The sequence below is a fragment of the Copidosoma floridanum genome, unplaced genomic scaffold, assembly GCF_036245765.1.
Source record: "Copidosoma floridanum isolate Cflo_tuat_1 unplaced genomic scaffold, Cflo_Japanese_pri ptg000012l, whole genome shotgun sequence".
Classification (NCBI taxonomy): Eukaryota; Metazoa; Arthropoda; class Insecta; order Hymenoptera; family Encyrtidae; genus Copidosoma; species Copidosoma floridanum.
This window is the reverse complement of record NW_028321889.1, coordinates 561,101-1,703,791: the sequence shown is the minus strand read 5'-3', so window position 1 is coordinate 1,703,791 and position 1,142,691 is coordinate 561,101. Positions and strand designations below refer to the sequence as shown.

The window sequence follows — 1,142,691 nt, the reverse complement described above, 5'->3', positions numbered from 1 at the left end:
AGTAATCCTACATATGTTATGACAGTTTTTTCTTTAGTGTCTACAATATATTAGTCATACCTTACAGGGAAAATTGTAGTCTTTACTAACTGCATAATTTTAACATCTAATTCTTATTCTCCTAATGCTTAAAAAAATTTTGTGATTTTGTGCATATTAAAACAATTTTTTCAGCTGTAAAAACAAACACATTTCAACTAATGAATTCATGTTTCCTTACAGAACTTGTAAAAAGGGTTGACACCTACACTAAGATTTACCACGGTGAAAAAGTGTTCGGCTACACTTGTACCAAGTGCAGTAAATTCAACAAAATGTGGTGTAACTATTTGAAGCACAAATGCGAGGCGCCAGAATTTAAGTGTCCACACTGCCCTTACGTCGCTTTCAAGTCATCCATACTGTTTGCTCATCGCAATGAACATCATACAAGACTTTTTTAAAAGCTAGATTTTCAATCACTTTCATTAATTTAACGCATGCATCGTTTGTTTTAATTGTTCCACGTAAGCTTCATATGATGTACGTTTTTCATAAAAATACAATAAATTCCACAATGCCCTCCATAATTTTCACGGCTAATTACCTTATTGCTTTGTGTCATCAGTAGTGATCAGATGGATCAAATGTTGCATACAACAAAAATCAGTCAATAAAATATGTCTAATTATTCTGATTACTTGTGTTCCAGAGAATTTGAAGGAGCCCATGACGGCCTTTGCCTGTCGGAATTGCCAAAAAGTATATTTAAAAAAGAATTCACTTTACCGCCATCAAACCGTGTGCTCAAAAAAACTAGTTTACAAGTGTCCGTTCTGTTCGATTCACTCCACATACAAGGACAGCTGGAGTCGTCACGTCAAGCAGCAGCATCCCCAAGAATATGAGAAGAACTTTTCCAATGTTACAATTGAAAACGTTTTAAGCAAAAGATTTCCGATTAAAAAATTTAAAAAAGACATAAATTAAAATAAAGAATGTTTTTTTTTTTTCTTCCACGTATTTTCATCCGTCAAAGGAACTGTTTTTTTAATGAATGTGATTCTCTTTATTTGAACTCGATGCGAAATTATTTATGAATGTTTAAGCTTAATACGCTATTTTTTTAAAAGCAGTAGTTTGTATATTTCGATTTTTAACAATGTATGAGTCAACTTCAATGTTCATATGAAAATATAATAAAATAATATATAGCATTGTAAACAGAAACAACAATGGATAACGTATTTGTTCTTCACCTTAAAAGCTTACAAACCTAATGTGATTCATAATATTTGTAAATAATTAATTTTTTTTTTTATTTTATCCTACTTAACCAAAGAAAATCCTCAATCTAATAAAGAATATTTCCATTTTCTAGGCCAGATACTATCGTCATGTCAGGCGTTAAAGTGTCCTAACTGAGGAAAAATTTATCTACAATAATCTTGCAGTTTATATAAATAAAATTTTTCTCCACCATTAACCTACGATTATTTCCTATAATTCATACGAAAATAGTGTAAGATAAACAGGTAAATTATTTAGTTACGCCAACACGATTATTTAACATCTTACACTTGCACACAGACGCATTGTAATAAAGAAAGCATGAGCGGCTATTAAATGTCATCAGAGCGCAAAGCAATTTTTTTCACTTTGACGGTCGATTAGAAAAACTAAAATCCTTTCAAAGATTTCTATCCTTCATGCATTGTACGAATTTAAAAAAAAATTGTTTTTTTTCAGGAAAACAGTTATCGTGTCCAATTTGTGGCAGGTTCTACTCGCGAAGGGACAACTTACAGCGTCACATGAGAGTTGTTTGCGGTGGCCAATTACCGAAATATCTTTGCCGTACCTGTAAACGCGCCTTCAAACAAAAATCCAACTACCAGCGCCACTTGATTAATGTTCATGGCTATTCTTAATTCGCAGGATATAATTTATGTCGTTGTCCAGTTGAGTGCACACATGTGAAAAATCAAAAGTATTATTGTTTTTTTTAGGAATTTTTTTTACACATTTAATAAAACCTGTTCATTTCAGCCCCAGAGAGGATGAAATTTTTGTTCGTTTGAATGTAAAAAAGTGATGTAAATGGTACTTTATTTCGTGATAAAAAAATTTGTATATCTGTACAATAAATCATTATTTTTTTTCTTTGTATACCCATGACTAATGTTTTCCCAACCATCCACAAACCTGCACTCTCAGAGATTCTTCTGATTATATTAATCCTAACCATGACTTTTGATTCCTGCTAATAATGTTTCAGAACCGTTTAATTATTTCTCATAAAAGCATGAATATGTACAACGAAAAAGTTGACTCGTGATTCGTATTGTTACAAAATAAGTTTATATATTCGACAAATGTTTGTGGTTCCAATTACTTTTTTTACAATGGTGCAAGAATCAAGGCTTTCTATAAGATATCATGTATTAAATCATGAAAAATGATTCTGATCATTAAAGAAATTTTTTTCCATCTTATCCGATGCATTTTTTAGTTAGAAAATTCTAAATCGTAGTATAAATATAAAAATCTGTACTTTTATTGTCTAAAATCAACTTGGGCTATCAAAGTGAAAGAAATAAATGTGTGCGATAAAACGAAAAAGGAAATTAAAAAAAAAAAATTTTTTTCACTCGAACATTGAATATTTACTTTATTTTTATTTGCAGGTAATTTTTTTTTTTCAAATTTTTTCCAGTATACCTTTTACATTCATGTTTCATTTCGTTTACAAAATGTAGTTGGTACATTATTTTCATAAAACACGCATCTTTATGTTACTGTACTCTTCACAATCATTCTTATTAACAAAATATAAGTCATTTTATAAATTTTTGTTTTGTAAGTCATTTTCATTTTGTCTACATTTCAACACTTGCCTTATTCGCATAAAAATATATAAATAAATACTATGCTTAAAAATCACAAAAATATTCTACTGAATTAAACATTTTTTTTCAAATGCATGTGACCCCTTGGCTTTGGATCCCAAGCCAGCAGCAAAAAATCAAGTTTTTAAATGTGCCTGTGGAAAATATCATAACATTCGATTTTTCACGAAAACCATCTGAATTGGAAAAAAAACTAAGAAGTAAACAGTCATATAAAAAATTGTTTGAAAAAAAAAAAAAAAAAAACTGCAGTCATGAATGAGAATAAAACAATGTATCCTGATCCCAAGTATACGAAATAAAAATAGTGAAACATCAAAACAGCTTTCAGTACAGTTCTTACATGTAAACATCAAAAAAATAAACAAATCCATCGAACGCTAGATAAAATTTCACAGCCACACTCACGCGTAATCATCGTAACCCACATATGTCACCGCCATCCCTAAACTAACCCATGATATCTCCTCTGTGCTTTCAGCGATCCAATGGTCGCCATCGTCCTCCTCGTCGTCATCCGTCAATTGCTATCCCGCGTCAACGACGACTATCGTTAAAACCTCGAGCGGTGTCTTTCTGTGCCAACGTTGCGGACGACACTACTCGCACAAGGGAAATTTGATGCGCCACCTGCGACTCGAAGTAAATTTAATACCTATTTTAATACTCAAAACATACAGATGATTATATTTTTAAAACGATTGATTTAACAAAAAAATGATTTGATTCGAGTGCGGTATTCAACCGCGCTACCAGTGCACGCGCTGCGGCAAGAGGTTCAAGCACCGCCATCACTTGCAAGAGCACGAGAAGACCCACGTCTACGACGACCCGATGGTCTAGTTACTCCAACAAGGAAATTAATACGTGGAAGAAAAGCTTTGTTGTGTTACATATAATATACGTAACTTCTATCAGGGGAGAAAGAGCTTGAACTTCGATTTGCGACTAAACTGGAAACTTCACGGACTTTCTTCGTGGTACTTATACGTATATATGGCTTGTATCATGCGTTTTTTAAACGAATTTAATTTATGTACAGACTTGGTCATGGATACTTTTTTTTTTTTTTCTTCACCTTAAACAGTACTTTATATTCGGAAGATAAAAGTAAAATAAACAGCAAGTTTAATAAAAATAATAATGCATCACATTATCGGGAAAAAAATGTATTCAAGTACTTAAGGAGGCTCCGGCAAAAAGTAAAAAATGCTAGATAACACTGAAAAAAATCACGAAGTGATGATAAAAAGTTTTTTTTCAATATTTTTTTCCAGATGTATTTCTGAAAAAAAAAAATTATTTAATTAAAATAATTTAACATTGATTCTTACGGGAATAGGTAAAAAAATGTAATTAAACTACTATTCAAATAAATCAAAACTTTTTTAGAAAAATCTCTCCGAGTTAAAAATAAATTAATTAACAATAAAGTGTCTTTTAAAAAATATTGAAAAAATTCAATTCATTTTTTTTTCAGTATTACCTAATTTTGTTTTTGTTACTTTTTGCCGGAACCTCCTTAATAATTGTTATTATGCCCAAGTATGTTTATGCGTCAGTACTGTATGGTTGTAAAAACGATTGTGGTGAACTTCGAACTCATTGAATATTTATCGATAACTATAGGTATACTTAATATTATTACAATACCCATGATTAATTTACCAATTTACCATGTCGTTCAAAAATAAAATATGCATGTGCTCACTTTGGCACGATTTACTTCAGTGAGATTTTGCGACGACACTAGGGCATTTTCGTGTATTCAATGTCCGATGAATCAATAATAATTATGAATTGTCTATTGTAACTTCCATGAAGAAAATATGTGTGTATATATATAGATAATATATACATAAACATCTTGTGATGATTATCTCTATGTGTGTAATAGGTCTATGAGTTTGAAAAATATACATTGATTTCAAATTGTAAAAGTGGCGTGCTATTTTTTTCTGACACCAAATACGATGATTCATCATTATCCTTGTAGGAAAAAAAAAAAAAAAAAAAAAAAAAAAAAAAAAAAAATTATCATACACAACGATCATAATAATACTAATGATGACAATCCAATCATACCACGCTTTTTTTCTGTACATGCACGTAGATCCTCGAAACATGAAAATTCGGCCGACTGATGGTAGATTTTCCTCTTTCAGACACAAGAATACAATTTGTGGAGGTGCAAGATATATTGGCCAGGGGGAGCGTGTTGAAACCCCAGCCTAAGCGGGGACGCGCCCGAATGGGCCACCGAGGGCGCCCGCGCCGGCAGATGGTCGATAGGTGCCGTTTTCTCTGTCCAAGATGTCCGAGCAGTTTTTCATACCTGCGTGGCTTGCAACAGCACATCAAGTACGCGTGTCGCAAATCACCGCGCTTTCAGTGTCCTTATTGCGGCCAACGGGCCAAGTATCGCTACGCTGCTTACAACCACGTTCGCCAGATGCACAAGGAGGAGGAGGTGTACTGCATCGACACACTGGCCGAGGCGTCGCAAAGTTAAATCAGAAGTCGAGGGATTACTTTTCATTTTGTAGTGTTAGTACATTTTTAATTTGACGAAAAAAAAAAAAAAAAAGAAAGAAAAATGTTATTTAAAAACTAATGACAACATCGCTGTTTTATATTTTATTATACGGCAAACGCCGCAGAAACAATTTTTCTACAGTATAAAATAAGTTCTTAAGTTTTAATGTCTTTTTTTACCGAATCAATGGAAAAATCTATATTGTTAACATTTTTTTGTCAAGGAATTTTTGATGCAATCTTTTTTAAACAGATCATTGGATGAAAACACAATGAGATATTCAATTTCATGGGATCAACTAGTACTGTGTACGCGTGGACATAGATACAATAATGTTTAGAAAAATGTGAATGACTCGTTGAATACGTTTATTTAAGGTTCACGTGAATTTTACGTGAATTGGCCAAAGATCCTTACTTAACGGTATTTTTTTGTAACATAAAAATGAGCTAAGTTTTATGTGGAAAAATTATATAACACTCGGTGCACATTAGAAAAATTTTACCACGATGAATCATTTCTCAGTGTTTATTTGCTTTATAATTACTGTAAAAAATTCCCGCATATATTATGTAAATGCACGTGATGATTATTAAAAATAAAATAAAACACCGAGTAGCAAGTTTATAAATGTTTATCTTGTTTGGGGCATAAAAGTTTTACTTGAATTAAAATAATTATTGATAGTTCAAGCAATTCAATAAATTAAAATATTCCTTAAAAATAATAGTTGTGTATCATTAGTTATAAGTTTAATAAGTAAGTTTTGCGTAACAGACTGTATTTCAAACACCAAAAACAAAGTTGATATGGAAAAATAAAAAAGTTATTAAGGAATGTGAACGTACGATAGAAAACATTATAAAATAATAAAACGTTTGTAAACATGAGAATTATGTTGTTTCAAAATTATACTATCCCTTTTTTAACATGCTTGCAGTTACTCATGAATTCTAATTTCAGTTTTATAACTGTTTTAACTTAATAATTGTTTGTGCGCCACTAACATCGCATTTAAAAACACATGCTGCGTACTTGAGCCTCAATTTTTATTGTATTTTTAAACATGTTTGTGCTATTTTAAAAAATTTTGTATCTATTTCTTTTAGATTACTGGAAGAATATTTATGAACGAGGCGGAGGAGCAGGAGGTGGGGGACCCAATACTTGCTTCAAGTGCGGCAAGACCTACGTTCATTTTTACACTCTAAAACGTCATTTGGACTACGAATGCCAAGTGATACCAAAATTTCGTTGCTCGTACTGTTCGAGGCGTTCAAAGCACAAAAGCGATATGAAGGATCACATCACGAGGATTCATAAAAATAAGCCAATAACGTTTTATGAGCTTCTGGATAACGATGTTGAGACTCGATTGGAACTGTAAACAAAAAAAATTGATTAAGTCTAGTGTCGTTTTTTTGTTACCGATAAAATAATTTTTTTCATCTTTACCAAAGTTTTTTCATGATAAGGGGTAAGTCAATTTTTATCTGATAAGAACTTTAATATATTCTCCATACGTTTGTGAATAACGTTATGAAGTTTGTTTTAAAAAATTACAGTTTAGTTAAATATTCTATAATTTAATATTAAAATTGTTAATATACGTAAATGTTGTACAGATATGCATAAATAAATGGAAAATTCAACAATTCGAAAGACTGTTGTTTTTTAAAAAGTCCGTACTTTTTAATTTTTTACTATTATCGTACACAATGCTTCACTCTACATCTAACTATTTGTAAGATCCATAGTTAATTTTGTAAATTAATAATATGAATATTGTCTTTCTTGTGAAAAAACTTTCATCAATTACATCAAAAATGAAAAACCTTATGTTGCAGTCATCTACTACGATCAAATCTACGTAGACGATCCTTTAGCTTTGCCGGGGCCGTCGCAACAGCCGTATCCTCTTTGGTTCCCGAATCGCTACAGCCACGTCTGCAACGTCTGTTACAGGTATTTCCATCACTAACAAAATATTTGTACGGTTTTTTTTATCTCTGTCTTTCGTTTTTTCACATATATTTTTCTATCCTATTTGACTTTTTAAATATATGTTACAGATCATACAAGCACTACACGACATTAATTCGACATAAAAAATACGAGTGTCAAAAAGTAGCGAGTCTGAAGTGCCAGTTTTGCCCGCATCGATTCAAACGTACGGATCATTTAAAAGCTCATACTCTGAATTGCAAGCTCAAAAAAGGTTACGAGCTTGCAAAAAAGAAATCGCCGTGAAAAGGATTGATTAAAATGAAATGAAAAATAAAAAAATTGTCGCAGTCGAATAGAAATAAATAATTGAAAATAAATTTATTTTTATTCTCTAGCAAAATTTGTTTGGAATTACAAGTAGTGACAATTTTACAAAATTTAAGGTATTTTTCATGAATGATGTATAATTTACCGTCACCCAGCAGTTTCAAAACCTGCCGAGGTACGTTTTTTTTTTTTATTTATCATCCCAAAATTTCACGTAATTTAAAGAAGTAGTTTCTTATCTCGAAAGTTAAATGATCGATTTAAAAAAAAAAATTTTAACGCTCAAAAAAGAGTTAGTTTTTAGTAAATAATATACAAACTTACAGAAAACAAAATAATGTTGTACTAATTATTTGTTCCTTAATTTTTGTATCATATTTTTTTCTATAAGATTCTGATTAATTATAATTTATTTTTTATTTATGAAAAACGATTTTTTATACTCTATTATTCGCATCCTTCTTACACTAAATTTCATAGGAAAATAATTTTGAACGAAGCTCTTCATCTTTTTACAAAACGTTATTAAAACTTCCATATGATTTAACTATCATTGGTTTGGACAAAAAATAAAATTTAAAATAAAAATGACAGTAATAAGTCTATTATGTAAAGGTTATAAGTATGTTACACTTTTTTTTTAACAAAATGAAAACAGACGCACTACAAAATGCAAAAAATTTAATGATCTAACAATACTACTAATGTCGTATGGTATACAAAATTTCTCAAACGCTCTCACGTGACTAGGTAAAACTATTTTTGAAAAAATTAATTTTAATAAAAAGCAACAGAGAATATTATTTTTCGACCAACATTTTGTTTTTTAATATAATAATACAGCAGTTAAATAGTAATAATTTAATGTAGCAATTATTATAATTTATTAATTATGTGTATAAAAGGATGTATCAAAATTAGATAACTAAAATTATGTTTAATTAAAAAAAGAAAACTTCCATGTTTAATTTATTTCTGTAAGCTTTTTTATTGGTTACCTTAAACTAAGACTTTTTTAGACTCAAACGCTTCTTTCATAAATTATTAACCTCGATTAATGAAATACTTGCGTCATTAACTATTGTACAGAACGATTGTAGTTTAATTAATTTGTTAAGTCAATTATTTGACAAATTTGGGTGAAAAATAACGCAATTCATCGTTTTTTCACCTTGCACCAAATTCATTGATAAAATATTTTGTAAAAAGTAAAATAAAAAAAAAAATTTTTCTAAGATATAGCACTGTAATGTCTCAACTTTATTTAATTTACGAACCTTTGTAAAAAAACTGTTCAATTTACCAGAATCATTAATTGATATTCAACTTAGCACAGCATCAATGCTGCAACAAGAGTTACAATTATTAATTTAATTTTTTTATTTAATCAATGCATGTAGCTGTAAACACCAACTATCACATTTCGGAATTTTAAAAGGTATCATCTCCCACTTGAAATAGTGTTGCTCCGTGAATAGTTTGTTGTTCGATATAGATGTTTAATGTGGCCTACTCAATTAACACTTTATACCAAAGTTTTCCAACTTAATCCAAAAAGTGGTAACCACAAATAACAGTTAGGGCTAACTCACTGTTCTCAGTTGTTCTCAACGATGTGAAACAGTATTAGAAGGTATACATAGGTGCGCAGGCGAGACACCTCTGTCTAAACAGAAGAATATTTATTTCTTATAAATTGGCTTCTTTTCATCAATGTCAAGGGTAGATTTTAGGCCATGCACTATAGCAAGAATTTTAAAAATATCTGGTTACAAAATAGTTGAACATCAACAATTGTGTTTATTTCAATTTTTTCTGTCCCAAGTTTACATCGAATTTTATCTTACTTTCTTTTTAACTAGTTATTCGAATGCATAATATTTTTCGCCCACTGTTTCCTAATATTTTCATGTAACGATTTTACGATTATTTGGATACGTTGTTCGATTTATTTTTGTAAACTATGCGTAGTTTAAAGAGGGATTTTTCTATTAAGATTTTTCAACAATCCAAAAGAATTTGTACATACATTAATGCATGCATTTATTTATTTATTCATTAAATTTAAACTTGCGACAATGTTCATTTATTTAAAAAACGTATGCTTAAAGACAAAAGATTTTGTTTTTTTGCAAAATGAAAAAATAAACGGAAATTGCTACACAATGTTATAAAATGAAAATTCATAGCTAATAGTTGAAGGAGTTAGTAAAAATTATTGGATGTAAACATACGATTATTTTTATACAAAAAACAAAAATATACATGTGTATATATATATATATATATATATATATATATATATATATACATCTAAAGTAAATAATTGCTGCATTTTTCACCAGAGTACAGTTATAATACTTATACGTACATGGTGCAGCTCATTTCTTACAATAATTTTATAATTATCTTGAAATGTTAGAAAATACATGCCTTATTTTTAACTTGTTTAATAAACGTTTTTTTCGAAATAGTAAACTTTTTAAAACTGTAGTTCTGATTTTTGATAATCGATTGATATTAGCTAAGAAAAATACAGTGAACAAAAATAAAACATCCACAATGTATTATTTTGAAATTTGAAATTTTTATAGTCGCAATTTCAATGTCATAAGAAAGAAACCGCTTATTTGACTATTTTTTAATGTTTTTGCATATCGATGATACATGTTCTAAATGCATTAAACTTTGAATTCTGGACAAAAGTGTGTGAGGTACCAAAAAAAATATGTATTTTTAGGAAATCCACAACTTTTTTTATAGTTAATTATAAGCCCAAAGTGTACCGTGTAAAAAACAATAGCGGAAAATCTAATTTATTTATATTTTTCAAAGTTTTTTTTTTTTAAAATAGGTAAAAAAAAAAACAAATGAAAATAGGGAAAAATGTATTTTTTTTTGGGATTTACACCGTTGTTGTAAAGCGTTAGCTTATTTTACTGTAATGCACAAAAAACCGTATTTTTTCCTATTTTTTAAAACTTTTATTTTACCACTATAAGAATCAGATGTGTAACGTGTCACCTCGCATCAAAGTTATTGATTGACAAATATTTTGTAAAAAACAAAATTATAAAAAAATAAAATATATCATATTTACAACGACTAAACGCCTCGAAATGACTCATTTTATGATTCCCAGTAAAATGTTTACCTAAAACCAACTAACTTTATTTTTGTGTGAAAAAAATATAACAACGTAAGGTCAGCATGGCAAATGAGGATTAAAAAATGTTTTCCTATTTGTCAAATGAATCCTCGGAGTGTGCGACCGCTAGTAATTTTTCTAAATCATCCAAGCATTTTCCTCATCGCTTAACAACAATCCCATCGCCGCACGAATCTCTTTCTCTCTAATCGATCCTATCTCTCTTAGTTCCAGGTCGTCATCTGCGCTCTCGCGTTCGCCAGCAACAATTCCAACACAACCAGCTCCGACGGCATCACCAATACCACCACCACCAGCAGCACCGCTTCAAAATCGTGAATGTAGAAAGTTTGGCTAACGAGAGCAACGATTACCCGCAAGCCGTGACCACGAATTACGGCAAGCACAACATGTGCCAGCGTTGCGGAAAGAAATACGTGCGCTTGCAACATCTCAAGCGCCATTTGAAATTTGAGTGCCAAAAAGCGGCGCGTTTCTGTTGTGCTTACTGCTCCCAACGCTGTAAACTCAAGGACAACCTCAAGAAACACGTACTCAAGATACACGGGGACGTGAACTTTCGCTACTTTATCGATGACACGGTCAAATAGTGACTGATCCAACCAAGTTTCTCTTCCCCCTTCCCTTCCCTCTCACTATATCTTATTTATTACTTTTCTTCGTAGTCTGGTATACGGTGTATATTTTTACTCGAGTCACCGCAAATTTTCCAAATTGACATCCTCGGGATGTAACGGATTAATTGTGAGTTATTATATTTTACATTACTCGAGGGTGATTGAATTAAACATAAGTTTGGTATTTTCCATCCAAATATGTATCATGTTTTTACACGTAAAATTATTCAAAAATGCGAATTTAATTGGTGGTTTTTTTTTTTTTTTTTTAAATCGTCACAGATTTTACAGTTTTCGCGCGGAGAAACGTCTGATGTGACGAACTATGGGTGAGCATGTGTCCGAAAAATTTCCAATCGATCGAGTTGGATTACCTTCGGCGAATCACTCGGCGCAATATCCCCGAGCGCTATATAGCGGAATATTTATAAATATACTATGTGGGGCACAGTGGAAACGATCCGATGGTGCTTTTTTTTTTTAATTGACGAGAAAATTTACTTGAAAATATCGTGTATAGCATATCATGCTGATGCCTACAGGCACAGAAAATCACCTCTACCTCTAATTTTTATTTGACAATTTTTCGTGACGAAAGAAATCACTCTCTGAAATAACTCATTATATTGATTAAAATCGTATTTCACGATTTTTTTTTTCTTGCTTTTAATGATAATTGTCCTTGTACCTATATCATTGGTGTGACAAATCAGTTGCTTCACAAATGTATCTAATTTGTGGCGATAAAAACATGAATAGAGGTAGCATTAGTTTTCGAAGCCTGTAAGTAATAAATATACCTTTATGATTAAACAGGCTGCGAAATTTATACGAAAAAATTAAACTTTTGCACCCAAGGCACGACCGCCACTTTTCTTATCTGAGCAAAAAGTATACCACAGTCGTATGAGTTTAAAAAAAGGTTTTTAATTAATCAATATCAGCACTATTACATCAGTTTTTTTTTTTTTTTAATTATTGTTTGGATTATAATGATTACGTTTTAGATGTAAACGTGTATCTAAGAAATGTAGAACAAGATCTATAATTTACCCCGGTCATACATTAATCTTTAATGTATCAGCAAAAAAACTAATTTTTCCATATTTCAATATTTTCTTCAATTTGGAGATCATAAAACAAATGAAAAAAAAAAAAATAATAAATATGGGAAATTAATATTTTAAAAAAATCTACAACCGGTGTATTCACAACTTTGTGGTAGAATGTCAGCTTTAAACTCTAATCAGCAAAAACCTATTTTTTAAATTATTTTAAAATGCTTATTGCCTTGACCATCAGGATTGTAATTTAACAGAAGTGTAAAGTGTAAATTTTAATGAAATCTACATTTTTTTCAACTATTCACATACCTTAAATGAAAGCTACAATAGATGTAACAAAAAAAAAATAATTTTTTTCATATATTTCAATATTATCTTCATTTTTTAAATATAACGTTGGTTTTGCGAAAATAATTTAAAATGATAACTACAGCTTCTTCTTTGACACCGAATGCGCAAGTCTTTGAGTGATTAAGATCCAAAAACTTATTTTTTTAAACTACTTTGTAGCTTTTGACTGTATAAAGGCACAAAAATACCTTGTTTTGGGTTTATACGAGTGATCAAAAGTATTGTGTTTTTTTCAGATCTACTCCGAAGATCTCGACTGTGTATGAACAAAAAAAATCACTTTGAAAGTGGTCGTTACATTTTTTGCTCCAGTGAAAATATATGGCACTTCTGTGAAGCAGTTGTGCCTAAAAATAGCTCAAAAAAACTGTATTTTGACCCCTCTTGAGTACATTACAATGATACCAAGTAGTATGAACGTATAAGTTTACCAAATATCTTGACAACGCAATACAACATGTTTGTAATATTAGCCAAATTGTGTAAAATGTTACATAGTAAATGGATCGTAAATATAGCGCTAAAAGATATTTGCTATGAGTTGAAAACATATTTATGTTGAAAACGATGTGAAATAGTATGTAAAAAAACAGTAGTTTTTCAAAAGCCACGTAAATAAAGATAATTTCAAAAGATTGTCAATTAAAAAGAATTATTCTGTGAAATTTTTTCCCAGAGGCAAAATATAATTATCCTGATGTGCGTACGCGAGTGAGAAAGGCACCACGAATGGGAATTAAAAATTCAGGTGTGCAAAATTTCACATACATACGTACACACACGCGCGCGCGTACAAACACCAAAAACTTTCATTTCCAAATAGAGAAGGTGAGTGAACGGGAACTCGTAGTCGTCGTCGTCGTCGTCGTTTCTTTTTCGTAAAATTTTTCACCATCGAAAAAAAGAAAGCTGCGGAGATGTAGAAAAAAAAGGCCTGCAGTCTTATTCTCATCCGAATCAATCAAGTCTGTGGTATATATACCTAGCGCGCGTGTATGAATGTGGTATATAGAGGCGCGCGAAAAAAAACCGTTATGAAAAGTAAATGGATCTACATGGCCGAATCTCCGAAACATTTTGAGATTAAATGAAATCAAAGTAATAGAAAAACAAAGGTTTTTGCGTGACGTAATAGGTCACATTTTAATTTTTGTTTAAAGATCACGTGGTACAAAAAGTCACAGTGAAAACTAGAAAAAACAAAATGTTTCTTTCATTTTTTATAAAAAATTAACGGGCTTTGAACAAATTTCAAATTTAGTCTTGCTATGTTTAACAATATTCATCAGATCGAAATATGTAAACAGTTTTATTTTTATCTTTAATTTGCCACTCGAACAGCATGAACATTTTCAAATGCAATCTATTTTCAAACGCCCGTAATTACTTTGCAAGAAAAATTTTTAAACTTGATTCGAATTAATTACAACTTAAAAATGTTCGCCAATACTTGTTGCTAATCATTTCATTCGAAATAAAAGAACTTTTTCGAGAATTGTTTGTAAAAGCACATTTTACCTATGGTTGATGTCAATGACTGGGTATCCAATCGTACCCTAGAACAAGGGATTTTGTACAGGGTGCGCCACGCAAAAAAACCTTTGTTTCCCATTCCAGTTCCCTCTACCTCGTGATTTTTCAAAGATTTCTACGTACACGTACTTATATGGTAGGTACACTATGTACATGTACGAATGTATGGAGAAAAAAGAGAGGAAAAGGATCCATGTATATAAGTATTTATTCGAGAGCAGAGAAAAAGAGAATGTAGGTATAATATGTACGTGTAGATAAAAAGTAGTGGTAGTATATTGTGTACCTACAAATGTACCAACCAGTACAGTACCCATATAAGTAATGGTATATAATAATACCATACAATATATTGTGCACATGTATATACATACACGCGATACCCACGTATAATAATAATAAGTATAATAGCGACAGAGCGCCAGCAGCTTCTCTCTCTCTATCTCTCTCTCTCTTCCCTTCATTCTTTTCTCCCTCCTACTCCACCGCGTGTCGCCCTATACTGTCGTATACGTATACGTACTACGCACATATTCATGTGTCCATCTATCCCCCAACCTAAGCTTAAAATCTTCGCGCAGCACCATGATGGCATATGTATATATTCGCATGACTTACCATTACCATTATTACTACCACCACCATCACCACTACCGCACTTTTCCTGTAAGTTATATATGTATATACATATGTAAGCATGATGCGTATACCTAGTATACCTACGTGTATTATACATATATCGTACACACGTGCGAGCAGGCGAAGCTCGAGCGACTACCACCAGTCGACTGCTCCAAAGTCCGACTCCGAAATCTCCGGCGGCGCGGATCGCGTGGTGTTTCCAATACTCATACACATGAGTGTTGTATTGTATACTTGTATATATATATGTATGCTCGCGCGAAACTTTCGGCCGTGGCGGCCGTGCTTATGTTCATACACGCGCGTGTAACATTTTTCCGCGAGTGACCCCCGTCTGTATGTACAGCAGTGTATAATACTTATATATATAATAACGGTTGTTCCGCGCGTATAATACGTGAGAAATAGCGCGATACTTACGTGTGTTTTCGGTGGGGAAAGAGCAAGAGTGCCGAAAAGAAAGAGGAAAGCAATTCAGCTAGCCAGCAAGCTCTCTCTCTTACCGAATCAGTGCGAAATGAAAAGCGCTAGGGTGCGTGTGTGACACACTGTGCGTGCATTGCAATATAATATACGTGTATACAGTTTAAAGTTGCAAGAGAGCGAGGTTAGGAGCTGTTTTTGTTTGTGTGCGTTTTTGGCAGAGTGTAGTGTACACCTAACCTGCGTCACTGTCGTTCTTTGTATACGAAAAAAATTGTTAAGTACGTATAAGTGAAGGGATGAAAAAAACAAAAACAAAAAAATCAAGCAGCGGAGAGGCAATGCCACCCGGGATTTTCGGTACGTCGTACATTCGGGAGTACGGAGCAGAGCCTCGTTTCGAAAAATGGTGGTCCCCCTCGTGGCTTTCTTCTCTAAAGCTCTCTTTCTTCTCGTATACGTGCTTTCCTCGTACAACTTGATCAGTGTGTGCGCGTGTGTGTACACGCGAGGATTCATTTTTTTTATTCGCAGTGCCGGGCTTTTTTCCTTCGCACGCGTGGGTGTTCAAGTTTCGAGTTATTCAACAAGTTGTTGGAGGAGCAACTTGTTGCCGCTGCTGCTGACACACTATACACATACGAGTATAAGGTATATATCTAGGTATTATTACCGCGCCGGTGATTGTATACTTACAAAGGAACTTTGCAGAGCAACTACTTGTCTTTCTTTCGCACTAATGTGCGACCCAGCTCTCTCCATGTGACTCTTCTTCATCAGGATAATTGCGGGAAAGCAACACCATGTCACATCAATTCGTTCTGTCGCAAGGTATCGTTCAAGCTCCTTTGTAATACTTGTATCGAGTAAAAAAAAAAAAAAAAAAAAAAAAGAACCAAAGATTCCAAGCGGTGCTTGAAAAGCAACGTGGTTACGAAACAAACATGATAGGAGTTAATTGGTTCGTGACTGATGTGGTAATCGTTAATATTTAAAGCTCGGTATTAAAAAAAAAAACGTTTTAACTTTCGTCATTCGAATTTATACCTACACATCCCCTGCATAATCTGCCGGTCATTTACTTTTTCTTTTCACCGTTTTTTTTTTTTATAAATACATTGTTATCTTATTGTTGTCGGTGTCATTCAACTGCGATGTGTTTGAGTGGTTTTTAATTTGATGAAAATTTGCGATTTGCAAAGCCATTGCGCGTTAATAGTTATTTAATTTGAAAGTTTTTTTTGCTCATTTCAATATTTGCTGTAATCTGATTGCGCCTGATTCATTGCATAACGAATCTTATTTTGTAAATTGCAACTTAACGCAGTTTTAAATATTGTAGGAACCAATTCAAGATTGACCAATCAGTCGTTTAAAAATACATTGTCTCCTACATTTTTTTTTAGCAATTTCTGTATTTACTGTATCTCTGTCGATAACAATGCTCGTAAAGTTTGTCAATTAAAGTGTGCGGACAAACAACGATAATCACCAAAGAAAGCACGAAACTTGCAGTCGGCACATGGTGGCGAAATTCATAAAATGGAACACGTTTGTCGAAGAAAAAAGCGACAAAAGAACACGGGGCCACGCAGCAGCAGACAAAGAGCAGGTGCCGCTTTTGCTTATACGGAGTCTCCATGTATGTGTGTACATATATAGACATATACAAAATAATACAGGCCATGTCTGCAAGCTGCGCGCTCTAATCTCTCTCGCATCGAGAGGAGGGGAAAAACTGTACTAATACTACACAACTGTACTACCATGCTTATATTTGAGAGAAGCGATGTATAGGTATATGTCCACATGATGCTCCCCTACTCCTACGCCTAAACAGCCTTGCGATCTCCAATACTGTTATATATACACTGCGCAGTTTTTCAGAAGATCCGGGAGAAAGAGAGAAGTTTCGCCACGGCCGAGCTTTATGATTTTGTACGTGGAAAAAAAATTTTTTTTTCTTTTCGTATACCATTAGGTATATAATGTGGTAGCTTGAGCGAATAAACGAAACGGCTGAGTACCGAAAGTAGACAGGATGAGATTTATTATTAATTGTTTTTTTTTTTTTTGTAAATTATTGTGTCATTTCTTGAGATTATTGTGGAGAACAATAAATAAAAAGTGGAAAAATGGTCGACGACGACGTGTTGCTGTTGTGACGAGATTTTTTTAATTTTTCGTTTGTATTTTTATTAAACCTGTCCTCTAAGATTATAAAAAAGTTGCTTGAAGAGGCTCTTTACCCCGAAAAATCTCAAACAGTTGTGTAAAAAATGATTGTATAATCTGATGTTCAGGAGATAACGTAATTATATTAAATAGCCACTTTATTAAACAACTTATCAAACAATGACTTGTTCTTGGACATTGGATCATGTTTATTTTTTTCAAAACTAGTTTTGTTTTTAAATCCATGTAATATAAAGTTTATGTACAAAATTATGTAATAATTTCTCTCGGCAACTTAATCAACCCCAACAAATTGGAATTCACAAAACAAAATGAGTTGCTTTCTGATTAATTTTTTGGAGTCGTTAATTAAAATATATTTTCTTATACTGAAACATGAAAGGTGCCAGAGTCTAATGCCCTTTTGTTTTTTTGTTTCACAGTCATGACTAACAATAGAAATAGGTCTAATTGTACTTTGGCTGCAAAAAATATTATGATGTTCCACTTAGTTATAAATAAAATCTAAAAAAAAAAACCCTGAACATTAAAAAAAAGTACTTGCCTTCAACTTTTTGTTCGGAAGTTATAGTCTATCGCAATTAACGTAACACACGCTTTAGAATAGATGATAAATTGCGTAAAAAAAACTTGAGGTAGAGTCTTCCAAAATTGGCAACAATTTTTGGAGGCAAAGATTTTTATTTTTTACATGTCTCCATCAGTAACCGCTTTTTTAAAGAGCTTTTTAAGGTTTTTCAAGCCAATCCTGAAAATAAATTAAATTTTTCTTAAACTATAGAATGGGATGATTTATTATTTTCCATTCAGATGTTTGAGAACAAATAAAGATTTTTAAAGGTAATAAAAGTGTATCATTTAATTCATGCACCGTAATTTTTCGTATTCTTAAAGCTATGTAAAGGATTTCAGTTGTTTTCTGTGGAATCGTTCATATATCCTTCGATTTCCGTTCCCCAACTTAAAACCTCTGTAACTTTTAAACGGAAGCTTCAAATGACAAAAAATTGTTTTCAGTCCGTAGGGTTTCAATTTAGATTTCATTGACGCCTAACTAAAACAACATTTCATTAGTTGCTGATGAGAAAAAGCATTAGGAGTTTATCATAAATATTTCAATGTATTTCCATAGTCAATGATGACTTTAGAACAACAAAATTTGACAAGGGATCTTTATGTTATTTTTTATATTTATGCGTTATATTTTATTTACATATCCGTGCAAGAAATCTGCTGCTAAATAACTTTCCACATGTATTATTTAAATAGTACCCATCATTTATTTGTAAATAAATTTTTTTTGCGGTGTAGAGAGCTTTTTTTACAACATGTGTTTTTTTTAATGTTACCCAAACTTATTTTTACTCCACTTTTTGATAGCATTTTTATAATTTCTATTTTTATTTAAAATTTCACATGTAACATTTTTGTGTTTTATATAGCGAATAAAACTCTGTAGTGAATAATATATTTGTTAAAAAAGCAATTATCATTGTTTTCTTGTAATTTGTTAATAAAATTTATTTACTTTTAAGATATACCCTAAAATGTTGTACGTTATTCTGGTGGTGGTATTGAAATTTCATTTATTCATACAAAAATTTTTGCATGTAGTAACTAATTATTATATTTTAAATTATTACTCTAATTCCATTTCCTGTTTCATTCATCATTTAGTTTTTCGCAGTCGATATTTCATACCTAATTTTATTTTTACTAACAACGATATTGTAACACCTACAGATAATTACTTGAAGTTTTATATTTTAAGTAAGTAATAGTTGATACAGCGGATAGCTGACTGATGATTAGTATTTTTTAATGTGTATTAGTAAATGTAGATGTGGGTCAGTATGAGTTGAGCCGTAAGACAACCTTTCGAAATTTGTTGCTCCTGCATGAGTGGAGTGATATGGCACCTATTTTTCTTATTTCCCTGTATTAATTAAATATTATTTTCAGTATTTCGTTTTAAAAAAGGTGCTTATAAAATTGTATTGCCACTGATTTTAAATTACAGAGAGAAAAACTTGAATCGATTTATGTGTCCTTTTATTACTCCAAAGAGTATTTAAAAATATGATTTTTCAACTTTTAGCGTAGCGAAAAAGATGCGTTGCCGTTCCAAGTTGATCAAATCAATTTTTGATATTATTTCGCAAAAAATATCAATCATCGTTAAATTTAATCCATCAAAAAAAAAAAAAAAAAAAAAAAAAACCTCCAAGTATAATAACTGACACTGGAAATAATCACTTAAATTCTAGGTGGTCGTACAAGCCGATTGAGCATGATATCTCTACTACGGCGCAATCGCAAGAAGTCAAAGAACAGCAACAACAACAGACGCGCCCTCAGCCGCAGCGTCCCAAGCGACCACGATACCAGCGAGAGCGACAACCAGCAGCAGCAGCGTCCGGATAATTTCTCCTCCGAGTTGCTCAACAGCGAAAACTCGTTGGACAGTCTGGTGTTCGCCGCTTCGTTGGGCCTCGTGTCTCGCAACAATCAAGTCTCACCCAAGGATCTCATGATGATCGTCCAGGACCAGCTGCAGCCCAAGGAGCAAGCTCAGCAATCCTCAACGACGACACATATCAATAACAATAACAACAAGAAGTTGGTCAAGCACAACCACTTGAAGCAGCAAACGGAATTTTATTGCAAATTTTGCGGCAAGGGGTACAGGTGGAAGAGCACCATGAGGAGACACGAATCACTGGAATGTGGTAATAAGCCGCCCTCCTTTCAGTGCCCGTACTGTGATTACAAGGCGAGACAAAGGGGTAATCTCACGGTTCACTTGAAGAGACATCATTACAAGCACGAGACCAGCGACGATTAATTTTTCTACTTGCCATTTTTTTTGTTTTTTACTTCACCCCTTATTATTATTATTACTTTCTTTTTTTTAATTATAAATTTTCTCTTCATTTGGTGGATTACTTTTTCTCAATGTATGGGTTTTTATGCGGTATTTATTGCGAATCACCTGTAAATAACGATTCTAATTTTCTTTAAGAATTTTTATTTACCATACTGGCTTTTTAAGTTTTTCATAGATGTAGTTGCGTTTGTCACGATACTTACAATAAGATGAATCGTCAAGCCATAAATGATTCGATACACAGACTGCATTTTAAAGATGCTGATGCATCGACAAACAAACGTTTCGATCGATAAATAACTTAAGAAAAATATTTTTTATAATAATAGCCTCTAACATGGGTATTTTTTTCTACTCAAATATTGAGGTGAACTCTTAAGACTTGAGACTGTTGATACATTTGTATTTTTATACAAATTTGAAAGGGAATCGTTTAGTCGTTTTTTTTTTATACTGATTCTTTTTACAGTTATATTTTAACGTTTTTTGCCAAAAATGATTTTGAAATAATGTCCTTCCTAGATTGTAATCGTTACTTTTGAAAAAGAGCATTCCTCTCCTGTCCTCAAATTACTCAATTTTTCAAACGAAAAAATCTAGTAATTAATCAATTGTAACTTACTAGGATTAGAAAATGAATAGTATTGCTAGATTTTAATGTACCTTATAGTGATACGTCATTTTTCTAGTTGTAAGAGTGATGATTATCCCACATATCAAGGGACCAATTTTTTTACAATGATAATAAATATTAAAAACGTGCAAGATACTTACGTTTTTAAAACGATGAATTTTAAAAACCATGTGCCTTATCTTGCAAATTTGAGATGTTCTTTATTAATGATATTTATGTTTCATACATTCCTACATACGTATGTCATCGAATGCAAAATTTTATTCAGATGTTTAGTTTTACTTTAATTTGTCACTGTAAATTTGTTTGAGTAGCGATTTTACAAACATATACTTGTAATCATTTAATTAAATATTTTTTGATACTGATGGTAAATGAATAAATAAAATGTTTACTGCATAAGTATTTTTTTACTCACTTGTACACGTAGGATTTGTAAATTAAATAATGCCAAAAGTTAATGATGTCTGTTTTTATCACCACCCCATCCTTTTCATGAGTCAATAAATTAACTGCTCAGCCTTCATTTATTCCAACAATTGATGTATATTCATTTAAAATGTTAATTTTTTAAATGTCATTTATAAATATACTAAAGTTTTTTTATATTTTGCAGGTGGTAAACGTAAATTTTAAAAAACTACAATCTGGCAAGAAAATTTATTAATTTATATTTTTGGAAAAGATAAATGTCATCGCACACATCGAACAGCACTTACTTTACATGGAAAAAAAAATTTTTTATATCATTTTTTCTAAATAAATACAAACAAAATGCAACCCTAAAAATTATCCTTCAATAATATCATTCATTTACTTGTGTATTGATTGTAATTTTCAGCTTACGAGTTCTGCATCTCTGGAGTAACGAGTTAGTATCATAATTTTTCTTTCTACAATGACACACCTTGTACACGTTGTTGTTTTTTTGGTACCTATGACTTGAAAATCTTACGTGAACTCAGCAACACATAATTTTTAACGCTTCAACTCCATTTTACAAATTTATTCTCTCTAATCTTTGTATGAATTTCAGTATGAAAAAACAGGTGGGTTCACAAAACGCATCGGTTGAGGAACTGCTTTAAACATAAAATGTAAAAATTTGCTTTTTGTGCAATCGGAAGAATTTGTAGATGTATAACGTATCATTATTTTAAAAAAGTATAAAAATTATTGTTTTAGCGCTATAAATGAGCAGCATTTTTTCACGTGGATAACCATCAACTTACAGTGCTAGATCAGTAGTTTTTATAATTTTTTTTTTTTTTTTTTTTTCTCGTGGGCAGTGTAATAAAACTATTTGCAGCGTCCAAGACTTTGTATGGATACGAATACGTTCATTACTAATATAACTCGGTGCTTGAAAAATTTTCATTTTTTTCTTCTTTTAAAGTATCAATGGATTATTTTCGCTCAAGAAGATTTTATTAATAACTGTTACATTGATAGTCATTAAAAAGAGGAAAAAAATTATTTTAGCATAACAAGAAATTTCAACGCAAAGTATTTAAAAAAGTCTGGACCCTGCACACCAACGCGAACAAACTTATTTTTCCGCATTGTAAAAAGAAAATTTTGTCACACCAGCGACCAAACAGAAAAAAAAAAAAAAAAAAAAAAAATGCTTAACCGTACTCAAATGGTAGAAAAAAAAAAAAGCCCTGGTTCATAGCGTGAGAGAGAGAGAGAGAAGCGCGTGTGTGCGAAAAATGTAATAACCGGTAAACCCCGTGTCTTGTCTGGCTGTTGCAGCGCAAAACCTAAGCCTAGCCGATCTCCGGCGCTCAGCCTCGTCGTGGCACTCCTGGTACGTGCCGTCGATCATCTGGCGCTCGTCGAGCACCGGCAGCCTCGTCGGCTCGGACAAGGAGTCAGGAAGCACGGGCGGGGGCGGTGGGGGCGGTAGCAGCGGCAACGAGAGCAAAGAGTTTCCCTGCCAGGACTGCAACCGCACCTACAAGCTCAAGAGCAGCCTGAGGAATCACCGGAAGTGGGAGTGCGGCAAGGAGCCCCAGTTTCATTGTCCGCACTGCGTTTATCGCGCCAAGCAGAAGATGCACGTGGCCAGGCACATCGAGCGCGTGCACAAGGACAAGATTGGACACGAGTAGGTTGCGGTGCCTGCCTGTTTTAAGTACTTGGAGGATCGCCGTCTGAGCCGATCTGTGGTTTAAAAGATTTTTTGATATGGTAACGTGTATCGCTGTGATGATGAAGGTGGTGATGATTTCTCCCCGTGTGCTTTTTTTTTTTTTTTTTTACTCCCTTTTTAAAATTTTTTTCGATTTTTTTCGATTTTTTTTTTTTTCTCTCGTTTGTCTAAGGAAATATATATGATGTATATTTATATTTATTTATTATCAGCCTATTGGCCCAAATAAGGACTTGGTTTGTACAAAAAAAAAAAAAAAAAGATTATTTCCTTCACCCGCTCTCATCAAACCGCCTTAGTGCTTCTCTGAATAACTTTTTACATTCGTTCTCAAGTCTTTTACTACCTCGCTAATGCCTCCTTCGCTGACTACTAGGTTATCAGTTTGATTCAACCAGTATTTATTTTCTGATTTTATACTCCCACATCTAATTCTTACCATTGCATTTATATTGACGTATAATTTTTTCATACCTATCTGAATACTTGAAATTTTTTTATGCTTTTTAAACGCTTATCGTGTACTTTGAATTTTCTATTTTATTCTCTATTCGTTGCTTTCCGATGTCAATCGTTCTTTTTATAAGAAAAATAGTTAACACAAATCTAACGTTTATCATTTGAAATCTTCAAAATTTAGTTTTCGTAAAAGCATAAATACGTTGAACGTAAATTCGCCAAGAAAACGTGCACTTCTGGTCGTAAAATTAACGGCTCTCGTGAGGTCTCAGCTGAATTTTTAAACTTTCACTTTGACTTGTTTACTATTTTTCTCGGCAACCTATGCTCAAATTGGAAATATATATTAATTAGGGCTTTTTTGCGAAATTCACAAATGATAATTAAAGGTAATAAATCTACTAAACCTAACTCAGGGTATGCCACTCTACTTCCTCGAGTCTTTGCAACTAATATTCTGACCTTGTTTTTAATAGCATTAGATCAACTGAGTTCTCGATTGGACGTTGGTAAAACATTTTAAATAAAAAATGTTATTAATAACTGGGTTTATTAATAATAATTAAAAACTGTTGCTTTGTTTGACAATTTATTTCTTACTTTAAGTAAGGCTTTTCTTTTTTTTAATACCTATTTTCTGCCACTTGAACTATCTAATTTTTCGACCTATTTTCGCAATACATTTACGTTGCAACTATTTAATAACAGCACGCAAAAATTCATCTTGCAAGGAGGAGCGCGTACACGTTTACTCGCATTTGCTAACCAAGCCCAATGCATATATATATATATATATAACTGTATTTTTTTTGACAAGCCAAATGATATACGTCCATTGATTGGATCGAAATCTGTCGTGAAGAGCTTTATATTTTTGAACTTTTACGTTTTTCCGAGAAACCGGTGGTATTATTTATGAATAATGAGAAACTTGTTCTTTCTCCTTTTAACCGAAAGCTTTATACGTCCCAGTGAAGAAAAAAAATTTCCATTTCGGGAAAGTTCTTTGATTTTTTACGCGAAAATTGATAAAATTAAATTTTTATCATGATTTGTTGGTGATTTTTATGATTTTTCTTGGCTGTAAGCCTGGAATTTATCGTTTTTCGATTGGGCTGGTACTCAAAATTATTCGAAATTTCATTATAGTAATTTTATAAACTTACATACGTGATACAAGTTTTTGAAAAAAGTCTTTTTTTAATGTTAGTAGGTAAATTGTTCTTGGATCGAAAAGTGACACTCGATCTACGATTATTTACTAAATATTCTATATTTACGATCAAATTTTTCACTTGAGATTGTATACCAGTGAAATGTATCAAGTTTAATGAGCAAGTGTTTACTTACAAAAAAATTTATAAATTGCAAAGAAGCAATTTTATTCGTATTAACAGCATCGAATATCATTGTGTGAAATTGTAACACGATGTGTATATAGATTTTAAACATTAACATTCGAGTAATGAAATTACTTGATCAGTTGATAAGCTGTAAAATATTATCATTTAATTTTAAAATTTATAATTTCGTGTTGTAATTACTCTCAGAACTTGACCTATTTTATTTATTGGCAGTGTCCATCGCCCAAGTGACGATGATAATTCGAAAATTATTCGAAAAAAGTATATATTAATAATATTCAAAATATATTTCATGAAAAGTACATGAAAAAAAAAAAAAAAAAAAAAAAAAAAAAAAAAAAAAAAAAGGATCATTAACAGTAAGCTGTGAGAATTACGCAGTAAGAAATTGTTTGTATTCAAAAGAAGATCAAAAATTTTAAAAATGTTGACGTCGAAATGACACTAAAATTCAGTGAAAAGTATATTTCGTATTTTTTGTACTTCTGTATTAAAGATATAAAATTATACGCATCCGTGATTAATATTGCGATCCAAGATCCAATAATGAAATAAGGTGTGATTGAACGTTGCAACTTAGTTAGCTTTTAATTAAGTGAATTTAGTTTGTTTAAAACAAATATAAAACACTCCAAGTACAAAAGTAACTGCGACGTTTTTATTTTTTTATTTTGCTTGGTTATTTTTGTTTTGAAAAAAAAAAAAAAAAAAAATCACGCCATTGGAAAAATTAAGCTTTGATAAAATCAGATTTGGCGAGAATTTATATTATTTGTAGTGATTCGAATTGAAAATTTAATTTTCTTTTAGGGGCCTACAAAAGGCATTTTTCGAATTTTATATTAGGTAATTATAATAAATTCGCTTCATTTATAATCCCCGCCCTAATTCTTAGGAAATTTACTTTATAAACTATTATTAATCATCAGACTAAATCATAAGCAAAAAAAATAAAATAAAATTTAGGTAGTTGGGGTTGAAATTCGGTGGTTTTCTAATTATAAAAATTTTAAATTACATAAATAAAAGTTTTATCCTCCAAAAAGTCATTTACAATGAAATAGCAACTGTGATAGTTTGAATAAAAGAAAGAAAAAAAGTTACAGTCTCAAACAGACTCTAAAGAGCTCACAATATATTTGGTAACATTATTTGCAGTTTATATACGCTGCGTTAAAATTTGGTATACAAGATATTTATAATTTTCCAAAACAATTTTTTTTTTTTTTTTACACCTGCGACTCATGCAAACGTGTATTTACATACACAATGTAGCTAGCATTTTTTTGTTTATAAATATTATTAAGTGCCTTATAAATGTATATTCGAGTAAACTTAGTATGTAAGCCTTGTGAGTAAATGTACTGCCTTGATTAAAATGTACTTCCAATTATTGAAAATGTGCACGCCAAGTAAGCGTTTGAGAGAGGAAAAAGTGACAGAGATTTTATTGCGATCGAAATCTTGTATTTCATCAAGTGGTCTTATACGTATTTTACAATGCTAAGGACATCAGTTTTTTTATTTTCAACAGTGTAAATAAATATGTGTATAAATGAACGAAAAACAGCCCAAAACTACAATCTTTATGAAAACTGTAAAGCCGATAATAGATTTTTTTTAAACGATGAATGTATTTATCTTCCGCTTCATAGTCGCTAGATGTATGGTTCTAAACTTTTTTATGAATTGAACTAAAATAAGTATATTATTTTAACATCGTAATAACTGTCTTTTTTTTCTTGAAGGTGAATTAAAAATTTGGTTGTGATTTCAACTTTATAAACATGCAAACCATCCTCCATAATTTTTATCGCATAATTTTTTTCAAGTTCCTACAAGTATCTTGCATGTATGCCATCAAACTAAACTTATCGTATATGCTCGCTGAGACTTGAAAGGTTTTGTTTTAATATAAATACGTGATACTATTCCTGTCTTATGTTCCTGTACCGAACGCATACGTAATATACCTATAATTATTATTACTACTCATAGACTGCAATAGACTATCTGTTTATAGTTTTAATTATTATTATTATTATTAATAATAATCTTTTTATACCGATCGCATTTTTTGTAAACGCAGAAAGTTACGCGAGATTCAGTAATAATCTCAACCGTAAAGTGCCATGTTTTTAATCTCACTTCGCATAAATATAAACGTATAATTTAAGAGAAGCAAATGTACACATGACTCGCGTATAGATAAAGCGCTACAGTTTTCATAAAGGTTTTACAGAAACCCACCCGTTACGCAAATGACATTGTGACCTGCGACTTTAATAGACTAAGTGCCACTCATTTATTTTTTTAAACGAAATGAATAAAGTATTTAATACCACTAGGACACTTTGTACTCTTATTTTAATCGATCGATGTAATCATAATTATATCCAGACGCGCTTTTTACATTATTTTTACTTTTTTTTTTTTTTTTAAACAGAAGATTCAGTAATTTTACATGAAAGAATTTATTAATGAATACTTTTGTATAATTTATATTTAAAGCGAATAAACAAAAAAAAAGTCTAAAACAAATGTGACTACTCATTTATCGAACCTTACCTGCCCTTTTTTTTTTTTTTTTTTTTTTTTTTTTTAATAATCCTCTCGTGTTAACTTTAACAATAATTTTATCCAAAAGATTTTTTTTCAATACTTATATTGGTTTCATAATTATCAAAAAAATAAGATAAAAAAAAAATATATCGTCGCCCGTCAAAAAAAAAAAAAAAGTACGATTAAGATTTTTTTTTTAACCTGCCATAATTATTCTAACACTCCAAAAATCAGCCGTTCATTCACTAGAAACTTGAATTAATGATTTTTTTTGGTTATATTCCTCAGAAAAATTCGAATAAAAATCTGATTGTCGAAAAATATGATATCAGTTAATGGGCGACGATTGTTCGTTTGTTTTGTTTTGAATAAAATTGAATAATTGTTACCGCATCTGCACGCACTAAACTTACAGCTCATATAAAAATGAAAAAAAAAAAAAAATCAGATTTTAACAACTTTTACCCTCAAAGCGCCCAATAATTATCCTTTGCCAAAAGGAAGACTGACGATCGACGTATGTATCCTTTCAGGAAGCACCGATAGCCGCGATATTTTGGTCAAGTAAGAAACAATCGTCAACCAATTGATTAACACGGAAGCAGCCTTGGGCGCGCCAGGTACTTTAGTTCACCTGTCCTTGGAGGGGGGGGAAAGAAAGGAAAAACCGCGCGATCATACCGATATTCTCAAAATTTTGCACCCTATAGGTATCCAGGCGGGTTTGCAGGCACACCTCGGGATTCGTGCAAAACAGCGTGAAAAGCTCCGTGAGTAGCTCAAGGGTAATCTCGTCCAGCACGTCGGGCGCGTTCGCTTGTCCGGTGGACGAACGCCTCGTCCGAAATGCGGAAAGGTGCTGAGACACAAGAAAAAATGTAGGAAGCTTAGGCGGCGGCAAAAGCGGCGCGAGAGCAGATGAAAACGGTCCATCTTTTTCTTTTTTTTTTTTTTTTTTTATCGTAAGTATCATTTTATTGACTTGTTTTTTTTGTGTTTTTTGAGGTATGCGTATTTTAAAAATAAATTTTTGTTTTTTATTAATAACCATTAATGTAAAATCGGCAATAACCCAAATGTTCGCTCATCCAAAATAGTCGTATATTTTACGCGATGTTATTAAATACAGTGTATGCGAGAATAATGTCAATGTTTCGAAAGAAAAAAAAAAAAGATGAGCTAAAATTAAAAGATAAAAACTGATTTTGGTTTTTAATATGGGTGGAATATTATTTAATGAAGTGTGTGATAACTGTATTCTATTTTGTATTATATAATTGTTAAATTTGTTTTTAGTGCCAAGGTTTTTGCCTTACAAATGGGCAGTGTGTTACTTTGTTAAAGTTTTTCTAGTTAATTTTAGAGACATTAAAATGTTTTATACCCACAATGTGTATTGTCACCGCAACTTGCCAAAACGTACATGTATATTCATGCATTTTTATTGTAAATTAGTATGACAAATATTGTAAATAGTACAAAAATTCCAACAGGTAAAATATACAGTGATGTTTGTGTAAAAATTGTCAAGTTTTGTCGAGTCACTTCGCTCACAACCATGTAAGATTTTACCTACTGACAAAACAATATTGTTACACAAGTAAGGTCTTAAATAAAAGCATTTACCAAAACGAAAGTGTTTGTGTTATTTTCCCCTCAGACTTACGTCCAATGAACATACACTCGTCCCGTCTCACGATTCATTAATGCTCAAATTCATTGATTCCAAAGATGTTACCATTTGCATCCACTTATACATGTATACGTTACGAACGATCGAGTACTTTTAGCTCTTTTTTTTTTCACCGCATTTCCAATACCCCCCCCCCCCAAAAAAAAAAAAGCTACTTCAACGATGCGTCTTTTTTTTTTTTTCTTGTTCCTTTTCATTTATTTATTAATTTTTTTACAGGTTTCGAAGGTTCCTCGGACGAAGGAGGAGAAGATTCGCGACCACAGTCGGTATTCGTGAAAGAAGACGAGTACGACAGCTTCGATGACGAGCTCGACGTGTACGAACTAACGGCCGACGACCCCCTGGGTAAGCCCCGACCCTTTTGCCACATCTCGTATTGTATATGCATTGTACCTATATACCGCACGATTCGACAAAGCTGATCGATTCCACCAACAGATCTGAACAACGGCGGCGAGGACGAGAGGAGCGCGACCTTCGCCAACGGCCCAAAGACCCCGGCGTCAGCGCCACCGGTGCGTCCGAAGCGAAAGAGAAAAGGCTATCCCAACCACTTGCTGACTTACTACGGGCGGCAAAAGTGCCGCAAGTGCGGTCACATCCTGAACAAGGCGGAAACCCTGCACCAACACCAGAGCACCGCGTGCAAGCTGGAACGGCGCTTCTTCTGCGCCCACTGCACCTTCAAGACCAAGGACCGCAAGTTCCTCGGCCAACACCTGGCCCGCGACTGCCGGCCGGCCAACCACAAGCTCCACCAGTGCCGCAAGTGCAACCAACTGTGCGCCACGCCCGGCGAGCTCCTTCAGCACCGGCGCTCCTGCAAAATGGAAACACGGCTCTTTTGTCCCGATTGCGCCTTCGGCACAAAATCCCGGGAGAACCTGGCCATACACGAGGAGCGCGTTCACGGGGAACCGGGCATCTACCCGTGTCCCAGGTGCGACAAGCTCCACCGGTGGAGGTACTTGATGATGAAGCACCTCGAGACGTGTTATCCCCTGAGACCGGTGAGCCCGATCAAGCCGGGCCAGATGCTCGTGTGCTGCTTGAGTTGCGACACGGCCGAGAACTACGTGGTTTGCCAGCCGGGCGAGCGCAGGACGGCCGATTGCCGGGCATGCGGGTCTAAACTCTGGTACAGGTGCGCCACCTGCGCCAAGGAGTACCAATCGGTACGGACGATGCGCACCCACGTTCGCTTCCAGTGCCAAAAGTTGCCGAGTTTACAGTGCGCCCACTGCGACTTCAAGACTTACCTCAAGCCGAATCTCGAGGTCCATCTGCGGGCGAGGCACAGCCAGACCGAGGCCAAGGAGCACAAGTGTCCGAATTGTCCCAAGTTTTACAAGTTCCGGACCCACATGCTGAATCATTACAAGTACTGTGGACGCGGGCTCGATTACCACTGCGACCGGGAGTCGTGCGACTTCAGGACCAAGAGACCGGATTACCTGACGCGCCACGTCCTCCACAACCACGGGGCCAAGGAGAGCAAGCCACCGACCGAGGCTTTCAACGGTGGCTCCTCGCTTGTGATGGTCCTTCCGGGGAAATAAGAGGCCAAGGATTATGAGCCCCAAGATACATGAACCACCTTTTATTTCGTACACCTGTACTTATTACTTATTCATTTATGTCATAACAATACATACGTGTTTCGGTATTTCCGTGTCTCGATGTTCCATTGTCAGATGAATAAACACGAGTTTTCAAAATTTCTGCGTTTTTTTGTTGTATTTTACCCCGCAAATCTATAGAGGGGGAGAGCCAGGCGGTACGATTACGTCAAATTTTTTTTTTTTTTTTTTTTTTTTCATACTTGCTACATTTTGCGAGCGGTTTGTCATTTGAAAATTTTACCGGAAGGTACCTCTTTTTTTTGTCGTAGTTGGTACTCTTGCCCCGCTCTCCCCTGTATACATGGAAAGGCAAAACTTTACCACTTAAACTTAAGCAAGGTATGTTTCAACACGTCAATCATCATAATTTAGAGAAAGAAAAAAAAGAAAAAAAAAAAAAAAAACAGAACCAATGCTTTCGCATCTCACCCAACTGCCCTGTACGCACACCACCTTTTATTTTGGTCCGTTCGGTAAAAATCAATGAATGATAATAACAATCTGTGTTGCAGTGCGGCGCGTGAACCTAGGCTCCTATCAGACTTACATCAAGGACGAGTCGGTGTACTACCCAGAAAACGAGCTCTTGTTCGACGCATCGCCTCCAGGTAACAATTTTTGTTTTGCGTTTTCTCAAACATTAATGAAAAAAAAAAAAAAAAAAAAAAAAAAACTAAAACTTTTGTACTTTTCTCGTCCAGGTACGGATCCCGTGACGGCCTACTGTTCAAAGTGCAACAGTACGGTCGACTATTTTCCCCGCAAATCGAGCAAAGAGTGCTGCAGGTGCTCGTCGACTCTGCATTACCAGTGCACGCGTTGCGCCAAGCTCTACAAGGACATAAAGTACCTCCGCCAGCATCAAAGGTTCGGATGCGACAAGGGACCCAGTTACTACTGCAACTTTTGCCACTGTGGTTTCACACGCAAGTGCACCTTGTTGGCCCACGTCAGCCGCAAACACGCGCCAACTCTGTGAAGGACTTTTTTTCATCCACGGTGTTTTTGTTCTTGTTGTCGCTGTTGTTGTTATTGCTGTATGCTCGATTGACAGGGTTTCGCTGTATTTATATTATCATTGTGGACAATAAGGGTGGGATTTCAGGATTATTTTATTATATATTAGCTTTAGTTTCTTTAGGGGAGAAAAAAAAAAAAAAAAAAAAAAAAAAAGAAAAAAAAAAAAAAAGAAAAGAGTTAGTTACCTTACAGTGGCTAATTACTAGCCCAAGTTACACACATTAGTATAAATGTTTTTACATTTCTGTAGGGGGAATAACGTGAGTGAGTATATATTTTACGTAGGATTAGACATACGTAATGTATATGTGTAAGGGTCGCAGGATATTACTTTACGAAATAAGTTTGTGCAGGGATCGGCAAAAAAAATATATGTATAGGGGTTAATAACATAATTACCGCGAGGTAAAATTAGTACGTGACTATACATGTGAATAAAAAATAACGAAAACTTTTGATTTTCATAGAAAATAAAAAAAAATTGCATGTAAAAGAAACTATGCGGCACCTGATACTGCGGATTGTTACCAACTACTGAAGGGCCTCTGTTTACCGGGACTCGTACATACTGCAGATGCATTATTTATACACGAAGGGTGTGGGTTGCATAAAAATGAGGAAAATTCAAAACAACAAATAGTAAATGTTAATTTTTTAAGTAATTTATGTGAGAAAAGCTGCACAACCGTGTCTAAAAATTTCTTTCATCTCCGTTTATTCTGTTTGAAAGTTAAGATTGTTGCTTTTTTTTTCATGTACCTCTCTTACCAAATTTTTCCGTTTGTAAAGTAACTTTCGAAGATAAAGTTTTAAGATAAACACTACAAGTATACGCAAAATTGCATTTTTTAAATTTAATTTTCAATATATTTAGACTCGTCAATTACAATTTTCTTTGTTTATTGCTAAATAATACACCTTGCTGGAATTAAAAAAAAAAAACTTTGTACGATTTATATTATTGAAAATAATAAACCTCGTATTTATTTGAGAACCCGCAGTTATTAGGTACTTTTTACCCTTATATGTATATATATATATATATATATTTATGTATTTTACGAACGAATTTCCAACTATTTTTTTATGCAATTCTGTAACATTCCTTTTTACCTTGAATAAAGTTTTGTTTGGATGTAATTCCAACCTTGCTCCTTGAAGTTTATTAACATGTATGTCTATAATTAAAAATTAACAATGGCAATGAAGGACTGCAAAAGAGACAACGGCTGATTCAAAAAAAAGGTACAGTTTTTATTAAAATTATCATTAATTTTTGAATGTATAATAAATATCGAGAGCCGAGTGGCTTAAAGCTTAACGCTTACAAAAAAATTTACTTTTTGTGCGACGTGCTCGATGGATGCGCCATTAACGTTTACTACATTTTTTCAACATTTGAATTTTGCATTGTGTGATTTGAATAAGTTACAGGTATAAATTGACCCATTTCATTATTTACTAAAAAACTAATAATAATAGTAATAATAATGTTCATTCGACAAAAAGATTTGTACTTGCTATTAATAACAGGAAAAGAGCTACACGTAAAACTAGAACAATTTACGATTAATACTTCGTTGATCGATTACTTTTTCTACTAGTAATTACTTATAAAACTAAACTTCTTTCGACTCGTCATCTCGCTCAAGTCGACAAACAAACAGCATTTTATTATATGTACAAGCGAAATTTTGAGTTTCAAGTTTTTCTATTAGAAAAAAAATATATGTTTATATTATTTATTCGTACGATTTTTATCTTTGGAAGGAAAGAGAGCACGTTTTTGTTTGTTTTGGCAGTGATTCGAGTTGATTTCCGTTTGTTTTTTTAACTCATTCTCGAATCGCATGTGGAGCAGCTCGATAATTCAGGCTACATTAGCTTTGTTTGTAAAATTACCGTACTTTAATTATCAAACAAAAATTTAGATCTACGGCTTAGCGCGTGTACATAAGTCAATCAGACTGATACAACTAATCAGCTAATTAATACAATCTTACGAAATAATGGAAATCTATAAATATAATTTTACAAAAGTGAGAGATTGTTGAGTAAGCTTAATACTAGCTTTTTTCGGTAAAAAAAAAAAATTGTCTTTTGTTTATCAGAATCTCTTTTGGAATGGAAGAATAAAGTACTTTTGGCAAGAGTTTACGAAAATTTTACATCAAAATATTGGGGGAGACAAGCTGTATTTTTTTTAATCAATTAGGTTTTGATTTAAAAAATTAATACTAACTACAAATTTTTTTTTCCTCATAGATTGAAAAAAAAACTAACATCAATTTAACTTATTTTTTTACATAAATGAAATACTTTTAATGGTCATTTGGAAACTACACATAAGTAAAATATTTACGATCTCAGTCTAACAAAATTACTAAAAAATAATTATTATCAAGTGTAGCCTACAGGCTTAGCTAATTAAAAGACTCGATGAAAAAATCTCAATTAACGGCTCAGAAAAGAAAAGATCAAAGAAAAATTGCTTATAAAAAGGTTACAAACGAGATGTTTCACGTCAACCGGAAATCAGAAATTTTATGAAATTTTACTGACCCTGACTTTAACGTTTAACAATTGATTAATTAAACCTTAACCTTTCTGCAAAAAAAAAAAAAAATTTCTTTGGCCTAATATTTTCACTTTCTATATCAACAATTATTTTTTGCATATTAAATTTAATACACAATCATATAGTTTAAGATAAAAAAAACTTCCGGCTCCCTGTACAAGAATATATATTAGATTTAAAAGCTATTTACAATAAGTAGTAAAAAAAAAAAAATAAATAAATAAATAAAAGAAAGAAAGAAAAGTCTTGGAAATGCTCAGCGCTATTAATGCAGATCGAGATCCTTATTTGCGACGGCTTTGTAAATTTTATCACAATGCAACAATCATTACACAAATATACATTTATATAAATCGATATGATCGACACACGCGTTTGTCTTGTTCGCTCGTACGATCGTTATGTACAATCGAACGTTTTCTTACATTGGAATGTTACAAGAGAATGATTCGCGACAGTGGCAACGAGAAGCCGTGAAAAATCGTCAAGACGATGCGCTTGAAAAATTCATTAAAAAAATGTCCCAGTCCTTGTCAATGCGGTCCGCGCGCGACTGGTAAAACATTATTTAAAATATTTGTACCTTCGAGTGTCCCTCGTCAGAGTTACAATTTCAGGGACTCGTGAGATCCTGTAGAGTACCAAGAATGTTGTCGAGCTCCTGGCGGAAGTAACAAAGTTTCTGAGCGTCTTTATCCCCGACGCTTACGGTATTCTTACAGTCCCTGCAGCCTTGACTCCGGCTACGAAGCAAATCTCTTACAAGCTTTTGTAAACTGAGCTCACGAGTCTCGTGTCGCTGCTGGAGTATCGATATCTTATCCTGCAGCAGTTGCAGCTGTTGTGAGCTCTGTAGGATTTTATTATTATTGTGAATATTTTTCAGACGCTGTCAAACGGTACGTATTTTCAAATTTATATTATATGGTAAAAAAAACTACTCACGGGAGTCGAGAGATATTGTACTTTGTCATTGAGCTGTCTGTTCTTGCTTTCCAGGTGGTCTCTTTCTGCTTTCAAAATAATAATTTGTTCCTTATAATCTTGCAATTTTTCTATTTGCTGCTTCAAATGAGATATCATGGCCATTTGTGAATTGACTTGACCCTTCAATGATACAAAAATTATCAATTGTAAGAAAAAATAATTGTATAAGAAATCTTTATTGAAAATATAAACGTACCTGTAATTTAAGAGCTTTAGTGTCTCCTACGTTAATATTATACTCTTTGACGATAAGATCGATCTCTTTTTCATGTTCTTCTTGTAGTAGATTCAAATCTTGCAACCTTTTGTTTTTCAGTGCCATAAAATCTTTATTCAGCCTACTCACCTCCTCTTTAAGCACTTCATTTTCAGTCGTTAATTTCTTGACTTTGTTATTCGTATCGACATTATCAGAAATTTGCGTCTGATCGTACAACTTCTGCATGGACGATGATCTCTTTCCATTAGCCAAGGGGCCGTTGTGGTAAAAATTCGAATTCGAATCGCCTTCCGCCATCTTCAAGCTCGTAAGTTTCGAGTCGGACGATGTCATGATTTTGTTCGCCTTCTCCAGAGTTTTGCGCTCGTTTAGCAATTTTTCTCGCTCCTTCTGCAACTTCCGGTTCGTCTTTTGCATCTCTTGAAGATCTTTGTTCACTTTTGCAATGATTTTGTCCTTGTTGGTAAGTTCAATCTTCAAGCCTCGAATAGTGGCAATTAGATGAATGTCCTCTTTAAGATTCTGCGACTTTAGACCAATCTTGTTACCATTCAATTTTTCGGACAAATTCGGCTCGGAGTTTCTACTTTCCAAGTTTTGATGCATCGTTTGCGTGCCAGCCTCGCTGTACGCTTTCTTCTCCCTGGGGGACGTTTTCATCTTTTGCTCCAGTTCCAAGACCTGCGTCGAGTACTTGTCTTTCATGTCTGTGAACTTTTTTTGTATGTCCAACAGTTTGGCTTGCGCCACGTCCTCTTTACTCCTTATTTCACATTCCAAGAAGGCGATTCGGTCCTCTAGGAATTTTACTTTCTCGACATTGAGCTTTTCATTTTCAGAGTTGGCGGTGAGAATCAATGCTGATACAGAGTCTGGATTTTTTCGCTTGAGAATGCGCTCCATTTCGCGTACTTGTCGGTTCAGATCCATGATGTTTTTGTTGTCCAAAATCACCTGATCCTTTAGCTTTTGCGTCAATTGCTTCTCGCGTTCGCAATTATTTTTCGCAACCTGTGAATTTAAAAATTATGTTAATTTTTTCACACGTTCGGCGAAAAAACAAATGAAAAAAAAATTAAAAAAAATTCTTTCACCTGTAATTTTTCTTGGTAAAGCGTACACTTTGATCTCAAGTCCACAAGCTCCCTCTCCAAAGGCTCCACGCTCTGCTGAAACCTATCGTAATCAACTTTGATTAACTTTAGCTGTTCAGTCTTTGAATGTAGATCCACTTTAAGATCCTCTACTTCCTTTCGTAACTCCAATTCGTTCGTCGTCATTGTCTGCAATCTATCTGTTATAAAGTCGTTCTTTGCCCGCAACTGGTCTTTTATCATTTCTAATTCTTCTTGTAGAAGCAAGTTCTGTTGCGTCGCGTCCTCGCACTTGAGTGAGAGTTCGCTGTTTTTCTGTCTCAAGTCCGACACTTCGATATTGTACTTAACGTTCTCTTCTTGTAAATCTTTCCATTTCTCTTGCACTTCTTGCTTGTTGGTACTATTGGCGACAATTATTTTCGGCTTCTGTTGTTCTGCCGACTTCAATTCGCCTTGTAATCGTTTTATTTCCAGCACCAGTTTCTTATTTTCCGATTCATAAGCTATTATAAAGTTTTCCTGCTTTTCCAACTCCTTTTGCATGGTCATGATTTTCGGATCGTATTTCGATTTTGCTTCTACTGCCTTTTTGTTCATCTGCGTCAGCTCATCTAATTTCGCTTTGAGTAGGATGTTTTGTTTTTTGAGGGAAAACATTTCCTGTTCGTGTAACATCTGGACGTCTCTCAGTTTGCACTTGTAAGTTTCTATTTCGGCATCTAGTTCCGATTTCATATGCAAAAATCTCTCTCTCTCTTCTTGGTATAGCATCTCCAACATGTCCACACCACTCAGACCTTTCCAATCTCCCCCACCAAAAGAGACTTTCGGTGTTTCTTCGTACTTTATTTGATTTCCTCTGACATTAAAGGAAAAATCGGTTTGGTAAGCTGAAAAATAAAAAATATACTTAATAATAGACTAAGAGTTAAAAGAATGTTTTATCCATGAAAGAAAAACTTACGCTTCAAGGGTTCTTTTCTCATTTTCGAGGTGGTTGGTCTTGTTTTGGGTATTGGCTTGATAGTAGTTTTCGGTTGGACTTTTGGCTTTGGTACGAGAGGTTTCCTCTGCGGTATAAAAGGCGCTGGTTTTTTCGTTTCCACGGTTTTACTCAAATTCTTCGAAAGCTGATCATAACTTCGGGATTTTCCAATGGTGGCTTGGCCCCTTACATAACGATTTTCTGGAGCACTGATAACTCGTTCGGTTTTAAGATGATCGCTGCTTTTTCTGGTTTCCGTGTAAGTCGTGTTGAACCGCAGGGAGTTAAAGTCATTCGCGTCCTCTGAATTATCAAAATCTACACTTTCTTGATAATCCCTTACATTTATGACAGTTTTTTTCTCTTGAAGGACTTCCCCGTGTTCCACCGATTGCTTGAGAGATTTTAGATTCTTAAAACTAAAGTCCTCGTTATCGCCCGATTTTGGACTAGCCTCGTTTTCACTCTTTGATTTTTCCATTTCTCTCTTTTCCTCGTTAGATTTTTCGGCCAATAGTTTTGGAATGGCATCAGCAAAGAGCTCCAGTCTCGGGGTGAGACTGACCGTGTACAGCTCAGTATTGTCACTCACGACTTTTTTAGCTTCGATGGCACAACTTCTGGAACTCACGCTGTTCCTCTTGGAAGAGGCTCTACTGGAATTCCTGCTCGGCGTTCGTCGCATACATTCACCTAAATCAAGTGATAAAACCCTAACATCGGTTCTAAGTTCCTTTTCTTGATTTTCTTTTTTTTCAGGACTCTCTTTTAGCGGGTCGAATTGATCCACGATTAAATTTAACGACGTGGTTTTGGTCAATTCTCTTTTGGGTTCTTTGTCACTTTGCTCTTGTAAAAGCTTCAGAAAATTTGTAAAATCTTCTTGATCTGCAATACTCGAACTGCGGGAAGACAGCTGTTCAACGCTCTCTTTCGTTTTCTTGATCAAGTCATCAAAAAAGTCTTTGTCAACGTCAGTGATCTCTTTTTTCAAATTTTCTTTCCCCTCCTTTGCTTTTTTTTCATCGCTAATATTTTCTGAAATAGAATGTTTTTCTATAGGCTCGTCCACGTCAGAATTACTGGATACCTCGACTATTTGGTCGTCAAATTTTTTCTGTGGGGAATCTAATTTTTTGGCTGCTACTGGAACGAAAAGATTGGCACTTGTTTTTTTCTCGGGTGTTTCACTTATTTTTTCATTCACCTGCCGATCTATCATTTGAAATATATTTTCTTCGAATTCTTTGACCTTAGTCAAGCCCTCTAAGGAAACGTTGTCAGAAATGTCAACAGTTGTAGTTGTGAGCACTTTTTCAAGAACTTCATTGTTATTCTGTTGCACTAATTTCTCAGCTTCTTGTATCAGCTCTTCTACAGACTGTTCATCTGATAAAATTTCGTTAATAGTCCTAGATTTGATATTTTCTGCTATTGGGCTCATGGCTCCAGCTATCTTACTCATTTCTTCTAAAATACTTCCTATTTCATCATCAGTGGCATCTGTGTTGTGCAAAATATTTATGTAAATAGATAAGTATCATCACTATTTTAATTAAATATCATTAAAACTCACTTCCTGATTCCGAATGATACTTGTCGGATGCTACTGAAGATAGTAAATCTTGTAATTTATCATGTTTGTCTTTCTCTTCTGCATTCTGAATGTGAGAAATATGTCTTAAATCTGAAGGTCAAAAATATAAAAATTAATCAAATTACATGCATACCTTGCACATTTTCTCTTTATCTAAAAATTCTTGCATGGAAGAAGTAGCACTACAAGTCAGCACTGGTGATTTGTCCTTTTTTAACACCTCTTTTTTATTACTGTCTTTATCTACTAGTGGAGCTGGCTTCTTCAGCCACCACTGGTCTTTCTTCTGAGCAACTGGGGGTGGATCTGGTTCTTTGGGTGGCTCGAGCATTGGCTTAGGTTTTTCTTTCACATGCACAGAATTATCTCCGATGCTGAAACTAAGGGACGAACCTGGCAAATCCTCCTCAGTCGATATGGTCTAAATTAAAAATAAACAATGATAGATTAGGCATGCAGTTCAATCACTTGTTAAGCAGTAAAAGGAGAAAATAAAAGCAGATAAAAAATTGTTTATGCAACAAGGAGAGTAGAAGTAATTTCTTCAAAAAGACTGACACTGTTCCCTCGGATGTTACAGAAGCCAAATAAATCAATCTGAAAGTATGAACCACCTGAGTGCAGAGTGCCAATATAAAAAATAACCAGCAGCAGGTTAATTTCCAGAGCTCTTTATCTCTTTCCCAGCATAATTTAGAAGAATGTAAATAAACAGTTGTGTGTGCAACAACTTACATCATCGAGGTGAGAGAGAAGTCTGCCATACTCCGACATCCTCTTGCCGTACTTATTATGAAAGTTCCTTTATTGACACTCCGTTATCAGTCTTTTGATCAACTTGTCAAACTGCGGAAGACGAAAAAAAACGCAAGCTATTACGCTCATGTCCCCCTTTTTCTTGCAGATGTCAGGGCGTCGACTTATTTTATGTCGGCAATTTGGCAAAGAGTAGCTTTCCTTGTTTCGATTCAATAGTAAAAAGATAAGTAGGATTTACGAATACGTAATACACTAATTATAAGCACGTCAGGGCTCAGGCACTGGTGACTGATAGCAGAGTGGTTTTACTGATTGTGATATGGTTCCGTTTATTATTGTTGTGTAGTGACGTAGTGTTGTTGTTGTTGTTGTTGTTGTTGTTGTATGGAACTTAGGCATGGAACCAATAAACTTATGCGGTTACAGACGCGATACAAGATAAATAACTCAAGTATTGACATAAGATGCTAACTGCAATATCGAAGTTAGTTGTTAATGGGTGTATTCCGCAAATGCTGCCAGCAGTTAAGTTACGTAGGTCGTGGTAACGCCGCATGGTCGGGTAGCGCTAGCGTCAACCTGTACTAACTGTCGGTGGGTTCCGCATGTCAACAAACTCCGAAATATCAGATGGCATGGGAGCGAAAACAGTAAAAAATATCAAAGTTTGTTGACATGCGGAACCCACCGACAGTTAGTACAGGTTGACGCTAGCGCCGCCCGACCATGCGGCGTTACCACGACCTACGTAACTTAACTGCTGGCAGCATTTGCGGAATACACCCATAGTCCGCAGGCTAAGTATACGTCCTTAACCGCCTTTTTCACTAACGTTTAGAATAATGACTGAGACAATCAATGATTGTATCATGAGTTTTTGTATAAAGTTCAATTTATACAAATAAGTTGGTAAATATAGGCACACATGATTAATATTTAAACATTTTAAGCTGTATAAATATATAACATAGATTCCAAATATGCATTATTACCGCTGGAATATGCTAACAAAACCAAATATCCGTCTTTCTCACCCAGCAAAATAATAGGTATCTGTATAATCCTGTATCAATTTATTGCACACATGCGAAATGTTCAATGACAGTAAACAATGACATAATTTCAAACTTTACTTTTAACTCTTCATTTCACACGTAATTTTACAATGCAATTGATAAATTATTATTCATACAAAAGTATAAATATTCTTATAGGAGATCGATTTTCAGGCAAAAGATTATTTGTAAACTTGCCGTAAACAGCACAGCCAGTGTCAACTTTTTATTTTCTATCTACACGACTAGTTGCGGCTGGTTTTAGCGTTTCAGATTTCTAAACTAAAAAGTGGCCCTAAAATTCTGAAGGAAAGCTTTAGATATTTTAGGCCCTAGAGCCATGTTGTCAATTATAAACCAGCCGCAACTTATTTGACAGATACAAAATGAAAATTCAACATTTTCTGTGCTGTTTGCGGCAAGTTTACAATTTATCTATTACTCGAAAGTATAAATATATAGGAGGTCAATATTCGTATAAAACATACACTGCAAACTTGCCGCAAGTAGCACAAACATCGTTAATTATTTATTTTGTATCTATTTCAAGAGTTGCGGCTGGTTTATAAGTGACTCAATGGCTCTAGGGCTATGCTGCCCAAAGCTCTCCTTCAGAATTTCAGAAGCAATTTTTGGCCAAAAAAATCACGACCGCTAGATGGCGCTGATCCTAATGATTATAACTACTTATAGTAGAGCCATTTAATCAATTATAAACCAGCCGCAACTAATTTCGTAGATACAAAATGAATAGTTAAAGATAATTGTGCTGCTTGCGGCAAGTTTGCAGTGTATGTTTTATACGAATATCAACCTCATATATATTTATACTTTTGGGTAATAGATGAATTGTAAACTTGACGCAAACAGTGCAAACAACGTTAACTTTTTATTTTATATTTATGAAATTAGTTGCGGCTGGTTTATAAGTAATTAAATGGCTCTAGGGCTAAGCTGCCTCAAGCTCTCTTTCAGAATTTCAGAAGCAATTTTTGGCCAAAAAAATCACTACCGCTAGATGGCGCTGATCCAAATGATTATTACTATACTTATACTAGAGTCATGTTGTCAATTATAAACCAGCCGCAACTTATTTGACAGATACAAAATGAAAATTCAATATTTTCTGTGCTGTTTGCGGCAAGTTTACAATTTATCTATTACCCAAAAGTATAAATATATATGAGGTTGATATTCGTATAAAACATACACTGCAAACTTGCCGCAAGCAGCACAATTATCTTTAACTATTCATTTTGTATCTACGAAATTAGTTGCGGCTGGTTTATAATTGATTAAATGGCTCTACTATAAGTAGTTATAATCATTAGGATCAGCGCCATCTAGCGGTCGTGATTTTTTTGGCCAAAAATTGCTTCTGAAATTCTGAAGGAGAGCTTTGGGCAGCATAGCCCTAGAGCCATTTAGTCACTTATAAACCAGCCGCAACTCTTGAAATAGATACAAAATAAATAATTAACGATGTTTGTGCTACTTGCGGCAAGTTTGCAGTGTATGTTTTATACGAATATTGACCTCCTATATATTTATACTTTCGAGTAATAGATAAATTGTAAACTTGCCGCAAACAGCACAGAAAATGTTGAATTTTCATTTTGTATCTGTCAAATAAGTTGCGGCTGGTTTATAATTGACAACATGGCTCTAGTATAAGTATAGTTATAATCATTAGGATCAGCGCCATCTAGCGGTCGTGATTTTTTTGGCCAAAAATTGCTTCTGAAATTCTGAAGGAGAGCTTTGGGCAGCATAGCCCTAGAGCCATTTAGTCACTTATAAACCAGCCGCAGCTATTGAAATAGATACAAAATAAATAATCAACGATGATTGTGATGTTTGCGGCAAGTTTACAATTTATCTATTACCCAAAAGTGTAAATATAAGGGAGGTCGATATTGGTGTAAAACATACACTGCAAACTTGCCGCAAGTAGCACAAACATCGTTAATTATTTATTTTGTATCTATTTCAAGAGTTGCGGCTGGTTTATAAGTGACTAAATGGCTCTAGGGCTATGCTGCCCAAAGCTCTCCTTCAGAATTTCAGAAGCAATTTTTGGCCAAAAAAATCACGACCGCTAGATGGCGCTGATCCTAATGATTATAACTACTTATAGTAGAGCCATTTAATCAATTATAAACCAGCCGCAACTAATTTCGTAGATATAAAATAAAAAGTTAACGTTGTTTGCACTGTTTGCGTCAAGTTTACAATTTATCTATTACCCAAAAGTATAAATATATATGAGGTTGATATTCGTATAAAACATACACTGCAAACTTGCCGCAAGCAGCACAATTATCTTTAACTATTCATTTTGTATCTACGAAATTAGTTGCGGCTGGTTTATAATTGATCAAATGGCTCTACTACAAGTAGTAATAATCATTTGGATCAGCGCCATCTAGCGGTAGTGATTTTTTTGGCCAAAAATTGCTTCTGAAATTCTGAAAGAGAGCTTTAGGCAGCTTAGCCCTAGAGCCATTTAATTACTTATAAACCAGCCGCAACTAATTTCATAAATATAAAATAAAAAGTTAACGTTGTTTGCACTGTTTGCGTCAAGTTTACAATTCATCTATTACCCAAAAGTATAAATATATATGAGGTTGATATTCGTATAAAACATACACTGCAAACTTGCCGCAAGTAGCACAAACATCGTTAATTATTTATTTTGTATCTACGAAATTAGTTGCGGCTGGTTTATAATTGATTAAATGGCTCTACTATAAGTAGTTATAATCATTAGGATCAGCGCCATCTAGCGGTCGTGATTTTTTTGGCCAAAAATTGCTTCTGAAATTCTGAAGGAGAGCTTTGGGCAGCATAGCCCTAGAGCCATTTAGTCACTTATAAACCAGCCGCAACTCTTGAAATAGATACAAAATAAATAATTAACGATGTTTGTGCTACTTGCGGCAAGTTTGCAGTGTATGTTTTATACGAATATTGACCTCCTATATATTTATACTTTCGAGTAATAGATAAATTGTAAACTTGCCGCAAACAGCACAGAAAATGTTGAATTTTCATTTTGTATCTGTCAAATAAGTTGCGGCTGGTTTATAATTGACAACATGGCTCTAGTATAAGTATAGTTATAATCATTAGGATCAGCGCCATCTAGCGGTCGTGATTTTTTTGGCCAAAAATTGCTTCTGAAATTCTGAAGGAGAGCTTTGGGCAGCATAGCCCTAGAGCCATTTAGTCACTTATAAACCAGCCGCAGCTATTGAAATAGATACAAAATAAATAATCAACGATGATTGTGATGTTTGCGGCAAGTTTACAATTTATCTATTACCCAAAAGTGTAAATATAAGGGAGGTCGATATTGGTGTAAAACATACACTGCAAACTTGCCGCAAGTAGCACAAACATCGTTAATTATTTATTTTGTATCTATTTCAAGAGTTGCGGCTGGTTTATAAGTGACTAAATGGCTCTAGGGCTATGCTGCCCAAAGCTCTCCTTCAGAATTTCAGAAGCAATTTTTGGCCAAAAAAATCACGACCGCTAGATGGCGCTGATCCTAATGATTATAACTACTTATAGTAGAGCCATTTAATCAATTATAAACCAGCCGCAACTAATTTCGTAGATATAAAATAAAAAGTTAACGTTGTTTGCACTGTTTGCGTCAAGTTTACAATTTATCTATTACCCAAAAGTATAAATATATATGAGGTTGATATTCGTATAAAACATACACTGCAAACTTGCCGCAAGCAGCACAATTATCTTTAACTATTCATTTTGTATCTACGAAATTAGTTGCGGCTGGTTTATAATTGATCAAATGGCTCTACTACAAGTAGTAATAATCATTTGGATCAGCGCCATCTAGCGGTAGTGATTTTTTTGGCCAAAAATTGCTTCTGAAATTCTGAAAGAGAGCTTTAGGCAGCTTAGCCCTAGAGCCATTTAATTACTTATAAACCAGCCGCAACTAATTTTATAAATATAAAATAAAAAGTTAACGTTGTTTGCACTGTTTGCGTCAAGTTTACAATTCATCTATTACCCAAAAGTATAAATATATATGAGGTTGATATTCGTATAAAACATACACTGCAAACTTGCCGCAAGTAGCACAAACATCGTTAATTATTTATTTTGTATCTACGAAATTAGTTGCGGCTGGTTTATAATTGATTAAATGGCTCTACTACAAGTAGTTATAATCATTAGGATCAGCGCCATCTAGCGGTAGTGATTTTTTTGGCCAAAAATTGCTTCTGAAATTCTGAAGGAGAGCTTTAGGCAGCTTAGCCCTAGAGCCATTTAGTCACTTATAAACCAGCCGCAACTCTTGAAATAGATACAAAATAAATAATTAACGATGTTTGTGCTACTTGCGGCAAGTTTGCAGTGTATGTTTTATACGAATATTGACCTTCTATATATTTATACTTTCGAGTAATAGATAAATTGTAAACTTGCCGCAAACAGCACAGAAAATGTTGAATTTTCATTTTGTATCTGTCAAATAAGTTGCGGCTGGTTTATAATTGACAACATGGCTCTAGGGCCTAAAATATCTAAAGCTTTCCTTCAGAATTTTAGGGCCACTTTTTAGTTTTAGTTTAGAAATCTGAAACGCTAAAACCAGCCGCAACTAGTTGTGTAGATAGAAAATAAAAAGTTGACATTGGCTGTGCTGTTTACGGCAAGTTTACAAATAATCTTTTGCCTGAAAATCGACCTCCTATAAGAATATTAATACTTTTGTATGAATAATAATTTATCAATTGCATTGTAAAATTACGTGTGAAATGAAGAGTTAAAAGTAAAGTTTGAAATTATGTCATTGTTTACTGTCATTGAACATTTCGCATGTGTGCAATAAATTGATACAGGATTATACAGATACCTATTATTTTGCTGGGTGAGAAAGACGGATATTTGGTTTTGTTAGCATATTCCAGCGGTAATAATGCATATTTGGAATCTATGTTATATATTTATACAGCTTAAAATGTTTAAATATTAATCATGTGTGCCTATATTTACCAACTTATTTGTATAAATTGAACTTTATACAAAAACTCATGATACAATCATTGATTGTCTCAATCATTATTCTAAACGTTAGTGAAAAAGGCGGTTAAGGACGTATACTTATAGCCTGCGGACTGTAAGCTTATCGGTTACTTTACAATCAGCGCCACCTCGCGTGGCTGATTTTGAGTTAAAAAGTCCCTTTACGTTCGGCGGCGCGCATGTCAGTTCGTCTGCTATCGCGTCCGGGCTGTGTGTGGAGAGTCTCCGGAGTGAGTAAGTATACAGTAGTAAATTCGCGTCATCATCATCATCATAATTAAATTTTCTCCGCTGCGGTACATCTTGAATCTGCAAAACAATTACATATTGTCGGTGCGCGCGTGGGTGTGCGTATATATACATGAACTCTATTTTCCTCTCCTCCATGAAGCGGAGGAGAGGTCCAGGAGAAGCAGCGCTCTTAGTCTGCTACTGCTGAACGCTGTACCCGAGGTGTTGGTGCTTTTGTTGTTGCAAGGAAAAAGAGCGAGGAGCGCTTGGGCGGAAAAGGGTCTGAAGTATTGCTGTAGTCGAGAAAAGTTGCAAGAGAAGCTGGAGGACGAAGCTGGATACAATGGCTGAGTCTGGTGGGCCGATTTTGCACGTCATCGTCGTGGGCTTCCACCATAAGAAAGGGTGTCAGGTATCCAGGACTTTTAAAGATAGCTAAAATGTTATTTTCATGCCTTACGTGATTGTTGAGCAGATCACAGTAAAAATTTCGTATTGAACAATAATTTCAATTTTTGTTAGAGATATTTTTTTTTTTTTTTTTAATCAATACCAAATGGATTTATTGATTAATTGCGTCGTTGAACATTACTTTGTTCTTTTATTAGTGTTATAGATTGTATGTGTACACATGAAGTAGTATTACTTTTTTTTTCAATGCGTATCTAAAAGAGTACATTTGTTAATGTAGGTGGAGTATTCTTTTCCTCCACTGGTCCCTGATGCACCAAATGAATGTCCGATTGGGTGGAAGTATTTGCCAACCTTAGCTTTACCAGATGGATCTCATAATTACGACGAAGATACAGTTTATTTTCATTTGCCTAGTCTCAACGATCCTAATCAAACGGTTTATGGAGTCTCATGTTTCAAACAAATACCTGTAGAGGTAAATAAAAAAAAACCAATGTTTAAACGAAAAATTCTGTATACATTTTAACGATACTTCTTAAGTTCTGCATCACTGATGACTCACACTTGACACTCTATCTCCAATAAAAAAATATAAAAACTCATTGTTCATATGTATATACTTATAGTGACTTAATTTTTTTTTGTTTTCTCCATGTGTATAGAAACTAGTGAATCGCACATCAGACATAACAAGGGGAACAGTACAAAAGTCTGTATGCGTTTTGAGCAAGATGCCTCTTTATGGACACATTCAAGTAAAAATGGCTCTGATAACACACGCCTACTTTGATGAAGGAGATTTCAGTAAAGTATCCTTGCTAGAGGAAACATATGTACACTTGAACTCCTGCATGAGCGGTGAAAGCCAAATGCCACCACAAGTTTTTATTGGTAATTATTTTTGTGCCTTGTCAAAATAAAAAAGAAATATAAATACACAATTAATCTGTTACAGGCTTATCAGCTAGAGAATTTATATTACAATTCCGTCACAAAGCTTTGCTGTTGTTCAAACTCTTGCTTCTTGAAAGGAAAGTAGTTTTTTATCAATCACCTGTGCAGCCTTTGTGTTCGGCCATACTCACATTGCTATCGTTGTTTCCTGGCATGATCGAAACTGGATTACAACAGGCTGCTTGCATTAGGTACCATAAATGAATCATTATTCATATTTATTTTTTTTTATTTCGATCTCTTGTTACTTTACCCTTTGTCGTGACATTCAATTTTATTACATCCAAATCGATGCTTCAGGCCGTCAAGACCAATGTCTCCTATACCAAATTTCGAAGAAGACGGGTTCATGCACAATTTTGACTTCAATTCACGTCAAGTAAATACATCAGAATTAAATATACAAAATATAGTCTTAGATGCGACACCGAATAACAAGAAACCTAATGGAAATCCGTACTGTCTGAACGACAATAAAGCAGTCGAAACGATGGAAGGCAAGAGTATTAATTTTGAGCTGTCGACTGACGAGTGTTCCGAAGTTTTCTCAGGTAATGAACAAAAAGGTTCGAACGAAACGGTGCACCGAGTACATAGTGTAACCGCGATAAACAATGCGGGCAGTGCCGATGCCGATAACAATTTGCCAAGAGACATGAGCAGTGACGCGCTTACCGAAGCTCGTGTTACCAGTAGCTTGACTCAAATCGCGAATATAGATCCAGAGCTCTGCGGTATGCCTCTTAGTCTTTTTACAAAGGTACAGGATGAATATTTAATTACAGACTCGAGTTTCCTTCTCGTCCACAAAAACATTAATAATCATGAGATTTTTTTTTTTCTTTTTTGTTGCAGGGCTATCTGTGCCTGCCATATCTGTCACTGCCATACCTAGATTTGTTAAGCGACGTTAACGTTAGAGGCTACGTTGTAGGAGCGACTAATGTTCTGTTCAAACAAAAGAAACAATTAATCGACGTCTTGGTCGAGGTGGAAAGTGCGCGAATAGAAGCAAACGATCCAGAACTTCGTCGTCTGCTACACCTGACGACTGAGGATCTAAGGTTCGCCGACTATGTGGTTCGTCATGTGTCTGAACCGAAGAAAGACAACTTTTTCGACGGCGTTGGGTGGGAAGGTGGCGACGAGTGGATCCGCACGCAGTTCCGCGTCTATCTGCTCTGCTTGTTGAGGACATCGCTACAACAGGACGCTCGTCAAACTGACCACTACAACTCAGCTTTTATGAGCGCGTGGCAAGCTACTAACAATTACAAGATGTGGGCTAATTTGAATAACGCCGAGATCAACTGTGTCGAGCCTGGACACCCATTTGCTGGTCAGCTTTCTGTACAGGATATGAAACTGCGACTATCTCAGTAAGTTTACTTTCTTATATTGCTACCTTTTTTCCATACAATGGTTAGATATGTTACTGTTATTATTATTATTATTATTATTATTATTATTATTATTATTATTATTATTATTATGTTCAGTACAATGCAAAATACTGAAGGTGGAAGAAAATTTAATCAGGCCATGGCATCAACGGGACGTGCCGTAGCTACCACAGGAAAAGCAGTTGGTAAGAATCAAAAACTTAATCTATTTGTGCTTTTTAAAAACATTTTTTTTTAATAAGCAAAACGATATAAATGTGCTTCTGTATTTGTTGTATGCATAACTTTAGCGTGTGTCGTGTTTTTTTTGTTCGTGAATAAAATGCTATTAGTCTCGCGACTACGAAATTTTGTTCACAACAGGAGGAGCGCTATCGCAGGCGAAAGGCGCCTTCTCAAACTGGTGGAGCACACTAACGACGGTTCAACCCATGGATCCAAGCATGGGTGATCCGACGAAATCGTGTGACAGTCAACCGATGCAGATGGTAACGGACATTTTGCAACAACAGCAAAATGTTCACGCGAACGCGGATAAAACACAGAGTGTTGACCGGCCGTGAGATCAGATAGGTGTACTCGAATTTAAGTAGTAATTTAAGTGTCTAATACGCCAAGTGATAACTTTTAACGAGCGATTACGTTGTAGAAAAAAATGAAGTTTTCCAATTTCCTTTTTTCCGTTGTAAAATAATTCTACGAAAATAATTGAACATCATTTGCCGCTTTCATGAAAAATCGTGTAAACATACATATCTACAAGTTTTTATGAACTCTCAACATTAGTGATAAAAGTGTGCTTGAACCCAATCTATAACAAAAACCCATCAAAGAATGATTTTTTTTTTTGTTCAATTTTTACTTTCTGTAATATACATATATACATTTTTTTTTTTTTTACTCTTTTTCATAAACTTTTCGTAAACTAACTTTTCATCTTAAAATCGTGAATATTAGTTATTTTGTACTTACGTAAATGTTAGGATGAAATGGATAAGAAGAAAAAAACTAACTAGAGCATTGTAGTCACGCGAAATACTTCACTCAATTTTAATAGACTACGGGTTTGGACATTGAAACAACGTATGTTTAGTTTTGAAGACCCTCATTTTATAGCATGCACTACTTTTTGATAAAAGAGCATAGTAACACGTGTTTTGTACATACAGGTTCAAGTAGTGTTTTAGAAACGGATCCAAATAATGATAAAAACTATGTCTTCAGAAAAAGTTTTATCCATGAGAAGAAATATGTATTTTACATGCAGTTTGTATAACGTAAAAACATGTACATACAGTTGTATAAATCATAAGTCTATACTCACGCGGACAATATCAAATAAGATATGACAGCTATTCACGTACATGGTAAATGTTGAACTCTAAAAAGATTGATTTGCTTTCTTATCCATGGTCTAAACATTCATTTTTTAAGAAAAATTGAATTAAGATGAGTAATAAATTTTATTTCGTGCTGTATTGTACTAATGTGCATTTGCAATCGATTATTGATACAGACGAAATCGAATTTTTATATCGACTTACAGTGAGATCTACAAATATTATGACTTATAGGACATGATATTTTTTTTAATTGTAAAAATTACAATGAATCATTCCTTGTAACTAATAAGTATTAATGCTGACCAATCATGACACAAATCCAAGATCTATCGTTTTTTTTTTTTTTTTTTAGTTACTTAATTACGTTAGCTCATTCTGCGTAATAATATCACGAAGCATACGATGGAATGAGAGAAAGGAGTATTATTTACAATAGGCGCGAGAATCAGGGTAGGGTAGAATGTACAGTAATTTATGTAGAAAATAAATAAAAGAAACAAAATTATTAACTAAAAATATAAAAATGTGTGTGATGCTGTAAAAGATTTGTATAATATAAACACCAGTGAAATGTACAGTCGTGCATTAAAAAAAAACTTCTCTGTAGTTTTTTCACGAAAATGAGAGGTTTGTAATTTTTTTTCAAGTTACACGTTAAGAAACATAAAAGTGCACATTGATTTGATCTAAGGGAAAATAATTTGTTATGTGATACTTGGCTTTACTTAAGTGTTTATTTTTTTTTTTCTTATCAAATACGGTGTGTACATGTTGTAAGATTACGTTTCCTTTATTCTTAACTTTTTTGAATACTTTATCACGGAAAATATTTTATTTTAAATGAGTTTCAATCATTTTTTTATATAAATATTGAAATTTAAAAATGAGTGAGAGGTAGTCCATGTTTGCATCATACTCGGTGAGAACAAAAACAAAACGTTGTTTAACCATTATCAGACGTTACCTTTTGCAGATTTACCCGAATCATTGTTGAATTGAAATGAAAGACTCCGAAATCGTTCAAACATAAGTATTGTTGATACTGTGCATATAAATCGTCTATAAAGAAAGATCCTCTGTTCTCAAAACTTTAGGGAGGAACTTTGCCTAATATCTATTTCGTAAAAAATGACTTTTTTTATATGTACTGTTGCTTTTCGAACAAATCGCGTTCACATATTGGAAAAACAAACAAAATAATGAAAACGAACGATCGTTTTTAATCGCACATAATATTATGATGATATAAAAAAAAAGTTATATACATCGTGCGCCCATTATACTGTCCTCTGTATAACCGCTAAGTTCCAATCAGTACAAAAATAAGATCATTTTCTTACGTAATATTCGTCGTTGGTAATAAATTTTAATGTTGTATCAATGGAATTATTAGTGTAAAAAATTTTAGAAATGCAATGTCGTAAAATTTAACGAAATTTGATAAAAATGTTATTTAGTAATTAGTTGGGGGACATTATCTAAAATATTAACTATGTATACAATATGATTGTGAGATTGCGGTGTGACAAATGAAATTGTAAGTACGTATATGCCTGACAATTTCTTAAATTGTTTAAAAAAATAAACTTGATTGATAAAATCAAAAGGAAAAAATCGTTGAATCTTTGAAACATCCTTTTAGTTTTGTAGAGAATTTTTCTATTGAATTACACGTCAATCGTAAAATCATTATTGAAGAAATAGATATCGTGATCCTCATACCCTATATGTCTCGTGTTGTGGTAAGTACATACATACACATAAATATTACTGAAGATTTGTTTTATTTTATAAGGAAATACATAATACAGCAATGGATGATGTTAGAGAACAGGTAAAAGTCAGAATTTAAGAGATCGGGTGCATGACATCATTCCTTCCAGATTGAAGGTCATCCGGCATTTGCATATTTGAATAAGAAGCATTGATTGTAACATTGACGGGCTTCGCGAGTTGTACGTATTTTTGTTACGTTTCATAAAAAATGCATTCAATGTACAAAAAATAATTATTTTAGGAGTGACTTAACGTGTCTTACTTACATTACCTTTTTTTTTATTACCTATCATAAATAATAATAATAATAATAATGAAAAAACTTGCTAAAATATATTAAAACCACTTTAGTTTTTCTCATGCATACAGTTAAAATAGTTTTTCGAAAAGTAGCAAGTTAAATCTAAAAGATATGAAATAACACGAAGCTCCGGAAATTTCATTGCACCCATCAGCGTATGGTTTTTCGTGTAATTATCCATAAATGTAAATACGTATGTTGTAATTGTTCACGCTTTTCCGTTTGTTCCAAAGTTTGTTTATTTGATATACGATATACTGCAAGTCCTTATTTCTCTCTCTTCTCACGTTCTCACTCTTTTGTCTTCTCCCTATAATGATGAAAAAGGAAATAAGAAAAAAGGAACATAAAAAACTTGGTCGGTAATACAGTACACTTAGAAGTTTAAGTTAGTTTATTGGCTTTGTATTTTTTTACATATGCCAGGTATACTTAGAACTTATAGAAACTTACGGAAGCTCGGTCACGACATCTACCTATAGATACACAAAAACGCAGAAGCGCTTAGCGCTCACAAAAACAAGTATGATTGAGTGCACGAAAGCGCGCACACAACAAGTTGGAAAGCAGACAGCTTATAATTAGGTTGAGTGCTCCAAGGTGGATAATTGAACAAACCTATTGTTACATCGTTACTTGGGAAAGAGATTTGTTATATACATATATATGTAAACTTTATACATTTATTTACTTTGGATTTTATCATTCTGGTAAAGAGATCACGGTGTAACATACCTGAAGTTATGTGTAGTAATTATCGTAATCACTAAGTAGTGCCATATGGTCGATTTTATTAAACCAGACAAGTAGAATCTCTATACTTTTGAAGGTCGATTTTCAGGTAAAAGATAAATTGTACACTTGCCGCAAATAGCACAGACAGAGTCAACTTTATATTTCGTATTTATAAAATTAGTTGCGGTTGGTTTATAATTGATTACATGGCTCTATTGAAAGTAGTCATAATTATTTGGATCAGCGCCATCTAGCGGTCGTCATTTTTTCACGAAAAGTGGCTCCTAAAATTCTAAATCAGAGCTTTAGGACCTAGAGCAATTTGATCAATTATAAACCAGCCGCAACTAATCTTATAGATAGAAGATAAAAAGTTGACATATTTTGTGCTTTTTGCGGCAAGTTTAAAATTGGTTTTTTACTCGAAAATCTACCTTCAAAAGTATAAATATGTAGGAGGTCGATTTTTGGGCTTCCGTAGAAACTAGATAATTTTCCAGCTGTCTTGTGCTGTCCTCGCGCGCGCCCTAGCCACTAAGTAGCATTTTTTATTCGTAATGAATTCGGAAGTGGATCACATTATTATTTAATCGGTGTGCATCGGTAATATTATGAAAATTCTTGTGTCATGTAATAACATGCGTGTAAAATGTATTTCGTCTTGCCACCGACAATGAATTTCGATAATTTGCTATCTCTCTGACTGAAATAATAAAGGAACTACTAAGGGTAGGTAAATGCATACGTTTTTCTGTGTGAGTGTAGGTACATGCACATTGTATATGGATGTGCTGTATAGTAATATACATAAGACACATAAAGTGACGAGACGAGGTGACGACGACTTCCGTTTCCGTTTTTCCGACATATACAGCTTGTAACTTTCAAGCTTAAGCATGTAAATATACATATGTAGGTACCCCTACATTATATACTTTCAGTTACGTTACAAGCTACCGCATCTGCTATTTACATAAATATTAGTAACACTCGCTCTAATCTGCCTTTCATTCACAATTCCCCCCTGCTTACCCCCTGGACCGCAAACCTCATCATTGGAGTCCTCACAATCTTCACCGCCCGAATGCCTACACTTCATTATCGATAGGTACATCTTCGCGAAGTATAAAAAGTGTCTCTCTCTTCAAGATATATTTTGGTAAGGCGTTTCATTAAAGTCAAGTGTCAAAGGTCACGGTCTCAAAGTCCTCGAGGGATCAATGAAAAACCGTCGAAATTCGAACGGTCTTATAAGTAAGTATAGGTATTTTTTTCTTTAGTAAAGAAATTAGAAAATGCGAGAGAAAGAGAGGGTGCAGACGTGTGTCGCGGATTACTTAGTCGACCGCTCGAGACGGCACGCTTAAGAAAAAAAAAAATTTAGTTTTCGAACCGTGCCCCGTTTCAAATGAATAACTATTAATCTTATCGCTCTTGGACAATTTTCTATTGAAGAGAGAACATTTTAGTAAGTAGCTGTACGCCGACTTTAAACTATCTTCCTCCATCATCTTAATCGGGTTCGTTCAATTGAACGTTTCACATCGACTCTGCCTGTGTGCGTGTGTGTCGTCTAGTCTAGTCAAGTCAAGTCAAACTGTCGCCTAACCTCAAAATTCAGAGCGTCGCCGTTTAATTTTTTTTTCTCTCACTTCGCGAGACCAAGTGTTAGTATAGGTGTATAGTTGTGCAGCACTTCAGTTGTAACGAAAAGGTCGAGTGGTTGAAAGCTAGGGAGCAACCTAGGGAAGAGAGAGCCCTGGAGACGAGAGATATTGTGCATTTCGGAAGAGGAGGTCGGTACAAGGGACTCTACTGCTGCGCCTGTGTTTTTCCTGCACACACACAACAGGTACTTACCCTCACCGTCGTTTCGTTAACTCTCGTACGCTCGACCGTTCGAGTTGTACACACACACGTAGCCATGATTATTGCCAGGCCGAACGAAGTGTGCCGAGTTTTCGACAACTTCGTTTTAACTTGATTCCGCTGTACTTTTGCGTCAACTTTTTTCCCCCTGTCTTTTCTTTTCTTTTTTCCTTCTTACCGCCCTTTCTTTTGGTAGTTGTCCCTTAAAAAAACTTGAAATTTTCGTGCGATGACTGCCTAAAGGCCGCTCAGTGGGTTTCCATTCATATTTAAATGACCGTGATTACGATTGAGAGACAGCCATTGTAAGTGCATACGTCAAGATTCGACTTTTTGTCACAGAGATTTTAATCAGGATTTCGTGTCTTCTTCTCTGATTTCAGTTTGAATCTGAGTGAATCTTGACTACGGGGCGAGAACCTACAGTAAAATTGATACTGCTGCCCAAAATTAGATACTTGGATACCTGGAGTGCGATTTGCTGTCCGTTGGAAGATGATGGACACATCTGGTCTACTGGTCGTTAGTGCCTGTCGACCAAGAGACTTTGCCACGGGGAATCGTGTTTTGTGATTTATTGAGAACAAACTCAAACATTTTGTGTTGTTGAATCAAGTGCCAAGAGTGCAGATGGGCAAACAGGGATGACTGACAATTGTTGGAATTCAGGTGGTGGTGAGTTAATAGAGTTTTTTTCCTTATGTTAATTGTGCATACTAGATAAATTGTTGCAACTGGCAGAGAAAATTAAAGCTTCTGGTACTCTGTTGAGTTTTAAAAATTTTTTTTGGTGTAGACAAGTGTGTACTTGTTTCTTTGTAAATTAGTATAAAACGATATAAGATCGCAAGTGATCTGGAAAAAAATATCTAGTCCAGTTTCTGAAGTCATCATTTTGATAATCACACTTTAATAGCACATACAGTGTACATGGACGATTATGAAACAAATGAGACATATATTTGATAATTAATTTAAAATATTTTCACTTGATAATGTTTTTTTTTTTTTTTTTTAATAATCTAGAAGCTTTGAATTTTTTTTCTGTAGACATTTTTAATTGAAAGTTAAATGTTGAACGATTGTTTTACAGTTTGAGTAAATGGGCAATAAATAGAAAATAACAAGCTTATCAAGACAGTCAATTGTTAGAAGTAATGTTTTTTAATGCATTTATTTAAAAATATTAATAGATTCACGTCATCGACTATTGATAAATAACATTCAACGCAAGTGCAACAGTCATCTTGAAATTTTTCAGACCGTTTAAAATATTTACAGACATGAATCGTGTATCTGCGAAAAACATCCTATTAGTCATTACCGCAGTATCACGAGGGGAAAAGAAAAAAAAAAAAAAAAAAAAAAAATTGTACAAAAATTGCCACGATCCGGCTTATCCATCGCAAAATCATCAGCACCTATATCTCTCGAGATCTCTCACCGGGGGAAAGGATAAAAAAAGAAAGGGGTCTCTCCTCGTCGAGAGTCCATCCACCGCGTGTACGTACACTCAAGAAAAGAGAGTCCCGTGTGTATATAACGTACACACGAAAATTCTCTGAGGTCGCATTATTTCCGATCTATTTATAAAAGTCCACGATTCTATTCGATGCTCATGTATATACCATTACGCTCTCTTCCTCCCTTCTGTTCTTCGACGCCTCTACATAATGATACTTGCGAGGGAAAAAAAAGAACGAAATGCGCTCGCACGGATATATTGCCCTTGGATGCGTAATACCCACGAAGCTGGTCAATTGTTGAAGTTTGAAAATGTGCATCAGCAGCAGGCAACGCCTAATGTATGCCTACACACATATATATGTATACGTGTGCAGTGCGTTGTGCCTCTCCTGCTGCTGCTGCTGCTGTTGGCGTTCAAGGTAAAAGCCATCTTGCTCTCGGCGGTCTTACTTACCTATATACAGAACATGCACGATATATCGCTCCTCCTCCACCTCCTCGTCTCTCTCTTTTTTTCTGTCGTTTGTACATGTTATATGTGTATATGTGTGCAATACACGTACACATACTTGTCATTTCTACGACTGCTCACAATGATAGTACTTATACCAAATAACAGTAGGCTGGGAAATGTACATCATTCGATTATCTCTTTCTCAGTTGAGTTTGGAATTCAATTTTATATCCAAAGTTTGCCCGGCAATGATATTATTTTTGAATTTGAAAAAAAAAAAAAAAAAAAAAAAAAAGTGTACCTCGCAACAACGTGCCGTGCGTTTACGCTTTACTGCTCGTTTAGGCGATGCATCAGGTATATACGTGTCGGAAAAACACAGTAAAGCTTGTTCGTTGCATCTCTGTACACACGGAGCAAAGTGCGGGCGAGCGAAAGCCAGTCAAGTTCCGTTTCCTCCATTTTCTTTTTCTTACACGTATCATACACGTACCGGCCGGCCAACATAATATTATACACGTATCTCAGTCGAGTAAAAACGCCCTCGAACTTCAATCTGACTATTAGATAACGCATACCTACTCTTCACACGCGACTCCATTAGCCATTTGGCACAGAATTGGGGCATAATAATCATCCCTTGGTCGATCTGGTCTCGCACACGGTCTCGTTAAAGTCACACAAAGATGACGAGCGACAAAACCTATATACTCGCGCGAGAACAATTGTCACACTCGGGCCGAAGGAAGGTGAGAAAAATGGAGAATCTTCCAGGAAAATCCCTATTTTATACAGCCAAGCTTCTTCACTGGCCCTGAGACGGGGACGGCCGAATTTTTCGTTGGCTCGCACCAGGTGCTCGACAAACCGACGAAGGGAGAGGAAGAGAATAAAGAAACACGAATACATAAATATATACACACGGATGCCTGTAACCGTACGAGTAGGGTTGAATGTTACATTATAATATATATACGTGCGCTTGCACCAACAGCAGCAATCAGAGGGGACGGTGATGCATTTTGAGCTTCGCGTGATGCCGTGTCTTTGAAACTCGTGTGCTGCCCCTTCTTCTTCTTCTTATGCTCTGATCGATCACGGACGTGTACATGTTGTATTATATTTATTGTACAATCATCGTTAGTACTGCCGCAGTGGCGTGAAAGTTTTCTTTTGGGGCAATAACTGGGCCACCATCCAATGTTTTCGGTGATGAAGAAAAAAAGGCTCTTGTCGAGGGTTCATTGATTTTTGTTTAACGGCAGTGAGAGACGGCGTTCGGGGATTAAATCGCAACATGTCCACTGTAAAAAAACTGAAATCGCGGCACATATTGTACGGTACGTGCGTCAAAGGGGGGGGGGAGGGTGGCGGCCTACTTTTACCGGGTTCCCTGTCCGCGAATATCGTCCTCCCCCTTCGGGGACTCTATAGGGAGCGTGTGGTGTGCAAATAGGTACCTGCACGTACATTTTGACGGAGAGGTAAATCGATCGCGGTCTTCTGCTCTCTGTGTCTGTATAACGTGACTGTGTCGTCCGCGGAGATGTCGGGCGTATGTGGGGCTGATGGCTTTCTAGGTAAGCTGCTTACCGTTTGAGAATCTCGTTGTTATTTTGTCATCGGCGGAGGAAATATTTTTGGTCACCTAGCGTGGCGTTTTTTTTCGAAAACTTTTACTTTGGTACCCTCTTCTCTCGTGAGTCCCCCGTGTGGGTGTAATTATACTGCAGCACTACGCGTGATTTCATACCTTTACCAACCACCTTTTGGAGGGTTTAACCCCGTAAATTTTCAACAATTTTTTTTTTCTTCGTTTGTTTCTTTTATTAAAAAATCAAACTCAAAGCTAACACTTGGCATAAAGATCCTTCGGTCCACCTTTTTGGTGCTATTAATTATCATACCGAGGTATATTTATAATATGTACGGATTCGATTTCTGGAGTAGTTCCAAAAGGCGTCCGTTTCGCATATTTGTTGCTTTCCGCTCGATAAACGCGATATTTTTACGCGATGGCTTGTCTCCTTCTCTCTCGTTGCTTGCACGTTGGCTCGACAACTTGTCTCAAAGCAACGGGTGAAAGCACAAAAAGTACCCATGTGGTCGCAGTTTTATAGAGAACAGTGGTTGGTTTTCGATTTAAACGGTTATTGTTAACCGAAACAACGTTGATAACTTGAATTGGAGAAAGATAAAAAAAAAAAAAAAAAAAAACGAATAATTAATTGGTAGCTTTGATGAACAATAATAAAAAAAGGAAATTTACGTACGTGAAAAATTTCAAGTATTTGTAAAATTTTTGTAAAATCTAAAAAAAATAAAATAAAATAAAACGTCGAGATTCAAAGGTAAAATAGAGAGAGAGAGAAAACAATAAAAGTTAGGTGGGTAGGTAAGTAAGTGCTCGTGGCGCGAATCTTGTAGACACGAAAAACATGAAAATGCCTCGGCTGTTTCAGCATCGGTCGATTACACAGTGGCGCTTTGCTTTGCATCAGCAGCGCAGCAGTAGAGCGCCCAAGTGAATTATCGAGCGAGAGAGAGAAGGAGCAAATGACGGGCTCGAGGTGGCGAAGGAAGGGAACAAGGCGCGAGGGGGGGTTTAGGAGAGGATCACATATATGTATATACGTATGTGGACAAGTGCAACAGCAGCAGCAGCTTTTCAAGCGGTGCTTTTGTTTGGCTGTTGCAGGCGCTGGCGTCAAGATGGAGCAGTTTCAGGCCACCCTGGACCCCAGGAAGCAGGAGTTGCTGGAAGCCCGCTTTCTCGGCGCAAGGGTAAGTCCTTCAATTTTTTTTTTTTTTTTCTCTTCCCCCCAAACATCATTACTTTTTTCAAGACTTTTTCTCCCCAAGAAATTTGAAAACTCGTTCATACAACCGAAGGCGTTGAAAGTCTTTAGCGCGTCAAAAGTGATAACATTCACCGTAGGGGTCGCTGTTCGAAGCAGCGTCGCTTCCGCGGCTCTTCCGCCAAAATGACAGGATAGAAAGCTAAGGAAGTTGTCACCTTAACGACTGCACTGCATGCACACCCGAGCGAAACCAAAAGTCCCAGAGTTGAGAGTGTAAAATGAAAAAAAAAAAAAAAGAAAAGGAAAATTTTAATTGCAAAATTAAAGTGTACCTACGTATACTTGTGCAGGCGAAGAATAGATATAAAAAAAAGCCCATTATCGAGTATACAGGTACGTGCGATTGCAACAGCTCAGGTGGCACGTGACCAACGTAAATCATTTTTTTTTTTTTTTTTCCCCGCAAGGCAAAGTCTTGCATAAGTAGTTATTATAACAACTCGTCCCAATTTGGTTCTAGTATTCATATTTCGGTTCTTTCTTGTAATGTCGGATAATCGACCCCTGAAAGATGAACAAGTTGTAATGTTAATCAGAAACGCAAATCCGGTGAAAATTTAATTGAATTTTTCAAAGTGATCCCTATTGGCGGTCGTGATACGGGAAACACTGCTGCGTCTCTCGAAGCGCTCAAGTGTCCGGCTAAAATATAGCCAACTCGACGCGATGTATCGATTTGCCGTGCAAGTATAAAACGCGGGTATATCCCTGCGTATTACCAACAAGACAGAAAACTCGGAAGGTAACCATGAAGAGAGGGAAAAAGAAAAGAAAAAAAAAAAAAAAAAAAAAAGGAGGGAGAGATTCGCGCGGCGCGGGTGTACCTTGTATTATGTATATATATATATGTACGCGCAATAGCCACACTCGCGGCCTTGGCGGAGGCTGCTCGCTCTCTCGGCGGTCGCGGGGAGGAAAGACGAAGAAAGTCAGCTTCCCTTTCGGGATCTGCTTAGCGCCTGATGGCGAGAGGAGAAGCCTCGACGGATGATAAAACTATATATGTACAGGTGGCGCGGTGATTTTGCTTCTTTTTTTCAAGGGTGCGTGCACGGGTATACCCACACGTACAACATAATATTTGACGGAAGAGAGAAACTGGTGTCATGTGATTTGCAGTTGACCGATAATGAAGGCAAGATTCTCTCATTCGTCGCATTCGGTGATTAGAGAATAGGTAGGTACTCTATACTTGGAAAGAAATAGAAGAAAAAAAAGATCGCGTCATCAGGGATGTACCGATCGTTCCATAATGAGTGCGGAACAAGCCACACGATAGCCTAATGTTTGGCGATGAAAAAAAAACTGCGTCTAAGTTCAATGCAAAGACAAACGTGAACAAATTAACATTTGCTATTGCTTGAACACTCATGAATACTAAAACAGTAAGTTAAGTCATTCAGTCAGTCGCAGTATGCTGATTTGTATGGCTTCTTTTTTTTGTACATTTGTTGAAATTGGGATTCCCCGTAATGAATGCACTACCCTTCAATGTCGATGGTAAACGATTGTTTCAATAGTCGTGATAGAAATAACAGCAAACACATCTTAGGCTGTACCGAGAGATTGTATCCGTGTTCGGTTCAAGCTGTATGTTAATCATGGAACGAACGTATAATAAGTACTGACGGTACTTATAATTAATTAACGATGTGTAGTGGTACAAGAAAAAGTTAACCGTCGAAACGGACACCCAACGAAGGTGCGCGCGCGCTGACGCAGGGGATAAGGAGAGAACTTTGCAGGTCCGTCTTTTCTCTCTCTCTCTCTCTCTCTCTCTCTCTCTCTCCTTGATCCTCGTTGTCAGCGCGAGCCAGAGAGAGAAACTCGAGTGTGTGCGCACCGTGGGCAATCGAAGCGTTCCGGACCCTCGCAATTCTCTGCGCTGCTCCTCCACACGCGCGCGCCAACTCCCCGTGTATCGCGAATGTACGTATGTATATGTATGGGCATCGCGGGGTGATAACCACCTCCTTCTGCCGTCCGTCGTCGCCATTTTCCGTTCGGTTCAGGTGAAACCGAGCTGTACACTCACAACGGGCGCCTATGCCATTTCTTCGTCTTCTTTCCTCTTTCATAACGATTTTTTTTGTTTTTTTTTTGTTTTTTTTTCACTCCACCACTTTGCCGATAACGCGACAGTATCGAATCAACCTGAAGATAAAACTACTTTTTGAAGAAATCACGCCCGTTGCTAAAATATTGTGGTTTTTTTTTCTTCTAATGAACAAATCGAGATGAATACAGACATCAAAAGTTCGCTCGGTACAATATTACAGCAAGTACCTATACTACGTTATGATGCTAGAGTGTGTTGTTGTTAGTGCACACTCGCAAAACGTTATTATTACATTAAAACGTATAATTTCGCGTTAAACGGTCCGTATTTGCGCATATCCGTGTACTAGTGTTATTATAATAATTATATACTCACTACAAGTTATCGCGCGGGTCAACTCGACAGCGCGGATATTATAAAATAAAGTATGTACAAGGCTCTGACCCGCGCGCGCATTGAGGAACAAAAGGAGCACGGGGCCAATTTGCATGGTGGAGGCCAAGTTTGCCAGAAGTTAAAATGAAAGGTGGGGAAAAAAAAAGAAGAGTAGGTATATAGGAATAAGGTACAATATTGTACGCTGCACACATGTATGTATACTTACTTACGCATTTATGGCCCGCAAGAGAGGAAGATGTGTGTACTTGTATATAGAAAAACCCACAACCTCTGCCAGCATGATACAAGGGCCTTTGCACGCGCTAGCTCTGACGGTTGTTTTAGCGTCGCCTGATGATTGCCAACATCAGACGGGCGCGCGAGGAGCAAGGACCCTCTGTGATATATACATACACATATGTATGTAGCCGGTACTATATGTAGCGTTCTTTCCACCCGCGATACGTGTATGCATGTGTACCTCATATACCGAGTTCGAGACGGAGCTCTGCATAAACACATTCCTGGGCTGCTTCTCCTTCTTCTCCGATGGTCTTGTCTTCTGTATATACCTGTATGCAATAGTTTGAAAGAGCGCCACCACTGGTGATAGTTGGAATCACTGGACCGGAGATGATGCGTGGAAGTAAGTAACAATTTCTCATTAATAATTTAATCTCACAAATTTATCGAGTTATAAGACGTTTATACAAGTAAATTTTCCATTGTCTGTGATAACCGAATCTATTTTTCTGAAAACAAATATAATTAAAAACACATAAACTCAAAGCGTATGGACAAAAAACAATGAATTAGATAATGGAAACTTCATTATTACTTATATTATCGTCTTCTAACTCGATAGATTTGTAAGATTGAATCATTATAAAGACATATTCATTTACTTCCATGCATTATCTTCGGTCCAGTGACTCCAACTATCGCCATGTGGTAGCGCTCTTTCAAATTGTTGCACGGTCCCAATAGTGTTGACTTTTTTTTTTTTTTTTCAACAAGTGGCTCTATATTTATATTGGGGTTTTTTCCCTTTTGGAATTGGCGCCAGCGCCACTGTTAGGGTGCCTGTACATGGGCGTCTTAATGTCTTAAGACTGTAAGCTACACCTATGGCGGGTGATTCATTCAAACTGATGTTAACTGAATACCGATATAATTTGTTTTAAACGAGGAAATAGACACTTTATTCATCATAAAACTATGTAACCTGATTACATTATAACGTTAGAACGTTTTTTAAGGCATCAATTAAAAAGTTTCTACAATTCATGTTAATACAATAATTTTGTCAACATAACCTCTCTTTTTAACGACTTAGCGTTAACAAAATTTTTTTTAGTTTTGGTGGTCTAAATATCTTTCCAATATTATAATGCAATCACGTAACATAGTTTGGTTATGAACAGGATGCCTATTATCTTGTTTAAAACAAATTATATCAATATTCAGTTAGTGTCAGTTTTAATTGAATCACCCGCCATAGGTTTGGCTTATTCACTCCGAGCCGATGCAGAGGTTGCGCCCCCTCTAGCCAAAATCAGGCAAAATTTCTTGCATGTAAACAAACGGTTTAGAACATACATACATGCGTACAGCTGCTTGTGATTGGCACTTGGCAGGCTAGAGAGAGAACGACGATCCTCTCCTGCTGTCTTATTCAGCCAATCACAAGCAGCTATACGCATGTATATATGTTCTAAACCGTTTGTTTACATGCAAGAAATTTTGCCTGATTTAGGCTAGAGGGGGCGCAACCTCTGTATCGGCTCGGAGCGAATAGTCTTAAGACATTAAGACGCCCATGTACAGGCACCCTTACTTCTCTCTAAGATCCTCAGAGTTAGAGAAACAACAAGAGAGAGAGAGGGGATTGTGCAGTGCCACCAATACTGTGACAAAAATCCGAGGCTCTGTTATTATAGGTTATTGCCATCATGCCATCAGTCCCAGCATAGAGTGTGTACGAGATTTATAGTTTTCCTCTCGGTTTTCCTTTCGTCGTCGGCTCCATTATTCATTGCGGTTAGAGTCAATTTGAGCTTTAGGTATTATTATTATTATTATTATTATTATTATTATTATTATTATTATTATTATTATTATTACTATCCATCGGAAGAAACGTTTTACGCCCCGATGATGCTTGTAATGGATTGTAAAAGCTGCGGTGCCATTTTATTATTACAGAGGATGATTGTAGCTCCGTTGAACGCAAAAATCACTGGTGAAGAGACACAAATGAAAAATGGTGTGCAGGAGTAACTTACAAAAGAAATTTGATGATGTGGTACTTGTTTGATAACTGGTCAAGCCCACCCACCCTTCTACTCTCCTCCTCAATAATAAAAAATACAGTGCGGTGAAATAAAACGATCCCTCTAAGGAATAGATTGGTTTTGAATGTGAGCTAAATTTTTTTTTTTTTTTTCTTATGTGAGGAAAAAATCATAGTTTCTTCACTATAATTCTCACAACAACAAGAGTTATGATATTTTTTATTGTCGATTTAATTATAATTATTTTCACTTGTCGCGTAAATTTCGTAACCACGCGCAACGCTAGCGAATCGAGAGGAATCGTTTTGCGCTATATTTCCTGTATCAACACAATCGGTGGTATTTATATGCATATCTACGTACGGAAATATCCTACAGATGTGTGAAAATACGTAGTCCCTGAATAGCTCGAGGGATAATTCGATTGTAAATAACAACCAGCTATACCACTCAGATGAGTTTAATTGAATTATTCAACGGTTCTTATTATAGACTACTGATACTGTCGTTGTAACAGTTTCAGTATTATTATTTTTAGCAAACGACACTCGTAATGCGTATCAATCCGAGTATCAAAACAACGTACACATCACTTGTTTAATGTTCATTATTTTACGTATCACGCGCCCGTAAAGTACAACTCTGTTATGACTTCAGGAAAAAAAAAAAAAAAAAAAAAAAAAGAGTGCATGGCTTTATTGCCAATTATATATTACGTGATCGTGACCAATACGGGGTACAATAATGATTGCACGAAGCACACACCTGTACATGTCTGTCATGCTTGTGAAAATTTAAAGATAAGGATATCGAAATTTAGATTATTCGAATAAGTATACCGATTTGCTGGAACGTTTCCGTATGATAGTTTATGACCCCCCCCCTTGAGATATCGGCGAATGAAATGAGGAAAATTTCAATATTTGCTTTTACGTTTGCACCATAACTTGAGATATTGCTTGGGCCTTGATAAATGGCTTTTGATGAATACAGAGCATTAGTAACATAATATGGACAAAAGAACTATTACAATAACTTTTACAAATAACGAATAATAATAATTGGTTCCCATGCATCAAATAAGTAGCTTTTTTCTTTTCCTTTTTTTTACCAAACGTGTCCTAACTAAAAACCCTTTCAAATCAACTGTAAATTAATTTTTTTTAAATAAATTAACCGTGATAACTTCTGTCATGATTATGGATAAAATGAAGGTTGAATAGTTATGATACAGGTTAAAAAAAAAAAATCTATTTCAAGTTCAACCATTATAGTCATAGCAAAAAGCAAAGCTTTTTTAGCGAAAAAGCATAAATATACTTAAGAAAATCTTCAATGCTTGATGGACACCATAAATAGTCTTCCTCTGTTAATAAACATGGTAAATTTTCCAGTACGATTTTTTCTCAAACTCGAGAAAAGAAAAAAAAAAAAAAAAAAAAAAAAATTTTGCTAATTAAAAACAATTAGCCATTGCTATTGAAATTAAAACCAATGCATCCGATGAAAAAGTACATTCAACCGCACTGCTTGAAAAAGCAAGCGATCGACTGTTTAATATATATACAGTGGGACATCGACCCTACACTATACGTACGCGTATAATCGTATCTACACGGGTGGGTGTATATGTATGTACGGAATACCTCGCGAGTCGAGCGAGCGAGAGGGAAGATGCATCGCCTCTATACCCCTGGAAACGAGCACCGCCGAATACCACACGTATATATATATATTTCTAAGTATACACGTGATGCTGCTACCGCTATTATATCTACCTATACTCTGTAACGCGTTGCAATGTCTTGCAGCTCGACTGGGTCTTCTCCTCTTCCTCCTCATCCCTTGTGTACGCCACACGCGGCCATCTTTTCTGCTGTGCCACCGTAACGTGCCATTACAGAGAGCCTTTTCATCAAATAGCTACTACAATATTGTGCCGCATGCCTACAAGTACGCGTCAGGCTAGCTGGCGAGTGGGCACTTTCTCCCTCTTATAAGTACACCCTCATGACAACGGCACGTTAATTAATTCTTATGTCTCCTCCGCGGAAAAAAAACTCGGAACGATGTGTCTCGATTGATTTTTTTTTTTTTTTTTTTTTTTTTTTTTTTCATCATCCTAAAAATACTCTTACATTATTGTTGAGTTCGTAACTGGGAGTTATTATTATTATTATTATTATTTCCACAGTCTGAGCAGCTTGCAAGCTCTGCACACCCATTCCAGCCTGTTGTGTGTACATCTCATGGGGGCAGGCCCGTGCATCGTCTTGTCCGTCGGGTTTTTACTATTAACCCATAGCGCCCAATTTTCCGGCGAAAGTGAGGAGCTCCAGTAGCGCGTGTGCGAGTATAGGTGAAAGCTCGACTGCGTCTTCCGGTCCAGGGATGGTATAATAATAACATCCATGGCGCTGCAGTCTCGTGCGAGTGGCCCTTTGTTTCCTCGGTTCCCACCATTTTCCCTCATTCCGTGGGCTCAGAGAGTCCACTATATACGTACCATACCCAAGTCGGTAATGCGGCAGCAGTGGCGGCACACACCCCTTCTCTTATATATGTATACCTCGTCCGCGACTTTTTTTCTCTCGGTCGGCCATTAACAACGACTGTCTCGCGCTCTCCCTCTGTAGTGTCTTTCTACCCCCGGTTGACCCTCTCCTTCGACACCCCCGGGTTAATCGATCCGGACGGACGGCGCTAGACCGCCCTGCAGGTTTCTCTCGGCGAATCATACCCCTGAGCTTTTTTGCTTTTTTTTTTTTTTTTTCTACTCACACGCACGACTTGTCGTTGGATTAGTTGTGAAGATAAACCAAGCGAGTAAACACAAAACGAGCCCAACCTCTTTGGTCCGAAATTGCGAGCTGCTGTCTATTTAATCCGCGGCCCCTCTCTGTGTGATGATATTATTATCTCGTGGCTTCGCCCTTTATAGCCCTCGATGTATAGCACCCAGTGACGGAGTAACCGAGCGACCAACCATCGGCTCCTGTCTCCCCCTGACCTCGCCCCTGCATCGCAACGCGCTCCTCGTCCCTATACGTGCACCTCCTATACACGCGGGTGGCGCGCGCCCTCCCTCCCTCCCTATGCTTGCCGAAATTGAGTTTCCATCGCGTACACTGTACTTGTACTATACCTACTCCCGTGAAGCAGGCTCCTCTTCGACGTCGCGACGTCGCAAACGCGTGCTGGGAGCCCCTTAAATGACTGATGATTTAATTTCCATTGGATCGATCGACCTTTGGGCTGGCATTAATTTTTTCCCTCAACCCAAGATACTCTTCCGATCGAGGAGGTACTTGTCGTTGTGTATACATCATCGAACGCGAACTCGGTGTGTATTATAACGTGTATAGTCTGCCGCCATTTTTCTTTCGCCAAGGCATTGCGTTACTTTTCTTCATCGATTATTTCGCTATGACTTTGCATATGCACACACCACCCGTCCACGTATAATATATACACGCGCCCGAGGAGGTTTCTACTCGTTTGTTTTGAACAAAAAATGTTTTTTTTCTAGATTCATCAGTTCAAGATGTTTTTTTTTTTTTTTTCCTACGATGTTGTTTTTACAAGCTACGAAAAAAATATGTATCCCTGTATGTACAACTGGAGATCGGGAACAGAACACCGTGGCTCGGCAAACAATCATTTCGAGCTTGCAAGGTCTTTCCGTATACACCGTGTATCCGATCAAACAAACTTCTTACCCAATTTGACAATTACGTAAAAGCTCGCTCCGAATGCCAAAGCTTGTACAAAAGTTTTTTCAAAAAAAACGATTTATATATTTATAGCGCACACCACCAGATCAGGTCACGAGCCACCGAGTAATGCCATCAGCCTCGACCTATGGACGTACAGCAGAGCACCCAACTTGCTATGTATCGGCCCTCCCTGTCGAGCTTTTCTCACCCTCTCTCGAAACCTTCTCACGTGGCGTTGCGCGCATTATCGATCGAGCTTGCGAAGATAGGCCGGGGTAGACGAGGAAAAAGGGTATAAAGGACGACAGAGAGAGAGAGAGAGAAGAAATTTAGGTATATGCCTGGAACGTGTGCACGGGTTTCGTCGCGCTTGGAAAATGTTCCCTCCCTCTCCTACTACACCCCTTTAGGGTTTTCAATTGCGCCGCTCTGAATCCTTTTTATCTCCCCCTCCCCCTCCCGTTGGAGCTGATTTTTTTCGCAGGGGTAAGCTCTCTCTCTCTCTCTCTCTCTGTAAGCATTAATGTTGTTCATCAGAGTCGACGACGAAGAGACCGAAAAATTCTGGTTCCCAGTCGGTTGACGCCGCCAACATGGCGGATGTCGTTTCTTCGTCGAGCTTTCATCTACAATCATCCTTTGGGCGTTTGATACCAGATGATTTCCGCGCTATCGAGTGCAGCTTACGTATTGAAAGCTTTTTCGTGCCACCGAGTTCATTTTCAGCCCCAATCGACCTCGCAAGCTCGATCCGAGAATCATCGTCACACCAAACGAGAAAAACCCATAGGTAATCTTAACCGTTGAGTAAGTAGGTAGACAGTACCGGTCCCCTCCTTGATATTATCGACCGGAACGACTTGTATATCCCCGGTATCTCTAAGCCGGCGGTGTCGGGTTTGTGTGTGTGGTACCCTTACACCGGCGCTGCGTGTACGAGAGAGAGAGAGAGCTTGCAAGCTCAAAGAGACAGAGGAGAGTATCCATGGCAGCGCATCCTTTTAGCAGCGAGATCCGCTCCTCCTACTGCCACTGAAGCACACGTGCGCCCAAACGTGGGGGGTGACCGAATTGTGGGGCGTGAGCTGGTGCGCTGTCGGTCTGCCCTGATTACATTACACCTACATCTATCTAAAAGCTGCAGCTTTTAGCGACTGATTGGACATTTCGAGGAATCGCGTCGAGCTTTTTTTTCCCTCTTCGTTTTTTACCGTCGATTTTTTCACGCTCTGTGTTTTCCAAAAGAAATTAAGTTTACGCAATAACTATACGTATACATAATATATAAATACACCCGCGCACTATGTGATTGGATTTCCAACGCTTTGTCTTGAATGAACGAGGTGGCGTTATTTCGTCCGTATTGATATTTTGTGTGTAGGGTTTCAAGGCACAATCATTATGTTTTTAAACCCCACCGGCGCGTGCACTCAATTAATAATAATAATGATAATATTTTAAATCAATTAATGATTTAACTTGTTAGAACGACTGACATGTTCTCGACGACGACTATAACAAATAAAAAGCACTCGAGAAGCAGTGTTTTTTTGTTTTTGTTTTTTTCAAGTTTTAGTCATCGTATATTTATATCTACACATGCGCATAGGTGACAATGAAATAGCAAACTATATAGTACTTCTTTATACTACCTACATACGTATAGGTGGTTGTGTGTGTATATATCACTTGATACGTTGTATATAGTGTAGGGCAATCATCAGTCACGTGAAGACGACGACTCGCGTGGATACATCACAATATTTGCTCCGTATATTATTAACTTATTAACGCGAAAACTCAGCTGCCGATAAAAAAAGTAGCGCTATTTTATCGCTCGTATACTTACAGAGAATTTTTGCGGCTCGAAAAGAAAAAAGAAAAAAGAAAAAAAAAAAAAAAAAAAAAAAATCACTCGAGCGACGCTAGTATGTTAATTCTCTCTATCCTCGGCTTGTTATTCCCCCGCGATCGGTGCGTATCTTTTTTTTTTTTTTTTGCCCCTCCTCCTGTTGGCTCGTTCGCAAATAACATATAAGAGTACACTCAGTGTACCAGCGACTGCGGCTACGATTGACAGCGACGACGGCGGAGCTTACACAAAATAATATTATTTGGTAATTTGCCATGACGCAAGCTCTTCTTGGAGATCCAACACCCGCGCGTACACACCATGTATACATATATACCCATCACGTTCGAACGATCACAAACATATTGGTGAAATCGCGCGTGCGCTTGACGATATTATCCGTCACACTCTCGTAGAAACTACAGTGTAATGTATATATATATTATACTCTAAAAAACGTGACGTCACGCTTGACGAGCTTGCGCGATCCATATGTATTCAAGCTCTCAAAACTGTCTATTTTTTTGGCTCCGTTTTCATTTTGTTGCCTGCGTTTCATTTTTTTTTTTTTTTTTTTTTTTTTACCATTGAAAAATCGAGAAAAATCACTGGTGGCACGTACATACGACTTATTTATTTTCTTCAATCGTCTCCACATCACATCGCATGTACAAGGGACACCGTGGTCGGTGCATCCACAACAAAGACCATCGAAGCCAAAACGAATCCAATCTTCGTGTATCACGTACATTATGCAGTACACGCACGTACGTTATAAGGGGTCGCAGTTGGGCGTGGTGTCGTCGAATCCGCCATGATTACCGCGTTACGATACATAGTTGTTGCACTGCTCCCCCCCCCCATCCTCCTGTAAAAACAAGGAAACGAAAAATACGCACACACGCATGGTACGGAAAAACCACGAAATCACCCACATGTGTAGTACATACAGTACCACACGTGTTATTTACTTATACATGTGTGTTGGATAAAATAAAGACAATTTCTAAAGTGCGTATATTATTGTGTGGGTGTTGTCGTCGTACGCACCCTTTCACTTTCAGCGCGTAACGAACTTATTTATACACACACAGCTTGTACTGGCGATCAAAAGTATACATAGTTGCGGCGTGGAGAGAAGAAAAAAAGTTGGAGAACAAATTCTGACGCTCGGCGACAAAACGATATCGTGGTGGAGGTGAGAGTACCTATATGTTTGTACGGAGCCCGCAGGAGAAAGGCTCTCGTTCTCCGTATGTGCGCGTTCCTCCTCCCGTGTGTCCACTACCTATGTATATACATGCTTTTACCTCATCCGGTGGGTATATATATATATATGTAGTTGCACAGCTCGCGAATTCTCTGTACGTAGAGAAGGGGGGGTGGCGGGGGGTAGATAGACGCAAAGTCGGTGAACGACCGAGGAGCGGGTACCTACTTATACCTATACGCTCCGTGAGGCTCCGCCATCACTGCAACCGCGCCTCTCTTGCTAAACGAGCCTGTAACTATGTACGGTAATTTGTTTTTTTTTTCTTCATTGATTTTGACAAACTTTTCAACGCCAAATTTGTATTTGTATATTCATGTAAAACCTAAAACGTATATTCCAATGATTAACCACAATAAACCATCATCGGAGTCGACGCTTGTCGAATAAATTTACCGGCATATCCTATCGTGAGTCAACATCGTCGTCTTGAATGTTTCATGTACACCTTAATATACACATGAGCAGCGCGTCAGCTAACGCGTTTTATTTTATGGCTCGTTATTGCTCTCAACGCGGCTCCCTGTGCTTGCAATTGCCTATTAATTTCAACTGTCGGTGTATAATATTCAATAACGACACGCTCATCAAACGCATGTGCACAACATCCCGGGTCATCTTGCACGCATTGGTATATCTTGTGAATAAAAGTTCAATTAAAATCATACCAATATCCCCCATGAGAATCTTAATACCTGCACAAGTATTTTTCCTCCGAGCTTTCGTCTCTTCTCTTACGCAGGAGGAGTTCCCTCCTCCGTCATTACCACCCGAACGTTTCCCTTCTTTCGCAGTCAATTTGCCCGGAGGAGCTCTGTCTTCTCTCGTCGCTCCTGCAGGCCTTGTATACTTATACGGACGATTCCACAAAAAACCATCCCTGTCCATTGGCTTGAAACAAAACAAAAAAAAATTCGTACTCGCAGTACCAAAATAATCTTTATTAATAAAGAAAAAGCTGTCGCATTTGTTTTTTTTTCGATCGATCCCGTAGTAGTATAGGTACATGTAAAAGAGCAAATGTTTGTTTCACTCTCCTTTGGTAACGGATGATGTTTGCAGACCCGCTCGTGTATACATCCACGCTTATTTTCGATCTCGGTGAACCCCGATGGTGCAGGTTCACTCACCGCGAGAACAAGAGAGAGAGAGAGACTCGCGTCTTGAAAAGCTTCTCTCCGGCTGCGTCGGACGTATCCTCGTGATAGGGATCAATACGCTTGGGGCACGCGGCGCGCCGCCCCAACGACACGCCATTGCTCTTTCCGTCTTCCTTCCACCTGTTTTCCTCTCCCATTCAGCCTCTCTCTCTCGCCAACCGTATAATATTACACCTACGCGTAGGTATCCTTTTCTCTTGTCCCAATGCTCCGTAGTTTTTTTTATTCTCCCTGATTCACTCCGCTGCCCTCTCCGTGGCTCCCTGTGTACGCGTGATTTTATTACCCATATACATACGGGATTTGATGAGTAACGCGATTTAATTCTCAATTATGCGCACATTGCCGACGAGGCAAAAACGCGGGTGACGGCGATTTATCGAGTCCTTCGGGGATTTTTTGCGCGTCGCCGATGTTCTTTCGGAAGACAAAGGTGTTGGGTTACGGCAGAGTTGATTAACTGGCAAATCGATGTTTTTATTCCGGGAACGCAATTGTCAACGCTACAACTATATCGCTGCTTTTTCCCCCCGTAAAAGACAACAATTTTAACTCTAAGCCGCATTTTTTGCATTTGGATGAAGTGCGATTATTTGTATACCGCGTTTGCAGTGTATAGGTACCAGACGAGTAAGTGTGACACATGGTCGTGATATGCGATCGACCAGCTGTTTTTAATCCACTTTTTGGATTTTTTAACTTTTAACAGTATGAAACGATGAAAGAAAAAACGCGTCTTAACGATTAAATTTAATTGGAATGTTAAAGTAGTATAATATACACAGAACAAGTAGCTCATTAGAACAATAATAATAATAATAATATTTCTTTTGCTGTTCATCGCCAAAGAGATAATAATAATAATCTCCCAAGTAACTATATTTTGCAGTTTGGTCGATTAGTGATATCACAAGTGATGTCACAATTGAAAAACACTGTTTATTTTAATTTAATTCATTATTAACCAGCATGAATAAAAAAAATACATGAGAGTTAAATGACTCGATGTTCCTTTCAAGATGAGGATTTTCGTTCTTCTTTTCTCTGATATACTTACTTACGCAACTGAAGGACCGATCGCGGGCACGCACGTATATACGGGAGTTCAGTGGCAACGAAGATGGTTCCCGGTATAATTTACGTAAAAGCGCGCAACGCCGTATACTTAAGGGGGCTCCAGCGGGAGGAGTTAGGAGGTCACAGGTAGCTTAATTGATAGATAAAAACACGCTGATTTCAACGGTGTCCTTATTTACCCCTCTAACCCTGGAAAATTTTGAGATATGTGCTCTCAAAGTTTGTACATTATACATAGCCTCTCATGGAGCAACGTGAAAACATCGGTATTTTCTAACAATAATCGAGGAGTTACGTATCAGGACTGTAACTGTTTTATAGAAAAACATCTCAGCTTTCAGATGGTACCTTCAAAAATATAGGTAAGCCTGGAAATATTTGAGATATTTCGTAAAGTATTGATCAAGTCATTGAATTAGCAGGGTCATGGCGGGATGTCATCTTGCTTTTTGTAAGGTGCGTGCTTTTGAATACTTCAGAATTACACTGCAAGTACTTACATAGGATTCATGTCATTTGTAACTCTTTTTTAATCGTGTTCTCCTAATGGATTACTTACACTTAATTTTTTTTTTTTAATAAAATAGAACATTGAAAAATTTTCACTGTAATTATTTTTTATTTTATCACAAATTGCGTGGATAATTTTAATATTTGAAGTAACTCTTACTTTATTATTTACACTCATAGATAATAATAAGGTGATACCATTTGTAGGATCTTTTTTATATGCATCTACTAATACTTCTGTTGATATCGATTCTTTGGCCATTTTATAAATTGTCTTATCATTAATAATACCTTTTAATACACTTAATTTTTGTTTGTTATCATCAATTATTTTTTTTATTTCTTTTTTGCTGTTGCAAAATCATTTCAGCATCCTGCAAGTCTTGATGACTCTTACAGTGATGTATGATTTCTTTCATTTTTTATAACACAAAAAAACTAATTCTAAATAAAACGCTCTGTACGTGACAGAAGCTGCTGTTTGTTTACGATATTAGGTACGGATATATCATATCTATAGATGATGGTACTCGCCTGCTCGCATATATATATATATATATATATATATATATATATATATATATATATATACACGTATATAAAGATATATACTCACAGCAGTGATACCAACTAACCGGATAGTTTTTGGGTTGGTATCAGTGCTCACTGGAGCCCCCTTAGTTTAACGCGCACCAAACGACAATCCAAAGGCGCGATTACGCGTCAAGATGGATCTTCGGGTAATACATGCATGTAATATATACACATTATGTACAAACTCTATTCTTTGAACGCACAATGCGGTTGTCGCGCGCAGAAGCAGATAAACAAGACGGCCCAACAATTACAACGGCTAGCGTGTCGGATTGGCTCAGTGAATCGAGAAATCTGTCGCGCGTCTCCTCTCCAAGACGACCGGGTTGTTGGCGAATTCGCTCGTTGCTTTTATTCTTTGGGACCATTGTTTGATTGTTGTCAATAGGTGAATTACGCAATCCGTGCACAGCTTGTACGTGGTGGATTTTTTTTTTTTTCTTCTTTCGTAACGTCGACAACGGAAGAGAAGAGAGCAAACAATATATTTCGTCTACTACGGGGTTACTCGTCTGGTTTAATTTGACAATACAATTGTTGATAATAATCAAAACAACGTACGTGATTGTATTAATTATCGTAAATCTATTGATATTATTGGTATTATAAGGCAATTTATGTAGTGTGTATGGTTTCATACAGAGACAAAAAAATTAGGGTTGCTATTTTTATTTTTTTGTGTATTTTTAAGTATATTATTCATCACTTGATTTTATACTTAACTTTGGTACAGATTGTCTTGCAATGTAGCAGCGTTACCCTACCATCAAATACCACACGCAGTTACTATTATGGATATCCTTAAAACTAACTCAGCTACCCCTTTATTTTACTAAATTGGGAAGGACTATTGGTCTAGCATCATCAAGGGGGTATAAGTATACAGGGCGATCAATAAGTACTCAAATAAACACTTACCCTGTACAACCCCAAGTATAGAATTTGTTATACTTGAGGTAACCGCTGCTACTATTTAGCCGATGATTTCGTCTTCGTGATTGTGTTACCAACGGAGCAGGCTGTATAATTATGCTCGACAACCTCGATACGCACATATTATACCAACAACGCGGGCGTAGGCTGGTATGATTCAAACTCTCGGAATGTGCAGCGAACCTGCCGATATACCTATACCCATATGATGTGTAGATGTATAATATACGAGCACTATCAGCTAAAAGTTATTGCTGGCAGTAAATGTGCTCTTTTGTCGGCTGGTTTCACTGGTTGAACGTTATACCTATTGAGGCACACGAGTCCAAGAATCAGTTTCACTCGACTGCTCCTACATCATAATGTCCACATTGTGAGGTTTTGTGAGACGACAACGTTCGTTCAAATGTATCTTCGGTGTAGGTGTACAGTTGATAACAAATTAATGATCGTAACAACAAATTTTACCCAATACACGAATCTCTATGATACGTAATATCATACAAAATAGGTATATATGATCCCATGCAACGCGTGATGCGTTCAAGTGTATAGGTGTGTGTATATATATATATACGAGGAGGGCTTAGTCATCCGTTTCAGGGTTGCCCGTTTCCTGGGATGGGAGCATGGCTGCAGTGACGACGAGTCATCGTGCCAATGTATATACACAAAAGTACCACCTAACCCATACGTTTGGATTATTATTCTTTGTCCGCGATTCTTTGGCTTGCGTTGTATCCGATCGAGGGACTGGTGTCTCTGTACCTTCTTTTGTCGCGTGCCTATATATTTATGTACACGATTGATAAATCATACCCGCATCTGGAGAAAAGAGAAACAAATTTCTCTTACTCGCTAATTTTTTCATGTCTAAACGTGATCGTTACCCCCCATGAATGCTGTGCAGCGTGTAATGTGTCTACTTGCCTGTACTCGTGTCGGCCGCGTCTATATGATGCCAAACCCTCCCGTATAATAGTAATGATAGTAATAATAATAATAATAAATAATAAATACTTACGCATGTCGAAAATTGGGAAAGAGTACCACGAATGAATGGTACATTTGGAATATATAAATGTATACTGGATTAATCTTGCATCCGTAACTATGAGACCATCGAATTTTCAAAAGCCAAGTAATCGCGGAAAATAGACAAAATTGCGAGCAAAACTTTTTTTTTTTTTTTTCTCAATCCACCCCAAGCAAGCACATTTTGCAAAGAGTAAAGTTGTGGCGCGCGCGCAGTCCTGCACATATGGGTATAGTGCCAAGCTATCGAGCCTCGCGAGAGTGGGTGTCAAGCGCGACAACATCGCGGTACCCACGAGAGAAGCTCAGCTGCAAGTGCGCCAGGGCCGTGGCACCGCATCGCTGGTGCCCCTTTTCGATACCTTTTTCATTTGATCGATGAGACGATCGAGCGGCGTTGCGCAATACATTTGTTCATCGTGCTGGTGTTGTTATCACATACACCTCACTTACCCGAACCAAAGCATCAAGATGATCCACCTCTCTCTTTTGTATATACCTCATTAGCCGTTCGGTCGCTATGAACTTCATTGTTGCTCATCCCTTCGTCTTTACGCGCAGATGCGCGCTCGAGGCGGATATAATGTATACAAGTGAAAAAGTCCTCTGATGAGACAACAAAAGAGCCGCGAACGCTTCCAGCTGCACGTGTGATGTGTATAGACATACCCAACTTTGCCTCATTCCTCGCGCCGAAATAAGAGTTTGGTGCAACGTTGATAGCTTTTTGCGCTTATCTGTACCTACCATAATAATAATGTTGTATACATTCGTCTCATCTTCATTTTTCTCTCTGTGAAGATATTAGGTACAACCTATACCCACGTATACTTGCGCAGCCGCGGGGGGTTGGGCTCGAGGACGAAGGGGCATTATAGGCGGGGTAGTTTACATTTTCACTCGGTGCGGATTAGGTATGGGGTTTATGGGCCACAGGAGAGTGGCACGTGCAACGGCAACGTCGCAAGCTCGCACACAAACTGCTCCTTTCCTTCTCGCCAACCCGTTACAAAAAGCAGTTTCATTTTTTTGTCGTTGCATTTGAGCAAATTTACTTTCGTATACGACTAACCGAATGAAGTTTATACAATTTTTCCGTAGTCGCTCGTGTGGTCACGTGTGTACAATTAACCGAGTCTCACAACTCGATTATTCGCGCCTGATCATTAAACTTGTAAAAAATGGGTTCACCCCCACCCCCTCGATCACCATAGTTGACATTGGCAGCATCCGACTCTGACCGCTTGTGTTTTTAACCCTCCGCCCTCTCCGTATAACACTGTGCACACCGAAGTCAGCTTATTCGCAATCCCAGTCCACTCTGGTCCGGAGTGCCCATACACCCTCCTATGCACCCATCCCGATGCTTATGATACTATACGTACATATATATTACCGGAGCAAATGTATACCCAAAACATCGTGTCGTATTCACGTTTCGGACGTTATAACATTGTCCGATTATTTTGCACCTCTACTCGCTCCGTTTAAGTATATGAATAAAGTTTCGCGGGTATACTTGTAAGCGCGCGCGCGCGTGCGATCCATCTCTTTCTGTGGTGTGGGTATAGGTATATCGTGGTAATACTTGCTTACAACCCAATATATATATATATATAAATATCGGAAGGTGGAGGGTATATAGTACCATGTACCTACCTATAATAGGCATCAGAAACAGAGTGTGGAGAGAGAGAATTGGCAGCGGTGTTGGCGGCTGTACTTATATACCTACTATACGGAGACGGCAGCGGTGGCAGCGACAACGACGACCATCAGCTCCCACCGGGAAAGAGAGAAAGAGAGAGAGTAGAAGTAGTTTGGGGCGGCAAGGCGCGCGAGCGCGAAATTTTCCAGCAGCAGTACTCGACCTGTGCCTCCACCGCGTGGACGCCGCCGCACGGCACGTTACGGACACAATATTAAACACAATACTCTGCTGTTGTCTCGTCTCTTCGGTACAATATACAAACCATTAATTGATTATACTTTGTACGTGGTTACAATACAACATTCGTCGCGCGTTACGTTACACTTTACACGGGCTCTCGAGGGGAATAAGAAGAATCGGGTACAACGTATAACATAATAATACGAGAGAGCCCGTTGCTCCTGCCGTGTATAATAAATATACATTAAAATATTATGTTAAAAGTAACGAGTGTTAGCAACTACCTGTGCACCACACAAATAATAATTATACAATAATATAATTGACAAGCGACCTGTGCGCCGGAGGTGGTGCGTATACATTGCATTGTTACGAATAGGTGTAGCATACGTGTACAGCGCTCGTATCCCTCCCCCCTGTAACCTACTGCTTCTTAATTCTTCCTCCTCCCCTTTTTATTTCCTTTCGCCGACGTCGCCGTCATCGACTGCTATACTTTGTATTATAATATATCAAGTGTATGCCTTTACGCTGCTCCAGTGTGTGTGTCATCTTCGTCGGGTCGTGTATATAATATATAACGTACGCTCTCACGCCACCGTCAACCAATAGCACACGTATAAAATGTTATATACGTACAATAAATACATGATATAGTTGTTTTCGGTATGACAGTAGCCGATCGTAGATATTCGGGGGGTGGCGCGTGAAAACGCAAATTCAAGTGAACGAACCTCAGAGGTGGAGAAGATAATAAATACAAAAGTACAATACATACAAGGGAGGAAAGTGCAGTGTATATATATATAATATACTTACATCTCACGTAGTAGGCGAAATTTGAATGATCGGTGGTTTTTTGTGCGCGAGTTTTTGCTGTACTCAAAGTGTCGGTGCGTGGGATCTTTGCCAATACAAGGCGTACATGATTTATACACTATAGTGTATGCATATTAATATACGTATACAAGTGTCCCACGTATAGCCCATAGATACACGTAGATATTGGCGATATATTGATCGACACAGCTGTTGCCGTTGCTTCTCTGCTCCGTTTAGCCGGCTACGTACATAGGTACATTTGTGCGCGCGCGTGTGCGTGTGAGTTGACTTACATATATATATATACAGTTGTTAATCGAGTCGTGGGGGGAGTGCTCTCTCTCTCTCTCGGTTGTGCACATAGAGGCGCTCTCCTCCCGAGGATGTTTAAATGGCGATAAGAAGAAAATCACGGCTCGTCGTGTGCAGCAGCAGCTCGGTCGGCGCTGCGGCGGCCGTTGCCGTTATACCGGAACGACGACGCCGACGTCGAGGCTCGGTATGTACACACACGTATACACTTATATACTTGGTTTTCTTTTTTTCTCCACTTCTCTCCTAAGATACAAATTAATTTGTCGTCCGAACGTGTCCTGCACAATACACGATCCGTTTTCGACCCACGGATTCGGCGCTCACACCGTCTTGTGTGTCATGCCTGATGCCGGTTGCTGTTTTCCGTACCACCCTTATGCTCGCGCACCCCATTTTTTCGCCTTTGTTTTGTGCAACAACCCGCGATTGGAATTTATTTGTTTTTATATATACATATATATTTTGCACAACGGAGTCGCAAGAAAAATAACACGCAGCGACGTGGAAGAGTGGAGGGCACAAAAAGATGGAGGGGCGTGCAAGTGCAGGGGCATATTGTATATATACTTGCAGGGGGAGAAGATCGCCCGAATGAGACCTGTGCACACTTTCTTTTTTTTTTTTTTTTTTTTTTCTTTCCTTCTTCTTCTTCTTCTTCTACTTCTCTCCAACGTGGCCTGCTTATTGTTGGCTCTTTTACTCCGACCACGTATAAATACATCATGGGCCGTATCTGTCGGTGGTTTAGAAATTTGGCTCGACGTCGTTATCCTTTCGTGATTTGGATGGTTTTTTTTTTCCTTTGTTTCAAAAATGATGGTAAACAAGCTCGCCGATCCAATCGCCATCGGGGTAATATTGTCGCAAAACACCGATCCCGTGGACAATCCGTGGTCCGTGCACCACCTTATATATACACATCGGAAATTCGACCGAACGGCACATACCTATTATAGCACTGAGCGAAAGGAAAAATCGAGTCTCTCTCTATATGGTACAATACACATGCATATACACGTTGCTTGCAAGTATGTGTGTGTGTGTGTGAGAGAGAGAGAGAGAGCACGTCGGTTGCTGGAGAAGAAAGACTTTGGCTAAAGAGTGAGCATGAGGCCGGAGCAACGGGCACACTCGTACAAATATATATAATGTTATACGTAGCGGTTGCCAGTAAAAAAAAAAAAGAAGAGAGAGAGAGAGAAGCCGGTAGTGATGTGGAAGAGTAGAGGAGGAGGAGGAGGAGGAAAATGGCTGAATATTCGTGCCCGAGAGAACGAGCAAACGAACGGGCAGGCAAGTAACCGGGCGAGAGGAGGCTCTTCTTCTTCTTCTCTATACTTGGGAACTTGGGTATATTTGCCCGGGAGAGCGATAGAGAAAGATGCGCGAATAGTGGAGATGTATACACACGCACACACACATATATATATATATTCACGTACATAATATTACATATACGTGTGTTGTTAAGCTCGCTCGCTCGCTCTCTCTCTTGCTTTTGCGTTATGATAAGCCGGCAGGGTCGGGCAGGGTAGCCGAGTTATGTGTGTATTCTCTTCATCCAGATTTTTTTTTTTTTTTTTTTTTTTTCTTTTTCAACTTTAACGTATACGCGCAGGTAATACCCGAAGAGAGAAGAGCGCCGGGAGTTTCTTCTCCCTCTGTCTCTTGGAACAAGTCGCGGTGGACGCGCCGTTGCTTGCGTTGGTTGTGCATTGGGTATAGGTATTACACAAAACACATATATACGCGCTCACGCTTTACCCACACAGCTGCGCGCGCGCGATTCCATCTACCCACCCAATGTGTACACCTTCATCTACATCATTTGTATTTATTATATTACATATATATTTGCTATAAGCGTGTAAAAAATATGTGCACCATCCCATGCAAGACGAAAAGAGAAACGTACGTTATATTTTATCATACATATTATATTGTGTAAAGATGCCGAGATGGTTACGTGCGTTAGTTTAGTGCCGTTCTTTTTTCGAAACGCATCGATGTATATAAAACAATCGCTTACTCTTACGTGATGAACATTGTGTACACCAATTGCATCGGTTTTGGTTATTTCAATATTATTTCAATATATATTAATACGTGATGCTGCACACATAATGCTCGATACGAGTGGCTGGTGGTTTATGCAACCTTGATGTCATACTTGAGCTCGTTTGGTGACTTGTACGGCTTATTCGTCTATTTATAGGGTACATAGCCGAGAGAAAGAGAGAGAGCACGCGTTCCTCCTCCGCGCCTCCCCATCCTCCATTTGCTCGATATGCCGCTGTTCCGTTGCTGTACGTGTATATTATACTGTATACATTATATGCCTTGGGGATAAAACACCGACATCTGTTTGACGAATCGTTTCGCTGCGTGTGAGCCGTTATAACTGTTGGGCACGCGGTGTGTAGTACATATATACAATTGGTGCGTAAATGAGAAAATTGGGTTTCTCGCCACACCTCCCTCCCCCCTCCGAGTTGATTCTCCTCGCGATCAAATCTATAATATTTTTCTTCGCGATCTGTTTAATGTGCGTGTGTACCACCAAAAATAATATGGGGCACGCGGGCGTATCGGTATCAAGTATTTTCAAGACAAAAAAACACGATAAACTATAAATACGTGGAGCTCCGATAAGTAGCAGTATAGGTATCTGTAGACGCGAAATTCACCGACGACTGTATAAATATAATATATAAGCAGAGGAGAGGTACTATTACGTAACTAGATCGATTTCACAAGTCGACAACAACAGCGACGAGATTTCTCTCTCTGTGTGTGCGTGTGTGTAAAAATGTATACATAAGTACATACATGTATATACGTATAAGCGTGCAACGGTTGGTGTGTGTAATGGCCTCTCTTCGGTTGGTTTTTTTTTTTCTTTTTTTTCTTTTTCAACATCGATACCTTCAACACACGTTTGCTGAATGACATACAGTATGTACATAATACAAACATACCTCCGCGTTTCTTATATGCACATGATGACGCTAAAGCCGTTCGTTACGTGCTCAAAAAATCTCGATTGCACGCAATAATGATATCTTTTTTTTTTTTTTTTTTTGTTTCCTTTCCTATGTATACTCTTTTATACTTGCAAGTTGAAAAAGAAAAAGCTCGACGGTGTATAAACATAAATATGCCCATAAAAGGAGCCACCGATTAGTAAACAAATGAGTCAAGCTCGGCCCCGCGCATATATATTTATTCACCGTCCAGCGGCAGATACAGATCGTCGCCTGTTATCCCAACTGATGCCGGCCTATCCCCTTCTTCTTCCTCCTCTCGTTTACGTTTGCTTTGTTCGCGCTCTGGTCCAGTTCCGATGCTCTACTCGTCGCTTCTCGCCCGGCAACGGGAGGAGATGTACTTAACCCGGCGCGCGGTTCGCCACACGCATCACGGGTCCCAGAGAGAGAGAGCCGCCGTGATGCTGGTCGGTCGGCGAGAGGTTGCGGAGCTGTTTTGCTTCTCTCCTCCTGTCTCTGCATGTATACATATTATACAGCCACACAGTCGGGGGTGCAAGGGGGGGGGGAGGGCCGGTGCAACAGCACGTCTCTTTCTCTCTCTCGTTTCTCCGTCCCGTATTGATCCTCTCGGATAGTACATATACATAATATAGTTATATCCATGCAAAGGCTCTCTCTATCTCCCTATATGCATGTCCGACCGCTGCTCCGCACCCGTACTTCTGTTTTAGGTGTGGGCATATGTATACATTTATACACCGTGGTGCCGAAAACTACCCTGTATAACTTTTACGGAAGGGGTATAAACCATTATCATCGTTACACTGCTTTTATCCATGCACGTACCTGTTACGCATATATGTATATATGTATCCGATCGCCGATTCGTAGGCGTAATAATATCATGCATTTCATGTGTATATATACTCGTGGGTTGTTACGCACACACACCCACACCCACACGCGCGTATAAATTGTACATAAAATATTGAACGCTTCGACGACGACAACAAGAGCGAAATAAGAGGATCGATGTGCATTGAGAATCCCTGGCCGACTCGATCGTTCGCGAGAATTCCGATGACCTGCAGCAGTGCGCTCCAAAGCTTTATACTTGCAGTGAGCACACACATAGGTATATACTTGTACGCACAAGTATAACTCCTATATTCGTATACACGCATCGTGCAATGTGCCGTAAGCAACTTTTTCCTCTTCGATAGGTATAGCCGTTATGAGAATTGTAAATATGCTTAATGCATAGCTGTTTTTTCTCTCGCATCGTACCTACAATGTCATGCTCGCATGAACGTTTAAAGGGCACCTTCAGGTGGACGATAACCGGTCTCCGACCGATGGATACAATTTGGATGAACGACGGAACCGATACTTTATCACCATGGTAATTCGATTATAGGTAAATAATAAATTCCCCAAGGGACTCTCTCTCTCTCTCACTCTCTCTCTCTCGAGAACACTCGACAAGTCAAAGATTCACCCACACATAACGACATTTAACTGGATCGTGTCTTTCGTATACCAAACAAAAATTATTGATCCGTGCTAGAGAGTAACTTGAATTACCGACACACCAATCGCTTATATACGCTGACTTGTGAGGATTCCAACTAATAATTGGATCAACTTCATGTGGAGGACCCCCCCCCTCCTCTCTTTCTCGTACATATAGGTATATAAAGGTATAATAATAATAATATCAATAGACCAATAATCGATATAATCATCTTCTTCTTTTTACTAAAAAAACGACCTCAATTTCTGTTGTATAATTATATTATACCTACACGTATAGAAAACATTTCCCACAGCTATGATCATCATCATATGTACGTGTATTGTAAACACACATAGAAATGGATATACAGCGTAGAGATAGCACTCGACCTTGGGACTATTCGGACATATATATATATATATATACGTATAACCTTGTATGCATTTAGTCCTAATACATAGGAGTCGAGCGAACCAATATCCCTCCTCGTCTACCAACCATTGTATACATGTATCCGAAGCGTAAATTAACAGAGACGCACGGCGAGAGAACAGGGCTGTTTAGGGATGTATACATATACTTATATTTATACCTCTCGGAAGGAATTCAAACCAAACCAAACGTACACGTGCAGGTATACAAAAATAATACCTATCCAACGACTCGCTCGACGAGAGGGTATACAATATAATATTATACTTCCTTGTGTTGTATTAGGTATATACACGTATAAAGCAAGTCCTTCGAAAGCCAGGTGTGCGCGCACCTTTCTCTCTCTCTCACTCTTTCTCTTTTTATGGGGTGCGCGCGTGCAGCAGTTGAGTGTGCACATATATATATTTATGCGTAGTCACCGAATTTTTCCTTCCTTCCTCCTCGAAGGTTCTTTTTGCGCCCCTGTTGTCGCCTCGCTTCTTTCGGGGTCTCGCAACTGCGTCGTGCAGCAACGAGAGAGGCTCTTTTTTTCTTCCGTTCAACACTGCGACGTTTTAGTACATTATTATTATTATTATTATTGCCCTCTTCGCCCAACAACAGTGTCCGCAGTGCAATTGGCGCTTCACGCGTACACATACGTATACGTGTATAACAATATCATCATCGTCAGTCACCAACGTTTTAATTGTACCGATCGAACGAGCCTATCATGTATATTCTCTTCTTTGCCGCGAAAGTTCTCGTAAAACGTACATTTGACGGTACACGCGAGTTATCATTGTTTACCGAGCGATGCACAGGGTGCTTTCATAAATTAGCGAGAACCGCTTCGATCTTTTTTTTTTTTTTTTTTTTTTTTTTTTTTTCAATCCTACATGCACCTGTATAATTGCATCAGACTCTCGTTTATGGCCTTTAACAACTGAGAATATAATCACGGCTGCTCGTGAGTAGCAGGAGCAGGATGTAATCTACAGTACTTACAAGTTTACATCGACGCCTCGTGGGAAGACCAGCACAGTTAAGATTTTCCCATTTAAAATAACATTGAAAAATCTGAACTGTGCTGGTCTTCCTACGAGGCGTCGACGCGAACTTCGGTGGCCAATCATGTATAAGCGGGAATTCCAAGATTCGTGGGTATATTTATAGAGAGTAAGGAAATTTGTATGGCTGCTTACCCCAGAAACAATAAAAACGATGCGATTTAGCCGCCAGCAGCTCCTTTTTCTCAAAGTTTCACCGCTGATGAACTATTAACTCGCAAGGGCGGGGTGTTGAGCGTTTGTCCGCGCGTGTACCTGTACGACGACACGAGTAAAATATGAAATAAATGAAACAACGAGGAGAGCGCGGCAAAACAATCGAGGCTAACACTCTCGTGAATAATACAAACTCCGACGATACCATAGTTGCAAGTTTGTTGCGACTTTGTTAGCGACGCGAATAGTTTTCGGGTCTATAGGCACCGCACGTGCGAGATATTATATGTGCACACACAACGCGTTATTAATTCAGTTAGGGAGAGCTTTGCCGTTTTCTTTTCTGCCCGTCAGCTTTTTATGTATGTATTGCAACGATTATACGCGTGACGATCGAGGTGACGATGACATTTTGACGGAGTGCAACGCGAGTTGATTGTACGGATAATTTATTTAACGATGCGTACGGTGGGTGGAGTTGTAAGTACTTTGGTCAACGCTACTCACACGCGTGACAATAAACGAGCCAAATATAATACCTACGCTTTGTTTGTAAATATCTACGCGTGAAAATGTTATTTAAATGTCCGTGAGTATTTGTTCCCACGGTTTTTTGGGTCAGTGGAAAATGAATAATATTCGTGGGCCCAGTCACGCCAAACCTATTTTACACCTACGGCACACACATGTAATACGATATAGGTACATAAAGTATAAGCACGTGACGTGTGCGCTAGTCGACAAAGTCGCAACAACCGTCACGAAAAATTCCAACTCTTTCTTTTTTCCATAACAATAATAATTATAATCATATAATAATAATAACATTAATAGATAAAGGAACAAAATAAGTAAATGTCCCCTTATGGATACGCCGTTGTATGGTGTACTTATATAGACCCGCTGTAGATTATCGCACGTGCGGGCACGCACCTCTGTCGTTTCACTGGATAACTATAAATTTCGATCAAATATTTATCCTCTCTATAGTTTATGTCAAGTTTATGTAGTGTACATACATGCATATGTTTACATACGTGAATCATCGACACGTTTGTTTTTTGCATTACAGATTTTTCCTCCTCTTTTGCCCTCCTGTTTGTAAACAAATGTTGAAGCTTATACGATATGTACACATGCACATGTAACGCGCAAGTGAGTAATATAATATGCCATTGGTCAAGGGTACATTATATAGGATAATGACTATTATAAAGAATAATATAAAATTAATGTGAAACAGGTGCGTCCATTGCGTTTTCATGTTTCCACCCCATATCGATGCATTTTCCCCTATTGAGAAAATCTCGGTTCGCCAGTACTAGTTATAGCTTTAACCAGCTCAAATTTGATGGAGAGAGCGAAAAAAAAAAAAAAAAAAAAAAAAAAGGTAAATAAAAGAAAAATGGTGATACACTCCGCAATATAAGAGAGTCCATAAGTATGAAGTCATCGGGTTTTTTTTTTTTTTCGCGCATTGTCGAGCGACTTCGGCTGCCTGTATACACACACAGACACGCACGAAAGTATAATGATGATGATAACCCATCGGCGCTCACTTTGGGAACGAAAGAAGAAGAAAAAATTGCCGGCGCTGTTGCCGCTCCGCTCACTCTACGTGTCAAATTATAATGGGCCAGGCGAGGATTTTTCAAGCTCTCTCCATTATTCGCTACTTCAATTCTCATTTGGCTCGTCCACAGTGTCGAATACGATGCACAAGCACCGAAATACTTGACTCTACGTTTCGTTGGATCTTCACGCGAAGAATTTCACCTGATGAGGGAAGGAAAAGAACAATACGTTTTACTTACGTGCCGCCAACTCGCTGCGAAACGTCACGGACGACGCAGAAAGAGAGAGCGCGTTAATAATTTTCCGAGAAGCTCTTGTTCTCCGTTCACCCTCGTCCGATTCTTCCCCCATAATGATGGGTTCCTATATATAACAGCCAGCACTGATGTTATACCTTGTATACTGGCAATCCTCTCTACACTGCATAATATGCTTATATGTAAAGGCGTATTGCACACTCCATCGCATTACACTAGCAAACGTGAGACGATACTATTATTTTGTTCGGATATGCCACTTGGATCAATAGAACCTCGCATCGTGTATACTTATACTGTACTTGTGGCAAAGACACGTGCATGACTTTTCGCACACTTTACCTACCAATAATTATATTATTATTTTGTTTCATCTAAAAGATAGAAATACAGCTACTGGAGGTATTATACTATATACATGGGGTGGGCTCTGACTTATTATTTATACATATGGATGAAACAAAGTGTGTGTATGAATACTCGGGGATATAAATATATCATCACAAGCGCGTACGTGTGACCAAAGTGGACGACACACGCGAGAGGGGGAAAGAGCCGTTAATAAAGATCAGACCGCGTGACAAAAACCTGGTTTTTTTTTTTTTCAATTCCGTTTCATTTTGGAAAGACGAAAAGCAAATTTTATGGTTCAATCGTTTTTCTACACTTTGACTGATAGGATGGAGGAGAGGATGGATAAACTGTTGCGGCAAAGCTTGGTGTTGAAAAAAAAAAAACAAAAAAATTGTGCGTGTACGATGTTTTTCGACCAGGAAGAAAAATTCGGAGCGTATATACTTACACAATATTGGTACGTCGTGCGGATCAATTTGGCCTTTGGCCGCTGCGTCTGGTGTGATAATTAGTTGAGCTTCGTGTGTACGCGCGCGTAGCACATGTGTTTCACAACACACACACTCGCGATACACATTAAACGTGGATAAACGTAATACAGTGTTGCCATCGCCAAAGAGAAGAAAAAGGGAGGACAGATGGATGGAGAAGAGAACCGAGAGGGACGACCGATATTCTGCGTCGTTCATGTGTATCGTCCCGTTGCTCTTTCGCGCGAGTGCACGGCTACGCCTTGAAAAATATATGCTCGTACACGTGTACATTTGCCTGAGTGTTTATGTGTGGCACGAAAAAACGAAGATGGGCACTCTGCGAGTGTGTGTATATCATCGATGACGAGCTAATGGCAACGATGCCCCTTTGTACAAGTGTATAATACAACATATGTCTCTTATACTTTTACTAACTACGCCGAGACGACTGATTTTAATTTTTTTCATCCCATTTTCATTGATTGAGCATGCCCCATGACTGTGGAAACAACTTTCGACCTCCACCGTACCTCGGAGTCGTCCAGAGGCCATTATATTTACAAACTGCCCTATCCCGGCAGTGGTAATCTTTTTATGGACTTGGCAGTGGTGCAGAAATCGGCCCGAGCAAGTAGACTGACGAGTACACCAATAATTTTTCCACTGGGAAAAAAGAAACGAATCCAAGATGATACGTGGTGCGATGTATTTACCCCCCAACAACGGCACAACAACGTATACGCCCGAGAGAAGGAAACAACTTGGCTAACGTTGTTGCCATGTGTGTAGTATAACCTGATTCCGATGAAAAGCCCTGTCCTCCTCTGACCCTATTGGTGTGGCACAGTATAGTTAGATGGCATGCACGTCACAGTAAACAAATATGGTACATCAAACCTAATCCATAAAAGGTCCATAGCACCGGTGAGGATAACTTATTGACGATGGCGTGCGCACTATTTATGAAAATGTAGAAGCTGAAATCAATTGTTACAAAATTTATGTTTTTGTTGTATTGGTGATTGAAGGATACCTTTCACGTATTTAGAATTGCAATTCCCAGTGGGATTTTTTATTTGTTATTGTGAATATTGTCACGTTGACGTGGTGTTTTATCCGAAAAGACAGATCACCAGACGTGATTTGCCTTGGAGGAATTTCCCCAATCCTAAAACGGATAGGTGAGGCAGATCAGTGTTATTTATGGGTAAAGGAATTAAAGACACCTCGGCGGAATTGTATTGGACTTGGGGCTGATTCGGGGAATCCGAAACATCATTGCAGCTCCTAGATATTCTATTTTTTGCATCTCTGGATCGGTCGAGATTATTTATTTCGGACTCTCAAGATTCTTGACATCGCCTTCGATACAGAAGGAGGCTTTGCAGGTTGTCGCTCGAGAATAATGGGATCTTTGCCAAGTCAGTACTGCATGGGTATATAATTATATGTACCTCCGATTGTGGATGTCAGCTCAACCATGCCAAGCCACTGTAGCTACATAATTGATCTCATCAATTTGAGCACGAATATGTAATATTTAGCTGGTCGACAAAAGACTAAAATTCAGCGACTATAGTTAAATAAAAATAGCATCACCACCAACAGTGGCTCGACGTTTTTCCATACTAATGTGATTTACAGCTGAGTAACCGAGTTACGAGAACTGAGCTATCGGTATGCATTTAAAGCAACAGCAGCGCAGGGTGCAGAGGAAAATAGATGTGTATATGAAAATACCATAGATGTGGTAGGAGCGAGAAAATAGCTAATGCGCATGATTAAAGTGACACTTGATGAATAAAATATCATGATGAATTACGTTTAGTTGGGATACTATGAGTTTTGTATCGAGGACAGAAATGTACAAACTAGATGTGACTAAGACATGACTAATATCAATAAATTCATGCTGTTCGAATAAAGCTCTAGAATGTCTCTGGAAATTATCAACAAACTTTTTAATGAAACCTACAGCCTCTGTATATGAATACACTATAGCTATTTCATGATTAATAATTCAACCTAGTTGTTAAAAAGTATTTAAAAAATGTGGCATTACCACGATTTGTATTTAATAATGAACCATGAACACGTGATTGGATTGGTTGATGTTACTATTCATGACGAGTTTCAGATTTTCAAGTAGCCCAATTTTATTGATACACATAAATATATTCCATGTCCTTTTTAATTTTATTCAAGTTTTTATTCAATACACCGTGTCGTTTCCAATGAAAATTCAACATTTGTTAAAGGTGGTTGAAAATGCACCATTATCAAGGACCTTCTGGAGATTGAAAATAAAAAAAAATAAAAAAAAAAATAAAAAAACCCATGCAATGTTTTACACATCTGTGTCTTCGGGTGGATTCTCCCCACCCAGGGACATGCTTCGTTATGGACCGAAATTGTAATTCAATCATGCACGGTATATCTCGGTATCGTTTTGAATAATTTGATGTCGCGATTTGACACAACGATGTACACAACTGAGCCAAAAAAGAATTCCCGACGCACCGTGTGCCATTAAACTCGATTAAAACTAGTCCCACAAAGTGCCGTAGCGCGGTACACGCTTTTAGAAGAAGTGCAGGGCCCCATGCAGGGGTATTATAAAACTCTGTATACTGCACGTAGGGGCCTATCCATCTCTTTCTTTCGCTATACGCATACGTGTATAATATATACTTGTTATTTTATATATGTACACGAGCGCGCTCCAAAGAGAGCTGATGCCTCTTTGGCTTCTTTCTCTCTCTCATCAGCCGCCATGTTTGCGCTCATTCCCCTCGTCTGTCTCTCCGGCCCATATAGTTTCCGATGCTCTCGCGCCTCGATATGTTACACGACCTATTTTTGTCCCACTGTACGTAACCTGGAGGTGCTTCGCGTCCGAAAATTCGAGACATGGCTGACAATGGCCGAACACCTCGGACTCTGAAACCAGAAGGGTGTCCCCTCTCCCTACAGTTGATGGGCAAATTGACTCTAACCGAATGGCCATAATTGATACATGAAACCAAAGAATATAAATATATACTCGGATAAAACAGAGAGTTGGTCACGAGATATGTGCAAGAGAGCGAGACACGCCTTGCAGCACCAACAATCTCTGCTCCGTCGAGCTTCTTCCGCGGAAGGTCTCATTGCCCTCTCTTTTTCCCCCCTCTGATGGCAGAATCTGCGTTACCATCCGCCCCTGTAAATGTCTACATATATGTATACACCTATACGTCCTCCTCTCCGCGCGTTGTTCGTTCGGACATTTATACACATGCGCGACAATCTGCCTCTGCGTGTGGGTATACCGTACAACATGTTCTCGTATCGAAGCCAACGATTATGTGCGACACTCCGATGGCGGCGACGACCAACTTTCGCCAAAGAGCGCGAGGGACGTGGTCTCACCCGTGCGCGTTGTGTGCGCGCGTGGCAACTGCGGCCGATGAAAATGAAAATTTTCCGCTCACCGGCTGCCTCCTCCGTCTGTGTATTATACGCGGAAACAACGTATACTCTGTCGATGTTGTTGCGAAATCGATCGGGAGCGGGTGAGTTTTCCTTCTCCCCCCCCCCTGGTTTTTATCGAAATTTTTAAATATTCGATGTTGGTTTTTTTATTTTTTTATTTTTATTTACGCCTATACTCTGGATGAGCTGAGATTCCTGGTACACATGAAAAATAAAGCATGTCCAAAGAACAATGGAATCTGTAGCTGCGGTACCATAAACAAAGAAATACCTAATAATACTCTGCTTTAGGTGTAACGTGTTAAAACTCAATACAGGTACATTACCCCTTTGTTTTATTGAACATTATTCGGAAGGTTTGGTCACTAGGAGCATAGTATATCATATACCACTATTTGGCTGCTATAGCTTCATTCATAACTCTACCCAGTCATTTTAATATTACTTCATTGTTATGGTGATTATCGTGATAAATAATTACAAGCGTTTACATTTTTTTGGCTAAACGAATCACATGGAAGTACATACAGGGAGAGATGGGGGAAGGGTCAAAAGCTCGATGGTCGATGTGGTCTTCTCTCTTTTTACCGACCGAGAGTTATCTCTGCTCGTCCGTGTATGTATATGTTTACTCCCTGTGCACATATATATAGACGCGAGCAACAAAACGCCGCAGCACTAAACACACCATCTCTCTGAATTTTCACTTGGCTGTAGCCGGGAGAGAGAGAGAGAGAGAGATAGTGTGTAGGTAGTAGCCGCGCGTCGTCCCTCCTCCCTCGATATACACGAGCGCGCGTACTGCAGATGCAGAGTGTGTGAATGTTGTGTGCCTCTGTATCCCTTCCAGAGTACTATTAGGTCCCTGCTTTACCCGTCTTTGCGCGCGTTTTACGCTTGCCCACCGCGTACAGGTGGTGGTGGTCATATAGGATATCACCTCCCAAGGGTTCCTTGGGTCAAGGGGTGTGCGAGTCTATTGGTAAATAGGGAATCGTCAGGGAAAAAAGAAATTTCAACTCGACAGCTTTTTGTGCGCAAAGGATGTTCAGTTTCTTCACCTAAAATCCGAGGATTTCCATATGTTTCTCAACTTTTTGATCTTTCAACTACATATAGTTACACCCCGGTCCAGAAACTACACGTCAATTTTCGCACAATAAAACAATCATCATCATCATCTCCCTCGAGCTTGAATTCAAACGAAGCTCCGCGCGTGTATATACATCCTGCAGAGACGCCCAAAGTTTTCCGAGCAATTTCCGACCTTGAGCGTAATTCAATATATTGGCAGGGTCTTCGTCAACTTTCTTGCACTTTTGTCATGAATCGCATATACACACGAGCATTACGTAACTTTTGATGCGCGTGTAATTTCGCGTCGACCAATGACGTGTACCTTTTGCCTGAGTATAGACGGTAGGAATCAATGGAATTTTTTTTTTTTTTTTTTCTTCTTTTTGTAATGAACCGAGGTAGGGGAGGGAAAAAACCGATCTTTAACTTTGACCCTTCCTTTTTTTGAATGTTGTAGTCTTCTTGGGTGTTGTTTCAACAATGAGTTCAAAAGACTAAACCATAATAAGTAAATGTGTCGCATTGGAGAAGCAGGAAAAATAAAGGCTTACCGACTTTTACACGAGTATATATACGTATGTGTATGATCAGAATCGTAAAAACGTCCAAGTGGCAGCAGTAGCTCGTGAGGTGCATTATTATATCGTTCGCCTTTCGTACATACCGACCGTGGCGATCTACACGGATGATCATCATTTGCGTGCGAGATGCTAGTTACGCGCGTCCATTTTGTCCCCCTTTTTTTCCAAAGTTCAATAATAAAGCAGCTTTATGACTCGTACGAGTAAGTTGGGTGGTTAAAACGTTTGCTTTTATTTTCAGCTGAAAGCGATTGTTTTTCCATTCATATTATATAGTCCACGATAACAACACATTGGCAACGATGTGGCTCGCGGTGGTTGTTTTTTACGATTTAGATAACAAGGAATCACGCGAGGTTTATCAGCCACTGTGTAGTATATGATTATTTAATAATTTTTAATCCATACTTCATCCTTTTAATCGTTCATTATTTAATCTTACGGTACCATAGTTTCAGTGTAAATCGATTCACACACGTATTTGTCGAGTTTTCAATTTTGTAAATACATTGGTTAATCGGTAATATTTTGTAGATACAATACGATCGATTCGGTCGATCAAATAAACTTCGTTTCAATGCAATGTAATATCGAGTTATTTCTAAGAAACAAAGAGATAATGTATTACACGAGGTATTTATTACACGTACCCGTTATCAGAACACACCGTGTGTGTGTGTGTGTGTCTTATCGCGTTCTCAGGGTGGTCGGAACAACAAACAACATCACCCATCAAAACCACAATACCGAGAAAAAATACGGCAAATCGGCAATAATATCGTGGTAAATATATTAGTAGGTGTATCGTTGTATCAATCAGTCGATCGTTGGTGGTCACAGTAGTTATACTACTCGGCTTCCTCAGGAAATGACCGACAGGGCACACATGCACATGTATGTACCTACCACAACGCAGTAGTAGTGTTCGTTGATGTGGTGACGTAAAAATAAGCACCATCAGCACACTCCCGTCACAAATCCTCGTATGTATAGTCAGTAAAGTTGTTGTGATTTCTTTTTCTTAGCTCTACTTGTTTGCTCTGTTGGTAGTGTTGGTTGTTGGCTAAATTTTTTTTTTCCTTACCAGAGCTACATACGTACGATGTAAAATGGCAGCAATTTTTCCGGTGTAATCGGTCGGAATTATCACGTACAGAAAAATAAAACGACAAATTAACTCTCTCTCTCTCTCTGTGTCTTTCTGCACTGAGTCGTCGCCTATGTAAGTGGCACAAGGCGCTCGCACGTTAAAAACTAAGAATAGCCTTAACCGCTCTCTTTGTCGTCGTCGTCGCTCAAAACTTCATAGGAACAGCTTCTCGTTCGCTTGCGTTACGAATACATTGTTGTTCACGTAAAAACGTCAAATTGTATATAAACGCGATATTGTTGTTTAACGCGTGGGTGGTGTGTTTATATATATATACACATACAATTTTCTTCATTTGTTATTTATTTTTCATTACGAGGACCTGGCATCATCACCCCCGCGTATGCGGGTAATGGTTTCTGTGCTGGTGTATATGCTCTACTCTTGGAGATGATGGTAAAGGTACTCCGAGACCTGAATATGTTATAACAATGATTAACCATACGTATTATATAAACAACGTTGTTTCGACCCTTGGGACTGTTGATGGGTAGGTTATATAGTAAAAGGCACTGATGTGTCGCTGATGAATAATAAATGAATCGAGTATTCGCGTACAGTTCAAGGTTTGTCTTTACCATACAGCTGCGAGGATTGCCCGCGACCGCAAGCATAACTTCGAGCCAAGATGGCGTCTCAATGCGTACGAAACTCCAACTATTGCCACCCTTCTCCCCCAGATGGGCACAGAGGAAAAATCAACTGCTTCTCTCTCTCTCTCTCGAAAAAACTTTTCCCAACCGTCCAAAAGCTCATGCCCAGAGCTTAGAGGCAGTATCAGCACAGGGGGGGGAGAGGGGGGACCCTTGTGCCCACAGCATTGTTTTTCCCCCTGATAATCAGTAAAAGATTACAGGTAACGGCGCGTTCATCTTGGAAAGCTCACGAGCGCATTATTTTCATTCATGTCGACGCCCTTTATACACTCGGTATGTACATCTGATCAGTGAATAATCGCTCATCGCGACATCTAGACGTTATTGCGCGCTAAAAGGGCCGAAGGGGTGAGCCGCCACACTGTGGGGCAAGCAAAAGTCGTCGCGGCGTCGATGATGCACCTTATCGATCACCACCATCGCCGCGAGGTTGAGGAGGAGCATATATATGTGTGAGTGTGTGGAGAGTCTTGGATGTCTGGTGTTTGCGAAGGGGGACGTTTGCTCGCGCGAGCGCTCACTTACATGCATATGCAAGGGGCTGATCGAGCAAGCACGTATACGAAGAAGGGGCCGGGCTGAAATCCGAGGACAGTCGGGAGATGTCGTAGGTGTGCTCTCTCGCGAGACGTTAGTGTGACGGACTTTTTTTTTTTTTTTCATACAAAGTACCGGAGTGTCAGACGTGTGAAAAAAAAAATTCTACAGCGATTGGTGCCCGTGAAAGCCTCGAACGAAGGATACCGAGAGAAGAGAGGGGCAGCCGGTCTAGGGAATTTCTCGGGTGAATTCGGCTAAAGTTTGTCGCAGTGCAGGAGTGTTTACATACAGTCGCGGAAGTACGTACAGGTATACAGAAACCTGTGGAATGAAAATCGCAGCTTTGAATTTGGTGAACAATTGAACTAATTGTCGGAGAAATTTTTATTTTTATTTATTTTTTTTTTTTTTAATAGCACACGTATACGCGTTAAACGCTTCACGACGCACATTTTTACTTTTGTTTCCCCTCCCTTCTTCTCTATACCTTTTTACGCGTTATTTCTGCTCCGCCAGTCGATCAAACATCCTCGAGTTGCACAATAATACTCCACAAGTGATGTGATTTCTCTTTCGACGGGCATTCGGTTGGCTGGCTGCCTTATACATTATCGGGTTACAATACCGTGGAAAACATTGGGAAATTAAATTTGGGCGTTCCATCAGCCATCGCGTGTAATGCGTTACCCGCGCACTCACGCACACGTACATGATACACGAATGACCGCAGCAGTAGCCTGTCTCCGATCAATCTTACCGAAAGTCGTTGTTGGTGTTTGCACACACAAATTTAGGTACCTCACATAATATGTAATACGCGTTGCTCACGCGAGTGTGTGAACAACCAACAACACCCGGCGAGAGTTGATTTTTTTTTTTTTTTTTTTTTTTCAAGGTTCCTTCCTCTTCTTCAAGCCATGGGTATTTCTTCGTGCTGGATTACACACTACTGACCCGCTATCTCCGTCTTTTGATCTGAAAACAACGAAACTCGTCCAACATATTTTACATTCGAGTGTTGTGAAATGAAACTCTATACAAGGACAGTGGGAACAAAAAGTGTTCAATGGTTCCATATCGTGCCCTGATGCCGTAGTAATTTTTGTAGCACACGTGTGGCACACAGAGCCATCAAATTTATACCCACTGACTAGCTTAACTTCGTCGATGATTTTTTTTTCACACCGAAAGGGCAAAAACTTGAGCGCCAACTTTTGTATTTGCCGCGCCAAAAGCTCCGCCGAATATCGATTTCCACACCGGCTTTTCCTCCTTCCTCCTCCTAGTCTACTTTTCTGCCATCCGTGGGCTCTTTTGCGCAGTTTTGGCGCTAGCCCCTCCCTCCCCCTTTGTTTCCCTAGTTGGTTGGGATGTATATATAAATTAAAGGAACTGTTTTTCCCATCAGAGTCCATCAGAGTATACGACCAAAAAACAGTTTTTCTGACCTTTTCATCACCCACCCCCAAGTTACACGACACATGCAACCACCTGATCGTCACGAATGTTATATATTAGGCAGTGCGGCGTTTCCCTCGCGGCGGTACAACTGCCCATAGACGCGGTATCGATTTTCGAGAGGCAGCAACCACCACACACATACACACACACACACCTACGTGTAAAAGGCGATGTTCGCATGTACATATAAATGTGTGTGTGGGTGTGTATGTACGTGTGGTACAAAGACACCAAGCCACAGCCTTCCCGAGTGCACGTATACATACTAAAAGCTGGCGTCGACGCCCTTTAGCATCACCAGTCCGATTTAACAATCATCGATAAGCTTTTCCTCCACATAACACATTTGATGTACAATATATATAGTTATAAATAACACTTGATGATACGTACGATGTGTACCTATATTCATAAAAAAAAAAAAAAAAAAAGTCATCGCCGGAAAAGGAAAAAGAGAAAGCCCCGTTGCAAGATGGAAGGCGGCCCGAGATGATGGTGCGGCGAATAGAGTGCCCACACATAGCTCCCGAAAGAGAGAAAGAAAAATGGTGGATCGCTCGGTATATACCCTATAATAATAATAATGGTAATGATGACGATAATAATAATATGGGTACAGGAAGGGAAGAAAAAAATAACGTTGCGACGCGGCAATCGCAGCCGGCCATCGTTAGCAGCAGGCAGGAATCGAGCAACATACTGTGCGTGTCTCATCTTCCTCAGTCATGCGACACGTGTGTATGTATACATACATGCATACGCGTAATATTTAACACGTAAACGTGCAATAATTTATGATCAAATGGTTCCAGTGAATATTTAAATTTAAGTAGATTTTCCAGCAGAATTGACCGTATCGTGTCTACACGTTTTCACAACTTTAAACGCAATGGCATGGGAAAAAAAAAGAAAAAAAAAGAATTTAGTCCCATTGTATCAGCGTTCATCTCGGGAAAGCAAAGCCAATGTAATCAGCTTCCTCAAAGTATTTATTTGGATCTCGGACCGGCCGATCGAGTGAACTTTTGCGGAACAGTTCACGTATACATTGTACCTGCCCGTATATATATATATGGCTAGGCAGCAGCAGAGGCGGAAAAGGGAGAGAAAATGGGAACGTGACGAGTAGCACACATACACACACACAGAGAGAGGCTCGCGCTCTCCGGCTCGAGAACATCAATGGCCGCTCTTGGAGAACACACTCATGCCGTGCAGAAGAGCAGAGACACGACTCTCTTTTGTGTGCGCGACGTAGTAGCTCTTCTTCTCCTCCTCCCTTTTTTTTTCTTCTTCCCCACAACGACCGAGCTTCACCTCTCTTTACACACGCGCGCGATACCCAAGTCTTACGATTAAAAAATAATCGCGCACCTCATAGATTACTTATATCTCTATAGGTACATTGTTGGCGTTTGTGATCGTTGACTGTGTACAATATTTATGTAGACGGATGGATCCTGCAGTTGTGTACTGCGGGCTCGCTGGATCTAGACGCGTATATGTCATTGACAAATGAAAAAAAAAAAAAAAAAAAAAAAAAAAAAAAAGGGGGGTTTAAAAGGTTGTCATACGTAATACACGGTGTAGCGCAACAGATAGTACTTAACATGACATTTATTACGACCGAGGGTCACACAGTGGCATCTTCCGCCGGCGCTGGTCCATCCACATCCTCAAAGAAGACTTCTAAGAAGTCAACTCTGAAGGCGAAGTCTCATCAAAAATCAACATTCCTCTGTCGCCAGTCGACCAGGTCACTTCGCTGCAGTGGTCATCGCTTCATAAGAAGAACACTTAAACGGCCCTTATCAGGGCCCTGGCTCTCCACCCTATTGGTTCGGACCTCTTGAAGGGAACGCCGAAGCTGCATAGTCGTCCTCTTGCCACCGAGCCTCATCCGGGCTCGTCAACCACTACGGATGGCCCCCTCTCCAAACGGATCAAAGGCTAGAAAACTCAAGGACCAGCCAGCCGTCTTGTGCAAATTGTTCCGGGGACCACTGGTCCTCCTATCGAGGTTGCCCAAAAGCACCGGCCAAAATTAACAGGACTGTGCAACAGCCCTTACCCATCAAAGCAGCCAACCAAGCCAACGACATTCTCAACCAACGCAAACAAGGATTGAGCTACGCCCAAGCTACCAAGGGAGCAGGCAACCAGACGTCCCTCCTTGGCCCCGCTCCAAATAACGCACTACATGCAGTCATCCAGTCAGCTGTTTCTACATTCGTCGCCAATCTAACGGCAGCTATTCTTCAGAAAAATTTAAACACCACTGTACCTAACACTGATCGAACGAAACATTCGCAACAAATCTTCTGAACAGAATTAGCTCTTGACCGGCACACCCCTCAGTGCCATTAGCTAGTAAGAAAACTTCATCTTTTACCATATGGGTTACACCCTGTTCGAGTCCCGCACCTATCTGCGTCAGCGCTAAACTAGTTCTACTCTATGGACTCCGATTTGGCCCCAACTCTCCGCAGTCCAATTTCACTTCTAATCTTTTTCTCCGCTTCTCTTACTTTCTTCTCTCTTTAGGAGCGTATAGCCAACCCGGCTGGTCCTCCATGAGGTGGTAGGTTTTAGCCAGTAAGAATCAGGCCCTACCTTTCCATCTGAAAGGTGCCTATGTAAGGTTTCCTACATCACATATGAAAAAAAAAAAAAAAAAAAAAAACGACCGAGGGTGAGAGGGCTGTCCGTTGATACAACCAAGTTATTGTACCCATCCATTTTTGTATACACATATTAATATTGTACAATGCTCATGCGCACGCAGTATACTTCTTTCTGCCATCGCCACGACCAATGAGCATCATACAAGTAGTCCAAGACCAAACTATCTTCAGAATCTTGTATCCAAGCGGCCGAACCGAGCCGCGCGTCATTGATTGTTCCGCTCCTTTTCCAGCGAATCGAAAGCTGAGAAAGAACCTAGAGTCCACTCCCCCTCCCCCAACTCCACCATCCAAAACTACCTGATGCGATGACGTATCATAATATACATATACATGGTGCGCTCTACGCCATCTGTATGATATTCCGCGAGCGAACTTATTTAGCGCTCGAAAGAGCTGCCGATGCGTGTGTGCGCGCGCGAGTAATTTTTACACAGCCAGAGCGCGCATGGCTGTATACCTACCACAGGCTCCATCGACATGTAAAGAACTTGTATACCCCTGTATACGAGACGTATATATAATTATATGTACGTACATAAACGCGTAAGACAATCGTATACATGTGTGGTCGGTTGTTGTACATATATAAGGATTTCTTTAGAAAGTTATCCAGCCACCAACGTGGGGCACACCGACACCGGCGCCGTCGTCGCCTCACCTGCTACGGAGGGAGTACCTACTCGGAGGCCTAAATATAGATTTTTTTTATATATATATATTATAGTGCTTTACGTCCGGCTCTCTTGTAAAGGCACTACTTAAGGCACTTAGCACTTGGGATTGGGAAGGAATTGGAAGGGGGGAGAGCCCTAACAACTGCTCCGCATTCGCCCATGACAATTGTCACGTGGATCAGGAAAACCCCGGGTAATCTCCCGTAGGAAAAACCTGATCCGGAACACCCCGTTGTATCTGCCTCATTTCTGACCTGTTGTCCAAGCTGCAGACTTAGACAACCGGGCAGAAATTTGGCACACCTTCCGCTCACCTAAATACAAATATTATGTACAGTTCAATATAGATCTACGTAGTTTTGGACACCTCGGAAGTCCCACGTGAGAGCCGAAGCCTCGAACAAATCTGTTGTCAATCGTGTATAATATACACGTACGATAAGTATATACATATGTATGTATGTATAGTGGGGCGATCTGAAGTATCTATATCTATATCTAGAGTACATGTGAGTGGACATCTTACGATCCGGTACATCGCGATTCTCGAGAGACCCCACCATGGAATTTGACGAGAGCTAAAAATATACAAAGTATATTCGCCGAGCCTGGGAATAGAAAAGCCTATAATTCCAGTATCTCGTGCGGGTTATATAGGTAAGTGAAAAAAAGAGCACAGAGAAGACCGACCCCTGCGTGGGATTGTCTCTTGCGTGCGCAGTGTCCATATTGGTGTAGTATATAGTCCATAACATACCTCGCCTCCCGGTATGGTCCAGCGCGCTCGTCCTCCTTTGGTTTCTCCCTATACATAGTACGCATGTCCTGGGGTGCATCAACGTCTAATATACAGGTGAGGTACAAAAAGCGTTGACATTGAGAAAGGAGGTGGAGCACGAACCTTACACGGTCCGGTCTGCCACCTCCCTTGGTAAGTGTGCGCAGACGCGATTTCCGTGAAAGAAAGGATGCGAGAGGGAATCGCGAGGTGTGCGTGCCATGGTGATGGTTATGATGCTTCTCCTTCCTTCCTTCCTTTATCTCGCTCTCTCTAGCTTGTTCCCTATACATATATATATATATACAATACGTACATACCTACTACTAGCTGGTCACGGGAGATCCGCCATTTTTGGACACCACGCGCACACACCCCTACACACACGCACTTTTGCCTATTTTTTTTTTTTTTTTTGTCTCGATGGGCCATATGGAAGCATCAATCATCCGTGCAGTCTCGTCGTCCAATAATTGAGAAATCTCGACACAACGGCCTGACTGACTGACACGTTGTGTCGAGAGCACCCCCTTGGCAAAGGGATCTTGCACGTATATTATTGTATGGGGCTCGCCTCGCTTTTACCTTGCCTTACTTCTGGCCCAGGATTTTTTTTTTTTTTTTTTTTTTTTTTTACGAGCTTCAGTGAGTACCCACAAGATTGCATGCACCCATATTTGCAAAAACTACTGAGTGTTAAAAAGTGTTACTTATATCCATGAGGGATGAAATGTAGTGAAAATAAATGTATTCCAACGAAATTTAACTACATCGTCATATTGAGACATTTTGTCAGTTGAAATATAACGACATTATTTACAATTATAATTATTGAACAAGTTTATGCATTTTTCGTGCTAAAATCATTTGTTTTTTTTTTTCCTTATGTTTCAGGTGAGTGTCGTATCTGACAATTCGCTAAGCCATGATCATGAAATATTTCGTAAGTTTAACTGCACACATAAGTAATACATATTTATAAGCTAATAATAATAATAACGACAATATATGCTAGTAAATAAGCAATTGCTAATAATTGCATCGGAAAATATATAGCACCATAAATTGACTTTATATGGCATGCATATCGATTTACCAGAGTTGAATACACGTTACAGAGCATCAGTAGTGATAGAAACTATCATACATTGACGGTCGTTAATCATATATAGCTCCAACTATCGCGGCCAACGTCTTGCCTAATGCGTTACGAGACATCCGCAGAGCTTTTGTGACATGAAAGAAAAAAATAATTGTTTTCGAATAATAAAATCCTTTGCCACCAACAACGACGACGCGAGTCTTTCGTATAGCGCAACATTGTTCGTATACAAACGCACCCTCTCACTGCAAGAATCAGTTTATTACCCGATGTGTGGTGTATTTCACACGGACATTTGCGTTAAATTTTATTTTACCTTTCCTAGGCTCACTTTACTTACGACTCGATCAGCTCGTGTACAACAGCTGTAGATGTGCGAGTAATCGAGTAGTTGGTCAAAGTAATGGCTGATTAATAGTGACTCAAATGCGCCCTTCTACGGTTACACGTCGCTTCTTCTACGCGCGTCCATTATGTATATATACCCGATAATGTTGCGTCACATCACATCGTTGCGATCTATTTTGCCTTACTACGTTTCGATGGAGCTATTTTTATATTATCCGGTGGCATGGGCCCATCATTTTACACGAAGGTCATCATTGAGCTTCTACGGATACCATGCACGCATAACTATAGGGATCATCGTTCGATAGCGCTAAAGTTTTATCGAAGGAGATAAAATAAATATATCCAGTACGCCAAAGCGTAGTGTCTTTTTTTTCCCCCCCATAGAAGTGAAATAACAATGAGCTGTTTTTGCATCCCGTTGCACAACACACCCGTATAACAACATTTAAATAACCATTGTACAACAGGGGACTTTATCTTGAATTTTCCGACAAAACACATGAAAATTCAATCATCTAGTGATGGAAAAAGTCTAGAGTACTCGAGTTGCCTACAAGGCGTCGTCATTTGTGATGTGCGTAGTTGAGCACCACGTTGTACATGACGTTGTGCATTGTACACTCCCATAAGCTTATATTATTATACTTACCACGAATGTGGGGGAAATCCGTCCCCGATCTCACTGCGTCTCTCTTTCTCTTGGCATCCGGCTCATCAAAGCTGCCGCAGTACATAATATTGTATACTTATACAGAGTCCATACGCATATACCTATTTGAGCTCGAAGCGCTAGCTGGAGCACATCAGATATCTATAGGACCAGAGACTGTACACGTAGTATATAACTAATTCTATATCCACACTGTGGAAACAAGTAAGTAAGTAGCCAAATATTTTATCGTGATGAAAAATTAATTGTGAAACGGGTAGTAATACGCTCGACTGAGTGAATGGTGTATTAATTTTTTTTTTTTTTTTTTTCCAAATAATGTTTCCAAATCACCTTGATACGCTCTACACATTGTCACGTATATATCGACGCCTTGTACGAAGACCAGCACATTTCAGATTTTCCAATGTTATTTTAAATGGGAAAATCTGAACCGTGCTGGTCTTCGTACGAGGCGTCGATATACGTATATATCACAAGCCGCGTGGCAGTGGCCTCCTCGCGCACGTTGCTCTCGGAGAAGGACGGGGTTAGGTATACGTGCACACATTTTGCTATTATGTGCCAATCTCTCGGCCGAGCTCGGCTCGACTCGGAAGCCCGAGGAGAGGGGCTGCGAGCAGCCGGCGGCGCGCGTGGTTTGTCGAGAACAGCTGATCCCAACCAATGTGTGTGCATATACATATAAATATATATATGTGTGTGTGTGTGTATGACGAGAGACAAGCTTGGGGGCTCTCGGCTGATGTGCCGCACGCGCGCCGGCTCGCTCGAGCTAATAAGTGCCCGACCAATTCGCCGTAGCGCGTCGAGCTTTTACTCTCTCTCTCTCTCTTCTCCCCGCCATTCTTCTCCTCCGCTTCTTCTTCGTATATTATTCTTCATGCATACCTCTGATTCTCCGAGCGGATTGTGCAGTTTCTCCACTTGCAAGGTTTCGGCCCCCTTTTTTTTTTCCTTTCTACAAGCGACTATGTATTATGCGTTAAATTCTTTATTTATGAATGCACATTAACGTTTTTACCTTTCTTTTCGCTACTGTTTAAAAAGAAACAGTCAAGGTTTCGTCGTGGAAAAACTCGGGGTGTATATATAAATTGCTTTGAACCACGGAAAGTCGTGCGTCTGACCAAACGTTGATTTTTCTACTTGAGCGTTTTTTCATGTATTTTGACTTGAGAAAAAAAAAAAAAAAAAAAATTGTCCTACCAGAACTCGTTGGATGTCTTCGTTATCCAACGGGTGGTTCTACCACTACCCGTCCATTTGGTGCCAACCCCTATAGGTACAGCGGAGAAAGTTCCGGGGCGCGCCGTCCCGAACGCTGACCTATACTACTGAAAAACATAAAAGCCCGGCCGATTCGTCGTCAATCGGCCATTCATCCATCGTATTTGACAAATTCTTCTTTTTCACGAAGCTTCTCGAGTAAATCTCCAGCATTGGGATGAACTTTTTTCTTTACACGTGTACCGTTAACAGGCAAATATCAGTGATCGAGACTCGACCTCATAGAATAAGCACTAAAGCGACGTTGACAGATCAACCCTGCAATTGGGGCACCACTGGGCGAATAGTAAGATACACCCTTGAAAAAATGAAAAAATCTAGACGCAAGTGGAATCTCAGCGCAACAAGCACCGATAAAGCCGGTGGCGCATTTTTCTCGTCACGGCGACAGCACCGGAGATGAGCGCACGGGTGGGGAGCGAACGGCTCTCCTTCCATATATACACCACGTCACAGAGAGCACACACAAACCCTTCCCTTTGGCTCTTCTGGTCGGATGGCTCGTAAACGCGCGCGCGCCGCCGAGTGGATACAGCGCAAAAAAAAAAAAAAAAAGCAGTCAGGCGCGCGCGCACGTCTCGCCGAGTCAACCACATTATATACGAGGCGAGCGAGCGTTGGCACCGCCGTTCGGCCGATGCAGCTTCTCTCCTCGCTCGGATCGAAATGGCATTGCAAGGTCTAGGAGGCGCGCCGCTCTCTTCCTACTCCGCGGCATCTAGTTTGGCTTCGTTTCTCCTTTTCTCCTCCTCTCCCGCCTTTCACTCGCGCTAGATTCGCAAACCCTGCAACCATGTTTTCGCCCACAAATTACGTGCCTCTTTTTCCACAAAATATGACCACGTATAACTACTATTAGTCTTTGGTAATTGTTTTTTTTTTTTTTTTTTTTTTTTTTTTTTTTTTTTTTTTTTTTTCAATCATTTTTACCCGATTGCCTCGTACGACACATTATAAACGTGTGGAAAACTTGACAAGGCAGCTATTGATTTACGACGCCTCGTGCCGATAAATGTAGGATAAAAATAACAACGAGCTTTGCACGGAACATCACCATCCATCTTTATTGTATAGTCCGACATTAATGTTTGCGGTGTATGGTTTTTGGAGGTGGGGGGGCGTCTAAAAGTCGCTTTCTATAGGTATACCTGCTCCACGCAAATTAATCCAAACGGTCGTAACCAATAGAGTATCGAACAAAGATGATCCATCAATCTTTGAAGACACGCACTGGATTATAACTTATATGTATATATATATATAGATGTATACCACACGCTCATTACGAATGAATAATCGCTCCCCGCTGTCAGCGTCGTCGCGTGTTTGTTGTAACTAGCCGCCTTCCCGTGAGTAAACGCTCGCTTGAGCTCGAGAGGCAATAAAAAAAATACGAGTGCGTAATCTTGCTTGGATTACCTTGTAAGCTGGTATTTATTCATTATAGTGTATACACCTTTGTCTTTTCGCCCTCGTAAGCCTAAACATACACGGGATCGTCGATCGAAGGGTGAAAAATTAATTCGTCCATCTCAAGAAGACTCCGACAGGTTATTTTTGCGGAGAGCAAAACGAGAAAGCTCGGTGGTTGCCCGATCCTTTTAATCCGGCTCTAGTTGCGGTGCATTATTAAACGCAACGAAAGGAAATGGGGGGTGTAGGGGGGGAGCCCATTGCAGCTCGTGTATAAGCTTCCACCGCAAAACTCGACCGGAGCTCGACAGCGCGATTGTGTGTGTAAGCGGAGGCGATTTTATCGATCGGTTCGCACGAGTGTGTAAATATACGTACGTAAACTCGCCCAGAGAGATCGCTCCGGGCGATTTCGTAATCGGACGAACGCGCGCCCGCTGTGCACACACGCATACACACCCACGGCTCGAGCTCCGCGTCTTTTGCCCCTCTGGTTTTCCTTCGAGGAAGCAAATTTCACCCACAGACCGAGGGATGGATAGAAGGTCGGAAAATTTTGCGCTCGACCAGAGTGAACATTGTCGGGTAAAAGCTACTACTAACGCGGTACGTACTCGGTACCTCGGGGGCCTGTGACTTTCGTGTTATCTTATCGATACGCGCGGAGCCTTCGTTTTGTAAAGCACCAAAATTCATACAACGGAGCTTTGTTTTCCGATAGATAAATAAAAAACCGATATCGCGCCTCGACGCGAATTTAATGGCTTGTTTTTTTCGTTTCTTCTCCGTCTCTGGGGCACCGCGAGTCGAAACGCAAAAAACGTTCAGGTTTGGCAGCAAGAAAAAGGACGTCGCCCGAGTACCGTCTAAAGAAAGCAGAAACGCGCGCGATATGCGAATTTCCAAATGTAGCGACGACACAGACACACGTAACAAACAAAGTAGAGAGAGAGAGAGGCAAGTCACCTCCAAACGGATAAGCTGGAAACTAAATTCCCCGGAGAGGAGCAGCTCTCCTCTGCTTTTTCACGGCACGGAGAGAGAGAGAGAGAGTAGTGCACCGGCTCTGCGCGCACGGTATTATAGGTACATGTTACATCGACGTCCGCCTTCTCTCCTTCTCCTCCGATCGGTCGGCTGGTTTGCTGCCCTCTCTCTCTCTCTCATCGTCCTCTCTTCGACGTCGTCATCGTTGTCGTCGTTGTTTCAGTGTCGAGAAAACGCTTAAACAATTCGCCTCGTCACGGGTAAGTAGCACTCCCTCTCTCTCTCTCTCTCTCTCTCTTTCGTTCTTTTCTTTTTTTCTCCGCTACATATATATACATAACGCACGTAACCGCACCATACAACGGCCATTTTTCTTTTTCACTGCAGCTTTTCGTTGCAATGCATTGCACACCGCTCCGTTTCTTTCTTTCCTACTTGGCCCATCGTCTTTCAGCGCGTGTATTTCATTCTTGGTGTACACACTGTCGCGCACGGCGCACACCCTTCTCGCGCATCGTGTCCGAGAACTCCGTTTTTGTTCGCCCCCCTCCCCCCCTTCCTGATCGGTTTGCATATGCATACACTGGGGCCCAGGAGAACTGTTGTTAAAGGCACAAAAGCTCCGGTTTTTTTTTTTTTTTTTTTTTTTCTTTTTTCCGCCGTTTGCGAAAAATGTGAGCACCAGACGGGCGACCGCGGTAGCCATGTTAACGAGCGGTTCGCAGATTATTCTGGCCAACAACTGCATTACCTATATATGTATATATGCACACATCATGTACTACCAACAACGTCGTGTGTATATAGCCGCCACCGCCGTGCGACGGCTAGACTGGCCTCTCTCTCTCTCTCTATCGTTCCTTTCGCGCGAGCTTGCAAATGGCGTATGCGCTCCTGCACTTGTGCTTTTATGCCATCTATCTTGCAAGTCGTGTATGTGTTTTTGTGTTGTTGTTGTTGTTGTTACGCTGCGACCGATTTTCTTTTGGTTTGACACTTGACGTATACCATCGCACCCAATGAATTCTTAAGACAATTTGTGTCACACGAGGCAGCGAGTGTTAAATTTAACTTATTGGTTTTTTTTTTTTTTTTTCATTTTTGCGAAAGCACTGCCAGAATACTCGATTCATCGAGTGACATTTACGTGCTCATCCCACTCGTTTCTTCGTCGGAATCACAACTGGGCTTGCTTCGGTGTACCTTTCCCTGCCCAATAATATAGTAGAAATTATTGACGTCGTCGTGGAGTACTTTTAGGTCATAGTGCGGTGTATAGCTTAGTATAGGACCGATCGATGGATACTATCGAGGGCACCACGCAGCATCACCCTCCGTCTCTGTCAATGTGCCTCTCTCTCTCTCTCTCTTTCACTTTGCGAATATCTCACGAGTGCGTAGGTGGCTCTCTGCATACCACGCTCTGCTCCTTCTCTTAGCAGTACGTACATCAGAACTCCTGGTTGTCGCGTTCGGCGCACACTTGCTGTCAAACGAATGCTATTGACTAAGACGTCCCTCGCCCTATTTTTTTTTTGTTTCTTTTTTTTCGTCCTTTGTTAAATTATAATCAGTAATAATAACAAAATCGGCAATATAATAAGGAAACCAAAAAAAAAAAAAAAAAAAGAAAAAGTGCGAACGACAAAAATAGTACACGCTCGGTACGGGTGAGGTGGTACGTGGTCGGATAAACGAGAGAACCGTACCGTCTGGGTGCAGAGGCTCGACTGAAACGGCCGTCGTCCCCGTGGCAGACTTGAACCTGGCCTCCCTCCCTCTCGCGCTCGATCCATCTCTCTCTCTCGCTCGCCTGCGCGCATGTGTGTGCCGACACTGCCGACGTCTGTCTGTCCCACCCGTTTTGTCTGTAACTACTTGCGCCAGCGTGTGCACGCGAACGTAACTACTGTTTTGTTGGTCGCCCTGATGCCAATGGTGCGTGTGTTGGTGTATCCTGTATATATGATAGCAGCAGCTGGGGTGTGTACATATACATCGCGTCGTCGCGCGACGACCTCGCTGCTGGCTCTACTACTCTTTTTCTCCCTTCTCTCCCTCTCTCTCCCCGCGAGTGTTATTATTGTATACGTATATTGAAGCGCTCGCTCCGACTGATACCACTGTTTCTTAACTCGCTTACATTTATAATTATTGGCAGTTGACACTGTACTTTTTTTTTTTTTTTTTTTTTTTTTTTTTTTTTTTCTTTTTTAACCTTCCCGTGAAGCTCCCACTGAGAGCTCAATTCGACTCGATCAATAAGTGATGCCAAAAGCGTGCCTTTTGTTTTTTGTCACGAGCTATTTCGGATACGACAGCTGTTGAACTGTGTACTTTCGAAGGAAGCTCCATATTTTTTACAGTAAAAATATCGGTTGTTTCTTTTTTTCTTTCAATCGCGATGATTAAACGTATGAATATAATTATAATCGAGGCTCGGGTTCATCGGTTTATGAAACAGTAAACAAATGGAGATAAAAAAAGGTATAGCGTAGCGATAACTCAATCGTACATAGATTATAAACCTACATGAATATATACGGAGCAAAAGTAAAGATCGATGTCGCCCGTGGTTTCGTGTCGCTGCGGGGCAATAGTAGCTCGTCAAGCAATTACCTTTGCCCCACAGGCACGAAAATATGTGTGCGTCAATTTGTGAATCGCGATCAATTGATTGTAACTCAACGTTATTTTTCGTTGCATTGTTTCGCTGAAAAAATAGAAACTCTTCTCAAATTGAGGTGGACTTACGTGTATGCACATACAACGTCATCGTTATACACCAAGATAAGAGTCACGACCGCGGTAATACAAAGCGCTTTAAGCGTAACATAGTTGGTATTAATTTTTTTTTCTGGATACACGATTACGCAATTTTTAGTTACACGCGCTCGTTTCGTGGAGGCGATTATTACGCCTCGATTCCCACCGCACGAAAATATCGTATAGGGAGACGCCACACTTTGGTAACGGTACATATACTTATACCATAGATTCTCTGTTTTCCGGTAGATAGCACGTAAAATGGTCACTCTCCTCGCGCGCACGCGTGTCTTGTGGCTTTTAGGATTAATACGTGTTATTAAACCACACGATTTTAATAAATTCGTCGTCTTTGTTGTTGTCGATTGTCGAAATGTTTTCGAAAGGAAAGAAAAAACAAACCGAGCTCTTTTTTTTTTTTTTTTTTTTTTTTTTTATAAACCCCGCGTCATCATCACTGCTTTTCAATACCAGTTATTAATTCTCTGCTGGACTGTATTACAATTGTACACATGCCCACGCGAGCAAAGTATGGAATAAAAAAAAAAAAAATAGAAGGAAAAATTTTTATCGCCCCTCCTCAAGGACTGATAATGACGCACCACGCGCTTAAATATATAGGTATATGTGTATGCATATACGAGCTTTTGACAAACACCACACTATATACCCAATGTTTCGGATGTTATGTATGCGGTGTTATGTATATTTGTACATATACTGATAGCAGTGGTATCTCTATCTCATGTATTTACATATATATAGATATCGTGCATTTAAATTGAAACTTATCGTGCGTCCAACTCGATTCTGTTGCAACGGCAATGTAGTAGCGTGCTTATTTGAATACGAGTGTTTATTTGTACCATATAATAATAATAATAATAATAATAATAATAATAATAATAATAATATATGTACGTATTTTTTCGATTGAAAGTACACACGTGTATATAGTATATAATTATGATGATGCGTTATCACCAGATGTGATCTTGAACTCTGATGAGATTATTGTGCCTTTTTTTGATCGTCCATAGATTACCGAGTACGAGGTAAAAATCTCTCGAACCAAGCGCACATATCGCATGAAAAGACGTCACCTGCGTCTCGGCTATTAAATTTCTCGGTGGCGCAAAGAGAGCTTCATCGGTTTCCGCATTGGAACACCGAAACGCGCAGGCGCTCGCGCAAAACAAAAAAAAACAAAAAAAAAAAAAAAACGAAAAAAACGAAAAAAAAAAGGTGGGAGCCAAATGATCTCCTCATCCGTACAAGTATATACGTATTTATATAAGATTGCGTTATACATTCGCACGAACCCCAATTAACACCCGTCAGGACACCACCACCACCTCTTTCTTACACATGCATAATAGGTATACGCGGCTAGAAATTTCTCGTAGCTCCTGTATACGTACTGTTCAGACGCACCAAGCACCGCTTCGATCTTTCCACCCGCGCTTTGCTGCTCTCCTCTTCGCATATCTCTCTTGTCAGTCTCTCTCTCTCGCGCGCGCGCTCTATAGCTGTTCACCATCCCCCTTTTAGGTCAAAAGAGCGAGAGACAGAGTACGCTGGCTATACACTAGTATACGCGCAGCCACTGTACCCGGTGCACCCTTTCCGCGAAAACGCGCACACGCGTACCAATGGATGCACGTACATCGGTGGGAGAGTATAGGTATTCTCTCTCTCTCTCTCGCTTTATGCTGTGTCGTACTTTAACCAGAGAGACCGAGAGAGGGAGAGCAAGATAGAAGCAGCCACACTTGGCCACATTGATTTTACCGGCTAGCGCTCAACCCACACGCAAACTTTATACATGTATAGAGACCGCGCGCGAGAGAGAGACTTGCACCGGAGGAATGTCCCTCGTATACGTGTATACATATATACATACGCGCCAGCTATAGCCGCGGCCTTTCCTTTTTTTTTTTTTTCTTTTTTCTTTTCCTCTTCATACTTTTATACATATAGGTACACGTATCTTTTTATCCCGTTCTTTCTCTATCTCTCTTTTGCCGGTTTCCTCCCTCTCTCTCTCTCTCTCTCTCTCTCTCTCTCTACGTCCCAGAGCACCATTTTCTACCGTATACATGTGCTTTTTACATGCTCACGTAGGTACATATTATGTGAACTCATTGGTATAGAGCCCGTTTTTCCCCTTTGCTCTCGATATCTCCGTATGCGCGCACGCTTATATAAAAGACGACGAGTGCGGGCTTCTCGAAATAATATATAATACATACATATCTTCCGAATATAAATATACAACAACGACACTTTTGCTCTTTCGTTTCTTATGTTCTTCTCCGGCGTGTAGGAATCTTTCCTGGTCCAACGATCGAAAGACCAACATTTACACTGATGATCATGACAACAATCATAACAATTAGTATCGAAGCCAATTGACAAGTATGACGTTCGAGTAATATGAACATGCAAAATTGACAGCAATAGCAGGTATATAACATTGAAAAAAAGAAAAAATAGGCGTCAGGGGCTCTTCCACCCCTAAATATATACATGTCCTTTTCTTTCTCTTGCCAAGGAAGTATACACGTATCTCGTCAGAGTTGGTATAAAATATTCGCGCAAGGAAATCTATATAATTTGGTTTAGGTGTATACAACTGACACACACAGTGTAGGGTATACGTATATACATAATACATTCATACATATGGGAGAGCGAGTAAAAGAGAGACCCACTATACACATAATATTATATACATATATATATATAGCGCTCGTATAGCGAGCGATCGCCGGCCCGTCGAGCTCTTCTTCTCTTCTACAGCTCTCCCCCGATCTCTCTCTCTCTCTCTCTCTCTCTCTCCCTCGTATAGGTGTGCATGTACACACGTACATACCGCACTTCCTCGCGGTAGCGGCTGGTACGGCATGGTAGTATATAGCATCGGAGCAGAGGCAGCCGCCTGGGTAGTTTCAGTTCCCTTTGGAATTTCGATCGGGCGCGACCGCCTGCCCGCCGCCGCTGCTCTCCATACGCCCTCACCCATCCCCCCCCCCCCGCAAATTATATAGGTACATCTCGTCACATACACAACTCGCTGCTACCATACATACATATATATATAGATAATTATACCTCTGTTGGCTGGTGTGGCGGCTCGTCCGCCGCAAAAATGGCCTTCTCGCTTTTCTCCTTCATCTCCTTGTTGTTCCCGTTGCCGTAGAGAGACAACTTATTTTTCAATTCCCACTTGACGGCCATTTAGGGCCGTGTGCATATTATAATGTACGCACCGTTATCCTTTCATCGGATTCCAACTGTGCGGATATAATATATTACAAATCTCCAAGTGTGTATCGTAGGTGCGGGCGCGCTGCTGCCGGTGACCTTTTCCCTACACAGTTTCGAGGTCTACGCACCCCGCGTCGCCTATACCGCTCGCCCGAGGGAAGAAAAATAAAAAGGGAGACGGGACAGCAGTAGCAGACGACGCTCTGGATTCTGTTACGAAAAACCGGAACTGCGGATATAGTGAGAGGGCAAGAAGAAGAAGCCTAAATACATACATACATATTATACAGTGGAAGGAAAAAGAAAAAGGGGGGAGGAGAGGGCCATGACAGCAGCACCATCGGAATAATGACTCGGGTGTCGTGCGTTATCGGCAAAAGGACGGCGAGGGTTTCTCGCGCCGGAGTAGCTTCCGATCAGCCGGCATCGTCGGCCCGCACCGGCAGTCACGCGACAATCAGCACGGCGACACGGCGCAGGCGGCGATCGCCTCGTCATCAGCCATTGACGGAGAAGAAGAAGCTGCAGGAGGAGGAGGAGGAGGGAGGCGACCGGCCGGTCACGCCGCACCGCGACACGTAGCGCCGCGGCACCGTTCCACCTCGCCCGACGACCGACTGCCCTGCTCGTTGTGACGGTGGTGGAAGCGGTGGCCTCGGCCGGTCCGTGGTCGTTCGTCGGGTACGTTGTTGCTTTTTCTCTCTCTCTCTCCCCCTTAATTCACTCCCTTTTTTTTTCATAGGGAGCTGCTGACTCTTTATTTCCATTCATTCTTGATGCGCGCGATCCCAACTCCTTATATTTGTCGTTTTTCGTGCACGGCAAGTATGCGTGTCGAAAGCAGAGGGTTCGGGTGCAAAGGTGTCCGGCTCGGTATAGGAGCGGAACGGCCCTCTAGCCTAGTTCCGGGCGCTCCCTCCCTCTGGCTCTCCTTTGCATGGCGCGACAGCTCCCTTTTCGCTTTGTGTCAGACAAGGACGGGGGAATAAGCGTACATCGATAAAGTAGTTGCCGACGACGTTGATGATGATGATGATATCCCCACTGCACGTGCGACTTTGGTTTCTTTTTTTTTTGTCAATATAGGCATAACGCGCTTGTCGCTGTACCTATTCTATTTTTTTGCGCTTACATTGCGTCCCTTCGATTGATTTGTTTCGTACGTGATTTCACTTGACACGTCTGGTTTCATCAATTGCGTTTTCGTGACGATACGGCGTAAATGTAATATATGCCTGGTATAATATACTGTGTATATACCCATGACAAACAACGCAAAAAACAGCTAGTCGAGAGTTGGGAGGGAGGAAGTTGACTTTAGTGTTTTATCGCCGCTGTATTTGGGTGTGTTGATAGTGTGGTTAATGATAACATAATACAGCCAATCCACACAATTGACCTCGGCGAACTTCGACGAGGTGCTTCGAGCCAATTTTTGTTTTCCCGACACGCGTGTCGGCCCATACGTAATGTCGTACTACTTTCAACTGTCGATAGAGAGAAATCAATTTCCAACACCGAAAAACAAAATATTGGGAACAAAACAATCGGTGAAACACACGCGCCTCGAGCATATTATGTACCTATGGTTATATATAAAGTCAGTAAAAGTCGGAAAGAGAGACACCGCCTCCCTCCCTCAGATCGAAACAGCCGGCTCTCGGGTGTACATGTATATATACGTTCTGTATATTAAGCGTGACACTTTTCGCTCGTCCGGACGATACTTGCGATGCTTCACCTAGAAATAGCCACCGGCTCTTCTCATGCCGTGCGTTATAATAATTGTACTTTCGGTGTGTGAGAGTTTTGTGTGCTCTTCTTCTTATTATTATTAATACTATTGCATACACGCATCACCGCAATGTTGCGCTCACGATGGAGTCCGTTGGCACTTGGGTTTCCCTTCCTTACTCCCTCTATCTGGCGCTTGTTCCCCCTTTTTTTGTTATGTTGTTAAATGAAGTCTCGCTTTTCTCACGCACGCTCTACAAATGCATTTATAAATGCCAAAGTATTAGCTTTATGCCAGAAAGACAGAGGAGACTGCAGCCTTGTGTTTTCCTCCTTTTACGTTTTAATAACTACGCAAGATAAAGCGTGCGCTGATTAAATTTCACCTCCCGCCTATATATATTGTATGAATGGATAAATCGAATATTAACGTGTCTGGTGTACATTGTTGGTAATACGCGTCAACGCTATTATTGGTATCCACAAACCTACACTCATTTTTGTCATTATTATAAATATACCTCAAATATACATACATTGGCAGCGGCAATGGGGCTGGTGAGTTGGCAAGCTCGGCTCAGATGGCGCCAGGGACAAGAGCCTCTAGCCAGTATGAGGATTAGAGCATTACCTATGTCATATTATTTACATGCTGTGTCATGTCTTCTCTCTCTCTCTCTCTCTCTACCGCCCTCTGAGCTGAACTCGACAGCTCCGTAGTGATTCTTTCAAAAGTATCTATATACCATTTGAAAAAAAACGATGCGTATCTTACATTTGTATGCATATGTATGGCACGTCAATTATATCAAATAATTAAACTATACGCTATTAAACTAACACAATAGCAATAAAGTGCGCGGGCGCATATACTATACGTCTGCCTGTATAATGTCTACACACTTTGTTAAGGGGGGCGGGGGGTAATTTTCATCGTATTTAGGTAAAGTTTATTGTTGAACTTTGAGTGACGAAAAAAAAAAATTCCCAGTAGTACCTGAAAAATTGATCAATACGGCCTTACTTGTATTATTCCTTTACAAGTCCAATGAGTAGTGTGCCTGCAAAAGAGTCTCTGACATGTATAGTGGGAAATGTTGAATATTTTTCTATTTTTCGGAGCACGTAAGTATGTGCGCCAAAATTCCTCTATGGTGTCGAATATTATGTGCGGAAGACTACCCTCTTGCAGCAAAAACATACGAATGCATTACACGCATGTGATTTCTTTGCAATCACCGTATGAATAGTTATTGTGGATAAAAAAAAAAAAATATTTTTGCAAGTGTCAGACCTTTGCTGTGTTACAAAAGTACTTGATTGCTGATGCTCCGTGAAACAATAGTTCTGTAAATGCATGATGTTATATCATTTATATGCTGACCAACATAAACAAGAAATTTGACAAATTATGCCGGTTTAGCATTGAAATCGTCTCCTGGAAGTAGACTGTCTCAACTCTTAATTGGTCACGACCGTGTCAGAGAGGAAGACTATGCACCCGTCAGTTTTTCAATGAGTAATCAGAGCCCAACTGATATTGTTTCGTCACTGTAAGGTTGAGCGACAAACCTCACCTGACCACAATCATATTCGGGGTACCCGAACAACCTGTTGCGTGCCCGTGAGAAATGTTTGCACAGTTACACTATTGGTCGATGGTGACGCTTATGCTAGAGAGTATAAAGGGGAGTTGGTGCGGTCAAAGACGTCATTTTTGGGACTGCACGGGCGGTAGAGAGGAGGGAAGCACACCGAGTTGCAACGGAAAAGACAATTTTTCCAGTTAGTCCCGAAAATGGCGGAGCCAATCAGTGATTTTCGGACACACTTCCTTGTACATTCCCTCTCTATCGACATACACAGCGTATTGACACGAGTCGCATTTTCATTTTCATTTGTTGTTGTTGTTGTTTTTTTTTTTGTTTTTTTTGTATATATGTATATATCTGCGTCGACGAGTCGTGGAGGGAGAAGAGGGAGCTGACGAACAAAAATTTAGCTCCCTCCTCCGCTGTAAGTTGTTGTTTTTTCTCGTGTAAGTAATTTTGTTTTGTTCTCCGACAAGTAGTGTGTGATACTTATAGCGTTCGAAGATGTTAAACTCGAGACATTGCGCGACGCGCAAAAGTTCGAGCCGTTGTTTATAATGCCCCAACATTGGTTTTCCTGACGATCGAAGTTGAAGATTACGGTAAACATTTCTAAATTAATATGTGCGGGTCATACATTTCTACGGGGTTTCGTTTTATGCTATTGTATATATACATCCAGTGTGGCGCTTGTGTACGTGATATTCATTTACCCAGAAGTCACGTGAATATAGAAAATATGGACTAATGTTTCTCCTCCCCCCGTGTATCATATGTGTTACACCATTATATACTTGTACACTGCGCATCAACCTTTGCAGATAGTATGATAGTACTTGAAGGTGCCGGAGTGTAACAAAGAGCCAAAGATTCGTCGTGCAATGCGGTCGGAGCAGCAACGATGTACACACTTGATATACAGTACCAGCTTTCTAGAATCCGTTCACAATCTCTCTCTCTCTCTCTCTCTATTCGCAGGACGTAAGTTCATTGGCCCCAGAAAAAAGAAACCGCACGAATGAGCCACTTACGTGTATACACCATTGGCCGAGGTGGTGGTGTTTTTTTTTTTTTTTTTTTCTCTCCATGTCCCCCATATCGCCGTGGTCTGGCTTTATCTTTGGTTGGTTTTTTCTTTTTCCCTCTTCCCACAATGATGGTATAAATATTTCACGCGTTTCCTCGTCGCAAGCTCATCGGCCGTTGTTTACAATGTGCCCACCGAATTTGACGAAAGTTGACCAGAGCTGTTTATCTTAGCTCGCTTTCCTCCATTGAGCTTTGGGGCTTTGGTTTCCAAATTCGCCTTCTGCACCTATATTATTTTTATTTTTTTTTTTGCTCCTCTCCCAAAGTCTTACACTTCCATGGACCTGACGGGGACCGGGAGTTGTTTTCCAAAAAAATGCTTTATTTTCTTACAATTGCCACGAGCTTACCTGTATTATAAACAGGCTAACTCGATAAAACCTAATTTACCTACCGGTGCGTCGTGTAAGTGCGGCAATTTCGCGATTAATGCGTCCCTCCGGATCGTCATGTAATTTTGCGTCGCGCTCAAGTTGATCGTTTTTAAATGATCAAGTAAAGGAAAACGAGAAATCAGCCGCGGTCCCCTCGGCATCGGAAAAGAACATTCGCTGCTCAACTTGAGGGCACGTAAAATTCAAGGCCCGACAAAAGCTCTTGGAGGAAAAAGTACCCACCGGTGTCTGGGCGAACTTGAATAAAAAATAGTAGGAACAGATACTTACCATAAACACAAGAAGAAAAAAAATGATGTGAAATTTAATCACTCGTAACTTTTGTCGATACGAGTTTTGCGCCTCACTGGAGTTTGTCCCTCCCAATGGTGCGACAAAATAAAAGAAGAACGGAAAAGCGCTTCCATACGCGTATATTCGTCATCGTCTATAGATTCGCTTGATGTAAAATAATACATGTGATTGGTATATAATATACGCCTGTGCACTGCACCCCTCTCTCTTTTTTACACTATACAATGTGACCAAAGTTTTCGCTGCCTCCTGTATCCTGCGCCCACTTGTAACATCATCGTCAATAAAATGTGTGCGCGAGAGAGAGAGAGAGAGCAAGACCCGTTTTTCTCTCTCTCTCTCTCTCTTTCTCTCCCCCTTCGTCCTTCTCTCTCACGCGCGCGCGCTTTACCAGATAGGTTTAGTGGTGGAGGGGAACGGAAGAGCACAAGCAAGCTGATGCCGGAGAAGCGCAGACGACGAGCCAAGCGAACAATATAAAGTAAAGAATATATCACACACAGTCGGTACGTAGGCTAGTGTGGGTCGGTGCGCGTACACACACACTCGCATGTTTGTTATGTATATATATATATCATAGAGCCTCATCTGTGTATACAGTGACTAGTGACTCTCTATACTAGTCTTTCTTGTACACACCACATACTCCTCCATTTTGTGGGTCTTTTGAGTTGGTCGTCGTGATATTCTCTTTGCAGTCCGTCTGGTGAGCATAAGTTTTAGCGTTTAACCCACATTAGTAGGTATAAGTAATGTAATGCTTCGATGCGCGCTCCTTCTTTTTTTCACTCTCTCGTCTCAAGTATTAAGTATAGGTACAGGTGATGTGTGTTTACATACGCACTATTTATTGTTATTTATTATTATTTATTATTATTATTATTCTATCGCTCGGCTATAACCTCTCGCTGTTGTTGTAAATAATATATATATATATGTATATACATTCGTACATACGTATATGCTTGTTTACGCGAAAATACATCGCACGCACCTATTCGAATTTACACCAGCTGCGGGCAGATTGACGTGTCTTGTGTAAATTATCATTATTACATGTATATCACGATGATGATGATGATGATGATGATGATGATGATGTCATATTTATATGTGGATAAAGGTGACTACGATCAATCCCACATTATTACACACGTATTATATATCCAAAAGTCGATCCGCGCAAGATAAAAGCCGGAAACTATATACATATACTATATGGCGCCCCAGGTACTACCCCTCCCTATACAATCGTATGAATTTAAATCGTTTTCGTTAGTCATTCGTATTGTAGTTTTTAAATTATAAGCCATCACGTTTTTATCGGTTGGAATTTTCAAACGGTTTGCAAACAATTTTCTAAAGGTGGTCAACGATTAATACGTTTTACAATGCGTGTTAAATATTCCGCGAAAAAAATATAAAATATAATTTTCACTCTTCTTATGTTTGTATTTTATAGTTTAACACCTATCAATGTCCACAAGGTAACAACTAAGTATACATCATGCGTTAACTGAATTTTGAGGTGTATACTTTTTCGCACACAGCTTCGGAGTTTTTTTTTCTTTACATGATATCGCTAATAGACATATTACAAATTATTTTTTACCACCACGTCATTTATTGAAATCGTAAACGATTCTTTATTTAAAGACCCTGTAACGGGGGTTATAATGTGGTGCCCCTTGAAGGCCCTTGCCAGAGTGGCCCTACTCACACTGCTCTTTCGACATGAAAAATCATCCATCATTTGCCTCGATCAATTAACATATCGTTTTCATTTTTTCTTCTTCTTCTCCTCTTTTTTCTACGCCGTAGCTTTCGTCTCTTGCTATTAAGTATACCTATGTGCATCATAAACGAACAGTGTAAGTACTTCTATTCAAGTACCTATATACTTATAATCTTTTTACAACAGTGGCAGTACAGTTTTCTCATCTTAATCCTCGTCGCTTCGTTTTCTTGAATTCGAACGACAAACTTATAATTATGTTACTTATCTATATATATAACACGCATAAACTTGTGTAATATACGTAATATAAACATATATATATATATATATATATATATATATATATATACCTACACGCGTGCGCACGCAAAACAGACCCTCTTGCCTCTTAAATCAACGACGATGGCGTTGATCTTCGATGTTCCTAATATATGCTCTGCTTTTGCCAATATTTCTCGACCCTGAGTATTATTGGTTTTTATTTTTATCGTGTTACCATTAAGATCATTGTTATCGTCGTTATTGTTTATGTTGTTGTTGTTGTTGTTGTTGTTGTTGTTGTTGTTGTTGTTGTTGTTGTTGATGTTGTTCTTATATTCTCCAGCGTGAGTGATCCCATAGCTCTATAGGTATAGAAGAAATCGGCGTCTGGCATACCTTCTTGTTTTGGCCCCGTGTGTCAAGTTTGTTAATGTGCATAGTTAACATTATTTCGGAGTTTTCACGTGTGCAAGCGATTAGTGTGAATAATAATTGTAAGCTCGATGCTTCCAGTAATCAATGGTAAGAGAAAAGGGACTCTGGATTTGCTATGGTCTTAAATGAAATCGGAGCTTTCTAACCTTAAATGTGGCGCGGAACGGCAGCATTGAACATTCTTTACCTAACTGATGAGGCTCGATAAATATATAGAAGTACTTACACATGATTTTTTAATAAAAATATATGGCAGAAAGTGTCTGGTTGAAATCTTCGAGCTTAAACCTTGATACTTAAATATACCGAATGAACGTTACTGTGATAGTCACAAGCTATTGAAAACTATACTTATATTGTAACATGTTAATAACGTATGATTTGGAAGGAGACTTTTTGCTATAAAATATTGAACACTACACGTGAATTATTATTAGCTTATAATGTGAGATAATTTTAGATGTTTATAGTATATAGTCACGTTAATATTGTACAAACACTTATCTAATGGTTATTTTTCTTTTGTATTTTTTCAGATGTCTGCTGGGTCACAAATTCAGATGGCACCCCAATCAACAATAAACTCTGGTCAGTCAGTTCATAATCAAGATTCAAATATGAGCACTGGTAAGTTGAAATTTTTTATGTTTGAATGATTCTGTTTATTCATCTGGATTTGCCGTATAAACAGTTTGCTTGATGGTACTAGATGGTGTGTAACTTCATTGAGAAATTTTGTTGAAAAAAAGTCCGTGTGATATTCATTAATTTTTTGCAATTTTCGGTCAAACGTTAGTGAAGTGCCATTCACATATATTTACAGAGAGTGAGATGATATAAATGTACTAAAATTATCAAATTTATCAAGAACAGCTTAAATGATCAAAATTAAAACCGTGTCATTACTTTCAATACAATAAATTGTTGATTATTTTAACCATGTAATTCTTTAATACAATGCTAAATTGTGTGCTTAAACTAAATCCACATGAAATAATATGAATTCAAGGAAAAATTGTTTCTCAACTTTTTTTCATTGACTCAAAATTCAGTTTATGTTTTTATTAGTGATCACAATGGTGTGTTTTTTAACAGGCTCGTCGCATAGCGACAAGGAGGTAGATCCAAATACTCCAGAAAAGGTGCATCGAACTCCATCGGACAGGAAGAGAAAACGTAAAGCGGATGACAGCGGAGGAGGGGTCTTGAGTCTAGGCAGCAAAGGAGTCAGATCCGTCAGTTCATTAGAGAATAAAAAAATTAATGAGTATTTTCCAAAGCACCATGTAGGCAGCAGTCCTATCAGGCATGGAGGTGCCAAGAGTCCATCCCCCCAACAGGTGTACCCCATGGTTAGTGAACAAAAAGTATGAATCTCTTGTTTTGTTATTTTGCACCCTTTCTTTCATGCCCATTCATCTTCTTCCCACATGGATTCCTGTATTCCCTTTATACTTTAATTTTCTTTCTACTTACACAAACAAAAAAAAAAAAAAAAAAACAACACACGCAAGAAGCAAAGCAAAGCAAAAATATCTTGTCTCTCTAAAAGTATCCTCCATCGGCGCAGCAGCTGATAACGCCACAGGTGACGACGGGCAACCCAGTCGTAGGGGTCGGGTCGTCGGTGTCGAGCTCAGTGCAGGCGGGTTCGGGCGGTTCCAGGAGCGCTGAGTTCCCGAGTTCGCTGATGCAACCGCCTCGGGTGCCACAGCCACCCAGTCAGCCGGCAACTCAACAGCAGCAGCCGGTAAGCAGTAGCAGTAATAGCGGAACTACGCCCTTGGCGACGACGACGACAAGCGCAGCCGTGATCACAACCCAGTCGGCCCAGACGGCTATTGCAGCTCCCACCTCAGTGGTTAGCCAGGTCTCTGCACAGGCACAACAGCTCGCTGGCACGATGGTCAGCAAGCAGGTGCAGGTAAGGCCTACCAACCTTCCTAGGACAAGCCAGGTCAGGCAAGCGAAGACTAACACCCCAAATGTAAGCACCCAGTTGTATTTTTTCTTTATTTTTTCTCGTTTCGTTGCTTGTTTCATTCTTTTTTTTTTTTTTTTTTTTTTTTTCCATACTTGGCTTCGTGCGATAATATGACTTGGTTTTTCTTGTTTTTTTTTGTTTTTTTTTTCTCTCTTCAAAGTAACGTAAATCTGTTTTTCTACTGTCATTTGTAATTTTTTTTTCGGTTTTATGAGTAAATGTTCAATTATAATAAATACCTTGTTTCGGCACTCATTGTTGTTTTCACATTAACATAGATTTTTTACCGATAAAATTACCAATACAAAGGATTTTATGCAAGATATTCGAAAGTTTTGTGGCTGATCAGCTGGCAAATCATTTTTTATATTCGCTTACTCTTTTTCATACTATTTTATCATTATATTTTATGTCTTTTATTTTTGATGAACGAATTCAAGTCAGAAGTTGTCAATATGATTTATTTTTGTCGCTTATTATGTATCCGATTATTTACCTTTCATGCATCATAATAAGGTTTGAAAAGATTACTCTCATTGAGTTATTGATTTTGTACTTCAAATTTGACTTTTTTCAAATTTTTTAGTATCTTGTTTCATGTGAAGGATATCATTTTTGGTGTTTTTCTTGCTGCCTGTTTAGGCTGTTAATAATTTTTAATGATTACGAAAAAAAGTTCTTCGATTAGAACCATGGCATTACACAACGGCAACATTCAAATTATTTAAATCTCACAACTTGCCACGAAACACTTAAAGCAACATCTCATTTTTTAAATTTATTCATTTTTACTATGAGTGTCGTAAGGTACATTTCATTTCACTGTATAAAGTAATTGTACTATAAAATGCTGCGATCTTGTATCGTTAGTTACTTATGAAGTCAATTTTTTTTTTTTTTTTTTTTTTTTCAGACGGAACTTACTTGCCAGAGGATACAAGAGTTCGAAAATCAAGCATCCTCTGATTTAGAGTTACGAAATAGTAAAATCGAAGAGTTGAATAGGGTGCGTATTGGTTTATCAAACGTTAGATTGTTAACAAAGTATAATATAAAGATATTAAAACTGTTAAATTGTGTTTTCCAGACAACGGAGGAGCTGAGGCATCAGGTATCGAGTCAGCAAAAGGCGTTAGAGCAGCACAAATCCCATATAAATAAGTGTATAGATGTTGTAAAGAAACTGCTTAAGGAGAAGTCGAACATTGAAAAAAAAGAAGCCCGTCAAAAGTGCATGCAGAACCGACTGAGGCTTGGCCAATTCGTGACGCAGAGGGTGGGTGCGACCTTTCAAGAGAACTGGACGGACGGCTACGCGTTTCAGGAGCTCGCCCGGCGCCAGGAGGAAATAACCACAGAGCGTGAAGAAATCGACAGGCAAAAGAAGCTTCTGCTCAAAAAGAGGCCATCAAACAGCGAAACGGGCAGGAAGCGCAGTACCCAGCAGTCCACCCAGCCGACATCATTGCACAATGGTACCGAGGCCACGTTTCTCAAACCAGACGCCGTGCCTGGCTCGTACTCGTGGCAGGAGTACTACGAAGCTGACGAGATTTTGAAACTTCGTCAAAGTGCTCTCAAAAAAGAGGACGCGGATTTGCAGCTGGAGATGGAGAAACTCGAGCGTGAGCGCAACCTACACATTAGGGAGCTTAAGCGCATACACAACGAGGACCAATCGAGATTTAATTCTCATCCAGTGCTCAATGAGCGGTATTTACTGCTGATGCTGCTCGGCAAGGGCGGATTCAGCGAGGTACATAAGGTAGGTACAATTCGATTTTATTAAGTCGAATGGGAGTCTGTTTGTATCCTGTAAGTCTTTTAATTTCTGCAATCAACAAATCATTTTTCTTTACAGGCATTTGACTTAAAAGAGCAACGGTACGTGGCATGCAAGGTTCACCAATTAAACAAAGACTGGAAAGAAGATAAAAAAGCCAATTACATAAAGTGAGTAGACAAAACGACTTCTATAATGCGTTGGAAATTAAAATATCTTGTGCTGATAATGATTATTTATTTTCTTCCAACAGACATGCGTTACGAGAGTACAACATTCATAAAGCATTAGATCATCCGCGGGTTGTAAAACTGTACGATGTATTTGAAATAGATGCAAACTCGTTTTGTACTGTTTTAGAATATTGTGACGGCCACGATTTAGATTTCTATCTAAAACAAGTGAGATGTTTATTTAGTCATATCTTTATTCAAAGCCTATACATTTTATCTGAGTATATTTCAAAACTTAACTTTGATTGCAGCATAAAACAATTCCGGAGAGAGAAGCGAGATCTATTGTAATGCAAGTCGTGTCTGCATTAAAGTACCTCAATGAAATTAAGCCTCCAGTAATACACTATGATCTGAAACCAGGTAAGTAAAGCGTTAAAATTGTGAAGACCGTTTTTTATATAAAAGGCAATAAACTTGATATCCTGCCATTTTATTACTTACAGGAAACATTCTCTTAACGGAAGGAAATGTATGTGGTGAAATCAAAATAACAGACTTTGGCTTAAGCAAAGTCATGGATGAGGAAAATTACAATCCAGACCATGGTATGGATCTGACGTCACAGGGAGCTGGTACCTATTGGTATGTAGTAATTTTTTCCCTCCCATAATTGCTAATCTATTTTTCAACATTTCTAATAATATATCTTGATTACTATAGGTATTTGCCACCCGAGTGTTTTGTGGTTGGAAAAAATCCTCCGAAAATATCTTCAAAAGTAGATGTTTGGAGCGTGGGAGTAATTTTTTATCAATGCCTTTATGGCAAGAAGGTACGCATTAATTTTTAATTAGTATTACGAGGATTCAATGTGCATACTATTGATTGCGTATATTTTTGTTTCAGCCTTTCGGGCACAACCAGTCACAAGCAACAATTTTAGAAGAGAACACAATTTTAAAAGCAACAGAAGTTCAATTTGCCAATAAACCAACAGTCAGCAACGAAGCAAAGGTAAGAAGTACACATCATTCGGTAAATCATAAAAAAAAAAAAAAAAAAAAAAAAAAAAAAAAAAAAAAAATAAGCTCGTTGCAATACAAAGTACGATATAATGTTTCATTCTAATTTCAGAGTTTCATTCGAAGTTGCTTAGCGTATAGGAAAGAAGAACGCATCGACGTGCTAACGCTCGCACGACACGAGTACCTTCAGCCACCTATGCCGAAACATGGTCGCCAAGCAAACAATCAGCAACAGCAGCAACAACAGCAGCAGCAGATCCAACAACAGCACCAACAACAACAGCAGACGTCCTTCACAACGGGCATGTTCAGCGGCATGAATGCGTCGAGTAGTTCGTAGTTGTGGAAGACAAATAGCAGTAACGCTAATAATGGACTTTCGAGTAAAGCTTGCACACATGCCAAATCTTGGAGTAATTCCGAGCTGCGCAATATTGTTTTATCTTGAGGCGTGACTGGAGGTGACATCACATGGACGCAGATGCTAGAAGAGCTGTTGAACCAATTGTAAATACGCGAGAGGCAACATGTCAACTAGCATGAAAAGCTGTACGTATGGTTCGTTACCACCGTCACAACATAGTGTAATTGTGACGTGAAATCCGCTCCTGTTGGTGAGATGAACTGCAATTACAGAATGCAAATCAAATGGACGATCGTCTCTGTGTTTCGGAGAAAGGATTGAATAATCTACACACAGACAAAGTTGCAACTTCTTCAAGAAAAGTTGCTATCGATCCATTTATTTAAGCATGACAAAAAGAAAAAAAATGTTGTGTTTGTACATATTCGAATGTATTATCGTTCCTTGTATCGAAAAAACAGTGGGTTGACTGATAATAGTGTTTATTATAAAAAAAAAAAAAATGATTTGAGAGAGAAACGTTCAAACATGTGATATGTCATTGTGAAATGAAGATAAAAGTGGAGTTTAGACTAAAGAGAGGAAATTCGACAGATAAATGTGAGATAGCGTTAGTAGAATCCAGTGGAAGTTAAATTACTCACTTGAACGGTAAAAATAAAAGAGCGAGCTAAATGAGTTGGGAATGAAGGAGAGAAGGAACAAAGTTTTTAAAAAAGTAATACCGATAAGTAGTTAACAACGAAATCGAAAGTTCCCGGCTATTCTAGTGAAGGAGAAAAAAGTAAAAAAAATTTCAAGCTGTTCCTCCTCTCTTGCAACATCAAAAGAAAAGAAAAGTATGACGTTTGAATGAGTGCGATAATTGTAAGGTTGTTAAAAATTCAATTAGCGTGTGCATGTAAATATTTATGCTATATATATATTTATACCATTAATTCTAATAAAATATATATATAGTGTAAAATAACGAAGTAATAAAAAGAAGGTAAAGAGCGAAAAGAAAAAAGCCGCATCGTGAACAAGATGAGAAGAAAAGCTGTATGTGTGGTGGCTCTATCCTCGCATGACAGTCGTGCAGTGCCAGATATTCCATGAATATTTGTCCAGCACATCATGTTACTTTATTCAAATATTGATAATTAATTACTTATAACGTGAATAAAAAAAATGAAAAAAAAAAAAAAATGAAAACAAACAATTAACCCGCGTCGTAAATACACATGTACACACACATAAGAGAAAACGTACACGTACACACACGAATAAAATAAAATAAATGGAGATTTGGTTAGTTGTTCCTAAGGTTAAACGGGATCGACTATTTAAGATCGACGAAACGAGAGAATAAGCACGGAAGTCAAGGGTTCTTAGCGGGCATACTCCCGGAAAATCGTAAATGCATTAATACAAAAACCAACCACAATTACACACTCGAGTATAAAATTAAAAAAAAAACTAGATGGCAATGAAAGAGTGAAAGAAAACGATGATGGAATGTGACGAGATGATAAACGAAAAATTTATTAGGATCGTTCTCCTTCACTTTTCCCTCCTTATTACTCTGCTCAAATTTTTAACATTCGTATTCAAATGAAGAAAAAAATACAAGTAGCATAATATTTCCCATTCCCGGGGCTCCGTTGTATCGCTCTTTCAAAGCATGGACTCCACTTACCTTTATTATATTAGTCATTTTCTTCTTGTGTTAAAGAAATAAATAAAAATGAAACGATCTGTCGACTTGAACTTTTTTTAAAGATTTAAATAAAGTTAAGAACAATTTTTTAAAAAGTGAACAAAAAACGGAAATAAAATGATATTGGAAGCTGTAAGATTCATAATACTAAAACCAACTTGATCATTACTAGTTTCTTTACTCATAATTTGTTTTATATATGTACGTTATACATAGATAATTATGAAATAGTTTTATCAAGTGCCCTTGCTTTGTATTATAGTCGCATCTGTTGACAAATCGCAGCTTTTGGGAATACTAGAAGATGATGATTAAACAAAAGAATACAGAGTGATCAAAATATTGTATATGCGTTACTAAGAAATAGACAATGCGCGTGAAAGATTTGCCAGTATGGGTGAGATTATTGAATAGAGTGAGCAAGTGTAAGCGATTAGAAAAAAGTCATATGATTGACAGAGTAAGAGAACTTGTTAAAAAAAAGTGTTGTAAGTTGGTACAATAATTGTAGACACGACGTCGATGTCACAAAATTACCAACGTTATTGGCTGAAAAAAAATGTGGACAGAGGAGAATACATACAAGTCTGAACAGTGTCTACTATTACATCCGTCGATTATATACTCGATAAACGCCAACACACCGATCCTCGATCCTTGTCCCATCTTATTATTACGAAAAAAAAAAAAAAAATTTATGTATATATACACACATACACGATGACAAAAATATAAGACTACAAAATTCCAATTTTTACATTTTAATTATATTACTAGAATCAAGATCTCTCTAAAGAATATTGTGCAGTAATGTTTTTTTTCCCATCAGTTGACGCTTTTAGTTTCATTTACTTTCTTTTTTTTTCTTAGTAAAGACATGTGTAATCATTGGTCCTTTTAATATCATGTTTCCAAATATTTTTGTCAAAAAACAGGTCATTGATTTTGCTGTACAATATTTTTAGCATTGCTCAATAATGACTTTCTAGCATATCTTTGTAATAAAGCAATAATAACTTGAAAATAGGTTTTTACAAACTTTTCGTAGAAATGTATTTATCTTAAACGATGACTAAATTATATATACATAGATACATTATTTAATAAATGTAAATATTCAGTTATATAGAAGTAGGTGGACGAAAAACAAGTTACATTCATACGTATTTGAAGAATCATCGAAGAAACATGTGTGATATTAATTTAATTTGTAACAATGGACACTTTTCTTTTGATTTACTGAAAGTTGATTTTCATTTTTTTGTTTTTTAATGTATAAAAATGCATCGCACGCATACATGCATATTACATTTTTTAATTGAAATATAATTTTAAGAATAAAAATTTCATGCAAAGACTAACATAGTTTGTCGTAATTATTACGTTTGTTTTTAATTTTTTAATAATTAGTCTTAAAAAAAAAAATAAATAAAAAAGGACCCAAAATGAAACACATTACACAATACAAAAGTTATTAACAATAAATATTGAGAATATGTTGCATAAAAAGTCTTATATCCTTTGTGGATATAATTTTTGTGCCTAAACGATGTTTATCAAATTGGAAAGATTATTCACCTTACAATGTCTTTTAATAGTGATGCAAGTAAGAAACAGTCATAAATATGTACCAAAAAGAATAATAACGAAGAAGCGGCACTTCGCATCAATTCAATGTTCTAAAAATTTGTACCACTATTGAAACTAACATATTTTTTTTCAGTAAATTTTAATATTAATTTAAATAACACATTTTTATAATTTTTCGACGTATAAAATATGAAACATAATTGAGGGTATTACGAAACTATTTATTTTTTGTTAGGGATTTGAGTTTTTATACAAACTCTTTTATTTCTACTTTGCCCGGTCCTTGATACATTTTATTAACACCTGCGATTAAAAAATTGTGAAAAAAATATTGTTTATAGGTAAATCAGAAATATTGGGCTCTTATAAGAGGGATGTCATTTTTTCCCGCGAGGTCATTTGTCCCTTACTCTTACGCGTTAATAAAAATTAACTAAGTACCATCTTCAATTTTTACGAATATAAGAGAAAAAAAATCTATCATGTAGTATTATTAGAAAATAAAGTTCAACATTTTTTGACATAACTACATGTACATCACGATTTTCATCAATTTTTTTTATCAGAAATCTTAGTTACGTATTTTTTTTTTTTTGGTGGTTAAGCATTGATTTTCATTTATTTATTTATTCAAAGCCTTTTTACTCAGTTAAGCCATAATAAATTATTAATGCAACTTGTTTAATTGCGATAACTTTCAGTCCGATTTCGTTCGTCGTCACGTGTAATGTGTGAAAAGTAAAAAGCATTAAAATGTTTGTAAGAAAGTATTAGTCGTTGTTTTTATGAGTTGATTTTACAAAGAATTTCATGTAAATGATATTTTTTAGTTAAAAGACATTCAGATTACAGTTTGGACTCCATGTAGTTGGCTGTAGTAATTTTGAATTTGGCGCTTGTGCCACGAACGAACTACTAACCTTTCTTTACCAAAAAATATACACTCATTTGTATATCTCTATATAGTATAATACACTATATACCGCACCAAAGCGTTCCTAAGTTCCTATACTTACCTTCCATGCAATTTTCGTTTGATGTGTGCTTGCCCTTCTTGGGCTTGCCAACAGCGCTCTCAAAAGTGACTGCCGAACTTGCGGGAAATTCAAATTGGCTATATGGAGCAAGACGCAAAACCCCAGATAACTCGACAACCTTTCATACACCATAACTTGATAAATTAATCCTAAGCTATTTAACCCAATAACCCAACGCGCCTAAAAGCAGTATCACAAGCTTCAATAATTAATAAAATACAATAAACAATAACGCAAGCGCCAATCCCCACACAACCAGGAGCGCTTACTGGTTGCTTTGTTAATTAATATAATAAATAAAATAACACAAGCGCCAATCCCCACACAACCCGGAGCGCTTACTGGCCGCTTTGTTTTTTATTTAGAAAAATAATTAACGCAAGCGCCAATCCCCACATAACCCGGGGCGCTTACTGGCCGCATTGTTTTTTAATATAATAAATAAAATAACACAAGCGCCAATCCCCACACAACCCGGAGCGCTTACTGGCCGCTTTGTTTTTTATTTAGAAAAATAATTAACGCAAGCGCCAATCCCCACACAACCCGGGGCGCTTACTGGCCGCTTTGTTTTGTAATATAATAAATAAAATAACACAAGCGCCAATCCCCACACAACCCGGAGCGCTTACTGGCCGCTTTGTTTTTTATTTAGAAAAATAATTAACGCAAGCGCCAATCCCCACACAACCCGGGGCGCTTACTGGCCGCTTTGTTTTTTAATATAATAAATAAAATAACACGAGCGCCAATCCCCACACAACCCGGAGCGCTTACTGGCCGCTTTGTTTTTTATTTAGAAAAATAATTAACGCAAGCGCCAATCCCCACACAACCCGGGGCGCTTACTGGCCGCTTTGTTTTTTAATATAATAAATAAAATAACACAAGCGCCAATCCCCACACAACCCGGAGCGCTTACTGGCCGCTTTGTTTTTTATTTAGAAAAATAATTAACGCAAGCGCCAATCCCCACACAACCCGGGGCGCTTACTGGCCGCTTTGTTTTTTAATATAATAAATAAAATAACACAAGCGCCAATCCCCACACAACCCGGAGCGCTTACTGACCGCTTTGTTTTTTAAAATAATAAATAAAATAACACAAGCGCCAATCACCACACAACCCGGGGCGCTTACTGGCCGCTTTGTTTTTTAATATAATAAATAAAATAACACAAGCGCCAATCCCCACACAACCCGAAGCGCTTACTGGCCGCTTTGTTTTTTATTTAAAAAAATAATTAACGCAAGCGCCAATCCCCACACAACCCGGGGCGCTTACCGGCCGCTTTGTTTTTTAATATAATAAATAAAATAACACAAGCGCCAATCCCCACACAACCCGAGGCGCTTACTGGACGCTTTGTTTTTTAATATAATAAATAAAATAACACAAGCGCCAATCACCACACAACCCGGGGCGCTTACTGGCCGCTTTGTTTTTTAATATAATAAATAAAATAACACAAGCGCCAATCCCCACACAACCCGGGGCGCTTACTGGCCGCTTTGTTTTTTAATATAATAAATAAAATAACACAAGCGCCAATCCCCACACAACCCGGAGCGCTTACTGGCCGCTTTGTTTTTTATTTAGAAAAATAATTAACGCAAGCGCCAATCCCCACACAACCCGGGGCGCTTACTGGCCGCTTTGTTTTTTAATATAATAAATAAAATAACACAAGCGCCAATCCCCACACAACCCGGAGCGCTTACTGACCGCTTTGTTTTTTAAAATAATAAATAAAATAACACAAGCGCCAATCCCCACACAACCCGAGGCGCTTACTGGCTGCTTTGTTTTTTAATATAATAAATAAAATAACACAAGCGTCAATCCCCACACAACCCAAGGCGCTTACTGGCCGCTTTGTTTTTTATTTAAAAAAATCATTAACGCAAGTACCAATCACCGCACAACTAGGAGCGCTTACTGGCCGCAGCATTTTCTAGTTGCGCTTGACTTTTTTTATCATTTGATGCTTTTTTCAAACAAATAATGCAACCATTAAGCGCCCCGGGTTGTGTGGGGAGTGGCGCTTGTGTTATTTTATTTATTATATTAAAAAACAAAGCGGCCAGTAAGCGCCCCGGGTTGTGTGGGGATTGGCGCTTGCGTTAATTATTTTTTTAAATAAAAAACAAAGCGGCCAGTAAGCGCTCCGGGTTGTGTGGGGATTGTCGCTTGTGTTATTTTATTTATTATATTAAAAAACAAAGCGGCCAGTAAGCGCCCCGGGTTGTGTGGGGATTGGCGCTTGTGTTATTTTATTTATTATATTAAAAAACAAAGCGGCCAGTAAGCGCCCCGGGTTGTGTGGGGATTGGCGCTTGCGTTAATTATTTTTTTAAATAAAAAACAAAGCGGCCAGTAAGCGCTCCGGGTTGTGTGGGGATTGTCGCTTGTGTTATTTTATTTATTATATTAAAAAACAAAGCGGCCAGTAAGCGCCCCGGGTTGTGTGGGGATTGGCGCTTGTGTTATTTTATTTATTATATTAAAAAACAAAGCGGCCAGTAAGCGCCCCGGGTTGTGTGGGGATTGGCGCTTGCGTTAATTATTTTTTTAAATAAAAAACAAAGCGGCCAGTAAGCGCTCCGGGTTGTGTGGGGATTGTCGCTTGTGTTATTTTATTTATTATATTATAAACAAAGCGGCCAGTAAGCGCCCCGGGTTGTGTGGGGATTGGTGCTTGTGTTATTTTATTTATTATATTAAAAAACAAAGCGGCCAGTAAGCGCCCCGGGTTGTGTGGGGATTGGCGCTTGTGTTATTTTATTTATTATATTAAAAAACAAAGCGGCCAGTAAGCGCCCCGGGTTGTGTGGGGATTGGCGCTTGCGTTAATTATTTTTTTAAATAAAAAACAAAGCGGCCAGTAAGCGCTCCGGGTTGTGTGGGGATTGGCGCTTGTGTTATTTTATTTATTATATTAATTAACAAAGCAACCAATAAGCGCTCCTGGTTGTGTGGGGATTGGCGCTTGCGTTATTGTTTATTGTATTTTATTAATTATTAAAGCTTGTGATACTGCTTTTAGGCGCGTTGGGTTATTGGGTTAAATAGCTTAGGATTAATTTATCAAGTTATGGTGTATGAAAGGTTGTCGAGTTATTTGGGGTTTTGCGTCTTGCTCCATATAGCCAATTTGAATTTCCCGCAAGTTCGGCAGTCACTTTTGAGAGCGCTGCTTGCCAACAAATCTTAACGGTTTACAAGTATACACACGCGCATAAGCACGAAGTAAGTAGGTATTTGCGCGCATTTTTGTGCAATTTTGTATTCATCGTAGGATTCGTAGGTATCGTGTTTGTAGTACAGTGTTGTTGGCTTCATCTATACATAATCTATTTTACCTGGAAATTAATTTTCATGAAGTGCGCGAGAAGGTATATTTACAAAGTGCATGTTTAGAGCAGCAAACAGCAAAGCATTTTTTTTCTCTCGAAAAAAGTGAGGCCCTTTCATGGGGCTGTTGCCATTACGAGTTTTTTTAAATATTTGTTCTGCTTGTGACTCGCGGCTGCAGTGCTCTCTTTTTTGTAAGGGATTGTGGGGTTATTTTAACATTTACATAGTAGTGCTACTTGTAAAGTGCTGATGTAAAGTACGTGGCTATTACGGCTCGACTTATACTTAATGCTTATAAGCTATAATGCACACCCTTTTTTTTGGCACCCAAAATTCACTGCCTCGAAGGTTTGATCATTTTGATTGACTCTTCTCAGGCGCTCTCAACTGCTGTAGCTGTTTTCAGTGTATAGTTCAGTCACACGAGCAATGATTTTTTTCACCTCGAAACTGACTGAAATAACTGTTAACTAGATTCCAAATGAACTTTGCATCATCTCGTCGACACTTATAGAAAAGTATACTTAGTAGGTATTTGCCAGGTGTGGATTGCAGTTGTATGCTGTTTGTCAACAAGAAGTAATAATGGCCAAAGTACCAAAACACAGGAGGATCAAAAGGGCTACAGTCCTTATCAAAAGAACTAGGTGTATCAAGAACAGTAAAAAAGTCATAAAAGCCCCCTCCTTGCGTAAGTGTCTATCAGTTGTTCGTTTTAAAAGTCAAATTTTGCCACATGGTAATTAAAATCATTATGCATTACCTTCTAGTGTATCAGAAATTGAAAGTTAACAATCATTCATTGGCTAAAGCCTTGGCCCAGGAAAGACAAGAGTATCGGATGTTATTCACAAGAAACAATGAGTTGCTGGCAGAAGTACAAGACTTAGCTCATGCTTGTAACAAACGTGATGTGATTATCGCAATAATTTACTTTTTATTCTAATTTTGTCTTTTATTATGATAATCTAACACCATGATGTCTTGTTTCAGCTGGTGATTTCAAATATATTGAAAAATTCAAAGGAAATGATGCAAATGCTTGTAACGATGTCAGGCTTCTTGACTAATGTTATTTCTTCGTGTCAAGAGTTTGTGTCAAATCAAGTCCCCCGCCGTACATCTAGTAGCAGTAACGCTGGAAGTTAGCTTTACTTCCATAATATTCATAATGTTCAAATACCTAGAAGAGTACATTAATATTTTAACAATTTACAGGGAGAGAGTCGACTCGAAGAACATCCATGAAATCACCAGCCAGAGGAGTTGTCAAGCCAATGGTGAGTGGCCACACAATAACGAAGCCTACAATAAATTTAAGCAGAGTAAACATGCAGAGACTGCCGAATTCAAATTTGAGTATTATTGAAGAGCCATCAACCCCTGAAAGGAATTCGGACAGATCAATCGTAAGCTGATTCGAATGCTCGTAATATTTGTACAAAAAAATTTGTTTAATGTTTAATTTTTTGTCTTTTTGTAGCCGGAAAATAGACGCTCACGTAGTTTATCTGAGAGGATCCCAGGTCCTGCACTTAGCAACGAAAGTAAGCTTTCTGTTAAAAAATAATTGAAAAAAAAAAAAAAAAAAAATACAGCGACAAATAAAATTTTACTCTGTAGATGAAGATGACCGTGCAATGCTCAGGAGAAGGTCAAACAGATATTCTGCAGGAAGATTATCGTCGGGACGGTATTCCAAAAAAAATTCTGGTCGTTTGTCGGGAGGAAGTGTTGTTGTTGGTAGATTGTCAAGAGAATTACTAAAAAGTCCTCGCGTCACTTTACAAGACGTCTCGAGATATTTGACGAACAATCAAAGTATTAACGTTAGACTGGTGGGTGTTTTACGTTAGTTTGGAAAATTTTGTTTTTAAGTAATGTATTTACTGAAATTCAAATTGCAGTTTTCAGAAACAGCTAACTCGAATAACGCCAACAGTTCAAGTAGTCCCGAAAATATGCAACAAAGTGAGCCGTCAAGTCCTGAAGAAAACGATCAGGCAAACATGGTGATTGTCCATAATGACTCTGAGCCTCAAAACACATCAGAATCCGAGACTGAAAATACTCCAGTACAACAATCACTGCCAAGGAAGTCAACGATGAAGTCGGTAGAAACTAAATGTGCTCCAAAGCGTAGTGTACGATTTGAAAATCGTTCATCCACTAGCTACGACTCGGACGACCCTCTGGAAGGCCCGAGCTGGTTATTCGATTCAACCGTGACCGAGGAGGATGCAGATAACGACGCAAGAAATAATCGAGAGAACAATACATCGCGTAGTAAGTCAAACCGCCACTCTTCAGCAAACATGGAGCAAAATTCACCAGTGTCGTCATTGAGTTCGAGACGTCGCAGTTCTGGCAACTTTCGCGTGCCTGAGTTACCTAAACGATTTATCAAACCGGCTGTTTCTTCTCAGCTCAATCTTAACAATGATTTCGATTTATCAAATACTAGAGCTGGTATCGGCTTGGAAACGTCTAGCAGGTATGAAATTTTTTCAATTTCACTAAATTAATTATTATTATTGAAGGTTAAAATAATAGCATAAATAAAAAAAAAAAATTTGAGATCTTATCAATCTATCTTTTGGTCTTGTGGGAAAAATATTTTCATTCTACAGCTATGCGAATCATAATGGAAATTTAATTAACCGAAATGGCGAGGACGATGAAGAAGATGACGAGGACGACGATTACGATCGTCGAAGAAATCTATGTTTCATAACTCAGAGGCGAGGTCACATGAACGACGACGAAGACGACGAAGATGACGACACCATGCTGATAAACATGCAACGTCAGATGAGACCGCACGCACGGGCAAGCTTTCAACAACCCCAACAGCATCAGTCGCCTGAACAGTCCGAGCGAATGCAATTTGACCTTAATGAACTGCTACAGTTGACGCCACTCAAGCCCCTGCTGAAAATCAATTGTACAACCAACAATGAGCTTGTCCAGCCGGAGCCTGAAGCCGAGCCAACAGTCACGGTTCAACTCACTCAGAGGTAATTTTGACTTTGTTCTCGAAGACATTACTTTTATTTGGAAATTTTTTTTTTATGTGTCTGATGGTAGGGTTCCTCCAGTACTGGAGGAGACGTTAACAATGAGTCGAATGTCAACCGAAAAAATTCAACAATCAGTGGCGCGAAACCAAGATAGTAGGGCTAGTGGTAGCAGCGGCCAAGAACCTCGACGTTTCAGTGAACTTTCGACCTCTAGACTAAGCACAAGAATCGAGTTGCCGAGGCTTACGGAATTTCAAAACACAATCGTTGTTGAAAACAATCAACAACCGAATGTGATACTTCCGACTGATGTTACGGACAATAGCAGTAATATGATGGAGGTGAGGAGCAGTTTACTCTACTTCAATGGTTTATTTTTAATTTTTCAATGATGAAATATTTTAATGATATTGTTTTTTATTCAGAAACGAAAAAGAAATGTAAGGAAACAATACACCGAGGTGAGACACTTGGCAAGTGAGGAAGAGGAAGAGGAGGAGGAGGAGGAGGAAGCAGAAACACCCAAGAAAAAGAAAAAAAAACCTAAAAAAGGTAAAAAGAATACTGATAACAAGGACCCAAGTAGTGCTAAAGTTGTGCTTCAAAAATTGAACAATTCAAAGCCATCGGCATCGAAGTCAGAGCACAAGAATTCTGATGAATCATTATCTTCCGCGTAAGTTTTATTACTTTTTATAATTGGTGATAAATTTCAACTTTCTATTTTTAAAAATAATTGTATATAGGAGAAGTTCCGTTATATCGAGAGTGGACCCTTCAAGTGATTCGGAGTGTAGCAGTACTAGTAACAACAGTAGAATGACATCGGCACGACCAAGACGCCAGAAAGCCCCGAAAAATTTACAAGAACCAAACATCAAAATGTAAGAACTTTTTGTAAATGTTAAGAATTAAAGTAGCACAAAATATAACTACTGTTTTTGTTGCAGGAAATTAAGGAGATAAAGTTCAAGCACTAACTCTCTTGGAATTGTTATCATGGCTAAGTTAAGAAAAACAGTCTATCATTTATGCCTCTTCATGATTTCAATGTTGTACATAGTGTTATAGTTAGATTTCATCACGTGTATGTTTAATTAATGTTAGCGCCAGATTTTTCACCGAGTATCGTTTTCCATTAGAGTGATTTTCATTTAAATGAATGGTCTGAATGTTCAATTTGACATTTATATTACAACCATTTTGAACAAGTTTGACGCTAAGATTAAAAACTATTTTTTTGTTAAACAAAAAAAAATTTGCAAAATAGTTGAAACTTTTCATTTCCTGCTGTTATATGGGAAAACAGTTAATTTACTGGTTTATGATTGGTTTATAATTTTACACGAAAATACAATGTTTGTAATCATAAATTATACGTGTTTAATTTTACAAATTAAATTATGGCCATTTGCTTGTCTTGCTTGGCCAACAAATAGTATGTAACTGATTTACATTATAGGTAGAAAAAACTTGTTATATATGTGTAAGGAATTCACTTATACCATGAGCTGATAAATTCATGTTAAATTTGAATGTAGCTTGCATTTTTGCATTGTTAAAGTTTCAGTTTTTCATAATTTTCTTATTTAGGATTATTTGAAAAAACTATTACCTTTATTAAAATGTAATCTAACTTAATAAATTTTGTAATAAGCGTCTAAGATGTACTTCCTTCAAAGTTTTTTATACTACACATGTAATCAAACCTTTGTCAATTATATTACGAAAGATATCAAGCATAATGATGAGCTTATCAACTTGTGTGTTAGGCAAATCAATGTTGTAACAAATTTATATCTTATCCAAAACTATATTACTGTTTGCATAATTTTCATAGTGGACTTATTAAATAACGTTAATTGTATTACTTATTTAGGCTACTTGAGATTAAATTTGGAAGTTTTTTTTAACAAAAAAGATTTTATGATGTAAAGACGAACAGTTTTATTTATGAAGTATTATTTTATAACGAAAATACTTGACATCTCCCAATATTCTTTTTATAAAAAAAAAAAATAAAATAAAATAAAATAAAATAATAAAAATTTTTTAGTCCATGTTTGTCAGTTATTTAATTGCCTTAAACTAGCAGTTGCAAAGAAATGGAATTTTACGTTTATTAATTAAGGAGCGTCCGACTTCCTGTCCCTCAACCCCAAGCTCGTTAGTGCAGTCAACAAAACAGTGAAACACGCACAGTCAATTTACTTCGCAGTCACAAAAGATTTCAAAAGAGGAAAAAATATCAAGTGTGCGTGCGTACGGTCGTGTCACAGACAAAAAAAAACATAAGACTTAATCTGAGTGTCAAAACGGACGGGGATGGAGTTCTCAGCCGGTAGCATTTAACAATAACTCATCGCTACAAGAAGGTGGCATCCAAAAATGAAGCGTTTTCGCGCGCCCCTTTATTTCAAACAGTTCACATTATTTTATATTTAATTTAATACTTATCCTTTTTAATAATGTTGCCTCACAAAAGTATTATCAATAAAATTGTCACTTTCTGATTTTTTTAACAATTTTTTTTGTAAGTTAGCGAAATTTTTATTTAAATAAGCGACTAACATATACTTTCAGCAGGGTAGAGAGAGAAAAGATGTTAAAAATCGAGAACCGAGTTCACGCGGATTTCTAGTGGAAAATCGAAAAGCATGCGAGCGAATAAGTAGGAATATAATTGTAAGTTCAAAAAATAATAGGCGTAAACTTACATCGTAGTGTAAGTAGCGACAAGTTAAAGCCAAACTTTTTTTTTTTTTTTTTATAATATTTTATTCGCTTTTTCTAATTTACGTGTGTAATCAATATACAGCTAATGCCACAAGGGCTAAGAATAAAAGTACAGTTTTAAGATTCACACTTTACAAACATAAAATACAAATTTACCAAATTTATTAAATAGACCATTGGTTTCTTTTGAAAAAATCACGTATCAGAGTGTACGCTTTAACATTAGGTCTCTTGAAAATATTCGTAATGGAGTACGGCGGAGGGCCAAAAACGTAGTTCAAGGCCCTAAGTAGTTTTACCCTTGAAGCAGCATAATTTGGGCAGTACCACAGAACGTGACTAATGCATTCTGAGGTGTGATCACAAGAGCAATTAGAGCTCGAAATTGCACCGAAATTGCTTTAAATGAAACTGATTCTTGTAAGTATAAGGATTCGCCCAAATTATAGTGGTTCGCTCTAATACGATTGACGGTAGAAATAAAAAAACCTGTCTACGTTTAGACCAGAGAACCGTTTTAAATCAAATATAATTAATTAACAGTACCTAACGCTTTCACTTACCATCTAAATAATAAGTATTAAACAGAAAAATCGTAACTTTTTTACGTACGCTAACAGCGAAAAATTAGATTACAACATACATTACTATCTGTATCAAACTTTTCAATAGTTACGATTTTCCATTACGACAATAGTAACGCTTTTACATTCGGCTGTTTAACAATGTCCTCCGCAGAGTACGGAGCCGTAAGACCAATACTTGATAGTCTTCTCAAGAACTTGGTTCTTTTTATAGCATACACAGGGCAGTCCCAAAGAATATGGTCAATGGTTTCGGGTAGATAACCACATGAGCACTGAGGATCAGGGATAAAACCAATTCTTTGCAGTGATTTACCTAAATTATAGTGATTTGCTCTCACTCGATTGACAGTAGTAACAACATAACGATCAATTATTAGTCTGTGATACCAGGGTTTAATTTGTTGCTGGTAATATTTTTGAAAATAGAGAGTGCCTTTAAATTGCGACTACCCTGTTGTACTGTTGTACTGTTCTAGTGCTGTTAATCATTTTCTTATAATAAAATTCTCTAAAGTCTGTACACGGGACTTTTAACAAAGGAGATGAAATGACTTTAGTAGCCTGTTTGGCTAGCATATCCGCTTTTTCATATGCGCAGGTATCCAGCAGAGTTTCAGTACCCGATTTGGGTCTTTTATTACATAATTGTAAATCTTTTCTTTGGTAATGTAAAAAAACGGCCGTGCCGATTAACATTGGTAGTCGTCTAGCACAACATTCGGGACTACTGAGTTTTGCAGTTCCCTGCCCAATTCAAGGTCAATCTGAGTAATGAAAAGAAGCGATTGAAAGCTAATGGAGTACAAGTTAAAGTTCGGATTTGTGTATACTAAATGTTTTATGTCCATAATACTAGAAATGCAATTGCAAAAGATTCTACCGTTATTTTGATTATCTCTTTGAGAGCTAATATTATAGTACGAAATTATGCTGGCACGAATTTCAGAACCTAAGTTTGACATGACTTTGGCAAGGAAGGAAGTGCATAAAAACTCGGCCCTATCAGTGATATAGGGCATACAAGATTCTGCATGGATGACATTTATTGGACTGCTTATTCTGTAGCCAAGTGCAATTCTGATCGCCACGTTTTGAATAATCTGGATTTGATATCGCAGTTTCTGAGTTACTGGTAAGTAAACGAAAATACCATAGTCTATATGATTGAGCGTAGATATGTAGCTCTTGTAAAAAGTTATGAGGCTGCGTACTGAACGGACTCACGATCATCTCCGAGTGGAGATCAGGCAAGCATATGAGGCTCTTTTACCGTCAAGCTTGAATCAGATGGCGCCAGGGCACGTCGCGACTGTCATACTTACACACCGTCAAATTTACAGTTGTGTATTGTGTTCGTGAGCCTATCTGTGTAATGAGCAAAGCAGAAGACATAACCTTTGTAAATGATTGCTGTTGTTTGCAGACAATTTTTGTTTGCATTTACGTTTAAAGATAGTAGGAAAAATGAAGTGCAGTGTAATATCCTGCGATAAAAAAGTGAAATTTAAATTTCCTTCTGATAGTGTGATAAAAAAAAATAAGTGGCTCGAAGCAATTGGGAGACCAACATTTTTGCCGCTCCCAAGTCATGGCTTACCTGTCCACGAGTTCTGCTTTTCTTCCACTGACTCTTGCTCCTTTCCCTTTTAAAAGCTTCTTCAATTCTGAAACTTTTAAGCTCCCATAATATTCTTTCTTGTCTTCCTTATTCATTTCAAAATTTCAAATATTGCGCTTTACCACTACACTTTAATTTCCTATGTACATACAACACTGAAAAGTAATGTTGTGTGAGTGAGACGGCCATGACAGCCGCGACGTGCCCTGGCGCCATCTGATTCAAGCTTGACGGTAAAAGAGCCTCATACTCATAATGGTAAGAGTTGAAGAACTCTCGTGGTGGGTGGTGCCAAGTGCCACCTGTGAACGAACGAGATAACATTTGAGAGTTTCTGGGTCGAAAACTTTATTAGAAAAACAGGTAGTGAGCAGAGCTATATATTATATGTACTATACCATTCGAGGAAAAAAAAAAAAATGTTTTAAATTAGATTTTCTCAATTCCGAGTGTAGACTTTACTTTTCTTAATTTATTTATGTTGAATGTCCCAGCAATTTGGAAAATTTAACCAATGTATTATTTTTATATTCAGTAGATGTAAGTATAAGTACTTATTTCATTTTTCAACAGATGCATTCAAGTATAATACATAGGCGGACCAGTCAGTTTTTATCTGTAGTTTTTGTGAACGTTAATGCACAAAATATATTATGCTAATCAATTGAAGAATCAAGGCACACACCATTTGCATAGCATTGACATCACCAAGAAATAAGCAATTTTTGTTCGAATATTTATACTGAAAATACCATCCTATTTAACGAAGCATCAGGAGGTCTATAGACATCAACAAGGTCAAGAATGGATCTAACACGAAATTTTGATCCCACAACACTCCAAGGCTCGAGGTCCTTTAGGGGACAGAAAAATATACGCCCTTTCTAACAAAAACAAGCCCCCCCCCCCTCCCAGACCCTTCACAGATATATTCCATCAGATCTATACTTACAGAGAAATCGGATAAATTCACAATACATTTTGGCTTTGGTCAAAGAATATCATGATATCTGGCCATTTTTTGTAAATCACACATCTTTTTACTAATTGCACGAGTATTCAAGTAATAAATAATTAAATCTAATGCGCGATGAACACAGCCAGGCGTAACATTAATATCGAATATTTACACTTTGAGCAGAAATCAGAAAAAAATTGTAAAAAAAGAAAAAAAATTAAAAATAGTATATTACGCCACTAGGGCGAAAAGTGCTTCTTCCCGCCCGCGGGCGCACTTTCCGCCCGCCGAGTACTTTCGGCCCAAGGGCGGAAAGTACTCGAAGGGCGGAAAGTGCGCTCAAGGGCGGGAAGGCCTCCGCCCGAGTCGCGTATCCTATTTTTCTCCTTAAGGGCGCAAAGTGAGAACGTATTTTGTCTGGTTAATGATCACTTCAATAGAAATTTAACTACAGGATTAAAAATGAAAAATATTTATTCAATGTCTATCTAATGTACACAAAGCTTATTTTGCATCAATTATTTAAAATTGAGTATGATTTTATTTTTATAAAATAATAAGTCTAAAAAAGTAGTCGGTAAGGTAGGGAATTTTTTAAAATAAGTAAGAGTTAATTGTTAATAAACGAAAGTTCGCATCAAAGGTTGTGCGGGGTCCAGGGGCGGCAGCCCCTGGTGGGGGACCAGGGGGCAAAGCCTCGTCCAAAAAATCAATTGATCGTTCGATTAAAAAAAATTTACAACCATTTCCCGAAAAAAAAAAAATAAATTAAATTAATCTAATCTCCCGAAAAAAAAAAAACTTGGTGGAATGAGAGTATGAGTATCAAAAAATGGCAATCAGAGATATAATACTCCCTTATTGTAATATTACATTTTTTCTTAAGAAATTATACACAAAATATACTTATAATAGAATTTCATAAAATAATCAAGTCTTGTTTTGAAGATGTATAAAGAAAGATATTTGATAGATGTCGCATATAACATATTGATAATGTACAGCACCAACTACAAAATTTACTAATTTTTCTTATTTGCGGGCGGGAATGTACTTTCCGCCCTAGGGCAGGAATGTACTTTCCGCCCTAGGGCGGGAGGTTCCACTTTCCGCCCGTGAAATAGGCACTGAAAGTACTTTCGGCCCTCACTTTCCGCCCGAAAGGAGGAAAAATAAATAAAGCGACGAGGTTTTCAAGCCTTGAGTTTGAAATTTCTATCAGGATGTCAGGATAACATGAATAGACAAGAGGTAGCGTATCAACATACAATTTTCTAATATATAGGTATACAATGTGCATGTTGAATCAAGTTGTGCGCTATGTCTCGTGCGTGCGCCCAGCAATTTTGAGCCCCAACTTTTCGACCACTGTACTAGGACAATAGGATAATCAAAGAGGTGGCACGCCCCCCTCTTTGGGTTGTACATGTACGCATAAGTCCGTGCGTGACATTTCGAGGCTCAAATTTTTGAGTTGGGTATCAGGAGAACACACAAGCGAGTTGGTATGTCCCAGCTCCGGGCAGTTTACTACATAGAGCATTTTACGAGAAATAAAATACACAATCTCCATGTGTATTCCTTTTCGCGTAATAATCCATGTACATATACATCGTTGTATCTTTGTATTAGGTTTAATGTGTTGTAACCTCCTCAGTGATCCTGTTATCCTAATAATTAAGGCCGAAAGTCGAGGTTTGCGGGTTTTCAAAAGTGCTCAAAACGCGGATGTCACGATTTGAGTCTTGATTTGCGCCGCTCGGTATTCGGAAAACAGGATCGTAGAAGAGGTATCTCTAATTCCTACAGGCAATGTCGGACTTTGAAAGAGCTCTTTATGAATTATGTTCCCCTGGTATTTCGAATCCGAAATCTAAGCGCGGAATTCGTGCGCGCTTTTAAATTATGGAATTTTCTTGCGTATATTAATCACTGTGTACGAAAAAAAACACTGCTCAGCTTTTTCCATGTTATTTTGAATAGAAAAATCTGAATTGTGCTTTTTTTGAGTGGGGCATCGGTATTATGCATTTGGGCGCCAGACTTAGCAATGACAGTGATTTATAAAATTATTAGAAAAAATGTTTTTGTGTCTATAATTGGTGAAAAATTATTTTGTTAAAGCTCCTTATCGTAAAGATAAAATCATTTATTACATCATTGCTAAAAAGTATAAAAATTATTGTAAAATCTTGTTTTTTTACTCATGTTCTCAGGTTGTTGGAACGAAGCATCTGATAGAAAATAGCAAAACCAATAATAAATTAATTTAAATATTATTTTTGGAGTAATGTGGATCATCTCTTGGTTGGAGTTGTGTCCAAAAACATTTCTTTATTTAAATAAAGAGCATTATTATTTTGGTCGAGGACGCGAAGAGAAAAAGAGGTTATGTTTGTCGAAGACGTGCTTACAAACTTTTCGACAGATTACATCGTAGTGATTAAATTGTTGAAGAAAAGGTTGTTAAAACATAGTAAAATTTTGACATTTCAAAATTATTTTATTAAAAAAGCTATTATTACAACTATGTATGAAAAGTCGATGTGAAAGTGGTTTGTAAACAAATATAAAAATGACAATGTTCGCTTTAATATAATGAATACAAGATTGAAAAAAAAAGAACAGAAATTAATAGTTTATTAAATACTTATCTAAATCGTTTCGTTTAGAGCAAAACTGATTCTCACAGGACACGTGACAATTATCATTGACAATAATTATGTTGATATGTAAAAAATTAGTATTCAAACTTTTCCATAACTTCTTTCACTGTCTGCGACGGAAAAGTCGCGAACGAGCGCGGAAAAGTACGAAGCACTAATTCTTTACAATTATATACAAATATATGTATGTACAGGACAATACAATATAAATTTACGTTAAGACCTCACAATGGATTGTTCATTGTTGAGTATCATAGAGATTGTACTGCGAGATTCGTCAATTCTGTTTAACATCGCAATATTGCAGATAATTGTTTATCAACTTATCGCTTTAGTTTCAATCAGAGTCGTTATCATCGTCATCTGATTTGATAGCGTAAGAAACAGGCTTTCGGGAACGACCGACAGGTTTTCTTGGAGGTGGAGTGTCTTCTACTTCCATGGACTCGTCCTGATCAGAGTCGTCCTTCTTGTGCTTTTTCTTAACCTGAATTAATTAAAAAGCAATTTTATTACAAGTTGTTATTCAGCTAATCATTTTCAACTTAAAAAAAAAAACTTACAGGGCTAGACTTGACAGAGAACATGTCGTCTGAATCTGAGTCCGATCTGATCGCCTTTTTCTTAGTCGGTCGTTTTGCTGTTGTTTTGCCAGCACCATTTTCAGCTTTTTTCTTAGGCGCAGCTAAAAATTACAGTTAATAATATAATAATAAATTTAAGTTTTTAATTAAAAAATATCAACCAAGTTTGAGAGTTTACTCATACCTTTTTTAGGAGGAGGCTTGACAGGGGAAGAGTCTTCACTGGAAGAGATCATCACTGGTGCAGACTTCTTTTCTGGAGTACCCGACGAAACTAATGAATCGAATAATTCTTCGGAACTAGCTGTAAAATTGTTCATAAATTATTTAATGTCAACTCAATGCATCGACAAAAATATTAAATATACAAACGTTTTGCTTCTGATGATGATCCTTTCTTTACTTTGACTAAATCGTCATCTGAATCACTATCAATAGGGACAACTTTTTTTGAATCCACTTTTTTCGTGGCAGGTTTTTCATCATCTGAACCAATGCTGTGGAGTTCAGCTTCACTACTGTCAGACTCTTCACTGCTAAGCTTGTACTTCTTTTGAACTGAAACCAAGTTTATTTGTAAAATATATTTTTTTTGTTCATTTACATTCTAAGTCAAAAGTAAAGAAGATCACAAACCAGCTGCTGCTCTACGAGGCTGTCGTGGTGCTGGTGGCGGGGACAGAGAATCAAAGTTGATTTCAACATCACTCCCGCTCTCAGAGTCATCAGAGTTCTTATCTTTTTTCGTTTTCTTTGTAGGTTTGAAAGGCAACTTGGATTGTTTTAAGCTTCCTTTTTTGCCTTTCTTTTCTTGTTTATCTGGAGAAGAGCCTACTCGGTCATCTAGAGTCTTAGCATTGCCTTCGATTAATGCATCAAACTCATCCTTCTCTTCAACGACACCCTTTTCTTTCTTGACCTTCAAAAAAACACAGAAATGGTAAAATCAATCATTTCAATAGTATATTGATTTAAAATTTTTCTTTGCATGCATAGTAACATAATTATTAAAGTTTGATATAAAAAATTTAATACAAATAAAAGTTAATTCACGTAAAGATGATATAATTTTAATTTTTAAGATGTAATCGTTGTAAAATAAAAATTCTTGTTACCTTGCGCTCTTTTTTTATTCCTTCTTTTTTGTCTTTTACTACAACATCTGCTTTTTCAATCTTCTTCTTTAATTCAGTATCAATCGTAGGTGCTATTCTTCGAGCATTCTCTTCCTTATGGATTTTTCCCATTGGTTTCTTTGCTTTGTTAAGGTCTTTTATGTCTTCCTTCCTTTCTTTTTCTTCAACCTGTAATTGTGTCAAAATTGTATAAAAAATAATTGGTTTAATAGGCTCACTACACAATTTATATTTATGAGGGAACAAAGTTTACTTCGTTAAGCTTGTTGAGAAGTTCATCTAAATCGTGTTTCCACAGTGACAAAGGCGTCTGAGCTTGCAGTCTGTGCAGTTCAGCAAGCTTGTCATCTTTTTGTCTCAGCAGCTCATCCTTTTTTTCCTTAGTCAAATTCCACATGGCCATACCCAACAAGTAATCATAGTTTTCTTTTACTATGGATGTTGCTGAAACTTGGCTTTCATCTTCTGCATTTTCAGCCACTTCTTCCTATTGATACAAAACAAAGTGACATAAAAAAATGAACACTCATAAATAATATAAATAAATCTACATCAAGTAAATAAACGAACGAACCAAAAAAAAAAATTAATGAGTGGTTTGTCATTTACTCACTTGCATTGCCTTATTAGTGGCAGCAAAAAGAATTTTTCAAATTGCTTATTATTGATTTTTTATTTTATTTGAAAATAGAATTTTTCTTTAATTTTAATCTTAGACTTACCAAGACTTCTTCTCGATTCTGTGTCATTTTCCATGCTAATATCGGATCAGAATCATAGCCTTTTCTTACAAGTTCTGCAATCATGTCTTTTTTCTTTTTGTTTTCAATGACGAGAGAACCATCACACTTCTCTAATATAAACCTAGCTTGGTTAGACAATTTGGCAGATTCTGCTTGTAATATACCTTCGAGATAATCTTTCCGTTTTTGATACATATCTAAGCGTACTTTAAAGAATGTCCTCATTATTTGTAAGACATTGTCATATTTTTTTAGACACAAATTTTCGTCAAAAGCGCACATAGACGTTATGGTTGTTGTATTTTGTAATTTAAATACTTTGTGAAGACCTTCTTTCTCTAAATCATACAATTTATCTTTTGGAAGAGTAACAATAAAGCGAACCGTTATGTCAGTGGAATAATCTTTGAAATCACTAAAAAAATAATCCAAGTGTTTAAAGATTATTCATAAAATTTAAGAAGTAATGATTTAAATTTTTTTACTTACGATATAACGGCAGGTGCCTTGTCTGTGCCATTGAGCATAGGTTCTAAAACACTTTCTTTGTAAACTTGTGTCCACATGCCGATAGGTAATTCGGTAATCTCAATCTTATCAGGCCCTATTATTGAGATCTCGCCGCTAATGACGTACCGGTATTCACCGCAGCTTTCAACAGTGCCTTTGAAATTTTTATAGTATGGAATCTTAAAAAGAATAAAATTATAAACATTTATTTTACGTACCTTCGAGTTTCTGAGATATTACATATTATGTATAATATATATTGTATGTACTGTATATTACGTACATTGAATTATAACGTATTCAAACTTACCATAGGTTTTGGATCAGCACCATCCATCATTCTAAGAATGTTTTCAATAATCTCTCTAGGATTGTAGTTGGGAATCTTTGTCATATAACCAGTACCAATACCGTCAGCGCCGTTTACCAAAACCATAGGAATGATTGGTGAATAAAACGTTGGCTCAATCTTCTTGTTGTCGTCATATTCATAAGTGTATATGGGGTCGTCATGTTTGTGAAAGATGAAACGTGCTAACGGACTGTACAATGTAAATGGTCAAATGAAAAAATATCAGAGGTTGGAAAAAATTAATTAGATGCGTTACTATATATACCTAAGTTTGGTGTAAATGTAACGAGCACTGGCAGCGTCCTTACCACCTGTACCCCTCGTACCGAATTGACCAATGGGCTGTAGCAGATTAATGTTATTGCTGCCCACAAAATTCTGTGCCAAATTAACGATTGTGGCCGCGAGGGACATTTCACCGTGATGATAGCCCGACATTTCAGCAACGGCACCACTCAGTTGCGCTACCTTCACTTCCTTCTTATCATTCCTTTTAAAGCAAGTGTATAATACTTTTCTCTGGCCAGGCTTTAAACCATCTATCATGTTTGGGATTGATCTCACGTTATCGTAATTGCTGTAAGAAAATGCACAATGTAGACCAAAATAAAAAATTCATTGAGAAGATGTTCACTGCAATAATACCTGAAAAGTACAAGTTCGACGTTGATAAAATCTGAGAAAGAAATGGCTCGGGTGTCTTTTTCGTAAAGGTAGCGTTCACCGAGACCGATTTCTTTCCGCCGCTTCGTTTCCTCCATATAGTTAGTCAGCCACTCTTTGCGTTGTTCAATGCACTTTTTACTAAAAGCCATAATAATGTTCTGATCATCCTGTTCGCCATCATACCTAAATCGAATTCGATGGCGAGCCATGTTCTGAAAGTATTCCTTGGACTCTTTTGAAGTAGACGTACCCAAACCTAAGATATTAAAAACAGAAAGCTTTAGATAAATTATTTACTTTTTTTTTTTTTTTTTTTTTTTTTTTTCTTCTACAAAAAAGATGACTTTTACAACGATTAATATGAAATAACAAACCTTTGTAGTATTTGATGGTGTAAGTGTGCGAATTTTCAGTTTCTTTTTTCCACGTCTCAAACTCTGGTATCGAGAAAAATTGCAACTCATGATTTCCCTTTTTGGCTTTTACAATTGGTGTAATGAATTCTTCAATAAAGTTTAGTTTCAACAGAGATGGCCAATTGTGATGAATGAAGTTGATCAAAAGACCTTTGATGTGGGATCCATCCTAAAATTAAAAACAAAGTAATTGATTCTCTTTGTTTTTGTTATTAAATTAATATAATTAAATTAATGTAATGATGAAATTACGTGGTCCTGATCAGTCATGATCATGATTCTTCTATATCTTAATGTTTTTAAGTCATCCATAGTTTCATATTTCTTTTTGTATTGCAGACCAAGAATTTTTATTAAATTGTTGATTTCGGAATTTTCAAGAATCTGTTTATGTGTGGCTTCTCTTACATTAAGAATTTTACCTAAAAATTTTTCAGAAATAAAAACAATTCTAAATAAATTTAAAAATCTAAATGTATTTAAAAGTATCCAACCTTTAAGAGGAAAAACTCCAAATTTGTCGCGACCAATAATACCAATACCAGACATAGCCGATGCTTTGGCTGAGTCTCCCTCAGTCAATATAAGCGTACAGTCTAATGATCTTCCTGTACCAGCATCATTAGCATCTTCCAATTTAGGTATACCTGTGAATACGTTATTGTTAATTAATTATTTTATCAGGTATTGAATACTTGACACAATTCAAGATAAAACGTACCAGATAGTTTTTTTTGTTTTGATTTAGGACCGAGTTTTTGAAGTTGACTATCGGCTTTGAATTTGGCCCATGACAAGACAGATTCAACTATTCCACTTTTTGTTACGTTGTTGATGAATTTATCACTAAGAGTACACTTGGAGCCAAAACTTTTTTGTTGCAGTGTCATATTCTCTTTTGTTTGAGAGTCAAATGTTGGATTGTTTATCAAGCAGTTGACAAACACCCAAAGATGGTTTTTAATTTGAAAAGGTTTGATTTGAAGGCCAGCCTTATTTTTTTTCTTCAATGTCTCTATAAGCTGTTTTACAATCAGATCGACTACATGGTCAACATGACGACCACCCTGAAAAAAAAGTTAAAAAGCAATCAATCAACCGTGCATATCTGCACATAAATGAGTTTAAAAATATTAGATATCCAACCTTTGTTGTGGCTATACTGTTGACAAAGGACATTTGTTGAAAGCCTTTGTCGGATAGTGTCACAGCAACTTCCCATCTAGGGCTGCTGTTTTCGTAAGTAATTTTTAGAGGGTTTCCGGTATCATCCTCTTTTCCTTTTATAAATAGATCAACGTAGTCTTTGAAAGACTTGATGGGTACTTTTGTGCCATTCAAGTAAACTTTCACACCTCGAGTTGAGGCAGCAACGTCATATGCTCTTCTAGCCATCAATGAAGTTATATCATCATCGAGTTTGTCCATTTTGAATTTTTTCAAGTCTGGCGAAAATGTTACCTGAAATAAATAATATCAACATAAAACATGTTTAAAAAACCATGTTTTAATTTTTTTTTTTTTTTGAGCATCTTGACATTGTTACCTTTGTGAAATCTTCCCCATGGAAATCTTTGATCTTTGCTTCAGAGGCCTTTCCCATGTTATCACCCCACGTTTGCTTAAAAGATTTTTTATACTCTTTGCAAGCAGTTTCTACTGTAAAGCGGTGACTGAAAATATTACACAGCTTAGCACCATAACCGTTTCTGCCTCCAGTTACTTTTTCCTCTTCATCATCATAATTAGAAGACGTCAGTAAGTGACCAAAGATCATAGTTGGAACAAACATTTTTTCTTCTTTGTGAACTACAACTGGAATACCTTTACCATTGTTCCAAACAGAAATAGTATTGTTTTCGCTAAAATTAACAATAATTTGATAAAATTAATAATAATTAGTAACATTCTAAAAAATCAAAGATCTGTCGTAAAAACATCAACTTACACATCCACGTCAATTTTGATAGAGTCCATTTTGGGATCACGCTGTTTGTTATCAGCTGCGTTAACCAGAATTTCGTCAAAGATTTTGTACAATCCAGGAACATACTTGATCTCTTTTTGAATCATCATCTCCTTTTCTTTGTCATAAACCCACATATTTTCTTGTACAGGTTCAACAGAACCAATGTAAGTGTCAGGCCTGAGCAAAATATGTTCCAGTTGGGTCTTCTTCTGGTACATACCCTCGATAGTCTTCTCTTTCTTTTTCGCTGCAGGGGCGGCATTTCCAGCCCCATTTTCCATAGCACTCATTTTGAACAAGTATTTGCTAGTACACCTGTAAATGATAAACGAAAATTAACCCTGGTTACTTGGAATGGTTATAGATGTTTTTGTACTGAATAAAAAAAAAATTTAATTTAGTTTCACGGAATATATAATTTAGTAAATAACGATAACGTTTGTATATTTTCTAAGATGCAATCAATAATTGTTTCTCATTATCAAACTTTTCATATTATATTTCTTAAAAATGTTAGGAAATAGTGAAAAAAATGACTATAAATGCTTGAGAGAAATCAGGTAGAAGAAGTTGACCCTAAAAACCCTAGAGCAAATAGTATACAAGCACTATGGGCACAATGAAGTTAAAAAAAAAAAAAATAATAAAAATAAAAAAAAATCCTGTGACAACAGCAACGAATAAATAATTGGAAGGTGAAAAAGCAAAAAAACTATTGAAACTGTTAATGATTTGGCGGCAAACAGCAGTCCACATTTAATTGGCCCAGTGCTCTCATCAGTGACTCTCAGCTCTCTCTCTTTCCCTCTGTCTTTGAAGTAGAGGGACGCGGCGTGCGGAATGGATTATTCAACAAACACCTGTCCTCTACTCTCGTACTAAATGTAATCTGAATCTTTCACCACCTTCCGTACTTGTTTTCGTTCAGGAAGAAAGACTGATCCCTCTCTTCCAAGAACCACAAGCGAACAACCGTCTCTTGTGTTCCTTACTTTAAGAGTACCTCTAGGTCCGATTGCCCGGTGGTATAAAGTGTAATTACTCTTTTAGCGTCCTTTTAAGAGGATATGGCTCACGTACGCTGGTATATTTAAGAAAGTGGATAGCAAAAAATATATCGAGATTACAATACTAATTACTTGTACCTTAAAAACCACTCACTAGAAGGGGGAAAAAACGATTAGACAACGGACAGTGGGTGCGCAGGGACACCATGACAAAAAATTTATGTCGTGTGAAAAATCTGACAGCTATACCGTGAGACCTACCCGTCACACTCTTATATACCTACTTAGTCGCTGCTTGAGAGTAGTTGCTCTACTAATACACTTATGTCTTATTCGGATCACGATGGCCTTGGTGCCCTATAACTCCTATATGAGTACTCAAGGACAATCGTATCAGACCGGGGACCAGAGACGTCCGTTAGGCAGGCGCGCACATGATGTATATATACAACAACATATAACCTAACTCGAGTTCCGTTCGCGCTTTGTCCTTTATGGATGACACTACCCAAAAGGACGAAAGGACTTTCACCCTCAATTCATAGTTATGGTATGGCGCGCATGCAATACATATATATATATATATATATATATATATATATATATATATATATATATCTGTATCCTGCTGTAAACTGTAAAGGTAAATCGACGGTTGGATCTGTTCAATACACAAATATGTGTATACACGAAGAGCGAGAGAAGGATCTTGTAGGTCTCTACATATAGAGAGCAATTTTGAAAAATCAAGAAACGTGCAAATTTTTAGTTTTAGGTACATATTTATCGGAGTCGTGGGTCCTTTATGAGACAGTCTGGACTTACCTTCGTGCGGATGATGTTGTTCCCGTCGGATGGATCAGCCGATGAGGTGTATTGAACTAATTTAACATGTATAAAAAAAAGTATTTAGTTGGACTGCGTTTATTCGCGTTTTGTTGGGCGAAAATGCGCCGACCGACCAACTGCCGAGGGGAAACTGCAAAGAGAATGATCCAAGCACGAAGTCGGCGACTCGGCACTCGGCACGACGGCAGAGAAGCCTGAAGTTGTGTTAACCGAAGTGTATTCTACCCCGTAGTCCCGTACCCCGTCGATGAAATATATATGTAGGTATGCGCACAATTTGGAGCGGGGGTGCGCGGGCGGACGGCGGACTCGCGGACGCGGATGAATTGGAAGGTGTGTTTGCATGTGCACGCGTTATAAGTATACGCGACTTTTCTGTCGCGTATAAAAAATAAATTATTCGATAGACTGTTACATTCAAATTTTATCTTTGGAAAAATTGTTTCACTTCAAAATTTTTTAATAGGGTTACTGTCGAATAATTCGTTTAATTTTTTTATCATGTCAAACCATAGAGATAATCTCTATGTGTCAAACACATAAATGAACTAGTCAAAAAATTATGCTTACACGTGATTCTCTTTCCAAACTTTCCGTTCCAATTGTTTTTTGCTGTGCGGGCTTGGCTTGTTCTACTGTTTATTTACTTTTTGAAAATTTTTATTGTTAACTCTTTCCCCCTCTCTTGTTCACATGATTAAATCTGATAGTGCTAACGAACCAATAGCATCAGGAAGAGAATTCATTTGAATTTGTGATTATATTAAAAATTTACCATTTGCTTAAGTACCTCAACTATATAGGTATGAAACGCCAATTAACATTGTAAAAATATTAACTCAAGGTGATGAATTTTGGAATCTGCAAGAGTAGGATTTTCGACATAAACGCCACTGACAATCCTATACTTATGCTTAAAAGCATTGTAGCAAACATTTGAAGCTCACTGTGTGTGAGTTTGAGTTCAGTTCAGTAAACTCAATAAAATTCCGTATAATTTTGACGCGTTTCTTTTGCCCTATATGTTTTCGTATGACGTGCTGACAAATCTTTTTTTGCTGCTATCAGTGACGAATTGAAATTAATATTTTTCTTGAGTGATATATTTTAAAACTAAATTTAATAAGTATTTAGTGATAAAACTATGGGCACATACATATACATTTTTGCGTCATTAGTTGGATACTCCATATTAAATATAAATGAAGATTGTTTGTTAGATAACATATAATACATTTTTTTCTCTGTTAAAAATTTAATTGGTACACATCCATATGGATACTGAAATTGGAGCCATATATAGAACTGTAGAGATATTAGTGCTAAGTGTAGAAAACAATGACTTGTTCAATTTGTGATTTCTATTTTTTTGTTTTGTTATTTTTTATCTTAAACAATTGACAAGTCAATAAATGTGTAAATGTCAAAATTATGGCTTCATCAAACGATGATGATGATTTTTGGTACAGTACAGAGAAGAGATCGTTTTGTTTTGAAAGCAACGAGGTTAGTACAATAAGAAAAGATTATTATTAGGATAAAAAATTTTTGAACAATTTTTACAGACTGATAACTTATTTGGAGTATCAAAAAGTGGCACTGCGCAATTGCGAGCTGGTATTTCAAGTATACAAATTACTGACAGCAGTGTCAAGTACAATGAACCTCAAGGAAGTGTGAAACCACTATTATCAATTATATCTGATAGCGTTTTATCAAAAAGTTAATAGTTCTTAATAATTTAATTATCAACTTAAAAAAAAAAAAATATATTTTGTATTTTACTTAATTTTTTTCATAGTTTTAGAAGCAGATAAGTCTCAATATATTCCTGATGAATCTTCAAGTATGCACCCAGATGATACGCTGAAAAGAATTTTAGTGGGCAAGTCATATTCATTAGAAAAACATAAATCACTAGCCAGCAAAACTGCTTTACTCGATGCCGCTATAAGAAGTGGAAATGGAAATGCTATTTTAGGGGTTTGTTACACTTTTAACTTATGTTGGAAAAATGTTTTATAAAATTGTAATTTACGATTACCATTATTATAGGTTATTTTATTCATTAAAAAAACTTTGAAAAAAAATCTAGTCCAGAAATTGTTGGTTGAAAGGCCAGAAGCTTTGTACACGTACATCCATTACTTATCAATCAGATTGTGTACAAGTGAAATATGTGATTTACTTACGTAAGGGAAAATTGCATATTAGTGTAGTCAATTTTAATATTTTGAACTTGTTTTTGTAACTTTGACTCATATTTGTTTCAGTGCCCAGGGAAAAACAGTTGATGCCGCCGTGAGTTAACAAAATTATCTTTGTTATTTTATCTAGAAGTTTTTCTTTAAATTATTGTGCATTTTTTTTTTTATAGATAAGGTGTTTAAATATTACTATAAAAAGTGTCGATAATTTGGATGGTAGCATAGATCCTTTGCTTTTGAAAATTTCAAAACAGTATAATATGTTGTTTACCAATTTACCAGACTGTAGGGAGACTGTTTTTGTTCAATCTTATGTGAAATTACTAGGTATTGTGAAAAGGAAATAATTGATTAAAATACACTTTTATTTTCTGATAGTACAAACCGAATAAAATAATCTTTTAGAGTGGCAAAAACATGCACAAAATAAACTCATTGAACCATTTAAAGCTAATTTCCCAGCCTTAGAGTACTTGAGGCTTACTTGTAAGGATTTCTGGGGTGTTACAGAAACTAATGCTGTTTCACCATTGGCATTAGCTCAAAATCAAGATATTTCACCTCGACAATTTGAAAAAGTGGCTATTGTAACTAGAGCATCGGTTCATGCTTGGGACGATATCGATAACTTATTGCATAAAAAAGGATGGCTTGGTGGAAAAAAACTACAAACCCATTTGCCAATTGAGGAAGTTTTGAGACTCTTACAAGAGCATAAAGCACCATCAGGTATCATGGAAAAATTCTTAAACTACGTAGATAGCAGTAAACGTTTACAAGTGGCAAAGAATCTCAACTGCTACAAGGCAGTTATAAATGTAAGTAAAAAAAGTTTGAAGACCACATTTTCCCGTAATTGTACATAGTTTAAAAAGCTGATGATTTTTTTAGTTACTAATGTCTCACGGAGATCGCACAGCCCTGCTGGAATATAAAGCTGATCTTCGTCCTCACTCAGAGGAGTATTTTTATGCTGAAAGCATTCTATGCAGCAACTCAATAAAATGGAGAAATTAAAAAAAAAAAAAAAATACTAAAATTATTTTTGTAAATAGATATTTACATTTTATGAACTGAAACGCAAGACTTTAAGATCTGTATATATTTTTAATAGTTTTTTAAAAGAAAAAGAATTGTATTATGTCCTATACGAAATTTGTCATCTTTATTATTTTTGTAATGAAAATATTTATTAGAAACGTTCAAGTTACAAATATGTAAATAATTGTATATACTTTCAATCTGGAAAATATTTATTACAAAATGTACAATGACAAAGTCATTGCAGGAAATTTATTACTAAATAACGTGAAATACAAAGATGGAAGTAAATAATGAACCACAGATTCATATGTGAAAAAACAATAAATCTATTAAACTATTTAAATGTTATAATTACATTTTTTTAAAGAAAATATGTATAAATAATAATAATAATAATAATAATAATAATAATAATAATAGTAATCGATAAGTAACAATGGAACAAAGACTTGAGTAACCAAGTGTTGTTCACAGTATGCACCTTATATTGTTATGAAAATTATCAGTTTTGCTCAAAACCTTTTTAAAACTCGCCAGCTGCCACAATAAAACAGTTTTAAGTAAACTAGGAACTTCCTATGTGACATCAGCTTTGAAACTACAAAATGCTTGAGACAAATGTAACTATTATCATAACAATTTCAAGTGCATACTTTGCAATAACTTGCGTATACTCTGCTTAAGAAAAAAGGTAAACTTTTTCTAGTGTATGTAGATTACTTACTAGCCGGTGTACACTGTGAAATTTAATTCAAATAAATAATTACTCAAGGAAAGTCGATATAATTATAACTTTTAATCTAATAACAATGTCTTCTATAAAAATTCAACACTACTTGACTATCAGTCCTGTGAGTAATTATTGACTTTTCTGATAAATCCTAAATCACAGACTCACCTTTTAAAGTAGACCTCTGTATACTTTTTCAAGTCTACCTTTAATCTCTTCAATGTTCTCACTGTGCACTCTGGAGTGTGGGAGGAGAAGTAAGATTTGGGGGCTGCATTCCTGGTGGCGGTAAAGGAGATGCATAGGGTAAAAAGTAAGGTTGTCCGGGAAAAGGTGGATAACAGCTATCAGGAGGTGGTGGCTGGGTCGGATACATCGCCGCCGGCGGCGGATATATATACTGGGAGAATACAGGTGGATATTGGGCAGGAAATTCAACGGGTTGATAGACGGTTTGCTCTGACGTTGGTAGCTCAGACGCTGGGAGGTACGGAACCTGTATGTAACCTGGTGGCGGTGAATAGTATGGTCCTGCAACGTACATTATTGTTTACGGAATGTAAAAAAAAAAAAAAAAAAAAAAAAAAAAAATTCATTTTATCGTCAAAAGAATGATTTCAATATTTTACAAACCTGAAAACGTCTCCGGCTCGGGTGGATAAGGGCCTAAAGGCACATACGGCACTTGGTTGTACGTCATTGAATAGGGGTATGGGCCGTTCAAAGGAGGCGGTGACTGAGACTGGATCATCGTCGATTGCTGCTGGGGCAGATGGTTTGGCTGTTGCGGGTGCAACATTGCGTTTATCGGCTGCAATAACTGATGCTGTTGAGCAGGATCGTTTATCATGTCACAGCGATTCTGCATCGTTTGCATGTCAATCTGCTTTCGCTTCCGTATATCGTAGTCGGGTTGGTGCTGTTGCTGACGATACTGATACTGAGGGTTGTGATCGTTGCGATACTTTCCTCCTGTAATTCATGGAACTTACGTTTTTCTTCTTTCTCTACTTAACTTGTGTTTTGAAAGGATTATTTGGAATTCAATAATTATATGAAACATATCAGCTGGTAATTTGAAAATCGGAATGTGCCGTTTGATTTTCCCGCCGATTTGTCTGGCAAAGAGGGGAGGGATTCTTGGAAATAGATATACCAACAATCAAATAGGAGTGGGAAGTTGAAGGCAAATGATTATATTGGGGGGTCTGATCGGGGCATTCGATACCTCGCTTAATTAAGCATTTTTTTGATAATCCCTAAACTACGCATGCGCATTATCGTTATTTTTGGTTATTTTATAGGGATTCTCGAAAAAACTGCTTACTTAAGCGAGATATCGAATGCCCCGATCAGAGATCCCCTACCAATGCGCACTTTCACCAAGCTACGTTGATGAGTCGATTTTTGGCAATGAGACTGCCTACATACAGAACAACCTCCATGTTTACGTTTTCCAAGTGAGAAAAGCGTATAACAACTACAGTTCTAGTTAATAAGGACAACTTATACTGATAATCAAGAAGCAAGCCGTTGTTTGATTTCGGAGCAGTTATAGATTTATTGTTGTGGCAGATAAACGTTACAAATAACAAATGGAAGACTTATCTGGAGCTCCTCTTAGTGCTCTGTCATGTGAAACTAAGGAGCTTATCTCCACTTTGCTTAATCCCAAAAGATTCATCCCGACGCAAAATGGGTTATCAAGGTTAAATTTGTATCTTCTAATGTTTAAGTGTGTGCGCGCGCGTTGGGTTAAGAGTTTTTAGCAATTATTTATTTCAGAGACTGGAAAGGACTCGCACATGTGTGCAAGATTGATCAAGAGACGATGCGAAATATCTATCATGATGCAGACCCAACAGGACGCGTATTATCCATATCACAGAATAAATTAAAAGACTTTAATTTGCAACATTTAAAAGAAGCTCTAGAGAAGATTGAGAGATGGGATGTTATTGATGATACCAAAGAAATGATGGGTTTGTTAAAATTTTGTATTAACAATGATTTTTTTAGGTGTTAAAAACAATTGTCGTGTATTAACGCACAGTATTAAATGTTTAGAGAAGGATGCAAAATCGTACTTGGAAAGACTACAAAAATCTCAAAATACAGCAGAACTAAACGATAAAGACGTGGACTCCAAAATATTGACGATTGGTAATCACCACTAAATTGTTTAAAATTCCGATTAATTTTGTATTTTGATTAAAATTTATAAAAACAATGATTCTGGCAGATGATTTAATTCTAATGGAACAAGGACAGGATACACAGCATTATGATGCTTTTGTACTGTATGCACAAGAGGACACAGAATTTGCAAACGAAGTAGTACAAAACTTGGAGAACGAAAATAACATGAAGGTAATTGTTGCATAATATGTATGGGTGGTTGCAAAATTGTAGAAATTGATAAAACAATGACACTTTTTTTAGCTGTGTTTGAAAGAACGTGACTTAATTGCTGGTGTATCGTTTGAATATGAGGCCATTCTGAGGTTAATCTTGGAGCGTTGCAACAGGCTTATTTTAATATTAAGTCCAGATTTTTTTAAAAGTCCTGCCAATGAGTTTTTTTTGAATTGTGCACAAGCAGCTGGAATAAGTAAGTTTCCATCGAACATTTTGCATACCAAGTTATAATTATTATCAATACATTTGCTGTAGTATATCTGATGATGACTCACAGCTTTATGTGTTATGTATATGTGTACGGCAATTCTACTTTAATAAGCTGTGACAAACTTATAAATTTTAAGTTTCTCATTAAAAATTAAATTAATCTTAATTTAAAAAAGCAGTTAGTAGGTTGTTATCATTTCAAATGTCAAAATGATTAGAACATTGAACTTGTTAGAACAAAGAAAATTGATGATTTTACTGCTAGTTATGTAAAAAAAAAATTTATAGAAATTTAACAAAATTTTTCAACTTTGCAGATAAAAAACCGGAAAGAAAAATTATTCCTTGTATTTACAAAACATGTGAATTACCTCCTCAATTGCAATATTTTTCGAAGATTTACTATAATAAACTTTCACCACAATTGTTTTGGGAAAGACTGCTTCATTCAATCAAAGTTGTAAATGGAACTACTATGAAAGTCAAACAAAATAATCGAACGGAGTCTAAATTATCAGAAACAAAGAGACAAGGTTTAAATACATTTTTCAAGAAATCTGTAGAAAAACAACCTCAAGACATGCCAAAAGGTTCAGATTCAAAAAAAAGTCATCTGGAAATTTCCCCTGCTTATAAAGAAGCTGAGCCACAGAAGACACCTGTTAAAGAAAGTGTTTCAGAATCTACTCTTGAACTTCCATCATTAGATGGATTAAGCACATTACCATCACATTCAAGTGTTGAATACAAACAAAAAGATAGGAAAAAAGATAAGATCGGGAAAAGTTACATGAAGAAATTTCAAACTTTAATTGAAAAATTTTAATGCCTTAAGTAAACTGTTAAACTGTTCGTACTTTTGTTAATATTTATTGTAAAGGATGTGTAAATTTTATATTGCTACGAAAAATGACCTGAGTGTTCTGAACAATTTTTTTCAATTTAAAACAAAATTTAAGATACATGTAAAAACTTTTTTGGAATTGTGAAACGACTGTGATAATATTTTAAGATAAATGCTGCATCTATAATGGTTTATTAAATATTTGTGCGATAAAGAGAATTATGGAGTTAGTTCTTTCCTTACCTTCGTAATTCTTCTTAAAACGTGGAGCCATGCCATTCGACTTGTTAACTCGCTGCATATCTTTATTGCCATTTTGTTGCGGCTGTTCATTTGGATTGTTGTTTTTGCCGTCGTTTCGGATTCTGTTGTCAATATTTGGATTGTGCGTCAAGTTACGGAAATCAGGGTTCCGATAATGATAATTCATCCTCTGTCCAGCTGGTCTTGGAATATTAGTGTTTTGATCCTGATCTCGATGTCTGGGTGGTGACGATCGGTTGTTGTGTCGTACATGCTGGTTATTGTGTTGATAGTTGTTGGCTTGTTGGACGATGTTGTCGCTACAAGGAACTGGACCTATAATCATGGTTTATAACTTTTATAATTAAAAATATTGGATATAAAAGAGTGAAAGTAATTTTTATATACCATTAACAACAAATGAATAATTATTTGGATCAGGAGCGGGATGAGCGAAGAATAACGTATTATCGCTAAATGACGGACCATTTGTTCCATTGGGCCACATGTTTTGAGACCAATAATACTGAAAAAAGAAAAAAAATTTTTTTTATCAAAATATATTCTATAAAACTTCATCATATTTTAATATTTATACTGCTGTTACCTTGACTCCAACGTTATAAAATTGTCGACCATTAGCAGGATCTACAATAATTAAATATTGGAAAATTTAATAAATGGTACGGTTAAATTAAGGGTTTGTTTATGGAAAAGTTTAGTACAAGTGACAATGTTAAACATACATTTTCTAGCTATTTTAATTTCATTTTTTCATTAACATATGAAGTAAAGTATTTATACCTGAAGGCGCTTCATTAGCTTTTATTTCATAAGTTTTCGTAGCATCGTAACTAACGATTTCTGAATCAGCAGGAAAACGAGGGATAGGTTGAAAAGCACTTCCTGTAAACATTATTTTACAATAATCTATATTTTGAAATAGAAATCCTTTAAAATTTACCTGCATAAGGAGGATAAAAGGTATCGTTATTATCTGCACGTTGATAATTTTGTTGATTAGATGAATTGTCTTCATGATTAATACTTGTAGTAATCTGTTTTTGAGATGAGTGCTCATTTTGTTGATTGTTTAAATTAATTTTGCTTTTTTTGTCACTAATCCTTGGTTCTACCGATTCCACAGATATGTGGGTACTTTCAAGAGTATTTTTCAAATTTTCAACTTGATCCTAAAAATAAAATGTACTTGTTATTTTAAATTGTAATTAAAAATAAGTTGACTGATTACCTTGATATTATAATCTTTAAGTGCCACGCGGTTTTCGTTTGGTATTCGAGGTTGATTTTCTGTGCTGTGAAAAAATTTGTATATTTATACTTCAAAATCTCATATTAAACATTTTTAATTACTTTTTATAATATTAGTCTTACTCTTCGGTCTTATTAACGGTGTTTTTAGCCACACTTTTAGAGTTATTTAGATTTTTTTCATTATTTCCATCATTAGGGACTTGATCTTTTGTTCTCCGATTTGGTCCACCATTCCAGGGCTTCTTCCACTTTTGATCTGAAAAGTGAAAAATATAAACGATGTGTACAATCAAATTCGTTACTTTTTCAATTGATATTAATTGTGTAGTATGTATCAGTTTATTTCTTAAAAAAAAATTCATAAACAGTAATTTTGACTTACTCTGATTAATTGCGCTCCTTTTATTAGGAGACAACGCCCAAGTATTGTTATAGTTATTATAATTAGATCTTGGTTTTCGTTGTGGGTAAGGTTTTAAGCTCTCGTAAGATACTGTTATTTTTTGTCCTAATTCCTCTACAAATATAACTACGGGTCCATGATTCTTACTTATTTCCTGAATGTGTCCAGTATAAAGTAAAGCTTCTAAACCATTTGACTTAGTTATTTCTTTGAAATTATCCCAATTAACTTGATCAATTGGGAAATTATTATTAGTTTTATCATTATCTTTGAAATCAATGGACACTAAGCATTTAGCTCCAACTTGTAATTCAGATGAATTTAATTTTGTGAACCCCGACCTCCTCATTTCTATTTTACATTCAATAAATATATCTGTAGATAAACAATAAAAATAAACCAATAATATTAAAAAAAATTTTAACATACCCCTTCTGATTTCAAGCCATATGTCATAATCAACATTGCGATAAATGTTTGGATCTAAAGCTTTTGCTACTCTATAAGGAAAAGGTGTAATGCCTTTTTCTAAAAGTAGAGATTCCTCGTTATCGTCACTTTCTTCAAGTTTATTCAACAAATCTACTGTCAGCTGACTAAAAATCAGTGAAAAAAAAAAAAAAAAATAAATAAAATAAGTACTTTGAGGGTTTTTCGCGAGTTAGATAAAAAAGAAAAAAAAATTACTGACTTTCTATTACCTAAGTTCCCTTTTAGAAAGAACTTGTCATGTCTCAAGTAGTTATTTCTTTCATGCAACATTTTATGAACTGTTGCATCAACGTTACTCATTTTGAAAACATTTTTATACAGTATCTGATAAATAATGGCTAAAAAAAAAATTTCAAGTAGCATTACATAAGAAAATGATATCAAATAATTTCAATGTTTACTGTCTATGAATTTTCTTTTAAAATTTTTTGATCTAAATTTATACTACATTTCTCACTAGGAAAGTCAATATTGAATAAATTGACAAAGGGAGTAAATCCCATTTGTAGAAGATGTACTCTTTTATTATGCAAACTCACACTGGCAAAATCCTGCAATAGCTGTGTGCTCTTGATTGTAAACAGTTTCATACTGTTTTGGTGGCATGAAGCAAAGGAGAAAGTTCTCCTGGCATCGATTGTCAATGGCTACTTTTTTTGTCAACTTATGTCCATCAAAAATAACCACGTTTTTTTGGTACAAGAGTGACATGGCCAAAATTTCGTTTTCCCCTCCCCACTCGGTAACACAGGCCATTTGATCGCAGTAACTTCCTACTGGTATCATTGTCTTCTAAAAAGCAAACGTCAAGAAAACGCTCAAAACTGTAAGTATTTCTTGGTCAATGTTTTCGAGGTCCAGTGCAGCTGCTTACCTCCTGGAAGAGTTGCTTATTGTCTCTTATGTACTCAACGCATTCTTCCCTGACCCTAAGATGGCTTCGCTGATTGTGATAGACTTGTTCGGCGATCGCCCTGAAGAGACACGTGGGATCTTTGGGACCATGTTTTCTGTAAAAGCCATCATTCTGCAACCACTCGTCTACGGGCTCGATCATTCGCTTCGGTGTTTTTCTCGGATCCATGTACCTTCAACAGTTCAACACACACAAAATCGCAATATTTTCTCATAGCCCAGGAGTCATGAAACTTATAAAAATCAAAGTATTGCAATTAACGATGTTTTTGTATACAGTGGATTGTAAAAACTAGAAAATGACTTTTCAATCCATAAGCCGGTCGTCGACTCAAAGGGGTTATACGGTCGGCCATTCGTGTGTGTAAGCATTTGTTTGCACGAATCGACCCCGAAAATCCATCACATCGTTCATTCAAAAGTTAACGAGGTAAAAAAAACCAAGACCTTTTGTATAGCGCTAACCACAAATATGATCGCACACAGACAAACAACGCCTATCAAAAAAAAAAAAAATTATTAACTAATGATTTGATATACTCACGGGAGATTGTTGTTACGATACATTTTCACTCATGCAAATGTAACAGAAAGAGACGAAGCCAGCTACACGACAGGAACAAAAACAAAGCAGCGAGGCACACTGGACTCTTTGGACTTTGGACGACGACGATGCGGTAAGTAATAAAAACTACGACGATGCCCACACAGCACAAGATTTAGAAAACCGCAAGGTAAGTGCTCAGAAAAAAGACTGCACGGGTACTTGAGTAGTAGACATACCTATATGTGCAGAGAGAGAACACCACCGAAGGAAAATGAGATCCAAAAATTTTTTCTGTGCTGTACAAGTATACTGCAGTATGTGTGCGTGTATGTGTGTGTGTGTACTTATCGCTGTGTGTGTGCACACCTATATATGCACATTAAGTAGTTGCCTGCGGGCTGGTTTTTTTTCTTAATAACCGCTAATTGTTCCTCGAAATCTCAAAGCGAACAGACGAAAGGAAAAAGACATCACATACCTACTTAATAGCCATTTGCTTATTTCGTTCCCTATACTCGATCGTACTCCCTTGATTCTTTAATTACGTTTTATTTTTGTACTTTATAAACGATTATGTAAAAGTGAGGCTTCACACGTAAGTCACAAAAAAAAAAACCGTTTAGCACGTGCACGTGTGTGCCTGTTTTCGCCAACGGCGCTAAAATATAAGTGAGAAACCCTCTCACAATGATGATGAAATAGACGGAGTGCCGGCCGGCGAATACTTGCTGCGGATGGTGGTGCTCTTTTTTCTCGGATGTAACATGTAATATATTATACGATCATGTATATATACAACAGACATATTTACATATAATTATCAGAATTTCTATTACCAAATACCTACTTATTACCTACCTGATAACTGATAAAAAAAAGAAAAAATGATGAAAGATCTGATAAATGTCTTATTGGAGATGAGTATAGTACTATGGCACGTGCCTCATAGCGACAAGATTACAAAAGATGGGTTATTTGGCTATTTGAGGTTAAAAGGGGACATGTTCGCGGAAGCAGCATGCCAAATCGGTATTACGGAACACCGACATTACCGACAGAATATCCAATTAAAGGAACACGAACTCGCGAACAGCCCTGTTACGTGCTAATATAATTTTATGTAAAAGATATCTGTAAAACATGGCTTTAAGAGCGGATATATGTATATTAACATTATACTTACTTACATAATACTATAATGATTGGTAAAAAAAAAGCATATTTTCAATGCGTATACTTAATAAATGCAACTGTGCGCCCTAATAGTAAGTAATAATAATTATACATCCGGAAACCATACCAAAAAAAAAATAATAATAAAATAAAATAAAATAAACACGTATACTGTTGACCGTTTGCTGCACAACCTTAAAAACGTTATTCTGACAAATTTTCACCGTTTCAAAAGGAGTTGTGTTTATATATTGGATGAACGTAAAAAAGTGGAAAATTTTCGCTCATATTTTTGTAACCAGAAATCATAAATGTCGACGACTATTTTTGAAAACAATCGACAGCATCTTAAGTAAGGGGTTAAGATAATTTTTGTGTATGTATATATATTTGTATTAAGCAATACTTGAATTTTATCTTATACTTATGTAATGTGCATGAATATTCAGATTATCATAAATTGGCTCAACCTCCCACACAATTAATAACTGCCATCCTAATGGTAAATAACACCTATACGCAGCATATATTATACTAATTGCACGCAAATTAAAACTCGAAAAGAGTCTAGCAGTGATTTTGAGTAAGAAAAATCATCGGACATTTTCGAAGTTTTTAAAACGTTTATTCTTTAAAACCTCATTATTGTTCCAATAAACGTTGTTAAAACGTTCTGCTCTATTAGGGAAACGTTCTTTATTTAATGACTTTATCCAGAGAGAGAGAGTCACATATGTATATACATATATTAAGCCGCGCAATAATACAAAAGGAACTACCTATGCATATACATACATACGTATACGTGTTATCCATGGTATAAAATAATCATTCGATTTCCCAGTGAAAGCAATTCTTGACAGCGCGACCCATTATACATACATACACTCGATTCCAACAAACCCTACAATTATTCGCGTGTCACAATAAAAGGACCATCCACCCCCCCCCTACCCCCGCCCCGTCTTTCATGGTTTGTCCCGTTCATCAATTGTGTTTTCTCCCTCAATGGCAATAACGAGGCGTCCCCCCTACATACATTTTTTTTCTACACGCTCCATTGTGCGGATTTTATATTTTTTTTTATTATTACTCTCACATTATATATATATATATATATATATATATATATATATATATATATATATACACACACACCGATTTCACCCGGCGAGAGGGGGCTATCTGTAATATCGTTTCCACCGCAGTCACATGGATAACAATAGCGGAAAAACCCCCCCACGGGAGCTTTAACACTTACACCCTTATTCCCGAACAATATCATCGATCAATTAAGTTATGTATATATAATATACCTGTTTTCTAGTCGCAGCTACCGGACCCACGCACACACACGTACGCGCAAACTTTGTAATTACAAACACGCGCGCGTGTCGATATAAGTACTATTATGGCTCCATCGTCGGGATGTTTGATGATATTGGCGATCATCTGCGCAAGTATCGCCCTCGTTGTTGTTTCCGCCAGCAGAGACGACGTCAACGAGTACGCCGATCTGATAGCGGACCTGCAAGACTATCTTGCCATCACCGGAGTCATCGTCCTTTACGACGGCAATGATTGTACGTATGTGATAATAAAATATATACTTACTTACAATTAAAAGAGAAAGAATAAGGCTGCATCGACAGGGTACAAAAATTAATGACCATTGGAATACTTATCTGTGCATGTATATTTATGTGTGCAGCCGTGTTCGTGGGACAGCTTGTAAGACAGTTGTCCCGGAGGCATCAGCGCTACTCGATCGGGCTGAGGATGAGCTCGGGCCTCGCGACGGACAACCTGGAATCGTTGGCCAACGGCTCGTCGAAACTCCTCTTTGTCGTGTTCCTCCGCACGGAGGAGGAACTGGTGGGTCTGGCGCGTTACGGGCCGCGGGCCAACAAGTTGTGCCAGTTTCACGCGTGTCTGGTGGTGTTTGCGGCGCCGATGCGGGCTTATTGCGAGGAGCCCTGGGACAACAGGTTGGCCCTCGACTTTGGGGCCGAGGTGCTGGTGAGGTGTGCCGGTGGTGGTGGCCGAGGGATCAGGGAGTGGTTCGCCGTTGGCGCGGGGGCGAGGGTGCAGGTGCACGAGTACCTCGAGTGGAGCGTGGCGGATCGGCTTGTCGTCAAAAGCCACCCGGTGCTGTACGAGAGACGCAGGAACCTCAGCGGCGTCACAGCGAGAACGGCCACTATCGAGGTATTTTTTTTTTTTTTTTTTTTTTTTTTTTTTTCCCGACCTAACAGTCTGTTGCATTTTACTTTTCATCCTGCATCGTATAGGTAATTCGCATACATAAGTTTGTCATTTGAGCCGCTTATTCGTTCATTCCTACCTTTGATGCAAAATATGAGAATAAAGAAAACAAAAGACATCCGAGTTGGCGTATGAATTTCCTTCAACCCGAAATCAATTATTTCTCGAAGGGATTATATTTTCTTTGACCGAGGCGTCGATGTATGCTTCTTTTCCTAAAAAGCAAGACGCCCCCCATTGATACCGAGATACTTTTAAATAAAAAAAAAACTCGGCAGGCAGCGAAACCACGCGAGCGCGACCGAAGAGCCGCGAGGGACGACCTGGTGCCGAGAATCGTCAGCGAATTGGCATCCGTGATGAACGTCACCTTGAATTACCAACCCTCGTCCTTCACCTACGGCAGCCTAAACAAGACCAAGCGCAAATGGACGGGGATTCTGGGGAGATTGCTCAACAACTCGCTCGACGTGGCTGCCGCCGAGATGATCATCAACCGGGACAGGGGCGAGGTCTTCGACTTGACGGTACCGATCATAGTTTCCAGGACCAAGCTGTTCATCAGGATGCCCGACAACACCGACGTTCCTTGGAACGCCTATTTGAAGGTATATCTATATATATATATAAACATTGGCGTTGACATTTTGAATTATGTCGGTGACCTCGTGTTATAAAAACACACTATAAATACGTACGTACGTACTACACGCAGACCTTCAACAAAAAAGTCTGGATGGGGCTCGTCGTTGTCATCCTTGTCTCACTCTTCGTACTTACCTGCATCAGAGTAATTATTGCCAACGTCAAAACTGCCAGACATGATCACTACGGTTATCTAATCTTGGACAATTACATGCACGTTTGGGGCATATACTGCCAACAGGGCTTGCCAGGTCACATATATTTATATACATATAAAATATACATTTATCTTATTATTATGTGTATACATGTATTATACATCGATAGATTGATTGGACGTTTACAGATGACTCGGAGACGACGTTGCCCCTGAAACTGGCGTACTTTTCGATATTCCTGTCCGCGTACCTGCTCACGTCGGCTTACTCGGGATCGTTGACCAGCTACGTGACGGTTTCCATGCCGGCTATGCCCTTCACCGATTTGATTGGTTTCATCAACGACAGATCGTACAAGCTGATCGTCTTGAAGAACAGCGCCGAGCACGATGTCTTCCTGGTATGGGTGTTAATTATTTTCCTCTACCGAGTTGTATGGACTTAATTTACCATATATAATTAATTTTCATTGGTCATACGGCAAGAATCCAAACGACGACGTGTACTATCGGATGAGCCTCTTGCTGGACAGCTACGAGAATCTACCCTCGAGCTACATCAAGGGTTTCGAACAGGTGTGTTGTTGGATATTGTCGAATTTTCGTCAAGAGCAATTACGTGAGTTTATTAACGTTATACCCTCTTTGTCGACAGGTGTGCAGCCAAAAGACCGCCTTCTTCGCGAGCGTGGCGATGCTGAGCAAAGTACGCGGCGCGACTCCTTGCGAGCTGGCTGGCGTCCCGGGAGGTAGAGTCAGGAAGATGGGCATAGGTCTCAGGAAACACGACCCCCTGACCGAGTTCTTCAATCACTAGTGAGTGCCTTCATTATACGCTACACGCAAATCCTCTGGGTTCGAGTGACCCATTTATGTGTGTGTAATTTGTTTTGCTTTTCATTAAGTATACGGAGGTTCGAGGAGAACGGCGTTATGTCGAAGCTCGTCAGTCACTACGAGGAGAAGTTCACGAGGCCGAAAGCGCCGTTCGACGCCTTCAACGTGCGGGACGTGATGCCGCTCTTTGCCATCTGGATTTGCGGGTTGATCGCTAGTGCTGTTGGGGTGCTGCTCGAGTGTTTGTACCATAAATTGGGCCGGGATGAATCGAGGATTATACAGACGGAGAGGTACTTGCTTGCCCCGTACAGGGAATACGGAAAATTTCATTCCGAAGAATCGAAGAGAGTTCGACGTCCTGCGAAAAAGTGTTTTTGGTGCAAACAAGCTGGATGATGGTTCGATCGTGGACACTTTTTTGGGTGAAAATAAAACAATGACAAATAGGCGAATTTCGTACAAATAAATTTTTATTTCGTTATTATTTTATGAAAATGCAAATTGTATGAATCTTAAAAAAGTACAATAGCCCGATACACATATATAAAATATTACTCTTTACACAAACATCACTGTTTACTGCTGCTGCACCTTTTTGAAATGTATTGATCAATGTATCGCGTACTGTCTTGGGTTATATGGATACAAGTGTGTACAAAAAGCGGCTAATACCATGAAAAATTACATTATTTGTATCTTTCGACGTTAATTTGCTGTATCAGCGTGTTGCTTATTATCCTCATCCAGAGAACAAAGGTTTAATTGCGGTATGAAAAAAGTTACGGAGACGCAAACATTGCTTATTCGTTATTTTCTGTTGTTCTTTTTTTCTCTTTTACGAGAATAAAAAAAATATCTATATATATGGACGTGTGTAAATTAGTGACAAGTAAATATATATGTATATGCATACGAAATATAATTCGAAACGCCTTTGGAACAGCCTTTTAGAGACACGAATCAAGTGGCGTGTTTGTTTTTTCACCTTAGGACAGTCGAAGAAAGTATCGACATTGTTATTAAGTTTCAATTTTTGTTTTTTTTTCTTTCTACAATTAAAATAATTGTTTTTTTTTTTTTTTTTTTTTTTTGTTTTTTTTTTCAGAAACAAAGAATGCCATAAGTGAGCGAGTACACGTAAATCAGTCAGGTTACACTGATACAATTTTTTCTCTCATCGACATCATCGGTCTTCATAAGATATCAGTAATTGTAAAATATTAATATATATATAAATATAGAAATATGAAAAAATTCGCAAATCACTGCACCACGACTCTTTTTTTTGTTTTCATCTCGATTTTCCGATGGCTCCTTATGCGGCTGTTTTTTCTGCATCGATTGCTAAAAAATGTAAGGAAAAAGGAAAAAAAAATTATATTCTTTCAATAGTTGACATGTTTTTCAACCTCTGGTGGGAGACATTGGTAGACTAGTTACCTTCTTTGGTGGGCAAGAGATTCTTCTCGAGCGTGTCCGCGTGCTTCAGCTTGTCCTTTTGGAAGTTTTCAATTCCAGAGATCAGCTGCTGCTTTCCCTTCTCCTGTTGGATAGCTAAAACGAAAGCACACGAATGAGATATAGAAGATGATGACAGACGGATGGATTTTCTCAACTCACCATCTTTATCTGGAAGAGGGTTCTTTTCCTGCGTTTCTGTGTGCTTGAGTTTCGACGGGTCGAATTTCTCGATGTTGGCTATCAACGTTTGCTGATTTTTTTCCGCGGCAACGTCTGCGAGAGAAAAAACACCAAAGCCAATAAGCTGCTAAATCAATCAAGCGTGCATGGTATACACGATGGGGTGAAATCATAATATATACCTTCAGCCGAAGGCAGGACGTTCTTCTCCGCAGTCTCGGCCTTCGCCAAGCAACTGGAGTTGAAGCCGTGGAGCTGGCTCTTGAGGTTGATGGGGACCTTGGGAAGTTCTTTCAGAGACACGCTGGATGGGTCCGACATGGTGAACGATGTGTATATATTGTTTCCTCCTTTGGATCTGCAAAACAGCGGGAAAAAAAGCAAGCAGAGATTAAAACACACATGGTCAAAACGACGCTGTCAAGTATGATGATTTTGTTTTATTCGTACACGCCACGATTGAAAAACAAAAACCCGAAAAATTTGTTTCCCTCGATAAACATAGACACCGAAAAAAAAAAAAAAAACATCCACAGACGAGCAGTATAAAGTTTCCCTCGCGATTCCCGATATAAGATACCGGCGCTTTTGTTTTTTCTCCGGATACCTCCATTGTAATCGTACCGTGTACATGTGTTGATTTTTTTTTTGTTTGTTTTTGTTTCCCTCTACGGCAGCTCTCTTTGTTTCAATCGTTGAAAATAAACGATCTGGAAATAGCCTCCGTGATACAGATCCATTGTCGCCGCAGGAGAGAGAGAGACAGTTCAATAACAGCGCGAATCCTATTGTTGAAGGTGAACGTACATACCGAGTCTTGGAAACGTTGGGAAACGGAGAGGAAAAAGATGATAAAAGAAAAAAAAAGGTTTCCTCGACTCGTTTAAGTATTCAAGAGCTCTCTTTCACGTCCGTCTCGTATCAGGAGAGCTGTATGCAGTGTGCGGGGCTGCACGGGGGTTAAGTACCCTTTAGCTGTGCGGAGACAAAACGTTATCAGTGTACATAGGACGATAAAGGGAGTCAGGGTGTCGATTGGGTGGGCCATCCGAGTATGGGTTTACTTGAAAAACCAACTTTGACGCCCGGATATCAAGGATGAGTCATGAAGCCCGTGCGGAAGGAATAAAAGGAGAGAGGGAGGGTGGTGATTAATCAAGAGTATTTTGAAGATACGGAGCCGCACGAGCCTTCAAGTGAACGCGCGATTCGGTAGACAGAGAGAGAGAGAGAGAGAGCATATAGCGTAAGGGACAAATAATATGTATAATTGTATATCTGGTTTTGCGTGGGAGTGAAGAATTTGCCCGGCAACAATAACGTTACATGCATACATTGGTTGTTTACTTAAAGAGAGTAATTATTATATCTGGTTATAAACCTATACGATTGCTTGATTCTCGGTTCAAATGAAATGACGAGCGGTACAGAGAGACCGTACATGTGTGTATATTATTATAATTATCAGTGTAGAAATAAATGGTGTCAGTATTTTGATATCAGGTGATGTTTATACGATTTAAAAAAGATGTTGACTGATCGATCGTGTAGTCGATCCCCTGCATGATGACCGATCCCCACGCGTACAGTGTTTACGCTTACAAGTAGATGATTTACCGGTTTTTTTTTTTTTTTTTTTTTTTTCATGATTAAGTATTTTAGCCGGGAAACCAGCCATTGTGTGTTGTGTGGATGATTCAAATTGATTGAATTCATCGTCTTGCAAACGCTTTTGAAGCCACAAGTATTACAAATGTACTTTTTGTTTTTTAACCAATGATTACAACAATTGAAAGAAAACGTCGATATGATTCAATTACGCGTTTATGCGATAGCAACATTTTTTTTAAATCGTCGCCATCCTATTTGAAGGTCCCTGTATAATTCAGGAATGGCTTGTATTAATAACGAGAGGCGCGGATAATTGAAAGGCAGCAACAGTGTGTATGTAGAAGCAGATGCCGGCATGCATTCCGTAGGAGTGAGGTCAGGCCCCTCGAAAAAGACCGAGAATCAGAAAGGGGGAAGCGATTTCTTTGTTCCTTCCTTCCTTCCTTCCGAGGGGGAGACAGTGCCGGCTTTTTTTTCGAAGGATACGAGCTTGTGGTTTTTTTTACAACTTGTTTCAATGGATTTTATTTGTAAACTCGCGTTTCTGGTTTTCAAAGGAAATCGTTACGGTGCTTGCCCGATACAATGTATATAAGATCACTCATAAACTTATTGGCACGAACCATTTTAAAAAATGGCTTACACTGTAAAGATGGAGTGTCCCCGGTTGTTTTTTCAAGTTCCAGCTTGAACTGGTCCGAGAAAACTGATAGTTTTCGTCACTGTAAATTGGATTTCACGCTCTTCAGTGCGCCGATAAAAGTAATGGTTAAAAAAATGACTCGACCGATTTCGCTTCAAAAGAGGCAGGTTGTCGCAGTACTTTGTCAGACGAGCCAAACGTCGCTCAGAATTTTTCTTGTTTTTTTTTTTTTCCCCAGTGAAAACCCAAGGCTCTCTAAGTAAATAAGCGATTGTGCCTAAAAACGAAAAAAAAAAAAAAAAAAAAAAAAAAAGAAGAAGAAAAAAGCAATAATCGTTTACACGATGAGAGTTTGCATTGCGCTCGATTTACTCCAAAAGAGGTGTAATAAAAAAAAAGAAGGACGTGTCCGATCATTGGTAAATGTGCGCGTCCTTTTAATTTGATTTCCGATCGAATTAATGATTATCGGGCCTCTTTGCGCGTGACTCAGACACAACATATATGTGTATACCGGATACATCAAGAGCAGCTTTTTGTAATTTTAAACGACCGGGTGCATGTGTATGTATACGTACACGAGTATGTATATAGGTGAGTAACGCTCGAGGGTATACTTTGTCGCCCGGTTGTCGTTATCACTTTTTTTTTTTCTCGCGAGGTTGAATTCACGCGTCGAAATAACATTATTTTAATCGTGTTTGATTACAGCGCTCTTTCAAGTATACTCATTATTTGTAAAATTTTTTCACGCAAATCGGCAACTAAAACGTTAGAGCGAAAACTCTTGGCGCTTTGTATATTCGATAAAAGCTTCAAGTATATTGTACGTACAGCAAAAAAAAAAAAAAATAAAAAATAAAAAATAAGTACTCGTAAATTACTATGAAGTAGGATATAATTTATAAAAATCCAAGAGTTTTCATCAGCATAATATGTGAATCCATGAAACCTACACGTGACACCAGAGCTCGGTACTTACAATAATTGGGTAACAAAAGAAAAAGGAAAGTAAGCAAGCTGGGTGATAATAATCAGAGAAAGGAAAAGAGAGGGCCCCACCTTTTCTCGGCAAGAGTCATCAAGTCCGTCAATGTACACACACTTATTCGTGTTGCGCAACATCCGCCATGACGAGCCTCATCTGTTCCCCCTCTATATGGGTTTATACCTACGTACAAGTGGACAGCGTCGGCCACATTGATAGTGCCCGCATTAACATAACACCCAAGAGACAGATCGCTGCTCCCTCATCGTCCCGTCAACGACTCTGTTGCATTTGATTCTTAGTAACATTACATCCATCACGTGCACTTTTTTTCCCATAATTAACTGTTAAGTATACTCGAAGGAAAGAAAAAAAAAAAAAAAAAAAAAAAGTTGCACCTCGACCACAATGACAACGTGGGCGTGAAGAATAAGTATACCGTTTTTCCGACACAATCGGAGCGCGCCCCGATGGTGTAATATATGTATAGGTATAAAAAAAAACATATCTTTTTTGTACACGCACACGAGGCCCAATTAATGCTCCTTCGAAGCAACAGTATAAGTACACGTTATATACGTATAACCAAATAATATACCGTCTGATAAGGAGAAAAGGTGTATAGTGTACAACGGGCGATGATTTTTTCGTCCACAATGTTCACGCTCCGCGGAATTTCGCGGTTTCAATGCTAAAAAGGTGGTGGCGTATTGTACCGTTGCTGACGTTGATTCTGGGTTTTTTTTTTTTTTTTTTTTTTTTTTGCTGTGGCGTCCCGTGCAACCGGGCGTGTAGTGTACAGCCTTTCAAGAAAGAGGTATATCGCGTTGCACCGGAAGATGTTTTTAATTCGCGATGCACCGCTGGGTTTGTATCACGTGGGGGGTGCGGGACAGAAAAAAAGTAAAAAAAAAAGAATCTCGAGATTTTACGCAGACGCGGGCAACAAATAATTTCGATCGGCAAACATAGTTTCAAGCGACCCACAAACGAGCGATATATCCGCCATTACTTTCTCGGTAATGAGTATACGAGCCTATATACATTAGAAAATCGGAGTATAGGAAGAAAAAAGAAAATGTTATCTCAAAGCTTGGTGAAACAAATCGTGAAATACCACCGAAAAAAGAAGATGAGAAGGTAAGCCGGTACATAAACGTGCATATTATATGCTCAGAGGAAGGAAGGAAGAAGAGGCGAGCGCATGCAAACGAAGGGACTTTATACCGTTACACCGTACCCTTTTTTTTTTTTTTCACCCGTCCCCCAAGAAACAAGAAAGGGTATTTAATGTACGTGTGATGTAAAAAAAAAAATCAAGCCCAACCTCGTTTATTTGCTCAACGCAGCGACAATAATATAATTTACAGCAACACGTGCGTGCTCTCCTGTGTTATTATTGCACGTAATATGCAGGTATATAGGTGTACACCATGGGTATAATAAGCTGCAACTGCGGTTAAAAATCCTTAATTGAATGCATTTTAATTGTTGTTATTGCAGGTACACACGCGAATCACACGGAGCGTGACAATGCGGTGCGAGTGAAATGCACAATAACGATCGCACTGGAGGGAAGAGATGAGGAGAGGAAAAAAAAAAAAAAAAAAAAAACTTTACTTTTTTTCGTTAACAAACTGCACGAGGGCAACATCATCTCTGCATGATCTCGTTAACAGATCGGCAAGCCGATTTCGGTGTAGTTGTAGGATGTACGTACATTTGCGTACATTTACGTGCATGAATCCTCCTCCTTTTAGCCAATTCAAAACAAACCACCGTACAGTGAGCTGACCGCGCCGCACTTACCACACATCTCCCCGCGATCTCTTTTTCTCTGTTTCGCAGCGGCAAAGCGTGTGTATATATATATATATATATATATAAGTGCATTATATACCGCGGGTACGGACAACACAAGTAGCCGACTCTGCTCCTGTATACCTACCGACCACCACCGCCAATCAGGAGAGAAACTCTTTTGCAAGCCGGTTCCGCGCCTTATATGGTTCCCAGAACTACATATACATGTACGTGTAATATATATGGTGCATTTTATGTATACCCTTTGCTCGATGCATCTGTGCCTGTGATGTACGCACACTGCGTCAGAAAACAACGACAAAGAAAAAAGAGAGAAAGGCAGACGTTTTTTTCTTCTTCTTTTGATTAATCGATCATTGATTACGTGAAACTTTTGCAAAGCGAGAGCAGATGTTCGATGCTTGCATGCGTCTTTCATTGTATAATATGTTGGGCTTACTTGTAATCTTTTTCTTTTCCACGCGAATTTTCTCTTATTAATTGTTGTTAAATTAGCTGGTCTGGAGTACAGGTATAGGTCCGGATCATCGGATCATCTGCTAATTTGTCTTTTTTTTTTTTTTTTTTTTTTTTTTCTTTAGGCCATTTGAGTCACGATCATCGAGGGGGTAACGGGAGTGAAATAATGAAAAAGGAAAGCAGAGAAATCGTACACTTGACTAATTGTAACGCCCCCCCCCCCCCCCACGAACCCAAATGAAGAGTTTTTCTTTGGTTTTTTTTTTTTTTTTTTTTCGTTCACAGACAGCGGGAACCTGTAACTGCACCAATGAAAGGTAGGATTAAGGGTATGTCGATGAAAAAAAAAAAAAAAAAAACCATCGACAGTATACAAGTTTTTAGCGATATTGGTATACAGTACGGGCGAATTCGCTCGTCAATAATTATAACAATCACGATAATCTAAAGAAACTGGGACACTCGATTGTATATTAGGTAGATATATATAACATCCAGTTCTCCGGGGACTCGTGTGTCAGCGGGCGATGCTGCGTAATCGGTATATGTATATGTGTATATATATATACACCCTCCTAATACAGTGCGGCGCCAAGGAAAGCAGCTTTTTTAGAGAAAAGAAGCAGGTATACAACATAATATTACATTATATATATATATATCTACGAGTAAGGTGTGTACACGCGAACGTCACACATGTATTATGGAACACACGCGTCGTGTGCGTTATACCTGCACCTGTAGATATATAGGTACATAAGTATACAACAACATGTACTTAGTGATCCGGCGTGTTTTTTCCTGACCATTTTTGGTGCTTGTTGCCCCTTTTTAGCCGATATACTGTGTGGGAAATCGCGATTAATCACGGTTTTTGCGGCTATAGATCGCGTTGGCGGGTGATGACGAAATTTTTGTCGCATACAGGTGTACATAGGTAAACGTGCATCCATCGCGTCATATATATAAAACCCATCATCGCTCGATATCGTTCAAAGCTTGTACTGAGAAACTATTTTATAAAATTCACAGCGCAACGAATACGTAGAAGCGAAAGGAAAAAAAAAAAAAAAAAAAAAAAAACAAATTAACACCCGATGCAGCAGCGCTAACGAGAAAATACCTACGCGCGTGTGCTTAATGAGTATATACTATACATACTAGAGGTGGGATCGAACCAACGGGACCAGCGAGAAAGATGAGCTGTCAATTAGTATACATGTATATACATTTTTTTTTTTTTTTTACATTATAGTGTACTGACTACTATGGGTATGTACACTGTATTTATTCATTTAACATTTTACATTGTGTCTTTTTAACATGTCATTTTTCATCGTGTCATTATGCATTTCTCTTATTTACGCTTGCCATTACACTTTCGTTCTTTATTTATTCGCATATCAAATCTTTTTTATCTCCCCGGTCACTCAGGACCGGTTATCGAGAGCTCGTCACAATTCTTTATTTTTCAATCGCTTTTTTATTTTTCTTTTTCAACTTAAAAACTAAATCTTTATCCTAAATCGGTTTCATGAATTCGATACCCAGCAAGAACCATCAGAAAAAATCTGAGTACCCCGACCGGGAATCGAACCCACGACCCCTTGAGCTGTGTTGTTTCGGTGGCTATAGCATGCTAACCACTGAGCCAACGACGGGCTCATGTATATACATTTGGTTACCTGCATAACATCTCTGGGGGGGGGGGCAACTTAACGAAGAAAAGGCGCGCATACACACACACACATATATATATATAAAATATATAAAATAAGTATAATACTCGTTGAAAGAGCCACTGACGCTAGACTGCACGTTTTATTTCGCTGCAGATGTATATTATGTAGGCAAATTGCGTAAATTACGGCTTCTCCTTCACCTCTCGATCCTCCAAAATATATTGAGCAGAGAGACACGCGGTTAAAACGCCGTGATTAAACTCGCGTTTGCGTGGGTGACGCCTCGGAATAATCGGATGGCGCTTGTAATGTACCTATATATACGATTTGGATTTGAAGGAAGAGAGAGAGAGAGAGGGTGCGTTGTTTCCGATGATTAAATTAAATTACGCGCACATGTATATAATAATTATACGTGCGGGGTTAACGTGGGCGGTTGTAGTTGTTGTTGCACAAGCCGTTTTGCACAGCAAGGAAATTACTTGCTCTTTCCCCCTCCCCCCCTTACCCCTATAATGTGAATTTAATAACGCGAAAGGAGGGCACGGGGTGGGCTGCACACGTGGATAGGTATATATACGTAATGTACATCATCGTTACGGGAGACTGCTGGGCTTTTCCTCCGTATCTCGTGCAGGCCTTTCAACGTGCTTTTTCATGCACACCCACACACACACGAGAAAGTTCGGTCCTTTTTGTTAAAAAATTATAATTTTGCAACGTCACGCATATATCCTTCGAGTATATAGGTACACACATATATAAGGTTGTGCCTCTGCTGCGTGCAGTTGAATTTAATATTTGAAGTACATCTAACGGTAAAAACAATGATTGCGCGAGTGGTGGCGAAAATTTTTACTTTTAAAGATCTTATACGTTTATTTCTGTAATATATGAAAAAATTAAAAAAATAAAAAAAAAAATGAAACGCTTACACGAGATTTATATATACCTACGTGGACGATGGGAAGTGGCACAATGCACCTAAGGGTCCAGGTAATTGTTTCATACGACAAGAACCCCCTTTGTTTTGTGCCTCCTTTCCTTTTGTTATTGCAACTTACGATTTACGTTACAACATAATATGCATGTCACTTAATAACGAGAAAAGGAGAGAAAGAAGAGTAAGTATATCCATGACGACTATCAAAGTTTCTAGGATTTTCGCGAAAGAGAGGGGAAAGTATAATGCGCGCATCGATCGGTGTAGGTATACAGCTAATGAGTATACGTCACTTTCCTACATAGAATTCCTCTCTGAAATATACATATAAATGTGTTTATCTCAGGACGACTTGTATGTATAACCATCAAAGGAAATTCAACGTCGTTCGTTCGATTCGTTATCATATACAATTAACGACAAATGTAGTGCTATACACATATATGTTGCTGGATTAAGTATTGCCAATACACACGAGTATATATATTATTACGTGTCCCTATGTATACAACAATACACGGTAAAATGAGAAAATTGGCGCGTAGGTGGGTGGATATGGGAGTATATATCTATATTTTATACGCATAATAATTATGCACAGGTACTTATGCACAACAATGGGGCATGCAGAGCAATGCAATACAAAGTACATAACGTAAGAAGTAAAATTATGACCTACAAACACTACTTGGACACACACAAATCTGGACCATAAATTAATAAGAACCGAAAGAGGCTGCGATGTGTCGCATATGGAAGGGTTTGTACCTCATTATATTGTAGGTGTCATGTTACACAGGATACAACCTAATGACCCTTACATACATAAATTTGGGTGCTAAAGACGAACGGATAAGAGTTTCGATGCGTGCGATACTATACACATTTTTCGTTGCCAAACGTTCGAACGAAGCATCAAAATAAGTAGGAGAAGAAGAAGAAGAAGAAGAGGGAACCTAAAACTTATTCTGCAGGTTCTCGGATTTTGTTCATTCGCCGCTGCAGTACAGGCCACGAGCTCATTTAACCGGATACTGCATATATATACATGTGCACTATATGATATACCCATCGAGCCTATGTGTATATTTTATACGTATACAATGGACCCAAGCTCGCCCATAACAAGAAGTATTGTATATATACATGCCAATAGGATCAATTACACAGTTTTTCTCCATACACGTGTATATATATATATAATCGTATTATTATTATTATTATTATTATTATTATTATTATTATTATTATTATTATTATCATTATTATTATTATTGTTATTGTACGCCCACGCTCGCCGGGATGAAAAAGAAGAAGAAGAGGCGAGCCAAGGATGTATTAATGTACATATGGGATACTCCTCTATCTGAAGCTCGCGAGAGAGAGAGAGTCTCGTCCAATTAACGAAACGACTTTCCTTCGTCTCCTTGATGGCTCTCGTCTACAGTATAATATCATAAAACCTGTGCATCGTTGTTCTCTCTCGGAAGAAGAAATCGGGAAAACGTTGCAAAAGTTGCATAGGGAAGAGAGGTATACCTTATAAAACTATACTACCGCGTATATGTGCCGTTTGCGGGGGAGATCGGATCTTTTATGTGAGCGGGAAAGCAAAATGTATTATATATGTTGTGCTCTCCTTTCCTCCTCCTCCACCTTTTCGACGATTTTTTTTGCGCTGCGCGACTCTGTATGTGTAATTGACCATACGTGGATTTAGGAAAATCGTGATCCGTTGTTCTCCTTTGGATCGTTTGTTGTTTCGAGGGTTTTTCCAAAAAAAACCTTCAACAGCCAAACGCGGCGCACCGGTTTTCAGAAAATATACATATACACACACATATATTTCATTGTCGCGACGTGATGTTTTCACTGGACACATCAATTATAACAGTTGAGAGAAAAACGTTTGAGCTGCATATAATATATCGAGAGGCAGCTAACGAGCAATGCTTGTAATTGGAAAAAAAGTACATGATCATTCGTATGCCAAAGTGAGGAGTATCCTGCAAAACACATAAATTTGGTACACAGGGAATTGGGAACATTGCATTTCGACAAAGTGAAAAATGACGAAACTCGCGATCTTATGTGGAATCCGATACCCTTAAATATGTTAAGAGTTACAAGTATATGTTATACGAGTTATACGTACATATTTATATCCATAGGGAAATAAAAAGACAATGCCCCAATTGGCAAAAAATCGCTAAACTTTAGAAAGTTCTCCCTTTTTTCAACATAATAAGTACTTGTATTATAGGATATTCTCTCTATATAGGTTCTTTGTCCCGAGGAGTGAGTGCATAAGTGTACGTAGGTACATATTGTGTATAGGTACATTTCATGAGGTACTGTAAGTATCGTGCACGATTCTTTGGTGGGTGCTTGTAGGTTTATGTGCCGGTTACAAAGGAAAGAAGAGAGAGTGTTATACAGTGTACCTATAGGTCAGGGGCTCCGCAGACTTTCTCCGCCTCTCTTCTGCTGATGTCGCCCCGCGTCGAGTTTTCTCACGGGCAACGTCGATCGGCTAATGGTGTTATTGGGCATAAGTACACCCACAAGTGGGACAGCCAATGTTGCTCGCTGGGGTTTGGGACATCAAGTGAATTTCGTGACTCTCGATGGTTTTCCAGTGAAAATATATACATGATGCTTTGTTTCCTCAATCAAATCTGCAGTTATCCAGTTTTCAATGATTCGGCACAAGGGACCGATGGATTTTTTTTTTCCTCGTTTCGAGAATTTCCGGGTTTTAACGGGGATCAATTAGGACTTCATCGCAGTATATTTATGCACAGCTCGATCAAGATATAACATTGTGGTAAAAATAAAAATATTGGAAACGCAGGCCGTCGACGAGTGTTTTTTTGTCAGTATCATCCATCAATCGGTCAATTACTTAAAAGTATCGTGTTGACGATGATTATATATTATGTGAACGCGCGTAGTTAATATTATATCGTACACCAATTAAACTCACGAGTTATTATTAGTAAAATAATAATGCATAAAAAAGCAAAAGGTACATATATGTGTGTGTATATATATATATATTCACACATGCGAAAATGGAGCGAGTAAAGTGTTTATTCGTCGATTCCGGTGTTTGCGTGTCGTCTTTTTCACGCGCGCGTTTAAAAATAGCGTCAAACGTAACAACGCGGAGAAGAGGCGCAAGTAGCAGCCAAGGCGAAGTATAAATTCCGATTAAGCCACGCTTGCGATTAAACGCCGTACAAGGAAAAAAAACGGAGAACAAGACGCCAGTGACAGAATAAAAAATAAAAAAAAATAAAAAGATACCAACTCGAAAATTGTGGAAAAAAAAAGAAACGTTTTCTCTCTTTGTCTTTTATCACACTTTTCTTATCGTCTCGACGTGGATACCCATACACAAAAAAAAAAAAAAAAAAAAAAAAAAAAAAAAAAAAAAAAAAAAAGAAATGCCAGCCAACATGATTTTTTCTTCTTCGACCCTAACACGTAAGTATACGAAACAACGATTGGCGCAGTGAGTGAACGTATTGTACTGTGAGTCATACGAGAGGGAGAGCATGCCAGCGCATACAGTATACATTATACGATGGCAACTTGTATCGAGCTGATTAGTCATACGCGCACGATGTATCGAGGATTCTCTGGATTCCTCTTTTATTTTATCTATTGGAAGAGTCCTTTTTTTTTTTTTTTCTTTTTCAAAGTAGACAAATGCACGTATGAAAACGTCGATTACCAATTTACCACAGCGAAAAAAATAGGATATTTATCAATATGCCACTTTAAGCGCGACTGATTGGTAAAGAACAATGGTATACGATCTTCAATAAAAGTTGCACGTATATGTGTACACGAAGAACAATCGAGAGCTCATAAAATATATGCGAGTGCAGTTATGGTTGACGGGGTGTGTTATTTGTTTATAAAATAATTGGTAATTAAGCGAATAGGTATACTCTTGAAAGTGGCTTTCGGAGTCGCTTGGAAATTAAAATAAAACCTTTTCACCGGACTTTAGTCGAACGAAGCGAAAAAATTGGGTCGATTTGAATATATCGCGGTCGTATACATTTCGTGAAATTCTTCGCTGCGTACCGTATACGAGCGAGATAACTTAACAGCTCCAACAGCGTTGAAATATAATTACTTTCGACCGCCCAAGACATCGTTCAACTAAGCGTTGGAAAAAAAAAAAAAAAAAAAAAAAAAAAAAAAAAAAAAAAAAAAAAAAAAAAAAAAAAAAAAGAAACAAATAATGTTGATTTTCCAACGTACCTACGTATTCGAGTTGTGTGTGCGAGTGCTTGGCATACCAGCGCATTATTTTTTTTATGACTCACACATTTGCGTCCACGTCGCGAAATAGAAAAAAAAAAATTTGTTTTTCTTCGGTAACATCACGATGAGGGGTACTTAATTTTCAAACGAGTAAGACACAGTTGTTGTAACGACGCGTTATGTATATATATTTCCGTGAAGGCTCGGATGTTGATGCACATCGCCAATCGGACAGACCCACGGTAGTCGACAGTTGAAGAAAATGTTTTATTACCAAGCATCAAGCAACAAGGATATCTCACTCGGTGCATCATCGGTCGTCCAAAAACATTTATCTCGCTCGGGGAGAAAAATCACCCGCGTGGTCCCCGAATCAATTAGGCATCCGTATAATCGCGTACACCGTGTACAGGAGAGAAGAAAAAATAAAGCGCTGGATGGCAATTAAAGATCGGGTCCGCACGGAGGAGGAGTAGGATAAAAAAGGAAAAATCCCAAGGGGAGTTGAGAAATACCGAGCGAGAGAGACCGACCCCCAGAGAGAGAGAGAGAGAGGCTGCAAAGCCGGTCGACCAACCAGCCCCCAGACGCTCGCATCGATTGCGAGTCCCTGTTTTTTTCCCTCCCGCTCCGCAGGTCGAGGGGAAACGGCACGGCTCTCCCTCTTTTGGACGTTGTATATTTATACAGTACAGGAGGGATCCCGAAAAATAGTAGTCGCCATCGTATAAGCAATGCTTACACCACTGCTTTGCTGTACTATACAGGGGTGGCATGTATATTTATATATACGTGCGTGGCGCTTGCGGGGCTTTCACGGTCATGGCTCTGCTGGCACGGAAGAGCTTACGCGAGTTCTGCTTCCCGATAAATATGTACACCTACGTACAACTCAATGGCTCCCTTGCAAAGATTTTCTTTTTTTCACCCCGTAAGATTTTTACTTCCATGAGACTCTTGAAAGAGTGTTCGAGTGGGGGGAAAATGTCATTCACCTTCTGACGCGTCATCGAGAGATTTTAGATTTTAAGCACGCGCAGGAGCGCGTCGAGCCATTATATGGATATTGTTTGTAATTGAGAAATGCCATCGTATACTACGACGTGTAATGTTTAGTCACAACATCCAACCACCTGACACTATATACCCCACGTTGCGTAGGTATATTTGTGGGACCGAGAAAAAAAAAAAAAAAAAAAAAAAAAAAACAATTTGCCATGCCGATTCTGCTGCCCCTGCCTCATTGTGCCTGTATACGTGTAATCCCTACCTCCTTCGAATGGTCGCGGTAAAGAATAAAAATATCGCAAGCTCGAGCGTGTATGGTTGATGCAAGTTGTTTTCTCCCAGGATCGACCAAGTGATGATCTTGTAAATGTATAGGTATTATCCCTTAAGCAGATTGGGTATACCGGAAATAAAAATAATGGCACCCCGGCAATGTGTACGGGAAAAATTTTCAAAAATTCTACACGATGAATCAAACGATGGATAAGCCTTTACAGTTTGAAACCTCAACGTTTGATATTACGAGCACGCGAATGTGCTACTCGATTACAGATTGAGACGGATTGAGAGAGAGAGAGACACGGCGTTCAATTGGAGCAATTATGAAGAAAAAGGGCCGTCATCGGCAGCACCTATAGGATCTCGCTTCACCGGGTGATGTTATTTTATATACAAGTCGGTGTCATCACCTGCATCGACGTTATTATCATTATCACCGAGTGGTGTTATTTCATCTTTTAATTTCTGTTTAGGATGTTTTTTTTTTTTTTTTTTAATATATATACATCTTTAATTATACATCTTTCGAAACCACGACCGCACATGGGTAGTCTAATAAATTGTATACAGGATACTTTAATCAATATCCATTAGTAACGGTAATAGCGTGGTAAAAGTATAGTAAGTAACTGTTTGTACAAGATAAACTACAGTAGATGAATCGTGTGTATAAATTATATTGTATAAGCATATTAGTTGTGCGTTTAATTTTCACGATTGCTTTTACAACCTGTTGTTCATAATATAACTACTATTTGTCTTATTCTTTTATAATAATCTAATAGACACACCTATGGAACAAGTGCGTGTATACTATTTATGCACATGGGTTAATGTTTACGTAATAGAGACTCGGGAGTCTGGGTAGTAGGAGCATGTTTATACAGTATACGGAGCGAAACTCGAGTGGTAAGTATACATTTGTTTATTTCAATATGTTACACTTACGTAATCATATATATGTATTATGTATACAGAAGACGAATACTTGACGTTAATCACTTGAAAAAAGAAAGGGGCTACTCGATGAAAATCGATACTTTTGATTATTCTTTGAAATGATAGGTATATTTTTATAAATGGACAGAGAGCTCGAGACTTTAGCATGGATAAGTTGCTTGTATGGAAAAGAGTAAAACAGAGGACCCAACTTTTCATGCACCATGTATCGAAAAAAAAAAAAAAAAAAAAAAAAAAAACGAGCGGTAATGATGAGACGTGTCGAAGTTCAAAATCTTTACGCGGTCAACGAGAAACGAAGATATAACAAAGGAAAGGAAAAAAAAGGGGGTTGACCAATGCGTGAGCTAGCCAGGGGTTGATAAAGAACTTGGCATACCTCTGTCGAGTGGATGGAAGAGAAAAAAAAAAAAAAAAAAAAAAAATGACACGCGTGCGAAACAAAAGAGCTTAGTAAGTATATATACATAAACGCGTGTGAAAAATCACACCCTCTTCGTGTGTTTACAATTACGCGGCGCTGAGCACAAAACGATTGTTCTCTTGCTCGGAGTGCTGTACAGCGATTTATTGTCGTTCGGCTTGGTTCTTCATTGTCTTTATGTAAGTGTATAAATATATGACACCATAACGACCACTAATATGAACATTTAAGGAATTAAGCCTTCCTACGGATTTTATAATGCGAGGTTGTCCCTTGAGAAAGAAAAATGCTCTGGTTTGCCACAAAAATTTGGGAAGTATATATATACACCCATTGTTATGCATGTACATGATGGCTGTCCGGAGGGACGGATGAACTTTTTCAGTGGGTACATTTATACATATACAAGTCCCGAGAGCTTCCTCGGCAAAGATCACGAGACAAAGAGAACCCGATGGTTGTCTCTCTGATGTGTTATATCTCTATGCAGACTCCGGCACTCTCTGTATGTATATATACATATATATATAGATCCGGATGCTGGTGCTATCAATTGCATCTGTCAAAACCACGCCCAAACACGCTAGTCATAGCGGTGAAGGGCGCGCTTTTTCCGACTTACAAACTATAGACCCGATCTTCCGCCCTTTATTGTTTCTTTTACTTTGTTTTTTCATGGGTAAACTATACAGTTTGTGGTTGTGGTATTGAAATTTTGATTTTTTTTTTTTTTTTTTTTTTTTTTTTTTTTTTTTTCATTCGAAGTTGATAACGATTATATGTTATACGTTTAATGTGTGTATAGCAGATGTTTTTGGGGTGGGAGAAATTGCTGACGATTTCATTTTCAGCATCGGTGATTAGTGACAATATATAATAGTATAGGTACGCGCTTGTTAAGTATCGTACTTTGGGATTATTCGACATGGCTTTGTGTGTGTGTGTGTAGGCATATACAGTGAACGTTCAACTTTATCGAATTCACATATTCTTGTATTGCTTATGAACAAGTGGTTCTACGTTTCACGGAATCCATATATCAAATGCCAACATTTTACCTATACGCATAAAACCCTTATTGTACTGAAAAAAAAAGAAAAAAAAAGGAATTGCGATATGTGGTAACTCATCTGTTTCAACGCGGTGATAAAGTTATTTTTCGCCTTACTGTTGACATACGTAACATCAATGTTTCGACAGTATCTCTCGCTATTGATAAAAGAGTTTAACGTTACACGTACAGTAGGTGGGTATACTTGCAACACGTAAGTGTTATATTATCTTACTTTGTGCACGATTTCCGGAAATAACTCGCACGCACTTTCGTATCATTCAACGAAGAAACAAAGAGAAGTAGGTACATGTGTATTGATTAAATTTGAGTCTCAATAATTGGCAAAGCAAAAAAAAAAAAAAACTTTACGTGGAACAATTAATATTAAACACGTGGGATCGATAAGTGCGCATGAGTCATTGGAAAGGAGAAAAAACAAAAGCGCACAATTAAAACGAGAAGCGCAAACGGTGTTGGCATTTTATAAGTATCGTTGAAACAAAAACAAACACCAAAAAGCATATGTTCGTACAAAGGTATAATTGTACAGATGTTTTGGCGCGCCGATCATACGTAGGTACCTACACAACAACACATAGAATCGATAATCAACCAATTTACTTTTCGCCGAGAGCGCCAACTGTCGTCGTCGTTCCATTTACCGTTGAGATCATTCGAAAGGAAGAGTTAAGAGGTATTTTATGTACACGCGGCCTTATAAGGTTGGCTTTTTTGCCGAAGATTTTTTTCCTTACCTGACCGCGAAGCCATCTGTTTTCACGACGAAAATAACAACGAACGGATAAGTATTCCAATGAAAATACGGTGGCCTTGTCAATAAGACACACAATTGAAAATACTTTTCCAACGGATTTATATATTCGAACGTTTCTTGAAGAATAAACAAAAAGCCCATACGTCAAATAATTGAAGTTGAGAAAGAAGGACATCGGCTTCCAGAGCATTTTTCAAATCCTCGAGTTCTCCGTCTTCTCCTCATTGACATTCGAGGCGTCGTCGTCAATAGCAGAGAGAGAGAGAGCCACGGGACTTCCGTTCTTTTGCGATAATATTGTACACCATCGCTTTTTCGCTCACTGATCACGACTCCTTGGCTTTGCATTGAAAAGGATATTCGATTCGATTTAAAAAAAACCATCAAGACCAAGGGGTTGCTAACGATTTTTAGGTACGATACGAAACACCTGCTGCGCGTGTGTATACCAGCTGCTGCGAGTAAAAAAATTTGGATCGTGAATTATTACGGAAATTTGGAGTTGAAATTTTTGTTTTCGTTACAAGCAAAATGACGAAGAAGTCGGCTGATGCAATCTATGAATATATATGTACCTAATTACCAAAATTATCCGATATGACCAATACTAGAAGTGACGTTATCTCTCTTAGTCTTTTAAACCGTAATTCAAAAATGTATAGATTGATAATTTTGGATACGTCAGAGAAAGTTTTTATCATACATATATAATACACAGTTACAATAGAATAGAATAAAGTTTTATCAATTTTTGGAAAAAAATGTTACAAGTGTTTAAGTATTAATTCGCACGATATGGCAGTTAACTTGACGGTTACATTGAATTAAAATATCTGTTAATGTAAACCGTCAAACTTAGTTTCAAACTGAGCAGGAGGAATCACGAATAGTTAATTAATATAGAAAATACACGACAAATTAATAAAGAAAAAAATTCACAAAGCTAACTAAACACTAATCTTATGATTTTGCGATTAAATAAATACTAAAACTAATCCAACAATAAAATGCTAATGGTGTACATCGTCAACGAAACAGTTAATGTATTATATATCAAAAGCGTACTATAGATTGTTTGAGCTTAAGGACAATTTAAACGTAGTTGCGTGTATACCTTATCAAAACATTTATCATCATCGCTCGCTGCGAAACCATCAATTTGGCAATTAAAGAAATCAACACTGGCAATATAACCCACACACTTAACCGTCGATAAAATTTTCTCTGGTTTAAAAAAGTCATACCTACACTCGGTCTTATCGTTGATGATTCTCGTGAACAATTGTTCTTAAGCCCACACAACTTGTATGTATATATATTTGATTGATTCTGACAAAAAAAAAATGCCAACTTTGGTTAAGTATATCTCGACAGAAGCGACAAATGTACGTCCCGTATAGCGTGGCCCTCTGGTCTTTTACGCATCTTCTGTCGCGATTAAAGCGAGTGAGTCATTCTGCTGACGTCTGATAAAATCGAACGACCAATGTCTGAATTTCTCAAAATCCAGCCTTACACATTCGCTCATACCTGCCACGTATATCAATTTCGTACGCACTCTAATATACGTGTATAATGTACCTAAGTATATATATGTCCACACAACGTGGTAGGGAACCTTCACTAAATTCACAAAATAAAAAAACCAGAGCGAATTATCCTACAGGGCGTGGGTGCGATGCGTATAATTATTATATATATATATATATATATATATATATATATATATATATATATACACCAGGAAGGATATGACTACATGTGTAGATGGGTCCGTACACATATATAAGAACGCGGACACATCACCGCTTCAGCAAAATGGCAGATCCTCTCTCTCTCGTCCTTGCACTTTTATCGCTTGTTATCGCACGCCCCAAAACATCATTATCCCTCTAAAGTTCTGCCGGCACTTGGATCGTCCTTTCGAAAACATAAAATAAACTATAGTCCGGCCAAACGCGTCTCCCTGTCTCTCCCACTTGCAGGGTATACATTTATACCCACTCATACTTGTGATTAAAACACTGCGAGCAAAAAACTAAAATATCTCCGTGCAGACGGAAAAAGGGAAGCCGGTCGTTCGTGTACTTTATTTTGCAATTACTACTCCAGAGGAGCACACGTCATTATATTTTACAACAGGTATACCTACGTAAGTATACAAAGACATATCGCTGAAGGAAGCACACACCCAAATTTATCTCTTCCCCCCGCACTATAGCATTGGTGATGGTGAGAGTCCTTTAAAGTCGGCTTGTTGCTCCGAAAAGCCAAAAACAGACTCACTCTCATTCCCATCAAGAGGAATACTTAATGATAATTTAGATATTTAATTGGCGAGGTAAGTATATTATGTTTAATTAATGAACCTGCAGGGAAGAAGAGAAGAAGGCACTTACCGGCGACAAAGACGACGAAATACACGAGGAAGGATGGACGGCAACTGTATATCAACACAGCAGTACTTATACGCAAGGGAGCGAAACGTACGAGAGGCTTATACACAAGATCGGAGAGAACAGCGAATACTGACGCGGCAATACCCGAGTGTCCCGACTACAACCCGATTACCCAGGTCTCCTTTCTCTCTCTTTCAAGAGAGCCCACCACACCACCTACCGCCGCCCCGCTACTGGTTCTCTCTCTTTCTCTCTGCGTATTTGCGTATATCGAGTGGGAAAGAATACGCGGTTCATTGTGCGATTAGCGATAGTGCGTGCGCCGTGCACTTAAATTGTATGGAGTCCGTATGGTACGGTACGGACTCTACACACCTAATTTCTTATGTACCTATAAGTGCACTCTTTTCCCGAACACTTCATCACCGTCCTTACGCAACTTGTCCGGCTGCCTCTTTTCTCCCCGTCGCTCTCATTCATTATGTGCTTTTGCCCATTGTGATCCAATGCACTGCTCCAAACAGGAATTATGACTTATCTACTTAGCTTTTTTGAAAAAGTTTGAGACTTCTCACAGGTATTGGATATTTGGATGATGCTGCAAATATGCAAATTGTAACAAAAACCATTCATTGTTTTAAACGCGAGCTTCTCATCTTCTTTTTGAAATCGGAGAGCTGATCTGCCGATGCTCCGATAAGCTCTGATCTCATGATCTCATGGATGTGTGCAGATGGTTCTGAAAAGGAGCTTGTTATAAGGACACGTCAATGCATGTAGTTGAGTAAGCTAAAAAATATGATCCCGATTCCGAGGAGCACACTTTCAACAAAACTAATAAGTATTGTTTCAAAAATTTTTTTTAGAATTGGTTTTTTTTTTTTTTTTTTTTTTTTTACTGAAACCGATGGTCCAAAATGCGAGTAATAAGTATCCGCTAGCGTCAGTGTCGTCATCGTTTCCCGTTCGTCCTGTAAAAAAAAGAGGGAGAAGATAATATATAGAGTAGCCAGGCTTGTAATACGGCGCCTTTTATTCGACGTTGCGTTCTCGTGGACGATGACTCACATGAAACACACTGCTGCGTGCGAGTAAAAATATCTCCTTTATCCTTTCCTTCGGTTGTAAGAGTACCTTCTGTTCTTCTTCAAAACTTCAAAAAAATGTGTATTATACAAGAGGGGATGATAGAGAAGGGGTTTCAAAGAAATGAAACAACGATTCTGGTTTTATAAAATGACTTTTTATTTTCAAAAACTATAATTTGTAAGTATTAGAAACTCAATAAAATCAATGGGATGTTTCGCAAAGTGGCTGATGCAAAATCACAACTTTTTGCTACTATAAAGTTATTGTAATTTTCAATTATAAGATAGAAAGATGAGTAATGCGCAATTTAATATTTAGATGAAAAAATTTAACGAACTATTTTTGCGACGATTGAAGATTATTAGGTATAATTAATTAATTTAGGAGTTGTAATCATTGAACAGTACACTCTAATTAACAAGATTAACTTTTATGCAACTGAAATTTAAAATACAATTTAATTGTGGTTGACTTTTTTTTTATTCATGACAGTAAATCTTAACACTATAATTAATACACATCACATATTACTTAATGTACTGCAATGGGGGGAGGGGAGGATATATATACAAAAAGCCAGGAATTCATGACAATTGTGGGGTGATTTAAAAAAAACTTTGACCCCTATTTCTTTTTTTCCTCATGAAAAATAAATCAGATACGCTTGCAATTGTTGCATACACAAATTACAGTCATACTTTTGTTTTCAAGTTGCTTGAGAATAGTTATGCATCACTCTCGAACAATCAAAGTTATTTCTAATGGAAATAGGTTTTAAATAAAATTCCAAAGTAATTTTTCTACAATAAATAAGATTACTGTGAAATATGGTGCCCATATTAAACTTAATTTAAAATGAATCCTACACCAGCTAATTCACAATTTTTTTACTGCTAATTCTTAAGAGTCCAAGAATTCTAAGGGATCGTTCATAGTAGATTAACTACGATATGGCTCGACGTTGTTAGACGTAGTCGGTTATATCAAGTAACAGAAAGTGACAGAGGGAGCAGCTCGAAGTGTCTTGCTGTAGCCAGTAGTAGCTTATCATCGATAGTATACATAAACTATACATCAATACAGCAAGACACTTCGAGTTGTTTCCTCTATCGATTTCTGCTGCTTGATGTAGCCGGCTACGTCTAGCAACATCAACCAATACCTCAGTTGTTCCACTAGTACTTATCTTAGAAGAATAAGATAGTCGGTAAAGAAATTGTATATATATAATAGTTAATGTCTTTATTGAGTTCAGATGCGCAAAAGTTCTTGAGTGATTCAATCGTCCTTCTTCTCGGGTGACTTATCCCCGTTCATGGGGGATGGAGAGCGGCTGCGACTCTTACTGTGTTTGCTGCCGTTTGAGGCTGATCGGGATCTGTTGTCTCGCGATCGCTCGCGGCTCTCACGCGATCTCTCCCTGCAGAGATTCAAACATTCATTAATGGATTTATCGAAATTGCATTTGTATTACCTATGTATGTCAACCAAAATTTTAAACTTACTTTGAAGGAGACTTGGCTTTTGATTTGGACTGAGATCTAGATTTGGATCTATCATTTTTTGATCTGGAGCGGGACCTGGATTTGCTCTTTGACTTTGAGCGATCCTTGGACTTAGAGCGTGACCTAAAATAAACATTTGAAATTCAATTTCATTGAAACCTCAATGGTTAATAAAAAATTAGATGTCATGAGACATGCAAATTGAATGAAAGTTTTAGGCATGCTTTACCAAGGCGGATCAAATCATATTAATGAAAAATGAAGCGTAAATGAAGCAAGTTGTAGTGAAAATAATAAAGCAAAACAAATCGGGACAAGGTACTCACTTGGACTTGGAACGCGAGCGGCTTCGCTCAGGAGACTTGGATTTGGACTTAGATTTGGATTTTGAATGTGCCTTCGATTTGGAACGGCTGCTGCGACGACTACGGCTACGAGAGCTGCGGCGGCTCCTAACGCACATACAAAAATAATTTCAAAATGCTCCGGGTTTTTCTTCATTTTTTAAATTTTTACGTTAATCATTTTTAATAGTTTTAAATGTGCATCGCGACGACTGCAACCGCTCGATAAAAGTTAATTTTTTTTTTTCCTTTTTTTTTCAAGAGCAGCATTTGAGGATTGGACGAGGATTACAATTTTTGGTACGAGCACTCGAATAATAAAAAAATTTCAGGACTTTTATCAAGCAATAACGCAGTAGGTTCAAGAACAATCTAACGGATCATTAGGCAAGTGATTGGATTGAACAAGAAAAAAAAAAGAAAAAAAGAGGATGCAAATCAAATAAAATTAGGTGCATCGGTGACGATTGAAAAAAATTTTTCAATTGATGCGATTCTTTCTAAAAGCGCAAGGGGTAAAAAGAAACAAAGTTAAAATTATAGCAGAATATCAACAGGAAAGAGAGGCACGGTCAGGTCAGATTTTTTTCGTACCTTGAACGAGACCGTGAACGTATGCGTGAGCGCGACCTTGACCTCGAGCGTGATCTCGAGCTAGAGGAGCGCGAACGACGTCCACGACGATTATCTTCAACCAAACGGATTCTGCGTCCGTTCAACTCGGTATCGTCAAGCTTCTCTAGGGCTTTCTTCATGTCGGAGTAGGTAGCAAACTCAACAACTCTGTAATTAAAAAAAGACATTAAAAATTTTGTATTATTAGCATAAAACTTTCAATCTTCAAGTAAAATATTTACCCCTCATTTCTGCGTTGTTTATGGGCATCAGCATAAGTTACTTCGCCAGCTTTTCTCATGTAATCCTTCAAGTCCTGAACATCATATAAAAAATTTTGATTAATTGGAGTCATGAAAATTTAAATTTTGAACTAAAGTTATGTGAGTAATTTAAGACGAATTCGGGTAACAAATTGTTTTTGTTTTTTTTCTTTTCTGATTTAATATTAAGGAAAATAATTATTTAATACTGTGCACTGAATACTACGTTATGTCGCAATATTTTAAATGACAAAAATCCTACATATTAAAATGAAACCTAGGAAGATTATTGGAATTGCTAATGTTTATGAATGATTGATGTGTGCTCGAACTTAGTATCATTGATTAAACCTTTTTCAATATGCAATTTAATTGTACAGTTTAATTGCAGAAGATTCATCACTTTGTAGAAAATCATGATTGATTGCAAAAACGTAACGTATTTAAATATTATTTCTTCAAAGTGATTTACATATAGATATAATTTTGGAATATAGGATTTGTCAATTATATGGAAGATTTTAGAAAAATTTGTTTTCCATTCTTATCAGTATTATAGATATTAAAATAACCATAACTGAAAATTGTAAGATACTATCTCTATATTAAGATAATTGATTTAACTAAATCCAACCCCTATTATTCAGCTAAGAGGGTGAGTAATGGCAGGAGAGACTTGTCAATGGTATCCATGCTTGTAGTACTACAGAGACACTCTTCACTTCGCGTTCTTCAGACTCTTGATAATAATTCTCTTGTCTACAGTTAGAGAGAGACCTTGCATATTGTAGATCAAAATATATGGGAACCAGGTATTTGAGTTTGAAATAGTATTGATTTTCTTGATAAGCTTGAAGTTGGCGTGGCGTTGCGATATTCTTGATCCAGACGTAGAAAGATTGTTGTAAAACCAATGAATTTCATCCGTTTCTTTCATAGCCTTAACTAATTTTGAACCTACTCATTCATTTCTACTTTAGATTTATATACCTATATCAATTTTCAATTTTTGTTGCATAATGAATGGCTTAACTGTAAGATATTAATAAAGTACTAAATAGTAAAGTTATAATAATTTAAGTAAAAGTTTGAAGATTCCTAATTTCGAGCACAAATGCAGGTATTAAATTTATCTATGTAATTAAAGTATGTTCTTTTTTTTGGAGAATTTTCCAAGTAATTTTCATCTTGCAAGAATGTACTCAAGGCCAATGTAAGAATGTACTCAAGAGGCTGTATACTTAACATTATAAGTGCACAGAAATTAATTGCAAATATTTATACTTTGACACTTTTTGTTCAATCAATTATCAATTCAATGTCAATCCAAAGATGAACAGTTATCATTCAAATAGCCTCTGTAAAATTTTAAATACAAAATTGAAAGAAATTATATGTAAGGCAATAATAATAATAATAATAATAACAACAAATATAAAGTAGAAGATAATGTAAAATACATGAATATGCAAAATATCTAAAGAGTACACTCGTTTAAGGTGATGCATTTACCTTGGGCCCAGGCACCACCTTGCTTACGGACAGAGACACCGAGAGGAGGTAGGAATACGCATGAGGCCCCAACTAAAGAGAGGACACAGAGGAACTCGAGTAGCCTCGCTCGGACTGACAACTCATTTCTCTCTTTTTTTCGTTCACAATATCTAGTTTTTCTCATGGAGCCAACGGTTGTGTGAAAGTCTTGTGTTCCTCGATTGGCCCATCAAACACAAAGGTAACGCAAGCGTGCTAGTCAAGTTCACTCGCAGAGAACCAATTAATGTGACCCTCTCTCGCACTCATTGATAGGGACGAACGGACGGACTCTCTCTCTCTCTCTCTTTGACTGGGTGTGAATCATCCCTGCCTTCCGATAGACACTTGGGAGGAATCGCACACACGGATGGCCCTCACCAGATGGTTTTGATGTTGCTCACTCGGGTGGCTTTCCAGTCGATTAAACGTCCCCCGATTACTTCAGAATTTTTTTTTTTTTTAATACTCTGTCAATTGTTAGCGTTTTGTGATTTGTAATGGCGTTCGAGTATTGTGCAAGCGATTTTGTTATTTTTCACGCGTATTAGTGTGAAGAAGAAAAAAAAAAAAAAAAAAAGTTCAATAATTTATGAAGTCAGTTGTATGAATGTAAGTTTTAGTTTATATGATTAAAAATGTTGCATCAGATAGTTTCGTATGATAAAGTTTTTGAATAATGTTAGCTTGTTTTATTTTATTTTGTACAAGTTACTTTACCCTTAAATTTTTTTATAAAAATACCAATTTTTCCTTAGAAAAAATATTTAGAAAAGTAAAATAGAAAACAATTGAATTACCATACATTTTTTGAGTTGCTAATTAATGAACTTTTCAATATTACATATAAACTTTAAATGTACTTTTACATTTAAGTATACAGTGGTGATAACTTAAAAAAAAAAAGATGCAATTTTCAAACACTAAAGCAAATTTTCAAAAATTCCGTTCAATTACTTAAAAAAATATAAAAAAAGGAAAAAGGACGATTTTTACTCCAAGCGTGACTTTAAAATATTTAAGGGGAATAAATTTTTTCGTCTCGTGTACTACATGTTATGTGATTTTTTTTCCTCAATAATATTTACAACGAAAATGCGACGTTTTCTTCCTGAGTTTAGAGTTGAAAGTGCAACATACTTTTCCACAGGCAAATTATATTTACCGCCTCAGTCTATTTTCAAGTATGAGCAGTGAATGCAATTGTTTATTCGGAAGAGAAGTATGGCATTTCCACCCCTGAAAACAGGAAGCAATAGTAGTAATTTCAAGAGCTAATATGGTGTGTAATGCGTCGCTTTTGTTGATGCATAGCTTAAATTGACAGTTTAACGAAAATAAAAAAAAAGAAAAAAAATTGTATAAAAACATTTAGTGGCCACTATTAATGCATGCACATTTTAAAAATATAAGTGTTCAGAAAAAGATCGATAATTATAGGTAATATATATGTATATAAAAAAAAATAAAAAAATAAAGAAGCCACAAATTACAAATAACATGATAAAAAATTATACGTATGTTATTGCATGATGGAAAAAATTTTTTTTTTAAAGTGCAGAAAACATGGAGGGAAATGAAGATTACATGAATGAAACATAGAAATATTAGAAGTGTAGTCGTTAAATGAATAGGAAGAAAAACAGAAGAAAAGACAAAATAATGGAAGTCTCGTTAGCCAGGTGGGTAGTAGCAGAGAAGATTTGCTGAAACAGAGCAGTAGCTCTTCGGTGAATTTCCAACTTTTATTCCTCTTTTATCTCTGTCACTCTTTTTTCTTTCTCTCTCTCTCTTTCTCAACTTTCTGTCAGACGCGGGCTTTGGCTCAGCTCTCGGGCTTGCAGGGAAGAGCAGCCAAAAAAAACTTAGCGCTTAGAAGTGGATTGAGTTCGTGTGTGGCCAGGAGTTGCTGTCTCCGGTAGTAGTGGTGGCTTGGAAAGATGAGAAAGAACAGAGAACGAAGACATGTGATAGTAGGCAGAAGAAAAAAGAGAAGAAGCTTGGGCCAACAAATGAACACACAACAGAAAGTCGTCATGAAGTCGTGTGTAGCGCTATGGCTTTATTTCTCTTCCGGATTATCGGGCTATATCTGCTCAGCGAGAACGCCTATCTCGCCATCATTGAATAGAGTCCCCCGAGAGAGAGCGTCGTCTCGAGAGCGATGATAGTCGTTGTAGTAGTGTGGGGGAGTAGTAGTAGTAGAAGATGTTGTAGGTGGCAGCCATGGTGGTGGACACGCCGCTGCTGACCACCGATGGGCTGTGACCCCATTTGAGTAGTGAGGGCCTGGGCCGCGCGCTGACACTTGCCAACCAATTTCGGTCTTTCTTTCCCTGTTTGACTGACTTGGTCTCTCGATTGTCGGCTTTTTCACTCACTTTGCTTTCTGTGTTTTGTATTCATCATGTGACTTTCGACATCGCTTTGGTCTCTCTGTGTTACTCAGGCCCTAATTGATCTCTGTCTGTCTCTCACTGCCCCTCCGCGGCGAGGAGGGTATGTATGGCTCTTCGGAAAGAACAGCAATTGTTTTTTATTGTTCTTTTTTTTTTTACGATTTTCATGTTTTTTAATACAATTATTCATTCATTTTTTTATATTTTATTATTTATATTTACCGTTCTCGAGTAAAATTTTACTTGACATTTAATGTCAAGAACGTATATTCAAATGCGTACAGAAATTTTGAAAAGAAAAGTAGAGAAGTATACTGATTAAGTTTGTTCCGGTTGACAAAAGGTTGAGATTTAATTCAATTTAAAATAATTTTATGAGCAACAACAAACAACAACGAAAATAATGTCAATTGATCAAGTAAGACCTGGTTTTTCTTTCATGGGTTGAATTAGGTTTTGTCTAGATTTCTAACTAAAATTTTCATCTTGGTTTATACTTGTGAAAAATCCAATCTGCCTGATTCCAACGCAAGTTTTTATATTCTGGTTCCATTTTCAAGTCTTCTTGTTTCTTCCTTTTATCTTCAGTGTGATGGTTTCGAGGAGACTTCAAATCTAATTCTTTTAATGAGCCCTACACATGCCTGGTTCCCATTTTCTCCTACAGATTGTGTTCCACATTTTTTTATTCATCCACGCAAATATCGCAGTTTGATTTGTGTAGGAAAGTATGCCATAGACTTACTTGATCAAAATGTACATTTTTTTTCTTTTTCTTTTGTTTTTGTAAGAGAAAAAAAATCCCATTCAACTAAAACACGTGACAACAATTTGATGGCTAGAGAAAATAGTTACTTTAATTCAAGTAAAAATTGCTCATGTATTCAATGCTCATATGAGAAAAGTAAAGTCAGATTCTCGAGATTCGCAAAGATAGTGAATATACTTAATATATTATATGACTTTGCAAGTATATTTTAGTGATGATATAAAGGAAGTAAGAAGCTTACCTGCCAGCTGACACGACTTGAGAGATTCTCGACAGTGAGGCGGTATTCCGTTCTGGTTGGAGGTCCATATCTACAAGATAAATAGACTTGTATGACTATCGACTAAAGTTTTTTCATATTTCATGTGTAAAAAAAATTACAAGGCGGTTCTTGCAATATTCATATTGCACATTGAGCTCAGATTTAATATATAATGAACTTTAATGATAATTATAAAAGCTTTGTTAATATTATTTCGAAGAGAAACGAATATATCGTGATTAAAACAAAAAACCTAGATAAGCATAATTACTGAGATCGATACATGTGAACAAGTAAGAGATCAAAACTAAAAACTCAGTTCCACTGAGTTTCAAGTTTCTCTACCATCCGACTGATATGGATGGATCAGAAACGCAACTTCATGTCATTTGAATATGTAGTTATGCCTGTATACAAACTTTTCATTTAATAATTAATAATTTACAAGTCAAATGTGGCCTGATGTATAAAATGTAAATTTTAATTTAAATAAGATTTGAATGTTTCATTACCGACTCAAACTCTCTAAACATGGCCATGAGCAAGAACGACCTTAAATAATAATGATGGGGAAAAAGTATATTGAAGGTTTGTCTTGGACCTGACTTATAATTGGAGGTAAAAACATAAATGAACTAATTATTTAAAAGCTTTAAAGATTAAAAATAAAAAAAATAAAAAATAAAAAAATTGATTAAAAAATTGTTTTTTTCAACTTTTATGTTTGGAATGATAGAAAATAAGGAAAAGACAAATGCTGAATTAGAGGTATTTTTGTGTACAGTACTTATTAAACAAATATATACCTGGGCAATGATTGCTTGTAGCTATTAGATGAGGTCCTCGACATTCTGTTCACACTATCTCTGCAAAAAGGGATTTTATGTGAACAGAAATTCAAATTTAAAAAATAAATAAAAATAAAATAAAATAGATTACAGTCAGATATTTGTAAGCAGTCCTTAATAGGACATGGCAAGTGGCATACAGTAAAGGTACATTTTTATACCAGAAGCTGGAAGCTAACATTGTTAAGCTTTCTCTTTACCATCCAACTTTACGTTGGAAGCGGCTTCTAGTGTCCAATAAAAATATACCTCAATAGAAAAACAATAGGAATAAATAATGAAGGAGCGTGTAAAGAGGAATAAAATAAAATTGAAAATAAGAATCGAATGCAGCATTCATTGCACAGGCACACAATAAATCACCTGATGCCACTTCATAATCAAACATCAACAATTATCTTTTTATTGTTCTACTGAAAATGCAGCCATAGCGTACCTGTCGTGTCGCATATCGTCTCGGCTGTAACAAACACAAGACCACACAAACTATTAGTTTATTTTTTATAAAAGCATCGTTTGGTTGGTGATAAAAGAAAAAAATGAAGTAAATGTGTTTTTTTTTTTTTTAATGGATTGTGATTTTTAATTTTATTTTTTCACTTTCTTACGGATAGAAAAGTTTTTCTTTACCGCCAATGAGTTAATAAATTAGTTCGTTTTCATTTGGAAATACTTAAGAGTAGTCAAATCCAAGACAACCAATTTAGAAAAAGCATAAATTGCAAGTTTTTATGATAAAACTTATTTTTTCTTCCAAAAAAAAAAAAAAAAAATACTCGCGAAGCTTTCAAAACATTCATTACTCATAGCTTCAAGGTCTAATAGAAATTTCTTGACCAATTATTCAAAATATTTATGTAATATTATATAATACCTTCAGTTAAAAAACGTTTGTTTTGATGCCTGTGCGTGAAGATACTTTTATTAGGCGGAAACTGTAGCAATATCGAGAAAAATGAAGTAGTAGAAAATGTACATTCTCTACCTTATAGAATTTTCACTAGGACGATTAATTGATTTTATTTCTACTGTAATAAAGCTTTATTAAAAAAGCATCCTAGCGCACAGTATCAAAATAGATGAATATGATAGTACCGTCAAAAGATATAAAAAAGGACACGCAAGCACAAAAAATACTAGACTAAAGTAGCTGAAAGAGCTAAAAAGTCATGAGAAAAAAAAGTGGGATGTACAAATGGAAAAGGAAAAAACAGTTAATGATGATGATGATTGTGATGGCAGGATAATAGCTGAGCCGATCGAATGACTTGAAGAGTTGGTCATCAGCTGGAAAAAAGTCTCGTAAAATTTATCTTGTTGCATTAGCCTTACGCGGAACGCCTCGAGTCTCCGTATCCACCGCGGGAGTCACCATAGCGCCACTGATCGCTACCACGGGGCGTGCCTCTAGCTCTCTCAACGGTTATTCTGTAACACGGAAAAAAACGGCAAAGGCCAAATTGGTAATGCTTACTTGTCTCTCCAGGAGCGTGAGCGCCCGTTGCCACGGTCGCCGCGCCTCCCTACACCCAGCGCTATCTCGACCGCCACTCTGAAACACACCCAACAAAAATACCCCACACTAAGTTCAAAGAGGACACTGCTCGCATTCGGCACTTTAAGCTCTCTCTCTTTTTTTTCTTTTCTCAATAGACGATAATTTATTATATTACTTCGATCAATCGACTCTTCCAACGTTAATTTTTTGCAATTTTCAATGTCAAATTTTTAATTCCGATTTTGTCACTCAAGATCGGTTCTTTATTCCAAATATTACTGCCGATTGCACGAATTTTTCAATACACTTGGCACTGTACACGAAAATTAGTTATAATATGCATAACGTGAAGTGCAGTGATTTAAAAAAAGTATATTTTGAAACTAGATTACAATACTTTATGAAGAATTAGTAACTTCTTTAAACTTTTAGTTACAAATGCTTTTAATTTGTCTTTTTTTCAAATGCAAAAAACTTTTTTAACACAAAATCACATTATGTATTTAAAACATCAAAACCAATTGTTTTGTGAAAGATGATGATTCTTTGCAGATTTATTGTATCAATATTTTTTTCAAAACTTACGAGATAAACTTGATAAATTAAGTGGTTACATTATTAATACACTGAAATCAAGTTCACCGATTTAAAGATACATCCAGACAAGAAAAAAAGATATACTAAAGACATTTTTTTTGTATTTTATTTAAAAAAATATCAAAAAATTAGTGTATGAGTATACTAAGCATGTTTTGACTATTATTAATAAAAATAATAATAAAAAAAGACAAATGAAAAATTTTGTGACACCAGTTTTTTCGCTGATAAAAAAGTTTAAGTTGTGAGAACTTTTATCAAAAATTGTTTTTGATATTTTGTTGTAGGGTGTGTTAAGAAAAAAATATTTTCAGAAGAGATATTTGATGGGAGTAGTTCAAAATGGCGGTAAGTCACACTGGACTGGTCCTTGAGATATTTTTATGTTTTTCTTATTAGATATTCGATAAATAGCTCTTTAAATTTTACAGGGTGTTGACGGATTTTTTTTTTTCTATTAACTAAACAATCAAACAACATCACACAATTATAATATTGTAAAAATAGTACCAAAATTTTGTTAATTAACTACATCAAAGCAATAACCAGCTGTTTACGAATAATTATAATTACTTTTAATTAATAGCAAACCATGCACACACAAACGAGTTAGTTATAATATTAACGGTAATAACGTTTTTAACATAACATCAGCATTTATAAAGCACCAAAGAAAAGTTTTAATTTGCATAGCACCAAAATCATGCATTATTGTGAACTACAGCTATGATGAGTGATTTAGACAGATATTTTATCAGTAATAGATAAATAAATCAAGGAAATCAGAAAAACGTTTTTAGTTGTATATTTGCACGGGAAAATGTAAAGGTAAAAACCATAAAAAGGCTTTTAGTTATAATTTATGGAAATTATAGAAGACGAAAAAAAAATTAATTTGACATGCAAATGATGTAACGAACATATTTTGAAAGTTAAATTTGAGATGATAGTGGTCTTCCTTTTTTTTGTTTCTCTAGTTCAACAAGAATATTTAATTTAATCGTCAAAATTTCGTTGCTTTCGAGATTAACGATTTTTAAACATTTTAAATGAAATGGTTAATTGTGTAGTATTATTTAATTTTTACAATTAATCATGCTTAAAGAATCATCCCAGTCACCAAAAATTTGAGGAATATACAACGACAAAAGTTTTTTTATTTACCTTTCTCCCAGGAGTTCCTTGCCATTTAGCTCATAAACGGCATCGTCAGCATCTCTGTAGTCATCAAATTCCTGTTAAGAAAAAAAAAGAAGGTTTTATTAATTAAAACGTATTTTTACCAACAAGTTATAAATTAAAATTCTTATGAACTATTATCTTATTAGATTACTTGATTATTAATTAAGGAAAAATTATTTCCCAAATTACTTGCTCAATCCAGTTGATTCAGCTTTGGAGTGAATAGGAATAATATGATTTTTGAGCGATTTACATCATATGTTTGAAAATATGATTTCATACAATGGATTGAGCAAGTTTAGCTTAAAAATAAATAGTTTAAAAAAAAAGTATAAGCCTGTGATGACTGTGCAAAATAAAAAATATTGAAAGAAAAAAATTAGGAGTATCAGTCCGATCTTGAGAGGAGGTGTACAGGCTCAACATTATTCACATCGTCATAACAGGTAAGGCTGTAAAAATATAGGCGAGTCCTTCAGACCTGTAGAACTTTAAAAAAAAAAAAATTTCAATCATGATATCAAACGACTGGCTTTCAAACAAAGAATCAATTTATTCAAGTGAGCAGGGTCAAGGGGTATTTCAGGCCGTCGGTATTGTGCTTCATATTGCATTCAGCAAAGAGTAAAAAAATTATAAACAAATGTATTGTACACAGAGAACATCATTAAAGCGACAACTAAACAATTATTATTTATTAACTTCAATGTTAGTAAAACTGTACTTACCAAAATCATTAAGACACCTTATTAGGTTTATAAATATTGGCAAGGATCTTAAGTAAGAATTTTCATTACAAATGGTGCATTTTATTTTCATGCTCGAGCAATTGAAAGTTAATAATTTGCATACAGTGGTAACATTAATAATACTCATAAGTGTACATTTGATAGAGGCACATACATGTAAGCCTTAATGCCGGTTGCATTAAGGGTTTAAAATATACATCACCCCGTTTGTTTATTAAAATCAAACAAAGCAAATTATAATTTTCATGTATTCGTTTGTATTAATTTTTTTTTGTTTCCTTATATAAAGAGAACCATCGTTCATTCATGTGCTTGTTTGTTTAGCAAAACAGCTCCGTCTTTAGTGACGATACTTACGACAAAGCCATAGCCATTCTTGATGAGGACATCACGGAACCGACCGTAGCCTCTGAAAAATCTCTCAAGGTCTCTTTCCCTGGTGCCATATGGAAGCCCACCGACATAGACCCTTGTCCCTACCATACTGTAAAAAGAAACAATTTATTTACATTAGACTTACCACAAAGGCAAATCCACTCTTCATAGCGATTTCCCTGATTCTACCAAATTTCCGGAAGAACTTCTCTAGGTCGCGCTCTCGCACCCGGGTAGCTAATCCACCAACGAATACTCGGGTGTTCATTCTTAAAGGAAAATATAAAAAATACCATACATAACAGGTTTCCTTTGGAACCTGCCACTTTTTTTATGATTTGTGTTGTTTTTTTTTTTCTTTCTTTTTTTTCAAATATATTATGATCATTGTTTTCATTATTTACAGCAAATGAAATATAAAATAATGTGTATACTGCGCGATGGATGCTTTTTTTTTAAATACATTTCTTACTATACTTAATGAGTAAAGTATTCAATACTTCTTTGAAAAACATATTAAATTTGTTAGTCAACAAAATGGTAGAAATTGAGACGACAAAAACATATTAGCTGTAGTTGTATCAATGTTTCTTTGATTTTTATTTCAAGTGGCAGATGATGTGTATACAAAAAGAGCAAATACTGAAAAATGGACAAATCAACTGTGCATTGATACAATGAGTGTATTTATCACATGAAATTTTAGTGTACCAGTAGATGACTCGATTGAAAAATAATAATAATAATAAAAAAAAAAAAATTATTGGAATCAATGAATGAAAAGACCCGGATAGTCGTTTCCGCATTCCTCTTATTGCAGCTTAAACGTTTTCTCGTGAAAACAGATTCATCAACTCATGCAAAAATGTTCTTTCTCAATCCATAATTATGTACGTAACATTCAACGTGACGCGAGTATCGCAAAGATCTTCAACTTCTTGCGAAGAAAATCATCGATGGATCCATAGTATAAATTTCACAATTGCTTTTTATTTCAATTCTTAGTGCCTAATCACCAATCAGCGAAATAAATAATCCATTTTCCCTTCACGATTTCAGAACGACAGGAGCGAGATTGTAAGTACAATGCACCAATAGACCTGCAGGCAAGCGTGTCTAATGAAAATTGAATAAATAAACGCACAAAAGTAAAAGTCACATAAGTACAGCGATACAGCTCGACGATCAAGTTGTTGAGAGGGGGGAAAAAAAAAAAAAAAAAAACATTGTATCTGGCTGCGCGGTACATGTATACTTACATAGATGTATAGGTATTACAACCGGGCGGATATCGAGAGCGGCAGAGGCAGATGAAAATGGCGGCGGTGCGGTGTACTTATAGGTTTGTTCAATTATCCACCTCGGAGCGCTCCGAGCGATCGAACACGAGTTCTTTGTCGGAGAACTCGGAGGCCTCCGAGAGGTATCCTTATACTATATAGGTATACTCACCGCTTGTAACTGATGTTTGTAAACAATGAGCAGCTATAGTGAGTATACCTATATAGTATAAGGATATCTCTCGGAGGCCTCTGAGTGCTCCGACAAAGAACTCGTGTTCATTTATAGATCACTCGGAGGCCTCGGAGCGCTCCAAGGTGGATAATTGAACAAACCTATAGAAAGAAAAGAAAAGGAAAAAAACTGACAAATTACGTAAATACGCGCGAGTATCGCGGAATCGATTGGTACAGTGACTGTTGTACCTGCGGAGAGGCTCCTTACGGAGGAAAGTCGATTGAAAAGAATAAATGAGAAAATTTGACCAACCTTTGTCCACACGGAGAAACCGAGTGCAACAGTCTGTTGACTGATAATGATACTTAAAACCGACGACCCCTTTTCCGCTCGGCTCCCCTTTTTAATGAACCAGCGCGATATGGGCTAGATTGTGTGTGGGAAGTCTTACACGGACATGCGAGATAAGGTAGATATTTCTCCCCTTTCTCATACCTATATTATGTGTACCTTCCGATGTTATCTCTTATTGCGTGATTAAATATATATTTAAAGACGTGGCGTTTTCAAGTCGTTGAGGAAACAATTTTGCAAATTACCTTGTATGACGGAAATTGTTATTTTTTAGTCGTCCAAAACGCGTTACCTATTATGTTTATTAATCGAAGAAAAGTATTTTTAGCTTTCCAGATCAGAATTTAAAGGTCTTTACCGGCAATGTTACATACACGATGTTGTTAAAAGAAAAATATGATCGCACGGTGGTCTGGAAAAGGTCAGTTTATGGTGCTAAATGAAAGAAGAAAGGTTTTTCGTCGAATCAGACTGTCTGTTACCGACAAAATGACGATTAGCATTATCACCCAGAGGAATCTATACTTTTAAAATAAGAGAAAACATAAAATGGATGCTGAAAATTAAATTCTTAGTGACCCTTTATTCACTTGGATATTTTGTTGTTTTTCCAAACATTGCATCACACATGTAATTAATCGCTTTGATAGAAAACATTATTTCTCATGATGAGGGTAAGTTTGTTGCTTATATGTACGATATTTATTTCTATGATAAAAGCAACCCGAACATGATTTGCAAGTAATTATTTTTTCGGTATAAATGACGTGATATGTCGTTTTAAACGAAAATATTGTTAACTAACGCGCAGCTATGGTACAGTTTTCCTGGTAACTCGATGCAAATACTATTTCTTTTGGACAAGAGGAAAAAAAAGAACTGTTACGTAACGCTGATACGAATGATACATGTAAGCACAAGGAAAATTAAATGGGCAAAATCAACAAACAATCCATTCAACGACCCCACATGATTGAACGAACGACTATACCCTGGGCTCCGAATAATTGGGAGCCCAAAATAAGACCGGCTGCAGTAAAAAAAAAAGAGAGGCGTCCATTTCGGCCCGCATACATACACGCATATTGACATAAACATACGCGGCGTTTCCCTTCAGCGCTCAGTTTTCCAACTTTCCCTACGTCCCAAGACTGTTTGTATTCACATTCGCAGAAATTCGACCATTGCCTTATTTTTTTTCTCGAGAAAAAAAAAAAAAAAAAAAAAAAAAAAAAAAAAGGATTAGAGCGCGCCAGAGAAACGGAGCAACGCCGCAAGAGAAAGAGATAGAGAAACGAACAAACATGTCGTCCGGCGAGACATAACACATCGACCGAGGACGCGCCAATTTTCTTACCGAAATAATCGTAACTCCAAGGTCAACGAGTAATCGCGCAATTTTCCTGCAGCCTCGATGTATGAGTTAATTAAGTAAAATAATGAAAAACAGCGTGGCTTAAGGAAAATTGAGCCACGTGAATAGTCACGCACGCACACAAACATACACGCAAGAGGAATGCGGTGCAGAGAAGCCGAGTAATTGGCTCCCCTCGGGCTAACCTCTCAAAGAACGTTATGTTTTTGCGGTGAAAAAAAAAGAAATAAACAAATGAAATGGCTCGAGTGAACGTTTAAAACGTGAATATTTGTAACAAAAATAAGTGTAGCAGTGAGTAGCATCATCGGCATGTACGGCCTCAAAAGTACGTGTGCGTGTGTGTGGACACTCACCTGGATGGTTATGTTTGATGGGTTGTGTGTGTGAATACGTGCCAAGCGAAACTTGGCAGCGCGACGATACACGGCTACCTTCCTCCTTGGACAATCGGCTTCGTTGTTCGTTCTTGTTATTTCGTCGGACAAACGTCGGCCGATTGTGTTGTTCAAGTAATACAATTAAATAATTAGTTAACGCGACTACGTTGCGTTTACGTGCGGCCTTCTTGGCTGCCCGTCGACGAATAACGATCGGCGTTTCGGCGTCTCCTTTCCACAAAATGGCGCTCGGCTCTGCCTAGGGCCTAGCTCTCTTGTTTGTTGTTTCGTACTTTTCGTCTTTCCGGTCGGTAAGTGACGGTCGCGTGACTCGTTCCGTGACGGGTTACTTGACGTCAATAAACCACGATTCATTGCGCTCAAAAGAGCGGGTCTTTTGAAACTTATTTTGTTGTCCGTTCGATTTTTCGAGCACATTTTTTTTTTTTTTTTTTCTTGCTCAAATATGAAGATCATTCACCTCGGTTGACAAGGTACGAGTAATTTGTCGTTTAATTCGAGTGTTATACATTATTTTAGACAATTATATGTACTCTCTTGATATTGGGTTTGAAATTTTTACATATTTACTTCGAGTGAACTTTGACGCACTGAAATGTCGAAAAGTTTTCGTTCGTTGAACGTACACATACATTAGAATGGTAAATGAAGTAGGTATAAGTATCAAGTACTTAAATGAACAATGTACATACAAAGTAGATGATAGATTTGCGAGATGAATATGGAGAGAGAGGAAAACTTTGATCGGAAGGCTCTTGGGGAATTGACGGTCAAAAGTGGTCTGTCAATTTTAAAGTTGACTTTTCGCGCACGTTGGCCGGAAATAGTGAGGCTTCGCGGGAGTCAATACAGAGACTATCGAGCTACACTTTTTTGGCTTCTCAGCGTCTAAAATGTTACATTGTTTTGTTTGATCAGGCGTATCGTTGGATCCGATAAATTGTCCATGAATTTTTGGACTCGGAAATTTTTGCAAGATTCCTTCTCAGTTGTTGAAAACATCTGAATACGAATGTATCAAATCGCGTTAGGTTATGGATGGAGTAGCGCTTTGATTAGAAGCGCGAAACCGCGTATGAATTCAAAGTTTCGTGTACCCCTTGTATTTAATACAGGAATGTTTATAATAGTCTGACCGATTTAATGATAAATGGGTATTTTTATGGAAATGGGATGGAAAAATTTTTTATTAATTAAGGTTGGAAAACTGTTATTTTTTATTTAAAATTTATTTTTATGTGGAAACAAAGAACTTTTATGTTATCTACATTTTAAATAGGTATTACAAGTTTTAGCCTTACATACTAACACCCTCAACTATATTGATTTTTATACATTAATATCATTTGCCTATTCAGATCACAATAAATCTATTAAGCTACCAGTTCTTTGCTAAAAATTAAATGATTGTAAGAGCGCAAGTTTACTATTAGATAAAATACACGTATGAGTAAATGTTAAAAAAACGTGATAATTAATTGATAAAAATCCATAAGGAAAAAATTGGAAAAAAAAAATGTTGAAGATTGGCAATATGTAACTTCACCTGTTCAAAGTTATTTAGTGTAAAGGTTTGAACTAAAGTAAAAGTATTAGTATTACAAATATGTTGGAGACGTTGCGAGCAAAGCAGCTTTCGAGAGAAAACTTAAAAGTATGCTTTCGTGAAGAGATATAATAATTATAATAAATGAAACCGACCCATTCATACATTCCTAAGTAAGTAAGAGTAAATTATTCATTTAATATAAAATCAATTTACAATATCAAACAAATCTACTAATGTATTACATTTATATACGTTTATAAAAATATTTCACGAGTAAATACCTATGAATCTCTTTACCCTGGATACTATTATTTAAGAATTACTTGTAGACAATGGTATATACACGTACACTATTGCTACCTTTTTATTCCGATCGTTTTAAAGACACACATAATTTTCCTGCAGTATTATCGATCATTTGTAATGGTATGTACGGACAAACACAAATCATTCTAATCATACCACAACGTTACTCAATCCTTTCTGTAATTATTAATCGATTTTGCGAGGCTGCAGATTCCCTCAATCGTATATTGCGGCGATCGGAGTAAGTACACATCCTCGTTCGCTTCAAGTAATGGTATTGATCTCAGGTATGTTTATGTTTTATTTTTATCTCTATGAAAAGAAAAAGACCGAGAGTGGACGAGACGGTGCTCTATTCAACCTTCGTAGCTGAGCCGAGATACGCGGTTTACATGATCCTCCACGATTAAAAGCGCAGTCATCCTCCCGATTCCTTCTCCCTTATATCTCACTCTCGAGATATCCAGGCAGTGAGATGGCCCTGCAGTGTCTCACTTGCATCTTACTGCTCAGCTCAGCTATTGGCACCTGTACCTGGCTCTACTTCTACTTCAAGCGTAAATTGAGGTACTTTGAAGATTGGGGCATCCCCAGCATTCCCGGTTGGCCCATACTGGGCAACATGGGACCTATCATATTCCAGCGCAAGCAGTTCATCGACGTGGTCCGCGAAATGTACGACTTGAATCCAGAGGCGAGGTACGTGGGAGCCTTCGACTTGACCCAGCCGGTCGTGGTGCTGCGCGACCTCGAGCTCGTAAAGGCCTTTTCGATTTGAGGACTTTGAGGACTTTCCAGACCACAAGCCCATCTTCAATTTGACGAGCGCCAGTAAGTGGAAGGAGACCCGTGGTCTTCTGACCCCGGCATTTTCGGCCTCTCGTTTGAAACTCATGTACGAGCCGATGGCGAGCTGTGCCAGGAACCTCGTCGACTTTGTCGCCGCTGGAGATGGCAGTGATATGCCAATCGGATGCTCGACTCAAAGGAGCTCTTCACCAAGTACGCATTTGGGGTGACGGTCGACTCGCTCAGGGATCCGGACAACGAGTTCTACGCGTTCGGCAGAGAGGTGACGAGGCAGGATTACTCGACGATGCTCAAGTTTTTCCTGGCGAGATCGGTCCCGTGGATCTTGCAAGCCTTTGGCGTAAAGTTCGTCGGCAAGCGAGCTGCCAACTTTTTCGAGAACCTCGTGAGCACCACTGTCAGAGAACGGGACGAGAAGGGCATCCGACGACCTGACATGCTGCAGCTGATGATGGACGCGAGGGGTACCTGCAAGGAGTCGCAGCACCTGAAGCTCGACCTCACGACGATGACAGCCCAGGCGTTTGTCTTGTTCTTTGGCGGGTATAGCCCACAAGTTTGCCATATCAATCCTGACATCCAAAAGAGACTGCAAGAAGAAATCGACGAGGTTATTGTTTTACATCGTAATAGCAATCGACCCATCGGTTACGAGGCGATCAAGGACATGGCTTACCTCAACCCGGTTCTCAACGAGTCCCTGAGGAAGCAGTCGTTCGGTGGCTTTCTGGATAGGGTGTGCGTGAAGGCCTTCGAGTTACCGCCGACCTTACCAGGGGCCAAACCATACATCGTAAGACCCGGGACGAGCGTTTGGATACCGGCGCCCGCGATTCACCGCGACCCACGCTACTACGAGGATCCGGAGAAGTTTGACCCCGAGAGGTATTACCGGAAGAAGGTGACCATCAACGATCCGACCAATTTGGGATCGGGCCCAGGGTATGCATTGGACACCGCTTCGCCAGGATGGAGATCAAGGTTTTGTTCTTCTTTCTCCTCGCCGAGTTCAGCTTCGAGGCCAACGAGAGGACCTGCAAGCCCTTCGTCTACAGCAAGCGCAGTTTCATCACGAGACCCGAGGGTGGCTTTTGGCTGTCCATCGTACCGAGATGAAGGCTCTTTTTTTTTTTTTTTTTTTTCTTTCTTTTTTTTTCTTGCGGTTTTTAGAGATAGAGCCATGAGTATGTATGTAATTGATTGACAGGCCTTGCTGTAACCTGATGAGTACAAATAAAAAGAGTATGCATGTACATGTGTGAAAATTAATAATGCAGTTTTATTATGTTCAAAAACCAATTAAGTTCATAAAGTTCGCTACTTTTGAAGCTCAAAAAGCTTTTGCGCCAAGGTTTCCTCCTCCTGATCCACCCACGCCCCCTCATGGCCCTCACCTCCTGATGCTTTTACTCCCACTCTTGCGCAAATGTTGCGCAGTACTATGGAACACATCGCGCAGCAGCAATCAGCCAGCGTGTGTATGCCCAGGGATCGGATCAGCTGGGCTGGTGTGCTTTAGATCCAATGTTGTGTGTATATATAGGTATACATATACACGCACTGCAAGTGCCAGATCAGAAACAGAAAGGCAGTCTGTCGTTGTCGCGCGTCGCAAAAGCAACGTCGTAAGTATAATATAATCCTTTCGTGCTTGTGAAATCGTATGATTCCTACGTTCATGAACCGATTATTGATATCAGAGTGCAATTACAAGTGACCTGTTGCAAAAAAAAAAAAAAAAAAAGAAAGCAAGCAAAACAAGGGTTAAACAAAAAACGATACGCAAGTGACGCGAAGTAAACGTTTCGTTCGTTCGTTCGCGACGACAGAGTGTGTGTGTGTGTGTGCACACGCGAGTAACATATAGATATTTGGTTAAACAGCAGAGCAGAGAGCAGCAACTATTCCATACGAACGAGCATCTTCATCATGGCCATATGAGGAGGTGGACGAGGAAACATTGGCGTTGACGTGCAGCAGAGAACAGCTGAAGAAAAAAAAGGGTCGAGTCTTGAAGGGAAAGAAAAAGGCAGTCCCGAAGATGTCGGACATCAAGAGCCTCGAGCATCCCACGCTTAAAGTATAAACAATCTTTTCCTTTGTCTCTCTGCAAAGCATATCCTAGTGTATTATATGTTGCCCTGCTCTATCTCTCCCTCCCCCTTGTGTTTTTGATATTCGTGAATGAGAGATATTTGTGGGATCTTTATGATTATTCCTTTTTTTCTATTAATCTACCTTATACTCTCTTATTACTCTCTTATGATTGCTTTCATTTTTTTTTTTTCAATTTTCACAGAATGTAGGATTTTTCAATTTTGGAGTCTGTTATTGTTGAATTAGAATTTCCTTTCTATTTTAGAGCAACGAGATTGTTTTAGAGCTTTTGAGATAATTTCGACAGTTTTATCTTTCATGATAGATTAGATAGTCGTACAACGCATAAAGTTGATTATTTATGGAAGTATTCATTAATTTTACTTTTACGTTTTCTCCTCATAGTGATTTTTACAATAACTTGTAACATAAATTGTTTTTCTTTTTAGCAGTTGATTAATTTCTAATATTCTTGTTGGATGACAAAGTTTTTTTTGATGCATTGCTCGATTTCTCTATTTATTGCTCGTAAAATCATCAGTTATTTTCCTGAAAAATAATCGAATTGGCTAATTACATTCAAAAGTACACATATTTTTACAGCAAAAAAATATATTCACAAAGTTCAATCTATAAACTTTGTTTCTACCAGTTGTGCAATAAAATTAAAAAATTAGCTCATTTCAATGATCATTTGTAATTAGAAAATATATCTAAACATACCGAGCGTGAATAAAAAAAATTTTGTTTCATTTCAATTCATATATTTCTTTTTCTATGATACAGGTGCCATACGAACTGTTGAACAAAAAATTTCGTTCAGCACAAAAAACACTGGACAGAGAGGTATCACACGTCCAAACAGCGACCAATGAGTTTGAAAAATCATGCCTGAAGGACAGTGGCAAAGGTGTTCCCACGAGTGAAATAACTCGCATGCTGGGTGGTGTAGTAGCCAAGCTGCAGGTTCTCAAAAGGAAAGCTCAGGAATCCATAGCTGAAGAGCTGCAGGCTGGTATGGTGTGCAAAAGAAGATTGGACCATCTCAAAGAGCATGCCAACACAACCCCCAGCGTAGTTAATCAATGGAGAAAGCAGAGACTCGACAGAATGCTCGTTGAATACTTTTTGCGCAAAGGCTACTACAAAACTGCCATAAAATTGGCTGATTCTGGTGATCTCAGAGATTTGACAAATATAGGTGTGGCTTTCCTCCCATTACCACGCAGAGTCAATTAAAATCATAATTCAATTATACTCATGAGCGTGTATCGTTTTCCACAGACGTATTTATGGTATCACGAGAGGTTGAGAAATCGTTAGCGAATCACGAAACTGCCCGCTGTCTCAGCTGGTGTCACGACAACCGATCGAAGCTCCGGAAACTCGGCAGCACTATGGAATTCAACTTGCGCGTCCAGGAATTTATCGAGCTCGTTCGCTCAGATCGTCGCCTCGACGCTGTCAAGCATGCCCGTAAATGCTTTGCCAACTACGAGGAGTATCAGTTACAGGAGATACAGGCTTGCATGGGCCAGCTGGCGTTCCCGGCTGATCCTCATCACAGCCCCTACAAGGATTTGTTAGACGAGAAACGGTATGTGTTTAATTGAAATATTAATTAGTTGGGAGCAATTTTTCTTCCCCACTCTGTTTTTAAAATAGTTGGAGCAAGGAGCAAAAAAAAAAAAAAAAAATTTCTTACAGGTGGGACAGATTAATAGAGCAGTTCCGCCACGAGAATTATCGACTGTTTCAGCTGGCTAGTCAAAGTGTATTCACAGTAGCGTTACAAGCCGGCTTGTCAGCTCTCAAGACACCCCAGTGTTACAGCGCAAATAGGGAAGGAAAGAATCCCAGCTGTCCAGTGTGCAACGAGACTCTCAACGAGCTTGCCACTCCGCTACCCTTTGCTCATTGCTCGCAGTCGCGGCTCGTTTGCAGTATCAGCGGTAAAGCGCTCAATGAATACAACCAGCCGATGATGATGCCAAACGGCTACGTTTATGGTGAAAAGGTATGATGCTGTTGCGTTGAGATACATGTATTTTGAAGCGAGATGCGAGTTTGAATTTAATTCGAAAAAAATGGTTTTTCAGGCTCTGGAGAAAATGGCACAGGAAAACAATGGCTCTGTGATTTGTCCAAAGACCAAAGAAGTATTTTCGTTTAAGAAAATTGAAAAAGTTTACGTCATGTAAGCCCCGTATCTCCTGTTCACTGCAGCACAAGTTGTAACATACACACCTTAGATTTAATCCGCTCTTATCTTACATTAGTGTAGGGAATTTTTTTTTTATTATTAAATTATTAGAGCATATTTAATTATTACCTACTTGTAAACTTAATTGTAAAAATTACCTCGTAAAAATAAAATATATTTTCCAAAAAAAGCAAAAAGGTTGGTTTTACTGGGCAAAAAAAGAACGCCTGTTGAGATTTGATCCTTACATCATTTATTCAACGACTTTATCTATTTAATAGGATGGAAATAGCGTAAATTACATATAAAATGTGTTAACGCACGCTTAAAATTGGACACTTGTCCATACTGCACGTATTTCAATCGTAATAGATGAATCTTTATTGAAATTTGATAACAAACACCTTAACTTCTAAAAATTACTAAAAAAAAAAAAAAAAAACAAAGTCTTTTTCAGAAAGCTGCAGTTTCCTTGAATTTTGCAGTGAAACACAATTTGCTGGCTCTTTGGTGATATGATGCAAAAATAAATTGTTTAAAGACAGCAAAAAATCATTATTTATCAAGTCAAGAACCTTCTTGATCACCGAATTGATGTATAAAAATACAATTTTATTTCTATGTTTTTATTTTCAGAATTTATTGTCTGCATTGCTTATTAAAAAGGATTGTCCATCTACAAAATGATGAGTTAATTCTACAGCTTCTAATGCAGTATCGCTAAAAAAAATTTGTCTTGTGTATTTTAAAATTACAATGACATTGTTAATAAACCTTTGTCTTTTGTATATAATACATACAAAGGCAAAAAATTGTATACATAGTATTGTTTTTAAGTATGAGAAACTAAAAAAGTATCTCAATTCTTAAAAATTAAATTTTTTTTTTTATTGAATACTCATGAAGAAAACAAAAGCTATCTTACAAAATGAGTAATTGATTTTTTCTCTTCCAGCTTTTCGTCATTGAGTGATGATAGAGTTGGAAATAAATTTGCATGCTTAGTTTAAAGAATTAAATGTAAATGTTTACTAAAATTTTTTGATTATTCTCTAGTCGTTAGTTGGAATATGGTATAAAAAGTGATTTTTCAAACAAGCATAAAAAAAAGATGATTGAAAAATCAAAGCGAAATTATCGAGATAAAAAAGAACACTAAAACTACAACAATGAAAAATCTAGTGGAAACAGAAATAAATTTCTTAAAAAAAACAGAAAAAAGTTTTTACATGATTGTCAAAGAGAAGCTTGTGTATAAATATAAGAATATACTTATGTAAAACTTTTTCAAATATTAAAATGAAAAGTGTAAAAGTTTAAGTAACAATCAAAGTGCTAAAAATTTTGTTTATGTCATATATAGTTGTACTGAATGTTACAACTCGTAACATGTACCGCAAATCGTTAAAAAAATAATAATCATGTATAAAGATAAAAACGACAGTATAAAAACGGTATTACAATAATCTCGTAATAAAATTGTCTGCTATGCTTAACGGAATAAGCGTCAAGTCTATGGCAGCGATGTATTTGCGGTATTTTCAGTTAAATTTCTTTTTTTCTTCGATTAATTACAAAATTCAAAATTTGAGTGACAATTTACCAAATCTTTACATTTGCATTATAATGTACATGTGCTCACCAAGCGGCTATAGTTTGATTTTTATTTAAAATAACAATGCTGGTTTTTTTTTTATTTATTACATTTATAAGGCTTTTTGGTCCAGCTGCTTCAGTATTCATCGAGTAAAAGCTTTTTTCTTTAACCCTACGCAATTAAAACTCTATAATGGGTAACAGAAAAATTTAACCCAATAAAAGTTTTTTTTTTTTTTTCATACCAAGTCCAGTATATTTAAAATAGTAAAAAATCATCAACTATTTCATAAAGATCTCAATTTACATCGCACGTAATACCTTATTCAAAAGCGTAATAAAATAATTGTTCGTAATTCTGTTAAGCGTTTTTGCTCCATAATAAAAAAAAAAAAAAAAAACATCTGCACAAATAACTGCTCAGACTTTCAATTTTTAATTTTCCTTATTACATACGCTTGCCGTTACATAAGAATATGTAAAAATCGATAAGACTCTAGACTCTAGAATTATCAGAATTATCTCACGCATACCGTCATTCAACAATTTTACTATATCTTCAACAAATGGTACTGATCTACGATGCAATCTCCAATTATCTCAGTTTATCTCGGTGCTAGTATTTCAAAAAGCTTTAAAAAATAACGACAATATAATGAGAACGACTTTTGTCGATCTTTTTTTTTTCTCTTTCTACTTCGAAGCTCGACATTTTAAGGAGGCCACGCGAAGAAACCAGACTGACTTTGATATCGCATCACAGCGACGTCCTTTTTTATTTTTACCTTATCATTTTTCTCTTCCGTGGAACAGCTCTCGTGCGGTCGTTTTGTTTTTGAGCTCCTTGAGATTTGTTGCTGTTACCCTGCCTGTTGCGTGCTACATTGTGATTTAACCAAACGTCTTAACGATGATGGGCATCACATAGGAAAACAGGATGCCCGAAAAGACACCCGTTATCAGGAAGGCCGCACCGAACATACCAGCTGTCGATGCGTACTGAGGCTCCACGGAACTAAAACGGAAAAATGTTTAATAATTCAGCGATTCAACCTTTGAGGGTGATTTTTTAAATTAAAAATCGCTTTTGTACCTGGAGCAATACATCATAGAAATGGACGAAAAGTAACCGCTGGTTATTCCCATCGCCACAGCAATGGCGAAGAACGTCCAATCGTCATCGATTAAAATGTAATGGCGTTGGCTCGCTGTCACATCCTTGGGTAGGTAGTTGCAAACCAAAAATAGCGGTATGAAGAAAGCACGAAGTAAAATTGGTAAGATGACAAACTTCTTACTGGGCTAAAAACAAAAGAATCAGTTTATTATTATACACACCCTCGAATTAAAATTTGAAAAGCGATAATGATAAACGTTTCGCAACATACCCATTGGAACAGTGAAGCCAAATAGCTACCCAACATGGCAGTGACGTTAAATGTCATGAAACACATGAGAGTTGGGTAGTAATCTTCGTGTACAATAAAGTCCGGATTCGATTTTCGGATATCGGATTGCACAGCCGGAAAAATAGAGAGGGTGACAAAGAAGACGAACCATACATTGAAGCATTGAAGGGCACATTGTTTGAATACCTTCCAGAGTGGAGGCCTATTTGACGAGTACTCTGATTTCTTCTTTGACTCTTTCTCGTATAGGTACTGATGATAACGATAGAATCGCTAAAAAAGAAAGTTAAGCTCAATTTGTGATTGACAAAATTTTTAAATATGGTAACGTGAAAGCAACTTACATTGATCGGAAGAGCAAAATATGTATCAAAACAGGCTAGCAGTACGAAAAGCGCTGTTATGAAGTAATATATGGCCGAAGTTCGCGGGTTCGGCGCAAAGTATTGTGCCAATAAACTAACAACAGATGTAAAAGTTCCACTAATATTCTAAAAGCATAAATATGATTAGTTGGATTCGAAACAATTTGATCGATTAGTTAATTCGAGCTGCAGGACAATCCATTACTTACAGAGCCCAGAACTACAGCTCCAGTATATTTTCCTGGAAGTTTGGCGGCCATACCGAATACTGAATTCTGATAAATTCCATTGGCGGCTTAACACAAGTAAAAACATATTATAATGATTGTGCCAACTAATGACTCGGATAATGGTGTGATCTTTACGTACTGTTAAGGATAACGATGGAGACCATTGTGAGCCAGAAAAATACCCCAGGCCAAGTTGATGAATCCATCATGGCCATTGCGACGGTGAAAATAAATATGAGTACTTGCATGAAAATACCCCACACAATACGCGTCGTCAGATCACCCCTGAAATGGTAAAATTATTATTACTTACTATTAAACTACTAATGTAAATTTTTAAGTGAAAAATTACCCTAGAGTGACGAATATATTCAGCCAATTGAATATCACATTGGGAATTTGCGCACCAAGTCCCAGGGACGATAGGAAATTGTTGGCATAAGTCGAGTTGACGTGTGTGTAATTTTCCGACAGCTTGTACTCGACGAAGTACTGAAAAAAAAAAAAAAAAAAAGAAAAAAATCCTTAATACCAAGTACGTAGCTGTAAAAAATGTTTGACGTAAAAATAAAATACGCACGCTTTTTGCAGTGATGAACATATTCCACGGCATCAAGGCGCCAATGCCGTGCAACAGCATAATGAACAGTATAATGTTAAGCCTAGGAAAACAAAAATTACGAATTAGCGCATGTTGAAAAAAAAAAAAAAAAAAAAAAAATATGCGTGACACTTGAAATAATCGAAAACTAATAAGGTGTCGAGCACGTACCTGTCCTTGGGAGGATTAAGCTCGAGATCGGCTTGGTCCATCGTTACGCCTTTGAAGTTCAGCTCGTCGTCTGGCCTATTGGTACCTTCCCAACCAGGCGAGAGTCGAACTGGTTCTGCACCTTTAAAAAATTTCAAAACGTCTATTCGCAATATTCGCATTTCGCACTGAGAATGAACTTGGAGGGGATAAAACGATATAATACCAGCGGTGTCGATTAAGCGAAAGATGAGGGGGACCCCAGTGGCACCAAATCCACGTAGTTTGTAGATAAACTTGAAATATCGAAAAAAAGTAGGCATTTTATGATGGCACATGAAGCGTAAAACATGTAGTAAATTTAATTGGCATTATAGTCGTTAAAAGTTCGTTGCATCTGCTTAACCATCAGATGAATAGCAACAATGTAAGAGCAAAACGCCAATACAGACGCACCGTTTGGATAGACACTTTCAACGGCTGTAATATATGAAAACGCCTAATTTGATTTACATGGGATGAAAAGGCACTTGGTGTTAATTAAATTTTCTATAACTTTTGCGCTTCATGTCTTACCATAAAATGCTTAACTTTTAAGATATATTGATACTACTGGCATCCCTCCACGTTTCCAACTGTTGCCACGGGCTGGGGTGTCACACGTGTGATTATATTAGACCCAACAGCTGAGGCCCGAGGTATCTCAATTTTGGTGAGTATTGCGACTGGTTTTAATTTTCGACCACCCTCGGGCCTCACCTCTTGGTCCACATGGACGGGTACGAAATGATTACGAAGAAATAAATGTATTCGTATATAGGTATGGAGAACCGGTCGCTGGGTTATTCTAATACATGTATCATGGCTAAGGATTTGTGATTGGATATGAATTTATGGGCTAATCGTGTTTTGTGGATGGAGAAACTTTTCTTGAAGATAACATTAGTTTGTAGCTTTTTCTACGTGGAAGTAGGTAGGCGAGTCTCCCCTGAGTATATTTAAATATTGAAGTAGTGTGTTTTCAGACTCGGAATATTTTTTTGCTCGCTTTCGAAAAGTTTTTTTTTTTTTCTCTTTCATTTTCGAGGGATGGCCACTTTTGTAAATTGTATATAGGTTTCAAAATACTTTGAAACAACATTTATGCATTTTTTTTTTCTTTGTCACCATTCATAACATTAAAATTTCCTTTCACGCATTACAAAACACTTGGACGCTTTGAATATGTGTGGACTCTTTTTTTCTCTCTCATAATACAAATGCACTATTTTTGCTGTAAAATTTTTTCACACACCAAGTACTGTTAAAAATGTCTCCAGTGCAATACGTTTTATATTTCTGTACAAAAAGTTGTATACTAAGCAAAGTATTTGGAAAAAAAGAAGAAGAAGAAAAAAAAAACTATTTATTCTTGGCTTTGGCTGAAATTTGAACGCTCCCTGATTCTGACATCGGAAATCAATATACGTACTTGAGCGCCAGAAACGTGAAAAACCGTACTCTGCCCACGCCAGCGACGCAAAATGCATGGATCTATTTTTTACTCGTCGCACTCTCTCAAATTCTACTTTGATCCGAGCCCAAGGGAAAATTGCCCCCCCCCCCAACCCGGAAGCGTGGGTGCGTTTTCTTCTATTTTTTTTTGTTGGTCTTTTCGTCACGCTCCGTAGTTCTTTTGACTCGTGAATAATATAACACGAGTGTACGGTAACGTTCGACGTAATTCTTTTGCAGGAGCTGAGCTATACCATAAATATATACACCACGAGGAAGAGTATGAGCATATAGGTATACGTGTGTCCGGTTACAGTTAAGCTCTTGCGTTACGTATATAAATGTTTAGAGCTTTGTACTTTCTACCACATGCTATTGAGTCGCGTTTAACATTTATGATTTTTAAAGGTATTTTATACATCCGGTATTTAAGGGGAAGGATTAACTTGTTTTAAATGCCGGTTTCGAGAAAAATGACAATGCTTGTACACAGGCGATGAGATGTCGAGTCTTTTTTGGATGATTCATTTATTAACATGAACCAATGCAATTGTCACGCCTTTATCTCCCGTGTATTTTTATATAGTTTGAAATGGCTCAACGACGAAAAGTTTTTATTTGTGTATTGTGCAACGATAGTATTTCAACCATTACGATTTCAACTTGTTTTCAACGCTAGAGTGTGTGTATATCTATATACGCGCGTGTAATCATCGGCAGACGCGATGATAAAAGGATACGCGCGTCTATTTGCGGGCAATGAGTGTTGTTTATTTGTTGTGAGGTTGTCCGTTTGCGAGCATAAATCGGGGAACGATTAACAATCATTATCATTGCTGAATCACGTCGTATAACGAGTGATGTGATTTTTTAGCGATTAACGGTACAAGAATTTTTTCTTTAGCTAAGGTTAATTAAAAGTCGGTTAGTTTCAGGAAAATAACACATTTGAACAAATAATTGTGGTGCTACGGCAACGCAATTCGATCGATACGATCAAGCAGTAAAATTAAAAAAAAAATTGTACATTTATTGAGTTTGATATTTGATAAAATAACTGTGCTATATCATTTAACGTATGGTGATTTTTCCTTCTTTAATTGATGTCAAACAGCTAACTAAAAGAGCAGCAGTGACTGATATTAATAATAAAAATACGCACTGATGAGCGGTAATAGCATTACTTTTATTATGAATATAGCTTCTTTTAGAAAATCCAACTGTCGAGGGATGACGATTTAAAAATTATTTAGATTTATTTGATAAAATTGTTCCTTCGGTTCCTTCATTTTGATATTGATCAATAAGATTTTACAAGTGCAAAAATCAATACACGTGATTAGCAGTAAGTTTGAGTTTTTTTTTTTTTTTTCTACCAAACAGTTGTGTGATGTAAGTAAAAGTAATGTTATAAATCTCTACACGATACGTCATTTTTATCAAAGAAGAATCATCTCGCGGATACACGATAACAAAGTAAATATTTATTGTATATTATTCAATAATACACAAAGATAAATCATTTGTGAATAATACATGGACAAACGGACAGGTCGCAACGCAGCAAGCATTTGTGACACTACCTATGTACGATTGAGGCTAAGAAAATTGCACGCAGAGAACAGTATAGTAGCGGTGCTGCGTTGCCACATTTTTTTTCGCGCAATTAGATTGACATTTTGTAATTTTCAATTCTTTTTTAAGGTATACATAAAGTAGCGTTTCTTATAAAATTTAACTTATCCCAATCAAGGATTTTCTTTATTTTCTACACATGCATGTATACCAACAGTTGCGAAAAAAAGTCTTTTTCTACTTAAGTATTTTTTTAGTGTTTAAATATATACCGAATTGCATATTGAAAAGTTTTCATGTGTATTACGTTTTATCAAACTTCGAAGTATTTTCGAAGCTTATCCGTATTATTATCAGTGAGTAATGTGGGGAGAAAAAAAAGATAGTGAGTACGTGATTACTTTTCCCACGTTTTTTTTTTTTTTTTTTTTTTTTTTTTCTTCATCCGTAAGTCAAAGAAAACATTAAAAAACTGAAAGAGTAGTCGGTTTATCTTGGAAAATACTGTATCTCCTTCTTCGAAGCACGACATCGCCGGTAGGAATTCAATTGATAATAATTCGTCTCTTCTTCTTCTTCTACCACATAGACACACTTTCCTAATGAAGCTAAACTGTCGAATGGTGTGTATAATTATTATTATTGTTACCACTAAGCCATTCACGGTGGGACAGTACGAGAAGTTGTTTGATATTCTCACGATGATTTATAATTTGAATCCATAGAGACTCAATGAGGGTATGTGTATGGTCTTTTTCTTTATACTTATCACGAGTGACGTGATTTTTTAGGAGCCCTCGAGACCGGTTCGGAGAATATTTTTTTTCGTCCAGACTTTTTATCACGTGTTACTACTCTCTAGACGTGTTTCACTCCAAAGGAATTTTATGGATGAAACTGAGGGTGCCGTGATGTTAGTTCTTTAAATGATACCGAGAAAAAAAAAAAAAAAAAAAAAAACCAAAGTTTTATTTTAACAGTTTTAAAAATGTTTGTTTATTACAAACGAAGATAAATGCGAGGGTATATTTTTAGCACAAAGACAATTGCGTGTGTATTTTTTGTGTAAACAACTACCAACGCCCAAACGGATAAAACCTTGTAGCAATTAATTTTGTTATAAATAAAATGACGTTCAAACTAGTAACGGATAAATGAATTCTTTTTTTTTTTTTTTTTTTTTTTTTTAGATATGATGATAAAATCGTGAATTACCGTATCTTTCCGGACTATTAAAAGTGTAATAGCTCGTTTTCGTTTGTGGCTCTGAAAAATACAATTATAGATATTTAATTTTTGTTTTCCATTTCAAAAAGAAATAAACCCTCGTCAAGCGCTGAAACCCATTGGCTCGGAAATATAGAGCTTTCACCAAGTTTAACTCGAAATGTTATGTTGTACATTTGAAATGTTAGTCAACTGTTTATGTTAACCAAAAGTGTACAGGAATTCTAAAACTGCAGTGTGCAATTGCAGTGTACAGATGTCAATCTGCCCCCGCAAACAGTGTAAATTTTTTTCCATCTACAGCGAATTACTCATCACTTTGGTTACCCGTGTCTTAGAGGCCTCAATGTTCAAGAATGAGCGTGGAAACCGTCGGTCTCAAGAAAATTTCTTCATAAAAGGACGGAGTAAATTTAAAATAGTCTTAATTTTTTTTCTCTCGTTTCATAAAAGCTTTTGTTATTCACTGTTATTGTCGTCAATGTTCTGAAATAAAATTAAAATTTTTTTTTTTTTTTTTCAAAATTAAAATCATCCTTTAATACCAAATGCGCTTATGATAATTCCAACAAATACAAGATTAAACTAATTAAAACTCGATAATCATTAAAAATACATTTGTTCTAACAATGTCCATGAAATTTCGTACTTCCAGATAATGAATCAGATTAGTAGAATTTTACATTCATTGTACTTTCAGTTGAAATTTCCCCCATTATTAGTTCTTGCGGAATAGACAAACGTTTTAATTATCGCCTTATTTCCTATATATTCGATTTTTTCCAAAGTGTAACTTCTGAAGAAACAGAATTTCGTAATTGTACAGTCCCCGATTGTCAAAAAAAATTTAACTTCACGTTTTGAAAGTGACTTATGAAAATATTTAAATATTTCAAATGTTACAATCGTTAAATGGTTAAATAAACCTTAATTGTGAAGCTGCAAAATAATAAGGAACAATCACAGTCGTGTTCATAAATTATGTGCAATAGACACCAAAGATATTAGAGTTCATTGAACTTGTTTGATTGAAGCAGTGAATAATAAGAATTACAAGTGATATAGAAAACAGCACTTTGATTGCTAGCAACTCTTATTGAGTTGTACATTTTTCAAGCATCAATGACTTGATGAAGAAAATTGAGTAGTGTAAAGCAGATATGAACAGTACAGTGGGCAATACTCACATAGAGATCCATAAAAGTAATTGAGATGAAAAACAGTACTTAAAAATAAAAAAAAAATTAATCAACAGCTTCTTAAAAATAACACATCTATAATATATTTTTGTATGTTTCGGCAATTACATTACTTTGCTACAAAACGGTCACTAATAACGTTTTAATCTCTTGTCTATACGAATTTTTTGTCTCAATGACTACTCTACGTAAGAAAATTTTATACCAAACGTTATCAGTATAATTATGTAACAGATTAGATATTTCAAGATAGATCCAAGATTGTAATAGTGTGCATGCCTTGACTTACATTAGACATTTGAATTTTACGACTCATAAATTTAGTATAATTTTTAGATCTTCTGCACTACAATTGCACTGATTAAAATGTCCACACTTTAAATATTTAGTTTCAACTCGAATGGAGCACAGTTGCCTTGGCTCAAATGACTAAAAATTGTATTCCGATGAAATATAAAAATAAAATGCTCTCTCTGTCTCTTACTCTGCGAGTTTATCTAAATTACTCAACACAGAAGACATAAATCTCGCTCGAAATTACCAACAGATCTCTATTCGTCTGGACTCGGTCTGGGATGCTGCTCGAAAATTATCAAACAAATCAATCCAAACAAAAAAAGAAAAAAATATGATTGGAATAAAGTAACAGACAAAAAATGCACACTATCAAGTCTCTCTTCCTCGGAGGACGATGACGAACCACGTCAGTGAGTAGGTATATAAGTACGGGCGGGAGGCCAGAAAAGGGCAAGGCGGGAGAAAAGGAAAAACAAAAGTTCTCCTCAGGAATCCGCTACTTTCCTCTCGTTTCTTTCTTTTTCTCTCAACGGGATTATATATATATACATGCAACGTGTGAGTGTGTGTGTATTTAAGCTTGTTACAGCAGAAGCAGACCACTTGAAAAGAAGCTGCTGCACACGAGGGAAACAAGAAAAAGAGGTGTCCGGCAGGATGGAGAGAAAGAGAGCGCGGAAAAGAGGGAAACTTGCTCCGATGATACATGTATATGGCTAAGAACCATTTAAAGAAAAGAGCCCATAGTCCCATACATCAGGAGGAAGCAGGTATAGATATACTTAGGTACTTATAAGGTATGTAGTCATGCAAACTAAACTCACCCTTGGTGGGTACGATGCGTGTGCCATTGGAGTCCTTGAGGAGAGTCTGCTCCTCGGGGCCGACGCCAAACTCCTTTTTCGTATAGCTACCCGCCATCTCGTCCTCCTCTCCAGCCGCAGATTTCTGTTTTGGTCTTATTTTTGCAAAGGATGCCGCTGAGCGGAAGACCACGCGGTCACCGCTCTCTTGATAGGTATATATACGACTTGTATGTTTTTATTCTGCTGAAATCTCTAGACTTCCGTTTCTCTCCCTCACATATAAAAAACTAGCATTAGAACCAGCAGATGACGTCGATGTGGAGATGACCCGTCCGACAGGAGATACCTTTATTTCTTTTTTCTCCCTGTAATTTTGCACACGAGGTCGGGAGAGCAGTGGAGGGCGAATGAATGCCCGTGTGGCTGTAAGAGAGCGGAAGGAAAACAATAAGAATGAAAAGCGACACGCGAGTAGCCGAGTACCCACTTTTTATTTGTGCCACTGCATTTTACGTGTACAGTAGTTTGTAATTAATTGATCTTATTTCTGACCCACGAACGAGCAGCTAACGCGGGTAAACTGCACTCTCGAACGGCGACTTTGGCGCAACTAATTTGTGATTTCACTTTACTATACCCACCTATATAGGTATACGGTCGCCGCTATACCGCTATACCGTTCACTATTCAGTTAATCTTTACCTTTACACACAAATATACTTACTGACTTCACTTCACGATACTTTGATTTTGCTCCGAAAAATCTTTTCTGGCTGTATACGTATATGCACACATACAGCTATATTGCAACGGTACCACTGACACCGAATTTTCGTTTAAAAAAAGTATTTTTTCCTTTGAGTTTGCACCTTATAAGTAATATAAATGATGCAGATTGCATCGCAAAGAGTGCAAAGTTGCAGACAATAAATAACGATGCATATACTCATATATATATACTCTCTAATGTAAATATATTTATAATACATGTATTCGCAATTCGCAAATCGTGTGGTGTCCTTCTACCCCGCCGGCCCGCCCCCCTGACCTGTGCACCTTATCTCATCTGATAGATGAAGATACATTGAAGCATCTTTTGAAGCCACGCCGTGCGGCGCCGCTTCACTAACCATCTTATCTAGTTCAGATTATCCATATTTCATATATAGTCAAATTATCTTGGCACGGCTAGCGCGCGGTATTTAAATTTTTTGAAAAGTTGGTCAACAAACGAATAAATTTTAACTTAGATAATATTGAAATTTGAATTACCTAATACTCCATGTTTACGAATAATAATGTGATACTATAACTAATACTAATATTTTTTCCAGTTTATACAACAAAACTACAATTTTCATTCAGACCAAGAGCTACATGAATTTAATTTAATAATTATCACGCGATTACGTGATTACAGCTTTAATCAATGACAAGAGAGACTAGATCGACTTTTTTCGAAGTATAAATTGCCTTTGAGGAAATCGATGCGAATCAGGAGTAAATAAATTTCAAAAATATATATTTAAAAAATTTACAATAATTTTTACATATCTTTCTAATTCTCGATAGTAAAATAGTAAAATTATCACAGACGTAAGCCCCATTACAGCCTCATTACCAAGTTTCCGATTGATATCTTTCACTTTTCTCCATTGTCCTTATGTAGTCTTCAGCTTGTACTTCATTTAATTTACCACAAGTTTTGACTACGTTTACAAACTCCTCTCTCACTGCACTTGGCATGTTTTTACAGCTACCAGCCAAGTAAATTTTACCATCGTTTTTTATAAATTCCCAACAGAGTTCACTTTGCTGTCGAATCATGTGTTGTACGTATCTGTGAAAACAAAAACCGTAAAAGTGTTAGGGATGAGAGTTACTTATACCTTTTTACTGACTGAATGAGTGAATAAAAGTAAAAAGTTTCGTTAAAACTGACTTACATTTTGTCAGGTTGATCTCTGGAGAAGGCACAGAAAACTCTTAGCTTATACTTGTCAATTAGCATACGAAAATCTTCTTCGCAATGATAATCTTTTTCCTTATTTCTACACCCAAAGAAAACTACACATAAACTCAAATCTCCATCCAGTACAGCCTTATCCAGCAGCAGTGATCTAAATGGAGCTATTCCAGTTCCTGGTCCTACAAGAATCATTGGCTTTTTGTAATCAAATTTGAAGGTTCCCTTTTGAATCCAAAACACAGTTTTATCTTCTGGTTGTAGGGATGCCAACCAGTTTGAGCAGATCCCGAGCCTGGGTTCAATTAGCTTTGTTTTGTATTGAACAACGGCGACTAATAAATGAACTTCATCTTTGGTAAATTTTGAACTTGATGCGATACTGAAAGCACGAGGCTTTATGGGAGTAAAAATTTCAAAAAGTAACTTAATGTTCAATTTACTTGTCGTGTAAGGGAAATCGTTTAAAACTTCGACGATGTTTCTTCTCGGTCTGTTTATGTAATTAAAAAGTTCTTCCTGACCAGTTGCAGTTGTGAATTCAATTAATTTTTCTTTTTCAAGCTCGTTTTCGCTAATTGATGCCAATGTTTGCATAGTCGATCTCTTTGGCTTGAAACTTAGATCCCAGTACTGCTGCGCTATTTGTCTTAACGTTAATTTTTGTTGTAAAACTATAGGCAGTTTTATTTCTTTTTCCGACACTTGTATCACAACGTCAGGATCAATATTTACACCATTGCTTTTTAAAATATTAAAAAATGCATCAACTTGTTTATCAGAATTTTTAGCTTTTACATACACAATGTCACCAGGTGAATAATGCACTTCTGGAACTTTAAATTTAATCAGTCTTACATCCTGGAAGTGATCGGTAGTGGTGGTTCTAATGTTTTCTGTTACCAAAGTAACAATTAATTTTTTGTTTTTTTGTGCTTCAAACAAATAAATGTCCCTTTTTAAGTCGTCTAATATTTTTTCATCCCCAAGTTCAGTAACATTGAATCTCTCAATAATTTCATGCTCAGCAAGAATACTGTTATTTGATAAACCATACTGCAAACACAGGCTGTCAAATACATTGTGGAGCCAAGGCCCAAAAACGGCATCAATTCCCAAATCATGCTGATCATCAGCTAGACCAATAGGAAAAAGTTCAGTAGCACCAAGCTGTATTAATCTCTTATTTAATTTCTTGGCAGCAAAATTAAATTTTTCAAACGAACTGTCGCCTAATCCCAACACCGAAAATGTCATTTTACCAAGTAAGTTAGGTGGTAGACTTTTACGTAAGAGGAACTTCCAAAAGTTTTTCATATTGACAGGTGTATCGCCTTGGCCAGCAGTTGAAACTACAAAAATCATTACTCTCTCATTTACTAATTCTTCAATGTTGTAGTCGTCCATTGCATCAACAGTACTTTTTAAACCATTTCTACAAGGAATGATACGATATTTTTAATTTCACCACTTAAAATTCATTAAAATGTAAAACTTATTAAATAGAAAACAACGAAAAATTGAAAAGAATGATGGTAATGTAATATATACATCACATACTTTTTGGCTGTGTATTCAGTAAAAGTATGTCAAGCGCTTATCAATGTACCCATATGTGTTAATAACATGGATTAGTGAAATAAAAAGTAAAACCTTTTAGAGCGCTTCCAAATCTGTTCTGCAATGTCGTGAGCAGTTCCTGTCTCACTGCCATAGAGGATGGTGATGTTTGGTCCAATCATCATTACAAAGTTTAATTTTTGGCCCTCAATTTAATTTTTTACATCCAAGGTACAATAAACTTGAGTGTGATGTAACGTGTGGTAGATGAGGAACGTAATCTATATGCCTGCAAGATAAAGACAAATCAAAGATTTATCTATTTGTTGAAATTGAAATTCATTATTCAGTTATCACTTGAGATGATGATGGCAAGTCAGGAAGGTTGGAATCACATAAATTACGAAAACTCAATTAAAAAAAGAGTGACTTGGCTAAGGGGGGAAAAAAATTAACATTACATCAAAATATAAAGTTCACTTTTCTTACATCATTTGAAAAAAAAAAAATTAACTACGTACAATCAATCTAAACACGATAGGTACATAGTTCTTATAGTTCTACTGTACTACTTATACTTGCACTACTGCCTATAGTAGAACTATATAAAATATAGTTCTCTCTGTTGCTAAATGTCAAGGTTAAATCACACAGCCAGGGTCCGTTTGGCTTTTGGCCCGTGATTATTTATAAAAGAAAAAGAGAGAGTACAGTAGAGGAACGTGTAAATTGTAAATATGGTATAATAGTTATTCTTTGGGTTGATTATTCATTCGCTTGAGTTATTATTATTATATTACCTGCACATTTTAATTTCAACTGGTTATTTTTCTTTTTCGTTAAATGACACTTTAAAAAAAAATTTTTTTTTAATACTTATTACAGTTAAGGTAATTTTGCATGATAATTAAAATAAAAGTTCGGAATATTCACGATGAAGTACGTACACAAAGTTTCCAATCAAAAACTTGGAAAATAAAGTTATAAGTTAGGATAAGAAAATATCTTGGAAACGATACCTACAACTATAGTTCGGTATACCAATAACATAACCCTTTTCTAAAAGCTGCGCAGCAAAAAAGGAATGTATGAGTCCAGCTCATTTGATCGAAATCTGTAAGTATTGTTTATTATATCAATTGTGAAAAATACAGCTGATGGTTCGAAACGAACTCCGAACTTTCAAATAGGTTAAGCTCATAGCAGACGACACGCGAGTGTAATCCGCAATCGCCTGCGTCTGCATGCAGCTTGCAGAGTGCAGCCGACTGCAGCGCTGCAGCAGTTGTGCATATGCACACAACTGCAGTTATACTTAACATATGTGAGACGTGACAACGTTGCTTGATTAGAGGGGACGCTATACCTATATATACTGTCGATTTCCTGTTGATGTGATCTGCAATCCCGCCAGCAGTAAAGCAGACTAAATTTTCGAGTAGCTTAATTTTGAGGAAGATGCATAGTATGTGATGGTCTGCGGTGTTTGTTTACGTTATATATATTTATATATATATATAGCACAATGACAAAATAGGACGAAGTTTCGCGTCGTCTGCTTTTTTACTGCTGGCGGGATTGCGGATTTGCGGATCACATCACCAGTAAACCGACAGTAGCGCCCCTCCAGTCAAGCAACGTTGTCACGTCTCACATATTGTGTACACTGGAGCTGGAGGTATGAGGCTCTTTTACCGTCAAGCTTGAATCAGATGGCGCCAGGGCACGTCGCGGCTGTCATACTTACACACCGTCAAATTTACAGTTGTGTATTGTGTTCGTGAGCCTATCTGTGTAATGAGCAAAGCAGAAGACATAACCTTTGTAAATGATTGCTGTTGTTTGCAGACAATTTTTGTTTGCATTTACGTTTAAAGATAGTAGGAAAAATGAAGTGCAGTGTAATAACCTGCGATAAAAAAGTGAAATTTAAATTTCCTTCTGATAGTGTGATAAAAAAAATAAGTGGCTCGAAGCAATTGGGAGACCAACATTTTTGCCGCTCCCAAGTCATGGCTTACCTGTCCACGAGTTCTGCTTTTCTTTCACTGACTCTTGCTCCTTTCCCTTTTAAAAGCTTTTTCAATTCTGAAACTTTTAAGCTCCCATAATATTCTTTCTTGTCTTCCTTATTCATTTCAAAATTTCAAATATTGCGCTTTACCACTACACTTTAATTTCCTATGTACATACAATACTGAAAAGTAATGTTGTGTGAGTGAGACGGCCATGACAGCCGCGACGTGCCCTGGCGCCATCTGATTCAAGCTTGACGGTAAAAGAGCCTCATAGGGTGTATTCCGCAAATGCTGCCAGCAGTTAAGTTACGTAGGTCGTGGTAACGCCGCATGGTCGGGTAGCGCTAGCGTCAACCTGTACTAACTGTCGGTGGGTTCCGCATGTCAACAAACTTTGATATTTTTTACTGTTTTCGCTCCCATGCCATCTGATATTTCGGAGTTTGTTGACATGCGGAACCCACCGACAGTTAGTATAGGTTGACGCTAGCGCTACCCGACCATGCGGCGTTACCACGACCTACGTAACTTAACTGCTGGCAGCATTTGCGGAATACACCCATAGTCCGCAGGCTAAGTATACGTCCTTAACCGCCTTTTTCACTAACGTTTAGAATAATGATTGAGACAATCAATGATTGTATCATGAGTTTTTGTATAAAGTTCAATTTATACAAATAAGTTGGTAAATATAGGCACACATGATTAATATTTAAACATTTTAAGCTGTATAAATATAAAACATAGATTCCAAATATGCATTATTACCGCTGGAATATGCTAACAAAACCAAATATCCGTCTTTCTCACCCAGCAAAATAATAGGTATCTGTATAATCCTGTATCAATTTATTGCACACATGCGAAATGTTCAATGACAGTAAACAATGACATAATTTCAAACTTTACTTTTAACTCTTCATTTCACACGTAATTTTACAATGCAATTGATAAATTATTATTCATACAAAAGTATTAATATTCTTATAGGAGGTCGATTTTCAGGCAAAAGATTATTTGTAAACTTGCCGTAAACAGCACAGCCAATGTCAACTTTTTATTTTCTATCTACACAACTAGTTGCGGCTGGTTTTAGCGTTTCAGATTTCTAAACTAAAAAGTGGCCCTAAAATTCTGAAGGAAAGCTTTAGATATTTTAGGCCCTAGAGCCATGTTGTCAATTATAAACCAGCCGCAACTTATTTGACAGATACAAAATGAAAATTCAACATTTTCTGTGCTGTTTGCGGCAAGTTTACAATTTATCTATTACTCGAAAGTATAAATATATAGGAGGTCAATATTCGTATAAAACATACACTGCAAACTTGCCGCAAGTAGCACAAACATCGTTAATTATTTATTTTGTATCTATTTCAAGAGTTGCGGCTGGTTTATAAGTGACTAAATGGCTCTAGGGCTAAGCTGCCTAAAGCTCTCCTTCAGAATTTCAGAAGCAATTTTTGGCCAAAAAAATCACGACCGCTAGATGGCGCTGATCCTAATGATTATAACTACTTATAGAAGAGCCATTTAATCAATTATAAACCAGCCGCAACTCTTGAAATAGATACAAAATAAATAGTTAAAGATAATTGTGCTACTTGCGGCAAGTTTGCAGTGTATGTTTTACACCAATATCGACCTCCCTTATATTTACACTTTCGGGTAATAGATAAATTGTAAACTTGCCGCAAACATCACAATCATCGTTAATTATTTATTTTGTATCTATTTCAATAGCTGCGGCTGGTTTATAAGTGATTAAACGGCTCTAGGGCTAAGCTGCCTAAAGCTCTCCATCAGAATTTCAGAAGCAATTTTTGGCCAAAAAAATCACTACCGCTAGATGGCGCTGATCCAAATAAATATTACTATACTTATACAAGAGCCATTCAATCATTTATAAACCAGCCGCAACTAATTTGATAAATACAAAATAAAAAGTGAACATTGTTCGCACTATTGGCGGCAAGTTTACAATTTATCTTTTACCCGAAAGTGTAAATATAAGGGAGGTCGATATTGGTGTAAAACATACACTGCAAACTTGCCGCAAGTAGCACAAACATCGTTAATTATTTATTTTGTATCTATTTCAAGAGTTGCGGCTGGTTTATAATTGATCAAATGGCTCTACTACAAGTAGTAATAATCATTTGGATCAGCGCCATCTAGCGGTAGTGATTTTTTTGGCCAAAAATTGCTTCTGAAATTCTGAAGGAGAGCTTTAGGCAGCTTAGCCCTAGAGCCATTTAGTTACTTATAAACCAGCCGCAACTCTTGAAATAGATACAAAATAAATAATCAACGATGATTGTGATGTTTGCGGCAAGTTTGCAGTGTATGTTTTACACCAATATCGACCTCCCTTATATTTACACTTTCGGGTAAAAGATAAATTGTAAACTTGCCGCCAATAGTGCGAACAATGTTCACTTTTTATTTTGTATTTATCAAATTAGTTGCGGCTGGTTTATAAATGATTGAATGGCTCTTGTATAAGTATAGTAATATTTATTTGGATCAGCGCCATCTAGCGGTAGTGATTTTTTTGGCCAAAAATTGCTTCTGAAATTCTGATGGAGAGCTTTAGGCAGCTTAGCCCTAGAGCCGTTTAATCACTTATAAACCAGCCGCAGCTATTGAAATAGATACAAAATAAATAATTAACGATGATTGTGATGTTTGCGGCAAGTTTACAATTTATCTATTACCCGAAAGTGTAAATATAAGGGAGGTCGATATTGGTGTAAAACATACACTGCAAACTTGCCGCAAGTAGCACAATTATCTTTAACTATTTATTTTGTATCTATTTCAAGAGTTGCGGCTGGTTTATAATTGATTAAATGGCTCTTCTATAAGTAGTTATAATCATTAGGATCAGCGCCATCTAGCGGTCGTGATTTTTTTGGCCAAAAATTGCTTCTGAAATTCTGAAGGAGAGCTTTAGGCAGCTTAGCCCTAGAGCCATTTAGTCACTTATAAACCAGCCGCAACTCTTGAAATAGATACAAAATAAATAATTAACGATGTTTGTGCTACTTGCGGCAAGTTTGCAGTGTATGTTTTATACGAATATTGACCTCCTATATATTTATACTTTCGAGTAATAGATAAATTGTAAACTTGCCGCAAACAGCACAGAAAATGTTGAATTTTTATTTTGTATCTGTCAAATAAGTTGCGGCTGGTTTATAATTGACAACATGGCTCTAGGGCCTAAAATATCTATAGCTTTCCTTCAGAATTTTAGGGCCACTTTTTAGTTTAGAAATCTGAAACGCTAAAACCAGCCGCAACTAGTTGTGTAGATAGAAAATAAAAAGTTGACATTGGCTGTGCTGTTTACGGCAAGTTTACAAATAATCTTTTGCCTGAAAATCGACCTCCTATAAGAATATTAATACTTTTGTATGAATAATAATTTATCAATTGCATTGTAAAATTACGTGTGAAATGAAGAGTTAAAAGTAAAGTTTGAAATTATGTCATTGTTTACTGTCATTGAACATTTCGCATGTGTGCAATAAATTGATACAGGATTATACAGATACCTATTATTTTGCTGGGTGAGAAAGACGGATATTTGGTTTTGTTAGCATATTCCAGCGGTAATAATGCATATTTGGAATCTATGTTTTATATTTATACAGCTTAAAATGTTTAAATATTAATCATGTGTGCCTATATTTACCAACTTATTTGTATAAATTGAACTTTATACAAAAACTCATGATACAATCATTGATTGTCTCAATCATTATTCTAAACGTTAGTGAAAAAGGCGGTTAAGGACGTATACTTAGCCTGCGGACTATGGGTGTATTCCGCAAATGCTGCCAGCAGTTAAGTTACGTAGGTCGTGGTAACGCCGCATGGTCGGGTAGCGCTAGCGTCAACCTATACTAACTGTCGGTGGGTTCCGCATGTCAACAAACTTTGATATTTTTTACTGTTTTCGCTCCCATGCCATCTGATATTTCGGAGTTTGTTGACATGCGGAACCCACCGACAGTTAGTACAGGTTGACGCTAGCGCTGCCCGACCATGCGGCGTTACCACGACCTACGTAACTTAACTGCTGGCAGCATTTGCGGAATACACCCATAGCTATATATACGATCTAGGGAAAAAGTTCCGATATTGAATCCGCCTAACCCAACGCTGGGATTTGCGGATCACATCACCAGTAAACCGACAGTAGCGCCCCTCCAGTCAAGCAACGTTGTCACGTCTCACATATTGTGTACACTCGAGCTGGAGGTATAGTTTAATTCGTTGAGCGGAAAGTATAAAATTTACCAATGAAAGAGGTTATGTGATGGTATCAGCCAATGGGAATTGAATATTTGAATTTCCTGCTCAACGAATTAAACTGCCTCCCTGGTGGCGATTGCGGATTACACCCAATTTATATACCCCCCCCCCTAAATCGCGACATATATATATGCTCCCTTTTTTCTCTTAAATCATTTGCAATGGTAACTTTGTGAACAGTTTATAAAAAATATAATCACATCACTGATTTCGATGAGATAAGGACCTATAGAATTCCTTTTCCAACAATTGACGATTTATGGTAGTATTTATTATAAAGTAGTTGTAGTTTTGAGATATTTTAAGTTTGATTTTTTAGTATGTATAAATTTCCAAATTTTTTGCCGAAATGTCAATGTACCTACTTGTCAAATTAGTTTGTATTGCGCTCTTGCATGCATGAAGATATAGTATGATATAGAGAAAGAGAGTTGCAGAAATCAAACGCACGCGTGAATAACAGAATACTTTTAATTAACATAAATTAATAAAAAAAGAGAAATAAAGTAACTGCATATATGCGCAGCCTTTGTTGCTCAGTCACCTCTTCTCTGAACTTTTCTCCAATCTCTATGCACCTTTTAGGTAGTGCACGGTCTTCAGAGTGTCCGCACCAACCACCAACCACCCACCAGAGACTATACTGGGCATACCCAGTAGCGTAACAAGCTCGAGTTCATAGGTAAGATAGAGAGTGTTTCACATCAGAGAACCTGTGCTGCCTGTGCTGTGTTCAAGTGCCTCAGGTCAGGTCTCACACATTTTACTGAGATGATCTCACGATCTCAGTCGTCGTCGTCGTCGTGTTTGCTCTTATTGCTTCATGCAAGTGCAGTCAGTTAATGGTTGTTGAGTGGTGAACTGGTGAGCGAGTTGGAGTAGACTGCGGGGCGATCCGGGTGTTGTAGCAGCAGCTGACGGCTGACAGTACGTCGTCGCCGCCGCCGCGCCATCACCAGGACCGCGGCGGATCATGCACGAGGAAGTTTGATAAGGCTGTTTTGATTTTGAACCGAGACAGAGTGTTGTGTGTGTGGTGCGTGAACGCTTGGGATTGCACTCTCTCTCTCTCTAGCTGTTAAAGTCCGGAGAGTTCCTGATCGCGCTCTTCATCAATTAGCTAGTGTAAATACATAACACGCGTACATATGTATATGTATGTGAACAGTTAGCAGCAGAGGAGAGCAAGCGCGCAATGCTTGCAGCCGTTGTCATTCCCTGGAGAAAAAAAGACAGGACAGCGATGAGGGAGAAGACCAGCAGCTTGGTCAGCTTGTAGTTCGTACAGTGTATTTACTTTACTTGTGAGAGAAAGAGAGAGAAAAAAAAACGTAACGGAGCCAAACGAGGATAAACAGGTATAGAGAGCTGTTGGCTTGTGCGCGGATGAGAAGAGACAGCCAAGACGACCACGACCACGACGACGACGACGACGACGACGGCGACAGCGACGGCGACGACGACGGCAACGACGAAGACGAGGTAATTTTAATACTTCTCTATCTCGTTCTTTAATTTTTTGCTTACTCTACGTGTATTGTATGATGGCATGTTTATGATTGTTGTCTATATGTTCTTAGGACACTGTTATAGACTTGTGAGAGTGTATGTTTGTATACACATATACATTATATGTTATAGCGTAGAGAAAGAGAGTTTGCTACTATATGCTGGCTTTCGATGATACCTAATGAGAGGAGAAGAAAGTGCGACCTGGAGCTGTAACTCCAAAGGGGAAGGAGAGAAATTTCTTCTTTCTTTCTTTTTGTATTCATGCACGTATAAAAGTGATGTACGTGCAGATATAGAGACAGACGTGGTGCCAGGCCAGCAGTCACCCTTTTTTTTATTTTTATCATCGAGGCACCCCTATCAAGTCCCTTTATTCTTCTACGTTACCCTATTAGGTAAAGGGTCCCCTTTCCTTTCTTTAGACCATCATGTCATATGTCACGTTTCTCCCCTCCCTCTTCTATTGTATTATTTTCTTTTTTTCAACGTGCACTCTATACGTATTACCTACGCTGATTCTAGTTTTGGCTTTCTTGCTCGGTTGGCAGGCACTATGTGTGCTCCTGCGATCTTGGTGTTCCTCTATCTCTATCACTTGTACGTATGAAATTCGTGATTCGTGATACGAGTAAATGGAGCAAGAGTACATGAGCGACGATGAGAAGACGAGAACACGCACGCACCAATACAGTGTCCCATGTTAGTACACCAGCAAACCAAGTACCAACACTATAACCAGTTACCAGCAGTCCAGTATTTCATACCAGCAGTATCATTGTAGCATTACATTTATCTGTATGCTTGCAGGAGAGAGTTTGTGTACGTGTGTACAGTGCTAATATTTTCTCTGTATATGTGCAACTGTAGATGATGTTTGGTGTTTGCTGAGTGATTTACTAGTATCCAAGAGCTATATTTTATCATGGGATAAGTTTATAGTTTGTTGGACAATACTCAGACTTTTTGGACTAATTGTTACTTGCATGTTCAACTTTAACTGTTTCTTAGATAGTTTTTATATGTATGTTTTTGGTCATTGGTAAATAAGTGTGAAGTTTGTATTTACATACATCTTTTTCCCATATCAATTAGCTATCCATCTAATTTAAGAATGCTATGTGTTGAAACATTGTTTATAAATGCCAAACTTTAGTTTTGACATTTATGCAAAATTACAATGTCAAGTCCCCTTTTTAAATGCTATATTCCATTTAAATCAATTTAACTAAAATACATTTACAAGTTAATAGGATTTACCGTTGTGTATGTACCAATTGCATCCAAATTAGTTTTCTTATGTTCTGGTTCTAAAAGTAGGACAATGGTTCTAATATTGATGTGAAAAAAATTTTTTTTAAACATTTTGTATTCTTTATCGTTGTAATGCATACAATAATTCTTAATCTTACGAAGTTTATTTTTGGCGATTTCTTAATAACAACTTAAACTTTGTCAGCAGCATTAGACTTATTAATGACAGTTACCATTATCATATAGATTAATGTAAGTATAATGGCAAGCAGAGATTGACTTTAAACAAATTAGTAATAGAATCGTTGTTTAATATAGCAAGTAGATTCATGAAAAAGGAAATAAAAAAAGGAAACAGTTTACCACTTTGTTTTGTGTACAAATAAGATCACAAAGTGCAAAAACAGTTTGCTTGGATAACCACTTTTTAACTGTATTTATATATTCGGATCTTTTCATATCAAGTAACACAATCTAATTCAAATTCTCAGTAATACTGCCATAAACTGTTCTTCAATTAATCTACATAAATATTCCACCTGTAAATATAAATATCAGAACGTAATGCGTTGTTAAATGCGTGAATAGTTAAATGAAAAGAGGTCTTACTTAAAGTATAAAATTGTATGTGTAACAAATAAATAACCTACACACATTACAACGGAAAGGTTAGAGCGTTGTACCTAATTTTCCGTGATATTTTCGTTTACGTTATTCACAATAATCTAATTATTTACAGGAAAAACACAATTGAAAATATTTTACATAATCTACTAACTCACGTAAATTCAAATTTATTCATACGAAATGCTCGATGATGTTCTGTAAAAACAATAAAGCGGACGATCTGTTATTTTTAAATTGACTAATTTTAATTATTGATTATCGGTATTATTGTTTTTATGTTGCAGGTTAAATAGACGCTGGTACACATATAGACACGAAAAAGAAAAAAAGTCAACATCATCACGTACTATGATCTCTGCACAGAAAAATGTCTCATGATGTATGCTCCATTATATAACAAACCTAAGATACAAGCACTCCTATTAGAAAAACTTTTGCCAAAGTTTTCATGGTACAGATAATGTGAGGGTTTTTTTTTTTTGAAATCGAAGGAAAACCATAAGTTTTAATATATTCTGGCATCCGTGACGGCCGTCATCTATGATCTGAGAGTTGTTTTGAAGCCCAGGAAACAACTTGAAGGTACGGTATTAGAATCACATTTTCTGTTGCATGATGTTTCGTAATTTCATGGAATCATACGTAGTAAAACAAATTTTCAGGCTGTAGTGATCGCGAATGAAAAAGAGCGTCATTCAGAGAAAATGAATAGTCGCCCCTGTGAGCCAGAGTCGAAGTGGAACTGCGAATACTGCACTTACGAGAACTGGCCATCGTCACTAAAATGTACAATGTGCAGAGGTGCCAAACCGCTCCTAGGGGAAGATATTTATCGGCTACGAGATCCGAGTCCGCAGAGATCTGCGTCCAACGTAGCTTCGGGTCCTGTACCACCAGCTAGTGATTCATATAACTTAGGTAAACAATATTCCAACGCAATATATTTATAATATGTATCACGCAAAATGACATCCTTTTTGTTTCCAGGTTCGCAAAATTACAGTCAAAATGTACCGTCAGACGGAAAATGGTACTGCGAAGCGTGCACCTATCTAAACTATCAGAACGCGACGCGCTGCACTCAGTGCGCCAGTCGGCGATCTCCAAATACAACAACAGCCACAACGCCCCAACACAATCAGTCGATCGTAGCCTCGAATCTTCACGAGCAGCTTGCACCCTTGAGACTCGGTGACCCACCGCCGACGCCTTTGAACGCGCAACCTCAGGTACAGGCAGAAAATCTTTATCCTTTGCGTGACAAAACAACATTAGTACAAATGTCGCCAACTGATTTCTTAATGTCCCTTTGACAGGCAAATATGAATCAACTGCCGGATAAGTGGTCATGTGCTACCTGTACTTACGAAAACTGGCCCAAGTCGGTAAAGTGCGTGATGTGCGGCCATCAAAGAGAAAGGGAACGAGCACGCGAGAGGACGAACATGGTGAATTCGAGTCTCATATGCCCGAGTCCCGAGCGGGATCTCCATCGCAATCATCCCCAGCGGGGTTTACCCTCGCCGCCTCACACACCTTACATTCACCAAGCACAGCGCGACGAGAACATGGCGATAGCTAGGCGGTGAGTGACGAAATATTATATTTACGGTAAACGACAGGTATAATATGAATGACGTGTGTTGAAATGTCGAACTTTCAGGAGTACTCAAAGGTACGATAGCAGAAACGACAGTCTTCCTACACCGCAGTCTCCTAATAATTGCGATTACGAGCGCAGGCTAAAGCAGTTAAAACGCCAGACGGACTGGTGCTGGCTGAATGCCTGCCTTGGCATTGTCGAGGGCGACAATGCACCCGTCGAGGCTTATCTGGCTAGTGGTGGCGACCCGACCCGTCAGTTAACGCATTCCGAGGTTTCAGTACTGAATAGAAACAGTGCTTTTGACATAGGACACACCCTAGTTCACTTAGCCATTAGGTGAGCATTTATTTCCTCCTCCTACTCCCTACATGGTTTATACAAAATACCTTTTATTTTTTATTCCACTCGTATTCGTGAATCATCCACTCTCTTACCGAAAATGTTTACAAACAATCACTTTTTGGGCTTTATTTTTCAGCACCCGGTTTTCTTTCGACGCCCACACTCGTATGCGAAAATAATTGCCGTTTACTCAGCAATTGTGTCGTAATCGTGTCTTTGGCGCGTTATCTATTCGAATAAAACCAAAATCGTACAATGAAAGCTACCTTTCTCATTTGAATGCCAATGCGGATATTTATACTTTTTTCAAGGTTCCTCTCTCTCTCGGGCTGCTGCGATAATTCCTTTGGAGCACTTCCAAAAATGCACGCTCAACTGGCCCTCTTTTATTCGTCTCTTCTCTCTCTCTCTCTTCCCCTCTTTCTTGTACACGTGCGTGCTCCGGATTTTTCCCGAAATCGAGGCATTGACCTAGAAAGTCCTGCGTAAACACTGCGCCAGGGAGAGAGCTTGATGGCTGTTTACTTTCTTACCCTCTCCGAAATACTTAATGAGATAAAATCCATCCCTCGACACGAATCTCACCCTAAATGATTGATCATAAGAATGACTAAAAAAATGTACGACGCGACTGTTTTGATCTGCTCGGAAGGTTTCAAAGGGAAGATATACTGGCAACATTGTTGGCTCAAATCGAGGGTTCTGGCTCGGGCATCAAGAGAGTACCCAGCTACGTAGCTCCCGATCTGGCCGCTCAGATTCGCCGGCACGTCAGCAATAGCATCCGCATGCGAAAAGGTTCGTTTCCCTGCTATTTCGTCACCGAGTTTGCGACCTTCACTCTACCAGCTGAGGTAATTCATAGCTTGTAAAAAAAAAAAAAAAAAAAAAAAAAAAATACACATTGATAATTTATGCGCTCATAGACTGTAAAAGCAAAATTTACGATGCGCACTGCTATTTCTGTGGTTAAAATTCTATTTACAAATTATCATTCGAGGTCGAAGATCTGCCGAGTATAGTGCAGGAGCAAATGTTAGAGGAACTGCTGGATCGTGAGGCGCAGCAGCAACTGGAGGGTGGATGCGGCGAACCACCTGCCTTGAACTGGTCCCTGGAAATTACGGATCGCGTGGGTAGTCGATTACATGCTCTGTGGAACCGTTCGGCCGGTGACTGTCTCCTTGATTCCGTCATGCAGGCAACGTGGGGCGTCTTTGACAGGGATAACACGTTAAGACGAGCGCTTGCCGATACCCTACAACAAGCGGGTCAATTGTAAGTTGTTTTCACTCTTGTTTTGAAAAAATTTTTCCGATGGAATGGTACGTTCCGACTTGCCACGGTTGTTTTGCAGTTTCTATCTTCGTTGGCGGGAGTACGAGGCATCACATGCTTCCAGAATGTTGGATTTTACTCTCGAGGAGACGCAGTGGCAAGAAGACTGGGAGAATCTACTAACGACAGCTGCTCAGCCCGGAAGTGCTCTAGAACAGCTACACGTGTTTGCCATGGCTCATATTTTGAGAAGACCAATCATAGTTTACGGAGTCAAATATGTCAAAAGTTTTCGTGGTGAAGACATCGGTAAGACAAAGGATTTTTATTTGAAAACATCAACCCTACAAACTTGATGGTACAAGAAAAAAAAATTATGTTTCAGGTTACGCCAGATTCGAGGGCGTGTACCTGCCGTTGTTGTGGGAACCATCCTTCTGTATCCGCTCGCCGATAGCACTGGGCTACACTCGTGGTCACTTCACAGCTCTTGTACCCATCGAGCCTTATGCTCCGTCGCGTCCAGCGATGCCCTCGCACCAGGGAGGGGGCAACAGTCCAATACAACAACTACAGATACAAACGACCTTTATGCCTCTTGTGGACCGCGAGCACAAGCTCCTGCCCATACACTTCCTCGGCCCCGAGGAAATGGGAAGAGAAGAAACGATACTGAAACAGTGGTTGGACGTGTGCACGACAGAGGGTGGTACACTTGTGGCTCAGCAAAAACTGCACAAGAGGCCGCTACTCGTTGCCCAGATGCTCGAGGAGTGGCTCAACCATTACAGAAGACTAGCGTGAGTACTGCATAAAACCAAGGTTATTATAATTTGGCTCTAAAGGTGGTCCGAAAATTTTTCAAATAAGCAAAGCTTCAAATAATCAAATGTTATTTAATATCGTTCAATAGCGATTCTCTAAGCGAATCTTACAATTAAAGTTAATTTTCTACTATTTTCAACTGTACTAATTCCTCAATAGATTTTGCTTTTTTGAAGAGTCGTGGCTACTTCAAAATTTGCATGGGACTATGATTAATAAGTGAAATTATAGTGGTGGTATATTTATAGTAAAATTAAAACAGTAAATTCAACTTCAAAATAAATAATTGTTGCGAAAGAAGCGCTTTTAACTTGATAAAACGCTTTACAGTTTACTTTTATATTACTCATTTCCCTGTGCAAATTCAGTATAGAATCATGAGAATAATCGTAAAATTTTCCTTTTGTGTTGCAGTCAAACGTACGAAGCACCATTTTCGAGGGCAGTTGCTCTGCAGGATTATAGTAGTGACGGCGATTCAGAGGATGAGTGATGCGGTAGTTCAAAACAAGGAAGAAAGAAAACCTAATGAATTAAAATTAACGAACCAACGTGGATGCATGTTCATTTGCTTGCGTTAGATGCGTTCTGATCACGAAAAAGTAAAATTAATAACAAATTATTGGAAATTTGGCTATGCTCTACAAAAAGTTGCTGAGGAAGAAATCAAGTTTCGAATTCGTTAGTTACGAGACTATGTACATTATTGATAAGAAAATTTTCGGAAGCCTGTCCAGTTATCTGCTTCATCGATACTCTGATTTCTTTCCAGCTCACTGAAGTAACGATCTCATCAAAAAACGAAATTGGGTAATGACGATACCTCGAGGGTATACGATGATTACGTGCGAGAAAAACCACGTTCATTTTTGTAAGTCAACGTGAACTGCAAATTTATTACAAGAGACTTACTATTTTTTACAGTTCCTCGTATTTTATGAGAAAATTGAAGTGATTTTTTTCGTCAGTAGTTTTTGTATACCATCCCAGTATCATCTCAGAAACATTGTACTGTAATATAAAAATCAGTTATGAAAGTAACATGAAAATTCTGATGAAATAGGTTTCTGGATATTATATAGTGTGTATTAAATTGCGTACGTAGTGGTTTAAATTTCGAATCTCCGTTGATTCGTACTGTTAGTTGTGCATCAAATGATTTCAAATGATATTTATTAACTTTTTGACTCTGCAGGTCGAGCTGTGTCCGTATGAAGAAGAAGGAGAAAAAAAAACCATGAGTGATTGAGTGATTGCAAAAGTGGAATGTATAAAAGTTTATTATATTTTGCTTTGTGTAGTGTAGATAAAAAAAAAAAAAGATATAGTTAAGAATACGAAAATAATTATGCGGTTGAGGTTGAATACGAAAAATAATTCCAATAGGGACATCGGTGCTGCTAAAAATAAATTAAATTGTAATCGCGAGATTTTCCCCATGATTGTTATTTTTATTATTTTTATCTTTGGATGCAGTAGGTGTTTATACCATTTTGTGATGAGCTTGAGTTGTGTATAATTTTTGTACACTGTCTTTTCACCAGATTGAACCTGTGACAAGGTCATGATTTTGTTGTTAACCAATATATAGCTAAATTTATCGTACATAGAATGTAGAGGCTTGAAAGGATGTACTATGAATTTTTTTTTTTTTTTTCGTCCACCATAATGCAAACTTTTAGTTAAGAAGTATATTAATTATACGCACGTCAAGCAACATATGTTTATTTTCTAGTTAAATCGCGGTTTTAAATATTGTTACATTAAGGAAAAATATTATTGCGATGAAATCTTACTTGAGTTAAAAAGCTATTTATTTTAAATAATTTTTATGTACTTTTTAATTTTATTGCCTTTAAAAAATGAAATTTGAAGATATTAAAAATTATATTTCTTACAAAATTGCAGTTTCTCCTTTGTCGACTCCACGTACACGAAATGTCGTTACTGTTTCTCAATACACATTGAACGTCTTGTTGTTGCGCGCTTCTTGTTAAAATTTAGCTTTAATAAAAATAAAGTACACAAACAAAAGCAAAAACTGAAAAGTCGCAAACAACGATGTCGTTTTTACGACCCAAAGCGAAATATACTCACAAAGAACTAAAAGAAAAGATGGTGAAAAGCTTATCAAAGAACTTTTGTCTAATACAGTCAGCACTGAAATAAAGCTTCAGAAAAATTTATTTAAAATAAATCGTGATAATAATAAATGAAAAATGTGGCTAAAATGTCGTACGTATATAAATAAGCTTAAAAAAATTTTGCGAAGAAAAAAGTTCATACTTGTGTAGCCAAAAAGAAAAGATACACTGGCAAAATGTAGAATGATTGTGTTTGCAGTGAAATAATCGCTTGGCCAAATGATTAAAACCCTAATCAAAAGAGTACAAAAAATTTTAGAATGCAGTCTTTTTATTTACGATATTTTTAGTTTTATTGTATATTGCTTACACATTTAGTCTTTGTTTTTACTTCAGCCGAGTCACGACACTTACTCAATATTTTGTAATTTTTAAAAAAACTTACTACTTATTTGTACTTTTTAATTAATTACAAATATTTTTTTATCTTACAAAAATTATAAAACTTTAATAAATTATGGGAGATTCGTTTTTTCCAGTAAAATAAATATACTCACGTGCAATCCAATAGATTTTATTAATATTATGAATAACTAATGAATATGAATATAAAAAATTTAAAAAAATTGTGAATGCGATTATATTCTGCTGTCGTGCCTCGACTGTGAACAAAAAATATCAACGTAGCCTCTAGTCCTTTAGCGCTATTATCATTTTTTATTATTTTTTTTAATCACACAATATTGTGATCGTACTGCGTGATTTCGGTATAGGGTAGGGTATGAGGGACAAGAAAAGTTGAAGATACAAAATATGAGAAATATATGTATGTATATACAAAATGTACTGTAGAAATATGAAAAAAGTTTATTACATCAGATTGTGCGTCCTGTTTTTTTTTTGTTCTCTTTCAATGACACTCACTCTATATTTGATTTATAATATGTAAAATTGCATAAATTACCTAACATAATATGCCTTCTATACTGCGGCATGAACAATTTTTTCTCGTTTAAAACACAAGAAAAAAAAAACTCAGACAGTGAGTGATAATGATGATTATTATTATTCCTATTCTCATTATTATTATTATTATTATTATTATTATTATTATTATTATTATTATTATTATTATTATTATTATTATTATAAATATTATTATAACGAGTGACAGCGACAAAACCGTGAATTAAACAATATACAAGATGATATATTACGATTAGAATAATGGGAAAAAGTTATTGTCCGGTCATCCGGTGGATTAAGTGTTTTTCTCTCGTGTGCAGCCGCGCTGCTACGCGTGTTCGTTTTTGTGAGTTTGGCAAGCGCGACTAGCCATGTAACGTCGATTATAATGAACAAAAGAAAAAAATAAAAAATGATATTAACAAAGTAGAAAAAAAAAAAAAAACATTTAATCAAGAAACAAATAGAAATTTATATTAATATAGAAAATATATGAAAATGAACTGTATCAATGTAAAATAATATTGAGGGATAATTAAATGATATATTGTATATTATTCTTATTGATAAAAATAAACTCGGAATAAAAACACCAAAGCGTGAGGTGTTTCAAACTGTGACAGCTAATTGAAGTAGAAAAAAAAAGAAACAAAGTTAAAAATCGAATTACTCGCAGAATGTTAATTTTATTGCTGTAAGTAAAGTATAAAGAAAAGAAGTGAAAGTGAAAAAGTGGTGTTGACAATTTATTGCATAGTTGAAAAGTCTCTATGGTTTATTCTCCAGTTATAAGGTAGTATACATTTTTTTTTATACCCTTAAAATACAAAAAAAATTAAATTTTCTCATGCGTTTGAAGGATCCATCAATATTAATTAATAAAAGTCGAATATCTTTTAACTCCTTTCACTTTCTCCCTTGTAATCATGAATAACGAACGAGAACAACAATTTTGGGATTTTGGAGGATGACTATTTAAACAGTCGTTGATTAATAAAAGTTGATTTTAATTTATATAGAAAAACAGGTTATATTTGAGATTAATCGGGTTTAGAATCAACAGGAGAATTTCGTTTAAAAGTTGTCACAAAATGTTAATTATTAATTTATTATTTAATTTTCTATTTGCATGTAAGAAAAAAAAGCGCTTAGTAAAATTCGAGAGTTGACTGCATACTCCACCAATATCCACTCCAATTAATTTATTGTTCTGCGAAACAAATCTTTTTTTTTTGTTCTAAGCTATCCACTTGCGTCCATACGTTGGGAATTTTTGTCAATATACTCTTCAAGCTCACCCAATGCTTAAGACGATTCCCAACAAGATTGTACAACAAACATACACAAAACAATTACAGAAAAAACGTGGTTATGTTCATGGATTCTTTATCTCCTTCCACGAATTCAAACGAGTTCTAAAAGCTTCGCGCCGAAAACAGCCGCCATATTGAAAGCTCACTTGAAAATCCAAACGCGCGCGCGCGTGGGGGTGCGTGTAGCTGCACCCTCTTTCCTTCTAGATTCTGACGTGAAAATGAGAAAAAAATAAAGTACACCCACAAACTCCTCCGAATGCATGAATAATAAAAGCCGCTATCGTCGTCGCGTCGAAACAAAATCCTGGGCCCATTGATGCTCCGTCACGTGTGCGATTAATAAATCCAATGGTGCAGCGTTTGTTCGTATGTTCTTGAATCACCATAGGCTGGTGATTCAGTTGTGTCGTCTCGTACATACCCTTGGCGCAGGGGAGGATGGTGTTTCGTGCGTGTTCCGTCGGAAATGGAGGGTGTACCGAAGCTCGTTCCTTATCAATAGGTTACCCCAAGTGAAACAACAAAGCCGTCATTCATCGGCATGAAAGTATCATGATTTTGAAATTGAGGACAGTGAGTGCCGAATGGCCGCGATAAAATAGTGAACACGTTGTGTGTGTATATTGTCGTTCGGTATAATGCGATTGAAAATAGCCAAGTCCCTGCTGATGGTCGTTCTGCTGGGCAACGTGATCATCTGGTACAGGATATGGCGGCTCTTTGCGGTAGAACAGTCGCATTCGTTGCTGGACATGGGGGCCGTGGTGGCCACGGAAGTTCCGCAAAAGCTACACCGTAGATTGGCCAAACTGGTAACTGTCGTCATTCGTCAATTCGAGAGTTTCGAGAACGAGGTCGCGAGCACGGTGAGACTGATAATCAACACATTTCCCACGATGGCGGTCGTCATCGTCAGCGACGAGTTTTTGTATCCACCCCTCGAGCTGGACTTTAGCAACGACAGCCTGAGAAACGTCCATCTCGTCTATCTTCAGCCGAGCTTCAATGCCTCCCTCGAAGAGAGGAGTCCATTGACTTACGTGGACACCAGGTTTGTCGCCTTTCTCCCGGACGCCACGAAACTCACGACCAAGCAGACTCTCCAGGTGTTTATACACAGAGTTTATATACTTTGATTATTTTTTATTTATTTATTTATTTTCATCTTGCTATTTTATTTTTTGTTATTCCGGTTTATAATATTCTATACCTTGTTTGTTGTTGTTGAACGCAGGAAGCCGTGAATCAAGCTGGAAAACTGGGTCTAGTGGCGGTGCCGGTTGGAAAAAGTTCCTTGGGCTGTCACAACAACAAACTGAGGGTCAAGGAGTGGAGCTTGAGGATCGCGAAGACCACTGGCACGGAGTGCGACGCCGTTGTTGGGAAACACGTGACCATCGTCGACGTCGACAGAGTGTTGAGGAAATTGTCGGACCCGTTTCTCATGCCGTTCACCGATGCGCTGTACCTACAGACCACGGCGCTGGGAATCAAGGTACCGTGTATTCGTACATTTTTGTTTGTTTTTTTACCATACGCACAAATTGTTGATGTGTATTTTACGTCACCTCCCCCCCCCCACACTTAAAATGAAGAACCAATCTTTTTTTCTGTTGTTTTATGTATTTTTTTTTTTTCCACAATCGTCATTTTGAGCATGTGTATATTTGTACGCTATATGTGCATGCATCCGTGACAAAAGATCCGCGTGTGTACGAGTAAAGGAAACAAACGTTCCATTACTAGGTGAACATTTTGAAAAACCTTCGCTTCAACGACGGCAAGCCCCTGTACCGCAGCCAGCAGGCCCAATGGAGGCTCCAGCAGCTCCACAGGAGCAGGGAACGTGCGATGTACGAAAAGTTGGGTGTGAAAAAGGTGACGCGTAGCCCGAGCAACGTCGAGTGGTACGGTTGCACGCGAGAGACGAGCCATTGTTTCGGCTCGGTTGTCAACGGCGTGCCCAGCTACCTGTACCAGAACCGGTTCACGCCACCCTGCTGTTTGGCTGGTCTTCGCAAGGTGGCCCATCACGTTTTCGACAAGCTCGAGGAGGTGGGCATAAGGTACTGGCTCGAGTCCAGCTCGTTGCTCGGTGCCATGCGCAACGGGGACATCCTGCCCTGGGACCACGAGGTCGTCGTCGGTGTCAATAGGGACGACATTGGTAGGTCGCCCTGGTTGGTCAAGGCCAGGAACAAGGCTGTCGTCGACAATCTCGGGTACGTGTGGGAGAAGGCCACCGAGGGGGAGTTCTTCAAGGTTCAGTACTCCAAGGCCAACAGGCTGCACGTGAGCCTGTTGCCGTTTTACTCGAAGAACGGCACGATGACCAAGGACGCGTGGTTCTTGAAGAATTGCAACTTTCCGGAACAATTTTTGCATCCGATGTCGAGTATCGAGTTTGCTGGCCGGCACGTGCCGAGTCCCAATAACATAAGAGACTTTTTAGATATTAAGTATTACAAGGGCGTGTATGAGAATCCGGAGTTGCCGGGAAAGTTTTCTCTCGATTAGACAGATAATGGGAGGGAGGGAGGAAACGTTTTTTCCATCTTCTTTATCTTCTTCGCGACTGTTGTTGTTACGATCGTTTTTTTTTCTTCATTTTTTTTTTTTTTTTTTTTTTTTTCGCACCTGGTTGCTTTTTGCGATTTTTCAAACAACTTGTTTTTCATATCGTATGGGTGATGACGGAATTTACCCTTGGATGATGATTATTATTATTATTATTAATATCGAGCTTGTACGAGACAAATTCGAATCGTGTGTAACATGTTGAATACATGCGATGTCCAGCTTTACTGTAGCAGGGTATAATCGACAGGATTTGCAGTCGTAATATAATTATATTTTGAAATCCTATTTTTCGAATTGGTACAAAAGAGTTTCATGTCAAAGAGAAACGAAGAAAGAGGCTTAAAAATACGGAGAGGAAGAAACGTCCACTGAATTTTTGGGAATTTTACTATTTTTTATCCCCTTTTTGTATACTCGGTAGTTGCGTATTTTTTCTAGAGAACGAAATTGTGAGCTGTGATTGAAAAAAAAAAAATTTTTTTTTTGATTTCTTTGCCATGACGAGAGAAATGGATGAATTAAACGACCTCGTCGTCGTAACGAAGTTAAAACTTTCTTTGACGCAGTCTGTCGACGTTTGCAGAAAAAAAGCATGGAAAATTAGTGTGCCAAAAGTAAGAGTCACTTGATGTAATCAAACAAACTAATGATAAATCTATTGATAATAATGTTATTGTTGACGAGTTGGAGGGAAAAAAAGAGGTTATTGTTGATTTATCGACGTAAGGAAACAAAAAAAGATTGAATTACGTTGCGCGTGTGTTGATTCGTTGAATTTCGCTTTATTGTTAATCGGTGGCAATGTTTATGTCCTTCGGTGGTGTCAAAACGGGAGGTTCGCGCACGAAACTCAGCAGTTTTTCCAGTTTCGCTATTTCCAGGTCGTCCCGCGACATGTTGGCTTGTTTTTTCGATGGCTTTGTCTTTGTTCGCAAATTCGGCGACAATTTCATGGCGTTTATTGTACCCCTGAAACAAATGTAAAATTGCTCAATTGAAATACCGCGCGTGAAGAACCACACGTTACACAAACCATATATATATATATATATATGAATCTAATCGATTTTCAGCATTTTTCTTTATGTTTACAATAATTTTTTACTCGATGTTTAAGGATTTCGAAACAACTTTGTAAGCATTTGATGTGTCTTTTTTACATCGCTAAGCGTACGAACAAACAGTATTTTAACGGCTGAAAAACATTGTCAAGAACATAATAGTCTGTATGGATATATATCCACCATTTATTCTTAACGTATACTCTGTAACGATGAATCAAACGTCGAAACCTTCGCAAATAAACACTTTAGTTAGAAAAATCTTTCAACTCGTATTCACAAAAACTCTAAACGAAACTAAAGTTTTTCCGTACATGTACACCCCAATGATGCATATATACATTGTAAAAAAAAAAAAAAAAAAAAAAAAAAAAAACCTACTTGTCATCTCCCACGATGATAAACGGCATGGTGTGATTGAAGGCCAGCCTCGTGAGTTTGTTGCGACGTTTGTTGACGACCGCTTGGCTGCAGATCGGCCGATACTTGTTGACGTTGAGATCAAAGACGGTCACTTGACCGTCGTCCGAGACGCACGCGAGCACCGTCGAACTGTACGGCGCCCACTGGACGTCGCCGATCGGCACCCCAAGATCGAACATGAACAGCGGCTCTCTATCGTTCGTGGAGCGTTTACCATTAGCCTTTGTTTTTCATGCGTCCGATCAAACTCGGGTTGTACTACTTCATGAGTTGCGATTTTTTTTAAAAGCAATATTTTTATAGCTAAACGCGACTGTACGCGCACTGTGTATCATAACAATTATTGACAATAAATTTTTTTTAAGCACGAAGGAGCAAAGTAACAAACAAACGGAAATACTCAACGGCCTGTCGTCCTCCCAGATCTTGATCCTCCAGTCGCAGGAGCAGCTGGCGAAGATACTCGAGTTGAACTTGTTGAAGACGATCCGGTAGATGGGCATGTCGTGGGCGTCGGCGTAGGTCCTCATGTAAACGCTACTGTAGGCCGTGTTGCACTTGTAGATGTGGCCTTCCTCGGTACCCACGAGAAACACGTTGGGATCGCTCGGGTGGAAGGCTATGCAGGTGCCGCAGCCTGAAATCCAAAACGTCCATGGTTATAACGGCATCACCGCCGTAGCGTGACAAAGGTAACCTTTGAGGGAGATGGTGGTGCCGTCGGGCCCTGGGACGGGAGGTTGGTCGAGAAAGAGGGTCATGACAGTCGTGACGCCGAGGTCGTTCTGGTTGAGGACCCAGTGGTTGATCCTCCCGTCGATGCTCACGCTGTAAAAGGCCAGGTTGCCATCCTCCGTGTTCGGAGCCCACACGACCTTTACCACAAACCACGTATTGGTGGGAGAAAATCAAAAATAATCGTACCACCGATCGTTCATTACTTGCCAAACGATGCCGCCGTGTTTCTGGGTTACGTCGTTGCTCTTGTACATCGGGGTTAGGCTCGTCAGCATCACGTTGTAGACCGCCACAGTACCGTCCAGTGTGCCTGTGGACAAAACCATGTCTCTCGTTTTTTCGACGTTGTGATTGTTCATAGTAAGTATTCCTTTTTTGGGTATACCGATGACGAGAAGGTTCGGGTTCCTCGCGTTGAAGTCGAGACACATGACGGGTGACTCGGTCGGGCAGATCCATTCGGGGAAGGACGGGTTTTTCACCGAGAAGAGACAAATGGCGCCGCTCTGCATCGGGCTGTCGAACATCACTGCAACGCGTCGCGTTATTATTTTCTTTTGTTTGCCCCCCTCAGTAGCAACAAAAACAAAACAACAGCTCACTCGATCCGTAGGCGACGGCAAACATATCGTAGTACTGCGCGTTGAAGCACAAGTCCGTGACGTCGTGCTTCTTCGTTTTCTCGTAGCCAAACTTCCACAGGGGCAGCAGCGAGCCCTCGCTGTCCTTGAACTCGTCGCTCGGATCGTCCCAGTACCTATAATCTGTCACCAATCGCAAGTAAATAAAAAGAAAAAAAAAAAAAAAAAAAAAAAACAAAAAAAAACAGCTATCGGTGCAGGGGGCACCTTGGAGTATGTCGTCGTAGACGTTCTGGTTGACCATCCGCTCGAGGGTTTTGACGGCTTGCAGCATCCGACCGGTCATCACTGAGCTCTCCTGTTGCGCCTTTTTCCTGGCGTCGTCCCTCTTCGAGGAAACGTGGGCCTTGCGCTCCTTTTCCTTCTCGCGCTGCTGCTGGGCGTAGTCCTCCTACCGTACGACGCATTACACATGGTTTTTTCCCAGGAGCGCCCAAACGACAAAACCATACGATACCTGGTAGCTGTCGAGAATTGTCCACTGGTACACGCTGCCCGACATCGAGGCCGTTGGTGGTGGCAATGTTTGCGTCGTCGTGTCCTGCGTCGCATCGCCATTCATTTGTATCCCGTGCTTAGAACCATCGCGTCAACCACAAAAACCACAAAAACTCACCCTCATCAAATTGTCGTACGTCAGAGCGGCCCTCTCGCAAAAGTTGAACTGGTTCGGTACCTTCTTCGGGCCGCTCTTGACCTCGCCGCCCTCCTCCTCCTCGTCGGGCTCTCCGCCCGGCTTGTCCTCCTCCTTTTCCGCTCCTATACCTCGAAAAAGTTACAGCGCTAGCCAGTCCCCAAAACTAAAGGAGCTTTTCACCCACCTTCGTTGCCCTCCTCCTCCTCCTCTCCTATACCCTCGTCCTCCTCCTTGCCTTTGACCTCTTCCTCCTCCTCCTCTTCCTCCTCCTCCTCCTCGTTGCCATCATCGTCCTCGCCACCTGTTGTACATAAAAAAAAGAAACAATGGACAGGCGTGAAAAAACAAGTGGAGGTGCAAAAGCTCGACGAACGGACCCAAAGTGTGTCCGGTCAGTTGTTTCTTAGCTTCGTCGCTGTCGCGGTGCAGGAGCGTGCCCATGGTGTCTATCACGGTGACGACGGTCGGTGGGTCGGGCACCAGGACAAACTCCCCGAGCTTGAACGACCACTCGACCACGTTGTCCGTTTTGCGGGTGTTGTACGTCGTCAGGACCCGGGCGATTTCCTCCTCCAGCTCCTGCGACCGAGAGATATACGTATCGTTTCAATGGGAATTCGGGGATGGTCCGTCGTTGGCTAACCCACCGTTTCCGTGAGCTGGAGCTGGTCGTCGGGCCTCAGGAGGGTCTTGCCACGCGTCCATTCCGCCCCGTCGGACCCGAAATCGATTCTCGAAACTCGGCTCTTCACGCTCGCCTGGACCATACCGGTATTAAAGCTTTGCTCGGCTCACCGCACCTCTATCTCAAGCACCACAGCCATACTTACTTCCGACGGCCTCGACGACTGCCTCTTTTGCGCCGACGGCGGCATCTTGTCTCGGTGTTACCGATCACTGCTGTCCACCCGCGGAAGATCGGCGGTTATCATCTTGAAACAAAGTATTTTCGGATTTACCGTGTGTTAAAAACAATAACAAAAAAAAAAAGAAAAAGAAATCGATTCCCCGAGGATTTAAGGTTAACGCGATTCCGTCGATTGTTTCCTACCCGTGGATATACTGTGCCCATTCGGAGCTTCGATCGGCAGCGCAGTCGCCATGACGACTCGCTGTCATACACCACATACCATGATGATGATCCTTACTTACTTACCTTATAACTTTGTACGCGTTGATATTACGTACGTGATGGAAACTATAAATAAAGTCCAAGTAAAATTAGTAACGGTTGCATTGAAAAGTTCCAACTGCGACAGGTGCCGTTTTCCACACTGCCGTCGCTATGGATACGCGCACTCTCGGAACAGGAGTAGGTATGGGTATACGGTGTATAGCCCACATTAACCCACCCGCATATACCATCATCGAATCGTGTACATCGAGAGAGAGAGTCTTGCGCGCGCGCGCGACGAGTGTACCTCTTTGGCTCTCTGTCTGGGGTGCGGTGCGTCGAGGTTATTCCAGCTGTTGTCTCTTCCTGGATGGCGCCGTAGGAAGTTTTTTTTTAAAACTTTTCTTCCTTTTTTTTTTTTTTTTTTTTTTTGTCGTCGCACAAACATTTCTTCCCCTTCGTTCGATGGACTGCACGTCGATGGAGGAGCCCACGGATGAGCGCGGCATTTTCCAGGTACGGATTTTCACCCAACATGTCCTTGCACGATGTTGTTTTTTTTTTTGGTTTTGTATTTGTGTACGTACGAAAAAGCTCGTTCCGTCTGTATACGTTTTGGAAGGGAAATCATCTCGCGCGCGTCGTGATGTGTGTTTGTTACACGCGCTCGCCACCAGCCAAGGAAATCAATAAGGCTGCGCTGTGTCTGTGCGAGTGTGTGTGTGTGAGGTCTGCGTCTGGGATGGCCAACAAGTTGCATGAGCGCACATACACGCTTTGGAGATGTAGTCGTTCATTTACTTATTTATTACTATTTTTTATTTTTTTCATTTTCGTAACGACATGTATACTGGAGGGTGTAAAATGTGTGGGTATATTTTTTTTTTACAGTCAAAGTAAAACGATGGATCTCAACGCCAACGGGGGTATGGAGGACAGCGGCATCGACAGCGATCCAAAGACCAACACTCGCGCTGAGGATGACAATGTTTTCGGGGCAAGTGTTTTTCCCAATTTCAACCGTTTTCATGATGATTTTTTTTATTTTATTTTTTATTATTATTGTTTCTCCGTTACAGGGCAGCGACAGCAGTAGTTGCAGCAGCAACGGCAACCACAATCAACGTCAGTCCGTGGCTCTGAAGTCCACGACGAAACAGTTGCAGAAAAAACTTGGTTAATTCCTTTAACTTCTCCTTAAAATAAAAACCATACGTATTTGGCCAACACGTGTAAAAGCAGGAAAAGTCACTTTATTTTTCGCGAAAAAAGAGGTTGAGGGGGGGGGGAGAGAGAAACAATAACCCCAATTGTTCCATCTCCAAAGCCAAAAGTCAAGTCCCGTTAAAAATCGAAGAAAAAAAAACAAAAAAAAAAAAAAAAAACAACAGCTTTGACCCAAGATAAACGCTAGGACTAAATTAATGTTGCTTGAACCGTCGAGCAGAGGCACGGATCGAGCAGGCCAAGCGGATCCAGCGCAACAGCTCGCACCTCGAGTACACGAAGCTACCGGACAACGAGTCCGACGCCGGGGGCCCCAGTGGGAACATATCGCTCATACCGATACAGCGGCTACCGATACCCCAGAAGAGGAAAAAACACAGCAACGCGCTTATCGACTTTTTGCACAGCGACAGCGAGAGGTGAGCTCGGTCTTTTGACATTTCTTCCTCTTCTTCTTCTTCTCCTTCTCATACCTCTTGTCTGCAGCGAGGACGAAATGACGCTGTTCGCGTCGAGGGAGGAAAAGTCGAAGCACAAACAAGATCTCACGGATACGTTCAGCATAGAGGAGCTGAGCGAGGAGGGCAGCGAGGACTCGTTGCACTTGGGCGCGGCGCCCATGGATCATCCTCACACGCGGACCTACATGCCTTCCGGGTGCTTCTCTTCCTGCCACTGTCGGATACTTTGAACGGCCATTGGAAGGACGATACAGATTTTTTTTTTTTTATTTGTTTATTTTTTTATTCAAATATAAAAATATATCGATGTAAAAGGGAGATTTTATAAAAATAACGTTGGAAAGTCCGCGAGGAAGGATTATAGTGGCGCAAAGATAAATGCGTTGTTTGTAACGATCGACTGCTTTTACTGTATACATGATATATATATATATATATATATATATATATATATATATTTTTAAAAGATGATTACTTATCGATGTTGACTAGGTTTAACGACACTTACACGAAACACGACACATTTTACTCGCAACCGTGGCGGTTGGTACATGTACGTGTAGTTTATACATACACACATATATTATATATTTGTTACAGTTGCCAAGCAAGTTTTTTAATCGAGTAAAGACGGCGCCCCTTCATCCGTGTACATGTATATATATATATTATATTATATTACATTATATTTTGTAAAACAGTGGAAGAAGTAACGAAATAATATTATATTGTGCGACAAGATGGCCTCGTGTCCCCATTTTTTGTTTGCCTAATCACCTCTTCCTCTAAAAGCATCGGCCTCAATCCTCCGGAATACCGCCCCTCTCGCAGTTAAATCCTGCGATTTAAAATTCAAAAAGAGCGCCTCGACCCGAGGGTGGCCTTAATCAACTTCTTCGTAATTTTGAGTAACTGGGCGTAAGGTTTTTTCGTTCAAAGTAAGTAATTCTTTGCCGTGGATCCATGAACAAGTAGTAAAAGCCCAGCTGCGGTCAGACGCGTTCCTTCATTTCTCGGCTCCGTGAAAAGTTTGCCGGACTCGGGGCCAAAAATAGTTACATTACGGGGTAGAGGAGACCGAAAATGGATTTTCCGGAGAGGAAAAAACAGCGTCGTTTCGTAGCTGATACATCGTGGGGTAACGTCCCGAATAATTGCTTACGAATCGCATGGAGTTTCTGCAGCGGCGCTGGTTAAGCAGCAAACTTTATAACGCGGCTTGGGCAGTGAATCACGTCTCGTCGGTGTTGAATGGCCCCTCGATCGATTCCGGAGAATCCTGTTCTTCTGCGCTCAAGTGGATACACACAAAACGTTGTTCGACGCTGTTGTTGTTTTTTACTTTTACTTTTACCCTCGTATTGACTCTGTTTTCACCGAGTACCAAGTAAATAAACTTTTTTTTATTGTCCAAGGCTTCTCGTTTGGCCCTTTATTTCAGCGGAAAAGAAAGACGGAAAAAACATACATGCGGGACCATCATCTCAATGGACACGCGAGAAAGAGCTCTTTTGTGTCGAGGACCAAGTTTTCCAACATTTAAAAAAAAAAAAAAAAAAAGAGAGAGAGAATGACTCAACAAAAAATGCAACTTCCTGGTGGATGACACGGGATTTCGGAGATCTTGATTCGTGCGCTATTGTCCGTCGAATCGACATAGACTTGGGGTTGAAATGACGAGATTGCGAATGATGATCATCGTGAAACAACCCTCAAAGACAATTCTCCCACGAACAGAGAAGTGAAACAGACATTTGTCGGTTTTTCTCAATATTTGTACACTGCCCGTCTCGGGGGTTGAATGAGTTTGGGGATAAATCATGGAACATGAACATCGTCGGACGCTCCCCCAATATACATACAGACAAGTGTACAAATCGCTTCTCCACTCCCCACTGTCTCATTCGTTATCGATCAGCCAAACGCGTAAAACCCCCCCGTCTTGTCCTCCCTCCGACACAAGATACAGAGTTCATCATCCGCATCGCCGTCCGAGTGAATGTTCTTTTTTTTTTTTTTTGTTTCTTGCGTGTTCGAGGGGATGATGAAAGAAAAAAAAAAAAAAAAAAAAAAAAACAATGCTCCGCAAACAAAAAGGAGCCCTTTGCTTGTTTTTCTCTCCTCCTCAATCATCTCTCAGCCGGCGTGACAAAAGACTCCCCGTACGCCAAAATCTGCCAGCCATTAAAAAAAAAAAAAAAAACCACCCCATTTTTCGTTAGTACAGGCTCCAGGCTTGAAAGTGACGTATTGCCCCCACGTGGCGATCGGAGGGCACACACATGCTTGGAAAAGGCTTGCAGCCCCGGGCGTCGGATGGCGCGAAAGTCGAGTCGCATCGGGACGAGCCACATATATGTATAGAGGGACACGTAACGCGGGGGCTCAGGGTCGACTGCTCCTGGCTCGCGAGGAGGCGACGACAGAGAGGAAGAACGAGCCTCTCTCTCTCTCTCGTTGGGGAGGGACGGATGCAGCCGCTCCTCCCTCCCCTTCCATATTCTCTCCTTCCGAGCTGAGAGTCGTTAAAGGGCGGATGGGCGGGTGGTGCACACGGGGAGGGAGGTGTATTGTACATACGCGCAGATCGTAGCAGTTCGTGGCCCGAGTCGCGCCGACTGGTTTGCAACGATAGAAAACGGAGAGAGAGAGAGATGGATGCGGACCATACACTACGATGGAGATGAAGAGAGGAGGAGGAGGAGAGCAAACGACTCTCGGCTCGCTCGAGGAGTACTGGCGCTAGTCAGTCCGACTTCTGACTCGGTCTCAGTGCGAAGCCGGCTCGCAGCCGCCGAGGACGACCACGACTGTCACTTCGCGACGCACCCCAAACCCCCACCCACCCACCCATTCTCCATCTCTATCCGTTATTATTTTGTGTGTACAGCAAAAATAGATACATATACACATTATGTACACGTGATTTGTCGCGTCGACTGCCGGGAGTGCGGATGGACGGGGGCCGATCCAACGACCGACGGTAGCCAGCGTCGCTGTACTTCTCCCGCGACTCCTCCAGCGTTAATCCCCGACGATCATCCCGTCATTGCCGTCGTCCCATCCTCATCGATAATTGTCCCGATCGGGCGCGTAGTGTGTGCCGCTGCAGCCGCGCGACTCGCTACGGGGTGACAAGTGCGGGGTGCTCGATTAATCGTCGCCGAGCAGTTGTTGTTTGGGAACTGTCCCTCATCGGCCTCCCACCCCTAACCCCCACCCCTCAACCCCACCCCCCTAAACACCCACATCCAAATGAGGAAGGATAATAATGCTGCTGCTGCAGCCAGCTGCTCGCCAGTCGAGGGTTACGAGGGGACCGTGGATCGTTTGGGGGGCCTCTGAGGCGATCGGGCTGCTGCCGCTGCTCGAGAACTGCCGAAGGAGGAGGGGCAAGAGGAAGCCGTCCGAGGGACGTTGCCGTATTGGGTGTCGTCGCGGGAGGTGGTGTTAGACCAGCCGCGCCGCGCTCCGGCCCCAGGACGATGCTGATCGAAGGTATATTATATATATATATTTTTTTCCCTCCCTTCCTCCTCGTTTACGATCCATAACTACCATCACGTGATTTTTTGGCGTGATGAGGACGCGGCGACGTGCTCGAGAGCTCGGGAGATAACTCTTGCTTCTCCGGGGCTCTATCTTATGTAATTACCTAGCCGGAGAGCATCGGCTATAACTACGCGGATTATCGGGGAGACTCGTTGAAGCAGAACCTGCACGAGTATACGGATAGTTTTTTAAGATGCCACGCAAGGGCTTATATAGGTTTACAGGGTTATTACGTAACGCGGGTGCTGCATCAAAGTATAGGGAAATGCAACGAGCGAGAGAGTACCCGACTGCCTCGAGGAGTTTTTTAATCGTCGAGTCCGCTTTTTGACCGAGTACAGATCTCGTGAATATCGATTTCTAGAGCCCGCAAGCACGCGATGCAGAGAAAAGGGAGAGGGAGCGATACACGCGATCTTTTTTTTTTTTTTTTTTTTTTTTTTCTGGAAGAATCAAGGTTGCGGAAATCTCCCTTGGCATTGTCTTGTCTGACCATATGTGGATGTTACTACTGCGACGGGTTTTTCGTGCGTCAAGCCTCGTATGATGTCCAACGGCGAGCGTTGTGATGAGGAAAAAAAAAAAAAAGAAGTAAAAGAGAAATTGACAAATTCATCCACCAGAGCGCAGCTGTACGGACGATTGACCTGATTTTACGGGGATAAATCGTCCCTCCGTATCTTAATAACAATAAACACAATCTCTTCCCTACACCCCCTCCCTCCCACGTACCGGAAGAGCTCGAAAGGCCCATACGAGATAGCATCTGCCGTCGCGATAACGAGAGCCTACACTCCCCCCCCCACCGCGGCATTCTTTCTCTTCTTCCTTTTGGCAGCTAAAGTTAAGGGTGGCTCTGTGCGCGCGTGATTGATCGAGTTCCAAGCTGCTTCGCGAAGAAGGGAAGAAATCAGTGTTGTTGTTGTTGTTGTTGCCGGATCCCTCGAGAGTGGCCCTTTTACCGAGCTTCTTTTTTTTTTTTCTTCGCCATCCAGCGCGAGATTTTCCCCTCGCGTACGTATCTTTTTTTTTTTTTTTTTTTTTTTCGCATCAGAAGCAAATGTGAAACTCATTTCAGGCCAGACGCCGCGCGTGGACACAAAAATTTCATTTCCCACCGAGTAACGGGCGAAACGTTTAAAAAAAAAAAGGAGGGGACACGGATGTACGTACAAATACGGGGGAAGCTTTAGGAACAGAAGGTGGAAGGACTCGAGGGAGGAGAGAGAGAGAGAGAGAGAGGATGTCGGTGCTCCAAAGCTTATGTTTGTTTGTTTGCTCGTGTATCCTCGACGCAAAACAATTGCAATGCACATATAACTTTTCGGCTCGGATTCCCCGGCTGTATTTCGATCACGTAACCATTTTTTTTTTTCATTCATGTTATTCAAACGAGGGCGACTTTGCATTTCATCCGCTCAAAACCTAATGAACTTATTTTTCTATACACTTCCTCGTGGTTACCATTTGCACACTCTTGTTTGTTTGTTTTTGTTTTTTGTTTTTTTTTTTTTTTTTTCAACATCAAAGCTTCGCCGCGAAGAGCAGATCGTTTATCAGAAACGAGTGAAAAACAAAGTGTACCGAGAGATAGAGCAAAGAAACGCGCCCCCTCGAGCTGCTCTTCTGGAGTGTGCATCTTGTTTTGTCAGTTTTCCTCGCTTTTTTTTTTTTTATAATTCATGCGCACTTACCCACACACACACAAAGACACTCGTTCGCGGCTTCAGGAGCAGGTATACGCTTCCAGGTCAACGATTGCAAATGTAAAGTGGATTTTGTTTCCTCCCGATCTCTGATGCCTGCATTTGCATGCATGCGCGTGTCCATTGTCTGAACAGTCGCGAGGATACGGGCATTATATGCATTCGCGTATCTACATCGACGTGAAGAGTCTCTTTCCCTCTTTCTTTCGCGGCGGTTCACTGGATTAAAAAAAAAATCCCAGTCGTGAACATCTTTCTTTTGAAACGAGCAATTATTGTGTGCAAAAGAGGCGCGATAACAAAAATTACCGACCCATATATCACCCCGTGGTAAATATGTACATGCCGTGTTGCGTGAAGTGAACAATAAAATATGTCGGTTCACTTGAGGGCTCGTGCAATAACTCGTGTTAATATACATAAATACACGTTTAACCCATGAGGGGACGAATATCACCGCGGCCATGTATGTGAGGGGGGCAATTTCCGAGTTCACGTTAGCGAGAACATCATTTCGCTTTCACTCCTCCTCCTCCGCCTCCTTGTGTCAACCTCTTGACTCTCGCTACAGCTAATCTAGTCCCAACGGAGTGAGGTAACCAACCCGGCCTCTTTATATGACCTTACACTGCAGGTGCACACATCATAATTTTTTCCAGAGTTGGTTTTTTTTTTTTTTTTTTTTTTTTTCATCTTGTAACTCATCCACGTCCCTTGGAAGGCCCAAGCTAATTAATAAAGCATGTTGCATGTACTTTCGTCGTATTTGGCTGAGAAATGTCGAGAATTTCCGGTCACAGGGCCAAACTATGTACATCGGTGCACGGTTATATTGACTCGAGTTGACGAAGCCCCGAAATCGCGCTCTGATCAATTTATATTTTGACCGAGATACATTTGGCCTTTATTGGAAATTTGCTCGTCGGATTGTTTCAAACGCGTTTTTTCCAACCCAGTTGCACTTGTTATTTAACTGGCGTTGAAAGCCGGCTGATTGTTTTCAATGAAAAATCAAGTTGGAAATTAAAAATTGCTTCACTTGGTTTTGAAATACCACGTGTTTGCCTTCAAAGTGTAGGAGGTGGAGAAAACTCTTTGTACGCAGTTTACGGATCGCTGAAACATTAAAAGCGAGTTGCTTCTGTTAATAAAAAGATTGAAAGAAAAGAGAGATCTAATCGCGTAATGAAATTCCAGGGAGGGGGGAAAACAACCGAGTTAAAAAGACAAACGTTGTAGGGGGGGGGGCGGACGAGGGAGGGAGGGAGAAGAAAAAAAAAGGGAGCAAGGGTCCGAGGCACACGCGCATTCCACAAAAGGAGGTTAAGGCCTTTTTAAGCCGGCCGCGCTCCCCCCGCCCCCACCAAATGAAAGAGAGAGAGACATGAAACTGAGAGCGGTTAACCCTTTAAACAAACGTGGTGGCGGTGCCTCCAAAGGGGCTGGCTCGAGTGGGTGGGGAAATGTTCATCTCTTAACAAGTTTTCGTGCGACGCTAATTGGACTTTTCGAAGTCACTTGTACGCTAATGCCTGCCCCCTCATGAACCCCTCTCCTTCTTTCCTTCGCCTTTTACAAGTTTTACCCACTACTGATGCTCCTTACCCTATATACTCTCTACACTCGAGTGTTTTATTAGGTACACTCGGATTTAATTCATCAGGCGATTTTTCGTTGTTTTTCTTTTTTTTTTTGTAAAATCAGTGGTTTGTCGTCAAATGCTTCGTAGATAACGAGATTTCCAATGAATACGTAACGCGAAGGAGATAATAGATAATACTTACGCGGCGACTTGTCCAAACGGAGCCGATGAAATTCCAATTCATCACAAAAGATGTTACCTTATCGGCTATGCTGGTCAATTAAATTTTAATTTACCAAAGTGCGTCCACGTTTATTGTGATAAACAAACTTGAAATTACCACGCGAAGGCTTTTTCCTTCGTTTGCCGAGTATACACAAGTATATTGCACCTACGAAGGGCGGGAATTGAATTAGCGAGCAGGACGCGCCCGACCAAAGTTTTTCGGCTGACCCAATTTTGACTCGTACTACTTGAAAATCCGAAAAACACGCCCATAGGTATACAGGCCTTTGGAGTCGCCCCTCAAGACTCGTTATCTATCTCTCTGTTTATTTTTGATACGTATAGGTACTTTTCGTGTACTATACCCACACGCTGGTGTCTCGTCCGAATCGGGGCCAATTGAATATAAAATTGTTTTTTACGAGAGCGATTATTCGTAAACGGCGTCCTGTTGATATTGCTCGGTGTTGATGGTGCCAAGTACGTTTTTAGCTTCCTCCGGAACGACGTATCTACTCGGATTCATTGTAAAAATACCCACTTGGACGAAGCGAAAATAGAGAAGTAAAAAAAAAAAAAAAAAAAAAACAGCGTGTCTCGAAATAACCGGCTACCGAATAGTGTAATTTGGCAATTGGCATGGGCCAACTGTTGAGACTCCTTACAACTCGAATTCATCGGTACGGTGCAATTGTAACTGATAATGCTTGGAGGTAAATAAAAAAAACAAAAAAAAAAAAAAAAAAACATTGAGGAACGAGGCTTGATGATCATTAGCAACAATGAACAAAAGCGTAATTCAACTCACTCTTTCCCTCATCTTTTAGTCACCTTTTACCGTTTAACCAATTCAATGTAGATTACAAGAGAGTACAGTAGTTTCATCCCAAGAGCATCTAATGACGAAAAAAAAAAATCAACAGAACAAAAGCCCAAAGTGTCGAAACGTCGCGTACACTCATTCAGGAGTATAGAGAGGCACATTAGACCCCACCCTCCCGACCCTCGAGTCTCATCTTCCTCTCGGGCCGCGAAAGCAACGCTTACCCTCTTACAACCAACACAAGAGCGAGTGCTCGCTTTTTTCGCATTAAATTCCCATTCCCCCCCTCCTTTGCCCTCGAAAAGCAGAAAGCACCCCAAAAATCTCTCTCCCTCGGCTCAAGAAGCAGCCGAGGGAGCATAAAAAAAAAACCGACACCACCGTGAAAGAGGCTCCATATATACCTGCGCACATTCCCCGTAATCTTTCCTCTCTAACTGCTCGCATTAATCGCGCGTAATCTTCCGCTTCGTTATCTTTTGGGAAAAATCACGGCACGCGCGAAAACGCCCCAATACTTGCCACCCTTGACATACACTTTCGCTCACGCGCGTGTGTTTATTCTCCGACTCATCTCGACACGCGTCGCTGGGTCCCGTCGGACCTATATGATATCACGCAAACGACCGGCAGTCTTCGTATATACATATACATTTGAGAAAAAAATCACGCTTTGGACGCTTTTTACCCCTCCATTAGTTTATCTTTATCTCGGTATGTTGACCTCCGAGCAAATACATTCGTAATAAGGTAGAAGAGCTTTACATGCTCACATGTCGTCGTTGCACGCGAGCTTGGCACGTTTGACTCGACAAAGGGTACACAGGGAAGATCGATCGGACCTTCTCATCTCCCCCCCAACTCCCTCGTGCAGGCTTGCATCCACCCGTTCGTACATCGCACTCCCGTCCTCCTCCTCGCCGAGAGGCTATATAATTAGGGCGTGCGACACATACACACCATCAGGTCTCCGTGTAGTGTGGGTGGGTGTTGTGGTTACCAAGAGGAAGAATGATGGGGATGAGGGTGGATGCACAGTCGCGTAGGACCGAGCAGAGAGAGCCTTGCGGTCTGACCAAGCGCTGAATGCACTACTTGACGGGGCGCTGAGAGATTCCCCGGGAGCGAGGGGATCGATTTCGGGGTGTTGTATAGCACAGGTGGCGGTCTTGAATGCTCGATCGTTCCGATTTAATTTTACTTCATTAACAGAAACGAGAAAAGAAAGACCCAGGTCGGTCGATGATTATTGGCACTCGACGGTGGAAGCGACAAAAGAGCGAGTCCGAAGCCTTCGAGGGGTGTGCGGAGAAGGGTGGGTCGTGATGCGTGAATTTTCCAGAAACGAGAACGAACCAGCGAAAAAACGTATTGTGTACTGGTTGATCGGAGCGGTGGAGGACCAAAGTTATTGGTAAACTTCCCGGAAAGATAACCCGGGGAGCGCGCGTCCTCCTAACTCTCTCGTCCGACCGTATCTTGATACCCGCTACTTTTTTTTTTTTTCCCTTCTAGACTACAATGGAGTAACCTGCGCGTTTTCCGAATACGATATGCATGTTTTTTTTTTTTTTTTTTTTTTTTTTTTTGTCGTTCCCTTCCGGCGTTACGTTGTACCCGAGGCGCATTTATCTCTCCCAGCGTTGGCAGCCAAACAGGATAGAGCTTACGCGCGTCGAGCTGAGCTCAAATAATGGCACGGTGTGGTATCTACTTGTGTAAACGCACTTTATAACTAAAAAAACAACAAAAAAGGAAGAAAAAAAATGAAGATGAAGTACTAAATTTGTAGGTGGGTAAGAATTTCACGAATTTTCGGCGTATCGATTCGGATGGCGAGGAAACGCCGGGATGGGAATTCCCGTGTGATTACGGCGAGCGCATATCGATAGGTTTTAGAGATTTTCGACACGACGGAGACATTTGTTCCGTCGGATGTGGGGGATTATATTTGGAAAAAAACAGAGCACGAGTAGGGGGAGAGGGGCTCGTGTACGTGTCTGCTGTATATGCGTGGATGTGTAGATAGGGGGTTGGGGAAAAAGCCAAAAAATACGATGAATTTTTAGTCGGACTGTGAATATGAAACCGTGTTTTTTTTTTTTTTTTTTTTTTTTTTTTTTTAATTTTTGAGCTTCCTTTGTTTCTTTCCACAAACGCTAATTGGTGGTTCACCGAGGTGCGAGGAGCGTTAGGTTTTTTTCTTTCGCCCACTCATCCTAGTTTTTTCTTCTTCTTCTTCTTTTTTTTTTTTTTTTTTAATTTACAGGAAGAATTTTTTGATTTTTTATTGTTATTATTATTATTTTTATGAAAAAACTGCGTACGCGTGCACGATAGTATTAAAGAGAGAAAAACTTGAGCTCTTGAATATATCAACCCGTCGCATACGAGAAAATAGATTTCACGACTACCATGGTATGCGTAGCACAAAAGCAATAGTATCCTATTGATGCTTCCTTATTTTATCAACTGACAAAACAACACTTAAATGGTGCAGAATTTATTATTTTGCCATTGTGGTTGTATCTGTTTTGTAGTTGATTTTTTTTCTGCAAAATAGGTCTTGACAAATTTACTCGTCTGTAGCAAACAAATTTTACAAGCCGATGATTTTTTTTTCTCACTCGGGTCGAAGAGAAGGTACTACAGCTATTTTTTTTGCCACACGAGGGACGATCAATTTCAATTTTGCGCTCGGACTTCCTGGCGTAACTACGTAGCGTGACTCGGAAACCCGTTGTTGCGGATTTTTGGCTCGTTTCACTAAAATCCACGTAAAATAAAAAAAAAAAAAAAACACCCACGGCGAGAAATTGTTTTTGATCGATCTCGGCTCATTAGTTTTACCATACAAATTCCTGCTTCTGTCCTTTTGTGGTAACTACACCTTTTTTTTTTTTTTTTTTTTTGCCGACCGACCAAATTAGGCGACCATCAGTTTGAGAATAAATAAATTTTATGTCACGGATAAAAAACGATCCTCGTTTCATCAAACGAGTCGTGTTTCATTGGGCATTTTACGGTCGCAACCAAAGAGTCACATCGGAGAGCCACAAAAGTAGGAAAGCCAGCCAATCCTTTCGGTTTATTGATAAGTATCGGGCCAATAAAAGAAAATTGATTTTTCCTTCCTGTTTGTGCACTCGCGTGATACCAATACGTGGTCACAATACACACACGCTCACTGGACAATAGAAGAAAAAAAAAAAAAAAAAAAAAGAGGCAGGAAAGAAGGCACTTGCAATAAAGATTGACGAACAAAAAGCTCTCTCCCTCTCTTGCTACCCTCTCGTTGCGCACGTATAGTGCATTTATATATACATGTATACCCACCCACCCATGTACATGTATAAATACACGGAAATATACTTTCGATGCCTGCATTCGGCTGATCGATACGCGGGTGACACGTCCCCCCTTACTCGTATACATCTGCACATGGAGTGAGAGAGAAAGAGAGAGACACGTACGCGCCAGTCAGCCCAAGCGCAGTGCAGTTTAATACAGTTGGATTAATCCGAAGGCCACCCCTCATCCTTCGGCCCTTTTTTTTTTTTTTTTTTCTTCTTTCGTTCCGTGCCAAATGTTACATCATCCTTTGATTTAAATATTTGCAATGTCATGAGACAAAGAGCTGCGCCCCAGTGACTCGCGTACACGTCTGGCTGTGTGTGACTGTTTTTCACAGTCGAGGGGCTACGAGCCACCCGTCTACCCGCTTTTTGTTTGTCGCAGCGGACTCGCGATTGAATTTCCCGGGTAGAGTAGCCGATCGTCCCCCCCCCACCGCGTCTTTATCTTTTTTCTCGCGGTGCGAGAAACTTTGCCACTTTTCCGAAATTTCAACTTTTAAGGAAGTTCGGGGAGTCCCCCTCGTGCTCTTCTTTTTCTTCGGGGTAGCGAGTCTCTCTTGGCTTGTTATATATCTCTTCTCGTCTGACAAACAGTCGGGATTTTTGTGCGATTTTGACTCGATGTGGAAAGCGACAGTTTATTCTTTTTAAATTTTTCCTCCAACGTAGACAGTTTCGAGTACTCGAGCGAAAGGAACAGCTTTTCGATTTTTCATTTTTTTTTTACCGGCTGCTTGTGATATTTTCTCACAAGAGCCAGTTGTACACCTATGGTCCTTTCGCCTGATGGAAATTACCGTTGACTGGTACACGTGACCTCTCCTTACATTATTTTTTACTTTAATTTAGTAAAAACCTTGATATTCTTGGTAGTTACATATTTTTTTATTTTTTAATTTTTTTTTGTATGTGTTTCAACGATATTCCAAAAGATAACAAAGGGGACAATCATTCTCGATCCTAATAACGTTCAGTTTCATAAAAAACAAAAAACCTCAACATTATACACTTCTTTTTTTTTTTTTTTTTTACTAATAATCTACTATGTTGAAGCGTAAATAATTGTCACTATATTTCCCTCGCATTGGTAGCGCGTACTCTCGCTTCGTTGAAAAGAGCCTTTGCATCAAGCTCGCGTGTACACGCCGCCTATTAAAGTTCAACGCGACGGAAAAAGCCTCGTTGCTCGGGGGAAAAAAAAAAAAAAAGTCAACGAGTTAATCAGCTTGGCTCCTCTCCGACGTCGAATTTCACGTTAGACTGCAAACTCACGGGCTCGAAGGGGACTTTAGAAGCCAGCTCTTTCACGCGCCTCTGGCCCCTTTGGCCCGACAAGCCCATTCCAGTGAACGAAACGCGACTTTTACAAAGTTTCCTCATTTCCTTCGTCATCCCGATGGAAAAAAAGAAAGGGAGGAACATCGATGGCTATACCATTGACGAGAAAAAAAAGGGGAATCACCTCCAACTTTTCCCAGCTCTAATTAAAATAACCGTGCAATTATCATACGCCCCCCTCCTCCCCCTCGGGATCAAAGTTCGGAATTTTCATTTTCCCTCCCGAAACTCGAGCAAACTCCGACACGGCTCTCCACCCGAAAATCAATTTGCCATCCACGACGAACCAACTCCCGGCACGATGATGATGCATTATTCCAAAGGGCCGAAGATTCCTCTGTTCTCTCTCTCTCTCTCTCTCTTGTCGCGAGTTTTCTTCCGCCCATTGTCAAGCCCGTCTTTCTCCTTTCGGCTGAATAATCCACGCTCCCCATCGGCACTTGCATCGTTATACACATTGTCCAAAGTATTGTTCCGTCCCCTGAAATATTAACGAAGCCCGCGCAACAATTGAAAACAAAGTTTTTCCTCCGCGAGTAATGTCCCTCGCTGCAAAATTAAATCGTCTCGACGCCTTTGCGCGAGGGTCGAAACTCTAAAGAAACTGTATAGACTCCTCTCCACGCCTACTCGGTGACAGTAGTACAACCTTAGCTATGGTCAGCCTGCAAGAGCCCACTGTATTAATATATATATATATATAAATGTATGGGCTCTCATCCCTATATATTTATACACATATGCACGTGGAAGGAAAAAGCGTATAGTTCAGCGATAAAGAGGTGTACAATGGGTGTATGGGTTATACACGAGAAGGGGACAGCAAATGATCGACGCTATGTGGGACGAAAAGAGGGAGGGAGGGAGGGAGGGAGGGGAAAAGGCTAATTGATTTGCATTAGTTCGTAAACTAGTTTCGCGCTTCTTATCGGCGTTGAAACGCGCGTGTGGGTGGGTGGGAGAAGCGAGCGATATTCCCGGCTGTATATACATATATGTATATATACAGACACAAGTGTGCCTGCGCGAGCGCTTGATGTTTGCCAAAGTTCAACGGCGAGGGCTCGCAAAGAAGATGCTTGCGCCGGTAAACTCGGGGGGGGGGGTGTATATATCGCATGATCGACTTTGATGATGGAGGTCGGAGGCGTAGAGGACGAGAATCTCTCCATATAGCGAGGGGATGTATCTCGATGAGTGAGAAACAAATAAACAAAAATGATGTTGCCTTTGTGTTGCAGAACCAGAGCGTCCTTCCCCGATCCCGACTGTCCCGCGGCCCAGCGCTTGCAACGGCGGTGGCTCAGCGGCCCAGCAGCGCCGCCAGCCCCGTCCCCTCGATTGCCAGCGGCAAAGCCCAGCAGCTCCGACGCCGAGACTCGAGCGTCGACGATTACGAGGAGCCGCGAGGAGCAGTAGCTACAAAAGAGTCTCCCACGGCACTGCCACGGAACAGAGCTAGTAAGAGCCCCGAGAGCCCCGAGCTCCCTCGACACACGTACACACAGCCCGCCAAGCAGGCCAAAGGAGGAGGAGGAGGAGGAGGAGGAGGAGAAAGGGGCCCATCGCGCGCGGAGCTAGAATAGCGTAGGGCCACAGAGGTAGAGGCTTCATAGGCCCCCCGCGCCTGAGCCGCCCCCTGGGGTCAGGGGGCCGGTGAAGGGGGGGGCTAGCTCAGGGTGGGTGCCGGCGTGAAGGCCGGGGCGCGCCTCGCCCGCCGGCTCGCTCGTAGATTAGCGCGCCACCTGGCAGCCCTCGTCCGCTGGCAACGGCTCGCCAACAACACAAAGGACATCAGCTATTGCGGGCCTGGTCTCCTAGTCCTGGCTACTACCACCACCACCACCACCACCACTAATAATTATACAACCACCACCATCTCTGTCACTACGGCGAGTATCGGCAACGGCGGCGTGGCGGCACCAGCAGCAACAGGGCAGGCAGCGCCAGCGGGGGACGACCACCACCACCACCAGCCAACACCACGCCAACAACAGCCTGAAGTTGTGGTCGTCGTACCGAGCTCGCTCACGCAACAGCAGCTGCAGCAGCGCACTCAGCTCCAGTTGCCCCTTCAAAATCAGGCGTCGCCCCTCCTTCCGCAGCAGCAAAACAGCGACCACCACTACCAAGCTGCCGCCCCTGCCTCCACTGCCAACAACAACCACAACGCCGCTGCTGCCGCGAAACAACAAGCCCGCCAGTCCAGCCCGCCGCGGGACGGCGGCGCTGAAACTGGCACCAACTGGGGCCGCCACGGCTCCGGTCGGCACAGGGACCGGGCCTTCTCCATGAGGAGCCTCCACCGCCGGGTGTCTCATCCGTGAGTGTCTTTCATTCTTTTTTTCCTTTTTTTTCCCACCCCAACCCTTTTCCGTCCCTCTCGTGTCCCTCTCTCTGATGTGTGACTTTACAAGTGTATACAGCCGGCTGTCCCGTGTGAAAATAACATCAAGAAACAAGACAATCTCTCACGGAAGAAAAATTCCCCCCACCCCCGTTCGTTGCACCGGAAGGATATTTCCTTATAACTCCGACGACGGGCTTGATGACGCGATTTCTCCCTCGTCTAATGAGACAATCGGCTAAAGAGCGCTCGTAATTTAATCAAATCCTTATCCTTCGCGTCCTTCTATCGGGCCGTCCTCTGGGCGTTTTTATATTAAAAAGTTTTTCGCGGGTCTGCCGATCAAGAGGCCATTGTCCCCTCTCTCTGATCCCCTGCTGCGTGTGACCCTCTCTCTTAAAGGGGGAGGTGCTTCTTTCTTTTCCTATCGGCAATCCAGTATAGGTACATTGTATAGTTTTGGAGCTACGGTGAAAAATGAAAATACCACATGGCTTCACCGAGGAAAAGTTGTAGGGATTTAACGCAACCGAGCCCCCTTTTTTTTCTTAGTCGATGCAGTACAACCCCTGGCTACTTTAGGGGCGTATAAGTAGTCGCGCAAACTTCGTTGCCGGCGTTCATCGCCGCAAAAGCCCGCGAAGCGCGGCAATAAAGAGCTTTTGTAAGTGGACCCTCTGGATTAGACCGTCCCGACTTTTTATGATCGTCAAAGGAAAGCGCCATGCGCGTCGGAGCCCAGTGCAGTGTGTATACCTATGTTTGTCGCGCAGATTGGAATACGAGTGGCTTACTTTAACCTTTATTCTGCTCGTTTGCTTCTTTTTTTTTTTTTGTTTTTCTTTTGGGCTGAGCAATTAAAACCCGAGCGAAACCGCGAGTTAAAAAAAAAAGTCCGTACAGCCAAAGCGTTTTTATGATTAAAAAAAATTGTTTCGCATCCTCTCCCCGCGCTTGAATAATTCAAGAGGCCGCGCAACTGTAAATGCGAAAATGACGAACATTTTTTACCCCCCTTTCTTTTTTTTTTTTTTTTTTTTTTTTTTTTCACGAAAAATGTCTCTACAAGTTCTCCGGCCGAGGAAAGAAAAAGCTCCGATTTTTCTCGCCGGCCGAGCGCGATTGATCGCTACCTCCTACCTCCACCTATACGTAACTCTTCTTTTACCGAGTCCTGTGAGAAACAGAGTCGGGGCCGCGCATCCGTACATTCCGTAGCTCTGGAGGTGTCATACAGTCCTCCGCTGTACCTTGGTTGTGCTGCACGTGTGTGTTACGTACACCGTATATGTACAGATACCAGGGATATCTTTTATTTCATTGCCACCCCCCAACCCCCCGGACGATGGGGGATCTTTCCAGAGCACTCGTAACTTTCATACGTACCTTCGTATAACTTTGAGTGTGTGTGTGTGTGTGTGGGTGTACGTCGCATTGTACATTTCAATAAGATTCGATGGATGCACGCCAAAAAAAAAAAGAGGGTCCCTGTATCCTTCAAAGATCTCGTGGGCACAGAAAAAAAAAAATAAAAATAAAAATAAAAAGGAAACCCCGCCCACACTTTGCAATTGGTGCGAAAAGATTAAAAGCTAACACCCACACACTCGCACGGGGTTCAGAGAACACCCCTTCGTTCGTATGAATAAAAAAAAAAGAAAAAAAAAAGCTTCAAAGCAGGAGTCGCCCGAGGCGTTTTTCAATACAAATCAACTCGAGACCCGTGTGCTCCTTTGCGCCGATAAGAAAACGATTTCCACCCCCACCCCCTTAGCGCCCAGACCGCTAAGGGGGTGGGGGTTTCTTTCCCCCCTTCTCTCCCGTGTATTCACCCCAGAGGCCTCGAATCGCGGTAATAGGCTTCAGTCGTTGGTCGGGAGACAGCTTTTTTACGCTAATTCTCCGTCTACACGTGGACTTGTGTACGACGCGAACTTTGTTCATAACTACGGGGTGCTCCATGGGGCTGCAACTAACTCATCCATGGTTGAGCTGCAGTCAAAGGATCGCTTGCTGTTGGTCATTCACCGGAGCAAAAAAAAAAAAAAAAAAAAAAAAGTGGCACCACAATGCAGGGCGACACGTCATACGCGCAGGTATATTATCACCGTAACAAGCTGGGGACGGGTGTTAATTATAAACCCGCGCGCGTGAATTGTACACGTAGGAGACGCAGCGGCGATAGCACGTGTCCTATACGTGAGAGGGGAATCAGGGGGAGGGAAGAAAGGGCTCTCTCTCTCTCCCACTCGCTGCGTGCTTTTTATACGTTAAAGGGAAATGCGAGAGGGCGGTGATAAATCTCCCGGCTCCGTCGTCGTTGTTTATCGCTCCGGTGCGTTTATAATCGCGCGTGTGCCGCACAGATGGTTTTTCTTTTGCTCGTTTCTCTCAGCTGTACTCGAGGCCGTTTTTTTTTTCTTCCCCTCCTCCTTTGATCGGAAGCCGCTCGCGGTTCCCTCTCGAGTGTCGGCTCCAAGGGAGGGTCCATTTTTCTTTTTTTTTTTTTTTTCAATTATTCCTTTGTCGTTTTCGGACCGTTCGACGCGAAACATTGGAGCTCCCATTACAGCCAGAAAGCGAGATCCCGTGGTTTTAGGTTGCAGGCAAGTAGGCGTCGATTGGTACGCCCCGAGGCCTTTCGCCGCGCTGCGAGAGCAACAAGAAAAAAAAAAAAAAAAAAAAAATGGGGAGGGTTCTGCGCGTCGGAAATAGGATTGCCATTGTGTTCCGAGTTCCCGCGAGAGGAAAGGAGGCAGGTGGATGATTTTCTTTTTTTTTCTCCCTCGCACACGTGCAATTTGTGCTCGTGCGTGGATCGACGGGCTCGCGATTCAACGAGAGTACTCGCTCGCGTGCCTTGACTACACGGAGTGATTTTTTTTTTTTTTTTTTTTTTCCTCAAGCATACGGGGGTTGTTGTCCCCTTGTCTAATAGGTGGAATCTCGCTCGGACACCAGAGACCGAGGATTGAAAACTCGGTCACAGCATCCCGTGGCACATCACCTTGACGAGAGCCCGGATACTCTGGTCGACAAAACACGTGGATCGGCGACACACACGCGCAAACCTAAGGACAGAAATCTCGAGCTTGCCCTTGCGCGGCTCTCTCTCTCTCTCTCTCGCTGCAACGGGCCGTTCGCGAAATCAGGTCAATGGAAGAGTTCGGCCTCCTCCTAGCTGGCGGCGTTGGCTCTCCTCCTCCTCGTGCTCTTTTCGATCACGCCGCAAAAGTTTTCAGGTCGATTATTTCGTAGCTTCGGGCGATATCCACCCCCGTCCGACCCTTCGTGCTTCTGCCTTCGCATCCCTAACTGCGTTTCGCTCTACCTTTCCTCCCCTCCCTCTTCGCAGCTTTTCGGTCTTTGGTACGAACAATTCTGGGAAAGAAAACGCGCGCGACAATAAGGGAACAATGGCTTAAAGGGCCCCCTCTCAGTCAATCGAACACGTCACCCTTAAACTGCGATTGTTTGCTTTTTCCTTCCTTTGCTGTTGGAATGTGCGCGCGTGAACGCTCGTCACGGTCAAATGCCGTTGGAGCTACGTCGAAAGTTTGTTTTGCCTTGACGAAGGCTGTACTTTGGAAAAGCGCGGCAGACGTTGCGTAAGAGGGTACTTGGCTTTGATCTTTTTTGTTTTCCTCATTGAAATCGTCCGGCATCTGAGGGGGTGTGGAAAAACAATTTTTTTTTTTTTTTTCCATACACATTTAGCGAAAGGATCACCATTTATTGTCCGGCAGCTCAAGTAGCTCAAGCAGGTAGCCAACGTGAGATAGACCGTCATGTAGTATGCATCAACCGGAACATCACGTGCTCTAAATTTCTTATTCAGCGTCCGTCTTTTCTGGTCTTACGTAACGCTGACTTGTACTACTTGAAGGTGTTTATCACGTGCTATACCCTACTCGAGTGGGTGTGTATATATTTATACACTCGGGTGGCTTTTTTTTTTTTTTTTTTTTTTTCATGCTTTACGTGTAGAGCCAGCTATCAACACTCTCGTGTTCTTGTTTGGTTTAAATATAAAAAAATAAACTTGTCACCAACAGCGAAGAAGATGCACTTTTTTCCAACTTTACACAAAATAAACAGCAGAGAAGCAAAACGCAGTCGAGGACGCTTGTAAAACTTTTGTCCGAGCGAGAGAGAGAGTGAGTGAGATGACATCAGGAGCGAAGGCCGTGCAGCGCGCCAGAGGGCCTCGCGGCTCCCTAATGGCTATCCAATTTTCGGAAAAAATTTTTCTCCGCAGCAGTTTTGCTTGTTAGTCCGCACACACTCGGATGTTTCCTTCTCCGAGTCCTAATGCGCGCTCTTCGAGTGAAAAATCAATACGCCCTCTCGTCGCTCACTCGCACTCGGATGGCTTTCCAGATGCGCGAATAAACCAAAAGTGGCCATTGTATGTACTTTTGACTCGAAATACCCCGTCCTTTGCTCATGGGATGCCCCAATGTCAAACTTACTTCGTCCCCCGGAAGAAGGTCGGAAGTTTGCGTTTAAAAAAAAAAAAAAAAAAAAAAAAAAAAAAAAAAAAAAAAAAAAAAAAAAATAGTAATGCAACGGCACAACTACTTATTTCTATAGAAACGAAATTACTTGCGTCAGCTGTATGGAGCCTAAAATCCACCCACACCAGCGCCGATCCGATCGCTCCGATAAGTCACGCGTACCATATATATATACGAATACACAAAGCCTCGGTTTAAATCAGGCGTTTCTCGGGCCGATTTCTTCTCGCGGCTAGCAATCGTTAACCCAGACCGTCAGAGCTGAATACCTGCGGACGTAGTCGGAGCAAAGGAAAAAAAAAAAAAAAAAATCCAACTGAATTAATTTAACTTTGTTTTACTTTTCGCTCCACGACAGCCGACGGAATTCAGATGCACCCTCGTGTTGTGCAGGGATGCCATGTACCGCAGATGATGGATGACTGGTGCGCCCGTCGCGTCGTTCCTCTTCTTCTGGGTTTGACGCGACGGGGCACGCCTCTGCACCAACTATTACACGTCTGACGTTTGCTCCCCCCCTCCCCTTTTTTGCCTCACCGTGTCTCTCCCGTGACGCGTTTTCGATCTTCTACGCGTTCAGGTTGCAGCTTTTCCCTTGTTTTCATTTTTTGTTGCACCCCGTGATATTCAATATAATATACGCTCTGATTTTTGATGCATTGCGCTGTGTCCATGTGTCAGGGTCCTCGTGTGAAAAAAAAATGTGAAAACTCCGGGGCCGGGGAGAGTGAAACCGGGCACTCTAAAAAGCCCCAAAACCGCGGCGGCGAGTATCCGCAGCTGCTTACGTAACCGCTTCCGCACTGGCCTTTCCTAGTGAACCGAGAGCGAGACGAAAAAAAAAGGGTGGAATCACAGCAGCAGCCCAGAGTGGAGGTGGCTTTTTGACCAAAAAAAACACGAGGCAAGGTCGCCCTTATCTCTCTCACCGGCTCTCTATTATTAAATAAACAAAAATCGCGCATTACGCCCACAACGGGGTACGTATACCCGTCGGCGGAGTTTTCGCTTTTGGCACACTAGCCAGGAAAAAAGTTCCCCCGCCCACCTACCCCCTACACGTATACGTGCACATATATCCATCCGACAAATGTACATGTAGACGTGGTGAGCGAATATCGTACATATATATATATATATATACATGCGTCCACCCACGAGTACGTATAGGCATGCAATGTAACTCGATCCAAATGTCTCCCGTACATATTTTCACACAATCGGATGGTTACTCGACGAGAGGATTTTTCTTCTACAACCCGATAGTCCAAAACACGCGTCGCTAACAATAAGTTCGACGCTCGCTAGAGATCGGATTGCCAAAAGTATAAGTGGGTATGCACGGCCAGCGTCGTACAGTCGAGTATCCGAAGTGGGTGGCCGGAGATCCCCTCGATTTCATGTGGGTTTGGCTGTACAGCACAATGTCCACAAAGTCGCCCCCTCCGATATGCATGTATACATATGTATATACAATAGTCCGGTGTTTGCCGTTGTTGTTTTGTAAATTGCCAAGTATAGCAGGGCCGTGCTCTATCTGCCGCTGCTCGGATCGATGTGTGTGTGTACATCTCGTTGCCGTTGGTGCCGGACAAAGGGGCCCGAGCAAAGTCAAAGTGGATCGAAAGTTGGCGAGAATCGGCGTCGGAGCAAACGCGCGAGAGATCCTCCTCATCCCCTGAAGTTTGCAAAGCGCGAGTACGAAGGATGGAGTTATTGAACCCTGAGTCGGTGATAAAACCGGTGAATCTGGCCAACTTTGAGCCACGTAGGGCCGTTAGCGTGTCGTTACGGGGACGTTGGCGCTATTATGCACGCGAAGGGAGCAAACAAGAAGGGTTACCATGAGGTGGATTAGCATTTTTTTGCTTGCTTGTTTGTGGTCTCCTCTATTTTATCGTTCCTCCACAGGGACGAGTGATGAATCTTTTTTTTCATCGACAACGTCGTTGTCACATGGTCGCCAACAAACCACGTCCTCAATATGACAGGGTATAACACGCCAATCCTAAACCCATAGGTCGCGGGTAACAAACGCCCGCCCATTACTCACCGCGCGTATAGGTATTTCCCATCTTTCATTTTCTCGCTTCTTGTTCTTTACCTTCTGTGCACGTGTATACGCGTATACGTCATTACGTCGCCTCTTGAACCACCTCACGTGTACATCTACCCCACACCTTTCTCGCTCTTTCGTCCAAATCGACGGTGGTGAAGGATGACGTACAAAGTTCGTGACCAGGAAAAAACAAACAAACAAAGAAGCTGGAGGGCACGCGAGAAATGGTGTGCAGTGTCGTTTTGTTGTTTATGCCTCGGACCGCATTGTTTGCCCAAGGCGGTGGTACATCCACCAAGATTCATTTTTTTTTTTTTTTTTTTCACCAAACAATTAATCAACACGAAAGTAGAGTAGAGTGTCCAGATTGAATTGATTTCCAAGACAATACGGAGAAGGTTATTACTTTCGGCTTTGAGATATATTTTTGTACGATAGTCATCGTCCCTCCACAAGCCGCACATTCGCAAAGCTCCACGAGGTGTACGTGGCCCCTTTTAAGCGAGCTCTCTATGCCGATAAGCTTTCGGAGAGGTGGTCTAAAGCAAAGTTTCCTCGGACTCGGGCTTTTTTTGTGATCATCTTCTTTGCTCGACGGTGAGGGTAACTACTTCTGTAGGGGAGTAAATTCTCCAATTATTTTGGACTAGTCGACGAAAAAAAAAAAAAAAAAAAAAAAAAAAGATCTACTCTGTAAACAAACGCACGTACGTGTAGAGGCTAAAGTTTGCGGCCCCGTGAAATTCGAGGATTCGAGGAGGCAGAGGTTCCAGGAACCCACGGTACAACCCCTTGTTTGTTTCACGGAATTGTGAAAGGAGAGCCTGTAAAAAGAGACTCTCGGGGTTTATCGATGCAAGGCGCGTTGCAGACTTATCGTACAGAGGCGATTAATAAGTGACAAAACTCCCTCGGGGTGATTTGAAAACAGTTACTTACCGCGTCACAATATTCTGCCTCTGGTTACCCGAACCCGAGAGTGCATATGTATTGTACACAGACTCGATAAGCGCCCGATCTAGAATCAACCAACAGCAGCGAGCACGGCCCGAAGAAAAAGTGGAGGATCTTCCAGTCCCCCCCCTCCTTTCGCCGGCACTGCAGTTCGCCGACAGTAGAACTGACAGCTCGTTCATCAAGCTCGGCCGCCGACTCGATTTTCCAGTCCCTCCCTAGGGCTTATTGCTCTCGTCGTTTCGTGCTTACACATTGCGCAGGTAATTGTTTTCCTTTTTCTTTGTGTCTCACAAAGGACCAGCTTGTATACACTGCCCATTGGTTGTTTTTTTTTGATTATGCACCTTATTTTTTATTTACGGTTAACAAAAAAGCGGTGGTTTCGATGAAATAATGTGAGTACAGGGTAATCGTTGGCCGATCTCGTAACGAATTGCTCGAGGCCGTACGAAAACGCGCAAGTACAGCAGTGCTCGTAGAGATACCAAATTTCCTTCAATAAAACCAGTTGCCAAAGACAAAGAAAAAAAGAAAATCTCTTGACTCGAGAGAGTACAGCCGAGAAATGAAGGGAGACCATCACCTTCATCGGCTTTCATATAGGGGCACCAACTCCTCCTCGCGGGCGTATGAGACACACGCGTGGTACGTACACAGAGAGGAGGGAAAAGGAATAAGAGAGACACTCTCGAGTGAGCGTCGCCGTGGGACGACTCGTTTGCCTTTCTTTTTCATTCACAGCTAGCGATTACGATCGCGGGGAAGGGAAATTATCGCGATTCCCCCACCCCCCTATGTGTATTACTAAGTATTTTTCGGTAAGCGCGCGGCTGTGCTTCCATTCAATTTCGTTCTCATTAGGATGGCAAAAATTATTTTACATTTTCATTCAACGACACTTGCCATAATCGAAGGGGAGTACTGTCGTTTCTTTGAAACGCAAAGTCGAGCCATACTCGCTCTCGAGTCCCATTATTTGCCCAACCCCAACACGGTAGTGTGCCGCCAAGTATACATCAGCCTCACCCTTGTCTCGCGCAGCGCCCCTAATAAAAAATCGTCAAGGGACGTAGGGGGAGGCAACTACCCCCGGGCAAACACACACCCCCCACCCCGCTTTTGCTTGCCATCGCGCTGTACGAAAGAAAAGAAAAAACGATATTCGAGACGGTTTTTCTTTGGGCTGACGCGAGATCGACGCGCCCTCCTCGGGCAGCGTTATACGCGCACGTAACACACCACGGGGAAAAAAAGGTGTAGAAGGCCAAGCGAGCGCTAAGAAGCGGCCTCTCTTGTTTTTCGTCCCGCTCCATCACCCGGCTCATCCAAAATGCTTGATTTACCGTGGCAGATAGGTGAGGATGTGACCTATATGCAGTGTCGTACGAAAGCGCAAGGCCATCAAAATTCGTTTCCCCATTACGCTGCACTGTATACATATATAACCGAGCGACTTGGCGTACGCTCGAGAGGGTTTTCCGCGACGCTGCGCCACAATTTTCCACGAAAACATGCTCAGTTCGCTAGAAGGGAGGGGGTGTGCTAAGCTGTTTCCCAGGTATGCCCATTAACGGTGCTTCGCGAGCTCACTTGCACACACGCGTGCGGAGCTGATCTTTCGCGTCATCGCGTGCTGGATTCTCTTTACCGAGAGAACTACGGGATTTTCAAAGCACCTGTGGGCTCAACCGAGAGACGCGGGGCTGTTTGTGGCTCCGTTGATTTTGGCGAATTTAATCGTAGATGGGCTACGGCCGGCTGGATCGTACGCAGAGTACGTGTGGGCTGTTGGAAATATATAGCCTCGATCACGGTAAACTCGAGTGTACTGAAATTGCGAACACATTAAGCCCCCAATCGAGTACAATACACGTCGCAATTATACTTATTACTACAGTCGGTATTATTTGGCCAACGTTTTGATACATGTGAAATCGTTCGCTCGTTAAACGGTGATCATCGATCACCTGTCAAACACACCGACCATAAAAATAATAAAAATACAAACCGACTGGATTCCCCGAAGTTGAGTCATCCGTGCAAATATACCTACTTACACGTGTATTTATGATATACAACGTGACACCCGCCCTTGAGAGCGTAGACTCTGGAGCAGGTCGAGGGTCCCAAACTTCCCTTAAACGATGCAGTACTTCGAATACACCCAGTCATGTGCGTGTAATCGACTGAGATATCTTCCGCGGCAAATTATTGAATACACTTGGGGCGTGTTAATGCACCAGCGTGTACATACACGTACAACGGCAGCCGAGCTGTCGGGGAGACGGGAAGGGCAGGAAATGCTCCTTGGGATATTGAATTACAGCCTTCCCTTCCGGTAGCCGTCGTAGCTATTATTACGCGCGCCGATCTCTTCTCTCCCTCGTTGCGGCCACGCGTGTAATTTCAAGCCCACATTGCTCTCGCTGGTTTACTGGCGCGGATGATTTATCTTACCCTCATGGGATGCACGGCTAGGGCGGAAAAACTTGGTTGTCCCTAATCGGTATTTTTGTCAAATATTTGCCGTGTACTTTCGTTTGTTTTCGGCCTCTGTCTTGTGTTTCCAATATTCACCGACGCGGCGCGGACTTGTTGCCGGGAAGAAAAAAAAATTCGGCCGAGGAATTTCACAGGGAGCAGTTCAACTTCACTTATATTGTTGCCGAACATTACGTGTAATTTATTACCACCGTCGATCGACACTGTATTGACTTTAGCACCAAAGTGTATAATATATATCGGTTCGCTTCAATGTTTCGCGTCTCCGATCGCTGTTGTCCGATAAATCAGCCGATCGATCGTCCTGTCGATACCACCGAGCACTTTGAGAGGAAAAAAAAAATAATAAAGTCAAAAGCCCGAGAAGGGAAAAAAATGAAAAAAGTTGGAGCCGATTGAAAATCAAGTTATACTCTTTTTGTTTTTAGTTTTTTTTTTTTTTTTTTTTTTTTTTTCTTAAGCTGAGCTTTTAAAGGCGCCCACATGCAGGAATTTCACGAGCTTTCACGCGCCAAGTGCGTCTCGAATTTAAAGTAGTTTTGTTTGCCATAAAATTGCTTTGAGAACACGGACACTGACACGTTGGCGTTTGACAAAATGTGCGGGTCGTTGTTGTTAATCGATTATGATATTATTTTGCACGCAACCGATCGCTTGAATCAAAGTTAATTGGACGAGCTCGGAATAATCGGATTCGCGCTCACAACGCGTAGTGCGGGCAACACGACGTGTAAGCGATAACTGGTTGGCTGGAGTATGCGCAAGTGTATATGCACACAGTAATGGCATGTAAATAAATTTTAATGGCAAATGACAAAAATTAATCCCGTCGGGCGAGTTTTGCGCGTGTGGGGGATAAAAAAGACAAATATTGTTCTACGTCGCGAACCGCAGGTGTCTAGTACAGGAGTGTTTGCAAAATGCGTATTGCAATTCCACATGAATCCTAAGTTGCCTAGATCGCGATGTAATATTGCGGTAAACGACGACATACGTATCGTTGAACAAAAACAAAGAAAGAAAAAAAAAAAAAAAAATAGCCCACCGACGATTCACTGTCCTCGGATGAGAGACCGAAAAATGTGGACCAAAGGCGCGAAAGCTCGCGCTCGTTAATCGTTATTCGCGAGCTTGTCGCTAGTTAGCGGTACCTTTGTGCGCGGACGGGGTCTGGCGTTAAAGCCTTGGGGGGAGGGGGGAAAAAAAGAAAGGAAAGAGCGAGCGCTTCCGGCCCCCTCCCCTCCGCGCCTCTTTTTTCTTTTCGGCCCAACCTCGATGTGCTTCCGATACACCCGTATATGGCCCTTGACCCGTGGCCGGGCGTCTTATTTCGGGCTGAAGGATGTCGAGGGCCGGATCTCACCTCCCGCGGGGCTCTCTCCCTCTCTCTACCCAGAGGAAGGGGCTTGGACGGTACAATAACGAAGACTCAACCCTGACTCGTCGTGCTTTGGGTACGCCGAGGGACTACTGCGCTTACTACGTGCTCCCTTTAGCGACGGCTGCCACGTGATTAGTATCGATTTGGACTCTCGCTTCGCTCGGTAGCTACGAGCTTCTTTCGCTCTTTCGTTGATTACTCTTATCGTCGTGATGATGCTTACTCTTTCACGATGTATACCGTTGACTCGAGCGGTGCGTTGAACTACACGTTTGAAAGGGGCCAGTGGACACTTTTCACATGAAAAATATTGCAGTTGCGTTGATAATAAGTTATAAGAACAATCGAATCTATGGTATAGACTACGTGTCATCCAGTTGTGGAAGGCAGTGGGGTGACAATAATTGGATGTTGTGGGTTTAACACGTGCACAAGTGCGTTAAATCTATCACAGAAGTATTTCACTCTCTCTCTCTCTCTCTCGGTTGGTTCTCGTATCAATAGTTGAGGGAAAAAAAACTTATTAGTTCAATAGGCTTGGCAAATTATCAATTTGGTTTTTATTTTTTTTAACCGTTTATCAACGCGCAACCGCAACGAATTTTATTAAAAATGTACATTTTCACTACGTGCTCCAAACACGCTGTGAAACTTGATAATTGCCTGTACTCCGAGGGTGACTTTTATTTTTATTTTTTATAATTTCTACAAGTGAAATCCAAGTTGATTTCCTTACAAAGTTAACTTTACAGACGCGTGCACGATAATCCCCATTTATATGCACATACCAGTGATTTTAAGTAGTATAGCTCAACCTTTAGTCGGGCAAAACCAAAAAGGACCGTATAAACGGCACAAATAGCGAAGCTATTGTATTTTCACCCACGCTATACCTTCCCTTTGCCCTCTGTACCATCGACGCTCGAGAGCCCTGAAATTTTAATATCTGCCATTCACCGCAGACTTGAAAAGCCCAATCAATCCGTCGAATCCAGTGCCCTCTGATGATTCATCATTCCCGATCGGCTGATAATAAAACGCGTGAGTTATTGCTCTATTGTTGTACGCGCGCACACACACAAAATCACGAGACGAAAGGTATCTTTGAGCCCATACCCTGTGGATGTTTGGTTTTTATCCTGGGAAAATTTACGTTGACCAAACGAGTGGTGGTACGAAAAAAATTTCGTCTTTGACGATAAAATTACGGCTCGGCAATTTGTGTCGTAACTTTGCTTTGAATAGCATGAAAATATTCGCTCGGGAAGCAATGTATAAGATGATCCAAATAAGACTCTAAAAGAGTATAAAAAGTTGACCACGTCGAAAGTTACGAACGACTTGGATTCGTTTATAAGTTTTGAAATGGGTCACCGGGGAGTACGAAAATCATATAAAAATTACCGTATCAGTACTGTAATTCAATGACACTTTTTTTTTATCATTTGCAACATAATTTTTACTGCTCATTACAGTATTTGTGTAGAGTGCTGGCCCAGTGATTTTTATGTTGTATGTGATAGCTCATTTGAAGCGCAGTAAGACTCATTTGTTTAATTAAGCGGTATATGCATCTAACAATACTCGCGCTACCACGTCCAAAAAGAAAAGAAAAACTCGTCGATTGCACGCGAAACGTATGGGTATCCATCGTTGGACTTGCAAGTCAGCCAAATCGTATGCAGCCAATAAATCCTCCTTCCGCCCCTTCTGCTTACAATCGGCTAATTGAGCGACGATAGCAGCACGTTTCCCGGGCAAATTGTCCGAGCACGGTACACGCGCGATGCACACGTGTGCACGCAAATGCGAAAAGTTTCTCAATATCCCTGGGAAACGGCTGCCGCGCGGTGTACAAATGCGCGCGAATACTCGATACAACATTCGACAAATGAGACGTCCACCGGTAGTATATCTATATTTACCGTGACGCTGTCCGAGCAAACTCAGCGAGTCTCCCTCGCGCGCCTCGACACGTGATTTTCCCGCTCGTACTTATCATCTCTCTTTCGTGCGCTCAGTTGTTCGTCGTTGTTTTGCTACGCTGCTGTTTCATTTTTAAAGTTTCGCCTCATTTCTGGCGAGGTCCACTTTTTTCAATGCTCGTTGAACTTTCATTTGCAAATAACGTAGAACGTACATCCTTTTGGTGCCATTAGGATTTTTCGAGAGAGATAAAACAAAGTCACTCAAGTGAACAAACAGTGGGCCTTATTATTGCACATAAGTACGATACATGTATGAGTTGCATGTCCGAGCGTACGAGTAATTTTTACGCGCAAGAATTTCCGTAACGAAGACTCAAAGTGTTTATTCGTTGCTCCTTCCCTTTCGTTCCCCGTCGAGCCTCCAGCCACGCGTCCTAATCGTCTTGGCACCAGCAGCCGACTATACACACATCACGTGTCCCCCGTCTCTAAAACATTACTCCGAGAGATTGCACTTCCACCCGAGGAGTAACAAAATCTAATCCTCCCCCTCTGCAATGTACCCGCGCGTATCTCTTTCCCCGAGAGTCTTAATAAACATGTGCAGCACTCACGGTACCTTCTGTCGCGCCTTTACTTTCACGACGAACTATTCATATACCAGCAGAGAGGGTTGGAGAAAAGGGACTCAGTTATGCAGGATAGATGACGAAACCAGGGGACGCCGTTGTAATTTTGCACTCTCGCGCGAATACCGCAAAGGACAATTTCAGCCCTACGGTGATGGTTCCTCGGCCGCAAATTTGCGAGTCTTCCGGGTCACGGGGCCGCTAGTAATCTGACTCGCACAGCTCTTGTTTGCTCTCCGTGCCACTAACTCGTTTTTCCCACCTGCACCCCCACCCATCACCTTTAACCCTACTACGTACCGATTCCTTTTTTTTTTTTTTTTCGCTCGAAGCGCGCTTTTGTCGCGCGAAAAGTATTTTCTCTTTTCACGCAAGGTTCTTGCGAATATGCTCGTTATTCCTCGGATGGCATACGCCAGGGTGGGTCGAAAATTCTACTACTCGCAGCCGAGGGTGGAAAGAGCTCGGAAATTCCTTCGACGCCGCGAAGTAGCTAACTGAGGCACGGATGGTATAGGCGGGGGTGCGCTATTCGAAATATTTCATCCGAGAATTTTTCAGCCGTGCATTCGGATTCTCGTCGATACGCGCGTGCACCATGTGTACTTTCTTTTTCGGATAAGCTGAACAACTTGGGAGCAGGGGACGAAAAAAAAAAAAAAAGAAAAAGGAATCCTTGCTGTCGTGGAATTTGACGAAAATTACGAACTGTTCTGAAATACGTTTAACACGTTGGTTTTTCACGTTACGCGTGTTTTTTTTTTTTTAATCACCAGATCAGGGAGTGCAGAAATTCAAAATGAATATTACATTGTTGAAGAAGATGTTCTTGGCGATATACGTATTTCTTAAAAATCTTTACCACAAGCTTACCACGTACACGTTACTTGGCTTCTGGTTCACAAACTTTTTCTCACTCGACAAAATAACATTTCGATACGATGTCGACGTCCAAGTATCATCCAATCGCACCCTTTGGCAATAAAGTTGGTTCGAAAAACTATTGGTAGATACATTTTTTCAGTTTCGTGTGCTCGTTGCCATTGCGACAGCTAACAAGATAAGCGACGTCGCGTCATTATACAAATAAGAAAAGACTCGGAAGCTTCGAGAAACCGAACCGGCAAGTGTAAGCGGATTTTTTTTTCTTTTTCTGTCGTATCATCAATAACAAATTATTCAAACGCGACGGTAACAACAAGAACACGCGTTCCATAATAACAGCAGTGGTCGCCGCTTGCGCGCGCGCAATTTCCTACATTACACAAACACGAAAGGACCAAAATGAAAAACGAGCTTCATTAGGCGCAACTCGAGTGTTTACATTTGCTTCCCCTACCCCCAAGACACTGAGCTGCTGTTTATGCGTAAGACGCGCCTGGCTCCGAGGGAAGAAATATTCACCCCTTTTCTGGGGGGCGCAATATCTGTACGACTATGAGCCGGGGAGTCCCCGTTGTTTTGCAGAGAGACTTGTCAAGTTGAGAGGCAGGGGGAGCCGGGTGGACGGGTTTTCTTTCTTGCCTGCTTTTGCCGCTGTTGGCGCTTCGGAGGGGATATTGCAACTTTTTTTTTGCCCACGACCCCGTTCCCGTTCAGGAACACAAGAAAGGGGGAGGGGGCGGCGCAGGCGGGAGGGAATCGCATTATTGTCCTAAGATTGCGAGCGAAAGAGGAAAGTGGAGCCTCGTTTGCCGGGACCTTGACTCTCTCTCTCTCTCTCTTCTTTTTCTCCTATTCTCTTTTTCTCGCTGAGCGTTGGGGGTGTACACTGCTTGGCAATTCATCGCTACGTGTACACAATGTCGACCACCACCAAATAGTATAGCAACTGAATCCAAGAGCAAGAGAGAGAGCGAGCAAACTTTACATATATATATATATATATACGTACAGCCCTGCACGCGTCGTCTTTGCTGGTGGCGTCGGATCAATTACGAGCGGCAGTCACGCGCGCTCGCCTCGGACCGACTAAATTAGACCCCCCCCCCTTCGCTGGCTATAATCTAATGATCCCTCCTCCGTGCACCAGCCTCGGCACGTATACATACCTACATACATACACATATATACGTACCAGGTACCCCCATTACTAACGTTGTCGCTGATGCTGGTGCTGATGCCATATCGCAGTGTGTTTACGCACGCGGAAGCGAGTTACACCCTGCCCTGCGGCCGACGTCTCGGCTTTGCTACAGTAGCCTGTAACTGGTGCTACGGTACATCATGTGCTCATGTTATCGAGATGAGCTTGCAAGCTTGGTCCTTCCGTGTTGCACGTATGCGCTGATTTTTTTGTTTTTTTTTATTTTACGAGTGTAATGAGGGAAAGCGAAAATCTAATGTGTTGGTGTTGCTTTCAATCGTTGTTGGATCTTACAGTAGTTTCGGGCGTTTTAAAACGTACTCTCGAGTAAAAATCGCTGTTGCGAGCCTCGACAATCGCAAGAAGAAAAAAAGGGGGGGTGGGAGAAGATAAAGCGCTCGTCAGAGTATCTCTTTTTTTTCCCTTTGGTCCGATGGCTTCAAACGGCCAAGCAGCCAGACAAAGGCTCTCGCGAGATAATGCGAGCGAAAGAGTCACGAAGAAAAAAAAAAAAAAAAACAAGAGCCAGACAGAGAGACTTTGTCGTCATCGTCATCATCTCTTGCTCATCCTCCTCGTGGAGCGAAAGGAGAGACCTTTTCATTTGCCGTGAGTTGGAAAATTCAGTCCACCTTTTCACTACCCACCTGTCTACTACTTTTCTGAACGAGATGACACGGGAAGGTGGGGTATAGGTCGTTATTCCGAATGAAGCGCGCAATGTGATTACTTCATTGTAGAGAGTTTCCGTGGAAACGCTTAGGAGTTATTCGATCCTCGAAAAAAAAAAAAAAAAAAAAAAACAAATGCCCTGATTCAGTTGAGGAAAGCCAAAAATAATAGCGTGCCACATGATAATTACAATAAATAATAAAACTAAACGTCCGAGGAGTCTTAATTGCAATTAAGTAGTGCGGGTCGGCCTTTGGTCAGCCGCGCCCGCTGCAAGAGTCTCGACGAGGCCACCGGCCATTTATTTTAATTAATTTAGTTTAATTTCATTTAATTACACAACCCCCCCTCCCCACACAGCCATTGTACCCGTGTGCTCATCAGCTAATTACTTCGTGCACCGAAAATATTTTCCCAGACGAATTAATTCGGAAAAGGCGCCCTTACGCGCTAACTTTTGTGAAAAATTCCCTTTCTCACCCGCACGCGCGCACATACACAGATAACTAACTGCTGCTTTTGTACTCCAAAAACCTGGGCTCTTTCTCAAAGGCCTCGACCACTGGTGCGGTGGCAAAGTTTGCCGCAGGCGCCTCGGCGAGGGTACTTTAGGGAGGCGCCGCTGCTTACAGAGCAAGAGGCCCCCGAGGCGATACTCGTGTGCTAAGCACTGTTTCGCAAATATTTCCCATTGTACTCGGGCCGGGGTAAAAGAGGACAGCCGAGGATGAGCCTTTCGAGTGCACGAACGAAGCACCCGGCGAGACGAATCTGTGCGTTTTGACTCTTTACTTTTTTTCTTTGTTTCCCTGGCCTTCCGGTGATTCTTCCGTGACCGATTAAAGATGATGCGGACAACCGCGAAATAGCCACCGGGCTCCTTTTGTCCTCAGCGTGTTAGCTTCAACCTCGGCCAGGCCCATCCTTCGAAGGGGAAATCAAACCTGCTCGTTCAGGTGATTAAGTCACACTCGGTGGCTGATTAATGGGGCGGAAAGCAACGATGAATTTAATAAGAACCCGCGGCTATAAGGAGCTTACCATGGCGGCTGCAGTGTATATAATACACGGCCGTGGTATACATCGTGACTGCTCGGGGAGCGATGATTACTCGTCTTGATTGAAACTAAGCTCGCGCCCAGCAGCGACGCTGCGAAAAGAGTGTTATCACGATAGCCGACCGAGCTTGAGGAGGATTTTTTTTTTTTATTTTTTTTTTTTATTGAAATTTTGCGAGTTATGCCAGACGCCGGAATCGAGCCATTTCCCGTCTAATTGCCAGCTGGATCGTGCCAACGCAGAAAGGAGTTTATATAAACGAGGGGAGGGGGGAGTGAGATACGACCTCGCCCACACGCTCTCGCGTACGCGTTCCATCTCTGGGCAGTGTGTGTGTCCAACACCGCGTTCGTTTGCCGAGCCAAGAGTACGGGGTGGACGAGAGAAAAAAAGAATAAAAGGTTGGATGTGTTGCTCCAGCCGACAAAGACATATGGCTTCTCGGGGGTCCTTAAATCGCTCGTACCCATCAATTTATCCGTCCTGGGAACGATTTAATTCTCCAACCAAGGAAATGCGCAACAACGCACGAGTTTCTTTTTTTCCCCCTCGATCTGACACACATACAGCGCTGGTTCAGAGTTTGGTTTGTATTATCTTTATCTCAAGGTCTCCTCTCTGCTCGGGGTGGCGAAAAAAAAAAAAAAAAAAAAAAAAAAGATTGCACCTAGAACGTATCGACAAAGACGGGCGATAAATTGTTTTAGTGGGATGAAAAAAGAAGAAGAAGAAGAAGAAAAAAAAAAAAAAAGAGATAAAACAAGGAACAACAAAAGTAGCGTTCGATACGCCAAGGCATCCACACGTGACAAAGGGAGCATTGTGCGGAGCAGGTGGGTTCATTTGAATTTTGTTCGGCGCAACAAAACAGAGGAGAGGAACATCAGAGGCACAATAGGAGAGGCAGATGGACAAGATAGGCGAGTGGGTGGGTGGGGGTGCTGGTTGAATTTGAAAGAAGAGAAGCGCCCTCCTCGCGAGAAAAAGCAAAGAAAGAGATAAAGAAAGCGGGAGCCGACGAAAAAGGCAAGCGAGTCGGCAGGGAAGCGTCGTAGTCGCCGGTGAGAGGGACACGTACGCCCGTGGCGTCTGTCTCGTTTATCACCGGCAGTTCTCTCGCGAAACCAGTACCCGCCAGCTGTCGTCGAGTTTCTCCGTCCGTTTGCGCGTCGGGAGGCTCGGCCCGATTCGTGCATGTCGTACGTATAGTGTGCCTACACACCCACACCCACACAAGGATGGAGGGTTCGGTGGCTCTTCAGTGCGATTTGCTGCCGCAGCACGCAACGTCGCCGTCCCCGTCGGCTCTGACGTCACCGAGGCCGAGTTTTCGGTGCCCCAGTACCAGCAGCAGCAGCACAGATGACCACCACCACCAACAACAACAACAACTCAGGAGATTGAGCCGGCAATCCCAGCAGCAACGCATGAGCGTGTGGACCACCGGCGAGCACGAGTGAGTGTCTTATCCGAAGAAATAGCGATTATTTTACAAAGGACTAACGATAAATAAAAATAACCAATTACCAAATCGTGGGACTGCAAGCGTCGAAGGGTGTTACATCGAGTGGCTTTCGATAACTTTGAAAGTTTTTTTTTTTTTGTTTTTTTGTTTTTTCTTTTTTTCATCTTTAAAAGCGAGCGGTTCCAGGGTGGTTCAGATTAAACGACAGAGAAAAGAAAAATAAAACAAAACAACCCCTATACCAAAGCGCACCTTGTCTGTACCTCAGTAGGTGGCCTAAAATAAATCCCAGCCCCTTTCGAGAGATACAAGTGCGGTGCACGAGTCACGTGCACGAGGAGGCTCGTGCTTATTTTAAGGACGCCGATTTAATTTAAACCAAGAGGGAGAGGAGAGTCCTCCCCTTGCCGCAATCGGAGGCACCTTACTACGAAGTGGACGATATCTCGACGGGGCCGCGTTTCACTCTCTGTTTACTCATTCATCCGTGGCTCGCACGCCGTGAACAGGTGGTTAGAGAAAGATTGAAATAGTTTGGATAGGTATAACACGTACCCCACCAAAAAGGTCGATCGCTAACGAGTTACCGATACCACGACCCCTTACCCCTGATGAATTAAATTTAGCTTAGTGCATATGGTCAACTTTGCTCCGAGCACCGATTGCATCCATTTTCCTTGGTTCAATCGGATACGTGAAGGAGTAGCTTTGCTTTTTCGAAATGATTTTTCAAATTAGTTTCGCCGTGACCCGTATTTGCAAGACTCTCTCTCTCGCTGCCTCTCGGGTTTTGTGTTTTTAAAAATACCCTGAGCGCGTGCCGAGGGAGCCAGAGAGACGGTGCAAAAGCTAATAGCGGCTTGTACCTTCGTTTCTCTCCCTCTGGAGCGGGGTGCCATCGGGGGAGTAGAATTTTGGCAGTCAAGAACCACACTGTTCTTCTTCCTTTTCTGCAGGGACTCTGAGGAATAAGGGACAGAGCCAGAGTGCCTTATCTCATTGAAACGAGGATTACACGCTATATTACAATCAAGGAGACTTTGCACGCGTGTCGAACGCTCGGTCTCACTTGTACCCGTTAAATGCGACACCACACCCGCAAGGCTATTGTTGTCGGACTCGAGCACAATGGTTTTTTATGCGATTTTAAATAATACTTTTCTTTCTTATTATCATTTATTCGTCACTATCGATAATACAATGAAAAAAATCACTTTTTTTCTTCTCAATTACATTTCAAACTTAAATACGTTGATTTTTTTGGGGGGGATAAAAAATATTGTAAAAAGTGGTGATTAAAAAAAAAAAAAAAAAAAAAAAAAGCCCTCTTTTCGGCACTTTTATATTTTGGTAAATAATTATAATTTGGACAAAAATTGAAAACGCATTCGTGACAAAGTCTGGCTACAGAGTCACCCGTACCTAAGTAGTGGATTTTCAAATTTCAGCTTAACAGCCAGAGCAGTCCGTTTGACCGAATGCCGAAAGAAAAAAAAAATCCAACTCAAGCGCACTCCCGCCACTGTGCATCAGACCCCGAGCTATAGGGTACACGTGAAGGGGCGAAGCACCCCCCTCTCTTCCTCCCCACTCGCCGGAATCGTAAATTCTTAGCCGACTCGTGAAATTTTCATTTTCGACCTCCTCCCACCCCCTCTCCCATTTGCTGTAAAAGCGTGGTGCACGTGCGTCTAATGGAACACCGGCTGGGTGTATATATAGGTATACCATACTCCGATAGAGGGGCTATTCCGGGAGACAAGTGTACTCGAATGGTACCAGGAAAGTCACCGGTACTCGGCCGTCTGCCAGTGTTTTATCGTCGCTCGTTTGGTCGATCGTATTGTGATTTCGTTGTTTTCCCGACAACGATCAAGAATCAAATGCTTACCAGTACAAATAACGTTTTTTCATACAAAATAGCCGAAGTGATAGTGTAGAATGGGGAAAAAAAAAACCATAGACACATCCAAAAATTGATAGTAGGTCCCGACAAATGAGAATGGTGTTGTCTTGCGAGATGCACGTACATATATGGGTATTCTTTGGCTTATTTAGCAGTTATAGTTTATACGACACGGGGAAAGAAGGAAATGCGAAAGAGAGAGAGAGAGGGAGGGAGGGGCGATACAACTCGATGAACACACAATCTTGGTATCTCTATAAATTACCTCCTCTGCCAATTTCGTTAACGAGAACAACGACGACTGTTGCTTCGTACGTACGTTATTGTTATTATTATTGTTATCATCGAAGTATATGGTTTGCCTAGAAAAACAAACTGCGATAAAATAGTATACTGGTGACAACGTGCGAGCGAACAAAAGCCAATATCTCGAATGAGTTTATCGGACCCCTCCACGCAAAATGAGCGTATAACTCAAGCTCGGAAGCATCTAATGCGGCGCTGTAGGTTTGTCTTGGGTCGACGACGCCGAGTCCGAGGACATTAGATTAATTATCTTATTGGCGATTAAAAAAAAAAAACATTTTTTTTTAGTCTAGGTTGTTAATTTTTTGTTTCTCGAGCAAACGCCACAAAAAGAGGGTATATATATATATTTGGTATAACAAAAGTTCAAAGTCAAGTACACCCAAAGAGGGACGGGCACAAAAGGCACCAAAGCGCGCGTCTGGCGGAAAATTCCCGCGGAACAATCGGAAAAAAGAGATGCTATAGAAAAATGTAAAAAAATGCACAAAGGCACGAAAATTTGGAAAGCAGACCTTTCGAAAGACAATCGGAATAAAAAATCCATACAATTAAAAAAAGAAAAAAAAAAAAAAAGACAAAGGCGTGCGGATATGTATCAGCTTTTCGAGTGCGTCTCTCCCCGCACACGTACGCCTCTATACATACATCCTCAGCCCGCGAGTTTTGCTGAATGGCCGCGGCCCTGAAGCCGATTAAAATCGCCGACCTAGATCTGCGCTCCATTGTAAACAGGGGCTGAGGCGTTTTTTTCGAGTGGCCCTCGGGAGATCGAGATCGAGCCGTATCTTAGCCATCTCTCGCGCCCCGGCTTGGCTGGCAGCTCGCAGCCCCGGGGGCTCCCTACACCTCGAGGGCCTCGATATTACGTGCTAACCTACATTATTACACGCGCCCCACCCCCCCCCCCTACTTTCCCTCGCACCTGCTGTTCGCCTCCTTTTATCATATTTGGCCCGGAAAGTTGCCGTTTGCCAGAATTATCTGCGAAGCTAGGCCTGTACTGTTTTTCACACGCAGCAGCTCTCTCTCTCTCTCTCACGTTCGAGCGTGGAGCATCAGGAATTTATTCGCTGACGCGAAGAAGGGCCTCTTGACATTTATCGAATAGCGCGCGACTGCGGAGTTTCTGCTGATCGCCTCGCTGCGGATGTGTGATGTATATGTTTGGAAGGGGGGGAGGACCGCTTTGAATTTAGCGTCTGTTTCGTTCGCCCGTGGGAGGGGAAAATTTCATTTTGGTACATACATATAGACTTGGAGTGGCTGACAAGATATATGTACGTGCATGTGTATACGGACAAGAGATTTAGGCTGGAGATAATTTGATGGCAAAGTTTTTCCGAAGTAAGGGGAAAAAAAGTAAGTTTGGTGACGTTTGAAAAATGGATGTTATGGCAAACTCGTGTATGATTGACATTTTTATTAATATATTACAATCTACTTTTTTAATTTTTTTATTATTTTATTTATTCTCATACCTAACATAATATTCATATGTTGTTGATTAATCAAGAAGTACTGATGTTCTTTGTTGTGTGTTGTTGCTGGTAGGGGTTGGACACGTGTACGCGTATGTGTGTGACACTGCACACTGCGCGCTACTCTATCTCCGGCGCTACTAATCATCGCCGCGGACTAAAAGCAGTAGGATACATTGAAATTTCCTTCTTCTTTTTTTATTTTTTTTTCTTCTTTTCTTCGTCTTTTCACGTGCATATTTTCTCTCTCTTTGCTCTCGTATGGGTGTATATACGTATAGTATTTTTTTCTTTCATCATTGCCTGCCTCTTTACGTTTTTTATATACTTTTGTGTATATATGATCACACGTACATACACACAAGCTCTTTTAAATCTTATTATTATTATCTTCAATCTTTTTTTTCTAAGCTTACACGCTACTTTTTCACTTGCATTTCTCTCTCTCTTTCTTTTCTTTGTTTTTTTTTTTTTTTTACCTTGAAACTTCAATAGTTTTTTTTTTTTTTTTTCTTTTCTTTTACTATTGATTGATAATTTGACATTGAGACCATCGCATCTTAAAAAAAAAAAAAAAACCAAATATTTATTAAGGTGAGTTGATACAGTATCATTTTTCAAAACGATTTTTCAAAATTTATTTACATATTTTCAATGGTAATGTGTAATTTCATTATTTCTTTTTTTTTCGAATAGCGACTTTTCGCATGTCACCTTGTTACATTACAATATTATCATGCACATTGATCACGTCTAGTTTGAAAAATGTTCACCTTTCTCTCTCGTATATTTACATTTAACTTTATAATCACGTTTTTAATCATAACTTTTCATGAAATAATTTTTTTTTAAATATCATGACCTTTCAGCTACTCCGGCTAGTCAAAATAATCTCACGCACCACTCTGTGCGAGGGGAGGAAAAAAAAGAGAATCACGACTAGGTGCGCCGAATTACTTTTAACGCGGAATCGGGGCAAAGAGCTCGAAATAAAAGTACATTCCGCGCGGTGAATCCAATTTTTTCCGGCAGCCCGGGGATGAAAACTCACGCGTATGACTTTTTTCACCTCGCTGCCTGGTCCCAACGGAAATCAGCGCAAGTTTTTTTGTTCTTCGACGCGTGCACACTGTCACGAGCATTCAATCTTGAAACCCCCTATAATGTGAAAAAAAAAAAAAAAAAAAAACAACAACAATTGTTTGAGACACCATACAGTGGCTCACGCAAGAGCGTAATAATCATGGATGATTTTAATTAAACTTTTTTCCCTCATATATGTGTGTGCTCGATCACGTCAAGCCGGATTATTTATTAAAAAAAAGTTTCGTGAAAAAAAAAAACCGTTACGTGTCTCACAGAGAAATTTCATTATGTTTGACGCTGAAAAATTTTCGTCACGTGCCTACGGTTAGTGTTTTTGGAATTTTCACTACGGGCCAAAACAAAAATACATCCTTTGACTCAAACAGTAACAAATACCGGCTATTGTGTGTCTTTATAGCTGAAAAGGGGTGTGGAACTGCCAGTGCGCTCGTTTATTGTGTACTTCCCACCCTCTGCATCGGGTTACATCCAATGAAGTCAGTGTCCATTTCATTTCGTCGCCTAAGGACATCCTCGCTGCACGCGTGCCAGGGGCCATTATTTTACATCGCATATTTTTAATTGCTCACCTTTTTTAAAGGACACAGACGCGTACTGTCATTAATTATTTTTGTTGGGAAACGAACAAAAAAAAAAAAAAATAAATAAATAAATCGAAACTCAAAAAATTCTGCGAATTAGTTCGAGAGGGAGCACAAAGCGCTGTATCAAAGGGGGCGGTGAAAAGTAAAAAAAAAAAAAAAAAAAAAGTGATTTTTACGGAGGGAGTGTTTCACACTGTGTAATTCAATTGATTGTCGTGCACAGGGAGAGAGCCCTTGTTTTGTTTATTTTGCCTTTGTCCGACGTGCTCGTATAATTACTTTCCTGCGCTTTAATTAGTTTTTCTAAAATTAAATTTCTCCGTCCTACGCCCATTCGTGTATCTGCTCTTGATTTTCGATTCTCTATCGGATGAAATGAAAAAAAAAAAAAAAAAAAAAAAAAAAAACTTTTTACGCTATCTTGTTGAAGCTACGACTTTGGCATCCCTTGTCATTTTACGCTCTTCGAAGGCCAACCAAACGAGATTTTTCAACTCAGCCGCAGCTGTCGCTTCAATCCGTGCACGGAGTACGCAGTAACCCGCAAAGTTAGCCCACAAACTACTATCTTGCTGCTAAAGTACACTCCATTGAAAAGAGCCCTCCCCCCCTTCCCACCTCTATAACCTAATGCACACCTTCAAGCGCGTCGATACCTCCCGGATCTCAACGAAAGTTCACGTCCGCGTCGCAAGGAGCAAGTGGTAATAATAATTATAATAATAATAGAGTTGCCAGACGTCGGGCACAAAGCGAGCCTTTCATTCGGTACACCGTAGGTGCATGATTTCCGCCCCCCTGCCCTGCGATCGAGGTTGGCGTCGTGCGGAATTAATATAGAACTCACGGTCTCGCCATTCATAGCGCCTAATGCAGTTTCGCCTTTACATTTTGCAACCTCATCGTATTCGAGTCCTCTGTGGCACATTTATCCCCCCGCACGCGTTTACCCATTGATAATACACGCATGTTTTTTCGAGCATACCTTGGCGTATACACATGGGTGGGCCCATCGATTTTCAAAGCTGCCCTTTTTCTCTTCACGCTTCGTCACGCGGTATACATATCGGATCGAAAAATCAAATCCCATCGACGTCCCACTGGGTGTGTGTAGTTGGAGCTACTTTCAAACCCCCATCTTACGGTAGATAGTCCGTATAGCTATACAGGGGACCTCGGCGTTTGACGATCAAGTTTTAATGTGATTTCGGAGAGGGAGCGTCCTCTCTATCTCACCCCACCTTCGACAGCGCAGTGGAATTTCTCCTCCTCTACCTGTTCCACTTGACTAGGGATATAGCTGGATTTGCTAACTTATCAACAAAGGACCATGCCGGGAGCGCGATTTCCCTTCGTGATTCCTTTAGCTCTCACTTTTAGGCTTTGGAAATAGCATTGGGAATTTACAATGAATCGATTAAAGTTGAAGATACATTGGATCCTTGTGTTCGAAACTGCGCTGGATGATAATCAGAACAGAGCCAAAAAAAATAGTTGGTGAACGAGAAGAAGTCGTTTCAAGTAGTATAGCCAGGAAGTGGTCAGACGTGCTCAGAATTTAGAGTAAATAAAGTACATACAAGAGTAAGTTGGTAGCATAACCATATAGTTTAGTACAAATAAATGGTTCAAGGCGTTTTCAGTAGTATTAACTGATTATGGTCAGACGTGCACTTTGTTTTTTCAATTTATTGCATGGACTACCGACTCATTAAAATCGTGAAATATTTTTTACGTATCGTAATACCTACTTTACATCCGTCGGATAACGCCCATACATATAAACGGTTGTTTGTAGAGTCGAGTCCACATGCTCAAAGGTATTTTAAGTAGTAAAAACTGTTTATGGTCAGACATGCGCCTCTTTGCGTTCATTGAACGTTGGCTCATTGGTATCACGTAAAGTTTTAGTTATAATACCACAACATTGTTATTTTTGCTTCGAAACAATAAAACAAGAACGTACATTCGAACAATCCCAACGACCCTTAAGCACCGGTTTCGCAAACCCTGCAAGCCATCGCCTGTTTAACGATCGATTAACTTGTCCACGAGCATTGCCGATTATGCAGTCAATTACGATCACACCTTCGTACGAGATGTACCTAGTGGCTCCCCGTTTTTGGACGCCAACCGAGCAAACGAGGAACTTCCGTGACTCTCTCGGGCAAAGGGTCGCGGTCCGATTAAATTTATGCGGCAAATTCCACGCGGTTCGGGTCAACAGGCAACCCCTTTATTCCAGCCGTCACTTGTACACGTAAAAACCAAATCGTCCGTATGGGACGCTCTCTCGATGCCGAGCTCGACCCCCTAATGATTCATACGGGACAATAATAGTAAATTGCAGTGCAATCAATACGCCATCAGCATAAATCCGCACGCGAGTCCGCTGAAACGGTAATGACACCGGTCGACCGTAGCAGTGGAAGAGAGTGAGAGATAAGTAATTGACCACGTGTATCATTAGGAGACACGAGAGGGTGATTATCCGGATGGGCCATTGGTGGCGTGGAAAAACAAATCGGTACGAGAAAACTCCCACGAATGGCCAACGCGAATCTCGTCCCCAAAACCTATTGGGCTCGACCGCTAATTATTGCCAGCCTGGCATGCTCAAGTATACGCGGAGACTAGCGCGTCATCAGCATCGCGCCAAAACTTTACGGGCAGGTATCGAACAATGCGGAAAATTTGCACGATGTGGCGACAAAAGGGGCCGCACGACACAGCCCTGTAAGATGCGGCGCTAATTGGAGCCCTCGTTTAATGAGGCTGTTACACCAGAGGGTAGCATCCAGTGTCTTTTGTGCACATCACTCGCGGTATGTTTATGCTCGCGCGAGGCACCGACTATTTAGAAACAGCCGAGCCGAGGTCCAAGGCCTGTACGGTAATTAGACAAAGAGCCTACGTTCTCCTTCAACGCCCAGATAGATACGATATTAGGCCGCTACGGCTCTTTTGTGCAGTACATCGTGCCCCAGCACGTAATCTATATATATGTACATATCGAACTTACCGTGGTGGGAGTGAATACTTTTGTCCTACCTATACGTGCCGGTGATTGTATGGGTGTGTGTTTATGCACGGCCCTGCACGTAGCGGCGCGACGCCTCGAAATCTCAATAGATACGAATCGGCACAGATATTTCTTGGCTGCACGAAGGAGCGAAGGGTGTATACATTGTATACCTCCTCATCCCTCTTCTTCTTCTTGGGCTTTTCTAGCGGGTTCCATCGAGTTGTGCGATGACGAGGAGAGATGAATATAGAGGACCCGTGGGTCAGCTTGTTTTTTTTTTTTTTTTCTCTTCTCGTTCATCTAATTTATGGATGGAGATGGGTGGAGAACCATCCACCTTGAAAGGGTGAAATCGTTCCCAAGCGTGTGTGCACTGTGACGGGGAAAGGGGGCAGGCGCTCCCTTCATGGATACCGCGATTTCTCACTATCTCTTACTATTTGAGGGAGCTGTGTCACTGGCTAGGACTATCCCCTCCTTTTTTAAAAACCCCCTCTGTGCCTCAAACTCGATGTATATACCGCGAGTTTCGGGGTGGATCCAAAAACGACTCTGTTTGATCGATTCTAGGCCCTCCTTGCCGACCATTACTACGTGAATTGTACACGCGGAGTTTCGGATTTTCAAAGTTTCGCGGATACTTTGGTCAATTTGCAAGTACATTGTGCACGTGAACCCACACTCGGTGTATATCGCGTCATTGGGGATGAATCGAGAATTTCCTGCCACGTGTTCAATCTAAAAACCAACCCTGCACGCATATCCGACCTTTCCTCTTTTCTTCTCACGTCTAAAAAAAAAAAAAAAAAAAAAGAACCATCCATCATCATCGACTGATGGACTCGTTATCGAGAGCCCGGGGGATGAAAAGCTGTTTTTTCCCCCCACCCGCCTCTGCTCCTCCGAGGCTCGCGCGCATCCGGCATTGCATTCGAGTCGAAGGGGGGATGGAATACCGCGCGTGAAATCTCCCCCCCCCGCGCTATAGAAACTCTCTTTTTTTTTGTTTTTTTTTTTGTTTCTCCGTTTACTGTTTCACTTTCGACGCGGCCTAACGAAAGGCCTTGCCCTCCGTCCTCGGTGTGCATGTATATATTGTCGTACGCCCTCGACGCGGGCGCGCGAGTGTATTTGCTCGCTGATGTTAATGAAATGGCGCTTTTGCGCTACGCGCGCACTTGACGCTCTTTGCTACGCTCGACCTTTTCTTTTCCTTTCTTCCTTTCGTTGCCTCGCTCCGATGATAACGATGCCAGTGGTGGAGGCTCTCTGCTTTCATTTTGCCTCCGTGAAGATACACCCGGAGATCAACCGCGTTAAGAGCAACAACGTCAATTGCCGTGCGTGTCGGGTCCTCGCTCCGTTGAAACTGCACCGTAAGAGAATTTCGTAAAGATACTCGTGATGCAAAAAAAAAAAAAAAAAAAAAAAAAAAAGAAAAGAGCTTGTAGATGCGTTGTTTGTTCCTACTTGTATGGGTGCGCGCGAGCGTAGAGCTCCGATTTCCGCGACAAGATGCTCCCCCTTCCGCATGAAATGTTTTGTTGACGCTTCCAAAGGCCCGTGTCTCCTCCTTCTTCTTCTTTTTTTTTTTTTTTTTCTTTTCCTCTGCCCGAAATGCAAAAGCTCTCGCGTGGGCGTTTCTCTTTGTTTTGCTTTTTGGCTTGTATTTGATAATTCGAGTCTCGAGAGGAGGAGCTTGTTTCCTTTCTATTCCCTTCCCTTCGACCTTACGCTCGTTATCATCGGAGAAAAAAAAACAAAAAAAAAAAAAACAGGGAAGCTCAACAAAAAAAGAACGCTCTTGGGAGCGTGGAACTTGTGTACTAGTATGTCCGTCACTTTTACTTCTTCTCTCTTTTTTTATTTTTTATTAAAAGCATATGGACGACCATAAGGCCACGTACTTACGTAATTATACCAGTCTCCCGATCCTTATTGGAGCAAAATATTTCCGCCATGCGCGACATATTTTTCTTTTTCTTCACGGGCTTAACGTAGAGGCAGCCCACTTGGGTGTACATGAAATGTGAAATATTCCTCTCTACGATGAGAGCGTACACCTGCATAGTTGAGGAAGAGAGTGGGGGTGAAAATTACGGTAATCGCCGGGGGAGATACGAGCAAGGGGTGTGCAGGGCGCGTCCGTTTTTTGCGTCTCTCGTCGGCGCGTCGCGGCCGGGCCAAAAAGCTTTTAAGCGCTCGTTAATTTTTCACACGCGACCCGTTAGCCCGGTTTTGCTTCTTGGTGCCGTATTGTGCACGTGCGCGCGAGAGAAAAGGACGAAACAACGGGACACGGGGCAGGAGGCGTGTGAGCGGCTTGACTTTGGTGTAAATAAAATATGCGTTTTTTGATTTGGATCGTCATGGGAGGCAATTATTTTGTTGGGTGACCTAATAATAACTCTATATCCTCGTTGGGATTGAGATTCCTGAAGTGTTGGAAAAAAAAGGTATCTGAAAATAAAAATTAAAAAATATATGTCATGATAAGAGAATATTATGTTTTCCGTGGTTGGAAAGTACAGATTTGGTTGAAAATTTTGTCCAACTCAACCCTTTTGAATGAGAAAAACAAGAGTACATTCAACAGAACGAGGGCTAAGAGATTTACTTCGATTCGAGGGAATCGCCTTTTAATAAAATCACCCAATCCCGCTGGCTTTGTACAATCGAGCCGATTTGGCTTCCAAAGATTCAATTTGGATTCCCTCAACTGTACGTGCTCGTACGGCGAAAACTAGTGGCTCACGTGGGTACATGTATTATCTACGAGTGTAGAGAAAAAAAGAGTAATCCAACCATTAAAGGGGGGGAAAAAAACAGACCCAAAGAGCTTGACAAACGGTGCACGATTCAAACTAGGCGTAAATGTTTCGTCTGGTCGTGTGAAATCGTCGATGAATCGACCATCATGCACACATTTTCGACACTTCTAGATAAATCTTTTTTTTTTTTTTTTTTTTTTTTTTTTTTTTTCAAAAACCATAAACCAATTTATATTTATAACCAATTTATGTTCCAGCATAAATGAAGCATTCGATAAATAGACAAAAAAGGAAGGTATTTAAAAAAGCATTCGTGCCCCAAAAAGTCCGTGGATCGACGTGGATGCTTGATACTGTATTAAAACACCAGATTGCGAGTACATGTGGGTAATCTAAATTAAGAGCAGAGATCAGCTCGAACGAAAAAGGCCTCGAGCAGCTGGTAGAAAACAAAATTCGTTCGAACGCACGGGCTATTCATCACGCGAGGAAAACATATACAACACCCCCTCGCGTGGTTTTTCATTATCAACTCCATTGTGCGTGCGAGGTTTTTTACTCCCCTCGGCACGCGAGCCACCGTGCCCGATAAAAACACGGGGGAGGGAAGAGAGAGAACTCTATCCCAATTCCTCGGGAAGCGATGTGGAGTAAAAAAAAAAAAAAAAAAAAAAAAGAGGAAGCCCTCGAGCTGGAGGGAGAGAGACCGCGTGTAAACATTCGCGGGTGTAGCGCTCCAGTTCCATTGTTCTCGGGGCTCGATTATCGGCTTGCTTTTCCGCCCTCCCGTGTACTTCTTGCCCCTCAGGAAGGCAAGCTTTTTTTTTTTAATCTCTTCCGTTTTTATTTATACCCCGAGCACTTTTGAAGAGAAAAAAACGATGGAAAATAAAACGGGAGCGCGCGGGAAAGATCGAGATGTTTTCGAAGTGTTTGCGCCCACGATTGACTCCCGCTGATCCTTGGAGCTTTCCCCAGAGCTCGTCCCCCGCGTACGATCTTCGTTAAGTACACTGTGTTACAGCAAACACAAGCGAAGAAAAAAAAAAATTTACTGCGCAACAGTCCCTGCGCGTGCACTATGAAGCTGCTCTCGGCATACACAAGACTTTGATCTTTTCCATCGCTCGAAATTAAAAAAAAAACCCTTTGTGAATCATCTACCCTCTTTGACCAAAAAAAAGGGGACGTATCCAGAAAATTTAGACGCGCCGTCCTGGTTATAGGTACTCTTCAACATCCCCACAATTGATTCTTCGCAGTCGACTCGACGAAATCTTTACTTCCCCCCATTTTTGTCGATCGAAATCACTAAAAAAAATAATAAAATTCTACTCCCATCGCCCAAAGCGGCTTTTCGCTCGTACGCCTCCGCAAGCAGGGGAGCTGTTCTCGCACGAGTTGCCCCGCACACACAGATTTGCCGAAACGAATCTATATCTGTTTTTTTTTTCCTCGAATTACAAGTACTCATGCACAAATCGCGACGTGATGATTTTATCAAAATTCGGGAAATCGCAAAACAGTAGGTATCGAGAGTCCAAGAGTTACACGATCAATCAAAGCGTCAAAGGAGCGACGGATGAAAGATCAACGTTTTCCCACATTAAGCCACATCGCCTCGCGTGGTACGGACACGATGTTGTTGGCCGGGCAGGTATACGAACGCTAATGACCATAATTGCACGTGTCCGCGGTATGTAATTTGTGTGCGAGTACACGAGTACAAACGCGCTCGTCAACGCAAAAATCATCCGCGATAACATTCTTCCTATACACGAGCTTTGTCCTCTCGAGTGTGACGATGTACACATACATACATACATACACGTATATATACAAGCATACCGTGCGAACACGACGCTTTCACACGTTTGGGTTACCGTTTGTTTGGAACAAAAAAAAAAAAAAAAAAAAAAAATACACGCGAGTCTCTCCTGTATCCGTTTACCTTTATATGTTATGTTGTACAGCTCAAAAAGTCACCCAACGTACCCTCATCGGTCACCCCAACCCTCTTACCCCCAAAACACGCACACACAGGCCAAGCGCATTTACATTCGGACTCGCTTGCTACACACTACCTGTATGTATATATATATGACGGATAGGCCGCGGATAGATTAGGATCCATCTCATTGTTCGAGCCGTATATACTTGCATCGTGTAGCGGTAGCGGTCATGCGCGTTGGTAACGCTCCTCGCACGGCGGCTCGGCTCTATGTACCTATACTCTTTTGTCTTTTGCTATCTTGGAGCTCATGTGTGCCAAGCCGCGTGTACTTACTCGCATGTATATAGCAAGGAGTCTCGGGTACGTGTGTATTGGTTACCTTGCTCGGCTGACTTTTGCCGCCCCACCCCCCTCTTGGCATCATCAAGCCGCAGCGGAGCCGCAGTTGTCCGTAACGCGCGGGACACGATTACCGTAGGTACACGACTTTCAAGTCAATATGTACCCATAAGTACTTGGTCCGTACAACTTGTACGAGAAAAAAAGCTCATCCTCCCCCCCGTGCCCCTTTCTTCCCTCCTTGCCCCCCTTTGCACCATGTGATAGTGCGCGGGTACACAAAGTGCCGTTGCAATTATGGATTACGGTGCGACTTACGGGTTAGTCGGCGCTCGTGAGAGGTTCTGACGCTGTACACATTTCCTGCTGCTTCTGCCGTTTGGACGTATATTATACCTGCATCGTGTCACAAATGGTCATGGAGTCCTGGCTCATATCGTAGTTTATGAGGTGGGCTGTGCTTATATTTATGTTTATATCCTTTTTTCCTTCCCTACCCAACCCTTTACCTTGTTCTATTTTTATGGCGAAGGGGGATCGTTTTTTTGACGATTCGGGTGATGACGAGCTCGACGAGTTACCGTGGGACAAAAAAAAAAAAAAAAAACGAAATTTCGATGGGAAAACCAACAATACTCCAGACCTCGTTTATCAGTTCAATTAAATCCTCGGCAAATATGTATATTCCACTGAGTTACGTAAAATATCGCCTGTATGTATCATGGGCAGGTCACACGCGGCACAGTTTACGAAAAAAAACAAAAAAAAACAAAAAAAAAAAAAAAACAAAGCCGGAATTTTAAACGTGGGCAGGAAGTGCACACTGCTGGGGGCCCAGAGAACAATGCAATCGAGGAAATTCATCTCGGGAGGGAATCGAGCATTCGTTGTTAACGCCGATAGATGAGCCGTGAAAAAAAAAAGATACGATCGATCCGACGCGCGGTCGTTTGTACGCGCGTGGTTGTTGGTTTTTTTTTCGCGAAATTGAATAACAACACGTGAGCCGTGACAAACGCCTCGATGGACCGTACACGAGGTGAAAGCTCACTTTTTTCTTTCTTTTTTTTTATATTGTTAATCGCTGTATAGCAGAGTGGTGGACTGATCCGTGGCGAGGAAGATAGTTGGTGCTGAATTTACGTACAAATTGAATTTTCGATATACGCGAGTGAATTAGGGGTTTCCCCAGGTTATCAGGGCGTACACGGTTTGATGCGCTTTGACTTGCGCTTACTCGTGCTGCCTCTTCATTTTTCATATGGGATTTTATTACAAGTACGGATGGAAGTCAAGCTGATTAGACTTAAATCTGGTTGAATATTCAAAATACAAGGTAAAAATAGCGCATTAATGAGGAAAAAAAATGTATTTCATGTACTTGGTCAAATACTTCCAAATACACATTATTTCGCTAACGACGAGCGAAGGAAAAAAAGCTTAGTGAAAAAATAATTATAACCTGAAAAAAAAAAAAAACCCCCGAGTCACTGTGGTTAAAACGCAACAATAATTTTTTACTTCAAAGAAAATCGTTTGCTCACAACCGAGGGCTTTTAGAGAGCGCGCGTTTAAATAAAATTCTACTCATTAAGAGGCAACACTTGAGCCAAATGGTCGGAATGTAGGTACGAAAGAGAGAACGTTTACTTATACTCGTAGATTTCGGAGTTGAGTAAAAAACATTTTTTTAATCACAGCCTCGCACTCGAGCGTAAAGAGAGTGTGCAAGCATTAGGAACGAGGGCTAAAAAAGACAAAAAAAGAAGAAGAAAAACAATCGCTAGCAGCTTACTCGTGTCAGACGGGTATATAATTTCCGACGCATAAGCCGAAAAGCTGAAAGTCAGTCGTGCCGAAAAAGGAAATCGGGGTTTGAAGGACGGAATCGCGTATGCGTGTGAATCCTCCGGAGCTTTTGACGCATAATGCGCTCACGCTTTTTCCTCTTAAATTTTTCGAAAGGAGTGGTTACATTTTTAATAACAGGAAACGAGAGGATCTTTTTTCGCAATTAAATTTAATATTTTGTATCGGGAGCGATTGCAATCCGGTGGAAGTGGAATCAAATGAAAAGCCCCGAGCTGAGGAAATTTTATTTAAGAGCGACTGGCAGCTTTTGTACTTTGCTGCTGCTCTGAAAAATTTTAATTTCGGAAATGTGTAATTTACTACTTTTTTTTTTAATTTTTTATTTTTCAAGCACTTTTAGGTATTCGAGTACCCTGGAATATAGTAGATAAACAACGTTGAATGAAAATAGGTTTTTTTCGAAAAAACACACATACTTTCATCACCCGCGACTCTTGGTGTATATATGAAAGCTACGTGCACAAGCCATCGATTCCCCGTTCCTCGATTTTTCCCTCGGCGAATCGTCGCACCTCGACAAATCGGCTAAGCCCGGATTACCAGCCAACATCCCGCCAGAGCCTGCCTCTTCCGAGAATAAAAAGGGGTTTATTAGTTCCAGGCCCCATCCCACCTCTGACGTGGGTTTTTCACTCGCCCCCGCCACGACGTGTGTACACAAGAGAGCCGACGCGATTTGCGTTTCGTTGGTCGACTCCCGACTTGGCACCGGCTCGTTTTGAGAGTTATTAAAACAAAATTGTAACCAGTGGTATGAAAAAAAAAAAAAAAAATAAAATAAAAAACAATGAGATACAGGAACAAAAGTACACGGGTGATGTCACGGGGAAAAATGTGAAAAAAACTATCAACGCGAGTCATCGTCACAAGCGCTATGCCGGAGGAACCAAGGAGAAAAAAAAAAAAAAAAAAAAAAAAACGATTCGACTGTACCTCCGTAATGATTACTTGCGCCCGTACGCGAGTCGTCAATTATAGAGCCGCATTACTCCACGCTTCCCTCGAATCTCCGCGTATTGTACGGCCAACGAATTATCGCATTTTCACCGACATCTCTCCCTGCGTGTACCACCTATATACTTATACGCTCCGAGTTATGAATCCCAGCCTCCGACCGCAATAAAACCTCGAGTACCGCACTTGTACCTATACACGCGCGCGCACACACACACACGTGCGCGTATGATTCATGCGCACGACAAAAACGCTCAAATCCAATAAAACACTCGTGGAAAAGAATTGACAGCGACACGGAACCACGAGAGAGAGACGGAGAGGGACACGTTGCGCGCGTCACCGTCAATTACACGGGAGGCTGTATTTATATTTCCACTCGGTCCGCGCACTCGAAACTCGGCGAATTGTACATTTTCCCCACTCGACCTTTTGGAACGAAATTTCAATGCTCAGCTGTGTGTACATCTGACGGAGGCCAATTTGTAGAGGTAAAAGGAAAAAGAAGGAAAAAAAAAAAAAAAAAAAAATAAACCAGAGCAAACAAGAGCAGCAGCCGAGCAAAAGAGTAGCGTGCACTCGAGCTTGTCTTCCTCGAGCCTCTTCCCTTTTGCGCTCTCGAACAGAAAGAGAATCTATGAATCGGTGTCACCTCCTGTTTTCGATTGGCTCGTAACGATATTTGCATTCTGGACACATACAGACAACACAATATACCGATGGACGGACCAAACGTGCCATTCGAGCTCCAAACGCAGGATAGTTGCGGCAAATCCACTTGACGCTTATGATAGGTACCTAATGACGGTAGGCTTTGAGCCCTAATTCCAAAGGCCCTCTTTGATCCGATTGCGCGCTAAACGTACCGGTGCTCGATTAATTGGAGGAAGAAAAGAAAAAAAAAAAAAAAAAACAACGGGACGTATTATCATTGTTTTCGATTATGTACAGCGGAGCTTTGGCGCAAACGAGATTTTATTGTCAATATCGCGAAATGCCATATCGCTCGGCTCGTCCGTGGGATTATTACGTTGATAATCAAACGCGCGTGTCCCACTGTGCAGCGCGCGCCGCGGAAGCTCATTTGTGTTGCGTACACTCGAGGCATGTAATCCGACGGCAGCGGCTGATGTAATGCCCGAGATGTTACGCACGAGCGAGCTCGTTTCGTAATGCCCTCATGGAGTGTTCTGTTACTACCCATTTTATCGAGGACCGACGATGGTGTGTGTACTTTTTTTTCCGAGGGAAGAACTTCTTATGTGTATCAAGTGGGCGTGGGGTAGTAGAAACAGCCAATCATGGTCGGACGGCCATTCGTATCCCCTTTTTGATTGCTGCATCATGTGACATCAGCACGAAATCTACACATATTTTTGACAATAACAGCAAAACGGTGGTACTCTCTAAATTTTAAATCGTGAAAATTTCCCTATCCGCGCAAATGAACAAGATTTTTACTAGAGACATGGTGCTATATTGGGGTCGTTCATTCCCACCGAATAGTCGATACAAATTTGAATTATAAATATTCATCAGTTTTCCAATGACAGATTTTCATCCAAATGAAGATAATAGTTGTACGACCCATCCACGTTATTTCGAGTGGTACCAACTAATAATAGAAATAGTGAAACGCTAACTTAATCTCCTTTAATAGCTAGTTCCAACGAGTATACAACTTTGAAATAGCAAAATCGCGTGTTTCACTGTTTAAATAGCGTATGTTTATACTATTTGACAGTTGTACAGTTACAAATTTTTCAAATTTATAGAGTACACACACACACACATTGCATTCTCGACGCGGTTACGCAACGACAACGCTCGTCCGTTGACGCGGCGTATGTGAACCCGGTACACTCGACAAACATCGATGACTCGACTCTTCTGTATTATCACGGTTACACAATCACCGATACAGGACACATAAATCTCTCTCTGTCTCGAGTCCACCTACGTGCTTATCTCTCGCTCGATCGCATACACATTAAACACACCAAGGCACGGGATCACGAAGAAAACAAAAAATGACGCAACGACCGAAAATTTCAATACAACCAACCATGCAACGGTACCATTAATCAACGGAGCACGAGTTCACGAGGCGTAGTAAACGCGCATCAACGTCGGCGACTCTCGACGTCATCGATCGCACGCCACGCAACGTACAAGATTATACGGTCTCGGTGGTACGGCGCACGTAAATGCGAACCCCCCCCCGTACGCACGTGCCTCCAGCGCCAACAGATCCATACGGGACGGTGGACGTCGAAAGGAGCACGTCCGCTTTATTTACGATCGCGCCATTACACCTTCGTTGGCGCTCTAATTTCATTCGAGACGACAACGCGTTAAATCCAAGCTCGAAAAAGAGAAAGGAGGGGGCCTAAACAGGGGATGAAAAATACTCCTTGCCGAAGCGTACCTCCCTGTCCCGCGTAAGCTCTCGCGTTTGCAGTACGGCGTGGAGCGCAATGGCAAATTAAGGATCGGAGCTCTGTCCCCGAGCGAAAATTCACCGACGCAGCGGTGAAAGCCCCCTAGGCTTGTCATTTTGTCCCTTCCTCTCGTCAACTATATTTGTGTACACGTTGTCCCGTGGGACTACGTAGTTTTGGTAAGCGCCTCCGTCTGGATTAATAAGTCGTCCCGACGCGCAGATTTTTTCCTGTCCCTTTGCTTCGGGCTCTCGCTTCTTTTGGCAGCTCGAGCTGATTTTTGGAAAAATCTTTCCTTTTCGGCGTTTCACGGCGCATACGTACCCGCTCCGCCGACAAATAATACCTCCCCGCCGCGAGACATAAAATCTCCGACCTCAAACCTGCAAGTTATGTCATTATCTGCGATGGCGGAGCTGCGGGGGCGTATATGAGAAAAAGATGAATTGAAAAACTTTGAGCATATCCAGGGAGGGGAGGGGGGCTTCTTGGAAAAGTTGGGAAAAACGCGGCTGAGGTCGAAACTCGAGAGAGCAACGCGCGCCCTTGCGCAAAGCCCGTGCGGCTCTTTTAAGTAGTACGAGTCAATGTGCAGCGAGGCGGTAACCACGCACGTCGTAAATAATTGCGTAAATATTTGCAGAGCATCGTATAGTATTCACTGATTCGTTTTCCAGAGAAAAGAAGAAAAAAAACAAAAAAACAAAAAAACATCTCGATTACTTTCGACGTCGATGTTTCACGAAACCAAGCAAGGACAAAAATAGTTGTGTATACACATACCTTCTCGTACCGTACGTATAAAGCAATTACTCACGAGAGGGCCATATCGTTGAGACAGGTATATATGTGGGCACGTGTACACGTCCATACGTCAAACTAGATGATATGCTCGGATATATATCGGGGAGTCTTGTCGGTTTTAATCGAAAATTTTCGGTTATCGAGTAATCGCCCACGAGCCTGCAGTGTATCGTTAATTTACGTGGAAACTCTCACCGACGCGAGAGAAGGGCAATTTATCCTCGAGACCAAGACCCAGAAGACGACGACGAGGGGAGGAACACACACACACACTTACACACGTGTATCCGAGAGCGAGGAACACATGAGATTAAAGTTGGGCTCGCACACGTACGCCACACCATATTACAGATCGCCAGGCTTCGTTCCTCAACGTCGCTCAGCTACACGTAAGTATGTATGGATAACGTGTACGGCCAACGTCACGAGAAATCGCCCTATAATCTTTGAGCGAATCAAGACACACGTCTTGGACTTTCGACGGATTTACGCGACACCCTTGTTTCCCCGAACTTGATCTTACTTATTTCTCCGTCAAACGAGAATTTTGACCATTTTGGGGTATTTTTTTGCAGTCAGCATAACTATCTCTTCCCTCCCCCGAACGCACGAAGGAAGGTGTTTTGTCGCCGTTCACGCGATCCCACAAAGATTCTGGCAGTCGGCCATCCTGATAAAACCCACGGAAATAGGGGGGCTATTATTGTGCCTGTATACGTATACCCTCACTACACCGACAGCTCGTAAATACAGATAGTTTCCGTGCATTCCGCGAGTTTAGCGCGTTTTTTACGACACGGCGCCTCAACTTTGTGGGTATATACGGCGCTGGACCTGCAACTGCATCGGGAATTTCGGAAATTCATGCATCATCCCTATATACGTAGTATCGGAAGCACATAAATCGAAGCCGCGGGAAATATTGTTCGGCGAAATGATTGACCATCCGGTGCGTGGGAATGCCAATGGAAAATATTTGTATATGATTTGTTTTCCACCAACTTTTTTGGCTTTTTTCGATGACCCCTTGCTCCTTTCAATTTTTCTTGAGTCACGTCATGGGGGGGAAAAAAAAGGGACGCGATAACAAAAGTGGCCGTCCAAGTCACCAGGGGCTTCCTGTTCCCCCAAATTAATCCAATTCGCGCGAAAACGCCAGCTGAGCCCCTCTCTCGGGGAACAAGGTCAAAGTTTCGGGTGGACTATGGATGCTGGTTACGGCCACAACCTACCGGTAAAACTACGCGCTTGGGAGTAGATGGGTATGGTGGAGGCGGTATACAGAGACTTAGTGGTCGGGGAGGGACAGCGCGGCTGCCGAATAATAAGATGGGAGGATCGGGATTGTTACACACGTAACTTCTCCCCTATCCCCCCCCACACACACAACTCTCGGGGATCTTCTTCGAGTTTGTTGGCGCTCGAGTTTCCTCCATCTTATCTCTGCGTGTATGTATCTTTCGGGGCTTTGTCGATTTCGGGGGTTTTACCGAGGGGTTGTTTTTTTTTTCTTTTACAATTGCGATGTTCCTTGTCGTTGTTGGACTTTTCAAGAGTTTTCCTCTGGTATTATTTGTATTATCGCGGCATTACGTACAAAAGTTTCTTCATGAAGCGTATGCTTACCGGTAGAATTTAAAATAAAAGCCTTTCAAGCTCGACTTTGAAGTCTCGACTGGGCTCCACGTGCCCGATCGATCCGTAAAAAAAAACAAAAAAAAAAAAAAAAAAAAAAAACAAACGAAAACTCGCGCCTTCGGGAACAATGCGAGCTCTCGACAATGAAAAGTCTCGCCCTAGCGTCAGAGGCAGATAAAAGACGAGACAAAAGTGTTGGTTCGACCATTGCCGAAATCAAGTGTGTACGCGGTACGAGCAAGGGAAAAGAAAAAAATGAGAAAAGCATGGAAGAGGAGTGATGTATGACGCGTCCTCTCTGGTACAGCAATGTCCCTCTTGTCTCGAAGAGAAGAAGAGAGAAAAGAAAAAAAAAGAGAAATCACGTATAGGTTGTACAGTGCAAGAGGAAGAATATCGATAGTGTACCTTGAAACGAGCACGAAATCCTTGTCGATTGGTTATACGTGTAAAAGGAGAAAGAAAGCCGGTGCTCGCATATGGGTCGTTTCGTCGAAATATGCACTACTAGCAATTCGTCAGCCTTGTGCTCGATATTCAATATTAAATACGCGTTTCTAGGATTTCCAGGGTAAGATTGCCAATAATTTAATCATTACTTTCAATTTAATGTAGTTTGATATTTCAGATACGATTACTTTCAGTACTTTTAACTTGAAATGAGAAAAAAAAAAGCAAAAAAAATTTTCAGTGGGTAATTGGCGAAGTTTAGAAATTTAAATTAATAGATCCGTATTTTTGCCTACTTATTTGCAAATTCATTAAACCATGTTAAAGACAAGTATCTATCAATAAAATTTAAGATTCTTTTGAATGTGGCGATGGATAAATAACGCTAAAAAAAGTATAAACATTCGAGAAGAAAAAAAAAAAAAAAAAAAAAAAAAACTTGCAAGATTCAGCGGAACGACCCATATATGAGCGATATACGTACTTTGGATAAGGTCAAGTGTCCTCTTCAGGACTAGACAATGAGGAGCACGGCAGACCTCCATCCGTTTAAAGGGGAAAGATTTCGAGACACACACGCCAGCTGCTGCTGTTGGATCGGAAAACACGGAGAGTTTCCTTCTTTATTATTGTTATTGTTATTATTACTATTACACTGTAATTATTGTCATTACAATACATTTATCTCACGTAAAACCGCGAAAATTTGATTATCGCTTTAGGTGCGTCGCTCCCGAGTGGAAGGTAAGTGCTTGGGATAAGAGCAGGAGATGTCTGTCTCGCACACACACATACACACGCGTACAGGGGGTTGGAGGTATTTTTCTCCGGTACAAGTACGTGTTTATCACGCTCGAGCGGACGCATTAGTCCTGACGGGCGGATTTTCCAGCGTCCTGATTTATTATTCATTTTTTATGTACTTTTTTTCCTTTCTCTGCTTCTTCTTCTAAAAGTAGCCCCCCCCCCTTCCACACACACGAGCGCGAGGCATAAATTTTATTTTCAAAGCGAGCAGCTGTATAAGTCCGAATTTATCACTCAAAGCGCAAAAAGGAGGCTCGAGATGATCCGCCCGGCTCTGGGGTGGGCGAGTTGGCCCGACGATGATGGAGGCCTCGAGTGTGTCTCGTATACGATACGGCTTAGATGCTCGCCTCATCCTTCCCCCATCCCTCTCTCTCTCAAGTTGCTCAATGTCTCTGTTAGCCCCGGTTTTATTTGCCCTCGAGTAGACGATGCCTGTACCTCCCTCTCACACCTCCGTGATCCCCGGCGGTATTTATCGCGTCTATCTTTTCGTTGAGCACGAGAATTACTCATGGTGAGATTTTAAGCACAGAAGACGACTACTTTTCATAAATTTATAAAGGTGTGCTTAAAACTTGTGAATTTTAATGAATACGTATATTTAAAACATGGAGCCAACAAGTGGAAGTTTTTTTTCAGTGAAACCTAATCGACGAGAAAAGAAAATGCCTCGTACCTACTTATTAATTGTTGCTGTGTAAGTGTACCAAACGAAAAAAAGATCCAACGAAATTGAAAAAAAAAAAAAAAAAAAAAAAAAAAAAAAAGAGAAAAAGAAAGTGTAACTTTTTTGAATCCCAGTTAATGTTACCTCAATTGATAGATTTTCAAAGTCACTGTACGTGTCACGATTATTAACATTGACAAGACCCTGGTAGAAACATCACTACATAAACTGGCTAGAAACTCATCAACGTACATGCGTCAATGGGCTTATAACATGTTGACGAGTTTCTAGCCAGTTTATGTAGTGATGTTTCTACCAGGGGACATATTCAAATAACCAACTACTTAGTGAAATTTTATTTAATTCACCAAACCACACCCCCGTGGAGCCACCATACGTACTGAATCCAATGGTCCGACTCGCCAGTAAACACCCAAAACCACCTCGAAGAGAGAGAGAGAGGAATGAACGCGAATCGTAAAAAAAGCTCGTAACTTGGAAAGAAAAGGCGCAAAAGGAGGGAAAGGGTGAGGCAAAGATAAACGAGTACTATACCGGCTGTATACCCAACACGGGCGCGCGCTACTGTTGAAGGTATACAGAGCGATAAAGGTACACCCGCGTCGTTCGGTTCTTTTATTCCCCCTCCCCCTCCGCCTTTTTGCGAGCGCTCCTGCACCGCCGTATCCCCTCTCTTGTGTGCACATGTTACGCGCGGCAGTCGGCAAACACCGCGTAATTGCCTGCCTCCTTTCTTCCTTTTTTGCGTCTTTCCTCTCTCGCCTCTTCGATCTCCCGCGGAGACTTCATTATGCCGGGCTCGGAGGCTAATGAGGCCCGCGATATTCAAACCGAGCACTTGGTCGAGGGGGGCGGCGGAGCAGTGTCGCAAAAAGAGGGCGGCCTTGGGTTGGAGGAGAGGTCGATCGATCGATTTGGGGCCGAGGGGAGCCCGGGCAGGTGATCACGAATGGACCAGCCGGTGAAAAAACGCGTTGATCCAATCGGATGCCATACCCGAGGAGCAAAGAACCAGATGCATGGGGGCGCGAGCAACAATAAGACATTCGGTATAAAAAGACTCTCGGCTCATCCAGTCATCGCGATCGCCGATATTGCGAGCTCTCTTTTGCCCTGACCTTAAAGCTCATTTCCCATCTGCCACCCCCACCCCCCACCCCCTTTTTCGCTTCATCGCTTTCCGTGCGCCTTTGCATGTCCAACCAATTGACCAGTCAATTATCTATTTCCTCCTCCCGACTACGCCGTCGGGGGGCTGGCTTCGATTTTCTCCGTTTTCGTTTCGAGCTCTTCACCATCTGTTTGTTTGTCTCTGGACGCGGCTCAGGGTTTTTTTTTTTTTTTTTTTTTTTCCACCAAAAGTATCGCTGTTTTCGCAAATAAGTGACAAGTACTCGTAGTATCTCTCGCACACGTCGCCACGATACTTCTGTCAGGGAACAATATATTGCCTGCGTGTATTGAAAAAACCTTCCTTAATCGGTTCGATGCGACGAAGCATCCAATTGCGGGACATATGGGATTTTTTCAAGTAGTACGAGTCAGCGTGCGGTGCGACGTCACTCGCTTATCGTCTTAAAAATGAAAGAAGGAAGACCACCGTTTAAAAATGAAACTTTGCCACTGACATTTGATGAACAAACCCTCGTGAAAGTCTCATGGTCGCGGGTACAGGTATACTGTTTTTCCCCTAAACCGTGGATAAAAAGTCTCCCCGTTATTTCAAAACAAAGCGACCCCCTCGCGCGTTTTAAACACCGTTTGTTCTGTATAAAAGGCGCGTCACGTCTCTCCAGCCCCCCTTTTTTTTCTTTCGCTTACAACGGCAGCTTAATATTCATAAAACGCAATGCTCGTCAACCCCACGCGCTTCATTTTGCTCGGCAGTGATAACCGGGTGGCTTCATTTTTAATTCATCGCGCAGCACACTGTTTTGCTTTGTTTTAGATACGCGCGCGCGCGAGATAACTTTTTATTTGCCCTCAGTTGGCGAGAAGCGCTTTTAACCGCGAGTTTTATTGACCCTCGTTTCTCATGGATCCGCATTTTTTTGTACCACCTTGTTTTTACTAACTACATGTATTATATTTGTGGTCTATGTGTGAATAATCGTGCATCTTGAGCTTTACCGAACTTACTCGAGCTACCGAGTTTCTCCATCTCGGCCCCACATTTTCATCCGTAAACACTTTCAGATTACATTAGGGAGATCGTGTAATTGTCCAAGGCTTCCCGAGGAATCATAACTCACTCCCCGAAATTTCTTCGGCTGAAAACACTTTCTCCTCCTCCTCTCTTTCTTGCTGTCTCACCGAGTTGCGAACAATATCTCACAGGGCTGAGAGAGGGAGGGAGGGAGGGAGGCCAACTTTTCACCACCCGAGAGAAATTTCGAGGAGTCGCTATCTCCTTGTTTTCCTCTCAGCTCTTTGGCGGGCCATTAATTTGGTCGTGAAAATCATTGGTTTTTTTTTTTTTTTTTTTCGTTTGTTACAGTTGTCACGGAATCGAGAACCGACATGCCGCGAAGCACGAGAAGCGCCCGTCGCAGAAGCTCGAGTCCTCCTGGCCGTTTTCACTGTGAGTATGCAAAACTTACTTTACCCTTTGATTTCTATCATTTTTTTTTCTCATTAGCTACATGCACTATCATCTAATGTTAAAAATAAGGGCACATCCCCGACATACTAATCAATGCAATTAACGAGATATTCATATACTGTACGCCGATAGTTTTGCCCTGAGAGTTGGTCATTTAAAGGAATCGGAAGAAATTGAGTATTTCTCGGTCTGCAGCTATTTGAATTTCCGTAATTGGATGTCTCCTCGTGAATTCTTAAAACTTACATACAAGTATATAGTGTGTACGTGCATCAAGGACTTGACAAGCTATAGGACTTTGTTATGGTGACAACCGATGGTTCGACAGTGCATTTACGACTAATCAGATCGAAAAATACAGCTGAGCAATATGTGCTCCTAAAATCGAATTAGTTAAAATTGTGCGAGTCCATCGGAAAAACTAATTGCAAAAATCGTGACTGCGCTGTCACACAATTATGACCTCTCCAGGGAAAGAAATGGAGACAAAATAAATAAATGAAAAACACCCAATGCCAATAATCCGCATGAATAATTCACAGTGCCCATTTAATTGAAATGCAAAAGGTAAGTAATTTGATTCTGGCTGGATCTCGAGTTAAAACTTTATCAAACGCAAAGCTGGCCGAGATTGGAGTTTTAAACGAAACGAGCGAAGCTCCTTTTTAGATCGAAAAGCATGTATGTAAAGCTCCGAAAAAAATAATTGCCAAAGTGTTTCCACGTAATATTGCGCCAAGTGTAGCGACGAAATCAGTTCCGGTGAGTATTATTTACGAAGAACTCGAGCGAGCCGTCCTATTAAAATGTCACCTCCTTTACCTCCACGTAGAACGCGATACCAGCAGAGCTTGCCATTTTTTTCCTCCTCCTTGCCTGTCTTGGTGCAGGAATAAACAACGCCGCAATCCTCTTTGCCAGGGACTCGAGAAACTTTGAAACCGACGACACACCACCCCTGCGCATCGACACGTTATCATTACGAGTGACTGTCTCGGCAACTATCTCACTTTTTTGTTTGGCCCCCTGTAAGTGGGGTATGTACCGCGTTTCATTTTCGTGGTTGGCTGTAAGTCTATATAGAGGAGGCAGGAGGGGGAGGGGGAATGAAATGTTATGCATAGCAGGAAAAATGGGACCGGATAACGTGTAATATCCCTGCAGCCGGGGCCTTCCCCGATAATAGAAAGCTCCATCACGGGGATTAGACGAAGCGGGGATGAGCCTCACTCGACTTTTATGCAAAGGGTGATGGAGCACTTTGGCGGTACGGCTGCGTGATTTTGGGAGAAGGAGATAAAAAAAAAAAAAAAAATTGTGTCCTATACAATCTCGTATTGATCGACGAACTAAGGGAAACGGAAAAATGCAACTCCATCGCACCAAACGAATGAGAAAAGAAGAAAAAAAAAAAAAAAAAAAAAAAAAAACCAAGCGGGTTAAGGTTCCATACACAGTCGATAAGAAAAAGTGGTGGATACACGAGACCCGAAACAGTGATTTAATTAATAAGTGCAATGACACCAAGGGGGTGTAAACCGCTATGCTGTAAAAAAAAAAAGAAAAAAAAAAGTAGCACTATGCTCGTTGAAAAAGCACAAGAAGGAGAGGAAGGAAGAAGGTCGCGGCCGAGCACGGTGGGGGAGGGATCGCTCGCTCGGTTATTTTCAGCACCGAGGGAAGGGAGGAGCTACCCCCCTCCAAGTTTTTTGGATTTGCCGCCAGATGGCAGAGGTGTTGCGTGCAAGAAGAAACAAAAGCCGGCCGAGCTTTCGGCGAGAGCTTACGGCCGATGAGCAGAGATGGCGTCACCAATGCGATCGCCCGTCTGACCGTACTTGTCTGTTTCTACTATTGACTTGTTCTCCGTGTATTCGGGCCTAAGCGAGCCACTTCTTTTCATCGCGGGAGGGATCACGTTGACAGAAGACATTATCACGACCTGATCACGACCAAACGAACGTTTTACCATCCTGCCATCACGAATCTCGAGGCTTGAGGATTTGGGGGGGAGTTCATGCTCGTAACGGCACTTCCGCGGGGGCATAAATTTGAATTTTCATTTTGCGCGCGTGTGCCGCACAATCGACGAGGCAAATGTATACGTGCTTGTTTCACTTGCGTGCCACGTGGCGTCCTTAACCGAGGGAGCACGTGACTCTCTCTCTCTCTCTCTCTCTCTTGGCTCGCGTGTGTACTTACTTGCAGAGGCTGGCCGAGGCGACCTTTTCTATGTGCGCGCCCATACACACATCCAGTTGTCCAGCACCCGATTTGCGATTCAGATTTTTTTCTTTCCTCTGTCAGCGAAAAAAGTCGGCGCGCATGAAGGTTCCTTCGCGGCTCGCGAAAACTCCCTTTTCCAATTTTTCGCGCTTCACCTGCTCGATCGAAAAAAAAATGGTTCGTGTTACGTATATATTCTCCTACCGAGGGTTGCCAGATTTCCGTTTTTTCAACGACATTGGCGCCACGAGGAAGGAACGTGTAATCGTAGCGTTGCGCAATCGCTGAGAAAATTTTCTCAACACATGCCTACGAGGGTGGGAGGGGGGAAAATTATTTTTTCGCGTGTACGCCGTGCATAAATATATTGTACACGCGTGTATACCCCCAAGCTGGTGACTTTAACCTGAACTTCTGTCCTAAGGACGCTCGGGAAAATCAATTATCCGCGACTTTGGACGGACACTGAATAAGCTCTTCGACTCGACTCGTTTCAAAATTAAAAGATAAGTAAAAAAAAAAAACTCGATCCAACCCAAAATTCAGCCCCAATCGTGAAAAGTCCCCCAACCACACACGCGAGCAAGTAAACATCAGCAACTAATGGCTTTCTCGCGCTTCTGGCCTCTTTGGCGTGAAATACCCACGGCTAACTAAAAGAAAATCAAGGGGGGGGGGTTAGAACTGAGTCAAGGATCAAACCGGCATCCCCGACCTTAACGGCGATCCTTCCATCCTCGAGCGGGTATTGGTCGATACGCTAAAACAGCGCGAGATTACTTCGTATAGGTATAAGGAAAGATTGGCCGATGAAGGATGATGATTTCGCGCTGTAAAAACTTTGCGAAGCGCCGTAATTTTTTTTTTTTTTTTTTGTGTATTCGTACGAGCGCACACTGTTGTTTGTTTCCGCGTTCTGGCACCGATAAAAGTCCTTTACGGGTGCATTTCCTCCGGCTCCTCGGGATCGGATCGATGCAGCTAAAAATAAGCATCCCAGCACTCTCTCTCTCTCTCTCTCTCTCTATGTTTTGCGCGCCGAGAGAGTATATCTCATAGTGTGCGGGGGAGTAGAAGAGCAGCAGGTATTAGTTAAGGGAAGGTGGATGGGGGCTTGTTTAACCAAAAGCACCTTTCGTGCGTATACATCGATGGTTACTGCCCTCCTTTCGGATTGTTTATTCCACGTTGTTTATTTATATATTTAACCTTTTATTTTTACATCGCTCAGTCACGTTTGGCTCGCTTGAGGATTACTTTTCGTGACATAACAGCAAGGATTTTCTTGGTACATACGCATAGAGATGATAATATCTGTGAAAAAAAGCAGTATAGGCATTTACACGTCATCAAGTGGTAATAATTATTGTCGAGAACTGTTATTACGCAAAGCGCCTCTTATTTGCTGTTACACTGTAGGTGCGATGTATACCTGTTTTCTGGACCTCAAAATGGTAAATATAAAATTATTTGAAAAACTGCACTTCTGACTGAAGTGCCTTAACATTTTTTTCTTCTCCTTTTTCTTCTACTCGTTTACAATAGTTTTGCGCTCCAACTTGTTTTATATTTTAACGTATTTTATCTCTGTACCATCAATAATGACGAAAATGCTTTTTGAGGATTTCCAGTGTTTAAGAGCATCATTTATCCCTGATTTGGCTGACTTTTAGAGAATTACGTACCGATTCGTTTTGACGTAAAAAGAAAAAAAAAAAAAAAAAAAATATTGTCCCTGTCACAAACGTCCCAATAATTTCAACAAATACCAAAATCCACCCCTATCACCTAGAGCAAAGCCCTCCTTCTCCATTCCAAATTTCACAACACGCCGGACAAAAGTATCGTAAAGTCCGAGGCCACTCCCCCACTGTACCGCCTAATCATCCAACATCGTACACCTCATCACGCGAAAAGGAAAGAAGCGGACCCACATTGGAAACACAGAGACGGGGGGATAGCATCCTCCCGGCGGTGGCGCTGCCTCACGGGCGACCCGCGAACCCTCGACGCCACACACATCCACGCCACCCCCTCCGTATTACCGTAGCAGTCGTCGCGACGGGCGATGCGGGGGAGGGACCAGCTCCGCCGAGAGAAAAAGACAACCCCCCCTTCCCCAAACAACTGCACAGACCCACTCGTCCGCGAGCACAGGAACCTTACTCTTGTTTATCCAATGGGGAAGGGGGACTAATAGTCCTTGTGAGACGGCCTACCGTGTGCGTTACTCTTTTTGATTTTTCATCGCCATCATCGCTGCTTCGACGCGTGTGCTACTGTGTGTGCGTGCGCGGAGGGTAGTAGCAGTCAATGACGGAGCACCGACTGCAAGTAGAACGAGGACTGGTGTATATACGGTCGGACGCGAGGGCGTGCTGTGATCTATACACACACACAACGGAGCGCTGCAACCTAGCCCGGGACCGTGTGGTGTCACCCTCTCCGATACATGTTTTTCTTGTGTCGACCAAAAGGTTTGCTCGTGGTAGGATAGACGAGGGCTGGTGCTAATAATGTACAAATCGAACCCGCGAGTGCCCCGGTGAACATTGCGCGAAATAAACCACATCGCCGGTGAGAAGAGGACTTTAGCGGGACGAGGATGCGGATGATCGAAGGAAACTGGGGCGGAGGAGGAGGACTCTCCCGGGCGTTGGAAAGGGGGATGCGCGCCCCGACACGGAGTACTGGAACGGAGGAACCCATCGCGGGGGTCCCGTTGGCCGGTTGTCGTCCTTAAGAACTTGAGGGTCGACTTTTGTTTTTCCTTGTTTTTTCGTCCAAGCTCGCAATTTTGCCAGTATACTGCCTTTTCGCTGCATGGATACATGTATACACGCGCGAGCGTTTCGACAAAGCCGAGCCGAGGGGGGTTTGACGTATTTTTTGTACACGCGCTTGCAACCAACACGCGCGCGCGTGGAGGTGATTTTTCGTGCCTTTACGCGCTTCGATGCCGCTTGCAACCCTGGAGACTCCGAGGCACATTCGGTTGGCCGTTTATGGCAAACGCTTATCATTGTATACCACGTCGACGTGATTTTTTCCAAGCAGCTTTTGTAAAAACGATAGAGGAAAAAAAAAAAAAAAAAAAATAGCGATCCCACCGCGACAGCAAGGGACAAGAGAGCACCGGGTGATCGATCCACGGAGGACACTCTCTCGCGCAAGTGGTGCATAATTAGCTTCGTCCTCATAAGCGACCTGCAAATATACGAGAGTACAGCCACTGGCCAACTTTAGCACACGGAAGTTGGATCCGATCGCACGCACATCGATCGGCGTGATATATATTTTTGCTACGCAGGATTGCGTATGTAGTCACTTGTATACGTATGTGTATATAGTTGGTGAAAGACGAGGAAAGTGTTTGGAAGGGACTGCCTTCAAAGGGAGACCTTCCGCCGAGTCGACTCGTGCAACTCCGAGAGGTAGGTACGAAAAAAAAAAAAAAAAAAAAAAAAAACCCATTGGTGACGATCAAACACCTCGGAATCTATCTCTGCTGCAGATCCAGCCGTATGGGCCGACGCGGTAGCCGATCAGCCCCGAGCCCGACGAGGTAACGGAGAAAAAAAAAACGCGGCAGGCGGAGGAGGAGATGACGAGATACGGGTTCGCTAGGCTCTGGCGCTCGAGGCGCTCGAACGCCGCCCCGGCCGGCAACAACCAGGAAAACAACCCGCTCATGTATGAATATAAGATTACCCGAGCAAGCCAACCAGTTTTTTTGGGAGGGGGGTGGTGGCAAAGCAAGCTTCTTCTCCCTCGTGTTTTTGTGTACTTTTTTTGGCTCTGTTGAGGTGCACTCTAACTACTGTTTTTCCTCTTTTTTTTGATCGATGTTTCAAAAGTATGGCTACTCGAGAGATCGCTCTGAGGGATATTTATGTACGGGTTGGATTCTATTTTTAATGGCACATACCATCGTGTGTGTGTCGAGTATCTCGTCAGTGTCAGTTATACACGACGCTATCTGACCATCGGCGTGGACGCGGTCTCCGTTGTGAGTGAGATTTTTATCGCGGGTAATACACCGATGACGACTCTTTTTCCTCGCCCATCTCGTTACGGAAGTCATAATGATACGGGAGAACAAAAGTAATATCGTCACTCAGAGCGATCGGTGAAGCATTATTTTTTTGCGTTGGAATTGACTACCTTGTACTTAATCTCTTTTTTTGCGATAATCATTGGCCTTTCAGCTCAAGTGCAATGCCATTTTGTTTTTTTTTTTTCCATTAAACACACGTGTTTTATTGTATGTATTTTGTTTCAGCTTGTGAATTTAACACGTTTACTTTGGCATAAATAGATAAATAAATAAACAAAAAAAAAAAAAAAAAAAAAGAAAAATACACGAGATTTTCGTACCACATTGTTTATGTAACATCGATCCTTCACGCTCGGGCTTACCTAATACGGATCGTTCTTAATTATTCACTGATGAGCCATATTTCATTTACAAGTTGTTTATACATGACAACTTTTTTACCAGTATAATCTGTGGTATGGAAAAAAAAAAAATAATAATTGAGAACGATATCGAACAACCTTGACCTCCGATGCTTTTAATGTTTATTTGTATGAGGTCGAGTTGCAAGGTGTGTGTAAAAAAAAAAAAAAAAAAAAAAAAACTTGCATTTCGACTGCAAACAATGTACATCACGCACATTTGTAAATTATAAATGATAACATTATTTTGTCTTCAATGCATTTATCGATGAATCGCACGGTTATTTACTTGTTTTTTTTCGCAAATAAAAACAATTATCAGCGAATCCAAATTCATTGGATTTGACGCTTTTTTTCCCCCCACAAAATATTATACCTTTTATACATATTTGTGCTTCAACGTGTATGTGACTGTCGAGTTTTTGTTCTGGCTTTCGCTTGTAATTTGCAGAATAAAAAAATGGCCAATCGATAACCGCACAAGTATTTAATGCGATAGGCGTTTCAAATATTTATAAAATTTTCGTCACGTGTATAACTATAGGTAGAGCGCATATGAATTCTCGGAAGAGCTTTTGTTTCCCTTAACGCTTGAGACATCCAATGGATTCCACCTGCACGAGAAAATCAATGGCAAAACTCGTTACTTATTCACAAAACCAACGAGCCTTCCTGCATTTGTTTGAAAGCACCGCCACGATGATTACGTTAAACCCGAGATTCGAAGAGAAAAAAACAATTTTCTGGAAAAAAGAAAAGCTATTAAAAAGAAATCAACGTCCTCACGCGTTATACAATGCGAAGGTAAGCAAAAAAAAAAAAAAAAAAAAAAATCTAGAGTTCGCGTGCCTGCCCTGTCAAGGAGAAGAAAGCGAGAGTGCAGGGGCAAAGTGAGCAAGCCGTAATAAGCACACGGCTCTAGCGCGATAAAAAAAAAAAAAAGGAGGGCTGCGTGGGAACAATAGCCCTCCTTTACCCGCGTCGAGAGCGTTAAGTGCAAGGGCTCTTTTTTTCGTTGCAGGCACTGTATATACAATGTACAGGTATATAACATATGGACCCCGAGCGGGGAAAAATGAGAAAGTACCTCAAGAGTGAAATTATCATTATAACTGCTGTTTTTTATCCCGCGAGATTATCTAGGGTGGAGAGAAGAATTCAAGCAGCTCCATAGGCATTACATCCCTTTCGGCCCGTGGAAAAACGAATCGACTTTGACGAGATGTAATTTTCTTCTTTTTCTCTCTCTCTTTCTCCCGAAACTTCGGTGCGCCAATGGCGCCAACTTTAGCTAAATATATAACTACAAAGCCATAGCCGAGAGAGCACTGCAGATAACGCAAACGTTACCACATGGCAGCGCTCACGGTGTTTTTTTTTTTAACATCCATGGAATATTTAACGCGTATATGTAGCTACGCCCGGAATGAATTTTTTATTTCAAATTGATACGTCCGGAGACAAGTACGAATAAGAATGAGTGACGAGTATGTGTACAAAGATTATTCGTACGGAAATAATAGAAAAGTCGCGGTACAATGTGGTAGCTGTTTCAGGGGAGCTATGCGAGTATAGAGCCACTGGCGTCAGCTGACGTGGAAATCGATAAACACTCGGTCGTATAAATATACACGCTTGTAGTACGGATATAAACACGGTGTTTGGGTATATAATATACATCAAGACCCAAGAAAATGAACTCGTGAAGCGATTTAAAGTCCATGTGCTTGTATCTACACTAAGTACGTTACACTCGGCATTACTTGGAGCTATAGTTAGACACGGGCAAGATAAACAAAAGAGGGATCCGCAATAAATTGGAGTTTGCAAAGTTTTTTTAATTTTTCTTGCCGTTTCAGTTATTCCTTGCATCGACTTTTGACCGATGAGAGGTTTTCGAGGCGATTTTGCCGATTTTTGGGCTGTTTTGTAAACTGCTCGGTCTCATACGTTTGGTGAATCAGTCCGGTGATTTCACATTAACATAGTTCACCTTAAAGTTAATACATGTATTTGTCTTCGAAGGAGTAATCTGTTTCTGGATCTCATAAAAAGAAGTTTCATTGTTTTGCATCGAGATCCGATCGCAAGACGTCACCAAGAGACATTTACTTTCTTAGTAGGGGTTTGATGAGCCTCGTCACGTGCAATTTTCACTTACTCAATCACCAGTTAAAATAGATTAGGTATACTTGTTTTCTCATTAAAATTGCTTTCAAAACAAATAAGTAAAAATCATTTCCTACAGTCCAGCGCGGTAACCGATTGACGAAATTTCGCCCCTTTTATTTGACAAAACCTCGTTTCCGACGCGTGTGTGTCTAGTGCTCCCATGCCCCGTATCTCCCTCAAAGTAAGCTCGCCCATCCACAAGTACGCGATCAAAAGACCAACGGACCGATGTAAAAGTTAAGCGTATGTACCGTACACCGTATCAACAGACAAAAGAGACGATCACAATCCACTGGGCTCCGTGACATACACCTGGAGGGTATTCGACGTAGATCAATTTATTCTCCTTTTGTTTTCCGGTAAGGAGAGAAAAATAAATCGACATTGATGGATCAGCGTATAATCTTTAGGGACGACAGAGCGAGAGTTACATGTGACGCATGACGTCGGAAACACACGATCTGCCGATTATAGGTCTCGATTACACCGTAAGCGCGACAACACAGGCATCATCATCATCATCATCATCATCATCATCGTTAGCTCGGCCTATCCAATCAAATGGCTATGAAATCGAGCCGCAGTTCCGCTGCCAATTTGTCCACACGTGGGTGTGTGTATATATTATATGGACACCCACCCTTACACGCGGATCCTCTTTTCCCAGCACGACGAGGGGATACGGGAGAGCGTTGCATATAACTACAGGGCACGTATACAGTACGGGCATACATGTATACGCGTGCACGGAGTGCAGCAGCAAGTTTTCGCCTCGTATTGATCCCTCCTTGGTCTGTATACAGCTTGCGAGGCTCCGCCGAAAAAGCACTTGGAGCTTTCCTCCTCCTAGGCTCCTTTTCCTTTCGGGTGTATATACCTATGTTCTCGGGCTCGCTGCGTCGCGAGACTTCTGGCTGGACTCCGATAAGGACAAACTTTTCTTTCAATTTTTGTTTTACAAGCTGCTTGCACTAGCAGTACACCGGAGTGTGTAATGAAAACCCATTGGTTCTCGGAACAATCGGTGGTCGAGGGAACGGTACGTAATAGCTGATGAAAAATACAATGAACTCGATTTCGCTTGTGTGTCTATACCTTGCGATCGAAGCGATCGATGCCTTCCTTTGAGAATCGGTTTTGCTTTCGTGGTAACGTGCACGTGTCGTCGATTCAGGTTCGCCGAGTAAATTTTCACGGTAGGTACGTACTTACTTGTGAATTTGCAAATCGTACCTAGACCTGAGAAAAATGTTTTGTTTTTGTTTTCATCATCTCGCAAAAGGTGATTGCAGGCCGATTTTATGAAATCCCATTGGTGGATGATTACTTTTTATTTGTTACGTAATTCGGTGAAACATTTATTTCTACTAGTACATCTGTTTGAAAACAATGTACCTATGACACTTGAAATTGAGGAAAAAAAAAAAAAAAAAAAAAAAAAAAATGAATGTGATCTACAGCCCAAGGCTCGTCAAAGTGTATTCCCTCGACGGCAGTCGCCCTATAAATTGCAACGCCCGTAAATCGCTTTGCAAGCCAACCTATTCACGTATCTCCTTTTCGGGAAGTAAAATAATTGTCAAAACAATTCAGGAAAGATTATACTTTCGTTGAAAAAAAAGCCGAAGGGCCGAGAAAAAAGTCGCGTCCTCGTATTGAGTGTATCTCAATTACACCGGAATGCGTCGTTTGATGAAAAATGTAAATCAGGTTTGGACGAGCACACTCGAGTCTCGAATAACTTACTTGAGCTCCTCTTGTAACTTATGTCATTTACGTAAGGCAAACCACTGCGTTTACATCATAAGTGCCGAGGATTGAAAAAAAAAAAAAACAAAGTAGTGATTAGTAGTTTTTTTTTACAAACCAAGTGGCAATAAAAGTAAAAGTAGCGTCCACCACTTGAGCCTAGAGAAAAAAAAAAAAAAATAACCCACCTCATCGTGGATACGTGCAGTAACAGTCCGTAGGGACTATACGTATACAACCCGGTGGCAGCCCGCGGGACTCGTTTTCTCTCTCTTACCTGCGTGAAAAAAAAAACAAAAAAAAAAAAAAAACAGGTGATTCATGGCGCTACATGCGAAACCGACGGACACGCGAGCCTCATTTAGTCCTCTTTTTCTCCATTTCCATCGGAAACACGCGTCCCATATATACCTATACGTACTGTACAGCACTTCCTACCTGGTGCATATACATTGGTAATTTTTTTTTTTTTTGGCCCATTTTCCTCCCACCAACCCACTTTGGGAATGCAAATTTTAATTACGGCTTTAGCGTCGTCGGTGTTAATCGAGCCCCGATCTTTTATGATTCGCCTGTACACTCGAGCGCGCTGTTAACACGGAAATTTATGACCACCGCGTGGAGGCTTGCGTGAGCCCATCCGACTTTTATGTGAGCGCATGTACGTAAGCGATGCTCGGAGATTGGCGTTTTGTCGTAATGCTTTTACAACCGGGAACCAACACGTTGGATTGATTAACTCGATTCTCTCTCTCTTTTTTTTTTTTTTTTTTTTTTTTTCTAAAACCTCGCTGTTTGGAGTGAAAATAACTTTGTTTGTACTTTGACACGCAAAGGCGAGAGTGAACGTATTTTTCGTGAAACAAGAACCCATTGCCAGCAGAGTTGCCAAACGAAAAAGGGGCGATGGGTATTAGAATTCCTTTTTTGTGCTACTTAGCAATTTCGTTGACAAACGACAGAGCCTCTACTACCTGCATGCGCGTGGCGCTAAAACAAATCCGTAGATTTTCAAGGCAACTGATGGAGCCGTGCAGATCGCAGTGGCGATTGTAGGTGGTCGCGGTAAATAAAAACACTACCTCTCGGCGAGGAATAAAAAAAAAAACCAGAAAAAAGTAAAAAGCGCCAAGAGAGGCTGTATGAAGGAAGAAGGAAAAACAAAAGAGTCCAGTTGTTGGTGGCCTCACCCTTGAGGCTACGTCATGCTTGGTTGAGCGCGAAAGTGTGCCGAGTCACGGAAACCTGCACGCCGGTGGGGAGAAAAGTATTAATGAAAGCAGTGCTTTTTCGATCGCCCCATGGGGCTGCAGATACATTTTATTTTTTCACTTTCGCGTGCATTTTATTACCAAGAGAATCGCAAGTCCATGAAAATAAAAAAAGAATAAATGATAACTGCCTTTTAAAACAGCTCTCTTTCTCTCTCTCCCTCTCTCTTTGATTTATTAGGCAATAGTATCTCCTTAACTATATACCCAATGGCGCTTCGAGGCACGAAATTATTATTTATCAATCCACAATGTGAAGAAAAAGATATTTTAAAAAATATATATATAATAACTACGCATCGATACCCGAGCATGCCCTAAAAGTTCGTAATTTGCATAAGAATCTCTTTGTCTCCCCCGTACTGTCCAGGTTGAAAAACAATCATTTGTTCTTCAGCTAAATACGTTCGTTAATTTACCGTCTTTTTGATAAATATATTCTACGTAGGCCACTTGGTAACAGTTAAAAATCAAAATTAAATCAGAAACAAGGTAAAAGCTCGATGCTCGTCCGTATGTTCCTTTGTTCCAATCGATATAGCTGACATCAATATTATTCTCATACATTACCAGCGCCTCTCTGCGCGTTCGTTCACTCATACCTGCAAATTTTCATACTTTATCCAAGTCGAAAATTCCCTTCACGAGAACTTTGACCAAATCCAAATCTCGTTTGTATCCAAGAACCCAATTTACGAGTAAAAAGACAAAAAAAAAAAAAAAAAAAAAAAAAAAAAAAAAAAAAATCTCAGTGAGGGAGAAGTGCAGCCAACGATACCCGAAAGAAAAACAGCGGGGAAAAGCCGACGCGGTGGTTATGCGATCTAGTGACCTACATGTCAGGCTACACCAACCACACCCGCACACCCAAACGTGCCCGTATGTAATGTAAGTCGATACGTCTACGTATACAGATTCAGAACAGACAGCCCCTCACGAGCAATCGATACCCCACTGGATTTCATCGGCGTTGCACTTCGATCAATTATTTTCGAATTTCCCGCAGTTCATACATATATACATTTGACACGACGTGTATCCACTATAACGGATTTTCGTTGGTCATACACGAACGATACGCGACTGACGCTAAACGCACAGCTGAGGTATCGATTTTCAAGTTTAAGGCTGTACATCGTTAGTCTCTTGGCTATATACGTACTGTCCACATGAGTATTCCGATCAAGACATTGTTGCAGCAAGTGGTAAAAATACACGTATATGTTCTTACTGCTACAAAATAGCACAGCGTCTAATACTACAACATGTACATGGACTTTTCTCTATATTAAGATCTTTAAATCAGCGACCTTTCCTCGTCACGCGATACCGATTTTCGTACATTCGTTTCACGATGGCACCCTGCATCCTAAAACAATAATTATTCCGTGAATCGCCTTCTAGTCAAACAAACTATTTACGAAAATCGGTATCGCGTGAAAAAACAACAAAACAACGATATCTACTCCGATACCGATACTCCTCTATTTTTCTTTTTTTTTCTTTTTTCCATCTCACGCTACGTATGCTGGAAATTAACGGGCAAGGATAATTCGATTTTCTCGCAGTTGGTCGCGTTAAATTCAACGAGCATTCGAAGCTAATTGCCAGAGTGGCCGCGCTGCTGCATCACCGCGAGAATTGAAAAATTATTTTTTTTTGTCGCCACGGGAATGCAGTTTACGACATTGTTTTTGCGCCAATTCTTTTATTTTTCCAACTTTTTAATCGATCGGGTAACTAATTAACAACACGTATCAGCCGATCGCGTGATCTTTCGCGAAACTTTCCTTCCCGCAAACTGGCAAGCTGTACTACAGTCAATTAAGCAAACTCTGGTGCAACTTTGGTTATTAAAGTTTCGCGAGAAAAAAAAAAAAGAAAAAAAAATCCACCGCAAGCTCGGAGCTTTTTTACCTTGGTCGGTATTTCAGGAATTTCAAGATCAACGCAGCGCCATCTTGGTGCTGTCGACCGCAATAGCTTGGCGAGTAATACGTGCTTCGGTCGATCGCTCTTCTATATTATATCTTGCGCGCGTCGATACTTTTTGGCCTTGTTATTGACTCGCGCTTGGTTTTTCCTTCTTGAGCTTGACTACTTTTCCAGTTAATGGGTTTTTATTGCTTTTTTTTTTTTTTAATCTTCCAAGATTTTCTGTGATTTTCTTGGAAATGCTACATCAAGACGCACGAGCATTGTTTCCGATGAACATGTACCACAGTAAACGGGAATGGTGCCAAATTTTTTTTTTCTTGTTATCAAACAAAACTTTGTTGAAAATAAAAAATATGTTTGACACTTGCATGTATACAATATCAAATATTTTTTCATAAATGTTAAATAAGCCGACCGAGCAACGACACGAGTGTTCATCTTCATCCACTTTGTCGTCACGGGTACCTACGCCGATTATAAATGGAAGCTCGTGAAAATCATAAAAAACAAAATGGTGCTGCGTTAAAATATTTTCAGTTTTAAAAAATGTGGAAAAAAAATTTTCCCCCAGTCCAAAAAGTCAGACCATTACGCTAACATAGTCGTTAGAGTGATTTCTCAAACTTTAAAAGGGCTCTTGATGTGGTAGCCGGAGAAAGAAGAGAGAAAAAAAAAAGAATTATCGCGGTGTTTGTTAAAAAACATTTGAAATCCTCAAGTGTTCCGAGAGTTGCACATAAAAGCCACAATGGAGGTCAAAGGGTGAAAGGGTGGACGAGCCGATTTCTGCCTCTTGTGCGAGGAAAAATTTCATCATTTACCAGAGTCTAGACTACACGAGAAATTTCCACAATCAGCTACAACAGCTCGGAAAATCGCTCAAATCATCTGCTCTTCATTGTTTCAATGGGGGTAACGGAAGGGGAATTTTTTTTCATCGCTCGACCTAGTACAATGTAGGACGATGAGGGATTTTTCCATGTTCTTAAACTCTTTTTTTGTTTTTTTTTTTTGTTTTCCAACGTACGTTTGCACCAACTGCCGGAATCGTTCCCGCGTATATACGATACCCACAGGATCTTCAAAATTAACGGCGACACCCCGGCGTTTGGTCGTCCTCTCGGCTGTAGGTATGCGCATATGGGTACTGCCCTTCTGAAATTCCGGCCGGACTAGAAACCTCTTCCACAGGGAAGCCTTGGCGGTGGAACGATATCTCACTCTGTCGACGAGATGCCACGACCACGCGCGCCGAACGAGTGTAGTAGAGAAAGACAGTAGTTGGTTCTGTTAGTGGTGTGGGTGTTGGCTATTAGGCTTGTGGTTATTTAAACTTTGGGTTCAGATTGAATTTTAGTCGAGAGAGTCAAGTTTTTGGTTCACTCGGTCGTGCGAACTTTTCCGCGCACTGTTTTATGGGTGCCTGAGTGGGATACCCTGCTTTCGAAGTTACGAAATTTTACAGCGCAAGGTGGAGTATTTTCAGTGGTTGTTCGGGGAAAAAGGAATTATATATACGGATGATGGTGTCGAATGAAAGAGCTTTTGCTTTCGAGGTGGCAATTTTTTGACGGCAAGGATCATTTGGTTGAAAGGATGCTGTTGAGCTCCCCTACGGACAATCAGCGAGACGACCTTCGTTTGTATTTTTGCATCTTCCGCATTTCAAGTACCGACAAGCATTTCGTTGTACTGACAGTACATTATTCTTGTTTAGAATCACCTTAATTTGCCTTTGATGATGGCTACTTGTTTTATGGGAAAACTTCCATTGTTTTATTTTGCAATGTTGAGAAAAAAGAATCTCAGATTGGCAAATCTCTTTATTCACTCTCGGCAAGCGAGCTGTACAACTGCGGAAATTGTTGTAATAGCCTTCGTTTTCATTCGCTCGTCTTTACGACTTTGTTTGCATCTTAACGGTGCTGGGAGTGTACTTTTTCCGGGAAATGTCCCAACGAGATGAGTTGAATGGAAAAAAAAAAAAAAAAATTACATTAAAGTACCACCAACATAAATACATCAAAAACAATACAATTTTCCTTTGTTTCGTTACTAGGTCAACGGCCCACTCCGAAATCTCTTACAGATACTCCCTTGATTTACATTTCGTTTTTAGACTGTTCTTTTATCCTCTCCACGTTTCGCCGATGCATCAATATAATATCGATGGTTAGTATTTCAAAACCGTTTAAAAGCAGCAAATTTAATACCGTTAGCAGGGCAAAGACATTATAAGCTCCGCAATGTCTCGATTTTGCGTGGATATTTTCATATACTTGCTTCTTAAGCTTCTCTACTCGTGTTTGCAGGTGCATGTACAATTGTGATGCCCAGTATTTAAGTTCCGTTGGCACAGATGATGTATTCTCCATCGAAACTTGCACGCGAGTGCGGACCAGAGCTTTCGGCGAAAAAACCAAGTTTCGTAAAAACCTCTTCTCTTCAATTACTTTGTAAATACATTTAACTGAAAAAGTGTTACTTGAAGCGTCACATCCTTATTTTGACTCTGCTGTGGCATGCATTTTTAAAAGCTCGCAAAAATATCACGTCTCGTGTTACTTGAAAGCTCTCCTGTTAGGTGGAAATTGCTGCATACTCAGATATGGCAAAACGAAGGAAAAAAAAAAAAAAAATGTTAATCAAGACATAAATAATATAGAACTATCCAATCGGCGAACGTACATGCATTTGTTAAACCCCCGCGGGTCCTGATTATCCTTGGGGTGGGAGGGGGGGGGGGTGGAGGAAAGAAAAAAGGAAATTTTTTCCATTCACCAAAAATGTAATTCTCGATTGGCACCATCGACTCTTCTCCTCCTTATTTTTCTCAAGCCCCTATATATATAATATATCTTGCCGAGCCTCACCTGCTGACCTCCTCCCCGAATCAGCTGTTATACTGTATACCCAAGAGTGGAGCACACAAGCGAGGGTGACTCTCTCGCAGGTGGGGGGAGTACCACATGCGGATACACGTGCACACAATTGCACGGAAGGGAAGGAAGGAAGGAAGGAGCCGAAGCGCCACCCATGCATGCAGCATATTCCATGCACCCCTTCCTCTTTCCCCGAATTCATCCACATCTCGACACCCCCACCAGCCGTTCGGCGCGCGCGTGTTCCGTTGCACGCGGACACATATTATATAGTGTGCCCACCCATAGATACATATATACATGATACGTATATATATACGTATATATCATGTATAGAGAGAGAAGAACCTACTGTACAGACAGTCTCTGTCTCTTTGCGGCGACTAGTGGCAGCTAGTGGTGGCGGTGCCGCTGGCGGTGTCGGGACACATCGGACGAGACGAGCGAGAAAGAAGAAGAACAGTCGTCCTGACTTATAGCGGCCGGCGCGCGCGCGCCACACATTACCTTTAACAATATATTATTACTTGTATACACACAGTTGCACGCTGTACTACCCTCCAACTGAGTGCGACCGAGAAGATAATATATACATATACATGTATTCCCCCTCTCTTTCTTTCGTGCCCGTCAAAGCGATTTCTTTTCTTTTTTCGTCACTCGGTCCAAGCACCACCGCTGCATCTCCTCCTTTTCTGTACGTCACGTGTCTCTCGTCGTCGTGCAGTCGGCAAACACGAGGGAGACAAAGAGGGACGGAAAGAGCGGGCGAGCCGTCGCAGGCCTGTGCACGACCACGCGTGGAGAGGAGGATCCGTCTCCTCGAGCCAGTCGCTGCTCCGGGACTGCGCGCGAGCCCCGCTCGCCCGGGATATATTCGGTATCGTTGCACCGTCCATCGGATGGCTGGAGCTTGCAACCACGAACGTTGAAAGAAAAAAAAGCTCGTTTAAGCTTTATTTTATTTATTTATTATTTTTTTTTTTTTTTGGTGCTTGGTTGTGTGCCGTGATTTTTCAAGTGATTGGCTGACCGACCAAGGAGAAGACACATCATTATTTGCTCTTGATTGTCTTTTTCCCCAAATATGTTATAAAAATAATAGCAAAGAGTCTTATGGTGCGGGTCATTGATGGCGATGACGAGGCCGATGAAAAAAATGAACGGAGCCCACATGTGTGTACATCGATGGATCGCACGGCTGAATTGAAACTTTCGAGCCTTTATTATTACAAATAGCCTTGCTCGCGGTGTATGTGTACGCGTAAGAAGAAGAAAAAAAAAAAAAAAAAAAGATCGACGCAGCCGCTAAGCTCCCAATTGCCAATAATCACTCAAAATTAGTGAAGGGAACACTTGGACCACCATACGGCGATCGCACCGAGTTTCCTGCGTGTAAGCTGCACAGCCAAAAAAAAAAAGCTCTCCGTAAAAGTGCCAAACCTGTATATTCGTCGTCTCGTTGTTTTGTTCTTGTGCCCAAAAAGTGGAGAACCGATTCGAGTTGACGCGGGTGATCGCAAGCTCAAAAGGGATGAGAAGCTCCGGAGCACGCTCCCAGTCGTAGGTAAGAACTCACGCATTGATCCACGGAAGAAAAAGCACAAAGGTTCAAGAGCGCGGTCTCGAAAGCTTTGCAATCAATCAATTTACCCTTGGAAAGCTCCCCACGGGGCACACTCTTGATTGTATAAAGCAGCTACGCGAAACTTTGATGGGCAGCTAAACGCCGGCCAGCAATTTTTTTTTTTTTTTTTTTCCCGCCCGCCTCCATCTCCTGTATATTATAGTTGTTGGAGCGGCTCCAGCTGTGTGTACACAGGTTTCAGCTCCTCGTCATTGGAAAAAATTACTTTTTTTTTCCCCAATACTTCACCAACGAAGGAGGGTACACTCCCTCCTATCCCGTGGAAAAATTCGTCATTTATATATACGTACAGTTTCTCGGGTATATTACGTGGCTCGAAAGTTTCGGCCGGGATATAAATCAATCGCAGGCACCACTAAGAGGGGGGCCCTTCGCAGGAAACGGGGCATTGGGTGTCTCTGTGTAATGTGCGCGCGCGTGGCTCTCGGTGCATGGGTCGCGTTGTCTATTTTTAGACGCGAAATTATACTCGATGCGTTCATCAACGCACATTTTTTTTTTTTTCCCTCCCCCTCCATTTCGAGATTCAAGATGAAATAATTTTATGGTGAAAAAAATCACGAGAGTTACTTTGATACGTATACACAAGGTTGCCAAAGAGAGTCATCGATAAGCGTCGTCGTCTTATACATACGCGCATTAATCCGATTTGATTGGCCACAACAGCTACGTCTCTCTCGCTCCTTCTTTTTCTTTGGCGCGTATACACTTACGGTGTACGATTTCATACGCCTATATACTCTCCTTCGACGCTCATGATTGTGCCACTCTGTATACGTATCACACATCGCCGTGACGAATCACGTTTGCTTGTGCTCTTTGATTAGTTTTTTTTTTTCTTTTTTGTTCTTTTTTTTTCTTCCATCGATCGTGGTTTTTTCTTCATGATTAGGCGAGAAGTGCGTATACGGAAGAAATCGTGCAACGAACAATAGAAAATTCGAATATCGTTACGTGCGTTTTCATAAAGAAAGCTTCCTTGAATTGTGTACATTTTTGTGTCGATTGGATGAGAGTGTTTTCGTCGCGGAGGTGAATATTTCGAATGTGCGTGTAGAGATACACGCGTACGCGTGGATATAAAATGTTCCATTGGAATTTATGGTTTGCCAATCGGTCGTGACAGACGTGAGTAAAAATTTTGATTGCAAAAGGGGATTGGTACGTTGGTTTCATTTCCCCCCCCCCATCGAAAAACAATGAATAGTTCGAGAATTTCCAATAGTGTTGTCTATTTTACTTCAAAAACTGGGACTTTTTATGATTAAATAAATTAGGATGAGTTTATTTTACTTAAAAGTCTGTGTCCATCGCAAATAATAACTTTGTGAACCAAAAGAAAAAAAAAAAAAAAAAAATGTGGAAAACTCCACGTGATACCGATCGATCGGTTGAAACAAAAAAACAAAAAAATCCTCGATTTTTACCGCTACTGCGATTTCCAGACAGAGAAAGAGAGCAGTAGTGTATCGGCCGATCGTTTCATTTTCCGCGTGATCAACGAAATTCCTGCGCGCTGACGATCGTCGGAACCGATCGAGTGCCACTTGAGCGCGGAAAAATCCGCCGATGTTTGCAAACATTCCGCCGTTCAGCGGTAACACTCGTGGACAATACACATGTATATCCCGTACGCTACGTCACCGCGATTCTTTCAACCAAATTGAAAACATTGCATTGGAAGGAAAAAAAAAAAAAAAAAAAAAAAATTAGATAGTCGCAGGGCTCCAAGTGATCAATGAACACTGCCCTCGAGCCACGATGTACCATGTATATATATATATATGATATACACACGCGTATGCGAGCAACCTCGTGCTACCGAGCAAGAGAGAGAGGGCCGTGTAAAATGTTCGAGAAACTCGAGCGGCAGCTGTTGGCAGTGTCCTCTTGACCTTTTGCCCAGCAAAAGCTCGGAGTCACCCGCCGAGCGACGAGATCATACACGGGGATCAACCACATACACCAATACACACACCGCATAGGCTTCGGAAATCTCACGTATGTGCGCCCCACTACCATCACCTCCCGCGATATCGCGTATTACGTACACGTGTTATTATACTTGATACACGTTGCGTGATTTTTTTTTTTTTTTTTTTCCCCATAACGGTCACGCAGAGGCCTATGATTCTCGTTAGCGTATTATGTATATGGAAAAAGTATACACTGCACGATTGATACGCAATAACTGCCGGTTCTCCCGAGACCTTAAACTTGATCTTTCTTTCTCTCAATCCCTTCTTTATTTTCTATAGCGTTTGGCCTCCAAATCGAGCGATTGGATCTTTTAAGCGGGTACAATAACTATGGTGTTTTACGCCCATGGGTGGAATAATATGATAAATAATATACAGCTGTCGAGTATGAGTGCCACGCAGGAAATTAGCATTCCTCGGAGGATACAGAGTTCGTCGGGCTCGTGGGAGCCGCATGAATTTTCGAGACTTTCGGAGAGAGGATTTTAATGGTCCGATGGCTTGCTTCTTTTTCCTCTTGGGCTATTAGTTCTTCTCGAAATCATCGGGGACGGCTCGAAAGAATTTTACTTTTTTTTTTTTTTTTCTCCTTGCTTTTTTGACGTCTAATGATGCAGGGGAGGAAGAAAAGAGAGAGAGAGAGAGAGAGTTCCCATCGACGCTCTGTCTCTTATCTCACGAATTTAACGAGTCGAGAAACTGAGCAGGGCCTCCTTAAAATTAGATTTCCCGCTGCGCCGAATCAGTCGGATGGGATTTTGTAAACCGCGGGATACATATAAACGTAGTTTCAAAAATAGCCACACGCTTACACTTACGAAGCGCGCATGCTAGTCCGTATATATATATACACTCGTAATTGACGAAGGATTCACTTCATTATAGCTGTGGATTTTCGTTACTTTTCTTCCAACTCAAAAGATTAATCTTCACACGATCAATTAACTCGTTATTAGGATTGCATTGAAATTTAGTGACAATCGAAATGTATGATATTTCTATTTTTTGGTCCTTTGACATATTATATAATTGGCACTCAGTGAAATTGATAGAAAGCTAAACTTTTTGTAAACTATTTATCAAAATTACGGTACTTTGAATAAACGAGCGAAAAAATGTACGTTGGCCAAATTCTCCAAGTTGTAAACAATGATGCTTATTGATTAATAAAATGTAAAAATATATATTATAAGCAAAGTACAGTGGCCCCTCAAATGTGACCAGTAAGTTTGAGGTATAGGTACATGCAAAAAATCAAGGAGCTATGTAATAAAAAAGACCCCAACGCGGTCGTACACCAGTCGACATCGCGATCCTCGTGAAGCCCGACACAATGGGGAGTATAACCCAACCAGAGCCCCGGAGGGATTTCCGATGGAAGACCCAGTTTTACGGCTGTTTTTTTTCCCCCCTTGTTCCTCCAAATCCACCGAAAAGTGACGATCGTCCGCATTGCCAGTCTCGCCAGGAGAGCGAATTTCACGGAGGTTTGTTTTTCCAAGGCTTATTTTTAGCCTGCACCAAGCGTGATCGGTACGCGCGCCTGCAGCCACGCACTACCACTTTTTTCTCGATCAAACGTTTCGCTTTCGGCACGTCCGATGCACCCGACGGTGTTTACCTTGGCCCTCGTGCACCGTACTTTGGGTACATTAATTATTCATAAAAGCGACGTGGGAACGTTTTGGCTTAGCCATCGAATGTTTATGCCCACCCGACGTTACCGCGAAGATGATTTCCGACGTAACCTTCACCGGATTCATCGCTGCGTGGATGTGTATACCTATATCGCCTCCTCGGCTCTATATTTCTCCCTCTCGTGGATGTGCACTCAGGGGATGGAAAGTTTTGGGCACTATATAAATCCGTAATTAACGACTTGTGCGAAACTTTCGGAAATGACAATGCGCGCCTGGTTTCAAGGACTCCTCCTCGCTGTATGATCCCCCGAAAAGTAACGCGTGCATCATATCGTCGCTCTTTTGAAAATCCGTTTGATTACGAAGAACAGGAAGATTTTCGTGTGAATAGCGTCGTGGACGTGAATTTCGGGCTGATGATAGACAACGAAAAAAAAACAATATACGTTTCGTTCACCGCTACGATAAATATCGGATGGTTCGCGTCGCGGGTGGAGTGCAATAAATACATTGTATGCACATATATCTCTCTCTCTCTCTCTTTCGCAAAAGCGCTGAACCGCGTGAAATAAAAAATGCACAGTACGTACAGGGCAGCCGGAACGTGTCGGGCATAACAATCGCCAAGTTATTCTCGCCGCTCGCGACCCACACTGTTAAAACGCTCTTCCCATTGTTTTGTCGCCTGTACCTACACAGGCACACAAAATTCATACTTTCCTCGAAAGTGAAGAATTAAGTTATTCTCATTGATAATTCACCCACGGGAGCACGTTTACAACCCGGCGACAATTTAAATTTTCAGAGAGCTACCCCAACTACCTATATACAACAAAGAAAACCAATGGGCCACCTTTTTTTTGTACAAAAATCAAGGTGGGGGGGGGGGGGATCGAGCTATTTGATCAATCGAACGGCGCCCAATGTATGTCGATACGGTCAACACAGCCGTATACACGTAAATTTGTTTTTGTTTTTTTTCCACGCATCCAACACCCGAGCCAGGCTCGATTTTAAATTCATTCGCCCATGAATGCAAATATACCCCGGATAGGCTGCCACACTGTGCGTGTGCTATACTGCACGCGCATGCATATATTGTTCTTGTACATACATACATAGGTGCACGCGTTCCGCTAGATTGATCGAGCGGTATAGATGGGGGGGGGGTGGAAGGGGAGTCAGATAAAAGCTTGAATTTCGGCGTTGCCGTGCAGAGATGAAATTTGATTGAGTGCACACACACACAGAGATGCACACAATCCGTGGAGGGGCTTGGGGACAGGTACAAATGAGGGGTGGGCGTGGGAGGAGGAGGAGGATAGGAGTCAAGGTCGAGGCCTTTTCTCTCTCGCGGCACTACTGTGTTTCTCCACTTGTGTTTCTTCTTTGCACTTATTATTTTTCTTTTTTTTTTCCCCCTTTCTCTTCTTCTTCAATCGTAAGAGGCTCGTAAGGCGAGCAAAAGAGAACGAGTGCTTTGCTAATGGCCTCTGCAAGGTGAGAAAGTCATCGTTGCCGCATCCAATACGATATCAATTGCCTTGTATCGGGTTAAAAGAAAAAATAAATAAAATAACATTTTTGCATCAAATATTATATATGATCGTTGCGTTTCATAATGCTTATACGCGTTAAATAACAGATGGCCACTCTCAAATGTGTATACGCATGTAAATAGCCGAGCGATTATTGTGCTCTATAATCATACGCGTGTCTGTACTGATACAGACTGGTATAAATAAACAACTTGTGTACCGATGTTTCGGAGAATCGCCAGTTGATACGCTTACCCTCCCCCTTCACTGTGTCAATTCAAGATCAGTTACCAATTGTTCGCTCGCTGTGATCGTTTTTTTTTTTTTTTTTTTTTTTTTTTTTTACTTTTTGTAATTTACGAGTTGCAATGGTACCCTTTCGCGTATTGGAAAACCCGTTGATGAAAAAAAAAAAAAAAAAAGTTAACAAATTCAACGATCAGTGGCGTAAATCTCCTCCGAGCTTTTAATTTACGCCCATTTTTTATCATGGCACGTGTATACAAAAAAAAAAACTGGGCAAGGAAGAATATTAAGATTCGAGATCCATGTGTACCCATAGTATTTTAAAACGTTTCAAGTTACAAATTACAATTACAAGGTGAGCAGAGCATTTGAAAAAAAATAGTTTTTTTTTTTTTAACTTGGTCAAAAAAATTCAGAATTATACCCTATAGCTCGGGATGAGTGGATCCGAACCAGCACTTGTAAAAAAAATATTCGTAACTTTATCTCGGGTAAGTATAAGTACAGTAAAAGTGTCCCCAGTTAATCGCCATTGGCAAAAGGTTGTGAAATACCTCCGACGAAAGCGAGCGTGAAAATTAGACAAAGAAACCGACCACTCGCTCCGGGACGTCGAAAAGTCGCTACATGGGGAGAAGCTCGCGATCGATAGAGGCATGATAATTTACGTGTCACATGCGCTCGAGTCGTCGAGTCAATAGTCACGTGTGTAGGTTTCGGACGCCAAGCGATGTACGTCGTGACTTTTGAACTTGAACAAAATAAGAAAGCTCCAACACGCGCACATTGGGACGGATGGAGGAAAAAAAAAAAAAAAAAAAGAGTCGACACTGAGAGAGCCAAGAGACTGAATGTAGATCAATTACGCTTCTCGCTCTTTTTTTTTAATTTTCCTCCCTCGTTGCTTCTAACAATTACATATTCGTGTTTATCTGTATGTGTATACATTGGAGGGTTCTGTTTCCGTAACTTTTTGCTCTTCTTTTCGCAAATTGAAGACGATTCACTTTTTTCGTTGAGAAACCCTAAAAGTCAAGGAATGTTTTCTGGGGATGATACATACATCACCACATAAACATCATTAAATTGACCATTTTGGCATATATGTAAACCTTGCAGACGTGTTTTAATCATCGGATGACTTTTTTTCTTCTTTTCATTCAAAAAAGAAAAATTATCGATTCAGCAGTAATAATTTGATTATTGTTAAAAAAACAGTGTGTTCATTCTTACTGTGAACGTCCATAACAAAATATGGGTATAATATATACTATTTATATACTCTACCCCACAAACAGAAGCTATATACACAGCTATAATGTATTATTCATTTTAGAATGAGAGCAATTAGTCGAAAAACTTGCAAATGATATCAGTAATTCAGATTCATTGCGTGATGTTTTACGAATACGTTCTTCGCTCTTTCCAGCAAATTCTAATAAACGACCAAAATATGTGTATAGGCACATATATATGTACAAATGTAAAATTACTCTTACCATCCCACCTCGTATATGCTGTACACATATTACGTTCTCTCTCGTTTTATCTGCACGTGTTTCCAGCTGGTTTATCCAACGATTGACGGGGAAACTTTGTTGTGTGTTGGTGATGTGTATTGAGATTGAGATACTGTATATCTATGACTATGGGTCAGTGTTGCCGTTTCGTCATGAACTCTGTTTCGGTTAGGAATAGTTTTGAGCCAGCCGATCTTTGCTTACGTTTAAAATTTCAATCACCGCCCCATCGTTTACTGCCAGAGTTGGGCTTTGAATTTTTACTTCAAAACGGCCGATGCATCAATTAGCGCACAAGTTGAGCAGGAACTCGTTACTTTTTTCAACTCGTCAATTAAATTGCAAAATTACGGTTTAAACAGATCGTCGATAGCAAGGATATTTGTATTTTATAAACGATTTCAATAGTTGGATGATATTTGCGCTGATGAATGATGCACTTATCTTTCATCATTTATTTATTTATTTTTTATTTTTTCATGATTAATGACCTTTTTGCTTTTTACAATTATCTACTTGCTTTAATGTCAAAATAATACGATGAAGATATTGCTTCCTTGAGATTTTTTATCTCAAGTAATCAATAAGTATACATTTTTGTACTGTACTGCGTGTGTACTTACTTGCATGATGTATTACACGATGATTGTATCTTGAGATTGCAACATTTTATTTCTAAATTACGAGCTAAATATTTAATAAGTTAAATTCCAAAGAACTAAAAATCAATCCCAGCCTTGTTTTCAGATATTTGACATCCGATTCAATAGATTCCATCTGATTTTATTTTATGCTTGTACAAGTACCATTTTTTCCTACTCGTGTGCTCGGCTTGCGATTTTTTAATTTTTATTTTTACCACTGATCTCTTTAAGGTATCAAACATAGAAAAAAAAAAAAAAAAAAAAATTACAAACAAAATAACGCTGGGTCAAAAATCTTAGACTTCATAATATTATCACTGATGGTAAAAAATGGCCATCGCGTACGTGTACGAGAGTAAAAAAGAAAATCGGTCGATAATTTAAGACCCTAGACACACGATCGGCTACTCATCTTCAATTCCTCGCTCACCCTCTTGTGTTTTATTTCCCCTCCAAACAACTGGTCTTCCATACAGTATTATACATATATACAGCGTCTATATCGCCCAGTGCAAACACATGGCCTTCGAGAGTCTTAGATATTTATACATTCTCTAGCGTTTATTTTGCCATTTTATTTATTTTAAACGCATACGCTCATTCGGTACACTTGACTGGGCTCTTTTATCTTTTTTGATGATCCAGGCAAAGATTCGCTTTGTAATTCTTTCGGAAAACTGCCGATCGTCGATTTATTGCCATTTATTTTTGCAGCTACTACTGTTTGCTCGTTGATGGAAAAAAAGGGACCATTTTCGTTTTGCTAGAGTAGTTTTGATCGGTTGTGGATTTTCCTCTTGTGTTTTGTTTTTCGGAACGAGCGTGGAGTTTATTTTTTTTATTCATTACAACTTTACGAGACTACGAGTACAAAATTGGTTTTTATTCTAGGAATAAAACGACGTTCTGGGATACGATTGACAAAGGATATTCAAAATTATTTGAAAAAATCAATTGAACGTCGAACGCGAGGTTTTAGTAACAACATGACGTAAAGCTGCGCGAGTGCCTTTATCCTACTGCGAACATCAAGATAGCACACCTTTTAACCACTGATCATATGTACGCTATGATCAGACGAACCGATTCCTCGAAATTTACCACCTCTGTCTTCTTGTTTACTGATTTGACCGTACAAAATATGGGCCCTCCTTGCCCAAAATCAATTAAAATTAAAAAAAAATATCCGTGCGCTAAAAAAACTCGCTGTTTGAAAAAAAGGGGGGTTGGGGGAAGATAACAACCGAGGGAGGGAAAAAAATAATCAGGCAGAGGAGCGTGGCAATTTAAAATCCAATTAGAGGATCCGAAGAAAGTGGCGCACCCGCCGATGGGAATTAAGAAGAAATTCCGTGGGTAATTGGTTAGCGATGGAATGCTCGAGAGTGCGGGAAGGTAAGGGGATTCCCTAAATTAAGCGAAAAAGGTCCCGGGCTCGATGAATATTCATCCGCGTACACTTACCGCCCGTATAATATGGTAAACACGACAATTTAGCTGCCGGGGAGTTGGCCTTGAAAATAAACGCGACCCGTACACAGCTGTACCTATAAACTGCATCGATTGGGGGCGCCCAAAGAGAGGAGAAGAAGAAGAAGAAGAGTAAGGCATGTGTCGGCGAAAAAATGGCCACTTATACAAATACACCTGTGCGACTACGGACATCGGAACAAAAGCAAAGAGACGGATTTTCGTTTGAGCTGACAAAATCACCTTCCCAATGCAATGAGAGAGAGAGAGAGAGAGAGAGAGAGAGAGAGAGAGAGAGAGAGAGATACGCCGCGTCGAGTCATCCTCTCCGATCCTTTTCGAACACGTGTCCAGCACAATGGCCCCCGGAGCCCTCGCGTTTATTCATGCCCCTTCCACCCACGCGTCTTTGTGTTTGTTCTCTTTGATCTACACCCCTTCCAAAGAATGTCGAACTGTCGAGCACTCGTACACACGTGCACCGATGACTTTTGGTATAATGACAATGATGATAATGATGATGGCCCCCACTCGTCATTGGCGCTGTTTTTAATTTCAGTGTCCCGAAGCGAACCTTGACACACCCCATCCCTCCCTATCTCTCTCTCTTGGCGCGAATAAAAAAAAGCACCAAAAGCTCTCCATGCATGTATACGTGGACAAGCACTCGACGGTTTAGCTCGACACGTACCCACATGTACATATACATACTCATAGAAGAAGTTGGTAGCCTCCACCGGGCACTTTCCTTTTTGCACTCTCTCTCTCTCTCTCTCTGCACACAGGGGAGCGCGTGTGTTTGTTCGCGCCTTTTATTTTCCATTTTCTTCTTTTCTGATGCTTGCATTCGTTTGTCCGCTCGAAATAGAAATTTTTAAGTGGAGGTTGCTCTTGGGCGACGGCACGAGCCCGTCACGCTGCTCGTACACACATATATATATAGATAGCTGAAGGGATGACGGTACGTTGTACATATATATATATACATTGCGCATCAGAGGTACTGGTTGTTGTTGGATTTTTTCCTTGTTTCTGCACGAGGGTCTAGTTCAAGTTGCGGTGCAACTCTCGCGGCTATGTGTACTCTCTCTCTCTCTCACCTCGACTTTACTCGACCCCTGCATGTGTGGATGCTGGGCTCATTAATGCTCTGGGTTTTTAAAAAGTAATGTTTCTTTCTTTTCTTAAATTTTCTTCCTCGTATACACGACCACTGCGAGGATAGTGGGTGTAGCAGCGCTCGCAGAATTTTCTCCGTCTTTGTGCCCATAAATTTCGTCGACGCGATAATGTCCAAAGACGTGCAGGATTTTCCTTGAATTTTGGATGTTACATCTTATGCGCTTGATCATCATCAAGCACCTCGATCCAATTTTCCAGACACGCACCCCCCAAGCTCCGGATTATCACTGCGTCCAGCTGTTGCAAGCCCGCAACGTGTTCTCTCGATGTAACGTACATGTAGATACTATATTGGACGTACAGAGTAATCCCAAGGGACGAATCTGCTTGTGTTGGTGTATGTCGTGCGAAAGTGAGCCTCGGTTGAGTTGCGCTTGGGGTATGGTCGTTTTCTATTGGACGAATTTACGAGGTGGTTTATTGGTTCAAGAGGAAGGCATTTTCAGGTTTATTAGCTCGAAGAACGACAAAATATCAGCAATTACTGTGGCCTTACGATCATATTTTTCATCTATTTATTTTATGCGTAAGGACTATAGTTAAGTTTGGCATGAATTGTAGGGAAAAAAAAAAAAAAAGTACTTGTGAGTGGTAATTTTGTTGTTGCTTCTTAATGTATTATTTATTGACTCGAAGTCTTTGGTACGCTGTTTCGGAAATTCCGTCGATAGTCACCGTATGTGCTATAGATTGCGTTTCCGCGCCATGTGTGGCCCAAATGAGATCCAAGACTCTACCGACTGGGCCGCGCCTCGTTAGCCATCGGAATTCATGTGGATAAATGATTTTTATTATTTATGGACCTCTGGAGGAAAAAAAGCTCAATCCAAACTTTGAATACTTTCCCAATTTCCAATCTCACGGCTGAATAATTATAGCGCGTATAGGTATATGTGTACGTAAGATTAATCCGACCAAAGTTGTGCCCAACACAGCCCTGCTTTTGGATAAATAAACGCCGCGTATGTATACGTCCTATACCTTCCGTAGGAGAAGAGACCGAAAACTCTGTTATTCCCGGGTATTACAACACTCGTGACGCAGATGCGAGATAATCCAGCTTAGCTCAAACGTGTGTATTACATTATGTTCACACACCCACGCCTCAAACTGAAAAGTCAATATTTTCAAAGTAACTTTTCCCAATACCTCTTTTTTCCGCGTTTTCAAACGCGACTGCACCGTGGAATGATTAATCAACCCCCCACGCTATGCGAGTGTGCAACAGGTACACCATCCCCGTGTACGCTACTCCTTTCTCGCTTCCCCCATATATGTATATATATATATATATATATGTATGTACACTCTCGATAAAAATTTTTTCCTCCACTTGAATATCGCTTGCGCCACGCTAGAAAAAGTTTCGATGGCGCCTCTTTAATCTTACGGTAGACCCCCTGTCTCTTATCGCGCGCGTCGAATTTTTTATCTTCTCCTTTCCAGTTATATGGCTCTGCTTGTGTATTTTTTTTTTTTTTTTTTTTCTAAACTTCAAAGGGGCCGTAAAAGTCCTGCGCAGCAGCGTCCAAGCGACTCATCGGTGGAAAGAACCGAGCCCGATCAGGTATATATATATATGTACGTGCTACCAACAGAGTTTCGCAGGACAAAAAACGATGACCGTTCGATAGTAAATTGTCGCAAAACTTTCGGCCAGCTACACCTGTCACTTGCAAGCGCCCGTCTTCCTTTTTTTTTTTTTTTTTTACTTGTCCCTAGAGTTATTTTACGAAAAGCCAAAAATCTGTACAAAATTGGACCACCAACTGTGGTGCCATTGTCATATTTTTAATCTTCGATCTCTCGTGTAGGTGTGTGTGTGTGTTTATAAATAACAATCGGATCGAGCTATATGTGACAAGGCGAGACAAGAGTGTGCGTATACGGGATAGCCACCGACTGAGATTTGTACGTAAGTAAACGTATGTGCGGAAGGTGATTTTCCGTCCAGGCGCCTGGACAAAACAAAAACGCACGTGTCCGGATTCCGAAGCCCCCGTCAAACAAAAGCGCAAATTGCTGTGAGCATTAAGTACTCGTGGCTTTTTTTTCTTTTTTTTTTTTTTTTTTTTTTTTTCTGTTTTGCGAAAAAAATGGAAAAAAAAAAAAAAAAAAAGAATTCGCTTGTCATTGCTGCGCGACCTTGAAGTTCAGCGATATGCGATCGATGCGTTTGGATCCCCCCACGATTTGAGGGAACCACTGCCGTTTATATTTTAATCGAATGATAGTTGGGCTTAACTCGAACAAGTTTAAATAGGTGCGAGACCAATACTCCACTGTATAGCTGGTCGGAGGGTTTAGCTTCATTGGAGCTGTCACTCGTGTTGTACCAACATCAACGACTGAATAAAAGAAACACCCATATGTTATTTTAGGATTAATATGCCTTGTAATGAAAAAATCAACCCATCATTGGCTGTATCCATATTTATGTCATCAACCACACCAAGAAAAAAAAAAAAAAAAAATAAAATAAAATAAAAAAAAAAAACAATGTTTGTTGCAGGGAGGGCGAGGGCGGCGGGGGCGGTGGTCGGGGAGGCTCGGGGGTCGGCGGCGGAGGGGGAGGCGGCCGGCGGGCGCCGAGCCTCAGGTTGGTGAACGGGCGGCCGACTACGGGCGTCGGATTGCACACGAGCAGCACCGAGTCCGTGCGATCGCCCCATCACTACCTCGGCGCTCACGGTAACGGCTACCACAACAACAACAACAACAACAATCATCCGAGGTTGAACAAGGATGACAGCATCAAGATCAGCATCGAGAACACCAACACCTGCACCGACAGCCTCGTCACCGCTTTAGACGACGAGACCCTCCTCATTAGCGACTTTCTCGGCGATACAGGTCAGTTTTTTTTAACATATATACACATTGTTTGCCGACAGAGTTTGAATTTGTTATCCAACCAGTGATACACGCAGTAGTTTCCACTACAACATTCCAGCGATAATCAATTTTTTTTTTTTTTTTTTTTTTTTTTTTTTACAATAATATCAAACGAATGGATAAAAACACTCGATTCACGTATCGAAAACGTACACGCTACTGGTTGACATTTTTTTTTTTTTTTACATTTTGTACCTATAATAATATACATACATACTTGTGGTAACAGTCTCTAATGTCTATTGTTGTTGGAAATCTTTGAAAGAAAACGACTTATTTACTTATTGTCTCATTTAATCACTTTTGATAACAAGTTATCGTGCAATCGCTCAAGAATGTGTATAGACACGTAGTTCGGCCATAGGTACGGCTTTGTCGCTCACCACTGCGAACCAACACAGCCGCGTCTCCCAATCAAAAGGCAATTAAAGACACGCTCATTTACTCGGTCTAAGCTCCTCCAATAAACCACAAAATCTTGAAATAACGCGGCCACTATCAACACCCACACGCCACTTATTTTCCCACACCGCGAGATAATTGCCAGAGTTTCGTTCCAAGAGCCTCCCGGCGTAACTCTCGTCGGGGAAAAAATTTGTTCAACAAAGCGCGCGCGGAAAGCAAATAACCAAAAATCCAAAACAAAAAAACACAGTGATTCGCGACACGCTAGGCTCCGTTTGCCTATGACCGAGAACTTGGGGCTTACATAAATTCCGACCCATCGAAAACGACGGAACACACACACACATATATATATATATATACGCGCACGAGTGAACTGCCGTCGCTAAATTGGCGAAATAATCGCGAGTGTACGCTCGATTCGTATGCTCTTGCGATTTTCGAGCGTGCATTGTGTGGGCAAGTATATAAGTACGGGCGGACGCGACATGTAACGAAATTATCCTCTGGATGAGCGACAGTTATGTGTATACACATACGCGTTTGTGACTCGCATGTACATGCCTACCGATCGTGCACTTTTTTTTTTTTTTTTTACGTCACCGGTCGTTGAATGGTGATTTTTCTTGCGGAAGATTTACCATGCAACGAAAGGTTCTTCTCTGCCCTGTTTTTTCCTTTCTCTGAAATGAGGTTTTAAGGATATAAGCAGCATCAATCAATCCCGGGGTGCAGTTACCGCCTCGGCGAAAAGTAGGTGACGGTTTTTGTTTAATTTGCGACGAAATGCAAATGAAGAAATCGTCAAAATATCGTTAACCGGCTTGATGTACGTTTGTACTCTTTCGTTGTTTTTTCGGCCCCAACGTATGTTACGTCGTCGTGGTGCAAGTCCACACTGAAATTTTCAAATGCCAACCTTTTTTTTTCTCCCTCTGATAAAAAAAACCTACCGTATTTTTATATGCACCCAAGACATACGCGGGAATAGAACAATTTCCGGGGCTCATTTATCATCTAAAGCGTGTTGTTGAAACTTACGAAAGGAAAGAAAAAAGAAAAACCTTTTTCTTACAATGTATTTGATTTTAAATAGTTTACAATCAACAATAACACATCTACAACTTAAAAAGAAACGAAAAAAATTTTTTTTTTCCTGTAACAACAATTTATTTGAGAGGAAAAAATTTGTCTTCCAATGCGTTAGAAAAAACCGTAAAAATAATTGTGCCCCAGTCCTTGCGGTACTAAGGAGCAAACGAATAAACGACCTCTCGGCCCAAGTACAATTGCCTACATTCCGTGTAACTATATGTACTCTTCGACGCCGATAAACCACTGCGTCTAGCACATAAACGATACACCTCTAAAGCCACAACCCGAATGAGCAGAAGAAAAGTTTTTTCGTCGATTCACAAGTCTATTTCGCGAAAAAAAGTCGAATTTGCATCGAAACGCCATCAGCTTTTCCCTTTCCTCTCATACACACACACACAAATACGTGGAGCGGACAGAGACGAGGAAAGAGGAGGCTCAAACTACTTATACTCACATACACACCGCTACATCCACACGACTTGCACACGTAAAATATATTTATCGAGCAGAGAGAGAGAGTTGGCCAGCAGGTTTCGCCCCAGTTTCTAGGCCCATCAGCATAACGCAGTGTTACTCAGAGGATGGATGCTTCCCTCTTTGACTAACGGGGCTTCTTTAACGGCGGCAGCGATACATTACCGTCCAACTTTTTTTTTTTTTTTTTTTTTTTTTCTTCTTTTTTGTTTATATATAAGAGGGTAACGCGGTAATTTTTTAATGGCCCTCGGTTCGTCCGCTCCCGCCACACAAACGGGCCTATACGCGAGTTACCAGCTTTTAAACCCTATACGTATACGCGCGCGTGTGACGCCTTGCATTACATTTTCCTCCGGTTCGCGCGCTTTGAACTTCAAGCTGGTCAAGTGAGTCTGAAGCCGCGCGTGCATGCAGGTATATATATGTCAATGCAGCGCAACGTGCAAAGCCTTTTTATACAGCATATGTATAAGTATCCTGAGGAAAAAAAAAATCAAATCTCAGAGACAATGGGACAACTCAAAGTTATCCTTCCAGGTATACGTACTGTATGCATCGTTTCGTAAACATCCGAACAATTAAACTTAACGATTTCGCGTGCGCGTCGCCAATAACGCCGATTTCGCCGATATATCTTATTCTCGTTAAAACAAACGCGTTTCAACGTTTATTTCACCGCGGCAGGTATGTAATTGCACGTGTTATTTTGTCACTGAGTCATCGTTTACGTTGCTCGCGCAACTCGTGACATCATTACAAAAGGAAGAAAAAAAAAAAAAAAAAAAAAAAAAAACCACGAGCATTCGTTGTACAGCCATGAGCAAAATCTTCCGGGACAATTAGATGCGACGGCAAAAGGGGGCTCTCTCTCTCTCTCTCGGGAGCGTCGTAAACGTCGTCTCTCGCCTTATTTTTTCTCGGAAATTTCACCGAGTGAATCACTCGCTCCGGAATTTCAACGCAGCTTCAATCCCTACGCACTTCCACGTGCCTGCATCTTCGTTTCCCTGTGCAATCGTTATCATCGTAAACTTCGGCCACTTCAACAAACAGCTATGTACATGCATAATACACATAGACACACATGTCCTGCTGCACTCGGTATTACCCATCAGCAAAAAGTCACGTATATAGTAATAAATGTGTGATTGACACGTGATCGTACATTTATCATACACACAATGATTTCCTTTTCTCGACAAGTGTATATAGTATAAATATAACAGCCATCCCCCCCCCTCTCATTTGGCATCCACAGGCAACGAAATGAATTACAAGGGAAGCGGCAAGGTCCACTTCGGGGTTGACGATGTCTCCCTCTACGGGACGCCGAAGGAGGAGCTGGGCCCGGGCCTGCCTGGCCAAGAGGTCAAGCAGAGCTTCATCAAGAACCAACTGCAGGCCCTGTTCCAGCCAACGGACAACAAGCTGGCGATGAAGCTGTTTGGCAGCAAAAAGGCCCTCATGAAGGAGAGGATCCGGCAAAAGGCAGCCGGCCATTGGGTCATACATCCTTGCTCCAGTTTTCGGTGAGTTTTACGCTTCGATTAATCAACGCAATATACAATTTACACTTGCCATACTGCGGGTATTTTAAAAAATTTTTTTAAATTATTTTTAAATATAGTGTGCGAATAAAGCGGTGATGTAAGCGTTTGTACCCGATGTATACCAATTTGTCATCGAATGAGGCTCGTTTAGTTTGCGGCCTCCAAACTGTCAATTTTATCGATAAGTATAATATAATCTAGAAAAAGTGAGTTAGTTCGAGCGCAGATGTAGTTTGGTCGAAAACTATATGCGCGCACTTAGCGATAAAAGCCGAATCGTTTTTTCAAGGAAGAAAGTTTGCTGTGTGTGCTATTTTTAAACGGCACTCGAACGATAAGTCAATCGGGGATCTTTGTGTGATTTTCACTGATTTATCGCTATACATGATGTGTATTTTTGAGAAAAAATATTCACACGTTACAATCCATTTGTTTGGATTAACAAAAAGTGTATATCAAGTTTACTTGTCCGTTCGAGCTTGATTTTGCGATAAACATTTTTTAAAATGATTTTTTGTACGTAAAAACAAAAAGTTTGCTCAATGTATACAGTGCACAAATGACCAATATCTTGAGATCATAACGTCTAATTGTTTCGACGCAATTGTATAGGTAATTGTTGCAATATTGATAATCGCACAAAGCCTCGAACCATGACGTCATTCAGGAGTGAAACTTGGAAAAAAAAAGAAAAAGAAAAAACGAGAAACAGCATCGGTGCCGTTCTCTCTCTCTTGGTCGTATAGGCCATTGTATCGAACGACCGAGTAATTTACCCCCCGCGCGTCTGCCGTGAGTAAAACGAGCCCAGGAGCCTGTAGGGTAAACACGCGTATACCGATATTGCCCTGTTTCGTATATATACACGCCCTTTCCCTGGATTTCCTTCTATAATTACCCTCTTCTCTCTCCGCTCCCCCCTCCCCTCCCCTCATCAGCGAACTGACGGTGCACACATTATCTAACAAACTGCAACTGACCTGCTTTGCGGATACCTGAAAACTTTGTTACGCCTGTGCTGCTTCCTTTTTCCTTTTCGCATTACCGCGTTGCATTCTGAACCCAATGGCATGTACCTTTCTTTTAGTCCTGAATTAGGAAATATCCATATAGATGCAAAACATATACAAGTTTACAAACCAAAGGAAGCTCCAAGGATCCGCAGGTGTAATCAGTGGAGAGAGAGTCGATAAGACAAGTGCAAGTCATACGTAATTAGCCCAGATACCGGGGCGGAGGGGGCTGAGCCTTTCTTCCTTCCGAAAAATCAATTTTTTACATCGATGGTTCTCGAAGAGTTGCGCTTCCATCTGTGCTCGTGATCTGCATAAAATGACACCTATATCGATGAGGCATATCAAGCAACGGTTCATTTTTGTTTATTTGTTTCGAGTATGCCATACGCGTTTTCACGTTGATTTTTTTTTTCTGGCGTATCGAACTTCCGCGTATACACGTACCAAACAAGCTATGGATCAGTTAAGCGAAAGTATCGGAAAAGCGCTGAACCGCCCTCCAAACTCGATTTATAGCGGCACGCAAACGATGATACACACAGAGCTCCTTGAGCGCTAATTTTTTCAAACTTGAAAACAATGGAAATCGGCCTTACATCTACTTCGGGCGAAACTGCAGTTTTGTGTTTTATTTATTTCTTTTTTTATTTTTTCCCTCCAAGAAAAACTTTAAAATGGCTCTGGCTAGCGGCGGATTATACTCTGGCAAAGGTACCCGGAGTACAATATAAATACATTATACAGTCAAAGGGGATTTAAAACTCCGATAATCCGGCCGTACCAGTTGCTATGAATGTATTTATCATTATATATATAAATATGTGGTTGTGTACCAGGGACACAATTTTTTTGCTCAATCGTTTGAAATTTTTACCTTATTTTATTATTTTCTTTAACAATAAATATGCACTCGTCGCAACGTATACAATTTGGCTTTGGATCAAGCGTATTTACCCGAAGATGTCGACGTAGCGATCAGAGCTTTCCCAAGTCAGCCGGACACAATGAATATTCATCGAAAAATAATTAGAAAACACTTACGCGTTTCGCGATACGTATATATGTATATACAGGCACAAAAACAGTGACAGATCGAAGCAATTAATCATTAAGGCCGATAATCGATACGATGTATATATATATATACACACACATTGCACATGCATTTGCAGACGCGCGGCTGAGTAAACAGATAATTAGCCAGGATTCGTATATACATATTATACGTACCAGTGGGGATGGGTGGTTGAGTTAACCGATTCAGCGGTATATATGTATACATTTGACAGGCGCGTCAAAAGCACATCCAGAGGATTCCAAACCCCCTGGGCCCTTGGTCTCGATCCTCTCGACAAATACATTTTTTTTTTTTTTTTTTCGACTATACCAATCCATCAATTTCACGCTTGGTTTTTTCTGGAAAAAAAAGAGTCCAATCAGCCGTATCGATTTCTCCCTGTGCTCCCGCTACGCGTTGGTATCGCTTGGTATCGGTGCATAAATATCAACAGACCGGCAACAGCTGTACGCTTACAATCGGCTCGACCAAACAATCAATAGATATCGCGCACAAAATGTAAAAGACAACCACAACCCATCCTCCGACCCGCTGTGCATATAATATGTAATGTCTCAAGCCATTATAAACCGTTACACAGAAATCATCTCGAATTACATAATCTCCTTGGTTCCACATGGATATATATACATATATACCTATCGAGCCTATGGTCAAAGAACAATGGGACACTGCGACCAGCAGTATAGTGTGGCTGTCAAGCGTCGCGCGTCAAATTACACGTATCGCCTCTTTGTGACACATACCCACATTGCACGTACGTTTACGCACGTCGTGTCTTAATCGGATGATTATTCCTCGAGATGATCATCATCATCATCATCATCATCCTCTGTGTACAAAAGTCACCGGCGCTTCTGGTGTGTGTGTGTCTTTAGAGATCGTTTAGCCAATTTAGAGAAACTTGCTTCTCCATTCGGTGCCAGCGATCGAGCCTTACATTAATGGGAATTTTCAGTTTTCAAGGCTTTTCCAGGATGCGAGCCAGGGCTATTATATCACGCACGTCCGCCATCTCCCTCCCTCTGGATTATCGTTGCCTCTTTAGTCGGACAAAAGGCGCTCAATTACGGAATCGTTCCCCCGCAATTAGACAATATAACCCGATCAATTGCCAACAGCCGAAGGTGCTGTAAAAAAAAAAGACCATTTGTGTCTTTCTGTTGTTGTTGTTGTTGTTTTTTTTTGTATTTCATGAAAGAAAAAAAAATTACTCATCTCCAGCACTTATACTCATCGTATATCCCCGAGTATCTGCTAATTAAGACCCGCCGTCCCGGGAAATAACATCCGAATGGGTGAAAAAAAATAATAATAATAACGAAGCGGAACGAAGCAAAGTTGAACAACGAGGCACGGCTGATCGTGGAGTGTCGGCCTCGGCATTGACCTGCCCCCCCTTGAAAGATGTACAGCTAACTCGGTATTTTTTTTTTTTTTTTTTTTTTTTTGTTTGTTTCTAATTAGGTCGCGATCGAGCAATCGCAACGACAGCACAAATACACACACAACAGTATTCTTATTTCGTATTAATATCGTTTTATCTCTCCGTAATCCTCGCGCAAATCAATCGGCCCGACGTGCAAACCACCACAATTAATACAGCTCATCCGAAACACCGAAAGCTTCCCCGTTGAACCATCGCGCTGATTATCCAGGCACTCATCGCTATACGCCGAGTATAGGTACATGTATACGCTGTACCGATCGTATCGCACCTTAACGATTCACGAGCCATGGGTATTATACTTATATGTACACACCAAACCTGCACCAATAAGCCGGGGAAAAGCTCTCGCGTGTGCTGTTGGAGCTTGATAGCGAATCGTACACACACACACACGTATATACGTATATAGATGTCTCGTTGGGGTTGAGGTTGTTATTGTTGTTGGGGTTATTATTAAGGTTACGCTTGTGGGCCATTAACTTTGCGCTACATGCATATAATATATATATATATATATATATATTTATGTACACGTGTGTTGTCAATGCAGCTCCTAAACTCCGGTTAATCACGCATACGTTCGCGCGTTCCCCACGTACCTATACTTATATTGTTGCATGTGTTACTCGCATTTTGTGTTATTTATATGAGCACGTGTGCACGAGGTATCGCCGCACAGAGAGCCATTTCAAACACACGTATAGGTACGTACATAGGCTGAATTTTGCGATATTTGCCTCGTACCCACTATATTGAAAATCAAACGATTTGGGTACACGTATAACTTACACGGAATCTCCGAGTGGTTTTCGAGATGTATAGTTATCCGTTGTATTGTCATACTCATATACTTTCTCGTACCGATAAAAGTTTGGCCACGTGACGTAGGTATAAGGTGTTTAGCGCAACATGTCCCAAGTATGGGGAGGTATGATAAATCACGCATAGCAAACGGTTATTCGGTTGATTTACAAAATATAAGAAAACTCGGGTCCTGTTACGTTGTACTTGGAATGGATAAGAAAAAGTTGATCAAGTTGTTCATTAGAGTTTACTCAAGTGTATCCCATGTACGTAATGAAACTTATTCAAAGTTCATGTCAAACTATAGACAAATCGTCTCCACGCAGCCTCCGATATCCGATACTCGCACTTTCTGCCCGAGAAATGTATAATGTCAATTACGCTCCAGTTGTGATGTAACACTTGGAGATACAGTCCTCGCAATTGACAGCGAAGTTCGGAGGTAGGGCAATAAAAAAAAAAGAATCTTTAACAGAGGCTCGTGCTAACTTTTTTACGCGTTTTTTTTTTTTTTTTTTTTTTTTTTTCACACAATAACAATTCATGTCTCGGTGCGTGCAATCAGGAAGAAACGAGTGATTTACGCTTGTTGATTGAGCCATCAGCTATAATTACGTTTAACTTCAAAGTTGATTGTTGTAATACTTACATTACGAGAGTATGCACGTGTGGGTTGATTGTGTCTCCATGGCTTTATTCTTTAAGTAAAAGATCAGCTATTTTGTTGATTTTTTTTTATGTTGCAGGAAAATTTTTGCCTTTCGCCTTGCATTTACACTTTTACATTCATAACACACATCGCTCGTTATTCGATTATGCGCATATATAGAATGATGTACAACCATATTGCGTAATAGGCCGTCTCAGCGCCGGACTGGAGCTATTGTAATAAATATATAATGTACACCCGCGCTGCAGTCTGCATGTATAGTGTACATACAACGAAATCCACAAAAAAAAGTACCCCCCGTATTCGTCCCCGATTTTTGAATAAAAATTTTGTTTGAGGCACACCCTCGGGATGGGGCTTTTTTGTTGCTGGCAATGTCATGTACGATAAATCGGGGACAAAAACGGGATGTTATTTGTGGATTTCCCCATGTATGAGTTATACGCCAGTCGAAAGCCATTGTTTAAATTTGCCAAGTACTTGACGAGCCGCGTATGTACCTATACGTATACGTTGAGGGAAGAAGGGAGGTGGGAGCTACAGGCGCAAGGCCTCGCGACGCCAATTTTCGCAGACACTTTTAAAGATATATAGACTCCCTGCGTGCGATGGTGAGCTTTCGCTTTTATATACAATATTTATACCTCGGTGACGCGTAGTGTGCGTCTGTGTTACGTGATGGTGAATTTTGTATTGGGAGACGGAGAGAGGGAGAGAAAATGAATCGTCGAGGTGATAATATACGTATACATTTGTGTATCATCGTGATACCGATTTAAACCGGTTATGGCTTAATGTGTAATTTATACATTAGTTACAACCGGTTTTAAACGGTTCATCAAAATGATTATCCCTATAAATATAACACACACGTACATTAGCTACACATAAGTCCTGTTTGTTAATCATCAGACTGATGATGGGTAACTGAGATTTTTTTTTTTTTATTATCATTTCTTACCGATATTCTTTTCTGTGCACAGAGTGAGCGAAGACAAAAAAAAGCTCTAAAACATGTGTTCCCGTGATCGTAATTCACCGCATAAGAGTACGAAAAGTGTATAGTTTGCAATGTAAGGTACAGAGAGAATTACCTCGTAAATTGAACACCAACCGCGTACAGTAAGTACACACCGTTAGCTCAAGTACAAAATAACACCCTCTTAACGCTGACACACACACATACACGCGCGTGGACTTGCCGGAAGCGTCGAATTCTCCGTTTGACAGTACGGATTTCCTAGGCTTGAGACCCGGATGATTTTCTTTTTCAACCCGATGGGGAAAATAATCAATTAAATTGCAAAACGAGAGATGATTCTCGTAAGAGCTTATTTCATGCATAGCATCGGTTTCGCAGGATATGAACTTTCACGGTTTCGGCTCTTTTGGGTTTTATCTGCTAATCCTTTATGATGGTTCAAAGTTGGAAGCTCCATTGGTGATTTTGGATTTTTTTTTTTTTTAATTTACCACCGAGCTTCGAAATATTAGCTGGGCCAACGATTAATCGGATTAAAACCGAGTAACAACTCGATCTGTCAGAGTATTATTTGCAATCTCGTTAAAAGTGAGGGTTACCCCGAAATATCAAATAAAATTCACGGCTGCGACAATTATTTTTTTCAACACAATCGAGGTCATATTTTAACATACACTAAGAAACAAAATAAAATAAAAATACCAAGGAATGAATCTCCTTCCTATATATACTTTGCTTTCACAAGGCGGAGGTAATGGCAATCGTTGTAAATATTGCCTGGGCTCAAGGAAAGTTTTTCTCTCTCCCGGTGTGGTAAATTAAAATCTTAACTTGGCAATGTATAAATTTTCGGTACATTCATAGTACGAATCGAAGATAAAGGCGGAAGCGACTGTAAAAGCGCGCAACGACATTCCTCTCTTTTGCCAACATCGAAACCAAGTAGCCATTGGAGGGGGGGGGGAAGACTCACAACAGCCACATTACACTCGTAAGCTTAAAATTCCATCCACCAACGGCGCAGCAAAGGACTTTGAAGAAGAAGCGCGCACTGCCGCCTCCGGGCTAGCGATTAAAATGACAAAAGCTCGACAAAAGAGACACCCCCAACCCTCCTGCCTCGAAAGATCAAACGAACGATTGTACATCGTATCGAACTCTCGCGAGGGGTGAAGGAGGGTTATTGGGTTACGTACAGGATACACAGATATCCATGTGCCGTGTATGTAACCGCGTGAGATCCAAGAGATGATGGTTATATACCCTTACCTCAGTGCACACCCCAACCCAATGTTTGCACGTTTGAGACATTATTTATTATCATTGCACACGCACAAATAAACGTGTCGGAGAGAAAGAGTTGATATATATATATATATATATATATATATATATATATATATATATATATATATATATACACGCGTGTCTCGCGACGTGTGGACTTTGAGCAGCCCCAGATTGGATTATTCGGCTCGAGATGCCAAGATGATTAAAGCGGGAAATTACTAATGCCACACATATACATGTAAAAGCTTAAGGGGCTCGGGTATCCCGTGCTCGTATTTTTTTTTTTAAGATAAGCCGATGCTGTTGCCCGAAGGAAGGAGGAACAAAAAAAAAAGATAAGTATATGGATGCGGAGGTTTAATGTGGAGAAAAAAAAGGATGAAAAGCTCGACCGTGACATTAGCAGGAGGAAATAGCATCGGAGAGAGGAGCAAGGTCAAGCGAGCTCGAAATCGAAATTTCGCCTCTTCCTCGGATGTACGTGTATACGATACGTAGATATGTACATAGACCATCCTTTCCCCACCCTCCCGGCCGATCGGCTTCGAGTAATCCCCAACGAGGGACTTCCTATGTATACAATATCCCTTTCGCATCTAGGTACATGCCTTATACATACATGTGTACCTTGCACGCGTATATATATATATGTAAGCTTTTCTCACGGGACTCGAGCGGCTTTTGCGCGTGTAGCGTTTCTGCTGCATTTTCGCGATTCACACGCGGCTACTCGCCAAGGTAGTTCTCGGTTCGGTGTGTAATTATGTAGCGCGAGGAAACATGAAAGTACGGGTGTTTTGATGGGTAAGCATAAAGATGCACACGTTGACGAGTGATTGAGGGGAAAACAAATAGTTTCCGTTGATATCTCAGAGCGCGGCCTCTAGCTTTTATTCGAAAGATTTTTTTTAACTCTACAACAATCAGATTCCCCATGAATATTTACGTCGATCCGAGTGACTGATCACCGAGTAAATTTTCTTTTTATTTTTTATTTTATGGCATATGTAAGTATTTCTTTTTCACCCTTACGCGGGAAAAATTGGGAAAAAACGCGCGTTTTATTATTCAACACCAAAATCTTTATTAAAATTACGACGCGCCTTGGCACCATGTACATATATACGTGTTACGATAGGGGTGTGGCCGCAAAGATCAAGTTGCTCGCCCACAGCTGAATATATATGTAATGTGTATAGGACACCGGAAAACCGCGACCGCCCATCTGTTTTTTTTTTTTTTTTTTAGCAGAGGAGGAGACGCGGAGAACTAAGAGATGCGTATCTCCGGCTTTTTTACGCGCGGAGGTGGTCTTTATGTCATCGCGAGTGAAAAGGAGCGCTATCGGAGGAGGGTGTCGGTCAACATTTTTTTATTTTTTATACGTATTTTTTACCGCGTCGTAGAGATACTCCGGGAGGGTTGGTTTTTACGACTCGGGCGGCAAACGTTCGGGGGAATTTTTTTTTTTTTTCTTTCAACGCGCGCGTCATTAAAAGCGAGGAATGCGCTTTTTTAGGAAAAATCTGTGAAAATTTTGTTGAACATGAGATGTAATTTTTCTTTTTTTTGTATGTAAAAAGAAAAAAAAATTGTTTATACAGCTAACACGATTCATCCCCTTGTACTTACACACGATGTTCAATCGGGTCGACTCGTGTAAATTTACCCACCGATCACGTGCCTGCGTACTTTTCGCTTTCCTGCTACTAATAAAAAAGAAAACTGACATTGCCATCTCATACAAGCGCTTGGAAAAAAAAGCCACTATCTGAATAGGCCTCCAATTGCTCGAGGCAACAATAGCCAGCTAATTTCGCGCGAACAAACGATCGAGGACTGCCTGATTTTGTATTAACCTGCCGCCCCGTGTGACGCATTTACCACGGATACAAATGCAAAAGCCGACGAAGGTGATAATAAATTCTCCCACGCAGCTTGCATACGGGAATATTTTTGGTCGGAGCCTTTTTTGCGCACCCACAGATCGTCCCCTTCGAATCGCAATGCGCACGTGCTCGATCGCAAAGATCACTTTTGGTTTTCTAATTTTCGCCCAATGAAAAAAACAAAAAACAACTTTTACAAAAGGTCAAAGGGAAATTTTAAAAACGACGTGCGATAACGTCACGGACTCACGTAGATACCTTCGAACTCGCCCTTCCGATCGACCTTGGATTTTTCGTTTTCTCCGTACAGGTAGATAGTCCTCGTTCCCTTTGTCTGATGTATTACCTATATGATTAATCGAGCACGCGATTCCGAATATAAATAGAGCCCTTGCTTTTGTACGAACCTGTTACAACTGTACGTACAGTCGTCGGAGGATTTTTTCCATCAGCTCATTTTTTGCTAACGTTACGTAGTTTAGTTTAATTTTCCAACAAAGTTAAGTATACCTCCCAAAAGTCTAATCCGATCACACGAGCCACACGTGGGTGTAGACACGCGCGCGTTTGCCTTGAAAAAGAAGCTAGTTTTAAAAGCGGCTGGCTCGAGTTAATATTGACCACACACTCCGTGTATCTCTCTTGGGACGCCTTTTCTGGTCACAGTGGCACTTTTGCTCGGCATTCATCATCCCTCGTTTTTTGGGGTACAAAATTGCCCAACCGCACGTCCCGTCATTAATCCGTACATAAACATCATAGCGATATTACCAAAGAATAGGAAGATCTCGCCCGTCTGACCATACTTGGACTCGATCTACTGGACATGATCGATTTCCAGTTTTCTGGACCAAATAAATAATGAATCTATACCCTCTTAGCTTCAGTATATTCATGATATGCTCTTTAAAATCGATTGGGATGTATTGTAAGGGTAAAATTTGTACACGCACCAGAAAAATCGACCAAACACGTCAGATCAGATAAGAGGGCCCAGAGGTACCATCGGCCGTCCTCTGTACACACACGTAAACGTGCAAGTGCACTCTCAACCACGCACTACAGCGTACATGGATCGGCTGGTTATGTCAGCATCCTCCATCGACGGCGTGCTCGGACAATGGTACGCCGGCATTGTCAGGCTCGACACGCGTGTCCGGAAGCAATGATCTATACGCGCTTATCGAAACGCAGCCTACGTAGACAGCTATTACAGACCCGCTAGTATGTGTGCTCCTTATAACTCTCTCTCTCTCTCTCTCTCTCTCTCTGTGATGTACAATATAGTACAATCGACACTGTAGTTGTTGGGTTGACGCAATGTGTACCTGCTCAGTTTGGACCGCTACAAGATATACCTATCAGCAGAGGATTAATCGTACGTCGCGTGGTGATGCATGCGAGAGAAAGGTACATGTATGGATTCGCCGATACGATTGTAGATGCGTCTAATGTGTTGTACCTACATACTTCCATAATCGAATTGAATAAACCCCACATGTGGACGAGTAGTGCAGTGTCGTCTATACTATGTGTGTGTGTGTATATATATACATCGTATCGGTTTCGGGGCATCGTTACTTTGGTAATTGGATCAAATTGATGATCAAGTGCATAGTGTGCAATTGTAAAATATATAGAGCTGGCGATTTGAACATACATCGGCAGCCATTTGCCGGGGAAAGCCAAACTTCTACACGCGAGAGCTCGATTTATACGACGAGCATTCGATAACTTTGAAACGACTCCCTTAAACACACACCTGGTTGCTTGTATATCAGTTATTCAGCATTGAACCGCGAACCGTATACGTATACACATAGTTTGTCTCTCTTTGATCCCGCGGTGTAATAACTATCGATCTTATCCTACTTTAAACTTTGCAAAACTAGGTGTGTGTTTAAAATCGTACTTTTCCAATACTTAGTCCATCAAATTACATATACCCTATCGTATTAACTCATACTGCACCATAATGACACGTTGAGTACATACGTTTATTTTAGGCCATGCTATGAAAAAAGCTATAAAGAAGGGGCCAAGTTCAGGGTTCGCGTATTAGAAGCGGATCAGCTCGAGGTGCGGCCTGTATACGCGCGTGCAATCGTTCGGCGATCTCGTAAAGGTCACGGCTGTCGTGGACTTTTTTTTTTTTTTTTTTTTTTTTTTACTTTCATCTCCGCCGTCATTCGTCGTGATGACACTGCAGGTTTTTTGACTCAAACCCTTTGTTTTTTTTTTTACAACACGTGCGAGGGACAAAATGTAAAATAAAAGCGCAAACTCCATTGTAAAGCCTATACGCATACATATGTAACAAACGCACACCGCATGAACTTTTCCATGGCGCCTCGGCATCAAAAAGTCTGCAGAGCTTTTACGAGCTTCCTCGGCTTTGTTGGAATTTATGCACGCGCGTATACATCTTTTCCTCAATAGTATATACATATATATTTTTGCGTGTGGCCACCAACGCGAGTATATGATAACGCGCTGTTCCGTTGTGGCTGTACGTCATTTTATTCGTACTGGAAACCCATGCGAAACGGACGATCGATCGACGAGCTTTGCGGGAGCTTTCAGCCCTTTCGCGCGTCACCCGCGAAGTTGAGGGGAAAAAGTGGACTTTGATCTCGAAGATCGGTAAGAGCAATCGGGTGGAAGAGTCGAGCTCTCGCAAATGAGATTAGATAAGTTGATCGGCCCAAACTTGCACCGCGATCGCCTACTAATACATACATATGAAGTTTCAAGAGCCGAGGGTACCCTGTATACATTGTACATGAGTAAGCCAGCGCGCGTCTTATCCACTTGTTTTTCGAAACTCCGCGTCAAAACACGTGTTTATCAGTTTGGCCTTAAAAAAATACTCGCTGAAGCGCACAAATCGCCAAACGTGCAGGGCGATATTTTTACGTGCACTTACACACGCGTACAGATGAGAATTTTTCAATATCGCCCCCCTGACGCGGGTAAACAGTAGAACATGCCAGCGGTGCCGCAACTGCTGCATCCTTCGCTGCGGTATACAGGTTACATGTACCAGTTGGCAAAAGGTTTGTGCAAGCAAAAGCAAAATGTCGTAGTGCCCGAAACCTTTAACGTGGATCAATTTAATTGTTTGCGGTCGGTGCTATGCCTTCGTTTTTCCGTACGTCGTGATTTTTCACTCATCGTCTCAAACGCCAAAACGTCAATACGTGGTAAACGAGCTCAAGACGCAGTTTATTATTGATTGTTCGCCACACCAACGGGTGTATACAGAGCTACTGTTTGTGCTCGGTTGCGACGACCCTCGTCTGTGGGATTTTCGTCGAAATTGCCCCCCTCCGTGTACACTCGAAGGAAAAAAGCTCGAGGCGACTCCCCGGGCTCTGTGACGCAAGAGATGATTAAAAAGGACGGGGGATAGAGAGAGAGAGAGAGAGAAATTTCGCAATAACTTTCGGGGCCGATGCTATTCGAGATCTAAAAGATTGCTGCATTTTGTTCGGAAAAGCGTTTTCTTAAGTAAATCCCATTTTAGCGGTAAAGTAAAACGCTGCAACTCTCGTTAATACGTGTGTACAAGTATTCACAGCAGTTGACGTTTCCGAGTCAAACTTATACATATACTTAACCGCGGGTAATTAATTCCAAGAGTGATACACGCGTGTTTTTGGCTCTTATGACGTGACTTGTGATAGTTATTGGTACATGCTTAACTTGTCGAAATAGTAGATTTTCAATACGAAATAGTTAATACTGACAGTACATTTCTATACTACTTAAGGTTTTACTAATCATTTAGTAACAGTTAAGTAATTATTGGTGACACCCAAAATAATATTTGTACAGGCTATTCACAACTCCCTTTGATCAAATTGAAGTATTCCATTGGATCGAAGATAAAACGTTTTGAAAATACAGTTACAGTTGCTGAGCACAGATGACAAGTGAAAGTTTCATTTATCATGCAAATAGCGAAAAATTTCACTATTTAAATAAAAAGTAAGCTTTTTTTATAGCCATATGTAACGTACCTTGTGGATAAGTATATAATTACATGGAGAATAGCATGTACAACTCCTTCGAAAACCAACTCATCGTTTGCTTATACTGACGCTCATGAATTTATCATAAATTTTAATTTCAGCCCGACGAGGGTGTAAAATTTTACCCTCACTCGGTGGCACGACAACAACGTTTTTTGGCTTGCAACGCAACTCCTCTCTCTCTTTTTCGCTCGTTTTTATCCCCCACGGCGGTGGCGGCGGCAGCTCGTGAATAAAACATTAAGTTTTTAATACACGCATAACAGTGCCAACAACTCGTTGCTGACGATGCTAAGTTGCGGCGAAATTTATACACACGCACCCCGTGCTTTTGATGCACATCCCCAATGTAATTTATTTTCGCGATACTATGTTTATTACATGCTCCAGTTTACAATGTGCAATATGTATTAATCACATATTTATTACATAAAAAAATTATTTTCCCTTTCACACCAATGGAAACTGCGCGTGATCGGATACATCCGAGTGTTTTTCTTGCATTCCTCGACAATTGAAAAAAAAAAAATCCACGTTCCAGCGCATCGTAAATCTCCTTAGGACATTCCCCAGTCAAATCATTCATTTTCATACAGCGGCAGTTTATCATTAATCAAATTGCGGTGCTGACAATCGCTTCCATGTGTTCCACATCACCAAATGATGATACCGCGACATCTTACCTTTAGCTCAGAATCAACCGCGTTGAAACTTTCCAAATGTGGATGCACGATTGAGTTGAAAAACGATGACGTTTGAACGGTTGTTGTTTGCTTGCAACCAATTCAACCTATTCGATAATTAATTTAGTTCGTTAAAAATAAAAAAATTTTAAAAAAAATAACAGAGGAGAGGAGAGTGTGTCACCTGTTTATTGGAGCTCTGGAGCTCTCCATAGCGAACCGTGATTTATTTTTGATGCAGTTAAAATTGAGGTGATTGCCACGGCTGCAATGGCATTAATGTTGAAGTGCCGTTCGAAATGTTTTGACAAAAATTCTACTTATATGTAAAAACTCCGTGCGTTACCCCTTTTTTTTTTTAATCTCAAAGTTTTAAAAGATAATTTTTTTTTTTTTTTTTATTTTTTTATTTTTTTTTTTTTTCTTAGACTCTACGTCCGCGTGTTCACTTGTAAGAGCATCGGGCAGTGATTTGCGAGGTTATCGCCTCAATCGTGTACATACAAGTTACGTGTTATTGTCACATTCGCGACAAGCGATACATACATACATGCAGAGAGGCAATCGCGTGTCGCGGCCAAGTAACTCTTTCCCCGTGTTCCTCTACAAGTAGTACCTCTTCCTCTTCCTAAAATACACTTTACTCACCCCTTTTTGTTCACCCACACACATCCAAACATCCCTCCTTTTTCCTTTCCTCGTACCGCAGCTCTATCGATGCACCCTGGTTACCTCTAATACCCGCACCTTGCCCTGTACACCCCTCCCCCGCTGTGACTATATAAATTACCCACACATGGAAAACGAAATCGAGCTATCTTGGCAAAGACATCGTTTTGCTCGGTTGTGACTGTACACGTACTGCAAAATGCCAACTTTTTCTCCGATACCCCCACCCCCACCCCCTTTCCATTGATCCGATTTTCTCCTTCCTACCACCGTGACCGCCAAACCGAGGTCTTTTTTTCCAGCACGAGCCGGCTTGATAGGCCTTTGCATTAGGCAGAATAACTTTCTTCCTTCCTTTTCGTGCTCCCGGTGTATATACATCATTTCCTCACCCCTCCCTTTGGATAAAAGCTGATTTTCAAAGCGAGCACTTTTCCCACGATTTCTTTTTACGTACGCGAGGTAAAATCGATCGCGGCCGCGACAAAGGGAGTCGCGGTTCGAGAAAGACAAATATTCCGACGTGGGACCCCTTTGGCGCTGTTTTATCGGTCACCGCGTTCGATGTGGATCCTCCAAGTGATTGTGTTCGCTGTTGTTTGCCGCAGCTGAGCCAACGTCAGAGGAAGAAAAACCACCCGACAGGGGGTGAGAAAGAAGCGACGCTCATTCGGAAATTTTCGCAATAAGCCACCGAGATGACTCCCACGGGCTGCCGAAACATTTCTCGACAGCTTTCCGATACTCCTATCGGATGTCATTTCTTTTTTTTTTCCCTGTGGAGAGGCAGTTGGGTGTGGGATATTTAATCCGCCGTGCGGTTCTATGGAGTCGGGGAGCGCGGGAAAAAATACGGGATGGATGGATGGAGACGGACGCGTGACCGTTAATGAGAGTCGGGTTGTCGATGGGCTCGTAAAAATGAGGACCACTTGCTCGAATATTCCTTGTGGAAGAGGGTGTTTTTTTTTTTTTTTTTTACACCTCGAGGGTGCCCTGTTGTGCGTATACGCATGTGATGGTAGAAAAATAAAAGTCCGTTAACCCCGGCCTTGTTTTTACCCAAGGAATCTGAGCCATAGGTCTCTGGCTGATTCAGCCCCATTGACGCACACGATGTAAATACAACAAAAGCGAGCAAAAAAATATATTTCGTTCCCGAAAAGTGTAGCTTTTTCTAAAAAAAAAAAAAAAAAAAAAAAAAAAAGTCTAAAAATTATACCCCGTCTGTTGGTATCGCTTTACCATCTAGTACAATTTTCCAGGCGAGCTGAGGAAAAGGAGCAACAAAACACCACCGAGACCCACCAAAAACTGGGCCAATGCCTACTGGCAGGGGCTTAAGGATCCCCCGCTTGGTTTCCACCTCATATACACACGTATGGCCTTCTATATGCCAGCCGGCCGTTTTTCCCCTCCTATTTTTTTCCCCCTTTTCTTCCATCTCGCGCATACATTGAAAATATACCGACGAGTTTAAGTGTACTCGAGGGCGTAACAAACCAGACTACCAGACTCTTTTTAACTCGATGAAACGTCAACTTTTTCCCACCCCCACGCGTACGAAATCGAACAGCCGTATACAACACGGGTCAATTGCAACAATGAGATGTTCAATCCTGCAAGGAAAAATCCAACTTTAGCAAGTATATATATGGATAAAATCCATGCACGATATAGCCATGCGCGTGCATGTACGGACGTTTTCATCGGTCATTGGGAAAGGAGCCGCGAGGCTCGTTTATAAAGCTCCGAGGAGAGATTACGTGGATCTCGCGGAGCGCGTTGTTGAACCAAAGCCCGAATCGACGGCTATTATTTCGAGCTTTACGAGCTTGCGACTATTGGAGGAAAAAAGAGAGGTGCGTGGGTGGACCAGCCTAATTGGGATTACCGCTCGAAGCTGCTGGCTTTTCGATATTTTGCTCCTCTGCTCGGGTGTGCGCTCACGAGAGAGCACGGGGTCGTCCAGGGCTTAGTAACGTAGCGTACGTGCGTGCGGTCTGATCCGCCGGTATTGCTTTTGCGGAACTAAATCAACGATAGGTGTGATTTATTTTTCTTTTTTTTTTTTTTATATAAACCTTTATTTGTTAAATTAGCGTCGATTGTGGGGTGACACGTAAAGATGTCCCTCATCAATGGCTACATACACGTTTGTAAGTGGTCGCGACACTGTGTACCGATGTTGATACAGTTTTTTTTTTTTTTTTCCCACCACTTATCGTAAAAGTTTTGTATGAAAAAATAATGCGCTTCACTTGAAACGATAATACCAAACGAACAATTAAAAAGATATTTGTGCTCGTGTCGACAGGTTTTATTGGGACTTGTGCATGCTCCTCCTGCTGGTAGCCAACTTAATCATCCTGCCGGTCGCCATTAGTTTTTTCAACGACGACTTGAGCACAAGATGGATAGCCTTCAACTGCCTTTCCGACACGATATTCCTCATAGATCTCGTCGTCAACTTTAGGACAGGTCAGTATATGATTTACGTTTTACTCATTTGCACCGTCTATGCGTATGTTGTTTGGGTACATTTTGAATGATTGTATATTATATGATGTATATATGCGACAAAAATCGGGTCTTTTCTCAAAACAAAGTGGCTACGAGTATGAAAAATCGTATCAACCATTTGGAAATTAAAGAAAAAAAAGAAAAGAAAGCATGACAACCCCCAGTGAACAATCAAACAGTCGTCCTCCTTGACATTTCGTTGCATCAGCCGGTGGTGCATTAATTTCCAAAGGAACACCCAACGAAAGAAGCAGGCCACCGAAGATAAGGACGAAGGAAGGGTCCGTGTACAGCCAACAACTGGGTCAGCCGTCGCTACCGCACCGGCGACGGAGGCACATTGTCGTTGGACAACGCTTTGAAAGCCACACCGTCGTACACGCGACGCGTACATACACGAGGATGTAACTATATAGTGGCAAAAACGTATCCTCCTCGTTACAATCGTCTCAAATCGCGTTGATCCAGATACATGAGTGCACAATAAGATCCTATACCGTTATTCAATCGCCTTCATTATTTGCTCTCGTCAATGGGAGCCTGATTACGGGGGGACAAAAATATAGTTTCTCCATCCGCGTCTAACGAAGGGCCATTATTTCGGGACACCCACTTCCAACACGTTTTCGAGACTTCCGAGACTTTTGCAGTCTGTGGATCACTTTTACGAGATTTTGAAGCCAAAAAAAAATAATCTTGGATGTCTTGCAGTCCTTAAAAAAGTTTGGGAGACTTCAAAGTCGTGATGGCTTTTAAATCTTCAAGTATAGGCTTTTTAAGGTCTTTCGTAAACTTTTAGAGTCCCTCGAGGGGCTGGTGTGACTTCAAAAAAGTAGCTGAAAGTCTTTTCGAGTCTTTTTCGATGACTTGAAAAGCGCACAAAGCCTCGCTAATAAAAACTACGGCCTGTATCCATATGTACATGTCACGCTCGTAACAGCGCCCGTGGGAACTTCTTAGCGGAGCCAGCGATGCATTCTGAAATTTTCGCAGCTCCAGTTCCCCGGGGGTGTGTAACACGTTTGTTATTTCCAGCCGAGCAGACCTGCCGTGAATCCCTACAGGGATGGGAAGCCGGTCGAGGATCCAACGCGTGAGATGCCCCCCCCCCTTTTTTTCCCTTTTTCCTTAACATATACCAGCTTTCGTTTCTTCGAAAAGTCACGTGGAAACATTCAAGGCTTTTGACGCTTCAATGTTGTAAAAAAAAATACTATATCGAAGTGCAGATAGCTTCTCACAGTGGGTAGCCTTTGAGGCTTCCTGTTAATCTCGGCCCAAGATGAAGGAAAAAGAAAGAAAAAAAAAAAAAAAGAAGATAAACGAAAAGCCAATCAGGAGATGGCTCTCTGTTTGTCGTTTCGCTAAAGGAGGAGGAGGCAGGATAATGCACGGGCGGTGGAGCCAAAATTGTAACCTCAGCGCGCGCACGAGGTATACTTGCATAAGCGCCCAAAGTGTAACGAGGTCGCGTTAACGAGCCGAGGGCACATCGGCATCGCTTCCGAATTCTCGATCTTTGAGTTGTGAATGGTATATATACACTATCAGCAGTACGTGGATGTTTTTTTTCTTTTTTTTTTCCCCCTAATAAGCTAATTAAAAATAGTATGTGTGTGACGACGAGGACAGGAAAAGGAAAGTAGAAAAAGGAATATATAAAATGTGCTCGTTTCAGGTATAATGCAGCAGGACAACGCCGAGCAGGTGATACTGGACCCGAAGTTGATAGCGAGGCACTACCTAAGGACGTGGTTCTTTCTCGACCTCATCTCCTCCATACCGCTCGACTACATTTTCCTTATATTTAATCAAGTAAGCCCGTGCTGCTCCTTTTTTTTTCTCTACTTTTTTTTGTTCCGCGTGATTTTTTTTTTTCTTTTTTTTTTTTTTTTTCTTTGAAAACAGTCTAAACTCTTACAGCGAATCATTAAAATCGTCGATGATTGAAAAAAAGCAAAAAGGCACGTACGCGTGCACACCCGAGCACTTTGAAAAACAAACTCCTGCTGCTCCTTGAATTTCCTCGCCAATCCTTCTCTCCCTCTCTCGAGTGTATTCCTAAGGATTCCGTGACCTTGGCATCGTCAAAATTACTTTCGCTACCCTCTACCTGTGCACTTTGCAAACACATTTCGTGTGTACCAGACCCACCCCTCTCGTGCAAAATTTTCACGTCTCTCTTCCAAGAAGATTCGAGAGCATGTTGTGCTCGCGTGTCGGTGTTACTTTCATCGGAATACGTTGCAAAGTATATAATATACATATCGACTGGGTTTTTCGGGATCAGCTGGGGCACATTGATTAATTGGTTATAGGATAATAAGAAACGAAAAAAATGATAATAATGCTGTGTACCTCAGTTTCAGGATTTCAGCGAGTCCTTCCAGATACTGCACGCTGGCCGTGCCCTAAGGATTCTCAGGCTAGCTAAACTCCTGTCACTCGTTAGGTTGCTGCGATTATCGAGACTGGTCCGATACGTCTCGCAATGGGAAGAGGTCTATGTAAGTTTCCCAACGCTATTATCTCTTTGTCAATTGTAGCTTATGCATTTATTATCTACTTATATTTATCCAAAAAATAATTATTATTATGATTATTATCATGTATGTGTACAAACATATCGATGACTGTCGATGATTAATAATAATGATTAGGATGATGATCAAGGTTTATCAAGCAAGATATTTATATGATTACGTATACGTTTGTATTAATTTTTTTATAACAAACAATTTATAATTTTCAAACAACAAACACACAGTTCTATACAGATTTTTGTTTATTTGTTTTATTTATTTATTTATTTTTTTTTTTTTTTTCTTCATTTGAAAAAAGGATTTTCATTTCTTATATTACGTTGGATGAATTGAGTTTATGCGTATACGTTTACATAAGTGCCCCCTCGAATAAAATAACAACAACAACACATTCAAAGATAAAAAACAGAAAAACAGAGAAAGGTCTGAGGTATACAGATAATTTTTTTTTATTATTTATTAGTAAGCGTTATTATTACCAATCCAAAGTTTCAATTTTTCTTTTCTTTCTTATTGTTGCATCGCAGCATTGAGCAAATAAAATGTACCTAGTGGTTCAACAGAAGAAGAAACAGAAAAAAGAACACTTCACAGTTGCAATTGTTTTTTGTTTTGTTTTGTACATCGCAAAAAAAAAAAAATATTAAAAATGCACTTTTGCGATTGCATACTTGTTTCGCAGTGAGAAAAAGCAGAGAAAAAAGGAAAACTCCGTCGGTACACAAAATTATATTATCACCCTCATGCAAACGATTTCAAGTATGCAATATTGCATTATCGTACCCCTTGAAATGGTTTTTTTAAATATACTTACCACATGACATTGCCGATCTCTCGTCACCGCATTAAAAAATAATCAAACGTTAAAATTACCAATTAAATCAATTAAATAAAAAAGCAAGCTCGATCGTGCGAACGGCAAAACTACCTCGACGTGAAGGAAACACAATTTATACTTTTTGATCGTACCCCGTGTGCACACGTATTATTAATATACGTCTACTCGATGAGAGCACGAAAAAAAAAAAAAACGGAAACCTTAATTTTTCACTCGGAGATGAATAAATGTTTTTTTAATCTTACAATTGCTGAAAGTAAAAAAGATAAAGGATGAAAATTTTGCCGTTCGCAATAAAACTTTGATTGATTGATAAAAAAAAAAAAAAAAGTCGTACACGATATTATAAAAAACAAAAAGTCGAGGCAATAAACGCAAAGAGAAGAAGAGACGGAAAGGAAATAAGAGAAGCCCGGATAGCGAAAGAAAGAAAAAAAAGAGAGAGAGAGAAGGTCGGGGACATGGATTGAGTGGACGGAAGGGTGGCGGGAGGTAAAGTACGAACTTTGCTGTTTAAAAATTCAAGGGGTAGAATCAAGTGAAGCATATAATGCCTGCATATATAGCAGCGATTTTTCATTCACGCGGATGGAGTGTATACACTATACCCACGCGCTAAAGACGAACACTCGCGCAGGAAGGCAGAGATTTTTCTCCTGGTTATAATTAATTCACGACGGCAGCTAAGCAATCGCTTAAGAGTCGGATTTGTCATCCTCTTCCAACACAGCTCTCATCAGCCCACTCTTCGCCCACGGCTATGATTATTTTTTCAATCTGGCGTTAAGGTGATGAACGAGTCCGACGTTACTTATCTATACGTTATTCAGGATCATCCGTCTTGTTTCACCACGAAAGTTTAAAACTCGATTTGTTGCTCAGCCGTTGACGTAGCGCTTGATTTATCTGGACCACCTCTTCAACCCTTTTCCCTCATTAAATTCATCTATAACATTATTATTATGCCAGATGTTTCAACACACTCGCTAATTTTATGCATACGGTATTTCGGAACAGCACCCTCTACCTGGAAATACTAAGACTAACGTTACCCCTTCCGTCAATTTTTTTCCATTTTTCATTACCGAGTCTTTCCAAAACAACAAGGTATTATCATTCAAAATACATACGTATTAGGTGGATTGTAAAAAAACTACATTTGACTCGTACTTTTATTCGTTTCGACGGTACAAAATGTAATGTTTCGTTAAAGCGAAGATTTTTCCTTATCAGGTGATTATTTCTTCGAAAGGTGGCACTGTGCGGACAAACAGCTACCGTAAAAAACGTTCACACCCTCGTTCCGGCAGACCGAAGCTTCCGTTCCATCTTTGTGCCACCAACTCTTTCACTTAGCTTGGCATTCGGCCATCGTTCCGAGGCCCCATCCCGTCAACTACGAGTCCGGGACCCATTAGGCGAGCCCACACTTTTCCCACCCCTGGGGTGAATTTTTGATAAAAAGAAAAAACTCGCCGCGTCACGTGTGAATGGAAAATACATATATATATATTTTTTTTTTGTTTTTGCTCGCCATCGTCATTACCTTCGTTCTCAATTGTTCGAAAACAATGCACATCATTTATACACACGGGGAACGAATGGTTGGTCTCTGTATTCGCACTCTATACCCCTTCGCATGCAAAAATCGAAAGGAAAAAAAACGTATAGAGAAAGAGAGAGGGTTGGGGGAGGGAGAGATCGTCTTCCTCGTTAAGTCGCGCGTATAAAAAACAACGGGAGCATAAAAGATAACGAGCGCGCGTGAATGTGTACGTGGTTTCCGAGAAGAATCTCAACCGCATCTCTCGCAGAGACACATCCAAGTTTTTTTTTTATTTATTTACGCAAATTTCCACGCGCTCTTGTAAAAAAAAAAAAGAAAAAAAGAAAAAGAAAAAAGATACGATCTCGGATTACCGCGTGTTTCACAGCCATTAGCACGCGATCGTGCGTGTGTGTCGTACAGTGGCGTTGTTACGCCAGTTTAGGCAATTGCTCCGATCGCGCGAGACGTAATCGTCAATTTTCTCGAATCGCTCGGGTGTCGCTGTTGGCGCGTTTCTGTAACATCAATTGCACGCACGAATATACGTATGCGCTTCTACTCTACACTCATATTCCTTCCACTCTCTTTTTCTTTTGTAAAAAAAGTTAGCTTTCCTCTCACTTCCTCCCTATCGCTCGGTATAGGCTATGGGTGGTACGGTTCAAGTACCACCGATAAAAATCAAGACTAGCTTCGATTTGTATAGGTAGTATATTGTTGAAAAAAAAAAAAAAAACTTTATCCCCAAGTGGTGTGTGTACATGCGACGTCTCGAAATTGAATGTATACAACCATATAGCTGTACCATAGACCAAAAAAAAAATAGAGATATATAGGTATTGATAACGAGTTACAGTCCCTGTATCTACAGCACGCACCCCACCACCACCACCACCAGATGAAATTACCGTATACCTTATAATCACACTATTATATGCTTTGTCGAGCACAGTACCATATGTATTATACATATATACTGTAATTATAGGTACGAGCATATAATTATAATCTTATCAATCCGAAGCATCTCTCTCTCTCTCCCTTACACGCACACCTGCCATCCTCTGTCTCTACACCATCACCTTCTCTCTCTCTCTCTCTTCTCTCGACTCTCTCTGCTTCTCACGTGCCACGCGTACTACCCCCTTATACATGCACACTTATACACCGCTGTGACATTATTATATTTACACTTCGGTATCCACTCCACTGTTGATGTATGTGTACGCACGTCTCTATATATTAAACGTATACAAACTGTACCGATGCAATTGAAATTAAAAAAAAAAAAAAAAAAAAAAGGTGAAAGAGAAGCAATAGAATAGGCATACATATATTACACATGTATACTATAGATGCAAAAAGGACACATAGATAGATAGATAGATAGATGTAATCATTTTATACGTGTATATATACGCGTATTTTTGCATATTGTGACCCAATAAGTGTGTCTGTGTGAATTAAATGGATAGAAAAAATAAAATAAAACAAAATAAAACAAAAAATAAAATAACTAAATGTTTAACGATATAATATGTTTGTATGATCGGTAGGGTCAGCGCGCGTGGTCGTTTCGCTGTACAGGGAGAGAAAATCATAATTTATTGCTTTGGATCGGATGAATTTTTCGTAGTATTTCGTATCTCAAAATCACGTTGAGTGATACTCTTGTCTTGGAAACAACCACGCGTACAAAAAAAAAAAAAAAAATGTGCTTTAAAAATAAACGCTGCCCCTACTTCATTGAAAGGCAAATGTATAACTGTCATGTGAGCATAGATCTTAACACATATTATGCAACAGTGCATGACGAGAAAAAAAAAAAAAAAAAAAAAAAAAAAAAACAATAAATAAATAATAGTCAGGCCTGAGATATATTATGTACTATTACATGGGTATATCTTTTGCGAACACGTATTCCGCCTGGGTTTTGCAGATCCCCCTTTACCAACAGCCGGAGAGGCACTACGAGCGCCGGGCTACACCGCCCCAACCAGACCGAACCAGCAAGGTGTGCCTGCCACATCAAATACGTGAATTAAAGATACCCATTCGACACATAATACTTGTGCACTATACTCTCTAACACAAACACACACACACACACACGCAGGAAGAGGAATAATGGTGCATTTGTGGGGAGTTGGGTGATACGATTACCAGGCTTTCATGTACACCTATGCAAAAAAAATGGTCAAATTAGACCGGTACTCTTTGTCACCCACTCTTCTATACCCTTCCTCGCAATCTTCACCAAATTCTTTCTTTCTGTGTGCCAACAAAGTTCAAATTACATACATTTGTACATCATAGAGTTCGTTAACCTTATGACTCTGTTATGTTCATTATTGGCATATACAATGTATACATACCTTATCTACGTTGATCTATACAGTGCTAGATATGTTATGTATTAACTATCTCTATGAACTATTTTTTTTTTTTTTTTTTTTTTTAACGTTTCTCTTAATATTGATTGTCTATTATATACTTGATAATTGATGATTGTTGGTTTTTTGACATACTAGAACAGAGTTGCATAAAATAGTTTAATCGTTGTTTTTTTTTTTTTTTTTTTTTTTTTTTTTTTTGTTTGTTACCACACACAGTCTCAGAAGTAACGAGTTTCTCGTAAGAACCTTGATTAAAAGCCTCTTAGTACTCTCCCCGTGGAAAGCAGAACTGATCATCTGATGTTCCAAATTTGACTGATTCGAGAATAATAACGATATAATAATTATGTCGTTGGTGTTTGTTTTTGAACAAAGTGTAATTGAAAAATAAATAAAAAATCTTTTTAGATCAGCTCTGCTACCAAATCCACTAACTATCACACCCCCGCGCTGAAACATGGGTCTAAAAGATGTGTTGCTAATAATAGTTTTGCTTTTTTTTGCTCAGCTGTCATATTTTTTTCTTTTTTCCATTCACAATGTGTGTCGTTGCTTAAGACAAAGATTGAAATCGAGATGGAAAATCGTTCGTCTCATTGTTGTGGAAAATAAAGTCCATACTCTCGTTGTGAAGATTTTTCTTCATTTCACAGTAAAGAAGAAATCGTTAACTCATGCCTTTTTGATACCAAACAATGCGACGAATCCACCAATAAAACATAGCTGCTACTAGCATATAATTATGATGCTATATTATACGTATTGCTATTACATACGATGTTTAGAGGTCTAGTAAATATATATACATATTGTTATAGCCTGCTGGTATCGCTCGTCTTCACCCATTTATTAACTCATTAATCATGCTAGCTTTTTTTTTTTTTTTTTTTTTTTCTTACAATATAAAACAAAAAAAAGATCCACGTTTCACGCGGTAGCTGAGATATTCAATGTTAACGATTGCTGTTATGTCTCCGTGCCTTGACACAAGGTTATATATCGTTATGTTACATTAATTGATAAAGTGTTTTTTTTCTTGTTTTTTGTTTGTTACTATAGTTACACATATAGTTAATAATTATGGCCATGTTTATATAAACGGAGATTGCCGTTCGACCACAAATAGGTTAACCAAGCGTGTACTCGATCGTTTTATACGATCTCGTACGAATTTCGAGTGATGATTGGTGATTCGTGGAATATTAAGAGTTTGGCGCGCCAATTAACGCAAACACAAGCACAATGGGACACAGCAGCGTTGATTGTCGAGCGCGTTACGTATATACGTATACATTTTTACTCGTGTTCGATGCATTCGTGGCTTTTTTTTTTTTTGTTTTTTGATAAATTGACGCAAAACGTTTACCTACCTGTGGAGATGCACATGATACAAACGTACAAAATCTCCAGGTTTTATATAACCTTGCAAGCGAACAAGTTGGTTGGTTTGGTTTGGTTTGGTTTGGTTTGGTTGATATATACTTATTGTGTACGTAATCTTAGGTCTGCCTGTGAGTGTTAGGTGTGTTTTGATTCGACAGCCCGAAACAACACTTTTTTTTCTTTTTTTTCTTTTTTTCAAACCCTTTTTTCATTGTTATACCGTTTAGTTTCATTTTTTAAATCCTTGCTTCATGTTTCTCTTTTTTTTTTTTTTTTTTTTTTTTTTTGTTAGTTTGGTTATACTAGGTATATATAAATACTATAGTCCAATGATGTTCCCGCATTGATTGTGTGTATCCCACCTGACAATATTTGTGTAATACTTCCACACCGTGGTCCCATCCTCTCTTCACCACGTATCCAAGGTATAAACAAAACGTAGATATCAAGTTATTAGATAATCGATTGTTGTGTAAATATATTTTTACGCAGTTGCATATACTTTATAGTGCGGGGGAAGCTTTCACGATCCTTTGTTTATACCGAAACCTTATTATAAACTCCCCAACGATGCCTGCTGTGATATTAATTCATGTTGTTCATATAATGGTATATAAATATATAGTTGCTTGAATCTTTTTTTCTTTTCTGTGAAAAATGTAAGATGAAAAATAATTGGTATTCACCCGAAGGATACATGTATATTATAGCTCTCGGAGATATTTCGAAGTGGGCCAGTTTATGATTATCTACGGAGCGGTAAGGACTGTATAAACTGTAGGTATACGTGACGCGGCGCAACGGACGAAGAAACCAATAAAACTGAAAAAAAAAAAAAAAAAAAAAACCAATTAATCGTGGCATCATATTTTTTGTATTTATCAATGCGAGAAAACAACGGCACCGCCATTTTTGTCTCTTTGTTTCTCAAGTATAATCGTTGAATTTCATGATCGCACGCATCTCTATATATTATTATCTCTCTCTCTCCCTCTCTCTATCCTGTGTATCTCTCTTCTTCTTTTTTTTCTCTTCCATCTTCTTGATCTCTTTTCCACTTTTTTTTTTTTTTTTTTTTTTTTTTTTTTTTCTTGTAACCACCTTTTTTTAATATTAAAAACATTTTGTCGTTTTTAGTATCTTTCACGTTGTATTTGCATTATAAAAAATCAAAATTATTAAACAAATAAAAAAAAAAAATACATTTTTAAAAGAAGTGATAAAAACGTTTTAAACATTACTATTTAAAAAACAATGATGAAATAAAACAAGTGTGGTAAAAGAAAAGCATAAATTTTTAATAAAACATGTAATGAGTATTTCGCAAAAGTATACTTATATGTACAGTGTTAAATGTTTTTCCTCACATCTAAGGAGCTTCGCTTCCTCTCTTTTATACACACTTTGTGAGCCTATCGAAAGCTCGTGACTCGAGACCCCCTCACTGTATATCTTGTGTGTGCATCGTCATCTCTTTTTTTTCTTGCCTATCCCTGTCACGAAAAATATCAACCCAAAGAGTCTCTGGAAATGTTGACTCCCTCAAATATAGGCGTTACTCCGTCAGATATCGAAGCAAAGGGCAAACGGGGAAAATAACCGATCGCGCCCACTTATACGTACGTATAAATCCGGTTGGGAATGCGAAATTTCGGGCAAACGCTGTCGGGGACTTTGAATTTTCGTTTTCGACCCAATTCGCGCGGCCCAACGGAATAACTCCCAGCCCAGCGCTTCTGCATAAATTAGCGCGCGCATTGTGCCGAGGTCGTGCGTACACCTGTGCACGGGCTATTTGCTCGCGTTATTGGACCTGGAAGGGGAGGATGGGCTTTTTTTCAATTTTTCTCTCCGTACGGATCGAGGATTGATGAAAATGATCGTCAAAATGGACGAAAAGCTCAATTTTCGCCCGTAAATTGAGTTTTTAACTTTAGTCGGGTGAAGCGAGCACAGGGGTAATAATTCATGTAGCTCCCGTCTTGAGGGAGGCGGGTGGTGAAACTGTGTCGAGAAAAAAAAAAAAAAAAAAAAACTCGAGGTCGCCCGTACCTTCCTTCCAGAATGAAACTTGTTGAACAAAGCTAATGAGGCATAGTGGCTGGAAACGCGCAAGTGCACATTGTTCAATGGTTGCCATTGTTTCTGCGTTTCAACGGCTCAAAGATAAGAAATCTCTACGTGAAATTTGAGGAGAAAGGATATGATTTTTTTCAAACTTTCAAGCATCACATTAAGGACACAAGCGTTGATTGATTTTTTTATTTTTCTCCAAGTATACCAGAAATCCTTAGGCCTCTGTTCGAGATAGTTTTTTTTTTCGATTTAATGGTTATTGGAAAGATAATTTTATTGAAAGGCACAAACTATTACAATTACCTTCATAAAACTTTTTTTTTCTCGTCCTTTTTGCAATTGATTCGTGAAACAGACGAGTATTGATCCCTGAAACATTTCATTTAACTCGTTAGGTCAAGTAGAATTTTTATTTATTTTTTTTTCATTTTCTCAGGTGTGACTAAATAAGGTTGATAAAAATTACAAACAAAAACGAATCTTTTTCCACGAAGCGTGTATAGGTATATATTAATTGTAAGACTTGAATATTGCATGACATTTTTCCATTACATATGAGTATGAATACTGTCGTTTTGATGTATATCCTCTGGTAGCGAGAGTTTATGTGTTTGATTATTAAAATGTTTTTTCGATAAGTAATGGATATTTTCCTTTTGAACGTATATATATTTGTCAAGGAGACTGTCAGTATGAAATTTTATGATCGCGAGTTAGCAACGATTACAGTAATGTAACATCAACACATGAAAAATACAATAAATATTTGATCATTTCAAGCAATTAGTGTGCAAGTTGACCAAGGTTATTACAATACACAACTCGCGTAGCCGGTACATGTTTCGTCACGTACGACTGATTACTATTGTCTAGTACCAAGTGTACCTGAAGAAGCATTTGCTTCATTAATTTTCAAGACCTACACCAATTATGTTTACATAAGTTATTAACAACAAATATCTCTAAATGATTTATATGTACACATTATCACCCTGCAATTTAACCTGATTGTAATCTTCGTTTAAAGATAAGACATTGATAATAAGTGTTGGATTAAATAATTAAAAAAATCTTTATACTGCATTTATTTGATTGTGAAGAAGAGCACGTGTTTTTATCGACCAGATGTGAGCAGAGTCCAATGCTTTTTTTTTACGCCTAAAGCACTTTTGCCGCTAAGGCTGTCATTACGAGCGAATCGGCAATGCATCAATTCCATGTATTGTGTTATTTTTACTAGAAAGCATTTAGAGATAAAATTTTGCAGTTGCCAAGCAATTTAGAATTAGCGAAGCTATTTTCTTGCGTCAATTTATGTATTGTGGCACACAACCGTAATGCTTTTAATTTTGTTTATATATACTTATTGTAAAAAATCAATTATTTTCTTTTTGGAGCTGCTTTTGGTAAGTCAGTCAAAGAGTGGCGAATTGAACCATTGCCATCGCATTGTACGTTTTTTAAAACGATGCCTCTATATTTAGTATTTCCACAGGATTTCCATAATATGTATTACTAACAGCACCAAAAACATTTTAATATTTTTCTCTACTAACAACAACTAACATAACTTTATCGAGCTTTAAAAAATGAGCTTTTTGAACCTTCTTATTAAAAATACATGCAAAATATCTGCGTAAGAAAAAATTTATTAAAAAAAGGTTACCTAATTGAGCCTTGAAGCTTCAATGACTAATACCAAATAAGCTAAAAAGAGATGATGCTTAATTATTTTCAAACTGCCTTTTCTTTCATTATTATTATTATTATTATTATTATTATTATTATTATTATTATTATTATAATAGTACAACGCTGGTTTGCGTTGGTGGCGGAGATGCTGCTAACATGTATGAACAAAAATATCAGCACAAGTCGATTGTTTCTGGCAATTTTTTCTAATTTTTTTCCTTATACAAGCAACTGGTCAACTTGTACGACTTTGTTTTACACACACGTACTTACTTTTGTATTGAGAATTTTTATTGTTATCGAATTAGCACGTGAACGACGATTATTACATATCTGTATATGATATTATTGTTACCTATTATACGTATTATTGATTATAATTATTGCTGTACACATATACGTAGGATTTATTTTGCACTTGTGCTCGTCATGTGACTGAACAATGGAATTGACAATTTGAAACAGTACTGTCGTCACCACAATTTGAGTAAAATTTTTTTTTCTTTCAATAATATTCATTTTTTTTTTCTTCTTACTACAGCTTTACGAAAATTGGATATTTCATACGTAAAGGAAAAAAAATTCTGTGCGCATATAGCAAGCATTGAGAATGAAAACGGCTGATGAAGCGAGTAATGACATTAATATAACCACGCTAAATAACACTTAAAAAAAAAAAAAAAAAAAATAATAACAACTCTATTATTTAACAAAAGAGCTTTTATAACATGTATAAATCCAATGAGAGTCTCTAAAACTTCGTTTTGCATCTTCGTCTCTTGACGCGCTTACATTTCCCGGGCCTTGTTCTTCTTTAACCAACTACGGCGTACTAACAAATGCCAACGAACAAACTGTTTTTAATTTTCCTTTTCCTCTGTAATACTTTGACTGTTTTTTTCTTTTTTTCTTTTTTTTCCATTTTTTTTTCTTTTTTATTTTTTTTTAACATGTGTAACACTCTACTTTTTCATTCAAAAAAAAATTGTTTTTTATTTTCAACAAACTTTTTTCTTCTTTCACAGAATGAAAAAAAAAAAAAAAAAAAAAAAAAAAAAAAAAAAAAAAAACATATATGTGTTGATTTAGAACTATGTAATACTAAAAGAAAAAAAAAAAATTCTCTGTACGAAAATTTTCTGTAACCTTGTTTTCCTCTTCTTTACTATGTCTTGCTATGTCCCGGCTTTCTTTTGTTTCTAGATATTGCAGAACCTACAAAAAAAACGCACTGAGCGGAGGGGGCGCCTAAGCTCTGACAATATGAATAAAAAGAAGTCTGGTTTCAGCAAAAACGACCTTATTTTTAAGGTAACCCGCCCTTGAAAAGAAAAACCAAAAAACGCGCTCAAGCTCTGAACCCTCGCACTCCCGCCGATCGTCGTCTTACCTTTTTTTTTCATGAGTTATTGTTTTCCAACTATGTGTACAGATACTCAAACATGGTTTGTCTCTTTTCTCCCCAATATCAATGTACTCCTCGAAGATCCAATATAAAGACTCTCCAACTGTATGGATGGTAAAAGTTTTGTTAGCAGGAAAAAAAAAGAAAAAAAAAAAAAAAAAAAAAGAAAAAAGAAAAATTGTCAAAGACTAAGCAACAATAGCTTAATGTTAATGACCACCGACCGCAAAGTGTTTGCCCTTAAAGTGCACGATAACGCAACGTTGGAAATCTTAAGTATATACGTGAGACGATGGAGCCGCTCAGGGGAGCAATATCGCGATAATCTACACGCCATCCAAAGTTTAACGCACGTAGTTGAGCTAAAGAGAGTCTCTATATGTGGCGTTCGAAGTGTAGATGATATTGGCCGCGACTATGTCGTGTGAGAGCAGTGGAGGGAAGAGCTGCACGCTGATTATGCCTCGTTGGTTTTACTACACATTTTTTTTTTTTTTTTTAACAAACAGTTGCTTTTTTGGTCTCTTTATCGCCGCATTATTATTATTACTACTATGTTTTTTTTCTTCTTCTTTTTTGTATATTATATACGTAAACGCAGTATTTATAGGCTTTGCTTAACAAACGCATTGTTTATACAGAAAACTATGAGTTGGCCTTTACTATCCGCCTAGCAATCAATTAATCAATAACTCAGATGATCTTTTGAGATCGCTAATTAAATTGCTAAATTTATCAAAATTGTTACTAGATTTCTGGACGGTGTAAAGGTGCAATATTCCTTGAGTACATACAGTATTACGTTTATACGCACGTGATTGGGCGTCCCTTCTCTGTTGCTTTTGGAACCGCGCATATATATACATACGCACACGACACTCATAGTACTCAACACAGACCACACATAGTAAAAGTCAAGAACGCGCCACTTAAAAAAAAGAGAGAGAAGAAGAAAAAAATAAAAAGACAGAAGGAAATCCTGAGCTTCTATTCTCATTTTTTTGGACAACAATCGTGTCTACGTCCACACACATGTACGTACAACCGCACTTACAACAGTCCAAGTTGCCGAGAAGGAGATTTTTTAGCTGATACGCGCGGGTGACACGCTCTCAACCTTGTTAATTTATTTATATCTCTACCTCTGTGTTAATGAAATTAAAAAAAATTTTTTTATTTAATTTTTCCTCTAACCGAAGAGACTAATGTCGTATAAAAAAAAAAATCTATGTTTGGCTTGAAATGAATTTTTTTTTCTAAATCGTTGTATAGTTGTTGCTGTTGCTATGATTACTGTTATTTTATAACTGTTGTAACCGTTGTTTAAAAAATAACCCCCGGCTCAGAAGTATACAGTGTAGAAAACTATATAGCGCAATCACGGAAGGGAAAAGGCCGCCTCTGCGTATCCGGTTTGCTAATTAATTTCATTCGTATACCTTATACAAAGTGTACTTATATGTTTTTTCCACGTACCGTAGAGTTGAACGTCTCTGGATGTGCATAGTTTACAAAAGATTGTCAGAGTGCGCACCATCAATGTTTGCTTTATTGTGTGAGTGTGTACTTTTTTTTTTTTTTTTTTTTTCTCTCTTTCTCGATCCCAACTTATCAATACGAGATAAGTGCGGTCGAAAGGTGTGAGACAGCGGAATGCGTTCCTCATATGTATCACTGTATACTATAGACATTACATAGCAACATAGTCTAGCTGTGTTCGATAGCTAGTTCAACGGACCTACGTTAAGTAACCACTTATAAATAAATATATATATGTTACATGTATTGTGTGTGTAAATTGTTGCTTATGTCGATGCGCTTCAGTATTACATTACTTATTTTATAGGCTTTGCTTTTTTTTTTTTTTAATGCTTGGGCTGCCACGGCTTGATATGACATATATGTGTAAGTGGAACGAAAAATGTGTAGGTAATGATTTTTTTCTTTTAAATTGATGTTGAACAAAAAAAAACAGAGACAAAAACTGCATAACTCCATATTACTATTGATCCTCCCGCTTTCTCTGGGCTGTGTGCTTCTCGCCTGGCTTTGACGCTTTTTTTTGCATACATCTGTTATATGTGTTTATTGTAACTGTGTTGATGTGTTGTTATGTTTATATTTAAGTACATGTGACCTGCCGTTGTTTTTTCCACTAATTGCGTTCTTTTTTTCTTAAAAAAACTTTGACTATATAGAGCATAAGAAAGAGAGAGCGCTCAGCTGTGCTGTGTGTGTTACGAGAGTGTGGTCGAAAATCGACTCGACTGTAACATGTGTGTTACGTCCTTTGTTGTTTGGTTTATTATAATTTTGTACGTTTTTTTTATTTTTTGTTTGCCTCCTGTGTTTTTCGTTTGAACCATCGTTCTCGTTGCCAAAAAAAAAAAGTTTTGCCTTCCGTTCTCTTTTTCGTTCATTCATACCTAACATACTTCTACACATAGTTTTTTTTCTCTCTCTCTCGACGTGTCATGTACACGTGTGACATAGATATTATATTTCTGATCCCATAAAGCCATTATCATTTTTCATTGTCAGAAACAATCGACCTCCCGATTTTCCTATCCATTTTTTTTGCTCTTACGACTCAATTTTTATTTTCTCCCATTCGAACGTACTGCCAGAGAAATCATTCGGAGGGTAGGATGTTATTGTTTCCTTTATCTTTTTGTCGTAAAGCTATAGTTATTGCCATTCAGCTGAAAATTATTGATTTGGTTTTCCAACTCGCACGCATGTTCTCAAATCTTTACTATATTGTAGACTAGCATACCAATAAAACTTTACTACTTCAAGATTTATCCGTGTCATAGTTCACCCCAATTTCGATTTCATTAACCAACCCTTTTTTTGTTCTGCTAAACTATTTCGTATCCTACTGGTATTCATCAATGTGTTTGAATTAATTTTGCACACACCAAATTCAGTTGAAATGTGCGTATTTGTATCAAGTAATTTTTCACTGAAATCCATCAACTTCGAAAAAGAATACAATATGCTCTAGTTTTCCTTTCTATCGCTAATACTATAAGAAACGAGATCATGCGTGTGAAATTTAATTTTTCCAATTATTATTTGATTCGTGAAATACACTGCCTCGGTGAGACACACAAAAAGTTATGAAAAAACCACGTAATGTATGAAAACATATTCAAAAGCCGTTTCCTTCACAAAGCCCAATTATTGTTATTATTATAAAAAATACAATCATCATCAACGAGTACCATCATCATTTTTTTCAATCATCGTCATCATTGCTATTGTAGTAAGCTATATACTTTGTCACGAAAATTATATCAGCGCCGCATGATCAACCAATGACTTCACGAGTAACCGTCGTATCCATGGACGTAAAAATAGTGATATCGAATAAACGAGTGACGAACCTGCTTATTATGTACACTATACAATCTGCGATGGCGATAGCTTCTCGTTACAACGTATAGGGGTTTGAATTATTAACGACAGCTTTTCCTTTGACGCGCTGGTACAATATATAGATCGCCCTCCGCTTTTACACGGTAATGGAATCATACAATCAAGCCCCAGCTCTGGTAATTCGTTTTGAGCTTCGTCCAATGATCCGCCGTGGATGAATGGTTATTCATTTTTAGCACAACTCCGCGTGTAATATAAAACGCTGAAAGAAAAAATTTCGAGTCGTCGGCCGTAACAGAACAAAGTTACGCTAACAAAGCAACAATAACGAAGCTTTGTTACGATTGTCGTGCTTTACTTAGTTGATACATGTATATATATGTATATATATGGCTGCACTGTTCCCCAGTTACTGGACTCTGAACAGTTTGCTTTGCGCTTTTGTATTTTTATTACCCACACTTTGTTTGAATGAATTGTATACATACTTATGTGTATATTTATGATATACATGTATAGATTGTAGCATTAAAACAAAAAACTGCTTATACGTTCGTCATATGCATTGTTGAACAAATAGAGAATTGGAAAAGCCAATGAAGCTTTGTATCTAGTGCTAAAATGATTAGTTATCTGTTTTTTTTTTCGCTTCTACGATGCTGGTTCGGTCAAAAAGATGCTTGCGTCTCTTGGTGTTCTGTGATCTGAACTCTATTGTTTTTAATTTAAAGTGATTTGTTGATTATCTGAATTAAATTTTGTTAAAATTTTACTCGATGGTGTGAAATTTTACGCATCTGTATGATCAATGCGATTCTAAAAAAATTGCTGTAAATTTTTAACTGATTCAATGTCCAGTAATTGGGGGTGGGTTACGTAAGCTCTTAATTTTTTTAAGTTTGAATTCAATTTCTTACGGTTGAAGCAGGTACGTCACGTCCGAAAATTGCAAAACACGTTTGAAAAGCCCAGCGGCATCATCTTATCCGCATTTTACATTGATAAAAAAAAATTATATTTTCACAAAATCACTTCAGGCATAACAATTTTTTTTTTTAAAGGAAGTTATTCTTGATTAAGAACGCCATAAGATTTATTTTATTTCATGTAAAATATTTTCACGTATAAAAAACGAGTCCCACTTACTTTACGTTGCTTCATGTTTTCTTCTGAACGAGCGACAAAATCTGAAAATCAAAATTTTTTTTTTTTTTTTTTCAAATAAGTTTTGTAGTAATTTAATCATATTTATATTTATAATACGATTTAACATTAATTAACGATTTTTTTCAATTGTCATTTTTTGATACATACGTTCACATAAATTATTATTTTTATTCTTTGATTATTTTTCTGTAAAAATCATTGTACGAAGTTTTTTGTCAGTTGAGCATGCCTTTTCTAACCAGATTTTGAGAATCGTAAAGTAATTTACAGTATATATTAACGACAAGCATATTTAATATAATCATGAAAAAAGTTATGACGTTGTTGAATAAGCGTTGAGAAAATTTTAACCATTTTTATTTTTTTTCACAAATATATATTACGCAACTGAATTTCCTCTCAACGATGCATCCATCCACAACGAAATACTGACTTTTGACCAAACGCCCTATCAATCGGCTGGTTATCATTATTTTCTGTTGTGTGTGTAAATATTTTATTTGCCACGTTTGTATTATTTAAAACGAGTTTATCGATGTTTTTATTTCGCTTGATATGTTTATTTGTCGTTACGATGTTTATTATTTTGATCTATTTTCGATTGATTTATTATGGTTTGTTTTATGTGTTGGTTGTCGATAATAGATAACCCATGAAGCAGAAAATTTCTTTTCAACCCAATGGAGTAACAATGATTAAAAAAAAAAAAAAAAAAAAAAAAAAAAAAGTTAAGCGTGACAAAGGCAAAAGCGTAGTTGAGGAGTGTCATAATCAAGCCACAATAATCAACAGTATACCATCAGCATTTTGTCGTCCAACATTTTTTTGTTTCGTTGATTCAAAATTTATTATGATTTATTAACGTACATTCCAAAATTTTTGCTTGTTTGCTGCACACTACGCAACAGCGCTTATGTTTGCCTTACGAGTGTATAATATGCGAATGGATGGGTTGAAAAGAAAAATGGAGAAAAAAAAATGGGTTGTGAGGGGTGGGTTTGTTTACTTGTGTGTTTAATACTGATTGTTTCTGTTGATACTTATACTCTTGAGTTTTGTATAGCCTGTACTCTATCCTATTCTCTACAAGGCAAAGAGTGAGTAAAAAGTGGATTGTATACAGTCCATTATGGTATTTAAAAAAAAGGGGAGAGGGAAGGGATTCACAGAGAAAAAAAAAAAAAATAAAGAAAAAGAAAAGAAAAGGTATTCGGGTTTCAATACCGAAAAAAAAGAAAAAAAAAAAGTCCGAGTACTCGTGGTAGACTAAAGCCTGTGACGTTGTTGTTGGCAGTTCCTGAACATGGCGTCGGTGTTCATGCGGATCTTTAACCTGATCTGCATGATGCTCCTTATCGGCCACTGGAGCGGCTGCCTGCAATTCCTCGTGCCGATGCTGCAAGGCTTCCCGAGCAACTCGTGGGTCGCCATTAACGAATTACAAGTGAGTACCCGTTTGATTTTTCGCGCGCGCGTTGTACCACATAACAATAGGGAGAAACAAAGAAAAAACGAGTAAAGTGCAGCAAAGGGGGAAACAAAATTTGTTTTACGGACACGTGGGTATACAGCAAGTATGAGATAACAATCGTATGAAATGGTCGTAGGACTCGTTTTGGCTGGAGCAGTACTCGTGGGCCCTGTTCAAGGCGATGTCGCACATGCTGTGCATCGGATACGGCAGATTTCCGCCGCAATCGCTGACGGACATGTGGCTGACGATGCTGAGTATGATCAGCGGGGCCACCTGCTACGCCCTTTTCCTCGGCCACGCGACCAATCTCATTCAATCCCTCGACTCGTCGAGGAGACAATACCGCGAGAAGGTAGGAAGCCCACCCGACACCGCCTAGGAACCTCGTTCTTTTTCGAATTTAATTTTTTTTCTCTTTAAAAAATGCAATAATTTATCGTCCGAATTTGAAGACCGTATTATGTTTATTGAACATTGAGTTAAGAAGTACGATTGAAAGGATACTATTGGGACTAATCAATTGGTAAAACAACGAATGCTCCAAAATGCATATGTGTATATATACGCGACAAAAAATTTGTGATGGTAATAATGATGATCCAATGATATTAATAACGATGAATGTTCCATCAGGTGAAACAAGTCGAGGAATACATGGCCTACCGTAAACTACCACGGGAAATGCGACAAAGGATAACCGAGTACTTCGAGCACCGCTACCAGGGCAAGTTCTTCGACGAGGAGCTCATACTTGGCGAGCTCTCGGAAAAACTGCGAGAGGTAACGAGCTTCCGTCATTCGTACACTGTTATACATTGTGACGTGTAAAGAGGAAGAAAAAGAAGAAAAAAAATTAACAACCACATTTTCGTTCTTCTCCCACAACAGGACGTGATAAATTACAACTGCAGATCGCTCGTAGCGTCCGTGCCGTTCTTTGCGAATGCCGACTCGAACTTTGTCTCGGACGTCGTTACGAAACTTAGATACGAAGTCTTCCAGCCAGGTAAGGAAGATCATTTCCCATTATGTCTCCAGTAGGAGAGGGTATGTTGTATATACGTGGTTCACCCAAGTACCGAGATCTTACCATTGAATTCACTTTTTTTTTTTTTTTTTTTTTTTTTTTTTTTTTTTTTTTTTTTTTTTTTTTTTTTTTGCAATTGAATTAATAACTGTCAAGGCTAACACTAAAAGCTGCTCCGAGCAACTAAAAAGTATTTTCCAAAGGTAATAATGCGGCACTATGCCTCGCGCAACTGCATCGTTACGTAAGACGAAAAGTAAGTAGTAGTAGTCGAGTTTGGTCAGACGGCCGACTTTGATTGCGTAACGCATGGCAAAAGGCTCGCAAGTGCGATGGTTTGGAAAAGAAGAAAAATCCAAAAAGAGAGAGGGGTAGAGAGTTGTGAATGGTGGCTTTTTCAGGTGACATAATAATAAAGGAGGGCACGATCGGCTCCAAGATGTACTTCATCCAGGAGGGCATAGTCGACATCGTGATGGCGAACGGCGAGGTGGCGACCTCGTTGTCCGATGGCTCGTACTTTGGCGAGATCTGCCTGTTGACGAACGCGAGGCGAGTTGCGTCGGTCAGAGCCGAGACCTACTGTAATTTGTTCAGTCTCTCGGTCGATCATTTCAACGCGGTGCTCGACCAATACCCGCTGATGCGCCGCACGATGGAGAGCGTTGCCGCCGAGAGGTATAAGCTTTGGTTAGGTTTGTTCTATCGAGTTGGTGTGCTAAATTTACATAGATGTCGATCGCTACCCTTATCCACCCCCCACCCCCCCATACACACATTATCAATGGTGTTATTGTTATTACTTATTATTATTATTATTATTATTATTATTGCTGCTCTCTCTGTTTCTCATTCTATACTGTTGTTGCCTTATTGTTGCTGTTGTTATACGTACAGTGTATATCGCTCTACTCTGTCGCTGTTTCGCTCTTTCTTTTTTGTTTTTTCTACTGTTGGTTTATCAGTGCTTTTTTTCCATCATTGGCCTTTCGGATTTCGATTTGGCACCGATTTTTTACCATTACGATTGCGCTACAGATCACACACTTTTTTTTTTTAATTTTTTTTTTATTACTTGGTACTTTTAATCGATTTTTCTATGTTTATTGGCTCTTTATTACCTGTATTACACTTTATCGAAATCGTTGCCGTTTTTTTCTTTTCCTTGGATTGTTTTTTCGTATCAAAATTACATCGTTTTTTATTTTTAGTTTTCGAGGTTCATGGAAAAAAAAAAAAAAAAAAAATAGAGGTGGGAAAAATTCGCGCTCGCGTGCCGTACTTTGTTGGGTATGGCGCTTGCGCTCTGCTTTTCGTCGTGGACTCGCACACGCGAGGAACGGAGTATCGATTTTACTTTTGTTCTATAGTCGCGAGTGTAAAGTCAATAAAATTACATAAGGCATTGTTCGTATATGTAACAGTCCACGAGGTTAGTCGAGTTTATTTGTTATTTTTCACAACGATGTTTCGGGATACTGATACGTTTCTTTTTTTCAATAATTGTACTTTTTTTTCCTCCTTCCTTTAATGAATAAAACCACGGAAATTATTCAAACAGAGTGCTCTGCAATACCTACTGGGACACAGGATTTCAATTACGATCTCTTTTTCGTTCTAATTCTGCACCCTGAAAACCGAAATGGATTTCTAAATGATTGGCTCGATTAAAATTTACTAAAAAAAACATTATCGAGATAAAGTACAATGTTTTTCAAAATTTTTCCAAAAAATCTATCAAGGGTAGAAAGCAATTTGCAAAGATCGGCAGGTTTGCAGAAAGGTTGCCGAAAGCATCAAAGTCTTAAAAAAGTAAAACGGTGGAGTTAAAATTCAAACAACCCGCTCATTTATCTGTGTTGAAACAAAAATGGTTTCGTCGCTTGGGAAAATTAAAACAATACCTTTGGTAAAATCCACCCTTTTTACTTGGCGTTTTGTGTTTGCTAACTGCTAAAAACATCGTCGTTGCTATTTTGCTAAGTAATATGTGTGTGCTGCCATTACAATTAACACACGGCAACTTTTCGTGCAAACGGCGTCACCCTCGAATCAGAACATCTACATTTTGATTTATCGATAATTCCGTCATTAATCAAAACCTTGAGCAGCCCAGTATTTACCAGACTTTTCCGTAACTATATCAATTGTAATTTCTCTTCCGAAAACGAAAAGTTGATGTTTTTGTTTCAATTGGCAATCATCGGTTTACCACGAAATTCGAGTTAGCATTCAATCGAAGTATATCTGTGTCAAAAGCTCGAAAGTACGAAAAGTAAGTTATACATATGCAGTTATAATACATTTATACTAATAATACGAGAAAAAAAATTCACTACAATCAAATGTTACGCACAATTCCTTGTCTCAGCCCATCAACAAAATAGATTAAGTGTTTGTTGCACAATCATGGAGATGGTGGCAAAAATATATTTGTGTTCGAAAAAAGAAAAAAAAAAATTAGTCATAAACATTTGGGGATTAGAGCACCATTATCTAACAAATGTACTTTATTCAATGCACACTCGAATGTCAATGAAAAACCTTTGTTCCTTAAAGATGACGAAAAAACTCCGGGATTTTCCAAAAAAAAAAAAAAAAAAAAAAAAAAAAACAGACGGAGAAATCGTGTGAATCCAGCTGCTGAAGGGTTACCAAGCGGTGAAGCGTTGATTAATCGATGGTTACGTCCCGTGTGACATTCCCTACGCTTAATCGACATCTTGCATATTGCAGGCTGAACAAGATCGGCAAGAATCCAAATTTGGTGACGCATCGCGAGGAGGATCTTGGCAGCGAGTCAAAAACGATAAACGCCGTAGTGAACGCCCTGGCGGAACAGGCGGCCCACGCCACCGCCAGCGAGGAATCGGTAATTATGAGACGACGTCGCGCGCAATCATCCATCCACGTTACCTGATGTGTACCCTTACACCCTCGACACAGAAACGACGACCAAGATTTTTATACCTGTCAATTTTTTTTTTTTTTTTTTTGACGTAAGGACGATGACGTGTTCCTGTCCTTTTTCATGATTAGTTGTTACCCCGCTTGAAACCCTCCTCTTCAAAACGAGACGGTTGACAATACAATCCAACGAAATGGACCAATTTACGCAATTTCTCTCGGAACGAGTCAAATGGACTTTGTTTTCTGGAAAATCCCTCTTGAAAAACAGAGTGTCCTGTTTTATGGTCCGACAATTGCTTACGCGCACGCACGATTAACGTGATTGACTAAAAAAATTTAGAAAAACATCATTGCACTGGTGAAGGATGACAAAAAGCAGTGTTTTTGTGCAAAAAAAAACAAAACATAATATACAGTAGATCATTAGACATCGTAGTGAGAAGACATTTATTGTCCTTGTTTTCGTCAAAGATGGCACAGCTTTATTAGCGACTCACCTTCGTGACTAACACAACGATAGATATATTTTAGCTCATTCATGACTAACAACAATCGAGTAGAATAGAAAAAATCAAAATGAAACAATAAAATAAAATCTAAAATGAACTGGACGAATTGAACACTTAGGATGATAAAAATTCTTTTACAGAATTATATTGAATGGATTGCGTACGTATCATTTTTTCAAAGATCTATAACAATCCAATAACTGTATTATAACAACCAAACACTCCTGACCCCTTGTACAAAAATGAATGAGTAAAAATTTTTTTTTTTTTTTTTTTTATTCCCCTCTCTCAAACGACCACGAGTAACTGACAAATGAATGTTTTTCTGTTGTCTCCCCGAAAAACCTCGCAGGTCCATAGCATGGAATTGAGGTCGCTGCCGGGAAGTCTGCTGCCAAGGCCAAAGTCCGAGAACAACTTCACCAGCCAGGAGCTGACGCGCGAGGGCCGCACGATATTCCACAAGAGCGACACCTTCCACAAGGACACGTATCAATGACGGCACTCCTACTACTAGCCCTCGCAGCGGTACTAATGGCTAGACCACCCCCCACACGAGCGGTACGGGACTCCCGGAGTCGTTACCAACTTCTTTCCTGTCAACCCCACGTAGTTATCATCCTTGGACGATTCCCTTCCGCTGTTGACTTTTATCTCCCCCTCCCCCTGCGTTTCGCATCGACGAATGCATCGATAAAGTGACAAAAATCGCCTCAAGGAGTTCCGTGGACGTTTCTCCAGCAAAAGTTGGCATTGTAACAAAATATACGAAAGTGCGTGTGTACCTCAAGTGCATGGTGAGGAGAAAGGAGGGATGACGGGCCGCTGGACTGTGCGAGAAAAAGTAATCGAAAGTCGACGAATCGCCAAAAAGTTATGTTTCGGCAAGTGCGCGAGTCGCGTCTTTGGTTTGTTTCTTCGGATGAATATATGTAAATGTGTATTGAAAGTGTGCGCGCGGCGGTACAGCTGAAACCGATCAAGTGCTATAAAGTAACGACGAGTGGGAGGGATGAAGAGAGAGAGAGAGAGAGAGAGACACGAAGACTCTTTGGAGGACCCTTTAAATCCGCGAAAGCAAACAAAAACGAAAAAACAAAAAAAAAAAAAAAAAGCGTAGGACTATTTTATGCGACCGATGTAAAAAACAAATTCACGCACGTCAAATGGTGAAAGAGAGCAGAGGCCTATTAAACAAAAGAAACAAAAAGCAAAATAATTATTATTATTATTATAGAAGAAAAAAATTAATAAATAGAAGAAAACGTGCGAGTGTGCGCTGGCGTTGGTGAACAAACAAATGAAGGGGGGAAAAAAAAGAAGAAAAAGAAGAAGATGTTACGTTGTCTGTTATTAGCTAAAGTATTAAATGAGAGGAAAACAAAACCTTTAGGGGAAAAAGTTATCGAAGCACGATTTTCTATGCGTATATTATTAATATAATGAAATCGACGCCATAGAATAGTGAAGCAAAATAAACAAAAATTACTACGGTAGCAGAGAGAGCGAGAGTATGAGTATGAAAATTTAGTAAGAAAAGTATTCCTTAGAAAATTTTTCGGCCAACCAGAAGAGGAACACGTAGTTTTTTAATTTTCAACTTTAACTCTCGAGGATCTAATGTTTCGATGCATAAATTCTGTATAAATGATTGTATGAGCAAAACAAAAAAGGATATGTATAGGCTAGATTACGATGCAATAAACAGATGGACGTTGAATGTTGGTAGAGCTACGAGTTGTGAATTGTTAAGTCGTGTGAGTGGGTAAAAAGTCAGGTTTTGTTTGCAATTGATATTTGTAAAACAAAAACAAAAGAAAAAAAAAAACTTTCGTTCTCAAATATTCTAGGAGTATATTTTTATATTTTAGGAATTAAGAGGAACATTTTTCTAATAGATCTGTCGAATTATATTTTAACCATAATAGATCTTTATACGTTTTTAAGTTCATGATAACATCACGTGCTAATACCGAGTTATGGGAATGTGAAATCATTTTATTATAAATACAATGAATATTTTTTAATTGAATCGAACAAACTAATTATTTTTTTACCATTTATTGCGACGATCGAAAGCACGTATATGGTTTCAATGATGATAAATAAATCACTTATTTCACATTCCCTTAAAATTTAGGATAGTGTGTTCAATGGTGCTTTCTCACTAAGAATTTTTGTAGATAAATCCTAAGTCTTAGTAAACGTACGAATGTCAATTGTGAACACACATGTAGTCGAATTACTAACAAAAATTAAGAAACCAATTGGAATCTGCAAGACCGTCTTTTACAAGCAAAAAGGCAGATAAAAATGAAAAATCAAGTTGCGCAGATTAAAAAATTGAAATGCAAAGGTTATACGCGACGACACTCCGAGCCCAAAGACCGTGTTACATTGTTGAGTGATCTTTGGGGTTTCCGAGATAGCGGGATGAGAAAAAAAATGGAATTGAAAAATAATGAGAACAAAAAAAGTACACAAAAGAAAAGAGAAAAAAAGCACACGAGTGGATCTTTATATACAAATCGAACGAATGCAACGTGTATTATTAAATAAATAGAAAAATGATGAAGATATAAATACTATAAATACTATAAATATTATGAATCACTATTGTTACTCTATTACAATTGTAATGATTATAAAAAACAGCAAAAAATGATTAGGAAAGTCATATAGATAAATATAAATACATTATTACAAGGATGATAAAATTGATATATTATATAGTTGAAAAAAAAAAACAGATGAGTTTTTACCGGATAAATACGTGAAAGATTTTATCAAAAGTCGTTGTCATAGATTATTATTTTTTAATAATAAGTTATTGCAGAGAGTGACAAATTAAAATAGCCATCATCTCTCTAGGGTTGATAATTACGTATATAACGAGTTGATTGCGTTTACAAAAAAATAACTTATTTCGCGTAAATAATAGTCACTATTGTAGAATAAACTGTTTACTTTCCTTCCACTGTTTAAAGATATTTTTGAAAATAAAATTATTATTTTCCTGTAAGAGATGGTTGACGAATGTTTGAATAAATAGAGGAAAGGGAAAAGAGCGCGAGACTGCTTTCTTCATTTCTGGCATGCGGTGGATTCATACGATAAACATGTTACTTGCATATAATAATGTAAATAAATCCTGCAACGGAAAAATTAAAAGTTTTAAAAAATTTGCACGCGTAATGAGAAAAAAACTCATACACATGTAAACATACACGAACACAAGAGAAGTAATTTTAAACAAATGAAATAATTGAATATAATACTTATTTTTCTGTTTTTGTAAAAGAAAAAGTGATAGTCTTATGCCTTGATTTTTCGCCAACCTTGAATTCGCCTTGAAATATTCGACGGTGAGAAAAAACGCGTTAACTATTAAGTAATGAAAATAAATAAACAAATGAATACAAAATATAAATCAAGCAAAAACCGTACTATTACTATTCTGCTGCTATTTTGACTGGAGTTTATAATCTACAGAGAAAGAAAAATATTAATACACAAGTAATGAAAAAAAAAGAAAAAAAAATAATTTAAAAAAAACTGATGAAATAAGAACTAGCTCGAAAACACACGTAAGAAAAAAATAGAGACGTTACTGCTACAGAATAGAATCCCAATTAAATATTAATCTTCTTATAATCGACGTACTGTATCGATTACAAGGAAAAATAAATATTAATAATGCGAATTGCCGAAAAAAGTAACCAAATGATTGCAAAAAAAAAAAACTATTATAATTATTAGGTGACTTTGAACTATTGATGAAAAAAAATAGTTATTAATAAAAAAAAAATTAAAAAAAATAATAAATAAAAAAATGAAACAAAAACAAAACGCGTAGCGAAATCATAAGGTATACGCATGCAAGTATTCGCGTGTAAATGCTATACAAATAAGATAAATCGGCCGTATAAGAGAATGATGAAAGGTACAAGTAATTTTTCTATAGTTACGAGCATTGAATGAGTTAAGTGCGCGAATGTTCTACAGTCCAAGAACCGGAAATGGTTTTTTTTTAAACTTGGCATAACATTTTGGAAAACCAGACAAAGTTACATTATATCGAGAGATTTTTTTGCTATATTGAAGCTCCAAAATATTTTTCGGACACAAATTTCAATTCAACTGTCCTTTAGTTGTATTTCATTTTTGGAAAAAGTTAGATGCAATTATTTTTTATTTTATTTTTCTTATACTCTAGCTGCTGAAAAAGAAACGAAAATAAAATTCAAGAAAAGCGACAGTTCCGTGACACGTGTACACAAAATATTATTAATAAATGAGCTTTCACTCTTTAGGAAAGTCAAGACTAATAAAAAGTTCATGAAAAAAAAACTTTGCATATCAGGAAAGTTATTTTATATTGTCAAACGATAAACGTACACATCTGACGATATAATGCGAAGAATAAAAACACTTGCACCAATATGTTTCAAAAAAGTTCTGGACGCTTTGAATGAACAAAATATTTACAGATTTTCTGGCACCATTCAAAAAAAATATGCGAACAATTTTATAGTGCACACTCGCGTTTATCTCCGAACACGAATTAGAAAAAAAAATCAGAGATATGGTAGATAAAAAAAAAAGACGTCCGAGAGTCAGTTTCACGTTTTCAACTTGATCCGTTTCCGGTTTCAAGGACATAGCGCGAATATTGAAAAATAAAAATTTCACAGTTGATTGTGTCGCGAGCTTGCGTTTTACATAAATCTATATACATTCATATTATGCGTGATATTGAGGAGCTGAGCTTGTTAATTAGAAAAAATCTTTGCACAAAGTTTGCCTTTTTTGTAATCTTTTTTTTTTATGTTACAATGTCAACTCACCTTTTTTTTTAATTTATTCTGTAAAGCACAAAGTAAAAACTAAATAAATAAATAACAAAATATTTTCTATAAAGTATTATTTTTGAGAAAATTAATTAAACAACAGTAAACACTACGCGTTTTGATTCAAACATTTTTATTTCAATGATCACATTTTAACCATCTGCTAGGAGTGTCGTGCAAAAAATAATTTCTGGTATAAAATTTTTGTTTTTTGCATCTATAATAAACGGAAGAGAAAAAAATCTGGTGTAGCAAGCCTTATAATGTAATCACCCTAGTGTCAATTTTCTACAAGACGAACATACAAAGTACGTGCGGAGCCGCACATACCACATCCATGAACAAAAACACACTAAATAAAAGAAAAAATTATTGAGGCTCAGAAAAAAAATTAAATAAAAAGAAGCGCACACGTATGATGATTCGCGGCTCTTAAATATAGGCGAGGTGTAAGCGCGTGAATATGCATTTACGTCTGTAGATTTAGATAGGCCTCGACTTTTTCATTGTAGCGTATAAATATATAAAAGAAAACTTGTACGAAATTAGAAAATGAGCAATTGTTATAATCGAAAGATCGATGCGAATTATTATCACGTATTTTTTTATTTTATTTTATTTTTCATTCTCTTCGCTACATCTTCGATTTTTATTTATAAATTTATAAATTTATGGTTACGCATATTGTTAAGATATTTTCAATGTTTTATTAAGAACTTGTAGGCGTATCGTATCATCATCAAAAAAAAGAAAAAGTTAGCATTTAAGTTTTAACATACACAAACGTTGCAGTATATGATTTATGGTTTTATCAAATAGAAGAGGTCGATAAAAAGTAATGAAACAAAAGGCATTGAAAAAATTCGACTATTACGCGTTTCATTGCTACGTATAATTTTTATTTTGTAAGTCATCCTAACAATACTGATAATACTACAGATACAGAAAAATTAGTGGAACGTTACACTAAGTTCCTAATTGTATTTTACCTATATCGAAACAAATTATTTTACTATAAATCATTTATACACCATGTTATGTTATCAATAAATATTAAATTATAGAAAATATATATCATGTATGATTTTGTTAATGAATGATCCCACTTGAAAATAAATAGCTTTGAGTAGCTTTGAATGAGGGGAGAAAAAAAATTATCACCCATGGACTCACTGAAAACAAATGTGCAGTCACATTATAGGGTATTTTTTTTCGTTCCAGCTCGAAGCGTATAGTATATACGGAACAAAGATAAATAATGCATGGTTTTCAGCTTATCCAAATCAGCACATGCACCCAACCCAAGGCCCATTAATTCGATTGTTTTGTCCACCCTGAATGCGTTTCCGAATGATTTTTTTTTTTTTTTTTTTTTTTTTTTTTTCCGCAAATGCATTATTCCTACGACATTGCCATCTCATTATCGTTGACTCGAAAAGTTAACGCGCAGTATTTGATTGTGCTTCGCTTCCGGTGGCTCGCGCTCACCGATCTGTGAAATGCCTTTGTACTTGAATTTATTTATTCACTCGGATTTTGAAACATTGAAATTTTTTTACTAAAGTAAATTCATGGTTGAAATAAAATTATATCCTTCGAAAACTTTTACGATCCGAAAAACTAGTTGAAACTCATTTGCGAAAGTAAAGTAAAAAAAAAAAAAAAAAAAAAAAAACCAAAACGCATTCAAAGATAAATTTTTCAGTAAACCGGAATGATGTGCGTGCAATAATTCATAATCACGCGCCTACGCCGCCAGAGAGAAATGCTTTTGCGAGCGTATAACGTTTGATGCTCCTATAAATAAATAAAAAGGGACAAAGAAAACGCAAAGAGATATGGAGACGGCAGAGCGCGTGAAATATTCACTATCGCTGTACACTTGAAAGGAAAGACGTAGAACTGTGAGAGACGCAACAATACTCTCTGTATTGTATGGAAGTTGGCACAAGTTCGGTACTTAATTTTTTTTTTTTTTTTTCTAGGAAGGAAAGTGTTTGTCCGCCTACGTTGGAATGTCTGTTTTGTGAAAAATAATGAATAAAACATGTTTCGACTGCCGTGCATAACTTTGCGATATTGAAGCGAAAAATCATCTGCAGTCTGAAATTTTTAGCACTAAAGTGTTTTGAATCCACATCAAATGGGGCCTTTTTTTTTAGTTTATTTGGTTATCAAGTTTATCAAGTCACTGTAGTTATAAGACGACAAGAGATAAAAATTGTGGGTGAAAGATGGTTTGGTTGGTTTTAAATAAATCATTTTCCTTAATTCAAGATAAATATGCAAAAAAAAGCAGAAAATATTTCAAGCATGTGTCCGGAAACCATAAATTTTTAAAATACTTGCCATAACTAATGCCTTAGTAAAAACAATGTATTGTATGCATAAATAATGAAAAAAAAGAAATGGTAATTTTACAAGGTAAACGAGAAGAAAAACAGAAAAATATGCAATATGTTGCAATGTGTAAACGAAAGTAAAGACAGCAAAAAAAAGAAGAAAGAGATAAAAAATGTATCCTCAATAATACGTTACTGTAAATATTGTAGAAAGAGATAGATTGTAAATTGAGAAAGAAATAATACGAATTTATTTGGCAAACGTACCAAGTTTCAGTTTAGTATATTAAAAATTTTTTAAAAAATTTAATGACAACTATTACTTCAAACAAATTTTTTTAAAATAGCGAACAATGGCAAAATGTATAAGGAAAGATAAAAAAAAATCGATGAGCTAGAAAAACTCGAAAAATGATAAATAAAAAAGATTTTAAAAAATAAGTACACTAACAACTTGTTAACTTTTTTGAGTGATTTATGAAAAGTTTCCTAATGGGCATCTAACTCTGTTTTTTTCCTAAATTATTAAATGTTACTTAAAAAAAAGATCTTTGATTTGTATTATTTTCACTGAAAATATACTTACCTATAAATAAAAAAAAAAAAAATGAAAAAAAATAATAATTTAAATGATGAAAAATCAATGCTGCCCAAAGTTTAAAACCTCTCGCTTTGTCGACTTTTTCGCAGTTGGCTTTTCTTCTTTTCTATATAAATATTGTAAAAAAAAAAAAAAAAAAAAAAAAAAATCAAAGACAACAAGATAAAGATAACAAATTATTAAAAAAAAAAAACTTAACTAGGTACTCACGTTCGAACGCGTTTGTAGAAAAACTATAAAAAACTATAAATAAATTAACAACAAAAATATAAGTATACTTGAAAAAGCGCGGAAAAGCTTGGAAAAAAAACAAGTAAAAGAGTAAAACAAACACAAACTCACAGTCATCAAGTAACGCCCGATTTCGCTCGATCACATGTAAATTATATATATATTATAAATAAAAATTAAATTAATAAAAATTAGAATCGCAAATGATTGAAAATTGTGAGAGAAACAAAATTCACAACTTGAATTAAATGAAAAATCGTGGATAAATAATAGAACAATAATGAAGTTTTCAAACAAAAAATAACAAAAAAACGCGTAGTTTTATAACCTATTCTAGTCTATTTTAAACAAAAACATGGCTCGGAGGCGGAGAAAAAGTGATCACGAAATGAAGAAAGACAATTTTTAAGTTTACCTCAAATCTTGTTTATCGTGAGAAAGATGATGGTGATATAATAATAATAATGACAAGGAAGAGAATAAAATAGTCAATTCCGAAACATAGCCATTACATGGTAGCGATTTAAGGGAGTTTTCATGTTTATCGATGAGACACGCGAATGAAATGTAAAAAATGTGAAATAAAAAAAATGAATAAAAAAATACTAACCAAACGATTGAGACAGATCGAAATAGAGCGAGAGAAAGTTGTGTCGCTGTTTTTGCGGGCTCATTTGATATACAAATATACACGTACATAAGTAAAAAAAAAAAAAAAAAAAAAAAAAAAAATATCGCGCAGAGCACTGCTGAGGTCTAGTTACTTATCCACGGGGATCTTTTACTGTATTTCACTGTTTGAGCGATTCTAGATGCCGATCTAGAATGTGAATTGCCTATAAACCGATCATGCGCATATCTTGTATGGAAACAGCCTGAGGTTGTCTATTCGGACTTTCTTTAGTTCAAAAAATATATATTTTTTTCTTTCACAGCATACATCAGGAAAACTAGTTTATTTTTCATCAATTTGTTCAAATAAAAAATATACTATCAAAAACTTGTCTTTTTTAAATTTATGCACCTACAAGTGTTGACGAAGCATCGTCAAGAGAGAAGTATCTTTGCTACAAGGGCATCACTCCTTGCAACCTTTCAATATTCAAAAAGTCAGAGAGGTTTTTCGAAAAAATAAAAAAAAATAAAAAGTACTCTTGTTATGTTTTTTCTCTCTCTCTCTCGAAATCATTCCGCTCGATTCGGCACTTGGAAAGCAATAGATTAGCAAATCCTCTTTTCAATGGGTACTCGTCCGTCTTTTTTTCCTAATTCAATAAACACATGGCACTTTTCACTAGCACGTATATACTTTGCACTGCTCGCAGACGCGCTTTCAATAATCCACGAATTGATCCGCACACCTGAGGCTTCCCCTGGATCGATAAGCTCGAGCTTATTAATGTCCTGTCCGGGAGTGGGGTGGAAAAAAAATGTGTCAGACCGTCTGCAAGGCTCCCCTGGGATATTTAAATGCTCGCGAGCATCGCTATACAGTCGAGCGACCCGACTCTTGTAGGGATTCCAAATCGGATTGGAAAAAATTTTGCCCATTCATATCGGACGGAAAAGCGGAGGAATCAAGGTAGAGAAGATTTATTCTCTTGTCTGACGGATGGTTTGTTTCTTTTCCACTTTAAAAGGAGCCTCTCTCGCCAGCGCGTCCGGGATTAATTAAAAATAATGGCACCAGACAACCGGAGAACCCTAGCCCTTTCCACTCAGTTTTTATCCTCCACCCGACTCCCCCCCCCCATTTTTCTTTCTCTACTGCGAGCAGGGGAAAAAAAGAGGACAGTGCTTAATTTACAAAAACCCTCCCAAGAATATTTTATGCCCTTCTTTTTTTGTTTTTTTTTGTTTTTTTGTTTTGTCGTGGATAATCGGTGTGTCGTTCGAGATGCTTTGACTTTGTCGGATGGTATTGAGAAGATATTTCCGAGTTTACCGAAGGAAAAAAAGCAAAATCATATTTAATTTTAAAATTTTCTTACGAATAGACCACACCACTCGTCGAAATTCAAGGAAGAGCAATAATTGCGTGCGTTTGACGCGTGTCAGCTAGTACGAGGGGCGAAAATAGAGGCGAAGAATATTCGCCGCCTCGACGGGAGACTGCCTCCTTTGGATCTTGGAAAGTCGACGCTCCAATTACCCGAGAAATTCGTTAAAATGCGCCTGTTGCAAATCCGTTTTAATTATGAAAAAAAAAAAAAAAAAAAAAATGTTAATAGTGCGATGCGCCCCTTTTGACGATGGTTTTCGTGAATATACATTGGACACGTGCCAAATACATTCCTCTCGTCCATATACAACCTCAGGCTCTTGCTGATAACGTTGCCTTGAAAAAAAAGAAAAGAAGGGCAATCACTTACAGGCTTTTCCTTCTGATGGATAAAAATGCAGAAGCGGGGCGCCGTTGCGTGCGAAGGGGAAAAAATAGTATACTGTAAACCACAGAAAGTAATTCCAAAAATATTTACGAGACGACGATGGCTCATCACTCCTATCTTTGACAGAGGAATACAGTATATACATAGACCGGGAGGATGGTGATAACATTTTTTATCAAAAGTGCTCACACACACACACATGTATACCGGCTCTGCCACTTGTTCATCACTCACTCGCTCGGAACATCTACTACATGAATATGTGCTTTGTATAGTTTAACAAAATAAAACATTGAAAAGAAAAAAAAATCAAAAACATTAAAATTGTCGTCCTTTCTTTCTTTCTTTCTTTCTTCCTTGTATCGATGCTTGTCCGCTAAAAAAAAAAAAAAAAAAAAAAAAAAGAATCACATGAAATTGGAGAGGAAAAAACGAAGCAACAATTGTACGTAATCAATAAATTAATTTATATTTTTCATAGAGCATCTATCAGGTATACAACGTATCTGTATCAAAAGTATTTAAGCGTTTCTTTGTGTCATAATAATGACGCGTCTAATATAATACTTACTCGCATGGCTCGCACGTACAGAGGTAATAATAATACTTCAGCAAGAGTACACCTATATTAAATATTTCGTATCACGTATGATTAATGATATCATAAATAGCACCGCATAACGCCTTCGTCGATGCAATGATGGTTCGATCGCAACGTCGGATCCTTAAAATTGCCACTTTTTAGCATAACGTAAAGCATCGAAAAAACAACTTTGCTTTTTTTCTTATAAAAAATATAAGTAATAATAATAAAAATAATAAAAAAAAGTGGGGGTGAAAAAAGTACAGCAACTAACTAGTCAAGGAATAAGCAGGTCCGTCTTGATTCTGGCGCGTTGGAGCTTGACCGCGTCGGTGCAGCTCAGGTAGAGCTTGAGCTCGTTGCGCAGCACCTCGGCAGCTTCGTCCATGGCCTGTTGCTTTTCAACGTCTATCATCTCGGGAAAGTCCATGCGCAGCAACTGTACCACCACCGACAGTTGAGCCTCGGATCTGAGGGATGGAGGTTTTTTTTTCAACAGAGCGCGCACATTTTTCTTTCATTGCTTCCCTCTTTACAAGCGACGCTACAAACCGCTTACCTCGCCGACAACAAGACCCTGACATCGCCGTCCTCGTCAGCGGGCAGGACCTCGAGCACGCAGTACTGCAACGAGCCGGTGTTCCTCACGACGCAGACCTTGCAGATCTCCTTGAAGGCGTACTTTCCCAGGAACTTCATCAGCCGCTTGCCGATGCTCGAGTCCTGATGCCACGGCAGCAGGATAACTCGGTCTACCGATATAGCCTGAGGAAAAGTTTTGAAAAATAAAAACAAAACTCTATTAAGTATTTCCAACGGTGGGAGAACTTTCTCCAGAAAAAGAATTCAACAAAGATTAAGCAGGTTTACCGCTACGTATTTACAACTCCCTTAGCTAATGGATTTTTTCGGCCAATCGGCTTAACTGTAACAACATATTTTATATAGATGTTTATTTAATTGTAATGAAAAATTAGTTTTTTTTTTTCATTTTTTTAAATCATGAAAACAGATTACAGTGAAACAAATTTAAAATCATCGGTCCTAACGATAAGAGTTGTAGGTAAGTATACTTTAAAAAGTACTGAAACTTGAAGGAAAATTTGCATTTTGTATGGGCACCCTCTCGTTGATAAAACAATGTCCTCATGCATTCGTTTGTTGATTTATTCATTGGTTGTAAAATGACACAAACCCTAGTTTTATAAAAAAAAAAAAAGATTTCGTATGATTATACATGTGCACATATATGAGAACAAAAACAAAAACTTTAATCACGAGATCCCGGTAAATTCAAGTATGTTATCCGTATACGTTTAAAGTGTGTATTTCTCTTTTTTTACTAGATGCTTTGTAATTGTGTTGATAAGAATTTTCAGAAAACCCAAATCATGAATGTTCATCAGGACGACTCCGATGTATTTGATAAAAAACAGGGATTTCGACTGCACTTCAATACTCTTGTATTTAACAGTGATGTGGTACTTTCGGCGTCTTCTACATGTATAAAAATAATTTACCGATAAACCATCGATTCAACCACTAGAAGAAAAAAAAAAAAAAAAAAAAAAAAAAAAAAAAAAAAAAAAACATGTTTCCCGGAGCACCGCACATATACGTGGACAATCACCTTGAGCGCGAGTATACTGAACTGCGCGTCGTCGGGATCCTCGAGATCGACGGCGCAAGTACCGTCGACCGTCTGGTGGACGGTGAGCTCGACGTTGGGTACCGGCGTCTGGAAGAGCTTGTCGTCGAATTGACAGAACACGGTGCCTTGGGCCTCGAGCCGAGCCCCCGCATCGAAACTCGGCAGGTCGAGCACAGCCGTGGCGACCAGCTGCTCCTCCGAGTCTATCTCCTCGGTCGGGTACCAGAAGGTGTCGTCGACCAGCGTCCAGAAGACCGAGACCCCGTGACTGTCGTCCTCGCGGTTCTTCAAGCTTACGTACATCGTCAGATCCCTCAGGGTACTGTGGACACATGGAAAAAAAACAGTTTTTTTTTTTTTGCCCGTGAGAAAAAATAGATAAGCAGTGCCGCAATGGTCGGAGATGCGGGGAAAGGAAGCACGCGAACGCCCGTATGTGCGATAAGAAGTCATACACGCCCAGGAGCTGCTGTAAAGATACGATTATCGTTTGGACCTTTTTTTTTTTTCAAGCAGCTTAGGGTAAGTCCTTTGCCATCGTGCGGAACTAAGGGTGGGTGGATTCTTGGGATTTCGGTCGTGAATGACGAAGCTGCGTGAAAAAAGAGAGTGGTTTTTTCGTACTTTTTTTCTTTTTTCAACAAGTGTTTCGCCAAGACTCCTTTGCAATGCACACATGAGGCAAAGTTATTCAAAGAGAATGCATATTCTAAATCAGCAAATGAAATTAATTTTCTCATCTTTTTCATGATAATAAGGAAGGGTTAAATTTCATAAAATCTGGAGGATGCTGCGGACATGCGTTATCGAGAACTACGTGTTACCACTCCCAGTTTGCATGGAGGGGGAATAAAAAAAATTCAATCTCGTACTCCCGGAAGTAACATTGTTTGCGTGTGTCGTAAATGATTCCACAAAGATGAGCTGAAAAAAAGACCGGGGCTGCGATTACCCTTTACGCAAATGGAAAAAGCGCAAAACTTTCATCATGTGCACACGTGAAATTACGAACAAAAGAGCCATCACCGTAAAATCACTGGCTTTTCCTCTGGGGGAAAAAAAAAAGAAATCACTACTAGAAAACAAGCGTATCTCGTAGATTGCGTTGTGCCTGTAAGTTATGCGTGTCGTTTTCATGCTTCTTACCCAGCATAATCGGCAGGTAATAATGATATGATCGTTTCCTGGGTGCAATTGATACACCAATAGTTATTATTCCCACTTGGCATGATGACTCCTCAATTACGTAGAAATGAAAGTACATTCACCACCGTGAAAAAGCTTTCCAATTTAATTGTTCACAAAGAGTAGCAAATTGGATTTAGAAAAAGGGGGGGGGGCTCTCCGTATAAAGTTGGTCGAGACTTTGCACGTGTATCCACCTACACGTAAGTTGACGGATCGAGTACTCCCGGAACCTTGTTTCGCGCAAAATCAACAAAATGAAGAGCTATCCTTCAAGTTGCGCGCACACAGGCTACACCTGTCAGTGCGAAATTCCATCGTCCATCTAGTATAGGAAGGAAAAAAAAGCATACGCATTCATCGTCAAGCCCGCGCCCGTGAACATTGACCGGACAACCCGACACCAGCAAAAATCGGAAAAAAAAGCGAGACAAAAGCCACGCATCCGTGCATTTGTCAGTCAAAAAGAGACGCGTGCCCTTTATCTTTGTATATATATATATATATATATATATATATATATATATATACACACACAAACGCGGAGGCATTAACCAGCGACGCGCCCACCACCGGTCGTATGGGCTCATCATCCCCACGCCCTTCTCCCCCTATTTGCTTCCCGTGTAGATCCTTTCTTCAACGGTCGCATGTACTCATCGATAAAATCGAGAGGCTTTTTTCTTTGCATCGGTGTAAACGCCCATCGCCCACATCTCAAACGCGACAATCGAGCGTCCCCTTCAATGTGTGTTTGCGAAAAAAGTGAAAAAACAAAAGTATACATATATACTATTTCCTTCTCCAAAGACAAGCACGCGTTTGCACACCCAATTTCAATTACTCTCTTTTCAAGAGCGATAAATTTTGCGAGGAAAAAAAAAACCCCCGTTTCTATACTCCTCTCCTACGCGGCACAATCGTGACGAAAGAGCCGTCGCCCACTGTACGAGACATCACCTAGGAGTTTTACGGGCGGAAGACAGGGATTCCGAAAATAAGTATATATATATAAGTACTATGAGGAGCGCGTCTTGACTCCATACGACTCATCTATTATGAAGGTCTGAATTACTTTTATACAAATGGATACACAATATGTACAATGTTCCGGAGTGAATTTTCTTCTTTTTTTTTCCCCTCAATCGGTTCAGTAAGAAATCCGAGTCTACATGATGTCCGTGACTCGGGCTTTACCCATTATAATATACGGGTGGACAGCGCAACCTTTCAAGTGCGCGCTCGTACACATATGATTCCGCGTAACTGCATCTTTTAGGGGGGAGGGGGTGTTGGGTTATTGGTACAAAAGCACATACGCGAGAGAGTCACTCATCGAGGCGGGCAATCGAGATAAAGCGTCTCTTTTTGGAAAATCGTGCCGTCGAGATATCGGTGGATTCCGAAGAAAAAAAAAAAAAAAGAAAAAAAATTCAACGCCAATGGAAAACTCTGTGCAAACAAAGCCCCCGGTCCACGGCTCATCTATTATTGTGACTCTCGCGCGTATGCGACAGAGAAGGAAAACAACCGGCAGTACATATATATACGTATATCAGCCTCGACGACGCCTATGGACCATCTTTAATAATGTATACGGGCCGTGTCGTGTGTACACACACCACGTGCACGCGGAGGGTAAAGTCTCGTGCGCTTGCGCCGAGGCTCGCCAAGCTTGCACCCCCGCCAGATCGACCCGAGGGGGGAGAAAGAAAAAGAGCCGCCCTCCTGCAGCATCTTTCCCAAGAAGGTTTACGACTGATGAAACGAGGATGAATTCACGTATACGATGCATCTTTTTTTTTGTTCCCACATTCGGGTAATCGAGGTAAGGTGTATATCAAGAAGGGCGCAGAACGAAGACTCGCGTCGCTCGGTGCACTTGAAAAATCGCGGACGATTAATGATATTCACTGAGCTTGGCAAAGAGGAGGATGCTCTCTAGGTTAAAAAAAAAAAAACAGGAAAAAGAGACGACTAGGGAGGAAAATATGCAGAAGAAAAGAAAAAAAATAGAGATGATGCACGAACGAGGAAGCGCGACAAGAGCCTGCGGAGAGCATATATACATATAACGTTGCACCGGCTTCTTGAATGATTTTATCAATCGGCCGAGACCTTCGACCGGAAGACGAATAGAAGGGGAACATTGGACGAAGAGCAAAAAAACATTCCCGCTACGAGAGCGAGCAAACTATAGTGACACCTAGTCGAAAGATGAATAAGACAACGTAATGCGACTTGTACAAGTACATCCCCCGCAGTTGTTCATCATCGGACGCGACGATCCACTGCCTCTCCTGTAATGAGTATATACGTACATACAAATAAGATTCATATGTAACGTTTGGTGGAACGAATCGCGCGCGCGCGCGAGCGAGGCAAAAGGGACGGAAGAGGGAGCGTCGGAGCGGCGTTGGCGAGCGCCGGCGTCCTCTCGGCAGTCATCCGTACGATGCCGCCGCGGTACTTGTACCCAAACCATCCACAGCCGCAGCAGCTGATTTCGCGTTGAGTTTACAGGCTCTACATATACGGTACATCGGCGTAACAACACCCTCAAACCAGCGGACCACGTTTTCTTTCATATACATCGTCTCGTAGGCTCCCGTGGGGGGTTGCGTGCACTACAAGCTTCGTTTCGGGGAGGGGGGGTTGGTGCAGCTGCTGCTGTTGTCGTTGGTTAGATCTGGTTGTCGGTGAGAGAAGAGAAGGAAGGGGTGGGTGGGAGGTGAAGACGAGAGCTCTGTTTGTTGTTTTTGGGGCTTCTTGTGCACCGGGGTAGTAGGGGGTCGTGAGGTTATTTGCTGTACGATACACCCACTGCGAGTCGTGTGGCTGTTGTTACTGTTGCCGGGTCCATGAGGCTGTAGCGAGGAGTGGCGTCGCATGCCCGGTGGAGGTAAGTTGTTAATGTAAATTTATATTATGTATATATATTCTTTTTTTTTCTTCTTTCCTTCATGTGGAGGATGTAAGCCATGATGGGAAGTTAAGTATCGATACGTCAGGGCTTCACTTGTCAGTGATCGATGATTCATGACTGAAAAGCTCGAGGTCAACACTTGAGTTGGATCATTTTTAATTCACAAATATTGTTTTGTTTTTTTATTCAAAATTTCGCAGTATGTAGATGAATTTGCATTCAATGAGTTGTTTTTACTGTAACTAAAAAAATTATCATTCATATACATGCGAAGGAAATTCGAAGGATATGATTTCCGTACGAGATTTGTGATTAAAAAAGTCGAACTTTCAATTTATTTGGTGAGATGCCAGATGTATGTGTAATACGCCTAAAGGGATTTTTTTTTTTTCTTTGCCAATTGAAAAATGTATAAGCTTGTAACCCTTTTAGACCACTGTTTAGTCGAATATAATCAGCCGGGCATTGAATACTAGTATACTTATAGGGGATAGAGGATATTATAAACTGGATCGGTTGAATACGAGTGTGGAGAGAACCAACATATTTTTAGCAAGAAAGAAAATGAGAAAAGAAAAATTTCAATCGTAGGATCAATCGAAGGGATGAGGGCGTACCCCAATTTTTAGCAGTGTGTATCTCTAATAGTTTAATAAGTGCATCGGCATGTTAATCATGAAAAAAAAAAAAAAAAAAAAAAAACAATAAATAAATAAATCAAGTAAACATTTGTAAAGCATAAATGTATGCAAGAAGGAATATTTTCTTTGCACCTTGGGTCACTCTTCACTTATATTACATCGGTTAGTCTATCCAACACTAAAAAATGAATTCTTAAATAAAAAAAAAGAAAGAAAGAAAACACTTGCAATGAAAAATACAACAATTATATAATAATTTTCTACGGGTTTCGGTGCTTCCAAGAAAGCGAGGAGGAAGAAGAGAAGTAGAGTATTGCATCACAAAGCCGAGAGGAGGGGGGGAGGGGTCGAGAAACGAGAGCTTTTCGGGTTTCTCGTTCCTCGCGCGGTGGTGGCCCTTTGCCAAATACCGTGCCAATCCGTTGGGGTTGACAATTCATTTTGCACCGGTGAATCCGAGCGCTGGTACACATCATCATCCGATTATAAATAAATTTTCGAGGAACAAAATCATTCGACATTATTTATTTTCAACGAATTAAAAATTTATTTGTTCAAGTTGCGGTGTCATTGTTTGAGGGCTTGATGATACACCGTTTTGCCGATACTTTAAAGTTGGACTTTCCCGATTGAGTTACACTTTCAATAGAGTATCGATAAGTACTCCAACCATTTTCTCCAAAAAACTAATAATTAATAAAATATTTTACAATCAAGTATGGAAAAATTAATAGATCTTTGATACATGTTTTCAAAATTACAGTATACCAAGCAAACATGGTGCGAATAAAAAAAACACGGAGCTATTTTCCGAGATTACAGATCAATGTTTTGCACGATGATCTTGGTATAAAAGATAACCAAGTATATATTATCCAATCGATGCTGCATTGTAAAGTTTCGCAAGAGAGATTAGTTCTCTTTTTCTTCAAGCATAATTTCTCGCCCCTCCCCCCCTCGGCACTTGGATTGAATTTCCATTGACATCCAATTTCGCGGAGGCAAAACAATAAAGTAAAAAAAGGATAAGTAGTCGCGGATGATTTATAAACATCTTTTCGAAGGGTCGATAATTGCCTCTCGCCTTGCGAAAGCTCCTCGGAAAGTAAGTACGAGCGGCAAAGTAAAAACAAGCTCCGCGCGCCTGCATCTGACGGATATCCGATAGCTGAGTTGGCTCTTTGCTTGCACCTTACGGATGCGTATGTGTGTGTGTGTATATATACGGATACCTTGATTATCCTGTTGACGTAACGCCTCGTGTAATTAGTGTTGGCGGAGTCCAAGTCTCGAGCGCGAGAATATAAATAAACGAGGATAAAAGACGGGGCATTAAAACCTATCCGGGGAATCGAGTGTAGTTGTAAAACGACCGTCAATTTTATACGTGCTCATCCGTTGAAGCAGTATGGAAAAAAAGAGGATTTTCGCTTACATAAGTCTGCAGTGGTGCCGTTACGTATACATAGAAAGAGATATAGGCCGGTGCGTACGTGGAAGTAGGAAAGTGCCATTTTTAATGCTGATCGAGGCCGATCGTCATGGGATAATGGACGGATGTGTGATTTACGTTCCTTCTGAAATCACGAATATCACGTGCGGGTGAATAAAGTAAATTAACATCGGCATACGACATTTACATACTTTTATTAGGGGTCGAATAAAAACATGTATACTTTTCAAAGTATTTTTTATAAAAAAAAAAAAGTTTAAGCAAAATAAGTATTTTAAAGATGTATGTGCGTAAGTATCCTTGTATTTTTACGGGTCAATTAAATCAAGATGAATTTTCCCTCATCGCAACTCATCCACTGGTGTAATTTTTACGTGTACAAGAAACATTTCCCTCGACGCATACAAGTGATCGACAGGAACGAAATTACCAGAGTGGTAAAAAAAAATAGAGTACGGTTTTCCCACTTTGCCCGAAAAGAAAAAAAAAAATACATCGAGTCATCGGTTGAAAGGTTCAACAAAATTAAAAGTAACGAGGGGAAGAAGAAAAGAAAAAAAAAATAATAGCACATACTACACTGTTACCGAGGGTCCGGGAAATCGGCATCCAAGTGGCTCCCTTTCTTTCACCAGCCCCTTTCCCCTCCTGCAACCCCTGATCGAATGAAAACGACCCTTACCAACCACCCTCGCACACCGTATACTATATACACACTCGCCCATCACCTATTTGGTTAACCTCCGTCTTTACGTCTCACGGGAGAGAAAACTTGAACGCCAGTTTTTTTTTTCCACCCCCGAGGCTACAAGGGGGTGTACATCAGGAGGCGCGTGAAATTGAATCCTATTAGTGGCTGATTTTATCTCGAAGTGATAGAGGCATCGTGTATCTTGATTTGATAAGAGGTAACTGGTGTATGCCAAGGTACAACACGACCTCGTGCCAAAGGGGGAGGGGTGTGCATGTCTGACGCGGCTGATTGAATTAAAATCTACGAACCTTTTTCAAAACCTTAAAAAAAATATTTTCGATTTCATGATGAAATTTCTTAAATCCCCGGTATGGATAAAGTGGTCGTCCAACGACAATGGACCCGAAAAACAACGTTCCATCATAAAAAAAGAGCGATCCTCGCTAGCCTCAAGTGTACCCGCTCGTGGATTCAGTCGCGCATGAATGTCAGAGTAACTGTACAGCCGCGTTGGTATAAGCGTAACCCGCTTATCAAAGACCCTCTCTCCACACGCGCAAACACACACCACCGGTTGACGGCCAATTTCACGCCATGACTCCTCGACAATTGCCACGCTTCGTGTGCATGTGTACACATGTATACGTATATATTGCATCGCATGCATAAGCACCGCATATCTCGTTGTTACACTTGACTCATTCGCAAAACAAAACTCCATTATCCAAGTCTCGGTGAACGACAACACCTGCCACGTTCTTGCACCCAAACGAGCTTGGGTGTACGATATTATCGCGCTCGAACGAGACTGCTTTCGATGGAATTGGGGTATGGTTTTATTATGGCAGGTGATGTACGTGCCCCACCCGTACAACAGCCAATTTAACCTTCCGTAACAGCTTTAGCCAACAAAAGTGCATGCCACGAATTTACCAAATCCAACATTTTTTCGTCGGTCGTTGGCGTCTCTCTTCAAAGTATGTAATAAGTCGCAGTGAATCCTTGAAAAAAAATGAAAAAAAAAAGTACCTACATCAGCGCTGTATTCTATTGGAACTGGTACAGATGCAATGCAACTACCATAGAAACACGAGTTTTAATTAAGGGCATCTCTTGAGTTATAATTATGTACGCATGTAAAAACTATGCGCCCAAGCGATCGATTGTACTCCATTGGTCCGGTGACACATGAGACTCCCGAGCTACAACCACCGTGCACCCCGTGGCACTTGTAGCATTCGATCGTCTCATTATACTCCTACTGTGAAGCGACGAAACTAATTTATTCCATTCGATATTGGTGAGCCAGTAGATACGCGTTGGTTGTTCTTGGGGATTTCAAAAAAATATTTTTACAAGAATCAATTAATCGTGCATCGATGTGTTGGTACGTAAAACTTTTTTAATCAAATCAAGGGTGCGAGGTAGGATGTGCGATAAACTTTCACCCGCCATCGCTGGACCGTATAGGGATGACAAACCCGCGTTTTAAATTAATTTATTAAACGTATCGATTTTACTTTTGTATAAAAAAAAAAAAAAATAGAAGAAAAAAAATTACTCTTCCATCAATCGTCATTAAATTAAATACGAAGAGATTGGCATTTCGTTCAATTAGCACCCAATGCAAACGAAACTCTGCCAATTTAGCACGAGCATTCAGCACTCGGTATATCGCTATGGGCATCATGCAGCCACTCAGCTCGTTAGCTTCCTCAAATCGGTGGGTAATTAAGCCCCGTCATCGCAAATCCGCACTGTGCATATCCTCGAGCGACGGTTCGCTCAGTGATCGATGAACTTTTCATTGAAAAATTCCAATCTGACCTACTTTAATTTTTTTTTTTTTTCCTCAACCCAAACAAAAGCTACCGCGAAAAACGAAGGGGCGAATGTTCAGGGCTTACCTACCGTTCGGCCTACACTCCTTCCCGAAATTTAAAAATCAACGGCCCTGACCCTCACTAGCCGTGACAATTGTTGTGCTCAACTATCCCGCTGCAACAACAGGACTGATCACATCGAAGCGCACAATCATAGGATACAAATGTGTGATATTTTTGTGGTACACGATTGTGGGGTTTTTGGTACCAATCATTGGGCTCTCCACCACAGGAATCTCGGTCAACTTTCCGACCGAATATATACCTACGCGGGAAATTTTCTACCCCCAAAGAGAGCGAGAGAGAGAGAGAGAGAGGTTGTGTCACGCGACGAATCGAAAGGAAATATGTTTTTGTGAGAGTCGCAAATTCCCTTGCAGCCGGTGTAACGTCAACGTGCATGCATAGCAGCGGACGTTTTATTAAATCTGCCAGGAAGAGGAAAGTTCGAACTCGACGATCGCTATTGCACGGGTGTAACGATTTGCTTTGGCGGTGTTTTCTACAGCCCCTTTTTCTTTTCTTCCTTTTTTCCCTTACCGTCGTAGTCGTGAAACCACGTCATTTCACCTCGTTTCTTGCGAACGGAGGACTGATTTTTCGACCGGATTTTCCGCGAAAATTGCCAAAGAAACAATACATTTTTTTTTTTTTTTTCAATTAGATTGGTATTTTGGAATTTTTATTTCTCTGGACGCAATGAAACAGAAAATAATGTGTCGAAGGGGAACGAATATTTGACCAAATTCATCGCCACGATTTTATTTATCCTTTACAAGAATTGTCCGTGTTAAATGGTGACTAAAATGTACTTTTAACGCAACAAAATAATTACCTACATTTGCTATGAGAGAAAAAAAAGTCCCACGAAAATTTTGAACGAGCCAACACTGGTATGTGCACAAGATCGCGTGACGTTGTCTACAGTTTGTTACTGTGCGCGTGTCGCAAAGAGGCGGTTATGCAGATCCATGACAACGCCGGGCAGCAGAAAAGATTCCTCGCTCGAGGACGCCTCGCGCCGCGAAACTAGAAAAAGGCGTGGGAAAGCTTCCACGCCCAGCTCTCTCTCTCTCTCTCTCTCTCTCTCTCTGTAATTTACGTTCTTGGGGCTTTTTAACACAGTGAAGTCGTCGTTCTTCCATTCCGACTCACGAAAGCGAAACGGCATTCAAAAAGGAGTTTTTTTCGTTTGGCAAATGCAGAGCGTACGTCATTAATAACGTGACGTATACCTGCTCGTCGATTGAATTAGCTCACTCGTAGCGACCGGTCAATTTAAGCTGTACGTGCACATGCGTGTGTGAATATGTTCCGTATGGCAATCAGACGCGTCTAGCATGCAAAGTAGCCGCTTACACTTAATGGAGCAATCTTCCTAATAGACTGATTTTTCGAGAAAAAAAACAAAAACAAAAGACTGTCGATTTCCTCCAACAAAACCTTGACTCCAACGTTGCGCGCACACGCAAGCTGTGCAAGTGCCATTTAGATCAGGGTTGATACCAAAAAAAAAAAAAAAAAGGTTTTTTAATTTTGTTTAATTAAGCAATCTTTGAATTTTTATTGAAATATTGAAAACAATTTCTCGATTACTTTATGATGATAAAAAAAGATGAGTTCCTCCACTCTAATTTATACCCGCATGTAATCTGAACTGTTGGAAAGCTTTTTTAAACCCAAGCTAAAAACGTCGTTTACAATTTTGTTAAACCAATAATTAAAAATTTTTCAAAAGAATCCTGACAGTTCGGGTTGCAAAAAAACCAGAACTTTTACGTAACTTTTTCGTTTTTCTTATTCTTTTTTCCTCATTTCAATCAAAACAATTCTTCAATTATTTAATAAAATGTGATAAAAAAAATTAACAGCAATATAATGTTGTGGATAAAGGACATTTTGTAGCCATATTTTTGAGAAAAGTATTCTCTTGTACGACATATTTTTACCAATTATTGTATGCCAAGTTTTAGCTAAAATTGAGAAAGACAAGAAAAAGAGAAAAACGAAACAATTTCGTAAAAGTCCTGCGAAAAAATCAATGCACTATAATGTAATTTTCCAAAAAAGTGCGCCAATATATGGTACATGGTTTGATATTAATTTCGCAGTCCGGTATGAGTACAGAAGAAAGAAGAGCAGCTTCGGTCCAGGAAGGGAAAAGATGACGGTGCGCAGGCACGTCCTGCAGGTCTTCCGCAGGGCGGTGCTGGCCGGCTGCGTGCTGGTGCTCATCGTCTTTGCCCTGACCAGCCAGGACCGCTCGAGTTCCTCGCAGTCGCATCAGCCCATCAGTCCCGAGGTTCGTGCTCATTTACGTATGACACAATAGACATCGAGCTAAATTTTTCATTTTTTGTTTCATCGGAAATGTATATGCATACACATCATCATACGGGTTCGATATAACTCTTAAATAACATTTTTCGAAGCTCCCGCGCATCATCATTTTTCTTTTAATTTTTTATCCTAATCAAAATTTTTATGCCACAACTTTCGAATCTAAAAAATTAACGCGCGTGCGTTCGGCACCCATTCACTTAAATTTCATTGGATTGCATAATCATTGCAGTGTGTAAAATTTTTTCAGGGGCTTGCCACGGTACGCAATTATTCTATACTACTAGAGCAACATTTATAGATTATTTGAGGGAAAAACCAAAATTAATTTTGCTCATTTGTGTTGGGATAAATAAGTAAATATTGTCAATTTTTTGTAAATGGAAAAAAAAACAGTTGAGAGGCACGGAGTCGAGCAAAATTAAATTTGGTAAACAAATGACACCCCGATATGCTTTGTGCATCCAACAACACTCGTAAATTTGATAAATAATCGCAGTCATTGCTGTCCCATGTATATAAAGTATATGTATATTACCCTACACAGATATACCTCGTCGCGCGTTACAATAGGTGTACCTTGCCGGGGGTAAATTCGCGCTGATTTGTAGCGACTGTAACGATGTGCCACGCGACGCACGAAATATATTACACCCTGAGGGGCGCGTACTTTTGCAAGGGCGGAAAATTAGTTTTAGGGCGAGTTACGCCCCCCTCTCTGGGCTACATATATACTTTTACAAAGTTCGCGTGCTCGGGTGCTATCGAATGTTTTTTACACGAAGCTTCAGCTTTAGGGAAGGTACGGTTTAATCCCGTTTTTGAAAGGGATCAAGGGATTTTGCGTGCACACCAGAGCTTGGACTTGGATACTTGTGTATTTAAGTGAGAACAAATTTTTTTTTGTTTAAAGCAAAGAATTGTGTTCAAAATTTTTGAACGAATGATTTTCTTGTACAATCTTTTTTATTCTTCCAAAAAGTCCTGCATTTTTTTCTGGAAAACGTTTTATCCACCGATGTATCATTAGTATAGTAATGGAAAAAAAAAAACAAAAATTTTTTTTCAGCTCAAGCAATGAGATGTATTTTCATTAGGAAAAAAATGATGTTGCACAGTACGTTGCTTGTATTCGATCTATTCCCAATACTATAGACACCATTAATATTACATAACTAAAGCTACGAAAAAAAAAAGAAAATTAAAAAAATGCCCTCTGTTGTACAATACCATTATGAGGCTGAGAAAGTATTGTACATGGCATGCACGAAAAATCGCAATCGTAGGAAGACCAAACGAAAAAAAACTGTGACAATAAAAATTGAAATAAAAGTGAAAACAAAAAAAAAGGCAAGACTATTACATCGCACATTCAGCAATGACCTTCGCCAAACTGGGCTTGACGTTTGTACGAAGCGCCGCCGCACAAATACACGAACAAAAGTACATAGATTGCGCTGCAAATGTATATATTTAGTTACGCTTGAACAATGCGCTGCGGGACTACATACATATTATATACGTGTGCCGATGACGGACAGGCTCGTCGTCGTTTGGTACACGAGATAGTGACGAGTCGTTTAATTAAAACGAAACGCGCGAAACGAAGGACGGAGTAACGGGGAAACAGATAAAAACTCTCCCCCGCTAATAGCGGACACTGCGCATAAATCCGGCAAGTGCTCTCGCGTATTCTCTCCGGTACTAGTCTTCCTTCAGCTCCGCGGGCCCTTTGGTCTCTCTGGACTACGAAATACGCGAAACCTCGGCTTTTCCCATCCGAATGCCCATCAAATTTATCGTGCACCCGGCATTTAAGTTAATTAACAACTCATTTGACGACGAACGGTGCAACGCACCCGACCGATATTATTCTTACGTGCTAAAATTTTATTTTGCTATCCACTCTTTTTTTGTCCCTCTCGCCGAGCTCTCTCGAGGTGGGGCTCGATAAATCGGCGGCAGCCTCGGCTGGCGGTGACAGCGCGGCCTCGTAAATAGAGCCGACCGTTCCGGGCGATCTGATTCTATACCGTTGGTATATATGTATAGGTATGTACATGACTCGCGCAAACACGAGTAGTGGCAGAAAAAGTGGAGAGGAAGAAAAGCAGTATTTTGCGTGCACGAGTCCGGAGAAAAATTTTTATGACAAACAGTATTATCTTAGTCGGAGATGCAAGTGAGCTAAGATGTTGTTTGAAGAATAAAACGTTTTGATTTGCTTTGCTGAGGAAAAACGGAGAAAGAACCCGTTGTTGGTGAGAAGCAAAGTTTTGTTACAAACATGATAAAGATAATATTGTGTGTTTGTGTGTAATTGGTCATTTCTCTGGATTTTTTCGACTGATTTCGTTTTTTTCTTTCTAATAAAGACTCAAAAATACAATTTTTTTCAGTGAATATTAACTTAACTTTTTTTTTATTCCCATAAAGATTTTCACAACAGTTATTGCTGTTTAAAAAATGTATACAAAAACTCCTAGATATTCGCGAATATGCAACGAAATATTATTAATAAAAAATGGCTGTGAAAAGTAATGAGTATAGAAATGTCTTACCAAATGATTGATGATGGTGTATACTTCGTTTGTTTAAAAGATATAAAAACTAGTAAAGGAATACGAGAAAACTTTTTTTTATTAGTCTTTGATTCCCTCTAACGTGCATAGTGATGATTGTTCAAACACTTTCTGCAAACAAACGCATACAGAGGAGTAGCACTTGAAAAATGGCCAAAGAAGAGCAAATGGCGCATAAATAAGACCCGCGAACATGTCTTGTTTGTGTTTGTCCCACTCTTAATTACGCACCGCGTCAATATGGCTTTCCCTGCGACTGAATTTATTTACCTCGTGGGTGTTTGTTTGCTTATCTCGTCTTTGACGCGCTAAAACACCCTCGTAGTGAAGAAGTAACGAATAATCACGAACGACACTACCGTACAGCGGCTTCAAACTTGACGATACTCTTAAAAAAACCTTTCGCAAAAATGTTTACGCTCTCTCGGATCGATTCGCGAACTTGTCGTCGGCCTTTGTTTTTTTTTTTTTCCAAACAAACATAACGGCCTCCACCAGTTTGCCAGCGTAGCACCTCGTCGTTATCGATCGGTTTATTCTTTGTCACGGGAAAAAAAAGCCATTTTCGTAAGCAGATAACACACCATCGCACGAAACAAATTGCCTCGCTCGAGATAAACCCTTTTCCCAGCTCGGGTATTCAAACAAACAACCAAAAAAAGGGTGCAGATGATATAATATATTTTTATTCCGTGGCGAGCTTGAATGGTCCCGCGGCTCTGAGCCTCGCCCGAAAAATAAAAATTAATAAAAAAAAATACCCGAATGGCACAGATCACCCCCGCACCGATTTCACGGGCGTCAAAATTCATCCCCCTCGAACTCAAAGCGAAAAATCCTACCGCGGGCCTCTGCACCGGGCAAAACAATACAACGCAACGTGTTTGCACGAAAGGGGTCGATAAGCACACCCAACACATGTATACACTCGCACGGTCGAGTTTGGCGTCGGGCAGCTCGCGAAAGTGGACCGTCTCGAATAACCAGGCCAGCAGCTTCCTTCTTTATTTTCGGGGAAGCGCACCCCTCGCTTCCGTCACTGCACGGGCCCCGCGGAGCTTTCACGCATCTCGGACCCCGGGGTTTCTCGAACAAACGAATCCTTGTGCTTTTTTTTCATACCAAAAGTCGTTGGGGGTCTATACAAGTACGAAACAGGTCGCAAACGCAACAGAGCCGCAATGGAATAAATTTGCGTGCAAGTGCAGCGGTGCCGCATTATTATATAGCCTTGGGTGCGCGCACGCGACAAAACGAAGCGTTAGTCACTCGATCATTTTGTCACGATTCTCGAGCTCGACGTGATGCATGATCGTTATAATCAATGTTGCGGGGGATGCGTGAATGGGCCGCTCTGTCGAGGTTGGGTTATTCCATCGCGCTCGTGTGTGTGTACGGGCGAGAGATTGAATTCAATTACACGCGACGACGAGCTTTAGCTTTTCGTTGAGGCTTAGCTTTTCGGGTTGACGTTGAGAGATATGTTGATTATTGCGGAAACTTGCGGACTTTCATTGCATATAGATAATTTTCAATTGCCATTTCTTCGTTGTTGAAAGAAGATACTCACAAACGAAGAAGCGAGTCATTTGATAACAATTTTGATGGAATTCATTGCAGGTTACCAAAATTCATCCATCTATGTTTTTTTGAAGTGTTTTAAGTCAACCCGTTAAAATACAACCACGCAATTGTATACCTAAATCTAATTAAATATCATACATATGAAAGGACATTATATCGCGCGACCCATTGACATTTTATGAGAAAGAGATTAAAAAAAATAAAAAATGTCCATTGTTTTTTTTCTTTTCTATTATTTCTCGTTTTTCTTTGTTCTGGATTTAATTATTTAAGATTTCAATGCCAAAAGTAGGGCAAACGGAATTAAATGTGCCGACTATAGCTCCCACGGCGACCCCGTGGCGGGTATACCGTGTAGGTTGAGCGATACTTATGTGTGTGTGTATTAGCACTGAATTTTTAACAGGTCAGGAGGTGTAGATGTTACATAGTGTAGCAGTAAGTACAGTATTCAATTTAGGTACACTCAAGACTATTGTTCATAGAGACGGTAGTTGGTGATAATTTTCGACCCACTTGACTGTGCATGCAAAATGATGTAGCTCTTGGATATGATTCGAAAATGTATATTATTATCATTACCGACAAACAATCAATGAATGAAAGGAAAAAACATCTAATATTCGAAACCCACATACAGCTACCCCGAGAGAACGAAAAAACACAACCCGAACAATGAAACGGAGGTGACAACAACAAATCCGGTCGCTCCGAAACTTTTTCGCGCTGCGTATAAGACTCTTTCTCCCCTTGTTATACGTGCACACTCCACACACGTAGCTCGCACACGCGAAAACGAGGGCTCTATGCAAATACGACTCCTTTCCTTCCAAGTTACGCGGATAAAACTTTTGCCCTCGTTGTCGGGTCGTATAAAATTGCAGAGTGATGCCTACCGCACGTATACGAAGGACGAAACGGGCTATTGGTTTGATCTGCGCCGACTGATGAAGCAAATCCATCGGACAAACTCGGCACGCTATATACCAAAACTGAGTTGAATGAAGATTTGGAGGGGTTCTTTTCCCTTTACTTGTCGTCCCGCGACTTGGAGCAAAAAATTTGTCTTCGCGCTCTGGTACGAAAAAAAATAGGGGTAATTTCAAGGTTTTACACTGGACCATCGGACCATTACTCTTGTTTTTTCTCTTTTCAACTTACGTACTACCAGAGCGAATAGCCCAAAAAAATCGAGACAGGTTAATATTACCACTTTTTTTCTATTAACAAAAAAAAAAGATTTAATAACTGGAGAGATGAACAGATTTTTAGGTCAAACTCAATTTTACGCTGTCAGATAATAATTCTAGTGGTTAGTTGTTTTAAGTTAAAGTTTAATATAAAAAGGTAACTATATCCTATCTTCATGTGTTGCAATTAAAACAATCGTTTTATAACTAGAGATGCATACATTATATACATATAGAAGGTTAATGCAAAAGATATATTATATCCTGCCTTTTTTTCGTTATTTTTTTTCGATACAGCAGCTCTGGTTGATGCGGGGGAGCGTCGAACTTGATTTTGTCAAACCGTGTCAACGAGCTTCTCCCCGTCAGGAGTCATATTTTTCGCCCGTTTTTTTTTCCTCGCCATTTTCAGGGTACACCGTGCGACGGACCGAAAAGCTCATCAATATGCAGCCACCACGCCCGGGGAGCCTTCTTTCAATATTGAAAAATGCATCGCGGAATATCGGCAAAACTCTCTCACTCGTGGTGATAATAATAATAATTATTTATACTCCACAAGTTCTCTTAAACGAACATTTCACAGTTTGATTCCGCGAATAATCAGCGTTTTGCTGACTAACGCGTTTGTGAATGGCGCGCCAAGTGAAATATGTTCTCGGTCACCTCGTCTGTGCGTCAAAAAACGATTCAAAATTGAAAATGAATTACCACAGCCCATACATTTACAACCCGATGAAAAACAAAAAAAAAAAAAAAAAAAAAAACATCATCGGTACGTCCAAGGGAGGGGAAAAAACGAGCAAATAACGCAATCGTTAATTAAGTATACACTTACGCACGCGTATACGTCCCGATGAGAAATTTCCAATCGTGCATTATTTTCACCTGCGTGTGCATTGTTAAACCCCCATGTATCTCTTTGAGCGACTTCCGGGGAAAGGGGGTAGGCTGTCCAATGATAACAGATAACGAGTCACAGTCTGTGCACATATAACGGTCGAGCAGTGCTGCAAATTTGTTTTCTTTCCTACGGAACCGTAACCAACGACGGCAAAGTACTTATCGTTGATTGCGGTCGCTGCTACTTGTTTCTGTTTTCCGTTGCGTACCCATGTTTTGTTTTGCGGACTACGTGTCTTCAAATACCATGTACATAGCGAGAAATACTGTGACAATCGAGTTGTGGATTCAGGACTTGGTCATGCAAGAATCCAAGAATACATAGTAAAGGAGAGACGAAGAAGGAAGAGGGGTAGGCGTACGTCAGAAAAGAGTTTTAGTAGATATACTGGAGGAGTGGCGCGAAGTCATTGTTGTGCAATTAATTTCTGACGGGAGCACTTGTTTGTGCTTTTTGTGGTGGCGCTGATTGCTACCTGCTGCTTCTTACTTTACGAGTATGGTAATAAATTGATCGAACAATGATGAAAAAGAGGATATTTTATCTGATTGTCGTTTAAATGGATTAATTGGTCAAAAGCGGAGGAAAAGCAAGTAAGAGATTTTTGGTATACGAACAAATACGGTTTTTCATTGGTCGCGTGTGCTGTTTTAATAAATTTCTCGATTGCCGTTGTTTTTTTTGTTTTTTTTTTACCTATGTTCTAGTTGATGGTTACAAATGGGAATTGTTGCATCACAATGTACAATGTGTGCAAAAGACAGCGCTTGCATATAGCTGGCGAGTACATTACGGAGCAATTTTGCCTTGGACGTACCTACAAGTAGAAACATTGAAAAGTGGAAAATACACGAGCACACACGTATCAGCGCACGTCGGGTACTCTATATCGAGCAAACTGCAAATGTGAAGGTGCACAAATGTATAGAAAAAAACAAGGGCTACAACGAGACTGAAGAAAATAAAAGACACATAGAGACCAAAAGAAGAGAGACAGGAAGGGCTGATGAAAAACGCGCACAAGTCTCGAGACACGCCTGATTATACTTTCCGAGCTAAAAAAGGCCGCCTGCCCGAGGAATATCTTTCACACGTGCGCCTCGCTCCCTCTCCCCCTATTTTTTTCGTATTTTCCCTCTTTTTCATCTCGAGACTCGTCATTTATTATTTTTCACTCTCTTTCTCGCGACACTGCTGGTACGTTACCTTTTTTTTTTTTTTTTTTTTTTTTCTTTGCTCTTTCACTGCTGGACGGTATACCCTTTTCATCCTTTTTCCTCCCAAGGGTTTTTACCTTTGGTCCGTACTTCCTCTACGTCATTCCTTCTTTTCAATTTCGATCACCGAAAATTACTTTTTTGCCGCTATCCTTGAGCCTTTAGATACTTTTAAAATCGAGGATTTGTCATAACCATTTATTTAATGAATTTTCATCATTTTCACAATTTTGACCTATTAATTGTCCTTATCCATAGGATAATTAGGATGATTTTTCTGCGGAAGGATTTACTGGGCACTTCATTGAAACCCCGAGAGCATCACAATTTTCAATCGCAGTGGTACAGTGCACCGCAACAACCACGCGGTTTTTTTAATCTTTCAGCTCTGGCGGCATCATTTCATTACACCAAATTCCGTGAAAGTCGCAACTACAGTTAACGACGTTGTGCGTGTATATATATATATATATATATATATATATATATATATATATATATATACCACTTGGTATAAGAACCAAGTGGCGCATGTTAGAACGCTGCGTCTCCCGGTGACGAAAAAAGGCAGTTTTCACCCCTTCATCATACGCAAAACCTCTTCCCTCTAATCATACACGTGTACCCAAATTGACTGCGATGAGGTTTTAATTTCGCCGAATGGAAAGAAAAAAAAAAAAATTCAACTTGTGCGAAATGCTCGCCCATTACCCATCAGGCGGTACTTTAAACATATAAAAGACCCCATTGTCGTAATTTTGCATTGGACCACCGATACCCCATAATCAGCACTAATAGATTTCGGTGTTCCCTTTGGCTCTTTTCACTTTTCAAGCCCAAACAGCACTTAATATTCTTTGAAAAAAAATTTTCAACCTTCCAACGTAACGTGTGGACGAAAATTTGCAGTGGCACGTTAAGTTAGCTGGCAACCATCCAGGCGCACTGCGGCGCAGATGGCACTTTGCTACATATAGAAATGGCCCAAGCACACGACCATCGATGTGAAAGTGCGCCCGTTTCATCGCGAGGTCCGGGGAGGACCTTTGGTCCTGAATTATTCTCTGCAGCTCCGTATATACCTAAAGGAGCCCGAAGCTTTTTCCACGGGACACGCGTCATCGTCCTCCCGGTTCACCCGAGTACGCTTAGATCCTGTATGTACTCGTACACCTGTGTAGCTTTTTCTTCTACGTATGGCCAAGTATCTTCCCCCTTCGTTTCCAAGCGCTGATAAAAATTTCAAGAGGTCTAACTGTACGTGCATGCAGTTGCGAGCATATATAGGTGAATGACAAAGGTGACTTTTGTTTGTGGCACCCACGTATATGTGTATAAGAATAACGGCGTTACCATCATCATCTTCTGCAAGGGGTATTTGTAACAAAAAGGCTCTTACGATGACACCTCGTTGGGTATAAGGAATTCCAGATTTGAAGCAATGACTGTGACGTCAATGTGATATACGCATTGTTATGCATATCTTTACGGCTGGTGGGCGGATGAGACCAAGTACTTATACAGCCAAGCATAACTTGCATAAATGTCAACTCGTGAGATTTTTGTTCATCTGTTCTACACGCATCTCTAATCGTGACTCTCAATAACATCAGCCCCAATGAATGAGAATACATTTTACGCGTCTCAAACTATACTTGAGTGAATCGCGGGCGCATTGGCATTACAACACGGAGGAATAAGAGCAAAGGATGTACATACCAACTGCACTGTGTGTATTCGCCGATGGAGGGACGTTTTATTCCTCTCTCTCTCTTTTTCTCTTGTAGTAGGTATGTACACGACAAGCATCGCGCATGTTCGCTGGATCAATCACCTCTTCGTCTGCATGTATATACCTATTATATACGTATCTCGTATACCTCCTCTGAACTATTATAGGTGTGGTACATGCCTGTATAAAGTGCGCGGGTCACGCACATCACGCAACGTGCCCGAGAACGTGCCTCTATACTGAGCTCGACCTTAACCTTCCCATTCAGGCCAGCCCATCCAATCAGTGATGGTTTTGGACTACACATGAGTACCTAAGATGTGCGTGACACCTTATCTCCATACTTTGCTGCCCCTATCTTTTCCATCTACTTTTTTTTTTATTTTTTTTTTATTGTCTTGAATTTTCGTATTGTCTTCCGCCAAACCCGCGCACGCCTTTAAATATTCATTCAGCGAATATCGGCGAGTCTACAGTACACACGACGCAGCTGCAGCACACATTGGTGTCTATATGCTCTAACTTACATTTGACGTGCGACAAAATTCAATGTTTTATTCATGCGTACTACACGTTGCACCGCGTGATTTCCATGTATACCTACTTTGCAGCGGTGTATAGGTGTATAAAATGTAGTGTCGTCGATCGCTATGGCTTTGCACGCGTGCCTCGAGGGCAACAAGCGTCCATGGATTTGGAAAATATGGCACTCTGTACCGGAATTTTTGCACGAATGTGCATGGTCGGTTCGAGGAAGATACGTAAGGAACCTCGCACGAGGTGACGATCGAATTTTATTTTCGCACCCCTTTCGTACATCAGCGTGTTAGCGATTTGGATGATCTCTTTTTGGTTTACGTCACTTCCAGGGATTTCATTTAGCGAAAATTTCTCACGAAAACTTGATCTCGACTCCCCTTTGCGTTCGCGAAATTGGGGCAATCCCAGTTTGCTCGGTCGTTCAATTAACGCCAGAAAAATTGTGTCGAATGTCTCGCGTTACGTATACGCAATGTAAGCGAATTTCGTATCCACATATTTTTGTACCTACGTATGCCATTTTGATGGCTAAACAAAGGTGTTTTTTTTTTTCCCCCCTCGAGTCGTATCTTATGAGGGAAAACAATAAAATATTTTATAAGCTGTACGAGAAAACATCCCAAGTGGTAAATTAAAAAAAAAAAAAAAACTTTATTCAAAGGGATACCTGAATGAAGTTGTTTATTTTTTTTCCTACAAGCAGAAATGTTTGGAAGGAAAAGTTATCGATTTTGGGTTGGTTGCAGGTAACTATAGCTCCTCTCGACTGCGACTAATTACGCACTTACAAAAGACTCCCTTTTTTTTTTAACTCTGACACACGTAAAACAAAACGCCAAGACGTGTAGGCGGTGCCGATAACGATTGCTCGACGGTTTCGAGCTTTCGCAGCTTTCCACGAATAGAAAGCGCGCTCGAATGGGCCCATCCTTCCGCTCTGAATCCCACTTTGGAAAACACGCTCGGTACCTATGTAGACAGGAATCGCCAGCCCAATAATTGAAGCTGCGCTCATAATTAAAAAAAAAAAAAAAAAAAAAAAAACAAACAAATAGCAATCCATTGCTATATGTTTCTGTTCGGGCACCAGTATCACTTCAAGCACTTGTTTCAAATGAAAAAAAAAAGAAAAGAAAAAAAAAAACAATGGGTCTGTTTTTACTTCATTGTTATACTTTTGAATGCCACAATGAATAACATCCGATAAAGTAACAATTTGCCGCGTGTTTGTTCGTAATTTCTCGTGGGATCAAATCATCCTTACGCAACACTGTACAAAGAAAACCTATAAGGTACACTAGATTAATCGACATAATTATTTGCAACACTGTACAATCAAATGTAATCGCGGAAAGACTGTTTCCGTCATAAACGACGTGCCCACGTAATCATGTACATCCCACACGTTACGTGTGACGCAGATCGTGTACACGCGTTCCGGTTTTGGTGTGCAAACTTGCGCGTATATATAATCCAATAGTTGTACATCTGGCTCTTTCTCTCTCACACACGTTCACAATGGCCCAATACAGGCGTGGCCCATACATCTCGGTGTACGTGCCACCTTTACTGGCTCTCACTTATTCACCCGCTAGTTTATGCACCGTAGGCCCATCTATATATATATATATATACATACATACATGTACATGAGCGAAGGTATAGGTGGTACGTGCACTAGACGCGAAATCAATAAGCGGAAGCTTCTGTTTCCTCCTCCTTCTCTCTCCTCGACACCCTCGGTCGCTACAACACGATAAAAAAATAAAAAATAAAAAAAATAGCTTAGGAGAAATAACTCACCCACATACATATTAGAGTTAAATATGTCTCCCTGTTTGTCCCTCTTTTTATGTGCATCTGTTTCCACGCTTGTGTGCGTCAGTTAATGTGCATGCACGCAATGTTTGCACAATCGATCTTACATGCAAACACAGCAAGCAAACAACTACAAAGAACCTTATTCGTGTATTTTGTATTCGAATATTGGCATTAGAAAAGCGCAGGAAAGATCGCGTGCAGTGATCGCACGAAACTCATCAATTCAATACCTTGCGTTTATTTTTTTTTTTTTTAATTTAAACTAAAAGTATCAACCATATCAGTTCATCAAACGTTTGACGTGAGCTTCAGGGTCATACACAATATCATTGAAAACCCCGTCGTTTGCGAAATATACACTGCACTCACTATATGACTGCAAACTGGCCTTCGACAAGAATAAAGCTCCATGCGATCAAGTACACATGGCGACCTTTATACAAAAACTCGGCCGAGTGAAAAAAAAAAAAAAAAAAAAAAAAAGAAAAAAGAAGAAATGTATGAAACAAGGTGGCGGATAAGCCGAAGAAAAAATCGACGTATCCACGTGGCAAGTGGTTTTTCGCCGGTGTGCCGATGATTCGTCACGGATACGCTGAGTCGGCGAAAAAAGAATTAACAAGTTCAAGTGCCTCCGCGGTACATGCATCGAAGGGTGTGCTTCAAAGAAAAAAATGCCATTACAGCGCGTACACCGAACCGCAGGGACATACAAAGCTTTCCCCACTAACAAAATAAGATGGTTATTATTAACTGAAAAAAAAAAAAAAAAAAAAAAAAAAAAAAAAAAAAAAACTGAGCAATTGGAAACAAAAGTTCTGTCGGGATAATCTCTTGAGAAAAGAAAAGCGAAAGCTCATCAGAGTTGAAGTAAAAGCTCTCCACGGCTACGCGGTTCGTTGCTCGCGCGTGCCTTTCCATTCACCGTCCTCTCCCAGCCCTCTTGATCCTCTCTCCGAGCGAGCTTACCAAGGTGGCCCGTCAAGCTGCGGCTCTGCACGTACTCGCGCCTCTCGCCCCCTTTAATCTCACGCTCCGCAAACTCCATCCACCTCACTCTCTCTCTCTCTCTCTCTCTCTCTCTCACTTTTTGAGGGTGCGTTTTCTTCGAGATTACGTTATACGGTTACCAAAGTCGGCTGCTCCTCGGGCTTTTTCAATTTTTCCTTTTCATAATGCACATACACTTTTACTACGTATAAGTATGCCTAAATACTCTTTTCAACTGAATCGGGGAGATTTCAGCAGTAAATATGTTCACTGATTGAATAAGTATCATTGAAATTAGGTCAGTTCGTTCACTGTAACGAAAGTGTAGTATATTTTTCGTCAATGTTTTTTGAGTTTTCCGAGTTTAACACAGAGGTGGAAAAAATAATAACGTGTTACATTAAATACAGCGATTTCGCGTTGCACTCGAATCAGTGTTTTTGCATCTTTGGTGCAATCAATCAATCGACAATCGACAATGAAGATTTTTCGTAGGTCACAATGTTTCACAACAGGTAATATATTATATTCGTGGCTTTTGCAATGTTTTTTTCATTTATCTTTAAAAACGAAAAATCTTCAACCCACGCGGATAAAATGCACATGTATAGGTACACGTATCTCCCCCCAAATCGAACCAATGCGAAAAGATTAATCGCAGAAACGAGAAAATTGGATTAGCCTTGAAACTGAGAGAAGTCAAGAGAAGGAGGGCTGCTATGCTACGTTAACTATATATGCATATTATTAAGTGCATTACACGCGCGCATGACTTGCGGGGAGTGCAGCAGCCACGGTTACCAAACAGTACGAGAGGAGAGACGAGCTTCATGTACATATAGTTGGTATGTGGTTGGTATGCGCTATGCAGACCTTTGATTGACGGGGCCCACACGGTAGTGATCATTTTCTATGTACATACATTTAAGTATACTTACAACAGAGAGAGAGAAAAGAGAGGAAACACTGGACTGTACAGGGATGGATATTATACCAGATTGTGCTTCAAAATACATGCGTATTGGCGAGAACATTGTATGCTGCAAAAGTTTTTGCGGAAAAATAAATGTAAAAGCGCGTAATACGCGATTATTATCATTATTATACGTATACGAGTCAAGTCCGATGCGTATTGTAATAATCATAATGACAAGGTATATACCTATATTAAAACGAGAAAAGTTCTGTCCGTGAAAAAATTGTGCTCGACGACGACGAGGAGGATTACCATAATCTTTCCGTCGGGCCCGTTTAGTGATTCTTGTTATCGTATATACCTGGCCGGGAAAATGCGGATTAAAAGTGTATAGACAGGCGGCAACTCTCCTCTAAAATTCAAATCCTCGCCTTTTACTCCTCGAAGGACAAAAATTTCCTTTTCGGCAACGCTACCGTATTCGTTCTCGAAAAGAGCTCCTGCCATTTTTTAAAAACATCCTTCTACATTTCACTCCGAGCAAAAAAAAAAAAAAAAATGGTTTTCTACATCCTCGCTTTCGCGGCTATATGCTTTGTCATATAGAAGAGACCGCGTGCTTTTATGCAGGGAGTACATACACACGAAACCAGGGAGTCGGAAAGGATATTAAATGTGCATACAGTGTTTCATTTACACGCGCGCACATCATACAACGTAACTGCGTGTATAGTAGTGCTGAGATTTTTGGAAGTGTGCATGTGGCAATGCAGGTAGGCGTTTCGCGTGTGGAGAATTGAAATTAATTCCAGCCGCGTTAACCTGTACTTTTGTACTGTCGATATGTAGGAGGACAGGAAATGTGTCACAATAGGGGGGGGGGATGCGATGATACATGCGAGGAGCGATATTGCAGCCCGAGCGTATACACGAGGGTTTCGCAAATTTGCGGGCACCGTTGAAATTCGATATAGGTGCTGACGATCGTACGACCTGTACCGGAATCGAAAGCTTTGCTTTTCAATTGAACGAAACGAAAAAAATTCACCTTTTAACGTGTCAAAAATAGGTCCTTGGAAAGCACCCTTATGTCCACGGGGATAGGGAGAGGGAGATGGAGAAAACCAGGTTTGGTCGCACCCTGGGGAAAGCGCTTGGAAAAGTCCTTTTATCCTCGAGAAGCTAGTATTCGATGAAAATACGATTTCTTCGGACCCGACTTTTTGCCAAAATTTTGTGGCTTTGGGGGATTCAACTGTATAGCTTATTCGGATAAATAAATATTGAAGATCGGAGGTACGAAAATTATGTCGGTCACTTGCTACTTTAGTCATCCCCCCAAGTTTTCAAGTATATATTGGGTATACCATAGGTGTACTTGAAATCTTTAAAAAATTAAAATAAGCTCACAAACGCAATACGCCCCATATTATATCAATCGTCAACTTTACAATAACAGAAAATTAAGGAAACAAGAGAACAGCTTCTTCCCACGCGCTACAACTACCAGCTCTCGGTACAATATATTATATCGCTGCAACTACATACATACATCCTCGCGTGATTTTTTTCCAACACCTTCCACAATGTAAGGTGTGTATGTTCGTTACACATGCTCGTGCATAAAAAGTGGGTCTCAAGGGCTTCGGTGCAATCATTCGATACTACCCCGTCCTCTAAAAGTACACAGAGAGAAAAATATAATAAAAATTACTGTGCTAGAATGGCAATACTGTTTGGTCGTCTAGAGACTTTTTACTATTGGAACAATAATTTTTAGTGTTTAGAACAGTAATTTTTGTTGTTAGTACAGTGATTTTTACTATTTGTACAATAGACATTACTGTCCAGAGTAATGGCAAAAATTATAATGGCCAAAGTAAAAAGTCTCCAGATTACCATTCCAGCACAGTAATTTTTATTATATTTTTTTCTCTGAGTATATGTATTAAGTATAGTCAGAGGAGGTATATATATATAGGTATCGTGGGTGGGCGGCATTGGCCTGATGCACCAAAGGCCCTTGTTTATCGCACCCTTGCGCGCTGCTTTCTTTAATTTTTCTCATGTACTTGCATGCGCCTTTTGGAGTACGCGACGCGAATAACAATAGTAATAATAATCACGGTGCCCCTGTTTTCCCCGGATTGATTTTCTTTGGAGTTTGTAATCATATATATTGTACACGGGGATGATGAGAAAAAGTGTAAAAATTTGTATGCAAGGGAGGGACCGATCGGCGTAACTTACATGTATACATGGTTTTCAGGAGGAAGCCATGATGACGCTCGAGGAGCGTTTGATGGAGCAGAGCCGGATGACGGAGATGGAGATGCGAATGGCGGAGAGGCGCAAGTACCTCGCGGATCGTTGCGCGGAGGAGGGCCTCAACGGGCCCGGCAACGATTCACTCCACCGGCCCAACGCTTGGGAGTTTCTCGTCAATCGGGAGCACCGTATCATCTGGTGCAACGTCTTCAAGGCCGCCTCCACCTCGTGGATGTACAATTTTAATTTACTCGCGGGGTAAGCCGGAACAATGCCTGTATACTTCGACGTTGTTTCTTTCACTTCTTTTACCGATTTTTATCAACCGAAGTTGATGATACATTGGGCTCGTCGCTGCAACTGAAATAATGACTGTAGAGAACTTTCGAAGAAAAGCCAAATCGAAAGCTTATGTGCGCACGAGTAAAAAAAACAACAACATTTTATTACCAAGAAAATCGTTAAAATCCATAAAACTTTCAAAATATTGTTTGCTGGTACGGTCTCTTTAGCTGCTGGAAATTCGAAAAAATGTTGTTTTTTTTTTCCTCTTGTTGTGCAAAGTTCAACTTTTCGTATGGCTGCACGGAGTTGGCAAAGTTCACGATGAGAGAACAATGCGCCGACAGCTTACTTTGCAAAGAAACCCTCGACATCTTTGTGAAAAATTTTGAAAGAGATTCCAACAAAGTTCAATTTTTTTGTTGAGAAAATTTTTCATTCCTCACTACTCGCAATGCGATATTAAGGTATAAATTTTTTCTTGTCAAATGATGGCATGAACAATTAACGTACGAATATTTAAAAAAAAAAAAAAAAAAAAAAAAATTTCAGCGAAAACGATTTGAAAAATTGAAAAAGTATCTGTGACATAATATGAGTAAATAAAAATTTTGTTGCAGGTACTCGGCGCAATTTCTAAAAGCGTCAAAGGCCGTGCCAGTGTCGTTGGCCCGGCAAAAGTACCCAAGACCAACGGCCGACGAGCTCGCGAGGTATCTGAACGACAGCGTGAGCTTCCTGATCGTGAGACACCCGTTCGAGCGGCTGTTGAGCGCCTACAGGGACAAACTGGAGCACAGTCTGCCGCACACCTTTCACAGTAAACTCGGCGCGCACATTGTCTCGGCCTATCGGGCCAAGGTACATACGTGTCGTATTGTTACATTTTTCGTATCGGCTTCACATCATATGTTTCAAGCGAACGTGTGTTGGAGTAGCTCGCGCTGGTTATCTTGAACACTGGAGTAAAAATTGTACACTGAGAGAAAAAAAAAAATATAATAAAAATTACTGTGCTAGAATGGTAATCTGGTAGTGTTTGGTCGTCTAGAGACTTTTTACTATTTGAACAGTATTCTTTAATGTTTAGAACAGTAATTTTTGTTGTGAGTGAAGTATAATTTTTACTATTTGTACAATAGAAGTTACTGTCCAGAGTAATGGCAAAAATTAGGTTGGCTAAAGTAAAAAGTCCCCAGACACCAGATTACCATTTTAGCACATTAAATTTTTTTTTTCTCTCTCATATAGCTTTCTCAGTCCTGGAGCGAAAAATAGCGAATCATTTTTTTTACCTCGTAATGCCATGGTCCGAAGCAACACGTGGATAGGGTGACCCTAAAAGTCCCCTTAAGATGATGTGAATCGTAATAACGGGAAATGCCGCGTGATAAAGTCATTATATTGAGATTTGATAACGACTGAATAATAAAAAAAAAACAATGATTGATCGACAGAGTCCAAAGTCAGCGGGCAAGCACGGGCCGAGGTACCCGTTGTTCGACGAGTTCGTGCGGTGGCTGCTTTGCGAGTGGAGGGCCGGAAACGAGCTGGACATGCATTGGACGCCTATCATCAATTTTTGCACACCTTGTCAAGTCAGATTCACCGTCATCGCGAAATTCGAGACGCTGCACGTGAGTTGACGCATCAAAAGTTGTCATTGGATCATCCGGTTGGGATGTTTGCTGATGTGCAAGTCAAGTTTCCGGAATACTTGAGTGATGAGACTCAGGCACCGGTTTTTTTTGTTTTTTTTTTTCCTTTTTCATTTTCATTCGCATTTTCTGCGAGATTTTTGCAAATATTTTTTAAACGACAAACAGGTAGATACTACACCTATTTTTGTCGATGTTTTTGCGGGTCAAAAGCCATTTTTTTTTTTTTTTGCAATATGTATTACGAAAAGTATAACGGGAGCTCGCTCGTACAGAGGGTTAATTTTTGAATTTACAAGAGAAAAAAGTACCTTTTGGTATACTAAAGTGGCCGAGAGCACTATATCCCCTTGGCTAAAATCTCTCGAAAGGCGAACCTATAGAGTTACAGATTGAAGAAGCCAAATTGAGTTATCTACCAAGTCAAAGCCCGACGGGATGAAAATTACTCGAGCCAGTCTCAAAGTATACGTAAAACACTCGGATCGGCCGAACGGATGGGGTTCAAATTTATCTAATTCCGAAACTAGTCGCAGTCGCGAATACACTTAACAAAAAATAATGCATGAAACGATAGCGATCGTACAACCCATAGACGCCCCGAAAAAGAACAACATAGCGCGCGCGTACAGGCTCGACACCAGTGGAGAGAACGTCATCCTATAAAATCCGATTTTTATGGAAAGCAGCCACGGAGTTTCCCCCAAAGCTCGCTATCACCGCCACCATAGCGAGTACAATCTCTGCGCTTTCATCGAGTCGCCCTTTTGTAAGTCGACCCCCCCCCCTTCGCAATCGCTGCCATGATACAAGGGTGGTCGTGTGGATTTACATGCCTTTGCGGTGAAAGACGGCACTTTTTTCCCTTTTTTCTCAATCATCGAACCAAGGGACGTGATTTTGTGAAAAGGAAGCTTGGAGCTTTCACGCGGAATCGGATAGGTACAACCGCATCATGAGACACGAGATCCCGGTATATTATCGATCGTTTAGTTTTTCGTTTCGCGACACCTCGACAATACGTCACTTATATATACTCTGGGCGTTTGGATGCTTTTACGAAAGGGGGGGGGGTTTACATTATGTCTTTCTTCCTCCCAAACCCACAAACGTCATTTGCCACGTACCACTGGGACCTTTGGACACTTTGACAACGAAACCTGCAATAAGATCCGACACTTTGTACAAGTTGCGCGATGCCGGATTAATGTCCGTTTTTACGTGCAATTTCCCACTGAGCCGCACTTACTTGCACACAGTACAAGCGCAATCATATACCTTTCTCTTCGTACTAGTAATTGTATCGACTGACGTGACATTTGAGGGGCTTCGGTATGGGTACTACATGATTCAATTGGAAATGTATACAGTCTAAGGAGTGAATGACGCGTGTTGTTGCTGTTTGCAGGACGATCAGAATTATTTGATAAAACTGGCGCGCGTGGGTCACATCGTCAAACCCGAGTGGAAGAATCCAACCCGGGGCGTACAAACGAAGGACGTCGTCAGCCAGTACTTCTCGCAGCTGTCCAAGACGCAGATCAAAGAGCTTTACGAAATGTTCAGGTGAGCGTGGGTGTGTCCAAACCAAATAAAATTCTTTTTTTCTTTTCCTTGTAACTGTTCGCGGTACAATTTTTCCAGCTAAAACAATGCATTATAGATTTTTGAGAAAACACGTCCGCAAAAATATTTCAAGAAGTGGTTACTGACCACCTCTGCTTGGTGTCACTTGTCACCCAGGATTTTTTAAACTGACATAGTCTTTATTTATGTTTGCAGGTACGACTTTATCCTGTTCGATTACTCGATAGCAGAGTACCTGGAGAACGGCCGCAACGAAGTAACGAAATTAGTCTGTAAGAAATGACAACCTGCCTCCCATCCAAGGCCATCGTCGGTTTTTTTTTTTTTTTTTTTCATGCTCTGTTGAATCAACACATAATTATACACACACACGCGTGTGCATATCTCATCCTTTTGTACTAAAAACAAAATAATAATGTACTACAATCATATAAAATGTAGCAATTACACGCCGGCCTGTGGGCAATCGACAAAGCGTAAACAAGTGGGTTTACCGCGAAACGGTCGATTTTAATCAGCAGTGCAACAATTATATCATCGATTGTAAAATATACGCCTAAATGAGATAGAACGTTTTTCAAATGTAAATATATATATTACGTGTTTTGCGCGAATCTTTTTTGAAATGATAATCAAGTGATGGGACGAAAAAAAAACAAACAAAACAAGTGTTCAGCTTGCGATTTGTTGCTGAATAATAAATTCAGGGTTTACTGCGTGTTGAAGGAGGATGAGGTTTTTTCAGGGGTCAAAGTTGAAGATTCACAATTAGGAGTTCAATAAGAGTTGGGAACGCAAGATCATTGTTTGATTATATGATTAGAGAACTAAAAGTATTTTGAACATTGTTGGCTAAGTTGTTTTTTTTTTTTTTTTTTTTTTTTTTCTTTTTTTTTCAAGTGACAGCAAAAAAGGTGCTGAGTTGTGAATTCTCTTAGTTTTTGTATTGATCATGACCAAAGAACAACTTTTTATATAGGTATTTCATGATTTAAGTTTGTACAATTAGTATCACATTATTTATAGTGAAACTAGTTGATGATTAAATCCATGGGTTTGAAAAATTTTCAAAAGAATAATCAAGATGAAGTAGTGATGAATTTAAATGCAATCTTGAAGGCAGTTAATTATAAGGAACTACAATTAATTATATTTAAAAAAATTTATCATGTTTATAACTATTATATAAATGCAAATAAATCGTAATTTGTGATTATTAATATACTTAAGAATTTCTAATTGTTGATGATACAATCGTCATAATAGAAAAAGAAACACTACATAATATAATTTAGAACAGTTATATTTCTAAGAATACAATAAAGACACTGTTTATAAGAGGAATAATAAGTTAAGAATCTTATTGATAACATGGCACCTAAAAGACTGCGAATTTGCAGAGCTTTCTTGGAATTGTTATTTTTGTAATCCAGAATTATAATTTATGATTTACGAAATAAGTGATGAGAAACACGGAATAACATTACTTATGAGGATTATGAAGCAAATCGAATGACGTCAGATTAGGTATTTATTTGCAAATGTGACAGATTAGGCGTGAATGCATGACTTTTTAATAACGAAACTAAAGAAAAATTTTTTTTTTCTTTTTTGCTTTTCTGTAGTATAGGGTATGAGTAGATAACTGTGTGATTGCTATGTGGTATTGTTTAACTGTAAGTACAGTGAATGCTTTAAAAGTTTATTATTATTGAAATAAAAAATTTTGTTAACAGTCAATATCATAAAATGACTCACACAAACACTGGCAAAAAGTATCAAGAAAAACTGTACTGTTTATAAAAAAATAAAAAACGTTTTTTCATTCATCCTAAGCATGTGAGATGATAATATGTATTGTTTTACAGATCCTTTCCTTTAAAGTTAAAAAAGTGATTTCAAGTTTTATTATAAAATAAACAAAACTAATAATAGAATAAAAATTGCAATTCCAAACACCATCATAAAACATTTTTCATGCATGGTGAAATTTATTGAATTGTTTACACTAAGCTCTTGTGCCTAAACTATGTCTTTTAAACCAAAATAATCTTTACATGATTAAACGAAATTTCAAATCATTCTACTTACCATGTGGTGGAGCTTTGCAGTACCACTCCTATGATCCATTTGTCATCAATGACACGTTGCCAAGTTTTTTGAACAACCAGCACCTGACGTTTTTCATAGTACTTATTCTTTTTTTTCTTAGCAATTGGCTCACCACAAGTTGAAAACACCTGAACATTGACCCATGTTACTCTAATATAAACAAAGCATAATTTATAGAAAAGAAAACAATGTAAATCAAAACCCTTACATCACCATCAGAGTCTGAACTGGTGTTGTCCCTGTAAGCAGCCTTGGAAGACAAATTCTGCACTATTCTCTGGGTGACATTCTGAATAACCTCGATGTTGCTTTTAGCCTGGTCAATTTGGTTGCGTGCACAGTTGAGTTGTTTCATCAAGTGCTCCTCAACTGGATTTTTATGGACAGTTTCGTTTTTCAAAATTGGCTTGTTTTTATCCGGTGATGGCGAATCCTCGTTTACTCCAACATTCAAGATCTCAATGTCAATATCGTCAAAGTCATCATCATCTATCAAAATTTCTTCTACATCCATTTTTCTTGTTATTTCAATGATCAATCATCAAAGCTGATACAAACATAGGACCTCCAAAGCATTATTTTAAATTAAACAATTTCCGGATAACCTCAAAAGAGCATTTGAACGGTATTTTTCATCTACGTATTCAACGTTGTTCAACTAATTTCCAAAAAAAAAAGTAAAACACGTAGGTATGTACATAAAAAAAGAAAACTAATTCACTGGCACTTTACGAATGTTAAAAAAAAAAAAAAATGAACATTGACGCCTGTTGCTTCAATGGGTGTTTTCCGCAATCGTCACCAGCAAGTAGTTGAAGGTTGCGCTCTACGCTACCATCAGGTCGGTAAGTCAACTACCTTGAATTAACTGGCGCTCTGTTCCGTAATCTGGCCAGTTAAAATAGCAGACGACAGTCAACAGCGATGAAATCTTCACTTTTTTCTTGACTTTCACGTCGTTTGCTGTTTTAACTGGCCAGATTACGAAAAATAGCCCCAGTTTAATTCAAGGTAGTTGACTAACTGACCTGACAGTAACGTAGAGTGCAAATTTAAATTACTTGGTGGTGACGATTGCGGCAAACACCCCAAGCGGCGTTACCACCACGACCTACGTAACTTTACAGCCTCTGATTTTATCATTCTGGTAAAGAGAGCACGGTGTAAGATGTACGTGAAGTTATGTGTAGTAATTAAAGAAATTACTACTAAGTAATGCCATATGGTCGATTTTATTAAACCATATGAATATCTCTATTTTTAGAGGTCGACTTTTAAGTAAAAAATAGATTGTAAACTTGCCGCAAACAGCACAAACCACGTCAAATTTTTATTATCTATTTATAAAATCAGTTGCGGCTGGTTTGTAATTATCAAAGTGACTTTGCTTTAAATAGCAATAGTTATTTGGATCAGCGCCATCTAGCGGTCTTTATTTTTTGGCCAAAAGTGGCTCCTAAAATTCTCAATCAGAGCATTCAGAATTAGAGCCATTTAGTCAATTATAAACCAGCCGCAACTCATGACAAAGCTATAAAATGAAAAAATAACGATACGTGTGTTTTTGGCGGCAAGTTAACAATCTATTTTCTACCAAAATTAGACCTCCTATGTATTTATACTTTTAAAGATAAATTTTCCAGTAAAAAATAAATTGTTAACTTGCCGCCAAAAACACATGTATCGTTATTTTTTTATTTTATAGCTTCGTCATGAGTTGCGGCTGGTTTATAATTGACTAAATGGCTCTAATCCTGAATGCTCTGATTGAGAATTTTAGGAGCCACTTTTGGCCAAAAAATAAAGACCGCTAGATGGCGCTGATCCAAAATAATTATTGCTACTTACAGTAAAAACACTTTATTAGTTATAAACCAGCCGCAACGAATCTTATAGATAGATAATAAAAAGTTAACATTTTTTGTGCTACTTGCGGCAAGTTTACAATATGTCTTTTACCTGTAAATGGACCCTGAAAAGTATAAATATTCCACTTATCTTATACGGCTTATAAAATCTACCATATTTACAAAACTAAAATACTTTAGACCTTTTATCATTAACTCGCGGAAGCACAGCCCTTTAACTTTCTAGTTTAAATAAACAGCTAACTTATATAATATGTACATACCAAGATTTGTGTTACAGAAATCTTGAACAATGATTAAATAGATACGTAAAGTATTAAGTCCAAAAGAGACAACTAAAGAAAAAAAGTTTAAAAAAGAAGTTCAGTTGCACAGGAAGAGTCTCCTAAAAATGGAGCATTGGATCTCACTTAATTTAGATTGCTTTACAATTTATCTTTTACCTAAAAATCGACCTCCAAAACTATCAATATTCTACTTATCTTATATGGCTCATAAAATCGACAATATTTATAAAATTACAATACTCTTGACCTTTTACCATTAACTAATGAAAGAACAGCCCTTCAACTTTAGATTTCCAATAAATAGTTAACTTATATAATATGTACATAACAAAATTTGTGTTATAGAAATCGTAAATCACGATCAAATATACACGTAAATTAATCAGTCGAAAAGAGACAACTAAAGAAAAAAGGTCTTAAAAAGAAACAGCCACACGAAGAGTCTCCTAGGAATGGAGCATCGGATCTCACTAATTGAAAAATACATTTATTACAGAGATGTAAATTTTAAGTGTTATAAGCAAACAAAGAACCCAACCTTCTCTGATCAAGTGAGATCCAATGCTCCATATTCTTGTATGAGACTTTTCGTGTGACTGTGCTTCTTTTTCAGGCCTTTTTTCTTCGGTTGTCTCTTTAATGGACTGATTAATTTTTGCTTACATGAGTTAATGGTAAAAGGTCTAGAGTATTGTAATTTTGTAAATATTGTCGATTTTATGAGCCATATAAGATATGTAGAATATTGATGTAGAAACTTGCCGCATGTAGCATTAAAAATGTCAACTTTTTATTATCTATCTATAAGATTCGTTGCGGCTGGTTTATAACTAATAAAGTGTTTTTACTGTAAGTAGCAATAATTATTTTGAATCAGCGCCATCTAGCGGTCTTTATTTTTTGGCCAAAAGTGGCTCCTAAAATTCTCAATCAGAGCATTCAGGATTAGAGCCATTTAGTCAATTATAAACCAGCCGCAACTCATGACGAAGCTATAAAATAAAAAAATAACGATACATGTGTTTTTGGCGGCAAGTTAACAATTTATTTTTTACTGGAAAATTTATCTTTAAAAGTATAAATACATAGGAGGTCTAATTTTGGTAGAAAATAGATTGTTAACTTGCCGCCAAAAACACACGTATCGTTATTTTTTCATTTTATAGCTTTGTCATGAGTTGCGGCTGGTTTATAATTGACCAAATGGCTCTAATTCTGAATGCTCTGATTGAGAATTTTAGGAGCCACTTTTGGCCAAAAAATAAAGACCGCTAGATGGCGCTGATCCAAATAACTATTGCTATTTACAGCAAAGTCACTTTGATAATTACAAACCAGCCGCAACTAATCTTACAGATAGATAATAAAAAGTTGACGTAGTTTGTGCTGTTTGCGGCAAGTTTACAATCTATTTTTTACTCAAAAGTCGACCTCTAAAAATAGAGATATTCATATGGTTTAATAAAATCGACCATATGGCATTACTTAGTAGTAATTTCTTTAATTACTACACATAACTTCACGTACATCTTACACCGTGCTCTCTTTACCAGAATGATAAAATCAGAGGCTGTAAAGTTACGTAGGTCGTGGTGGTAACGCCGCTTGGGGTGTTTGCCGCAATCGTCACCACCAAGTAATTTAAATTTGCACTCTACGTTACTGTCAGGTCAGTTAGTCAACTACCTTGAATTAAACTGGGGCTATTTTTCGTAATCTGGCCAGTTAAAACAGCAAACGACGTGAAAGTCAAGAAAAAAGTGAAGATTTCATCGCTGTTGACTGTCGTCTGCTATTTTAACTGGCCAGATTACGGAACAGAGCGCCAGTTAATTCAAGGTAGTTGACTTACCGACCTGATGGTAGCGTAGAGCGCAACCTTCAACTACTTGCTGGTGACGATTGCGGAAAACACCCAATACCTACTTCAAAATATTTTCAAAACAATATTCAGCGCCCCCTTGCTTCGAATATTGTCACCAGTGTCCGAGGCGGTTCAATTCAATCGTAAATAAAGTGTGTCTTCACGCAAGTCACGCTGATTAATTTGAAATTTATTTGAAATGACAACTTGTCTTTGTTAATATAAGTTGATAAATAAATACGTATTTTGCAGTTATTCTTTATTTGGCTAAAACATTTATTTATCGATGGAATTAATAACCAATCGGGTATAAAAATTGTGTCCCGTAAATGGTCCTTTTTAGTCCGTTTGATCTATTTCTTGGACGTTTGTTGCAAGATGTTAAACGCCGAGTACGAGACTTTTAATATCTGTGAATAATAATCATAATAATAATAACAACAATGATAACAATATTAATGAACAAAAGAATGGTTAAACAACCACCAAAAGGCAAACGCAAACTTTTATCATGTAAAGACCGAAGAAGTAAAAGCTGTACAAGTATAAAATAGATGTATACGAGTTAATATTGGTACTTTTGATTACTCGATAAGCAACGTATGAACGTGAATTTTTTTCAATATTCAGACATTAGCTATTTTTCACCAAACTGTATATAAATATTTATTCAAAAAATAAAGAAAAGAAGGTTTTTTTTCATATTGCCAGAAGCTCATGCAATCGAAATCGCATCAAAGATTTGCGATAACCGATCAGATATCGTATGTCTCTATATAGTCATTTGAGATTATTGGTGCAACTTGTATCTTTTAATTTATAAGCGATTCCAATTAATTTGTTGGACTTGTATGAGTCAAGTAAATGGATGTGCTAAATGACACGCGAAACAATAAAATACGGTTTTGTTCCGACGAACAATACATTTTGAATGACCGAATCGAAATCTTTAATCGGATAATAAAAATAGCTTGACTAACATTGACAAAAGCTTCCGGGGTGAGGGTTGATATGGCGTTTTTGCAGATGTAGACCTTCCTCGATGTTTGCAGCATCACAAACGTGAGCATTTGCTTCGACTCCTTGGTCAACTCCCACCAGTCCATGTTGGCTATGGCATTGGAGACGTGGAGGCTCTATATAATATATGGCGTGGAGCGACACGACCGATCGTTTGAAAAATCGTTACTCAATCGACAAGAGACGCGAGGATATTGGCTCGAAGTGATATACATGTACTTACGCTCATCAAAACGCCGTAGCCGTACCAGCAGTAAAAAAAGTTCTCTATGAGGGCGCAGCAGAGAAACGCAAAGACCGACAAAAAATCCGAGCTCATGAGATCGAGGATCGACAGGAGGTAGATATTCGTGCACAACACCGAGATGCTCGTTAAAAATTGTATGAAGATTTGCTCGTAAAACGCCTCGTTCAGATCCTTTATGGTCCTTGAACAGTGGAAGCAGCAATTATGCCATGTGTGTGTGATTGTTACCGATCAAAAAAAAAAAAAAAAAAAAAAAAAAAAAAAAAAAAAAAAAAAAAAAATGCAAAACCAACTGGTTGATGCTCTGGTGATCGCGAATGCACTGCTTGAGGTACCGCGTCTCTTGGCACTTATTCGCCCCAACGAGCTTCGGCAGCAACAACACGCGGTGCTCCAGTATACGGAAGTGGGTGCTGATGCGCTCCATCGTGTTGTAGACGAGGTTGTCACAGCCCATTTGAACGAGGCTCGTGCACATGTAGCCGAACACCTGATTAACATACGATGGCCAGAAACACGTGGGATAACGCGCGTCGCAAGGCGAGTACGCGTCGACCATCAGATCCGGCTCTGAACTGCGATCGATCAGTGGACCCAGTGCGTTGCTGATGCCGTTCAGTGTTATGCTGTATATGCAGACCCACGTTATGTATCTGCAAAAACGTCCACATAAAGTGCGTGTGCTTATCATTGGGAAGAATTTGGTCATCGGTAAAACCAACGACTTTATACGCTTCGTTACTGTCTCAAGTAAGTGTCTTTCCGAGCCAACGTTTTTTTTTCCCACTATTATCATTACTTTATGGTACTACATGACATTACGAAGCCGTTGTCAACTACAGTCTTGGTTTTTAAACGGTGTTATCCCGTCTAATTGATAATGTTTACCCTTTTCTTTATATATTTATAAATACGTCTACGTAGTGTCCTTGTAGGTGATGTGCTCACTTTCCACCTTTGGGGTTTCCATTTCCATGCTTTGGTCTCCATTTTCAGGTAAAGTTTATTTTCCCACCCCGAGCGTTTTTGAGGGTCGGGTGTACCCTTGGTAGGAAAAATAGGGTTCGCACCTGGTGCGCATCCAACCAGGGCAAGCACAAGGAATCCTTCGGGTCTTGCACCACCAGGTACGAAAACTACCATTTCATGTCTCTACACGGCTTTAATGACATGTACCTACGTATTTGATTCCAAGTCTAGATCATGCAAATTTTTCTTTACATTCTTATTTAATTATAATTGCCAAAAATGTGACTCTGTGCTGTTCATCGTTTTTTTTTTTTTAGATATTGGAAATAACTGTTTCGAAACCGATTCTTCTTCTTCATCTAGCTGTATTTTCATCAGTCATTCTGTTTTTCTAAATTTGTATTTAATTTTTTTGTTACTTATACTTTTTTTCTGCACTATTAATTTAATATTACTTTCCATGAATATGTTAAGGAGGTAGAGGAGGAATATATGAAAGTAGGTCATGAAGGGGAGCACGGCTATAGCCCGTAAGTGGTTAAAAAATTATTTTCCACAGGTGTGCCATAAACTAAAATTGTAGTGGGTCCCAAAGGCTGAAAAAAAACTATGAATGATGAAATGTACTTCGTACCTTTCCGACGACACCGACTCCCTGATCAATCCAGCCTCTACTTCGTCCCGCGAAACGAGCCACCTGTCCTCGGAGAGTCTCCGAAAAATCCTGACGATTTTAGGCTTGCGAAAGGTAACGTTTATCATCTTAGCCATTCCGTTAAGCACGACCAGTATCAGGTACATGTTTTCGATGATATCCCGAACCGATTTTTCGGACAACGCGCTGTCCATTACGATCGTCACTGCGAGAAAAATCACGCTCGCGAAGCAAAACGTCGTGTAAACGTCGTAACAGAGGCTGGGCAATTTTTTCCTCGAGAGATTCGTCAACTTCCAAAATCCAGCGATTTGCAGCCCCGTGATGGGCAGGGGAAAAATTTTTTTCTCCATTCCTAATGGCACTCGACCACCTCGTTCGTCTTTTTGTCCGGCGTACCCAACCGATCGTTCAAAACGTCCACAGGAGTAAAAAGATGTAACAAGTGATCGTGAAACTTAACTGAACGACAGTTCACGTCTTCCAAGTCTTATGATCTCCTCTGAATTTTACATGGGCCGTTTATCTCAAATTGTGGTATGACATTTTTTCTAGCATCACCCTCTAATAAGAATACCGTGTACAACGTGTCCATAGTGTACATCCGGTACATCGTCTCGATCGATAATTCTACTTAGAGAGCACAAAAGACGGGTTTTACACTAATTTCCAGGCGTCTGTCATCAAAGAAAAACTTACTTCAGAGAGAACTTTTTTTCCCCCCTCTGCAAAACACCTAGTAGTTAATACAAACGGAAATTACAGGCTGAAAAAATGCTAAGGCTTAATCTTTTTCTTCTTCTTCTTCTTACGTGACATTTTACGTTACGATGTCATTTTAAAATAGTGTCACGTGACATATGCCGGATGTAAGTACATTTTCCCGAGTGCCATTCGAGTGACGACGGTGTATGGGGCTTATGAAAGCTGCCCGAGGGGTTGCAAATCTTTTTTTTTTTTGTTACGCCAAGTTACTTGCTAGGGAGATTTATGAAATGCAAGTGTACGATGTTTCGTTTGTCACCTTTAATTAGCGAAATGCCATTTTTTTAAATAATCTTGGGTACAAGCATGCGAAAATATTTCCCTTTTCTTACAGCCTCTCTACAAAATGCAAGCGATGAAAATAAATCTTCTACTAATTGTTAAACACTGGCTAAAGCTAGGTGCGGTCGATCTCCACAACTTTGTGGCTCGTTCTTTGCAACACAGTGAATATTGAATACGACAACTTCAAGATCTGAAAAAAGTGTATTTTCGGTTTAATTGCGATAATTGTTTGTTGTAAAAATAAAATTAACACTACATCGACAAACTTTTATAAACGATTCTGGGGTAAGTTCGAAGACTGCATTGGTGAAAGGCTCGATTTTGTAGGACATCATCAGCATCATGAAGAGCAGCACTTTTTTTGTTTTCGTTTGTAAAATGTACCAATCCATGTTGGCAACTGCTTCGAGCACTGAAAGACTCTAAAAAAAAAAAAATTCGTCTGTTTAATTAGTCAAAAATCAAAAGAGTGAATGTTTATTTTAATGAAAGTAGTTTCAAAGAGAATAAAAAATCTTACGTTTTCACTTAGTTTGTAGCCGTACCAGCAGTAAAAAAAATTTTGCACCAGGACACAGCAAAGATAAACAAACACAGCCATGAAATCTGGACTGAATAGCTCCAGCATGGATAAAAAGAATATATTTGTACATATGACTATGATACTCGATACTAGCTGGATTGTGATGACATCGTGGAAAGTGTTGTTCAATTCATCAATCAATCTGACAGTGTAGAATTTAGTACATCAATAATTCTCTTATTTGTTGAAACGATTTCATGTAAAATACTACGGGCTTGTATGTAAGGCACGACCAGTACCTCAGATGACATATACTTGAAAGTGTTGGGCTAATTATGGCAGTATTTTAATTTTTGTCAAGTGATGCCCGTTTTTAAGGCAAGTATAACATAAGGTTTTTTTATTATATAATAAGGAAAATGTTTTAAACCTGATACGCTTCATAAAACTGGCTGATCCTTGTCGTAAGCTAAGGTAATCATTTTGCCAAGTTGAAATTTTTTTTTTCTCTAGTTCGATGTGACAATAATAATGTGAGTATTTTATAAATAAAAAAACCATCGGTAGAAGAATCGTAGATTTCAAAATAATTTTTTTGTTGACCAGTTTTTTATGTACCCTCAAGCTAAGCACATTGAATACAAAAAAGTTTCATCTTTTAGTAAGATGAGTAATTTTTATAGTTCATACTTTTTTCTAAAATGTATAAAATGTAATTAAAAAGTGAAACGAAAAGATCCATGTGTTGCAGTGTGAAGACAACATAACAGAGGTAATTTTACGAAAAAATTTACAGTAAAAAAGAGTTGTGATTCTTTGAAATCTATACTTTTTGCATATCCTACTCTTGGTTGTAAAATGTCAAATTCTCGCTGTAGTGGACAAAATAGTAAATTACGTCACGAGGCCGTGAAGTAGCTGATGTACCTTTTACTACACCTTTGCCCTTCAACGCTTACGCGTAGTAGACGTGTACATTTTAGAATGTGTAGCGAAAAAATTGTTCTTAATTTTCTTGAAATGCTATAAGAAATTGGGAATTTTTTTTAATAGAAACCTACAAATGTAAGTCCTTGGGTTCAACCATGAACCCCAGGTCATCTGGACTTTACACGAGTTAGTAAAAAAACTTTGCTACATGCACGCACACATACACCTTGGGATAAGTATTTTCATTTATCTACCTATATGAGTAACCTCACCAGGAAAGCTGTTGATCGAAAAAAGTTTTTGAGCTTGGAGAGCGTCAATTGAACGGTAATCTTTAATTGGCCTTTTATTTCAGAGTCAAGTTCAATTAAAAAAAAAAAAAAAAAAAAAAAAAAACAAGAATACTTACTTGTTTTTAACCCTGGATTCAGAGGGTTCAAAAACTTGAAACTTACATTTTCCCTTAAAAAATTAATGTTAAAGGACTCATTAATTAGACTTTGAAATGGCCTTAAAGGTACATTCATACAAGAGGTTAAAATAATCCACTGTATTTATGTACACACTTCAAAGTAATCATTTCGTGAGAGGTGCCTCGCTTGCTTCGACAAAACCCATGGTCGTACCCAATAACTGGTACAATGAAACTTACGCCAAAATACTCTGATGATCCTTGGCGCATCCAACCAGATAAATGTTCTCCGCATTCCCAACGCCACCGTTCCGATGCTCTTCAATGGTTCCAATTAATTTTGGCAATTTGCAAAGCCTATGGCTCAAAATCTTGAAGTAGGCGCATATGCGATCGATAAAGTTGTACATGAGGCAATCGTGGGCCATGTGAATCAGGTTGACGATGCCGAAGCCAAAGCACTGATAAAAATACGACAACGTGAAACAAATGGCCCGACTCCTGTCGCACAACGAGTACGAGTCAATCATCAACTTGTGCTCGGGATTGTCGTTCAGGATTGGACCGAGCATCCTCAGCAAACCGTTTGCTCCGATCAACAGTAAGCAAAATACTACGAGAAATCTAAAAAAAAAAAAAAAAAAATTTTAGTCATAAATATCCACACGTGTCAGAATATCCTCGTACCTTTCCGCACTTCTGGACCTTTTGATTATCGCCAATTCTTTCCGGTCTTTCAAGTTACTCCACCTATCATCCACGTACATTTCCAGCAAACGGACAACGCTTGCTCGCTTGACGAGCAAATTCAGAGTTTTCGACACACAATTCAAGAATGATATGACCAAGTAAATATTCTGCAGCAGCAAAATGCTCACATCTCCGCCAGAAAGCACGCAATGCATGAGAGTAAAAGTAATCAGAGCCATTACGCTGGTAAGTGAGAAAATTGTGTAAATTCGATAGGCCACCCAGTGACGATACTCCAGTGACAAAGGGGCCCAAAAGCCGGCTATTCTTAGCAGGAAAATCGGTATGGGAAAAATGTCGTCCAGCATTTTACGTCTCGGCGAGCGCACGTGCTTATTAGACGAGGGGGAATACATCATATTATGGTCTTCGCGACGAAAGGAACTATAAGTGTTCTATAAAAATTATGCTGCGGTAAAACGTCCCACCCCCTCTTTTTTTTCTTTTTTTTTTTTTTTTTTTTTGCTTATCAATAATACATAAGCAGCTTCTGTGTATCGGAGGATAATCGTCGACCGATAATTATCTCGCGGTTCGATGTACGGAATTTCTCAGAGACCTCGAACTCGCCATGGAAACGCGAGGAAAACATTGCTTACCTATGGTCGTACAACGAGGGGTATTTAAAAAAAAAACTACTGTACGTCAAAGCAGTCGTATAAGCCGCGTTGGCTTGCCATGTTGACTTGTTAAAATTTGTCTCTTCAAATGTTTTTTTTTTTTATTTTTTTTTTATTTTCACTTTCACAATTTTGATTGACTCGTAGCACCAAAACAAAAAAAGAAAGGGTAATAATCGAAAAGTAATTTTTGACGGAGCATTATTTTATCTTGGGGTCAAACTGGATGAGAATGACCAAGTACGTCGTTATGGCACCGGCCAGCTGAAAAAAAAAAAAAAAAAAAAAATGGTATTTCGTCTTTGTAGTTAAAAATGAAACCAACGATTTGATCCTTTTTTCCTTACAGATTGAAGCAGAGTCGAATCCAGCGAGAACAAGCCAGCAGCCGTGAAAACAACGTTGTGATGAAGTATCTGCATCGAAAATATTCGGACCTAATGCGGTAAACACTTGGATTGAGCCAACTTTGAAGAAGGGGGGGAAAAAAAAGATAATGGATTACCATTTCGTCGAGAGATTTGTCGTCCATGCACATTTTTTTCAAAGACATTTGGTGCAAAATTTTCGCCGTGCCGGCTACCTAAAGTTGTACATGATTGTTACAAATGACAATGGAAAGCAATAATGTAGTATGTGTATACACGGGACGTCAACCTGGCTACTCGTCCAATTGCAGCTCAATACGATGACGAGGACCACGAGTACGCAAATGAGCAGCATCGTGAGGTAAGGCATCATTGTGAGGAACTCGTTGGCCAGTCCAGTCTTGAATTCGATGAAGATGAAGTACAGCATGGCCGTGGATATGACGAACGCTTGGACGACGCTGGTCACCTTTGGGACAGCAAGAAAACACCCAAGATGAAAAAAAAAAAACGTGCACGTTCATCGGTTGTCGTTGAAACTTTGGTCTTTGTTTTGAACTCACGATGGTCAGAACAAACGCGCCGTTCAACAATTTTGCAACCTCGCACAGTCGGGCGTGAATTTTCGCCGAGACATGAACGATGTCTTCCGGTTTTTTGTTGTTTACCATTATCACCTGGAAATTCAATGGGTGATGTATTCGCATTGATTTGCAAGTCAAATTAATTTGAAGTTTCGCGCGCGTGGATGAGGTGACTCATTTTCATCGATGTGTGTACCTTTGGATTCTCGGTGTAGCAATCGGTTAAATTTTCCAGACTTGCGTTTAGAGCTTTCAGTCTGAAGCCCACGTTTGTGATTAGGAACGAAAATAAGGTGATGTTTGCCATTTGTAAGAGAATCATCGAATTCCCAAATAGTCTCATCAGAGATGGAATGGGTCTGAAGGATACAAATTTTTTTTTTTTTTTTTTTTTAACACACGCACGCACAAATACGAAATAGTCGCATTCTTACAGATCGACCAAGAGTAAAAATTCCGTGTTTATAAACAGGTACATGGACGTTAGAAACGCAATTAAGCATATTGGGACTGTTCTGACGGCCAATCTGTAATTGAAATGGTACCCAAGATTTTTCAGCTCTTCGTCCACAGAATAGAGGCTGTTTATTGAACGTAAAATCTAAAAATAAAAAAGTTTTTGTTTTTCAATAAAGAAATAAAAATGAAAAAAAGACCAAATTATATGATGACCTTTCTACTGTGAAATATTTTTACAATTGTGGAATCAAACACGCAAATCATATTTGACAATTGTCTTACACCCAGTGTCATAATGCCCAATGAGTCGCTGTTGAGACTGAAAAAATGATTTTGCGATGAATAACATTTCAATACGCAGGCTTAGGTGCACTTATTTTCTTGATTTTCAAACACTTTTTTTCCTAACAAAGTCCATTTCTTTATTTCTGAGAAATTTTTTTATCCACGACTATTTTTTTTGGCAGATAAGTTCAACACATCCTATATATGATATTGTTAATTAAAGTACATGACATCAATTTTTAATATTTCAAATATTTTAATCAAAGTAGTAATTATATTTAAAGTAGTAGTTAAAAAAAAAATGTTTCAGCATGAAAAATTAGTTACATTGCAAAAATATCCATGCCCAAGTCCACCAATACGTTAGCGTAACTCACAAAAAAAAACAAAAAGAAAAACTTACTCATAGTTATCAATTATTGTGTCGGCATAGACGACAAAGTATTTCGTACCGATGATGAATAATAAAATGTTGAACGTAACCGATAATGGGCTAAGGATGTATTTCCTCGCGTCATCGTATTCTCGAAGAACGTAAGGGTAACAGCCCAATATTCTGTACAACCAAATAACCGATTCGAATACGGTAAACAAGTCGTAATACATTTAAATTGTTACGAAAATTCCAACTTTTGTGATTGAAAATATCGTCGTATAAGAACGTTTTCCACGTGCAAAACTAAAAGGCTTACGCGCAACACGCGGGCATCTAGAGGACACACTAATGGATTGAAGCTATTCAATTCATAAATGTCATCGAGCATACAACATGCACTCCGGTAATGAATTTTGCATGTCATCATATAGTGACGCGACACGTACAGATAGAAAAGACAGTACATGCATACGATAAGATAAAATGACATCGTTGCGTCGATGTTCATCAAACGCTTTAGATGTCTATCTGTGATTCTACGAGATAACGAACAGATGAAAAAAACTTTTTATCGAAAGGAAGATTGTCAATGAGGAACGGGAAAGCAAATCAAAACAATTAATTAGACATTTTTCAATAAATTTTATATCACATGAAAACATCTCCAAGTTCTTAGTCACAAGTACCGCGCGTTTTCCTCGTACACTCTTGTTTTTTTTTTTTTTTTCATTCAATTGACATATGGTGGTACACTGCAAATTTCGTGTTGAAGAAATATCAAATTTAAATACGTAAAAAATACATATCGTTAGAAAATGATAAACCAACAAACCTCCAATGAAAAAAAAAAAAAAAAAAAAACAAAAAAAACAGTCGCGTCCCTACCTACGCGCGGGGCTCAATGGCCAGCCAGTAGCCCCCAGTGGGCTTGATGACGAACCCATCCTTGCTGTAATCAAAGGGCACGCGCGTCTTCGCGTTCGGCACCAAGTTGTACTTGGACAGCAAAAAGAAGAACAACACCTTGGTCTCGAGGATGGCGAACCTATTGCCGATGCACGCCCTGGGCCCGATCCCGAATCCCAAATTGTTCACGTCGTTGATGCTCACCTTCTTCTGGTAATACCTGTCCGGGTCGAACTTTTTCGGGTTCTCGTAGTACTTGGGATCCATGTGTATACCGGCCGCGGGTATCCACACGTTCATGCCCGGTTGGACGACAAAGGGCGGGGCCCCGGGCACGGCCGGGGGCAACTCGAACGCCTTGACGCAGAGCCGGTCGAGCAACGAGCCCTGGCTGTGGCGCCTCATCGACTCGTTGAACACCGCGTCCAGGTACAGCATCGAGTTAACGTCCTCGTACTTGGGCTGGCCCCCCGTACGCTTCATCACCTCGTCGATTTCTCGTTGCAATCGCTTCTGGATGTCGGGGTTGATGGTCAGCTCGTGGGCTATGATGCACATCTGGGTCGAGGAGGTGTCGAAGCCCCCGAAGAAAAATATGAACGCCTGGGCCGTCATGTTGGTGATGTCGAGCTTCACGTGCTTGCCGGCCCCCTTCTCCCGGGCGTCCATCATCAGTTGCAGCATGTCCGGCCTCCTGATGCCCTTGGAGTCCCGCGTCTTGATGGCGTCGCCAATGATGGCCTCGAAGAAGTTGGCTATCTTCTCCCGGACGAACCTTATGCGCAGGGCCTTCATCACTTGCGGGAACGCCCGGGCCAAGAAGAACTTGAGGGACTGCAGGCCCTCCAGGTTGGTTGCCTCCTTCCCGAGGACGTAGAAATCGTTGTTCGGGTTCTTCAGCGTGTTCACCTCGATCCCAAAGGCGCTCGTGGCTGTGAAATCAACGAACGGGCTATATTGTTATAGCCCACATTGGCGGAGGATCCGTGTCATGCCAATGTGGGCTCGGGGTGTAACTTACCCACCACGTCGTTGGTGTACTTGGTGAAGAGGTCCTTGGTCGCCACCATGGCCAAGGCGCTCCTCGGCTGCTCGGCCAGGTAATCGTTGAAGTTGCGGGCGCACTCGACGATCAGCTCGTACATTTGCTTCATCTTGCTCGAGGTAAAGGTTGGGGAGAGGAGGGCGCGGGTCTCCTTCCACTTGTCCCCGGTGATGTTGAAGAGGTTGGCGCCGAAGAGGGGGTCAACCGTGTCATCGATGAACGACTTGTGGTCGGGGAAGTCCTCAAAGTGCTTGATGCCAATGGCCTTGATGAGCTCGGGGTCCCGTAGCACCAGCACCGGCCGCACAAAGTCGAACGCGCCCACGTACTTGGCCTCCGGGTGCGAGTTGTACAGATCCTGGATCATCTCGACAAAGTGCTTTCGGCGAAACAGCACCGATCCCATGCTCCCCAGTATCGGCCATCCCGGGCAGTAGGGCACCCCAAAGTCCTTGAAGTAGCTCAGCCTCCTTTTGAAGTAGTAGTACAGCCAACCGCACGCGATCGCGAGCAGAGCTTTAGTCCAGAGATCCATGCTTTGGGAGCGATCGCTAGGAAGCCACTGCGACGCTCCACCTGATCGTGGGGCCGTCGCTTCACTGGCATCCCCCCTCTTACTCATCTCTGTATGATACACACGTGCATCCACATTGTGCATACACAACATCCCAACTAAATGCAGTGATTGATAGACGGGTCATGAAAAATGGCAAATGTTGGGCTTTTGTTGATTACCCGATTGTTTGGGTCTTGCGTGTTGCGGACACGTTACTTTATATATACACACATATAACATTGTTCGATGTAGCCGACAATTAAGGTATTAGTTTTTGTTGTTTCCTTTGGAAATCCATGCAACATTTTCTTGGGGTCTGATACACAGTTTATTTGCAATGGCCGTTTCGTTGGATTATATTCTATATGTATAACTGACGATTTGCATTTTTATTTGAAAAACTAGACGCGTGCGAAAGAAGTGGCGTACATTGCATTGACACTCGACGTTGACCTTGACGTGTTTCCTTGAATCGGATCGGCGCTACCAAATAATGGAACGCTTCGCACATCGTCACGTGTCGTTTTTTATACGCAATACAAAATGCACTTGGGTATGAGATCACTACTACTGGTATATTTTCAACGTATAGTTTTTAACTATAATTAATTTTTCCAATCAATGACATCTCCGCGTCGTCCTGTGCATTAAATGTATTGAATTTCTGTGCTATTTTTTTCACACTATCGATTGGATGGATATTCAATCTACGAGAGGTATAAAAACAAAGTATAAATGTATGAGATAACGTGGAACATGTCAAAGTAATTTTATGTTGTACACACACGTGTAGTCCATTACTGAAATTACGTGTGCACGATAAGCCTTTAACAAACTTCAATTGTTCGTAATAGGTGAGGCGACGACTCCTGCAGAGCTACGTGTTTTTATGTACTTGCAGTTGGATATGTGATGTCACTCTTAATTTCCATCTCAAAAGTAGACTCGTATATGTTAGAAAAGGTCTTGATTTGTAATAAACAATTGTGTTTGCTGATATGATTCGACGAATAATTAGTTTCACAATACGACATAAGGTTCCTTCGTTGTATAAGCTCATAAAAAAAAAAAAAAAAAAAAAAGTATGTTGTTATTAAATTGTTGTATTTATATGCATTGTCAATCGTTAAAGGATTCACTTGTGACATACATGTATGGATACTTTTTTGTTTTCGGCTAGGTTTTAATTTTCCAGTGCTCATTATTTATTTCTTTCAACGATTCGCTACGATTGCCGATTTCGATTGCCGATTTCGAATAGTTATTTTAATGAAATATAGCGATGGATGCATAAAAATTGTAGAATCATCAAGTACTTATGGAATTAAGGCTAAGTACCCGGCATCGTCGATGCAACTTGTGTTTTGACTTCATTGACTGCAACATCTTGTCATAGATTAAAATTATTTCTCTTTCTTTTTTGCGTCTGACAACCCAAGTATATTATTTGGTTTATAAGTAGGTACTTCTATAAATATTACTCATATGTTTGTTTTAAAAAATTACTTGCATAGCAAAAAAAAGTGTTCAATCTTTGTCATCTAAACAAACCGCTTTATCAGTGCAAAAAAAAAAAATCCAACGGAAAAAAAAATACTTGATAAAAGAACAGAGGCTCTGCAGCGATGTTAATAGTACCACGTGCAGAAATAATATTGACCATTTGTATAATGTCGTATTGCATCATTTATAGCAAATATAATATTTTTCTTCCAATATTTCAATCATTCGTGGAAAACATTATAGGAAAAAAAACGACATTTCTACGATACTAATCAAGATAATCTGACGATATTTTCTCGATTACAAAAGTTGGAATTTTTATATTGACTCGGAGCATCTGAGGGAGGCTAACTTAATATTGTATTTATTACTACATGCAATGAAAAAATGATTCGTTTGTTTTGTTGCTTTGCATTGTGCTGCAATTTTTACGTAGAATTGTTATCTAGCTTGTACATCGAAGATACGTTAGAGCTGATGGTGTGATATTTGTCGTTATCAATTTAAACTCGGGTAACGATAAGCCGATTGACTTTTGCAACGAGCGTTATCAATAAAGTAATAAAAAAAAAAAACATGTTCATGGTAACATGAGAAAATTAGTTTTTCTTTAATTATACGAAGCTCGTGCATAAACCGTAGCTGCGAGATCATATACATTGCACCGGCACGCATGACTTTGGCCTTGAATCAAATTGGCGCCTCTGAAATTGAGCACCAAAATCATCTCTCCTATACGTGCCCTTATATCTCAGTATGCTTATACATATCGCGGGAGTATAGTATTGCGCATCGTTTTTTGACTAAAATAATTTTTTTTCAATCGGCTGTTTCTTCGTATCATCGTGCCACGTGTGAAGTCCACGCGTTATAGACGTAATCTATACATGTAGTATGTGAAAAAGTAAAAATACAAGATAATATTTAACTTATCTACAAGTGCAAAACATGTGATTCCCCACTTCAATTGGACCACGTGTTGGAAAAATTAAAAATTACGAGTAACCAAGTAAATCATAAATAAAATGGACAATTAACTTTGTTCTCGGAGATATCAGGAAGGCCGTCCAAAATATAGGGCTGTGAATAATTCAAAAGTGATGAATAGGAAAAACTTCGTCTCTGGATTAAAGTCTAAGTAGCTTTTTCAGATTAATTTGCGCAGTTCGCATTTGTATTTTAATCAACCGTCGTAGTAGTAAATGTGAGTATTTTTTAACCAAAGCAATCGATTTATTCTTTCATGTATGTGTGTAACTGATATTGTTTTTTTTTTTAACGATTTTATGGGTGGTGTAAATAAGAAGGAAACAAAAAAATGAGTAAGGATGTATTAATTTAATTTACAATTTTTTTTTTTTTTCTTTTTTCATCTCTGCAGGTGAATTCTCTCCTCACAAAGGACGAAACACAAAAGCATCCTTCTCCCTCCATGGGAAATACGTGAAAAAGGCTTGCTTGAACAGTACGTTCGGAAACTTTCCGTACTCCATGGTTCGCCACGTAGTTCGACCGTAATTGACGACATCCTGGCGTAGATTCGTGTAAAATTCCAGTTGTTTTTTTGCAATCTAAAAACGCCATGAGCAACAATCATCCATGAAATTTGCAATTTTCCGTGAAACAAAATTACCTTTCTCTTCCAATACATGACGTAGCCGAAATTCAACATGCTCCGTTCTTTCCTCGACACTTGAAACTCGTCCGCCTCGACGCCCGGCTTCAAATTGTGCTCAATTTTTTCCCACACTTTCATCGACTCCTTCATCAATTTTTCTGCCAGCGCGTCAAGAAGAAGAAAATCACGTGGACGATTGAACAAAAATAAATATACATATATATATTTACACATAAACATGTAGAGTCAAAGAGAACGCATCGCGTCTTGGTGTACTAACTTTTGTGTTTTTCCGTGAAACGTATGCCCCTAACTCGATAAGAAATCCAGTACGAGATCTGCGGCATTTCGTGATAATTTGGCAGCTTGACCGTCACGAAGCCCTCTTGCGCCATTTGCTGCAGCTCCTCCTGTTAAACAAACCTCCGTCAAAACACCCACCCTTCGCGCGCACCTCCGATACCGATCGACACTTACTGCGATCCGATTTTTCAGATCCTCCTCCATGTTGCGGTAATAAACCGACGCGCGCCTCTGCCCGCTCTTGCCGATTTCTCCGGGCACCACTTTCGTATCGGTATCCTTTTGCTCTCCTTTTCCACCCACTGCCACCTCATCGTTCTTATCAACGGCGGCTTTGTCGTCACCGTTTTTCAGCAGGTCACTTGCACTCGACCGGTTTCTGCTCTTGGACTGATATTGATTTCCCGATGCCTCCACCTGCACTGTAGCTTTGACGTTTTTGTTCGCATCCGGGACCTTATTCACCTTTTGCTGGACAGGCAGGCCATCGGGTGTACTCGTCGTCGCCACCTTGTCCACCCCGTGCGGAGCAGACAACGGCGAGTGTTGGCTCGAGCTTGGGGTAACGCACGGCGTCTGCATCACCACGTCGGCCACGACCGTTAACGCTTGGTTGCCCTTTTTACCACATCGAACGGGCTCCTCCTCGGCAGTCTCCTCGACTTGTCCCGATATCTCGGTGACGTGCAAACAAGCCTCCTTGTCCATGGCCTTGAGTCGCCTCTGGCGCTCGGCCCACCGCTGCCGGTCCTCGTTTCTCTTGACGATCTTCCTCTCGTAGCCGCACTCGCACACGGGCTTCATGACTTTCAGCTTGCGCGGCTCGGCGTTGGTTGTCCTGCACTTTGGGCACGCGTCGCCGCAGACACCTCCATCGCGCTTCTTCGTGAAAAAGTCCGTCAAGTACTCGTCCTTGGCCGCGTTGTGCCAACCCTTTTCGCGCGCCCTGGTTTTGTCGACGTCATCCGCATCTGGGATTTTTCCCAAGCATTACACACGAGTGATTGGTCGATTAACATGTTCAAACACCCATTCGGTGCATCGAAAGAAATAAATTTGCCGGAGATGGTAGAAAAAAAAACCAAGGGCTGTCATCGGGAAAAAAAACTCACCTTTATTGTCGTTCACCGGAGCATCAGGTTTCCTCGGTCTGCCGTACGGCGAGTCGTACAACTCGTACTCGGGTATGTACTCGTCGCTCCGCCTGATGCTCGGCACCGGCGTCAGCCAACAAACTCCTTCGACAACCTGCGTCGAGTCCGCCCCTCGTCCCGATTCGTCGCTCACGGCTCCAACGTTGTATAGGAGGGTCTTGCGATTGTTTCGATTCTCGCGACACCGACAGGCGCGACCGCCCTCGCGCACGGCTACCATCTCTGCAGGGGTATCCGGGGGACACCGGTTCACCAAGTAGGCGATTGTACGCTCGGTTGGTAGGGCCTCCTCGGAGGCCGTCCTGTAGCCGTAGGGACCGCCATCGTCGCCCGCTGCATTTTTTTTTTTTTTTTCAATTTTATCGGTTTGCTTCGCCAAAGCAATGAATTATCGGTATACAAACAACTCACGCGCCAGCGCCACCTCGCAGGTATTTTCTGGCAAACTGGCCTCCTCGGACCGTTCCTTGCTGCACTCTTTCGCCCTCGACACGCGCTTTGGCCGCTTGTCGCGAGCCTTTTTGGCCTTCACCTGGTCCCCCTGAACCTCGCGTTTTTGTTTGCACTTTGACTTGTCGAGGCGCGGTTTCTTTATCCCCTTTTGCGACTCCCGGAAAAACTGTTTCCTCGGTGGCTTGGCGCATTTCAACTCCGTTAGGTCCATCCGTAAGAATTCCGACAGGCTCTCGCATTCGCAATTTTTGCTATTCCCTTTCTTCTTTCCGCACGGTGTTGCCTGCTTTTTCCCGCACTTTTTGCACACGTTGCACTCGTCCTTAAAAAAACCACCCGAAAAATTATCAAGTCTCCATCCCCCACCATAGTTTCGAGGGGGTAGTTTCAAACCTTTTTCTTCTGCTTCTCTGGTTTCTCTTCCAGATAAGCCCCGCAACAGTCCCCGTCTTCGGGCAGCTCGTCGTCAGCGCCCTCTTCGGAACACTCGGGAGCGCCCTCTTCGCAGCCACAGTCATCGTCGGCCACCTCTGTCGTCTGCCCACCAAACTCCGGACACTCGTAAGCCGGGCCCTCGTCGGGACGAAACTTCTTACCGAAGCACACGTTCTCGTACTTTGAATCTGTCGGGTCCTCGTCATCTCTTCCCGTATCTTCGGTCGAGCATCCGCAAGGGGGCACGTTCTTCACCCCGTCCGCGCAAGCGGAGCGCAAGCACTCGGCTGACACGTGCTCGAGGGCCTTCGTACAGCCATCTATGAGGTTAACCACTTCGCCGTCGTCTGCCGCGATGGCACCGGCGATAATCTTGTTCTTGACGAGTTTTTCCTTTGACGGGACGCACACCGGCTGGCTCAGCGAGGACATGCTCGAGGCCGGCGAGTGCAAGGCTATGGCGCCAATCACCTGTCTGGAAGAGAGTATAATTGAAACTTGTGTGGAAAAACACAATTTGAACATGGATACCCGTTGCCATCCTCGTCCAAGTTGACCCCGTCGATGACACCGTAAGGGGACTTGTCGGCGTGCCACCTGACGTGTTGCTTCTTGATCTGCCGGCAAGCGCAGCAGGCGTCGCAAGCGAACTCGGCTACCTGCATCTCCTTGACGACGTCGTTGACGGCCCCGGTGATGCGATCAGCTTCCCGGGTCAACTCGAAAAAGTCCGCCTCCACGTCGCAGAGGAAGCTCCGCATCTTGGGGGACAAGTTCTCCCTACCAGCCGGGAACTCCCTTTTCCCCTCGTCGCCGGTTCTGTTCAACTCCGTGAAGAATTGCTCGTCCGTCGCCAGGGGGCCTCGTTGGTCGAGCAGCCGGCGGTACTTGTACGGGCAGGGAGTCTGCGGAGTTGTCCAGTCGGCTGAAATCAACGTTTATACATTAGACGTCCGTATACTTTTTGTTTTTATTCCCAAGGCAATGTGTATAAACTGACTTTTCATCTGGTACAAGTCTCTGCCACGAGTCTCCGGAACCTCGGTATCGGCAGTTTCAACGTCTTCTCGAAGCTCGGATTCGTCGACTTCATCAGTCTTCATCGGTTCATTGTCATCCTTTTCGAGCCCATTGTTTGTCGTATCCTCGGTCACTTCTTCGATCTTACGTTCAACGACATCCATAGGTGTGGCTGTATCCTCCTGAGGGGATTTTTTCTTCGGCAAAATGGCTACCGGTCGCGCACCGCTCGAACACTTTACGTGCCATTCGAACAAGCGCGTCCGGTACAGTCTCCAGTTGTAAGGCATCCTCAACTTCTCGAGCAACGGGGACTCGCTCACTTTCCTGGGTATCTTCACGACGGGCCGCTCGGCTGGTCGTTGTTTTTAAATTAAACTCGACCGTCGATTCAAACGGACTAAAACACCGATGCGTATGGAAGAAACCGTTACGTTTTGGTGGGAAGGACCACTCGTCGACGGGTGGTAGCCTCTCGTGCAGCGCCTCGATGACTCTGGGCAGTTCCAGAAAGACGATGCCTGACAAGAGGACCCTCTCGTGGCAGAGGTACTCGTTTTCTGTATTTTAAAAATTCACGCCTGAGAACGTGGGGTTCTTTTCAATGCGGATACGTATGTGTTCATAGATTCAAATACTCGATCCCTCCTCTTCGAAGTACCGGCCGTTGAGAGCTCTGTAGACCTCGCGCAGAAACGTCAACGGATCCTCGCTGTACTCGACGATCAGACGTCGCATGACCCTCGGCTCGACTCGCGCCACCTCCGTCACCATGCCCATGGAGCCGAGGCAGCTCTCGGTTCTGTCGATCGTTTTTTCCTCCTTGTCCTTGAACATTTCGTACTCCAGTTCTCGCAAGTGTCTCAACTGTTGCACGGGAATGTGTAAAAAAAAAAAAAAAAGAAAAGAAATATATCTTTGCTGGATGGACACTGTATTTTAAACTTCGAGCACCTGCACGTCCGAAAACTCCGTGTACCAACAGGGCGCCGGGCACTTGACTTTCCTCTTGCTCTGCTGGATAACTGTGCGCATAAACGCAATCCAATTTTTACGCTAATATGTGCCCAAACAACAACGAGGAGTTGTATTGGAAAAAAAAAAAAAATAACTAAAGTGATCTCTCTTACTCCGCTTCTCAGCCAACTCGGCCCATCGGTCCATGTTCCGCTCGTATTCCTCCTGCCTCCTCTTCCTCGCCTCGTCGATCAGTAGCTCGATCTCGCTCTCGGTCGGCATGAGGTGTCGCGACATCCTACCCCCCGCGGAGCCCAACAGGGCCCCACCCGCACCGGTTGAGCTTAGGTGATGATCGTTCCAGTCTACGGCGTCGCCGGCTGGTCGTTTCGGTCGCTTGACGATTTCTTGGGTAACGAGCCGGAGGGCCGGGCACTCGTGCAACGACCGAAGGCTGTCCAGCGAGCTGCGGATGCCCGGGTTGCGGCCGTACCTCGGTAAATCGGTACCGGCGCGGCAGCAGAAACCGTAGGGTTTCAGCTCCGCTACAGGTTTTGCTCTGTAGGAAACAAATAAAAACGATTATCCTTTCGAGGTTTCATATACGATTCGTACGTGGATCGTATATCTGTTGATTACCTTTTCGATCGGCGCACCGACATTTTCGTTGGATCTTTGTTTTTGTTGTTTTTTTTTTTTTTTTATTATACAATCGGTTAAAATACAAACATTCCGGGTTCTATTTTCCAAAACATTACACGAGACGCAGAGTTTTTTCCTCTTTTTTTTTTTTCTTTGTTTTACAACATTTTCACTTTGACGCGCACTTTTTCCTAATTAACCGTTTCGTCCCCTCGAGTCCATCATAATTTTTCTTTTTTCTTTTTGTTTGTTTTTTTTAGGTTACATGTGCATTATATTGTTGTTTCTTTGGAACTCTGCCTATATAAAATAAATAAACATTTGAAGTTTGGGGCAAATCGGTTTTCAGTACTACAAGATATTTTTCAATAAAACATTATACATTGTATTTGTATTAAAAAAACACACGTATGCATAAGTACTGGCGATTGTTCATCAAAATAATGCACAGTTGGCTACCTTACTCATAAATTTATAATTCATAATATATTTAACGTGTTATATCCAACGATCGAAGCCCATTGCATAATAAGTAGTATACATATATTCCTAAAAAAAGGGACGAATCATCGGAGATCGGTAACAGATCGGTAATAGATCGGTAACAATCAGCGTATGTATACACCTATATTATATAGGAAAACACCCGCCGCCGCAGCCCTTAAGCCTTAAGGTTGAGTTAGGTACCACCATCAACCAGTTGTGCATGTATATAGATATATCAAAGTGCACACAGAGTGTACAGGGCGTTGGCATCATTCTTGCGGGACCCAGTGGCCAGCGTACAATTTTAATGTTCTAGCACGCCCTGCGTGCTTGGGCTGCTTGTTTTTTGTTCGTTTAATAACAATCAAATCGTCAGACGCAAAAATGTGGACACGCAATCCTTCACAGAGACTTGTTTTGTTGTCTACCCTGCTTTTTGTAGTGTTTGGTAGCTGTGCAGGTAAGAATCACGCTTAAATTGTTTTGGAGCACCATCGGTGACGCTATTGATGCTGCGTCCTCGTCATCATCATCATACTTGTGTCTCATTGATGTTCAAGTGAATTAAATTTGTTGTACATAATGTGTGCTAGTTGATGACGAAGACCATAAAAATAATTACAAATTGATTTTCATACAAGGAAAGTTAATTGATTGCAAATGATTTTTGTTCATCAGGGCAAAATTTAAACAACACAGCAACTTGGTGTACAACGTCAGACAGCGAACAGAACAAGTGCCTTGAATTTGCCAGGGCAGTGGACAGTGAGATAGCATCCTTCAGAAATTTCTACATCTCCATAAAGTGCAAACAAGCCTTCAACAAGGATGAGTGCATGTCCATGTTGGATCAAGAGAAGGCGCAGCTCACCACCTTGGATGCCGGCGAGGTGTTTGTTGGGGGCAGATATCACAGTCTGGTGCCTATAATGCAGGAGATCTATGAGAGTGGGGTCAACTATCAGTATGCGGTGGCTGTCGTCAAAAAGGGTGAATTGCCCGATGTGCACCATATGAGAGATCTGAGGGGCAAGAAGGCTTGCTTTGCTGGTGTTGGTATGCTGGCTGGATGGGTCACACCTATTTACAATGCAAGTTCATTTATCAATGCTCAATCATTTCGATTTTTATCCTACTGTTGTGGTTTTTTTATAAATATTTTTCTGTTGAAAGTAGCTGATGAAGGATGGTGGCATGGAGATAGTGGATTGTAACAACCATGTGAAATCGACCATAAAGTTCTTTGGCCCAAGTTGTGCTGTTAATTCGTTGGTCAACATCTACAATCCTCTTGGAGACAATTCTGATCAGCTGTGCGAGCTCTGTATCGGCAAAATACCTGGTGGCAAGTGCACCAAGGCTGACCCTTACGCTGGCTACGAAGGAGCCTTCAAATGTCTGGTCGATGTTGGCGACGTTGCCTTCCTGGTCCATACCACTGTTGATGAAATGACCAGCACTAACTTTGAACTACGTAAGAAAAAGAAAAAAAAAAAAAAAAAAAAAAAAAAAAAAAATGAGTATGCGCTTTTTCGATTTATATGGCAAATTTGGTAGCTCATCGTCATTTTTCATTTTCAGATTCCATCAAAAAAGAAAAGTACGAACTTTTGTGTCGCAACGGATCTCGCAGGGACATAAACGAATACGCCCATTGCAACTGGGGAGAAATTCCATCCAATGCCATCGTCGTTTCGTCCGCGACGAATCAAGAGAAACGTAAACTGTATCAAAGATTCCTCGAGGAAGCTGTTAGAATATTCGGCAAACACACAGACCGTAGTGGACAGTCTGACAGCGAGTTTCACAACAATCGCTCGGAAAATCGCGAGGACAGAGATTTCAACGACGATCAGAACCGCGATCATTACAATTCCTACAACAGACGGGAAAATTACAACAACTTCTCCACCTCTGGGTTCGATGACAGAGACAGGAGCACGCAAGAGCCGAATATTCAAACGATCGAAAAGTTTCACCTGTTCGAGTCGGCGCCTCGCTACGGCCGACAACACAATCTTTTGTTTTCGGTAATTTTTTAAACTTACTCTACGTGATTGAAACAAAAACAAACAAAAAAAATATTTATTACTTACGCACGTGCCAATCATTTAGGATGTAGCCAAGGACTTTGTGCGCATCCAAGACTCGGATCAGAATTTCTCTGGTTATCTGAAAAAGTCCTTGGAGATGATATATGCCGTGAGAAGATGCCCAGTGAACAGAATGACTCTGTGCGTCACCTCAGAGCCTGAATTCGAGAAATGTACCAAGATGAAGGTAATTCAATTACACAATTTATCATTGACAGTTCTGAAAATCGATTCTAAATGTTATTTACCGTCGTAGATTGCTTTGAAAGCCCAGCTAATGCAGCCAGAGTTGCTGTGCTTCAAGGGCCAAAGTCACATTCACTGCATGCAAGCCATACAAAACGGTCAAGCCGACGTAACGGTTCTGGACGCGGGTGACGTTTACACGGCTGGCCAGCGATACGAGCTCATACCCTTCATTTCCGAAGTCTACAACTTGGGTTCTCCAGTTTATTACGCCGTCGCAGTGGCAAAGGTAGAGGACAACAGCACCGATCTCACGTATCTCAAGACAAAGAACACCTGTTCTCCCGGTATCAACACAGCTGCGGGATGGGTTCACCCGATGGCTTATCTACTGTCCAACAGTTGGATCCGTGGTTATGGATGTGACTCGGTTCGCGCCGCGTCCGAGTACTTCTCAAAGTCCTGCGTGCCTGGCGCGCGCAACACCGAGTACAACACTAGTGAGATTAACATTTTGTTATTTATATTTGTTTTCCATTCGCAGTAAAGAACTTGTTCCTTGATGAAAATAATTTTTTTCGCATTCCAACAGGGGTGCCCGATGACAACATGTGTGACTTGTGCCACGGCACGAAAGATCGTTACTGCCGACGAGACGCTTCCGAGGATTATTACGGCCACACGGGCGCCATTCGCTGTCTAGTCGAGGGCGGTGGTGACGTTGCCTTTGTTAAACATACGACAGTGGCCGAGAACACTGACGGCAAACGCCGAGAATTCTGGGCCCGAAACACCTTCACCACCGACCTTCAGCTTCTCTGTCCGGATGGAACTCGCAAATCCACCCTCGAGTACCATGACTGTAATCTTGGAAAAATTGCAGCCAATGCTGTCGTTACTCGTGGCGGCTATTACGGGTACAATGAGACACAGGTAGGCTTGTATACGTGACCACTTATAACATTACACTATTAAAAAAATTACATAACTGATAAAGAATCTTTTGGTTGCAATTGTTGCAGATAAATGCCTACTTGAACCTGTTGATATACGCACAGCAGTTTTATGGTAGAAAAAACAAAGACGATTTTACGTTTGCAATGTTCTACAGTCAGCCACCTTACAGCGACCTTATTTTCCAAGACGCAACGCAACAGTTGGCCGTTATTCCGCCTGAGAAACGAAATTACATTGCCTACCTCGGCGAGGACTTTTTGAGGGCTAGACGTATCGTGGACTGTACTGCAGGTTCTGCAGTTGATATGCCTTCCATCGTCGGAACTCTGGTTATGATGATGATTACTCTCGTATTTGGAAGATAAAAGAGTTATTATTTTGGAGCTTTATACAAAGTATGGGGAGAGATAATTTTTATTCGAACAAAATTTTTTTGTAAACATGTGGATCTGATTACGATAAGTTAAAGTAACAATTTTTATATGAATAAACAAAAAGTCTGTGAATAAGGTATTTTAAGAATCATACACTAGTGATTTGTAATTTTCAAGATACTCGGTTTTTTTCAAATTCAAGTGCCGTAGGTTTCATTGTTTTTTTTTATCTTTGCATAGATAAAAATATCTCAAAATATATATTCAAAGTACAAAATATTAAAAAAAGTTATTTATCAATTAACGAGAGTATAACTTGAAAATTTTCGATGCATCTACAATTTCGTATGCTTTTTTAAACTTTTTACACCAAAACTTGTAAAACGATTGCTTGGATTTCTTCATAAGTAGAATCTCACTACTGTACATAGTTTTTAAAATGTAAGTAATTTAGTACCAAGCTCCGCTTTTAAAGTGAAGTTTGCGTAGTTAGAGAGAATCGCTTATTATTGTTAAGAATAATAATAGAAGCGTATGAATAATCTCAAAACTATTTTTACGACTTTTGCAAATTTCAGGATTTTATACGAAACATATTCCGTCCATTTAAGTGTAAGAAATTTACACTGTAAAAGATTATGTATTGAAATGATCCGTCCATGCGTAATAAATTATGCTTTTATATATCTCTAGGAGTAATCTATAACATATTTTTTTTAACATAAAAAATTTCCGTAACAAAATAAAAGATTTGAAAAAAAATGTAAAATTCGACTAGTCCCATTCAATCCTACCTTCATATTGATCAACGGCACGTATGAAATTCAAAATTAACCACACAACCCAACTTTCGATATTATTTTAGACTCAAAATTTCACCAATTTAACTGAAAAAACCAAGAAAAAAGCCAAAAAAATTGTAAAATGGCACCCGTGGCTAAGCAAGAAAAGCAGGCCTCTGTCAGTGAAAACAAGAAATCTCGGAAGAAGCTGAAGAGAAAGATAAAAAAACCGTAAGCAAGCACCCATAGATACTAGAAAAAAAGTGCCGATGGAATAGAAAAAAAAAAAAAAAAAAAAATTACTCGTTCGCAGGAGAAAACTGTGCTTGAAAACCTGCTGGCTAAAGACACCCGAAGACTGGGAAAAGTTCAACACTTGGGCCGCAAAAAATGCACTACCCAAAAAGCTAATTGAACCCGAACCCATCGTAAGTTATACACCAATCGCCGCAATGAAAACGAAAACACAAGCTAACTCAGCCCTTCTCCCGAAAAAAAGGTGCGCGAATCGAAACCCCTGAAATATCTGAAAAAACGCATCCACGGGTTATCGAAACCACCGTTGCGCACAACCCCTCAATGCATGTTTCAAACAATCAGCAAAGCCGCACTGAAGGCGAAGGCCAGTAAACGGCTGAAACAACTAGCCCAGCCGGTAGACCGGGACGAATCGGACGACTGCCGGGAATGGGGGGTTAGCCGGGCGGCTCTGAAGTACAAGGCGAGCAATATCATTATAATGCTGAGCGAACCAATCGATCGACCAGAGCCCGATGACTGCAGGGACGACACTTTCGTGTCCCCGGCAGCTCTGAAGCGGAAACCTAGCAGTAAGGATGAGGAGCTCTCGCAACCCAAGAGGTTCAAGAGCGAGGAATGTACCGCTGCTACCGGCAACAAACCCCAGCCGGTTGAGGTGCCCTAACCTATATACTTGTTAACTTATACCTACACTGGCTCTGTACACTGTTGTTGTTGTTGTTGTTGTTGTTGTTGTTGTGGTGGTTTTTATAGTGGTCCGAGTGGATGGAGTTTTTGGTGATTCCCTCGTACCGCGTGCTGAAGGATCAAAAGACCGAATTGGCGATGAAGTTCAAGGAGCGATTCTTGAGTGAACTCGAGACGAGGAGCAAACGGGCGTACGAGGAGCAGAAGAAGAAACGCGCCGAAAAGAAGCGCAGGGACGAAGAAAAGCGGAAAAAAGAGGAGGAGGAGGATAGAAAGAAGAAATTAGAGGAAGAGAAGAACCGGGGCGAGCTGGAGTCCCAAAAAAGCAAGACTACCGTGGCCGAAGAAAAACGTGAAAGGACCGAAGGAGAGCAAGGAGAGGCGGAAGCAAAAGCGGCAGATGAGAAACCGAAGAAGAAGTTCCCAAGACCCGTGTTCAAAGAAGATCCGGATGAGAAGAAGCTTAGGATAAAAAAGAGGGAGGCCTGGCGCTTCAAACCGGATATGAGCTGCCTAGAACGGAAGATTCCTGAATGCGCTCTAACTTACGAAGGTAGACACGTGACGGTTATTTTTCTCCAATTTCAGCGAAAACCATCTCATTTTCTTACCTCCGTTTGATCCACCGTAGCCTCGGAAGATATCATAAGAATGGCGAAACCGAAGAAGCACGAAGAAAAAGGCTGCAAGGATCCTTACAAGATCAAGGAATCGGCCTTGACCGCCCAGATCTCGCCTCGCGTCGAAGAACTGGCCAAGCCTAAGTATCCCGTGGAAACTCTACCCATGCCGGTGCCTCGTGAAAAGGACGAATTTTGCCGCCCCATAATACCGAAACCGGTAAAGCTGTGCTTCACAGTCATTCACACATCGATCCATCCAAAGGTTTTGGTTTCGTAAGACCAAGTAATATATTTCGTTTTTTGTCACTCGTAGCCGTACGGGAGAAAACTTCCCAAAAGAAAGCCGTTCGTGGACACGAGGCAGTGCCCGGAAAGGAAAGCGGAAGAAGAGACGCCACCCGTAGAAGAAGAAGATGAAAAGGGAGAAGAAGAGCCGGAGAAGAAGGTGGCCAAGTCGAAGAAAAAATGCATGGATTCCATTCTCGATGCTCCAACGATAGATCCGCTCTTTGACTCGATTGGTGCTGAAAAACAAGCTCGCGCGAGAAAACGTGCTTTGGAAGAAGCTAAAGAGAAAGCGGAGAAAAAGGAGAACGAAGATACCGTGGGGTGCCCATGATTAAAACTCAGAAAAAAATGAAACCGAAGAGGCGTAACAAAAGAAAATGATTGTCAACTTGTAAATAAAATATTCAATACTGAGAAGTTTGTGGTTGTATTTGTAGGATAATATTTTGTTATTTGCATAGGAGCTCTATCGAGAGTCGAGATGAAAAAAATGTGAATGAGTGGAAAGAAAAGGGTATGATGATAGCAAAAAATGGGAATTATCGCGTCAATTTAATTAGAGCTTTATATGTACATAATATAATTCTGAGTATTTACAAAAACCTTTTTTTTTTATTTGTTTTTCCTATTACCGTAAACGTCGTGAAAAATATTATATTAAACAGTAGTGTTGCATAACATTTCAAGTATTCTTAAGCATAAAGTTGTGTTTTATTTTATTGACGAAAATTTTTTTTATTTATGTTTGAAATTGAATGAAAGATAAAAATTACTACTAGTAGTATTCAATCTCTGGCTGCGACGATGATTCTCATTGATTTGGGCGATAAGAAAATATTTGTTCACATCGGAGTACGTGGAAGACAAAATAACATGTAACATCAGAATCTGATGTTACTCTACACTATACTTAGTAATGAAAGAATTATTTTTATGATAAAGTAAAAAAAAATTCGGTTTTTTTTTTTTCATTTGCTAAAGCGACATTGATGCTTGTGTGCGATTGATATTTTTCCATGAAAGTGTAATTTATTCAAAATAAAGTTATTTGCCTTAAGCAAACATAATTTTTTAAGGATTGGTAGATTGTTATCAATAAACCAATATGTTGATTTACTCTATAAACAATTATATCTTTTCATGTGTACTCTATCGTTACCCACAGGTATCAAGTACCGTAAAATACATCATTTCAATTACTTTTTAACCTTCATTTTTATGTGAAAGTATTTGTCTAAACACGTCCCAAAATATAAAAAACAAATGTTTAATTGATATTATCGTTAACAAAAATTTAAAAAAATTAACAGCAACTGAATAAGTAATTCTACTTTATTACCTATATTTACTGTGATCAGGCGTGAATATACAACTTTTGATCAAACATGTTACTAAAAAAAATTGATGATAAACTAAGCAAAAATATTATTGCTTAAATCGTTCAAATTAATATTTATATTATGATTAATTACCATCATTATCAATAATAATAATTATTATTAGTTATTAACTATAGTGTTATATTGTTATTATTTTAGTGGAAAACAATAGTAACTCATCAATTCAATTTTAAAACGAATAATCAAATTAATTAATACAGTATGAATAACAACGACAGCTTCGTTAGGGAGTATCAGTTCTTACACAATATTATTCCACACACACATTACACATTGTATTTTCATACGCGTAAACGCTCATTACCCCCTTTTTTCATGAGTACGAGGAATAAGGAAAACACGCAAAGATTATTTAATACACTTCGTAGAGAGATACACGTGGTCTCGGCTTTTTATTTCTCTGAAAACGCACACGCTTAATTTTTTTCCAGCATAAAACCGGATTGCGCTCGAGGAGTCATCAGTCGCTCTCGTACCACCGAAGCGACCCATCGAAGAGATGCCCGAGTTTAAATTAGCAGCAATTCTGCTGCTGTACTTTTCAGCGATGGCTCACTGTGGCGGCAACGATCCCGAAGTCGTCACCCCATTGGGTCGAATCAGGGGGTCGCTGATGTCCACCAGGAACAACAGGACCATCTACGCGTTCAGAGGAATCAGGTACGGGAAGTCAACGGAAGGCCCGAGACGTTTCAAGGTAAATCAGCCAAAATCAACTCAGCAACTTTTGTTGTCCAATTTGACGCAACTGCATTTATCCGCATTGATAGCAAGCCGAGCCCGTCGACGACCCATGGACGGACACTTTCGATGCGTCCAAGGAAGGACCTACTTGTCCTCGAATCGACGATCCCGCGTCAAGTAGCGAAGACTGTTTGAGACTCAACGTTTACTCCAACTGCGTAAGCGACTTTTTGAATATTTATTGTGGTTGTCGTACTATAACACAATAATTATGTCTCCTAACAGCTGCCAGGATCGGCATGTGGGATAAAACGGCCGGTGATAGTTTTTTTCCATCCGGGGGCCTTTTATATTTTTTCAGCCCAGAGTAATGTCTTTGGACCCCAGTACCTCCTTGATCAGGACATTGTTCTGGTTACCGTCGGTTACAGGATTGCTACGTTAGGTGAATACAACTCAAAGTACATCCTCCTATTCACATTCATAGTCTCTAAGGGTCCCTTTCTTGTAATATAGGTATTGTGACCATGTAGCTTCTCTCTTGCAATACACTTAAGGGCCATTTTCATGGTGAAGCTAAAAGCTACTAACTCCGTTTGGATTCAACATTATCTCGTGAACGCTAAAACAAAAAACTACGGCAAAGGAAAGCTATGTAGTTCTGATATAGTACGAAGAGTTCTAGAGTTTCAGCGTTTTAGCGTAAGCATGAAAAAGGCCCCCAATTACTAACAATAAATCCATCTACAATTACAGGAATGATCTCGACTGGCGATGCCAGAGCACCGGGCAATCTCGGGCTTAAGGACCAAGTAGTGGCTCTGCGTTGGGTACGAGATAACATTGCCCCCTTTGGTGGTGACCCAAAATCTGTGACTATAACAGGTTAGTATAATAATGTTAAAATCGTAATCTACAGTGACGTCAGTGACAACGATATTAATGATATGATTATGTAGGGTACAGCGCAGGATCGTGGAGTTGCATCTTGCACATGATGTCTCCAATGTCCGTGGGTCTGTTTCATCGCGTCATCGCAATGAGTGGATCTCCAACGACACCCGAGTCCCTCCCAACAGAACAGAAACATCTGGTCATAAAACAGGCTAGCTTTGTTGGATGTCCTACAGATAGTCTCGACGTGGCGTTTGAGTGTTTGAAGACTGTGCCGTTCCAGAAGTTGGCCGATTCTTTGCCAAAGTTTGCGGTAAAATTGTTTTTATTTTTATTTCTTTTATTTATTGATCACTGAATTGATGTATATTATGCTAGTGAATAGCCATACATTCAAAGTAAATTTTATGGGTAAGTAGCCTCTAATTTATTTAGTAGAAGGACAGATTGTTTCGGTATAATGAGTATTCACTGAAAAGTTAATCAATCTCATCGGATATTGACTTGAATACAAACCCAACAGAGTCGCATTGAGAGCATTTGAATAGTGTACAATAATTAAAGTACAGGAATGGTACGGTGATCCAGTTTTGATTTGGTCGCCAGTTGTGGAACCAAAAATCCCAGGAGTCGAACGATTCTTGACAGCTCAGCCGGTTGACCTCATCCGCCAGGGGAAGTTCCAACATGTTCCAGTGATGATAGGCATTACTAAGGACGAATTTTCCGGAGCTCCTCTTCGTAAGCTGTCTACTAGACTTATGTAGTAATTAACTTGAAATAATACTTAGAGATTTTATTTTTGCAGCTGCATTAGAGCGGGCAATGAAAGGAGATGATTCGATCTATCGAAACATCACTGCAAATTGGGAATACGCGGCACCGATTAGTTTTCAATACGAGCGAGAGACCGAGCGTTCCAAGTACATTAGCAAAGAGCTGAAAAAATTCTATCTGAACGATGAACCACTTACCGTGAAAAATGGCAAAAAACTTGGACTCGTAAGGATGTGTTTCGATGATCGAAACAGTGTGCATGTAGATGGCAAGAAATTAAAAATTTTTTTGGTGTTTAGATCTACGCAGATTCGTTAATTGGCTGGCCAGCACATAGAGGAGCAATGCTGTTGGCGGAATACTCGAAAACGCCGGTCTACAACTATCAATTTACCTTCCAAGGCAGGTACAGCTTTGCCATGTGGAAAGATACCAAGAAACCTTATGGTAATTTTTAATTCTACATTCAAATTTTACAATTCAATATTCACTAACTGTTTGAAAAACTTTATAAAATTACAGGTGTTGTACATCATGACGATCTCCAGTATCTTTTCTACATGTCGTCCAGATTTCCATTCTTCACCGAAGATTTTCCTGAGACTTATATGGTGAAGGTGTTGACTTCGATTTGGAAAAGCTTTGCTGATTCCGATCAACCAATACCAAAGCATAATGAACTTTTCAAAGGTGTTTCGTGGACACCTCTGGACCCAAAAAAAGAAAATTATCTCGATGTTGGAGATGAACTAAAGATGAAAAATAAAATGTTCCCGGAAAGGTATGCGCTTTGGGACAGGCTATTCCCGTTGAAACCGATTTTGTCAACCACAGCGTAAAGAAAATTTTTTATTTTGAACATTTTGGCGTGTATGGGCTCTTAATTGCACATACAAAATTTATTTTAAGTTTATCTTTTCGTGTTATTTTGTAGGTACTTTATTGGTTGCTAAAACTTGAAATAAACTATAATCAACGTAAATCTTTTCTACGTCTTTAATTATTTTAAACCTCCTTTTTTATTTATTCTAGTTGTGACAATATTGATAGATGTTTCGAGTAATATCTAACAAAAATTAATGTTGTTTTTAGTTGTACAGAGACAAAATTGTGAATATTTGTTTTAGTATCTCGTCATAATATTGTTTCTTTCTTTGTGACTCAAGTTCTGATTATTCCTTACTACATTGTAAATATGTCAGTGAGAAAAATACCAAGTAAATTAATTAGATGCATTAATTTAACATATGGCACAATCTGAAGGAAAAAAATGAGCTCACGCAAAATTGCGTGCATTTCATGAAAGAAAAGGAAAAAATACCGTAAATAGTGCTGCTGCAGCAGCCGCAGTGGCTGTATAAAAACGATAACTCGAGGATTTGGCGTCAGTATGAATGTACCCACGGTCGAGCGAACATGAAGCTGATTTTAGTAATAACAACGTTATCAGCTTTGGTCTGCATCAGCAACGCGGCGAATAATGATAATCCTGTGGTGCACACCTCGTTGGGTAGCATCAGAGGATCACTGATGTCAACGAGACTGAATAAAACAATATTTGCGTTTCGAGGTGTCAGATATGGAAAATCGACGGAAGGGCAGAGACGCTTTAAGGTGATGAATTTTTATTTATTTATTTTCTTTTTTAAACATAATTTCTCGCAACAATTTTAGTTAATTTCGTGATTATGATATCATTAGCAAAGGCGAGCCCGTGGAGTCTTGGACCAACGTGTTTGACGCCTCGGATGAAGGTCCGTCCTGTCCTCTTTCCGCCGTACCACGACTAACGAGTGAAGATTGTTTGCGATTAAACGTTTACACGACAAAAGTAATTTTGAACTTTGTCATTCGATAAAATTTTCATTTCATCATCACTCAATTTTTTCCCACCGTTTTCCAGTTGCCGGATTCGAAAAACAAAGTCAAACGACCGGTTATCGTATTTCTACATCCGGGAGGCTTCTACGGTTACTCGGGTCAGAGTTACGTTTTTGGACCCCAGTACCTCCTCGACAAAGATGTCGTTCTGGTCACCATAAATTACAGACTCCACACACTGGGTAAATATAAAATACTTTGTACAAACGCAACGAAATTTTGGGAAAACAAAAATATATATCATCCAATGTTAAAAAGGATTTATGTCCACGGGCGACGCCAGAGCCCCGGGTAACCTCGGCCTGAAAGACCAAGTGGTGGCGCTACGTTGGCTCCAAAAGCACATCGCGTCTTTTGGTGGGGACCCCAACAGTGTGACCTTGACCGGATATAGTTCCGGCGCTTGGAGCATCAGTCTACACCTGCTGTCACCCATGAGCAAAAATCTTTTCCACCGGGTCGTGGTGATGAGCGGGGCCGCCGGTGTCGGTCAGATGCTCTTACCGACGGAGCAGAAAGGCCTCATTGACAAACATGCCCGCCTTGTGGGGTGCCCGACTACTGGCAGTTTAGACGATTCTATCGAGTGTCTGAAAAATGTGCCCCACCAGGTGCTCAGTAATGCGACCTTGAAATTTGCAGTGAGTGAAGATCGGTATATTCCCTTTTGATGCTTTTTTACAACCATAGTCTCCCATGGATGACCAATCACGACACAATGAGTTGTATATTGTTTGTGTTTCATTCTTAATGATCATTGTTTCAACATCAACGTATATGTATATTCACTAGTGCATCTCACGTAGGAATGGTACGACGATCCACTTTTGATTTGGTCGCCGGTGGTCGAACCCGAGGTGCCCGGGGTCGAGAGGTTCATATCCGACCAGCCAGCCAAGCTGATCAAACAAAAAAAAATCCACCAAGTCCCGGTCATCACCGGAATCACGAAAGACGAGTGGGTGGGAATAACCCCCAGTAAGTGGAAGATAAAATTCATCATTTTTCGTGATTATATGAGTGAAAATATAATTGCAGGGGCTCTCGAGCAAGCGATGAAGGGCGACCACACGATATTCCGCAACTTCACCGACAATTGGGAGTACGCAGCGCCCATATGTTTCGGGTACGAGCGCAATACCGAGCACTCGAGGTACATCAGCGGGGAGTTGAACAAGTTTTACTTCAACAATGAGCCAATCACGTTGAAAAACGGATGAAATCTCGGGGTGGTGAGTACATGGACGTGTGCATTAGATTGTAAAAAATGGAAAGAGCTTTCATGATTAACAAAACAAAAATTTCCAAGCTCTACGCGGAAGGTATAAGCTTTTCAACCCAGCGATTCGCCAAACTTATGGCAAAGTACTCGCGCGCTCCCGTCTACAATTACCAGTTTGTCTACCAGGGCAGGTACAGTTTCAATATTTGGAATGTCACCAACAAGCCCTACGGTATACACTTGTCATATAAACCTTATTTACTGTAGATTTTCTGGCTTCTTTTTTTTTTTATTCTTATTTTTATTTCAAGGTGTCATGCATCACGACGATCTGCAGTATTTGTTTTTCATGTGGTTCATGTTCCCTATGATAAAAGAAAACGATCCGGAAGCCCGAATGATCGATAAGATGACGGAGATGTGGTACAGTTTTGCAAAAACTGGAGAGCCGGTGCCGAAAAACAATCAACTGTTCAAAGGTGTTACCTGGAAAACTTTGACTCCAGATGAGCAAAATTATCTTGAAATTGGGGACGAATGGAGGTTGAAGACAAACATGATACCAGAGAGATACGCTCTTTATGACAGATTATTTCCAATTTAGATTCTTCGTTCTGCGTGTAATCGGACCAACTGTGATTACCGTGTGGTAAAGGCGCAGTGTTTCATTAAAAAATTTTTCAACGAAAATCTACGCAGTTTATTTTATTACACCCTTTTGGCAATAAACATTAGACTTTTTTTTTTTTAAATCGTTGGTATCGAACAAACAACGCAAGTACTATCGTTATTCAAAGAGCTTTTTTAATAGTGTTCTATAACTCATTTGTAACAACGTCATCTATATTTCCAAGCAAGGAAACAACGTGTTTTCCTTCTATTTTTCGCTGAAGTAGAATAAATTAGTATTTTTATTGTAATTACAAAAAGTTCACTCATATACCATGTTGTGTATGAAAATCTGTATTTTTTATTTTTTTTATTTTAATTTTTAAACTTTGTGTTAGCAACTTTATCCTAATGTGTCAAACAAAAACTTAAACTGAATATAAGTATAACTTTTCAGTAAAATAAATGTGGTGTCATTTTCATAAAACAACTACCTGTGCATAGACTTTGGCACGCATACTTTCTTAATTTTTAAAAAATATATAAATTTTTTGCTACAAATGTTATGTATTATTGGTTATGCTAAAAAAAATTTGTTTCCAAGTTATAACGTACTGCTTAACAAAATTTTTTTTAGCAATGACAATACATTATGGTTTAAAAGAGTAAACTAGTTGAGAAAAAAAAAATAATGTATTTGAAAAAATATTGAAATGTAAACTTATTGCACTTATCTGCCAAAAAAAAAAGTTTCTTAATATTGTATTCTAAATAAAGAGGAATAAAAAATTTCGTCGTCTATAAGAGTATGCTTTACTCGGAAAAAAATGTTCTTACAAGTGTTTCAAAATCAACACAAAGAAACAACCTTTGTTGTTTGGAGTTTAAAAAAAAAACCAAGCAATTAGTCATTCACAGAATGTATAAATTTCTGGGACCACAAATTATTCATAATGAAAATTTGTTTAAAACCCAAGAATGGACGATAATTTAGGTGTGAATTTTATTCTTCATTTTTCATAACAATATTTGGAATAACAAACCAGATAATCACGTGTGATGAGTGTACGTCAATCACACACACCTCGAGCAAGAAATCCTCTTCCCTGCACTTGTTGCATAATCAACCATTGCAATATAATATCCACTTTCGTACGACTAATGACACGAAAAGCTTTATGGAAAATCCACGCGTTATCACACGCTGTGAGCACTCGGATTTTCAGAAGAGACGACGACGAGACACATGTATCGCTCGAAACCGAAAGGCCAACGGAAAACTAATGACGCAACGCGTAGGTACAAAAACATGACGCGCCGGAAAGATAGCAGTTGAAAAAAAAAAAAGAAAACATCAAACTTTCCTTACGCGGAATCGGGGTTGAGTGATATATTATGTATACTACACAAAATACACGACAAACCCAACTCGCACGTGATGCACAAATAGGAGCGTATATAATAAAAACGTGGCGTTTGCAAGAGTTTAGCATCAGTTCGACTAATCGCGTGATCGAGTAAACACGTTTATATCGGTCGTCGCGATAAAGTATTTTTGCCTCGCGGTGGTGCTCGTTTGCACCCTGGGTTGCAGTGGTCATGCCGCTGATAACGAACCGTTGGTGCAAACCCCTTTGGGTCACATTAAGGGCTCGGTGATGTCGACTAGGTTGAACAGGACGATATTTGCGTTTCGCGGCGTGAGGTACGGGAAATCTACCGCAGCCGAGAGGCGCTACAAGGTATATAAGAGTGTACATGTTACGCATGTTGTACCTTCGTAGATGTGATTTGTTTTTTTATTTTTTTATTTCAAGATATGACTCACCGTAGCCTCAAGTGAACTAAAAAAAGTTTTCCTCAAACGCTTTATCTTTAGCTGACGCGTGTTTGTTTATGTTTGGGTATTTTCATTTGTTTGGGATTGATGATATTACTATCAAGTGCCACGTGGTGCTGTTGTGTTATCTTCGACTCCCTGAGAATGTCAATGTTACCCAACGTTTGTTTATTTACGTGATTAAGCCACTCAATTTTTATACAACAATTAAAAGCACGAGATGAAAAATTTCTTATATTTCTAGACGCAACTCATTAAATGGAGCCTTTTTTTTGAAGGAGGTGCCGATTTTACACCAAAAAAAATCAAAAGTAAACGTAACTGTTGAAAAAATTCTTTACTGAGATGTTTTTAATGCGTTAATATTTGTATAACTGTATCAATCTGTTGGTACAACCTTTTTTTTTTTTTTTTTTCTTCAAAAGGTGCAAAAGAAATTATTTCGACAAAATAATGTGTTATACATACTTTCATTCTTCTGGATGAATGTCCAAGAAAAACGGAAAAAAGAAATTTCAATAATTAAGACAAGGTACAGCTATGACACGGTAATTACTTCAAGATCACCAAATAAGGTGGACCATAGTTATCCGATCGTTGTTTAAGTTGACATGAAATTCGAATAACTAAGGCCAATAGATAGTTTTACGACGGTACATCACATTGGTGGAACATTCGAAAAAATGACAAAATAGTCCTTACCGATTTCTCGCTTCAAAATCATGCAAATAATGTAAAAATGACTTTTCAAAACTTTACTACAGTATTATTTAATTTTAAAATAATTTTTCATCTAAGCTCCATTTCTTAAGTAAAAAAAAAAAAAAAAAAAAATTACCTACTAAAACAAAGAAAAAAATTCCATTAAATTGACTACAACAACACAGATGTTTCGGTGTCATTGACTTTATTTTTACCACTCCCTCGCGATTCTCTCTCATCAAGTATACGTTACGTACGAGGAAAAAATTATCATCACCGTACCAATGTCTGGCAAAATTTATCTTCCTGAAATTTTGTTATCCTAACAAACACACCAGTGATAAGCGCGTTAGCTTCGCTGCTTCGAAGTGTATTTCAATTTACCTGAAAGACTCTTGCATATTTAATGTCAGTCTCTTCAAATAAAACTGCAATAATGAACTCACATCATTAATGCAAACAAATGTCGTAATAGTTTTTTTTTTTTTTTTTAATTAACACGTGTTACACGGTATACTACGCGCTAAAACAACTCGTGCGTAATTTATGTTTTTCACGCAAACACACACGCATTGCCTCGCTGTCTGTTTTTACGTTGCGCGTGTCGTATGAAAAATATAAGACTCATCCACCCGCATGTGCTCAATTTTCACGTGCTCGCTTGTTTTCACGAAATCCCGTAATTCGAGCTAAAAATAAAAACTGCACACACGTACAATCTCGTACGCGCACCAACCAAAGTCGTTAATTAACGCTCCTTACGTCACCAGCCTCGAAACTGACACAATGTACCGTTCAAGGCTCACTCGAATGGCCATAATCGTTATTGTTTTTGCTTTCAATCGGCTGGTCGCATGTTGCAGTTGGCCGAGCCCATAGAGCCATGGTCCGGTATCCTGGACGCGTCTCAGGAAGGTCCGTCTTGTCCCCTTCCCGCGGTCCCACAGTTGGCCAGCGAGGATTGCCTCCGTGTCAATGTTTACACGATAAAGGTATTACGCATTTTTATTTTGTATCCTCCAGTCAAACCAAAGATATCCCGATTTATGTACAACTTTACTTTACAACTACAGCTTCCGGGTGCTAAGGACAGAGTGAACCGGCCGGTCGTCGTTCATTCTTCCATCCCGGTGCCTTCTATGGGTTTTCTGGACAGAGCTACGTTTGTGGCCCTCAGTACTTCCTCGACCAGGACATTGTCCTCGTCCCGGTTAATTACCGGCTTGCTTCTTTCGGTGAGCATTATCTTTGCCCTATTTTCCAACGCAACCGATTCAAGTTTCATGGCCACTGGGGACGCCAGAGCACCGGGCAATCTCGGGCTCAAGGACCAAGTGGTGGCTTTGCGTTGGGTCCGGGATAACATTGCATCCTTTGGTGGTGACCCCAATTCTGTGACTATAACTGGTAAATGATGACAATGTTGATTACAATTATGATGATAATGATAGCGATTGTACGTAGGATACAGCGCTGGTTCGTGGAGTTGCATCTTGCACATGATGTCCCCAATGTCCGTGGGTCTGTTTCATTGGGTGGTAGTGCCATGAGTGGATCTCCATTGACTCCTGAGCCTTTGCCCACGGAACAGAGGCACTTGGTGACCAAGCACGCGGGGTTCGTCGGTTGTACCATTGATAATCTGAATGAGTCCATCGAGTGTCTTAGGAAGACGCCGCATCAGAAGATTAGCGATGTCCAGCCCAAGTTCCTGGTGATTTGCCGCAACCCCCTTCCATCGATTGTTGGAGTTGGGAATAATAAAAACATAATTTTGCCGATAGTTTTAGGAATGATACGGCGACCCGACCTTGCTATGATCTCCCGTCGTTGAGCCTGAAATCCCCGGAGTCGAGAGATTCCTCACAGCCCAACCAGCCGATGCGACTGAGGTGTTTCCAGCATGTTCCTCTGATCACTGGCATCACCAAGGACGAGTTCATGAGCTTGGCACTGAGTAAGCGATTCCACTCCTCCGGTGTACCTACGAAAGGACAACAAACTCGTTTTCATTTCAGATCCTTACGAGCGGGCACTGAAGGGTGACGATTCGATATTCCGCAATTTCACCCAAAAATAGAACCATGCGGCTCCCATTAGCTTCCAATATCAACGGGGAACCGAGCACTCCAAACACGTGAGCGAACAGCTGAGGAAATTTTATCTGAACGATCAGCCAGTTAGCGTGAACAACGCCCGGGACTTTGGGCATATCTACGGGGACGCGCTCATCGGTCAACCAACTGAGCTCACAGCCATGCTCATGGCCCAGTACTCCAGAGCTCCGGTCCGGAATTACCATTCGTCTACCAAGGCCATGCAAGTTTTGTCATGCTTAATGGAACGAATCCCTGGGGTGAGCTACCGATCGAACATTCCCGATAATAAATCGATAATCGATCATGTACAAATTGTTTTTCTCATTCCACTCCAGGAGTCGTGCACCACGACGATTTGCAGTACATACTTTACATGTCGTTCATCTTTCCGTACTTCAAGCCTGAGGATCCCGAGTCCAGAATCGTCGATCGACAAACCGCCATGTACGCCAACTTTGCCAAAACCGGTGAACCGATACCGCGGGACAACGATTTATTCAAGGATGTTACGTGGACGAAGATGACGCCCCAAGATACGGGCTACCTCGAAATCGGCAGCGAAATGAAGATGAAAAGCAAACTCGACGAGGACAGCTAGATACGCCCTATGGATGAGACTGTTTCCCCTGGGGCCCGTGCCAACGACTGTGAAATGTGCTATGTAGTCTATTTGTATTTCCATCACGAATAAAGATGTCTTGCTTGTTAATGCAGCCATCCGAGTATGGGATAATGTTTTCTACATACATACATCCACGCAACCTCGAAAAAGGAAACAATAAACCGATTCCTGCAAAACAAGCGCACCAATAAAAATAGGAAGAATAGAGAAAAAAAGCTTGAACCACATAATATATCATGTGCATACAGTGCGGAAGAAAGATCATAGGCATAGAAAAGGAGTTACTATGAAGGTGTCTCTGATGCTGGAGGATCGAGAGAGGCCATCGGCCACAGCTGCGGAACTAGAGGAGACGTCAATTATTTCCCCCCTCGTGAATTTGATCGTCTCGTGGTATCATCGAGTTACTTGTTACGACGACGACGACGAAGAGAGAGAGAGAGAGAGCTTGTAAGTACACACATGTGACCATGATTGGTTCATTCAACGATGAAGTGGCTATCGTTGCACCAGCAGAAAACATAACGATTACATTGAAGACCTTCCATCTCCTTCGGTAGGACAAAAGCGATGGGAGATCTTCAATGCAATAGTTGTATAAATTTTTCTTCGCACTTCATTAGCTTTAATGACTTTTGTCGTGGGCCTTTTAAAGTGGTGTACATGTTTAAATACGGTTTGATTAATTGTTGAGCTTGAAAAGATTGTTAGCGTTTTTTTTCCTCATTTTTAGAGATTCATAACGCATTAGAGATCGGTAAGTGGATGTTAAACGCGTCGTTCACTCCAAAAGGTAATCGGTCGAGAGTAAAGTTACAAGTGATGTAACTTGACGCGGTTAAGCGAAGGATCAACGGAAAATGGGTGTAAAAAAATTACTCGCGTGTGGTGCAAATAAGTATTTTGAATTTATTTCAATGCGGATCCACCTTTCCTCTGAAAAGCACTTATTTTTGGATGAAAACTTTTATATCTCTTGCAAAAAACCCTATTATAAACTTACATCCAAATAATAGAATATATTTTGTAAATTATAATACTCAATCGCGTTACAAAAGGCAGGAGTTGCAACAGCTTATCACTAGAGCATTTTTAAAAACGATGTCAAGCATACACGTTAACTAGCCGTACCTATATACACTGCATGTGTTGTCTAAACACACCTCTGGACTTGCCAACATCGTCGCAAACGGTACGTCAATTGTATAATAATAATAATAATAATCATACGTGACAGCAATAGGTGCGCTTCCACTTATCCAGATACGTCAAATAAAAGTCACGAGTCTGATGTTTGTGAAGTAGAAAACATAAAAAAAAAAATAAAAAAAAAAAAACCCCGAAAGGGTGTACTGATATTATAAAGAGTACTGAGATACACACTACTAAAGTATCTTCTGACATTTTTTTCTCATAATCCCATGTACTTAAGTGGAAGTTTTCTATTGTTTTGCTAAAAAACGTTTTCTTTAAACATTGGCATTTTAAATAAAACTAGGATATAACCCACTCCTGGGGTGTATATGAGTATTTATTGTAAGAAACGGTGATATAACACCGCTATCCACGAAAAATAGAGACACCATACTATTTAAAAAAAAAAAAAGGTAAACTCACTAATCGATGAATCCCGTACATCATGTAGAAAATTACAAGTCATATTTTCACCGGCTGAATGGGGACGTCATGGACGCACCATACCTATACGGATACATTACCACGTTACGTATATATATCTAAAAACTCACCGGCGCGATGCCGGTGTTGCTCAAACTCGACGTTTCACACAATAAGAACAATATATTGTACGAGTAGTCGAGTACACCGGTAGGTATAGAAAATATGGGCTCGTCATGTGTGCGCGTGGCGTGGTGCACACGACCTATAAAGCACAAGGCTTGACTCATCCGCGGCTCAGTGTGTATTAGGCGCGGCGGCCTCGAGAGTCGCTTCTCCTCTGACAATTAGCCATCAGCGTTGTTCTCTCCTCTCTTGTAACATCTCGTCTCTCGTCCCCCCGTCAATGCGATTGGCGATTTGAGTGCGCGAGAGGGCGCAGTCATTTCGCATTTTTCGATTTTTATACAAACGTTGTTTTTTTTTTTTGTTTTTTTTTTTTTTTCAAATAATTAATTCAAGACGTAACAAAAAAGATGCCCAAGTCACCGTGGCTGCAGGTGTTGGTCGCGTGTGCGATTTTCGTGGTCGTCTTTGCTGACGGAGATGACGCGGAGGCGCCCGAAGTCCAGGCGCCGGTTGGAAAGGTCAGAGGGTCCTACATGGAGACGCGACTGGGGAAGAAAATTCTTGCGTTCCGGGGCATGAGGTACGCCGAACCACCCGCCGGACAGCAGAGATTTCAGGTGATGATTTTTTTTTTTTTTAATTAAGTACTTGGGTTTTTTTGCGACATTTTTTCTTCGCATATGGATTTGGAGGATAGACTCTCGTGCGAGGGCAAATGACGGGTCAGCTGAGATTGAAGATGAATGATAATGCAAATTACCGGTAATTAAATGTGTTGGTCGTCTTTTTACTCAAACATCATTTACGTTGAAAAAGTCCGTAAATTGTTGGTTTGGTAACAATTCATTGACTCGACAACAAATAACTTGCGTATGATAAAAAACATTAAGGGTACTTTATAAATTAAAACGAACATTCTTTCATTTTTTATTCTACACAAGTGCATGTTTATACATATTATGTTAAAAAAAAAAAAAATAAACAATTTTTTTGTATATTTTAAGTGTGAGGTATGGGTGTAATTTTTAACACCAAAATAAAGAACAATAGCTAGATTTTAGTTTTATAATTTGGTAATCTCGTGGGTTACACACGTAGTGGGCTAAAAACAAGGGAAAAATCTTTAAAATTTAAGTGAATGTTCTAATAATCGACATCATGCATGTACATCACACATTGTATGAAATTTCATGGAATGATTTTCGTATTTCTTGTTGTCAAATCTCGTGAGGCAACTTGATCAATGCTCGTTAATCAAGGTAATTATCCAAGATCCGATGATGAGACTTCTCAACCGGATGTACATGAAATATAATAATTATTCGCACGTGATTGGCGTAATTTCGTTGAGACCCAAAATAATTTAATAACACTCGGAAATCGGTGATTGCGGTGAAAAAATAAGAAATAAACATAGCCGGTGATTATGTAAGTGCAACCAATCCTCGTCAGCAACGCTTTTGATAACGAGCAGCTACGGTTGTTTACGAGGACATGTGGGTACATGTAATCACTGCGTGTTCAAGTCACTTGCTCGTTTGCCTAATTTGCGTGTTATGTGTATCCACGGTTTTCGCTACGATTTTTATACCACGAGCGAGTTATCTCGCGGCACAAGCGCTACAGAGTTTGTTTCGAGCGTGTGACAGCACGCGAGTTTATACCAATTACCATCGAATCCTTCCAGCTAACGCTGCTGACTCGTCTGGTATACTGTTTCCCTGAGATTATTCTAGATTTATTTTATTCTAAATTTTTCAAAACAATTTTTATTTTGTCACTTACTTTTCTTATTACTTCTAAACCTCGTACATCAATTGGTACTGATAATCTTGAGGGTTGTTTGGTGGTATCTTGTTTTCTTCATATGTAATATAAATATGATATCCAACATATTATATATACGTTAACAGTTAATTTGAAGATAAACTGCCGATGAAATTGTTATAAATATTGTAACTTTTACTCATACGATCAAAAATAAAATACTTTATTGTTGTTATCAAGTCCTCGACACTGATAGCAACGGTGTCATTTTTACAGTCAAGGCTACAAAATGTTTTTACAACAATATCCCCTCCGTCTTTGTATTACCGATCAAAGTGTTTATCTCAAAGATACTCGATGGTTGCACGTAACAAAAAGCAAAAACATCCACCCACTCGCGTGCATTATTACACACACGAACGAATATGTACATACACAAAAGATGGTCGTATGACTCAAAACCTCCACGATACATCAAAGCCCATATTTATGAACAAAGTAGGTACCCACTCGCACACGGAGAAGTCGCAATCACATTGCCGTCGTGTTTGTGTAATTCATTTATCCACTGGTATATTACCTATATGAATGCACGTACAAACGAGATGTTCTTTTGTGCGTATATGCGTATGCTATACGACGCGCGCGTAAGTTGCACACACGTTAAATCGTAAAGTTGCACGGGTACAATGTATACGAGCCGAATGAAAGGGGGCCTTCATTGTTGATGCGGATCGTACGTCTGCACCGGCGCTTTTGTTCGTTTGCATCGGCTGCAGCTCCGCCGAGACGATATTGTGTGCGTGGGTATAATGTGTAGCTCGGATAAACCACGTCGAGCTGGATTTTGTTTTGTTTTTCGTGAATCCTTTTTTTTAATGTATTCATATTTCTTGTACCGTTAAATTTGCAAAAACACAATACCGATCGTGTGCGCGATTTTTGATTTACCATTGACTTTTGATGATTAATGAAATGAGTATAGTACGTAGTGCACTGTGTTTTTTGTTGCTTTGCCTCATCGTCATCATCATCCACATCCTTCCTTTTTTTTTTTTTTTTTTTTTACATACTCAAACGAGTAGCAAGTTGATGACTGCACACACGCACAGAGTACTCATCCAGACATTCGCGCAGCCAATTTGTCGGAAATTATGCAATTATCTAGGTTTTTTTTTGTTCACACGGACGAATGTATATATGTATGTACCTGCCACATTTGTGCACTTTTTGCGGATTTTATTTTATTTTTTTTGTTAACTCTTTCTTGCACGATTGGCTTGTTTTTCTTTTTTGCTTCTCTTTACATCGGTTAAAAATAAATCTTTGCTAAAAATATGTCTAGACTAGGAATATTTTTTACGATTAAAATTTTAACAAAAAAATCAAAACGTATAACAAATTATTGAATCGTTACAAACCGATAAGGAAAACGTTTATAATACGTATATTGCAAGCAAAACTATAGAGAAAGACTTTCTCAACGGAATTTTATACAATAGAATTTATTTATTCGTTTTGAGCAAACAGTTTCGGGATCGTATCTACTTAAAGAATTTTTTTTTTTTTAATTTCCTTAGCCACCCGTTTTTAATGAAAAATATTTACCTTTCCGATTTTTATTGGTGGTACTTAACACATCTCATATGTCTCCTCTATTTCTCTACGTACAATCTTTGTATCTTAATGACTATATCAACATGTAAAATGTTTTGGTAGTTTTTTTTAAATTTTCGAACTGGATCAGTGAGAAGTAGTCGTGAGATTAAAGTAAACATTTTTTCCAGTTTCGTGATGGAATAAATATTTAAAATAGAAAAAAAAAAATTGAGGTAAGAAAAAGCTTAAGGAATTTTCATAACAAATAATTAATAGTATTTTCTTTTTTTTAACACCATCGGCGTTTTTACGATGTGTTATGTAAATAGAAAATAAAAGCCACGAGCTAGCTTTAAATGCTTGATTTTTTTTCGCGTTTTCGTGACGATTTTAGTTATTTTTCTTTCATCGTAGTCGTTAAATATACACGTGTGTGTACCTACAGATTTTGGTGGTTTCCAGACCCATCTCAGCTCTGGTGATAATTTCAAATTTTAGTTCACTGCCATAGTTTAGCAAATAGACGAAAAAAATTATTAGTACACCGAGAGAAAAAAATCCCACAAGCGTCACGATAAAAACTATAATTTATCCGAAAAACATAAAAAGTATGGTAATTATTATTATTATTTTTTTTTTTTTTAATTTCCTTAGCCACCCGTACCAGTAAAGCCATGGGACGAAACTTTCAACGCTTCGGAGGACGGCCCGGCTTGTCCCCAAAGCCCCAGCTCCGCCATCAACCAGTCCGAGGACTGTTTGCGTCTAAACGTTTACACGACCAAAGTAACATATACATATTACGTGTAAATTAAAAAAAAAAAAAAAAAAAAAAAAAAAAGAAAAGAAAAGAAAAGAAAACTTCTAAACGTACGAACAAACAGCTGTCGAGCACCGACTACATAGTCAAGAGACCTGTGATCGTGTACTTTCATCCGGGCGGCTTCTACAAAATGTCCAGCCAAAGCCTGACCGTTGGACCACAGTACATGCTGGACCACGACGTCGTCCTCGTGACTGCCAACTATCGCCTCTCGTCTTTGGGTGGGTGTTTGAATAGTAAAAAAAGAAAAAAGAAAATAAAAGACGAACAAAAAAAACAACGTTTTTTTGTAACCCTCGAAGGCTTCATGAGTACGGGCGACGCGCTCCTCCCGGGCAATCTCGGGCTGAAGGACCAAGTGGAGGCCCTGCGCTGGGTGCAAAAGAACATAGTGGCCTTCGGTGGCGATCCCGAGTCCGTGACCTTGAGCGGATGTAGCGCAGGTGCCTGGAGCGTCTCGCTCCACCTCGTCTCGCCAATGTCCAAGGGATTGTTTCATCGAGCCATCGCTTCGAGCGGCTCTGCCGTTTATCAGGTGGCCTTGCCCACGAATCAGTCGCACCTGGCGAGAAAACAGGCCGAGCTCCTCGACTGTCCCACTGACACGGTTGGCAACATGCTCGTCTGTCTCAACACCAAGACACCCGAGGAGTTTGCCGACACCGTCGACAGTTTTTCCGTGAGTTTGTTTTTTTACTTGTTTTTTTTTTTTTTTTCAAGAAGATCTTTTCACAGATCTCGCAACTCCTCCGGGGTCACCGTTAAGATCTTGTTTTTTATTTTTTTTTTTTTTTAACTGTTTTTTTGATTTTGCGCAAATTTTTGGACTACGAACTGTTTTTTTTTTTAACAATTCAAACTATTGGATTTGTTTTTTGGAGAAAATAATTTTTCACAGTACACGTGAATACTTTTATTGGACTTAAACTTGATTTTTTTTTACATCAATCATTAGCAGGTCTTTTACAAAAGCGTCATCTCGAATTCTCTTTACTCGTTGCACGAATGGTTAAGACGGGTATTTCTTTTAAAATATTCATTAGACATAAAAAAAACTTTATTCAATGTATGGTTAACATATAATCAAACTGTAGGACACATCGTTTTCGATAAAAAAAAAAAAATTTTAAACAATTGTCCATTTGTGTACATAAAGTTATTTTAAAAAACAATACTTACCTATATTTACATACGAAATTACAATAAAAACATTACGTGTAAAGATTTCATAGCAATATCATGTTGTCTTCGCTGAAAAAAAAAAAAGAAAGAAAAAATGTCATCAATTCAAATAAACGGTTAATCAAACGAATATAAATAAATAAATAAATAAATATATGTATTAAAGTAAAATAAATAACTCTTGAAATCAATAATGATTTAATTAAAATAAATAATTGATTTGCAACGTAATATTTGATGGATTGTATGCTCGTTGAACGATTAAATGCTAAAATATTAATCAAGTACCAGAAAAAGTAGTATTTAGATCGCGCGGATCGCTCGATAAAACACGAAAAAAAAAAAAAAAAAAAAAAAAGAAGAAGGGAGTGCGAAGTAAAAGGCAAAAATCTTTTGTTATTGGAGGAGTGGTACGGCAACCCAGGCCGGCAATGGTTACCGGTCGTCGAACCCGAGGTACGCGGGATCGAACGCTTCCTGCCCGCCCAGCCGATCGACCTCATCCGACAAGGGAAATTCCACAAGGTTCCCTTCATCACCGGCGTGACCAGGGACGAGTTCGAGTACAAAGTCATCGGTGAGCTCCAAACAAGGGCACACTCGAACGGACAACGGGCCAAGGTAATAAGATTGAAAAGTAACACGCTATTGTTTTCAGGGATGATCGAGCAGGCCAAGAGCGGGAACGACTCCATGTTCCGGGATCTGAACGACAGGTGGGAAAAATTGGCACCTATAAATTTCTACTACGAGCGCGGGGGCGATCGGTCCAAGGAAATAAGCCGCAAGCTCAGAGAGTTCTACTTGCAAGGGAAGCCCGTCGGTGCCGACAGTTCTGAGGGACTTGCCCACGTAAGATACAAGCGTTTATTTTTTTTTCGATTGACAAAATAAGGGAAGAAAAATTAAAACAAGGATAATTCCTATGCACTTTCGCGAGCAGCTCTTTGCCGACAGTGGTGTTGGATATCCAGTGCACAAGCTGGTCAACACGGTGGCCAACGCCTCGGACCAACCGGTCTATTATTACGAGTTCACGTACCAGGGCCCCTACAGTCACGTCGTTTGGAACAGCACCAACAAGCCCTACGGTAATAGTGTATCAAATTCTTTTTTTTCCTCCCACCCCCCCTTCTCCGAGCATCTATTGATCCGCAACGAAATGCGATGATCATTTTTTTTCGTCCGATATCGCATTTTTTGTTTCTAGTTTTGTATCATATGTGCATACAATAGTTGTATTTTTATCGCGAGCACCTTTTCAAAGTTTTGGATGAAAATTTTAAAAAGTATCGACAAAGGTTATTGCTGTAAAAAAAAAAAAAAAAAAAAAAAAAAGGTTTTAAATGATAAATATTGATAATAACTGACGATTTTCAGGTGTGGTGCATCTCGACGATCTGCTGTACCTGTTCCGCAGTAGCTCCTTCCCAGATTTCGAAAAAGATTCTCTCGAAACGAAAACGGTCGAACGCATGACGGCCATATGGTCGAATTTCGCAAAAACCGGCGAGCCAATGCCAAAAGATTCCAACGATACTCTGTTCAGGGATGTTACCTGGGAAAAGTTTACCCCGAAAAATCAAAAATACCTTGACATCGGCAAAGAGCTCGCAATGAAGACTGGACTGAATTCCGAGCGAATGAGCTTTTGGGACAAAGTATTCAACGACACACCACAGTCAGCTTGATCGAGGTAAAATGTGATACCTACCGACAACTACATTGGGATCGGATGAACTGAGATGCGCCATGTATACAATAACTCATGGCTGGTTGAACTCCCTTTGGCAATCCTTGCGAGGGTCACGGGATTGCCAATCCCAATACCGCAAGTATGATATATATTTTGCATTGTAACGATTTTCACCGATGAGCTACTAAATATCGTAAAGAGTATTTCACGTGAGCTGTATACTCTCGCGTATAAGTATTGTACGAATGTACTTTGTAAGGAATTTTTTTTTTTTTTTTTACATTATTGGTATTTGTAGAGCGAAACATTTTTCGAGCTTTTTTAAATCCATCTACACGAAAAATGTTAAGTTGTTAAATTTGGTTTTATCTGAGCTGTTGTAGTTAAAGAGAAGAAAAATATTTTTTAATTACCTCACGAAGGTAATGATTTGTGAAAATATCGAGTTAAAAAGATAATGAATTTCGTTTGAAAAATAATACTTAAGGTGTTTTACTGTTGTATCGGTGTTGTGATTTTACATTTTGCGAGCCAGAGTATCATTAAGTCGATGCTCCGTCGAAAGTTGATGATCATTTTTTTATATTTTACAAAGTTAACTATGTACATAAACGATAAGTATTAAGTAAATAAACAACATGTTGTAATGTGATGTCTCGTATCAAGCATTTATTTTTACCGTCGTCAGATAAGTCCTTTTAGTTTTAATTTTTGGCATAGGATAAAAAGTATCTTCTGCGCGGTTATAGAGTTTTGAGTTTCTACCCTGACAAGGTAGTCGTTGCATGGAAAACGAAGCAAATTGACACAAATATTATAGAAAAAGAGGTAGCAAATACACATTTTTTTTTTTTTGGGGTCTCAAGTATAGCACAGGCGTTGCTTTATAACGCCAGTGCACGGTACAGCGCTGTTCTTAATTGAGAAGATTTAATTATAAGTATTTATTATCTCGTTAGCTCCAAGATACTCGTAAAATATTATGTGTGTTGGTTATAGCTCGCTTGTTCTCTTAAAACTTATAAAAGCCTTTGCAAACGTGACAAAATATACAGAGTATTGTCATATTTTGCTTCGTGATAAAGTGTTTTTTTTTTTTTTTTTTTTTTTTTTTTTTTTTTTTTTTTTTTTTTTTTTTTTGTGGCATTAAGGAGTTTTGACCGTGTGAAAACGTAAAAAATTGGTGCATTTATTTGAGTTTATGCATTGAATCTTAATCTTTTTTTTAAACTTTTTTCGAGTTTCCAATAAAATTGAATTAAAAAAAAAAAAAAAAACGCTCATCGGCCGAACGCTAACTTGCACTCGACACAAGTGCAAGCTGCTCGAGACAAGATACAGAGGAGATAGCGAAAAGATAATAATAAATACACACACCCACATGGTGACATTTCCCCCATCAACACCCATACATGTATGTATACGCTTACTATTCAGTAGCACTGTACCTATATATACTGCCACTGCCACGCAAGCTCATGTATATAGAGTATAAGTATATATACTTACACGGGTGCAAGCACCATGAGCTGTATGATACAACTATATACACTGGCCCTGCAACACATACGACCCTCATCTGCGCGCACGCGTTATTCTCTTCACCCTCCAGTCGCCACCACCCCTTTCTTCCGTTGCAAGCTCTGCAAGCCCAACGGCGAGGAAAAAAACTCCCTGTGTGCAGGCACACACAGTGGCGGCGCCCGCGTCGTCGTTGATTCGCCTCGCAACCTCGTTCCGGACGCTAAACCTCGTATCCTGTAAAGCAGCCCGTGAATTAAAAGAAAGAAAAATTAAATTGGGTATATAAATGGAAATAAAGTGATTGATCGTTCGAAAGGGTGTTAACGAGGGCTAAATGGGTCATCGGCCAGTGACAATCTCGAGGACACGCGACGACGCTTGGCCTAGTTATAAGCTCGTCCTCCCTCTCTGCTCGTGCATATACACACGCGCGTTGGTCACATAGGCGCGTGTTTTTGTCTGCGAGGAGGAAGAGGAAGTTAACAACAACAACAACAACAGTGACAACTGGGTGCTGGTGACTAGCTGCACCCCCAATCTTGTGCCTAATTCCCAACATAGTGTTGTCGTCAAGGTTTTCACTCTCATTCCTCTTTTCTTTCGTTACGTTCGATCTCGCGTGCATATACCAAGAGAGAGGAAGGAAGAAAGAGCTTTTTGGCCTTTCCCTGTATATTAACGCGAAAAAGCTCTTTTTTTCCTCTTCTTCTTTTTCCTTTTACTCGCATGCAGAGGATTTCAGTGTACGTGCGTCTTTACATTCGTGGGTGATTGTGAGAAAAAAAAAAAAAAAGAAAAAAAAAAGTGCACTATGTTGGTAACCAAATTGGTGGTTCGAAGGCAAGAGAGAAAAAGAGAGAAAGTCGATTTTGCATAGCGCGAACGAGGAGCTGGACAGTACGGGGTGCATTTTGTTTTTCATGCATTATTCATCCGAATATATGGGGGGGGGTGAGGGTGGCTTTCTCTCCCTCTCTAACGCGTGGGGGGCTGAGGGGGGTAATTTTTGGTGGGTTGACCCGCGGAAGAGTTAATCATTTGTAAACTACCTGCCGAATCAAAGATCTCGAGCGAATAAAAATTGCAACGGTTATTAAAAGAAAAATTGTACACGGAACATTTAATTGTCCTGTGTCAGAAGGGGGGGGGGGGCATGGTATCGTGTGTTTAAACGGCGATCGATGGTAGAATGATGCCTGCTTCGAATGGATGGATCGAGAGTAAAGTGTGTCGTGGTGTATTAAAAAATTCAGATCGCTTATAGTTTTTCCGAACGTGATCGGATTAGCCTTTCGACCTTCAATTTATTTTACCTCACGAATAATAATGTCCATGTGCATACGCACGAAATAAAAGCTACACGTGCGAGGCACCATCACGTGCATACACCCAAGAAAATCAAAAGTTTGTTCGTTTGTTTTTTTGTCTTTGATGTAGTGAATTTTGACGAGGACAGGGAAAAAGTCAAGTGATTCCATGCAAATGAGCTCGTTTGCGATGAAAAGCCGTATAGGATAAAGAAATGGAATCAAACGGTCTCTCCGAGCTTTCTCCCTTGGGGGTCCAAAAAAAGGGGAGAGACTCGATCACGCGCGTTAATTCGACAATTGCGGCCTAACGATATCACCCCCCCCCTCCAGCGGGTCTTCAATAAGTGCACTTAATCGATCCGTCATGGCGCGTCTGCTTTTACACTTTATAATGTGGATGAACAGACTTGGGCATGGATATTTTTTTCTATTTTTTTGCTGGAAAAGTAATAAGAAATAACTGTTTGATAACTATTTACAATCCAGCGCTTAACAACAATTTTTCCAGCAAAAGCAAGTTATTAAAATTTGAAAAAAATAAATAAATAAATAAAAAATAAACATCAAAGTATTTGATTGTTTGTATTGGCGAATACTTAAATATAAAAAATGAATTACATACTTATCAGCCAAGGAAAAGGAAAAACGTGTTTTTAATATCGGATTGTGAAAAGTAATGAATAAAACATTTTTTAAGAAAAGCAGTGCACTGTATGTTAAGAAAAAGAATTTTTTGTCAAAGAGTTTAAATATCCATGAAACAATTGTGCCCAAGTCTGTGCAGTAAAGTAATACTTGCGATTGATTCGCGGGGTAATGGCTATAGCTTGTGTGTGCGTGGTGTTGCTCAATCAAAAAACAAATGGGGAAAAAAATGAGAAAAATTTAGCCAAGGTGTGAAAAACGAGAGAAGAAGCGTGTTACATGTTTTTTTACTCACCAAATGGAAAAAAGGGTATTTCATGTATCAGCTCACATGATGTACAATATGATGAGACGGACGATGCGCAACTGTACAAGAAAACTAGTTCCGTTGAATTTTAAAGGGTATGAGCCGCCAATAGATGAAAGATCGGCTATTAAATGGGAAAAGTTCGTTTCGATCGTATGGCAGTGTATTGTGTACTTACTTGCCATTCGGAGAGAATAGGGATGCATGCACCCGTGAAAGGGTCGGGGGAAGGTTTTGTCCCATTTGGAGCGAATAATGGGGATAAGGGATTTATTGCGTACGACCGGTATACACTTTTTGTTGTCGAACTTTTATGATTGCGTGTGCGTACTCTCTTTCTCTCTTGCTTATGATCAAAAAGTATTTAGACGATAAAAAAAATCAATTGGCTCAGTTATTTGTAACGACGCATGTATAAATTATCCGTTAAGCTTGTGATTGTAAAAAATTAATACGCACACGCATGCGTATGTACTCAATTTTGCCTTGTGATTAGGAAAAAAAAAAAAAAAAAAAAAAGGGAGAAATGTACAACATGACGAGCAGTACTAACAAAACACCGGAAATGAACTACACCTGCGAGATATGCGGCAGGGAAGGTTTCAACGACGAGGAGATGCGCTCCCATATGGCCCTCTATCACCTCAAGGGTGCCGCGAACTGCCCCTTTTGCGATCTCGGGGAAATATCACCTGCCGAGATGCTCCTCCACGTCAACAGTGCACATTTGGATTATTTGACCCCGAGGTGAGTATATGTGTTTCTCTCGATCTTCTTTCATATCAGATATATTATACACCTGCACCTTATACCTTTGTTGTGACTTTTCGGAGAGAGCCGGTAAGGCCATCGATAATAATGTTTTTTGGATCTAATCGGGGACTCGTGGAGAATCCAAAAGTGTCGATAAACATTTCATTTTCACATTTTACGCGTGTATGAGTTGAAAATAAATAATAACAAAGCCTAACAGGTGTAAAAAATGTTTAACTCCATCAGCTCGGTCTGAATCTCTAAAGGGACCCTTAAGAAATAGGCTTTTTTAAGCTTTTTTTCTTCAATTGTCTCTTATAGACTAATTAATTTATGCTTCCGTGAGTTAATGGTAAAAGGTCTAAAGTATTGTAATTTTGTAAATATGGTAGATTTTATAACCCATATAAGATAAGTAGAATGTCTGTACTTTTGGAGGTCGATTTTCGGATAAAAGATATACTGTAAACTTGCCGCAAATAGCATTATCAATGTTTAAATTTTATTGTTTATGTACCAATTTAGTTGCGGCTGGTTTATAATTAAAAAAGTGCCTTTGCTGTAAATAGCAATAATTATTTGGATCAGCGCCATCTAGCGGTCTTATTTTCTCGCCAAAAGTGGCCCCTAAAATTCTGAATCAAAGCAATCAGGATTAGAGCTATTTAGTCAATAATAAACCAGCCGCAACTAATCTTGTAGCTATAAAATGGAAAAATAACAATACGTGTGTTTTTGGCGGCAAGTTAAAATTTATTTTCTACCAAAAAATCGACCTCCTATGTGTTTGTACTTTTGAAGATAAATTTTTAAGCATAAGACAGATTGCTATCTTGCCGCCAAAAACACATGTATTCTTATTTTTTTCATTTTATAGCTTCATCATTAGTTGCGGCTGGTTTATAATTGATTAAATGGCTCTAATCCTGAATGCTCTGATTGAGAATTTTAGGAGCCACTTTTGGCCAAAAAATAAAGATCGCTAGATGGTGCTGATCCAAAGTAATTATTGCTACTTACAGTTAAGTCACTTTGTTATTTATAAACCAGCCGCAACTAATCTTATAGATACAACATAATAAGATAAAAATGTCTTTGCTGTTTGCGGCAAGCTTACAACTTATCTTTTACCTGAAAATGGATCTCCACAAGTAAATAAATATTTACCTTATCTTGTACGGCTTATAAAATCTACTATATTTACAAAATTACAATACTTAAGACCTTTTATCATTAACTAACGGAAGCACAGCCCTTTAACTTTATAGTTTAAATAAACAGTTAACTTATATAATATGTACATACCAAGATTTGTGTTACAGAAATCTTGAACAATGATTAAATAGTTACGTAAAGTATTAAGTCCAAAAGAGACAACTGAAGAAAAAAAGTTTAAAAAAAAAGTTCAGTTACACAGGAAGAGTCTCCTAAAAATGGAGCATTGGATCTCACTTAATTTAAATAGCTTTACAATTTATCTTTTACCTAAAAATCGACCTCTAAAACTATCAATATTCTACTTATCTTATATGGCTCATAAAATCGACAATATTTACAAAATTACAATACTCTTGACCTTTTACCATTAACTAATGAAAGAACAGCCCTTCAACTTTAGATTTCCAATAAACAGTTAACTTATATAATATGTACATAGCAAAATTTGTGTTACAGAAATCGTAAATCACGATCAAATATACTTACACGTAAATTAATCAGTCGAAAAGAGACAACTGAAGAAAAAAGGTCTTAAAAAGAAGCAGCCACACGAAGAGTCTCCTAGGAATGGAGCATTGGATCTCACTAAGTAAAAAATACATTTATTACAGAGATGTAAATTTGAAGTATTATAAATAAACAAAGAACCCAACCTTCTCTGATCAAGTGAGATCCAATGCTCCATTCTTGTATGAGACTTTTCGTGGGACTGTGCTTCTTTTTCAGGCCTTTTTTCTTCGGTTGTCTCTTTAATGGACTGATTAATTTGTGCTTACATGATTTAATGGTAAAAGGTCAAGAGTATTGTAATTTTGTAAATATTGTCGATTTTATGAGCCATATAAAATATGTAAAATATTGATGTAGAAACTTGCCGCAAGTAGCATAAAAAATGTCAACTATTTATCGTCTATTTATAAGCTTATTTGCGGCTGGTTTATAACTAATAAAGTGACTTTACTGTAAGCAGCAATAATTATTTGGATCAGCGCCATCTAGCGGTCTTTATTTTTTGGCCAAAAGTGGCTCCTAAAATTCTCAATCAGAGCATTCAGGATTAGAGCTATTTACTCAATTATAAACCAGCCGCAACTCATGATAAAGCTATAAAATGAAAAAATAACAATACATGTGTTTTTGGCGGCAAAGTAACAATCTATTTTTTACCAAAAAATCGACCTTCTATGTATTTATACCTTTAAAGATACATTTTCGAGCATAAGATAGATTTTTACCTTGCCGCCAAAAACATATGTATCGTTATTTTCTGATTTTATAGCTTCATCATCGAGTTGCGGCTGGTTTATAATTGACTAAATTGCTCTAATCCTGAATGCTCTGATTGAGAATTTTAGGAGCCACTTTTGGCCAAAAAATAAAGACCGCTAGATGGCGCTAATCTAAATAACTATTGCTATTGACAGCAAAGTCACTTTATTAATTATAAACCAGCCGAAACTAATCCCATAGATAAATAATAATAAGTTAACATTGTCTGTGCTATTTGCAGCAAGTATGCAATTTATCTTTTACCCGAAAATCGACCTCCAACAGTATAAATATTCTACTTATCTTATATGGCTTATAAAATCGACTTATCGCTTATAACTTCAGCATGTCAACAAACTTTGAAATATCGGGTGGTATATGGGAGTGAAAACAGCATGAAAAATATCGAAGTTTGTTGACATGCGGAACCTACTTAATAAGGGAGCCTGTACCCTGTACATGGGAGACTTGCAGTTGCAGGTTTAGGTCAGATCGCCATAAGCCCTATGTGAGTGCGAGAGAGAGAATATATATTCTTTTTTCATCTCGTGTGCATGTTGCTGTTGTACATATGTGTGTATATTGTTTATTTTTAAATCATTTTTGTAACGATTCAATCAGTTAGTATAAGTACACAATCCGTATCCGGTTAAATTTACATCCCATTTTGATATTATATACTTGATAGATGACAAATCATAATCCGGAGTCCCTACACCGCGTACGTAAATAATGTTTAAGTCAAAGCGAGCGTCCAAGACAATGAACAAAAGGATGCGCAAGATAATCCTCCTTGCCACGGAGCGAAGACTCAAGTTACCGTAAATAAAAAAAAACAATGTGTCATGTAAATCATGGAAAAATCATTCGTTTCGTGTTCATCGCCTCTGTTTTTCTTCACAGTACTCCTGACGAGAACGACGTGATGGCCTTCATCGACGAGGAGCACCATCACCAGGAACACAGTAGCAGCAGCAGTGGCAGCACAAAGCCAGCGCAACGTCGCAACGGTGAGACATCCTCGTCGTCTTCGTCGTTAGCCTCGACGTCCACACTTTGCGTTTCTTCGCCGTATCTTCAGCAGAACGGATGGTCGTCGTCGACGACACCGTCCTCGTCTTCGTCATCTTCCAGAACGTCAGCCACGACTACGAGGAAAGATGAGTTGTACACTGCTGCTGCAGCAGCAGCTTCTTCGTCGTCTTCCCTGTCTCTTTTTTCCTCGTCCTCATCGTCAACTGGAGCCTCGATAAACAACAACAATAACAACAACAACAACAACAACAATAACAACACCACTCTTGTCAACAGTGGTAAGTCTCGTGCGTTTCTGTGTTGGCCATGAATGGCTTTTAATGATCTTTGCCAACTGTTGTTGCGCTTTATATAGTCGCGGAAAACACAGCTGGCCACGGTTCTCCTCTCCGTTCGAGTCTGAATCTGCAGCTACGCTCGCACGCGACTCCAAAGCTTCCCGTAAGAGAGTGCATGATGTGTCCTTACACTTCGGACAGTCTCAGCCAACTGGAGGAGCACATCAACCGACAGCACTTTGATCTCACGTCGCCGTCACTTCCCCCTGAGTCTCCTCCCAAAACGAGGGACAGTACTTTCAACTGTCCGTTCTGCGTCACGTCTTTTCCGAACTCCTCGGATTTGGAGCTCCACGTCAACATCGAGCACAAAGACATACTCAGGTATGCCAGTGAACTTTGACAAGACACTACAATTTTGCTTTTTTCCTCCCCTCCCAGTAAGATAATCTATTCATCTATCTTCCACAGTCCAGCAAAGGTATCGTCCCCCTACTCGGATGTAGCAACAAGTGGTGGTGAAACACCTTCATGTCCAGTTTGTCTGAGCACGTTGTTCAAAAACAGCGACGAGCTGACGAGCCACATCGAGGAGCACTTTGCGAAAAAGGCCTCACCCTCGCCAATGACGCCCGACGCCTCGTCGGACCGTTTGCTCGCCCGGGACATGGAGAGGCGCGAAAAGGAGGTGCAACGACTGAGGGAACAGCGCGAGTTCGCGATGCTCCAGGCGCAGTACGGTATGGACAATCAGGGTAACTTTAAGGAACAGAGCGTGACGAACATGCAGCGTGCGGTTTACGCGGGTGAGATGACCGTCGCGGATTACTACGAGAAGCAAATCGAACTTAGGCAGGCCGAGAACAGCGGCATCGACGATGGCAGCTCGTGCACTCGAGGTGAATGAATTTGTCACTTGGCGGGTGCAGCTACCTAAACCCCTGTATACCCCTGGCCGTTTTACTCTATTTTTATTTTTTATTTTTTCGTTTTATACTCTTCGTTGCTTATGGTTTAAAAATGTTTAATGGAATCGTTTGAATTTGGCTAACTAGTCAAATTTACAGGGCTGGTCCCAAGGGTGAGGGCAATCAGCCAGGCGTGCAGCAATGTCGTCAATACTTGGATGTGTTCCACGGTCGATCACTACGCAGTGAGTTATGGTGACAAGGGCTGGGGCTGTGGTTATAGGAACGCGCAAATGATGATATCCGCGCTGCTGCAGCACACGGGTTATAACGAACTCGTCTATAGGGCCTGGAGCTGTGGTGTTAGCAACAGTAGATCCTGCGAAAATCCACAGCGCAGTTCTGTGCCCTCGATCTCGAGACTGCAGAAGATGATTGAATGGGCTTGGGCTCAGGGATTCGATTTACAGGGGGCTGAACAGCTGGGCGCTCAGCTGGTTAACACGAGAAAATGGATTGGGACTACTGAAGTTGTAACGCTGCTTTCCAGTTTGAGGATCAGGTATTAAAAAAATAATTTACGCGATTGCACTGATTAAAATGAGTGATACGGTTTATTTGATGATTTTTGTCTCAGGTGCCAACTAGTAGATTTTCACAGGCCTACAGATCCAGATGGCGGGCACCCAGAAATGTTTAAATGGGTGCTACGTTACTTTCAGCGCAGCGAAGATTTTAAACCACCTCTTTACCTTCAACATCAAGGTAATTTATTTTAAGCTTGCCATAGATAACAAGAAGATTTCGTTCAAGTAGCCGGTAAAAAAAATTTGTATTTTAATACATTGCAGGACACAGTAGAACTATCATGGGAGTTGAGCAACTGAGGGATGGTTCAATAATATTGCTTGTACTCGATCCAAGTCACAATTCAAGTCAAATGGCTCAATTTTTTAATACCAGCAGTGCTGCAAGCGCAATGAGGCTAGTTAGAATATCCCCTGCTGCAATGAAAGCAAAGCAATATCAAATTGTAGCTGTGATAGGAATCATGGATTCTGAAATGCAATACCAAGTAAAACATTGATATGCATCATGATACATTGTTGTGAGTGTTTGAAAACTAACTTTTAATTGAAAAAAAAATTTTTTTTTGCAGCAAAGTAAGGTGCTACACTCTTTAAGAATCCCCCACGATAGGTGAGATTTAATGGTATGGAGGGCCCGATATTCTAGGAGAAAACAATACCTCGATTTTAGTTCAATAGTTCCCACAGCTCTTAAAATCATGTGAACGATAATTCAACTTCAAAGAAGAACGAAGCTTGTTACAATGAATCTATGTTATGCAAACATTACCAAACGCCGAATTGGAAATTAAATGCTGTTGAGACGTGGAATCGTCGAAAATTTATCGAATTTATTTGTTAAGCGTATTCGTGATATAAATATGAATCTAAGAGGGACTAAAAAAATTAGTTGAAGGGTAAAACAGTTAAAGGCTAAAGGAATATGAATAGAAGCTTGAAAATATCACTTTCTATTTATATTTCTATACAAAGATCCCTCGAATTCTTTTGGCTCTTGAGTAGCTTCCGCTTCAAGCGAGCGTACTCCCAAAGCTGTCACTTCATTTAATATAAATTCTTAAGCTCAAATTTTGTCGAACAAATCAACAAAGAAACCAATCGTGTCTGTTCTTTGACCAAATCTTTCTGCATCAGGATTGGAAATGTGAAATCGTGAATGTTTTGATGTGAAGATGCAATCAATTTTTAACTGTATGACGCTCTTGTTGAATACGTTTTATCATAGGTGACTCTAGTCTTAGTCAATATGTAGTCAATTCGTTTAATTGATAGGAAACCTTTACAGGACATATTTGTACTTATTTTTATTTGAATTTTTCGTATTGCTTTTTAAAGGCAGTGCCTCATATTTCCATACCTCATGCAAACAGATACTTGCACTCTTCATTACACTTTAACAGTCACTGGAAATATATAAAGTACAACTACTTTCATACTGATTATAAAAAAAAAAGAAATTAATAAATTTAATTACTGAAAAAATGTAAGGCTAAAGAGAGTGAGAGCCGTAGCAACTAAGTCCAATGCAAGCTGTGAAAATTTTCAGTCCATTTACTTGTTACTTTGTTAAGTATTTTATGAAGATGTTCAAGAAAATGAATTTTCATGTAATAAATTCTTATTGCAATGACTAATTAACAATATTCCTCTCTATTTATTACGATAGCAACTATTCTTGTAATTAAATAAATGACAATGAATATTAATGAATGAAATAAAATTACCAAAATAAAAATCATGTTACATTAGCTTAAAAAATTTATCGTACACAGAAGTGTGAACATCGTTGTAGGAGATTTTTGAAAAAAAGAATATATATTATTGTGTCATTATTTGACAAACCTTCGAGATCGTCATATTAAAAAGCAGCGACATTATTTGTGTCAAAATAAAATACATACTGTATGCTTTATTAGAAACCCTAAAACAGTATTATATTCTTTCAATGAAACGCTCTGTTTTTCCACTATGTAAATTAACAAATTCTAATAAATGCACATTTTTTGTAAAATAATTTGATTATTTTTCGTTAATAATAGTAACCTAACATTATAAGTCACATTCAAAAGGTAAGTAAAAATTTCAAATTTTTTAAATGATTCAAATTTTTTGTTAAAAATACACTAAGTTATGTAAAAAAGAGTTACAATTTACATAATAACAGAACAACTTCAAGTCGTATTCTTCTAATAAAACTATGCAGATTTTTCACTAGGTTCAAGAAAATTAATAAGACGAAATTTTTCAACTTAATGATTTATTGACCTATATATTTACAAGAACTATTGTAAGAAGATTAAACTTAAAAATATTTGTATTATCAATTTCTATGGTAATACTTAAAGTAACCATCTTGGCTGCTTTGTACAAAGCGATTTGACCCAACACTCCTCAGATCTTTTACAGCTTAAATATTAAATCCCAAATGACGCATGCAAGCCTTGTGAGCTTCTATTAGGTGGCCACACTCAGCCTCGCCTTTTGTTATAATACTGAAACAAAAACGCATGACCTTGATAAGTCACCAAAAAAAAAAAACAAACATCATTGATGACAATCTTTATACATATTAATCGTTAGAGTTTAGACAAACTGAATGAAACATCAAAAATGCCTAAGGAATAATAGCAAATGGCTCATGTAACTAATATATCCTCATATTGTGCAATAATATCAACACAGTCATCATGTGTAGTAAACAAACTTCAACAAAATGACAGCTTATCCAGGAACAGAAATATTAAAAATTACATCGACTAATATAAATTAGTGATGCAAATAATGATGAAAAACAGTAAAATTATAAGTAATGAAATGTCGAAATACAAAACAATAATGAACCATAACCTAGAAGACGCATTGTTTTTTCTCACCACTCGTCCCGAATCTTTTTCGTCTCCGGACACGCACAACACGGCTTAAGAGGCTTTTTTTCTTCGACCGGCTTGGCCTCGACTTTTGCTGAACTATTGCCCATATTTGTTACACTTTTTATTTAAGTTTTTACTTTTATAACGCTCGAATTGTCACTTGACAGTGGAGCGACTGTATAATAATGTATAAAAATGCGTGTGTTAACGCGTAGAAAACGTAAGTTTTCGGAGCGTAGAATACCATGTAAGTTACTTTGGAAGATTTGGACTTTTCTACGTGTATGTATCGCCGATCGCGAGAATTTAACTTCAAATTATTATTTTCTAATGAATTTTTCTTACTCTGAATTTACATATTCAATACTTATCTTTTATTTGTCAAATTTTCGAAGCAACATTATTTCTCCAAGTTATTCTTTTACATTTAATTTTCACTTTATTTCTGCATCATTTCATTTAGTTTTCAGTCTTTGTTAGCACTTTTCTATTCAACGATGGCACATTTTTGTTTCTAATCCCTCTTGAATTCTATAAAACGTTTTTCCCAATAATTTACATACATTATTTAATTTTAACATTTAGCGGTGGATACTAATTTTAAGTTTACGTGGACTGTCCCACGTATAAGAATGTCGAGGCATGCACGTAACTTTTTTGCCGTTTTTTTTTTTTAAATTGTTTTGAAAATAAAAAAGTTCTTTGGAAAAGTACAAGACACGTTGACTATATGAAGGGAGCCGCAGAGAGAGAAGAACAAATTTTTCTTTTGTTTTATTGTAGGGGGTACGGAGAGCTCCTAAATAAATAACATTTTTTATTGTTTTTAAGTCAATTCATAAAACTAGAAATTGTAGTCATCGAAAATACGTTAAAATATACGTCAAGTAAGCACAGTCGACGTATAAGATGACAAAGTCTTACGATCATTGTTGTATAACAATTATACAAGTACCCACGATATCGATGTCTTAACATCTCATCAGTTGTACCAAATATACATATATGCCTACCATTTGCTATACTACATTTATACGTTTATTGTATCGTACACACGAGCATGTACATGTTGTACGTCAGGCATGAATAATAAACGTTGACCATTTCATTTAAGGATTGCATATAATACATAGTAAAACGAATTGTTAACTTATTGCGCTTCGAGTGAGAAAACACAGAGGGTCACTGTATTTATCTGCGAATCGGGTGTATACACATAATACTTGTAAGAAAGAGAACGGGGAGATGAGAGAGAGTATTCGCCGACTGCCAACAAAAGTTTCGTCGTACAAACGACTCGCGTACACCCGACCCTGAGGCGCATCAGAAACTGCAGGGCGATTTGTCGTTATTATTTACCCGAGAGCTCGCGGACTTGGATTAATAGTAGGACTGCTCACTATGGCTATTAATACCGGCAAGATATACACACGAGCTTCGATCGGGTAAACGTATCAACGCTGGGTGGAAAAACTTTGCTTGACAAAACTAAAAGTAATGATAATAATAATAATAATAATAATAATAATAATAACTTCATTCCGTGGCTGGCATTATTTTTCATCTGTACATAATATATCTTTTTGGGAAAAGTACAAAAAATTACGCCGATTTATCCACCAGCCAATATAATATATGTTGTTCAATCGTAAACCTTACTGTGTTTATTTAAAATAAATCTTCCAACGGTGTAAGACACAAGTAGTCCATTATTGAGACATCCCAAAAGACTGTACGTACGTAGGTATACATTTTTTTTTCACTTATAATCACGGATTAGCGCGAAATCGGCATCCGATCTCTGTGCGTCTTTTCTCCGACACGCCTATATGATAGGCGCGGGTGCCATAATGTCCGTGCAAAGCGCTCGATTCCGTCTGACGTTCACACGAGGGTAGTGGGTTAAGCGCTCGATTATCGAGGTGGTGTGGCTGGTGCGCCGAGAGAGAGAGAGCCGCAGAGGCTGTATATACACGTAGCCGAACCAAAAGGCGGGCGGAAACGAGGAGCGCGAGACTCGCTCGTGGGAGTCGCTCTGCTGGCACGGAAGACGGCGCACCTCGCGGTCCATCAGGGTTTTTCTCGCACTCGTCGTCGGCCGTCCCAGTGCGAGGTGAGTCTCGTTAAATAGGTATTACCACAACACACGCGTAAGTACTTGCACCCTTTTTCTTTTTCCATTTGTACCCGCTCCGCGCGCGGGGGTATCGGTATGACGATCGGCGACCGGCAGATATAGATGCGTGCCGCCAAATGAGTTTTGACAAGCAATATTCGGCCATCGTGACATATACAGTGACCAAAGTGCAAAGGGCGACCAACTCGTATCGCCCCTCGCGATTCACAGCGAAATCGGTACACATGATGGATCGGTTGACACGATATGACACTTGGAATTCATCCTCCGTTCGACCCTTGTATACCTATAACATTTGTGCACGGGTGCGCGCGTGTGTGTGTTTATACAGCACCGGGATCTGGTGAAAAGCTTCGCTCGCGTTCGGCTCTTCTGAAATAAATTGTGCCCGCGCCGCTCCACTTACCCATTTCGCGCGACTTTTACATTTCTCCGGCTATTTTTAATTTACTCATCGGCCGGCTATAATGTACACACGCTCGCCCTCTTTTTTTTTCTTCCTTGCGTCCCAGACGAAAAGCTGTCCGATGGCCATTTACTTTTCGTTGATCAGGTTGTCGTTGAATCTGACAAATCGACGTTTGTTTCATGGTGCATTATGTAATTCAATATTTTACCGATCTCTTACTCATCACCGGTTTGCACTTGGACCGATTGGAATAACGCTATGAGAAGAGGGGATATGGATAACGATGGTACGGGAAGGAACGAAACATATATATATATTTCAACGGGATCGACGCGCCGTGGCATAATAAAGTTTTGTCATCGATGCCCAACGAGAATCGAGACAGCGTCTGTGCCTGCTAATTTTGGCGGCCCCGCTTTCTCGAGACGGACGCCCGTTTGTTAACTCGTTGCGTAATTGTCACCGGTATCTTTTATACCCTATTGTCCCACCTATGCGTTAGTTTTTCGTTACCTTTTTTTGTTTTTCCCTGTGGATTAGATTACAAGATTTCTTCATTACCATTGTAGCCCTTAAAACTGTGTGGGTCACGATTTTTTTTTTTTTTTTTTTTTTTCCTCTAAATCATCAATATTTGATTTGTATCTAAACAAATGGCGATATTCACTCCGTTGGGATTAAATTTATCCCATCGACTGGCAAAATTTTCGTATTATAATATCTTTTCAACCATCCAAATTTACCGATCAGTCGCGTTTGTACATCAAAAATCCAAGCGTAACCGATTAATGGGGACTTTCTACGTGCAATTGCGTTTGTCCATCCTGACCGAAGGTAGGAACTGATGACCACGAAGATAGATTATAGTAAGCAAAAATGTCTCCCGTACCGGGCCGATTGCGCGTAGTTTGGTGAAAAATCGGTAATTTCTTTTGTGGGGCGGTCTTCGGGTGGGATTTTTCGTTCTTGCCGTGGCGCGCGAAAGAATCGAGACTATTTTTAAGCCTGACCCAAATGCTCGTGTGTTCTTTCGAATCGAGAGTAGGAAGGGAGACGAGTCTGTGAAAACGTTGGCTCGGGGGCTGTAGGATTTTGGGATTCGCGAGGAATAACGCACGGGGTGTGTCGATGAACCCGAAAGCTGTCGAATAACGATGATTTGTAAAAAACAAAAAAAAAAAGGAGAGAGGCCGTAAAAATAAATTTACGCGTATTTTTGATTTGGCGGGCGAATCATCGCGAGGAAGTGATCGCTTGAGTTGCCGATTTGCAAATAGATCGCGGCGTCGGTACCAAAGTTCTCAGCGAAAACAGGAAGTGGCGCGTCTCCGTAAAATTTACCCTCGATATTGGACGCACATGTATGTATTCCGTCACTTTCGGACCGACGCGGATGCGACACTCCCTCCAACGCGTGTAAACACGACAGCTTGATAAATCTCCCACTCTGTTCGTAGTTCCTCCCTCGTTGTTGACAATAACTAGCGCATAACTTCACTTTTTGCCTTCGCGCTTCATTTAAGTTTGCAGTTATTACAGATTTGGGCAGAAATACCTACTTGTAGATTTTTTCAAATGACGATTTTTTGCTGAAAGTGTTACGAATCAAAAGTGCTAGGGATAAAATTTTTTTTTCAAATACTACTTGGAACACTGCTCAACAAAATTAAATATTTGGTATCAAATACTTCACGATAAACTTTGACGTATAAAACGTACTGCACTTGTCGAATGAAAAAAAAAACTTTGTTTTCAGTACTGTATATTGATGAAATAAATATTTTTAGCGAAAAAATGCTCTTTATGTAGAAAATAAAATTTCTTATGTTAAAAAATGTGCGAAACGATTGAGCCCGCGTCCAAATCGTTGTAACGATTGAATAACGGGAATCAACAAAAATGTTAATCATTAATAATGTCCCAATGTGTGCCGATACATTTTTCAAATTTCGCGCGTAACCAATCCGGTCTACGTAGTTGTTTCAATGAACAAGTCGTAGGGCACTTGCATATACTTTCGAGCCACACCCGATAAAAACCGAAATCCAAAGCTCATTGCTGCACGTACATATATTTGTACACAGAGAGGGAGGGCAGACAATGGCCAACCAAAAGTTCCGCGGATCCGATGACATTCAAGGGTGCACAGGAAAACTTGGCTGGGAGCTCTGACTCAAAAACTAAAAGCGTTCGCGTATCTTAAATAGCTCGTTTGCCGGCCTGTACGCATCGCTCGCCCCTTTTTTCCTCTCTCTCTCTCGAGAAGAAGAAGAAGAAGAATAATAAGCGACCGCCACCACCACCGGCATGGTGACACTGAACTGCGGCTTCCTCTCGTTGATGATGGTGTCACGAGCCGCGAGTAGGTACTAACACGGAATCCTACGAAATGAAAGGACCTTTTTTTTATTCTTTTTTCACAGCAGCTTATACACGCATGTTCCAACGGCAGTGCGTAATCGAAAAATACGAGCGTAGAATGGTACATGGATATGGGGCATAGTATACCTATAGAACAGTATTATGTTTAGCGGTGCTAAAAAAAGACGAGCCTCTCGCACGCGTCCCGAGAAAATATAATACACGCGCTTACAGCAGTACACCTATGGGCTATTTTTAACCGTCGATGCTGATAATTATTGCATTCGCGTAAAGGGATGAGAATCGTTTCAAGGGTTCATAATACCGTTGATTACAGAACTTGACATTTATATGAAATCCTCAACGAAATCAATATAGGAATCCCAGTGAAATCACTCGTAAATCCACGTAAATTGAAATGTAATCGAATGGTATCTCAATTCCTCTGGAATCAATACTCAAGTACGTTGTAAATTTGATTAAAGTATAAGAGTAAAGATTAAAGTAAATTTAATTGTGATTCTTATGACTTGAAGCAGTAAAAAAATAACAACAATGATAAATACACCTCATAAGTGAAGAAATTTGAACGAGATGGTCAACAGTTTTTTTTTTTTTTTTTTTTTTAAATTACTTCATGCCACGAGTAACCAACCCCGCGATCGTTATGGTAATTTTTCCGCTGTTTCCCCAAAAATACAAGGGACCATTTAATTATAGCTAGATGATCGGACACACAAGTGTTGCCCAACGAGTACCAAGCGACAATAAACCATCGGGGCCGCGAATTCTCTCGAGCGCTCGGCATTGTTTTCGGCAAATAAGCACTTGATTAAATCATTGCGGGTAGTCAGTCGAAAAGTTAACGGATTAATTAACGAGCCTCCGAAAGGCCGAGGTTTTATTAGATTTTCGCGTGTACAGGTGAGCGCGCGCCAATTGTACGAATTTAATCGCTCTAATCGTCCGCGAACGAGTTTGCAACGACCGAAGATAGTCGTCCCTAGCCGGTGCCCGGTGCTTGACGACCCATCGATCTGTCGGGGGTAAATTTAGCACTTGATGCTCTTTTGAAAGTTCGCGCGGTGCGTAGCGCATCATTGTTCTACATCCCGTTGGAAAACATTCAAAAATCTGAAATACCTTCGGTACGGCGTGGTAAATCTTTTTCATCGGGCCATTCGGTTTTTGAGTGTTGAAGTTACTGTAATGCATTACTACTGCGGATCAGGTGAAATATGACTAGCCAAGTTCGCAATTGGACATCGTGGAAAATTTATGAACAAATATTTTACGCGAACAATCGGAATATGGGAGGATGTTATTTATCGCTTGCAGATTTTCTTATAAATTATTTGCTTTGCATTTCCAACCGAAAACGTAAGCGTCTTTTAAAAATTAATAGCTCACTAGTAGCTCACGATACGATATTTTCAAAAGTTTCTTCGATTTATTCACACCTAAATCATCTATAATGTAAAAAAAATGTTATCATCAATGTTCATTTAAATTTTATAATTTACATTGTCACTGATATCCATTATCGATATGACATTTTACAGCTTTAATGTATGATTGCCCCTTACGAAGTATAATGAGATTCTGATGTGCAAATACATAAAAAAAATTTTGTTGAACAGATTAGTAATTTTGTAAGGATTTAAATAAGTGATAAAGAAAACTCTAATATTCATTTGGAATGAAAATTATTTATGCAAAATCATAAAAATTCTTAATTGTATTTTTTTTTGTAAAAAGCATGACATTCCTCATTTGACATCGATGCTTGCCTGTGATTATTTTTACTCGGTACTTTCTTTAAATATTTTCAAACTCCATGTTAATATAATAACCCAAAGTAATTATAATGACCCTAGTAGGGCAACGTCTATTTTGATATTGAAAATTTTGTTCAAAAATGTAATAAAAACCATTATGTCGATAATAAAGTACACCTTGCACACGTATAGGTGATAATGTAAAATAAATGAAAACTACTATGCTCGGAAATGTTAGTTTTCAGCGCAATCGCAATTTCCCATCCTCCACTTGCACAACAAAGCCACAAAAGCGTCGAATCGCTCTCTTTGCCTATACTGCACATTGCCGTGTTGTATTTTAAAAACGGTCATTTCGCTACAACCATACAAGTACGCGCGCGTCCCAGAGTAAATCAGTTACGCCCAAATAATATTCCCCGCGAAACGGCAGTTGTCCCAATTTGTCAGTGGGTTCTCAAACTTCCCTGACAATTGACGAGCTCGAGACGCCTGACCTACAACCGCGTGTTATGACCACAGTACATAAATAATATTATATACGAGAGGTGTATACTTACCGCATACGAAATTGAAGCACTTCAGCCCTCCATACATCGGTTACTGGTAAAAGTATTTTTTACTTGAATCTGTCGTGTATAGCCGCACGCGCTGATCGAAAATCCATCTAGGGCTCACACGACTCGTAAAATTAATTTTAACTCATCGTGTCATACTTCATACTTGGATAGTTCTATTAGTAGCTTTGATTGTGCGTGCTTTTTTTTCTATGATGTGTATGAATTTTATTTAAATAGTACTCAAACGTAATTTTTAAAAAGAGCTTATGTAAAGTTAAATATTATTTCGATTTTCTTCGTTTTAAAATATATTTAATTTTTGGATTAATTTGTATTGATTTTTGAATCGTAAGCTAACTTGATTTAAAAATTTAAAATTTACATCTCATCACATCAAACGTTATTGGATGAATATTTTATTGATGTATTAGTCAATATTTTTCATTTTGCAAGTACCGCGAATAAAAATTATCCTCTGCTTAAAGACACACGCTAAATATGTAAGTATGACTTTTTTGTTCCAAGAAAAGAAGTAAATCAAAAAATTGTTTAAAAATTATGAGAATCACTTTGAGGACATTCAAACATAATATGCGTACGTACAATCCACCCAAATTTGAGCGAAAAATAAATACAACAAGAAACGAGAAGAGACGATTCGCTTGGACTCGCGGGCATTGAATCAGATTCGATCTATTTTCGTGAGCTTTTAGTCCGTTCCAGTTTTGGTCTTTCCTTACAAACGTGTATGAATATAATCATAGTCATCCGCGCACAGCCCATTTCATGTATACCTTCGGTTGCGTCTACGATTCACAAGCACAATCATACATCTGCAACTTCGCGCCTACTTGCTTCGCCTTTTGTAAGCATATATATATATATATATATATATATATATATATACGATGTATCTCATTATGATGAATCATTGACTAATGACGTTTGTCGTTATGACAGAAATTTTGTGTTGTTTCATAACAATCACTTTTATCGCAACATTAATGTGTAGATTATAGTTCACTGAGCCTATTCGTCAGTGTCATTGTTATTCTTATCTGTACTACTCATTCAAAACAAAAAGAAAAACAATAAATTACAAGACATTTTTATCGTAATGTGTAGCACCATCGGTGGAAATTTCTAATTGTCTTATAATACCCAGTAATTATCCCTGACCAATTAATACTTTATTTACTTTTTTTTTTTTTAAATACACAATGTTTATTTTGTGCACATTGCACAGCTTTTACAATTATAAGATTACATAGTTTGTAAGACCCAAAGTTGATGATGATTGTATTATTTATAAAAATTGTTTAAAAATATTTTTTTTTTTTTAATTCAACCGGTGCACCAAGTTTTTTCGGTATAAAAAAAACAATTCTCACATAAACTAGAAGGCACATTTTTTTTCTTTTTTTTTGCGATTCGATGGAAGGAAGAGGAAGTTGGCACTTTTGCTGCAATGTTTCATGTGTTCAATAATAAACTTTGAAAGCGACAAAGAAGAGATTATGAGTCAGATGTGATGAAAATTAATGTTGCGCGCACATCACCTGTACAGAAGTAACTTATTTCTTTTGGTCAATCTTACACTTTTAAGAAAATTCGAAGCATCTGGATGCTTGAGCTCATAAATCTGAATGATTTAAATGTCATATTTCAACAACGTTACGTATATGTTGAGACTTGGCATTCGAGTAGGCTAAATACCCAACGGTCAACTTGTTAGAAAATAATTTCCCTAATAAGATATGTGTATAGGTGTATCTACTTAAGGATAGAAAATTAATGTCGTTCTTCCCCGTTAGCGTTAATTTAGTTGCAAATTAATCTTTGAGTACTAAGTACTCTTGACTTATTAAATAATTATTTATGTTATACATAATTAATACCTTTAACGCATGTACCTGCATCATTTGATGAATATTTAATTATGTTATTATTGATTGTGATAAAGATATTTATTTTTAAATTAAAAAATTTCCTTATGATAATAATTACAAATATATACGTTTAACCTGTGATTTGATTGGTTTTAAATACATTGAAATTTATTTCAAAACTTATTAATAAGAGGGATTATTGGTATATTTCTCAAGACTTTCAAGCAGTGACGTTTTTAACGTGAATGTCGACACACCGGTACTTAAAAATAGGAAAACCCCCACGTCATAACTTTTGGTAGTTACTCAGTAAATTTATATTTATTTTGCGTTTGAAAAAGCAAATGAGTCAATGCTTATGCGTTGTTTACGAATAATTTTCTATTTTTTAATGCATCAATCAGTGATAAAAAAGAAAAAAAAAAAACATTGAAGCATAAAAAAAAAGACTAATAATAATAAAGAAAACGATAATCGTAAAAATAACATTAATAATATCGAAACCAATGATGATGATAATAATGGTAATGACCTCTTTCTGTCCGCAGTTAGTGCACTAGCGACAGAAAATAAAGTTGGGTATTTTAAAGACATTTATGAAAATGTGTCGTGAGACCAGATGGATGGAAAATATTCGTACACTGTGAAAGAAAAAAAAAAAAAAAAAAAAAAAAAAGAAAAAAAAAATGTACAAATAAGGAACAATGTGGTTGCAAGGTGAAGTAACGGGTAATATTTTTTGATTACAGAAAGTAAAAATCGTGAGAGAGGAGTCCGGTCGATCGAAGGTCAACACTCGTGGCAAGAGAAAACAAAAGACATCGGGATGCCGAGGCCTATCCTGAGCAGGCCGCGTACGCGCGTCTACGGGTGCAACTACGACAAGGGCGAGTCGTACTACAAGCCGACGATCGAGAACTTGGACAGGAAGTACAGCGGGCGCCCGCTCTTCGCCGAGCCGCGCAACTCGCTCGCCGACGAGATAGCCGCGCGACGTAGCGACATCGGTAACGTCTTCAGTCGTTTTCCCAAGTGGTTTTAAACAAAAACAACCCCATCACTTCTCCCCCCCACTTACCTTCACTCCATGTGAATTTTCACCAATTGTTTTTTTTTTTTTTTCACTATCCAGATGAATACACGCACACTTTGTTCATTTCACTCCTTTGATCTGCAACTGTTTTGATGTTGTTGTTGTTGTTGTTTTTTTTTTTTTTTTTTTTTCTCCTTGTCTATACCAGTGCGTGTGTATTTTATTACTTTAATATCGCCTTTGACTTTTTGAAATTTTTCTCCTTGCCCGCACTTTTATTATTTGTTCAAATTTTTTTGCATTTCGTTTGTTTCTTTGAACGATTTCGTGGTGGATCTGTTGAAAAAAAAAAAATCTGTTAAAAGCATAAAAGTAGCACGTCTCGAGAGCTTCAAACGTATGTTTACAACGTTGTCACAGATTTTAAATTTCTCCTTCATTTACCGATGCAACAACAATATTGACCAACTGGGAAATGCGATTGAAATTTATGTAGAATTGAAAAAAAAAAAAAAAAAAAGTTTTTTTCTTTTTTAAACACCTTGAAATCACGTCCAGACAGAGTGTTAAGTGTTTTCCCAAACAAAAAATATACCTGCGTGTGTTTACAATCCTTTTGTTCGTTTGGCCACTTTGATGCGCCGATTGGATCTTCATGTCTATGGAAAATATTGTGCATCCTGTTATTACTATTACTGATGTTAATATTATTATGATACCTTTTTGTGCGTTCGTGACCTGTTGTGTATGCACGGTCCACACCACGTTTGTCCATACTCATTGTAATTGATACTTTATTGGTTGAATAAATGGTTTCCTTATTTTCTAAAAAATAATTATTAGGAAGCATGAGTTTGTCACCGTAAATTTTTTTTTTCTTTTTTCTTAATTGATTGTTCATATATTATATGCCTTGGAATTTTTTTACTTTGTTGAATTTACTTTTTTTCCTATATTCTTTCTTCACAAGTATCACATTTATTTTCTCTCTTTTTCCTTGTATTGCACACACACTTGGACGTACATCGTTTATTCATTATGATACGGTAGTATGAAATAATACATTATTTTTTTTGTTTTTGTTATCGCTGTTGTTTTATCGGTTTTGATACGGCGATTTAATTTTTATTCTAAAAAGTGGAAAAAAAATCACATTTATAAACACAATGATGTTTCTCATTGAACAAACAGATGGAGAATAGGAGTAAGATGAGTATATAGGAACTCAGAAATTTTTTTTTTTTTAATTTTTGATGACCGACGAGTTTTTCGATTCAAACAAATTAAGTTGTAATAAATTAGTAATTTGCATCTACGGCAAAATCATTACTTTTATAAAAAGCACAAAAAAAAATACAATCTGAAAATTCGTAGTGTATTAATTTACCTATACTTTGTTTATTCTTCATTCATAGCTTATTATTAACACCGAACTAGTTCTTAAAAGTAAAAACTGTTTTTTAACCATTTTTGGGGCTAAGAAAGTATTTTCAAGCTCTTGCAAAAGAGTTTGGCAGTAAAAAATTTGTTTTTCATTTAAATCTACAAGTATTGAGCATAAAAGTTTTCTTAAAAACTGGAATATCTAATTGCAAAGGGGTTTTGTAAATTGTCACACAGGACACATAATTGTATGAAACATCGATTCGTAATGTCATCGCAAAAAGTCAATTGTTCCTACAAAAGTTATTAGTAAAATTGACAGGCTTTTTTTCACCGACGCAATCTGTTACATACAACAAAAAAGTTACTCCAAATATATTGTTTGATAAATTATACTAAGTATTATTAAATTATGTTATAAATTGCTGAAAAAACAACTTTAATCATGAAGATTATAAATTTCCAAAAATTGTCATCTGGTCGAGAAACACAAAGCCCCGCACTTTCTCGTAACACACGTTGTGTAGGACGACAAAAATATATACTTTGAGCCGTTTATAAGTTGGGGCGATGGCCTATCGCTGATGGCCTTGAACTACTTTTCTAATGTGCCGAGAAAACGTAGTGAAGGTTATTTCCGCAAAAGTGGAGTGTAGGCGTACGGCCCCAGCGTCTCATTATACTTTGCAACAGATTACTCGTAGCATAACAATTTGAAAATTCCAACCAATTTTTTAAATTTACATAAAAATAGTTTTGAAGCCTGGTAATTAATAAACAAACAAACAAACAAACAAATGTAGTTTTCTGAGGTAACTGTATTTGAATTGGTATTTGGTACCTATTACAGTTAACAAGCAATACAAGTGAAACAGTAAAGATTAGGTAGTACAAAAAAAATTCCATAACGTAGAATGCTACATTATTCATACAATTTTTTTTAAAGAGATGATTTCCCGAAAATTTTAAAAATAAGTAATCAGTAAATCTTAATTAATTTAGTTGTGCTTTTTTCGTTTTTACAGCAATAATTTTCACATAAAATACAATATTTTACAAATTAATCATTGTACATCTTTATTTTAATTAATTCAGTTATTTCTATAAGTTATTTAATAACATTTCTCAAAGCATAATCCTATAAAAGTAAAATGTAATATAATTGTTTTCACAAAACTAAGTATGGATGTAGTAAAAAAAAAAGTTTGATATGCTCAATTATTATAAAACAACTTACTAAATTATTTAAAATTATTAAATTTAGTAGCAATTTATTTGTAGTAAGTATTCGATCAAGGTATCAATAAAATTTATCCATCAAATTTGGGGTGCCTCGGAATTTTCTATCAATTTATACATTGTACGAAACATAAAATCAGATTTTCGTACATCATTTTGTAGGGCTACGTTATTTTAACTGTAGAGATTTTTCTAGTTTATAAATCTTTCTGAATAAATAAACTAAAAAACGTTAGGTGTAATTTTCATCTTAAAAAAAATGTTTTTCACGTTTAAGTTACGTGATAAGCAAACAAGAAATAAAGTATTGTTAAATTAACAAATATTAATTCATTAATAATCAGCTTTCTATACTTTCTAACATTGTAAGTACACTAACGATTTTGTTAAGGCTTATGAACGCTACTTTGAGTAGCTCAAATGACACTACACATGCATATATATTGTATATCCAAGTAACACACGTATTTCCTTTACACTTGAATAATCTGTAGACGATTCAACGTGATATCAAGGTTTTGGTGATAAAAATAACTAGTTTGTAAATTGTCAAAGCATTCACATTCATTGGCACGTAATACATACGTAACTCAATTGGAGCTCACAATATAAATTTCGTAGCTAAAAGCCATGAGGCCCAGACCATCTGGCATAATTCATCATATTTAACGAGACAAGCTGAAAATACCCCCCCGAGTCTATCTCCAACCTTACCCCTAGCATTTTTTTTTTTTTTTTTGTTTTTTTCAATAATTGAGATTTGCGTCGCGCGAGCACTTGCTTTTTTCAATAAATGCTTTTACATATGTACACAGTACCAGACTTGTTATCAAATGTGTAATGTGCAATTGATTTATGGTGAAAAAAAAAAAAAAAAAAAAAAGTTTTCCCAATATCGTACCGCGAATGGCGACGCATGAGAAAGAGAAGAAACGCTCCTTTCGTACGAGCCCCTTTGAAATAAACCACGCGCTTACTTACTTAAGCCCAGTAGGGGGAGGGTGGGGGAAAAAAGAAAGAAAAAAGAAAGAAAAAAAGAAAGACGCTAAAACGCGGCAAACACGGTCCTCCGCTCCCCTCCTGTTCCAGGAACGCGCGACCTCGCGGGCTCCCGCACCTTCGACCTCGACTTCGAGCCGGCCCCGACAAAGCGCCACCCGGTTCCCCTGCTCCCCGAAGACGAGGACTTTGTGTTCGACGTCCGCGGGCAGAAGACCTCCCGCGGCGGTGCGGCGCGCCGGCTCGGCGAGAGCCTGGAAAGGGAGTTCCTTGGCAAGGAGTCGGGCCACCTCCGGCGCGCGGACCAGCTGCTCGAGGAGTTCCGCCAGCCAACGGCCAAGTGGACGAGGCTCACCGGGGACGAGGACGGGGCTGGTGGGAGCGGCGCGGCTGCCGACCGGGCGCGCAAGAGCAAGGCCCGGCTGAGCGACCTCGAGCACGAGATGGAGGAGATGGCCGAGAAGCAGGCGCGCCGGGAGAAGAGGGCCGCGGCGCTTAGGGCCTTAGTCAGCGAGACCGCGGCCATGGGGGATGACGTGACCTCGTCTGTGCAGTCGGTCCACCAGAAGGTGCACCGCTCCGAGAAGACCGAGAAACACGTCTCCTTTTAGGAGGCCTTTTTTCCACCTTCCCTTTTTTTTCTTTTTTTTCTTTTTTTTTTTTTTCCTTTTTCCTTTTTCCCCCCCATCCGATTGTCGCGAATCGCCTCCGTGTGTCTTGTGTACTCGCAAACAAAGGATTAAACACGCGCTTATGGTTTCTAAAAGCAACTAGGTACACTATACATTGTAACATGTACACACTTTTGCCGATACGTCTTTTGCGAAAATCGGATGATACATCGCTTGGGCAGGTATACACAGTTTAGATTTTACTCCTGTTCATTTCAATCCTCATTTTACTTGTTTTTGAAAATTACAATTGTTCAAACGATATATACTTTCCTAATAATAGTCGCACATGTGTTTAACCTATTTTTGTATGATAACAGAGACAAAGTATTTTTGTACGAAAGTATGTTGTATGGTCTTATATCGTCGAACACGGAAAAATCGTATCCATATATTATGTTGTGATATGTTTTAATAAAAAAAAAAAAAAAAAAAATTACCATTATTATTATTATTGCCGTTTCACGATTATTAAGTTGTTTTTATCCTACTTCACGCTACACACACAATTGCACAACAAAAGCCATTTTCTCAACGGGTACATATCATTATTGTGTTGGGGTGGACCCATGATGTTTTTACTTAGCTGGTATCGAATCCATGCAGAGTTTACGATGTACCGATTAATTTTTTTTTTTTTTTTAATTTTTAATGTTCTTTTGTCTTGTGAAGAAAGAAAAAAACCATATATCGTTACGTTACGAGTATAGTTTAATCACAGTTTTAATTATCCTAACGCTGCAAAAATTGTCAAACGCAGCACAAAATATGTATGTGAACACGTGAATGTACGAGGTACGTCGATCCTAATATTTAATCCTTTATATTATCTACAATAAAAATCTCTTGAAAAATAATAAAAACAATGAAGCTACAAATCGACTGAAGTGAAAGCTTCGAAAAAAAAAAAAAAAAAAAAAAAAAAAAAAAAAAAAAAAAAACACTTTGTACTCGTGATAATTATTCAACACCCGATTATTATTTTCCTCCACTCCACGTATAATTTTATAAAATATCCCAGGCGTGGCACCTGAACCTTTGTCTGATATTATATACGTGGCTATCCAAGCATGCTGCAATATCCCCGAGTTCAACCAGCTTCGTGTGTTACACCATGCCTTCGTTCTACGACGCACAAGGTGAGTTTTTTTTTTTCTCGTACACTTGCGCATTATTATTATTATTTACTCATAAAAATCAAAAAACAACGTGTACTATTGCGCCATGCATGATTCCGAAAATATTTCCAGTACATGATATTATATACTACAAAGTACAACATTGCCCGATAAATTACCAATACACTAACAAAAAATACCACCAAAGCATCAATAATTTTGTTGTTATTTTTAAAAAAATTATAATTTGCAAAAGATGACGTTTGCTGGGGGATTCGAGCCCAGCATGTTTTGTACACGTAGTTCAATTTTAATATTTGAAAAATGACAAGACGCGTCGATTTCACCGCCACGTTGTGGATGTACCTACTATTTTAGGGTCGAGAAATTTAGCAGGACGCGACGACATCTACGACGACCTCGATTACAATTATGGCCGTGGAGAGGCGGACGATACGTTTGAAGACGAGTTCGTTACGAACCAGAGGCGCGTCAAGGATCGCGCCACCGCGGCTTTCGAGGAGGACATGGCCGAATTGCGTCGCAAGAGACGAGACGTGCAGGTTACTGTCATTATTATTAATCTTGGTTTTTTTTTTTTCATTATTATGGATAAAAAAATATTATCTCGATGTCCTTTGAAGCCTTGCAATCACCTCAAAACCACATGGTGTCGAACAAGATACTTTGCGAAACTGTGTAAAATTGTACATATAAAAACATGCAAAGTACATTTAGTGTCGATTGCACGTAATTTTTGGCTTGACTATTGTTTTTCCATCCAACGAGTATTACTCGAAAGCTCTTTTTGCACAACTATAACAATATTTCACACGCTTTCAACTTCTGATCCAACAATTTTATGCACAAAAAGTTTTCAATGTACGAGTTTACACAAACCAAAAAAACAGTATGTTACATCATTGAGTTTTTAAAATGTCCACTCTCTAAAACTACGACACTGAGAGAAAAAAAAAAAAAAAAAAAAAATTACCGTGCTAGAATGACAATACTGTTTGGTCGTCTGGAGACCTTTACTATTTGAACTATAATTTTTAATGTTGTCCAATATATATGGTAAAAATAAGAATGCCCAAAGTGAAAAGCCTCCAGATTACCATATTCCAGCGCAGTAATATTTGTTAGATTATTTCTCTCAGTGTGAGAGTTGAATCACCGATTATAAGTTTAAATGAACCAAACGCAGGGAGCGATTGTTCGGTGGTGAAAAAAAAAAAAAAGAAAAAAAAAAAATTGTTGAGCATAACGTTGAGGGAGCAATCGCTGATGCGTATTATATTGTTTTCCGATTGGCCTGCGGCAGGACCGGATGTTCGACATGATAGACCTGAACGCGGAGATCGAGAAGGCGAAGAGCACACTGGGTGCGGCCGACTCGATATTCCAGCGCCACGCGTTGCGCTTCGACAACGAGGTGGACGAGAACGACGAGAGCCTCACCCTGTCCCAGCGGATGGAGCGCGCCCGGAAAGTCGCCGCCCAGGAGGTGCCCGACCCAAAGCAGCCGGCCGTCAAGTGGATGAAGCTCGTGCCGGTCGAGCAGCCGGCCAACGGCGAGGCCCCAGCCCAACTCCAGAAGCCCAGGACTACGCTGGCCGACAACCCGTACGAGGGGCCCGAACCACCGCGCCGTAAACGCAGCTACTCCAAGCGCAAGAAGAGCGTCTCCTTCTAGATCTCGGAGCTTCGACTCATCCTGTCACTCCAAATTGTCGTTATTTGTTCGTTTTCGTTTCTTTTTTTTTTTTTTTCTTCTTTTCTTCGGTCACTAGGGCGAAATTCACCCGCACTTTCTCTCGATTTGGGACTACATTTTTGCTTGATGATGGTTTTTTTTTTTTTGGGGGGGGGGGTACTTGGCCGGTTTTCGCACTATTTCTCTCCGATACGTTGTGGTTTATTTTTCAAACGCTTTTCAACCGGTAATTTTTTAATACTTTTGGGCGTAATTTAAAAAGTTATGATGATAAAAAAATAAAATAAAATAAAATAAATAGACAAAGCAGAACTTACTAAACATCAAAGTGTCATCAATTGATGAGTTGTAAAGACAATCTTTGATGATTGATACTCGAAATATTTGCCCTATGACATAAAATTATGAAATCATGTATATTTTTTTTTTTTAATAGATAAAGCACAAATACTTTGAAAAAAACGTTGTTTTACCAAACGGTTGTCAATGTTTTTAATCGCTTGATGTGTTTATGATTAAATTAAATGTCAAACGTGATTCATCAATTATAATTTCAACTTGTTCTACAAATATTTAAATTTTATTAAAATTTTAATTACATTGTTTTCAAAATTAAAATCGATAAGGTTCTTAAATAAATTTTAAAAATAAGTTTTTAATTATAATCAATTATAAAAATTGGTGAGGATTTCATAAATAATAATTTTAAAAAAATGTCATTAAATAATTGTATTTTTGAAAATAATTATAAAAATTCTTGTTGCAATAACTATAACCCAATTGTCAATTGAGAAACTAATTTATTGAATGTTTTAGTAAAACTAAGAAAACTGAGAGACTAAACTGAATAAAGTTTTAAGCTAAAGTTTTATTTATCCTAGTAAAAATTTTAAAATTCGGAACAAAAATAAAAATATGACAAACTTAATTATTCAGTGCACAATTTATACATACATAATACTTTGAAAAATTTATTCACCATCTTTTCCATGAATATTTATTCAGTACTACGAAACTTTGCTTCATTTAATAAAATTATTTTTTTCACTCAAATCGTAGGATGTTTCTTAAAAGCATTTCTAATGTTTTTATATTTTACGTGCTTCATCTTTCATTAAAAAAATGCATTTAGATTAAGAAACATCTCTACATTTAAATAATAAACAAAATTACTATACCCCAAGAATTGTAATTTTTCATGATGGGTATTATCCACGGTTGTAAAAATTTACAAGAATCATCAATTTATTTTCAGATTCGTTTATCATAACTAAACATTTTAATTTGTTCGAAGCAACAATAAATTAAGTAGAAAAAAATCATTTCACAATATGTTTTTTAACATCAAATCAGAAAAAAATTACATTTATTCTACAAAAAATACTCAATTTAAAGTAGATGTATTTATTTCATGTGAAAGTTGTGAAACTGTTGTTAATCATTATAACATTATCGTTAAATATATTCTGTATTTAAAAATGTAAGCCATTTTTCTCAATAAAAATTGACGTTAGTTTATTACGTAATTTTAATATTTATTTCAATTTTTATACTTGTAGGTTACGTCTTTTTTAGATAGTCGAGAAAAAATACTATATTTTTTAAATCTCTCGTGTAACATTTATTATTCCATATTTTTTGTAATATTAATAAAAAAGATTTTATAGTTTTTTCGTAGTATTATTTTATCCGTAAAAGTTTAAGGCAGGCATTTTATTTAATAATATCATAAGTATACACAACAAAAACACAGTACCCTCTTATAATGTATAATTCATTATTACTTTACCATGACTGCTTGGAATTAACTGGGTGCATGAAATTATGCAGCAAGAGCTTTTTATTATATTTTTTAAAAGAATAATATTTTTTGGGGTCAGTGACTTTTAACATATTATTTTAAAGAGTTGGTATGACATTTTTTCTTTCTCACAGAGAGATTTATTGTTTCAGCCTAATGTTTCAAAAATTTCAAATATTATTGATAAAATTTCTATGGATTTTTTTTTTGTAAAAAAATATTTGCTGGTACTGTTACTTTTATTCATTCTATTTTTTTAAATAGATATTCCAATCGTTTCCCACACGTATATGCTGAAATATATTTATACGATAGTATTGGTATATTATATGTATATATATCTATGATACTTACAGCATAGGTGATAAATCTAGCTCCAAGAAACTTTGTAATATTACCAAGTTTATTATTTTTTTTCAGCACTGTTAATTATTACACTCCGTGAAAAGTAGTTGCCTTTGTTACGCAAAAAAAATTAACATAGTTAATTTAGCCATTAAAAAATCAGTCTAATAGTACTTAAGGATTTTGGAAGCAAATTTTATTTAAACTCATTAAAACAGCTAATTTTCAAAAAATATTGCAATCATTTAAAACATATATATGAAATATAGTTGAACTTGCCGGAATTCAAGGTAAGTCTTGTCATGTATGCTGAACGATCATGATGTTGTATAAGGGTTTTCCAAAATCGTAACTATGTGAGCTAGTCGTAGAAAAGTTTAGGCATATACTTAGTAAGTTAACAAATATGTTAATAAAGTATAAATGATGATGGTGAATAAACATAAAATGAAATCTAATTATTTTTGAATGTTTTGGGATAAAATTTTTATACATACGCCACGTAAATATCAGTTTGTGGAGCATGTACAACTATTTAATCAAGTTTTTGTTTTTTTTAACTTAAACCTTATCAATCAATACTGATTGTTGTACATTTATATGTATTGGGCTTGAATGAAGATTCAATGTAAGAATTAAATAAGACGTTTTTTAATTACATATTGTTAAAAAAATGGAAAATTTTTGTGAAATACTTTGGTAGATGCCGGTATTAAACATAATTACTCCGGTTTAAAGTGGAAATTTTATCTGGTAGTGGTGGTCCAAGTCGAAGTGAAAACATTCGTACAGTCATTCATCATCGGGGATCAACCGATACTCGAAATTTTTGTGAACGAATCGCACAGGCCTGAACTTGATTTATAGTAAGTAAACCAGAGTAGGCTGTCAACTTGCTTGACTCTTGCGCAAGTCACTCTCTTGAGCAGCCACGGCTCGCAACAATTTTTTATTATTGACACGGTGCACTTGACCCCCATTGGGCAAGTTCCTCTACCTTCAAAGTCCATCAACACCGATTGTTTGTTCCTTGACGGGATGTCAATGCAACAAAGAATATACTTACATCAACGTGCGAAAATGTCGTGACTTGTGCAATTATGTTATTATACTTGTGTCAAATGAGTGTTAAGATTTTTTTTTTTAATAATTTTTTTTCATCAATGGGAAATAAAAAAACATCTCTAATACGTTTGGAAAATGTATCGAGCCGTAAAGTGGTGGTCAAGCATTGCAGATTTACAAGTTTACGTATTTTATTTCAATTATTATACCAATCGATCGTAACATCTTCGATTCACGTTCAAGGATTTCCGCGTTTCGAGCTTAAGCTTGAGACAAAAAAAAGTTTTGGCTTCGATTTGGCACATTAATATCAACAGCCAATCACTCGGGTATCATGTCCGGCATCGTAAATGTTTAAATAAACAATTTTTTTTTTTTTCAATCAAAATTGGGCAATCGTCAAATGGGCAATTTTCTCTGATTTTACGTGTGTCACTCGGGTATCATGTCCGGCATCGTAAATGTTTAAATAAACAATTTTTTTTTTTTTTTTTTAATCAAAATTGGGCAATCATATTCAAGCAATTTTCTCTGATTTTACGTGTGTTTTTGCATAACTTGTTGTCATTTTTCCAAAAGTATATAAAAATTTAATGAATCACTTGCGTCTCACGCATATTTTGGGTCTTGGATAAATCATTTTTGTTTTATTTATGGTGAATTCAGCAGTGCGTATACAATCTACTACACTTATACGTATATAATTATTTTTTTCAAGTCCAACTCAAGTAACAAATAAAAACTTGTATCAAAACGCTAACAGTAATTTTATTTCGCTGTAATGAACGAGATATTGAAGCATCGTAAGCCATTTTTTTGTTTTTTTTTTTTAACACTTATGAGAACCCTAACGCTATATTAATGCAAAATAATAAACTTTTTTATTTATAGCATAACCGATACACTTTTTTCCAGATAAATACGTTTTAAAATAACACGAATAAAGTTGTTGGTTTTGAAAATTTATTTTAGTTTTCCGTACATCAAATAACTATTTTTTTTTTTTTTTTTTTTTTTTTTACATTTTTATTCCTTTAAGAACGTAACGATAATCATCCTTCAATAAGAAAAATATTGCAACATATTTTTTTATAGCTTCATTGGTTTTCTTGAATAAACATGGATCTTGAATAGTAGTGCCAATTAAATTTTGGAAAATTAAATTAAAATTAAAGAAAACAAATGAAAGACAATATTCTTTTTTTTTGAGTTACCGTTCAAAGTTATAGTCCAAAAACTACTCTTTTTTTCTTCTTGAAATATTTAAAATAAAAGATAGCAACAAAAAAGTCTGCACCCGCGACCCCGAAATCGCTACCACACAAATCGTCGTGCGACGTCGCGACGTTTCACAGCAAAGGGCAAGAAATGACGATTCCGTTGCGATACAGACGCCCAAAGGCAAAAACTGAAGGGGAGCACGTGTTTGGCGACAAGGTCACGCCCAAGCGGTCAGGGTGAGAGAGCGATCGGCAAGGTGGTCGATCGATCCCGCACGTGCACGCCCAACCAACCGATCGGACGTGATGAGTCAACAGCGGCTCCCACCCTTTGTACAGCTTCAAGCGTCGCGCGCCATCGGGAAGGGAGGGCCGTGGGCGCGCCGACGAAATAAAAGCCCGGGCAACCTGTGCCAGCTAGTGCAGTGCTCGTGCCGATCTGCTCGAAAATTCAGCGATCGAGTGGCTGGCGCCGTGCAGCGGAACAACCGATTCTCGTCCACCCCCTCAACTCACCCGCTGTCGCGCACTTTCTTTTTTTTTTTTTTTTTTTGTTTTTTTTCAAGGTACTCACATTCGTGTTGCTATTGCTTGTGTACATTTATATTCTATCCATGAATCATCGTCGGGTATGGGTGAAACGTGTGCTCTGGTGAATTTATCGCAGATCCCCCGTTATGGTTGCAGGTGCCATTAACCGTGTCTCGAGCCAAATTTTCAAGTTTAAGTGCACCTCGACTTCGCGATACCCTTCACCGATTACAGTCACTCGTATGAATCCAACTTGACGATTTGAGCGTGATAAGTATATACTTGATCGATATTTTCACACCCGCATCTCACGTAACTTTGAAACACCGCGCTCGAGTGTAGCATACCGATCTCTCGAAGCAAAAAAAAAAAAAAAAAAAAAAAAAGAAAAAAGGTACTGTCACCGGCTTTCGTGAAGAAGAGAGAAAAAGACTAAGTACTCGGTGGAGATTGAAATCGAGGCCACGAGGCACCCGCAAATAACATCACCAGCCGATCCCCGATTTAGTCTACCGATCGATTCGCCATAGCGTGCCACGAATTCCCGATCCCATCGGTGCATTCCCAGCTCTGGTCTGCAAAGATATTGTAACACGTGTGCGTATGTGTGTGTGTGTGTGTTTTATGCGCAGGTGTCGTTGTGAGTGACAAGGAGCAACATGTCGTGGGCCGATGAAGAAGCCGCGCCGTGGGACGCTGGCAGCACCGAGGAAACGACGACCGGTACCGAGGGTGAGTCCAGCGGTACCGAGGGCTTCTCGAGCGAGGGTGGCGGACCACCGCCCCCACCGCCCTTCGACTTTCGCGTTCTGCCGAGGTGTGATCCGCCCAAGTACACCCTGCACTGGGTTCGGCCGCTCTTTCTCAATTACGGATACCTATACGATTACAGGTATACTTATGATGGCCCGACTGTCTCAATGGGACGCTCGGAGACGGCTGATTTTTATCTCAAGGGCCGTGTGTGTTTTTTTCTTCCTCTTGTACCTTCTTATCGATTCACTTTTTAATTGACAATTTACGTACCGATATATCGGTATCGTTAAATATTTGTAGATGCGCGATGGCTCGTAGAAGATAAAAATCACCGGTCTAACCCCAAGGTGTGCGCCAAAAAAACTTTCATTTTTCATTTGAAATCACGTGCAGAAGTATTGAGCAATTCGTCGATTACAATATTGGTGCGCGATCGCGTGGACGCTTGCCCAAGGGAGGGTAATTATAAATTGATCGCTCGCGTTGACTGAAACTCGGGGAGCGATCGGGCCTGTCAATCATACGCGACATTGCGCATCGCGTGCAATTATAAATAGATAAGCATACTCGTGCGGAAGGTAAATTTCAATACGACCGAGCTACCGCGTGATCGCTGGTGAAAGATTTTTTTTCAATCATCGGTCCTGTCCGTTGGATTGAGCCAATACCTAGATTTCTAATTTTTATTTCGTTGTTTCAAACTTTATTGATTTTTATAAGCGTTTAAAACTTATCTTTTTGTTTGTCAGTTGACACCTTTTGCACCGGTGCTCTATAATCTTTTATAGTTAACGAGTATCGTTATCGCGACATAAATTTCGTCTCTGCTTCAAACGTTATACTCATTGCTTGTATACCGTAAAAAAAACGCAATGCCTCTCAACAATTCTACTTTGTTCCTTTTTTTTTTTTTTTTTTTTTTTTTACTTTTAACTTTGTATAACTTTGTAAAGCGAATACTCGGATAAATTAACTAAAGCTACATCGTTTAACTCAATGAAGTCCATCGTACCGCCTTTCTGATGTACCTACAACACATGCGTACAAACACAATGAGTGAAAGTAAAAAAAAGAAAAAAGAAGATTTTAAATATACAGAAGATCTGATGGACACGCTCTCCGTTTCTTCTTCATTAGACATGTACACTTGGGGGTAAATGTTTGAAAGGCATGTATTGTAACGCCACGGTTTTTAGGCAAAACTACTACAACGACGTGATCGACTGGATGAACAAGAGAAACAAGGGAATAAGCCGCGAGACGCCGCGAGCCCAGGAGTGGTCCGAGCGCGCCATGAGAACGTACGACCAGAAGAACAAGGACAAGAGCCGCAAGGGCGTCGCCGACATGAACATCCTCAGGAGCTACAAGCCCAAGGTTCGCCACTACAGCTACCACACGCGGGCCTACTACAGTCTCAAGTACCAAAAGATACTCTGAGCTACGCTGAGAGAACGCGAGCGGCCAAACAAGGGGAGAAATAACGAAAAAAAAAATTAATAAAAAAACAAACGACGAAAAAGTTAAACGAAGAAGAAAAAAAAACGCATCGCGAGCATACAATAACGACGGGACGATTTGGTGCCATTGTCAATACCTATGCAATTCGTGTATCAAAATTCACACGTTGCGCTTAATAATTGTTTATTAATTAACTGTATCGATGAAAAAAGCATAGTATTGTTTCACGTTAAAGTTGATGAAAAAAAGAAAGAAAGAAAGAAAGAAAGAAAAATTTAGATTTACATTTGTGTGTTATGGATTTGTGGTTTTCTAAAATAAAAATGCTAAAACAGGACGATTGGGAGAGAAATTTCACTTTTACAATAAAATAAAGTGTGTGTTAAAAAAATGGTCAAAAGGATAAAACTCAACTGATTAACAATAGGCAATTACGCGGCTTTCATCACGATTGTCTGGCATTTAAAAAAATTGTTTTTAAAATTTTATTCATCTCATGGAATTGTAAAATTTTTGCTGTTATCGCTTTGTATATATTACGTGTACATTTAATAAACATCGCTGTTTATGGAATCATTTGTCTATTTGGTTATTTTAATATTTTTAATTCGTTTTTATTTTTATCGTTTGATATTACATTTATTTATTCATCTGATTTCATCAAAAAAAAAAAAAAAAAAAAATACATCTTGATATTAACACACTGGTTTTTCTTCAAATTATTGGAATACAAAGACATAATCAATTTAAGGGAGATAACGTTAACGTGAATATTAAAATTGAATTATGATAAACGAGAATCAATCAGTTGTGACACCTCTGAAATTTCAACATTTTAAAAAAATTTTAGAATCATACAAAAAAAAAAAAAAAAAAAAAAAAAGAGTTTGTGAAATACAAATACCCCTTTTCCTTGTTTTATTAAACGTAATCAGAAAAATAAGACAAACAAATAGTCTGAAAAATGAAAAAACAAATAATTGTATTTTAGCATGAGATGTACTTATTATTGTAGATTATCTTTGAATGATCGAGCCAATGCTACACATGTCACCAGAAACAAAAAAATGTACAATTGAAAAGTAAGTATTTACGTATTGGTCAATATTTGTTTTTTTTTGTTTTTTTTTTTTTTTTTAACTAGATGTTAGAAAAAATGTAGACCTTAAATAAAATAAATAAAATAAATCCCAGAGAGGAAAAAGGGAATAAAAAATTGTTCATCTCATTTCTTCGTACTATCTTTTTTCTCGGGCTCCGGATTCCAATGACTGAGTCCCTCCACGTGTTTTCCCATCCGATTGATGGGCTCGTATTTGTAAGGGCGTTTATTGTCGTACTCCTTGTACGGCTGGTGCGTTGCCGGATACACCCTGGCCGGCGCCTCCGTCGACGACGTCCCCCAAGATCCCCAGCAATTCGTCACGACCTTATTATTCGGGCCACCGGGCATGTACCTTTCGACGCGCCTTTTCACCTCGTTGTCTTCGCGTGGCTTGGTCATCTTCTTGAATGAGTCCATCTTTGTGATCTCTCTGGGGGAATACAAATTTCGTCTAATCTCATTTTTCCATAAGTAAGTGTATAGCTACATGTCACACGGTGTCTGTTGATGGCTCGTGCCATTTAGGTACACATTGAATGAGATCGCGTTAGTTTGTTTAAGGGTCTGATTGGTGTTGATAAACTTTGACCCTCGTGTTATTCAATCGGTGAGGCAATTGCAACGTATTTCCTTTGCTCGCGCATATTTTTTTATCCCCCTTTTTTTTCTTCACTGCTTTTGCCCATTAAAAAACTAAAATGGCTATACCCTCCCACGGGTTAGTACAATTTAATATATATATAAAAAAAAAGGCTATTCACCCACCGCGCGTTGCGCTCCGAATAAAATGTATTGAACTAGGGTACAAAGTACCTTATCATACAGTTCTAACAAATGGAAAAAAAAAAAATAACAATATAAAAGAGGGCACTTTTGCGGTTAAATTAAAATGAAAAATAACCCGCAGCCAGTTAGTACCTGTATATAAGTACTCAATACGGTTAAATTAGTGGGCATTTGATATACTCATATACAGAGACAAAGGTGTTGCTTTCAAGAATTTGGTGCAAAAGATTAGCTCACCGCTAGATTATATGGCTAAAATACCCGTAACTCGATGATTAATAAAAAAATAATGGCTGTGTGAAACTAATGTTTTTCGCAAAAAAAAAAAAAAAAAAAAAAAAAAAAAACTATAAAAACTAAGCTTACCACAGTGTGTTCCGGTAGGCTGCAGGTGACTTGTCTATTCAAAGGAATAAATGCTTCTTTGGTCAAGGTGTGACTTCGTGTGAACGTTACGCTCAACAATGGCCATACATCATCCGCTGACCATTGAGCTGTGCTTTGAACAGGTGTATACAGCTACACACGTTCACATGTATATATTTACATGTAAAAATGGACGTTATCAGCAATACCGCTGACCTTAATGAGATTTATTTTAAACTATTTTACAATTGCCTAGGGAACTTTTGTATTTCCAAATTTGATGCAACAGTTTTTCTTTTGTACTTTGACGGTAAGAAAGTAGCAACATTCTGCACGAAAGGGTTGAATAAAAAATTTAATGGTGAAAAAAAACAGATGTATACTGATATAGATATTACTTTACAAGTGTTTCTTTTATTGAAAAAGTTTTAACAATTTTATGTACATATGTATAACTTAAGTGTAAGTTTATAAATGTATGGGTACGATTTTTACAACAATGTACAGTGCCTGAGGGATGCACGCGACAATTATAACATGCGTTAGAGGGTCCCTATGGCGTGTTTATTTTTTTTCATGTACATTTTCATTCGAAACATGACAAATCTGCGTACGATTTCCGATTTTAAACGATGGCAATCCGGTAAAATGTAAGGAATGGCCAGAAATTTTGTCACCAACGTACGTCGCAAGTTCAACGGAGAAACCGATTTGACGCCTTTCAGTGTCCCTCGGAACATTTTTTCCATCTCCACAAAAAAGTTGAAGGCCCTCTGGTTCACGGAGAACGACAATTCGCCCGCGAAACGTTGAGGTAACTTACCGCGCGAACTCAAACGCCACTTGAAACGACCAGTACAAGCGAGACAAAAATTGCAAGCTCCATCGATTCGAAGAATAGATTCAACCACGCGATCGGCAATACTGCGCAACGAGTGCACCTCGAAGTTGTCCAGAGATACATTGTGGTACTTGGCTTTCGGATTGTAGTGCATGCCATGAGGTGCGGTCGTCGCCGGTGGACCGTTGCGTACCGTTATCGGGCCATTTTCCAAAGTAGTTTGCAAAAAATCGGGCAGGAAGTCGCGATCATTCTCCTTACGATCGGAGGACACCTGCTGCAAATACTGCGAAAGCGTCGTCAATTTGAGATGGTTTCTCAATTGCAGGGCATCGAGGGTGCAATTTTTTACCGGTGAGATGTCAAAAAGACAGTCCCACGTGAAAGTGCGACCAGCGACGAATCCGTAGCCCCGAGCGTTCGACAGAAACGACGCCAATTCCACGTAGGACGTCGTCGACAAGATGATGCCTTTTTGAAAGAGCTTCCACTCGGGTCCCTTTTCGAACTTCAACGAGGACACCAATTCCACGAAACCCCGCAAAAAGTCGAAATTTTCGTCGTGCTTAGCCCCGGTACTTTCGCAGGTCATGACTTTCAACCACTTGCCGAACTGGGCTACCAAAAATGAGCCGGTCAAAGACTCGAGCCCCCCGCTTGTGCCCGATAAACGGGAGGTTGCTTCGACACTGTTTTGCGATCTAAATGAATCCTGTAGGTGCTTTGCGCTCGTGAAGTTGGTTTTTAACTGGTACTTTTCGACAAACGACGGTGGAATGATGATGTCGGTGTCGTCGTTGAATTTGCCTTGGCGGAGATTTTCAAAATCCCGAGTGGCGTTGTGAAAAAAGTACAAAAATCGGTTGTCATCCACGGGGTGTGGACACTTGGTGATTATGGCCGAGTACCTGTGGGCCGATATACCAAACGTTCGCCACATGCATTGATTCGCCGAGCCAATGTCGGACACGACGCCGTGGACGTCTAGGCCGACGGAGTTGGCTTTTCTGACGTAATTTACAATGAGCGATCGGTAAACGCTGCCGTCGATGCTTTTTCCCGTGAAAAAGTAGTCGATGCTTTGCCTCCATCGCTTGGAGATTCCAGCCAACACGAATACAACGGCGTGCGTTGCCGTCTCTTTGTCATCGTGGCCGGGTAGCGTGACATTGCCTATCATAGCACCGGATGCGTCATCGTGGCAAAGCTTTGGCGTGATGCCGATTTCTTCTATAATTAATAGACAATCTCTCTCGTGATCGTGTTTCAATTGTGAAACCTTTGTCTTTAAAAACTCGAAAATCGCGTCGCAGTTACCGCTTGCGAATTTCCAATTCTCAAGCTTACTGTTACCTGATTCACGGAAAGATGGTAGCGGGTGACTTTGGCGCAAGAAGTTGTTGTAGCTGGTTAAACCACAGGGTAATTTCAGACGACAAGTTTTAACCGTCGTGAAATGGTCACACCATCTGGACATTTTTTTTTGTTTGAACAAATTTGAACTCTTACCTTCCAGAACACGAATTTTCTCCTCCAATTTACTTATGATACCTTTCAACTTTTTTATTTCGCATTTCGCTCTCGTCTTCCACATCAAACTGCGATTTTGACTTTTAACGTACATGTGTTTTAATCTTTCGAATTTCCTTCTAACATCACTGTTTGTGTCAACACTGTTAGATTTTTTTTGCGAATTGCTCAACTCGTTTTCCTCTTCTGCAGTGCATTTGTTAGGGTTAGAGCGTTTATTATTGGAATCTAAAATCAATTAAAATTATGTGATAAGAAAACGTGATTTACATCATTGCACGTGATCAACATTTTGTACGTCTTACTATTTTTATAGGGAAAATCATCTATAAATATAATTTCCGAAATTACTTGGTCACCAGACTCGACATTGGTGCTAACAGTTTGTAAATTTTTGTCAGTAGACATAGGTAAAGCATTTGCTGCCAAAAAATGCATTTGTTAATTTCTATTTTACATCATCAACCCTTTATCTATTGATTCATAATATACTCTATTAACGTTACCATTTGTTGCATCAGCACCAGGAGAACATTGAAACCTTTCGTCTTTTTGTAACAACTGCACTTGTTTTGTGACCTTGTCAATGTGAACCAGTAACACTTTACCGTCCTCGCATCGTGGCTCTGCAAGTAAACAAAAAATTGCTTTGGTCATTACACGATTTTTAATGTCCAGCAACACACTTGTACCTTTTGAAACTTTTCCTTTGGCTTGATATACAAGATCTCCAAAAATAGTGGGAACAGAATTAAATTTCAACTTTTTCGTTCCATCCACTCTGATCTTTTCCCAACTATCAGCTGTAAAATGGTACTAGAGACCAAAATATTGTCGTACTAACAATGACTTGTTTGAATGCATTAACAAATGTATAGTAAATATTAGTCATATGGTATAATATTATGTACCTCACACAACGCAGATGAATCTTTTGGAATCCACTCGGTCATACCACCAAGGGTAGCACAATTGATTCTCCATTTTTCCCTTAGTTCAGGATTTTTAGGAAAATAATTCATTTTTATTCCATGCTTGGATTTATTTCTACATCCTTTTGCAGAACAGTCTGGCATCTATGCAAAATCATAAAAAATATTAATTGTTATGTTACATATACATGCACTTTGTAGTTTGTTCGTTTTTTTACACTCTATACAATGCATCAATTGATTTAATAGTTATACCATTTTACCTTTCAACCACATTTCAATTAATATTTTTACCTTTGCTCAATTGACAGTCTTTCACTCACAGATGTATGTACAAGGGGTTATCTCAGTTACCTGTTTAAAAATGCAATTTTTTATAGATAATGTGATATGTGATGGATAGTTGCATGTTTTTTTCATAACAATACAAAACGTCGCCCCCGTCACCCACTCAGCCCTCGGTGCACACACTTGGTAAATAAATAAATATCCGGTTTTCGGAGTTTCCAATAGCAACAAAAAGGGCGCGCGCGCGCGCGCATTGATGACAGTTGCGTAAAAATTTGGTCTGCTTCATTTGACTTTCGCTCTTGTTTACAGCATATAATATAAGCTCACAGTATTATTTTTTTTTCTTTTTTTTTTATAATCGCTACTTACAAACTTTTATCCAACAAAATGGAAAATTTCGTTGATCAAAATCTCAATCTTGTTTTAGGAGTAAAAGAAGGTAAGTATTGTTATTTTCAATCTTAATAACCTCGCCTTAAACACCGAAAAAGAGAGAGATATCTCTGTTTGTGTATTTTTTTAGCGAGAAACAATCAAGTATATGCTCTACAAATTTTCAATTTTGCTCGTTACTCTCGCTACTATAAGCTTACTCGATGATAATTTCATTTGGTAATTGAACGATATTTACGTGTACTCAAATGATGATTATTTTCAGGATGCCACTTTGATCGAGTGCAAAAGCCAACAGTAGTCCTGGCGACTTTGAATGGCCAGTGCCTTGAAACAAAAAAATTCCAGTCGGACTGTAATCCGCAGTATGCAACGGACTTGACATGGGAAACTGACAAAAATGCTCTGAGAAAGTATGCTCCTGTACCTAGTTTAAACAACCCTTTTTCAATAACTGTGAGTATTTACTTTATAGAATGAGATGTAATTCAACACCAATCAAAGTTGAATGCTATGCAGTTCATGACAATGGTAGCAGGGAAAAACTTGGATACATCCTGCTCAGCGTACGATGTGCCCAGATCATACATCAAGGTGAAGATTCCAAAATTAAAATGAATTGGCATACCATTCTGGGGGTGCGTAATGAATTTAGCAACTGCAAGCCAAAGTTGATGCTTTATTTGATCATTCGAGAAAGGGACGCTAAACCAGCTGAAACAGCACAAAAGGTGTATACAACAATTTATTCATCACAAGTACATGTGCTTGAAAATGCGTACTAATTTATGTAATACGTAGGATAAAGAGCTCCAAGATGCCGTGTCAATTAATTCAAATATTATACCAAAATGGTTACAAGATGAGCACCTAATACAACTTGGTGCTTTAGATACGTGTCACGATGTATTTTTACTTCACATCACTGCAGAAACTTTGACAAATTTGGGTCAAATAAAGCAAGAATCCAGAGAAAGCAACAACAATGATTTGACATTGATTTACAATATTTTTGAAATGTTTTTCAAGCTAAAATCCTTCAAGCTTGATTCGGACAGTATTTATTTGAATCAAAAAATTGTCATAAAAATAAGAAGTTCCATCAGTGTACTTGCAAATTATTTAAATTCCAAGTCGCATTTTTTTGTGAAACTGAAATACAACAACGTGGCAGTTGCTCAATCGGAAATTAGTTTGCAATCCTTGCTGGATCCAAATTACTTGCAAAACATGAAACAAATCAATAAATATCCTGCATCCGCTATTGAATATCGCTGTGTTCTGAAAAACATTCATTCTAAAGAGAGTAAAGGAGATTATAAAAAAGGTATAACGATACAAAATAATCAACACAATTAAAATTTTAATCCTAATTCCTTTGACAGATGAAAACGAAGAATCTCCCAGTCTGAATCTCAATATTAAATTATTACTCATGGAATCGAAAGAAAGTGCGAATGATAAAAATATTTTATTACCAAATTCTTCGCAAACACAATTCACTGTAAATGACCATCATCTTCACAACTCACAAGAGCAAACCAAAAATCCAAGTGTGAGTGTAACAGTAAGTCATCTTTTACAAATAAACGTTTCAAATGATGTTTATATAAATTCAATTAAATTTTATGATGTAAAAATATTTTTTTTTAAAAGTCGAATAGACTTCCCTACATTTCATCATCGGACAATGTTATTGGCCACAATCAACAAAATGTTCATGGCAAAAAACACAGCGTCGAAGTTACAAACATTTACAGGAATTTTTGCTTGAATTTAATGGTAAAAAGTATCACATTTAATAACTCCAAGCCTGATGTAAAAAAAATCGAGTTCAGGTACGATAAAAACTTTTAAAAGCTTGTTTTTTTTACAGTTTAAGTTGAAATCATGAAAAAAATGTTATTTTCAATCTTAGATTCTACACTACAAGAGGGGATGTTATTGCAAAAGCTTCTGTCGAAGCACCAATTGAAGCAGAAAAAACGATAGAACTTCAAGACGTCAAGTGCAATCTACATTTTGTTTCAACTTCTGATAAAATTGAAGAAGTATTGTCGACTTTTGCACCAAAAATTAATGTATGTGATTGTACTTCCGATGAAAGAAAATGTTTGGCTCAAATAGCTTTTGATGCTAAAAAGTTATTTGATCAGAAAAAGGTACCAACAGAATTTCACCATGTACTGAAAAAATTTTACTTCTGATAATAAATGATCATTTGTTGTAGCCAGAATGCCAATACACCAAAGTACTGCTTGACTGCAATTTGCAAAACGAAATTGGTTTCATGGAAATATTTGCTTGTCTAGAAGATTGCACGATATCTGTGTTAAAGAAAACACACGAGGAAACTTCTGGTAACACTTTTGATCAATAATATTGGTATTATGTACATGAATATTTTTTTTAACGCTATACTTCATTACAGGGACAATGTTTAACAATGATTTGGCTTACAAAATCATAGACGAACTTGAAACGTGGAAAGAAAGGCAAAAGGAATTATTCCGAGATGAGGTACTACATGCAATAAATAATGAGTTCATTCAAATGTTAATTTTTGTAAAACGTATTAGTTACGAAAAAAAGAAGAAGCTCACTTGACATTGCTGAACGAAGAATGGCAGAGGCGACGACAGTGCTTGGAATCCAAGGTGGCTTCAAATATTCAACAGTGCAAAGTGCTGGCTGATAATCTTAGCAAAACGATCGAAGATTTGAGAAAAAGAAAGATACAAAGCTTCGAAAGGGAAACCAAGTTAATTCAAACAAACGAAGAATTGCAATGGAAGCACGAACGCAAATTACGACAGCTTCAAGACGCGCTTGATAAAATGCAAGCCGAATTCGACATAAAAGTTGGTACAAAAATAATTTACAATAACCATGGTCTACTTGAGTAATAAAATTAATGGTTCATTCATTAGCTAAGGACTCTTGAGGAACAAAATCGCAGTCTCATTCGACAAATTGAACTGTTAAATACCAAAAACTATGAATTGGAGAAGGTCAAAACGGAGCAAAGCGAAAAACTGAGCACATTTAAGAAAGCCTCGTTGTCCGAGGATCAGACCACATCGATACTACAGCAGCTCAAAAATCTCGAAGAGAAATTGGACGGTGCTCAGAAAAGCAAAAAGTTTTTCAAAGAGCAGTGGGACAACGCTGTCATGGAAATACACAAATTGAAAACGCAAAACCAAAGAGCTCTCGTGTCTCAGATCCAAAGTAGCAAAGAAGAACTGCACAATTTCGAGTAAAGTATTTTAACGTTGACAAGCTTTCGTACGATGCGACGTGCATACGACAAAATTATTATTATTATTTTTTTTTTTTTTTTACAGTCTGGAAGAAATCCTGCACGCAGACTCGGCAGCTCTGACGTACGATCAAATCGCCTTGAACGCGATACAACGAGAACTCGACGTGATAAAACCAAGACCATCGAATCGCCGCTACGCGAGATCTCGATCCCAAGAGAAATTGCTAGCTCCGCATCACTTGAGTTTGGACTACAATCTCGTGAAATCGGATTTGTCGTCGGATTGCAACGCGAGTGAAAAAAAACTGCGGATGCTGATAGAGAAACGCGACGCTCTTTTGAAAACGGGTGACTACGCGAGCACGGATGACAACATAATTAAACTGAATTCCGAGATAAGATCTTTACTGATGAACAGTTGATTCCCATTTTGACGGGAACCTATAGATACTTCTTTTGTAAATCAGTTGTACATACGCGGATGGATGGGCGTTTACGAATCGTATTTTGTACACTTTTTTCTTTTTAAATTTATTATATTTGTACATTTTTACATTAAACTTTAAATTAAAGTAACAGCCTCGAAACGTAGTTGTCAATCGTGCCGTTTTATCAAGATTTTATAAAATACGGTAATACATCCAATGGGGCTGGGTAATCGTGATACTCCATGGGACCGGCGTAATCGATTTGAGTTCTCGGATCCCTCCACTGGCCAGGCGGAAGGTAAATGTAGCGAGATCTGGCGCCTTCTTCGAGGATGGGGGCTACCAAAATCTCTTCTCCCAGCAAAAACTCTGTCGAAAATGTATTGATGTAGCTTACATGAAATGGTTGCGCTAATTTTTCTAAGGAACTTACGGTCGTTAACTCTGAGAGCCTTTGCGTTTGACGGCTCCAGCCACCAAACCGGCAAATTTATCGGAGTCCCGGTCTTTACTGCCTTCTTCATTAGCTCGATCATTTTTGGTGCGTATTGCGCGTGAAGATCCGTAAATTTTTTGCTGATCTCGATCGTCTGGAAACAAATTTTGTATCATGGAAAAAAGCATCATTTACAACTGCAAAGTATCGAAGCTTCACTGTAACTTGGGTCGAAAGATCATACGCTTTTCGTTCGCACGTGTATCATATTTGTTCACAAGTGTGCGTACCACGATTACGATGCATTTTTGCCCTTCGTCGTCCACAGGTAATCTGAAAAACACAAAAGTCTGATACCTCGTTGTCGTAGTCCCAGGGCGCAAAGGAGTACTGCATAACGGGCATGAAGACGGTTGCCTGCATCCACCGGATGAACAGTTCCTTGGACGGCGCTCGAGTGTCCCGAGACTGGCCTTCGACGTATCCATTGCCGCCAACCACGTCAGGCAGGACGAAGACGTACCCATTCAAGTTCATCTGCAGCAGCGTCGTCACGAGAGTAGGCAGCCCGTTGTTCCAGGTCCACCTCGAGTCCTTGTCGATCATACGCACAAAGACCGGCAAGCCCTGGGTGCGCCAGCCGACCTGCACCTCTGCACTGTCGCCGAATCTCTCGGCCAGGATGGTCGCGTACTCGCGGCTGTAAGCGCCGGGCAGCAGGTCTTTATCTCCGCTCAGCTGTGGCCTACCCTTTGGCAGCCAGGACTCCTCACCCGCGTCAAATTTGAAACCATCGACGCCCGACTCCTTCTGCAGCTTCTTCAATCGGCCCACCCACCAATCGACCGCCTTGGGGTTCGTGAAATCAACCACTGCTGCGTCACTGCCTGTGCGATCGACAACAATTAGAGACCCAAGTGTTGTGTGTTACTCGTAATATGCATCCAACGACCATTTGACCAATTCTACCAAACTGAACGAACATTTTTCTCAAAAAAAATCCTGCCCCTTGTGTAATTCTGACCGTTTTGGTAGAGTTGGTCGTGGCAATTTGACAATTAAAATAGTGAATTGTAACCGCGCCTCAAAAGGCGTTTGGATGTGTGAAGCGTGAAATGGAGACCGACCTTGCCACCAGCTCGTGCGCACCTCGCCCTTTTCGTTCTTGACGAAGTAGCCCTTCTGGAGGGCCGAGTCGTAGCCACCCTCGGTGCCGTTGCAGCCTTTGTTGACGAACGGATGGACCCAGAGCGCGACCCGGAAACCCAGGGCTTTGAGGTCACCGGTGAGGTTCCTCGGGCTGGGGAACTTGGCCGGGTCGAATTTCGCGGAGCCGTAGCACGTCTCCCACTTGTCGTCGATCTCGATCTGGCTGGCGCCGAGGCCACTGGCCCCGATCTGCCGGGCGAATTCCCGGACGTGGGACTCGTTGACGTCGGCCTTGAACCTCGGCCAGGTCGACCACACGGGCCGGCCGACCATGAGCTCGCTCGGGTGTGCCTTGGGCTTGTCGAAGTGCTTGTCAACGACGTAGAGGTGGGCGGCCCGCGTATCTGCGAACACGCCGATCTCGTAGCTGAGGGTCACCTCGTCGCGGCGCTGGTAAGGCGGGCTGTTCTTGGCGACGAGGCAGAGGTGCCGGTCCTTGAGGTTGTTCTGGTCGAGGAAGAGCGGCTCCCTCTGGGCGGCGAGGAGGTAGACCCCGCTGCTGGTCACCCAGTACCTCTCGGCGACGCCCATGTGCTGCGGGTGGCTCGGCAGGTACGCCTCGTCCTCGACGTAGGTGTTCTGGACCGGCCAGTGCTGGATCCGGCGCTCCGGGCCCCCGAACCAGAGGACGTCCTCGGTAAGGGCGAAACAATCGGCCAGTTGGCCCGAGGCGGTCGACGTGCTGCGATTCACCTGGACCGTTTCCTTTTCGGGATCGGTTTTTATCCTGGCGTGGGTCCTGTTGCCCAATTGGATGCAGGTGGTCAGCCGCTCGCAGTCCTGCTCGATTTTCAGGGACTCGTTGCTCATCGAGCCTGGATACTTGGTGTACAGGGAGGCACTGATCTTCCTCCCATCTGCGATTCATACAAGTGGTACACATTGCTTGGCACTCTGTGTGCTCGTGATTTGCGGCCCAAAGTGCCAAGGCTCGTTGCAGTTGCACTTGTAAGAGCACTCAAAATTTGTTTTTTTTTTTTTTTTTTTCCTTATACATGCATATTTAAAAAGTGATAAACAATTTGCCTAATTTCTTACAAATTTTTTTTACCCCTCCGGTGAGAAGAAAAGCGTCATATCATTTCTGCTCTTGTTAAATAATTTTATCGGCTTTTTTTTTTTAGTATTATTCAATATTATTTATCTCTGTACGCAATCGTTTGAGCAGCGATCGATTAATTTATCAAAAAGTATACGATTAAATTACTTTTACATTTGTCACTTTTATGGAAGTAATGTGTGAGGATATGTGGAATTATTGTGCATCGCGTGGACTTACCGCTTTTACGGATGACCAAAACTATTCTGTTATCTTTCGTTTCAATGTCAACGTATCCGGTTCTTATTTTTTTCGTCAACTTACTCTCGTTTTTGGACACATCGCATAGACTACTGCCGGCAAACAGGATCGAAAATACTGAAAATCACATTTCATTGGATATTATTTTCAAATACGGTACGTCGTTTTAATCAACCGCAAGAGCCAGAACGGAGTGGTCCACCAAGTTTTGATCACGAATTAATTTTTCTACTGTACTTTTTTGCTATGCATAAAATAAGTTCAAACCAATACTTTTATAAACGCATCTTTTGCAATGAGTAACACAAAAACCACAATTTACCGCTCATTTTTCTCGTTTCAGAGCAATTAATCCACGAATAAACGCTCGAGATGATGGTTGAAAAAAAAAAAAAAAAACTACACACCCATTTGTAAAATCATCAAACGCATAAAAAATAAATGCTACGCGAGGGTGCGACATTAACTTCAAATTGACGTTATTTCGTAAGCTCGATGAAAATAAAAGATTACGTTTAACCCCGATAAACGCAACGAAAATCTTTTCTTTTTTTTTTTAATCCCCGAGCCACGACGCGTTCGTACAAGAAAGTGCGTATGAAAAAGAAAAAAAAAAAAAGAAAAAAAAAAAAAAAAAGAAAAATTACCATAACTCACCGCAAACGAGAGGAACCTTCATCACGCTGTACCGTCACTGATCGACAGCCCATTTGGCACTTCGCGCACATTCCCAGAAGTTATTTTTTCTTCTTTTCACAACGAAGCGCGTATCAGTTGTTAACAAATCAAACGTACACACACGGCCGGTATCAAAGATACGAGCCCTGATAACCGATGCATCAACGTCACAATCGCAGCTGCCTTATCTATCTAGCTTTTATATACGTGTGCTTTTATTTATCACTTTGGTTACACGAGCCACACGGCCGATTTTTCTCTCTCGTTCGAGGAGAAATTTGCAATTATTCGGTCGTAATCGACGAGCGCCACCTCGATAATTGTCTCCCTCTCTCTCCTCTCGCTTTCGATGTACATTTAATACTTTGCAAAGCTAATGAGATCAACTTTTTTTTTTATTCGACTTGACGATAAGCCGGGACGACGGGTAGTACATTATGAAATACACACGTGTACGGTGCCATTTTTACTGGTCTAATCATTTCCAGCCATACGTTTTTATACTTACCTTTAAATAGAGATACTTACCTATGGGTCTGGAAATCGGCAACGATATTCCTTCCCCGAACGAGAACAATGAGCGTTGCTTCGATATATTTTCGATTGAAAATAGAAAAAAATATTTTTTTAACTGTATACATGAATATTTTAATCGACTTACCATTGATCATGTAAAAAATTAATAGTTGTGAGTGTGAATTTCCTTTGTGTGAAATATAATATGTGTTGACGTATGTTGTGCAATAAAAAAAAAGATCTTTCTTTCATCAGAAACGATTACTACGATATGGTGACGATCATTCACACGAGTTACTCAAACATCCAAATATCAAACATCAGGACAATTACTGTCTATGTGTGACGTACCAAACATCTCTGACGTCAGATGGTTTCTTTTGATAACAGAATTTACTGATATTTCGAGGTCAAATTATCTGAGAGTTTTAGCAAATTGTGAAAAAAAAAAAAAAAAAAAATTGCAAGTGCTGTATTATGGCTTATAAGTAAGAGATATCAAATAAAAAAAAAAATGTAGGGAAAAACGTAAATAAATATTGTTTCTGGAAACAATAATGCACCCGTGGTTTCATAACAGATTTTTAAGCCAATTGAATGTTGTGAATGATGATGTTATTCGCAAATGCGAAACATAAGAATAAATTTATTTATTTCAATTTATTAAGTCTCGTAGTATACTTTTCATTGCAATATCATTATCGACTGGTATCTGAAACAAAATAACAATAGAATCAAAATTACACTACAGTGCGCCTATAATTATAAGGTATCTCGTATTTCTTTCTTTGCTTCAACCGTAACATTTGTCTGGTAAAACTCAAAATTAAAAATTATAACGATTTCTCAACGTAATTATTGCTGACTTTTAAATAACAAAAATTATAGAATTTTCTTGTCTTTGTAAATAAAATTTTTGGGTCCAAAACTCTGTACGGCACCCGTTCAAAAAAAAAAAAAAAATCATGGTACATTACTCTAGCAGTATGCAATAGTCATAAAAAAAAAAAAAAAAAAAAAAAAAAATTAGATAATCTCAATTTAGAATGAACCAAACTATTGATAAAAATTAAAAAAAACATTTCGTGGCTGCTCACCATGTGCCCCGATCTATTCACCCAGAATAGTTTGAAACGTTCGTAAGATTTACTGTATCCTTCTATAATGTTATTGATGACAAGGGGGATCCTGGGTGCATTAGCCCATTCCTTGGAGTACTTCCACTTCATTTTTTGTATCCACCGCAAGGTGCCTTGAAAAATTACCGTCCATCGTCACCACATATTTAAAAAAAAAAAAAAAAAACATCTTCTTTCCAAACGAAAGTAAAAAACAAACTCCTACCTGGCGTATTAATAATAAAATCCAACTGACCCGTACTCACGTACACTTTCAAGTTTGACTCGTTCAGTAGTTTTTCCACTTCAAAATTAACGGTTGAAAAATAATACTCAGTTGTGAATTAATTCAATAATAACTTGGAGAGTAAAAATAAAATGAGATTAATTTTCGTTTACCTTGATTTATAACTGGTTTCATGTTGTCCTCCAGTAGAGCTAAAAACACGTATAAACTTTGAGTTTCCCATGGACTTGCAATACCCAAGACTTTTCTGACTCCATTGTTCATGAATTCGTTAAATCCGTCGTAAGCTACGGACATTAATTTTTTTCTTTTTTATTTTCATTTTGATTAATTCAACAAAAATCCTTACAGGAATTCGACGATGCTTCTACTTTTTTCAGTACATTGTACCAATCCATATTGTTAGTTATGTTGACGACAAGTGTTTCGATTTCTTGGGTCAGTTTCACTACTTTTTTCCAATCACCAGCTTCACCGGCGGCTTCCAGTTTTTTTGATGCCTCGTTAACGATTTCGTAGCCGTTGTTGTCCACAAAACCCTTCGTTAAATAAAAAATAAAAACCATTTGATGCGCTATACTTGAGAAAACTATACGTATATACTCACCGTGTGCAGTAAGTATGATGCAAAAAATGCGTAGTTGTCGATAGCAGATATAGAAGAATCTATGAGACCGATTCCTTTGAAATTACTTTTTACACGTCCTTTGATTTGTTCCTTATAAAAAAAAAATGTTTAATTCTCTTATAGATTGTAATTTTTTTTAAAACTTTAATTTCAAATGTGACTACCTTGTACCAAAGATTTGCAAATTCAACGCCCATTTTCCCACCGTAAGACTCCGCAAGTACGTAGGTAGGTGTTTTCTCAAATATTGTGACATTTTTGAAGAATCCTTTGATGCAATACACAAGATCAGTTGCTATTTCAGCGTTTGTCTTTACCAAAAGATCAAGAGACTCGACGTAACTGAAACCGGCACCCACAGGATTATCAATGAACAAAACGTTATAATCCTTCACCTGAAAGTAAAATAATAATAAAATGAGCGAAAATATGTAAATTGTTTGACACTCAATTTTTTGTATATCGATACATTTTAAGCACAAGGAGGGGACGACACTGATGGTAAAGTTATTTAATTATTTAGTGCATAATAATGTGTGTACGACTTCTAAAAATAACGTAAATAATATTAGAACTCTCACGGAAAAAATAATAAAACATGAAAATAAATTCAATGAACAATAAAAATATTGGTACCCACCCATGTATGGTTACGATGCTCCAGTTTAAGAGTTAAAGGGCCGATTTCTTCAAAGTTGCCGATTCCGCTAGATGCACCTCCAGAATATGAAGGTTCTTAAAGGAGGGAAGCGTATGACAGTGTCTCATTATTACCTTCCATATATACATACACGCATAATACACAAAGTTAAGTGAGTAGAGCTAATTGGTACCTGCAAAAGTTTTGGATCGTCGCTTCGAAAACTATGTGCTTTTTGTCTGCGTCGTGGATTGAGATAGGCACGTGGTTTACGTACAAGATTTGTACGATTTTTGTCGCAGTTTCTGTGGCGCCATCCATAATACAGTTTCTCAAGAAGTAGAATAATAAGACTTATGGTGCACCCACCGATCAAAATGGCAAACAGAGGAAGTACATCTTTTATGTCAGTAAAATGATGTAGTTTTTGTTCATCATCAGTTTTGGTCTTGTATTTCATATTTATTTTTTTCATAACTCCAATTTCATTAAACCTTTGAATACTAAATAATTTTTTTAGCATACAGTTAAAACAGTTTTATACAATATAACAAACTCACTAATAGTTAAAGAATTGGGTTAGTGGATGATTTCTCTTTAATCCTATACTTCCATACCCCCAGCTGCTGATAGGAACGCTCCCTATTTTGCATGTCATCCTTTGATTTATTAAATTTAATAGCGTTGACGTCGTAAACAAAGCTACTTTTTTGGAGCAGACCTGTGTTTAATAAAAAATAGTTTTTAATTTAAAAAAATCGCAGTTTCTAATATTTAGCAAGCGAATATTAAAAAATCTTTAACAGACAATGTAAATATAACGTGTAAGTGAAAGCACAGCTTATACGGTTACAATACACATTTGAATATAGTAGTGCAAAAAGGTGCTTGACGCCGTGAGTCGTCTTACCTGTTCGATTTGAGCAATATTGTTTCTTTTAGTGATTAAAAATACGATTTTCCTGTGTATATTAATTCAAAAATAATAAACAAAAATGTATTTAAAAACAATTAATCACATAAATTTTTCGTTAATCAAATAAATAAAAAATTCAATCTTAAGTACTAAACTATAAGTAAATTGTTTTAGTTTGCAAGCTTGCCTGTCATGTTCTGATTAATTTATTCTGGCACATGCACTAACAAATTGAGCAAGATGTTTAAGTACAGATTTCGCTATAAGTGTATAAACTATGATAAAAGTATAACATTTTGCACCACTTTGTCGTCACGCAACGTCAGTGTAACCGTTTAATGAATTAAAAAAACAATGGTAGGATAATAAATATTACTGACTTTAATAATGACAAAATACCTGCTGAAGAGCTACTTCTGTATCATTAAGTAAGTTATTTGAATTTTGAATTAGCTCTTTTATTTTATTATAAGTTGGGTCCTTGGATGGTACCTGTTAGTGTATAAAAAAGAAAAATTAAAACAATCTTAAAATTTATTGATACTAAAACTATTTGTAATTATACCAGAATAAATTCATAAGAGCTTGAATTTTCGAAAGCAATGGTTTTATAATTACTATCTTGCATATACTCAGTTAGATCTTTAAACGGCACTGTAGGTTCTCCAACTGTCAAGTAACTGGCTAACGACCCACAATAAACTGCGTAAATTACTAATGCGCAAAATAGCATGAATAAGTGCACGCATTTTAGTGACGTACGATTAGCATAAGTCTCTGTAAATTTATAAAATATTTGTAAGTTGTTTGGTTTTTTGTTAATCACCAATTTCAGTATTGAAAACTTACGTGACAGTCCCTGCTGACAGAATATGCCCCATACTTGTGTATAACTTTCCAATAGAATTGTATATCTCGACTTTCTTTTGTCTCTGTTTCTGATGTTGATACAAGTCAATATAATCGTCAAGACCATTATAATAATAACTAGTCCAATCCATGTACTCTTTCTAAAAATCTATTAGTTAAAAATTAAATTTATAATTTTATGAACATCAATTACGAATGAAGTTCGCGCGATGTTTGTCTTATAGAGAAAGACGTTACCAATCATTTTAATTTGAGTGTACCTTTATTTTAGTGTATGGAACTACTAGTTATTACATGAGAAAAATAAATTGTTAATTTTTTATACTCCTTTTTACATTCAATTATCGATTTTTTTGTAGATCGATGTAGAAAAGACGATAATGAGACTAGTAAAATGAAGGATGTTTTATTTTATAAGAATTTCTCACCTCTATGTAGGCGTTCCAAGGTACATATGAATTGTCAGGAATTTTGATAAACAGACTGTGTTGAAAACTTGAAATGGGTATCGTAAGATCAAAGTTTTCCGAATGATGTTCATTCATATACATGATCATAGCTATCACATCGATATCTGGTGCATAGGTATAAGATGTATTATTCAGGTTTTCGGATGTTTGGTCCCCAGTTTTATCGGCTGGTACTAAGTTTTTGGTTTCTTGAGTTATTTTCATCACAGACGTCAATTCACTTATGATTTTTTCTGGCATTTCGTAAACATAGTTTTCCTTTATTACCTTGGACTGAGCTGGTTCCTTATTCTTTGATAACGAAAACATGTGTTATAGGGGATAACTGTTGTCAGATGTTTAAGATAGGAAAATTTTCTTACTTTTTTAGATAAAACTTTCAGCGAGACATCCCTCAAATTTCTCCTCCTCTCAAACAAAGCTCGTCGATCTGTGACATTCAGACGAGTCTTTGGATTCCACTTAAGGTATTCGTGTACCTGCATCTCTTTATCCAATGATCCTTTGGAGAACCACTCCTTGATATCCGAATCATCCCCACATTTAACCATCATTTCAACAGCAAAGTTCAATCCTAGACGATTTTCCCGTGGATTTAGGCAGAAAGTATTCATTGACTCGGTCATTGATGAATCAAATAATAACAACCACACATGAGAATCAATACTTTCTGTCGTCGTAAAATGCATGAAATTTTTTAAATCGTCTTCAGTTTTTAGCATAACGACGAATAATAACTTTGAACTGCTCTTTATGCTGGAAAATCTAGTGGTTAAGTCAGATCCTGCTATTGCCATCGAATAATGATGATTTTTTGAAAGTTGCCTGATGATACCCGTTGCAACATTCATTCCTTGAAAAAAAAAAAAATAAATAAATAAAAAATTAAAAAATAATCAAAACAATAAACAACTTTTTACTGTAACTATCTTCCAACTGTTTGTTTTTCTACTTACTTTCAAAACTATTGTACACGATCACAACACTGTTGATTTTATAAAATTCTTTCACGTCCATTATTAGATTCGAATACTCATTTATATTAGTTGTTGAGTCATTGCCAGAAACTAATGAAACAGCTAAAAGAATAAAAACTGAAAACGTTGATACAGCCATTTTAGACCAGCAATAACGTAACCGAAGATTGCAAGAAATTAATGTATTTTTATTATCTCGGCTGAGATATTTTACTGCAAAAACGCGTCGTAAGATTGTGGAACCTTATAACAGTAAAACTAGTCAATTTCACTAAACTTTCAGGACAATGTTTCTAATTTACTCGGTCTGATTGCTGTGAACCGGATAAAGTCCTGCGTTAAACTGTCCGAACGAATATAAAAATATTAGGGTTGTCAGGATAGAGGAAAGGCAGCGGCCAGATACTAAATTATGAATTGTATTGATTCTTGTAAATAATTTTGTGTAGTGCTTAATAATAAATTTTGTAGCTCAATCAATGTTCTTTTTTGATATACCAAGCGGCACTACATGTACAAAGTTAGTTTTATAAAAAAGCACTTGCATAGAAAAATTCGTATATCTATATTTATTTCTACGTATGCAGAGTATTCATTAAGGGAGTAGATTATATAATGGAATAAAGAGTAATTTTTAACTGATTGTGTAAAAAAAAATCCATATAATATCTCAATTTTTAAGTTCTCACATAGTTAATCATTAGTGAAGATACACGTAAACAATCTTGTATTGATAAATATTGCGGGTTTTACTGGCGATAAAATCATCACTGTACTAACGAGATCACTGAGCACGTGCAATGCTATATATGAAAATTAAAAATTTGTATTTGTAAGTATTTAAAAAATTTTGAATAGTGAATTGACGAATTTTTCGTTCCTTTCCCATAAAACTTATTGAATGCCTGCCAATTAATTCATAACCTAAGTACTGCTTTAATTCATAAGTTTTAATAACTCTATGAAATTCTTAGCTTATAAAAATAACATTGTCAATGTATAAAAAACTGAAAGTTCCTATTTCTCTCTCTGTTTCAGTCTGGAATTTTCCCTCATTGTACCTAACTTTCTGAAATATTATACTTTGATGAATACCAAATAAAGTTAGTCTAGAAGCAATTGTTAATTATGTGATGCAAAGCATATTGAACACATTGTTTATTGTTTTGTCTAAAAATGTTAATTGTGCTCAACGTGGATACAGAAATCTAAAACAAAAATTGTATTAAAAGAAGTTTTTTTTTTTTTTTTATGCTGAAATAATTTCTTCAAATTTTTAGAGCATCAACGAAGTCCTAAAAAATACATAAATGTATGAAAAATTTGCATTGTTTAAAATCCACAACTTTATTCATAACTCTTTGGTATGTTGTCGACTTTACTGTGTTAATCGGCAAAAACTTGTCTTTTAAATATTCACTGATTTTAAGTCTATCAGAATTGTAATTTTGATAACAGTGACCAAAAAAAAAGTAGTATTTGAATGAGTTCCACATTTTTTTGACTATAAACAAAACTTTAATAATATCTTAATATAGTATAAAACGATTTATTCTCATATTTTTGCATTCTATTCCATTTTTTAAGTACAAAAATGATCCTGGATGAATAAATAAAATATCCAAAAGAAAAAATGTTTTTCGAGAGCTACAATATTTTGGTTGACACCGATTAAGTAAGTCTTTAAATTTTCAAGATATAGTTAAAAATAAAAACTGTTTCTGAAACCTGTAAAATTTCATTTGTCTGCAAGACACTTTGACTACAAGAGCATAAAAAAAAACCTTCTTTTAGGTCTACATAAGTGGTCAAAAGTATTATTTTCTTGAGATCGACATTTTTTTAACTGCCAATGAAGCTATAATATTCATTTGAAAAGTTGCAAGCAACAAGCTAATTTTAATTTTTCAGATTTTGGCATTCCGGACGCTGGTATCATTTTTTTTTTAGCTATCGTTAAGGTACTTCTGTACAACATTGTTATAAATTGTAGCGGAACTAAGGAGACCAAAGTTTGGAGCTGGATGGCCTGTTTTTGGAATGACTCGTGTCTTACGTTATTGATTATTTTCATATATTCTGTGAGAAACCCGAATCGCTCACCAATTGAACTTCGATTTTTTGTGTTCGTTGGTGGGAAAATAACAGTCCGAGCTAATCGACCCATCGTCAAGTTTACGTGGTGACAAAAATAAGTATGCTTCAACTCAAATATGCAAACGTGTGCGTTCAATAAATTGTGTTGTCCACTACATAGACACTGCCTGGCTAAAAGAACAGATTACAAGATCAAACGAATGTATTTTTCTCAATGCTTCTTTATTTGTATAAGGTATACTGCTATGCTGTTAGTAAGAAAGATTATCAGACATGAGATGTATGAATAATTTTACTTTAAAGAAGCATTTTTCTTTTGTTCTGATATCAGTATTTTTCTTGTTGCCCTCACAGTGTTTTCTTTCTTAAAACGATTGGTGTCCTCTCAGTAGGAAAAATTATCTTCAAACATACTGCGCTTCTAACCATATCAGGTACGAAGAGTGTCTCAACCCTCCTTTGGAGGTTTCTCGAGTCTGAAGTTTCTACAGTGGCTTGCATCAGGAACACTAATAATAATTTTATCGTAAGATGTGAAACTGAATATACTTACCAATGCTCAATCCAAACTAGTTATTTAATACAACTTAAAACAACGGTAAAAGCATAAAAAAATTGACTTTTTAATTAACATTAAAAAAAAAAACATTTAAAAAATCAAGAAGAAAAAAAAATCTTGCAGTGCTAAACCACCGTCTTGAGTCCGAAAAAAAACTTAAGGGAGTTCTATCAGTTAAAGAATTAACAAAAATAATTTTATGAATATATGTTTGCAAATTAATAAAAACACAAAATTCAATTACATTTTTTATTATTCATGAACTAATCACATATTTTGATCCTTTTTCATTAATACTTTAATTTTTAAAGAATTATACTCTTGTGTCTCCGTATAATCCGATTTTGCAGGGCTATCTGGCGTATCAGTCATTCAGTCGTATCAGTCGGAAGTAATAATTACTCAGTTTAATTAAATTTTGTATACGAGTAATAAACAGTGTAAAAGTATCATGTAATAAGTATGCTGTGCTAGGAAAGTAAATAAAAGGTTGACCGTTCTTAGATTTTGATTTTACAAATTAACTATGGATTAATTTAGATTGATACAATCGATCACTCATATTTAAAGGCTTTAAAAATTTTTGAAAACCTGAAATTTCCTACGACATTTTGATAGTTTCATGACCTCGTCATCATGAAATTATTAATTTGTTTTTTATATTTTGGATACGATAACAATTAAAAAAAAAACTTTGATTTAACTCTGTTTTAGCAGCATAATACGTAATAGTTAATTCAAGTATAAATAAGGAAGCAATCTACTTAGATTTGGGAAAATGTACTGATAAAGCACTTATGAGAAGACATTACATGATGAACGTCAAGTTCAACTTTTATTGCATACTAACAATTTATGTAGACATAATAACATGAAGAATTCATAATATTTCTTTTCATGAAAGTTAGTTTTTTGGAGTTTATTATTTAAATGGTTTATTGTTCTATGGAATATTAGTAAAACACTTATTCTCTTCTTGCCCGATGTTATCAGGAATGCAGATAATCAAGACTTTATCTGAGCTTAAAATTACCTTGGCATTACTTAAATCGGAATTTTCAGGTATGCAAATCTTCTTAACTATATTTTTACGCATATTACCATCCTCATCCTGAAATTTTTCGTGTATTCCCTCGACTACGATGAAATCGTCAACCACCTAAAAGTAGAACATAGTTAATGTACAGACATGTTTTTTTTTTTGAGAGAAATTATATGCATAACAAGTTTAAGGTATTGGAAGAGATATGACACAATTATGTACGGAAAAAAAAATTTTTTTTGCACCTATTCTGTCAAATATCGGTTACTAGAATATGCTGTTATACGGCACGATTGTTTTACAGGACTGCCTCATATTTTCACCAAAACGAAAAGACTTATGAAGACATGTAAATAAACTATCTTCAAAACTTTTTATCCGATTGGGCTTAAATTTAGTGTATGGATTTGTTCTCTTATGTCAAAACCTCACAGTCTCAAATCCAGAAAATGTCATCATAAGTAAAAATTTTATCTGCTCCGATATTGCATAACTCTGTAAAAATTTGAATCAATTTTTTTTATGTAACTTTTTTTATTACATTTTAGGTCCACCCAGTCGAGAAACATGTAGATCTCAAAAGAATTAAACTTTTAACGATAAATGAAAATTAAAAAACAAAAAAAAACATATCTATGTCTTTATAGTCAAAATGGTGATATTTTACTGTCTGAAAACATTAGTTTTTTAGATATATCTTAAAGACTTGCGATTTAATTTTAGAAATAAGGTTGTAGATCTCAAAAAATATGTTTTTTTTAACATTATTATTAAAATTTTCCAAGATCTTTTTTGTACCTTAAAAATTAAAGAAAATATTAAATAACACTCAACAACTGAGTTTTTTCGTTATATTTTTCATAATTTTTATTGAAGGTCTTGCAAAAGTCGAAAAAACTTGTATTTCTTAATGAAAAATTAAATTTTCATTATTTTTATGTATTTTTACAACTTGTCATGCTCCGAAAATTAAAGAAAATATTTTAATACGCAAAAATCTGTTTTTTTGCCACAAATTACATTTAGATTTATATGTAGTCGAAAGAAAGTTATGGATCCCATTATTCTACGTTTTTGGTGTTCACAGTTATGTATAAAATTTGATCATGACAGTCTAAATAACGGTAATTTACAAAAATACGTTGAAAGCTGATTTAATAGTCTGATAATGTTGAATTGAATATTTAATAGTATATTACGCCACTAGGGCGGAAAGTGCTTCTTCCCGCCCGCGGGCGCACTTTCCGCCCGCCGAGTACTTTCGGCCCAAGGGCGGAAAGTACTCGGCGGGCGGAAAGTGCGCTCAAGGGCGGGAAGGCTTCCGCCCGAGTCGCGTATCCTATTTTTCTCCTTAAGGGCGCAAAGTGAGAACGTATTTTGTCTGGTTAATGATCACTTCAATAAAAATTTAACTACAGGATTAAAAATGAAAAATATTTATTCAATGTCTATCTAATGTACACAAAGCTTATTTTGCATCAATTATTTAAAATTGAGTATGATTTTATTTTTATAAAATAATAAGTCTAAAAAAGTAGTCGGTAAGGTAAGGAATTTTTTAAAATAAGTAAGAGTTAATTGTTAATAAACGAAAGTTCGCATCAAAGGTTGTGCGGGGTCCAGGGGCGGCAGCCCCTGGTGGGGGACCAGGGGGCAAAGCCCCCGGCGGGGGTCCAGGGGGTGGAGCCCCTGGTGGGGGGTAGGGGGGGCAAAGCCCCCCCCCTCGTCCAAAAAATCAATTGATCGTTCGATTAAAAAAAATTTACAACCATTTCCCGAAAAAAAAAAAATAAATTAAATTAATCTAATCTCCCGAAAAAAAAAAAACTTGGTGGAATGAGAGTATGAGTATCAAAAAATGGCAATCAGAGATATAATACTCCCTTATTGTAATATTATATTTTTTCTTAAGAAATTATACACAAAATATACTTATAATAGAATTTCATAAAATAATCAAGTCTTGTTTTGAAGATGTATAAAGAAAGATATTTGATAGATGTCGCATATAACATATTGATAATGTACAGCACCAACTACAAAATTTACTAATTTTTCTTATTTGCGGGCGGGAATGTACTTTCCGCCCTAGGGCAGGAATGTACTTTCCGCCCTAGGGCGGGAGGTTCCACTTTCCGCCCGTGAAATAGGCACTGAAAGTACTTTCGGCCCTCACTTTCCGCCCGAAAGGAGGAAAAAAAAATTTAATTTAAATTTAGTGATAATTTTTGCTTTCGTAAAAAATGTAGCAGTTATGTCTTAAGGTACTTTTTACTTTTTGGAATTTAGCATTATTCATAAAAGAAGCATAATGTCTTAAAAAAATGAAATAAAATGATACTCACGGATACATTAATGTCTTCTAGAGTAAATTGCATGCAATCTACGTCCGCGTGAAAGTGATCCTTAAAAAACTCTATTTCTTAAAATTATATGGAATAAGTCGTAAAAAATGTAGTAAGGCTGCGTATACATGGAGTCTTGAACTTCCCGGACCAGCCATAAGCCCGTGTGAGTGCGAGTGAGAAGCAAGAACATACACTCTCTTTGTCGCACTTACACGGGCATGTGGGTTGGTTCTAAAAAATTCAAGACTCTATTTATGCCATGTATACGCACCCCGAGGTCGGGTTTATAATTTTCACCCCAAGTGGGTGTATAAGTCGTTTTACCTTGCAAGTTTTATCATTTAAGGTTTTAAAATCCTTATAGTTCTGGGCAGTTAACGTCAACGGCAAGTTTGTTTTTCTATTAGAAGTTTCGTGAGTAATGTCGCATGCAGCAAAAGAATTTTCTACTACGTTCATTTTAAAATCACCGTAAGAATAATTCGTATATGAATCCGACATAATGATTGAGAATATGAAAACCGGTATCTAAATGCTAATGCTTGTTACTTCAAAAAAAAGGTACAGTTGATACTGGGGTCTTGTCACGACTTTCGATAGTTGGTACTGCTACAACATTTTCACTCGGCAGTGATAAAGCTTTGTATCATCTGTCTTTCTTACACCGTGGCCTCACCCAAGACCCAATTAACGCTAGAGAAAATAACCGAGTCTATCGGAGCGCCTATAGTGACCAAACTCGTAGACTTAATCCTCCCTTCCAGCAGTTGTATCATCAGAAGCTAACATTATCTAATTGAAGTGTTAAATATCACTAAAATTAGTTGTAGACGTCAGTGTACATACATATATTTCTTAAGAACAAGTATTTTTATGCATATTACCGAAAGGATACAATATACATATATGGAGTAACTAAAAATCACAACTGTATGGCTGTGTATTTACTCTTAGTACTGTATGTAACTTTACCAACCGAAGCTTTTCAGCTAACGTTAACAAAGAAACATATTTAAGGGGGGTGTCACGGTACAATACGCATTAAACGTTCGATGTGTGAAAATCTGATGGGACTGCACACCCCATTATACCCGTAACGATGAATTTTTATCAGTTACTGCACTCGCCATGCAACCCGTCCGCGGTCTAGTCATCTGTTTGTTTCGTTTTCGTCAAATTTTTGGCAAAATGAGCTACTTTAAATAGCAACATCTCATAAAATATCAAGCATGGCTTTCTGAAATTTTTGAAATTACTTCTTAATGTGGTCTGCTTCGACGTATTGGAATCTTACGAAAATCTATTAAAAATTACACATGTTGTATTAGAAGACGTATCTTTGGCAGCAAACTTGCGACGACCTCTCCATAAGAGTCTGCGTATAATGGAAAAACTGTGAGATTTTTTTTCTCAAAAACTACGAAGCTCGTTCCTGTGAAACAGTAATGTGTTATGTGTAGTGATGAAATAAGGGTCTTATAATTTTTTAACAAAATTGTAAAGAAAAAATAAAATATCACGATAACGCCTCAAATTCACATTGTTACACTAAAAATACGTTCAATGCTTGATGTAGTCGTGTTGCTAAGTAATATAAAAGCTATTTTTCTGTATGACATTATATGATTATAGTAGTCATACTAACAACTGATTTAAAAGCTATTCTCATGTATGACGTTATAATATAATAGTACCTGACAATAATTTAATGAAATCTAATCGAAAAATTGGTAGAACACTTTTTATCTAGTTTTGTTTCCTAATAAACAGTACACATATTTCACATTTCTGTAATATCGCAATAGCTTTATTTCAGAAAAAGAAACTTTTCTTTCTTAAAATCGAATCCGTTGACAAGCCTGCATTTGTCGTAAGATGATTCGTGTATCAGGTTTGTTAAATGAAATAATCAGTGCCGACTGCCAAAAGAACTTGCGTCAGCTTATTTTACACAAACAATATCGGTCATATCTATTTTTTCAGCCAGTATGTTACACTATGAGGGAATCCATAAAAAATATTTCGTTTGATCCCCGATTTTTAAATAAAATTTTTGTTTGAGGCACACTGTCGAGATGAAGCTTGTTTTGCCCGAAATGTTATGTACTATATAGGAAAAATCGTTAACATGGGATTCAGTAGAGGTGACACTCTTTTTTCGTGATTTTCATGTTTAACTTATATGTATATAGATCTGAGTAAAACAATATGAGCCCAATTTCAAGGATGTGCCTCAAAAAAAATTTCATTTCAAAACGTGGGATAAAAAAGGGATATTTTTATGGATTTCCAAATATATATACCATACAATCTTATATAGTAATAATGAAGCTTAAAAAATAGTTAACAAGTAGTTTTTCGCAATCATAATGAAAATCGTCAAAATCGCGTCGGACTATGATCACAAAATGTGAAAAAAATATTTTATGGGGCCCAAAAATATATTTTATTAACTATACAAAGAACATTAGCATAAAAAAAAAAAAAAATACTTTCCGTACCTGGTGGTGTATGTCACCAGAGCAGGCATAAGGCCCAAAGGACTCCTTGTACTTACCCTGATTAGATGAGCACAAACTATAGTCTTCCTACTAAGGGCGCAGTTAACAAACAAAATAATGCAGAATTACTGGAAAGTGTTAATTCAAATAAGGTCATTAAGTTCAATATTTGCTAGTGTATTTACGATTCACATTATTTACATTTACTTTAATAAATTCTTTACTTCTTAATCATAAAATGTAGGAGTTGTAATTTTTAAAAACTTGACAAAACTTAAGCAATTCTAAATACTCTGTAAATTAAGAGAATAGGATAGTTAAAAGAAAATACTACTTTTTTGAAAAGACAACTTTATTTTCCATACATTCATTCGTATACATATAAATTAAACTGTGCTGCATATAATTGGGCGCGCATTTTTGACACTTTATAATAGAAAACGTGAATACAAAAGAACACATATTTGATTTATCGAAAAATTGTTTTGTCCCAAGATTTATACTGATTGGATATGTTATTCCATGTATGGAAACAGGGGCTGTAAAGTCACTTTGATTGGTTTAGAAATACCCGCATTTGGATTCCGATTATGCATCGACTTCCATAGCTTATTCCATAACTGAAAATCCTAAAAAGAAAGTTTTGTACATTTTTTGCTGAAAAAAACATTAATCAAAGCGCATGCAATTTAAAACTTGAGTTACTGTGGTCTTGAAAATAGTTTGACTAAATCAATTAGTCATTGTGGTGTCTTTTCTGAACAAAACATTTTACAGTTACACCTTTGAAACCAGGCTTATTTTGATCGAAATGGCATATACTATGAGAGAAAAATCATAAACATTGCTTCCAGTAGAAGAGACACCGTTTTTCTGCAATTTACAAGCAAAAATCATATCTAAACATATGAATTGTACATATATAATGATTGCATGTAAGAGCGGCGTCACCACTACTGATACGCGTGTTTGTAATTATTCCTTAATTCTACATATATTATATGTGATTTCAAGAAAAATAAGTTTCATTTTAAGGGAATTAAAAAAAATTTTTTTTTAAATGGGGGAAAACGATATATTTTTTGTGAATTTTCTCATATATTAACTATAATTTTCGGGACAATACTTTAAGGTTTCACTAGAAAAAAATTAATTTCCAAAAAACCAATAATTAAAAAAAAATTTTCATAGTGCTTTTGATTAAGTAAAGTAATTCATAGTGTCTTTCATGTAAGTTTTATCATGCAAATAGTTAGGTAACAGAGCTTAATACCTGCAAAAGTTGCGGATCATCAATTTTAAAAGGACGTGCTTTTTGTACTTTTCGTACATTAGTTGTACGTACGGAATCTAAATTTTTTTTGCCATACGGAGGATTTACTGTCACTCTGATTGGCTTGGATAAACCTCTCCTAGGGTTTTGATTATGCATGGACTTCCATAGCTTATTCCATAACTGAAAATCCTGAAAAGAAAATTCTGTATATTTTGCTCTAAAAATCATGAACACTCAAATTGAATTTTAAAACTGTATCAGGTCAAGATAAACAATGGAAAATATTTTTGATTCAATGTATAAGACATTGACGTGTTTCTTGTGAATTAAATATTCATGAGTTTAGATTTAAAAAATTAATCTGTAATGAAAAATAATTCAACAAAAGAAAGATGTTTTAATTTAGTGTGCGTTTTTTACATTTAGTTTTTCATTTGACATAATTCTCATGAGTATTTTCAAACAGATAATATAAAGGTGCTTAAAGGAGGGAAGCATATGACAGTGTCTCATTATTACCTTCCATATATACATACACGCATAATACACAAAGTTAAGTGAGTAGAGCTAATTGGTACCTGCAAAAGTTTTGGATCGTCGCTTCGAAAACTATGTGCTTTTTGTCTGCGTCGTGGATTAAGATAGGCACGTGGTTTACGTACAAGATTTGTACGATTTTTGTCGCAGTTTCTGTGGCGCCATCCATAATACAGTTTCTCAAGAAGTAGAATAATAAGACTTATGGTGCACCCACCGATCAAAATGGCAAACAGAGGAAGTACATCTTTTATGTCAGTAAAATGATGTAGTTTTTGTTCATCATCAGTTTTGGTCTTGTATTTCATATTTATTTTTTTCATAACTCCAATTTCATTAAACCTTTGAATACTAAATAATTTTTTTAGCATACAGTTAAAACAGTTTTATACAATATAACAAACTCACTAATAATTAAAGAATTGGGTGAGTGGATGATTTTTCTTTAATCCTATACTTTGGTACAACCAGCTGCTGATAGGAACACTTCCTATTTTGCATGTCATTTCCTGATTTATTGTTTTAAATAACTCTGAAGTTGTAAATAAAGCTACATTTTTGGAGCAGACCTACGTTCAATAGAAAAATAGCTTTAATTTCAAAGAAATCGCAGTTTCTAATATTTATCAAGAAAAGGTACAAAAATCATTATCAGACAAGATAAATAAAACGTGTAAGCGAAAGCACAGCTCATTCGGTTGTAATACTCATGTAAATAGTGTGGTGCAAAAAGGTGCCTGAAGCCGTGAGTTGTCCTACCTGTGCGATTTGAGCAATATTATTTCTTCAAGTGATTGAAACATATGAATTTTGTATGAATCAATTAAAAATTATTAAAATAAAATATATTGATATGTTTTGAGTTATTTCTGTCAGCACATGCGCTAACAAATTTAGCAAGAATTTCAAGTACAGATTTTGCTGTAACTGTATTAACTGTAATAAAAGTGAAACTTTTTGCACCTTTTTGTCGTTACGTAACGTCAGTGTAGCCGTTTAACATTACATTTAGTTTCAATGGCGTTATAATTTATACTACTATCTTTAATAATGACAAAAGACTTTTAAAAAATACCTGCTGAATAGCTGCTTCTGTGTCGTTAAGTAAGTTGTTTGAATTTTGAATCAGTTCTTTTATTTTATTAAAAGTAGGGTCTTTAGATGTTATCTGACAATATATGAGAACATTTTAATGAAATTCTTAAAACTCATTAACTTTAACTATTAATAATTTTACCAAAGTAGATCTGTAGGAGGTGGAATTTTCCAAAGCAATTATTTGATAAGAACCATCTTGCATAAACTCGGCTAGATCTTTAAACGGCACTGTAGGTTCTCCGACTGTCAAGTAACTGGCTAACGATCCACAATAAACTGCGTAGATTACTAATGCACAAAATAGCACTAATAAATACACGAACTTAAGTGACGTACGATTAGCATAAGTCTCTGTAAATCGAAGAAATGGTATTTATGAGTTGTATGGTTTTATATTAGTCGCCAGTTTCAGTATTGAAAACTTACGTGACAGTCCCTGCTGACAGAATATGCCCCACACTTGTGTACAATTTTCCAATAAAATGGTATATCTCGACTTTTGTTTATCTCTTTTTCTGATGTTGATAAAAGTTAATATAATCGTCAAGATCATTATAGTAATAATTAGTGTAATCCATGTACTTTTGCTAAAAATCTAATAGTTACATTTAATTCATGATGAGCATTAAAGACGTATAAAGCCTGCATGATGTTTGTCTAATGAAAAAAGGTACTACCAACTATTTTAATTTAAGCGTATCGTAATTTTAGTGTAACAAACTATCCATTATTACATGAGAAAAATAAATTATTGATTTTTTATAGTCCATTTATATTTGATGTTGACAAGACAATAATGAGACTTTAGTAAAATAAAGGATGTTTTAATTTGTCAGAATTTCTCACCTTTAAGTATGCATTCCAAGGTACATATGAACTGTCAGGAATTTTGATGAGCAAACTGTGCCGCAAACTTGTAATAGGAATCGTAAGATCTAATTTTTCCGAAATATTTTCATTTACATTTATTTTCATAGCTATCACATCGATATCTAATGTATTGATGTTAGATGTATTATTTCCTTTTTCAGCTGTTTGGTTCCTAGTTTCATTGGTTGATACTAAGCTTTCCGATTCTTGAGTTATTTTCATTACAGACGTCAATTCATCAACGATTTTTTTCGGTATCTCGAAAATATAGTTATTATTTGTTACTTCAGACTGTACTGGAACCTTCTCCTTGAATAATGAAAACATGTGTTATAGAGGATAGCTTTGTTAAAATGTGAAAAGTAGTAAAATTTTCTTACTTTTTTAGATAAAACTTTCAGCGAGACATCCCTCAAATTTCTCCTTCTCTCAAACAAAGCTCGACGATCTGTGACATTCAGACGAGTCTTTGGATTCCACTTAAGGTATTCGTGTACCTGCATCTCTTTATCCAATGATCCTTTGGAGAACCACTCCTTGATATCCGAATCATCCCCACATTTAACCATCATTTCAACAGCAAAGTTCAAGCCTAGACGATTTTCCCGTGGATTTAGGCAGAAAGTATTCATTGACTCGGTCATTGATGAATCAAACAATAACAACCACACATGAGAATCAATACTTTCTGTCGTCGTAAAATGCATGAAATTTTTTAAATCGTCTTCAGTTTTTAGCATAACGACGAATAATAACTTTGAACTGCTCTTTATGCTGGAAAATCTAGTGGTTAAGTCAGATCCTGCTATTGCCATCGAATAATGATGATTTTTTGAAAGTTGCCTGATGATACCCGTTGCAACATTCATTCCTTGAAAAAAAAAAAAATAAATAAATAAAAAATTAAAAAATAATCAAAACAATAAACAACTTTTTACTGTAACTATCTTCCAACTGTTTGTTTTTCTACTTACTTTCAAAACTATTGTACACGATCACAACACTGTTGATTTTATAAAATTCTTTCACGTCCATTATTAGATTCGAATACTCATTTATATTAGTTGTTGAGTCATTGCCAGAAACTAATGAAACAGCTAAAAGAATAAAAACTGAAAACGTTGATACAGCCATTTTAGACCAGCAATAACGAAACCGAAGATTGCAAGAAATTAATGTATTTTTATTATCTCGGCTGAGATATTTTACTGCAAAAACGCGTCGTAAGATTGTGGAACCTTATAACAGTAAAACTAGTCAATTTCACTAAACTTTCAGGACAATGTTTCTAATTTACTCGGTCTGATTGCTGTGAACCGGATAAAGTCCTGCGTTAAACTGTCCGAACGAATATAAAAATATTAGGGTTGTCAGGATAGAGGAAAGGCAGCGGCCAGATACTAAATTATGAATTGTATTGATTCTTGTAAATAATTTTGTGTAGTGCTTAATAATAAATTTTGTAGCTCAATCAATGTTCTTTTTTGATATACCAAGCGGCACTACATGTACAAAGTTAGTTTTATAAAAAAGCACTTGCATAGAAAAATTCGTATATCTATATTTATTTCTACGTATGCAGAGTATTCATTAAGGGAGTAGATTATATAATGGAATAAAGAGTAATTTTTAACTGATTGTGTAAAAAAAAATCCATATAATATCTCAATTTTTAAGTTCTCACATAGTTAATCATTAGTGAAGATACACGTAAACAATCTTGTATTGATAAATATTGCGGGTTTTACTGGCGATAAAATCATCACTGTACTAACGAGATCACTGAGCACGTGCAATGCTATATATGAAAATTAAAAATTTGTATTTGTAAGTATTTAAAAAATTTTGAATAGTGAATTGACGAATTTTTCGTTCCTTTCCCATAAAACTTATTGAATGCCTGCCAATTAATTCATAACCTAAGTACTGCTTTAATTCATAAGTTTTAATAACTCTATGAAATTCTTAGCTTATAAAAATAACATTGTCAATGTATAAAAAACTGAAAGTTCCTATTTCTCTCTCTGTTTCAGTCTGGAATTTTCCCTCATTGTACCTAACTTTCTGAAATATTATACTTTGATGAATACCAAATAAAGTTAGTCTAGAAGCAATTGTTAATTATGTGATGCAAAGCATATTGAACACATTGTTTATTGTTTTGTCTAAAAATGTTAATTGTGCTCAACGTGGATACAGAAATCTAAAACAAAAATTGTATTAAAAGAAGTTTTTTTTTTTTTTTTATGCTGAAATAATTTCTTCAAATTTTTAGAGCATCAACGAAGTCCTAAAAAATACATAAATGTATGAAAAATTTGCATTGTTTAAAATCCACAACTTTATTCATAACTCTTTGGTATGTTGTCGACTTTACTGTGTTAATCGGCAAAAACTTGTCTTTTAAATATTCACTGATTTTAAGTCTATCAGAATTGTAATTTTGATAACAGTGACCAAAAAAAAAGTAGTATTTGAATGAGTTCCACATTTTTTTGACTATAAACAAAACTTTAATAATATCTTAATATAGTATAAAACGATTTATTCTCATATTTTTGCATTCTATTCCATTTTTTAAGTACAAAAATGATCCTGGATGAATAAATAAAATATCCAAAAGAAAAAATGTTTTTCGAGAGCTACAATATTTTGGTTGACACCGATTAAGTAAGTCTTTAAATTTTCAAGATATAGTTAAAAATAAAAACTGTTTCTGAAACCTGTAAAATTTCATTTGTCTGCAAGACACTTTGACTACAAGAGCATAAAAAAAAACCTTCTTTTAGGTCTACATAAGTGGTCAAAAGTATTATTTTCTTGAGATCGACATTTTTTTAACTGCCAATGAAGCTATAATATTCATTTGAAAAGTTGCAAGCAACAAGCTAATTTTAATTTTTCAGATTTTGGCATTCCGGACGCTGGTATCATTTTTTTTTTAGCTATCGTTAAGGTACTTCTGTACAACATTGTTATAAATTGTAGCGGAACTAAGGAGACCAAAGTTTGGAGCTGGATGGCCTGTTTTTGGAATGACTCGTGTCTTACGTTATTGATTATTTTCATATATTCTGTGAGAAACCCGAATCGCTCACCAATTGAACTTCGATTTTTTGTGTTCGTTGGTGGGAAAATAACAGTCCGAGCTAATCGACCCATCGTCAAGTTTACGTGGTGACAAAAATAAGTATGCTTCAACTCAAATATGCAAACGTGTGCGTTCAATAAATTGTGTTGTCCACTACATAGACACTGCCTGGCTAAAAGAACAGATTACAAGATCAAACGAATGTATTTTTCTCAATGCTTCTTTATTTGTATAAGGTATACTGCTATGCTGTTAGTAAGAAAGATTATCAGACATGAGATGTATGAATAATTTTACTTTAAAGAAGCATTTTTCTTTTGTTCTGATATCAGTATTTTTCTTGTTGCCCTCACAGTGTTTTCTTTCTTAAAACGATTGGTGTCCTCTCAGTAGGAAAAATTATCTTCAAACATACTGCGCTTCTAACCATATCAGGTACGAAGAGTGTCTCAACCCTCCTTTGGAGGTTTCTCGAGTCTGAAGTTTCTACAGTGGCTTGCATCAGGAACACTAATAATAATTTTATCGTAAGATGTGAAACTGAATATACTTACCAATGCTCAATCCAAACTAGTTATTTAATACAACTTAAAACAACGGTAAAAGCATAAAAAAATTGACTTTTTAATTAACATTAAAAAAAAAAACATTTAAAAAATCAAGAAGAAAAAAAAATCTTGCAGTGCTAAACCACCGTCTTGAGTCCGAAAAAAAACTTAAGGGAGTTCTATCAGTTAAAGAATTAACAAAAATAATTTTATGAATATATGTTTGCAAATTAATAAAAACACAAAATTCAATTACATTTTTTATTATTCATGAACTAATCACATATTTTGATCCTTTTTCATTAATACTTTAATTTTTAAAGAATTATACTCTTGTGTCTCCGTATAATCCGATTTTGCAGGGCTATCTGGCGTATCAGTCATTCAGTCGTATCAGTCGGAAGTAATAATTACTCAGTTTAATTAAATTTTGTATACGAGTAATAAACAGTGTAAAAGTATCATGTAATAAGTATGCTGTGCTAGGAAAGTAAATAAAAGGTTGACCGTTCTTAGATTTTGATTTTACAAATTAACTATGGATTAATTTAGATTGATACAATCGATCACTCATATTTAAAGGCTTTAAAAATTTTTGAAAACCTGAAATTTCCTACGACATTTTGATAGTTTCATGACCTCGTCATCATGAAATTATTAATTTGTTTTTTATATTTTGGATACGATAACAATTAAAAAAAAAACTTTGATTTAACTCTGTTTTAGCAGCATAATACGTAATAGTTAATTCAAGTATAAATAAGGAAGCAATCTACTTAGATTTGGGAAAATGTACTGATAAAGCACTTATGAGAAGACATTACATGATGAACGTCAAGTTTAACTTTTATTGCATACTAACAATTTATGTAGACATAATAACATGAAGAATTCATAATATTTCTTTTCATGAAAGTTAGTTTTTTGGAGTTTATTATTTAAATGGTTTATTGTTCTATGGAATATTAGTAAAACACTTATTCTCTTCTTGCCCGATGTTATCAGGAATGCAGATAATCAAGACTTTATCTGAGCTTAAAATTACCTTGGCATTACTTAAATCGGAATTTTTAGGTATGCAAATCTTCTTAACTATATTTTTACGCATATTACCATCCTCATCCTGAAATTTTTCGTGTATTCCCTCGACTACGATGAAATCGTCAACCACCTAAAAGTAGAACATAGTTAATGTACAGACATGTTTTTTTTTTTGAGAGAAATTATATGCATAACAAGTTTAAGGTATTGGAAGAGATATGACACAATTATGTACGGAAAAAAAAATATTTTTTTGCACCTATTCTGTCAAATATCGGTTACTAGAATATGCTGTTATACGGCACGATTGTTTTACAGGACTGCCTCATATTTTCACCAAAACGAAAAGACTTATGAAGACATGTAAATAAACTATCTTCAAAACTTTTTATCAGATTAGGCTCAAATTTAGTGTATACATTGATTTTTTTATGTTACAACCTGACAGCCTCAAATCCAGGAAATGTCATTAAAAGTAAAAATTTTATCTGCTCCGATATTGCATAACTTTATAAAAATTTGAATCAGTATTTTGCATGTAACTTTTTTATTGACATTTTATGTCCATACAGTCGAGAAAAATGTAGATCTCAAAAAAATGAAACTTTTGACGATGAATGAAGACTTTAAAAAAAGGATTTCTATGTCTTTATAGTCAAAATGGTAGTATCTTGCAGCCTGAAAAAATTAGTTTTTAGATATATCTCAAAGACTTGTACATTTGGTATCAGAAATATGGTTGTAGATTAAAAAAAAAAATTATTTTAAAACTTTTATTCAAATTTTCCGAGATCATCTTGGTACCTTAAGAATTTAAGAAAATATTAAAAAACACATAACAAGTTAGTTTTTTCGTTATATCTTTTATGATTTTTATAACAGGTCTTTGAATGATTAAAAAAAGTTGTGTATTTTATGAAAAAATTTTTTTGTGTTGCACACTTTTATTCGAATTGTAAACCTGATGGTCTTAAAGGCAACAAAAATTAAAGAATACAAAAAAAAATGTCTTTGTCCATTACAATGAACGGTTAACAATATACCTAAAAACTACGTAAATTTTCGTTATTTTTGTGTATTTTTTACTACTTGTTTCATGCTTTGAAAAATAAAGAAAATATTTTAACACGAAAAAATCTGGTTTTTTTCTGCTAAAAATTATGTTTAAGATTTATTTGTAGATGAAATAAAGTTATGAAACCTATTGTTTTAAGTTGTTGGTTTACACATTTCAATATGAAGTGTGATCGTTATAGTCTAAATAACGAGAATTCACAAAAATACGTTGAAAGCTGATATAATAGGCTGATGTTGCTGAATTAAGTATAAAAAAATAATTAATCTAAATATAGTGATGTTTTTTGTTTCCGTAAAAAATGTAGCAATTTTGTCTTGAAATGCTTTTGATTTTTCAGAATTCAGCATTAATAATAAAAGAAGCATGTGTTAAAAAATGAAATAAAAAAAGATACTCACGGACACATTAATCTGTTCTATATTAAATTGCACGCAATCTACTGTTGCTCGAATTTTATCCTAAAAAATTATATTTTTGAAAATTATATGGAATAAGTTGTAAAATATACTAAATATGCGTATACATGGACTCTTGAACTTTCTAGACCAGCCGTAAGCCTGTGTGAGTGCGAGTGGGAAGCAAGAACGTACACTCGCTTTGTCGCACTTACATGGGCATACGGGCTGGTCCTAGAAATTCAAGACTCCATTTATGCCATGTATACGCACCCCAAGTGGGTGATTAAGTCGTTTTACCTTACTAGTTTTATCATTTAAGGTTTTAAAATCATTGTAGCTCTGGTTAATTATCGTCAACGGTAAGAGTGTTTTTTTAAAGGAAGTTTCGTCAGTAATGTCGCGTGCAGCAAAATAAGTTTTCCACGTGTTTACTTTAAAGTTGCCATAACAATAATCCTTATTAAACTCCGACATAATGATTGAGAATATAAAAACCGGAGTCTAAATGCTATGGTTTGTTACTTCGAAAAAAAGGTGCAGTTGATACTGGGGTCTTGTCACGACTTTCGATAGTTGGTACTGCTACAACATTTTCACTCGGCAGTGATAAAGCTTTGTATCATCTGTCTTTCTTACACCGTGGCCTCACCCAAGACCCAATTAACGCTAGAGAAGATAACCGAGTCTATCGGAGCGCCTATAGTGACCAAACTCGTAGACTTAATCCTCCCTTCCAGCAGTTGTATCATCAGAAGCTAACATTATCTAATTGAAGTGTTAAATATCACTAAAATTAGTTGTAGACGTCAGTGTACATACATATATTTCTTAAGAACAAGTATTTTTATGCATATTACCGAAAGGATACAATATACATATATGGAGTAACTAAAAATCACAACTGTATGGCTGTATATTTACTATTAGTAGTGTACGTAACTTTACCAACCGAAGCTTTTTAGCTAACGGTAACAAAGAAATATATTTAAGGGGGTTGTCACGGTACATTACGCATTAAAAGTTCGATGTCTGAAAATCTGATGGGACTGCACACCCCACTCTACCCGTAACGATGAATTTTTATCAGTTACTGCATTCGCCGTGCGACCCGTCAGGGGTCTAGTCATCTGTTTGTTTCGTTTTCGTCAAATTTTTGGCAAAATGAGCTACTTTAAATTGCAACATCTCATAAACTATCAAGCAAGGCTTTCTGAAATTTTTGAAAGTACTTCTTAATGTGGTCTGCTTCGACATATTGGTTTCTTACGAAAATCTATCAAAAATTAAACAAGTCGTATAAGGAGACGTATCTTTGGCAGCAAACTTGCGATGACCTCTCCATAAGAGTCTGCGTATAATGGAAAAACTGTGAGATTTTTTTTCTCAAAAACTACGAAGCTCGTTCCTGTGAAACAGTAATGTGTTATGTGTAGTGATGGAAATAAGGGTCTTATAATTTCTTAACAAAATTGTATAGAAAAAATAAAATATCACGATAACGCCTCAAATTATGTGTTACGTGTAGTGATGAAATAAGGGTCTTATAATTTCTTAACAAAATTGTAGAGGAAAAAATAAAATATCACGATAACGCCTCAAATTCACATTGTTACACTGAAAATGCGTTCAATGCTTGATGTAGTCTTATTGATAAGTAATATAAAAGCTATTTTTATGTATGACATTATATGATTATAGTAGTCATACTAACAACTGATATAATAGCTATTCTCATGTATGACGTTATAATATAATAATACCTGACAATAATTTAATGAAATCTTATCGAAAAAATGGTAGAATACTTTTTAACTAGTTTTGTTTCCTAATATACAGTACACATATTTCACATTGCTGTAATATCGCAATAGCTTTATTTCAGAAAAATAACCTTTTCTTACTAAAATCGAATCCGTTGACAAACCTACATTTGTCGTAAGATGATTCGTGTATCAGGTTTGTTAAATGAAATAATCAGTGCTACCTGCTAAAGGAACTTATGTAAGCTTATTTTACATAAATAACATCGGTCATATCCATTCTTTCAGACAGTGTATTACAATATGAGGGAATCCATAAAAAATATTTCGTTTCATCCCCGATTTTTAAATAAAATTTTTGTTTGAGGCACACTGTCGAGATGAAGCTTGTTTTGCCCGAAATGTTATGTACTATAAAGGAAAAATCGTTAACATGGGATTCAGTAGAGGTGACACCCTTTTTTCGTGATTTTCATGTTTAACTAATATGTATATAAATCTGAGTAGCGAGCGCGCGGTGGCTCGGTCGGCTAGGTCGTGGATTGGCACGCGGGAGACCACCGTGGTTCGATTCCCGGCCAGTGCGACTATTCGGGCAAGTACCTCTGTGATTCCCACATGTGCTTTTTCGCCACGCAATGCTCCTCGAGGAGGGCTTAGGCGACCTTCTCGCAGCAAAAATTGCCTAATTTCCCCCTACCCCCTCCCAGAAATGAGAGGCCTCCCATCCCTTTCCTTGTCCCTTTCCCAAGTGCTAAGTGCCCATAGTAGAGACCTTAATAAAGGAGCCGGACGTAGAGAGCACTATAATATAAAAAAAAAAAAAAAAAAAAAAAAAAAAAATAGATCTGAGTAAAATAATGTGAGCCCAATTTCAAGGGTGTGCCTCAAGAAAAATTTCATTTTAAAACACGGGATAAAAAAGGGATATTTTTATGGATTTCCAAATATACATACCACACAATCTTACATAGTAATAGAAAAGCTTAAAAAATAGTTAACAAGTAGTTTTTCGCAACTATAATGAAAATCGTCAAAATCGCGTCGGACTATGATCACAAAACGTGAAAAAAATATTTTATGGGGCCCAAAAAGAAATTTTATTAACTATACTAAGAACATTAGCATAAAAAAAAAAAAAAAATACTTTCCATACCTGGTGGTGTATGTCACCAGAGCAGGCATAAGGCCCAAAGGACTCCTTGTACTTACCCTGGTTAGATGAGCACAAACTACAATCTTCCTACTGAGGGTGCAAATAACAAACAAAATAATGCAGAATTACTGGAAAGTGTTAATTCAAATTAAGTCATTAAGTTGAATATTTGCTAGCGTATTTACGATTCACATTATTTACATTTACTTTAATCAATTCTTTACTTCTTGATGATAAAATATAGGAGTTGAAATTTTTAAAAACTTGACAAAACTTAAGCAATTCTAAATACTCTGTACATTAAGAGAAAAGGATACTTAAAAAAATACAACTTTTCCAATAAGACAACTTTATTTTCTATACATTCATTCGTATACATGTACATTAAGCATATAATTGAGCGTGAATTATTTACACTTTTTAATTAATGGATAACTTAAAAAAAGAGAACACACATATTATTTATCGAAAAATTTTTTTGTCCCAAGATTTATACTGATTAGATATGTTATTCCATGTATGGGAACGGGGGTTGTAAAGTCACTTTGATTGATTTAGAAATACCCGCATTTGGATTCCGATTATGCATAGACTTCCATAGCTTATTCCACAACTGAAAATCCTATAAAGAAAGTTTTGTACATTTTTTGCTGAAAAAAACAATGATCAAAGCGCATGCAATTTAAAACTTGAGTTACTGTGGTCTTGAAAATAGTTTGACTAAATCAATTAGTCATTGTGGTGTCTTTTCTGAACAAAACATTTTACAGTTACACCTTTGAAACCAGGCTTATTTTGATCGAAATTCCATTCACTATGAGGAAAAAATCATAAACATAAGTTGAAACTGCGTGAAAAAAGAAGGAAATCGCATGGTGTCTTTCATGTAAGTTTTATCATGCAAATAGTTAGGTAACAGAGCTTAACACCTGCAAAAGTTGCGGATCATCAATTTTAAAAGGACGTGCTTTTTGTACTTTTCGTACATTAGTTGTACGTACGGAATCTAAATTTTTTTTGCCATACGGAGGATGTACTGTCACTCTGATCGGCTTGGATAAACCCCCTCTAGAGTTTTGATTACCTTGCAGCCAAACGATTAATGGCTTGGTTTCATATTTGTTGTTTACGCTTGCAGTTGTGTAGTAAAGCCACCAAAACATGTAAGCTTTCGGACGCACTTCCACGAATCCCCAATCTTGCTCTCCGGGACCAAATCCACGTTTGCCTTTGATTAATATTTTATGAAGACAATCGGAAAATGTTACTCACTAGTTTTACAGTAACAATCGCGTTATTCTATGACTGATGGGTAAATACAATTTTTTTTATCAAATTTAACAGTCTTTTGATCAATTAATACACGTACAACTGTCGAGGTACGTCCAAGTCAAATAAAATACCATACTAACTTTAGCACGTAAATTCTTCTTTTTTTTTTTTTTTACTTTTTATAATTGTACATGACGTCAATACAGAATTGAAAAGAAAAAAACCATTGAATTATTGATTTAATTGTTTTCTCTAGATCATTTTTCAAAGTTATTTGATTCAAATAAAAATAAAAATCATTGGTAACTAGTAATAAGTCTTTATTTAAAGGGATGAGAAAAATTGTTTTACTGTACTTTGTTATTATATACAATCAAAAGAGTTACCAAACATTTAGAACATTAATCCAAATGTATATAATTGCATATTTTTGACAAATTTTTAAATAAGCATTTTATTAGCGCTCAAACATCCAAATATCAAACATCAGGACAATTACTGTCTATGTGTGACGTACCAAACATCTCTGACGTCAGATGGTTTCTTTTGATAACAGAATTTACTGATATTTCGAGGTCAAATTATCTGAGAGTTTTGGAAAATTGTGAAAAAAAAAAAAAAAATTGCACGTGCTGTATTATGGCTTATAAGTAAGAGATATCAAATAAAAAAAAAAATGTAGGGAAAAACGTAAATAAATATTGTTTCTGGAAACAATAATGCACCCATGGTTTCATAACAGATTTTTAAGCCAATTGAATGTTGTGAATGATGATGTTATTCGCAAATGCGAAACATAAGAATAAATTTATTTATTTAAATTTATTAAGTCTCGTAGTATACTTTTCATTGCAATATCATTATCGACTGGTATCTGAAACAAAATAACAATAGAATCAAAATTACACTACAGTGCGCCTATAATTATAAGGTATCTCGTATTTCTTTCTTTGCTTCAACCGTAACATTTGTCTGGTAAAACTCAAAATTAAAAATTATAACGATTTCTCAACGTAATTATTGCTGACTTTTAAATAACAAAAATTATAGAATTTTCTTGTCTTTGTAAATAAAATTTTTGGGTCCAAAACTCTGTACGGCACCCGTTCAAAAAAAAAAAAAAAATCATGGTACATTACTCTGGCAGTATGCAATACTCATAAAAAAAAAAAAAAAAAAAAAAAAAAATAGATAATCTCAATTTAGAATGAACCAAACTATTGATAAAAATTAAAAAAAACATTTCGTGGCTGCTCACCATGTGCCCCGATCTATTCACCCAGAATAGTTTGAAACGTTCGTAAGATTTACTGTATCCTTCTATAATGTTATTGATGACAAGGGAGATCCTGGGTGCATTAGCCCATTCCTTGGAGTACTTCCACTTCATTTTTTGTATCCACCGCAAGGTGCCTTGAAAAATTACCGTCCATCGTCACCACATATTTAAAAAAAAAAAAAAAAAACATCTTCTTTCCAAACAAAAGTAAAAAACAAACTCCTACCTGGCGTATTAATAATAAAATCCAACTGACCCGTACTCACGTACACTTTCAAGTTTGACTCGTTCAGTAGTTTTTCCACTTCAAAATTAACGGTTGAAAAATAATACTCAGTTGTGAATTCTTTGAATAATAACTTGGAGAGTAAAAATAAAATGAGATTAATTTTCGTTTACCTTGATTTATAACTGGTTTCATGTTGTCCTCCAGTAGAGCTAAAAACACGTATAAACTTTGAGTTCCCCATGGACTTGCAATGCCCAAGACTTTTCTGACTCCATTGTTCATGAATTCGTTAAATCCGTCGTAAGCTACGGACATTAATTTTTTTCTTTTTTATTTTCATTTTGATTAATTCAACAAAAATCCTTACAGGAATTCGACGATGCTTCTACTTTTTTCAGTACATTGTACCAATCCATATTGTTAGTTATGTTGACGACAAGTGTTTCGATTTCTTGGGTCAGTTTCACTACTTTTTTCCAATCACCAGCTTCACCGGCGGCTTCCAGTTTTTTTGATGCCTCGTTAACGATTTCGTAGCCGTTGTTGTCCACAAAACCCTTCGTTAAATGAAAAATAAAAACCATTTGATGCGCTATACTTGAGAAAACTATACGTATATACTCACCGTGTGCAGTAAGTATGATGCAAAAAATGCGTAGTTGTCGATAGCAGATATAGAAGAATCTATGAGACCGATTCCTTTGAAATTACTTTTTACACGTCCTTTGATTTGTTCCTTATAAAAAAAAATGTTGAATTCTCTTATAGATTGTAATTTTTTTTAAAACTTTAATTTCAAATGTGACTACCTTGTACCAAAGATTTGCAAATTCAACGCCCATTTTCCCACCGTAAGACTCCGCAAGTACGTAGGTAGGTGTTTTCTCAAATATTGTGACATTTTTGAAGAATCCTTTGATGCAATACACAAGATCAGTTGCTATTTCAGCGTTTGTCTTTACCAAAAGATCAAGAGACTCGACGTAACTGAAACCGGCACCCACAGGATTATCAATGAACAAAACGTTATAATCCTTCACCTGAAAGTAAAATAATAATAAAATGAGCGAAAATATGTAAATTGTTTGACACTCAATTTTTTGTATATCGATACATTTTAAGCACAAGGAGGGGACGACACTGATGGTAAAGTTATTTAATTATTTAGTGCATAATAATGTGTGTACGACTTCTAAAAATAACGTAAATAATATTAGAACTTTCACGGGAAAAATAATAAAACATGAAAATAAATTCGATGAACGATAAAAATGTTGGTACCCACCCATGTATGGTTACGAGGCTCCAGTTTAAGAGTTAAAGGGCCGATTTCTTCAAAGTTGCCGATTCCGCTGGATGCACCTCCAGGGCCTCCTTGCAGCCAAACGATTAATGGCTTGGTTTCATATTTGTTGTTTACGCTTGCAGTTGTGTAGTAAAGCCACCAAAACATGTAAGCTTTCGGACGCACTTCTACGAATCCCCAATCTTGCTCTCCGGGACCAAATCCACGTTTGCCTTTGATTAATATTTTATGAAGACAATCGGAAAACGTTACTCACTAGTTTTACAGTAACAATCGCGTTATTCTATGACTGATGGGTAAATACAATTTTTTTTAACAAATTTAACAGTCTTTTGATCAATTAATACACGTACAACTGTCGAGGTACGTCCAAGTCAAATAAAATACCATACTAACTTTAGCACGTAAATTCTTCTTTTTTTTTTTTTTTACTTTTTATAATTGTACATGACGTCAATACAGAATTGAAAAGAAAAAAACCATTGAATTATTGATTTAATTGTTTTCTCTAGATCATTTTTCAAAGTTATTTGATTCAAATAAAAATAAAAATCATTGGTAACAAGTAATAAGTCTTTATTTAATGGGATGAGAAAAATTGTTTTACTGTACTTTGTTATTATATACAATCAAAAGAGTTACCAAACATTTAGAACATTAATCCTAATGTATATAATTGCATATTTTTGACAAATTTTTAAATAAGCATTTTATTAGCGCTCTAACGTAAAACTTACCAAAAACAGAAGCAAAAAGTAAAGAAAAAAACAAAATTTGGACATATTTTGAAAGAACCATTATTTTCAACGCCTTGATGTACTGAAATGTAAAAATTTAATATCTGCAACGCACGAAAGACTTTTGGTCAATACTTGAAAATGACGCTGTACTGCAGCTAATGATAAATACTTTCTATTTATGACAGACATCCCCACCATCAAAGTCATTCAACAATAAAGAGTTGAACTTGTCGAATTGTTTTTGTGTCGAGATTTATGAAATACTTATGAAAATAATAGAGTATTAAATTTTGTTTAAATGTTAACACTATATCTTTTTTTATGAAAATTTTTAATTTGCATTATATTTAGAAGATTAAATGATAATTTTATACAACTGATATTTAATTATAACTTTAGTAAGCCCAAGCTATATCGCGTAATCGAATCAAATACCATAAATAAAAAAGCGATACTAGCTAATAAGATGAAAAAAAAAAATAAATATAAAAAAACATTGACGAATGTATTATTTTTTAAGAAATTTTAATTAAAAATTAACTAATTCAGGATTTTGTTTAAAAATTTCACTTTCTTAACGAATTCACATTTATTTTTGATTCATTTGACACTTTCACAAACATCTCGTACAAAACCACACGCTGTCATTTGCAAATGATATGCTACACACTCATTCGAAATTGTGAAAGTTATACTTGCACGAGTTGTGTGTACCAATTCACGTACACGTATATTAAATATTTTGTAATTCAATTAAATAATACATTCAATGAAATATGAACGAAAAAATTTTTTTTGTAGTTTTTATGAGGAAAATTTTTAAATTGCTTTTTGTCAGCATTCAAGTTTATGATTTATACATAAAAAAAAAAATGTATGAAAAATATGTAAAATGTTTTAATCATTTGTGACAGCTCATCCAAAAATAGGTGCTGTTAAAAAATACAACTATCGTAGTTGGCAAATCATGGATATGTGAGAAACCTCAGCAAATACGGCTTTTTCACAATGTACAATATTAAAGTTATATAAAAATACACTCATTTCTCCGGTATGATGTTTGATTTAGTAGCTGAAAAATAATACATCTTATTAAGTTTGAAATATATCAACGAATGTTTTGCAATGCAAAATTGCAAATTATGCAAAATACCTACTCATTCTAGCTAAGAATTCTAGTTTGAATTTCCTTATTTTCTACCATTAAAGTTAATTGTCTGATGGATGAAGTACTAAAATTACTTAAAATATTAAATCTTTTATGAGACGTTTTATTAGATGACGAATATTTCATAATAGGCGCACTTGCTCTATAGTTTTCCTGCGACTTTTACTTTTGTTATGATAGGTAAATCACTAAACTCTGGGTTATGAAAAACTAGAAAGTAACAATAATAAATAATAACACAATAAAATACACATTTTATATTGAATATTTAGTTACGTTCTAATTGGTATCCACTGACGTGCAGTTAAAAAATAATAATACTAAAAAATTTTTATTCCTTGTCGTTTACCATCACTTGTAAATATTTATACAATACTTTTGTTGAATAATTGTACTGAATTTCACTAGAGCTTTCATGGATTAATTTGAATTTTGATACGTATTGTGGTAAATTAAAAAAACACTTTCATCCAATTAAAGCGTAGTTTCTCAAAAGATTAGAAAATATGTTTAAAAAAGTAGGGTATTCAAATAATTTTCTCTTTTTAGACATTCCTTCGTCAATAATACGGAAAAAAAGGATTTATCCGACGCAAGTTGACAATGGTACCTGGATCGGTCAGTGGCCTCTAGTCCACAATGAAAACACTTGCTCGCTCGTAATTACGTACATATATATGTACGTGCACGGGTACGGATGTTGTTCGCATGGTAGTACGAGAGTTGGAAAGTTAGTGTATAGCCGTAACCTTAAACAAGTCTCATTTAGGTCAGACGGTCGCTGGTTGATACATTTTGTGGCAAACTGATAAGTAACCGCGACATGTGACTTTTTTTTTTTTTTTTTTTTTTTTGTCAATCGGTTCTTATGGTTTTGCAAAAAAACAAACCGAAACAAGCTTTTTCTTTCAGTACAAAGTTGCGTGTGATATTTAATAATACAAAAATTGTATCTAGATGAGCTTGGCGAATTTAGTCGTGTATGTACTTTTTATGGCCAATTAAAAATTTCTAACTGAATCAAATGTAATATTAACGGCAAGGTTTTATTTTTTTACTGATCTCGAATAAAGTGAAAGTAAGCCGACGGAAAAGTTTTAAATAGCAAAATAGTCATAAAAAAATAAGTAGTAATTTTTGTTAATCATCCGATAAACGTAATAATCTAATTAAAACTCAATAAAATTACAGTGTACTGTATAAAATAAAAGTTAATTTTCAAATTGACTCATTGTTTAGTTTAAAATTGAATTTGATTCCTAAAAGCAAGAAGTTTCGATCATTAGTTTAGACTATTTTTAACCAATAATTTAATTCTATTTTTACTTGAAATAAGATTGAACGAAGGATTAAATTTTATGTTTGATAATCGAAATGGAACATCAAATGAATAATCATATAGTTTTTGATTGAAAACTAAATTTGAAAATTTATTTTTCAGAACCCGGAACATGATTGAAAAGTATCGCAATTTCGTAAGCTGTACAACTTCCTTAAATAAAAGTAAAATCAAACGATCAATGCGCGGTCAAAAGTATAACACACTGGCAAAAGTTTTCACGATGGTAGCAGGTAAGTACACTATTTTTGCAAAAAAAAAAAAAAAAAAAAAAAAAAAAAGTGCAACAGCCACTCCCCCGAGATCCCACGCGACGATCCGGCCTCACCGTGGAGCTTTCTATCGAGGGTTTATGCATAATTGATGACATGTAGCTTGAGTACCGGTTCGCACTGTCTTGTCTACCCAATTTTACTCCGAGCCGGCGAGCGAGACGCGAAGGATCACGTCGGGTGGCTCGGGTTCTCTCTTCAGTCCGATCCGGTCGCTGCTTACACCCGCACGAGATGAGCTTCGAGGTTTTTATCTGTCTCCTCTGCTTCGCCTCGGCCGCGATGGCTCGGGGAACTTACTTCAACAGCACAGCGCACGGTATTTATTGACAAATTTTTTTTTTTTTTTTTTTATTTTGCGATTTTGCAAAAATACTTTTAACCGGTGTTTCGATTGAAAGATCTTTGGATTTTTGCAAAATAGTCATTTCATGCGTACAGTTTAAATATACTCTACATTTTTTTTTTTTTTTTTTTTTTTTTTGGCGATTTTAGTCCTTATGTATATTGATGAAAAATAAAATCTAAAAAAACGTAAATCTGATGTACTCCACAAGCACATAAGTAGTTCATGATTTACTTTAGCTTTGAAAGTCTACGGTCACAGCTACTACAACCCTATGACCGGGGAAGCCTTGGAAGGGCACATAGATGACGAGAGGTTGCCTTCGGGTACTCCAAAAATCGGTTTCAAGGGCCTGCCGTGTACTTGCGTCGATCAAAGTTGCGGTTGCTGTGCCGGACTGAACATAACGGCCATCGACTTTGACAGGCGCTACTGCGTCAATTTCACCCTCGATCCCATCCAATTCGAGATCGATATGCAAGTTCTGATGAACGAAAACGAAATTTATCAAACGTCTCTTTCAGGTAACCTTTTTAAATTATTTTTATTTAGTTTTTTTTTTTTTTTTTTTTTTTTTTACCAACTTATTTTCCTTTGCAACGATCTCGATCATGATTTTATTACGATTTTGACGACACAAGAGAAAAATACTTGTCTCAAAAGCACAATTTTTTAATAATTAATCAATGGATAAAGCGAATGGAATGAGTTTTAGCATGAAATTTCTATATACTATGGAATTTTGTCCAAAATTCCAAACTATTTATAAAAAATGTAAAAGAAGTACTGAACAATGCGCGAATATTCTACTTTGGCATTATGTTTTTCGTTTGTAACATTTATTAAAAAAAAAAAAAAAAATTGACTTAAAAAATGTTTCGTCCCGGTAAACAGCGCGCAATCCACCACCAGTATGCGTACCGCTGCCTTACGTGCCAGTACTGAACTTTTGCCTGAGGTTCTACGATCTGTCCTTGAACAACAGCAACCTGAACGCCTGTATGGATTTCGAGACGCGATTGGCCCAGTCGCCCCTCCTCGTCATGCACTTCAACTGCGTGCGGGTCGGTGGCAGCGGCATAGCTTGGGCCAAGCCGGGCGACTACCTGCTCAACAATAGCTCGACGCAACAGACCACGGATGGCTTCGATCATGTGGACTTTGACGCCGACGATGGGCCCACTGTGATTTCTTCCGATTTTACGACGTTGGCGCCCGAAGACGAGGACAAGATTGGCCAGCACCGTATACCTTGATCGGGTATCATTAATCCAAGCACGTTACATTGGTTCATTCGGAGGATTTTTTTTTTTTTTTTTCTTTTTTTTTTTTCGTTCTTATGATGTGCGACAAATAATTTTTAAATGACGCACTACTCAAATGTTCCTAAAAATCTAACAGCAAGTTTTATACGTACTTGCTTCTTTTCCCCGAAATTGATGATTGTTACAAAACTCGTCATCTTCATTTTTCGTTAAAAGACTTTTATGAATAAATCCTGAGAAAATGTCGATGTCGTGTCGCCAAATTTATACATTATTTCGCCAAATGAAAAGTAGTTTTGGCAATTATGCTATTACTCTGTGTATTATTAATTTCTTACAGTATTTAATGTATTATTTTTGAGAGATATTTATATTTTTTTATGCTATCTTACGTTTGTTATTAGTTGGCTGAAACATCTTTGATAATTTATTTTTTTTATTTTAGAAATTATACATATTTATTTATTTATTTATTTACATCCATACGAATAAGGAAAGTATTTATTTATTTTTTTATTTATATATACATTTTCATGATAAATATTGTATTTGCTAAATAAAACGCCGATTAAAAATCATATAGCATTTATAATTATTGAATATTTATATATTGTACTACCACGCTTATCACATAGTAAAGTTTAAAAAAACGACATGAATGGTGAGAGAAAAAAAAACTGTTGGGTTAATTTATTTTCAAAAAAAAGCATAAACATTGGTTATTAAAAAAAAATATTCAGGATGTGCATCTACCTTTATCTCAATCATATCTCAAGATGTCATATAACAATTTGAACTATCTAGAGTTTAAGATTTCAGTTTTTGTCTACTTATCACAAAAATCTTTCTTACCACCGTTTACTCTTTTTATTTTTGTTTATTAATTTTAGAAAAGTAATTTCATCACGGTTTTTAATTTAAAAAGTTGTCTTCACTTGTACTAAAAAAAGTATTTATCAAAAGTATTATTCAATAAAATTTATGAAATTCATATACTTAATGTATTAATAGCTATAAGTATTTTTGTTAAATTTAATTTTATTCAATCAACTATAAAAGCAATCGTGTTCATGAGTTGAAAAAAAAAAAATATTACCAAGTTGAATTTCATTAACGAATTCGAGCAAAAGATACTTATTCCTTATTCACAATAATGAAACTTTATTCCAGTACTATTTTGTCGTACTGGATTAAAACAAAAAAAAAAAACACATGATTTACCAGGTCCCTTTTTAGTCACAAATACTGATGAAAACCAATAACTGTAACGATCTTTTCCAACGACAAACTTACTTCCGCAAACCATGCGAATGATTTCCAAACAACCGATAACAATAGCCGGTTCAAGTGGCGTTTGCCGGCTGTGTCTAACAACTTACGGCGCAGAGAAAAAGAGAATACCTATACGTTGAAAAGACATGGGTGGAAAAAAAAAAAAAAAAACGTGTCCGAGATGCCGAATAAGTTGTATAGGTGTAAAACCAGAATTTCTCCGCGGCGAAACGAGGTCGGAGGAGGCACCGCATCCGCCACACGACCGAGCCTTCGCGGAAAGATGGGACAGTCAAGTGCCGATGATCGTCTCGGTCACTCGCGTGCTATACGCATACAAAAATATATATATATATATATATATATATATGGACCCGGTTGGTCATGGACTGCTGGATCTTCGTGCGCGGTGATAAGGACTTTTAACTGGATCTCGACTGGTGTAATCGAGGATTGGGCATTTCCTCCTTCCTCCCATCAGGTTACAGTATATCGTAAAGTAAGTGTACAAATCATTAGGGGATCTACAGTAGACAAAGAATCGTGTATTTTGGTCTTGGTGCGACAAGAAACCTAATTGATTTAAATGATAATTTTCAAGTTAACATTAGATATTTTGTGGAATTTATACAAACAATTTATCATTTCTTAAATACAAAATAATTTCAACGAAAAATAGTTTTTTCGCAGCTCCAGTATATTAATGACTCGATTTGTGTGTGTTATTCCGATGTTGTGACGATTTTAAATATCGCAGTTTATATTGTAACGGCAATTTGAACGATCATAGCCATGAACTAATAAAAAAATACTTGTTGCATGTATACTTTCTTTGAAAACTTAAGAGTACTTTGTTTAATTTATAGCACGAAAAAACCGAATGAAAAAAAAAAAAAAAAAAAAATTGACGAAAACCAGCATTATTTCTAATTTGGTTGAAGTACGATGTTAAATTTTTTGGACGAAAGTGCTGGTTCTTCGATATTATCATTATGACCAACCATAAAATTATACAGCTTTGTCAAACTCATCGCGTAAACTTTCCAACCACCTCATTAAAAAAACGGTATTTCGAAACACTAATACCGGTACGAGATACCTTGTTACGGCGCTGAAAAGTTTGACAAGCACATAAAATAGGTATACTAAAAACTTCAAACGAGGCATTCACTGTAATTATTTAGCAAGCAAACGGTTTATCTGCAAATACATGCGTTACCCCTATAATAAGTAAGTAACAACGTAAACAACTTCTGGTGCACCTCATGTCGTGCAATTTCTTTCGATTCGGTTTATTTTATATATCCGATATCACAAAATCTCTTGGATTACAAGCACGTGGACACGTAAAATAACAGCGTTTAACTAGTTGCTTTTTTTTTTTTTTTTTTTTTTTCTTCTTATCCGAGTTAGATACAACATATGAGTGTTTCTCATCGTTTTTGAATCTTAATCTCGACTTTCACGTTGTGCATTATGCTCCGACAACTCCGTAAAGAAATCAAGATACTCCGCCGTTCATATCGTCCAATTAAATGCGTAGCTTTGCATTTGTTTATCTGAAACATGTCATCCGAAGAAAACTATCATAATGACGAGTTTTAAATGCTATGAAATCGAAAACACAGAATAGGTCGAATAAATTGTAGTAAAATTTAGTTAAAAATGTTTGTTTCGACAAGTATTGCACAATTAATAAATTGTACACTTCAATTGTATTTAAACGCACCAATCAATTTTAATTTAAAAAATTGTATGCTTTGTAAAATACCTTCCAGTTAAAAAGTTTTGCCGTACAAAGTGCTCAATCACACGTGTATAATCGCGTACGAATAATACACAATTGATTCCTTGTTAAAAAAAAAAAAAAAAAAAAAAAAAAATTACAGTTGCACCGCAGATTCCTCCAATTCAATCTATCAACGTGCAGCTCGAAAAAAAAAAAAAAAAAAAAAAACCTACACACTACCATCTAATGCTCACAAATAATAACACAATCAACCAATCGATCCAGCGATGATGCCGAGAAAACTGAGCCCGATAAATCTGGTGAGCCTCCTGAGTTTGGTCATGGCATTGTTGGTCACATCCAGGGCTTGGGAGTTGATCAAGAGGGCAAAAAAACCCGTGGCATTCAAGCCGGCCTATCAAAACGTAATGGCCATGCGGGACCTGTCTCAGCTGAGGGAACTGCCAAAGGTGATCCGGCAAGCGCATCTCGGACCACCAACCAACGTCACCAGTGTCTCGGCAACGAGGCAGGGCCGGTGTAACTGCGGCGGTGGGGTATGCTCGTGCTGTTCCCGCGTCTTGCTCAGCTTATTGCAACAAAAGGCCTGCGTTAATGTCACCTACGATCCCGACGAGTTTGCCTTCACCGCCAAAGTTATGATCAACGACCGGCTACTCTACACAAGGACGGTGTCTGGTATAGTTTTTTCCTTTTTCGCGCTCCCTACACCCACGAATGTATAATAAAATTGTTTTTTCGTGGTTGTTTAATTTATGAAATACCGATATGGCGTGTGCTTATTTTTTTAGGTAAAAATCCAAGACCCGTTTGCGTGCCCGTGCCGAGGATACCTGCGATTACCGCCTGCATACGCTTCTACAACATATACTTTCAAGGGAGAAATGTTCACGCCTGCGTTAATATGGAAGGAAAATTTCGAGATACCATTCTGTTTAAGGTAACTGTTTAAATGTTATGCACCGGCTGTCGGAAAACGCTCATTTTGCATAAATGTGTCTATACATCGTCGCCCAAGCAATTTAAAAAAAAAAAAACTACCAGAGTCACTGTAAATTACGGATGATAACAGAATACGTTTTTAATCCACGAAAATTTCATTCGCAAGGCATACGTTTATTTAACGTTTTAAGTAATGTATTGGAGGCTAAATTTTTTTTTTCATCATCAAATACTTATCGAATTATGAGTAAGCTGTGGGTCATTTTTTTCCAACATACATCATAACTTTTTATACGAATTGTACCCCAGATATAAAATATTTAATAATCAACTTTCAGCTTGGCATTGTATTAATTTTCTTATAAACTAAGTGTAAAAATTACGATAACAATAATTGTATACTAGCTAGTCCAAAAATCCAAAACAAAAAGAGTCTCTCTATAAATACACCACAGCAAGTGTACAGCTTTGTAAGTTAAGTATTTGAAATTCATAAGAAATTTGGTTTCTTTTATATGCATAAAACAAGGGATTGTATCACATGGGCTTTCAAAATATTCTAATTTTATTTCACTTGACCGGTTGCTTCCACTACTTAAATAAGGCAGAATATCATTTCTTATTGGCGTGAGAATCACTGTGCTATTTTGTACTCCAAAATAAGAAAAATTTTTCAAATTAATGAATAAATTTGGTCGAGAATGAATATTAAAAATGAAGTGAATTACCTTACAAACTACGAAATACGTAAAATATCACGGATCTGCAGTTTTGCGAAATAATCCTGATATTATTTAATTTTATCAAGTTACTCCTAGCATAATTATATGAATAATTACAGTTTTCATAAAAATTTCCTGAAATTGCAAAAAATCTCAAAAAATCATCTCGCAAACAGGTCGGTATGGATTGTCTGAGGCTGGGATCAAATGGGGTGGCTCTGGTGAAGCCGGAGGACGGGGGTGGACTCGGCCACATAGAAATCCTTCCCGAGGATCCTGACGGAGGAGCTGGTGACGAAGACGACTACGACTACGATTATGAAGACGACGATGAAGACGACTACTGATCGTCAAAGCTTGACCTACTTTTTTGTCTATTTTATCGTTTTTATTTAACTTTAAATGACTTATTAAGGTAGAATTACTTGCATTTATTACTTTTACTTATTATATATTTATTTTTTTTTACATATAAAGCTCCTTATACGTCTTCTTAGTCGTTTAACTTGTTCATTTAAGGTGTAAATACCTTCCAATACCACCGACGAATTTTGTTTTTGATTTGTTAATTTTAATTATCATTACTCATACTTATGAGAAAGTGTATGATTCATGTATAAGATTTTTATTTTTTTATATCTCACAAACAGAGATCATTGGTAGAGTCTTAAAAATCAATTTAAACCGTTGATGGACAAAAAAAAAGTGCGGGTGATTATTTAATGTACGAAAATTTTGGTTATAATGTTATTTTTTGATTATTGTCACCCATAGAATTTGTAAGACAAAGGCACAGATGTAGTCAGATTTATTGAAGTAAGCAATAATTTTTTTACAAAACATCGAATTTAACTTTAATGTATAACTTAGCACTAGAGTGTAAAAACGGTTAGTGTAGGATAAAACCCATTGAACTAAAAACTACGTGCACTTCAATAAGCAATGTCAAGGTTTATCAAGTATAATAAAATAGTAATAAATTTTTAAATTAATAAAATCGTAACGAATGTCAATGAATGTATTTTGATAGTTTTTTTAATATGTTGTTACTACCATATTACTTTATTAAATATTTTTTGGGACGAAATTTTTTCAGTTCAAATAAGCAAGGCATCACCGATACAACGAAAACCTCATCCGACAAATATGAACCACAAGTACCTACAAGTTTTAAAAGTACACTTGTAGTAACGAATTTATTTATAATCCAAGGCTATAAGCAAAATGGTTCTTTCTCTTCTAGTCTTAAAACTTAAATTCTATTTTGTTGTGCTTCACTTCCATGAATTAATAACAAATCCCTCTGCCATAAAACCTTACATGCACAGCTTAATTATTCACAAAAAAATGATTATTATAAATAGAAAAAAGTCTTGAGTGGGCTTATTTTGTCATGAAAATTTTATTATATCATATTCAACGGAAAGCAAAAGGATATCATTGAAACTGCAATCATACGTAATTTAATTATCAAAAGCACAATATTCTTCGTACAATAATATAATTGTTTCAATTACTACAAGTAATTGCATCGGAAACTTTTTAAAATAACCATCACATCGTTTCCAACTACGACTACCATTCGAATATTCTGCCGGTGTTCTCCGCACAAAAAAAAACTGCTTTGACACAAAATAAACACCAACTACAAAAACTTTTATTGAAACGGTATAAGTATGCTTGAGTAAAAAAAAAAAAAAAAAAGAAATTAAAATCGCGAAACGTCAAATAAAGTCCAGCTCGAAGACAAAATCGATGAGGAGAGAAATGGACAACGGGCACCGGAGCTCCCAGAAGTGTCTAGCTTTTCTTAGCGACTCGTCGACGCTGATCACCAAATCAAATCCATGGAAATTCTTCAATTCGCAAAACATCATGGCACACACGTCTGTTGTTTCAAGGTATACTGTACCAGCCAAGGAGTAATAGTTCAAGACAAGAGATAGAGGAGCTATGAGCCACCGCTAAGCCAACACTGTTGTCTGTTGTCTCTCGTGTGCTACACATGGCGTGCACTTGAGATTTAAGGTAATGAGGAAGTCGTTGATCGATGGGGGCCAAAAAATTACTACATGATATTGTATAAGTACACCGTGATCGTGAGACTCGGGAGCAACGGTCAATGCTAATGAGCACTGGATTTATTCTGCGTGTCGTGACTGAGTTCATTGTCTAACTATTCATGTTGCTGACATTTTTTTCTCTTTTTTCAGTTTTCTAAAAAAAATTGTTTCAAGTTAGAGGATTTTTTTTTTCACCTTTCTCATAAAGATTCAAGTTCGAGAGGATTTTTTCTTAAATAACAATAAACTCAAATTAGTTGCAGAAAAATATGTTTTTCACCATGTTCTTACACGAGACGTAAACAAATTCAATTCTTTGAAATACATGGTTACTCTGACCTGTAATGTTGTGGTGAAATTTAAATAAATGTACCTGTTGGTTTAAAAACTCTTTGATAATATAAAATACTCATTAAATGTATATAAGATAAACTGAAAATTCAAAAATATGATTTTGTATTTTAGGAAACACTTTTTATTAAAATGTATTTTGTGTCGGTTCATATAAAAATCTATATTTTACAATTTTTCTTAATTTAATAGTTTTTTGAGCAAACGACTGCTTCACAAACTGTATAGTATAAAGTTGACATTATTTCACAAAGTTGTGGATCTTAAGTAGAATGCAAACTTTCCAAATTTTATGTATTTTCTCTAAGACTTGCTTGATGCTGTGAAAATTAAGAAAAGTTATATCTTAAATGTGATTATTACGGTGTAAATGACAATAGTTCACAAAAATAGCTAAAAATTGATGTAATAGTGCCAATCTGAAAAAAAAACATTTACTTTTTTGTATAAATTTATACCATCAATAAAATGGTAGATAAGTATGGCAGTATACGGAGCTGCACTTGCAAGAAAAAACTACAATTTGTTTTTGACAACTTTATCCATGACGTCATACCGACTTTTATTGTCTGGAATGAAAGAAACTTTAACAACTTTAAGTCCGACTTGCAGTATTCTTTCAGGTGCTCCGACGCTATGAAGGTACCCATGCACATAAGGACTCAAAATCAATCTAGAACCAAGTATCCTAAATCCCAGCCCGATTCTCACGGATACAGTATACGTCCAGAGTATATAATCATAGCTTTTGACAATATCGTGCTTGTTTACTCGACCTTCGATGAAATTACGAGTTGAATATTTCAAAAGCCCAAATTTACCGTAGCCTACATCTCCGATAGTTGATTCCGAGTTAGCTACTCCTTCCGTAAGTATTTCCATGTAAGGATACATATTGACAAAGTCTTCCAACGTAGGTGCATGAGCCTTGTAGTCTAACAAAAAGTAATCATTGGTTATATCTTCTTTGCCGCTCCCAGACCAGTTGTACGTCAACGTGTAAAAATGATTAAAACCGATGTAACAAATTATCATGGAGGCGACAGACATCTTGAAATTAACTACAGCAAAATATACTTTTTTTTTTTAATTTTAAGTTTATTCAACTATTTTTTGTTCACTGATGGAAAATTCTTCGATACTGTCCACTTTGAATAATCTTGTTAAAATATATCGTTAATTTACCTGCAAATCATAATAAATATATTATGAGTGAATGATATATAATAATTGTGATTGTCTAAAAAAAGGAGGTATTTGTTGAATGTAATTAACGAAATTTGTAACAAACTGTAACACGCAGTATAAGATTAATTTTATAATTATTTTTCTCTGGTTTACTTACCAAGCAGCGCCTCACTCACGGGCTGTATGCCGAATTCATCAAGTGACAAAGATATGATGTTGTATTACAAAGGCATTAACCAGAAACAACTAAAAAATATACCTTTTGAACATAATAATTCGTACAAAATTATTGCGTCGTAAGAGCACGTAGATCCGTACTTACGCCAAGAACGAAAAAGACCAAATGGTACTAAAAGACGAGCAGGAGTCAAATGTAAGAAATGTTATATCAAAACGAAGTAAGTCGTGAACCCGAACTATCGGCTATCGGCAAATGTAAATATACTTATGCATTTTTTATCAAATTGAAGATATAATTCTGTCGTATGGAAATGTTATTGTTATTATTTCTGAGAGATTCTTGTACCTCTTGAATATAAATCGATAATTAAATTGAAGTTGGTAGGCAAACATTACTGTTTCAAGGCTTATATTCTTCTTGTGTGTACGACTTGTTGACTAAGGATTAACTATGGATCAATTTACTATTGTATTTATCATATTTTGTTCTTCCTTATGGTAAAAACACTACACAAATTTTTATTAATAATAAGACAGATAGAAATATTGCAAGATTTAACAAGAGCTGATATTTTTTCGTATTTCATTTGTGTACATAATCCGAATTTCGACATAACACAATGCAGTGTCAAAAATATACAGTGTTATTATAAAGATATTCTTTTTCTTTTTATTCTTGATTATTTTTATAATACCATATTGTAAGGTTGAAATGTGAAGATTTGCGTTAAATATTTATACAGAAAAAAGTATCTATTTTAATTTTTTATGAAACTGTGTAATTGTTTATTTACAGTTTATTTTTAATGAAAGTATCAAAAAATCGATGTCTTCAAATTGTAAAAATTGATTGAAAAAGTAATGAAATCCGAGTTTATATTATTCACGTTAGCGCTTCCACATATGTTTGTACAGATTCTTCGACTTATGTTAATTAGTTGAACTTTAAGCACAAAAATAACTTTTATCTTTCGAAGTAAAAATGAAAGCAAATTTCGCGATTCTAGTGCCACAGTGACCAAAGCACACTTCAATTTCTAATGATGAATGATAAAATAAGCAATGTATTTTAGTGACACTTATTTTTTTACGTTTGAGAAACTAAACTTTGATCTTCTGTATATATCAACGTAATAGGCTGACAAAAAGTCATGTTGAAATCATTATGTCCTTTTAGATTCATATGTACTTAATGTTTCTAAACCAAGAAGATGGAGAAGCCAACAATATGTAGAAAAATTACGATTAAAATGTTTACTGAAAAAACCAATATATGTAATAAATTTTATTATAATCAGTTTGCTACAATTTTTTCATACACTATAAACGTTGTAATAAGTAATACTTTTAAAATTTTACGTGCTGTTAGTGTGAATGTAAAATTTTTTAAGAAACACCACATATAAGTTTAAACAAATGTAAGTATTGAGCATTATTTATTTATTTATTTTTATTATTTTTTTTTTTATCTTGATTGTGCACCGTTAATTACCATTCTAATTTTTACTTTGACATAAAAATCGTCTCTTAAAAAAAAAAAACCTCGAACACAGCGGATGGTTTTAAGTGATGAAATTGACTTCCATAGCCAAAAAGTGTATGCAAATAAAAATGAATATTCATTGGCTGCGAGATTAAATTCAGCTTCCGAAAACCAATTACTGTAGATTCAAATAAGGAAGTGGTGTCTACGTGAGACGGAGTCGTGTAATAACCCAATAACCTTTCAACACCCTCCACACTTCGGAGTAACTTCTGATAAAGTTGATAACGGAACGAGTCAACGCTCTCACAGTAATCAATACCAGATTTTTTAATGTGTTTGCTGTTTCTATTGTTCAGAGGATAATGGCTAGAATTTGATATGTTTGTAGATTTTACGAAAATTTTGGGAACAATGAGAATAAAAAAAAGAGCTCGCTTGGTGTAACAAATTTTTTTTTGTAACGAATGATATCATAATAGCAAGTGAACAAGTGGGACTTTTTCGTTATTTATTTTTTTTTTCTTTCCGTGGGTCAAGTACATCATAATGCACATGACTCTCGATTTCGTTTGAAACACATCCACGCGATGTACACATAGGTACGTCACGGCTGTCGCGCGTCTAATGGTACCTTTACGCAGCGAAAGTGACACATGACTGGGGAACAAAACAAAAGCAACAAAAAGAAATTTTTTTTTAAGTGAAAAATGATTATAATTTCCAGTGCATGAAAGAACCTGATTATAACCATCGCGTGACATTGTGAAACACGCATTTACTTATGCATGAACGCGTTGGTGCTCTGAATAAATTCAATGGCTTTTTTAAATAATGGATTTTCTTTCACAATATTATCATTGTCACATCCTACTTTTACAAAAACAACGTAATAAAAAAAAAAATAAAAAAATAAACGTAAAGCTGACACTTTTACTATCATATTCAGTTGCCGGTTAGCGCTTCAACAAGATACATACAGAGCCAAGCTTGACTTGTGCCTCTTTTTAGGGATATTTTTTTCGGATTTTTTTTTTTTTTTTTTTCATAAGAAGTATGGGGTTTTTAGGGACACTTATTTTGTTAAGTGCGATTATTTTGATCGGGTGTATAAAATTTGGATTGACTAGAAAAATCGGTAAGGAAAAACAGATAAATTTTATTTAAAATTAATCGTCGAAGCGTTCAAAAACGATTTCTTAAAAACATGTAGTATAGTAAAGTAACTCATACTTTAATATCTTTTGTACTTTTTGGTATTCTTCTACTTAATAATAATTTATTTCTTTCATTTTGTAGTCTCTTCGCTATTAAATGTACATTTTATTTTGACTTATACCACCAATAATATATGCTCTCACTCGTTTTCATACAATTTTTGTTTTCCTTCTTCGGCTCTTGATCTAGCCATTTTTCAAATTCTGTACAGCATTCACACGTCCCCTCACTAAGATTACATTACCTCAAAAAGATAGATGCGTTCTAATGTCTCTTCTTTTTTACAACAAACTCTGCACTCTACGTTCAAGTATACACATCTCATTCTTGCCCACTGTTGTTTGATATTTCCTTCCAGAGTTCCATTACCTGGATCATTTTCGATCCCCAGACCTGTTTTAGTGGTAGTAGTTTTTAAAAAAAAATAATTTAAAAAAATCAGTGCGAGTATACAAAGTACATACGAGTACCTTAATGACAAGACTTTTTTCTTCAATTTAAAAATAGATAACGCTGAAGGTGAAGGTTTCATAATTTTCAAAAAACATCCAGTTATCACTGCGAATCAAAAAACATGCGATTGCACGGCAATGATATCGTGCGCGTGTTGCGAGAGGGTTAAAATTTTTTACACCAACCAAGAAAAACAACGTGAGTACAAGTAAAAGGACTATTAATTAATTTTAGTTTTGTTGAAAAAAAAAAAAAAAAAAAAAAAAAAAATGTGTGATTATTATAATACATAATTAAATTTTACAGTTTGTTTCAACATGATTTATCAGCGAAATGGCTTGAATTTGGATATATCCTTGGACTCCTTGATCATCAAATCGATCACTGTAGCAAGTATGAAGCAATATACATTTTATTGTATGTTTTTCAAAAAATCAAATTCAACTTTCATTTTTATAAAGCTAAAGAATTTGATTATAAAAAAAGGTTTCAACCTTTTAATGGGATAAATAAAAAAAGCTTTGATGAACAAACAACAGGTGTAACATGAAACGTGAGGAAAAAAAATGTAATTTTCTTACAGATTACAAGCCATTCCAGATGTGTTCTTCCGTTCCTAGACTGCCATTTACAACGATTTGCGTTTACATTCAAGAACTCAAACAATACGAGAGGTAAGGACCGATTTTTCCTATCGCTTTAAAAGTAAAACCACATATGTATTTGCCATCCCGTGTAATAAAAGTGTACGATTATTTAAACTAAAATATTGACATCGTTGATCCTCACATCAATTTATTGCGAGTCACTGCTGCGTATCAAGTTGTTTTAAGAAATTTATAATAATTTTTAATCAACTGCGAAAAATTTTTCAAACGGTCAATTGCAATTTTTAAGTTAAGACGCACCAAAGTGCCCGAGATCAAATCAGAGCGAGTTTAAACAATTTTCGGTGGAAAATTAAATTTTTTTTCCTTTTTTCTTTCAAAGCAAAGCACAAACATGGTATACCTTGCTTTATTACCTCATCTAAATGATGGTTGTTTCTTACGAAAAAAAGTACCATTCGATCTATAAAAAAACGTCCCTTTTGTTTAATCATGACATCGGTAATTAATATTCACCAAAGGACAAAACGCAGCAACTCCCCCCCCCCCTGCTTGGCGTATATGCACGTACATTTATTAAGGATTATCGTTGCACACCAGGTCCATCACAGTTTGCCCGCGCCTCGAGGTCACCTCGAAGAAGGAAAGTTGGCAGATCCGCTTCAGCTGCGGCAGCATCTCGACTCAGCTGCAGCCGAGCACTGCGACGCCACCCACCGAGGCGACCACGCCGATGACTCAGCCTACCGCAGTGAAGGCGCAGATGGTGACCGGTGGACCGATGGTTAATTTTATTTTTCGATTTTAGAGACCCAAACGAGGGTTGACAAAACAAAAACAAAAAAAAAACATTTTATGAACAGTCTCCCCCCCCCCCCATGCACCGATCAGCTCACTGATTATCTGTTCATATACAAAACGATTTGTTCCATCATCACTATTTGCACGCATTGAAGTTACAATATAACACATACAGCTGATATATCCCTAGCTACACTTGAGCATGCTTATTTGTTTTTGCAAACATAGTCAAAATTGTTTATATTGACCGAGTTTTCGTGACAAATTAATTAACAACGATTAATAAAAAAAAAATTTTTTACCGCAAAGAATCTTAAATTCATGACAACAATTAAGTTACATCAGTAAGGTATTATGTAATGTACCAATGAAGCAGAAATGATAATGTATTTTGTTGCATATTTTCAATTAGGCGAATCCAATGGGACATCAGGTCATGATGAACGCAAAACCCCCAGAAACACAAGGAGTAATGGGACAGATGAACAGTAATGTGCCAATGGCTGGTATGTTTATGGGACAGGGACAAATGAGTGGTAATGAGCCAATGGCCGGTGTCTCTATGGGACAGGGACAAATGAACGGTAATGAGCCAATGGCTGGCGTGCCGATGGGACCGTTCCCCGGTGTGCCACAAACGATGCAAATGCCAGCACAGGCAATAATGCCACAAATCACTGTCAAGGGACAAATGCCAGAGATGTCTATGGTTGCACAAATGGGCCAAATGCCCAGTATGCAACAACAAATGATGCAAGTGCCTTCAAAGGTGACAATGTCAGCTATGCCGGGAATCTCGGTTATGGGGCAAGCACCTGGAATGGTGGGTCCCATGAGTGTTCCGGGTGCAGTGATAGGCCAGATTCCTGGTGTTCTGATGATAACTTCGCCAATGGACCAAATGCCGAACATGCAAATGGCACAAGTACCAGTGCGTATAACTTTGGGTCAAGCATCAAGCATATCTATGATGGGGCAAACACCTGGATCGACAAATATCATGTCCCAAATGCCACCTAAAGCGACAACTACGAGTCTAATGCCTGGTAGTCCAGGAACAGAACAGGTTTCTGGGGTATCCGTGATGGGACAGGTGCCTGGAAATTCAGCCATGGTACAAGTAACTGGGACAGCAATGGTGGGAAAAATGCCTGGGGTCACAATGATGGAACAGGTACCCAATGGAGCACCGGCAAATTTAAGTTCAATGGTACAACAAGCCTCTGCTGACAAACCCTTAATGAGTCCGCTTAGAAAGTTATCTGGTATAGTGGAGCAACTTTTGAAAATTCCTAACTTTGAGCAAATGTTTGGAGCAGTGTCGGAAGAAGTTACTGAACAAACAGTAAAACGGCAAATATCGGGTCCATTGGCGACGAGTGAAAATTCTAATGTTTCACTTGCTGGAGAATCGTTTAATTTACCACTGTTGGTACCTACAACAGAGAAAACCAATGTCATCTCGGCGATAAACGAAGAAATACGAAATTCAACTGAAGTCCCTGAAGAAATTAAAGTGAAACAAAAATCAAAAGGTCCCACAAAATTGATACCTGTGTATGATACATCCACAGAAAATACGTTGTTACAGAGTATGGACAAACCAGTGAGCTTCAAGCCAAAAGTAAAATCGAATGCGACGACTTTACACACTCAAAATTTATCGGATGATCTGAGCCAAATTGTTACTGCTGCAAGTGATGATAAGAATTTAACAGCGGTGCATATTGGTACGTCAAATGTAAGTAGAAGAATAGGTATTAAAAGATTGAAAAGAAAAACACGGAACATCGATGTGTTTGACATCTTACATCAATCTAATAGATGCGAGCGAGCTTACAAGATATGCATTACAAAATCCAAAAACATGATAATTTCAAGGATCAGAAACCCACAGACGATTGAAAAATGCTATTACAAATCGTCCAGAATTACATTTGGATTACCAGAGGATACATGCGATCAAGTTGACTTAAACGATGGAGTAGAAGCGACATCAGTTAAGCCTACAATTACAACGACGGAAGATCCACTAGGAGCCATCGTTATACATGACGAATCAATGGAGGGCTCTGATTTTTACCCTCAAACAAATCAACATGAAAGCCCAATGATTATCCAAGGACCCAACATTTTTCTAGACCAATCACCACCAGTACCAGCACTAATTGATCATCGAGGAGTGAGAAAACAGTCATTAAAAAGCAGCGAAACATATCGTGATACTCTTATTTTCAAAGGCAACTCCAATAGTTCTAAGAAATAAAAGTGATTTAGAATAATTGGTAAAAATAAAAACAAGTGTCATTACTGTCTGGTATATTTTTATATGAGGTTTTGTATTTACAAAATTGATAAAATTATTACGAAATAAATGTATAATTTTTTTATTTACACTGTATCATTTCAGTTGAAAATTATTACCTTTATCTCTTTCTTTCATACTTCCATCTGTAGATGGGTGCACTGTCTTTCGAACCACGTTTAACTTGTATTGGTTGTGTCACCTTTCGATTCCTCAAAGCATTTTTCACTTCCAACACTTGCTGCACGACAGTCAATTGTTTTTCACGATCCACGCGCTTACTCAACTCCTTGTAAGCCTGTAGCTTTCTCTGTTCGATCTTGTGCAAAGTGGATTCGTCTAGTTCGGGCAGTTTCATCTTTTGTAATGCATCCAGTCTTGGCCTGTTGGTTCGTCTGTTTAACAGAGCTGGATGTGTATTCAGCCTTTGGCAAAGATCAAAATTTTTAACATCCTCACTGTCATCCACAAAAAATATGTGCTGGTTTTCAACTTCATTTGCAGCATCAATCATGTGCAATGTGCTGTGAAGCTTTTCAACCTTCATTCTTTCCAAATTTCTCTTGTAAGATATGTACTTTAAATCCTGGGTTTTCATGAGCTTGATTTGGTCTGGGGTGTATTTCTCTTCCATGTCCTTCTCTTGATGAATGCCATCCTTTACTTTGGCATTGATCATATGAAAATAAAACTCGTCGGGATTCTTATTCAGGGCACGTTTCCGCAACTGCTTCAAGGTGGCCTGTTTCTCGTTGTAGTCTCTAGCCCTTGCCACGTAATCCTTCTTTTTCTCCAAAAGACCTAAAAATTTGCGAGCTTCTGGCTGGTGACGCTCCCTGTGCGTTTTTTGTGATGCCTTGGCGGCTTTTTTCCATGACGACATTTTAGTTTACAGCCAAATATGAGATCTGAAAAACGATGAAATTGCGAACAAATCATTTTAGTTGGATAAGACCAATTTATTGAGCACCTAACCTTTTTAGCATCAATAGTAAAAGTATCTGATTCAAATTATTACAAAATAACATTAATTTCAAAGCTTTACCTACGCTGATGATTACGAAGATGCAACGCTGACTAACTTGCGACTTGACACAGTGTTGAGTGAATCTAGCGCATATTGCGTGTTGCGTGTAATATGACAAGACAACGAGAATTCGGCTTTTGGCCTTTTGGCTACACTTTTTCACACATTCACACTTTATGTGTATTCCGCAATCGTCACCAGCAAGTAATTTAAGGTTGCGCTCTACGCTACCATCAGGTCGGTAAGTCAACTACCTTGAATTAACTGGCGCTCTGTTCCGTAATCTGGCCACTTAAAATAGCAGACGACAGTCAACAGCGATGAAATCTTAATATACGTAACTTTACAGCCTCTGATTTTATCATTCTGGTAAAGAGAGCACGGTGTAAGATGTACGTGAAGTTATGTGTAGTAATTAAAGAAATTAATACTAAGTAATGCCATATGGTCGATTTTATTAAACCATTTGAATATCTATATGTTTCGACTTTTAAGTAAAAAATAGATTGTAAACTTGCCGCAAACAGCACAAACCACGTCAAATATTTATTATCTATTTATAAAATCAGTTGCGGCTGGTTTTTAATTATCAAAGTGACTTTGCTTTAAATAGCAATGGTTATTTGGATCAGCGCCATCTAGCGGTATTTATTTTTTGGCCAAAAGTGGCTCCTAAAATTCTCAATCAGAGCATTCAGGGTTAGAGCCATTTAGTCAATTATAAACCAGCCGCAACTTGTAACAAAGCTATAAAATCAAAAAATAAGAATACATGTGTTTTAGGCGGCAAGTTAACAATCTATTTTCTACCAAAAAATCGACCTCCCATGTGTTTGTACTTTTGAAGATACATTTTTAAGTATAAGACAAATTGTTAACTTGCCGCCTAAAACACATGTATTCTTATTTTTTTATTTTATAGCTTCATCATTAGTTGCGGCTGGTTTATAATTGATTAAACGGCTCTAATCCTGAATGCTTTGATTGAGAATTTTAGGAGCCACTTTTGGCCAAAAAATAAAGACTACTAGATGGCGCTGATCCGAAATAATTATTGCTACTTACAGTAAAGTCACTTTATTAGTTATAAACCAGCCGCAACTAATCTTATAGATAGATAATAAATAGTTGACGTGGTTCGTGCTGTTTGCGGCAAGTTTACAATATGTCTTTTACCTGTAAATGGACCCTGAAAAGTATAAATATTTCACTCATCTTATACGGCTCATAAAATCTACCATATTTACAAAATTAAAATACTTAAGACCTTTTATCATTAATTCGCGGAAGCACAGCCCTTTAACTTTCTAGTTTAAATAAACAGCTAACTTATATAATATGTACATACCCAGATTTGTGAGACAACTAAAGAATAAAAGTTTAAAAAAGAAGTTCAGTTACACAGGAAGAGTCTCCTAAAAATGGAGCATTGGATCTCACTTAATTTAAATTGCTTTACAATTTATCTTTTACCTAAAAATCGACCTCCAAAACTATCAATATTCTACTTATCTTATATGGCTCATAAAATCGACAATATTTACAAAATTACAATACTCTTGACCTTTTACCATTAACTAATGAAAGAACAGCCCTTCAACTTTAGATTTCCAATAAACAGTTAACTTATATAATATGTACATAACAAGATTTGTGTTACAGAAATCGTAAATCACGATCAAATATACACGTAAATTAATCAGTCGAAAAGAGACAACTGAAGAAAAAAGGTCTTAAAAATAAGCAGCCACACGAAGAGTCTCCTAGGAATGGAGCATTGGACCTCACTAATTGAAAAATACATTTATTACAGAGATGTAAATTTTAAGTGTTATAAGTAAACAAAGAACCCAACCTTCTCTGATCAAGTGAGATCCAATGCTCCATTCTTGTATGAGACTTTTCGTGTGACTGTGCTTCTTTTTCAGGCCTTTTTTCTTCGGTTGTCTCTTTAATGGACTGATTAATTTGTGCTTACATGATTTAATGGTAAAAGGTCAAGAGTATTGTAATTTTTTAAATATTGTCGATTTTATGAGCCATATAAGAGAAGTAGAATATTGATGGTTTTGGAGGTCGATTTTAAGGTAAGAGATAAATTGTAAACTTGCCGCAAAAAGAACAAAAAATGTTAACTTTTTATTATTTATCTATAAGATTCGTTGCGGCTGGTTTATAACTATCAAAATGACTTTACTGTAAGTAGCAATAATTATTTTGGATCAGCGCCATCTAGCGGTATTTATTTTTTGGCCAAAAGTGGCTCCCAAAATTCTGAATGAGAGCAATCAGGATTAAAGCTATTTAGCCAAATATAAACCAGCCGCAACTTATGATGAAGCTATAAAATAAAAAAATAAGAATACATGTGTTTTAGGCGGCAAGTTAACAATTTGTCTTATGCTTAAAAATGTATCTTCAAAAGTACAAACACATGGGAGGTCGATTTTTTGGTAGAAAATAGATTGTTAACTTGCCGCCTAAAACACATGTATTCTTATTTTTTGATTTTATAGCTTTGTTACAAGTTGCGGCTGGTTTATAATTGACTAAATGGCTCTAACCCTGAATGCTCTGATTGAGAATTTTAGGAGCCACTTTTGGCCAAAAAATAAATACCGCTAGATGGCGCTGATCCAAATAACTATTGCTATTTAAAGCAAAGTCACTTTGATAATTACAAACCAGCCGCAACTGATTTTATAAATAGATAATAAAAATTTGACGTGGTTTGTGCTGTTTGCGGCAAGTTTACAATCTATTTTTTACTTAAAAGTCGACCTCTAAAAATAGAGATATTCATATGGTTTAATAAAATCGACCATATGGCATTACTTAGTAGTAATTTCTTTAATTACTACACATAACTTCACGTACATCTTACACCGTGCTCTCTTTACCAGAATGATAAAATCGTCGTCACCAGCAAGTAATTTAAATTTGCGCTCTACGTTACCGTCAGGTCAGTAAGTCAACTCTACCTTGAATTAAACTTGGCGCTATATATTCCGTAATCTGGCTAGTTAAAGTTAAAACATCAGTTTTTGGCTGCAAAAGGAACTACTTAGCATGCACGGATTTTCACGGACGTCAAACGCGTGTAGACGCGTCTATGTTGCCGCATGTTGTATATATGTATATATCCTTTGAGCATATTCTGCGCGCGCTATCGCATTCTGTGCGTTTGGTTTGATAATTCTGCATTCTGCTATTCTGCAGTTACTTATTTATAAGTATTATCTATACGTTCCGGACTTACTAGTCGGTCGACGGCTTCGGAACGACCTAACCCTCTCCCGATTTCTCTCCGTAGTCCGTCACTGTCATCATCATCACCAAGTAGTGCAAGTGCGAGCAGTGTTCTTCGTTCAGAGCGATCTTCTCCTTAAAACATAAGACATTTGTAGTTAGGCATCGTACACTCTTGGGTATAACTCTTGCTCTAAGGTAAAACTGTAGGAATCCACTTCACACAGAAGCAAGATGAGCTTCTTCACGAAAGTTTTCGGGGGCAAGAAGGAACCGCCCGCCCCGACGACCTCCGAGGCTATACAGAAGCTCCGGGAGACGGAGGAGATGCTAGTCAAGAAGCAGGACTTCCTGGAGAGCAAGATCACACAAGAGATACAGACTGCCAGGAAGAACGGCAAGATCAACAAGCGAGGTCAGAGTTGTTTTGTTTTGTTCGCACCTTTGCCTACTTTACTGTCCAAGTACTTACTCGTTGTCAACATTTGTTTGTTCATCCATATCTCTGAGTACATCCTAGGTATATCACTTGACTCACGTCTCTCCTTTCTGTCTCTTTCTCTCCTGCACTTCCGAGTCCCCTGCAACAATCAGCTGTCATTCTCATCGCAATGACTCATGTTAACTTTTATACTTCATGAGATAATGCACTCTCGCCACTTTGTACACCTACGCCGTCTGTGAACCCTTGATTCTCTAGATTTATTGATCTTTTTAAAAATTTGGATTCCTCTATTCTCAAAATTTAGAAAATAGGTAATTTGCTCAAAAATACCTTAAAACTCTTTGTAAACCACAAGAAATTTCTGTGCATATTAAGCTAAAACTATAATGCCAATGACGATAGTTGATTAGAAACAACTTACCTACATTTTTATTTAATTATCAATTGAGTATGTACTTTGTGGTATTAAGATCTTGTACTTTCTAACTATAAATTACCATAGTAAACAAACATAACTGACGGGGGAAAAAATGTTACTAACAAAACTGAGCTCGTTAGATTATTTGTCTGTCTTTTATGTTGCAGCTGCTATTCAAGCACTGAAAAGAAAAAAGCGTTATGAAAAACAATTACAGCAAATTGATGGAACACTATCCACAATCGAAATGCAGAGAGAAGCACTGGAGAGTGCAAACACAAATACCAATGTGCTCACTACGATGAAAAGTGCAGCTGATGCTTTGAAAGCAGCCCATCAACACATGTAAGCGGTCTTATGAATCTTCAAAATTTCTATCAAAATGAATGATCTAATTAAAAATCTTCTATGTATATATTGACATGCAATGTACATAATATATCACCTAATGAGCTTTTATGTGGATTCCAGGGATGTTGACCAAGTGCACGATATGATGGATGACATAGCTGAGCAACAGGACGTTGCAAGAGAGATTTCAGATGCGATATCAAATCCAGTGGCATTTGGCCAAGATATCGATGAAGATGAACTAGAAAAAGAATTGGAGGAATTAGAACAAGAAGAGCTGGACAAAGAATTATTGGGTATACAGAGTACAGACGAGTTACCGTCCGTTCCCACAGGTGTACCAGAAACATCCAAAAAATCAAGTGAGTTGCTGTTTGTGTCAAGGAAGTTACAAAAAATTCAATAATCTATTGGTTAAATCGTTGTGTTTTTTTTTTTTTTTTTTTTTTTTTTCAGAAAAACAAGAAGAATCAGACGATGAACTCAGAGACCTGGAAAAATGGGCCTCGGCATAGTAAGGTCAGAACTTAGAGAATAGAATTTTATTCTCATGTACAGATTTCTATATCATTCACTACTTTCCTCCTTGTACATATAAAGCTTTTAAAAAACTAAAATTATTTAACATTTGTTTTAATTATCCTGAAACGTACTACGATTTTAAAATTTTTGAAAAACTAAAACTGGTAAACTAGTTTCTAATAAAATGTGTTGTAAAGAAATATTTTAAAAACTATTGAAACATGATAGTTATCACTTCCTTCTTCCGATTCCTGGTAAAGTTGCTTCATGCATGTAGATTACCTCTGAAAGAGGTAAATAAAAAGATGTATGTCGCCAATTGTAATGTAAAAAGTTAAAAATATTATTTTTGCACGTCTTGGGCACGGATACTATACAGAAGTGCCTTATTAAGACAAAATTTCGAACTAATCACTAATTAAAATATTAGCTGTTAATTTCATGGCTTATTGTCTTTATTTTCTTTCATTAAATATCTTGTGATATTCAAATTCATGGCACACCATTATAATTAATTAAGATAATGTTGTATGAAAAAAAGTACGTAACTTATGTGACTTGTATCAATTCCAGATGTCGAATCTATCTTACATAAAGTCAAAAAAAATGAAATGCAAATTAAGGATTGGGCAATTCAGTAATTGAAAGTCACCTCTGAATTCGTGAAAAAATGATGATAAAAAAAGGACATCTGTGATATTTTATTGCACTAGTAATGTCCCTTGTATTTTTATTAATTGTTGATGACGTGGTGCACATAAATTGGAACTTACCAACCGTAAATTGTACAATTAACATGCTCTAACACAATACTGATGATGTATAAAATATTACTACGCATAATAATGCAAAACCATTTGTGGAGATGAATCTAATGGGAAGGTCTTTTGAAAATGAGTAGTGATCGCTTTATAAGTTTGTTATCATAATGATGTACATAGTTATAATTTTTTTGGATTACTAGCTGAAATAGTTTATTAATTAAATACTCGAACAAATTTATGGTTCAATTTGCTAAACATAAATTTTAATAAATGTAATGTAACATGATACATTATATTTTTGGTTGAACATCACAGAATTTTTATAAAAATATATCAAAATGTGCTATTTTAAGCCTTACTTTGTATTTATAATCTTTTATTAAGGCTGACAATTTTTACTTTATCAGCTCTTATCCTTAGGAATATAACACTTCGATATTGCCTTGTTAGAAGAAATATTACTGTAATGTCACAGTATAGATCGTACATGGTGTAGAGTAACACTTAACCATCATGCTATGATCTGCAAGACTTTTAAAAATTTCAAACTTAAAAAATGCAGTAAAATTTAATATAATTTTTATATAGTTAAACTAATTGCACATTATTAGGTGTTTATGTGCTGCTTTAATATGTTCATTGTGTATGGAAATGCGTGACAGTATCCGGCTTTAATGGTCCATTATGCTCACATTTTCTTAAAAGAGATATATTCGTCGAGTTGTGTTCCTACAATAAACTTTACTTGTTTTTTCTGAACTGTGTCTTTTCTTGTATACCTTTTATAAATTTGTAACAACAGGTTAAAAAAAAATCTCGCAGTACATTAAAAAATATATGTTAAAAAACAAATCTTCATTATACACACAAATTGACTGATCAATTCAGAATCTTGACTAGAGTAATCGCACAAATACCGTCTACAGAAAACCTCTCCCCAGAAACTTATAGTTAAGTACATTGTAAAAAAAAAAAAAAAAAAAAAAAAATCACTTCTTAACGTGTTAAGTACGCCTAGTGCGAAATATCGCTCTTATATGACACAATGGGAGTCGGTATGTACTTTTTGCTCATCTTGTATCCCGACAGGGCGGGCGAGCGTATGTGCGGCGTCATGGGAAACCGATGGCCAGCGATGTCGATTTCGTAGACAACCGACGAGTCCGTCACAAACTCGTTCGTCACGATCCTTCTCTCGTCCTGAGCCTGCAAGTTGCCCGGATGGCTGATAAAGCCGAGGCATATCAGCTTTTTCAAGTTGAAACCGTACCCGGCCGAGGTTACGGTGCCGACGAACTCACCGTCTCGATAAATCGGCTCGCCACCCCACGCCCACACGTTCTTGTTGAGATCGAGATTGTTAATGACGAATAAGACCAGACGCTTCATGACGCCTCGCTCCTTTTGGTGCTGCAGCGCAAACTTGCCAATAAAGTACTCTTTCTGGAGAAAAAAGAAGCAACTAGCATTAATGAAACCACGACCACCTTTTGTTTGTATACATTGATACATCGCACAATCAACACTCACATCGAGATTGACCCTGTGCCCGTTCCCAGCCTCAAAGGGAGTAACGAATGGCGTAAGCTCCTCGGCCCAGAAGGGTATGAATCGCTCGAGGCGCATGAAGCGCTGCGTGAGGACACCGACGTCGTGCACCCCGTAATCCCGGCCAACGAGCATCAGGCTTGCGTAAACGTGTAACGCGTACTCGGACGGGATGTAGAGGCAATAGCCCGGCTCGCCGGTGTGCGTGAACGACATTACCATCACGTCCGAGGCGTAGCCCACGTTGCAACTCTGCAGGTGTTGAAAGAGCCATCCTCAAAGGTTTCGGCAATCAGTTATATACAATGAACCTGTTAAAAAACTCACCTTGTAGGTGAATGGCGAAAGCTTCAAGTCCGAATTCGAGAGTTCCGACAGCAGTTGGGAAGCCTTTGGCCCGATAACGTTGACGACCGTGTACTTGGACGTCACATCGTTCAGACCCACCGAGTGATCGCTCGGCAGGTGCCTTCATTATTGAGTCATTCTTCAATATCACATCGTGTAACGTTAAGTAAAATTTTTTGAAAAATACACCACCTGGACATCCATCGATAAATGCGGGTTTGTTGTAAGGTGGGCGATACCATGAAATAACTATTTTCGGCCTGCCGCACGAGCATACAGTCGTTTTCATAGCCACCTCTCTCGTTTTGCATCCCCGTGTGTGTTATAGCCCCTATGGCCAAATTGACGTCGTTGGAGCACAGCTTTTGCAGGTAATCGACAACCTCCAAGCCTACGGACTGTTGTTTTTCAGATAACGATATTTATTTCCGTGCGGCTTTTCGGAAATGCAACCGAATCTTAAATATACCTTGATCTCGATCTTGGAGAAGGAGCTCATGTCGATTATACCAACGCCCTCTATGCAAGCCGTGAACTCTTGCTTCATGAAGTCGAAGAACTTGGGCTTGTAAAAGCTGCCCGGAGGCATCACCGGTTTCCTTTGGCCCCCTACGGAAAAAAACAAAGTGTCCCGATCGATCCATGAAAATCCATGAGGCACACACACACACGCACATATCACGTACTTTTATAGGTCGAGTCGAAGTACAGTGGCCGCTCGTAGGCCATTTTGATGCCAAATATGGCACCCCGCTCTTCGAGGACGGAATAAAGCGACGAACACCGTAGCTGCCGAGCGTACTTGTACTCGCACTGATGCGGATAGAGTATCGCGTAATTGCGACCGACGACTTCGCGGACTCGTTGTTGCAGGTACTGCTTGTTCGTGTGCAGATCCGTAAATCGCTGCACGTTAAAGGGCAGCAGCTCTTGCGTGGACTCGCTGTTTATCAGCCATTCGGCGACTTCTTTGCCGATTCCTCCGGCTCCTGAAGGAACATGTTCATCTTCGTATTATTACGCGCCTATTTAATTGTTAAAAACGTGATCTGAAAGGAAAGTGCGTGGGTCAACGCACCTTGGAGAGAGTTTCCATTCATGCCAACGGCGACGTAGTAGTTTTTCACCTCAGAAGACTCGCCCATGATCCACCTGCCGTCGGGAGTAAAGTTGTCCGGACAATTGTAGACGAAAGGTTCCTTCGCTTCCCCCAAAATGGGCATTCTGTGCACGACCTTATCCCACAGCGGTCTCCAGTGCTGAGGATCGACTCTTACTTGCTGCTTCCAGTTAACTTTGGGAATGTCCCCGCTTCCGAAAGCCGGTTTCGCTTCCGGCTCGAACCACCCAGCTAAGATTCCACCTGTAAGATATTTACGTCAAACGTGAGTATATACCACGCATCATGTACACGCCGTGAGAATCATCATCGATCGCAATCAATACAAGTTTTATCTCTCAAGTAATCCGTAATATAAACATTGCCGTACCCTGCCACTCGCGCATGTACGAGTGCGAGTCGAAGTCGCGCACGCAGGGCAGATTCAACGTCGTCTCCAAGGATAAGGGTGCTGCGATGGCATAATAATGTTCCGCTGGGTAAACGGGTATCTTCACGGGTGGATTGCACCGTAGGCCCAACTCCCTAGCCCACTATATGCAACCAACAACGAACGAGAGAGAGAGAGAGAGAGGGGAAAAAAGTTAAAATTGTCAACCGAGGCCAAATCCAATAATTGTTTTATATAAACACAAGTACTCGCCATCCCGGCGCAGTTGACGAAATACTCGCACTCGACGAAGCCCCGGTTGGTCTTGACTCTCCTGACGGCCCCGTTATCCGTGTAAACCTGCTCGATCCGACAGTGCTCGACGTAACGCACCCCACCTTGTTTCGCCAAATTGGCCAGGACCTCGCATATCGCCACGGAGTCGGCGACCGCATCCTCGGGCACCCAAATGGCACCCTCGATGTCGTCCACCTGCAAGTACGGATGCATCCTCCTCAGCTCCTCCTTACCCAGGACCTGCCAACAATATTCTTTGTTTGTTTCCATCCTCCAAATTGCAGTCCCAACGGGTCTGTACACATGTGCGTTTACACACACCAACCTCGCAGTGCAGGCCGGTGGGTACGTTGTAGGCCATGCGCCGCCTGAACGCCACCATCCTGTCCTTGGTCTGCGCGAGGCTGATGCTACCGCACTGCCTGAGCCCGATGTCGTAGCCCATCTCGTGGAGCCGCTGGTAGAGCCGTATGCTGTACGAGACGAGATTGCGGTGCGATACGGGCTTGAACAGCCCGAGGGTCCCGGAGCCAAAGTGCGAGCTCCCGGCACCGACTCGATCCTGCTCGAGCACGAGGACGTCGCTCCAGCCGTTCTGGGCGAGGTGGTAGGCCACCGAGTTGGCGACCGTGCCCGCGCCTGCTATCACGATCTGAGAGTGCGAAGGCAGGACTGCCGTTGTTTTTGTTGTTGTTGTTGTTGCTTCGAAGCCGGCCGGGCCGCTGTTGTTGTTGACGCTGGTTGACAGATGCAACGAGCGCAGCCTCTCCAGCTTGATCAAGCACACGGGTCCCGACGTGGTGATGGTGCATCTTCGGTGCAAACGTTGCAGTAGCTGCCGGTGGTGGAACATTAATCCGCGATTTCGGCTAATCGATTATTGTTTATATGTGCCCGCACTCGCGTGTGTATTACACTGTACGAGTTTTTTATTTTTTTATTATTTTTTTTTTTTTATTGCGCGTAAAGATCACTCGGTTGCCTTACCGATTTTCTCGGCCACGCTGATCACCCTCTGGAATATCATGTCGACGACTCTTACTTGGTGCTTCGGGTATTATATTCTTTCGGCGTTTCTATTTATAAGATCATGCAGCTGCAGCAGCGATGATGTTTTTGCGTAACAAAAACACGCAGGGGCGTCGTCTGCTCCTAGACGAGCAGACGCTTTTCGCTTATCGAACGTTGCGGCTGGAGGGGAGAGGGGGGCACATAAGAGAAGAATTCAAAAGCGACAAGTTTCTGACGCCCTGCGAAAAGTCTTTTTCGTTATTAAAAATGCCGTACTTGTAAACACCGGAACTAGTTTTTTTCTTTTTTTTTTTTTTTTTTTTTTTTTTTTTTTTTTTTTTTTTTTTTTTCGCTTCAATATTAACATTGCAAGTATACGTGTATCAATCGTGTTTCATGAGTGCAATTCCAAAGGTTGGTGTTGTATTGTATTGAGTGTATTGAAAATTTAATTATCAGTGCAAAATAAGTGTCGATCGCAGCTACACCCCCACATGGATTCCTCGATTTGAGAAATCTTTGATTCACGATTTTGGTTATTATACCAGTATTTAAATCAAACGGGATTTTTAAAAAATCGAATACGTTACGGCTTTCATCTGTTTACTGCAAGAATGATGTGTATCGTGTTGTCAAAAAAGTGTTTACGTGCATGCAGCTTGCGCGCGTTTATTTATTTATTTTTATTATTTTTTTTTTTCATCCCCTTTCGTGCGTAAATATTTCTTAAAATGAGTCTACAAATTTACAGTATGATATGGCCCTACGTTTTGAAATGCTGTGCCCTCAAGCTCCTGTGGATCTTTGGGTTCGTCGTCGTGTGCATCTCTGGCTTTTTAATGATGATGGTAACCTCTTTTTTTTTTCAATTTGATTATTTATCAAACATCTCTTATGGGGATCGTTATTTTACATCATACGCTCTCCCTTGTAACATATATGAACATTTAAATTCTAAATTATGTCCATTCATTATGACGCTTATGTACCTACGTGTGTTCTATTTTATAGTTCAAAAGTCGACGGGAAGATTTGAAAAAATCAGTTAGTATCCCACCAACGATCTATGTTATTTATTACGTACATGAATTGTGTGATATATATATATATTTATGTATGCTTGTTTTTTAGGTTTTGTCGGCAAACACGACTGAGGTTAATTCCCTTTAATTATTACGATTTATTTCATTTTCCCACAATATGATGCACAATGTAACTTTTTCTTTTACTTTTTAATCGTAACATGCAGAATGTCTATCGAAAACTTAATGATCTTGAAGAAAATGTGAGAAACAAAAAAGCCGAAGTACGTGAAAAATACTTATTATAACGATCAATATTTAAATTAATTAGTAATTACTGATGTGCGTATTAATTTAATGCAAGCATTAATAAACAGTAATATATCGTTTTCATGGAAAAAACAAAAAACAAATAAATAAAAAAATGATAACTTTAACGAATAGTCGATGGACCCCGTGAGTGATAAAAATCGTAATAAGTCGTTGAAAACACAAAAGCACTTGTTGTTGAGAAATCAGCGAAGGATTTTAATAGACGATATAAACAAAGACGTGTTGAGAGTCCAGGAAGAGGTAAATTACTGTTTGTTAATATTTGCAGGATTAGCTCGTAATTAATACATTTCCACCCCCAGCGTGTGTACAATGTTGTTTTTTTCAGCTAATCGAACTGGAACAAAAAATCATGATGAATTCGAAAAAAAGAGAAAGTGTCAAACACGAAATCGAAAAAGTATGTTTTTTTTTGCGAAAAGGAAAAAATTTTATAATTTGTCTCAATGTTTACTTTCTTTTTCAGCTACAAGATGAGCGCGAAAAATGCAGACAGATTTTTCTTAAAGATTAATAATGCTTAACACATCATGTTCGTCAATGCAGGTATTCAGATCGTGTTCTCGTGATCACTTCTTGTATTTTTGACAGTATTAAATATTGTTGCACAAATAGTGATTACAAAATTGGTTTTTCTCTTCTAAATCGTACCAAAAGGGATAAAAAAATTACTTACGTCACGATCACAGTGAAGGAAAAATTAATTTTGAATAAAAATTAATACAAGCAATCAAGTGAGTAAAAATTTTATTTATATATTTACTTTTATATATAATGAACAGTCGTAACCTTAAAACGAATAAATGTTTGTAACAATATTTCTTGATAAAATACGACATCGTATGCTGCAGGTTAAAAGTTTAACATTTTTTTACAACATATTAAAATACAAACAAATTACAACGTCTATAATAAAAAATGTAACATATTTTTATCAAATTCGAATACTTTTTCCAACAAATGCGTTGTATCTCTATGTATTTGTTCCTTAATTTAAGTAATACTTGTTAAAAATTAAATTAAAATAATGAATTAATAATTTAAAATCATTGAATAATACATGAGGTAGATAATTTTCAATAAATATCGAAATAATTGCTGAACAATTTACGTATTATGATTCTTATACGGTTCTTGTACAAAAGGTGAAAATTATAAAAGTAAAAAGATGCTTTGTTCTTCGATTATGTTTTTAATTACAAGTAAGTGCCACTCGGAAGACTAGAAATTTTAAAAACTTAAATATTTAAGCGCAAAAAATGTTTACAGTGAATTAAGTAACACATTGTAATTGGTTAAATCATACAATGATACAACTGCAAAACTTTCGTTAAATTAAAAATACTGTATTTGAAAAATCGTTTACTATTGGAAACTTAAAAGAAGAAAAAACATGTCAATTAAAAACTACGATTATTTTTATTTAAATAATCGGATGTTTTTTTTAAATTTTTTATTAAGGGCATTGAAAACCTTCTATTCACACGTACAAGATTTTATTTTTTATCATATCCCATCGTCCATCAATTGAAATCCAAAGATGTTTGACGGTAAAAATTAAATGTTACATGTTTTATTTCACACTCAACGTACATCCTTTGATTTTCCGTCGCGTATACACAACGACGACGAGGATGAAGTTAAAAATTAAACGAACACCGTGGATTATTTAAATTTCTATGTACAATTGAAAAGAAAAAAAAAACAGATTGAACAGAAGCAGACAATTAAAAAAAAAGACAGAAATGTTGTACGCACTCAACGACAACAACAGCAACCTTCTCAAGTTAGTCATTTGCGCTTCAAAAAAAAAAAAAAAAAAAAAAAAAGAAAAAAAAACTGAGCTTAAAGCTCGGTGTGTTTGCTCTGAAATTTTTTGAGCACGGCACTGAAGAGGTTGTAGAACGCGTAGAGGGTCACGCTGAGTATGACCCCGAGAGCCGTGCCAAAGATCCAGGAGAGAAATGTCCCGTCTATCATATCGGCGTTACGGGCGCGCTGTTTACGCGCGCTTATCTCCCCGAGGGTTGTGCTCTTTTGCTCGTCGAACAGCCGCTTCATGTCCGTCAGTCGGATACGCATCTCGTCCACCGACATGTCCTCGAGCTTTTCTCCACCGTCGGACAACTCCCGGACTATTGCTACAGGTTATACGTATTTTTTTTTAATATTTATATATATATATATGTATATATACGCAATTGGGTTTTGCGGGGAAATGTAAGATGTAATTTTTTTTTTCATGCGCATTTACCATTGATTTGTAAAACATAAAGTTTTAAATTAACATAAAATTCAAAACAACATTCCCTTCTGTCAATATATTTATTATATTGGCTAAAAGTCGTAACTATCTGAGCGATAGAAAAAAAAAAAAAAAAAAAAAAAAAGTTAAAATAAAATACCGCATCGCGCTGGAGAAACACCGCTCTTTTTGTACATTTTTGTAAATGTAAAATCAGAATTTTCTCAACATTTAAAAAAGTTTTTAAACAACAGTTGACGCAGATGGACGCGTTGTTCGTCTGAAAAAGATGAAATATTGCTTTAAAAAACCCCTTACTTCAAAAAAAAAATCGACGCCCAATGAAACAACCCTCGGTGTATACACTGGTGGTATAAAAACACCTATACAACGAGCGCTCGCTCTAATAATACGAAGAAAAAAAAAAAAAAAGAAAAGAAAAAAAAAAAAACCTCATTGTCATCATAAAAAGTAATCCAGAGAACTCGAGCCAACCGCATTTAGACAGGAGGAGAAAAAAAAGTTTCCAGAAAGCTCCGGGTGCTGCACCCCGGATACACCCTTTATTCCCATTCGCGAGTATACACATAAAACTCAAGATCTCATGCAGGATATACGTATTGAAAATAGTCGGCCGACACGAACTCGCGAGATATATGGATGCTGGGCCTACCTGTCACCTCGGGCGAACAAGTGTGCGAGTACTGCGACATGGCGCCTATATTATTATTTTTGTTTTTTGTTTTATCGTACAAAGTGGGTTATGCCATGAAAATTTAACGAATACGCAGATCCGGAGCCGAGGAGGTGGTTTAGCCTACTGCTCGGTCTTGGCTGGTCCACGCTCTGACACAGCCTCCGAGTGGCGCGCGCTGCTAAGGATAAACGGAGGGTGCCATCGGGGGGTGTTTTATTGATTCGAGCATAGGTACATATATGACGATGCGCGCGCGCATATACGAGCCGCAAGTTGACGTTGCGGTAATTGGGAGCGCGGACTTTTCGGCGATGCAATAAAAGTTATACCTTCCGGTTTGTTTGGCCGCGTACGCGTTATTTGTCGGCGAAAGGTGCCCGTGTTGGGTCAAAAACTATGTTTTCTCAAGGATTTTTTGTAAAATATTGACAACTTTTTCGAAAATCGCCAAGGGTACGTTGTTTTTGAAACTTTGAGCTTATACCTTCTCGCGGTTAAAGTGCTCATGTATAGGCAATCAGATATTTTTTTCGCACTTTTGTATTATTAGGATGAATTTAAGGGCTGGATTGAGCATTGATTTATTAAATAAGAAGAAAAAAAAAGAGTCAATGACATTTTAAGTTATGCATACTTAATTCATTTTTACAACCTGTAAATCGACAAGATGATTGTTATGCTCAGAAATATGTTTATAAGCATTACTCAGTCGTGGTCGTTTACTGGGAAAAATTAAAATTAATTAAAATTAAATAAATAAGGATGAAGCATAACATTCTACATACTAATTAATTTACTTAACAAAACCTCGAATAAAACATATAATATTCCCTATTCTCTAATTTATTGTATTTACATTAAAATATGCAGGTCGAAAAACGACGTGTAATAATGATGTAGGTTTTTTTTAATTCAGATTTTTTCAGCAATATTAAATATTTACTCACTTACGTAGCTTCCTTATTCTTGTTATCAAAACAAAAAAAAAAACAAAAAAAAGACTCCGTGCAGCAGTGCATATTATAAAACTGACAATTACAATTTTATTAAATTATCCTAAAATGCCGAAGATAAATATTTATGTTTCTAATTCCAACACGATTCAAATAATAAAGGATTTTTTAATTTTTACATCATACATTGTGATGAAAAAAAAAAAGAACTCGTAAACAACAGTTTACAAAATAATTAAGTACATTTACCTCTAAGGAACATGAAAATATTTTTACTCCAGAAATATGGAAAAAAATTAGCTTATTTATTGATTTCCTCAAAATAGTAGAGTCCAGTTGCGGAAGTTTTTCCTTTCCCCAATAAGTAATACAAAACGCAGCCAAGTGTGTCGGTGGCCTAGAGAAAAATGAATAATCACTGTGGTTGGGGGGGGGGGGGGGGAAGGGAATGACCGCATTGGCTTTTGGCTGAGCTTTCATTGTCGGCTTTTATCATCCCTTTGTGTCTCCTGGTCCGTAATCACGTAATTAGTAACGGCAAGGAGGGGAGTCATAAATTGTTAGCACATTTGCTGGAAAGGGGATTCGAAATAAGTAGGTCGGTCTCGCGTAATCTGCGCACGTCGATCTTTCAACGTTGTTCTCGTGCTCCTTTGATGGAATATTTCAAGCCGTGCGTTAAAAACATCCGAACAAAAGTGTAATCAGATATTTTATCGAGATCACCGTTGGGGGTTGCGTGAACTTGTGGCTGAATTTTTTTTTTATTCATCCCTTGCTTTATTAACTTAAACGATGCCCATGTCCATAATATGTACAAGTACAATTACTCTCGTAAGTATAGGAGAATTTATAATTAATAGCGTGAATTTTTGCTGATGAAGCCGTGATTTTGCTACAAAATTTGAATAATGACATAATTACGATGATAATAATAATGACAAAATAAGACAAATCATGAGAGCAATAGAATAATAATCATGGAAGATTTCCGTGTATTTAAAATCAGAGAGTCGAAAGAATAATTAAACAACAGAGTAATAAGAATACCAAAATAATTGAAATAATAAAATTATAATAACAAAATGATGACGAGCTCGGGTTTACTCAAAATCACAGGTTGAAATCTTGGAGGATCAAACATACAAATCGGACGAGTCAATTCAGCGGAGCTTTCAGATATTTTGAACCGAAAAGCTTTTGCGCGCGCGATACCAGAGAGAGAGAGAGAGCACACACAAAGATGTGTTGCGCAAATCTATTCCGATTAAAAAAGGAGAAAAACCATGCGATCTCATATTATGTTTTTTTTTAACTAAAATAGAAGCAGTTCAAGAAATCAATTTGGTTTTTGAGAGAAATATATGAAATGATCATAACTCTGTTAATCAAATCGAGTTCTTTCTCAACTTAGTGTCGATAACTGATGTGGGTAATGTGTATCGTATGTATAAAATTACCCTTTAATTGAGCCTCGTTTTAATTAAAAAAAAATCTGCTAACAAAGTTTTTGTGTTATTAAAACAACCCCCCACTAAACACATAACATTACTTAGTAAGTACAGCGTTGGCCGCGATGGTAAAAAGAGGGAGCCACTTGTAAATTTGCTCTTCTGCTACGTGTGCTCCGAAACACTCCGAAATCTTCGAATAAACATCAGTTGTCGTCGTTTCGTCGCGTCATTCGCGTCAGTGGAGTTGGGAGAAAACGCACAAGCTTCTCTCTGTGCAGTGAATTTTATCTTCATGCATTTGTCGTCTCGAATGAAGTTCGCGTGCGTATCGCGTTGACGTAACACGTAATTTGCCAATGGATAACATATTTACTACTGCATCATCAGCAGATGAGCTCCTCGGAGAGAGCTAACCTAAAAATTGTGCTTGATACGCGCAAAACAGCAACTCTCTCCAGCAGCAGAAGAAGCATCAGACCAAGTTTACATTCTGCACGTTATATATGCAGATGAATCAGCGTTGATGCATCGTCCGGAACTCCCATCTCTCCCGTATGCATCAGAACCCGGGACCAACAACCATCTCTCAGGAGTACATTAATTTCTACACGTAGAGCGTCGCAAGGGGTGTGTTGTGTATGTGCTGTTGGCTGCGCGCGTACCGTGCGTGTTATATAGTGTAGTAGCCCTGTCAAGCTCGCGAGGAGCGCCACCCCCCAAGAAAAGCACTCTCCCCATGGTCTAGTATATATTATAACTACAGAGTTCTCTCTCTCTCCTCCCCCGCGCAGTCAAGACTACTCGATCTCCGGAGCTATATAGCTACGTCCTCGTCGGAGGTGGCAGAGAGTGCGCGATCGAAAAGGGGTGTGTGGGTGCAGCAACAGTGTGTGTGTGGTGTTGTTCATAAACATATATATATAAACATATATATATATATATATGGTATGTGCGTGTGTGTGTGCGCCCCCCCGTAGGTGGTAGGGCGGCAGGGGGTACGTAGTAGTACTACAGTGCCCGTACTTGTACCCGGTGCTGCGAAGGGCGGCGAGAAAGAGCGTCTGCACCGTCACCCCATCAGCAGCTGGCCCATCGTCAGCAACCACCCCTCGTCTTATATAGACACATATACTTTGGAACGGTGAGAGAGAGAGAGAGACGAGCCGGTAGCTTTGCTCACACCCGGGGCAGGGCTCCAAAGCACCGGGTGGTGGAAGGAAAGTGCAGCACCGACACATCAATTGATCGCTTGAATATAACGAAACCTCTGCAGAGACATCATCGTCGTCCAACACGAGAGAAAACATATACATCTGCTCTGGTGCTCCTACTGCTCCTGGCGTGTGTGGTGACCGTACCTCCATATTATATACCTACCAACGTATATCTGTGCGAGTGCGCGAGGTGTGTATCTCCTATCTATCTGGTATATAGCTGATAAGCTGGTGGTGGTGGTGATAGTATATAAATTATCGCGCATCATGGAGGGCGAGGTAAAGGCAAGAAGAGCCTTGGCTTGCCGGCAAAGGCAGCCCCGGTCCCAGGAGGTGCCAGCCGGCCCGGCCAGCACTTTAACAGGGCCTCGCCATCGAGCCAGCGCCCGGAGCTGAGGTGTGCCGACGCCGCCAACGTTCACCGTGTACTCAGTGCATACCGGAGTGTCTCTTATTCCCTCTATCTCTATACATTGCATACAACACACACCCATACGTACTGTCATTCGTCATCATTTTCTTCTCTCATCCTAGTCCTCATCCTCTTCATCAATGTCCTCCTCTTCCTCTCGCCTCTCGCACTCTCTTGGGATAAACCGGTCAACCTGACCCTCGTCTTCGTGCAGTATATTACGTGCCTGCTCGGTGAGTTGTTTTGTGCATTTAGTTTCGGGTACTTTTACCTGCAGCTCTGTTGAATGGACGAGTGTGCGTGTAATATGTGGTCGTCGTGCGCTCGTTAATTGTTGAACAAAAAAAAAAAAAAAACAACAAAAAAAACGGAGCAGACTACTTACGTTGGTGCAGCAGCAGAGATACGATTGACGATAAGATTGAAAAATCTATAAGCGTAGTGCGTGGGTGTACCCGTGTTACCAATATCCTTTAGTATTACGGTCGGGAGGTACCTCATATTATACATCGGTTCGTCGTACACGTACGGGAATTAATGATTTGTTTTCTATATTTGTGCTAGAGTGTTGAATTTAAGATCCGCACGAATACGTGTTGTGGCTGTATATTATATACATACACACACACACATATATATATACGCGTATTCGTAGTAAAGAAGTAAAATCAATACTCCACGTTGCGTTGAATCGGATTTACGGGGTTCTTTAAATATAGTACACAGTTTCAGCCAACGAGCTGTACACCTTATCTTTATCTTGATGTCAGTGATATTTCTGCTGCACACTCTTGTGTGATACATTTATTTTGTCTTTATTTTGTTTTTTTTATTTCTATGTCAAGTGCTTTTTTTCGGAAAAAAGTTGTTTGCTAATTAGCATCATTTAGTTTTCAAGTTTTTTAGGCTAGTGGCTTATTGTTTCAAATTCTTAGTGTAAATTGGAATGAAAGTCTCGAAGTTTTTTTCCATGTATTTTTAAAAGTTGAAGAAATTTGTTTGATGCTGATATTAGTTTTTTTTTTTATATTATTGAACATTTTTTTTTTTTTTTTTTTTCAACAGGGTCTTACGATCTTGCCGAGAGAAGCCGAGGATGAGGATGTGTTTCTGTGTTAAAAATAAATTTAGAGAGTGGATGAATAAATATCAAGAGTTTTTCAAATCAAAGAAACAACTATGCTCGAGCATTGAATAGTGATTTTTTTTTTTTTTTTTAATTATTTATTTCGATTGAATCGGTTGATAAAGTGGTAATTCAATGAATTACACCATAGTTAAGAGAACAGATTGTGAATCAAAGAGGTGACGAATAAAGAAAAGATTTCGATCAAGTGTGCAGTTTATAAAAAAAAATGTGGAATATGATGTGCGACGTGATGCCGACTATAGTAGAGGATAGCATTAGCCAGAGGAGCTCCCAGTTTTCTGGGGATGAGCAGAACTTTGAGCACCTCATGGTCTCAGTACTCGATGAACGAGACAAACTTATGGAGTCGTTCAGAGAGAGCCAAGAACGTCTCCAAGAAACTGAGGCCAGACTACAAGAGGTGGAAAAGGAAAGGGATGCTCTGAATCGCCAACTTGATGCTAATATTCCACAGGTAAAATAACTAACAATTATTAAACCAATTGTATTCAACGTGATGACAAAAAGTTGAAGTTATATTTACTTTACAATTAAATTTTTTTTTCTTTTTTCCTATCTTCTCCTAGTGCATACTTTTCAAACTTGATGTTTCATGGCAATTTTTTTCAGTAAATCTTCCAAGAACCAGAGATTTCAGAGTGTAACATCAATTTTGTACAATTATACTTTGAATTACTTTGATTACGACGTATATCAATGATTCTTCGTCGTTACCTAGTCAAGGCCCATACAATAATTTTCTAGGAAATGATTTTGCACTCTGAACAAAATTATAATGTTTTTGCGGTTTTCGATCTACCTTGTTTTATATGTGTATGTTATTTTCAAATAGTGAAAAAAAAAAAAAAACAACAACAACAATGTCTGCTTTACTTGATATTTGTAACATACATTTGTTCATTAAATGTACGTTTAATAAATTTACAATCACTTAATTTTTTTTACAAACGTGTATTCCATTATGTTTACACTATTTTAGTAAACAAAAAAAAAATGTTTTGAGTTTCACAACATTAATTTTCGATAAATATTCTGTGAAAAGCTTTTTAGAGTCTTTTTTTCTAAACCTTTCTAATATTACGTTAGTGTAAAAAATCTCTTTTTCATATAAAAAATAGTATTAGGCATTCCGTTTTTTTACGATGTGTGGGAAGTGTCACCAAAATAGTGACCTAGAAAAAGTTAGTAAGGTCTTCATGACGCATCTCTCTGATTTTTTTATTATTTTATTAATTTTTCTCCACTACATGAAAGGATATATTATGCGATGCTATTAACAGTTTAAAAAAAAAGTTTTTTTGGAAAAAAAAAAATAGTGAAAGAAGATTCAAAGTTTATTTCCAACTCCCTCCTGTGTTTCTAACTGATGAACGCGCTTAGATTATGTCGGATTAAGTTCCGAACTTACGCAGTACGATAAAAAAGCGTAAAGCCCTCGATCAATCAGAGCACAAAAATAAAACTCAAAGGCTCAAAACTTTTTTCATTTTTATGAATGACCACACCATAGTTACTTGTAGAACATACGCAGAAGACAATAATAACTAACACGAGAGTATTCGTCAAAGTTCGCATCAACACTCGTAGCAAATAACTAGCTCTTATGTTATACTCATCAATTTGTATTTAATGATATAATATCATCTTTAGGGGATACCATACTCCAAGCGTATCATGATTATAATACAGAGAACGCTTACGTAATTATTGCGTGGATTATGGTTTTTTTTAATTTACGTCCTATTTTTTATTTGAATTTAAAGGAAGCTGAAGCTTTAACCATTGGTTGTTTTTTTTTTTTTTTTTTTTACCATTTAGGCCTTTGCTTAATAACCAAGAAATTAATTAATTTAAGAAAAAAAAAGAAAGTCGGTCAATAGTAATAACTAGTTTTACACTTAACGTAGGCTATTAAAAAAATGTTTTTTTTTTTTTTTTTTCTTCATTGCATCACACTTCCTTAGTAGTGCTCTTATCCCCTAAATCATTATACAGTAATTACTCAAGCGTAGAATTTTTTTTTTGAATCCAAATGTGTAGTAAATTTTTTACCGACGCACCTGCGACTTTACATCTGCTATAATATGAAACAAGCCCGTACGACTGTACATCGCGTGGATATAGAATTTACGATCATTATGAAATAGTGACTACTTCATGGAATCATTTAAATTTCACCCATTTAAAATGTATTTTCATCAATACACTAAATTTAATTTTTTCGTCACAAAATCGAAATGTAAGAAAAAAAAAAAAAAAAAAAAAATGGACCACCCAAAACTTGAATTACTTTTCACCCAAAACGTGTCTCCGAGTATGTGTTTTCGACGTAACTCGTAATTTAGAAGAAAAGGAAAAAAAAAAACCTCGAATAATTTTCTCTCCCCGTAAGTACGTGAGACGATGGAAAAATATATTCGCATATTCACACTCGTATGGGGTACCAGTGCATGCATATCCTGCGCTCCCACGGACCCCACGGCGACATAATATTGTACACACCTATATGTATTTCCTCGTTCGGTTCGGCCGCGCGCGAGTTAGGGTGCGCCGGTGCCGAACAACGAACTTACACATATACTTATATACGGCGACAGCGGCGAATGGGGGAAAAACGGACGTGTGGAACAACAATAGAGGAAAAAGTCACAGTCTTGTCCCCAAAGTGAAATGTGCCCTCGTCGAGCCTACGCGGATTACCTTTCACGCGGGCCTAGTTCTGTATTTATTGTAAATTATATACATGTATATGGGAAACAAAAACCGAGCATTCTTTTGTTTACCGATCGTGCACGTGTGTAAATAAATGAATCGATAGATTGACGCTCGGATCGGCGGCGATTTCCCACCCGCGTCATCCTCCGGTGCTAATCATTTGGTCGCTCTCGCGATCGATGCAGTCGTGTGTGTATATACCACGGGCTCTCTCTCTCCTCGAGTCACTCGTCCTCACACCACCCCACATCGAGCGCCACCGGCGCGCCCCTCCCCCTTCTTCTTTCTCTCCTCTTTTTCTTTGTGTCACTGCACAGCTGCAGGAATCTCAAAAATCCTCTCCCTCCTCTGCTCTTATAAATATACGTATATATATTATACTCTCTTTCATTCGCGTGCTAACATATTTTCCCTTTGTCGATTCTTCTTCTTTGCTCTTACGAAGAATTTTTTTTTTTACCTCCCCCCCTTTCTCGCTTTTAAAAATTAAAGAGAATATGATATCAACTTGAACGTACAGCGGAGATTTTTTGGGCTTTAAATACAGAAAAAGAAAAATTCTTTTTTTTTTTTTTTTTTTTTTTTTTTTTTTCGTTTTTGTATAAATTTTACATCTAGAGGATTTTCAATGTGAGAAAAAAAATTAAAATATCACTTTATCTATGAGAGTCGTGGCTACTCGGATAATTTTTCCTCGATTTATTCATTCAGGGTAAATATCACGTTTCAAAAGAGTTAATTGCACTCGAAACACGATTGAAGCCAATTCTGCACACCAAAGAGAATAAATAATACATATTTAGAGCAAAAAACATGATGGATACACGCCAATAAAATTCAAAGCTTTATATATATATATATATATATATATATATATATATATATATATATATATTGTCTCAGTTTGATTTCAATTTATAAATAAAAAAAAAAATTACGTTAGCCTAAAATGATAAATGATTGTTTTGATTATTCATGATGGACAATGCCGAGTAGGAGTAAGCTAACTAATAAGTACTTTTAGCTGAACATTAAGGTAAAAAGTTTGTATTTACTACTGTTTACGAGTAAGGAAAAAAAAATGAAGTACCCCATTCAATCGTATAGCCTGTGATTTTACCCAAATTCCTTTTGACAACCGAAGCAGCTCGGACTACTTATAATACACATGCTCGGCAATTCTAAAATCTCCGCGCGAAATCACACACGCGCACACCTCACTCGTGATTTTTCTGCCCCGCATCGCCATCAGAACCAATTTCCCCAGCGCACGCCTCCCCAAGTACATTAAAACCCGAAGGAGGCCAGCCGCAGTCGCTGGAAACTCCAGTGTATAGGTTGTGCACGAGAGAGCCTCCCCCTCCCCCCATATGTATATAGGTACATCTCATCTTCCCGGCGAAGGATGCTGCAAGGATAAAATTAGTCGAGGACGGAAATCGATACCGCGACGACGTCGCCGTTCATCGATAGCACCTTGGTGTATTATGCCGCTGCGCGTGGGATTTTTTTTCCATTCACCGGTACAAGAGCTCCTGGGATTTTTTTTTTTCCCATGGCTCGGTAAAATCTGCTTCGTTTTTTATTCCATCGAATGCTAATTTATTCGCGCAAAGAGTCTTTCAAAAACATAAAAGTCGCACTGAAGGGTCTTTAACGGAGAGTCGTTTTTTTTTTTTTTTTTTTTTGTATTGACTCCCAAAAACGAGTAATTTCGTATTGTCATACTGAGAAGAGGAGGGATTTTTTTTATTGTCAACTCGGGCAAGTATTCATAGGGTCGCCTGAGCGTGAATTTGGTTTGCCTCTCATGCATAAAATATTGTACGCACTCGTTGCTGCTGTTGATGCATGAGCTACTCCGTTGCTGGGAGAAAACTTGAAATTTACGATAAGTTTGGAATGGTGGGAAAGGAAAACACTTTGTTAATCGATTTGGGGCAATTTTTTCGTGCGTCACGTGGAAGATAATTTAATAGGTGTACCTGTATATATGTTAGGTAGACGGTGATACTGACCTTGTAGTGCTTACGTCTGTTTTTTTTTTTCGATTTTTGTTTAGACATGATTAAATATTTATCAAGTACTTATTTCAATTTAAAAATTGTTTTAACCATCAAAATTTTCAAGTTGAGGCTTCCACAAAAAAAAAAAAAATTGTGGTGTATACTTCTGAAAATGACGATTTATGTGAGATTAAACTTGCCACTCCTTGGCTATTTTGTTCCCGTATTTTTCTGTATACTTGCAGTGTGCTAGAGACAAAGATCTTTATGTACAAAAGCGTAGCTTGAAAACAAATTGTTTTAATTTTGGAACATTACTCACTCAAATAATTTATTTAAACACTCGTAGTGGAAAACCCAAAAATATTTTCATTTTCATGAGACAAACTGTAATTAGTTACAATATAAGTATTAACACGGTGAATAAAAAATCAAAATTAAAAATAAAACTTTGATAACAGAGCTATACTCACTGTAATATAAAACGATGATGTAATGAACGATTTTATAAAATAAATTTGGTTTGTTTACAAACGTTCTGTTTTCAATTCTGTTGAAACATTTCTCAATTTGTAATATGCATACATTTTTTTTTTTTTTTATAATTTGATAAAACAAACGAAAATTCTTTCTTAACCCAACCACTCGCATACTCCAATTTCACAGCATAAAAATAATAAAAATACTTTTGATGGTGAAAAAATCGTTTGAAGATTCGTAATAAAATATAAAAACTACATTTACACACTTGAGCTGCTATAATAACATTAAAATGAACATTTTCAGCTCTGGATGAGTAAAATGTATCGATAGGATCCTTATACATACAAATAATATGATGAAATGAATATAAATTTTATTGTTTACATAGTGCAAAGAAAAAACGTATCGGTATGTCAAACATGTCGGACATATTTTTCAACACAACCCAATTTCCTACCGATACACCTTCCGTTAGGAAGAAAAAAAATTGAGAGAGAGTAACCAAGTATGAAAAATTGTATTCAAAGTAGATGGAATTTTAAGGTGTCCGTCAACTCGGATAGTACTGCCGCGAAAAATCGCAAGAGAAAAAAAAAAGTAGCCCGTAACAAAGTTGATCCAATCGATAACCCAATATCGCAGCAGAAGCTCATGCGAGCCGTGCCGCATTTCCTGATTAGCTTACAACATCCCTCTATACCCCTGTACAACCCCTCTGTTGCTTAACCCATACGCGAAGGGAGAGAGGAGGAAGCACAAGGGCGCGTGCATCTGCACTTGGGTCCGCGCGTAACCTAATACACAGATGCCTCTGTGTGACGCATTCCTCGTACAATGTCGTCGAGAGTATACATCTGCCAGATGAAAGCTTTCCCGACACGCGCACCTATATATATATAATATTATGTTTGCGACTGTGCTATACGTAATACGCAAGAGAAGAGGGATATTTATATATATTATATGCGTCCATAGGTACACAGTATAGTAGATAGAGGCAGGTGCGCTAGTCGAGAGGAAAATCCAGCGGATTTATGCGCCAGCTCTGATGCTATCTGAAATGATCTGCATGTACCGAACTGCGCGCCGTGTATATACTGCACTTGTACGTGTATCCTTGCATTTGCGAGCGAGAGCAGATTATATATTACGTTTATTTAGCGGGATTAGTTTAAATTGGCAGCCACCCTTGCTGCTGCTCTCTCTTCTTACCTCTCGGGCGTTTATCTTTTGTTTATCTTTTTAAGAACTGATTGCTCGTGCACAAGGAGAAGTGAAATTTTTGATTGTTTAAGAAACAAATGTAGTTCTTTACGGATTCTTTTTTTTTTTTTTTTTTTTTTTTTTTTTTTTTTTTTTTCAGATAATACAAAGCTTCATGTGGAGGAAAAATCACCACTATTTCATATTATACTTGAGTTGTTTACTTGTTTAGTGGTACTTATAGCTCTGTCTCTGTGTGTGTGTGTGTGTGTGTGTGTGTGTGTGTCTAGCCAAATTGTTGAATCTCCCGCGCGTGTATATAAGTATTATACTCATACTTTACGAGCAAGTCATAATTTTATTGTATGCACATACTTACACTTTGATATTCTCGAATTTTAAATTAAATAGCAGAGTATAGCATTTGTCTTTTTTGAGAAGTTAGCAGTGTTTTGTCCAGTTCATACTAGTCCACGTATTTGTCTGATTATACAGTTTCGCATCAAGTTGGTTGTCGAACAATAAATTGTGCAAGTGCCGCGCATATTTTGATTTTTCCATTGAGCATATGAAACCTGTTTGGGTTTACGTAAACGGCCGATATAATAAATACGTAACGAATTATTTATTCGTGTCTTATACGGTTCCCAAGCGTTTTCTCGTCGAGTTTTTAAAATTTTGCACTCAACACGTATGTACAATACGTAGCTCAAATGCAGAAACGCCGGTTATCTCGAAAATTTTTCCGAAGATTCGAATAAATCTAGAAAAATAATTTTTTTTTTTTTTTTTTTTTTTTTTTTCATTTAACGGTATTTGTGTGTTTATTTGGCGTAAATTCATTTTTATTGCGATAAATTGCTTAGGAATTTAAACAAAAAATCATACCACAAGTTGGTCATTTATTTTTGCACGTTACAGGCACTTCTAGACTATTGTTTGGAATTTATTAAACAAATATTAATGTGACCCACTGGACTGTCTATTTATTTATTTATTTTTTTTCCAGTACTTATTTCCCACCAGTGGTGGTTCAGAAAGTAACTTTCTTTGACGAATAAACCATGAAAAGAAGTTCGCACGGTACCGATGACGTACACATCCAAAGACAAGTCGCCTTGATCCATTTTCAATTCGAGTCGATACGGTAACATTTTCCGCGCAACAGTCGTCTTCCCTATAGCTGGACTCCTATGCACAGCTGTCGATTTCACACGTTACAATAGGCTCCGAATATATATGTATATATACAACCTGGTTAGAACAGATGGAACAACAACAACAACAACTGCGGTAGCAGGAAGGCCACTTTGACCCAGTTCGGAGCTCTCGCGAGGCGCGTTCCACAAAGAGACAAAAAGCACATAATGTACAATGCAAGTATATAGGTACTTTGAATATGAAAATTGGACATGCATATATATACAAGCTGTGTTGTCTATGTGCCTATATACATGAGAAAGTCCACAAAAAAATGTCCCGTTTTTGTTCCCCATTTTGGTAAAAAAAACTTTTTTCGAGGTACACTTTCGAGATGCGGTTCATTTTCCTCATAGCACGTGGCACTACGAGTAAAATGAGCCCTATATCCAAGATGTGACTAAAAAAAATGTTTATCATCAAAATGTGGGGTCGAAAACGGGATATTTTTTGTGGGTTTCCTCATATATATGTATGGGTTCATTTGACACTCATTGTTGGCCATTCGCGTTTGATCACTATGACGAGGTAAATGCGCCACACTTATGCGCGCGAATGAGGCGCCCACCGCCTAATGAATATCCCTTGATCCGATTGTGGCTTTAAAAAAAAAAAAAAAAAAAAAAAAGCCAAGCTCGTTCAGCTCTTTGCCTTGAAACCTGTCCTCGTGTCTTCTTCTTCGCGCGAGGGGGTGCGATGGAACACTTAAACGGGGCCTGTCGTGCATATACATATACACTGATGCAGCGACCGATCGAACTCGTTCACTGCAGTCTCTCAATTGTAACGAATAGAAGAGCAGCGGGTAGTTGTAAAAAGGCGTGGATTCGTACGGGAACAGCTCATCGAAAAGTCAACAGCCACAAGGCGACCTTGAAAGCCGCAAATGTCGCTCATTTTCCCGCAGAGATTTCAGAGGGACCATATCGCGTTATCTTACGTCGAAGGGGCCTATACGCGATGTATAATACATCGATCCGATAATGAGTGTACACGCGCTTATACTTTGTTCGGAAGGCAAAGTGAAAAAGAAGGAGGTGCGAGTTGGTTTCGCTAACTTTGTCTCTTCTTTTGTCTTACGCCATCCTTTGAATTTACTTTGCGACCGAGAGCTTTTCTTCCTCCCCGGGCTTTTCAAACTTTATGAGAGTCTCTCCTCCTTTTGTTTAACGAGTCCCTCTCTCTCTCTCTCTATCTCTTTGACGAAAAATTTATGAACGCAACACACATTATCTTTGGAAAGTATATAGTTGGCGGGTTCTTTGCAGGCGATTGAGCCCACCACTGCTGCTTAATTTTCGTAAATTATGCACGTATATACTTCTTACATGTGTGTTAATTACGAGGTCATCCCGCGTCAATCCTATACTCGTCCGTGAGATTAAGAAAATTTTGACTCTTGGTATATGGACAGAGAAAATAAATGATATACGCCTGTCGATCTCGTAACGAAAAAATAATAGATATACATATCCTCGTTCCAGATGTACAGTCCGATCACACCTCGATTACAATAAGTTTTATCAAACATGTTTTTGGGTGCCGTAACGTTTATGTATACATACAATACGCGATACAATCTATCTGTGACCACATCATATTTTGTGTCTCTGTGTGAGTGTTTCAACATCTCTCACACCTTTCCGAAGTAATAATATTTCAAGGAACATTGGAACAAACATCTATTCCCCAACGACCATCATCCATCAATTGAACGTTCGTTATCTCGATCAATTCACTGCAAGAGTCATTAATGACAAAAACGCTTGCCGGCACGTGCATAACATCGCGTGGGGAAACTATTTTTCCTGGGAGAAAAACAAAAAGCAACACTCTGATCACTCTATACCACTCGGTGGCAGTGGCAAAAAGCAGGGTCGAACAACTCGTATTAATTTTCATCGCCATCATCAACAAGCCCAGAGAGAGGGAGACGAAAAAAAAAAAAAAAAAGAAGATTTTTTTTACACGAGATAAGAAAAAAAATATGCGAGTGATATAGACACCCGAGCACGCCTCGATAACGTATGCATGTAATATATACCTGTACAGTCGCAGCGCGTGACCTCGGCGTTGTTACTTCATTCGTATACTTCTTGCGTTTCCGCGTGCCCATACCTTGTAATCAGCTCCCGTCGCCTATATGTACCAGGTGCAAAAAGAAAACGCGTCCCTCCCTCCCTGCGCGTGCAATAAACAACACTGTGTACCACCGACTGCTCCGCGGTGCATAATATCTCGGCGATGGCAAAAAAATAAAAAAATCGCGAGACCGGTCTAGCCGGCGCGACTTTCGATACACCCGCCGGCTTGATATTTTACCTCCGTCGGTGCGTGCTGGGTATATCATCTGCGCGTGTACGTACACCGGCAGCTATTTGATTCTCGTAACCGATACAGACGCCCAAACTATCGAATTTTGCAAATCTTTTTTTTCTCCCCTCCAAAAAAAAAAAAAAAAGCAACTTGTCGCCATTCGATCGCGGCTTGATGCTTGTTTTTTTTTTAAGAATTCGATACTTTTTGCAGAAGGAGATGAGCGTTTTTAGTAATGAAGTAGGTGACGCAATTTGTGATACAACAAATGAATATATTTCATTAAAAAATTTCAAGTTCAAGGATGAAGAAAAATTAAATTTTCCGTTGCATTCTCGTTAGGGAAAATAGCAGTATATGTCTGAAAATACAAAAAAATGTATAAACCACGAGTCTGATGAGAGTTGCGTGTTGAAAACTCACCTGAAACACCCAAATGCCAATTGCTTGCGCAGTTTAAGTATTTTAGAAAATCGTCCAAACTCAATCACGGGAAAAAAGAAAACACTTGGCTCTCGTAACTCTATAGGTAGGTATAAAGTAAAAGTCCGTAAGTGCCTTTTGAAAGCGTCGTCATACATTGCGGCAGAGGAGGAGAGGGGGGGACCTGCTCGTACGTGGAAATGACGTTTGTACGGGACAGTTTAGCGCGAGAAAATTACTTGAATGCGGCAACAGGTGATGCAACTGTTTCATCGTTATCGTACAATTAAAGGTTTTACAAATCGTCAAAGCAATCCACGGATTAAGGCGATTGGCGCACACACACTACACCAGAGTCTAGCTCGGTGTGAACTGTACGTCCCGAACAATGAAGTGAGAAATCTCCCACAAGGTTTTTTTTTTTTTTTTTTCACCTAAATAACAAGTTTTTTTCGACAAAATTCGAGGATGCCCACTTTGTATCAAAGCACGATTCGATACCATGTTCATGAATGATACAATTACAAATCGAGGTACATGTATAGATATATACATATATGGTCCCATAAATAATTTCAGTGAACCCGCACAAGTTTCAGTGTTGCATTACCAGCCCCTCACACATATACGCAAAAATATGCTTCTTCCGCTTTTTCATCCCTATAACACGCGCTTGCATCATCCTGGATACAAATTATATACCTGTAGCTGTTGGTTAGCAGCAGCGCTCTCTCTCTCTCATGTCTATCCTCCCGTGCAAATTGGCTTAAGGACCTTGCCCCCTCCCCCTCCGTACCGAGGAGACGATGGGGCTTTTCGCGCGTTCATTTTGCGTTGCACATGCACGTTCCCCAACCGACTGCCCCCCCCCCCCCCATAGCAAGGATACCCTACTACCACTGTATAACTAATTATTACTTTGTTCGGTTGCAGTGTGCGTGCGTGCGTGTGTATACATGTAACCTTCGCTGATTTCGCTTCAGCTCGTCAAACGAATTTATACACGCCCATTAGGCAATAATCCCTTTTGCGGTGGTGGTGCTCTGTGAAACACACTCGTTAGCGACTCCCCTCCCCCCCCGCCCCTCTGTGGTGCAGTGTCCGCGCTATGGGCTCTCGGTTTTCTTCCCTCAACACCCATGTGCGTCTGTTCAGGTGTTTGTGCATTGTACATTGTAGCCCCTTTTGTTTCTTCTTTTTTCTTTTTCATCCCAAAGTCGTTGGGTTGGGAGAAATATTAATCGATTTTTTGTTTTCCGTCAAACGTGGGTTGTTGATCGCTTGGGATAGTCCGCGATCGTTAATAATCATCGATTGGAAAAAGTCTTGGGTATAATACAAGAAAAAATTAGCTCGAGCGCCACGTGTGATTGTTTTATTTGTGGCGATGAAGGTTACAATTGTTTATGGGAAAAGTCTTTAAAAGATTTAATATTTCGGAATCTGGGACAATAATAGGTACATTTTTTTTTTTTTTTTTTTTTTTTTTGCCACCGATTTCAGCAAAGATCACTTTTCGCCGTCCGAACCGGATTATCGTTTGCGCGTGCATCAGAAACAATTGATTCACTGTGTACACCCCCACTGTGATGTATGATACACGATATGGTTGAAGCTCGCTATATCGTGGCTTCCGATGACGTAATCGCGAGTCTGCATTGATACACGCGCTTATATAGTGAGAAGTGCCACAGGCACATTTGTACAACAATGAAAAACAGTGACACATAAGTAACTCGGTACTTGTTAGGTGCGACATGCATTCATTACCACGTACATGATAATATATAATACATGTTTTTATAACAATCGAGCCATTGTCTGTGTCTTAGTTTTTTTTTTTTTTTTTTTTTTCATATCCGATATTTGAGTCGTTGAATACAACAACCTATGTAAATTTAATAATAAATAAAATAAATTGAATTCTGATTGTTTGGTCACGTAAGAGTATCCAGTAAATTAAAAAAAAAAAAAAAACTTTTAAATACATTTATAGCTTACGTAGGTTTTATCCCAGGCGTGGTTCTCAAGTGTTCATATAAAAGTGGAAATTTTTCTTCTCAAGTAATCTGGTCTATATTATCAAACGAGCAAAGATTTTTGTACAATTATTTTGTTTTTATTCTGAAAAGGAAGAAGGATTCCATTCTTTCATTCATTGATCCATTTTGTCTCTTTAAATTAATCGCATTCAAATTATCATTTTTAATTATTTTTTACTCTCCACGTGAAGTACTTATTGACACTGTGGCTGATACGTTGAAAAAGAGAATTTTTTCTACTGTCAAAGGTCCAAAAAATTGAGGTAACACATGACAAAAATTTAATAAGATTTTTAAATATTTTTAAACATCCGTCCAACAATACCAAGATGTAATAAAAAAAAAAGTAAATTTTTTTTCAAGCGAATGTTATTTCTTGTTTTATTGTACCCAATAAAATCAAACATAAATCGTTATCATAAACTGTAACAAAATATTTTATCAAGTGAAATATGGCTCTTCAAAGTAAAGCACTTTATTTCTCAATAATATTTCACAAGGTGCATTAACTACGAAAAGATCAACGTCCTTGCGACTTTGCTATAGTTTTTTAAGCCATAAAGTAGTTTTTTCTCTTCGAAGGCGTTTTCTTCCTTGAGATCCTATACGAGTGCTCTTATAACATCATTATAAAGGTGGAAAAATTTCATGACAAAAGTTTTTCCATTTTCCTTTTCCCAAACCAAGCAGGTTGCTATTTTTCGTTTCAAGTCTATTATATTCTCTCTCTTTCATGTATAGGTATTCAAACCACCAAAATTTTCTTTTAGGCCCTTTGACCCACTTATTCCGTGTCACTCGTTAATTTTGTTGTCTTTTCATTATTTATGTAAAAATAACTTAAAAATATCATTCTTATCATCAATTGTAAGTATAGGCTTTTTTTGGCTTTTTTTGTACTATATCGTTTTAGTCTTTAATCTCCGCTAGCATTGAATTACTATGTCACAACTACGTAAGTATCAATAAAAAGATACACACTCTCACCCAATTGGATTGATTTAAAAAAAGGAAAGCTGCAAAATAATAAGTATCCTCTTCTTCTTCACCGGCTAAAAGCAAAAACTCCGGTGTCTGCTCGAACCATCGTAAAAATCCAGTTCCACGTATTCGCACACCGCATTGCAGCATCGGCAAGAGTGTAATTTTAGAAAAAATCAAAGACCCACCTCCATCGTCCGAATCAACTACAAATTCACCCAATAAAATATAACGTCAAATATCCAATCGGCTCTTCCAAATGGTGGGAAAAAAAAAGGCGCAAAATTTTCTCAAAAGCCCTCCACCATAGTCCCCTTTGAAGAGCATTTTCCACCCGAGACCGGCGAGCGCCACAAGCGCATCATTCTTACTCGCGCATCCGACGAATATAGCTCGCGCTGGGGAAAGACAGAGTCGAAACGGAAGAGGAGAGAGACGGACGAAAAGGAGTCGCGGGAGGAAAATGAAGAGAGAAGCCGCCTGTGGTGGCTGCCGCGGAAATGATTCGAAGGTGGAGGCGTATTGTATAGCGCGCTAAAGTAAGTCCCTGTAGGGAGGTGCAGTCGAACAAAGGGACGCGCTTTGGTGCATCCACACCATCATCAGGGGAGTGAAGGATTGATTCGAGAAAAAAATTTCTAGGACTCGCGTTGCCGAGTGAAAAGAGCGAGTGCAACGACTTGCACGCGTTGACGGCGCTGTTACCGCTATACCTACCTATATACATATACACTCTCTCGCTGGGACGATTACGACGACGACGGACTACTCGCCGATCAATAGCAGTATAGTATAGTCCGCATCTGGCCACTGTTTGGTAGATGCATACGCGCGGCGCCTCCACATGAATGAACTTTTCTCTCCCTTTTTTTCCTCACCGGTGAAACTTGTGCTCTTTTACTGCATCGCGAGCACGATGCCATACGTGTAAACATAAATATACAATCTTATGCTTACCGTGTATTGTCAAGACAATAAATGGTCAGCAACCCTTTTAAAAGCCAAATATTACGTTTGTATAAGAATAATTTGCTCACACTCGTAATATCTTACAATTACTGGATAACGAAGAATTTACTGGTTGGGGTTTTTGAAAACTCGTCGTTAAGTTGCCCATTACTTGAAATAAAAGGGGTTATTGGGTCGATTTGGTTTCATAAGATATATTTCTTTCGACAGCTGATCTCATTTTTGTATCGAGTTCATCTTCGTATTCGGTACAACTTGCTTTGTTTCGTTTATAAAAAGTAAAAAGGGAAAGAAGAAGTTATTCGCCCGGACCGAAATACCTATCAACGACCACAGCTCAAGTGGTGAAATTTCTTAAAAATCATTACGAGGGAAGACCGACGTATTATTCAATAAATATTTCGCCGCGAATTTTCCCGTATTTCCACTGCACCGATGTATGTAAATCGAACGAGGAAACGGAAGGAATTTCAATAAGTTCCCCGCTCGAGCTCTCGCGCGTATCTTACACGCGTAGGAATTTGTTTACCATAATATAATATAATCTTCAAGGCGGAGGAGGAGGCCGCGTGTGGTTGTCCGTTGCGCGCACTCCTATTATATGTATAACCGTTGCTCTGACGCAATGGAACCCACGTGTGGGTGTGTTTACAATATGTTGTACTCGATCTACTATGATGCGTTGTACATGATTTCCATGGTTTCGGAAAAATATATATGTGAGATTTTACGTGTAAATCCATCCGATTTTCATTTTGATTCTCTACTTTTGTTTACTCTTTTACTCGACTCGAAATTTTCAACTACCCTATGAAACATTATACAAGAGTAAAAGCTCCGAAGGAAAGTATTGTCATACCGATCTTCCGAAACTTTGACCTGATCCCTTTAAGTGCCACCAAAACTTGCGAGGCTCTCGTAATTGAAATCAGACAAGGATTGATCAGTAAAAATGAAAAGAGACTCCATGGTATATATAGATACACGATTACATGACAAAACTAACAGTACTCGCTACATGTGTAACACAAGTGATACTGGTATTCTCAATTTTTTTTTTTTTTTTAATTCTTTTTTCCCAGTCACGTGCGTAAAGGCAAAAACAAGGAGATCGAGGATCACGTAGTCAATTGGAGAACGAAAAAGAAAAACGCTGCACAGCGTTTCGATCGAAGGTCGTTTCACGAGCAAAAAGGATAATTGTGTCACTGATCGAGCGCGTATATACTACAGGTACTAGCTGTTTCTTTTTTCCACGCGAGGCGGCCTTTCCCGCGTATATATGCACCCCCACGTAAACCTGTAGAACTTCCAACGAACGTGAACGGTGCATATACTTATGACGCAAGTACTTTTTTTTTTTTTTCCTTCCTTCGCGGATGAAAGAAAGAACTTGAGTACACGAGATGTGTATGAAAGCGATACATGTGGAGTTTAAAAGGAGTCGAAATCATTTAGGAGTACACACTGCTGGTATATATTATATAATACTGTTTGTGTTGATTTCCCGATCGAGCCAACACGCAAGTATCCTAGCGCTGCACCACCGTCTAATTTATCGCAAACGGCGATGATAATTATTTATAGGATTGTGCGATGGCGTGGAAAGCCTTTTGCGCAACAGGCTGTGTTGTGTGGGTGTATACAGCGAACGACGAACGATTGCAGCTACACAATCGTTGGACGGTTATTGGACAGTTTTTTTTTTTTTTTCCTCTACTGTCTATTCCCACACGCCGAGGCGTTTTGGTTCAGCTGGTGTGTTGCGGGAGAGAGAAAAATTGGAATTTTTCGAGCTTAGGTCCACAAGGGTGCCGAAAAAAAGTGCTAACCATTGTGTGACCTTTACCTTCAAAGTGTGGGAAGGGTTACTTCGATAATCACATTTTTGTCGCAAAAACTTTCAATTGAATCTTGTCCTGTATCTACAGTATTCACACATCGGAATAATTCGGCTCATTATCGTCACATTAATAAGTTATTTTTCCGCCCTCGGGTGGTTTTGGGCGGCTGGTACTTCCTCGGGCGAAAAAGCAGTTTTCCGGAACTCGTTCGAAAAGTCTCCTTTACGAACCTCGTTACGTCCCTCGCCTTCGGTTCGCAAACAGAGACTTTTCAAACTCGTAGGAAAACTACTATTTTAATTGGCTACAAAATTGGTCATTTTATATAATCTAATTAATGTTTTTTTTTACAAAATTTCAATTGACTTTCTGACTACACTAAAAAGTTAAGAGTATTTTGATTTATCAAATTCAATTATTACCAATGACGAGTGTTAAATTTGCTATTTAAATTTTGAAATGAAAAATCAATTTCAAAATAGGAGTAAGGTGAAATTTTCATCTAATATTTTTTCTTTGAATGTATATTAATAGAGCAGTGCAGTAGAAGCGCAACTTTACCGGTACCAATGCTTGATTAAAGGTAGAAATGATGGCAAAGGGTGAAAACGGGAGGAAAAAAATAAAAAAATCAGGACAGCTGGGAGGCATCTCGTTTTTTCTTTGCTGTTTGTGCGCAGTTCATTTCGCGTACTGACGTCAAAGAAAGTACCGCTGCTCTGTTACTATGTGTCGCAAGAATTTGAAAGTTTTCTCGGGAATACAGATCTGTCGATGTACACCCACTACAGTTCTGTGAGTTTTCTAATCTTAAATTTTATAAATACACCTGTAGTTGAAAAACAAAAGATTTATACACTATTTTATTCATTTACGTATAGTTTGAAATATTGAAGTTACATTCTTTATTAGAATGAGTTGAAAATAAAATTTCATGCCAATCAAAATCAATTTCGTTACACGTATCATGAAAATGTATTGTATGTTTTATGGCACAATGGATATTACAAATCGTCGTCGAATTGTATAACCATAGCAATGGCTTATGCTCTAAAAGTGTTGACTCCAATAAATAATTAGTGCCGATCATTAAGTAGGCGAGTAAAGCCGATAATCTCGCATGATTTGACCGGTAATTAATTAATTCAACAGAGTAGCTTGAATCACTTAAATTTGCCAGCATAATTCACAACTATCAATCATAATTTTGGTCGATTTATGTTAACCAATTGAGCCCGTAGCCGTGCATTGTCGTTCAACCATATTATAACTATATTTGTGTTAATTGTTTGTCTTTATCATGAAAGTAGATAAAATTTTTATTATCCAGCCTTAAGGAGAAATTTATCAGTTTGAATCATTAAAAAGCATTCAAGAGAATGAAGAATCAACGTATTCGGTAGTAATCCATCATTGCATAATTATAAGTATCATTAGTGTATCACCATTTCCTTGAAATTTTCGCTCAAAAGTTCATTAAAAATTAATTAAAGAGATCGATGTCACGCTAGAGAAAAAAAAGCGATTCAACTGACAAGATGATAAAATTAAGATAAGCAAAATTACGTAACGTTTGATGATGAGTAAATCGTTCATTAATGAATTGACTAGGTATTTGAAGAAAGTTTGATCCTCGACTTAAAGCAAACACGATAAATGCTCGTACTCTCGGTACATCGTATAGGATAAATAAAACCGTTTGCTTTGTGACAATATTGACTTGATCCCAGATAAGTGTAAAGTGGCCGCTCGTATTGTTTCGGGCCAAGATGCAACACTTAATCGGCATAATATTATATCCTTTGAGGGAAAGAAGAAAGGAAAATCAATCAACTGCAACAACAACAACAAGAGTTGCCGAGGGTGGGAGAAATCAATGCAGTGATTGGCCGTCGAGAGAAAAATAGATAAACGCGGATGTAACCTTAATAAGTTTCCTGGGCGCGTCGACAATGTATGAAAGAGTCCGGCCGGCCGGGGTTGTCAATCAAGGGGACAAGAGAGTGGCCGCCGTGTGTGAGCCGATGCCGATGCGTCGGATTCGCGGAACCGATTGTATAAAATTATACAGTGTCGCGAGCCGGCCAGTTTTCTCTCTCTCTCTCTGTACACGTAGGATACGCGTGCGACCGGCTTGTTTTTTGTTTAACGCCGCTTATTCGTTGCCGATTGCTTTATTCATGTTTTAGGAGGAAAACGCGCTCTTTATCGGAGTTGCCGAGAACGCCGATTTTTTTTTTTTCTTTTTTTTTTTTATATTATGTATTTGAAAGTGCGGAGACAAAAAACATCTGGCTACCAGTCGTGAGGAACAAGCTGCTAGCAATGATTTTTTATTTCTTTTTATAGTTTATGGTAAAAAATTTTTACAGCAACAACTATAAATTACCGCACGTTTTAAACACAAATATCTAAATAAGTTTTCTCTCACAAAGTTAGTTGGATACCATGTAATCTCTGACATTTTGTTTAATATTTTGCATAAATTTTTCCCACAACAAAATCAACAGGACTGACAATTTTCTTTCAAGCAATTACGAAAACCTTCTTACAACTCATTGTTGGCCAATTCGCTCCACCTTCATTGTTTACACATGCTGTCGCAAAGTTTTGTTTGTTTTTTCGCAAATTTAAGAAAATTTCAGTCAACTGCATTGCTTGACAAATACTTACTTGAATTCATATTTTCACGGGGGTAAAATCTCGTTTTCTCTCATCATCGTCGCGTTAAAAAGCTCACGTTTTGCTGCAAAACTAAGTAACACAACGTTGTGAATCAATTAACAAACTCGAAAGAGCAATTCAGCCGCGATACGGCAAAGGTATAACCCGCACAAAAGAGCAAGACAAAGTTTCAAAGGATCCGCGTATACAGAGAGACAATAACGCGACTCTTGGTGTGCGTTCATAGACATAATACGGACGGGAGGGGTCGAGAGGGTTGCCTTTAGCAGAGCCAAAGTCCTATACTTATAGGGAGAAGGGAGAACGTCAATAAGCGAAACTCGATCTGTTCAAATAGACCATATATATATATGTATATACCAAGGTGCAGTATAGAAACAGTATATCGAGGGGTAGACAAAAGGAGCTTCGTTGCGTACGATCCGACGTACTATACTTACATGTACTTATGGACTTTTAACGTTGCATTTACTTTGTATACCTACACTGCTGTTGCACGCGTGTTTATGTGAAGCGCTATACCCCCCCTAAACGACGAAGTAAGTGACTTATGCACCCCCACCCTTACCTCCTCCAGCTTGGAGCTCACGTTGCACGGGTGCGTAATAGTACCTTGGTAAACTTAGACGGTGGTGCAAGCTAAACGCCTCGAAAAACGAGAATCCAAAAATTACAATGCAAGGCAACGAGCTGTTATTACCCGTTAAAGGAGATCGTTTAGTTTATATAAACTCTCCTCCTCTTTCCTCCCTCCTCCGTGTTTATCCAAATTTAGTGAGATGAGAGATTTTTCACATCCCAATTTAAGAGCACGTCGATTTCACTCGTTCATTTTGAGTTTCGTCACACGTAAGGATACAGGTATATGTATACAATATGTGTATCTGAGGAGAGACAACTTCATAATTAGGCGCGTGTGTCGATTTATAAAACGACAAGAACCTCCTTTACTTATTCCTACATCATATACACATTTATATAAAAATACTAATTATTCTCTTCTATAAAGTTTTACTTTCACTATATTATCTTAATTGTAACCACATTACAATACATGGGCAATGCTGTGAAACATCAACTTACATTGCGCGTGTGTCATTAATGTTATTCATATACTTGATGTTGTACCCCGTGACTATTATCATACGGGGAGTAAAAAAAAAAAAAAAAAAAGAAAAGAAAAGAAAAAAAAAAGTCGTCTAAGACTATAGGGTCAGTCCTATCGGTGTGTCGGGGCACTTATGCGCACACCCACGTGTTTTTCTCAATTAAGCGCCGAGAGCCGAGGAGATTGATGTCAGCAAGAGTCGGCTCGATCGATTGTTCGGCTTTTATTTCAATACCCCCATTCTTATATATCTATGTCCGTGGGATAAAACACGTGCGCCAAGCAACACGATGGTGTGAAATGTTTATCTATACTCGGCCACGCTCATTGGCCAAGAGATCAACAACAGGCTTCTACAGTTAATATATATATACACGCACTAATGGAAAAAAAGGTGCACACGTATACACAATACGAACATCGAATCGCTATCTCTAAACATTTATTGTAAACCGCAATGTGCCATTGACAACAGTTCATATATTTATATGTGTGTTCCTCTCGAAGAGCATATTTATTATAGACGTCTCGTGTTATCGACCATCCAACAGTTGCAATACTTAATTTAAACGCGAGAAACCGACAAGTGCACGCATGTGGGCTTGGACGTCCGCACGGCTATTAACACACCATCACGTGTGGAGATCGGCTTTGAATGTACGTTTCCACACTATACAATTGTACGCACCAGCTCGCGCATATTTTGCTGGTTGGAGTATATAATGATGCGACCGACAGTTTAGCTATATACCTACGCTCTTTACTCGTCTGAGGGAGTGCCAATTTGACCTGTATTCGAGAGTTTTTTTTTTTGAAAATTCACATCTTGACAAGTGACCGGTTAGCTTTGTAAAAGCCATTTAATGTATATACATACCGTCTAATGTACAAATGTCATGATTTATTTGTTGTGTACTTGTGCACCGTTGGCAAGAATTACCTTTACCTTTTAAACTTTTTCAAGAAATCGGCTTATGTTATTTCATTTTACTTATCTGCTGCAGTGATTGGGTGTGCAGCTGCAAAAATTGATTGAGCAAAACGTTTCGTCAATGTCATTGTGACAACAGCAATCGAAACTGAACCCTCAGAATCTGGTGTTTTGATCCATGGCGATTATGTGAGAACTTGGTGTTGAATAAAATATATTGTCTATCTATTGCTGCTTTACACATAGCTATACAATAGCGAGAGTTAAAGTATACTTACATCTAATCAAATTACTTGACAATCATTTTTGGGATGTTTACTCCGGTTTACTCTTGCAAATTGCACAACCGTCGCTATAAATCCAAGTATCTTAAAACTTGTTTTAATTCGTCTAATAAGTACTTGGATTTTCAGTAATACTATATTGTAATATATCTACAATAGCGTATACATTGCAATGACAACACGTGCAAACAAAGATGAGACGCGTCATCATTTCACGTACCGCCTTGCGACTGATAGTTTCTCAGGTATATAGGGCCGTCACTATATAGCTCGCGTATTATATACGAGAAAAGCCGCTCCGCGCAGTTCATCATCGTGCATTATAATTTCAGTGTTTGGGGACGCGCGCGTACGCACACGTCTATAACCCTATAGAACAATAAAGCTGCAACACCTGGGGGTGGTTGGGTGGGATTATGGAGTGGTATATGTTTTAAACGTATACTACACGTTTTAAACGTCTAAAATAATAATAATAATAATGAGGTTTTCTCTCCAATCTAGAGAAATAATCAAAGTCAGCCTCCTCGGGTATATTGTAAGGTCTTATTGGTGAACGAATTTCGTTTGCAACGAGGAAGATCGTGCGATTCAGAACAAGTAAATTCTACTTTTTTTTTTATTCACACATTTTATGATAATCATAATCGGTGCATAAAACGTATTCACAATTTTTATTTGGTACATTTATTCGTGATGTGTCTGTGGAAAGATCCCTCAAGTTTTTGTCATCACGTGTCCCCAAATTTTCCACAAACTTTGTTCAATCGACAGTTTTTCCCATCTTTGACAATAAAATGACTATAATAAAAGTGTAAAAATCTGTTGTTCGTTCACAGGAATACTCGCAGCTGACGAAAGAGCTAGCAGCAGCGCGAGAGAGCATACACGAGAAGGACGAGGAGATCACGGAACTGAAAGCGGAGCGAAACAACACGAGGGTAAGCGCCATTGTCTGCAACCGCTCACTCGGTTCTTACACAATTTTTGTTCCTGATTGTCGCTATTTTTTTTTTCACACCGTTTTCAGGGTATCAATTAACATTACCAAGCATATCTACACATGAGACTATTGTTTTTTTTTCGTAAAGATTTGATTCGTGACCAACGATCACTAGAACACGTCTCACCCACCCAACGAGCTTTCACAATAAAGTACACCTGTCCGAAGATTTAGCAAACTAATGTACGTCCACACTTTATTATCTCTCTCTGATCTCATTATTTCCGAAAAACTTTGCGAGAGACTTGTCTCGATTTCATTGTACTCATACCCCCAATTGTTTTCTGTTTTAATTGTACTTATTGTGTGGTATCAAATGGAGATATAATTATTTTAATGAAGCTAAAGCTATGTATAGCAGATGCATCGCAACAGCGTGAAAATTTCACCTTTTGTGAGTCGATTTGTTTTATTGGTATCGAGATAATAGATGTATGAAAATTTGAGATAATAAAAATGAAAATTTTATGTAGAATATCTAAACCAACTACCAAAATTTTGATCTGAAAGCTTAAAGTTATGTTTTTTTTTTTTTTTGCCCTTAAAATGTAATATTGTGATGCAATATTAAAATATGCGTGATGATCAACGTTTCAAGATGAAACATGTGTACACGGTACTCGTTATTTTTTATACCATGTAAATATCATGACCAAGTGAATACAATTTACTGAAATCATTAATTAAAATAAAAAAAAATAAAAAACAGGAGATACCTTACTCATATAGTATTGTATAGGAGAAAATAACAAAACGGTTTAACGACCCTCCCAGCTAGCTCGTTACGGCTAATTTAAAACGTAATTAGCTTATCCGCTGTTGTCGTCGTGGTTAATAGTAATAATAATAATAATAACACATTATGTACGGCCTCAAGTATCAAGTTTAAATTTCATTGAAGATTCAACAGTGTTTATCCATATTAGATTTATATATTTTCCAAAGTACTATATAAACAACCACCTAAAAATAGTACAAGCTCTTTACTGAAACGACACAGCTATAACCCTCACTTATCCCGTTGAACTGGATTTTCTAGAGGGGGGGGGGGGGAAAAATTATCTCAACAATTCCAACGGAAAACACAAAAAGAGATCATTGGCGGAGGTCCATCAGTTTTATGATCACGTGCCTGTTTCAGCTCCTCCTGGAACACCTGGAATGCCTGGTCTCGAGGCACGAGCGCTCGCTGAGGATGACCGTAGTGAAGCGCCAGGCGGCCGCCCAGTCAGGCGTCTCGTCCGAAGTCGAGGTACTCAAAGCCCTCAAGAGCCTATTCGAGCACCACAAGGCCCTGGACGAGAAGGTACGTGTCCCTGCTTATACACGTGCCCTATTTATTGACGCGGTCTTTTAAGTTATTGGGGTCCGAGAGAGGGCGTGTGTCCGGAGTTAAATGCTCGGATCCTCAAAGTGTACTTATACTATACTGTAGTGCTCGATTGAGAAAGAGAGAGGTCTTTTTTTTTCTTTTTTTTTTTCTCTTAACTCAAGAATTGTACAGGTACATCACGAGTTCAATCACATGGGTATACACTCAGCTCTCTCTCTCTCGGCGAGTTATTATTATATACTTCACAACGCGACGAGCAACAGTTGGTCTATTATCATTTTTTTTTGTCTTCCTTCATACCTTTTCGGGTGAACGGAGACTTTGAAACTCTTTTTTTTTTCCACAATGAATGGTAACAAAAGAAAGAAAAAAAAAATTCAAAATGTTTTTAATAATCCTCAACTTTGTGGTGTGCGTTGTGTTATCTACAGGTACGTGAGAGATTGCGCGTCGCTCTCGAGAAGATTACGAGCTTGGAGGAAGAACTCGCCCATACCAAAGAAGAGGTAAGGAATTATATTATTATCGTCATCATGTATGCGTGCGCGTGGCGCGTAATATACGTAATAAAAATGGGTCAAGAGGTCGCAGTGTTACGCGGTTTCCCTATACGTATCTCCTTTTTATGGAGGAAAATATATATATACACATATAACGCGCTCTTCTTCAACGAATGGTACAAAAGCGCCCTTTGTGAGCTGTCGGTTGGGCTGGCGTGTTTCCGAGTATAATTTTATACAAACGCGTCTCGTACGTGTGCGTCTCCTTTAAAATATCAGGCGTCAAAGAGATACTTGCGGGCAAATTTTTTTTTTTTTTACGCCTTTCGAATTATAAAAGCTTTGTGGGTGTGTGTAGTTTTGATAATGATGGTGAAATTGTTGGCTTTGCGTGTGAGTGTTGCAATTTATAATGGTAATACTGTTTCAAGATTTTTTAAAATAATTCCGTAGGTATCTTATATTGATGCACAAAACTATTACACCATAATAATGCCTATACGTATGAAACATTGATAGTCTACATGTTCAATCAGATGCATCACCTTGAATATACGTGTATGCTTTTGATTGTTCAAAAACCAAAAGTCCCAATGCTAAATGGTCAATCATCGAATCACGTATTTGCTGCTACAACAATCTAATTTTTAAATAAAAAATTAAGTACATCAATTTTCAAAATACCAAGATTGGCGAGTGTGCGGTTTCATCGATTTCGGGGAAATCGGCGCTAAAGCGACGAATTCACGGGAAATCCTTAAAACACACCCTATCTCGTGATTTATCGGTGGCTTTTAGAATCGATTTTCCGCGCGTCGTTTTCTCGCGTAGCTATACCTTTTGATCGTACATCGAGAGACACACCCGGTGGTACAACACAAAATACAAACGGACTTTGTCCTGCAAGTTGAACGAAATTTGTAGTTAACCGCATAAGGACAGCGCTCTATAAATCGATTTAAAAAAATCCCCTCTTGCACGACCATTGAAGTATAATTAATTAAGCGCTACTCGTGGGCGAGAGAAAACGATTTTCAATTCGTGGATTGATTTTCATTCGCAGCTTCAGCAGTACAAATCTGGTCACAAGTCCCTGGACGATCGGCCAAAGGAAAATGGCCAACCGGAGGACATCCAACAGCAGCAGCAAAAGGTACCGAGCCCATAGCTCTTTTGGTGTCGCAAAACAATCATATACACTCAAGTAAAGTTCATCGACGCATATCATACGCGCATAGCGCCTGAACACGTAAACCGATCATTAGCACGTGAACATCATATGTGGATATCCACAACATGCATCCCACAACGTGTACATACTTCACTGTATGCACCATTAACAGATCTATAAATAAATATACCATGGACGTACATGCACATGTGAAAAAGTGACACTATAGCTTTTAGGATATGATTCCTCCGTACATGTACATGAGCCACATAAAATTCTCATCCCGTATTTACTTGTATGTACCATGCGCACATAATAACACGTATATATGCACTGTCTTGCTTACATTTTCTCTGTAACAATCATTTTTTGTGTGACGTTTTTTTCATCCTTTTTACCTATACTTGAAATATACTCTATTACTCTTAATCCTACGATCATTTGAAATGTATTTTTTTTTTTTTTTTTTTTTTCTAAGTGTTATTATAGCTTGAGTGTGCACTGTATGACGTGTGTTTTACATCGATGCGCACAAATTTTGGTAAACATGAAGTACTAAAATCATAAAAACAAATAGATACATACATACACAATATATTTAGGTATTTACAACATCATAGATTTGTATTAACCAAGCAATTTAAAAATCTTTTGTACTGCACCTAGTATATAATACATACTATATGTTTTGTTGCTTTGAAACAACACACAGTGTATATATAGGTACGTGGTAGTAGTACGCAGTATGTAGTACATATTATATGCATGCACAGAAAGAAAGAACCGTTCAGAGATTGAGGGTAGAATTTCAAACAGTAGCTACTTTGGTAGTTTCCCTAATGTATAATGCTATGGAAAAGCAATGCTTATATATATTATACGACTATCACAGCACGAACCATATAATATATCTTAGCTCATCCTTTGTCGTACGTCACCTTTTGAACAGATTAGATTTCTTTTTTTCTTTTTTTTTGTACAATTGAAACTTGATTTCACCACCAGCTATAACTAAAATATACATTACTCCTTTCTACATTGAAACATGTGAAATTTCACTGATTTCCACTTAAGTACATCGACATTCACGAGCTTTTCCGAAATGACAAAATTCCCCCCTCGAGAAAAACGTTGGATCGCATAACTCCGTAGAAAACGCACAGTATCAAAGTACAATCCCAGCGTCTTCTCGCATCGGTATATCAAACTCCCTTACATTATTTCTTCCCTCTGGAAACCGAAAGAAAGGTGAGCGTACCTTCACCGCGAGGGAAAAAAAAAAAAAAAAACCTAAAGAACATCCGAAATATAACAACCCCAACCATCACTGTCCCGTTCGTCGCTCCAACGACAGCAGAGTATAGGGAGCAAAAAAAAAAAAAAAAAAAAAAGAAAAAGAAAAGGATACTCAAGCCATATTCTGAAAAATGTGGTGGTCTTGCATGTGCGCGCGTGTCGCCGCGACAGAGTCCGGCAGCCGAGCAGGTGGTCAAGCCGCAGCAGCCCAGTAAGGACGCCACCTTGCAACCACAGCCCAGGTGCATCAGTCCGGATAGGGGGTCCGAGCTAACGAGCAATGGCCCCCTAGATGAAACCTCGAGGCTGCGAGAACTCCAGGCTAACCTGGACAAGCAGGTACGTCGGCTCCGAGGTCGGCTCGGTTCGCAGGGATAATTAACCGTGATGGACATTGTGCCGTGGGGTCGGTGGAAATGTGCAAGTATACATCCCTGTGGATGATATATTGTTCCGCATATTTAGTTCTGGGGCGGTGAATTTACTCGCGTTTTGCGCGGCTGGCGGGAGTTCTTCATTGGTTAGGGGATTCCGAAGAGTAATGAGTTCATTCGTGGCCCAAACAGCTTTGGTTGTATACGAGATTAAGGGGCTAAAAGTGGCCGGCTCGATCGTTTACTTACTTTGCTGCTGAAAATAAAAAAAAAAAAAAAAAAAAAAGGGAACAACACATTTTTGTCTTGTTTAAAGTTAGTAACTTAACGAAAAGCTTTGGTAAAAGCCAGTCATGTATACACAATCGACTGGAATCTTAACTTTTTGGAGTTTAGTCAATGTAGACGCGCGTACTCGCCTTGTATACTAACTATCCGAGTTTACTAACAAACTACTATTACCTTGTTGCATGAGTATTTGTAGTGTTTTTTTTTTTTTTAGATACTTAGTACATAGATTTTTTTTTTTATGCTTGAACATACTGAATACGAGTATTGACTTATCTCAACTGTATATATAACACACACACACACTGTATGATACTAACATTTATATCTTTACAATCGACTGATGAGTGCGCATGTGTGTTACTACAACCATATATTTCATACAATAAAATTACTATATTAATTCTCAAGACATCAATGAGTACCTATACACGATGATTACACATTTGCATAAGGTAACATGATGTTTTTATGTGGCGCAATATTATTTACGAATCATACATTGAATGTCTGGCAAATTGTTTCATGAAAAAAGAAAAAGGTGCCTTTAAACGATTAAAAAAATATAGCGCCCTTTACCGGAGCGTATCTTCAATCTCTCGTTTGTTCCACCGCGGAACACTTTTATCGTTCGGTTCGGTTGATTTTGCTCCAAAAGTCACGTGAATCCAAAGATGATCGCTGTGCAACAATTTTTCATGAGTTATCAAATTGGACAATCTTTTGGAAAAAAATAAGCTCACATTCAGTACCGTGAAAAGCTATTTCGAGCTATATAAAAGATAGTAAGGTAAAAGACACAATGGTGACACTGAGGGGAAGTTTTATCCGAAACCGGGCAGTTGTAAAAAAAAACGAAACGGAAGATGGAATAAAAAAAAGGGGGAAAAATTTGTAATGGCCCCCGAGTTTTTTGAAAAAAACAAAAGTAAAGAAGTTTCCATCGAAACACGAACGCACTCATAGATAAAAAAAAAAAAAAAAAATTATGTTCGTCCTCGTTCAAGCTCGCATCCAAACATAAAAAAAAACCCCCCAATGTACCGGGTGTCTTTGACCTTAGAGCATCGGGGGGGGGAGGAAATGTGTTGAAGCGTCAAAAAAAAAACTCGACGTGGACTTGCAGAGCGCGGAGCTGAGCTCGTGGCAGCGTCGAGTCGCGGAGCTGAGCAACCGAGTGGCCGAGCTCGAGGAGACCCTGACCAAGAGCCAAAAGGAGTTCGTCAAGGCCCAGGACGCGAACGCCAAGCTGCAGCGCGACCTCCGCGAAAACCTCGCCCAAAAGGAGGACCAGGAGGAGAGGATAGCCACCCTCGAGAAGCGCTACCTGAACGCCCAGCGCGAGTCCATCAGCTTGCACGATCTCAACGAGAAGCTCGAGCAGGAGCTACAGCACAAGGAGGCACAGCTCAAGGTACGCTATACACATCGGTTGCATCGGTTGCCGTTAGATCCACCACCACCGAGTCTTGTTTTAATCATTGACGATACATGTTGATACGCACGCGAGACAAGTTTACGGTGTACTTTTCGGCCATCGATTAAATGCAATTATCCGGCCCGGGGGTTTCGTACTGTTTTACACGACAGACTGGTGGTATTTTGCTTATAACGAGTCGCTCCATCGTACTAGGCAGCAAACAAGAGACTGCGAACTGGCAATCCAAAAGGGCGTGTATGTATATATTAGAGATAATTTTCCGATTCAACGTTGTGATCGCGCGTGTATTCAAGGTTGTATCGAAGACCCTTTGAGATGGAGCCAAAATTTAAGCTTATTGATTTACAAAATGTTGTAAGTGTATATGTACAACTTCGTTAAAATAATGCGTACTTATACGTTGTGGTAAAGGCGATTTCGCTGTTTCAAAGAATATTCACTGGGGAAATATGGGATGTTACTGAGAAATAGGGAATATTCACTATTTCAGTTGGTACCACTCGAAATAATGTTTACAGGTTGTACAACTATCTTCATTTGAGTCAAGTCCGTTTGTTGGATTATTGATAAATATTTGTAATTGAAATTCAAATATATTGGGTGTAAACAAAAATACTGAGTTTTCACGATTTCAAATTTAGGAAGTCGATACGGGGAAAATTCACTTTTTTGTGAATACTAATAATGATTGTTTTGATGAATCGAGTTGAGTCATGAATCTAAATTACTTGTAGTCGATGTAGTAATGATTAAAATAAATAAATTTTTAACCACGCCAGAATAGATTTAAATTCATGGTCTTGGATATAGCTCTGGATCGCGTTACACATCGAACCCAACAAAAAATAATGTCGTGGCGAAAATTACTTTAGAGATGCGGACCTAAAAATGAAAAAAAAAAAAAAATAATAATAATAATAATGATAATGATGAGAATCACAGTCTCACGCTTGTATTTTTGTGTTTGTTTTCGCGTTTGTATTTCTCCTCGATTGTCCCCCGTTGCCGCCTCTTTCACGATGCCCGGTGACGGCGACGTCGACAACAGCTGCAAGAGGAAAAAATAGCGGCCGTGCAGGCGAAACTGGAGCACGCCGAGCAAGAGCTGGCACAATTTTCGAAGCTACCCGAAATGGAAGAGCAGCTCAAACAGAGGATGGAGGCTCTGACGCAGGTGAGGAGGCCCAACCAGGTACGCAAGGGAGATCCATATCATCACATCGACAGAGTCTTCCTATTATCATTGCCTCCTCTCTCTCTTTTTTCATCTCTCTCTCTCTCGTCACTACTTTCTTCGTGCCTCCACTTTTTTTTTTTATCGATTCCCTCTGCGTGTGGTTTTTTTTTCGTGCTCTCTGTCGCCCTAATGTTTTTGCTCTCCCCCGCACACTTGTTTTTGTCTTGTTCGTTTTACCACGACCGAGAGCTCTAGTGGAACTTTGACGGCGAGTATTTTGCTGGGGATTTCATTTCTTGGTAGTTAAGACGATGACGATGGCCTCGCCGTAGTTTCACCGATGATGATTCCCGGCTGCGCGCACAGAGGCCGGCGTTTCGAATCAATGAAAAACTTTTAACGTGCGCCCAAGAGCGCCGGGAATGAAACTTTTCAACGAATTCGTCCCTCAAAGGTGCAATGCTCAACGTAAATTAATGGGGATTCGCCGGAGTCAGACAATCAATTTTCAAAAGAAATAACGTGGATACATTTTTTTTGTCAATAAACAAAGTATAATCGACAAAATTTTTCTTTTTTTCTAAATAATTCAATTTCTTTATAATTAAAGTGAATTGACATACGTAGTCTAAAGATATGAAAGCATTTATCAGCACAGTTGTTGAAGCCTAAACGATCGAAAAACGGAGTTATTGAGCCTAATGAGTTTTTAATGCGATTGAAAATAATTTTTTTTTCTGCTTAACAGTTTGTCAATAATTTTACTTTGATATTTGGTACAATAAGCACTAATTTTTACGATTTAAATGAAGGAAGAATAATTAATACATCTTTTGATAAAACTATTCATTGCAGACATTTGTTTCGCGTACTTAAAAATTTATGTGTACGTATAATTTAAAAGCAACATTTCATCTTCCTTCATTTACTGTGGCTACATGCATAGAAAAGTCCGGTAGTAAAAAAAAAAAAATAATAATAATGATAAATAACGAGTGAAAGTGTCTTCAATTTCTTCCTTTCAATTCACTCTACATATTTTTCTAAATGTTTACATTTTGCACTTTTTACGCACAAAAAATATTTTCACTGAAACAATTATATAAAAGATTCAGGTAAGTTGTTTTTTCACACCATTTTCGTGTTTTAAAAAATTTTTTTCAACTACCCTATGTGTTTATTATTAAATCATCATTCTGCAGAGTACACGTTTTATGATATATCTCAAAAATTTTTATTTCGACAACCAATTAAATAATAGCATTTTTTTTGGTGTTATTATTTACGATACTCATCTGAAACTTTTTTTTAGTACACCTCTATAACCACTTTTTTCCTAATTACATTTCTAATAAATTTTTTTCAGATTTTAAAAATTTTTAAATGTATTCCTTAACTTCTACGCGATGAAAAATATCTCAGAATCCTTAGTTTTCTCCAAAAAGGTAATATTTCTAGTTTTTTTTTTTTTTAATTTTTCCTAAACTTTCCAAGTTAAAAATTCTACATTGTTTTTGTAGACAAAAAATACGTGGTTACAGTTGTGTGTTTCACACGAAAAAAATTTAATCAACTTCAAGATCCCAAAGATTATCCAAGCGATTCTTTATTCATGTAATATATACTTTCAACAATTTCCTCACACGGTCATATAAAACAATGATTTTGAGCTCGTGTACACTTCCATCTAACAAGAAATGAAATTCGCCTTCAGAACGTCATTTTATAAATTAAATTATTTAATTTATTAAATTCACTTCCATCTAACAAGAAATGAAATTCACCTCCAGAACGTCATTTTATAAATGACGATGTGTTAAATTATCCTCGGCCAACGACACCAATATAGATCGATGTCCCACCCATTTATCCGTACCACCCCCTGCCCCTTCTCTTTCTCTCATAATCATTATCTCTGTCATTCATTGTCCTCGATGGTCTCAGTGTTCATAGCGAATTTTTTTACCAAAATGTGTGTGTGTGTGTAATCGTGTCTAGAGGGTCGACAGCAACTGACATGTAGCATAGACGTTATGAAAAGTCAGCTTGTCGATCTCTTCACGTTCTAGATATTTATACACAATAGAAACACTCACGTCGTCATGTTATACCTGTCATTAACATTAATTCCACAATCTCGTATTTCATTGAACATTCATTTAGCTCATCTTTCACACCTCATCGATGAAAAAAAAATTTTTTTTAAATAAATAAAAAAAAGATCCCTTGCTGTGCTACTTTTTTACGATTAAGACTTTCAGGAATGCATTCGTAGTATGGAATTTTTAATGCTTTTTTCTGAACTTTTACGTGCTGTTGTTATTTTCTCACGGAGATGTAAAAGTTCTGACTGGCTCGTTATTTTATTACTTACAAGCTTTGTCTATGAGTTGATGTACCCACCGCCAAGAAAACTTAAAAGCTTATTTTTATAATTCAAAATAGTTTGAAAACAAAATTTTTTAACTGTTTCCAAAACAAAATTTCTAACTTGATACTCGAATATGAAATATATGATGATGAATTAAATCGTGAAAGGAATAAATTAAGTGTTAATTTATGATATCAATAGTAACTTGAAATAATAATTAAAAAACTGTATCCCTTGACAATTCGAAATAAAATTACTAGCTTATTATTACGACTAACAAATTTTTTTTACGAAAATGAAAAAATTGGCTCTAGTAAAAACTATTACTTGCATACTTATTGCATTCTGAGACATTTACAACTCTGCAATTATACCATTATTTACTTGCATGGCATTTTTTTTCTGTTTTCCGCTTTTTGGCTGAAATTGATGGATTGAATGAACACTATACTATTTTCCGAAGAAATACAAAAGCTCACTTATTCATTACATCAATTTCAGCCAAAGTTACGTTAGTACAGTGATTGTAGTAGCCTTAGCTTGTATTTATATACACCTAATATCGTTCTCTAGGTTCTTGGACCTTGACATGTTTTTTTTTTTTTTTTTTTTTTTTTTTTTCTGTATACTTTAACTGTCAATCAATTAAGAAAAATATTCCAATGATCAACTTAATCATTGATATTGAAAATTTTCGTAATTCTACACACCGACGAAGGGCTAAGCATTGATGATACTAATCAAGCACTACTTTTCTGATCGAGTCTGTGACATCTGTAACATCGTGTAAGGTAGAAAGACTTTATTTACACGTGATTTCGTTTACCAAAATAAATTTCAATGTGGGAAACATATTGAATGATCCCCACGATATTTGTTAAATAAACTAAAATGTAAATTAATCGAGTCGTCATTCAAGCCCCAAAATCTCAGTGTTCAACCCTTCGATTGGCAGTAAAAAAAATTTTGAACAACAATTATTAATAGCTAAGATTCAATGAAAATTGGCTTCGTAAAAATAGAGAACGCATACACGCAATGAGAGAGAAAAAAAAAAAAAAAAAGTAGCGAGTACAGTCGCGCTAAGCTAAAGGGCCGGTCGTGTTTGTACGTTTTCGGAACACCATAAGCAGGCCCAAGAGAGACACGGCAGCGCCGAGGACAGGATCCAAAGGCTCGAGACGCAACTCGAGGAGAAGACCGGCGAAGTGTTGCGGCTCAACCAGCGGCTGAAAATGAACGAGGAGCACAACGCCAAGCTCAGCACGACCGTCGACAAGCTTCTCTCGGGTATGCACTTCGGAAAAAAAGAAAAATCATTCGGTGTAAACATAACGATTTCTTTTCAGAATCCAACGAGAGGCTGCAGGTGCACCTGAAAGAGCGCATGCACGCGCTGGAGGAGAAAAACGCGATCCAGCACGAGCTGGACAAGTCGCGCAAAGTGTCGGAGGACCTGCAGAGCGAGAAGACCGAGATAATGAAGGAGTTGGGCAAGGCGCGGCTCGAGATAGACAGCGTCAAGCGACAGATGCTCCAACAGGAGATAGCGTACAACATACAACAGACGGACGCCCTAACGCGAAGCTTGTCGCCCAACGCTGTGGATCCGGGCACGTTTTCCCGCAGCGCCAGCCACAGCAGCTTCGACACGCACTCGCTGCCCAGGCGGGCCGCCAAGCGCATGGAGGAAGAGTCCAAGGTACGTGTCATCGGGGCTTTTATACCTCCTTTTTTTTTTTTTTTTTTTTTTTTTGCTCGGGGGTGCAAGGGGGGGATGATTTTGTACGCGGTGTTGAACTCATATCTGTCGTCTCGAGTCACAGTCACATAGTTACGTATGATTTTTATATCAACAAAAACAGGTGTAAAGTGTGTCTCGAGATGGGGATTCCGAAATAAGATGTTATTCCTCAATCAAACGGTCACAATCAAAATTTAATTTTTCATTGAAATTTATACTCATCAACAATTAAATTTCCTTGATTACTATTTTCATTAATTGGTTTGAAAAATAAGTATATCACGAACCTCACTATTCTTTGCTTGTTCGCTATTCAATAAAATTTAATACATTATTTAAATTGTAAAAAATAAAATTACAATTTAAATTGAACCCTATTAATTTAAAATACCATTAAATTAAATTAAACATTTATATTTAATTCTTATTTGATTGTGATTCGTGATTTAATTTCATTATTTAGAACTCTACTCTCGGAATACACAAAGTCATCGATGTGAATACATTTTGGCGACTGAGATTTTTGAAATAGTCTTTAGATTTTTTTTTTTTTTAAGTATACGTAGTACGCAAGATAGAATATGTTTTACAAAGTGAAAAATTGTCAAAAATGAATAATAAGTATATGTTAACTTATTCGTTTACATAAAAGCGGTATACCAAAAGATTTGGACTCTTGCCACCAGAGAATAACTATGCACTGGTGAGCATCGCAAGTATTTTATAATTTTACGATTTCATCATAATACGAATCTTCAGTGCATTTAGATCATGCATATTTTAAATACGAAAAATTAACAGCATATAACGCACCATCACGACGGTAGTGTACCTTACATGTAACAATTAACATCATGCGTGTGATAAAACATTTTTCCCTATCTACCCTAGATAGTCATTACCCTTAAAATAGAAAAAATGTACAACGATGATACCCAAGGTTTTGCTGGTAGCAAGAATTTTTTTTTTTTTTCATCTAGTCAGCAGCATCACATAAAAAATTTAGTTTTCATCGCGTTATATGTTGACTCCCAGAGTGCAAGACTTTGCCTTGGCGCTTGATGGTTCGAAAAAACTAAGGCTCTCAAAACGCTGATAAAAATTGTTGGAGTAAATGAAAATTATCGCCGTTTTTCAAACGTCACGCCCCAAAGTTTTTCACTAGACGCATACTTATTATATCAATCGCCATTTATTATTGTTGAACACACGCGGAAGTAATTGCTATACTTTTTTCTGGCGCACTATTTTTGAAGTCTTAACAATTTGAAACGAGTTGCCGTGTCTATACTAACAGTGTGCCCTTGATGATTTTCACCCAACGGATAAAATAGTGCACGCCGAAAAAAAAAAAAAAAACAATCACCCGCGTACTTATTATAAATCCCCAAAAATACGCTAATGCGCACATTTAAAACGAATCGTCCTTGCGTGTCCGAAAAAAAAAAAAAAAAACGAAAAAAAACAGGGCTACATCGCGCGTACACTGGCCGAGCAGGAATGGGAGAAGCTGCAGCAGGCGCACGTGCTGGCGAACGTCCAGCAGGCGTTCGACGTGTCGAGCGACGCGGAGGGCGACGGCGACAACGAGAGCCTGCTGAGCTGCGCGGCCGACGTGATCAGCCCGACCGGGCACACGGACGCCCAGACCCTCGCCCTCATGCTCCAGGAGCAGCTGGACGCCATCAACAACGAGATCAGGCTGATACAGGTGAGTTGGTCCATCCGAGGATGCGCGTACCGATTTCTTCGTTTCGGAGTGCGGCTGTAAAGCTGCGGCTGTTGTGTTGGTGTATACTCGCGGGTGTACACCGCGGGTGGTCGAAATTATCGGGGTAATCGAAAGGGTTTCGATGACCACTGAAAATCAGTTGTGAAAAAAGTAAAGAAAAAAAAAAAAAAAAACAGCTTACGATACAACCAAGGTCTGAAAATACGATTGATCGGTATTTTTTATTCGGTTTCACACTCGACTGGTTTTTTTTTTGTCGTAAGCTGTTTAAAAAAAATTTTTTTTTTTTTTTTACCACCGAGCGCATGAAGTCAAACTTACTTGTATGCAAATTTCTTATAGATGAGCCATGAATAATAATAGATATAGTTCTAACATGACACTTTTTTTGTTTGTTTTTTTTTTCTTTTTTTTTTTTAATACGTTGCCACATTGTAATATTGTTCTTTTTGTTTTTCATTTGCAATTATTATTTAGCTGATGATTTTGCAATTTTCAATTTTTATGCTTGCCAGTTGTATCATTTGCAATTACTACGTACACTGTGAAATTATTATTTTTCATACATTAATAGAGTTTATTTTATAAATATAAATGTATTAGTTTTTTTCTTATTTTTTTTTTATTTTTTATTTTTTATATATATGTGTTAGTTATACAACAAAACATTAAATTTCAATGTTCATGAAAAAAAACACTGTATTCTCTTGAAGAGTAACCAGTGGAGTAACAGGCAAAGTTATGTTTCATTTGCATGATTATTGTCAATTGGTCGCGTTATTTGAATTCTTTTAAGGAAGATGTAAAAAAATAATGTCGTTCGTAAAAATCACATGCAAGTAACAATAATTTTTAATATTTTTATTGAGTTGAGAGAAACAAAGAAAATTATTCCATAGAGTTGCTGTCTTCGAATGTTTGCCGTAAAGTAATTAATTACTCGTAATCACAACCTTACGACTGTATAAGTAAATATTGTCGAGTTAATTTCTTTCAACTATGCACGAGTAAATATTGAACGTAATTTCTTTTTTTTTTCCTTTGTTTTTCAACAATTTTCTGTAAAGTTGATTAATACTTGTATCGTGAAGTAATGTGAAATTTAAACAAACGCCTCGTAAAAAATTCACGGCTAAAGGATTAACTTTTCCCTAATTGCCTCAAGACATCTGCCTTTGCGATGACAAAAAATTTTTCACGAAACAATAAAATACACGAATTGCATGAAACGCGAAAAGAGCTTGAGGCGATTAGCCGGCGAGGCTGTTAATTACAATAGAAAAATTTTTTTTTTTTTTTTTTTTTTTTGCGACAAATGATGATAAAGCAATGAATAATGATAATGGCGCAACATATTGATGAATAGACGATGTGTTTTGTTGATGTGCATCCTCTCGTAGGAGGAAAAGCAAAGTACAGAGGCGCGAGCGGAAGAGCTGGAGTCAAGGGTGGGTAGTTTGGAACATATGAATTTAATAGCACGAGGCCGAAGTCTCGAGCGTGCTTCTCCTCCACTTAGTGGCAGATCCACCCCAAAATCACATCACAGCCCCAACCGAGACTACTTGCACAAGTACCATACTGTGAGTAACTTATCAAAAAAAACAAACAAAACAAAACAAAACAAAAAAAAAAAAGGAAAGCAAAACAAAGCAACGAACCTCCATTGTGCTATCTATACTATTATACTGTAAACCATTCATTGTCTTTTTCCTTTCTCTCTCTCTCTCTCTCTCTTTGTTGATAAACCTTTTGATTACATTTTTTTTTTTTTTTTTTTTTTTCGTTTTATCCATTTGTTTCTACAAGTATACTATCACTATTTTTCATTCATCCCGTACATACTTCCACATTAGTTCTCTTAGTTGTCAGTCTACGCTTAGATCTATCTCTGTACTGTCTCTTAACTCTGTACCTGTACGTAAATAATACCTAATATTAATAATAATAATAATGTATAACATTGTACCTTTTGGCTTCTGATTCATCTTTTATACATCTCTCGATCTCTGCATTACGTACATACATATGTATAACATCACCACTACTTAAGTACTGTTTTACTATAACTCTGCGTCACTGTCGTCCAATTATATATATATATTGTAGATCTTTCCGCGTCTTCTTGCCTTTCTGTCACACTCGTGTTCGTCTATTTGTACATGTATATACATATAAATATATATTTGTATGTTTGCCACGTATATTTATTTATATATATACGTCACCTTTTTCTGCACCCGATGTCTACGAGCAAAATTCACTTTTAGTTCTCGTACACACTCGCACTCGATGGTGGAATAATGATTGGCTACTTTTATCGTTTACTTATTACTTTGGAGATTTACCTGTTCGATATATTTTTCTTTTAACTTTATTTGTATGTATCAGTCTTTTTTTTTTTTTCTGTCTATTTTATGTTTTCGATCGCGAGGGCTTGTGATTTTTAAAAATTCATCCAATCACTCGTATGCAACAGCTCACGTGAGACCAAAATGTGATGAGAAAATAATTATGAAAAAAAAAAGAAAAAAATGTTAAAAACCACATGCCTCGTTGAAAGTACATTGTGCATCAAATGCTTGAATGCCGCTTTTTCAAAGTGACTCGATGTTTTCAAAATTATTATTATTATTATATAACATTCTCACTTTCACTCACAGTGTTACACTCGATATAATATATCAACTGGTATAGACCATATATATAATTTGAAACACTATTAGATTTGCTAAAATTTTACTGTGAGCCGCAACCAACACGTAATATTTAGATTGACTCGATGTTACGTTGATTACTTTTGATTGCATCCGTATTAATTTTTTTTTTTTTTTTTTAATTAGAGACAAAAAATTGAATTTTTCCACCACTTGTATATGATGAGATTTTGTTAGCAAAACCATGCATGTAATTGGAAAAAGCTTACTAGAAAACATGTAAAACTGATTGATTGATTTTTGAAACAAAAAGTAGAAAAATCATGAAAAAAAAAAAAAAAAAAAAAAAATAACCAATAATAATAATAATGATAATGTGCAAAAATCTGTGGAGTGTCTTCGAGAATGAGAAGTCTACGAGAATGTGAACAAATAAAATTAAGAAAGAACAAGAAATTGGAGGTGCCGTTTGTCAAAAAAAAAAAAAAAAAACTGTTTGGTTGAGCAACGAGTGGTTTGGTGGACGTTGATCTTGGTGTTTCAGGCACCAGCGTCAATGTCCCCAGCACATCTTCATCAATACGCCGCGTCTTTGGCTAGTCCGGGCCAACTCTCCGAGTCACTTCCTGCGAGCCAGGTTCGTTTTTCCTTTTACAAGGAGGTCGTAGGAATCTTGAGTTTATTTTTTATTATTTAAATCTTACTTCGGGTCCTCTTGTTTTGTTTCATCCGTTATCATCGTCATCATCATTTTTTCCTACTAACCGACAACTTTTATATTCATGTATACCATGTGATATGTTAACGGTGCATGATCCGGTGAATGTTTTTAATTTAATTATTATGAAAAACAACGTACTCTAATTTACTAACCAATTCATACTTTTGTCTTTGTTTTCTTCAATTTCATTTTTCAAAATCACTGTTTTCATCAAATCATTTGAATTTTTTTACACAATTGAAAAACTACTCTTTTTATTCTTATTTTTATAATAATTATTAACTTTTATCTTAAAATTTTTTTTATTTAATAAAAATTTATTTTATTTTCTTAGGTATACTTTAAATCAAAAGTTTTTCATAATGATTGAACGATTGAATTTATATAGACAAGTTTATACTATTCATGTAGGGTACCTATATAAATTGAATAATATACTCTACAGACGCTGTTGACGAAAAACGTGATCTGTTTAATATTTATTTAACGAAATAAAATTAAGATTTTCTTAAGTTTTTAGAGTGGAAAATAATTATATTCATCAATAAAATCGGTACAACATTGATTACACAAAATTTCAAAAATGCCGTTAATTATACAATTAAATTTTTTTTAATGCAAATAATTTTGAGTAAATATTTTTTACAAAAGAACGATGTAAATGTTGTTCATTCAGGACCTATCTTTTTTCGTCAAAAACTCATGTAACAATCTAGTGTTGTTTTTACCGGAATGTCGACTCTCGTTCTTCGACTATAGCGTCGACACGTTTTTGACAATCGAAAAAACAATGTCATCGACCTTTGCAAAAGCAAATTTAAATTAAGATTGTCAAGGACGAAGACGTGGTGATGGATGCGTGTGAATGGCGCATTAAAGCTTCATGTTTTTGGTGGCCACGCAGTTACAGCTGTCCGGTGAGGAGTTGCACTCGGTGTCGGAGAGAGACAGCACGGGCTTGGGCAGCGGGGGCAGCGAGGCGGCGTCACCTCTTACGTCGAGGTCCATGAGGTTTAACGCCCACCAGGCACTGAATAGCAGTCAGGAAGAGCTCCGAAGGTACGTGGTCCTTATTTTTTCTTCTTCTTTTTCAATTCTCTAGCTACGAAGCTTTTGCTCATTATACATAATACGCAAGCACAATTGGATTGAACCTTTTTTTTTTTTTTTTTTTTTTCTATAAATATTGTTCTCTACTTAATGTCCTTCATTTAGAACGTCGGACTGATGAAAAAAAAAATTTTTTGTCTGTTTTTATTTGTTTAATAATCGATGACTTTTTACTAACGACATTTATATGATCGATACAAAAATTTGTGAGCTTGGATATGAAATATAATGTACAACAAACAAAAAAATTGGTGTTTTTCTGTTTTCTCGTTTCATCAAACCACAGACGTGTCGGACAGAGCGGATTCCCCATGAGCGGCGGCTACTCCATGCACAGGTTAATTGATAATTTTGACGCTGCATGCTTTCCTTATCACACGTCTCCGCAGATGCGCTGCGCAGCCATTAATGGCATTCCCCGCCGCGGGCTGATGGGCAGCCTTGGGCACTTGCACCCCGAACAACCCTATGGTAACCCACTGTGGATTCTTCCCACTCAATTCCCGTTTCTCAAGCAAAAACGCTAACTTATTACGAGAGTTTTATTGTCACGCGTGGTGCTTTTTCGAAGCAACGAACAATGTTTTTTTTTTTTTTTTTTTTTTTTTTTTCATTATTAAACGCTCGCGTAGGCAACTCGTGATATTTTTCTTTTATTTCTTTATAATTATTTGTACGTAAACCTACATACTGTCACGATGGTTGAGTCGAAAATATCAATATTGTCGGAAGAAAATATCCGCGTTTGGAAAAAAAAGCCGTCGAGAGCATTTAGTGCAGAGAGAGAGAGAGAGACGAGGTTGTCCTCGTGTGTGTCCGCAGCGACGAGGACGCGGAGGTATCCTCGGGTCGACGAGGGGGACGAGCACGTCTACGCCGAGCCGACAGGGCCCCACGATCGGACGCACGTCCAAGCCTGCCCAATCGCCCACGACAGACACCGTTGCCTAAGGCAGACGAGGGAACTTACCGCTGCGAGGGTCAAAGCCGCGCCGAAGCGAGTCGAGCTCGCGCGCCCGGTTACCGCGGTCAAGTCAAGGTTTTTTTTTCACTCCCTTTTGCCCCCTGCCGTGTACTTACCTATATACATTCCGCGCCTTTTATCACTACGCAACAGAGAGTTCACTTCGGGGTTGTGGAATATTTTACTGTTTTCATCAATTAAGTTCATCTGCAATAATGTTTTCTGCAAATTTTCATTGCGTTATTCGTGTAAAAACCTTTTTTTCACACAATTTTTACAAGTTCGACCATCCAGTAGTTTTTTTGTGTACAATAAATGAGGATCAAATTCATTAGTTTCATTCGTTATGAATTACGAGTAAAAATTTTTAAACTAAATTTTTTTGAAATTATAATTTTTAACGTAACAACTGATCTCGATTGATAACTAGAACGTATATCTAATCAATTATTCACAACCCCCGGTGTACTTTATTCGGTTTCGCCGACTTTCAACGAAATTAATTGAAAGTAAAGTTGATAAATGTGAGTCGGGATACTGAAGATTCTAACCCCTTCTTCGAAGCAAAGTTGTATTTATGGTTGTCAAAATTTAATTTCTTTTTGGTAACATAATAACTACGTAGTGCTTACAAAGGTAATTAAAATATTTTTTTTTTTTTTTTTTTTTTTTTTTAATCAGTAATAAGGCTTTTTTAAATAATTGTTATTTTTCATTTTGAGAAACCTGCAAGTAGTATAAATTAATATTCCAAACAACATTCGCTATTCACCCTAGTTGCTCCAAACAATATGCTCCATCATATATATTTTAAGGCTAAATTTTTTTTTTCTATATAGTTTTTTACGTATACGTAAATAAAATGAAACTATAATAAAATTGTTAATGATTTAATTACAATTTTTAATTAATAACAATCAAGTGAAATGATTGTTTGAAAATATTTTCCGACAACCTCAATAAATACAACTTAACGTATATCCAAAAATTGCTTCTTAGTTGAACGAAATATTATATTAATTTATTTGAAACTGTTTTTTCAAAAATTATGTGTTTCCAGGTTTTTCTGTATAAACTGCTCATCCGAGTAGGTAGTATATACATTTTGACAACCACAGTTTGAAGTCTTAGTCTATCATCTTCGATTTCATATATATATAGTATGTCAATGCGGGGGAAGCCGTTGAAAGCAAAAATTTTCTTGCACAACTTTATCGTTCAACGTATAATTTAATGCAACATCAAATCCAGCAATAATTTTAACGCGTATGTAAAATTTATGCCTCTTCTTTGATCATAATGATGTACGCCATATCTAGTTTAAAAATTTCATATATTACTTTGGTTCATTAAATTAGCTTGTGAAACATTAAATTTCCAAAGGCATTTCGGAAGCTGTTTTTAATTCTAGCGTCGTTGTGTCCATTTTAAATGATGTCATGAAATTGAAAAAAAAAAAGTAATTGCTTGACACGAGCTTCCTTACTTTGCTTACTTAAAATTATTTTGTTGCGATCATTTTAGGAATCACATCGAAAACATCCGTACTGTAGGTCCCTTACGAATAATTAATTTTACCGTAAAAATTCGTTTGCATACGTCATATACATACCTATATATACCGCAGCTTAGAACCCTCTCGAGTTGCTCGCACACAATATCGGCATTCACTTGAAACCGCGAAGCATTTGAACGCTAATTTTAGCATCGCATATAGATATACTTGCCTCTAAGCTCTGTAAGTTCCCTTGTAAGTGTCTCGTCTCATGACATTCGCACATACGTACATACATACAATATATAAATACGTATGTACATATATACATGCATTATGCTTACATTCAAATGTATATTATAAATAGACGTAGGTTCGTGTATGCATAATAATTATGCTAATTTTGCCATACGTGAACGTACGTCTAATAGTACAATAAAAATTGCTTTCACGTATACAATGCTGCTTTTCATATCCGTGCCAATACGTACATGTATATTATTCATCTCACGGCGTACAGCTCAGCAAATAATTTTGCTAACTATTTGACTGTTTAGAGTGTTTTGATGTGGTAGATTTCTCGCTGTATGAACATGAATATTGTGTTATGTTTTGTGGATCGTGTTGGAAAAAAGTTAGTGTTGGTTTAAAAAAAAAACAATTTTTTTTTTTACATCTATTTGATGAATGTACCAACAAACAAATTTAATCGAGAATAGTCAATTGCTTGAATAGAATTTTTTTATAATAGATCCGAATAACGAAGTCATGCATGCTTAAAAAAAATAAAAATTAATAAGTGTTAAAAAACAAAAAAAATAGTAATTTATGAATTAATACGGGCACCACAAACGGAATTGTCTTTAAAAAGAATTGTGTGAAAAATGAAAAATTTTTATCAAAAGAAAAAAAAAGTAAATTTTTATTCTTCAATACCATTGTTGCTAAAAAGTTACGTTTATTACAGTACATCTTTATCATTAGAGAAATAACCATACTAAAGTAGAAACAAAAAATATTGAACTTTGTATCAGAGTTTGAACCTTAACTATTAAAATTAGTCATGGTGCTTTGATTTTTTTTTTTTTTTGTAACTTTTACTATGATTAATCATTCTGTTAACAATACCAAACTCTTCATACGAAAAATTTTTATCTAACAAAATTTGTATGCCAAATAGAAAAATGTGAAAACTCCACGAAAACGACACAACACGTAACACATATCCACTTAATCGCAAAAAAATCGGAAAAAAAAAATGTAAAACCTTGATTGCAATATTAACCCGCTCGATGAGAAGAATTTTTTTTTTCTTTTTTTTTTTTTTTTATGTATATACTTATAAAAAGAAAAAGGCAGCATTGTGAGCTTTTTGCCCGACGTGCTATCACGCGCCACACACACACACACATAGGAATGAAGCGCGTGTGAGCGGCAGGCAGGTATACTTAGCGCGTAGAAAAACTAGATTAGCGTACCATGCAATGCAGGCATGGGCATAACAACGGGGCACTCAATTCTGGGACTCCGTCCCCATTGTCCTCGCGCCACAGCAGCCAGGACAGCCTGCACAAGAACAACCTGGCGTGCGGCCTGCCCATCGGCCAATTCACCGGCTCCCACCAGTTCCACATGCCCGCCAACCTCAGCCCCGCCACGGCAGCGGCTGTCGCGGCCGCCGCGCAGAAGAAGAAGGGCATCAAGAGCAGCCTCGGGAGGTTCTTCAGCAAAAAGGAAAAGGTTTGAAAACTGAGTTGTTTCGTTTCTTTTTTTTTTTTTTTTTTTTTTTTTTTTTTTTTTTTTTTTTTTTTTTTTTTTCGAGAGAAAGAGAGAAGACAATGTTTGCGTTCCATTGCAGATCAAGGGCAAGGACGTGTCGATGCCCGGCGACGTTCCCGGCATGGGTGGCGTGGGCACGCCGGATCCCGATTACGGGGAGATCGCGGCTGGATCGGTGGCCGGGGTTCTTTCCAACAAGGGCGACTTTGACCGCAGAAAAAAGAAGAGGTGTGCATTCGTTCGCAAAATTATATATATTTCTGCCTCTTGGCGATCATTCGTTTCATCGTGTACCGAGTGTCGTTGGGACGTGGCGTGTGAAGGAATATGCCAGTGTGACGCTTTTAAGAAGGTGTACCGGCAAAAACTAAAAAAATGGTTTGGTAATACCGGACAACATAAAAAATTGCGTTCTTTTTAAGAATGGGTGAAATTTTTTCTATGAAAAATTATTTGGTTCCGTTAGACCTTAATTTAATTTTATCAAATGTAACGTTTTTGATGATTTTTCGGGTATTTTTTTTTTAATGGATAGCAATTGGCTTTTTTTTTTTTATTTTTTTTTTGAAATGGATAAATTTTTGAACTGCTCTTTAAAAGTGTTGATTTGTTTCAACGGTACTTCAAATATACAATTTAATCACTGACCCCATTAGAGCCTGTGTTGAATTGAGTTTTTTGTTTTCCTCGAAAATACTTGTACGTCTGGATAAATGTTGAAAAAATTCATGCGCGCATAAAATGTACTTGAAACGAAAGAAATTTTTTTTCAGCTTTATATTTTTATTATTTGCCGGAAGCTCCTCAATTGAGCAGTTGGAAAAAAAAAAAAAAAAAAAAAAAAAAAAAAAAAAAACAAAAAAAAAAACAATTTACATTGCAACTCTGCTGTAGATATACGTATACCGACCAAGAAAAAGTGGCGCACTGGTATATATATGACACGCCAGGTCCTCGTCCAACGCTCCGACTGATTCTCTTTCGTAATTGAAACCGGTAAAAAAAATTGACGTTAAAAAGCCAACGACGACGAAAAAGGTCAGATTGACGGTAGACGCGCAGTGTAAACGTATCGTGTGATTTAACGTTCTCAGTATGCTGGACACGTCGAGGCACGAGCTACTGACGGAGGCCATGAAGGCCGGCACGCCGTTCGCCCTCTGGAACGGACCGACGATCGTCGCTTGGCTCGAGCTGTGGGTGGGCATGCCCGCCTGGTACGTCGCCGCGTGCCGGGCCAACGTCAAGAGCGGGGCCATCATGAGCGCTCTCAGCGACACCGAGATACAACGCGAAATCGGCATCAGGTAGAGTACCTCCGGCTTTTAGTGTTTTGCAATGTTCCCTGGCTTTTGCAGAAAGTGAATAAACATATGATGACGCGTTTGTTGCTGTGGCTTTGACCCTAGTAATCCACTGCACCGGCTTAAACTGAGACTGGCAATCCAAGAGATGGTCTCGTTGACAAGCCCGTCCGCGCCGAAGACGTCGAGGACGACCTTGGCCTTTGGGGACATGAACCACGAGTGGATAGGCAACGTTTGGCTGCCGAGTCTCGGTTTGCCGCAGTATCGGTCTACCTTCATGGAGTGCCTTGTAGACGCCAGGATGTTGGACCATCTCACCAAAAAGGACCTTCGCGGTCAGCTTCGAATGGTGGATAATTTTCACAGGTGGGTACTTTGGTTTTTATCATGGGTCTACCTTTGATCGACTAGAGACCTCACGGGTGCGTGATTTTTACAGGACGAGTTTGCATTTCGGCGTTGCCTGTCTGAAGAGATTGAATTACGACAGGCAACAGTTGGAAGATAGAAGAAGAATGGCAGAGGGTGCGAATGTCGATGCGCTAGTCTGGAGCAACGATCGCTGCATCAGATGGGTGCAATCGATCGGATTGAAGGTATTGACAACCTCGGCAAACATTTTCCTGCTCTCTCGTTTTTCTGGGTTTATTGAAAATACACATTTTTGTTCTTTTGTTCAATTTTCTTCAACAGGAGTACGCAAATCATCTCCTCGAATCGGGAGTTCATGGTGCCCTTATTGCCCTCGACGAAACTTTCGACGCCAATGCTTTTGCTCTGCAATTGCAGATACCAACGCAAAACATTCAGGTGAACAAACATTTTTACCATGAATAATATGAAACTTTAGTATATTTATGTAAACGAAAGTTTAATGGTCAAACTGACTTTTTTTTGTTTTTCAGGCGCGACAGATTTTGCAAATGGAATTTTCAAATTTATTGACAACAGGGACCGAAAGGCGGCTTGACGACGCGAACAGCATGAAATCCTGATCAAACTCGTCGAGGCTTCAAAACCTCGAACCCCACGTCTAGTCCAAAAATCCCAGCTATTACTACTAACTGTGCGCAAGTGTATTCTCCAACCTTTGTATAAGAGCTTTATGTATCACTTTTAAGGGCATCTTCGCAAATTGAATGTGACACATAGTCATGTAAAAGGTAAAGCAAGCAAAATACAAATCATACTTATAATACAATGCAATGAAATATTGAAGTGATTTTTCAAACGCTTCAAACTCATTATATGGCGAATTTATAATGCCGCGTGTCATATTATCCTTAGTAAAACACGTAGTTAATCGTTAATCACGCAAGGGGAAAAAAAGAGACATTGAAATAGATAAAGAAAGAATCATGTAAGCTCGAATATAGATATCGGAATGTAATAGTTACGCTACGTATAAATTGAATGCTGTGCCGTCGAAAACGGTGTAGCCGAAAAGAGAAAGAAAATATTTAATGAAGAGGTGAAAAGTTGTATCTCGTTTTGTCAAAAGCCAGTAGTACTTCATATTACAGGCTTTCGTGACAATAAAATTGTCTTTGATGGCATATCCGCGCGTCTGATATATATATTATTTAAAAAAGCGTCACATTTTGTACGTGCATTTTGTTACTATAAACTTCTCCGCTGCTTAAGGTTATCTTACTCTCATACGTAAAAATAATAGTGTATCCCTTTCGGCGCGTAAAATCCGGGGATTTCGTGCCACGCACAACAAAGTCGTAATAGTAATTAAACGAATAGTCGTATGACAGGAGAAATGAAAAAGTTAAAGCGTTCAGTATTATCTGTTACTGATTAGTGTCGAAGAATATCACCGTTATTTCTCACAGTGACCGAAAACAATACAGAGACAGTATCCTATACATTATAACTTCAGTGCCTCCGCGCCATGAAACGGAGAAACTCGTTGACACAACAATTGATATACATACGCATACTTTTTTTTTTTAATTTTACTTTGCTGTTCAATTACTTGTTTATAGTACCTTAGCGAACCACTCGTTCTGGACTAAATTGATGTTATTTGCAACGTATTTATTTTAAATAATGTTGCAGTCATCCCTCGTGACCATCAAGATTTATGTTCCTAGAAAATTCTATGAACACTAGGATATATCGATAGCATGGTAAAAGAGTCGAACTACATTTATTCATACGCTTATCATGTTATTAGATCATGTCTAGATATTTCGGTGTTCTAGTGTAACTTTTTTTTTCTTCATTTATTTTCCTTTATTCTATACCAACGAAACTATAACAAGTTTTTGGAACTGATACATTGTCAACTTAAACTTTCGCAAGTATCGTGAATGTGCGATTAACGAGGGACATCTGTATTTTGTTTTTATCAGATCATATATTTACATTTATACATATATTTTTTTTTTTTTCACGTATTTTAAATTTTTTAAGCATTTTTATGAAGGAAATTGAAGAATGGTGTGAATTGTTTGTTTATTGTTTTTTTTTATGTAACATGCGATTTATTACACGTATTGTTTACTACATTAGTAGACAAACTGAACATTTTATAAAATTTTGTTTTCCTTTTCTAATTAAACTATTGACAGATACCTTGTAATTATTAAGGTGTTTTAAGGTTTTGTAAATTTCAAATATAAGACTGGTACCTAACAGAAAAATTCTTAAAAATATCTCTAGTTCTTTGAAAAAAAAGAGTTTCTATGAAAAACTCAATGTGTATAAAATATGTGCTTTGTTAGATTTTTTAGCAACGTCTTACAAGCTATTGATTTTTTTTCCATTCTTTTTGTTACAAAATGTATAAATTTTTCTGGCAAGGTATCACTAAACCAATTGAATAAATACAAGCGATATAAATTTTTGACTGCGTAATCAGGACAAACGGTAGTAATAAAAAATTTCTTGATTATTATCAATTAATGAAAATAAAGTCATTTTATACCAAAATAATAATTGCTGCATAACAATAGTCATAACAATACGAGTTGATGCGTATAAACGTAATTGCTCATAAAAATAGAATTAACTGATCATGTGCAGTGGCATGTGGACCTTAATTCTTTAATTTGAATTGATGTCTAAAAAGAAAAAAAAAATTGCATAAATTAACAATCAATTTAAAAACATTGAAAATTTTATTTTCATTGCAAGAGAAACAATTAAGTAATACAAAGTCAACTGACTTTTATTGTATCTATTGTACGAAAAGTATCATTTAAAAAATGTGATTTACTTGAGTCTTCAACATAAGGTGAAGTATTGCGTGAAGCACACTTGTCGAGATTTTTTTTTTAAAACGAAAACAATTCTTCTATGTAAATCATGTTTCATAAATTTTTTATTTATAAAAATTACAGTATTATTGAAAAGAAATTTCTGTTGTTTTCTGTTACAACCAGTCAAAAATGTTTAGACAACCTAATACTTAAATCTTACCATTAGTTTAACGTATGCATCTTAAGATAACAGTAAATAATTTTGTTGCGTTTATAAAAGTAATAGCGTGGCGGTATTTCGAGTCAGATACACGTATATAATACGTAATTCGTGAATTTTTAGTCATTGGTACATTAAAATATGATTGTAAGTTTTTTTTTTTTTTTTTTTTTTTTTAAGTTGAAAAAGAGAAAAGAACAAGAGATTGCAGCGTTGAAATATAAATCATTACAATATCTTGATCGCGGACAAAAAAAAAAAAACACTGATGATTTTATAAAATTTAGTCTTATTAAAAGTTAAATACACACAAGTACATAATAATATATTAAGCGCGTAAAATGTGAGAAAAGCAAGAGATCGAGTAGGTAAATGATTATTAAAACGGTGACCATTAAAAAATAAAGAGACAAAGATAAAACTAATGACAATGATGATTATAGAGTTATGATGCCGACGTTATTAATATTGTTGATTCTTGAGAGATAATTTGTTTCCCTGCAAAGTAATATTGCAGTCTGGTCATTCGTTGTAGTTCTGTGTTGCACTTTCCGATGGGGCATCGAAACAATTTTTTTTTTTTTTTTTTAAATACTTACCGTTTTTGGTTAATGTATAATATTATTACTAAAATTAATTTTTCAACACATATGTTCATTTATTTGTTGGATACAATGAAACTACAGTCTCAATACCAAAGTAAGATCAGAATATAATCGTTGAAAAATAATTATGATTAATCGTGATTGCGGAAAAAATGTTTTATTAGATAAATATATTTTTTTTTCCTCCCGCCATCACCTAGCGCAAAACTTACTTATCCATTAATGACATGTATACGAGCTCGGAGTCGTTATGACTATGACAAGCTATTTAAGAGATCGAGATTTGAACCAAGTAATTTGATAATTCATAACATTAGACGACTGTTCTATATTATTTATATTAAAAACGTTGAAGTATAGTCAGAAAAATCTTGTTGCTGATAACAATTCAAGTTGCATGTTTTTTTTATTTTTCAACAAATTAGGACCACAACTTTACCCACCATTCTTGGAATTAAAAATTGTAAAATGTGTAACTTTCAAAACTACAGTCTGTGTTATATTGAAATTATTTAATATCGGACTTAAAATAAAATAGACTCGAAAAATATTCGAGTTCTGAAAAAAATTTTAATCTTTAAGATTAAAAAAAAAAAAAAAAAAACCGAGCGGTGGTGCGTACAGCCGGTTGAAACGAAGAGAAGACATTTATTCACGAAAAAATTGTATTGTAAAAAATTATTTCCACGATGTCTGTGTATATTTATATTAAGCAGCTTTAGATTAACGTTCTTGATGTACTTTTTTTTTAATGTTAAAGTGCTTCTTAACAAATAATAATCGTCATTTTATTTCAAATCATTATGAGGTTGCAAATTGTGCGGCGTATGTGACACATCTCGCTGATTTTTTTCTTTTCCAGAAAAAGTAATAACAGATTTCCATGCTTAAAAGAAATTTTCAAATGCCTACAATTAATATAAATGCATTTTATTTATTTTTTTTCATTAACGGAACATATATTATATATTAGTCAGTGTTTTAATAATAATGATCAAGAATAATTTAATTAACTTAATAAATTTCTTTGTTATGATATGTGTGATAATCGTTGAAATATTGCTAAAATCATTTAATATACCAAATGCTAAATACGATAATCGGGCATTGATTAGTGCTTGATATTCAGACAATAAAACTAATATAAAATCATATATACGTATACATATATTTATATTATAACATGTTATATTATAAATATGTAGTAGGCATCTGATGCGTAAAAATTTGTTTTAAGCATGAGTAATCTTTTTACGATTTATTGTTTCGTATGACGGGATGTAGGAGTATTTTGTGACAATATGGGCCAAATTATTGAAAACGTTGTTTATTTGACAAGGTAAAAACAAAACCCGATCGTACATAGATTTCTTTGTCCCAATGATAACGCGGTCACTCTCGATTTTCTTCTATTTTATCCCCCGTGTAGAAAAACAGACCGGTTATCGCATACGTCAAATAAAAGAAAAACAAATTGAATAATCGGCATTTTGAAGAGAAAAGTTTACAAGAATTTTCAACGATTTTAATGTTACGTGACAAGTTTTTCTGTATTATAACGAAAAGTTTACTTGATTTTGTAATTGTACATACATGTATATTTTCTTGAACATCAACATTAAGATGTCGATGTCCGAATTAATGAAAAAACTCATTTTTAAATATAAGGTAATTAAGTCTATTAAAATTGATACTTCTTCTTGTAAGGAAATTTAAGATGAAGTATGATGTACATTTTTTCTAGAAAGGAAAAAATCAACGCATAACGCTGAGAGAATTGTTACTTAAGGTTTGTAAACAAATGAGTAAGCGAATATATATGATTCTGCGAATTTCACTAGACAGGAATGAAGACTAAGACATATCGTGCGAGGAAAAAAGAAAATAATTTAAAATTAAAAAAAGAATTGTATTTAGTAAAAAAAAAAAAAAAAAATGGATGATAAAAATGTATTCAAATAAAAATATTAATTTACATTAATCTACTAGAAAACGTCGAAACAATTTGTGAAAGTTGATATAGTTTCATTGTAAAACAAAGATCAACTTTATTGGTTACGAAGTCGATATGTATACTTATTAAAAATGAATAAGGAACAGTTGTTTAGAATAATTACATGACATTCGATGAAATTTCTGTAAACTCAATGATTCCGACATATTGTGGCTACCATGTCTTAAAGAGAATTTTTCATATTTGTTGTAAGTTCCAAGTATACGATTCATTATACCAATACATGATGTTTATCAGATGCATACTGTACTATCATATTTTCTTGGAACAAGTCGCAAAATTTACTGGAATAATACCAATTGTTGTAACTTGCATGATTAGAAATAATTGAAAAATTCTCTGCAAACGAAATATCTCCAAAAAAGTTTGTTTTTTTAGCTTTTACGCGTGTTCTGAATTATTTATGACGTGATATGCCGGGTACGATATGAGTATACACATATATGTATACGTATGGATGTGTAAACGAGTGAGAAATATTTTTAAAAACACAATTATAAACGTATTATATACGTTTTTAAGTTGGTGGTTGTATATTATTACTTTTTTTGTTCAAAACTTTATTTTTATTTATAACTAGATGTTACCGTTGTACATACACAACTAATAACCTAATAATTATTTATTTGACGTTCTTGTTTTTCTTGTTACTTTGAAACTGTGAAAACTAGCAAATACATATTTACGATAAATATTTAATAAATTATTAAAAGGCGTTGTTAAAATCTATATCGAAACACAAAAATTAAATAAGAAAATATTCGATAAGTGAGTTGATGCTTTCTTAAATTTTTTAACGAGACTTTACACATAATCCTTTTTATATTTGTTTCTATATAAAAAAAAAAAAAAATAAAAAAAAAAACTATAATTTTTAAGATATTTATAAATCTCAAACAAAAGTAGTGCTGATTTTATAAATTTATCATTCAATATTATTTATGTATTTATACGATTTATAATGAGCGATAAAATTTTTTAAAATATGATTTAAAAGTATTGATTGTAATATTAGTATTTTTATGTGCCATTTTGTTAATATAAAATTTAATATATTGTGAAAAATCGTAAGCTAGATGTTTTATTACCTTTGAAATTTTTTTTGAGAAAAAAAATATAATAAGAATCGCTAAATTTTATACGTCAATACTAATTTTTTTTGCGGTTACTTTAACGTGTACGTGTGTCAATTTTCCCAGTAAAATATGATTACGTAAGTATGGATATTATACAATACATAATTTGTAAGGTAATTTTATTTGACAAGACTACTTATGATAGTTTGAATTTTTTTATCAGCTTATTTAATAATTAATAGTTTTTTCAGATACCTACAAATTTTGTAAGTAAAAGATTTTTTAACAATATAATATACGTTTTCTTGTATTTAATTTTATTTTTTTTATTTTTTGGTAGTGTACGAGGCAGTATCGATTATTAGTTTAATTCAAATATTTGAAGAAGAAAATGAGATCTAAAAAAAAATATTAGCGTCTAAAATATTTTTTGACTTAGATTAGTTAAGTATCTAAGAAAAAACACCTAGAATTTTTGTGATTATATAAAAACTTTTAATTACACATAAGAACTATTTTTTAAATTAAGTTTTGATTAAAAAATATATTGAAATTCTTAATCGTATAATTTGATTGGTATCTAAATAAAAACTTAATTTTATAATCAATTCAATTTGTATTATGTTTAAGATTTTTATTCAAATGAAAACCAAACTTTACCTCTACTAAAAACAACTTCAATCTTTAAATAAATATCACTGAATTACGTGGCTTTAGATAAAAAAAACTATTTGTTTCACCACATTATATTAGTAAATTAATATAAATATTGAGTGGCTCAATTCGAATTTTTCATCAGAATTTCAATTGTAACCAATTTTTTTTTTACATGCTAAAAAAAATTTTTTTTTTTTTTCATATATGATTATTTACGTATCAGTTAAATTATTTACATTGATTTTTACATTTAAAGAAAAATAACTTAATAATGTTCATTTTAATGGCTGATGATAGATTCACTCTTACTTTTTGTTTCAAACTTTTTCAGTTTTGAAATGAATGTTTGCTTCTATATACTTTATTTAGCAATAGTAGTTTTCGTAGGTACACCAGTTCTTCATAAACACCTGAGTTAGTAAAATGACATACATTTTAATGTAATGAATTTTCTAAAATTTTTGTGGTAAGTACACGGTGTATTAAATAAAGAGTAAAAACTTTATTAGTAATTACAATTATAACACAACCTTAAATAGCACACACGCACATACAGATGCACACAGACTATCGTTGATTTTGATGACACTTTTTAGTCGCTTACACCATGGTATTTTTTGCATTTAGGGCGAAAAATTCGATTTTACACGTTAGTGATGGTGGCAACAGACAAAGATTTCCCGCTGAGAAACATCAATGATTTATTTCATCACTAATTATAAATATTTCGATGGAAGTGCGTCTTTTTTTCGCATAGGTGGACATAAAAAAATCCAGAAAATGTATTTGTTCCATATCCTTTTACCTGCAATGACTAAAATAATTAGGAACAGCTACTTTTGCATCAACAAAAAGGTCCAGTTTGAAATATCATTTTATTACGAATTAATCATCTTTGTAGTAATACTTAGTAATTACTCCACAGTTTCAGATTTTTTATCAGTTAAGTCTTTCATAATAGCCTCCATGGCTTCTGGATTATCATCGGAAACCTGTAATGAATATGAACATCACTTTGAAAAAATTTTTTATTAAAAATCAGAAAGCGTATCCAGCAGAAATCTTTTGAGGATGTATTAAGAATTCTACGATTGCTAGATTTATTATACTACACATATTTGTATTTGTTTTCACAATTTTACGTACCATATGCCCAGCTCTGTTTACCCAATAAAACTTTAAATTGTTGTAACCCTTGTAGTAACCTTCTATGATTTCGTTAACAATTAATGGTAATCTAGGCGCTTTTAGCCATTTTTCGGCATGTTTCCATTTTAGCTTTTCAATCCAACGTAAAGTACCTTTATAAAATATTGCGTAAATACTGATTAGCACATTCATCTGAGTTTTCGAGTCATTGGTATAAAAATGATGATGACTGCATGAATATTCGAGTAGTGATTGTGATAAGTGATGAGTGCCGATTAAACTAAATTAAATAAGTTACACTATATGTCATGATTATGCACTTGGTGTACAAACATATTTTTTATAAAGAACACCACATTACACATTAATGATTTGTTGCCATTTTTTATTTTATTCGTCAAGTAGATTCTCAAAAAATATAAGACACCTATTTTTTCTTTTTACATAAAAAAAAAAAAAAAAATAAAAACTGACCGAGCATTGGAGAATTGAATATGAATATATTATATTTAAATGGATTTCGTTTGAACAAAATAATACGTATCAAATTTAAAATAAATCAGTTCTAATATCAAAATTTTACTATTTTTAATTATCTTTTATGTTGTAGTGTAAATATATTTTATCTTTATAACGTTTTTTTACATACCTGGTATATTTATTATGAGATCCAATTGACCATTGAAAACAAAAACTTTGATGTCCGTCTCGTTCAATAGCTTTTCAACTGTAAAAATAATTCATTAAAATTATTATTTTTAATAAATATTATGCACTAGAAATGTAATTAGAAAATAAGAAATTATTCAAGTCTAATTTTACTTTAATTTCTAGAAACGATTTCAACGAATTCCGCGATCGGAATTATGCCCGTAAGTAGGATATATTCCACATTTATTATAAAACTTTTTTTCCGTGGATAGAAAACTATACAAAAATACATGTATCCCCATATTTTTTTACCATTAACGTTTAGCACTCAACATTTTTTAGCTAAAAAAATTTGATACATACCATGGTAGACAACGGGCTTTCTACAATCTTCTATCAGAGCATTGTAAACATTAATTACATCGGCTGTCCATGGACTTTTTAAATCTAGAGCAGCTCCAACTTGCTTCATTATTTGTTTTAATTTATACGAGTACACTTCATCGTCTATGAATCTAGGGTTGTATTTATCTGAAAATAGATGAACAAATGAACAAAATACATTGACAACAGTATCCACGATGGCGAAAAATTCGAAACCCGAGTATAATAAATCCATCTTACGTGTGGGACGCTTGGGCCTAACTTTTTTGAGAACATTGTACCTGTCCACGCTATGAGTGTACTTTTGCATGAGGCTTTCAATTGTTTCTGAAATTTCCTCAGCTTCACGCCAACTGCCGGAACTGCTGGCTTTGACAAATTTGTCGGCTGCCTTGCTGATAGCTTGATAACCGTCACCGTCAATCAAACCCTTGAAAAAATTAATTAATCCCATCGAGTAACAATACTTTTATAATTACTGACGATTTAAAAATATTTTGTGAATTCTAGTGGGTTATTCAAATTTTTTCACATCCATGAAATGCATCACAGGCTTTCTATGAAAACGATCAATTGTTGAACGAGGATTTTGATCCATATAATAATAATAATAATAAAAAAAAAAAAAAAATTATTGCAGCAAGATTACGGAATGTAATACATCATGTCGCAGATTTAAGACGTTCGTAAGCGTGTTCAATTTCTGACAAAAGTATTTTGAACTCCACGTATATTGATATCAATGAACTGAGATTGAGATCCAATCGATTGTTCATCATAATAAATAACATTTCCTCGAACACGCGCGTTATCGTCCAGTCGTTACGATTTGTATGATTTTTAAATTAAATTAATTGTTCCAATTAACTTTTTTGTTTCGTTAGGAGTGTAAAGTGCAGCCATAGTTTGATGAAATACTTACAAAATGGAACAAGTACGGAGCAATCGCCGTGTACATATCATCAGGGGAAATCAAAGAATCTGCCAGAGCTACTCCTTTAAGATTGCTTTTGACATTTCCTTTATTTTGCTCCTAAAAGTAATAAAATTATCATTTAGAAAAAATGTGTTTTTCAATCTTTCAAATTTGATGTGGTGTTGGAGTGAGTTTACTTTGTTTTTTTTTTTTTATTTATTAGAAAGGTTTAAAAAATACAATTTTACACCGTGTAGTTTGCTACATAATTTTACCTCAAAAAATTAAAAATATTTGTCAGTTATTTGTTATTCCTTTGATGAATATTTTATTGTGAAAATTATAATTTTTCGTCAATAACATATTCATAGCAATTGTAATAATAAATAGATATTTTCATACTAAAAATGTGTAATAATGTACAATCGTATTCTCACAAGTGAAAGCTTTTGGTAACATAATTTTATAAAAACAAAATCCGTCATATAAATTTACGAGCAAATTATTTATTAAATTATTTTGGCGTATGTTTTCCAAGTCTTTGTTTTTACGAAGAAACTACATTTTACTTTTATTTAATCTAACGGCAACTGTCTTTTTGCTGAAAAATACTTTTAAAAATGTACACCCCATATCCATTGTATTGAAATTATTCTTACTTGATACCACAAATACGCAAACTCAACAGCCATTTTTCCTCCATAAGATTCACCAGCTATGTAAGTCGGTGTATTTTCAAACTTTGGAAATTGCCTGTAAAATTCTTTCATACATTCCATTAGGTCTTTTGCAATCTGTTTGTTGTTTTGACTATACGCGTCAGAGGACTCAACGTAGCTAAAACCAACGCCAACGGGATTATCAATAAACATCACATTATAGTCTTTAACCTGAAACAAATAAATTATTTTAAGAGCTTTTAAAACCTTCCTTTTAATTCAGAATTATTTTTAATCATAAGATATTTGTATCACTGAGCGACCCAATTCTTTGAATCAAAGAAAATTTCTTTACCCTCGTTCCGTTAAATATTTTCTTTTAATTGAAACAAATTTAGTCGATCTAAAAAAACATTTCGTACAACTAAATGAGAAATTCGTAATTAAAAAAAGAAAATTTTAATTTAATAAAATATTATTTTCAATTAACTTATATTTTTTTACTCAAGAAAATATTTAACGGAATGAGGGTAAAGAAATTTTCTTTGATTCAAAGAATTGGGTCGCTCAGTGTATGGATAAATAATCGTTTTATTTTTAACTGTTTTACAAGTATAAAGGAATTTTCTTACGAATATAACTAAAGTAACGCACTTTTCGTATGCTTTTTCCCTCTTTTATTTTTATTTCTTCCTTGTCGAATATTTCATTAAGAACTAACGCGAAATATCGCATGTGTTATGCATTTTTCTTGAAACCTGCTACTATTAACGTTAAAATAGTTGTTCACTGGGTTCGATAATAGTTTTTGTGGATCTTGACTTATTAGCTTGTTATTTTTAATTAACTATTAGCTTTATTCTCGAATTTTTTCAATTAATATTATCAGTAAGATAATACAAGATATACAGCCCTAACGAGTTGTTACTTATCAAAGTTATTACTCATGTATTTGCGCATATTTGCCAAAATTCTTTTGCAATCTGTAGATGTACGGATTAAATTTTTTCAAATACACGAAACGATTAAAATCTGACATCCCATCGCAGTATAATATTAAGATCTATAATTATTTCATGTTTACACGTGCAAAACAATTTGTGTAACTTTTAATTTGGTTGCAAAATCCGGAATTAAATATTGTAACTTATTGCAGTTGTAAATATTACGTTATTCTTACCAACGTAAGGTTCCTTGGCTTCAAATCTGTATTTAACGGACCAAGTTCTTCGAAATTCCCATAAGCAGTACCCGAGACACCTGGTCCTCCGTCCAACCAAATTATCAATGGTTTTTCTTCGTAACTCGACTTTACATTGGCTGTTGTGTAATATAACCACCAGAACATGTGAGCCTTAGGCCGAACGTTCACGTAGCCCCATTCTTGATCACCAGGACCAAATCCTTGTTTTCCTAAATATTTCAGAGTTTTGTGTATGTGAAATGAGAATAGTGAGACTAAACCAAGGGGCTCGAGGGATGATTTTTTTAAATTTATTCGAATGTACAACTCATGATGTGTGGTTATTGGCTCGGTCGGTAGCAATAACTAATTAAACAATGCTGATGATATAAACCAAATTAAGGGTAAAACGTAGATAAATATATAAATTCATTTAATAGATTATCATAAAGAAATAGGCACCAAAATTATTAAATTCCAATTAAGGGTTATTAATAACATTACTTTTTTTTATGCTGTTTTCCTCAGAAAAATTACTAAAATTACGTAGCTGTTTAAAGTAAGTTGGTTCCAAAAATTTTAGGGATTGTTACCTTTTATTTCCAGGCATGGACAACAACATGAGAGTAACTAATATCCCGAGACAGTCTTAAAATAAAGGAAATGGATAGTAACAATGTCAGAAATAAATGGAAATGTAACAATTAAGGGTATGAGATTGAAAAAATGGAAGATAAATATGAGCACAAAAAGAGTCAAAAAAGAAAGTTGGAATAGTCCCGAGCGAGTTGTGTACAAATTTTTCGTGATAGTATGTGGTAAATACTTTGCGCAGAGCAGAAAATTCTATTTTCCACCCACTATTACCATTGAGAATTGTAAGAAAAAATACAAATTTAATACAGTGAAAAATTAGATGGTATAAAGTTTTCAGAAAAAATTGTTGCAGTGCATAAAAAAAAAATTTCAACACTTAAAACTTACCTCGTGTTACGTTAACTAGAACACAAAAAACTAAAACTGACAATATTTTCAATCGCATTGTGAGTCAATTAATGGAACACTACAGAACTCGAAAGTGAACTGTCACATCGGTGGATTGAATATTTATTGCGAAAAATGTTTAAAATTAATTGACTCCTGCACTTTTAAACTGCCAATCTAGCATAGCGATCAGATACCATTGATTATCAGATGCAGTTAGTTTGATATTGCAGATAAAATTATGACTTATTATTTTTATATTAATCAAGACGTTGTTTAATGAGATAAAAACCACGTGGTAAAAGTATTTGGTTTCCAAGTGTGTGAATAAGACAATGCTTTTTTTTTACAGTGTTTATAAAAGTTTTAATATGAAACATTTACTTTGTTTGATATAAAAATAAAAAATTTTTAAACTATGTAATATAATTATATGCTTTAATAAAATTAATTCATATCACCTTTAAACAATGAATGCTGTATTTCTGTAAGCTACATTGTTGTACCTACTCTTTGTAAATAATTTAAAAAATTAGAACATCATACTTGAAATAAATTAATAAAATATTAATGAATTTCTGTATAAATAATTAATCACGCATTCTTTTTTTTCACTTTTAGCTTTCGTAATTATTGGAAATTGAATTAAATATGCTTCTTTGATTAAAAGAAGTTAGCGCTTTAGTAATCTTGTTTAATACGTGTTTGATCGAAAACCAAAATTAATTCAAGCGATTTTCCAACAGTAATAACCATTGTCACTTGAATAGCTGATCGTCAGTATCTTCGTGCAAATGATGGACATACAAAATTTTCATGTTGGCTTAACTTACCTACTCGTATATCATAATTTCGTTTATGCTGTATTGGCTAAATAATATATAAATATGTGATTTCAATACTATTTGCAAAAATTATAATAATTTGCATCGTTCAGTTTCAAAAACCAAGATCAAAATAAACATATAAATCAACTGTTGATCATAAAAAAAACCGCGATAAAAATCTTAATATTTTTATTGAAGTGGCATACTTTAAGTGATCGAGTGTACATACATGATTTAATTTTTTATTTTCATACCGGATGAATTTAATGAGAGCCAAAAATTATAATTATGTAACCTTAAGAAAAATTAACTCCTTCATTATTTATAATTTCGGATTATTTTTTAAAATAAGTAAATACTTATCTCAGGATCGTGTTGAATTAAAAATCAAGATAGTTTATATAAATATCCTTTATTTAATTGATCATAAATTATACGTAAGAATATTAACTATAAACTAATACTAACGCAGACTTATATTGTCAAAGTAATACTAGTATGATAAAAATATAAGGGTAGTTTGAAATAAATTTAAAATACTAATTAAATTTTTTAAATACATAGTAAAAGTGTTGTCATCTCAGCAAAGGATTTTTTCAGTTAAATGAAATAAATATAGTAAACGTCTTAAAAAGCTTGAATGTTAATGTAAGCTATATTATAGCTATTAAACTTCAACTGTGATAACTTTAAGTCTTATATTAATATAAAATTGTAATACAATACTTCACTCTCCTAATACAACAACACTAACAGTATATTTATAGTGTATATTTGTATTTTTGTAATTAAAAGTATTGACTAGTTAATTAATAATATTCTTATAACATAAGCATAATCGTTTTAAAAATTTTATCAAAATAATATTCTATTATAATAATATAATATTCTTACTATTTACAAAATTTTTAACTTATGGAGATCGATTTTAAGCTTAATTAAAATTAACGCAAAAATCACTATTAAGTACATATCTTACTAATCTTTAATAAATTCAAATTATTAAGTATCATTTATAATAGCTAGTAACATTTTTTATAACTTAATGTTGGGTTACAATAATGTGTAAAACAATTTCAGTACAATTTATGTCAAAAAATTCTCATGGCCTCAAGTACACCTTGCATTTGTTAAAAACTAAAAAAATCGTAAATTTTTTCACTTTTCGTTCGTGATATGGACAGCTTCAATTCCATAACAAGATACGATTGTCCGTGACAACATTGTTTTTGAAATTATTCAATGTTTCATCAATGAAATGTACATGGATTTTTTTTAATTTAAAATCTGATATATAATATTTCAATAAAAAATTTGTAAACTAATCAAAGTATAATGACTTGTAAAAAAATTACTTACTGTATTGTTTAAGTTTCTTTTCTGTTGATAACTGAAAGTTCATGAAACTTTCATATTACATTTCACATGGCACCTACGGGGGGGTTCTTGTTATTATATACTTTTAAAACCCACGTCGTCTCACAATTTAGCCATTTACTTGTAGATGTAAAATTTTTAATAAATTGACATTTTTTTTATAAAAAAGCACTAAATACAATAAAAATATGATGTAAAATTAACAAATTTTTTTATATAAATAGATCAATACAAGTATTACATTAATATAAAGAGCTTACGCTGTTTATAAATAATGTTTGAGATTTTATATACAAATTAAAGTTTTTGTGTGACACCATTTTTAATTTTTCGAAGGATTTTTTCTAGAGTACAGGTAATTAAAATATTAATAGTTTAAATTATGTTACATAAAATGAAATTCGATACATACTTTAAATTAACGATGAAATCAATTCAAATACAAATGGAAAAATCATAAATTACCTGTTTGATTTGAAAGTTTCGAATACAATTTTATTTTTATTTAGCAATGTGTGTAAACATATTTAATAAACACTGTTGTTGCGTACGTGACACTGTGTACTTTTTTTTCCAAAATTAAAAAAAAAAAAACTTTATTTTTGGCAATTATATCATTCACGTTTCAATCAATCTTTATAAATGTATAAGTAATTACAAAAATCAATTTACAAATCTTTTAGATGAATAATAAAATATAATTCAAATGTGTAACATAATATTTTTGGAGAATATACAAAAATTTTCACGCAGTCTCTACTGCATAAGACAAGTTATAAAAAAATATAATGGTGAAATGTAAATTTCTGTAAAGCTATTTAAACAAACATGAAAAAAAGAACTTTAATGAAGTATGAAATAACATTTCTCTTGATTGCTGTAAAAATATGCACTGATGATTTATTATCGTCGTAGGCCGCTGTTTAGACAAGTTTAACTCGTCTTAGCCTTCAGATGGGCGTGCTTTGATTAGCCTTTTCTCCGAATCGTATGATCCACTCTATGTGGCAAATGGTCGGCAAACTTCGCATGTTATTGCAAATGCGCGTAGCTAGTGGAACTTTGCGCAGCTCTTGAGCGATCCTGTTTAAGGTTTTACCTTTTGTTTCAGGATAAATCAAAAACACGTACAGTATTGTGATAAGGCACATAAAACTATAAAGTAAATATGTGCCAGCCAATGTCATTGCTCCTGAAAAGTGTTGAAAATATTTTTGGTTGGCATCGAAAAATTCGGAGTCGTCGCATACTTAACAAATATTTCTAGCTATTTTATAAAAAATTAAAAATACAAATTTATACTTTTCGTAAAAAATTTTTTTTTTTAATTGAAACTACTAACAATTTCTCTGTCACTTGTGAATATTACGAAAAGGTTTTCAGTGTGAGATTTAATTTAAGAAAGGAGGAGAACAAGGGACACTATCATCCTTGAAGCCTGTTTTTCAGTAGCTTATCAATGTCGTTAATTAAGGGTGTATATCTAGGATTGTTTGGCACACTGATTAAATTGACGAATAAAGATATTTCAAAAAAAAAAAATAAATAAATAAAATAAAGTTATAACTTTGAAAAAAAAAAAAAAAAATTGTTTTCTATTGGTGTAAATGTTTAGTTCATTCATAAATATTGTAAAAATGTTTTTTCGAGAAAATTCTATTTCCAGTCGTAGGGACCTCTTTACTTTTCCGACTTTGGGTCGTTATGTACTAGTAAAATATGCTCAAATGAAAGATTTGTATGAATGGAGGTAAAAAATTCTAATGACTATCCGTGCGATACGTGTACTTAATATATATCCACATATGTACACCATACCCAAGGATACGTGAAAACGTATGTTATTAAAATTCTATAACTAATTGACGATTAACAATCACCAAAACTTGTTTAATTTAGATTCTCAAAGTTTTTTGAAATGCTATTTAAAACATTGAATAATCATTATGTCTCTTACTTGTCATTTGTCCAATCGATTCGGATAATGCTATGTGAACAATCCATAAAATGATTACAGAGAAACCCACGCATTTTCCTCTGATTGCAGCTGGAAAAACTTCGCTGAGGGTTAACAAAGGGACCGGCCCGATACCTAAGGCATAGGCTGATTCATACACAAGTAGAGTTATGACTGCTAAAATTTTTAATCCTCCGGAAAGTCCATCGGTTGTGATTATATTTTGGGCCTGTAAGGTAGTAATTGTTTTGATGTATTCATCATGTGAAAAATAATTAATATTGTTATTGATATTATGGTCAAATCTTTTTATCTCGAACTTGCAAATCTTTGACACTTGAAGATCCCCGTCATTCAAAAAACCGGACTTTAAACTAGGATTACAGCGATTTCTGTTATTTAAAGCGAGATAATGGTAATCCTTCCATAAGCTTCGCAAAGTATATTTATTCTAATTTAATGCTACGAGATGATTGAGAGGAAAAGCTTAACATCCATCGCTTACAATTTATCTAAACTTTCGTTTTGTTTTTGTTCATCGAGAGCTTATGCTTGAAATTTTTTGCAGGTAATATCTCAAATAAGTTGATAACTGTCACAGCAATACTGCTTGCTGGTTTAATGACCCAATTTCAGTAATTTATTGTTTTTATGATAAAGCTTTACGGTAAATAATCAATACGATGTTTATTATAATTTATTTTATCTACTGTATCGTACGTTTTCATCAAGTCAATGTCAAGAATATTAATAACCTTCACTATTTTTTGTAAGAATCTCGCAGTTAGATGTTCTAGTTCCAGAATAGAGCTGCGCATGGTAAAAAAGTTAAAGTTGTGACAAAAGGTATTTATATTCCATTACGTCTATGGAAATATTTGAAAGCTTATACAAATGTATGTACTATCTTGCATCAGACGCAGCCACAATGGGAAAGAAAACATATTGCGAGGGAAATATGCTGTACGGAGGATAAGTTAGGTAGATCTTGTTTAAACACATTGTTTTTTCTTCTTAAGTTTAATACAGCTTAATAAATGGTGAAAATAAAAAGAATTTTAAAAGAAAGTTAGTTTTTTCGATGATGGTTTATGTTTAGATACGAATTAATTCTGATATTTTAAAAACTGCCATAATTAATGGATTTTTTAAAAATTACAGTAGGAAAATAAAAAGTATTAGATTTAAAAAAAATGTTTTTGATTTTCACTTTTTCGATCACTTTCAGAGGCCGACACTTGCTGAAACTTAAGTACGTGTCTATTAAGTTTCCGAATAAGATGTTTTATTAAAAAAAAAAAAAAAACGAACCGATCCCATCCTCCAGAAATTCGTAAGTTTTGGAAAAAAAATGTGTAAAATAGCAGACAGCTTATGGCGCCCATTATACTAAGTATTTTTTTGCGTATATTTTTTTACCCGTAAAGTCGAGGTCGGTTTGAAAAATTCACCATTCACATGTTTTTAGCAATCAATTCGTGTATAACAATATTATTAAGGAAGTGTAAAAATCATCAATTTTTTTTCCACTTACTCTTGGAACAGTGAAAAATTTAATTTTGCAGAAATAATTTATTCAGAAAACCAAGATTCCATAAAATGTAACAAAAATAAAGTTCATGTGACTTTCAGATGAAAAGATCAAATCGAAACAATCGTTTTAAATTGACAAAAATTGATCGACATTTCGATTAAAGCTCGATAAGATTTTTCAAATTCCCATGTAGCTGAGTTACGTGCGTTCCGGAAGAGTACCGGTATTATTTGCCGGGAAAAAAATTGTCATTTTCTTGTTTTACCTACAGTTCGAAAGAAAGTGACACACAAAATACAATTCTTAAATTACTTTTTCAAATGACACACCACTGCTATTACACACATCGATAAGTATGTAAAACAAAACAAAACAAATAAAAAAAAAATCAAATACCTCGCACGAAGATTTGACCTGCGTCCAGGTCTCGGTGTTGGGCACCATTATGGCCAGCGGAGTGGGCAAGAGCGGATACGGTGGTGGTGAACCTGTCGGCGACATCGATTTCATCTTGTACAAAAAATCGTTGCCATTGAAACTGTTGGTCGACGCGAGGGTGCTGCAGGGCTCGTTTGGAAACGTCAAGAGCTCATCGCCACGATCCAAGGTGGTCAGCAAAGACAAAAGGGACACGGCCGTCATGCAAATCGTAGCAGATGTTATCAGGGCCGTGCGGCGACCGCAACGCTCGACGACGATCAGGCACAGCAGGGTGCTGAATACTCGCACGACACCCAGTGCCACCATGGACGTGACTCTGGCGATGTCTGAAAAAAAAAAAAAAAAAACAATAATAAAATTCTAGACATTTAGAAGTACAGTTGGTTCATACAAGTGCACTAATGGGCCAAGGTCCGTTGCAAGCATCGTTTGTTCAAGAAATGTGATGAAAAATTATATATGAGCGCACAGGATGACGCAGGTAATAAGTCATCATTCGTGTCGTCAAACAATTATACTTTTGAAACGAAGAATTTGAGGGTATCATATGATGGGGTAAAGATACATACTCGAACAAATGCCCAAGAGGGCGAACAATCTGGGGGCGTAGTAGAGAACTTGCTGTCTGCCGGTGGCCTGCCTGAGCGCCAGCATGATCATCATGACGATGAGCGTCTCGAAGACGTAGCACCAGGAATTTTTGACAGGTACGCGTGGCACGTTGGCCACCCTCTTGAGTAGCATGAAGGAGGGGGATCTCTGGAGAAAGATGATGGTGACGATGCAGGTCAGCAGAGCGGGGGCCGACGTGAGGCCGACGACGAAGCGCCATTGGTGATCCTCGCTCTTGGCGCTTGACGCGATGACGGCCAACAGGAGGCCAGCAGCCGAGCCAGCCTGGTGGAGAGTTATGTTGCAGCCGCGCTTGCTCGCACTCGACACTTCGGCCATGTAGATGCAGTGGGCAATGGCTGACAGGGTGCCCGCGTAGCCGCATATTATTCGCGCGACCAGAAACAACATGTAGTGGTTCGCCAAGGCCGAGAGCATCGTGCCAAACGTGAGGAAGACCAAGGAGAATATCATGGTGCAACGGCGGCCGCAGGTGTCTATTAGAATGCCTGGAATGCAATACTAAATTTAGATGATTGAATTCTTTTTATTTTTATTTTTGTACCCCTTAATTGTCTCTCTTTTGATCTTCATGAATTTCAAGATTTTGATCGTAAGTATAAATATAGAAATTGGAAGAATCAATAGGATGCCCCTAGCCCAAATTTTTTTTAATTTTGCGCTTGAAGCTCCGGCTTATGAATTTACAGATGACGAGAAAAGAAGAAAAAATTCATTTTCGACAACGATGGACAGCTCCAGCCAATCTATCTCTACAAGAAGCTATATGCCAAAAAAAAAAGTTTGAAACAAAGCAACGTTAAAATCGATTCTTCTGTAGTAATTTCACGATCATAAAAAAAGGAGAAAAAAATCGAGGGACAAGCTGTGTAAGAAGCCTGAGAGCAACATCTCGGAAAGAGAAAAAGTAGATGTAATATATACGCACTCACCTCCAAAGACAGCAGCAATGAGGCATCCGACGAACCAGACATTGACGATCATGTTTTCCTCGTTGCAGTCGAGGGTGAATTCCTTCTTGACGAGGGGAGTGATCTGCCTGCCGATGCCCATGTCGTAGCCAAATGCTAGCCCAGCGGCTGCCGCGACGAACGAGACTAGGCCCGACTGGTTCTCCGAGGTGAGGGGCGTCAGGCTCTCGGTGTGCCTGGGCACGGGCTTCCGGAGCTTCTTTGGCGGAATGTATTCGTACTCCTTGATGGGCACCTTCAGGCTCGTCGCTGACTGTTGTTGTTCATTGTTATTGTTGTTGTTGCCACCACCCACGTCGTTGTCGGTACCATCACCGCTACTGGCCACGCGGCTAGCGCTCTTCAGCAAAATCGTCGTGTCCTCGTCCTCGGACATTGTGACGCTGATAATGTTTGACCTATATTATTTCTGGAACCTTTTGCCTTTGGAGATGGTGATAGTATGCAGCAGCTCAGGTACTGGTGCTTATTATAATCAATTTCAAAGCTGTGTTCTACATATTATGCCACACATCACACCCAAAGTATAATACGAGTCGTCTCTTTGGGCGAGGATTTTAATTTATACTCGGTCCCAGGTATTAGGGATACACAGATATATGTATATATCACGCGTGTCCTGCGATATACGTACACACACCCCCTTGCCCTTAGGTGTACTTATGCACTTTGGCGTACTTTCGTATGTACATGTATACACTGCAATTGTGTCCTGAAAAAAGTGTAACGCAATAAGTATATAAGTTATTTGTAGCTGCTGTAGTTTTTAATCTTCAACTGCGCTATAATATGCCAAGTAGGTAACGTACACCTCACCTATGCCGCAACGACGGTGTAAGATGGGTATGTAGCCGAGCCACCAGGTCACAATAATACACCTCTTTGGAGCAGCTCCGACTCCGAATTACGGAGTCGGAGTACCAGCTGACTTTTGGACCCTCGCCAAAGCCGTGAGAATATATATATATGTATACAATCACTTACTCTCGGACCTTCGAGTTAAGCGAAAAATAGCCTCCCTCTCTCTTAAGACGAGCTGCAGCACTGTGGAGTTGCACCAAAAGGGAGAAAAAAGCTCGAGCGGAAAAACATCGCAAGAGCCGTGGATGAGCGAAAACAGACGCGCACCTATATTTCTGGGAGTCTATAGAGAGACCTGCACACTATAGTGCTGCTGCTACGGTGCGAGTATAAAGGGAGCTTGATCGGTGCGAGGGGGTGATCGACCGATGGTGTCTCTTTCTCTCCGATGATGCTCGTTGTTGTCCCTTGCGCTCTTTGTCTGATGTTGAAGCTTTTTTTCTTTCCGTCCTTTAACTAGTGGCTGGAAAAAAATATTTGTTACTCCTTAATTCAATTGAATTTCACAATCTTGTTACTTCAATGGTTACCCTTGAGTCTACTACACGATATCGGTGATAATCGAGGGTGGGTTTTTTTTTTTTTTTTTTTTTTTTTCTAGTTACAGATGCACGAAAAACTAACAACATGTTAAACGTTTATGTAAAAACATTTATTATTTATGTATTAACATTTCTTACATTTTTTTTTCTTTTCCTTTTTTTTCGTTAATAATTACATTATGATCTGTTTCGAACATCTTTTTTCTTTTTATACAAAGTGTATGCCAACTCGACAGTGAAGGTGCTTTCGATTTGATTTTTTGCGCAACCAGTGCAATATGGAAGATTTATTTCCATACAATGTTGTTACGTGTTTTTTTTTTGTTTTTTTTTTTTCCACACCAAGTGTGCAAAGTTCAGCTTGTGAGTACGAAAAAGTTAAGCCCACCACACACCACTTTCTTTTGAATTGCAAAATAATTTATCACCGTCTGGTTGATATTAATACTTTTACACACTAAAGGCTTGTAATACTCATATTACTTGATTGCTCAAATTCATATTTTTGTACTGCAACAGCTTTTGAGATCTTACGTGTTTCTACTTGTGTGCAACAATATAAAATTGCACCAATGATTTTGGGTACTGACTGGAAATACATATTTTTTTCTGATTAGGTTTTAAAAATCTGCTTCAAACTATAAAGCATTTATCGATTTAAATAATTGAAAATAAATATATTATGCACATGATATCGTCAATTCTATTAACGTGGTGTTTTGAACTTTTCACACTTGTGTTTGAAAAATAGTTAACGCAAAAATGCGTTCACACCAATTATTTTCCACACTCACGATTGTTACCCACTTAGGCGATGGTTTATACACTGGTGGAAAATATACGTTTGTTTTGCGCACTAGTAACGTAAATTATCGTTGACCAATTCTATACTATTTCACGTGTTTATAATGAATTTCACACAACAATTTAATGAACATTTTACAAGGGTGCATCATTTTTCAACTATCTTACAGTATAATTTTGTTTTTGTTTTTTTATTTTTTTTATTTATTTTTTTTTTATTATTTTTTTCAATTTCATCACATTTAAATATCGCACTAAAAACGTGACTGCCGTAATCGAGGCAAGCCTTTTTTTAATATCAACGTGAGCATATGTGAGTTACTAGGAATAAGTGCTACAAGTCACCTGATGACTTGCGTTTTATAGCTCAATTAAAATCTTGCTCAACACTTTAATTTAAAGTCGGTAAGTTTAACAATCGTAATGATTTTCCTTTTGTTTTCCTGCTGTTGAAAAACTATAGAAAGTTAAATTAATGTTAAATGGAAAATGTTAGGTCGGTGGAAAAATTTAAACGATCTGTAGCAGATAATTTTGTATGTATAAAAACAGATACATGTATCATTAGTACACTGTCAATAAATGAAATAGTTCAGCAAAAAAAAAACAAATCCGAGAAGGCGGAGAAGGCGGGATTTCGCATGTACATAGGTACGAGTATAGCAATAAAAGAGAGATAACACATCATCATGGCTCAAAAATAGAGGAAAGAAAATGAACAAACGGTTCGGTCGAGTAGAGTTCAACAAAGGCAGTGCCGCAACCTTTTTTATTCCTTCCCCTTTTAAAACTTTTACATTTTAACGCTTTCCCCATCGACAAACCCAACGCGAAATTGTTTTTATTAATCGTAAGTCTATCGTTTTAATCGTACTGGCACGACGAGGACAAGTAGCTGCAACAATAGCACAGGCACATAAACTTGGGCAATTTCACCTAAGCCAGAGTTTTAGTCTAAGTGCATCCACACCGTTGAGATAGTAACGAAACAGCCGTTTGTCCCGGACGAAACCGAGATTTTCGTACAACCGCAGTGCTTGGTGGTTTGTTATCTCAGTTTCGAGCACGACCTCGTCTGCATCGTCCTCGATCATCGCCTGGATTGCTCGTCTTACTAAATTCGAACCAATTTTGCGTTTTCGATACTTCACATCTACGGCCAGCATGGCGATGTAGCCACGCTTTATCACTTTTCTGTGGAGATCTAGTTTACACACTATAGCACCTATACACTCCTTGCCATCCATTGCCTGTAAAAATAAAATTATTTATCATGTATACATTTAATACACTAGTTGAATTATAATTTTAAAATTAAATACGATACAAAATTTTTTTTTATCACTAGTTTATGTAAAAAAAAAAAAAAAAAATCATTCATTAAAATAATACAATAGGTTTTAGATGAAAAAATATTTATCATCTGACGTAAGATGCGGTCATTGAGGGATATTTAAACATTCAAATTTTTAAGTACATTAACTATAAAGCTTGATAAGTTATAAATTTAAAAACAGTTTAAAATCCAAATGATTAATTTGAACAAAATAAATCATCAAGCACAAGAAAAAAATACGTGATGGAAAAATATATGTAGCAAACACAAACTCTCACCAGAAAGCACAGTTTTGGCCAATTGTGAATGAAATATCTGTAGGTGTATATAGAATATGGTTCACTCAAGTCCTTCTGTATGACTTTCATAATGTCTGGCATCTGAAGTTCACTAGTGTAGCTAACGTATTCTATTTCAAAGCTTATGCTGGCGTGCGACGTGTCCTCCTGCAGTTTACCTGAAAAATATTTGATATCATATCAAATGTAATGAAGAAAACTGAACGAAACTCAACACTGTAAGCCACTCACCTAGTGGCTGACTGTTATGACTAGTTTCAAGGCAATTGGACTCTGGACCAGTGAGTCCAGGGGATTGATGAGCTGGTGTGTCTGAATCAGACGGTGAGTCGCAGCTACCGTTTGTCTGTTGGTGACAGGTACCGTTGGTCCGCTGTTTCGCCTCGTCGCTGTTGCTGCAGGCCACCGCGAGGCTCAGCCTGGACTTGATGTCCTTGGCCACGAGCTCGGTGTCCTGCAGACTGACTGGCTTGACCTTGACAGTCGACTGGCCCGACGGCAAATTGCTGTCGAGCTCCATCCCTCGGGGCCCGAGAGTTGCTCTCTCCGAGCTCAAAGCTCAGCTGTCGGTCCAGCTGCTCCTGCTTTCGCTGAGCTCCGATACGCCGTCAAGGCCAAAGGGCAAAAGAGCTGAGAGTCCGTGCTGCTGGGGGCGAGGAGAACAGAGATGCATTTAATAAGTCGACGACGGCGGCCGTGGGACCAGCAGAAAAGCTGCTCTCTCTCTCTCGAATTATTTCTGATTATGCTGGCACTTGATTGTTTTTCACTCTCTTGTAGCTGTTCTCTGCGCTTCCTCGTGTCAACCTTCCTCTCTTCTGGTAGACTGATCTCGATACTGAAGCACATGCACGCACTAGAATTATATATCCTTATACACTTAGTACCCGGGTAAAAGGCATCAGCAGCAGAATCACACTCGTCTTCAACGAGAAAAACGACAGGTTGGCCTGGCCCGACACGGCCAACCTCAACTGCTGATGACTGGACGATGGCCAGCCAACACCATATTGGACATGTATGTATACATGTGTTCGCGCGAGAGACAAAAAAAAGAGAAAAAAAGATCAAGCTGTACTTGTATTACTCTGTTATACAGGTATATATTTTTCCCCGCAAGTATACATGTGCATTGTGCAGCAGTGTTTCTATACGAATACTCACACCCTCCCACATACAGCTTGAGTACACTCTGCTTCAAAATATCAGTAACCAAAATATCATCCCAAATTTTTCCCGTAGGTATTATATATACACTTCCTCGCTCCTCCGTCCGTCCTCCTCAAGTCCTCAGTCTCTTTTCAATCTCATATCACTTTATCACACACCATGCGCTTTATCTTTCTTTTTCTCTCTCGCAGAACGCAGACTGTACCGGGATATATGTGTGTATGAATGAGCACAAGAGAGCGCGCTGCAAGTTTTGGAGAGCAGCCTCAAAAATGCGCGAACAAAAAAATGGATCGAAAAATTTAGAAAAGTACCTCACACTTTTTCGCTACAATCGTCATTGTGTACAAAACACTGTTTCAACAATTTTTTAAAGTTACAAATAAAACAATTAATTTTAAATGGACACCCGACGTACTGTTTTAATGAAAAACTTTTGTCAAAAATCCTTCGCAGTTTTGAAGATTTTACTTCTGCTATGTCACGTGGTGTGTTTGTTTTCGTGTGGGTGGATCGGTGGATAGATGAGCCGATTTAAATCGATACATCACTATCGTGTACATCGATATCTATCGCTCGTATCGTTGCTATAGATCGGGGGTGTATTCCGCAAATGCTGCCAGCAGTTAAGTTACGTAGGTCGTGGTAACGCCGCATGGTCGGGCAGCGCTAGCGTCAACCTGTACTAACTGTCGGTGGGTTCCGCATGTCAACAAACTTTGATATTTTTTACTGTTTTCGCTCCCATGCCATCTGATATTTCGGAGTTTGTTGACATGCGGAACCCACCGACAGTTAGTACAGGTTGACGCTAGCGCTACCCGACCATGCGGCGTTACCACGACCTACGTAACTTAACTGCTGGCAGCATTTGCGGAATACACCCATAGTCCGCAGGCTAAGTATACGTCCTTAACCGCCTTTTTCACTAACGTTTAGAATAATGATTGAGACAATCAATGATTGTATCATGAGTTTTTGTATAAAGTTCAATTTATACAAATAAGTTGGTAAATATAGGCACACATGATTAATATTTAGACATTTTAAGCTGTATAAATATATAACATAGATTCCAAATATGCATTATTACCGCTGGAATATGCTAACAAAACCAAATATCCGTCTTTCTCACCCAGCAAAATAATAGGTATCTGTATAATCCTGTATCAATTTATTGCACACATGCGAAATGTTCAATGACAGTAAACAATGACATAATTTCAAACTTTACTTTTAACTCTTCATTTCACACGTAATTTTACAATGCAATTGATAAATTATTATTCATACAAAAGTATTAATATTCTTATAGGAGGTCGATTTTCAGGCAAAAGATTATTTGTAAACTTGCCGTAAACAGCACAGCCAATGTCAACTTTTTATTTTCTATCTACACAACTAGTTGCGGCTGGTTTTAGCGTTTCAGATTTCTAAACTAAAAAGTGGCCCTAAAATTCTGAAGGAAAGCTTTAGATATTTTAGGCCCTAGAGCCATGTTGTCAATTATAAACCAGCCGCAACTTATTTGACAGATACAAAATAAAAATTCAACATTTTCTGTGCTGTTTGCGGCAAGTTTACAATTTATCTATTACTCGAAAGTATAAATATATAGGAGGTCAATATTCGTATAAAACATACACTGCAAACTTGCCGCAAGTAGCACAAACATCGTTAATTATTTATTTTGTATCTATTTCAAGAGTTGCGGCTGGTTTATGAGTGACTAAATGGCTCTAGGGCTAAGCTGCCTAAAGCTCTCCTTCAGAATTTCAGAAGCAATTTTTGGCCAAAAAAATCACGACCGCTAGATGGCGCTGATCCTAATGATTATAACTACTTATAGTAGAGCCATTTAATCAATTATAAACCAGCCGCAACTCTTGAAATAGATACAAAATAAATAATTAACGATGTTTGTGCTACTTGCGGCAAGTTTGCAGTGTATGTTTTACACCAATATCGACCTCCCTTATATTTACACTTTCGGGTAATAGATAAATTGTAAACTTGCCGCAAACATCACAATCATCGTTAATTATTTATTTTGTATCTATTTCAATAGCTGCGGCTGGTTTATAAGTGATTAAACGGCTCTAGGGCTAAGCTGCCTAAAGCTCTCCATCAGAATTTCAGAAGCAATTTTTGGCAAAAAAAAATCACTACCGCTAGATGGCGCTGATCCAAATGATTATTACTATACTTATACTAGAGCCATTTAATCATTTATAAACCAGCCGCAACTAATTTGATAAATACAAAATAAAAAGTGAACATTGCTCGCACTGTTGGCGGCAAGTTTACAATTTATCTTTTACCCGAAAGTGTAAATATAAGGGAGGTCGATATTGGTGTAAAACATACACTGCAAACTTGCCGCAAGTAGCACAAACATCGTTAATTATTTATTTTGTATCTATTTCAAGAGTTGCGGCTGGTTTATAAGTGATTAAATGGCTCTAGAGCTAAGCTGCCTAAAGCTCTCCTTCAGAATTTCAGAAGCAATTTTTGGCCAAAAAAATCACGACCGCTAGATGGCGCTGATCCTAATGATTATAACTACTTATAGTAGAGCCATTTAATCAATTATAAACCAGCCGCAACTCTTGAAATAGATACAAAATAAATAATTAACGATGTTTGTGCTACTTGCGGCAAGTTTGCAGTGTATGTTTTACACCAATATCGACCTCCCTTATATTTACACTTTCGGGTAATAGATAAATTGTAAACTTGCCGCAAACATCACAATCATCGTTAATTATTTATTTTGTATCTATTTCAATAGTTGCGGCTGGTTTATAAGTGATAAAACGGCTCTAGGGCTAAGCTGCCTAAAGCTCTCCATCAGAATTTCAGAAGCAATTTTTGGCCAAAAAAATCACTACCGCTAGATGGCGCTGATCCGAATGATTATTACTATACTTATACTAGAGCCATTTAATCATTTATAAATCAGCCGCAACTAATTTGATAAATATAAAATAAAAAGTTAACATTTTTCGCACTATTGGCGGCAAGTTTACAATTTATCTATTACCTTAAAGTGTAAATATAAGGGAGGTCGATATTCGTATAAAACATACACTGCAAACTTGCCGCAAGTAGCACAATTATCTTTAACTATTTATTTTGTATCTACAAAATTAGTTGCGGCTGGTTTATAATTGATTAAATGGCTCTACTATAAGTAGTTATAATCATTAGGATCAGCGCCATCTAGCGGTCGTGATTTTTTTGGCCAAAAATTGCTTCTGAAATTCTGAAGGAGAGCTTTAGGCAGCTTAGCCCTAGAGCCATTTAGTCACTTATAAACCAGCCGCAACTCTTGAAATAGATACAAAATAAATAATTAACGATGTTTGTGCTACTTGCGGCAAGTTTGCAGTGTATGTTTTATACGAATATTAACCTCCTATATATTTATACTTTCGAGTAATAGATAAATTGTAAACTTGCCGCAAACAGCACAGAAAATGTTGAATTTTCATTTTGTATCTGTCAAATAAGTTGCGGCTGGTTTATAATTGACAACATGGCTCTAGGGCTTAAAATATCTAAAGCTTTCCTTCAGAATTTTAGGGCCACTTTTTAGTTTAGAAATCTGAAACGCTAAAACCAGCCGCAACTAGTTGTGTAGATAGAAAATAAAAAGTTGACATTGGCTGTGCTGTTTACGGCAAGTTTACAAATAATCTTTTGCCTGAAAATCGACCTCCTATAAGAATATTAATACTTTTGTATGAATAATAATTTATCAATTGCATTGTAAAATTACGTGTGAAATGAAGAGTTAAAAGTAAAGTTTGAAATTATGTCATTGTTTACTGTCATTGAACATTTCGCATGTGTGCAATAAATTGATACAGGATTATACAGATACCTATTATTTTGCTGGGCCAGCATTTGCGGAATACACCCCGGGTCGAGGTTTGGGTAGAGGGTAGGGGGGTCGTACATAACCTACCAATTTAGGAGTTAAGGAGTTTAGAGGCTTTGGACACGTGCGTGTTTATTATACATATTTAAACAACTATATTTTTTATGAACAAAACGTTGGTAACACGCATGGTGATTATAATGAATCATAACAAGTTTTAATAGTTCAAACCATGATTTGAACTTTGAGTACAGAATTTCGTGCCGTGAATCGGTATACTTAATATAGGGATACAAAGTGTGTCTGAGTAAGTAATCAGCAAAAAGTTCAGAAACGAGTGAGCAACTTATACCTACAAACAAAGCCACTGGGGCATTCCAAGCTTTTATGTTGACAGGTACATTTATATTAATTTTGCTTAAGTACATCAACCTGATGGCACACCTTAGATTAAGTTTAATCATCACCATCGACATTGATTTGTTTAAAAAATATTGTTACAACGCTACTAGAACAATGTCAATTTGAGGATGTGAATATCCAGTAATTTTTGTAAAACAGGTTTTAAGTAGAACGTAATTGTAGCTGTACAATCGAGTTTTACACGCCCACTTGTAAGATTGATTTTTATAAACTTATAACGAGTACAGACTATTTTTTTATCAAAAAAAAATAAATAAAAATAATGATTGCCGTTCTTTTTTAAAGATTTTACTATAAAACTTTATCAGTATTCTTTAACACTTAAAAAAATAATGCTATCGAAACAATAAAGCTTTACATTTATATTGCATTATTGCAAACTCTTGCATTGTTTTTTATTACATAACTAATTTGTAGTGTATTTTGAGTATAACACCTAGTATAGAACCTTAAAATTTGTTCCCTCCAAGCAATATAATTATAAATATGGATACACGTCTATAAATACGATTAGGTATTTGAACACTATACAAACATATTTCACAATCACACATACTTTGGAAAAGGAAATATCAATAACTTATAAAATTTAAGAAAAATATAAAACCTTGAAGTGATAATGATTTTTATGACAAAATAATACCTAAAGAATGTTTCCAAATTAGTTTTTTATAGAATCAAACAGATATACTTCAATTGATGAATCAGTTAAAATGAATTTTTTTTACCAAGATTCTAAAGATAGATTCTGCAAACTTTTTTAGTTTTGTTGACGCTTTTAAAGCTCTCCTGAAATTTCTTTGATTATTTTTAAATCAAGGTTGTGCAAGTGCCCATGCATATTTTGATTAGTCAAGTTTCACTTGAATGTCAAGCTCATCCATTGCAATACTCATTCTGCTGAGAGATGCAAACCTACCAATATCTAAGGGACTTGAGCTAATTGTTCTTTATTTTTAAATTTTTTTCTGTACTTAATCTTCAACTTATCGAAATAATAAGTAATAATTCTTTAAAAAATCTTTTGTGTTGTGTTTGCAAATTATTTGTTTTAATTCTTTTTTAAAGTGTTAAAAATGTGATGATCTTATCAAATTTTAATTCTGATCCAGTTTGTATATTAACTTATTATTTAGGTAAGTACTTCCTATTATTAAAACCAAAAACTTACACACTTGCTCTGTAAGGAAAAAAATATCTGAATCATCTTTATAAATAATAATACCTGTACATGTACAACCTTTCATTTTTAATTTTTTTATTTTACAAGAAATTCTCATAAAAACCATGTCTCAAGGGCTTGGATGATTTTTTATGTTTCAGGATGTCTTTTCCAACTAAAGAAGATCGAACAGTTTGCTGGGAAAATAGAGATTTATATTGGAATTGCCTGGATGAAAAAAAATCCGAGGATCTTTGCAAAGAATTTAGAAAAAAATATGAAAAACTTTGTCCATCTCAATGGGTATAAAACTTTATCTACGAAAATCTCAATGGAAAAGAGTCATAATTGATAATTTAAATGCATTTGTAGGTGAAGCATTTTGATAGAAAACGAGAATACTTAATATTTAAGGATCGATTGGAAAAAGAGGGGTATGTTCCAGAATTTCCAAAGAAGGAAAAACAGTGATTATTTATTAACTTTAAGTTTCTTGTTAATAATGCCGTTAATTATAAGCATTTATCTAATTTAGTCGTGCTAATAAAAAGCTTTGAAAAATCAATTTGCTTCTCTTGTCTAGACCTCACTCCTAAAACATAACCTTTTCTTCAATCATCAGAAAATCATTTTCTTTACTCATTTTTTAAGGTAAGGAATCATTTTGTGATTCACTGAAAAACTAATTTGGAAGCTTTTGCCCTAAAACTTGTTTAATCTCGTAGGCTCGTGGATTTTTTTTTTCGATTTTAAACATTGTTCAAGTGTTTTGGTGTACTTGCATCATAAAATTGAATTTCCTTGATTTACAGGATTGTTAAAGACAATGAAAACAAAGATTTATGTTCTTCTGATTTAACACCTCGAAGAAGATCGTTTTACACGTTTCCATCTCCAAGGCCCAACATCTAAGATTAAAAGAAAATTCATTAATGATATAAAGTTAATTTTTATACAAAATGTTGACAATGAGTCGTATTTATGAAATTTCGTGAAGGTAAAATGTCAAAAATCAATTTCCTACACTTACAGTCACAGATAACGGTACAAATTATTTCGTCTTTTTTTCAGATATTTTAAAAAATAATTATGGAGCCGGTTCACTTGCCCATGCACAAAAGCAAGACCACCAAAGCAAGCGTAAAGATAAAGGATGCAGAGGACATTGCAATTTTTAGCTCCAAAAATAATTTAATGAATTTGGAATCGTTACGAGTTAGTAATTTTTATTGCTTGAAATATTTATTAGATACTTGTTACTTAATATCGTCTTAATAAATTCGAATACAGACCTCTAAAAATACCTGGTTTTACGAAGAAAAAAAAAGAATTATTTTCCAATCCTATGTAGGAATAAAAAAATTGTATATCTCAACGATATATTTCTATTTTTTTAAATAAAAGTTTTCACTTATTTTCATCATTTTGTAACATAGTCTTCATGATTATTCAAACGTAAATGGAATGATTATATTATGGTCATTAAATTCGTTATTTGCAATCAATGTACTGGTTTTTTTTTTTACTTTATTTTTTTCGTGAAAATTTGGTTTGAAAAAAAAAAAAAAAAAAAAAAAAAAAAAAAAAAAAAAAAAATACAGTTACAAAGTTTCATACATCTCTTTCAGAAAATAATAAGCATATCGTCATCAGAGAAAAATGGCAAAGCGCTGGAAAATGAAAGCGAGGCTGCTCCAAAGTGGCAAACCGTCATGGCCGACCTGTTGCACGAGCTGTGCACGAACGAGAAATCGGGAAACGAGACCGTACTGCTGGCAGCCCATGCTTACCTATCGCTCCGACGAGCACTGGAGCCTGCGACCGACTTCGAGATGGTTCTGAGCAGCTACTTGGATTTGAACTCCAGCCAGATAATCGACTTCAAAAGGATCTTCCTCGTTAACAACGTCGAGCTGTTTAGGCTAACAATAAGCCATGGATTTCTGCAAGCCAACATCCGCGCTAACGTGCACCAGTTTCAAGTGTACCGCTCGATATTGAAGATCGTCCAGCCTCACTGCATCAGCTACACTCATTACACGTACTTCGCTTTCAAAATCCTTCAGATGTGGATGCTGAGGTCGTCGGCGGTGGGTCTCTGGTCGGGAGACAGCACGGAGTTCGAGGCAGTGCTCGAGCCGTTATTGTTCTCCAACTGGGACAACGCGATCTGCAAGCAGAACGTCGTCGGTCTGTTCTCTGCCTACCTGGCCGTCGTCAAGGACAAGCACGAAGATTACCTGCCTTACCTGTTTCACAGCTGTGTCGAGAGGATATCGTGGTGTCACGTCACCAAGTACACGATACTCGCGGAAATCTGCAGTGCCATGGACTGCGTGCAGCTAATCACCGAGGCCAAGTTTGTTTCGAATTTATTCAACAGTCTGACCGTCAGTCACTTGTGCAACGCCAGCACTAAGGTTTACTCAGTCATTAGCAACAAGTTATCGATGAACGTGTGGCAAGCAGTATTTGGCGACCAGCTCAAGAATTACGTTACGACTTGGGAGGCCGAGTAAGACTTTATTATCTACTTTATCCACATTTCGACTGATCGAAACAAATGAACAACGAACCCATATCTTTGGTTTCAGAAAAAAGTATAGCAGCCTGCAGGTGTTGTGCAAACGCTGGATCGAACCCATAATAAAGATCCACCGAGAAATTCTGCCGTTCCTCCTGGAGTGCTGTGACGAACAGAGCGTACTGTTTCGATCGCACTTGCTGCGGATCGCGAAAAAGTGCGGCATAGTATTTCCACGCGAACACCAAAAAGATGACGTTGACTTAAGGCTTCTAAACCACGAGGAAGAGTCCGTAAGACTGAATGCGTTTGCAGCGCATTGCTATGCTGTGGGAGCAGTGAGCCTTCAAACGGACTTGGTAGAAAACTTTGCAGTGTCTGCAGTCAAGCATTTCTTGTTCAGCAACGCGACAGCTTCAACGACGTATCTGAGAGAGGGAAGCTTCAATTACTTCAAGATATTTTTATCCAACTTGCTTAGACAAGCCTGCTTGCGAAAGGACTCAACCGAAGCCGTCTCCTTTTTGGAGTGGCTGCACGAGTTCGAGCTCGATTGTGTCGAAATTGGTTCCTGCTACCAGCGCAAGATTTTCGGGCTGCAACTGTACAAGATCACACTGCAATTTTTACAGAGTAACGATTGCACGGATCCCATTGTGCTGAAGGATCCGCATTTTAGGGAGGCTATCAAGTACGGGCCACTGTTGAAAAAGGAGATGGAGGATCGCCAGAAGTGGAAGTTTACCAGTAAGAAGAGCGTCGTTTTGCTTTTTAAGCTCGTTTTAGATCCTGCATCCGATGTTAGAGGGTGCGCGACTTCGATTATCATTGACTTTTTTGATGCGAGCGTTATCACAGATTCAGAAAAAAAGGTGAGGAATTTTTTTTTCTTCCTTTTTTTTTTCACTAGTGCTCAAACGAGATGTATACATTACTGATGTTTTTAGATACTTTTTGTAACAGCCCTAAACAAGTGTAATTCGCATAAATTTTTCGAAACGGAGAGCGGCGCTTATCTGTTTAAAATTTTGACTATGTGGTACCCCCTAAGCAAAATCAACGCAGACAGCTTGAAATTCGAAGAGAATTGCAAACCGCACTCTCCAATAAGAGAATTTTACAGCTACACGAGATTTTTGCTCAAAGAAGCGATGCAGCAGTTGATTCTGGCGAAAAAAGATATTTTAAAGGCTGCCACGCAAAATGCACCGTTTTATGGAATCGTTTGTGCCCTCCTGATGATCGGACTTGACAATGGACCAGAGTGCCATTTCATGAACTCAAACTTTTTAGAAGAAATCCTTAACATGGCTGAAGGAGCTGTAAAAATTTTTTTAATCACTTTTTCAGTAAAATCGTCAAACTTGGGTAATTTTCATTTTAGTCAATAATCACAAGTATTGTGGAAAAAACGTAAAAATTATGAAAATCATGTGTAAAATTACAGAACACTCGTCGTCGTTCAAAGAAATGAGTTTAGCAATCGATGAAGCAATTAAAAATAGCGAAATTAATTACGAGTTCGACGAACTTGCTCTGTCTCCTGCCCAGCAATCAATAATTACCTGTGTCTGGAGATCCTTGAAAGTATGTATTGATTCACTAGCGAATAAAATAAAATTCAGAACAAACAAAAATTAATAGAAACATTATGAAATTTTCTTGCTAAGATACTTTGCGAGTTAGCCGTGGCAATAGCAAAAAACGAGCTCGCGACGGACTCCACGGTGCGTCGAGCTGTAGATCTTATCGTAATGGTATCGGTAAAGTGCCGACACAAGGGTGCCATAGAGTCAGCAGGAGTAGCGATTGCCAGTTTAACCAGGTATAATTGTTAAATTACGAGAGAAAAAAACCAAATCCAGTCAAGCAAAACTCACAAGTATTTCATTTTTTTCCAGACATCTCTGCAAAAAACAAAGAAACGTAGAGCTGCTGGAAAATCACCTCAAGAGGCTTTTGAGCGACAACTTTTCACTGAGCATCAATCTAACGCGTAGGGGGGCTGGCCTTACAATACTCTTTCACAAGATGGTCGCCAGTGATATACGTCCAGACCGCCCACTGCTCCACCTTGCTGTTAACTCATTGTTGCAGTTCCTGAAAAAAAGGCTAACGTCAACATTATCGACAAGTAGCAGAGCAGATGAGCTCAGCTGTAGGGACAGCTGTAAATACGACGAGCCGTGCGCCATGCAGCTTCACTTTCTTAAGAGCCTCGTTGCCGATCGACAACTTTATCCTCAGCTCAGTCAGTATCTCGAGCAGATTTGCCTCGTTTGCTTCGAGTACATACCGTCACAAGTCTTCACGATACGGTATACATGGTTGCTCTATTAGTCTTTTTTTTATATACATATATACATATGTGATAAATTCTATAAAAAATTTAAGTTTAAAAGAAACCCCGAAAATTGGAAAAAATCTTTTTCGAAACGCACTTCTGGAATAAGGTTTTATGTTCATCATTCCATAGGAATATAGAAAAATTAAAGAACATGATATAAATGAGATGTGACAGGCTTATTTGAACTTTTTCAGTTTTTTCATAAATTTTGCTCCTGTTCCATAAAAAATTTGCAATTTTTCCAATTTTGGAATTGTAGGATTGCTTACAAAAAAAAAATTATTCTAAACATTAAATACGTATGTTTAGTGTTTTTTCCCTCTTAACTCTGTAATTTCTAAATTAAAAAAAAAAAAAGTAAATTCTATACATTCTACGAATAAACCAACTTTCGGTCAAATGAAATTATATTTTTATACCTTTTATATTTATTCAATAGATTTGCACGAAAATGTTTACTTAAAACGTAATGTGAACCCTCTTCAGGGATCAGATGCTTCCACAGTTGACAGCCATAATTTACTTTTTAAGTACTAATAGTTATAGAGATATCGCCCACCAACTCTCACCTTTTCACCTTTTTTAATACAATTTATTATACAGCCATAACAGATGAGTTATCCTGCACAAACAGGCGTACATAATTGAGACCTAAAAAATAAATTAGACTATAAAATTTAAATTGGCGTCTTGAAAAAACACTCAGGCCCCTTTGGTGTATTACCTCTGGTACTTTTAATTTTAATCTTTCTTCTTTAGTCCTTACAAATACAATGAGAAATTTTCGCAATCCTCACACATTCGTTCATCAAAAATTGCATTGCTTCAGCTAACATTTAGCTAATTTCAGCTAGTAATTTTATTATTCGTTTCTTCTCTCGCTCTCTTTCCTCGTTTTATTTAGGATATGTAAGTAATGTTAACAAGAGTTTCATAGCATTGCGAATTATCCGCAATCATTAGTGAGTCCGAACGGTATTCGCATAAAGTGCCAAAGTCTCGATTCGGCATTGAAAAGGCGACGTACTTCCTACTCGCGATCTCCATTGGAACCTGCATTTAAAGATTTTCGGGCAATTGGAAAGTCACTATTTTCTCGCCAAAATATTTAACCTTCCTAAAACTCTTTGATCCTAGATTTTTTTCATTTTCATACGTTTAGCCCTATCCAAAGGGTCACCGTCACGTCAAACAATTCAGATTTCTTTTAATGGCATTAATTCTTATCAATTCAGTCTCTTGAGTTACGTGTGATGATATTCATCAAATTGTTGACATATGATAGAAAGCTAATGCCAGAAATTAATTTAAGTTCCTTAGACAGTAAATCCAACGACAAGTTCCAGCAATTATAGGGCAAAGAACAGAGCCCTTTGAATAATTTAAAATTAGAAGGAAGCCGTTTTTTTAGGCAGTTAGGACGTAAGAAGTAGCTCTATCTCATTTCTTATAGGCAGCAAATGGTGTCCTCAATCGATTGTCCATATGTAAATTAGTACTGTAATATTTCGAAGTAGTATACCTATGCTCCATTGACATTGAAACGCCTAAACTTTCAACCTCACCCTCGTATCCTCTTTAGACATTTATAAATAATAATAATAATGCTCGAACTACATTCCAGTGCTAAAAAATTTCCGAGATCGTGAAACTACAATTCCTTGAAGTAAAAACTTACCAAACTTATTGCGTTTGATTCATTTGAAGTTTTTCCTATATCGGTTAAAAAATAGATTATTTAGTAGAAACATAGTACAAGTTGTTACCGGTCATAGTGGGTGCAACAAGCACACGGCAAAGTTAAATACAGGACTATCTCAACCTGCATGTTTTCCCTCATTTTTCGCTTATCTTATCAAAAGGGTTTTAATTTTTTCCAATCGTTTAAAAAAAGTTAACTGCCAAAAAAACACTTAAACAATGGAAGTGTATTGGACTCATAATCTACTTGAAAAATGTTTAGCAAGTCGCAATATTAAGCATCCAATAAATTTAACCATTACTAAGCCATCAATTACGGGTTTTGTATGGCAAAGGTGAATTTATCGTGATTCTCAACATACGTTGACCAGACTCAAGCATTTTATGATTCTTATCCTGTCCCACCGCTTAAAGAAAATTTAATTGTCGCAGAACACTCGTCCTATGAAAGCGTACTAGGCCAATAACCTGTTTGAAATATATTATTTATTAAATTTATCTATTACACTGCCCATTTGATTCCGTAAATTTTATTAATTTTCCACTAAATACTCGTGTGATGGAAGCGTACTAGGCCCATAACCTGTTTAATATGCATAAATTATTAAATTTACCTATTATCCTGCCCATTTGCTTGCACAAATTCCATTAATTTTCCACGAAATACTCGTACAATGGAAGCGTACTAGGCCCATAACCTGTTTAAAATGTATTAATTATTAAATTTACCTATTTTCCTGCCCATTTGCTTGCACAAATTCCATTAATTTTCCACGAAATACTCGTACAATGGAAGCGTACTAGGCCCATAACCTGTTTAAAATGTATTAATTATTAAATTTACCTATTTTCCTGCCCATTTGCTTGCACAAATTCCATTAATTTCCCACGAAATACTCGTACAATGGAAGCGTACTAGGCCCATAACCTGTTTGAAATATATTATTTATTAAATTTATCTATTACACTGCCCATTTGATTCCGTAAATTTTATTAATTTTCCACTAAATACTCGTGTGATGGAAGCGTACTAGGCCCATAACCTGTTTAATATGCATAAATTATTAAATTTACCTATTATCCTGCCCATTTGCTTGCACAAATTCCATTAATTTTCCACGAAATACTCGTACGATGGAAGCGTACTAGGCCCATAACCTGTTTAAAATGCATAAATTATCAAATTTACCTACTGTCCTGCTCATTTGCTTGCATAAATTGCATTGATTTTACACGAAATACCCGTACAATGGAAGCGTACTAGGCCCATAACCTGTTTAAAATGCATAAATTATTAAATTTACCTATTATCCTGCCCATTTGCTTGCACAAATTCCATTAATTTTCCACGAAATACTCGTACAATGGAAGCGTACTAGGCCCATAACCTGTTTAAAATGTATTAATTATTAAATTTACCTATTTTCCTGCCCATTTGCTTGCACAAATTCCATTAATTTTCCACGAAATACTCGTACAATGGAAGCGTACTAGGCCCATAACCTGTTTAAAATGTATTAATTATTAAATTTACCTATTTTCCTGCCCATTTGCTTGCACAAATTCCATTAATTTTCCACGAAATACCCATACAATGGAAGCGTACTAGGCCCATAACCTGTTTAAAATGTATTAATTATTAAATTTACCTATTGTCCTGCCCATTTGCTTGCATAAATTGTATTAATTTTCCACGAAATACTCATACAATGGAAGCGTACTAGGCCCGTAACCTGTTTAAAATATATTAAAGGAGGCGCAAGATTTAGCATCAGAAGAATTATCCAGTATCAAGTCATATGACAGGTTGAACATGGAATTGAATAACAAATTTACCTGGTTATTATACTGCTCTATTGTTTATATTAAATTAAATTAATTTTCCACAAAACACTCATAAAATGAAAGCGTACTAGGCCCATAACCTGTTTAATAAAATTGAAGATATAAGATTTAGCATCAAAAAATGTATCTAAATCATTTTACAAGTTGGGCATGTAATATGGTTAAAATTTACGTGGTTATCATCCTGCTCTATTGTTTATGTAAAATTGAATTTATTTCACACAAAACACTCGTACAGTAAAAATATACTAGGTTCATAACTTGTCCCTAAACTATTCAGCAAGGCACAAGACTCGCTAAGTCTTGGTAAGGGCGTTTCCGTCCCGCTGCTGTAATATCTGAAAACCCTTATCGATATTCCTTGTAAAAAATCCTGGCCAAGGGGCCTGTTTTTTTAAGTTTACATCCTTTTATGTATACCGATGAAGTAATTTTTTGAAAGATGTAAGTGAAGTAAGGTTATGAATCAGAGATAGGATTAATACCCTCTGTAAATAGGTGGTAGAGGGCATCCGTAAAAATTAATTAGTTTTTGACTAGGAAAATAGAATGTACGTGTGAGAAAATATTAGTTTTGGATAACTAATTTTGTCTACATATGTATATATTTCAAGCCATTAAAAAAAAATTTTTCAAAATTCTTATTAGTCACATTTACTTACATCTAAAATATATGAAAATTTTAATTTCAATTTTTTAATTTTCGAAAATCGATTTTTTTCCTTTTTCGGGAATAACTCTTGTAAATATTAAGACATCAATCTAAAATATGAAAAAAAACACGGCGGTTTATCAATCATTTTAAAAATCGTTAATTTCTATCAGTACTAGACTTAAAGTGTTCAATGAAAAATGTTTGTCATTGCTTTGATTTTCGAACACTTTTTGTTCTTTTTTTATTGGAAAATTTACTCATCACCTTCAATTGTGTAATAGTTATGTTTCGTAATGAAGGCATTTTTTTGTTATTAATAATACATTTTTTGACAAAACAATGCCGTAAAAATATTATGTAAAATTAGAGAATTAAAAAAAAACTTGTTATCAGTGACCATAATTTATATAGTAATTTTAATCTAGTCAAGGCGAAATTTATAATGAAAAACAAATGTTTCAATTATAAATAAAGTGATAACGTTATAAATAAATCTGTTTTATACATAAAATGTATCGTTATTAGTGAAAGTGTTAAAAAGTTATGTGCGTTAGCAGACGTTTTTTTACTTAATTATATTTATACGTGATGTTTGATATTAATAAATGTTATTTTGCAAAATTTTATTTTTTGTTTTATTGATAACTAATATAAAAATATTGACAAAATCATGCTTTATAGCAAATATTAGAAAAAAAAATTTTTTTTCGTGGCATACTCTCAAGAATCCTGATACCATGAATGGGTACAGGCATCGTCTTCTACTAAACCTGGTTCGAAGACAATATGTTTTTCTCGCAATTTTTTTTTAATTTTCATCCTGAAAAAAAGGTGGTAATTAATCCAATCGTAACTCAGCTCAAAACATACTCAAAACTGTTGATAAATGTAGAAATTTTCGAGTTGTTCTTAGAAAATCAAAAACCTTTATCCCGAAAGCCTGACTCAGTAAAATTTTTTCCAATTCTCGGGTCCCCTGAAATTACCCTAAATACCAAACAATAAAACAAAAAAAAAACTCGACTGACTCCACGACCATGCGCAGAAACGCGAGTTTCCAGCTCTTCGGTGCAATAGCAATGCGGCTGGTCGGCCAAAACACCGGGGCGCGAGAAGTCGACTTTGCCTACGGCTTCTCCATCAACCACTTCGCGTCGCACTTCCCGCAATTGGCCGGCTACGTGCTTCTCAGCCTTCAAAAGGCAGCCTGCTCCGACGGCGACTGGCAAAGCACCACCAGCGTCATCCACATTCTAGCCCTGCTCTCAAAGATGTTCTACGCCGGCTGCGAACTCGTCGACGGCGCCGCGCAGACCTACGTCCGGCACATTCGCAGCTGCCTGTGGCTCTTCCTCGGCAGTCCCGTGGCCTGCGTACGGAGCCTGGCCGCGAGGAGCCTCGCCGCCACCACGGGCCGATCAGAGCTCGAATCGAAGATCAGCCGGCTCGAAAACACTCGGTACCGGCAGCCGGCCGGCTTCAACCGGCTAAACGGCGAGCTCCTCGCGCTCGAGTGCCTGCACGAGCGACTGGCCGAAGAGCTACGGAGCACGAGTGTTAGGCACTCGAAGAGTAAGTCCCCAAGCGAAGTGCGACGTAATCTCGAACTCAACTCCGAGACTGAGCTCATGTGGCGGCTCTGGAGCCGCAGGTACACTGTTGAGAGATCCCGGCTCTGCTACTCCATCGAAGCCCAACTGCTGAGACTGTCGCGCGAGTTTAAGATCGTCATGAGGGAGGAGGCAGCGATGACAACGAGAACCAAGACTACCGCGGATGAGGGATCCAGCAGCGGCCTCTTCGACGTCAATTTGGTCGAGGAGAGGACAAAGCCGGGCTTCTTCGACTTTGTGGACGAGCTGGTGAAGCTGTTCGTCAACCGCATTTCCTGCCGGAGCGAGGACCCGGCCTCGATCAAATCGATCCTTGGTGCCGGGTGTGTCGATCTCGGGGTCAGTTTTACGAGGTACGCGACCAGCCACAGCCGGGGCCTTCTGATGGCGTGCGTCGACTTCGCCCTGGAGAACTTCGACACGAGCCATCAGCACCTGCTCGAGGCGATAAACGCTTACGCCAACGAGTCCATACGGAGCATAATGCGTAGCGGGCTGGCAGAGTTCCAGTACCTCGACATATCCAAGCTGAAGAGCTTCGCGTCGAGGCTCGAGGCTACGTTCACCCGGACGTCACATCTATCGGAACTACTGGTCTTTGTGCACGTGCTCTCCCTCCGCAACTCTGGGAGCTACGACTTCTTCGAGGACTTGATATCATGCGTCTCCAAGGAGAAAGTCACCCTGGCGAGCTACTTTGGGCAGCCAGAAGCCGTCAGGCAGTTGGTGGCCAAGGCCCTGGAGGTTCTGTTGTACAACTTTGACCGGCTAAACTCCAGGAGTAGGCTCGTGCCGTACTTGGCTTCGCTGGTGCTGCTGAAAGACGAGGTGGACTCCATCCGAGAAGCCATCCGTGACAGCGTCGTCGACAAAGTGATCTTGGAGTTGGAGCTGTCGAAGACGAGGGTCATGGACGAGCTCGTCTGTTATATTTTACTGCTCAACGCTGCATCCGAGAAAACAGTGCTGGGTGCAGATCTTTCGCGCTCCGAGCTCGTTGGCCTTTTCAACAGGTACCTGTCCACGATTGAGCTTCACTCTGGCGCGATCGACATAGAGAATCCGTTCGACGACGACAATATAACTCCTTACAATGAGGACTCGAAACTCATTAATTTCGTAGTGCTTTGCGCGCAACAAAAAGTTTCCAAAGATATTCTTGTAGGTTTGGAGGGAACACTGGGGGGTATTAGCGATATGGTTTTTTATACCAAGAATCAATTGATTGAAACGATGAACATAAATTTCGACAATCTTCAGGATTTCTTGAACATCAAGAACGATGTGTACTTGGCTCGTAAGTTGCAAGTCGTGAGTGAAGTCTATTTGAAATAAGATCAAACTGCTATTATAAATAATTTTTTTTAAATTTATTATCGTTACTATAAATAAATGCTATACAGTGATGTAAAATTTTTTACAATCAAATAGGTATGTAAGTTCCAAAGTCAATGATGAGAAAAGCAGTCACAGAATCAGATGCTGCACATTTAATGAGTGACTTCGTTTTATTCTGTTGTTATTATTAATTTGTTAAAAAAATAGATAAATATATGTATTCGTAATCATTGAACCGTTTATTTAAAAACATTTGTATTTTTTTTTCTTTTTTACTTAACAGTCTGCACTTGGATAAAAACATTGTTTTATAAATGTACTTTTACGTATGCGACTAACTTAAAAACGAGCGCTAATGCGTGATGGGGAAAAAAAAATCTGGTGGTGTATTTTATTTATAGTACTGTAAAAAATGGTAGCCTAAGCCACGGCGCATTTGTTATAATCAATGATTTTAAAATGCAATAATGCTCAAATGATGCTTGTTTTCAAAAGTCATTGTTTTAAAATACTATTTACATTACTGATGCATTCCAAAAATTCTTACACATAAATTATTTTCTAAAATAAATTTTCAGTACAACTGTGTAAGCTGTTATAATTTATTATTTGTTCGTTCAATGGATAGAACACAAGTAACGCTCTGTACGCGACACCATGAGTAGTTTTTCTTTACAATGGCAACATCAAAAATCCGCCAACGTTCTGACATTTTAATGTTTCATGACAATAAAATTCATTTTACAGCTTAAAATTATCTTGGGTTCATTTATTTTACAGGTCTGTATAAAATTTAAAATTTGCACCCTATTTAATGTGTACATTGTATGTTACCTTGTTTTTTATATCTTTTTTATAAATATCCTTCGAAAATCAATGCGACAAAATAAATGTCATTAAAAATACACGTTGAGCTAGGAAGAATTATAGATTTTACTATAAAATTTATTAATTAAAATGAAAACTATTAATTTATTGCGTTTTTCAATTGCTTTATGGTTTTTAAATAAAATATGTATTACAATTGACAAAAACACTCTTTTAATAAGTAAAATACGATACTCGATAACTCAACTTTCATGGTAAGTATTTCAAATTTTTTTGGAAGATTTTTTTCTAAAGTTTACATGTAGACAAACTTCATACCTTGGCAAAGGACCCGAATTCAAAGTTGAGTCACGTACGTAAGACTTGGCATATCTTCATCAAAGTGGGTCAGTCTCAAAAGGGCTCCTTAATTCACGACTCAAATTTGAATTTGGGCACAAACAAAATAAACACATACGTACTACGTTAGGAAATATAAATGATCCCAGACTACCAATAAATATACGATTTTAAAGGTTTTTTCTTTCTTAGATGCACAATGTGCTGAAGAATTTAAATTTAATTTCATCGGGAAAAAGCTTACATTACCTGAAATCGACGCTACAGGATTAAGATATTCATTAAAAGAAATAACGCCAGAAAGTATCATACAATGTTCAAATATATAACCTGATGTAGTTAAAAGTTCAGATGAATAATTGATTTCGTCAATTATTTTAAAACAAGAAAACAGAAAAAATTTCCGAAATCAAATATCTATACCACATTGTAATATTTTGGCCAATAATTAGGCGTTATTGAATCAGACAAGAGCATCAACATCAATTGCTTATAACTCTGCTTTATTAATCCGTCATGAATTTTTCACGTCAATAAACACAATTGATTGGTTTACGTATACATTACACATACATAACAAAGATTAACCTCGTGTGTATATACATATTTTTGTATGCTAATGGCGTACAGATTTACGCATTCAAACTTTTGGAAGTTACTTTCTCCTTAACTGTACGTTTTTAGTCAATAACTGAACTTTACGAGAAAGTACTACACAACTCCATTGCAATGTATACTAGAATTCGTGAAAAATCGTAAGTCTTATGCGAATGTCGATCAAATCAACGAATTTTACAAATACCTAACCATTTATTCCTCGTTGAATTTAAATTAATATCATCCGTGTATATTTACAGGCAGGCGGTAAGAAAAAACACGAATTTTTTTTACCGTTACACCCACACGCACACGAACACACACACACACACTCATGAAACACATATTTGTAAAGAAATCTAGTTATATGCATAAATCTCAACATTTTCGTTTCATTACGAACATGAAATCGAAAAAAAATGCTTTCAAGTATATATTCGTTTTTCGTGTCTAATAGTTGATTGTAATTGTACTATGAATTCCGAAAATCGAGGAATCCCAATGAAAATACCAAGAGTGAGAATCAATTGGAAGCTTTCGATTTTTGGTTTGTGCGCGACAAAAAAAAAAAAAAAAAAAAAAAAAAAAAAGAAAAAACTATCGCACTTGTTCTACAAATTGTAAATCGATTCTAAGGTACGGCGAGAGAGAGAAAAAGAGAAACAATATTTACAGTATGATTTCTCCGAGCAGGCTCTCAACCATAGCTTATTGAAAGAACGCAAGTTTAAGTTTGCTTGACGCGTTTCGCGCAATTAACAACCGAGTTCATATGTTATTTGGACGTTTGATTCGTAACCACTGGTGATTTTGCTTTTTGCGAAGACTCTGCTGATTCCGTAATCATGGGCTGGTCAATTTCCATCTGGAAAGCAAAAGTACACATCAAGCATCTAAACTCGCTTAAATTTCAAACAAACAACTAATAAGCTACAGAAATAAAACAACAAAGCACCTTATCTTCCTTGTCGTCTTCGATGAGAATGGGCCCATTTTCAGCCTCGTACTCCTTAAGGACGGCGTCGAGGTTGTACCTGCGCCGGTAATTGACGAAGAACGAGCGCAGATGAGCCTCAGTCTTGGTGCCGATGACATCAGCTATGGCCGAGAAGTCCTTGCCGTACTTGCGCACCCCCTGGACGGCCAACAGGAGCTCGTCGTTTGTCCAACGCGACGTTATCCGGCTCGCATTCTCGCTCGGCCGTAGTTCTTCGATGCCATCGTTTGTTTTTCGTTTAAGGGCGCTCACCTGCTGCTTGTTCGACTGGATCTGCGTGGGAAAAAAAAAAACAAAAAAATAAAAAAAAAACCAAAATCAATTAAGGGCCTAACAACAAATCTTTCGCGTAACTTTTTTTAGGCGATAATTAAATTTTTCTTTTTTCGATTTTCTTGTCAAATGTGTACAAATGTATCCACACGAGGGTATAAAGTAACTGTCGCAATGGAAGAGAATCTGTTTGCAAAGATCGTCCACATGTTGTCGAAAGAGAAAGAGAGAGACAACAATGAGAAGAAAAAAAAAACAAAGCAAGAAAGTAGAAAAGAGAGAGAGAGAGAGAGATAAAATAGTAGTATTAGTTATAAATAACGTACTTGTCGCTTGAGGCTAACGATTTCAGTGTCAATAGCTTGTAGGACGTTGGAGGCCTGACTCGTCTGTCCGGCGAGGGCAGCCAAGTCGTCGTGATTGACGACCAGTCCACGCGGCGGTTTTCGCTTGTTCGAACGACCCGGCATCGAGCTCAGCGGCCTCGCTACACCCGTTCGCCTATACACCGGTCCAGCCGCCAGCATTAGCAACAACAAACAAATATACATCCTTCATAGAACCTCGTTCCTTACTTCGACTCATTTTATGTATCATGTAAACATATTATATAAGGTGCATGTATAATGCTGTTTACAGTACATAAATACATGTCCTGTGTGTGCCATTCTTCTTCTTTCCACAACTCATCTCCAATCCTTCGGAATTCATTCATTCAGTCATACATATAATCAGAACATCGAGGTTCCCTTAAAATTTGTTGTTGTTTTTTTTTTTTTTTTTTTTTTTTTTTTCAATTCATGATTTTTTGACCATCGATCGCGAGGAATTTCAGATTTTCATTCCGAAGAACTGAGAAAGAACTTTTTCAAATGAATAATGAGAATTTTGTTCGGGTTTGACGTTCAAAGACTTGACTGGATAGGTCCATTTTATTGATTGTTTGATTCTTTTTACCTACTTTGATCACATACGAATAAAAGATATCAATCATTATGAATTTATGTTATATGGTTGAATGTAAAAAATAGACTTATACAGTTGAGCCTAACAAAGCGAGTACAAAAATGCTTGTGAATGTTAATGACGAATTAAAAATTCTTGGTCAAAGGCCCCAGGAAAAATGTTGTTTTCTCGAAAACTTATTGAACTCACTGACCTCCAATGCAGATAGCAGCTATGACACGCGTGTCCCTTGGGCGTAGCACGCACATTATGACAAGCAACGCCGCAGTTGCTACACGAGCCCTACAACACATAATACACCCTTTTTTTAAATAGCTCAGTCCCTCCCGCTTTACCTATATATTTTATTCATGAAGAAAAATTTTTCATTTTTTACTCTCTTTATGTTACTTTTTTGTTATTTCTTTACATCGAAAAATGTAGTGTTAAAATTGTACAGTTGATACATTAATCTCGGCTAAAAATTATGTATATGTACAAATCTTCTCATGCGACTGTACGTAATAAATTTTCATAAATTGAGTCTTTATGCGTACTTCTGCAAAAATGTATAAATGACTTTTAGCATTAATTAACACAGATATGTTGCGAAATGATTACGTGATAGTACTTTAATTATGTATTATACGCATCAGGAGCAAAAGCAGTTTGTAAGTATTTTCATCGCTTGGACTCGAGGATTTTTCAACTGCAAGCTCATCCAGTAAGGGGCTACCTGTCATGTCCGCTCACATTCTCTCACAAATACATTTGCATTATATACAAATATGAATATCACCTGTTGGTGTATACGTACATGACAGAGGGTCAGTTTCAAAAATGAGTGGCGACAGTTGTCAATTGAAGTAAGTTTGGCAAATTAAATATAAGCCAATTAAAAACATTATTGAAAGAAATAGGTGCTTAAGCGACTGGGAAAAAATCAGAATTTGTCAAATAGTTAAAAAACTTCCTTAAGTTGTGAACAAATTATAAACTTAAGTAAAATAAAAATGAATCAAGTTTATACACATTTACGTTCTAAAATTTTTTCAATAGATTAATATTTTACGTTTTGAATTTACAAGTCACCGTTTGGTCCACTTTGAAACATTTATTAGTGCTTGGAAAAATTGAACATATTTAAGTATACTTATTAATTACAAAAAGTATAAAAATATATGTATGGTACATATATATAATTAACGTGAGATAAGAATTGAAAAAAAAAAAAAAAAAAAAAAAAAAAAAAAAAAAAGTAAAAGTAGACATTAAATATTGCATTTAAAACTTTCTTTCACATTTTTAGTGAGAAGTGATTAACGCACAATCTATACTTATTAAATCTACAAAATTGTAATGAAGACGTCTACTGACGTATACTGTGGAGTTGCAGATGAGCACATGGACATAAAAATAATGTAGTTATGTTCGTGGGCGGTCATGACGAGTATAATTTTAATTCAATTGTATTATTTATTGACATTCATATGAAATACATACAGTCATATATGGATATAGTTTAGTTTTAGTTTAAGTTAGTTTATTGGCTTTGTATTTTTTTACATATGCCAGTATACTACTGATATGGATATAGATATGGGTAATTGGGTATGCTGTCCTGCGCCCTCTACTGGATGGGCTTGCACATATAAGATCCTCATAGCGGTTGATATTTATTAAAAACTTTGTGAAACAACTAAAAATCATTTTTGGTAATTTAAAAAAAGTGAATGGCAAACAAATTGGATTTAATTAAATACCAAGATGATTTCACAGAAAAATGATCGAGTGTTATTATTTGAACAAAATTAAAAGGTGCAAGTAAAGTTGTATGAATTGCAACAGGTACTCTATAGGTGAGAAGTTGAATAACAATAATTTGGTGATGATATAAATAATGACTTCACATTTTTTACATGAAAGCACCAACTGTCGATAACTACGGATTTTTTTAAGTGTATTTACACTGACGCATGACAAGGAAGAAAAGTAACATAACAAATACACAGAAGTGGGTCGGGTAAGCAGAACTAAATGAAATGTCTAAGCAATAGGAACAAGTTTTTTTTTTTTTATAAAGGTTTAGGCTGGGTACCTGAACCTGAGGGACGTTTTCCGAGTCTGACAAGGCCTTGGCGTCATTGCCTTGGCTTCCTGGCAAGGACTGGTTCTTTCCACGACGAATTCCGCGATGGATCGTCCATTTCTGGAACGTTCCACGTTAAAAACAATATAAACAATCTCATATGTCATGTGCATCGACATTGATGAAATTAATACATACGATATTTTGGTATAATTTTGAATTCCTACCATCTAACATTTATTAACATTCAAGGAAAGATGTAAAATTAAAATCATTTAAGCAAATAAATTAATATTAATTCAAACATTAAACATAAAAAACGAATGTTAATGAACGATTTTGACTGTAAATCTTTCCAATAATTGTAATTATCATTCACGGTGATAATGTAAGTGAGAAATAAAATAAAATCTATGTATTGATAAATCCAATGAATTTTAAAATGACACCCAAGTCTCCTCAACCTATGTCTTTGTGACGGTAAAATGTATTTTATGTGAACAAATTTCATCTCATGTCTGTATTAGCGACAGTATTTCAAAAGTCTCGTCATTTGTAACGTGTGGATACATTTTGTGGAAAGTCCCTATCTTCTACGAATATGTTTTATAGACATGATGCAACTGATCAAGGCATTCTCAGTAAATGTTTAAAAAAAAAAATATGTAATAGGGTAATGTTAATATTTCGAAACGAATGCCATTCCCTTTGAAAAACACATAAAACAACGCATAAGAATAATATATTGATAATTACACGTTATTAGTGTTCAAGTTGAATGAATTTGTATTATTCTTGAGCGTTTCTTAACACAGTGCAACAAAAATGCAATTTTTTAAATTCTATCAATTCAGTACAACAATGACAAACGATACAGTTTAATCAAAATAATACGTAAGATGAATGAATTCCGATATGTGCATACAATACAAAATTAAAAGGATTAAACAGATGAATTTCACAAATTTTGTAGCATGCAGAAACACAGTAAGTACATGAAGCAAAATTGTGAAGCGTAAAATTTACTTACTTTATCATCTTGATCGCTATCCGATGAACCCAACTCGCTGCCGTTGTCGCTTCCGTTTTCTCCCTCTTTGCCAGATGTGGTTAATTTTCTCGCTTGTCTGTCCATTAAAGATGTTTTAGTACGAGTTTTTTTCCAACTGTAGTAATATTTGACCAGACTTGCAATTGATTTGTCTGGAAGCTAATTTTTTTTTTTTTTTTTTTTCATTAGTAATCAACTGGAATACACGGATATGTGGTGGAGAATTGAAAATGTAAACTTGAAATTGTTAGTCTATACCATTTGACGTATTCTGTGAAAGCTTTTGCCGTGAAACTGAAATGCCTGCTCAAACAAAACTTTATCCTCCACCGTCCATTCGTCTGGGAAAGGTGTGAAATTTGCAAGATCGCTTTCAGCTCGTTCAAGGTTGTGTTTGTGCCAGAACAGCATTCCTAAAGCTTGCTCCCCATTGTAACCGTACTTCTCCTTTGCCAATGAAATGTAGTCCTCCACTAGATCAACATTTAATTAATTAACTGGAACATTTTTAGAGCTAATCTTTGAAAATCGTAGTCTTACGTTTTTGTTCTGGTATGTCAGTTGTTGGTGACCAAACGAGAAGAGCCTTTTCAGGGCACAGATCAAGCTTGCGATCTGCAAAGTAGATAAAAGACCATTAGGCATGATTGATTAGAATAAAAAATATAGAAAAAACGCCCTTGGAGCTCAAGTAGTTTACCTCCAATCGGAATCAATTCTGGAACGCTGACCTGGAAATCTCTTCCAACTCTGATTTTCTCTGCTGGAACTGTAAGAAAAAAAAAAAATTCTCTGTAAGATGTATTAACGTAACTGCAACCGTCAGAGAAAGAGATAATAAGTACACCCAGTGTAAACTGTAACATTTTCGTTTTTAAAACCAACTCTAAAACGTACCCTCGTTACCACAACACGGTAAAAGACGGCAAAAAAAAGCAGAAAAAAGAAGGATAAAACAAAACCGAAAATTCATGCATTTGAACATTTGTCGGAAGCGATGGTAAAAGCACGTGTGTATAAATGCAAGCCAAGTCCCAACAAGCCTTGAATCACGGGACGAAAGAGAGAGAGAAAGCAGCAGGAGAGCTCGAAAAAGTGGAGCACGCCGTGTGCAACGTATACGGGAATACGTGTACTTCCACGAAAGAGCTGTTCCCCAGCACCGATCGATATTCCTGAAGCCCCGTACGGACAGGCCATCCCCTAGCGCGAAAGCTCTCCCTGCAAGCACCTCCTCCTCCTCCTCTCTTTCTCACCCCCCCTCCCAAAAAAAAAAGAAGGGAAGACTTGGCTGCTACTGCTAAGAGAGAAAAAAAAAAACAAAAAAAAAAAAAATACTCACCTCCGTCCTCCTCGCTGGAGGTATCGGTTTGTCCATTGGGACTGGGCCCCCGAGACCTGCGCCCGTTTCTCACGTTCTCCGAGTTTCTCTCGGCCAGCACCATCCTGGCCGGCTGGCTACCTCTTTCGAGCCTGCACTGCAGTCCTGCGGCGGCTTCCTGCTGCTGGCCAGAGGACCGACAACGACACCCTTGCGCTCAAGCAAACAAGCGCAGGGATATCTCTCGCAGTCTCTCTCGCCCTCTGGTAGCTTTCTCTCTCTCCTCCGGGATGTATTATACGGTAGGGGGAGGCGGAGCGTGGACGAAGAAGAGAGGACACCGAAGAGGCCCCGCTCTCTCTCTCTCGGTGATATTGCGCCAGCAGGAGTTCCTGTTGTTGGTTTGTACACCTGTAAATATCCCGTGCTCGAGGATACCCCACAAAATTTTGGCTGGTGTGTACGCGCCCTTACGCTCAAAGTGAGCGGGCACCTGCTCCGAATTTCGGGCGATAGTATAAGCTGTTGGAGGAGCAAATATACGAAACGCGCGCGCACTGAGACAGAGGCACTTTTACTTATACATGCTGCGTGTGAAGTGTAAAAGAGTTGGATTTAATGCGTATACACCATATACACACATATATATGTGATGCACACTGTATATCTTTGGTGTAGTTTTGTGTGTGCCCCAAGCTCTACTTATGACTGCAACAGCTTCGCGCGACCGTAGTTCTTTGGACTGGAGCAATAAAATATATATATGTATATATACGTAGACACTTTCGTATACCTCCGCGAGAGGAGTCTGCGCGTCAACGAACAAAACCAAACGCAACCAAAACCAGACACACACACACACAACACACACTCTCCTTGTGGCTGTGTGTGATGCTCTGTCTCTCTGCTTATAGTCTGCTGTGCTGCTGTCGTAGACGGCGTCTGTAGATATGAACTCTCTCTCTCTTTGAATTGTTTAATTTTCTTACAGATTTTTTTATACCTATATATTATATATACCGACGAGCACTTTTTAAATCCTATCAAAGTGACCTACGAGAAAGCGGGTAGGTGCAAACCCCCCTTGCTCTCACAAGAAGGAAAACTCGCGCGCGAAAAAGACAACGTGCAACTGCAACACAACAGTGTGTATAACCGAATGCATTATTGGTACGTCCCCTCTCTCCCACGGGTTTTTCTCTCACGCCGCCGGCGCCGTGTGTGTGTACCCCCCACCTCATCGATGCTCCGTCCGTAAGTGCAAATGTTTTTGACCGTCAAAAAAGCGCCGCACAGTATAGGCGCCAATTTACAAATCTGCTGCCTACTCTTTTGCACAGTTGAACTGAATCATGGAAATTTGCTGTTCTTTTTTCTGATGGATTGCGAAGAAAAAGAAGCAAATAAAAAATACGACAAAAATCGGTCATAGGTTTATTTTTATTCTTAATTTTTTTCACTATTAATCCTAAAAATCAGGTTGTGCTTGGTTAAAATTTATGGACTGATTTTTTTTTCTCAGAGTTGAATGATCAAATCACTTTTCGTTTTAGTATAATTGTTTGTTTCAACACTAAACACTGTAGTAGTAGACAGATCAACGATTCTGACCAGATAATCAAGGTGGTCGAGGATTGACGGTGTGATTCGTGGTGCAGTGACGGTAAAGGAAAAATAAAAACACTGCAAACGAATTATCATCGCTCTTTTTAAGTACTCCGATTTCCAAATTTCCTGCAAGGATGACGACGACGATATATGCTTGGGCTTTTATCATCATCTTATACACACTTTTCATTTGCATGATGCAGAAAATTAAAAAATCAACTTTTTCGCTTTATTTTCACTTTGCACATCTACCCAGTCTTTCCAAATAAAATATGTCTTGCAATGTTTTTCCATTTGTTTGATAGCCGTGATATTATCAACAACATGCCTGTGTCACGTCATTCAGCCCAAGATATACACGTTTTTAGCTCAACAAATAAAAAGATCTTTCGACCAGTTAATAAAACATCGTGATATGAATAAGCTTTCTCGGAGAGTGCGTTGGTCGTTCATGTGCATATGCAGGCTGCTGTAAATACTTACGTGTCTTCCCGATGAAGCATCAAAATTTGTGTTTTGAAACGGGGAGCTTCCGTGTGTTATTAACTATACGGACGTGAGCCGTAGCCCAAAAACCTAAAGGAGAAGATATTGCTTCACATCATATTGACACACACGTGTATTTTAATTTAAAATCACACAATTTAATTAATAGGTATATACCCAAGTATTGCAGCAACAATTTATATAATGCGTCATGGATGTGTGTGATTAACAATAAAAAGTCGCAAATGAGACACCGCGTGTACTCCTGCCTCTGTTTAGTCATATAGGAAACGAGGGAGCAACTTTAAAAAAATTTCATCTTACAGCCACATGTGTGCCGCAGCATTACGTTATTATATATATATATATGTTTTTCTACTATATTTATGTATACATATGTAAGGTAACTGATTATACTGATGTTACAAGTAAAGGTAAAAGACGATTTTTTTTTAACAATAATCGTACACTTTTTTTTGGCGCACAATCCGCTAGGCACGTGTTAAACTCCCTGAAAAGAGAGGACCAAAACGTTAAGTAAAAACTTTTGCAAAATTCTTTTATTTAAAAAAAAAAAAAATATATATATATATATATATATATATATATTAAATTGCAACAGGGTATAATATAATACATGACAATCCACAAGAGATTTAATTGAGAGTGCAGAGTGTCACTGCGCAAGATCCAGACGGGCACCATTGAACAAGCCCGTGTATTTCTTACGGGACGACGTCATGCGCAAACATCAACGACAAACTGTATCCTGTATCCTGGACAACGACGACGACGACGACACGGACGACACTCCTGTTTTTCCTCACACACACCACCACATGCAGCTGCCGCGTGTGACGTCACGGCTGAGACTACGGTCGAGCGGTGCGCGTATACGAGCTCAGGCCGTAAGTTTGTCGAGGGTCTCGAGACACCTCGGCTTTGGGCCTCTGTAACGACACTCGGCCGAGCTTTTTGCTCTCGAGCCTTTCTCTGGGTCATCGAGATCGAGAGGAGAGAGAGTGCTCGCTCGGTGGTAGGTATTATACATCAGGGAGCAACCGAATTTTAGCCAACATCTTAGTGAAAACTTTTGAAAGCGACGTTGCGAGCTTTTTCGTATTGCAGTAACATACAAAAAATCGCAGGCGGCTGAAAGCAAAAGGGATCGAAGTAAGAGACGGAGCAAACGTATATTATGAGAAGGGAGATGGAGTGAAACAACGCCAACAACGCGCGCAAACACCCACGTATCGGTGTGCGCTTGACTGTTGTTGGTGAGCTGCTGCTGAGACAACGTTGTTTTTGCCATAATAGATATAGACTTTTATTATTTATTTATTACGTGTCGTGTATGTTATTGTAAATTAATAATTTTTATATGCTTGCATTGCAGCGCTTCTAGGAGGGTAGGTATATCAAGCTACCCTTGTTGTATATGTACCTACATACATACTTTATGTGTGCATTGCATTCATTCATACGAAATACATACATCATACATCATACCTATCCTCATGGTACTTTTTTCACTTACCTATATGTATGATACATGTTCAGATGTTTCTGTGGGAAAAGCTACAGCCAAATCGTTTTTTACTATGCATGTAGGTATTTTTTTTTTTCAACAATTATATATGGCGCTTGTACAACCTACAATGCTATTTACTCTTTTGATGTTTAATATTTCATTGAACGTATACTCAAGTATTTTTCTTTTTTTCGTCCTTATTATTTATGTGATATATTACATGCGTCCTTTGTATACATATATATATTTCACATGATAATTTAAGAATTATATACATCTTACCTCACATACGTATTTACTGTATTATTTTACGTAAATGTATATTGAATGCATAATTAAGTATAACGTATATGTATCAAAAATTACATACATGGGTGATCAATACAAGGCTTGGAAGGGCAAGTACATTTTTTCTTTACATTGTAGTGAAAATTTTCAATCCTCCATTATACTCTCGATTGATCATATACACATTAAATTGTCACTTTGATGACTTTTGAGTTTATTAATTATGTATGTGATATTAATTAATCATACAATATGCGTACTATAGGAAATTTTTTTATTAATAATACATATATTTGTTTCAGTTTAATCAACTATGAAATGGCACTATATGGATAGACACTACAAATACTAACAATTTTTTCCATGGCATCAGAAATCGTTTTTCTAATTAATGTAAAAAAATGTATATTATAAATGACAAACTATTATTTACTGTATCAAGTGTGCGAATAAAATATATGCTTTGTTGTTATGTATTTTTATAAAAGCGTATAGAAAAATATTTTTAAACTTTTATCGTTTGAGAAAAATTGTAATGCAGAGCGATCCTCTTATCAATATCGTGTAATACAGCACTCCGTGGAAGCCTTATGCTTTCCATTTGTAGTAAGTATTCTTGAATGGTGAATGATCAGAAATTAATATTTTGGTATTATTATGATACATATTTGCACATATTGTTTTAACTATACAATGGTAATTTTCGAACGCTCCCATGCATTTAATAATCACAAATAATATAAGCAACCACTAAACTAAGTCGGAAATTTGCATTATCTATCACCCGCGGAAATAAGGAAGTTTTCCAATAGCTTCGAAAGTTCACTCATTCAAAAAGTAGTACCATTATTAATTGGCGTCATTGCTCGGTTCGCATGTCAACAAACTTCGATGTTTTTTGCTGTTTTCACTCCCATGCCACCCGATATTTCGGAGTTTGTTGACATGCGGAACCCAGTAACCCACCGCAAGCCCAACACCGTCACCGACAATTAGTTATACAGATTGACGTCAAGGTTGGCGTACGCTAGCGCCGCCCGACCATGTGGCGTTACAACGCCCTACGTAACTCTTATACATATAACTAACTAACTGCTAGCAGCATTTGCGGAGTCCGGAGTCCGGAATGCCGGAATACAGCCTCTGATTTTATCATTCTGGTAAAGAGAGCACGGTGTACTTAAGATATACGGGAAGTTACTTATGTGTAGTAATTATAGTAATCACTACTAAGTATTGCCATATGGTCGATTTTATTAAACCATATAAGTAGAATGTTTTTACTTTTAGAGATCCATTTTTAGAAAAAGAAAAGTTGTAAACTTGCCGCAAACAGCACAAACAATGTAAACTTATTATTTTGTATCTATAAAATTAGTTGCGGCTGGTTTATAAATGATAAAGTGACTTTACTGTAAACAGCAATAATTATTTGGATCAGCGCCATCTAGCGGTCTTTATTTTTTGGCCAAAAGTGGCTCCTAAAATTCTGAATCAGAGCATTTAGGATTAGAGCTATTTACTCAATTATAAACCAGCCGCAACTCATGATGAAGCTATAAAATCAGAAAATAACGATACATGTGTTTTTGGCGGCAAGGTAACAATCTATCTTATGCTTGAAAATTTATCTTCAAAAGTACAAACACATAGGAGGTCGATTTTTTGGTAGAAAATAGATTGTTACCTTGCCGCCAAAAACACATGTAACGTTATTTTTTTATTTTATAGCTTCATCATGAGTTGCGGCTGGTTTATAATTGAGTAAATAGCTCTAATCCTGAATGCTCTGATTCAGAATTTTAGGAGCCACTTTTGGCCAAAAATTAAAGACCGCTAGATGGCGCTGATCCAAATAATTATTGCTGTTTACAGTAAAGTCACTATATTAATTATAAACCAGCCGCGAAAATCTTATAGAAGAAACGATGAATAGTTGACATTTTTTATGCCACTTGCGGCAAGTTTACAATATGTCTTTTACCTGTTAATCGACCCTGAAAAGTATAAATATTCCACTTATCTTATATGGCTTATAAAATCTACTATATTCACAAAATTACAATACTTTAGACCTTTTATCATTAACTAACGGAAGCACATCCCTTTAACTTTATAGTTTAAATAAACAGTTAACTTACATAATATGTACATACCAAGATTTGTGTTACAGAAATCTTGAACAATGATTAAATAGATACGTAAAGTAATCAGTCCAAAAGAGACAACTAAAGAAAAAAGGCTTAAAAAAAAAGTTCAGTCACACAGGAAGAGTCTCCTAAAAATGGAGCATTGGATCTCACCTAATCAGAGTTTTTTCAGATTTAAAGAATGTGAAAATTCATAATTTTATGCTAAGGATGTGTGTTTATTTGGATGATGAAGAAAATTTGTTAATCTTTATTTGTTTTACATTTAATAAATAATTGATGATGATTACACCAGCAGCTTTGAAATCTTATTGTAAGTCTGCAGAAGCAGATTCTTTCCATCCTACCTTGATTAATTTTTTAATTTAAATGACGTTGTGTGTACACTGTTGAATAATTTTCAATATTAAAAGTTAACAAGTTGTTTTATATGATAAATTCATTTTGATTAATCCTCAAAAATGTTGTAATGGTCCATGTTGGATAAAAAAACTTTGAGCCGCTGAAATCTGCAATATTTTTTTTCTTATTTACATATGATATATGTTCCTCTGCAATATATCACACATTTGTGTTGTGAGATTTTAATATTACAACAACAAAGGTTGATAACGCACAAGTTAAAAGTCTCAACTAGTATCAAAAACAGTAGAATATATACGTAAAGTAATCAGTCGAAAAGAGACAACTGAAGAAAAAAGACTTAAAAAAAAAGTTCAGTCACACAGGAAGAGTCTCCTAAAAATGGAGCATTGGATCTCACTTAATCAGAGAAGGTTGGGTTCTTTGTTTATTTATAATACTTCAAATTTACATCTCTGTAATAAATGTATTTTTCAATTAGTGAGATCCGATGCTCCATTTTTAGGAGACTCTTCCTGTGTGACTGAACTTTTTTTTTAAGCCTTTTTTCTTTAGTTGTCTCTTTTGGACTGATTACTTTACGTATCTATTTAATCATTGTTCAAGATTTCTGTAACACAAATCTTGGTATGTACATATTATGTAAGTTAACTGTTTATTTAAACTATAAAGTTAAAGGGATGTGCTTCCGTTAGTTAATGATAAAAGGTCTAAAGTATTGTAATTTTGTGAATATAGTAGATTTTATAAGCCATATAAGATAAGTGGAATATTTATACTTTTCAGGGTCGATTAACAGGTAAAAGACATATTGTAAACTTGCCGCAAGTGGCATAAAAAATGTCAACTATTCATCGTTTCTTCTATAAGATTTTCGCGGCTGGTTTATAATTAATATAGTGACTTTACTGTAAACAGCAATAATTATTTGGATCAGCGCCATCTAGCGGTCTTTAATTTTTGGCCAAAAGTGGCTCCTAAAATTCTGAATCAGAGCATTCAGGATTAGAGCTATTTACTCAATTATAAACCAGCCGCAACTCATGATGAAGCTATAAAATAAAAAAATAACGTTACATGTGTTTTTGGCGGCAAGGTAACAATCTATTTTCTACCAAAAAATCGACCTCCTATGTGTTTGTACTTTTGAAGATAAATTTTCAAGCATAAGATAGATTGTTACCTTGCCGCCAAAAACACATGTATCGTTATTTTCTGATTTTATAGCTTCATCATGAGTTGCGGCTGGTTTATAATTGAGTAAATAGCTCTAATCCTAAATGCTCTGATTCAGAATTTTAGGAGCCACTTTTGGCCAAAAAATAAAGACCGCTAGATGGCGCTGATCCAAATAATTATTGCTGTTTACAGTAAAGTCACTTTATCATTTATAAACCAGCCGCAACTAATTTTATAGATACAAAATAATAAGTTTACATTGTTTGTGCTGTTTGCGGCAAGTTTACAACTTTTCTTTTTCTAAAAATGGATCTCTAAAAGTAAAAACATTCTACTTATATGGTTTAATAAAATCGACCATATGGCAATACTTAGTAGTGATTACTATAATTACTACACATAACACACAGCACTGTGCTCTCTTTACCAGAATGATAAAATCCAAAGTTAATATATGTACAAAGTGATATATATATATATATATATATATATATATATATTTATTTATTGAACAAATCACTTTCCCACGTATAACGATAAACAATTATACTGTACTTAAGTAAATGAAATAGAAATCGTCTGCTTTGCAACTTGTTGTGTGCGCGCTTTCGTGCAGTCGTGCACTCGTATTGTGTTCGTATACGTGGTTTGTGCACTTATACTTGTTTTTGTGCGCGCTTCTGCGTTTTTATGTAGATGTCGTGAACGAGCTTCTGTGTAGTTATTTATTTCTGTACAAATCGGATCGTCAATTAGACATTTACACACAACTCTTTTCTCTCATATGTTGCAGATTCAGTGGTAAAAATGTGTCACAATTCGAATGTGTGTCGTACAACACACAATGAAAATGCATACCGCAAAATTGCAGTGTGACAACTTAGTATTATATAGTGATCGGCTGCGTAATGTGTATTACCGATCGTTACGTCGTTATGTGGACTACACAATGCAGGCTTTGTGTCATTTATTGAAGGTAAATAAAAAAAATGCCTAAAAACATTTGTCTCTGAAGATCATAGTATACGAAAGGAGAATGCGGGGGTCGGAATTGTCAGAAAAGATGAAACTGACAAGAGAAGGTGAAAGAGCTAAGTACAGATTAGTAATTAAAAAGTAGCATCAATTCAGCAAAAAAAGTGACCGACCCGCGCGAGGTCACTGCGCCACCGTCGACGTTCCGTCAAATAATGCCCGAGTGGCCGACTGCCGACGATTGTGGTGCCTGCGTTACTCTCTGGCGTTGTGGTACATAAACAATCCAAATTCATCATCCATTCCATCACATAAATATCACCTTCTGTCGCCGTGTGTTGTCATTGCCACGATCTCGAGCATATACGCGCAAGAGAGCGAGCGCCGAGCAGCCGAATTTCTTGGTGCCGTGTCTCTTCGTCGTCGTCGCGGCCTCCTTGAGATTGCACCACGCGCGCTCTTCTTCGCTTCTGCTGGGTATAAATAAGGCACGGTTAAGTTGCATTTTGCTTTGACGCACACCCACACATAGAAACCAACGTGCCCAAGTGCAGGCAGTGGCAGAGAGAGAGTGCCGTCGGTGCATCTTTTGAGAAAAGCACAAAAGGACCCCTCCACCTCCCACGCAACAACGGAGGACGTAAGTTAATCTTACACTTGCTAGGCGTAATTTACATGAATGCTGTCACATTTTTTTCCTCGTCTACATTTTAGCAATGACCATAATTATATTTGATGGTCGGTGAAAAGTGTAAATAAGTGTTCGCACAGTGTTGTATGTGTATAGTTGGTGTTGGTATTTGGTATGCTGAGTTGCTGAGTTGCTAATTAACTTGTCAATACATAATCAAGTAAATCAAGTGTTGTATACACATATATCCTCTAGGATTACACATTTCTATTTTGTTTTGTCCCCTCGCCCCGGCCCGGCTTAATGCACCCTCACCGACAGCACAATTATCCAATCAACTGATATTTACATATAGACAGGCATAATAGACTTACATTTTGCTTTGATAAGGGAGGGTTTCGATAAAATGTGTTTGGGATGTTTAGTTGCGTGGTTGCGTCTCCCTATCTTGGCTAAGTATGTTGTTTTTTTTTTTTTCTTCGTGAGACTCTTTCCGCACCTTATTTTTGTGATAAGAGCCAGACGTTCTCTCTCTCTTTCTAGTGCGAACGAGTGCGGTGATAACACTTATCAAACCAAAGTAGGGGAGGGGGGCATGCTCACTGTCACAGTCACACTATACTGTGTTTTTTTTTCCTCTTCTTAACTCCTTTTTTTCGTATATACATATATTACCTATACTATATATAAACCTCCCTTGGTGTGTTTGTGCTTTTTTTTCTTTTAGCTCTTATACTTTCTGGTAATTCTGCTGAGTTTGTGTACTCACTCTTCTTCTTCTCTTTTTCTTTTCTCTCTCTCTCTCTCTCTCCATCAATCTTTGCCTTTATCTTCTCGTAATACGTTATGCTTTTGGAACTCCGTATTTTCGCATTAGTCAAATTTTTTTTACCCCTCCGCCAACAACTGTTCTTTTCGTTAATAACGTGTACTTACTACGTGAGAGGCTTTTTTCTTTACTATGGCAAGCTGTTTGTCTTTCATTAAAAGCTTCTTCTTTTTTGTGGCTTTCTACACCGCTTGTTTACTTTTGATGGTTTTTTTTCAATTAGCCGGTCTAAATTTAGTACGTATTAGACAGTCTCCTGGATGACTTCATTTTGTTCAAAATTATCAAGCTCCTAAGATACGTACATGTTTTCGCAAGAATCACGTGTGCCTTATCTTGTTGAATGCTGACAAATTAATTTGCCCAAATGAGATTTGCTGTAGTTTGATTGAGATTTTGTTCACTGATAGATTACATAACAATGATATCCGCGATTTATTGGTAAAAAAAAAAAAAAAAAAAAATTCTATCTAAGTAGGTCTATTGTATGAAATTTTTATTTATCCACTTTGTCAAATATTTTAGATATACTTATAAATGTGATCGGAAGTGAACAACATATGGACTCGCAAAATGTTACTTTATATAGTAATTCATTATTGATGTTTTCATTCAAATATCGTACTTAATTACTTTGTTTCTGTCTTACATAACAGATGATCGCATGAAAAGAAAAACCAGATCTGCCACGTTGTAGAATTTAATTGGGAGGGCCCTTGAGGATCACTGCAGGACCAAAGCTTGCAACCATGAAGGTCGCGGCGTTGATTAGCGGTGGCAAGGATTCTTGCTTCAGCATGATGCAGTGCATAGCAGCAGGACACGAGATTGTGGCGCTTGCTAACTTGTACCCAGTTGGAAAAGGTACAAAAGTTTTGAATTACATCAAAATAGTGCGAGATATAATTATAACTCTACTTTGGTATTCATCTGGCAAGAAACAAACTTCTCATTGTATGTCTAATAATGCCACCTGTGTCATTTCTCTTTTAAAGTAAGAATAGTAAAGTAATAATTATTATACAATGTTCGTTTGTACGTTAAAAAAAAAAAAAAAAAAACAAAAAAAAAAAAAAACTTGTTTTCAAAAGTTTTGCAGCATACGCTATTTAAAAAAATAACTCATCGAAATGTGTCATTATTTTTCAGATGAGCTGGACTCATTTATGTTCCAAACTGTTGGCCATCAAGGAATAGAGTTCATTGGAGAAGCAATGGGACTACCTTTGTATCGGGAGCCAACATCTGGAGAGTCGAAAATGCAAGAAAAAAATTACTTGCCCACGGAAGATGATGAAGTTGAAGATTTGTACAGACTAATAAAGCGAGTTAAGGTATACAAAATTATCACAAAGTTTTCTACATATTTATAAATTTAAAAAATCTTCATAAACAACTTCAAAAATAAGTACTACCGTTTCAATTAAAGCATGAGTTGCGAAAGTAATCCTAAAAATGCCTGGAAAAGAAAAAAAAAAATAATAATAATAACAATAATAATAATAATAATAATAATAATATGTGGTAAACAAACATTTTAGGATGAAGAGGATATTAAGGCTGTTTCCTCTGGTGCCATATTAAGTGATTACCAACGAATACGAGTAGAAAATGTGTAATAATGATTACATTGATTTTATCTTTTCAACGAAATGGCTAAGAATTCAGTGAAAATTATACCAAGCTTTGCTTTAATTTCAGATGTAGTAGATTAGGACTGGTTTCACTGTCGTACTTGTGGAGGCGAGACCAAGAACAATTACTGAAAGAAATGATTGAATGTTCCGTCAATGCCGTCATCATAAAAGTTGCGTCGTTGGGTTTAGAACCAAGGCATTTGGGAAAATCTATCTCCGAGATGCAACCACATCTCGCCAAAATGGTAAGTAAATGTCTCAATGACTGATGAAAGCTTTGAGAGTGCAGCTTGTTGCCTTACATCAATTTTGGCGCAACTCCAATATTTTCAATGTTCAATTATACATTGAACTTAAAGTAACGAATCATTTTGTGAACACTTGAAAAATGCATATCTAAACTATCGCTGTAACTTCTTGATGTTTTAGAAAGAAAAGTATGGCCTAAACATTTGCGGCGAAGGAGGAGAATACGAAACATTTACTTTGGATTGTCCTTTGTATATCAAAAGCATTGTGATGTAAGTTTTGATTAATGTTGAATTACATATGTTTTTTTTCTCTTCTGATAAATAATAATTTTCCAGAGATGAATATGAAAGTGTGGTGCACTCTAATGATGAAGTTGCACCTGTCGGGTACCTGAATTTCAAAAAGATACATCTTCAAAATAAAAATGTTAGCTATTTTTTTTTCTATCCTTAGAAAAATCGTTAATTTTACTTGCGTGTACAAATAATGTAATTCGAATAATTTCAGAGTGGTATAGAAAATCTGACACTTCAAGAAAGACTGAAGAACGTTGCTGTGAAAGCTCCACTTGACTATATTTCGGAAATAGTTGGACCAGACCTACAAGATGGATGTAATTTATCCGATGATGAAAATGACGAACAGGAGAAAGATTATAAAGACTTACAAATGACAAACTGTGGTATAAATTTCGTTCTAATGAAAACCAGCTTGCTATTTAATATGAAAACGTTTACAATACACTTGGTCGATTTCCCAGGACAAATTAATCTACCAAGTCCAATGGAAGTGACGTATAAAAAAGAAGAATATCCTGATCGTCCGAGAATGAGCAAAAACCAAACAGGCTGGTACTGGTTTGGTAATATTGTTGGTAAAAATCCTGAACCAAAGCTCGCCATGGCAGAGGCATTAGATAGATTAATTGGTAAGGCATGGTATCTACTGTATACGTCAGATGTTTTAAGTTATCGTGGCTTTGAAAAGTAATATTTTTCATACAGATCTAGTCAAAAAAGAAAGCTTAGAAGTATCAGATCTTGTTGCTGTGACAATGTTTTTAAAGGATCTATCGAGCTACTCCGATATTAATGAAGTTTACGTGTCGAAGCTTGCAAAAGTTAATCCGCCTGTAAGAGTTTGTACAGAAGTTCCTATAAATATAAACTTTCACGTTGTTTTGGATGCACTAGCCTATAGGAAAATAGAAAAAGAGGAGGAAAAGAGCGATAAAAAAATACCCAAAAGACACACGATGCACGTTCAAAGTATAAGCCATTGGGCACCTGCCAATATTGGACCTTATTCACAAGCTGTTCGAGTGAGTAATCTTTTCACGTTCATTTCTTTGATAAATTGTACTGATAAATGCTCATGAATAGACACGTTTAATTCCACATGTGTATGAATAAATACACATGATCTATAAAAAGGTATAAATCAAATTATAATAATTAATACTCGTAAAAAATAAGTTGCACAATATTCCTGCAAGTCTCTTATTATTTCAAAAGCCAACTTAAGCACCCGTCTATTATTTTGTTTGGTAGCTCTCTTTATTTTCATGTAATAACACACTCTATTGAGTCTGTCACTCTTTATATCTTACCTCTTCTTCTGCCTAATTAAAATTGTTTGAAGACTCATTTTTCACCTCTAACAATGTAACTATACAAGTGCAGACGTTAATTACTTATTTCAGATGGTTATAATTTATTTAGTTTTAGTTTTCAGATAATTATATCAAATTTTCAAATAAAATAAAAAATAATAATAGTAATAACTGCTTGAATCGATCCATTTTAGGTGGGTGATATAATTTCGGTAGCGGGCCAGATACCGTTGGTGCCGGGCAACATGTCCATCCTCGACTCAAACATAAAGCGCCAGTGTCGACTGACCCTGAGGCACATAAACCGGATCGTCAAGGCCATGGACTCAAACACCGAGCTCAGGCACATAGTGCAGGGCATTTGTTTCCTGACCCACCCGAACTTCATACCGGCTGCCCGCAGGGAGTGGGAAAAGCGTACGAACAACGCGATCGTCGACTACGTAGTTGTGTCGAGGTTGCCCCGTGATGCCCAGGTCGAGTGGTGCGTTTGGGCGCACCGCGACAACAACAGATTTGAGTGTGAGTACTGGCCAAGGAACGTCTCGCTACACCTATTATTGGACGGTTCTTGGCTTTTCTTAGCTCTACTGCCGCCCAATTAACAGCCCCCTCCCCCACGAAATGTTTTATTTTCAAAGAGCTATCGTTTTTCCGTTGCGTTATTCTTGTTATACTCTTTTTTTTATTTTATTATTTGATCGTTTCTTGTTGTTGCATGCCCCCCTGCCACCTATCCAACCATTCACTTAACAACCTGCAGATGAAGAGACTGGCAAGTGTGTTGGCAATTTCAAGGTTGCCATCAGAAGGAGGTGGAACTACGAGAACAACGTTTCTGCCATTGTCTGTTACCTGTCGACTGGTAAGACTATTTTTTCTCAAATTATCAAATTGCCCTTTATTTGGCATTGTACTATGATAAAATTACTATCTCAAACCTAGTCAGATTAATTGTTAAAGATACAGACATTTTTCAAATGTCGGTAGGTTTGCGGGAAAGATTTTCGTGATATATCTTCCCATTGTCTGTAATGCGCTTCTGACGATTGAATCGATGGATAATTAAGTCATCTTACGGTACTTTGCATCATAAAAGTTGTACAAAATACTTACGTATCTTTATAAAGATAGATGTGGGATAGTATGATTATAAATCTTTACCATGAAAAAGAATATTTATAAATACGATTACAAAATAAAAAACTAACAATGGCTGTACTATAAAAAAAGTTTATTCAGTTCTGAGGTAATGTTTAGATAAAATTTTCGTCAACTTTTTCACGTTTGATAAATAGTTAGCTTGTTAGCTCTACTGCATACGTTGAAAATATATTTATACTCAGTTTGACAGTAGCAATAATAAAATATTTTGGCAGGCTCTTCCAACTCGACGGGAAACCTGACAACGGATAACGCCAATGTCTCGTCTGCCGATTTCACGCTACCCGAACTCATTGAGGCTTTCGAGTACTTGCTATGCAAGCTGACCAAGGGCTCTCAGTCCCAGAGCCCGCCTTGCCACCTGCGTATCTTCTACAAAGTGGGCAGTCTGTCTGGACCTGCCTTTATCCAGCAAGCTATCGATCAGTTCTCCGGGCGCAACCTCGTCGCCACCATCATACCTACCCGACACCTGCACAATTTCAGTACCTTTCTGTCGGTTTGTGGCATCAGGCATGAGTAGCAAGAGCAACAGCGACAGTAAATACACTGCGTGGATGTACTCCGATTATCCTGCACTGGGCTTGTTTGCGTATACTGTCAATTATCAAGCAGTCAAAGAAGAGAGCCAAGTCGAATCTTAGAGCGATCTAGCGTGCAACTGAACCGTTCTATTGAGAGAACTGAATGTAGGCGAGATGAACGAAAGTATATTGTTAAATTATTGTCCCGGAAATTCAAGTTGCTTGGTTTTTCCTTTCGAGAAGAACAATGAACTATATACATATGTTCACTTATATACTTTTGCATGTTTTTAACTATAAATGTACTTAAAAAGTGTTGATTACTTATCAGTTGGCCTTTGAAGGTGTGCAGAGTAATTCAATTTTTTTTTTTTTTTTTTTTTTTTTTTTTTTTTTTTTTTGTAATTGAAGCAAAAATTTAATTCAAGATATTTTTTTTTTTGCAAAAGTCGTGCCAACAACTTTCGGAATTTTTGTTGTTCAAGTTAAAAACATTTGCCACGTATGACAATACCATAATATTTTTTTTAACGAATTTATTTTTTTTAGTGTAGACACTTTCTCTACTTTATTTCTCATTTCTATTATTTTTGTTTTTTTTATTATACTTTTTATCAAATTTTATCAAATAACTAAAGATCAGTTCACAAGAGATACCCCAGCTTATAAAAAAAATTTTGTAACAAATCATTGAAATTCTCATGCCACTCAATTTTATCCAATCAACTTTTTAACTGTAAGAAATTATTTTTTACTTTTTCAATGACACATTAAGAAGTACTACTATAGACAATTTTTTTTATGCTTCATAAAAACAATCCGTTTGAGACAATGAACCCTTGTTTAAATGACAATTCTTGACACTGCAAGTACCTAAGCTATACATGTACGGTTTGGTGATGTAAATAATAGCCGATAATTTAATAAATCGACGATTGTAGATCTTTCTTCGGCTAGTCAACGGGTCGAGTGCAATCCTGAACAGACCGTCCTGTTAGTGGTACCTAATAAACGCTTCGAAACGATACGATTCGTTTTAAATTAAAATAAAACGTTTATACGGTGTACCGCTTTACGCGCGTACTACACATGCCACTTATTTGCGCTCGATACTATTTTTTTAATCGGCTCTCGAATGCAAGACTTGTAGCTCGCGTCACTCATACTATTTGTTCACTGTTTATTCTACGTAAATTAATCGATATTTTTTTTTTCACGAATCAGGAAAATTGTCACCTTGCATCAATTCGTCAAAAAGGAATTTCCAGGTGTAGCACAACCCGTCGATCGTTGAAAAGTGACCTTGTTGAAGAAATACTGTAATTGCAATTATTTATTTTAAATAGGACTCGTTTACATTTTCTAAATAAAGTTTGTTCAAGTTAAATTAAGAAGTCTTATGAAAAATTTTCCAAGTGATGTTGGATTATTTATACTCCAATGATAATGGAACAAAATTAAAAGCAATGGCAATGAAAAAATAAGCCCTGCAATTACAAAAAGATTAATTTCAATAATGGTTTATAAAAGTTTATGTTTTTTTTTAGTGTGTGATGCTGTTAAAACGAAGTACTATAAATATGTATAGGGTATAAATAAAAACAGTGAACTTGTCTATCTAGACTTATAAATAAAAATGGCGAAATCAACTTGAAAAAAGTCATATATGGAAGAAAAAAGAAAAAGGAATATATTTTTAAAAAAAGGATACCTCCTTTGTTTATACTTTGCGGTTAAAAGAAAATTAAATTTGTTTGATGATTTTTTTAATAAAGTGTGTATGAGGATTTGTCATCAAAAGAAAGAAAAGAATGAAAGAAAATTATGTTACTTGTTTTTTCATTGTTACTTATATTTATTGAAACATCAGAAAAGTTCCTTAATAAAAAACGCCTAAAATTTACTTTTGCGTCTACTTAATAAAAAGTACTTAAAAAATTCGGGAAAATAGTATCGATCATTGATTTTACTTTCGATAACGTAGAGATTTTTTTTTATGTATAATACAGATCAAGAATTTAAAAAAAACTCGCGCTCAAAATTTAACAAATATGACAAATTTGTTGGCAATCATTCACTACAAGTACATTCAACAACTTACACAAAAAAATCTTAATTTACTGATTTCTCTTTTAAAAATCTTGTGTTTAGTTCATGTTGTATTTCTCACATGCCTACAAAAATAATGAACTTGCCCATCATTTTTCATTTACATCTTAACAAAAGAAAGAGTCACTACGTTTTGAATATCTTCGATGTTAGAGGTTTCATTATTGGTTGTCGATTTGGACAGCAGAATTCACATAGATAGTTTTTCTTGTCAATTGTCATGTTCATTCCTTTGGTTTCCACGCAATCTAAAAAAAAAAATTGTTCACTTCCAACTATTTAACAATCTTCAGCTCATGCTACAAATTATAAACCAAACTTGCACAATTAAATTACTAATTTCTTCAGTTTTTCTTTTTAAATCTTTTAAAAAGTAAAAATTATGATTTATCATTTAAAAAAACCATTATTTGCTTCTGAAACAAAAGAATCATGCTTCATGTGAAAACTAGATTACTAATGTTTCCAATGACATAAGTTCATTATTAAGCAGAAACTTAAATGAATTTTACTTAATAAATTAATTGTTCGTACAATAAAAAAATGAAGCAATAGCAATAAGCGAGTAGAAATGCAAATTAAGAAGAGTTGTGAATGAGAATAATGCTAATTTACCCAAGTGTAAGTATTTGTCACATGCTCCGCAATGCACAAGATTCGGTTCCAGGTCGAGACGTGGGGCGTTATGACAGCGACTGCAGTGCGGACAATAGCGACCTTTTCGCCACAGCCTTGTTATGTGAGGTGAAAATGAGTTAAGGGTTAGCGATAAAAAGATTTCACCATATTGTTTCAATTTTTTTTTTTTTTTTTTTTTTTTTTTTTCAATTTCATTTTGTTTTGCCGAATAAAATTGACTAGTAATAAGTGGATATATGACCTTGGCATATATATAGTTTTTGAATCAATATGGTTTATTCACATAATAGAAATAAGCATTTAATGTAAAAAATATCTCAACACCACCTAAAAAAAGCTCTCAATAATCAAAACGTACATAAATAATTTATAAAATAAAGCATAATGAAGAATTAAAAAGCAAGAATAATTGCTTATGAGTAAACCAATCACCATTTGAACGTACATAACACAAATATACTAATGAAACTAATCATTAAAAGACGAATGCTTGATTTCAATTGAAAAACACAACGACATTGTTTACACAAAAAAATTAAATTAATAAGCCTTAAGGCGCAACTCTAACAAGTTCCTCATGAAAAGCTCGATAAAAAAAAAAATTAACATCAACACAGTCAAGTACTGGTTCTCTAGAGGAAGAAACTACTATACATAACATTGAAGCGAAGATACAGACGCGACGCCTCGTTTTTCACTATCTCAACACTAGTCCACTAGTCGAAAGCAAAATAAATACAGAACTGTTTTATTTGGATGGTATTGAAGAAGAATAAAAGTAGCGATTTTTGGGTTTTAATTTACACAACTTCAAGTTTTATAAAGTAGTTTCCCCCTGCCTCAATGATCTGCTCTCTACTTGAAACCTCTTAACTAATAAGTAAAATTTGTAACCACATTTGGATATGTACATATTTTGCAAATTCATATTCTACAGCTCTTGCATTTGTATGTCAATTTACGCAATCTGTATTTGTATGTCAAGGGTTAATAACCCGTTCAGTTAAAAAAAATGATAAAAAATAGATACGTTACATTTTTATTACTCAAATAAAAAAAATAAAAAATTTGATTTTTTTAACATAATAATACACACAGTTACATTAAACATTATCCCAAGTGTTATTTGACAAAAGTGCGATTATTTTTACAATTGCAATTAAAAACGAAAATACAAAAAAATATCAAGTTTGAAAAACATCAAAGTTTTTTATTTCATTTTTTGATTATTCAGTTAATCTTACATGATGCAAGCAATCTTTGTCAGATTAAAATTTACACCACAGTTAACATAAAATCAAGTAAAAAATAAAAACAAACAAGAATGATACGCATGATAAATGCGACTTACTTTGAACAGGGCACGCAGAAAGTTGAAACATACACCCTTGTATTCTTATCAGCCTTTTTGAATTCGTGTTGCCACTGAGCAACGCTATTCCTATCTGAATTGACACCGCCGGGCTCTTTCGATCCACAATTTGCGCATACTGCACACTCTTGACAGTGCCAGCGACCCTGTGGTACTCTCCTCAAGCCCACGCAATATATGTGATACCTGAAAATTGCATTTTTTTATAAAAGAAAAAAAAAACTCCTTTACTAAAAGCTATCCAAGTAGTTTGTAAAATAAAAATTACCCTCGATCACACATATCACAAAAGAGCATTTTGTCTTCGTCTGCGGGATCATGACACTGAGCGCAAGTTTTACAGTCTGTGCATTGCCAAGCGTAGGCTCGAATGTGCGGTACCATATCGAGAGTTAAATCCATACATGATGGATGAACTTGAAAAAAAATTCATAAAAATAGATTTACGTAAATCTGAGTTTTAACTTTTCGGAAGTACTTCATTGAACAGTAAACTTACCATTCCCGCTGCAAGTACCGCACTGTATAAGCACCTCGGGCCGATTGTTTTTGTTCAAACTATTTGAGCATATTTTGCACTTGACATCCGACTGGATGGCCAGTTCCATGTCAACCTCGTCCATCGCTGACTGCGAGCCTTCGGTATCTTGAGTGCCTTCGCTTGACGACGAACTAAGTAAAAAAAAGAAAACACTTTCTACAGAACTTTTAGTGATGATAGTCACCAAGCTGATGATCATAAGTTTTAATCCTGGTGATCTGAAGCCTCGAAATAGAAAATAAAATAAAAAATCCACCTTTGGACACTCACCTGGAATCGTCAGAAGATGAGTCGCTATCACTGTCGCTTTGAGAGCCTTCAGATTGGCTGTCGAATTTCCTTTCGTTCGGCCGCATCGGGCCATAGAGTACGGTGTTGAGTGGATAGTACCTTAAAAACGATAAAATTTAGCACCAGCCCAGGTAAAGTGATACAACAATACTTGAACGAATAGCAAATTAGCACACCTGAGCTCAGCAGGCGTGTAATCCCTGTAGAATTCGGCGTACTGTCCAGGCATGAGGGCTACGGGATAATTGTTGCTATTGCGCCGGTTAGGATCTAGTTTACGTTGGCTGCTACGCTTTAGGGGCACGTGCACGGTATAGGTCTGCAGATCGAGGCTGCACTTGCGGTCGTCACGGCGCGCTTTGTTCAGACCAGCGTTCCAGGTGAGGGCCGACTGCATGGCCATCTCCGCGAGGTCGATCCTGCTGCGCTCGGCATTAGCCGCCGCGGACAGCTCCTTTTGCTTCTTCGAGTGCTCCTTGGCTGCTTTTTCGCGCATGTGCTTGCGGTACTCCTCGTACTGTTCTGGAAAATCGCTGCACATTATGTCCAACACCTCCGAGCTCGACACTGCCGTCAGACCTGTACGGAACATTGGTTTTTAGAATCTTATCTACACTGTGTATTGAGTAACTTTTTTTTTTGTTCTGTTTTTGTATACACATGTTTTTTTGTCTAGATCACTGTTATGCTTGCTTTTGTTCGAAGATAGTTACGATGAGTAACATGGCACGCGAGTTGTGCTCCAACTTTTATCTTTTGTTTGAATAAGTTGATAACATTCCCCTGATGATATTTATATTTACATCGTGGTGCTTCAGATTGAGCGAGTTTATTACTGCAAGCATTTCAACGACTTCTACTGCAATTACAATGTTTTTCTGAGCAACAATGGGCTAATATATTATCAGAGATTGATTTGTAATTTTTTTTTTTTTAAGTAATTATACATGACACGAAACTTAATTTTAAAAATATGTTAAATAAAATCATTTATGAAAACTAGATATTACAAGACATTGTGAAATAAAAGAGTCAGTAACAATTAAAGCATTCGAGGAAATTACGTGTAAATTGAAAGTAATGCTGGTCTGAAGTAAACAAGTCATCAAATAAATGAAATACTATTTGATGCAGGTTTTTAAGAAAAAAAAAAAATAAATAAAAATAAAAAAAAAAAAAAACTCACCCATATCGCACATGGATTCGCTAACAAGACCGTTCTCCCGAAGAAAATTTCTCTCCTCCATGTCAACCATGCGCCTTTTAAGATCCGGATACTTCCTCTTGAAGCTCTTGACTCCAAGGTATTGGGATATCTGCTCCTGAATCATGAAGGTCTCACCCCTAACGAGCGACCGGTCTTCCTTACGTTCGAGCGGCCACTCGTACTCCGCGATCTTCTCAACCGTGAACGGCCCCTCGTCCGGATCGAAGTTTATCTCCATGCGTCGAATCTTCACCTTCACCTTCTCGGACTCGGTCGTCGCGGTGCTCAGTACGCTGCCTTGCGACTCCTCGTTCGCCGCCAAAACCTCCGGCCCACCTGCGCCCCCATCCATTATTGTTTCAACAAGTAATGTTGGATTCGACTATTGATTTCATTAAAAATTGACGATGTTTGCGTCGCGCTTTCGAAGCAGGCTATTTACATTTCGGTGTTTCGTTTGGTGTCTCGTCTAATACCAGGTGGCAATCGTTCGCGGGGCATCGAAGGAATAAGTTCTATTTTTAGGCCCCGCTATTGGAGCTTTACCAATATGCGCGTGTGTTTTTACGCTTTAACGGTGGCTACGACTTTTTGATTTTTACGAAGAAAAAAAAAACAATTATGAATTGGAGCAGCCCTTAATAATTACCGAAGCTATTTTCGTTTAAACATTTAAGATTTAATAAATTTTTATTTCTACCTATTATTTCGTCAATAGATAAAGCAATAAAGACCACCAAATAATTAAACGGATGCAAGAAGAAACATCCATGTGGTTGTTAAAATTAAGGAAATCGGTTGCGGGTTTACCTGGTATCGGTACGCCGCGCGCCGGCGTCTGTGATCTGGAGCAGGACTCCGCGCTCATTCTTGTCTCTTCATCCATGACGGTCAACGTGGAAATGGCCTCGCTTTTCATGGCTACAGCTCCCACGGCCGACGACGATGAATCGGACGACACCTTTTTAATAGACGGAGCAAGCCAGAGTTGATGTTCCTGAGTTGCCATCGGATCTTTGACGATTCCACTTATCTCTGGCGGCTTATCAACCTCACTGGTCACCTTGATCACGATATTCGATGAGCCCGCGACTGCAGCATTGCTGATCTGAGTTATCACGGCCATTCGCTCGTTAGTAGTCTCCATGTTACTCGTAGATTCTGCATATTTAACTTGCATCGACGCTCCCATGATTGTATCGTTCAATGTTTTTGGTTGGTATGCTTCTTTCTGTTGATTCGAAAAAAATTTATGTTTCAAAGCTTCGGCTCAATACTGGACAATGAAAGTTCATCTTAACTAACTAACCTTGGGAGATAATTCAATGACCTCGCAATCGGATAAGGATTGCACTGTTGGACGAACCTTCATTATTTGAACTTCTCTGGGTGTAACGTCTACGTGTGACAAAGTCGGCTGACTCAATGCTTTGAAAAGTTCTGGTGATTTGCTCGAGACTTCGATAGGAAGCTTTTCAAGGGCTATCAAGGCTGTTGTTGATCTCTCTAATTCCGTCAGATCATGTTCGATTCGCACTTTTTTCATTGGAATGTCCATTGACTCGTTTTTTCGCTTGCCTCGACCTATTGAGAGATATTTTTGTTGTTGTCTTATGTTACTTTAAAATATAACCACATAATGTGTAAAATACCGTGACTACCAAAAACTCCGTGCATTCGTTTCAATAAAAAAATAAAATTCACCTCGTCCTCTGCCTCTCTTGGGTGGTGCGTAGCTCTTCTGACTTCTACATGTTCTCCTGGGCCTTCCAGCTTCGGTTCCCGCGTGACCACCAGGTACCATTTGCGGTTGCATGTGTAGAGGTTGGTGAATTTGTGGGTGCATTTGCTGCAGTTGCATTGGCAAATGCTGCTTCAGCATCATCATAGACGGCGATTGATCGAGGCTCAGCGGATCTCTCGGAAATTCGAACTGTTGGAACGAGGAGGCCATGACCGGCATCGTTCCGATGGGTCCGATAGCATTACGCCGAGGTCGACCGCGCTTTTTCGGCACCTTTATCGCTGACTTCATTGACGGCACTTCGTCAATGATCATTATGTCCTGACTGGAATTCGAGTTCTCGTTGACGATTATGAGCTCGGGCTGAGGGTCTATGATCTCGCAGTCAGAATTTGATTTCGATGACGTCATTGCCGCTTCTTGCAAATTCTTAATTTGATCGTTTACTCGAGGATCGGTTGATGATAACGAACATACCTGCGTAATTTATGAGTTTTACAAATTGCAACGCATGCAGATTCAAGTATTAAAAGTTGACTCGCAAGAATAACGTTGACAAACCTGGGTAATGCTTATTTCTTGATTTATAACCTTCATCTGTTGTCGACTAATGTTTCCAGTTTTTGGGTCCAGCAATAGTTTCTGTTGCTCTCTCTTTGCTGCACTGACTGGTTGAATCGTGATGTCTGGAAACATTTGCTTCAGATTTGCTTCCATTTTCGCCTTTTTCGACTCAACGGGAGCGATTGAGATTTCTTTTCGTTTATTGTGCACGTCACCCAGTGTATTATCGAACAACGGTCGAGTTACCGGCTCGATTGTAACATCCGAGTGACTTCTTTTCAATTCCTTTAAGGTCGACTCTTTGAACATCAAGAGATCCTTGTGATCTTTGTGTTTGAGAGACTGAGCGATCGTGGAGGCAATTTTCGACGTTTCATCCAGAGTCTCATTGTTCGCTATGATCGTTGGATGACCAGTTTTTGAAAGTTTGATTTTCATTTCTAGGTGCGAGTCGTCTTTGGGTTTTTGCTGAAGCGCAATGCTAGAATACACAAAAACAAGTACGACGAGCTCAAAATATGGATTAATTCAAGCGCTGTAACATAAACATTTACGGGGTACAAACCTGTAATCCTTATTTTTAGCGTGCTTCACACCCTCTGGCTGGATGATGGAAGGTTCGCCTGTTTTCGACAACTTGATCTTCATCATACCGAGAGGTTGTTCGGCGGCTTTCTTCGCCCCCTCGTCGTCTTTTTTCACATGCGTAACCGAGGCATCGACAGACTTACCTAGTTTTAGCTTCATACTTTTGAGCTTTAGGGTCTCCTCACTGGCCTCCAATACCAACGCTGCATCGGCGTCTTTTGGGATTTTAGTTTTGACCGCTTCATCCGGCTCTGCTCTATCGCTTTCGCTCGATATAATAGAAGCATCCCCAGATTTCGATAGTTTGATTTTCATGCCAAGTGGTGATTCAGTGCGTTTTGTGATCTCCTGAATATCCTCTACAGCTTTCACTTTTGCGTCCTTCAGATCCTCGGACAATGATTTATTACTATCTTGAATGATGGAGGCATCTCCAGACTTGGACAATTTAATTTTCATACCAAGGGAATCTTGTTTTTTCGGAATCAGAGCCTCCTGAAATCACACAACGTTATATCAACATTCACTCTTTATTCAAGTAATTTTAACGTAGCCTACGTACTGGGTTTAAAACCTACTAAGCGCGGCTAATGTCAAAATAAATTATTTATATGACTAATATCGAGAAAAAGTAAACAAGCTGAGAGAAAGAGAGAAGCTTTCACTTCGGCGGCCGTGTGCGGACTGAATATGTTGCGCAGAACACTTCATAGAGATTCATGGAGCAGAAAATCATTAGAAATTTTGGAAACATTAGAAAGAGATGGAGTAAGATTGTATTTGTTTTTATTTTTAGTACGAATTTATAGCTGTCAAAAGTAAACAGAAGCGAGAGGTAGAAATAAATATCAATTATATTGCTATTGATTTTGCGTAGCATCAAGAAAAACTCTGTTTATTTCAGTCTACAAGAAAAAAAATGTTTATCTAATCTGGATAATATTAAATATACATTACCAGAGCAGTAGTCTCCTTGGCATCCTTGTGCTTTTGCTTGTGCACGCCCAGTTTATCCTTATCCTTGGCTTCATCCTCATCTCTATCAGCCTCGGACGTCTTGGCTAGTTTAAGCTTCATACCGCCGTGGGCCGACAGCATCGAATTACTCTCCGTGTGCCACTGGACCGTCTCGTCGTAGCCACTGTCACTACTCGATATGATCGATGGATGGCCACCCTTGGACAATTTAAGCTTGATTTTGCCAAGCTTGTGGCTCGGGCTGTCCTCGGGGTTGGGCGAGTTGGCAGCTGATCGGATCTTTGGGCTCTTTGGCGAGCGGGGCTCCGAGCAGTCAGCTATTGCCGACTTGGCGATCTTCAGAATGATACGCGGCGAGCCGACGTTCTCACATTCAGAGTATTGCTGGTGCTGTTGTGACTGCGAATGTGAAGGTTGCTGGTGTTTTTCTGTATGATCCTTGCGAGGGGTGTCAGAAATCTTGGCCTCGCTCGTAATTTGTTTCTCGGGTGACTCAAAGCGCTCGTAGGAGGCCTCTTCCGCCACGGGCACGCTGGTCTTCAGGGCGTCACTCGGCAAGTCGATGATTTGCGAGGAGGTCTCGGGGATATCGATCCTTGGAGGTTCCTTGTAACGATCCTCCAATACCGAGGATCTTGGTAAGGGCTTCGACGTAAGCTTGATTTCCGGCATCAAGGGAATCTAGAAAAAAAAAAAAAAAAAAAAGTTATTATGATTAATTCTCAAACAATACTCCAAGAACACACATTTGATCCCTTTAAAGTGAATGGTATTCTGTGGCGAATGAGTTAATGTTAAAAATTACCTGTAAATTTTCCTTTGCTTCGGTATCTACCTTGGTATTGGATGGTTGATTAAGGTCTTTAGCATTAATCAAAGTATCAGACACACCTAAGTCACTTGCTTGCATCGATTCTTCTACTTCTGTATTTTTAAGCTGCTGCTGCTGCAGTTCTAATCTTTTTTTCTTTTCACTTTCCAATTTGGCAGCTTCAGATATGATTTCAGCTTCAGATATGGCTATTGGATCTAAATTTATTTCAGATGCCAAGTCTGAAGCATTATCACATAATGTGTTATCCTCAACTGAAATAAACACACTAGAATTTCCCTCGCCAGTCGCTTTTTGTTCAATCTTGGTGTTTTTGATGCTTTCTTCGGATTCTTGTAGAAATTTGACAGCTGTTTCAGACTCAGAGGTCTCAATCATAGTTTCAACTGTTTCTTGGTTTTCTTCTCCATCATCTTCAAGTGCTTCCGTTTCTTCAAAATTTTCCTCACTTTCTAATGTTGAATCTCTTATTTCTGATTCTTTTTCAAAACTGATTTCACTACTTTTTTCATCAATTACACTATCAGAGACACTATCTCCTTCTTTTTCAGCATTTCTCTGATAATTCATGTTAGTAATAATTTCTGGCTCTATCAACTGACTAAAATCTTCCATTTGATCCAAATTTTCATCTGTTTGGAAATCTTCATATATAATATCCGTTTCTGATTCATCTTCATTTTTTTCAGTGTCTAAGATTTCTTGAGCATTAATTTCAGTTTCAGAACTGTACGCCTCTAAAGAAGATGTTTCTATTTTTCTCGCTTGTTCCAGTTTACTTTCGACAGTGTCATCTAGTAATACTTCGTTTTCTTGTTTTCTTTTATTTATACCTTCAGAAACTGTATCATTCCTGTCATATTCAATAGTTTCTTCGTACGTTTCATCTATACCTTCCGGTATTTCAGAAACTAATTCACTTACTTGTGAATTTTCACTACCAGGAATATTTTCACTATGAATTTCTAAATTTTCAATGCTCTCCAATTCATTTTCGCTATTCTCTTTTTTTTCGCAAATGTTTTGAGACTGATTATTTTGACTACCATCTGTCGATTCTTTTAGATTTTCTCCATTTTCAGCTTCTTCTCCTTCTTCTTCTTCTTCTTCTTGATCAAATGCCAATTCAAAATCAGTGGCAACAGAAGGGGATTTGCTGTCTGGAAAATTGTCATCACTCACACCGTCAACAGTGTTTATCACATATTCTGAAATTTTTAAAGGCTCAATATTACTGGATTCTTGTGCATTTTTTTTATTGATACATTTTGCTGTAGAATTTTTAGTATCAACAATCAGTTCTTTTTCAACAATACTTTCAGCAAATGGCTCGATATTTACATCACCTGAATTCCCAGAATCTATTGTAAAGACACTAGTGGATTCTGACATTGGTTTTTCTCTAGATTCAGTAAATTGCTCAACAGCTATAATTAGATCACCCTTGGTCTCAGTAACACTTTCGTTGGTACTCTTATCGTTATTTACACTTTCTACAACAGAATCTTTTGTCTCTTTCAACAACTGACTAGATTCCTTTGTATCTATATTACTTTCTTTAATATTGTGTTCTTTCTCTGTTTCTTTTTCACTGCCAAATAACTGCTCTGGTGAATTAGCTTCTTCTTGAAGAATTTCAGTATTATCAGAATCGATATTTCGTTCATGAGGCTCAGAATGAGTACATGCTAATGAAGACTGAGAATTTTCAACTCTTTGATTATCTTGGGAATCAATTTTTTTGGGTGATCCGCATTCCTCGAGATCTTTGGCATCCTCACTAGTACTTACATTCACAGTCACACGAGTCAAAGAATTTTTTTCTTTACTGTCAACTATTGGGTTAGCATTAACATTTTCTGAAAGTTTAGTATGTTCAACTACACTTGTTTCAGATTTTAATTCTGATTTTAAATTCTTAGTTGTATCATCATCTATCGCTTTAGATTCAACCTCATCTTCAAGATCTTTTTGGGACTGAAGATTGCGTAACTTCTCTACCTCAGAATTACAATTTTTTTCGGTTGTTTCATCTGTTTTTTCAGGATTCAAATTAGGAACTGATGCTTCGGAACAAACACTACTTATATTAGTGTCTTTTAAACGTTGATTTGTATTTTCAGAATTTTCAGTGCCTATCACAGGTGTTAAACGGCTAGCATCATTTCGTTGGATCTCATGTACAGATTCATCTTTAATATTCAACTGTACTCCACTTTCACTTGGATTTTCAATACTGACACTAATACTTTCGGTATTTTCCAATACCTCAGCAACTTTGACTTCTTTGTTTTTTGCTTGGGATTCTGATTGAATATTTTCCACTACCGTTGCAGATGGACGGTCCAAGCAACTTTGAGATTCTTGTGACGTGTAAGCATCACTTATCAGTGATAAACTATTATTTGCATTTAATGTTTCCTCATTAATTGCAGGCTCACCCTGACTATTCTCACTCAAAGTATCATCGAGCTCCACTGTCTTGGCGTCTGTTTCTAGTTGCTGCACCTTCGTCTCGTTCATTTCACCAGTTTGCAGCTCGGTTTCATTTACATTTGAAACTTCTGAAATAGATAAATTTATTATCAAACGACTGCAACTAATTACTCATTCACGTAATATTTATGTAACACTTAGTATTCTAAGTAGACCAGTTATTTCTGATAGATCTAGTCGGATAACATACTTGAATATTTATCAGCAAAGTACAAACCTTGCCAAATATAATTGAAAAGAAAAAAGGCAAAAAATTCAAACAAGTGACCAACTCACCCCCTGGCGCGTCTCTTAAGCTGTTGTCGGTAGCAGACATGAAGCTGTCCATCTCCCCGGAGCTGTCCAAAATATCCTTGATACCAAGCTCGTCGTCCTGAAGTCCAGTGTCGGAAAAATCATCGGAGTCCAGCTTGAAATCTTGGTCGCTTCCAACCAACCTGGAGGGAACGTCTTTAGTGTCGGTGATCATCTTGGAGAGTGCGTCGATCTCGCTCTCGAGGGTAGACTCCTCGACTATACCTTTGTCCTCCATCATGTCTTCGTAAATTGTTCCAGGAGAAGAGAGACACCACCTCCCTTCGTTTGATGGTAACGAAGCAGCTAGTGGGTCAGTCTGCGTCTCGATGGCTCAGAGTTTCACGCACTCACGCCGCGATACGCTTGCACTTCGCCTTGCACCGGGATTTACTACGCGCGTCGGGGATGTCAGCTTATTTTTTTGAACACCATTTTTTTATTGTACATTAAAAACATGTCAAGGTCACTGCCAGAATCGTCCTACTGTATAGAATAGCAACATAACCCTTGTCTTGTTCTGTTTATGGTTTGTTCAATACATCCAATAATTCATAATTGTGTGCGCGCAGTGCACACACATGACACACATATTTGCACGTCTATGGTAAGGAAGATCGCCGTAATTTTTAAGTTTATTGGAGGCATTTTTTAAAAATTTACTGTTCCCGGAAATATATGGGGATAGCTTACACATGGTGTACTTTTGCGTGTTATATGAATAAGAAAATATTTTTACAAAAACATCACTTTTATTCAAGTATAATCATATACATGTATATATGTACACGTGTGGTTTGAAACCCTTTGTACAATAATCAAACTATACTCACATGATTTAGATATCAATAATATATGATCGAACAGAACATTCGTATTTTTTATTTTTATAAGAAAAGAAAATTATGTTTTATTAAAAAAATTAAGCCATGATGAAAATTAAATACTATGATTAGTGGAGCGTACGGATATCTTTTGAAATATTATTCCATCAAATTTATATAAACTTTTGCTCTCTTGCGATCATGAAAGACTCGATTGAGTATAGAAAATACGTCAACGTTTATGAAATAAATAAATAAATACTGGATAATATCAATCTTTGAGTCTCCTTCCCTTTCCTTTCTGGAATACTTGAGCCATCTCTGACAATTCATCAGCAATATATTGTGGAAGATTGAAAATTTGCAAATTATGAAGAATACTTCTTCTAAAGCAGTTCCTTAAGGTTTCTACACTTCTGTGTTCTAAATACTACAAAATAATGAAAACACTTAAAGTAAACCGATTAAAAAAAAAAAATTTGAAATACCTAGGTTTTTATACTTACCCCCTCGTGACGCATTAGCTCATACACTCTTTGACCTTTGGCATCCTTTATTTTGTTATTCTTAATCAAGTATTTAAGTAAGATCTTTTTCTCGTCCATGGACAGGTGTTTTCTAAAATCATAAGAGAATAGACGTATATTAGATACTAAAAATCTATTATTTCATAAAAGTACGTGCATAACTTGTATGTAGCAATGTATTTTAAAAAATATTTACGAGACTTTTAGATGTCTTTTATGAACATTAGGTTCAAAAGTACAACCTGTTACTGTGCAAGATTCATTTATCGGTATATAGCGATCAACCCACCATTCATCATTCAATCTGTAATATTAATTTTATTTTAATTATGTAGTATTGGGAAAAGTAACGTTAATATGTTATATTTTTACTTATTGTCTTCATCGCTATCTGAGAAGATGTTAGGACTAGATTGTTCACTTTTTACATCCATTTCAATAGCATTTTTAGGATCTTTTTTTGGTTTAATCCATGAGGTAACTGTGATTTTCGAATGTTTAGATTTAACAGTATTGCTGTTATTAGAGTTCACAGAATTACTTTTTATTTTATATCCACTTGTTTCTTTTTTAGAAGCTTTCATGTTTTCTCCATCACTTGTTTCTTCCTCAGAGGAGTACAAGATTGATAATCTTTTAAAACCAGGAATATTTTCGTTTTTTGATGTGCTTGGTTTTTCTCTATGTAGTACTGCATCTACTTCTTCTCTAGTTGCTGATGTACTTGGCTTTTCTCTAATCAATGATTTACTCAATGTTTCTCTAGTCGATGATGTACTTGATTTTTCTCTTCTTAATTCTAAATCTCCTTTTTCTCTATTTAATACTGGGCTCAATTTTTCCTTCTTTACAGCTGCACCTGGCTCGTTTCTACTTAATGATGTGCTTGATTTTTCTCTTCTTAATTCTAAACCTTCTTTTTCTCTATTTAATACTGGGCTCAATTGTTCCTTCTTTACAGCTGAACCTAGATCTTCTCTACTCAATGATGTGCTTGGTTTTTCTCTAATCAGTGATTTACCTAATGTTTCTCTAGTCGATGACGTACTTGATTTTTCTCTTCTTGATTCTAAATCTCCTTTTTCTCTGTTTAATACTGGACTCAATTTTTCTTTCTTTACAGCTGTACCTAGGTCTTCTCTATTTGATGGTGTACTTGATTTTTCTCTTCTTGATTCTAAACCTCCTTTTTCTCTATTTAATACTGGGCTCAATTTTTCCTTCTTTACAGCTGCACCTAGCTCTTCTCTACTTAATGATGTGCTTGATTTTTTTCTATGTAATGCTGTATTTTCTTCTTCTTCTCTAGTTGCCGACGTTATTGTTTTTTCTCCATTCAATAATTTACCCATTTTTTCTCCACTCGATGTTGTACTTGATTTTTCTCTTCTTAATTCTGTACCTAGTTTTTCTCTATGTAGTAGTGATGGGCTCAATTTTTCTTTCTTGACAGCTGTACCTAATTCTTCCACACTTAGTAATCTGCTTGGTTTTTCTCTATTTAATATTTCCAGTTTTTCTTCACTCGATGTTGTACTTGATTTTTTTCTTCTTAATTCTGTACCTAGTTTTTCTCTATGTAGCAGTGATGGGCTCAATTTTTCTCTTCTTGCAGCTGTACCTAGTCCTTCTCTGCTTAGTGATGTGTTTGATTTTTCTCTATTAAATGCTTGAAATATTTTTTCTCTACTTGATGATATGCGTGCTTTTTCTCTGTTCAATGTTGTACCCAATTCTTCTTCACTCGATGATGAGATTAGTGTTTCTCTACTAAACACTCTACTTAATTTTTTTTTACTTGTGATTGTGCTTACTTCCTCTCTCTTTAATGATGATGTACTGCATTTTTTTCTACTTGATGAGTTCATTCGTTCTTCTTTATTTAACGGTGTACTCGATTTTGTATCGCTTGATTCAATTATTTCGACGGAAGACTTCAAACTTTCAGGCTCATCATTTACTTCCAATTCTTTATCAGTGTTTTCTTTACACCTATTGTGATTAGTAACGAGCGAGTCATTTGTTTCGGGACTCGAAGTCAGAATAATCTCAACACTCTCATGCTTGACTTTTTTTTTCAACCTTTTTGGGGTATTACCTTCTTCATCAGATGATAATAAAACACCGACAGCTTCTCTATCATTGGTATTTGATTGTATATCAAGGGCTCTGTCTGGAGGCGAAATGGAACGCTCTCGTTTGTGAGAGATTTTGTTTAAAATGTTACTATGACTTTCACTGGCACTTTTGGAACTATCGTGCCGCTTAGGTGAATTTTGACGTTTGAATACTGGATTGGGGAGTATAACGTCTGAGACGTCGGAATAATCATCGGAATCTTGATCAACTTTCTTATCTTTGATGTGTACATGTTCATCGGTTTTTCCATTATAAATGCAGTTTTCTTTATTTCTTATAGATTTGTTGACGTATCTGCAACAATTTATCCTTATTCAAATAAGAGACAAAAATTATTTCAAATTTCAAATTCAATCAAACTGACAAATTAAATTAAAGACTGTAATTACCTATACTTTTCAATATCAGAAACTTTTTGGTTGATTATTGCATCTGTAACAAATCTTATGGAGTACAAGTCCGTTCTCGATTTATTGTCTGGCTGGGAAAAATAATCATCATCGCACAAAACATACTGCTTATTTTGACAGACTGTTCCTCCCAGCGCCTAAAAAACAGACGTATCAAAATTGTTTATAAATCAAAGTATGAAAAAACTGGTCAACAGATATTCCCCTAGTAAATGGTAATTACTTTTTTTATAACTAAGGGCCATCAGGGGAGAAAAGGGACACAAGATACCATGCCTAGTAAGAAATCTACTAATGTAAAATTTCGTAACTTTGGTTTCCTTGGCAAAATAAAAAAAAAAAAAAAAAAATATTCAGGAATAACACACATTTTCTGATGTCTTGAAAAGTAATTGTCGGAAAAAAGTTTCTGGTAAAACTAATTAACATCAAAATATAATCCTGGTGTACGTTTCTCTATTAAATTAAATTGAATTTATATCAAATCACTTTCTTATTTGTGTAAGTTAGCTTATAACGTCTGCTCGACAGTTCAGCAGAAAAATTGACTTAATTGAAGTTAAATAAATCACAAGAATTTACGATGAGTATCCGCCAAATATCGATTTATTATATCATACCCGCAACAAAGTCGATTGGACTTTATTTTTTTTAATCAAGATTATATTGGAATATTTACTATTTATCGTGTCCTTTCGTAAACCACTGACAGCATTTAAAAATTAGTAAGCAGCTTTGTACACTTTAAGTCTAGAATATATATATATATATATATATATATGAAATTAATTACCTTGACATAATGTGAGAAATTATTTTCCACATTCTTGCTTAAGCCTTCAAATTTGAAATTAAACTCGCTGAATAAGTCACGATTATTTTTCAAAAATGCTGTAGGCCTCAGTTTTCTTTTCTTTGACTCCATTTTTTTTTTTTTTTTTTCAGCCCAACACTCTCGTGTTGTCACTACACAGAATTTTTTTACAAATCCATAAGTGTTTTTATAAGCACGTAGCGATGAACTAAGCCACTTTTATGAACAAAGCAGTCGTGGCTTTCGTTTTAGACTCATGATGAAGTTCATTCTAACAACTTGCAGATGAACACATGTACAGCCTTCGAAATTTCCCGTGTTGAAACAGGTTTTAACACGCAGAGTAACCCAATAACCAAATTATGTTTACAGGTTAACCTGCGTTAAAGTATAGGAGACACGTAGAATATCGCACAGCGATCACATGGTTTGTTTTTTTTTGAATTAAGAACTGAGTTAACTAAGACGTAATACAAACAGAGAATCAACTCGTTCTTCTTCTTTCAGCCCAATTTAGTTATTTTGGGTCTTCTCAACACAACCGATTTGGTTCAAATTCAATATAAAACACAAAATCTGACACTTAGTGACTTAGTAACGGGAGTACGGGACTGACCGGCAAGATACAGGTATATGACGAATTACTGTCCCGAGACGGTGAGCCGACAAGGTGCACTACTACACTGGTACACAGTTACACTTACACTTACACAGTACAGTTACAGTACACAGTTACACACTCTGTCATACATACGCACACACTGACGTGGTGCTCTTACTACAAAAAATATACACTAAGCAAGAATGTTTAAATTTTCAGTATGAATGTAAAAAGAAATTACTCCTAGATCATTAATACGATAGTTTTATAAGTTATTGAAAAAACAAATATTAGTATTTATGTAATAATAACGATTTATTTTATAGAATATTGTAACTCAATATTTATAAATTTACAAGAATCGAATTTTATACACAATCATAACATAATTATATTGATAATTGATGTTAGTAGTTCATTGCACCACTATTTGATGGGTTTATTCATATTTTTCGTGTTTCTCTTGATGGAATTAATCAACGTGTTGATTTCCGTATTGACTTTTTGTTTTTTCTGTGGCACAGCTTGCGTTTCATCAAAAGTGTTTTTTTCATCCGTCTAAAAATATGTTATCCGTCAATATGCTTTCAAAAAAAAAAAAAAAAAAAAAAAAAAAAGGTGAACGAATACTTACCGCATCAGTTTCGTTTCTTCTCTTGAGTTTCTCTTTAACTAAATCTTCTGTGCCTTTAGTTTTGCGATACCGTGGATCAGTTGGGTCGATGTTGAACAAGTGAGATGTAAAGAGCTTTTGGAATCTTGGATCGTCAACATTAACTTTGAACTCATCTTTGATTGCTTCTTCCTTAAGATCCTTCTTTCTTTTATTGAGGCGCTTCTTTTTAGACTTAGTCAATGTTTCAGCCTCTTCGATTCTCTTCATGTCAAAGTGACATTTTTTACCTTCCTCGTTTTCATCCATAAGCAGCAGCTCCAATTCTGCTGCCTTTCTTTTATTTTCTTCTTCATCTACAGAATCAGCATCGCTATCGTCAGTCCGGCTTTTGCTCTTTTTCGTTTTTTGCTTTGGCATGTTTTTCATTTCTTCCGCAAAGTACGGGTCATTCATATCAATATCAGATGGAATCGAATCTTCGCTATCGGATGCTTCTTTGTTGTCACCTCTTGCTAACTTTTTCTTTTCTTCTCTTTTGGCTTTAATCTTTTCTTTCCTTTTCTGCAAATACTTTTCAAACGGAGCAAGACTCTCTTGCTGCTTTATTTTTTCTTTTTCCTTTAATAATTGCTCAGTTTTTTCTTTAATCCCTAGGCCCCAAGTGACTTCAAGCTCCACGTCCTTGTCTTTTTTCTTTTCCTCTGCTTCTTCTATCGATTTAACCAACGATTTATACATTTCAAGCCTGTCTTTTTTATTACTTGTCTCATCAACTTTGTCCAATTGCTTTTTCACCTCGTCTTCAGATTCTTCGTCACTTGTCCCACTAGCTAAGTAAGCTTGAAGATCATTTTTGTCTATTTCATCAAGATTCGCGGATTTTAATTTTTGGGCGAATTCCTGCCTTTCTGGATTTGTTTCATCCCAAGTCAAGTTTACCTTAACTTGTTGCAATGCAGTAGTGGTGAACAGCCTAGGCATGTATTTCGTCAGATCTGGCAATTTGTCGCAAACTTCTGTGGGTTCTTGATCAAAAGTTTCTTCATCGGGAATAAACCTCAAGTCAAGCTTGGTGGCGGAAGATTCGTATTCTTGACCATCCAATTCTTCGTAAATTTTGTTAGCAGTAGCAGGTGAGTCAAAAACTATAACTGCATAATAATACTTTAAACGATTGAGCTGATATTTTCTCAATTTTTCTCTCTGGTACTGTGAACCCTCTTCTTTTTCCCCGTCACTGTTTATATCTTTTTCTTCTTCTTCCTCATCATAACTGCTGTCTTCAGATTCCACCAACTCGGCAGGGCCTTTGAGTTCCTCTTCTTTCATACGCTTAAGTCCAAATTCGGATGGATATATCGTTACGTTCTTAATGTAACCAGTAGGAGGTACAAAGGAATGAAAAAGAACCATAATATCCACAGCTTTTATTCTGTCCCAGTCCATATTACATGCGGCTAATCTATAAGTGGGTTCTGGAATCGATTCAGCATCTTTATCCAGTTCACCCCAGTCATGTTCGATTTCTTCTTCCTCTTCTTCTTCAGAACTTTCATCATCCGATGAACTCTCAGAAAATAAAACTCCTTCGCCTCTGGCGTAGTCAACATTCAAATCATTCAATTTCTGCTTTATAGATTCATCCAATTTTTTATTACTCTTTTTCTCAAGTTTCGAGTTTAGTTCATTGTTAGCCAACTTGCTATCTTCATCTTCATCTTCAGTTGAAACCTTTTTGTCTTCTGCATCGGAATCTTCATGGATTTCTGCATCAGAATCCTTACTTGGTTTCACAAGGAGTAGTTTGCCGTTACTTGAAAAATTTGCTTCATCCTCATCTTTGCTCTCTTCACATGTTTCATCAGCTGAATTTTCCTCGGTCTCAGCTTTTGTAACTTTAGATTCATCAGAACAAGTATTTTTATCTGTGGACTTTTTCGCTTTTGATTTGCTATGTTTGGTCTGTTGGGAAGAATCATCAGAATCTTCTTCGGTGCTAGAATAGTCATAAAACTTTCTGAAATTTTCTTGGGAAGACTGATTAATGGGCCTGCCTCGTTTGTCTACGGTGTATCTGATGTTGAATTTTTTGTCCTTGAACATGGCCCGGAAACGTTTGTCTACTTTGATTTTAACTTCTTTTTTGGGTATCCTACGGAATCGGGGATCATTGGGTATGTGCGCGAAGCGCTCGTCTTTAAGTATATCGTCCATTTTTGTCTACAAAAGTATCTGCAATAATTTAAAAAATTTTAGTAATAATCTTGGATTAGAAAAAAAAGCAAAGCTTACATTTTTTTTAAACAAACAAATATCTGTAGTGGAGGTTATGTTTTGAAAAACGCTGTGTCTATTCGCACCAAATCCACGTAATTACGTGGATCTAAGGTTAGGAATTTTAAAGAAAAACACTACTTTTTCAAATGAAGTATGTCCACGTAAAGTGAAGTTTGCACCAGTGCTCTCGCCTGGAGCCGTACCATATAACTTTTTTTAGCTTCGCGGGCCTATGTTATAACATAGGCCGATGTACAGAAAAATAGTTATATGGTACGGTACGGCCCCTGCCCTGCGGCCTGCGGCAGAAAACTGAAGACGTGACCATCACAGTACCGCCACCCGAACTGACGCGGGTCTTAATGCGCGCTAAGCGGCAAATTCAAATGTGCTAAAACCAACTAACTAAATCCCAAGCTTTTTAACCTAATAACTCAGTACCCAAAACCTCTTAAACCAAATAACCCTATACTTCAGATAAATAAAACCTAACAATATTTTAAATACGCGCTCAACTTATAACTTTATACATAAACCATACTCATCAGATTGCAAAATCTTTAAAATAAAGATCCAAACGACTTGCAACACATAAATATAATGAGAAAAAACTACTAAATAACCCAGGGAGCTTGATATCCAATTTATTTAATGATAAAAATATAACATATAACTACAGCGCATTCCCCCATATGACCCAAGGCACTTACTGGCCAGTTTATTAACAAATTAAAAATAAATTAACAGCCCAAGCGCCTTGTCAAGTGCTCTTCTCCGATCGTCCCCGATCGTCCCTGACCGTACGCGATGCGCAGTTGCACACGATAGGTTAGGTTAATGCAAAAAGTAAACAAACTTTTTTGTATTTGCACTTCTTTATTTACAAACTATTGTTTACATACAGCATTAACCTAACCTAACGTGTACAACTGCGCATCGCGTACGGTCAGGGACGATCGCGGACGATCGTCGATCGGAGAAGAGCACTTGTTCACTTTCGTCTCCGACTCCGACTCGCCCACACTGTTCCTGACCGTCCCTGGATTGTAAGGTGAACGAATCTACTGGTTCGCACACGTGATAATACGTAGATATAGTCCGGGAGCCAGGGTACTTTTCGTAGCCGATGGAGGTCCATGGTTGCACCAAAGTTTTTTTTATGTATTTTGATGCGCTGAATCCGATTTTCGAAGGTGCTCGGCTGTAAAGTTGGCCGATTAATTGTTATAAACATTTTTTATAAACAAATAAGAAATTTTCAAATTTTTTTTAGATTCTTTGGCCAATTTTAAGACAAAAAGTATTCTTGTCATTTTTTCGTAAAACCCTTCGTTTACGAGTAAAAAATTCACGAAGTTTCGAAAAACAGGGTTTTTCACGAAATTCGACCATACGTTGCACATTCATTAATGCATATTTTTTAATCCAACACGGCTTAAAACTTTCGTATAATATAGTACTACAATAATATGGAATGAGCAATGTATGATTTGAATTGGATTTTTATCTAGCAATGCCTCATCGTTAGGTCTATTGCGCGCTTACGCGGTAAGTATGTACTGGAGACCACGCATGAGAGTTCATTATGTTTATTTATAAAGAGCTGCATTTAAACTTTCTTCCGATATTTTCACTCCTTATTTAAATGTCTAAGGATGCACATCATAAAAATTTACACAGCGTTTGAAAAACTTGGTTATTTTGTTTCCGAAAAGACCAAGACGACAATTTTTCACTAATTCTCTTAGGATTATTTACTTCACTTTGATCGACTTTTTAATGAGGAAAGTCTAATTAAAAAACTATCCCCATTTCATTACTTGTACAAATGTAAACAAATAACCACATGTGAGATGTGACCAGTGACATGTATTTTTCTCTAAATATGTGGCAGCACTGGTATTGTTGGTCATGTTGGCGACACTCATTGTTGGTGCGCTGTTTGAAAAAAAAAACACTTGAAACTAGACTGACATGCGAGCTGACATGTTTATATTGTTTTAGTAACCAACCAAACTTATTCCTTTTGTTATATGAAATAAATATTTTTCATCATTCTTGCAACTTGCAACTTGTAATAGAAGAACTGTTCCAGATATATAAGGTAAGTTTCCAATGGATAAAAGTATCCATGGTTCATATAGTTGTGATACGTAACACTTGCGATGATTATTATAAGTTACGAAGAAAAATTTGTTTAAACAATATTTGTAAGAATTATTCAGGATATTTATACCTTTAAAGTTTTATAATGATGTGAATTGAGTACATTTTCATGTGAACAAAAGTTATTTTAGCTCATGATAAATAATTTTAACCCATGCGATAATTGGTGCCCGAGTACAAGAAATGGCTATAGTAGGGTATTTTTAGATGTTATATATCTTTATATTTTGATAGTTGACAAAAAAATTGTAAAAATTTAGAAACATTATTTATACACGGATAATATCGGCGGTGCAGAATAAACCCATGCAAAACTAATGTGTTTGACTTTGACGAAAAGTAAAACCAGTAGTATAACCTCGAATGAGTCAGACACGAAATATTTTCGTGTCCGCCTTGACGCTGACTCTTACTACTCGTTTCTCAACTTAGCCAATAGAAAAAAAAAAAAAAAATAACAATAATAATTTCAAAGTTACCTTAGGTGTTATTTATATTATTATTTTTCGAACGTGCAAGAAAAAAAAAGGAAAAAAAAAAAAAAAAAAAAAAAAAAAAAAAAAAAATTTCTCTTACACAATTAACACAGGATCAGACATGAGATTGTTGTCTTCTGCGTGGTCCGGCCAGCGCCGCAAGTCGGACCGGCACTTTTGCGAGCTGATCCATGGGTCGGAGAGCCAACTTCCTCGGCTGCCACCGAACGCCGCTTACCGGGCGCGCTTCAAGCGCCGACTCCAAAAGGTCCTGCTCGTCTGGAACGACCATCCCCAGGCTCGGATCTACCTGCGCAGCAAAGCAGCCCTCGCGTTCGAGAAACGCCGGCACGGCATATCGGCTCATTGGTGGGTCGCCCATCCCTGCAGCAAATTCAGGTCGTTTTTCAGCATCGTTTTTTCTTTTTTAAATGGTTTTTTTTTTTTTTTTTTTTTTCCTTCCAAATACAACCAATGATGTAAGTGTCACACCTTCTTTTGATGTGAGTGCATGTGAGAAGCACGAGATTTTTTCCCCACAAAGATCCAGTTTTTCCACATTCATCACTTGGAAGCGACTTAAGTCATTCGAAGAATCGTATTTTGAAAGTACACCCTTACAACTATATCAAAATTGTGTTCTTCGGATGCATATTGTATACGGCTATGGGAATAAATATTAAAAAAAAAAAAAAAAAAAACTTTCGTTTGCAGATTTTTCTGGGACGTCGTGATGACGTTTACATACCTGTACATGTTCACGGTGATCCCGTTTACGAGGAATTTCTACCGATTACCAAACAAAGGGCTCAATTCCGCAAGCAAAATAGCAGCGAAACTATCAATGTCAGGCTACGTTATTTGCTTGGCCGACGTTTTCATGAACTGCATCACCGGATACATATCCGAGGACGGTCACGAGATATTCATCGATCCCGTCCGAATACTGCGGTCAGTCTATTTTCCATGCACGCCCTGTACGAGCCGTTAAACAATTACTGCAACTTTTTTTTTTTTTTTACCGTTATTTAACCGCAAAATTTTCCCAACTTCCGTTGGTCGATTCTCAGTGTGAAAAACGCTCGGACTTGGGCATGGATAATTTTTTTTTTTAATTTTTATAAAATGTAATTTTTCGCTAAAAGTGTAATGCATTGTTTTTTTGTTGCAATTTTTATAATAATTTTTCCAGCAAAAACAATGCTCTGGAAACGGGACATAAAATAGACAACGAAGACGAAAAAAAAAAAAAAAAAAAAAAAAAGTTAAAATGATTAAATATTCGATTTCAAATACTTAACAATGAAATTTCATACTTCAAATTTATTGATCAGAAATTTGTTTTTTTTTTCCTTAATATTGTATGGCGTGAATGTAGTAAAATAATTTCAGCAAAATAGTTAATTTGTTCCACAAGATGATCGCGCCCAAGCCTGAAAGGTGACGTAATCCAAACCCACGCATGATGTAGGTTCGATCGCCGAATTTCAGGCATTACATGCGACGGCTCTTCATCATAGATCTGCTGTCTTCGATCCCGTACACGTGGTTTTTCCAGGGCCGGCCCGAAGAGCCGGGCCCCGACGTAAACCTGTACCTCTTGGTCCTCGAAGTCCTGCCACTGCTCAAGTTTTTCCGGCTGCCCACTCTCAGGCGCTACGTCAAACAAATAGTCGTGGTACCGGTTGAATTGCGATTTATGTGGAGAAAAGAAGGAAAAAAAAGAAAACTTAACGTTTTGGCGATGGGTTACAGGTGTGCGGCGCGTCCCGGGTTTACCAGCAGAGCCTGTGGATACTCATAATGACGATTTTGATTTTTCACTTGGCTGCGTGCTTCACCTACGCCGTGCCCATTTTTTACGCCTATCTCATGATGACGCCCAAAGAGGTACATAGTGTTACTTTTTTTTTTTAATAGTATATAGGGTTTTTTTTCCAAGCAAAGTGATCTTACGACAAAAAATAGAGCAGAAAATGTAGTAGTTGTATTTTTAAAATTTAACAATTATTTGAAATGTTGAATGGAAAAAAAAACAAAAATTTCATTTTTTGTTTTTACAGTCATGAATATTACTCTCTTCTATGTTACCTACCAAATGTGTATTTATTGTTGAACAAAAAATAATATTACAGAATTCGGAAGGTTTTTTGTTCAAAACGAAGCTTTACGAAGAGCCCACGTGGTACATCTACCTGACGTGCTTGCACATGGGCGGTGGCAACCTTTGCAGCTACAACTACACCGAGTTCAAAGATGCCGATTTTCCCGACAAGTTGACGCGATGCGTTTTACTTTTGCTCGGCATGTCGTACTTTCTCTACGTCACAGGTATACAACAATAATAATCTCGAAGGAAAAAAAAAAAAAAAATTATCAAACCGATTCCAATGCAACATTGGGCTTTTAGTTATCGTGTTGCAACTGGTGAGCTCGTCCGCCGAGCCCGAACTCAAGTACCAGTCGATAATGCACGGGGTCAAGGATTACATTCGCAATAAAAAATTGCCAACGAAATTGAAGGAAAGACTGTTGCATTTTTACGAGCACCGATTCCAGGGCAGTTTGTTCAAAGAAAAAGCTATAACCTCCACCTTGTGCAGTTAGTATACGGTTGCATGTGTTGTTTTTTTTTTCCGTTCCGTAAACTTTTTTTTCCTTTTTTTTCTTTTTGTCAATTTCTAGAGCATTTGAAAAACCAAATCACTCAGCAAAGCAGTAGAATCCTGCTGGAGTCGACTCCCCTGTTCACCAATATTTCACGCACTACTTTGACCAACATAATCGGTACATATACGATTTCGTAGGAATATACATACCTGTGTGAAATGTTACACCGTTTGAAATATTATTGCAGGTGCATTGAAACAAGTGATTTTCCTTCAAGACGACGTTATTTATAAATGCGATTCGACGGGAAAATGCATGTACTTTATCGTCACCGGCACCGTCGCCATGATCAACTACTCGGGAAAAGAAGTATTCAATTATTACCTCATCATAATATTCGCTCAACGAATCCATCGACTAATCATATTTTTCACTCGCAAAGTGAAAAAAAAAAAAACCAATCATTTTATTTTATATTTTTATTCAAACTTGAAAACAGCGTCATACCGAGGGTTCGACACTTTTTATTCCTCAACGCAACGTATTTGTATTCAATGAATCCTGTGAAAAAAAAAAAAAAAAAAAAAACTTTAGATATGCCACGTCAAAGACGGAGAGTATTTCGGCGAAGCCGCCCTGTTCGAGCACGAGCACAAACGCACCACGTCAATCATCGCTTTGGAAGTTTGCGAGGTGCTTCGGTTCGATCGGCGCGACTTTAACCGCCTGGTGCCGATCAAATCCGATTTTTACAACCGATTGGAATCGGCTTCTCGCAAGAGGACCAAAGAAACCGTCCTCGTCGACGGTGTTCGATTCGTGAGTCAAGTATACATACTCATTACGCGTTTTGGTCTCAAAAGTACATGTTTTATTGAACGCTTTTCAGGAAAACGAGGATGAACACTTGACGGCCAAAAGTTTCGCTTGGGATGAAGTTGACGATCGAGGGAACGAGGAGTCAAACGATGCTGCGAACGGAAAAAATGACGACTTGGATGATTTTTCCGATGGAAACGAGGATCAAACGGGTAGTGCCGAGGAGACAGGGATGGACGAGCTTTTGGGAAGAGTCGAAAACTTGAAAGACAACGAGGACGACACTCAGTCCAGTGACTTTGATGAATGAGCATTTTTTTACAGGTTTCAGAGCGTGTTAATAAAAAAAAAATGTTTTTTCTTGCATGTAATTTAAGAAAGAAAAAAAAAGTAATTCTTCGAAGTACGTATATATTTAAAATTAAAAAAAAAAAAAATGCTTTTTTCTCGTAACGTCAATTTGTTGTCCAGTACACCAATCAAATGACACTATGTAAATGGTTTTTCTTCCTAATGTGTTTACGAATTCGGCCGCATTTCGAAATTTTACACTATCACTTGGAGCCTAATATGTTTCTCATTAGTGAACGATACGTTGTTGTCGTGTGTACTCACGCACGTGTCTGAAAACACTCGATATCATCAAGAACTAAAAGGCTATTCGCGCGTTTAAATCGTGCTCTTAACAAAAGTTCGAAATAAGCTCAGTACAAATTATCATTTGTTTGCAAATTATATTGTTAACTCGTTTTCATGATCGAACAAAAGAAAAGGTACGATTGATCCATATATACTTATTGGTACACGCAAAAGAGGTGGCTCGACGGTTTGTACAACTGATTGTCATTACGTCTCGTACAATAGGTATTCTCGCGAATTTACGGAAAACTCGATCCGCCGATAACTCGCGTAACGAATTTTCAGTGTAGAGCCAAAAGTGCGTGTCAAGTGAATTGGAAAAAAAAAAAACAATTGTCTTTGCGTGAGTTCTTAATAACGTCGTGTGGCATGCCAATAGAGGAGGATTACAAAAAGGTAATTTCAATTTGGCGTGAAATGGCAACTTTGTTGTATTTTCACTGTGACATATAAATGTATAATATATTATACACACATATCGGTATTGACGATTTCCATTGATAAATGATGTTTAACCTTACCTTGTTCGTACAAAAGTCAGGCTCTCGTGTTTACATAGTTGTCTTGTTTTGTGTGTGTACTAATAGATAGTTTTGTCATTGTTATACACTTCGGCGTGGTACGTAAATGAACCGGACAGCAACACCGAAAACAATCTGTTTGGTTCAATTACCGATCTTTAACGATCGACGCGCAATTGATAAGGAAAAGAATCGAAAAAGCAGGTAAGAAAATAAATTTGTCAATTGTAAAATCGTAGGGAGCGAAGGTATGGATGAAGCACCCGAAAAAAGTGTGGCAGAAGGCAACGGTGGTGAGTACGGAGGCCATCGACTTGGGTAGCCCGTACCCGCTGAGTATAGTCACCACTGCGGAAGATTCGAGGGAACAAAGTCGATTGGTCGTCCGTTCCGCGGATGAGTTGCCCCTCCTGCGCAACTCGTTCGACGAACAATACGCCCACATGATCGACAACCTCAACATGCTCAACCTGCCCCACGAGGCGTCGTTGCTGCACGTGTTGGCCGCGCGCTTCGATAGGCGAGCTTTTTACACCGACTGCGACGCCGTGCTAACGATTTTTCTCAACCCCTGCGTCAAGGTGCCCGAGGTCTATGGCAACTCCAAGCTCGTCAAGTGCCGCCGATCGACCCACGCCCCATCGGAGCCGCACATATTTTCCGTGGCCGAGAAAACTTACGCGAGGCTCGAGAGGTAGAGCTTTTTTTTTTCATTTCTGATATATAAATATCAAAAGACAACGCGGTGTGAATAACTACAAGCAAGTTTTACCAGCAATCGTTTATAAATTTACGAAAATTACCATCACAAGCCATTGTAGTCCATAACGAATAATAATTATTAATAAAAGTTTCAATTAATTTAAATGAACAACAGTTATCAGTTGTGTTCTTTTTTTCACTTTCTAAGGATATGATTCAGGATGAAATAAAACGATAACATCTATCATTAGTAACAGTTGGTTAATTTTCCTACACAATCAGTTATTCCCGATCACTCGTGTTTTTCACTCGGGATATGACCATCAGTTGTTGTTTGTTCTTGGCAAATTGTATCTCTTTGACACTGCTCACATCCTGTGCAGTAAATGTTCTTCGCGATTACTATATGATTTTTCAAAAAGTTCGAGCTAAACTACTACCGTATAATATAGTGAAGATGGAAAAAAAATTTCCCTTTCAGAGACCAGAGCGATCAGTCGATAGTGTTCACCGGCGAGAGCGGCTCCGGAAAAACGGAGAACGCCAAGCACGCCGTTTATTACCTTCTCACCAGCCACCCGAGGGATGAGGCCGTCGAGGAAAAAATATTCTCGTCGTCCGTGCTTCTGGAGGCATTTGGCAACGTGGCCACCGCCAACTCCAGCAACTCCTCCAGATTCGGGAAATACCTGCAGTTGCAGTACGACTGGAAACAACGCCTGGTCGGGGCCGTCCTTCAAACCTACCTCCTGGACACCTCGAGGCTCGTTAGCCAGGTATTACAATACATGTACATGTTTTTGATTAACGCTCGTTTTGAAAGATGAGATACGGGTATGGTTGTTTTTTTTTGTGCCAAAAGACGCCGAACCAACAGAACTTTGGCATATTTCACCAACTGTACTGCGTGAACGACCCCGAGTTGAGGATCAACCAAGGCCAGAAGTTCAAGTACCTGGTGCATGCCCGTGGCACGGACAGCGTGGGCATGCTGTTCTCGTTCGCCGAGACCGTCGAGGCGATGCTCGTCCTCGGCTTCTCCCCAACCCAGCAAACCGACCTGTTCAACGTACTGTCGGCCATCCTGCACTTGGGCAACCTCGACTTCAAACAGGCCCAGGGAAGGAGCTGCTACATTCTTGTAAGCGAACACCCACCGTATTTATAATACATCCGCGTTGAGACCGAATGAGGCATTTTTGCAGAACATGCCGTGCCTGGCGACGGTGCTGGACCTGCTCAAGGTGGACGTGATCCTGCTGGCCTCGTTGCGCAAGGGGCTCTGCCACAAGCGTATGTCGTTCGACGACAGCGCGATCACGGTGCCGCGTAGCGTCGACGAGGCGGAAAAGGTACGGGACGCCCTGGCCCGCCACGTCTACCTCCTGCTCTTCAAGTGGCTCGTCTCGCGGATCAACGAGTCCACGCGTTCCAACGGTGGCGAGGCCCACGCCTCCATCGGCTTGCTCGACCTGTACGGCTTCGAGAGCCTCGAGCCCAACAACTCCCTGGAACAGTTTTGGATCAACTACGCCAACGAGATGCTAGAGTCGTTTGTCCGCACCCAACTGGCCAAGCAGCTACGAACCGAGTCGACCGAGGAGGAACGCGTGGACGCCGTTGGCTGCTCCACCGGGCTGATGAACGGTATTCTCGACCTCGTCGACGACAGGACCACCAAAAAAGTACGTTTGTCCCATTGGTGATTCATTTTTCAACGGTATACAATGGCACTTTGCAGTTGCAGAACGAAGAAGACGAGAGCGCGTCACTGGTGCAGAGCTTGGAGGGCAGGTTCAGGACGCGGAAGAACTTCCGGAGGATAGGACGGGACACGTCGGGCTTCGTGGTCGTCCACTTTCTCGGCGAGGTGCGCTACGACGCGAGCGGCTTCGTCGACAAGAACTCCCACGCCGGCGTTAAACAACTGCTCGAGATACTCCAGGAGAGCAGGGTAAGTTATTGAGCCATTGCTCGTTCCCGAGGGGCTGCACACTCTAAAGTCTTTTGAACAACGAAAGACTTGGAATATGGCTTATAAAGTTCTTCTTTTTTAATGACTTCAAGAGTGCGCAGCCTCTCGCTCGTTCCTTCCCTCGTTTATCCATCTGGCACTGTTGTTTTTAGAACAGCGTGTTCGGCGACATCGTTCGGCGGGAAGTGTCGGAGCCGACAACGGCCACGAGGTACAGGATACGGTACACGGGAAAACGGCTCTTGGCGATCAAGGATAACCCAAACGACGACAACAAAACCAAAACGGTAAAGCCAAGAACGAGAGTGACTCGTGTTATACGATGCGGTGAAGTGCAACGGGGGCCTTTTATTTTGTGTATCCTACAGGTGATGGGCGAGTTTCGAAGCTCGTTGTCGGCGTTGACGTCGAAGCTGGACAAAACGAGTCCCTACTACGTGCGGTGCATCAAGACGAACGACACCAACGAGGGACTTAGCTTCGATCCGAGGCGGGTGGCTCGGCAGGTGGAGGCTTACGGGATCAGGGACACCCTCGTCATGTCGGTCGGCGGTTATCCCAGCCACATGCGGTACGAGCGCTTCCTCGAGCGCTACCACTCGCTCTGCCCTTACGAACTTTTGGGCCGGTGCGACGTGCAAAAGGCTTGCGAAAGAATCTTGGCCGACCACGTCAGGGTGAGCATTTATTTATTACGCTTCGACTCGCCAAGTGGTTGGTTTTTCACGTCCCTCCGTGTCCGTTGACAGAAGAAGAAAAAGCAGTACGTTCTGGGCAGCGGTGATGTACTCCTCAAGGAGGAGACGGTGTCACGACTGGAGGAGCGCCGGCACGAGCGGCTGTTCGAGGCGAGCGTGACGATCCAAAAGACGGTGCGCTGTCGTTTGCAGTCCAAGCGGTACGCAAGGATGCGCCGGGCCGTTGTGGTCCTGCAGCGGCACGTGCGCGGCTTTCTCACCCGGTTGGCTTGCGAGAGGTGGGAACACCTTGGCTTCGTGACTCTTGATCTTTCGGTGAGTGCGTGCTCCTGATGTCAATTTTATTTGTGGGTCGTGTGAGTAAACGTGGATTGGGTTCGCAGGTGAGTTTTTTCAAGGCTGTCGAGCGGCGGTACTTTGAGGACAATCGGATCGGTAAGGAAGTGAGGAACTACGGAACGTTAAAGAGCCCGAAGGTATGGATGTGCATTTTTATTTACTCACTTGCAATTTTTCAAGTGGCAAAGGATATTGTATATGTATATTTATTTTCCTCGAAATAACGGTAAATTGTGCGACTAACCACGCGAAATGTAAAAAGGAATTTTGAAATTTTTTTTCCGTACCGATTTAGATTATATCGGTACGTAGGTGTTTACGAAAATCACATTACAATAATACCTACCAACGTCACAAAGAATGTGTTATCTATTATATGGACGATGGATCTTAAATGTGATAACGCAGAGTCCCAATGCGCACAAGGATCGTTATATTATAATATTTATGACTTAGTGTAAAAGCATTTTTACAATTATGAATCATCGTGACGGCCTGGACAAATATAAAAAATTTTGACATTTTTACGTTTACGATCAAACACCAGCACAATAACGTTCTACGTTTATAAAAAATATTTACGGTAAAAATAATAGTAACCGATTGACATGATGAACAAGACATTGCTTTTCGAGCGAAACTTATCACACTTACAGCAACTATCTCAAGCGTCAGAAAACAAAAGCAGCTGATAATCGCAAAAGAGCTAAAGATAAGCTTCGTATCATCGGCTACGGCGAGAAAATGGGTGGAAAAAAACAAAAAAAAATAAAAAGTGATTAAAACCACATTAACACCTACGTTGCGTTGAAAAACACAAGTACAAAATTACATTTTTGTCCGTTTGCTCAATCACAACGATTGAAATTACAATAAAAAATAAATCGCTGCCTGAAACCGCTACATTTGAAAAAAAAAAAAAAAAAAAAAAAAAAAAAAAAAAACATAGCTCAAACAGATGTTGAACATTTTCTTACACTAAAACGACAAATATTTCTAGGCCACAGCAAAAGATCCTCGGATAAACGTATCTGAGAATAGCAACGGCGTTTCGATGGTCGGGAACATTTATTCCCAAAAGTGCATCGGTGAATGTGAAAACCTTTGGGCAGCCTTTCGAAAATTCGACGACACCGCCAACAAATTCATAAAAGACTTTGGCGTCACGCAAGTTGAGATCGAGCACGTCAGAGCCCTGAGGGACCGCGAGAGGGTCCACCTCGACACTTCGTCGGATTCCGGAAGCGACGCCGACAGTAAGTGTCACTACGACCAGCAGATAAGCTGGCTCACCTTGAACGTTTGTCACCGTTGTTGTTTTTGGTTCGCAGCGATAGTCACTACCATCGCACCTAACCAGACGTGCGACGTGAACCAATCGGCCAACCACCACCACGACCACAAGGGCATGTTCGAATTCAACGTGACAGATGTCGACGACTTGGTACAACACCTGGTGGCCGGTAAAACCCAAAAATTTCCTCATCTTCTCGATGGTAGGTACATCTGATGTTTTTCATTCCCCGTCCTTCAGAGGTCAACTACTCGGAACTGGAGGAAGAGGCGCGGGACCTACCGGCGCGAGCCGTTTTCATGTGCATCCGCTACCTGGACGCGATGGACGACGACCGGGCGGCCAACTCGCTGGTCGAGGCCTACGCCAAGAGGGCGAAACTGGCAGTGAAGGCGCAGGGCTCCTTCGAGTCAGCGGTCCACTGGCTCGTCCAGAGCCACCGACTGCTCAACTTCACGAAACAATACTCGAGGATAAGCTACCTGGACTTGGACGAGTCACTGCTGTGCCACGTGGAGAGCCCACTCAGCGAGGATCCATTGGTGTACCACATGGAAAATACGAGCCGCCAAGAGGGCCACTCTCTGTGTAGCCTCGAGCTGACCGCCGAACGCGGGGCGATCGAGGACGTCGGCCAGTGGATGGCCGGTGTGGCCCTCGAGCACATGAGGAAGAACACGCTCGATCTGGTCGTGCCGGCCCTACTGGATGTCCAAAGATCGGAGGATGGCCTTTTGGGGCAGAACGAGCACCTGCGACTGCTGGTTGAAAAGCTCGACGGGTTTCACCGCACGTTCCAGAAGTACGGAGCCGATCGCAGACTGGTCATCCAGATTTTCGAGCGGCTCTTTGCCTCGTTCGGCTACCAGGCTCTGAGCAGCTTCATGATGAGGACCGAGCTGTTTGACACTCTCCACGGCACCATCATTAGGTAGGTATATCCAATTTTGTGCCTTACTGCCATCGTGGGTTGCAATCAGAGCGGGTGCAACGTATATACAATTGTATTTTGAATGAGATCGAAAACTGCCGGCAGGTGTAACATTCGGAGCCTCGAGGCGTGGGCCTGCGACTGCGACATGTCGATGGCGATCGACGGTCTCTTACCGATCGTTCGGACAGTCCGGCTGCTACAGCGATTGCCCGTGGGCACGTCCGAGATGGAGGACATTTGCGCGGATTACAGCGAGTTGAGCTGCGATCAGATCACGTACATCATGATTCATTACAAGCCGGCCCAGCACGAGGAGCCGGTGTCGGTAAAGACGATCGAGGGGGTCAAGGCTTACTTTGCATCCAAATTGCGCGAAACGCCCGACAATGCGGTATGTAGGACTGTTTGTTCGTAGCTCTGTTTTTTTTTTTTTCACGCGATACTTTGAGATTAGGTGTGTGTGTTTTTTTAATATTTTCAGATGCCTGCGTATGATGCGAACCGGCCGGTGAAATTTATGTTTCGACATTCCGAAGTTCATTTTGATGAAGTTGAAATGCCTGCAACAATCAATCTTCGGATGCTCAAAAAAATGTAATTCATTCAGACGAAAGTCTTTGGTTAACAGTTTTATGGTTATTATATTTGTTTCGATAACCGATTTCATGATTAGTTTTACGCAATTCATAAATATCAAACGTTTGTATGTTAAATCAATTATCTTTGTGATGTTCTGTTTTAATAATGTAATGTTATGATGTATGTAATGCATGATGCTTTCATTTAATATGGAGTTAATTTTAATGTTGTATGTAAACTTTTAAGTTATGAAAATATTTTTGAGTTGAAATAAATTAAAAAAATTTTTATTATTATAGGAAATATATTTTTCCTTAAAATGTTGGGCTTGTATCATACAGTATTGCAGTTTTTATCGCTGTGCGACCCAATTCTTCAAGTAAAAGAACAATTTTTTCATTTGATTTCATTAAGGATTTTCTTTTAAATCACAAAATTTAGATTGATTAAAAAAAATACTTTACTAAATTGAATAATTTTTTGTTTTAACTGTAAATTTTTCATATAGTTTTATGAAATATTTTTTCTAACACCTTTGGTTTTTACGATGCCTCGACTGTTTTGGTCGATGTACATCCGAGAGAATTTTGAGGATAATGAAGATACTTTTAGGTAAGTTTATTTGGTTTACGTAACTCTCTGATTTGAAGCGAATTTTATTAATATATGATTCGTTTCACTTACAATGACATTTTTTCATCTATTGTATTTTTGCTACGAAATGTAGAAAAAAGAAATAAATGAATATCAATTGCATTCTAGAGAAAGACAAGTAAATAATAATAAATTATTTTCTAGTGCAAAAATTTTTAATCATTTTTCCATCAGAAGTAAAATAGATTAAAAATCAATTAAATAGTGTAAAAACAATAATGGTTGACTTTTTTGCACTGTAAATATTTCAAGGACACTCCGTTCAGTTCAATCTTTTTTTACTATACGTATAGATAAACGAATTCAAAATTACAGAAAAAAAATTAAAGGGGAGGATATGCAAGTAAAAAATAGTGATATTAATTGTGGAATGAATTTAATTATTTTTTTACATACGCATAAAACATTTTTAAGATTTCTAATAATATGTATCATCTGGATTGCAAAATTACAAAATATCTCACAAAAATATAAACTGTTAGAAATACATTCGTGTACAAACTTAATAATTATAACTACAAATATTTAATCTGCAAGAACAATATTTTACAAATCGATTAATGTTTACGTGACATTTGAATCAATTAAACTTTACAATTATTTACAATGTTTACATTGAGCATTAAGAACTTGGACTGAGATATATATATATATATATATATATATATATATATATATTACATTCTAAGTTACAAATTATTATATAATCTTTTCGCAATATGAAAGTAAAATGGCGGTAAATTAAACAATTTATATGTACAACAAGACACTTCATATTTCCGTATCAACAGAAGGATGACAGTTAAAATAATTCATCACCATTATAGAGTCAATGTATACTAATCCTTTAAAATAACATTTTGTATTCAATAAATTATTATAAAAGGTTTATGTTCAAATTTTGTTGTATTTCTTTTTTAATTAAATCATAAGTTAAAATTCGTAAATTTAATTTAATTTAATTTTTACGTTAAACTTACACATGTATGTATTTAAATATTACTTTGTGGATGCGGAAAAAAAATTTACGCTACACCTATGATCGCTTGAAGAAAAAACTGGTGATAAATAACTATTTTAACGAATTTTTGATATTTCCTTTTGAATTTACAAGATTAGGAGTAAAATACGATCTAAATTTGTACATAAAAAAACATTTAAATTCTAAGGAAGACTGCTGATTGTACTATAAATTATTACTTAATTTCTTAAATTATTAAAAAACATAACAAGTACTTAAATATTTAATTAATCTACATCTTATTAAAAATATACGTGTAGATTTATCACAATCGAAATTAATGGAAGCCTTTAAGATACTTAGTTTTATGTACAAATAACGATACAAAAGTAAATTGTAATCAAACCATCGCATGTATGAAAGTTTTTTAAATCTTTTAGCTGAGAATTGAAAATCATTTCTAAATATTTATAACTTGAAGATTAAACTAAATCATTCCATTGCCGCAAACTTCAGTGTATCTCTTGCACGTAATTTTTCGCTTCATCTACATTCGGTTCATCAAGTCTCACTGTATAATATTAACCATTAATGCGAGTTTACGAGTAAAAACCCTAACAATGTTAATATTAATAAAGAATCTTTGTACAAGACGTTTACCAACTAGTTTTCTAAAAAAGTAAATGTAATAAGCGTTGTAAAAAAAAAAAAATAATAATAACAATTACGGTGAGATTTAAGCTTTTAAGCGTCGGTGACTAAGCTGTTAACGTAGTAATTTGTGCAGACAACGAAAATTTGTGACCTTATAAACTCTCTATCCGACCGTTTTTTAAGAGATCAGTGAATTTTTAGTCGTTGAGTACTGCGAACTTTTTCAATAAAAGACTTTTAATGGCTTACCATCACAACTACTTGGTGATTTTTTGACGGGATAGCAGGAAAAACGAGTACCTCAATACTGTCGTGTAATATAAAAATTGAAACAATTTCAATCATTTGAACAGTATAACGCCACCAAAGCCTTTTCATTGTAATTCGTGACTTAAAAAAAAATGTTCTATCATGATACCTGCAATGATAATTATTTTTAAGTGGCTTTGATGCACACAGGGTGTCGAATAAACGCTTGCCTTTGTGTAAGGCTGATAATATTTTTTAATTGGTTGAAATAACTACGGTGAAATATTTTACTTAAATTGTTTGTAAAAAAATTCAATAAATTTAAAATTGCGACGAAGCCTCTCAATCGTACCAAAAATTATTCGATACTCCGAAAGATAAACTGCAATTTGACTAATTGTAGTAACAAATTGTCGAAAAATATTGCATAGTTATAAATTTTTCACAATTTATTGCATTAAAATAAAATAAAAACTCGATATTGACTGTAATGGATAAAAACTTGAATTCAATTCTTAGACTCGGCAATGGAGTATTTTATAGAAATAAATACAAACTTTGAAAATTTTAGGTTATTGTTTATACACTATTTTATCTTCTAAATAATGAAAGTGAAGCATTAATTGGATATCCAGTTGAAATGTATATATAAATCGATAAAACTCTGACCTGGTTAATAAAAACGTTCATGTGAATATTTCTTTGTTTCGACTTAAAATTAATAGTGCATTATGATTCGATGACCCTGTTTTCTTTTTCTTTTTGTTGCAAAAAATGCATTTTATACTGTTCGAATGATTGTATTAAAATATTTTTCAAGAAACGAAGCGCGCATTGATAGCAGCTATAGCCATGATGCTTTAATAATTGATGAAAGGACCGACAGCTAGTAAGTTTGATCACAGTGTCACGCGATAATTGGTAATAACGAATAACAATATCGAGATCAATGAGCTTTTGGAATGATTTTGGAATTGGGACTGAACGTTCTTTTTTTGCCCCAACCTTGGAATCTTGGCGGTGACAAGACTTGTTTTAAAAAAACACTACGCTTTTCTTTCATGTTTTCCGAAAATTCTGAATGCGAATTCACATAAGCAAGACTTTGCTCGTTCAATGGTGTATTGTCAACATCCTTGAGTATTAGCTTGTTGAGACCGGAACAGCCCATTTGCAGTTGTTCATTTTCACATTCCGACAGGACAATTCGTTCGCTAGTTTTGGGTGGCTCGAACCGCTCGCGGAGCAACGAAAATTTTCGACGCGGGCGATTATTACCCACATGACGTTTATTTGTACTGAATAATGATGTGCTGCTGGCTTCGGTTTCAGAAACTTTTGCTTCCTCGTGCGCGTCGTCAACTTCAACCGGCAAGTCGATGGATGTGTCGGAAACTGAGTCGTTTATCACTTCGTCGTCGGTGAGAAAAGCGACTTTCTTACGCACACAACAATCAGTTCGTTTTTCACTGAAACCACTGTCTTTACTTTGCGCTAGAGCTACGTTGTTTTGCAAATGCACACTTTGATTCGCGAGAGAATTTTCCGCCTCCATGTGCTCTTTACTACTGCATTTCTGAAAATTGTACACATTTTCTCACTGATGTTTCTTCCAGTTTGCAATTTTTTATATCAATTTCATGTATTCATTTTTTTTTTTTTTTTTTTTTTTTTTTCCTATTTATTGGGATATTTTTCTCAAACTGTCTTACGACCCTATTTTCGCTGACTTGAGATATAAAATTGTTCAAGTACATGGAAACATTATTGTTGGATGCTATGAAAAAAAAATATGTCCTCGAAATACTTTGCTGTTCTGCTTTTCAATAAAAATGAAAATATTTCCTTTCAAACCGATAGTATAGCCATTGCCAAATTGATTTTTGTTCTTTTTTATTAATATAGAGAAAATCAATGAACAATTCTTACTCAACTTACTTTTTGCTACATAATTAACTGGGGTGGAATAAATTCGGGGGTAGATAAGGGAGAATGTCAACAATAAATTGCTGAACAAGTGGATTTATGATGACTAATTTTCGTACGAAACATAGCGAGGTGAAAGAACCATATGCTATCCAAGTCAAAATTAGCTTTTTCTACATAGAGTAACCACGAGTTGATTGTCAGGATGAAAAAAATCACAAGTTAACAGAATACCTCATTGTCTTAAATAGATTTTTAAAGCATATAAAAAGATTTTCTGTTAACCGCTTGATGAGTTGATTGGAATAAACTAATTAACAATGTATATATAATTAATTACCTGAGCACCGAGTGCATTCATGTCGACGTAAACATTATCTTCTTCAAGCAAATGATCCGTTTCCGTGGGTTGAACGTCGGTCTTGGGGCCAAGAATCGGGGAATCCGAGAGTATGGCATTAATAAGTGGTGTATTCCCTGATTTGACATCCTTCAGACAGCAACCAGTCATCTCACGAATGATTTTCAACTTGTCGCTGTTTGGTTGGGACAAAAATGATTCCGTCCAGGGTTGGGTGTAGCTGAGTGAGTAATTATTGTGTTCGTTGGTGAACAATACTTTCGCCAAGTGGGCACGCTTTAGGAGAATTTTCTGCTCGATATCTTCCCACTGGGATTCCGTGCGGTGATAAATATGACGAGGCGAGTTATCAACTGCGCACCTTCGTATCTCATCGATTGTAGCAACAAGTGAACTAACTGTGCAGCCATTTGGCTTGGTCAGTCGATTAATGCTGCTTAGCTCGGATATCTCGAACCCAAAGTCTTCGCGTTCTTCCAAGATTGTGTCCAAAGTTAGCATGCCACCTTTTTCATCGATTACGATTGGCTTTGCAGAGAAAAGGTTGGCCTGCTCCTACAGAACAAAAAAAAAAAAAAAAAAAGAAAACCGGGTTTTCAACAAATTGAACTCGGCATTTTGTTTCGTGCTCGTGTCGTTTGATGCAACGTAAATTCTTTGACTTTTCAATAGAAATGATTTAACATGCGTAACATTCTTTAAACACGAAAATTACTGTTGTCATTGAAATACAAATAACAGAGCAAAAATGGATATAATTACTGAAAACAAAACTTCTGGACTAGTTGTTTTCAATATAAATTATTTTTTGTTAAGTAAAATCAATTTTATAGTCTTATGGTTTTTTTACAATGTCTAACAAACAGTTCTGACTTACTCTTTTACAAACGATCTCTTTCATGTTCGATTCTATTAGTTCTAAGCTCGACCAATGCAAGTGATTGGAAGTAATCATAGTACATTGGTTTTTTTACTCATACTCGTTCGCTTCAATCTTATGTAGACGAAACGTTCTGTCGGGTCAAAACAAAAATCTAGTGTGACCATCAAGCTCAAGTTCGATACATGTTCGATAAAATCGGTATAAGGACTACGTCTGTGTCAGTACTACAATGTATAAGAATTAACTCTTATACTTGCTGAAATCGTATCATTTTAAATATTTTGGGATGAAAAACAACTAAAAGCTACTAGAAATGTTTTCCCCCTATAGATATATTTGGTTAACGAATAGTGGTTCTAGTGGTGAGCAAATAAAATGAATGTAACATATACATGTATCCACTTACGTGCGTTTCCTTAACCGATTCCGATGTATTGGTAGTCGACATCTCTTCAATGATGGGTTTACTGTTACTCGCCGTTTCCCAATCGACGAGATCGTAAATGAGGGTGTCGAGATAATCGTCCTGCCTGGATCTACGAATGAACTTTCTGAGCGGCAAACTCGCGTACGTGGCGTCCGAAAAATCCGAGCTCAAAGTTGCGGTGCTCGTAAGGGTATCTCTACGCCGGTCCCTTACCACGCTGTCGTCGTGCACATACGTCTCGATGTCGGTGTAACCTTTCCAACTACGGATGCACCAGGGCGGTCTTGCCACCCCCAACGGGCACAAGTTTTCGTAGTCGTGAACCGACGTCACGTGACTCATTGTTTCTTCTTCTTGCTTTCGTATGTCGATTTCTTTTTCGGACAGCTGCACATATAAACACACGCAACTTTTATCGCAACGATGTTAAAAGTATATACCTGATGCGTCCAATACGATTTCCAACTCAAGTTTTGGATCCAATACTCGAAAGCTCGAGTTTTTTCAAATAAATGAATACATAAAAAAAAAAATAAATAAAAAGAAAAACCGCTTTCTTGTGCGTGTTGTTTCACGCTTTATCTACGATGACTGACGTGTACAGTGCAGCATAGCGCATCAATTATCAGGAAATAATTTAAATTATTTTCTTCAAGATGTCCGTTATACGTGGGCAAAAAATTAAGGTTTGGAGCGGCCAAAAATAGGCCATCTTGGTTGTTGTTGAAAAAAAAAAAAAAAAAAAAAAAAAATAGGCCGTTCAGTCACCTTAGTGTTTGGTACTTGTTAAACAAGTACAGAGTAATTGATACAAATTAATTCAAGAGTAGTTATGAAAGAGTTTATGGGTGATGGTTACATACCGCGTTGGTTAAGTTTTTTTCGCCATTTTCTGAAATCACAGGTGTGTGAAGCCGACAACGTGCTAATATACCATCAGGTGCCATTGTTTCACAATTATCGTTTGCCAAACTTTTGATGGGTAAAGATTCGATGATCATACTTTCGATGCTTTTATCTTCAACGTTAATTGAAACTTCGGAATTAGATTTGAGTTTGTCCAAAGAGAAACTTTTTTCTACGTAATTATCCTCATCTGTGATGAGTTGTAGCCCCAACTGAGTCAGCGAACAGATACCTCGACGTTTTTGTGAACATAATTGGGGATCCACATCCATGTTGCACTAGTGAAAATATTTTATGTTTTCAATTGTTACGTTGTCTACAATTTTGTTTGGATATTCTAAATTGACGCATGTAACTTTTAATGGTGAAAACTATCAAAGCCTTGACTGGCTTGTTTAAAAGTATTAGTATAATGACAATTTTCGCAGAATTTTCAAATGTTATTTTAACTTTTTAATTCATGGAAAATATGAGAACTTTCATACATCATGTGTTTTCAAACACCATAGAAAAATAATATGGTTACTGAAAAATCAGTCACAACATGTTTTGATGTACTTACTTTATTTAAACTCACATGATCCATTTTTTCTACTGATACGTCGATATGGCAAATACTATCGTTTATTTCGTTCTCTAAAACAGCCTGATTTTGAAACTGTTGGACCGTAACTTCGACGTTGGTGACCTGACTTTCTTCCACGACCACTTCGACTGTAACATTTGCCTCATCGCTTTTACAAAAGCTGGAATTCACGATTCCCTTTTCCATTAATTCAGCATTTTGCGCGATGTCGGTCAAAAGAGATTTTTTGTCGGCAGAACTATCCGGGTTTATACTGCCCGTAGGCTCATCCGTTACAGGTTGATTGTTCCACTTTTTGTTAGGAGAAGTTTTCCTAATCAAGAGACATTGGTCACGATGAATAATATAATCGGAAAAGCATGCGTTTCTCTAGACATCAAAACATTTTTCAAAATTCGTCGAACCCTTGAGAAACGGTACTTACTTGGCCATACATTGGTTTATTTTAAAAAGTAAAGTTAATACTCAATAAGATAACATCAATCGAGTGTATTATGCTGTTGTGACATATTTCCATCAGCCTTAGCAATGACCAAAACTTTTGACAAACGTTTTAATTTTTAACATACCGATTTTGAACGACAGACAAAATGTCTGAAAAATAAAAGTTCGATTCTCAAAGGGTAAAAGTGATTCAGAAAAAATTTGTTTTGATGCTCGCAACACGTAATTCAATCTAGTTAGGAAAAAATGTCAATTACCCAATACTCTTGGCCGAGGATTTTTTTAGTATCGCCTCGGGAATGAAGTGGATGCGTTTACAAAGTTTTATAGTTTTGATGTTGGGAAACATACAAAAGTGCATGATCATACTGACAGCGCCAATAAAACTGCCGCCAAGGATCATCACGCTTGAAACAATGAAGACGTTCGTGTGGTAATGATTCTTGAAGTACACCAGATAAAGTACATAAAACACTGCGTTTTCAGCTATCATTATCGCGTAGAAAAGATACACATGGTATTTCACTTGGTTTTCCAACAGCTTGAGAAAATCAAAAAAGTAAACGGCCCCTATGAGGCACTTGTAGACTAGTTCGTCGACTGTTGACAAACACGACTTTGTTGTTTGTTGTATCACTGACAAAGTCGTTCCCAATGTATGAATCCCTAAAACGATTTAAATTAAATCATTTTCATCGTGTCCACTTACGACCATGCACGTTAAAAAAATCAGCTATTTTAAATTAAACGTTTTTTTTTTTTAATTTACGAGAAAAAGCAAATGATTGATAGCATTAGAATTTGAAGTCTATACACTTATGGAAATTTATCAAGTGGGTAGGTGAGTAAAAAACTTTCTTCCGGTGGAAAATTTGCCACTCAAGTGTGACGGGTCGTATGAAATATTTTAAAAATAACTTAGTCAAGTAAAATACCGTACACCTGAACCAAAAACTGTCTTCCGTATTTGTTTTTTTTTTTTTTTTTTTTTTCGAGGCAATGGTAAATTGAAAAACAGAAAAGCAACGCTTGATTTAAAAACCGGGGAAAAGGATAATACTACGGATTAAAAACTCCACCCGGAAACCGGAGCTATTCCTCGAACTCGCTCTCTGGCTCGCAAAGATATAGCCTCGGCCTTGTTTTCTCTACCCCGCCTTAGTCTACTGGGATTATAGGAGACAGGACAGCTAGCCCCGCCTTTTTTTTTACGATTTATTTGACTTATGCAGAAAGTAAAGATTTTTTTTTTTTTTCCACAAGTTTAAATAAAATTGAGGAATTTCCATTTCATCGAATACAGAGCAATTTCGTTCTATTGTACTTGATATGAAAAAAAAAAAAAGGGACACGTCTAGCGAAAAGTGCCATACACGTTGTCATTGGTTTTCTTGACTTTTTGTCCGAAATGTTAATCATTATGGTGAATGATAAACTTTTGTTTACCGAATATGACGAAAATCCAAGTTTTGAGATATATGGCGGCCAGGACCAAGGCCGCAATCCTGGAAGCGAGCATCCCACCCCTCCAAAAGCCTTGTATCATCACGGATGACCAGGTGAACTGAGCCTCGTCCTGTACGGCTCGATTCGTTAGCAACGAGTACGAGGTCAGAGCCCACGTTAACGAGCACAATGAGGTGATGACTGATGTACCTACAAAATCCAATATTTTTCTCTTTTCCGACAATTTTTAACCGGTAAAATTACTGACCATTGTTTTGTCAGGATGTTAAGGACATCCATTATTTTTTTCGTTACAAAAACTTGATCGAAAATCACATAAGCACAGATGAGGAAAAGTAGAAAAAAAAAAAAAAAAATTGTATACATAGTATGATGAACGAAAAAAACAATCAAGTATAAAAAAGCTCTACTACTATAGTATCATAAAATGTGTCGCTTAACCAATTACATAAAAAAAAGGCAGTTTATCTAAAATTCCAAATTAATTTTTTTAAACTCATTGAATAATTTAAAAGGGAAGGCTGATAAATTGGACCCTTCTACTGTTTTGCCGTCACGTCAACCGCGTTATCTTTTATGGTTCTATATACATCTGCACAGCAGTTCAGTCTTTCGTTAGCTTTTGCTGTGACAACACTTGATTCATTTGGTCACGATCTATTGTGACATTGGTAAAGGTTCGAATCAAGTTGCTATATGTTTGACGAGAGTTTTTAGAACTGCTGTTGCAACAAATATTAAAGTCTACTTAAAGAATGGATTAGAATAAATTTTGTAAATGTATCCTAATATTTGGCGTTTCAAAGCTTTCGCTTTAGTTAATAAAGAATGAAAGTAAGTACTATAGTTGTTTGTATACGTGCATGTTTTTTTATCTTTAATTAATCGAACGTAGACGCGTTGTGGAAAAAAAATGTGCGTACTAGTGCCATATTGTTTTAACATCAAAGTAAGGACATTTTAAATGTCACTTAGATAACTGCTTATCAAAGCTGACACTTCCTGTGCGAGCTTCATCAAAACATTACTAGTCAGTTAACACAATCTAGGAGTCTACTGCTAAGTTGAAAATTATTTTTTATTTTTAGGTGAATTTTATACTGTTGACTGTGATTTTATTCCTTGGAGTGTGCTACATTCTCATTGCAAACGTAACTTGGTACCCGTTTAGAAGTTTAAAAGTGAAAAGTGAAAAAATGTCCAATGATCCAAAATTGAAGCAAACACCGATATTTGCTGAAGAAAAAATAAGATCGCGCAAGGAAATTGATTACCATTTGAAAAAAAGAAGAGACAGAGTACATTATATGTGTAACACCGTGAAGGAGATGAAGGATAACATCACATCTCTTTATAAAAAAGCGATTATAAATATGATTGTCGATACGTGGGTATTTTAATGATTTGAAATAAAATTTTAATTAAAGTACAAATATACGTTATAATTAATACAAACAGGAAGCATAATTTGACGTGGTGTCCAATTTACAAAGCAGCTAGTACCGTGTGGATGAAAAATTTTGCTTATCTTAGCGGATTTTCAATTGGTAAAAATGTTATGAAACAAATCGCAGTGGAATATGGTTCTATTGTCAAACAAAAGTTTCAACAGCCAGAGAATTTCGATGGAAAGTTAAAAGTATGATTTTTTTATTTCTTCATAGTTAGAAAAGTATAATGATAATAAAAAAAAATTCACACATGCCTTATTAAAAAAAAGTATTAGATAAACTCATTATTTTCACAAAAGATATAGGCTTAGATTAATACAGAATAAAGCAAAAAATTTAATAGACGCGCAAAAATGTGTTATAAAATTGTATACAATGGTAAAATAACATAATCATTTGGACAAAATTTTTGCAGAAAATAAATGGTACCACAAAATTCATGGTGGTGCGTCACCCATTTGAAAGGCTTCTTTCAGCCTACAGAGATAAATTGGAGAACATGCAAAACAGAAGCTTTTATTACCTACGTTACGGCAAGTACATTAAAAATAATTATCGTGAGAAACACTCAGATGCAACCAGTCTTGAGCCAACATTCAAGGAATTTCTAAAATTTTTAGCTAAAGAAAAGCTATTTGATGAGCATTGGAGTCCTTTCTATAACGCTTGTCAACCATGCTCCATTGATTACGATTATATACTTAAATTTGAGTTCCTTAGAAATGAGTACAATTTTTTTATAAATAAAAACAATTTAACGTTTAGCGTGGACTACATGCGCGATAGAAAAAATACAAGTCACGAGGGTATAACAAACGACTTGGTTGCAGAAAAGTATTTTCAAGAAATACCAAGATCTTTGTTAAAGCAGATATTCAAGATTTATGAACTCGATTTCTTCTTGTTTTCTTACAGTCCTGCCAAGTATTATTTCATGTCTAATAATTAACATGGTGAAATGGAAAAAAAAATTCACACAATACTCACTCGTCCAAAACGAAATGTGTTGTAGCACAGCCATGACATAAACTTGAAAAATTATTTGAGGAATGTATACGAGCATTGCGGTAAATAAATTTAACGTAAATGCATCCCTTTCGATAGTAAAAAACCAGTCCCTTTGTTGAGAACTTATTGGAACCTTTATGGTCTTGATGGCGTGATTCAATAAAAAACAGAACCTGCCGATAAATAATAAAATACATTAAAGTGATTGTGATTCAATTGAAAAAAAAAAAAAAAAAAATATGAGAGTAATGGTATTTTCAAATAACCTGTGTGCAATTGCTAGGTGAAAGGTGTGCGAGATCCATTGTTTGTACTTTAGTTTGCCACTAGCCTGATACCACTTTAAACTTAATAACTGTAGGAAACACGATGGCACAAAAGCAAGACCCACTGTGAATAATGCCCATGACTTGTACGTATTGAGCCAATGTTCAATCACAACAAACAGATCTGCAATTAAAAAAGAAATTCAACTTGTATTTATTCCTACAAACAAATTGTTATTGTAACGCTTGAAGCATTTATGTATTATGTGAAATTCAACGTCTTGTGTCAATCGTACATGCTGATCGAAACAGCGTCATTATTTGAAAATGAAGTTATATGAGAGAAAATATAGTTGATGAAGAAAAACCAAAAAAGAATTGTTCAACAAATAATAAACTTTTTAAAAGAAATTAGCAATTGTCCGAAAAGAGACACGCGGACGCGGGAACGTAGACAGAGTTAAAAAAATAAACGCACTAACCTGCGACGGAACTGGCCGCGAAGACGGCGAGGGTGAGACCGTAGAAGAGGGCGTCGAGGCCCGGACACGGGACCGACTCCTTCTCCTCGTCGACCGGCTGCTTCGGCGCCGCCGCCATGATCTCCTTTTGCGCAGTTCACGACCGTAAAGAGCCGCTACCGGGCGACCGGTTTTATCATTCAAGACGTCCTCGTCCTCATGATACCTGGGCCCTATAGGATGGGCCTCTTCGAGGAGAAGGAAAAACAACAACAACAACAACAACCAGGGGGGTATGCGAGTGCGCGTGGAAACTTTAGAGAGACGCCGGAGACGAAATACCGGAGCTGCACGATGGACCTAAACTGTATGGGTATAGGAGTATTAGGCAGTGGTCGCGGAGGTGCAAAAAGGAAAAAAAAAGAGCGGGCAGAGAGAAGGAGAGAGAGAGGGAAAAAAAAGAAAAGAAAAAAGAACGGTAGGACCCCGATGCTAGGATGCTGTTTCAAAGGGGAATAGGTGTAGGAGAGGAGGCGACGAGAGGAACGACGGAGGGCTCCTCTCTTGGGGTCCCGAGAGCGTGACGCCGGCTCTCGAGAGTGAGCGTTTGTTTATACTGCAATTTTTAAAAAATGATGCGCAGCCCTCCTGATTGGCCACAGCTGACTATATACTGCGTACTCCTACTTCTTCTCTCTGCATCGATGATCATTTTCGTGCAGTGTGCTCCGTTTTTCTCTCTTTGCCGCCGCCACTCTCTGTTTACCTCCCCCACTTTACAGCAAAACCTGTTGCACGGCAGCAACAGCAGTCATATAGCCCGAAATAAGATATGGACAACATGGACCCATGGGAAAAATCTGGCCGCGCTCTTTTTTTAAACGTCACTGATGGCAGCCCATGGAGGACGAATTTGTGAAACAGATTGCTGGATACAATTATGCAGTTCTATGCTTTTTTTTTTTGTTTTTTTTTTTGTTTTTTTTTTTTTATTTACTTCGTTTTTGGATGGCACAGCACCTTTTACAACATTTATGTGGTCCTGACGACAGATCTTATCACGTCATTGTCTAATATTTCTTTGCTCACATGTGGACATGATTCGTTCAACAAATTGATGCACTCGCAAGCTTTGTCATAAATATCATTAACATTTTTCCTCAAAGATAATTCCAAGCAAAGTTTCAAGAGAGAAGAATAAACTTGAGAATAAAAATTCACATTGATTGGTTTGTGCGTTGACATCAACATCTTTACAAGATCAAGAGCCACATCTGTGGTTTTCAAATCAATAGTATTTTCACAGTACTCGCTCAATATTCTAGCTAGTCTTTTGATCTGTTTACCAGAATTGCTAAGTTTCAAAAAATTTTTCAGACTCACCGCATAGGCGTATCGGCATTCGAATTTACTCTGTAACTCCATGTTATCCAGCAAAATAATTAAAACTTCATCATATTTTGTCCATCCAAACTTGTTACCACTGTCGTTGCAGAATTCCATGTTTTCTAATAAATTAGAAATGCAGGCGTATAGAGGAACAATCAACTCAGGTGTCACTTTGTACATCATTTTTTCAAGTGCTTGATAAATCACTTCGTCATGATTGAAATTTCTCAAACATCTGCTTTTTTGACAATGTTCAATAATGATGTTTATACAATCCAAACCAAAGGCCTGATTCTCTGCAACATAGTCATCAAAAATAATCAAAGCTGTTGGAAGAATTTCTGGAACGTGTCTTTTCAACAGAGGCTTTTCCATGCACTCTAAAAGCCACTTGTAGCAGATGACAGCAGCTGGGTAGAACTTCCAAGTGTCATTTAATAACCTTGGCCTCAAAAACATTAATACAGAAACAAATGTATCATCGTCTTTAATTATTTCAGTTATGCTCTCGAGTTTAAAAATTCTACAGAGTCTCGAAATCAATTCATTCGATAATTCAATGCAAGAACTTGTGTTCCATGCTTTTTTAATATGCTGCTCACCAACTATTACCAACACTTTAGTTAGGTGTTTTTTAGTCTTAGTTGTCCATTGACCTTCATTTTGCAACAAATCATCCAACATTGAAATGATGCGGCGTAGGTTGTTTTCTAGATTAAACGTGTAATCTTGAAAGTCCTCTTCCGTACAGGGTCGCACGGTATCTTGCGAAAAACGAGGCACTAATGAACAATCCACTTTTTTTTCAAACTTATCCCAAAATGTAACATCAATTTTCTTTTTATCCATATTTTTTTTTGTTTCGCGTTCTAACCTCTCTAACGGCACGTCACGTCACACACCATCTGCAGACGCTTTAAATTCTTCGACGCGTAAACAGAGATTATTTTTGTGTTTCGCAGTGGCAGCACTGGCTGTTAAATCTGTTATGGGTGTATTCCGCAAATGCTGCCAGCAGTTAAGTTACGTAGGTCGTGGTAACGCCGCATGGTCAGGCAGCGCTAGCGTCAACCTGTACTAACTGTCGGTGGGTTCCGCATGTCAACAAAGTTTGTACAAACTTTGAACAAACTTTGATATTTTTTACTGTTTTCGCTCCCATGCCATCTGATATTTCGGAGTTTGTTGACATGCGGAACCCACCGACAGTTAGTACAGGTTGACGCTAGCGCTACCCGACCATGCGGCGTTACCACGACCTACGTAACTTAACTGCTGGCAGCATTTGCGGAATACACCCATAGTCCGCAGGCTAAGTATACGTCCTTAACCGCCTTTTTCACTAACGTTTAGAGTAATGATTGAGACAATCAATGATTGTATCATGAGTTTTTGTATAAAGTTCAATTTATACAAATAAGTTGGTAAATATAGGCACACATGATTAATATTTAAACATTTTAAGCTGTATAAATATATAACATAGATTCCAAATATGCATTATTACCGCTGGAATATGCTAACAAAACCAAATATCCGTCTTTCTCACCCAGCAAAATAATAGGTATCTGTATAATCCTGTATCAATTTATTGCACACATGCGAAATGTTCAATGACAGTAAACAATGACATAATTTCAAACTTTACTTTTAACTCTTCATTTCACACGTAATTTTACAATGCAATTGATAAATTATTATTCATACAAAAGTATTAATATTCTTGTAGGAGGTCGATTTTCAGGCAAAAGATTATTTGTAAACTTGCCGTAAACAGCACAGCCAATGTCAACTTTTTATTTTCTATCTACACAACTAGTTGCGGCTGGTTTTAGCGTTTCAGATTTCTAAACTAAAAAGTGGCCCTAAAATTCTGAAGGAAAGCTTTAGATATTTTAGGCCCTAGAGCCATGTTGTCAATTATAAACCAGCCGCAACTTACTTGACAGATACAAAATGAAAATTCAACATTTTCTGTGCTGTTTGCGGCAAGTTTACAATTTATCTATTACTCGAAAGTATAAATATATAGGAGGTTAATATTCGTATAAAACATACACTGCAAACTTGCCGCAAGTAGCACAAACATCGTTAATTATTTATTTTGTATTTATTTCAAGAGTTGCGGCTGGTTTATAAGTGACTAAATGGCTCTAGGGCTAAGCTGCCTAAAGCTCTCCTTCAGAATTTCAGAAGCAATTTTTGGCCAAAAAAATCACGACCGCTAGATGGCGCTGATCCTAATGATTATAACTACTTATAGTAGAGCCATTTAATCAATTATAAACCAGCCGCAACTAATTTCGTAAATACAAAATAAATAGTTAAAGATAATTGTGCTACTTGCGGCAAGTTTGCAGTGTATGTTTTATACGAATATCGACCTCCCTTATATTTACACTTTAAGGTAATAGATAAATTGTAAACTTGCCGCCAATAGTGCGAAAAATGTTAACTTTTTATTTTATATTTATCAAATTAGTTGCGGCTGATTTATAAATGATTAAATGGCTCTAGTATAAGTATAGTAATAATCATTCGGATCAGCGCCATCTAGCGGTAGTGATTTTTTTGGCCAAAAATTGCTTCTGAAATTCTGATGGAGAGCTTTAGGCAGCTTAGCCCTAGAGCCGTTTTATCACTTATAAACCAGCCGCAACTATTGAAATAGATACAAAATAAATAATTAACGATGTTTGTGCTGTTTGCGGCAAGTTTACAATTTATCTATTACCCGAAAGTGTAAATATAAGGGAGGTCGATATTGGTGTAAAACATACACTGCAAACTTGCCGCAAGTAGCACAAACATCGTTAATTATTTATTTTGTATCTATTTCAAGAGTTGCGGCTGGTTTATAAGTGACTAAATGGCTCTAGGGCTAAGCTGCCTAAAGCTCTCCTTCAGAATTTCAGAAGCAATTTTTGGCCAAAAAAATCACGACCGCTAGATGGCGCTGATCCTAATGATTATAACTACTTATAGTAGAGCCATTTAATCAATTATAAACCAGCCGCAACTAATTATGTAGATACAAAATAAATATTTAAAGATAATTGTGCTACTTGCGGCAAGTTTGCAGTGTACGTTTTATACGAATATCGACCTCCCTTATATTTACACTTTAAGGTAATAGATAAATTGTAAACTTGCCGCCAATAGTGCGAAAAATGTTAACTTTTTATTTTATATTTATCAAATTAGTTGCGGCTGATTTATAAATGATTAAATGGCTCTAGTATAAGTATAGTAATAATCATTCGGATCAGCGCTAGTTAGGCAGCTTAGCCCTAGAGCCATTTTATCAACAACCCAACGGGTGTTTTCCGCAATCGTCACCAGCAAGTAATTTAAGGTTGCGCTCTATACGCTACCATCAGGTCGGTAAGTCAACTACCTTGAATTAACTGGCGCTCTGTTCCGTAATCTGGCCAGTAAAAATAGCAGACGACAGTCAACAGCGATGAAATCTTGATACGTAACTTTACAGCCTCTGATTTTATCATTCTGGTAAAGAGAGCACGGTGTAAGATGTACGTGAAGTTATGTGTAGTATTTAAAGAAATTACTATTAAGTAATGCCATATGGTCGATTTTATTAAACCATATGAATATCTCTATTTTTAGAGGTCAACTTTTGAGTAAATAATAGACTGTAAACTTGCCGCAAACAGCACAAACTACGTCAACTTTTTATTATCTATCTGTAAAATTAGTTGCGGCTGGTTTGTAATTATCAAAGTAACTTTGCTGTAAATAGCAATAGTTGTTTGGATCAGCGCCATCTAGCGGTCTTTGTTTTTTGGCCAAAAGTGGCTCCTAAAATTCTCAATCAGAGCATTCAGGATTAGAGCCATTTAATTAATTATAAACCAGCCGCAACTCATTATGAAGCTTTAAAATAAAGAAATAACAATACATGTGTTTTAGGCGGCAAGTTTACAATCTATTATCTACCAAAAAATCGACCTGCTATGTGTTTGTACTTTTGAAGATAAATTTTCAAGCATAAGACAGATTGCTAACTTGCCGCCAAAAACACATGTATCGTTATTTTTTGATTTTATAGCTTCATCATGAGTTGCGGCTGGTTTATAATTAATTAAATGGCTCTAATCCTAAATGCTCTGATTGAGAATTTTAGGAGCCACTTTTGGCCAAAAAATAAAGACCGCTAGATGGCGCTGATCCAAATAATTATTGCCACTTACAGTAAAGTCACTTTATTAGTTATAAAACCAGCCGCAACTGATCTTATAGATAGATAATAAATAGTTGACGTGGTTTGTGCTGTTTGCGGCAAGTTTACAATATGTCTTTTACCTATAAATGGACCCTGAAAAGTATAAATATTCCACTTATCTTATACGGCTCATAAAATCTACCATATTTACAAAATTAAAATACTTTAGACCTTTTATCATTAATTCGCGGAAGCACAGCCCTTTTTCTTTCTAGTTTAAATAAACAGCTAACTTATATAATATCTACATACCAAGATTTGTGTTACAGAAATCTTGAACAATGATTAAATAGTTAAGTTAAGTATTAAGTCCAAAAGAGACAACTGAAGAAAAAAAGTTTAAAAAAGAAGTTCAGTTACACAGGAAGAGTCTCCTAAAAATGGAGCATTGGATCTCACTTAATTTAAATTGCTTTACAATTTATCTTTTACCTAAAAATCGACCTCCATACTATCAATATTCTACTTATCTTATATGGCTCATAAAATCGACAATATTTATAAAATTACAATACTCTTGACCTTTTACCATTAACTAATGAAAGAACAGCCCTTCAACTTTAGATTTCCAATAAACAGTTAACTTATATAATATGTACATAACAAGATTTGTGTTACAGAAATCGTAAATCACGATCAAATATACACGTAAATTAATCAGTCGAAAAGAGACAACTGAAGAAAAAAGGTCTTAAAAATAAGCAGCCACACGAAGAGTCTCCTAGGAATGGAGCATCGGACCTCACTAATTGAAAAATACATTTATTACAGAGATGTAAATTTTAAGTGTTATAAGTAAACAAAGAACCCAACCTTCTCTGATCAAGTGAGATCCAATGCTCCACTCTTATATGAGACTTTTCGTGTGACTGTGCTTCTTTTTCAGGCCTTTTTTCTTCGGTTGTCTCTTTAATGGACTGATTAATTTGTGCTTACATGATTTAATGGTAAAAGGTCAAGAGTATTGTAATTTTGTAAATATTGTCGATTTTATGAGCCATATAAGATATGTAAAATATTGATGTAAAAACTTGCCGCAAACAGCCCAAACATCGTCAACTTTTTATCTTCTATCTGTGAGATTAGTTGCGGCTGGTTTATAACTAATAAAGTGACTTTACTGTAAGTAGCAATAATTACTTTGGATCAGCGCCATCTAGCGGTCTTTATTTTTTGGCCAAAAGTGGCTCCTAAAATTCTCAATCAGAGCATTCAGGATTAGAGCCATTTAGTCAATTATAAACCAGCCGCAACTCGTAATGAAGCTATAAAATCAAAAAATAAAAATACATGTGTTTTTGGCGGCAAGTTAACAATCTATCTTATGCTCGAAAATGTATCTTCAAAAGTACAAACACATAGGAGGTCGATTTTTTGGTAGATAATAGATTGTAAACTTGCCGCCTAAAACACATGTATTGTTATTTTTTTATTTTATAGATTCATCATGAGTTGCGGCTGGTTTATAATTAATTAAATGGCTCTAATCCTGAATGCACTGATTGAGAATTTTAGGAGCCACTTTTGGCCAAAAAACAAAGACCGCTAGATGGCGCTGATCCAAATAACTATTGCTATTTACAGCAAAGTTACTTTGATAATTACAAACCAGCCGCAACTAATCTTACAGATAGATAATAAAAAGTTGACGTAGTTTGTGCTGTTTGCGGCAAGTTTACAATCTATTTTTCACTCAAAATTTGAACTCTAAAAATACAGATATTCATATGGTTTAATAAAATCGACCGTATGGCATTACTTAGTAGTAATTTCTGTAATTACTGCAAATAACTTTACGTACATCTTACACCGTGCTCTCTTTACCATCAGAATGATAAAATCAGAGGCTGTAAAGTTACGTATTAAGATTTCATCGCTGTTGACTGTCGTCTGCTATTTTAAGTGGCCAGATTACGGAACAGAGCGCCAGTTAATTCAAGGTAGTTGGCTTACCGACCTGATGGTAGCGTAGAGCGCAACCTTAAATTACTTGCTGCGGTGACGATTGCGGAAAACACCCGTTGGCATTGACGACCCTACACTTATCGGTTTGAAATTTCGAAATCATTTCGTCAGTAGTTTTATTTTTAAACAATACTAATTAATTCCTAATGCCTTAATAAAAAATAACACCAAATAGTTTGAATAGAAAAAGTAACTGGTAGCGGTAAACAAAACCTTTTATGATAATTAAATATCTTGATACAGTTTTAAAAATACACTGTTAACTGAATAGAAATTCAAATTGTTTGTTTACCGTACAAGTACGTATATAAGTATGGTTATAAAAAATTACATACAAAATACAAACATAAGATACCGAGACACAGAAGTAAGAGGTTACGTTACGATGCATGTATGTGTAGGTGTATAGTACATGTTTGAAAAACTCTCACTGCACAAGTGCACAGTGCACACTGCAGCAGTACTGCATAAGTCATAGAGGTATAAGAATAGAGGGGAAAAGCGCTATACTAACCCATTAGCGGCAGCGACAGCATAACTAAGTGAAACGGGGCATCTGTCCTTGTTGCCAAAGCCACGTTATTGGCTACTTCTTCGTTCTGGATCCTACAGTTGATTCAATCTCATGTATGACTCGACCAATAACACAACTGCCAGACAAAGACAGATGCCCCGTTACGTAGCGAATTCTGCTGTCGCATATCACGTCCCCTTTTCTCCTCTATTCTTATACCTCTATGGCATAAGTGCATATGCATGAACAGAACGTGTTGCAACATACCTATATTATGAAGCCGGAAGAATTTGGAGGGAAACATCTGATTCGGAGAGCAAAGCTATACTTAGGATGACGTACTTCGTGACTACAAAGAAGTAGAAGAATATACCTACGTATCAGTGTTTTGTTCTGATAAAGCCAAGAGACTTGGAGACGTGCGAGTTTATATATTAATTGCTGTAACCGTCGAATGAAATACAAGATGGATGTATAAGTAAGATAACAACTACTTATTTTTGTTAGACTTGGCAGGAAGTTTAGTTCTGTGTTGCCCTAATATATTCTTTGATATCAACAAGTGCATTATAAGAAAAAAGTATTTTTTACGAAACAAGTGACACAGCGAACAGAAGATTTTTGTTGCATGTGCATTCACCTCAAATTCGAGTGAAAATGTCGAGAAGGTCAAGCTTGGCTCAGTTGAACGCGATGTCAACTAGAAAATCAACGACCGATTCTGACAATGCAAATATTAGAGGAAGAAGAAACGTCACAAAGTGCCTGGTGCAACGTCAATCTGCGCCGTTGGCCGGTAAAACGAAAATTGCCGCGTGTTCGTCGTACAACGTCAAACGGGGGAAGGTACCAAGACGGTCAGAAAAGCCACATCCCGCAATGTCTAACAACACGGATTCTACCACGAATTTGTCGGAAAGAGAAAAATGTAATGCGATAGCCTTGAAACAAGAAATTCACGAGTGGAGACGGCAGGAAGCCCTCAAAAGCAGAGTCAAACAAGTGCTTGGCAAAGCCTACAGCTCAGGTAAAGGCTCAAAAGATAATTGAAAGTTTGTTTCTGGTATTGTTTGTGCAATTATCAATTGAACTTGAATCCTTACATTTAAAAACGTTAATATTAATCGAAATCGAAAATTAATCCACTGAAAAAAGTTAATCGAACAGTTATAAACATTCTTCAATAACATCGATTTCAGTCATTGTAAAATGTTTCCTGATTGTTGTTTTTCATCTACAATGTCTGTCAGTTTTGCATTATCACATAAATTAGTGATTGCATTGGTAGCAATTTTCTTACGAAATAAGCATAACATTAGTCGTTAGTGCAAATTCATCATTCAGATTTGTATTGGGAAAAAAATGTAATTAATAGATTTTTTAAATTTTAATTTCTCATAATAAAACTAGACAACGACAATAGAAAACAAGTCTTTTAACTTTACTTAAAAGATGAAAGTCAATTTAGAAGTTAAACTGAAACAAATTTTAAAAATTACTAGATCTCTACCTTGCCAACAGATTATGACATGTATTGATTTTTTCAATTGGAAGATATTAAATATGAAAAAGCTAATCGTTTCATTGTAAATTTTATGAACATGAAATTTTCTACTACGATTTATTGTATGAAATACCAAGAAAAAATTAAATTAAAAGTTATTTTATGTGAAACATCTGATGAGACGTTGGAAAGCTATTGTTTAATAATTTTAACTTAATGAAAAAACGTGAATGTTTGAAAAGAGTTTGAATAGACCTCTGTTACAATAATCTTTGAAAACTTATTTACAATAGTAAATTTGATATTCTTTACCATCTTATGAGCCACAAGCTAACACTAGCCGAAATAGCTCAGTTGGGAGAGCGTTAGACTGAAGATCTAAAGGTCCCCGGTTCAATCCCGGGTTTCGGCAATATGTTTTTGTTTTTATTCTTAAAAAATTCTTATTTGCAATTTTGTTTATGGAATATGTTATTTAACCCAAAATTTTATCTTTCAGACACAGAAGATGATAGAAAAAAGAAGTTTGTTGATGCAACCAGTCTTTTGCAAGCTTTTAATAATGACAAAGAAAAGACAATGGCAGTAAACACGTAAGTTTTTTATAATTTACTTAGCTACACATGTTTCTTATGTTCATTGACAGCATTTTAAAATAAACTATTGAGATCATTACAATTAATGTTCTTTAAAACGTTGATTATATTGCACACAGTACTTACACTCGTTAAAAATAATTCAAAATTCATTTAACCATAGTATAAAACATTTCTTCTGTAAAATGTTTTACTATGTGCTGAGCTTCCAAAGAATTATGAGACACTTTGGTAGGGCAGTCTTGACTAAAAATTGCTACGCCTAAACAATACTTTTTCTTCCAAAGTATGTCTACAGGGTTTCTTATGGTTAAAAATTAAACCTAAAACTTCTACCTGTTCATTGAATTTATTTTAATTTCAATTTATGTCATGCACAAACAAAGTGATCATATTAGAAGCTTAGATTTCTGAGATGAAGCAAACAACTTGTTTGTTTAAATATTTACTAGCATTTTTGATACTTGAAGTATAGATTTTCAGTGTCAAGTATTTGTTTTAAACAGATAATTATTGTTTTGCAGTTAAAAAAAATAACTAAGTAAATATTGAAACAAAAAATTGTTTTCTGTTTAAAAACAAATTCTTGACACTGAAAATCGATACTATACATATCAAAAATTCATTAAAACTACAAAAAACAATTAACAGAGTTTGCAGCCCATAACAGGCAATGTATACTCGTGTTATCCAGCATCACCTTCTTCTTGCCATGCAGGTAGCACTATTTTAGATTACTGCACATAGTGAATATAAATAAATCTATCAATGTGAGTACCTTGTTGTACATAAGTTCTGATTAAAGCTATTAAAGTTATTTGAACGAGTATTGCCATTCTTTCACATATATTTATATGATCACTTGTATCTCGAACAGAATAACGATTAATTTCAAGACCTGTAGTATACTAATTAAGAAATTGCCTACACTCACAATATAGTCAAGCTGCAGTAAGCACTGTCTATAAATAATTTCTAACAAAGTCAACTTATCCCAGCTAAAAACAAGTATTAAATTAAAAAAAAACTCCACATTACCTAATGTGATAAATTCTTAACCTATAACTGAGTATTAGAACATTTACCACACACGTGATATAAAATATTATCTTTTGTTACGAGTAATGTAATAGCGTGTCTGTGACATAACACTTCATCATAACAATATAAGAGCTTAGTAAAATCTGAAAAAATTACCTATATTTTTTACATGTTAAAATGATAGAAATTAAATTAATTTATCATGATACATGACGTTCACTACTTAATGAGAAGAGAGAACCAAAATTGTAGGGGCCAAAAAATTGAACGTCGTTGTTTACCACTAAATTAATAATTAAAAAAATTAAGGTGTCAACAGCACGCGGGGTTCCTAAGCGGTCACCCATCCAAGTACTAACCGCGCCCAATGCTGCTTTACTTCGGTGATCGGACGAGAACCGGTACATTCAGCATGGTATGGACGTTGACGGGGGTTGATCTTTTATTTGAGATTCTAATTGGGCCATAAGTAACTCGTTCTTCGAAGTGTCAAGAATGTGCGTTTACTCTTATGTTTTTTCGATAAAATAGCTAAGGTAAAGTACCCTCTATTCGGACACATAATTTTAGGTAATCCAATATTTCTAAATTCACAAAAAAATTAGCTGTTTTTGCGAAAAAGACGGTTGACATATAGATAATAAAGTAATTTTTCTGTCACTTAAAAAAAAAAAAAAGTTCTGTGTGACCGTGTGATCATTGTTTAAAATAATTATAAAGATTCAGTCTCAAAACCCCTATATTCGGACAATGCATTTCTAAATAGTCCGAATATAGGTCCTGTTACGACGTAGGGACCATAATCCGGACAGTCGTGAACATTGAGAAAATGAGGTTATGGCAGATCTTTGTATACAGTTATATTTTACTTTAATGGCTTTAATTTGTTAAATAAATGCAAAAAACAAACTATTACTGTATTTTACTACATAGTATAACCATTTCTTTGCACTTGTAAGCAAGTGAATTGCTGGATTATGTGTGTCCGAATATGGGGTACAGTTTCAACCGTAGTATCTTATTTCCGGACAGCAGCCAAACACAAAAAACCTCGATTTGCAAGAAAAAACATTTATTTTAAGTAATGAATTATCAAATTAATTCGACGTATGTTGTAACTATCCTAAATCAATTCGATACTGTAGATTACAAATAAATTTTTTCATTCAGAAATTGTAAAAAAATTATGTAATTTATTATCGCTGCTGTCCAGATATAGGTCCGAACAACACTTTTGTCCGAATACAGGGTAATTTACCTTACAGCTGCTGAATAAATAATTCATAAAGCTATGCAATTAAAGTAACCTTATCGATAAGGTAGGAAACTTTAATTATTTCCAGACTGCCTCTAGTACCGGGTAAAATTAAAAAAAAAATCCATGTGTTATATTAAAAAAAAAATTTGTTAAAAATGATACACTACGTTCATTACTTAATGAGTCACCTCAGAGAGAGAATCAAAATTGTAAGAGCCAAAATAATTTAAGGTCGTTATTTACGACTAAAAAAAAAAAATTTTTAAAAAAAGGGTGCCAACAGCACGCGGGGTTCCCAAGCGGTCACCCATCCAAGTACTAACCGCGCCCAATGCTGCTTGACTTCGGTGATCGGACGAGAACCGGTACTTTCAGCATGGTATGGACGTTGACGGGGGCTGTTTTTACATTTGATCATTTTAATGGGGTAAAGTGCGAGGTGCCATGTTAATTTGAGGGTTGATAGCTACAAAATGATCTACTCTCTAAATTTGAAATAGCGCAAATTTCATTATTTACGGAAGTAAATAAGATCTTTACTTTTAAAATTGTGAATAGTAACTAATTTTTAAGTTGAAAAATATTTTCACTATTTCAAAAAGTGAAAAGTCATAGATATTCACTATTTACAAAGTGAAAATTGCTTATTTCACTTTTTTTAGTCAAAACAGCTTAGTCGTGTCTCTGCCACCGAACGAGCAAGGTTAAATCTGACCATGAGTGTGTTTTAACAACTGTTTTGATGCCATAAAAAATACGATATTATGTTCAAGTATCATTATGATGTCGCGTGTATTTAGTAATACAAGAAATTTAATTTACAGATAGTTACTTGTGTTGGTAGTGTTGTGTGTGTACAAATATAATACTAATAAGTAATGTTAAGTGTAGAAAAAGCATGTAACGTATTTAAGTTTTGTTCTGTGGAAGTTTCTAGTGGTGGATCAGTGTACTTGAACGTAAGTAGCATTGTGGTAGTTTATACAACAGTGCGAGTACTGCAAGTGACTAACCTTTGGCGTGGATGAAACAAAGTGTCGTTTGTTAATGTGTGGACTCGACTAATCATTACTTTCCATTAACAGCTAGAGCTAGAAAGAGAGAGAGAGGACAATTCTCTTCTACTTATGGTCGCTGTTGTGTTGTCATCATTTTTATGATTATTTTCTTTATAGTTGTATGATATTATTAATTTCACTATTTGAGATAGTGAAACTATCCACTAGTTTAAAAGTGAACCATTTCACTTTCAAATAAGTGAATATTAACTAATCATTTAGTTTATATTCACTGGTTGAAATAGAGAGTATAACGGTTTATTTGATTGTTGATGAATCATTTTATTTAATTACACACGTAGGTACGCATGAAATGGACGTACGTTAGAATAATACGTGTTCCGGATCAATCAAGCATAATATAGTTTAAAGTGAAATAAGTTTTTTCGTCTTGTATGTGTAGTAAAGTATGAAAAATGCATTCGAATATAAATGACAAGCGTTGACATATTAAAAAAAAGTTGTTTTGTTTTTTAAAGAAGTGTGCGTTTTCCTCAGTTCAGAAAAAATACTGAAGCTGTTAAGATTAAATTAGTTGTTTTAATAAAGTTTTCGTTTTCAAAAAGAAACATCTTTTGCCTTCATCTCTCGTCTTTTGGAGCTCGGTAGTTTTGTTAGCTATATTTTTTGGTGCATCGGCCGGGAAACAAAACCTGTTAGTCGCGCAAAAGAAGCAGAGATAAAGAGAAAAACAGAAGCGCCATTGGGAATTCGTCGGAAGCCATCACGATTTCCACCCGCAAGAATGGAAGAGTCAAGTTCAATCTTGGTGATTCCTGTTTTATTCTACAGATTTTTATTTCCTATGTATTTTTGGTAATCACAGGTCGAATTTTTGTAAGTACTCAAGCATGCTCTTGGCCGTGTTCTTTCAAGCAGTCTAATTCTTTCCAAGGTGTGGGCACTTTGGTTAAACCATATTGGTGTTGCGTAGTTTAATCAAAAGAGATAAGCCTAACAATAATGCGCTGCTGAGATGGTCTCCAAACGGCCAGATAAGTATCTGCCTCCGTGGCGCAATTGGCTAGCGCGTTCGGCTGTTAACCGAAAGGTTGGTGGTTCGAGCCCACCCGGGGGCGTTTGTTTTTGCCTTTGGTACTCATAAGTGTTGAATTTCGTTTACTAAAACTATTTCATACGATTCAAAGATTCGGAGGATATACAATCACCATTCATTAATCAGTTTTCATAAGTGGGTATTAGTACATTTTTTGGTCAATGATGGCGTTAACTAAAGTCCTGAGAATGATACTAGTTTTTGATGCACCAATATTTTAATTTTACAATAAAATTTCAATGCTATAAAATGGTGTTGTCAATACAAATTTGAGGTTATGTACCTAATTTTATGAAAACAAAATGATTATATTATTAATTAGCCAAGTATGAATACAGTTTCATAAACCTGGATCAAATATTTAAGGTTATGTCTCTTTTTATACGCATTGTCAAACTAAAATGATTAAGCACCTTTTTAATTAGATAGTAGTCGCAATAAGTAATTATTTTGATTGTTCCAAGATCTGGTATTTTTTTGATTTAAAATATTTGCTTTTTCTTGATAAATACTTAAAAGATTTACTTACTTTATTATTTTTTAATCTTGAGTTAAATTTTTTCAGTGACTGATTAATACTACTTTCAGTATCAGTTTTTATATAAGTTTTTTACAAGCCCATTTTCCAACGGCTTTTAATGTGGAGTAGTTCTAACAGCCGTATATACTAAACGTTACTTACATAACTGTTTTTTTTTTTTTAATAATAATAAATGAAATGTTTAATGTGTAACATTTCACTCATTATTAATAACATAACCTAGTTAGGATTGAGATTTACTCGACTTTCCGTCTCTTTCTTTTGGTTACAAAAAGATTAGGAACCGGTTTTTTCAGTCGTAAATGGCACGGTGATCCTTAACTTGTGAATCCTCCTTCTTTTCCTCAAATCAAGAGAAAGAAAAATAATTTTAAAAAATACAATTTATTGTGCTGACTTGCTTGATGGCTTCGCAAAGTACTGTAAAGATTTTACTACTCGTAAAGTACTATAGAGATTTTATTACTCTGAATAAAACATGTGATTGAAAGTATTCAATTTAATTTTTGAGTTGAGGTTACAACTTTTTTAGTTATCGTTTCTTTACAAAGCGTTTGACTTGAATCTTTGAATAGTAATGTCATTTAAAACCATAATGAAAATTAGATACAAGCCAATGAACTTGAAAATTATAATTATCTTTATGAGAAAAAATCGTTAAAAATTTAATTAAACGTTTCAGCAACATTTAAATAGACTATCATTTTTCTAAAAGTAGTATTAGTGATGTCTCTAATTTATCTTGACGTAATCACTAAAAAAAAAATTGTATGATTATAATTTCTCAAACGTTTTATTATATCAAGTTAAAACGTGTAAAGAAAAAAAATACCATTATCTGAGGTACAGTAGCACCGCAGTATCATCAGATTAAAGGGTACGTCACTATCAAGTTGAAAAAGAAAGGAGTATACAGCGAGGCACCAGCTGGATGCAGCCAGGTGTTATAGCGCGTATGCATAAAACCATTACACAGGCGCAGTACCTTTGATTTATACATAATCTATACGAATATAAGTTCATAGTTATCGTGTCAAAACTAGGACTCACTTGTCCTAGTGGAGGCATTCTGGATAGTCAAGACCAATAATCTGAGTTGTGTCAAATGTAAAGATTATAATCACTTTGTTCTTTGATTTTAATACCGTAAAGCACTATGAGTTCTTGCAATCTGTGACAAGAAAATTTGTATAGCGTTTGCATAACGATTATGAACCTGCTCACACACGTCGTTGCTTGTTTTTGAATTTGTGGCAAAAATAATTCGGTTATATGGCGCCAGTTTCCATGTGAGATACACATAGTCCTGTGTAATTTTTCTGTTTCCAAAAATCAATGAAGCCCTAAAAATCTGTCGTTTTACAAGCGTAGATGAGCTTGAAAGTGTATTGCTGAAATATCTCAAAGCTATCCCAAAAATCAAGTTTCAAAAGTGTTTTGGGTGATAAATGTATATGATATGGGAATTATCATATTGAAATTAGTCGCCTCAATTCGAGAAACGGGACGTTATAAACATAAAGTCATCAAAAATCATCGCATTGATTGTCATTGCAATCCCATTGTTCGGGAAAAAATATAGACGAATCTTCAATAACACTTGAAACTTGAAGCTTGTCACGTGGCTTGGTGCACAATGCAAAAACCAGGAGTCAATTAAAAAGACCAAATTTTCCCTCGTCCGAGGGTTTTGCACTTCTTTTGTATTCCCCGCGTGTACAGCTAAGCTCGAGCACGAGCATATTAGTATTCGCCGGCCGTACCGGCAGATGGGACGAATGCCCGACACGTCTTAAACTAGCGAGCACCCTCGGAGTGGCTCCCTCGATCGATCCGGCATCCAAAGAGCCATGGTGCATGGTGCGAACCGCGCGGCGGCAGTTTCCGTAAAATACTTACCCACCAAGTGGGCAAACTTGAGATTCTTCCGCTCTTGTCTCAAGCTATATATACCTCTTCATTTTTATTGTTCGCGGCTCGCCTTCCCCCTGTCCTTGGCTAATGGAGAAAACGCGCAGTGAAAATCGAAAAACTTGCGCGAGAAATGGGACGAATGAGAATGAGACGGCGAATTTCGTGAATCGCCACAAGCTCCGTAACGGCAGTTTCGTGTGAGGATATTGGTTTTGTGATGTGAATGGGTAAGTGATTTTACGTGCACGAGTTGAAAATTTGCTTTATTCGGGCACGAATGCGATTTTAATGCGAAAAACATAATACATCAGGTTTGTGTTTCGGGTATTTTTCTTTACATATTGTGGCTGATGTAAAAATTAAAATTCGAAATTTTGGATTGTTGCCATCGATAGAAAATCCGGAAACTGATTACTTTGATATAAGTATTGTATATTAATATCATAATCTTTTGTAACATAAAAAATGCACGGTTATTACGACTTTGTACCCGACGAAAATAAATTTTTCTATAAACTACTTATTTACTGCAACATTTAAAGCTCAGGAATCCTTGTAAAAAAAAATTTATTAAAAATCAACAAATAAAAAATTGTAAAAGAAACTGAAACAAATAAGGTTGAATTATTTCCACTGTACTGGCCTTGAGTGGATAACGAAATCGCGCCCCCACTGGGCACTTTGAGAACGATTGGTCGTCATTAGAAAAGGACAGTACTATGAATTGATTTCCACTTTCCACATGCTTGTAGAAAAGATACATTTAAGGGTTGGCCACCTGGTGAATGCAGCCGGAAGCTCGATTTCATAATAATTACTTTTTCTAATCACGACCAATCGTTCTCAAAGTGCCCAGTGGGGGGTGCGATTTTGGAATTGCGCTCGAACCCAATAAGAGTGAAAGAAGTAGGAAGGGCTAGGACCCATACATGTCATGCATTTTAAAACTCTTATATGCATCAAGATAAGGTGCGTGCTTGCAATACACATTGGTCGTGTGCGTATATGTACGCTGCTCGCTGAAGCTTTGAATACCGTATGGTTGCATGTACTTCGTTTTACCATTGGCTTTATTTAAACAGTCTGTAAAATACCTCAAGTGTAGTGAATACATGGCAATACCATCCATGTATGAGAAAAATTCGATGCACACACAGACTTTTTTTCGTTAAATGTGTCTCTCTACTATCTCGTCGAAAACTCGTACGCAATTCTAAGCGCGTCGGGAGAGGGCAGGAAACGTTATGCGTACACGTGACTCGCATTTTCGCTCTAGCATTACGACGGCTCTTTGGCTTCCCCTCCCCCTGTCTCTCGGCTCAACTAAGTATCGTCGTGGTTAGACCACGTGTTTGGATTTTTAAGAACGAGCCTGGGCAAATAACAAAGTATTCGCCAATTAGGTACAAAGGCAAATATCGTGCGTACATGCGAAGAAAGGTAAATGCCATTTGCACTTTCCGTTTGTGATTAATGCAATATATGGTGAGAGTATGGTTGAACCCTTAACTACCGGCGATATTTATAACATAGAATGTTTATGAATATTCTGAAAATAAAAAAATTAACACTTCAGGGGTCTAATTGCGTGCTTCTATATACGCCATACGGTTCGAGATTTACCGTCACACCACCACCTTATGACGAAAACGTAACAGAAAGTTGACTTTTTGATGTTCAAAGATGTAGTATGACAGTAATTCACGAAAGCTATTGCGTATATCAAAGCACGCAATTAGACCCCAGTATTGGTTTTTATTTCTGAAACGTCTGACAGAGAATATAAATATCTCAATGTAAGCTCATAATTTTCGAAAAGGTCATCACATTTACTCGTGAAGTTTAATTAATCAATAGATGAGTATCGACAACCAAAAATATTAGGAAAACATAAGAACATAATTACGATTAACTAGATATGTTAGTGTAGAAAATGCACCATTTAATAGTTTACGTGATGCGTTGTATTGGAGTCATTCTTCCACATTCATGGGATTGAATGATTTCTTTACATTTTACAACGTCTAAAAAATCTAGAAGCTTACCAACATTGAATACATTAATTACTTAACGAGACAATTAGAAGAGAATCGTAGAATCAAATATTTGAAGACCCACATATCGTAAGGGGTGCTTAAGTTGAAAATAATGATAAAAAAAAAAAAAAAAAAAAAAAAAAGGGTGTCAATTGCACGCGGGGTTCCCAAGCGGTCACCCATCCAAGTACTAACCGCGGCTGCTTGACTTCGGTGATCGGACGAGAACCGGTACTTTTTTTTTTTTTTTTTATAAAAAGTTTTTTATTGACAAAATACATATTTACGGTTATGGATTGAAAAAAAAAAATAGAAAAAAATCCTCTTATATAAATATTAATTACAGAATGGTTCATATACGCTTGCTGTAATAATTTAACAATTTGTATGTCATTCATATATCGGATTTCAAGTTTGAATTTGGCGCTTAATATCAGTTACTTGTTTTGTTGGGAAACAATTGCTTGCTACATGTCCAAGGCGTTGGCATTTCTTACATTGTGGCAAACAATTTTTTTTTATCGGTTTCCATTTGATGGCTTGATACAAGATCTTTTTAATACTCATGAGATTCTCTATTGCGCTGTTTGTGCTCAGTTGAATTAAAAATAGTCTGGGTCCCTTGGTTGGCTGTTGTTTAACATTTAGTATCATGATGTCTTCGATGTGTAGCCTTTCAATTTCTTCTTTGATTTCCTCTGTAGAGGTGTCATCGCTTAATCCTCTTAGTACAATGGATCTAGCTTTAGCATCTTTTGGCGTGAATGTGAAAAATTGGATATTCTTGTCATCTAAAATGTTGCATATCTCTGTGTGTTGATATGTGTCTTCAGGTTGGATGCTACATTTGTTATTCGCTCTGTTTTTAATTACAAAATCAGCACATCTCTTGTCTTTTTTTAAGATTTCAATCAGTCGTCTGGTGGTACAGTTCTCTACCATAATAAGCGGTGCATTTGCTTTTAAGTCAAGCTTGTTGCTTTCTGAGATCTTCTCTTCAGTATCACGATCTTAATCCTCAAGACTTTCAGTTTCATCAGTTTCCATTTGCTTCGTTGAGGTTTCAGTTAGATGTATTTTTTCCAGTTCTTTTCTTTGATCGTTGTTTGAGGAGTTTTTTTTTTGTTTATGTTGGTAAATGTTGGTTTATATTTTGAAGCCGCGTTGAGGTTAGCTAGATTTTGTATCTTGCGGACCAGTATTTTAGATTTATTGTCCAATTCTCTAAAAATTTTTTTGTCTATTTTAGTTATTTTGCTGGTATCCATTTGTGTTTGTGAAATGGATCTTTTCTTACTTGTAAAATCCTTTTTCGTGTGTTTGTTTTCCTCGTTGAGGTTATGTTGTTGGTCCATGTCGGGGTAGGAGGCGTTTATTGCCCCTCCCCGACAATGATATAAAGAAAATCTAGCGATGGCACTAATCTCAGTTTTTTTGCCTTTGCCTAGCAGTTTATAGTGTAATTTGCCAATCGTGAAGCCCGGGGCGTCTAATAAGAGGATCGCTCTCTTAGCATGCGTGTCCGATCGATGCAAACCATCGGACGGTACTGTACGAGAACCGGTACTTTCAGCATGGTATGGACGTTGACAGGGGATCTTTTTATATTTGATCATTTTAATAGGGTAAAGTGCGAGGTGCCATGTTAATTTGAGGGTTGATAGCTACACAATGATCTATAACGGTTTATTTAGTAGTACCCTTTCAATTGTTGATAAATCATCGCCAACAAAACTGCATCATTCTTGATGCCACGTAGTTCTTCGTTAGTTTTTGTTAGAGCTTGAAAAGTGACGCACGTTTGTTAACGGTTGTTTAGTAAGCAATGTTCCTTATTATTGGCTGCTAAAATGTGTAAAATGTAGTAGTTGCCAGGAGTTACGATGAGATTTCTTTAACATAAATACTAACTTTATCGTTGTCGAGTTGTTTCTCATACGTAATTTGTTTGTCGTTATTGTACATTTTAGTCGTTACAGTTGGTTGAATATCACCTGATAAGTAAAATAATAAGTAAATAATTAAGATATTATTTTACAATACTTTTCTAATTCGAATTTATGTGTTAAAACTTGTCTAAACATATCTAACATGGAGAATACTAGAGACATAAATCGAGACTCTCCGAAAATTATATTAATTTTTACTCTTTAAAATTTAAAATATTTTTTTAAACATTATCAAATGAGTTAGTAAGTATTTTCATTACTCGTATCAAATCTCGTTGACATGTGTCAGAGTTAAGTGTTATAATGGCACAATCTTTTATTGACGTTTTTATCTTATCAGCATATGTTTTTAATCGTCATATGTGTAATTATACAACGTCTTATCACTCGTAAAATATTTTTCTGTAAGTAAATAATAATAATAATAATAACAATAATAGTAATAATAACGATGATAATAACAATAAAGATTATTACGAAAAATATCATTTAATTATTTACATGTGACATTAACAATAAATTGTTCCAAGTAACTAGTGAGTTTTTAGTGTATATCCAGTACAGAGTTAATGTTTTTAAAAATAACTTTTAAAATACCTTATCGATTTTTGATATTTAGCCGTTTAATCGGTAGATTATTAGACTTTTTACATAAATAGTTTAATTTAAGAAGAAAATCATTTTCCGGCGTATTCATGTATTAGATAAATTGTAATATATAATAAAAAAATGAAATGGTATACTTAATGAAGTTATACAAGTTCTGCATCTTTCTTTGAATAACAATTGAAAAAAATCTTTCAACAAAACTAACCCAAATATTTATTTTTTATTTTGAGAAATAATTAAATGTGAAATATTAACTACTCAAGTAATTCAACAAAAAAATAAAGAAAAAAAAAAAAAAAATTTTGACCCCACATCATATTCTTCGATAATTTTTTTAGTTAAAAAAAACTAAAATAATGTTTAAGATGACCGGTTGTAAAAAAAAAAAAAAAAAAAAAAAAAAAAATTACCATTAATCTCTTGGTGTTAAGAATTTTTATGAACGCACTCTGCATTACTGACAAAACTATATTAATAATTTTTCTTTCAACGATCAGAATAAGTATATCAAAAATCATCAAAACATCGATATAAATTTTTCCCCGTTGATAAGTATTTCTGACGCAATGTAAGTTGGAAAAAAACTACAATCCTCAGAAAAAAAAAAAAAAAAAAGAAAAAAATCAAAAGATTAGCAATTTAGAGAAAAATCTAAGCGTCTTGTCCTTTGCTAACTACCAGAAACATGTTTCATCGAAGGCAAGGTAATTGACCACAAATTTTCGAGAAACACGAGAACCATCCGGATCTTTTGCCGTGCTCCTCCACGTGAAGCCTTTCTCTTTCAGTTTCTCGTGTATAGCCTCCACTTCGCGCAAACTGCAGGCAGTATCTTCCTCGACGTGCACGCTATCTCCGCCCGCGGAGTCCCAAGGCCGCGAGTACCGCACATTATCGGCCCCGATCGAGCAATGCCTTCTCCTCCTTCGTCTTCTTCGCTCCTTCGACTCGTGACGCGCGAGCTGTTTATACTTGCGATCCGCGAGTTTGCACGACTGCGAGACCGGGAATGACCTTGAATTCTACTGGTTCTTTCTCGGCTCATTGTTGTGCTCGGGCCCCACTGCTCTTGAGAATCGTTTTATCCCTGCGAGAAAGGTTTTACTTACTCTGTCATGCTCATTCTCGAGCAACGTGGCCTTTAAATCGCGCTCGAGCCCTGCTACTATACACACGTCGGACAAGTACAGAAAACATTCGCAAAGTGATCGGTAAATCTGTTCGATACGATTTTCTCTCAACTGCCTTGTTTTTATGGTGATTATAGATACGTTGTAGGTACGTTTTGTCCGCAAATAGCAAATGTACTATTCTAGAAAAAAAATTTAATTTTTTTCCAAGATTTCCCATGGTTTCCTATGTTAATTTTCTTTATCTTCCTTTAATTACTTGAACGTATCGAAGTAACGACTTGTTAAATTTTTATCGTATGGTCATTCATTTCTTCAACTCGCGATAAGCCATCAGTATCTATTTTTGTGTTGTTTGTATTTTTTTTTTTTTTTTTTTTTTTTGTCGCTCAACCTTCCAAGACGTCAAACCGCGCGCGCATCCGAATGCAGCGATAAACGCGATTTAAAGATTAAATGGCTTGCAAGTACACACACGTACTAATGTCTTTAGATCAGATTAACGGATACATTGCACGTGCATTGTAAGCCGGCAGTTTGTAGGTAACAATTTAACAATGAATGAATGGAAAATAAATTGTTGCTGCTGTGGCGCGCCAACTCGTGCAACCCCGGCGTTGTTGTCTTCGAGTTACCTGGTTCCCCCTTCCTTACCTCGTCTACTCCAGTATATAGACCGAACAAAAGGGGGATGGCAGGAGATTAAAGTCCCTAATACCGCGAACTCGCTGAATAATTCATCGCGTATTTTGCCCTGCCACCGCGCAAATGGATGCATCGGGAAGGAGAAGCGCACAAAGTCGCGACTTTCCCAACGTGTGTGTATGTATGGACGCGCACACTCGGCACATCCCGCAGGGAGACTCTCTTGAGAAAGAGCCACACGTGTATCCTTCAGCTGCACGCGAGTATAAGATCCCTCTTTCGCATTCTTTCGGCTGTTGCTTCTCCGTCACGCGCGTGCGTCCCTATCTTTTGCATGCGCTCGCGTATGTATACGTACCCTTTGCGCGCGTGCATATCACGCAGGTGAAATCGCGGGTGAGGGCGAGAGGTTCCGTTTTTTAGCGCTCTCGCGCGTTCTCACGGGACTGGTTTGGCCTTTTTTGATTGCTTCCTCCTTCACCTCGAGCTCTCTCTCTCTCTCTGCTGCAGAGCCTCTTAATTATGTAATTTGACGGTCGTTTTGAGTTTTCCCCGTTGCGTGACTGATTTGCGTTTTTTTTTCTTTTTCTCCCCTCGAGGAATACTTATACGATTTTTCGATGCGAAAGGGCTATACCTATACTAATAAAGGTTTTTGTTGAATTTTTTCGTGTTTAATTTAGTTGGGAAACTGTTGTTTTTTAGTACATAAGTTTTTTTTTTTTTTTTTTTTTTTTTTTGTCAATTATAAAATGTTTGATACGGGCATCATTTTTATTGACACTTCCAAACATACAGATGTAGGAAAAAAATTAAAACCCGGACTGGTCTGCTTATTTGTTATTATTTTATTTGTCTTCTGAGCTCAGTTTGTTAATAGAGTCATAAGAAACTAACTCTGTTAGATTGAAAGCAGAATCAAGCTTGGTATATTTATTTATCACTCTTCGTGATTCGTCAAACTCGTTTTTGATTAGGGAACGATTATTGTTGGTGTAAATTGGAAATTTTGATCGTCATAATTGGTAAAACTGCGGTTCTAATTATTCTAAAATAAAGATAAAAATTATAGTAACTGGCGTGGCGTTTAAACATTACCACGGTAAAAATTACTGTAGTTATTCTCCGCATATAGGATAAGTAACATCTCGATTTAAGTTGACTCAATAATAAAACAGTTTTGATACAGTAGTTTACAAGGTGTTATAATGAGTCTAATAACTCTGTTGAAAAACATTAATACAGATTCTTACTTGCTAATAAAAAACACCCGCAAAAAAACTTTGTTGTCAAAATTACTTCTATAGGCACCGTTAATTATGTTGATAACAGTAAATTGAAAAAAAATAAAAAATAGATGTCAACAGCACGCGGGGTTCCTAAGCGGTCACCCATCCAAGTACTAACCGCGCCCAATGCTGCTTTACTTCGGTGATCGGACGAGAACCGGTACTTTCAGCATGGTATGGACGTTGACGGGGTTGATTTTTTATTTAAGATTCTAATTGGGCCCTAACTCGTTCTTCGAAGTGTCAAGAATGAGCGTTTACTCTTATGTTTTTTCGATAAAATAGCTATAGCTGCTGAATAAATAATTTATAAAGCTATGCAATTAAAGTAACCTTACCCGAGCAGAAATGAAATGAGGACATCCTTATTTCAAATCAGGGCCTGATCAGTCATCGTGATCAGGTCCTGGTCACGCTTGTAACGCTTATCTAATCAGGTACTGGTCAGCCAGCATGATTTCATCCTTAGAGCGTCTGGTATAACATATATGTGTATGCATACTCACATATTTATGTCTAGCAGAAAGCCAAGGTACTGCTCCAAAATAAGTCAAATTTTTATAAATATATGAGTAAAAGCAAACTAAGATAACTATAATATAAATAAAAAAAGGATTATTAAGTTGACTACAATTACTAAAAAATGGACAGCAAAAAAAGAAAGGCTTTGCTTACCAAATATAGAGTCCGTAAGTATAGGTTAACTCAAAAAGTTGGTTCTTGTAGTGATAGCAGTGACAGTGATAATTTTGAAAATAACATCAAAACAAACAAACCAGATAAAATTATGCTGACTGGTTGACTGGCCTACCTAAAACTTCAAAAACATTGCTGCAAACTGCTGGTGCTTCTCTTTATAATATTGAAAAATTTAATGAGGAAAATGAACGTGACAAATCTGAATTTGTATACTTCGGGATAGAAAACCAACTGAAAAAAATTATAAACGTAGACTTACATAAAGAGAAAGTTCTGATGCTGCAATTTAATGTCGATGGTCTTCCTTTGTACAAGTCTAGTTCAGTGGAGTTTTGGCCAATTTTATGCAGAGTTCAGTGTGAATCAAACATTTATAAACCTTTTAATATTGCAACTTATTGTGGGAAAGGGAAACCATTTTCAGTAGAAAAGTATTCAGATCAGTTTAAACAGAAATTAATTTTTTGCTAAAAACGTATACTTATAATTAAATTTTTTGCTACAAATACTTATATTTATAATAAAGATAAGAAAATAAAAATCATATATTCATATTAGATGGTTATAACTTAGATGACAAAGATTCATAGATCAAGCAATGCGCATGTGCGATCAGAATAAGTAAGGATAAATTCATGCTGTCTGACCAGTACCTGGTCAGATAAGCGTTACAAGCGTGATCAGGACCTGATCACTAAAAAGGATAGCGTGATCAGCGAGGTGATCAGGGACTGATCAGATCCTTAGTTCATTTCCTGCTCGGGTATCGATAAAGTAGGAAACTTTAACTATCTCCAATCTGCCCCTAATACTGGGTAAAATTTAAAAATTATTATCCATGTGTTAGATTAAAAGAAATTGAATTTATTAAAAATGATACACTACGTTCATTACTTAATGAGTCACCTATAGAAGAGAAGTTCTCACAGAGAACCAAAATGTAAGAGCCAAAATAATTCAAGGTCGTTATTTACGACTAAAAAAAAAAAGTTCCTAAAAAAAGGGTGTCAACAGCACGCGGGGTTCCCAAGCGGTCACCCATCCAAGTACTAACCGCGCCCAATGCTGCTTGACTTCGGTGATCGGACGAGAACCGGTACCTTCAGCATGGTATGGACGTTGACGGGGAATGGCCTCCTATTTGACGTAGTTGAAGTGTGCACAGAGCAGTATTGACATTGAAATTTCGAAATATTTTTTGGAAGTACAAAATTTAATCAAAATAATAATGCAAAAGAAAACAAATACTTTTCGAAGTATACTGAGCATTGAAATATTCCTTACTGTTCAAAATAATTTTTCTGAACTCAATCCATTGGTGGTTAGAGAAAATTAACGTACTACTTTAAAATGTATTAATTTTTTAGTTTAATATTTGTTTATTAAAGAAATCCATTCTGTGATTTTAATAAATGTCATACAAATAATTTATAAATATTTACCTCATACTCTCGAAAGCGTACTTTTCATTGGATACGTATTTCCGTGATTTTTTAAATTATAATTTAGAGTATCTATCTAAGAAGATCCTGAATTTTAAATTCAAATTATATGGTACATAACATGTCAATTTGAATTTTATTATGCAAAATTCAGCCATCCGTTGGTTCCCACAAAGAGTAACCGATTTTAACGCTTCCTTAAATAGCTTCAGTGCACTTTTGGATACCCAAACAATAATACAGAAGTGTTAGAAGTATGCAATACGCACAAAAGCAGGTGCGAAATACCCCATCACTTGCGCTGGTGGAGAGAGTCTTAACAGTACTTAATAGTAGTAATATAGCATAATAATAATCGTTAGGACAGCAATAATAACTGGCTGCTCTAACTTTGACCACACGAGCGTGTTTGTACCTCAACGGAGCGAAAGCACCACATAGTCATGATATTTGGTTGTGTAACCTATACACTTACACAAAAGATGTGGAACAAGCTTTAAAAAAGACTATGTATACCTATAGAGGAGAACGCCCAGCGAGCACACGTAACGTTTTCGCGCGAAGAGGCGCCCATCTGTTAAAGAGACAGAAAAGAAAGCACCTGACTCGATTCACCTGCTGCCTTACTGTGGAGCCGTTCCTTCTCACTTCCTTCCTGTTTTTTTTTTTTTTTTTTTTTTTTTTTTTTTTTTTTTTTTTTTTTTTTTTCCTGTAACACGTCAGGTGCTGCTGCGAACACTGCTGCAGGTAAAACTGAAATTCGGAGGTTTGCACGTGTTTGGTGAAACCGGAAGACTTGCTCACGGGTGAGCCATTAACAATATTAAGGTCCTTGTTGTGTTATCGATGTTACACATTCATATAGGAAAAAAATTGGATAATAATTGGATTTAAAACATGTGATAAATTTTATTGGCAAATAATTTATAAATTTATCATCGAAACTAATAAATATTTTTATTTTCTATACCGCTGTTTTATGATACTCTATTGTGTCAAAGAAATATATCTATACGGCCAGTTTAACAATTAATAAAATTTTATCGCCATTTATAGTGAGTTATTTATTTTAGAATACGTATTTTGAACCATAAGATTTTTTTCATATATCAGTACTTTTAAAAGTAATACCTTCATTTTAGTAACTGCTTACCCCTATTTTGTAAAAATGTGTATTAATATTCTCAAAATAAAAATTTTTTTTTTTACTAGATAATTGCAATTTTCTGCATTTACTTATATTAATGTTTACAAATTTATATTTTACAAACAACACAGAATATCAAAAAAATTTCAAAAGAATTATTTCATGTTATTTTCCCATAAATAATAATTATATTCAATACTTTGATTGATTAAAATCAACAAACATAAATAAATTATACATGAACTTGAAATTTTTCGTATTTTATTTTAATTATGGCTACCAAATTATTAAATTTAATAAACTATTCTCACACATACTATGTAATTTATTTTAAGAGAGCATATCATCGAGCATATCATTACAAAATGTATTACTTTATGTAAATTTATATTTTAAATTATATTTTTTCTGCTGTATATTTGTTTTGTAATTGTTCCGGAGGCATATCTTGATTGTTTTTCTGAATTCCATTGCAGTGATATTTAAAAAATGTATTACCCTTATTTCTAAATCATAGAAGAATAATCTAATTATTTTATCCAATAAACATCTCTTGTTTCGAAATATATCTGAAATGTAAAAGAACTTTCAAAGGTGTTAGCGAACCTGTGGGCTATGGATTATTTTCGATGAATTTCGGCCGTTTATGTGGCCGATCATCTGCGTAACGAAGGCTGCACTTGTCCACCTGCGCATTCGTGCAGAAAAAATACATTGCAAGGTGTGCACATCGATCGTGCACCGGTGTTCCGTATTTTAATTATAATCAACGGTCCGAGGGTCTCCCGTAGTTTTCATTTTTAAGTACTGACATTTAATTTTGATATTAGTTTTCATACTAATATTTGAGAATATTTTTATGATTTTTAGTAGGTCCTTTATGTGGTCAAGAAAAATTTTTATTTTTAACCCAACCCCCAAATTTATCCATTTTTTAAATTACATTATTAGTTCAATTTAGTTCAAAAATAATGTGTATTTGTTAAACTACTAATTAATTTTTAGGTACGATCTGAACTAAGTAATTTTCAGCGTTATTTGATAATGTATAAATACAACATTCTACAGTACACTATAGACCCTACGAACCTATTGTTACGTTATTTTGAATGTTTGTTTATTGTTATACATCACATTAGTTATCCTTGGTTTTTAATGACATTTTAATATTTTTGTAACCTAGTTTGTTTGAGATACGTCCTTAATTTAAAATAAATACGTATAAAAAATTGGAATTTGGATATTCAACCTTTATTTTTGAAGGAGTTAAAAAAATAAGAAGTACTACATTACCTTACTCTTGCAAAAATTTTTGGGCTTATAGCATAGTTAGCTTCCAAACCAATTTTCGAAACTTTTTATTAATTTGAAAAAAGTTTTATTGATCATGCAGTTGGTGATGAACGTTCCTATCTTAGAAAAAGTTATTCTAAATTATAACTCACGTTAGTTTTGCTATATAAAAAATATTGTCGAGGTATAAAGTAATTTCCTAATTTTATTATATTTTCCCCCTATTTTATTGTGTTTCACATTCAAACATTCATTGTCATATCACTGAATCCTTTTAATTTATTATGGAATTGTTTAAAACACATTACTCGATGTATTAAATTAGAGCAATGAAATAAAAAATTATTTTGAGTGGCGACACTCGCTTTATTTACTTTTTCAAAGAAACGACTATGCAAATAGCTATATTTGATTAAAGTTAATATGAAATAAACGTAAAGGTGAAAGAGAAAGTTGTCCTCGATACGGTGACACGTAAAACTCAAAAGTAGTATTTTTTTTTATTCTGAAAACGAGAAATAATCGATGACCATTGGCGATGTGTCTGCAATTTGGTCATTTTTTTGCTCGCAGTCTACACCATCGTCGGTCACCAACGAGCGCCCGCCTTTGTTCCAGCTGACATTTTTCGACAGACGGCCTGGCCCCTTTTTTTTGTTCGGATCAGGTGGTGCTTACACATGTACAGCTCTCGAGTAATTACCAGAATTTCGCCGATGGCTGGCTCGAGATATATAGAAGGCAACTTTCCAAGGCCTGAGCATACCAAAATGCACCGGTGCTGAATTGAACTCAAACACGAAATTCGTTCGTAAATTACGCTCGAGTGACCGGCTTCGTTACGTGCACGCGACTCTCTTTGGCGCCCGTTTGCGCTTATCGCCCGTCCCATCAAATATTTATCCACATGGCTTGCGGAAGTCGCTGCCGACGATGTCTATTTGCGCCAATCGATTTGAAAATAACAATCGTTTCCTCATATACGTATACACTCCGATTTAATGAATGAATCACGTCGCAACGAAGCAAGTATATTTATTTTCCCGACATTGTATATACTTCTATGCAATCCGTTAACAATACCTTTGGAAAAAAATTTTTTCACCGTCTTATAACTCCGTACTTGATACATCAGCTGTACGATTTGTTTGTTGCATTGTACAGTGGGGCTGATAATAATTACCAAATTAGCAAATATCGAGCGTATGTTATGTACATTTACACGTGCGTCCAAGCCACCAGAGTTTAATCATAGGAAATAATTAACGTGACCATTGTATTCTGCTTCTAATTAAAATCCTCGATTATAAAAGTTGGACAAGATGTTGAGATCGTTACAGGTCTAAATAAATCAAATTAATCGACAAACACGTAATTCTTAAGTAATACCAAAAATGACGCATCGATAAAGTGTTTTTTTTGTTTTGTTTTTTTCTATCAGCTTTTTAAATATATTTTCTTTTTGTCAGCTATTTAAATGTTGTGTTTAATGAAATTCTGGCAATAATCATCATCTGATAAAATCACTTAGCAGTAAAATAGCCGATAATGCAGAAACTGATGGCCGCGCGGTGTTCGCGTGTATTATATACTACTGTTTACATTAATGTAGATGGTATTGCAGAAATCGTTGAGCAAAAAATCGATTTGCTACAGTAATAAAATAAAATAAAATAAAATAACAAAATACGAATTAAAAAAAAAAACAAACCAAGACTCGCTTTGCTATAGATTGATTTGGGCTGCAATACAACAACAAGTGGTACAAATCAACGATTTGTCGGACTATACCTTGAAACAAACAAGCTTGTGCACTAACTGATGAAATTTCCCTCATACCAATGTCTTAAACCACACTTGCGATTCATTTGAAATTCATACCATGGTTGCGTGAAAAAAAAAAAAAAAAAAAAAAAAAAAAAAAAAAAAAAAATCCATCGTAAAAAAAGTCGCCAAACCAAACAGATGCGGTTGAGCTTTCCTCCGCGTACAATTATCGCCTCGGGCAAGTTGTATATGTATTAGAGCGCCACAAAGCACAAACGAGCATAAAGACAAGTTAAACATTGTGTAGTCGGATGGACGTGCGTTTCGGCAACGACTCTGCCCCCGTCTTCTCGGGAGTCGGATAATGCGCGCGTACACGCGAAAGAGCAGCCACAACGAGCCTATATCTCACGCGATTCCTGTAATTCGCGCAATGTCTACATATATATATACCGTCGCGCAAAGGTATACTTTTGGGCTGGTTGTTGCATGCACAGGGTAGTCACAGCTCACCTACGCGCCCCCAGTGACCAAGCCGTTCGTGCATTATATGTTGAAAGGAGCCGGTTTTCGTTACTCATTCCCAAGCTAAAACAAAACAACCTATTAGCGATATAAATGACAAAGATTTTTTTTTTATTTGTCTCGTAGGACATTAAGATGGGCAAAAAGCTCGGAGATATCGCTGCGCGACCCTTATCCATCGCTAAGCAAGCGCACAAGTATACAAAAGCACAATATACAGTTGCGCGTCAACCCTCCGTATCTGGCGAAAGCAGGTTGGTCGTGGGTTGTCGACCGGAGGGCTCCTTTTTGCTTGATGCACGTGCGCGACGCGCGCCATGTATGTAGCAGCTCCAGTAACCCCCTCCCCCCTTATTCCCCCGTCCCTGGACTATTCCGCTGTGCAGCCCGTATTTTCGTAACTTGGCTGGCTGCCGGGTTATTTTCGGCATTGCGGACCATGCTTCTGGAGAAAATTTTCCTGCTGTTCGCCGTGAAAACGTACGTATATAATTGCTACCGTTGTCGAATCACCGCGAGTTGCAACGCGCGTGAACAGTATTAGTGCTGGAAAAGTCATTTTCCCAAGGTTTCGATCGAACGGCAATCCTAGCAAAAATTACAAGAAAAGAAAAACACAAAAACAGTCTATGGCAATGGGAACGGGAAACTAGAGGAGTTTTTCACAGTGGGGTGGACGGAGACGGGAGTGCTCTCTCTCGTTTTCTCGCCCCGTGATATTGACCGAGGGCGAGGGTTCCGCGTGGCCTGTGCATATAGCAGCCCCGTCGGCGGTGTGGCAGACACCACCCAACCACCTCCAACCCCCCCCCCCGCTATACGGCCCCTCCCTCCCGTACCGTTTGGCAAAGCTCATATCGATCCGAGCCTTGAAATGTATATATGTCCGCGAGGAGCTTCCCGCCCTGGTGCTCTCTGCTGTTGCGTAGTGCCGTGGGGTGAATCGATTCCCGCCGAGCCCGTTCGTGTGACCTGCACCGACGAGCAGGGGGTGGCGAGTCATGAAAGGACGAGCTGTTTGTACGCTATCCTCGTGGAAAAGAGGCGGGAGGGGAGGGTTAGTGTTTGTTGTAGCTTATTCTGCTCTGGTGTTATTTACCGGTAATAGTCACCCCAAAGAGAACATTATCTTTTACGGCAATGATAAAATGTCTTTTCATCGTACAGGTCGTCTTTAATAATGATGTGTCTGACTCGGTAAAAATTACCCTCTTACTTCCAATGCGGGATTACATTGTATTTTATCGAGTAATTTGTCGCTTGTACAATTAATTTTTTTTTTTTTTTAATGATTCATCAGTCTTTAAATGAAATTTTTAAAAAATTTGCTACGGGCATTAAATAAAAATCAAAGCAATCGCACACAAGTGAAACATTTCACCACACTTCGTACCCTCTTCAATGACAAAATGACACGCGCGTCCCGCGTGTGACAATAAAAGAGCGTGTGCTCCGTACATCGTATGTATTTTATAAAAATTTTTGATTCAACAAACAAAAAACAAAAAAGCTCGTGCGCAAAAAAAAACAACAGAAAATTTGAAAAAAATGAAAATGGATGCTCATAGGCGAAAAACAAAACAATAAACGCTTGCTTTCACCCCCTTGTTGCAATGCCCCAACGCAAGCTGCGTTTCCCAACTGCAAGCTCGAGCCACGATGCTCCAAAAATTTGCACAACATCAAAAGCGGTCACGTAACTTTGAGAAATAAAGTCGCATCAGATATATACGTGTACAGTATCGCGTGACTGTAGATTACGGAAAAAAAAAAAAAAAAAAAAAAAAAAAAAAAAAAAAAGCGCGCAGCTGCTGCTGCCGGCTGGCGCCCCACCGCGACGAGCTTGCAAGGGAGAAAAGGGCGGGCATCAGCGGACGCGGCCGATCGATGCCACGAGCACTATATACACAGCTGGATGACGTAGCAGCCAGCAGAGGGACATTAAAGGGCATAAGGGAGGGGAGGAAGAGACCCAGGGTGCAACGCTGCAAAAATCGAAGTCAAGCGCGCGCACTTGCAAGCTCGCCTCCACTCCCCCCCACTTCCCTCCACATGTTGTGGCTTACCGAATCCACGTGTGTATGTGAGTACATTTCCCCTGACGCGACAGTATTCGCTTGCGCCTTGCCCTTACAGTCAGCGGTTCTCGGCTGAGAATGAGACATTTCGTTGTCTCTGCAAGTAGACGGAGAGGGTGAGGGTGGTGGAATTTTTTTGACCGTCTATTCAACCAAAAATTTGACAAATGCACTCAAATTACTTGAGTAATACCTTCTTATTATATTTTCAAGGAAAACAAAAATGAATAAAGTGGTGGGGTTGTTGAGTCACTTCGAGGCGAGTAAATTTTTCTAGCGACAACAATTTTTTTTTAATCATGCAATGCACGGAGGTTGTTGTTTCAAAATTATTATGTTCTACCTTGTAACAGCTTTTATCATGCGTAAGGATGTATAATTAGAAGCGATGATATATAGAGTAGTTTGAGAATGAATTGTACAAGAGAACAGAGAACAACGGCACGAAAAACTGTGTGTTGGAAAAGAGAAAAAAAAAAAAAAAAAAAAAAAAAAATAGAAATTGCTGTTAAAATCGATAAACGAAGTGCAACTTCGAGCCCCTGTTGCTGTAAAAAGTGAGGAGAAGCAAAAACACACGAGGAGGCCGATCGTGTGGCAACAAAGACGCGTCGACGTTGGGCGGGCAGCGGTACGTTGTAAGGAAGGAAGGAAAAAAAAAGTGCAAAAATACGCGACGACGGTCGAGCACAGCCTCTCGCGGGGGCAGGAGGGCAGCAGGAGGCAGAGAACGGAAGAGGCGAAATTCGCGCGAGACGGCAGCTAAGGAGGGGCGGGAGGAAGGAACCGGTTTCGCGCTTCCCCTCATTTCACCTCGGCCTCGTCCGTCCAGTCAGATCCCGGGACAAAGACAAAGGCGATGACGACTACTACGCCGAGGAGGTAGAGAGCCGGAACGCTTGCCTGGCGCGACGTGGGACGACCGCCTCCTCTTCTCGTACCCTAGAGCCCCCCTTTTTTTCTCCTCCTACTCCTCCCGTGCTTCAGACGCGACCTCCGATATATTAACTCGTTGGTGTGTGTTCTATGTGTTGTACAAACGCAGAGACGTAACTAGCAAATTTTTGCTAGGGTGCTTCATACGTGATTTAAACTTTTTTTTTTTTTTTTTTTTCCGTTGAACAAATAAATTAATTTACAATAAGCGAAAAAAGACATACAAATCTTAACTTTATGGTTACTATTTCTAACAATACATTTGCAAAGCATTTGAATTTCACCCTTCACGAAATACACTACCTGGAGTGTATACAAGGTTTTTCCTAATTTAAAAAATTTCTTTAATTATGAGTACGAAGAACAAAAAATTCTAATAACTTTGATTTATCTTCACACAAAAATTTGCGTCCATCGTGGAGTTCATCGTGTACATTTATACAAAAAAATGAGCCTCATTCTCAGCTCACCAAAAAACATGTTTTTCGAACATACCTAACCTAACATACTGTCTAATGGCAGGGTGCAATTAAAGTGCTGCTCTTACCTGTTTCCCCAAGCCCACGTGAATTCTTATGAATGAAAATATTAGTTCGGTGGCCGCCACTGGCGATTCCCGGGCCCCCGTTTCCATAAAACTGCGTGTTAAAATGACTAGTGGCGCCAACCCTCCCCTCCACCGACTTGTACCCTGGCAATTCCTACATATTAAAAGATCAAAGATTTGACATCAAATTACTACACGTCGATCATTTGAGTGACATGACGCAGATGTAACTTTTTTTTTCTCATCCAACCAGGTAATATTAAAATCTTTCCTCGTCCCTTCAAAAACAGTTCGAACGACGTCATAAATCGCAACTCAAGGCGCGAAAAGTTAGTCCATCCCTGGTGGAATGCAGTCAACAGCACATATATGTACATACATATTCGCAGGGTCGTGGTAACTTGTGTATACACAGACGTATGGGAAGAAAAATACTGGATGTATCTCCAAACACAGCGAAACAAGCCTATACATCACACAGCTCGGCCGCGAGAGGCGTGTATGTCAAGACACATATACATATTACACTTCACGTATGGTGCCCGTGCGTGCCCGGCCGTTTCTATATATTATAGTGTACGTTCTCGCGAGTGAGTATGTAGTATGTATGTATATATTCACCAGCCACCCAGCAAGTTGCGCCGACGCGATTCGCGTCGTCCTTTGTTAACGTTCCACACACCTCCCCCTTCTTTTTGCGATGTAGTAGTAAGTACACCAGAAGAGAGCGCCGGTCGCCGCCCGCCGGCCGTGCCCCATGACAGCAACATACATGTATACATGTACCACAGCAGCCATGTACAGACGTGACGTCACGCGTATACAATATCACGCTCGGTCGTGGCGCTGTCGTCGCCGCTGCACGTGTGTGCAGAAATGCACGCGAAAGAAGAAGGAGAGAGAGAAGGAGAAGCTGATGCCATGGGGCAGACCGGGCAAACTCCCCCGCCGTCCTCGACCCTCGTTGAGAGCGTCATGGAGTATCTCATATGATCGTGTCCTGACTGCGACTGACGCACCATGTCGTCGTTGTGACTGGGTGGGTGCTTAAATTTCGCTTACATAGGTATATATATATATATATACACCTACATATTACATACTTTATAAGGACCTACCCGTTTCACCCTTACTTGTAAAACACGTGTGTATCGACGGGACGTTGGCGGTATACCTCACCCCTTTGGCGCTGGTGTTGAGATGCTGGGGACGACTTGGCTGGATTATTCGAGCCAGCTTGCAGAATCTGGTCTATACTTGAAAATTTATTTGATAAAAAGTCCTAGCGTGAGTTTCGGGGTGGTTTTTTTTTTTTTTTTTTTTTTTTGAAGCATTTAAACCCTTAGAGATATGAAAGTATCTGTGTGTACTTTTAAAGCTGAACTTGATTCGGTGGAGCTAGGGTGAAGACAGAGAAGGCGCGAGAAGGGCGTGGTCGCGGCGCTTGTCGCGTTTAATTTGGCGGATCGCACTTTACTTGTATTACCCGCCCTACTGGGCTTTTTTTTATTTCAAATTTTTTTTTTTCCAACCACATGTCTTTGTAATGAATAATTCTATTAAAGAATCTATACGCACAATTAAGAATTTTAGCAGTAATTTAATGTATACGAATAATACAAAACTGTGCGGAGTTGTTTGTAGAGTCAAGACACAGTTTAAGGTTGGGCTGATGGATAAAATTACGGGAAAAGGTTGTTTTAATTGTCAAATTTCAAACATAACCTCTTGTAAAGTATTATTGATACAGATCGTGAAAAAATACGATAGATATAATCAATTGTATCGTAGACCCTATGTGTTCACAAAATGACAGATAACCTTTTTCTTTACAACCTCCTCGACATGGGTGTCAATTAGAAATGTACGACAAATAGAATATAGTAAGCTGAACAGCGCCATTTTGGATGAAGTATAATCGCTCGCGTGAAATAGCGAAACATCTAAGTATATTTGTTCACAATGTCTTCAATGTTAATAGTAAACAATAAATCTAACGTGGTGGTTACCCTCCACCAATGTACATAACCTATTATAACTCCAAAATCTCTATAATACAGGTGCAAAATGAAAGAATTGCATGTTAGCTTCATTCTAAATTTAACACTGTGACTGCCACAAGATGGCGAAATCATCTGTCTTTCTACAACTCTTCTGCTATCGGATTTAAATGAATGGATTTGACGTGTGAAAATAATTCCACATCAAAATGATGTTGTTCTGGCGTGCTTTGGATGTATTAAAATGTATAAAAATGAATAATTAAATAATAAGTTTTAAAAGCTCAATCTTCACATGAAGATTTTTCTCTAAACTGATTTAGAATACGCGTGGGGTGTAAAATTCCGCTCAAATTATCACTCGACGTTGGTAAGGAAAAGTAAGTGTGTAAATTTATTTAGGAAATTTTTTCCACGGCTACGCGTGATGGGTGTGAACAAAAATCTTCCCAGCATGGCAGAACCTCTTCTCAAAACGGCATAAAACCACGTATGTGGTGCCACAACACCAGCCGAGCTCATCCATGCGGTATAATAAATAATATACGCCAGCACGAAAGGTACGGTGCATATCGCAGCAGTTGAAGGCAGTGGCGCACGACATCCGCATGAAAACGTCGAAAAAGCCGAGAGGCGCTTGACCCCCTGTACACTTCCATACCGGCACGAATTCGTCACTTCCTGTGCCAACTTTTTTTTAATTTTTTTTTTATTCATTTGTGATACGTATATATGTGCGAGCACGTATAGCTTGCCATTGTTTTGCGTACTGCTGACAACGTATCGACGGACTGACAATGACATTCTCCCTCCCCGAATACTCAGCGTGACGTTGTATTTCGGAAGTAAAGCCATTCTTACGACTCGCACGAAGTTTTTAATGGCTGCGTTTCCCTGTGTGATACTATACAACGATGTAAAAATGATACACTTATTTGAAACCATCTCACGCCAAGTACACGTAATCCATACAAGTAGATACAGACTCGTATAGTCAGACAAGGAAGATTCCCAGCCACGTAAATAGACAGTTGACAATGTATAAATAAAAACCAAAGAGACATGCACATACACGGGGCATCAAGTTATTTTGAGGCAAGCGAGATATGATCCTACAAATAAACAGTTATTAAGTTCAACGTTGACTCATCCAAACTCAGCGACACGTCGTTCACGATATCATCTGAATCGTTGATTTTTCACTCGAATATTCCCCCGCAGAAAATAATGCAAGCAGATACGAAGCAAACAACGTGGAAAATCCCGCCCGAGCCCGCTATGAAGAACTGGAAAACCCGCGTTCTACAAGTAAAACCCAAGGTATATAGGACCGGTGTTGGCTCGGTACAGTCACAGGAACAACACTGTTCTTGGGGTCGATTACCGGTGAAATGAACTTATAGTTTTCCAAAAAGCTCTTTTCACCGGTAAAACTTACCCCTGACAATAAAATACTTTGCTCTGCGAGCTGTTTCATCAAATAATCCTCGCCGGGCCAATAATTTGTAAACTGTGGATACCAATAAACATAATGTTAATGATACCGTAAGCGAAATATATTCTCATGTAAAAATACTATGACATTGCGAAATTGTGAGGTGAAAATAGTACCTCGTACGTATAAGGCTGTGTGTGCCAAGTTAACAATAAAGTCTAAAATAAATACACTATACATACGTAAGTAGAGGTGTTTGTTATAAACAGAAACAAAAAACCCCAAGATAAGCAAACGCCCGAAAACGATACTTTGCTCTCATACCATCCGGCGACCTGTTTACAAACATATTGCATACAGGTACAAGCGGTGTATTATATATTATACGCGTGACATCATAGGGCCGTCGCATTAGTACGCACGAGCGAGCTTCGTCCCCGAAAACGCCGGCTCTTGTCCTCGAAAACGTCCGCTGGCTGCCATTGTACGAGCCAACTTCTCGCGAATACAAACGCGTTGGAATTTTTTTTTTTTTTTTCTTTTTTTCTTCACATCGTTGTCATAGCGCTTCCTGCGTTGATACTCGCGTACGCGCGCTATACCAACCATTCGCGCACACTCCACTGGCTTTGAATGCCGATGAGCGCAGTTTACGAGGAGCTTTTTTCCCTCCCGCGAGGCTTTTTTGTTTCAGACTCACTCGATGGATTGCTCATACGCCACGTAGCTTTGGTATTTTCGCATCATACGCGCTTTCTCGAAACAACCTTTTTTTTCCCTTCGGCAGATTCGCGATGAAAATGTCGCAGAAACCAGCAGGTGCTTTTTGACATGGCGTTTGAGGGTCGACGCGCCACTCAAACCATCCAAGTGCCTGATTAGCATCGCAAAAAACAAAGAGAAAAAAAAAAAAAAAAAAAAAAAGATAGAGACATTAGAAAGTCAATAAAGCACATCGCAAATCGCTACGTACGACTTCTCCTTCCTCTAGTACAGGTTTTCGGATCAGGACGTCATAATATATACCTCCGACACAGAATTTTGGTAGATTCAGCATATCATCACGAACAAACTACCGATTCCCTCCGGCTGTCAAGCTTGTGATTTCACTTTCGTCGCGTCCATCGTTACACGTATATATGGCGCGCGCGTGTCTTTATAATCACACCTCGAACAAGTGACGAGCACGCGCGCGACTCCTTTTCACCCGTCCATATATGCACAACCGGCACAATCCATACACACATCCTGCACGCGCCACTGACGCTCTCTATACACGCCTTTCGTGATCGCGTTTTCAATGCCCCCGCTCGTTACATTCCGTTCTTCGCTTCTTGTGGGGTATTATAATCTTTTGTTTTTCTCTTTTGTTTCATTGGCAAAACCACGTACGGGGCCAAATGAAACTGTTTGCTGATGGGGTATCGAAAACACAAAAAGGGAGGGGGTTGTCTTTGCTTCTCCAACGTTTGACCTCAGCCTTGACCCGGTTCTGCAGTACTTGTACGCGACTAAGAGAAATTAATCGCACGTACATCGGCGGGTAAAAGCCCCCCCCTGCGCGACCACTTACAGTTTCACTCGACCGCAAGACCAGTTTTACGGATTCGGCCTCGCTTGTATAAAATAAACGCCGAAAAAAAAAAAAAAAAAAAAAAAATCCCTCCTCCACGTTATGTATGTATACAGCCTTGACTCCGTTCTCCATGGCGTGTCAAATATAATTATACCGATATATACCGGGCCCGTGTGCTCGTAACAGTCCCACGGTGGCGAACGAGTTCCGCCTCGATTCTCCGTGTAGGTATACTTATACCTCCGCGGACGCTCATAACTCATTATAGCCGGCTTCTTTCGACCACCCGGCTTTACGTGTGACTCCCTTTTTCGTGAAATATCCCCCGTCTTCTCCTCAGCTGGTATACGTATCGCGAAACAGCTTTCAATTCTTACAAACAAGCCGGCCTCTTTGTCTTCCCGGCCCCTCTTTCAAATGCCGGAATCCGTATTTGTTAACCAAAATCGTGCTGGGTTTCGGCGAGCTTTTTTAGTTTTATATCCACGCCCTTTTTTTGTTCCTTGCTTCTCCAATCGACAACGAGACCTTCTTGCGTCGTGTTATTAATTTTTGTTTATTCCACGCGGAAGCACCAACCATTTCACGCTGAGGATTATAATCGAGCCAAAAGATGCATAACCCATGCTATTCGTGTGTTCGAATTTGCCTGTGAAAAGGAATTTTTACGTTCTCCTTGGTTTTTTCTTGGGGTTATAGTGTTGGAGGTTTTGAGGTTATGGAGTTGGAATGACCATCTGAGTCGAGGTATCCCGAGTTTCTAAGTTAAAAAGGCTTACAATATTCTCTTTGGTTTTGGGGCTACGGGATGTAACTCTTGTTTGAGAATTTTTAGGTTATGAGGGTTGTGTAGGGTTATGGATTTTGAGATTCTAGATCGGGAACGTGTATGGATCAAAGTTTCTGAGTTGAAAAGGCTGATAAATCTCTTCCATCAAGTGCTCAGGAGTTGCGGGGGCATGAAGTTTTTGAACAATGGGGTAAAAGCATCATAGAGATATCAAGTAAAAAGATGGAATTGAGTTACCGTGTGCATAAGTACATTTTTTTTCAGTTTTCTTTTATTATCCTGTATTGTGAGGTAACGAGAAAAAATCAGACATGAAGAGACCACATGGAGTTTGATGCAATTAAAGCTATTAACAAACATATATCGTGCACCTGATTTGGTCTTAGGCACATTTGAATTTGTGGTTCCATGTTATCCATGCATTTAAATTATGCTTTTCCTGTTCTACTAACTTTTTTTATTAAATACCGAATTGATATACTGTTGCAAAGTATCAGTGTTTGATGCTAGAAAAATATTCTGCAGCTATTGTCTAATTTTAACACAATCATGCGGTTAATATTTGTTCGTGGCCAACTAAATCTCGATGCGTACTAAACATGGTAATGGTGGTAATTTCACTTTATTTATGAATGAGGGAGAAACCAGTGAATGAACCGATCGTCAACAACGTAACGTGTTGGAGGAGCTCACGCAACCGTACGAAGGGATAACCCAATAACTTGAGAAAATTTATTCTGACATTGATGCGCTCGAAAGGGGAGGTCGGGTTGGCGTATGTTAAAGGTCGTGCACGCTCGGCTCGCGTGGAACACGATAACGCGACCCTCGTCTTTTCACTCTTGGAGAGACTCGCTGCTGATTACGAAAGGAGTTATTGGGACTCTAAAAGGGGCGGTTGATCTCCGTGACGTGCAACCGCTTACTTTTGATAATCAATGTACTTGCTTATCTATTCGATCGGTATGCCTCGATCTTTGTATTCCCCTCTTCTATTGCGATTTGTCTAATTTATTTCATTTTGATGAATCTTAGTGATTTAAATACATCATCTACATTTTCTTGTTTTTTTTTTTTTTTTTTCATGTGTTTCTTAACTTTTACAAATAACAATTGTATATTCTCTTATTCATGCAATTCATTTCTGATACATTTTCATACGTTTCTTTTTTATGTTTCAGGTAAGTTTGCTCAACTCTACCATTTTTACTAATTCAACTATCGGTGAGTTTATAATTTTACTTTATACAAAATTAAAGATAACAATCAATTGGTCTGCAGTACCTTATCAGTGTACTTCTGTCTTAAGTAAGAACAAAAATCACAAAATATCTTCACGTAATGTTTATGATCGAGGGATCGTAGGCGATGCAAAAAAAATCTCCTCGGATGAACCCGACGTTGCTCGTTATAAATTATTTTTGCCATTTTTGAAAACTCTTCTTATGTGACGCCTGATACTCGATAAACGACCTGTAAATCGTCTATTTATTTTGAATCGTAAATACGGCCTACTTGACAAGACACGTATATGTATATGCCCACGAAGCTAAGTCGTGCGACGGCGGACACAATTCTCTCTTTCTTGTCCATATATATGGGTATATATAGAGATCTGCGTCGAAAAACTGATTTATATATTCGCGTCGCGCGACTCCAGCCGCTCACCTACTAGTACCCTTGATACTGAAAGTAGTCCTATTCGAATGAGAGAGAAAGAGAAAAAAAAGAGTCCCACATGCACGTACATAAAATATGCCACTCGCTATTCCCGCAGTCGATCGCGTACGCCACCGCTAACAGCGCCACTGTAGCATACGTAATCCTTTGCCCCCCCCCCCTAGACCCCCACGCCAAAAGAGCCTATAACTATGCCAATTAGACTTGCAAACTAAAACTCTTCCAAAGAAAATGTACGAGAAGTGCGACTGAACTGCCCGCATACGTGATACGGTGTTGGTCTCTCGTGTGTGCAAAAAACAACGGTTCGACGAACGCGAGTGGATTAAGCGAAAGGGTTCTCTCGATTGTCGGGCTGATGACTAATTGCAAAAAGGCTGATATTAATTGACGCGGCGACTGCGTGACCCGACATGAGAGATAAGGAGAATGTAAGAAACCAGCGCAGCTATACACGACGTTCATGTGGTTAAGGTACGGGTTCACTGTATAATATATATAAAAGTATAATATATAAGTTCCCGGTTCTCCGTCGCTTAGCAACAGACGTATATATATATATATATATATCAGCGACGGCGATGGACCGGGATGTGTTTCACGCTCATTCGGTATGCGCGACACTCTCTGCTACATAGAAGCGCAAGAAAGAGAGACGTGCCCATACAACAGATACCACGTGTGTGTATACGTCGGGCTCGTTATTATACACTACGTCATCATCGGGTGCACGCCGTCTTCGTTTTGTGCGCTTATATACGTGCTCCAAGTTCGCTTTAGCATATGACAAGATCCCCGAAAAATCATGTATTAGAGGTGCACATTGATGACTATTTTTTATAAAGAAATAACCAACTCAGATTTAGGTTGAAAAATGGATACCTAATTGAGATTTGTTGTCAAATTGAATCAGAGTCGTTGCTATCAATATGTGTTAATACTCGGATTCTATGGTGAGGCGCTAATTTAAGTTTTGAGTTAAAAAAGAAGCTGATGTAAATAAAGTTCAAAAAATAATAAATAATTCTGATTCGGGACGGAAAAGCAGCTGATTTTGATTCAGGTTGAAGAAAGTGTTGAAAACCCATAGTTCACAGATTTAAGTAACAGTTAATCAGCTGGCTTATTCAGATTTTGATTCGGCAAGTATTTAATCCAGATTTAGGTTGAAAAAATATCTAGTTTAAATTTAGACTACATCATTGCTTTTCTGAACAAACATTGTTACTTTATTTTATGCTATACATGTTTATACGCATCTCCCATTTTAATTCTATCATAATATTTCCATAGCTTAGTAACACCTACCGATTTTTACATTTATACTTTTCTGCATATACTCATCCCTTAAAAGTTAAAAACGGAACCCTTTGGACGTCAACGTCCATACCATGCTGAAAGTACCGGTTCTCGTCCGATCACCGAAGTAAAGCAGCATTGGGCGCGGTTAGTACTTGGATGGGTGACCGCTTGGGAACACCGCGTGCTGTTGACATCCTTTTTTTTTTTTTTGGTTAATACCTTTAATCTTTTTGTCCTTAAAATTTTGGTTATTTTTTTCAAGTGATTCATTAAGTAATGAACAAAGTGTATCAATTTTTAAAAATTTCTTTTGATATAATTCATAGATAATCACAACTCATTTTACCCGGTACTAGGGGCAATCTGGAGATGGCTGAAGTTTCCTACCTTATCGATAAGGTTACTTTAATTGCATAGCGTTATAAATTATTTATTCAGCAGCTATAGCTATTTTATCGAAAAAACATAAGAGTAAACGCACATTCTTGACACTTCGAAGAACGAGTTAGGGCCCAATCAGAATCTCAAGTAAAAGATCAACCCCCGTCAACGTCCATACCATGCTGAAGGTACCGGTTCTCGTCCGATCACCGAAGTCAAGCAGCATTGGGCGCGGTTAGTACTTGGATGGGTGACCGCTTGGGAACCCCGCGTGCTGTTGACACCAATTTTTTGATATAGTTTTTGTTTTTCCCAAGTAATATTTTTTTTTGTTCATATACAACTTTCATTTTTGCCTCGAAAACTCTATTAATATCTTTGAAATGTCTAAGTGCTGAAATACTGCATAATTTTTCAGAGCAACAGTAAATATGATGTTGTGCTTAGTCCTGGCCAAAAAAACCTCGCTACTTGAAGCTTGTTCCTTTTTTTCAATTTATTTATTTTTTTTTAGTTAACTACGTCTGTCTCACTCTTGATGTCATTGACAGTATTGCCATCAGACATTTTCCTCTGTCTTCGTTTTTCTCCCTTATATCCTCGTTCATCTCACGCGCGTGCATTTGCGGATAGTGATTTGCCTGTGTATATTTCCGGTCTGCGTTACGTTAGTCGCCGTGCGCGGATAGTCACGTCGGCTCACGTGAGCGTGGTCAGTCACGTATAATATACGCACGCGTATAGAGTTATTACATGTGTGTATGTGTATACGTCTCGTAGAGCGTGACTGGTAACGGATAGAAGAGCGCTATGTAGAGGATCCACCCAGTGATGATGATTATGATGATGATGGTGATGACGTCAGGGCTTATCATTAGTTGTGCGCACTGCGTTTCCAAGACAGTCGGCCAGTTTGTTCGCTTGACTGCGCTTTTGATCGTGTGCGTGTACACGTCTGTGTGAGAACAACCATTGCCTCGCGCTTACCACAATATATATGTAGACGTAGTGGCTGCACAATTTTTTTTCTTTTTCCTTTTCGTTTTAAAAGCAATTTTTTTTTTTTTTTTTTTTCTCTTTCTGCACTCGAGTACGCTCAGATTGTATACGAGAGCCGAAGAGAAATTACCGAGACTCGTCAGAACTTATTTTTAGATCGGTATGGAGCTACTATACGGTTTAATTAATTGTGTAGTCGACGAAGGTTGAGGGGGAGGGGGGTACTTCTACATGGTTGGCTTTATGTGCTATGGCTGGAAATATATTCGTGAACCTTGAAAAAAAGTAGGATACATATTTTTTATTTATTCATCACTGTAAGCGCTATTTATATCATTTATTGTATTAAAATATTACATTATGACATGTATTGTATTATTTAACTACAGTTTTCAAAATTAGGAAGGTTTGCTCGAAATGCGGAGAGAACAGTAATACTTTTAACAATAATTACTCAATGTGTGAGAAAACTATTTGAATTTTTTTGTAAATTCATTGCTGTTCTTAAAAGCTTGTATTAACACTTGAAATTTCATTAATAAAATGATGCACCCCCATACAGATTGGTCGTACCTAAAAATTTCTGGTTGAAAACTACTATTAAATTAATCAGTTTCCTGAAGCTAAATAATTATTGTTGGAAGTTTCACTGCTTTCTCTGAATTTTGGAAAAATCGTTTAATATTTCCTTAAAATTAGTATTGATTTTTATTTTTTAGAATCAGCACGTAGGGTTAATTCAATTGTCATAAATCTCTTTGACTTTTTATATCATTTAACTGACACTAAATGTTCCGGTATTCTTAATTGCTTGATGTGAATACAGTCCTAAATGAACATGTGAACGCCTCAAAAAAAGAATGCATGGTTCAAGTATAATCTCAAATTTTCTGGATAAAAAGCACTATTCGGTAACCTTGTCGTAAGAAATTAATAGAGCAAGTCAAACTGAATTGCAATGACAATTGTTGCTCCTTTTCCTTCTTTTTTTTTTTTTTTTTTTTTTTTGTTACAGCTATAACTGCACTCTGATAGCAAAACTAGATTTTGTGAACATACTTTTTTCAGATTTTTTTTACTTCAAGATTTGAGAAATTATAGTTCATACATTATGACATGTAGATTGATTTTATGGCTTATACATTATTTTTGCAAAGCCTCGAAACGACAAAAAATACATATTTGTTTGTTCCTTTTTTTTCTCTGAAAAAAAAAAAAAAAAAAAAAAATTAAGTTGATCTACATAACTCGCGAAACGCTTTCTTGCAACGTGTTCCGGCTCGTATACGTCCTAACTATGAGAAAAAAAGTTAAGGATTAGCGTTCGTATGCTAATCATTTGGAAACCGCTAGCGATTTTTTCTCTTTATTTTTTTTTCTTCCATATTACGAGTAACCGTTCTTCGATCCATTCATCCGATATATCGCTAGGCGTTATTCAAAAAAATCATTAGCTGTACCACTGAACCGTAGCTATACACAAAAGCACCAAAACAACGAAAAGCAGACGATTCGAAAAAACAGGTGCTGCTATCCTTTGACAGTATATAGGTATACATTTGATATATAGGAGATGGAGCACTACTCCGAGACCGGGCCAAGGCCGCTTGCGTACACGAGCAGTTTTTAAAGCAAGTGGTATACGGGCTAAGGTGTATATCATTCCCACGTTGTTGTCAGCGATATCGGATTGTGTGGTCGACGCGTTAGTTTGCATATTTCGAGGATTCGGGCGAACCGGTTTTTTTTTTTTTTTTGTGTGTTAGCGCGATCAAAAGGGCCGGCCGGCCTCGGATCCCGTACCGAGAATCACAGCCAGCTACTTTCTGGAAAAGGGGGGGGCCTAATCGAAGGTTGATTCAATAATTAATGTCTTTTTCAGTAGCTGGATTAATAATATGCATTGGGAAGGATTTTTTCGGTGGAATAACATTTTTATACGAAAAACATCATCATGTATTATATTTAAAAATGAAAATACATTTTGTTTTGAAAGAGCTTTGCAAGTAACATTAATTGTTTTTTGTCGGGTTCAAATTTTTTTGTTTTTTTTTATTTTTTTCAACTAAAAAAAAAATCACTGATGAAAAGAAACAAAAATAAATTTATTCAGTACTTACAATATCATACAACATATGATTTACTCTGGTAAAAATCAATTGAAATTCTTCCTCTTGCATAAGTGTTGTCTTTGAAGTAAATTTTTTTGTTCCTTACTTGTAATTCAATTATTTTTTCTTATAACATCAATTTTTATGTGACGCATTTTGCGGTCAAATGATTGTAGATCAGCATGCTTGGCTGCAGTACATAAGATTGTAGGTTAAATATATTGCGTACACGTTTGCAAAGACATAAATCTAAAAAAAAGGACAAGAAAAAATTAAATGTACTTCTGGGTCATCCTATAATACGTGAACAAAACATAAAAAAACTGTGAAATAGTCCTCTTCTAATATTATAAATTAAATTTCAACAAATTAAAAAAATCCAGTTACATTTAACTTTTTTAAAACAATTTTACTTGATAAAACGAACTCAGCCTCGTTCTAGTCACTTTTAATTGAAGCAAAGAAAATCGATTGCAGCTGAAAATACCGAATGATGTAGCACGGCATGGTCATGTAAGGTCGAACGTACGAGATAGTACACTTGAAGTGAATAACTAAATTGTGATATTTGAAAAAATTTTTACTCTCACTTTTCCGAGTATTTACTATCTATTAATTATTCATTGTACAGTAGGTACCCTAAATTAGGTTCTTCATAAAACACATTTTGTTAAAAAGTTATTGATTAACGTGGTTCAATGATTATAATGAAAATTGGAAAATTAAACAAATTTCATCTTTTTTTTTTAATTTAGGTAATACCAAATCATCTGTAAATATATGTTATCCTTGCTGAAATTGGAGCGTAGGCCGTTTCGTTCATTCAAGTATCATGTGCACGGTCGTCTTCGATTCATGACAGCTGTGTGTGAACCCACGTGTAAAATCGTATTTTGGGCTCTTAATCAATACACGGGTGGACAGTCTACATCAATATAAAAAACATAGATTAAAATTTGAGGGGGGAAAAAACCTCAGCAGTCCTTTTGAATATTTCCTCTTGGTTTCCTCACTTTTTTTATCAAACATATATCCACGTACTTCATCGTCCAAAAACTCTCATCGCTCTTAATTCCCCAGCATCCAATTTCTCCTCGAAATTAAAAATCCAGCTGCGCTTGCAGCCGAAAGTTGGGCAAACTTTTTTTTTTTCAATATCCCACCTCTCGAACTCTTCCTGAATTGCACTTTTCTCCACAAGTACATATTCGTCACTCCCTCAATTTCACCGGCTCGCACACTCCACATGCCTCATTCTCTCTTGATAGACTTTCCACCGCTTGCTCTTCTACGCCTCTTTTTTTTTTTTTTTTTTACCACTTCTTCCTTCTCCCCCCACTGCTTCACGACTGCTTTTTTTGCAAGATCGTCAGTTATACAGGTATCATATACTGCAGAGGCGAACGAGGAGCAGGTTCCGATACTTACACATGTACCGTAAGCGCCTTAATTGCGAAAGGGAAAGCCTTAGCCGTAATGAAATTCATTGGTCCGCCATAGCTGCAACTGTTATTATGGCCAAGTAAGAATGTTTATTTCATGTGTTGGTGCTACAAACCAGTCGAGTATAAGTATTGCAAAAAAAAAAAACATTTTGAAAGTTAGCAACGCACTAAAATAAGTAAAGCGGCATAGTCCGATATAAAAATTGCAACATCAAAAGCGTGTCTGCAATAAAAAATTGCACGTGTGCCGTACCTGCAATAGTGCAAACCAGCAATTTCCCCTTTAGCACATATTATATACATGGCTTGCTTTTGCAAAAGACGCGCGCACTTGTACGTGTGTACTTACACATAGTCACGTTTGCATTCGACGTATAGCTAGTGTGCAAGTTGCGGGGGGTTGGAGCGATGGAGGAGAGCGAAAAAGAGAGAAGAAGCAGACCGGATTGATTTTCTTCGAGGCGCAGCCTCAGCATATCGTGCGGTCGTGTGTTGGTGTGTGACGTGCTGTATTACGGAGGAGAGAGAGAGAGAGAGAATGGCTCCTTTTCTCTCAATATACCCCCTCCCTTCCCCTGCCTTGGGAGAGCTCGAGGAGTTGTTGGCTCCCCTTCTTGCCCCCCTCGACACTCTGCCCTCCAGCAGAGGCTGATGCTTGCTTGCCAAGTTGCCAATCCATACGGGGAGTTGGTGGAAGAGGGAGTATAGAGAGAGAGAAGGAGCAAAACGGGTTTGCTTCTCTCTTTGTGTACTATACATATATACATATATATATATGTAATACTCGCTGGCTGGTTCTCAGTCGCGGAGCGATGCTGGAATTTCATTCTCGTAGCTCGTGCGCTTGGCTTTGGCGAGAGGTATAAGGTATAGCGTGCAGGGTTGCCGGGGAGGCAAGCTAGCTTGGCGGCGGCGGCGGCCCCCCAATCGATTTCCCACGAGTCGCGATTTTCGAGCGCCCCCTGCCGGCTTTGCGGATCTCTTTCTCCTGCCTCGCCGTTGCTTCGCTATATATACATATATATATATGCTTATAATATACTCGTGACGACGTATAGTAGGCGAGCGTAGTAAAGTCGTTGGTTTGCTTCGCATACATATATATATACGGAGGGAGAAGGAGGAGAAAAGAGAAGTACGTTGACGCGATTTTCAAGGTTTTTCGGTGCTGATGCAGCCGACCGACTCGCTTGCCTTCTCTTATTCTCTCGTTTCTTTAGTTGAGTCAGAGTCTTTTATGACTGTGCACTTCGTTAATACGTAGTGATTTCAGTTTGTTTATGTTGAATTTTACGGTTTATGTAGATTACACATTTTTTTTTTTTTTTTTTTTTTTATAAAAAATTTCATGCTTATAATACGACTCCTTTGAGGATTCCTATAGTTAAGAAATTTATTAAAAAGAACAATTTTTACCAGCAGGAAAAGAAGGTAAAAAAATTATCAAACTCACTAGGATTTGAACTGAAGTCTCATTAAAAATTAGAAACCCTCTAACTAGAACAAAAAGTGTACACACCAATAGGTATGAGACTGACCATTGATATCAAAAAAACTAATAAAGACGAAAGTCTGATAAATCTCGAAAATTGTTGATTACACCCCGGACTTGAACTTGATTCCTATTTGAAATTATCACCTCATGTGTAACAATTACAAGTCAGTAAAACTCATTAGGGTATGTGAGGCTGATCCATATTTCCCTCTATTACCGTTATTTTACAGAAAGATAGGCCCCTGTTGTCTCAACTTAAACTCTATTCGACGTAGTATTTCGATGCATAAAATTAGAACATTCGTAGAATGTATCATACTATTTTCTTAGTGTGATAAAAAAAAGTGTCAAAAGAACATTATTTCGCAGCACCTTAACCTGGGGTTACTCAGATTAAATGTAGCATCCAGTGGTGCAAGAAACCCTCTACAATAGAGAATACCCTTCGTTAAAAAAATAATACAAATTTTCTTGAAATCTTGATGGTATGAGGATTCGAACGTGGATCCTATTGGTTGGTAGAATTAAGGATTTATTAAAGTGGGACACAGGCTCCAATCCTAGTCAGAGTCACAAAAGTAGAGAACAAACAAAAAAAAAGGATTAATATGCTGCATAAATTTCTGGAGAAGGGTCGCTGTTTGTCACATGTACTAATTTCTGTCAGTATTAAAAAGTTAGAGTAAGCAAAAATAAGGTAATTTTACACAGAATATTTACCTATATACTCCAATCCAACGATTCATTGGGTGTACTATACGCGTTTACTTGACCCTAACTAGTATGCCCATCAGCACATGTGAATGACTGTACTCCAACCCCAACCCCATGCATCCCTCGAACGGTGCTTTGATGAAATGTTTCCTGACACCGCAGGGATTCGCTGGAAACCAGGTCATTGGGATTGTTGTACTCGTTGCCTTTGTATTAGAAAAAATATATATTGCAGGACGAAAAAGAGAAGAAGAATATGCAGGAAGGTGAGTGCACATATGCAAGGCTTAGGTAGAAGGGTCCTCTTACCCCATATTGTACATATATCACAGTAGCTGCCTCTGTTGCCGAACACACCCCTTTAAATATTGTAAGGGATCGAGAAAAAAGTTAAGGGGAGGGTAGCTAAACAGTAGCTCTCGTGATCCAGTTTCCAAGCCCTCCCCCCTTACAAGTCTCGATGTCTGGGGGCACGCGTGTGCGACGCTCATGCCGCGTGTTCTAGATATGCATATACATATATATACAGCTACATCCTTAGCTCCCCAGCAGTGGGTTTAAATTTAATGCTGGAAATGATTTTTGGTTCACGCGACGCGTAACCTTCGGGCGTCGATTCATTTTTAGAATACGACTTCGTAGTACGTGCATGGCTAAGCTCGAGCCCACTCCCAACCCGTTTCCATTGTCGTTGTTGCGTTCTTCTACAGCTCCATTCATCCAAACTTAGGCCGGACTAAGAGAAGGGTTCTGCACAATTGCCGACCGGCTCTTTGTTTTCGGGTTCGGTTATTCGTGGATCGTACGAGCTTGTATACACGGAGTTCGATTGCTTTGAAAGTGCCTTCGATTGTTGGTATTTTAAGTACATTTAATACATTTAGACGAACAATCAGCTTAATAAACAATATAGTAGTGGTTATTGTTATACGTACAGTCGTTGGTACAATCAATCAATAAATACAAATGGTGTGCTCGATAAAAGTGCCAAATGTATTTCGTTACTGAAATCCATTTTGTGGTATTTAACAAAGTAAGCAAAATATTTCATGAAAGAAATAAAAACCGAGATACCACTGAAGTGTCGAACAAAATAATGCTATCTGCTTATATAGGACACAAAATAATTGGGTTAACCGAAAAAACTTTACTTTAAATTATTTCAATCTTTTTGTAGTAACAATCGCATGGAAAATAGTAATGAATATTCTTAAGTTAGGTCAACGACGGAATGTGATTATTGCATTTTTTAATCAAATTCTAGTTGGGCTAACTTGATGTTTCCCATGATGATAAGTTCAAAAAGCACAAAGATAATTAAAATTATGTTAGTCTCGCAGTTACTATACAGAAATAAAAAAAAAAAAAAAAAAGAAAGGTTTAAAATATACCAACTACTGTATCTCTTTGTTGGCTCGAAGCGCAATAAAAAAGAAACCTACAGCCGCAGCACAGAGAAAAATCAATAGACTGTCTTTATGTGCACACATGCTGTTCAGTCAGCATCAATCAAATTCATAAACGCAATTCATCTGCTTGTACCTTACATATATTTACATGTGCAACGCATAAAAAAATGGACAGTAGGGAGTTGAAAAAAAAAAAAATAATAATATAAAAGTAAGCAAAACCCAACGCATACATTATTTTCCTCTCATAGAAGTATTATATGCGTTCACGCGAGATGGACGTGGGCAAATGGATCTGAACAAAACACGACATGCATACTCGAGCAGCAGCTCTCTCAGCTGCGAGAAGCATACATTACGCACAGATCTTTAAAGATCCGGCCGGATGCATCGCTCGCTATAGTCAGAAAACAGAAGCAGAAACCCCAGCATCAGTAGATCGGTATAGGTAGAGAAACATGAATATAGTCGTTCATGCGAATGTGTGCGCGTTAAAGTGTATACCTACACATGCATCTTTAGTACCAAAAAAAAAGAAGAGAGCGAGAGAGACGGCGACCCGGAGAAGCTAAGAGAGAACAACTGGCAACGCTGTGCCCATAGTTGTTCGCCAAAAACAGCGTTGCCGTGACACCCAAGCAATAGTGGGGAGAGGGGATGCAGACAGTATTGGATATATAGGCACATGCGGATGGTGGTGCAGGCTGACTGGCTAAGGGTCCATATTTATATTTATATGGCATGGCGCATGGCTCGTGCATGCATCACACGCAAAAGATAAAAGCCCGCGTTGGTGACGTCACGCGAGTGGATACACGACTCATGTGCAGAAGCGTACAGCAGCCATGCGCAACCATCCTGTTGTGAGGAAGAGCGGAGAGAAAGGAGCACGTACATGTGTACATATACGTATATATATATACAGCTCGGTTATCTGTCAGGGCGGTGGCGGTACTGGTTGTATAGCGCGCGGTCACACAGCTTCGAGGGAGAGAAAGCTTATCCCGCTCTCTTTTTCTCTCTTTCCTTTCATTGCTGCATCTATATATTTTCGGTGCAAAGACAAGTCGATAAATGATCGCTCTCGGCACGAGAATTTGGTCCCTTTAATGGAAGACTTAGAAAAAAAACTTGAAATAAAACTTGCTAAAAAATTTTCACCTTCCAGATTCGAACTCAAGGTTGCTTAACTCTTATGTAAGAGTTATGCCATGTTAGCACAGCTACGCCATTAACATCTAATTTATTATTATTATCATTATCATTACCGTTGTAATTATTATTGATACTATTATCAATATGAATTTTAGTATTACTTTTGTTGTGTTTTGTTTTCCATTCATTGTGTAAAACTTTTTTGATTTATTATTACCTTTGAGCTACTTAGTAACCTTCCCATTGGCCCTTAAGCACTTTTGTAGCGTTAAACCAACCTTGCTGATATGGTGGATATGTACAACTAAATTCAAGAGCGAATCAAATCATGCGTAAAAAACAACCTTCACAATTTTCGACTTAAATCCTGCCAAGGGAAATCAAGAAAAAAGTATCTAAAAATCTTTTCTGTGTCGGGATTTGAACCCTTTTCCTCTTGGACACAGATAGAAAAGTATATTATTTAGAAAAGCTAAGCAAACGTTGCTCTAAAATACATGAACATCGCGTTATATTCACACTACTTTTATAACTATTTAACAATCTATTAATAATTACAGAAATAATTCAATTTAACAAAGAGCGATGATAACACTTATAAAGGACACTATAAATGTCAGACGCTCGTTCGCATCTGGGTAAAGAAAAATATATTTTTCACCAAGGGTATTGCTGTAACAGTAAATGAAAAGGTAAATTATGTCAAACTCAAGTTCCAACTTATATAACCTAAGCAAAATTTTATTATATACTATAAAACAAAAGAATTGTAAAGAAAGCGGTTTTAAAAATCGACATATTTAAAGTCAGACAATATTACTTCTAAATTCATGAAATCTGCACTTCTGGTGCATAATTCTCCTCTTCTCGCATCGACTTTATCATTATCACTTCGCTGGAACAATGCTTCCAAGCTAAAGTATTTTCTATTATAAGCTTTATTGATCACTAGGGAATAAGAAAAAGCCATCTAGAGCTAGAGCCCTGATCAAGTTACTTCCTTACTTTACGTCATCATTTATATACTACTTTCATGCTTATTACGTCTATAGGCAATTTTATTGTTTTGCATGCACTTCTGTAATATTTACACATGGGCAATACAATACGGTTGCATGCACAGAATCGCATTTCATATCGTACTTAGTGCAAAGGCAACTAAAGCATGGATGTAAAGCAAAAGGAGATTTGTATAGATATGATACAGTTGAAAGCGAGCGTTGACGATCTCTTTACATGATTTATAAATACGACTTTAGCATCAATGAAACGTTTTATTGATTTTCGACATCGAAACTTCTATACTTTCCAGTAGCCTGCCTATCCATACTTATTTCTTTCTTTGCTTGCAGTAAGCTGTAGTTTTCATACACTACTTTTTTTGTGTAATGTTGAATAAAAAAATCATATAATTATATGGAAAGAGATGTGTGTAAGAACAACTTTGAGCATCTACTGAGCAAAAGTTATTAATTATTTTATAGTGCTGTACGTTCATTGCATATTAATAATATTATGAAGGAGCTAACGCGAGATTTTTACGCTCTAATAACCCTGCATGACCTTTCATACTTCGTCCTGACGCTCAATATTCTTTGACGTGACTCCCCTCTTTATTTTTTGCTTTCTACACTTCTTCAAGAAAGTACAAGGAGCCCGGAACAAAGACCGGAAGGACGCGCACGTGTAGATTCTGGCTCGATGCCTTTATTCGCCTTCCCCTATTGCTTGATTTTTTTTCATATGTCAAAAACATATATTGTACTATTGATAAAAAAAAAAAATGGAAGTCTATTGGTCAAATCCTCAAAGAGAGTTTGATGACTCTGCGTTTTCTACAGCTGAAAGTAAGCACGTATAGTTACATAATATACACATACCCACACGTGATGGTATATGCTCCATTCCATTTTATTTTTCCTTCGTTTAATCTGGAAGCCGGCAATCAATACGGTTCAAGGTCGAGGGTGTGATCAGCTTGCCCCTTCTCGCTTGTTCCCCATTTGCTACGCCTCGCGCGAATCATCGAGTGCCTCAACAAGAGTACAAAGAACCGTGAACTACATAAATGTTCGAACCCCCTTTTGATCTGACCCCAGAATATTTTCATCTACGCTGTTGCTGCTATTATTGCGCCTTGGATCCGCTGATGAAAAGAACGTTTAAACTGCTAAAAGGGTGGGACATACAGCTTTGGACGTTAGGATCGTATAGAAATCGGATCTTTGAAAATAACTGATTTTTGTCTCATTGCACCATTCATTTTGATTTCTCATCATATTAGATCCATCGAGTACAGATTATCAAGTGTATTTATGAACAAATTTAGCCAGAAAAGTAACGTCCTACAAACGTTTAACCAAAGGAAAATATGATTTGAAAATTCTTTTCTTTAAGTCGGTAGTGACTGTGTAGTCCAAAACCCTCTTTACGTCAAAACCATCAGCTCTTCGTCCGCTAAAGCTTCGAACATCTGACCTCTAAATAAGTATCGAATTTAAAATCTTCGACTATCAAAAGATAATGACTCCAAAACCTTAATTCCCAAGTAGAAAATGTCTAGATAACTTGACATACATACATACTGTAAATACCCTATAATTCTAAATACTTGTAATCTGAAACTTCTCATCTGAAAGATAAAAATTAATATATCAATCATCATCGGTGTGATGATTAGAGTTTCAAGTAATTTATTTTTGTGATTTGTAGTTTTAAACTTCTCCAGACTTAGACAACTAGTCATTTATCAAATTATATACATGTCAAATGTTTGTCATGTTATTATGTTGTAGGTCAAAAGATATGAATATGATTAGGGAATGAGCTGTTGTAGCGCAGTTAGGTAAGAGCTAGTGAGCTGCTTTAGTTAGACGAGGGTTCGATTCCCGATAAGGTCAACTTTTCAAATGATGTATTCGGCTGAGAGTTGTTCTCAAGTCTTGCGCCTGGCTCTGGGGTGACTTAAGGATATGCTTCTAGAGGAAAGTGTACTATAAAAATAAAGTGTACAAAGACGGATTAATAATAAAGAAGTTGGGACATAGGTTATAAATTTAGATGGGTTGAGAAGTTTGGTATCGATACCCTCTCAACACAGCGTTTGTATATAAAGGGTACTGATAAATAACATCAGAAGACGTACTGATTAGAAAAATACTATAAACTATAAAATAAAAAATTACATGTTTAGGGTTTACGGAATTAGAGCCATATTAGTATTGCAGTCGAATTCTTTATTCATACTAACCTAACATAAAAGAATTATTGATTATTTTAACTGATTTAGAGTTACAGGTTTCAAAATTGGTATATATTCTATGTACATCTTTATAGTCGATTGAAGAACAAAGATTTTTTAAGTCACAATTGTGGTGGCCGTAGTTGAGCTGGCTAAGGCACTAGTCTGAAGTACGGTTGATCCGTTAGATCGTGGGTTCGAATCCTGATAGGTATTAATTTTTTAAAGAGTTGTTTTGGCTGAGATTTCTTCCTAAGCTTCATAGCTGGTTTTGCAGTTCAGGTCAAACCCGGGTTAGATCCTGTTAGTGCCTCTCAGGCAGGTAAAGATCGGTTGAGGTATATAGGGTAAAGGGTTAAAAAAAGGGTAAAAAGGACCAAGTTAGAGGAGTTTGAATGTACGTTATAGATTTAATTGTGTAATGAAATATGGGGTGAAAGATTATTATTCTGGGTCAGTATTACCACCCTCTATTACCGCTCATGATAGTCAGTCACTTGGTGTAAGGTAAAAGTACCAATGCTCGAACACACTTTAATTCTGTCCCAATGGTGGAACAGGCAATAACTAATAAACGTTTGAAAACTTTATCTTAAAAAAATTCATTATAAATCTTTAAAGTGGTGTCTTATCACATCCACAAAACTTATCATCTATCTTCAATTGCATTACAATGAAATTAAAAGTTTATCAAAATGACTGTTTCATTATACGTACAATTCAAAACATAACCTCAAATTTCGGATGTCCCGTTGGTGAAACACACAGATTCTATTGAAATAATATGTACATTTCACCATTGGGACATCACGTACCACTATTGGGACATGCGTTCTCAATGGTGTTTTACTATAGGTACAACATGACATAGTAAGTTTTTATTAAATTAAAATTATTTCTTGTTAAGATAAAATTCATCAAAAAATGTATTTAATAAGTATGCAGCAAAATATATCAACAAGAGTTTAAATGCTCATGTTATCTTCAACATGTAATTTTGTATGAATTTTAAAACAAAATTTCACCAAAAAATCGTTCCAGCATTGGTACTTTTACCTTATGGATAAAAATAAATTGAAAAAAAAAAAAAAAAAAAAAAGTTATAACTCATTTGGTTAACACAGCTTACATTATAGGCTCCCCGTTAGCCCCAAGCCAGCGCAGCATCTTTCGGTTTTCCCAACAATGTCCCGAAGTGCAGCAAAAAGAAGAAGAGCCGACCCCAACGTCGTTCGTAGCAACAGGAATATTGTAATAGCAGCATCGATGCAAAAAGCACCAAAAAAAGGGAGGGGATAAGACAGCTAGCTCAGCTGAACGCGATGAAAGTAGCGTACACCAAACACCGACGCGTCAGTGCACATTGCGAAAATAACACAAGAAAGAAAAAGCCGCGCATGCGCCCGGCCATCCGATGACGTAGTAGCTGGGACCTCTGCCGCGAGGAGCTCTGGGTTGAACGCCGTATACACGCTGTTATGTGATGCTACTTACATATTGGCCCGACCCTCAACTCGAGCTCTCTCTTTCCCTCGTGCAAAATATATAACAGAAAGAGCGAGCCATGCAACGATTCCATGCAGTGCCCCGCATGCACCAGATGAGCACTACTTTGCTGCGTATACACATCGGGTATTATGCGTAAGCGTATATACATACACCCACGTAGTAACATATAAATATATATATATATATATATATATATATGTAATAGGTTAATGTGAGCACAAGCGAAGTGTAAAGAGAGAGAAAAAGCGAGAGCCGACACCCGTAGACCCACTTTATGCCGTCGCGCTGCCGCCGCATTCTCGAGCGTTTCTCTCCTCCTGGCCCGTCTTGCTCGCGCATAATACACACACACACACACACACACACACACACACGAGGAACACGTTTTCTGCCCCCTTTCCTTGGCCATACGCCCGTTCGCTCTTCTTATCTCTTCTCCTCCGCCACCCAACATCGCCGCGCCTCTCTTCGCCATAGTAGGTAGGTAGGTATATGCTTTCGTTACCGTTAAAGTGACTCCCCTTTTTTTTTGTTCCTCACGTGTACGTATACACATACACGTGTGCTAAAGTGTTGGACTGGTACGTAGTGGTTTACCAACCAAGCGCATCCTTTTCCGCGAACACACACGTATGTGCGTACAAGTTTCGTGCACATATATATATGCGAGTTTGCGAACTCGTCCTATATTTCGCTCCGCGCTTACTTGCGCATTAACTTGCTGGTACAGTTTTTTTTTTTTTTTTTTTCTCTCTCTCTCTCCTCCAGACTTATCAGGAGAACGCGTGTACGTGACGAAACACAACAGATTGGTCTCGATTCTCGGAATTTGTCGAGCTCCGATGTATCGGCGAATTTGCTCTAGTTTCTCATACGTCATTTTCACCCCACAAATCCTAATCTTCGCAAGTAAGCGTAAAATAATGTGATTCTGATGAAATATGAAGCTTTACTTAATATTTTTTTGCTCAATGTACACGTACACTTTGACTCACAGTTTCAACCCCTTCGTTTTTAGGTACGACCCCCTTTTACATTATTTTAGAAGAAAAAAAAAAAAAAAAAAAAAATTGCTCAAGTTCTCAAATTTCACGTGCAGCGTATGCATGAGTAAAGTTGTATACAAATATCGTGAAGAGAAAGAATATGCAAGAGGCACAAGCAGCACGCACGAGTGCCGGCGTCGTTGCAGCACGCTACGGGGGAAACGATCGCTGCTATACATCCCTCCCTCTTTGGGCTGCTCCGCCTGATCGAGGCACGAGAGGCAAAAAAATCAGCGAGAAAAAAAGAAGACGCGCGGCGCGGAGGAGGCAGAGAGGAGCAAAAAGGTTCAGCGGGCGGGTGTTGTACTGTGTGTTATATACACGTTCGCGCAACGCAGACGACCGCGATATAGCGCGCTCGGGGTGTGCACACGGAAGATTCCGCGAGAATTTAAAGACTCAATTTTTTTTTTTTTTTCTTGAAATTTTTTTGTAGATCCTTGATAATCCTTAAATGTCACGACAAACGTAGTCTGACGTGCGCTTTCCTTATTTTATTTTCATATGGGGGTTATTGATGCATTATTTATGCAAACGTTATAACGTAACTTAAGCACGAACTTATATTTCATAAAAAAAAAAAAATAATTAGGTTCAAGGAAATAATTATGCCCCTCCAGGATGGTTTAATTTTTCATTCTAATAATGTAATGATCAAAAACTATTGTTTACAAGTATAATGTGTTTTCGTTGGCATGGTTTCACCCCCTATTTTAGGGGTTGAAAATTTTTTTACACATAAAAATTTAAACTGATATTTCAGTCAAGTCTTGGTTTCGTAAACGAAACCTGCCTTACATACGTGAGTTTTGATCGAGTCACGAGTCAAGCACTGACGAGATGAGCTCCAATCCTGATAATGTCGATAAACAATCGCAAGTGACGACGTTTACGAGTTGTTACTCGGTGTTCCGATCGTCATATCCCTGTAGCGAAAAGAAAGTTGGTTTTTCAGCCAACGTTCATATTAAATTTTGCAACCCTCGACAGAGGGGGTGAAAACAACCCCTTAAAAATATTGTAAGAGAAAATTTTAAAACGTTCAACTGGAAAGCAACCTGTTGACGAATTCATGGTAAAAAAAAAAAAAAAAAAAAAAATCCTGTCTAGGATGAAGGTCCAGAGAAAGGAAAAAAAAATGCACTTACTCTCCGCGGAATCCACCGTATGTACTCACGACGAATGTGTGTACTCACGCACGGTCGGCGCGACGTTGCCGGTGTTGCCGGCTCTCAGTCGTCCACTTCCCCTTTTTTCCCGGCCGATGCTGCCCCGTGTGTATGTAGGGTACCCTCTTTCCGCACCGCCCGCTCGCCCATCGTAAAACGGAGCAACCGATAGAGAGCGGAGCTCGCGGCGGCGCGAAGCCGGTTCAGTCGCTCGCAGCTCGCGCCACCGTTTACGTCGAAATCGACCGCAAGCAGCAGCAGCAGCCAACCCTCTCTCTCGTTCGTTCGTTTGTTTTCTTTCTTTTTTTTCTTTTTTGCGCGCACACGCGAGCGCGAGGAGTGCTCCGTTTTTCCACCCTCCCCCATAGTACGCGCGCGTCTGCCCAAAACACATACCCATACTACTCATTGTTCCGCGTAGCGTGTCCCCCGTCCCGAAAAAAAAAAAAAAAAAAAAAAAATTCAAGTTATTGACAAAGAAAACAGTGGGTGATCGACAAACAACAAAGGGGTGCAGTGGGTTCGAGTTGTACAGAGGAAGATAGGTAATATACCACAGTGGGTGTCGTTGATGAATAATAATAATAATTGTCGTGGTCGTCGGTGTGAATTATCAATTGGCTTTGAGGATGCAGCGAGGCCCCACAACGGGCACCGTTAGCTCAACCAAGTGACCCATCGCGCGCTAAACAAGGGCGTACGTACGCAGTAACACATCGGAGGTAGAGGGGAAAAGAAAAAAAATTGATCGGAGCCCACCGAATCACACACGCACGACAAAGTTAGATCAGCCAAGATGATGGGAAAGCGCACGCAGTGCTACCTGTGCGACCTGCCCCGCATGCCCTGGGCCATGATAATGGAGTTCTCGGAGCCGGTCTGCCGGGGCTGCGTCAACTACGAGGGCGCCGACCGCATCGACATGGTCCTCGAGACGGCGCGCCAACTGAAAAAGGCCCACGGGTTTCAGCCGGACGCGAGGCCCACGGGCCCGGCCAAGGCATACCGGTCGACCGCCTCGCACGCCGAGCACAACGGCCAGGCCGGCCTCGACGTCCTCCAGCCCATGCAAAGCGCGGCCGTCGCTGCCGCCGCTGTCCAACAGAGCCACGCGCGCCACCACGGCATCTCGCCGGCCGGCTACACCCAGCTCCAGCACCACCGCAACTCCATCGGGGAGTTTGCCGCGGCTGCTGTTCCCCAACAGCAGCAACAGCAGCAGCAGCAGCAGAGCCAGCGCCAAGCTCAGCAGCAGCTGTCGGCCCGCCAGCAGCAGCAACAACAGCAGGCCGCGGCCGCGGCTCAGCAGCACCACGAGGAGGCCCAGCACGAGTTGGCGGTGGCGGCGGCCAACGGGTTGAGGGCCGCAGGGGGGGTGCAGCAGAGGATGAGCAGCGCCCATTTGACGGCGGTGGCGGCGCACCACGTGAGCTTGAGCCAGCACGGCCGGGCCATGAGCCAATTGAAGCGGGGCATTTCGGCCATCGAGGAGGACGAGCACGTCGAGAAACGGCTGTCCCTCGAGGAGCAGCAGCACAGCGTCAGGCCACCACTGACCCGTGGGGACTCGTTGCCCGCGGTTAGCCTCGCGGTTAGCTACGTCGACCGCGCCAAGGACAAGCACCCCATTCGCGCACCCAGCTTCGAGACGGCCACCACCTTCAAGGCCAATGGTGAGTACCTGCTATTATTTATTTATTTATTTATTTTTATTTTTATTTTTTATTTTTATTTTTTTTTTTTTTCTTAAAATTTGTACTCTGGTGTGTTCGGGGGTGGCTCGAGATCGATGTGCGTGTGATGCCAATATCTTGTTATTTTAGTTTTTTTTTTTGTTTTTTATCAGCAATGCTCTAACGACTCATGGCGAAATCAGCGTTTTATCTGTCGATAGTTTGAAAATGCTCAAAACGCAATAACGACACGTAAAAATTCCACTCTTGGGCCTATACAACAGCTTGAAATTTTTAATTAATTATATTAACCGGGTTGTGTAAGCATCGTTAATGATAGTTTTCTCGATTATCTTAAATGGTTCAATTTCGAACAAAACCGAACAAAAAATTCGGCAGCAGCCCGAACCCATCGTTCATTCGACTCTTCCGATGTTGTAGTGTTGTATGTATACACACACGTGTACGAGCAGTAAACTCTGGTTCTTCCTCCTTTGTCCGGGGCGCAAAATAAAAAAAAGGTGGAAATCGAACATGGGTCGAACAATGCAATCTTCACTCGCACCCCTGCAAGAAAGGAAAAAAGCAAAATAAAAGAAGAGAACAAGAAAATAAACTTCTCGGTACCAAGATATTGTATTGGCACTCGTACTCACTCGGCCACCCTTCAACACACAGCATGTACGGATACATTTTACATTAACATCATAAGTATATTATACATAATCCTGAGTATACATGTATATACAATGGTACATACCCAAATTTACGCGAACAATGGTGCGTATTCGTGTATACCTATACAGATACATACGATACACACGTGCTGTGGGAACCCGACGCTGCGCAGCTTCTTCATTCTTTTTCTCTCTGTACTCTCTACTATACAATACGTTGTACGGCACTGGTGACTATACCGATTGTTTAGCAAGCACCCGATTTACCTGCGACGCACACCAACCGGCGCCGAAGTGTATACTATATACCAACGCGATCCCCAAGTGGGGTCTTTTTGTTCGTATAGGTATAAGAAACGTAGAGGGAAAAAGGTAGTAAATGAAAATGAGAAAGAAAAAAAAAACGCAGATAACTGTGAGTATTTTTCTTTGTGTCACAGTGTTTTTTTCTGTTTATTTATTTATTTTTTTTTTTTTTTTTCAAGGTACCTCAACTTTTATATGTAAATTTATGCTCTTGTTAAAATTTTCGCACGAAATATTGATAAAAACATGATACAAGCACGTTAAATAGATAAGTATGCAAACGAGTTCCAAAATTGCTAAAAAATAATTGATCAACTCGCAAGCTTGAAATCCTCTTGATATATATGCGTATGTTTTTATAATTTTTTTTTAAAACTGCCTTGCTTCACGTTGAATCATACAAGAGTAAAATCGTGCGTATAATTGGCTCTTTTTATTTTTAAAACTCGCCGTGAGCTCGCGTGCTTGAGATAAATATTACCCATATTCGCGTGTGACGCATCGTGAATGGCGTATGGTAACGTGTCGACCGGAAAAGTAAAACTATACCTAATATTTACTTTTGGGTTGTCCGTGGATATTTCTCCTTTTATCATTCATATTGTAAGTTAACCAAAGAAGCTTTAAGATTCGGAGAAAAACAAGTGTTCTGTTTTCATTTTCTCACCACAATGCTACACTTTTCTGTAATATGTTTTCGTTAGTATAGTTGTATCATTTAATGTACATTATAGGTTGTCCCATGGAATTTTTTTTCAGCAGTTTTACTACAACTTTTTCATAACACAATAACATTCGCCGTAAGAACAATGATATCAGCTGTTTTTCGCTTCATTTTTTTTCATGCGCATACAATTGTTGCTAATTATATTAAATAAGACGATACGTGATGATGTCTCTATCCCTAGCGCGGAAATCTTAGAGAGACAAACTGCTTGATGATAGAAAAAAAAAAAAAGAAATTAAATGAAAACTTAAAATAACATTCGCCTATTAAAAAATGAGGTAATGCGATGTGCCTTTCATGGAAATCTCATTTTATTTTATTCATAGTCTTGTATCGCACAAACTACGATAATGTATACAATACAATGTTTCTTTCTTGCAAACATTACCGGCAAATTATTCGACATTCGCAAAGATTGCGTTTCACCAGATAAAGAGGTTATGTCGCGGCCAATCAACATGGAAATAGTTTTTCAAACTTTGCGGGTCGTGAATAAAGAACAAAAACCATCGACTGTGAAACATCCATGTATATTTTCCTCCCAAAGATGTAAAAATCAAGGATGGGCACAAAAAGTTGGAAGGGAGACGCGTGCAGATTACGTAAAACTTTCCACGACACGCGCGTTTCGTAAGCCATTATCAACCGTGGACGAACTGGCACTCGCATGCGCCATGATCAAGAGAAGGCGAGCCCGGTGATAAATTTAATCAGACGAAGACGACTCTCCTTCGATAAAAACTGTTTGTTTGCATTAGATAACTCGCGTGTGGAAACCGACGACTACGACAATAATACATATACGTGTATCAGCAGAGTGTATACACTGTTTCGGAATATTGACCGGGTGAGGTTATGTATGCCAGATGTAATTAATGCGTCACTTTCCTCACTATCTTTATTCCTTTCTTTCTTTTTCTTGGTTATTTTCCGCTCGTGAACTCACGCGAAAGCTTCCAGATTATTTCTGTTTACTCGAATCTTTTCTTTTTTCCTCCACTTGTTTCATTAATTAACGAACAGGTCAAAATATACACACACTTTGCGTGGACCAAAATGCAAAGTGTACACTTATTAAATGACGGTACACTTTGAGTAACTTTTTTTTTTTTCCTTTTCCCGAGCGTGTGCTCCATTGTTCTGCTGTTATGTACGTGAAACTCTAAAAGAAACTATCTAATTCTAGGAACGGAAAGAACGGCAGATTAGATTTTTAGTGCACGCGCTTACGTTACGGACTTTCATAGTAGGTCAAATAAGTTTGCGGTTCGATGAACTTATTGATAAACGTTGCAATGTTGTATCAGCTCCTTAAATATAAAAGTCGAGGGAAAAATTACATCTCGTTTTGATTATTCTTACTTTTAACGATTTCCAGGAATATCAACTCATGGGCTCGTACAGAGCTACATTTATAAAAGAAAGTGACACAAAGAACCGTCAGAATCGGAGTTTAGTTCAATGTATGTGTAAATAGAAAAAAAAAAAAGTTGTCGATGATAAAACGTGTTTTCCTACATGTGTGCACAATGATAAAAAATGAGTATCGGATGATGCGCGTCACCTTATCGTGCCTCAGCACTGGTGCTCCAGTCCTTATCTGTCGGTCATTTTTTTTCCCGCTGAAATTAAACGAAACACGCTTGACTCTCGCGTGTACAACGTACCTGTCTTTCTTTTTCTGGAATTTACGACAATGTAAGCCACGTTGCCAGGTTATTTTTTAATTAAATAAGTCTTTGTTGAAACTTTCTAATTTTCTTTCGAGTTTTTACGTACTTGTTTACAGTTTACGAGCAATAGTTTGGCCAAGTATAACTGTCGTAGCACGTGAACTTGCGTGAATTCCGATCCTCCGACCGTGACCTTGAAATTTCCTAACCTCCCAACCAAAGATAGTCATTACATCTGTTCGATGAATTTTCCCGTTACAACAGGCCCATAAAACCGTGACACTGGATGGTACCCAGCACGATTTAAAAAAAAAAAAGAAAAAAAAAATCGATCACCAATATAAATAATGCCTTTACACTATACGCAGACATTGTATACCGGCGCAATGGAAAAACACCCGGTTTGAAACGATGTATTTTTATCATCACCTGATGCGTGACTCAACGTAGCGGCAGACAAACGTTGCGCAACTCCCCTTTATACTACTTAATATATACTCTCTGGAGTGAAAAAGGAAAAAAAAAAGAATAAAAAAAATAAAAAAAAACGCAATTCAAATTCCTTTGCCTCCGGCTTCTCATACGTGTTCAAAAAAGCAGCTCCGAGATTTCTTGAGAACCTAATTTTATCGGTAGTTCATGTATGTATAATTGTGATTCCAAAGGTCGTGGCATAAGCGCGCGAAGATTAACTGAATAACATTTTTGAGCTGAAACAGTTTAATTTATTTTCAATTATTTTTACCCACTTAGTTACCTCCAATTGAGGAAAAAAAAAAAGAGAAAAAAAAAGAAAAAACATCTCTTGGATGTTCGTTCAATGTTATTCGTCTATACCGTAAGAAGCTCAGAAGAGTATAAAATACACATAAATAAGAAGAGAGAGGTGTATACGTCAGGCTCCATAAGATATATACGTATATATATAAAAGAAGGAAGCTGTTGAGCCGCATGGCAACCGTCCAAAGACGCATGCAGAGAGACGTTTTTGGGGGGTCTATGTGTACTATTAGAAACTCTTCAACCGGTCTGGCATCTCTGCTTGAGACGCACGTGACTTTTTGTGTGTTGGTGAGTGTGTGAGTAGTTATATAGAAGCCAAATGGAGGCTGCAACGGTAAAAATGTTGTACACACGAAATAGGTCCGGAGAGACGCTCACGCAGCTTCTCTTTCAGTCCACGAAAGAAAGAGAGGGTCGCCGGTGACGTTTGCTCGTTCTCGCGTGACGTCACCAGCGCGCTACGTATATTTAGAGAAAGAGAGTGCGAGGGTGAAGAGAGATGAATGGGGGAGGGGGGCATCTTTCGTTTGTTGCTCTGGTGATGCGCGCGCATGTATTAGGGAGGGTGGGGAGATGCGATTATCGCGTGCGGGCTTCCTGCGACGGAGATGTGATGCGATGATGATGATGGATGCTCTTGAAAAGAGAAAAAAAAACATACGTGCACGTGTAGCTCTATTTTGTAAACGAGGGTGTAGGAGTTTGTCGTACGTGTAAAGGATTTTTTTTACTACGTTAAATGGGTTGGAACGTGCACGGATATTGTATTTTGATTCGTTATTTATTTATTTGTTTGTTTTCGCTGTACGGGATGACGAGTTACTTTTTATCTGGGTATTGATATTGATATTGGTCTTGGGATTTTTATTAAAAAGTTATTTGAGCCAAGAAGATAATTTGTATAAATTTAGTATTTGTATTGAAAGAAGTTAGGGAGTATGATATCGATGGGAAAATAATAAAAACTCGAACTATGGAACGATGAAAATCCAATGAATTACTCAATTTTATATCGGTTTACACTTGAAAATCACACTTTTCATAAACCAAAGCAACATAAACCAGCAAAGAAGAGCGGAGGGGGGGGGTCGAGCGGGTCGAGCTTAACATTAAAAAAAAATCCATTACGTAAAATAAAACTGCGACGCGTTAATTTATAGCAATCCATCGTAAAAATCAGTTTATTTCATTTATTCAAAATAATCTGAATGCATATAACAATACTAGGCAAAAGGGAGTGAAAGTTGGACCCCCTTGACTCCCCACGGGTACGTCACTGAGATAGACAGTTATGTTGTCCAAAAAATAAATTTAAAAAATCTATACTTAATCCATCATATTGTAGAATAGGTGCTTTTTTTTTGTTAAACACGAACTGACAGATACTTAGCTAATCAAAAGTCAAGAGTTGATTTAAAACAACGTGTATACTAAAGCATTGATTAATTTTTTCAAATCAGAACGCGGTTATCGTAAAAATTTATCAGCTTCAAACTGTGCAAGTGTTAAAATAGTACTTAACTCGTGTCATCAGCATTATGCTCGTTAATCCGATAATTTCATACACACGAGTACAGGATCACAAAAGGAGAATAGTGTGTAAATTGACTGTATGTGTGTCCTCAGTCTATATTTATTTATCTACGCAAGTACCAGTTAGGAAAGGAAAAATAAATAAAACGTATGAAAATTAGCAAAAGCTTAGGTGGTATATACCACACGTGTAATCAATATTAGCTCGGCTGAAACCTCCTTTCCCCTCATTCTATGTATAATTTGTGCACACGTGTGCGCGCGCCAGCAAAACAAGTTCAGCGCACGGTAAAATCGTAAAACCGCGAGAGCGATAGCGAATGAGCGAGAGGAGAAGGGGAGAAAAAAGAAGATACATACATCACGCAAAGGGGGGTCGGGTTCTCGCTCTACTTGCGCTTCAAGGAGCGAAGGAGGGGGTTCTTCGCGTGCAGCGTGTAATATGCAACCCTGTAAGTACATAATATATTTTATACACCGGTGGATCAGCATGGTCTGTGCGTGATGCATATGTTACTTACCTAGTGTATTATATACATACACTTATACGTGAGCATATTATATACATGCGTTGGTCGCGTGAGTGTAACATTATCGCGTGCGTCGCGTGATCGGGCGATTTCCATGGCACTGACGTTTGGCGCGCTGATGTCCTTTTTTTTCCTGGGATCGTAAAAGTGAAAAAATTTCTCTTACTTTTTTTTTTTCGATTGCACGTAGGTACAAAAAGAATGTACGTTTTGCTCTTGTCGCGCTTTTATTGTTCTTATCGTCACGCTTACTACAGTGGGTATACTCTACAGAATAAATAAAAGGATTTTTTTTCAATAAAACGTCGCGAACAGTCGTACCATTTGCGTGCATTTTTCGATGCTGTAAACGCACTAAAAAAAAAAAAATTTTTTTTTGGTTTTTATTGACTTGAATTTTTTGTTTAAATTCAATCATTTATTCATGATTCGTATCAATTTCGATCTCAATTTTTATCACCCAGTTAAATACGAAGGTCACTTCAGTAAAAGTACGAGATAACACAAAATTCGACACACATGATGTATATTATACTTTGTCCGACATCATCGGAGCTTGGCAACAATCATCCGCGTATACACGTACGTTTGATAAGTAGATATATTATATACCTGCATCGGTCCCGCGATCGGTATCACCCGCTGCGACTGTTAGAACCGATTGTAGCCGTCGCACTCGACCGATCCTCTCTCTCCTCGCGATGATACACCTTTTATTTTTCGCGCTCACCGGCGTTATATATACACTTAAATAAAATATACGCACTCGCGCATAAACACAAACTCTCCTTCCCCTTTTCCCGCGTAACTGTAGCTTGACCTCCTTTTCGGTGTTGGCGCGCGATCTGAGTATACAAGCTACTGCTTCTTGTAACGTATATATCTATAAAGTACATAAGGTCCATTGATGAGTGGCTGGACGTCCTCGTCGCTCCCGGCGATCGCATCAAGTGACGCGGTAGCACCACGCTGGCAAGTATAAGAGAACTATACACACGACTCCGTGTACACCGTGACAATCCATTACTTTGATTTGCCCTGTTGAGATTTTAAGGATTTACTCCGAAGAAATATACGTCAAGCTTCTGTAATGTCCAAGTAACCGAAACAAATCTCTCTTTCAGATGGCCATTACAGGGTTACAGGACTTTAAGTGTATGGTACGCCATACAGAATTCGCTATACGAAAAATGAGATCGTTTTGTCCGTTGGTAGTGTTTACTGAAAATCACTATAATTAAATTGACAGTGAAAATTAAAATTTCATGGCACATACAAAAAAATTGTTACTTAGAATTACTTGTGACCGTAACTATTTGTTTGACATTGTTTGAAATTGTTTAACAATTTTACAAGGATCTACGTTTTGCCGCTTCGTGCGTTTTTGCAATTTTTTCATAAAAAAAATCCGCAAACCCGCGTTGATATTACGTTCAAATGCCTAGCGAGAATCTAGAGCGCTCGGCTTTTTATTAATAAAATACATATATCACTCGAGTAGCCGGTTCTCTATAAATACTTTGCGTCAAACGCTGTACAGGTACGCCTCGCGAATGCGCTCCGATCGATATCTGTTTGGCTAAAAAACATGCGCGACGAAAGAAGATTGGAAGGAAAAAAAGGGGGTCATTTTCAATGCGTGTGAATCGGTCGATGTGGCGTGTACGTAGTAATTTCATCGGGCATCGTGAGCTTTTCATTTTATGTGCAAACGATTGGTGGTGGTGACATGTCGCAGATGCGGGTGTATGTATATATAGCGGAGGAAAAATCGATACAGCACATGCAAGCTACATGTAAGACTGAATGGCGTCGCGGACAGGTCTACTTTTCAGTGAGTCTGGTGACACACTATCGACGAAATCTTGTATCATGTATATGTTTTTTTTATGGAAGTTTGTAAAATAGGTGTATCGTAACGAGAGTCGTTGCCGATTGTTTTTTTTGTTCGTCAAAACAAGTGATGATTCATAGGAAAAAGTAAATAACGCGTTGGCTTTGCGGGGTTTGTTCTATATTACTAATAAAATAGTATTCGTCATTAAATGACGCATATATACCTATACGCAACAACAGCAAACAACGCGCAAAACATCAGTTAGTTGCCATCGTACTCACATTCAAGCTTCGCCTTGACATTTTTTTCTTTAAATAATTACGTAATCGCTAAAAAAACAGGCTCCTCGTGAGGCTCGTTTGGCAAAAAAATTACGACTCATTACGCGAAAGAAAAAAAAAAAACACATCAAAATTGCCATTGATAAAACAGTGACAATGCGTCTTATCGTTTCTCGAGCATATATATTTCTTATCTCGTTGTTTGAACGCTTGCAGCGAAGAATCCATACACCAGCGAAGCATGAGTTATATACACTATTGGGTACCTGCACGATAGGAAAGAATAAAAATGTCACGTTCGTGCATCGTGACTAAGGTTCAATTATCCAACTGTGCTCTAGTTTATATTCCAAATTAGAAAGCATATTCTAGGCCAAGTGACCATCAGTTTTGGTAATGTATACCAAAAATGACGGTAAAAATGTCCCAACGCAAATTTGAGACTACTTGTATTTCTTAAATTTACTCAATTCGTCTCCATTCAGTTTACAACCTGTCATAGACAACTGGTAGGCCCCTGGATGTAAAATGTCTTTAAATTTCAACTTAAACGGGGGAAAAGAGCCCCTTTTTCGGAACTCGCTTCCACACAAAAACACCAGCGCCATTGGGACACTCGCGTACGTATATATACGTTATTATTATTTATGCATGGGAGTCGAGTAACGGGTCGTGTCGAACCGGTCTTTGGACGGGGGCCCCGTTTTTCTCTCTCACTCGGACGACTCGACACACGCGCGTACACACCTACACACGAAATATCGGATATAAAAGCTCCCGATTGCGTGACCATGTGATTTTCGGGCCGAAAACTCTCTGCTGTTCATACATATGTATGTATAGCGCCATTTTTCGTCTCCTCTCCCGAGAATCTTATTCGTTTATGGCCACGAAAGCCGACTTTGGCGAGAATCCGGAAATTCTCGGGACGCGACCATATTATTTCTCTAGCGTCGGTAATATTCGGCGCTTCTCGAAAAAAGGACGCCCATAAATCGTCGCCTTTCTTTAATCTTGTTTTCGTGTTTCTGAGAGGCGTTTCCCCCCTGTATAGGTGCACACGACACTTGTAAACGTGAATTGTTCTTTTCTTCTCGCCCAACTTGACCTTGGGCCGCGTTTGTATTACGGTGGTTGTAATGCTTTTTTTTTTTTTTTTTTTTTTTTTTTTTTTTTTTTTTTTTTTTTTTCACTACTCTTCTGTGGTGGGGACGACAAGTCGTTTTGGTCGGTGGCGACACGATTGGAAATCCGAGCGGGAAATGCTAATTTCCTCTCTGGTTTATAGCTTTTTGGAATCCAGTCGTCAAACCCACGGATAAAAGGGACACGAGATGTAAAATCACGATAAAAATCCCACTGCTTTTCGGAATAAAAACGCTCGTCGTTTATGTTTCATATTTTACAAGCACTACCGTGATTTCGACTGTTCTGACGAGTTTTTCCGGCATCTCACAATTGGATCTTACAGTGCAGAACAGCAACTTTAATTTAAAGGGAATAAATTCCACGTGTTTTTTTTTTTTTTTCAACTTGTACGATATTTTCGAGTATTTGGAAAGCAACAAAGTTTACAAATTACTGGATATCTAGAAACAAAAATGGACCATTACGCAGTTGCCGATTTTCCATTTGATGCGCGACCGTACATAACCTCAAATCAAACTCTCGATGAAAATGTCTCGGTAAAAATTAACCGCTCGCGTGAAATCTTCCTAAATCGGTTGTTCCCCACAAATAAGTACCTGTGTTTTTTTTTGCTGCTCCCCCATCTCTCCTTCCTCAACACGAAAAAGAAAAAGGTCAAAGCCGGTATTTCCGGCGCGCGTCTCTGCACGCATATATACATATACATCCTGGCTACGTAGGTATAGCACGAGTCTCGGGCCGCCAAACGAAAATAGCCGGACGCGGCGGAATCGAAATAAACCGAAGCACGCGCTCCCCCAGACGAGAACAACTCTGCTCCCGATCGGAGCCCAGGTTCCTCCAGCCCCGAGGGTTTTTTATCTTTCCTCAAAAACTCGCTCATTAAATTTTGTCTTGGACGTTTAGGTGCTTTTCGAAACAGGCCGAACTTGTCTCTAATCGATTTTACCATTAACATTTCATGCACGATCAATCGCGAAATACCACGTACTTTTGAAGTCGTTCATCAACAAACGAAAAAACACGTATCTCGCTGGCCAAAACACGATAAAGTATCACTGAATTATATTTCGACGTGGTAGTAAATGTAACGTCTGGAGCAACAGAGACAGGTATATATACATACATGCGCAACAATAACAAATCGAGCGGATGACTCGATGAATGACCGCAGCCGCGCGACACCGCGTCATCGAGTTCGCTCTGCTTTATCATTATTATGTATATACACACGTCATCTCCGCGACATGGGAAAGAATACGAAAGTGACCTTTTCAAATGACTCATTGCTTCTGCCCCTTTTTTAAAAACACAATAAGCGTTGCTCTCCCGCAAGAGTGGCGAGACTTTGAAAAGCGCGTGCTTTTATTTATACGCGAGGCGACGATCGACTCGATGAATTTTTTTTCTCCCTCGGCTCAATTGATTACCATCGATAATTTTATTCACTTTGACGATCAATCGCGTGATACAAAACCTGTTTGAAACGGATCTTGGTTCTTGCTGTTCATATATATCATTGTACGCTAGAACTGGTTGGTTAGGAGTAGCGGGAAAAAGCCAGACAAAGTGGTAGCGCAAACAATACAAGCCTTATTTTCTGTTTTTTTTTTTTTTTTCTAGTGTATTAAAAAAAAAAAAAAATGGACGCTTGCTACCGGAAACGTCGTATATTAACTCTGACCTACATTATTCTTCTTTTTTTGTCAAAATAATAAAAATAAACAATTAAAGAACCAAAGAAAAATAACCTTACAGTAAGCGACACGTAGATCTTCAGTGGCTCTCTAAAGGTGGGTGCGCCCTCTGACGTCAATCCAGGAGCTTTGGCGCTCCTCGATAAATCTTGCAAGCTCTACTGGACTTCAAACAAATAATAACTCTTGCTTCTATGTTACTCGCGTGGGTCGAGCTTTTGATAAGTAAACAATTTGTCGGTAACGCAGTAGCCTACTGTACCTTCGGAGCTCAACTTTGTATATTCGGCTCACGGGGAGTAAATACTCGTCAAAACAAGGGAAAGCTGAAACTTCAATGGTGATAGTAAAAAAAAAGAGTCAAGCTTTGAGACACTGATGACTCCACCTTCTATCAAGGTCGTAGCGAATGACACGCGAGAATCGTGATTCAACTGTTAAAAAGTAGCCGCGAGACGCGCGCGACTTACAAGCCAATGAGCTCGCGATACGTCAGTGGTTGATTCGCAAAACAGGTTGTGATGTTTGATTTTTTTTTTTTTTCCTATAAATTCGACATTAGAAAAAATAATCATAATAAAAAATAAACATCAATTTCGCTCTTTAAAAATTTTATTGGGTTTTAAAACGCAGTTCCATTACTACAATACGTATATACAGGAAGCGTCTTGAAAAGTCATCGCTTCAGCCACGGACGTTATTTATTTATACGCAAACACGGTTCTAGAGGCGGGTGTTGAAATTTTTTCCTTTTCTTTCAACGACATCGCAAATCTTTGTTTTTTCTCATACGAATTTTTTTGAAGAGAAAAAAAACAGCTACTGCGGTCGTCGTTTCATTGGCTAGAAGCCAGTGCGCAAAAAAAGCGCGTGACAGGAAAGGAAGATCTTTTTTTTTTTTTTTACTCGCACAACCGAGAATAATATGAAAAAAGAAAGAATGAAATTATACAATTGCCATCAATCAGTGGTGTAGGTAACGGGAAACGAGTCTCGAGGGAGAGTAGGTACATTACGTAACTCGACAGCCCATACTATACTTAGCTTGAGATTAAAATTCAGTCTGTACGTATATATATAGCAAATCGTTGGGGGGGCATCAACAGACCGTATAACTTTATACACACACGATGGAAACACAAACTCATTAGCACGTAATGTAATATCCAAGCTGCACGCACGTGGCGTGGAAAATGTAGGGTGTGAGTGAGAGGGGCACTGTAACACACATTACCAACAACACGAAGGAGGGAAAAAAAGGCGTCTTCGCCGCACGTGCCCGCATGCGATCTCACATGAATATATGTATTAAGTATGTATGTATATAGGTGATGCTTGCGCAAAACAGCGGCCGACTGTCGCAATCGCGTTTCATTCTCTATGGTCAGATATGCTTGTTATGTGTTACTGTGGCGCCTCTAGTTTCCTTTTTTTTTCCTTCAAGATTGCCGTAATAGTATAATCTTAGTGCAGGTTTTATCGTTTTTTTTTTTTTTTTTTTTTTAAGATAATCACGTCCCCTGCTTGGGGCTGTTACTCATCTTTCACTGTAGTTTCACTGACAGAAAAAAATAATAATAAAAATCACCGTACAAAAGTGGTCATACAATGCTGCTCGATTGTCTAGTTTTACTTTTACTGTTTGAACAATAATTTTTACCGAATGGAGCAGTAATTTTTATCGTTGGTACAATGATTTTTTATCCATTACAGAATTTTTTTTTTACAGTGTTGTCTCTGAAAACAAATAAAATCAATCACCAAATTTTTCCACCCAGTCGATTATAGATTTTCACATACCAAGCAGTTTTTTTTTTTCGAGAGTTCCCCTACCAGAACTTCTGCGACTCAAAAAATGTTCTCAAATCACTAGAGTAATCGTTTTGCGAAAATTTATACCCGAATACTCTATTGTTACGTAGGGAAGATATTGGTAAGGAGGCGCTTCGCGAGAATGATCAACACTTATTACGTTAAAGACCTTCAATCAAGATACCGAAATCATAGGCAAGGTAGCGCGTGTGTTCCCTTCAAAGGCTCGTCGTGTACTCCCCCAATAGACTCTCTCCTCGCTCGCACTTCCCTTCCCCTGGCCCCAAGGCCCCTCGTTATGAGGTTTGAGGAGAGAGAGAGAGAGCGTACAGTCTCACCTATACTACTGTACGTTACACTATAACTTAACAGTTGCACATCCATTTCCATACACTCAGATGATCCTCGTAATTTTTTTGTTATAATATTGTGACTGTTATTATTACAATTTTTTACACACATGAAACATTAGCTTTTACCTTCCGGGCGAAGTTCTCCTCTTGTTGAGCAAGAAAAAAAAAAAAAAAAAAAAAAAATGTTGCACCAGCGCGTGTAATAAGACGATTGTATACTTTACACCCTTTACACCCCTAGAAACGAAAACCAGCCCTCCACTCCGCTTCACTACATTACTGTACGTATATAAAATATAATACAGAGATAGAGCCGGTCGTGTGTGTTGTTTTTTTGTGTACAAGAGAGCCACGTGCGCGCTTCATATATTTTACATGCACATACAAATACACTGTATGGCTTGCAGACGCATCGGAGCACGCAACGCAGTGGAAAAGTATCTGAGCCGAATATAAGTACAAAAGATAATAATAATATAGTGGCAGCAGCATGAGTTCCAGTTTCATTTCGCCCCCCTTTTCGTGTTTATCGCTATAGTATTTCTAGCCCCGGGCTCCGCTGGCATTTTGCTAATCGCGAACGTTGTTGTCGCTCTCGGTCTTGCCGTAGCGTTTGGAATATAATTTGTTAAGGAAAAAACAAAATTTAAAAAAAAAAAAAAAAAGGCTATTACAACATCATATCGCACGCCCACGCAACAGTGGAAATAGAAAAAGTAGGGCAAAACCGTCCATCATTGAGAAAAAAAAAAATTACTAAAGGAACGCATCTATTTGCAGCATAACGTCAGAACACATCGAGAGAATCTCACGTATATACTTATGTCTATGCTGTGCATATAGACTACGCGCATTGACTACGTGTACTAATTTTACAATAGAATCGCAGCCTCAGTCTGTGCATTACGTGCAAATATAGCCGCGTACATAATATAGTACGAGGAACGAAGAGTTACGTATATTTTGCATATATTCAATCGAGAGAGCATCATCAAAGAGCTACTACGTCATACGCGATAAATGATGCCAATTATACATACGACCACGACGACGACGACGAAGAGCAAGTTTTATTATTATCATCACTTTTAACCAGTGTTTAGTCACCCCCTCCCCTCACAACCGTCTCTGTTTCTGTGCCTATTCACTAAATTAAAGTTTTACTACGACTGTAGTACCTCCTATACCTCCCCTCGACACACGACCCGGTCGAGCTTTATTTATTTTGGGCGACGACAACCTCGTCGTCGTTGCTGCATCGTATCCCTGGTCAGAGAACTTTGAAGAGATTTCATTAATGCAATCATTCATGTATCATGTTTTTATGCACCCAATTTACTCAATATTTCAGAAATGATGTAGAATATATTTGTATCTATTCTTTTCTCATATAAATAATTATATTGTACAACCATACAGCGTGGTTCTAAAAGAAAAACAAAAATGATGTTACACAATTATCTTCTACATCTGGTATTATTATTACCTTCAATTGTAATTTAATTTTTCATCAAATTAGGAGTTTATGATGGTTAAAAAAAAGAATATTTATGTATTTAAATTTCTGGAAATTAAACTATAAGTATTACATTTAATTGTAATTTAATTTTTAATGAAATTAGTATTTTATGATAGTTAAAACAAAAATATTTGTGTATTTAAATTTCTGGAAATTCAATAAAAATAACATGTGACCATCTCTGAATGCCAGATTGTACAATATATGGTTATGTTTTCTCATGACATCTTCGAAAACAATGTTTATTGACCAATGCCAAATTAAAAATAGAAGTAATTAACTAAATTGGATATAAAAAAAAATTAAAAGATGACTTCTAAAAATTTATTCGTTATTTAAATGTGGTCGAGATTAAAATAGTCTAAAAGTGACAGTTGGTGTCGTTAATAAAATAATTAAATTTAATAAAAAATACATTGACACCTCTGTAAATTATTACCTCTGAAACAAAGTGTGAGAGACCTCCCAGCCAATTTTTTTTTTCTATCAAAATAAAATTAGTAATTACTACGCCTTATAATTGTTAAAGATCGTACTCACGGCTAACAAATATATGACCTTCACTAACACTCCAGTGCTTCTGTTATATAATCGGAAAAAAGCATTGTTAAACCATGAATTTCGAGTCCGTAAGAGCGTCGGGCTTTTATTTTATTCTGCCTATACTTGACTCGATGTATACATATTTTTTTTTTTTTTTTTTTTTTCTTTCGTTTCGATCGAGCTTACCGATCAATGTCTCGTTTATCATGGCGATTCACTATCGCCAACTATTAATCATTTGGTTAAAAATAAATCGATTCTCTGTGTAATATTCGTACTAACTTCAGTGCACAAAAAGAAGTTTATTATTTGATGATTCGAAGCACAATTACTATTTTCAATTAATCTAATCACGAGAATTTTTATTTTTATTTGTAAAAAAAAATAGATGAATACAATAAAGATTGTTCTCGGGACACATAAAAATAAAAATGTAATCGAATGTCTCGATCTCTGCAATTAAGAGCTTTTGCGTTGAATAAACAATGTGTTTTTTAATGAATTTCTTGAACACTTTTCTAACTACAGTATAAAATTATCTGTATTCAGTTCCATGAAAATCCAAGGAGCAACTATCGCAGTGCTGACGACGACTTGTGACATATATAATGTACATACGTATTTTTGATCATAAAAAGACTCGTCCGATGGCTGCTCGCGCTTCAACGTTTATGCCGGTCGACACAACTATTTCGAAAATCCGTGTGTACGATATAGAGTAGATTGTTAATTTTTATCTTGTTAATAGAGCGCATCAGTTTACTCGCGTGTAGATACGAGTGTAGATAACTAAGTGGAAAAACGTGTCTTTTTAGCAGCATATTTTAAAAACGTATACTATCTCGCGGTAAATTATCTCAAACGTATCGTTTCAAAGTTTATTTTCTGTAGCACATATTATTATTATTTATAAATTTTGTAATTTTTTTTCTTTTTTTTTTCAAACTTTAAATTGTGATTTAAAAAATTGTTAAGCAGAAATATCACTGCGAGTTCAAATAAATTTTTTTGATGTATATGTGTTTTTTAATGTCTTTCGTCAAAAAATGTTTTTTCGAAACAAATTTTCGAGGTACGTTTTTCTACTCTGTTATCGCGTTATCTTCTCAAAAATGGGTTCCACTACTATCATCTTCAAATAATCTTACAACTGTTTGCATTCGTACCAAAAGATTTGTTTAACAAAACATCTGAGCTTGAACAACGTAGTGCAAACCCTCCAATATTTGCTCTCTCGTCTCGGAAATATGGATATTTCTTTAAATTATCATTTTTACCTCGAGTCGGCAGAAGCAAAATTAAATAGACGTGTGCAATGTAAAAATGATTTGTAGCGTGTATTTAAAAATTTTTTTTGAAATAAGAATTCTATGACGTGTACACAGTAACCATACACGCATCGACAAAATAATAAAAATAAAATGAAAAAAGGTGGAAAAAAATAACTCCTCTTTTTCCTCAACAAACACATCACATAATCATGGCGCGAGCTGAGCTGCTACTTATCTCTCGACGGCATCCAGTATTATTATATATACACACAGTGATGAAACATCGGCATTCACACAATCGACACGCAGATAACTCTCCCTCTCTCTTGACACGCAGCGATTAGTGTTTCTACGCTGAAAAAAAATTTCGTCGATCCAAACACTTGAATTTTCATACGAATACAAACTATTCGTATGCATTCAAATAAAATAAATATCCATGCAAAAAAAATGACGTAAGATTTAATAGATTTTTTTTTTTTTTTTTTTTTTTTGTATTCGTAAAAACGTTGATTGGGATTGGCGAAATTGTTTTTGTTTTTGTTTAAGTGTGTATTTACGTCACCAGAGCGCCAGCACAGTACACTAATGGGGTACACCTTAGCAGCCGCGTCGAGAAACGTATCATCTCGCGTGTAACATAAATAGCCTCGTCACGGAAAATTACCGATCACATGTTGAACCGGTGCTACATGCCATCGTGTTCATGCTTGTGTTACGTGTTTCTCTCCCTTTCCATTATCTTCCGACGCTGGCTCTCGTTTAACTCTCAGTTTAGCCGCATATGCACACGGAATCTTATCGCGTACAGGGTACAAACTGTATATACGTATCTACTCCTGGTAGTATAGTGTGTATGTGTATTAGTGAAAAAAAAAGAGAGAGATAAGATACACAACAACAAGCCTTTTTTATACTCCCCGTACGTTTTCCGTGTGCTTACGTCGTTGTTTGCAAACTACTAGACGTATATATGTATAACACATTCGTATAGCTTTTATAATAGACAGGCTTGCGCGGTGCTGGTTTTCGTTCTAGTTAAAATCGCGGTCATAGTACTTTTTTTTTATTATGAAAGAAAAAAAAATTAGCTAAATTTATAGACTACAACACAACGCATCACAATAAACTACGAAAAATATATCGTCTACAACCAGCTCGTTGAAATTCAACTATATATATATGTGTACTAAGAAAAAGCGTTTAACCCACGTCGTATTTCGAAAAGCTGTTGTTCGCCCTCTGTTTAACCGAAGTCGACCAAAAAAGAAAGAAAAAAAACGTGCGTTCAATTATCCCGACCCCTACACCTCCAATAAACACGTATCGTCCAGCCGTTCGTTGAGCGACAAAACAACAGGAAAAAAGACAAGACACCCTCCCTCTCCCACACACACGTTGGCTTGCAGCTGTCCTTCGTTTCGTCGGACAATAAAAGAAATCTTTTGCGACTCTGACGCGCGTTTCGCTCTCATATGTGCTTAAGATTTTATCAAAGTAGATTTCCATGCCTTTTTTTGTGCCAAATATTGTAGGTTCAACGTTTCAACAATTATTATAAACGCGCAGGTTGGCTACCTCGCGCTTGTTGTATTGCACAACAATAAAAACCGCGTCGATCGCGTGCTGCTGTACTTACGGCAGAAGTCGACTGTTCAAAGTTTTCGGCTCTACTCTCTTCGTGCCCTTTGACAGATGTACCCGAGTGTGTGTGTGTGTGTGTGTGTGTGTGTGTGTGTGTGTGTGTTTCGATAATTACAGGGGAACACGTGTCTGATGCTTTATTTTTATACCTTTCATTTTCAAATATCCTCGGAGGGGTTGTTGCTTCGGTCGTATTGTGCATGTGTGTGTGTAATAACAAAGCTATGATGATGATGGGCAAGACAGGTGTGGCGCAGGTGCACAGAACTCGGCTCCATGTGACGACTCGCGTGCGTTTCATCGGTTGGAGGATTCATACGCGTTCGTATTTTTTTTCTCTTTGGTTCATATCTAATGTAATAGTGGATCGCATTTTTTTTTTTTAATATTAATTGATACTAAACACGCTAGAAAAAAAATTACTCGAAATCTAGGAAAATTTTAAATAAATTAATTTTGTCCAACTAGTTTTTTTTTTTTTTTTTTTTTTTTTTCTATGATTTTATGTACTTATTATTGTCGTCACTTTTTCACCACACACTGATGTTGTCGTATACAATGTGAATTTTGTCAATCAACACGAAGAAAGTAAAAATAGCTTTTACCGAGCCTGTTTTGATAAACGAAAAAATGAGAGGAATTCCGTATCGTTATGGGTATCGGAAAGCCGGAGAAAATCATCTGATGCGCTTACGTGTACGCCCACGTGTGTATTATAATGGGATGTATGCATGTTGCCTCTCGCACACCATCATCAAACCAGCTTATTGGAAATGTATGTGTTGTGTAATCGTGTGTATAGGCATATGAGCACGCAAACAGCTGTCGCGCCGTTTTAACTCGTCACATGTATATGTACAAACGTCCCACGTGTGCACATCACGCACCGCACCAGCTGTTGTCGCTGATATAATATTTACTTACTTGTAATTGCGTGTATTTTTTTTTTTACGGACTGATAGTTTTTTTAACTTTTGCCCTTCGGGGGATCGTTTTTTTTTTTTTTTTTTTTATTTTTTTTTATTTTTTTTTATTTTAGTGCACGCGAGTCGGTTCGCGTGAGTATTCTGCTTCCAATGGTATATTCATAGGTTTTATTTATTTATTTTTTTTTTTTTAAGATTGAGCGATGATTTAGTGCTGTGGGAAATACACGTTTTTACTTTCACGTTGTGACGGAGTACGATAGTTTTTACGTAAACCGATAAGCTTTTCAAGGTCACCTTTTTTTCCGTGCACCCCAGCCCTATATGTCCACACAGATTGTATTCATCTGTCTGATCCGACCATGTTGCGTGCTGTTAAAGGGCCAATTACGATTATTATGGGCGTATATTTTCCACCCAAGGATTAATTGTGTCATTGTCGAGGATCATGGCATAAAAATAAATTTTGCCGGATAGGTGCGCAGGGGTGAAACAAAAAAACTTTGCAATTCGATCGTTCGTCGCGGTTGAGAAAATTTTTTAACTCCACTGTCTTTGGGGAAATTTTAGTGGTTTACAAATCATCATAATTCGCACAACTTGATTTATTAAAAACGAAAAAACTTGCAGTTGCAAGAGCAAAAAAAAAAAACCGTTTGTATTAATTATAAAAGAACGATAATATGCGTCTTGTCGATGCCAATCCCCAATTTTCAGCAAAATGATTATGGAAAAATAAATAAAAATCAAAAGAATATTTCACGATTAAAAGACAATAATTAGATGTATTAGAGAGTATACTTGTAGCACTAGACGTAAAATCTACACAAAATATGAAAAAAAAAAAAAAAACACTCGCACACATCACGTATATAATTACACACACGGGCAAAAGCTCGCGCGGGCGCGCGTCATTCGGCTTATCGATTTTTCACACCCGTCGGCAACAATTTTACTCCCAGATTACACCACTCGATCACAATGCTTATCTTATCAGCGGAGCTGTATCTCTCGTGCTGTCCAAGCCTCTTGATATTCTCTGTATCGTCACCTCAAACGCTTAAATGAATTAAAAAAGGACAATTAAAAAAAAAAAAAATGAATCTCAGCCATTGTCTCTGTAACATATATATTATCTCTCGTAATTAACTAATCATGCCCGTATAGGCAGGATACTTGTATACATTGTACCCAAGCATGTTACGCACGCGCTTACGAAACAGTATAGTACACTCGTTGTATAGCTTAGGTGTGTATGTATATATACGTACAAAGTGATTTCGTAAGCCGCGACTGGCGCTATCGATCGCGACGTTTTCCGCTGACGCTCTCTCTCTCCTTCATTCATCCTCTAGATGACTCGTCCCTGACTGCCGCACATCTTCCGAGAGGCTCTCTCGACTATATTATACTCTGCCTCACACGACAGCCCACACAGTCGAGGAGCAGCGCGCGTGTCGAAAGCTATATATTTTCCTGCGCTTACGTCATCTCGAACGAGGGAGCCAAGACGCTCTCTGTTGCATGTATATATACAGCAAAGGAAAAGGAAAAAAAAAAAAAAAAAAAAATGCTTACGTAACGGGGACACACGGCGATCGTTGTTGCTGTGTCTCTAGGAGCCGACGGCGATTTATATATTATGTACTTGCACACGTCGTATGTACGATTCATAATTATACTCTCTTCTCGAGGAAGATTTTTTCATTTCGCTGCTGCTTTTGGAATTTTTTTTTTCTCCAAGTCAGACATAAATAAATCGAGCAGATTTATTGAATGCGTATCGATTATTTGCAAAATTATGAAACATTCGACTCCAAAGGCACTGCCCGAGGGCCGAAAAGCTAGAGAGAGAGAGTGAGTATAAAAATCGAAAGTCGTTTTTACCCCTACGGCTATCATGTGAAGCACGCGCGAGGCAAATTCGTTACGCACGTGACCCTGCGTCGATGTGACTATAAAATGTAAATTTAAAACTCGACCGGTACGCTTGTACCATGTGTCATTGTAAGTACATCAAAGGATTTTGAACGAAAAAGAAAAGAACTAATTTTTTAACTAATTTTTATGTAAATAAAAACAATCGTACGTTAAAAGATTGATTGTCACGTGACTAGAGCCTTTTTTTACGTGCTGTGTGATTGGTTAAAACGAAACACGTAGTTTTTTTTTTTTTTTTTTGTTAGTACGAAATAAAATTGTACGTAAATAATGTACTTTGAATTTTACAATATCACACATGTGCTCTTATTCAAACAAAATTTTATGAATCATTATTTCTTTATTTATTTGAATTGTAGCCTTTAAATATAGAATTGTCGATTGCGCATTGTTTATAATGATTAATCAAGCGAAAAAGTGTAAGCAAAATTTTTATCTCTTGGGTAAGTGTGGTGTGCAAGTTGGGATAATAAACATGGAGAATGAATGAAAAAAAAAAAAAATAAAAAAAAAAAAGTGAATTCCCAGACACCGCCGGTTTTTTCCATTAGCAAGTTATAATATCCCGTACTTGGGTCGCTCTCGAGTGATTACGAGCCGTTTCGCGCTGCATCTACAAAGCGCGTACACATGTATTAACGTTAATGCATCACATCCATACTCGCGTCTCCGGAAAAGGAAACCCCCTTTCCTTGGAAATTAACGTATTATCTGATCGCGGTATATAAGTTGCTCCAACCGCTCGCGGTTGTACCGTTTCCAACGAGAACTGTTCGCAAGTATAGTGTACTTGTAGGCTGAACATATCGTGCAATCAGTGAATCAGACATTCCACGAGCGCCAAACTCCGTCGAACGCCTCCGCAGACGCGTTATGTATATACACGAGCAAATTGTATTTCGGGCCGAACTACCGGGAGGGATGGTTTGTTTTTCGGAGCTGGCGCGTATTTTTTTTTTTTTTTTTTTTTTTCTGCACGAGGAGGCTAAAAAAACGACGACAAAACAGCACATAGATGCTTAGTAGTTTGGGGATTCATCTATAAATACATGGTAAATGTTTTATAATACATGTGTGTGGGTGCGGTGCGAAGAAACAAAGAGATATCACCACGGAAAGTTGATATTCCTAAGCGCTGCCGATGATGGGGGCGAGTACGAATTACAGGGATTACTTTGCTGACTATCTCTCCATATTCGTACGCGCGTACGACGAATCGCAGAAGAGTCTGATTAAGCAGGAACATGGCAGCAATCGTGTGTGTTTATCACGCAACTTGATCACTCGACATAAGTAATTTTTTTTTTTTTTGTTTTTTGTTATAGTCGAAACTAAATATATCGAGCTTCAAGTATAATATTTAAAACGTTTCTCTTGCTAGCGTACATCATCACGCAAGAGACGTGCACGCGCCATTTTCGACATGGAACTGTTTTTTTTTTTTTTTTTTTTTTTTTTTTTTTTCATAGCGTTTGCTCAAGATAAACTTGTGCCTTTGGTTGTTTCTCTATTTATACGAGTTTACCAACTCTTTGGTATACAGTCTTCGAACAGCCATTGCATGTATAGATTAGCTTGTGGGGACCTCCGCACTCGGACGACTCTAAAAACGCGTCTCGCCGGCTGGTAAATATTTCACACGAGTGGTTGGGAGTTCAGGCGTGACGGGTGTTTTAATGGTCAAACCGAGTCTTCTTAACCCGTGCGTTTCTCCTTCTCTCTGACGATGTCTGGGATTCCTTTTGCGATTTTTGTAAAATTTTTCATCACAAAAACAACAACTTCAATTTAGTTAAAAATTCCTTATTTTCGACCTTGACGACCCACTTGTTCGAGAATCTTCATCACAGTACGACTAGTTTAATAAATAAAACCGACTTTCCTTTCAAATTCCCATGTTTCTGGATTACCTTCAAAATCACGAAAAATCGTTTACGACAGTGCTCGATCGTCGGGCGACCGATAGTCCACCGCTACACCGTATGATGCGTTTAAAAAATCTATTCACCTCTTTTCCTCCCGCGGGTAATTTTTTATTTCTTCAAATTGGCATAAAAACTTCATTAGAATTACTGGAGAATCGGTGTCACACTGTCTCATGATTATGCACGGTTATTTTACATTTATTTTTTTCCTTTCCATGCACCATGTGCTTATATTTCCATCCCTATGTATATATACATGTATACTAAACTTTGCGATCACGTCCGTTCGATCGATCAACGCAGTCTTGCTCGCGGCTAAACTTTTTTGTCTTTTTTTATTTTTGCAGGAGCGTACGTTGGCCCGTCCATTCCTCTGGCGCCCGCCAATGTGGCGACGAACGGTGGTGGTTCGCCGCTCCGGCCCAGGACCAGTCCTCCACCACTGCCTCCGCCCTCGGCTCAGGAAACTAGCCAAGAAAACCAGCAGTCCAACCATCACCAGGTAACCAGTTTTTTAACGTTTTCGTATCCACGATCTGGATTGACTGTGGGAACAATTCTTTCTAATCGCGAAATTCGAGGCAAAATTTCTTGGATTTTTTTTTTTTTTTTTTTTCCTTCGTCCGTTCATAGTGGATAATCGAAAATAAAATGACAAAACAATCGATGCTTTTGGCGAAAAAAAAAAATTTGTTTTTCCCAACATTATGGAAAACCATTTGAAAGTTCTAACATCTCAAGTATTTAATTAGTCGTAGTCGTTTACGTGAAATACAAAAATTTTACCAAGACAACAGTCTCTTTTCATATTACATGCCGATACACGCAGGCTTATGATACACTGACAACTCTAATGGAGTATTTGTTTTCATAAAAAAAAAAAAAAAAAAAAAAAAAGAACCATTACCATCGTTGCAACATCACTGGCGTATATATTTCACCCACAAGGATTTGTTCATAAAAGCTTTGCGGTACATTTGAAAAAAGGGTTCAAATTTAGTTTGAACAAAATTATTTGTGAGAAAACCGTCGTGCAAAATAAAACAAATCCTTACATAAAATGATCGTGAATCTTTCCACCTGACCACGCGTATACGGGCAACATTCAGATTCAAGGCGTTGGTCTCGAATGATTTCCGCGTCAACGAAACAAAAAAACACTCGTGCACGGCTTGTCAAAAAAAAAAAAAAAAAAAAATTGTTTCACTCCAGCAGTCCCAACGCCCGGACGCGCTGCCGAAATTTTCCATCGACACATCCGTCGTGCACAGGCGTCGCTTTGTTTTACTATTTCAACGAGAACCGATTCGGCCAATCAGTTCCGAAGGCACACCCAGCCCCCTCCCCCTCGGTTACACATAGTTAGGTCATTAAAAGGGAAAAAAAAAACAAAACAAAAAAAAAACAGTTTAGTCGGCCGCTGCTGTTTGTTTACTGAAAAAATAGAAATCTCCGGGATGACGCTCGATGACTTTTGCCCAATTAAAAATAATTCCGCGTCTCGATCGATATTTGGTATCGCAATTCGCGCTTGTGTGTGTACAGGCGTCGAATATGAAATTCCTTATCGGTTGCTCTATACCAGCTGTGGAAAAAGGACAGAGACAAGCGGGAAAAGATTACTGAAAAAAAAAAAAAAAAAAATACGATAGAGGGAGAGGAGAGGGCAAGGCCGCTATCAGTGCGCGATTACAGCGATGTACTCCAAAGTCTCTCGACGCGTACTTATTTGCGTACTCGTAAAGTAAGCCACGCGCCCCGCAACGAGTAAAAGAGGAAACGTGGCGCGCGCGTTATCGACTTTTTTTTTTTTTTTTTTTTTTTTTTTTTCATCAAACAATTGCTCTTTTTCTGCGATAGTGGCATTCGTCATCGTCTACTGATGCCTCGTGCATGTACGCGCGCCTTCTTGTATTTGTACACACAAGTCGCCTAGAGTTATAAAGATTAGCTGACTGTGCACGTGAACTGTATTATATACTTGGAAGTGCTATATGATAACTAGAAATTTAATTTTTTTTCCCCCTTCATTGCAATGAAATAACTCACGAGTGATGCTTATTACTACTCCTTTGTGATTATCACTTTGAACGTATATTTATTGTTCGTGCACGACCTATTGATTTATCTGTATGTCTCGTCTGAGCTTTCGATTTACGTACGAACTCGGAAAATATTCTCTCTTTTTTTTTTGTATTCGCTTTTTATTGAATACCAATAAAAAATTTTGATATTACTATTTGGATTGCATTCTTCCTAGTTTCAATGCACATGACGCTAAAGTAGGGTACAGACAGCGACACAAGTGGTTTTCCTCATCGCCCAAAATAACCTCCGTACGATAAGTCTCGATTAATTTTACATTAGTCATTGAATAATCGAGCCGTCCAAGTATTAACTTAAAAATCAAAGCTACGAATAACACGATACATATATTAATAATAAGAATTTCGTATTTGTTACCCAAACATGTGGGTTATTTTTAGACGAAGTAAGTAGTTTTTAATTTGTATCCCATTCAAGTTTTATCTTAATGAAAACACGTGTTATTAACTTGTTTAATATTCATTCATATGCTTTGTAAATACGTGAAATAATAAATGCACCTGAGCGAATTTTCGAATCAGTTTCCCATCTTAAACATCTTTTGAAAGTACGTGGTCATCTTCAAGTCACTGCACAGTACTTGGGCAGTCCTCAGACTCTTTTCAACTCTCAGCAAAAACTCCTTGGCCACTGTTCCAACGCAAAAAGTGCATCGGTGCTTCCTCTATAACAATCGCTGAAAATTAATTATTATTAATTATTGTCATGTATTACCAAATGATAATGGCTCTACTACCTACTCTCGTGTACTTTAAATTCGTTATAAAAATACGTATCGTAACTTCAATTCCACAAGCAGTAGGTAGATGGAAATTCGGAAACGTTCAACAAACTTAAATACACGACGACAGATGGAAACAATAAAAATACACGCTTTCACGCACACCACACTTCATAAAAGAAAAAAGAAAAAAAAACAAAAAACGTGACGGATACGTGCAATTTTTTCCCTCTCCCTTTCCCGTATTGGCTGACGCGGTGAAACGTACAATACCAACACACAAATTGCACCAACTGCGCACACAGTTTGCAAAACGCAGCGCCACATCATCATGCCAAGATGTTGTTATTGTTATTATTATTATTCGTGCCTTATCGGCAAGCGAGCAACGAGAAACAATCGCCCGATAACAAGCTCTCTCGTGTGCCTTTCTCGAAACCGCTGCTACTATTTGTAGCTGATAACGATACACGCGTTAATGCATACGTATGGTATGTATATATACATGCAAAAGTTGCGAGGCACACACAGCAAGTTGTGTTGCTGTTTACGTAACAACTACGTAAAGTATACATGGTAATGTTTATGGTGGCTTGTTGCAATGGCACCAAGTTTTGGAGTTTTCTTTTTTTCTTCATTAGAGTGTGATCCAAAGTAATCAACGCTCGAATCGAGGTACACCAGCAAACTCATCGACATCAAGATCGGTATATATCGTTACAATTAGCAATCTCGCACGCAATACCGCAATCCATTGGCCAATCTAATCTTTGTTATTATTATTGTTTTTCGAGAATCGCTAGGAAAAAAACCAATCATTCGACTCGTATCGGAACAATAATATATTTTAAAATGATTGTTTATATCAATTTGCTCATATTGTCGACGCAGTGATAACGTTAACTAATCTTTCGATAGCCTGAAACGACGATTGGTCATTTATGGGGTGAGCGACAGATAACCACAATAAATTTAAGTGGAAATTTTTATTAAAAAATCATGGACGAGCAACATTGTTTTTTTTTTTTTTTTTCATGTTTTCGAAACTTGGCGATGAACATGAATTAACCCTTTGTTCCTCCTCCTTCTGTTTCAGGGCTCAGGTAGCGGTCCATCCCCGATGGCCGCTCTAATGTCCGTAGCGGACAATCTCGCATCGCCGGAGCCAGTGGCCCAACCACCGAACAACCCCAGCCCGACCAGCCGGAGTCCACCGACGACCGCGGCCAACGTCCAGCAGCGCAGCGCCTCGCGGGGCTCCCAGCACAGTCCCAACAGTACAGGTGTGCAATCGATCGGTATACCTTTTGCCACCGTGACAAATTGTTGACGCCTTTACACTTCAACATCGGCCGCTTTGTCCGGCATTTCTCCGTTTCTTTCTTTTATCAAATGACGTAAAAGCACCTTATCACCTCGACAACCGATTCCTCGTGCCACTCGATATCGATCTCCTTGACGATCGTTTCAGCTCGTGAAATCGTTGTTCTGAGAAACTCGCTATTCAGCGAATCGCGCACCTTCACGTTATCATCGGAGCTGATGCGTACGTGTTTTATGTTATCGGACGAATTTTGGTACTAGGAGCTGCGCACTCCTCAAGTCTTTCGGAATTCGTCGGAGGTCGTTAATGAAATCGTTTCAAGTCTTTACAAATCGTGGCTTCCACTAAAGATTCCACACTCTTATAACAAAACAGCTTAAAACTACGCCCACAGACTCGTATCTTATCACTGCTCGTATTTAATTTATACAAGATCGGCATCTCGTGTTTGGTAAAAGAAGAAAAAAAAAAAAAAAAAAAAATTAATTTTTTTGCCCCGTATAGCTCCCTCAGGCAGGAGATCAAGCGGCTCGCGTCACGTGTCCTCGACGACGGTGACGACATCGTCGGAGGGTGCGGTGGCCCAATCAGCTGGTGCCGAACCGGTGAGCACGCCGATCCTCAAGTGCACGCTCTGCCAGGAGCGCCTCGAGGACACGCACTTCGTCCAGTGCCCGAGCGTGCCCCACCACAAGTTTTGCTTCCCCTGCAGCCGGGAGAGCATCAAGCGCCAGGGTGCCGGCCAGGAAGTATGTATTTTCCCCGATTGTGTCTTCATATTTTTTTAATTTTCATCTTCCACTTCTTTCCGTTGTCATTGTACAACCACGTATGTTACATGAGCCTTCGGTGGTGTTAAACGTACGGATTACCACTTTTGTTGAAGGTCTACTGTCCGAGCGGAGAAAAGTGTCCCCTGGCCAACAGCACGATGCCGTGGGCCTTCATGCAGAACGAGATAGCCACCATATTGGGCGAGGACGCCGCAACCACGGCTCTCAAGGTCAAGAAGGAGCGCGAGTCTTAAGGGGACTCTGGCCAATCCATGTCCCCTGACTTCTGAGAGCGTCCGGGTCCACAGTAACCACGTGTGGACGACGACTATTGTGTATACAAAACGCACCACCGTGCAAAAACAAGCCGGTTGGTTATGGTTACTCAAGAATTTTTGGTCCTCCCGCGATGTCGCGTGACCTACGTGTTTGCGTGTACATACGCGGAGGGGCTGGGGGGCGCCCAGCAATTACAATATAGTTTATTGCGGCTGCTGCTGTTTTCATCACAATCATTGTCAAACGACTCGGCTGTATTTGATTTGCGCGCGCGCCCACTACTGACACCAAGCGTGCGCGCGCATACTTTGTTTGTTGTTGTTGTTGTTGTTGTTGTAGTATAACCCCTGGTGAATTCCGGGGGAGGGGGCTGTGAAGGCCCCACAATACCCCGCATCCATCCAATACGCCGGCATTGTTTGTGTTGTTTCTTTGGCCGAGCCGTGGTATTTTTACACTAGCAGTACTCTGTACAATTGCTATAAGATCCACCACGCGCGGACGCGAGGAGCTGGACGCGTATGTTGTAGGGTGAGGAGCCGTCCGAAGAGGCGGTCACCCCACGTTTGGCCGAAGACGTTGTAATGTGGATTTACGTGAAACGCTGTGATGAGAAAAATGGTTTTATTATTACCTTTTGGTTCGCACTTAGAGTGCGTGCATTTTTTCTTTATTTTTTTTAATTTTTGGTCGCTCTGATAATTTGCGACGACGCCGCTGTACGGTACTGGCGGATCGAAGGTGCGAGCTGGGCGTCGTCACTTTTTATGTTTAAGGAACAAGTATAGCACAGACGAATTGGTGTACTTTGTATAATTTCCGAATTGTTGTTTTTTTTTGTTTTTTTGTTTTTTTTCTTGTTTTTTTTTCGGAGCGAGAACTTGTCGGTATTGAGCAGAAGTCTTTGGCATAATCGGCGACTGACTTGGGTTCTGTAAATAAAAAACACGAGCTCCCGACGAGAAGCCGGAACGTCGGCAAGAGTGGAGTTGCGTATAATCGCAGAAAATGATTGAAAAATTAAAAAAAAAAAAATAAATAAAAAATAAAAAAAAAAATAACAAAAAAACGAAAAAAAAAAACACAGATGCAGAAAAAAAATCATTGTGCGTGAGAAAGGGAAAAGCGACAGTCGCGCGAGTGACGCGATTATGTATGTATAAGTAATATGTGTGTAACGAGAGAAAAGCGTTACGCAACAATTTTTGCCCATTTTTGGGTTTGTACTTAGGCTCGATCGCCTCTATCTTTATTGTGTATTTGTAATGGTGCGCGCTTTGAGGCCATTAAAGGTGAAAAGGCGCACTAACGATTTTGCAAAGAAAAAACTTTTTTTCGCTATTTTTATTGCGATTGTTTAAAACTTGGTTTATCTTTTTTTTTTTTACTTTTCCCTTTCTTTCAACTGGCATTTTAATGTGATTGATTCACGTTTCGATGCCACCCCCGAATCACGTTGTTTTAACTTCGAAGGGCGATTCGGATTAATACTTTTAATTTTAATTTTTTTTTTCTTTCATTGATTAACTTTCCTTTTTTTTTAAACATTACATACTCTTGTATTATATCATACAATTAAGTATGACGAACCCATCGTTATTGGGTTTTCTGTACATTATGTATATGTGTACATATTACATTATATATTGTTATATATTACATATAACTATTATTAATATTACGAATAAAAGAAAAGCGTATGATTGAGAAAGTAAGCATCTTTTAATGTACAAAATATCTATCTTTTATATATATATTGCGTTTTTTCATTAAGTTATACATACATAAATATATATATTTTTTAAATTGAAAAAAAAAAACAAATAAGCACAAGTCATAACGAACTCGGTCTCGGAATCTCGGATACACGAATCTTCGGCCGAAATAGTAGTGACGTACACGCGTTGCTTTGTATCTCGTTTCGTTAATTTTATTATTTGCATATCTCCGACCCCCCTCTCTTACTCCCAACATTTTTTTACGTATATCGTAGTTGATGGCTTTATTGAGAAAAAAAAAAAAAAAAAAATGTACGAATAAAATAAGATGAACAACCTTCAAGTAATTATAGTTACACGTCAACGAGGAAGACACGATTGTAAGCTGGAATATTGTTCCCAAAAATTTGTCGATGTCGACAAGTTGTAGTATATATATATATACATATATACATACACATAATATATCATGCATACGTAATGTAGCTGCACTCTGAGAACTTTTCATTCGACGACTATACGATTTCCGCTTTGAGAAAAAAAAAAAGAAATATGAAACTCGAGTAAAAAAAAATAAATAAATAAAAAAACAAATATACATAAAACTTTGAGGAAAATAGTGTTCATTTTCAGTTTAACGCTAGACTCGTGAGTGCTTTCCGATTTTTTTCTGTGAAACTATAGTGGGAAAAAAAACTATGTACGAACCGAAACGAGAACAAACTGAGAATTGGGATGAAAAGAAAAATGAAAAAAAAAAGGATATGCAAATACCCGGTTCTTTCCCAAGAAAACACAGACAGTCCCTTGCGATGAACGAAAATTTATTGTCGATATCGACCGGCTGCAAGATTGAGAGAGAGAGAGAGAGAGAGTCAAGAGGAGAAAACAGCGCCAATCAAAAAAAGAAATAAAATAAAAATTGTGTACAATAATTGTAATCTCTTCGTTCGGCAAAAGAGAAAAAAAGTGATACAGAAAGAAAAATGAATTTTGAAAACCAAAACACACGTACACACAGAGACACACTTTAGTTTAACGCTAGACTTTAAGTGAGGGCTTTTTTCGTTGGTTTCATTTACCCATGATGAAAACGAGCATCGCCCGAAATATAGGAACCGCACACTCGCTACGTCTAAACGTTTTTCTGAGAAATGACGGGGAAATCGTGTGTTTCGCTCTCGCTTCCAGGGCAAACACGAAAATCATTGTAATGTATTTTCGCAACTTGAGACTTTGAAGATAACTTTTTTTTTTTTTTTTTTTTTTTTCGATTTGTTAGTGTCTTTTATTCTATTCTGTTTTTTTTTCTTCAAAATCATTTATTTATTATTATTTATTATTATTATTATTTTTTTTTTATTGCAATTAGCGCAGCAGAGCAGTGACTATCAAGAGATGTACTTATACACACAAAACCGAAGTAACCAATCGCGCCCTGGACGCATACAAGTCTTTTTTTTGCATATGTAAATATATAATGAACAAATAAATGTACAAAGTTGAGAGAAAAAAAAAAAAAAAAAAAAATTGACCATTGCATCGAGTGAAAGAACAAGAGTATACATATACAAATATTAAAATGTGAGCGCTCGCGTCAATTAAAAACACAAGAAGTTGCAGCCAGCTCGGCTACGTGTGTACACTCGGGAACAACCAACTCGTGACCCTATAATCCACGTATGATAGCGACACGTTTGGTTATCGAGAGCCAAATAACACACACACAGAGACGTGCCTGATTGGCTCGCGGCAACTTCTTTATTCCTAGTATCATTTCATTTGGGATTTGACAAAATGCGAAGGGGCGCGAAATTTTTTGATTTGTACCAGAGAGAGAGAGAAAGAGAGAGTCGAACGCGCGCGATTGTTGTGTCATACATTATTCACTTGTATAGCTCTCGTTTCGGTGGTGCACGCGCGAGTATGTGTGCGTGTCTCTTTTTACGAACTGCGAAGCGCGTTCCTCGTTAGAATGACACTTTTTGTAACACTCGAGTACGCGTGGAATGTTGAAAAAAAAAAAAAAAAAAAAGAAAAGAAAAAAAAAGAAAAAAAAATTTACAAAGGAATTCTTGTGCATGAAATTTCAGTGGTCAATAAAACTTGGGTATATATATTTACATCGTAGTTATCAGTGGGAGAGTGCTTGAGCGGGGGCTTGCAGCGACTGCGAGATTGAGATTGGATGGCGAAACATTTTCCAAGAGTACGTAATAATATACATTATCGAGGAAGTACATTTGAAAGTTAACTTTTTGCACGATATTACACTAGAAAGGGAAGCGACGACTCGGCGATTGTTGAATATTTTTACTCGGACACGATTTTCATAGATAAGCAAAATATTAACGAATAATAATAATGATAATACTTAATGATAATAATGAAGAAAAAAAAAAAAAATTACATCATGGTAGAAAAACAATCGTGCGACACAATGATGACCATTGTTAAATTATAAGTAACAATTGTATGTTATATTACACACTACTCGGCCAATCAATGATGTCAGGAAAAATGTAAGACTCGCAACAGGTTTGCCCAGGCTCTTGTACATTTTGGTTTTTCTTCCGTACTTTTGTCGTTTTCGGTGTATGTACCTGCACCAAGCACTCTCTGAGACCATACAAATACCTATGTGTGCATATTACATTCTTTGTTCGTCGTCAAACTTTGATCTCCCGTATTGCCAGCACGACGAGAACTTTTTGTTGGTAATAATTGCTCAGCAATAGTAAAAAGCAACGGAATGTTGTCAAGAGCCCCGATGCAAAGTCGCATTTTTTCTGGCCGATAGCGCGTACAAAGTAGGCACGTCTTCCCAATCATGTTCGAGCAGGATGATTAAATAAACAAATAAAAAATAAAAATAAAAATACTTGAAATATGACAGCGAGAAAAGTGTGGTGAAGATATTTCACTAATTATGGGGAAAAGGCTACGAGTGAGGATGATTTTAAAACGAAATATATATAAAGTATAGTATTAAAAAAAAAGAAGAAGAAGAAGCAGTCATTCCCTACTTTTGTACGACCCGTTGTTTGTTTTCTATATATGGATTTCTTGTACGAGCGCAATAAAAAAAAAAAAATAATAATAAAAAATAAAAAAATGAATGCTTGAAGAAGAAATAAAATAAAGAGTCATGTCGAAAAAGTGAGGATCAAGATTTACAGAAAAGGTTGTTAAATTAAAGAAAACGTCAAAAGACACACGCGTAAGTTTAATGAAGGAAAAGAAAAAGAAAAAGACAAAAAACGATTAGCGACCGTATAGTAGCGAATAATACGATTTTCTAGTGTACCATACTTTGAGAAACCCGCGTTACACTGTAATGTTTATCGTATGTATGCAAATTGCAAAAAAAAAAAAAAAAAAAAAAAAAAAATATATATGTGTTGATGTGTAAAAAAATAAAAAAATAATAGTCTGATTGTTGATTTATCCCGAGTCCACGAATCCTATACTCACACAAAATTTGTTCTTTTAATCGACAAGCTATTCGCCAATTAAGTTTTTTCTTTGGATTTTAACTTTGTTTTTGGCCATCTTCTAATTAAAAATTGTCTTTGATTTACCATAGCAACAAATTTCTTTTTAATTCAAACTTTCATGGCAGATACATAAGTTTCATGAATGTGGTGCATTGGTATTAGCATCACTTTTTCGATGAACAAAGCAAAGAAATTGAAAAAAATTCTAAAATAACTTATTTTCATCCATCTCTGCAAAGAAAAAATACCCAACAAAATACTTGACGACAGCTCTGCAGAGTTCAATGGCAAACCACCCCTCCGATTTATTTCTACGTACAGTTTTTTGGTACGCGGTTTTACGAGTGTAATTTTTATTAAACATTAAATTAAATGAGGCAAAAAACACGTTACTATTAATGGGCCTTTTTGTATGTTTCTACCATGCCCGTAAAATCTGCTCCGTTGTAGTGGTACAATATTATATTTTTGTTAATGATGTTTTGAGAAAAAAAAATTTTTCATTGATCAAGAAAGAAAAAATGAGATCACATGAGGCTACCGATCTAAATATGCACATGAGTAATTCATCAATACCGATCACAAATGAACCGATGAAAAATGTAATTCGTCAGAGTTTCTTTTTTTTTTTTTTTTTTTTTTTTGTAAACTCATCTCACCTGCCTATCGTGTTCTTTCTTGAACGATTATCCGGAAGTCATGAAAAAAAACTTGCTCATCCCGTATATACAGACAAAAAACACACACAACCTCATTCGTATCGCGCGAAAAACCATCCCGATCAATGATGCAACGTGGACTATGTACATACGCGACTACGCGCGTGCTAACGTGCTAACGACCCAATGGAAAAAAAAAAAATAAGTAATGATAATGCACTCCGACCGGTGACGTCTGTTGCGACACATGTATGTGCCTTGAAAGGTGCAAGCTTACACTATATAAGTATATTATTGCTACGATATTACGCAACCCCCTCTTCCCCATCGTAAAAACCGGCTGAAACTCAACTTGGCACAGCACGTGCTCTCTGTGCGTATGACGTAGAAACAAAAGATCGCTGTAGAAAGGGAAAGAACACCCCCCAGCTCCTCCCACTACTGGGATACCACCCCCTTTTATCTGCATGGAAACGAAACTATTGTAAATATTTTACTTTCCACGACAACGGGGTACCTAGGGGGGTTTTGTTTCACGGTTGTGTCCAACCGATCGGTTGTGTGTCCACTTTTTTTTCCATTTATTAGAGTAATAAATTATATTGAAGCCACAACTCCGTGTCTACTATGAAAATTATTTTTCTATCGGTCGATAAATTTAACGCGATGCATAAAAGCCGTTAGCACCTGTCATATACGTGCGTGAAGAAGTGGGTGCATATTGAGTGCGCCATATGGTTCAATCGTACGGTGAGATTTTTGTGTCTTACTCTTTATAGCTTAGATGTTTATTGAAGTGGATTTTTTTTTTCTTTTTTTTAGTGTACAAGGTTTTAATTTTCAAGCACATTTTTACCCGTTGATAAATTTAACAATACAATTAAGTTATGTGAGTGCTTATGTGTGCACAATACCTCGTTTGGATTTTAATTTGCCAAACTCGAAATTCTTTGTGTAAACATCAATAACGAAATTGAATACAAATGTGATTTATAGAAATACAGATCGAGTAAATCGCTTGAGATCGAAGAGCAGAAAACAAAGCAAAGAAAACGCGATGCCGGCCGTTTCGTGGATTCCCTTGCATCAGTCTGAGACGTCGACCAGGACGAGTTTGAAGAGCGTAGCGGATTATTTGGTGAGACGATTTTTTTTTTTTTTTTTCAATTCAATTTTTATACGTCCCTTACTTGTTGATCAATAAATTTTCAGTTAATAAGATTACTCGATGATTGTTTTGATTATATATATCTAAAAAATATGACTTTTTAAAACATGTATTGTATCATTGTGTATTAAAATTTTTAAATACTTCAATTATTATATAACTCCATGCATTTAGTCATACAATAATGATTGAACTGAACTATAATTGTTTTATCGTTCAACGGCATCGATTTTTCGCATTTTCAGTCTGAAACACCCGAGGAAGTCTTTGTCTCCCAGAGAAGCCTCTGCGTTAGCCCTGAAACCCTGGACGTTTTAGAAAACGCCGAAAAACTCTTGGAAGACACGGAAAAACAATTATCGCAAATGAATTTCTTTGCTTTCGACGATGACGAATCGAATAAGGAAAACGGGTTGGTAAAAGTTAACTTCAATCCCTTTAAGTCTTTATGGAAATTTTTCACGATTGACTAACCCTAAAAAATCGTAATTTTCAAGATATTCGCACGAAAACATTTACGTCCGAAACGTCGTCGCCTCGATGTTTGAGAAAGGATACTACGATCCAGGCCCTGTTCCAATGAAGAGCCACTTCACATCGAAACTCACACTTTCCGGATCGGCCGGTAACATGAAACCGCCAATCTACCGACATTTTCGTCCTGCAAAACAAACCAGTGTAACGACATTGGAAAAAATTCCAGCCGCAAACGACTGTATACTTTGCAAATCGAAGAGAAACGACCCTCCCAAACAAAATACCGAAGACTTGAGAACAGAACCAGTCAGTAACAAAAGAACAGACGACAGTGGCAAGCCCGACAAGCTGAACCTGCAAAGAGGGCCGAGCATCAGCATCAAGGGCGATTTTTCCGTGCAGACCGTCAAGATCGTCGATATTCGACCTGATCCTGCTGTTTGTCGAGTTTCCAGCAGTGAACAGATGGAGAACGTTGCCACTTTTGTGTGCCACCACGACCCAAATAGCAAAAAAAATTCCATCAACTCTAACAGCCCCGCAAGCCCGAGAACACCACGGACTGCTGATAAAGTAGAAATTGATCCAAACTCAGAAGTACCGATTACTAGTGTGCGGGAATCATTGGAAATTAAAAAGACCGTCGAGCCATCGCGATCTAAAGAGAACTCGATCGAGGATTACTTGGCTGAAATGCAGTTGTGCGAGAATCGTAAAAAATCGGCATTTTGGGAGAAACTCGAGTCCCTAGGCTTGGAGGGCAGTTTGAGCGACCTCAGTCTGAGGGAGCCGCCGATCCTCACGGAAATGGACTCCGTCTTGGAGCACCGGTGGAACGTGATCCGGCAAGTGCAAGGCGCCACCGAGAGGTTCGACCAGTTTATTGCCGATAGATTACCCGCTGTTTCGGTTTCCCAGGGGGATGGTATCGTCGCGGAAAAAAAAATCGGCGATTGCAAAATAACCGAACTGACAAGGCAAATCAAGGCTCTGAACAGAAACAAAAACTTTGCTCCGAGCACGTCGAGAGCACCGGAACCCATTGCACCAACAGCTAGTAAGACGATTATTACCGATCGTTATTCGGATGTCGATTTTACGGACGAAGACGTCACTTTGGACTCGAGTGCGATCGAGAGACCGGACAATAACGATTCTGCACCAGAGAAGTGCGAAGTGCCCAAGGACATTCGTGGATTTGGGTCGCCAAAGCCAGAAGCCGAAGGTGAGAACGAGGAAGCGAAGGAGGACCGATCCGTGACTCGAACGTCTACTCATACCGAGACGAAATCGACGTCCGGTATCGAAAACGTCAAGAGCGCGCAGATCTGGAATGACAACAATTTGGACGTCAATCTTAATCAGAGGGATACAGGTGGGATTTCAAGAGACGGCGATGATCAAATTGTGGAAAAGGTCGAGAATCCATCGAGAGATGAGAATGGTGGTGCTGTTGCAGAGGTCGAAAAATCTTTATTCAAGAAGAAAATGGGAAATGATGATAATGGAAGAAAAGGAGGATCCAGTGATAGAGAAGTATCTCGAAAAGTTGAGAGTAAACAGAGAGACAGCACCGAAAGAGTATCGGAACGGTTGGACGAAAATTCGCAGAAAACGTCGCATCTGGTGGAAAGCATATCCGACATATCGTCGGATAAAGTAAAAGATTACGTGGACAATTTGTCGAATTCGCTTAGATTGTCGACGTTGTCCAATGACAAAAGTGACAACGTTACCAGCAAAACTAAGGGGAATTTGAGCGAAAAATCGGCTAGCGAGGGATCGACGGAGTCAAAAATCGAGAAGCAAATATCCGAGGCCAGAGAGAATCTGAACAATCTTATCACGAGCATGGACAACAAGGATAATGGCGTGTGTCACGTGGACGATGAATCGATTGGCTCAGTTCAGAGGGAGTTCGATGAAGTTTCGACTGTTTTCCGAGTCCCCGAAACGCCGGTAGCTAAACTTGTTTTTGAGAGCAGTTTGAAGTCAGACCTTCGTCGGCTGGAAAGAAGTGTGGTCATGGAAAATACAGCGCTCGTTTGTCAGAAGCCCAGCTTGTTTGATTCACGGTACGAAAAACTCGGTACACCCACACTTGAAGTAACGTTGCGATTGACTTTTTACGATTCCACTGACTGAGCTGTTTCACGTTTATTTTGGGAATAAAAAAATAAAAAAAATCCTCGACCAGTGTAATCGTGAATAGTTGCGTAAATATTATTGCATGACTTTGTGTTCCAAAAAATGACGAAATGTTTGACGAATAACTTTGTTTGTGGTAAAAATAAGCTATTCTAAGAGAAAATAACGAAAAATATAATTTTACTTAATAATTGCACAGATCACTCGTGACGGCGCTAGAAGAAAACAGCAGTGGTTTGAAGGAGGCGGTTCAACAGCGCAAAATTAACATACTCAACAGATTGGAGTCTTGCGCTATTGGCTCTCAACGCCAGGGTAAAGGATTTTTCACGTCCACTGTTCTCGCCGATACGGAATTGCCTGGCAATACCAGCAGCTTAAGAAAAATCAAAGGATTGGTATGTTAACGTTTTATAAGCGTAATTTTTTTTTTTTTTTTATAATTTCAATCCAAACAATGTAATCTTCTAGAAGTCATTGTGACGTTGAAAGTTTTATACTTGCATTGCATTCTCGCAATTTTTTTTTCGATCATCTACATGTATAGGTCGAAAGTTTTCGTGTTTTAATAATAGAATATAGTGAAAAAACTTGGTGAAGAAAAAATTTCATAACCGCAAATTTGTCTTGTTATTGAATTATAGTCGGAGTCATCGTCCGATACGCATTCAGAGGGCGAAATACGCTTAAGCAGATCCACGTCATATTCCGCTGGCGAGGTCAAAAGAAGATTCGATTCAAACAAGTCGAGCTCTTCCATTAAGTCATCTCTGAGTGATAACTGCTTGTAGTGATTTTTCATTGCAGGATTTAAATATAAGCTTAAAGCAAGCTCATTTCACAGTACACATGTAATTATCACTTATACACGTGAAATTAAAAGTTTTAATTTTGCTAATGTGTACAAAAATTGATTAACGTTTTTTTAAATAATCTTATAGCGATTTTTATTATCATCATTACAATTTATCGATCATTACGTTACTATGGATTAAAAATGATCTGATTTTATTTTTACATCGATTAAAGTTTCATGCAACCATAAATATTATATAGGTACTACTTTCCAAAAATTTGTGAAGTTATTTGTTTGTAACTAAGTGTAAAATATTTCGAACAGTTTAATAAATTGAAAAAAAAAAAAAATTTTACTAAAAATTTTTCTGTTTTTGTAACTATTTTTATTAGATTTTTCCTTACTAGTTATTTTATTTTTCATTTTGTTATTGCCTGTACTTACAAGGCGTATCGGTCTTTAAACTAGCAGAAAAACAACCAACAAGTGTTTTCATTCGTCTCTATTTAACCTCGTAAGTACCTACTTCCTCCGATGATGGCTAACAACAAAAGGTTCATGTATTTATTATGTTATATCAATCAAAACGTTTATATACTTATTAGTCGCAGGTACGTAATTATAAAAATATTGGAGTAAGTTGTACTACCATCGCACAACCTAAACTAACTGGAAATTAAAGCCCAAGTCCATCCAGCACAAGCGATATATGACACTGACAGCTATACTTTACACATAGTGCACATTATATTCTTCATACATATATGATATGGATGAAAAAAAATCTCCCTATAACCATCACTCTATTTAATAGAATCTATTTTTATATTACTCAGTATAATATGTATTACATTAGCTCCGTTGACAATCATTACCATCTAGCTGGAGGTTATTTTCAAAAAATCTCGTCGCTCATGCTCATAGACTGACGGCTTATATACTGACGTTTTTTTGCTTCGGGCGTAATCGGGCTTTGTCGGGGGCCCTCGCTCTTGTGTGATCGCCATAGTGTATTTCAATCAGCGCCATCTAGCGTTCGATTTTTCTCGTCGCTCATAGACCCTACTGACGTTTTTTTTTTGGCCGGCGAAGAAAAACACAACTCACATTTCGCCGTTGAAAATGACATGGAGAAATCTGAGTTGTGCTCTTTTTGTTCGCCCACAAACTGGCTATATTCGACGGCCCGGACACCCTACGAACGTTTTTTTGCTTCGGGCATGATCCAGTGATCGGGCTACGTCGGTGGGGGTGGCCTTTGCTCTTGAAGATTACGCCCGAAGCAAAAAAACGTCCGTAGGGTATCCGGGCCGTCGAACAGAGCCAGTTTGTCAGCGGACAAAAAAAGCACAACTCAGATTTGTCCATCACATTTTAAACAACGAAATATGAGTTGTGTTTTTCTTCGTCTCCCAAAAAAACCGAAAGTCAGGTAAAGCTGTGACCGCGGTCAAGGTGGGCAATGTGGCAACCAAGCTTTGCCCCATATTTTGCCCACTTTCAGTTTCGACTCCGGTTTACGAGTTCCCGACTTCCCGTAAACACTATAAACGTATAAACACGCGCGCGCGCGCGCACACATTCACACACACACGAGAAAGACGATCGCAGCGCAGACGATTGAGACGAATCAAAGTAGTATTAAACCAATCAAACGATATGCGATGATACTTATTACCGTTTGCAAAAGTCGTGTGGGAAGATATATAAGTTTGTTAAAAAAATCGAGGGAGACGCTCGCAGGGCCGGACACACTGTGAGCATCACCGTAGCTAAAGCAGGATACATTCGGGGCTGATGCGAGAGTCGCAAGAGTCGCAGAGGTGGTGCACCAAGATAGTCACCAAACGGGGTTGGATCTACTCTCCTCCCTTGTGGTTGCTCTCTCTGGGAGGGGAGAACCAAATGGATCACGACGAGCAGCAGGTACCTCCCCAGCAGAGGGTCATCGGGTACTGGATAAACGAGAAGAAGAGGCTCAAGTACAACTGGGATGAGTTTCGCGAGATCTGCGCTAGGGAGGGATTCGCCGTGAAGATGGTGAGTTTTGTTCATGCATTCTTAAAGATTGTTTATTTCGTATAATTTTAAACCTCATACCACGTCAATCTCATAATTTGCACCATTTCTCATCATCCTTCATTTCACTTGGATTTTATGAAAACTACTACAATCCAACAATTCAAATTGAATCGGCGTAATAAACATTGTTTTGGTCATTGTAGGTAATGATAGATTTCATCCCATCGTTTAAACAATATTAATGGTACTTTAATATACTGAGTAGTTGAATTGTATGAGCTTTTTTCTGTGGTGATAAGATGTTTCCAGTGCTTGTTGTTAATTGACCAATATCAGCTGAAAATTTCACAAGAATGAGCCAAGCAACTATCATTTAACGTCGTATTTTTTTTTTTGTCAGTTACCATTCCAAAAAACGTTTTTATATCAAGATGTTTTTTTTTATTTATTTATTTATTATTATTAATTAAATAAAATAAATGCATTTTTAATCCAAAATATTCTTACAGATAAACATCGAGACTAATTTAGATTCTCAGGGACCAATTCACGTATTTTTCTACAAACTCACTGACATACTAGCTCACGCAGAAGATGGTAATAAGCACGTAAGTGTCTCTTTATTCTGGCAATTGGAATAATGAACCTTGAACGCTTCAACTATGTGTCGCCTACACAAGGTTTTTTTTTTTTGTTCAAAAATAACTGTTTTTTTTTTTTTTTTAATTTATGTCAAGTTGAAATGTAATTGCATAAGTAGCTTGGACATTAGTTAAAGTGTCAATGAAGAATGATTCTAATTTATGCGTGACACGTGTGAATTTTATAACTCATAGCGCTAATTTTCATATGCTTTTTGTACAACACTTATTCATCGCTAACATGCAACACCTTTTTTTTTACTAAGGCTAAAGTCATCGTCACCAGATTGCAAGATTACATTCGAAAGCATCCAGAACTGATTGTCATAGATCCTTTTGAAAACGTTCAAAATTTGCGCAATCGCTTCAAATCCTATGAAATGATACAAAATGGTCTACAGAACGACGGTCAATACACAAATATTATTTTTTAAAGGCAAAAGTAACACTTGTTTGGAACGTTTCTTTGAATGCATTATGTTTTTAGATGATATCTTCATTCCAAATTTTGTTGAAGTCAAAACAAAAAATACGAATGAGATAATGAACACATTCAAAGAAAATGGAATAAAGTTTCCGTGTGTCTGTAAGCCTCTGATAGCTCAAGGATCAAGTGATGCACACAAGGTAATACTAAAACATTTACTAGTTTTTGCAGTTAATAAAGTAAATGGTGGAGTTTATCAGTGCGTTTATATCTGCAGATGATGGTGATTTTTAATGAACAAGGATTGGCAGATTGTCAGCTTCCTTGTGTCGCTCAGAATTTCATCAATCACAATGCCATTTTGTACAAAGTATATGTAGTTTCGGATCATTTTTGCTTTGTTGAAAGACCTAGCTTCAAGAACTTTTATGCAAAAGACTGTGAATTGATGAACACTATTTTTTTTAATTCTCACGATATTTCAAAAAGTGGTTCAAATTCCAAATGGTCCATCATTTCAGAGCAAGAAAAAAATTTCACCATCAAACCAAAATACGAAGTTTTTGAGAAGATCGTCAAAAAGATAGAAAACATTTTCGAGCTACTTCTGGTCGGGGTAGATGTCGTAATAGAAAACCACACGGGGAAATACGCCATTATTGATGTCAATGCTTTTCCGGGCTATGACGGTTATCCAAATTTTTTTTGTGACTTGATAGAAAGCATAAAAAAAGTCTTAAATGACAAATTGCCCTCACAAAATAATGATAGAAGTCCAACTTTAAAGAAATGCCTTAGCGACGATCTTGACTCTGGTTTTGAAAGTGACGAGAAAAAAAAGCTGTCAATGTTGTAACAATGAAAGTAAGATGTGTCGTACAACGTTGTTTTTTTAAATAACAAAAAAGTTATTTTGGGTATATTTTTTTAATGCTGTTGAAATATTTTATTTATATTGTTGCACATCTTTTTTTGTACTTAACTGAGAAATTTGTTCAATACTCAATGTGTATATAAAACCGAATATTTAAAACTTTTGTACATATTACGAGATGCTTGAATTATTTTTATTTAATTAAGTAAGCGTCTGTTCATGCTTTCATTGCTGGCAATGGACATGGCATGTATTAACCCATGAAATCAATCCAGTTTTTCAAGTTTACACTTGTTTTATTTTTTAGTAAATTTTTCTAAGATGAAATGATATGCAATAACTTTGTTAATTTTATCATGCTAATTTGATTTTGTTTGAATGTAATTCGTTATAGGCAATAAGCAGCGAAAAACGAATAATGGTTTATTATCACATTGGATGTGCAAAAATAATTTATGCAGCAAAATTTTCCTGCATAATTTTCTAGTTAAGAGTTATTCAGTTTGGAAATTAATATATAAATGAATAATTTATTTCAACGTTACGTTCCTAGTAATGTTTAGCTTTGCTGAGTATGTAAATGATTTTTGGTTTATCAATTATGGATATTAAAATACAAATTTACAATTTTATACTATTTTACATAACTAAAAATTTTGTAATATTAAATTTGTAAAATAAATCTACGTCTATTTTTTGTCGTAAAAATCTAATTCTTTTCAAATACCTCCCAAATCATTTTGTGATCATTCTTGTGGAAATGATTTTTTTTTTTTACAATAGTGCTAGTGCCGAAGAAAATGTTTTTTTTTATTTCATGCAATCAGCTTTCAAAAATGTTGCTGAACAGAGAAATTGTTTAACTCAAGGTTTTTTTACATTGTATAATGGTCAATACTTAGCAGGGTGTTAATTTTCTTGAAAATAATTATTTCTATTAAATTTTGTGAAGTATGTACAAAAAGTTAGTTTAATAATTTTCAAATATTTACAAATCAAAAATAAAAGTGTAAAACATTATTCACTAGCCACTTTCTCCTTTTCTTTCGCTTCTTTTTCAGCTTTTTGTTTCAACCATGCTTGAGCTGAAGCCAGAATCTTGAGATTAGGACGATTTTGTTCATCTTCAGGAAATATAAATTCAAACACTTCTTCCCAACCATCGTCGCTCTGAAATTCACAAATTAATTAAAAAGTGTATTTCTCAGCAGTACAATAAAAAATACAATTCTTACCCCATCTTCGGAAATGACTCTCCTTCTCTGCTTGACTCGACGTGGCATTTTTGCTGCAATTTTTGCGCGACTGTTGTCATCACCAAACTCATTTTCAAAGACACGCCACGCCTCCAGCAGTAATGCCCGACTTTCTTTATCTCCTTGAGATTTCAAAGAATCATTTCCACGTTCATAAATGCGTCTGGCCAAGTCGACATTGTTCACGTCTTCTTCCGACACTGTATTCGTCATTTCAAATTTCGCATATGCTATCCAAACCTACAATCGGAAAAAATATGATTCCATAGCTGTCAGGCCTTATTATTAGATAAACTTTCAAATAATCATTTGTTTTACCTTGACATGCAATGTTCGTTCAAGTAATCTTTCGTACAACTGTCTAGCATGATCCGGCTCTTGTTGCGTGACTTCAAAATCTATGTAAGCCTTCCATGTCACCTCAGGCATATCGAGTCTAATAAAAAGACGCATATTACTTTACTTACTAAGGAATGAATATGAAAGAAAGAATATTGATTTTTACCTTGGTTGGCTGACGGCTAACTCATATATAGCCCGAGCTCTTTCAGTGTCACCCAACGAAGCTTCAAGTTCTGCAAACTACGAATTAAAATTATTACATGGATAAACTTTTATACTAAAAAAAAATTTATTATTTTTATCATGACTGCATACTTTCATCCATGTGGTGCAATTCTCTGGATTGAATTCCAAAAATTTTTGATACAATATTCTGCATCTGTCAAACTCTCGTAGTTGGATTTCTAAATCTATATAATTACGGTACAGCTTGTCCCTTGGACAAATGCCAAGTGCCATACCCTATTGAAGTAATTTTGTGTTAAAAATATTCACACTCAACAGTGCAAAACTTTAAATTAAATATTTGAATTTTACTTACAAGCGTTTTTCTGGCTACAATAAGATTTTTCTGTCTGATTTCAAACTGTGCATAGTACAGCCACATTTTCGAAAAAGTAAAATGTTTATGGGGTATCATTTCTAAACACACCCTGATAAAAAGAATTGTATCAAATTGAAATCATAAGTGAAATAATTTGTTTAGTTGAATAAAAGTTATCTTACTTGTAAACTTGACGACATCTCTCGACATCTTCTGCCTCTAGTTCCTCAAATATAGCATAGTTTATCCACAGGTAAATGTACCTCCGCCAAAATTCTTTATCCTGCAAAACAAAACAAATTTTTATATAACTTTATGACAATTTATATATACAATATGAAAAAAATCCATCATTACCTTAGTAGGGGGTACGTTTGCAATAGCTCTTTCATAAGTTTCCCTGATAACATCAACATTTCCTTCCGACTCTACCAATCGCAAATAATCAAACCACGCATCATAATTAGAAGGATTTTCTTTGACTTCCTGCTCATACTGGTGTTTTCTTTTACTAACAATCACATCCTCAATGCCTACAAGAATACTATGTACAGTGTTTGTAAAAAAAAAAATTTATCTAAAATGCATGAGTTTGTCCCATTACATTTAGACCGGGTGATAGTGTTTCTTACCTGAGCGATCACCGTACTTTTTCTCATGAATTGTGTAAGATTTATAAATTTCTTGTGTTTTTTCCTTAGGAATATGGTCTAATGCATATTTATAAATGACTCTGGCTCTATCATGCTGTAAAAAGTAAAGTTAAAGATTACTGTTACTTTTTTGAGTAGAGCTAATCAAAAGTATTTAAAATACTAACTTCTCTTTGACCCTCTTCAAACTTTGCAAAGGCAATGATTAACTTTTCTTCAATGTTTTCATCCCCAAAAAAAGTAACTGCCCTCTCATATACTCTACGAGCACCATTCACGTAGCCGTGAGACTCTTCAAATCGAGCATATTTTATCCAATGCTTAACCACTGGATGGACCATAACGAATCTTTCAAATATTTGTCTGGCTCTTTCAAGTTCCTTGTACCTGAGTTCAAAATTAATATAAGTCTGCCAGGCTTGCTCATGTGGTTCCCATTCCATCCAGCGTTCAAATACTTGACGAGCACCGGCTATATTTTCCAACATTTCTTCCATGTATGTATATTTGTACCAAAACTGATTTACTCTTGGCAAAATTGTAACGGCTCTGTCCCACAAATTCCTGGCGTGATTCACCTGTCGGTTTCTCATCTCCATCTCTGAATACTTTAGCCATAATACTATGTTTCTGTGATCTACGTCTAGTGCTCTTTCGTATATAGATCTGTGAATCGTAATCACAAAAAATAATGAAGAATTCGTTCCCAGAGAATTCTCAAATTCAAATATTTAACTTACCTCGCTCTTTCTATCTGTTTTTGAGTCTCCTCCCAATGTGCATATTTTATCCATGTTGCAATAGACAAACGGTTTTTCCTGATTGAATCTTCAAAAGTTTTTCTTTTCCGATGCTGATAATCAGCCAACTCATGTGGATCAGAGATCTTTTGTTTTGGAGGCTAAGGTACAAATACATAACATGAGTTGAATTCGTACAAAAATAAATGTTAGTTGATGCATTCAATATTCTGCATATAACTTGCAAGTACACACCGGTGGTAAGATTTCTAAATCTCGCTCTTTTGCTTCACGCAAAAGCTGTTCTGCTGTGATCTGGATTTCAGCGGGTGCTTTGTTTTTCACCTAAAATTAAAATTATGAGATTTAGATGAAAGTTCATAATATAACTCTAAAATAGTTTGTACCATTCAATGAGTGTACATGTACGAAAAAATACCTTGTAAAGATTTGAATCAACATTATAGTTAAAATCATATGTTCATTGATTTAATAGAAACATTAAATAATATTTGCAATGAATTGTGATGTAAAAATTTTCACCAATAAAGTTTACTGATAAAGTTTGACAAGGAACATCGACTGCATGTAACTATTTTTTTCAACAAAAATCCTTACAAGTTTTAACAAAGAATTGATGAAGACGCTATTTTTCAGGGATAAGTAATGTGAAAAAACATGTACCCATCCAAGGACTTGTTTTTTATCAATTGTAAGCATTTGTTATTTAAGGTTAGAATCAGAAATAGCCAAGACGTTCAATAGAAGGTAAAAATGAAGTTTAAAAATGATGCACTGATAAGCGAATAAATATAAACATGTTTTTAAGACAATACCTTTGCCACTTTGGGCATTTTTTGTGGCTTCTCCATTCTTAAAAGTTGAGCAATCCCAAAAACTTGAGTTCTGACTGGTTCTGACTTCTGATCTCTGACAGAGACTCTGACCTACGGTGTGGGGACCATTTGTATAAAAACGTATAAGCACACACAAGAACAAGGGGTAAGAACAAGTACCTATAAGGTATGAGTGCACAAAAACACGTATATAACTATATACTATACACTATAATTATAATATTAATATACGAGAATACGAGTGACGAAAGCGCGCGCACACAACAAGTTGCAAAGCAAACGGTTTCTATTTCATTTTCTTAAGTATACGCAGCTTACAATTGTTACATCGTTACGTGGTAAAGAGATTTGTTAAAAAAAAGAAATATATACATAATTCTATAAACTTTATACATATGTTTACTTCGGATTTTATCATTCTGATAAAGAGAGCACAGTGTAAGATATACGTAAAGTTGTGTGTTATATATAGTAATTATAATAATCACTACTAAGTACTGCCATTTGGGTTATTTGGTCGATTTTTTTTATCAAACCATTTAAGTAGAATATCTATATACTTTTGGAGGTCGTTTTTCAAGTAAAAGACAAATTGTACACTTGCCGCAAACAGCACAAACAACGTCAACTTTTTATCTTCTATCTGTAAGATTAGTTGCGGCTGGTTTATGATTAATAAAGTGACTTTGCTGTAAATAGCAATAATTATTTGGATCAGCGCCATCTAGCGGTCTTTATTTTTTGGCCAAAAGTGGCTCCCAAAATTCTCAATCAGAGCATTCAGCATTAGAGCCATTTACTCAATTATAAACCAGCCGCAACTCATGATGAAGCTATAAAATCAGAAAATAACAATACATGTGTTTTTGGCGGCAAGTTAACAATCCGTCTTATGCTTGAAAATTTATCCTTAGAAGTACAAACACATAGGAGGTCGATTTTTTGGTAGAAAATAGATTGTCACCTTGCCGCCAAAAACACATGTATTCTTATTTTTTGATTTTATAGCTTCATCATGAGTTGCGGCTGGTTTATAATTGACTAAGTGGCTCTAATCCTGAATGCTCTGATTGAGAATTTTAGGAGCCACTTTTGGCCAAAAAATAAAGACCGCTAGATGGCGCTGATCCAATTAATTATTGCTATTTACAGTAAAGTCACTTTATTAATTATAAACCAGCCGCAACTAATCCTATGGATAGAAAATAATAATTTAACATTGTTTGTGCTATTTGCGGCAAGTTTACAACTTATCTTTTACCTGAAAATGGATCTCTACAAGTGAATAAATATTCTAATCTAATACGGCTTATAAAATCTACCATATTTACACAATTACAAAACTTTAGACCTTTCATCATTAACTCGCGGAAGCACAGCCCTTTAACTTTATAGTTTAAATAAACAGTTAACTTATATAATATGTACATACCAAGATTTGTTACAGAAATCTTGAACAACGATTAAATAGATACGTAAAGTAATCAGCCCAAAAGAGACAACTGATGAAAAAAGGCTTAAAAAAAAAGATTAGTCACATAGGAAGAGTCTCCTAAAAATAGAGCGATGGATCTCACCTAATCAGAGTTGTTTCAGATTTAAAGAATGAGAAAATTCATAATTTTATGCTAAGGATATGTGTTTATTTGGATAATGAAGAAAATTTGTTAATCTTTATTTGTTTTACATTTAATAAATAATTGATGATGATTACACCAGCAGCTTTGAAATCTTATTGTAAGTCTGCAGAAGCAGATTCTTTCCATCCTACCTTGATTAATTTTTAAATTTAAATGACCTTGTCTGTACACTGTTGAATAATTTTAAATATTAAAAGTTAACAAGTTGTTTTATGTGATAAATTCATTTTGATTAATCCTCAAAAATGTTGTAATGGTCCACGTTGGATTAAAAAACTTTGAGTCGCTGAAATCTGCAATATTTTTCCTTATTTACATATGATATATGTCCCTCTGCAACATATCACACATTTGTGTTGTGAGATTTTAATATTACAACAACAAAGGTTGATAACGCACAAGTTACAAGTCTCAACTAGCATCAAAAACATGAATTGTATACATGAATTAATCAGTCTAGAAGAGACAACTGAAGAAAAAAGGTCTTAAAAAGAAGCAGCCACACAAAGAGTCTCCTAAGAATAGAGCATTGGATCTCACTAAATAAAAAATACATTTATTACAGAGAAGTAATTTTTTAGTATTATAAATAAACAAAGAACCCAACCTTCTCTGATTAAGTGAGATCCAATGCTCCATTTGTGTGACTGAACTTTTTTTTTAAGTCTTTTTTCTTCAGTTGTCTCTTTTGGACTGATTAATTTGTGCTTACATGAGTTAATGGTAAAAGGTCTAGAGTATTAAAATTTTGTAAATATTTTCGATTTTATGAGCCATATAAGATAAGTAGAATATTGATGGTTTTGGAGGTCGATTTTAAGGTAGAAGATAAATTGTAAACTTGCCGCAAGTAGTATAAAAAATGTCAACTATTTATTGTCTATTTATAAGATTATTTGTGGCTGGTTTATAACTAATAAAGTGACTTTACTGTAAGTAGCAATAATTATTTTGGATCAGCGCCATCTAGCGGTCTTGATTTTTTGGCCAAAAGTGGCTCCTAAAATTCTCAATCAGAGCATTCAGCATTGGAGCCATTTACTCAATTATAAACCAGCCGCAACTCGTGATAAAGCTATAAAATTAAAAAATAAGATTATGTGTGTTTTTGGCGGCAAGTTAACAATCTATCTTATGCTCGAAAATGTATCTTCAAAGGTATAAATACATAGGAGGTCAATTTTTTGGTAAAAAATAGATTGTTACCTTGCCGCCAAAAACACACGTATTCTTATTTTTCGATTTTATAGCTTCATCATGAGGTGCGGCTGGTTTATAATTGATTGAATGGCTCTAATCCTGATTGCTCTGATCTAGAATTTTAGGAGCCACTTTTGGCCAAAAAATAAAGACCGCTAGGTGGCGCTGATCCAAACAATTATTACTACAACGATGTAACAATTATGCTGTGTAAATGAAATAGAAACCGTCTGCTTTGCAACTTGTTGTGTGCGCGCTTTCGTACTTACACGTTTACAAAATGAGCACTATCTATTTACACATGCACTACAACTCTAAAAAACACCTAATTATATTCTGCGTGTAAAAAAATTTTAAACAATCACTTGTTCCTTACGGTGTCTGTGCATTCCCGAAATCATGCAAAGGCATAAAGGTGCGTTTCGATGGAGTCTGGCAATCTGTAGACTGTCCTTTAAGTGCCCTGAGAAGCTGTAAGGACTAAGGACTTCATCTAAACGCATCCAAATCGGGACTTTATTGTTAATATTGACTAAGTAAAGTGTATACATCCTTAATTATAATAATTGGAATGAAAAGTTGCAATAAGATTTCATACTACGATAAAATATTTCGAGATTTACAGTACTGAGAAATTTTTTTATTTTCTATACTTTATTAAAAATTGCAATTATTTAATGTAAAAAATAATTAAAAAATCTTTGCACCTTAAAATTTAATCGTAAATTTCAAGATTTACGATTATGTGAACAACATTCTCTTTTTTTTTATAAATAATACGTTTCCATTGATTCAAATGGGGGTATGGATTACTTTGGGACCAAGTGATTGTTTAACATTGAAATTCAAAAAAGATCACACGCAGTGACATAAATATGTTACTGGTTGTGCCAAAAATCATACACCCAATGGGAAAGAAAAATTCTGTATTGATTACTGCTGATTGCGGCATTACAGAGTAAACGAAATTAATCTTTCGGGCATCACATTTACATTAACACGCAAGATATATGTATACAAATTTAAAAGGCATATATCGACGAAAGCGATGTAAACAAAAACACGTTCACCCCGTGTGTAAGTGTGCACACAGACACAACGAAGTCGATTATAACGTGTACAATCACATAAATGTATCACAGAAACAATCATGCGATTTTCAAAAATAAATCCTATCGTCCAATCCTCGCGCAGTTTACTTGTATCCACTACACGTTGATCGCCGTTATTGCTTTCCTCTTCGTGCTGCTGAATAACATAAACTTGCTGAATTCTTAAAAGTCCGAAGGTGAGTTTCAACGCTTTATTATTTTTTTCCAACTGTTGTTCCATGCGTTTGTTGTTTCTCGAAGATTGAGAAGAAAAAAGAAGGAATAAGAAAATACCTATTATTACCAGTGCTGTCAAAGCGTCATTCCTCCGTCTCGCGTTAGTTTTTCATTCCGTCGTGCTAAGCTTTGAAATATTATTGTTTAGAGCAACGTCGAAATCCAAAATTTATATTTATTAAAAAAAAGGACATTATGTTCGTTACAATAAATGAATACTCTCTGTAACGGTAAAATTTGTGAATTTCAAAATTTATCGTTTGAACTATTTCTAATTGTTAAACTTTCGAGTCCAAGTTTCATTACATTTTATATAAAATTAAAAACTAGGAGATATCTTCACGAAAGTGTGAATGAATTAAGCATACCGATGAGTATAAGTATTTCATCGCTGATCACCTTCTTATTTTCAGCAACAACAAAACTCTATGAATGAACGATGTCGTCGGAATTCCATATGACCAAATCACCGGAATTTGAGTTGCAGGTCATAGTATACCCAGCAAAATCCTACTCGGGTCTCAAATACACGAGGATGCACATGCGGGCCAAGAAAATCGAAATACAACGTCGATTGAAAAGAAGGAATTTAACGGTCTCCAAAAGAACGGCTTTAGCCCAAGCGATAGTACAAAACGCAGTCTCCCTGCGAGATTCGTCGGTTTCTTCGTGCGAACCGCTAAAGTTTAGCGTTCCCAGTCCTACGCCCATCCCCTTCTATGACTCCGATTCCAGTCCATCGGGTAATCTGTTTAAAGATCCGCCGGAAAAGGTATGCTCAATTATTGTACATTTTGAACAAATTTTTTTTTTCTTAGTAAAATCAACCACCCGGTTATTTCGGTATCGAAGGAGTTTTTTTTAACCCTTGTTCCGTCTAGGTAAAAGCGAAATAAAGGATATTCAACGACCCAATTAGTTTTTAAGAAATTTTCTTCGTATAGAATCTCCAATATAAATTATCAAGAAATGTTGGACACGTATTTTTTTCTTTTTGCGCATGAACAAAAATTGAGGAAAACACGAGAGTATCGAAAAAGACAAACCATGTCTCAAATATTCTTTTAAAGCATTGAAAATTATAAATTAGCATAAGGGCACGTAGTAATGATAAAAGTTCCTCGCGCCTTGTTTAACTTTCTTTCAGATGCGAGATCATACGGCGACTCACAACGATTCGCAGGTGAGAATTCAACGGTTGTTATTTGTGGCACGGCTTCAAAAGTTCTTCATGTTCGCAGATTTGGCAGGACTTTGTCCAATCCCGCGTCAGGGAAGCTCCGCATCATCCACAAACACCCAAAGGTCGACGGCTCCCGGAACTCGAGGATTTCAGTCCACCCTTATCATCGGGGAGAAACCTCTCACCCCCAAAATCCCCTTCTTCTTATTCGCAAAGTCCACATCCGGTGTGTGCTTTGTTTTTCTTCGTTCATTATTGTTTTTCACGTCTAAAAACACAATCAACGCGTGACTAATTTGTTTTTTCTTTTGTTTAATTCAGGTGACGCCAGAGACCAAACAGCCTCACTCGAATGCCACGGATTGCTCGGTCGTTGAAAAACCTGTTGAGGAACACGTTACTTTTCGTCGACACAATGAGTCGATTTCGTCACAAACGAACACGTGAGTTGTCACCTATACCATTTAGATTCTATGTACATACGTATAAGCGATTGTCCGACCACTTTGTTCTCTATGATCCTCGTCCAGCTCGAAAGAGTGGTATCTTCCAACCACAGGTACACACACGTATCGTTTTTCAGATTCCCTTTCCTCGACGACGGAGTGAAATCGGATGGCGCAACGGAGCTGTGGACACAATTGTGTACTCCAAATGTTGAAGAACAAAAGCCGTTAATGCATGACCATTTGCAGCCGTCGAGAGCGGGGGGGCGGAGATGCCCGTACCGATTCGTTAAAGCCGGCCGCATCCGCGAACGCAGGAAGGTCCCGGCTTTCGTCAAACTGGGCTCCGTCAGGCTGAACCTGACCAACCGATCACACAAACGAGACACGGCCGAGCCGTCCGAAGATCGCGACGACCCTCCAGTTCTCCCCTCTTCTTCATTGCATCATCCGGTCTCCAGCAGCGATGGACTCCCGGTGAACTCCGAGCAGGACGAGGTGGAGGCAGTCGCTCCATCGGCCCCAGGGGACGCCAGTCCAAGGGAATTGCACTTGCTGGTGCCGAGGAGCCTCGGCGGGGAAGCCGTTTGTCTGGTGGAGGAGTTCTCGAAGCGGTTCGGGGTGAAGTGGTCGGTACCCGGGGCGTCATTGGCTGGGGTGACTCACGTGCTCGCCGTGGCCAGAGCTCCGGAGTCCGATGTCGTGGGGAAGGTGCGGTTCGAGCACCTCCAGGCGGTCGGGTACCGTAAGTACCTCGTATCGGCGCGTTGGCTGGAGGACAGTCTCGGGGTGGGCCGGCTGCTCGAGGCTGGGCCCTACGAGTTGCGCCTCGAGCCCGAGGTACCGCTACCCGCGGCGAGGGTGGCGCGGGAGAGCGGCAGGCTGCTCCTCGAGGGTGTGGCTGTCGTCTGTGCCCGACCCTTTGGGCGATTCAGTCAGAGGCAGCTCGAGGTACTCTGCGTTGTATATTCGTATCGCTCGTTTCATTGTTTCTTAAGAACAATCACGAGGAATCAAGTCCAGGTTTCACACTACATTCGTATATTTGTCTATTTAAAATGTTTTATTTCAAATTTAATCGAAATTTTTTTTAGTTTTGTTCCCTTATTTCATAATTTTTGTATGGACACTTTTATCACTTTCTCGAATATTTTCAAGTAGTAGTTATTATCGATTTTTATTTATTTATTCTTTTCTTTTTTTGCATCTTCCGATATGTCACTTAAATTCTTATCTTAGTTTTAAATCTGGACCATATTATTTCTCAAATCATCGGTTTTTGTCGCTTGACATTGATCGCTCGCTCAATTGATTTTAGTGTTTCAACGCAATGCTTGTTTTTTCAGGAGCTGTTGGAATTTCACGGAGCGCTGGTCGTCCGGAGACCGAAACAGCTGCACGAACTCGAGAACTGCCGGGAGAAATACTGCATCGTGGGAGAGCGTAAATTTTATAATGTACCAAAGAGTAAGTAGCGTTTTTTTTTTTTTTTTTTTTTTTTCTTTTTACAAAAGCGACACAAAGAGGATATTTAGTATATACATATACATTTCACTTATTCCGCAGATCGTAACGCTCTGGTCGATCGGCTCAAGTCCGTCCCTTTGGTCCACTATGAGTGGGTGTACGAGTGTTTCTCATCCTTTCAAAAGAAGCCGCCTCTTTTTTTCCAACTCTAATACACGTATGCGCCTGGTATTGGGGCTTTGGTTTTACTTTATTTAACTCGTAAATTATCGTGCAATACGTTGGTATCGATGCTCGATAAAACATTTGTACCGCCACACGTATTTTGTACATACGCGTATTACACATTTGTATATATATATATTTAGCGCGAAAGTGTTGAAATTAGACGTCAAAAGTTGCGATTTTTCGGTTTTTTAAAATAATACGATGTGAAAATAAAGTTTTTAATAAATTTTAATTAATCAGTTTATCACTGCGTCGTCACGTGTGTATGTGTGAATGTCCCTAGACTAAAAAAAGGGTCATCCGATGAATGAATAAAACCTTATTAGCCAACCACGATATTTTCCATGGAAAAAATGAGGATTTAATTATTTTCTTTTTTGTTAGCGCAACATCAAAGTACACAATTATCATACGTATAATCGTTCACTTGAATTTCGGTGTATTTAACAGCCGGATCGTAAATCTGATCTGCCCAAGCTTTTTCAATGAAATCAACGTAACGCGAAACTCTCGTGTACCGAGACGATCGTATTTTTTCGATGCAGTAGGGCGTTGAAAACGACAACACGCCGACCAGGATCTTCTTTTTGGCTCCAAAGTCGCTTACAACCAGTGGTCCACCACTGTCGCCCTGGAACAAAAAAAAAAAATCTTTCCAGTGCGCGTTCACGTTGGTGGACAAAAGTATAATGTTGTCACGGTCACGCGTTGAAATTTAATTACCCTGCACGCGCCCCGGTAAACGTCCCCCGAGTGTTGTTTCATGCGAGCACAAAACTGGTCGTCAAAGTTCAGCACTGTTTTACTGCTGATGGAGTGCAAGCAGTCGTCCTCGCTCAGAATGAGAGTCTCGCCGTGGTGCAGGCGCTCGTTGGACGATCCCTCGATGCGGAAGGTTCCATCTGGCTTCTCGATGTGTTTGACGTCGTTGTAGCCGAACCCGGTAAAATCGGCTTCGCTTCCTTCGTACGTCTTGTTTCTCTCAGCCAATTTTATCCGGTCGATCGTACCGTTGCTACTTTCGAAATCGATGCTTGTGTCCAACTACAAAAGTAACAAGAAACAAGTACAACGTTAGTCAACCTCCCCCTATAAAAGATCCCTTATGGACACCTACATGGAATCCATAAGGAAATCCACTGTAACTAGAAAACGATCGTAGATTTTATACTGTCGTTAAATGATGATTTTATACAAAAGTAGCATAAAGTAAGTACGACGCAAGTCAATCTCTGCTTATAAGATCCTTGTGGATTACTCTGGGGTCATCATTATAGAATCTGCGTAGAAATTCACAAGGATCTTTTTTAACCAGAAAACGACGACGTTTCTGTCAAATTTTAGGTGCATGTAAATTAAAAAAAAAAAAAATTTACGTATATTTATTTTCCACTTACGCTCCTGTACATACTTTCAATACAGCAATGTCCGCATGTGCGATCCTGTGATCCCGATAAAATTCGGCAGGTAAGTAAATTCCTTTGACGAATCCTCGGTACAGGGGTTCATCTTTCAAGTAAATCGTTCCAGCCTCGACTTTAATGGTCATCGGGTCGTAAAGTATTCCTTTGTCGTTGGTTATACAGTGAGCAGCTGTTACCACGTGAATATCATCGAGGATGGCACCATTGCAGTCGGCGATGGTGTTCGTGGTGCTATGTTGAATTTCGACGTGCACGTGATAAGGATAATCGCCAAGTTTGACATCCAGGCCACCGTTTATGTTTTCACGTTCAAGAGATTGAACTAGAAATTTTCATTGTGTATTACAACTTTCATTCAAATGACAATACGTTGAGACAGCTCTTACATATTTTCTGGTAACTATATTTAAATGACATGCTCGTGGTTTTTGAGTAATTTTTTGTCTTTTGCCACAAACGTATACTTCATCAAACACTTACCATTTTTTACTATTATAGAAATAATAAATGGAACATAAAAGTAAAAAACTGTTTTGATACACATTTTTTGTTCTTCAATTGTTCTTTAGGATTTTGAAAAAAAAAAAAAAAAAAAAAAGAATTAGTAAAGGTAAAATTTTAGTTTGTCAATGTGTTATTAATTCTATAAGTGGTTCTTCTTATATACCAAACGAATCTCAAATTAGTCGTTGGAAAAAAAATTAACGTTTTCAAATTACCTGTTATCATCCATTATTTGTGCCTTTTCTTTTTAAATGCAAATGTAATCACATTACTACATAGTAAATAATAACGATAAAAACTTATTTTCGTATGTTAAATAACACTTGCTGAAGAAGTCGAGACTTTTTATATTACGCAACAAGAAAAGTAATTTTCGATGGTGATGTTATGTACTTAAATTATTGTTTGCACAATACATGTACTTTCACTTCAGTTGGATGTACAAAAAGCAACTCCAAAATAACCAAAGATCATATTGAGAAAAAAAGTTAATTATTGCCTAATTAATAAATTTACTTTTGCCCTTAAAAACAAATATTAGTTTTGTCTCAACTCATTCGCTCGAGAATTAAATTTTTTTCATTAATGATTCATCCAGTGTCAAGTAAAAGACTTACCAGTACGAGGTAAAAAGCCTTTTTCTAGCTTTGTTAGTTGATTGACTTCAAGCAGAATCAATGGAAATTTTTTTATGTTCATTAAAAATATTAAAATAAATATTATTGGCAGAAATTAAGATTTCCATTGTATATATTCATCGTGGGTAACGTGTAACATTCACTTATTTGCCATACAACACTCATGGTTGAAAATATATGAGAAATGAAAATGTATATCACACTGTCAAATAGCTGTAGAGAAAAAAGTTTCAAAAACCTAAATTGAAAATTTTTAACAAACCTCAGTAATTTAGTGAGGATGGAAATAAGATAATGTGCCCCAATGGACGTGCGTACGCTCACGTTGTACAACATATTTAAAAACTCGTGTAGCATTGTGTACACAGTGATTTCTCAGTATACTTGTATAAGTGTATTTTTATATGCGTAGGGGTAATTAACCCTTGGGTCATTGTATCGTAATTTTACCTAATTGACAAAAAACATGTATCCACGTGTATATATCATAATTCTATTTACTTAAGTAAACACATAGAATGAGAGACATATATATACCACAGTGTAAACATTAATTAATTACACCGAAAAGCAGCAAAGAGAGAGAGCTAGAATATATATGCTCAAGCACTACCATAAGTATAATATATATGCTACTTACAGTGTTTCTACTATATAGGGACAATTATAAATTGTATGTGTGAAATATAAAAATACAATAGGTACACGGGAAAAAAAAAAAAAGAAAAAAAAAAGAAACTCAACATTTTAAATAAATTTTCGGGCGAGCCGATATAACAGCCTATATAGTTAAACATCACGTCAAACAAGCATTTCCCCGAATATTGTAGTTTCAACAATTATTATAAGCATCTCACATATACGAAGCCAAAATAGATGTTGTACGAGCAAACCAATCGCCGAACAAGCAAGTTCGATCGCTGAGGAAAACTTGTCGACAAGTCGAAACCGGAAACCGGCTCGTGTAGCGCGAGCGCCAACCTTTTGCCCCTTTGAATTCCGAGAAAAGCTCAAGCTCGGTACGAAAGAAAGATATAAACATATTGTAAACGGAGGGGAAAACCAAATAACCACGCGAGAGCAAACAAAATCATACAGGGTCTATGTGGTTGTCGTGTCCCCACCGCGAGCCAGCCCTTGTAGGGGAAACTTGTCGCAGCTCGACTCCGGGCAGCTCGCAGTCTCCGCTTGGAATTTAACGTCACTGCATCGTCCAGCCAGCCCTTCGGAAGAACTTTTCCAATACTATCATTTTTCGTCCAGTCAACTTTGGCGCGTTATCATGGCTACTTATACCGTAAAGGGATACAAAACGAGGACCAAGCCAACGACGTTGGACAAGTTTGCCAAAATCATTGCGGACAACACATCGGCAATAAAAGACGTTGATTTGACTTTGAAAAATTCGACATCGCTGACTCACACCGTGAGTCTTATTTTTCTCTCTCTCCTTTCTTTATTGCCATATTTTCGATCTCTCGCTTTTCTTGTTATACATGTTACGTGTACATTAATCTTTCTCTCTCTCTCTCTCTCTCGAGCTATAAGTATACTTTTAACAGTCTTCCGTGACCAGCTTATTGTTATTTTACGTGTACATATTGCATTCTCTGCTGCAGGTAGTGTTTTTGCGCAACTTGGTATCTTAACTGTATACTCTCTGTATTTTACTCTTTTCATACATTTTTTCTTTTGCCATAAAACAAGTGTATAGGGATGTTAAAATGGCACCTCTACATTTTTACATTCATCCAAAGAAAACGCAAAATAATTTCATGAGGCATCCCATGATTTTTATTTTTTTATTTTACCAGATTGCAAGGAGTTGCAAACGGAGTTTGACGAAGCAATTCATCAAGCAGCTGCAAACATTGTGGAGTGAAGGTCTGTTGAAGGAAATGGTGGAAGAGGAGTGGAGGAGCCGCAAGGTATATATAATATCGGATGAACAAATTGTAACATGAAAATGTAAAGGACTGTTTTGGGAAATTTACGTGCCATGTTTTTATTTGTTCAGGTACCAAATAAGCCACTCGCAACTTCTAGCCCGAAAGGGCAATTAAGTAAAACAGAAATAAACACTGAGGTATTATCACGCTATTTGCATATACTTCTTCTCAATGTCGAACCCATACAATACAGAATTTTAACTCATGCTTACCAATGGAATTTAAAAATTTTACTTTCAGAAATCCACTGACTCAGCCTATCAATCGATCGAAGAACCCGAGGAAAAATCAATCCGTGAAGTATGTGTATTTTATATTTTTTTGTATTACGCATATTTATTGATTTTGATGATAATGCCATTTGGTAAAATATATTTCGGCATCACTAATCACCACGCTCAATTGAATTTTCAGGAAGATGGAAAAGAAAATGTAATCATGGGTTCAACAAGTTCGGAAGACGATGCGAAATCCGAAAAGAGTGAGCCAATAATTCGTGCTGGGAGGAAACGTTTGTTCAGAGAACTCTCGGTTGACGTGGACAGCTTGACCCCTTTACCCAAGTTAAGGAGGCTCAATTAAAGTTTGAAAAGTTTGAAATACGGTATAAATCAAAAGAAGTACTTTAATTATTTGTTATTGGTTATTTATTATTAATTAGCGCAAAAAATGTGTTTATGTTGGATAAATTTTTTAAGTGCCGATACATATAATATAATTATATCTAGTCTACGCAAAGGTAAAGAAATTTTGTTGAATTTATATTTTTTGTTTGTTAAATTTGCGTGAAAATTATAATATGCTATTATTATAATCGTTGTTGTGTACAAATTATACACACTTTAAGTGAAATTGTAATAAATTTAATTGTTTCGAGTTCAAAATCAATCATGTACTTGGTAATTTCTTTAATGTTTAAAAATTAAATATCTACACTTATACACACATACCTCTACATTTGCTCTAAAAAACAATGTACTTTCATCAAACATGATATATATCATAGTAATCAGTAAGTATATATTGTAAGGGGGGGAAAGATAAAAGTTATTGTTGCAACTCCTTCGATCCAAACTTTCGCGCTAACTTGAATAATTTCACCCGCTTGCGTCGTCGTATGGGGTGTTCTCCGCAATCGTCACCAGCAAGTAATTTAAAGTTGCGCTCTACGCTACCATCAGGTCGGTAAGTCAACTACCTTGAATTAACTGGCGCTCTGTTCCGTAATCTGGCCACTTAAAATAGCAGACGACAGTCAACAGCGATGAAATCTTAATACGTAACTTTACAGCCTCTGATTTTATCATTCTGGTAAAGAGAGCACGGTGTAAGATGTTCGTGAAGTTATGTGTAGTAATTAAAGAAATTAATACTAAGTAATGCCATATGGTCGATTTTATTAAACCATTTGAATATCTCTATTTTTAGAGGTCGACTTTTAAGTAAAAAATAGATTGTAAACTTGCCGCAAACAGCACAAACTACGTCAACTTTTTATTATCTATCTGTAAGATTAGTTGCGGCTGGTTTGTAATTATCAAAGTGACTTTGCTGTAAATAGCAATAGTTATTTGGATCAGCGCCATCTAGCGGTCTTTATTTTTTGGCCAAAAGTGGCTCCTAAAATTCTCAATCAGAGCAATTAGGATTAGAGCTATTTAGTCAATTATAAACCAGCCGCAACTTATGATGAAGCTATAAAATCAAAAAATAAGAATACGTGTGTTTTTGGCGGCAAGTTAAAAATCTATTTTTTACCAAAAAATTGACCTCCTATGTATTTATACCTTTGAAGATAAATTTTCAAGCATAAGACAGATTGTTAACTTGCCGCCAAAAACACACGTATTCTTATTTTCTGATTTTATAGCTTCATCATAAGTTGCGGCTGGTTTATAATTGAGTAAATGGCTCTAATGCTAAATGCTCTGATTGAGAATTTTAGGAGCCACTTTTGGCCAAAAAATCAAGACCGCTAGATGGCGCTGATCCAAAATAATTATTGCTACTTACAGTAAAGTCACTTTATTAGTTATAAACCAGCCGCAACTAATCTCACAGATAGAAGATAAAAAGTTGACGATGTTTGTGCTGTTTGCGGCAAGTTTTTACATCAATATTCTACATATCTTATATGGCTCATAAAATCGACAATATTTACAAAATTACAATACTCTTGACCTTTTACCATTAACTCATGTAAGCATAAATTAATCAGACCAAAAGAGACAACCGAAGAAAAAAGGCCTGAAAAAGAAGCACAGTCACACGAAAAGTCTCATACGAGGAATGGAGCATTGGATCTCACTTGATCAGAGAAGGTTGGGTTCTTTGTTTACTTATAACACTTAAAATTTACATCTCTGTAATAAATGCATTTTTCAATTAGTGAGATCCGATGCTCCATTCCTAGGAGACTCTTCGTGTGGCTGCTTCTTTTTAAGACCTTTTTAATTTAGTTGTCTCTTTTCGACTGATTAATTTACGTGTATATTTGATCGTGATTTACGATTTCTGTAACACAAATTTTGTTATGTACATATTATATAAGTTAACTGTTTATTGGAAATCTAAAGTTGAAGGGCTGTTCTTTCATTAGTTAATGGTAAAAGGTCAAGAGTATTGTAATTTTATAAATATTGTCGATTTTATGAGCCATATAAGATAAGTAGAATATTGATAGTTTTGGAGGTCGATTTTTAGGTAAAAGATAAATTGTAAAGCGATTTAAATTAAGTGAGATCCAATGCTCCATTTTTAGGAGACTCTTCCTGTGTAACTGAACTTCTTTTTTAAACTTTTTTTCTTTAGTTGTCTCTTTTGGACTTAATACTTTACGTATCTATTTAATCATTGTTCAAGATTTCTGTAACACAAATCTTGGTATGTACATATTATGTAAGTTAGCTGTTTATTTAAACTAGAAAGTTAAAGGGCTGTGCTTCCGCAAATTAGTGATAAAAGGTCTAAAGTATTTTAATTTTGTAAATATGGTAGATTTTATGAGCCGTATAAGATGAGTGGAATATTTATACTTTTCAGGGTTCATTTACAGGTAAAAGACATATTGTAAACTTGCCGCAAACAGCACAAATCACGTCAACTATTTATTATCTATCTATAAGATTAGTTGCGGCTGGTTTATAACTAATAAAGTGACTTTACTGTAAGTAGCAATAATTATTTTGGATCAGCGCCATCTAGCGGTCTTTATTTTTTGGCCAAAAGTGGCTCCTAAAATTCTCAATCAGAGCATTCAGGATTAGAGCCATTTAATCTATTATAAACCAGCCGCAACTCATGATTAAGCTATGAAATCAAAAAATAAGAATACGTGTGTTTTTGGCGGCAAGTTAACAATCTATTTTCTACCAAAAAATCGACCTCCTATGTATTTATACCTTTGAAGATAAATTTTCGAGCATAAGATAGATTGTTAAAGTGCCGCCAAAAACACATGTACTCTTATTTTTTGATTTTATAGCTTTATCATGAGTTGCGGCTGGTTTATAATTGACTAAATAGCTCTAATGCTGAATGCTCTGATTGAGAATTTTAGGAGCCACTTTTGGCCAAAAAATTAAGACCGCTAGATGGCGCTGATCCAAATAACTATTGCTATTTACAGCAAAGTCACTTTGATAATTACAAACCAGCCGCAACTAATCTTACAGATAGATAATTAAAAGTTGACGTAGTTTGTGCTGTTTGCGGCAAGTTTACAATCTATTTTTTACTCAAAAGTTGACCTCTAAAAATAGAGATATTCATATGGTTTAATAAAATCGACCATATGGCATTATTTAGTAGTAATTTCTTTAATTACTACACATAACTTCACGTACATCTTACACCGTGCTCTCTTTACCAGAATGATAAAATCAGAGGCTGTAAAGTTACGTAGGTCGTGGTGGTAACGCCGCTTGGGGTGTTTTCCGCAATCGTCGTCACCAGCAAAAGTAATTTAAATTTGCGCTCTACGTTACCGTCAGGTCAGTAAGTAACTGCAGTTAATTCAAGCAGATTCAAGGTAGTTGACTTAGCGACCTGATGGTAGCGTAGAGCGCAACCTTAAATTACTTGCTGGTGTGCGGAAAACACCCATGGTTGGGCAGAAGAGCAGAAGGTTTCTGTTTACATTCTCAGCTGTTGACACAACAACGGGTATAGTAAATAGCACGTGACACCTGCATAATGAGCAGTGAAAAAATTAGCCCCGGAGACGCGTCCTGACCATCGACATCTGCAAAACTGTGAGAGGTCCTCGTTACATCGCCAGGACGATGCAATTACGCAGCCGGGTCCTGCCCCGGGCGCTGCCCGACGCTCTGTCTGTCGGCTTCCTCTTGGTCGTCGTGCCCCTCATCTACTGGTTCGAGCTGTGGGTGGTGCTGCCTGCGCTCTACCAGCCCGGGAGTCTCCTCTACGTGTTCCACTTCACCCTCGGCAGCTTCCTGATGTTCAACATCGTCGGGAACTTTACCTACGCCGTGCTCTGTGACACGAGCGCGCGGCGAGTTTTCGTGCACGCGTCCCGGGCCAGTCCCGACGACGGCTGGAGATTTTGCGCCGAGTGTGAGTGCCTCGCGCCTCCACGCTCTTGGCACTGCAACACCTGCGGTGCGTGTATCCTCAAGCGCGACCACCACTGTCTCTTCACTGGCTGCTGCGTGGGCCACTCCAACCAACGCTACTTTCTCATGTTCCTGGTCTACATGTTCTTGGCCACCCTCTACGCCTTTGTCTACAACAGCCAGTTCATCTGGAGCAGGATAGAGTTTGAATTCCCCATGACCCTGGTCAAGCTTGTCTTTCCCGTGGCCATATTCGTCTTTGGCTTTGACGGCTCTATCAATCAGCTCTACTTGATGCTCTACATTGTCACCGTTGTGGGAATGTTGTTCACGGGTGTGCTCTGCCTGTACCAGTTTGACTTGGTTTTTAAAGGCTGCACCGCTCATGAGAAGAACAAGAAGAACTATGTCTACAGTCTGGGTTGGAGGCAAAACATTAGAGAAGTATTTGGCAACAGGTGGTATCTGGTGTGGCTGCTTCCGTACTTACAGTCCAAGTTGCCTCAGGATGGTGTGACTTGGCGCACAAAGTGCAAATGAACATTCATGACAACGAATGTAATCTCATCCAAGGGACCAAAGCTATATGTATTGTTACAATTTATGTTGTACTTTGTTACATATTTTTCTAATCACATCGTCATAAATTCATTTACATCAAATGACTTTTAGGAAATGATATATACTCGTGTTTTTTTGAATGTGTTTATATTTTTAATTAACCAAAAGCAAGTGTGTACAGAGATTATCATTTGCAGGTATTTATGTAATTTTTATTAAACTATTGTTATTTGAACTTTACAGAGAAGTGTAATTACTTTAGCTTGTAAGCAACAGAGGCTGAGTCTTTGATTATTTTTAATCTTTTGTATACATTTTTCTTAACAATGGTACCATTACTTATTTAAACAATGAAAAGTACAAAAACATGTATTAAATGTTATTTATTTATTAAAAGAATATTATGCAACAAGAGCTCCTAATGTTTTATTTCAAAATAAATCATAGTAAGTCGTTTATTAAAGATTTTAAAAAAAATTGTTTTTTCTCTAAAACAAGATCGTGTTGTGATATAATGATTATACTTCAAATTTCCTACTAAGTATATACTTATAAAATATTATTAAAATATAGGTGTACCAACTCTAGTATACCGGCTGTGTCAAAAAAGTTAGGTTGATACAAAATTTATCAAAACTCAGGCTAGTGGCGTCTGCCGTCGGCATTTGTGAATAAAAAAATAGAGAGAAACCTATTTTCATAGACTGACGTGTGAAAAGTGCTTGTGATAACAAATCTAGATTTGCGTACGAGTACTTGATTAGTGTAAATATATACTTTAAACGAAAAATCGATTACTCGGATAATCATGGCCTCGCCATCCCCTAAATCACCCGAGCAATCGGAAAAAAGTCGAAAGTACGACAGACAACTGAGGTAAGTCCACGTGAGAAATAAAAATCTGTTGGATCTATTTATTTGCAGTAGTATTATTAAAATAAAATCCTCCTTAGATTTCAATAAACCCATCTTTCTTATTTGTCATTTTTTTCTATAATTTACAGGTTATGGAATGACCACGGTCAAGCACTTCTGGAAGCAGCTCACGTTTGTCTAATCAATGCCAATGCTTTAGGCACCGAGACTCTCAAGTCCCTTGTACTACCTGGAATTGGTGCCTTTACGATTATCGACGGACATAAGATTTTGGATGAGGATATTGGGTCCAAGTAAGTTTTTCACTTGCTACATCAAAATATGTGCGTTACTGCAAGCAAAACTTTACACTGTAGTAGGATGCTTCTGTTAGTTTACAATATATTGAATAATCAAAGGTTCTATCAAACAGTTTTTTTCTAGATGCCGAAAGCGCAGGAAAATCACGCGCGCAAGTGGCAACGCAATTGCTATTAGAATTAAATTCTGACGTTCGAGGAGACTATATCGATGAAGGACCAGACCAAATTTTACACAATAGTCCAGATTTTTTTAACAACTTTACGATTGTTATTGCCAGTAATGTGCCAGAAAAGTAAGTTTATCCACAAATCCATTGCAGGTTGAGAACCAAACCAAATTGTACATTTTTGGTTTTAGATCACTCGTTGTGCTTTCAAAAAAATTATGGGAGCTTGATATTCCCTTGGTAGTTTGTAAGACACTAGGATTTGTAGGATCCATAAGGATTCAAGTCAAAGAGCACACAATTGTGGAGCTACATCCTGACAATGAGATGCCTGATTTAAGACTTGACAAGCCATTTGAGGCATTGAAAAATCACTTGGATAGCATAGACTTGGAAAGCTATGACTTAAAAGATCATTCACACACACCTTACCTTACTATTCTTTACAAGTGCTTACAAAAGTGGCTATCTAATCATGATGATATACCAAAGAACAGGGTTGAAAAAGATGAATTTAGACAGTTAATTAAAGACGGTGTTAGAAAAGACGAACACGAAAATCCCGTTGATGAGGAAAATTTTAAAGAAGCACTAAAAGCAGTCACTACTTGCATTTGTCCTTCAACTGTACCAACTGGTGTCAAAGAAGTGTTCAATGATGACAAATGCATCAATTTACATGCCAAGGTAATTTTATTTTTTTAAACAACAATTTTAATATTAATTGATATCTTTACTGTATGGTAATACTTGATTAAATTTCAGAGTACAACGTTTTGGATTATTGCAAAAGCTATTAGAGATTTCATGGAAAACGAAGGTAATGGCCTTTTACCTTTGAAAGGTGCTCTCCCAGACATGATTTCTGATACTGAAAAATATGTTACTATTCAACAATTGTACGTGATTTATATTTCATTCTTATGACTGACACCACAATGTTGGAATGCTAAATGTTTGAATTATTCATTAGGTATCATAAGCAAGCAGTTGCTGATGTTGAAGCAGTATGGAGGAGAACACTTCAATTACTGAGACAACTAGGTAAATCTTCTGATTCAATAAACGAAACAGATGTCAAACTCTACTGTAGACATGCCGATGAATTGCGAGTACAAAGAGGCACATCTGTCGCGGATGAATATGATCCCAAGTTGATAAATGCCAACGAAATAGGTATACAATTAATTATTAATAAACAGATATTTTTTCTTATGAACAAATAAGAAATATTTCAATATTAATCACTCTTTTTATTATCAATTTTAGCACAAAGTTTAGAAAATTCTGAAAGCTTGATGGTTTACTATGTAGCGTTAAGAGGAGTCGAAAAATTTTATACAGAGTACAATGCTTATCCTGGTGAATTTGATGATCACGTAGAGCCTGATATTGTCAAACTCAAGGTATAAAAAACGAATTTGACCCCATCAGTATTTTTGCATTACCATGAGTTTTTCATTCATTGTATGCATTATTATTTCACAGGCTTGTGTTTCAAAATTATTAGGTGAATGGGGACTAGGGGCGTTAGTTAAAGATGATTATATACATGAACTATGTAGATTTGGTGGTGCCGAACTACATTCCGTTTCTTCTACAATTGGCGGTGCTGCTGCTCAGGAAATTATTAAATTAATCACACATCAGTACAAACCCATCAACAACACTTTCATTTACGATGCAGCCACATGCACTGGAACTACTTACTCGTTTTAAATTTATAGTAAAAATGACAAAACCACGACTGCATGTATAGTGTATAATTATGGACTTATGAAGAAATACAATTTTATTATTTATACACCACTTGTTTATTATTAAAGGATAATAATTTGATTCAAAAACATTATATGATCCATTGACGTTACAGTAAAAAAAAGTATTATACATATAAATACCTTAAGTAATATTATATTTGGTTGTATAAAAATCAATAATTAATTATGGGCTCGTTAAAAATTTTCGGTCCTAAACACTTTGCACGTGAAAAAATAAGATTAACTGAAGCTACGTCGAATTCAATTGCTTTAAAGATTAATGTTACTACTACTATCGTCTGCCTCGGCCTCTTCCTCTACCCCCACGTCCTCCTCGAGCTCCTCTACCTCCACGCCCTCTGCCTCTTGTTGCTCCTGAAATTTGTTGTATGAAAACATAGTGTGAGTTTTACAGCAGTAATATGAGATACAATTGAACGAAAATTAAACTGACCTCGAGCAGCTTCCTTCTTTTTAGCCTTCGCCTTAGGTGTGTCATCAATGAGTAACGTTTCCAAAGGTAAGGAATCTGGGAGAATGTAATACCTGATGTTGTTTCCCCTCAAACTTAGAGTGTCTAATTGTATTGGATCTCTGTTCTTTATAGTCATTTTGACTGTTTTTAAATGTGTGTTCATTGCTACATCCACACCTGCAATTATGAATTATTAATGTTTCGATGGAGTTTGTAGAGTTACGAGTATTGTAGCCATATTACATACTAAAAATAAATTAAACTAATGTCTATGATTATCCTACTTTAAAATCAATTAAACTAAATGTTTTTACCAGTTATGGTTCCATGTACTTGAGTTCCATTTTTCAATTCTATCGTGACTGTTTCATGACTGAGTTTCATCAAAAACCTGAAAAAAATTGTTTACAATCATAAAAAAGTAACCACAACGCTTATTTCAAGGTTAGAAACTCATTTCCCTCATGCCCAAACAAAGTAGATAACAAAACATAAGTTACTTAAAAGCTTGATAATTTTTTTATAAAAATACTGAATTGTATCAACTAAATTACCTCACAAGTTTCATGATGCTGTGAAAAAATTAACGTAATATCGGAGAAAATATCACACCGGCGAATATACGAACTGAGTACTCTCAAACTCTGCTCATACTATACATGTTGTGTATAATATATGGGTCATTTCACAAAAACTGCGATATTTTCATACGCCCTAATTAAGATTTTTTAAATTAAATGTTTAGAATTTTTAAATTATTTTTTCTAACTTATATAAAGTCCAAATTAGTTGAAAACTTTTGGGCCTGACTCTACGATCATTTATTAAAAACCTACTTTAGTTAAAATGCATTTTTTTTTTTTTTTTTATTTTTTAACGAAATTTCGATTGCCAAATCTGCACCTTATACCTTTTCGTAAATAAATTGTAATCGATGATTTCAAATCCCTCCGAGATTAGGGGCGTTACGATTATTTTACCGGGAAAAACGCTCTGTACTCTCTCGACGAAACTGCAATTGGCCATCTTCAAATTTGGAGCTGCAAAAAATTGACAGTCATCGTACATTCCGAAATATGAAATAATTAATTCCCAGTGTCTGAAAATTAATCGCTTGGCAAAATTAAATCATTTGTGGTGCGCAATTTAAAAGTGGCAAAAGTAGGCTTCACAAATGAAACGCCTCGTACTTGAAAATACAATTTTTTTTCCGGTTCTAAACTAAGTATATGTTTGAAAAATTAAAAAATCAATGTCTAGTCGCCACCCCCAAATTTTTCGTCATGATCTCAAAAATGCATTTAGAAAAAATTGATTTACACCACTTCAAAAAAAGATTTGACTCGAAATAATTCGAACCGTCATTTTTAATAAACGTGGGCGTCATGAAATATTGCATTTTTTGTGCAATGATCCATATACGTACATAGGTATTGATGAAAACAACGCAGTATTCGGTAATCCTAACCTAACCTGCCAGTTTTGTAATGTTGGCAGTTGGCATCAGTGATTTTGTAAATTGGTAAGGTGAAATTCGAGTTTACGTCAGCTCATTGTCCTTCTACTTACTTGCTTTATTTTGTAACTTTTAAGAGTAATTAGTAATTAAAACATTCGTTTTTGAAATAAGCTAGTACTATTAGTCAACTAGGTAGAGTATGGTAAGGAATGAAGGAACAAATAAAACAATACATTTGCATGTTAAAAATATTTATACTTTACTTATAAACTTTAATGACATTCTTAATCTAGATTAGTTGGATTGGAAGTTTCACAGCCTCTTGTAACAAAAGCGTAAAGTTTTCATTACTTAAAGTATACATTTTTTAAATATTTGAAGCACTGATTTTGAAATCTGTCGAAATTGTTCACGCGAAATTCAAGACGATTGAAGTTCACATAAAAAAAGTTTGTTTAAAAAATTATTTTAAAATGTTACTGTTCAAAAATTATAAGTTACTTAATTATTCACGCATTGTATTCAACTTGTCCACTTACACTGTGTAGGTACAAGTTAAATAAATGTAAAGGCACAAACGTAGTATGATTATAGTTTATCAATAGATTTGTTGATCAAGCTCAGTATAACTGAAAAATAAGAGTTTCTGCATCGCTTTTGTGATCTTCAATAATTCTATTACAAACAATGAAATTCGTTCCTGTGAAATAATCTATATTGTCTATGAAATTCACTTGACTACTAAAATCACTATATTGAGGAATGCATTTTACAATTCCATCAACACAGTCAGTTTGACTTAGGTCTTCCAACTTAATATTATTTGTATCCATGACATTTGATGGTTTTAAAGTCCTTTTATTATTTTTATCTTCGTACTGCAAAGGCAATGTGACTGGATTTCTTTTGATGTACCTTTGAAATCGTGCTAAACGTGCTGTGGCTTTAATTTCTGTTTTTACAGTTGTCTTTCCTGGAAAAATCGTAGGATTATAACCAGGATGGCACGGATGTTCGCTTTTTAATCCCCCAACAAAGTGAAGACTGCAGATTCGGTGAGTTTTTTTTGGTTGCCAATCGGAATCGTAATTGCTATACCAAGAAACAACATTGAGGTTATGATCAAATGACATTTTGTTTTCTTTTTTTTTTCTAATTAATTAATTAAAAGTTAAAAGCTAAAGAGTACTTAAAAAATGTTACCACTGTTTTTTAACGATTTCAATCCAAACTCGTCTCCTTTCACGTCTATGCTCAATATTTTCGCTTGGAAAATAATAAGACTTAATGGGCCCACCATTGACTACGTCACTTTTTTTTGTGGGGCAACCCCTGACACAACAAATTTTACTATTTCTAGGCATGTCCTTGCTGGTAAATTTGATTTTTAACTTTGTTATCGTTCAGATGTTCCTCCTTTTAGCGAATCTCGATACGGCTACCAACGTGACAAGTGACAACTGCCATCAGAGCTTTTGTTCTGCGACGTTTTTGAGATTGTGCTAAATTTAGTCGCTAGTCGTTGTAATGGCGCTACTTGTGCCTAATTGACAGTGTATTAGGGTGAGATTACATGGAGTCTGGCAGTCTGGCAGTCTGCAGACTGGCAGAATCGCGCTAAGTTTAAAATATGTTTCAATATTAATATTTAAAACCTGTTACGTAAGCAAAGAAATAATTATCGTAATACATTTGCATTTCTGTATGAACTAATATTTATGAAAAAAAAGGCGACGAAAAACGTTTTGTCACAGTTACATATTGTTATACATACCAGGTTACATCAGTGACCCTATACTGACCGACTGTGCGATGTTAACATAAATCTATAAAAAAAGTTATAAAATAATATTTGACACGTTTTATTGTAAATGAAATTGTTTCTAACTAAGCCTTTATTCTGTTATGACAATAATTACAATTTTTTCTTTATTTTACTAAATTATTCTGAGATGTTATAATTTAAACATAATTTAAACTTAGCGCGATTCTGCCAGTCTGCAGACTGCCAGACTCCATGTAATCTCACCCTTACAGTATACTGAAATCGACTTGACTGGTTGCGTGGCGGAAATGTGCAAAAATAAGGGTGTCGATTGTCGAATCGAACTCCACGCAAAGTTCTCTGGAAAAGGCGATAAAAAGAGTAGGTGTATGGGTGTAGATGAAACTTAAAAATTTGCGCGAGCCAACAATTATCCAATCAGATAGTTAATTTTAGTGCGAAAAATTGGCAATCTCCATGACCGCTGACCGTTGGCGATGGGGGCTCTTGGACACGGTATAGTACACACGTAAACTTTTTTTTCAGCTCTGAGTCTTATACGATAAGCATAAAGATAATAATAGTAAGTAACAGAGGCGATTCACAGAAACGCTATACCCGCTTCCGATAACTCATTCATTCATCTACATAATAGAGGCACGTGTTGCCGGAATGCGTTAAGTTCCTCCCCGCACACATGCAACTATCGCCTCAATCGGATTCATGAAGGAAAATTGAACAGTATATTAAAGAATTAAATTTATTTCATTAAAGCATATTGTTATACAGAACTACTTAAAAAGAAAAAAGAAAAAAAAGGGTGTAGTGAGGTAGTGGGGAGATGTCTATTAACGCAATCTGCAAACGTGTGCGGGGGGGGGGGGATTACAGAACCGTTAGAACTTATAGAATATAAGGATGATGAGAGAGAATTCGTGTACAAGAAATAAATCTCCGTTGTCCTCGCCGTTCTCATGTATTGCGCGCATTGCAAATATATACTCCATGTGATCGCTGTACTTTGCGGTTGTAACGAAGCACTCTGTCACAAAAAGGTTATATTTGCGCGGCGTCCACCTGGCCGTCCCAACTGCCAAGATGTAAACAAAGTGAGAAAGACAACCAAGATTACCAAGATACGACATCCGCAGAGCTACTCACTCAAACAAATCCACCCCCGCGGGGGCCCCCCCACCCCTCGGGGCACTATGTATAATTATATATATGTATATATTATCTCGCGTGTGCGTGTTTATGGTGCGCAAAGCGCCGCCACCGCCACCGCCGCGATCTGATGCTCTGCTCTCTCTCTCAAAGCTGCCAGTGCTGCAAGACACTTCTCTTCTGCTAGAGCTCTGTCTCTGACGCATATACACATATACAACTGTCCTTCGCTCGCGCGTGTGTTGATTGATGTGTGTGACTGCCATATAACATATATCGGTTAAAGTTCGCGAGTCACACACATTGTTAATGCTATATAGACTCCTCTGTCGCGCTCCGTTTTCTCAACATTGTTGTTGTTTTTAAATTTCGCTGTAAGCTCGTCTCGTGAGCTGGTTTGCAGCTGCACACACTTACCAGGTGTGTGTTGAGTCTCTACTCGTAAAGATCTAAAGATCTCTCTCTCTCTCTGTCTGTCTACCTCGTGCTCGAGGAAGTATAACTGGCCGACTCCTGGGTACAATATATAATTCGCTCTCGCACACGCAACGAGCTGCGCTAGAAGAACAGTGAGAGAGAGAGATAACAGCAGGAGTGATAACGCCTCACAGTATATACAGTTTACTCACGTTGGTGTTGCCTTGTATATACACAACAATATATAGAGTGGCAGATACAGGCGAGACGGAAGAAGAAGCTGCAAGCGACAACCCCTTTCTCCCTTCCTCTCTCAAGGTATCGTGCGAGCTCTCTCTCTCTCTCTCTCTGTGTTATTATCTTGGTTTTTTTTATTTATTTTTTTTTTTCTAATTTAATTTAATTTAATTTTATCTCTCCAAGTATACGTCCTGTTCTGCTCCTCCTCCTCCGCAATGCGCGCCGTAGGTGTATACACACACACTTACATAGGTACCATAGATATTGTATTGTATACTACTCTACCTTACACTGGTAAGTATATACGTATTGTTCCTCGAGCTCCATTCATCGATGCGGATGATGTTGTACATTATTAATGCGTCTGCCTTTCATTAACGTATCTCCTTCTCTATGGCACATCATTGTGTACAAGATAAGTAAGTACCTACACGTCGTCTGCTTCGTACAGCACGAAAGTGTTTATACCTCCTTATACACACACACACACCAGTTGTTCGAGTGTATGGTCGTCTGGGTTATCTATTTTGTTTATTTTCCTCCGTCATCCACCTCTCGCCGCTCGCCCTCATCCTAATACATACTTACGCGTAAGCCTCGTCCTGTGATCCGTACCTACATATGCGTACGGGCACGTCATGTGTATAGGTACATCCTTATCGTGCCCTTGGCCTTTTTTCGATTGCCGCCCTCGGGCGACCCCCAAAGCTAGGCTCGTCTCATCCTCTTTTTTTTTTTTTTTTTTTCTTCTTCACCTCCTAACATTACCCGCGATCGAGTTTCTTCCGACTTCTGTCGCAAAAACTACTCTATTTTTTTTTTCTGTCTTTTCCATCGCTTTTACGTTACTCATGAATGTGGGTGGGTGTATAATATAACTCACCGCAAGAGCATCGGACAGAGAGACAGAAAAGAAGCTGATGGACGTTCGTGTGTTGGTGCGCGGTACTCTCTCAGCTGATGTTTTTATCGCGCCGTCTCGCTTCATCATCATCGACCACACATGTATACATTATAATATATTGATGCCGCGCGTGTAGTGAGCAAAAAACAAAAAAAAAAAAAAAGCCACCATAATACGTAACATAATTTATATACATATCATAATATATCGAGGGGGCGTATTGTGACCCGGGACCCGCGTGTGTCTAGACAGACCATAGGCTCTCGCACACGTGTGTGTTCGACTTTTCAAAATTTCGCGCGAGGCTTCGTCGTTATTAATATATTGCAATGTTTATAATAAATATCCACATGTACGTCCTCCCGTGTGTATACGTCATTTCTTTTTTTTAAATTTTTTGTTGGGAAAAAAAAAAAATGCGGAGGTGTATATTGACACAAACGAGCGGGTCTGACGCGAATGAAAAAAAAAAAAGAAAAAAAGAAATCGAGCTGCGTTATTTTCACACTATCAATATTTGCATGACGATAAGGAAAGACTCGCGCTGCGTTGACGTTTGTTATTGTTGTTTCGATGCGCGCGCTTTCGCTTTCCAGTGACGTTTTTACCCTGCCACACGCACGCACGGCGTATAGAGGTATATTACTTTTACAACGGAGAGCGCGATGTATCATTTTTTTTTTTTTTTTTTTTTTTTTTCTCTTTTGCTTCGATTGCCGCTGTGTGTACGTACGCGTTCATGGCTCCCAAGCGTATAATACTTACAAGCAACTATTTTTACGATCTTGGATGCTATCGATTTTGCTTTTATAAATACAGCGTCGACTTGTGCCTGAAACTGCGTTTTACCAGGAGAGCCGATGATTCTTCCCTTTTTTTTTTTATTTTTTTTTCTTCTTCAATCCTCAATCAGCCGGGTGAATTTTACTTTAATTTCCCAATATTGCAAGCTCGATGACAGCTCGATTTGGCAGTTTTTATATATACTTGAAAATTTAATTAAAACAAACGAACAGCGGTTCGTTGCATTACACTTTCTTCTGGTTATTTTTCTCAATTAAATAAAGGCACCCGACAAAACCGTCATGCATGTGTGTATATATACACAAGGGAAAGGTGGGAAAAACGTGTCCAGCACCCACGTGATCTCCTGTCAATATTTCTTTTCTGTCATCGAATAATAATACTATATGATATTGTACACATCCAAGAAGGTAATACCCTATACGATTGATAACACACGTACTTACCCCAAAAACAACATTGTCTCGCATATACGAGCGAATGCAACACACAAAATATACCTGGGATGGTATGTATATATACATACAAATATGATTAATCCCAGTCTGCAACGAGTCTTGGAAAATCCAAACTATTATGTGCCGCTGCGTGGACCGCATTCGTATACGCGATTCACGAGACAAGTTGCGCATACCTTACACACATATGTAAGGCACACGTAAAGAATTGGCTCGGAACATACAATCCAACACGAGGCTGAAAATTAAGTTACGCACGTGGATCAACAAAAGAACCCCGTGCTCGGGTGTGACGTGATTGCTTGCATGTTTTATTCATAAAAAAAATTTTTTTTTTTTTTTTTTTTTTTTTCATCATCTCCCTTTGCATATAACATCTGTATACACATAAAATACTACGTATAATACCTACGTTTTTTATGTTGTATAGATAGTAATATACTTAGTTGGAGAAAAAGCCTGCTGATCTATACATATACATATATGTAGGAGAGGGTCACGAGTCACGAGGGATGGATGTGTATATTACATGTACATGTACGGCACGCGTGTCCTTACTCCCCTCCTGCCCTTTGTATTTTCCTTCCTTTTTTTTCTTATGTCCATCCTCTCTGTAGAAATAAATATATATGTATATAGGGCGAAAATAAAGAAGGAAAAGTGACCGTAGTAAATGGGTGTGTGAGCGTATATATGGTTGACGAGATTGATCAAAGTTTTTGTGGTTGTATAAGCACTTACATAGTTTGCCTTCCCCCCCTCCCCCATTGTTTTTATTTGTTTATCGCGTTATCGTACGGTACGTAGTTTGCGTCACTCGGTATCGTCCCTTTAATTTTTTACCACCGAAAAAAATCCTTTGTCGACGATTTAAAATGCTTCATCTCGATTCGTACCTACACTCGCGATTATATACAAATATGTTTATTTTATTATACTCAAACCGTTCGAGTCGGGATGTATTGAGACGAAAAAAAAAATAAACCGTAAAAAAGGCACTCTGGGCCATTTATCTTAAGTTTTTTTTTAAATTTAAAAACAATGCCGCGTGAAATCCTCCCCTTTTGTGACGTCAATGAACGGAAAACGTGCACTATACACCGTCAAGAGATGGCTTTGAATGCGTGTTTGTGTGCGAAAAAGGAAGAGAAAATGAAACACGTGTACGAAAGAAAAAAGAAAAAAAAAAAGGAGGAGAGAGTCGCTGGAGGCGAGCCGCAGGTGTTTGGCGAATCAACCCCTGCTGAGCACACCACCATCGTGATTATACCATAATCATCAAGATGAATAAAAAATAAAACAAGAATGATTGAACCGCCAGTCCGAAGATGGTGCGGAAAAAGTGCCGCAGACATTTTTTTTATTCGAGGGGGTGAGCTGTCGTCACACTCCGCACGGAGCTGCGTTGCATCAAAACTGCACGTGTACAGCGGACGACGGAAGGAAGTCCATAAATATACGTGGAGGGAGAGAAAAAAACAGGAGGCCGTAGCAAATGACGGAAGAGAGATGAGAAGGAGGAAAAGAAGAAGAAGAAAAAAAAAGGCAAAGACCCTCCTCTCCGCAGTGACGGACCGCCAAACAACAACGGCCTATGGTGAGTTACGCTATGTCTTTTTTTTCCTTTCCACGCTTTTTCTTCGTCTTTCTCTCTCTCTTTTTTTTCGTTTTTTCCTCCCCAATTGATTTTCGGTGTTTCGCTCGAAACACTGGCGCGTTTGTATACACAAAAGAATTTATGTGTACCTATACAAGTTAGTCTCAAGGGGTCCTGTGAACTCGCACGTCCACCTTAACAGCAGTGGCCCTCCGGCTGATCAGGAAAGAGCACACGAGCTCTTGATTATTTTGATCGCTCGGAAAAATGCGAAAATTCGAGCTGCTTATAGACTCACTACCTTTTTTTTTTTTTTCTTTCTTTCTTTCTTTCTTTTTCAAGTTGCTGTTCGCGCTGGGTCGATGAATAAAGTAGTGGCGGAATCGTGAACAAGAGAGATGTCTCTTTACGCTCGATGATAATTATTGATAATTATTGATAATTCAGTTCTGTCACTTAATGAAAAGACTTTAAGGATATTTGAAAAATTGATCCAACGCGTGTAAAATACAATGTAAAATTATGAAGGAAAGGGTACAACTGATTACTTTGTTACATCGGCGCAATGTACTATTCGAGCCTAAGCTTTACTTAATAACTCGGGACTCGCAGTGGGCGCGTAGGTGGGACGCGGGGCTAAAAGGTAGTTATTTTTCTTGTCTGAGTATTTGAAAGGGGGTGAGGGCGACCGTTTTGATTAAATCGACGCGGTTGTCGAGCAATAATGTGATGCACTTGTTCGCGGCGCGCCTCAGATTTATCGAGGATACCTGGGGTGACGTGTCGTACCGTATCCCGTTCGCGATCTAGAGGTTACCAGTACCGTAACGAGCAAAGGTAGTTACACTCTAGAGGTTACGCAGGGGGCAAAAATGGTTCAAGTTCGCGACCGGTCTAGGATCCACCAGTACCATCCGGAATAAATGTGATTGTCCTAGACTTTACGTGAGGACTTATTTATCTATTTAATCTCGTAACGTGGTATTTACCGATACCAAATTTCAAACTCTAACAAAAACACGTTCGCGTTTGGAACCGAGAGAAAAAAAAAAGAACTTGTCACTTTGTATTTGAATTCGACTTACTTTTATTTTTTGATACACAACGTACAGCGGAATGAACCAGCGCGAGTTGTCCGAGATCGAAGACTGAAAACCGCACTCGTGGAGGACCGTGAGATAGCAGAGGCGGACTCTAGTTACCTAGTCAACCGTTCGAGGGTGAAAATTAAACTGTGACTGTACCTACCTCGCTTCACAGTAGACTGGGTTGTAGCAGTGGCGGACTCTTACTACTCAGTCTACTTTGAAGGGCTATCGTCGAGTCGAGTCGAACTACGAACTGCGAACTGATTTTCCTCTGGGCCTCCAGGCCTTTTTGTTGCAAGAAGTGGACCTCGGTCACGCGCTGGCTCAAAAATCGCAGGAAAACTTGCCGGGGGAAAATTTTGAAGAAAAGATAACAGCCGAAAATCTAACTGGCTATAACTGCTCTAGTTTAGCCACTCAGAAATTGGCACATCCGACATCCGGCTTGTTCTCCTCTATGCGTCAAGAGAATAGTAACCATTGTTCACCCATTCAATCGAGCCCAATGCAAAAAGAGCGGTGAAAATCGCTTAATATTTAGGTTTGATTGAATAGATTCAGCATCTCGTGGTATTAATAATAGTCTTAGTAGTAGTTAATTTTAGATATTAATAACTATAATAATTGCTAGAATTTCCGCTAGTTACACCTGTACACGTGAGCATTGATCGGACTAATAAATAATCATGAATGATTCATTAACAACAGCGGTTTCTGTGCAGGTTAAAACACTATTGTTTTTTTATTAGTAAACTATTATATTGTTAACTTACTTAGGTTTACCAATAGTTTCCATTCGTTGTTAGTTGTAAATGTATTTCGAAATGTTAGTAGCGTTTTGTCAACTATGGTTTTCTATGCTTGTCGTAGGAGAGGAAGTCGGCTCAGGGTGCCCTGGGGAATCGGGATCTCCGTTACCCGTGTTGGGGGCAAGAGTGCGAACTCTCTCTCGACATCTCTGCGTCAGGAAAAGGGGGAAGTGCCATGACTTTCCCGTTGTCCTTTACATTTGAAACAGTGACAGTTTTTAACAAGATTACAATTTTGGCTATTGCAGTATGTTTATGAAATTGTTAACGCGATACAAAAGGGTTGTACAGTTAACTATGAGCCTGCGAACATGAATGGTAAAAATCTCGGTAAAAATCGGATAATTCTTTGAAAGTCCATAAGATTTCTTTCGTAGGTTTATGTAATATTGTTGCTGGCCAATGGTGTAGCGTGTACAGGTTGTATTAGCCATTGTCTATGGGTCTTAACTCTAAGTTATCCCAGTTTTTAACATACTCAATCTATATATTCTAATATCTAATATTAAATCTCAGCGCAGCTGTTCCCAGTTAACCTTTTGCATCTGTTAGTTCTTTAAAGTTATTTTTCCGCCCTCGGGTGGTTTTGGGAGGCTGGTACTTCCTCGGGTGAAAAAGCAGTTTACCGGAACTCGTTCGAAAAGTCTCCTTTACGAACCTCGTTACGTCCCTCGCCTTCGGCTCGGACCGCAAACCTCTCGGTTCGCAAACAGAGACTTTTCAAACTCGTAGGAAAACTACTATTATTATTTTACGCCTTGAAAAGTACTTCATTTGATTTCTTTTCCGGTCAGCATGGGCCAGCGTGCATGTATGTGAGTCATGCATGGACGTAGTACTTACCTTAGCTACGAGCAATCTTGTAGATGATTCACCTCTTTGCAGATACACATTGGCCCCTGCGTTTAGTGTTATAAAATCGGTACGAAAAGTTTTAAAGAAAGGGGAAAAAAAAAAATTTTAATGTGGATACACCGATGTTACAACTTGTTTACTGTTGGTTCGGCATTTCTTCCAAGTTTTGTATCGTTTAATTTGAGTGATGCACGAATAAAATAAAAAAACTCCAAAACCGAGAAATATCGATATCCTTGTACCTCGCTTGTACCTAAGAGAGCACTATTTATGAATAAAATTAAATGCTAATTACAAGAAAGATAATTAATGTAAAAAGTAAGGAAAAAAAAAAAAGTTTCTTTACAATGCAAAGAAAAGGTAAGAGAAAAACTAAGGTATGCCTATACATCTGTTACTGTAATTTGGTATTTTATTCATCCATGAAAATGGGTGATTAATTCGAAGCTTTTGTATTATTGGATACCCAAAGTATCGTATGAAGTGTGACCGAGGAAAACTGAATTTTCAGAGGGATAAAAAATTATTATCACGCTCCCCTTTTTAGAAATATTCACCGTATTCCATACGGTATTGGAACAGTCAATATTTCATATTTATCATGTTATATGTGCTTCAAAAGCAATAAATATCAGATAATAAAAAGATGAATTATATTAAAAAAAAAAAAAAAAAGTTTATTCGATAGAAAAAATCTCTAAAATTTACTCTCAGAGGCTGTTCTATTTTTTCATGTTTTTTCTTGATGATTAAAATGTATTAGCCGTTCTAGAGATTATAATTTTTTTATCATTGTCGCTCATAACATTACAGATAATAATTTTCTGTTTTTTTGAATTGATTTACTTGTAATTTCGAAAGTTGGAGTTGATTATTTTGCAAGCTGATACTACCAAAAACATTTAAAAATAAATTTTTATAAAACCCAATTATGTATTTTTCGAGATTTTTTTATTACATTGGTGTGACATTTAGACTATGCTCATTTAAGTAATATGGTTGAGAAAGAAAAAAAAATAAGCCATAGGGAATGAAATATAGAGAAAGACGAAATTGGTACGGTCGAAAGTTCGTGCACACATTGAGCATTATTATTCCGGAAAGCATGCGACGATTGTCTTAGACGTGCTTCCGGGAGAGTAGTAGTAGTGGTGGCAGCAAAGCAACGTGTTGTGCAGAGCACGAGAGAGAAGGGACGTGGAGAGGGATGACGATGTTGTATCTTTCTACCTACTTTTATTATACTTTTTTTTCTTTTTTTTCTTTTTCTTTTTCTTTTTTTTTTTTATTCTACAAAAGAGGTGTGGTGTGTAGTAGCGCTCGTAGAGTAACTAATTATATTAATTAAAAAAACGTGTTCATAACCCAATACGTGTATTTATATTTTTTGATCAATAAAAAGTAAAAGCCTGCATTATGTTATAAATATAACTTCTTTTATATTTTGATTCGTTTGATAATTTCTAAAAATTCATTTTCAAAATCATTTCATTGTTTTTATTTTTTGTACTGAAATTAAAGCCAAAAATGTTAGAGTAATGTGAATAATTAAAAAACCATGTGTAATTACAAAATTTTAGAATTCATTTTTTTTTGTTCTCACAAGTAACAATATAAAAATAAAAAAATGTCCCTTGTGTTAAAATTTTTAGTTTTGAATTCACAAGTATTTATAAATTCTTACTGCATACCTATACATGTGAGTTAACCACAGCAAATATTGCAAATTAATCGAGATTAATATTGGCCAAGGATAAAACTGAGATTTAGGCCCAACTTAATGTGTATCAAATAATGGTATTGAGATTGCTAATCTTTTCTCGGCGATATTTTTATATTTTTTAAGAGTTGTATGTGTTAAAAACAATAGATCTTTGGACATGATGGAGAAAAAAACAGTAGTGGGATCCATACAAACATTGCTAGAATATGGTGATATTTACTGCCATACAGGAATAGCCAAAAGTTCCACAAACGCGTTCATATGGATGAAAAACAATACAAAGGGAGCGAGAGGTACAAAAGAATTTTTTTTTTTTAAACAGTAATCTCAAAAAAACACCAGAGAGAAAAAAAATTAATTACTGACTAACGAGTCTAATGACTTCCTTTCTCCCGTGAGGCTTTTTTGTCCATCATGCGTATATAAGAGGCTACAAGTATTTTCCGCCTTTCCAAAGATTTAAAAAGCGATTAAAAGAAAACCTTATCATTTAGTTTTAATTTATTTCATTGAAGTTCACAAGGTTCTTCAGCTTAATTTTAAAAACTTGTGTCACATTGAAGTTTTTGTTTGAAAAAAAAAATTCTTCATGACGCCCCCCTTTACCTTTACCATGTGCTCATTAATGTCCTCGATAATATACATAGTAGCGTTGTGTACTGTTTTCTCTTTAATATCGCTGTCGCGGCGCGTGTCACAGGGATCCTTTGACACCGTCACAAAAAGCGGTCACCTTTTTCGTCGATCCAACAACGTAGGAGCCATGTATACCACGAAGAATAAATAATATAGTGATAGTGTAAAATTGTGCACATTTTGTCAACAACATTGTAACAGATTCATTGATAGTACACTTCGCATGGTAACTAATTTGCGTCATATTTTAATCATGTATTACAATCAAATAGGATTCTCAATGGTACTTTTTATGAATTAATACTATAAAACTTTTTTGTGTCAATCGAAATTACATTTTTTTTTTTTTTTCATCAAATGTATTTAATAATAAAGACAAAATTCAATATTAATAGTTGTAGTAAAATCAAGATTAAATATATATTTTATGGAGCTTTATAAAGTTCTGAAGCAGTGGTCTCATGAAAATCAAATTTAGTCATTCATCACACAAATACTTAAATTTTTATTGTAATTTCATACATAAATTATAATTAAATAATTTTTTTAGCTTTCTAAACATTCCAGTTATCATGCAGTTGAAATATGCTATTTTTCAGTAGTATTTCAATTTTTATAATTGAATATCCAATGAAATTTATGTCAATCGAAATATTTTATTTCGATACATTATGACTTTATTGCTCACGAACGTGAAACAGCGTTTATGAGGTACGCAAGTGAAACTAATTAATATATGCATTAAATCGTACATGTACAATTGAAAAATACAGGCTTTGATGGTTTATAATAAAAAATAAATTAAAAGAGGATCTTCATCGTAAAATAAACCACGTATTATTTAATAAATATTTTATTTGGTTTCAGCATATATCGCAGTTTATATATACTAAGTTCATAGGTGTTATTTTTATTGATTTCGTAATTTCATAGATAAATTATCCATAAGCACAAATGAATTACAAAACAGGTGCCAGTTACACTTTTCTCACATACACAAAAATAATATTTATTACATATTATGTTGTAAAAAATTAATGATATTATTTCTGTTTCAGTATAATTTTAAAAATAAATTTTTTTGTTTGAAAATAGTTTTTGAAATAACTTAAAAATAAGCAAATATTTTATCCTTGATAATTATCACGTGATCAAGTTAAATTAAATTTTTTTCTCATATTTCATTCAGCAGTAATAATTTATTTTCTGTCTACTGTAAAAGTACTTAGTAAATAAATTCAAAGAATTCAATTTAAAATGTTGAGAAACATTATTGATTTTGTATCAGCTTTAAAATCTATGTAACGAGTGTTATTTTTAATATTAACGCTACAAGAAGCATTTTACATCGATGTGTAAAGTAATCCTCAAAGCTTTACTTGCCCACACACCTTCAATGGACTTTGATGGTGCTTGATCAGGTGTATCGTAGATGTAATGCCTAAAAATTTAAACCTAAAAGGCATTGTTATTACTTCATTGAATCTCACAATTCTGAAAGGTTTTATCTATTTATAGTAGCTGTAAAACAAAAACAAAAATACTTTATTAAGTCATGTGAGATGTGAATATTTTTTTTATTATAATAATACATTGTAAAATCAGCAAAAATTATAGCACAAGTTGAACTTTATGCTTAATATATTTCAATACCATTTCAAATCAAGTAAAAAAATAACCTTTTTTAAATAAGTGAGTGTAAAATCAACATTGAAGTGTTTCATGTCACTCACAGAGATATTTAAGATCAAGGATTGTAAAATAATCAAGTTTTTTATTGCTGCATTAATTTTATCCAAAGAGAAAATGTCATTTTGTGATGATAACATTTATAAAAATATTTTTACATAGAGCTAGCAGATATTAGTGAAAACTACCAGCTATTTAGTAATTTTGATTGAATTAATCAATAATCCTCAATACGTTATTACGTTGTTACATTTTGATAACGTCAGCGTCGGTCAGTCGATAAACGCCATCGTTTCCTCTTTGCTTTAGCTGCCGCTTTTCTATAACTTCATCAGCCGAAGCAATAACTTAATACACAGTTGTAGATCACGTTTTAGCCATCGAACTAAAATGGTATCTAAAATCAAATAATTTTCGTACACTTCTTGACAATGACCCAAAAACGCTCAATTACCCTATCTTACAAGATTGGAAACAAAACTAGTGGAAAGTACCTCAACTACAGCGACGATTGTAATAACATATTTTAAACAATTTTTTTGTAATTATCTACTACGAATCGTATTACATTTGAATATAATATCGTTTATTGTGTAAAACGTAGTTTTGAATGGGAATAAATTTAAAATTCACGAAATAAAGTAATTTTTAACAGAAAATTTATGTGTTTTAAGGACACAACCACCCTTAATTTCCATAAGTTTAACATGTTGATGAAAAAAAAAAAAAAAAAAAAAAAAAAATTGAATCATGAAACGACTTTGTATGCAAATTGAAAAAAAAGAAGTTTTGCATGAAAAAAGTTATTCTTGAGAAAACACTACGCAAAGTAGCACACGAGGTACGCCCGACGCTCCTAGCAATTCGCAGAGATAATTTCCTTTAATTTAACTTCCCTTGCAACACTCCCATTTGAATGTACAGTGGTTTTGAGAAACAATTCGCCAACATGTATCTTTTGTTAAAATGTAATCCACCCAACGATTTTCCACCCCGAAAAATACAAGTCACACCGTGTGAAAAGCCGAGACCACCGCCAACGTTAATTAATCGTTAATTAAACTAGGAATAAATGGCACCTGCGTTTGGCCGCTGATCGCCAATGATAAATGCTTCAACACCTGCTTCACGAGTCCAACGAAGACGCGCAAACGAGCCTCGGTGTGCTCGTGAAAATTGTATATATAGATACTCGTGGCCTAACGAACGCGTGACAACGGAACTGTGATTCCACCAATTCTGTCGAAACTCGATCGGAGTGTGGTCTCCTCTGGTCTAATTGCGTACTTCAGGAAAGGCCCCAGAGGACTCCCACTGTCGCCTTATTACTATAAATATACCTACACGTTACGTGTTATAATCCTTGAGCACAAAGGAGGAAGATCAGATGATCGCAGATGATGAAGGGGGGACGTAGTGCGACAGCGCCGAGACATCGGCAAAGCGCACTCGTCGCTATACACTGCATGTTTTGCGTCGCACCTCCCCGTGGCGAGCAACAAGTTTGTGGATTGTATGGCTGGGCTCGGCTTTTTTTTTTCTCCCTCTCTCTTTTATACGTACGTATACATAGGCGTCGCGTCGCGGTCACGCGATAATAAAAAGAAGCTTCGGGAGCGAAAAATCCATACCGCCGCTACGTATACACACCCGCGAAGCTCGTGTAGAAGGATTATTGACTGGGGAGGGGGAGAGGGGTTTACGTCTAGTCGCATCACGCGCTCGACTCGCGGCTGCTTATAGTTTAGGTTTGGCTGACTCTGCTCTCGTCGTCACCCCCCGGAGTTCTCGCTCGCGTGCCAAATTTCTGCCAAATCTGCGTCCCGCTCCTTCTTTTATTTTTTTTTTCGTCCATCGATTCGATATCTCGCGCTTATATGCGCTAGCCTACCGTCTCCCCGAGGGTGTAAGGCATTTCCTCGCGCTTTTGGCACACGTCTTATCTGCCCCTGCTTTCTTCTCTCTCTCTCTCTCTCTGTCTACGCTTCGTCCCCGTGTTCTCGTTCGCGCCTACCCTCCTTCTACTTTTGACAACTTCATATTGCTCTCTTTTCTTGGGGATGATGCTGGCTTTTTTTCTGGGTCCAAAGTGCCGTTGAGTGCGAGGTGGTAACCCGATTTTCATTTGTCTTTTTTTTTTTTTTTTTTACTCAGTATATATATGGGAATTTCAATATAATTCTATGTCGTTTGATCGTAAAGGAATTTTTTAGTATTTTTTTTTTTATTGCAGTAGTTAATTTGTTTGTCAAATTCAAAAATAAACACTGATTTTCTGGAGTCATATTATCTGGTTTTAATTTTAACTGTATCAATTTTTTTTTTTTTTTTTTTTTCTTAACATCGCTGTCATGTGAGACAAGATCAATGATTGTTATTCATAAAAATTAAACAGCTCATGAAACGGACTAACCAGCTCGTATTTTGTCGCATCATATTCGAGTTGAAGTGACAGCATACAGACACTCCGTCACGTAAAGTCGTCAAATAGTCATAAAATCATTAAGTGGCGAGCACCAGCACCTCGTGCTTTTTTTCCCTCTTTTTTATTTTTTCATACTAACATAGTAATAGCGTCTATCCTATGTCAGCGTACGCATGTATGAAAATATGATATAGTCAGATATTTAATAAATCCATCGGTCGTATCTCTATCTCGTTAATTGATCAACTTATGGACATAATTATATTGACGTTCGAAAAAAACTTTGTCGAATTAGATTCTCACAACCTTTGTTCCTGATTCGACCAACTAGTTAATTGTTTATAAATATTTTTCCAATAAAATTTGTCCATTATTTATTTATTTATTTATTATTTTTTTTTTTTTGGCACAATCCCCGGGTACTGCAGCACAAGCCGAGAAATAAAAATTGCAGATACTGTGAACTCCGGGACTTTAGAGCGTCCAAGGGACGATGGGCCTTAAAAAAAGCGGAGTAAGATAAGAAGTTTAGCTTACGCTAATCGCGAGTGTTCGGGACTCTGCTCCTTCAGGCTCGGAATTTTCACTTCATTATCCTTGCGATTCGGTTTTTTTCTCTCCCTCCTTTTTTCGCTGCAATTACGTACTTAATTCGGAGCGAAAAAGTTTTGCCTGTTTTTTTTTTTTTTTTTTTTTTTTTCACCGAGAGATTTTGTTGACACGAGAGCTTCAAGGGAGAAAGAGTGTTTTCGACGACGCGAGTCTGCCAGGAAAATCCGCGTCGGTTCTGGGGAAAAAAAATTTGAATCTCTACTCTAGCTTTGTGCGATGATTCCGAGTACAATGGCGATTGTGGCACATGCGCAAATTGCCGCGTCGGTAATTTCCGATATTTATACCCCCATCATCGAGTACTACGCCTCGGCAAAGGAGTTGGAGAGCTATTGGTATTTTCTCTTTCTCTTTTTCTCTTTACCATCCCCCTTTTTTATTTTCATTACTCGCTCGGCAATACTGTTTTACTTCAAGGCTTTGTCTAAATGAACGGTACTCGATTCCTGCGACGCGTCTTAATATTGTTGGTTCTGTTTGCTGTTTTGTTTCCTCTCTCTGGCAACGACGGTTTCTTCTCCATTTTAGGTAGGAAAATCTCGAGTTGATGTGGTATCGATTTTCTTACCATTTTATTGAAAGATTGAGTATTTATTATCCGCTTAATTTAACTTTTTAACATGTGAATAAGTATTGGCGAGGTCCTTGATTGAGTTAAATATTTTAACTAAGAGTACAGCAATGACAACTTAAGTTTTTTTTTACAAAAAAATTTCTTTAAAATATAATGAATGTAAATGATCTCAATGACAATTAAAATGATTATTTTTAAATTATTATCGCAAGAGTAAAAGCGGTTCGATCAATATTTACCACAAGATTTTTTTTTAAAAGTACATTCCTTAAAATACCTTTGGTAAACATCTGAGATGATTTTCATCTCTATCCTCACTAAACGAGAGTTTTGTATAGTTACATAATTTCAGAAGGAAAAAAACAAAAAAAAAAAAAAAAAAAAATTAACGTCATAAAAATGTGCGTCCTCATTTGTTATGTTGACGTATCGGGCACCTGTCCATATCAGAACACCTTTCCACTCTTCTGCGCGCTCTCACAACATTGTCACACGTTCCCTCGAGACCCCACACTCGTCGCGCGTACCCTTTTCTCGCCCGTCACCTCAAGGATGACAAAACATCGCTCTCCCCGAATTTCACGAAACGGCAGCAGCAGTAGTGGTAACATCAAGAGAGAGTCTTGGCGTCGGACAAAAGCCCTCGAACGAAAAGCACTTACGCCCGACGCGTTCACCTTCCAAGGGTGAAATCCACATATGTACATGTGTATACCTTCGAGCTTGGGGGAAAAAAAAAACAACCCACGAGTGCAAGCACGTGGAAAATGAATAATTTTTTCGCAAATCTTTCGGGACGTGCGGAGATTAGGAGAATCGCTTGGCGCACGCTCTTAATTAGGCGAGCCAGTGGTACTCTCTTCCGAGACCCACGGCCCCGTAACTCCCCCGTCGCCGCAGGAAGGGGGAGCCAAAGCATCCAAGTTTGCTCCCACGCGCAGCTTTCGTGCCGTCGGGGCTAAATGCGCCCTCCTTTGCTCCTTGAAATTTTTCGCCTCGCCGCGAGCACGCGACGAAATCCGCCCCAAAGCTCCACTTTACCTCCTCCACCCCACCCCCTACGTCGTCGTCCTCTTTCTGGCTGTGTTACGTAGGCGTATATATGTACGTATTCATGTGTGCGCACGCGCTTTTTTTTTTCTTATTCGCAAGCCTCCTGCCGAGCTCACTCGAGATTTTCACGTCTGTCCTTTTGCTCGTCTTTTTTTTTTTTTTTTTTTTTTTTTTTTTTCCAAGCCTTGTATCAGAGAAACGTGAAAGATTTCTCAAGCTTTTTTCCCCTTTTTTTCGATTTATCGTGCACACATTTGGATAAGGATAATCTTCTGCTTCGCTCGTTTTTTCCGGTGGATGTATACGTACAAGATTAAATTTTATTTCTTTTGACGAAACTATCACGAGTTGATTTGCAAATCCTGTAATTATTTTAAATGCACGTAAAGTAGCTGACTTTCAAGCTGTTCTACTACGAGTTCCTCTACTTTTTTTCATTTATTGCTATTTTTTCTTTTTGATCTTTATACACTCAATAATTAAATACACACTTAATTTCTCATTAAAAACAAAGTAGATACACTATGGTGTAGCTTTTATTCGTAAATAATATATTTCTTAGTCAATTTAATTATAAAATTTTATTTAAAAAAAAATATAAAGATACCAGTAATTTGTATTTTTAATTGTATTTATTTGGTTTTTAATTTTTATTAAGTTGCACTTATTTTTCTTCGTAGCATATTTACTTTTTCTGAGTGTAGAATATGTAACTTTCATGCTTGGAAGGACAGCTATAATTTTCACTTCGCGTTTACTGCTAGCAAAGCGGAAGAAGAAAAAATAATTTTATTTTTCGTTAGTAACAGTCTGCCCCAATAATTACGTACTCACTGTTTTATTCAGTTGTGCAAGTATGAGTAACCCTATTGTTAATGTTAGGTAAAAGATTTTCCAATTTTTCGGTAAGACATTAAACACATAGTAATCATTTTTGATATTTACATTTACTTGTCCTGGTTCCCCTGTTCTAATAAATGAAAAAAAAAAAAAAAAAAAATCATGTTCGATATAAACAAATGAAATTCTAGAGAACAAAAAAAATGTAAAATGAGAAGAGTCATATTCGCAATGATTTAATTTTTCTTCTTAAAAGTCAATTGATCGTAAAATAAAAATCAATGTTATAATTTATTAAATATGTCGCATTTAAATCGTGAAAGTGTAGAAGTAATGGGGCATGTCCATAATTCATTTGAATTGTTGATTCTGATTCTTGAAAGATATATTAATAAAGATTTTCAAACTTGAAGATTCTGTTAGTTAAGTTAAATAATATGAATTTTAAAAACAAATTGAAAAAATTTTTAGTAAAATTAAAAGCATTTATTTAGTTATTTTTTTACAAATGATTACAAGTTTTTCCAATAAGTAATAAAAAACGATTTTAGTTGATTACAATGAGTATGATGATGAACGTTGTGTATTTACTAACCATTCAGAATAGTAAACGAGGAGAGGTGCAACTTCGCGTGTTAAATTCCCATCAGCAGCGTAACTACAAAAAAAAGTACGTCCAAATTGCAGGTAAAAGCAAAGTTATGGTAAATGAACGTCCAGTGGCCACAAAGTAGGTGAGGCTTTTACTTTTATGAGAAATTTAGTTTTTATAGCGAAAAAAAAATGCCGCGCAGTGGTACGAAAACTATAATTTTCTGCTCATCCAAACTTAACGTTACGTGGAGCACCGGTAAAAAATAATCGTACAATTTAGTTGTATTTACAAAAAAGTTCATAAATAATGTGAAGTTTTTGAAAAATCTGTGCCATTTTTTGAAAGTCAATATTAATACATATATAGATAAAAAAAAAAAAAAAAAAAAAAATATTCTGATGTAGAAAATAACTTTAATATTAAATTAGAGGCAAATACTCGCATTTATTGCAAAATATTGTATGATTTTCCAAAGTAAAGCATGAACACAAAAATACAGCTTGAAATTGTAAAGACCACCCAAGTTTTGTCTATAAATTATACTTTCCACGAATTTTAAATTTGAAAGTACAAAATTTTGTCGTAATTAAACACTACGTAAACTAATTCTTAATACAAATTTTATGTATTCAGTAAAATCATTTTTAAATATATTTTAACACATAATTTAGTGACACACTCTCTAAATACCGGTAAATACAGTCGACGCAAATTAAAATAATTCTGAAAAAAAAGAAACTTGTCCTTTACGCTAGGCTAAAAAAAAAAAAAATTATTTCTCGATGTATTGTATTTGATGGTAGTATTTGTTTTTACGTACACATATACGCTACGAAAACTATTTAGCCCCCTAACGAAGCCCAACGAGCAAGACACACGAAATGCGACAGTTTGCCGTGAAATAATTGAATTGCCAAGACAGCGGTCCCGATAATTAGCCCTCGAAGCTGTACTAGAACTCCAACCGACGTAAAGTCATGCTCGCTCGTGAGTTAAATTCTGCCATCTCTGGAAAAAACAAAAAACAAAAAACAAAAAAAACAAAAAAAAAGAAAGAAATCCGCAAAGTTTTTTAATTAACGAAGTACGCGCTTCGTTATATTTTACAATCGGACGAGGGCAATAAAACGGCCCTTGGCAACAACAGCATACACGTACATGTACATACATTGTAATGGATAGGTATATATGAAAAACTCGAGAGTCGCGTGTAAGTGAGCAGAAGAGCTAGAGCATAAGTAGATGTAGATAATGAACATAGGCTAGCTAGGGTACAAGCTCGAGAGAGCACACCGCGCCGGTGATTATTTATAAAACAAAAGCCAGAGTAGCTACGCAGTAGTGGCTGCCTGCCACTGACACTGCAGACGACGACGTCGACGAAAGATAATTAAGTATCTCCGGGCCAGGTCGTCCTCTCACTTGAAATTAATACATGTGTGCCCGTCTCTTGGACGTATACAACAAATCGTCTTTATTTTATTAACTTTTTTTTTTTACTATTTAAAAGATGGATCATACGATTAGCGTATAGAATTTGTTACGTACACATCACGGATATTCTGATATTAATGGAGGGGTCTGGGTATTTCCGCTATATGTTGGCATTGGTTGCACACGGGAAACTCCCGTGAAAATATCATTCATCATCACAAATTAAACTGATGTACATATAAATATGGGGGTTTCAAAGGAAATTCAAACATTAATTTATTATTGAAATTTAACGAAGATTCCAAATGCAGATGACAACTTTTTAATTATTTGAGATTCTTACAAGTTTGAAATCACATGGAGACATAATCGCTGATCCAATGAATTTTTGATTCTTCAAATGCGATGGTTTAAAATAAAAAAAAAATCAAACGAAATCATACAAAAATCTTCAAAAAGTTACATGTAATAAAATTAAATTAGTACCCCTTACAAGAGCCTATGTTAAATTGTGGAATTAAATGATTTTTTTTCTTGAAAATACGTCTGAAAAAAAAATTCACACGCATTTATGATATTCTTAAGAAGGACGTGATTTTTTTTCTTTTCAGTGTTACCTAATATTTAAAAAAATTATTTTTCGGAAGCTTCTTCATCTAAAGCCTTTTTACGATCTTGGGTCACACTTTTCAGCTATAATCAACGAATTTTCTTTAAACTTCACTATTTTCTTTAATGCTGATCTACACAGACATTATAAATATATACATATATATATACGACAAATAATTCACAAGATCCACCGAATTAATAAATTTGATTAAATTTTTCCCTCCCTGCTATTCTTTCACGTTTTCAAATTAACATCGCTCTAATTACTCCAAACAATGTGAAAAAATAAATTTGTTTTCCTCCACTTATCCATTTCGGCACGCAAAACCAAAATCCCCCTAAAAAAAACAAGCCAATGTACGCTTCGAAGCGTAATGCGCGCCAGTCATGAATTTTTTAGATATTTCGCTGCCCCTCCGATAAAGAGAGTCCCCGGGGACTCGTGAATCTTGGACGTCAAACTGACCGGGGCGAGGAGGAGCGGGGTGGGTTTTAATTGCGAGCGGTCGCGTCAGGTAAATCACCGGTTCGATAAACGATTCTTCTCGCGGAGTCTATTTCTGACTCGACAACGGCCGCCCGGCTTCAACCCAAGCTCACCTAGAGACGCGCGTGCACGAGTCACGGGAAACTAGAGCCTTTGCAGCGCGAGATAATATTATACACACCCCACCTGGCGCGTTACCTCGGATTTATTGAGCCGAGATACCTTCACTTTGGCTGATGCTCCCGTATATATATACCCTGTCCCTCTAATGAGCTGTCTGACGACGATAACGCGATCCGTGACTTTTAGTTGTACGGGGAACTTGCGCGCGATGGCAATGATGGACGGTTTGCTCGACAACTTGCTCGATGTGCATCAGGATCATGGGACTTTTTAGGATAAATTTATTGCTGGACTTTCACTTGCCTCGAAACACATTCGCGAAAAGTATACCATCCATACTATTTTGATCCTTTGTCAATTCCAACCGGTTGAAGCTCGTGGTAATTTTTTCTTCTTAAAATTAAGAAAATAGTCGAGATAGCAAAGTGCCTTTTCCATCAAGTTGGATCTGTATGAAATAAAATTTAAAAAACCCGTTTTCTATAATGTACCGTCCGTAAAACTTTGTCCGAGCACACCCCAGCAACGACGCTGCAACTGCGAGTTTAATTTTATCGAGTCCGCTCGATCATCCGTGAGCCATCGGAGACGTACATCCCTGTAATAACGTTATGGTTTACTTCGGTTTGCCCTTGATGGTAATCCCATATTTCTTTACCAAAATCGTGGAAAAATGGCATCGGAGAGGCGAAGGTAGAAAAAAAATTGAGTGTTTGTCTTCGATCACCCCCACACACACACATAAAGCCCCAAACTACTCCAGTTTCTTGTCTCTCTGTGCTCTTCGGTCCGAGCCCTCGTCCCCCAGTTCCTCGTAAAACTTGTAAAATTGCACCAACGCTCGTATCGAGCTAAACGAAAAGAGAGCGCGGGGACACGGTCGAGGGGGTAAATTTAGAAGTAGTATACCGCGTGGTCCCTCCCTCTCATGGCTCGTAACCAGAAACGCGCACACCAGCTCCATTACACGCTTATCGCTGCCCCCCAACGCGTGCACTCTCCGACCCCGTCGTTTCTAATTCCCTGCCTATAAACGTGTATACATGTACATATGTATACACGGTCAAACGAAGGGAGGAGGGTCGGGGGAGGCTTCGCGCATTTCCCGCTTGTTATTAGAAAATCTGCCCCACCCCGTACATCTCCGGGGAAATCATTTCGCTCGCTTTCCGTTGTTTGTTGTTGCGCTTTTATTTGGCCCCCCGGTCGGGCGATCCCGGCGAGTTTTCGATCAGCTGCATCGGCCGATTCGATTAAAACTCGACTGATGACTGGAGTGTACGAAGCAGATAGAAAAATTGCGGAAAAAATCTCTCCGATGCAATTGGGGGTTTGTTTCTATAGGTTGGCGTTGCTCTGGAACTTACACGGGAAATAACGATGGGCCATAAAGGATTTCTTTTTTTTTTTTTCATTCTGTGGAATAAAATATATGAGATGATTAGACTTTTGGACATGGATGGTTTTTCAATTTTTTTAAAACAAATAACTTTGTATGAGTTTAAAGTACTTTTGATGACATTGTGATTAACAAAATATTTTTAGCGTAGACAAATAATGCATTAAAATTTAAAAGAATAGATAAAGTATTTAACCAAGTGTTCAATTATTTTGTTCTAAAGACTTGGAAAAAAATAAATGTAATTTCTAAAATGTATTGCACTCGTCTGTCGGAAAGAAAATTTTTTTTCTCAATACTGTATTGCGTAAATAGTGATGGGTAAAAAATTAAAGTATACATTTTATTCAGAAAGAATTTTTTTTATTTAAAGTGTTCAAAAATCCATGAAATAGTTTTGGGAAGCACAAAAATTCAAGTATCGAAAAATGTATTCATTCTCCAATTTGTCCAAATCGTGGATTCGGTTGATTTGGATTTTAATATTTCGCCGGGGCGAGTATCACTTGAAAAACTAGACTCTCACGAGTGCACTAGAGATTCGCCTTTTTCTCCACAGGGGCATGGAAAAAAAAAAAAAAAAAAAATGTGCTGTCGAAGTACACTTGGCAGCACAGAGAAAATACAGCACCCTCAAGCTCCCTCCTCCTACCGTGATGACGTTGCACGAGTGATTATCTTTTGAAATCGCAAGTTAGTTTTGGCCACAGGATGCATAATGGTTTTAAGGCCAAATTCATTATTCAAAGTCGATCTGACCTTGACTAGTCCGAGTCGAAATCTTGTTCAAATGAATCGACGATACGTGTGATAGGGAGCCATGTCCTGCCAAAAGCTCTTTTTTTCTCGCTTTTTTTGCTCTTACGGAAACTACTTCCTATTCATATGGACATGTTACTCCTACAAAATTCTAATTTTCGTGAAAAATTTATTGCGTGGACTACTAGCGAACTAATAAAAATAAAATTGTAAGAGCAAGTAGGAGTCGATATTCGTTTGTTTAAGTATCTGGAAGGCTTTCAAAACTAAGCTTTTTTTATGATTGCATGCTGAATATTATTGTCGATTTAATACCGATATAAAGGACTATTTTTATTTAAGTTTACTCTGAATTTTTAGTTATTCTGCTTCTTTGTGATCCTGTACTCTTTACCTAGAAAGTGTTTCCATGAAAAAAGGTTTAAAAGAATTTTAAAAAAACAGACATTTGTACCATGAAAATTTCTCACTGATGGTCAATAAATCAATTAATTTCAAGCATTCTTTATCTTAAAATTTTGCTGGTCTCGACGAAGCTGTAGAAAAAAAATTGTTAAAGTATAATATTCGATTCGCTTATTTCATTAAATTTTCATGTCCAGGAATATCCTTCAAATATAATATATGCTTGTGATATTTCAAAGACGTTATCTCACGATGGAATTGTCCGTCGTACCTGTCTCGAATTTCTCAACGTCCCAATTTTTGCGTGTTAAACAAGTATCCTGGCATTGTCAAGGCAAAAGTAAACTCCAAACTACCGTATACAAGTAAGTAAAGTAAGTAACGGCAACAGCTGCGTCTTGCACGAAATCAAGAGGCTATGGTAGTTTGTCTAAAATAAAAACTTTTCTGGTCAAGTCATGCACATGATCGTACTCTGACCGTTGTTGTTTTATATCACATGTTTACCCAAACTATGTACACATGTGATGATTGATCCTCTCAAAGGGGTATGTTACACCATATTTGTATTGTACCGGAAAACAGCATAAATATATCAAATATTGATCTGTTTAATATAGTATACATGCAAGCTCAGCTCCCGATGTAGGTACGACTTATTCCAATTGATACACAAAAATTATTGAAATAACTAACAATAGTGCGTAATCTGTACCCTACCCTCGCTTACCATTCCAATGACCCACACTCTTGGCACACCCTTAGGATAACGCGTGTAATCTCGCATTCGTATATGTAAAAGAGAGTCTTGGGACTTGGAAAATCATCGAGAAGAGTCCTCTCGCGTGTACTAATCTCTCTCGCTTTATCTTTTCCTCCAAAAAAGGGAGACAGCGCGTAATGCCATAAAAAGAAAAAAGAAAAAAAAAAAAAAAAAAACGGTAGGGGTGAAGGATAAAAGAAAGAAAGAGGGTATATACCCGATTTGGCTGTGGGCCAAAATCTCAATAATGGCGCGTACTATTGTACATATAATATACACCAACACGCTACTGGCAGCAGCACAGTCGGACGATGCTGGTGTCCTGTCCTGTCCATTGCACGAAGGACAGTTCCGGGATGTGTCCCCCCTTCCTATCCATCCTTCTTCTTTTTTTCTTCGACTCCCCCCCTCGCTCCCTGTCCACGACTGACCTTATAAATATACGTTGAGCGCCGTTGACGCGCTCCCCGGCGTACAAATTACCCCTCGTAAACTCGCACGTCCCGAAAATATCTTTTTTTTTCCTCCCCTCCCCCTCCCCCGGGTGGTCAACTTTTTCGATCTGTGTGTGTTTTATCATCGGGCGCGCATGTAACCACTGCGAAAATGGGCGTATGTATGTATATAATATGTGGTATGGAATTCTCAGCTCGGAGTGGACATTGGTATTCCTGCGGGGAGTAGGGCGTTGAAGTTCCGGAAAAAGTTCTCGGATGACGAGATGAAAAATAGAATCCCGTCGTACCACGTGCAACGTTAAACGGTGCACGTACGTATGAAATATTGATATAATCGTGGTTTACGATGTGCCATGGCGAATTTTGGTGATGAAATGTTGTTCTTTTATTGGTATAATAAATCGCCCACGTGGCTCCTCTGCGCGAGATTGTGGAAAGATTAATATTTTTCTTCTTTTCCCCACGACACGTACGATCTTCATCTGAATATTTCGTGTGTGTGTTTTGGTAAATTAAACAAATGTTTGTTACATGTCGAATGTTTTTTTTTTTTTTTTTTTTTTTTTTTTTACTAATTACTAAAGCTGAATCACATCGTAAAAGTTATCGAGCTTACACCATTGTAATTTCTTAGGATTATACCCAACTTTTTTTTTCTGATATGCTATTTATTGGTTTTTTTAGATTTTGTAGAAAGTATTTGGAAATGTTTATCACCATTACCATCATACTTTGAGAACATAAAGAAAAATCTTTTAGTTTAATAATTTTTTTACTCGTCACACTGTAGAATAATAAAACAAGCCGAAATAAATTTTTTTTATTGGATTAAGTTTCGTTTGAAGCGTGAAAAAAAAAAAAAAAAAGAAAACAAAGGAAAAAAAACAAATTAAATTTTAATAAATATATTTGCATTTTATTTTCACTGTCTACCCGACTGGAGAAAAGCATGGTCACGTACCGTCTGAATTTTTCACTCTACTGCAGAGTTAATAAGCCATGAGGCTGGAAAAACAAAGTTCCTACACCCCTCATTTCATCAATACAATGCCCTCCCTCGCTTTTTGACCCGCAACGTATATATGTATACCTCATACTTGTGACTTCAATTATCTTGTAAATTTCTCTTTTGAAAATATTTGTATTTGTTCCTCGTATAAAAAGAAAAAAAGAAAAAGAAGAAGAAGAGAAGTAGATAGAGAAGCAAATGACACGCGAGATATATTCTTTCTCTTGTCTTATCTCTGACTTTTGTTTTATTCCCCCATCTATTCTTGTTGTCAATTTTCTCCCCTCACGAAATCGGAAATTCCTTTACTCCGAACGGATTTACAAGTTTTTTTTTTTATACGCATTTCCATGAAGTACTGTAAATCTTATGTCGGAAAAACCCCGTGTGTATGTATGCGATCTAATTTAAAAAGTTTGGCTTGTGCTTCTTTATCGCAATCCAATACGAATACGTAATATCTTTCGAATCTCCATAATCGTTATTATTCAAATTTTCACGTTCGCGCAAACAATGGCCCCGTCAACTTTGACATTTACTTTAATCGAAAAAATATTCGTTGTTTTAGTTATACTTTCTCCAACACGTGGATCGTAAAAATTTCGCGCTCCTCAAGCTCAACTTATTTCACGCTTGAATGCCATGATTGGGTTTTTTCCTCAAGTCCCACTCTACTTATCGATCTTTAAAGAAAAAGAAAACGATTCATCATTCGTGAAAACTTTTTTTTTTTTTTAAGATTATCTTACGGTAGCATTAAACTTTCTTGCGCACAGTTCAACAGATACACATCAAGTCTCGGTAAACTAAAAGGTAAAATGAAGCAAATATACGATATAAGTACTAAGCGAGAGAGAGAGAGAGAGCATCGTTGAAAATAAGAAATCGCGTTAACGTCTGCCCGTATGAATTTTGTTTTCCGTTTGGTGAAAAAAGGAAAAATAATGTTCGCGTGAAAATGGTAAAACGTTTACTCAATTAAAATCAGCTGCCAGTGTAGTTTTTTCACGCACACAGAGAGTAAACGGATTACTGTTGTCACCCGCGTGTGCACAAGTGAATGGAAAAAAAAAGACGGTGGGGTTATTGGGGCGGGAAGGGAAGGTGGAAAGAAAAGAACGGGGTACGAGAAGTGTCGCACCCCTGCGGTCAATCAGGCGGTGATAAACCTTACTGCGACTCCGAGAGTCCACTGCAGCGTGATGGTGAGCCCATTGTGCGCGACGCGAAAGAGCTCAAAGCTCGGCCGACTAAATATTGAGATAAATCAAGAGGGCCGGGGTTTTATGGGAGAGATAGTACGGCTATTCCACTACCACGCCTCGCTGCCCCCTAAGCTTGTAAGCTCTTAATGGCTCGTTTGTTATACGTATAAATATATATATGTATACTTTTCGTCGCTTGTGCGTTTATTTGATTTGTTGGAATTTGCTGGTGTACGCGCTTTCCCGAACTCGTACAGCTGAATTATTTTATTTCCTACATGGTTTTTCCTTGTTTATGTTAGGTTGGCTCTGTCATGTCGTCGGTACGAAAGTTTTTTGTCAATGAAGCGGCAATTACGTACATCCAACGGACAAGCGCAATATGCACTAACGGATGAATGTGGATTTATATGTGGGGATAAACTTGTTCATTAATCGGAAATGAATGAAGCGTTGGTTGAAAAAAGTTAGGAGGGAAAAAAAGTATGACTACGAGTCAATGTACTGGGTGTAAAAATTCGAGTAAAAACGTACGGAAATTCATTGAATAATAATTATGAAAAAAGTATTGAAAAGTAACAATTACAAGTAATAAGGTCCGGAATTGAGACTCTGATCATTTTTATCTTTCTAATAAAGATTATCAGTTTTTTTTTTTTTTTTTTTTTTTTTTATGTTTCGTGAATGTTGAATCTCAACATTTGGTTTGATTTCGTTATTAAATCATGGCAACGAGGTATTTTTGAGAACAATTTGTAACATTTAAAAAAAATTTTTATCACTTACTCAAAAGTGTAAAAATAATCAGCAATAAATAATACATATTATAAAATATACATTTCAGTTAATTATATTTTGTTATAGCTATTGTCAGTTTTTATTTTTTTTTAAATACTTTTCAATATGTTACTTTGACAAGAAACAAAAAAAAAAAAAAAAAAAAACGAATAATGATTAATAATAACATTTATTAAATTCTCTTCTCAATCTCCAAAATCTGTACTTTATTATATCGTACCATCGCTCATGTTTATCACTAATTAATTATTCATTAATTTTATATTTGCTTGGAACAAATAGATAACTACCAATTACCTACATAATCACGTTCAATTTATAGCCAATGCTTTTGAAAAAAATCTACACCCTGTTGTAAATTAATAATTATTTAAACACTGATTTACGTTGTCAAATGAGAACGGTAGATTATGTGTTTATACGCGAACTGTGAAACTTAACCTCAACCTACAATATATTTATTGACAATTATTGATATTTATAAACAATTCGTTGAGCATACATTTTACAAAATTCTCAAACATTAGAAAATAATAATTATAATAATGAAACAATAATCTAAGAGTATCTTTATTGAGCGTAACAATTACAAAATTTTTGTTAAAATCGTGACCTCATGAGTAACACATCGCAGTTATATATGGTTGTGCAAATTACGAGCAAATTATACATGAAACGCTTTTTTACGCGCATCCCTTACTGATCAATGATCTCTTACTTAAATGTGCACATTAAAAAAATTTATTAAATTATTTTAAACCCTTAACTTGTATTATAAAACGCATATACTGTAAATAAATTATTCAAAGACATAAATTTCTCGTTGTATTCTTTTTTTTTTTTTTTTTTTTTTTTCTCCAAGTGTATCAGAGTTAAAAAGTTTCGAAGGTATCGCAGCGACGACGACGAAAAGTTAAGTTGCATGATAAAACGCATCCGAGAGCAACACTTGTTTCGGCATTAAGTCGCAAGCACGTACTCGTCCGAACACACTTGCAGCCACCCCGGCAACTTTTTCAAGTTTTCCCAGTTCGCTGTATCCACACACGATATCGTACATATACGAGCAAGGTCGAGGGGGCCATTTCTTATTCATCCTTCGACCGAAAATTCGCAAATTCCTTTCAACCCGCTATAAACCTCGTACGCCCCCCCCCCCCATTCGATACGTACATCTCCAACAGGGATGCCATTTGGCGCTGATAAAATACATCAACGATTTCCACTCGGTTGCCAAGTGTACTCTCATTCCCATCGAAGGTATACCCGGTGCTCCCAAAAATTGGAATCCGCTATGCATGTACGCGATGGCTCTTGGAGTGCGCGCGATATTGAACACAAATCTCCTCGCGAGCGGAAAAAAAAGAGAAAAAAAAAAAAAAAAAAAAAAAAAAAGAAATTCACTATTAAATTTTACTATTTGATATACAAGCGAGTCTCGGAGAAGTAGATGACTCGAAGGCAAATAAAAGAAAGAGCCCCACCGCCAGGTTTTGTCGTCGAGCTAGTTAGATTCGCGGCAGGAGGCAAGCGAGAGCAACGCTATCTTGCTAACGAACCCTTTGTCCTTCTTTTCTTGCACACACTTTCTTTTTTTTTTTTTATTGTTGTTATTATTCGCGCGCGAAATGCGGAGCAGCGGCTCAACAACACTATACACGTATACTCGCGTGCGTCTGCCAGAAACGCGAGCCAACCCGCCAACGCAGTATCGAGCGCCACCCCCCACCCTTTTTTTTGCCATCCCTTTTGCCTAACGACTCCACTTCCCCCCATCTCTGTCCCTCTTACGATTGGCCTGGCGCACTTGGTCCACTTCTCCAATCCTTTTATTGTTGTTTCATTATTATTATTCTTTCCTTTTTTTTTTATTTTTTTTTATTTTACGAGACTCGTGAAAAATTCACTTTACGAGCTCGCTGAGTGTGTGTGGCATACTTTTTTTATAGAGTCACTGGTGCAGCAGCAGTGTAGGTTTGGTCAATAAATTTCTAGGCGCTGTATCGAATTTATTGGCCGAAAAATGGAGATGCGCCTCATATAGCTGTACACAACATCGAGAGGGAGAGAACTCGTTCGCGTGGAATGTGACTCTTGCATTTTGCTCCTCGTGTATATCTGTCGACTCGTGATATTTATGCAGGGTGTGATCTCGTTTTCAATTGCCAAATTCAAGAGATGGGGTTTTTTTTTTTTTTTTTTTTTTTTTTTTTTTTTTTTTTTTTTTTTTTTTTTTTTTTTCGATGGTAAAACATATTATATACTGTTTGTGTGGGATAAAACCATGTGATTACGGAAAGTGGTCGTTTTGAGTGATTGGGAAAACGAGTGTGACTTGGCGTTTTTTTTTTTTTTTTTTTTTTTCTACTCAATAGAGTATCAATATCTATTTGTTGATTCTTCGTGGTGTAGTGTAATATTATGATTTATTCGTGGTGTATTGTCTTTCCAGTTGTATGAACGTATGACAATATTTTTGTGGATACTTAATTCCAAATAAATATTGTTAAATGTGGAATTTGTTGCTTTGAAACACGTTTTTCCATTCGAGTTGATACGTTTTCTCAAGTTAATTGATAAGAAAAAATATATATATATATATTTGTTGTAAATACATAATTTTAGTAACAATTTACAAATTTACAATGCCTTTATGGAATAATTATATTTTTACTAAAGATTTTAAAAGTATAGAGTGATGCTCTTGGATTATCTAATACAATTGGCTACAAGTGCATTGGATATTTTCCGTCTGCTTCAGACAAGTCTCATCAATCGATGTTTTGCGATTTATCGAGGTATTTAAAAATACGCGCAAACCGTGACAAATTTTTTATATTTTTTTTGTACTCGATTACGAGTTAATCGCACACTTTAATTAAATTTGTCATAATCAGTATTTACTTACAAATACTATTTATTAAACAGCCCGTGCATTAAGTTTATCTTCATAAATTTCTTCTCAAAGTTTTACATTAAAAAAAAAAAAAAAAAAAAAAAATTAGTTTCAGCATGGCAAAAAATAACACTCATAATACTTTGAAAACTGATAAATCAATGGAAACTCTTTGAGAAAAAATACCAAAGATTTTTTTATGCTTCATACAAAATTGTTAGTACAAGAATGATAAACAAATGTTGACCTGAAAAAGATGAAAAACTGTTAAAATCTAATCGAAGGATGCAAATAAAAATGTGTACATCAAAACTTGAGAAATAAGGCGGTTAATATGAAATTTTATCCTCAAGGTGCCATTAATTAAATCGATTAAAAATCAAAACGACTCTAGAGTTTTTAGTAAAACTTTAATTTTGACCTATATACAAAGCTTTCTGTTACCACAACAAGAAAAAGAGCATCGTAATTGATTTAATTTAAGATGAGTGAGATTTTTGACTACGTGCATTATTTAAATTCTCAATGCTCTTCATGAAATATAATCTTAATGTTTTTAATAAAGCATCAATCTCTTGGTAGTTATTTACGACAGTTCTCTTTGTTTTCTTCAAAGCGATTGATTTCAGTGTACCGATGGTATAGCAGAGCGGCTTTCTGTCAGTTTGAGGTATGTCGAGGGCGTCAAGCTGCGATCTCAAGAGCATGTAATTCGAAAATTCATCAAGCTCCCCTCTCGACGGACAAGAGCGTCTTATTATAATTATAGCACACTTGTACAACTAAGGAATAAAAATGTAATATCGATGACCGCATTTATAAAAACAAAGGCTTGCTAAATCAAAATTTGTAATATTTATAATTTGTAATAAAAAGTGATGAAAGTATTTCAAAAATTTCGTTAGTAATTTGGACAGAAATATATTTTTCAGACATAAAATTACGTGACGTTAAATAAATGCATATTATTTACACAACGAACATTAATTAAGTATTATTAAATATCATCAAATGCATTCCGTAAAGTTATTGTAATTTATTTTTAATTATTTGTATTAAAAAATTTTTATAGTTGAACCTAGAGTAGAAAAAAAATTAGAGTTAAATACCTTTATAAGTAATTATAAAGTTTAAATCTTAAAAAATATCAAATACATACATGTGTCCGTAAATTGTAAACTAATACAAAAATTAATCGTTTAAGCTTATAGACGCAATTATTATTTGACAAATAGTTTCAAAGAACAATTAATTTTATAAAAAAAAATATATATATATATATATATATCTGAATCAATTTTTTTATTTTTAAATAAGTGTATTTCCGAACCACAATAATTTGGATTTCTCATTGACCGGCATTAAAAATGCCATCTTTCTACGCAAGTACGCAGCATGAAATAACACACCAGAATTGGAATTAAAGCAAATAAGAAAGCGAATTCGTGCAAACGTGCGCGCAATCGCATGAATTAAAGCTTCGGCTTTGCTGCTCGTAGTTTTGTTTATTTAGTTGCGATTAGGTGATAATCATCTCTTTCAGGGGCTTGAAAAATCACGTAAAATTACGTACACGTGTATCAAACACTCGACGGCCAAAGGAATTTGTGCATGCTGATTTTATTTTAGCCCCCCAAATTCTGGTTGAACGTCACTGCCCTTCCACCCATTATTCTAAAAGTAATTGTGCCCCGAGCCTAAATCCATTCGATCGAAATAATTCCTCTCTCGTGGCCTGTTTAATTCGACTCGCTGGCACTTATTTATTCGACCCAAGTACATTATTGCATAGGCCATAATAAATTATGATGCAAACTTTTTTTACAATAACGTACCTGGTAATTGCAAAGTATTTTTTTCCAGTTATTACACGTAACCACTTGATTAACTTTCATCCCATCTAAGTGTGCACGTTTTCATTACCGATGCGTTTCTATGTTTATCAGTAAACATTAAACTACTTTTTCATCTCCTTTGGATCTATTGGGATGTAAATTTCGATCCAACGTAGCGAAATGTAAATGACCCTGAAAATTAAAAACATAATTTTAGTAGTTGGATGCTACACCCTATCACACGTAAAAAATGCGATGAATGCAATTTGTGTGTTTTCTAGCTGGACGGTATTTTTACCTCATGTTCGCACGCATCAACGTCTGCAGGGACCTTGTTCAATTTCAATTAGAGTTTATAAATAATTTATAAACAGCCTCTAAAGGAAACTCACTATCAAGCAGTGATAAGGGCGTTCTTCTGAATTACCGCTCGTAGCTACTGTTGGGATTCGGACGGGTAAAACTTGTACGACCGCCGATAAGGCAGGTGGCTACAAGCCAAGCATGACGATCGATTACTTTTACCGATAAATTATTATTGGTTCAATCAAACATTAAACATACAAGGATTATTGTTTCTTTAGATTGTAGTCGTTGCAATATAAACAAGGATCATGATAAAAGTGGTTTAAATAAATTGTGATGTATGGAAGTCCATTGTAGGTAAGCTCCTGTCCTTTCTGCCTCGTGTCTGCTGCTGTAGGTACTGCATGTGTTATTTTCGCTGCTTCGTCGGTAACGTTTGATTATGACGAAAGTTGAGGGCTATGTGCAGTATATGGCGTCTACAGATCAATAGTTTTCCATATTCAACTTCGTTTCATCTCCAAACAAAAAATACTTGTAGCTGGTACAACGTTTCTTGACGTGTACCAAATTATTTATATGCTTACGTATTATGTTTAAGGTACAAAAATATACAACGTGAGTCATAAAAATAGCATGCAATTGTATAAATCAAATTTTCCAAGCAAATACTATTGTTTACAATATTTAACGAAAATGAAAAAAGTTAATAAGCACGTGGTAAATAATTGTTAGAGCATTTTTTTTTTAATCATACACCGAAATGTATTTTGTCCGCTCCACGTTAAACTCTTTATTATTTATTTTTATGCAACACAAGTTTATACGATGGTAAAATGCAATTGAACCGAATTATATATAATTTTTCAACTAACGTAAACGGCAAACTACAGATAAGTACAATAACTTCTATACAACAACATCCAAAAAAAAAAACCACGATTAAACACCAGTAAGCGTCCCGATTTTTCCTTAAAAAACGTGTCTCACCCTCATTTGCAAGAAAAAAAAAAAAAAAAAAAAAAGAAAAAAAAAAACTTGCAAAATCATCGGCTCACGACAAGTGCAATGCATCGAGCTTGACTATAGTTGAAAAGACCCGAGTCGCTCTCGAGTCACCTGCACGAAGCCTCGTGCAAAGCTATACGTGTAACGAGAAGCTGCGGTCGATCCGCGACGTGGTGCACCTGTCGTCATTGTGCGTCAGAGTGTGCGTACACTGTAAGTATATACACGCGCGCACACTTGGCCTGTGGGTACCGAAACGGCAAAGCCCGGCAAATTCCTTGAAGGCATAACGAATCGCGGTGAAACCAGGCCGCCGCGTAAATACGTTGCCTGGGTCTCCCCCATTCCGCTTTCTTGCCCCGAAAGGTACTGCACTCGCTTACTCGACCTGGGAATTGGGATTTCATCGCGGTATCGATTTTCCCGGAGCGTGTTTTGGGATATTTCGTTTTTTCGAAATTTCCCTTTTTCGCGTGGGTGGGTTCCGTGGGAGAAAAAGAGGTGAAATCCCTTACCCACACACGCACAAGGTATGGGGAAGCAGACCTCGCGTGATTGTACCGAGATTCGGTTTTTTCCTTTCCTCCTCTTACGAAAGGTATAATGTGCTTTGGGTTTTGAAAGGGTGTACAAGTTTTAGTCGTTTTTTCAATTTTTTCGAGGTTTTTCAAAAAACCTCTTTTTTTACGCTTTTTTTCCTTGGGTTGCAGCTGTAAAAGTTTCGTATTTCTCTTTCGTGCTTGTTTGGATGCATCATTGAATGTACAGAATGCGTATTATCGTTTGCGAAACGTTTGTAGATGTAATTAGCAATTTAATGAAAAACTCGTTTCAATGGTTTTTTATAATATTAATAATCCATGGAAAAGTTTTCTAATTGCAGCACAAACGAAAGATGGTCCATCATTTTGCATTGACATCTGAAACTACTGCTTTATTAGTGATTTGTACTTACTCGTGTAAATCAATGGATAAAGAAGGTTTTGCAATCTCGTTCATTGTTGTCCAATCACTCATTGTCAATTGGAAACTATGAAATTCGCAAACAGATACTTTCTAACACGAGAGTTCGAGTTGAAATCTGAATTACCAAATTAACATTTCAACCCATACATAAATTTATGATGTAAATATTTGTTGGATGAAACCATCTTTTTTTTTTTAAATTAATACAAACAACTGAGAACATTTCGTGAAACTATATAACTATTGGTTTTCTAATTGTTTAATTACCGTGAGTCAACTTACAAACATGATTCCTCAGAGTATCACAAAAAGGATGCGAGTAGGATCATGCAACTAAAAAAAGCGACTAAATTAATGAAAAAGAAAAAAAAAAAAATTAAAAATTGTTTGTAAGGCACATATATGTCTACAAAATGTTGCAACATACCAAAACGCTTAATTGTACGTTTTTACATTGTTTTGATAATATTTTTTTTCAAATTTTGTTACGCCTCCACCATCTCTCACGAACAATCCAGCTGAAGAAATAAAATCACCTCCCAAAACCATTTTCAATAAATCCAAGCATTTAATTATCTAGAGCGACTATCCCCGACTCGATAAAGACACTAATGAATTAGCACATAAATTACACTATGTACGCACTCTTTTCCATCCATCCGCGCTTAATCAGCTCCCTTAACGAACCACACTTGTTACAGTCAAGTGAAGCCTCGCTCTCTCTCCGTATACACATAAATCCAAAGACACAATTACTGTATTAACCGACACGCGCGTTCACCCATCACCGGTAATACTATACAAGGCACAATAATGCCAAATGCTCTCTCTCTCTCCACACGATGTTACAACGGAGCACGCAACATTACCGCGGCGAGCGATAAATCATTATCACACGCGTTGCGAATCCATGTTCAACTATATATTTGCGTGCGCGCGACCAACCCCCTTTTTGTCTTTTGCACGTGTGTGTGATACAAGGAGGGGCGCTACCATCACACTCGCGCGGCTGCTGAGGAGGAGCTATTCGTTTTCGCGAAGCCAGACTCATTGCAGTGTATACGTCTGGTTTGCTTCGAGTTTTTTCTTTTCTTTTTTTTTTTTTCTACCTCTTTCTTCAATTTTCACCGTAGCTAGGCTTTCGCTTGCGTGTCGGTTAACATTAGTTCAATTTACTTCCGACATTTCTTTTTCCACGAGTAAGTCGGAACTTTGCAAGTGGATTATCTACTGAATTATCGCATTAGCTCACAGCTAGGAGGAGCCTCGTCAAATAGAGATGTTGCATCTTTGGATACATATATATGCGCTTACAATGATTGAGTTGTGATTTTTTTTAATATTTGCACAGTAAATATTGTATCGAATTTTTAGTTGTTTGAGCGTCAATTGATCACTTTGGACTGGGGTGTACGAGTGTATGAAACATCGGCTTAACAAATACGCCCATTGTTAAAAAAAAAAAAAAAAAATGTAGTTTTATATGGCTATCAAATAAAAAAAAAGTACGTAGATGTACTATAATCATCATCACCTTGGTAGATGAATTGTGGATTTTCATAAAAAATACCCACTAAATTGATTAACCATTGGACTTGGGTTCAAAAGATGGATTAAGGAAACACCGACTGCCCTTTGCGCAATTTACGAAGATGAATTGCCCCTGCAGGTGATTTGGAAAATGAAAAGCCGAGAGTTCGGGGGCTACGTGCTCGTGTATTTTATGTAAAGAAGAAGTGAGGGGGATGATTATAATCCATCACGGACCTTCGACTTCCGCTGCCATCTTTTGTCCAGATATATTTGTGTAAAATGTTTCTCACGAGAGTCTTGCCGATGGATATCAAAATGCTTTGGCTGGTACGTTTTTATGGGCTTGTTTGTTTCATAAGTTGAGGAGGAGGAGGGTTGGGAGTATCGCGAAGAGGAAAAGGGGAGTCCTTCCCCCACAAACTTGATATTTTGCTTATGTTGAACGTTGGCTTTGTTTTTAACATTTTTGTTGTAAATTTTACTTACTGAATCTTAAAATAATAAATTATTCGTAGGTAAGATTTTAAACTATTGTCCATGTGAACGACAAAATTCAGATTACGTATACTACAAGAGCCTATATTAATCGCATCATTTTCATTTTGTATGATTCTTTCAAAGTGACCTGTAACAAATATTCAAAAAATTCATTCAATTCAAATGATCATCAAATTTGTCGATTTCACTGTCCATTGTTTGTTCGCAATCATCGCGACCTTACAATGCATGGCCACACAAATAAACTGTCTAGAATTCACGATTCTCTATATTTGTCTTGTTACCTCTCTCTCTCTCTCTCGAGAGAGAGAGAGAAATATACGGACAAACCAACGCAATAAAGCCATGTTTACACAAGTGGTACCACTAGACGACAAAACAACGATCGCGACACAAGACACACCTGGTCTACACGTCCTATACGTATGTAGAAACACTAATAATAATACGTTCCCATTTGCCAAAAGACTCGATTCGGCCTATTTTAATCCTGTCTCGTCTCTTTCGAGCAACATCGACTCCAAAGTTGTCTATTAATACTCGACTCGGCTAAATTTACCTCCAAAAGATCTCGCGCTTTCAGCGCAACTGGGAGTTAATTCAAGTTGCGATATTCGTTTCGATGCTCGCGAGGCGTACCAAAATAATTTAAATTACATAGGAAATGTAGATTTTGCAAAAATAGCAATGTGCTCGTGAAAACGCAACACCCACCCAACGAAGCTTTATATTTTTTTAATCAGCCCTGGCATGGACGAAAGAATTATCAGTGGGGAAAAAAAAGAGAGCCGTTTGTTTGTAAGTTGGGAACAAAGCCGAGCGCAAATGAAAAAGCGAATAGCGTCGTTGGATTTCGATGTTTACAAACGGGAGCGCGCACAAAAGGAGGCAATGAAAAACGCAGGAAGCTCGCCTCTCTCCCCCACCCTTAGGTCCAAGAGTGAAAAATTCAATAAAGCCCTTGAGCCGAGGATCTTCCCATCGGTCGGCTGGACACTGTGTGTACGTGTCCTTCTCCAATCGTCTCTTTCTCCTACTGGTGACTTTTTTTTTTTTTTCTGCTCTCGGGCAAACTTTACTCTTCCCGCGCGCCTGAGAAATTTCATCGTCCCTGCACTTGTGCGCGCCCCGGTCGTGGTATTCTCGCGCGACTTCACTATTCTTATTGGCACTTTTGGCCCGGAATGTTGGTCGCGAGAACACGTGATTTGTCGCCGAGCAATTCGAAGAATTTTCCTCACCACATTTACAATGATGGGGAAAATGTATCTTGTATTCAGTGTTGGTGGACTGTAGGATTTACAATTGTTTGTCTCCATCTCCAGAGGTACTTTTTTTTTCGAAGGCTCAGCGTTATTTTATTTTTGTTTTTTGTTAATGAGAAAAATTTTTATTGGACACTATTTACGTAGCAACATTTCAGCCATTACAATACGATGTATATTTTTACAAGTGTCGAAGAGTTTTTGACACAATTGTATCAATTCGAATGTTAAATTTCAAAGCACGACATTTTTGCTCGATGACAAAAGTACTTTTTAATTACTCTTAAAACATTGAGTCTTTGAAAAATTTTTAACATCATTCAGACACATTGGCAGCTCATAAATGTTGCAAGTTTTAATTAAGAGCTCCGAAAATATTTTACCCTCAGTCGTTGGTCTTGTACATTCTCAAAATGTGTGACTTTAGCGTGTAAATCTACTTGTTCCCCGCGAGCGAAAATTGTGGTCGTTTTCCGATGTGCAAGTCAAACGTTTTATTTTGTTTCCAAAGTTCACTCCGCGTTAGCTTCAAAGAAATAGGTTAGTTCTGTTTTGTGTAACTTTACCGAGCCAACTTTGTCGCCCATAAACTTCTACTTCGGTGTAAAAACGATCGAAATTGTTTAAGTGACAATCAGCTAGAATGTGACGTATTATTTATAAATAAAAAAAATTTATAAATTTTTTTCTTGCTAAATTAGGATTATTATTAAAAATAGTGTGTTGTTTAACAAATATTAATCCCAGATATCCTTTAATTCACTGTAATAACGCCACAAACACGCATCATCTGTTCGCGTCTGACTAAAACGGATCTGTACTACTGCGTATATACGTACACTGGCAACTTGTTCAATCATACGACTTTTGTTTGTTTGTTTTTTTCATTTAAATTCCAAGATAATATTGCAAACTACACTACAAACATACACTTTCGTAATAATCTAAAATTCAATTTCCCATTAAAAAAAAAAAAAAAAAAAAAAAACACAACTCCCTGATGCAGTGTGCTCCACATTTTAATTTTTCCAACAGCTCGGTAACTCGTCAGCCGCGCACTTTTTTTCTCCGACCCATGCACAGTTATAAAAAGAGTTAACTTTGAGCGACGTTGATGAAAAGAATCTGTTTTTCAGTCGTAAAAGTCTCCTTAATTAGAGCAAGCTATGTACAGCGCTAAGGTCGTACGAGAGAGAAAAAAACCATTCAAGCTACGAGCACTGCGCTTAAAAAAAAAAAAAAAAAAAAGAAAACTACCAGTCTCGCGAAACGCGGAATTTCGAGGAATAATTCGAGGAATAATTTCTCGCTGAAATTCCATCCCCGGCTGTAGACCCGCGTAAACCAGTGCTCCCCTTCAAAACGTCGTCCCGCACGCAGGTCACGCGCAAGTACACGTGCACCAGTCCGAGTTGAGCCCTTCCGTCGGATTCCAAGCTAATCGCATCCGCAGCATCGACCGGTTGTGTGTGAGGGGGGAGGAAAAAAAAAAACAGCAGCTTCATGTACACTTGAGCCTCTGAATAATGCAGTGGGGCAGCGATGATCCTGGCAAAACGAGTGGTTTTTCACGTTGCGGAATAAACGCGTTCAGAGGAATTCGTTCGCCATTGAACGATTCTATATAAAATAAGCGTAGGTCGCGGTCCTGTGTGCATGTTCTTTGTTTCCGATTTGATAGTAGCCTTGTCCGATCAGCCTCCATTTAACAAAAACAAGGTATCATCGAAAAAAATTGTCTGTCTTAATCGTACAAACGCAATATCTTAAAAAAAATAACCAATGAATGATATATTTTATGCTGTGCCCGTAAAACTATTAAGCGCACGTGTACACAGTACCTATATGCTTCCGGAATTATAAAACGAGCAACCACAGCACGGTACAAGCAGCCGGGAGCATCGGACCTTGGTTGAAAGATGTATAGCGTATATATATATGCGCCATCACGGTGGCAGTCAGGCAGTATTAACGACAGAGAGTCCTAGCGTCACCGCTTCCCCTGAAATCTCGCTGACCAATGCCCAGCCGCTTACAGGGGTGGTACGTACAGCGAAAGGAGACTGCTCGGCGTTATTTGGCCCAGTGCCACCTCTATCACTCCGGTGTATATATATAGTGCTCGCCCATCCAAAGGATATTCGTACATCGCTGTTGTATATATACATACACGCAGAGGAAGCTTTGTCCCGCTTATTATTCCGTTTTCTGTACTCTTTCCCCAGCTCCTGGGGAGTTTAGTATATTTATATATACGCAGGGCGCTATTAATCTTCACTGCTTTGCTATTGTGTTGGGTTGGTTATTTTTTTTGTTGTTTTTGTTTTTTTTTTTGCGAAGGGGCTTACTGATTTATCGAGGAAAGTATCGGGGCTTGCCGCGCGCGCGGGCACGTGGTGTATATATAGTATTTTGCTCGTCCGGAGTTTCGAGCAGAAACAGCGTGACAGATGTTTTGGGAATCCGATACGATTGATTTGTCCCTCGAGGTTGGCTCGCTCGGTGAGACAATGACGATTCGTACCAATGGACTTTTCCTAAGGAGCTCGAGATACACCTAGTTTTCTTCGGCAATAGTCTGCGGTTGATCTCTCAAACGTGGCAGAAAGAAATAAAGTTTATTCTTAATCAACAATCAAATTTGATTCTCAACTTGAAATTTTTTAAAAGTTTTCCAATTCAACGTCACCATTGATTTTATTACATCTGAATATATTGAATAGAAAAGTATTGTGGGTCAATTGATGGGAAGTCTGTGAAATAAACAATAAAATCGAAGAAAAAAAAAGAATCCGTGGACCCTATCGGCCTGACGATTTTCATCGATTGTTGATATAAAAAACACATTTTTAAACGAAACACGTCCCAATATCAACGGCAAGAACAACAAATCCCTGTCGTATATTATCGTTCCATATCCCAGCGCGCACGTATGGCAACAACAACAACTCAGTAACGAAGCAGAAGACGCGCCTGTGGCCCAGATACGTCGGATCAATTACAGTTAAATCATCAGCCACAACGCCTCTCTCTCTCTCTCTGTGTGTGTGCGTGTGTGGTCACGTGTATACCCATACGTGCGAGCATCGGCTTGCCAAACAGTTCGCATTTATCATTGTTATCGCGAGACACGAGGCTTCTTTTCTCCTCAGCGATATATATATATATATATATATATATATATATATATATATATATACTACCCCTCAGCGATCAGTGTACTTATCGTGGCTAAAATGCCCTGTACCATTATTCATATATCTATATGGGAATAGTACGTCCCCGTGAGCGGCCTTTGGATGGATTGATGGACGTTTTCGCATCGGGTTGATTTTCAAGCGTAATTACAGCGGGGCTGATTTGCACTCCTCGCCGTCCCTTCCCTCGGTTGACTTGAGTTTTTTGTTCTAGTGGTACTTTCTCTCACTTTTTTCCCCATTTTTAAATGTTTCGCGTGTTGTCACTCTTAATACACCTTTTGCCACGAAAATTGGACGGAAATGAAAATCACGAGCGCACTTGACAGCTTTAATTGACGCATTCGCTTTTTTTTGTTTTAAGGTCTCGTTTTTAGTCGATTTTCCACGGTGGACCGGCTAAATCCAAGCGTCGGCCTACTGATTTATTAAACGCTCGAAATGTCCATCGCAATCGACAAAACCCACAAGTTATACAAGTTTTTTATTGACAGGTTATAAGTTTCAAGTATTGCCTTGTTCTTTATTCGTAACCACTTTGTTTGTGTGTTGGTGTTGTGATGGATCGCAATAATTATATTTTTACAATACTTGTAAAATTGACAGTAAAGATTTTTCCTTTTTTTTTACTCTTACAGACGTTGGTATTTAGACTGACAGTTATTAACATTTGTCCTTTTGTTGTCGATGCGTTTGCAGCTTTTCGATCAAATATATTTGGGCACGATTGTCCCCGGCCCCAAATCCAAATTAAACTGAATTCCACGTAAATTTTCAAGAATATCAGTACCCTTTGATTACCAATTGACAATCAAACATAGTGTATTTGTTTCGATGATTGATCACAAAGTGTTGCGAAACGATTAATCGTTTATACGAAAACATAATCAATTACCCTAATTGCGAACGACTCCCATAGTGGAACAAGTGCAAAATGGCACTCGACGGAAAGTTGAGCAAACGAGGCAGCCGATTAATTAAGTGCCGATGAGCGTATGGCCCAGCACTAATTTACGCTCTCGCGCATGCGGATTGTGTCCTATTTGCGTCTCGTTCGTGCGCGATTATTGAGGGGGTGAGAGCAAAAAAGAGCTCTAAATCACGTCCAGGACCGAAAATCGCGTATTTAAGGACGTTCGGTAGAGATAGCGGGGGGGAACCACTTGCGGGGCAAGGGGGAAGTAGCGATGAGTGAAGACTTGGCATCGCCGCACGGGTCTCCAATGTGTGAATGTTCATGTACACACATCAGGTGGTGTGCACTCTGCAGTGTCTGCACTGTCTGCTACTCTGCTGCGACGGTTACGGCAGTGTATGTGTATATTTGTAATGTATTTATGCTAAAGATGTAAGTATTTGATTTTTATTCGTTATAACAATGTAATAAAAATGAGTAAATAATTAAAAAGACTTGTGACAGATATATGTACATACAATTATATTCGTAGCTAATGTAAATAAAATTCTTGAATTTTTATGTGACTTGAAAAGTCTCATTGAAAGTGATATGTTAAATAATTAGGACAGAATCTAAAATTACAAACTAAAAACTTTATTAAGAAAAATAAATATGTGTTATTATAATACAATGTTTTTGTTATGGGTACGGGTGGAACCTACATACATACACTCACACACATATATAAGCTTATTTTTTATACAGAAATACATAAATATCTACCATAATATTCAAATATTTAAGGATTTACGTCCTGGAACATTTTGAATTTCCCGCTTCTTGCGACGTTGCCGTTGCGTTTTAGTCGAGCTATTATTTAATTTTTTTATTTATAAACTAATCAGACGATCGTCGCGAAACTTTGTGTACATATAGTTAATAACATTATCTGTGACATGTAAAAAAATTGGAGACATTCATCACGCCAATTTTTTAAAAACTGAGTTTTTATAAGTTTCCCCATAAGCGACCGTGTTAAAATGACTGAACTTTGAAATTCAATATCTCGGAAACGAAACAGACGAACCTCTTGAAATTTTAACAGCTTCATTGTAACAACAATAAGAACGTCTGGTTAAAGTTATTTCAAAAAGATTCATCACAGGGTTCTATCCCTACCGAACGTCCTTAAGTAGCCTTTATGAGCTGCTAAGATTATCATCAAACCCCTGTGGTGTCTGGCTTTTTTTGCGCAATGTGGACCTTCTATACCCGTAGGGGGTTGATCCTTTGAAAAAAATATGATGTGAAAGGTGTTTACTCTTAAAGTTTAGATTGCTAATTATTTCAATACCTTCATGAAAATTGTTATGTAGTCCATTACGCGTTTCACAATCACACTAATGATTTTTAATTGCTGGAATCACTTTTATCACGCTTTAATTCTTATTTGGAAGAATTTCACTTATGTAAATTGTAATAATAGAAAATTTAATCACATATTACTTGGATCGTCAATTTGTACTTTAGCAGAATTAGGTTGCAAATTTGTTAGTTGAATGAGAATCTAAATGAGGGATCGGCGCAAAAAAAACAATGTGAATGAAAATGAAAATCCCTCTGGTACACGATCTCTCTCTCTCTCCAAAAAAAAAAAAAAAAAAAAAAAGAAAAAGAAAAAAAGAAGCATGTAATACAACGACGCGATAACTAGATTTCACGTCAAATCTAAGCTATGTAAATTGAGATCGCTCTGTCGTGGGGACGCCGTCGCCCGACCGCGAAGGAGCGGAACCAGAGGAGCAGAAGAACAAGAAGCGGACAACTATTCCGGCTCGTACCACTCTCTCTCGCCCCAGTATCAATTTGCATTTTAATCTAATATTCGACAATCATGTTTCCGGCCATTTGCTCGGAAAACAACTACGATGACGAATAAGCGGGCTGTAGTCGGAGAAGAAACCAAAGAGTCCTTTTTTTTTTTTTTCATCCATCCCGGGTGATCTGCAACCTCGTTAGCGATATTCCCAAAAGTATAAATCGGGGGAGTTCCTGTTATGTACGTTCCGTTCACGTCACAATACTGTTCTGTTTTGTATTTATTTATAATATATAATTAATTAATACTAAAACATTTACATTACATGAAATTTAAGTTGATTTTTTCCACTCGTATTTGTGGTGTTTTGGGCGTACAAAACTTTTTTCTTGATTTTATTTAGTTATTGGATAAAGAAAGCTTGCTTACATCGTGATAAACACGAGCTCGATGTATCGTAAGTAAAAGAAAGACAAATTTTTTTTTAAGAGTTACGAAACTGTGGATATTTTTTTAACTACTGTGGGGGTACTACTCCTTTAATTTAGCAATTAATTAGAGTAATTGATAAATAAAGATATTTTTTAAATTATCTTTCAATTTAAAAATTTTTCTCCACTGAAAAAACAATATTTGTTTTCCCCTGAAATTCAACGACACCAGTATATTGCATGAAATTTATTTTTTCGAAAAACAGACTGCAAAATCTTCTATGTTGTTTAATTGAGTGTTGAACTAGTGTCATTTGAGAAATTTGAGGTAGAGTACTATCGGATACATTTATTTGGCCTTCGAGACAATAGCAGAGGTGTAATTTATACGATATCGTAAAACTGTCTGAAGTTTCCTAAAGTGCATCGAAATGAGTTAGATGCGGAGGAGTAAATTGCTTCTTGTGCAAAAATCTAGTAATTTTCATATACATACAGAGTTGTTTAGACAAAATATTGATTTTATTCGACGCATTCCCAAACTTTTAAATTGAATTATTATTTTGAATTTTGCTATATTCTAAAAAAATGTTGAAATATTCTGAAATTTAAAATTAAAAAAAAAAACATTTTGAGCACATCGAGGATGAAATGTTATTAATTTTTGTTCCAGATAAAGTAAAAGTAACATCAACTATTTGCAGTTTCGCAAATGGTGAGTAACAGCTTTTTTACTTTTTAATACCAACTGAATGATTAAAAAACTAATTTATGAAGATGCAATAAGTTTAAACCTCAATTTGATTTCTTCATGTATCGATAAAAATCAATTTCAATCATAACATTTTAATTCTTGTACTAACGATTTTTCTATGTATTTTTTTTTTATCGTTAATTAAATTTATCATATATTTACTCATTGTACTATAATGTAAGCATTAATATATAAATAATTAAGTTTATTGGTAATTGAAAGAAAAAAAGGAAGAAAAAAAATTTCCTTAGTAATTAATCTAATTTAAAATTCTATGTATGCAACCTTGCTGCATGGAAATGTAAACAACAACAGATAAGCGTTATAACAAAGAATACAGTATTCGATCCCGCAGGGTGAGACAAATTTTAGTAAAATAATCCTCGGAGGTCATTAAAATTAACACCCACACTTTCACCCTGGAAACCCCCAGTCATCGGTGTAGCTGTACTTAAAATTAATTTCACGTAAGAGCGTACAAGAACACGACGCCCGATGATTACAACAGAGCACGTGAGCACTCGTCTCTTGCAGCTCCCAATGTGGAGAAGAAAAAGGAAAAAAATGCACGAGGCGAGTCTACACCTCTAGCACGTCCTGGTGGTATTGCTAAGTCTTATCTGCAGCTCCATTAATTACCCGAGCGCTGTTTTTTTTTTTTTTTTTTTTTCCTCTCGCAAAATAAAGACGCGCGCACACACACAAATTCCCTTCAAGGAAAAATGAAAGGTATCATTAATTTGTCCGGGCTGCAGCTCCCGACGAAACAGTAAATTGCGAGCCGGAAGATAAATCTTGGAGCTCGAGCTAAACCGAATGAATGACCGGGCACCCTTTCCTCCGCGAGATATCTCGCGCTTCGCAGCCGGTGGCAGAGACCAAAAGTGCAGATATTGGGGCCGTGTCCTCGCAGTTGGAGACTCTCGGAGGAAAGAGATGCTGGGAGTGCCCGCAGACACGTGGAAATGGAACCGTTAGGCTGATTCCGAGCTACTGCTGGTAATGGAAGATGGTATAATTGCCACGAAGCCCCACAAACTTTCTGCGGCCTCTGCGCACTTCATATACTTACTCCTCGGTAACTTTGCTTTTTCGGCTGTCTGGCTGTTTTTTTTTTTTTTCCTTTTTCCTTTTTCGGGCTCCCGGTTTTCTCTCTTCTCCCTAATCTTTTTTTCTTTCCTTTTTCCCTCGCAGAATTGCTTTGGATGAAAGGGCCAGACCTACTTTTTCGGCCAAGGTGTTTTGGCTTTTATTCCCGTAAAAGTTATTATCCTGCGTCGTGCGCGTTCCTCCCGAAAATACACACGCGCAATTACTGTCCGCATCATCAATCACGTAGTTCGTGCGTGGAAAAAATAACCACGGTAATTATTACCGTCACTTCTAGGTAATTTTTGCCGCAATCACGCGGTAATTATTGCCGCAGTTCTTTTCTTCTTCGCGCATCGATTTCCTTGAGAAGCGGCGAGTAACGTTTTGTACAAGCCTCGATTTGTTACCTTATTCGACATGATCGCTACGCGCATGAAAGAACTATACCCCCTCCACACGCATGTGAATGGGAAGGAGGGGATGGGATTGATTTTTCGCCAGTACTGTATCGGTTTCTCATCAGTCGTTCCTTTGATTTGATTTATCTGTTGGCGAGGCCGGGCGATGAAAACGCCACGCCCCATTTTGCAACCGTCATTCCATTTAATCAGCTTTCGGGTTTTTTGTACCTCCTCTTTCTCTCTCAGTTCGCGTGTGCTTCTGATGTATGTCAAAGCTCCTACTCCGCGCATTTCGTTTTTATCTGTAAAGTCCAACCGAGTCGCTTTGCTGCTCTGATATAAATTTCTTGTTTTTCCTCTCTGTCTTTCATCGTACGGTTCAAAGAGATATGGGAATTTTGATTACTTTTGAAGAACATTTGGCATTTATTACTTCGCGATTGCTCTTTTGTACGAAACTTCATGGAGCGAGACAAAATTGTATAAGTTGATGATTAAACTTTTCTTTTTTTTGTTTTTTTTTTTGTTTTTTTTTTTCCTTCCAATAGCACGAAAAGCTCGAAACTTACTCGATATCTTATAAAACAGCATAAACGAAAGATAGTTTTAGAAAAATGCGCGTAAAATAAACCAAAGAAATGAGAGTCAGAATCGCTTAACTGTCTCGCGTGTCCTCGTTTCCCAAATCCACTTTTGCCGTTGCTTTGGCCGTGAATAAAGTAAAATGTCCCGTCAATCCTGTTACCGCAAACTCTAATTCGAAAAAACTTGTTTTCCTCCGTTTTTTTTTTCCTTTTCTTTCAGAGTTTGCTGTGAAAAAGTTTCGCCACACCCCCCTTCCCTGTCCTACGCGATCATTCGGTATGCATGAAAATCACCGTGTTTGTGATTCCAAGATTTCTAAGGCTGAGCTTCTCGGGCGCTCGGCACCGAAAAGTTTTCAGCGAGGATTGGCCACGTAGAAGAGCATCGTTGTCTCGAACAGTTCCTTACACTCGTTTTCTTTGTTTCAGCTGGAATGGAGCAGGAAAAGAGTTCTGGGGAGACATGTTACTCGTGTTCGTAAAATAGAAATCTATCTTACCGACATATCGTTTTTTTACAAGTCGCCTGGAACTAAGTATATGCAGTGTGATTTTTTAAATAGTTAACGTTTTGTCTCAATATTTTTAGGTTATAATTTTAGATTTTACCACGCGTCAGATTATTTCTCAATCTATAGTGCTTCTGTGTTTGTGTTACATCGATTCTACTGAAATAACAATAGTAGTGTAATGAAAAAAAAAATACATTTGGCCGGTAAGGTAGATCACCCCATTTCGCCCAAAATAAAAGAAAAAAAAATTTAACAGTCAACTAGCATAGTTTTGTAATAAAATATGTTATTAAAAACAGTTTAGTTTGAGGCACATACGACGCTTACAGCGAAATGAAACTAGTAAATGAAATCGAAATGAACAAAAAAATCCTGTAATTCTAAATCAAACGAGTCAGCCAACATTTTCTTTAAAAAGCAATGACGCGCGTGTGAAAACACTTTTTCTCTTCAGTTCATTTCATGGCATACATACATATATTATAGACCATCACGCTACCAAGCCCATTGTTTTCCTTTTGTTTAAGCGAGCTTTTGTTTAATCGTGTACATCCATATATATATATAATGCACGTGGTACAGCGTGCCACACTTTCAAGTGAAAAGGAAGCGCTTGCGTCGGACGCCGGCCGCGTTTCCAGTAGTAAAGCTCCGTGTTACATCAGACGCTGTGTGTCACGCGCATATACAATAATGACGCGCGTCAAAGGCGAGGCCGTGTGTTTTGCGACAGGTCTAAGAATACTTGGTTAATACTGTATTATTGCAGTCGCTTTAATATATAGATACACCTGCAGTAAATCGGCAAAATTAATTTATATCAATTTGAATACAAGGGACTTTTACATAGTTATATTGTTTTCCCCAATACTTGTTAAACTCTTTTATTTCTCTTTAATTAAGCTGTAAGAATGTAATTTACTTAATAAAAATATCATACAAAGGTAATATAAAATTTTTTTTAATGGGGGAGATTGAAACACTTTCTTGAATTAATTTTTTACATCACAGTCAATTGAGTTTAAATAAAAATAAAATAAATTGCATACAGTATTCTTCTCATTGTATTTTTATAAAATAATTGAAAATAATGTATAAAAATAACCGAAAAAAAAAAAAAATTTTAAAACAAAATGTTACTTCATCCCCTCCCAAAGCACTACGAGGGATACATTGGGGGAAAAAAAAAAATTATTTTACGGAACTAAAAAAATAAAAAGAAATTAATACTTGTTTCCATGATGAAAACTTAAAAAAAAAATGTTTATAAATTGTACAATAAGCAGGGATGTAGAAAGGTGAGACCAGCAGTGGCAAACAAACGCCCAACTTTCTCCATTTCCCTCAGACGTACTCGGAAAGCAGTATCACCCGCGTAAATGGGAGTACAGAAGAGGCGAAATCTCTGGAGGATGGCCTGCATTCATTGCACCGCTTCCTTAGTCCGCCACCGGCCGGATGTCTCTTTATTCCCGCTCTTCGCTGAAGATTTATCTGGAACTCCGTCTCGGTGTTATCACGATTTTCTGCATTTCATGGATTGTGCCTCGTGGAAAGACGACGCAACTTTTCATTACGCGTATAAAATGAGGAAAACGCGGCTGTCTGAAATAGGTGTGGTGTTCGTATGGCGTAACGAAAGACGACACGCGGAGTATTAAGGGACCTGTTAATTTACGCCAAGGTCCGTTACCTGCTCTTTCATGTTTTGCTTCGGTTATCTCTTCTCTTTGAGCTATACGTTGTCCTGCTTAGTCAGATATTACTGCGGGGAAAAAACATTTTTTAAAGAAATATTTTGTGCATGCATGGAAATTTAATCAATTAAAAATTCACGTGCAGACATTTTAATAAACTTAAAATTATACTTTGGACTTACGGTAATTTTTAAAATGCTTTACCTTTTTTTCTCGGCAACAATTTGGTATTTTGCTTTCACAGCAGTCTTGAAAAATATTTTTAATCTTCAAATAAAACTTTGAGGTCAGCTTTACTTAAATATTCGTATAGTTTGTGTACATTCGAGTTCTTGAATCATGTTTGTCTGTCTGTGGTGATCTCGAGATCCTTTTGTCCCTCGATATTTCTGAAACCTTCGAGTTTTTTTTTTTTTTTTTTTTTCATAGAATCAGTGCTTCAATTTATGGTTTACTGAATTATTATTCCATCAAGTAATAAAATACTTTATTTGTCTCTGTGGAAGCACTTCTTGAGGATAAAATGGCTACATTGACAAACTGTTTTAATTATCGCAGATAAGAAATAACAGGTTTCTTACCATTAAAAATGTTAAAAAATTGTAATTAAAATTTTCACTTTAATTTCATTTTTTAATACTTGTTTTTATTAATTGTATCATTCAATAATCTAATTATTCTTTTTAAGTGTAATTTAAATTTTGGAAAATTCTCCATTCATCATTAAAAAATGATCTAAATAGATAGTTATACATGTTTGAAATTTACTATAAAAAATATAAAAATGGTCCCTCAAAAATGAGGATGTCAATTTTTTGTTTTTCTTGTTACTTAAAAATCTTCAACACAAGCAGTGTGCAGTGTCTTTTTTTCTCATTTAAAAAAAAATAACAATGTCATACGCATAATTTTTTATTACGCAGATAACTAGAAAACATTTTTCATAGAAACAATTTTTTTTTCTTCAACAATCTAAAAAAACCGAAGACTTTACATCGTAGGTTGCGAACCAACCAATGTACATAAATAATTCATACACCGAAAAGTCTTTCGACCTGCGAAATACTTCACGAGCATTTTACTTCCAAATCGAAGTTTTATTTTCGGTAAATGGCACCGTCAATACCATAAGGACAAAGCCAGGCACATAAAAGAACGCGGATCAAGGATATTCCGTATTTATTCGGAGGATAAGAGATAAGACGTGCCACGACGAAGATGAAGATGAAGAGCGAGGAAACGTGCCAGCTGAGAGAAGAGGAGTTAAAAAGAATTGAAACTTTCGGCGAATTTTACCTTTTAGCCGGATGGAGATGAGAGGGGAAAAAAGGCGAAGGATATATATATACACCGCGGCGAGAAAAAGAGTCTCCGTGAGCTAAATTTTCTCGCTCGATCGCTGCGGCAACGGGAGAAATCCGGTTTCGCCGTCTTAATTTTCGTAACGGAATCGATCATTTCGCCTACTGGTGGCTCTGTGTGTGTGTGTCTGCTCTTTTGCTTCTCAAGACGTGTAATTGGGGATGAGAAAGGAAACTTTTTTTTCGACTAGCTATCAATATACTTCGAGTTTTATTATCCGAGCAATCTTATACATCATGTGATTGCTCGTGATGCACGCGGACAAGGTTTATTATAAGTCGAACACCAATTGGATTATCAGTGTGTTATTATTTTTCACAATGTTGATAATTATTTTTGAGAAGTACAAAAACAATGTTCACTAAAAATGAACTCTTGCGCGAATTGAAAGTATTTCTAATGTATTTCTGACATTTGATTGAATTGATAATTGGGTAAAACTAAGTACTGCAGCTATTAAAAATATTTGCCTGAAACGGTGTCGGTTCGGAAAAATTTTGGTTTACTGGCTGAGACTTATTTGATGTATGAATTAAGATTAATCAATAAAACAAGTTAATTCCTATGTGATGCAGGGTGTCGTTATGTATTATTTCTATGAATAAAATAAAGTAGTAGAAAATATAATGGAGTCAATCCTCATGTTGGAGGGTGTCTAAGGTTCTTCTGCACATGAATATATAATTCATTATTAATCAAACAAATACATTTCTACGGATTTTTGGATATTGGCTATGCAGCCAATTACCAAAAAATTTATGAATTTTTTGCACATCAATTTTTTTTTACCGTAATTTCAATTGATGCTTTATTTTTTACAATCGTCGACTTGTCTATTGTCATACCTTTGAAACGTGGATTTTTTATATATTCACTAGAATCCAGGAATATAAGAAAATCTATGAGCAAAAAATAAACCGTGTGTAACCTTTAAAAAAAAAAAAAAAAAAAAAATTGTTTTTGGGCTTATAAACTTATTCTCGAAAATAAAGGTTATGCATTATATGGAGTGCACCCCGAGCCACCGTTTTCCCACGTAACAGAGTAAAATAACAGGAAAATATTTAGAATTTTCAACCTAAAAACAATTTTGTAAGAGTGACCTAATGCTGGGAAAATTTTATCCCAAAATAAACCAAAAAATTTGAAAAGAAAATTAATTATTTTGAAACGAAAAAAGGTTTATCACCTTCAAAATATCACGAAAAGCTTGAAAAGACTTGGCGCGTGTGACTTATTATTTATCATGACGAACTATCCAATGTCCCGGAGACTCTTGCAAGATAAAAATCTTCGTCCGAAAGGTGTGCTTCAAAAAATAGTCTGTCCAGGGGATTCCCCAACCAACGGGAGACTTTTAGTGGAATTGTTCACACCACAGGGACTCAGCACATCAGTGATCGAACGTAATGTACTCGGTCGTTATCTACACGACGCATATATTACAACGGATAACTTTTCACCACAGCAACAATAATGACTCAAACATCCCATAAAGTCCGTAAATTAAATGTCCAACCTATAATCATATACTTTTACGTAATGATTTGGAAGAAGGTGAGGCGAGCTCCGTAAGAAAAGTTAGACAAGGTCGGGCTGTGAATATTTTCGAGAAACGAGTGCCCCGCGTTGGGACTTGATACTCCTGTGGCTAGAGATGGAGGAAAAAAAAAAATTGGAACGGGAGACAAGACCCCGTGAAAAGTAACGAACTGGGTTGGGCTCGCGAAAGTGATAATTAGCGAGGGAAAGCGAGATAAAGAGAAACTCCCGAGTCGCGGAGAATGTGAGGGAGGAAAATACACGGAGGGTGTCAAGACGACACTTGACCCTCGGGTCTTCTTCTTTTTTCGCGCACTCTCTCTTTCTTTGGGTACAGCCTTTGGGCCATCTTCTCTCGTTGTTGTTGGTTTTTTTTTTCTCCCAGCAGTCAACCTCGAGTGCATTTTAATTTTTGTTTTTTTTTTTATTCTTGCAAAAAGCACATTAAACGCATGCGCTGTATTTCCCGAATGTGCACGATTCTACATAGTATGGCCCAAATATCAAAAGGTGAATGGTGGGTTTTGGAGCTCCAAGGCGTGACGCTACGGTCCATTTGCTCGGATTTATGACACCGCCCAGTTAATCCTCATCTCTGCAACTCGTGCCCCAAGACTCCATTTGGCGCCCAGTTAATGGTTGATGGTACTATATACACGCGGACGTGAATATTCATGAAGCTCGAAATCTTACGGAGCATACAGTTACCTGGCGTGGCTTTTAGTCGAGCCTTGTACAAGATTTGCCTCCTATATAAATTTCATTCTCGGTACTTTTATCCATTGCACGTGTTTTAAAAATACCAATTCCCAAGGGAACAAGGAACAAAAAATCATGTAAAAGTCACGAGTTGATTACACCGCGGTGGAGTGAAAATAAAATAGTTCGATATGATTGAGCAACCATCCAGAAGCATGATATTGATTTTCACCGAATCTCCAAATGGTACGTAAATTATTCTTTTTTGCCCACCCCAGATAACCAAAAATAAAACCACGGACTTCCGCTCCGATTTATCGAGAGTCAGAATATGTTATGTATTCAAGTACAGTCGTATATTTTTGTGCCCAAAACGTTGTGAAAATAATCAACAATATAACGCGATGATCTCACTTTTTTACTCTTGGTTTGGCCACATCTTTGCACTTGCTGGGTCGAATTGTTTCAAAACGATCCAGAAATCACAACGAAGCACCGAAACCCCAGCAAATGTTCATAAACACCGCACCACGGACAATGTTTGAAAAAGAGTGCTCGGGTTGAAAAAACGAGTCCGTCCATGCAAATGCAAAACAGTAGCATGAGCCCACCCGTGAACCAGGCCACGCGAGATATCGTGATGAAACGGAGAGGAAGGAAAAAAAAAAAGGAGAAGAAGAAAGTTTCGGGGAGTAAAGAAAGGGAGCAGCGACAGAGGTCCAAAGCTGTACAGTTATACGTACAGAGGGGGGTAGGAGTAATTGAGCCCGACGCTCTTCCCGTGGTGCACAGCACAGGGGGTGGGTGGGTGGGTGGGGGGTTGGAATAGAGAGAGCGAGAGTAGCACATCAACTTGGCCATAGCAAGGGACAGAGACGGACGCGTGGCTGTGTAGGTGTGTGCAGGTGTGCGAGTGCGCTCAAGCTGTCCGCAGCTCCGCACGAGCCTGGAGGAAATCGATAGCCCGGCTCTACCCCCCCCCTAACTCTCTCTCTCTCTCTCTCTCTCTTTGCTCCGTGGCCTTGCCCCGGTCGACTCCGTTTATCCGCGAGCCCGACGCTGCTCTTTCTCGCTCGCACTCTCGCTTCAACAACCCTTGGCCCTACGGTAGGATACCTCAAGGAAGCATCATCGACAATTCGTACCAGTTTTGTTCTCTAAACTCCTCCCCAAAAAAGCCAAAAGACGCGTCGTAAACTATTTTTTGTTTTTTTTTTAGCTCAAGAGTGGACCAAAGATTCACTCGCACCGGATGAATAATGCACCAGCCGTCCGGAGCACTCGAGCTTCACGTGGCCAGGCTCTTGGGGGTTTATTTTTTTTTTTTTTCGTCCTCCGATTTTGACTAGTGCGCTTGGGGGGTAAAGTTGTTGTTTGTACTTACACTCCGCCAAGTTGCTCGGCAAACTCTTCGCCTTAGGTCCCCCTCCTCCCGCTTCTTTGCGTGACACTTGGGAGACCTCTTCCGCTCTCGCGAGTGTTGAAAACTCGATGCATGGCTAAGCGGGGCCAGCGGTATATTATATGCATATTCATAAGAAAAGACGATCGACGTGGACGCAGTTTCGTCGTGTGGGCACTTGGCATATTGTGTACGTTATACGTTCGAGAGAGAAAGGTATAGACATTTTAACAGCGTTAGTCGAGCGTTTGTTGATCGAGGGATGATGGTTGGTTCGGTATGGTTATTGAGTCACTTGCGCAGATTTTTTTTCTCCGCTATAGATGTACCTTTTGGTTACTGTGTACATATATATGGTTCGTGGAGTTACCTTCATTTGCCACATAGGTTTTGAGTGTAATACAACAAGAGGTTGGGGGATATACGAGATTAAGTACTATACACCTGCAACCTGCAAAGTTAGTGCAAGGCCTCCGCCAAGTAATAATGGGATCTGTATTACTCGTGATACGTATTAAGACGAAAACTGGTGAATAAAATTAAAAGTCCATCGGTTAACGCAAGGTATATGTTCTTGATCATTGTCTTTTGTACGGAAATTTTACATTCTCCAACAATTTGCACGAGTATAGCTAATAGTTTGAGTTTCTCTTACTCTTACAAAAGTATTCTTCAAAATTTTTTTTAATATTTAGCATTATTACATTAAAGTTAATATGTTGTACAATTGTATTTTATGTGATTGAGGAAGACGTTATTATACAATTTACATGTTACGTGAAGGTTAATACATTTACTAAGTGACGATTGAAGTATGATGTGGAGGTTCATGAACTTACTGACAAGACGTTGAACGAAAAATGATACAGAAATGCGAGTCGATGCGAATAAAATCATCAGGAGCGACGACGAGCAGTCCAACAGATGGAGGGACATTATTGCAAGAAGAAGAGAAAAAAAAAAGGTACCTGAGAATAACCCATATCTTTATAGGGCCCTGAGTGTAGTTGCTGTACCATCTCACGAGGATATTTTACCACTGATCGGTGTAATCTACTCAAAGTGCGCTCGGATGCTGGGACAGGGAGTCTCGATGGGAAAAGCAAAAAAGACTTGGTGCATTTACGGTCCTCGCTACCTCCCATACCGCTCCCCGTGTCCTTCTCCCTCCCTCCTCGTATCTGCAGAATTCGATCTCCTCTTTTCTCGAGCCGCGGTGCGAGAAATCGACAACTATTGTGCTAGCTGGCGAACTTATGTTCTCCTCCCTCTCTGCTCTGCTCCACCCGTACTTCCCTTTTTTTCATTCCCATAATAGCGGTGCTCGTTGCACACCCCCCTTCCGTCTATATACACGTCTTTATATATATACATATATAAATCGTTTTCCCCTTCCTTTTGTCCAATATACTCACACGCGGGTACAACCAGAGCCGAGGCTTCTTTGTACCGAGGGATGGAAATACACACCCACACTGGTGATACGAACGCTCGTCACGCAGTCCTTATTTTCCCTTCATTCAAAACGAGCACCGGCGGATACGCATACGACTAAACCTGACCTATACATGGTTTCATCGACAGAAATGTCATTTTCATCATCCGATGTACTTAAAGCTGCGCTTGAGCTTTGTCTCTGCTTGTCGTCGAGTTTTCCATGTCCGTCTGACCATGTTTTGTATATTTGTGTGACTCAACAGACGAGGACGTGCATTTCTTCCACGTTTTTTCTATTTTGCTTCTATTGTTTAGGAGCTACTTCACACGCGTGTGATTACATTAACATATAAAAACGCATAAATTTTTTTGTTCCTACAACAAATGTGTGGGGCCCAATCGTTTCATATTATGCGTGGAATCGATTTGTTTCTTCACAACACGTGTGCATATCACAGATATCGTTGCATATTTAGCACATATAAATAAACGTTCATAGCTATAATGCATAAATTATTGGTCCATCATTCGGTTTTTTCAAGTAGAATTAATTAAATGGATTAATAGTTGACACTTTGACGACTCAACTACCATCACGAGGTTAAATGAGGATATCAGGTCTCACGTGACTGGACCGAACACTGCGTCGATGTCTACTGTTTCATCTCTATAGTCACAATTACCCAGATTTTTTTTCCATGTATTTATGCATCAGCTAAACGTGAGGCTTAAATCCTGCGGTAACGTGAGCTGTAACTTGCTATTAGTCTTATAGGGATGAGCTTTTAGTGTCTAAAGTAGCAGCAAAATGCTATACGCAATCGATCGAGCTGTTCAGGTTCGATTTCTGGTTACATTCTTCCTAGCTTATCGGCCTCTCACGCCATTTCCATCCTTATAGGTCAAAGGAAAAATTAAATCGTGGCATTCGATACATGCGATACCTTATCGATCTCTCGATAACTCGTTGTCATCACTAGAAATTAGTAAAGTATAATTAATCTAATGAGTTCCTAAGCATGTATGTGTTTAATAATTTAATTGACGTTAAGTCAGATTTATGACTTCTAGAAAGTTTATAATGACTTACTAGATACGTTAAATTTTATTACACCAAAGTGTCGACGACGAGTTTTCGAGTAATCGATAATGTATCGCATGTATCGAATCCCCCGATTGAGCCTATGAAATATATGAGTGTTGAACATCAACTGTACTGGTTTAATAGTAAAAATTCCTTCTTATACTTACACTGAAGAATAGATTAGGAGTAGTAGAAGTAGCCCTGGAGGCGAAGAGGAACTCATTGAATTTACCCCAACTCCAGAGAGGGATGTATATTCCGAAGTTTCGTGTGCAGTGGCTACATTGGACCTGCGAATTTTGTACGTATATCAGTCATCAACCAGTACACGTATTCTACGTACGATATGTTCATTGGAGAAGTTAACTGCTGTAGGTGATTTTTTTTTCGGTGAGATAATTATAAGAAAAAAAATCCGGGTAGCACATAAAACTGAATTTTGAACATTTATTGACTCGTACGAATGATGAATGACACGGACACAGTAATTGATTCGTTTAGTTTCAACTTGTACCTTTGCAAGTTAATTCATACAAGAGCATAATTATGTAATCGTATTAACGTAACATGAGTGTGTATATTGTGGGTCCATTAAAGCCGAGAGTGGTTTCTGTTTCTAAAATACATCATCCAAATGCATATAGTAAGTGCACAAACCCAAGTTAAACCGAGTATAGGTGCGCAGACATTGTCAAACCTTTTGCTTCCCCGGACTCGCTCTTGGCACCGACACTCGGGCCGTATATTGAAATTCCAGAAATGGCCCGCGGGTAACGAATTCAGTAACCGCTTGTGGTCTGGAATTGTCTCGTTGAGTTGGGCGCCGATTTTCAAATGTATGGAAAAAAAAAAAAAGATGAAAAAAGGAAAGCCACTGTGCGGCTGGACTCGTGGGGGGGGGGGGGCAATCGAGATTGAAGATTGCTTCGAAGCGAGTGGGACTCCTTGGAAGTTGAAAACTGAAGGAAACGAAAACTTCTTCCCCCCCCTTCCCCACACTGTCGGACATATTTTAGTGCTACTTTATTGTTTGTCAATTCGACTCTTCTCTGTTTTTTATCTTAAAATGGCATAGGGAAAATTATCTTTGGGCTGTGCTTCGTGTCTTGCGTTCTTACGAGGACTGCTGTTCTTGCTAAAATCAGAGCACTTTTTTGTTCATGGAATTCTGAGTAAAAAATTACGATATTATGTAGATTTTAATACTATTAAAAAAAAAAAAAAAGAAATGTTCCATGACAATTGCTCAAAAATCTATTACTCGTTCGGATAAAGGTAAAATTAAATTTTATGTAAGTATACACTTAAAAGAAATTAGGTAAATTTATTCCACAATATTTCACATGTAATTATCCCAGATCTTTTTCACACCAGAGATGAGGCATACCGGAGACAGAGACGTCTTCGTGATTGACTGATTTTCGCGTTCAAGGAAAATTTTTCCGAAACGACTGTCGTGTCCATCGAGTTAGGGTTTGAATAATCAGTCGCTCTACATGCGAATTCCTTAGCCAATTATCTCCTGGTGGAAGGGAAAACTAGTGGAAGGGGAAACGAGTATTTCAAATTAAAATACCAAAGGACTAATTGCAACTATTTCCATTACCGTGTGTTTCGCTCGCGTTTCTCGTTTTCGTTTTGGTGGTCCGTGCCCCTGTATAACCTATGCCGAGATAATGAGACTAGTTTAGCAATCTCATGGTCCGTAGTTTGAGGTTAGCCTACGAATTCTGCGGCTCGGAACGAAAGTAATTAATCAGATTTATACCGGACGCGAAACAAGTTCAAGTAGTATCAACTAATTAACGAATTTTTGGATGTTTCATTACAACCGACTTATCCTCGATGATAAACGTGTATGCATATGATGATAAACTTTGTTATTTGCCTTAAAAATTTTTATGCTCTTTACAAAAACTTTGATGATTATTATATTTTTATCAGCACGAAACGCACGGATAACCAACAAATAAACACTAGTAGTATCTCTTGCCATTAACTTTCGTAAATTTTTATATCCAAAAAACATATATGGGTGGAAATCTTTGCATTATAAGCGTTGTTGCGTAAATCACATGTGGCAAGAATGATTCAGAAAATTATTTTGCTCATCAATTGTAATTTAGAGACTTGGGTGTTGAATCTTTATATTTTTCTTTTTAACTATATGTAGTACTTTTTTTTTATCTCCATAATTTTGACATACTATTTCCGTGACGACAATACCATGTTTCATGAACATTATAACAATTCTTTTATGTATTTTTGTTTTGACATAACCCAAAAACATATTTACAGATCAACCAATTTCTATTTCAGGATTCAGAGGAAACATTCTCTCTCCTACCTTGGAACGACGTCAATCGTAAAAATGGTAAGTTAAAAATTCCTGCAATATTTGTATTTACCATTGATTGAAAATGAAAGAAATGATGATAGCGACGAAAATAAAAATACTCAAAGAAGCCCCTAAAAGTTCCAATTCGCAAAGCGCTTCTCCTCGTATAAAAAGTTTTGCAACTTAATTTCCCCAATAAATCCCCGTGCACGGAATACTTTCCGTCTCCCCAAGTGCACTCCGAAGATGCATTTCCCACCCCCGGAGGGAAAACCTATAGTCCTCGCGCGCTATCGTTTTTTCTGGGGAAAAAAAAAACAAACGTAAACGCTACCTCTTCCACGGCATCACCCGAGGGGCTGTCCACGGGATTCAAAGATTCAAGAAATAATAACGATTCAATTAGGATTTGAATCTTGAATCACAAAAAAAAAATTTAATTTAATTAAATAACCTTTTAAGCAATCAAGCATCGGCGATAAGAAACCCAATAGTTTATCAGTATATTTATTAACAATATCTGCCTTGGTGAGTAAGCAGCGGTAATTAAAAACCCAACTGTTTTTTTGGAATTAAATATTAAAATAATCTTTGAGGCGAGTAAGCATCGGCGATTAGAAACCCAACTGTTTTTCACTAGATTTATTAATAAAATAATCTTTTAAACGAGTAAGCATCGGCGATTAGAAACCCAACTATTTATTTGACAATTAATTAAAAAAATAATCTTTGAGGCGCGTAAGCATCGGCGATTAGAAACCCAACTGTTTTTCACTAGATTTATTAATAAAATAATCTTTTAAACGAGTAAGCATCGGCGATTAGAAACCCAAATATTTATTTGACAATTAATTAAAAAAATAATCTTTGAGGCGCGTAAGCATCGGCGATTAGAAACCCAACTGTTTTTCACTAGATTTATTAATAAAATAATCTTTTAAACGAGGAAGCATCGGCGATTAGAAGCCCAACTATTTATTTGACAATTAATTGAAAATAAAATCTTTGAGGCGCGTAAGCATCGGCGATTAGAAACCCAACTGTTTTTCACTGGATTAATTAATAAAATAATCTTTTAAACGAGTAAGCATAGGCGATTAGAAACCCAATTGTTTTTCACTGGATTTATTTATAAAATAATCTTTTAAACGAGTAAGCATCGGCGATTAGAAACCCAACTGTTTTTCGCTAGATTTATTAATAAAATAATTTTTTAAACGAGTAAGCGTCGGCGATTAGAAACCCAATTGTTTTTCACTGGATTTATGAATAAAATAATCTTTTAAAAGAGTAAGCATCGGCAATAAAAAACCCAACTGTTTTTCACTGGATTAATTAATAAAATAATCTTTTCAACGAGTAAGCATAGGCGATTAGAAACCCAATTGTTTTTCACTGGATTTATTTATAAAATAATCTTTTAAACGAGTAAGCATCGGCGATTAGAAACCCAACTAATTATCTGATAATTAATTAAAAAATTAATTTTTGAGGCGAGTGAGCATCGGCGATAAGAAACCCAACTGTTTTTCACTGGATTAATTAATAAAATAATCTTTTATTGATTTAATTATTTAATTTAATTTTATTGATTTAATTATTTTATTGATTTAATTATTCGTGCACTCCGATAGGGTATCTCTTTTGATGAACGTCAAACTAAAATTATTTTTCCAACAAATAATCAGATATTTTGTTTAATAAATTCAAACTGCATTTCAATTGACAAATACTGACGAGCAATTTGTGTTTTTCTGAAAATTGTCCAGTACTGCTCGTAAAAAGATATTCCGTACGGTTATCCTGCCAGTGGCATCGGTATCTATTTCAAGAATGTGTGGAATCTGCAACAAAGTCAAACAGATAGTTTGTATACTCGCTCAGGACTCTATCGCTCGGACAACGAAAAATTTATCCGTGACAAGAAAAAACAATTAGGATTCTTTCATGACAAGCTTATCTCCAGGTATTCACTAATAACACGCATAAATGGGAGAACAAGATAAACAGCATGTCTAGATCTCTATATTACTGTTGTATAACTCTTTCATATTTTAATTATTTATTTGCGTTGAAGTACAGTATTAATTGTATAAATTATACCAATTTAATCAACCTTGCATATAAAATATAACTCCTATTCTGTTGAAAACTGTCCAAATTAAATTATTCTAATATTTCAACTACTCGCTGTTACATTTAATCATATTTAAAGGTGTAAAAAATAAAATGCATAATTCCACAACAAGGTCAAACACACATTTATTGATATCGACAATAACTTGTATACTAAAGAATTTCTCGTCAAACAATACATTTCATTATTTTCTACCTCTTTATGATGGTAAAATACCTTGAAGCAACCAACTCGGATTATTTGTCCTTGAAGATCATTTCTGCGCTGATCAAAAGCCAGATTAGTTGCCCTTAATCCTTTCTTTTCATCCCAAGTTCCAAAATGACTTTTAATCAATTCTCGATCCCTTGCAATTTGGTAAACTTCGCTAAGCTCTCGAGCATTTATACCCGTAATTTTATGTATTACGAGAAATAGGCAGTTGAAAGGAATGTAGTTGTTGGAGAAAAATTCATCAGCTTTTGTTTTTTCACTCAAAAAAATCATCCATTGAATGTTGTCCGTTACAAACCACAAGGATATTTCCTAAAAGCGTATCGCACACTCAATTACTGTGATTACAAAAGTAGTATAAAAACGTATACAAATAAATAAAAACTGCTTAGCAAAAACTATCTTCAGATCGTGAAATCTGAAAAATGCTTCTTGTTTCTTTAATCAAGTTCACGACTACAAACATTTTTTATCAAAACAAAACAACCAAAATTAACATAATGCTAACTTTAAGAAACTGTTTCATCTCTTCGGAGTCATTTATTAGCACGATCAAGGTATTCTGCAATTCAGGAGTATCAATTTTCATCTAGAAAAAGAAGTATCAGAGAACGTTAGTGGCATATAAATATTTTAATTAATGATCAGTGATTATTACGAAAATAATTAAATAATTCTAGTATGATTGTCTGTCAAATCATGCATGTATTAGATGAACTGAATGCATAAAAATGATGGTTCTTCCTCGAGTATAAATTTTTATGTTTTACCGAAATGTTAAAGTCATATATAATAAATTATAAGGCCATCATCACACGTAATAGCGCAATGTATAAAATATTTTTATGCTTGCAGAGCCCAAAGATTTTAATTCAAGGACTATCTTGTGTACAAATATACAAATAAAGCTGTTTTTCTTCTTATGGACCAAATGATCAAGTATATAATCACTTTCATACGCAGCACAAGACAAACTTGACTTTTTATGCTAATAATTATTTTTACCCCGTCAAATAGTAATGTAATGCGTCTAACTACTTTTATTTTTAAATAAAAGCCACTGTGTACTGATAATGCCTGAAAACGATCTCGGTGATCCTTTTTAAAATGTACAATTAAATAATATTAAATGTTTTGTTCAGAGATTTTTTTAAAGTCAAAAAAATGTATCCAGTTGCTAACTAAAAGTTTTGTTTCATTACCCTTGATTTAAAGACTTCTATCTGATTAAAACATATTTTTACCATCGCCAAATAGATTTTCATGGTATCAATAAGTTTATTAAGCACGTGGTATGGATTGAAAAAAAAAATTGCAAAAATTTGGGTGCGCACAACAGCGCTTGAGCCAGGTATTAGCTGACCTGTCATCCCTAGTAGTTGTTATTACAATCTTCTAACACCCTAGTGAGAGGCTCCTGGCTCAGTTTCCCTATCCTACTTCCTATCTGACCCTACAACCCTCAATGTGCTACTTATGATTCTACCTTAGATCTAGGATTAACTCTACCTTATTTCTATTTTTCTTATTCTATCTTACACCTATTTTTTTATTCTACGTTATTTCTAATTATTATTCTAATTATTCTACCTTAAGATCTACTCTTATTGTTCTACCTTACATCTAGTCTTACTACTCTACCTTAAATCTACGATTTTTAATTCTACATTAAAATCTATTTGCTTACTGACTGAGGCTTATAGATTAATTAATTTCTACCCAACACCGCTTAAAAACTACGTCGAAGGTTGGGTCTCGAACCCGGACCTCCTGGCAACTCAATATCTGATAGCTAAAGCTTTCATACGCACTTAACCACGCAGCTACTGAGCTCTTGTGGCCAGGCTTGTTTAATAGTATATTTCAATCATTAGTTTGGTATAGATAACAAAATGCCTGTAAGTGAGATACTTGTGTATGTGTTAATTGCTTGGCGTATCGGTAAGTATATCTATATGCCCGACCAACTTGACTGTAATCGGTTATACAGATATACTGATATCATGCGAGGCCCACATAGTTATCAAATTTCTCGTTGGAGAGCGCCGTTTTTGCAACGCGATTGAGGCCCAGCTGACACATAATGATGTGCAAACGTAGCCGTGGGTGTTTGCTTAAAATAATTACAACGCATCATTTTATAATATTGTATCACGCTGGAAGAAAAGTGGCAACAAAAAGCCAACGCGATGTTAAAAGCGTCGCATTTTAGATGATAAGTTTTATCTTCTACGCCCCCTTGCGTGAGAAAAACAAAGCGTCTACGTGAGTAACATTGAAGGTAATGTGCAGCTGAATAAAATTAAAAGCGTATGACGTGCGCTATTGAATGAAAAATGAGCGGATATTTCGTATTTATTTGTTAAAGAAAATGAATCTTTGATCTCCAACTGAAAATTTACCAAAAACTGGCGCCTCACGTGTTTTGTTGGTATAGCAAGTGCATTTGTCGGTCAGCTGGATCCCTCCGTGTGTTGAGTATACCTATACGTACATAATTATTATTATATATTATCATAACAACTCGCCGCGACGCTGCGCTGGTATATAGATATACAAAACTCGATGGAAATCTGACCGACCGACTGAAAAATGCTAATGATACTAATTACCAGATCAGATTATGTTCATCACTAATTATTTTTCCACACTATAGATGGCTCGAAAATCGGTGCCGGTCGTTACGCTCGATCGCTAAGGGAAAATGAATTCCGAGCTCTGTACGTTGGAAAATTTGAATGCAAAGGTGTCGGTGTTTTCTCTCTGCTTTGAGAGATCAGGTCACATAGGTGGAGAGATAAATACATGTCTATGATATAATCCACGAAAAGTATTATACCGTTTTTGTCCCCCATTTTGAGGCGCACCTTCGAAATAGGATAGGGTTCATTTTACACGTTATTCTATGTACTGTGAGGAAAAAACACGGGTCTCAGTGAGGGTGGGACCCCCCGACCAACTTGACTGTAATCGGTTATACAGATATACTGATATCATGCTAGGCCCACATAGTTATCAAATTTCTCGTTGGAGGGCGCCGGCATCACCCATATCAACCCAACCACATAGTTGCGGTCGACCCCCATGCCCGCTTGCACATCTATTTCTCAGCCCAATTGACGATCGAGCAAACGTATATTCTTGAAGTTCAATTTCGTGGGTCTGCGTACCCATGCTTACGTGTACTCTCCTGTTGGCCACTCTCCCCAGTTCACGTGTAGAACTTTCGAGGAGGTGTGTGTCCAGCTGCATTGTCTCCAGCGGGCGATTGCTCCTTACCTAATCCCTTCGCCGATTCTCTCTCCCGCTCTTGATTGTCTTTCTCGGGGAAGTTTGAAGATAAGAGCCGTCGTCGAATCGAGTCTTTCAAGGTTGCGTCCTAGAATAACTTTTTGTTCCCCGTCACGCTGTATACAGTTAAATAGTTTGTACTTTTTTGTTGGATGGTCCATCGAGTCTTTTTAGCGAGTTACTCTCAGAATTTGGCATGAACATTTTTTAACATTTTGAAACACAAATTTTTTTTTTCTCGGAAACATTGTTTTTGTTCATCACTATTTGCGATACGATACCGGAATGAATTTTTTTCCTCCAGTAGATAAACGCAGGAATTTTGGGATATTGAAGTTTATCGTGATGTATTTGAAAAATAAAATATTTAAATACTTTTTCCTTCACTCATTGTTTTTGCAGTAGTAAACATTTTTTTGAACACGGTGTTACACAAGTAGTAGTTACAAAAATGATTTTTTTTCCATTTTTCAATGCATTACAGAAAAAAAAAAAAAAAAAATTCAAAAAGTATATGTGCCCAAGTCCGGCTATAATGTATAACTTATAGTAGCAAAATGACGGCAGCGCGTCAAAGTTTTGCAATTACAAATCAACAGATCAATAAAAAACAAGTACACAAGTTAAATTTTGAGCTCGTTTTTGAACTCCCAGCTGAAGCTGGTATTTTTATTGTTCGTTGCTCTGTTGATATGTAATAAAAAAGTTTTTTATGCCCAGTAGTTGGTCAAGCCATTGAAGGGAAATTAAAAAAGATATCATTTTCTATGGAATGCCAATTAATTGGTGCATAAAAAAATTATCGTTTACAACAACGCAAGTGTTATTTTAATTTACTCATTTTTTTCTGCTGTAGCGCAAAGTCTTTACGGGATTCAATCAATTTATTCCATATACATTCCAATCTGCGCTGCAATATTCTCAGCTACTCGAAAAATTATCTTCATTCACGTGATCCATTTATTAAGAAACATTGTGGCTCTTGTTACTAAATTATTTACCAGTACTATGGTCACAAGTGTGAAAACGTTGGGTGAAAAAAAAAAAATCCATTTCCCCGGTTATAAGCGCCACTCCATTTATCGAAAATTACAAGCGCACAATAAAGTGCGCATTCCTTTGAAAAACAAACCGAAGCTGTATTTTCCCGAAGCAAACAAATTGAAACAGCACCTAGAGGAAGAATGCGAAATTGGATCGAAGCAAGCAGGGGGCAGCTTCGCCTTTTTTTTTTTTTTCCTCGTCCACTTTTTAATTTGCTCCCACAGTCCGGCCATTCTGTCATGCATTATGCATCAGCCCAACAAGCATAGTTGAAGCAAAATAAGTAAAAGATCTAATACGAAGGTTGGTCCCTGCAAAGAAGGGGGAGGGGGTCGAAGGGAAAAAATGATTGCACGCGCAAATTCATGTTTATTTATATGTAAGGTCGGATGCAAATGGGGAGTGAAAAAACGCGACGTGTGTACGTGCCTTTGCAGGGAAAGGAGTACTTTTCAACCCTCGCGTGTTTTTTCGCACGTTTTGCAAGCAACAGAAATAAAAAAAGAAGCGTTAGTAAAAAAGAATTGCAATGCGGTCGACGAAAAATCATTTTATTCACGAGTAGTAGAGTAGAAACATCATCTAGGGCACAAAAATATCAATCTCCATTGTACATCGGATACAATATTTTGCCAAAGTAATTTCTAAACAGTACATCATAAATGAAGGCTCATCCCTACACGCTTGCCATTCATTCAATATCATCGACTGTCTGCTCGGCATTGACGTGCCGCAGCGCCCACGACATATTAATCCCCGAGACTTTTTTTTTTTTTCATTTACGGCGCGTCATGGTGTGTACGTGCAGCTTGAGGTAGCGATTACTATGCGACGCGCGTTTCGAAATGTCGCGGACAGAGGAAGCGAGCCGAGGTCGAGTGCTGTATACATACATACACCCATACGGCGTTTTGGTGTTTTGTTTCAATATCCCCGCGTTTGTTGTTGCGCGAGGCGTTGTCCGTGTAAGTACGCGCGACACGAATTTTCAATAGTTTCGCAGGACGCGTAGTGAATTTGCTCGTGAGCGCCAAGGAAACGCTGTGTGTACACATGCATTTTGACCTTTCGTTGATAATCCCTTTCTCGTAGTCCAGGATCCGCCAGATAAACACTGGAAGGACCGTTCGACGTACATCTTCCGCAAGCACCACGAGGCGTGCAAGCTTGAATTTTCCTCCTTTGGCTCAGTTAGTTATTGCCAATATTGGATCTCGAGGTTTGTATAATCGGTTGGCGTTGGCCCGAGGGGGATGGGAGAACCGACTGTTCCGACGTTGCCGATCCCGAGTACGAGTCGAATCGAATTAAACTAGTTCAAATAGACTGCGAGTGCGTTCAGTTCGTGTAGGGTGTCAAACAAGAAAACGGACGGCGAATGTGGACATCTTTTTTTTTCTTTTTGCAACAAGTGACATATCTTTGTTAATATCTTTCAGAAAAAACTTGTCACGTATGTTACTATGAAGCGACCAAAAAAAAAAAAAAAAACAGATTTCTCGAACAATAATTTTTCATGGGTGTCTCCAAAGTTGTGACACAATAATTACAATCGAGATTTATAATTTTGTGAAAAATAGTGTTAATTCTTAGGTAAAAATTCATTGTTTTTTTTTTGTTTGTTCAATCATTGATGTAAGTATTCAAGTGACATCGAATAGAAAAGTTACATAAAGAGTTACGTCAAATGAAAGACAAGAAATTTAAAGTTACATTGAAAAGTACTCACATTTAGTCTTGAAACAGAGTACATCTGATGCTTTTACATTAGAAAAAAAAAAAAAAAAAAAAAGTCATGTTCAAAACAGTACTTGCAATAAATTTCGTACATCCACAACGAATCCCAACACAGCGAATAAAGTACCTAAAAATACGTGCTCGGCACGACAATCGTATTTTACAGCCGAGGAAAAATTATCATACATCCTCGTTAAAACAGACGTCCCGATAAGTAGACCGCCTCGCGAGGCACTTGGGAAGCGCAACTCATTGAAAGGCCCCCCCGCAATTACCGAACGCGTCAAATAACTCTACTCCGTGTGCTCGTCTCAATTAAAACTCCACGTCTAACTCCGTCGCACTGCGCCCTCGTGGACAATTAATTTTTTCATGATTTTCAATTAAGCCCCGGAGAAAATCTCATTAAACTTTTGCAAGGCCGCATACGTAACGTATATCTTATATGCACGTGAGTCTAAAAGGACGCGTGAAATTGATTTATGTGAGCCGAGTAAAAACGACCTCGTGAGAGCGGTACGTTTGCGATTGTCGATGGGACCATTTGTATCACTTGTACATAGGGTGTACTGATTCGAGTGGTAATTCGCGCGTAATCTTCGTACAGATTCGGGGATCGGAAAGAGGGTTGTTTCACGTGTGGTAGGACCTTCCATTTGTACACTCTTGTTTCTCCCTTCATCCCTACCTGTATGCGCTTTATGCACACGTGAGGGAGAGTCGGTCAGAGGACGATCGGTATCTGCCCCGAGCATTGATTTTACGTCGCGTTAGCTTGCCCTGCAGTGGTCTAACGCGCCACTCTTTCACCTGCTGCTCGGCATTCGCATCTCGACAAACAGTCCCTGCAGCGATTCTTCGCTCCGGTGTTGGGTCAATGCTATTCTTTACTGTCGCCCATTGTTCACTGCACCGTGCGCTAACCAACTTTTTTTTTTCCCCACAGTCGATCGTTCATCATTGGTAAAGCAGCGGATTGTCAAGTGCAATTTTTCATCGGTTTAACGTTTCTAGGTGTGACCGAGAAAAGTTGCGATCGCTTACTTGTGTTGGGTGGATTTTTTCTCAGTAGAGCTTACACCTGAATGGATACCGTATTTTATCAACTACGATTTTCATTTTTTTTTTCAACGGTTGGTTTGACTTTACACAATTTTTATCAAAGTAAAAAAAAACTGCGATGGGGCTTTTTTATTCCTGCAACAAATGAACATACTGATAAAAGATGTGCACAGTCCTTACTTTATTTTTTTTATTTATTATTGTAACACACACCCACATACACTGGAGAAATCTTTTGTATTAATTTTTTTTTCACGATTACATTTTTATATTTTACTGAACTTCCAGCCCGTCGTTGTGTAACAAAGTCATTGCACGAAACAAAAAAAGTAAAATAACATAAACAAGCTCGCCTAGTTTTAAGGGCCCAAGCCTTGCACAACTCAAGAGAGTACTTTCAAAAAGATTTAACTGCGGTTGAGGGAGAAAAATAAAAATCAAGCGAAACCAAAACACAGAAAGGGATAAACGCTGGGGGTTGAAAAAGGCCGGCCCTTGCCGAGGAGGAGGCAATTCGAGTGAACGTACCTTTATACATAGGGAATATTATACCTTTGCAAGTATTCCTTAACACGTGGATATTATTTTTACATATTTATTGATATGCATGTGTGTACGTGCAAGTCACCGAGGGTATCATATGCTTCTGTCTCTGGCTTTTATTCCTTTCTACTGAAATCTCGCAAAGGAAAAAAAAAAAATAAAAAAAATAGACTCGTTTCCACCAAACGGAGGCAAGGTGAGCCGAAAGAGGTCAGTAGTCAGTGTCGTGTAGATGTTGGATAATATATAAAGAAAGGGACAAGCTGGCGTGAGGAAAAAAAAGTCGGGGGTAAGGGCATTCATGCGAAACTAAAGTTTGTGCCGCGCTGTATTCCAGAAAAAACATTGAAAAAATGTCGATAGATCTTTTTTTTTTCTGTGGTTTTATTTGAAAAGGCTCGAAATTTTGGATGACTTTTTTTGGGCTTCGGTGTGTATTTTGCTTGGAGCAAAGAAGGGCGTCAGCTCTCACTGTGGATGGAAGACTGCAAAAGTAAGAAGGAAAAAAAAAAAATGATAAAAAAACACGTAAAGTGGGAAAAACGTAAAGACGCGTAAAAAGTCGGGGGGTAAGTAGACCGGAGAAGAAGCCAAGGAATAAGCTGCGTATAGTGGAAGCGGAAAATTTTCAACGTTGATAAATAATGTTATTATGGGATTAGCCGATTACTTTCACCGCGAGATTGAAAAAAAAAAAAAAAAAATTTAATGACAAAAAACTTTAATTTACGCAAGAATCTGATGGAGCCGACGACGACGGCTTAAGAGTGAAAAAGCAATAAATTTTTAATCACCAGTTGCACCTTATTTCAGAAAACGGTCAAGTTACTGAGAAAAAAAAAATTAGAGAGGCTAATAAACATAGTGTAAAAATCAGCATTTTCAAAACGTCGCGATGCATATCTTATATCCAATAACCCATGCCGACTCTTATTTTTCAATTACACTAAAATCATCAAAAAAATCAACCACGCAGAAAATTAGTCAAAAGACAAATAAAAACAAATTCCATTCTGTGACAAGTGCACCCAGTTAACGCGTTGACAGAGAGAGGGAGAGAGGAAAAAAAAGGTAATGTAAGGATACAAAATTAGGCAATGCAAAGAGGGAGGGGAAAAAAAGGGAAACCGAGAACAAAGAGCATCGGAGTTAAGTGGTGTGCCAAAGTGGAGTATCCGCAAGGAAGAGGGAGACCGGGATAAAAAGGCCAAGAATGTATGGCATTGATTTTTCATTCTCTTGTACGAGGCTTGAAATTTTTCCATCATCCTTAAAATTGTACTGAACTTACGAACATACGTGCAGTAGAAGTAAAGGATGTTGACGGTGAGAGGAGTTAATAGTGCCTACTCACGTCGAGAATAATGACCAATAAAATATGAACGAAGCATCCGTATGCTCGACCTCTTGATTTTCGAAGACGAAGGTCCAAATGTAGGCTCCGCTTGCGAATTCACGTCAGAAATGTACGTTCTTGGCGTACGAATCGGCAATGAAAAAGTATAGCCGTAGTACCTACCTAAGGAAGAGAGAGAAAAAAAAAATTGCTTTATGAGTTTGTCGTATTGGCACTTGGAATTTATATGGCACAGAGGAGGCACGCTCATGAACTATTCATCGCAAAGAATTGCAAATTGAATTCAGCACCGCGATTTTTTTTTTTTTTTTTTTTTTTTTTTTTTTTTTTTCGGTAACGCCTCTTCTTTCCTTCACCACCGACTACTATCGCTCTCATCAAGGCTGTGGCGGTTTACGGTGCTATATCTAAAAGTGCAGTGGCGCCTCGGTTGTGTATGTATTGTAGGCTTCTTTTTATCCCGCTGTTGTAGTGGAAAAAGGTAAAGGCGGCGCTGATGAAGCGACTCGACATCTTTGGCACGTATTTTTATCCCTCCCTTTCATCGTTTCTTGTGTTGAAATCCCGAAGCACCGGAAGGATACAACTTTTTTGAAAACGCCTTCATCGCACAGAGTAAGAAAGTCTTTCATTTTTTATTTTTTATCCATGAACACTTAATCCTTATTTCTATAATATTCATGTTTTTATGATTATTTATGAATTAAAAATTTTTTATTATTCGGATATCTCTAAATTATGTTCAACTATATAATGACCATGTGGAGATAAGCATAAGAGAGTAGTTCAATACATCTCAATAGATTATGATATTCGGTAGGCCACATTTTTCTCCTACGATTTAGTAGATGCTGTTGATAATGATCACGTGTGGTAAGACACAGTAGCTACTTAGTCGATCATGATTGGTAAGGCACAATTTTCCTATGATTTAATGGATGATTAAGTAACTTTTTTTGGTAGGACACAGTAAAGTCTTTTTATTTAAGTAGATTACGACTGGTGTAGGTCAGACAAAAGTTTTTTCAAGTAAATAATGCCCATTATTTTTTTTAAAGTCGAGGTAGCTCCATTACATGTGAGTATATATACTTTCTCTATGGTTAAGTAGACAATGATCACGTGTGGTAAGACACAGTAACTCCTTAGTCAATCATGATTGGTAAGGCACGATTTTCCTATGATTTAATGGATGATTAAGTAATTCTTTTTGGTAGGACACAGTAAAGTCTTTTTATTTAAGTAGATTACGACTGGTGTAGGTCAGACAAAAGTTTTTTCAAGTAAATAATGCCCATTATTTTTTTTAAAGTCGAGATAGCTCCATTACATGTGAGTATATATACTTTCTCTATGGTTAAGTAGATGATGATCACGTGTGGTAAGACACAGTAGCTACTTAGTCAATCATGATTGGTAAGGCACAATTTTCCTGTGATTTAAAGGATTATAAACATTTTTTTGGTAGGATACAGTAAAGTCTTTTTATTTAAGTAGATGATGACTGGGGTAGGTAAGATACAAAAGTTTTGCTAGCCATAAGTAGATAATTTTTTGAAAGTCATGATAGCTTCATTACATTTAGTAGATAATAAACGTGTTTGGTAAGACACGAGAGTTTCCCTATGATTAAGTAGATGATGATCGTGTTTGGTAAGACAAAGCAGCTTTTTGAGATTTCAGTAGATGATGATTATTTTTGGTAAGGCACAATAACTTCTTTATATTCAAATAGATATTGACTAGGCTTGGTAAGACGCAATACTTTTTGCTACCTTCGAGTGGACTATGGCTATTTGTTGTAAGACGTAGAAAATTCTTCATATAAATAAATAGTATATGACCATCTGAGGTAAGACAGAGTAGATTCTATACAAGTGAATAAAAATCATATTCGGTAAATAAAATAAAATCCACTTTGGTATGTTAACAAAATACGAGTACATATAGAACTTAACAAAATATAGCATGATGGGAACATGAAAGTGCATATGGGAGTGAATCAGAATTATTCAACCTACGATACTCAGGTGTTGTTGACTGTACACGATTCGAAAATCGATTACAGAGGGTATTGTTAACATAACTAAAATACCAATGTTTGAAGTCGATTACGGGCGCAACAAACTCTCTAAGCCCAAATGCTTTTCGAAGCAAAAAATTCTTCCATCGTTCAAGAAAAACTTTTGGTTTTTTGTTAAATTTTCCCACCCATCAGTTGCGTCTAAAGTCAGTGATTGAGGTTTCTTCGACATAAACAAAATCACCCTCAAAACCAGAACAAGATATGTATTGACCTCTGCGTAGGACTTTGGTCCTTAATTTCATGCCCCAAGAGTTCAGTATCCAAGTCTTGTTATTGTTTTTTCACTTGACGTCTAATTGTGCCCCCTCGCACGATTCCTTAAGCCCCTCTAGTTATTACTTGTCGCTCCATCGACGAGTCATCGGGTATAATCGTCGGAGCCGGCTCAACACACGTTTGACCGCGAAGAGGATAGAGTTGGAAAAAAAAAAAACAATCAATTGGCCTTTTGACAGTACCCATCGGCTGGAGAGAGCGTAAATGTAATAATTTCAACCATCACCCCAGGGTGGGGAGAAGGGGAAGTTCCTAAAATTCAACGCTACGGGGGGAAGCCAAGGGGAAGTCGTAATCTAAAAACTTGGATCCTCGTACAACTGAGTATGCTTCAAAATACGTACATCTACGTACGTATGCACGTATGTTTACATACCAATGTACATCTAGTATCCCATTGGGTGACGTATCAAAGGCCGCGTGCGCGTCGGATACAGTATACCTAGTAGAGGTAGTAGCACCCATTATAACGCTGGAGTGGAAGGGAGCAGGTGCGCGCGCGCGAGGCTGGAGCCAACGACGAAAGAGAGGGTCGACGGCGGCGGTGCGGGCAGGCACACTGATAGGAAGTGGGAAGCTAGTGGCTGGCGTTGGCTAGCCGGAGTTGACGTCGCTTACGTGCACGGGACGGTCGCCTTCGAGGATAATCGTCCTCATAGCCCGACCGCAGCATCCGCAAGCTCTCGTGTGTACCTAGTCGCGTGTGCCATCGACGGTTCATTGGTATAGAAATTTTTCAACTGTAGCTTTTGTATCTATCGCTACCTCTCTACGACCGGCTGTGTATACCCGACAGTCTGTTTGTTGCTTTCGCTCGTGTGGCTCCTGCGCCAGTGATCCCCTTGTGTCCAGTTATAGTCAAGTCTCTACAAGGACCGGACAAATATACGGTGTATATCACTTTCGTTGTACAATCAACGCGTGTGCTCGCGACAATGGCATACCACGTCAACGCATTGTCGCGGATCGCGGCGACTAAGGTATCCGCCTCGTACCATGGATTCGAGTGTTAGTGTATTTGTTGTTGTGCGTTTGCAATTGCCGTATGCCAGTTACCTTTGTCCTGCCATTGTCAAAGGTGGGCACTCGTCGACCGCACTCGGATCGATCGGATAATCGCCCGCTCATTTGAACGGATTGGCGCGAACGCGTATTTACTACCACGAGAGCCTGTGTTGGTGATAATTGTATGGTGCTGCTGGTGGTGGTGATGGTGGTTGTTGTGCGCGCGCCGTAATAAAACAAGTAGAAATAAATATAATAAATATTATATATTTTAGTGCAATACAAGTAGTGCTGGTGCTGGTTGTGGTGGTTGTGGTGATAGTGGTGGTGCAATAAAAGAGGGTCCAAGGCTAACGGGGAACAGATACTTGCACGAAGGCAAGAGGATACATAAATAAAGGGCCGGAAGAATAACCAACAGGGGGAGAGATATCACACCGGCGCTGCTCCTTGCGTGTATACGTTTCCATATATATATATTATACAGAGACACGTATACGCGTTGTGTCGTGTACGCAACCGATCGATACACACCTCCTCTTCTCCTCCGCATTGGTGAGTGGATTTTCATCCTATGCTTCCTCGTCATTCTCATTCTCATCGTTCCTTCTTCAATTCTTTGCTCGCTCCCGCCAAATCACAAAGGCACGCTCTCAAGCTCGACCTTACACACGTACCCTTCCGTTTATAATGATACACCCTACTGCAATCGTCTCCTTGATCGTTTCTGTGTCTCTCGTGGCTCGTTAACGTGTCCATACACGAAAGGTGGCCTGTGTTTGGGGCCCTCGACGATTTTCTCTAGGGGCTCGTTAAGTGCGCTGTTGAAAAAGAGAGAGAGAGAAACAGGGTCAAGAGCGCACTGAAAGCTCCACGCGGAGAGCCCTTTTCGCCTCCCCTTCCCTGGAGTTATCGGTCGAATCTGTTCTTTTTTTTTTCGTTTCCTCCCTCCCCACCCCCCCTTCCTGCCGTTGTCACTGATGATGTATGCGGCGTTGCGTGTCCCTGTATACTGGGCTTCTTCAGTAGAACGAGTCCGATTTGGTAAGACGGCCGTGTAAGTTCTAAAGTTTCCTCGGTCCTCCCCCGAACGGAAGCATTCATCGCTTGTTTCCTCTCTCTCTCAACACCTTTGAATAGTAATCGTGTGTACACTTTTTTCATCCCTTCTGGTGGGATTCATTGATTACAAGAAAAAAAAAAAAAAAAAAAAAAAAAAAAAAAAAAAACGAATTACAATACAGTGAAGCAAAAACGTCATTGTTCAAGCAGCAGCAACTGTGTTGCAGAGGCGCACATCACGTAGCAGTGCTTGAGGAACCCTCCCTCCTCCCCCCCTCAAAAAAAAAAGAAGGGACGCTGGCATGGTGCCAGAGCTTATGAGAAATATATTTGCAAAATCACCGTCGAAAGAGAAAAAACGCTTGTCCTTAAATATGATTAAAAATTGTGTGACATACGTGTGTTTGGGGTAAAGTTTTTACTGTGACAAAACAAGGAAAAAAAAATAAAATAAAATCAAACACAGTGTATCAAGGGGAAAAGGAGCTCATCGTTATTTCACGAGTACGTATAGCTCCTACGTCCATGTACTCTCTCCTTTCGTGCTCCTCTTAACTTTTTTAACAATCCACCCAATCATCGCTAGATGTGCTCTCTACAATACGTGCCTGCGGACCGTCCAAGCTCTCGCCCGTTCGTCTTTTTTTGTTTCTCAAAACCTATATCTCCCCACCCCCCTCACTCTATCCCTCTTTTTTTTCATTCTAAAACGAGCCAAGTTTCCCTCCCTCCCTCCCTGCTGTTACGCAAGTATTGGCATTGGATCCTGAGTCCCCTTTTTTTATCTCGTTATTTATTCATATTTTTCCTTTCTGGCGCAATTAACGTGCGCTGCAGGGGTCAAACTTTTTTTTTTTTTTTTTTTTTTTTTTTCTACCGAAAAGTTGGACAGCCGTGCATGAGTACTCGTTAAAATCGAGATGAAAGAGCTTTAGTTATTGGCGAACAATGGGATTATCGCTGTTTCATCGTCCCCATTGGTTTCTGTGCCGTTAACGCATACACGTGCACGTTGAAAAAGTTACGTCGGTACATCCAAGTTGCCAAAGAAAATTACTGGAATTTTTTTCCCTGCACCTCAAAGCGATCACTCAGAGCCATGTTTCTACATCCTCTGCACGGGTAGAAAAAAAAGTCAAATTTTCCTAGTTTTTTTTTTTTTTTTTTTTTTTTTTTTTCCTTCTGTAAAAACAGGAGAGGAACGCCAAAACAGTCTTAACATATAAATGGGGGCTAAAGAGCACGCGCGCGCCTTTACAAACGAAATTCCCGACCGCCCACCGACATGCGGCCGAAGCTCCACTGCATCGTTATTTAGCGGAGAGCACATAAAACACACTCGTTGTTTTCTCCGGGAATTTTCTTTCCTCTGCGCTATTACGTGGGCCTGTTTTTTTCTATATTCGTTCACGAGCTGGTGAATTTTCTCTCATCTACAACATTGCTAACATTCCCTTCCTGTACGTAATGGCAAAGCGTAGGCTTTGTGTTGGTTTTTTTTTGTTTTTTTTTTTGTTTTTTTTGTTTAATCTCACACATCGATCAGACCAAGTAATTGGAATACACTGTGAACTACAGGGCGATAATGGGGGAGTGGCCTCGTTTAATGAGGTTTCAGATTATGGATGCTGAGCAGTGCACCAGCAGTACGTGTTTTTGCTTCTTTAGCAATTCTAATTTCTTGCTGTTTTAGAGGACGCTTTTAGGACACGCAGGGTACAAAGAAAAAAAAAAAAAAAAAAAACAACTTGATTAAACCCGTGACTTTCCACGTATAGTGTGTGCTAAGTTGGGTTGGTCGAGCCAAAGTTTTTTTGCTTCCTTTTTTACGACAGAGTGAAAATCTCTTGCAAGTAGTTTCACTGCGCAGCCCAAAATCAATTCAAACAGTTTTTTTTTTCCTCTTCACGTTAGAAAATAAAAAAAAACAATTGTGCTAATTTTATGGGGTGAAAAAAAAAATACCTTTTGTTTAGTGGTCAACCATCGATAATGACGTTGTTGTTAAAAAAGGTTCGGACACCCAGTAAAGATAAAAGTGAAAAAAAGAATGAGATATTTCAAGTATTTACGTAAGAATAGATTTGCCGAGCTGTAGCGTATCAATGCACGATTGCCAAGTGGAAAACAATAATTGCTCATCGCGCGTGGATGTCTATTTGATACCGTGGATGTGCATAAACACCTGACATAGCTGTACCTCGCGGTATTTCCCGACGCCCAGCTCCGACTTACGTGATAATGAACCCGCGAATACATTATGCCGTACGTTTTCCTCGTCTCGTTGCTACCAAACAACAAAGTTTAATCGAAACAAAAATAAAAAAACCGCTCGAATAATTTACCCGCAAAGTCATGAAATCATCGCGTAATTTTAATCGCTTCGACTTGCGCGCTGCTCGATACTCGAGTTTCAGGATATACTTGTCTATGAAACCGTACAAGGATTCTTGTTTTTGAAATGTTATTGGGACGATTAATCGTATATACACTGGCTTTCGTACGACTCTCGTGTTTAAAAAAAAATGAAAAAAAATGAAAAAATTCCTTTAAAAAACACTTGTTGGTACTTTCAATAAACAATCGATCACAAAAATCTTTTTTTTTTTTTTTCCAAACCACTCGATCTATCTCGCGGTTGAGCACATCCTATATCTAATTAAACTTGAATGAAATCACTGCACGTGACTTAATACGTTGCAGAAAAAAAGTACCAATGCCACCAATGCACGGAGAAACCACACTTGAGAAAGTATGACCATCTTGATGTACATTGTAGACACTTACAACCATACGGGTCCAAAACAATATCTAGATACTACAAGTAAAAAGAAAAAAAAAAAAAAAAAAAAAAAAGAGGCCGCGCTAGAGGCACTCTCGTCAGGGTCAAACACGTATACGCATCGCGATCGAGAGAGCACACCAAGCGCGTGCTCTAAAAAAGGCCTTCTGCTCCGATTTCCCGCGTATACCTCTCTGTGTGTACATCGAAACGCAAGTCGCGAGTCAGATCGCAGCGCGCGATATATATACACATAGCGAAACGCGAGCATATTTGTAACGCACGCGCGTATAGTATGTACTCGCTCGGTGAATCACGTAAATACAGCTGGAGGGAGGCTGTTGTTGCTGCTGCCGGTGTATCGCGATGATGATGATGATGAGCTTGTGGGCTGCTGCTGCGGGCTAAACTTAGCTCTCGCGGAGCCTTCGATTATTTGCCTCGTTACTTCGCCACTGACGAGGTGAAAATTGAAATTTCTCCCGCCGTGGTGTATACACACATTTACCGGTGGATGTGTGTCGTCGCGCACACTCGTGACATTTCACGCTTCGGTTTAACTCTTGCTTCACCGTTACTACATACTTGGGTGATATTTTGGTTTTTTTTTCCCCTTCCGCGCTTGTTTTTTTTTTTCAAACAAGTCGAGTGCATTTGCATTCACGTGGTATTTTTACACATTTGACTCGGTGCGGATGAGTGACGTGTTGCGTTTTTTTTTTTTTTTTTTTCAAACTTCTCGCGATTGTTTCGTATATACTTAGGTATTTCGTTTTTGTACATGGACGGGAGAAAAAAACGCGCTGGCGGCAACTAATTTACTCGGAAAAACAGGTGTGTTTATCAGGGCTTATTCTCTTGGTAATCGGCTTTTCTGGAGGAAAAAAAAAAAAAAAAAAAAAAAAAATTCGAAAGAGAAGGTTCACCACGTAATGTCCCGTCAAACGTACGTATATGCGTGTTACTTTTTTGGATTAAGCTCGACACTGCACGTGTACGAGGGAGATTATCCTGGAGCTCTGCAAAGCCGCGAAAAATGCGGAGTAAAAGAAAACAAAAAAAACGGGAACTCGAGAAAAATGATTATCCAGCTCTGGGTATGGAATCTCCGTACGAATGTATACGGAGAGACCAGCTTCAAAAGTTGCTGTTGAGTGTTTTTTTTTTTTTTTTTTTTTTGCTCGCTCTTTTAGCCTTTTACGAAAGTGTGACTCGTGGCACGTATGCGTAATTTGTACGTGTTTGAGATGCACGCGGAGTTTATGGTGAAAAAAAGAAATTGGTAACAGTGGCATTCCACGTGAACTCGTGACACTAGAAGAGCTACACTTTTTATTATTATTATTATTTTTTTTTTTTTTCTAAATTTTATCATACGTTTTTATTTTTGGATGAGTACTATTGTGGTGTCAAAATATGATACATGCCTTAGAATTCCTGTAATCTCAGCTCCTATATAATATAAGTGTACTCAGGTTGTTTTATTGTCGTGATTTTGTAGAAATTTGAGATCAATAAAAAAAAAAAAAAAAAAAAAAAAACGGTGATAGTGAACCACGTACATCCGTAACCTGAAACATCATATTGTAAGTTGAGAATTTATTTACATTTTTTTTGTCTACTGTTTCGCCATCAATTTTAGGACACATTTTCTAGTATTTTTCATAAAAACAACCGTAATTTTTACCGCAAAAATTCTCGCACCTTCGCGCGTAGTCAAAAAAACGATCAAGTCCGGGTAAATCCAATCAATATTTTCTCGTACCACACACTCTCTCGGCTGTACCAACAACAATACCTCCTCGATAAACGGATTACTCGGCCCCAACCTACCCACTCGCGCATTCATATTAATATCCGAATCGCCGCTTTGGAATCGACTCGTCTCTCCTGTGCGCGTATTGAATTATTTCGCCAATAGATGCACTGATTTACATTCAGATTAAATTAATGTGGAGGATTACAATAATTTTTTTTTTTTTTTACTGCGACTTAATTGCTGGTAAAAATAGAATCTCAAGCTTTTAATCCCAAGGGGTGGCAAGTTAATTGGGCTGTGATCGAGATTCGATGATTAAACGTACAAAAACCAAGTGACTTGGTGCTGGGCATAAAGTAGAATTATAAACTGGAAATTTTCAAACACGATGAATTATAGAAAAAGACGTATCAAAACGCGATTTATCGCTCGAAAGTTTCTTAAAAAGTTTATTCTGTTTTCCTCCTTCCCGCGGGAGGTTTCAAAAATCTCTTCGGTAAGTTTTAATGGTATTTCAGCTCCGAAGATTATTGAAACCCAAACGAAGGAAGTAGAGTATAAGGGGGGGGGGGGGGTACTTACGAAATCGCGAGGAAGACAAGACGAATCGCTGGAAATTTCGGGAGTATAGTTGGCTGCTGCCGTGACGTGGAAAACAAAAGCTGCAGGTTTCGAAAAAAATTATTGAATTTGATCGAGAAGCCGAGGGCTGGATTTACTCGATTGCGGATAAAATATTGGGGACTGCTCTCTTCGATATTGTTCTTATTTAATTTTAGGAAAATAAATAATACCTCAGCTTCAAGAGGCGATAAATCGTTTCGTCAAGATCTTGGGGTTTCGTCAAAGTGGTAAACGTCGATATTTTTATAAAAAAAAGCTGTACTATGGATTTTTAACTTAAAAAATCGCAAAAGGCCCTCGAATATGAGGTTTTCATTGTTTGGACGTGAAAAACAGAAGTGTCTATAACCTGTGAAAAAATAAAGTGTGATCTTAACCCACTTGGGCACAATTGTTTTATAGATTTTCAAACACTTTCAAAGCATTTTTTTTTTTCCTGAGAAAATTTTTCATTCATACACTACGATAGTTGAAAAAAAAATTTGTTTTCACATTGAACATATTGTAAAATATTTCAACACTCTGACTCATTATCTCCAAAATTGTTATTTCCTTTTAATGTAAAGAACAAATTGCTGTTGCTGGAAAAAAGAGGGTTTTTTAGGAAAAGTAATTAATTACTCTTTTAGTGAAAAAAAAAAAAAAGAGAGAAAAAAAAGGTATCCGTGCCCAAGTCCTGCAACTCGATTCAACGGTAAAGTTATCGTCCAGAGTCCATTATATTCCCTCCCCACCACCTGCAAGGCTCGAAAAGCAGCTTCGCTCTCTCCCCGTCGAATTACTTGGATTCGTAGCTGTCCATCCAATAATTCCATAGCCGCTCGATAAACCTCCCTCGCCTCTCACGCCGACGGCCCGCGCGTGTTCTGGCGTTCGAAAAAAAGCACGTGTGCACGGACGATTTTATTTATAAACCGGGTTGCCGGGGGGCCGCCTGTGCCACACACACCCATGTACGAGAACCCCGAGTGCTGGCTGCCTGTTGGAATTTTATGGCTTTTCTACGAAGGGCACTCTCTCTCTCTTTTTTTTTTTTTTTTTTCACTTCCAACGTGCGCTTCTCTCTACAGCGCATCGCACCACAACACAACCAACCGCCTTATTACTCGCAATCACATTGTACTTCGCAGCCTCATTGAATTTTCCCCAAAAAGATGAATCGCCGCGAAGGACGTAGATGTCGTCATTCAACGGCACGTAGCTGCTTCATCCGATTTCTCGGGTACCCTATAGGAACTAACATCGTATCAATATTATCACCCGCGAGATCGCGTTACGGTGATAGAATGGCAAAAAAAAAAAAAAAAAAAAAAAACACCAGTTCCCTTTATGCTTCGCAAGATACTACCAACGAAATGTTACGTGCTCCATCAAAGAGTGAAATTTATAATTAAAAAAAAAAAAAGGATTAATCGAGAGAGGTCACTTCTGCCGCTCGAATCCTAAAGCGGGCATTCAGTGCCAATGGAGAACCCTGAGCTCGCTGGGCGAGAACAAAAAAAAAAGAGGACAGAAGAGCGACGTACGCAGAGAGTTGGGTGTACGTACTAAAATAAAACCTCACCCTTGTTTTTCGGCACCACCTCCTACTCTGCCCGGCCGACCTCACCTTTTCCTCTTCAGCCCCCCCTTCACAGCTCGGACCTCTGGGCGATTTAGCCGAAATCCTCGAATTTAGCTCCTCCTCGTCGATCGATCCCCCCCCCCCCCCGAGTATAATACGTGCCATCTCTGTGTGTATCATGTACACGTAAACTGTTGCCGCTGGGTGTCGGGGTATAAGCTTTGGTTGTTTAGCACCGACACACACGTGTGTGAACAATGAATTTTTGAATTACAAGGATACCCTCGCCCATACGGACAAACAAGCGTTTCTCGCTGGGAAAAAATCATCATTTTCAGCCAATCCAGCGCTTGGATAATTTTTTTTTTTATCAAAGAGAGATCGGCGAAGGAGATTGCGCGACACTCGAGGGGAAAAAAAAGGGAGGGGAGAAGGTGAAATCGCGCGGAACGGAGATGCCTACGCGTACGACGTTAAAGGACGCCATCGTCATGGCCGACGCGTATCGCGAAAGTCGAGTGCGTGTCGAAAGGCTCTTTTATGTCGAGCCTCTACGTGAGCCGCAGGTTTTTTACAAACATGTGTATGGCACCGGCTGACGCGATTTCCATTGGACGTCAGACACGTGGATTAGGTTTAGCGCGAGGAAAGGGGGGTTGGTGCTTGGCAATGGGATGATGTAACACAGTTGTGCTCGTCTGTCGAGGCGCGGCTTTTTTTTTTTTTTTTTTTTTATACCCTGGTTCATCGGTTGGATTTATGGTGGGAGGTTTTGTGAATATGCTCGCGAGTATACTTGATACCTATAATTCATGTGTAGCTTTACGTATCGAGGATACAGGAAGGATGGTACAATATAGTAGTAAGATTTTTTTTTCTTTTCGTAGTATCGCTTTAAGGGGTATGAGGGATGGATCTCATTGTTTGGGTCTTTTCATTGAGATCGACACGTTTGTTAACATGGCTGGAAAGAAAAAAAAAAAAAAAATACGATTGATCAGATGGAAAAAGCATTTTCATGCAATGACGTATTTAAAAAAAAATTTTTTTTTTTCCGAATTAAATGACTCAGTTGTTGGTAAGGTGGCAGATGGTGAAACTCTAAGAGACAGAATAATGAACAAAACTTTCTACACGCAGGTGATGTACTGCACAATTTAGGGGTCGATAAAAAATATAATTGAATATTTAAATAAGCAATTGGTTATCGCACGGTAATGAGCTATATTAACTGAATTATGACACCGTGTCTCGTTAAATGTCGAGTAATCGCGATATATTGTGTCAAAATAGTTGACGAACTAATTAAGTTGTCAAAGAAAAAAAAAAAAGAAGAAAAAAGAAAGAAAAAAAATCACTAAAAGTGCTAAGAAGCATTTTATATTTGGGCAGTTTTAACAATTGGAAAAGGGTACCTAAAGCACTATCCAGAATTTCAAGAAATATGTAAGGAAAAAAACGAATATCCATGTAACTTGGAATTTACATAAAAAAAAAAAAAAATTAGAGATACGGTTTATTAACTCAATTAAACTGTATAAAACACAATATTCAACAACCCGATCTCGTTCAACTCTTCTGTGCAAATAAATCGATCAATTAGCACGATAGAGACAAAGGGAAAGGAAAGTGTATCCTCTTCGCCTTGGAGAATTGCAATTGTTTGTCACGGCGCGGTTCGAGAAGCAGGAAAACTCAACCAACCAGAGATATAGAGGGACCCTTCCTTCTCTCGATCACTATCGTTGCATTGAACCACTCGAACGCTCCATGCCAACGTAACTGCGGTTCAACCCAAACGCCCTGGGCAATCCTCATACAAAATATAGACGACCAAGTTCCCTGTATACATAATGTACAGCCGTTTTGCTAAGGATTTCGCAGGTGTATTGTCTACTCCTCGGACCACTGAGGGTAACTCCAAGCTTTGTTGCATTTCTAGGATCACTACGAGGTTTCTCAGATTACCGGCCCACCCGGTTCCACTCTCGGTCAACTACAGTCTCCATCCCAAAGGCTGCTGGGAATGCCAGAACTTTTGCACACTCGGATCTTTACCGCATCGAGCCGTATACAAAAAAATAAAAGTGCCCAAAAACAAATAACCAGAATTAAAGAAAAAAAGAAGCTAACGAACAGCCTTTCCTCTTGTCTCTCTCTCGTGTGACGACAACCAGCAGACGTGCAAGCCGAGCCCCAGAAGCCGTTTTCCTCCATCCGGCTCTTTACGACCACTATACTACTACTGGGAGGAGGGGGGAGGGACGCGCGTGTTCAAGTCGCCCAGTACTCGCGTGTAGCTCCGCAACAAGCTTCCTTCGTCCCTCCCCCTCCCCTCGCTTTCTTTACCTTCCGTTGAAGCTCGTACTCGGGCTATGTATAGACCGACGAAGGAAATGCACCTGCCCTAACATAATATAGCACGTACAGCAGTTGCATTTCCTTAGCGCGCGTATACCTGTACTCTGTACACACGCGTGCATCAGCTGCCCGGCCTGACCCCACGCGGACCCTTTTCACTTAAACGTGCATATACACGCGCCCCTTGTTTCCCCACCGCAAATCACTGCCGACACTCATAATGCGTAGGTATATGTTTATATACTACCCCGTACATTTATTGGCCCTGTTTTTTTTTTTTTTTTTTATTATTGCAGATGTGCATCTACTTGAGCGCCAACGCCATTGTGAGGAGAGGGGCGGGTTGGAGCGCGTGATTATTAATAATCAGGGTAATGCGCGGCTGTGTGTATACAACCGGAGAGGGTCGGTCGCGCTATACGTGTTTGTTGGGGGCGTGGGTGTGTGTGCATATTATATTCACGCTCGAGTGCCAAAAAAAAAAAAAAAAAAAAAAGGATCGAGTGGAAAATTAATTGGAAACTCGGTGCTTTGTATTGTTTTTCAAAAACAAAGTGTACCGCGTAAGTATAGTAACAACGGAGTGAGCAACGATTTTTTGTGTATTGCGCTTTTTTCTTTTTCTTTGCTTTGCAGTGGAGTTACTTGCGTCTCATTTCGTTCATTGTCGCAGGGCGGAGGGGTGGGAGGAAAAAAAAAAATTATGTAGGTAAGTGGGTCGTGCTAAATTAAGCGCTCCATCCGACCCCATTGCGAGTGTGAATATATACTGGCGATTTTTAACGCGATTGTTTCTTTTTTTTTTTTTTCCACCTTTGGTAGTGACGGTACTATTAACGATATTTCTTTCGATCCGAGAGTTATACATTTGACTTATTGCGTCACGAGAGGGAGAGGCTTTTAATCCCCTTCGCGGTGAAAAAATGCGTTTGGAGGATAACGATGTAACTCATGCGAATATGGACTCAAAGCATTGTCGTTTGCTCTTTATTTTCAATTTGCAAAAACATGCTTGACTTTGGCCCAGTTTTTTTTTTTTTTTTTTTTTTTTTTTTTGCATAATGTGCTCTGATCTTTGGCGTTTTTTATGATGATTTATTCAAAATTTTTCATAGTTGTTGCTTTAGCGTGAAAAAGTGACGATAAACTGCTTTTGGGTAACTAACTTTCAACTATTCGACGTTACCGGCGCACTTGGTCTTTTGAATCACTTATCCACACCGTTTAACCAGATCAGCTCGATTGTATTTTGCGTCGGATGCAGAGGTGTTAAAATCTGTTGCAAGATCCGAGTGATTTTTAATGTTTAAATGCCCGCTAAACCATCCAAGTCCATCAATATATTTTTGGATCACGCAATGAATTAAATGCGTTAGAACAAAAACATCCCTAATACCGACAAACAAATATCGAGCAAAGGACGAGGTAGTGAAGGAGGAAGAGTCTTTTTGTTTTTTAAATTATTCAGGGTGAAAATTTCCTAACTCTAGTCTGTAAAAACGTACAAGCGTGTTTTCCTTTTTTTTTTTTATTCCCTTCGTGACATTGTCATTCGCCCGGGGATTTCCACGTTTCTCGCGTCCTCCCGTTGCAACGAGAGCGAAGGAAAAAGAAGCCGATGTGTCCTCGTAAGTCCTCGTCTTTACGGTTCTGCCGTTGGGGGGAGAGAAGCGTAGGCGCTTGGAAAATGGGTGGGGATGTATAATACGTCCTCGCGCTTGTCCTTCCACGCACTTTTGTTCCCTTTGTACTCAATTTCCAGGAAAAAAAAAAATGGGGCGACTTTTCTCGGAAGATAACTCTACGAAAATGTTTAAAAAAAACAATTGTTATTCCTATTTGGCCAGTTAAGAGATTCAAGTTAAAAACGCAATGTCCCTCGTTTTCTGTGAGCATTGAAATATTCTTGTCTTAAACAAAAAAAAGAGTCAAACTCAAGGTTGTAAGAGTATATTATCCAAAACACCATTGAGGTGAAAAAAAAAAAAATGGATCGGGAAAAAACTCCGCTTGCACATCAGGACGAGGAAGAAGCACCGGGTAAACCCGTAAACACCCGCCACACGTGCCCTAACTCCGGTGTAGTATAGTCTTGGAGCGGGAGTTATTGATTTCCCGCTTTTCCAAGAAGCGCGCGCCTGCCCGTAAGGAGCAACGAAAAAAACTGACGCCCGTACACACCAGAGAAAGGGAACGTCCCACCTGGTCTTTTATTCCGTGTATCTCGAGACGAGGGAGGTCCAGCCACTTGCACCCTCCTTATATTCTTCCCTCCCGACACTCGCGACCCTTGCTCCCTTTGTTCTCACCCGTGCGAGAGTAGCTGTACACACGCGACGCTACACCACTGCTCGTATATATGTATATTGTTCTGCTGGTGACACGCGATACATCCCCTCTCCCGTACAAATGATAATCATAAAATTGTTAGGTACTTACCCACGCCGTGTCGAGTATCGCATGTCACCGATATTGTTCGAGACGTGACGAACATCCAAGTCGACCGAAGCAAGTAAACTTCGTTTCCAAAGCTCCTCCCGCTACAGTGGGGGGTCAAAATAGATCAACTCTCGAGCTATACCCGAGTTCCGGGGTCCCGTTCGCGGTGCACGATAACTCGATACTGGAACATATAGATCGATCCTTGTGGCGTTTTCGCTTTTTATCGATGCGAGTGGCAATACCCGAGGAACAAAGGACTCTCGCGAAAAATGACCTCAGTCCAAGGACTTTGGAGGACGGCGTAGGGGATCATCCGGAGACTTCAAGATTATTGTCCCCGAGACTTATTTCCCGTGGGACTGTTACAGGCTACGGCACAACGCCACCGCCTCTACGTCAAAGGGATGAGTACACAAGCAAACAGCAAGTCGAGCTGGCAATGACGTGCTGTTTGAGCCGAGAAGATGTTACTGCGTCTTGTTCGAGACGCGTGCGTCAGCGTATAGTCAACCGCAAGATATCCTGCGTGGCTGAAGAGCATCCCCCACGAACAAAAGTTGACGGATACGACGAAAATCCTGCACTGCACGCGTGGATTGGATTGACGTCGTTGTTCCCCCTTTTGCCTTGGATCTCCTGTGTATAGCTCAGAAAATCGTACTATCCTCTGGTCGTTGCTTCGTTTGTGATGACTACTTATTTATATGCATATTTTTTTTACTCAATCGCAATTAGTTCTTTGAGTATTCCCTATGACAAAGTCGAATGGCTTGAAAGAAAGAACAAACTTTGGGCTTTGGGGTAGAAACACAAATTGTTCTCGAATCTATTACCTTGGAGATCTGAGATATATGTTCGCAGATTATTTTTCGAGTTCAGCAAAGAAAGGCTTTCAAAATCATCCATAGTCAATTAAACTTTTAAAGTCTTGGACAGTTAAAAGTCGTTTGGAGTCATCGAAAGTCAACGAATGGTTTCAAAGTCATCAGAGAGATTTTCGATAACTTCAAAGTATGGCGAAGTTTCGAAATGACTTTGAAACCATTCGTTGAAACTTTGAAATACGCAACACTTAAACTCTGATTTAACCTTCGTAGCGGAGATAGGTTTAAGGCCGTTTCAGCATTAATATCGATTCATAGCCTTTGAATCTATATAATCAACTGTAAAAGTTGACTATGAACAAAAATGTGTTATTGTCTCTACCAATATGAAACACAATGTACAGTTCCAATTGATTATCAAATATGAAAAAAAGTAAAGTATTCATCACCAGTTATCATATAAAAAAGACCTTCGTAATGTTCAATCTGGTTACGAAATGAGTTTTTAAATCGTCTCTATAAATTTAAAATAATCACAAGTATACAACATACTGATGTAGTGGCCAAAAACTGCTCACAATTATATACGACTATTCACTTTTTCGTAGCGTATTTTCACTATTTCAGTAAAAAAAATAATATTCATATGCCATGTTACTTTTTTCGATAGGATTAAGATATATATATATATATATATATATATATATATATATATATATGTCTTATTAGTTTACTCTTACTAAACATTCTTTTTCACTATTTCGCTAGTGAAAATCTTGTTCACCGTAAGAGAAAATTTACGAATTCAATAACTTTGACAGCAACGACATTCATCGCCAAGTGATAAAGTTTGAAACATCTGCAAAGCCAAAAACCACAGCGAATCATGGATGTATTTGTTCGAGCGTCGAATTCGTCGAAATTGTATACTTGCACGTGTCTATACTACCTCCGCATGTATGTGTATATAATACATAGTTTACCCGGGGCGACTCGCAGCAGCCGGGCATCATCCGTGTCGCACGACGGCTACAAAATACTACCCATCGCCGCTCCTTTACAACCGCGTGGCTCTCTGCGCTCGTCCCTTTTTTTTTACTTCTGCACCCCCAACCTTTTTCCACGAGCTTGCGCCTCAAGCCTCGTTTCCCACCGTCCAATCGAGACCGACGATTTTTTTACAAAACAAAAAGCTTCGATCAATCCACTGGGAGAGAGAGAGTAAATAATCAAAACTGTACTGGGCTACAACGGTAACCTGGTGCTGTTAGCTCGGCAATGCGTATTTGTCGGGCCAAGTTCCTCCCACTCCTCGTTGAACTTGTACACGTACCATATTTTACGATCATCAGATCTGCAAGTATCCGTTCAGCTGAGAAAAATTCCGAATTTCAGTCGTAAGTTCAATCGTACCATCCTGCATTAACAAAACATTTCAAAATCACCCCATATACATATAGCAGAAGTAGGGAGAGTTGGGGCAGCCCCGAGGCACCACTTTCTCAAAGTACCCCCCCGTGATCTCGCTGAACCGGTTACTAATCCATCACCTCGCGATTATCATCACTCCTCTGGGGAATAAACTGTTTACGTATTCTCTTGCTACTGTACGTAATCAGTTGGTGCAGTACAAAACTTGTACCCGAGGTTACTTTTGGTTGAGTAAAATCATCGGTATTATTACGAAAAAACAAATCATCATTGTGGTCCCCGAAGCTAACTCGCGATATGATTTCGAAAAACGAGAGTCCATGCAGCTTCCTTCAAAGAAAAAATGAAAGAAACCATTTTCCAGTTGGCAAAGTCGATCTCGAATCCCTCGTCCTCTCTTGGCAGACCGCAGCGAATTACGGTGATGATCGGTTATATTCTCGCCACGTACCGGTTCCCCCTGCCATTATGCCGGAACTCGTCTCTCTTCGACTTCTACAGCGCCTCCTCGTATATAGCTTTTCGATTCCCGATACACAGCACGCGATCGACTATTTGATGGTATATTGCGTGTGCGCCGGATGTGCGAGTCTCGGCGTGTTTCCGGCTTCGTCGTCCAGTTATGGGAGGCCAGTGTGTACCGGTGCGCAGCCGATTTCGACTACAATTTTATCATCGTACCAGAGAAGAGGACGGGACAGTTGTTGAGCTTTCGTCCTTTTCATTGTTTGTTATTGCTGTGGAAATCAAGTTTATACGTGCATAACTGGATGAGCTTAAGAAAACCACCACCTGTACATCCTTGACCGAAACTCTGCTCAAATGTCAATTTCAGCACCTAATTGAATCGACGCACCAACGACACGGTTACCTCGCGTTTTAGTCGTGCAAATTCCATTGAAACAGTTAGACATTTGCTGTGCAATATCAGATCTGCCAATGATATAAATGAGTTATTGTCAAGACGTATCTACTTAATATGGTTATCATCAATGAAATGATATTTAATAAAAAGAGACATTAAATAATAATTTCCATACTTTTATTCCCGTACATTTCGTGCCATTCGGCAACTGATGTCAGTTGGCGCTGTTTCAAAGTGCATTACGGAGAGAAAATATACGCCGTCGATGATGGCGGGAATTATTCTACATCGCTTCTGTTGACATTTTAAAAAGGTTTTATGAAATATTTCTTTCAAATTCCATTCAAGTGTATCCGGGCGTTAACTTTAGTAGCAAAAATATGCAGGTCCCACGTAAGCCCGTATATGTGCAGTCATGTCAAACCGTAACCTACAGATTTAAACTTTGAATTCAGGGATGATCACAAGGCCAATTGTTTTTTGGCAATCAAACGTAGAGACTTTTTTTTCCCCCATCCAAATGCAATAGTTGAATGGTGCTTCAAAGGCTGAAAAAAACAAACTCGATCCCAAGAATTGAATTAAAATTACAAAGGAGATAGTTACAGGCATATTGTACTTTGCCTGCCTTTTACGACAATTTTCAATAAACATCCAGTCAACCAAAACCACGATTACAACAAATCCACACGACCACTCGTTCACTCTGGGCTGCACTAGGATATATTCCGTGCCGGGGAGAGAAGAGAATACGCCCACTGGAACCCAAAACGAACGTCACCTAATGGCTAATCAATGGACGTCAAGATCGCGATCGGCAATTGAAATTCCTCGCACGCACAGATATCGAAGCTTTTCCCTCCACGAACCGTGTACACACTGTACTACACACCTGTGTCACCGAGATACACATGTCCGGAAAATTAAAGGACCGCGTGCGCACACGACGTAGAGCTTCGGAGGAGTAGGAGGGGGGGGGAAGATGAGAATCGCTTGACCTCCCGTTATCTAGTCCCTCCACCCCGCTCCGAACCCATTCACCGTGTGTCGGCAAGCAAACAGGTGAAGTGGGTCGTGCGGTGTATAGGTACGCCCAACCCCTTTATACATACTCCCTTATCGCTTCGAGAGCTTCTTTCGAGGGGTCGAAAGAGCTCCGATATGCTGTAGCTTTGTCGTCCACGCGTGAGCTTTTTCACGCGCAGCTGCCACCTTTCATCCTCATTTTTATACGTAAAACATACACGTACATGCCCGTACCTTGTCTACTTTTTGCTCCCTTTCCTGTCTTCGGCCGATTTATCACTTGTAAGAACAATCATTGTCCTGCTTGCGGGTCTGCACGAGATAACCTATACAAATCACCGATCCTTTTTTTTTTCAACCTGGTATTGAAATCCACATATATATACCGGTTTGTCAACTTTCAAAATCGATGATTTTTCAAAGTAAATGATGAAAGGTGATTAAATTTTAGGGTTTAGTCGGATGGCGCGGGAACTATCGTAAATCTCAAAGCTCATCTTTCAACGCTATCTCCAATTCATTCGGATTAAGTATACGTTTTCCATGACCTGAACGAGAGCGAATACAAATAAAATAGGAAGCCCAATAGAAAGCATCGAGCATTTTCCAACTCGAGGATATAAAAGTTTGTGTCGCTGTTCATTTTTTCAAGTGCGACTTGAAACTTTTGTCTCGACTTTTGTATACAAGTAAATGGATTCTTTGGACACTCATCACCCGAGGAATCGAGATAAAATAATACACAAACATTTTTTTTCTATGTCATTAAATTTTTTAACATTCACTACATGCAGGACTAGAGTTTTTGCTGGATTTTAAAATATCCATGCAAAAACATTGTCATTTAAAATTATTGTTATAAGCACAATACATGATGCGTTTTTGACACGAGACTGCATAATGTACAACCGGAGGGGCTGCGCACTCTAAAGTCTCTTTGCGATTTTTCAAGTCTTAAAGACTTTGAATGACTTGTAAAGTCTTTTCTGAACGACTTGAAGTTGTAGGCACCTTTGAAGTCCTAATAAAACATCTACAGCGAATGACTTGAAGAGTGCGCATCAGACCCTCGGCATAACTAGTCACATTGAAGGTCGATTGTGTTGGATTTTATTATTCAAAAGCATAGTTTAACACGATAAACACACGCGAGATTAATCTAAAAGCAGTATGGAATTTTCAAGTTCGTACGCCTCACGCGCAGTCGATTCGAGGACGTACTCGTGCGTCAGCTTGTTTAAGTTAAACGCGCGGAAAAAAAAGGTAAAAGCAGCCAGCTCTCTCTCACCATTGGAATTTAGACATTGCACGACGGAGCGCATCAAGGATTCACGAGAGCCCGATGCCAAACAGAGAGAGAGTCGTCGAGCCGTGCTTGTGCACATTTACTTACGGAGGTAAATGCAGCCGTAGACGGGGAGTTGGAGTGTACCGAAGCTCACTCTTAAATCCAATGTCACGGATATCGCAGTGGAAAATAAAATTATGCGAAACACGTATGTTGATCCAAACGGACGTAGTAATGTTTTTTTCTTAAATTAGATCCCAATTCGAGAACGCGGATCGAGTAATGAAAAAAGTTGTTTCGGTCATATAAAATCATGGGAGACCCTATACGTACTAACTGCAGGTTCCAAATGGCAACGCGTCCCCTTTGACCCAATCTCTTTCATTTCAAAAAAAAAACTCCCTACATTCCGACATCTCGGCGTGAACACCAGCAATCGAATAAATATACCCATGACGATATTGCACTCGAGACCCTCTCACTGGGACTACGACCTTCGTACATTGAATGCGCGAGAGTACATTTGCGTGTAGCGTCGTGCAAACTCTCTCAGCTGAACCGTATAGCAACGTGGATTAGATCTGGGATGAGGTTCGATATTGTTACCGAGTCCGAGTGTTATGGTGTCCGATATCGCAGGGACGTGTATAGCTTAAACTGAAATAAAAGGAGGAGGAAACTTGCGTTGCGCGTAACTGTAATGCGCTCAAAAAGTTGTTGATTTTATATTTGGCATTGAAAATAAACAAAGCATTGACTATTGTTTTCAACATATGTGCAATCTGCGTTTTCATCAGTACAAATATAATCCAATCTCACATCTCGTCGAACTTTTGTAAGGCTTAGTTAAGTTAAATGCTTAATTTTACGGGTGTACCTAGTGATAACGATTGTAATAAAAACCAGACCAATATTTTTGTTTTTACTTGAATACAATGAAAAAAAGTCAATGTAGTAGCCAAACTGATGCACGTACTCTGTTTCACGCGATAGAAGTTTTGCTGTGGCAAGTAGACAGTTAATAAAAATTTGATAGGCACGTTTGGATACACTCCGAATTTTAATGACTGTATCGGTTGGATTGACAGTCTGTGGCAAACTTTAGCTGGTCAAAAAATTACCCGGGTATGACTTAACGTACACACTTATCGAATTTATATCTTTGTCGCCTACTAGAAGCTCATCTCATACCGTTCGTACGAAAGGAGGGATCGTGAAATCAGCCATTTATAACATTGATGTCAGCTCCTATGTAATATATTATATGTCGATGTACTATCGCTACTATACATATGTTTTTCTTGTTTTTTTTTTTTTTTGAATGTTTTAGTCTTACAACTTGAAGGCGGACAATGGGTTGCTTCGGGAGCAAAGACAAACTGAGTAAGGAGGACATGGACTTCCTTAAATCGCACACGAGATATGACGAGGCCACCATCAAAGAGTGGTACAAAGGATTCAAAGTAAGTTTAATAAAAAATGTCAATTCCTCTTGCAATCTTGTAATCGGCACAATCCACATTGGAAAAACAACTTGGTGATTGTGTACCAAGGAGTTGGGACGATATCACTGCTGGGCTCTAACAGTCTTGTGTCTGCAAAATAAGATGAGGAGTTGGCCCTTTCGTGAAAAAAAATCCCAAGGAAGTTGCTGTAACATATAGTTGCTAGATAGTACTGAAGTCGAGGGGCTACGTACCCTTAAATATTTATTTGATCAAGATAATATTTAACTTACGAGAATTAAAACCTTCTCGTTTTGTAACGTCGACCATACGTGCTTCAAGTTAGTTGCCTTCATTTCTCTTGAAAAAATTCTTTTAAACCCTTTTCTTACTCATTCGTGACTTTTTTTTTTTTTTTTTTTTTTTTTTTTTTTTTTTTTCTTTACGTCGTAATCACGTTATCTTAAGTATTGGGCAAAGAAAAAAAAGCATAAAAGTGTTGAAAAAAAAAAAAAAAAAACCCCTTGACTCACATGGTATACATCGCAACACACACACAGACGAATGATACTCTATAAGAACGGACTTTCCAAACAAACACTGTCTGCTCCTGAATATATATATATTTTACCCTCTGGTGGGAACTTTATTATGTATTTTCCGTGGCAAAAGCCAAAAGTACATATTAGGCGCGCGAAGCTAAGCAGCATCGAAACGAGAAAACAGAGGGAGCAGAACGGTGCGCGCGTAATGCAAGAAAACGAGGCGAGAGAGCGTGCAAACACACATGTACACGTTTGTTTGTGCGCATGTGTGCGTATGAGGCCTACTCACACATGCACATATATACCTATAGATGTGGACGAAAAAGGGGCTCTTTTGCATTCAACAGCAACGGCAGTACTTATGTATTGTGATAGCAGTTCAGGGTTATTGTAGCGATGCAAAACTGGGGCGCGCTCGGCATTCAAGTGCTTTTAGTCCTCCAAATCTATCTGGCTATCCGTACAGGTAGGCTCTCTCTCTATCTTTCTCTGTTTCCACTTTGCTCTCTTTCCGCTTGGCTCTTCTTATGGCTCGCGTTTTCCCATTGTTATTTTTCCAACCCTTCTTTTTTTTTTTTTTTTTTTTTTTTTTTTTTTCACGCTTACATCTCGAGGTATCGCGCTCTTTGCGTGCCTTTCATTTCGTACCTGCTTCCGTTGACGATTTTGTCCGGTATTGTTAGCGAATGATAAAATGGTGATGATTTTTTTTTTTTTCTTTTGGTCCTCGTCGTGTAATAATAATACTACCCCCAAAAGAGTGGTCGGACAAAAGGTTGCGAGTTATTTTCCAATTTTTCTTTCGCCGGGCTCATTTTTTCCGGCTTTCGTTGTTGCGGGTTTTTCACTGCATACACCGTTGGTATGGTACTCCCCCCCCCATCACTTTCGAACTCCAGCAGCATAGCGGTGGAAGCACGAATGCATTATTCACAGTAGCAGCAGGAACCACCGCTGGTATGTATCTTCGTTTCCATGGAAAAATTGTTGGGATGCGTACTGTTTTTTTTGTTCCTTTTTTTTTGTTTTTTCATAAAAAAGTTAACAAAAGCATAGCTAGAACAACAAAAACATTGATTATTGTGTACTTCAAACTTATTTAGTTTCAAACTAAATCTTTCGATGTGTACATGTTTTTTACACAAGATAGAGAGTCCATAATTTTTGCCGTAGCTTCATGGCAATTTTTTTTTTTTTAATTTTTTTTATCAAAAACATTAATCCCTGTCAGCTGTACTTAGGTTATTATAAGATACGTATCTATATTATCGACCCCTCATGCTGACGATAATATGTTTCTCCTCAAAGAAAAGAAAAATTACCATGGCTTCGCAGTAAAAATTTCTAATGGAAATAAATCGGTAAAAATCATCCCATGTACATTCTTTTCATTAATGGTTTTTCACTTGGATACAACAGCATTTTTGTGTTTCACTCTTGCAGGTTTCAATTAAATTGAAAATCCTTAGTTTCCAACGTGCGAATGGACCCGGAGTTTATTTCACAAATGCAGGCTTGATTATTTTATTCATACCCCTTTATTGAAAGAAAAGAAAGAAAAAAAATATGCGAGAACACAAAAGAGCCTTTTTCCACGATCCCGGGATGAAAAGAGAGAGCCAAAAATAATAGCTTCGTTTATCAGAGCATCCAAGCACCGCTATCGCACAACAATAAAAAAAAAAAAAAAAAAAAAACAAAAAAAAACAAAAAAAAAATATAAAGCACAAAGGCCCACGGGCGCTCTCTTTATCGTCCGGCTCGAGTCTTACGAGCCCAAGCGCGGTCGCTATCGAAATTTCGCCCTCTCGCTTCACCCTCCCCCCCTTTCCCCCGACTCGATGAAATTAAAAGTTTCAAAGGGCCACCCCCGATAAGGTTGTCCGGCAACAAGCATACTACGACACCCGCTCGTAAATTGAATTCCTGCTCGTTAGCCCGCGAAAGCTTATGCAGCTCGAAACCTCGACTGCATCATGCACTAACCTTTTTTTTCATTTTCTTTGGTTGGTGCTGTGCCCTCCCGTACACGGTAATACAATGTAGCGTAATGGAAGCGACGCCGACATTATTTGCGCGCCACTAGACTAGAGAGTGGTCGGAAGTGCGTGGGTGTGCACGTGGAGGTGTATTCGAGAAACTTCACGTTTAAATGTAAACAAGTGCAGTCGCGAACCAAACGGAGAGCACTTTAGTTCTCATACTTGGAGCTTTTGCAAAATTAGCAGTAGTTGACACATAAACAATTCTAATATGTATTTTTACCGTGGAACTCAAGGGACAATTGGGAATACTGCGCTAGTTTATGTAATTGCATGGTTTGCTGTGAAAACAATTTCGGTTTTATTTAGTAATAATGACCGTAGTTCTCTTATCACGGTTGATATTTCGGAAAAATCACATTATTTTACTACGATGGATTGAAAAAAAAAAAGGAATTCTCGACAGACGTTGCAACATTGACTTTGGCGGTTATTCCAACGAATCACAAATCAAAGGATGAAATTAAATTTCTCTTTTTATTTATATTCTTAGTGTGTTTCGTGTATGTTCGATCGATGTGCGCTTCGTTAATATTGGAATTCCGTCGTGTACGTGATGGAAAGAATGTTTCGTCAACTCACTCCCTTTTATATGTACGTATATACGACCCAACAACGCCCATATCTCGAGTTAAATTTAATCATTGAAATTACTTCCACAGCCGAAAGTCTCGCCAAGCGAATCAAACAAGCGAGCTTTCCTCTATATAGTCCACGCGGCTAATGCACCGACTGAAATGAGAAAGTTTGCTTCGCTTTTTGCACGGTTTGATCCAGCGGGGAGGCTTATATTACAATAGGTACGTGTGCATGATTGCTATAGTTGGGGTACCAAGGAATTAGTGGCGTCTTTTTGCTTCAGTGTCGCTGCGCGCGCCTTGGAGGCAACAATAATTAGGAATCGACTTTGGATGCTTTTCTTCGCGTATTGCCGTCGAGAAGATTGAGATAATTAGTTTACTCGAGTTTACTTGGGGAATCGTGATACTCGTTGAAAATTTATCATTTTGGAAGCGGAAGAAAATTTATTTGGTACTTTTTATCTTATAATTAATCTAGTATCTAGTACATTATCGCACTGTTTTACTTTCTCCAAAAGTAGAAGATTTGTATCGGTCCGTATTGGTCCAAGGAAAAGGATTTTTGTTGTTGAAATTTTTCATCAAATTGAATATAAACAATGTAAAATGGTAAATTTATATTTCTAACAATGTTGATGAAGGTAATTTTGTCAGTACAAAGAGACGTTTTACATCGACAGCAAAATTAATGTCAATTTAAATGATATTATCTGTTTGTAACGTTTATGTGTCGTTCTCCACAATTGCAATTTTAAAAATACAAAAATTAGAAAATTTAACTAAAAACAGTTTTACTTCCAACAACACTATGTTGCTCCACGAAATCACGTATCTTTGAATCAAAGAAAATTTCTTTACCCTCATTCCGTTAAATATTTTCTTTTAATTGAAACAAATTCAGTCGATCCAAAAAAACATTTCGTACAACTAAATGAGAAATTCGTAGTTGAAAAAAGAAAATTTTAATTTAATAAAATACTATTTTCAATTAACTTGTATTTTTTTACTCCTAAGAAAATATTAATTTGACGGAATGAGGGTAAAGAAATTTTCTTTGATTCAAAGAATTGGGTTGCTCAGTGATACGAATTGTATGAACATTTACAATCACGACTATAAATTTGTGTTCAATTAACGAATCGCGATGCTTATACATTCCAATCGCAAATATTGACAAACTCAAGTGAATCAAATTAATTAATTAATTCATATCACATTTACGAAGTTGCATAGCTCACACAATCCAATATCCCAAATTAAATCATCAATATTTCAAACTTTCGACTGTGATGAATACCCCGCACATAATCCTGTATACTTTGTCTTCTCGATTGAAATTCTCATGTTTCCGCGGTTGCAAAAAAAAAAAAAAAAAAAAAAAAAAACCCCAAATTTCCAAACCCCTGACCATTGCGTGCAAATTGCAATTATCAACCTCCGCCCGCAGCTTGTACTAAAGATGCCTCTTCGGAAACGTCCGTCTTTGTACGACAGTTGCGACGACCGTAAGGCATCCAAACACATGCACCCCTTCCGGTGAATTCTCGGCTCGCCTTATGCCGACGTCGTCGTGTCCGTGTCTCGTCAGATCGTCGTCGATACCACTCGACCCATCATTCACCCCCAGAGTTTCAAGTGTTTGTGCACGTACACGGAGAATGTATGTTTCTGGACTTTAGCGATGTTAATCTTAATTTTCGTTACCTAACAGTTAAGGTCTCCTTCCACGCGAAACGGACCACTCACTGAGTGCAGTGCAAAAACAGGTAGTCGAGTCGGGAAAATTTAATGATTTTTTTCCTCGACGTGACGTGGTTGTAATGAAATGCCACTCTCGTTCACCTACGCGTGAATAAGTTTGATACTGATATTATTATTTTGCCCAGCACTATTGGCTGGGAGCTTCGCCCGTGGCTGAACGGAGCATCGGTGGAAAGACGAGCTTTCGGGGCGCATTAATCGTGTAAATGGAACGAGAAAATCCTCTCGGAGGAGAAAAAAAATCATAATAATAATAAGAGCCCCTCGCTGTACGTGGCTCGTGCCTTGCAGCTCTTACTTCTCTCTTTGCTCGTGGCTCATTGAATTTAAAATTTACCGAGCTCGACTCGTCTGACTCGAATTTCAAAAGACTCTCTTGACTCTCATTTTTTTTTTTTTTCTTCATACGGTTGAATACTCGATGCCGCTGAGGATCCATTTTTATTTGTAGTTGATTTTTTAACAACTTACTTGTTTTTCGTCATTTTTTTGTTCTAAGAGTGTACCTTACGGCAATGGCATTCGAGAGGGTCTTGATAATATTTTTTTCTCTCGAGTATATCACTTAAAAAGGATTGTTTTAACACTCCCAGGTTTGTTTCAATTGAAATGACATCAACGTGATACAATTTGTGAATAAATTTTGGGTGGATTAATTACTATCTTCTCTAACGAGACCCGTCTCAGGTAGGAATTTAAATTAAATTTAATTATTTTTACATAATTGGATGATTATTTTTAGTAACTATGCCATTTGAAGAAAAAAATGTTCAAGTGATGGAGTTTTTTTTTTCAATGGTTAATTAAAAACTTTTTCAACATTTGAAAATTTTGATAAGAGTGTATGATCGTATTAACCAGGTGAAACTGAATTCACGTTTTTACAAGAGTTAATTTTTAGTCTGCCTATACTTTTTTCATCAAAAATTCATTCCAGCATAAATTTTCATAATTAAAACGTATGAAAGTTTTTTTAATTTTTGTGCAGTATTGTAATCCCTGACTGTGGCAAAGGTTTCTAAAATGACAATATATAATACAGATAATCGTTGCGTACTGCTAAATTATACCTAACTTTTATGCTTTGACAATATAACTGCCGCACACATTTTTCAGTTTTACAGTTGTAAGAAACTTATTTCGTATTTTATTACCAACGAGAATTTGTTCAAATATATTTAAATATATATATATGTAAGGATATTATTAATTTCTACAGGCAAACAATGAGCTTACCGTCGACTATTTACTCTCTGCTTGTTCAAATACACGAGCATATTGTGATATTGCGACCAGAAAATAACGTTGCAATTTTAATTTCGCCCCGAGTGCTGGACCCACACAGCGGAGTCGGGAAAGTTAATTGATTTTTTTTTTTTCGCGTTTTCAGTAATTGGTATTAATGAAGCAGCCGATATTGGAGAAATAAAAGGGGGAAAGAGAAAAATCTTTATTGATTGGGTGTATTTAATTTTGTTGGGACGATTTGCATATTTTAATGGAAGCGACTGCTTGAACTCATTTGGGATGCGATTCGAGGTATTGCATCGGTAAAAATTATTTTCTTCTGCTCAAATAAAGAAAAAGCAGGCTATCGCACTTTATCGAATCAATATTGATATGGAAACCGAATAAATAATATATTAGGTACGAGAAGGAAAAAAAGAAACACAAATTGTGTTTAATACATGAACTATTAAATACATAACTAATTTACACGAATAAGTAAAAATGAACAAAAACAAGAATGAAAGTTGTCTCTTCATCCTCAAGACCAACGGGCCAAAGCATATACAGCCGAGCGAATCGCTTCATCCTTTGATATGAGAAAATGTTTGACAGAGTATCATCGGAAATCCATCCTGGAGGAGGAACCCCTTACACACGATACCACCCAAAGCAAAGTAATACACGGTGATCGATATCTTCATGACCCAATGCTTATCGAGAAAAAGATTTATGCGCACCTGTACCTACTCGCGAAAAAAAAAAAAAAAAAAAAAAAAAAAGGATTGAATCATGTTTGCGAGCAGATTTATCGACAGGAAAAATAAAAGAAAATTAAAACGAGAAAAAACCAAGTTTTCTATGCTCATCCACTCGACTTCTTTCCGAATCTTGATTCCGATCGCGAGCGTAAAACGAATGGCACTCGGGACTTTGACAGTTTTACTGCAAATTGGACGCCACCGGTGGTACGTGTGTACCCGCGTCTTCGAAAAAGTAGGCCACGCATAGCGAGTACATTTTTGCGCGAGCGCCGGAAGAATCACAAGTGACACGATCATGATTCCTCTCCCTCGCAGTCAACATTATGCCCCACAACTTTCGTACTCGTCGATGCTACAAAACCACCGCTCGTTTTCCCGTGGACCAAGGAATTTCGTCGATTATACATTTCTCTCATCGCGGGTTCTCCACTTCCTTTTTGTCTTTTATTTCATTTGTTTACATGTTGTTGCGGGCCTGTACAATTATACCAAAGTTGAAACCGAGAAGTGTAGGTTTCTTCGCTCTGTGCACAAGACTTTTTCGGGTATTTCATGGCGTGAGGGATTCTAGCTCCTCTAGAAATCCAATAAAAGATACGCAAATTTTTGTTACAAAGATAAATTATTCCTTGATTCTTTTACTGCTTTTTTTTTAAAGAAAAATGTTATAAGTTAAACGTAGTACCTAAAAATTGGCAAAAGACTATGTGAAATAAAAATTCATAACTCTGCTTGCAAACTTTTGTCAACTTTGTTTGGAAAATTTGTAGTGCCACAAACCGTAGGTCTGTTTGCTTGTACCGATTTTAATGGCCAATCGAAGGTGTGGCTTGAAAAAACGAAAGATTTTGTCAAACGTGAATGCACACATCACAAAGAAAAGGCCCCCGAAAGCGGCTTACATTCTCACAAACGGATGGTTCTCATATACGCGCGCCAATCGGTTGCGCTTACGTTGCACAAAGTGGCACCGTATGACGTCATCGAGCGCGAATAAAGGAAACGAATAAAACAGAGCAAAAAGCTCGACATGATCATAAAAACCGACTGTCGTATACCCTCTCTTGCGCTCCGTCGGACACAGGTTTGCTACGGCCGTCGCTGTGCGTCTAATCGATTCGTAAGACCACCCCGGGGAGCTTTGTCGGAGCAGCGTCAGCACCACCCGCGAGGACGAGAGCTTATCCGAGATCGTGACTATACTCTCTCTCTCTCTCTCTATCCGCGCTCTCGTGATTTTTCCTCTTTATCGTGAAGTGGTGTAGTAACAGCGTTGGGCGGTTTTCGGATGGCCAGTCGTTAGTGCGGGAGAACGGGCCATTGCTTTTATCAGCTGCTGTGGAGGATTGATTTTTATCTCGTTTGATTCGCTGTTAGGGACGTACTTGGTATTTTTTTTTTTTTTTTCTTTTCTTTTTTTTCAGTGAGAAACGCGGTATTTCCTTGATCCACGCGAAGTGGCTGCTTTTTTTTAAAATTAATACATGATTACGATTACTTTTCAAATCAGTGCCACTTACCATTTTTTTCAACTTTTTGAATCCATACAGCGACAAAGTTAAAACATTTCATTACGGAGGTTTACGGCTCACTGTATTTATATCTTTGAGAAAAAAGGTGGTTTAATGGAATTTTACGACAAATTTTAAACAGACACGTTTTACCTTCTGACGACAAAACGCGATCTCTGGGTGACAATAAATGGCACCACCATCGGATATAGAGCAAACATATGTGTATACTTACCTTGCGAAACTCGAATCACGTAAATCCGACTATAAATGGTGATAAATAATAGGCTCGCTTCTCCAAGGGTTACTTTGGCTTACCACAGGTACTTGAACTCGCAGCTGCTATAAGCAAAGACTGTACATGCAGGTGTACATTTCAGTGGAAATAAGGAATTAACTGGAATTTCTAAAGATAAGACGTATTTGTTGTACAAAGATCATTTTGATCAACAATTTGGCGTTTGAGTTGTTTGTAAGTGTTATTAGATGATGATATTCGAGTGATAAAATTATAGCTACAGATGTCTGAGAATAGAGATTTTTTACGTTACACTATTTAAGTATTGGGGTTAGTTTTATTGTATAAAATACTAATATTGATGTAATTTAATTTATGTCGCTTTTTGTTTGGTTGGATCACAATATCGACGTTCATTTAAATGAATTACTGATCGGTTAAAATAATTCTTATATATAATCTCAACGTCTAAAGCCACTCAATGGTATTATAATTATAGTACATTTAAAATGGTCCTACTGTCTTTAATCCTGACCCTATCTCTGTAATTTGATAAATGGTACTTTTGACAGACCTGCAAAACCATGTTTATAAATAAATCATCATATATTTGACGTTCAAATAATCATTTATTGGAAAATAATTAATTTATTTGAGGGTACCTTGGTATTGCAACGGTTGTTCATCATTTTTTAAATATATTTGTACATTATTGAAGTTGCACTCCATGCTTTGTACTGAGTCAAAGTTTTCTAATATCCTTTGTTAGTTGTATGAGATATTGCGTTGTAATAATAAAACGTTTACACTGAAAGCAATACATCAAACTGAAAGCTATAAAAACTGCCTGTAAAAATGTTTCTCTTCGACCCGTAAAAAATTTTTATACGAAGGCTTATAAAATTCACATCCGATATAACTTACGACAGCAACGTCATAAAAAAAAAAGTAAGTACAGTTCACTCGAGATTACAGAACTTTTTCGTAACTATTACTTTGCCCCCTAATGAAAAATCCATAGCAAAGACGTGTACGGGAAACACAACCAAACAACCTATACGTGCGATATCAAATAGGGGGAGAACGATGGGGGGGAATAAACTGCACGCGTGCACCGCGATCGTGAGGCTTTTTTCTCGACCGTGCTGTTACCCCCTCCGTCCCAATCTCTCCTGGCCCTGCTCGCCATTTTTCCTGCACAAGCCTCAAGGCTCTGACGTGCGCTGTTTTTTTTTCCTGCACCGCGAGACGTTCTACTTTTACGCACACTCGCCTTCACCTGATTTTCAAATTCTTCTTCTTTTCATCCACTCTATCCTTTCGAAGTCTCCTTCTCCATCTGTAATCAACTGTTATCCATGACGTTGCATTAAACGGATATTTTTTTTTTTTTTTATCCTTGTACCTTGATTTTGTCGGATATCGTATCGACTCAACTTAGCATGTCCGATTAATTAACAAATGATTATTTTTTATTGAATTACAATCGATGATAACACTTGTGTTGAAAGATTACTCGTTTTGTGGTTGGTCGAGAAAAAGCGTTGTTCATTTTTTGTTTTTAACTTTGGTTGAAGTTGAACTTCATTTTTTTAGAGTATATTATCTTTGATTTTATCTGAAAAAAACCATCTCAAGAAAAAAAATTGGTAACATTACTACCAAACAAAATTTGCAATTGTTTTTATTTTTTGACAGTTAAAAACTATTCCAAATATCTGTCTTATCCGGCCTTGAGTACTAAATTTTTTCATTTCTCGCCAACTACTTGCTGTAGCAAAAATTGTTTTACTGACGAAAATACGAGTGAAATAGCTCTACGGAAAAAAAATATCCCCTGAATTATTCCTCATGCCACCCGGACGAAACTACCCTCTTCCTCGGTATCAACTCGCAACTCAACCCTTCCGACAGGAAAATCTCGTTTCTCCACATTTTCTTTCTGTTCGCAGTAGAAAAAAAACGCACGAAACAAAAAAATCCTAAGGACAAAGTCGATGGGAGGCTCAAGGAATAATATCGGTGATCAACTCCTCAGAGGCAAACTCGACTCCTCCTCCCTGATCATTCAGGACTCCTCTCGCACTCTACCCCCCCCCCCTCTCTCTTATCAATGGACTTTCAATGCGGGAGCTTTTTGGAGACGAATCCCCGGTCTTACTCTCCCTTTGCCTCCTCGAGAGCGTCAGCTCTGGTCCCTAATGCTTTTCTCCTCCTTCGCCGTCGAAAACGTGATTTTGCCATTTTCTTACGTCAACGTCATTTTTATGAAGGCGTGTACGCGATTGAGTAGCCCATCTCCGGCAGAGGAGCTTTTTTCCAGTTCGCAGCTCGCAAGGAGTGGGGGAAAAAAAAATCGGGACGCCGAGTCGATGGCATTGATCGTATAGGGTTTTCTTTATTTTCGCGTGACCCGTGCGTGTGCATCGATTCGTTTTCGTGGAAGGTTTGCGTACAGCGTGTCATCGCCGATGTGAAAAATGATGTTTCGTTCGTGTATCATCGATGTTCGCGTGTAGCCGATTCGTCTGATGTCTGTTTCGGGGAAAAAAATTGGATCGCTGTGGGAGGAGAAAAATAGGTGAGAAACTACTTGTTGTTGTTTGAAAGAATAAACGATTTCACTCACGTTGACGCCGAACGATTCTTCATTTTGCGGCGGATATTATTAAACGATACTGCGTGAGTTGGTTATTTTCTTCGATATTTTTTTGTCGTAGGTGTAACCTAAAACCATTTATTTGTTCACAATATTTGATTTTGGATCGAAAACTCAAGTGGAAAAACCTAATTTTTTTTTTTTGACGATGCGAGATCTAATCGCACCTATTTTAAGTTCCATCAAGAGATACAGATAGTTTTAATTACATTACTAAAAAACGTGTAGGGCTATGTCAAGCTAATGCGTATCCACTTGCACTCGACTAACATCGTATATGTTCCAAATCTTTTTTTTTAAAGCATTTTGATGTAAAGCACTGTTCCAAAACCGAATTTCAGATGTAATACAACGTATTGTGAAAAATTGTGTGAATAATGGGATATTAACCATCTGCTTTGTTTGATCAAGTTTAATGAAAACTTATTGTCATCAGTTTAGAATATTGATTTCAAAAGTATTTACTTACCATAATGTTTGCTCATTGAATTGCATCAATTAACGCGTCAGGTTACGCAACACGTCGATTGCTAATCCAAGAATAAGAAGCAAAACTTTTACAATCGTATCCATTAAAAGTTGGGGTTACGTTAAAATCTGTTTTCCCGACTCGTGATTCCGTCGTTACGTTACAGATGCAAGACACTTACCACCTGATCCACCCAGAATGGGCAGTTCTAATTTGTCAAATAAAAAAAAAGAAGCTTGATTCCTTCAACAATCAGTTCATCGAATCAAACTAGCTGAAACATCGAAGCACCTGCAACTTTCTAATGGTCTCAGAACCCAATGCTCCCTCTAATTAACCCCATCCCACTCGAATGTCCGATTGCCGACCAAAGTCGTATGGAAAAAGCGCAATTTAAAGTTTACGCCCACTATTGGATTAAGCTCGCAAAAGCCGAGCAAATCCATTGTTGGCCACCTAAAACTTATGTATTTATATTCGCATCGAATGAGAAAAATCGAGTTGTATTTTATTAATGGGACGAAACTTTGATTTGCGTGTTGCAGCAAGACTGTCCGAACGGCAGGCTGACGCCGGCAAAGTTCGTCGAAATGTATAAAATGTTCTTCCCGTCGGGGAACGCCGAGGAGTTTTGCGACCACGTGTTCCGCACATTCGACATGGATAAAAACGGATACATCGATTTCAAGGTAAGAAACATCTGGATTATTTCATTTTTTTTCTTCACGCAATCAAAGGTGAATGGCCTTGTTATTTGTGCCTATCTCTCAATCTGAAAAAAATCTAACGTGTATACTTGTACATCACAATACCTTGATTTTGCACACGATTTTTAGGTAAAGAGTTAACCACAGTAACCACAACAGTTCCGAAATTGCATCTTACTGACGCTTATTTTTTTATTCATGTACTCCCAGAGCACATGATGCAAAAACATAACTAGAGTTTTTATTATTATTATTATTATTTTTTTTTTAATTATTTTAACTGAGACTTTAGTATACGTAGAACTGCAAGAGTGTATTGTTATCTAAAGATTTCCTAAATGTTTTTCGACGCTCTTTTAAATATAACAAGTGGCATTGATATAATATGTTTTTGATGGTTCTGCATCTGCACTGGCAAACGTCATTTGCACACCTGACCTGCATTTGCGTCCGAATAATGAATAAACTAATCAGTTAGTTATTTACTTAACTGGACATCAGTGATACTTTATTCATTTAGAAGAACGTATAATGTCAGTCTCTATATACATTTATATAAGTCCCATGATCACAGCTTGAACCGGCCATATCGCGCGTAGATCGACTTTACGGGAAATAACTGTCACTGTTGCCACGTATTGCTCGATACTGTTCTACATAACGTAATAAAAGGTTACAGCTTTTTTTTACTCGTACAACTAAGAAATCGTTTAAATGCGATGGACAATTTTGATAGTTGGCTCGGGCTCATGCGAATGATTGTTTTTTTTTTTTTTTACTTGTTTTATAAGCAGGTCGAGAGAGTCAACACAGAGATTTTATGATAAATTATTCAAACCTTTTGTACGTCGACCCAATGGTACGAGAGTCACGCATTTTACAAAGCTACTGCATCGACGAGAATTTACGTAATTTATTAGGATCTTTAAACTGTTATCAACACTTTATCGTGCACTCAAATTAATTTATGTATTTTTTTTTGCTACCAATTGATTCGTTTATCAAAATTGAAAAAAAAATTTCTACGCTATAAATACGGAAAATGTCCATAAATCACGTGCCTTGGTAACGTTAGCGCGTGTTGGGATGCATTAAATAATGTAAATCAAAATTGCTTTTGCCCTATTTCTTGAACCGTTTGGCCTCCCTTGTGAGGACGTGGGAGGGAAAGGTTTATGTCAAACCAAAGACGTTCCATTTTTCCCCTCCATTTATTTACAGAATTTAATTATTACTTTCATGCATTTGGAAAATTTCAAGTCGATCGCACAGTCGGGATTTCATTAATTTCACTTCACGCACTCTGTGCATCAATAAACCACGAAAAAATGAAAACAATCATTTTGGTCGAATATATGTGATCGCTGTTAATGTGAAAATGACAAAAAAGAAAGGACGTTAAAAGCTACTCCCCTCGCCAACCCACGTAACTCGTTTTTCATACTTGGCACGGAAAAACCAACTTTCCGAGCGCCAACAGCTTTTCGACCAATTTGCCAGCAAGACCATTTGAGAAAACTTTGTAATCGACCCCAAGGATGGTCAGCTAAAAACATAAAAACAGTTGAACGGAAAAAATCCTGCGGGCTCGGAAACTTTATCTCGGGCACTTGCCCCTACATGTAAAACCCTTCCTCGACACCTCGAACACGCCAGCTAAAAAAAAAACACTATCTACACGAACGTGGTGTTGCAAAAATAATCGTCCCGGCTCCCGCGTGTAGTTGGAAACAGAGTTGGCACGCGAAAAACCCCGCGTAAACAGCAATAAAGTGAAAAAAAAAAAAAAAAAAAAAAAAAAACACACACGCACACACATACGCCTCGCCTCGCAAGTGCCGACGGTGATGCAGGTCGGGAGGAGCAGTTCATCCCCTGCGCCACACCCCTAAAGCATGAGCCAGCGCGTTTTATGTATACGTAATTCCGCGCTTAACGCTCGCGGTCATTAATAGAGCCAAGAGAGAGAGAGAGAGAGGGAGAGTGAAAGGGGTGGGGGTGGATGAATTTGCCGAAGCGAATTGGGTCAAAAGCTCGTACGACGAGGCTGCGTGTGGGGAGGGGGCATGCGAAAGGCCTTTTAACTCCCCCACCCCCCTCTCGCGCGTTCGCGGCACTCCTGTGGCGGGTGCCGGGGTGTTCTTTGTACGTGTATATGGCTAGCTCGCGTTTTTCACCCCTTTCCTATACCCTGACGCTCTCGTGCATTGTTGTGCACGCGCTGGCCGGGAAGATTGATTGTGGAGTTGATTCGCGCTCGGGTATTAATTATCGCCGGCCGATGGTGTTGGGAGCTCTTTTTTCTTCATTTTTTTTTTTTTTTCCATCCCATATTAGTTCTTGAGGGAGCTGTTGCAGGACGAATAAGACCTATAGCTTTTAAAAAGTGTTCAGATTTATTCGTCATCGAGTGTTAAACCATCATCTCGAATGGAAAAATTATTGATGTACACGGGGTTTAACGTGCCTGGTGGTCTCCAGTAGTTAATAGTTGGAAGAACAGAAAAAAACGATTTGGTGAAACAGTCGGTGCACCAGTTATTTACTTCTTTTTAAAATTATTAATACTTTTACAGTGTACTTTACCAGCTTTATTTCTCGTCGCTTTGGACAAAGAGAAATTCTGGAAAAATCACGCTTCACGCGCTCGTAGTTAGGAACAATGGCATAAAATTAGACGCAGTGCTGTATAGCTGCAGTTGCTGTATCGATCGCTACTTGCTGGACTTTTTTTTTTTTTTTTTTTTTTTTTTTTAGTACCGTGAAACGACACCCCACAAACGCCATGCTGTCGCGCCAGAAATAAGTATAGGCTTTTTAAAAATCATATCAATTATCGAGCACGATTACACGTTCCAAAAATAGAGCCCGAGACGGGATTTCTTACCACGTAATGATACACGCTCGTACCTTGATCTTATACTATTCAAGGTTTCACCTGATGCTCGCAACGAGGCATGTAATGAGCGAACTTGTGTAATACCAGGTGCTTGTATTGTAAGTGCGCCTAACTCGTGATATACTTCCCGACGCGTGTCATCGTCACTGATGATGTACACAATCTTTGACGCAACTTGAAAAAAAAAGAGCTTTTCCACCTGACACATGTCGAAACAATTGTCTCGGTCATTTGTTCCGAGCGATGAAAAGGTCAGGGGAACTTGAACAATTTCGAGCATTGGGGCTACGTTTTCTCCTCCATGCGAATACAAGCGATGCGCGAAGGATAAATCCGAAAAACGTGGATGGTTGGCTGAGAGATTGCATTTTTCTTGGCTCTGATACCCATTAGGATCTCTCCTGAGCTTATGACGAATTGTCACCCAATAATTTAACTTTTCACAATTGTCTTCGTACTTACGATAATACATTCCTTTGACAAGCTCTGTGGGTATCGCACACATTTTGCTTTCAACGAGAATCACATATCCTGCCGTTTCTACACGCGTTGTATATATACATGTAGAAAATACCACCCAAGCCAACAGCTTCGCTGGCAAGTTGCCAGTGACGCAATATGACAGATAATGGATATCGAATAATACGCGTATTGTGTAACAATTATGTGCGTACAGATAAGATTTTTATGAAAATACAATGGTGATCGTGAAGCGATTGGTCCGTTATTTGGTTCAAGTCCATACGTTTATACAATACACGTCTTTGATTTTTAACAATGACGTTTTGAAATAAAATAATTAATAGGTTTACGTAACAATATCACAAACAAAAGACTTGATGATAATACAATATATCCTAATAAAAAATGGAGCAATAACAGAGCTAAGATCTACAATAACTCAAGAGCAGTGAAGTAAATGACAAGGCTGAAGGCAATATTAGGTACAAACACGCAGTCGCACTTGACTTATCGACCAACGAATGTACATAACGATGTTGCGTGGCTGTACGCGCAGCTTGACGCTTGTACATGTGAATTTCTATTAAACTCACAGGCTGGAGACTCACTTTACTCAATCGGCGCTCTTCATGGTATTGAGATTGCAAGTGCTGTACTTGTACTCTCTGAAATGTAATGTTAGACTAGCTTCGTGAACTATATTTTTAAAAATATTATTTGATATTCATGAGTTCGATGGTTCGGTAATTTGTAGTTTTGGTTTTGTTTGTTTGTTTTTTTTTTTTGTTTTTGTTTTTTTACGTGATGCTCAGATTTGAAAAGTGCAAAACAACCAAATTTACTATTTACTCAACCAAACCATTTCAAAAGTGTTGGTTGATGCTCTTACAAGTAACAAGCGAAACAACTAATGCTCTTTACGGATTATTCGTATTATTATCGTATCTGTGTGGATAATGGTCGTGTGAACTTTAAAATTCAGTTTGAGAGAAAAATTTGTGTGTATTAACAGAAATACATGTGCTACAACTTCATAGTTTTGAACCTTAACTATAGTTTAACTGTTGAATACGTGGTAACATTTTTATTTTAAAGATTATACTATTAATTTTTCATTTTTTTTTTCAGTTGTCAGCAAAAATGTCAAACGCATGAAATGTAATTAAAACAATGGACTTTCAAAAAATCACGTGAATCAGTAAATCCAATCAAATCTTTAGTTAAGAGATTGTTCATCACTGAGCACTGTGAAGAAAAAAGTTAGACGAGTTGTTACCGTAAAAGCAACGTAAAGTCGCAATCAACGAATCTTAAATATAATTGTTACCGTAGCTTCACGATGATTTTTTTTGTACCAGAAAAATTTATTTCAATTAGCTATACCCGAAGCTACGGTCATTTTTCTTTTGATTGAAGAAAATCATGATTTCAGTTTATCGAAAACGGGTCGGTAATGTAGATTCTTATCTTATTCATAACCTCAATTCATAAATAATTTTAAGTATCTTTACCTCAGTGAGGGGAAAAATGACCGTAGCTGCAGATTAAAAAGTATACGTGGATAAGAATCATTGTTAACATTCGTTGGTTACAACGTTATCGTTGCATTTGTGGAAAAAAATTCATGAAACTTTTTTACCTCATAAAAAAAATCTGTATACGTTTCAACATATTAAGTAAATTGTTAATTTAAATTGCATGGAAGTTTCAACTTTAGTTATTAATTGTACAATCCACAATGCTGCGATGTTTTCCTATTCTATTTTTCCTTACGGCACTTTATTTACTCTTTATTTCATGCTTCTTCAAATGCAAAGCACTTTTCCCAGCATGAAATACAGTTGTAACCTGTTTTGATTACTTAAACCAAAAAAGTATTTAATTTGTTGACACTACAATCCTAGAAATACAGACTGCGTCTATATATAATGATCTCGAATTATAAAAAAATACAATGACCCCGAGAACTCGCGCAATAAAAAAAACTGAAAAATGTGATTTACCCGTAGTAATTTAAATTCTACCATTAAAGCTCCTTTATGACTTGCATTTATGCAACGAACGCACTCATGTGTCCTTCTAATTGCCGCTTAAAAGCACGAGATGCAAGTTAAAAAGACAAACGCCGGTCTATTACGTTATACAACAGTTGGGTGTTCAACTGAGCGTGAATCAACTGAAAATTAAAATCGAGGAAATAAAGGGCGATTCACAATTCAATGATTCGCGTGAAACGCAACTCGTTTACCCATTATTATACTCGTCAACGAGAGCAGCGTTAACATTTTTTCCGCGTCTCGTTACATAATTTACTTCATCGTGTACACTCGCGCGTTTCAATGAGTCACTCCACGTTGAACTTCTCTGGGATTCGTTAGACCGACGTATACGAGCTTTCGCGTCATGTCGGCAATTCAATTACAACGAGATTCCATGTACAGCGATGGGTGATGCACATAAATGTATATCTGCAAATATTGAGCCAATCTCGAGTACAACTATCCCTATACGCTAACGTGGGCCAATGTGAACTAATCCTCCAAGTCTGGATGACGGGGGGTGGAAGGGCTTCCGAGGCAACTGCGCAAACTCTCCCCATATTCTTGAAGGATCGGTGCATGGGGCATCAGATCACTCAAACGCCCTCCCCGTTATAACTAATACACGTACCATGGCCGAACTTGGCGCAAAGTACGAGGATCGAAATTTACAGTACTGTTGGTCTGGCTATGGGATTAGATGGAATAGCCGCATTGAGTGGTGGTGAAATTTCAATGGAAAAACGCGGGTGATTAAAATGCGCTTCGTATAGACTCGATTTAACGGATCATTCGCTTCGGCTAACGGATGACCACGTGGCTCGGCAGAGAGACGCGTTGGATTTACTATTGAAGGGACGTGGTTTAGATTGGCCGGGTCGTGATTGACTCTCTAGGCGTGGTTGACCAACATTCCTCATGTGCCCTCATAAGGTTTTCACGAGCACGTTCAGCTCTAGTTGTGCAGGTACTCTATGTATTTACTGTTAATCCATGTAGCAAAACAATGCAAGTAATGTGTTTTCGTTTAACAAGTAATATCTTACGGAAAACGTTGTGAGTACGGATAATATGTCGCCTTGTAAGTACGTACATTTGAATGACCCATCACGAAAAAAAATTTATTTAGGCTTTGAGAACATTAATGCAGTATTTTTTTGAAAAATAGACTATTCAGTTTATTTATTTAAGTACATCAAACGAATTAAATTGATACCCAAGACCCAAAAGTCTTCAAATTGTAATTACTACAAAATCTTCACTTGCAGACTACGCACCTTAGGTGGTCAAATTGAGTGTTTTACTTAAAAGCAATTTTGTTTCATATCTCATTCAACTTATGTCAATTAGAGTCTTTAAAGTTTTGTCAAACTTATTTCTAATATGGTGGCGAAGAACCATGTCAAGCTGCACAAAGCTCTGTGTCAACGCCAACGCGATAAGCTATACTCGAGATCTCTACACAACACAGTATATCGTCATAGTGTGCGTGTGTCTTCTAGTGTGGGAAAAGCTGAGCTAAATAGGTACACACCAAGCCTGGAAGCAAAGAGCTTCTTTGTGAATTTCGTAGTTTCAATTAAGCTATATACAGGTTATGCACACGTACATACCGTTGGACCGAGATTTTCGGTTCTTTGACCACACCTGCACGCGTGTAGTGTGTGCACGAAACTTCGCTCGCTTTGATGATTATTGCTCATTAAATTCAACGCCATCACGTAATTTTCTAAATGCCGACTTTTTTTAGTTTCATCGCTTTTAAGTTAATATACGTACTTTGTATCACAAATGCAACCACATAACCTCCAAATTAAGAACATAACCTATATAATCTGATGTTGTTTTGAGCCAACATTTTATAATCGATCTAAAAAATGTCTGTTTGAAATTTGTACCAGATGGTTGCACTTTGCGACTCGAATATTTATGGGATCGAAAAAAGGTTCACTGGTTAGGTAGACGAATCAAGTATCGCATTCCTTTAATGTTGTACGGTGCATCGTGCGATCGCCAGCTAACTTCCCTGCGACGGAAAACGCCTCGATGGCGTAGTTCTAAGATACAGCAAAACACGGAATTCCAAAATTACGGAACTACGCGCTTGACGAGCCGCAAATGGTCAGACCAACAACCACTACATGCAGCCGGGAAAGGATGACGGAAGCAATTAACTGCGGCTGAAGCGCGCAACCCTCGGGGATATGGGAACGGAGCAATCAGTTATTTATTACACGGTTCGGGCGCACCTATACATTGTAGATACACTTTGCCTGGCAAGCGTTGTAAACTCTCCGGCCCATAACCTAAATTGGCCGGCTGTTTGGTGGTGGGACGCACTCGTCGGGTGGTACATTAACGGCGCATTGTTCCCATCGTCGTAATATCGTGCGTCCAACGGGAGAACGAGATGTACGACCGCTGCTTGTGCGCACAGTATGCGCGTTTTCACTGCCCATGATATACTAACGAGGATATTACTCGGCCGTGTGAGGATGAAATTACCAATCGCTACGACAGAGACAGAGGTTCCCTTTTGTCTTTGCAATCTGGAGGGAGGCCAGTAATAAGCGGTGGTTGAAATGTCCTTTCCGTTGGAGACCAACAGGACTTTTGTTGCTTGCACATTTTTGGTACGAAAAACAATTTTATTCCTCAAATGGGTCAAGTACGTTCCGTATTCGTGTTTACTTGAGTGTGTCCCTGATTATGTTTTGAAACGCTGATTTACAGTATAATCTTTCCAAAATACGATTCAGAAAAGTTATTCTGTTTCTTTATTTTAAAGAAAACACTTCGCAAATATGAAATTACACTATTTACAATTGTAAGTTTTTGTGTTTAAACGCGTTAAACGTTGCTACTTCGTTAAAATCAGTCGATAAAAATTAAGTAGAATAGGTCAAGCAATAGTCAGACAGAATGTTCCCAAGCCTTCTCGTGGGATGATTACCATAAAAATGAGCTTTATTCGCATGTTGAATCATTGCATGGGCATTAATACTCAGTGCATTCATATTTATATACTTGAAAAAAAATTCTTTAATAGTAAAAACTCTTAATTGGTTTTAACGTCATTGAGTTAAGACAGATACGATAAGCGTACATTTACAAAAATCTGTCATCTACTGTACTTATTCATGTATGAATTGAGATAATCAGTGAGATAAAAATAAAAATCGATATCACTGACCCGTTGTCGATGTTTTTCCTTAATCAAAGAAAAAATTGATTAAAAATTGAAAAAATTAATCTGAAGCTACGGTGTGGAATTATTGTAGTTAAGGATCGTACAAACGATTTTACCGTGGCTTGTACGGTAAAATTAAACATAAATTTTTCTTCACCGTGCACTTATCTAAAAAATGAGCATCAAGTCAATGCTTACTCGCTGTAACAATTATACCATGATCCTCCAACTGCTAAAGGGAGGCGTAAATATCTCTACCTGTTTGATCATTTAAAAAGGGAAGAAAAAAAGCACGCAGCTATAAATCTAATTTTTTTCCCCCGCTCCTCTTAACGAGCGATAAAACGGACAGAGGATCCAAATGGTGGGCCGGACACGTATCAACGCGTCGAGAAAAATGTCCGAGATGTCAGCGCGAGAATCGCATACGTCAGCGGTGGGGCGGGGGGCAAAATACCCGCACGCGATGTCGGACAGCACAGAATACACCGAATTTTCGAGCCTGCGGTTGCCGTTACCGTTGAATTATTCCCGTAGCTGGCGTCATGCGATTTATTGTTTTCTTTTTTTTTTTTTTTTTTTTTGTATTGAAACTTTTCTCGTCTATTGATGTATGACGCGGATTTTTTGGCGGTGCACTTTTTAGCTGGAATGGTAAATTTTCACTTTGGAAACGAATTAACTCTTTTTGAGAGAAATCACGTAACCGAATGGAAATTAAAAAAAAAAATTATTAAAAACGTTCCTGGAATACAAAAAAATAATTGTCAAGTAAAAATTAGTAGAGCTGCGTTGCAAATGCGACCTTAGCTTTTATTTTAACGAGGGTAAACATCATACAGTTCTCTCGGGTGTAAAAATCACCCCTCAATTGCAGTGCTCCAATTACTTTTTGTTGTGCCCAGGATAAAATTTTCCTCAACTTTTTTTTTTATCTGTAAGTACACGTAGTGTATATGTGCGTAAAATCTCGAATAACGAAACGCTCCATTTTCTGATTGCCCACGACTTTGGGACTTTTTTCCGGAACTGTAAGGCACCAGTTGAAGTGTATTAGTTTAGTCCGTCCAAATGATGACAACAGCTGCGGCGTGTAATCACACACAGCCACATACGCGCCCAAAAGCGAGTTCTGAGCGAAATCAGCGTACACTACCACGGTTTCAAAGTCCCCTGTTCTTTCGGAAAAAATCGTCATAATCTCTCGAGGAGGGGAAAAAGAAGTTGATGCCCAAAAAGGAGGAATAAAGAGACGCTGGTCCATCTTTGAAGGCAACTCGAATCCCCGTGGCTCTCGTCAAAGACTCACCTTCGCAAAGTCTGTGCTGTTTGCCTGCACCCTTCTCGTATCGTCTTATCCATCGTGCAAGGCTCTGATACTCACCCTCTCGACCTACTACTCCTATACATATACATACATGCGCGTCATCGTGTATAATGGTAATTAGCCCCGGGTCGTTTGTCGAACGTCAAATTATTCAGCGCTGTCTGTCTTTTTTTTTTTTTTTTTTTTTTTCATTCACCTTCATTGCCATCTGAATATTTCGTTTTCTCTTTGCTCGAGTTGTTGCGCGTCAAGGGGGTCTCTAAAGACGACGTAAGTCACGAGCTCTTTCTCTTGGCGTTTTTCGTGATCCTTTTTTTTTCCACCGTGAGTTGAGAATTGTGTACAATGTGTAGTTTATTTATTTATTTATTTTATTTTTTTTTTTTTCGCTTGCAAGGGACGTACACAGTAGTTTTAGGAACTGTAGTTTTGTAAAAACTTGAAAAATTCATTTCAGGCACTTTGAGAGGGGAAAAAATACGTCAAATGCTTTCGTTATGTTGTGGTTTGAACCGACGATAAAGTAGGTTTTAATAGTCAACCTAATTTAATTTCATGGAAGTTTCATAAAATTTACATGAAAATTGGTATTTAATGCATTTTTTTCCAAAATAACTAAAAAAACTAATTATTTGATGTTTTGATTAATCACTGCAATAGTGAGAAATCTATACAGAACTATCTGCTCTAGTAACTGTATGAAAAGAAAAAAAAGCCACGAAGAAAAAAAACTCGCTCGACAGTTTCAAAAAATCGGCATCAATGAATTAAAAACGAAATTTCGTGCACCGAAAAACAAGTGAAAAAAAAAACCCCACTTTTTTACTCGTTAAAGATTGCCCGATACCCGCTCATAAGGATCCCACTTGAAATGATTTGCCTGGCCGTGATTCGCAAAAAATTTCCGATGCGGCGTCGAGCTCGATTAAAAAGTTCGCGCGAACAGAGTAAAGGATCGGGAAGGGCAGGGGAGGGGTTATGGCTCGTTTCACAAAGGCTCCAGCTAACGAGGGCATTAGCTGCGCCTCTCCTCCAACCTTCTCCCCCCCCCTCGTCGTTGGGAACAAAAGAGATCAAAGAAATTTGGTATGAACCGGCGTAGTTGGGTCGTTCATGTACGCGCGCTAGTTCCCCATGCGGCTCGGTTAAATTGGTTCAATCGGCTGAGAGACAATTTTTGGTTCGCTGCACAATTTGGAATCGTTTTGTACCATAAATAACACATACATCTTTTTTTATTTTATTTGTTTATTACTTTTATTTATATGTACAAGCTGCCCATGCGGGGTCGTTTTTTTATCCGTACCGTACATGGTTTAATTTAGTGCTCAATTCATCGCTCACGGAAATGTGAGTGAGTTTCTGTTTGCAAGAGTCAATATGTATCCACCTTAATTTTCGACACTTTTTAATTTTTTTACCGCATGGGAAATTACATTTTATCTATTATTACAGATACTAATGGGTGTGTAATACTGTATATAGCTTCGTTTTTCGTAGGCATGAAACGTATACAACGGGTTCTTTGTGCCCTGTTTAGTAAAAATGTAGTACTTTCCGTCCGCTGCCTAGGATGGAAAAGTAGTGTTTTACGCACAGTTAAAAAAAAAATTCTTCGTTGTGTCATTAAAATTTCTAAATATATATGCTTTACGTGCTATAAGAACGTGTTGCAGCACACGATTTCAGGATTAATCTTGAAAATTCTATAGTTAATGACCGCTTTTAGGGTTAGTTAAAGAAAAAAAATTAATGACGTAATAAACCACGTTTGCTCTCATGAATCTGAAATGAATCGGGTGTAAAAATAGATGCAAATATCACTAAACTTGAAAACCACGTGTCTTGTATTATATTTTATTTTATATCCATTTATAATGAATTTCAAGCGTTTCAATCTGTGCGTACAAGTATTGATATCCATACTATCGCGTGCAAAGAAACGTATCATGATTATTGCAGTTACTACAAAATACCTATTACTTTTATGAAAAAGAAAAAAGAAAAAAACAATAAATAAATAAGATTTTATCGATAACGCTTTAAACGCGTGCAACAAAAAAAAACAATGCATTGATTCAATAACAATCCTTCACTCCAGAGCTATGAATGTACCAGTTTTCCTACGACAAATCGCTCGCGTACCCTTTCAACCTCCCTTCACCCAAAAAAAAAAAAAAAAAAAAAAAAAAAAAAAAAAAAAAAAAAAAAAAAAGATTTGCAAAACAACCTGCCCGATATTTCACAAACCACAAACAAATGGCACTCCCGCATGCGTTGCTGCAAACCACGCACACACGTATTCATCACTTTCATAACGAATCCGCGAAACAACCCCCTCACCCTCCTCGGAAAAATTTGTCACTCCACGAGTACTTGACGCTATAACTCTCTCTCTTTTTTTTTTTTTTTTTTTTTTTTATTTACTTCCATTTCTCACTGTTGGCCGTACATATATTTCCGTCGCAGCTGGTCTCACCAGTATACAGCTCTGGCGCATTAACGCAGCTGTCGCGTTTCGTCAAAGCGCTCGCGAAATTCTGGGGCAGCGACGCGCGAGTAAGTATATTATAATCACACGACACGTGACGAGACGACAGGAGCGTCGTCCGACGGAAAGATAAGAGAGAGAAAGAGAGAATTTTTTGCGCCGTACATATGGTCTCTCGCGGGTCGGGCGGGTGGTAATGACAAAAACGGAGTAGTACGGGTGCGGTTGGATACTTGTTGTTACCTTTGGATAATCATTAATTTTTCTTCGCGTCTCTGCAGTCGGACGTACCTTTTTTTTATCTTTCGTGAAAATCGTGCAAAGGTAGTGCCAGAAAAAATTTCACCCCCAACGTGCCCATCCAATTTTCCAATAGCCATGTAGCACGGCAACAATTTATACAACAACGTTATACAACAAGAGCACAAGAGAAACATGCACCTAAACATTTTTCATCCACAATGCTAGATTCCCATTTGTATAGTTTTAGACCTACAGTCAGTTTGAAAACGTCTGAACCGCATAATAACGTACAGCCACTGGTCATTGGTGTACGTAGCCATTAGCGAATTGCCTGAGTACTCGAGGCTTGGAGTACAAACAGGCGTCTGTACTCATTAGCAGTGCAAACACGCTAAACTGGAACCCATAGAGTGTGGCAATTACGAGCGACAGTCTCTGAGCGGTTCTGTCCATGTATATAATACGTGTACACAGGACGAGAAAAAAAAAAAAAAGAAAAAAAAAAAAAGCGTGTCTGCGAGCTAGCTAGCATATTTGCACTTGCGGAACATATGAGGTAAAAGGGGACAAGAAAAAGGCAGGGTGGGGTGGCCTCTGCAAGTGCCACCTTTTCTTTTGGCTCTTATTTTTTCCTTGCACCAGCGAGCCCGGTGTCTCCGTGACAAGCGGATGATGGGCCTTCTTCTTCGTCACGTCGCGTCACGAAATTGGTGCTCGGCTATTACGGGGCTATTAGCCACGTGGTCGTGACTCTCGTCTGCTGCAAACGAGCTGACAACGTATACGAAACACGTGGACGGACGACCAATCGTGAAAGTGTTTTTTTTTTTTTTTTTTTTACTAGCATGCGGGTATAAAAAATTTACTACAATGGTTTATCCTGTGCGCACTTCCAAGGAATATCAATCAACGTGTCTCTGACTTCGTACATCTCTAAAATCATCCTGCCGTACTCACGTATCATCTGTCGTATATGAAGAATCATAACAATAGTAATCACTTGGAAGTTTCATTTGGGAAATTCTTCCATTTTTGTGTTGGAATTGAGGTAATTTTATCTCTGTCGGGTTTAATCGATTCATCGAAACATCATTACGTTTGAAAACGTTACAGATTGCCATGATGTTTAAGCGAAAACGAAGCTTTACATAGAAATAACAACAACTCGAGCAACAATTGTACAAAAACGACAATATTTATTTTATCAAAGGGTTATTTCAACAATCGCGCAATGTACATACGAGAGATGAGGAAAAAACAACGTATTTTACTACTTATTTTTGGTACTTAATTTATTGTCGAGTTTTGCGCTTTTTTCTTCATGATTTTTGCCAAATTTTTCTCGTTCTAAGAATAAAGCTACGCAAATTAATATTATTCACCATTAACAGTTTAAAATAGTACACTGCATGGCACGTAAGTAAGATATTTATCGAAAATACACGCCAGTAACATTTTTTCAGCTTCTTCGCTGACACGTATTTTTCGTTGAATAAACAAAATGATCAATTTGTTTTTCATCGTAGTAATTGAAACGTCATGGAGTTCAAATTGTCGTGCAATTTTGACGTAGGTTTTATGGTAAAAGTTTTTCTGGTTACACGCCTCCATAATCTCTCTTGAAATTGTTTGAAGTTTATGATCAGGAACAGGGTGAAATAGTTTTAATATTTTTTAGTTTTTTGCTTTGTTTTATTTTTTACTCGTAAAAATATAAAACACCCAGTACAGCTCTAAAACCTGAGACATGAAAAACTACCTGGTTCGAATGAAGACAAATCCAAATATATCTGACTCTCCGTCAATTTATCACAGCGATGTCGCGAGACCGATTGATTTACTTTATTTTCTTCGTGCCCTCAATTCTCTTCTACTCCGAACCGTAAATTACGCGTACGTCAATTACCTTTTGTCGTCATTTCTCTCTTGTCTTTATTTTTCACAACAATTTGACCAAACGTTGAATTTCAAGGACTATTTTTCTCACCCATAACCACTTATAATAAAATCAGGTCTGTACACTTTTGCCGCCTTACATACTAGTGATAATATGACGAACGAACGAAGATGTTACTCTAAAAAATACCACACTAAAAATATATGTGTAAATAAACTACGAAATATTTGTAAGGAAAAAAAAAAAAAAAAAAAAAAAAAAGAAAAATAAATCGACGTCACATCCTTCCGCGTTCTCTTGGCAAACAAGCCCAACAGCGACGTCGCGATAAAATGGCAACGACCGAATTCCGTCTGACGCGTAAGTACAGCCATTCGCTCGAGCAGGTCATTTCTCTCTCGCGTACCGTCGTCAACCTCTACTTCTTCTTACATATATATATTTATTCGACCGCGACACACATTGTCCACCCTCCCTGTCCCCCCATTTACCCTTTTACATATGCACGCTCGAGCATGACCGGGCCATCCGCGCTCCGTATACACGTGTGCAGGGCCGTGCAGCCACTTGTATTATCACGGAGCTCTTCATTCGTCTTCGCCTCCTTCTGACTCGCGGCTCGGTTGTACTATCCTTTGCGAGCAAGCCGGAACCCTTACCTCCTCTCGCGAGTTTTATTCTCGGGCACCTTGGGGCGCGCCGGGGAGGGAGGGGGGGGGTGAGAACACACGAATCTGACCCAGTTTACGTCTCTCCGTCGTCGTTGCCACCCCGGTGTTTCGACGTTGAAATTCAAGGGGGAAAAGCCAGGGGCACGTTCGTCGCAGAAAATCCCTCGGACGGTTTTTTGTTCCCCATTTTTTTTCCTCTTTTTGTACATGGTTTTGCTGGACATGTGGGAGAATATACGGAGGGCTCGAGTGGTTTTTTCGTTGTCGGCCCCATTGCGTTGGAATTTTCAGTTTTTTTGTGCTTTCGCTCGAATAAAAATACTTATTTTTGCGAAGCAATTTGTTTTTCGTAGATTCATTATTACTGTACATATTAAATCAATCGTTTGCTAAATGACTGATTATTAATATGTAAAAATGTTTTTCTTTCAAAGATTCGGGTGATAAAAATTACATTTACATTGCACCCCTTGCATCAGAGTAAACAAAAAACATATATTTGTGATCAAAGTCATTAAAGCAGTTCTTGTGTTGTATAAAATTAAAAAACAAAAAAAAAACAAAAACATTTCTTCACCATTTCGATACACGAAGATAAATACTTGGTGCAGAAGTTACTTACTTTGTGAAGTTTGAATATTTTTATAGAGTGATAACCAACATGTATGAAAATATTGTAATTTTCAAAAAATACTATGACATCACTAATAATTTTTTTTAACTACGTGAGAAAAATTTTACTTCATGCAATGTTTGTAGGGTACGACGTGTTAAGTATGATTTTGAAAAATTCTAATCTTTGTAAGAGTCAGTGTTAAAACTGCAACTTTCAACAAGTTTCTATTTTCTACGAGGCTCCTAATAATTAAAAATTATATGCTAAAGTTTTTTATATTATTTCTGTTATATACTTATTAGGAATTTATTTTATTTTGACTCGTTTAGTAGATCTTTATGAATTCAGTAAATCGTAACACCAAACAATAAAAATTACTTCATTAATTTAAAAAAGTAGCCATTGAATTTTTTTTATTTTTTTTTATTTTTTTTACCTTTGACAATAAATAAATTTACCGAAAAAAGGTGCAAGAATATTTTTAAACAAAATAATAATTATAATTCAGCACGTTGTAGAAGCGCGTGTGTCGATGCCATTTAGCAAAGGGTAGTACGTACACTAGATCGCGAGGGTCAGTTACTAGATGTAGTTCACGTGTGCATGTATAGGGGTACGATTTGGCGTCACGCAAAGATTTTCCAAGGCTTTGTACTTGTGCTTATTTTGTAAAGTGTTGCAGGCAAACACGTGCCACATTTTTCTTTTGAAATACTTGGTTTGCACAATGAAAAAATATAAGTGTATTTAATTTTTTTTTTTTTTTTTTTAAATTACTTACGATTGTGTGAAAAAACGCTGTTATCACTTTAAAAACTGAAGTATCTAAAGTTGCTCGTGTAGTTAAATATTTTACACTGTTGTATAAAAACCTTCATTAAAGTTTAATCGTTTATTATTTATGGTCTTGGGTTATATGGCATACCACTTTATTACTTACTGAGGACTTTAAAGTGGAATGAATGTATTTAAAAAAATGCGTATTAGATATTTATTTATTTATCAAAACAAGATTGATTTTTGAAAGGTGCAGTAATTTTTTAAAAGTTCACGATTCAGTAGATAATATTTTTAAAAAAGATTAATCGTGCAGTATGTAATAGCGCTTTTAGAACGATGCAAAATATTTTCGCACTAAAAAAAGCCGAAATATATTGTTCGTTTATTCATGATCAAATATCAATTGGTAACGAATATTGTAGACCATAAATTAGTTCTTACACACATCAGTTTGTCATTATAAATTAATTAAATATTTCTGTGATTGTTTTATGGCTCTCATCTACTCTATTTTATTCGTTATTTATATTTTTTGTTACAGGAATTCTTACTTGCGATCGATGTAACGTCTAGCGGAACGCCAGAAGAAAAACTCAAATGGGCATTTAGAATGTATGATGTGGATGGAAATGGAGTTATAGATATCGAAGAAATGACAAAAATAGTTCAGGTAATGATAAACAATCCAATTTATTTTTCAAACTTAATTTATTTTTTATTTAAAAACCAAACCCAATACCATTAACCTTATCGATGAACTATAATAAATTTTTTTATACAAAAAACGTCCAATAGAAATAAAAAAAAGAAAAATAATGTTTTAGTATGTTTTTACAAGTTTTGAAAAATATTTTTTATATTGTACGTTCTTAATTTTTCCTTTGTAGTATATGTCATTGTAAACAAAATAAGTCCCATCTCGAGAGTGTCTCAAAAAAAAGTTTTATTAAAAAACGGGGGAAAAATATCGGATATTTTTAGTGAATTTCCTTATATATACTCAGTACTCCCAGCTGACAAGTTGTATATTAAAGTTTGCAAAACTTTTCTAAAAACACTACTTAACATGACATTGAAATTTAAATCAATAACATTTTTTTTATACATTTCTAGACTGATAATTCAAAACGATTGTAAAAACCAAATTTTTTACTTCTTCAATGTTTTCATTTCAATAAAAACTTATGGTCACATTAATATGCATGGGTCAGAAGTTTAAAATTATTATTTATTGCTATAATAATACCTACAAATTATACATAAGAAAGAACGGACTTGCTAGGCTCATATACATTTCGTTTTAATATTTAATGGGAGCTTTTAAGAATACGAATCGTTCCAGATTAAAAGTAGGAACTACAGTGGTTCGCTTGTATAATAAATAATTGATAAACTAAATGACTGGCTTATTTGCGAAAAAATGTACATTCTTTACCAATAACCATTGAAGTAATTTTTTCTGTAAAACATATAAAATATAGATTTTATGTTTTTTTGATCCCAATATACCCATGTTGTTGAAAAGTTCAACCCTTCATAGTTTGTTTTTGCTGTAGTTCAAGTTACAAGCAAAATCGATCTTTCTGGAGATATTGGCAATGTTATCGGTATACATACAAGCACATTGATACTACGCATTTCATTAAACTCTGTGGCAATTTTTTTTTTTTTATGAATACCTCGAATATTAGGTGGTGTATCGTCTCCCATTTTCGTAAGAACATTTTCTGTGTATTTTTCCCGTACACAAACTTATGAATTATATTTTTCCGATAATAGCCTGACCATATATTTATGCGTCTCCTTAATTTTGATACCTACCAGATTAGTAACAGTAGTCGGGGGTGCGATTACCACCAGGGTAGCTATTGCATAATCCAGAGCTCAATTTTCTCCGGCCTTGGAAATATAAATTTCTCTATTTTTTAGATTCTCTCTATCTTTTTTCCCCTCGTGATGGGCGTTGTAATAATCGATTTTTTTTAATAACTCCCAAATGGATTCTTGTAGCAATTAGTGATCGAAACCCAACAAGGGATGATCCACCGCATCCAAACTTAGTAATGAAAAAAAACGGTGTCCCCCGTTTCGCGTGTTCGCAGGCGATATACGACATGTTGGGGGCGAGCTCGAGCAACCGGCCGGCCGACAGCGCCGAGGAGCGCGCGAAAAACATATTCGCGAAAATGGACGAGAACAACGACGGCCAGTTGACGCAGGACGAGTTCCTCAAGGGCTGCCTGCAGGACGAGGAGCTATCCAAGATGCTGGCGCCTTAATCCCCGGGCCACCCGCGCCTAATCACCTCGTTGTCGCCCGTCAACGCCAACGGCCGACCCAACGGCCACCGCCTCTTCACCAGTACGACCAACGGTGCTTTCATCACCAACAGCTGCGCAAAAGCAAACCTGCTGCTGCCAATACTCTTGCAACTCATACCTACACCCACCAATCGATCAAATAAACGCCCTCGCATCATCTGCCATTGTAACGTGCATACGTATATATATATATACACACACACACACCTCACACGATTGTCAAGTGTTTTGAAAATATTACAAAAGGGGTACCCTATAATGATGCGACTGTCGCGATAGTTTACCAATGCTAGACCAACATACGTCGTATATCATATATAATGGTTTTCGTCGAGAGAGGACGGATTGGCCAAACAAAGTCACGGGGGGTACGCGCGAGCTGTAGCACTTTCCATTGTTATTATGCGATTATAAATATGTTAATGCGTATATAATATATGGTGTGTGTATGTGATGGCGCAAAGCATAGATTTCTTGACGTCACGCCACATGAATTTTGGCCGGTTCGCAAAGGTCCGGGTGAAAGGTTGGGTTGGTCGTTAAATAAAAAAAATATATATACGTACGCAAAATGAATTATTTATGGGTGATTGAGCCGATACGAAGCACTTTCCGAAGCTATGTTGAAGTAATGAAACGACAAGAATTTTGTAAATTTATCTTTGTTGTAAAAAAATATATATACATATATAACTATCACTATCGTAACAATTTTAACTAATTATACGTAAATTGCACGCTTATTTCAAGGGTGGACATTCAATAGTTACATTCATACGGCTAAATTAATTTTTTTTTTTTTTTTTTTTTTTTTTTTTTTTTTTTTTTTTTTTGTTCGTTATTGATGAAAATCGAGTGCTTCAATGAGAGTTCGTCCATGCTTCGTTTACTTTTCATCCTCATGTTCATCAATGAAAAGAAGATGAAGAAAAGTATCCGGTTACCATATTTGAATTTATTTAATTCGAAATACAACAAAAAAACATTTGAGGAGCATAAGAAGTAATTTCGTGAGGATAAAAGTACGAAGTGATTTTTCGGTTTTTTCAATTCATACGTGTGTTTAATTTGTAAAATTATATGATAACAAACATAAACAACCATACATGATAACAAAAACTTAATTGTAAGGAGCTCGTGTCACTACCATTAAAAAGTACGCATAATGTATACTTAAATTTTATAAGAACGGAATACCGATAAACCAATGAACAAAAAAAAAGTGTATTAAAACAATAAAAAGAAAATGTTATCCGATCGCGCTGTAAGTATAATCAAACAGTTTGAGAAAATCGTACACCGCGAAAGTACAAACGGAACTCTACGCACACTTGTGTTTGCTAACGAAGAAAATCGCACATGGTTCGTACGCTCAAAAATACGCGCAAGGACTTCCACAGTTTCCAACCACCCAATTCGAACAAAAATAATTTTCCGAAGAAAAAATTTTAAAAAACCCGGCGTTTTTCGAGTAAAACAACAGTGCTCCGAAAGTTTTCCTCCTCTCGTCCTTCGTTAGCTCACAGTTCTACCGGTCAATCGTTGCTAACTCTAATTTTATCAGAGCCGCAAAAACTTTCTGGAAGCCCGTTCTCGTTTTTTCTACTCGCAAACGCAACTATCGATGAGACAAACAGCCGAACTTTAACGATAACAACATCAGTAGAATACCAAACTTTGACTATTTCAATCTTCTATGAATTAGAGGTAACAGGTTAATGAGAAATAAAAACTGTTAGTTGATATAATTCATCTCTCTGTGTACGCTATGCGCCTAGAATTACTAAATGTAAGTACATTGTAGTTTATTATACGTAAGAGTATTGCATTTATACATTATTATTATTATCATCATCATCATCATCGATAAAGTTAATATGGTCTCGTAGGCTCTTGAAAATTTCTATTCTACTCGAGATATGAAAAAAAAAAAAAAAAAAAAAAAAAAAAAAAAGAATATCGTGCTGAGACGAAAAGAAAAACTACAAAAAAATTTTATACTTTGATAATCGCGAGCTTTCGCGGATTGTTGCTTCCACTGGATCAGAAAGAAAAAAATCACCTCTTCGGGAATATTCACTTTTTCTCGTAGAAGTCATAATATTGTCTCTCCTAAAGTATAGTAACAAATAAAAAAAAAAAAAATAAAGAAAAAATAAGTAACACTGATGACGTATAAAGAGGTATCTTTTCTAGCGTCATCGCAAGCGGATCAAAAATTGTTTTCGAGGTTTAAAAGACCTTCCGCGAGATTGAAGCTCCAACAAGCTGTGGCGACGACTAGAAAAGTAGATAAACGTAAGAATCTATTAGTGATAGTTTTCGACCAATTGCATGTTCAATTAGCATTTAGAACCGAATGCACAAGAACGGGTGTAAAAACAAGGGTTCATAATCAGCGGGAGTATTTTATATGCTTTAGTAAAGCTATTAGATCAAATAAGAGGTTCATGAGCACAGTCTTTGATAGATAGACGTAAATATTTAATAGTTTTTTTTTTTTTTTTTTTTTTTTTTTTTTTTTTTTTTTTTTCTTCTTATGAAATACCAGGGTTTTTTCAGTTCGTAGATAGTACATAATTTTTCAGGTGTCTCATGCATTCAATATAATTTAAAGATAATGAATTGAGGGAAAAAATTTTTTCTTGACAAATGAAAAGTGTACAATTACAAATATCGAATTTAACCAAAGTAAAAAAAAACCACCAAAACCAAAAAAAAATTAAAATACTGCTAACTAGGTATTAAGTTTTCATAGAATATTCAATTATGCTTGAACAATCGTAACTATCCGCTCTTACACGGATGTGCACTCAGAGACAGCCATTTGCATCCTCTGGATAGTGTATCAAAAATGTATTAAAAATAACTTGCACATATGTGGGTCAATTACGTTCTCATTAACTGTTTCCTGAAATGATCGTCAAATAAAACAAAAACTTTATCAAATCAATTCATAAGAATCTTATGAATATTTTTATAATTTAAAAAAAAATGAATTAAATAATTACAATACAACCGGAGCTTAAGTAATGATAATGTTATGAAAGTGACAATGTGTCACATAATCCATCAAATTTTATTAGGTTAGGTGCATAATCCTTTCGTACACGCTGCACATTCCTCATAAAATAATAAAATGAAAAAAAAAAAAAAAAAAAATTAATACATGCATTTATTCATATACATAAGAATCTATATCTACTAAAAGTAAATAACAAAAAGAACTCTATGAATAATTGAATCTATTCTATATACATATTGATGTATAGTTTTACAACCTACTTTAATAGATATGCATTACTGTCTATTAATAATAAATTACTTATACAAAATTTACAAATCTAATAACACACTCAGAGTCAATTTTTATATAACTCAAGGATTCTAGATTTTTTTCCCCGGATTGCCCAAATATTCCCACAAAAGTAACAAAAATTTATGTGTGCTGTATAAAAAAAAGTTCTACCGTAACTTTGCTCTTTTCGCGTGAAATCTATATTAATATATGAAATGAACCCACTATTTTACAGAATATTTCTATTTTTATTTTTAAAAAAAGATGTAATACTGCAAACACAAATATAACACGTTGATGCAAAAAAACTGCAATTTAAACTAAATAACGAAGAAAACCTTGAAATTCATGATTTTTCAGTCGCAAACTTGCGAGAGAAATACTTTTTGAAAACAAAGGGAACGAAAAAATAGCAGAAAAAAAAACAGTGGTCGAGATATTCAGTGCGCGTAGTACAGGCGATGGCCGGAAAGTCGAGCATTGACAATCGAAACAGCGCATTTCGACGCAACACATATATACGGTATACGTGAAAGTCGGGTACTGCAGCCCTATACAGTGAAAAGATAAAAAGCCAGTGGGCGAAGGAAAAGCTCCTTCTCGGCGTATTACGGATTGCTGATGCGTATAAAAGCTCGAGACACTTTTCCTCGCTTATACACGTGTGCGATTAGAAGAGAAAATAAAAAAAAAGGAGGAACGTCAATTGAGCGTGTACACACCGTATTTTGGAAGAAATCGAGCTGCCGTGCTCCGATGAATATTCTCCTGTTTTGTACTTTTTACTTTTCTACTCCACCCTTTCTTGCCTTCGCTCCACGTAATATGAGTTTCCTCGAACGGCTTTTAAAATTTTCTCCAGATCCCTCATTGCACGCATTTTCATGTTTTTCAGTTGGACTTTTTCTCGCTTCTCTTTATAATAACTTTTTTTTTTTTACGTTGATGTTTTTAATCTCGAGAAAAGCAGAAGTAATGACTTTGACAATCACAATAACAAAAAGTAGCGTATAACCAATACCTCGAAAAATAAAAATTATTGATACCTTCTCGATACTACTTTAAATTTATTTTAATATTTTTCATGAAACCCAATAGGTGCGCAGGTTTTTTTTTCTCTTAAACGTTTTTCATAGTTTCAAAGGAACGCACATACTCTGTGATTTTCAGTGCACTTATCACATTGATCTTTCAATTTTTTTCAGCTCCTTTTTCTCCTTAATATTGATTCTGTCTTACAAAGTCAAATTCAAACTTGAGTTGGTACGCACTGGATTTTAAAAAATTTTTCAACTCGCGATATTCACATGATTTTCATTGAAACTGATCATTTTAACTTGAACATTCTGTTTTAAACCACAATAACCAAAGACTTACCAAGACTAATATATATATATATATATATATATATATATATATATTGATGTACTTTAAAGATATAACAATACAAAGATCATTGATTCAATTAAAGTTTAACTTATGGAGATGGAAAATATAAATGTTGATTAAAACATATTTCTAAAGGTAAATAAAAAATTTACAACTCTACTCGAAATCACTAAAATTTTTCTAACTCATCGTGTTTTGCATACTTACGTATATAAATATATATGATAGCCTTATGCATTAATTAAATAATTAAAATGTAAGCCTAATGTAATTGTTGATAGAAATGAAAAACAATATATTATACAAGTTTATCTGTTGGTAATAATTATGTTAACATTAAAAAAACAATTTATTTATTTATATCTAGTAGTTAAATTATTCAATGTTCCAATTACACCATCGAATAAACAATAATTTTTTTATCGATTTTTTAAATTGCATTGTAATTATTAACGTAAAAGTTATGAGTGCTAAATTAAAATAGGTACTCAACATTGAGATTAAGTAATTTAGCCATTCAAATTATTAAAAATTCTTCCGCGTATAGGTATCAAACGATTAAATTTAATTGAATTTCAATTTTCTTCCGATTTTCAACATTTACCCAGAAAAATAAAGTACGTAAATTACATAGTATATTTACTGTAAAACTATGCAATAAAAATCAATTTTTTTTTTCACCTTGAAAATTTCCAAAAAAATTTGAACTTCTACCAAAAGTGGTCACTTTGCGTCTGTAATGTTTACAAGCTTCCTACGATGAAAGATAAATATAAACTTACAACTAAACTTTGTCACTACTGCGTATTTTCCTTGAAATTTCGAGATAATTGAATTAAAATTCACATTATTTAAACAAGTTATACTCGAAGAAAAATATTTCGCTCAAACAGATTGTTCTGAATCTTTCGTAATTTGTATTGATAATTTTTAAAAAAGCTTCAAAATCTTGGATGATTTTTTAATCACCATAATATTCTGATCCTTACTTTAGCCACTGAAGAAATAAAAAATAACAAACCACAAGAGAAAAGTAAATTCAGAAGATACATGTGCTCAATGAAAAAAGTAATTACTATAAAAAGTCTATATGTGCGTATGAATTTTCAGTAATAAATGAATCCACGATGTGTTAATAATCTACTCAAGAGCGACGTATTGTTTGGAAAATTATAATTTTGCATCATCTACATCGTATACAAAATTCTAATGTAACATAAAACATACATGCAAAGGTTAATTAATAGCTGTACTAATGATGATGAAAAAAGAAAAGCAACACGTGAAAACATTGCACGAAAAAGATCGCCTTTACATTCTTCGTAGCCGATACAAGCCAGCAAAAATCACATTCTCACATTATGTTGGTGGTTCTGTATACTATATTGTTGTAACATGTATATAATTTATACGCGCGTACATTCGTGTACATAAACACGTTTATTATTGTTAATTATATGATGAAAAAATTTTTTTTTAATTGTACCGCGTAAGAACGAGGATCGCCGAATCATTTTTACCGATTTAGTTGGGGTAAACTTGTTTTTTCCGAGATCCGAACAATTGAGCTATGGAATGAGTTTCATCGGCAGTTCTGTATACAATCGCCCTCGAGTATACTTATAGTTACTTCAAACTCGATCTTGAAATGATGAGAAAAAAACAAAGAAACTTTTTTCGTTGCGAAAGTTTGATCGAATGTAAAAGTTTCTGAGAACCGTAACTTACATCAGAACTCGTGAATTTTCTTACCGTCCTAATTACGTAAAAGCAAGAGTGCTCGAAAGCTTGGCAAAGTAAAAAAAAAAAAAAAAAAATAAGAAAAAGAATTGAAGAGAAAGAAAGACAACAACAATTGTCGCGAGGGTATAATACAGTAGCAGAGAAAGTTGAAAAAGTGGTTTTACGACTCCGGCAAGAAATATAGGGTGTCGTGCTGGAACGACTCATTGAGCCATTTATACATATACCTCTCGTTCACCAGCGACAAATACAATGGTATATACTCGAGGCGACGATCTTCTATAAATCAAAATTACCACGAAAGAGATTAGAAGAAAAAAAAAATCATGTTAACAAAGCGACAATGCATGCGCGTGTGTGCGAGGCAAAGACAAAAGAAAATACTAAATGTTACAAACGAAAAAAAAAAAAAAAAAAAAAAAAAACAAATATGTATTTTATACGTGGCTGCTACATCCGGTTATCACCGTGGCCAATCATTTTCGTTGTACACATACAATATGATACGATATGTTGTCATCATTGAATTACATTGTATTTATTATTATTATTATTATTATTATTATTATTATTATTATTATTATTATTATTATTACATGAAATTTACCATTGTGATTATTACATAAAAATAACGACGATGATGATTATTACTATTATAAATAAATTGCACTATGCTCTGAACATGTCCTTGACTTTCTTTCAAAGATTTTCTTTTTTTTTTTATTCTGTTTCAGGTGTCTCGTATGCAACGAAAATGTGTGTTTGTGATATGAATGAAAGTATGTTTTGAGAAAGTCACTTTTTCCTTTTTGTTTTTGTCTTTATTTTAACTTTGTTGTAACGATGTCAACAAAACATCGAAAATCAAAACGAAGGTCAGTAGAAACATCTACTGGCGGTAGAAAATATTTGAGAAATTTTTGTTTTTAATTTGTCGTTGACCTTCAAATTAATTGGAATATACGTAATGAAGATACATTGAGTAATCATGCGACGTTTTTTTTAATTTTAATCACAGACAGACGTCAGCGAGGAGACGCGACGGCGTCGGTGGCGAACTCCCCCGGCCACTGGGGAGGACGCAACCCGAGTCCCCATCTGACTGGGAGGAGAGTCAGTCTCGAGGACAAAGTGGCGACACGCTAAATCCTAGACATGGGCAAACAGAACAGCAAACTCAAACCCGAGGTGCTCGAGGACCTCAAACAGAACACTGAGTTTACAGGTGAGATGATTTATTTAGTTTTTATTTTTATTTATTTATTTTTGTTTTTCGTAGTGTTGATCTTGAAAACAAAAAAACAATTGTGTTATTGTTTTTAAGAGAGACCGAGTTGTGTTGATTATATGTGGGATATTGTTGTATCGCGATAAAAATAATCTTCAAACAATCGATAATTATTTCAAAAATAAATGCTCATCTTTTCTCGATTTGCTAAAAATTTTATCACGGGCTCGTTCTCAAATCTGTTAGTTTTTATCTAGACATCATTGATGGTATGGATCGGTATCGATTATTACTGTTTAATGCAAATTTTAAATAAATTAATATTTAATAAATATTACACAATTTCATATCTGATTTAAAAACAAAAATTACAATGTAAAAATACATGAGTATAAGTACTGACTTTTAGTGAGTAGTTATTTCAAGTGCCATTCATTCGAGTCAACTTGTTACAATCGCTTATTTTTGATTGACGAATTGGCGTCACAACTTGTTGGCAACTTCTGAAATAAAGTAAAATAAAACTTTATAATTCAAAAAAATGAACTAATAAATGGATTGACATTTTAAGCTACCCAAAACTTCTCAGATAATCGCTAACTGTTTAAAATAGAATATATAAAATATATTCCATAACTTATTAGTCATTATAAATAAATACCAACTCGAATTAAATGAATATTTTCCTTATAATGTTGTTTACTTTCTCATTCTTTGATATTTGATAAGTTATGTACAGTCATTAAATCTTGAAAATAGAACTAATACCTCTAATACAGAAGTGGAAAAATTTAAGGGTGTATTAAAATTTTTTGGCAAAATACACAAACCCACACTGCTGTTTTGCATAAATATTTTAAATCTAAAATTTGTGACATTAATTTAGCACATGATAATACCATATTCGTAACATTACTCGAAAAACTAATGGTTTGAGCTGAATATGTTTTGAGTTGATTCAATCCAAATTATTCGTTTCATTTTTCGTGACAAATAACTTGATGCTCTTAATACAAATAATGAAGATAATAAGTGCCTTAATAGCATTATAGAATATTAAGTTGTTTTTTTTACTTTTCTGTTTAGATGCTGAAATTCAAGAATGGTACAAAGGATTTTTAAAGGACTGTCCGAGTGGGCATCTGAGTGTCGAAGAATTCAAGAAAATATACGGGAATTTTTTCCCATATGGTGACGCGTCAAAGGTAAGATATCCACTTTAGCTATACTTGGTACAAATAATTATTTGAAGTAAAAAAAAAAAAAAAAAATTAAAAAGACAACAAAAAATTGAAATTCTAAAAAAGCTATTATAGTTGAAATTCTACTGACAATCACGTGATTATTTTAATGTCTTTTTTCATCGTTGAAAAAATTGATTGGTGATGTGGCGTGAACAAAGGTAATGTGCGTTTTCCGTAAGCATGGTGCTCCACAATATGATAATTCAACACATACATGGATCAAAACTAGACACTGGGGAAATTTGTATTTTTCTACACTTATTATTTGTTTAAATTAGAACTTGTTAAGTAAAAAATGTCACAAAAGTCTTCCTTTAATATCCGATGTTACATTTTTTCTTTCATTCTTTTTGTACATTGGGCATCTATATACTTTTTTTCTCTATTTCAAACTTACACTGCTATCAGTAGTATACAGACATTCATAAATTTTTGTTCTACTATGTATTATTAGAATAGTTTCTCTCATAATTATAATCAGCACATTTTTCAATATTTCTTCTTTTTTGCGTAATATAATTATTGACACTTATAGTTCTGTAAGTTTTTGACATTAACAAGTTATTAATTATTATAACAAAAAGTCGTAAATTTTTGTTTATTTCAACTACTATGCTTTTTATAAAAAGCTTTACTACAAACTACCATGTGTTTCGATGGTTAGATTAACTTTATTTCTGCACAACTATTCCATAATGCATGATACGTAACGTAGTTTTTAAAATTATTTATCTTCGACTCTTGATTTCCATCGCATCAGAGTAAATTTCTGTTTACGACATATAGAAGGACGAGTGCCATAATAATAAAAAAAACAAAAAAATAATCAAAATTTTTTTACTTAACAAATAATTTAAACTTTTACAAAATAATGTAGTGAGTATTCCCTGCTTTTCTGTAACTTACTTTAGAAATAATAATGCACGATAATCGAGGGCCCAAGTGTTGACAAGAAAAAATCCGAGTTAGTAACGTATAGTGTTACGTGGGTTTCTCGATTCGTGAATAGTTAAGTTACTCATTCATCAGAACTTCTTATCCGTGTGGGAAGTAGCGCAAGTCTTTTGATCTAGCCGGCCTACAAATTTTTATTACCGATCATACGATTTTTATGTTTCGAGACATAGCACATATTATGATTATGCATTAAAAAAATCCTCTATCGACAAACAGGATCATCTTAAAATCCTGAAAAAAAAAAAAAAAAAAAAAAAAAAAAAAAAAAAAAAAAAAAAAAAAGAACTATAACTGATACTTACCAGTGTTGACATTATCAGTGAAATCATTGACACATCCGTGCCTTCCTCTTGGATCGCAGAAATGAAAAAATGTCATGTAGAAGAAGCTACTCATTGAAATACTCATAAACGTCCTTACAGGGAAAAATTTATCTCTCGAATGGCTAGCCGTGTCGGTGTTTTTCAAAAGGTGCCTCGCAGAAACGAATGTAAGCCCGAGAACTTACCGAGAAACGGGGTTGAAAAGACCCTCTTGTTTTTCTTTCTTTCCAGCTCTCTTGGAAGGTTTATTAGACTCGCGCACGCGTGAGTGGAGCGCACGTATAACGTGTAAGTAGGCTAGACTCCAGAGACGCAAGGCATATGGCGGTTGCTGCGTCCCAGTGCCTTTGCTCGGCGGATCATTATTAACGGGCCGAGCTTTTAATTAACCGGAAGCTTTTTTCCCGGAGCACCCTCTGGTGTGAGGGCCCTCGCGAGTGCTCGTTATTTTTAGTACGGAAAATTTTTCTTCGTTACGGCGTATTAGGGAAGAGTAAAACTTTTTTTTTTTTTTTTTTTTATTTCCTCTCGGTTATTAAAAATAAAACGTCCTCTTTTTGAAAAGTCGATAGTACTGTCGATCGTTTTGTGATGTACCTATCGTGAATTCCTCGCACGCTGTGTTCTGTTGAGTTGAATTATACATCTTTTTCAAACATTTCTGCTCTCTATTGTATAAATACTGTGTACCTTCATCTAATCTATTTATTTTTTTCTTTTTTTTTTTTTTTTTTTTTTTTTTTTCTTAATAAAATACTTTTCAGTAGTTTATTACACACATACGTACATCTTAGACTGATTTTGTACACTGTAAGGAAATGTGTTTAAAAAAATTATCACTAACTTTTTTGTTTTGATAGATATCATTTTTAGTATTTAATATTTAAATATATTATTATTTCTAATGTATAATATTATCATAAAAAGTAACGATTCTTCTTTTACATTAATGAAAATTTACTAGTTAATTATTTTTATGGAAAAATGTTAAATTAACATTCATATGTATTTTATGTTAATACCAATGATAAAAAAACCTTGTACGTTTATTATTATTATTATTATTATTATTGCGTATAATATAATTTATTTGAAATTACATAGATAAAAATCCTTTTTATCATACATTATTCGTAAAAATTAAATTATGAATTGAAAAATTTTTGTTGATAATTTTTACCACTTAATTGCGTAGACGTAAAACTTTATAGCTCAATTTAATTTTAATAGGAAACAATTACAAGATTTAATTGTTCAATATTTAAAATTATATTCTTATTGGATATAAAATGTTTTATTTAAGATTCAGTAATTGACATTTTTTTGATCACTATTATTTATTCAACAATTTTTATTAATGCAAAACTCACATGATTTTAATAACGTTTTTATGTATTTTTTTAACACTGCAATTTTAAATATGTCTAATTAAATTTAAACATTCTTGTATTTTTAATGTTACACCTTATACTTTTAAAGACTCCAAATACAATAAAATTAATTTGAAAAAAAAAAAAAAAAAAAAAACATGCTTTTTTTAAAACTTTTTTTTAGAAAAAAGTTGCTTCCAATATATCAATTAAAACAAAGTTCTAACGACGAAAAGTTGACTCAGCTTTGCATCGCAAAAGTAAATTTTGCGAAGCCGCATGACGCCTCGTTTGTGGCTTTTAAAGATACGTAATTACTTTTTTATATTTACTCATGACGTAAAGCAAAGTGCACACATGAAATTTCTGTCCTCCACTTTTGCGAATTAATTGCTCCAAATATATACATAATTAGTAGATTTAGCACACTAGCGAACAATGTGATTTTTTAAGCTTGTATTAGTTTATAATGAATAATTTCACGGTTCTCGGTAATTATCAGTGCTACTGCTAAGGTACGTTAATGGAAAGCGATGGTTAATCCAATTCACGGATAAAAAACAAAATTAACAAATTTAATTACTTTTTTTTATTAATGTACCGCAGAAGTATTGTTGATAATTAATGGGTTAATCTGATGTTTGAATGGAGATAGGGTGTGTATCACTGCTTTACATGAACAGATTTTTTTTTATATATAATATAATGTCAGTTAACTTCTATTCCTTGCATACAACAATTATTAATATATGTTGAGGAATAAAAATTGTTTTTTTTTTTTCCATTCACTAAAATTTTGTTAATATCTTACAAAATACTACTATATCGATTCCATGAAACACATCCTGCTACCACTCAAAAGTATTAAAATTAAATGTTAAAAATTAAGTGCAAATTCAATTCAAGTAGTGCACCTCACGCATTAGTCAGCCACGCGAAAGATGCTTCGCTGAGAAGAGGTGTTTTTTTTTTCTTTTATATATATATATACAACGCAGTGGAGCTAGCAGAATGCAATAAAAAAAAAAAAAAAAACACTGTAAATTTATCATTGTTTTAATACACTTTGTGTGTGTGTGCGTGTGATTAGTTTGCAGAGCACGTCTTTAGAACGTTCGACGCGAATGGGGACGGAACGATCGACTTCCGGGAATTCCTGTGTGCCCTGAGCGTCACCTCGCGCGGAAAGCTCGAGCAGAAGCTCAAGTGGGCCTTCAGTATGTACGACCTTGACGGAAACGGCTACATCTCACGACAGGAGATGCTGGAAATCGTCACGGTAATTGCTCAATGAGCCCCGTATACATAGCTTTCGTTGGGAATTTTTTTTTTGTCGAGAAACACGTCTCATCGAGATAGTGAAATATTATTATTTATTTGTTTATTTTATTTTATTTTTTTTTGGTATTTTTAATATTGTTGAGAATTGTATTATAAAATCAATCGAAGGTTACTCGATTGCGTTGAATACAAGAGGTATTGCTCGTCCATGTAAAGATATTCTTGTTTATTAAGACTAAACAAGTCGTTATCAGACTACGTATACTTAAAATTGAATTTTCTTCGAGGGGACATACCTATATTACAAATATACCCAAATACCTTAAATTATGATACTGCACGACCTACCTTACCAACAACTCTCAATGCACGAGTAAAAAAAATAATGTTCATAAAAAAAAAACGTAAAGAGCATCATATGGTTAAACACGTAATATATTTGGTCAACAGGCAATATACAAAATGGTCGGTTCGGTGATGAAGATGCCGGAGGACGAGTCGACGCCGGAGAAGCGCACGGACAAGATATTCCGGCAGATGGACAAAAACAAGGACGGCAAGTTGTCCCTCGAGGAGTTCATCGAGGGTGCCAAGAGCGACCCGTCCATTGTGCGGCTGTTGCAGTGCGACCCAAGCGCACAGGCTCAGTGAGACCCTGGTGGGAGTGCCTAGCTATCGTGATCCGTTTGAATTGACGACAAACAACAACAACAACAAACAACAACAAACAACAACAAACAACAACAACAATCATCTCAACAAAAATACAAAAAAAACAGTTAAGGAGCTTATCGCACACGAAAACTTGTACCCAGACACCTGTATATTATGAACAATACAACAAAAATAATCAGAGCAGACGGATCGAGAGCGTAAAGCGAGGAGGATGATGATGCGCAATGGCGAAGATTCTCCGGCACTGTATATTCCCGCCGCGGCCGCTCGACCACTACCATGTCGTCGGCCGACCCTCTCCCTTTTACTGAGTATATGTATATATACAAACGAGGGTATAATATCACGGAGCCGCCCACGAAGAGATGGCATATGCTGTATGAAAAATGGACGTTATTTTTTTTTTGCCCTCCCCCTCCCTCTTTTGCACATATAAATATGCTTTGAGTCACCGCTCGCGTTGGGATTTGAGTTTACTTTTGCGGGCGTCTTTCGTCCAGCTGATTTTACGCATGTGCGGTGATTTTTGGGTCTTTTCTCGGGGCAAAAGTTGTTTCCAAGGGCATGTGTAATTTGAATAGTTTACAATATTTGACGATACAATTACATATTTTGCACAAGTGACGAGAATGTGCTTGTTCGAGTCGTTATGATTGTAGTACAAAAATCAAAAACTTGACGGGATTATCAGGCGATTCATGCGATAAAACGCTTTGTATGAGTATAGACTATAAAAACAATGAAGCACCGAAAACGCGTACAATGTAAATATTTCTCGTTTTGTACACATAGCGCGAGATTTTTTTTTTTTTCGCTTTTGTCTTGTTTTTGTGTTAAAAAACCGCAAACGGTGTTCCAAGTAAATACGGATTCTAAATAAACACAAAAGCTCGATCAGCTCATTACAAATATGCAAATAAAGCAGCAACATACAACGAAGACACAAATTTTTTTTTTTTTTTTTATACATGTATGTATAAAACGAAGAAACAATTGTAGAATGAAAGCAGACATTCGACCATAGTGATTTGCATGATACACTGTAATAATTTTTAAAGTCTCATACTTTTGTTGGTTTTGTTAAATCATAAATAATTACAGTTGACATTTACCACGAATCTTATTTGATAACTTTATGCATCTTCAAAATGAATTTTAGTAGAAGTGTTCGTTTTATTGTTTGTTGTAATGAAGGAAATTCAAATACATTTTTCATATACTTCAACAACTGTATGAAGTTAGTTTTTGACTCCAATGTATTGTGTGAGTACAAATATTCATTCACTGCGCAAAAGTTCTGAACCTATTTGTTTGGAGTTGAAAAACAGTTAATTATTTATAGTTTATTATATTACTTTATAAATGCTACAAATTTCAATTTTTTTTTTTTTCTTTTAACACTTACACACAGCGATAAATCTATTATAATATTTTTAATTCAAACGATACACGAATAATTTAACGCTATTTTAATAAAATATGTTTAATATATACATACAATTAACTACACGTTTTACATGATGTATATATTTAGTATATTTAGCTATTAAACACGTTTTTTGTAAGTTCAAACTGTAAAATTGATACGTTTAAAATTTTTTATACACTATACAAAAATGTTACTTCGTAGGTGTAATTAACACTTTAATTAAAGGATACATAGCATTTGTGTTAAATTTTAATTTCCGTTCTTTTGATTCTACCAAAAACATGATTGTCCCAACGAGCGTACCATTCAAAAGCAAAATATTTCATCGTTTATAAAACAAAACAAAAAAAAAAAAAAAAAAAAAAAAAAAAAACACTTACAAATCTCACAGTTTGTTTCAATAAAAATATTGTTTGCCAGAATATATGCACTCTAAACATATTTTTTTGCCACAAACACGAGTTGCATCCATAAAAAAAAAAAATCGCAAACCCATAATACCAATGCTACCTCTTCTTGGAAGGAAAAAAAGAAAAACATGTTCAAACTCCTGTCAAATACTCACTGAAAATTCATACTTATTTTAATGAATCCCCCGAGGGTGTGAGTACATGTGCAGCCGACGACAAAGCGACGGCGGCAGCGACGGGGACCCTCCAGGGCCCGCTGGGCCTAAGGCGTCTGTGTCCACCGCAAACTAGTCGAGCAAAAAAAATTTTTCTAAATAATATATACACGTGTATATATATATATATATATATATATATATATATATATATATATATATATATATCAGACGAGTTGAAATACGAATTTTCTAAGCAACAAATGTCAGACTAGTCCGCACGCGGCTCCAAGGTTTTGCCGAGCGCAGAGAGGCAAAGGAGCGCTTGGGCACAACATGGTTGCGTTCATCTCTCGTTGTCTCGTCAATAGTTATGGGATGGAAAAAATGTTGAGGCGCGCGACGCGAGACTATACTTAGACTCTCTGCTCTTGGTCAACTCGTCGCGTCGTTGTCTCGAGTCGGCAGTGCCCCGCGGTGCTGCGCTTCTTTTTTTTCTCACTCGTTTTTCACGCGTCTCCTTCTAGAGCTGCTTTTCGTCCTTGTTACAATTTTTTTTTTTTTTTTTTTTTTTTTTTTTTTCTCATACAAGATATCCATTGGAAAACGAAAGGTTGTGATGGCGATGGAAACTTTTATTTTTCTAACTTAGCAGAGAATGTATTGTATAACGTGTTGAAACTTGTTGAATAATGTAAGAAGAAAAAAAAAAAATGAGTAAAAAAAGAAAAAAAAGAGTATTTTTACCTAAGACGCAATTGTTACGTAAATCGTGCACCTCGACGACGAAAGATATAACTAGCGAATCTTCTAAAAATAATTGCAGCCAATGAAGCACAAAAGGACGAAATGAGGAAAAGTTATAGCGCACACGTATTTCCTTTTTTATAGTCACGTGGACGTGATTAATATTGTAGGAAAAAAAAAAAAAATGTTACAGCTTCGAAGGAGATGCGGGCAGGACCGTTAATCAGGTGTATCTGCCGCCTCGAGACTTTGACCCTCTCCTCGCGCAATGAAACATTAAAAAGAGGAGTACGGGAAAAGAAAATTGGAGAAAATAAACTGTACACGGGACGTATAAATATACATTATAACGACTGATTCGACTCGATCGAAGGCCGGGCCCGTTGGCACAAATTTATTTTAATATTAATAATATATATATATATATGATTATTCTAAACGCGACGCTGAGTCCAGTGTTTCAGTCCAGTGTTCGGTACACCAGTACCATTATGACATATTGTTTGTTAAATTTTATTGATAATGATTATTAATAAGGATATATACATACACATAAATAAAAAAATAAAATAAAATAAAACTGGTGTACAAATATAAATGAGTAAAGAAATAATAAAATAATTAATCGCTTGGCACATCGATAATTCGTAAATTATATCGTTATAGTCGTGTTGTTCTGTGTCGTTTGTCGTCAAGTTAAAGGTAAATTATCATGTATTATGTATAAAAATAACGTACAAGGTGCGCGAGAACACTATTTCTTGTTATTTCGTCGTGACTCGGTGTCGCGCCGGTCGCGCGTGAATTCGTACAAGTTGTCAAGGTAGATTGTTCACAATGAAGTTAGTCATTTTTTTTCTTCCATTTTATTTTTTTTTTTTTTTCTTCAAAAAAAACAAATAAAGAAAGCTCAACCGTTATTAAAATTTACGGAAGAAACGAAAAATCAATAAAGCAAGAAATATTTATATATACATACATATATTTTTTTGGCAAAAAATGTTAGATTCGTATTGTTCATAAGCGTATAAAAGTATGACCTTTTTGTAAAATTAAAAATTTCTTTTCGTATCGTATGTGATACCGATTTGTATGTATACAGCGTAGTTTATGTCATCGAGTGATTGAGATCGCAAAGTGTGTAGTATGTATGCAAATGCGCGCGTGTGTATTTGGATAAACGAATTAAGCAAACCGAGAGGTCGATTAATTTTTCGTCTTCGTGTGTCATCGATTTTTTTGTCATTTTTAAAAAGCTTGATATTCGTTCGAAAAGCGCACGAGTCAGTCAGTTCTTGCAAGTTTTGCAAAAAAACAAAAAAAAACAGAAGTGCGCGCTTTTTGTTCTTCCCACATTTAAGCAGAAAAATACTTAATATTAAATATGATAAGGAAAAAGCAAATAATAAATATGTGGAATTATATAGCACTTAATATTATGCCGTTCGCCCTTTGCATTGTCGATTTATAAATATATGAATAATGATGTGCGATGCAAGAAAAAGGACGATGTTTTTTTCCCGAGAGAGACTTTACGCGAATAAATTAACGAAAGATTATTATTATCATCATCATTATTATTATTATTAACAATCTAAAGGTAGATAAATTAAAATATAATCCTGTTGACGAGTCGTTGAGTCGTTGTAAATGCTATACCTTTAAAAATACACCACGTACAAAAAAAAAAAAAAAACTCTTAAAGGAAAAATAGATGGATCGACGATTCGGCGACTTTACTATTTCTATATTTTGAAAGTGGCGGTATAGATTTAATCACTCCAGTGTATTTCCTAAAGTGTACATCTGTTCGTCTTGTGCTAATTTATATGATGAATAAATTTAAGAAACAAAAAGTAAATAAAGATACAAACTATACGATAGTTCAGTTGTGAGGGAATCTGCTTTCAAAAGTTTTAAAAACTACAAAGATACTGAAATTAAAGAGGAAGATGTAAAAAAATTATGAGATTTTACTCTTAAACATTAAAAAAAGAAAAGTTAAACTTACAAACGAATTATACATATTGTATACAAACAAAAGTCGATTACATACACTATGACCTTGAGCTTCGACACTATTTTCTCTTTCCTACACTATATTCAACTTTTACTCTGTATCTCCTACTTGTAGAAAATAACAGGATTTTTCCGGACACTTTTATCTTCCAACGCTTTCGATCGAGTCTACTCAACCTTTTTCGCAATAATAATAATACTAATGGACGTCCATTTAAAAAAAAATTGCAAAAAATGATACATGTTTACAACAATGACTACTTGTAACTCAACAAGAAAATTTTACAGTTACAAAAAAAATATTCATCACCGTCGAAAGCGTTTTTAACTTTACATACAGTTTTAGCGTGTAGAACATCTTTCTCGTCCTTTTAATAGTTAATGCAAGAAAATCAACAACAGAATGCATGTGAACATCAATTTCTATAACTCAAATGTTAACTTTAAAGCAATAAATTTACTGTACTTTACTTATATCAACAGCCGAAAAGTTTAAGCAGATGAACGAAAAAGTTTATATTCCTTTGAATATTCTTGCGAAATTTAGACAAATTTAAGTATGTGACAATTGTTTCAATTAAAGGAAGTGTGTTAAAGATAACAAACTGCTTTTTTATTCAATTCTAATCATCCAAAAAAAACTGCATATTCATGACAAGCTATCAAAACATTGATTCAGCAAATCACGTTGTTATAAAGTATTATTTAAAATCACTTGTATTGTCACTTTTGATTAAAAAAAAAAACGTACACTTACGAAAATATTTTTAATTTATAAATCTACTTACCAATAGTTTGAAGTCTATTTCAGTATTTGTAAGAGTAAATGCATTTTTCAATAATAAAGATAATGAAGATTTAAACATTTCAGTTTCCTGAAAATAATTATTGCTATGTACAGCAAAGTCACTTTATTAATTATAAACCAGCCGCAACAAATTTCATACATAGATAATAAAAAACTAACATTTTTTGTGCCACTTGCGGCGAGCTTACAATTTATTTTTTACCTTAAAATCGACCTCCAAAACCATCAACATTCTACTTATTTGGCTCATAAAATCGACAATATTTACAAAATTACAATACTCTTGACCTTTTACCATTAACTAATGAAAGAACAGCCCTTCAACTTTAGATTTCCAATAAACAGTTAACTTATATAATATGTACATAACAAAATTTGTGTTACAGAAATCTTAAATTACGATCAAATATACACATAAATTAATCAGTCGAAAAGAGACAACTGAAGAAAAAAGGTCTTAAAAAGAAGCAGTCACACCAAGAGTCTCCTAAGAATGGAGCATCGGATCTCACTAATTGAAAAATACATTTATTACAGAAATGTAAATTTTAAGTGTTATAAGTAAACAAAGAACCCAACGTTCTCTGATCAAGTGAGATCCAATGCTCCATTCTTGTATGAGACTTTTCGTGTGACTGTGCTTCTTTTTCAGGCCTTTTTTCTTCGGTTGTCTCTTTAATGGACTGATTAATTTGTGCTTACATGAGTTAATGGTAAAAGGTCAAGAGTATTGTAATTTTGTAAATATTGTCGATTTTGTGAGCCATATAAGATATGTAGAATATTGATGGTTTTGGAGGTCGATTTTAAGGTAAACAATAAATTGTAAACTTGCCGCAAGTAGCACAAATAATGTTAACTTTTCATTATCTATCTGTGAGATTTGTTGCGGCTGGTTTATAACTAATAAAGTGACTTTACTGTAAGTAGCAAGCAATAATGCTTTTGGATCAGCGCCATCTAGCGGTCTTTATTTTTTGGCCAAAAGTGGCTCCTAAAATTCTCAATCAGAGCAATTAGGATTAAAGCTATTTAGTCAATTATAAACCAGCCGCAACTCATGATGAAGCTATAAAATTAAAAAATAAGAATACGTGTGTTTTTGGCGGCAAGTTAACAATCTATTTTCTACCAAAAAATCGACCTCCTATGTATTTATACCTTTGAAGATAAATTTTTGAGCGTAAGATAGATTGTTAAAGTGCCGCCAAAAACACATGTATTCTTATTTTTTGATTTTATAGCTTCATCATGAGTTGCGGCTGGTTTATAATTAAGTAAATGGCTCTAATCCTGAATGCTCTGATTGAGAATTTTAGGAGCCACTTTTGGCCAAAAAATAAAGACCGCTAGATGGCGCTGATCCAAATAACTATTGCTATTTACAGCAAAGTCACTTTGATAATTACAAACCAGCCGCAACTAATTTTACAGATAGATAATAAAAAGTTGACGTGGTTTGTGCTATTTGCGGCAAGTTTACAATCTATTTTTTACCTAAAAGTCGACCTCCAAAAATATAGATATTCATATGGTTTAATAAAATCAACCATATAATATATGGCATTACTTAGTAGTAATTACTTTAATTACTACACATAACTTCCTGTACATCTTACACCGTGCTCTCTTTACCAGAATGATAAAATCAGAGGCTGCATCAAATACGCGTCAGTCAACTGTCGATAGAGCAGGGCTCAAATTTTTTTGTTGCTGTACCGACGGTTGGCTGACTCGCTCGAACTGCAGGTCTCTCTCTTATCTCGTGTCAACAGTCGGTACAGAGTCAACTATCCCGCCCATGCAGAGGATCACTAAAATATATATATAAAAATATATATATGTATAGCTTGGCAAATCTTTAATATAGCTATATTTATAGTCTATAGCAGACGATACGATATACGATAGACGAAATTCACGAAATAGAGCAACAGTAAGCAGTAGCTATATTTTTCTTACACAGTATTTTTTTGCGTGTATTTATTTTGTATATATAATAAAGATTTCACCAAAGGAACTTTAAAGTGATTTTTTTTCATAATATATTTGAAATCAGAGTGATCACTATTATTTACTTGAGAAAATTATCTCCGGTCTTCTAGTCGTTTAAAACCGCTTTACTGCATTAGTAAATTTTTCACGTGATCACTTTTATATAAAAATATGTTCGATGTTCATCAGTTGTCAATTGTGCAGGATAATGACTTAAATATTTTTAATACGTAATCAAACATAGGTACTTGTAAATAAAAAAAATGAATTAATGTTATCTCAAGTTAGGTTAGGTGAGCCAGATATATCAAAATAAACAAGTACAGCTTGAAAAAAATCCGAAAGTAATTATTTGTGACAAACTTGGTAAGTACATCTTTTTTTATTGCTGTAATACTAGAACAATACCTAATTTCGTAAGATTTAAATGCCTATAAACATGACTACACGTGCGCGTTGTGTGCAAAATTCCCGCGTTTGCTGATATGCAGTGCCATTTAAGACTTGAATACGGTGACATGTATCATAGATACTTTTTTCTCTATGGATCTGCACTATTTGTTATTAGGTGCAGAAAAAAAAAATTAAATTTTGTTTCTATAATAAGATTTGTTCGAGACTTTGTATGTTAAATTAAACATCTTTATAACAACTAATTAATAGTGAGAAAGTAATTTTTTTACATCAAAATGAAACATGTTTTACGCTTGGTTTTACTTACAATCAATAATTTTATACTTACAATATATAATTTTATTGTTTTTTTTTGTCTTTTAATATTTACGGTAATTTTTTTTTTAGGCCTGCAGAGTCATGATCGTCTTAATTTCGTGTATTGATTATTTCTTATGATAAAAATATTTTACTATCAATTTTGTATTATAGCATCAAATAAATGAAAAGTTTCCTTAAAAAAAAAGTTACATAAAAAATATTGATAGTAATCTAACTTAAATGTTGAAATTGCACACACGGAAAATAAATTGTTAATTCAACTAAAATTTGGTTGAACGTTGCATAGTTTCGCTAATCAAAGTTGTGCTCCGTGCAATTGTTTTATTAATATTATTGAAATGACAAATTATGAAACCATGCGATTTGTATTAAAAAAATTCATTTCCCAATTTTTTATTCAAAAAAATTTTTTTTTAAAACCACTCGCATTTAAAAAAAAAATAGATGACACCACTGGCCTCTTAAAACACCAAGATGTCTACGGAAGGCAACGAAGCAAGACCAAACGCGGAACCCCGTCACCACCGAGCGAACCGTTCGCAAAACCAAATAATCCACCTAATGCAAGGAGTCAAAAACACCCTTGAAGACATCAACAACGATTTTCTATGCTCCATATGCTTCGAAATCATAGAAGAAGCCCACATAACCCGCTGCGGGCACACGTTCTGCTACAGGTGCATCTGCAAGTCCATCGAGACGTTGAAAAAATGCCCAAAGTGCAACACAAACCTGACGCGCCAGGACATTCTACCGAATTTCCTGGTAAACGAACTGATCGCCAAAAGCACGCCCCACCCCAGAAGCAGCGACACTTACCGGGCCATAATCGGCAAAAAAAATGCCGACTCTTCCGCCGACATAACCAACACCTTCCGAACCTTCGTGTCGTCCGACAGCACGAACCTCAGCCTACAAGACGTCAACGTGATGCTCGAGATGCTGACTTATCGGAAAAAATTGCTCGAAGCGCAGGAGCACACTGCCAACAACAAGCTGCTGTACGAGTTCTTGCGCCACCTCCTAAAACAAAAGGAAGAACAAAAGAAGCACCTTGAGAAGGAAATAGACCTCATAAGGCAGGACCTTAGCATCGTGGAGTCCACTTTGAAGACTCTTCAGTCTGACTCGTCGTTCTTTGCCGATTGCAGCGGGAACTCGATCGACGCCGAAGAGCCATCGGCAGTGACGCCGGACAACGACAGCCTGATAGGCGAACGCAAGAAACGGATGTACGTGCACTTTGACGACTTTGCCAAGTGTTACTTCGACGCCCGCGCGAAGGAGCTGCACTTTGGCAACCCCGAGCTTGAGTCGTCGACCAAATCGTCGTCGGCCAACCTGGACGTCTTCCGCGTCGATCTTATCAAATTCTCACGCTACAATTCCCTCCGGCCACTGGCGACCCTCAACTACTCGGCCAACATACTCAACGACTCGAACATCGTCTCCAGCATTGAGTTTGACAAGGACAACGAGTTCTTTGCCATAGCCGGTGTCACCAAGAAGATCCAGGTCTTTGATTACAACACCGTCATTCACGACTCGGTGAACGTCCACTTCCCAAGTGCCGAGATGTCCCTTAACTCGAAGATCTCGTGCTTGTCGTGGAACACCTTCCACAAAGCCATTCTCGCGTCCTCGGATTACGAGGGTACAGTGACCATCTGGAATGCAATGACGGGCCAGAAGAGCCGAGTCTTCCTCGAGCACGAAAAACGTTGCTGGTCCATCGACTTCAATGAGGTTGACATAAGGCTGTTGGCCTCCGGTTCAGATGACGCCAAGGTCAAGCTCTGGTCCCTGACCTCCGAAGTGTCCATCTCGTCCCTGGAGGCGCATGCCAACGTCTGTTGCGTCAAGTTCAATCCCCAGAGTTCGTGCCACTTGGCCTTTGGCTCGGCCGACCATTGCGTCTATTACTACGACCTGCGCAACACGAGTGAGCCCTTGAGGGTCTTCAAGGGTCACAAAAAGAGCGTGTCTTACCTTAAATTCCTGAACGACCACGAGATCGTGTCAGCGAGCACGGACTCGCAGCTCAAGATGTGGAACGTCAACGATCCCTACTGTCTGCGCTCCTTCGACGATCACGTCAACGAGAAGAATTTCGTCGGTCTGGCCACGGACGGTGATTACATAGCCTGCGGCTCGGAGAACAATTCGGTCTACGTGTACTACAAGGGCCTGTCGAAGCAGCTGATGTCCTACAAGTTCGAGGCGCCGAGGAGTATTTTGGGTACCGAGGACAGGGTCGACGAGGACCTGAACGAGTTCATATCCGCGGTCTGCTGGAGGAAGAACTCCAACGTCGTCGTTGCCGCCAATTCACAGGGAGTCATCAAGATACTCGAGCTCACTTGACAGCCTGTTTTTGCCGCGTGTTGGATGAGTGTATTAACGATTGCATTTATAATTGCAAAATGGAATTTTTTTTTTTTTTTTTTTTTTTCGTATTCGCATTGCAAGAAACTTTTTTACGAGGATTTTCATTGTAATTATGTACATAATGTGTAGCAATAAATTTTGATGTATACGAATCGCGTAGATAGTTTACTGAAGCGGACATTTGAGAGAAAATAAAGCAATTTATCGTGCTGCCGGAGTTTGCACGCACGATTCATCAGATTTTCATGTTGAACATAATTTGTAAAAATTGGTTGAGATGTCAATCACGATAATCATAGCTTATCGAGTAATAACGTGGTACAGAGCAAAAGATCGATGCTCGTACCTGTATTTTTATGATTGTGTGCCATTTAATAATCTATTTTGTCGGACTCGAGGCTGAGTTGGGTGTTCCAAAGATTTGTTCTGACGCAGTAATAAAAAATTATAAAACCAGCGAACTTTGTTCATCATTGAGAATTACAATGCAGCGATAAATATTGTCTCATTTATCATTGCGTCAAGTTATATTAAAAAAGAATGTAATTCTTTCACGAAACAAGTGTACCTCAACTATTAAGATCAAATTATTTTATTCCCTAAAAAGTAATTATTTCCTGAACAAAATTTTTTATTTATTTATATAGCTCTGTAAATATCAATTGCCACAAAAACATTTTGCGCTACCGGAGGAAAAAAAAAATTAAAAAAATAAATAAATACATTGTCACGTACATGTATATACGTAAAATTATTATTAAAATCCTTTAACATTTTTATTGCAGTAAATATATAAAAACTTCGCTTTATACTGACTTACATATCCTCGTCGCAGTATTATTATTCGCAGGTCAGTAACGGAATAGGATATCTGTAAAATATAGGGTGATTATTGATTCGTACAGTCACCCAAGAGTGAATTACATGTATAGTTGGAAATAAACATTATGCTTTTCAGATGTAGATAAAATAAAAAGCTCACCCGCAAATATGGTCTACACGATCGCAATTTCTATGGCTGTTTTTATTGAGTCCGGTGTATTTTTCAAACGGATTGCCGTTATTTTTTTTTAATTTCGAAATAAACCTATATTTAAGCTTGTAACGATGAATTTGTCCATGTCTTTGCTCATTACTTTTTTTTGTTTTTCTATTAAATAAACTAAAGGGCGTTTTTACCGTGAAAAGAGCGTAAAAACGCGGAAATACTTTTTTCAAGGGTTATAGATTCATTCCTAAAAAAAAAAAAAAAATTGTTTAAGTGACGTTTTATGCAAAATGAAATTTCTCGGTGAAAAAAATGCTTTAACCGAGCCCAAGTCCGGTCGCGGCGCAGAATCGATGTTTTTCGAAACCATTTGCCCCGCGTTCTACGTAATACGATTTTTCGGGTTGGCACCTTACACCTATCCCATGAACAACAAACCACCCAAGTTGAAGGCTTCCAACTTTTATTGTTCGTTTGCGTTCATGTGGATGGTTACATACAGCTACATCGTCATAACAACGATTGTACGTTTCGCGGGATTAACCGAACACAAGGGAACCACCAGATTTGTCATTAGCTTAAAGGTACGTGTAGGCTTTACTCATTTGGATGCCCATATTTTTTCCGTGTGTTCAGATATTTGTTTTTAAATCAAGGATAATACGCTTTTTCATCGAAAAGTTTCAACATCGTTACTTTGAAGACCCTTCTCACTGTAAATTTAATGACAAATAAAAAAATTTAAAAAAAAACGTTTTTTTAAAAAATAAGTATATGCGCCACAAATTTTTTTTAACTGATAATCACGCGATCATCCTCAAAAAACTGCATCACGAATAAAAGGCTGTTATATTATCCTAGTTGGGATAAAATAAGAATAGTTTGGGTTACTTTGAATTAAATTTAGTATTATTGAAAAAATATCCAAGCATTGAATAAATTTTCAGCAAAAAATCTTTCATCTTACGGATGGAAATAAATAAAATTGATTAACTATTGTATACGAATGTCCCGTAACCGGCTAAAGTATTGAATATTATGAATGTCCATTACACCCACGCAGCTGTTCGTGAATTACAGCACCTCGATGATCGACATGACGTTGAGTATGTTCAACCGAAGAAAATTCGTTGGTGTGTGGAATACCCTTCAAAACGTTGACGAGAGATTTCCAGTGGCCTGTTCACTTGGGCTGAGGAAAACGAAATTTGTCATGTGGACGATGACTACTCTGTCGACCAGTGTCTGGTTGTGCGTCAGCCAAGCCGGCATTCAAGCTTTTGCTGAGCCGTACCTCCGAAATGTGTCTTATCTCATTGCCTACGTCGGTAGTTACATGTCCGTTTTGAAGTTTTGTGGTATGGTATATCTTTTCAATCGACGCTTCAATTACCTCGAGGATGTTATTTGTGAACAAGTTCGACTTGTTCAACAGGAGAAACTTTCAAAAGATAAATTGCGCGGGTTAATCTCCGTGGCAGAGGTAATGTATACTAGTATACTGATGTTCTGATAATCTAACTCACGAACAAACATTTTTTCACATCAAACATTAAGTATTTCTTGAAGCACGATGAATAATTGTTGACCAACAAAAAATTTTACATGACAATAAATACATTAATTTTATTTTAGTAAATTTTAATGTTAAATGAATAATTGTAAAACGAAAAAATTAAAAATATTGCAAAAAAAATGAAGAGTTGTATAGATTACCTACGTTAAAGTGATGCCAATAAAATGAGGTAATTTTAATTTGATGAAAATAATTATAGACACACGACCTTTTACTGTAAAAAGGTATGGTAGTCACAATATTATATAGTCGTTGTAGAATAATATTTAAATAAGTCTAATAAAATCGGCTTGCAGGAAATTTTCATCGTAAAATTAGACCTTGACTTGTACATCAATATTTGCGTTTTTTTAAAAACGTTAATATTTCATATACACCTAATAATTTTTCATTTTTTTCTAGAAAGCCGAAACATCATTTTATCAACTACAAGATTCCGTCAATGTATTGAATGAACTTTATTCTTGGCCATTATTTGTCTTTTACTTGAATTTTTTTTGCCATCTTATTAGCGAAGCGTATTTAATTATGCTGCTAGCTATTACGGATTTCACAGAGAATTCAAAGATCGTAATTTGCGAATCTATCTGGCTAACCGCTTTTTTGTTTCAAGTCATGTTGATTCATATTTCGTGTCACTTTGCTTCGTCAAAGGTAAAGGATTAAAAACAAAAACTCCACAACTCTCTGCTTTTATTTTTTGAAAGCCAATTTCAATGTTAATTTTTAATATTGTTGAGCACCCGATTTTTTCCAAACAAAAAGATGATTTTCTGTACCCTTATTTGATTAAATATTTTTTCAAATTAAAAAATACAAGTTCATTGAAAAAAATATTCAAATAATTATTTTTCTAAAACTTTTATTTCAGTTTGTGGAAAAAATATTAATTTCATGAAATAAAATATTTTTTTAAATCAATTGGGCACTCATGCAGTGATACTTTTCAATTTTTATCAATGGCATTATCTAATAAACAATAATATTACATCAATAGCTAAAAACACATTTTATGTTGAAGACTTTTTTGAAGTCATCTGAAAAAAATAATATTTCTTTGGCTTTATATTAGTTTTTTTTTTTTTTTAATTACTAAAGATACGTATATATACTTAGTAGCCTTTTCCTAAAATCTATTTCTATCACATTTTGTCATTAATAGTTCATCAATGCCCTGTATCTTACCCTTTAATTTTTAAATTAACTTTTTTCTATTAGGGACAGGATTTAGTTATTTCTCTTTTCGAATGGCGGAAACAAGTTTATCAACACACCACTCAAAAAGTAAAATCTCATTATTGTATAAAGTTTTGCGATAAGCAATAATCACTCAAATGTTCCATTGATTGTAAACTTTTTAGACATTTTATCTAACTCTGTATCATTCAAAACAAAAAATTATGTTTACCGGAGCTGGTTGCTTTTATGTACATTTACCATTGCTAACGAAGGTAAGAATCATACCCATGACTAAGAATTAATTTTTTTTTCTTTATTGTCATTCAAAAAAACTTTGTACTTTCAGATCACCCACTATATTACAACTTTTGTGGTTATTCTTGTACAGTTAGTAAGGGATCTCGAAAAGTAAAGCGACGCATTGCTCTAAAAATAAAAAAATTGGATGGACTTTATAAAGTGCTTATGATTAAACATTCTGTATAAATTAATATTACAATTAACAGTTATTTATGAAAAAATAAATTAAATTATTTATAAACTTGATGGTTTGAGACAAAAATGATTCTCAGTAATTTATTATTAATTTTTTCGTTTATTTTAATTTTTCGTCATGGACAAACACAACTCTTTTTAATCAGTCGTATTTGAAATGTAACAATCAGGTTTGATGGACAATTTTACTATAAAGCATTACAGGTGTGTAATTAAAACTACAAATGTATGAATGATTCCTCGAAAAACATCAACGTCAAAGGACTACGTATTTGTTATTATTTTCGTGGTACGTGCTCAGTAATAATAGTGACTTAGCAAAAGTGATATTATGTAATATCTGAAGTACTTTGTTAAAGTGCTTTCATTTTTTTTTTAAATACATTGAAAATATTTGCTGGCAGTATAACTTTTTGTAGAAAAATCGTACGGAAAACACTTCTAAATAATAGGTGAAAATGAAGATCCCATGTATGATTTTTTTCTTCTTGACAACATTACCAAGTAATAAACGTGAGTATGAAATTTGTAATAGAAAACTGGCTATTAAAATAATAATTATTGTGATGAAGAACAATATCTGAAAGTTATTGGATTACAATATAATATTTACCGTTGTTAAGAATTACCAAACATTTTTGGCACATTTTTCCATTTCTATAATCATTTTATAAGTTCTGTGTCCAAAGAACAAACACTGTATTTTGGATTTATTAAAAACTTTCAATATTATACAACACTAGTGCACCTTCAATAATAATGATGATAATTATTTATATATACGGCATATTTCAGTGGTCACGACAAACGCCTACGAAATCGTTAAGCTCAACCGCACAGCGGACCCATGGAGTTTCGAGTACCATCAGAACAGCGACGAGGCCAGAACCTCGAAGAAGCTTCCCCCACTACCACCCAATGTCAACAAACATCCGCGCCTTCCTCTGCTAAATCGTGAAAACTGTGGCATCTCCAGTAATCATCAGCCTTTCATATTTGGTGGCAGCAAAACCCATCTGTTTGAATATCCATGGATGGCTCTGATCGGTTACATTGCAGACGACAATGAACGCCCGCGTGGAAGCTCAGTCGTGCCGGTTTTTCGCTGCAGCGGTACCATTATCAACCGTCGATACGTACTCACTGCTGCTCACTGTCTTGTTGATCTGCCCAAGGGTTGGTTGAGATTTGTTAAATTTTATTATTGTCAGGTATAGGTATTATTGCGCAAAAAAACTTATTGATGTATACTTTATTTGAACTGCAGAAAAGAAACGCGTCCATAGTTCCATACGTGTGGTACTTATACGAGACCTATAAATACCTTATTGCCGAAACGATAGAAAAATTTTGACCCACAACGTATTCCCAAACTTTCATAATGATTAACTAAGTATACCTAATCGAAGCGCATCATGATCAGTAGAGATTGTAGGGAGTTTTATATACATGAATGACTGTATTTAGCCAATTTTAATTCGAATATCAATCTTTATACCCCCTGAAAAAAACATAAACACTTTCAAGTGAGAAAAATCGATGTAAGTAACGTAACATAAATATAAAAAAAATTTAATACTCCAAGTCTAATTTCATCCCGTGACCTCTAATGCAGGGATGAAGGTATCGTTCGTAAGAGTCGGTGAGTACAATCTTAACAGGATGAGAGACTGCGAGCGCCTCGACGAAGGCACCATAACAATTTGTGCCAATGAGCATCAAGACATCGGCATCGAAAGCACCCACTCGCACAAAGGATACTCGGATGTCAGTTGGCGCAATGACGTCGCACTCATCAGGCAGGTGTATATATAATGATATCGATAGTTCATTTTGATGAAACTACAAAAATACATGCTTTCAGACTGAACACGACGTTAAAGTTCGAGAATCAGCACAGCGTCCTTCCGATCTGTTTGCCCTTGAACGCGACCTTTCGCATAGCAACGACCACGAGAGGCAGCACCGTCACAGCCACAGGTTGGGGCGTAACGAGTCTGGGGTCTCAAAAGAGCCTGAGTCCCAAACTAATGAGGGCCGAGTTGGCTCTGCAACCCCTCGAGCGTTGCTCCAGAGCCTTTGCGAACCGATTGTTCGTCAAACTCTGGCATAAACAGATCTGCGCTGGGGGTAATGGCAGTACCGGGAGTACTTGCACCGGCGATAGCGGTGGTCCCCTGCAAACCATCGTGTCGTTACCGAACGGAGAGACTAGGATCGTCCAGATTGCCGTTATCAGCTTTGGTCTGACGGAATGCTCTGGGGATGGCGCCTACGGGGTTTACACGGATTTGGCGTACTACGTCGATTGGATACTCGACCAGCTCATGGAATGAGCTGTGCGTTCTTTTGTGTTCCGTCATTTTTGGGGCTTCCGTAAATCTAGGTAATTCTTTTTTTTGTTTCAACAAATCGTTGTGGTGTGGGGGAAAAGCAAGGAAAAATTAATAGAAACAAAATATACTTAAATTTATTTGAAAACCAACAAACAAAAAAATACTTATCTACACAATTTTTTTTTTTTTAATTTACGTCAAAACTAAAATTAGTTGGGGTCTTTCAAATTAAAATTTAGAATGAAAACTATAGTATTGTTCATATTGTGTAATATTTTTTTTTTTTTTTTTTCGTTTATCTTACGTTTATTTTTTTTTTGTCTATAAAAGGGGAATATTTCGCCAGATGGAAATTTAACGATTCGTAAATTCAATCTGTAATTAAAAACATATTCAAGCAAGAGCTACTTATACAATTCATTGAGGAAGTCGATTTCATATAAAAACTCTGACTCATAGATGCTGTTGTAAAGACAAAATTATTTAAATAGTAAAATATTTCTTGTGATTTTTTAATGCTCATTGAATCATTATTCGTACAAAGTGTTTCTTTTTCTTTCCTTCAATGCGAACAAAAGTTGTTTGCTTACAATTGGCTGTGTTGAACAGAAACTCAAATCGAATGTTTTAGCGTTGAATGAATAAAAAAAAAAGAATAAACAACAATAAGTCTGGAGCTTTTTAATTGTCTTCAGGATCCCTGGCGTCTTGAATCTCCTGTGCAAAATAAATTTTAATTCGTACAATTAATTTATACATGTCGAAAAAAAAAAAAAAAAAAAAAAAAAAAATGTACGTCAAATAAACACAAAGCCACGTTGCCTTACCCTATTGCGGCGTTCTCCGTATTTCGACCAAAAGGTAACTTGGCTCTTGGATCTTTGGCCGGTTTGTTTGTTGAAGACTGAACACATTGAAAAAGGTGGCGAGTACAGGTGAAGGGACACCGCTGTATTGACGGTACTCAAATTTTCCACGCGATGCAGCCCAATGGAATCTAATTGAATGAAAATAAAAATAAACTCTAACTCGATGTTTTATTTGCGCAACAAACAATTAGGAAAGACATTACAAGATTAACATTAATTTAGTGAATAATAAATGAAAACTAGGAAAAAATATATATATTTTTTTTTACCCATTTTCCGCTTTAAAGACACTTCATGGTAAACCCATTTTTATGGCACTACTTGGACGCTTACCGTTTATGTAGGTGACTTCGTTCAAACTATAAATGCGTCTGTCGATCTCTTTGAGCTCTTCCGTGCACTCGTTGCCTTGATCGTCCACATACTTTTTTGGCCACTGATATTTAGTCTACGAACAATCAACGTCAAAATAAAATTTGTTCACGCAGTGCAAAACAAAAATAATGTTGGCCGTAGGAAATATTTATTCCAATCGATTCGCGCGATAATATTGTTATTGTAGAATATCCCGGTAAGGAGAAAGCTGATCGATATCGTACCGAAGTTTATCAGGTGAAAAGTTGATCTTTGGCTATCGATGATTGTGTACAAGTTGTGGATGTGTGAAGTATCAATATGTGCGAGTAAAAAATTTATTGTTCTGTTGTTGACACGAGCAGTATCGTGTGAATTCAGGAATAACGCAAGTACTCGAAGTAAAGCGTGCGCGTGTTTACGCCAGCGTTGCACGCGAAGTACTATCGATCATTCACGATTGGCTTATCGCTTAATTTAACATGACACTTTCAAGTATTTTTACTTATACGATGTTAATTTCGTCGCACGAAATGAAAGTATTCCTGATCATTTTCATCAAACAAAATCATTGTCAATATTACATGAAAAAAAAAAAAAAAAAAAAAAAAATTATTCACTATACAGATATGCACTTTTTTGTATATTCTGCGGAATAAATTACAAAATTACTCGCCCAATAGAAAAAACTTGCCGTTTTTGCAGCTTAACCGTACAGAAAAAACATTTTTAATCTTCATAATATACATGTATCTTGGTGATTTTACACGTATGTGTATTGTATTAAATGAAATGTACCGATTGCCTTACTAAGTCCAATCGGCATTTACCTCGCAGAGCTCGCCTTGGAGGATTTTCATGACACAATGGGCGTCCGCGTGGTCATGAATGGCCGAGCCGTGACCCTCGCCCCAGCACAGCACTATCAAGTTGAATCTGCCGTTACCCTCGTCTACCAAGTTCCTTGTGTACCTGAAAAACAGCACATATACGAATAGGTACAGGGAGGTAGATCTATGCGAGTCGGCGCGCTTTCATTGTGTATGTACACGGATACAGGAATTGCGCACATAGTCCGTGTAAGGAACTGCCTTGCTCGCGAGGTATCGGTGGCGCACCAATTTTGGGATTTTCTTACTTCCGTCCCGCAAACGCTTTGTTAACGATCACGCTCGTTTCATTTATAAACTGCCATACATTGACGGAGGTATGGATTTGTCGTGTTCATTATCTGACGTGTTTGTCTTATTTAGATGTACTTTTGGATAGCAGATCGTTCGATGTACTTGTGTCACGTTACATTTGTACACAACAGAGAGATTTGCAATCGTTCGAGATGAGCAAAATATTTTGCCCGTGTGTTGTTTGCGCGTCGACGTTGCTTGTGGCTATTTGATCGAGCACTTCAGTTTGCGAAACAAATTTGTTATTTAATGACACTAATCTTCTTAATCTAAAGCTTGTTATCTCCCTTCTGTTAAATATTTTTTGTTTTTCATTAAAAAAAAAATTAATTAATCCAAACAATTTTTTTTTTTTTTTTTATCAAGCGACATGAAAAATTCGGTGTGAAGAAATGGAATTGTTTAAGTAAATGCCACATTTATTATTGGAATAAGGCTACATAACATCATACAACCACCTTGAGACACATGAGAGTAATCGCAACTACAAGGTTTTCCCGCTGAATTTCAAAATGATGTACAAAGTAAACAATACGTTTCTTTTACACATAAGTTCACGTGTTTGATTAATAAAAAATTCATAGTACTTTCCTTGTTAACAAAAATTATACACCTACCAAGAAGCCTTATCAGTTGTACCTGCAACATTTGTTTTTCAAACATACAACCCACTTGGCAGAAGCGTAAACATCAATATTAATCTGCGTAGTATGTTGTAATCGATAATTTAATCGTGTACAATTTAAAATATTAAATAAACTTCACAATTTTTACATAAGCTGATGGTGATACGATCGTTTGAAAGCCTTGCTTGGTATTGCTATTTTTTTTTTATATACAAAATCCACATACATGAGAGGTTTCAAAGTTTCCACAGCTCTAGTCATTGTTCCAATTTTTTCAAAAAGACTTGATCGTAGAAATACACACCGAAAAAGTAGATAAATAATTTATCAGCGATATTTATTGTTTATTAATATTTTTTTTTAAGTATAGAGTTAGACACCCCGTCAGTACTATTAAACAACTGACTGAAATTAAGCAAAATGTTGCTGCAAAAATTTTGAATAAAATTACACATAGATAAAAAAAGTATGTCAGGTACGTCGTGTAATCCAAAAATGATTATATGACGTAATTGTTGCGATTTTTTTGTGCTCTTACACGCGCTTTTAAAGTGTGAATAAAACTTGCTTATTTACCGATACTGACGAGACAATTGATATGATAATGAACAGATAATCTTCTGGTATTTCAGAGAATTGTCGAAATATACGCAATCACATTTTTTAATGATTTTAATTAATTGGTTGTTCGAATTATTTTGGATATGACTCGATTCTTTGTAAATTTTCGGGTCAAATGAGGTATTTTTCAATTAAAAATTTATCAGATAGCTGTTACTCAGCTAATCGTGTCCTGACGCATCGAAATCTCTTTTGGACGTGATCCATACGATCATTAAACCATCGTAGCATTCTAGCAGATAAAAATACGAGGAATGTTTAACCAGAAATGTAATGATAAACAATAAATAAAAATACACCCTTTTTAGATTCACGATTTCAATCGTAGGTTTCAATTATCGCGCTTATAAAAAAATCTTTTGACTCTATTGCTTTTCGTTAATGTCGACTTAAATTTATATAAATATACATGTTTATGAATCAAGTAACAAAAAAATGCAAAAACTGAAACACCGTGTATAAAAGTTTTTAAAAATGAATATTTCTTATAAAGCATTCGACGTAAGTTAGTACAGTTAAAATTGAAAATCGCCTACATTTGAAAACGATTTTTTTATGAAGTAAAAGCCCAAAACTTAGTTCATACTTCCAAAACTCTTACGCACATTGGTCGCATTGTGAATTTGTTATCTAATCTGAGGTATACAACCTTCGATCGAAAAGACATTATACGGCAATTTTCGTTATTATAACGTGATTTGCCAATTCAGTTGTTTTACAGATCAGAAAACAAACAAAAAGTATGTCAGAATCTTTTAAACTCATTATTTTCGCACCAATAATTTTTCTTACCACCGACATGTTAATTCACGATTATTTGGTATAAAAAAAAAAAAAAAAAATATTCTTGTTCTTCCAAAAATCTGTGAATTTTCATCCTAGTACCGGTAAAAAAATCGGCCGATCAAAATCACACTCTGCAACCTCTCCCTTATTTTTATTACATCTTACAATGATAATATACGAGCTTGTTGTTTCATACTCGTTTTTCCCATATCTTGTCGAAATTCGTGCAATTCATCAAATAACGATCGCGAGTAGTAACTCCGACGCACTTACCGATAAGTAACAATGTAAGTAGGTGGCGAGCGCAAAAACGTATACACTCGTTTTAGGAATCGATAAGTATAAATTTTCCGTTTGTCTTGTTTCAAGGCGCGGCAATTGAATCAAATCAACAAAACGAAGCGCTCCCAAAGCCATGATCACGAGGTGCTTAAGAATAACAGTGAAACACCTGACTTTCATCATAATAGTTATAATGAAAAAAAAAGCTCACAATGTAAATTTATCTTTCTCTTGAAACAACTGTCTTTTATCGCTGCTCAAACATACCGACAATGACACACTGTTCGAAATGGAATAACCGATCTTTTTTTTTTTTTTTTTTTTTTTTCGTCTCCTTAACTTTGTTTATTTTTGCATTAATCTAACAGAAAAAAAAAAAAAAAAAAAAAACGATGTAATCATTCATCATTCACTGCACCATATTCATCACGAGGTATTGTGTGTACGAAGAAACTCGTAACGATCTTTTATCGCAACAAAGCAACAAACGCGCCAACAACACAACATGTGCAACATATACATGTAGGTGTGTGTGAGCGATAACCCTCGTGAACTTTAGATGTTACAATAACTCATCTCGGGCCGATCTCCGTCCCGATTCCGTACCGTTCGCCTCTCTCTCTCTTTCTCTCGATCATCGTCATTGAAAACGATCGGTTGGAAAAATCGGCCTTTGATTCGTGAAGCGCGAGTTTCAGAAAACACACAGCCAACTCGACGTCGTGGTAAAGCACCGCGGTGAAATTATTCGAGTGGAATGGGGGATACGGCAGCAACATTACCGATTTCTCTCGGGGACACGCGGGCAATTATAGCCGCGAGCTGACGATTAAGGCGTTTTATGCGTGCTCGTGTATACTTGTGTAGACCACAAAAGGTGATAAAAACCTTTACATCCTATGCACTCGAACGTGTTATTACAGGAGAAAAGGAGAAAAGGAAGGGGAGAAAAAAAAAATTAGATGTACAATAGTCACGAGCGTATGTCATCTTCCTTTGAAAAATAATGCTATTTTCACCTTATCTGTACACAGGATTGATAGTTAAAGTAATTAACAGCCGAGTCAATGAGTTTTAATGTAAATTTATATGCTTACGAAAACGCGTTAAGTTGACTGATCTGTTCAGGTCAAAAAAAAATTTTAATAATATCAAAGCCATACAAAACACGGCATTGGTCGGAAAAATGATTACTTTTTTTCTTCCAAAACTACTGAATTGAAAAGTAGTTCAGTGACTTTGGAATAACTTTCCCATCACGTGAATATATGACGCGCGTTCGCGAATCTCGTTTGATCTTGTTGTTTAAAAATTTTATCGAGCTTTTTTTTTTTTTTTTTTCATCACAACTAGTATTTATAATTTTTTGGTTCACTTTGAAGTAAAAAATCGCAAAAAAAAAAATAAGATCTTTGATAAGTACGCGTTGATCGATTAATGTTAATTAATCTCGAGAGTTTAAACGGATCATCGGATGCATGTACGCATCATCGCTTTGGCAGTACAAAAAGTTTTATCACATTAAAAGCATTTGCTTTCGATAAGTACTTGCCGATATTTTCGCCGATTTTTATCTTTACGCTGAAAAAATCGCTATTATTTTCCTTAAATTATCGTGAAAAAAAAAAAAAAAAATAAATAAAATTTAAAAAAATGTGTATACACATAAAAAAAATTAAACGCCACAAGCAACCCACCTGTAACGATCGAACTTGGCGTACTTCTTCCAGTCCTGTGGATTGCTCCTGTAGGCGGACATGAGCTCCTGCACATAATCAATGTCAACGTCGTCGGTGTCGAAGGCCTCGTGCAGTTTCTCGATCAGATCCGTCAGATCAATCGACTTGTTCGGCACTTGGTGGGAAAAAATCGGCATCCCCCTACTCATAAACATCTGCCGATTTTTCTCCGCCACTTGTTGCTGTTGTTTTCTGCCACACTCGTCCATTTTAACAATGCTCATTTTGTTTTGATTATTATTTGTTGTGTTTGTTTGTTTTTTTTTTTTTTTCAATTCAAACCAATAAAGCCACAATTGCACCAAGAAACCCCTGTCGTACGGGATCCGCGGATAAAATAAACCCTCGGCTGATCGGCTGATTTTTCCCAAAAGGGCCCCTCAACCTTTATCCCGTCAAAGTATATGTAGCCGCGAAACACCGAGGACCAGCCGAACCAGTACTGTGCAGCGTGCAAGCGCGCGAGAGTCACTTGCTACGTGGTTCGGCTCCTAACTATCTGCGGGAGCAAGATCACTCCCTCCTTCGAGCGACAATGCCTTTTTTTCCCCTCCCTCCCTTTCATTTTTTTTACAATTTTTCATTCACGCGCACGTTTTCTTTTATCGCGCGGTAATGACGGAAAGATTTTCAGAGAGAGGGAGAGAACTCGCGGATGATTCCGCTACGATTTCAGATAAAATTTGTCGCGTGTTTTTTTTTTTTTTTTTTCCCTCATCGAAATCACCGATAGACAGATGTGTGTCTCGATCGATCGATAACACGAGCCTTGACATTTAGCTGCGAAAGAACATTGTTTTTTTCTTCCATACGGACAATTGGCCGGTCGCGACGATTTCGGTAGCACCTCCGCCGCGCGAGCATTTAATGCCAAGATTCGGACTTGTACGCCGTGTCAACAACGGCAGAAAAAACAAAAACAAAAAAAAAACAGTGCATTGGGTTCAAAAAAACGTTATTAGGGAGGATTTTCGTTCGTTTGATCGGACGTGAAAATGACCCTTTGGCAAAGCCGGTGTTTCGCGCGCGCACTCGATCACATTAGTTGAATGACGAGCCCAAATTTGTTTTTCAATCAAACGCCAAGTATGACAGTTGCCCGATGTGAAAAGTAAACAAACAAGCAAACGTTTATTATTCGCAAACACAAGTTATTGACGCTGTGAATACAATATACTCCTCGTTATCTCGTTCGAGTCTGGTACAACATGGATTTATCTTATAGAAGTGTTTACATACAGATTTTGAACAGTCCGTGTGCCAACAGTATGTTACGTCAAGTTTAATTATATCAGACTTGGGTGTACGCGTTTCAATTTTTTTTTTTTTTTTTGCACAAAATATAATGTATTTCTTGAGCCAAAAGTTTTTTTTTAATTACTACTCGTACAGAGTGCTTGAAAAAAAAAAAAACCAATCAGAAAAAGGACAGAGTCAAAGTGTTTGAAAAAAATATTAAACTATATTTCGTTTCGAATACTTGGCAGTTAATATCTAAATATTTATTGCAACTGTCTGCGATGAAAGAAAAAAAAAAAAAGATTCTTAGCAATGTATTGCGATTAGTGATGTTAAAAAAATATTTTCCAAGCAAAAATAAATACACTTGGATGAGGAAAACAATTATTGTTTTTTTTTTTTTTTAATATTAAAAAAAAAAACCCACCCAACAAAATAACTGTGCCCAAATCTGATTATGGCCTTCGGTGTGAATGAACAATCCAATCTCGCGGCTCTTTGAATGTATGATTTATTGTTTTATATACACAAGTATACTTGTGAGAAAAATTAAAGCCAGTGTGTTTTTACTTGCGAGTTGATCATCGGTGTCTCGATTTTTCCAAAAGACGCGTTCAGCAGCGTGATGGATGTCCAACGATAAGTACAAGCGACCTCGAAGCACATTTGGCAAAATTTAGGTAAGTAAAATTTAAGAAAAAAACAAAATAAAAAATAAAAAAATGAAATTATTTTCTGGCTCACTATAGCGAATAATATTCCACGCACTTTTTCGATGAAACTCATTTTTGGGGCACCGGAACCCCTTTACTTGCGCCAGAAGGTGATTTTGCTCTTTTTCCCCTTGCATTTGCCCATACAGTCTTCAACGCATTTTTCCGTGCCCACCGCACGCTTCGATTTGGCCCTGTGTTTTTTCGATTTGCTCTCGTACATATCATCGCAAATCGAAACATCGGGTTTTCTGCAGGTACACGTGCACAGCTTGGAACTCATTTTTGACGAGGCGCCTTTTCTCTTGGCCCCGAGAGATCTTCTGCACTCAATTTCAACGTACCCAGTGTTTCCGTGCTTTATGGGATGAAAATTGAATTTTTTCGTGGTAATCTCACCTGTCGCACGTACAACATTTATCTCTTTCCTTGGGGTTCGTCTCTTCTCTGTTTCCGTTGGGACAGGTGCAAATGAGTTTCGTCGCTTCAATGCCGGTACTTAAACAGTTTTTTGCAAAATCTCTGGGAAAAGAAAATCGTCGATTCGATCGGATGAAAAGTATCGGTTGGGCATACACTTGTAAGTTATAGTTGACCCCCCCATCTCACAGTTTTTTCACGCTCGAATTGCTCTCGACGCTCGAACACGATCTCTTAGTCTTTGAATACCGTTCGACAGTTCGATCTAAAATAAATTAATAGATAAACTACATTTGATCGTCTAAAAAAAAAAAATAAATAAACAAAGTTTGATTTCCAATCAAAAAACGGCTTACCCGAAGACGACGACTGTTGCTCGACAGCTTCCGAGCATATGTAAATGTTGACGGTTCCTGCCATACAGCGGCTATCGCATTTTTTCGACGTCATTTCGGATGGATCGCAATTGTCTCCCTGATTTCGGCCAAAAATATGTTAGGTGTGGTAAAAAAAAAAAAAAAAAAAAGGTGTGCTTGTCGCTTCTTTTTTTCTTTTTTTTTTCTCCTTCGGTATTTCGTTGTATGGATTGGCATAGTGCGGCAGCCACTTTTCCAAAATCGCCCTCCTCCTTCGATAGGTTACATCTTGACGCGCGAAACACCTTGTCCGAAAAAATTGTGTACAATCAATCAAGCTGTTTTAACAAATTTTCTGGTTTTGACTATAAAATAGCACTGCGCGGCCTCGAGCCACATTGCTTGATCAATATTATACCACACTCCACTTGTAATTTTAATCGTTGGCTCGAAAACAAATTTTTCCCGCAGCAATTTAGGTTGGATTTAAAAAAAAAAAAAAAAAAAAACAAAAAACGAAACGAGGGAAACGACGACTGATTTGCGATGAGTTTTTTTTTTTTTTTTTTAACATCGGCACGGTAAAGATGGTTTTTAAATTATTCTCAGAAAAAAAAAAAAAGAAAAAAAAAAAAACCTTTTCCCGTGGGAAGTAAACTGCTCATTTTACAGCACAAAGTTCAGCAGATCTCAGGAAGGAAATTCCACGGCGTCCGAGTCTTTTGCTCTCCTTTTCGATGCTTATCTCGACGCTCGGGCTTGTGCGTAAAATACAAATGAGCTCGGACTCCCGGTTGGGCGCGTACAGGTACACACATCCATATGATGTACTTACAGCGAGAGGTGACGCATCAGCGCAACTGTACCGTTTGGCTTGCTTTATCGAACGTCTGACATTTTTTTTCCTTCACCTGAAAGGGTCATCCGCTTGAAGCGGAGTGGTGAAAACTACGAGGAAAATGCTTTCAAGCTAAACAAATGCTCTTTTGTAAGTAAGTATAAGTTATACGTGGCAATGCGCGAAGGAAACCGGGTGTGAGAAGAAAACAGTTCTTTTTTTCTTCTTTTTACTACGATTGAAAAAAAAAAAAATTAATCACGTTTATGTGCTGTAATTTTCTGTATAATACCATCACACAACTATATTGTTGTATTTTTGCGTGTGAGTGGAATAAATCTCTCTACATCATAATTATGTAAAAGGATATTTACTTCCGTATTCAATAATAAAAATAATCGGTATAGAACGTAATTGATAAATTTTCACAATTTCCAATTACACCCTTATCTTTTAAACTCAACATTCATAATGCAGTTATTGATTTACGTTTGTCTTATTTTTTTCTCATTTGAACGATAAAAATAAATAATTTATCCTCAAATGAACTTCCAATGACTTTTACAAATATATGTATTCTCAAAACTTCAGGATTAAAGACTGTATCTTCAATATCTAACAATATCTTCATAAATACCTATATGTATACACACGTGTGATGACTTGCTTCGTCTTTGCGTCCAAATCCAAATGCACTTACTTGCACATAAAAAATCCACTGTACAGGTACCTATAGATATAATGTTTCATAAATCGGGTGTACGTATTGTTGCTCGAAAAAAGCCGTGATCTGTGGATTGAGAGAAAAAAATAATAAAAATTATAGAGAAATTTCAGCAAAAATTACGATTTTTGGACTACCCTCAATGGTCAATAAAATAACATTTTGAATAGTAAAAATTATGGTTGCAACAGTAAAAATTTCTATGCGGGAAAGTAAAATTTATCAACCGATCCTTTTAAGGTTTACTGTTATATCATATATTTTGTAGTATATTTATAAAAATATATAATTTATATCATATATTTTTGTCTCTCACAATCAGTGTAACACCAGTCCTGTATGCTTTCCAGATTTGATAAATTTTTATTTGTTAAAAAGCAATAAATGTTGATACACGATTTTTAGTACAATATGTAAGAAAGAAAAATTTTGCTTTCAATTAATAATAAAACAAGAAAAAATAAAATGTTCCAATAGTGTAATAACGATATTTGCAAGCTTATATAACAAGATAATATATAAAAAATGCGAATGTATATATTTATATAAGTGTCTCTGAATCTTAATGCACTTGTAATGTGTTCAATTAACGGTTGTAACATTGCGTAGATAATTATTACATATGCGCATGAAAATGTATATATATTTACCAAGATGATTCGTGGAAAACAGAAATACATATTCTCGATTAGCAACATGTTTTTCCACATTCTGTAGCAAGTCTCGTAATCGCTAAAAGAAAATATCTTTTCTTTTCAAACAATCGATCTTGCATTCATACAAATTATTATTTCAACAAATGTTTATGTTATTTCACTCTGCTAAAAGAATCGGCTTCCGTCAGAAATTGTCGATGCGGTGTAATTATTTTTTGTATAGAAATTGCAGGTGACGGACGTTTTTTACAGCAAGTACATTTAGCTGTAATGCATAAATAATAATTATATAAATGTGCATTTATACCAATTCCTGAAAGCTCCTTCTTTTATATGACGCACATTCATATATAATTTAATAATTTTCAAAGGTCAAATTGTTACATTTTATAATTGCATTAATCGTTAATAATAAAATTACACTATAAGTACTGCGGAAGTGACGGAAAAAAGGTGATGAGCCGTGTAATCTGTATGTATACAGCATTTGCTACTACGTGCAATGTCCATAAACAATTTGAGAAATTTCCATCTTTGATTCTAACGATAATGAAGATGTACAAATAAAAGAAAATAAAACAAATCAAAGTCTTTTCGACAGTATGCCATGAATGATCAAGTATTCAATTTGAGAAATTTAATTGATTATTGCATCAAATTACATCGACCTTTGTTTATTCGTAAATTTTTTTTGTAAGACTTTAACATAAGCATTTTTGTATAGTATGCATACATATTTATATAGTAAGAAAATGTTATTCACATGTATCTATCTTTCGTTGTTTAATGGGAGCTGATATGAGATAACAATACTTTTTTTCATTGAAATAAAAAACTATAAATATACACAAAACTTGAATAATGTGTCATTGTTGGTGTATATATATATACTGTATATAGAAGATGAGATTTCTTCTTAATAATTAGATGTCGGGCTTGCGGGATCGCTCACCAGATGGCGTTCACGGCGTTTTTCGGTTAGTTTTAAGGTTAAGTCGGATCGGTTCGGAACTGTCGGAAACTTGGAAAAGTCGCCGACTGCCGACTCGGAACTCGGAACCGAAGGAACCTAGAGAAAAAAAGAACCCAATGTAACTTCGTTGATTTCGCGGGAACAACACAACGCTTAGCAAATGCAAGTAAACGTCGTGTTCCACGCAGTTGACAAAGTAACAAAATAATTGTTACTTCGTTATTAAGTACTTATCTGCCAAACTTTGCAGTTTCTCGACTACTTATTTACTCCAACGTTGGAGAAGAAACAATTTAAGCAAGGTCTTAGCACGTAGGTACCTACAAAACAGGCAAGTTGTTTCCCGTTTTTTCTCGCCTTTTGAAACTTTTGATGTCAATTCTCTATTTGTTGTACCTATCCCGCATTACTGTAATATATACATACCTAGTGCTTAATTCCTTTTAAAGCTTCTGTAATCTTTTGTTCCTCTACCGACGACACACTCGTGCACCATAATGAAAAAATTTTTAAGCTATATATTTCTTTGCAATGTGAAATTTCATCCCTTCTTACTTTCTATTTTCTTGAAAATGTCTAGAATTGATGTTCATAGCGTTTACGTTCCCAAATAGAAGTAAGGGTTATTTTTTTACCATTTACAGCTTAACAAAATGTTGATAAAAGAGAAAAACGCCATTTTTAAAAAGCTAGCATCTCTATCTCTACAAGATGTCAATTGGTATGCGACAAAACCTCGGTCCAAAGATGAGGAAGCCTCTGAAAGAGCAAGGCAACAGGGTAACAAACTTTTCCAGCAAAAGTCACATTCCATTAATTTGCATACAAGTATCTGGGAATTGTATTCAAGAAGCATAGCCTTAGCTCCCACTGAATCAGAAACACTAGCTTTAGCTTTTGGCAACAGGTCTGCCTTATTGTTTGATCTGTTGCTATTCAAGGACTGTATTCTAGATATTGATAGAGCAATTAAAATTACAAAATCTAATGTATACGAGGCCAAATTATTGTGTCGCAAAGCCAAGTGTTTACATGCTCTTGGTTCACCTGAAACGAACGACGTCTTGCTCAAAGCCAAGTCTTACGTACATCTAATGGATGATCAGCATCAGGATGCTATGAAAATACGTAGTTTGATTGAAACAACTGAAATATTTATTAATCGCCCGTTTGAAAAGAAAAGTGAATATAAACCCAGCTTGATAGAGATTAAAAGAGAAATTGATAATTTTCAAGATCTTGCTATTAACTATGATTCGAAGCACAAGACGCATTTAATTGCCACTCGCGATATTGCACCTGGAGAAATAGTATGTGTTGAAAAACCATATCTTACATCAATCTTACATCTTGTGAGAGCAAATAGTTATTGCAGCCATTGTTATGATCCTTGTTTAACAACCATACCATGTCCTACCTGTACCTGGTGCATGTTCTGTTCAGAAAAATGTAGAAAAAACGCTTGGAATCAGTATCATGACATTGAATGTCCTATTTTTAAAGATTACAAAAAAGTTCCCAACAGTGAATATCCTGTACACATGGCTCTCCACTTGATAGTCACAGAATGGCGTAAACATGGCTCTGTGGCAAAACTTAAATCTTTTGTGAAGAACATTGATAAAAAAAAAGGTTAATTTAAGTATATTTTTCATTAGTACTGACATTTTTCCTTCATTATGGAGAATAAAACCATTTAATGAATTATTGTTTTTTAGATTATTTTTCAGGAAAGTTAGTTAATAACAAAGTTCTACATGACAATAAATTAGAAATTATTTATTTTACCTTGAAAAATTCTCCACTAGAATTGCCTGAAATAGATATTGAAGTAGCCACTGACATGTTAGTTTCCCTAGCTGTTAACACTACATTTTTTGGGAAAAACTTTTGTACTGCAAAGTATAAAAATTTGGCTAATAATGGAGATATAGTATTCATTGGTTCTTTGATATTGAAGTTTATTTATTTGTCAACTTTTTCTGTGATAGTAAGTGAAAACTTTTTTTTTAAACGAAATAATGCCAATCCATGGGTATAAAATATTGGAATGTTGCCATTTTTAATTCTAAATTAGTTTTAATATTTGCAGATGATTTAATTCCTACATTATATTCAAATTATATTGATAAGTATTCGATATTTAATGCACTCATAGTTACCATTTTATTTATCATTGAATAAATTTTACTAATATGGCACTTTTTAACATAAAAATTTTAATACTACAGTAATCTATTTACATTAGCAGATAAATATGATTTGTAATAAAAAAAAAAAAAAAAAAAAAATACTTTTTACAGATGTCCAACATACCAGTTAGTAAACGACATACCGATCCTGCAGATGAATGTATGGGTATTTGCCTTCCTACTATTTACAATGTATTTGGACACAATTGTGATCCGAATGTAACGCGGGCCGTCAGAGATAACAAGCTTATTATCTATGCTATAAAACCGATAAAAAAGAACGAGCAGGTGATATTTGTTATTAATTAATAAGCAAACATATTTTTTGATGATAAAATGGGTGAATTGCTAATTTATCATCTTGTAACTTTCAGATGTTTGTTTCCCAATCAGAGTCTTATAGAGTATGCATGAAACCTATAAGGCAAATGAATTTAAAAGAATCATTCGGTATCACCTGTAAGTGTCAAGCTTGTCAGGAAAATTGGCTGCCTACTAGCAACATTGCATTGAATATGATTGAGGTATTATTTTTGTTTTCTTAATAACTTCTACTGGAATGTTTCATAGTTTTTATTCATTAATTTAGAAAACACATATAACTGAGTAAAATTTTTAAATATAATTATTGCATAGAATTCGTATAGTTAGAAACATTTTTACAGGTTTTTCCAACGAATTTTGATAAAATATTGTTTAAAACACCGTTGGAACGTCATCTATTCAAAAAACACGAGACAGTATTACTGTGCAAAGACTACATAAACCTTAACATGAAGTTTACGGAAGAAATGGCCTTAGATGTGGGTCAATCAGTTGCTACTGCAGTAAGAGAATTACCTCAACCTTCGTACATTACTAGTCTTTTAATTAGATCGCTTATTTACATATTTCTCAATTTATATGGTTATGTCCAAGTAATACCTCATGTTAACTGCAGCAAATCCAAGTCGATAAATATGTATCAGTAATATAATACAGTTTTGCTGACAATATTATCGCTTATCATTATATGTGAAGTCTTAAAAGATTAAAATCTATTTAATACTGTAACTCTTGAGCGTTCGTCAAGATGATTAAAAATAAATTAAAGTATTTTTGTTTAAATAAATATTGTTGCTTGACATGTAAATGTACTCGTCTTAATTGTTTTTTAAAATATACACCAATTTTTTGTGACGCCTTATTAGGCTGAAATGTATTTTGTAGAAAGTTTTCTGCTGTTAAATAATAAAAAATAGAACAAAACTTCCTTGTAGTATATTAATGTCACCATACTTGGGCGTGTTTGTCGATTTTTAATGTAAAACTATAACAGCCAATTGTTCAGTATTGATCAATCGTGTTTGGTGTTTCTGTGCAAAACTATGATAGTAAGTATAAATTAATTGAGAAATGGGACCAAAAACAGAACACACACAAGGTACTTAACTTACATGCTTTTGAACTGCGACTTGTAGCTCGAAAATCCATTGAAATTTTCAGAGAATCAAAATATTAATTCAAATGCATATTTTAAATAAGCTTAATAAATGGTAAGCGCGTAAATAATTACAAAATGTTAGTAAAACTGTAATGTTGAAAAATCGTACAAATGTCGAGTGCATCGGCGCGTAAGATTGTCAACTGTTTATACAAATTCCATCTATTTATGAGTAATTTTTTTTTTAATTCGGCTCAGCTTGTCATTTATTTTGTCAAGTAGTGTACGTGTACCTCAAAACATATTGTACATATAAGTACACCTCACACACTTTCTATCCGGAATTTTGGGGATTCTATGTCCTACGATTCCTGTGGCGACATAACAAGTAGTTATTGGGATCCACACTTACTTGTGTCACCATAGAAATCGTAGTGTTGCCGCAATAAAACTTATCAAGGGATCCCTCAAAACTCTGAACTGTATGTCTTTATATTGAATTTTATACTTAGTTGGTTTAAGATCAATAAGAATCTCTGATTCATTCATTACAAGTGCGACGTTTCATCCTTAAAAATCAGAGGCACACCAACAATATGCCACATAACAAGAGGAAGTCTAAGGTTATTTTTTATATTTATCTTTTTTCTTCCTATCAAAGATCGAGCGCCTGACAATACATTACCTACTCTCTTTAATAACTATTAACTTTAGTGTCACTCTTTTTTTTTCACCACTTCAAGTTACATTAAGTATAGCAAAAATAAATTAATCCATATCTTTTTTTGCTCCAGAAATCATTTGAGCTGACAAAACGAATCAAAGAAAGTGATGAAAACTTCTTAAAAACTAATTATCCTGAGTACGCAACTTACCATGTACCGATTCGTAAAATATTCTTCCCATCTGTTCCATGCAACGTAAGAGTCAACCATTATCACAATTATTAGACATTAAAATGATTGACCAAAATTTTTTGTGTGTATTACGACATAGTTCAAAAGCTTTAAAATACATGGAAGATAACAAATTAAAATATCCCATAGGTGCAACACAAGGAGCTGAAAAATGCATTAGTGGTCCATGGAAAAATTGATGACTGCATACTGAAAAAAAGAAAATCCGGGGACAGCTACGCTTTTGTCACATACCATTCAGTGGAAGGAGCTGCTAGGTATTTGAACCCCAACAAGCTTTTAATAATTATTCTTTCATTTACAAAAAAGGAAAGATACATTTTTCAATTAATCTCTATATTATTGACTGTAGGGTTATGTCAGCAGCAGGGATAAGAAAAAAAATATACTTTTCTGGACAATGTATACGAGTTTTGCCAGCTGATATTTGGCATCAGCCAGATCGCATGGCAAACCAGAATAATCTCGAGCAGATGATAGAGAACAGCAGTAAAAGTGTGGTGGAAACAATGGAGAATTTCAGTTCAAAAGAATACATTAATCAACTCAATGATTACTGTCTTGGACATATTTTTTCATTCCTTAGTATCATGGATCGAATACGTGTGGAACGAGGTAAAACTATGAAAATTCATCATCAAAAACATTTTAAAAAATCATACCGCCAAAAGGTTTTTGTTTTTATGTATATTTTTGTAAAAATGTATAATTTTTTTCTATTTCATGCAGTCTGTAAACGTTGGCTGTCAGTTGGCTCACTGCAATCATGGTGTCCACTGAAAAGACTAGATGTACGACCAAAATTATGGTGTGATACAAATAAAAATTTCAACGCATACATGGCAAGTCCTGCTTTGCCGTCATCTCTCATCATAACTGGACCAATTCTCCATAGTGTGTTGCGCCGCTGCGGCAAGTTCATCACAGAAATCGATCTGAGGATGAACTTTCACAAGCTGGAGGCCAGCGTGGTCATTGTCATAGCAAAGATGTGCCCGAACCTGCGTTCCCTTTATCTCCTATGTACAGTCGCTGTGACACCTTTTGGAGTCCGGGCACTGGCCCGCAACTGCCCCCACATTACCAAACTCCAGATCACCAAGGCTATCTGGCCCAAGCCCAAGTGCCCTAGTATTTACAGATGGCCCAAAAATTGCTATGGACATGAAGATGATGTCTATGATGATTATTATTGTTGAACTGCTGATTGTTGGGCTTGAATTCATTTTCGTGAATTTCACTTGATGAAATTAGTACGAGAAACAAAAAACTAACTCGTTATGATACTTTTCTTGTGATGAATCAAAAAAATATTATGGTAAATCTAGTTACTTGTGTGCACGTAGAAAATGAATAATATTAACAGTCATGTCACTAAGAATGATAAATATCTAACTTCAATAACATATCCTTAAAAATACGAGAAAAATCAAGTTTTTTGAACAATACTTAGATAATACAGTCATAAAAAATTTTGTTTAATCTATAGTTCATAATATGTACTTAAAATGTATGATAAAATCATTGTATATTTCCAAATGAAATAATAAAAATTTATGATATGTATATGTTGGCATGAAATATTGTTACACTGATGTAATTTCAAACCTAAATTCATACATGCAGTACAGACGTAAATTTATGTACTATATTTTTAATGGTTCAAGTCTTTACAGTCCAGTAATTCTATGAAAATGGTCTTCTTTGATGCTGGGTTCCGAACATTACCGTAACGGTACTTTTTGTGCGATTGTGAAGCCTCAAGTCGGAATTTTTCAACAAAATTTCGTTTGTCACATCTGACCCCTTCGTGCACTGTAGTAGACTAATCGATAACGTCAAATCCCTCCGAGATTAGGGGCGTTACGATTATTTTACCGCGAAAAACGCTCTGTACTCTCTCGACGAAACTGCAATTGGCCATCTTCAAATTTGGAGCTGCAAAAAATTGACAGTCATCGTACATTCCAAAATATGAAATAATTAATTCCCAGTGTCTGAAAATTAATCGCTTGGCAAAATTAAATCATTTGTGGTGCGCAATTTAAAAGTGGCAAAAGTAGGCTTCACAATAATGAAACGTCCCGTACTTGAAAATACAACTTTTTTTCCGGTTTTAAACTATCAGATGAGGTGCTCAACACCTCAAACTTGTGGATAATACATGTTTGAAAAATTAAAAAATCAATATCTAGGCGCCAGTAAATAAAAAAAAGTTTTCAATGCTTCGCGTTGCGGTGATGACATTTTTGCCATTTTTTTAAATTCTACGGACACGTACGAAATTTATTTAAGATGACATAGGGTTTACACCGTTAAAAAACAAGTTCCGACTCGGAACAATGCAATCCGTCTTTTTTAAACACATGGGCTTCATGGAAAATAGCAGTTTTTGTAAAATGGCCCATGTATGTCAAGCCAACAAAATTGTACTTTCGACCAGTTCAAATATTTTCAGTACAAAGAAATATATGTCTATGCGATAAATTTGCCGTAGTCACCCATCGAAAGTGAATATCTGGAATCGTGCAGGAATCGTGAAAATGAAGCTCAATGGATTAAGTATATATATTCTTCACACCAAGGGTGTCGGTAATTCGCTTTCCCTTTTGGTCATACGTGACAAAACCACAAATCTTTACTGGGAGACCCAGGACTTTCGAAGTTTTGAATTATGTTTTTCGTATCGTACGATACGCATTGTTTTCGACCCATCGATACCAAAATTTGTGTAAATAAGATGATTTTAATGATATATCCCACGCAATGTAGGAAGTGTTAATTTTTTTTTGTCTTATGAAAAGTACAACATTGTAGGAAAATTATTTTATAAAGCATGGCCCGTTCAAAAGATACATTTGAGGGGGGAAAAAAAAATACTTTACTGCATACTAATTATTTATATTATGTTCGTACTTGTAACGAAAGCGACGGAGGTATATATGTTCAAATTTCATCTTCGTCGAAGAGACGAAATTTTATTGCAAGTATACAATATCCCAAATGCGGGGCTTCAGACACGTACGCGTCTCGAACGAAATCATAAACCTGCGAGTTTTTATCTTCGCACGTACACATACGAGCACTTCATCTTGAGACACGTACACAAAAGGAAAAGCGTATGACTAAGTAATGGTACTTATATACATGGAACTGCGGAAATATGGTCGGGCAGATTGATCACTTGCCTATACGGTATTAGTTATTTTAAGTATCGATGATTTTCTCACTTCGAAGGAGACAAAATCTTCCAAAATTCAAACAAATTAATTTTACATACTACTAAATTTAAAAAAATTTGAGGATCAACTTTATTTTTTACTCTTTGAGCCTATATTATTATTCTACCCCCCGTCGCCTATTGCGGCCCCTCCAAAAACATGATAAACTTCTGTCATTCAACTAATACACAATTTTTTTGTTTTTTGTTTTTTTCAAATTCAAATACCACACTTGTGCATGGGGTATGAGTAAACAGAAGGGATGTGCAGTTTAAAAAATATATGCCATGCTCATATATACCAAAACGTATCTTTTGGAAAACTTGGAAAAATAAATGCAGATGTAATAGGGAAAGAAGAAAAAGAAAACGCGCTGGACGCACGAATGTCCCTTAATTATGCTGTCATCTACCCTCTCGATTCGTGAAGGACCGAACAGGACTCGGGAGACGATGGAGAGTTCTCAGTACTCGTACTTTCTCTCCCCCAATCGGCACGTCTTGCACTGCACGTTGTACCTTTTGGGAGAAGGAAACTCGTGTATAAAACCCATCGGGCAGTCGTCACTGCGATCATTCGAAGGGAGAACGTTCCGTCGGGCGACGCCTTATTCTGGACCCCAAAGTTTCCTCGGAGGCAGTATACTTGCAAGTCCCCATTTTTCTTGAAGAGAATCCGCAGCCAAAATCATGGCAACTTGGCAAAGTAACCCTGGTGCCTACTACCATTACGGACGCGAAGGTACAGATTTTTTTTTTTTTTTTTTTTCATACCAAACGTTTTTACACGTAACAAATAATACATCATTTCAACAGATTACTGTGATTTGATTCATCCACCGAGAGGATCGTGGTTTTATTCGGGAGTACCACCTGCAACGTATCCCAGCGCACCGGCTTATGAAACTATTTATTCAGGTATTTATTTGTATATATCATAATGTACATATAATTATGTTATGCAACTTTTTTTTTTTTTTTTATATTTTAAATAACAGCATCACTGCTCGAGAGATTGGAATATTTGTCATTCATATATTTTTTTGTTTTTCAATGAAAAATTTCAGATTTGTCACGGCCCACTTTTGTCACATACGACTGCGACGTGCCGGCACCGCAGCCTGCGATCGAAAACCGAGATCTCGAGCAAAGAATATCGGGTTTCGGCACAACAACGCTACGGCAAACATTCGTCAGGTCGGTACTACAATAACAAATATAAATTGACGCGTTGAGAAAGAAAAAAAAAAAAATTCTTAATTTCTTTTTAGGAAAGTTTATCTGATTCTCACGCTGCAATTGCTGGTGATATTCGCGACAGCGGCTTCTTTCGCGCACATCGGAGATGTAAACGTTTTCGCCCGACGCCACGTGAGCCTGGCCTACGTTTGTGCATCGACGACCTTACTCCTGGCCATTATCATATCCTGTTGCCCGAGGATCCGAAAAATGGCCCCGCTGAATTACGTTTTTTTGACAGTGTTTACCATTGCCGAGTCACTTATCGCCGGTTTCATCGCTAGCGCCGATTACGAGAGCCACGTGAGTTTTTTTTCACAATATAATAGCTACTATATGTATACTATGTTCACAATGAACGGCCGTTTGTGACATTTGACTTTTCTATCCCTCGTTAAGAGCGAGATATAAGTACGTATTTGTGGGTGGATGTGCATGTGTTATCATGTATGTGAATAAGATTACGGGTAAACGTGATTTTTAACTCGAGTGCAGCGTAAAGTGAGCAAGTGCAAGCCCGGTTATTTCAATTTGTGCGCGTAAAAAAAATGGCACTTTCCGTATATATACTTTTTTTACCATCGTGCTTGTACGAGTTTTTGATGATTTATACACCTATGCAGTGCAAAAAATAACATTGTACATGCACATACATGTTTTGTTACAGGTTTTGGTCACAGTGGGCGTGACGGGGGCTATCTGTATTACTCTGACGCTCTTTTCGCTCCAAACGAGACTGGAATTCCTTGGTTTCGGCATCTACTTTTTCATCTCGGGACTAGCGTTAATGATTTTTGGAATCGCTCAGCAGATCTGCAATCACAATTATCATCCAATTTGGTTTCACTGTACATCCGGGGCTCTGTTGTTTTCGTTTTATTTGATATACGACACGCAATTGATGCTCAGCGGCGATCACGTGTACGCTACTCTGTCGCCCGGAGATTACGTGTTTGCTGCTCTCAACCTGCACTTGGACTTTGTTAACGTTTTCCTTTATCTTTTCAATACTTTGAGATTACCGTGCAGAAGTTCAAATATATAATACGGGTTTTTTTTTCATCGGTATAATGATGAGCGATGACTGTAAATACGAGAGTGTTTTTTGGTAACTTTATAAGATATACTATACCATATACTGATGCGAATGGTTACAACGGTGAAACCAACAGTTTATAATACATTACTTATTTAGTTGTAAGTTTTGTCAAAAAAGTACATTACGTTTACCCCTACATTGATTGTATAGTACCACATACTTTTCGGTTGTAATCCGCAAATGCTGCCAGCAGTTAAGTTACGTAGGTCGTGATAACGCCGCACGGTGTAAGATATACGTGAACTTATATATTACAATTATAGTAATCACTACCTACTAAGTAGTGCCATATGATCGATTTTATTAAACCATATAAGTAGAATGTTTTTACTTTTAGAGATCCATTTTCAGGAAAAAAAAGTTGTAAACTTGCCGCAAATAGCACAGTCAATGTCAACTTTTTATCTTCTATCTATAAAAAAAGTTGCGGCTGGTTTATAATTGATTACATGGCTCTACTGTGAGTAGTAATAATTATTTGGATCAGCGCCATCTAGCGGTCTTCATTTTTTGGCCAAAAGTGGCTCCTAAAATTCTGAATCAGAGCAATTAGGATTAAAGCTATTTAGTCAATTATAAACCAGCCGCAACTCATGATGAAGCTATAAAATCAAAAAATAAGAATACATGTGTTTTTGGCGGCAAGTTAACAATCTATTTTCTACCAAAAAATTGACCTCCTATGTATTTATCCCTTTGAAGATAAATTTTCGAGCATAAGATAGATTGTTAACTTGCCGCCAAAAACACATGTATCGTTATTTTCTGATTTTATAGCTTAACCCACAGATACCTTTGAATTTAATGAATTGATTGATTAATTTATAATTTAAAGGCCATTATTCAAATGAATTATAAATTTATTCAATTTAAAGGTATCTGTGGTTCTTTGAGTTGCGTAAATACTACTTCTATTATTTAATACTATTTAAACGATACCCTCAAGATATCATTTAATTTACACAGCAGATATCTGTAAGATATCATTGAATTTAGCACCACAGATATCTAAAAGACATCCTTAATTCTTGCTCTAAAGACATCCATAAGAGATCAAAAACATTTAGTATGACAACAGCAGACGTCTAAATGTTATCAATTAGTTGTCATTAGCTGATGTTTGTTTGCTGACAACTGATAACAATACGATGTCTTATCGATAATAATTAGGCGTCAATTTGACATCTTGCCGATGTAGTTTTGATAACTTCGGTAGATATCAGCTGACGGTTCAATGATGTCGTATAGATGTCTTATTGTCACCCTAATGTTTTGTGGGTTACTACACTCATTGTAGAGCCATGTAATTGATTATAAACCAGCCGCAACTAATTTCATACATGAGAGATGATAAAAGGTTGGGATTGTCTGTGCTATACTTGCGTACTTGCAGCAAATGTACAATTCATTTATTACCCGAAAATCGACCTCCAAAAGTATAAATATATAGGTCGAGTTTTCGAGATCGAGCGATCGAGACCATATCGAGAATCGCGTGAAAGAGAGAGAGCGCCAAGCCGCCCCCTCCCCGGCCCTGCCCAGCCCGCACTCTGCCCGCGTGCCCGGAGTTATATATATTGTTAATATTGTGCAACAACACAAATAAAAAAATAGTATATTTATTCAGAGGCTCACATTTAATTGTCGCGTATATACACTGTGCCCCTCCTGCAGCCATTAATACAACCAACGGATAGATTATTGATAGAGTTTAAGGCAGGTATATATTTCAATGTAAATACCTCATGAGAGGTGAACACACTGTCATTTAAAAAAAAAGGTACATATTTTAATAAGATAATAATATAATTATTTAATTTCGTATTGCTTATAAGTTGAACGATACAGCGATCAGAGCTATTGTTTATGGGGAACAACATATCTAAGCTTTCAATGGTATACTTTTACTCTTGTCCTGTTTTTTCCATGCTACTTTTAAATGTTGAGTATAATCGATTAGTATTGTAAAATTCAGCAATTAATAAAAATGCAACATTATAGAACCATTTTTGTTAGTCATACTGTACAACGAGTTTAAAAGTTTTTATTAAAGAAGACAAAATCACCGCTTCTGCAATACACGCAGGTTTACCTAATACCCATTGCTATGCTCACGAGTGCGTAGTTTAACTTCAATGTAACATATATTAATAATTTCAGCTTGGCAATAACAATCTTTACCTAATTGTAATCTGTGCCAGCATCATTGTTATCGCTAATTTCACTTTTTATTTAATACTTAATTTTATAACTTATTGTTTTAACTGAAACAAATACCAAAGAACCTACACCACTCATGTCGCCATTCTCTGTACCTACGCTTGTTAATATGTTAAGCATGAATCACAAGTGATAAGAATTATCTAAATGATTCATCAAACATTTCTGTATTTCGTGTGGGTACCGTATAAGTACTGTGTAATACAATATTAAATTTAATCTTTCGCTGACACTGACGGTAGCGAAGTGCCGGTTAGTCTGTTAGTTGACAAAGCTATGCAGTATATATAAACTTTTCCTTATCCCAAATGTAAAAAATTTAGTGGTTTTTTTTTTTTTAGGTCAATCCCAATTAAATTTGAAATCTCACAATATCATGAGGGAATTTCAAAAAACTGAAGGTTCCGAGTTGGGGGGAGAAATGAATAACTTTCAATTCAGTGAAAAAACAATAAGACAAGCATTCATAAGGTAAGTGCACTTGATGTTAATGCATTTTTATTTATTTTTTTTTTTTTTTATAAAATAAATGTTTCTTTTTATTACAGAAAAGTCTATGCAATACTATTACTTCAGCTAGTAGTAACCTGCAGTATATCAGCTCTTATGACGTTTCATAAAGATATCAAATTGTTCATGCATACGTCCCCACACCAAATCATTGTCATAGTCTGCGCCATTATTGCGTTTGTTCTCGTCATTGTTCTGACCTGCTGTAACAGTGTTTGTCGCAAGCATCCGACCAATTTGATATTCCTTATTATTTTTACGCTCGCGGAATCTGTAGTGGTTGGTTTTATTTGCAGTCTTTATGATCCAAAAAAGGTGAGTTAAAAAGTTATAATATAAAAATAAGTGGCATTAAAAAAGCCTAGCAGTCATCCTCATTACTAAAATTATTTGGAAAATTAGTTTAAAAACTTATTGTTCATATAATTCATGAAAATAAAAAGATAGCATATTTTTGGATGAGTAGACTAAAACGTATTTATTCCTCCAGTGAAAAGGAGTTTCTGAGTTGATTTTGGCTTTAAACTATTCTTTTGGTGTTTTTAACTTTTTATTTAATAATTTTTTCCTTTTTCCAAACTTATGTAATTTTTTTTTACAATGAAGTTTTTTTACTGCTATTGATACAATCAAAAACATTTAGAGAGCTATAAATAAAGATTTCTAGTTGCCATAAAATATTGTTGTGTATAGTATATGCTGATTTTTTACTGTAAAGAAATATTAAGATCATGTAGCGTGTACTTACATATTGATTGATTTTTTCCCTGTTGAAGTGACATATATTATAATATTAAATTAGACTTCAATGCTTGTATAGTTATTACATAAAACTCATTGGTCTTAATGATATTTACACATACAATTTATCGTTTGCAGGTTCTGCTAGCTGCAGGTATAACAGCTGTGATTTGTATATGCCTGACAATATTTGCATTTCAAACAAAGTTCGACTTTACAGGATTTGGACCTTATTTGTTCATATTTTTGATTGCATTAGTGATCCTTGGCTTTGTCGTTCCATTTTTTAGAAGCGAATGGCTTGTTACATTAGTCAGTGCCGGTGGTGCTGTTTTATTTTCTTTTTACATAATATATGATACTCAGCTAATGTTGGGGGGTGACCACAAGTACAGCATATCCCCTGAGGAGCACATCTTTGCGTCCCTTAGCTTGTACCTCGATATTATTAATCTATTTCTTTACATTTTGAGACTTTTAAGATAAATTTACAAAACTGAATACTATAAGTTTCAAATTTAAAATACGTTCTTGAATTATGGCTATTTTAAAAGACTGACGGTTCTGTCTCCAAAATCATACTATACCGCAAAACTTGAATACCTCTTAGTTATATGTATGATTCACATAAAATACCAACCTTTTAAATGTTATTATTTCATTTATATTATACACGTTGCAGAGATATATTTGTTAGTGCATATTTTTCTTTTTCTCTTAATAATTTTTGCATATTTAAATCTTGGTTTATAAAAAATAAAACTAGTCTACAACTTTTGATGGCCTGTATGAGATTTTGATTTTTAGTTAACAACTCATTGTAAAGGTTCAAGTACATCCAAACCTACAACTTAGTTAACAACTGGTGAATGAAAAATAGTTACATATAAAATAATAAAATATGCCATAACAGCGTAACATTACGTTATGTCAACAGGTATCATGGTCTAAACAGTGAATTGAAAAAACGACTTCTCTTCAACGAAAATTTTTTAAACAAACACTGCGTAATTACATGTTATAAGTGAAATATTTGTTTTTATTAAAAAAAAGCCTTCACGTCTAACTACATGTTGTCTTATATTTTTAATAAAAAAAATTTATTTTTGTATTCATATCTAAAATACTGCCGGAGTATTAAAAAAAAAAAAAAAATGGAAATCATAGTTTCAATGATTAAAATAAAAAGTTTTTACTAGTTACTTGCTTATCACTGTCTAATCGTTTGTAAAGTAACATGTACTTGATAAATTTTCCAAGCAAAGTGTTACATATACTTGATGTGCGTTTTTTGTAAAGTACTCTCTTTAATTATGTTTAGAGTTCATTGAAATTTGCTTTGATTGGAACAATTTATGTTTTATATATTAATATACTGCGATACGAAATTTCAACAATTTTACTTGAAGACCATATAAGATGTAATATTATTTGAAAGATGAGTATTTTTACCAAAAAAATGTATGACTGAGCAAAGGTGCTAATAATTAAGATAACTTGTATTTTTTATACCGATTCTTAATAAATATTTTAGAAAAACTATTTTTTATAGTCATTTTTATTGTTTGCTATATAAATTAAACCCCAGCTAAAAACAGTTGCATCTATTTCCATAGCATTCATTAAAAGTTTTTATTTCAATGTTTATTCGCGTTGCATAATGGATTAAAAAGTAAAAACCTAATGTTTCGTCCCATAAACTCCAATTTCTTGTCTTGATTTCCATTAATAGTATAATTTTGTTGCAATTTTTTTTTTCTGAGATTTTATTGCAACAGTGCTGTTCTTTACAGTAGTGTAATAAAGCATTATTGCATATCGACACACTAAAATTACATTATACATGTTCCTGATTGTATATTAACTTTGGCAATTATTATTATCTTTAATGCATGAGAGTGAACGAAAAAATAATTTGAATAACTCAAGCAATTTTTGGATTTTTTAATCTCTTTTTATTATGCACGTTGAATAAACAGGCGCGAGCGAAGTCTCAAGTGATTCGTCCTTCTAGCGACGAAGGACCACTTTATTGCATCAGAGACGTGTTGCTAAGAGGGATAGATATACAATATAAATTAACGCAGAAAAAACTTACAATCAACCGACAGTACGTACAAAAAGGCTCTCGTACTTCACCTTTTTCGTGTGAGTTAGTTTACTTTTAATTCAATTGACGTTGTCCACACCAACGTGTTTCGTTTATTGCCTCGCGTCGCTCACTAGGACGTATAAAAAATATATGTATGTATATATATTTATATTTGTGTATAAAAGTCAGATTTTACCGAAAAAATAAATAAATAAATAAATTATAAAGATATATCCTATACGTCTTTACGATTTTTCCTCCATTAAACAACAGAATCGACGCTCACGAAAGTAGGTGTAGTTGTAATGGACAAATACAATTATACATTCTTTCGTTACAATGTAAAACAACGCTCTTTTTCAACAAAAAAAATATTTATTCGTTTGTTGTTTAATTTGCACCATCTTATTATTTTATACTTTCTTTTTTTTCCTTCTCCAACATTTACTTAACAAACCTATCAAACGCTTATAAAATCGTTGTGTTGTATACTTAAAATTCCTACCTCTTTCATGTAAATATAAAATACAATTTTTTATCGTTAAAAAATTTATGTTTCTCATAGTGGCAGTAACACAATTCTCTTTAACTTTTAAATTGACTGATGAAAATGTGCTATTAATGTTTGAATATAATTTTATCATAAATCATTCTTTAACATAAAGCACACAGTATTTATCATATCAAGTGATGAATGAAAACGAAAATTGACATCACGTCAATCTCGTTTTGCAAAACAGATGAAATCCAGTTTAATCGCAACAGCGGTCTTATTTTATAAAGAGGTAAAAATATGTGCTGACACCCATTCTTGATTAAACACTAGATCCTTTAAGAAAGCGAGTGAGACTCTGTGTAAAGTTAAAATTCAAATTTTTTTTTGATTATAATATTACACTCTGGTACTTTAGAAAGACATTACGCATGTATTTACGTTGTCTTCCATTTTGCAAATAGTCAAGTAACAGACAATATACAATAAAAGCAATGATTTCAGTCACGAAAGCTAGTATTCTTAGGAAAATTAAGATACAGAAAAATTTGTGCCTATTTAAGCTTATAAACTTTTTTTTTTATAAAAGCAAAAAAAAATCTTCCTTGTTTAAAGTAAAACAATTTTATATAGGTCGAAATGAACTAAGTCAAGTGAAAATAATTTTTTTGAAATAAAAAAAAAAAGAAATACGCAAATGATTTTGTTTGTTCTGATGGACTAAATACTTTTATACAATATTATTTAGCTAGTCATCATTGATTGTACATATTACTAAGCTTAACCATACATACATACATACATACATATATATAAATATATATGTGGCGTCTCACATCGCGAGTACTGGCGAGTACCGAGTAGAGCCTAAAGCGCGAGAGATGTGAGACGCCACATATATATATATATACACATACGTAGATGAGCAAATCAATAATATTTTTCAATTTTCTTCTGAACTTATAGTAAAAACAAGAGTTTAAACAGTTCTACACTTACTAAGCCTATATAAATTTAATATTCTATGAAAAAAATATTTAAAAAGTTCTACTCTTTGTAACTCCTGAGATTCTGGTACAGTCAACCATTAATCGAATCTTCTAGCGTAAAATGATCCGACAGAAAAGAACAATGAGCTAAGTATATTTAGAGAAAGATGAAATACGATCTTTTACAGAATACATCGGTCTTTCTCATTTGTATAAACGCACACGCAGCAGCAGTATAAGACGACTCTGACTCAAATAAATGAATTGTTAAATCTTCGGTAAAGGGAAGATTCAACAACAACCCCTAGTCGTTCGGTCGACTCTTCGGTCAACGGTGACGCGGTCCGGCGCATCGTGTATCTCTTTGCCATGGGTCTTATCAAGGATAGCCTCGGCTAGTTCACGGAAGGCTCGATCAATGTTAATGTTGGCCTTTGCCGACGTTTCCATGAACCGGATGCCATGTTCACGCGCTATCTGTAATTAAAAACATAATACTCATCACTTGTATGGTGTTAAATTGGTCATAAAATATCGTTGTATCGAAATGAAATGAAATTATTAACATAAATGAGTAAATTTTTCATGAAACTTATTATTTTTCTTAATCTCAGAATCGGCAATCAGGCATACACAGTTTATTACTTAATTTTAATGTCACAAAGAACTGGTATTGATACTGAACTCAACAAAAATCTAAAATTACTTACTGCTTCGCCCCTTTCAGTGCTCACTTCACGTTTCTCCTCCATATCACTTTTGTTTCCCAAAATCATTTTTTCTACATTTTCGTTTGCATGCTGCAATAAAAATCTTTTATATTCTATCAAAAGATTCACTTCATTCAAAAAAAATTTTCATACCTCATCAATGTTTCTCAACCAATTAACTATGTTTTCAAAGGTTTTTTCATTTGTTATATCATAAACTAGCATTATACCCATTGCACCTCTGTAGTAGGATGTCGTGATGGTGTGGAATCTTTCTTGACCAGCTGTGTCCCTAAAAATAGCCAAGATACGTTTATCATTCATTAAAAATAAATCAATATGTCATTAAGTTCCATTTTATCTAGAACTTACCAGATTTGTAGTTTTATTTTTTTTCCTCTTAATTCGACAGTCTTGATTTTGAAATCTATACCTACAAGCGATTAAAAGAACATACATCAGTCAGCAGTAACAATAACATGTATCAAAGAAGCACAAGTGAAAAAAAAAAAAAAAAGATCAGAAACTCAAAAGTGAACATCGAAGAAGCAAAACTTTGAGAATCTCGAAATAATACGCGGAAAAAAGTAATAGAGCATAAAAAATCAGACCTCTACAACCTGAACATCTAATATAACAACGAAATAATGTATATCTAAAGGTGTATTAGGTAAACTAAGAATTGAAATGCTTTGAGACATGGTTTAAAAATAAACTTGGAATCGCAACAGCAGCAGGGCTTTGGGGGTAGAGAGAAAAACGTCACCACCTCTGTACAAAGTATACATGAAAATATATCAAAAATATATATCTTGGTGATATATTACACTACACATTTACAAAAAAATCCATAAACAGGAGTACTTATTGTAAAAACCATAAGTTAAAGTTGAAATGGGTATATCAGCAGGTGTCTTACCAATAGTGGAGATAAAGGTCGTGGAGAAGGCGTCGTCGGAGAATCGGAAAAGTATGCAGGTCTTGCCGACTCCGCTGTCGCCGATGAGCAGTAGCTTGAACAGCAAATCGTACGTCTTCTTCGCCATTCTGTTGGATACTGAACTGATGCTTATTACAATACTATGGTAGTGTATGTGTGCTTGATTTGCTGTGGTAAACTATCTTATTCCTCTGAGTAAGTTTACTAAAAATTTGTCGGTACAGGTGTATGTAAGAGTGTGATGATTGCAAATTTATTTGCAAATTAATTTTATATCGGAGTCCGTTGCCCGTATAAAGCGGTTGTGCGCTTTAACTACGACTTTTATTGTGCACACACCTGAACCTGAATCACTAACGAAGTAACGAAAAGCCCTTTATTTTTCTTCGTCTATTCTTGCTGATGTATGGGAACAATGGTTTTTTTTGTTTGTTAGTTAAATCTGCTTCAAGTACCTCTAAAGTTCTATATATTTGTAGTCACTGTCCTCACACTGCATGAGTCTGTGATAAGTAATGATGATCTATGAGTCTGTAGTGAGTCACTCTGTATTTTTAATCTTCATAGGATCATACTATCATAGGTGGCAGTTTAATTCGTTGAGCGGGAAGTATAAAATTTACCAATAAAAGAGGTCCTATAATGGAATCAGCCAATGGGAATTGAACATTTGAATTTCCCGCTCAACAAATTAAACTGCCTCCAGTGTACACCGTGGCACGGTGTAAGATATACGTGAAGTTATGTGTAATAATTATAGTACCTAATCACTTCTAAGTAGTGCCATATGGTCGATTTTATTAAACCATATAAGTAGAATATCTATACTTTTAAAGGTCAATTTTTAGGTAAAAGATGAATTGTACACTCGCCGCAAATAGTATATATAATGTCAACTTTATATTTTCTATCTAGAAAAAAAGTTGCGGCTGGTTTATAATTGATTACATGGCTCTACTATAAGTGTAGTAATAATTATTTGGATCAGCGCCATCTAGCGGTCTTTATTTTTTGGCCAAAAGTGGCCTCTAAAATTCTGAATCAGAGCAATCAGGATTAGAGCCATTTAGTCAATTATAAACCAGCCGCAACTTATAAAAAAGCTATAACATCAAAAAATAACGATACGTGTGTTTTTGGCGGCAAGTTAACAATCTATCTTATGCTTGAAAATTTATCTTCAAAAGTACAAACACATAGGAGGTCGATTTTTTGGTAGAAAATAGATTGTTAACTTGCCGCCTAAAACACACATATTGTTATTTTTTCATTTTATAGCTTCATTATGAGTTGCGGCTGGTTTATAATTGACTAAATAGCTCTAATCCTAATTGCTCTGATTGAGAATTTTAGGAGCCACTTTTGGCCAAAAATAAAGACCGCTAGATGGCGCTGATCCAAATAATTATTGCTATTTACAGTAAAGTCACTTTAATAATTATAAACCAGCCGCAACTGATTCTATAAACACAAAATAATAAGTTAACATTTTTTGTGCTATTTGCGGCAAGTTTACAATCTATCTTTTACCTGAAAATCGACCTCCAAAAGTATAGATATTCTACTTATATGCAATGGTTTAATAAAAGACCATATGGCACTACTTAGTAGTGATTACTATATTACTACACATAAGTTCACGTATATCTTACACCGTGCTCTCATTACCAGAATGATAAAATCAGAGGCTGTAGGTATTCCGCAAATGCTGACGGGGGACGGGGGTTCCACTTGCTATATATATATATATGTATATATATAGTAAGTGGGACGAGGGAGGCTTCGTCGATTCTCGGTCCATCAGGTCAACTTTTCAAATGATAAATCTATTTCAGCTATTGTTTCCGAGCAATTCCCGCGTCTCGCGACTGGATGCCGGCTGGCTCTGCACGTCTGCACCTCAGCTTTGTTTGTGGTCGCTTTGAGTATTAATGGGGTGTGGGGGGTAGTGTAGGGGCTCAGGGTAGTTTAAAAGATTGGGTAAGGGTGGAAACTGGAAAATTAGGGGGGTTTCCGGGTTTGATCGGGTTAGTTGGGTAAAAAATTGGTAAAAGAGTAGTGCCCATAAAAATCATGTGATGTACGGGTTGGAAAAATAAGAAAAAAAATTTTTTTTTTAATGTTTCATGATACTGGACAACTTGACACTCCCCGAGATTATAAGGGAGCTATTTTTACGAGCACAACAGAATCCTCTCTTTTTACTCCCTTTTTACTTTATAGGGAGCAATTTTTTTAACCACATTAAAATCTTCTCATAAGAAATTTGAGAAAAAAATCACAGCTTTTGAAATAAAGACTTATATAAAACTGTACAGTGCGTTTAAGTGATAAATAAAACATCAACTGCTGTTTGTTTATGTTTTTGTCAGTTCCCGGCATCACACGCCATATTATTTTGGGGTAGTGCCTCTCAGCACATGCGCAGTTGGACGGTTTATGTGATGGTTTACCTTCGGGGGGGAGTTAAACAACTGTTTGGTGATGGTGATGCTCTGGCGGGGTGACTGATTATGTGGGTGAGTTTTTGGTGTTTTGATCGTGCTTTACTTCGTTTTGTGTGTGTGTATGTGCTGTCGAAATCAAAAACTCCTCCACTTTTCTTTCTCATCATTTTTTGGTTGCCACTAAAGAGTATTGACAGTTAATGGTTGCAGATAAAACTGGTGTCACGAAACGATTAGCTGGGACGAGTGGGTATGGTCTCGGGGGTTTGTAGTAGATATTTCATGCTCTTCACTGATGTTAATTATATGAAAAACTGAATGTTTCAGCAAAGAGTGATTGATTTTATATTTTTTGACTAAGATTGAAGGGATACTGATCTGCTTTCAGTCATCGAAACTTGCTCTGGTTTATTTCAAAAAGAGGTATAGCAGTAGGTTTCTTTGTACCTATACTGTTTCTATCAAAAATCTGAGTGGTATCAGTTTACTCAGAGTAATTTTTGAGGCCAATTCTTACTTTTTTGCTTGTCGTCTGAATGCTTGAGACTTTGGATGAATTTTTGGGCACTGTTCTTGGTATGAAATAAAGTAGTGAGTTTTGTTTTTGCTTTTGCTTTTAATCACATAAGCGCTGACATTTATCATTATATAAAGCTTTAAATTATCCATCCAAGTCATATTTTACGTCATAAGTTACTGCTTCATACATAAATATTTATAATAAATCAAAACAATTTTTCTGGACAATATAACCTTCAATTGCCAAACAATCTGTAAACCTTGAAATGCATTCCTCTTTTTAACAACTAGCATTTGATATTTTCTTTTAAGTTTTCATCATGTTTAGAGAATACTATTATATCACTTTATAGTAAGTACAAAAGATATGTTTTCTTTTTTATATTGGTATGGCTAAAAAAAATTAAAACATAAACAATGTATTTCAAGTTTAAAGATAACGTTATATATATGTGTATCAACTACTTGAGTGGATTTTTGTTGGAAATAAAAAAATGTGTACAAAAAGTTTTATTTAATGACTGTAAACATGATGCAATATGTTAACAGATGCAATAATATTAATAGGTTTAGGTTTGGATCAACATTAAAAAGTATTATAAGTTAGTTATTTCGAAAAGTATACATCTACTATCCAAACGAAGTTAATGCAATAGAGACATGAAAGCAATTAAAAGCCCTAAACAAGTGGTATGAATGGAAATTTTTCATTATTTCATTGATTATTTTTTATTAGTAAAAAAATGTTTCTTTTTGACCAAATGGTTTTTTTATCTCTTAAACAATTAGACTCTTTTAATTTTGCAGGACTGTAATGTAAACAAACTTTGGCTGTGCGCTCGATGAAAAATTTGAAATTTGTCTAAAAAACGGGAGATTTACAGCTGACAAATAGATCGAAATGTCAATGGATCCCCTACAAGAAGTGCGTCAGCTAGAGCTGTTGTGCAAACAGCTCTACGAGTCCCAAGATTCAGCGCACCGGGTCGAAGCTGAAAAAGCCTTGGTCAACTTCCAAAATGCTCCAGACACCCTCACCAAGTGCCAGATGTTGCTAGATCGTGGTGATTCAGCCTATTCACAACTTCTAGCCGCGACCACTCTTACTAAACTCATCTGCCGCTCTGCTCAAGGTCTCAGCTTACAGCAGAGACTCGACATAAGTGAGTACTAAGAATCTGTCTTCATTGAGAATAACATTCGATGTGTGGTTAATGTTTGACGTATTATTTCATTTTTTTTTTTTTTTTTTTTTTTTAGGAAACTATGTTCTCAATTATCTAGCAACTCAGCCAAAATTGCCAAATTTTGTTATTCAAGCATTGGTTACACTTTTCGCTCGTATAACGAAGCTCGGTTGGTTCGATTCTGACAAGGAGGAGTTTATTTTTAGAAATGTAGTAAATGATGTTTCCAAGTTCCTTCAGGTCAGTACTTGAAACTCGTTCATTTCATAAGTATTTAAGTTTGAATGATATTTCTTTTCATTTATCAAAAAGAATTTTTTTACCTTACAGGGATCAGTTGAACACTGCATGATTGGAGTACAATTGCTTTCCCAATTAACAAGTGAAATGAACCAAATATCGGAAGTAGATGCCAATAGATCGTTAACCAAGCATCGTAAAATAGCAAGTAGTTTCCGAGATTCGCAGCTATTTGAGATTTTCAGATTGTCATGCTCACTATTGGGTACAGCACGTGAGAACTGTAAAAATTTAAATTTCAACGACGAAGCGCAGGTTAATCTCAACTCATCCCACAATTATTCATTATCCTCTGTGATACGTGATAATGATGGTGATATTTTAATTTTTACAGCATGGTCTAATGACTCAATTGTTGAAACTAGCACAAAATTGTCTAACATTTGACTTCATCGGCACATCGACTGACGAAAGCTCGGACGATCTTTGTACTGTACAAATTCCAACGAGCTGGAGACCGGCATTCCTTGAATCAACAACATTAAAATTATTTTTCGACCTCTACCATAATTTGCCCAACACTCTGTCGTCCCTAGCTCTCATCTGTTTGGTTCAAATAGCCTCAGTCAGACGTAGCTTGTTTTCTAATAACGAGCGAGCCAAGTTCCTGACTCATTTAGTAAACGGTGTCAAGCACACTCTGCAAAATCCCCAAGGGCTAAGCGATCCTGCCAACTACCATGAGTTCTGCAGGCTGCTTGCTCGATTGAAAAGCAACTATCAGCTAGGTGAGTATATGCCGAAATCCATGTGCACAAGTAGTATAATTTTCGTTTTACTCAAACTGTCGATTGATTTCAGGTGAACTAGTGATGGTGGAAAACTATCCCGAGGCTATTCAACTAATAGCAAAGTTTACAGTACAGAGTCTGCGCATGTGGCAATTTGCTCCAAATAGCGTGCACTATTTGTTAAGCTTGTGGCAACGAATGGTGGCATCCGTACCGTACATCAAGGCAGCTGAGCCGCATCTACTGGAGACGTATACGCCCGAAGTGACGAATGCCTACATTACTTCGAGGCTTGATTCTGTTACGGTTGTCGTAAGGGAAGGTCTCGAGGATCCGCTCGACGATCTTGGAATGATTCAGCAGCAGTTGGAGCAACTTTCTGTCATCGGCCGGTGTGAATACCAGAAGACCTGCACTCTTCTGGTTCAGTTGTTTGAACAAGCAGCTAGAACGTACCAGGAACTGATGACTCAGACCGCCTCGCCCAACCAGCAGATGGACATGCTCATACAGGAGGGGCAGCTGACCTGGCTTGTTTACATCATTGGTGAGTGTTGTGAACGCAAACGGAATAATATATTGAACTGCATTGTTTGTACGAGTTGGTTTGACTTTGCTCTACAATTGCCATTGGAAACCGTTTCGCCAAACACGTCATTCATGATATCTTATTTCCAAGTAGAACAATCGGCTTGAAGAATGTACGTTAAACAACTAGCGTTTGTTGGATATTTTTCAGGGAGTGCCATTGGCGGCAGAGTATCTTTTAACAGTAACGAAGAGCACGACACGATGGACGGTGAGCTTGTCTGCCGAGTCTTGCAACTGATGAATCTCACTGATTCGAGACTGGCGCAAGGAGGCTGTGAAAAACTTGAATTAGCAATGCTTAGCTTTTTCGAGCAATTTCGAAAAATCTATGTGGGCGATCAAGTGCAAAAAAATTCCAAAGTCTACAGGCGGCTGTCCGACGTTTTGTGTCTCAATGATGAGTCCATGGTCCTTAGTGTGTTTATTAGGAAAATGTGAGTGACGGTAAAATAGGTATATGTTTTTTCTTTTGGGGTATATCGATAATTTCTTTTTGTTTTGCAGAATAACAAATCTAAAGTACTGGGGCAGAAGTGAACAGATAATCTCAAAAACCTTGCAGCTATTGAACGATCTATCAGCTGGTTACACTTGCGTGCGCAAGCTCGTGAAATTAGAAGAAGTACAATTTATGTTGAATAATCACACTGTACGTCCTCTTTTTGTTCATTTTTATCAAAAATGTATGTATTACTAACTCGTTTATTCGTATTACAGAGTGAACATTTTCCTTTTTTGGGAAACAGTGTGGCTGTGTCAGAAATGCGCTGTAGGTCGATGTTTTATGCCTCTCTTGGCAGGTTACTAATGGTCGATTTAGGAGAGGATGAAGAAAGGTTTCATACTTTTATGCTTCCTCTGACAGGTATTTTGAATTTTTTATCATTTTTTATTACTCTTTCATAAATTGAATGTTAAAAAAAAATGTTCACAAAATCATTCAGGTGCTCTTGAAAGCTTGGGTCAATTAATGCGAGCTGCCGACACTCCGCTCTTTTCCGCCGAGGAGGCTAAAAAAGCTTTAATCGGCATAGCAAGAGACTTGCGTGGATTAGCTTATGCGTTTAACACGAAAATTTCTTACATGATGCTTTTTGATTGGATGTATCCTTTATGAAAAAAAAAAACAAAAATCTATAAATTTAGTTATAACAAAAGTATACTTAAGTGATAAACCTTGGTTAATTCGGTTAAAAATCTTGATTTCCTTAACCATGTCCATAAAATTCACTCAGTTATCCAAATTACACGCCGATACTGCTGCACGCGATCGAACTGTGGCACCACGAGCCACAAGTCACGACGCCGGTTCTCAAATTATTTGCCGAGCTCGTGCAGAACCGCAGTCAGCGTTTGCAGTTCGATGTATCATCGCCAAACGGTATCCTACTGTTCCGCGAGGCCAGCAAAGTGATATGCAGTTATGGCAACCGTATTCTCGGTCTTGAGGTTCCCAAGGATCAAATATATCCTTTGAAACTCAAAGGCATCAATATCTGCTTTAGCATGCTTAGAACGGCACTGTGTGGCAATTACGTCAATTTCGGCGTATTCAGGCTCTACGGCGACGAGGCTCTGGATAATGCCCTCAATACTTTTGCCAAATTGCTCCTCAGTATATCGCAAAGTGACCTCTTGGTGAGCCATGATTGGGAGCTGCATGAATCAGATTTATTTACTATCCGGTTGTTTCTAATCAAGCTTCTTTGCAGGACTATCCAAAGCTGTCTGTGACTTATTATCAATTACTTGAGTGCTTAGCACAGGATCACATGGCATTTTTATCCACCCTGGAGCCGAGCGTATTTTTGTACATTTTGTCGAGCATCAGCGAGGGCCTCACGGCACTAGGTGCGCTTAAAGACACCTACACAGGTCTGTGCGGCTGAAGATTGTTTTCTGGAACGTCATGAGTGTCATCGTCGTGAATCTTATCGTCGATAATTTTCACCATATTCTAACACTCTCTCAATCGCCTGTTGTTACATAGTCCTCTATATAGTGCTTATTTGCAACATTTTTCCCTCTATAGTTTCGTCCTAGTTAGCTTGAGAATGTACAAATTATGTTTTTGTCTTTAGATAATGTTTTGTTTTTAATTAGTTGACACATGTTTCATTTTTAACTCACCTAATAGTACCTTGAAGAACTTTCAAAAGCAATGAACCATCTTATTGAAAGTATAATTTGATGCATTTTTTCAAAGTAGATAAATAATTGAAACTCCATTATACAATACGTTAGAGAACATCGAAATATTGTTCGAACAACGTGTCTTAACACCAACTTTGTTGAAAAATTAACTCATTTTAACGAAAAATACTATTGAAGTGATTCCCACCAACGTTTTAACTTATGAAAAGTTCTTTCAATTATCATGTAATAGGCACAAAGAGGAGAATCGAAGAGAGACACCCAGACCGTTAAAACAGGTCTGATCACACATTCAGCCGCACACATCTGCTAAACTAGTGTATTTCCTTAACATTTTGATTTTATCCATTTAAAATTCATTTGCATGGCTTGCGCTATGTTTCTGATATTGAGTACATATTTTGTTGTTTAAAGCCAAACCTAGCATTTGCTTCAACTTTTAAATAATTTTTAATCAACCATGACAGTTTTCCTTCACCTAAATTTTTTTTTCAGAAACAAACATATGTAGTGATTGTTGTGTAACACTAGATCACATTGTAACATATTTGTTTAAGCAACTATACCAACCAGGTGAGTTTGGACAACTTGACCACGCCAAATATACATAATCTAAAATTAAATTTTGTAACAAATCTAGGTATTTTTTTTCCAGGTAAAAAGAAAATTGTGCCAGCTGGCAGCGACTTGTTCTTACAAGTTTTGAAGCAGCATCCCGAAATTCTCCAACAAATACTAAGTACTATTTTAAATGTGATAATGTTTGAGGATTGCCGAAATCAATGGAGCATGTCAAGACCCCTTTTGGGTCTCATTCTTTTAAACGAAGACGTTAGTATTGAACACTTGTAGTTTAAATGTTCATCAAAATGCCTATCTATACTCATGAAAAACATTTCTTTCTAGTATTTTAATCAGTTAAGGGGAAACATTATAAGAAATCAACCAGTGGATAAGCAAGCCTCAATGGTACAGTGGTTTGAAAATCTCATGGATGGCATTGAAAGGAATTTACTCACAAAAAATAGAGATAGGTGTGTAACGTTTCAAAATTACTTGCTCACATTTGTACTGGGTTTACATTAATAATTTTTCTTTTTTTTTCTATAGGTTCACACAAAATCTTTCAATGTTTCGAAGGGATATTAATGATTCGTTAAGAGGGCCTAGCTTAAACTCGACAAACACTGGCAGCGATATGATGACATCGTAGTGACACAGCCGAATGTGGCACGTCCCTACCCCTTGCGTGTGTGTATGTCTGTCGGCAATACATTTTTCAAAAACTATAGATTCTTGCCTGACAAACTGCTTAGATATACCTTTTACAGTGTGAAAGCGTGCCTGCGTGAGCAAAAGAGCATGGTATATTATTTTGATGACAGTGATGACAAAATGGAAAGATGTTTTGAATATGGTTTATACAAATGAAGATGATATTTAAAAAAATATAAAGTTTTTACACAAAGACTGCTGCTGCTCTTTAAACTTTTTATGTACACCCTCAGTGTCGTGTGCTGTCTTTGTGAATGAATTCCAGCTCCAAGGTTCGATAATCTTGATCAAAAACTAAATTTATAATATTTATCAATTCTTTTTTTCACCCATTTGTCTGTCTCTGGTTAGGGGCTTTCATTTGTGCACGTAGAGCTCATTTTGATACTACATTTATAAGACATACAAGAATATTTCATAAAATAAATTTATTTCTATAGTTATGACGTTTTGGTTTTATGAATATTTCAAAAAATGTGATTTAGTTACTTACTTACAATTATTCTTGCGAACTTTTTATCATCATTTTCCTAACGAGAGGTGAAATAATGAAAAATAGTGAGAAATTGTAGTGCTTTTGATTCAAGTTATATACATTATATACTCAAAGAGCAATACAGTTAAACCTTTCTCGACTTGTGTACGTTTAGATTAAATAAAAACGTTAATAAGGATGACAAATGTTTTAATGTTGACAATGTGAAATTACGACAATTGTTCTGTCAGTGATATTCGGGTCAAGATATCTGCGCTCTATAAGTATTGAAAAATTTATAAAGATACAGTTGTCTCAGTCTCAGAACCAGTGGCTTTGAAAGGTATTCATTCATATTTCACATACTCATGCTTTACTTTGTACTGTCAGACTGGCATACGTAATGTAAACACTGTAAACATTGTATATGAAAAAATTTGTGTGCATGTGATTTTAAAACGCATAATGAGAACAATTATAAACTGAATAGAGGCATCATGTGAAGTGCACAATATATAAAGTTGACAGCACAACGAGGCGCTTTTAGAGGTGAAAACTGCTTTTTTTAGAGTCTGTTGTAACAAATTCATGTAATGTGAATCCTTGCATTCCTTGTGTGCATATAGCAATGGCAAAAATGAAGTTGAAGACAGTTTTATACATGTGAAAATGTGGGGTACATATTTGATCACATGATGAAAATTTTTGAAGCATCTACTTAAAGTGTTAGTAAAGTAATTGAATGCCTGTAACTAAGAGTTTCAACCAGTTTTTTTTTGTTTTTTTTTTTTGTTTTTTTTTTGTTTTTGTTTTTTTTAATATCAAATGGGAAAAAATGTATGAAATACAAGTACGTAATGATTTGATTGAAAGCAAAGAAAAATAAAAAATGTTTTAATTGAAGAAATCAATACTGAAGAAACTTTTTTCCTGTACTCTTTAGTTTAATAGTATTTATTTTTTAAATAAATTTTGTTTAGCAGGTCGTACTTGTTTATTAAACATTTATGTTTATAGTCTACGGATTCAGAAAGAAAAATCTGGGGATTTTCGAGGATTTTTGTTTACATAATGAAAACCAGGAGTACTCCGGGAATAAACTTTGAGATCCTGGAAAAGCTTTTGGTCCACTCATATATAAATAAAAATAAACGAGACACGCATAAAATAAACAAACGCAGGCCTAAAAGACAATTTTATGATTTAACAACCTGGCTTATGCATTCGGCTAAAAAAATTAGTTTGGTTTATTTGCATTATTCGTAAGTCATCGAAATTCTGAAGATTACAAAACTGTAAAAAAAAAATTTTTTTTTATTTTGCACTCCGTTCAGTTATTTTTTATTTCAAAACATGCTTTTTTTACCATGCATAATTAAATAATTTGCTTACGCAAAAAGATTTTCAAATACGTACATTTCTCTTTAACAAAAGATTGTGATCATAGTTTGTTTCAGAAATCAGTTTTTTTTAAATGTTTACTTAATTTTTTTTTTAATTAACATAACATATTACAATGACATTCAACCTCTTGTAAGTGTAATAAACATTTTTTGTGTCTTTTTAAATTAGATGTTAATATAATGATGGACTTGATGAAAGTGAAAAAAAATTATTTTTATTTAAAAGTTATAGGTAGAAATTGTAACAAAATAACTTCTTGATGATTATTAGTACTGAGTAAACCATCATCCTTAGATTGAATTAATTTTAAGCTAATAATTAATTTGAAAACTACCAGCATAGACTCGAATGGGAAAATTAATTTTGTCAAATAAAAAAATGCCTTTAAAAGCACTTTGAATCTTTCGTGGTAAATAATGAGTTGTATAAAACCAATCATTTATATGATTTATAAAAAACATACGAACGTACTGCTCTTGTTAATCTTAGATGATTTGAGCTGACCTATGAGCTAGCTTATAATACGATAATCGATTCACTTCCCAGCTTCTACAAATATTTTCTTTCTCTCTCTCGCTAAATCGCTAAAATGGCACTGGCGTTGCAATCGCTCGTCGAAGTATTGTACCGCTTTTTTACCTCTCCTGTCGATTGGGGGTGTAACTCAGTGGTAGAGTGTCTGCTTCGCATGCTGAAAGTCCTGGGTTCAAATCCCAGCACCTCCAAACCCTTTTTTCTTCTTTTTTTTCTCGAAATTTTTTAGTTTTTTTTTTTCTTTTTATGTTCGTTACAATTTTTTTTTTTTTTTTTGAATCAATAAAAAATATATGCTTTTTATACTTGTAGTTGTCTGCCTGACTACTTATAGTCGAGTAAAGTGAACGGAGCAGCTCGTTTTGATTTTCCCTTAATCGGTAGTATCGATATACCCATCGGTTTTGGATATAAAGTATTTTTATTTCATATGATCGGTAAGTAAGTAAACCTGCATCGCTCGCGGGTGTTAACCATTGGCGCCGATCACCCGATGTATATATACCTACAGGGTTCCTTTGCTGCCTGAGAATTTTCAACCTGTTACTGCTAATTCACGGAAAAAAATGGTATTGGTGACATTTTTATCGAAATTAAGTATTTTTATCAATTGATTTGGGAGATTATTTAAAAATTATAAAATTTGGAATTCGGTGCGACACAGACATCACATACTTTTTTACTTAACAAAGTCGACGAGCACTGCCTCGGATTTCTAATTTAAAAATTGCCAAGTTCAATAGGAGAAACTGTGCTTACACTAATCCATTTGTGAGTAAGTAAAATGCTCTAAGATAAGAAGACAAGTGCAGTTTTACATAGTTTCCTTAGAGAAATTACTTTTTTTTAGCACAAAAATACGTGGACCACACCCTTTATTATGGAAACAGTTTTTTCTGTAGTTAAAAATTTGAATTTTTATTGGGTTTTCAAGACAAATAGTTTGTGTCAATTTTCTCAGTTGGACTACGCTAAAAATTTTTTTTTGTGTGACTTACAGTACATAAAAGAAAATGAATAAATAACTCTTAACTATAACAATCGAATCATATACGTACGCTGTAAGGTACCCGAGTAAAGAAGTACGCAAGGAATTAAAAAATTCTTAGGTAATTTATATTTTAATGAAATAATTTTGTTATTAAATTACTTTATTTCAATGAAACACTTTATTTATTATTTTAACTGAAATAAAAGATAAAATAAAATAAATTAAAAAATTTATTATTTAGCGTAAAAAAATTTAAAAAATTTGTAATTATAAAAAGTATTTTGGGTGTTACATTTTAAATATAATATTCGAACTTCACTATATTGAAAATACAGTATTAAAATTAAAAATAAATAAATTACTACAAAGTGTAACTACAATTATATTTAATCTAATTTTTTTTTTAATTATTCTTCAAATATATTTGTATTGTATCAAAATAACTAAAATAAATGATCAATCATCGTTAAAGTAATTAGTATTTTACGAGCATAAAAGGAATTGACAATTAATTTAATTACTTAAATTTAATAAAAATGTTATAAAGATACCTTATTCCAATACTTAAATGAAAAATTGGAATTATTGATAGTTTATTTCAGTTACTTTAATTTAATTACAAAAGTATTTAACAGTTTGTTTTCATTACTTCTATGAAATACAAACGTAATTGAGAATTATTTTAATTACTTTGGCAAATAAGCCAAAAAATAGTATGAAACACTCTCAGAGGCCAGCTTTGTCAAATCAAACAAAAAAATTTTTTTAAACATGTTATAATACCCTCTTTATTGATGCAAACTACTTTTCCCTGCATACCTCTTTTTTCTGGATGTAAATAACGTTTCAAACAATTAAACGCTTTTTCATGTCAAAGTTAAATTATGGAAATTTTTTTATTTTTTTTTCTAACTTATTTGTAGAAGTTATTACAGTGAATCTCAATTGTAGTACGAATTCATTTTATTAACTACATTTGTACATCATCAAAACTATTAAAATAAATCAAGTATTTTTGTAATCACTCAAAGTATTTAAAATAAAGTATCAAATACTTTTATAGTTAATGATTCATTTTAACTACTTTGTTGAGATAAATATTTTAATAACTTTTCTTTATCACTTTATTCAAAATATATGTAATTCATGTTTATTTAAAATAATTATATCAAATTTTAAAGTATTAACAGTATTTTTTTTTTTTTTTTTTTAATAGGAGTTTCTGATATCATCAAACACTTATATTTAACAAACAATGGTTATTTTATTTTAGATACAATTGTACTTGGTCAAAAAAACAGTTTTTTTTCCAATATAATTATGTAAAAATTTTTTCAAATACTTCTTACGAATTTGCCCATAGTAATGGTAGAAAAGTTTTTTTCAGACGTAAAAGTGCCTATATAAATATTAGAAAAAAATAAAAAAATTTTTTTCACAATCTTTAAAGAAGCATTTTCTTCAAAAAAGATATAGCCAATTTATTATGTTAAAAATCATTAAAAAAATTTTTTTTAGCAAAATAATGTATACTAGTACAATGTTGGGAAAAAGTTTCTTTGTAACTGTTTCAAAATCCATAAAATAATCGTACCTATACCAGACTGTTATTGATGAGGATAATAAACATTAAGAATTAATTCAATGTTAATAAAATTTTATTAGTAACTTGTAGACTGAGTATATGTTACACAAATTGATGTCACACAATGACAATACTCTATGTAATATTATAAAACACAAATTTTTATGGCACAAATATTTCCTACAGCATCAGTAGTCACCTCGATAGGAATCCTATAAACATAAATGGTCCAACACAAATATTTATTTTTTTTATTTATCTCATACAACACAACAATGTGGAGATTATTTAATATTATTATACTACGTACACATTAATATGTAGTATAATTATAAAACACAGTAATAATTAAAAAAAAAATATATCCATTTTTTTTACATATTAGTACATCGATAATGATTTAAGAATAAACTACACTATAAAATATATGCCCTCTCGTTTAGTACACTACAGTAGAAAAACTAGCTCGTCGTGCGTCCCGAACCATTGATAAGCACTTGAGCAGCAGGAGACAGGGTAAATTTTCCGCCGATATAATCACTCCTGCGGCACTAGTACTTAGGAACAGAACGGGATTTCGCGGAAAAATCATACAATCGGCTTCGATTTTGGGGTGTGCCTTTAATTGTTATTTTTTCTCTTTTTCTTCTCAAATGATGGGTTCGTTGCACAGTATCCTCGATCGACCTGCAAAAGAAAATTTATGAATTAACTTCATACATAATATATCAATACATAAAATTGATGTAGTATTTCTTGAGACATTACCAAAAAGAAACAAAAAATAATAATAAACAAATAAAACTTTGAAAGACCTTTTTTGCTTCAATGCATGGAGAACAATGTGAAATTGAAAAAAACTCTTATCGGCACTGTATGGTTCACCCCTTCACCATGACACAAGTACTAATTAGGGGTAATTCAGCAGGGATTAAATTTTTTTAAAGTAATACGTCATTTTTAACATATTATTTTTACTTATTAGCACTTCATTTGAATATTTAATTGCAGACAAAAAATATACGTGTAAGGATATGTCCAATGAATTTTCTAGCGAAATGTGACAGATAATCCAACGAATCTAGGTGCACGCTTTAACAGTTTCCGTGCGACCGGAAGTTTTGTACTTTGTCTTCAAATGAAACAAATAGTGAGAATAATTTGAAAAAAAAAAAAAAAAAAAAAACCATTTCCATTACATGAATGACGAAGAAAAGAAAATAAGCCAGCTAGTGAATGCGTGCTGATGTGGTACACCGAAAAGTACAAAGACGGGGCCGTATTTGACGCGTGAATCGGTCTAAATCCGGCTCCCCTTCAAAGACTTTTTTCGCCGACAGTGAAACATACGCGCGGTAGCAACGAGGCTGGGGCTTAGGACGTTCGTGTATTACATACATACTAACTGTAGATGCGCGTGGGGCCGGAAGTGCTCAATTGAAATATATATCCCCGAACGGAAGATGAGACTATGGGAGCTGGTCTACTTGGAGATGGGATATGAGGGAGACTGTATGGGGGGTACGATAGTGTTGATTTGTTTAATGACATAGGAATTGGACGGTGTGCAATGGCAGCCGGGGAATTTTTTTTTTTTTTTATGCGGGAATCATCTTATTTTATCGAAGATTGGCCAATTTTGTGGCTCAGTTTTTGCTGTTTCAATTTAAAAATATAAAAATAGTGTATTTAAAAAAGTCGTAAGCTGAGGTTGTCGAATGTCTTGAGATCGTCATAAATTTTGTGTGCGTTATTGTCATATTTATACAAAAAATAATTATAAAATAAAAAAAAAAAAATTTATTATTCATTTTTGACATTTTTTAATCATTGCGTAAAAAGGTTTTATTACAATACACATTTTTTATTTAATCAATTAAATTTAGTGTTTTTAACCAAATCAACAGGATTTTACCGTTCTGAATTTTCAATTAAAAAATTGCTTGAAAAATTAAATAATGTTATTTCAGATGTAGATTAGAATTTTTAGTATTTGGTGGAAGAAAAAATACATCTTGAACTATTACAAATAAGATGTTATATAAAAAATTTTATTACAAAGATCTTGTTTATATTAATGATATATTAATGAACTTGACCTAGAAATACCTCGACAAAACAAATTATCATTACAATAACGATACTTATTTTTTAGGGAATCACTTTAGTTTTAGTCCTGTTAAATTGTTAAAATCATTCACGTAAGGTGCACTGTTAGAAAAATATTTATTAAATTTAATAAATACGTTTTTAAGCTAATTTTATACATACATTAAAAAATTCGTTAAAAGCTCAATATGAAATTGTTAAAGAAGTTTAAAAATTAATATTTATTGTATGAATTAAACGTCTCAAATACGTAATTTTAAGACCCTGTTCATAAAATTAGTATTATGAGTACTTATTTAGCGAGATTTTTTTTTAATGCTATGACTACGTATACAATAGTTTAAGTGTGTACGTTTTAAAATTAAATAATTCATTAAAAAAAAATTTTTTTTTTTTTATATCGTAAAAGAAATGGAAAATAAACTGTACTTTGATTACATTTTATGATCATTCGATAAATTCACTATAAAAGTTACACGACTTAAACTACTAAATATAAATAAAAAAAAAAATTAAAATATTTGATGTCCTTTTTGAATTCGAGTTAAAAAATTCTTACGTAAAAATTTTATTTCTGCATTATTTTATTGAATTTTAATAATTTTAGTACTGTAAACAAAATATTTTAATATTTTAAAAATATTTTTATTAAAATTAATATTATTTCGATTAAATAGTTGAAATGTAAGTGTAAATATGTAATATAAAAATATTTTTAACGGTTTTCAAATATTAATAATATATCATCATGTAGTTAATCGATTTATAAAAATTAATAAACATCCAAAGGAAATTAGAAAAATAAACATGTTCTCACAAATTTTTGTATCTTATTCTAATTCCAGTTGAAAAATTATCGAAAAAATTAAACTAAACAGTTTTTATAAATATTCATATATATTGTTGTAAAAAAAAATTATGTGACAATTTACCGTTTTACCAGTGAGACAATACACACCATCTTTTTAGCAAATGTTCGCCATAAACCAGTGAGCTTCCAGTAACCCACAACACAGAGTGTAGATCTATTAAATCCTTGTTCACTTCAAACAAGTCAAGGCTGTGCAATAACAAAGCTCAAAGTCTTCCCACCGAGGGACGAAACCATGGCATCGCGTTGTAAATTGAAGGACGAAGAAAAATTTGTTCCCCGTGTAAATTTCTCCCAAAACACCAACGGACAAGTCCTAAAGACGCGTTCCTCAACCAAAAAAAAAAAAAAAAAAAAAAAAAAACCACTTCCCCACGTCGAAGCGAAGCACAAAACCGGATAAAAAAAATTCGCGTTGCCGATCCTTCAAACGAGTGTCGACACAAAGCGACGACGTATCCCCCCTGTAACGACACTTGTACTAGACTAGGGGGAGGGGGATAAATTAAAGGAAATCCTAATAAAAGCTGTGGCCGCCTCCTCTATCTCCATCCTGTGACAAGCAGTGCTCAAGTGGCTGTTAAGAGCGACGGTGTCCCCCCACCGAACGCGGGAACATTGAATAATTGCGGCCGAGAGATTATTGTGGTAATTTTGCTGAGCTCAGGGGAGGTGGGGGAGGGGGCAACTCCGAGTGCTCGCAAAAATCGCGGGGATTCTTTCCTCGTTGTTACACGCGTGTGCTCGATTATTTCTTGAGAGGGTCAATTCCGACGGAGGACGGAAACGAGTAGATTGGGTCCAGTGGATGCCGGTGGGCGAGGAGGAGGGGCTCCCCGACTGTCGGAGGAGGTCGTTATTCAATTTGGGTTGTTTGTCTAGCGGGAGAGTAAGTGGGGATTAATTTGAATCGGCCGCTACGGAGAAGTATGCGCTTGGATGAAGAAGCATTTGATCGGTGCGGTTTTTTACTCTATAAGTTTGCAGATTTTTTTTTTTTTTTTTTTTTTTTACTGACGATCGCGATCGATGGTTTTTTTTTTTTAAGAGGTTGGCTACCCCAAAAACATGTTAAACGGTAAAAATCAATAAGATAGCTGGAAAAACCTAATTAAATTTATACAATATGCATACAAAATATTTTACGTTTTAAATGAACACAGACATTTTTAATGATTGAGTAATTCGTTTGAAATGGTCAGATTTGTTTCTCTTTTATTTTATTTTGATTTATCCAGGTAAATTTTAATCAAATAGAGATCCCTCACGTTATTGCAAGAAAGAATTTTTTAATGATAAATTCGTAGAAAGTCAATTTCAATCGTAATAATATCACGTTAGCAAACAAACAATTAAAAGTAGTCATGCCTCTACAGCTTAAGTATTTTAAAAATGCCTTCCATCTATTCATGAAAAATCATAGAAGAAACACAATAAGCTTTGAAAAATGAAAATTAGATGAAAAATAAAAGAAAAGCGTAGAAAACAAAAAATAGTAAAAATTTTGATGGTAAAATTTTTTTCTAATACGTGGAAAGTTATACTTTTGTATGTTAAATAAAAATAAAGATCTTTAAAAAAATCACGGTCTCAAGCGTACTTTTTAATGTGTTTTCAACAAAAAATAAATGAAAAAATTAGATTAAAATAAAAAAATCCTAAACTCTCCTTTATAAACTTACCGCTTCTAAACCAATCGACTCCACGACAGAGATGACAAAAAAAAAAAAAAAAAAAAAAACGAGTGCCAGTAAAAAATCTTTCCGCCCCGATAAGTACACACATATGTATACGCACATCCAACTGGGACAGCCCGTTTTACCAACCGGACGCGCTACACTGTACACGTACGCGACCGATTGAAGGCACCCAGCGACCCCCCCCCCCCCCCCAATGCATCGTTTAATCAACGCGGCCATTTTTCCCCTTAATTACGACGAAATCCGACCGTATCTTTCACTCGACTCAAACCCTAATTCTCACTCCTCCCTACTCCTCCTCGCCGACCCCATTGGCCATTACGACGGATATACAGCGCACACCCCACTGAATAAACTCTTCTCTAAAAATACTTCCCACAAGAGAACAATCTCCTAATTATTCAATACAACGCCGCGCGTGGTCATCCCGTGGGAGAGAGAGAGAGAGAGAGAGAGAGGGAAAAAAATCACTCCCACGCGCGCTGTGTTTGAACAGAAGTTCAGCGAATAATACCCCGGGCTGTTGTGCGCTGAAAGAGAGAAGCTGCGCTGCTGTATAAGAAGATCGCACCACGCGACCGTTGGGGCATGTGTTTATGTATACGAGCAATTGTGCGAAAAATCTTCGGCTCAAAGTGTCTGCCGAAGTAAATTGAAGTGACGGTGACATTTTTTTTTTTTTTTTTATCCACGTGGTAAGTGAGATGATTTGTGGTGCACATTTTTTAAATTAAATTTTTTTTTTTTATTTTACTTGGAAAATAGTAATCTTTAGTTCTTGATTTTATAATAATTTTTACTTGTTAATTTTTTCATTGGAAGCTGGTTAGAAATGTAAAGGTGAAAAAATTAGGTGGGCAAAGGGAGCTATTCAACGTTACTGACACTCGGACAAAAATGCCATTTGCAATGAGTATACTTTTTCAAGGATAAAAAATCAGAGCATTTTATTTATGTATCTTTATTGGACTAATTTTTGTGTTTTGTTTCGTGTAATAGTTTTCAACTCAACAAGTCTCGTTTGGAAAGCTCATTTCACGCACTTTATGTTAAACGTCGCCAATTTCTGACTGAAAAAACAATAACAGGGACAAAAAAAAAGGTAAATTCACTTTCAGACTTTTTGAGAGAATATACTTGAAAAGTGCATCACATCGACTTTTTAGAGTAACCACAAATTTTTCTCACTCACCAAACAATGTAAGGAACAAAATAAAAGATCAATACCCGAGAAACCCAACTTTCGATGCTTTCATTTGATTTTTCGCAGAACTGCCCATATGCACATTCGTAAAATATAACATCCGAGTAGCCGGGAAGTCTTTCGCCAAAAAGGGGACTTGTACGGGAATGGGTATGAGCACCGTGTGGCCACAGCCAACGTATAGCTCATGTATACGGCTCCTTTTTCTTCCTCGTCTTGTTTTTATGATCTTCTTCCCTCTGTGGACTGACGTTTTTGTGTCGTCGAGTATAGCCGTTGATGACGACGGAATGTGAAATGCCTTTGAATTATATGTGTGTACCCACTCATATTCGTATCCAGTGACCTGTTGCTTCTCCCCCGTTGGAATCTGCGTGCACGTGCTCTCACTCACCCTTATTTCTCCCTATATGTTTGTCTTCTTCTTTCCATCTTTAATCAGTCGGATGAGGAATTCATTAGTTTTTATTAACTAAATATACCTTCAGTCTTTAAAATTAGTTGATGTTCACCGATTCGGGCACAATTATTTTTTAGATTTTCAAATACTTTGCAAAAAAATTTTTTTAAGAAAATTTTATGCGTTATTTTAATTTTTACCGAACAAAAAATTTTTCTGTAAAAATATTAGTACCATAAAGCATTCGAACAAATGTATAAATATTTTTACCCCTTTCTTTCATCTTATAAACTTTTAATTTAGTGGATTGTTTTCGTAGGAAAGTTGTTATTTTAAGTACGATGTTGCGGAAAAAATGATGGAAAAAAATTTTACAGCATGAAAAATAAATTATATTATTGAGAAAAAACTACTGCTAAGCATTCGAAAAAGTACTCACGCCAAATTACGTGAGTATATTATTTGTTGTACGGGCACTATTTATAGTCATTATAAATCAGAGACCAGATTAAGTACTATTTCCATTATCAATTACAGTCAAATACGTTTGACCCATGCTCATTCGTACTTTTATCACGTATTAGATGACATTACAGAATCTTTCGACTGATTGCCTAATCTTTCGATCATTTTCTGTAATTCATGTGGTGGGATGATAAAAAAAAAAATAAGAAAAAAATACCAAGCACTCCATTCTTTTGTGAATTTGAACAAATGACAATTTACATACTCTAGATGAAAAATCTTCTCAATTGTGGGTTTCTTTTTTTCGAAACAGTTTCTCATTCTTTAACGATTTGTTTTTTTTAAATTTTTTTATTTAAAAAGATTTTTGATTATACCTGCTTGAGTAAGAGTTGTGTGTTGGGTTCACTGTAACTTTTGCCACTAGATTAACTTAGTTGTCAAAGACTAATATGAGGCTACATTGCAGGAATTGCAATGGAAATGAAATAGTACTGTTTATAAATTTTTCGAATTTCCGACTCTAAAACTATGGAATTAACAAAATATGACAACAAGAGCTTGCTTGCTTTTGATCCAGAAAATAAAAAAAAAAACCTTTTTTTCATGAATTTTTAAGAAATCAACTTAAACAAATCTTAACCTTACAAAGGCCGATCTTAGAATCAGTTGTATCACGGAATTATTTTAATTATTCTGTTGTACCTACACCACCTTTGAAGGATATGAAACTCATTATCAAGTAATATACAGTGCGCGGAATTAATTTTTGTACTTTAATTGGGTAATGGAATTTGTTTTGCAATAGTTTTCACTATTACAACAAACTTCATCAGATTAATATAAAACATTAATGATTGAATAATTATTATCTACTTGACATATTGCACGTTGATTTTTTCTAATGAATAAATAAATAAATAAATAAATAAGAACTTTGAAAAACTTTCAGAAGGTGTGTCATATTTACAAATTTTACCACGTTTTAGAAAGCACGTATAGAATGAAAATGTTCTTCCCCGAGTACAATCATATATTTGTTTTCAATTTCGGGAAACTCCTCGTTCTACTTTTTTAAGGAATAACTTAAATGCATTTAACATTATTAACGTTATAAACGTCGATATCAAAATTAATCCGAAGAAAATCATTATCGTCGAAGCAAAAATTCTTTGTTACCCCTATTAGCTCCAAGTACACAGTCCACAGGCCTCTGTGCGTCACACGTGCACATCATACACGTTTTTACATTCATTACGTCCAGCCGAGATCAGCGATGTCGAATATAGACGATCTTCTTCTCTTTTCTTTACTGCTGAATGAGCTGCTCTGTTCACATGAACGTTACGTGAATGCGCGGGGGAGTCGGGACTGTGAGCTCGCCCTCTTATCGTTTTTCACGACCAAGTATAAGACCTCGTTTTTTTTTTTTTTTTAATTTTATTTAATTTTCTTCAAGTGGCGTGACGGCGAGTAATTTTTTTGCTTCGTTTAGTGGCCATTGGGAATATTTTTTTGTAAATAACGCGAAGGTTTTTTTTTTTAGTGAATGAGTATGATTAAATGATTATTGTTCAGACGAGTTTTTTGAAAAACCTTTCCACTATCACGATGCTATACCTTTCGGTTCGATGATGACCGCGTTTTTGATTCTCAAAAAACATTCTTTTGCTCCCTCTCTCACTCTAGAGTTTTCTACTAGCATAGCAGGAGTTTTTACTCCACTTATGTAACATTAAAAAAAAAAAAAAAAAAAAAAATGTTTTACGTGTACATGCATGTACAACACATGTGCTCTCGAAACATGGAGAGGATTCACTCGGCATTTAAGATGAGGTCACTCAATTTTACGATGTGAGCTATATATTGTCGCGTCAGCAGGAATAGTTTTTTTTTTTTTTTTTTTTTTTTTTTTTACTGTAGTAGCAGCAAGCTCTTAATTTCAAAGTTAATTGGGAAGGGCGAGAGTAGAGTATTTTCTATTGCTTGATTTTTTAAAAATAATCTCCATAAGTTTTGGCTTGTAGGTAACAAATTTTTAAGTTACTATCATTGAAACTTTATGAATTTTGTACTCGAAAACTGTAAGGTTTGGGAAAAATTACCAAAAATTCTTTTTATCAACAAAATATATTTTTTCTTTTTTACTACCAACTTAATTATTATTGCATATTCACGATTTTTCCATATTTCTGAAGGCATGTTAAATGTCACTACTGCATGACTCAACAATTTTTTTTCCCATGACGCTCCACCTAACTATGGATTTTTCGCGTAATCGCTCACATGAGTGATGAAGGACAGCGAGTCAGAGGGGAAAAAACAAAAAAAAAAAACAAAACAAAAGAGTAAAGAAGAAAAGAAGAGAGAGCAAGCGAGTTCTCCAATTAACGCTAATTCCCGCTAATGCGCGAGACTCCTCCTCCACCCGCGGCGGTATAACAGGCACTCGCCATCATGAACTACTACAACGTCGAAAATTGCGCTGCAGACGCACCCGCGAATCCAGTTCGCATCGTTTTTGTCGTCGAATGGAATTTGGCCTTTTTTTTCTCGCATAAATTGCATTTTTCTCTAATTTTAATATTTTGTTTTTTATTTTTTAAATTTGAATCATTTCTAACGTACAAATCTTTACTCTTTAAAGTACGGTTGCTAAAAAATTTTAATTGCAATCAATTAAAAAAAAAAAAAAAAAAAAAATAGTCCCGAGTGTATTTAAGATTATACAAAATTTTTATTTGTTTAGTTAACAATGGGAATTACTGTCGATTCAAATTTCAATCACCAATAATTATCTTTGTGGCGCACATACCGATTGCTACGTGAATAAGGCAATAATAAATTTCTACTCTAATTAATTATTTTCGACTCTGCTTCAGAGTGATTGCGCGTTTCTCACCACTACTCATATTTTGATGAAATTATAACAAAGTTGAACAATTTTTCTAAATATTGAAGTTTTTTTTTTTTTATCAATAAAAAAGCGATTTCCTTTGGAATTACAATTTATATAGTTATTAGAACTTATGAATGTATCAGCTGTTCTGTAAAAAAAAAAAAAAAAAAAAAAGCCTTAAGATTTTATAAAATATGCGCACATACTCGTCAAAATGAAACGTTCCCCGCCACTTATTGGGCTCTCGTTCTTAATTTAAACTTCGATCGAGGAGGAAAAAAACAATAATAATAATAAAACCGCGAAATAACCCCCGTCGGTCTTTACAGCAGTGGCACAACAGTAGCCGCCAGTTGTGCTGCGAGGGCTCAGTATCATCCGGATTGACAATCCGCAGACGTCGATTTTTCGTAACTGCGCGCACTTCACCAATGTGCCAAACAACGCCGATCACTTTGCTGAATGTACACTCGTTCCCAGATGCTCGCTTTTGATCGCTAGCGCTCGTTTTCACGTGCAATGCTCGACGGCTGATCTTTACACAAGAGGTCGTTGTTACGAGCTGTACTTACGAGGTTTTTTAGAGCGAGGATAAGTTTGTCCCTATTTTTTTTTATTTTTTATTTTATTTTTTTATTTAATCGGCTTTTTTTGTCCCTTTTTTGAACATTGTATTTTTCGATTGGATTTTGCAGAGTAAATACAGTGTATATTTTTTTAAAAATATTTATTATTTATAAAGACTCCTGGGTGAGGCATCGACGTGTATTGGAGTGTAAAAATAGTTATAATAATTTTGAAAAAGTCGATTTTCAATTGGTTTTTCATCGGATGTAGGTTCAGAGAGTTCAGTTTTTGTGAAAAAAAAGTATAAAGTATAAAAAATAACTCTTAAATAAGTTTTCTTATTAGGTGAAAAATCTTCAACTACTAAACCTCTTAGAAGTATAATTGGTGTGTTTTAATATGGAATGGATCATAATTTGTTTTTCAATATTTTTGTGCGATAAGGAAGATAAGAGACGTCCCCCGGGGTCGTGGCTTAAAAATTCTCGGCATTTACACACTTCAGAATAAGATTCGAAAAATTTTTATGTATTTGTTTTTAAAGTAATATTTTAGTGCACGAAAAATAAACTTTCTTTTTAAATTTTGTTGTTATTTTTAACAAAAAAAAAAAAAAAAAAATTTTATTTTATTTCAACGGCCCCTATCTTTGTTCATATTATAAACATGAATAATTAGTTGTTTTTCACTCAACAAACACGATCGATAAAAACAAATTATTCACTAGTAATTAAAAATACGAAGTTTTATTTATTTTTTAAATAAATACTCTGCAAAATAAGTATTATTAATAAAAAAACCAGCTGGCAATAAAATTAACTAACAAAAACCTTAGATGAATTACCATTTTACAAAATTCTTATTTCAAATCTGATTTTAACAAGATTGTTTTTCAAATAAATTGGTTATTACTTCTCAATACTCGTTATTAAATTGTTTCAATCACTTCATCTACAATTTTGAGCTGATAAAAATAACGACTTTTTTTCTTATGAAATGCATAAGATAACTACACGAAATTTTGAATAATTCAAATTGAAATATGAGATATTAGCTTGAGTTATTGCATACAATGAACAAAAAGAATGGGGCCCTTGTCATTAAAATTATTCATCTTAAATTTGAGGAAAATATATTGCTAAGGTTCCGATGCACGAATGTTTGAAAAAAATTTCAGTACTAGCATAATCAACAAAAAAAAAACATACGCAACGAGGAAAATAAACCTTGTATTGTGACCACTACCAAAGCGAGGAAACTACCTCATGAGAATCGCTAATGAAAAAAAAAAAAAAAAAGAAAATTATTTTTCAGTGCCAGTACAACAATCGAAAAACAAAGAAACAAAAATTTGTCCGGGCAAATCTTGAGATCATCTGATTGCGCACATACGCAGGGTTAAACATTTATTTCTAGAGAGCAGTGCACTTTAGAAGGCAAGGAAGAATTATATTTTCAACGTTTTATCATCGACACTTGATTGACCGTCCATCACACGAGGCCTCCACTATTTACGAAGACACAACAAATCTATTTAAACACAATAACCATTATTAACGCGTTACCTTATCTATACCAAGTAAGATATATGTCATCATTAATGGTGTTGATCATTACGAGAAATACCGAGATGCCTCGTCACTGCTGGGACTCGCTGTCGCAGACTCGGAAATTCACTCAGAGCCACATGGACTTTGAACCCGCCCATGAAGTGTAACCTTTTCCCTCTTGAGTATATACCCTAGTAATAGACTCGCACAGATGAAGTTGAAGAAAAAAAAAAAAAAAAAAAAAAAACGTTTGTCGGTCTCTGAAGGACCGTATCATATTATCACGAGTAAGAGTCTCCGGGTCAAGAAGCCAAAGAAGATTGCATATCGCTCGAGCGAGAAGAAGCTCGGAGGCTTTTTCGAAACGCGCGTTATTACGCTACTGTTGAGATCATGTTTTTTCTTTTCTATATATATACACACACATACATACATACGTATACAGTGAACAATTTTTACTTTTTGCTCGATTATTTGCTGTTAAAAAAAGAAAAAAAAAAATCTTCAAACGTAAAACCAAAAACACACGTGTTTTCAGTTTGCATAGTGAAGACGTGTGCGCAGCGTTTTAACGAATGCGCATCAAATCTTGAAACAGTGTCATCGGGCAGCTTGCAAAACCGATCGCTTAGCTCTTGAGCTGCGTATTCGTAGCTCATCACTTAAATGCGTTGCGGCACTTCAAAATCATACTTATTTCGGGAAAAAAAGCACGATGTACTGTGCACGAGCATTTGAGCTGTGTCAAAATGTATCGACAAACGTCCCCTCATATGCGGGTAATACACAAGCGTACAGTGATTTTATGTGTATTATCATCGAAGCGCACGTGTTGTTGGACGAAGCCGCACGGCTCTGATGAAATCACCGGCTGATAAAGGCAAACCTTGACGCATCGCACGTACCATACTCTCTGCACACTGTGACGCGTTTACGTTTCAACAAAAATTACTATCACTATAAATGGTAGGCGTACGCGCGCCACTATAGAAACGGACGCGTTTTACCATTTTTTTTCTCCCCCCCCCCCAGTGTCTTGTGTATAACTTACTATTGTTATAACAAAAAATGGCATCGTTATGGATAACAAATACATATTGAGGAAACATGGCCAATAACCCAAGTACGTACGTTAACGATCACGTGTGCGTATACCGATTTTTTCGAGAGAGAACTCGTTGTTTGTTTACACGTGGGAGCGGATAGAGACGCGTTATTCTTGGCTCTAGGTAATCGACCTTCTCAAACGCGCGTTTACCTATATTATGCACAGGACATCGATCCAAGCGCAAAGTTCATCAGCTCGAAACAGTTGTGCACAGAATCACGCATCGATCGAGAAATCGGTAATACATTGTTTCATCGAGTGGCGGAAATGAAGTAAAAAAATTTTTTCACGAAAGCAAAAGCATTACTTACACATTACATTCCCGATCACACTGTGTAGAATGTGCGAGCGAGCATACAACCAACATGCAATCGTGTCACGTGTTTTTCTCTGTTTTCTGTTGGCGTAGCGAGCATTTGTGTACATGTATACATGTGCGCGTATATTACGGAGCAACGCATTAAAGTGTAAAAAGAGCGCATGCTGTCTATATATATAAGTGTGCATTTGTATGTATATGTACAGGCACATGTGTGCGCGGGAGGGCGCGTCAGATGTGAGCGACGACTCGAGTTTCGTTTTCTTCCCGAGTGGTATAAGGTAAGTATTTTTTAAGCGCCCGATCGATAGTGCTCGGCTACTCGATATTTCCTGTTTTGTTTTTTCTTCTTCTTTTCGAAATTTCTCTCTCTCCTTTCAAAATCGAGAAAATCACCGGCCCACGGAGCAATATATATGTATATATAAATTTAACAACGATCAATCAATGGTGCTGATAAAAGTCAATCATCCCAACAACGCGTGCAACCCGACACCGCCACCGGAGTACGTCCAACTCGAACCTCTTGGAAGATCCGTCCTTTCGATTCTCCGAACCGTATAACGATCGGCTGATTTGCGCGAAAGAAGAAAAAAAAAAAAAAAAAAAAAAAAAGAAACCCGTCGTTTACACAATAGCAGGAAATCACACGACCTCTGATCCCGTGCCCCAGCTATCTCGGACGTATTGACAGCGGCGGCGCTCGAGATTATCATGCGCGCACGTTTCCACGCTACTTTTAGCTCGCATTATCGGAAAAAATAACAAAAAGAAAGAGAGAAAAAAAAAAAAATAAATAAAAAAAAAAATAAGAAGAAGAGATCGATCTTGCTCATCTCTTTCCCTCCTTGACGTGTATATTTGTATTATCGCGCGATAAGAGCTAAAACCCGCCGACTCGGCAACAGCAGCGTAAAAGTACGGTCCGTTCCGAGATAATGTGCACGATAAGGCGAGAGAACGAAATACACCACGCATCACCGGTCCTAAGTATGAAACGGGGGGGGGCCACTATTTCATTCATTGTTCATTTTTTAAAATATTTTTATGATGTACAAATATACACGTGACTGCCGTCGACTCGATCGTAGGTTTGTTCCCAGAATCCAGAGTTACCGATCTTTTGATGGAGAAAAAAAATAAATAAATAAAGAAAACTCACCTTGTCCTGTTTTTGTGTGCAAGAGACATCACGACCGGAGCACCACTACGTATACTTCAACGCGCCGGCAATACCGATCACTCGAGCCAAAGCCCAGATATGACACTGTTCTTGCATACTCTTTGAAGGATAAATAAAGTATCCAAGTGGATTCGAGGATGTACAACAATGAGTGGAAAAAAAAAAAAAAAAAAAAAACCAAGAGGGAAGAAAAAAAAAAAAAAGAAAATCCGCGAGACGAGTAGATCGCGACGCGGCGAGGGCAGACGCTCGACTGAGCGATAAAGTGGGCTTGATTGGCTTAATATAGCGCGATTGCCAAGGGGGGGCTGTAATTGCCCGCTCGTGCGCTCATTGGTCAATTTAGTTTAGCCGTATAGCCGTGCACGCACACGCACACCCACGCGCTACTCACACACGCACACACACACACACATGTATATATATATATACGAGGGTTTTGTCGCGTTAACAATATTGTATAAGATCGGCTCTCCCACCCTCTTCCACTTCCCTTGTGTTCCTCGTGTGTATAGGTATATTATCCCTATGTATACGTACGATGCTGTGCACGCACTGTTCACCAATAAAACCTCGCGTTAGTGTGCGCATGTATTTATACTTGATGTTGGTACATTATACTTTTCTCTCGGCGGCCTGCATGATATACACCCGCTCTTTTTATTCCACCTCCTCTCTTTTGAGATGCTGCGGGGGCTGACGATCGTTCATACAGACGCGCTGCGGGTATGCGGGGGATATATACGTGCATCAGGGGGACGCGCGCTTTTGGGCTATTGTCGTTTGCGTGAAGTATAATTACGACGATGGGAATATTAAGCGTGTCCGGTGGATAATGTGTATCCGGGCGAGGGGTTTTTGCCGGTTTTTCCCTATTGGAAATCGGTATCGACGATAGTGTGTTTGGATTCAGTTATGAGTGGGTGGATAATATTGTACCGATTTTTCGGGGCAAAGTGGTTTGCCGATTTTATCATGTAGTGTGATAGAACATTTGAAATATACGCGGGGATCGTTTCGAACAATGTCATGTGTCGTAAACGTGGATTTTGTTTTCGAAGCAATGACATTTGTTGACCGAAACATTTATGGTTTTATACGATATTAAGTAGGTCGTTTGATAATTATGTCTTAAGGTGACTTCGTTTAGTATCGTACCAAGCCAGAGGCTTCGGCGGGTTGTGTACATGCAATGAAACACGTTTGCTACCCATTTTTATGATAATTAGCTCACTCAGCAGCATCTGGAATTTAAATAAGTGCAACTCCGTAAAAAAAGTGTGGAATTATTTATCAAAAGGAAGAAAACAGTTGGATACTTTGTTGTATCTCAGCATTAATAGAAGCCGACAAAGTACTTCTTTGTCAATTTTCATCGAAGTTGTCAACATGTTATTTTTAAATACGTGATCCCGATGAATATGGACATAAAAGAGCTATAACTACGTCTTGGATTTACAAACTTTTTAGTATGAATCGTTCCAACGTCAAGTTTTGTAAGGACAACGCGTTGAAATAAGTGATTTTTTTTTTTATAATGAAGTTGTTAATCTTCATATTTATTTGTTTGCTAATACAATATCACCAACTCATTTTTATTTCACATGAGCATTTATTTATAAAAAGGACAAATAGCAACCTTATACAGGCCTTATTGATAACTTTTGTAGAAAAAAGAATCCTCTATGTTACCACGGCTTCTGATTTTTCATTTACTTCAGAGTAACATTTGGCTCGATATAATTTTGAAACTGTCGGATAAAATATAAGTTGGCTCAAATAAACTTGCCCTGGCATTATGCCTTTGTCGAATATATAATATCACTCTATATCCATATTCGTATTATTGCAGAGCACTTCCAACAAAACTTTTAAATTTTTTACAACTTCAAAAAATTGTGGATAACTAACTGTTCGTCATTGTGTGATGAGTGAACATTTTTTTAAAGTCAAAATTCATTTTCCATTGATTTTTCTGGATGATTAATTTTAGTTATCTTACTGAGAATTAAGTACTTAAAATTTTCACACGGCTTGATTAAGAGTTTTGATGTCTTGAAATGGTTAATATCGACCATTTAAGATTTTTGTAGCGTTTAATTATAAGTAAAACTATCTGTAGTAAAAAAGTGTGTTCGTAAATAATATAATTTTTGTTGAAAAGAGTCATTGATCTAATATACACTATAGCTTATAAAACTAGCTTTGCGCCAAAGAAATATAAACAAGTTAGTATTATTATTATTATTATTATTATTATTATTATTATTATTATTATTATTATTACCACATACATTACTGTACTGATAAGTATTATTATAGTATCTTTTTAATATTAAAAAGTAAAATAATATAACTTACGTATCGCTTACATGGGAGAACTCAACTTTGTAACTTCATTTGTCTTATCAAATTCAACAACCAAAACTGAACCAAACAATTAACCTAGAGTCAGGTTTAATAATAATAAAAGCAATAATAATAATAATAATAATAATAACAATAATAATTTAAATACTGATGAAGTTCATAAGTACCTGATAAATTTCGATGATAAAAAATTTGTAATAGTATATTTGGTAGTAAAATGCAAAACTCTAAAATGCAAATTTATCTACTCTTACGTATATGTACGGACTTAAAAAAGTCCCCGCAGAAATGAGAGCAAAAAACACGTAGACCAAAACAATCCTCACTTTTACTTTTTTTCTATTATTTATCTACATTTATTTATAAAAGAGATACAACTTTTGAGCGTTAGATGTTTATTCGTTCTTTGGTTGGTCAAGAAATTTCGATACACGTCCGTTAGGAGTGTGGGTTACTTAAAAACTGAGCAATGTATGTTTATTGAATATAAGAATATCGTAACATGGTTGTAGGTTTATTGTTTTCATAGGTCATTGGCCGAAAATATGCAGACTGTAAAACTTGTTTATACTCGAGTCACGATCGAGTGTAAAAACAAAATAACATTAATAAATACATAAATGAAGTATGTAACCTGGTCAAGTTAAACTTACCACAAATTCGATGCAGACACCTCATGACTAAATAATGACCCAGTACCAATTGGACACATTACAAAAGAAGATAACTGCTCAGTCCCAGCTCGATACGCTTTCTCTTTTCCAGCCCTAGTTTTTTAATAATCGATATAATTTAAATTAAAAAAAAACAAATAAATAAAAAATGAAAAAAATAGAAAGAGAAATCGATGTTGTTTGTTTTTACATTTGGATCTTTACTACATTTTTGGGGAAAAGTAGTGCTTGCCAGTCGAACTCTGTGATTATGTAAGGGTTCGCATGTAACACGCCACACTTTTATAAATCTGACAGTATAATTTACATTTCATGATGGTAGATGTATCAGCAATCAACTACTCACAAAAATTTTTGCAGGGCATATATTATTTATTTAGAAAAAATTTGTATTTAATAATTAATACTTAGATGTTAATCAGGAACGAAAGCCATCAGTTACAACTTTTCTTAAAACTTTTATTATGTTTTACCATGAAATTTATTTCCTAATTATTTTTATTGCTATGATATATGTCAGTAACAATTATTTTTTTCGTTTCCCAATATCGGAAAAAGACCTTGTACATCAAAAGTAAAATTCGAAACCAAAAGGTATTTAAAACAAAATATTGGCTAAAAATATCACAATGATATTGACATTTTGTTTAAACTACACATTAGTTTAAAGGATCTTTTTTTAGTATTAGAGAAAGTATTTATTAAATCGGCCCTTTCGAGTTACAGATATGATCGGATTACGTAGAGTGATAGAATCGCTTACCAGCATTGGTGGGCCAGTGCAATATACCACAATCAGGGCATTAAATCCCTCATTTGCATGATATGATACGTTAGCAATCGTGCATTTTTAAACAATTTGTTTTGATTTATAGAATATATATACTGATGGCATGCGTCAAAACTGTATAAAATTGTACAAAAACGTTTATCGATAGAATTTAGAGTAAGCAAAATAATTTTTTTTAATTTTTTTACTACGTTAAGCATTGATATTTATATATTTTTTAATACATGTAAAATTCTACTATGGGTATAAAATATACTAAAGTTTCCAATTTATTCAGTGAATGAGGAAAGTGATAATAAATATATATTACTGTATATATAAGTACCATATTAAAATAAGATCTCGCTTGAAACTTTATTTGTTTTGTTTGTAAAATTAACTAAATAATAACAAGCCTTAAGGGGGTTCCAGAAAAAAATAAAAAAATATTTAGATAACCCTGAAAAAATTACATTCTTAAAAGGAACGTTATATGTGCATATCAATTTTCAAATATTTTTTTCAGTCGTATTTTCGAAAAAAAAAATCATTTAATTTTACAATTTAACATATAATTTTATAAGGTCAATCATTAAATTATATTTTAACTACTATTTAAATAAATCAAAACTTGTTACAAAAACTTCTTATAGTTAAAAATAAGCTGTATTTTGGAAAATAATTAAACGAATAAAAAAAAAGTTACACAAAAAATCATCAAAAAAATTATGATTAATAAAATTCAGTTAGTGATCCCCATTAAACTGTATATCGAACTGTGAAACAAAATAATTTTTTATCTTGAAAATACTTCTAGAAAAAAATATTGGAAAAACTCATGTGCACACATTATGTTCTTTAAAAAATGTCATTTTTTTCAGTGTTACCTAGTATTTTTATTTTTTGCCGGAACCTCCTTCAAAAAAAGTTTAATAAATAAGATGCAATGTTTTGTGAAATTTCTCATATGAAGGCACGATGTGCACAATACCGTATGCTGCTAAAACTGACATGGCTCGCTACCACGCCACTTTATTGTTGTACAATTACTTTTGCTTCGCAAATTACCGAAGGATAATCGTAGTAGGACTTGCCCCTTCATTTTTAATTATTTAAGTTAGATAAATCTCTAATTGTCCAAGCAATACTTATTATTTTTATTCGAATTGGCAAAAGTATTTGTAATATTTTATACTTTTTCATTGTATATAAAATACAATGTAACTTCCAACTTGTTCACCGGAAAATATATTTTAACAACAAAAGTTACGATCCTGAAAGATTTAATGTTGTGCGGTATTAGTCCTCTTCTCGACAGTAAAGTAAAATTTTTCATTTGTATACGTATTGTTATTAATTGGAACGTGGTACCGTCTAGAGCAGGACCAAACGCAAAAACGTATGTACCAAAACTAATCTAATCTTCATGTTGTAAACTTCACGAATTAACTGTAATTCTTCAAACTTTTCTTCCGATACTTCTCCTGGCTTTCCAAACTCATAAAGTAGATAAGAGAAGCGTGCTCATGCCATTCATTTTTCTTGTACGATAAATTTTTTCGGAAATTGCTAGAAACAAACACGGGTTTATGGTTTCAACGATCCCTATACCAGATAATATGCAGCCATCTCTGTGTTAGTGTCCGTGGAGACCTCCGAGCCTCCGAGCAGCACTAAGCTTATATTTATGCTGAACGAATATATTGAGGCATGTCCTTGTACCTGATACAGTGGTTCCTCACTATGGACTTTTGGTGAAAGTTTAGCAGCTGCAACATCGCTTTTCATTGGCTGTGAAGATTTTTGACTAAATATGGCTGTCTCTTTCTGCTCTTTTATGACTATAATACATATATTCTTCATTTCTACTAAATATCTTATAAAAATCCATGGCAACACCTAAACAGCTTTATGTCATTAGATAGATTATATATTTTTCCATCTACCATCTCGTTTTTCATTAAGAAATATGATATTTTTTCTGAGATATCATATAGCTTACAACATAAATTTTACGACCTTCCGTGAGAGAGGTCAGAAAGTAGAACTTTTTAAAAAAAAGTGTGGTAGTAACAGAGTCTAAATTTTAGGAAAAATACTCATGGCATTTTTTAGTGTTTTCATCAAGTGAACAGTGTAAAATTGGTTGTTGTATGATTAATTGGATTGTCAGGAATCGGCATTATTTTTAACATTTTTTAACGTAGAATTTTTCGATCTACAAATCAATAAAGTCGAAAATTGCAGAATAAGATGTCACATCAGTCTACATTTTTCTGTAATTATTAAAAAAGAAAAAAAAATAAAAATAATAATCAATGAAAAAATTATTGAGGAAGGCTTGTGCGATTTGACACAGATTAGTAGGTATCTTGAATTATATGGGTCATCAAACATTCGAAAAAAGTATAAAAACAGGCAATTTCTCGGCCTATGATAAAAACCTATTAAAATTATTAAATCATTATGTACTATATCACTTAATTCAATGATTTCAAGAATTTATTTACCAGAACTTATAACAATAATTAAAATATTTGCGAATTCCATAATTACTAGAGCAACCGCAATAATACCCTTACTTATCCCTATCATTTTAGTGATTAATTTTAGCGTGATAGGACGTTAAACTCGAATTCATTGATACGGTGAAGACAAGAGAATAAGGTGTGAGCTTTCTTAACAATTTTTTAACGTAGTTGTATTTTTTAAATCTATTTTTTATGTCACGGGTACTTACGATGTTCTTTAAAAAATTCACCATTATTTTTTTTTTATTTAAGTAATAGAAAAAAAAAAAAAAAGTTTCTCTGGAAGGATAAATGTTAAGGCATTAAAAAATAAGAAAAATGTAAATATTAATATTTTGTTCTCTAAGAATCCTATGTTTAACATAAATTTAACAGAGTACTTGGTAATTAGACATTGATTTACCTGTGTGCCAATTTTTATGAAGATCTCACCATTATTTAAATTTGGAATACATATATTTGATATTTATGTCATGTATAATTCATACATGTATAATATATTGTTTCTAAATTCATGCTATTAATTTTATTTTAATAGTGAGATTTTTATTCAGTTTCAAAATTTGATACTCAAAACTTAATATTATAAAAACATTAAATATAAAATGCTCTTTAAATGAACGATGATTCATTAATTACTAACATGTATTAAAATGTAAACAAGTTTAATTGAAAAATTTAACAAATTACTTCAAATTCATTTTTAAAAAGTTAAAATACGTGGTAATAAATTATACTGTCTTGAAAAGTACATGAAAATATTTTTTGTGCGTTTGAATCATTCGTGTGAATTAAATAAAATTTTTTATACTGTGACAAAAATTGTATTTGTACAAGAGCATTATCAAAAAATCATAAATAAATTCATTCAATAAGTTAATAATTTTAATACTTATAATAGTTAAGTTTTGTATTTATGTAGTTATTTAAGTAGGGATATTTACAGGAGTTAGGAGATTTTTAAACTGTTAGTACTGGAGTAAGAACTATGTATGCAAAAATTCATATCAAATTACTGGAATTAGTTTTTTTAAAATTATGTTTATTAAAAGATATTACATTCCAGCGATGCTTTAACAAAATATTTTAGATGTATACTTGAAAATAACACTATAATCAGTATATTCGTAGGCGTGTTATTTTCGTTAGTTACAGGAATTTTATAAAAATATGTACACATACTCAAAAAACTGGAAATATAGAAATGGATGTCCATGACACTTAGCCCAAAAAAATAATGGATTATCAAAAATAGCTTGATGAAGAATTATCAAATTTTTCTGGGTGTATTTTTAACGAATAAACTGTTCTAATTTTTTAACGTCTTACTCTTTTGTTGAATTTTCTTTTTTTAAATTTATTATAAATAATGATAGCCATATATAAAAGAGTCTGACAAAAATTCTTAAAATTTTTTTTGACACCTTCAAGTATCAAATATTAAATTCCTATCAATTGATTGATATGATCACTTGTGATGATTTACTGTTTTGTTAAAAAACTTGAATAAATAGTAGAAAAATGTGTTACAATAATAATAAATACAGTAGAACCATGAAATCATGATTCCTAAGTCATAAAAAATTTGAGCTAACAAATTTTTCTCAAAAATCTGTAGAAAAATAGATCAATATACCTGGACATGGCTACATTTTTTAAAAATAAAATAATGTACATTTGTTTACACATACTTTTCATAAATTTATCTATACAATATAAACTGTTGCCCACAATTAATTCAAGGACTATATGCATACTTAAACGATGCTGTCGCGTATCAAATTTCGCAGAACAGCATTATTATACAATCGAAGGAAATGAAATAACGCATCGCTGTAAGTTCTTATGGTAAAAACATCGTCTTGCATTCTATGAAATACATTACGATCCATACAAATAACATTTTGGAGGCTTTTAACATCAATATTTCGCAAAATGGCATACGCTGTGGTATGATTGAAACAAAAAGCATGAAAATGATTGTACATAACATCAGCTGCTATGTATTCTAAGGTAGATCTAGTTACTAACATGACACATTTGACCATTATGTTGGCTTTATAAGTATTCAAATGCAATAAATGCTTTTTCAAAAATGGCACCACGTGCGTTAAAATTTGCTTATGCTGAAAAATATTTAGCAGAGATTCCGTACTTTTGTTTAAAATATCGAGTATAGAAATGTTCTGCAATTTCGTCGTATTCATGAATAAAACTTCAGCGACACTTTTGGCATAGAGTGGATGCGTTTTGCTTATTAAATCGATATCCTGTTCGCTGAGAGTCGACAAACTTTGTACCCGATTAAGCAGTGACTCTAAAATATAACCCGAGAGCTCATCCCTTCTCACTTGAACAACTTCATACTCGATCTTGTATTGAATCGTATCTCGGCATTCCAAAATTTCCTCGGCTACATCCTTCACATCCGCTCCGGCATCGACCAGAATTTTTACGATTTTTTTTCCTTCCATGGGGTCGGTGCACCGCGAGAATTTCATGAACGATTGAAGAAGTAAAGTTGTGCCATTCGAGTCCTTCACGTCGGGGTCTGTGCCATACTCCAATAACAAACGAGCACATTCGGCAGTCCTCACGTAATGCAGTGGTGCCATGCCCTGGGCATCGACCGTTTTTGTGTCAGCCTTTCTTCTTAGTAAAATCCTGAATTTAAAGAAATGTCGTTTAGTGCTTCAAATTTTGCGTTTTAGGATCGAAAATTGATTCGAAAGTTTTTTAAAAGGGACTTTTTGTGTTTCAACAAATTCGTTACGTATATTTTATTTACGTTTCTAATTTACTTCATGAGTGATCGTGATAATTAAATACAGTACATTAGTTAATTTCAAGTTATACAGGTTGATTATACGGATTAAATTTTTTGCAAGAAATGGAAAAATATAAAACATTTTGCAGATAGTTCTGAATGATTATTGAGAATAATTCTCGCCGAAAAAATATGTGATCGTGAAACGATTTTTTTTTAACAAAAATTTTTTTTTATATTTTAGTGATTCTACGATTATTTAAAAAAAATTCGTTAATAAAAAATTAAACGATTGAGGATTTTAATTTGCTTTTGTGATTTTAATTTGCATCTTCAGGTTTTTAATAAAGTGTCTACCGTTTTTGGCTCGAGTGATTTTGGCGCCAGCACTTACAGATTTAACCGTCGTAAATTTCAGATGATTTTTTATTTATTTTTTGTGTGAATTAAATATATATAATTAAAAAATAGCAACAGGATTTTGTAGCCACATGTTTTTTTTTGTTAAAAAAAATTACGATATAATTAACAATTTATAAAAGTGTAATCTTAAGCCTTGTTTTAGTTGTAGTTAACATTTTATATCTGAATTCAAGCACTATTCTCTTATGCTTAAATTTTTTTTCATCACAAAGTTCAAATTAATATCACATATTTCTGAGCTTTGTGAATGTAAAAATCGTATTTTTTTATTTTTTTCAAAATTACAAACTTTAAAAAAAATTTTGTTACGAAATGTTAAAACTTTTATTCATTTAACAAAATCTTAAATTTTTTACTAAATGTACAATAAAGTTTAAAATCATTCTAATATTATCTTTGGTATCATTGTCCAATAAATTTATAAATTTAAGTAAAACGAATTGTACATATACATTAATACTTGAGTGAAAATTAAATTCTTTAGTCAAGTTAAGAGAAAAACATGTTTAAAAAACCTTTTGTACATTATTATTTTCCTAACAGACAATTAATCATTTCAAATATTTATTTAAACATTTGAGGTTAATTTATTATATGTATTAAGTGAAAAATTGTTGATAACGTGACAAGAGTCTTTTTATTCGTTGTAGGATTGGTTAAGGTAAATCACCTATAGTTATCATGACAAAGTTAAAATAAACAATCAAATGCATTAAATTTCAGCAATACGATATGTTCATACTTTCAAATAAAGCAACTAAATTGTTATTAATTTAAATTAAGAAATTAAATTGAATAGTACGTAATATAATGTTGAATTTTGTCATTGTATAATGTTCCTTCTAGTACACAGTACAGAGCTAAATAGTGACTAAAAAAATGTTATTATAAACGATGAGATAAAACAAACCTGAGGGCGTTCATGTTGTTCCGTACAATCAGGACACGCAAAAAAGGTATTCCACGCGGATCCACACCATTCACGTTCACGACGTAGAAATACAAGTTTCGAGCAGCCTCGCTTGTCAAAACCAACTCCATTGCACTGTCCTCCCAGTCAAAATGAATTCCTGATATTTTCACCTGTACGAGCACGTTATTGTGCCACGGTTCAAGTTTTTGATTAGCTATTGCCATTGACAAATCTTCGCCAACTCGGCCGATGTGTTCAGAAAAATGTTTACAATCACTTAGCGATGAGTTGAGCCGCGCACAAGTATCAACCAATGCAGTCAACAAAATACGTTTGTTTTCCTCTTGCGCCGTCGACAACATTTTATCGATTCGACCTGCTTGCAAACAGTATGTTTTATGGCAGAAGAGATGATAGTAGAATGAATGTTTGTTTCTACTGAACACGTGTCAAGAACTTTTTTTCCGTTGCTATTTTCAGTAAATGATACTTCAAACGCTGAATTTGAATCGAATGAGACGAATAATGTTCCGATTTCGCGTCAAAGATTTGATCTTACCAGTTTGAACCTTCGTACCTAGTTAACTGAAGCTCCTGTTGACTTTTGAATTCACTGACGGAAAATTATTTCTTTATATACCTTCAAACTACGTCGTGTTTAAATTACAATAGCCAAGGGATGGATGTGCATCCCTGGAACTTTGCAATGTCTCACGAATCGGTTAATCCCTTTCGTTCCTGTACTTCAGATAAGCACTTTCTATTTGGCTACCAATAGCGATAAAATGGATGTGCAATCCTCGAACTTTGCAATGTCTCACGAATTGGTAAATCCCTTTTGTTCCTGTACTTCAGATAAGCACTTTCTACTTGGTTACCGATTTTAATGGTAAAACCTTTTGGGAGAACTTTCTATCGCTCTGTTCGAGTGAACTTTTCTCTTTAATGACATAGAATTTTCACTTGTTTTTTTTTGAGTAACTGGATATTTTCTTAACTTATATTATTCACTCGAAGAAATTTTCCCTCGAATATATTGCATTGCTTGTAATAGTTCATTGTTTATGTATGCAAGCCGAGTGCCACTAAAATTGTTTTAGAGTCAACAATAATATAACACCCGACATCAAAAAAATAAGCATTTCAAGTAGATTTCTTCTACTTTCAGCGTTTTTTTTTTTTTTTTTTTTTCCTTTAGACAAATAGTCCACGTGAGGAGCTTGCGACGTGCACCACTAGGTACGAAATCGAATGTATTTATTGGCCATTATGAATTAATGTTGACTGAATTTTCACTGTTCGCAGTGAATTTTCTATAATGTAAACTTCACGAGATAACGTTCAATAGATTCAAACAGTCCCGTCGAAAATCGACTGTTTCCACGCATGTATAGTGATTTAACGAGTTCACATGGACATTGGGGGGGGGGGGGCAAGTGCTGATTCACCAATAAACCGTTGCCCAACAAAATAGATGTACACAGCGCAATGGAGAAAGTATAACGTGAAAAATGGTCGTATAGCGCGTACAATGTTAAAGACCATTTGTGCCGTGCAATGGAAACGACAATACAAATATTGCGTTGAAAATTCGCGTAATAAATTGAAATGTTGTCAACACGAGTGCCAATCTATATACATTATAATTATTTCACCAAAGCATTACTTTGGCACACGTACGTGTTGTTGTTCGTTGGACGTTCTCGGTAACACCTACACACGCAGCTAAGTCGTGCTACATGCGATATTTGTACGCGTATTATAGTGTTGCCTCTGCCGCCGTATGGCCCATTCCCTCCATACAATATAATTGCGTTATTGGTGCACGCGGAGGTGGTAAGCTTATTGGCGGTGGTTTTGTGGCTATATGATTTATGGAACTCCAAGTGGCCCAAAGCTGCCGCCGCTTGACTCATCCAGAGGTGCAAAGGCGACGAGCCAGCTTTCTTTCTAACCAAGAGAGTTGGCCGAGTGACTCGTGCTTGGGGTTCACAAAGGTGCGAGCTCTCCTGTTGCCGCGTCGACCCTCGGAGTGAGATACACTGCCGATTGATGTGTTTCGAACTTTGTGCACGATCACGGTGCCGGTCCAAGTGGTGTTTAGCAACAGTAGTGTTGGTCAAGGTGTGACGTTAAATTAAATATTATTGTTATGGTGGACATTTGGCAGTTTTTGTTACCTCAAGAGTACCTATACAGCGCCGTCGTAGACCGCGACCCGTTGACAACCATAACGATCCTCGTCTCGCTGTTCGAGAGGGCAATCGAAGCTCGTAAGTTGCAGTGACTCACTCTTTTTTATTTATTTTTTGTTTATTTTAATGTAAATTAGATTTATGTTTATTCATCCAGTTCTGAGCGCGAAAAATCCATGCACGCTGAGGCTTTGGGAGTACTCCGAGGGCTCGGAGCTCGATAAATATGAACAAATTCGAGCGCCACAAGTATCGATGATTAAGATGAGTCATGGACATGACAAGTGATTTCAAACGTTTTTTTTTTTTTTTTTTTTTTTTATACATAGGGTCGTCACTGAGAGTCACTTCGGTAAATACAAGTCCTCGTGCTTCCGGCAACTTGGAATAAAGAGGTGAGTTTTATCATACAGTACCACGTGTCAAGAAGCACACACGCGCACACACACACTTGGTTGTACGTGGCAGCAAACCGTTTGACGTCAAATCAAATTTTGATTTTCAGCTGTTGGTAGAAACCGCACTCATCGAAAGCAGTAAAATCTATTGTAATAGTAATTAACCACACCGAATGAAGCTGTAGAGTAGTCGATGCGCACTGGAGTCATCGGAACAAATGAAACCAGCGATGGAGATAAACAAGTACAGCGATAAGGGCCATTTTATGCCCGACTATTATGACCAATTAGATTCTTACGGGAGCCAGTGCATGTACGAGTGCATTAAAATCTTCAAATGCCACGACTGTGGCAAGTCCTTCGCTCAAAAGGACGATCTCGCGGAGCACATTCAGGAGCACGAGGTTGACAGAAAATACAAGTGTGAAATCTGCGAGGAATGCTTTTTCGACGAGGGTACGTTTCGAGAGCACAATCGCACCCACGAGAAACCCCGCGAAGAAGCAACGCCCACGATAAAAGTGAAGGAGGAGGGCGGCGGTGGACAGCGCCACAGGTGCGAATGTTGCAACAGGACGTTCACCTGCAAGAGCCAATTGGACAATCACGCGGGTATAACTAGGTGCGAGTACATCCACAAATGCCACGCGTGCCAAATATCGTTTGCCGAAAAAAACGATCTCATTGAGCACATTAGGAGCCACGAGGGCGAAAAACGATTTAAATGCGAGTACTGCGGCAAATCTTTTTCCGAGAGGCGCACTTTGAGAATACATGTGCTCATCCACACGGGCGAAAAACCGCATGACTGTAAATTTTGCCACAAATCATTCCGTCGGGTGTCCCAACTTAACGTGCACACTCGCCTCCACACGGGCGAGCGACCGTTCATGTGCCACGATTGTGGTAAGACGTTCATCGTGTCGAGCAACTTGAAGGCCCACACTCGCATCCATACGGGCGAGAGACCATACAAATGTGATATTTGCGGAAAATCCTTTCCTTTCATGGGTAGTTTGAAAAGCCACTATCAAGTCCATCAACATTTTTATGAGTTTATTGCTAAGAAAAATGATCTTGCGGGGATTCACTAACCTCACTGCTTAGGGCAAGTGAGTGACTTAACGCCGAACTATTTTTTTTATCTTTTAGGATCGTTTCTCGACATTGGTGGATTGAAACTCCAAGTAAACTATTATAACGTTGTCACTTTTTGGCCATACATTAAGAATCTCAAAATTTTTACATCAGGGTTAATTACAGGGTTGATGTTATTTTTTTTTACGTGGAGTTCTCCCAAGTTGTATGAACAGCTTTGTGAGAATCTAAAAAAATCGATGGAAATTGATTTATAAAATTTAATCGGACCCAATGGTGAGTTCCAATGCCCTAAAATACTACTGAAACCGATGGATTATTTCGGTGTTGGTTCAAGTCAATTGAAACAAATACAAACAAATTTTTTTTTTCTCCACGTGTGGTTACTAGTTAAGTATTTTAAAACCCATACTTACATCTCAAGTAAAATTTCAATCGACTTCAATGGGACGTTTGGCGTATTTATAATTTTAATCGTATAAATAATATTTAAATAAACGAATCGAGTTTAATGGTAAAAAGTAGCATTGAAGTTTATCCATTTGAATCGAAGTTTTTTAAACCAATGAACTTCAAATAGCGAATAATACTAATTTAAACTAATTAACTTTGTTGGTTATATTTTTTTTCGCTTTTGTTTATTTTTCCAACTAAAGTAATACGAGCTAGAATAATTAATTTAGTTGGATATATGCTATTTAATATATATCGACATGATTTATTTAAAAAAAAACTTTATAGTTAAAGAATAATTGTTAAATACGCAAAACTCGCAGCAATAGCTGTTTTCAGCTAACTTTTACTAAATAAAATATTGATAAGAATATAGCAGTATAAATCAGAATAAAAAAATCGCGCGAAACCCCTTTCCTTATATGGTAGAAAAAGAAACGAAAAAAAAAATTTAATTACTACTTACTAATGAACTAGATAAACTTAAATTTTAACTTAAACTTAAACTTTACTTACTAATGAACTAGATAAACTTAAATTAGTAAAAATTCATTTTCAAGCCAATTAATTAAAATGAATAGTAAAGATAAATACTTTGGTTTATTCAGTAAAGGTAGAAAAAATTACCATCCATGTTGATTGAAACAAATTTGAAAATTATTTTGAAAGTCGATTGATTTGGTCCGATTTTCAATGTTGATTAAAGCTAACAAACTTTAGTGTCAATTTTTACGATTTAAATCAATTAAAAATGAAATCATCTATAAATACATTTGAAATCAATTCATTTCAATCGAACACATGAGTTTTTGCATTCCTATTAATAAAAAACTTTGAAATTTAAAAGATGCGACTTATCTGTCTCCCTAGAAAATAGTTTATAAATGTATCCATTAACAAAACATTCACCAACATTTACAATATACTAACATTTCATTAAAAAATATTAACTGGAAAGATACATGTATACATGGAGATATGAATATGTATCTGTAACAATAAGTATTTTTATCTGTTTAAGTAGATCTAGTGGGTAATTTATTGCTCTGAAGCACAAATTATTATTTTTATAGGAAATAGATCTGATATTCGTGATTCCTATTTTAAAAATAACAGTGGCAAATTTATCATCTTTGCCAAAGAATTACTAGCAGCCATAGCTGTAAATCATTTTTTTTAAATTTAGACTAGTACTAATGTTATTAAAAAAAATACTGTAACTTGAAAAAATATTTTAACAGAAAAAATTTTAGTTTAACTTAATTTACGTTGTTTTTATTTATAAGTAAGCCTTTTTTTAGTGAGTATAATATTTTTCATTGTTGTTGTAACTATCTATCTAATAAAACAGCGATTTAGTAAACCATTGTTTTTAAAAATTAAAGCACAAGTACTAAGATTTACGTAAAAATGTCAATAAATGTATTTTGCAAATTATTTTGAGAGTACTGTTTCTGCATACCCTTCACATGGTAGTAAATAATGTCTATAATTCTTAGAGTGGCCTTTGGATTTCAAACTATAAACACCGGAAGTCGAAACTTGGTTGTTTTTGAGGTATGCGTATGATGGAAAATTGGTGAAAAATCACCCGCCTATCATTTTTTTGTTGGATATTTTAATTTTAATGCAATATTTACATGATAAAATAAAATTATATAATTTTCATCAGCTTAGTTACCAATTTTTTTTGTTTGTTTACGATGGAGATGACCGAGTCGTCTAAGGGGAACTTTGCAAAAGAGGCCCGTACGAAATATCCACATACTTGGAAAAAAGGATGGTAATTAAGGAAAAAAGAAAAAAAAAATATAGTAGAGATTAGGGAAATAGGATACGTAAAAATCCTGCAAGTGAAGTTTTACGTAGAATCCACACGCTATCCGATAATAAAGCATCCTGCGGCAGTAACTGGGGCTCTACCCCATGTAGCAAATATATAGCAAAATGTAAGATTTTTTAAATAGTTTTTAGAATATGACAGCCAGGCGCATGCGCACTAACTACAGTGCATGCGCTTCCTAAAAACTATCGGAAAAAAATGTATATTTTGTAATGTATCGTTTATCTGGGTAG

The 1,142,691-nt window shown here is 37.5% G+C and overlaps 93 protein-coding genes, 2 long non-coding RNA genes, 9 other non-coding genes and 3 pseudogenes across 175 annotated transcripts; 63 read left to right on the top strand and 44 right to left on the bottom strand.

Annotated features, from left to right (window-relative positions):
- Positions 1-659: 659 nt before the first annotated feature.
- Positions 660-4,102, top strand: LOC106646155 (uncharacterized). The gene is made up of 3 exons (XM_089590454.1): positions 660-741; positions 3,370-3,530; positions 3,621-4,102. The coding sequence occupies exons 1-3, from the start codon at positions 660-662 to the stop codon at positions 3,729-3,731; spliced, it is 354 nt and encodes a 117-aa protein (XP_089446580.1). The 3' UTR covers positions 3,732-4,102.
- An 11,497-nt stretch (positions 4,103-15,599) lies between these two features.
- Positions 15,600-21,632, top strand: LOC106646685 (uncharacterized). Of its 4 annotated transcripts, XM_089590242.1 has the most exons (4): positions 15,600-16,148; positions 16,209-16,328; positions 16,951-17,435; positions 19,961-21,632. In XM_089590242.1, the coding sequence occupies exon 4, from the start codon at positions 19,984-19,986 to the stop codon at positions 20,536-20,538; it is 555 nt and encodes a 184-aa protein (XP_089446368.1). In that variant the 5' UTR covers positions 15,600-16,148; positions 16,209-16,328; positions 16,951-17,435; positions 19,961-19,983; the 3' UTR covers positions 20,539-21,632. The 4 variants fall into 4 exon arrangements, 3 of the variants coding, with proteins under 3 accessions (XP_089446368.1, XP_089446367.1, XP_089446366.1); XR_016292899.1 differs by lacking the exon at positions 19,961-21,632 and having other exon boundaries at positions 16,951-17,838; XM_089590241.1 differs by lacking the exon at positions 16,951-17,435 and having other exon boundaries at positions 16,250-16,328.
- LOC149375075 (uncharacterized) lies at positions 20,918-23,452 on the top strand. The gene is made up of 2 exons (XM_089590453.1): positions 20,918-20,921; positions 22,970-23,452. Exons 1-2 carry the CDS (start codon positions 20,918-20,920, stop codon positions 23,326-23,328), a joined length of 363 nt encoding a protein of 120 aa, XP_089446579.1. The 3' UTR covers positions 23,329-23,452.
- A 5,758-nt stretch (positions 23,453-29,210) lies between these two features.
- On the top strand, positions 29,211-31,168 carry LOC106646104 (zinc finger protein 711-like). The gene is made up of 3 exons (XM_089590452.1): positions 29,211-29,247; positions 29,667-29,795; positions 29,889-31,168. The coding sequence occupies exons 1-3, from the start codon at positions 29,211-29,213 to the stop codon at positions 31,007-31,009; spliced, it is 1,287 nt and encodes a 428-aa protein (XP_089446578.1). The 3' UTR covers positions 31,010-31,168.
- Positions 31,169-31,484: 316 nt separating this feature from the next.
- Positions 31,485-32,196, top strand: LOC111643800 (uncharacterized). The gene is made up of 3 exons (XM_089590451.1): positions 31,485-31,512; positions 31,585-31,680; positions 31,774-32,196. The coding sequence occupies exons 1-3, from the start codon at positions 31,485-31,487 to the stop codon at positions 32,049-32,051; spliced, it is 402 nt and encodes a 133-aa protein (XP_089446577.1). The 3' UTR covers positions 32,052-32,196.
- Positions 32,197-33,377: 1,181 nt separating this feature from the next.
- Positions 33,378-40,791, bottom strand: LOC106646595 (uncharacterized). Of its 2 annotated transcripts, none has more exons than XM_014362657.2 (8): positions 40,292-40,791; positions 39,690-39,977; positions 39,536-39,620; positions 37,939-39,462; positions 36,972-37,864; positions 35,854-36,888; positions 35,616-35,777; positions 33,378-35,520 (listed from the first exon to the last, which is right to left on the bottom strand). In XM_014362657.2, exons 1-8 carry the CDS (start codon positions 40,328-40,330, stop codon positions 35,284-35,286), a joined length of 4,263 nt encoding a protein of 1,420 aa, XP_014218143.2. In that variant the 5' UTR covers positions 40,331-40,791; the 3' UTR covers positions 33,378-35,283. The 2 variants fall into 2 exon arrangements, with proteins under 2 accessions (XP_014218143.2, XP_089446413.1); XM_089590287.1 differs by having other exon boundaries at positions 39,536-39,608.
- A 5,864-nt stretch (positions 40,792-46,655) lies between these two features.
- On the top strand, positions 46,656-52,332 carry LOC106646666 (late secretory pathway protein AVL9 homolog). 2 transcript variants are annotated; one of them, XM_014362757.3, is made up of 8 exons: positions 46,656-47,080; positions 47,360-47,557; positions 47,745-47,973; positions 48,038-48,227; positions 48,337-48,796; positions 48,892-49,415; positions 49,536-49,624; positions 49,803-52,332. In XM_014362757.3, the coding sequence occupies exons 1-8, from the start codon at positions 47,012-47,014 to the stop codon at positions 50,000-50,002; spliced, it is 1,959 nt and encodes a 652-aa protein (XP_014218243.1). In that variant the 5' UTR covers positions 46,656-47,011; the 3' UTR covers positions 50,003-52,332. The 2 variants fall into 2 exon arrangements, with proteins under 2 accessions (XP_014218243.1, XP_014218244.1); XM_014362758.2 differs by having other exon boundaries at positions 49,772-49,947.
- A 2,648-nt stretch (positions 52,333-54,980) lies between these two features.
- Tlk (Tousled-like kinase) lies at positions 54,981-129,813 on the top strand. Of its 6 annotated transcripts, none has more exons than XM_014362754.2 (15): positions 54,981-55,446; positions 55,847-56,138; positions 60,083-60,168; positions 121,958-122,048; positions 122,517-122,788; positions 122,974-123,345; positions 124,319-124,411; positions 124,493-125,170; positions 125,267-125,358; positions 125,442-125,589; positions 125,673-125,784; positions 125,868-126,006; positions 126,085-126,196; positions 126,271-126,378; positions 126,499-129,813. In XM_014362754.2, exons 2-15 carry the CDS (start codon positions 56,108-56,110, stop codon positions 126,727-126,729), a joined length of 2,565 nt encoding a protein of 854 aa, XP_014218240.2. In that variant the 5' UTR covers positions 54,981-55,446; positions 55,847-56,107; the 3' UTR covers positions 126,730-129,813. The 6 variants fall into 6 exon arrangements, with proteins under 6 accessions (XP_014218240.2, XP_023246066.2, XP_014218239.2 ...); XM_023390298.2 differs by having other exon boundaries at positions 54,982-55,446; positions 122,517-122,773; positions 122,995-123,408; XM_014362753.2 differs by having other exon boundaries at positions 54,982-55,446; positions 122,517-122,773; positions 122,992-123,408.
- Positions 129,814-134,275: 4,462 nt separating this feature from the next.
- LOC106646601 (uncharacterized) lies at positions 134,276-138,765 on the top strand. Of its 4 annotated transcripts, none has more exons than XM_089590333.1 (13): positions 134,276-134,329; positions 134,980-135,128; positions 135,208-135,350; positions 135,431-135,581; positions 135,656-135,846; positions 135,921-135,984; positions 136,061-136,275; positions 136,345-136,931; positions 137,068-137,454; positions 137,525-137,798; positions 137,883-138,133; positions 138,204-138,341; positions 138,408-138,765. In XM_089590333.1, the coding sequence occupies exons 2-13, from the start codon at positions 135,023-135,025 to the stop codon at positions 138,421-138,423; spliced, it is 2,523 nt and encodes an 840-aa protein (XP_089446459.1). In that variant the 5' UTR covers positions 134,276-134,329; positions 134,980-135,022; the 3' UTR covers positions 138,424-138,765. The 4 variants fall into 4 exon arrangements, with proteins under 4 accessions (XP_089446459.1, XP_014218155.2, XP_089446457.1 ...); XM_014362669.2 differs by having other exon boundaries at positions 134,966-135,128; XM_089590331.1 differs by having other exon boundaries at positions 134,307-134,329; positions 134,912-135,128.
- Positions 138,766-145,838: 7,073 nt separating this feature from the next.
- Top2 (DNA topoisomerase 2) lies at positions 145,839-154,465 on the bottom strand. 3 transcript variants are annotated; one of them, XM_014362610.2, is made up of 20 exons: positions 154,231-154,465; positions 152,378-152,713; positions 151,976-152,291; positions 151,576-151,890; positions 151,151-151,496; positions 150,924-151,076; positions 150,682-150,851; positions 150,388-150,598; positions 149,993-150,269; positions 149,613-149,924; positions 149,306-149,537; positions 148,975-149,174; positions 148,465-148,900; positions 147,996-148,229; positions 147,722-147,910; positions 147,243-147,525; positions 146,979-147,164; positions 146,791-146,910; positions 146,586-146,707; positions 145,839-146,509 (listed from the first exon to the last, which is right to left on the bottom strand). In XM_014362610.2, the coding sequence occupies exons 2-20, from the start codon at positions 152,686-152,688 to the stop codon at positions 146,360-146,362; spliced, it is 4,563 nt and encodes a 1,520-aa protein (XP_014218096.2). In that variant the 5' UTR covers positions 152,689-152,713; positions 154,231-154,465; the 3' UTR covers positions 145,839-146,359. The 3 variants fall into 3 exon arrangements, with proteins under 3 accessions (XP_014218096.2, XP_089446255.1, XP_089446256.1); XM_089590129.1 differs by lacking the exon at positions 154,231-154,465 and adding an exon at positions 153,690-153,823; XM_089590130.1 differs by lacking the exon at positions 146,979-147,164 and having other exon boundaries at positions 147,258-147,525.
- Positions 154,466-155,675: 1,210 nt separating this feature from the next.
- LOC106646644 (Vacuolar protein sorting 16B) lies at positions 155,676-157,492 on the top strand. Its single transcript, XM_014362722.2, has 8 exons — positions 155,676-155,760; positions 155,820-155,976; positions 156,056-156,237; positions 156,310-156,446; positions 156,528-156,555; positions 156,632-156,788; positions 156,867-157,279; positions 157,353-157,492. The coding sequence occupies exons 1-8, from the start codon at positions 155,686-155,688 to the stop codon at positions 157,476-157,478; spliced, it is 1,275 nt and encodes a 424-aa protein (XP_014218208.2). The 5' UTR covers positions 155,676-155,685; the 3' UTR covers positions 157,479-157,492.
- Positions 157,493-157,954: 462 nt separating this feature from the next.
- On the bottom strand, positions 157,955-166,110 carry LOC106646692 (uncharacterized). 2 transcript variants are annotated; one of them, XM_014362799.2, is made up of 16 exons: positions 165,819-166,110; positions 165,580-165,726; positions 164,995-165,208; positions 164,660-164,912; positions 164,320-164,458; positions 164,058-164,224; positions 163,608-163,979; positions 163,346-163,481; positions 163,203-163,266; positions 162,915-163,143; positions 162,755-162,856; positions 162,558-162,598; positions 162,359-162,476; positions 161,951-162,286; positions 158,869-159,207; positions 157,955-158,766 (listed from the first exon to the last, which is right to left on the bottom strand). In XM_014362799.2, exons 2-16 carry the CDS (start codon positions 165,600-165,602, stop codon positions 158,462-158,464), a joined length of 2,838 nt encoding a protein of 945 aa, XP_014218285.2. In that variant the 5' UTR covers positions 165,603-165,726; positions 165,819-166,110; the 3' UTR covers positions 157,955-158,461. The 2 variants fall into 2 exon arrangements, with proteins under 2 accessions (XP_014218285.2, XP_089446391.1); XM_089590265.1 differs by lacking the exons at positions 163,608-163,979; positions 164,058-164,224; positions 164,320-164,458 and having other exon boundaries at positions 165,580-166,106.
- Positions 159,572-161,913, top strand: Myd88 (myeloid differentiation primary response protein MyD88). The gene is made up of 6 exons (XM_014362801.2): positions 159,572-159,943; positions 160,021-160,217; positions 160,303-160,398; positions 160,478-160,605; positions 160,678-160,846; positions 161,181-161,913. Exons 1-6 carry the CDS (start codon positions 159,831-159,833, stop codon positions 161,687-161,689), a joined length of 1,212 nt encoding a protein of 403 aa, XP_014218287.2. The 5' UTR covers positions 159,572-159,830; the 3' UTR covers positions 161,690-161,913.
- A 3,197-nt stretch (positions 166,111-169,307) lies between the features above and the next one.
- On the top strand, positions 169,308-171,366 carry LOC106646112 (glutamate receptor ionotropic, kainate glr-3-like). Its single transcript, XM_014362150.2, has 6 exons — positions 169,308-169,628; positions 169,736-169,916; positions 170,012-170,223; positions 170,309-170,398; positions 170,478-170,638; positions 170,728-171,366. Exons 1-6 carry the CDS (start codon positions 169,380-169,382, stop codon positions 171,056-171,058), a joined length of 1,224 nt encoding a protein of 407 aa, XP_014217636.2. The 5' UTR covers positions 169,308-169,379; the 3' UTR covers positions 171,059-171,366.
- Positions 171,115-191,784, bottom strand: cib (thymosin beta cib). The gene is made up of 5 exons (XM_014362802.3): positions 191,634-191,784; positions 172,486-172,661; positions 172,283-172,396; positions 172,103-172,216; positions 171,115-172,006 (listed from the first exon to the last, which is right to left on the bottom strand). The coding sequence occupies exons 2-5, from the start codon at positions 172,622-172,624 to the stop codon at positions 171,978-171,980; spliced, it is 396 nt and encodes a 131-aa protein (XP_014218288.1). The 5' UTR covers positions 172,625-172,661; positions 191,634-191,784; the 3' UTR covers positions 171,115-171,977.
- A 1,070-nt stretch (positions 191,785-192,854) lies between these two features.
- On the bottom strand, positions 192,855-209,458 carry B52 (serine and arginine rich splicing factor B52). Of its 8 annotated transcripts, none has more exons than XM_089590529.1 (12): positions 209,205-209,458; positions 205,807-205,930; positions 204,520-204,590; positions 202,735-202,812; positions 201,697-201,720; positions 201,219-201,278; positions 200,392-200,461; positions 195,429-195,502; positions 195,166-195,354; positions 194,554-194,679; positions 194,228-194,350; positions 192,855-194,142 (listed from the first exon to the last, which is right to left on the bottom strand). In XM_089590529.1, exons 2-12 carry the CDS (start codon positions 205,927-205,929, stop codon positions 194,001-194,003), a joined length of 1,080 nt encoding a protein of 359 aa, XP_089446655.1. In that variant the 5' UTR covers position 205,930; positions 209,205-209,458; the 3' UTR covers positions 192,855-194,000. The 8 variants fall into 8 exon arrangements, with proteins under 8 accessions (XP_089446655.1, XP_089446654.1, XP_089446653.1 ...); XM_089590528.1 differs by lacking the exon at positions 205,807-205,930 and adding an exon at positions 205,644-205,770; XM_089590527.1 differs by lacking the exon at positions 202,735-202,812 and adding an exon at positions 202,593-202,688 and having other exon boundaries at positions 209,205-209,457.
- A 2,121-nt stretch (positions 209,459-211,579) lies between these two features.
- LOC106646629 (cytochrome P450 9e2-like) lies at positions 211,580-213,030 on the top strand (annotated as a pseudogene).
- A 345-nt stretch (positions 213,031-213,375) lies between these two features.
- Positions 213,376-216,398, top strand: Kaz (E3 ubiquitin-protein transferase Katazuke). Of its 2 annotated transcripts, XM_014362687.2 has the most exons (6): positions 213,376-213,539; positions 213,798-213,994; positions 214,798-215,212; positions 215,296-215,608; positions 215,719-216,028; positions 216,111-216,398. In XM_014362687.2, exons 2-6 carry the CDS (start codon positions 213,956-213,958, stop codon positions 216,210-216,212), a joined length of 1,179 nt encoding a protein of 392 aa, XP_014218173.2. In that variant the 5' UTR covers positions 213,376-213,539; positions 213,798-213,955; the 3' UTR covers positions 216,213-216,398. The 2 variants fall into 2 exon arrangements, with proteins under 2 accessions (XP_014218173.2, XP_014218174.2); XM_014362688.2 differs by having other exon boundaries at positions 213,376-213,994.
- Positions 216,399-216,462: 64 nt separating this feature from the next.
- LOC106646680 (Equilibrative nucleoside transporter 2) lies at positions 216,463-228,073 on the bottom strand. Of its 4 annotated transcripts, none has more exons than XM_089590320.1 (12): positions 227,888-228,073; positions 227,182-227,586; positions 224,850-224,900; positions 220,587-220,707; positions 220,395-220,476; positions 220,167-220,306; positions 219,954-220,099; positions 219,794-219,879; positions 219,564-219,710; positions 219,199-219,492; positions 218,904-219,112; positions 216,463-218,825 (listed from the first exon to the last, which is right to left on the bottom strand). In XM_089590320.1, the coding sequence occupies exons 2-12, from the start codon at positions 227,276-227,278 to the stop codon at positions 218,702-218,704; spliced, it is 1,497 nt and encodes a 498-aa protein (XP_089446446.1). In that variant the 5' UTR covers positions 227,279-227,586; positions 227,888-228,073; the 3' UTR covers positions 216,463-218,701. The 4 variants fall into 4 exon arrangements, with proteins under 4 accessions (XP_089446446.1, XP_089446447.1, XP_089446445.1 ...); XM_089590321.1 differs by lacking the exon at positions 227,888-228,073 and adding an exon at positions 227,805-227,870; XM_089590319.1 differs by lacking the exon at positions 227,888-228,073 and adding an exon at positions 227,651-227,789.
- A 595-nt stretch (positions 228,074-228,668) lies between these two features.
- On the bottom strand, positions 228,669-237,652 carry LOC149375074 (NADPH-dependent diflavin oxidoreductase 1-like). Of its 5 annotated transcripts, none has more exons than XM_089590583.1 (4): positions 237,575-237,652; positions 230,783-230,978; positions 229,110-230,564; positions 228,669-229,003 (listed from the first exon to the last, which is right to left on the bottom strand). In XM_089590583.1, exons 2-4 carry the CDS (start codon positions 230,872-230,874, stop codon positions 228,781-228,783), a joined length of 1,770 nt encoding a protein of 589 aa, XP_089446709.1. In that variant the 5' UTR covers positions 230,875-230,978; positions 237,575-237,652; the 3' UTR covers positions 228,669-228,780. The 5 variants fall into 5 exon arrangements, with proteins under 5 accessions (XP_089446709.1, XP_089446707.1, XP_089446706.1 ...); XM_089590581.1 differs by lacking the exon at positions 237,575-237,652 and adding an exon at positions 231,713-231,861; XM_089590580.1 differs by lacking the exon at positions 237,575-237,652 and adding an exon at positions 231,490-231,655.
- A 73-nt stretch (positions 237,653-237,725) lies between these two features.
- Positions 237,726-248,241, top strand: trbd (ubiquitin thioesterase trabid). Its single transcript, XM_014362777.3, has 11 exons — positions 237,726-238,512; positions 240,705-241,002; positions 241,083-241,338; positions 241,408-241,649; positions 241,737-242,005; positions 242,084-242,362; positions 243,021-243,222; positions 243,369-243,646; positions 243,726-243,955; positions 244,032-244,446; positions 244,886-248,241. Exons 3-11 carry the CDS (start codon positions 241,125-241,127, stop codon positions 244,962-244,964), a joined length of 2,208 nt encoding a protein of 735 aa, XP_014218263.2. The 5' UTR covers positions 237,726-238,512; positions 240,705-241,002; positions 241,083-241,124; the 3' UTR covers positions 244,965-248,241.
- Positions 248,242-249,113: 872 nt separating this feature from the next.
- LOC106646594 (ribitol 5-phosphate transferase FKRP) lies at positions 249,114-251,719 on the top strand. Its single transcript, XM_014362656.2, has 3 exons — positions 249,114-249,943; positions 250,072-250,332; positions 250,584-251,719. Exons 1-3 carry the CDS (start codon positions 249,476-249,478, stop codon positions 251,352-251,354), a joined length of 1,500 nt encoding a protein of 499 aa, XP_014218142.1. The 5' UTR covers positions 249,114-249,475; the 3' UTR covers positions 251,355-251,719.
- A 456-nt stretch (positions 251,720-252,175) lies between these two features.
- On the bottom strand, positions 252,176-255,792 carry LOC106646593 (dynein intermediate chain 2, ciliary). The gene is made up of 14 exons (XM_014362654.2): positions 255,733-255,792; positions 255,565-255,663; positions 255,295-255,496; positions 255,102-255,218; positions 254,897-255,039; positions 254,738-254,821; positions 254,488-254,671; positions 254,242-254,403; positions 254,025-254,168; positions 253,843-253,949; positions 253,599-253,776; positions 253,307-253,538; positions 252,860-253,093; positions 252,176-252,386 (listed from the first exon to the last, which is right to left on the bottom strand). The coding sequence occupies exons 1-14, from the start codon at positions 255,790-255,792 to the stop codon at positions 252,206-252,208; spliced, it is 2,127 nt and encodes a 708-aa protein (XP_014218140.2). The 3' UTR covers positions 252,176-252,205.
- A 555-nt stretch (positions 255,793-256,347) lies between these two features.
- LOC106646121 (uncharacterized) lies at positions 256,348-258,150 on the top strand. Its single transcript, XM_023390297.2, has 5 exons — positions 256,348-256,547; positions 256,923-257,028; positions 257,111-257,207; positions 257,479-257,677; positions 257,745-258,150. Exons 1-5 carry the CDS (start codon positions 256,528-256,530, stop codon positions 257,947-257,949), a joined length of 627 nt encoding a protein of 208 aa, XP_023246065.1. The 5' UTR covers positions 256,348-256,527; the 3' UTR covers positions 257,950-258,150.
- A 2,847-nt stretch (positions 258,151-260,997) lies between these two features.
- On the top strand, positions 260,998-271,812 carry LOC106646129 (uncharacterized). Its single transcript, XR_016292915.1, has 2 exons — positions 260,998-261,217; positions 271,543-271,812. It is a non-coding gene; the product is annotated as an uncharacterized LOC106646129 (long non-coding RNA).
- A 19,703-nt stretch (positions 271,813-291,515) lies between these two features.
- Positions 291,516-317,724, top strand: LOC149375073 (uncharacterized). The gene is made up of 2 exons (XM_089590575.1): positions 291,516-291,894; positions 317,531-317,724. Exons 1-2 carry the CDS (start codon positions 291,677-291,679, stop codon positions 317,616-317,618), a joined length of 306 nt encoding a protein of 101 aa, XP_089446701.1. The 5' UTR covers positions 291,516-291,676; the 3' UTR covers positions 317,619-317,724.
- Positions 317,725-348,772: 31,048 nt separating this feature from the next.
- Positions 348,773-399,983, top strand: LOC106646667 (potassium/sodium hyperpolarization-activated cyclic nucleotide-gated channel 3-like). Of its 7 annotated transcripts, XM_089590571.1 has the most exons (15): positions 348,967-349,051; positions 352,332-352,602; positions 369,506-369,669; positions 371,390-371,526; positions 372,075-372,218; positions 376,581-376,655; positions 383,392-383,499; positions 389,436-389,585; positions 389,749-389,967; positions 390,249-390,395; positions 390,504-390,621; positions 391,044-391,332; positions 393,379-393,514; positions 394,202-394,221; positions 394,414-394,532. In XM_089590571.1, the coding sequence occupies exons 2-15, from the start codon at positions 352,340-352,342 to the stop codon at positions 394,430-394,432; spliced, it is 1,989 nt and encodes a 662-aa protein (XP_089446697.1). In that variant the 5' UTR covers positions 348,967-349,051; positions 352,332-352,339; the 3' UTR covers positions 394,433-394,532. The 7 variants fall into 7 exon arrangements, with proteins under 7 accessions (XP_089446694.1, XP_089446695.1, XP_089446697.1 ...); XM_089590568.1 differs by lacking the exon at positions 394,202-394,221 and having other exon boundaries at positions 348,773-349,051; positions 394,414-399,983; XM_089590570.1 differs by lacking the exon at positions 394,202-394,221 and having other exon boundaries at positions 391,044-391,320; positions 394,414-399,983.
- A 4,986-nt stretch (positions 399,984-404,969) lies between these two features.
- On the bottom strand, positions 404,970-440,006 carry LOC106646704 (uncharacterized). The gene is made up of 5 exons (XM_014362820.2): positions 439,423-440,006; positions 439,194-439,342; positions 406,689-407,031; positions 405,618-405,823; positions 404,970-405,528 (listed from the first exon to the last, which is right to left on the bottom strand). The coding sequence occupies exons 1-5, from the start codon at positions 439,726-439,728 to the stop codon at positions 405,336-405,338; spliced, it is 1,197 nt and encodes a 398-aa protein (XP_014218306.2). The 5' UTR covers positions 439,729-440,006; the 3' UTR covers positions 404,970-405,335.
- On the top strand, positions 410,638-437,463 carry LOC106646705 (carbohydrate sulfotransferase 11). 2 transcript variants are annotated; one of them, XM_089590224.1, is made up of 7 exons: positions 410,638-410,796; positions 417,603-417,793; positions 433,580-433,833; positions 434,478-434,718; positions 435,315-435,494; positions 436,924-437,081; positions 437,298-437,463. In XM_089590224.1, exons 1-7 carry the CDS (start codon positions 410,784-410,786, stop codon positions 437,383-437,385), a joined length of 1,125 nt encoding a protein of 374 aa, XP_089446350.1. In that variant the 5' UTR covers positions 410,638-410,783; the 3' UTR covers positions 437,386-437,463. The 2 variants fall into 2 exon arrangements, with proteins under 2 accessions (XP_089446350.1, XP_014218307.2); XM_014362821.2 differs by having other exon boundaries at positions 433,577-433,833.
- A 3,580-nt stretch (positions 440,007-443,586) lies between the features above and the next one.
- LOC106646145 (4-vinylanisole receptor-like) lies at positions 443,587-446,495 on the bottom strand. Its single transcript, XM_014362186.2, has 5 exons — positions 446,104-446,495; positions 444,794-445,153; positions 444,477-444,681; positions 444,214-444,369; positions 443,587-443,643 (listed from the first exon to the last, which is right to left on the bottom strand). Exons 1-5 carry the CDS (start codon positions 446,475-446,477, stop codon positions 443,587-443,589), a joined length of 1,152 nt encoding a protein of 383 aa, XP_014217672.2. The 5' UTR covers positions 446,478-446,495.
- Positions 446,496-447,226: 731 nt separating this feature from the next.
- On the bottom strand, positions 447,227-450,123 carry LOC149375072 (odorant receptor 70a-like). Its single transcript, XM_089590340.1, has 5 exons — positions 449,727-450,123; positions 449,280-449,663; positions 447,695-447,899; positions 447,441-447,596; positions 447,227-447,364 (listed from the first exon to the last, which is right to left on the bottom strand). Exons 1-5 carry the CDS (start codon positions 450,095-450,097, stop codon positions 447,287-447,289), a joined length of 1,194 nt encoding a protein of 397 aa, XP_089446466.1. The 5' UTR covers positions 450,098-450,123; the 3' UTR covers positions 447,227-447,286.
- A 487-nt stretch (positions 450,124-450,610) lies between these two features.
- On the bottom strand, positions 450,611-452,848 carry LOC106646153 (putative gustatory receptor 28b). Its single transcript, XM_089590450.1, has 9 exons — positions 452,509-452,848; positions 452,034-452,139; positions 451,796-451,962; positions 451,536-451,720; positions 451,341-451,423; positions 451,067-451,246; positions 450,915-450,992; positions 450,757-450,846; positions 450,611-450,673 (listed from the first exon to the last, which is right to left on the bottom strand). The coding sequence occupies exons 1-9, from the start codon at positions 452,709-452,711 to the stop codon at positions 450,611-450,613; spliced, it is 1,155 nt and encodes a 384-aa protein (XP_089446576.1). The 5' UTR covers positions 452,712-452,848.
- Positions 452,849-453,103: 255 nt separating this feature from the next.
- On the bottom strand, positions 453,104-455,013 carry LOC106646516 (cytochrome P450 9e2-like). Its single transcript, XM_014362560.2, has 2 exons — positions 454,409-455,013; positions 453,104-454,319 (listed from the first exon to the last, which is right to left on the bottom strand). The coding sequence occupies exons 1-2, from the start codon at positions 454,965-454,967 to the stop codon at positions 453,367-453,369; spliced, it is 1,512 nt and encodes a 503-aa protein (XP_014218046.2). The 5' UTR covers positions 454,968-455,013; the 3' UTR covers positions 453,104-453,366.
- Positions 455,014-457,885: 2,872 nt separating this feature from the next.
- Positions 457,886-463,093, bottom strand: LOC106646163 (short spindle 5). Its single transcript, XM_089590449.1, has 14 exons — positions 463,071-463,093; positions 462,605-462,990; positions 462,429-462,499; positions 462,113-462,341; positions 461,909-462,034; positions 461,455-461,829; positions 460,986-461,379; positions 460,460-460,929; positions 459,978-460,412; positions 459,525-459,899; positions 458,587-459,383; positions 458,390-458,519; positions 458,125-458,267; positions 457,886-458,062 (listed from the first exon to the last, which is right to left on the bottom strand). Exons 1-14 carry the CDS (start codon positions 463,091-463,093, stop codon positions 457,886-457,888), a joined length of 4,131 nt encoding a protein of 1,376 aa, XP_089446575.1.
- A 717-nt stretch (positions 463,094-463,810) lies between these two features.
- Positions 463,811-467,427, top strand: Tsf2 (transferrin 2). Its single transcript, XM_014362663.2, has 8 exons — positions 463,811-464,019; positions 464,238-464,650; positions 464,736-465,033; positions 465,141-465,589; positions 465,675-465,839; positions 465,909-466,338; positions 466,431-466,771; positions 466,861-467,427. The coding sequence occupies exons 1-8, from the start codon at positions 463,944-463,946 to the stop codon at positions 467,158-467,160; spliced, it is 2,472 nt and encodes an 823-aa protein (XP_014218149.2). The 5' UTR covers positions 463,811-463,943; the 3' UTR covers positions 467,161-467,427.
- A 666-nt stretch (positions 467,428-468,093) lies between these two features.
- LOC106646173 (uncharacterized) lies at positions 468,094-470,141 on the top strand. Its single transcript, XM_014362217.2, has 6 exons — positions 468,094-468,182; positions 468,265-468,379; positions 468,451-468,867; positions 468,966-469,452; positions 469,531-469,739; positions 469,836-470,141. Exons 1-6 carry the CDS (start codon positions 468,094-468,096, stop codon positions 470,139-470,141), a joined length of 1,623 nt encoding a protein of 540 aa, XP_014217703.2.
- A 1,517-nt stretch (positions 470,142-471,658) lies between these two features.
- LOC106646578 (esterase E4-like) lies at positions 471,659-474,547 on the top strand. The gene is made up of 9 exons (XM_014362620.2): positions 471,659-471,907; positions 471,981-472,112; positions 472,180-472,339; positions 472,651-472,779; positions 472,854-473,101; positions 473,358-473,529; positions 473,597-473,790; positions 473,865-474,012; positions 474,088-474,547. Exons 1-9 carry the CDS (start codon positions 471,710-471,712, stop codon positions 474,402-474,404), a joined length of 1,698 nt encoding a protein of 565 aa, XP_014218106.2. The 5' UTR covers positions 471,659-471,709; the 3' UTR covers positions 474,405-474,547.
- A 408-nt stretch (positions 474,548-474,955) lies between these two features.
- Positions 474,956-477,360, top strand: LOC106646614 (esterase E4-like; annotated as a pseudogene). The gene is made up of 8 exons (XR_016292909.1): positions 474,956-475,180; positions 475,269-475,396; positions 475,469-475,628; positions 475,705-476,087; positions 476,253-476,424; positions 476,485-476,678; positions 476,756-476,900; positions 476,980-477,360. The product of XR_016292909.1 is annotated as an esterase E4-like (transcript).
- An 895-nt stretch (positions 477,361-478,255) lies between these two features.
- LOC106646183 (esterase E4-like) lies at positions 478,256-482,583 on the top strand (annotated as a pseudogene). The gene is made up of 9 exons (XR_016292922.1): positions 478,256-478,273; positions 478,828-479,019; positions 480,683-480,811; positions 480,893-481,058; positions 481,099-481,226; positions 481,284-481,533; positions 481,610-481,776; positions 481,838-482,175; positions 482,254-482,583. The product of XR_016292922.1 is annotated as an esterase E4-like (transcript).
- A 1,887-nt stretch (positions 482,584-484,470) lies between these two features.
- On the top strand, positions 484,471-492,005 carry LOC106646277 (esterase E4-like). Its single transcript, XM_089590185.1, has 9 exons — positions 484,471-484,534; positions 484,680-484,903; positions 488,307-488,438; positions 488,537-488,696; positions 488,778-489,154; positions 490,063-490,234; positions 490,316-490,509; positions 490,601-490,748; positions 491,038-492,005. Exons 2-9 carry the CDS (start codon positions 484,694-484,696, stop codon positions 491,346-491,348), a joined length of 1,704 nt encoding a protein of 567 aa, XP_089446311.1. The 5' UTR covers positions 484,471-484,534; positions 484,680-484,693; the 3' UTR covers positions 491,349-492,005.
- Positions 492,006-495,645: 3,640 nt separating this feature from the next.
- On the top strand, positions 495,646-503,136 carry LOC106646584 (zinc finger-containing ubiquitin peptidase 1). Of its 3 annotated transcripts, none has more exons than XM_089590407.1 (8): positions 495,646-495,886; positions 499,283-499,692; positions 499,770-500,076; positions 500,164-500,591; positions 500,760-501,162; positions 501,238-501,365; positions 501,452-501,675; positions 501,760-503,136. In XM_089590407.1, the coding sequence occupies exons 1-8, from the start codon at positions 495,666-495,668 to the stop codon at positions 501,802-501,804; spliced, it is 2,166 nt and encodes a 721-aa protein (XP_089446533.1). In that variant the 5' UTR covers positions 495,646-495,665; the 3' UTR covers positions 501,805-503,136. The 3 variants fall into 3 exon arrangements, with proteins under 3 accessions (XP_089446533.1, XP_089446532.1, XP_014218121.2); XM_089590406.1 differs by having other exon boundaries at positions 500,748-501,162; XM_014362635.3 differs by lacking the exon at positions 495,646-495,886 and adding an exon at positions 498,931-499,200 and having other exon boundaries at positions 500,748-501,162.
- A 294-nt stretch (positions 503,137-503,430) lies between these two features.
- On the bottom strand, positions 503,431-504,231 carry Cox17 (Cytochrome c oxidase copper chaperone COX17). Its single transcript, XM_014362712.2, has 2 exons — positions 504,064-504,231; positions 503,431-503,682 (listed from the first exon to the last, which is right to left on the bottom strand). Exons 1-2 carry the CDS (start codon positions 504,165-504,167, stop codon positions 503,598-503,600), a joined length of 189 nt encoding a protein of 62 aa, XP_014218198.2. The 5' UTR covers positions 504,168-504,231; the 3' UTR covers positions 503,431-503,597.
- A 1,835-nt stretch (positions 504,232-506,066) lies between these two features.
- On the top strand, positions 506,067-519,418 carry LOC106646585 (uncharacterized). 4 transcript variants are annotated; one of them, XM_014362636.3, is made up of 3 exons: positions 506,067-506,173; positions 513,944-514,201; positions 517,939-519,418. In XM_014362636.3, the coding sequence occupies exons 2-3, from the start codon at positions 514,021-514,023 to the stop codon at positions 518,457-518,459; spliced, it is 702 nt and encodes a 233-aa protein (XP_014218122.2). In that variant the 5' UTR covers positions 506,067-506,173; positions 513,944-514,020; the 3' UTR covers positions 518,460-519,418. The 4 variants fall into 4 exon arrangements, with proteins under 4 accessions (XP_014218122.2, XP_014218124.2, XP_014218123.2 ...); XM_014362638.3 differs by having other exon boundaries at positions 506,067-506,191; XM_014362637.3 differs by having other exon boundaries at positions 506,067-506,210.
- Positions 519,419-519,633: 215 nt separating this feature from the next.
- On the top strand, positions 519,634-521,504 carry LOC111643109 (uncharacterized). Its single transcript, XM_089590448.1, has 3 exons — positions 519,634-519,658; positions 520,016-520,200; positions 520,962-521,504. The coding sequence occupies exons 1-3, from the start codon at positions 519,634-519,636 to the stop codon at positions 521,331-521,333; spliced, it is 582 nt and encodes a 193-aa protein (XP_089446574.1). The 3' UTR covers positions 521,334-521,504.
- Positions 521,505-526,219: 4,715 nt separating this feature from the next.
- On the top strand, positions 526,220-529,106 carry fln (flightin). The gene is made up of 3 exons (XM_014362672.3): positions 526,220-526,351; positions 526,949-527,208; positions 528,269-529,106. Exons 2-3 carry the CDS (start codon positions 526,976-526,978, stop codon positions 528,510-528,512), a joined length of 477 nt encoding a protein of 158 aa, XP_014218158.1. The 5' UTR covers positions 526,220-526,351; positions 526,949-526,975; the 3' UTR covers positions 528,513-529,106.
- Positions 529,107-529,568: 462 nt separating this feature from the next.
- Positions 529,569-530,855, bottom strand: LOC149375071 (uncharacterized). Its single transcript, XR_016292916.1, has 2 exons — positions 530,791-530,855; positions 529,569-530,068 (listed from the first exon to the last, which is right to left on the bottom strand). It is a non-coding gene; the product is annotated as an uncharacterized LOC149375071 (long non-coding RNA).
- A 421-nt stretch (positions 530,856-531,276) lies between these two features.
- LOC106646201 (uncharacterized) lies at positions 531,277-534,451 on the bottom strand. Its single transcript, XM_014362247.2, has 6 exons — positions 534,388-534,451; positions 534,073-534,237; positions 533,854-533,977; positions 533,668-533,787; positions 533,467-533,583; positions 531,277-533,389 (listed from the first exon to the last, which is right to left on the bottom strand). The coding sequence occupies exons 2-6, from the start codon at positions 534,235-534,237 to the stop codon at positions 531,333-531,335; spliced, it is 2,583 nt and encodes an 860-aa protein (XP_014217733.2). The 5' UTR covers positions 534,388-534,451; the 3' UTR covers positions 531,277-531,332.
- Positions 534,452-534,759: 308 nt separating this feature from the next.
- rha (protein) lies at positions 534,760-538,549 on the top strand. Its single transcript, XM_089590401.1, has 12 exons — positions 534,760-534,823; positions 535,043-535,190; positions 535,253-535,508; positions 535,579-536,104; positions 536,163-536,332; positions 536,434-536,615; positions 536,696-536,939; positions 537,008-537,137; positions 537,209-537,297; positions 537,357-537,638; positions 537,708-538,036; positions 538,125-538,549. The coding sequence occupies exons 1-12, from the start codon at positions 534,772-534,774 to the stop codon at positions 538,462-538,464; spliced, it is 2,748 nt and encodes a 915-aa protein (XP_089446527.1). The 5' UTR covers positions 534,760-534,771; the 3' UTR covers positions 538,465-538,549.
- Positions 538,550-538,596: 47 nt separating this feature from the next.
- On the bottom strand, positions 538,597-542,204 carry LOC106646619 (alpha-galactosidase MYORG). The gene is made up of 6 exons (XM_014362696.2): positions 542,073-542,204; positions 541,395-541,532; positions 540,034-540,972; positions 539,264-539,793; positions 538,904-539,060; positions 538,597-538,839 (listed from the first exon to the last, which is right to left on the bottom strand). Exons 1-6 carry the CDS (start codon positions 542,092-542,094, stop codon positions 538,655-538,657), a joined length of 1,971 nt encoding a protein of 656 aa, XP_014218182.2. The 5' UTR covers positions 542,095-542,204; the 3' UTR covers positions 538,597-538,654.
- Positions 542,205-543,264: 1,060 nt separating this feature from the next.
- LOC149375068 (retinoid-inducible serine carboxypeptidase-like) lies at positions 543,265-571,671 on the bottom strand. The gene is made up of 10 exons (XM_089590447.1): positions 571,665-571,671; positions 570,954-571,103; positions 545,243-545,325; positions 544,767-544,997; positions 544,582-544,692; positions 544,324-544,513; positions 544,127-544,261; positions 543,954-544,031; positions 543,707-543,861; positions 543,265-543,321 (listed from the first exon to the last, which is right to left on the bottom strand). The coding sequence occupies exons 1-10, from the start codon at positions 571,669-571,671 to the stop codon at positions 543,265-543,267; spliced, it is 1,197 nt and encodes a 398-aa protein (XP_089446573.1).
- LOC149375070 (heat shock protein 26-like) lies at positions 551,995-554,900 on the bottom strand. The gene is made up of 3 exons (XM_089590564.1): positions 554,846-554,900; positions 554,519-554,578; positions 551,995-552,290 (listed from the first exon to the last, which is right to left on the bottom strand). Exons 2-3 carry the CDS (start codon positions 554,549-554,551, stop codon positions 552,075-552,077), a joined length of 249 nt encoding a protein of 82 aa, XP_089446690.1. The 5' UTR covers positions 554,552-554,578; positions 554,846-554,900; the 3' UTR covers positions 551,995-552,074.
- Positions 565,271-567,545, bottom strand: LOC149375069 (alpha-crystallin A chain). Its single transcript, XM_089590418.1, has 3 exons — positions 567,257-567,545; positions 566,960-567,019; positions 565,271-565,613 (listed from the first exon to the last, which is right to left on the bottom strand). The coding sequence occupies exons 1-3, from the start codon at positions 567,431-567,433 to the stop codon at positions 565,398-565,400; spliced, it is 453 nt and encodes a 150-aa protein (XP_089446544.1). The 5' UTR covers positions 567,434-567,545; the 3' UTR covers positions 565,271-565,397.
- Positions 571,672-571,955: 284 nt separating the features above from the next.
- On the bottom strand, positions 571,956-583,876 carry LOC149375067 (retinoid-inducible serine carboxypeptidase-like). Its single transcript, XM_089590446.1, has 11 exons — positions 583,868-583,876; positions 583,575-583,614; positions 582,920-582,946; positions 573,941-574,173; positions 573,465-573,695; positions 573,281-573,391; positions 573,023-573,212; positions 572,826-572,960; positions 572,653-572,730; positions 572,406-572,560; positions 571,956-572,021 (listed from the first exon to the last, which is right to left on the bottom strand). Exons 1-11 carry the CDS (start codon positions 583,874-583,876, stop codon positions 571,956-571,958), a joined length of 1,275 nt encoding a protein of 424 aa, XP_089446572.1.
- A 6,905-nt stretch (positions 583,877-590,781) lies between these two features.
- Positions 590,782-594,450, top strand: LOC106646241 (uncharacterized). Its single transcript, XM_089590445.1, has 5 exons — positions 590,782-590,911; positions 591,020-591,106; positions 591,297-591,387; positions 591,922-592,105; positions 592,535-594,450. The coding sequence occupies exons 1-5, from the start codon at positions 590,851-590,853 to the stop codon at positions 594,386-594,388; spliced, it is 2,277 nt and encodes a 758-aa protein (XP_089446571.1). The 5' UTR covers positions 590,782-590,850; the 3' UTR covers positions 594,389-594,450.
- LOC106646581 (putative U3 small nucleolar RNA-associated protein 11) lies at positions 594,436-595,591 on the bottom strand. 3 transcript variants are annotated; one of them, XM_089590626.1, is made up of 2 exons: positions 595,473-595,591; positions 594,436-595,335 (listed from the first exon to the last, which is right to left on the bottom strand). In XM_089590626.1, exon 2 carries the CDS (start codon positions 595,308-595,310, stop codon positions 594,549-594,551), a length of 762 nt encoding a protein of 253 aa, XP_089446752.1. In that variant the 5' UTR covers positions 595,311-595,335; positions 595,473-595,591; the 3' UTR covers positions 594,436-594,548. The 3 variants fall into 3 exon arrangements, with proteins under 3 accessions (XP_089446752.1, XP_089446753.1, XP_014218110.1); XM_089590627.1 differs by having other exon boundaries at positions 595,477-595,591; XM_014362624.2 differs by lacking the exon at positions 595,473-595,591 and adding an exon at positions 595,403-595,464.
- Positions 595,592-598,684: 3,093 nt separating this feature from the next.
- Positions 598,685-601,006, top strand: shrb (charged multivesicular body protein shrub). Its single transcript, XM_014362626.2, has 4 exons — positions 598,685-599,118; positions 599,734-599,911; positions 600,038-600,279; positions 600,374-601,006. Exons 1-4 carry the CDS (start codon positions 598,938-598,940, stop codon positions 600,430-600,432), a joined length of 660 nt encoding a protein of 219 aa, XP_014218112.1. The 5' UTR covers positions 598,685-598,937; the 3' UTR covers positions 600,433-601,006.
- Positions 601,007-602,177: 1,171 nt separating this feature from the next.
- LOC106646248 (pyruvate dehydrogenase phosphatase regulatory subunit, mitochondrial-like) lies at positions 602,178-605,810 on the bottom strand. The gene is made up of 10 exons (XM_014362294.2): positions 605,212-605,810; positions 604,863-605,126; positions 604,590-604,752; positions 604,178-604,462; positions 603,786-604,088; positions 603,569-603,708; positions 603,292-603,497; positions 603,079-603,220; positions 602,734-603,003; positions 602,178-602,646 (listed from the first exon to the last, which is right to left on the bottom strand). The coding sequence occupies exons 1-10, from the start codon at positions 605,737-605,739 to the stop codon at positions 602,218-602,220; spliced, it is 2,730 nt and encodes a 909-aa protein (XP_014217780.2). The 5' UTR covers positions 605,740-605,810; the 3' UTR covers positions 602,178-602,217.
- Positions 605,811-609,097: 3,287 nt separating this feature from the next.
- Positions 609,098-610,237, bottom strand: LOC149375066 (uncharacterized). Its single transcript, XM_089590628.1, has 2 exons — positions 610,171-610,237; positions 609,098-609,393 (listed from the first exon to the last, which is right to left on the bottom strand). Exons 1-2 carry the CDS (start codon positions 610,208-610,210, stop codon positions 609,098-609,100), a joined length of 336 nt encoding a protein of 111 aa, XP_089446754.1. The 5' UTR covers positions 610,211-610,237.
- Positions 610,238-614,193: 3,956 nt separating this feature from the next.
- Liprin-alpha (PTPRF interacting protein alpha) lies at positions 614,194-663,470 on the top strand. Its single transcript, XM_089590625.1, has 24 exons — positions 614,194-614,460; positions 615,293-615,831; positions 637,407-637,508; positions 638,712-638,876; positions 639,335-639,409; positions 640,467-640,556; positions 642,042-642,209; positions 643,659-643,946; positions 645,022-645,165; positions 648,652-648,811; positions 648,871-649,223; positions 649,918-649,968; positions 650,734-650,976; positions 652,398-652,580; positions 654,199-654,291; positions 655,280-655,434; positions 655,772-655,822; positions 659,435-659,684; positions 659,803-659,951; positions 660,818-661,030; positions 661,133-661,396; positions 661,470-661,626; positions 661,724-661,840; positions 661,936-663,470. Exons 2-24 carry the CDS (start codon positions 615,583-615,585, stop codon positions 662,023-662,025), a joined length of 3,810 nt encoding a protein of 1,269 aa, XP_089446751.1. The 5' UTR covers positions 614,194-614,460; positions 615,293-615,582; the 3' UTR covers positions 662,026-663,470.
- Positions 663,471-669,728: 6,258 nt separating this feature from the next.
- On the bottom strand, positions 669,729-674,798 carry LOC106646268 (retinoid-inducible serine carboxypeptidase-like). The gene is made up of 9 exons (XM_089590444.1): positions 674,741-674,798; positions 673,754-673,986; positions 672,574-672,804; positions 671,921-672,031; positions 671,248-671,428; positions 670,978-671,121; positions 670,613-670,690; positions 669,961-670,115; positions 669,729-669,806 (listed from the first exon to the last, which is right to left on the bottom strand). The coding sequence occupies exons 1-9, from the start codon at positions 674,796-674,798 to the stop codon at positions 669,729-669,731; spliced, it is 1,269 nt and encodes a 422-aa protein (XP_089446570.1).
- Positions 674,799-677,531: 2,733 nt separating this feature from the next.
- On the bottom strand, positions 677,532-683,585 carry LOC149375065 (solute carrier family 2, facilitated glucose transporter member 10). 2 transcript variants are annotated; one of them, XM_089590235.1, is made up of 6 exons: positions 683,290-683,585; positions 682,442-683,192; positions 681,446-681,997; positions 680,832-681,202; positions 678,902-679,130; positions 677,532-678,136 (listed from the first exon to the last, which is right to left on the bottom strand). In XM_089590235.1, the coding sequence occupies exons 2-6, from the start codon at positions 682,854-682,856 to the stop codon at positions 677,895-677,897; spliced, it is 1,809 nt and encodes a 602-aa protein (XP_089446361.1). In that variant the 5' UTR covers positions 682,857-683,192; positions 683,290-683,585; the 3' UTR covers positions 677,532-677,894. The 2 variants fall into 2 exon arrangements, with proteins under 2 accessions (XP_089446361.1, XP_089446362.1); XM_089590236.1 differs by having other exon boundaries at positions 683,297-683,585.
- A 386-nt stretch (positions 683,586-683,971) lies between these two features.
- On the bottom strand, positions 683,972-687,416 carry LOC106646329 (N-alpha-acetyltransferase 30). The gene is made up of 4 exons (XM_089590220.1): positions 687,401-687,416; positions 686,554-687,178; positions 686,302-686,480; positions 683,972-685,937 (listed from the first exon to the last, which is right to left on the bottom strand). Exons 2-4 carry the CDS (start codon positions 686,840-686,842, stop codon positions 685,620-685,622), a joined length of 786 nt encoding a protein of 261 aa, XP_089446346.1. The 5' UTR covers positions 686,843-687,178; positions 687,401-687,416; the 3' UTR covers positions 683,972-685,619.
- Positions 687,417-691,431: 4,015 nt separating this feature from the next.
- Positions 691,432-693,872, top strand: LOC106646330 (cytochrome c oxidase assembly factor 6 homolog). 3 transcript variants are annotated; one of them, XM_014362370.2, is made up of 4 exons: positions 691,432-691,772; positions 693,122-693,263; positions 693,333-693,394; positions 693,773-693,872. In XM_014362370.2, the coding sequence occupies exons 2-4, from the start codon at positions 693,123-693,125 to the stop codon at positions 693,870-693,872; spliced, it is 303 nt and encodes a 100-aa protein (XP_014217856.1). In that variant the 5' UTR covers positions 691,432-691,772; position 693,122. The 3 variants fall into 3 exon arrangements, with proteins under 3 accessions (XP_014217856.1, XP_089446347.1, XP_014217857.1); XM_089590221.1 differs by having other exon boundaries at positions 693,096-693,263; XM_014362371.2 differs by lacking the exon at positions 691,432-691,772 and adding an exon at positions 692,811-692,934.
- Positions 693,873-693,883: 11 nt separating this feature from the next.
- Positions 693,884-705,889, top strand: LOC106646699 (uncharacterized). The gene is made up of 9 exons (XM_089590218.1): positions 693,884-693,957; positions 694,032-694,175; positions 694,589-695,475; positions 695,555-696,356; positions 696,432-696,852; positions 696,932-697,071; positions 697,155-697,309; positions 697,386-697,802; positions 703,078-705,889. The coding sequence occupies exons 2-9, from the start codon at positions 694,050-694,052 to the stop codon at positions 704,978-704,980; spliced, it is 4,851 nt and encodes a 1,616-aa protein (XP_089446344.1). The 5' UTR covers positions 693,884-693,957; positions 694,032-694,049; the 3' UTR covers positions 704,981-705,889.
- Positions 705,890-707,320: 1,431 nt separating this feature from the next.
- CoRest (REST corepressor) lies at positions 707,321-714,565 on the bottom strand. Of its 2 annotated transcripts, XM_014362694.3 has the most exons (10): positions 713,445-714,565; positions 712,803-712,871; positions 712,643-712,717; positions 712,361-712,575; positions 712,082-712,261; positions 711,061-711,171; positions 709,177-709,265; positions 708,344-708,518; positions 707,703-708,017; positions 707,321-707,612 (listed from the first exon to the last, which is right to left on the bottom strand). In XM_014362694.3, the coding sequence occupies exons 1-10, from the start codon at positions 713,545-713,547 to the stop codon at positions 707,523-707,525; spliced, it is 1,422 nt and encodes a 473-aa protein (XP_014218180.1). In that variant the 5' UTR covers positions 713,548-714,565; the 3' UTR covers positions 707,321-707,522. The 2 variants fall into 2 exon arrangements, with proteins under 2 accessions (XP_014218180.1, XP_014218181.1); XM_014362695.3 differs by lacking the exon at positions 711,061-711,171.
- Positions 714,566-721,785: 7,220 nt separating this feature from the next.
- On the top strand, positions 721,786-730,555 carry LOC106646596 (uncharacterized). Of its 2 annotated transcripts, none has more exons than XM_014362658.3 (13): positions 721,786-722,643; positions 724,120-724,327; positions 724,613-724,797; positions 725,005-725,078; positions 725,165-725,345; positions 725,530-725,621; positions 725,688-725,778; positions 725,860-726,034; positions 726,113-726,280; positions 726,357-726,673; positions 727,159-727,486; positions 727,728-727,829; positions 728,344-730,555. In XM_014362658.3, exons 2-13 carry the CDS (start codon positions 724,213-724,215, stop codon positions 728,649-728,651), a joined length of 2,136 nt encoding a protein of 711 aa, XP_014218144.2. In that variant the 5' UTR covers positions 721,786-722,643; positions 724,120-724,212; the 3' UTR covers positions 728,652-730,555. The 2 variants fall into 2 exon arrangements, with proteins under 2 accessions (XP_014218144.2, XP_014218145.2); XM_014362659.3 differs by lacking the exon at positions 721,786-722,643 and adding an exon at positions 722,977-723,090.
- On the bottom strand, positions 730,484-742,859 carry e(y)3 (PHD finger protein enhancer of yellow 3). 2 transcript variants are annotated; one of them, XM_014362803.3, is made up of 16 exons: positions 742,290-742,859; positions 739,491-742,081; positions 738,665-739,366; positions 737,685-738,202; positions 737,117-737,600; positions 736,516-737,032; positions 736,121-736,395; positions 735,622-736,042; positions 734,791-735,147; positions 733,781-734,183; positions 733,584-733,703; positions 733,272-733,444; positions 733,041-733,188; positions 732,752-732,958; positions 731,377-731,492; positions 730,484-731,009 (listed from the first exon to the last, which is right to left on the bottom strand). In XM_014362803.3, the coding sequence occupies exons 1-16, from the start codon at positions 742,546-742,548 to the stop codon at positions 730,888-730,890; spliced, it is 7,413 nt and encodes a 2,470-aa protein (XP_014218289.2). In that variant the 5' UTR covers positions 742,549-742,859; the 3' UTR covers positions 730,484-730,887. The 2 variants fall into 2 exon arrangements, with proteins under 2 accessions (XP_014218289.2, XP_089446470.1); XM_089590344.1 differs by lacking the exon at positions 731,377-731,492 and having other exon boundaries at positions 730,890-731,009.
- A 272-nt stretch (positions 742,860-743,131) lies between these two features.
- On the bottom strand, positions 743,132-747,236 carry LOC106646631 (uncharacterized). 2 transcript variants are annotated; one of them, XM_089590413.1, is made up of 7 exons: positions 747,001-747,143; positions 746,187-746,344; positions 744,218-746,091; positions 744,031-744,139; positions 743,855-743,962; positions 743,638-743,749; positions 743,132-743,561 (listed from the first exon to the last, which is right to left on the bottom strand). In XM_089590413.1, exons 1-7 carry the CDS (start codon positions 747,130-747,132, stop codon positions 743,403-743,405), a joined length of 2,652 nt encoding a protein of 883 aa, XP_089446539.1. In that variant the 5' UTR covers positions 747,133-747,143; the 3' UTR covers positions 743,132-743,402. The 2 variants fall into 2 exon arrangements, with proteins under 2 accessions (XP_089446539.1, XP_089446540.1); XM_089590414.1 differs by having other exon boundaries at positions 744,031-746,091; positions 747,001-747,236.
- Positions 747,237-747,991: 755 nt separating this feature from the next.
- On the bottom strand, positions 747,992-750,803 carry LOC106646623 (ESF1 homolog). The gene is made up of 3 exons (XM_014362702.2): positions 750,531-750,803; positions 748,257-750,470; positions 747,992-748,180 (listed from the first exon to the last, which is right to left on the bottom strand). The coding sequence occupies exons 2-3, from the start codon at positions 750,450-750,452 to the stop codon at positions 748,049-748,051; spliced, it is 2,328 nt and encodes a 775-aa protein (XP_014218188.2). The 5' UTR covers positions 750,453-750,470; positions 750,531-750,803; the 3' UTR covers positions 747,992-748,048.
- Positions 750,804-753,278: 2,475 nt separating this feature from the next.
- LOC106646288 (potassium/sodium hyperpolarization-activated cyclic nucleotide-gated channel 2-like) lies at positions 753,279-756,896 on the top strand. Its single transcript, XM_089590443.1, has 10 exons — positions 753,279-753,556; positions 753,872-754,108; positions 754,649-754,835; positions 754,913-755,047; positions 755,293-755,488; positions 755,568-755,759; positions 755,843-755,944; positions 756,015-756,136; positions 756,362-756,586; positions 756,657-756,896. The coding sequence occupies exons 1-10, from the start codon at positions 753,279-753,281 to the stop codon at positions 756,894-756,896; spliced, it is 1,914 nt and encodes a 637-aa protein (XP_089446569.1).
- A 325-nt stretch (positions 756,897-757,221) lies between these two features.
- LOC106646299 (unconventional myosin-Vb-like) lies at positions 757,222-764,446 on the top strand. Its single transcript, XM_089590409.1, has 15 exons — positions 757,222-757,621; positions 757,986-758,440; positions 758,930-759,224; positions 759,311-759,589; positions 759,654-760,133; positions 760,190-760,402; positions 760,576-760,710; positions 760,792-761,100; positions 761,173-761,436; positions 761,505-761,597; positions 762,461-762,716; positions 762,792-762,923; positions 762,995-763,685; positions 763,791-764,079; positions 764,170-764,446. The coding sequence occupies exons 1-15, from the start codon at positions 757,595-757,597 to the stop codon at positions 764,284-764,286; spliced, it is 4,035 nt and encodes a 1,344-aa protein (XP_089446535.1). The 5' UTR covers positions 757,222-757,594; the 3' UTR covers positions 764,287-764,446.
- A 1,766-nt stretch (positions 764,447-766,212) lies between these two features.
- LOC106646309 (uncharacterized) lies at positions 766,213-777,896 on the bottom strand. Of its 2 annotated transcripts, XM_089590243.1 has the most exons (10): positions 776,993-777,896; positions 776,511-776,694; positions 776,224-776,417; positions 773,765-773,974; positions 772,576-772,984; positions 771,851-772,187; positions 771,246-771,566; positions 770,362-770,769; positions 769,052-769,627; positions 766,213-768,361 (listed from the first exon to the last, which is right to left on the bottom strand). In XM_089590243.1, exons 1-10 carry the CDS (start codon positions 777,108-777,110, stop codon positions 767,732-767,734), a joined length of 3,387 nt encoding a protein of 1,128 aa, XP_089446369.1. In that variant the 5' UTR covers positions 777,111-777,896; the 3' UTR covers positions 766,213-767,731. The 2 variants fall into 2 exon arrangements, with proteins under 2 accessions (XP_089446369.1, XP_089446370.1); XM_089590244.1 differs by lacking the exon at positions 773,765-773,974.
- On the top strand, positions 775,159-776,185 carry LOC149375064 (carbohydrate sulfotransferase 8). Its single transcript, XM_089590419.1, has 3 exons — positions 775,159-775,172; positions 775,244-775,424; positions 775,652-776,185. The coding sequence occupies exons 1-3, from the start codon at positions 775,159-775,161 to the stop codon at positions 776,183-776,185; spliced, it is 729 nt and encodes a 242-aa protein (XP_089446545.1).
- A 77-nt stretch (positions 777,897-777,973) lies between the features above and the next one.
- On the bottom strand, positions 777,974-779,316 carry LOC106646321 (uncharacterized). The gene is made up of 2 exons (XM_089590246.1): positions 778,215-779,316; positions 777,974-778,130 (listed from the first exon to the last, which is right to left on the bottom strand). Exons 1-2 carry the CDS (start codon positions 779,207-779,209, stop codon positions 778,004-778,006), a joined length of 1,122 nt encoding a protein of 373 aa, XP_089446372.1. The 5' UTR covers positions 779,210-779,316; the 3' UTR covers positions 777,974-778,003.
- Positions 779,317-785,408: 6,092 nt separating this feature from the next.
- LOC149375062 (uncharacterized) lies at positions 785,409-878,380 on the top strand. The gene is made up of 7 exons (XM_089590186.1): positions 785,409-786,109; positions 787,086-787,179; positions 874,474-874,615; positions 874,891-875,057; positions 875,143-877,197; positions 877,470-877,668; positions 877,915-878,380. The coding sequence occupies exons 1-7, from the start codon at positions 785,740-785,742 to the stop codon at positions 878,059-878,061; spliced, it is 3,174 nt and encodes a 1,057-aa protein (XP_089446312.1). The 5' UTR covers positions 785,409-785,739; the 3' UTR covers positions 878,062-878,380.
- TRNAF-GAA (transfer RNA phenylalanine (anticodon GAA)) lies at positions 786,926-786,998 on the top strand. The gene has a single exon. It is a non-coding gene; the product is annotated as a tRNA-Phe (tRNA).
- LOC111643111 (5S ribosomal RNA) lies at positions 788,534-788,652 on the bottom strand. The gene has a single exon (XR_002759648.2). It is a non-coding gene; the product is annotated as a 5S ribosomal RNA (ribosomal RNA).
- On the bottom strand, positions 789,756-789,874 carry LOC149375063 (5S ribosomal RNA). The gene has a single exon (XR_016292926.1). It is a non-coding gene; the product is annotated as a 5S ribosomal RNA (ribosomal RNA).
- TRNAN-GUU (transfer RNA asparagine (anticodon GUU)) lies at positions 791,545-791,618 on the top strand. Its single transcript has one exon. It is a non-coding gene; the product is annotated as a tRNA-Asn (tRNA).
- LOC111643113 (5S ribosomal RNA) lies at positions 801,779-801,897 on the bottom strand. Its single transcript, XR_002759650.2, has one exon. It is a non-coding gene; the product is annotated as a 5S ribosomal RNA (ribosomal RNA).
- Positions 803,414-803,532, bottom strand: LOC111643823 (5S ribosomal RNA). Its single transcript, XR_002759748.2, has one exon. It is a non-coding gene; the product is annotated as a 5S ribosomal RNA (ribosomal RNA).
- LOC111643112 (5S ribosomal RNA) lies at positions 821,001-821,119 on the top strand. Its single transcript, XR_002759649.2, has one exon. It is a non-coding gene; the product is annotated as a 5S ribosomal RNA (ribosomal RNA).
- LOC111643114 (5S ribosomal RNA) lies at positions 821,472-821,590 on the top strand. Its single transcript, XR_016292927.1, has one exon. It is a non-coding gene; the product is annotated as a 5S ribosomal RNA (ribosomal RNA).
- Pits (Protein interacting with Ttk69 and Sin3A) lies at positions 837,844-869,914 on the top strand. Of its 3 annotated transcripts, none has more exons than XM_089590188.1 (6): positions 837,844-838,795; positions 838,838-839,273; positions 862,748-862,902; positions 866,324-866,510; positions 867,056-867,300; positions 867,438-869,914. In XM_089590188.1, the coding sequence occupies exons 1-6, from the start codon at positions 838,397-838,399 to the stop codon at positions 867,576-867,578; spliced, it is 1,563 nt and encodes a 520-aa protein (XP_089446314.1). In that variant the 5' UTR covers positions 837,844-838,396; the 3' UTR covers positions 867,579-869,914. The 3 variants fall into 3 exon arrangements, with proteins under 3 accessions (XP_089446314.1, XP_089446315.1, XP_089446313.1); XM_089590189.1 differs by having other exon boundaries at positions 837,845-838,795; positions 838,907-839,273; XM_089590187.1 differs by having other exon boundaries at positions 837,845-839,273.
- A 1,276-nt stretch (positions 878,381-879,656) lies between the features above and the next one.
- On the top strand, positions 879,657-882,628 carry LOC106646628 (inositol-tetrakisphosphate 1-kinase). The gene is made up of 5 exons (XM_014362707.2): positions 879,657-880,106; positions 880,598-880,696; positions 880,996-881,137; positions 881,217-881,356; positions 881,434-882,628. The coding sequence occupies exons 1-5, from the start codon at positions 879,864-879,866 to the stop codon at positions 882,010-882,012; spliced, it is 1,203 nt and encodes a 400-aa protein (XP_014218193.2). The 5' UTR covers positions 879,657-879,863; the 3' UTR covers positions 882,013-882,628.
- A 324-nt stretch (positions 882,629-882,952) lies between these two features.
- crn (pre-mRNA splicing factor crn) lies at positions 882,953-886,556 on the bottom strand. The gene is made up of 13 exons (XM_014362397.2): positions 886,402-886,556; positions 885,821-885,910; positions 885,566-885,726; positions 884,993-885,491; positions 884,805-884,919; positions 884,530-884,705; positions 884,355-884,455; positions 884,170-884,281; positions 883,944-884,090; positions 883,792-883,868; positions 883,605-883,722; positions 883,266-883,526; positions 882,953-883,200 (listed from the first exon to the last, which is right to left on the bottom strand). Exons 1-13 carry the CDS (start codon positions 886,435-886,437, stop codon positions 883,048-883,050), a joined length of 2,046 nt encoding a protein of 681 aa, XP_014217883.1. The 5' UTR covers positions 886,438-886,556; the 3' UTR covers positions 882,953-883,047.
- Positions 886,557-890,471: 3,915 nt separating this feature from the next.
- On the top strand, positions 890,472-893,464 carry LOC106646361 (uncharacterized). Its single transcript, XM_014362407.2, has 7 exons — positions 890,472-890,550; positions 891,004-891,362; positions 891,738-891,773; positions 891,832-891,999; positions 892,095-892,216; positions 892,357-893,170; positions 893,459-893,464. The coding sequence occupies exons 2-7, from the start codon at positions 891,030-891,032 to the stop codon at positions 893,462-893,464; spliced, it is 1,479 nt and encodes a 492-aa protein (XP_014217893.2). The 5' UTR covers positions 890,472-890,550; positions 891,004-891,029.
- An 841-nt stretch (positions 893,465-894,305) lies between these two features.
- LOC106646370 (chymotrypsin-1-like) lies at positions 894,306-895,755 on the bottom strand. Its single transcript, XM_089590442.1, has 4 exons — positions 895,725-895,755; positions 895,326-895,660; positions 894,638-894,958; positions 894,306-894,545 (listed from the first exon to the last, which is right to left on the bottom strand). Exons 1-4 carry the CDS (start codon positions 895,753-895,755, stop codon positions 894,306-894,308), a joined length of 927 nt encoding a protein of 308 aa, XP_089446568.1.
- Positions 895,756-897,588: 1,833 nt separating this feature from the next.
- Positions 897,589-899,296, top strand: LOC106646647 (uncharacterized). The gene is made up of 5 exons (XM_014362726.2): positions 897,589-897,906; positions 898,295-898,408; positions 898,498-898,566; positions 898,670-898,729; positions 898,844-899,296. The coding sequence occupies exons 1-5, from the start codon at positions 897,763-897,765 to the stop codon at positions 899,009-899,011; spliced, it is 555 nt and encodes a 184-aa protein (XP_014218212.2). The 5' UTR covers positions 897,589-897,762; the 3' UTR covers positions 899,012-899,296.
- A 3,229-nt stretch (positions 899,297-902,525) lies between these two features.
- LOC106646624 (putative palmitoyltransferase ZDHHC24) lies at positions 902,526-903,888 on the top strand. Its single transcript, XM_014362703.2, has one exon. The coding sequence runs from the start codon at positions 902,713-902,715 to the stop codon at positions 903,541-903,543; it is 831 nt and encodes a 276-aa protein (XP_014218189.1). The 5' UTR covers positions 902,526-902,712; the 3' UTR covers positions 903,544-903,888.
- Positions 903,746-906,699, top strand: APP-BP1 (Nedd8-activating enzyme E1 regulatory subunit APP-BP1). The gene is made up of 9 exons (XM_014362684.2): positions 903,746-903,761; positions 904,138-904,440; positions 904,569-904,733; positions 904,853-905,035; positions 905,101-905,596; positions 905,675-905,808; positions 905,883-906,085; positions 906,179-906,315; positions 906,398-906,699. Exons 2-9 carry the CDS (start codon positions 904,373-904,375, stop codon positions 906,626-906,628), a joined length of 1,617 nt encoding a protein of 538 aa, XP_014218170.2. The 5' UTR covers positions 903,746-903,761; positions 904,138-904,372; the 3' UTR covers positions 906,629-906,699.
- SmD1 (small ribonucleoprotein particle protein SmD1) lies at positions 906,696-907,791 on the bottom strand. The gene is made up of 4 exons (XM_014362685.2): positions 907,699-907,791; positions 907,459-907,535; positions 907,124-907,321; positions 906,696-907,044 (listed from the first exon to the last, which is right to left on the bottom strand). The coding sequence occupies exons 1-4, from the start codon at positions 907,710-907,712 to the stop codon at positions 906,962-906,964; spliced, it is 372 nt and encodes a 123-aa protein (XP_014218171.1). The 5' UTR covers positions 907,713-907,791; the 3' UTR covers positions 906,696-906,961.
- A 3,914-nt stretch (positions 907,792-911,705) lies between these two features.
- Positions 911,706-1,051,207, top strand: Nca (neurocalcin homolog). Of its 3 annotated transcripts, none has more exons than XM_089590136.1 (6): positions 911,706-911,952; positions 912,198-912,267; positions 1,042,972-1,043,178; positions 1,044,268-1,044,386; positions 1,048,166-1,048,354; positions 1,048,807-1,051,207. In XM_089590136.1, the coding sequence occupies exons 3-6, from the start codon at positions 1,043,109-1,043,111 to the stop codon at positions 1,049,005-1,049,007; spliced, it is 579 nt and encodes a 192-aa protein (XP_089446262.1). In that variant the 5' UTR covers positions 911,706-911,952; positions 912,198-912,267; positions 1,042,972-1,043,108; the 3' UTR covers positions 1,049,008-1,051,207. The 3 variants fall into 3 exon arrangements, with proteins under 3 accessions (XP_089446262.1, XP_089446261.1, XP_014218227.1); XM_089590135.1 differs by having other exon boundaries at positions 911,706-912,049; XM_014362741.2 differs by having other exon boundaries at positions 911,706-912,267.
- LOC106646663 (neuronal calcium sensor 2) lies at positions 915,578-1,035,950 on the top strand. Of its 2 annotated transcripts, XM_014362744.3 has the most exons (7): positions 915,578-915,952; positions 955,629-955,670; positions 969,841-969,895; positions 1,003,969-1,004,101; positions 1,016,426-1,016,569; positions 1,033,744-1,033,872; positions 1,035,305-1,035,950. In XM_014362744.3, the coding sequence occupies exons 4-7, from the start codon at positions 1,003,991-1,003,993 to the stop codon at positions 1,035,479-1,035,481; spliced, it is 561 nt and encodes a 186-aa protein (XP_014218230.1). In that variant the 5' UTR covers positions 915,578-915,952; positions 955,629-955,670; positions 969,841-969,895; positions 1,003,969-1,003,990; the 3' UTR covers positions 1,035,482-1,035,950. The 2 variants fall into 2 exon arrangements, with proteins under 2 accessions (XP_014218230.1, XP_014218229.1); XM_014362743.3 differs by lacking the exons at positions 915,578-915,952; positions 955,629-955,670; positions 969,841-969,895 and adding an exon at positions 984,242-985,165.
- Positions 1,051,208-1,056,637: 5,430 nt separating the features above from the next.
- Positions 1,056,638-1,059,781, top strand: LOC106646381 (E3 ubiquitin-protein ligase COP1). Its single transcript, XM_014362428.2, has 2 exons — positions 1,056,638-1,056,960; positions 1,057,774-1,059,781. The coding sequence occupies exon 2, from the start codon at positions 1,057,804-1,057,806 to the stop codon at positions 1,059,691-1,059,693; it is 1,890 nt and encodes a 629-aa protein (XP_014217914.2). The 5' UTR covers positions 1,056,638-1,056,960; positions 1,057,774-1,057,803; the 3' UTR covers positions 1,059,694-1,059,781.
- Positions 1,059,782-1,060,973: 1,192 nt separating this feature from the next.
- LOC111643102 (uncharacterized) lies at positions 1,060,974-1,063,872 on the top strand. The gene is made up of 3 exons (XM_089590441.1): positions 1,060,974-1,061,289; positions 1,061,769-1,062,188; positions 1,063,807-1,063,872. The coding sequence occupies exons 1-3, from the start codon at positions 1,060,996-1,060,998 to the stop codon at positions 1,063,870-1,063,872; spliced, it is 780 nt and encodes a 259-aa protein (XP_089446567.1). The 5' UTR covers positions 1,060,974-1,060,995.
- A 412-nt stretch (positions 1,063,873-1,064,284) lies between these two features.
- On the top strand, positions 1,064,285-1,066,459 carry LOC106646392 (CLIP domain-containing serine protease B4). The gene is made up of 4 exons (XM_014362439.2): positions 1,064,285-1,064,468; positions 1,064,751-1,065,131; positions 1,065,571-1,065,754; positions 1,065,820-1,066,459. The coding sequence occupies exons 1-4, from the start codon at positions 1,064,414-1,064,416 to the stop codon at positions 1,066,289-1,066,291; spliced, it is 1,092 nt and encodes a 363-aa protein (XP_014217925.2). The 5' UTR covers positions 1,064,285-1,064,413; the 3' UTR covers positions 1,066,292-1,066,459.
- Positions 1,066,460-1,066,747: 288 nt separating this feature from the next.
- On the bottom strand, positions 1,066,748-1,073,235 carry LOC106646603 (cysteine dioxygenase type 1). The gene is made up of 5 exons (XM_014362671.2): positions 1,072,711-1,073,235; positions 1,068,345-1,068,486; positions 1,067,494-1,067,608; positions 1,067,119-1,067,288; positions 1,066,748-1,067,008 (listed from the first exon to the last, which is right to left on the bottom strand). The coding sequence occupies exons 1-5, from the start codon at positions 1,072,974-1,072,976 to the stop codon at positions 1,066,973-1,066,975; spliced, it is 729 nt and encodes a 242-aa protein (XP_014218157.1). The 5' UTR covers positions 1,072,977-1,073,235; the 3' UTR covers positions 1,066,748-1,066,972.
- Positions 1,073,236-1,078,745: 5,510 nt separating this feature from the next.
- Positions 1,078,746-1,082,031, top strand: LOC106646403 (SET and MYND domain-containing protein DDB_G0273589). Of its 2 annotated transcripts, none has more exons than XM_089590284.1 (6): positions 1,078,746-1,078,983; positions 1,079,316-1,080,303; positions 1,080,390-1,080,661; positions 1,080,975-1,081,151; positions 1,081,238-1,081,387; positions 1,081,529-1,082,031. In XM_089590284.1, the coding sequence occupies exons 2-6, from the start codon at positions 1,079,325-1,079,327 to the stop codon at positions 1,081,832-1,081,834; spliced, it is 1,884 nt and encodes a 627-aa protein (XP_089446410.1). In that variant the 5' UTR covers positions 1,078,746-1,078,983; positions 1,079,316-1,079,324; the 3' UTR covers positions 1,081,835-1,082,031. The 2 variants fall into 2 exon arrangements, with proteins under 2 accessions (XP_089446410.1, XP_089446409.1); XM_089590283.1 differs by having other exon boundaries at positions 1,078,746-1,079,002.
- Positions 1,082,032-1,082,680: 649 nt separating this feature from the next.
- Positions 1,082,681-1,084,588, top strand: LOC149375061 (uncharacterized). Its single transcript, XM_089590193.1, has 6 exons — positions 1,082,681-1,082,768; positions 1,082,842-1,082,909; positions 1,083,081-1,083,206; positions 1,083,333-1,083,460; positions 1,083,556-1,083,818; positions 1,083,933-1,084,588. Exons 2-6 carry the CDS (start codon positions 1,082,883-1,082,885, stop codon positions 1,084,400-1,084,402), a joined length of 1,014 nt encoding a protein of 337 aa, XP_089446319.1. The 5' UTR covers positions 1,082,681-1,082,768; positions 1,082,842-1,082,882; the 3' UTR covers positions 1,084,403-1,084,588.
- A 2,377-nt stretch (positions 1,084,589-1,086,965) lies between these two features.
- On the top strand, positions 1,086,966-1,089,441 carry LOC106646414 (protein lifeguard 1-like). Its single transcript, XM_014362459.2, has 5 exons — positions 1,086,966-1,087,165; positions 1,087,240-1,087,341; positions 1,087,491-1,087,620; positions 1,087,695-1,087,965; positions 1,088,330-1,089,441. Exons 1-5 carry the CDS (start codon positions 1,087,114-1,087,116, stop codon positions 1,088,705-1,088,707), a joined length of 933 nt encoding a protein of 310 aa, XP_014217945.2. The 5' UTR covers positions 1,086,966-1,087,113; the 3' UTR covers positions 1,088,708-1,089,441.
- Positions 1,089,442-1,091,193: 1,752 nt separating this feature from the next.
- Positions 1,091,194-1,093,707, top strand: LOC106646621 (protein lifeguard 1). Its single transcript, XM_089590134.1, has 4 exons — positions 1,091,194-1,091,241; positions 1,091,323-1,091,452; positions 1,091,530-1,091,806; positions 1,092,371-1,093,707. Exons 2-4 carry the CDS (start codon positions 1,091,358-1,091,360, stop codon positions 1,092,716-1,092,718), a joined length of 720 nt encoding a protein of 239 aa, XP_089446260.1. The 5' UTR covers positions 1,091,194-1,091,241; positions 1,091,323-1,091,357; the 3' UTR covers positions 1,092,719-1,093,707.
- Positions 1,093,708-1,093,828: 121 nt separating this feature from the next.
- Positions 1,093,829-1,097,970, bottom strand: Rab10 (RAS oncogene family member Rab10). Its single transcript, XM_014362651.3, has 5 exons — positions 1,097,436-1,097,970; positions 1,096,889-1,096,949; positions 1,096,670-1,096,808; positions 1,096,517-1,096,606; positions 1,093,829-1,096,283 (listed from the first exon to the last, which is right to left on the bottom strand). The coding sequence occupies exons 1-5, from the start codon at positions 1,097,560-1,097,562 to the stop codon at positions 1,096,098-1,096,100; spliced, it is 603 nt and encodes a 200-aa protein (XP_014218137.1). The 5' UTR covers positions 1,097,563-1,097,970; the 3' UTR covers positions 1,093,829-1,096,097.
- A 1,951-nt stretch (positions 1,097,971-1,099,921) lies between these two features.
- Ranbp16 (Ran-binding protein 16) lies at positions 1,099,922-1,107,930 on the top strand. Of its 9 annotated transcripts, XM_089590119.1 has the most exons (17): positions 1,099,959-1,099,975; positions 1,100,990-1,101,112; positions 1,101,230-1,101,585; positions 1,101,683-1,101,849; positions 1,101,922-1,102,164; positions 1,102,244-1,102,637; positions 1,102,711-1,103,187; positions 1,103,380-1,103,665; positions 1,103,736-1,103,880; positions 1,103,949-1,104,096; positions 1,104,176-1,104,335; positions 1,104,467-1,104,869; positions 1,104,944-1,105,106; positions 1,105,881-1,105,958; positions 1,106,041-1,106,216; positions 1,106,292-1,106,419; positions 1,106,496-1,107,930. In XM_089590119.1, exons 3-17 carry the CDS (start codon positions 1,101,324-1,101,326, stop codon positions 1,106,596-1,106,598), a joined length of 3,333 nt encoding a protein of 1,110 aa, XP_089446245.1. In that variant the 5' UTR covers positions 1,099,959-1,099,975; positions 1,100,990-1,101,112; positions 1,101,230-1,101,323; the 3' UTR covers positions 1,106,599-1,107,930. The 9 variants fall into 9 exon arrangements, with proteins under 9 accessions (XP_089446253.1, XP_089446250.1, XP_089446251.1 ...); XM_089590127.1 differs by lacking the exon at positions 1,100,990-1,101,112 and having other exon boundaries at positions 1,099,922-1,099,975; positions 1,101,940-1,102,164; positions 1,104,944-1,105,082; XM_089590124.1 differs by lacking the exon at positions 1,100,990-1,101,112 and having other exon boundaries at positions 1,099,922-1,099,975; positions 1,101,940-1,102,164.
- A 1,262-nt stretch (positions 1,107,931-1,109,192) lies between these two features.
- TRNAA-CGC (transfer RNA alanine (anticodon CGC)) lies at positions 1,109,193-1,109,264 on the top strand. The gene has a single exon. It is a non-coding gene; the product is annotated as a tRNA-Ala (tRNA).
- A 24,832-nt stretch (positions 1,109,265-1,134,096) lies between these two features.
- On the bottom strand, positions 1,134,097-1,137,410 carry LOC149375060 (uncharacterized). Of its 2 annotated transcripts, XM_089590366.1 has the most exons (3): positions 1,137,031-1,137,410; positions 1,136,469-1,136,847; positions 1,134,097-1,135,032 (listed from the first exon to the last, which is right to left on the bottom strand). In XM_089590366.1, the coding sequence occupies exons 2-3, from the start codon at positions 1,136,831-1,136,833 to the stop codon at positions 1,134,126-1,134,128; spliced, it is 1,272 nt and encodes a 423-aa protein (XP_089446492.1). In that variant the 5' UTR covers positions 1,136,834-1,136,847; positions 1,137,031-1,137,410; the 3' UTR covers positions 1,134,097-1,134,125. The 2 variants fall into 2 exon arrangements, with proteins under 2 accessions (XP_089446492.1, XP_089446491.1); XM_089590365.1 differs by having other exon boundaries at positions 1,136,469-1,137,410.
- Positions 1,137,411-1,138,064: 654 nt separating this feature from the next.
- On the top strand, positions 1,138,065-1,141,895 carry LOC106646424 (uncharacterized). 2 transcript variants are annotated; one of them, XM_089590254.1, is made up of 3 exons: positions 1,138,065-1,138,744; positions 1,138,824-1,139,061; positions 1,139,172-1,141,895. In XM_089590254.1, exon 3 carries the CDS (start codon positions 1,139,283-1,139,285, stop codon positions 1,140,156-1,140,158), a length of 876 nt encoding a protein of 291 aa, XP_089446380.1. In that variant the 5' UTR covers positions 1,138,065-1,138,744; positions 1,138,824-1,139,061; positions 1,139,172-1,139,282; the 3' UTR covers positions 1,140,159-1,141,895. The 2 variants fall into 2 exon arrangements, with proteins under 2 accessions (XP_089446380.1, XP_089446381.1); XM_089590255.1 differs by having other exon boundaries at positions 1,138,804-1,139,061.
- The last annotated feature ends 796 nt before the right edge of the window (positions 1,141,896-1,142,691 follow it).

Bases quoted from the DNA above. Each gene is read 5' to 3' on its own strand.
- LOC111643102 (XM_089590441.1), top strand. From the start codon at position 1,060,996: ATGAAATTTCTCGGTGAAAAAAATGCTTTAACCGAGCCCAAGTCCGGT. The intron at 1,061,290-1,061,768 runs GTACGTGTAGGC...ACACCCACGCAG, and splicing joins GATTTGTCATTAGCTTAAAG to CTGTTCGTGAATTACAGCAC. The intron at 1,062,189-1,063,806 runs GTAATGTATACT...TTGTACTTTCAG, and splicing joins GGTTAATCTCCGTGGCAGAG to ATCACCCACTATATTACAAC.
- LOC149375061 (XM_089590193.1), top strand. From the start codon at position 1,082,883: ATGCCACATAACAAGAGGAAGTCTAAG. The intron at 1,082,910-1,083,080 runs GTTATTTTTTAT...TTTTTGCTCCAG, and splicing joins ATAACAAGAGGAAGTCTAAG to AAATCATTTGAGCTGACAAA. The intron at 1,083,207-1,083,332 runs GTAAGAGTCAAC...AATATCCCATAG, and splicing joins TCCCATCTGTTCCATGCAAC to GTGCAACACAAGGAGCTGAA.
- LOC106646595 (XM_014362657.2), bottom strand. From the start codon at position 40,330: ATGTCGGAGTATGGCAGACTTCTCTCTCACCTCGATGAT. The intron at 39,621-39,689 runs GTATGCATGTAA...TCTCACATTCAG, and splicing joins ATAAAGAGAAAATGTGCAAG to AATGCAGAAGAGAAAGACAA. The intron at 35,521-35,615 runs GTGAGTAGTTTT...AAAATCCTACAG, and splicing joins TACAATATCTCTCGACTCCC to AGCTCACAACAGCTGCAACT.
- LOC106646173 (XM_014362217.2), top strand. From the start codon at position 468,094: ATGGCACCCGTGGCTAAGCAAGAAAAGCAGGCCTCTGTCAGTGAAAAC. The intron at 468,183-468,264 runs GTAAGCAAGCAC...ACTCGTTCGCAG, and splicing joins AAGAGAAAGATAAAAAAACC to GAGAAAACTGTGCTTGAAAA. The intron at 468,868-468,965 runs GTGCCCTAACCT...TGGTTTTTATAG, and splicing joins ACAAACCCCAGCCGGTTGAG to TGGTCCGAGTGGATGGAGTT.
- LOC106646104 (XM_089590452.1), top strand. From the start codon at position 29,211: ATGACAAATATTGTAAATAGTACAAAAATTCCAACAG. The intron at 29,248-29,666 runs GTAAAATATACA...ATTTTTTTACAG, and splicing joins TAGTACAAAAATTCCAACAG to GTTTCGAAGGTTCCTCGGAC. The intron at 29,796-29,888 runs GTAAGCCCCGAC...TTCCACCAACAG, and splicing joins AACGGCCGACGACCCCCTGG to ATCTGAACAACGGCGGCGAG.
- LOC106646685 (XM_089590241.1), top strand. From the start codon at position 16,301: ATGTCACATCAATTCGTTCTGTCGCAAG. The intron at 16,329-19,960 runs GTATCGTTCAAG...CTTAAATTCTAG, and splicing joins TCAATTCGTTCTGTCGCAAG to GTGGTCGTACAAGCCGATTG.
- LOC106646623 (XM_014362702.2), bottom strand. From the start codon at position 750,452: ATGGACGATATACTTAAAGACGAGCGCTTCGCGCACATACCCAATGAT. The intron at 748,181-748,256 runs GTAAGTATTCGT...ACATATTTTTAG, and splicing joins GAAGAAACGAAACTGATGCG to ACGGATGAAAAAAACACTTT.
- LOC106646241 (XM_089590445.1), top strand. From the start codon at position 590,851: ATGATATCGTGCGCGTGTTGCGAGAGGGTTAAAATTTTTTACACCAAC. The intron at 590,912-591,019 runs GTGAGTACAAGT...TAAATTTTACAG, and splicing joins CACCAACCAAGAAAAACAAC to TTTGTTTCAACATGATTTAT. The intron at 591,388-591,921 runs GTAAGGACCGAT...GTTGCACACCAG, and splicing joins GAACTCAAACAATACGAGAG to GTCCATCACAGTTTGCCCGC.
- LOC149375074 (XM_089590583.1), bottom strand. From the start codon at position 230,874: ATGATGATTGGACCAAACATCACCATCCTCTATGGCAGTGAGACAGGA. The intron at 230,565-230,782 runs GTTTTACTTTTT...CATTCCTTGTAG, and splicing joins ATTTGGAAGCGCTCTAAAAG to AAATGGTTTAAAAAGTACTG. The intron at 229,004-229,109 runs GTAAGTCAGTTT...TTGTTTTCACAG, and splicing joins AGAGATCAACCTGACAAAAT to ATACGTACAACACATGATTC.
- LOC106646692 (XM_014362799.2), bottom strand. From the start codon at position 165,602: ATGTATCGTAACAACAATCTCCC. The intron at 164,459-164,659 runs GTGAGTTTGCAT...TTTTTTTTTTAG, and splicing joins TATTGCAGGATTTTGCCAGT to CCATTATTTATCAGATACTG. The intron at 163,144-163,202 runs GTAATCAGTCAA...TTTTATTTTTAG, and splicing joins TTAAAGATTATAATATCAAG to GATCAAGTTGAAAATTTGAA.
- LOC106646704 (XM_014362820.2), bottom strand. From the start codon at position 439,728: ATGGATGTAGAAGAAATTTTGATAGATGATGATGACTTTGACGATATT. The intron at 439,343-439,422 runs GTAAGGGTTTTG...GTCAATGTTCAG, and splicing joins GTTCAGACTCTGATGGTGAT to GTGTTTTCAACTTGTGGTGA. The intron at 405,824-406,688 runs GTGATTGTCCAC...ACTTTTCCTCAG, and splicing joins TCAGTATACTCGCGCTCAAG to GCTATATCGGTAGACCGAGT.
- LOC149375072 (XM_089590340.1), bottom strand. From the start codon at position 450,097: ATGCTGGACGACATTTTTCCCATACCGATTTTCCTGCTAAGAATAGCC. The intron at 449,664-449,726 runs GTACGAGGATAT...TTTTTTTTTTAG, and splicing joins AGGTCCAGAAGTGCGGAAAG to ATTTCTCGTAGTATTTTGCT. The intron at 447,365-447,440 runs GTTTGTCGATGT...CACTTTTTTCAG, and splicing joins CCCCAGAATCGTTTATAAAA to ATCTTGAAGTTGTCGTATTC.
- LOC106646299 (XM_089590409.1), top strand. From the start codon at position 757,595: ATGCCAATAGAGGAGGATTACAAAAAG. The intron at 757,622-757,985 runs GTAATTTCAATT...GTAAAATCGTAG, and splicing joins TAGAGGAGGATTACAAAAAG to GGAGCGAAGGTATGGATGAA. The intron at 764,080-764,169 runs GTATGTAGGACT...TAATATTTTCAG, and splicing joins GCGAAACGCCCGACAATGCG to ATGCCTGCGTATGATGCGAA.
- LOC111643800 (XM_089590451.1), top strand. From the start codon at position 31,485: ATGCTTTCGCATCTCACCCAACTGCCCT. The intron at 31,513-31,584 runs GTACGCACACCA...TCTGTGTTGCAG, and splicing joins GCATCTCACCCAACTGCCCT to TGCGGCGCGTGAACCTAGGC. The intron at 31,681-31,773 runs GTAACAATTTTT...TTTCTCGTCCAG, and splicing joins GTTCGACGCATCGCCTCCAG to GTACGGATCCCGTGACGGCC.
- LOC106646155 (XM_089590454.1), top strand. From the start codon at position 660: ATGTCTAATTATTCTGATTACTTGTGTTCCAGAGAATTTGAAGGAGCC. The intron at 742-3,369 runs GTATATTTAAAA...CTGTGCTTTCAG, and splicing joins CCTGTCGGAATTGCCAAAAA to CGATCCAATGGTCGCCATCG. The intron at 3,531-3,620 runs GTAAATTTAATA...ATTTGATTCGAG, and splicing joins TGCGCCACCTGCGACTCGAA to TGCGGTATTCAACCGCGCTA.
- LOC106646121 (XM_023390297.2), top strand. From the start codon at position 256,528: ATGAGCGCGGCATTTTCCAG. The intron at 257,029-257,110 runs GCAAGTGTTTTT...TCTCCGTTACAG, and splicing joins AGGATGACAATGTTTTCGGG to GGCAGCGACAGCAGTAGTTG. The intron at 257,208-257,478 runs GTTAATTCCTTT...ACCGTCGAGCAG, and splicing joins ACAGTTGCAGAAAAAACTTG to AGGCACGGATCGAGCAGGCC.
- LOC149375060 (XM_089590365.1), bottom strand. From the start codon at position 1,136,833: ATGTTGTCGACGGCGCAAGAGGAAAACAAACGTATTTTGTTGACTGCA. The intron at 1,135,033-1,136,468 runs GTTTGTTTTATC...CTTTAAATTCAG, and splicing joins AACAACATGAACGCCCTCAG to GATTTTACTAAGAAGAAAGG.
- LOC106646603 (XM_014362671.2), bottom strand. From the start codon at position 1,072,976: ATGAGCATTGTTAAAATGGACGAGTGTGGCAGAAAACAACAGCAACAA. The intron at 1,067,609-1,068,344 runs GTAAATGCCGAT...GATTGTTCGTAG, and splicing joins TCCAAGGCGAGCTCTGCGAG to ACTAAATATCAGTGGCCAAA. The intron at 1,067,289-1,067,493 runs GTAAGCGTCCAA...TCATTCAATTAG, and splicing joins CGAAGTCACCTACATAAACG to ATTCCATTGGGCTGCATCGC.
- Rab10 (XM_014362651.3), bottom strand. From the start codon at position 1,097,562: ATGGCGAAGAAGACGTACGATTTGCTGTTCAAGCTACTGCTCATCGGC. The intron at 1,096,950-1,097,435 runs GTAAGACACCTG...AATCGCTTGTAG, and splicing joins GACCTTTATCTCCACTATTG to GTATAGATTTCAAAATCAAG. The intron at 1,096,809-1,096,888 runs GTAAGTTCTAGA...GGCTATTTTTAG, and splicing joins AAAATAAAACTACAAATCTG to GGACACAGCTGGTCAAGAAA.
- LOC106646330 (XM_014362370.2), top strand. From the start codon at position 693,123: ATGTCTTTTCCAACTAAAGAAGATCGAACAGTTTGCTGGGAAAATAGA. The intron at 693,264-693,332 runs GTATAAAACTTT...ATGCATTTGTAG, and splicing joins AACTTTGTCCATCTCAATGG to GTGAAGCATTTTGATAGAAA. The intron at 693,395-693,772 runs GTATGTTCCAGA...CTTGATTTACAG, and splicing joins GATCGATTGGAAAAAGAGGG to GATTGTTAAAGACAATGAAA.
- Kaz (XM_014362687.2), top strand. From the start codon at position 213,956: ATGTCGGACATCAAGAGCCTCGAGCATCCCACGCTTAAA. The intron at 213,995-214,797 runs GTATAAACAATC...TCTATGATACAG, and splicing joins TCGAGCATCCCACGCTTAAA to GTGCCATACGAACTGTTGAA. The intron at 215,213-215,295 runs GTGTGGCTTTCC...CGTTTTCCACAG, and splicing joins CAGAGATTTGACAAATATAG to ACGTATTTATGGTATCACGA.
- Tlk (XM_014362745.2), top strand. From the start codon at position 56,108: ATGACTGACAATTGTTGGAATTCAGGTGGTG. The intron at 125,171-125,266 runs GTAGGTACAATT...TTTTCTTTACAG, and splicing joins GATTCAGCGAGGTACATAAG to GCATTTGACTTAAAAGAGCA. The intron at 125,359-125,441 runs GTGAGTAGACAA...TTCTTCCAACAG, and splicing joins AAAAAAGCCAATTACATAAA to ACATGCGTTACGAGAGTACA.
- LOC106646594 (XM_014362656.2), top strand. From the start codon at position 249,476: ATGCGATTGAAAATAGCCAAGTCCCTGCTGATGGTCGTTCTGCTGGGC. The intron at 249,944-250,071 runs GTGTTTATACAC...TGTTGAACGCAG, and splicing joins CGACCAAGCAGACTCTCCAG to GAAGCCGTGAATCAAGCTGG. The intron at 250,333-250,583 runs GTACCGTGTATT...TTCCATTACTAG, and splicing joins CCACGGCGCTGGGAATCAAG to GTGAACATTTTGAAAAACCT.
- APP-BP1 (XM_014362684.2), top strand. From the start codon at position 904,373: ATGGCCTCGCCATCCCCTAAATCACCCGAGCAATCGGAAAAAAGTCGA. The intron at 904,734-904,852 runs GTAAGTTTTTCA...TCTATCAAACAG, and splicing joins GATGAGGATATTGGGTCCAA to TTTTTTTCTAGATGCCGAAA. The intron at 905,597-905,674 runs GTAATTTTATTT...ATTAAATTTCAG, and splicing joins GCATCAATTTACATGCCAAG to AGTACAACGTTTTGGATTAT.
- trbd (XM_014362777.3), top strand. From the start codon at position 241,125: ATGAATAGTCGCCCCTGTGAGCCAGAGTCGAAGTGGAACTGCGAATAC. The intron at 243,223-243,368 runs GTAATTCATAGC...TTATCATTCGAG, and splicing joins CCTTCACTCTACCAGCTGAG to GTCGAAGATCTGCCGAGTAT. The intron at 243,647-243,725 runs GTAAGTTGTTTT...GTTGTTTTGCAG, and splicing joins CTACAACAAGCGGGTCAATT to TTTCTATCTTCGTTGGCGGG.
- Liprin-alpha (XM_089590625.1), top strand. From the start codon at position 615,583: ATGTGGAATATGATGTGCGACGTGATGCCGACTATAGTAGAGGATAGC. The intron at 643,947-645,021 runs GTACGCTATACA...CGTCGACAACAG, and splicing joins ACAAGGAGGCACAGCTCAAG to CTGCAAGAGGAAAAAATAGC. The intron at 659,952-660,817 runs GTGTGCATTCGT...TAACGTTCTCAG, and splicing joins GACCGCAGAAAAAAGAAGAG to TATGCTGGACACGTCGAGGC.
- LOC106646163 (XM_089590449.1), bottom strand. From the start codon at position 463,093: ATGTCGGTGCGCCGATCGAAAAG. The intron at 461,380-461,454 runs GTCAGTTTATAC...CGTTGATTTCAG, and splicing joins AGACTTGTACCAGATGAAAA to CCGACTGGACAACTCCGCAG. The intron at 459,900-459,977 runs GTGAGTTGTTTG...AAAAAAATGCAG, and splicing joins CTGCGAGGTGGCGCTGGCGC to CGGGCGACGATGGCGGTCCC.
- LOC149375070 (XM_089590564.1), bottom strand. From the start codon at position 554,551: ATGCAATTTACTCTAGAAGACATTAATGTATCC. The intron at 552,291-554,518 runs GTGAGTATCATT...TTCTACTTTTAG, and splicing joins TAGAAGACATTAATGTATCC to GTGGTTGACGATTTCATCGT.
- LOC106646624 (XM_014362703.2), top strand. From the start codon at position 902,713: ATGCAATTACGCAGCCGGGTCCTGCCCCGGGCGCTGCCCGACGCTCTG.
- LOC106646593 (XM_014362654.2), bottom strand. From the start codon at position 255,792: ATGCCGCCGTCGGCGCAAAAGAGGCAGTCGTCGAGGCCGTCGGAAGTA. The intron at 255,219-255,294 runs GTCCGTTCGTCG...TATGTACAACAG, and splicing joins ACTGACCGGACACACTTTGG to GTGGCGAGGACGATGATGGC. The intron at 253,777-253,842 runs GTAATGAACGAT...TTTGTGGTAAAG, and splicing joins ACGGCGGCATCGTTTGGCAA to GTCGTGTGGGCTCCGAACAC.
- LOC106646647 (XM_014362726.2), top strand. From the start codon at position 897,763: ATGGCTACTTATACCGTAAAGGGATACAAAACGAGGACCAAGCCAACG. The intron at 897,907-898,294 runs GTGAGTCTTATT...TTATTTTACCAG, and splicing joins CGACATCGCTGACTCACACC to ATTGCAAGGAGTTGCAAACG. The intron at 898,409-898,497 runs GTATATATAATA...TTATTTGTTCAG, and splicing joins AGGAGTGGAGGAGCCGCAAG to GTACCAAATAAGCCACTCGC.
- rha (XM_089590401.1), top strand. From the start codon at position 534,772: ATGGAAAATTTCGTTGATCAAAATCTCAATCTTGTTTTAGGAGTAAAA. The intron at 536,105-536,162 runs GTATAACGATAC...TTCCTTTGACAG, and splicing joins TAAAGGAGATTATAAAAAAG to ATGAAAACGAAGAATCTCCC. The intron at 536,616-536,695 runs GTACGATAAAAA...TTTCAATCTTAG, and splicing joins GTAAAAAAAATCGAGTTCAG to ATTCTACACTACAAGAGGGG.
- LOC106646667 (XM_089590568.1), top strand. From the start codon at position 352,340: ATGAATTACAAGGGAAGCGGCAAGGTCCACTTCGGGGTTGACGATGTC. The intron at 372,219-376,580 runs GTAAGTTTCCCA...TGGGTTTTGCAG, and splicing joins CGCAATGGGAAGAGGTCTAT to ATCCCCCTTTACCAACAGCC. The intron at 391,333-393,378 runs GTTAGGTTTGTT...TGCATATTGCAG, and splicing joins GCCGAGAGGTATAAGCTTTG to GCTGAACAAGATCGGCAAGA.
- LOC106646145 (XM_014362186.2), bottom strand. From the start codon at position 446,477: ATGGAGAAAAAAATTTTTCCCCTGCCCATCACGGGGCTGCAAATCGCT. The intron at 444,370-444,476 runs GTAAGTACATGT...TATATTATATAG, and splicing joins GCTACGGCGTTTTGATGAGC to AGCCTCCACGTCTCCAATGC. The intron at 443,644-444,213 runs GTTAGTCAAGCT...TATTATTCACAG, and splicing joins CCCCGGAAGCTTTTGTCAAT to ATATTAAAAGTCTCGTACTC.
- LOC106646201 (XM_014362247.2), bottom strand. From the start codon at position 534,237: ATGCCAGACTGTTCTGCAAAAGGATGTAGAAATAAATCCAAGCATGGA. The intron at 533,978-534,072 runs GTACATAATATT...TTTGGTCTCTAG, and splicing joins ATTCATCTGCGTTGTGTGAG to TACCATTTTACAGCTGATAG. The intron at 533,390-533,466 runs GTAAGACGTACA...AATTGATTTTAG, and splicing joins TGATTTTCCCTATAAAAATA to ATTCCAATAATAAACGCTCT.
- LOC106646584 (XM_089590406.1), top strand. From the start codon at position 495,666: ATGTACAACATGACGAGCAGTACTAACAAAACACCGGAAATGAACTAC. The intron at 500,077-500,163 runs GTATGCCAGTGA...TATCTTCCACAG, and splicing joins GAGCACAAAGACATACTCAG to TCCAGCAAAGGTATCGTCCC. The intron at 500,592-500,747 runs GTGAATGAATTT...TTGGCTAACTAG, and splicing joins TGGCAGCTCGTGCACTCGAG to TCAAATTTACAGGGCTGGTC.
- LOC149375067 (XM_089590446.1), bottom strand. The intron at 573,392-573,464 runs GTAGTCACATTT...TTTTTTTATAAG, and splicing joins TTGCAAATCTTTGGTACAAG to GAACAAATCAAAGGACGTGT. The intron at 572,961-573,022 runs GTAAGGATTTTT...TAATGTCCGTAG, and splicing joins AGAAGCATCGTCGAATTCCT to CTTACGACGGATTTAACGAA.
- Cox17 (XM_014362712.2), bottom strand. From the start codon at position 504,167: ATGGGCAATAGTTCAGCAAAAGTCGAGGCCAAGCCGGTCGAAGAAAAA. The intron at 503,683-504,063 runs GTGAGAAAAAAC...TTTTTGTTTCAG, and splicing joins AAAAAGATTCGGGACGAGTG to TATTATAACAAAAGGCGAGG.
- cib (XM_014362802.3), bottom strand. From the start codon at position 172,624: ATGTCGGACCCATCCAGCGTGTCTCTGAAAGAACTTCCCAAGGTCCCC. The intron at 172,397-172,485 runs GTATATATTATG...TTTCTCTCGCAG, and splicing joins CGTCCTGCCTTCGGCTGAAG to ACGTTGCCGCGGAAAAAAAT. The intron at 172,007-172,102 runs GTAACTAGTCTA...TACATTTTTTAG, and splicing joins TCTCTTGCCCACCAAAGAAG to CAATCGATGCAGAAAAAACA.
- LOC106646112 (XM_014362150.2), top strand. From the start codon at position 169,380: ATGAACGTCACCTTGAATTACCAACCCTCGTCCTTCACCTACGGCAGC. The intron at 169,917-170,011 runs GTCACATATATT...GGACGTTTACAG, and splicing joins CTGCCAACAGGGCTTGCCAG to ATGACTCGGAGACGACGTTG. The intron at 170,399-170,477 runs GTGTGTTGTTGG...CTTTGTCGACAG, and splicing joins ACATCAAGGGTTTCGAACAG to GTGTGCAGCCAAAAGACCGC.
- LOC149375062 (XM_089590186.1), top strand. From the start codon at position 785,740: ATGTCGAGAAGGTCAAGCTTGGCTCAGTTGAACGCGATGTCAACTAGA. The intron at 787,180-874,473 runs GTAAGTTTTTTA...TGTGATTTATAG, and splicing joins AAGACAATGGCAGTAAACAC to AAATACAGATCGAGTAAATC. The intron at 874,616-874,890 runs GTGAGACGATTT...TCGCATTTTCAG, and splicing joins AGAGCGTAGCGGATTATTTG to TCTGAAACACCCGAGGAAGT.
- LOC106646288 (XM_089590443.1), top strand. From the start codon at position 753,279: ATGAGATTGTTGTCTTCTGCGTGGTCCGGCCAGCGCCGCAAGTCGGAC. The intron at 753,557-753,871 runs GTCGTTTTTCAG...TTTCGTTTGCAG, and splicing joins CATCCCTGCAGCAAATTCAG to ATTTTTCTGGGACGTCGTGA. The intron at 756,137-756,361 runs GTATTCAATTAT...AAAAAACTTTAG, and splicing joins TCAACTACTCGGGAAAAGAA to ATATGCCACGTCAAAGACGG.
- LOC106646705 (XM_014362821.2), top strand. The intron at 417,794-433,576 runs GTTCGTGCTCAT...CATGGTTTTCAG, and splicing joins ATCAGCCCATCAGTCCCGAG to GAGGAAGCCATGATGACGCT. The intron at 435,495-436,923 runs GTGAGTTGACGC...TGCTGTTTGCAG, and splicing joins CGAAATTCGAGACGCTGCAC to GACGATCAGAATTATTTGAT.
- LOC106646585 (XM_014362636.3), top strand. From the start codon at position 514,021: ATGCCGAGGCCTATCCTGAGCAGGCCGCGTACGCGCGTCTACGGGTGC. The intron at 514,202-517,938 runs GTAACGTCTTCA...CTCCTGTTCCAG, and splicing joins CGCGCGACGTAGCGACATCG to GAACGCGCGACCTCGCGGGC.
- LOC106646153 (XM_089590450.1), bottom strand. From the start codon at position 452,711: ATGTATTACGACTTGTTTACCGTATTCGAATCGGTTATTTGGTTGTAC. The intron at 452,140-452,508 runs GTAAGTTTTTCT...TCATTTTTTCAG, and splicing joins ACAATAATTGATAACTATGA to TCTCAACAGCGACTCATTGG. The intron at 451,963-452,033 runs GTCATCATATAA...TTTTATTTTTAG, and splicing joins AAATATTTCACAGTAGAAAG to ATTTTACGTTCAATAAACAG.
- LOC106646248 (XM_014362294.2), bottom strand. From the start codon at position 605,739: ATGTTCCACCACCGGCAGCTACTGCAACGTTTGCACCGAAGATGCACC. The intron at 603,709-603,785 runs GTACGTGATATG...TTTTTTCCGTAG, and splicing joins CTTCGACTCGACCTATAAAA to GGGGCCAAAGGAAACCGGTG. The intron at 603,221-603,291 runs GTGGTGTATTTT...TCAATAATGAAG, and splicing joins ATTTATCGATGGATGTCCAG to GCACCTGCCGAGCGATCACT.
- LOC111643109 (XM_089590448.1), top strand. From the start codon at position 519,634: ATGCCTTCGTTCTACGACGCACAAG. The intron at 519,659-520,015 runs GTGAGTTTTTTT...CTACTATTTTAG, and splicing joins TTCGTTCTACGACGCACAAG to GGTCGAGAAATTTAGCAGGA. The intron at 520,201-520,961 runs GTTACTGTCATT...GGCCTGCGGCAG, and splicing joins GCAAGAGACGAGACGTGCAG to GACCGGATGTTCGACATGAT.
- LOC106646370 (XM_089590442.1), bottom strand. From the start codon at position 895,755: ATGTCATTTAAATATAGTTACCAGAAAATAT. The intron at 895,661-895,724 runs GTAAGAGCTGTC...GAAAATTTCTAG, and splicing joins ATATAGTTACCAGAAAATAT to TTCAATCTCTTGAACGTGAA. The intron at 894,546-894,637 runs GTAATTAAATTT...TTTTTGTTCCAG, and splicing joins TTTACCGGGGCGCGTGCAGG to GGCGACAGTGGTGGACCACT.
- LOC149375068 (XM_089590447.1), bottom strand. The intron at 544,998-545,242 runs GTGGGTACCAAT...TTTTACTTTCAG, and splicing joins AGCATCGTAACCATACATGG to GTGAAGGATTATAACGTTTT. The intron at 544,262-544,323 runs GTAAGGATTTTT...TAATGTCCGTAG, and splicing joins AGAAGCATCGTCGAATTCCT to CTTACGACGGATTTAACGAA.
- LOC106646596 (XM_014362658.3), top strand. From the start codon at position 724,213: ATGAAGGTCGCGGCGTTGATTAGCGGTGGCAAGGATTCTTGCTTCAGC. The intron at 724,798-725,004 runs GTATACAAAATT...CAAACATTTTAG, and splicing joins GACTAATAAAGCGAGTTAAG to GATGAAGAGGATATTAAGGC. The intron at 726,035-726,112 runs GTATAAATTTCG...TCGATTTCCCAG, and splicing joins CTTACAAATGACAAACTGTG to GACAAATTAATCTACCAAGT.
- LOC106646329 (XM_089590220.1), bottom strand. From the start codon at position 686,842: ATGGAGCTCGACAGCAATTTGCCGTCGGGCCAGTCGACTGTCAAGGTC. The intron at 686,481-686,553 runs GTGAGTGGCTTA...AATATTTTTCAG, and splicing joins TCATAACAGTCAGCCACTAG to GTAAACTGCAGGAGGACACG. The intron at 685,938-686,301 runs GTGAGAGTTTGT...TTATTTTTACAG, and splicing joins GGCCAAAACTGTGCTTTCTG to GCAATGGATGGCAAGGAGTG.
- LOC106646699 (XM_089590218.1), top strand. From the start codon at position 694,050: ATGGAGCCGGTTCACTTGCCCATGCACAAAAGCAAGACCACCAAAGCA. The intron at 697,072-697,154 runs GTATGTATTGAT...TTTCTTGCTAAG, and splicing joins GTGTCTGGAGATCCTTGAAA to ATACTTTGCGAGTTAGCCGT. The intron at 697,310-697,385 runs GTATAATTGTTA...ATTTTTTTCCAG, and splicing joins GCGATTGCCAGTTTAACCAG to ACATCTCTGCAAAAAACAAA.
- Myd88 (XM_014362801.2), top strand. From the start codon at position 159,831: ATGGAAGACTTATCTGGAGCTCCTCTTAGTGCTCTGTCATGTGAAACT. The intron at 160,399-160,477 runs GTAATCACCACT...TGATTCTGGCAG, and splicing joins CTCCAAAATATTGACGATTG to ATGATTTAATTCTAATGGAA. The intron at 160,606-160,677 runs GTAATTGTTGCA...CACTTTTTTTAG, and splicing joins AGAACGAAAATAACATGAAG to CTGTGTTTGAAAGAACGTGA.
- LOC106646581 (XM_089590626.1), bottom strand. From the start codon at position 595,310: ATGTCGTCATGGAAAAAAGCCGCCAAGGCATCACAAAAAACGCACAGG.
- LOC106646516 (XM_014362560.2), bottom strand. From the start codon at position 454,967: ATGGATCTCTGGACTAAAGCTCTGCTCGCGATCGCGTGCGGTTGGCTG. The intron at 454,320-454,408 runs GTAAGTTACACC...TTGATTTCACAG, and splicing joins GTACACCAACGACGTGGTGG to CCACGAGCGCCTTTGGGATC.
- Ranbp16 (XM_014362571.2), top strand. From the start codon at position 1,101,324: ATGTCAATGGATCCCCTACAAGAAGTGCGTCAGCTAGAGCTGTTGTGC. The intron at 1,101,850-1,101,921 runs GTCAGTACTTGA...TTTATCAAAAAG, and splicing joins ATGTTTCCAAGTTCCTTCAG to AATTTTTTTACCTTACAGGG. The intron at 1,103,666-1,103,735 runs GTGAGTGACGGT...TTTGTTTTGCAG, and splicing joins AGTGTGTTTATTAGGAAAAT to AATAACAAATCTAAAGTACT.
- LOC149375065 (XM_089590235.1), bottom strand. From the start codon at position 682,856: ATGTCCGAGGACGAGGACACGACGATTTTGCTGAAGAGCGCTAGCCGC. The intron at 681,203-681,445 runs GTATGTATCTTT...TTTTTTTTTCAG, and splicing joins CCTCTTGGGCATTTGTTCGA to ACATCGCCAGAGTCACGTCC. The intron at 678,137-678,901 runs GTAAGAGACATA...AACACTTTTCAG, and splicing joins ATCGATTGGACAAATGACAA to GAGCAATGACATTGGCTGGC.
- LOC106646277 (XM_089590185.1), top strand. From the start codon at position 484,694: ATGCCCAAGTCACCGTGGCTGCAGGTGTTGGTCGCGTGTGCGATTTTC. The intron at 484,904-488,306 runs GTGATGATTTTT...TAATTTCCTTAG, and splicing joins CCGGACAGCAGAGATTTCAG to CCACCCGTACCAGTAAAGCC. The intron at 489,155-490,062 runs GTGAGTTTGTTT...TTGTTATTGGAG, and splicing joins ACACCGTCGACAGTTTTTCC to GAGTGGTACGGCAACCCAGG.
- LOC149375069 (XM_089590418.1), bottom strand. From the start codon at position 567,433: ATGTCGGAGTTTAATAAGGATTATTGTTATGGCAACTTTAAAGTAAAC. The intron at 567,020-567,256 runs GTAAAACGACTT...ATAATTTTTTAG, and splicing joins TAAATGATAAAACTAGTAAG to GATAAAATTCGAGCAACAGT. The intron at 565,614-566,959 runs GTGAGTATCTTT...TTCTACTTTTAG, and splicing joins TAGAACAGATTAATGTGTCC to GTGGTTGACGATTTCATCGT.
- LOC106646621 (XM_089590134.1), top strand. From the start codon at position 1,091,358: ATGAGGGAATTTCAAAAAACTGAAGGTTCCGAGTTGGGGGGAGAAATG. The intron at 1,091,453-1,091,529 runs GTAAGTGCACTT...TTTTTATTACAG, and splicing joins ATAAGACAAGCATTCATAAG to AAAAGTCTATGCAATACTAT. The intron at 1,091,807-1,092,370 runs GTGAGTTAAAAA...TATCGTTTGCAG, and splicing joins GTCTTTATGATCCAAAAAAG to GTTCTGCTAGCTGCAGGTAT.
- crn (XM_014362397.2), bottom strand. From the start codon at position 886,437: ATGGAGAAGCCACAAAAAATGCCCAAAGTGGCAAAG. The intron at 885,911-886,401 runs GTATTGTCTTAA...TTTTAATTTTAG, and splicing joins AAATGCCCAAAGTGGCAAAG to GTGAAAAACAAAGCACCCGC. The intron at 885,492-885,565 runs GTAAGTTAAATA...TACGATTCACAG, and splicing joins AAACAGATAGAAAGAGCGAG to ATCTATATACGAAAGAGCAC.
- LOC106646631 (XM_089590414.1), bottom strand. From the start codon at position 747,132: ATGGAGTCAAAGAAAAGAAAACTGAGGCCTACAGCATTTTTGAAAAAT. The intron at 743,963-744,030 runs GTAAAAATATAA...TTAATATTACAG, and splicing joins GATAGCGATGAAGACAATAA to ATTGAATGATGAATGGTGGG. The intron at 743,562-743,637 runs GTAAGTATAAAA...ATTATTTTGTAG, and splicing joins AGCTAATGCGTCACGAGGGG to TATTTAGAACACAGAAGTGT.
- LOC106646628 (XM_014362707.2), top strand. From the start codon at position 879,864: ATGCGAGAGTCGCAAGAGTCGCAGAGGTGGTGCACCAAGATAGTCACC. The intron at 880,107-880,597 runs GTGAGTTTTGTT...ATATTCTTACAG, and splicing joins AGGGATTCGCCGTGAAGATG to ATAAACATCGAGACTAATTT. The intron at 880,697-880,995 runs GTAAGTGTCTCT...TTTTTTACTAAG, and splicing joins CAGAAGATGGTAATAAGCAC to GCTAAAGTCATCGTCACCAG.
- LOC106646424 (XM_089590254.1), top strand. From the start codon at position 1,139,283: ATGAAACCAGCGATGGAGATAAACAAGTACAGCGATAAGGGCCATTTT.
- LOC106646309 (XM_089590243.1), bottom strand. From the start codon at position 777,110: ATGGCGGCGGCGCCGAAGCAGCCGGTCGACGAGGAGAAGGAGTCGGTC. The intron at 772,985-773,764 runs GTAAACAAAAGT...AAATCGTTTTAG, and splicing joins TTGGATTTTCGTCATATTCG to GGATTCATACATTGGGAACG. The intron at 768,362-769,051 runs GTAATTAATTAT...TACAATTTTCAG, and splicing joins TGAATGCACTCGGTGCTCAG to AAATGCAGTAGTAAAGAGCA.
- LOC149375064 (XM_089590419.1), top strand. The intron at 775,425-775,651 runs GTATGATTTTTT...AAATTTTTGCAG, and splicing joins ATTTCGATGGAAAGTTAAAA to AAAATAAATGGTACCACAAA.
- LOC106646392 (XM_014362439.2), top strand. From the start codon at position 1,064,414: ATGAAGATCCCATGTATGATTTTTTTCTTCTTGACAACATTACCAAGT. The intron at 1,064,469-1,064,750 runs GTGAGTATGAAA...GGCATATTTCAG, and splicing joins AACATTACCAAGTAATAAAC to TGGTCACGACAAACGCCTAC. The intron at 1,065,132-1,065,570 runs GTTGGTTGAGAT...CCTCTAATGCAG, and splicing joins TCTTGTTGATCTGCCCAAGG to GGATGAAGGTATCGTTCGTA.
- LOC106646403 (XM_089590284.1), top strand. From the start codon at position 1,079,325: ATGTTGATAAAAGAGAAAAACGCCATTTTTAAAAAGCTAGCATCTCTA. The intron at 1,081,152-1,081,237 runs GTGATATTTGTT...TGTAACTTTCAG, and splicing joins CGATAAAAAAGAACGAGCAG to ATGTTTGTTTCCCAATCAGA. The intron at 1,081,388-1,081,528 runs GTATTATTTTTG...ACATTTTTACAG, and splicing joins TTGCATTGAATATGATTGAG to GTTTTTCCAACGAATTTTGA.
- LOC106646321 (XM_089590246.1), bottom strand. From the start codon at position 779,209: ATGGATAAAAAGAAAATTGATGTTACATTTTGGGATAAGTTTGAAAAA. The intron at 778,131-778,214 runs GTCAACGCACAA...ATTATCTTTGAG, and splicing joins GATCTTGTAAAGATGTTGAT to GAAAAATGTTAATGATATTT.
- LOC149375073 (XM_089590575.1), top strand. From the start codon at position 291,677: ATGGAGGGTTCGGTGGCTCTTCAGTGCGATTTGCTGCCGCAGCACGCA. The intron at 291,895-317,530 runs GTGAGTGTCTTA...CGTTTGTTACAG, and splicing joins TGGACCACCGGCGAGCACGA to TTGTCACGGAATCGAGAACC.
- LOC106646663 (XM_014362744.3), top strand. From the start codon at position 1,003,991: ATGGGTTGCTTCGGGAGCAAAGACAAACTGAGTAAGGAGGACATGGAC. The intron at 1,016,570-1,033,743 runs GTAAGAAACATC...TTTTTGTTACAG, and splicing joins ACGGATACATCGATTTCAAG to GAATTCTTACTTGCGATCGA. The intron at 1,033,873-1,035,304 runs GTAATGATAAAC...GCGTGTTCGCAG, and splicing joins AAATGACAAAAATAGTTCAG to GCGATATACGACATGTTGGG.
- fln (XM_014362672.3), top strand. From the start codon at position 526,976: ATGTCGTGGGCCGATGAAGAAGCCGCGCCGTGGGACGCTGGCAGCACC. The intron at 527,209-528,268 runs GTATACTTATGA...CACGGTTTTTAG, and splicing joins GGATACCTATACGATTACAG to GCAAAACTACTACAACGACG.
- CoRest (XM_014362694.3), bottom strand. From the start codon at position 713,547: ATGGTGCTGGCCGAGAGAAACTCGGAGAACGTGAGAAACGGGCGCAGG. The intron at 712,718-712,802 runs GTAAACTACTTG...TCTACTTTGCAG, and splicing joins AGAATTGATTCCGATTGGAG to ATCGCAAGCTTGATCTGTGC. The intron at 712,576-712,642 runs GTAAGACTACGA...ATGTTGATCTAG, and splicing joins TGACATACCAGAACAAAAAC to TGGAGGACTACATTTCATTG.
- LOC149375066 (XM_089590628.1), bottom strand. From the start codon at position 610,210: ATGTCGCAGTACTCGCACACTTGTTCGCCCGAGGTGACAG. The intron at 609,394-610,170 runs GTAGGCCCAGCA...TATAACCTGTAG, and splicing joins TTGTTCGCCCGAGGTGACAG to CAATAGTCCGGGAGTTGTCC.
- LOC106646601 (XM_089590333.1), top strand. From the start codon at position 135,023: ATGGCCAAAGTACCAAAACACAGGAGGATCAAAAGGGCTACAGTCCTT. The intron at 135,351-135,430 runs GTGATTATCGCA...GTCTTGTTTCAG, and splicing joins ATGCTTGTAACAAACGTGAT to CTGGTGATTTCAAATATATT. The intron at 136,276-136,344 runs GTGGGTGTTTTA...TTCAAATTGCAG, and splicing joins AAAGTATTAACGTTAGACTG to TTTTCAGAAACAGCTAACTC.
- LOC106646381 (XM_014362428.2), top strand. From the start codon at position 1,057,804: ATGTCTACGGAAGGCAACGAAGCAAGACCAAACGCGGAACCCCGTCAC.
- LOC106646361 (XM_014362407.2), top strand. From the start codon at position 891,030: ATGTCGTCGGAATTCCATATGACCAAATCACCGGAATTTGAGTTGCAG. The intron at 891,363-891,737 runs GTATGCTCAATT...ACTTTCTTTCAG, and splicing joins TTAAAGATCCGCCGGAAAAG to ATGCGAGATCATACGGCGAC. The intron at 892,000-892,094 runs GTGTGTGCTTTG...TGTTTAATTCAG, and splicing joins ATTCGCAAAGTCCACATCCG to GTGACGCCAGAGACCAAACA.
- Top2 (XM_014362610.2), bottom strand. From the start codon at position 152,688: ATGAGTGCTATGGAAAATGGGGCTGGAAATGCCGCCCCTGCAGCGAAA. The intron at 148,230-148,464 runs GTAAGTCTAAGA...TTGTATCAATAG, and splicing joins AGAATCGAGAAGAAGTCTTG to GAAGAAGTGGCTGAAAATGC. The intron at 147,526-147,721 runs GTAACAAGAATT...GTTTTTTTGAAG, and splicing joins GAATAAAAAAAGAGCGCAAG to GTCAAGAAAGAAAAGGGTGT.
- LOC106646680 (XM_089590320.1), bottom strand. From the start codon at position 227,278: ATGGCGGGTAGCTATACGAAAAAGGAGTTTGGCGTCGGCCCCGAGGAG. The intron at 220,708-224,849 runs GTAATTCACGAT...AATTTTTTAAAG, and splicing joins TAATAGTCCGGAAAGATACG to GTGCAGAACCAGTTCGACTC. The intron at 220,307-220,394 runs GTGCGTATTTTA...TTTTTTTTTCAG, and splicing joins TGTTCATCACTGCAAAAAGC to TACTTCGTCGAGTACAAGCT.
- SmD1 (XM_014362685.2), bottom strand. The intron at 907,322-907,458 runs GTAAAAACATTT...TCATAATTGCAG, and splicing joins AGTACATGGAACCATAACTG to GTGTGGATGTAGCAATGAAC. The intron at 907,045-907,123 runs GTCAGTTTAATT...AACAAATTTCAG, and splicing joins AAAGAAGGAAGCTGCTCGAG to GAGCAACAAGAGGCAGAGGG.
- Pits (XM_089590187.1), top strand. From the start codon at position 838,397: ATGATGGGAAAGCGCACGCAGTGCTACCTGTGCGACCTGCCCCGCATG. The intron at 862,903-866,323 runs GTAACCAGTTTT...CTTCTGTTTCAG, and splicing joins AGCAGTCCAACCATCACCAG to GGCTCAGGTAGCGGTCCATC. The intron at 866,511-867,055 runs GTGTGCAATCGA...TGCCCCGTATAG, and splicing joins GCACAGTCCCAACAGTACAG to CTCCCTCAGGCAGGAGATCA.
- shrb (XM_014362626.2), top strand. From the start codon at position 598,938: ATGAGCTTCTTCACGAAAGTTTTCGGGGGCAAGAAGGAACCGCCCGCC. The intron at 599,119-599,733 runs GTCAGAGTTGTT...TTTATGTTGCAG, and splicing joins CGGCAAGATCAACAAGCGAG to CTGCTATTCAAGCACTGAAA. The intron at 599,912-600,037 runs GTAAGCGGTCTT...TGTGGATTCCAG, and splicing joins AAAGCAGCCCATCAACACAT to GGATGTTGACCAAGTGCACG.
- Tsf2 (XM_014362663.2), top strand. From the start codon at position 463,944: ATGTGGACACGCAATCCTTCACAGAGACTTGTTTTGTTGTCTACCCTG. The intron at 464,651-464,735 runs GCAAGTTCATTT...TGTTGAAAGTAG, and splicing joins GGGTCACACCTATTTACAAT to CTGATGAAGGATGGTGGCAT. The intron at 465,034-465,140 runs GTAAGAAAAAGA...TTTCATTTTCAG, and splicing joins CAGCACTAACTTTGAACTAC to ATTCCATCAAAAAAGAAAAG.
- Nca (XM_089590136.1), top strand. From the start codon at position 1,043,109: ATGGGCAAACAGAACAGCAAACTCAAACCCGAGGTGCTCGAGGACCTC. The intron at 1,044,387-1,048,165 runs GTAAGATATCCA...GCGTGTGATTAG, and splicing joins CATATGGTGACGCGTCAAAG to TTTGCAGAGCACGTCTTTAG. The intron at 1,048,355-1,048,806 runs GTAATTGCTCAA...TTTGGTCAACAG, and splicing joins AGATGCTGGAAATCGTCACG to GCAATATACAAAATGGTCGG.
- LOC106646644 (XM_014362722.2), top strand. From the start codon at position 155,686: ATGGCTTCATCAAACGATGATGATGATTTTTGGTACAGTACAGAGAAG. The intron at 155,977-156,055 runs GTTAATAGTTCT...TTTTTTTCATAG, and splicing joins TGATAGCGTTTTATCAAAAA to TTTTAGAAGCAGATAAGTCT. The intron at 156,238-156,309 runs GTTTGTTACACT...CCATTATTATAG, and splicing joins ATGGAAATGCTATTTTAGGG to GTTATTTTATTCATTAAAAA.
- LOC106646578 (XM_014362620.2), top strand. From the start codon at position 471,710: ATGCCCGAGTTTAAATTAGCAGCAATTCTGCTGCTGTACTTTTCAGCG. The intron at 472,780-472,853 runs GTTAGTATAATA...ATGATTATGTAG, and splicing joins AAAATCTGTGACTATAACAG to GGTACAGCGCAGGATCGTGG. The intron at 473,791-473,864 runs GTAAGGATGTGT...TTTGGTGTTTAG, and splicing joins ATGGCAAAAAACTTGGACTC to ATCTACGCAGATTCGTTAAT.
- LOC106646619 (XM_014362696.2), bottom strand. From the start codon at position 542,094: ATGAAGGTTCCTCTCGTTTGCG. The intron at 539,794-540,033 runs GTCGGTCTCCAT...TCGATCGCACAG, and splicing joins GCGCACGAGCTGGTGGCAAG to GCAGTGACGCAGCAGTGGTT. The intron at 538,840-538,903 runs GTAAGTTCCTTA...CATTTTCGACAG, and splicing joins GGCTCTCAGAGTTAACGACC to AGTTTTTGCTGGGAGAAGAG.
- LOC106646414 (XM_014362459.2), top strand. From the start codon at position 1,087,114: ATGGCAACTTGGCAAAGTAACCCTGGTGCCTACTACCATTACGGACGC. The intron at 1,087,166-1,087,239 runs GTACAGATTTTT...TCATTTCAACAG, and splicing joins CTACCATTACGGACGCGAAG to ATTACTGTGATTTGATTCAT. The intron at 1,087,621-1,087,694 runs GTCGGTACTACA...ATTTCTTTTTAG, and splicing joins CTACGGCAAACATTCGTCAG to GAAAGTTTATCTGATTCTCA.
- B52 (XM_089590526.1), bottom strand. From the start codon at position 205,769: ATGGTAGGGACAAGGGTCTATGTCGGTGGGCTTCCATATGGCACCAGG. The intron at 201,721-202,592 runs GTAAGGCTAATG...TGTTTGTTACAG, and splicing joins GGAGACTCGAGGCGTTCCGC to CCGAGACGATATGCGACACG. The intron at 201,279-201,696 runs GTACGCTATGGC...CCCTTTTTGCAG, and splicing joins GACGATATGCGACACGACAG to AGATAGTGTGAACAGAATGT.
- LOC106646666 (XM_014362757.3), top strand. From the start codon at position 47,012: ATGGCTGAGTCTGGTGGGCCGATTTTGCACGTCATCGTCGTGGGCTTC. The intron at 47,974-48,037 runs GTAATTATTTTT...AATCTGTTACAG, and splicing joins GCCACCACAAGTTTTTATTG to GCTTATCAGCTAGAGAATTT. The intron at 49,625-49,802 runs GTAAGAATCAAA...TGTTCACAACAG, and splicing joins TACCACAGGAAAAGCAGTTG to GAGGAGCGCTATCGCAGGCG.
- LOC106646268 (XM_089590444.1), bottom strand. From the start codon at position 674,798: ATGCGATTGAAAATATTGTCAGTTTTAGTTTTTTGTGTTCTAGTTAAC. The intron at 672,805-673,753 runs GTAAGAATAACG...TATTTGTTTCAG, and splicing joins AGCCAAGGAACCTTACGTTG to GTTAAAGACTATAATGTGAT. The intron at 671,122-671,247 runs GTCCCACACGTA...CTAGATTCATAG, and splicing joins CAAAAAAGTTAGGCCCAAGC to ACGATGAAGTGTACTCGTAT.